The sequence below is a fragment of the Schistocerca nitens genome, chromosome 4 (assembly GCF_023898315.1).
Source record: "Schistocerca nitens isolate TAMUIC-IGC-003100 chromosome 4, iqSchNite1.1, whole genome shotgun sequence".
Taxonomy (NCBI): domain Eukaryota; kingdom Metazoa; phylum Arthropoda; class Insecta; order Orthoptera; family Acrididae; genus Schistocerca; species Schistocerca nitens.
This window is the reverse complement of record NC_064617.1, coordinates 547,170,282-548,166,447: the sequence shown is the minus strand read 5'-3', so window position 1 is coordinate 548,166,447 and position 996,166 is coordinate 547,170,282. Positions and strand designations below refer to the sequence as shown.

The window sequence follows — 996,166 nt, the reverse complement described above, 5'->3', positions numbered from 1 at the left end:
TCTGCAGCAGGGCGCTATAGATAAATAAAAGGGTCCACAGGATCTGTCAGCGCCTATCTGTGTCCACCACACCTGTAGGACGACGACAGACCTATAAAGGGCTCCATGTGTGCCTCTTCTATTAACTGTAGGCAGTAGCCCGTTCCAGTCCCAGGCGGTTTCAGAAGCTTGTTCTTATTAATAAAAATTTTGACATTAACCACCGATTAATCCGTTGGCCACGTAAAAAATGGAAAAGGATTTTTAGTCAGCTGTTCATCTCAGATATTTCCGGAAATGTTTAAGATATTGTAAATCTGTTTTTAGTCAGATGAATTGTGACATATCCTCAGGGCGATTGTTCATGACTTTACTAATCACAAAGATATCAGTATCAAATTCACTTTTTCAGATAGAATTATACCATTGTATTAACTAAACGAAACACTTTTTACCTTATATAATTGCGTAGGATTCCGCGGCCAGAGTCAGTCGATATAAATTTTTCTGGGCTTGTTACCGTGTCATAATGTAAAAACTACTGCTGCTATAGAAAAACCAACGTTTCGGCCACGAATGCAGCGGCCTTCTTCTGGGCTGCAATCGTGGCCGAAACGTTGGTTTTTCTATAGCAGCAGTAGTTTTTACATTATGACGCGATACCAAACCCAGAAAACTTTTATGTCGGTCGACGTTTTACCTTATTTCACAACAATTTATTATTTTTCTACCACCTGATTTTCGGGCTATAAGTCCATTTTCTAGTAAACAACTGATACCAAACTGGCAGCCAAGCATAGATAAACACATGTAACTTTCTTAATCTATCAATTCTCGATTCATGCTACAAAAAGTTATTGTTGAGAACTATTTTGACCGAGTTACATTTCTATTATACAACTTTGTGGTGTTCATTAGAACAGCGTTACAGTAACGTGCCCTGGAGTAGAACAATGTGCACAGAAATCAGTATTTCTACTAGTATCTGTTTCGAATTAGAACGCCAAGGCTCTTCTCCTGTGTAGAAGTTGTAAAGTTGTCTAAAAGGTGCGAGTAATTGTTCTCAGTCATTCATTCAACAGCAAATCTGGGGATACACACATCGGGATTTTTAGTTTATAATATTTCTGAGTCGACAGTCCAACCCTTTCGCTCTCTATTTACGGCTTCTGCATGTGGTATATTTTTGTGGTTCTGGTTTAAACAATGTTCCTCAAAGGGTTTATTAAGCTCCAGCTTCTATGGTGTTCTTCACGCTTAGTACAGGTTGACCTCCCGGTCTGTTCTATGTAACAGGGCTTACACTCTTGGCAAATGATCTTATAAACCCCACTTTTCACGTTGGCAGATTGTTTATCGTTTGAACTGCAGAAACATTTGCCTTATGTCTGTGGAACGTAGGCGTATACAGATAACTTCTTTGCCTTTACAATGTTGCTCATCCTATTCCAAATGTTACCCATAAAAAATACATTTCACTTCACCCTTGGGTATGTGTTGTTCAGTGGATACAGTAGGGATCTGGCTTGCTTCTTCAGATTTGCTTGTAGATTTGTGGGGCAATGTTTGCACACGTAAGGCTTTAAGTGTCCGCAAAGAAAAAAATTTCAAGCGATAAATCGGGTGACTTTGGCATGGCGATGTCTTGTCGTGAAGAGAGAAGACGTCTAGGAAACAGCTTTCGAAAAATTTCTAGAGGATGCTGAGAAGTGTGAGCTGTGGCTTCTTACTTTTCACGGTCCCCAACAAACTGCTTTAACTTAGGTCGGAGGCAGATCTCTATCAAGTGACAGCAGCGATGAACTAACCGTTAGCGTTTCGCCATCTTCTTCGAAAAAATACGGACCCCATCACCAAATTCAACAACGACGCACCAAACTGTCGCACTATGACTGTGAAGTGGTCGTTGGTGTTCCTGTGGGTTTTCTATCGCCCTGTAGCAGAAATTTTGTTTATATGTAGTACCTGACAAGTGGAAAAAATCAAAACAGCGCCGCTCTAGTACGCGTCCCGTTTGCCGGCGGTGTTTGTTCGAGGTCGGCCAGTAGGTTTTCTTTTCAGCGCAGAAGCTACTGCTTTAAAGTTTTATACCCAAACTAGAATAGTTTGCTATTAGGAAAAGAATCAGATCGGCCAAATTCGAACCGAATGTGAAATGCACGCTGAGCAGTAATCATTGAAACACCATTACCAACACACTCCTCCACAACAAATGCACGACGCTCCTGTAGCCAAGCCATTGCACCTACAGGAACACTGCTGTCAATCGATACCGCCCCCACATCAGTAGCCGCACCACAACTCAAAACAGCTGCCTCTCCAGATAAAGGAGGTCTTACTGCCGGACCTGTATTTAAATTCTTTATTTGTAGCGTTCGGTTTTATTGTACTAAATTCCTGGTCTTAGACTTCTTGAGATAAGGGGGTGGAAGGGAGTCGGTGGACCATGTGGTGGAATGCTGCTTGCCTGTAAGCCTTTTGGTGCAGAGAGGAAGGTGGTATGAATGTGTCAGTAAAGGAGTCATTTTGGTACATTTTAAATTTATGTTGCTGTAGTAATTTCTGCTCCTAGTGTTGTAATTTCGAAGAAATTACAGAATTTAGGATTTAGCTTTTTTGAATATGAAACTAGTTGCTAAATTATGCAGATATTCGTGTTGTTACTACCCGACTACGATACACCTGCACTTGTTCCCCCGTGGCCGTTATCGGAAACACGCGGTAACTTTAGAGTAAAAGTGGTGACTAACGTAAGCTCATTGCACTGTGAATGATTTCAAGACGGCCGTGCATGTACTTTCAAACGGTTCAGCGTGTCCTCGTAAAATATCAAGATAAAAACTCACGATAAGCCGACTGAAGCGCCCTCACTGTACAATAATTTTGTGGTCAACTAATATATGATTCGATATTGCAGTGCCTGCGTTATTCCGAAAGAACATGCATGCATGTCCGAACGAACAGGCACTGCGGTGACTACCGCCGTTATGAAATACAAGGGCCCGCATCTCGTGGTCGTGCGGTAGCGTTCTCGCTTCCCACGCCCGGGTTCCCGGGTTCGATTCCCGGCGGGGTCAGGGATTTTCTCTGCCTCGTGATGGCTGGGTGTTGTGTGCTGTCCTTAGGTTAGTTAGGTTTAAGTAGTTCTAAGTTCTAGGGGACTTATGACCACAGCAGTTGAGTCCCATAGTGCTCAGAGTCATTTTGTTTTTTTTTTGAAATACAAGAAATGTGTTCGCAGTTGCGATTATGAACAACCATCAGCTGCATAATGGGATGACGACAATGAAAATTTGTGCCGAACCGGATCTCGAACCCGCATTTCCCGCTTATCCCAAGCGGTCGTCTTACTATTTTTTTCTTTAGTTGTGGGAATTTTTTATTTTTATTTATTTATTTTTAAACATATTCGTAATCTGTATTTACTTTTTTACCACACCGAAAATAAACGTACCTAGCACAAAACAAATCTCTCAGTACTTTCCTACACCAAGGTAATATACTGTATATGGGGAAACGAAAAATGTCCTTCATACACGATGAGGAAGGGTGTGTCGCCACTCTCCTGTCGCTTCATCATCCACGTACGTCTTCACGCATGTCCTATGTTATTCCAACGATAATCGGACATGTTTTTGTCAGCTCAGTCAGATGGATATCTTCTCCTGCCTGTTGATGATCCAGCTGCGTGGAGGGTCGCGTAGGGCACTCCCTAAGTAATTAGAAAAAATGTTGTCTATATTTTGGGTTCCGTAAAATCTTTCAATGAGTTCCAGAATTCCAATACATCTTTAGGTCCATCGTGAAATGCGTATTGTACCGCATGCCCACGGACCCACGTGACTGCGTTGGTTTTGATACAGGGGAAATTCTGTTCATCCGGAAATAGTAGAAGCCGATGTGTGATGTGTTCCGGAGTCAGCCGCAGAAAATACGACACAATTTGTCGCACCAAGCAACATACGTCTTCGGCCGCGCCACATGTGAGACGGTGCCCGTCCGTTTCCGGTACTAAGCAGTCGGCATATACGTAGACGCGAGTCCGCCATATTTGTCCTGTGGAGGCGTGATCGGGTGATCTGTTTACCATTGACTGTGATGTACCACGTGGATCGTACGTCTGTATCCAGTGTAACCGAGAGTATCGTCCGCCACACCACCTTCCAACAAACCTGAGGGGTTTTGGCCTCCACGATGTTTGGTGGGCGCCTCTGCTGTAGGGCGCGACATATATACCGCGCCGACGCCTGCTTCGTCGGTGCTACTGTGATACGGACATAAATGTGCTCAATGTAAAAGTGCCCGAAGTAGTAGAAGGACAGGGGTGTGTCTTGCGTCGTCAGTGGGGGTATAAGGGAGGAAGGAGCTAAGGACTCCAGCAACAAACCTGTCAAACTTTCCGAGTGGTGGCGCCACAGCTTGATGTGTGAGCTGACATACAGGGCCACAGCTCTGTCGTGGACATGGACTAGGCCAAGACCTCCCCTTTCTGGGGGAAGCGTCAGCGACTCATAACTGACTCTGAAGAGCATACCTGTACTGACGTATGCTCCGAATACCGCTAATCGACGTCGAGCCATCAGCAACGATATTAGAAGGACACGCGCTATGTGTGGAAGGCGCGATGCGAGGTAAACATTGATGAAGTGTGTCCGTTGAAGAATGTCGAGGGCCGCAGACGAAGGTTGAAGCTGGCCGTTGTGGCCGAGCGGTTCTAGGCGCTTCAGTCCGGAACCGCGCTGCTGCTACGGTCGCAGGTTCGAATCCTGCCTCGGGCATGGATGGGTGTGATGTCCTTAGGTTAGTTAGGATTAAGTAGTTCTAAGTCTAGGGGACTGATGACCTCAGGTGTTAAGTCCCATAGTGCCCAGAGCCATTTGAACCATTTGAACGAAGGTTGGAGATCTGGACACGAATTTGCTGTAATAAGTGGCGGTAGTTAAGGGCCGCAGTTCGCCGTATGTAGGCGCGAAACTCTATTCCGAGACATTTGATAGTGACACTAAGCTAAAGGGGTCGACACACGCTGGGGTCAACCCGTCTCCTATGGCCATGGCGACCGATTTGGTGACGTTGAGACAGCTGCCGGAAGCCACACTATATGTAGTAATCCATTCTAGTGCGTTGATGATATCGTCACGATTGCGGAGTACGAGAACTAGGTCGTTGTGCATATGCTGTACAGTGAAATGTAACGTCACGTAAGGTGAGTCCAGTGAGGCGTTGACGGAGGCCACGGAGGAGCGGTTCCAGTGCCAGAGCGTGGAGTAAGGTCGACAGGGGGCAGCCTTGACGCACCGATCTGAAAATAGGGAGGGACTGCGTGAGAGGCCCGTTGACGAGCAAATTTAAAATTCGCCCCTCGGAGGAGGTGCATCACGACGTCTGTGAATTGCTGTGGGTACTGCATGTATTGGAGAACGGACGTTAGGTACGCATGATCCACTCTATCGAAAGTTTGGCTAAATTCTAGTGATGGCAGCGCTCCGGAGTTGCGGCGTGCCCTCGCTAGGGCTAGTATGTCACGGTATCGACACAGTGCTGTGTGGATGTTAATGATACCCCCTATGGAAGCCCGGTCTGGTGAGATGACGTGAGGCAGGGTCGGTCGTATACGGTTTGCTAATGTTGTTGTTGTTGTTGTGGTCTTCAGTCCTGAGACTGGTTTGATGCAGCTCTCCATGCTACTCTATCCTGTGCAAGCTTCTTCATCTCCCAGTAACTATTGCAACCTAGATCCTTCTGAATCTGCTTAGTGTATTCATCTCTTGGTCTCCCTCTACGAGTTTTACCCTCCACGCTGCCCTCCAATACTAAATTGGTGATCCCTTGATGCCTCAGAACATGTCCTACCAACCGATCCCTTCTTCTAGTCAAGTTGTGCCACAAATTTCTCTTCTCCCCAATCCTATTCAGTATCTCCTCATTAGTTATGTGATCTACCCATCTAATCTTCAGCATTCTTCTGTAGCACCATATTGAAAAACCTTCTATTCTCTTATTGTCCAAACTATTTATTGTCCATTTTTCACTTCCATACATAGTTACACCCCTGACACTTAAATCTATACTCGATGTTAACAAATTTCTCTTCTTCAGAAACGCTTTCCTTGCCATTGACAGTATACATTTTATATCCTCTCTTCTTCTTCCCCAAATAGCAAAACTCCTTTACTACTTTAAGTGTTTCATTTCCTAATGTAATTCCCTCAGCATCACCCGACTTAATTCGACTACATTCCATTATCCCCGTTTTGCTTTTGTTGATGTTCATCTTATATCCTCCTTTCAAGACACTATCCATTCCGTTCAACTGCTCTTCCAAGTCCTTTGCTGTCTCTGACAGAATTACAATGTCATCGGCGAACCTCAAAGTTTTTATTTCTTCTCCATGGATTTTAATACCTACTCCGAATTTTTCTTTTGTTTCCTTTACTGCTTGCTCAACATACAGATTGAATAACATCGGGGAGACAGTTACAACCCTGTCTCACTCCCTTCCCAACCACTGCTTCCCTTTCGTGTCCCTCGACTCTTATAACTGCCATCTGGTTTCTATACAAATTGTAAATAGCCTTTAGCACCCTGTATTTTACCCCTGCCACCTTCAGAAGGTGGCAGGTTTGCTATTAGTCTGGTGAATATCTTCATGTCGCAGTTGACGAGTGTTAGCGGGCGGTAATCATGTATTCGAGCCCCACCTTTAGGTTTGTGTACCGGTATAATTATTCCTTCTGCGAATGCTCCGGGGAGCGGCACCGCGGGAGTCATAAGCTCCTGACAGATGTCTGTCAACTTGGGAAAAAGTAAATACTGGAAAATTCAATAAAACTCCACAGGGAGCCCGTGGGGGCCAGGAGACCTGTTCACCGCTCCTTTACCGATGGCGTCGATAACTTTGTCTTCCGTAATGTCGTTCAATAATTCAGTTTGTAAATCCTTTGGGACAATGCCATAAACCAGTCGTAAGATTCCTGTCACCGTCGTCGGGTCGGGACATTGAGCAGATTAAAGTCGTGCATAATGAACGAAGAAGGCTGCACCAATACCACGTTGCGTGGTGTGGTGAAGGTCTGTATCAGCGCCCGTCTTCTCAGTTTACTTTCTCGAATGAGGTGGTACATTGTGGGTCGTCCTGTTGCGAGTCTGTCTTATGTTCACGCTCGGACGATCATTCCTTCGAGGTGTCGGCGCATATGGGCTACGATCTGTGCCTTTGCACGCTTTACTGTCATCTGTCGTTCCGATGTGGGTGGCAAGGAGGCACATTCGCGAAGGACGGTGAAATAAAAATCGAGGGTCTGCCGCTTCGAAGCAGCGGTCTGACGACCATACGTAATAAGGTTCTCCGTAGGGCTGGTCTGGCGCAGTTTAACCACCAACTGATCGATGTGGGATACGTCGGGAGGCGCCGGACGCACGAACTCCATGTGTCTTAGATGGCGCGTCGACAGTCTGGAGAAGCGAGATGAGCAAGGTTTAATTTCCAGGGATGTCGGCTGCGCCATACCCTTTGGCGACGAAGGGTAACGACACATATACAGGCCTCGAGATCAGAAAAGGCTACTGGCCACACCTTCGCGTCGCTCGCTTTTGCTGGGAGAGAACGGGAGACATAAATCCTATCGATGTTGTAACCTTCCCACAAAATAAAAGTCTAATGTTACTCAAATGGAAATGTACCTAGAGCTAAGTGTAAGCTCCCCAGACAAATTTAAAAGAGATTAATTATTAGAAATGGATCCAAGTGTAACCTCCCGCAAAAATATTAATGACAAAGACAATTAAATGAAAATAGCAATCTGACCCAAGTATAAGTTCTCCACACAAAATGTAAGATAATCCCATGACAATGAAACTACAGTGATAATCAAAACTCAACTTAACCGAAATGTCGGTCTTTGGCCCTGTGCAAAAATCAGAATTAATTTCTTACCTTAATATAACTGCATGTCAAAATTCTGCTCTTATTCTGCGCCACAGCTTGCAGCACATGCATCGCAATAACTAATTTTTTTGAAGTTAATTGAAAATTTTTTTGTTTAAAGGAAATGGAAGGAAATCGAATGATTCTTTGTTAAAAAATTGCTTTTAAATCAAAATTATTATTGGGGCGATTCTTTAAAGTTCATTACATTTAATTTACATTACTAGCTGAGCGCGATGCTGCTTAATAATATACCTTGTCCTGAATCTCTACCATTGCGGTGCCGACGCCCGCCGACTGCTCTGCGCTACCACTACTGACAGACTGCTGTACTGCAGTGCACTCGACAGACTACTGTCGACAGACTGACTGCTCGCTACTGCGAGTGGAGCGCAACTGCACCAACTACATGCTCTCTGGTCAGAGATTCTACAATGCCTCGCCATCGCCGCCGCACAACATACGTGTTTCATAACCCTCCACTGGGGGGGCAAAAATTTGGCAGCGATGGTGAGTCATTTGGACCTGCCAATCGCGGCAAAATTTTTCTGTAATTAATTAACTTTTACATTTTACAAAAAAAAATTCAGATGTAGTACATGAATTAAATGTTGTGCACATGCACCTAGTACAAAACACTTCAGACAAGACAAAATATAAGTACAAAACATATTAGTAAATCAGAAAAATGTATATACAAATTATTTGACAGATAACAAAGTGCACACGCACTGTAAGATTCTGTAGCATTTTTTTTAACAAAATCATGTTGATAAAGGACATGAGTGCACATGCACTGCAGTGGAGAATATATCAGCAAAAGACGAAATGTATATACAATGAGGAACAAATGACATAAATCATAAAAGGTATGCAGAATGAACACAAATCATATTGAAAATTGAGAAGAGTGCACAGGCACTGGAGTTCAGTAGAAAACATATTCACATAAGTGCACATGCACTGAAAACTTTTGAACAGTTTTATAACAAATAAACGCAAGGGTAGAAAAATCATCAAATCACAAAAAGTATATACAATATAGATGACAAGAGTGCACACATACTGCACTTCAGAACAAATCGAAAAATGTCTTTAGTATTTTCACAATAAATAAACAATGGCAGAAAATAATGTCGACAAGTGACACAAGTGTACTCGCACTGGAGTTCAACAAATCGAGAAAAATGTATAGGCCATTAACATAAATGATGTTAGTTAAAATGATTTTCACTATTAGGATAGGAAAGGAAAGGATTGCATCATGGTTGTAGCACTTTAGTTTGCACACAGCTGCACTGAAAGTCCATATCTTTCCACAGAATCACAACACTAAGTGATACAATCTGCAGTTCCGTTCCCAGAAGTATTTATCAGCGTATAAAGACACTGAAACGTCGTAGTAATATTCCATGCTATCATTTGGCAGTATACCAGGTACACCAAACAGTGGGACCATAATAACGTCTTCATCGCTTACAGTGGTGGACAGCATGTCGTGTCAACACCACGCTCTTAAGAGGCGGCACACCAACGTAGAATTAGTGCAAAAACCAAATATAGTGCTCCATGATAATGAGGATGGACAAGACAAATGGATGTTACAATAATTTCAGGTAGTTAGGTCAGAAGGTGAAGGACATTACACAAGTCTTGATTAGTGATTACATAATTAGTTTGTGGCATCCATACTCTAGTCATTGAACATTTCTGTACCATGTATTTTAGTATTACAGAATAATGTTCATAAAATTAAATTATTGCCATCATGGGTAGTCGTATTACAATAAACAGCGGCAATCTTTGTTCTGTTACACAATTACAATCATAGCATTAATAATCATGGGCATAATAAGTAGTCTCATTACAATAGACAGTGGCAATTTTTAGCCAGTTACACAATTACAGTCATAGCATTAATAATCATGGGCATAATAAGTAGTCTCATTACAATAGACAGTGGCAATTACTAGCCAGTTATAAAATTACAATCATAGCATTAATAATCATGGGCATAATAAGTAATCTCATTACAATAGACAGTGGTAATTCTTATCCAGTTACACAGTATTATTATTCAGATAATTAAGAAGTCATTATTAAAGTGACATACTATTCAGAGCTGATCAGTATTATTCAGAATTGTCATAAACTAGTGACATTATATGAGACTGGTAATACATTTTGTTTTTGTGCTAGCAATGCATTGCTTTGGGTAATTATAAGGGAAAGCAAGAAGAAATAAGAGAAAAAATTGCTTCTAGGTTGTTCCTATAAATGAAAAAAAATGTGTAACGTCATTCGTCATGAGTCAGCTGTAGCAAGGTTGTGACTTTATAAATGATAGACACAAATGGGTAAAAAAAAAGTAAGTACTAGAACAGGTATAATAAGTAACAAGTTTAGTAAGTATCATGAAAAGCTTCTCCTGGAAAAAATACAAAATGGATTATTGAGCTGAAAGAAGAAACGCAGACTATGCTGAAAAGTAGTGAACTTCGAATTAACAGGTAGTGAAATGTGTATAAAAAATGTGTTCCATAGCTGTCCTTTCCAAAACTTTCAGTCATCCTACTATGCAATATAACACCTGCTGTCAAAGCAAACTGCAACAAATACTTAAATAACTACATAGCATAAATACATAACTTCAACATTATCCTCATCTGTAAAGAAAAACTTCATTATCTATATCGTTATAACTTCATTATCATCATCACCTGTAAAGAAAAACTTCATTATTCATAGTACCATATTCTTCATCATTATTCTTCAGCATTCATTATCATCTGTAAAAAATCACTTCATCACTCATTACACAACTATTCCTTATCTCTAGCATATTTCATCACTTAAAACTAAGATGTGTAGTTCTGTCTGACAGCTTGCATCAATCGCTTCGTATTCTGAAAGAAAAAATTAGTTAAGACTGCTACTCTACGATGTGTATAGTATATTCTTGTTAATGCTTGTTAATCCTAATCCATTTACTCTTCCTCATAAGGTTATTGCATCTTCTTTCGTTTATTCCGTAGGTGAAATTCCCATTTCTGTTCAATTTATTTCCTTTACGCATCATTTCTTTCTGAAATTGATGAACAAGGATTAATGTCTTGCATTTAAATCATATCCCCATTAAATAATAACTGGTTAATAGTGACAAAATTAAGCATACAGCATAACATGACAGAAAACGTAATATGTCAAAAGCATAGACAGTGTTTAAAGGCAAAAAGTGTACAGAGAATATCATAATGCAGCAGCAAAAAAAAGAAAAATGTAAAACAGTCACGATGTTGATATATCATAGGGCAAAAATGTCAAAGTCAACTGGTGTGTGTTATACCTTAACTAGTTCACAGTGCATACAAACAAAACTTGAAAACAATCGTACATACAAATAAAATGAAAAATATGCACAGTCTGATGTGTAACGACAAGAAAAACGACCTGTTAACCTTACCTTGCCGGGCACTTGCCAAGAAAAAATACGATAGTCATCATCAGTAATTAGTCATATAATTATAATTTCATAAGTGGTCATAAAAATGTGTAAGTTCATCTGGAAAATATGCACGGTCTGATGTGTAACGACAAGAAGAGCGACCTGCTAACCTTACCTTGCCGGGCACTTGCCAAGAAAAAATACAATAATCATCAATAATTGTTCACATAAATATCTGGAAAATGTATTACAGTGTGATAAATCATAAAGTATGTTCATTCAATAAACGGTTTAACATTGGAGATATGGTGATTGCCTTTCGATTTCCTGGTTCTCAGAGTTTCGACGTGTACAACATTGGGGTGAGGAATGCTGCGAATCCGATATGGACCTGCGTACAGAAGTTCAAATTTACTGCACTTACCTTTTAATTTGCTGGATAAATAGTGTGTACGTACTAATATCTTCTGTCCAACGTGAAAGTCTCGGCGTCTACAAACCTGTTTTTGCTGTCTTCTCCGGCGCTCTGCGGCACGTTTGATATTGTTCAGCGCAATGTCAATTATTTCGTGGTGTCGTAATCGACGAGATGTAGGAAATGTTACTAATTCTTTAATTTTGTTTGGTGGTTCAACGTTTTTCAGTATTACAGACGGAGATAGCATAGTGGATTCATTTGGAATGGAATTAATTACATCTTGGAATGAGTGTATGTGTGTGTCCCAATTAACATGTCTTTTGTGGCAGTATATTCTACACAGTTTACCAATTTCTTTCATTAATCGTTCACAAGGGTTCGAAGAAGCGTGGTACTTGGATATATAAATCGGAGAAATGTTTCTAGCTCGTAACATGCGTGTCCATACAGCAGAACGAAATTGTGGTCCATTGTCAGAAATTACTTTCATCACATGCCCTACATGAAATAGAAAATGTTTTACAAATGCTTTCGAAACGGTTTTAGCAGTAGCTTTGCGTAACGGAGTGAAGGTAACAAATTTTGAAGTGAGTTCAACAGCGACAAAGATGTAGCAAAAACCTCGGTTAGTTCTCGGAATTGGACCAAAAATATCTACTGCGGCCATATGTCTTAATTTAACAGGTACAATGGGATATAATGGAGGAATGTGTGAAGTTGTGTCTGACTTAGCTTTCTGGCAAATTTTACATGATGCTAAAACTCGTCGTATACGTTTTTCCATGTTCGAAAAATAACAGTTCTGTCTCAGTATAAGAAAACATTTTCTGGCTCCGTAATGTGCATAACTTAAATGAGTGTACCAGATTAATTTGTTAACCAGTTCGTCAGGAATGCATAATAACCAATTGTTGCTGTCTGGATGAGAGCGGCGAAACAGAATGTCATTGCGTACAGTGTAGTGGTTCCTAATCGTAACATTATTCTTATCTTGCCAAAGGTGTTTAATTTCTTTCCACACATTGTCTTTGCTTTGCTCTCGTGCTATGTCTTGTAATGACCAGTGTTGCCAATTTAGCGACTTTGTCGCTAGAAATGGCGACTTTTGCCTTCGTCTTAGCGACAAGAAAAACTTTTCAGCGACAAAAATTATTTAGCGACTTATCTGGCGACTTTTGGAATACTGACGACTTTTGAAGTACAAATTAAACTATTTTGGGCCAGTATTTTCATTAACAAAACTAAGATTTTAACTATAGAATGGGTACTACACTGACTTTGTTCTAGATTCACAAGTTAAATTAAGTTCTTAGCAGATCATGTAGTATTGTTCAGCATTTAGTAAACCTGAATGTGGGAATTGCCTACAGAGTAAGAAAACCTTGACTATGGAACAATTCATTATTCATTACCCACTAGCCTGTTATCGTTGATAGCGTATCGCTCTACAATTCTTCAACTTTTGAACTCCCTTTGTTTTCCGAATTGACAGAAAACATACGTAATATTAAGTATAATAAAATACATTTCTGTCCAGCAACCTCTAATTTTTCGAAATGTTAACTCGCAGTCAAATTATTACCACATGCACAGTGGTAACGCAAGAACAATTCGATGGGGGTATCTCAGACATTACTACGTTTTAAACAATGAACAATTGGACTAATATCCAGTCACCGAGTGAGTAGATTGTTTCATGACCTCTAGTTCGCCTGAGTTTTAATGTATTTTCAGTGATTATAAATTGGTGAAACTTATGTTGTGGCGGCTTACATAATGGATTTACCGCAGAGGAAGAAGCAGTACGCTCAAAAATATCGGGATGCGTGGGAAGCAGAACTTGAATTCAATGGGTGGCTGAAACCAGTCGTTGGAGACTTATCCAAGGCAAGATGTCAAGTATGTGTAACAGAGTTTTATGTTAAATTGTGTGATATTAGAAAGCATTCGAAAACTATTAAGCATCAACAAAAAATTGAAAAAAAAAACACAAACCACCTTTCCTGTGAAAATTGTTCCGAAAACTACAGTTAGAATAGCAAGCAGAGCGGAAGGCGCCCTTTCTTTATTTATTGCTGAACATTGTCCTATTTTAGCTGTAGATCATTTAGGAATACTGTGCAAGAAGGTGTTTTCCGGTGATGAGGGCGCTAAAAACATGCAATTACGTCGTACAAAGTGCACTAACATTATAACTGAAGTTTTGGCTCCATATTTTACACAATCATTGGTTGAAGATATAGGTAACCAAAAATACAGTGTACTAATAGATGAATCCACAGATGTATAAACAACCAAACCATTAGATCAGCATGTCTCAAACTCGCTGTAGTAGAAACTGCAGACGCAAGAAATGTGACTGCTGTTCTTGTGAATTCTTTGAAATATCTCAAACTTCCAGTCGCTAATATGGTAGGAATTGGCACAATAATGCTTCTGCAATGGTTGGAATAAACAATGGGCTTTTCGAACAACTCAAGAGAGAATATGGTTTGAAGCATGTGGTATTGATCCGTTGCATTTCTCACTCTCTTCATCTTGCAGTTTCGCACGCCTCAGTGAATACCATACATAGAAACATAGAGTTTCTTGTACGGGACACCTATAATTGGTCGTCCATTTCACCTAAAAGACAAGAGGAATATAAAAAAGTTTATGAGACAATAAATTGTGGGAAACAGCCACTAAAAATTTTGAAGGTGTGTGCAACACGTTGGCTTTCAATTGAACCAGCAATACGAAGAATTCTGGAGCAGTGGAAACAACTAAAGCTACAGTTTTCACTTGCCATGGTTCAAGACAATTGTTACACGGCCGATCTTTTGTACAAGATGTATTGTGACGACTCAGATCATCTTTACATGCTTTACCTCAGAAATGCTTTAAAAGACGTACAAATAGCAATAAAAGCTTTTGAAGGAGACGACAATGACTCCACTAAATTACTAGATACACTCATATTTCTCATGCAGTCACTCGGACAAAACATAGTTTTTCCAACTGTTGATTTGTTGACAACACCAGTTCCAAGCGAATGTATGTACGCAAATCCGAAACTTGGCTTTATGTTTGAACAGAAATTGTCTGAGTCAAGTTTGTCAGAAGAAAATAAAGTTTATTTGAAGAAGAGATGCATGCAATTTAGTCTGAAACTCATAAAAGAAATTCAACAAAGACTGCCAAGTAACGTTACGACCCTAAAAAAATGTCAATGCTTTATGTTGAAGAAACACTAAAAGCGAATAAAAATAATGCTGTAGCGGATGTAGCCAAAGAATTGGGTTTTAGTGGCGATTTCATAGACTGTATGCTGCAAGAATGGCATAACATCAACTTCATTAGGTGGAATAACACTACTAACACTGTTCGATTTTGGAGTGAGGTTTTGCAGTATAAAAATGCCGCAGGGGAGAAACGTTTTTCTTTGATTTCACAGCTAGCAATGACTGTTCTATGCCTACCGCATTCAAATGCAAAAGTGGAAAGAATATTCAGTTCTATGAAGATTATAAAAACTAATCAACGTAACAGATTATCGTTGATGCTTTGATCATATTGAGAGACCAGCTGAAGAAACAAAATAAAGATTGTGCATCTTTTGACATACCGTCAGACGTATTGGAGCTTATTGGAACGAACAAAAGTTACTCTTTTGCGACAATACCAGGCGAACTGCAACATCATCTTTTGAGCGACGTTCAACCCTCTACATCAACTACAGTTCTGTCAGAGCATGAAACAGAAGAGTTATTCGATCTTCTGAGTGACGACGATGAATAGCTCACATACCGGTATGTATATATGTTGTAACCTAATTTGAGTTCTTGCTTTCTTTTGTTACAAATGTAGTTGTATATTTCTAGTATATTTGACTACTGTGATTGAAACAATTTATATGTTACGTCAATTATGATAACATGTTTAATTATACGTTAGCGTATTTTATATGTATGTTGTTGCAAGCGATGTGTCATTTAATTAAGACAATATAGCAATGACGTATGAGACAATTTTTATTAATATTTTACTATCCCACATCCCCCACCCCCACTGGCTTACTGCACCATTCAAACCACGAAATTTTCAGTGCACCCATAGTAAAATCAGTTTTAGCGACTTTCTAGCGACTTTTGATATTGAATCTAGCGACTCGGACATTTTAGAGTTGGCAACGCTGGTAATGACGATGAAATAAAATTTTCAAATGCAACTTGTTGAATGTACATGACGCTGAAATTTGCTTTGCAGAAGTTGGTTGCTACGTCTTGCTGATTGTTGCTGAGAGAACGAGAAAGTGCGTCTGCTATAACATTTTGTGTGCCGGGAATGTGAACAATCGTAAAATTAAATTCCTGCAAATAAAGTTTCCATCTACTTAACCTGTCGTGAGTGAATTTAGCCGAAAGTAAGAATTGAATAGCTCTGTGATCTGTGTAAACGGTCGTGTGTCTTCCATAAAGAAAATGCCTAAATCTCGTAAAAGCCCATACAACACATAATGTTTCTAGTTCAGTAACGGAATAATTTCGTTCAGCAGGTGACAAAATGCGGCTTGCAAATGCGATGTTTTTAATTACTGTTGAGCCATCTTCTTCAATTTCCTGAAAAATGTGTACGCCTAAAGCTGTGTTAGAACTGTCGGTGGCAATAGAAAAATTTCGAGTAAGATCTGGGTGCGATAAAAGTGGAGCATTCAACAAAGCATGTTTCAGGTTCACGAATTCAGAATGTGCTTGCTTATCCCATGACCAAATAGTATTTTTACCTGTTAATTGGCATAATCTAGGTGTGTCTAAAGCAGAGTGATGAATAAATTTGCGAAAAAAGTTAATTAAGCCCAAAAAACTGCGTAATTGTTTCTTCGTTGTAGGAACAGTAATGTCACGTAAAGCTTGAAGTTTTTCTGGATCAGGCGCGATGCCTTCTGCTGAAATTACGTGTCCAAGAAATTTTATAGAAGTTTTGCCAAAATGCGATTTACTGAGATTAATTGTAAGTCCTTGTGCATGAAAGGTTTGCAACAGTTGTTCTAAAATCAGATTGTGTTCAGTCCAGTTAGCTTCTGCGATAAGAATGTCATCTACGTACGTCGTGATTCTGTCTTTAAGTTCTGTCGGAAGTATTGTGTTCAAACCGCGAATAAAAGCTGCAGAAGAAATAGTTAAGCCGAATGGTAATTTGCAAAATTGATAACAGTCACCAAAACAGAGAAAAGCTGTATATTTTCTGCAATTTGGATGAAGTTGAATTTGCCAAAATCCCGATTTCAAATCTAATGTGGAATAAATAGCTGTACCGTGAAATTTCTGTAGAAGTTCCTCTAATGTCTGTGGTCGATCTGTTTCATTAATAATAATGTCATTAATGTGACGTGAATCAAGTACGAGGCGAAGTGAGCCATCTTTTTTCTTAACAATATGCAGCGGGTTTATGTACGGACTAACTGCTGGTTCTATAATTCCTTGATCGAGCATATCCTGCAATTCTTTTTTAACTTGTTCTCTATGAATATACGGAATAGGATAATGCTTTGCTTTAAATGTGTCGTGCTGTTTGACTTGAAATTCATACATAAAGCCGGACATAGTACCAGGAATGTTGTCGAAAACTGGAGCTTGCTGCAAAAGAATTTTGTGTAATTGCGTGCGTTCGTCGTCTGTATTTGCACTGCTTTGTTTAACTTTATCTGAAATCATCTGCATTACGTCGTAGTCAGCTTCGTCTGGAATGTTATAGTTATGTACGTACGTGTCCGTGAACAATGTGGAACTACAGTCTATGTTACGTGTTGCGGAAATGACCTCTGTGCGGTTAATTGTTTGTTCTTCTGCAGATAGTGAATGCTGAAATTCTAAAGCTAATTGCACATTTTCATATTTTAGCATTAAATAAGAATTTTGAAAATCAACCACTGCGTCGTGTTGTACGAGAAAATTAGTACCTAAAATTACGTCTGTTGTCAATAAAGGAACAATCCAAAAATTTGAGTGAAAAATATGACCTCCAATAGAAAATGATAAATGCGTCTGTAATTTAACGTCTACTCCTTTACTCGATACTGCTCCTTTCACTTTTGTTTTGCCTAATGGTAATGTGGGATACGTATTCTCTTTGTTACACTCGTTAAAAGTTTCCTCATTAATGACTGACATAGGTGAGCCAGAATCAATTACTGCTGAAAATTTCGATGAACCTATTTTAATTTCGATGACAGGATGTGAAATGGTTTTCTGAACAACTGGTCTTTCCCGTAAAAGAGTGTCTCGGATGTCGTCGAAAGTAATAACATTTTCATGAACAACATTTTGCGTGTCAAAAGTAGTGCTTATGTTATTGGAAGATGCGTCCTGTACTGTATCTAGTGAGATTCTATCTGACGTATTATTATTATAAGGAGGATGTTGTGGCATTTGTACAATTTGAACAGTTCTATTACTTCTTCCAGACGCATTACGCTCTGGATGATACCTACTGTCGGGTTCATTCATGAGAATAGGTTCTTGTGGACAATTTTGCTGTTGGTATGACCGACTGTTATTAAACGTACGCTGATAATTGTGCTCATCATTTTTACGTCTGTCGTGATACTCATTCCTATACGGTGCATTGCGATAGGAATTGTAATACTGTCTTCTCTGTACGTAGTTATTTCCTTGCTGCCGTGCGTTACTATTTGTTGTATCAGGGACTACACGTGCACGCGGCGAAACATTAAAGCCTGGTTGACCTTGTGCATTCCATTGTTGGTTAGGTATGCTAACCGGCTGACTTTCATGTTGTTGTGGCGGAAAACGTCTATTGTTACCAAAATGTGGTTCCTGTTGCTCATAATTTTGACGATACCGATAATTAGAATTTTGTCTGTTACCAAAGTTCTGGTGGTTGTCAGTCCTAAAGCGTCTATCACTTCTACCATTGAAATTACGTGTCTGATCATAATTGCTGTACGTTTGTTGGCCTTGGTTGTTATACGAAAAATTTTTGTTTACAAAGGAATAATCAGATTGCTGCACTTCTAAAAGCTGCAACAGATCCCTGAATGCCGAAATATTTTCTTTTTGTTGACCTGTTAAAAGTGACACTCTTAATGACCGCGGTAATTTAGAGATACATAATTGTATAAGTGCAGATTCACTCTACGGTTCACTTAAATACTGATTTTGCTGGACCATGTGCTCAAAAAATTGCGTCACACTGGGAAAATTGGAGTTCTCATAATTCTGTAAACTGATTAACTGATCTTTAATTCCGCGCTGTGTCGTCTTCGACCAATACGCTGATAGAAAAGCATTCTGAAATTCTTCTACTGAGTAACATTGTCTCGCGATCGGCCTCATACGAGTTGCCGGTTCGCCTTCCAGAAAGCTGCAAATAAATTCAAGTTTATGCGTAACGGGCCAAGTCGGTGGAAAAGCAAAGCTAAATTGTTGTATCCAATCTAGCGGATGAATCTGTGTTCTGTCGTTTTTAAATATTTTAAACTTTCTCACTGACAGAAAATGTTTGTAATCGAAATTATCGTCTCTGTGTGATGGAACAGGTTCATGGTTGTAAGAGAATCTGTTGAACTGTGATTGTTCGGAATCAAAGTCGGGTGCTCTTTGTAGATTACCCAAATTACACGCGTTGCGCGAATCTGACAAATGTTCGCAAAGTGGCGTCTGCTGTGATGCGTTATTAACCGAAATATTTTTCATCTCTGTTACTTCCTGCTGTAAACTTGACAGTTTTCTACGCAACGTGTTATTAGACGAATCGATTTCATTAATTGTCTGCTGTAAATTTTGAAATTCAGTTGTTTGACTAAATAAAACCGGTGAAATGTCGTCTGATTTGCTGTCATTAGTACTTTCGATGACGTCAATACGACTGGCCAATTCATCACATTTTTCAGTCAGTATTTTAACCTGATCATCGGTTTTAGAATCAGAGGCGTTAATCTGTTTTTGCAACTTACGTGTAGTTTCGTTCAGTTTTTTAACATCAGCTTTCACGACATCGGAATCCTGTGTTAGTTCTAATTGTTCGAGTCTGTCGGTCACTGTTTGAAAATCTGTTATGTATGTGTCTGTTTTCGATTTCAGATCAGAAATTTCGTCACGTAATTCTGTGTTTGACTGTTCGATGGTATTAATTTTGTCGGACACTGTAGCAATATTGTTGTCCACGTATGTTTTTGCTTTCGCAAACATCTTACGTTTGTCTTCCTGTCTCTGAGCAGTGATTGTTTCCATTACTTGACGTTTTACTTTATTTTGATCATCAATAAATTTGCGGAAACGCGTATCACTGTTCTGTATGTGAAGACTAAGACGTTCGTTAATTTGAGTGTTCTGTTGCTCGAATTTCGCATCAATCTTTTCATCCATTGTGCGCGAAAGTTCTACCGTCATTGCTTTAAATTCGTCGCGTAATTGTGTAGCTTTTTCAGAGCATTGTTTAGCGACTGTACTGATTTCCGCTCTAAGTGTTTCTGTTGCAGCTGTTTGCATTTCCCTTAATTCCAGAGCAACAGACCTAATTTCTTCGCTACTTTTCTTTGAACAAGCCTCAATTTCCACGCGTAACTGTACCTTAGTGTCATGACATTGCGCGGCAACGGCTCTAATTTGTTCACTAAGCTGCCTGGAATTGTTGTCTAATTTTTCACTCTGTTGTCTGACCTGTTCATTAAGTTGTTTGAGATTTTCATCATTGTTGTCTAATTTTTCATTAAACTGTTTGGAAGTGTTGTCTTGTTTTTCAAGAACTTGTAGCAATAATGCCATCAATTGATCCGAGGTAACATTACCTACTTTATTCACTGTGCTGTTTAATGGTGGATCTAAAATTGTCTCGCTTTCTGTAACCATTTGGTTATTCTGAGATTCACAAAAGGGTTTGTCAGTCGGATGTACACTGTCAGACATTATTTCGGAATTAAATAAATCCGTCGCACTTTGTGTATCCCGCTCATTTTCACAAGACAAATTTGTCTGTATATTATTTGAATTTTTCAAACCGGGTGTATTAAACTGGGCAGCGCTCATTACAATAGAGCCCCCCGCGTCATCAATTGTCGTCAAATTAACAGTGGAGACAATTGAGTTCGCTTGTTCATCATTAAGGTAAAAGTCGTCATTCGCGATTGGAACGCACTGACTGTTAGTGAACACAGCATTGTCATCATTACACTGCGTGTCACAAGTCCTACCGGTAAAATTGTTTGAGTCGGTAACTTCACTCACTACACCTCGCGATGTACTATCAATAGTCTTTCGCGGCATTTTTACAATAGTCACAATTATTCACAAAACAAATAAACACAATGCAAAAAGCAACACTCAAATACAACAGAGCAACGAATTGCCGATGATCTGAGGAAAGAAAGTCACAAATTAGTAAAAGCGTTGCGCCAAATTCTAATTATATTTAAGCAAATAAGAGCAGATATCTGACTGTTTTACAAAAGATTCTCACGAAATACGATCCTGGACTGGATGTCGCCAAGTGTAACCTTCCCACAAAATGAAAGTCTAATGTTACTCAAATGGAAATGTACCTAGAGCTAAGTGTAAGCTCCCCGCAAAAATATTAATGACAATGACAATTAAACAAAATTAGCAATCTGACGCAAGTATAAGTTCGCATAAAATAATGAAACATGATCCCATGACAATGGAACTACAGTGACAATCAAAACTCAGCTTAACCGAAATGTCGGTCTTTGGCCCTGTGCAAAAATCAGAATTAATTTCTTACCTTAATATAACTGCATGTCAAAATTCTGCTCTTATTCTGCGCCACAGCTTGCAGCAGATGTATCCCAATAACTAAATTTTGAAGTTAATTGAATTTTTTTTTGTTTAAAGGAAATGGAAGGAAATCGAATGATTCTTTGTTAAAAATTGCTTTTAAATCAAAATTATTATTGGGGCGATTCTTTAAAGTTCATTACATTTAATTTACATTACTAGCTGAGCGCGATGCTGCTTAATAATATACCTTGTCCTGAATCTCTACCATTGCGGTGCCGACGCCCGCCGACTGCTCTGCGCTACCACTACTGACAGACTGCTGTACTGCAGTGCACTCGACAGACTACTGTCGACAGACTGACTGCTCGCTACTGCGAGTGGAGCGCAACTGCACCAACTACATGCTCTCTGGTCAGAGATTCTACAATGCCTCGCCATCGCCGCCGCACAACATACGTGTTCCAATGTGACTAGACGAATGACTCGTGAAATAAGTGTATCCCGCTCGACTTCCTCAGACATGTTCCCATGTATCTACCAGCTGGAGATCGCTGATGAGTTTCCCAAGTTCGGGGCACGGTGAATGGCGTGGCAGGTGATCTTTAGGTGCCTTGGTGCTATTGAAATCGTCCCCTAATACCAAGTCATCGTGCCTGCCCTGAGAAAGCGGTGCTACTCCTTCTGCGAAGAAGAGAGATCGGTCGCGACGGCGATTCATTCCGGAAGGGGCGTACACATTGATAAAATGGACGCCTAGCACCGTTACGGCCATTCCTCTAGCGTTGGGGAGATGTACTTTGTCCGCCTCGAGGCCCTCCCTGTTAGTTGGCAATGCGTGGGACACATGAGCCGTATGACCATACAAACTCTGGCAATCGGCGACTGAGACTTCTTGGAGAAAGACAATGTCAATGTCTGGCGGCATCGCGTATGTCTTGGAGCATTGACAACTTCGTACGAGTCCGAATGGTGTTACTGTTGTTGGTTGCTAAGTGATAGGTGTTGGAGATCGTCTACTGCAATGGGGGCCGCCGTCAGAGTCGCTGTAAAAGTTGGAGCCTGTGATCTGCAGGCCGCGTCCGTGCCGTCATCTGTTGCTACTGGGGGGGGGGGGGGGGGGGAGGTGTGGGAGGAGAGACCCCTCTCCTCATCCACTACAGCGGGCGTAGAATCGTCTTCAGTGTCTCCGCCCAAGGTCCGTAAGTTAACAGTGGCTGCGGTAGAGCACTTGTGAGCTGAGTGAGCAAAGGTGAATCCGTAGTTGCTTCTGGTCGTGCACCAGTGGCTGGCGCTGTGCATGTGTTCTTTTTGCCCGAGAGAGCGGGAACGGGAGTGCCGAAATCAGATAAAGTGACAGGTGAGGGCGATCCTGAGTCATCCATTTTTATCGTCTCGTCGGTCATCAACTGGTGAAGACGTCCGTGGAGGCAATCGTCCGAGGATGTGCGATGTCGCTTTTTATGTTTCCTCGTTGATCTTTGTTTGCGGACTTGGGTTTCTGTGTCCGAAAGAGTGTGTGGTTACCACATCGCATCCCCCTCTGGGAGAAAAGCAGAGGCCGGTACAACCCTAGTGTCGAGTTTCATTCTTTCGTCCAGATCTTCCTGTAGGCTCGATGGGCGGCTTTCTGCAATCTCTGTGGGCTCCGTAATGGTGTTGGTCACTCCAGGACTGGCGATGGTTGTGCATTCTCACGCTTTCTGTCTTACAGGTGGTATTTCGTCTGCCATGACGGTCGAGGGCCGTAAGCGTAGGAGGTAGTGCCTGGTCACCTAATGGCATATGTGCAACCCGACGCACAACACACGCCGAGCGTACATGAGCCTCCTGGTCGCAACCAGAACAAGTACGAGGCTGTCCATCGCACATTACGACTGCTCGACATCCACTTATGACTAAGTAAGATGGTACGCGTTCCTTTAATTCAATTTTGACTTGTCGGACACCGTTGAGGACCTGGTATGTCTTGAAGGTGTTCCATTTTTCTGTCACGTGGCTAATTACCGTCCCAGACGGGCGGAAAGCTGCGGTAACTACGTCCGGCGGCACTTCGAATGGGAGTTCGAAGATTTAGTGCGTGTAATCCTAGTCCTGCATGGTCAACGGTAACCTTCCCGATGTGACCATCAGAGTGTTTGAACTTGAGAGTGTTCGCACATCTGCTCACAACAGCTTGCCATAACTCGTCATCGACCATCTTGTAAACGACGCTACTTGTGATGGATAGGTGGATACCGATGATGTGCTGTGGTGGTATTTGAACTTCGTCACGAATGAATCGTTCGATTTCAAAGGCTCGTGGTCTCGTGTGGTCGGGCTAGAAGCTGATGTTGATGGTAGCTTTCCTGTACGATGCAGCATAGCGACTCAATGTCAGCGGACGCGAGTACTAGCTGCCGCCAGAAAGTAAACAAATTACGCGCTCTCGCGACTCTGTGGACCTGACGTAAACAATGTGTCCTCGTCGCTTACCTCCCGAAAGCAGACTGCCCATTAGGCTGTTCGAGCACGAGTCACGACCAGACCCAAACTTTCATATGTCGTCAACCATTGGTCCGCAGTCTGTACTGTCACATCCATTATGTATATTTCCATACAGGCGAGACATTTTACATAACAGTCGATTACCCGGTTTTCGGCAGATAAATACGATATTGCAGTGTCTGTGTTATTCCGAATTACGATGCAATGTTCCTTCGGATATGTAAGCATGTCAATACAGAAACCGAGCGAGGTGACGCAGTGGTTAGCAGACTGGACTCGCATTCGGGAGGACGACGGTTCAATCCCGCGTCCGGCCATCCTGATTTAGGTTTTCCGTGATTTCCCTAAATCGTTCCAGGCAAATGCCGGGATGGTTCCTTTGACAGGCCGCGGCTGACTTCCTTCTCCACCTTCCCTAATCCGATGAGACCGATGACCTCGCTGTTTGGTCTCCTCCTCCAAATCAATCGCAATCAGTTTAAAAATGGTACTAAACGCAGATGAATACATTTTGTTGGATCGACTCACTACCTGGAAGGCAAAGGACGTGGCACCTGAGGATGATTCAAATGGCTCTGAGCACTATGGGACTCAACTTCTCAGGTCATTAGTCCCCTAGAACTTAGAACTAGTTAAACCTAACTAACCTAAGGACATCACAAACATCCATGCCCGAGGCAGGATTCGAACCTGCGACCGTAGCGGTCTCGCGGTTCCAGACTGCAGCGCCTAGAACCGCACGGCCACTTCGGCCGGCGCGGATGATTCACCAGTTAACTATGGTAATGGTTCTACTCTTCTTTCTGCCAGAATCATGAAAGAAAGGTGCACATCAAGCAATGAAGGGATTTATAAGAGAGGGAAGTGGAGTATAAAGATTGTTAAATTGTAACTCCGCGTCATTAGTTTAACGTCAAGATACGCACTTACTCTACCGGTCATGAAAAAAGATATATACTCTATTTAAGTGTACAGACACATCGTACGAACTAAATAGATCAAGCAAATAACTATTTTCTCTCTGTCATTAAACACGACACTATACGGTTCAGATTTTAGCCTCTTCAAAGTATTCACCCCTTGCCCCGATAACAGCTGCTCAAACTCTTGGCACTCTGGAGATAGCATTTTGTAGTGTTTTGCAGATACTGTAATCCAAGACGTCTGTAAACTGTTCCATAGATCTTCCAGATCTTCCACATTAGATAACTTCAGTTTTCTGGTCTGCCCGTCAAGTTCATCGCATAAGAATTCAATGGGATTTAAGTCACGTGACTGACTTTTCTAAGCACATTCTTCAGTTCCCCACATTTCTCTTTCCTATTTACATATCCTCTGCATAATGTAGATGCATGTTTGGGAGTAACCCATGACTAATAATTCCCTTTCCGGATGGAACTGCATTGGTCATCAGTAGGGAACGGATATATATATATATATATATATATATATATATATATAGCTTCGAGACAAAAAAACAGTAATACAGACAGAAATTCCCGAAACAGCACATTTCAGTGGTACTGGAAATTCTATTGCGCATAAAAATACATACTTTGTAAAATTTTAAATAATTTTGCTAAAAACACATAATTTATCACTTTTCTTTGTCACATTTTTTAAATCTCGTGCGTCATCAAATTATGAGAACGCAGTTTGATTGAACTTCATACACGCATTGCGTAGTGAATAATCTTCACGACAAGTTGGGTTGGGTTGTTTGTGGGAGGAGACCAGACAGCGAGGTCATCGCTCTCATCGGGTGAGGGAAGGACGGGGAAGAAAGTCGGCTGTGCCCTTTCAAAGGAACCATCCCGGCATTTGCCCGGAGCGATTTAGGGAAATCACGGAAAACCTAAATCAGGATAGCCGGACGCGGGATTGAACCGTCTTCCTTCCGAATGCGAGTCACTACAAGTGCTGTACCGCAAACTGAATGGGGAATCCCTTATTTATGGTGTGAATGGCTGACGGAATGTACACAACAGTCTTCAGTCATTGGCCTCGTCTTGTTTAAAGCAGAACGCTTATACAGCTCGGTATCTTAAGTGAAGTAATTTGCAATGAAATGACGAAAGTAAAGTCAACTGTTCGCTCTCATTTGCAACAGCGTGTGATGGATTTAGTGATATCTTTACGAGTGATAGAAGAATTCTATTCTGTCAAAAATATGGGAAATCAGTTAATGCAGACCAGCGATTTCAAGTCTTGCAGAACTTACAAGGTAGTAAACATACAATGGTTGCTTCATGTACAGCTTCTAGACAAATTCTTTTAGGTGAAACAGCTTATTCTTCACATACCGCAATTTCAGAAAATTCCGCATATAACATAGATTTATGCAACATTTTTCCTTTATATAAATTGAGAAGTCCAACGACCGGAAATTATCTTACAAAAATATTCGAATTTTGAAGCACCAGAAGAATCAACATTAAGAAAATTGTATATCCCTGCCTGTTACGAAGAAATGATAAGAAAGATTAGAGAAGAATGTGAAAATAAATAAAAAAATGTGGGTAAGGACTGACGAATCACCAAACTGTAGCGGTAGGAAAGTAGGAAATCTTGTGGTAGGTGTGTTAGAATTAATGAAACAGTTTCCAAGCCGTGTTTCCTATTAGCATGTAAAGAAATATCAGCATCGAATCATGTAACTATGGTTCACTTATTCAGTGAATCTCTGCAGTTGTTGTGGTGAATGGGGTGAAATTTGACACTGTTTTACTTACGGATGCTGGTCTACATAAGGAGAAGGCAGCCGAAGCCTTTCTGTGAGTTTCCCACACATTATACACGTAGGAACAAAACATGTGAGCAGATACGTATGTACGTTATATCCTAAAGTGGACAAACTGATCTCAGATAGCAAAAAGTTGTTTTTGGAGCTCTGTTATGAACTGGTTTGTACGGAGCCAAAAATCCGGATCTTGCATTTCCACCTAGATCCATAGTTACTCATTGGGGAACATGATTGTAAGTAGCAGTGTATTATGCGAACGGTTTTGAAAATTTTAAATCCATGATTGTTGAACTAAATAACGATGGTACTTCTTCAACCTAAATTCTTCAGAACTCACTCGACGACAGTATACTAAAAATTAGTTGACTTACGTATCTGTAGATGTGAGTTTTTTGTTTCACTCTATCAAAGTATTAGAAACATCAGTCAAGCCCGCCCGATTGGCCATGCGGTCTAACGCACGGCTTTCCGGGCGGGAAGGAGCGCCTGGTCCCCGGCAGGAGTCCGCCCGGCGGATTTGTGTCCAGGTCCGGTGAGCCGGCCAGTCTGTGGATGGTTTTTAGGCGGTTTTCCATCTGCCTCGGCGATTGCTGCGCTAACAAGTTCTCCACGTACGCGTACACCACCGTTACTCTACCACGCAAACATAGGCGTTACACTCGTCTGGTGTGAGACGTTCCCTGGGGGGTGGGGAGGGCGAGTGGGGGGGGGGGGGGGTCCACCGGGGGCCGAACCGCACAATAACCCTGGGTTCGGTGTGGGGTGGCGAAGGGGTGAAGTGGACTGCGGTAGTCGTCGTGGGGTTGTGGACCACTGCGGCTGCGGCGGGGCCGGAGCCTCTCCGTCGTTTCTAGGTCTCCGGTTAACATACAATACAATACAATAGAACATCAGTCAGCTTGTTAACTAAGACAGTTCATGAAGTGCATGACACTGACAAAAAAACAAAAAAATTAATTCACTCAAAGATCCAAAGTGGAAGCTATTAAACAGAAATTGAAAAGAGTTCGAAAAAATGATGAATTGCCAGGTTTTCGGAATGGAATTGAAATTGAAAATATGTGTGACAGTGACATTCGTTTTCCGAAATGATGACCATCATCATGTGATGTATCCTTCTCCCAGTACGGTGCACTGTTTCGAGACAGTCGACATCGATTTGTGATGGAAAAGTGTGAAGAAAGTTTTGGTGGTTGATGGCAAAAACGAGATTTTTCAATCCACCACTGCGTCAACATGATTGTTGAGTGATTTTTTTAACATAGGTATTTGCATTTTTTAATATTGAACGAAACATTTTTGCATTTTTGTGCACGTTTTTTATATTTTTCTGCATAAAAATAAAATATGTTAAAGATTTGTAGCACACAAAAATCCGTTCCCTAGTGATCAGTACTTTGCGATCTCCTCCCTTCTTAAATGTTCCATTGATTCTGATTACCGACTTTGTCACCCGTAGAACATTCCCACACCATGACCGACCCTCCACGATGCTTCACCATTGACATCACACACTGACACTTCTTGCGTTCTCCACGAAGTCAACGAACAAACATTCGACGATGGCTTCCAAATACTTCCGACTTCGATTCGTCCTCGAACAACAGTTGGACCATTGCTGCAGGCTCCAGTTTTTTGTTTCTGAGCCTACTGTAATCTTTTTAGCTTATTTTGTTTGCGCAATAAACGTTTTTGGTCCGCTCAACACCACTTTAAACCTTTTTCACGCAGACGGCGTTTCACTGTTGAGACAGAGATTGGAACTGCTCGCATACCATTAATTTCCTCACGAATTTCAGGTGCGGTTCGAGTTCTCTATCGTTTAGTCCATACACAACGATCTTTCCTGTATGATGTTCAAATGGTTCAAATGGCTCTGAGCACTATGCGACTTAACTTCTGAGGTCATCAGTCGCCTAGAACTTAGAACTAATTAAACCTAACTAACCTAAGGACATCACACACATCCATGCCCGAGGCAGGATTCGAACCTGCGACCGTAGCGGTCACGCGGTTCCAGACTGAAGCGCCTTTAACCGCACGGCCACACCGGCCGGCCGTATGATGTTCGTCGGGGTATTTCAGATCGCGTGACACTTGCATTGGCACCAGTTTGCTTGAACTGCTACAGCGTATACTCCACGGCAGATCTTGCAAAGCCAACTTTCTTGCTGTTGTCTTACTAGCACTGATACAGAGTTACAATTGTATCATGCTTTTCAATTCCAGTCTCCTGCTTTCATCCCATTAGGAAATAATATGTTAAGAACCTGATCACTTACACAAACACATTGCTCGATGCACGCAATGTACTATCAACTAATGCGGACTGATGGCTACACGGACAGCAGAAAGGATAAGGTCTATTCGAATGGAACCGTCTTAGGAAAAGACACGTCAGTGTTGTTGTGGCAACTCATCAATGCCCCTCTAGGCCAACAACCAAATACACAACAGAAGCGCTTAGTCTTTACAAGTTTATACTCGTTTCATCATCAGGATGGGAATACGGTAGAATATTCAGAACGAAATCCTTGTTTTAATCACAAATCCATAGTTGTGATAGGTGATCGAAAACGTTTGATTGGTAGTGTACATTACAAAATTATGTCAGCAATAAAAAAGAAAGCACAGAAGTATGTACTCGTAGACACTTCCCTGAAATTCCATTTATGTCATCAGTTGTTGGAAATGCTCACTGTCTACTGCAATACTTGTTTGGAGACGCCGGGGTAAGAAATTCTGGACAGACTGAAGAAATTCCTATGGTACCATTTCACATGCTGCAATAATCTGATGTTTGAAATCCTTTTGGGCCGTCGGAATTTGTGCATATACTTCATCTTTCAGTTTATCCCAGAGGAAAAATCCAATGGTGTGTAATTAGGTCAACGTGCACACCAACTGATGAGGCCTTCACGGCATATCTAGTGACCACAAAAGAGCTGGGTGAGAGCATCCTTAGGCACAAGCGAGTAGAGAGTATCCTAGTACCACACACATCTACGTATTTAAAATACTACTTCTTCTAGAAGAGCCGACAGGTAAGAATCTCTGTGTATCTTTTACCTAGTAAGGTTTCTTCAATGAAGTAACGAACAAATACGTAGTCTCCATTAGTCGCACACCAAACGTTCACACTTCACTGCCTGTGACATTCAACCTGCCTCAGCCAGTACGGATCGTCAGCGTTGCAGTAAAGCGTACTTGAGGTGGAGAGTTTCAAAACCTGCCACGTGACAATTTCGGTAATACTGAGTTTTTGCATGCCAACTCAGTATAATTAGTTTGTACTGATAATTATCAGTATGAAACTCTACCATGTGCTAATCTTGTATAAGTCGGACACTTGCTGTAATATAAGTCTTTGAATATTGTGATGAGTTTCAAATTCTGCAATGTGAACACAAATATTTCATTTTTTCTCTTTCAGAACTTACAATGTGTACATACCAATCGTAATGCTTCGCGTCAGGTCGTACCACACTCGCTGTCTTGCTTCTAGGGTATTAGAGCAAGCATCAGTCAATGTTTTGTGAGCTGTCGTTGTGAGTACTGAGTGTGCTCACAGCCGAGATGGAGATTTCGGGAACTGCTACACAACGTAGCCCAGACGAAGCGACAACCACTTCCTAAAGAAATGCTAAACAAGGGCTTCTATGCGCCCAAGCCCATTGCCAAATTGGCACTCCTGCTGCAGAGGCAAACTTGGCTGACGTTCAAAAACTGTTGGTAAAGCATTTTGGTGCGCAGTGAGCAAATAATACTCGTCTTCAGTACTATAAATACGTGACGGGAAACAGCGAACTGATTCAAAATGTGGATAGAGGTCTGGATGACGAAATTTGTGAACATAGATCTGCAGATGAGAAAATTGACAACGCACAAATAAAATACACAAAACAGTCGGCGATAATAGTTTCAGATCTTCGAATATTCTGGATACCTTTGGAGATTACTAATGAAAATTAACTCACCAAATCTGAACTTTGTTAGTAAAACAGCATTAGGCAACGAATGACTAGAACAGGGGAAAGAAACACAATAGAAAATGAGTGGATAGCTTTAAGACATGAAATAGTGAAAGCCACTAGGCTCAAAGAGGTAAAAAGAAAAGCCTAATAGAAGTTCTTGGATAACACAAGATGTATTGAGTTTAATTGTTGAAAGAAGAAAATACAAAAATGCAGCAAAGGAAGAAGGCGAAAGGCAACACAAACGTCTAAAAAATGAGATTGACCAGAAGTGCAAAATGGCTAAGCAAGAATGACTAGAGGGCAAATGTAAGGATTCAGAAGTACATTTCACTAGGGGAAATATACGCTGAAGAGCCAAAGAAACCGGTATAGGCACGCGTATTCAAATATAGAGATATGTAAACAGGCAGAATACGGCTCAGCGGTCGCAACGCCGATATAAAATAAGTGTCTGGCGCAACTGTTAGATCGGTTACTGCTGCTACAATAGCAGATTATCAAGATTTAACGGGAGTAGGACGTCAAACGGGCCGACTTGGTGCAGGAGAAGCACCACAGAACATTTTAATTTCCACTCTCTATACTTTTACAAATATATTCATAATACTTTGTCAGTATGACCAGGAAGGATTCAGGATTCACACTCATAGCAGTGGAAGTTCAAAAACATCACAAAATAATGTTATTTTGCATGTGAAAATTCATCCTTTTCTCACTTACTATTAGCTACATTTGTTGCTATAGATACACTTTTCTTCATAAGTATGAGTCTAGAATTTTCCAAATCTGTTAAAAATTGTGGTAAAAATTGAGATAATTAACTATAAAATTTGAGTTTTTTCTAAATATGAAGTTTAAAATGTAGCAGCTCATTCATTTTCTCATAAATTAAATTAATTCTACAGTTTTGTACACCTGTAAGTATGGTTTGTACGCCGTTAAAAATTTATCGAAGAGTTTCTCTTATTTATGAGGAAAACTTTACCCGAAGCAACAAATCTTGCCAATAGTAGCTGAAAAATTATGAAATTTCACATGTAAAAAAAAATTATTTTGTTGGTTTTTGAACTTCCACTGCTATGAGTGTGAATCCTGAATCTTTCCTGGTCATGCTGACAAAGTTTTATGAATTTATTTCTAAAAGTATAGGCAGTGGAAATTAAAATGTCCTGTGGTGCCTCTCCTGCTCCAAGTCGCTCCGTTTGACGTCCTACCCCCCCCCCCCCCCCCCCCTTAAGTGAGAGTGAACTTGGTGTTATACCGTCGCGCGGCGATGGGACACAGCATCTCAGAGGTAGCGATGAAGTGGGGATCTTCCCGTACGACCATTTCACGAGTGTGCCGTGAATATCAGGAATCCGGTAAAACATCAACTCTCCGACATAGCTGCGGCCGGAAAAAGATCCTACAAGAACGGTACCAACGACGGCTGAAGAGAATCGTTCAACATGACAAAAACGCAGTCCTTCCGAAAATTGCTGCAGATTTCAATGATGGGCCATTAACAAACGTCAGCGTGCGAACCATTGAACGAAACATCATCGGTATGGGCTCTCGGAGCCGAAGATCCACTTGTGTACCCTAAATGACTGCACGACATAAAGCTTTATACCTCGCCTGGGTCCGTCAGCACCGAAAGTGGACTGTTGATGACTGGAAACATGTTGCCTGATTGGACGAGTCTCGTTTCAAATTGTATCGAGCGGACGGATGTTTATGGATATGGAGACAACCTCATGAATCCACGGACCCTGCATGTCAGGAGGGGACTGTTCAAGCTGGTGGAGACTGTGTAATGGTGTGGGGCGTGTGAAAGTGAAGTGATATGGGACTCCTGATGCGTCTAGGTACGACTCTGATAAGTGACACGTACGTAAGCATCCTGTCTGATCGCCTGCAACCATTCATGTTCATTGTGCATTCCAACGGACTTGGGCAATTCCAGCAAGACAATGCGACACCCCACACATCCAGAATTGCTATAGAGTGGCTCCAGGAACACTCTTCTTAGTTTAAACATTTCCGCTGGCCACGAAACTCCCCATGCATGGACGTTATTGATCATATCTAAGAGCCGGCCGCGGTGGTCTCGCGGTTCTAGGCGCGCAGTCCGGAACCGTGCGACTGCTACGGTCGCAGGTTCGAATCCTGCCTCGGGCATGGATGTGTGTGATGTCCTTAGGTTAGTTAGGTTTAAGTAGTTCTAAGTTCTAGGGGACTTATGACCACAGCAGTTGAGTCCCATAGTGCTCAGAGCCATTTGATCATATCTAAGATGCCTTGCAACGTGCTGTTCAGAAGAGATTTCCATTCCCTCGTACTCTTATGGATTTATGGACAGCCCTGCAAGATTCGCGGTGTCAGTTCTCTCCAGCACTACTTTAGACATTAGACGAGTCCATGCCACGTCGTGTTGCGGCACTTCTGTGTGCTCGCGTGGGCTCTACACAATATTAGGCAGGTGTACTAGTTTCTTTGGTTCAGTGTAGATACGGCCTACAGAAAAATTAAAGAAATTAAAGAGGCCTTTAGAAAAAAGAGAAGCAGCTGTGTGAATATCAAGAGCTCAGGTGGAAAACCAATCTTAATAAAAAAAAAGGGAAAGCTGAAATATGGGAGGAGTATACAGAGGGCCTGTAGAAGGCAGATGAACATAAAAGTTATATTATAGAAAAGGAAGAGGGCGTAGATGAGAATGAGATGGGAGATTTGATACTGCGAGAAGAATTTGACAGAGCACTCAAAAACCTAAGTCGAAACAAGGCCCTGGAAGTAGACGACATTCCGTCAGAATTACTGATAGCCTTGGTGTAGCCAGTCATAATAGAATTATTCCATCCGGTGTGCAAGATGTGTGAGACAGGCGAAATAACCTCAGACTTCAGGAAGAATTAACTGCAATTTCTAAGAAAGCAGGTGCTAGCAAGCGTGAAAATCAACGAACTATTATTTTAATAAGTCATGATTGCAAAATACTAATACGAATTCCTTACAGAAGAAAGGAAAAACTGGTAGAAGCTGACCATGGGAAAGTCAGTTTGGATTTCGGACAAATGTAGGGATACGTGAAGCAATACTGACCCAACGACTTACTTTAGAGGAGAGATTAAGGAAAGGTAAACATACGTTTATAGCATTTGTAGACTTAAAGAAAGCTTTCGATAATATTAACTGGAATACTCCGAAATTCTGGAGGCAGGAGCGGTAAAATACAGGAGCGAAAGGTTATATACAACTAATACAGAAACCACAATTATGGCAGCTATAAGAGTCGAGGGCCTTGAAGGGGAATCAGTGGCTGAGAAAGAAGTGAGACAGGATTGTAGCCTATCCCCGATGTTATGCAATCTGTACATTGAGCAAGTAGTAAAGGACAGCATAGTAACATCTGGAGTAGAAATTGAAACTCAGGGAGGAGAAATAAAAACTTTGAGGTTTGCTGATGACATTGTAATTTTGTCAGAGACAGCAAAGTATTTAGAAGAGCAGTTAAACGGAATGGACAATGTCTTGAAAGGAGGATATAAGATGAACATGAACAAACGCAAAACGAGAATAATGTAGTTGATTTAAATCAGGTGATTAGATTAAGAAATGAGACACTAAAAGTGGACTATGAGTTTTGCTATGTGAGCAGCAAAGTAACTAATGATGGCCGAAGTTCAAAGGATATAAAATGTACACTGCGATGGCAACAAAACTGATTCTGAAGAAGAGTGATTTGTTAACATCGTATATAGTTTTTTAAGTGTTAGGAGACCTTTTCTGAAGACATTTGTCTGTAGTATGACCATGTATGGAAGTGTAACGTGGATGATAAACTGTTGAAACAAGGAGAGAATATGAGCTTTTGAAATATGGTGTTATAAAGAATGCTGAAGATTAGATGGGTAGAATACGTAAGTAATGAGCATGTACTGAACAGAACTCATGAGAAAAGAAATTTGTGACACAATCTGCCTAGAAGAAGGGATCGGTTGGTACGACACATTCTGAGACATCAAGAGGTCCCCAGTTTAGTATTGGAGGGAAGTGTGGGTGCATAAAAACAGTAGAGAGAGACCAAGAGATGAGTACAGTAATTAGATTCAGAAGGATGTAGGTTGCAGTAATTGTTTGGAGACGAAGAGGCTTGCACGGAACAGAGTAGTATGGAGAGCTGCATCAAACCGCAACAACAATTAAAATAGTATAGAAGATAAACGTTTATCTCGCTTTTCTTAAAATGTTAAGAAAGTCACTGGCAGATATTTCAACGCACCCCCTCACTTACTACATTCGGCTTCCGTGGTTTGGTAAGTTAACTTCATCAAACAAAATTGTTTGAAGAAACAACTTATTGTCTTGATGTATCAGAACGGAGCGAAAAAATTTCTTGCGTTACTGTAAGCCCGCTGTGGAATCTGCTGGTGAAGTGACGTACGATACGGATGGAAAACGCAGAGCTGGGCTGACATATCAGAGGCGCTCGCAGTTTCTCTCAAGTCAGCATGAGAGTTATGAGTAACAGTTGCCTTAACATCCTTTTTTCGTTCTCTCCGGTCGTTGGAAACTTGTCCTTAGCTTCTGCGTAGTATTCCAGTACTCTACCAATTACAGTTTTTCGCCCATTCGCTGAGCTGCCACTCCTGTTGGACACCGTCTGTCGGGCTACCTTTGTGTGCACAACTTAACTATTGTCTTCGCCGGCCGGGGTGGCCGAGCGGTTCTAGGCGCTACAGTCTGGAACCGCGCTACCGCTATGGTCGCAGGCTCGAATCCTGCCTCGGGCATGGATATATGTGATGTTATGTGATGTCCTTAGCTTAGTAAGGTTTAAGTAGTTCTAAGTTCTAGGAGACTGATGACCTCAGAAGTTAAGTCCCATAGTGCTCAGAGACATTTTTGAACTATTCTCTTCGCTTTTCGTTTGCATTCTCCATACCCAAGTACCACATCTAGTTTCTTTTACATTGTGAAAGATATTTATTTCTTCGAAGTAACCAGTAGTAGACGTATGGGAACGACAGAGACAGCGAACATTTCCAATGTCCCCCTTCGATATCGGTACAGCAACAGTGCAACAAATTGTCTCCTCCTTATCCGATGTGACATATTTATTTATTTGGATATGAAATCACAAACTTCCTCGCAAGACAGCAACCGGCTTCATGCTGAAAACAGATAAATTCCAGGTTCTAAATATTATAATTATACCGAAACTAGTAGCTGAAGGACAAACCGCCGTTGAACTCGTCTGTTCTTAGAATTACGACAAGAGCAGCAGAAACTGCTATAGATCAATACGAAAAGCGAAGTTGATATCGATATCTCTGTAAGTAATTTATATACAAGGTGGACCATTTTAATCCATAATGGGGAATAGCTCGGGATGAAGATGAGAGGCGGCAAAATGTTTTAGATAAAAGCTATAGGTGGCAAAGATGATCACGCATTTCTACACATGGTCAAGACCTTGAACGTGATTTTTGAAGTGATTGGGATGTTTAAGCAATTTTTTTTTAAAATGGGAATCCTAATATTTGATTCAAGATTGAAAAGGGTGACAAATTTCACGCTTACGGGCTGAAATAGTGGGTGAAAGTTTTTTAAAAAAATGTAGTGCTGTTAGCAAAGGCACTCGCACTGGTTGTCTACTACCATAGCCCATTCACGCAAGATTTCGCTGCACTGTCCTAACGGATACGTTGGTCGTACGTCCCATATTGATTTGTGCAGTTATGTTATGTCACGAGGTGTTGCTTGTCTGTTAGCACTGACAACTCTACACAAACGCCGCTGCTCTAGGTCGTTAAGAGAAGGTCTTCGGCCACTGCATTGTCCGTGGTGAGAGATAACACCTGAAATTTGGTATTCTCGTCACACTGTTAACATTGTGGATCTCGGAATATTGAATTCCGTACCGATTTCCGAAATGAAGTGTCCCATGCTTCTAGCTCCATTCACCAATCCGCGTTCAAAGTCTATTAATTGCCTCCGTATGGTCATAATCACATCAGAAACCTTTACACATGAATCACGTGAGTACAAATGACTGCACATCTCTGTTATACCTTGTGTACGCGATGTTACCGCCATCGTTATTTGTCACCTCAGTGTAAAGTGACTGTAATTTTTATTGCCAGAAAGAATTACAGTGGCTACATCTTTGTTAGAGATATTACGCAGGCACTAAACCGTGGCAGTTTTAGGTGGGGAGTGTACTGAACTATGGTTGCGTGAGATACCGGTAGACGTCGGGCCTGAACTACGACTGCTATCCGCAGCAAACGTTTGCGCTGCAGCTACTACCAAAAGCTTTGTGTATTTCAGTTTTCTTTCTGTTGTAGATTGCATATTTTCTTTTTCTTATTTTGAAATGAGTGAAGAAATTAATCCTGGTGCATAAAAGGTTTTCGAATGCGACTCTCACCACAACAAAAGGAATCAGCAGTCCCAGCGACCTTTATGTCAGTTTGCTTTTGTGGAAGCACAAAACGCGGTCGTAAGATGGCAACTTTTCGAGATTGAGGCGGGGCTTAATCCCCCTCACAGCTCCGCATAATAGTACCATCAGACGTTACTAGATCGCAGGACGAACGAAACATCGAGAACTGGACTGAATTATGATTGCAAAAAAAAATAGTTCAAATGGCTCTGAGCACTATACGACTTAACTTCTGAGGTCATCAGTCGCCTAGAACTTAGAACTAATTAAACCTAACTAACCTAAGGACATCACACACATCCATGCCCGAGGCAGGATCTGAACCTGCGACCGTAGCGGTCGCTCGTCTTCAGACCGTAGCGCCTATGATTGCAGTTTTTATTTATTCATTAATTGCCGTTGTTACGCATTGCCCCCATCCTAGAAAATATTTTAGTCCGTGTTTCACAGATATTTTTATTATTAAAGTCCACAGTGCATTAAAAACGCTATGACAGATCGTTGTCATAGTACCAACAAAAGTCACTAAATCGCAGGCAGATCAAAGATCGAATGAAACCCGAGAATTGCAGAACAGTGACATAAACTGTTCGAACTGTTACAGTTGTGGCCAAATGCAGCCCTAATGATGCTGAGGCTGCATGCCATCGCCCTACACTATGAGATTAGAAGTATCCGCACCCCCAAAAACATACGTTTTCCATATTAGGTGCATTGTGTTCCCACCTACTGCCAGGTACTCCAAGTCAGCGAACTCAGTAGTCATTTGATATCGTGAGAGAGCAGAATGGTGCGCTCCACGGAACTCACGGACTTGTGTGTGTGAAATCTTATGGGACTTAACTGCTAAGGTCATCAGTCCCTAAGCTTACACACTATTTAACCTAAATTATCCTAAGGACAAACACACACACCCATGCCCGAGGGAGGACTCGAACCTCCGCCGGGACCAGCCGCACAGTCCACGACTGCAGCGCCCAAGACCGCTCGGCTAATCCAGCGCGGCGAACTCACGGACTTCAAACGTGGTCAGGTGATTGGGTGTCACTTGTGTTATGCGTCTGTACATGAGATTTACACACTCATAAACATCCCCAGGTCCGTTGTTACCGATGTGATAGTGAAGTGGGAACGTGAAGGGACACGCACAGCACAAAAGCGTACAGGCCGACCTCGTTGTTGGCTGACAGAGACAGCCGACAGCTGAAGAGGGTCGTAATGTGTAATAGGCAGACATCTATCCATACCATCAGACAGGAATTACAAACTGCATCAGGATCCACTGCAAGTACTATGACACTTAGGCGGAAGGTGGGAAAACTTAGATTTCATGGGCGAGCGGCTGCTCACAAGTCACACATCACGCCGGTAAATGCCAAACGACGCCTCGCTTGGTGTAAGGAACGTAAACAATGGACAATTGAAAAGTGGAAAAACGTTGTGTGGAGTGACGAATCACGGTACACAATGTGGCGATCCGATGGCAGGGTGTGGGTATGGCGAATATCCGGTGAACGTCATCTGCCAGCGTGTGTAGTGCCAAAAGTAAAATCCGGAGGCGGTGGCGTTATGATGTGGTCGGTTTTTCATGGAGGGGGCTTGCACCCCTTCCTGTTTTGCGTGGCACTATCACAGCACAGGCCCACAATGCTGTTTTAAGAACCTTCTTGCTTCCCATTTTTGAAGAGAAATTCTGGGATGGCAACTGCATTTTTCAACACGATCGAGCACCTGTTCATAATGCATGACCTTTGGTGGAGTGGTTACAAGACAAAAACATCTCTGTAATGGACTGGTCTGCACAGAGTCCTGACCTGAATCCTATAGAACACATTTGGGATGTTTTGGGACGCCAACTTCGTGCCACGCCTCACCGACCGACATCGATACCTCTCCTCAGTGCAGCACTCCGTGAAGAATGGGCTTCCATTCCCCAAGAAACCTTCCAAAACCAGATTGTACATATGCCTGCGATATTGGTAGCTGTCATCAAGGCCAACACCATACCGCAGTCACATTTGCAGAGAATCTAAAATTCTTGGGAGGAAGCAGCTTGTTACAGAAGCGCTACAAGTGGTTGCAAGAAATAGCCAACGAAAATGTCTGCATTCTGATTAGCTGAACGGACTAAATCTAAATAATTTTGCGGAGCGGTCTGGAGCTCGCAAAATGAGTAGGCGACCGGCAGCCCTCATGAATTGTGAAAGTCGTATGCCCTCAGGGTCGGAAGTCGCGTTGCCGTGGTGTATTTCAGAAGTCGGTAGAGGCTGATTCTTTGTGATCAGCCGAGTTATTTTATGCAGTATAGAAAATTGAGACATTCTGTAAGTCGATTCCCCTGCACTGGCATGGATATCACGTTGAATCATTCCAGTTTTCTCGCAGAGTGTTGCCGTTTAATGAATGTGCAGACGTTCGCTAGGCAGAGACATCTATATAAGATTTTACAGCCAAGTAGCTAGATGGTCGATGGTGTTTAGAGGATAATAGGGACTTCAAGGTTGTCATTGAAGCCAGTGAATTACATTCGTTTCTGTGCTAATTTGAGTGTGATGTTTATGTCACATTTTCCGTCACGATAATGAACGCTATTCTGATGTTGTTGTTGTTGTGGACATTAGTGTCAGAAGTTGCTAGGAGCCAGTGGGAAGCAGTGTACCAAACGTTAGTGGTGTAGATATTTCAGCCTAGTGGTCGGATCTTGGAATTTTCCAGAGAGTAGTTAGATAACTACAGGATTTGTAATTATTGACTTCGCAGCAGTGAAAAGTTTAACGCTGTCTCGTGGATCAAAGTCAGGCTGGCGACTCTTCCTTGGGCTCACTTTGTCTGAGTACCAGTGCTACATTCTAAGGGTTGGGTCTTTGAATAGTAATCAAAAAGTCCTGGGTCCCGGGTTCAATTCCAGCACAGCCTATACAGGGTTATTCCAAAATATAGACCCAATTTTATTTGTATTTCATGAAGTATTTATTGTACATGCACAGTCTACATTCCAATTACAGGAGTAAGATTCAAAGTTTTTCTGAAAAAGTACAGATGTTTACCACATGGCAAACATCTGAGCGTTAGCCAAACTCGTCCCACACGCTGAAAAGCACGTCTTGTGTTATGAAGAGTTCACCGCAGCAGTGACACGATCCGCATGTCGGCCAGAGTCGGACGTAAACAGCCTCCTTAACGTAGCCCCACAAGAATTACTCACATGGCGCTAAATCTGGAGATCACACTGGCCAGAAGTGTAGAGCCAGGTCTTGATTTCAAATACGACCTATCCTTCGCCGAGCAAGGGGATCGATTTACAAAAATTCTCTCACATGACGGTACCAATAGGGCAGAGCTCTATCCTGTTGCAAAATAAATCTTATGAATTTTCGGTAAGCCGAGGAAACAGCCATTGTTCCAACATGTCCAGTCATCTTATTGTACTTAACAATGCTTTCCGCAAAAAAGACTGATCTAATTTGTTGAAACTGCTTAAACTAACGGCTTATGCTTTTCCTAGCTGCTGATTCAGTGCCAAATTGGAGACAAGAAGCCCGCTTCACCTACTGCAAACTCAACAACGCAGGAAACCTGCTGCAATGAAGCCATCGTACTCACAACTGCGTATTGGCGCGAGTAATTAGCGGCTGTGTGCGCAACTAGTGGTCCACGAAACAAAACTTTCGATCTTCCTCTTTCCTTAGATATGTATGCTGTTCACGTCCCGTTTATATGTCGTGAACTGCAGCTCAGTTTAACTGGGTCCTTCTTCCTGAATAACAATATTCATCAGCAATAGTGGCCGAAAGCTTCTGGCATAAGTTTACCCTCATCTGCCAATGGTCTTGTTAAAGAGGGCGAAGGAGTGAAGAGGGGTTCGGGGCACTACCTTACCTGTGGTATGGGAAACTGTCCCTTAAAGGAGGAAAATCAGCAATGGTCAGCGGCATAACGATGCAGAGGATAATGGAAATTACTGTATTGAAGATACATGATGTACATCCAAGGGACGTGTGGCCTCTTGTTGAAAAAGCGTCATTGCAAGAAATTTCGGATTAGTCCACCATTCGGATCTCCGGGAGCATACTGAATCAAAAAAAGACTGAATAACCTAAGGAAAAAGTAGCGTTCTGCCAAGTCGGAGAGTGGTATGTCAGAAGTCTGAATGTGGCAGGGGAGCTAGAAAATCTGAAAAAGAAAATGCAAAGCGTCAGTTTACATATAGTGGATGTCAGTGAAGCGAAATGGTACGAAGGTAACGATTTCTGCTCAGGCCGATGTAGGGTAATATCCACAGCAGCAGAAAATGGTGTAATGGTAGTGGGATTTATTGTGAATAGGAAGGTAGGACAGAGAGTGAGTTACGTTGACAATTCAGTGATGGGATAATTCTCATCAGAATCGACAGAAAACCAACGCCAACAACAATAGTTTATGTATACATACCGATGTCATAAGCAGAAGATGAAGAGGTAGAGGAAGCATACGCTGAACGGGTAATTCAGCACCTCTATTTAAAGAGAGATGTAAATCTAACAATGTTGGAAGACTAGAATTGTAGGATAGGGCATGTAAGACAAATTTTACGGGAGAAAATGGGCTCGGTAGCAAGAGTGAGAGAGTAGTAATAAATTTCATCTAGTAATAGTGAATACGCTGTTTAAAAATCACAAGAGGAGGATTTATACTTGGAAACGGCCTGGATACATGAGGGTAGACTAGCTGGATTGTGAAGCGAATCCAGGGAAAGATATGGACGAATCATAATTTAGTTATGATGAGAGATAGGTTAAAATTCATTAGAAAATCGTCAAGAAGAGTCAATATGTAAGGATGTGGGATACTGAATTATCGAAGAATGACTATGTGTGTTTGATGCTCTCTGGACCTGTAGCTACTGTGTAATGAATGCCACAGTAGGCAGTTCTGTTGAAGAGGAATGGACTCCCTAAAAACATCAACCACAGAAGTTGGAAGGAGAAACATAGGACCAAAGAAAGTAACTGCAAAGAAACTTCGGGTGACAGAAGAAATATTTCAGTTGGTCGAAGAAAGAAAAAAAAAAAAAGAAAGAAAAAACTTCAGGAATACAGGTATATACGGCATAAGTCATTTAGGAATGTAATCAACAGAATGTGCAAGGAAGCTAACACCAAATGGCTTCATGAAAAAATGTGGAGAAGTTGAAAACCAACTGGTCGTCACAAGGACAAATTCAGCATATATAAATATCAAAATAAATTTCGGGAAAGTTTGAAGCAAGCACAAAGTTTGAAGCAAGCACAAAAAGACTTCCACTGCTAAACGCTGATTAAAGAGCAAAAAAATGGCTCTGAGCACTATGGGACTTAACATCTGTGGTCATCAGTCCCCTAGAACTTAGAACTACTTAAACCTAACTAACCTAAGGACATCACACACATCCATGCCCGAGGCAGGATTCGAACCTGCGACCGTAGCAGTCGCGCGGTTCCGGACTGGGCGCCTAGAACCGCTAGACCACCGCGGCCGACGATTAAAGAGGAGATAGCTGGAAAGAATACACTGGAGGTCCCTGTGAGAGGAGGAACTATCTTCTAGGGATCCAATAACAGAGTTTTACATAGTTTCGGGGGACTTGAGACCAAACAAGGCAGGGGGTAAAGACAACATTCCGTCGGAAATTTTAAAATCGTTGGGACAAGAGGCAACCAAGAGGTTATTCAAATTAATGTGTGGACTTTATGAGTATGTAGACTTTTGGAAGAAGATAGTCCACGCTATGCCGAAGCTGCTGAAGGCGAATAAATGCGAGAACTATCGCACAATCTGCTTAGCAGCTCGTGCATTCTAACTGCTGACAAGACTAATATATAGAAGAACGGGAAAACTTGTGTGTCTGTTAAATGACCTTAGTTTGGCTTTAGAAAAGGCAAGGACACCAGAGAAGCAACTGTTACATTGTGCTGGATAAGGGAAACAAGACACAAGAAATATCGAGATTTTTTCATAGTCTTTGTTAACCTAGAAAAAGAATTAGCCATCCAAACATGATGTGATAAGCACAGAGTATTGGGCTGAGAGTATACCAAAGAAAGACGAAAGCAATAAGGAGAAGCAGAACTGAGATAAGCGAAAAAGTTAACATCAAATCTGCATACGATGTAATAGACGAAGTACAGGGATTCGGCTATTTTGGAAGCGAAATGCGTGACGGACGAAGCACGGACAATACAGGGTGATTCAACAGTCATGTCCCATGGGACAAACTATACATCGTAGATTCAACAACCTTGGCCCATGGGAGAAAGTCGTATTCAGGGATAGGCCTACGCGAGGTTCGATCATTGGGAGCAAAAATGTATAGTATACATTGGTTCTAAGACGCATACCTTAAGAGCTCTGTGCACTTTTTGATCTTCGCTACTGTGAAACACGTCTCTTTTACCGAACAAATGCTCATAGCTCTTAAGGTATCCATTTTAGAGACCATGCTTACTAAATAATTTTTTCTTGTTTTAGTCTATACCACCCCCTTCAAAAACATGGAAAGCCAAGACCTGAAGTAGAAGATATTCGTTTTATAATATCGAAGATGAGAAAGTGCTCATAATTCTTAAGATATGCATTTTAGAGCCTATGTTCATTTGACTTTTTTGCTTCGAATGATCGTTCCTTTCATATGCCTGAATACGATTTTGTACTATGGGCCAAGACTATAGAATCAGCAATGTAGACTTTGTCCTATGGGACATGACTTTTGAATCACCCTGTAGTAATCTGTCTCTTCCTAAACTATTTATAATCATAGCTGGTTGGACGTCCTTTAATTTCTGGTAGGTTGTAAGATAGATCAGTCATTCATGAGCCTCTTGGGGAGCAGACTGTCACAGGCAAGAAGTCATTGTTTGTAAAAGGGAGTATATCATTATAAAACATAGGCCTTTAACTGAAGATGGAAATTTGGAGAATGTATGTCTGAGTACAACATTGTACGTATTTGAATCATGGACCTTGGGAAAACCAGAAGAGAACAGAATAGAAGCATTTGAGACTTAGTGTTGCAGTAAAATTCTGAAAATTAAGTAGACTGATAAGAAAAGAAATGAGGAGGTCTCAAACAGGATCGGTGACAAAATGAACATACGGAAAATACTGACTAGAAAAAGGTACGGGATGATAGAACATGTGTTAAGACATCAGTGAATAACTTCCAGGGTACTAGGAGTCGGATAGGGACCGCATGAAACCAGTCAGAAAACGACTAAGAAAAGGACAGCATTACCCGTCTTAGACATATGTCGTGCCATCATCATATGGAAGTTCTGCTTGCGCCGTGTCATCCTCACAGCGACTAACTTCGATTAATTTGCAAAATCGACTTTGAACCAAAGCGATAACGGTAAGCAGATAAGGAACAGCAAACTTAATCAACGTATTCGTGTGACCGGGAATGTGTAAACGTGTCTAACTGATAAAACTTGATTGAACACGACACCGTTACCGATAACTGAAGAGCCCCGAGAGACGTCGGACCTTTATTCCAAATTGTTGTGCAATGCGAACTGACAATTACTTGCCTCGTATTGCAGGAACGATACCACATTTTGCTCTTTTCATCATTCACATTATTTTTTCTTTCTTAATTGGGTCTATATGAACCCAAACACGAGTTGCTATACAAAGCACCACAACTTCAACAGAAAAGAAAGGATACTGCTGACGTTACCTTGAGATCGTTAATCGACGTATTAATGCGCGAGATTTTTTTTAACACGGAATGTTTAATTAAACTGCAGATACTTCATCCAAATTTAGCAGCGTGGTGGCATAGACGCATTTTACCACAATGATGTTCACCGGAAATATACCGAAGTCTATTTATCAGACATCTATCTGCAGCAAATTCTTATAAAGCAGTCTGAGATAAAACTGATGTGGTATCTCTAACAGAATCACCTCTTCCATACCAAACAGCATATACACCCAACTTGTGCTTATCGCACACCACATCCTGAAAGCTATGAATCGAGGCAGACAGATACTGTATTTATTTATTTCCGAAATGTATTCGGCTCAGTACTATAGCAGCAAAGTAACAAAAGTACAGTCATGTTGTTGTTACGGCCCTCAGTCCAGAGACTGGTTTGGTGCAGCTGTCCATGCTACTCTATCCTGTGCAAGCTTCTTCATCTCCCAGTAACTACTGCAACCTAGATCCTTCTGAATCTGCTTGGTGTTTCATCTCATGGTCTCCCCCAACGATTTTTACCCTCCACGCTGCCCTCCAATACTAAATTGGTGATCCCTTGATGCCTCAGAACATGTCCTACCAACCGATCCCTTCTTCTAGTCAAGTTGTGCCACAAATTTCTCTTCTCCCCAATCCTATTCAATATCTCCTCATTAGTTATGTGATCTACCCATCTAATCTTCAGCATTCTTCTGTAGCACCACATTTCGAAAGCTTCTATTCTCTTCTTGTCCAAACTATTTATTGTCCATGTTTCACTTCCATACATGGCTACACTCCATACAAATACTTTCAGAAACGACTTCCTGACACTTAAATCTATACTCGATGTTAACAAATTTCTCTTCTGTAGAAACGCTTTCCTTGCCACATCCAGTCTACATTTTATATCGTGTCTACTTCGACCATCATCAGTTATTTTGCTCCTCAAATAGCAAAACTCATCTGCTATTTTAAGTTCTTATTTCCTAATCTAATTCCCTCAGCATCACCTTATTTAATTCGACTACATTCCATTATCCTCACTTTGCTTTTGTTGATTTTCATCTTATATCCTCCCTTCAAGATGCTGTCCATTCCGTTCAACTGCTCTTCCAGGTCCTTTGCTGTCTCTGACAGGATTACAGTCTCATCGGCAAACCTCAAAGTTCTCATTTCTTCTCCATGTATTTCAATTCCTACTCCAAATTTTTCTTTTGTTTCCTTAACTGCTTGATCAATATACAGATTGAATAACATTGGGGATAGGCTACAGCCCTGTCTCACTCTCATCCCAACCACTGCTTCCATTTCATGCTCTCCGACTCTTATAACTGCCACCTGGTTTCTGTACAAATTGTAAATATCCTTTCGATCCATGTATTTTATCCCTGCCTCCTTTAGAATTTGAAAGAGAATATTCCAGTCAACATTGTCAAAAGCTTTCTCTAAGTCTAAAAATGCTAGGAACCTTTCCTTAATCTATCTTCTAAGATACGTCGTAGGGTCAGTATAGCCTCGCGTGTTCCATCATTTCTACAGAATTCAAACTGATCTTCCCCGAGGTCGGCTTCCACCAGTTTTTCCATTCGTCTGTAAAGAATTCGTGTTAATATTTTGCAGCCGTGATTTATCAAACTGATAGTTCGGTAATTTTCACACCTGACAACACCTGCTTTCTTTGGGATTGGAATTATTATATTCTTCTTGAAGTCTGAGGGTATTTCGCCCGTCTCATAGATCTTGAGATGGTAGAGTTTAGTCATGGCTGGCTCTCCCAAGGCTATCGGTAGTTCTAAAGGAATATTGTCTACTCCCGAGAGCTTGTTTCGACTTAGGTCTTTTAATGCTCTGTCAAATTCTTCACGCAGTATCATATATCCTATTTCACCGTCGTCTACGTCCTCTTCCATTTCCATAATATTGCTCTCAAGTATATAGCCCTTGTACAGATCCTCTATATACTCCTTCCATCTTTCTGCTATCCCTTCTTTTCTTAGAACTGGTTTTCCATCTGAGCTCTGTCCGACCCGGTAGCTGAGTGGTCAGCGTGACAGACTGTCAATCCTAAGGGCCCGGGTTCGATTCCCGGCTGGGTCGGAGATTTTCTCCGCTCAGGGACTGGGTGTTGTGTTGTCCTAATCATCATCATTTCATCCCCATCGACGCGCAGGTCGCCGAAGTGGCGTCAAATCGAAAGACCTGCACCAGGTGAACGGTCTACCCGACGGGAGGCCCTAGCCACACGACATTTCCATTTATTATCTGAGCTCTTGATCAAGAGGTCAAGTACAGTCGTATGGAATATAAAAAAATTGTGATTAGATTGAGAATTTCTTTGCAGGGAGAACGCAGCACTTTATCTAAGATGGAGACTCATCGACAGACGTAGAAGTAACTTCATGCATGCCTCAAGGGCATCTATTGGGGTCCTTCCTATTCGTGTTGTCATATTAATGGCTTGGCCGAAAATATTAAAAGTAACCTCACACTCATTACAAATGCAGTAATTATCTGTAAAGAATTACTATCAGAAAATACGTCTGCACAAATATTCAGGTAGATCTTGATAAGATATCATAGTGGTCCAAAAATTGGCAGTTAGCTTTAAATGTACAGAACTGTAAAGTCATACACTTCACAAATCGCAGAAAAGGAGAATCCTACGATTAAAAATCCAATGATTCACCACTAGAATGTCAGGTCTACGGTTGGAGACTAGATCGGGGCCAGTGGCAGTCTCAGTGGTGTTTCTGTACTGTCTATATGTTCGTCATGCAAAAGTTTCGCGGAGAGAATGGAATGATACTTTCACGTAGCCAATGAAAGTCGAGAAAGAGAATTTCTAGAATCGAAATAAAACCAATTCTCTTCTTCGCTGTTGTCATCAATATTTGACTATTTTTTTCCGAATACGTCACGAATAACGAGTCTGTGGTTAAGTAGGGACCTAATAGTATTTTATTTTAAATTGCTGCTCGCTCCACTTGCAGTAATTACGTTTATAATCTTCGTTGTCACAAATACTTGATTCTTTTTTCCGAGTACGTCACGAATCACAAGGTTCTAGTTATGATGAAATGTGACAGTGAAACGTCCCATTTGGAAAATTACTGTGCTGGTAAACTTCTACGTTATTTGACACAGAGACAGCTGAGTAAAACTGAAGTACTCAGACATTTCTCTCTTTATTTATTCTGATCATCAATAAACTGACACACAATATTTTATGCGCAATGCAATCTGACATTCAATAATCCCTACAAAAGAATGGCCCTGACTAACAATAACCTATACCTTTCATGAATCACTCACCTCACAAAAATCTTCGTTACCCTAACTACTGCAATACAGCGACCGCAAATACTATCAGCTAAATAAAAGGTTCTAACTACGGAAGGCACTAACTACTGGTAGGCATAGTTAGCAAATGAAAGATTTTTATAGAGAACAAACAATATATTTACCTTAATAATGTTCAAAATTAGTCTTGTGTAGTGTTGGGCAGTTGGATGTGAATAGCGCGTAGCGTTGCGCTGTTGGAGGTGAGCCGACAGCAGTGGTGGACGTGGGGACAGAGATGCCAGAGTTTTGAGAGCGGACGATATGGACGTGTGTCCGTCAGAAAGAGTAAATTTCTAAGACTGGATATCATAAACTCCAACAGCGCAACGCTACGCGCTATTCACATCCAACTGCCCAACACTACACAAGCGAATATTGCAACAATGAGTCCAACCAGCCACAGACTGCACACAGCACAGTCAGTGATTTTCATAGAGAGCGCTACGTGGCGTTACCAACATAAACACCTAAACAGCCTACTTACAACAGTTTGGTTGTGAGCTGTAGGATCAAACGAATGTGACAGCAAAGTTACCTAGTTGTGGTGGCAGATTATCTGTAGCTTAGCTCGGGGCCTAGATTATTTTGGATCTTGACAGTTTTACTCGCAGAAATTAAAGTAATAATCTGTGTTGTCAGTATTCTTGTTTCTTCCAAATATTTCACGAATTACGAGGAGTGGGTTAGATTGGGACCAGATAGCATAGTTTACAATAAATAAATAATCCTTATTGTCAAAATAATTGCCTGTTCCTTCCTAATGTGTGACGACTTCGAAAGTTGTGATATGTCGACGTGAAAATGTGACATTATTCCTTCAAAACACGTCGTCTGTGCTGCACAGACTCAGCTGCAGACACAACCTCTTTCCTTCATTTTACACTCACGGCGAGCGCTTACGATACCCTGCACCGAACACCTAAGCACATCACTTGAATCAGTCAACTCATACAAACACCTGGATATAACAGCTTAAAAAAGAGGACTGATCACATAAGATCGATCCTAAATGAAGTGGGTGGTGGTATTCGATACACTGGTTAGATGCTAGGAAAATGCAAACAGTCTATAAAGAAGACTGCATACAAATATCTTGAACATCCCATCATAGGATAATGCTCAGGTGTGCGTGACCTGTACCAAATGGGAGTAGCAGCGGATATTAAAGAAAGGAAAGAAGGGCAGCACGAATGGCCACATATTTGTTTTATTCGAGGTAGAATGCCTCAGAAATGCCGAAAAAGCTGAATTGGCAGAACCTTCGAGATAAACGCCATCTATTCGGCGAACGCTGATTAACAGAGTTTCAAAATCTAGTATTAAGTGAAGAGTCTATAAATACACGTCAGCTTTGACCAGTGATATCATACAGGATCCAAAGATGCAAGACACACAAGTTTGCAAAATGGCGAGCCACATTCGTCAACGTTTCCATGGTGCCGAAAAACAGGGCGTTCTGGTTAAACATTTGATAACATAAAATGTAATAACTTGAGACGTAATTGAGGCATTTATTGGTGGTTTGCCTCTACGAGTATAGTAACTCAAACTGTTTTCTGTGTTTGCTTGCAGCAGTTGATACCGCGTACGCATTTGCATAACTGCTTTGTTCACGTAAACACGCGTTAGTAGCCTTGTGGATTCCACAGCATAAGGTGTTTTGTGTGCTTTCTCTCGCGGAGCTTAAGTCTGTTAAACAGGTACGACGTCGTTTTCGGCGCGAGCCTACACTTTGCAAACTGACGACGTTCCTACTTACGTAACAGTTAAGAAATGGGACAAGCGGTTTCGGGAAACTAGGGTTTTGTTACTATTGAATTAATCCGCACGTCCTTCCAGTGGAACCCTTGCAAGCCAATCTGACAACAGGTAGACAGACCTGCTCATCACATTAATGCAGCTATCGCTAATGTTACGCCAACACTTCGAAGTAAGTGGAATACAGATTAGATAACTGTCGCGTTACTAATGGTGCGCATGTCGAAGTGTATTAGGTGTGTAAAAATATTTTCAGTTACCATACTTGTAGAAGCATACCATCGATAAATATCTCAATTACTTCTCAAATTATTACATTTTATATTATTATATGTTTAACCAAGACACCCTGTATAATCACGAATTATAGAATTGCGGGAATTCTTGATAATAAATATAGAAACCAATGGGACAACCATGGGAGAATGGCATTCTTGGCTTTTTGGATGGCGGGAAACTAATGTATAACGTATCGACATCAGATTCACGGTAATAGTAAAATATACGAAACGCAACAGAAAGAGGAACAGGATATAGCTACAGATCACGAAAACTAACAAAACATCTATCGACAACCTGATTTGACCTATATATCGATCTTGAATGATCGATACCGGTACAGAATACTAAAAGAAATTACAGTACACTCCTAATGGAAAATAACAAAAAGTAGTATCGACAACCTGAGTTGTTCTATGTAGCTCAAGTAGTCATGGCGATGACAAAAAATCCTAGGAGAAATAACACTATACAATTAACGAAAATTCACGAAAAGTAACGAAACAATGTATCTGAATAGACCATAAGTGCACTTTAGAAAAGAAAAGAATACATTCATTCAAAAAATCAAACTGACACGATATACGATATAAAAACAAGAATACAGCAAGAAATAGAATACAGCAATAAAAGAAAAGATACAAACGTAGCGCAAACATCGATCTCAGTTTACGCCATTTCCTAAGACAAGCACAGATAACATTTTCTAACCAGCCACTTACATCGTAAACACGTGACGTCGCACATGGTGTTGTGGCTAAAAGCTGGGAATTCGATTCGCACGCTAGATTTGATTCCTGAAGTGTTCATGCAAGAGAAAGATCGACAAATAACAAGTAAGGTAACATTGTTGTTGTGAAATTTCACTATATTGTTTAATGATCGTTTCTAAGGACTGCACTGTTCACACGCAACCTTTACACATGAATCTGTCACTATGACAGTCAGACCACTCAAGTCTACTGATTGCCCATTTCTGAGCTTAATTATGATCTTACTGGTTCAAGCCACGTTGAGCATAGTCAATCCCAATTCTCATCTTTAGGCTGCGTTCACACTGCCGGTCGGGCCGGGCCGGGATGACGCGTACTGGCTCGGTTCGTGCCTAGCCAGCTCAGGCCGACGTGTAGTGCATTCACACTACGCGCCGCGCCGAGCCGGGACGGCGAAATGGGGGAAAATCCACTTCTCCTATTTTCATGTTTTAAAAATTCTTAGCGGTATATAAGACTTCGCCACATCGTTTTATGAACTTATTTTTTCCTTAAAAGCGTTACTTACGTCGTGAAAAAAAAGTCTACTTTTCGTTTCGCGTGATTTCTTAGTTTCGTAATGCTTCCCAACCGATTTTGAAGAAAGTATGCAGCTAAAAAATCTAATTTTTGTACACGTGGTAGTGCAACATCTTAGCTTCGTATTGAATCATTTATCTTTCCATATTTCTTAGCAGTCATTGTGAAATGATGCTATTTGTCAACGTTGTGCACTTGATTTACAAATCTTGTAGTGAAAAAGTTATGTAGCGGGTAGCTTACTGTTAGATCCGTTTTAGACTATACATTATTGGGAATGAAATGTAGCTAAAAGTACCAAAAAGTTTTTGAAATGATAATGATACTGATATCTGTCTCTAGTCACAAGTAAAGCGAGCTACTCAGTGGCGTCAGTGCCGCGTCCTCAAGTTCGCGCGGTTACAGCTTGGTTTAGTGTAGTCATATAATGCAGGACAGAAAAAAACTGATTACTAGTGATCAGCGCAGACCTAGTGTCGGTCCCTCGTATTATTTTAATGGTCTCATTGTCTAGATAAGTCCAAATGTATAAGAATTTTTCCCTCGGCTACTGGACAATCATCTGCTACACTTTTATAATTGGCCACACGTTGCATCACAAAAGACAAACAATTATTTGTCATCAACATCCTACAATTAGTATAATGTACATTTCGTATTTCGAACTAAAAGATAAGAGTATATTAATCTAAGATGAGATCTTGCTCCTGATGCAATGTAAAACTAATCACAAAAACAAACTGGAGATACGTTTGTGATACGTTTACTGCAGAAACTGAAGCGCAATTCTGTAGTCTCGTTGTCTACTTTGACAGAAAAAATAATGGAGAGTTAATGAAACTACTGTAGATCGACACAGATGTGCGTTTCATTGTTCTTCATTGTTTTTTTTTTTCTTCATTGGCGGGCTGCGCTGCACTGTCAAGGTAATCCCCACTCTTTGGCTAAATGGTTGTTAGCTGCCGGAGGCCAAATAAATAAATTTAAAAAAAATCCCCACCCTTCGACAGCTGACAAGCAAGTCATTAGAAAACGCAGCTGCAGTCAACAGTTGCTCGCCTTTAGCTAGTCTGTGCTGTCGTGAAGAACAATGTCTTCACTCTTTTATTGGTATTGTTTTGACTCTGCAGTAACTCGCCGAGTTTTGAAATACAGAAGAACTAGGAGGTTATGGAATCGTCCCATAAACAGCGACAGACATTTAGGAGAGTTTTTTTGTTTACATGAAGAACTTAAAACCTATCCTGCAAAATTTTATTCATATTACAGAATCAATCATAATACATTTCAGTATGTGCTGCAGAACATTCAAGACAAAATTTCGGAACAGAATACAAATTTTCGCAGAAGTATAACAGCAGAAGAAAAATCGTGTATAACGGTAAGGTAAGATTCGTTAGTACACACTTTTTGGTTTGCAGTAGAACTTTGTACAGCATTCACTACCCCAATTAATTGTAGTCATGCTTTTGTATTTTAAATTTCACAAACGCTACCTCTGAGGGGAAGAGAGTTTGTGGGACTCCTGATAATCATTAGGAAGTAATTAGCTTCGTCATTTTGGGTAATGTCTTGTTGTGCCTTCAACGAAGAATCGCAGAAATACTGCTTCAGAGTTTTCCAAGTTTTTTCTTCTTTTTTCTTCATGATGCAGCGCTTGGCAGTGGTGATGGTTCATCATGTGAAGTCAATCCCGCGTCCGGCCATCCAGATTTAGGTTTTCCGTGATTTCCCTAAATCACTCCAGGTAAATGCCGGGATGGTTCCTCTGAAAGGGCACGGTCGACTTCCTTCCCCATCCTTCCCTAATCCGATGAGACCGATGACCACGCTGTCTGGTCTCCTTCCCCAAACCAACCAACCATCATGTGAAGCCACTGATGGCCTCACAGAATTCTTTTCATTACCTTGTAAGATAGACAGAGCGATAGGTGAAGAGTTTTGAGATAATGCCCTTTGACTCAGTGGTTCTATTTCCACTGATAAGGAACTGTGCATAGCTCTTGGAACTTAGGAAAATCATATGACAGAACAAAGCCCGAGTGGAATTGCATTTTAGTATACTATTCCTTGGACCACATGACCTTATTTTGCCAAGTTATACAAATTATTCTCTGTAACTGTCTCTCAGGTCTTTGCAGGTCGATTTCATTATTCTAATTGAAAGAATATAGAAGTGTACAAGAAAATGTCTCTTTAATTATTTATTGTTGTATAACTGTGAAATGACATGGACTAAGTAAATATCTACCGTGCAAACAAAACTGTAAAAACTTCGCCCAACACCACACTTGAGTAACACATTTTACGATTTTTTTCTCAGGTATCTGTCCACTGGCATCTCCTTTCATGCACTAGCATCGTCATTCCGATTAGGAGTGTCCACCGTATCAGTGGTGGTGAAAGACGTTTGTATGGCCATATGGGAGTCACTTGCTCCCATTCATTTACCAACGCCAACTGTTTCTCGATTTAAAGAAATTGCCAGTGAAATGCATACGAGATGGGGATTTCCAAACTGTGTTGGATGTATAGACGGGAAGCACATACGTATCCAATGTCCTAAACTTTCTGGCGGCATGTTTTACAATTACAAACAGTATTATTCGATTGTACTCCAAGCAGTTGCTGATGCAAATTACAAATTTATAGCTGTAGATGTTGGTGCCTACGGTAAACAGTCTGATGCAGGCGTATTTAAAGAAAGTATGTTATATAAGAAACTTACAAATGGGTTGCTGTTATTACCGCCACCAACAAGACTTGAAGGAATGTGTCAGGAACTACCGTACGTCATTTTGGGAGATGAAGCTTACCCCTTATTAGAGAATTTGATGAGACCTTTTCCTCGCAGAAATTTGGACAACGAGAAGATTCTATACAATGATATGCATTCCAGAGTAAGAAAAGTTGTTGAATGTGCATTTGGTATAATGACCAATAAATGGAGACTACTGAGGAAGGAAACTGAAACGTCCATTTACGTAGCTGATCACATAGTCAAGTGCATTTGTCTGCTTCATAATATTGTCATTGACAGAGAAGGATGCAATGTTAAAGCTGAAAGTTTTGTAACAATGCTGATATGCAGACAGCTGGTGCCACATTCAACAGAAATTCCACATTACGTTCGGAAACTGTCAGGTACACTTTTGTCGAATATTTCGTTAAAAATGCAACTTAAAATAATTAAAAAAAACTTTCAAAAATAAATTCTGGAATTGAAAGTACTTAGCTATTTACTGTATTTTTGTGTATCTCATTTCATTGTAAATAAAACAAATAAAATTATAAAGGAAAATAATTTATATTTGTGTGTACTATCTGAAACACACTCTTTGGTTACTTCGTTCCATAATCTGGAAACTGCATCATTACTGTCATACTAGCCGAATTTCTGATGCCAAATTGATAGACACAAGTTAATGTGTTGAAGGCACAGCAAGACATTACCCAAAATGACGAAGCTAATTACTTCCTAATGATTCTCAGGAGTCCCATAAACTCTCTTCCCCTCAGAGGTAGCGTTTGTGAAATTTAAAATACAAAAGCATGACTACAATTAATTGGGGTAGTGAATGCTGTACAAAGTTCTACTGCAAACCAAAAAGTGTGTACTAACGAATCTTACCTTACCGTTATACACGATTTTTCTTCTGCTGTTATACTTCTGCGAAAATTTGTATTCTGTTTCGAAATTTTGTCTTGAATGTTCTGCAGCACATACTGAAATGTATTATGATTCATTCTGTAATATGAATAAAAATAGTCACGATAGTTTTTAAGTTCTTCATGTAAAGAAAAACATTCTGCTAAATGTCTGTCGCTATTTATGGGATGAATCCATATCCTCCTAGTTCATCTGTATTTCAAAACTCAACGAGTTACTGCAGAGCCAAAACAATACCAATAAAAGAGTAAAGACATTGTTCTACAAGACAGCACAGACTAGCTACAGATGAACAACTGTTGACTTCAGCTGCGTTTTCTACTGACTTGCTAGTCAGCTGTCGAAGGGTAGGGATTATTTTTTAATTTATTTATTTGGCCTCCGGCAGCTAACAGCCATTTAGCCAAAGAGTGGGGATTACCTTGAAAGTGCAGCGCAGCCCGCCAATGAAGAAAAAAAAAAAACCTTGAAGAACAATGAAACGCACATCTGTGTCGATCTACAGTAGTTTCATTAACTCTCCATTATTTTTTTCTGTCAAAGTAGACAACGAGACTACAGAATTGCGCTTCAGTTTCTGCAGTAAACGTATCACAAATCTCCAGTTTCTTTTTGTGATTAGTTTTACATCATATTTTATCAGACCTATGTCATTGACACTTCTATCTAGACACTTTATCTAGACAATGAGACCATTAAAATAATACGAGGGACCGTCACTAGGTCTGCGCTGATCAATTAGTTTTTTCTGTCCTGCATTATATGACTACACTAAACCAAGCTGCAACCGCGCGAACTTGCGGACGCGGCACTGACGCCACTGAATAGCTGGCATTACTTGTGACGAGAGACAGATATCATTATCATTTCAAAAACTTTTTGGTACTTTTAGCTACATTTCATTCCCAACAATGGATGGTCTAAAACGGATCTAACAGTAAGCTACCCACTATATAACTTTTTCACTACAGCATTTGTAAATCAAGTGCACAATGTTGACAAATAGCATCATTTCACAATGACTGCTAAGAAATATGGAAAGATAAATGATTCAATACGAAGCTAAGATGTTGCACTACCACGTGTACAAAAATTAGATTTTTTAGCCGCATACTTTCTTCAAAATCGGTTGGGAAGCATTACGAAACTAAGAAATCACGCGAAACGAAAAGTAGACTTTTTTTTTCACGACGTAAGTAACGCTTTTAAGGAAAAAATAAGTTCATAAAACGATGTGGCGAAGTCTTATATACCGCTAAGAATTTTTAAAACATGAAAATTGGAAAAGTGGATTCTCCCCCATTTCGCCGTCCCGGCTCGGCGCGGCGCGCAGTCTGAATGCACTACACGTCGGCCTGAGCTGGCTAGGCACGAGCCGAGCCAGTACGCGTCATCCCGGCCCGGCCCGACAGGCAGTGTGAACGCAGCCAATTACGCGCCAGCCGCCACAACATGCACGTTAAAAAAAATGCAATGCTAACGACGCTAATGCAATTATCGATATGGGCAAGATGATATGTAGTTTATATTCCTCACAAAGATATTTTCAAATTCTGAAGAAATTTAGAAAAATAAAACTCTTCAGAGTAGGATGGCAAGAAAGATCCTGTACCGAGGATGATCCACAACCAAGGGGAAAAAATTGAGTAATGACAAAAAAACTCACGAACATCTCTCAGTACACTTGGCTTTTCAGTCTTACGTTAATAAGCTCTAGTATTCGTTATGTAGTCTCCGTTTGCAAAAGATTCCAGGTTAGACCCCTAGTCATGTCTCTGGGAGGATACCGTCAAGGTGGATGTGCACATGACAAAAAGATGGAATAACCAACGAAGAGATAACAGTTTCCGAGTAGGTGCATGGTATGTCAGTAATCTGAACGTAGTAGGAGAGCTAGAAAATGAAAAGGGAAATGCAAAGGCTGAGTCTAGATACAGGGTGGTCATTAAAGTGAAATGGAAATAAGATAAGGTTTTATGGTCAGACGAATACAGGGTAATAGCAACAGTAGCATAAAATGGTTTAACGGGAATAGGATTCTTTATGAACGGAAAATTAGGACACAGAGTGAGCTTCTATGAACAGTTCAACAATAGAATTGTTCTCATCAGATTTGACAGTAAACCAAAGCCAAAAACGATAATTCGTGCATACAAGCCGACAGCGCACGCAGAAGATGAAGGTACATAGAAAGTGTATGAGGCTATTGAACGGGTAATTCAGTACTCAAAGGGAAATGAAAACATAATAATCATGGGAGACTGAAATGCGGTAGCAGGGGAAGGAATAGAAGAAAGGGTTGTTGGAGAATACAGACTAGGCAATAGAAATGAGAGAGGAGAAAGACAAACTGAGTTCTGCAATAAGTTTCAGGTGGTAATAGCGAATATTCAGTTCAGGAATCACAAAAGGGGGAGGAATACTTGGGAACGACTTGGGGCCACATGTAGGTTCCAGTGGGATTGCAACATGATCAGACAGAGATACCGAAATCCGATACTGGATCGCAAGGCGTGCCCAGGAGCTGATACAGATCAGATCATAATTTAGTAATGATGAAGAGTAGACTGAAGTTTAAGAGAATCGTACGGAAAGGTCAGTGTGGAAGGAAATGGGATACTGAAGTAATGAGGAATGATGTGATGCGTTTGAATCTCGCTTAGGCTGTGGATACTGCGATGTGATATCTCACAGTAGGTGGTTCAGTTGAAGATGGGTGAACATCTGTAAAAAGGGCAATCACAGATGCTGGACAGTCACACACAGGTACAAGGGAGGTAATTCAGAAGAAAACTTGGGAAACAAACGAAATACTTCAGTTGGTCGATGAAAGGAGGAGTGTGCTAAAATGTTCAGGGAAAGACAGGAATACGGCAATATAAATCAGTTAGGAATGAAATAACTAGAGAGTTAAATGGCTGCAGGAAAAATGTGGGGAAATTGGAAAGAATATGATCATCGGATGGAATGACTCAGCTGATAGAAAAGTAAAAAACAGTAACAGTTCAGTGGCAATTCCCCTGGTAAACGCAGAGGGAAGAGCAGATAAGTGGAAAGAGTACATTGAAGGTCTCTATGAGGTTGAGGACTTGTCTGATGGCTTGGTAGAAGAAGAAAGTGTAGTATAAAGTAGACACAGACGATCCAGTGTTAGAATCAGAATTTAAAAGAGCTGTGGAAGACTTGAGATCAAATAAAGCAGATGGGCATACAATATTCAACTGGAATTTCTAAAATCATTGAGGGAAACAGCAACCAAGCAACTACTCAGTTTGATGTGTAGAGTTAGACTTGATACGTACCATCAGACTTTCCGAAAAATTTTATCCTCACAGTTCCAAAGATAGTAAGGGCAGATGAATCTTAAAACTAGTGCACAATCAGTTTAACATATCTTACGTAGTAGCTGCTAACAAGGATAAGATACAGAACACTATAAAGAAGAATATACAGAAGAATGGAAAAGAAAATAGAGGATTTGTTAGACGACGATCAGTTTGGCTTTAGGAAAGGTAAAGACACCGAAGGGCAGTTCTCATTTTGCGCTTGATAATGAAAGCAAACCTGAAGAAAACCAAGATACGCTCAGAGGATTTGTTAACCTAGAAAACGCGTTCGACAATGTGAAATGGTGCGAGATGTTCGCAGTTCTGAAATAAATAGGTGTAAGCTGCGGGGAAAACCGAGTGACATACAATATGTACAAGAATCAAGAGGGAGTAATAAGACTGGAACACCAAGAATGAAGTGCTCGGATTGAAATGGGTGTAAGACAGGGATGCAGTCTTTCGTGCCTGCTGTTCAACCTATACATCGAAGAAGCAATTGAAATAAGATAAAGTTTCAAGAGTGGAATTAAAATTCAAGGTGAAAGGATATCAACGATACGATTCGCTGATGACATTGCTATCCTGAGTGAAAGTGAAGAATAATTACAGGATCTGCTGAATGGAATGAACAGTCGAATGAGTGCAGAATATGGTTTGAGAGTAAATCGAAGGAAGACGAAAGTAATGAGAAACAGCAGTAACGAGAACAGCGAGAAACTTAATATCAGGATTGTTGGTCACGAAGTAGATGAAATTAAGAAATTCTGTTAACTAGGCAGCAAAATAACCCATGACGGACGAAGCAAGAAGGACATAAAAAGCAAACTAGCACAGGCAAAAAGAACATTCCTGCTGGTTTCAAACATAGGGCTTAATATGAGGAAGAAATATCTGAGAATAGACGTCTGGAGCACAGCATTGCATGGTAACGAATCATGGCCAGTAAAAAAAAAAAAAAAAAAAAAAAAAAAAAAAAAAAAAAAGTTAATCGAAACATTTGACACATAGTGCTTTAGAAAAGTATTGAAATTCAGGTGGATTGATAAGATATGTAATGAAGGGATTATTCGCAGAATCGGCGAAGGAAGGAATATAGGGAAAACACTGACAATAGGGAGGGACAAATGGTAGGAGATGCATGTATGTTAAGGCATCAGGGAATAACCTCAGTGGTACTAGAGGGAACTGTAGAGGTTAAAACACAGATAGTAATACATCCAGCAAGTGCTACTCTGAGATGAAGAGGTTGGCACAGGAGAGAAATTCATGGCATGCCTTGTCAAACAACTCAGAAGACTCAAGAAGGTCTTTCATCCCAGAAATAAAGAAATGTGCATGAATAAGAAATTAAGGCAATGCTTTAAATAATATACAAAAGAATATTTCTTAAACTCTAATAATCTTCAGTGTGGCTGCACAACTTAAAATAAAAAAAGTTGTTGTTGTGGTCTTCAGTCCTGAGACTGGTTTGATGCAGCTCTCCATGCTACTCTATCCTGTGCAAGCTTCTTCATCTCCCAGTACTCACTGCATCCTACATCCTTCTGAACCTGCTTAGTGTATTCATCTCTTGGTCTCCCTCTACGATTTTTACCCTCCACGCTGCCCTCCAATGCTAAATTTGTGATCCCTTGATGCCTCAAAACATGTCCTACCAACCGATCCCTTCTTCTAGTCAAGTTGTGCCACAAACTTCTCTTCTCCCCAATCCTATTCAATACCTCATTAGTTACGTGATCTACCCACCTTATCTTCAGCACTCTTCTGTAGCACCACATTTCGAAAGCTTCTATTCTCTTCTTGTCCAAACTAGTTATCGTCCATGTTTCACATCCATACATGGCTACACTCCATACAAATACTTTCAGAAACGACTTCCTGACACTTAAATCTATACTTGGTGTTAACAAATTTCTCTTCTTCAGAAACGCTTTCCTTGCCATTGCCAGTCTACATTTTATATCCTCTCTACTTCGACCATCATCAGTTATTTTGATCCCCAAATAGCAAAACTACTTTACTACTTTAAGTGTCTTATTTCCTAAACTAATCCCCTCAGCATCACCCGATTTAATTTGACTACATTCCATTATCCTCGTTTTGCTTTTGTTGATGTTCATCTTATATCCTCCTTTCAAGACACTGTCCATTCCGTTCAACTGCTCTTCCAAGTCTTTTGCTGTCTCTGACAGAATTACAATGTCATCGGCGAACCTCAAAGTTTTTACTTCTTCTCCATGAATTTTAATACCTACTCCGAATTTTTCTTTTGTTTCCTTTACTGCTTGCTCAACATACAGATTGAATAACATCGGGGAGAGGCTACAACCCTGTCTCACTCCTTTCCCAACCACTGCTTCCCTTTCATGCCCCTCGACTCTTATAACTGCCATCTGGTTTCTGTACAAATTGTAAATAGCCTTTCGCTCACTGTATTTTATCCCTGCCACCTTCAGAATTTGAAAGAGAGTATTCCAGTTAACGTTGTCAAAAACTTTCTCTAAGTCTACAAATGCTAGAAACGTAGGTTTGCCTTTGCTTAATCTTTCTTGTAAGATAAGTCGTAAGGTTAGTATTGCCTCACGTGTTCCAACATTTCTACGGAATCCAAACTGATCTTCCCCGAGGTCCGCTTCTACCAGTTTTTCCATTCGTCTGTAAAGAATTCGCGTTAGTATTTTGCAGCTGTGACTTATTAAACTGATAGTTCGGTAATTTTCACATCTGTCAACACCTGCTTTCTTTGGGATTGGAATTATTATATTCTTCTTGAAGTCTGAGGGTATTTCGCCCGTCTCATAGATCTTGAGATGGTCGAGTTTTGTCATGGCTGCCTCTCCCAAGGCTATCGGTAGTTCTAAAGGAATGTTGTCTACTCCCGAGAGCTTGTTTCGACTCAGGTCTTTCAGTGCTCTGTCAAACTCTTCACGCAGTATCTTATCTCCCATTTCATCTTCCATTTCCATAATATTGTCCTCAAGTACATCGCCCTTGTATAAACCCTCTATATACTCCTTTCACCTTTCTGCCTTGCCTTCTTTGCTTAGAACTGGGTTGCCATCTGAGCTTTTGATATTCATACAAGTGGTTCTCTTCTCTCCAAAGATCTCTTTAATTTTCCTGTAGGCAGTATCTGTCTTACCCCTAGTGAGACAAGCCTCTACATCCTTCCATTTGTCCTCTAGCCATGCCTGCTTAGCCATTTTGCACTTCCTGTCGATCTCATTTTTGAGACGTTTGTATTCCTTTTTGCCTGCTTCAATTACTGCATTTTTATATTTTCTCCTTTCGTCAATTAAATTCAATATTTCTTCTGTTACCCAAGGATTTCTATTAGCCCTCGTCTTTTTACCTACTCGATCCTCTGCTGCCTTCACTACTTCATCCCTCAGAGCTACCCATTCTTCTTCTACTGTATTTCTTTCCCCCATTCCTGTCAATTGTTCCCTTATGCTCTCCCTGAAACTCTCTACAACCTCTGGTTCTTTCAGTTTATCCAGGTCCCATCTCCTTAAATTCCCACTTTTTTGCAGTTTCTTCAGTTTCAATCTGCAGTTCATAACCAATAGATTGTGGTCAGATCCGCATCTGCACCTGGAAATGTTTGACAATTTAAAACCTGGTTCCTAAATCTCTGTCTTACCATTATATAATCTATCTGATACCTTTTAGTATCTCCAGGATTCTTCCAGGTATACAACCTTCTTTTATGATTCTTGAACCAAGTGTTAGCTATGATTAAGTTATTCTCTGTGCAAAATTCTACAAGGCGGCTTCCTCTTTCATTTCTTCCCCCCAATCCATATTCACCTACTATGTTTCCTTCTCTCCCTTTTCCTACTGACGAATTCCAGTCACTCATGACTATTAAATTTTCGTCTCCCTTCACTACCTGAATAATTTCTTTTATCTCGTCATACATTTCATCAATTTCTTCATCACCTGCAGAGCTAGTTGGCATATAAACTTGTACTACTGTAGTAGGCATGGGCTTCGTGTCTATCTTGGCCACAATAATGCGTTCACTATGCTGTTTGTAGTAGCTAACCCGCACTCCTATTTGTTTATTCATTATTAAACCTATTCCTGCATTACCCCTATTTGATTTTGTATTTATAACCCTGTAATCACCTGACCAAAAGTCTTGTTCCTCCTGCCACCGAACTTCACTAATTCCCACTATATCTAACTTTAACCTATCCATTTCCCTTTTTAAATTTTCTAACCTACCTGCCCGATTAAGAGATCTGACATTCCACGCTCCGATCCGTAGAATGCCAGTTTTCTTTATCCTGATAACGACGTCCTCTGGAGTAGTCCCCGCCCGGATTTCCGAATGGGGGACTATTTTACCTCCGGAATATTTTACCCAAGAGGACGCCATCATCATTTAATCATACAGTAAAGCTGCATGTCCTCGGGAAAAATTACGGCTGTAGTTTCCCCTTGCTTTCAGCCGTTCGCAGTACCAGCACAGCAAGGCCGTTAATGTTACAAGGGCAGATCAGTCAATCATCCAGACTGTTGCCCCTGCAACTACTGAAAAGGCTGCTGCCCCTCTTCAGGAACCACAAAAAAGTAGAAAAAACAAAAAAAATTTAGGTGTATACGAAATTTCTTAACATAAGCACAAAATATACGAGGAAATAATAACATAGCTGAAAACATACAGCATTCTGACATTACAGATAATAACACATATTATAGAAGGCAGAAAAAATGTCTAAAAACATTTTTTATGTAAAATCTCACTGCACTAATACATGTAACTCTTACGTGTAAAAATAACAGCAAAAATTTTGTAACTAAATAAGAATGTCACACTCCTGATATACACAGTCCATACAGTCACAAAATCAGAAATAAAAGCCTCTCACCACACTACGTGTGGGCCTAAGATTCGACTCATAATGGCACATGCACACACACTTTCACTAGTGTACCACACCTGAGGAGTACAATGATCTTGACGTTGTAGCCCCACAGTCATGCGTCGATGGAACTACACTCCTGGAAATGGAAAAAAGAACACATTGACACCGGTGTGTCAGACCCACCATACTTGCTCCGGACACTGCGAGAGGGCTGTACAAGCAATGATCACACGCACGGCACAGCAGACACACCAGGAACCGCGGTGTTGGCCGTCGAATGGCGCTAGCTGCGCAGCATTTGTGCACCGCCGCCGTCAGTGTCAGCCAGTTTGCCGTGGCATACGGAGCTCCATCGCAGTCTTTAACACTGGTATCATGCCGCGACAGCGTGGACGTGAACCGTATGTGCAGTTGACGGACTTTGAGCGAGGGCGTATAGTGGGCATGCGGGAGGCCGGGTGGATGTACCGCCGAATTGCTCAACACGTGGGGCGTGAGGTCTCCACAGTACATCGATGTTGTCGCCAGTGGTCGGCGGAAGGTGCACGTGCCCGTTGACCTGGGACCGGACCGCAGCGACGCACGGATGCACGCCAAGACCGTAGGATCCTACGCAGTGCCGTAGGGGACCGCACCGCCACTTCCCAGCAAATTACGGACACTGTTGCTCCTGGGGTATCGGCGAGGACCATTCGCAACCGTCTCCATGAAGCTGGGCAACGGTCCCGCACACCGTTAGGCCGTCTTCCGCTCACGCCCCAACATCGTGCAGCCCGCCTCCAGTGGTGTCGCGACAGGCGTGAATGGAGGGACGAATGGAGACGTGTCGTCTTCAGCGATGAGAGTCGCTTCTGCCTTGGTGCCAATGATGGTCGTATGCGTGTTTGGCGCCGTGCAGGTGAGCGCCACAATCAGGACTGCATACGACCGAGGCACACAGGGCCAACACCCGGCATCATGGTGTGGGGAGCGATCTCCTACACTGGCCGTACACCACTGGTGATCGTCGAGGGGACACTGAATAGTGCGCGGTACATCCAAACCGTCATCGAACCCATCGTTCTACCGTTCCTAGACCGGCAAGGGAACTTGCTGTTCCAACAGGACAATGCACGTCCGCATGTATCCCGTGCCACCCAACGTGCTCTAGAAGGTGTAAGTCAACTACCCTGGCCAGCAAGATCTCCGGATCTGTCCCCCATTGAGCATGTTTGGGACTGGATGAAGCGTCGTCTCACGCGGTCTGCACGTCCAGCACGAACGCTGGTCCAACTGAGGCGCCAGGTGGAAATGGCATGGCAAGCCGTTCCAAAGGACTACATCCAGCATCTCTGCGATCGTCTCCATGGGAGAATAGCAGCCTGCATTGCTGCGAAAGGTGGATATACACTGTACTAGTGCCGACATTGTGCATGCTCTGTTGCCTGTGTCTATGTGCCTGTGGTTCTGTCAGTGTGATCATGTGATGTATCTGACCCCAGGAATGTGTCAATAAAGTTTCCCCTTCCTGGGACAATGAATTCACGGTTTTCTTATTTCAATTTCCGGGAGTGTATATGTGCACCAACTGCTACCCTTGAAGTCTCCACTCCAGCATAACTCTTGGTCGCAGTGCTGTGCCTGTAGTGCTACAACGATGAAAATTAATATTACGACGACGTCAAACCTTATTTTCATGATTTAAATAAGTATTCATGATATTAAAAATGTAATTATAATTTTATTATTTTCATTTTTGTGCACAGCGTATCAAAGACTTTCTAGTGCACGGAATAAATTAGCATTGTTTGTACTACGAAACTATATATGATTGTTAAGGGTTAAGCATGTAATAATTCGATGTAAGACATTTTTTTGAGTCTGAATTTTGTTCTCGTACTGGTCGTTAGAGAAGGAAAAGGTCCTTAATCGATGTGAAGGTATAAAATCAGTAACTGAGCTTTAATCGAACCTGCGTCTTTCGGAAACGATAACTTTTAATCAGTACAATTACGCGAATACCGTCTAAATCGCAACTGTGATCGCAAAAGTGTTTCCTGGACCAAATAATTCTTATAAAATGTGTATTCTCCAAAGCGAACAGCATTGCACTATCGCCGACTCGCAACAATCGAAAGAGTAAAAACAGTGCTTAAATAAAATTGCCACCTTTTAATAATTATTATTATCCCATTAAATTAATAAATAGCAATTCAGTAGCTATCCAATCAATAAACAGAGAGGGCAATTCAGTGGCAACCTATTGACAGGACTAGCTTATATGTGTGTGCTAATGTGTGTTTTTTCTGTTTGTTTCAAGCTGTAATGAGCGGAAATCTACGACGACCCTACGCACGATAATTTTGCTGTACCATTCCACCCCAGCGGCAGCAGAACGAAGCACTACATATGGTAGGCATAACATCTTCTTCAACCTGGTGCTGTATCGTACGAAAAAGAAAAAAAAATTACATTTTGTGAGTGTGTCCTCTTTGGAAGCTATAAGAGTCAATTATATTTAAATAATTGCGAGAAGGATCAGTAAAATACAGCATCAAGTGTTTTCAGTAGAGGTTAACTGAACGAGATTGGAACTGAATTTTAATCAAACGAAAGTGAACATTTATAGTACTGATTCCAATCTGGTGCAGTGTAGTAATTATTTTATGTTTTGTGTGACGAAATAATTGATGTGTTGCGTGTGACGTTTTTCCGATTAGACTTGCACCCACACATTTGCAAACAATGTGAAAACAGTGCAACGTGTAAAAAAAGGTACACAGCAGGAAGTAACTGTAGAACATTCAGAGGAGGAAGGAATAACTAGTGATAATATTTTTTCAGATCAGACAGAGGATATAGAACAGGACACTAATATAAACTCAGTGATCCATCTGCTGTAGAACACTCAGACAGAATACAGGCGGTAGTTCAAGTGCATACTGAAGCAGAACCACAAGAAACACCAGTTACAGTCGATTTACCACCGGTAGAGCCAAAACAAACAGTAATCGATCCATTTGCTCTCTTAATGATGAAAACGGAACAAATGTTTAAAATACAGGAACAATCACAGATACTGCGTGAACAAGAAACTGCTAAACAGCTTGCAACTGAGATTAATAATAATTTAGATAAACGTATTAGCAGAGTAGATGAACGGATTAGGACAATGGATGAACGCATCAATCAATTAGACGAGCGTACGCAGTTAAACTTTTCACAGTTCTCAAAAGAGATAGATCAAAAGTTTTAAAAACGGTTCAAAGAGCACGATCGCCAGCTGTGACAGCAAATACATGTCCAGTTGTCTGCTATACAGAACGACATTTCAAATATGCAACAAACATACCATGACTTACCACAGAATGTAAAGCAAGTAACCCAGGATGTGGACAAATTACAGCAAACACACACTTCCTTGGAAGCAGAAATACGCAACATAAGTACACGTATAGAAAACCTTACGGTTGATAATCAAAACTTAATAGAACAAAAATGCAAAGAACAAGAAAAACTCGTTGTGACCACATTCAACACATGGCTAAATGACAAAGATAAACAAATTAGTACTGTTATACAGAAGGAACACAACTGATACATGAAAACTACACAAAGATTCATGAACTCCAGACTGATTTACAAAAGGTGCAGAAAGTGCTTAATGAAACACGTATGCAAACATCTCATAACAGTTCACCGGAGTGTGTTAGTATCACAGAAACACACCCTGATCATTATGAAATGCCTTTAACTGAAAGTAGGTGGCAGACGGGCAATAATTTCAATCCAACACATGGAGTAACATCCGTTTATCAGGACCATACACAATCATTGGTGATTCAGGATGCTTTAGTGAAGAATTCACAGTTTCAGAAGTTTACCAATGATAAGAACGGACCCCATCCAATTGTGTTTATCAAAGGGATCCGTGGAATAATGCCAAAGAGTTGGAACGAAAGGGAGGAACTTGTCTTTACCATTACCCATATTCAAGGTGAGCCAGCGTTGTTCGCGACACAGAAAGCTGAACAATGCAGCTCCTTCGATGAATTTGAACAAGGTTTTCTAAACAAGTATTGGTCGCGTGGGGTACAAGAACGATTAAGAAAAGAAGTTTATAGTCCTGAGCCATTTAATAGAAAAGGCGGTACTTTGCGGAAATATTTCGAAAAGTATCTGGACAAAGTGAAATATTTATCCACACCAATTCCTGAGTGTGATGTTTTAACGATATTAAAGGAGAAGTTACCGCGTGATCTAAAGGAGAAATTGTTTCACATTCCTGAAGACAACGTGGAACATTTTCTATCTGTACTGGACTCTTTAGATTTGGTTATCAAAGAGGACAGACACCATTATGGGAATAATTCGTCGAATAATGGTAATGGTAATGGCAACGGGCGAACCCACAAGAACAATAGTAATAGAAACACCTACTATGGGAATCAAAATCATTGGAATCGTCCGAATTATTCAGGATGGCAGAACCACAATATGAACACAAATGGACAGTACGGTAATGCACCGAATCACAATTATCATCCACAGAACAATACTGGACAAAACAATAACAGAAACTTTTCAAAGAAACGGAAACGAGATTTTAGAGCTAACGCCAATTACAATAACGGTAATGTTTCAAATAATCAGCAAAACATGCAACCACCACATAACTGGTCAACACAGAATTATGCACAACAGCAATGGCAGCAGCAAAGGCTAGCAGCAATATCACAACAACAATGATGTACAACCCCCGTACAATACAAATATGTCAAATAACATGCAGCAGCATATGAATGCGCAGCCATGGCAACCACCGAATCAAAATATCAAGATCATTGAGGTAAGTGAACCGCAACCATCAACCAGTACCAGTCAGTCAAACTAGATGCGACGACATTCTGCTCCCGTGTGTCAGTCGAAGGGTGTCTAGGGGGCACTTGCATGAATGATGTTAGTAATAACGAGCAACCAAGCGTGCAGACAACCAGCTGTAGTAACAATGAGAATGTGTGTCGCATAGTATCAGCAGCGATCGGGTCGAACGACGCAAAAGATGCAGTGTGTAGGAATAATTCTGTTGATGTTGCTCAGCAACATAGTTCAACTATGCAGATGTTAAGATATAATGACGGAGTCGATATACGAGAGGAATTATGACAAGATTTTCGGAAGAAGTTTAATTTGTTTGAACGGGAAGTTGTACAAGCAGCTATAGTTTGTGATATTTATGGTATTCAAACTACGGTGACTTTAGATACTGGAGCATCTTCTTCTTTGCTGAATGAATCGTTCTTTCTTCACTTAAAGAAGATTAGAAATATCCCGGTTTTTCCAGTCACTAATTGTCGAGTTACAGGAGTCATTAGTCAGAAAGCCAAACTAGTTCGGGAACAGACACGGATTTGTATTAATTTTGGAATGGAGCCAAAGAGTGCACCTTCCTTATTGTAAAGAATTTAGCCGTGAACTGTCTCCACGGATTAGATATTTTGCGAGAGACGAAAACTATAATCGATCTCGCAAAGGGTGAATGCGTTTCGGTGACACGAGAGTCAGGTTAGACTTGGTAAAGACCAAAGAATTGCATGTTTCGGTGACACGAGAGTCAGGTTAGACTTGGTAAAGACCAAAGAATTGCATGGCAAATATTGTCAAATTTTAAAGATAGAACCGATTCGCGCACATTTATGGCGGCTTCAAGACAGTTTCAACTGCAGTACATTCCCGGTCATGGACGATGTGAAGGACGAGGAGAATATCCACCTCTCTGAAATAGTAGAAAAAGTACAACAATCCCCTGGTCTTGACAGTCTGCAACAAAAGCAATTATTAGACACACTTACTAATTATCGTAAAGTATTTTTGAAAAAAACCTGGACTAATTAAAGGTTACGTGTACGACATGCAAGTATTTCCCCATGAAATTTACTGTCATCAAACGTACTCAATACCCAGTGCGAAAAGGAAAGGAAGAGACTCTCAGAATACCAATTAGTTGTAAGAAAATTTCGGCTCCAGTTCGGCGGAGAAAAGGACGCCAAGCTGCAGCAAGAAGAAGAAGAATTGCTTCATGTGATTCCACCCTAAGACACTTAATCAAACATAATACAAACTTGTTGAGATTTATTAAACTTTCAGGAACTTATGCGTGTGAAACTACGAACAGTGAACATAACTGCATATGCCACACAACAGTAGGATATAATGACTTTAGAAAATAAACGTTTCATTTTGTTGATTGTTAACTATTTTGAACTCGCTAGGGTGAGCAGGGTATGTTCTTTTTTTTTTCTTTCAGACTGTGTACAGAATACACGTACAACATGTAAAATATACGTGAGTTACGTATAGGTTTAACAAATTTTCCACCGTAAGTTAGTGCTCGGACTTGCATGAGCTATAAACCAGGTCGAACAAGATGTTGTCCATGACTGAACAGATCATTACACAGACAAACATATATAGACTTGCGTTTATCACTGCACAATTCATTGTAAGTCCAGGAGCACCTTTTCGAGAAAATATATGACTTAGGATTTGCTTTTATATTGTAAATGACTACAATTATGTACTTCATTTGATATGTACAATCATTCAGTTATTTATCATTATGTAACTAGACTGTGTAAAGGCATTCTTATGGGTAGCACAAGGACTTTACCTTGTCAGACTTGATAACTGTGATCAAGTGACTACATGGTGGAGTGAACATGTCACAGATGACCTATGAACAAAGACTTCCTGTGAACATTATCCTCTGCGCATACGAACTTTATTTCACTGGCGAAAAAGTGGAATTTAACACAAAAGTGGACGCTCAATGAGTGCGTTGTGTTACCATGATTTCGTTTTCAAATTTTGTGCTACGAGTGTGTAGTAACGCCAAGTATTCAGAGTGTTATTGGGACCATATGCGTGGATGTAACATTCCAGGCAAACTAAAACTCAAGAGCAAGTGTTTTTATCGATCAGTCAGCAGCAGTGGTGAGTCGTAACGGTGTTGGGAACTGCTACTGACTATATCATTAAACCCGTTGCAGAACTGTATCAATGTTGGAACGTAATTAAATGAACTATTAATTGCAGATAGTTACGTCGGAAGGACGAATGGACTTGCATCATGATAAAGAAACTCACAAACAGTCGAACACCTCACAAAAAAAAAAAAAAAAAAAAAAAAACACATTCCTCTTGTTGAGTGAAAGAGTGCGTGAAATATGAAGTAATTTAGATGTTAATTTAAGGAACTGATACTGCTGTTTGAATTTCATGTGACTGTATGCTGGGATGCTGAGCACACGTGTCAGTGAGGACAGCATACTGCAGCGACATCGTCCGTCATCCATTGCCGCACCGTGCCACGTCATTGCAGTCCATTGCAGACTTACCTGATGGGGCGAGACATCGGTGTTGCAGTACACCAAGTCGCCAGCCGTCGTCACCAGCAGCACTATCACGAAATTGTACCACTATTACCACTATTAAATGTCATAGGAAGTGAATATTCAACTGTTGAAAATTAAAAAAAGAGGGTATGGAAGATGTGCTCGCTCCGCCATGGTTTTTTTTCCGGGGTTTTTCCGATTGGCCTTTGGCCTAATGGGGGAGCGTAACTCAAAATCCCTGAGACTTAAAAGTAAACAAAGCAGATGCTTGCAAGTGAAAGAACACAGTGAACTTTAAACATAACAGACAAGGAAAATAAGCCTGCTTGGATGTCCAGTCAAACAAGTGTGACTGTACATCCAAAGGGGGCAATGTAGTGCTACAACGATGAAAATTAATATTACGACGATGTCAAACCTTATTTTCATGATTTAAAGAAGAGAGAGAGAGAGAGAGAAGATAAATACAAGTTATTCAAAACAAATATCTCTAAAGTGTAACGTCTTGTGATTTCCTATAACTAAAAATTGCAAGGTCTAATCTGAGCCTGTCCTGAATAACAGCGAATAACATTTATGTTATCATATATTTTCTTCGTTTGATCACGGTTGTGATTCGCATGTTTCTTTTTGTTACGCGACGTGATATGAATATTTTCATTATACGCGCAAAAGTGCACACAGCGTTAATCGATCATGCGTCTTTCAGAAACGATAACTTTTAATCAGTACATTTACGCGAATACCGTCTAAATCGCAACCGTGATCGCAAAAGTGTTTCCTGGACCAAATAATTCTTATAAAATGTGTATTCTCCAAAGCGAACAGCATTGCACTATCGCCGACTCGCAACAATCTAAAGAGTAAAAACAGTGCTTAAATAAAATTGCCACCTTTTAATAATTATTATAATCCCATTAAATAAATAAATAACAATTCATTGGCTATCCAATCAATAAACAGAGAGGGCAATTCATGCCCCAAGAGGTCATATAAGTAACTGATCTATCTTACAACCTAGAAGAACACAAAGGAGATCTAATCATCCGTATTATCGTTGCATCAGTAAACGTATAAATAATCTACAAGTAAATGAGACACATCCAGACAAAGTAAGACAACAATCAATATACTGACGTGGTTGCTGCCATCACCTACTACACTTTAACAGCTTGAGATCTATTAGATTAAAGAAAAGATCTATATTAGTATGAAATACATTCAATTCCTGCATGACATAGCTATCAAGTGACCCATTACTAAAATAAAGCCAGAGAAGATTTTAAGGAACATGAGTCTCAACATTGGACAAGCATTATACTTCATAAAATATATCATTGTAATGCACAACACACAAGTAAATGTGTTAACATTCTTTGAAATATAAAAAAATAACACAGTTTTAACCTCACTTCACGTTATATGCAAGTAATGACATTAATCCAAGTGATAAACGGAATAATTTGGTTGTATACATAGAACCTTTCTTGAAACAAACTGAAATTCCTTAGATCAGTCATCCTTATAATACGGCTTAATATTCTCATCATGGTGCTTCACTTTGCATTTGTCTGATTTGGCAGCTTCTAGTTCTGCCATATTTGGGCAGTTTCGAGTTTCGTCATACATCTGACAGAATTTCACTTTTGCCTTTATTAGCACTGTATCGTTTACTTCATTGTAACCAGATGAATGACCCGGTCATGGAACTCCTTTCTCAGGTTTGCTTTTGCTTTCAGTGTCTGCATATGTTATTGTATATTGTCTACCCATGCCTACTTTATATTTGGAACATCTGTGATGATCTCAGCAAATAAGTTTCCATGGTCCTCTGTTTCATAAAATTTGCAGGCAGATGCCAGTGGATGCATGTGAGATACTTTTGAGCTAACTTTCAAAGTTCTTTATATGTTCTTTCCATCAGCTATGCCTGTGATGGCAATATGTCCTACACATGCAGTTACTCTTCTTCGTCATTCTTTCTGTGGAATTTGAAGCAGGCCTGTACTTCACTATCGATATTTATCCCATATTACTGTGATGTAGATTTCTTCCCATTTTTTGGAATTATGGACCATTGTCAGTAATTACTTTCTTTAGTTTCAAAACATTTGTAACTTAATGATTCACAGTCTGTGTCACCATTACCTTACTGATAGCCCTTAATAGTGTACAGAATAGTATGTATTTAGATATTATTTCAGTACTGTAATTATCTGGGTGAAATTTCTCCATGCTTTAGCAAAGGTCCCAAAGAGTCAATGGCAACTATGTATTTAATTCCCTATGATACACTGGACGCATTAGGCCTTGATACCTGACTGTTGTTGTTTCTGTGATTCGGTATACATCACATGTATGCAGTACCTTTTGTACTTTACTGCTCATACTAAAAATGTACATTCTTTTCTCAGTCTTCCAACACACATATCAGTGCCAAAATGTGAATTGCTAATGTGGGAGTAGTAGAATAATTATTCGACTGCATGCTCAATTTATACATTTTCGCCACTCCAGTTTTGACTCATCTACACGTATGTACAAAATGTATCAAATACTGTTTGCTAAATTTGTCCTGGCTTGCACAATTTCAATGCCAGATACAAGTTTTGTTTACATTGTGTGTTATTTATTAAGTTCCTCACGCATGTTTCATGCTGTAAACCTCTCATCAGACCAATTCCCGACTCTTTTCCTTGTGGTTCGTTCACATTAATATCTTCACCATCATGTGACATTCTTAATAAATTATCTGGCATAACGTTTCGATATCAAACTCGTATTACTGTAACACAAGAGCCTAACTCGTCAGTCTGCTGTGATGCAATTAACTCTTAAGTGGGAAAGATAGCACCTTGCGGTGGATCACCACTTTCGTTACTCTGCCTGGCAGATAGCACCTGAACTTATTAAATCCCCAAAAGATTGTCAGTGCTTTTCACTCTCTAATTATAGAGTGGCATTCCCACTTCGTTAAAGCTCGACTTAGAAAAGCTACGGTTCTCTTTTCAATATTAGGCTTACATAACTGAGCCTTCATAGCGCCAAATCTTCACTTATAATCTTCATTCACTACCACAGTGCTTTGTACCTTAGGAAATTCAACAAGTGTGTACCTTCCAGTGACTGGTCCTTTATGAACTTCCCGTAGAATCTGCACAAACCAAGAAACTCTCTTAATTGCGTGTTGCAGTGGAGTGAATAAAAATCGTGTATAGCTTACAATTTTGCTTCATCTGGTTCAGTTCCGTTTTCACTAATCACATGACCCAGAAGCGAATTTTGCCCTTTCCGTCTTTCCTTGTTTTATGTTCGCCGTTACACTTGTTCTCTCAAATACAGATAAAGCTCTTTCTAATGTGTCCTTGTGTTCTTCTGACTTCCAGTATGTCATCAACATAACAGTTAACTTTTCTTAAAAATTGTTCTCCCAGTCCCTCGTCCAGTGATCTAATGAAGGATAAACTGAAAATATTCAGGCAATTGACAAAAAGCAGTACTAATAACTTTGGCCTGTATATAGAAAGGCAATATATTGCGTTGACTCCTTATGTAACGGTCACTGCCGGTAACTGGATTTCAGATCAATACTGCTAAATAGTTTCATTGCATGAAACTTTTGAAGGAACTCTGCATAGTTGTGTGTCATTGTGGCAATATCATTCTGTTTCCTAGTCGAGTGTCTAATACTACTCTGATGTCACCATTTTATTCTCTATGACATATAGAGGAGTGTTGTATTGGCTTCCTGATCTTTCTATATTTCTTATCTTTATGATACCATTTATATCTTTATCAAAAGCTTCTCGTTATGCTTGCGGAATTGGATATGGTTGTACAAACCGTAGACCATGTTCGTTTACTTCTAATTTGCATTCCACCTTCTTATTTATGCCTGGGTCAGGTGAGAAAATTCGACTGTATTTCTTTAAAACATCGGTAACACCTTTAATTCGTTCAGCATTAGCTTGCTGTAAGGATGTCATCTTCTTTTTAACTGCCAGTCCAGGGTCATCAACTTTAACGTGGTCTTACGATCTCCATTGCTTCTTATGCAGTGGTGTAGTATCTGCTGGTTCAATCTGTGATTCCATAGTATAACATAATCCAGGGGCCACGCAGGTTTTCATGTCAGTAGGGGCAAAACATATTTCCCATACAGGTGATAAATAAATATTTGGGGACATTCTTAACTACTCATCATTTTCTTCTATTGGTTTAAACACAGTACTTTTAGTACTTGGCCTATATTGTAAACATAAACAAGCTAATAGTACGGTTATAGTAAAACAGGTTTTTCATTAACAGAGTTTATATTTTCTCACTATTTACTTCATTTGTTTATCCTGTTGTACGCCCTATTCTTTAAATTAATTCTTTCACTGCCATTAAAACTTTTGTATGTATAACATTTTGCACTTTTAAACGACTAACGCAACCTCCAACATTGATTTTCAAATCGATAATGTCGAAACTATCTGATATTCCCTGTCATACCAAACGTAGAGGATAATGCAATAATGCATAAAATAAAGTGTACAGTTTGTTTCATAATCTAAATCATTTTGAATACTATGAGAAATATAACTGGCATTTTAGCGTCATTTTCAAATTGTCCCTCCAATGTTTCATCAGCTGACTAAGTTCGTTTTCCCTCTTAATGGAAAGGCATGTAATGCACAAAACAATAGCAAAAGTTGATTTCATCTTAGTGTGATTACTTTCTAATGATTTCCCAAGATTCTCGTTGATGAGTTCTTCTACACTTTTACAATTAATGTTGTTTGTGATGACATTAACAAAATTACTTGACTTTTCAACTGCACCTTTACTTCATTTGGAATTCATATGCGTTTTCTGCAGATTCGTGAAACTTTTTGAACCGGTGAATGTACAGCTTATGCAATGCTTCATGATGACATGCGACTTACAAAGCACACCTTTAACTGCTTTAGAATAACCCTACCATGGATATACGGAACAGCCAATCCAATCGATATGTTCTCTTTACGCTATCTACGTCATTCTTTAAGTTATAATTTTTATCTGATTACCACAGATTCAATAAAATTTTGTTTACACTCTAGGGCAAGTCTGGCAAAGCGTGGCTTGCGAGCCATGCCCCACCGGCGATCGCTTCCCCCTCCAATTGCATTTGCGCAGTGACGTCACGGTTTCCCAGCGGCCTATGATTCACTTGTCTGTCATCAGTCGACGGGACAACGTTTCATCAACTGTTTCCTGAAATCATAGGCTTCCGCATGTTCACTGGCACCTCTGTTTCGTTAATCTGCTTGCCTTCGGTGTTTTGTTCACATTTAATCTCAATGTTACGCTATCGCTCAGGTTGTCATTTTGGTTATTACTGTGGCTGTTATTTTGATTGTGCTGATTACTGTGGTTATATCTCTATTAAAGTTCACAAGAATGTCGAAATGAAAGAACACTGAAAACTCTAGGAGAGTAAATTCTTCTCTGTATACAATTCCAATGCAGAATCCCAATGTTTAATACGTAAAAGACGCCGAGTCAAAACAAAAGTAGTACTATTGTTCGATATTTCTCTCCGCTTGACGAAGCAACACAATGACAGTACTACTCTCATGACGAACGATGCACTTCGGTGGACAAGTTAAAGAAAGAGATGCAAGAGTTGCCTGAATTATTAAGTCTTACAGAAAAGAGTTTCACTGCATTGTACGTGGTATGCTAAAAATTAGGAAAATTCCAAAACTGTTTCAGCGGCAGTGTACTCGCGAACGTATGTGCAGTAGTAGTTTGGTTACGACGACGCCGCGGAACACTTTAAAACATTTGCTTCGTCACGTAACATAGTGAAAAGTCGAGTTCTTCAAACGGAAACTAGCATAAAAAAGAAACTAAACAATTTATTTGCAGCCTGTCGTTGCAATTCTTTTTGTGTAGAAGAGAATACCAGTACTGATCGAACAGATATAGACAACTATCAATTTTTATTCGCCTTTGTACATGAGAGTGTGCTTTAGTTCTGTTATTCATAATAACAGGTTTGGATGTTTTTAACGCAGTTAAAAAGTCTGTTGACAAAATCAGTGGTTTTAAAAAGTGCTCTGCAATTTATACCTGTGGTGCACCAGGTGCAGTCCGTAGCAAAAATGGCTTTGTGGGTCAATTAAGGAAAAACGTAAAATGTCGTAACTTCTCTTCCATTATACATCAGGAAGCACCATGCGAGAAAAGCGTCAGGATGTTGTCCGCAGTAAAAGATGTAACGAAAATTACGAATATAATGAGGAAATCGATGACTGTCTTAGCGAACATTTAAACAATTTATTGAAGAAGTTGGTGCGATATACGGTGATATTTTGCTTGACTCCGAAATTTGTTGGGTGTGTGCATGCACTCAGAAAATAGCTTTTCAAGTTTTTGAATGCAAAAGTAAAATCGGAAGCAACAGAATCTGAAAATAAGTTGAAAGATTCCCTTTTTTTAGTCGACGTTAGCGCTTTTAATTGTTGATGAAGTCTCCAATCTATTCCAAACTCATTTAAAATCACTAGAGCAAGTATCATTTTCTGTAATAGTCCAACGAAAATTAGTCATAAAAGTTTTACAAGTGACCATGAATAAGAAATGTACAGTCAACAAAATGATCCGTTCATGCAACCCAGAACAGAGATGCAGCAATTTTTGTAGTTGTACCATCGGACCGGTAAACAAAACTAGCTGACTTCGTTCGTCAAATCAAATCTTTTTTTTCGGATTAATATACATATGTGAAAGTACATATTCTTAAATGATGTACATTAAATCTGCTCAGGGTAACGCAGACACCAATAAATCGCGGTATTCGTTTCGCTACAATTCAAACAGAAATCGATATTGTAGAATCTAAAGTAAATATTTAAACATCTCATTAATGTAAGTAAAAGAATTTGAGGCAAATAACCAAATAATAATCAAAGTTTTGGCAGCTTATGCCTTATGACGTTTACATGTAGGGAGGTCCTAGGGCTCACGATCCTCGATCACTGACCTGTAATTGGCTATCGTGGCTTCGGATAGGCCGTGACGGCAACCATAGAGGCTAACTGGAGGAGGAAGCTCTCGACGGAGAGGAATGGCTCGAGAACCACTCTGTGCCAGGCCTGCTTTAGGGAATCGTCAATCTCCTATTTACTCAACATAATTTCCGACATTTGAAATAGTGACCAGAAGGCTAGTGACTTCATCGAACCACTTGAAGCCAGCGAAGATACTGCCTTGGTCTTTACTTTCTCCATCACTACAGTTACTGGAATTTTTATTAGAGATATTTCATCACAGGTAGTATCTCTTACAGTTCTCTCACTTTCATTTTCGGTTTCCATTCGTTTGTGAGGTTAAAAAAACTCACCATATCGGCCATTCTTTCATTTTATCCACTAAACTTTTACGCTGTGTGGTTATAATTAAACTTTCCCTATGTGACACGTTACAGCACGGAAACTAATTACCGTACGAGGACCAAACTTGGTAGTATTAATGTCAAGAACATGGGGAAGAGAAGTAACGCAGAATCACTTCAATTGAAACACTTTTAATATGCGGTTACAGTACATCATACCATTACATACCGGTAAATTACTGCCACGAAAAGGGCTCTATATGGTGCCTGTCAGTGTCGAGAAGAGTCTGAAAGCGCAGGATTGCATTCTGCGCAGCAGAACGAAACATGTCCTTAGGTATTTCTGGCAACCTCTCTTGATATGCTGCGCTTCAGATCAGCACATTTGTGAATGTTCCCCTGGTAAACCCTGTCTTTCAGATAGCCCCACAAACAGAAATCACAGGGGGGTGAGATCAGGTGATCATGCCAGCCAAGCATTTGGAAACGATCGGCTGACAATTCGATCATTTTCAAATGTGTTTCGGAGAAGCAGGTGAACTTCACGGGCGATGTGCGGTGGGGCCCTATCTTTCATGAAAGCTGTTGAATTCAATGCGTCTCTCTCCTGTAGGGCGGGTATGACATACTGGCGAAGTATATCGCAGTAATAACGCTGGCCAGTCACATTGCACGTCTTTGGTCCTTGAGCGCCAACCTTTCCCAAAAAGAATGGGCCAATGATGAACGTAGCTGTTAAGCCACACCATACGGTGACACGTTCACCATACAGAGGAACTTCATGCAAAGTGACTGGAGATGGGGATTCCCACACACGGTAATTCGGTGTGTTCATCTCACCCGTCAGAGAAAAATGAGCTTCGCCTGTCCATAGATAATCAAGGGGCAGCCTTCGTCAACGTCAATCCTTGCGAAAAAGTGGAGAGCGAAATCAACGCGTCATGGTGTGTTCTGCGGTGCAAGCTGCTGTACGATATGGATCTTGGACGGATACCATTTGTGGATGGTTCGAAGCACTTTCCGTACAGTGGACCACGGGACGTTTAACTGACGTGACACAGCATGCGCACTGCCTGACAATCGGGAATTCCGCGCAGCGTTGACTGTCATAGCAACAGCGATTCCATCAACCACCTGTGGTGCAACCGGTCGCCGTCCTGTTCCCGGAGCGGCGCCCAGTTCTCCAGTTGCTTCGAACTAATTCATCATGCTCTGCACAGCAGACGGAGAAGCAGGACCCTTCCGTAATCCTTTCAGCTGACTATATTCTCGAAGTGCAGCTGCAACATTACTGTTGTTTTGATAATAGAGCTTCACCAATAATGCCCTGCTCGACATGTTGACAAGTTAACAAGTGCACTGCGACAGGTCAGGTATGTGAGACTACGACTCACGATGACTGATCACGACACCTAGTGGCCATAGTTAGAACCAGACGTGGCACTGTGACGCATGGAAATCATTTACCCTCATACTCTGGATATTAATGCTACCAAGTCTGGCACTCCTACGATACTTCGTTTCCGTGTTATAACGTGTTAAATAGGGAAAATTTAATTATAACCACCCGGTGCTTGACAATTCACAAAATTCTAAGTAAACCACATTCATACAGCACTGCTTACTTACTACTCATTGTCGACTGAGGAAAATTTGAGAGATAACTTCACAAGCGGAAAAATGCTCCTATTGGGGCACAAAAAATTGTAATATGCTCCTGTTGAAAACGTTCTGAGTGAAAAGTGGCGGCAGTAGCTGCCTCATTCTGTCTTCCTGAGCACCTCTGAAAATTTTCCCAAAAATTTTGGCATGCAAATCACGTCTCACGCCCACAGGCTCCCCTAGCTGTAACTCACACATTACCCACTAGTCCATCGCTGTCACTCATTCCAATCCACTCGCACTGGCCCATTCTCACTTACTCATGCATACCAATTCATTCTCATTATCTCTTTGCGTCTCTCAAACTGTTACTGTCTTCTTCGGTCTGTCCTGCTACTGCTGTCTCCTCTCACTGTCACTGCCTCCTTCTTGCTCTCTCTTACTGCTGTTTTGTCGTATTTTCCTTCCCTCTGCTGCTGTTTTTTCGCACTCTCACTGTCTTTCTCTTCCCCGTTGTCATTGTCATAGACTCTACCTCTCATTATCACTGCCTCGCACCCACTTCCATTGTCTCTTTCTCTTTATTCATCTCCCACTGACACTGTCTGCTTCACTTTTCGTAGTACTGTTCTGTCACTAACAACTATGATCCACTGCCACTGCGTGCCTCTCTTTCTCTAATCCTGCCATTGTCCCCTTCATACTTTCTATACCATAACCATTGTCTACTATCTTCCAGTATTTACTGCTTTTTCTTCTCTTTCTCACTCCATCTCTCCCAGCGTAATAAAGCACGACTGTGTTCGCATGCCAAAACAATTGGGAAAGTTTTTATAGGTGCTGAGTAACGTAGATTGAGGCAGCTGGTACCTCACTTTTCAATGAGTGTCTTTAAAGTAGGAGCATTTTCGCCTTTTTGTGCTCTGATACGAGCATTTTCCCGCTGGTTCCCTTCTTTCCCGTGTTACACAAGGGCATGTCACTCATATAAAAAGATATTTATGGGTCAGTGAAATTTTGACAGTTTTCTGATGTGAAACTGAAGTAACGCAAAACCAGTTTTACGCTACAGACCATATTTTACGTACACAAAAATTTTCGTACTACAATGTGGGGTTCCCAGAATTATTCTGATGCAGACACTCTACAGTTCATTTCTCCGTGCTACGTCACTCTATAAACTACGATTTTGCCTCACACTGGATATTCTGTGTATAGATAACTTTAAACCGACTGAAAACTCAAATATGTGTAAATTATCAGTTCCTCTGAGAATGCTGAAAAGATATTATAGATTATGTAGAGCTGATGCTGTAAACGGTCTCCCCCTCCCCCCTCCCCCACCCCTCCCCACGCTTCCCGATTTCGCAAATTTAAAAGTTACAAAAGAAATGGGACTGTTCACATTACAATGATCTATTTTTTGTGGCGAATTAGTGTGCGTCTGTTTTTCAAACTTAAACTGCGTCCTTACGCGGTGCCAAGTTTAATCAAATTCGAAACTTCTTGGACGATGGGGATCGTCCTGTAGTTATCAGACCGAGCTAAAATTTTGCACGTATCATTTTATTACTGATTGAAACAAAATATGAAGGTTGTAGCTAAACGTTTAGAAAGTTTTTAAAAAAAGGGCCACGCTAATACAGATGTGGGGCTACACAAATGAGTCCCATTTCATAGATGACGATCGCTAACTGGAAGTATTTTGCAAGTAGCAAATTTTCAGCCTCGGTATCGTTTCTTTTGTGACAAACTTTGAAATGATATTTTCTGGTAAACTGTTCATTCGCTGTCATTGAGTTAAACCCTGTTTACACAGTCAACGAAAACCGCACTGACCAGTCAGTTGGGCTGTGAAAACACCCTATAGGCTCCTATCGTGTCAGGTGACCTGACAGTCAGAAAATTTGAAAGCCGTTTAACTTGTTCAAATGGTTCAAATGGCTCTGAGCACTATGGGACTTAACTTCTGAGGTCATCAGTCCCCTAGAACTTAGAACTACTTAAACCTAACTAACCTAAGGACATTACACACATCCATGCCCGAGGCAAGATTCGAACCTACGACCGTAGCGGTCACGCGGTTCCAAACTGAAGTGCTTAGAACCGCACGGCCACATCGGCCGGCGTTTAACTTGTTGTCCGCATGTACTTTTTATCACCTCCATCCAAGAGATTGAGCAACTGGTTTTAGTGGATCTGCTCTCATTCTTCTTTCATTTGTTTTTGTGCACCTGAAAAGTTAGCTTCGTGCTGACAAATGGGTTTTGTCTTCAGCTACGTAAACAAATCCTTAACAAAGAGGCAAAAGTTCTTAAACCTTGTGACGGGAATCTAATTCTAGCGTTCAGCAGTTCCTTAGTATCACTTATTTATCACTCAGTATCACAGCACCATTTGAAATGACGCAATATATTCCAAAAAATATTATAATGGAGAGTATGGACAGGATGAGGTTCATTTTAGTGCAGAACACTCAATATTGTAAAGGTATTTTAATTTCAGTATAATGATAATAATGAAGTGGAAGCAGAAAATTTATTTGTGTCTTCTGAGTTTTAAAGTTGCTCTTGACCTAATTAAACTCCCTTGTAAATATAGTAGTATTCTTATCGGAACAGTCACTGAATGACGACTGTTCTGCACAGTAGTACAATATTTACTTACAAAATTATGCAAAGGAAATATTATATTTACAGCACCTCTGACTATCAAAGCCATGACTAACTCCAAAAATGAAAACCCTCTGAGTACTGTAAAATAAAACAGGATTTTAAACAACAACTTAGGAATTGTGTTCTTAGGAAAGCACTAAGAATACCACAGTGGCAATTAAGAGGTCCCAAGTTGACAGGTATATCAGTATTATTAGTACGAGGGTAATCCCAAAAGTAAGGTCTCCTATTTTTTTTTATAAGTACATAGACCTGTTTATTTCTACAATGGTTTACATCAGTTTACAGCCTGAAAATTTAGCTATTTTTCAACATAACCACAATTTATGTCGATGCATTTTTGTAGACGCTGTGGCAGTTTTTGTACGCCCATGTCATACCAGCTCGCCGCCATGCTGTTTAGAAAGTTATGAACCTCTTCTTTCACCTCGTCGTCGGAGCTGAATCGCTGGGACCACAATTAACGCTGACAGGTACTGTGAGACTCTGAAAAAACTCAGACGTAGAATTCAGAACCGGAGAACAGGAATGTTGAGTAAGGGGGTACACCTTCTCCATGACAATGCTCGCCCACACATCGCTCGGCTAACCGTTTCTCTCCTGCAACAGTTTCAGTGGAACATAAACATCCACCCACCCTATAGTCCTGACTTGGCGCCCAGTGACTGTCATCTGTTCCCTAGGTTAAAAGACCATTTGGCCGGAAAGCGATTCAGCTCCGACGACGAGGTGAAAGAAGAGGTTCATAACTTTCTGAACAGCGTGGCGGCGAGCTGGTATGACATGGGCACACAAAAACTGCCACTGCGTCTAAAAAAATGCAACGACATAAATTGTGATTATGTTGAAAAATAGCTAAATGTTCAAGCTGTAAACTGATGTAAACCATTGTAGAAATAAACAGGTCTATGTACTTATAAAAAAAAATAGGAGATCTTACTTTTGGGAGTACCCTCGTAACTTAATTAGCATACATGTCTCTGAATTCAAAAGTAATTTTACTCTTCATTTAATTTCTTATTTGTATTACCTTTTTTGGCGCCCAAAAACAATTTCTATGAGAAATCCATTTTTGTAGCTAACATTTGTGGTACTATTTCATTTCGTTAGCTCTTGAGCTAAGGTTGATAGTTGTAACAACTCTTTTATAATGAAGAAATGTATCTATTTATTGAAATGATCTTGTGAGGTATCAGAGATATTAAAACGATCTACTAAAACATGACTTCATTTAGAGTGTGAGAAGTGAACATGTACTATCAGAATTTACTTGTTTCCAATGCATGTGGCGATGATATAAGACGTCTCTGGTTACATGATGGCACTAAATTACAATTTTCGTTTCCAGATGGCTCAAAAATATTGGATCTTTGGGCGTTTCAGCAACTGAAAGAGTGTTTTAAGGAAACAGACTATGTGAATCTATTCCACTTTCCAAATGATGAGGACAAGACAGTTGCTTGGTCTATAGCTATTCCAAGAAAAAACTGGAAGTTTTCAAAATACTCTGTTCTTTGCATCAAACATTCTGACGAAAATGGCATAAGTAGTGTAGACTTTCTTGCGACTGTAAAGGAAATATTCAAGAATTTTCTAGGAATAGGTATCAATTCAAACCGAGTGTAATACCAAGAAGAAAAGTCACGGGATACCACCCAATATCGTGTCGGACCCTTCTTTTGCCCGGCATAGTGCAGCACCTCGACTTGGCATGGACTCAGCAAGTCGTTGGAAAACCCCTGAAGAAATACTGATCCAAGCTGCCTCTGTAGCCATCCGTAGTTACGAAAGTATTGCCAGTAAATGATTTTGTCGACGAACTTGGTGCGAGGTAATGGCAGAAATTTGGTATTCGGCAGACTCTTGACACTGTGGATCTCCGAATATTGAATTCTCTAACGATATCCGAAACGAAATGTCCCGTTTGTCTAGTTCCAACTACGAATCCACGTTCAAAGTCTGTTAGTTCCCGTCACGCGGCCATAACCGAGTAGAAAACCTTTTCACATGAATCAGCTGAGCACAAATGACAGCTCCGCCAATTCCCTGGCCTTTTATATCTTTCGTATGCGATACATCCACCATATGTATATGTATATATCGCTATCCCATTTCCTTTGTCACCTCAGTGTATAGGAAATGTCACCTTGTAGCTACTGGAGAATCAGTGGGCATATGCTGTGTTGTTAATTTCAAGACGCTGTCAGCATTCTACTTTGATGTACCAGCTTTTCTACTGACTGTCTTGGCAAGTAGCACTCTAGTGATTATATTCTATGAGGCTAATAGTAGCGAATACTGTGATGTGAACTGGAAAAGATGAAAAATGGTGCATATATAGGATTAAATATTAGTTTCTGTTTTGCTGTTGTCATATTTCTACATCTGTAAAGAGGTATTAGAAGAAATGTACTGTAGGAAGAGGTAGGTACATGTAACGTAAAACACTTTTTACTCATATTACGGCCTTCCTATGCCATTTTGAGGCTAGAAGAATTAGACTCCATTTATGCGTGGAGGCGATCGAAGGTGTGTTGAGACCGGCAAACAGTTTTAATATGAGAAAATGTTTAAATTATTTCAATTCAATGAGATATTCGACTGAAAGAGTATATGAATCAGTAGCAACAAATGCTGTGATGCTATAATAAACTTTATTGAAGTGAGGTGGCCACGACATCATTTCGTATGATCTGAGAAATTTCCATAGTGATTTGACTTCTGTCTGCAGACACCTGGATAACAAAAAACAGTGAGTGCAGAACTGCCAAACCCGAAATTCCAACCTGATAGTTAAAGAAAGCCAAGTTTAAGCTGAATGAAATATGTAACAACCTAAGGACACGCTTGCGTATCAAAACACTTTTGCAACACCTCAACAGATAGTTTCTTAACCCTCTTCCACAAGGTGAGGTGGAAAACTGCTCGCTCTACCTATTTGCCTTGTGCACATGCGCGATTTAGCACAGGTCTTATCCCCAGCTAGTGCATCCTTCTTCTAGCTAGCCACGCTCACAGAATTGGAATCCCACCCGGGTAGCATGTACCAGGGAACACTTGGTACATGCTACCCAGGTGGGATTCCATCCAACACTGTTGCTAACGTCCTTCCAACCCACCTTGTGGACAGAGGGTTAATAACGCACGCATTCTCCTTTCTCTATTGTCAAATTAATAAAGTCGCATTATTTTTAAAAAGGAAAGAAAAAAGTTATGACTCGTTTCTCCAGGAGTTAAAGCTCACTAATTTTCGATCTAGGGCCTAGTTACGAAATGACCTTGAAAAGTAACTGCTAATAGCTATAACACGATGTGGAAACTATAATCGTAAATGTTATAACTCGATTACTTTAGTCAAACGCGAAAATCAAGGAAGAAAGATATTCTTGAATGAAAACAAAAACAAAGAGAACGCATAAATGAGGATGCTATTAGATGGTCCGTCGCATAGACAAAAAAGATAGTCCACATTTTCAGTTACGTGTTGGATTGCTTGCGTCGCCACACAGCCCTCCTCTGTAGAGCGAAGCTCCTGGAATGGAAGGACAGACTACTTGTGTCAAATTATCCTGTCAGCTGTGTGCGAATCAGCGCCGGAATCGGAGAGTGGGAGTTCTCGTTGAGAGAAGTGCTTGGCGACGTGTGGATTTCTTCTGCGGCTGACTCCGTTGTCGATGAGGGCAGGGCGACGGTTGGAGCCAGCAGGGTGGGTGCCTGATCAGCAAGGGGAAGATCTAGAACAGCGATAGCCAACCTGGTCCCCATCGCCAGTAGTGTACGTTACAGCTTTCAAGGTGGGCGGTACGCAGTAAAGATTTTAAAAACTTTTCATTAGATTTTCATATAATTTTGACAAAAAGTACACTGACGGAAAAAAGCACAGCGCCAAAAATAATTCATGTACGGTAATGAAATTTAGGGAAAACATTTGTCTAGATAACATATTTAAGGGATTAACATTGCAAGATCACAAGTTAATGTAAGCACGAGATACGACATGGCAAATGTAAAATGTAACTTTAATAACCGGTGTAACCACCAGAATGTTGAATGTAAGCATGCAAATGTGCACGGATTGTGTTTTGCGGGTGCCGGATGTCAGTTTATGGGATGGAGTTCCATGCCCGTTGCACTTGGTCGGTCAGTACTGGGCCAGTTAATTCTGGTTGTGCGCCGGCCGGAGTGGCCGAGCGGTTCTAGGCGCTTCAGTCTGGAACCGCGTGACCGCTACGGTCGCAGGTTAGAATCCTGCCTCGGGCATTGATGTGTGTGATGTCCTTAGGTTGGTTAGGTTTAAGTAGTTCTAAGTTCTAGGGGACTGATGACCTCAGAAATTAAGTCCTATAGTGCTCAGAGCCATTTTTGCTGGTTGTGGATGAGTGGAGTCGTAGTCCGATGATGTCACATATGTGCTCGATCAGAGACGGATCTGGTGATCGAGCCAGCCAAGGCAACATGTCGACCTTCGAAGAGCATGTTGGGTTACACAGCGGTATGTGGGCGTCTGTTATCCTGTTGTAAAACACACCCTGTAATGCCCTGAATGGCAGCATAACAGCTCGAATCACCAGATTCACGTACCAATTTGCAGTGGGGGTGCGTGGGATAGCCACGAGAGTGCTCCTGCTGTCATACGAAATGGCACTCCAGACCATAACTCCACGTGTATGTCTAGTGTGTCTAGCAGGCAGACAGGGCGGTTGCCGGTCCTCAACTGACCTCCTTCCAACCAACACACGGCTACCACTTGCACCGAGGCAGAACCAGCTTTCATCAGAAAACACAACAGACCTCCACCCTGCCCTCCGATGACTTTCGCTTGATACCACTGAAGTCACAAATGGCGGTGGTTTGAGGTCAGTGGAATCCACACCACAGGGCATCTGGCTAGCAGCTGTCGTTGAGGTAGACAATTTGTAACAGTTCGTTACGTCACTTTGGTGCCAACGACTGCTCATATTGCTGCTGCAGATGCACTACGATGCACCAGAGCCATCCGCCGAACACGATGGTCTTCACTCGTGGTAGTGTCGCGTGGCCGTCCAGAGCCCAGTCTTCATGCAACTGTACATTCTCGTGACCACCGCTGCCAGCAATCAACTGCAGTGGCTAGAGTCCTGCGAAATGTCTCTGCAATACCGCAGAAGAAACATCCAGCTCATCGTAGCCCCGTTACAAGACCTCGTTTAAACTCAATGAGGGATTGATATCAAAGGTCTGCAAAAAATATTTTTTGAAAGTTGTTTGAAATTTGATAACTGACTTTTAAGTACGTTTCGGCACTGACTTCAAAAATGCAATCCATTTTTTTTGTATCATGTCAAGTTTTTTTCACAAAAAAGAGAGTATTTTTGGATATAATAACAAAATTTAAGCAATTTATCACATTTTTTCCGACGTTATAAAATTTTGTTTTATTTATAAATCATGTTCTAAACTACATTTCCAGTACATTTCCATTTCTCTTAAGCTCATAAGTCCTTATAATAACGCTTTCGCTTTCTGTCGAAACTTCTTAATTGCTTTTCCGGCTGTCGACTCGATGAGGATCATCTATTTTTATCATCCAGCAGTAGTCCGCTATCATGCTGATATTCCATCTTCCTTGATATCTTTTTTCCATTTCTTTAATGTCCATGCTGCCTTTTCTCTTGTTTCCATTTTGTCCTCAAAGTTGTGATCTCTCATTCGTTTTCTAATGTCTGGTCCGACAAATATTCCTTCCTTTAGCTTTGCCTCGGATAAACCAGAAAACTGTCCACAAAGATATCTGAAACACTCTTCTTTTGGCAATGCCTTAACAAATTGTTTCATCACCTCCAACTTAATGTGAAGTGGTGGAAGCAACACCTTTTTGGGAACCACAAGGCTTTTCCTCTCAACATTTTTAACCCATACCTGCAAGGTTTTTCTCAAGGGCCAAGCTTTTCTTATGTAGTGTTGCTTTCTGTCTCTACTGCCCCATTCACAAAGAAAACAAGGGAACTTTGTACAGCCACTTTGTTGACCAAGCAGCATTGAAATCACTTTTAAATCACCACATACTGTCCATTTCTGGTCTGAATAGCAGAGTTTGTTTAAAACCAATTCAAGGTTTTCGTAACATTCTTTTAAGTGAACCGAGTGTCCAACTGTTATAGAAGCATACTTATTACCATTGTGTAGAAGTACCGCTTTAAGGCTTCTTTTTGAAGAATAATAAAAGTCACCACTCATCAGGAGCATATTCTATTTTGAAACTTGCCAGAAGTCCAGGAACATCACTGCAAAACACCAGGTCACCTTCTTGAGAGAAGGAAGATACAAACTCCTTTTCCCTCGATCGATACCAAGAAAAGGATGTACCCAGAGCCAACATATGTCTATCTTTCAATTTAGATTCTAAAACCTCTGTCGATTCTTTAGCAAGGCCTACGTCTCTAACTAAACCGTTCAGTTCAGATTGTGACAATGGACGGAGATCGGTTGTGCCAGGACTTAGCAATCTCTATCTTCTTCACTATCACCTTGCTGAGCCAAACGCTCGTGATTATCTATATCATCCAAAGAATCTGGAGGAGAGGGTATTGGTACTTCAGGTACATGAGGAACAGGGCGAATGGCTGATTCAATTTTAGGGTAACAAAAATCTTTTTTATTTTTCAGATTGAAACCCCGTACGTTGCAAGAACAAAAATAGCAGTCATCACTATGATTTTTGGGCTCCCTCAAAACCAATGTTATTCCAAAACGTAAGGACTGCTTCTTACGTTGAAACCATTGCCTCAGTTCTTCAACACACACTGAACAAACTTTGTGTGGGATCCAAGGCTTATCTTGACTGCCTAACGTTATACCAAAATAGGAGAAATATACTTTTTCAACAAAATCGGAAATGTTTCTTTGTTGCTTTTTAACGGTATAGTTACCACAAATGTAGCAGAAGCAATCTGGCGAGTTTATACATCTTCTGGTAGCCATTGTCCATTGTCCATAAAACAACTTCAAAACACAAGAAAATAGTCACTACTTTAAAGCACTAGCAACAACAACACATGAACAGCACAGAGTGAAGAGATGCTGTGAACTGAAGGACAACAGCAGAAGCTAACTGCTTGGCGATGGCGGGGGAAGGGGCAGCACGACAGACAAGCGCTGACATGAAAATACTGCTGGTTTTTCCTAATTACTCTTTATTTTACGTATATCTAGCATAAAAACGGCTAAATAACAGTTTATGGAGATCCTAAAAAACAAAATTTAAACTCACTAGAGTGCTGAAATATCGAAAAAAGCTAAAACTAGACAAGTAGTTTGTGAAATAACTATACTTGATTGAATTTTTTCACTATTTTTCCCGAAATTAGCGTTGAAGACACTATAAAAGTGATTATAAAAGTCACTTAATAAATTTGAAACAATTTTTATGTCGCAGACCCGTGTAATGGCATTTTTGTCACTTTAAAGGCATTCTTGACTAACATCGACTCACCACGCCGAATCTCAAAGGTAACTAACGCTCACGCCCGCTACAGCGTGTACTTAAAGCATACCTGATTGCATCCTCATGGTGACGCTACTAGCGCCACTCTCATCCGACTGGCGTGAAATATGAAAAGATACCATCTTTCAGATGTAGAACCACGCCTGACAACTACCGTTTATGTCGCACGACTCCTTCTTGGTGTTGCGATTTTTTTCTGTCAGTGAATTTGGTAAGTACTTATTACTATATTATTAACTGGCTGTAACTCTACTTTGTAATTTCTTTAATGTTAAGTTACTTCCCTACTTTATCAATCGGCATTACTATGGGACCTGTTGCTGGTTAGAAGATTTTACTACTAATAGGGTTAAAAAAAGAGGGCGGTATAGCAAACATAGGCAACCCCTGATCTAGAAGCAGGCGTCAGCCGATGGAGACGCTGCCGTTGAGCAGTATCATCTGACGGAAGCAGGTGTGCTGGTTTTACCCGTTCAATGGAAACCCTGTTTGGCTTGGTGTTAATTAAGAGTGTCATGGTGTGAGCGTCTCTTTCTAAAACTGGAAAGGGGCCGGTGTTAAGCAGTTCCTCATTGGTAGCACCAGCGAGCAAATAATTTCACGTTGATTTCTTTGTTGTGTAGAAAAAAAATCCAACGGAAGTCTCAGAGCTTCACTGTACACCATTTCCGATGCTGAAGCGCCCAGGTCGGTTTCGAAAGCAGTCCGTGGCAATGCTGTCACCCAGGAAGACTTGTGACGCATTAACGCAGACTTGAATGTTCTGTGCCAGCTTGTAGGTTGGTAGCTGGTTTGACGATGATCAGTGAACCTAAATAAGGCAGCTAGTTCGTTGAATGATGACTCAAATTGTAGGCGTTGACCTGTTGTCACATCTGTCGGGTACCCAAAACAAAGCCCTTATCAAAAAAACCTTTTCCAACTGTCTCTTCAGAAATGTCCATAATAGGTGTGCCTTCGACCCGGCGAGTAGGACTATCAATAGACGTGAGAATATTTTTGAATCCTTGCACTGGGTGCAGTAGCCCAACCAAGACTTGTGACGCATTAACGCAGACTTGAATGTTCTGTGCCAGCTTATAGGTTGGTAGCTGGTTTGACGATGATCAGTGAACCTCAATAAGGCAGCTAGTTCGTTGAATGATGAATGAGACAAACGGCCAGTTGGCTCGCGTTAGGAACCGAGAGGTTTGTGCATGTGGCGTCCGACTATAAGCCGACTGATAGGGCAAACACGTCCTAACCCACAAACGACAATCATGTAGTAACCCTGGGGAAATACACTACTGGCCATTAAAATTGCTACACCACGAAGATGATGTGCTACAGACGCGAAATTTAGCCGACAGGAAGAAGATGCTGTGATACGCAAATGATTAGCTTTTCAGAGCATTCACACAAGGTTGGCGCCGGTGGCGATACCTAGAACGTGCTGACATGAGGAAAGTTTCCAACCGATTTCTCATACATAAACAGCAGTTTTTTGTTTTGTTTTGGTTTTAGGGCGCAAAACTGCTATGGTCATTAGCGCCCGAACAAACAGCAGTTGACCGGCGTTGCCTGGTGAAATGTTGTTGTGATGCCTCGTGTAAGGATCAGAAATGCGTACCATCACGTTTCATGTGTGTACTCCTTTTTGCCTGCTACATTTACTGCGTTTTTATATTTTCTCCTTTCATCAATTAAATTCAATATTACTTCTGTTACCCAAGGATTTCTACTAGCCCTTGTCTTTTTACCTACTTGATCCTCTGCTGCCTTCACTACTTCATCCCTCAGAGCTACCCATTCTTCTTCTACCGTATTTATTTCCCCCATTCCTGTCAATTGTTCCCTTATGCTCTCTCTGAAACTCGGTACAAACTCTGGTTTAGTCAGTTTATCCAGGTCCCATCTCCTTAAATTCCCACCTTTTTGCAGTTTCTTCAGTTTTAATCTACGGTTCATAACCAATAGATTGTGGTCAGAGTCCACATCTACCTCTGGAAATGTAAGACAATTTAAAATGTGGTTCCTGAATTTCTGTCCTACCATTATATAATCTATCTGAAACCTAGTATCTCCAGGATTCTTTCATGTATACAACCTTCTTTTATGATTCTTGAACCAAGTGTTAGCTATGATTAAGTTATGCTCTGAGCAAAATTCTACCAGACGGCTTCCCCCTTCATTTCTCTTCTCCAATCCATATGCACCCACTATGTTTCCTTCTCTCCCTTTTCCTACTGTCGAATTCCAGTCATCCATGACTATTAAAATTTCGTCTCCCTTCACTACCTGAATAATTCCTTTTATCTCATCATACATTTAATCAATTTCTTCGTCATCTGCAGAGCTAGTTGTCATATAAACTTGTACTACTGTAGTAGGCATGGGCTTCATGTCTATCTTGGCCACAACAATGCGTTCACTATGCTGTCTGTAGTAGCTTACCCGTACTCGTATTTTTTTATTCATTATTAAACCTACTCCTGCATTACCTCTATTTGATTTTGTATTTATAACCCTGTATTCGCCTGACCAAGAATCTTGTTCCTCCTGCCACCGAACTTCAGTAATTTCCACTATATCTAACTTTAACCTATCCATTTCCCTTTTTAAATTTTCTAACCTACCTGCCCCATTAAGGGATCTGACATTCCAAGCTCCGATCCGTAGAACGCCAGTTTTCTTTCTCCTGATAACGACGTCCTCCAGAGTAGTCCCCGCCCGGAGATCCGATTGGGGGACTATTTTACCTGCGGAATATTTTACCCAAGAGGACGCCATCATCATTTAACCATACAGTAAAGCTGCATACCCTTGGGAAAAATTGCGGCTGTAGTTTCCCCTTGCTTTCAGCCGTTCGCAGTACCAGCACAACAAGGCCGTTTTGGTTAGTGTTACAAGGCCAGATCAGTCAATCATCAGACTGTTGCCCCTGCAACTACTGAAAAGGCTGCTGCCCCTCTTCAGGAACCACACGTTTGTCTGGCCTCTCAACAGATACCCCTCCGTTGTGGTTGCACCTACGGTACGGCCATCTGTATCGCTGAAGCACGCAAGCCTCCCCACCAACGGCAAGGTCCATGGTTCATGGGGGTAGGATTAAGTACGTACAGATATGAAACAGACTGACACGGAATAAAATCAACATGAAATCAGCCTTTATCGTCTTCAGCTAGCAGACTCTTTGAGCTGTCAAGTTCTTCAGGTGACGCTAAGAGCATTTTTATTCGCCCGTCAACGCAACAAATTAGCCACTTCCTGTAGGAAATCAGTCTATCGCGTCAATAGCAGAAACTTCAAATAATGACATAAGCTCTTCACAGAGAATGCAGAGACTCTCCTTTAAGAGCTTTTCCCAAATCCTCTGTGTTCAAAAGTGACAAAGGGAAGGGAGGCTGGCAAGGCAGCAAGAATCTGGCTCCAGTTCTCTGCTGATATACGAGTACAGCTACAGAGCGGCAAGTTAAGTATTTATCTTTTTCTGTGTTTTCCTCGTAGTATATTCATTACATTTCCTGCGTGTTTTTTGTTTAAGTGGTTTAATTTCACGTTTTTGCAAGTGCAAGTTCATTCACTCCGTAGCGCAGCAGTTGCTCACTGAACAGCCAGCTACATAGCCCATTAACGCATCAACGTCCGTTGGTGACACATCAGCAGGTAGCAAGTTGCATATCTAGAATTCTGTTTGCTTTTATAGTTTACTTCTTGAGTTAGTCTTGCTAGGACAGATAGGAAGTGTGCATGCTGCGTGCGACGTAGGAGGAGCGGAGCTGGCCGCAGTTGGCGAACAGCTTAATGCGCTTTTGGCTACTGCCAATCACCTTCAGGCTGCTGCCTCGGGGTGCAGCGGTAGCGAAGAATCTGGTGCGTCACATGAGACACCACAGGTGTCGCTTGTTTTATCCTCGGGCTTTGCTTCCGAGGCACCTTCTAGTGCACCCGACGCGGTTGATCCGACACGTACTCATCCGATGAACTCGCCATAAAACGACAAAAGCAGAAAATCCACTGTAGACTTTAAAAACCTAAACGTTCAAAAATACGAAAAGGGCCTAATGGAAAGCCTACCACCAACCAAAGACATCACGAACACCGACGAACTAGAACAATGCAACGATGACATTATACAGGCAACTACGTAGGCAACAGCACTTAACGCACCAACTAAAATCATACGACCTAATAGAGATCGAATACCACAGAGGATATTACACACGATAAAAGAAGAAAGTGTATATACAATTTTTTAAACAAACGACCGACTGCGAGTACAAAAAAAGTAAAAAAGTGGAACGACTGAACAATCTGGTCAAATAACAACTGAAAGATTTCAGAGCCGACAAATTGGCCGAAATCAGCAGAAATATAGACCACAGAGAAGCCAATAGATACTGGCACACCTTCCGGTAAGTCATAGGAATTCAACACATAACGGATCCACCCCTTTACCACGAAGGAAACTTCGTAACGGACGACGTACATAGGGCAAACATATTTAGGGAAGTACTCAGTGACATAATAGCTTTCCAAGTGACCCAAATTTCGACAAAACGCGTGAAGAGGTAAAACACAGCAATAAATGATCACACCGACTGAAACCGAAGCCGCGCTCATAGCATAAATAACGATCTCTGAAGTGGAGGTGGCCATACTAAAAGGAAAAACAGCGCACCAAGAATAGATGGCATCAGGTGAAATCAGATCTGCCTAGCGCCTAGAGAAACAATGAGTATCAGTCTCAAGACTCTGTATAATGCACCTCTGAAGATAGGCAATGTCCCGACTCAATGGAAACAGGCTAAAATCGTGATGCTTCCCAAACCACCCAATGAACCGCGATCTTATCGACCAATCACTTTGCTCTCGGTTCTTGGAAAAGGTCTTGAAACAATAATTAAAAACAGACTTACAACTTTCGTGGGCAAGAATTATCTAATACCTAACCGCCAATCAGGTTTCAGAAAACACCATGCCACCATAGGCCCCATAGTACAACTACGCACCGGCCTCAACGAAGGCTTAAATCTCCTAGATTGCGCTGCTGCTATATTTCTAGACATCGAAAGGACGTTCGACAAATTGTGGCACGAAGGACTATATTACAAGCTCCTCAAAATGGGCATACCAACACTTTTGTCGAACATCCTAGAAAACCGCCCATCCAAGGTCGTCGTCAACGATGCGGAATGCGAAACTTCCACACCGAAAGCGGGAGTCCCTCAGGAAGCCATCACCTCTCCCCTGCAGTACACTTCATATACACCAGACATTCCACTCCCCACTAAATGGAATGATGGGTTGCCGCTATACGCCGACGACACGGCATACAGGTTTCACGCTCCAACAACAGAAGAAACAAAGAAACAAGCCCGAGACTACTTATCTCGACTTCAAAGATGGCTCAGCAAATGGAAAATTAAACCAAACGCTACTAAAACCCAACTCTCTTCAAAACACAGTCACGGTTGTATAGGATATCAAAAACGAGAAAACTGCAAGCTACAACACTGGTGACATACCATTACGGCGAAGGATAATCCCTGATGTCTGGGGATCACACTGGACAAATATATGTCATGGGCGCCACATACAAAAGGCATCACAACAAACGCGAAAACTGGGCTCAACTTACTCCGCCTGCTTAGAGGCAGGACAAACGGCACAAACATAGACACAATGATATACACATATAAAACATTTGTTCGCCCCATACCAGAGTATGCTGCACCAGTATGGAGGGCAAACCAAACAGCAGCAAAGCATATAATGGCAACAGAAAGAAAAATATTAAGAATCGCGGGGAAGATGAATCCCAGGACGAGAAACGGAATGGTCTATGAAAATACAAAAATGCAACCATTAAAGTAAAAATGGCTCGAACTAACCGCCAAAATTGGTTCCAACAGTTTACAGAACATAGCAGCAACAACAGAGCTCCTACAAAGACAATACACAGTCCTAAGTTATCCATAAACTAAATACCCCTAACCGCCTATAATCATTAAAACTAGCATAAAGGCAACCGATACAAAAACAACAACAAACTTTACCAACACATATCTACGAGAGGAAATGAAAAAACATCTTCTAGATGACGAACCTTAAGAGAAACACGTCACTTAAAAATAAGAACGCAGATCAGAACCAATGACCACACACCGAACAACCGTTGAAGAAGACAAATAACAAAAGAGCCACAAGTAACAGAAGATTCAACAGCTCCTCGCTGCAGTTTTAGGGAGGTTTCCCTCAGCACTGGGACAGATGCCAGGATCTTTACCACCCTCTCACCCGAAAGAAAGCGATTAAGTATGAGTAGATACTCGGTAAAGCCCTATTCAAAATAAAAAGTGCCAAAACAGCATAACGTAAGTTAATATAAGGCACCAAAGAGCAGAGGGCTCTCCATGTGCCCGCCTACCCCCTCCTGGGAGAGGAATGAAAGATGAAAAAAAAAAAGCCCTCGCAGCAGGGTGAGTGGCGGGAGGTAACGCGTTCGCTTCGCTCGAGGCGGAGGGCCAATGTGGAAACTGGCCGCCTGGCGTCGCTCGTTCATCCTGCGAATGGGCAGGTGGCCGCTTCTTCAGCAGGGCCCGAGCAGGCACACGGGGGGTCTACTAGTTCACTGGGAGCGTTCAGGGCTGGAAAGGTGTGGAGGCGGCCTTGCTGCGGCTATCGAGCGTACAGGGTGCAGTCGTCAGCAAGCTACGGCTCACGTCAGAACCAACGGCGCCTGTCACATGGGTTCTGAGCGATCCTCAGTTCGTACATGCGGCTGGTGCGGATGTGGTTAAGACTGCTCGTCTCGCACGAGGGGTGCAACAAGAACTCGCAGTTTGCAGCATTGTTCCCAGAGTCCTTTGCTTTGGAGCCGAGTGGAGGATGCCAACCAAAGACTTCGTCGACTCTGTGACGGTCCTGGCTGCAGATTTCTAGACTTACGTTACCGTGTGGCGATTTGCATGACTCCTCTTGATAGGTCAGGGCTGCACTACACGAAGGAAGCTACTACTAGGTTGGCAGAATACTTGTGGAGTGTACATGAGAGTTTTTTTAGGCTAGCCAGCCGATATGCAGCAATGGAGGTCAAACAACGTTCAGAATAAATACACTTCGACTGTCATAATTTTATCAGTAAACTGTCAAAGTGTTCGTAATAAAGTTCCAGAATTTACTGCCCCCACAAAAGTTATCATGCTCAAATTATCCTGAAGAAGCTGACTGAAACCCGAAGTGAAAAGCTCTGAGATATTTAGCGAGTCGTGGAAAGTATATTGGAAAGACAGATTGGAGGCCATAGGAGGGGGAGTGTTCACTGCAGTTGACAAAAATATTGTCTCTATTAATGTCGAAGTTGAGTGTGACAGTGAAGTTATCTGGTCTCGTATAAAATGTGTAGGTGAAACCAAGTTAATTTTTGGATGTTTTTACCTGCCACCTGATTCTGGTTGACAGTTCTAGAGTCAGGTAAAGAAGGTCTACGGTCAATAGGGCGTAAATACCCAGATCTACAACTGCATGGATGCTCTGCAAATCACACTTAAGTGCCTGGCAGAGGCTTCATCAAACCACTTTCATTATTCCAATCTCGAACAGCACGCGGAAAAAGCGAACACCTGTATCTTTCCGTGCGAGTTCCGATTTCTCTTATTTTATTATGATGATCGTTTCTCCCTATGTAGATCGGCGTCAACAAAATATTTTCGCATTTGGAGGAGAAAGTTGGTGATTGAAATTTCTTGAGAAGATTGCGCCGCAACGAAGAAGGCAATTGTTTTAATGATGCCCACTCCAAGTCCCGTTTAATGTCAGTGACACTCTCTCCACTATTTCTCGTTAATAAAAAACGTGATGCTCTTCTTTAAACTTTCTCGATGTATTCCATTAATCCTATCTGGTAAGGATGCCAGACTCGGCAGCAGTACCCCGAAAGAAGAAGGAGAAGCAGGCAATCTCTTTAGTTGATCTGTTATAGTTTCTAAGTGTTTTGCCTATAAAACGTAGTCTTTGGTTGGCTTCTCAGCAACATTTTCTATGTGTTCTTTCCAATTTAAGTTGTTCGTAATTTAATTTCTAGGTATTTAGCTCAAATTACATTATTTAGATTTGATTGATTTATTGTGTAACCGAGATTTTAAGTATTCCTTTTATAATTCATGTGGATGACCTCACACTTTTCATTATTTAGAATCAACTGTCAATTTTCGCACCATACTGAATTCTTTTCTAAATCGTTTTGCAATTTGTTTTGATTTTCTGATGACTTTACTAGACAATAAACGACAGAATCATCTGCAAACAACCTAAGACGGTTGCTCAGACTGTCTTCTAAATCGTTTATATAGATAAGGAACAGCCAAGGGTCTATAACACTACTGTTAGGCAACGCCAGATTACTTCTGCTTTATTCGATGACTTTCCGTCAGTTATTACGAACTGTCACCACTCTGACAGGAAATCACGAATCCAGTCTCATAACTGAGACGATATTTCATAAGCACCCTCGTATATATTCCCACCTCTCGCCATATAAGGGCATGTTCAAAATCACAACTCTAACAGAACTGCTATCGTCCAAGAACAGCACACGCCCCCACTTCTCACTGATCCACAGCCTATGTTCATAGCACCATAGCAAATAGCGCTGCTGATATGCAGGTGTCAACAGAACACAATGTACTTGTTACTCGGCAAAGAAACTGCCCCTATGCAGTCGCCATGCGACTTTGGAGCTTGACATTGCGTGCCTTGCAGGCCTGTTAAATGTGGTTGCAACTGAGCCCACAGTTTGACAGAGTCCCTTCTTGCCTGTTGCACAATGCAGCAGTCATTAGCTGCTGTTGTTTACTAACGTCGACCACCTCCTCTCCTTTGGATGGCACTGCCTTTGGCTCGGAATGCTCACCATGTACTTGAAAACGCTGTGACCATTACCACACACCTGGTCTGCACTCATCACGCTCTGTCCATATTCCAATGATTGTTCCCCATATGAAGACATCAAAATGTTGTCTCTGACCCATGTTGTAATGAAGCAGATCACCACAGTGTACCAAACTGCTCGCTGGTTGACACACACTGTCTTTTTCTGTTCCTTCAACTACCTTGTGTGGTCAGCACCAGTTGACACTATAGTCATACAACCTCATGCCTTGTGATGTCTAACTTTCTGTGGGTCACTGGGAGACCTCTGGCAACATCAATTTCCAATGAGTAGTAAATATATTAAGTTCCTTTTTCCAGCTCATCCTTAAGTTTTGCGGAGGAGTGTATAGTGAACATATAATCTAAACTGAAAATATTGTTGAGAACTTGATCACTGTTGACAGTTTTTAAGTTTCTGGAGATAATGTCATAAAATATTTTTAATTTTGTTAATACAGATTGTTACTGATCATTAATTTATCAGTTATTTTGAAAACCTCAGATCCATAATTCACAAAACTGTTTCATAAAAATTTTTCTTGTACCTTAACATAAAATAAGTGGACTTGTTAGAGATATATTTCATGCTCAAAATAAGTAAAATAAACCACTCATCTTAGTCTTTTGCCATAGTATTACAATCAACAGTCGTTGTTGTTAAATGGTTTAGTCAACTTGTTCAATGATTCCTGCTGCAAAAATGATTTTCTGGTTCTCTAAATTCATGTATGTGATTAAATGATTAGTCTTATTCTTCTTCATCCAATACTTCTATGAACATTGATTGTTGCTCTCATCTTTGTTAATACATATACATTAAATTCACAAAAGCTGCTACACATAATCGAGTCCAGCAACCAACTACCACATACTCGTACTACTCCTAAACAAAAACTGCATGTGTTCAGTACCCACAGATGACACAAGTCATCGAATAATAATATAAAATTATTTTCCAAAGTAAATTACATTTCTTCATATCTGTTACACTGTTATTGTCAGTGTTTATTATCAACATTGTTACTGCAATCAGATAATTTTAATAAAACTGACATCAAGTAAATTAGTTATCTTAATGGTTTGGGGAATATTAGTGCCAACATACTCCTGTGTGATTTGTAAGAAAATATGCTGAAAATCTTACTTTAAATGCAACATACTCATTGATTTTGATTAAAATTGTTAAATTAAATGAAAAAGTTGCAAATGGGAGCCTTTTATTAATCAAATGCCTAAGAGGAGCATTTCAAAAATAATGTAACAATTTATTCAAAACTTTGAGAGTAAATAACAGACTAATTCAAGCAAAATTTTAAAGCATTTAGTAGCTATACTCATGTAGTACTAACAAAAGTGACCTACTGGTGACAACATGCAATAAAAATCTGACTTGGTGATTTGTATTCTTCATTTAAGTGAGTGCCACAATGACCAGTTTCATTACAGGCTGTAATTCTAATTTTAATTTAGATATCATTTATTGTTTCTTTATGATAATGGTTCTTAGTAAAAAAAATACCTCTGCTAAGAGAAAAGGAGTGTCATTATCCCCACTGATTAGTCCAGAACGATAGAGTGAATACATTTTGAAAATTGAAAATTCAAGGAGACAGTAATAGTTTTAGATTAAATTCCATGTGTACATTGTACTCGAGAAATCCTGATATAATATAAAAAACATTTACACAATTTTAAACAGTCTATATCAGCTGTAAAATACAAATGAAACATTAGTATTATGTCTTGACCGAACTTCCCTACAGGGACGATGCTCCATTAGCGAAATGGTGAAAATTTAAAGCTTTAAACCGATTATAATCCAGAGGAGAAAACCTGAAAAATTTTTGATAGCGTTCTTTCTTGTGTTTGACGAATGTTAGGGACAACAAAGATTTTCTAATAGCATGTGAAAGACCACAAGTAATTACTTTCGAAAATAAACTGTTTCCTTAGACATGTAAGTCGTCTTTCAAATTAGGAACTCGATAATCACTGTCTCAGGGCAAACCAAGTGACTTTTATCCTTGAAATTTTTTCGAACATTGTCGCAGGAAAACAACGGTCTATTAATTTTATAATTTATTTACTAAACACAGTCATGGTCTCATTTAAGTCGTTAATTTTCATTTTCAGATGACCAGTTTCGATCTTCTAAGGAAATCATAGTCAGGTCTACATTCCTTTATGACAGCAGTAATCTTACTGCCATCAAGGAATACAGGTCTGTTGATGATCTCTTAAGGAGATCGAAACCAGTTATCTTAAAAATAAATATTAACAACTTAAATATGACTACAACTGCATTTACTAAATGAGTTATTTTGTTATAGAACTGGTTTTATCATAAAACAATTGGTAGACTGTTGACTCGAGAGGCTAAGATTTGGCACACACATTTTTCCAGCTGTACAAATACACTTTCCCTGTCTCATTTATTAGTTTCACATCATGACATTTATGAGACTATAGGATATAGACTCTTGCTCAGAGTGATTTTCATGTAAGAAGTGTGTACATAGAAATAAAAATATGCCATTTCATAATTTGAAGCTACAATAAAATTAGCAAACAAAATCATGAAATCTTAACAAATATTACATTTAAATTAATATTTATGAGTACAATATGTTGTCTATTTAAAGTAAAAATAGGGTATCAGACAAGAAGACAATTTATCGTTATTACTGATTTCATGTTTCTTAGAAAAGAAGTTGTTAGTATTTGGAATTCAAAACTTGAAAGCCATGAAGCAGGACCCACCAATTAAGGAAACGGTGTGAATGGATCTGTCATTTGCAGATAACTTTCAATTCTTACAGAAAATATGATATACTTATGCAAACAAATCTTTTACAAACAACAGCAAACAAATATTTTTTTTACTTAAGTTATGAAAAAATAAAAACTGGTGTCAAATAAAAAATATGATATTCAAAAACAGGGCACAAGTCTAAAATGTCTTAGACATCAATCGTGAAAACTGATAAGAAATATTGGCAACAGACGACAGAGTCAGTAGATGATAAGCTTAACTAACTACATTTATAATAAGGTATGTACTTATAGAGTCACAATACCTAGATGCTCAACTACAATGGTTAGAAAAGGATGCTTCTATACATATTAATGGCACCAAATGAATTAAAATCTGTATAGGTTGTGAACACTAGAAGGAAATGTCCAAACAAAACCAAAGGAGGCAAAAGATGGAAATAAACTAACAGCTACTGACAAAATTAATGACAACATACAGTACTAGGAACAGATCTATTCATTAAAAATTTCTCTATTTTTGTGAAAAATAAATCAATGGTATGATACCTCACAAAAATCAAATCAAAAGTTTTTGAAGAAAAACACAGACAGAAAATCTGATAAAATATCACTGTAACAGTAACTGAAAAAAATGATGCATGACAATTAAAAACGAATACAGAAGAACCAGATAAGAAAAAGCGAAAATCAACTTGGAATCTGACTGTCGCTGATTAATGTGGCCACTGCAGAATTCCTATATGTGTTATTACATATCCAGGAACACTAATTATACTAATAAATAAATGATCAACGAATAAACTATTATCAAAGCACTATCAGTAATGGTAGCTTATCTCAAGAAGGGCTGCATACTCTTCAGAGAGACATACAGAAAACATTAGTCATTATAGGAGGGCAGGCTGAAAAGCTCTCAGCCTCTCAGCGAAAACAGCAGTTTGTGCTTCCTTAGGAACTTTATTTTTCGATAGAATCTTCTCTAATATCAATACATGTCATCCAGCAGTATTTCAATGCCATTATCCTCCTAGTGTACTTTAGTGTACCTCCAGAAGTGCTGCAAAGTACCCATCTACAGTCCCAATGGCCTCTTGCTTGAATGAAAACCATTGGCCAACAAGGAATTTCTTCAGTCCTGGAAACAGATAAACCTCCAAGGGAGGCAAATCTGGGGAACAGGGTGGATGTTATTGTGCAAATCCCTCAATTTCTCCATTGCCAATACACTTTTATGGGCATTTGCATTGTACTGATGGGAGATGATTTCTATTCTTCTACAAGCCGAGCCTGTTTTCACAAATTCTTGCATCCAGTTCCATTAGAAGTTGATAGTAGTATTCTCCAGCTTTCGTTTTACCTTTTTCAAGGTAGTTAATCAACAAAATTCTTTTCGCATTTCAAAACATTGACGCCATGATCTTTCCCACCAAAGTTCTCATCGTTGCCTTCTTCAGAGCTTCTGTCCATTGCATACACTGCTGTTTGGATTCAGATAGATAATATTGAATCCTTGTTTCATGCACTGTCATGTTTCTACACAAATAGTCACTTCTGTTTTTCTTAAAACACACCAACCATTTTTCGGAAAGTCTCGTGCAAATGTGTTTGTAACCTGCAGGAGGCATATGTGACACCCATCTTGCGCAAAGTTGGTGCTTGGCACTTGATGAGCAACTCATGATACTTTAATTTTTGTAGGTACTTACCATTAGGGGAGTTATAAGCTCCCACACTCTAAAAGTTGTTAGGAATCAGAATGATTAGTACATGGTTCAGTTTCATTGGTAGAACTTGGTAAAATTTAACTGCAGTCACTCACTTAGAGCTGACTGATTCTACAACTGACAACATTCTGCACCTACATCTGAGAATAATAAACAATTAATTGAACATTAATCCTCACATGTGTTGACTTGCATTCTTTGAAATTGGCCCTAAATCATAATTTTTTAGAATTATTTGCAAGTGTTTTTGATGAACAATGTTTCCTGAAACAGAATGCGATGGTACATGTAAACCCCTTTTTACATAGTGGATCCATAAACATTAAATAGTTGTCTTTGCATCTTGTTCAAATGCTGGGATAATATCGCTTAAGTTAATAAACATTATATTATTTTTAAACCACCAGGTAGGAACAGAAGCAATACAAAGTTTCCTCTGACACGTCTATTAATAATGCACTAAATCAAAATAGGTTGTAATTACAGTATATCATTATCAGATTTAAAGTATATCAAATAGCGTTAAATGCATTTCATCCATCTACTTGATCAGTTAAAAGTTCCATAAATGGCATTAATGATAGGCATTATGATGTAGTACATTCATTTATACAAAAGCTCATAATTTATTAGGTATATGAAACTGTGAGTTAGTCTTGGATGTGTGCTACAATGATCGAATGGTTAAGGCTACCAATAGTAAAAAGCACAAATATAGAGTCAAGTTCCAATCTGGCACAAACTTTCATTGCTTGTGACATAATTATTACATTGCAGATTCAGAATTTCTGACTCGTTTTCACTGACATGATATTATGTCATTTCATCTGTATCGATTTTATCATCATTGGTCCATTCATTTAAATTCAGTGAATGTGTAGCTCAAGAGGAAGCAATTGCTCAGTAACTCATCTTACACATTTTTCTTGGGAGGATAATTATCCTTTTTGTCGTCTTGCTTTTAAAAGTTGCATTGTTTCATAGAACTAAAGTAAATATGAAAAATAAATCTTGAACCTTGATCTGTTTTTAGTATGAACGTAGTTTTGAAGATACATCAATTACATATGTGCCAATAACACTTAAAATAAAGGCATAAATAGCAGGTTTCCAAGGCTTGATATTCTTTAGAGAGGCAGGTCTTCAAGTGTTAATGGGGTTGAGCTACTTGATACCTTCTTCCTATGTAATGGCCTAATTGAAATAAAGATTTAATGGCAAAAACGTTTTGAGGAATCACTCGGGCACCTGCAATAGACACGTAAATCTAAAGGCTTGTTTTATGTTTGTTTTGATATATATTTCCTTAAATGACAACAATATAAGGGAAAATATCCATCATTTTTACGGATATATAATGTTTTCAGATTCAAACTTATCAAAAATTTAATATTTTCAGTAGTTTCTGATAATAACTCATGTTTTCTGCAGTCCTGTAGCCTATTGTGCTTCGTATCTTATTGACAGACTTATTCTAAGTAGATGTTAGTTGCATGTATATAGTGAGTTACTGAAGAGTTACTTCAAGTTAATATGTAAGAGACAGCAGAGGACTTGGAAGAGCAGCTGAATGGAATGAATAATGGCTTGAAAAGAAGTTATAACGTGAACATTGAAAGAAGACATTTATTTAATAAGCAAAATAATTTATATTGGCCAAAGCAGAGAAGATATGAAATTCGAGGTAATAACAGCAAGAAAATTGTTCCTGAAAAAGAGAAATTTGTTACCACTTAACATAACTTTGTCAGACAGTCTTATCTGAAGGTATCTTTCTGAATGTAGCCTTGTATGAAAGTGGAAAGTAGGTGATAAATCAAGCAGAAGCTGTGTGATTAGAAGCTTTCAGATGGTGTCCTAGAGAAGAAGTTAGAAATTTATATGAGTAGATTGACTACCTAATGAAGAGGTACTAAATCGAACTGGAAAGAAAAGAAATTTATGCCACAAAATGACTAATCAAAGGGATCAGTTAATAGTACACCCAAAGGAATCAACAAATCAGCTGTTTGGTAACAGAGGGCAGTGTGAGGTAAAATACCATAGAGGAGACCAAGATTCGAATATTTTAAGTAGGTTCCAGTAGATATAGACGCAGTAGTTGTACAGAAATGGAGAAGCTAGAACAGGATAGATGAGTATTGAGAACTGCGTCAAACCTGTTTTCAGACTCGTGATATTTAGCAATCAATATATAATTCCTGAACATATTGTTAGTGAATGCACACTCGACAGCAAAAAAAGTGGTTCACCCTTGAGTTCCAGTGTGTAGGCCACACCTGGCTGTATGCAATCAACATACCATATTTCTGTTGCAGGTCCTGTAAACCCTGTGCTATACAGTCATTTGACTATATGCAATGGGTACCACAATAGACTATTAACTACTAGAGAACGCTACTCTTTATGGCAATCAGTCCACATATAAACCAATACCATCATACAACAAATATTAGAAGACATATTATTAGAGTTGAGACAGTTCTTAATGCTTGTAAATTAAACTTCATTACAATAAGTGACACTTAGAAGTTTTATCACATCCATTAAATGTTATGACGAGTTATTGTTCATGATCCAAATTTGAACCCACTGTCAATCAGATGAAGCTTGCGTGTCTGATCGAGACTCAGCTAGGCACAAATAGACATAAAATGTCGAAGTGTTCACCTGTAACAGTTTACAGGGCTGTATGTCCCAACATTGAAATAAATGAAGATATGTTTATCACTGCACCTGGAAGCCAATAAAGCTTATATTGCCCCTGAGAAGTAACCACAAAACATATGTAATCAAGTGCAAAGCACAAATGTGAAATGCCATGAAGTAAAGTTGTGGTGATGGATGGGAGGAGAACCCAGTACCCAAATGAATTGTTAACTAAGTACAATCAGATATTAAATGTGCTCACCAATAGTGTGATACTGGAAACTGAAACGACAGTACAAACAATTTTTCTGCCAGAGGTTTGAACCAAGCACCTTCTGCTATTGTCGTATACCTATGAATAGACATGAAACATGCACAGGTTCGGTTAGAGGCAATGCAATGAATAGTTCTGTGCTGCCTGAAACTCCAACCTCGCACATATCATCGTTGCTAAAGTCACAAAAAAAGAGATCAACTATCAAATTCTCTTTCACTAGTAGTTAGGATCATGCTGTTTGTAAAGACTTGGAGGAGTTTGGAATCGTGTGAAAACAACGAAATGATGTGACAATATCATCTCAAATACAGAGATAAATTGGAATTGAAGCACGAATCCCAGTCCAGTGCCAATATTTTCAAAATCTCAAGGTCTCTTTAAATAAGAAATGAAAGTTATGTGACCATACGTGATGACTGGTTCATTTACTAAAATAACATTACTGGTTTAAGGAAACTTACTACAGACAGAGTTTCTGCAAGCAGCGACTTCCGTCTCTGACAGCCAAAACTAATCCACCTTTGTCCCAGTCGTTAGCGATTGGACATCTTTAATGTTGATTTGGAAGCATGGCACAGTGCTCCATTCCTTATTTGGCGTTACTGGAGGTGAAGAGGGTACATTAGAGGCTGTTAAAAAGTGGTACTCCCATCGGGAATCGAACCCATACCGTAGCCATTACAAGCTAGCATCAGTCCAACCAAGCACCGAATTTTTACATGTGTTAGCATAATGTTTTTGTCATAATGGGGTATGCAGCATGTGGTACGAGAGGTGTTGACTTCCACTCGAGCTGTTGTGGTGTAGTAGCCAACGTCATGCAGTGTGAACACAAAGCCATGATACCAAACCCATCCTTCGCCTTTCTTTTTTTTTCAACCATGTTTCGTATGTTTTATAGGAGCATCGGTCTGACAGAGGGTCAGAGACAGTTCATCCATTTTATATCTAGCCAGTAATAGAAATTCTTGTGGAAACGTGTTTGTGAACGTTCGAAAATGGTTCAAATAGCTCTGAGCACTATGGGACTTAACATCTGAGGTCATCAGTCCCCTAGAACTTTGAACTACTTAAACCTAACTAACCTAAGGACATCATACACATCCATGCCCAAGACAGGATTCGAACCTGCGACTGTAGCGGTCGCGCGGTTCCAGACTGAAGGGCCTAGAACCACTCGTCCACAGCGGCCGGCTGTGAAAGTTCTCCTGGGTATACGCTGTGGTAAGTTCAATTTCAAAGCCCTAAGCTAGCGGGCTCTTAGTACAGACTGGCGTCCAAGCATTGGGCATAAATCCTATGATCTCCAATCGACTTTTCTGCACTCGAATTAGCAAGTATAGCATTATGTAATGTTGGATATGATATAATACCATGTTTCAGCGTCCTATGTGGCCATTTTGTATGGTATGTTGTTATTAGCTGGCAGAGCAACATCCTTTAATTGGTATACTGTTTCGATTTTCTTCAAGAACTTGAAAGACCTTTACCAGAGATACCCTACTTTCGCTGTTGGTACAAGGGTTTTCAATCTGGACGAAACCAATACCTCAACTGTACCATATAGGCTTCAAAAGGTAGTGGCACAAAAGGGAAGTAAACAGATTTCTAAAGCTACTAGCGGAGAATGTGGTGTCTTAGTTGCCACCTGTTGCATAACCAGTGCAGGTGGTACTTTCCTGCCCCCAGCAATGATATTTCATAGAGTACATTTTAAACAACATATGATAAGTAATGCACCAACAGGCACCCTGGGTTTAGCAACAAAGACTGGCTGGATGAATAGCGAATTTTTTGTCGATGTCATGAAACATTTCATCCACAAATCCAGAAGTAGCAAAGACAATCTTGCATTTCTAATTTTAGACAATCATGAAAGCCATCTGTCAATTGACGTAACAGATGTAGCAAAAGCCAATGGGGTGGTTATGCTAACTATACCCCCACATACCTCAAACAAACTGCAGCCTCTAGATGTAGGAGTGTTCTCTTCATTCAAGGGAACTTATTACTCAGCATTAGATTCAAAACTCCTACACAGGAAAGGCACTCCTCTCACTATTTATGATGTAGCTGCATGTGTCAAAATTGCTCATGACAGATCAATGACACCCACTAACATATGTTCGGCTTTTAAGAAATGTGGAATATTTCCATTTGATGAAGACATCTTCACTGACGAAGACTTTATGGTCAGCGAAGTAACAGACAGGGTCGTGGAGGTAAACAGAACAATTTCAGATGTTAATTCTCTCCATCATATCAAGGATGCACAATCTGCAGGACAAGCCTCAGTCGATGTCAGCCTGTCAGAAGATTTGCAGCAAGCAGGACCATCTGCAGTGTTTAACACCCAAACAGCTTTTCCTAATGGAGTTTCTCCTGAAATAATTCTAGGGTATCCAAAAGTAGAGAACAGAAAGAAGAACAATAAACGTAAGAGAGGACGAAGTTTAATTGCAACTGATACATTGGAGAAAGATTTGTTGCAAACCACAAAACATCCCAATAAAAAAGGTCAACCAGAAGCTTTATGAGCAGGAATTAGATGACTACATTAGTGAGGCGCATTATGAAGAGAGCGATGCCAACATGGATGTATCTGGTGATTCTCAGTACAACTTTGAAGACTTGGACAAATTACCAGAAACAGATGATTTCTTTCTGACCGAATTTGAACTGAAAAACAAAACACCGGTTTTCTATATGGGGAAGATTTTGAAACTGAAGGATGACACAGGAGACTATCAGGTATCATTTTTGAGAAAAAGTGAAAAAATGGGAGGGAAGTTTTATTTTCCTCAGGTAAGGAATGAAGCATTTGTTCCAGCTAGCAACATACTTTACGTGTTCCCACGACCTGATTCTGATGGTGTGACAAAGAGACAAAAATCATATTTCAAATTTGGAATCAGCTTTGAGTCCATTGATGTTCGGTAATTCCAAAATAAGTTACATGATTGTGTGCCTACAAATTTAATTATATGATTCACACGTGGAATATATGTAAACATTATGTTTAAAGTACATTTACACTTACTTTGTACGCTAAATATGTTCTTTCAAGGAACCTGTTTAAAGTGTGCCCCACATGTGGGGATCTACCAAATTTTCTTCAAAGGCATGCAGCTAAAAACAATTAATGACAATGCAATCGTATAAAGCCGTTTGATACTTGAATGATTAAACTGGAACATCTGTAAATCACATTTCTGTAATAAAATTATTGGATGAGTAACAGAGAAATAGTTTTTATGGTTCAATGTGCCCCACTCTCCCCTACGTTTGGCTTGAACTATCTGTCGATGTTTTGGAGGATTTCATTAGCTGTCTTTTCGAACTGAGGAGTGTACAATTTTTTATTAAAATACTTGTATCACCTGCAAAAAGAACACACTTTACATTTTCTGACGTCAGAAGATGTAAAGTGTGTTCTGTTTGCAGGTTGAACAATTCATTCTCTTCCACATAACAACAACTACGTATATATTCTGAAATATAAAATTTTAGGATGTCTTACAAGCAACATTAACACTCTAATACAATATGCCGAATATAAATTCATTTCGCTGTATTGCACTTAAATTAAATGTAGGCTTTTGACGTTTTCCACATCCAAGAGACTAAATTCATACAATGTAAATTGTCAAAGGGTGAGTAATTCTTATCAGTGGTTAGAATGTTAGATCATGGAGATAGGATAAATGTTGGGGGATCGATAAGTGTTTTCTGTGGATCGACCAGAGTACATTATTGTACTCGCTTTTCAACAACGCTGTTCATCGAAGTGAATAACTTCCTAATTAGATATAGATGGCTCAAAATAAATGAATAAAATAGGCACAGTCGTACTAAAAGATGGCGCAAATGTGACAGGAGAGTACGCAAATGAAACTATAGCGACCAATGATTCATGTAACGTTAGTTATAAGAACGGTAACGATTAATACATTTAATTTTACAATTAATAAGACTTCTTGTAGTTCTTACAAAAACACGTGATCGGAGGAGCTTGTATTTACATGAGAAGCTAAGAATTGCACTTTAATCTGTGCGTATTGTGCGCTTATGTATTGTTGCCTGGTCCTGCCATATGTTGGTTCTGTCGCTCAAACATTTATGTTAATGATCGCAGTGCACTTGTGTCACGGGAAGGTCTATGGAACGAGTATTGTACATGCATAGGATAAACACGCAAGAACTTGTTGCTTGGGTATTGGCTACACTGAAGTGGGCGTGTGCGACAAGTTCTGAGAACATGTGTTTTGATTCATCAGGAAGAAGCGTAGGGCAATATTGCCACGGAGTGTTGACATTTGTGTTGTGTGTGCGTATTGTGTTTTACACCAATCTTGCCAAAGGTATGTGCGACAAAGCCTTCTGTGATGCGAGAGTGATTATTAACTCGCTCTGTTCTTTGCTAAGAACTTACGCAGATTGACATTCAGAACGAAACCGCGAAACTTGAACGTAATTGTTAAGTACGTTCCGCGCAGGCTTATCAGATATTTTTTTATTGCTTCGGTAAATCTAGAGAAATCGTTCTCCTGTATCCATTTACTGTGCTCCATTATTTGTGAAGTAAATTTTAAGAATCTCCCCTTACAATTTTTATCGTGCTCCAGATATATATGCATTTGTGATAGTTGGGAATAAAAATGTCAAACGTGTGTCACGTTTCTCAGGAACAGTATTTGCTCAGTAAACACTCTTTATTTAAATGATGTTCCAAAATTATGCTTTTTGTCTCAAAGAATTTCAGCTTTTCGTTTTCGATCCCGAAAATAAACTTAAAAAAAATATTTAGCTCTCTTTCTATTGCAATAACCGTTTCATTGTAAGTTTACAGCAATGTAATGCAATTGTTACAGTTACAATTTTCACTCAGAATAATTAATCTGCAGAGTGCTGCGAGAAATTGGCTAGCATTTATGTTACAAAATGAGTCTGCGGTGTTGGTTAACGAACAATGCACCCTGCTTGTGTGCAATTTTTATACCCAAATATTAATTAGTGATTAATTTCTGACACCAACAGAAAACTATAAAACATGAGACAAATCAGCTACAGCAGATAAAATTGTGTGAGAAACTTAGACAACACTTATTACTCTTTTTTCAATAAGAGGTTCAGTGTCTTTCTATGTTGATGTGAAATTACTACTACTTGGTTGTTAGAAAATAATTTTATGTTTCTCTTTGATTATGTTAGATTACTTTTTCAAACTGATAGCATTCTTATTCATAACGTAGTTTTCAAATAAATTATTGTTATGAGTTATTTCACTCTTATTTAACTGAAAACTAACACTTGAAAGACATAAATAAGGTTCACTACATCTAGAATATGCTCATCAATTTGAATTAGCCACACATGATAATTTGTCTTATATAAGACAGTATATACTGATAAAGTTGGTTTTCTAAATAATTTCAAGTTTTTGGTTCATATCGACATCTATACTGTGCAAACCACTGTGAGGTGCTTGGCAGATGAGACATCCCACTGTGCCAGTTAGAGTGACACATCGATTAAAAACTATTTTCCTTGTATACATCTATTTGTAATAGTTCTGAAACAAGAGTAGTTTTAATAAATATTAACCTATGCATTTGTTGCTGATTATAGCTCAGAGATGCATGGTATGCCACTCTCAATTCTTTTCAGCAGGGATTTTACTTGTTTTGCTTCCCAGAATATGATTTAAAAAAGTAATAAATAAAAAGTGTTCCACAAAGATTATGTGATAATAAAGTGAGTGCTTCATACATACAGATTGTTTTTAAATAAAAGTGAAACCCACTCGGTTTGTGAGTTGTTCAGTAGCTACAATCTGTTTGAACTGTGCCCCTATCTCAGATGTTAAGTCCCATAGTGCTTAGAGCCATTTGAACTGTGCCCTTGAGGTACAAATGAAATTAGCGGTATTGTGTTTTGACGTCAATATCTTAGACGAAAGCACATATTTTTTTGTAGTGGGACTAAGTTACTGTTTTTGTTTTGTTTTACGTATTACCGTAAATTCTGGCCAAAAGTTTGTACAATTGACACGTTCCATATCCTGTGATAGTGTCACAACATGGATCACCGGAACAAGAGATAAATAAATAAGTGTAGTAAATTCTGTTCCCTAGAGGAAAAGCCAAGACGGAAACTGTGTGTAAAGTTGTACAAGAAAGCTACAGAAACAAAGAGTCAATAGAGAGACACAGTAAGGAAGATGAGATCAAATATCAGCATTAGAATAACGGAGAGGAGTAGCCACCAAAAATCTTAAATGCTGGTGTTATTCAAAATTAGTAGTGAGGCAGGTAGCATTAGTTCAAGAGCAATCTTCAGAAATACAATAATGTAATGGAGTTACAGAAGTATAATGTAACAGGAAATAAAGGGTGTCAAGAAGGAAGGAGCCTTTTATTAAACTGCATGTAATGACTCACAAAGTACCTTCCATCATACGACCCTTACTTCTTCTTTCATATATTAATGATCTTTTAATATATCATATAGAGAAGTTCTTTTTTTTTCTCATGATAGAGACATTGCAGTAAATAGCAAATCAAATGCAATTTTTAAGAAAGAGCTGTTAATAAATGGTGTGTAGCCTATTGACTGTCATTAAACATTGGAAAAAAGACTCACTTTATGTAGTTTAGAACCTGCAAAAGGTTTCCACACAGTAGATGTGTAATATATGAAGGCTTGCAGATAGAAGAGATTGAAAATGTTAAATTATTGGAATTAGAATGTGAAATGTTTACCAAAATGAATTATCGAGTGCTGTTGAAAACTTAAAGGAAATACTGGATGCCAGTCAAACAATAATCCAATGATCATCATTGGTATTCTGTATAGACACGACCTCATAAACGATTCATGTGTAAATAAAGAAATCATGAAATCCACCAAACAGTTCGAGAACATATGCAAAATGTATGAAAACACTCAATTTCTACCTATTAACTACCTACAGAGATACAGTTTTACAAGACATTGTTTGCACTTAAACAGAAAGGGAAAGAGACTTCTCAGCTCTAAAATTATGTAGACATTGATGGCAACAGTAGAACCAAGATTAACATTCCAGCCACAAATAATAGTACAACAACCACCAATTACCACAGTGAAACCATCAAAAACCACAGCAACAAAAAAAACAACTATCAATATCACAAACAAAACCACCGTCATCAGCTGATACAGCACAGCCCTCACCAGCAGCAGAAAAACCAGCATCGTCTGAAGCAAGACAATCCTCATCAGTTGTGGTAGGAACTGCAGATGCAGCTTCATCATATTAATCACCAACAGAACCACCATCATCAGAGACAACAATAGAACCACTATCACAAGTGGTGGCAGCATCAACATTGCCAGAATCAGGGCTATCATCATCACATGAAGAAGCAACAACAGAAGAACCAACAAAATCAACAGAAGAAGAATCAATAGGTGCCACTTGTAACAAGAGAAAAACTTCACCACCATGCCATCTTAAGGATTTTTTAGTAGAAACTGGGAGGAAAAAGCATTAAGATAAGTAGGCCCTAATTACAAAAAGTTGTGTCTGACCAGTTTAGAGCAGTTAATTTTGATGACATCACATCTAGAATAGCAAATAATAATCTTGTTGTGCATTTGAATATTGGAGGTTTATCAAATAATCTGGTCAGTAAGCTTCATGACTTAGAAATATTTCTAAACAGAACAAAATGGTCTGTAAAGGTTATTTGCTTAAGTGAACATTGGCTTAGAGACGAAAATATAAATTTATTGAACAAACTTACAGATTATGAAGTAGCAGCTAGTTTCTGTAGAGACAATTGGTATGGTTCATGTATTCTGGTTCATTCATCAGTAAAATACCAAATTAAGCAAAATTTCAATATTTTAAATGAAGAATCCATATTTGAGAGTTGCTGCATAGAACTTAAGGACTATAACATGCTGATATTCAGCATATATTGTACCCCTGGTTACTCAATCTCGTGCACTTTTCTGGTCAAACTTGAAAATTTACTCCACCCACTCAAAACTGAAAAGTTATGTAAAAAATTGTTGTTTGTACTGATTTTAGTACAGATGTGAGAAAAAATGACAAATTTGCCCTTAAGATGAAGGAGCTGATGTCCACACATGGTTTTATTCTAAATTTTGTAGAAATGACAAGAATAACTGCTTCGTCGGCATCCTGATAACATTGCTAGTAACTTAAACTACAGAGTAACAGAAAAATGTATAGTAAGCTTAGGGATCTCAGACCACAGTGCTCTATTAGTGTCATTACCTTGTGTTAGCCCAAAGCACACAAATAAGAAAATCAGAAATTTTAGACAAGAAAATATAGAAATGTTTGTCTATAAAATCAGCCTCACCTCATTACCATTTATTGCTAAGTCCTTAGTAAACATTTCTGGAGCTCTTCTTGATGGTGTTCAATGAATGTTTTCCTTTTGTAACTACAAAAACTGACACACCTAAGAAGGATTCGTGGATAACGAGGGGTATTTGGATTTCAAGCATGAGGAAAACAGAACTTCACATGGAGGCGAAAGTCAATAGAGACCCTGAATTCTTAAATTATGTTAAGGCAATATAAGAAAGTCTTTGATAAAGTTGTCAGACAATCCAAAAAATTGGCAAACAATAATTACATTTCAAAAGCTAAAAATAAGTGTAAAGCAATATGGACTATTGTAAAGAATGAAATAGGTATCGAAAGAAAGCAGACAATGGAAACTTGAACTGGTGGTTGAAGGTGAGACTGTTTGGGACACTACACAAATCTGTGAAGCATTTTACATCCACTTCATAAATTCATGTAAAACTGATGATGTACTTTCACTGCCAAATGTGTACACTGTTTCCAGTTTATGTAACCCCACTAAATTTTAATTCACCCATATATCCTATTCTGAAGTAGCTGATATCATAAAGTCCTTGAAGAATTTAAATTCTGTAGGCTGGGATAAAATTCCTACAAAAATAATAAAGGCAGTCACCCACAGTATTGCACATCCTCTGTCCCTTATAATGAATAAATCATTCGAGGGAGGATGTTTTCCTGATAGACGGAAGTATGCTGAAATACGACCCATTTACAAAAAAAGGCAGACACGATGAAGTGAGTAATTATCAACTTGTCTCATTGTTATCAATATTTTCCAAAATATTTGAAAGAGCTGCATGTAACCAGATAGTTAACTATAGTAATCTGCATAATATTATCCAGAACAGTGAGCATGGTTTCCAAAGAGGACACTGCACTGTGCAAGCCATTAATGAACTTATTACAAAAATTATTACTAGTCTGGATAAAAATATGAATGTATCGGGCATATTTTATGAGCTAAGTAAAGCCTTTGACACAGTAGATCACAAACTACTACTTCACAGGCTACAAGCATATGGTTCTAGTGAAAATTCACTGAGACGGATATCATTTTACCTATTAAACAGGAAACAAAGAACAGTAATAGAAGAAACTGGTAAGAGATTCTTCTCAAGTTGGAAAAAGATAGAACAAGGTGTGCCACAAGGATCTATCCTTGGGCCAATATTGTTCTTGTATTATATAAATGACTTGCTGACTAACATAAATTCAGACACTATTCTCTATTCGGATTTCTCTACAGCAATAGTCTGTTACAAGAAAAGTGAAAATTTAGTTAATCATCTTCAGCAGTCTTTGGCTGTAATTGAAGCCTGGGTGAGAAATAATGATCTGAAATTAAATCTAACAAAGACTCAAATCATTCACTTTACCACGAAACAAGCTGTACAGGATATACTAGAAATACCATATGAGGACAATCACCTTGCCATCACAAACTGTACCAAATTTCTAGGTGTAATGCTGAACAAGAATTTGTCATGGACAGACCACGTAGATGCCATGTGTCACCGTCTAAATAGTCTAATATTTGCAATGAATGTTATAAGCAGTATAATAGAAACACGAGTCAAAAATGTTGTATATCGTGCATATTTTGTATCTGTGATTAGATATGGTATGATTTTTTTGAGGATCAGAAAAAACAAACTTACAGAGAGTCTTTAATCTACAGAAAAAAACCATTAGAGACATGGCAGGTGCAGAAAAGACAGTTGTGCAGACCTCTGTTCAAGGCCCTTGATCTTATGGCTGTTCCTGGCCTCTATATCTATGAGACAATTAAGTTTATAATAGAGGAAAATATTCCATGTGGGGAAAATATATATAAAAACAAAGATGCTGTAACTTACCAAATGAGAAAGTGTTGGTATGTTGATAGACACAACAAAAAACACACACACAAATTTCAAGCTTTCACAACCCAAGGTTGCTTCATCAGGAAAGAGGGAAGGAGAGGGAAAGACGAAAGGATGTGGGTTTTAAGGGAGAGGGTAAGGAGTCATTCCAGTCCCGGGAGCGGAAAGACTTACCTTATGGGGAAAAAAGGACAGGTATACACTCGTGAGCGTGCGCGCGCACGCACACACGCACGCACGCACACACACATATCCATCCGCATATATACAGACACAGGCAGACGTATGTAAATTACATTAGCGAGTAAATATTATTGCAGTGCAGAAGAATTTATGACTGACTGTGGTGGTGGTGGTCTTCAGTCCTGAGACTGGTTTGATGCAGCTCTCCATGCTACTCTATCCTGTGCAAGCTCCTTCATCTCCCAGTACCTACTGCAACCTACATCCTTCTGAATCTGCTTATTGTATTCATCTCTTGGTCTCCCTCTACAATTCTTACCCTCCACACTGCCCTCCAATGCTAAATTTGTGATCCCTTGATGCCTCAGGACATGTCCTACCAACCTATCCCTTCTTCTAGTCAAGTTGTGCCACAAACTTCTCTTCTCCCCAATCCTATTCAATACCTCCTCATTAGTTACGTGTTCTACCCACCTAATCTTCAACATTCTTCTGTAGCACCACATTTCGAAAGCTTCTATTCTCTTCTTGTCTAAACTATTTATTGTCCATTTTTCACTTCCATACATGGCTACACTCCATACAAATACTTTCAGAAACGACTTCCTGACACTTAAATCTATACTCGATGTTAACAAATTTCTCTTCTTCAGAAACGATTTCCTTGCCATTGGCAGTCTACATTTTATATCCTCTCTACTTCGACCATCATCAGTTATTTTGCTCCCCAAATAGCAAAACTCCTTTACTACTTTAAGTGTCTCATTTCCTAATCTAATTCCCTCAGCATCACCCAACTTAATTCGACTACATTCCATTATCCTTGCTTTGCATTTGTTGATGTTCATCTTATATCCTCCTTTCAAGACACTGTCCATTCCGTTCAACTGCTCTTCCAAGTCCTTTGCGGTATCTCTGACAGAATTACAATGTCATCGGCGAACCTCATAGTTAACATCGGGGAGAGGCTACAACCCTGTCTCACTCCCTTCCCAACCACTGCTTCCCTTTCATGCCCCTCGACTCTTCTAACTGCCATCTGGTTTCTGTACAAATTGTAAATAGCCTTTCGCTCCCTGTATTTCACCCATGCCACCTGTAGAATTTGAAAGAGAGTATTCCAGTCAACGTTGTCAAAAGCTTTCTCTAAGTCTACAAATGCTAGAAACGTAGGTTTGCCTTTCCTTAATCTTTCTTGCAAGATAAGTCGTAGGGTCAGTATTGCCTCACGTGTTCCAACATTTCTACAGAATCCAGACTGATCTTCCCCGAGGTTAGCTTCTACCAGTTTTTCCATTCGTCTGTAAATAATTCGCGTTAATATTTTGCAGCTGTGACTTATTAAACTGATAGTTCAGTAATTTTCACATCTGTCAACACCTGCTTTCTTTGGGATTGGAATTATTATATTCTTCTTGAAGTCTGAGGGTATTTCGCCTGTCTCGTACATCTTGCTCACCAGATGGTAGAATTTTGTCAGGACTGGCTCTCCCAAGGCCGCCAGTAGTTCTAATGGAATGTTGTCTACTCCCGGGGCCTTGTTTCGACTCAAGACTTTCAGTGCTCTGTCAAACTCGTCACGCAGTATCGTATCTCCCATTTCATCTTCATCTACATCCCCTTCCTTTTCCATAATATTGTCCTCAAGTATATCGCCCTTGTATAGACCCTCTATATACTCCTTCCACCTTTCTGCTTTCCCCTCTTTGCTTAGAACTGGGTTTCCATCTGAGCTCTTGATATTCATACAAGTGGCTCTCTTTTCTCCAAAGGTGTCTTTAATTTTCCTGTAGGCAGTATGTATCTTACCCCTAGTGAGATAAGCCTCTACATCCTTACATTTGTCCTCTAGCCATGCCTGCTTAGCCATTTTGCACTTCCTGGCGATCTCATTTTTGAGACGTTTGTATTCCTTTTGGCCTGCTTCATTTACTGCATTTTTATATTTCCTCCTTTCATCAATTAAATTCAATATTTCTTCTGTTACCCAAGGGTTTCTACTAGCCCTTGTCTTTTTACCTACTTGATCCTCTGCTGCCTTCACTACTTCATCCCTCAGAGCTACCCATTCTTCTTCTACTGTATTTCTTTCCCCCATTCCTGTCAATTGCTCCCTTATGCTCTCCCTGAAACTCTGTACAACCTCTAGTTTAGTCAGTTTATCCAGGTCCCATCTCCTTAAATTCCCACCTTTTTGCAGTTTCTTCATTTTTAATCTACAGTTCATAACCAATAGATTGTGGTCAGAGTCCACATCTGCCCCTGGAAATGTCGTACAATTTAAAACCTGGTTCCCAAAATGTCTGTCGTACCATTATATAATCTATCTGATACCTTTCAGTATCTCCAGGATTCTTCCATGTATACAACCTTCTTTTATGATTCTTGAACCAAGTGTTAGCTACGATTAAGTTATGCTCTGTGCAAAATTCTACCAGACAGCTTCCTCTTTCATTTCTTACCCCCAATCCATATTCACCTACTATGTTTCCATCTCTCCCTTTTCCTACTCTCGAATTCCAGTCACCCATGACTATTAAATTTTTGTCTCCCTTCACTACCTGAATAATTTCTTTTATCTCATCATACATTTCTTCAATTTCTTCATCATCTGCAGACCTAGTTGGCATATAAACTTGTACTACTGTAGTAGGCGTGGGCTTCATGTCTATCTTGGCCACTATAATACGTTCACTATGCTGTTTGTAGTAGCTTACCCGCACTCCTATTTTTTTATTCATTATTAAAACTACTCCTGCATTACCTCTATTTGATTTTGTATTTATAACCCTGTATTCACCTGACCAGAAGTCTTTTTCCTCCTGCCACCGAACTTCACTAATTCCCACTATATCTAACTTTAACCTATCCATTTCACTTTTTAAATTTTCTAATCTACCTGCCCGATTAAGGAATCTGACATTCCAAGCTCCGATCCGTAGAACGCCAGTTTTCTTTCTCCTGATAACGACGTCCTCCTGAGTAGTCCCCGCCCGGAGATCCGAATGGGGGACTATTTTACCTCCGGAATATTTTACCCAAGAGGACGCCATCATCATTTAACCATACAGTAAAGCTGCATACCCTCGGGAAAAATTACGGCTGTAGTTTCCCCTTGCTTTCAGCCGTTCACAGCAAGGCCGTTTTGGTTAGTGTTACAAGGCCAGATCAGTCAATCACCCAGACTGTTGCCCCTGCAACTACTGAAAAGGCTGCTGCCCCTCTTCAGGAACCACACGTTTGTCTGGCCTCTCAACAGATACCCCTCCGTTGTGGTTGCACCTACGGTACGGCTATCTGTATCGTTGAGGCACGCAAGCCTCCCCACCAACTGCAAGGTCCATGGTTCAGGGGGGGGGGGGTACTTGTTCTTAATTTTACTTTATTTACAATATGATTATTTTTAAGTCTTTTGTGGTATTTAAAATTACAAAATACCTGTAATTATTCTGTATACTTACAATTAAAAAGTAGCTTTAAACTGACAAGTCACCTATGTCCCAATCACCTGATTGTATATGACATGTTATGTGACAATAAAGATTCTATTCGGTAGTCAATTCACATGGCAGGAGCATACAACAGAACTGCTGGAACCCCTTTTTGTAATGCAAATGCTGTCAATCATAGATGACGCAGACAGAGAAAAAGAAACTGGTGTATTTTTGCTTACTTTTATTCTATATCTTGGGATAACTCATCAAGCCAAGTCAGTCGCCCAGGTCGTCAAATGTGTAATACACATTGTATGTTGTGTAAATTCAAGAACATATTACAGAAGCTTGTTCAAAGAACTGGGTATACCAACAGCTTCTTCTCAGTATATTTATTCCTTAATTAAATTTGCCACGAACTCGGTACACAGAAGCACTGCAAAGATTAAGAACAGTCATAGTAAATGACATTGTCATTTTGACCCAGATAGACATTCTCCATTCAGGAACGTGCATTTTCTGTAGTCTGCAAGCAGTCTTAAATTTTTGAGCTCCTGCTAATAAAGAGCCTAAATGATTTAATAGTGGATGGCTTCTTCAACTCTGTTGATCAATTTCTTACCAAATCCAGTTCATATGCTTATGATTAACTACACTACCTAACATGAATTGTGTGCAAGACTTGATTGTATCATGCATTCAGTGCAGTAATGAAGTATTTGTATCCAAGTCTTGCTGACTGTTTTTGCTTTTGACTGTGCTTGTCTACAGTAGCCGTGTATTTAAAGTGTGCGCTGTAGTATGTATACGCTTGTTTACATTTTTAAATATACTTTTCCACATCCTTGAATAGTGTATCACTTAGTATTCACAGAAAGACATTTGCATATCAGTTCCCTTGGAAATATACATTATGTATTTTTGTTTTTCTCGTGCATTTCACTTGCTTGAGCGTCTGCTTACTATGGGTCTATGAAACAAACTGCATATTTAATATAGTATGACAACCAAAGGAAATATGTTTAGCAGAAATTAAACTTGTGTCCTTGGCAACTGATTCTACATAATAAAAGACTTTTTGCATAGTAGAAAATAGTCAAATATTGTCTGTAAATGTCTTATATGAAGCCAGTTATAAATTGTGATGTAGTGTGTGTCACTGTAGTACATAAGACTCCATTCACATCACAATGCTTATCTGAACTAACACAGGTAATAGATATCAGCCAGTTAAGGATACACAACAGGAGACAACAGTTAATTGATCAGGTATCATTAGAAGCTAAATATTGTTTTTAACCGAAAGCAAAACAGTTAACTGAAGATGTGACTAAATATGCCACACTCATAGAGTAATAATGATTTCCAGTGCTTTCCTGGATATTTTTATCAGTAAATATTTATAGATACAGATATACATTGTATATGTAGTTACAGTGAGTGAAGTGCAGTTTGCAATACTGGCTGTAAGTATTAACTACTAACATAATGATGAGAGTGGCACATATTTGGAATGAAGGTTGTGATGACATACTTACTCATAGTAATCTAGGATGAGATGTGTGTTAGGTGGTGAGGTGATACTTTGGTTGTGAGTTGACAAAGCAAGTGCTAATTTGATTATGTGTTGACGAAGTAACTTATACTTTGGTTGAGAGTAGGCAAGGCCAGCAAATAGATGTCAGAAGCAGCTTGGCTACAGTTAATGAGCAATTCAAGTAGTGATTCAGGAGAGCTTGTTCTGAGGTTATGCACACATTATAGATGGCTGCTATGAAATCTCAGTTCAAAACAGATAGATTGCATTGGTATTCCTTCTTCACTCAAGAGTATCTCTATGAAAGCAAAACTCAGCAACTTCAACAAAAATATGAAGGAATAGCCATTTAGCAAGTTCTGTGAAGACATTGTAAGGTTAAAGAAAAGATGAACTTCTAAAATCAGTACTAAAATATTGGAGCAGATGAGACCTGGTCACATAAAACTACCAGCAGACATTGAGTATATATAAACAAGGGTGGCACAACTTGTAACACATTTGTTTGACTCATGGAAATCTCACAGAAATGTTGAGAAACTTGAAAGTAAGTAGAAGAAGCTTGAAGGTAGATGCCCATTATCCTGGAAAATCATACTTACAAAGTTTCATGAACAAGTATTTTGAAGAATCTAGAGATAGTCTTCATCTGCCTACGTATCACCATTGTAGGACCCTGAAAAAGATTAGTCAGCTATAGTGCACATAAAGGTATTTAAGAAATCATTTTCCTGCACACTGTATATGACTGGAGCAAGAAGAAATCTGTGTGGTACCACGCTAAGTACTCGCTGCCATGCAGTTCACAGTAGTTTGCAGAGTGCATTTATAGATGTAGCTATGCAGGTGTGTTGTTCTTTTCTTAACATTACTTGGAAAACACAGAAATTTAACAGATAATGCAGATGTTGATACAAGCAAATATCATATTCCAGTATCACTATGCTCCCCACCCCCCTGTCACCCCATAAGGCACTCACTGTTATTTTTTGCATATGCAGTAGGCAAATGTGAAGCCCCACATAAGCTTTGCAGTGTGGTATTCTTAATTTTCTGTATCACAGATCTAATCTCCGATTATGTTTTTATACTTCCTGTTGTGGCATTAGTAGCTAGAATAGCTCCCCAGTAACTCCTGCGTGTCCTAAGGGATGACCTGTCGCTAGGAGAGCAGTCTCATTGACAGCTCGGCTATTATCCAGACAACCCTTTCTCCACCCCATCCTCATCATTCCAGGCTTACGTAAGAGACCCTCTTAGAATTTGGTCTCCCCTTTGCTTGCTGTTCAGGAAAGGATGCCCTTACATGTTGCATAATCAATCCACCTTGTGCAAATATATAGGGGATGATCAATAAGTTTCCATTTGAGGGTGTTGCTGCAGCGTATATGCATCTCAGAACCACTCCGATGCAGGTACATAGCCACAAATGCAGAAATGTGAGCTATGGTGATGCTATTAGCAAATGTGTCCAAACAGTTGCGACTGCTGTTATTTTTTTCTTCGCTGACATAGGACAAACATCGGTAGACATCCCACCAGAAAATGAATGCATGTGGGGAAACATGTCTTGGTAAACACCATCATTGTTGGATGGTGCACCAAGTTCTCTGTGGGTCGCAATTTAACACAAGATGCTAGGTGATCTGGATGACCAGCCTCATCCATTACAGACAACAAGTGGGCGGCTGGTGATGCAATTAGGGCAGACCAGCGCATAACCATTCATATGGTAGCAAAGGGTCTTGGCATCAGCTTCCTTAGCATGCAAGTCATTATCCAGAAGGAGTTAGGCCACCATAAGGTCTCCAACAAGTGGATACCAGGGTGTTGAATATCAAACAAAAAGCAAACTGGATGGCTACTTATATATAGCACTTGCTGTCTTTCAATGCTGAAGGGAACACGTTCTTTGAGTACAGTGTTGCAGGTGACAGAAGCTGGTGCCACCATTGGAAACTGGAGTCAAAAGTGTTGATGATGCAGTTGTGTCATCCATCATCCCAAAAAGTTCAAGAACCACCCATCTGCCCACTCTGTCGTTTGACTAATGGGGCCGATTGCTTATTAATTTCAAGGAACCTGGTGTCTCCATCATCAGGGAATGGTATTGTGCAATGCTGGAGAAGTTACGGCATGCAGTTCAGGCAAAACTGACGAGGGCACCACTGCTTCATGATAACATACTTCCCAATAGCTCAGAGGTCATAATGCAGAAGTTACACCAACTGAAGTGGAGACACTTGAGCACCTGCCCTATGGACCTAATCTCTCCTCATGTGGTTGTCGTGCCTTCAGTCCCATGAAAAAGGGCCTGAAGGGTTGACAGTTCTGTCATACGAGGATTTTCAGCAGGCAGATATGGACTTCTACACACAGCAGGACATGATGTTTTACCAAATGGGTATCTTCAACCTAGTGTGTCAGTGGGATGATTGCTTCATTGTTCATGACAATTTTGTGTGATTGGCGTACCAATTCTGGACTGAACAGCCTTAGAGTGGAAATTTTTTGATCACCCCCTTATACGATAATGCATCTCCCATTGGAATTGTTTTTATGTTCACACATGAAATCCAGTGTGATAGAAAATTCATTTTAGATTCGTAAATGGGGGTGAGGAAGAGGGAGTGTCATCATGTATGTCCACAGCTGTAGCCCCCCGCCTCAACAATGCAAGGATCACAATTTTGATGCCTGACTGCCAAACTCCATCTGTATATAGAGGAGTAGGTGCCTGTCAATCCAGGATTATGGGAAATGACTACTATTCCAGGTAACCTTCGCAGTGGTGGATTGGTGCTCTTGGGGAGACCTAATCAATGTGAGTGGCTTCAGCATGGATGACGCACAGTGAAACATATCAAGCTCACCCTTGCTAGTGGCCATGGTAATGTGACCATCTCAGCAGGAAAGAAACAGAATTTCAGTGCAGGGACTCATAACACTATGGCATTCTAATTTTTAGTCATGCAGTGAGGCAGGAGCCAGGCAACAAGAAAAGGTTGTAGACAGTCCACCCACTTCTTGATAAACTCCCGAACTGATGGAGAATCTTTTGCTACAACACAGTCATTATTTTTTGTGAAAATCTTGAGGATAACTTCTGAGAAGTAGCTGCAATAGAGAAAAATGAGAAATAAAACTCTCTTGACTGAAACTTTGAATGCTGAACAATTGCAGGCACTTTAGGTACACAACAAGCTTGGAGATGTCTCAGTCACCATTGCTCCTCATAACAAGGCCAACATCGTTCAGGGTCTTATCTTCCATGGAGATCTAATTTTACAAACAGAGATAGAGCTGCACAGTAGTTCATATGAGATTTGGACATATGTCCTCCCACTGTACAATGGACATATCTATGGGTCTTTCGGAATATCTTCACATAGGACAGACCTTGTGATCAAACCCCTACTTATGTAAACCATCTTTCTTATACTGTGTCCTACATTTAACAGTAAAAAAAGCACAAAATGCTGCACCAGTTTCCTCATCAAGACGCAAGGAAAAAAATTGACGACGTTACCCTTCCAACAGGGCATCAAACTTTGCAAACATAGTGGCAAAATCTATATCTAAAACCACAAAGGTGACAAGTTCTCAAATAACTCCAACTCCCAGTCCTAGTCACATGTGAAAGCACGTTGTCCAGTTGAGGGCTCCCATAGACTCCAGACCAGTAGCACTGGTGGTAATCACCACACTATCGCAGCAAGACACACCTTGTTTCCCTTTGGCATCACTAGAGAGGAGAACACCTGGAAAGGACCCTCCCAAAACAAAAGAGGTTGTAAAAAAGCTTGATCACCTTCATCTCCAAAGTCGAGAGAGGAAAATCCTCACAGAAGCAGACCTCCCAAGCACAAACAGAAAAAATCAAAAGTGAAACCTGATTTGATGTTTTCCGTTAGCTTGGTCATATGATTTTCCTTCACGATAGAGAGATAGTGGCATTATCGCAATCCTTAAGCCAGGCAAAAACCTAACTTCCATCAACAGGTTCTGATTGGTTAGACTCGCCTACATGCTCTGCAAACTACTTGAAAAGATGGCAGCCCAATGATAATGCTGGTTTCTTGGATCATGGAGCCTTTTGTCCTCCTAGCAGTGTGGTTTCCGAGATAGCCGATCCATAATTAATAGTTTGACTAGGTTGGAAACTAATCTGACAAACTTTTTCCAAACGCTACCCCATAAGGAATATGACACTGATTTGCACCGTCACATTTTTACTCATCCTCCACAGCTGGTGCTCTCCCTGCTCCCTACCAATTTTTATTTTTCAATTTTTATCCATTGATTGTTTCACATTGGTATTTCACTGAATTCCTCAGTAGTCCAAGAGAACGTTGTCCCTCAGGGTTCCATCTGAATATTAGACTCTTTCTTATTATCGTCAGTGTGCTTATCCGAGGCATGATTATTACTAGTTGATTACATTTAACAATTGGTCATTAACCTCATTTGTACCAGTAGTTACCGCCACACTGTATGTTGAAAACTTTTGCATTTGGTGTTGCTACCAATCTCCAGCCTTGGCAGAATGCCAGGAGCCATCCACAGGACCTTCACTTGGACCCTTTCCCATGGCTTTCAGTTTTCTCCCACAAAAATGCTTGTCATGACCCAGAACTCGTATTAGGTACCCAGAACTTGTACCTTTTTATGCAATCCCAATTTTTGGGACTCCCCTTTGATAAAAAGTTGACATTTCTGCCACGTATGTGTCAGCTTAAATCGAGCTGCATATGGAAGCCTGCCACTGTCTGCTTCCTTGCCCATATCTCATGGGCTCAAGCTATTCTACTTCATACTATAATCTGGTCTTGTCTTGACTGGACTATAGTTACCAGTTTCACAGCTCATCGGCACCTTCAGCTTGGAAATCATAGTATCCAGTGCTTCATTATGAATTAGGTCTGGCCTCTTGTGCCTTCTGGATTAATTTTGTAGGCAGTCTTGTCACTGAAGTGGAGGTCTTACCTATTCAGTGCTAATGGTACCAACTCCTGCTCACTTATGCGATCAACATACGACAATGTCCTAATCATTGGAATTATCGAATTCTTTTTTCATTTAGGGGGTGTCAACCTCCTGACACTCGCCCTTCAGGGGGTTCATGGTTCTTTTGTGTGTGCGTGCATGGTGCACATGGGCCCTGAGTTATTGCAGCCCATTCTGTTTTTCTGGACTGCATTTCCTTGACTGTGCCCCTCTTCCCCATGCTCACTCCTTCCCTTCTGCCCCTCCTTCCCTTGTCTTGGAGTGCTTATTTATGTCAACATGGCTATCCATCTGGTTGCCTGTATTCCTTGCGGTTTTGTTCCTCTTGCCTGTTTTCTTTCATCCTTTTTGGCATTTTTGGTCTCCCCTTGGGGTTTGACCTCCACTTCTAAATTGTCTGTCTTCAGTGTGAACCATTTGCATTTGGGGAAGAACTCTCTCCCTATCATCTACAGCATGGATTCCTCTCTCCTCCCTTCTTTCCCGTTCTCCTTCCTCATGGTAACCCCCCTCCGACCCACTAGATCACCAGCACGTGTAGCCAATCCATGTGTTGGTGCTGTTATGTACCCATCTGGCTGAGTCGTCTGACAACACAGGGATCACACTACTGATACTTGAGCTGTTGCTTTCTCATGTATGCCAAGGAGTGCTTGTCATCCTGAAGAATCAGAATTGCCGGCAACAAACGCCGTGCCAGATGGCTGTTGCTGTGGCTGGGTGGCACCCAAGGGGAGAACCCCTGATTGGAATGGGTGTTATCAGAGCAGATGCTTGGCACATGAAAAGTGTCACGCTGCAAAAATATGCCCATTCTCAAATGGCCATCTCTTCGAGTGGTAAAGAATCATTGAATGCTGCTTCATATGACCCTGCAGCCTTCCCTTCCCTTCACCCCTACTGTCTCTCCCCTCTTGCCTCACTCCTTCCCCCTTCCCTTTCCCCTTCCCACACTCTGGGAGGAGGGCCAGGCATGCCGTTTTGGGATGAAATACTTTGTCCACTACCTGATCAGTACTAGGACAAACAGGGCATATCCACCACCACAAAGCTGTTGTTTTTTGTGGACAATGTAGAGGACAAGTCTGGCGAAGTGGAGTTTCTCAGTTGGTTGGGCTCCCAGTTGATCAAAGCTACTTCTGCTGCCCAGTCTGCAGGTCTTCATGCTTGTGATCGTGTTGGTGGTGTCTTGGTGCCTATTAACCCTTACCAGTCTCTGAATATGGTCCAGGCACAGATTTTTAAAGGGACCAAATTCTAAAACTATGGGCTAACCTGGAGTGATGCAGCCAGCATTCACTTTTTTCGACGTGTGAAGAAGGGTCGTAAAGACAACCCCACTGATACTGGTGCCTTTATTCTGGCTTTAGAAGGAGATACCCTCCCAAAGAAGGTCAAGGTTAGGTTTTACCAATGAGATGTGAAGCCATACTTCCTGCTACTTCTGAGGTGTTTCGGTACTTGTGCTTTGGGCACATGTCTTCCCGCTGTACAGCAGACCATCTGTGTGGTTACTGTGGACACCCACTCTGTGAGGGAAGGGCGTGTGTTCTGCCACCTGTGTGTGTGAATTGTCATGACTGCCACTCTCCACACTTGCAAGATTTCCCAGCTTACAAGAAAGAAAAGAAGATACAAGACTATAAATCCCTGGATCACCTATCTTGTACTGAGGTTCATCAAAAATATACTGACTCCACTTCTACTTTTGCCTCTGTTGCATCCTTTCCGCCTCCTGCCTCTTCCTTACCCCAGTCTGGTCCCTCTCTCCTCTCCTCTTCTCTCCCTCCTCCCCCTCTCCTCTCGCCCTCCTCCTCCCTCTCCCCCCCCCCCCCACCCCACCCTGCGCTTATGCTGCGCTTGTCCTCCCTATTCTGGAGTATTGCTGTGTGATGTGTGATCTGCATCAGGCGGGACTGACACATGACATCGAAAAAGTTCAAAGAAGGGCAGCTTGTTTTGTTTTATCGCAAAATAGAGGAGATTATGCCACAGACATGATATGCAAATTGCAGTGGCAATCATTAAAATGAAGGCGTTTTTCATTGTGATGGGATCTTCTCATGAAATTTCAAACGCTAGTTTTCTCCTCCGGTTGCGAAAACATTCTGTTGGCACCCACCTACATAGGGAGAAATGACCCTCACAATAAAATATGGGAAATCAGGTCTCACACAGAAAAATGTGCTCGTTTTTCCTGTGCACCATTCAAGAGTGGAACTGTAGAGAGACAGCTTGAAGATGGTTCATTGAACCTTCTGCCAGGCACTTTATTTTGAATAGCAGAGTAATCATGTAGATGTAGATGTTCCCTGTAAGTTATTCGAATGGATGGTGGCTCATCTGCTCAGTTGGGTTCTTGACCCTTTATCTCCTTACCAGTGTGGCTTTCGGGAGGGACAGTCTTCGATCAATCATCTGAATCAACTGGAAAATGCAGTTCGGCAGGCCTTTTTTCAGCGCTGCTATCATGTCACATTTTTCTTGGAGCGTTTTTAAGGCCTACGACACAGCTTGGTGCCTTTACATTCTCCTCATACTTTATGAATGGGGTCTTTGGGGTCCCCTCCCATTTTTCATTCACCTGTTCCTACCCACTGGTCATTCGGAGTGCAGATGGCAATAGTCTCAGCTCCCTGCGGACCCAGGAAAATGGCATTCCATGGGGCTCAGTAATAAATGTCCCTTTTCTAATCACTAACAATGGACTTGTGGCCTCCACTGGACCATTGGTCAAGCCTGTTCAAGTGGAAGATTTCCGTATTAGGGCTTGCTTCCACTCAGTAGCCTCTGCAGAACGATAGCTCAAGGGTGCCATATGGCGCACTTCCACAAGGACACATTCACATGATTTTCAGTTCTCTCACCTTAAGTTAGGGGTGGTACATTTCTGTTGCCGTACTACAGCCCATCCTGATCCACTGCTCTACCTTGATGCCCAATGCTTGACCATGGTCCTCCAGTTCAATTTCTTGGGTCTTCTTTTTGACAACAAACTTACTTGCTTGGCCCATATCCTTCTTCTGAAGGTTGGCTGTTTTCATAAGCTCGTGGCCTTTGCTTCCTTACCCACCCCTCTTGGGTACAGATCGTTTGACCCTTCTCTGCCTTTACCAGGCATTGGTTCTGTCCTGTCTGGACTATGACTGTCAAGTTTATGGATCAGCTACCTGTTCCACATGCTCCTCTTGGGCCCAGTTCACCCCCATGGTATCTGTTTAGCCACTGGTGCCTTTTGCACTAGCCCTGTCAATAGTCTTCTGGTTGACACTGGGATAGTCCCAGCTCCTGGTTTCCTGTGCCATCGCTATTTGCTCTTCCCCTGCTCACCCTTCCTATTCTGTTCTTTCCACAGCTACAGGCCATTGCCCGCCTTCTGCCTGCCCTCGGGTGGGTTTACTGGTTGGGCCCCACCTCACTTCTCTCCACCATGACTTCTGTCTCCTTTCCTTGCCCTCTTCCACACATTCTCTCCTGACCACCTCCCCATGCCCTCCTTGGTTAGTTTCTTGGCTACAGATTCTGATGGATCTTTTCAAGGGACCAAAAACCTCCATCGCTCCAGTAGTGTTCCATTGTTTGTTCTGAAAATTCATACGGGAGTTTCAGGATGCAATTGTTTTTTACACTGATGGCACTAAATTCACTGATCATGTGGGATACACCTTCACACCTTCTGTTGGCACAGAATAGCATCTCTTGCGTGCCACTTGTGGGGTGTTTACTGTGGAACCGATGGCCATCTGTCGGGACTGCTGTTTTATTAAACGGTCTTCCCTCAACCATGTATTGTTATGTATGCACTCAATGTGTTTTTCCCGCCACCCCTTGGTCTCTGCCATCCACGACCTTCCCGCTGATCTTGTTGATGCTGCATGTTTGGTTGATTTCCTTTGGGCTCCTGGCCATGTAGGGATCCCAGGCAATGAACTTGTTGATCACCTGGCTGGGAGAGGAGGGACCCCACTGGGGGTGGATTTACAGCTTTACATCAAATACCTTTTTGCTCAATCGTTGGCTGACTTTTAGGCTACCGTCTTGTATAATGAACTTCACACCATCAAGGAGACTCCCACCGTGTTGGCATTCTTACGTCTGCCAGCAAGAATCTACCATCTTCTGCCATCTTCTTACTGGCCATGCTAGGTGGACCCATGGTTTCTTACACCGCAATGACCCCCCACCCCCGCTTTGTAATTGTGGGACTCCACTCTCGGTGATCCATATTTGCTGAAATGTCACTGCCTTTTGGTCCTTCCCACTAAATATTTCCTCCCACATTCCTTGTCTCGGGTGTTTGCGGATGACCCTTGCATGGTTACGTCTGTTCTTGATTTTCTTTGTGAAAGTGGTTTGTATTCTCAGCTATAAGTCCTTGAATCTTCCTTTGGAATTAGTCCCTCAGTTAGCATAAGTGTTGGTCATGGAGGCCTTGACCTTGCCTCCACACTGACCAGGTTCGGTCCACCTTTTCCCTACATTTTTGTCTGTTCTGTTGCATTGCTTTGGTTCTCCCATTCTTGTGTCTTCTTCCCCTAGTGTTGTCTTCGTTGTATAGTTATAATGGTATGGTGTGGTTATCAAATGGTCAAATGTGTGTAAAATCTTATGGGACTTAACTGCTAAGGTCATCAGTCCCTAAGCTTAAACACTACTTAACCTAAATTAACCTAAGGACACACACACACACACACACACACACACACACACACACACACACACACACACACACACACACACACACACACCCACACCCATGCCCAAGGGAGGACTCGAACCTCTGCCGGGACCAGCCGCATGTGGTTATCAGGACAGGTCAGTGACTATGCTAGTACCCCACTGCACGTAGCGTTTCTGGGGCACCATTCCTCTCCCCGTTTCCACCCACTCTCTCGTGTTCTTTCCTTTTCCTGCTGCCTTGATGTCCTTTTTCCCTCTTTGTTTGCATGTTGACTGGACTTTGCTGTTTGTGTTGTTCCTCACTTGCTTTCTGCCATGCTAGATCATAGGCCCGATGAGTTTGCTGTTTGGTCCCCTCCCCCAAAATGAACCAACCAACCTCCTGACACTTGCCCTCGGGTGAGTTTTCCAGTTGGAATATGCCTCGAGGCCCTCTGTCAGGATTTCCCTCTACCCACTTACAATGTACTCCCTTGCACAAGGGTCAAATGAAAAGTAATGCCTCCACCTTTGTTAACTGGATTTGGATGGGAATATTTTAATAAATCAAATGCAGAAATAATCCTTAGAATGTGATCTTTAATTACCATTATTCACTTTTCCACATGATCACCAGCCAATTGGGTACATTTCTGCCAATAGTGAACAAGTTTTATGAAGCTGTCACAGAATAAGTAGACACTCTGTTTCCGCAACCACACTGTCACAGTTCTCTCAACATCTTCATCAGAAGCATAATGATGTCTCTGCAGATCCTCTTTCATTATCAGGAACAGATGTAAGTCAGATGGTGCTAAATCTGAACTGTATGGAGGATGCTGTATGGTGGTGAGATTCAGTCTCTGAAGTTCTATTGTGGTGGCACGTTAAATGTTTGGTTTGGTTTGTCATGCTGCAGGGAAACATTTCCCTTTTTCTTTCACACCCTTGTTAGCCATAGTTTCAGAGTTCGCAGCTCTATGATGTAACGCTCTGAATTTATTGTTGTTCAACGATCAAGGAAATCAACATGGATAACACCATCTGCATCCCAGATCACTGTGGCCATGATTTTTCCAGCTGAGGGCTGTGTCTTGAATTTCTTTTTCTGGGTCGAGTCTGTGTGTCAATATTCCATAGACTGACATTTCATCTCTGGCTCGTAATGGTGTACCCATGTTTCGTCTTCTGTCACAATTGAATGGAGAAAGCTGTCACCTTCATTCTTGTAACACAAGAGGAGTTCCAAGCAAATTTCAGGTCTGTGCACTTTCATTTCAGGAGTCAGAATCCGGGTTACCCATCGTGTACAGATCTTCCAATAGCCAATCGAAGCAATAATGTGACCCACACATTCTTGTGAAATGCCGATTGTGCTTGCAGTTTCTCTCTGAGTGATATGATGATCGTCCTGAATCAGTCTGTCAACATTTTGCTTGTGAAACTCGGTGGTTGCTGTCACAGGACATCCAACTCTTTGTTTGTCATGCAGGTCAGATGTTCCCACCTCAGCATCTTTAAACTTACTCACCCAATGAAGCACAGTACTTACATCAACACAATCACAATAAATTGCTTTCATTCTCTGAAGAATCTCCTTTGGGGTGACACCTGCTGTCAAGAATTCAATGACTGCATGTTGCTTAAATAGCATTGACCGGCCATCTGCTCAGGGTTCCATACTTTACACTGTAACAACACAACCGTTCAGTGCTAAGGCTTCCTGCCAACTGGAGCTGTAGAGAAGAGGCTACAGAACAAGCCAGTACCTGCCGCATACAAATGCTGCCAACTGTTGAAGAGTTACGAAGGTGGAGGCATTACTTTCCAGTCAACCCTCGTATTCTTTATGCACCCCTTCTTTGATTTTGTACCCAGACCATGAATGTGGATCAATTTCTCTCAAGAGCCTGAAGTTTGTCATCCCCCCACAAAATTTCAGCACCTATTCCTCTCAGTTCTTCAAGGGTGTAAGGATGCTATCTTTATTTAACTGGTGGCTCTGAACCCATGGATCGGACAGCATATGGTTTTACATATCCTGTCACTCAGAAACAACATTCGTTGCTGGGAACATGTAGTAATATATGGGGGAGGTGAAACCCATTAACAAAGTTCTACGTTTTGTTAAACAGACATTCTCAGCAGCAATTAATTTGTAGTGACTCAATGAGCTGTCTCCTGGTTATTGGTTGATGTGACTCTTGTCACCATGTGATGTCTGCTATTCCAATCTTCTTTCAGACCTTGGTCATACTATGTGCTCAGTGGTCTTTATGTGGGTTTCAAGTCAAGTAGTTATCCCAAGGTACAAAGTGGCTGATTGTTTGGTTAGAAAAGCAGTTGCTGGTTCAACATTCACTTTTCACACATGGAAAACATTTGATAGGCTAATGTCCCTCCAATAAACTTGGTATTCTAAAGGAGACTATGGCTGCATGGTATTCTCTTTTTCGTTTCCTCCTCAAAAGAATCCACCATTCTGTGTCAGTTCTGCATTGTTTATACTAGATGGACCCATAGTTTAATCTTCTGTAATGAGCCACACCCAGATTTTAGTTGCAGGTACTTAAAGGTAGTAGCTCAGATCCTTCTGAAATCCCGCCCCATTCTGGATGTGCATGCCAAGCATCACCTTCCAGATTCTTTGCATCTGATGTCTGCAGGCAACATATGGACAGTTGAACTGGTCCCTCATTTGCTCTGAGAAGGTGATTTTTATTCTCATATTTTATTTCTTAACCTCATTTTGAGTGGGGTCGGGGTGGTTGGGGGGGTTAGGGTGCCTCCCACTGCATGCTAGGCCTGTGATTCTCAATCCTACTTCCTCTGCCAGCCACTATAATTATCTTTTACTCTGTTTCTAATGACATTTAGAAGAGGTGTGCTTTTTTCCTCATGCAGTCTATTTTGCTTTTTTAGGAGTATCCCTTCATAAAGCACTTCCCTGTTGGCAGGACCTTAAGAGTGACTTGTCCTTGGTATTATGGGGTGATGAAAGCATAGTTGAACTGTTTTTTATGCTTCTTCTGAGAGAGTGTGTTCTGTTCCTGTCTTTAAGACATTGGCTGTATCGGATTGGGGTTGAGATAACTGTGGGAGGGTCACTTCATGGTGAGCCCCAGGGGATACTCAACTGTGCGCCACCTACCAATCTGATTATCTCTCACTTTACTTTGCTGCTGTAAGTCTTGCTTGTCTTCATTACATTTGAAGACTTTACAGTTTTACTGCTATGAACATCCACTCCACCCAGCTGGTAGAAATTACTTACACGACTACTGTCACACCGTAGTACTAGGTCAGTGAAGGGTGAGAGGACTGAGATGACATGGGGAAGGTGGCTCTCACCACAGACAAGCCAAGGGGCAGTTTTGTTTGCTCTTTGGCCTGCAGACTAGCCAGACCCCATATATTTCTGTTCATTTTGCGTTTGTTTCTCATATGTAGCATCAGCTTTCAGTGCCTCAATTTTACAATTCCTATATACAGGTCCAACTCCTGCATGCTCATATTAATTTTTAATGTTATTACTTAGCACAGATGGCAGAGAATCAGATCCAGCTCATACTGCATGTCTCAGTCGGTATCTGGAGCATGCAAAGAGTGCTAATGATGCAGAAGGCAGGGGACAGCTCATAATGTTTTTAACTGATCTGAGCCATAATCAAGGAGTGCAAATGGTGTAGTATGGCAGTACCAAATGCATCATTCTTCAAGTCATACATATGGAGTCATAACATGTAACCTCTGAGCTTAGCCGCTCCAAGGCATCCTACCACTGACAGAAAGTGCAAAGGCAAGAGGAACTGGCAGTTGAGACACGACAGTAGGGACAATCCTCTGAGGGCACTGATAACCTCACTGTTGAGTGCCTGTAAACCCCAACACACACGCGTCCACTGACACCTCCAGATGATAAGGACATATGACCACATTCATGGTCACAGTGATGTTATGTCTGGCTTAAATACAAGGGTTCCCCAGAAAGTAATGAACCACTTTTTTTTCAGCTGAAAACATTGCTACAAATGCTAAACGTTACATATGTATTATTTGAAGTCTCCTGAGTGAGCGTGCCAAGTTTCTGTCATTTCTGACAGATAGCATAGCTGCACGACAGTTGCAAAATGGCATCTGTAGGTGATGTATGTTATAGGCAATGTACCACCATTTAATTTCTCACTGCAGAAAGAGAAAAAGCACTTGTGCAAGCTGTGTGGAGCATATGCTGTTGACAGAAGTACAGTTAGTCACTGGGCACGGAGGGTGAAGTCATCAGAAGGTGGCTCGATGGAGCTCCACGACTTGCACTTGTTTGGGCCATTAAAGGATTTCATTCATGGAAGACATTTTGAGGAGGTGATTCACACAGTAAAGTGCTGGCTCTGCCACCAGAGCAAGGATTGGTACCGACAAGGCATACATGTCCCGTTTCATGCTGGAGGAAGGCCATAGAACAGAAAACAGCCAACTGGCTGCACATGAATGGTAGGTACATTGATATAGGTTTTGACACCTACTGGGGTGTCGTCATCAGAATGAAATGTTGCTAAAGGCGCATAGTCCATGTCAGTTCAGGCAGGCTAGGAAAAAAAAATCTCACCTTCATAGTCTCGGATGTTATTGAATTTAGCATATGTTAAAATGAAGGACTAAGTAAGTAACACGTATTTTGTTGTTTTCTCCAAAAAATATTTCTGCTCTGAGTTACAGCCCTCCAAAGATGACACTGTGCATACCATTTTGAAGATGTGAATTTTGGGAAAAAGCTGTATCTCTGGAATAGTTCTAGATACATGGTGTAGTTTTTTTTACTTGAAAGATAATTGCTTTTGATTTACAAAGAAATCCTCCATTTCGACTTATTTGTCAAAGTTCTTTTACTATAGCATTCTGAACTTTTTTATAATTTATGGAAAAATATGTTTTTTCAGAAATACCAATCCATAAAATTTTGATATTTTTTTTCTATTGATTAGTACATATAGTTCTACATTCCCTGAAAAGGAGAGTTTCCACTTTTCGGTTGAACATGTTTTATAAACAACTGAAATTTTTGTCATACATAAAACCTGTTTTATTACCACTTTATAACATAACAGGCTCATAAAAATCAAAACCTAGCCTTATTTAACATAATTTTAATTTTGAAAGAGGAGTAAGAGACTCATTTTTCAAGCATTTTAAATGTTTTCAAAATGTTTGTGAAAAGTCCAAAGGCAACTTCTGTGCACTCTGTTTTGTACTGAAATTAGCCAGTCAATAAACTAAAAATGTGTTCCACTGTTTCAGTATCTCCTTTGAAATAGAGTGATGCCTTTCTGTTGAACCGAGAGGAACTGGAGCGCTTACAATCTTCAAAACATTGTGAACAGGAAGTGAGCATTCATGGCATTGTTGCTGTCCTTCAGCTGGAAACCTATATTCAGCAGCTGTTCCATATGGTAGCATAAAGTTCACTACAATTTTGTTTAACTCATGACTGGTGTCTATAATCTCTGCAATCCACCAGTCACAGTCATACAAACACGCCACAAACATCCCTTTCCCAAGTTGTGAATCTGAATATTATCCTCCTGTTTCTGAAGTGTTGGCCGAAAAAACAAAATTTCTTCCTTCTTGCTCTGTAAAGTGGCTGCAATATGAGTTTGCCCATCACTTTGAGTCCAAAAATGTGTCTTCTGAATTCCTTTCACAGGAGTATAGTTGCTCTTATAAATTGCAAAAGTTTCTTTAATATTGCGAGTCGTGTACCTCTTCACTTTCACAACTTTTTGATCTTCAACTGTTACAGTTATAGCGTCTTTTTTGTCGGCACTCTGGCGAGAACAGTCCCATTTATCTACCAGATAAAATGACTGCACTGTTTGTAGTTGAGCTGCTTCTACAGGATGACCATAAGAGGGCTCTGGACATGCAAAGACTCCTTTTACAGACATATTTCTTGATTTGCCGACCATGTACTTTGATACTGATGGAATGTGGTTCAAAATTGTCTCTGGAATAATAGTTATAACTTGCACCTTTTCACTGTAGGATGCACAGTATGCAACAGCTGAATAGACATTTGCAAAAAATTCCTGGCAAGAGGTGCAAGAGTTCTTTGGTTCATTTTCTTCTGAAGATGGAATTCTTACTTTGAAGAGTATGGTCAGTTTTGCTTTAGTGTATTCATCCATAGCTTTAGTAATTTCGCTGTGCTTCCTTGATGCATAGAGCTTATGACTCGACTTCACTGACCACGGTTGCTTAACAGGACTAATATGTAGTTGACTGATTCAGGGTATTTAATTCTTCCTCTTTTGACGCAAAATCTGCATCATCTGCAGCATTGGAGGCATCACCTTCTTTAGATACTATCATTGTCTTGTTATTCCGTCAAAACATTTAGAACACAAAAAGTCATCACTGGAAACATCTTCACTTTGAAACAGTGTCTTCAAATGAGAACACTTATTCCCAATCTGAACAAAGTCTGTTTTTTTTTTTTTTTTTTTTTGTCTGTCTTATACATCACTCTTTTATGGATATGCAAACAGGCAGCACACTTCACTCTGCTGTGGCCCAGTCAGAAGGCATTTCTAACAGTCCTTTTCACAAAACACACTGCAACTGTGTCAACTGGCAAATTACTCATGAAAATACAGAATTCACTGGATGGTCTCAGATTTCTTACAAGCCTCTCGAGTAAACAAATTAGCACTGAACAATGATGACAAAGAAACTGACAAGAAACTACAAAAAGTGTAAGAAATATCTGCAACAAAGAAAGTGATAAGAAATAACTGCAACAAAGACAATAGAAATAAACATTGTAACAAAGAAATTAGTAAGAAACAACTTCAAGGAATACATACATTACCCTTGAAAGTTAAAAAAACAATTTTTTAAAAATAAAACCTGTCCAACTTAAAAATGTAAGCTCTCCTTTACAGAGAATATAGTACTACATGATACTAATAAATGGAAAAAAATCTTAACTTTTCTGGATTGGCATTTTTGAAACAAAAATTTCTGTAAATTATAAAAAAATTCAAAAGGTGACAGTAAAAGAACTTTGACAGACATGTCCAAACAGAAGATACCATTGTAATCATAAAGCAATTATCTTTCAAATAAAAAAGAACTCTAATAAAATATCTAGAACTGTTACAGAGATACAGCATTTAAAAATTTTTCCAAAATTTGCATCTTCAGAATGGTGTTCACAGTGTCATCTTTGGAAGCCTGTATCTCGTGGCAGTAGTTTTTATGGAGAAAACAAAAAAAAATGTGTGTTTCTTACTTACTCCTGAATTCTGACAGATGCTAAATTCAATAACATCCAAGACTATGAAGGTAACCCCCCCTGCCTAAACTGATTTATCAACATTCCAGTTTGATGAAGACACCCCTAGTAGGTGTTGAAACCTAGTTCAATTTACCTACTGTTTATGTGCAACAAGTTGGCTACACTGAAACTTGCGTATGGTTGCTTAGTAACAGCCATTTTGAGTAACAACTTTTTCAGACATCTCAGTCATAGAGTCTGGTCATCCCACCCGCATCTCAGATTCCTACAGAATAACTTGGTTGGCAAATAGCGGTGTGCTGCCTGCTGTCAAGAAAAGATTTCTCTCCAAGGCTGAACTCAGCCAGCTATAGTAGAACTTAGCTGCCACTGCTGTTGGGTTACCTCCTTGGCTTTTAGAATATATTGATGTGCCTGAGACTTTCCCTGGTGAAGGCCTATATCTCATGACTGCAAACTATTGCCTACATCATATCGGGTGAGACATCTAGAACCACCTTCCTGGCTGTACATAGTACCGCCTCGCTGACTGTACACTGTCTTGCTGATTTGGGTCTTGGGCTTCCGCCTTCACAATGCCCACCATCTGTGATATGCTGTTGGCACCTGCTTAAGCACATGTTGTTCTTTGGCAGTGCTAGGAAGGACCACACAAGTTATTGGTGAGCCTACAGGCTCCTGTTCCAGCTGGCTCCATGATACTACTGCTGTGCATCATGATATAGACTGTGGCCACAGCTGACATGTTCCTTGTCGCATTTGATTGTGCAAATCATCATGCCACACTGGAGAAGACAATCCGCACTGTGAAATTGCTTCTAATAAATGTATTTCCAGATAGTGCTGTTTCACTGACACCTTAGGGCATATGACAGCCACCCACACCATCTCCTGAACTCAGCCTCCTTTATCTGTAGGTATCACTAAGTCACCTGCTCATCTACATCGATGTGGCACAAGCCATGGTACAGTGTACGGCAGAGGGTACTCTGTCACTACTAGTCATTTCCTTTCCTCTTCCACTCACAAATATGGCGAGGGAAAAATGGCTGTCCATATGCCTTCATATGAGCCCTTAATTTTCTACAATCGTATCTTCGTGATCCTTACACACCATGTATGTTGATGGCAGTATAATCATTCATTGTTCAGCAGTCAACTTCAAATTCTGGTTATATAAATTTTCTCAGAAGAGTTTCTCGAAAAGAACATCACCTTCCCTCCATTCGAGTTCCCGAAGGCTGACCGTAACACTTACGGTTTTTCGGACCTACTGGTAACAAATCTAGCAGCCCGCTGCTAAATTGGTTTGATTTCTTCCTTCAATGCAACCTTGTACAGATCCAATCCTCCCAATCAACTGAAGTCAACCATTCACCTTCCCTACCACAGTTCTCACATGCTCATTCTATCTCGTACCGCTTTGCGACATTACACCCAGATATTTAAATGACTTTACTGTGTCAAGCATGACACTAATAATACTATAACTGAACATTACAAGTTTGTTCTTCCTACTAAACGACATTAACTTACATTTTGCCACATTTAGAGCTAGTTGCCATTCATCACATGAACTAGAAATTTTGTCTAAGTTGTCTATATCTTCCCACATTCGCTCAACCTTGACACCTTACCATACACCACAGCATCATCAGAAAACAACCATAAATTGATGCCCCCTGTGTCCTCCATATCATTTATGTATATAGAGAACAACAGCAGTCCTGTCACACTTCCCTGGGGCACTCCTGGTGATACCCTTGTCACTGATGAAAATTTACCATCAAGGAAAACATACTCGATTCTATTACTTAAAAAATCTTTGAGCCACTCGCATATCTATGAACTTGTTCCACATACTTTCGTTAACAGCCTGCAATGGGACACTTTGTCAAATGCTTTCTGGAAGTCTAGAAATATTGAATCTGCCTGTTGCCCTGCATCAGTAGTTCACATTATATCATGTAAGAAAAGGGCAAGCTGTGTTTCACATGAGCAATGCTGTCTAATACCATGCTGATTCATGGACATAAGTTTATTACTCGTATATTCGAACTGAGAATGTGTTCAAGGATTCTGCAGCAAACAGAAGTGAGGGATATTGGTCTGTAATTTTGTGAGTCTGTTCTTTTACCCTTCTTATATACTGCCCTTCAGCCTCCATCCTCATTAAAAACCCTGACACAAAGGGTGACTGTTACAACTGGTGATCAGAAGTGGGCCCTATGCCAGTGCAGCTACGCCTGGTGTCAGAATTGGCTGACAATGGCACAAGTGGGCCTCACACCGCCACTGCTACAGCTGACACTGGTACGACCAGTGGCAGTTTCTGACATCCCTGTCATCACCACAGCAGCTTAACTCATCGTGCAGTCAACACTTTGCACAATGTGAGCAGAGACTGAGAAGCATTTAGCTTACCTTGTAACTGGCTGTTTTCATTGTGTAATTCGTTGGCTGTTGTGGATCATAGGGATGTTCATTTTAATCTGGAGGTAACTCTTGTACAACCATGTGAACATCCTGCTTTTAAGGGTAACTGTCCTGAGTTATGTTTAACATCTGTTGGGTGTAAATTTTGTATCTTTCTGAGCATTAATTGTCATGCACGAAGACTGTGCCAGCCCCAGTTTTCACTTGTGAATGTTGGGGTCATTTGACACGAGATAGTAGTGAATGTAGATGGGCTATGATGTGATATAAGAACTAGAGTAATGCACTGTGTATAGTGTATTCTGTAGAGTGAACCTGGTGTCATTCCCTTTTGTACTGTATATTTATTTATTATTTGGGCAGCAATAGAGTATGCTAGATGCCATTAGAAACATGCACTGCTTGTATGGGTGTTTCTATTAATGCTCTGTTAGAGCAAATCTTCAGCTTATGAGCAGCACTCAAAAACATGAAATGTCTAATCCAGAAATAGTACTAGATGTCATTGTGAGAAGGCAGGAATAATGGTTGAAAAGTGCTTTTCTGAGACTAGACGAGGTGAGCAAATCTCAGGAATCAAAGATAGTGGTAGTTCCTGTAAGTTTACTTCACGTGCAAATTTTCTCAGTTCCAATATCTTGCGAAAATATAGTTTCTGAAGTGCCGAACAAAATAAGTATGGGCTGTATAGAAGTAAATGAGTGTTTGAGAAGCAACATGGGTGACACTGGTTTAGGTGCAGTAGTGTTGTCTATGCCATTGGGTGAAAACGGTCGTTATTTTGAGAGTGTAGAACCTGGATCAGATGTACAGGAAAGTACAAATGCCTCTGATTTATGCGTCATTGGGAGTGGAAATGCAGACGGTAATTTGAAAGTAGATACTATGTAGAAATCATTGGAAGTTATTGATGATAGTTGTGTTGTGAATGTTGTGGATAATGAAGTAGTACACACACATTTATTTTGGAATGATGTAGATTGGTTGCCATTCCAAAGGGTATAGGGAGGAAGAGAAGGAGGACGAAAAATGTTTTTAATGCTAAAGATTGAGCCAACAAGACAGAATCCTTTTAGGAATGTGTGCCAGAGGATAAGGGTCATTTTGATGATGCTTACAATGTTATAGGAACTAAAAATAAGAAAAAAAACATTGTGTAATTGTTCTTGGAAGCCCACTCAAACAGGGGAGACATCATTTCAGCTGAAGGAGACAAGCAAACTCATTGCTTCATACCAAGGATCAGTCGTCATGAAAGTAGAACCACCTAAACTGTGTAAACTGTGTGCGGCATCACAGAGTCAATACACATGATGAAGTGCCAAAAAGCACAAAGAAATTGGTCTTCAAAAGGAAAAGTATAAGCAGGCATGCGATTCCTTGGAGTAGTCGATGTTTAATGTAACTGTGCAGAAAAAAGAGGGCATTAGAGCTACTGAACAGTATACACTAATCAGTAAGAACATTATGTCCACCTACCTAATAGCTGGTATGTCCACATGTGGCACGGATAACAGCAGCTATGTGTTTTGGCATGGAAGCAATGAGGCCTTGGTAGGTTGCTGGAGGGAACTGGCCCCATCTGCATACACATGTCACTTAATTGCTGTAAATCCCAGGGGGAGGGGGGAGGATGAGCTCTTGACGCTACATTCAATCACATCCCAGATGTGCTCGATCAGGTTCAGATCTTCTGGCAAGTTGGGGGGTGTGCAGCACATCAATTGGAACTCACCACCATGTCCCTCTAACCATTCCATCCAACTCCTGGCCTTGTGACGTGGCACATTATCTTGTTGGAAAATCCCACTAACGTCGGGAAACATGATCATCATGAGGGGTTGTATGTGGTCTGCAACCAGTGTACGATAATCCTTGGTCATCATGGTACCTTGCACAAGCTCCACTGAACCCATGGATGCTCATGTGAATGTTCCCCAGAGCATAATGGAGCTGCCGCCAGCTTGTTCCCATCTCACAGCGCAGGTGCAAAGGAGCTGTTCACTGGAAGATGACAGATTTGCACCCTCCTGACGGCAAGATGAGGAAGGTAATCAGGATACATCATATCATGCTACGCTCTGTCACTGTGCCATTGTCCAGTGCCAATGGTCATGTGCCCATTTCAGTCATAGCTGCCGATGTCGTGGTGTTAACATTGGCACGTGCGTGGGTCTTTGGCTGCATGGGCCTATTGTTAGGAGTGTTCAGTGCACTGTGTGCTAACACACACTTACACACTTGTACTCTGCCCAGCATTAAAGCAAGATGTTAGTTCCACCAGAGTTTGCCATGTGTCCTGTTTTACCAGTCTGCCCAGCCTATGAACGTCCAACATCGATAATGATGGGGGGCCATCCAACTTCACAAAATGTGGATATAGTTTCACCTTGATTTTTCTGCATGTTGAAGACTCTACAGCACTCCTCAAACACCCGACAAGTCATACAGTTTTTGAAATGCTTGTGCCGAGCCTCCAGTGCATCGCCATCTGCCCTTGGTCAAACTCAGATAGATAGTGCACCTTCCCCATTCTACATATGGACAGTGCATGTGTCTGACTAGCAGTCATTCCTCGCCTAGATGGCTTTATATTGATAGTAGGCTGGTGGTCATAATGTTCTGACTGATCAGTGTATTACGTTTTACTGTGAATAATTGTTGGGTAAGCATAGATTTAAGCATGTGTGCTTTGAGTAAACACAAGGGAAATGATTTTTTCGTAGGCATAGTTCTAGAACATATACCAAAACAGTGGACTAAAAAACTTGCTGATAAAATGAGAAAAGTTGTACATTGTGATAGCTTATAAGAACAAAAATGGAAATAGCATAGCCATGTTTCTTATAGTAACTTGTAAATTCTACCTACACTTGAGGCATGAAGTTCCCAATCCTCCAGATCTATCTTTGAACTAGATCATAGATTGGCTTGATGCCATGACGAAGAAGTGGGAAGTCAAACCAGTTGTACCAATGCATTTAATTAAATTATAGCAAGTAGAGCAAGAAATATCTCGACTGTATTAGAGAAAAAATCTGAGATTTAAGTGGGAACAAGTAATGTAACTCGTTCCCATAAGATATTAACGAGGACTGCACAGTGTAAACCAGTGTAAATGTAATCTATGTAAAATGATGATCTAGGGTGACACGAAAGTAAAATTTGGGACAAACTTCTTGAAGAAAGGAGGATTGTTGTGCAGCAGTTGCAGCTCCCAGGTGCACATAAATTTTAAAGTTATTACTTGGTGCAGATTTTAGAGAATTGGATCTTTCTCATACTGTGTGTCTCAGTGGATATCTGGGGCACTCAAAGAGCACCAGTGATGCAGAAGGCAGGGTGCTGCTCATAAAACATTTCAACACCAAGCTGAACCATAATCAGTGAGTGTAAACGTGTAGTACATCAACACCCAGTGTGTCATTCTGTGCCATGCAATAATAATAATAATAATAATAATAATTTCATGTGACTTACTGGCATTGTGCAAGTCCTTCAAGTGGACACCACTTCAGTGACTTGCTTGCCCCTAACCTGCTCCAGTTATCCAGCCGGGGAAAGGAAACCTACAGTTTAATGTGGAATCCAAACAACATGTCATGGCAAATCCTCACGTTATTGAAAGGTGAAGACTAGATTAAAGCACAGGCTGAAAAACCATGGTCCAACGAGGATTTGATCCTGCAACCTCCTGGTTTCCAGTCAAGTGCTTTACTACCAGACCACCTGGTCCGAGACCTTGTAATGTGGAGCAATAACATGTAAACTCTGAGCTCAGCTGCTCTATGGCATCCCAGTCTGACAAAAAGTGTGAAGGCAAGGGGAACTGACAATAATTGAGTTACCACAATGAAGACAGGGCCATAATGAGAGCAAATATCTGCATCACCAGGCTTTGAGGTCCAACTTAAATATTACCATTCCAGAAGACTCAAGTCTCAGTGTCTGTTCATCCCATCTGCATCTCAGATTCCAACAGAATGACAGTCTTGCTAATTCCAGGATAACTTGTTTGGCAAATTGCTATCTGCTGCCTGCTGCCGAGAGGAGACTTTGCATCCAAGACCACAGCCAGCTGTAAGCTGCTACTGCTTTTGGATCACTTCCCTGGCTTTTAAAAAATTTAGATAGGCGTGGGCATTCTGGTGAAGAGCTGTAGCAAGTGATTGTATACTACCGCCTACGTCTGGTATCGCCTCCCTCTCTGTAGGTAGTATCGCCTCCTTGGCTGTATACTGGACTTCTGCATTCATGACAGCCACCATCCATGTTATGCTGTTGGCATATGCTTAAGCATACGTCCGTTTTTGAGAGCACTGGGGTGAGCCACATGAGTTATTGGCAAACCACGGTAGGCTTGTGCCTACAGGCTCCTGCTTCTCCTCTGGGTCCTGACATATGTTGCAGTTGCAGCCATCAAATTGCTGTGTCCACTGCCCTTATCACACTCAAGTAAACAAATCAGCACACCTTCCTCTGCACTGGGAAAGCCACACTGAAAAACTGCAAGTAATAAATATGTTTCCAGACAAAGCTATTTCACTGACGCCTTAGAGCATTTGACAGCCACCCACACTGGCTCTCAAGCTTGGCCTCCTGCACCTATAGTAGTACCACCTCATCTGCCCACTTGGTATCATCTCATCTGTTCAGCCCCCATGCCCACTTAAAATTCTGGTCCAAGGGGTGACCCCTACAATATTATTACAATTCAGTCAAATTTTTGCACAGTGTTGCTAACTCTAGATGAACTGTCCACTGTATGAGGGACTGATTACCACACTGTTTAACTCCTTAAACCTGCCAACCAATCACCTGCATTGTAGACTGGACTGTAGTGCAGGAGGGAAGTCTGGACCGTGATGTATTAGTGTGATTAATGAATGAATGAAAACTGCCCTGTGGATACTGTACAGGATAGATGATCCAGTAAAATGCCTCATACCAACAATGCCTGTCTTGGTAGCTGAATGGGCACATAAGTATAACACCTCAGTGACTTTTTTGCTGGTGCTGGCAGTGGCGTCACGAAGTAAGTTTAGCTCAGTACTTATTTTGTGCCCTGCCTGTTGTGGATTGTTGCAATAGTATGGACGACAGTTGATGCTCCCATTTTGTCATTATCTGGGAGAAAATGTGATCAATAGGCATGGAAACTGTGACACATGCTCTTACCATAACAGTATTTAGCATTGCTGCTTGCGGTAATCATGCTCTGCACCGATTTTACTTGGGCTGTAGCAAACTGACTCACATATTTTGGCATTTTAAACAAGTCCATAGTTCAGGCCCATATTATTTGTCTGAAACTGTGTTTTCATCTTATAGCTAATTTCACAGTCTTAGTTTTCAATTTGGAGTAAATGGCCAAAGCCCCCTTACATTAAGGATTTCAAAATTTTTCATTGAGGGCTCAAAGGTTTTCGTCATTTTTTAGATGATGTCTTTCATTGAATAGTTAATCCTACATTTCTGAGAATTGACACTCTAGTTCAATAGATCAGACAGTATCAGGAATACAGACTTCAAGAGATTTGGTATAGTCCTCAAGGAATTTCTTCCTAAAGAAAATTGTTCTAATTTCAAGTAGAATTATTTCGAGAAGTAAATTTCGTATAAAGCTCAGCTTTTTAGAGTTTATTCTCTATTAGTTTCTTTGTGGGATGTGCAAAATATGGGTTTTAGGAAGTGAGGGTTCTTGAAATAGTAGGAGGCAAATTTTGCACCATAAAATTTTTCCTCTATATTTATGTAATTTTAAACTCTTTATATATCTGAAAAGCCACCCTCGAAGCAGGTCATTCATCAGAAACAGCATGTTTTCTGTATTAAACATGTTAACTTAGTTTTGATATGTTTTCAGCTCTGCTCAAAATATCCAAGATTTGTTCATGCAAGTGTTCATTGCATTTCAGACATTGAGCACACAGAAAGCAGACTGCATGTTGTTGCAGTAACACTCTCCTGCTTTGTACTGATAGCTGTTTCTTTTGTATATCTTCAGATACCAATGAAAAAGAGCCCCTGGTATGTCAATAGTAGTCTGGCAGGAGTGCACTAAAGTGAATGTGAAGGTCACGCTGACATAAAAGGCACCAACAGGTATGCAGAAGAACTTCCGTGAAGTCTGAAAGGTAGGAGACGAGGTACTGGCAGAATTGCAGCTGTGAGGGTGGGTCGTGAGTCGTGCTTGGGTAGCTCAGTTGGTAGAACATTTGCCCGTGAAAGGCAAAGGTCCCGAGTTCGAGTCTCGGTCTGGCACACAGTTTTAATTTGCCAGGAAGTTTTGTATCAGCGCACATTCTGCTGCAGAGTGAAAATCTCATTCTGGAAACATCCCCCAGGCTGTGGCTAAGCCATGTCTCCACAATATCCTTTCTTCCAGGAGTGCTAGTTCTGCAAGGTATGCAGAAGAGCTTCTGTGAAGTTTGAAAGATAGGAGATGAGGTACTGGCAGAACTGAAGCTGTGAGGGCAGGTCGTGAGTTGTGCTTGGGTAGCTCAGTTGGTAGAGCACTTGCCCGCGAAAGGCAAAGGTCCCGAGTTCGAGTCTCAGTCCGGCACACAGTTTTAATTTGCCAGGAAGTTTCATATCAGCACACACTCCGCTGCAGAGTGAAAATCTCATTAAAGAAAAAGGGTGTTGGAAGATCTCCTAAATTCATATGATGTGATGCAGACTGTGTTTTATTCCAACCAGGATGCTTGGGAACAGTAGCAGTAGCACAGCCACAGACAATATTTTTATTCATTCTTCATTATTAGATGGGCATTCTATTAGTAAAAGGATGAATGACCTTTCAGACCATGATGCACAAATTTTAACACTAAAAGGCTTTTTCTACTCAAACAACTGTTATATATAATTGCAAACTATGTAGAAAGCTAATCCAACGGCAATAGAGAGTTTTTTAAACCTTATTAAGGAATGAGAGTGGCAGGATGTTTGTAGTGCCAATAACATAGATGACAAATACAATGTTTTCCTTAACACATTTCTGATGCTCTTTGAAAGTTGCTTTCCATTAGAACATTCTAAACAGGGTACTAGCAGTAAAAGACAGCCTGGGTAGCTGACTAGAGGGATAAGAATATTGTGTAGAACAAAGTGAGAATTATATTACAATGTTAGAAGTAGTCACAATCGAGCTACAGTAGCCCATTTCAAACAGCATTGTAAGGTGCTTGAAAATGATATTAAGAAGGCAAAGAGTATGTGGTATGGAAATAGAATAGCTAATTCACAGGATAAAGTTAAAACCATATGGTCAGTCATGAAGAAAGTGTCTGGTCAGCAGCATAAGGTCAACGATATAAACCGAGTTCGTAGTAAAAATATTTATATTACTGATATTTATATTTATAATATTTATATTCCAGCATGAGAATTTCATAGGGAATTTCCCTACCCACCTTTCAGTGGGTCGGAAAGTCAGGACAGACATTGTTGCCGCAACATCCTCAACCACAGCTTTCCCCACGGACCCAGCTTTCCCCACGGACCCAGCTTTCCCCACGGACCCAGCTTTCCCCCCACGGACCCAGCTTTCCCCCCACGGACCCAGCTTTCCCCCCACGGACCCAGCTTTCCCCCCACGGACCCAGCTTTCCCCCCTCGGACCCAGCTTTCCCCCCTCGGACCCAGCTTTCCCCCCTCGGACCCAGCTTTCCCCCCTCGGACCCAGCTTTCCCCCCTCGGACCCAGCTTTCCCCCCTCGGACCCAGCTTTCCCCCCTCGGACCCAGCTTTCCCCCCTCGGACCCAGCTTTCCCCCCTCGGACCCAGCTTTCCCCCCTCGGACCCAGCTTTCCCCCCTCGGACCCAGCTTTCCCCCCTCGGACCCAGCTTTCCCCCCTCGGACCCAGCTTTCCCCCCTCGGACCCAGCTTTCCCCCCTCGGACCCAACTTTCCCCCCTCGGACCCAGCTTGCCCCCTCGGACCCAGCTTTCCCCCCCCCTCGGACCCAGCTTTCCCCCCCCCCTCGGACCCAGCTTTCCCCACCCCCTCGGACCCAACTTCCCCCCCCCTCGGACCCAGCTTTCCCCCCTCAGACCCAGCTTTCCCCCCTCAGACCCAGCTTTCCCCCCTCGGACCCAGCTTTCCCCCCCCCTTCGGACCCAGCTTTCCCCCCCCCCCCTCGGACCCAGCTTCCCCCCCCTCGGACCCAGCTTTCCCCCCCCCCCTCGGACCCAGCTTTCCCCCCCCTCGGACCCAGCATTCCCCCCCCTCGGACCCAGCTTTCCCCCCCCTCGGACCCAGCTTTCCCCCCCCCTCGGACCCAGCTTTCCCCCCCCTCGGACCCAGCTTTCCCCCCCTCGGACCCAGCTTTCCCCCCCCTCGGACCCAGCTTTCCCCCCCCTCGGACCCAGCTTTCCCCCCCCCTCGGACCCAGCTTTCCCCCCCCTCGGACCCAGCTTTCCGCCCCCTCGGATCCAGCTTTCCCCCCCCCTCGGACCCAGCTTTCCCCCCCCTCGGACCCAGCTCCCCCCCCTCGGACCCAGCTTTCCCCCCCCTCGGACCCAGCTTTCCCCCCCCTCGGACCCAGCTTCCCCCCCCCCTCGGACCCAGCTTTTCCCCCCCCCCTCGGACACAGCTTTCCCCCCCCCTCGGACCCAGCTTCCCCCCCCCCCGCCTCGGACCCAGCTTCCCCCCCCCCCCTCGGGCCAGCTTCCCCCCCCCACGGACCCAGCTTTCCCCCCCCCCCTCGGACCAAGCTTCCCCCCCCTCGGACCCAGCTTTACCCCCCCCTCGGACCCAGCTTACCCCCCCCCCCCTCGGACCCAGCTTTCCCACCACTCGGACCCAGCTTTCCCACCCCTCGGACCCAGCTTTCCCCCCCTCGGACCCAGCTTTCCCCCCCCCTCGGACCCAGCTTTCCCCCCCTCGGACCCAGCTTTCCCCCCCCCCCTCGGACCCAGCTTCCCCCCCCTCGGACCCAGCTTTCCCCCCCCTCAGACCCAGCTTTCCCACCCCTCGGACCCAGCTTTCCCCCCCTCGGACCCAGCTTTCCCCCCCCCTCGGACCCAGCTTCCCCCCCCCTCGGACCCAGCTTTCCCCCCCCTCAGACCCAGCTTTCCGCCCCCTCTGACCCAGTTCCCCCCCCCCCCCCTATGACTCAGATTTCCCCCCCCCCTCGGACCCAGCTCCCCCCCCCCATCGGACCCAGCTTCTCCCCCCATCGGACCCAGCTTTCCCCCCCCCCCTCGGACCCAGCTTTCCCCCCCCCCCCCTCGGACCCAGCTCTCCCCCCCCCCTCGGACCCAGCTTTCCCCCCCCCCCTCGGACCCAGCTTTCCCCCCTCGGACCCAGCTTTCCCCCCCCCCTCGGACCCAGCTTTCCCCCCCCCCCCCCGTCGGACCCAGCTTCCCCGCCCCGGACCCAATATTCCCCCCCCCCCTCGGACCCCAGCTTTCCCCCCCCCCCTCGGACCCAGCTTTCCCCCCCCCTCGGACCCAGCTTTCCCCCCCTCGGACCCAGCTTTCCCCCCCCTCGGACCCAGCTTTCCCCCCCCCCCCCTCGGACACAGCTTCCCCCCCCCCCCTCGGACCCAGCTTTCCCCCCCCCTCGGACCCAGCTTTCCCCCCCTCGGACCAGCTTCCCCCCCTCGGACCCAGCTTTCCCCCCCTCGGACCCAGCTTTCCCCCCCCTCGGACCCAGCTTTCACCCCCTCGGACCCATCTTTCCCCCCCCCCTCGGACCCAGCTTTCCCCCCCCTCGGACCCAGCTTCCCCCCCCCTCGGACCCAGCTTTCCCCCCCCTCGGACCCAGCTTTCCCCCCCCCTCGGACCCAGCTTTCCCCCCCCCTCGGACCCAGCTTTCCCCCCCTCGGACCCAGCTTCCCCCCCCCCCTCGGACCCAGCATTCCGCCCCCTCGGACACAGCTTTCCCCCCCCTCTGACCCATCTTTCCCCCCCCCCCGGACCCAGCTTCCCCCCCCTCGGACCCAGTTTCCCCCCCCTCGGACCCAGCTTCCCCCCCCCTCGGACCCAGCTTTCCCCCCCCCCCTCGGACCCAGCTTTTCCCCCCCCCTCGGACCCAGCTTTCCACCCCTCGGACCCCAGCTTTCCCCCCCCCCCTCGGACCCAGCTTTCCCCCCCCTCGGACCCAGTTTTCCCCCCCCTCGGACCCAGCTTTCCCCCCCATCGGACCCAGCTTCCCCCCCCATCGGACCCAGCTTCCCCCCCCTCGGACCCAGCTTCCCCCCCGCCCCTCGTGCCCTGCTTCCCCCCCCCCCTCGGGCCTAGCTTCCCCCCCCCCTCGGACCCAGCTTAACCCCCCCCCTCGGACCCAGCTTAACCCCTCCCCCTCGGACCCTGCTTCCCCCCCCCCCTCGGACCCTGCTTTCCCCCCCCCCTCGGCCCCAGCTTTCCCCCCCCCCCCTCGGACCGAGCTTTCCCTCCTTCGGACCCAGCTTTCCCCCCCTCGGACCCAGCTTCGCCCCCTCGGACCCAGCCTGCCATTCCGTCCTGGCTCTCCTCTTGCACCTTTAGACTCACCGCCCCCCCCCACTCCACCCTCGGATCAGTCCCCGCTCCCCCCCCCCCCCACTCGCCCTCGCACTTTGGACCCCATTCCCCCTCGCCTGGGATCTGGTTACCCTCCCACCCTTGGACCCAGTTATAACCCCCCCCTCAGATTCATTTTCCTTCTAAATGTTGTTGGAAGGTGACTATTAAAAACCGTCAAGTAATATATAAAATGCATGTTTGGCCATCAGCTGTTGTTTTAATTTAAAACCCAAATATCGACTGGTTTCAGTCACAGACAATCTTCTCAGATTAGTGTTAAAACAGTTTAAGCCACATCATCACATCTGTCATTGCTTAAATAATGGGCATGTAGAGCATGTCATGATTTCCAGTATGCCACACAGGACTATTAAAGGGAAAACAACTAATGATATGCGAAACAAAGCAATACTGAAGAGAAGATCATTTTCACTCCCCCCCCTCAGACCCAGTTAGCTGACTCCCCTGTCCTTGACCAGGTTCCACCACCCACCAGACCCACTTGCCCCTGCCCCCCCTCCCCCTCTGATCCAGGTCTCCTGTCAACCCCTGAACCCAGCTCCTCCCCCCCCCTACACACACACACATCTGTTTGCACTGCCCCCCCTCCCCCCCCTCCCCCCTCCCCCTCCCCCACACCCCAACCCTAGTGTCCTTTTGCCATTGCTGAACCTAGCTTCCCCACCTCAACCTAAATTACAACCCCCTGCACCTATGCCCTCCTCCTCCCCAAACCCAGATACCTCTACCCCCCCCCTCCCCCCAGATGCAGGTTCCTCTCCCCCAGAAGCATCCTGTCCCTGACTGTAGCTTTTCCCAAAGATACCAAGGATAGACATGTGTAATACTTCTTCCTGTAAATGTACTTAATTTTTGGATGTAACCAGTGCACATTATTTAATATGTTGCAAAATAGGCTATCTACTTAAAGGCTGAGGTATATTTGGAATGAAAGAAACGTCTGCATCAAGCAAGAGCACAAGTATTGTCTGGCAAAAAGCAATGTTCTATTGTAAGTGGAGTAAATGGTAATTAAATTTTTTGTGGTATGCTGATATTTTGTGCTGTACCAGGACTTGAACCTGAAGCTCTAACAGGCAATGGACTACCAATAGTACTACCCTGCATATGCCATGGGAAGTGTGAGAGTTTCAACTTGCTAGTTTTCTTCTTCCTCTTTCAAGTTCCAAAAATGCTCATTTGCAATATTGATGGACTGTGAGAAAAAGGAAATAGTATGACATAGAAAAAGGAAATAGTATGACATATCCACAGTACCAAGGCTGTTTGTGAAGTTGGTCTATGAGGTGTTCATGAGTAACATGATTGGTAATACACAACCCACAATGCAAGTATTCTGGCTATGAGTGAGAGCCAGTCATGTACACAATTGTAAAGAGGTGTAGAAATATTATGTTTAGTTCTGTTTGTTAATTTCAATGTTAATTCCATAACATGCTAATTGAGGAATTAATGTACACAATAATTGTTATTTCAGATATGTCTTGATTCTCAGATAAGTGTGCTAAGCTCAACAACATGGCAAAGTTTGTGCCAGGATCTGCATCTTCTCCGACAGCTGAAGTGGAGCTCAGTCTGTCATGCAGGTAAACAAATTTTCTTAAGTTCTCATATATGTAAAAATTAGCATCTATCACTTACAATGTTATTTTATAACTCTCTTTCCTTTAATAATAATAATAATAATAATAATAATAATAATAATAATAATAATAATATCAATAATAATACTTATTCAGTTTCAAGTAGCCCCCTGCGGGTCCGGGGTTATAATAGGCCCGAGATATCCGTGCCTGTCGTAAGAGGTGACTAAAAGTAGTCCCACACTTTTTGGCCCTATAAGTTCAGGTCCCATTTGATGGTTTGACCTGCCACTTTCCAAATTCTACAGAAGAGCAGGCCATGTGGGGAAGGACCCCTTACGTGGTGCATGAGTTATCCATAGTGCCCTTAGATTTGATCTCCTGAACCTCTTGTTATGGCTTTGCATCTCCTCCTGCAATTCAACTATTTGGGCAAGGACACTTTCCGCGGTATGTCATTTTCTTCCATTGTCTCCTGTCCTGTTTCACCCCATGACTATTGGATTTCTCTGCACCCAATATCCAGCATGGTAGCCAGTCAGTTGTGGTGGGGCCATCATGTACCCATTTGGTGCTAGCCCCCTGACAACACAGGGATCACACTGCTGATGCTGAGCTGTGAACTCCCCATGTATGCCAAGGATTAGATGTCTGTCTTCCTGGGGCATCAGGACTCCTGGCAACGGCCATCATGCCAGGTGGTCTTTGCTGTGGCTGGGTGGCGCCCACGGGAAGAGCCCCTGATCGGAGTGGATGGCATCAGGGCGGATGACCCGCAATGAATCAGACATCATCTCTTGCTGGTGACCATACAGCACCATCAGTCTCTAAGAAGGGTAAGATTGAGTACAATGCTGACAGATATGACCCTAAATCATTTCCCTCTCTCGCTGCACCATGGGAGGAATGTAAGGCTACAGAACGAAGAGTGCCATATTTGCCACGGTATTTGGTCTGTAGCAGAATGAAAGGGGCTCCTTTCTACCTATGAAACCTCAGTTTTTTGTTGAACATCTTGAGGATAAGTTTGGGGAAGTGACAGCGTTGTCCAAGATGTGAAGTGGTGCAGTCTTGATTCAGACAGCATCCCCAGCCCAATCCTGGGCATTTTGCACTTGTGACCAGCTGGGTGATATTCCTGTTTCCGTCACTCGACATTAGAGCCTCAACATTGTCCAGGGGATTATCTTCCATCGTGACCTCCTCTTGCAGTCTGATGACGAGCTCGGTGCCAATCTAGAACGGTGGGGTGTTCATTTCGCCTGGTGCATTTACAGGGGACCAAAAGACAACAGGGTTGCTACCACTGCCTTCATCTTGGCCTTTGAGGGTGATTTATTGCCTGAAAAGGTCAAGGTGATGGTTTATTGCTGTGATGTTAAGCCATATGTCCCTTCCCCTATGTGGTGCCTTTAGTGCTGGAAATTCGGGCATATGTTTTCCCGCTGCATTAACAACACCACATGTAAAGACTGTGGACGTCCACTGCAGCCAGATACTCCCTGTGTGCCTGCTCCCACTTGTATCAGCTGCAGAGAGCAGCACTCCCCCTGCTTGCCAGACTGCACAGTACCCCAAAAGGAGTGGAAAATCATGGTGTACGAGACCTTGGACCAGGTGACTTACCAAGAGGCTAAACGTAAATTTGAATGCTTACACCCTGTTCGGTTGACATCCACATATGCTGCATGTACATTACCACCGTACCACAATCTGTGACAGGAACAGTGAGCCCTCCGGGCCTCCAGAATACATCTGCCCCTTTGGTGGTAGGGGGAAAATCTCCTTCTGTTGCTCCCAAAGTACCTACTTTGGGAGCAAGCGCCCCCCCCCCCCCCCAAATCAGGGGCATAGGTCCCCTCCCCCCAGCCGGACAAGCAACAGCCTCCTCTGGCTCCTCTCGTGTGGAAGGGGTCCCTTGGGACCCTCTCTCCCGAGGTCTCGACTAATGCCACAATGGACACTCGCCAGTGACTAAAGGAGCCAAAAGCTGTGGACGAAGAGCTTCACAGTATTCCTTCGTGACTGAAGCTCCTTTGGATAAGTTCTCCCAGCAAGCCCCTAAAGAGGAGTGAGAGGGCAAGCAAACAAAGAAGTCTGCTAAGAAAAAGGACCCTCCGTTGGCCCCAACACCGTCACTCCCTACCGATTCTGCACCTGCGGATGAGGTGGAGACTTCAACATCCCCTGAGGACCTGGATCTTACTGATGCCGCATCCACAATAGGAGTGGATACAAATACTCATCAGTGGCAGCAAGTGACCCTGAGGCGTAACCTGCCTCCTTGCGTGCTTCATTTCTTCCTAGCCTCACGATAACTTAATCCTCCAGTGGAATTGCTGCTGTTTTTTCCACCACCTGGCTGAGCTACGGCAACTGTTAAACTTTACATGTGCTTTCTGCATTGCCCTGCAGGAAACCTGGTTCCCAGCAATGCAGACCCCTGCCCTTCGTGGCTGTTGGGGATATTGCAAGAACTGTATCGACTATAATAGTGTGTCAGGTGGAGTTTGTGTCCATGTCCTGAACTCGATATGCAGTGAACTTGTGCCCCTTCAAACCTCTCTTGAAGCTGTGGCTGTCAGGATAAGGACGACGCAGGAAATAACTGTCTAAACGTATATCTTTCTCCAGATGGTGCAGTACCCCTGAACGCATTGGCTGCACTGATTGATCAACTGCGTAAACCTTTCCTACTTTTGGGAGATTTTAACACCCGGAACCCCTTGTATGGTGGCACTGTTCTTACTGGCCAAGGTAAAGATGTCGAAACTTTACTGTCTCAACTCGACCTCTGCCTCTTAAATACTGGGGCCTTCACACATTTCAGTGTGGCTCATGGCACTTACTTGGCCATTGATTTATCCCTCTGCAGCCCAGGACTTCTCCCATGTGCCCACTGGAGAGCCCACAATGACTTGTGTGGTAGTGACCACTTTCCCAGCTTCCTGTCACTCCCCCAGTGCTATTCTCCAGGATGTCTACGAAGATGGGCTTTAAACAATGCAAACTGGGATGCTTTCACACCTGCTGTCACTGTTGAATCACCCCCACATGGTACCATTGATGTGGTAGTTGAGCAGGTTACTAGACCGATCATTTCTGCGATGGAAAACACGATCCCTTGTTCTTTAGGGTGCCCCAGTGAAAGTCAGTACCTTGGTGCTCACCGGAAATCGCTGAGGCCATTAAAGAGCATTAGCGAGCTCTACATCGACTTAAGTGGCGCTCTTCCCTAGAGCACCTAACAGCTTTTAAATGGCTCCGTGCCCATGTTTGCCAGCTTATAAAAAGATGGAGACAGGAGTGTTGGGAGAGGTACGTCTCGACCATTGGGTGCCATATGTCATCTTCCCAAGTCTGGACGAAGATCAGACGTGTTTGTGGGTACCAGACCCCGACAGGTGTTACTGGCATTAACATCAATGGTGTGTTATAAAACAACACAAACGCAATTGCCCAGCACTTCATTGGGCACTATGCCTGAGCTTCTGCATCAGAGAATTATACCCCAGCATTTCGCACCCTCAAACAGTGGGTGGAAAGGAAAGCCCTCTTGTTCACTGAACATCACACTGAACCCTATAATGCTCCATTTACAGAGTGGGAGCTCCTCACCGTCGTTGCACATTGCCCCGACACAGCTACTGGGCCAGATCGGATCCACAGTCAGATGATCAAACATCTCTCGTCCGACTACAAGCGACATCTCCTTGTCATCTTCAACTGGTGTGATTGCGTCTTTCCATCGCAATGGCGGGAGAGCACCATCATTCCAGTGCTCAGACCCGGTAAAAACCTGCTTGATGTAGATAACTATCGGCCTATCAGCCTTACCAATGTTCTTTGTAAGCTGTTAGAAAGTATAGTAAGTTGGCGGTTGTGTTGGGTCCTGGAGTTACATGGCTTACTTGCTCCATGCCAGGGTGGTTTCCGCCATTGATGCTCTACCATTGTTAATCTAATTTCCCTCGAGTCTGACATCCGAACAGCCTTTCCCAGATACCAACAACTGGTTGCTGTCTTTTTTGATGTACAAAAAGCTTGCGACATGACCTGGAAACATCCTTGCCACATTATGTGAGTGAGATCTCTCGGGCCCACTCTCGATTTTTATCCAAAATTTCCTATCACTCTGTGTTTTCCATGTCCAAGTTGGTTCCTCCCATAGTTCCCCCATATCTAGGAGAATGGGGTCCTGCAGGGCTCTGTATTGAGTGTATCTCTATATTTAGTGGCCATTAACGGTTGGGCCATTGGTCGCACCTTCTCAGTATGCAGACGATTTCTGTATTTCGTACTGCTTCTCCAGTACTGGTGTTGACGAGTGGCACCTACAGGGAGCCATTCACAAGGTGCAATCATGGGCTCTATCCCATGGCTTCCAGTTTTCAGCCGCGAAGTTGTGTATCATGCACTTCTGTCAGTGTCATACCGTTCATCCAGAATCAGAACTTTACCTTAATGATGATCTGCTCACGGTAGTGGAGACATATTGATTCTTAGGACTGGTTTCCGATGCCCAATTGACGTGGCTTCCTCATCTTCATCAGCTGAAGCAGAAGTGCTGGCAGCACCTCAATGCCCTCCACTGCCTGAGCAATACCAGCCGGGATGCAGATCGCTCTACCATGCTGCAGCTCTACAGAGCCCTTGTTCAATCCTGCCTTGCCTATGGGAGTGTGGTTTATGTTTGGCAGCACCCTCAGCATTGCATTTATTGGACCTAGTGCACCATTGTGGCATTCGACTGGCAACAGGAGCTTTTAGGACGAGTCCAGAGACCAGCATCCTGGTGGAGGACGGAGACCCGCCATTGAAGGTAAGGCATGCACAACTGCTTGCCAGTTATGTTGCACACATCTGTAGTTCTCCTGAGCATCAGAAATACCATCTCCTGTTCCCATCCATGGCTGTTCATCTCCAGCATTGGAGGCCCAGGTCAGGACTTACGATTGCGGTTCGCGTCCGATCTCTTCTGTCTGAAGTGGAGTCCTTGCCTTTACCACCTGTACTCGAGTTCCATTCATGTACACCGCCATGGTGTACACCTAGGACCTAGGCCGAAGCTTCGCCTGGACCTTTCACATTGTCCTAAGGACTCAGTTAACCCCATGGCTCTCCCCTGTCACTTCCTCTTGATTCTTGACATGTACCGGGACCATGAAGTGGTTTACACTGATGGCTCAATGGCTGATGGTCACGTTGGCTTCGCATATGTTCATGGAGGATATATTGAACATCACTCTTTGCCAGATGGCTGCAGTGTTTTCACTGCAGAGCTGGCGGCCATTTTTCGTGTTCTTGAGTGCATCTGCTCATGCCCTGGTGAGTCATTTCTCCTCTGTACTGACTTCTTAAGCAGCCAAAAGCTATCGACCAGTGCTACCCGCGCCATCCTTTGGTAGCGACCATCCAGGAGTCTACCTATGCTCTGGAATGGTCCAGTTGTTCTGTCGTGTTTGTGTGGACCCCAGGCTACGTCAGAATCCCAGGAAATGAACTTGCTGACAGGCTGGCCAAACAGGCTGCATGGAAACCTCTTCTTGCGATTGGCATCCCTGTAACTGACCTGCGGTCATTATTATGCCGCAAGAGTTTTCAGCTTTGGGAGACAGACTGTCATGATCTCAGTATGCACAACAAACTGTGTGCCCTTAAGGAGATTATGAACGCATGGAAGACCTCCATGTGGACATCTCGCAGGAACTCTGTGGTTCTCTGCCGGCTCCACATTGGCCATACATGGCTAACAAATGGCTACCTCCTCATCACAAGGACCTACCTCAGTGTCACTGTGGCTCACACATGACTGTCATCCACATCTTGCTGGACTGCCCACTTTTAGCTGTTCTGCGGTGGACTTTTAACCTTCCCAGCAACCTACCTTCAGTGTTGGGTGACAGTGCCTCAACAGCAGATTTAGTTTTACGTTTTATTTGTGAGGGGGGTTTTTATCGTACCATCAAAGGGTGTGCATTTAGCCTTCTCTCTGAGGTCACCACCCTCCCTCCATTTTATTTCTGTCACACTTTCTTTGCATTTGTTTGTCTTGGTAGTCATCTTTTCCCTACATTTGTTCATCTTGCCTTGTCTTTTTTGGGGTGGACATTTTAGTGTGCTGCAGAATGGCTGGCTCATCCTCTTTTGTTATTGTGATCAGCCAGCCCAGACCATCTGCTCCATGGTTTTAATTCCTTCTTCTACTTTTCCTTGTGGTGTGTGTTTTCCCCATTTTTTGTTCATCCCATTCATTTTCTTTTTAGGTGTGGTGTTTGGTGTTTCTGTACCTTGAACCTTGCTTGCATCAGGAAAAAGGGACTGATGACCCCGTAGTTTGGTCCCTTTATACCCCAAACCATCCACCCTACCAATCAATTTCAAGTGATCAATACAATCCCTACAATAATGCAGGTTCAGGACATGATTGATTTGATTTGATTTTGGCAGGGAAGCTAAAACAGCTTTGGTCCAGCCCGCCACTAACTGCACCGAAACCGAGTTTATTGTGCAGTATCGCTTCCTGTATATCTAGTGAGGCCAACCAATGCCCTTAAATAGTGCAAGGATTCCTTTTACCAGTTCTTTGTTGGACACAATTTCTTCAGGTCTAGTCGTCCTGAAAATTCTGTGTGTCTTGTTCTCCAATGCTATGTATTCGAAGTTTAGGTGTGATGCAATTTCATCACTCTCATCCTACATTATGGTCTTCTTCCGTTATACCCATTGTATGTAGGTGTTTTTTTTTTAAATTCCCATGGCTGGTCATCAGTCCAACCATGAGTTTAATCTCTTTCCTGTTCAAGCCCAGAATTACAGAGTTTCTTTTAAAACATTACTTTAGCATTATTACCTTACTATGTTTTTATTTATAAACCTTTGTCCAGTATTCTTAGTGTTTTCTTCTAAGCCAGTTCCATAGTTCTAATTTGATCATAGCCTTGGTGATTGTCAGGACAGGTTCCGGTCCAATGAATGGATTCTTTTCCCCTTCCTGGCCAATCTGTTGGTTTGTTCATTGCCACTGATCCCTGAGTGGCCAGGGACCCACAGTAGGTTTACCCTATTGCTTCACCCTAGCTCCACCAGAGCCCTGTACATTATGCAACAATCTTAGATCTTGTTGCAGGAGCTGCCAATGATTTCAGGGCTGTCTGGCTGTCTGAATAGATGTGGATGCTATGGTTCTTGTAGGACCTATGCATATTCTCCTCTGCACATGCCCTGATTGCAGTAATTTCACCTTGGAATACCGAGGCTAGTTTTCCTAGAGAGATGATGCCCTCAAGTCTTGGCTGAACCCCATACACCCCGGCCCCAGTACCTTGGTCTGATGTTGACCCATCAGTGAACCAGACAATGTCCCCCGTACAGTGTCTAACTGTTTTTTTCCCACTGCTCCCTGCTTCCAATTATTATATTGCTTGTTGAAGCAATTGGGAGTTGTTATATAATCAGCCGGCATTTCCCCATCCATTCTTATCTTTACCTCACTCTCTGTTTTAGTGAGTGATTCTGGATATCCCAATGAGATCCAGTTCTTACCAGTTTTTAGTCTGCATGCACCAGCTGCTGCCTTCATCTTGACCCAAAGGTGTAGTGGAGGCACGTCCAGCATGGCTTCCATCCCAGTGGTTGGTGTGCTGATAATTCCACCTGTTATGGTTAAGCAGGCCAGTTTTTGTACCTTAGCAAGCTCCTTAGCTGCAACCTGCTGTTCTACCTTCTTCCACCACACTGCAGCCCCGTAGGAGATCCTAGGTCTAACCACCATAGTGTATATCCAGGCCTCAGTTTTTGCCACAAGCCCTTCTGGAACTCTAGAATACCTTTCACCTTGGAGCAGATGCTCTTAATGTGAGGGGTCCATGTTAGTTTCTCATCTACGGTTACCCTTAGATATTTCACTAGCCCCTTCACAGGTAGAGTTTCATTGAAAAGCTTTAGATTCCAACTTGAGTGTTGGATATGCTTTTTCATGAGTGGTACCACAACAGTCTTATTAGGATTAACCCTTAGGTCCTGTTTAATGCACCAGTCTTGCCCAATGTCCAGTGCACCTTATGCCATGTTCCTAACTGTGTCAGTAAATTTGCCAAGTACTACTATGACAAGGTCATCTGTGTATCCTTCTCAAAAGCATTGTGTGGAATTTAGTTCCTCAATGAGGAATACAAACGTCTCAAAAATGAGATCGACAGGAAGTGCAAAATGGCTAAGCAGGGATGGCTAGAGGACAAATGTAAGGATGTAGAGGCTTATCTCACTAGGGGTAAAATAGATACTGCCTACAGGAAAATTAAAGAGACCTTTGGAGATAAGAGAACCACTTGTATGAACATCAAGAGCTCACTCAGATGGAAACCCAGTTCTAAGCAAAGAAGGGAAAGCAGAAAGGTGGAAGGAGTATATAGAGGGTCTATACAAGGGCAATGTACTTGAGGACAATATTATGGAAATGGAAGAGGATGTAGATGAAGATTGAAATGGGAGATATGATACTGCGTGAAGAATTTGACAGAGCACTGAAAGACCTGAGTCGAAACAAGGCCCCCGGAGTAGACAACATTCCATTGGAACTACTGACGGCCTTGGGAGAGCCAGTCCTGACAAAACTCTACCATCTGGTGAGCAAGATGTATGAAACAGGCGAAATACCCTCAGACTTCAAGAAGAATATAATAATTCCAATCCCAAAGAAAGCAGGTGTTGACAGATGTGAAAATTACCAAACAATCAGTTTAATAAGCCACAGCTGCAAAATACTAACACGAATTCTTTACAGACGAATGGAAAAACTAGTAGAAGCCGACCTCTGGGAAGATCAGTTTGGATTCCGTAGAAATACTGGAACACGTGAGGCAATACTGACCTTACGACTAATCTTAGAAGAAAGATTAAGGAAAGGCAAACCTACGTTTCTAGCATTTGTAGACTTAGAGAAAGCTTTTGACAATGTTGACTGGAATACTCTCTTTCAAATTCTGAAGGTGGCAGGGGTAAAATACAGGGAGCGAAAGGCTATTTACAATTTGTACAGAAACCAGATGGCAGTTATGAGAGTCGAGGGACACGGAAGGGAAGCAGTTGTTGGGAAGGGAGTAAGACAGGGTTGTAGCCTCTCCCCGATGTTATTCAATCTGTATATTGAGCAAGCAGTAAAGGAAACAAAAGAAAAATTCGGAGTAGGTATTAAAATCCATGGAGAAGAAATAAAAACTTTGAGGTTCGCCGATGACATTGTAATTCTGTCAGAGACAGCAAAGGACTTGGAAGAGCAGTTGAATGGAATGGATAGCGTCTTGAAAGGAGGATATAAGATGAACATCAACAAAAGCAAAACGAGGATAATGGAATGTAGTCGAATTATGTCAGGTGATGCTGAGGGAATTAGATTAGGAAATGAAACACTTGAAGTAGTAAAGGAGTTTTGTTATTTGGGGAGCAAAGTAACTGATGATGGTCGAAGTAGAGAGGATATAAAATGTAGACTGGCAATGGCAAGGAAAGCGTTTCTGAAGAAGAGAAATTTGTTAACAGCGAGTATAGATTTAAGTGTCAGGAAGTCATTTCTGAAAGTATTTGTATGGAGTGTAGCCATGTATGGAAGTGAAACATGGACAATAAATAGTTTGGACAAGAAGAGAATAGAAGCTTTCGAAATTTGGTGCTACAGAAGAATGCTGAAGATTAGATGGGTAGATCACAATAACTAATGAGGAGGTACTGAATAGGATTGGGGAGAAGAGAAGTTTGTGGCACAACTTGACCAGAAGAAGGGATCGGTTGGTAGGACATGTTCTGAGGCATCAAGGGATCACCAATTTAGTATTGGAGGGCAGCGTGGAGGATAAAAATCGTAGAGGGAGACCAAGAAATGAATACATTAAGCAGATTCTGAAGGGTATAGGTTGCAGTAGGTACTGGGAGATGAAGAGGCTTGCACAGGATAGAGTGGCATGGAGAGCTGCATCAGACCGGTCTCAGGACTGAGGACCACAACAACAACAATGAGTTCGTTCACCACTAGGTTCCACAATAGAGGGGACAAAACTCCCCCTCGTGGACAACCTCTAGTGGTGTTAATTACCATCTTTTCATTCATCATGGTGGCCTCTACCTTCCTTCCACTAAGCATGGCCCTAGTCAATCCACTAGGTCTTGCACCTCTGCTACCCTAACCATGGAATCAAAGGTTGTGTTACTAAAAGCCCCCTCAATATCCAGGAACATGCAGGGGGCTATTTCTTGAAAGTGAAGTGTTTTCTCCACACTCCCAATGAGTTGATGGAGAGCTGTCTCACATGATTTACCTGGTTGATATGCATGTTGGTTTGAATGTAGAGGAGCCCTAGTTAGCCCCTTCTCCCCAACATGTACATTAACCAGTTTTTCCAATGTTTTAAGAATGATGGAGGACGGACTGATTGGTCTCATATCCTTGGCCTTGGTATGATCAATTCTCCCTGGCTTTGGAATAAAGACAACCTTCACTGCCCTCTGGGCATTGGGAATTATTCCTGCTGTTAGGCTAACCCTGAATAACCTGCACAGGACTCTTATAAGATTCTCTCCCACCTGTTGCAGGAGAGCTGGAAAGATTCCATCTGGGGCAGGTGACTTGAACAGTTGGAATGTTCCCACCGGCCGTTGGGTTTTACTGAAGTCAACACACTCCTTGGTCGATTCCCAGTCCTCTCTTTGAGCGCCTGAGAACCATTATCTCTCAGGGATCAAATTCTGGTCTATGTTATCCACCAACGTATTTAGGAAAGTGATTTTTGAGAAGCAGTTCCAGCGTCTCATGTGCTGTCTTTGTATATCCCCCATCCTCCTTCCTCAACATACCTCCTGGATTAGTTGGTACTCTAGTGAGGCTTTTGTGAAGTCTGGCTTGAGCAACCGTGCTCTCCACTTCGTCACAGAATGCCTTCCAAGATGCCTCCTTTGCTTGTCTAATGGCAAGGTTGTAGTTGACAAGGGCCTCAATATTTTGCCCATTGTCCTTTACATCTCACAAGGTTAAACAGTCTTCGTATATGTTTTCTTTGAATTTCCAAGTTTTTGTTCCACCAAGGCACACTCTTATTTGTGCACTTCTTGGTTATTCAACAGTTGCCCTGGTATGAGGTCACAATGACAGAGGCTACAGCCTCTGTTACTTCCTCAAACCCTACTGGATTCCTTATCGAGGTATTAATTTCCGATAAGCTTAAGTCAAGGAATTTAATATACATGTGGTCCGATGAGGATGGCTCTAATGCACATGCCATTGTTTGACATAGCTGCCCATCATCATGGAACCAAAGATTATGTCAATTACTTCTTCCCTTCTGCTATTCCTCAGTGTTGGTTTGTCGCCCCTATTCAGGGCCTCCAAGTTGTTAGACAAGAGAAATTCAAGAAGGTACTCACCTCTATTGTTGGTGTCCTTGCTGCCCCACACTAGGTTGTGAGCATTGGCATCACATCCAACCAACAGTTGGTCACCTTGCCGATGGCAAGCTTCTGTCAGTCTCCTCACCTCCAGAGGAGGAGGAGAGCTGTCTTCATAAGGAAGGTATGCTGAGACCAAAACAATTTCCCTCATGACACCTTCCTCATGTTGCTGCATCCTGACAGTCGCCAGGTCCGTGGAACAGAAATTCATCATTGGAATGAAAGAAATTCCATTCCTCACATAGATGCATGTTCTGGAGTTTCTTAGATTTCGAGCATAAATTAGCTTATCTCCAGTGCCACCAAGGCCTGATACACCCCCTTTATAAAGTAGGGATCTTCTAGCAGGGCCAAGTCCACTTCTTGTCTCCCCAGGCGACGGTTCAGGTCAGCAGTGACCTCTTTATGTGTTGCAGATTAATCTGCAGCATCTCAAGTCTCCGTCTTGCTGCCATAATTGCCTTTGAGGTCTTTGATTACCCTGATGGCAATCTGCGAGAACCCTAAAAACATATACGAAGACAGTAACTTGTTCTCGAGAGAACAGTTACTGTTGATGACCATGCAGCTTTTCCCTGGAATAAATGATGACTAACTGACAACCTCAGCTGCCGACAGGTGTTGTTGATATACCTCGATGTGGATAGCTGAAAATGTGTGCCCCGACCGGGACTCGAACCCGGGATCTCCCGCTTACATGGCAGACGCTCTATCCATCTGAGCCACCGAGGACACAGCTGAATAGCGCGACTGCAGGGACATATCCCTTGCACGCTTCCCGTGAGACTCACATTCCCAACTGTCCACAATTCTACATATGTATTGTACCTTATAGACATTTGCCCACCCACTCATTACTCACGCACGCTTTGGCGATTCCCGTAAGAGTTTGGGCAACCTGTGCGCATTCGTACAGACAAAGGTCAATGGCTGGGTAGCCTTAACTATATATACGAAGACAGTAACTTGTTCTCAAGAGAACAGTTACTGTTGATGACCATGCAGCTTTTCCCTGGAATAAATGATGAATAACTGACAACCTCAGCTGTCGACAGGTGTTGTTGATATACCTCGATGTGGACAGCTGAAAACCCTAAAAACAATTTCAGGTCTTGCTCTCGCATCGCCTTCAGGGACTTCTCTCCGACCTCCACCATGAGGGTTCGTTTTTCTGGTACAGCCTTTTGGTTAATTACCCTCCAATCCTCTATCGAGACTTTCAGGTTCTGGACCTCTATTTTCTCGAATAGAGTATTTGGAGAGACATCCTTAAGGATCTTTGGTACCCATATTGATACCTTTGCAGTCTTAAGAAGCTCAGCTGCTGTCTTGACCAGCAGCTTCGCATCCTCTCACGGGGCTATCATGGGCACCTTGTCCTTGAGCCATTCCGCTGTGGACATCGCAATCTAGATAGACCCTCCTGAAATTGGGTCCTGGATCAGTGTCTCCCCCTCCCCCCCCCCCCCAAATCTTTTCAAAGAGGGCCATCTGTACAAGCTGCTCCTGCTTTGAGATGATGCCTACCAGTAGATAGCCTTCTTGGATAACTGCCATCTTAAAAACCGAGACTGCAGTGCTATAGGTCTGTTTCCCTATTTCTTGCCTCGGCTTTTTTCTGGGCCCACTTATCCTGAGAGGAGGGAGTCTTGGATTCATCCTCTTGTTACCTGTCTTTGACGTTGTAGATGTCTGCGTATCCCCTTCAACCTGAGACAGTTTTTTTCTTGGTGGTCTTGGGCTCAAGGAGGTTACCCGGTATCTCTGAGGCTCCATTTGCAACACATCTTCCCATGCGCCACGCACTCCTTGGCACGGATCGCATCACACCTTGGGTTGGGGAAGGGAACTGGGTAAGGACAGTGGATAAGGAAGACAGGGCGTTGTGGGACACTCTTAGTCTGATCCGTCAGCTAAGGCCTTTCCGGCAGTAGATCCTCTACCTGCAGCATAGCCCTCAGCTTCACACAGGTAGACAAGCCTCTTCTCCACCCATATGGACAGTGCTTTGCCAAGGTAATGTCCCCCGGAGAGTTCAGGACATCATACACTTTATTCTTCTGAATACCTTAGGTAATGATATTGAAGTTTACAGTTTAGAAACTGAAGTTTTGAGTTTAACAATAAATTTTACATTTTAATACATTTCAAATTTGCTAATACATAAGCAACACTATTATAATTTTTTCAAAAATTATCATTAGATTGATTTTGAATCACCAGATGCTATGAGCCTGTAAAACTTGCAAAACAGAACATGTCTATTTATTCTTTGTTAAGAAAAAGAATGCATGTAGAGAATAAAATGGATTTTCTGTTAAAATTCTTTTAAGTTGGTCTTTTAATTTGTCGACTGGAAAGACCATGATATTCTCAGAAAGGGCACAGGCTACCTGCCCCCCTTCAAGAATGCATTTTTTCATACATTGCTGTTCTGTGGCTATTTGCATGGTATTTTAATTTTCGTCTAGTATTATGTGACTCACAGTTTAAGTTTGGATTCATTGTTTTCACAGGAACACCTAATTTTGGAAACAGCTATTGACACAGTTTGCTGGTTTGGCACTGTAAATAATTCTGAAAGTTATTTTCTGGAGTGTTGGTAATGTATTTAGGCTGATTTGTGCTGTTGCACACCACACTTCTGCATAGTTCAGATTCGATTAGAATGATGTTCAATTATATGCACTTTTCAACACATACATATCTTTACAATGTTTGCTAATGATGTTTATATGTTTATGGCAAATATGTTTTTGGATAGCTTACAGGCTAAGTGATCTGTAGCCATGTGCCACTTGAGATTGATCTGGGTTGTGATTCTCACGAATTTTGTCCAGTTTTGCTTTGTTGTGATATCATACCCTGTGGATAATTTCATACCAAATATAGTTAGATATTTTTCATTGAAATACTGGACTATTTCATTTGTAACAGTGTTCTGCTGTCCAATGCTTTGTGTTCGCACACAAGACATTTGATGCTTTGTCTACATGCAGTATATATACTTTTTATAGAATTAGGAGAACAGTACTTTGTATAATTAATATAAGTCAAGAAGTGAAGTGGTAACAGTGTGGAACCTTGAGCCACTTGATATTTGATTTTAGTATTTTTGAATGTGAAAGACCCACTGGTTTAAGCAGCACAAATTGTTTACTGTTGCTCATACACAGTTTTATCAAGTCATAGCCAGTTCCTGTAATTCCCAGGTTCCATAGCTTTTCGGGTAATATGGTGATGATGTTAACACACACAAATACTATTTTAAAAACAAGGAACACTTAAGTAACTTATTCCTTGTTCTCTACAGCAGTTGTTGTATCATTTATTAACTGTGCTATGGCTGCATTTCCATGACGCTCTGTGCAGCTGGAAGTCTGTAATTCACCCCTCACCCCACCCTTTTTCTCTTTCTTTCACGTTCCTGTATTTTGTATACAGCAGTGTTTGTTTTTTCTGCACACTTTTCAAGAGTGGAATAATAGACAGTTATTTTGAATGTGGTTCAATGAACCCTCTTCAAGGTACTTAAGTGTGATTTTCAGAGTATCGGTGTAGATGTAAATATACACCAGCCATGTCGTCACGAATGGTGTTGGACATCTCCGACAGAACAGACACTACTTGTGTATATATATACATGAAGTTGACTTGTTTTTCAAAAACCATCTGGATTGTTAAATAGTAGACTGCATATAATAAGGAATGTTTTTGTACTTGAACAATTACTTCATTATTGCTGTGGCCATGGGATCGAACATGTTATCTATGTACTTTTTTAATGAACAGGTAGGCAACCTATCGTAGCCTGCAGATTTTGAATTTTTTGTGACCTAATTTTGTATTTATCTCCTTACTGTTAACTGAGGCCAGATACATGCTTTGTTTAACTGAAATGCCTTTATTTCTGTACTGGAGATATCAGAAAATGTCATTGATGGGGTATCCAATGGATGAATAGCACTCATCAAAAACATTTGTACTCTAATGTTGGAATTCGATGATATTCCCTACATGGTTGATGATAAGGTCACTAACTAAATTTTCCTTAAAGATGTTTACAACTTTCCAAACAGTTATACTATGTTACTTGAGTCTCATAACATTGTGGCTACACATATACCTGTGGTGTTTAATAGTAGGTTATTGCAATCAATAATCTTGTTAGTTCTTAGATTCTGCCTTTAGTCTGTGATTTTTGCAATCCTGTAGCATTGCACACTGAAAAGTGTTAAGTCTTTCTGTTGCTGTTTTCACTTCGTGATTTATTCAGTTACTTCTTTGTATTTTTTCCCTCCTAGTCACATAATGATTTTCAGCTTTTGTCAGTACCTGGACAGCTTACTGGTCAGGCAAGCTTCAGAACTAATGCATTGTATGTAACATGAGACATGTTAGTTATAATTTATCAGCCTATGATTTGCTGCTATTGACCTCTTTAGTGGGCTCATTTATCAGGAAATTTATACTGATATAGTTTTAGCATTAGCTTTTTTAAAAAAAAAAAAAATCAGTAGACAGCAAGTTCATGTTTGTATATCCAGTTAGTACGGCCATGTATATTGCAGTGTTAATGTTTGTGGCAACAAGCAGGTCATTAAGAATTTCACAGAAAACATTTACGTTATCATAGGGAGGTCTTTGTAGAGCTATAATATTTAAGCTCTTTTTCCTACCTGTATAGTTAATTTCTGAAACTCTTTGCCTTTACATATGTCTGCTTGTGTCTGTATATATATATGTGTGTGTGTGTGTGTGTGTGTGTGTGTGTGTGGATGTGTGTGTGTGTGTGTGTGTGTGTGTGTGTGTGTGTGTGTGTGTGTGTGGCGCACGCTCATCCCTTTTTCCCCCTAGGATAATTCTTTCCACTCCCAGGATTGGAATGACTCCTTACCCTCTCCCTTAAAACCCACATCCTTTCATCTTTCCCTCTCCTTCCCTCTTTCCTGATGAAGCAATCTTGGGTTGTGAAAGCTTGAATTTTGTGTGTGTGTGTTTGTGTTTGTTAGTGTCTCTATCAACATACCAACGCTTTCATTTGGTAAGTTACATCATCTTTATTTTTAGATATATTTTTCCCACGTGGAATGTTTCCCTCTATTATATTCAAGTAAGAAATTGGTATGAATTGAATAACACTGCAGTGGTGTAAGGAAACAAACCAAAAACATTTTATGTATGCTGGATGTGGAATTCCATGGCTGTTATTCGCTTATTCACTTAAAATTTATTGGGTGAGACTACAGCCAACCAGAAATACTTTTTAAAAAAGCAAACAGTGGAAAATTCAGGACGGAATCTAACAATGTTATGAAAAGGATAGTTGCTACTCACCATATAGCAGAGATGCTGAGTCGCAGATAGGCACAACAAAAATATTGTCACAAAATAATCTTTCAGCCAAAACACACACACACACACACACACACACACACACACACACACACAGCTACACACCTACAGCCTCTGTCAGCTGAAGCCAGCTTTATTTTAATGTTATGACATTTAATGGGCCATTATGCCCATTTTCAGGTGGCTATCCTTGTTTCACTGTGTGTCAGTATTGTCACCAGTATGTCATTTGCCCCTGTCCTGCTTAAGAATGTGTATGTAGTTTAATGCCAGTTTATGTGCTGTATAGATACATACATAATATACAAGAATGTGCTAACATGCTTGCAGTCGAAACCATAGCCACTGCATGATTTTTGTACACTTACACATTAGTTATAGTGAACAAAGTTTTGTTCCTATTTGATCCTTGTTCATTTTTGGGAGGAATCACAAAATGTTACAGGTTTTTTTTTTCCACATTCAAAACATAAGACTTCCATAGATACTAAACAGTAACTAAATTTATTTCTATCAATTTAGGGACCTTTTGGACACCGATGTATTCTCAAAATCGGACCCAATGTGTGTCACTTACCTGAAGACATATGAGACACAAGACTGGATTGAAGTGGGACGAACTGAGATGGTCAAGAATACATTAAACCCAGATTTTGTACGAAAGGTACTATAATGTTCATGTTTTAGACCAATGAATTTCAACAGTTGTATGCCACACTTAGTCTGTAGTGAAGAATATCTTCAAGCAACTATAACTGTGATGTGAACTTCTTAAGAGTAAGTTTTTTGCTTTTATTTGCTACAACTGTTTTAACCATTGTACTCATCTTCTTTCCTTCCTTATGATATATAGTATTAGTTAATTGTGAAAATCCATTCTAATTGAAACTTTATGTTAGAAGCTAATTGAGTTGTACAAACTGAACTGAGAGATTCACTAGCTTTTTCTTTTATCTTCTGTCCCACTGTTTGGCCAAGTGATGTAGTCTTAGTTTCTTAAAGCTAATGAATTTATTATTTCTGGTATTTGTCTGTTGCTATATACTAAGTGGAAATATTTTTATGACTGAGTTTGTAATTTCACTTTGGACCATTATTTCCTGTAGGGAATATTTTGCAATGTAAATTTTGTACTAAAATTTTTCCTGCTCTATGATAAGTTTCGACCTGCTCGATCAACTCCGCTGAATTGTATGTTCAGTTTATTACAGATGTGATCTTGCACTCAAAATATCATGTATGAGATGACCACCTTCAAATTAGGATCCTGTGAATCTACATCACAGGTGTATGCATTTAGATTTTAACTTGCCATGCTTGCCTGTTAGGCAGGCAAGCTGCCACACATTATCAGCAGAACAGGCAGGTTACTTTACTCCCATCCAAACCAAGCTATGTCCAACCCAAGCAGGCTAATGGAATCTCGCTTGCCTGCCCATCCTCCTACAGCACCACACTACATAGCAATTTATTCTGTACACTTTCAGTGTAGTGTTACAAGCAGTGTTCCAAAGTTAATGAAAAGTCTCTTTTTTACTCTACATCTACATTTATACTCTGCAAGCCACCCAATGGTGTGTGGTGGAGGGCACTTTACGTGCCACTGTCATTACCTCCCTTTTCTGTTCCAGTTGCGTATGGTTCGCAGGAAGAACGACTGTCTGAAACCCTCCGTGCGCGCTCGAATATCTCTAATTTTACATTCGTGATCTCCTCAGGAGGTATAAGTAGGGGGAAGCAATATATTCGATACCTCATCCAGAAACGCACCCTCTCGAAACCTGGCAAGCAAGCTACACCGCGATGCAGAGCGCCTCTCTTGCAGAGTCTGCCACTTGAGTTTGCTAAACATCTCCGTAACGCTATCACGGTTACCTAATAACCCTGTGACGAAACGCGCCGCTCTTCTTTGGATCTTCTCTATCTCTTCCGTCAACCCGATCTGGTACGGATCCCACACTGATGAGCAATACTCAAGTATAGGTTGAACGAGTGTTTTTTAAGCCACCTCCTTTGTTGATGGACTACATTTTCTAAGGACTCTCCCAATGAATCTCAACCTGGTACCCGCCTTACCAACAATTAATTTTATATGATCATTCCACTTCAAATCGTTCCGCACGCATACTCCCAGATATTTTACAGAAGTAACTGCTACCAGTGTTTGTTCCGCTATCATATAATTATACAATAAAGGATCCTTCTTTCTATGTTTTCGCAATACATTACATTTGTCTATGTTAAGGGTCTTTGCCACTCCCTGCACCAAGTGCCTATCCGCTGCAGATCATCCTGCATTTCGCTACAATTTTCTAATGCTGCAACTTCTCTGTATACTACAGCATCATCCGCGAAAAGCTGCATGGAACTTCCGACACTATCTACTAGGTCATTTATATATATTGTGAAAAGCAATGGTCCCATAACACTCCCCTGTGGCACGCCAGAGGTTACTTTAACGTCTGTAGACGTCTCTCCATTGATAACAACATGCTGTGTTCTGTTTGCTAAAAACTCTTCAATTCAGCCACACAGTTGGTCTGATATTCCGTAGGCTCTTACTTTGTTTATCAGGCGACAGTGCGGAACTGTATCGAACGCCTTCCGGAAGTCCAGGAAAATAGCATCTACCTGGGAGCCTGTATCCGATATTTTCTGGGTCTCATGAACAAATAAAGCGAGTTGGGTCTCACACGATCGCTGTTTCCGGAATCCATGTTGATTCCTACAGAGTAGATTCTGGGTTTCCAAAAACGACATGATACTCGAGCAAAAAACATGTTCTAAAATTCTACAACAGATCGACGTCAGAGATATAGGTCTATAGTTTTGCGCATCTGCTCGACGACCCTTCTTGAAGACTGGGACTACCTGTGCTCTTTTCCACTCATTTGGAACCTTCCGTTCCTCTAGAGACTTGCGGTACACAGCTGTCAGAAGGGGAGCAAGTTCTTTCGCATACTCTGTGTAGAAATGAATTGGTATCCCGTCAGGTCCAGTGGACTTTCCTCTGTTGAGTGATTCCAGTTGCTTTTCTATTCCTTGGACACTTTATTTCGATGTCAGCCATTTTTTCGTTTGTGCGAGGATTTAGAGAAGGAACTGCAGTGCGGTCTTTCTCTGTGAAACAGCTTTGGAAAAAGGTGTTTAGTATTTCAGCTTTACGCGTGTCATCCTCTGTTTCAATGCCATCATCATCCCGGAGTGTCTGGATATGCTGTTTCGAGCCACTTACTGATATAACGTAAGACCAGAACTTCCTGGGATTTTCTGTTAAGTCGGTACATAGAATTTTACTTTCGAATTCACTGAACTCTTCACACATAGCCCTCCTTACGCCAACTTTGACATCGTTTAGGTTATGTTTGTCTGAGAGGTTTTGGCTGTGTTTAAACTTGGAGTGAAGCTCTCTTTGCTTTCGCAGTAGCTTCCTAACTTTGTTGTTGAACCACGGTGGGTTTTTCCCGTCCCTCACAGTTTTACTCGGCACGTACCTGTCTAAAACGCATTTTACAATTGCCTTAAACTTTTTCCATAAACACTCAACATTGTCAGTGCCGGAACAGAAATTTGGCGTTTTGATCTGTTAGGTAGTCTGAAATCTGCCTTCTATTACTCTTGCTAAACAGATAAACCTTCCTCCCTTTTTTTATATTCCTATTAACTTCCATATTCAGGGATGCTGCAACGGCCTTATGATCACCAATTTCCTGTTCTGCACTTACAGAGTCGAAAAGTTCAGGTCTGTTTGTTATCAGTAGGTCCAAGATGTTATCTCCACGAGTCGGTTCTCTGTTTAATTGCTCGAGGTAATTTTCGGATAGTGCACTCAGTATAATGTCATTCGATGCTCTGTCCCTACCACCCGTCCTAAACATCTGAGTGTCCCAGTCTATATCTGGTAAATTGAAATCTCCACCTAAGACTATAATATGCTGAGAAAATTTATGTGCAATGTATTCCAAATTTTCTCTCAGTTGTTCTGCAACTAATGCTGCTGAGTCGGGAGGTCGGTAAAAGGAGCCAATTATTAACCTAGCTCGGTTGTCGAGTGTAACCTCCACCCATAATATTTCACAGGAACTATCCACTTCTACTACACTACAGGATAAACTACTACTAACAGCGACAAACACGCCACCACCGGTTGCATGCAATCTATCCTTTCTAAACACCGTCTGTGCCTTTGTAAAAATTTCGGCTGAATTTATCTCTGGCTTCAGCCAGCTTTCTGTACCTATAACGATTTCAGCTTTGGTGCTTTCTGTCAGCGCTTGAAGTTCCGGTACTTTACCAATGCAGCTTCGACAGTTTACAGTTACAATCCCGATTGCTGCTTGGTCCCCGCATGTCCTGACTTTGCCCCGCACCCTTTGAGGCTGTTGCCCTTTCTGTACTTGCCCGAGGCCATCTAACCTAAAAAACTGCCCAGTCCATGCCACACAACCCCTGCTACCCGTGTAGCCGCTTGCTGCGTGTAGTGGAATCCTGACCTATCCAGCGGAACCCGAAACCCGACCACCCTATGGTGCAAGTCGAGGAATCTGCAGCCCACATGGTCGCAGAACCGTCTCAGCCTCTGATTCAGACCCTCCACTCGGCTCTGTACCAAAGGTCCGCAGTCAGTCCTGTCGACGATGCTGCAGATGGTGAGCTCTGCTTTCATCCCGCTAGCGAGACTGGCAGTCTTCACCAAATCAGATAGCCGCCGGAAGCCAGAGAGGATTTCCTCCGATCCATAGCGACACACATCATTGCTGCCGACATGAGCGACCACCTGCAGATGGGTGCACCCTGTACCCTTCATGGCATCCGGAAGGACCCTTTCCACATCTGGAATGACTCCCCCCGGTATGCACACGGAGTGCACATTGGTTTTCTTCCCCTCTCTTGCTGCCATATCCCTAAGGGGCCCCATTACGCACCTGACGTTGGAGCTCCCAACTACCAGTAAGCCCACCCTCTGCGACTGCCCGGATCTTGCAAACTGAGGGGCAACCTCTGGAACAGGACAAGCAGCCACCTCCGGCCGAACCTCAGTATCAGCCGGAGACAGAGCCTGAAACCGGTTCGTCGGACAAACTGGAGAGGCCTTCCGTTCAGCCCTCTGGAATGTCTTTCGCCCCCTGCCACACCTTGAGATGACCACCGACTCTACCACAGGTGAGGGATCAGCCTCAATGTGGGCAGTATCCCGAGCAGCCACAGTCTTAGTCCGATCGAGGGATGCGTGGGACGAGCTGGCCGTCCCCAACAAACACCCATCCGGACCCCCACAGTGATGCCCATTGACAATAGCCTCAAGCTGTGTGACCGAAGCCAACACTGCCTGAAGCTGGGAGCGAAAGGATGCCAACTCAGCCTGCATCCAAACACAGCAGTTTCAGTCCCTATCCATGCCAAAAACTGTTGTGCAAAGAACATCTGAACTAATCTACAGAGAGCACAAACAAATCGACAAAATTCAAACGGTTATTAAAATACAAGATTGCCTAGTAAATGCAGTAATGCTGCTACTTGCGCACTGCTGACACACTGCTTGGCGGCGGAAGGAGACTATGCGATTTTACACTATTCAGGTACTAAAACGCGATGCTACAACTCTCAAATACTATAATACGCCCGAAATTTATGAATTTGAACAATGCAAGTACCAAAAACACGCAAAGAAATTAAGAATTAAACTAAGTAACAAATGAGTGAGCTAGGAGTATACGACTTTCTGCTGGCAGCTGCTTATCCAACGGCGGCAGGGAGCACTCCTGCAGGGAATATGTCGCGATGTAAATTTTGTATCACCATACGAGGCCCAATATAACTACATGATTAATGGAAAATCTCATGTAAAGATGTGAAACAAATACTAACAAAGAGATAGAGGGGCTGGCCAGTACTTACCTCAGCTCAGTATAGCCGATAGATACACAAAAAACAGAACCAAAAGTTTACGTTCCTAGCTTTCGGAACAAATGTTCCTTCATCAGGGAGGAGAGAGGGGAAAGAAAGGGAAGAAGGGAAAGTAGATTCAGTTACTCACAACCCAGGTTATGAAGCAACAGGGAAAGGAAAACAGGGAGGGTAGCAAGGATGGAGGCATGGTTGTCAGAGGGAAGCCAAAGATATTCTACTGTAAGTACTGTGCCAGCTTCAGACCAAAGAGGATGCATACAGAAGTAAAGAGGTATATAGTATAAAGATAAACACAACTATGTAGGATGAAAAGATGCGTGAATGGCTAAAGAGGAAAGGGAAAGAGGAGAAGACTGAAGAGTAAATGGGAGTGAGGTTGTTTAACGTAGGTTCAGTCCAGGGGGATGGCGGGATGAAAGGATGTGTTGGAGTGCAAGTTCCCATCTTCGCAGTTCAGAGGGACTGGTGTTGGGTGGGAGAAGCCAAATGGCACATACAGTGTAGCAGGTTCCTAGGTCCCTAGAATTATGCTGGAGGGCATGCTCCGCTACTGGGTATTGGACATCTCCTAGGCGGACAGTTCGTCTGTGTCCGTTCATGCGCTCAGCCAGTTTAGTTGTTGTCATACCGATGTAAAAGGCTGTGCAGTGCAGGCATGTCAGTTGATAAATGACGTGTAGTTTCACACGTGGCCCTGCCTTGAATTGTGTATGTTTTACCAGTAGCGGGGCTGGAGTAGGTGGTTGTGGGGGGATGCATGGGGCAGGTTTTGCAGCGAGGTCGGTTACAGGGGTAGGAACCGCTGGGTAGAGAAGGTAGCCTGGGAATATTGTAGGGTTTAACAAGGATGTTACGGAGGTTAGGGGGGCGACGAAAGGCAACTCTGGGTGGTGTGGGGAGAATTTTGTCAAGGGATGATCTCATTTCAGGGGTTGACTTGAGAAAGTCATATCCCTGGCGGAGTAATTTGTTGATGTTTTCGAGGCCAGGATAATATTGGGTGACAAGGGGGATGCTTCTGTGTGGTCTGGGGATAGGAACATTGTTGTTGGACGGGGAGGAATGTATTGCTCGGGAGATCTGTTTGTGGACAAGGTCTGCAGGATAGTTGCGGGAGAGGAAAGCATTGGTTAGGTTATTGGTGTAATTGTTGAGGGATTCGTCACTGGAGCAGATACGTTTGCCACGAATACCTAGGCTGTAGGGAAGGGAGCGTTTGATGTGGAATGGATGGCAGCTATCAAAGTGAAGGTACTGTTGTTTGTTTGTGGGTTTGATATGGACAGAGGTGTGGATGTGAGCTTCAACAAGATGAAGGTCAACATCCAGGAAGGTGGCTTGGGTTTTGGAGAAGGACCAGGTGAAATTCAGATTCGGAAAGGAGTTGAGGTTATGGACGAAATTAAGGAGTGTTTCTTCACCATGAGTCCAGACCACAAAGATGTCATCTATAAACCTATACCAGGCCAGGGGAAGCAGCTGTTGGGTCTTCAGGAAAGCCTCCTCCAGGCGGCCCATGAAGAGGTTGGCATAGGACGGAGCCATCCTGGTTCCCATGGCTGGTCCGGTGTGCCAGCCAGCCTGTGGATGGTTTTTTAAGTAGTTTTCCATCTGTCTCGGAAAGTGCATGCTGGTTCTCCTTATGCCACCTCAGTTACACTATGTCAGCAATTGCTGTGCGGTTTCTAGGTCTACAGTTCAATACATACATATATATTCATTTTGGGTCACTGTAGACCAGAAAATGGTGGATTTTATTTGTCTTTTTTTTCTTTCTAGTGTATTTTGAGCTTATTTATTTATATCAAAATGAACGGTCTTCTCTGCAACTTCACAACCTTTCACCTAGTAAACCTATTATTGGCTACTCTCAGTTCGAATCTTCATCAGGTCACCTCAAATACATGTTTTTGTAGTAAGCACATCCAGTGTCTATTATACTGCAAAGTCATCTAAGGTAAGGCTTTGGAAGTCTAGTTTCTGTAACCTTAGTGTGTTATTTAAGCCATATATGACCACAGTTATACCAATTTTAATTACTTTCTCTAGAATGTGTTTTGTAGGTAAACTGAATTAATTCTAAGAGGCCAAAATAGTTCATTCTAAATTCCCCAAATGCATTTTATTGGACGTTAAGTTCATTTTTCATATTATGTTAATCTAATAAGTACTCGTTTGAAAGAACAAGCTTTTCTTTCATACTGAGCTTTCTTCACACAATGTTTCATACCACCGGAATGTAGTTTTTAATACCCCCTCAACCCTATTTTTTTTCCTATTTCAGTAAATGTTTGCCCTAAATTTAGAAAGCCTGTATGCTGCTAGATAACTTCAAGTTCTTAGCACACATTCCCAAAAAACTTGCCAGTCACTAAGTGTTTGTCCTCTTCCAAAATATTTATGGAGTAAGGGAACAGCTGGTCAGATTTACGGATGCATCATAACATTTTCAAGGTTTCTGAATGAGTGCTTAGTAATTTTTTACACAATTTGCATTACGAGACACCTACCAATTTATTTGAAACTGCCTCATAAACACACAAAAACTTTTCCTCTGCTGAACTTTGACTCTTTTGCACGAATGGTATATATTCGATAATTCTTAATTTCTCCTCAATCTCTTTTAAGTTTGGTTTGTTCATTTTGCAGCTCCCTCATTATGATAAATGAGTTGCATTGAAACTAACTACCGAAACATACACCTGACTAGTCATGTTTCATTGACAGCAGAACCAGTTACCAGGTGCAGCAGGCTGAACAGGTCTCTTGAAGCTTGCCAGGCTTATCGAAACCCAAGTTGGCTCACTTCAATGACTGGGCTCTAGTACCCTTGTGCTCTTGTTTCTCTGGTGCAGTTAGTTGAGCTGCTTCAATCATTGCCGCAGAGGTAGGGGTAGACAGACTGGAAGGAGAATTTGTACACCTCTGGTCCACATATGCCTACATTTGTTCCTTCGACTGTTCAGAACATATCTGCTTTTACTTTCTAAGAGGCTGTGCAAGAGCTTCACCATTTCTGCTTACCAGTGGAGCACAAGAAGTGAGAACCTGTCTGTTCATTCATTGCCACCAAGTTGGTTGATTTTCAAGGAACCTCTCGCAGTCTACAGATGTAGTTAAACAAAGTCATTCACTAAGAGGTTGGGACAGAAAAAGTCATTTTGTTTTATGGCCAATTTTGGTGTTACTTTGTGCCAATTTCAGTGTTCTTTGCCAAATTCTGATTTTTTTTTATTTATTTATTTTTTACTAAATTCAAGGTTATTTTCTGATGATTTTGATGTTATTCTTTGGCATTTTCAGTGTTATTTTTTGCCAAATTCAATAAAATTATTCACCGAATTAGGGTATTATTATTGCCAAACGCAGTGCTACTTTCTTTCTTCCTCCCCCCCCCCCCCCTTCTAGATTCAGTGTTACTCTTTTTTTGTCAGATTTAGTCTTTTTTTTCTAAATTTTGTCATTTCTTGCCAATCTATTGCTCCATGCCCAAATATAAATTTCATGTGTTTGTAGTGAAATCTGGTATGTTTATTGCCAAATTGGGTGGGTGTTTCTTTTTTCCAATTTCGGTATTATTTGTGACATCACATCATGATTTGTTATGGGAAATGAAATGCCATTTTAAGATTATACATAAACCCCAGCCTTTAGGGAAAAAAGGTAAAATGTAATTCAAACATTCAATAACCATCAGTTGGTAAACTTGTCCTCAGATTTACAGTATTCTTTTGTATGAGAAAAGGACAAATTTTATGATATTATGTAAAAATTACTGATTTTGCATAATTTTGCAAAAACTGCCAGTTTTGCATTATTCTTCATGGTATCATTTTCACAAACTTTTCCACGTCCCCACTGATAGGTAGTATTTATTTTGAACATAATGTAAAGAGCAGTTCAGTGTGGAAATGTGGTGGAATAAATAAATAGTTACCAATACTGGCATTTTATCAGGACATTTTCATCAATGTTCTGCAAGCCACCGTATGGTGCATGGCAGAGGGTACCCTGTACCACTACTTGTCATTTCCTTTCCTGTTCCACTTGCAAATAGAGCAAGAGAAAAATGACTGCCTATATGCTGCTGTATGAACCCTAATTTCTCATATCTTATCTTTGTGGTCCTTACACACAATGTATTTTGACAGTAGTAGAATCGTTCGGCAGTAAGCTTCAAATTCCAGTTCTGTAAATTTTCTCAATAGTGTTCCCAAAAAGAATGTCGGTTTCCCTCCAGAGATTCCCATTTGAGATCCCAAAGCACCTCCATAACACTTACATGTTGTTCGAACCTACTGGTAACAAATCTAGCAGCCCACCTCTGAATTGCTTCAATTTCTTCCTTCAATCCGACCCGGTATGTATCCCAAACACTCGAGTAGTACTCAAGAATAGGTCGCACCATCGTCCTATATGTGGTCTCCTTTACAGATGAATCACTCTTTCCTAAAACTCTCCCAATAAACCGAAGTCAACCATTCACCTTCCATACCAGATTTCTCACATGCTCATTCTACCTCATATTGCTTTGCAATATTATGCCCAGATATTTAAATGACTTGACACTGTCAAGCAGGGCACCAGTAATACTGTATCCAAACATTACAGGTTTGATCTTCCTACTCACCTGCATTAACTTACATTTTTCCACATTTAGAGCTATGTCGTCTTGCGTCTTCCTACAGTCACTCAATTTCAGCACCTTACTGTACACCATGGCATCATCAGCAAATAATCGCAGATTGCTGCCCAACCTGCCTGCCAAATAATTTATGTATGTACAACAGAGATTGACAGACGAGCAGTGCAGTAACAGACTGCAGAAAGAATTGTACAGTCGCAATTGCGGGTAGGAAGCTGGAAGGTTTTAATGTCTCATCGACAACAAGACCATTAGAAATAAAGCTTAAGCTGAGATTGGACAAGGGTGGGGAAGGCAAAAAACAATTTACTTTTCATAGGAATAAATGTGGCTTTCACCTTAAGCTACAGATGAAAACCACAAAAATTTAAATCTGGATTCCTTGGTTGGGACTTCAAACCTGTCCCTTACAGATGTAAGTCTAAAGCCTTATCTGCTACAGTACATTTCTTGTTGATTGCTGTAGAAGTGTGCTACTGGTTCTTGAAACTTGAGCTTCTTGCAACATATCAGACCTTCAAGGAACGTATGGAAATTCAGCCAGATAATGTTCTCAGGAACCGCCCATATTCCAAATGTGAACACATTGTCATTATCAAGCCACATATGCGAGAGTTTGCTGTGTGTGATTCAGTGATTATAACAGAAGATATTGTGCAATAGAGAATGTATCTGTTACAAAAGTTGAAGAAGAATACTTTGAAAATCTCTCCCTCTCCTTCTACCTCCCATCTCACCTCCTCTGCACACCCGTTTGTTGTTAATATAGCAAAAGACTGTCAAGTAATGTAATGATTAAATAATGAGTAACAAGATTAATAGTGTACTTTTATTATTGACATTTAATTTTCATTAAATTTCTGTGATATCCAATGGTATGGAACTGGCATGGTGGTGGTGGTCCCATGTGTGTGTCATACATAGGGATATTAACTGAGCTTAGACTGGGAGCATTAATGAGAGAGAATGAATTTTCTTCCAATTTATTTAATTTATTTTGTTTTTGTTGTGAATGATAATTAATGAACATAACAAAAATTATAATAAGGTTTCTTCATAGTATGAAAGTTACTACTACTGTTGTTTTATATCACAGGTACATTTGACATACAGATTTGAGGAACAACAGTGGCTGAAATTCGCTGTGTACGATATTGATACAGAATCACCCGACCTTGGAGAACATGATTTCTTAGGAGAATGTGAATGCACTCTAGGCCAGGTAAGGCAGTTATTTTTACTGGCTTGTCTAACTGCTAAGTGGATTTCTGGATGATTTAACTGAAGACGAGCAACAAAATTGAATCTTTGTAATAAATAAAAAGAGTCTGATAAACTACTCTCTCTTCCTTCTGGTGGTAGTGCTGTAACACATGACCTATGTGAGCATAGTGCATGAAATAGGGTTCCTTTGACATAGTGTATTTTCATTCATTGTGTGTGAACTGTACTGTTTGCTGAATTTTATGGGCATGGTCCATTTGTAGCTAGACAGAAAATTTCTCCCATTGGTCATCTGTCAGGATAGTTACTTAATGATGAGTTTAAGGGGCAAATTTTTGGCATGAAGCAATTTACTGGTTGTTACATCATGAAGATCAATCATGTCAGTATAAGTACTGGTAATAGCAAAATGTGGCAGCTTCTTTCATTTACACATTATAAACAGTGGTAAGTCATGCTGTGATGGAGCACAAAGGAATGAGATGGCTACTCCAGGTAGCAGGTGAACACTTATTACACATTATGCCTGTTGACACCAAGTCACCTGCCTGTCTTTGGGTTTGTATGTATTTCTGGATCTAATGAGTTTATTCTGCATTCTTTTCACGTATAATTCCTCCTGACAGTGCCTGATTGTTTTAAATAAACAAATATTTCCTTGTGAACAGCAATGAGCCCTTGACTGCTGGGCCTACTCAAATGATGTAGTGGTAATATACTGGCTCAAAAAAAAGGATAATTTTAATAGGAAATAGGAGGCAATGAAACTTAGTGACATATAAACAGTAGCTCTGCAGAACCGCTTGGCAGTTTTCTCTTTGACAAGATGACAATCGATAGTTAAATTTTATTTCTGACAAGCATTATCTCCGCTCGTCACATGTGTTACTTTGACCACGCCCCATTTCCTACAGTATTTATGTCGCTCTCAGATGTTTGACCGGTCAGTCGGCAAGACTCAGCGAAGGAGTGCCTCTGAGGACATCCAGCGCAGTCCTGGACAAAACGCCAGGAACAGTAGAGTTTCTTGGACCACGACCTCACATCCTGAAAGGCTTACCAGCAGTTATGCCATTAAGTCATGAAAGCCTTCATTCTATGATTAAAAAAAACTTTAGAAAGTTGCTAGTGAGGTTATGGGCGAGCAGAAGGTACCAACCCACAATTAAAACAGAGAAATAAACTGTAAAATAGCCACAATATACAACCTATTAATGTAAGAAAACATGGAGCAGAACAGTCCTGACAATAAATCAGTCGGTTGAAAACAGTGTAATTACCCAAGCAGAACAGAGATTTCGTTTTAATATATCTCCTCTAGTCAGCTTGTGACTAACTGTAAGCCTTTAAACAAATAGCTTAAAACATCATATTATTAAAACCAGTCTAGCTCTGAAACAGAAATATTAAAAGCATTTACAATAAAACTAGTGAAACTAACTGATAGCTCAGCATGCAGAACTGTTTTAGAAATCATTTCTTTTCATTATTAATACAACAGGGAGTGTAATAGCTAGTGATTGTGCAGTACACTGCTTACATTAAATGACAGTGCCTTGTGATCCCTTTCAAGAGAAATCATAACAATATGTCTGATGAATTTTCATTTATTTTAATAAAAAAATTTTAAACGATTATATCTGGCTGTATTAGAAACATGTTTATGCATCCAACACGTGATGCTCACCTTTATGAATGTGACTTTATCAACACACTTAGATTAGTTCCAAAACCTGTACCAATCATCAAAGGCCGACATGCTGCAGATTGTAAGTGATGTCAAATCAGTGCACACATTGGTGGGTACACCAGCGGGAACTTCCTTCACTCGCTAGACATCAGCTGTATCACACAAATCATCAAATGATGCCAGATACACAGATCTATATCGTTGTTAGAACAGATTAACCCTGAAAATAGTAGTCTGTGGAACTTTACCACCACACCTGACAGGCTTGTGGTAGCTACAGTCCAAATTGTCACTATGTAACTTGCAGACATACAATCTCACTGTGGCACCACTCAACACTAGCTTAAACTCACAATAGCCAACTGAAGTCACTGGGGTTTAGGCATCTGACGGCCGACTGAGACTGCAAGCAAGAGCCTTGCTGCCTGTGACACGAAATCATAATATCTTCATGGAGCCACTGCCACGCTCAATTTTCGTATGGAAAGATAACTGCCATTTGATTGTATATTGTATGATATGTTTTATTACAGATTCAGGTTTTAACAGTAGGTCATTATCAAGTGTTAACAAATGTCAAAAATCATCTGACTTATGTGGAACCCAAGTCGTCATTAAAATATATATATCTTTGGCTATATAAATCTGATGTTTCATCAGTAAAAGTGAGAACATTTTTGTGATGTGTTAATTGGCTGGTGACATGCATAATTTAACATGATAAGGCTGTGAAATAAAATGAATGACCAAGTCACAGGTTTAGACTTCATTTCTCTATGTCTCAGCAGCAGCCAACATAAACATAAGGTGCTGTTGAGACACAGTGAAACGAAGTCTAAATCTGTGATTTCGTCATCCATTTTATTTCACAACGTTGTTATGTTAATAAGTTATGCACATCACCAGCCAGTTAACATGTCATAAAAATATTCTCGCTTTTACTTATGAGACATCAGGTTTATATGAACACGAGTCAAATGATTTTTGGTTTCGAAACTCTTGATAATGGCCTAAAGCTGAAATCTGGATTGTCTAATAAAGCATATCATACAGTCTAATGGTGGTTATATCTTTCTGTATGTTTTATATGACTGTAGCTCCACATCAAGGAAAAATTGTCAGTGGTTCAACTTTATTGTTTTATTTAAAAGCAGTTATCACAGAGCACACAAATATGGGAAACTGATCACAAAAATATAGCAGAGTAAATTGTTCTTAAAAGGTGCCACCTACGGATCTGTGAATTTCTGTGGGCTGAGATTTGAGATCAGGAAAATACATACAAAACAGTAACAAAAATGGAGGCAATCTGCTTGAAAGAGTACATCTTTGAAAGCAAAACCTGTTGCTGGTTACATTCAGTCCTGTGTTGTTCCACCCCTTGGGAATAACGTGCTTGAATGCTCCTCGGTATGCTGTCTATGAGATGATGTAGGAATTGGCACTCACCTGCCCCATTCTTTGATAGAGGCCCTCCTAATGTCAAGCAGTGTGTGAAAATGATTACTGCAATGACATGCTGCAAGTTTCAACCGGTCTCAAGCATGCCCAAATAGGTTTATGTGGGCAGACACTGCAGGTTATTCTATTCAGTTGATTTCTGATTCCTGGAGTAAGGTATTCATGATGTGAGCCAAGTTTGCTCATGTATTACCATCTTGGAAGATAAATTCATTGACAAAATGTTGACTGTAGGACATGTCAGTAGGCTGGTGGGTCCTGCCCTGAGACTGAAAACCCTCAAAGTACCCTCAGTAATAATGAGAAGAATCTGACATCAATACGTGATATGGACCGGAGTATGACTGACCCACCTTATTGATTGAACTGATGGGACCAAGTGCTGCCTGAGATGTGCCTTGGGACTTCACATTCACACTCTTCTTTGAAGATCATCAGGTGCTGTATGAACATGCATTTGTTAGTGAACCTCCATTGATCCAGTTTCTAATCCAGATGTGCCTTGTCCACTTCATTTACACACCATGCTGCTGCTCAGAGAAGGATGGAAGGGGGGGGGGAGGGTTGTACTATTGTTCGTAATGGTTGTAATACCTAATTGATCCTGTGGAGATGGTTTTGTACTGTCTCGGCCAACACAACCCTCCCATATGCCTCCAAAATGGTATACTGCAGTTCTGTTTCATTTTCCTTGGAATACCCACAAGCCTTGTTTTGTCGGTAGTGGTATTACCTTTGTTGTTGACTGTGGGTGATTGCTAAGAGACAGATCTTTTCTCTCTCTCTCTCTCTGTTTTTTTTTTTTTTTTTTTTTTTTTTTTTTTTTTTTTTTTTTTTTTTTTAAAGGGAAAATAAACCAACTTAGTTTTAAGTCCAGTTGTATGAGCTGGACAGAAATTGTGCGTCACCTTAACAGTTGAATGTATGCAAGATTTCAGTACTGTTTAAACCAATTCAGTGGGCAATGTTTGGTGCTGACAAGCTTTCTTGTCATAAAGTAACAGCAGGCACACTATCTGATCTTGAAATGGCTCTTTGAGATCTGTTGGTAGACTGGACAGTGTATACAAGCCGCATTGTACTGTCCATGATTGGAAACACAGGATGCACTATTGAATTGCACTGTAGGTGCAGGTTTAATTTACATCCATTTCGCAGGTAGCTGTACATTGTGATTTTTTGTTATCAAGCAAATATTGAGAATGCAGCTATGCAAGTGAAGTTACCATCACATCTCAGCAGCCATTTAGTATTGGCATATAGGCCTCAGATTACACTGTGTCTCCCTGGTACCACAGCTTATATCATATCACACCACGTGATACTAGTAGAGTTCTGGAGCAAATGTCTATCAATCCCATCAGACATGATAGGTGATATTACACTATAGATATGCCTGTCTACACTTACACGAAGTGGATTCACTGCAAGCTGTGAAAAACAGGGCATCTCCATGCGGCAAGTCACGTGAGCTTGTCAACAAATGATTTAAGGCCAAGTGGCACTATGCACAACACCTGGATTTTTCTTGTTATAACTGGACCTGCTTGGAACCTGAGTAAAATGGTGTCTTCCTGCCACAACTAACTTCTACTTTGGCAGATTGATATTCCATTCAGCTAAGGGATAGTTTTTCACCTTGTCTACAAATGATTTCCACCGTGTTACAGTTGATTGTTTTCATTTGTAGTCCTGGGATTACAGATCAGTTACATGCATGAACAACTAAAAGGTAGTCATTCCACATAAGGATGTTAAAAATATTGTGTTTTGTAATTTTGACATTTTTATCTTTCTCGGGCACCATGAAACCAAAACGGTCTCCAGATAAAGTACACTAGAGTTAAAAATAAAGTGATGGAACTGTACAACTTAAAAAATAAGGGTACTTAGTCAGATGTTAAAGCCCATTCTACAACATTAAGTTCTGACATGCTGGAACATAGTTGTCAGCAGTCTGAATACAAATATTTATGATAGAATAAGTATATCTGCTCTTCCGCATACCTTGTGAATGCTGAGTCATGTGGCAAGCACAATAAAAGCAGTCAGTCTGGATAAAAACAAAAATTATATCCACAGTATACACCAAAATGAATTGCTCGTGGAGCCAACATGTTTGTTGGATTACAGTACCGGTAGCAGTAAAATGACAAGGATGTAAATGCACAGTGTGTGTGAGCTTGCAAGTACAAAGATATTACTATGTGAAGTCGATATCATATGATTTGTAAAATGTGTACTCACAGTGAATCAATGTTATCGATGTATATATGGTAATGTAAAAAGGAATGAAACAAGTAAAACTTTGATGTAGATTAAAAGTAGGTAATACCTTCGTATATGAGTACCTGTACATTTAATCTTAACTGACATGTCATATGGTGAAAATGAAGTGACTTGCCTAGTCATGTTAAATAACACCTGTAAAATAAAAGTGTTACAGGATCAAGAGTCCTAAATCTAAACTAAAGGTAGAGGTTCACATATGTAAAGCACATGCATACAATTTTTAAAACCTTGCAAGTGATGTGCCAATGTACATATGGAAATGGAAATGAAGTCCCATGCTTCTTGACAGAGCGTAGGGGAACGGTGCAGGAGACCCGAACCGCCGTAAAAGATGTGTACTCGCGATGTGTCCTAATGGAGGTGGTTTGCCGTTGGCTTCCTCCGAGCGTAATGGGGATGAATGATGATGGACCCCGCCAGGAATCGAATCGGGACCCCGTGCTCAGGATGTGAGAACACTACCACGAGACCACAAGCTGCGAACATTGTACATATACCCTGGAAGATTTAAAAGTAGATACTATTAGAAACAAGTGTAGCATGGCCAGGAATAAAGGCAAACAGTCCCCAAGTTCCAACTGTATCTAAAAATCACTGTCTTTTAAGATGTTCCAGAAGCTGTCTAAGAATATTCTATTTTTGAGTTCAGTGTGTTCATTCAAGGTATGTTCTGCTTGGTCTCTAAACACATAATAAATTTTGATCTTCACTAAACAGTTAGGTTGTCTTTCCTTCCCATTTCTGTGAAGAATTTCTAAGAGTTATTGATGCCATTCAACTTGTGTTTGGTCACCTGAAGATGGCTCCCAAAGATTGACAATTGTCACTGGCATTAATGTATTCTTTGAATTTAATGACTAAACTTCTACCTGTTTGTTGGATATGAAAGTTTTTGTATGCTTCACATTTAATTTTATAAACTCTGGGTATGTATATGCGTGGTGTTTTTTTTATGTTGGGTGCTGTGTCATGTGGCCTTACCTAACGTGTTGTTATTATGGTAGCTCATTCCTACATTGGCGAACAGACTAGCTATTCTTCTCAACACAGAACTGCTGTAGGATAAAGACATGCATTTAATTTTACCTCTTTCAGTAAAGCAATCTCATACCTGTCTTTGTTGTTGGAATAGTCATTATTGTATTGCGACCAAGTTAACACCATACAGTATGACATTGAGAGGTTCATCTGCACCTATCACCTATCTTTCAGGACTTACCGTATTTACTCGAATCCAAGCCACACTTTTTTTCCAGTTTTTGTAATCCAAAAAACCGCCTGCGGCTTAGATTCGAGTGCAAAGTAAGCGGAAGTTCTGAAAAATTTAGTAGGTACTGCCACAACCAACTTCTGCCGTCGAATATATGTAGCGCTACACAGGCATGTTTTGCAGGCACAAAGATAAACACTGCAGCCAAAACCTCTGAGTCAGTAAATAAATTTAAGAAAAAGGTGGAAGACAAGCTTTTTTCTCCATCCCGAGTTTTGACCACTACATTTTCATACATTATACAATGAAGTAAATAGAAATTCCGTATTGTTCATCTTCGAATGTACCAGCCTTTCAAATATCCGTAGCAACAAAAATAAATTTCTTTACACAAAAATACCAAAAATGCACAAAGCTTTATGATTGTTGTACGAGATGATATGCTGGATTTCACATAGCGGCACCTATTGCTTCATGGAATTTTGTGAAGTGCTTGTTGGTGTTGGTGAACCATAATGAAGCACTTTCATTATAGTGCCAAATCCAAGAGGGGAGTTATTTCTTTTGCGGAACAAAGTTCTAATCATGCTGCAGGTCTGCGATACAGGATTGATGAGAGCAACATCAGGCGATGGCGACTGCAGAGAGACAAATTATTTGAATGATCAAGTTGCCGGAAAGCATTTAGAGGGCCAAAGTGTGGCCGATATCATGCACTAGAAGTGATTTGAAATGAATTTGTTAAGGAACAGAGTCAAAAATTCGTGCCTGTGAATGCCGAATTTTTAAAAATTCAGGCACATGAAATTGCTAGAGAGCAAAAAATCTAAAATTTTAAGGCTAGTCGCAGCTGGATTAATCTGTTTATGAAGTGCTGGGGTTTTTCACTTCGGAGATAAACTTAAGTTGCACAGAAGCTGCCGAAAAATTATGAAGAAAAACTTGTGAAAATTCCGCAGTTCATAATTAGGCAGCGCACAGAAAAGCAATACCTTCTTGGTCAGATAGGAAATGCTGACCAAACTTCCGTATATTTTGACATGCCATCAAATTATAAGGATGATTCCAAAGGAAAGAAAGACATAAGTGTTCTTACATCAGGGGGTGAAACACAGCAGATGCCCGTCATGCTTGCTTGAACAGCAATTTACATAAATTATCTCCGTTCTTAGTTTTCAAGCGAAAGACTTTACCGAAATCGGAAGTGTTTCCAAAAACTGTAATTGTACAAGCAAACGAATCTGGGTGTTTTCGGAGGACATGGTGCTGGAATGGATTAGGCAAGTGTGGAATCGTCGTACTGGTGCAATGCTTGGTTTACACAGACTATTGGTATTAGATGCATACAAAGGCCATACAACACCTGCAGTAAAACGAAAATTAGAGGAAAGCAAAACGGACTTGGCAGTATTTCCAGGCGGGATGACGTGAATTCTGCAACCGCTTGACGTCTGTTTGAATAAACCATTTAAGGACAAGCTTAAATGCATGTACACAGACTGGCTTTCAAAAAGCGACAGACAACTGACACCAACAGGACATGTAAAATGCGCAAGTTTGTTGCAAGGGTGCCAATGGATTTATGATGCATGTAAGTGTGTTCTAAATCAGACTGTGCAACAAGCATTTGAAAAATGTTCGATATCCAATGCACTAGATGGTATGGAGGACGATTCTCTGTATGAAGAAATGAGCAACAAAGAATCGAAGGATAGTGTTTCAGAATCATGACTGATATTTTAAACATTTGGTATAATATGTATGACAAACCTAATAAAATTTTGTTTTAAATTTCAGTGTTTAATTTCTAAGTTATTTTCATTCTTTTTTTTATAACTGTTGCTACTCTGCATTGCACAGGATAAAAAACCGTGGAGAGATGCATCAAACCAGTCTATGGACTGAAGACAACAACAACACACTCTGCATTTGAAGTAATCACTAAAAATCTACTATGAAAATCCGACTTGCAAGACTGTTTGGGATGTATGTCAATATGGCCAACTCTATGTTCTGAATTTTTTCCTACCTATGACAAGAGATGGTTGCTACTAAGAACTTTTATGAATCGTGAATGACATGCAGTATTCTCTTCACCATAAGAATAATACGAATGTAAACATTATACCATGTATTCTTTCATGTTTGCTGCTATCTCATTTAAATCCTGTCTGCCTAATAAACTACGAAGCTAGAGTGAGACAACAGCAAACGCGGAAGAATATACGTATCATGTCATGTTTATATTCATATTATTCTTATGCTGAATAGTGATACAGTCAGAAATGAAGCAAGGCAACTGACTAGATTTTTAAATCGAAGATTACTCTAATTTCTATTGAGAATGTAATGTACTAAAGGGGCGTCTGCAAAGATTTTCCAACGGAGAAAAACTTGTGCTAAACTCTCGTTCAGAACATCTTCTATCATATGCAGTCTATTATTTGGTTCTTGTTGATCGTTATCAAAGAAAGCAGCAGTGTAAGTAACAACAAATAACAGTTTCTTAACAATGTTTCGCTAATGAGACAATTCCTCTCTTTTTTCTTATTGTTAGGGGCGGTAGTGCACACAAAAGCAAGCCATGTCGTGAGTGGCGACAGGTCGTAAACACTCATTATCAGAATGCAACAAACAATGCATGACACAGTACAATGATGCATTTTCAGCTTAGAGTGACGTAAATACCTATAACAAAGAGAACGGCGCTTGTCAGATCAAAGCAAAATAAGCAATCGATTCAACCCAGGTGAAGCATGTGAAAAAGGAAGGGTACCCGTATAAATATGGACGCCTGACACATAGCAATGACTACCTGGTAAAGCTTAACTACTAAGCTTACGCCTCAAACCAAACTTCTGTAGCTGTATCTTCATCCATTCGACCTAAATTTTGTCTCGTGTTACAATGGACCAACTTTGTTTCGATTTGGAGGTGCGGTCTAAAACTTTTCTCTCCCCTTGAATTTCAAGTCTCAAATTTCAGGTATGGCTTATATTCAGGAAATTTTTTTTCCCTTGATTTCGAGTCTCATTTTTCAGGCGAGACTTAGATTTGAGTGCGGCTTAGATTCCAGTAAATACGGTAACTTTCTGTGAGAATAGTCGCAGACATGAGCAGATTTCCCTGTTAGCTCATGAGGCTCTTCTTCAGAGTTTACGATGAGTTCATTATCCTCGGAATACAGTAGTTCTCAGACAATTAAATCTACATATTCCATCATCAACATTAAGGAGATATTAGTGAAAAGTCCCATATTAGAGGCAGCAAGAAAACCATGCTGAGAAATATATTCAGATGAGGTCTGCAACAGCAAACAGCCTAGTCTGACAACTTCGTTTATGTCCTCAGATGCTTCCCCATAAATGACATGTTGTTATGGAAGACCATAGAAAGGGACAGAAGTGTAACAGGACATTATATTTGTTTTTGTGGAACACTGTAAAGGCCTCTGCTGCTAATAGTATCAAAGTCCTTGTTTAGGTCAATAGCGACGTTTTCCAGTTCACAAAATATTAATGGCATTTTCTGTGTATCTGTCAGAGGGTAAATATCTTATTGTTCATAGACTGTCTGGTGCAAAATCCTCACATGTGTCAGGGTAGATTAGTGCAGACAGAGCCTTTTCCATTATTTGGCAAATTGACTTTGCTATGGCCAGATGCTCTTCATGTTGTCAGGACTGGTTCAAGAACACTTTTTCACACAAGGGACTTATCATTTGGTGCCCTCTCCCCTTTTCCTTCATACATTTTCTTCCTTATGTGTTTTAGTGATATTACTCTGGTACTGTTGCATTTGTCCCTCTCCTTTACCTTTGTACACTGTTACTATGTGTACATTTTTCATATCGTGTTGTAATGTGTTTTGTTCACAACAGCTCACAGTAACTCAGACAGAAGGGTTGTCACATATTTCAACTCCTTTACCTCTGCAGGCATATTGCCACACACTGTGCAGTTTTCTCAGCTTTGATGCATAATGGATTAGGCAAAGTTGACTATGAACAGCATGGTTGTCCAGTTCAAATGTTATGAGGACTGCTGATGTGTTATCAGTGCCTCATTTCTTATGCCATCTTGGATTAAAAGCAAGTCTAACGAAGTGTCGACCTCATTGCTGCTCGATTTTTTTGAGTGAGGAGATTTATGTTTAGATCTTGGATTCATGATTTCCTCCTGGTGCTCTCCATTTGTATACCTGTGCTATGTGGACTTGCAGAGATTTGTCTAGTGTTAGTTCACATTGTGTTAAATGAGACACTGAAAGTCTGATTTAGCTTAATGTAACCAGATTCAGCTCAATCTGACTAATTTTAAGAGAGTAGTTTATTTTCCTTGAAGTAAGGGCATAATATGTTTATATAATTTGCAAACTAATCACTTTGATTCTTGACTTTTCTCCTGGAAGTATTGAGAGCCATTTGCATAATAGCCTCCTTCATCTGTAATCACATGCTCATCACACTCTTTGTATAACACAGTGATGCAATACCAAGTTTTTCCTTCAGTTTGACTGATATTTGTAAAGGTTGTCATGTCAGGTGACTGAGCCATTGATTCTAACCTTGCCATATTTACTCCATACTGGGTGAATAATCTTTCATAACGTGAGCTTTGTTTCCTGTAAGTTATGTAATCAAGCTTATACCTGTGGCTTGAGTGCAGAAATTACAGTGGCTATGTACAGCTCTTTTCCTGAAATAGGTGATAGTGATAGAGGGTGTACATAGAATGCAAACTTCAGGAAGTGCTAACCACTCTTATTCTGCTTTCCAGTGTTGTAAGGTCTCATACAGTTTGATCAGTTTTATAATTGTTGCCAATTCTCTCCCTTTTGATCTTTTATTAAACATTTCCGTAAACTTGCATAGAAGATGTCAATGATTTCCAGTGGAACTTTCAAAATGAGTGTGTAAATTAATATCCGTGTAATAGGAGCAGATGCTGTCATTAATCTCATGGGCAATAGCAAATCTAAAACACCAGTTGTGACTAAGTGCAGTCAACTAGGCACACCTCATACTTACCTCTTATTGTCCATTACATGTATAGTTATTCCCATACCACTTACTTTCTGTGTGAAGATGCAGTAGTTCTGTTGGTGCAGGCCGTTTTTCTAGACATTGGTCATCATCTGTTAATAAATCATAACAACGTTCTTAGGTTCCATATGGCAACAAGTTTTTTTTTATATTTCTCTTCCTGTTGAAGAAATAATAATAATAATAATAATAATAATAATAATAATAATAATGCAATGCAATACAGCTACATCCAAACTTATATATACAATTACAGAAATCCGTAATTATTGATACATGTTCAATTACCCGAAAGTTCCTAAATGCAATATAACATATACCGTACAGTTAAAAGGAAGTGACGCTTGATCAAGGTCCGCGTCACTTTCCATTTTTAACCAGACTTAACGTCTGAGAAAGTAAAGAAATAATAATAATAATAATAATTATTATTATTATTATTATTATTATTATTATTATTATTATTTGAAACTTCTTGACAGATGAAAACTGTATGCCGGACCAAGACTCGAACTCAGGACCTTTGCCTTTCATGGGCAAGTGCTCTACCAACTGAGCTACCCAAGCATGACTCACGACCTGCCCTCACAGCTTTACTTCCTCCAGTACCTCATCTCCTACCTTCCAAACTTTACAAAAACTCTCCTCTGAACCTTGCAGAACTAGCACTCCTGAAAGAAAGGATATTGCAGACATGTGGCTTAGCCACAGCCTGGGGGATGTTTCCAGAATGAGATTTTCACTCTGCAGCAGAGTGTGCACTGATATAAAACTTCCTGGCAGATTAAAACTGTATGCCGGACCGAGTAAAGCTGTGAGGACGGGGCATGAGCCGTGCTTGGGTAGATCAGTTGGTAGAGCACTTGCCCACGGAAGGCAAAGGTCCCAAGGTCGAGTCTCGGTCCGGCACACACTTCTGATCTGCCAGGAAGTTTCATATCAGCGCACTCTCTGCTGCAGAGTGAAAATCTCATTCTTGATAATAATTGTTGTTTTTTTTTACTGTTGTTTTTGTTGCTAGGTGCTAATAATGGTCATCATTTGATACCAACATAAAAATTTTTGGCACTCCACACACCTATAAAAGTGCAAGGAAAGAACTGGACTAGCACCCAGTCAGTTGGGAACGTCTGGCTTGAGGTGAATGATAACTAACTGTTCACCTAGTAGTGTAGACTGTGTTCCCACAAATAACTAATTATATTGAGAGTTGAGTAGCTTGCAGTAGTTATTGACTCATTCATCTTGGACCCTAATGACTCCTAACAATACTCAGTATTTATTGCCCTGTCAGTATTGGTCGAACAGAATGGTTCATTATTTCCACTGTTTCCGGTGAGGTGTCCACCAATAGCCTTGGATTAAGCTCCACATGACATACTACACTATGTGATCAAAAGTATTTGGACACCCCCAAAAACATACCTGTTTTATATTAGGTGCATTGTGCTGCCATCTACTGCTAGGTACTCCATATCAGCGATCTCAGTAGTTATTAGACATTGTGAGAGAGCAAAATGAGGCAGTCCGCAGAACTCATGGACTGCGAACGTGGTCAGGTGATGGGTATAACTTGTGTCGTACGTCTGTACGTAAACATCCCTAGGTCGACTGTTTCTGATGTGATAGTGAAGTGGAAACATGAAGGGACACATGCAGTACAAAAGCGTACAGGCCGACCTCATCTGTTGACTGACAGAGGCCGCCAACAGTTGAAGAGGGTCGTAATGTGTAATAGGCAGAGATCTATCCATACCATCACACAGGAACTCCAAACTGCATCAGGATCCACTGCAAGTACTAAGAAAGTTAGGCCAGAGGTAGGAAAACGTGGATTTCATGGTCGGGCTGCTGCTCATAAGCCACACATCACACCGGTAAATGGCTAAGAACACCTCTAAGCAGTGTAAACATTGTATGATTGAACAGTGGAAAAACATTGTGTGGATTGACAAATCATGGTACACAATGTGGCGATCCGATGGCAGGGTGTGTGTATGGCGAATGCCCCGGGGGTGAATGTCATCTACCAGCATGTGTAGTGCCAACAGTAAAATTTGGAGGCAGTGGTATTATGGTGTAGTCATGTTTTTCATGGTGGGGGCTTGCAACCCTTGTTGTTTTGCGTGACACTATCAGCACAGGCCTACATTGATGATTTAAGCACCTTCTTGCTTCACACTGTTGAGCAATTAGAGGATGGCGATTGCATCTTTAATGCACTATCACTGTTTTAATATTAACATGTTTGCTCATTTATTTTGGGAAAAAATATTATGTATTGAAACATTTCAAACTTAATTGTCATTCCCATGCTCTCATTGTTGTTCTAATCTAATCCCCAACATCCATTACTTGCAAGCTCACAAGGCAGGTAGCAATATTAGTGAGGTGAGTGCATGCAGGCTTGTAAGAACAATGAAATTTCAGAATGTCTTTCAAACAAAGCAAAATTTTGTCATACCTTAAGAGCAGTACATTACTGGAAATGTATGCAAACATTGACAGTGGTGCTAAAAGAGTTAAAATAGATTATGAATATAAAAAGAAAACATGATGATGCTTACAAAGAAAAAGATAGTGCATTTTTGGGGAATGAAAACTGTTGAGAAGTATCAACATAGGAATGGGAGTGACAGTAGTCTTGAAATTATATTTGTAAATTGTTTGCTTTATCACATTTTGAAAACTGGCGAAGGACTATCTGTGGCTGTTTGTATATAACAAAAACTTGGTAAAATGTACAGTGGCTCAGAACTTCATAAACTTAGGGTGAAAAGCATGGAATGTGTATGTGTGAATAATGTGTGTTTAGGTAGAGATCATACAAAGAGCAAATATCTCATGGAATGCATAGAAATCATACGTACCAAAGAAATTCAGTACAGAAAAATGGCATGCATGCAAGTGAAATGTGGGTAAACTAAACATAAAAAAAGTAATTACAGTTGCTCCGTTGTTCAGATCTGCATATGTAACAGTGTGAGGTAATGGCCGAGTTGTAGTGCCCTGAAGATATTCTAAGTTCGGAGTTGGCATGGCTGCGTGGAGGTCTCTCTGCGGGCCGCGGCTCGTCGACAGCCACATGGTGCCAGACATTGGTCGGAGCGAGAGGGGTAGCCCCAGCGCGTGGTCCAGTCCGACCGCGTGGTTGGGAATTCCATGTTGACGCGGTGCCGAGGACTGTGCTTTGTGTCCATGAAAGAGATGTGTATGCCAGGAGTGCCAAAGATGGCGGACTTTGTGAAACCATAATAGCAGACATTTCATAGCTCGTGTAGAAATTAATAATAGCCAGAGGAATCATGATACCTTAAAAAGAAACATGCACATTACCATTATCTGCATGACAATTCTGATGGTGTCATCAGCTTTTCAATATATTTCTTAGTTTAAAGTTTAGTATCTGACTGTAAATTATACAACTAACACCCAACAACGAATTTCCAAAATCTAAGCAGTTCATCCAATTTTGTCGATTGACGTGTCTTTAGAAAGCTATTAGTGTAATCCTAAATTGGTATGAATTACAGGAATGTAACTTGAATAATACATGAGTTATTGGAGGTCAAAGTGGCCGATTACTATTAATCGCGTCAGGCCACAAGTACTCCACAGTTACATGAAAAACTGGTAGCAACATGCTTATAAATATATTTATTTGTCTGTGTCTTTGTTTATATCCAATATATACTATTCATGAAGAAATTGGTCAAGTATTTACTGTGTTTTAAAAAGCACAGACACATTAGGCTACTGGCCTTCTGTTGTTTCTATTCCTTTGATATAAGTTTATTTGATTTGTTTGTGGATTTAATAATGTGTGTTAGAGCGTGTTTGTGGTCCAGCCATAGGAATATTTATTTAATTTCAAGTTCTTTAAATGTAAATCCAGTATTTTGTATGTGTTTCAATATGTTTGTGAGTGTGCATTGGCTTGGAGACATGGTGGGAGTGCTGTAGCCAATCACAGCACTCTTTACTACGGTAGGTGACTTTCGAAGAATGGGGAGTCTGTATGGAAGTGGGGGAGGAGCATCGGGTCACAGAGAGGACATGGAGGGAGTGCTGCACGGGGAAGCAGCGACGTACGGTCACAGGAAAGACTTGGAGAGTGGAACAGTTTTGCGTGTGGTCGCGGGATATAGAAATATTTCGTAGTGCCGACTTGTGCACTTGTGAGATTTCCATGGCTTTTGCATTGAAGACATTTTATGCGTTTAGAAGTGAATATCTCGTGAGCTATGCTGTTGTTCATAACTAATTATGTGAAGTAGGTACCTATTGTTTCCCTGTTATTCAACTTATAATTTATTCAGTTGCTGGACCATCAACACCAGTAAGTGTTTTTCAGTAATAAACGGCATTCTTAAAGGTACTTCTGCTATCATACTCATCATTTAAAACCATTAAAAATACTACCTCCAGATTTTATTTAATTGCTATCTTTCATTTATAAATTCCTGTGTTACATTCAAAATTCGCAGTTGCCAAGTGATAGGAACCTTTGACCATTTGATTCATGTGTGTATTCATATTGTACCCTTGTAACCGCCCCCGGTGTAAAACCTTTCCCATGCACCCTCCCACCACCACCGACTCCAGTCCTGTAACCCGGAAGGTGTACACGATCGAAAGCAGAGCCAAGTGTGAAAGCACCCACGTGATTTACCAACTGACCTGCCTACACTGTAAAGCTTTCTATGTGGGAATGACCAGCAACAAACTGTCCATTCGCATGAATGGACACAGGCAGACAGTGTTTGTTGGTAATGAGGATCACCCTGTTGCTAAACATACCTTGGTGCACGGCCAGCACATCTTGGCACAGTGTTACACCGTCCGGGTTATCTGGATACTTCCCACTAACACCAACCTGTCAGAACTCCGGAGATGGGAACTTGCCCTTCAGTATATCCTCTCTTCCCGTTACCCACCAGGCCTCAACCTCCTCTAATTTCAACCTTTGCCTCTGTACTTCCTCGACTGACATCTCTGCCCAAACTCGTTGCCTTTACAAATGTCTGCTTGTGTCTGAGTATGTGCGGATGGATATGTGTGTGTGTGTGTTGTTGTTGTTGTTGTTGTGGTCTTCAGTCCTGAGACTGGTTTGATGCAGCTCTCCATGCTAATCTATCCTGTGCAAGCTTCTTCATCTCCCAGTACCTACTGCAACCTACATCCTTCTGAATCTGCTTAGTGTATTCATCTCTTGGTCTCCCTCTACGATTTTTACCCTCCACACTGCCTTCCAATGATAAATTTGTGAGCCCTTGATGCCTCAGGACATGTCCTACCAACCGATCCCTTCTTCTAGTCAAGTTGTGCCACAAATTCCTCATCTCCCTAATTCTATTCAGTACCTCCTCATTAGTTATGTTATCTACCCATCTAATCTTCAGCATTCTTCTGTAGCACCACATTTTGAAAGCTTCTATTCTGTTCTTGTCCAAACTATTTATCGTCCATGTTTCACTTCCATACATGGCTACACTCCATACAGATACCTTCAGAAACGACTTCCCGACACTTAAATCTATACTTGATGTTAAAAAATTTCTTTTCTTCAGAAATGCTTTCCTTGCCATTGACAGTCTACATTTTATATCCCCTCTAACTTGATCATCATCATTTATTTTCCTCCCCAAATAGCAAAACTCTTTTACTACTTTAAGTGTCTCATTTCCTAATCTAATTCTCACAGCATCACCTGATTTAATTCGACTACATTCCATTATCCTCATTTTGCTTTTTTTGGTGTGCATCTTATATCCTCCTTTCAAAACACTGTCCATCCTGTTCAGCTGCTCTTCCAGGTCCTTTGCTGTCTCTGACAGAATTACAATGTCATCGACGAACCTCAAAGGTTTTATTTCTTCTCCCTGGATTTTAATACCTACTCCAAAGTTTTCTTTTGTTTCCTTTACTTCTTGCTCAATATACAGATTGAATAACATCGGGGAGAGGCTACAACCAAGTCTCACTCCCGTCCCAACCACTGCTTCCCTTTCATGTCCCTCGACTCTTATAACTGCCATCTGGTTTCTGTACAAATTGTGAATAGCCTTTCGCTCCCTGTATTTTACCCCTGCCACCTTCAGAATTTGAAAGAGAGTATTCTAGTCAACATTGCCAAAAGCTTTCTCTAAGTCTACAAATGCTAGAAATGTGGGTTTGCCTTTCCTTAATCTAGCCTCTAAGATAAGTTGTAGGGTCAGTATTGCCTCACGTGTTCCAACATTTCTACGGAATCCAAACTGATCTTCCCCGAGGTCGGCTTCTACCAGTTTTTCCATTCGTCTGTAAATAATTTGCGTTAGTATTTTGCAGCTGTGACTTATTAAACTGATAGTTCGGTAATTTTCACATCCGTCAACAGCTGCTTTCTTTGGGATTGGAATTATTATATTCTTCTTGTAGTCTGAGGGTATTTCGCCTGTCTCATACATCTTGCCCACCAGATGGTAGAGTTTTGTCAGGACTGGCTCTCCCAAGGCCGTCAGTAGTTCTAATGGAATGTTGTCTACTCCCGGGGCCTTGTTTCGACTCAAGACTTTCAGTGCTCTGTCAAACTCTTCACGCAGTATCGTATCTCCCATTTCATCTTCATCTACATCCCCTTCCTTTTCCATAATATTGTCCTCAAGTATATCGCCCTTGTATAGACCCTCTATATACTCCTTCCACCTTTCTGCTTTCCCCTCTTTGCTTAGAACTGGGTTTCCATCTGAGCTCTTGATATTCATACAAGTGGCTCTCTTTTCTCCAAAGGTCTCTTTAATTTTCCTGTAGGCTGTATCTATCTTACCCCTAGTGAGATAAGCCTCTACATCCTTACATTTGTCCTCTAGCCATGCCTGCTTAGCCATTTTGCACTTCCTGTCAATCTCATTTTTGAGACGTTTGTATTCCTTTTTGCCTGCTTCATTTACTGCATTTTTATATTTTCTCCTTTCATCAATTAAATTTAATATTTTTTCTGTTACCCAAGGATTTCTACTAGCCCTTGTCTTTTTACCTACTTGATCCTCTGCTGCCTTCACTATTTCATCCCTCAGAGCTACCCATTCATCTACTACTGTATTTCTTTCCCCCATTCCTGTCAATTGTTCCCTTATGCTGTCCCTGAAACTCTGTACAACCTCTGGTTTAGTCAGTTTTCCAGGTCCCATCTACTTAAATTCCCACCTTTTTGCAATTTCTTCAGTTTTAATCTACAGTTCATAGCCAATAGATTGTGGTCAGAGTCCACATCTGCCCCTGGAAATGTCGTACAATTTAAAACCTGGTTCCTAAATCTCTGTCTTACCATTATATAATCTATCTGATACCTTTTAGTATCTCCAGGATTCTTCCATGTATACAACCTTCTTTTATGATTCTTGAACCAAGTGTTAGCTATGATTAAGCTATTCTCTGTGCAAAATTCTACCAGACGGCTTCCTCTTTCATTTCTTAGCCCCAATCCATATTCACCTACTATGTTTCCTTCTCTCCCTTTTCCTACTGTCGAATTCCAGTCACCCATGACTATTAAATTTTCGTCTCCCTTCACTACCTGAATAATTTCTTTTATCTCATCATACATTTCTTCAATTTGTTCATCATCTGCAGAGCTAGTTGGCATATAAACTTGTACTACTGTGAGATGTGGAACATATTAATTTGGAGCACAGTTACTGTCTGGAAAGAAACACTGTGAGAGTGTATACCTGTCCTTTTTCCCTCCTAAGGTAAGTCTTTCCGCTCCCGGGATTGGAATGACTCCTTACCCTCTCCCTTAAAACCCACATCCTTTCGTCTTTCCCTCTCCTTCCCTCTTTCCTGATGAAGCAACCGTTGGTTGCGAAAGCTTGAATTTTGTGTGTATGTTTGTGTTTGTTTGTGTGTCTATCAACATGCCAGCGCTTTCGTTTGGTAAGTTACATCATCTTTCAGTGGTTTAAGAGGAGATGTGGAACATACTAATGTGGTGCACAGTTACTGTCTGGAAAGAAACACTATGTGGATATGAACCACCTACCAGTCAAAGGGGTGGGTCTGTGAGAAAGCATCATAGCCTATGATGCGTGGAATCCCCCTACTTTGGTCATTGAGCATTTGAGAATGAGAGCGCTTATTGACTTGTAACAAACTTTAAACATAATTTCAAACCTTTATGAAACTTTCTCGCTGACAGCCCCCACAAAATGATGAAACGGAAAATGTTTAGCACTTACTACATTTTCGCTGTTCGTGAAGTAAACCTGCTACATCATGCATGATGCTTAATTTTGTTATTTCTTTGCTGTGAATTCTGTTCACAACACACTTAGCCAACAGTATCCACATAAGTCTCTGAATGTGCCTACAAAAATATATGATTGTACGATGCACAGTTCCGGAGAGGTGACGTCAGTTACTGAAGTAATTAATGTAGAGTAATGAAATTTTGGGAATACATTTGTCTAGGGAACGTATTTAAGAGATTAACATTGCAAGATCACAGGTTGGTATAAGTGTGAGATAAGCCTTGCAGATATGAAATGGTGGTACATTAATAAGCATTGTAACCACAGAATGTTGAATGCAAGTATGCAGATGGGCTTGCATTGTGTTGTACAGGTGCTGGATGTCAGCTTGTGGGATGGAGTTCCTTGCTTGTTGCACTTGGTCGATCAATACAGGGACAGTTAATGCTGTTTGAGGATGATGCTGGAGTTGTCTCCCACGATGTCCCATATGTGCTCGATTGAAGACAGATCTGATGATCGAGCGGCCCAAGAGAACTTGTGGACACTGTGTAGAACATGCTGGGTTACAACCGTGGTATGTGGGGGAATATTATCCTGTCAGAAAATGCTCCTTGGAATGCATTTCATAAATGGCAGCACAACAGGTCAAATCACCAGTTTGATAGAAAAATTTGTAGCAAGGATGCATGGGATAACCACAAGAGTGCTCCTGCTGTCATAATAAATCACTTGTGAAACCATAATTCCAAGAGTTGGTCCAGTGTTTCTAGAATACAGACAGGTTGGTTACAGTCCCTCAACTGGCCTCCGCCTAACCAAACCATGGCATCACTGGCACTGAGTCAGAACTAGATTTCCTCATAAAAAGCAACAGACCTCCTAGCTGACCTCCAATGAGCTCTCACTTGACATCACTGAAGCCATGGTTTGGGTTTAGTGGAATTCATGCTACAGGGCATCTGGCGCAGAGCTTTCAGTGAAGTAACCAGTGTGTAACAGTTCATTGTGTCAATGTTGTGCCAATTGCTGTTCAGATTGCTACTGCAAATGCAGTATGATCCACTAGAGTCATACTCAGAACATGGACTGTCTTCCCTCTAGATAGTGCCATGTGCCAGAGCCCGTCTTCTTGCAACCATACATTCTCATGACCACCGCTGTCAGCAATCATGTACAGTGTCTACATTCGTGCCAAGTCTTTCTGCAGTGTCGCAGAAGGAACATCCAGGTTCTCGTAGCCTTATTACACGACCTTGTCCAAACTCGGTGAAGTGTTGATAATGGGATCTTCATCGCCTTAAAGGCATTCTTTACTAACATCAACTCTCATGACCGTCACAGTGTGCATTTAAAGCAAACCTGATTTGCATCCTCACAGTGGCACTATTAGTGGTGTGTGTGTGTGTGTGTGTGTGTGTGTGTGTGTGTGTGTGAGAGTGAGTGTGAGTGTGAGTGTTTTAAACTGTTGCTCAAATTGAAATAAGAACTTTGGCGGGAGTGAAGTTTTGGACTGGATAGACATTGACAAAAGAGAATCTGTAGTCAAAGAAATATCAGATAACTGATAGTAGAAAGTCTGATAGGGCCACAGTAAGAACATCAACCACTAATAATGAATCCAATGAAGAATAAGAGTATAACTCAACAAACCAGATGTAATATGTGCTTTTACCACTTGGGGGTGTCCTAGTGTGTTAAAATGGCACACTGATTTGTTGCATCAGACCCATTCGTTATAGTCAGATTCGATATCTGCTGATGGAAATTCTTGTTGTGACCCTATCACCCTTTCTGCTACCAGTCAGTCTGATATTTCTTTGACTACAGGTTCTTTATTGCCAATGTCTATCCAGTCCAAGACATCATCTCGCAGCAAAGTACATATTTTGGTGGAGTCTGTTTCTTCTTCATAGGCTTTTGGCCAGAGTTTTCACCATGGCTTCGGAAGAGTAGTAGGCTTAATTTTATTCCATGCTAAAGTGGTTTCAAAAATAGCATCTTTAATGTTAATTTTTTATTTTATTTATTTATTAACCTTTGGTGCACTTTTTGTGTTTACTGCCAAAGTTGAACTAGACAAATAAGCCACAGTAGACCTGTTTCATCAGCATTGTAGATTTGACTGGCAGCTAAGTTACGGTGTTTAACCATGTTGCAAAAAAGTGTCTGTATGTTCTTTAGCCGAATTTTAATCTTCCGATCATAACTCCCCGCTTACACCAAGCTTCTGAATTCCATAATGAGTTTTGAATTGCTATAGCGAACTAAAAGAGCATACATTCAGTTTCTGACCACCCCATATCATCACAGAACTGTTTGCATTTTTCTGTAATCATAGGCCCAGTTACAGGTTTTACTTCAGACCTTATGGCACAGATACACATGTACAAAATTTCATCCAACTGATCTAGTTTGGACATAGTCCAAGTAACATGCCTATGTTTCATGTAAATTTGATTTGAGAGATGTTTGGTTAAGAAAACATTCCCGCAACAATACTCAGCACTGCTGTAATCGTGGTATAGAAGAGCATTAATTGTGATTACACTTGAAAACACACTTTTTAATCACATAGATGACTTGTGCATGACAGAAGCTATCTGACAAACAATTGTTTGGCACTACATGGGTCAAAATTGTTGACCACTGCAAAGTGCTACTGAATGCCACCAAATGTGTCTGAAATATCCAGTATGTATGAAACAATGTCAGGTTATTGAATGTGCAGGACTGTTGGAAGCCAGATTAATGGGCTTTTACTTTACACATGTTACCTAACTGATACACAAAATATAATATGTTTTTGTTATTTCAAAAATTAGGCCTACCAAGACTAATTTGGAAAATAAATATTTATGAAGTTTTACACTTACCTTTTGTGATGCTAACAAGCTATTTTTATACTAGTAGCTTTATAACTGCAACACATTTTTACAGCCTGTTCATTGCAGATACACAGAACATTTTCCCCCCTCATCCATTCCAGACAGAAAATTGTGTTATTTAGCATTTTATCATGATTTTTTATTCTTTGGGCTTGCTTCCTATTATTTTTGATGTTTTAAGACTTTATTTTCTTTGTTAATAGAAGTTTTTATGGTTTCACATGCATTTTTATTTATTTTTTTCACAAAAACAGCCAGAAAGGTGACTGATATACCCACAATTCTGTTAGTATACTCTGTTTGTTATTAGATAGTTACAAGGAGTTTTGACATCTGTAGATCATCTGTCCATAATCAGTATATTATACTACCATAACAGTGAGCCGAATCATTTCATTGGCCACAAATATGTGTAACAGGAAACCTGTACCACCAGTTTGTTTTGTGCCCAGTGAATTCGATGTTTGAGGTACTGCAACTTCATTTTGCCTGAAACATGTTAAAAGACTACTGATTGTGCATCTTTTTTAGTCTGAATTACCCAGTAGTGTACATAGACATTGTTCTGTTTTGGTCAGTGACAGAAATTCACATTTGCGTATAAATTGTCGTTACATGTAATATACATATAGTTGACTTTCAGGCACATATGAAACAGCATCTTTGAACTGAGTAATAGGTTTCAAATCCCATCGTGAAATTTAGGCTGCCTGTGGTTTCATTATGTAAAAGCTCACTGTGTTTTCCAAGGAAAAAAATATGGCTGATTTCTTCTATGTTCTTATTCAACTGAAGTAGAACACAGTCATTCATTGCAGCAATGTTGGTGACATATTAAACTGTAATCTTATTGGAAGTCAAGATTAAGAAGAAAAAAGTTTCTGTTTCCCAGCATATTCTGACAAACTGCTGTAATAGAAGTCCATTTTTTTCTGGTCTTATCAGATCAGGATATCCTTGTTTTCCACCAAAATATGTCAAACCACTTTCTTATTATACAAGATTTGAACATGCAGTACTGTGTGCAAAAGCACATTGGAACATCCATCCTACTGTACAGCTTGGAATTGATAATAACTCAGGAGAACAAGCATTCTTTCAACACCATATTTAATGTCTATCAAGTAACCCACACATAAGACAAAGTATAGAAAATGGAAATCTGTATCCACAGTCATCAAGATTAATTCATTTCTCTGTATGATGATTTTAAGGGACATCTACAATTTTATCAGGTATCATAAGTAATTACAATGTTGGTGAATTTAGTTATGTGGTACTGTCTACCTTATAACACAATACCTTGGAAAAATTTAGTGTTAATATTGAATGAAAAAATGAGAAAGTGAAAAATAACCATGAATCTGTGATCAGGACAGGGAAAAGGTCCAACCAAGTAGAGAGTTTTGAGTGAAAAACTTATAGTTAGTTTTGATGTCACACTTGCAACTTCCCTCTTGTTCTATCACCATCTCAACTTTGCTACGTCTTTCCCAGTTTCCCACCTTGCAATGGTATGGTTCGAAAAGTTCTGAAGGACAAAGGTTAGAAATAACATGCTGAAACTCCTTGTGAACTAGACTGGGACTCAAAATTGGACCTTTGTCTCACGGATTGACTTGAAGCTTATATCTGCCAGTAGCTGTTTCCTAATTTCCAAGTTCCAAAGAGACTCCTGTGGACTTCTTTCTGTAGTAGCATCCTTGGGAGAAAGGATGTGCTAAAATATGGTTTAGCCTATGTGAACCTTTCATGCTGCGGCAGAGTAGATACCATAAAGATATTTGTTTAATGAGTTAACTGAAAGACAAATGTAATATTCATATGTAAAACATGATGCTTACAAAGGAAATCTATTTGCTATTTTATATGGAGTTAGTTCTGTCTGTTATTCACGCAACTGGAAGAAAACTTTGTTTCTTTATTTTTACAGGTAGTATCTGCTGGTCGCTTAGCTTTGCAGCTTCATCGTCCATCTTACACACGGGGACAGTTAATAGTATCTGTTGAAGAGCTTGCAACGTGTCGTGATGAAGTAATTTTACAGTTTTGTGGGCGTAATCTAGATCGTAAGGATTGGTTTGGCAGGTAAGAAAGCTGGCGTATATTTTCACAGTTCTAACAAGTTGCAGCTTTAGAGTGTAGTTTATCTCATGTATCATCCTCTAAGAATCAGAACAAAAGGAGGATTAGACTAAAGTTTTTGAAACACACTGAAAATAATAAACTAAAAGTTAAAGACTTAAAAATAAAATGTACTTAGTTAGCATTTCGAAAAGAGGACAGGTAGTTGAGAACACAAATTATGAGAGATCTAAGTTCTTGAGCTTTTGAGAACAAAGTATTCATTGGGAATTAAAAGATAAAAAAATGTGAATGCAGGGGGGGGGGGGGGGCAGGAAGAATCGCTACCAGCATTACTGAAGTACATGACAGAAGCTAAGTATTAGGAGCTGCAAGTAGTTATGGTATATACCAGCAGATGTTGAGGAGAGGCCATGTTTTGAAACAGAATAGGAATGAAGTTGCCATTGTCAATGCTTCAGTCTTTGTATGCTGCACTGACACCCACCCCGTTTTCTCTCTCTCCCCCCCCCCCCCCCCCCTCCTTTTCATTTGTGCCTGTATGCATACGCTTCTGTGGTGTCAACCTAAGTCCAGTTTGTTTTAAACATAGGATAAGTGGGATAGGTCATTTTGGACAAGTCTGTAGCTATAGGTGTTTGTGAAATATGTGGTGCATCTTTTGACTTTCTAATATGATACCAGAAAGTCCTCGTTACGATACAAATAATGTGAGAAGTAAGAGTAACCAAGCAATTTAGGTGTCGAGCACTCAATAGCCACATAAACATGGCTGAAATGTCTAAGATTTTGGACAATATTTTTCCTCAGAGCTTGTGTGTGCACCCACATCTATCTCACCTTGGTTCTGGAGCCTGACTGTGGTGAGACATTGTGCTCGATATATTGTAGGTGAAAGGAAATTCAGGAGTAGAAGAGGGAAGGGGCAAAGAGGAAGACGAGTGACAACAAGGGAGGGAAAGCAGTAAGTGAAAGGTGATATAATTTGGTATCAGCATCTATTGGATATCATGCTATGTCAGGAACACCTCATCAATACAAAAATAAGACCTAGTGACTAACCAGTAGTATGGTATACAAAATTACTTGCCCTGAGTGTGATAAGCTTTATATTGCTCAATCAGGCAGAGTCATGGAAACTAGACTGGGCTTAACATGAATGCAGCTGGAGATAGTAGAATTTTGACTCCACATTTGCTGAGCATGTACTGAATGACAGCCACAGCTACCATCCATAGCCCCATATCCCCCATTTAGCAAACAAGGGACAAACACTTAATGTTTTGAAACCCTGGAAATCAATAAAACATCTGTCCTACAGTCCTGACTTAATATTAAATAACCAGACACAGCTCAATACTTCTCCTCTTCTGTACATTATTTAATCCTCACATTTGTTCTTATTATTCCCACACTGTCAGTCTCATTCTGTTCCTCGATTTTTCTTGCATTTTTTTATTTAATAGTGACTGTATTCTCCATATTTTCTCTTGTTTTATAGTATCTATATCTTTCATACACTAAGTGAAATTCTTCAAGCTTGTGCATTTCCTGTTACAATTGTCAGTTCTATCTTGTGCTGTGTTCTACATTACTTCCCATTTGTAATACCTCTTCCAGCTTATGTTATTACTCTTGTCTTGTATTTATTTTGTGTTATTGTGAATGTTGTTTTAATTTAAAATTTTATCTAGGCTATTAAATTGTTTACCATATGTACAGCCTCGTCAGAATCAGGCACACTGTTGTGAAAGAAGTTGAAATAACAGAAGAATCCCCATGGAATGCTTAATAATGCACAGAAAACTAAGGCTACCATATTTCATCAAAATATTATAGGACTGAGTAACAGGGTAGAAGATGTTCTTGCTTGGAAAATTTAGAGAGCTCTGAAAAAACTGGCATCCTGTGCCCATCTGAACACCACATAACCACAGTGTTAGATAAGTTACGTATAAAAGATTACACTCTAGCAGCTTACTCATGCAGAACTAATATTTGAAAAGGAGGAGTTGCTGCATATATTAAGACAGAGCACAAGTTCAAAAACATTGAGACAAGTATATTTTGTAGTCATCAGCACACAGAAGTGCGTGCTTGTGAATGAATACTGAAAAATAATTCACTTTTAATTGTAACTGTATATAGACCAACAAGCAGTTGATAGTGGTGATTTCATTGTGGATTCTCTAAAGAAATCTGATAGGAAAAAGATCTGGAACCTTATTTGGATCCTACAATTGTATCTCAGTAATTAACATTCCAGCACAGGTGGATAGAGACAGTGTGATCCTACGTGATAATGTTTCCTTTGATGAAGCTCAAAGCATGACAATAACTATTTGCCCAGTTACAAATGCTCTCTCTGATCATGATGCACAGTTAGTTAGGACAAATAACTTAGTGCCTGACAGTATGAATATTCCTCAGTGGAAATCAGGTAGAATAATTAATGACTCCAGGACAAATATTTTTAAGAACAGTCTAAATAAGATGAAGTAAATGTATCTTTTGGCAAGTACAGGTAGTTGCACACTGCAAAAACTACTCAAGATTTCTCAGCAAAATTATTAAAAGGTCAAGGAACATGCACATAATGTTAGAAATCAGTAATTTCCACAACTGACTTAGGCTATATAGTATGCAGTAAAACAAGAAACAGGACAACCAGCCACAGAACTGGATAACAACTCCATTGAACTGAATGGAAGGGCTATAAACAATGAGTCACAGTTAGCAAATATATTTAGTATCCATTCTTAAATATAATAGAATGCCTAGGCACAAACAGATAGTCATAACAATATGTTGAAAAAGTAACTCTTGTAAAATTCAGTCTTATGAGTGTGTTACCAACTTCTCCTTCTGAAATTAAGAAAATTATACAGTCTCTCAAAAATAAAAGCTCATCTGGTTTTCATGGTGTTTCCAATAGAGTACTTAGATTTGTTAGCATATAATAAGCCCAGTCATATCTGGAATGTGTAAGGCATTGCTAACTCAAAGTAGTTTTCCAGACAGACTAAAAGATGCCGAAAATCGCATCTCCTCTTAGTGACAATAATGTCCTCAGCAAATCACAGTTTGGATTTCAGAAGAGTTGCTCTACTGAGAATGCCACATACATGTTCACTGTCCAAATTTTACAATCATTAAATAATAAAATTGTTGGTATTTTCTGCAACCTGTGTAAGGCATGTGACTGTGTGAATCACAGTATTCTCTTAGATAATTTGAAGTTTTATGGGATTAATTGTGTAGCCAACCATTAAATGATCTTCCATCTGATGTACAACAAGCAGAATTAGTTATTTTTGGAGACAATAATAGTATTGTAATCAATTCCAACGTTCATACAGTAACACAAGAAATGGTGAAAAATGTTCTTAAAGGTATCAATGACTGGTTTTCTGTGAAAGGTCTCACCCTCCATTTTAAAAAGACAAAACATGTTCAGTTCTTCACATCCAGGGGTACTGCACCAATGGTAAGTGTAACACATGGTGAGGAAGTAATAAATAGGATGGAAACTTCAAAATTCTTAAGTGTTCATATTGATGAGAATTTAAACTGGAAGAAGCACATTTTGGAACCCCTAAAATAACTTAGTTGAGCCAAGACACATTAAGTTGCAGACAGGCCCAATTAATGGACACTTACATAAAGCTTAAGCCATGCCTTCATCAGTAAAAGAGAGAGACAAACCATTCATACACAGAAGCAAGCACACCTCATGCACACATGACGGCCAACTCCAGCATCTTGGGCCGTAATGCAACTATTACGTCGAAGTGCAACTATCACGTGGGATGCTACCAGCACCCTGGAAGGGACAGAAAAGGAGAAGGGATAGTGAGTGTGTGGGTGGGAAGAGAGATGAACGCTGTCTGGTGGAGGTACAAGGACTAAAATGCCAACAGGTGCAACGTCAGAAGGTTGTGGGGCAGGGAGGTGGGTAAAAAAGGAGCAAAATAGGAGAGGAGCAGGGAAAGATGAGCGGATATGTTGGTAGAGGGTGGCAAATAAACAGGGTGGGAGTTGAGAACGAGGAGGTGGTGATAAGACAAATGGGATGGAAACTGTTGGGTGGAGGGTTTTCGAACAGTATGTTACCATAGGTTGGGGCCGGGATAATTAATGGGGCAGAGAATGTGTTTTAAGGATAACTCCCATCTGCGCAGTTCAGAAAAGCTCGTGGTGGAGGGAAGGATACAGGTGGCTCGGGTATTTAATTGTGCCTGTCTGCAACTTAACATGTCTTCTTTATGCCAAGTAACAATTTGTCTTTTACCTGTATTGTTGATACTCGTACCTGGAGTTTCCATTGTTTAGTTCAGCCACATTTATATTTAGAATTATTGAAAATATTGGGGAGAGTCAAATCAGTAAGTTAACATATTTTGCATATTTTCTTTCACTAATGCCATACTGAAAATGTTCCCGTCGTAACTCATCTTCAAGAAAGAATGTCTTCATTGCTCAAAAACGTGCTGTAAGAAAATATGTGGTGCTCACTCAAAATTGTCTTGTAGACATCAATTTACGGAGTTTGCCATTCTGACTACTACTTCACAATATGTTCATTCCCTCGTGAGGTTTGTTGTAAATAATACACTTCAGTTCAAAAGGATCAGTGACGCACATAATTACAATACCAGAAGGAAAAATTACATTCATTACTCCACATTAAGGTTGTCTTAACACGAAAAGGGGTGCACAGTGCTGCACCAAAAATTTTTGATCACTTTCCCAGTGACAGAAAATGTCTGTCAGACAGAAAAGTAAAATTTGATAACAAAGTGAAAAAGTTTCTCATTGACAACTCCTTCTGTTCCTACTGTTCCATAGAATAATCTCTGTTACTGTAATGTGTAAAAGGTGATGGGTAGGTAATTCACATCTGTAAATGTAAAATGGCTTGTTCCATGTCATTAAAAGTATTGTGCATAATGAACAATGGCACATGAAGCTATCCGTCTATCTAACTAACTCTCTCTCTCTCTCTCTCTCTCTCTCTCTCTCTCTCTCTCTCTCTCACACACACACACACACACACACACACATTTTTTTGGTTTAGTGTTGATATTTTTCCTGGTTTTTTCCCTTCACATTTGTTTATGTTCACCGGTATGGTACCCTCTTTGGTGCTTGTATTCAGTTAAAGTCTGATGACAACCTTATAAGCCAAAAGCTGGTTAACAAAATAAATTAATACTGTAGAACATGTTTAAAATGAGTTCCTTGTAAACTGAGGCACAGTGTCTGCCCTGTGTCAAGACTTTCTGTCACTCCACACGAATCATGGAGTCATTCAGGTTCACAGTATTTTTTCTGACCAAGATTGCAAATGTAAGGCAGTTGAAGGTTTAGAGGAGGAACTTCTCACCTCCTTTAAACAAAGTTCATACTCTCTTACTTCCATAAGATGGATCTTCTTCAAACTCATTGGTCAATCCAAGTGTAGAATGGCCTGATGGAGACTGGCTGTGTAGAGCATTTTGGCATGTTTCATTTTGTGTTTTATAACACTCTCTTTTTGGTAGCTGCTTCAGTGTTGCTCTTGGCACTTTGCAGAACTGTTTTGCTTTTCACCATAGTGAAAGTAATGAGGGCTTTGCATGTACTGTACATGCAAAGCAGATGAATGTGTGTGATTTGTTGGAACTGTATATTTTATGGTTCAGCAACAGCACTCATTTGGCTATTTTTATCACTTGGAGCTCCTGAAATATTCTGTAGCTTTAATTCCATGCTGTGTGATCACAAAAGTTATTGATGAAGAATTCTATAAGGGAGCAAGTAACTCCTGCTTCATGGGCTGGTTTGCTACACATTACTGCCCTCTGTAAGCAAGTGTTCGGTGGCTACATTGCTAACACGTAAAACACCACAGCAGTTAGGGATGTATGGCCACACTTTCAGGTGGAGGAGACCTGCCTTAACATATTCTGGCAGCTTTGGCAAGTCAGAAATTACAATAAAGGCACTAGTCTTTTGAACCTTACTATTGATGCGCTTCATCATGGTTCATACATCTGTTACACCTTCATCAGACCATTGCATCAGAAACTGCTTAGTATCTGTGTCATATCATCATGGCAATAGACCACATTGCTTGATTGAAGGGAATTATACTTTTCTGAGAAAAGAGGTTATTACCCTACCCTCTGCACTTGGGCAGCTTATCAGCTTGTTCCTATTGGTAATGTCCCATTCCTTAGTCATTTCACTTAATTACACACTCGAGTGCTCTCTGAGTATAAAAAGGAGACGCATTTTTAAGTGTCCCTTCTTCCCTTTTAGAATTATAAACACACTTTGGTAAAACTGTATCATGTTAATGTTTATATGTCAACATCATTGTTGATTGCTCTGGAGACGAGATTCTCAGGTTATCTTCGATGATTGGTTATAGATACAGCCAGTAGCCCACTTAAGCCACTGGAGGGTTTTTGTTTTATGAAACATGAGCCATTTCCATCCAGTGACCAGTTAGGGAAATAAGAGTCCACTCGACTAGGGCCCCAGTTGCCGGGGTAAACATTAAACAGCTTGTGTGTTGCAGATTCTGTTCCCAGCTAAAGACTGCCTCACTCAACAGCCATACACGCCATCAGCATGAAGCACACCTTGAGGATGAGGTTGAGGTTTCTTTTGTAAAGGAAGTTTTATCATCTCTGCGATCCAGGCAGTTACACAAAGATGTCCGTTCCTTATAATAAACAATTGATGTGCAACATTCTGGTCACTAAAAAATGCTCAGAGTTCATGGTTACAGAGGATTGGCAGTGCTGTGACCCCAACTCAGGAACCCTGGGTTCACCAAACCTGTACCCAGCCAACAAAGTCTAAGCTCATCAAGGTGCTTGCCATTTGGCACAACTCACTAGCAGAGGCAGTGTGCATTACACCTCCCCTGTCCACCTTGACCCTCACTGTAACAGATAAATGGCGAGAAGTGGACCAGTTACTTGGCCTTTTTGTTATCTAGATCTGAAGCCCCTTTGTTTTTCTTTCTAAAAGCATGTTGGGATTTCCAGTGTATTGAACCCCAGCACAATATACAAAGAATCTTTGTTCCCATATTGTGGAAGTCAGTCTCCAGGAATTCATCATCTCATGTGTGATTTGATCAACAGCAGGTTTTGATGCTTTTATCAATTCTAATGAATAGCTGTTCTAACATTTCACGTAAAAAAGAATTTTATGTGATATTTATGTTGTGGTCATGTTTTTTACTTATAATAGTGAAAAGTTATAGAAAATGAGTTGTAACACTGAAGTAAAGCAATCCTGGACCTATGAGCATATATATGACGAATGTCCCCTGAAAATTTGTACCTTTTTTTGTTATTCCCTGTCGTCATCATCATCATCGTCATCATCCCCCACGTCTTTCCATCTTATTTGATGGGTTGGCATAAACTTCCCTCCCTCCCTCCCTCCCTCCCTCCCTCCCTCCCTCCCTCCCTCCGTCTCCAGTACTGTCCCTTGTCCCTTGTATGTCCTCTCTGCTTTGTGTCAGATTTCGCAAAATCCTTTTACCTCAGTCGGGGTGTTCCTCATGGTTTTTTGTCTCTGAGCTTCAGATCATGAGTTAGCCTTGGTAGCCTGTTAGGCATTGCGTGTGTCCAAACCATTCCAGCTACTGTGAGGTTATTTTGTCTTGTAGTCCTACACCTTGTGCCCGTTTTGGATTTCATCATTTTGTATTCCATCTTGCTGTGTCTTTCTGACCATGCTAAGAACAAACGAACTACCTGAATTCTACTGATGTCCTTATTCTAATGTTTCACAAGTGAAACTGGGCATCTAATAGACTAAACAGATGACTCTCAATTTTTAGTGGTAGTTTCTTGTTCCAAATTAGGCCTTTAACTATTTGATAGAAGTTGCTAACTTCTTGAATTATGTAAGTGATTTCTTTGTCAATAGAACCAGAATTGGAGACAACACTCCCAAGATATTTGAAATGATGGACCTTGTGTAGCTGTTTCCCCTTTGTTTTGACTTGTCATGTTGGTTGCCCACACCTCTTTGACGGTTATCTCACTTCTCTCCCAGCTGAAGATGATACATATACTTTAGCAGCTTCTGCCCAGATGTTTATTTGTACTTGAAGGTCTTATTTAGAGGCATGCCACAGATACATATCATCAGCAATTAGAATGAATTTCATTTTTTTCAACTCCAATTGTTTGATGTGCTTTTCTATGGATCTTTTTCATTGTCTATGTCTGCATTTACAACTATACTCTGCAAACCAACATGAGGTGCACGGCAGAGGATACGTCTCATTTTACCAGTTACTAGAGTCTTTTCCTGTTCCATTCACACATGGAATGTGGGAAGAATGATTGTTTGATTGCCTCTGTGTGTGCAGTAATTATTCTGATCTTATCCTAACAATCCCTATGTGAGCAATACGTAGGAGGTTGTAGTATATCCATAGAGTAATCATTTAAAGCCAGTTCTTGAAACTTTATTAATGGACTTTCTTGGGATAGTTTACATTCTGTCTTCAAGAGTCTGCCAGTTCAGTTACTTCAGTATCTTTGTGGCATTCTCCCACAGTCCAAACAAATCTATGACCATTTGTGTTGCCCTTTTCTGTATACGTTCAATAAACCCTGTTAGTCCTATCTGGTCTGGGTCCCACACACTTGAGCAATATTCTAGAACCAGTCACACGAGTGATTTGTAAGCAATCTCCTGTGCAGATTGATTGCACTTCCCCGGTATTCTACTAATAAACCAAAGATTACCATCTGCTTTACCCATGACTGAACCTATGTGATCATTCCATTTCATATCCCTTCAGAGCATTACACCCAGGTATTTGTACAAGTTGCCCAATTCCAACAGAAAACTTATTGATACTATAGTAATAGGATACTCCATTTTTGTGTTTTGTGAAGTCCAAAATTTTACATTTCTCAACATTTAAAACAAGTTGCCAATCTCTGTGCCATGTTGAAATCTTTTCAAGATATGACTGAATATTTATGCAGCTTCTCTCAGATAGTACTTCATTATAGAGAACTGCCTCATCTGCAAAAGCGTAATTTTACTATTAATATTGTGTGCAAGGTCATTAATATATAACAAGGGTCCAAACACACTTCCCTGGGGCACACCCAAAGTTACTTCTACATTTGACGATGACTCTTCATCCAAGATAACCTGTTGTGTCCTTCACACTGAGAAGTCCTCAGTCCAATCAGAAATTTCACTTGATACCCCATATGATCAAACTTTTGACAATAAGCGTGGATGCAGTACTGAATCAAATGCTTTTCAGAAATCAAGAAACACTGCATTTACTTGGCTGCCTTGATCCAAAGCTTTCAGTATGTCATGAGAAAAGTGCGAGTTGGGTTTCACATGATCAATGTTTTCGAAATCCATGCTGGTTGGCATTGAGGAGCTCATTCCGCTCAAGATACCTCATTGTGTTTGAGCCAAGAATATGTTCTAAGATTCTACAACAAATCGGCATCAGTGATTTTGGACAGTAACTTTGTGGATTACTTCTCCTACCCTTCTTGTAGGCAGATGTGACCTGTTCCTTTTTCCATGAACTGGGAACGGTTTTTGTTCAAAGGATCTATGTTACATTATAGTCAAAGAGGGGCTAACTCAGTCGCAAATTCAGTATAGAATGTGACAGGGATTCCATCAGGGCCTGGAACTTTGTTCAGTTTTATTATTCCTATACATCCAGATGATTTTTATTGACAACCAGTTTCAGTCTTGTAATAGACCATCAGCAGGTTCCCATATCATAATAAAAGACTCAAATGTGAACCTGAGTAACAGACACCACTACTGGAAAAACTTATGTAATGAAAGTGTCTTATTCTTGTGGTTTTTAGTGTGCTGGGTTGTAATATGCAGCTTTAATCATATATATTTCTTATACTGTTCCAATTAATGAAATACAAATTAGAAATTTTGGTAGCTGTGATTGCATTGGCTAAGAAATGTCATAACTGCTATGATAAGCTCTTGGGATTCTCATCCTTTTTGTGAAAGAATCTTGTGGATCTGAAAAAAAGGGAGCTACTTTGTGACAACATTGCTCAAAGAAGAAGAATGTTTGAATTATTTTTGTGAGAAGTTCCTCGTCAATCACAGCGAAAATGAAAGATTGGTTTATTGGAGGTGATATTCAGAAAATGATGTTCCAGTCCAATTTTGTATCAAATGTGACTCCAGTTGAAAGGGTATCATTTGAGTAGGTTGTTACTATGTTGTGAAAAGGATTCACGTTATATTTATGTTGTAGAGAACATGCAGGAAGGGGTCAAGAAATTAGACTGTTTTGATGAGCCTCAAAATTCACTTCTTAAACATTCATCTTACTTTATTCACTGAAAGTTTAGGTGATGTCTGTGAAGAACAAACAAAGTGTGTGTGTCAGTCTTCAGAAGCCAGTATCGGGGCTGCTGGAATATTGGTATGGGGGAGTCTGCTGTTGGTCAACTTGTGGAAACATGCAGTTCATCAGAAAAAAGTAATATTAGATGCTTTAAAGAGAAGAGAGAAAATAAGGTATAAGACAATGGACATATAATTCACATTGAAAAACTGAAATTTTCATTCCAAATAAGATGTTTTGCTAATTTTCCAGTGTAAATTAGGTGTTTTGCTAATTTTTCTAGTTTATAATGAAGTCACGTTATGACAAATCTATGCATGATACAAGAAACTCAATCAGATTTGGATTCAATACCCAAAAATTTGTTTGATTAAGTCTGACAATTTTTTCCCCGTGTAATCAAGTACCATCAAACTTGAGCGATGAGTTCTGAATTAATCTGTCAGCTATAAAATTGCCGTGAAAATATCTGTAACATGAAGCCCAGCTAATTACATTGATCAAAGGACTGCCATGATTAGCTGGGCTTCACAGTTTCAGATATGTACATGATAATTGTGTTGCTGACAGAGTAATTTTCTAAGAAAAAAAACAATGTATATTGAAACTTAACTTAACCTGTAAAACTGAGAATTCATATTTTACTGATCTTCTACATTGTAAGGTGGAGAAAAGTACATTTTACTTTAATTGAATATGACTAAAAAAGCTAGACAGATTGATGAGGTTGGAAACAAAACAGTCAAATTTATTTACTGTTATTATTTTTAGCTGTAAAAGTGGTGTACAATTATTTTTATATCCATCCTTTGTGTTGATTTTCTTTGTTTTAGCTCTGACCCCTTTCTGGAGTTCCAGAGAGTTGGAGAAAATGGCAGTTACCATGTAGTCCACAGGACAGAGGTGATAAAGTGGACATTGAATCCTAACTGGAAACCATTTGTAATGCCAGTCAGAACCTTGTGTGCTGCCGATATGGATCGCTCAATTAAAATTGTGTGTTACGACTGGAACCGCAGTGGGAGCCACAGCCTGATTGGTGAATTCTGTACAACATTACGAGAACTCTCAAATGGTCCAGGACCTGCCACTGTCTTCCACTGTATACATCCTCGCAAACAGGTAAGATGGAATATTGGCATTGAGATATAGTTCAAGAGTAAAAATAAATGTATATTTAATAGAAATTATTTTAGCTTTTTCTCTTAATGGTATTGCTGGTTAATTTGTGTGCCAGCTAATAAAAACTAAATGGTATAAGTTTTAAATGCTCAAGCCTTTCTTCATTACTGAAACATTTTAAGAAACTGCAGTACTGTATTTAGTCAATATCTTAGAAAACAAAATTTCAGAGTATTGCCTTTACAGTATTACTTCCAACAGAAAGTGTCACATACTTTGAGTTACATCAAAATTAATAATGATTGATTCTCTTGCTTTCCGCTTCATTCAATAAAGCTTTGAATTGCATTTAAAACATTGTTTATGACTCTTCTCTAATGAGAGTTAATTTGGAGTTGAAATGACTGCATATGTTGGTTGTAGGTCATATATTGGTGTGATTCCTGTTGAGTGTCTCAGTAGATGGGATTATGCTAGGTGTGACCTTCACCTCAACAGGAAAGGGAAGGGTAAACTAACTGGGCTAATAGCAGAAAATTTAAGGGGTGGTAAGCACTGTTATAACTGGTAAAATACCAATGGTTGTAGGTGTCACAGAAGCACCTTTTTTAGGATAGGGGGGGGACAGAAAAAAAAGAGTTTTAAGAGGGGTTTGGACTGAAACAAATCTTCAGTTTGAGAAAGAAATGAAACAGCATAATTCTGGCATACTGCAACAGCACAAACAGTTGTTGGTTAAAAATTTTCAGCAACAAGCAAAAATTTTATTTCCATCCAATTTTATCTCAGTCAGTGTGAAGTGTCAGCTATCTTCATTGCATCAAAATATTCAAGGACTAAGAAATAAAATTAATGAACCACTCTCCATTAATGAATTAGTCATAAAACCCAGTTGATATAATCTGCTCCTCTGAACATATTTGACCACTGGTATAGTTGTGTTAAATGTACAGGACTTAGGTTAGCATCTCACTTTTGTAGAGGGGAAATGGAGAAAGGAGGAATTGCCATATTCATCAGGAACTGTCATAAATTTAAGAACATAAATATTCAAAAATTTTATGTAGAGTGGCATATGGAAGCATGTGCAACAAGTATAATTTTGTGACATCTCCTCCGTAATAGTAAGGTATTCTGAGCATCTACATATAACTTTAATCTGTTTATAAATTACCACATTTATCCAATTGAAAAACAAGGTTTTTTTTCCAAAATTCGTCATTCAAAAAACATGGGGTCATCATATATTGGCAAATTAAACTATTGCAGCTGAGATCAACATTTTTACAGTGTTTGATAGATTAATGTAGGGGTTGTCTTACCTTTACAGTTGAAGCTTTGTCTATTGAGGTTTCATACAAATTTATTTAGAAGAATTCCGAAGGTTAGGGCTTAGCATACAATACTTCTGTTTGAATAAACTCGAGATTTCCTGACACGCCGAAGCGCTCAATATTATCGGTCTTGCTCGAACAATAACATGACATTTGACTCATGGCACTAGTGCAATGGATACATGAAAAAACCGTGAACTGGTAACTACAAAAATCCAATGCTCTGTATAAAAAAAATTAACAATTTTGTGAGACACACGAGGAAATAGCATTAAATTATATCAACTTACAATCTTTTGTTGTATTTGAACAGCTTCGCAACAAAAGTTCTCTTACATGTATGGATACCCCACACTTACATTTACGTGCTGCTTTTTAAGTAAAGATACATTCAAAGGTGAAAAACTTGTACTTCAAAAGCCATTACTTGATTCTGAACCCAAGTCAGTTTATTTGGTTATTAAAAACAAAGGGGGCGTTTGCAGATGAGAAAACTGTTCATGTGTTAGAATACTGGGGATAAACGTTGCCAGCTTTTATCAGTCTTACAGTGAAATGTTGACTTTCAGATGAAACGAGAAAAGAAATTAATCCAGAATTAAATGTCTAACAGTTGAAGCAAATCACATTATACTGACTGCAGTTGTTACCACAAGAATAAAATACAGTGGAAAGGCCTGTTGTGGAAAAGCAAAAGTTTGAGATGTGGACTGAATCGGGATTATAATCTTTCATTTATGTATTAGTTACTGTTGTTACGTATGACTTGCACCCTAGAAGACGTTGCTGTCTGTGTCAAGCACAGCATTACGGAAGACCTGAGGAGAAACGGTGACATCAGCTTGGCTGAGAAATATTGTGAGTATAGGGATGGGAGAGGTGAGTGGACAGTGGATTTCATATGGGAATCTATATTGCATACTTTGGCTTGTTATAATCATTTTTTAAACTGCAGTTTGCCTCAGTCCATTTGTACCTGAAATCAAATTGATTTTAAAATTGGGCAAATACTCAACAATAGTATACCTTTCTAAGGAGATGTTAAAAATGTAGACTGGGGCCAGTGGCATATTTACACATTTCCTGCTCACCTTGAGGTATGATGGGAACTATAGAGGGGGGGGGGGGGCTCAGCTGCGGTTCTACGCAGCCAACGAGAGGGTGACAGGCAGACAATATGTTTTTGTAGCAAAAGAAATTGTAAGATTCTCATGTCCACATAGAAGTGAAATATACTTTTTGTTTCGAAAAAAGACATCACAGCATATTTGGAAGAACAACCAAATATTTGTGACACTGAAGATACAAGTTTCATATGTGTCCTGTTAGGGTGATGATTAAAAATGATGGTACCACAGATGACAGGCTAAACAAAAAAGACAGTGAAGATAAAAATTAATGTAAACAATTTCTTTTTGTTTATCTAAAAACAAAGATGATGTAACTTACCAAACGAAAGCGTTGGTATGTTGATAGAGACACAAACACACACAAAATTCAAGCTTTCGCAACCCACGGTTGCTTCATCAGGAAAGAGGGAAGGAGAGGGAAAGATGAAAGGATGTGGGTTTTAAGGGAGAGGGTAAGGAGTCATTCCAATCCCGGGAGCGGAAAGACTTACCTTAGGGGGGAAAAAGGACAAGTATACACTCGCGCGCACACACACACATATCCATCCGCACATATACAGACTCGTGCGAGGGGGGGGGGGGGGGGCAAGTGCTTGCTAATATATTTTGCTTGCTAATATATTTTGCTTGCTAATATATTTTCTGCTCTGCCCCCACCACCCCCAATGTAGTTTGCCAGTTGCAGTGAGTCAGAGGAAAGGTAGGAGAATAATCAGCACCAGTTCTTCCCGCACTGACCACAGTATTTTGGACATCAAACCGGTGTGATGGCAGTGCAGTTGCAGTTTAACAAGTACTACAAGCACCCTTGGCAGTTGTAATCAGCCTAGATCTCTAATATTCAGGGCCTTTCTCACAAGTATCATTTTGAGTGCCCCAAATGTGATAAACGCAAACTTGCTAATTTGGGATGTGTGATTGTCAGGTTAGCTCCTGATCACAAGTTTCAGACTAGGGTGTTGATGTTGTCCTATCCTTCTTTTGCTGACATTGCCCAAATAGCAGAATTGCATGAACTTAAAGCAGTTGCAAGGAAAGTCCTTGCCATCTTGAAATTTCCATCATGGTTTGCTGCAAGGCATCATTCAACCCAAACACAAGAGCCTCCTGCTGATCAAACTCCAAATTGGGCACCACCAGTAGCTGCAATAGCACATCAGCATTTTCTAGTCTTTCATTTCAGCAGTCTAGCTGGGTTGACTGTAGAATGTCTCTACATGGATCAAATGTGGCACATCTTTTTCCTCCTGTGTGATCGGCGTAGTGTTGTCCAGGGGTTCTCATGCTTGCCACAGAGGAGCATGCATCACACTTGTTCAAGGCAATGGACAGGTGGCTCAATTGAGTGTGCAAAGTAAACAGTTTCGAGTGCCCAGGATATCGCCAGGTGGCCTCACCTCCCGCCATGTCGCAGGGTGTTGGAGCTGTTGATGTCAGTGCAGGGGCATCATGGGACTGCTCACCCTCACTCATGCTGAGCTCAGTAGGTTCACACCACTTACTCCATCATACTTCTCTTAAGTGGCATTTTTTGGGACCTCAGCATTATTCTCCTTATGCCTGTTGGGCGAGCCAGTGGTCCTGCCCCGATAGCCATTTATTGCATGTTCACGATGACTGCCTGCATGTGGAGGTCATGTTTGGGGTATGCAACGGTTTGTGACAGTTGATAGACTGTGAGTCAGTCATTGGACATCCTGTTGTTTTCATTGGACTTTGGAGTTGCCTCCAATGCCCCACATGTATCACTTTGGCATATTTTGGTGACATTGTTGTGGATAGGTGGCCAGTCAAATTTCAGTTAGACACAGGAGCAACAGTCAGCATAATTAACTTAGATACATACAGGCCTGGAGTCGCAACAGCTCCTCCATCACATTTTTTATTATAGTAAACAATGAAGTCTTTTGCGGGGGCAATTCTCCATCTCTGCACATTATAAGAATGTGGAATGGCAACTTACCTTGCTTGTGATCAATTCGTCATGGGCACATATTATCTTTGGGATCAACGTGTTTTCTGTTTTTGGCTTCCAGATTGTGGGCAAAGTCCATTTATTGTCTAAATCCATTCCTTTGAAAGATTTGGACTCCTTGCTGCATTCCTACAGCCCACTGTTTGAGAATACCTGGGCGAAGCAGAAAATTTTGAGACACGTGTTTCTTTTAAGCTGTCGGTGGTACCCAACCCCCACCCCATATTCTCTTCACCGTGCACAACACTTGAAAGGCTGAGTTGCAGCATTGGCAGGTTCAGGACATCATTTCTCCTATTTTGTCGAGTTGGTGGACCACCCCTTTGGTGTTGATTCAGAAGCCCAGCAGCACCATGTGCCTTTGTGGCAGTGTATCACAGATTCGTATCCTATTCCATGGCAGGCAGAATAGTTGGCAAAGTTGTTGGGGGGCAAGTGTTTTTCCTGTTCCGACTTGTGTGATACTTACCTGCAGTTGCTGTCGACACGGTTTCTCCGACTTTTCTGGTCCTCAGCATCCCCTTCGAACTTGACCAGATTAATCGCTTGCCTTTTCGAATCTTGTATGTGCTAGGAATTTACCAATGGTTTTTGGGGCGGTTGATTCAGGACATTATCTGTTCTGTTAATTACCTTGATGGCATTTGGATCATGGGTCCTACTCAGGAGGAGCAGTTATGAAACCTTCAGACAGTTTTTCAATACCTTCTGGATAATGGCCTTGGTTGGTTTTTTTTTCCCCCTGAAAGTACAGTTTTTATCATGCACATAGTAAAGATGGTCTTGTCTCCACAGACAACCACATAACCACATCTAGACCATTGTCAACCTGCCAATGTCCAAGTACCTGAAAAAAGTTCCCGTGTTTAGTGTGTTTTCTTTTTGGGAGGGGGGTTGGCAGGGGGGGAGGTGTAAGATTTTGTATTATGCTCAGTTCATTCCCCGGCCCACACACATTTTCCACCCTTTTAACTGGCTTCACCACAAGGGCGTTAAATTTGTGTGGTCTGTGGAATATCGACAGGCTTTTCAGTCTTTCTAGCAGAGTTTGTGCTTTGCTCCCTGTTTGGCTTCCTTTACACTGGGTAGACCATTAACCATGGCCTGTGACACCCCAGTATGACATTGGTGCTGTCCTGTCCCATCATACGCTGGACAGCACCGAACAGCCTATCACTTATGCATCAAAGATGCTTTATGCTGCAAAGCATACTCATTCACATGTGGAAAAGGAGGCACTAGCTAGTATGTTTGAGGTCAAGAAGTTCCACATGTTCCTGTAAGACCACAAACCACTGGTTTGCTTATTTGGCCCTCGTTCCAAGCTGCCAAGTAGGACTGCCCACCAGTTGCAGCATAGCCCCTCTTTCTCAGTAATTTTTATTACGTCATTCATTACCTCTCCACTGTCCAGCCTGCAAATGCTGATGCACTATTGCAGATACTGGTGGCACCCGATTTGTAGTTTGATCGACAGGTGGCTCTTTTGTTTGTGTTGGATGATGCCTTACAGCAAACCGTGATGGAATTTCCACTGACATAACACAAAGTCATGGCCACCAACGTGTTTGTGTGGCTTTTCATTTCAGCAGTCCAGTTCAGTTGGCTGGAGCATGTCTCTTTTGGTTTCTCATGCTTGCCACAGAGGAGCACGCATTGCACTTGTATGAAGGCAACAGCGCAGCATCACTTCTGCTTTCCAGCGATTGAACGTGACATCGAACATCTGGGGCTTATCCACATAACCGGCCATCACTTCTGCTTTCCAGCAATTGATTGTGGCATCGAGCATCTGGGGCTTGTCCATATAACCAACCTTCACCACCATGCCACTTTTCTCCTTGGCCATTCCCAGGACATCCTTGGGACAGGGCGCACATTGATTTTGCCAGTCCCTCTTTGGGCAGCGTGTAGTTTTTGGTGGTTGATGCATTGCCCAGTTTCCCAAGCTGTCCTCCATGTTGTCGACTGCCGTGGTTCACATGTTGTTGGTTATCTTACACATTGTGGGATCCACCGGGACCCTGGCATGGTCGGCAGTTTGTGTTACGAGAGTTTGAGGCCTTTTGCTTTCACAGTGGTATCCAACATCTGATTACTGCTCCATTTCACCCATCTTCTAACATTGAAGTGGAGTGATTCGTGCATACATTTAAGATGTAAATCAAGAAGTCTGTGTTTGCCCCTCCCTGTATGGGTGCCTGTGTGGTGTCATGGTGGGCCACAAATGTTGGTAGCCGTTTGTGGTGGATGTTGATAAGGAGCCCCCAGGGGCTCAGCATTCATTTGCTGGGTACGGGCTTGGCGACCCCGGGGTTCCTGAGCTGGGGACTGGTAAGCGTCGCCAGTCCCCTGTCACCGTAAGCTCTGAGCATCCTTCGGCGACCACCGTGCGGCGCGGCGGTGGAACGTTGTGTGTCTCAGGGAATGGGGATCTTGGCTTGACCGCCCAGATCGCGAGGATGGAATAAACCTCTATAAAAAAAACCTCAATCTCAAGGTGTGCTGCGCGCCGATGAGATGCATGGCTGTTGAGGTGGAACAGTCGTTAGCGGGCAACCTCTGGGGAACCTGCCGCACCTCAGTTGTATAAGGCTTACCTAGGCACGCGGGGCTCTGTCTAGGTGGACTTCTAGTTCCCTAGCTGCTCGTGGGATCGAGATGGAACCCTCGAACTTTTCTTCTCCTCCTCCCAGCAGAAAGGGTGGGCCGCTGGTAGGTTCTAACACCCAATCTAACAAGAGGGCTCGTGTAGCCAGTCCTCCTGATTTCGGTACTAGTAACAGAACGCATGCTGCTTCCCAGAATGTGTTTCTCATAATTAAAAGAAAAGATGGGAGTTTTGAAAAAGTTTCACCATTTTATATACAGAAGGGCTTAGAGGGTATTGCTGGCACGTTAAAGTCTGTAAAGCGCTTGCGCAATGGCACCTTTCTGGTTGAAACATCTAGCTTCCAGCAAGTTCAGAACCTTCAGAAGGCACAATTTCTTGGGGAGTTTGCGATAGAGACTGAATTTCACAACACCTTGAACTACAGCAAGGGTGTTGTGACTTGCAGAGATCTCGTTGACATTCCCCAAGACGAACTGAAGGCTGAATGGTCCCGGGAAGGAATTGTCGACGTGCAACACGTTATGAAATGGGTGGATGGTGCTCTCATGAAATCTGACTCGTTTATCCTTACGTTTAACAGCACCAAATTGCCCGAGCATGTGAAGGCAGGTTTCCTACGTCTCAGTGTACGGCCTTATTACCCCAACCCCATGCGGTGTTTTAAATGCCAACGCTTTGGACACACTACTCTCGGCTGTAAAGGGGAAGCCACTTGCGGGAACTGTGGTAAAGCCGCCCATGAGGGAGTTGGTTGCTCCTCTCCTCCCAAGTGTGTCAACTGCTCTGGGGATCACCCTGTGTGGAGTAGGGAATGTAGAGTTTTCCTTGAGGAACGGAAGATCCAGGAACTTAAAACCACCAAACGCATCCCGTACGGTGAAGCAAAGAAAATTTACAAGTCCCTGCAGCCGCCCACGTTCGCTGCTTCCTTTTCTTCCGTTCTGAAACAGCCAGTCTTGCAAACTGATGCCGCTACACAAACGGAGGTTGCTACTGTCAGCACTAGCACCTGCGTTTGTCAATGTACGTGTGCTGCTGCTGTTCCTGTGAAGCCTGCTGCTCCTCCCCGGCCTTCTGACCAGGCCGTGGTAGCTAACGTCATGGAACTTCCTGCCCCTTCCCAGGTCCAGTCTTGTGCAATGCCCAGTGCTGCTACACCCCCTACTGCTTCTGAGGTTTTGGCTCCACTGCCACCTCAGGCCAGAAAATCGAAGCCCAAACCAAAGGTGAAGACTCGACCGCTAAAGGAGACTGAAGTTCTACAGTCTGCTGATGTTGATGTCATTCTTTCTGACGTCTCTCTCGACTCCTCTTCAGAGGCGATGGAGGTTGATGTCAGACTGGGGCAATCATCTCGCCCCAAAACTGAGCCTCCACCTGTTGTGGGCTCTCCTCCCCGACAGAAAGTGAGACTGAAGGTCCTCCCACCCTGATCGATGGCTCCCATGAATGGATTCCGGGCACATGTGGAGGAACTGCACCTCCTAGCACGGCAACGCCCCCTGTGCTTGTGTTTACAGGAAACACATCTAAAACCATCTGATGCTCCTGTACTCAGGGGCTATACGTTGTATCACAAAGATGACCTGACTGGAGACAGAGCCAAAGGCGGAGTCGCCGTGTTTGTCAATAATGACCACCACTCCTCTGCTCTCCCCCTGGATACTGACCTGCAAGCAGTTGCAGTTGAAATTCATTCCCATCGAAGGCTTACTGTTTGCTCCCTTTATTTACCCCCTCTGGATGCAATGACCTTAGACGCTCTCACAGATCTTATCGACCAACTCCCCCGCCCCTTTCTCCTCCTGGGAGACTTCAATGCCCATCATGTGCTGTGGGGCTCCACTTCTCTTTGCACTCGAGGTCGAATTTTGGAGAGCCTCCTAACATCTCAAGTGTTGTGCATCCTCAATACAGGTACTCCAACTCATTTCTCTGCCGCTACTGGTTCATTCTCAGCCATTGACCTATCTTTCTGCTCTCCCGCCCTCACCGACTCTGTTCACTGGGAGGTCATTGACGACCTTCATTCCAGCGATCACTTCCCCATCCGCATTCATCTCCTGGATGGTGTATTGCTGGAGCAGAGGCCGTCATCGTGGATGATTGGCAGGGCTAACTGGCCTCTGTTCACTCGATTGGCTGTCTTTGAACGCCACAACAGCGTACAGGAATGGGTGGATCACATCACACTTGTGATCCATCATGCTGCTGACCTGTCCATACCACAGTCTTCTGGCCCTCCTAAGCGGCGCATTGTGCCTTGGTGGACGGATGAGTGCCGTTCAGCCATCCGGGACAGGCGTGCGGCTCTTCGCCGATTTAAATGCCGCCCAACAGCAGTCAATCTTACCGCCTTTCGCATCGCGAGAGCCAGGGCACGCCGTGTCATTAAAGAGAGCAAGAAAAGGTCATGGCAGGAGTTCCTGGACTCCATCAACCGTTCCACTTGTTCCACAAAAGTATGGGAAGCCATCCGGAGGATTTCCGGTAAACGCAGCCGTCTACCAATAGCTGCAGTCCTGAACCAGGGATGCCTCCAAACAACACCCAGAGCCATTGCTCAGATGCTGGCAGAGCATTTTGCACAAAGTACTGCCACTGCAACCCAGGATCCAGCATTTTGTCGCTACCGTGCGACTGTCGAACGAGCGAAGTTGGACTTTCGGTCGAACAGTTCTGAGGCCTACAACTCCCCTTTCTCCATGTGGGAACTTGAATCGGCACTTACTGCGACTTCTGACACTGCACCAGGTTACGACCGCATCCGGTACTCCATGCTTCGCCATCTGCCAGCGGCGTCAAAGGAAATCCTCCTCGAATGTTTTAATCTCATATGGCAGACAGGAGTGCTCCCCACCTCGTGGAGGGAGGCAATCCTCATCCCTCTCCTCAAACCAGGAAAGGAGCGCACATGTCCCAGTAGTTATCGTAGTATTGCCTTGACAAGCTGTGTCGGAAAGACCCTGGAACGGATGGTTAACCGTTGTCTGGTCTGGCTGCTAGAGACCAGACAGCTCCTTAGCCCCTTTCAGTGTGGATTCCGAAAATTTTGGTCCACAGTCGACAACCTGACCCTCCTCGAGGCGGCTATTCAGCAGGCTTTCCTCCGTCGGCATCACTGTATCGGTATCTTCTTTGATATCAGTAAGGCATATGATACTACTTGGAGACACTGTATTCTTGCACAACTGCATCAATGGGGCTTTCGTGGCCGCCTCCCCATTTTCATTCGGTCTTTCCTGTCTCAGCGGTTTTTTCGGACCCGCGTTGGTAATACACTGTCTGATCGCTTTGAGCAAGAGAACGGTGTCCCCCAGGGCAGTGTTTTAAGCGTTACTCTCTTTGCCATAGCAATCAACAGTGAGGAGTCCAGTACAGTGCTCCTTGTTTGTGGACGACTTTGCTGTTTTCTGTTCCTCCTCTAGTGTTGCATTCGCGAGCCGTCAATTGCAACTAACAATGCGGCGGTTAGAGGAGTGGGCTGCAAAGACGGGTTTTAGGTTTTCTGCCGATAAGTGTGTTTGTGTTCATTTTAATCGTTCTCGTCGTCTTTTTACGTTGCCTGCCTTGCATATGGGGGATACTGTCCTACATTTTGGAGACACAGTGCGGTTTCTGGGCCTAATTTTTGACTCCAAGTTGTCATGGTTGCCACACCTACGCGACTTGAAAGCCAGAACGCTGAAGGCACTGAACATCCTCAAGTGCCTCAGCCACAGGTCTTGGGGAGCGGACAGGGCGCGTCTCCTTCAGTTTTATCGAGCTTTCGTGCGCTCACGGCTGGACTATGGGTGCACAGTCTATGGGTCAGCGAGGCCGTCTTATTTGCGGATCCTTGACGCTGTTCACCATGCTGGGATTCGACTGGCCACGGGTGCTTATCGGACCAGTCCCGTACCCAGCCTCTGTGCTGAGGCTGGTGAACCGCCACTTACCATCCGGCGGCAGCTCCTACTGGTGCGCCAAGCCTGTAAGTTTCTTGCAGCTCCCAGCTCGCCTTCTCACCGTCTTGTTGCCCATCCACCTCTGGACCGCCTTTTTTCCCGCCGTCCCTGGGCTACATTGCCGTTTGGGATACGAGTGCAACGTGTGCTTGAGTCCCTCGGTGTGGAGTCTGTACAACCCCAAATCCTGGGTTTTAACCGCCTGCCACCCTGGTTACTGAAGAGGCCACGTGTGATTTTCGATTTATTGCAGTACAAGAGAGATTGCACTCCCGCCACCGTTTTTAATGCAGCATTTTCTGCTATTTTATCTGAGCACCACGACTATGTAGCTGTTTTTACGGATGGGTCGAAACAAGGGGATTCTGTTGGTTGCTCAGTTGTTTTTCTGGATCGTGTCCTCAAGGTCCGACTGCCTCAGACTTTTACTGTCTTTGATGCAGAATTGTCTGCGATCTTGCGGGCGCTGGAGCAGATGAGACGTTCTTCCTCTCCTAAATTTCTTGTCTGTTCCGATTCACTCAGTGCCCTTCAATCATTGCACCATTTGTATCCGGCAGATAAAGTAGTCCAGACCATCCAGGATGCCCTCCTCCGACTACAGCGACTGGGGAAGGTTGTAGCTTTCTGCTGGGTTCCGGGGCATGTCGGCATTGCTGGGAATGAAAGGGCAGATCTCGCAGCTAAGGAGGCGTGTCTTGATCCACACGTATCTCAGTGTGCTATCCCCTTGCATGCACTCACCTCGCTGATGAGCTCCCGAGTCATGTGTCAGTGGGAGGATGAGTGGCTGGAAGTGACTGACAATAAGCTCCGTCTAGTCAAGCCCACAATACGTGTGTGGTGTACTTCCTTTCAGCCCCATCGACGGGACGAGGTTCTCCTCACTCGGCTTCGAATAGGCCACAGCCCTATGATGCATGGCTTCCTGCTCCGGCGAGAAGACCCTCCATTGTGTGGTGCTTGCGGCGTCCAGGTCACTGTGCGCCACGTTTTACTGGATTGCGTTTTATTTTCTGACCAGCGGGCCACGGCTGACTTGCCAGCGGACCTGCCAACTCTTTTAGGCAACACTCGGACGAATGTGGTTAAAGTTTTAAAGTTCTGTGCCATGTCAAATGTTTTTACAAAGATTTTAGGGAGAGGATTTTAATTTGCTCACTGTGTGACAAGCTCGCCCATATTTTATGTAAGTGGCCAGCCGATGACAATTTCCTGTGTCATTCTTGTTGCTATGTTTTCCCTTTCCTTAGGTTTTACATTCTTATGTAGTATTTTCCCTCTTTTTCTGCTTTCTTTGAGTGTGTTTTTTCAGTTTTATTAGGTCTCTCCACATTCGTTCCTTTTCATGTGTGTCAGGGCGCTGATGACCTCGATGTTGAGCGCCCATAAACCCCAACACACACTTGATAAGGAGCAGTTGACCCACCATGCAAATCAGCTTTGCTTGCACCCTCTTGGTACATTACCACTATGGCCTGCTGGATGTCATGTTGGGTCATGATTTTGTTCTTAGTGAAGATTCCCACTAGCAGCAGTATGCTTCCCCACTGTCGCCCACTCCCTTGCTGTGCTGTCTTCACGTTGCATGTAGTAGCAGCAGCCCCCAGTGAAGCTCGCACTGCACCTGCCAGTGTGGAGCCCATGGATTTCGGTCCTCTTCCTCTACCTGCCCCTCCCTCGGCAACGGAGGTGGTAAGCCAGTGAAACCTGATTGTTACAGGTGCCCTACCTCCCTTCCAGTGGAGCTGCGACATTGTATTTGCCTCCTTTGATGTTAGTTTGCTGTCAGGTTCACCAGGGGCCTCTCTAGTTCTGCACTGGAGGTCACATCCCAAGCCCCATCGTGTTTGGCCCGTGTGGCCTTTTCAGGGGAGAGAGATTTAGTCTCCACACCAGCAGGCATCACAATGGAGGCAGATGAGCTGACATGGGTAGTGCAGCAGGTTAGTGAAGAAACCTGGCATATAATGGTCCAAATGACATGCAGGATGGGCAGACTCATCGGTGGAGGTGGTCACCTGCGGGTGGCAGTAGGCCAGGTGGCTCAGTGCTTACTTGGAGTTCATGCGCCACGGCCCTCACCATGTGATTGTGTCCTGTGTTGTACTGAGTGCTTAGCCATTAGCCATCCACGCCAGTCAAAGGCTGAGTTCTTCCTGTGCTCATCTCTGTGTGGGTTTGGAGTCTCTGCTTCCCATCATGGGCTTCTGTTCCCAGCCATTATCGAGCAACCTTTGGCCCTTGAAGTATCCACACTGACTGTGTGGTGAACCAGTATTTTCACACTTGTGCAGATACTAAACTACTCAAACTGATAATTATGGTCAGTAGAACAGTTCATGATGGGAGGGAACTTCCATGGTATACAATCACTGTAAAGAGACTTGTAAAGAAATAGAGATTACTGCACAATAGGTGTAAAACAAAGCTTAGGACTACAGATAGATGCAGAATGAAATATGTTTCGCTGTCAAGAGAGTAATGTGCGATACCATCAATGACTACCATAGCAGAATATTGTCAAATGACATTTCACAAAATCCAAAGAAATTCTGGTTGTATGTAAAGGCTGTTAGTGCCACCAAAGTTAGTGTCCACTACCTAGCGAAAGAGACAGGAACTGGAATTGTGGGTAGCAAAGTAAAAGCCAAAAGGCTTAACTCCATTTTAAAATTTTCCTTTACAAAGGAAAACCCAGGAGAACTGCCCCAGTTTAATTCTCATGCCACTGAAAAGATGAACAACGCTCCAGGCCCCAATGGAATCCTTGTCATATTCTATATTGAATTTGCAGCTGAGTTATGCCCTCATCTAGCTATAATCTTTCGTAGATCTCTCAAACAGAAAACTGTCCCCAGTTCTTTGAAAAAAGCACAGGTCACTCTGTCTACAAGAAGGGTAGTAGAAGTGATCCATATCATTGACATCGATTTGTTGTAGAATCATAGAACGTCTGAGCTCAAATTATAATAAGATGTCTTGAACAGAATCATCTCCTCAGTGCCAACCAGCAGGTATTTTGAAAACATCGATCGTGTGGAACCCAACTCACACTTTTCTCCTGTGGCATACTGAAAGCTGTGGATCAACGCAACCAGGTAGATTCAGTGTTTCTTGATTTCCAGAAAAGCTTTTGACTCAGTATTGCATCCATGCTTATTGTCAAAAGTGTGATCATGTGGGATATCAGGTGAAATTTGTGACTGGACTGAGGACTTTTCGGTATGGAGGACACAGCATGTTATCTTGGATGGAGAGTCATTGTCAGATGTAGAAGTAACTTCAGATGTGCCCCAGGGAAGTGTGTTGGAACACTTGCTGTTCATGTTGTATATTAATGACCTTGCAGACAATATTATTAGTAAAATCAGGCTTTTTGCAGATGATGGAGTTATCTGTAATGAAGTACTATATGAGAGAAGCTGCATAAATGTTCAGTCAGATCTTGATAAGATTTCAACATGGTGCAGAAACTAACAGCTTGCTAAATGTTCAGCAAAGTAAAATTTTGCTCTTCACAAAACAAAAAATGTTGTATCCCATGATTATAATATCAATGAGTCACTGTTGGAATCGGCCAACTCATACAAATACCTGTGTGTAACACTTTGTAGGGATATGAAATGGAATGATCATATAGTAACAGTCGTTGGTAAAGCAGGTGGTAGACTTCAATTATTTGGTAGAATACTGGAGAAGTGCAGAAGAGAGGAATAAAAATTGTAAACAAATACACAAACTTGTCACTAACGTCTGGAATGAAGAAAGAATGCCAGAGGAGTGAACAGAAGTGGCAATAATACCAATTCATAACAAGGGTGGCAAATAACAATGCAGGAACTGCAGAGGCATCTCATTAATTAGCACCGTCTATAAAATGTTCTCCAAGATCCTCCAGAAAAAAATTGGAACCATATTTAAAAGAGATAATAAATGAGAACCTATGGGATTTATGAAGAATCATTTAACTACTGATGACCAGATATTCAAATTGAAATAAGCCATATCCAAATATTGGGAGTATAACAAAACAATGACAATATTATTTGTTGATTTTAAGAAAGCCTATGAAAGTATATCCAGACATAAGTTGTGGGAGGAAATGCAGAGATTTGGAATACCGGAAAAGATTATAAATCTTGTGAAAGTGATGCTGAAAGTCTCAAAATGGGTATGAAAATGGATGAAGAATATTCCGAGCTTTTTTACATAAAAACAGGAGTCAGGCAAGAAGATGAAGTATTGTAATACAGGAGGCACTGGACACAGCAAGTGAAGCAGAAGAGGTAATTAAAATAGGAACAAAAATAAATATACTGGCCTTTGCAGATGATGTAGCACTAATCGCTGAAAATCTGGATGACCTTAAAATACTGGCAAAGAGACTCTTTTGAAAAGCAAAGGAAACTGGATTAGAAGTAAATGGTGAGAAAACAAAATTCATGAGGGGGGGCAACTCTGCAGATCACCAACCACATGTTTGAAGAAGTAGATGAGTTTGAATATCTGGGGGTAGTAGTAAACAACAAAAACAATGAGAAGCAAGAAATAGAGGCAAGGATCAAAGCCTCATCCAGAGCACCATACTCAGTCAAACTACTGTCACCTAAAATTTTTTCAAGGTGAACAGAAGTAAGAATATATAAAACGATAATCAGACTAGTATTACTATATGGGGCAGAAATATGGAGAACAGATAAATAAACAGAGAGAAAGATAAAAGTTTTTGAAAATAAAATCCTGCATAAGATATTTCGACCAATCTATGAGGAAGGAGAATGGCAGAGAAGAAAGAACAGGGAGCTAAAACTGACTGCAGTTTGTGGGGGCCAGGAGAGTAAGAAGAGTAAGTAAATAAGTTAAATGTTTATATTGTATCACTCTTTAAGTGGTGTGATAAGCCCTGGACTGTGTTGCTCCAGAGCTTAGAAAATAACACAGGAGAGATGGATGTTCGTACATGAGTGTAAATGAAGCATCACACCTTACTCAGTCACATCATATACGGCATGGTACTGGTAATTGGCTGCTTGGGCAGCTAAATGCCAAAAGCATCCAGCCTGACCAAAGCAGTACCCATTCCATCCCAGTGATTTCCATGTGATCACCAGGGCACTCTTTAGGGTAAATTCATCCAAAGTAAAAAAAGAAAATGCAGAGTTGCAGAATAAAAATAGTTACTGTAGAAACAGCTACTGCAGTGTGATTAAATTTACTTGATAGTTAACGTCTGTTACTTGCCGCTACAGTGTTCCCACACCAGCTACCACTCAGTTATCAAATGGTGTTAACATGGAACACCTTGGCTGCCATGAGGTATGTCAGAAAAGCAAGATGCTCTTTAGACAGCTGATTTTAACTAACCACTGACTGAACTGCACAAGATGACATGTTTTGTAGCCCTGAATTTCAACTTGTGTCCTAAACTAACCACAGCCTCATGATGTGCGATGTATCTGAAAAAATGACAGTCAACAACCGGTGGCAAACTAAAATCACGATCGCTTTGTTCAAGGCGATTAAAGCTAATGTCTGTGAGCAAACTCAAGACAGAAAAAATTCAAATTTCAGCACTAAAAGCAAACTGTAATTTATCTCTCTCATTAGTTACCTGAAACTATCGTTACACTAGCTACATGAGCTGCCATGTTACCAACTGATGAGCAATCCTCATTGGCACATTGCTGCACACTATAGGTGACACAAGTAGATTCCAAATGAAAAAATAATCATAGGAAAAAAATAAGAGCAAATAAATACAACACAATGATGAAAATGACATAACAAAGAATTCAAATTAAAAAATTACTTTCAAATCAATTAATTGAATAAAAATAATGATCAGACACCTTTGATTAGTTCCAAAAAATTTTTAAAAAAATCTATTATTTGACAAGATTTGAACCCATGACCTTTTACATGTGAGATATATGCCAACCATTGCACTACGACACAACACTGCAGTTTGCAGGTATATTTATAACTTTGGTTCTCCGGTCGCAGTGATGAATTGCAGCCTTCAGAATTCAGCTTCACACAATATCATATGAAGCTTATCTAATGTAAACCGATCTCTGTGATTATGATAAGTGTATATGTGATGTTGAATTGTGTCATGTTTGGAAGTGTCTGGTAGTGTTTGGTTAGTGCATTGGGTAAAACATAAGTATTAAATTAGCATCATTGTGTATGTATGTTGTTTTTGGTCTGTTTATAATGTATGATAAAATACAAAATAAAAGTGCCAGTCCCATGATCAGGATCCAAGCACATCAAGAAAGAATTCTGGACAAGGAATTGTAAGTGAACTGACCAATTGTTGTGGTAGTCTGGCAACAGCAATCCATTTGGGCTTGAAGTTGAGTGCTGTGAAGCATGTAAAATGTAAATGTCGTGTGACTAGGGCCTCCCGTTGGGTAGACCGTTCACCAGCTGCAAGTCTTTCGATTTGACGCCACTTCGGCGACTTGCGTGTCGATGGGGATGAAATATGAAGTGTCAACAATCAAGAAATTTTAAATGGTCTTAGTATAACAAAATAATGCAGCTTGGACAAAGCCAAAGGTATTAAAAATGCATTTAGTGTCTTCCATCAAAACATAAGAAGCCATCTAAATAAAAAGAATGAACTTCTCATATCCATTTAGGAAAAGGAAAGGATGGAGGGAATTTTAGCAGACTTGTTGTGCATATCAGAACACCATATGCATATCATTTAAATTGAACAGTATCATCTGGATGAATAAAAATCAAATCATACCACTGTAGAACCAAGAAGAAAAAGGGGAAGGGGCTACGTATTATGTACAAAATGGAACTAAGTCCCAGGACCATCAGCTTAACAAATGTGCTCAATAGCTCTTTGAAAGCTGTGCCACAATAGTGGATCAGGTAACATTCAAGCTTGTAGTACTGACAATTAACAGGTCACCAGCAGGAGATATCTTAAGCTTCATAAACGGGCTATAAATTGCTTTAATAAGGCTATGTAGATTTAATTGGAGAACCTTTTTTGTGGAGATAAGCAAACCACATCTAATGAAAGACCTAATCACTCCTTTCAATCCTTTTAAAAGTGTTTGAGAAAGTGACATATGATAGAATACTGACTTGTGTAACTGAGAAGAATTAACTGCCTCTCAGTTTGTCTTTTGTAAACGATTCTGCACAGAAAAATCAGTGCAAGACCTCCCAAATGAAATGCTAGCAGAGATAAACAAGAAAAAATATCCTGTTGGTATATTCTGTCTCTTTCCCAAACACTTTGATTCACAAAATTGTACTTGGCAAACAAAAGTATTATCACATTAATGGCATCCACTTACATGAATAGAATATTATTTTCATAACTAAAGCAGAGTGTCACATTAACAGATTGTCTCTCAAGCGTGAAACTAATATCAGAAGGCAGTTGTTTCCACCTTTCATAAATGACCTTCCAGTGACTTTAAGGGATGGTTCAAAATTTGCAATAGTTGCCGATCATATAAGCATACTAATCAAGGGCCCAAACTCAGCCGTAGCATACACTGCTTGGATGATACTTGGCAACACCTTCACGTGGTTCACTGGTAAGAGTGTAAGTCTTAATCTCTTCATGACTCATCTTATGCCATTTCAGGCCAGCAATAATGATCAGTTAACACCATAAGTAGACATTAATCTTCATATGGTAAATGACATGCAGTGTCTGGGATTCCTAGGTGTCCAGCTACATAACAAATTAAAATGGAGTCAGTACTTCGATAAATCGGTAAAGAAGCTCAGATCAGTGTGTTTATACCCACAAATGCATCTCTCATGTTATGTTGGCGTAAGGACAAATTGTATGCTTGTTTTTGCATATTTTATCTCCTTGTTGTCCAGATTGTTTATTCAGCAGAAGTAAGCAATAAGAGCATAGTGTAAAGAAAAGAACTACACGTTTTGTATGTTTTTAATGAACTTGGAATTCTTACAGTTGTTTCACAATTTGTTTAGTCAGTTACAGTTTTTGCTGCTAATAATAAAATTAGTTTCAACTGAATTGTGATTTACACAGTTAAATATAAGAAACAGAAATAATGTTCATGTAAACTTTGTTCATTGCCTAGGGTTGAGAATGGAGTTACATGCTCTGATGTGAAGGTGTTCAGCAAGCTTCCATTTAACACAAAGCAAGAAATTTGGAATCCCTGCCAGTTCAAAAGAAAGTTATAAACATACCCATTAGCCACTCTTAATAAAAATTATCTGAATATCGAAGCAAATGAAAAGTTTTGTTAGCTGCATGGCAAATAGGACTGTTCATTGTAGAGTTGCATGACAAGTAGTAATGTACTGTAAATAAGGTAGAACAACACCATTGTGGTCAATTAATATTAAGCTATGAATAACAGATAAATGGCAGCTGCACAGCGAAACTGAGGAGGCAGCAGCTTTCTTCAAAGTAGTAGCTTTCTTCCTAATTGACTTGATTAAATTTAGCCATCATGAGCATGAATAACACTAATCACTATAGTAATATTTTGCTGTTAGTACAGTACATGGAGTAGGTTTCTGTGAGTTCCTCATCTTTTGTTAATACGTACGTTAACTCGTTCCAGATCCCTAAATGTTCTCCTCGTTGATGGTATCTACGAAAAATGATAAATGAATTAATGAAGCCAGATCAATTTTCCAAAATATGCTATTAACTTTCACAGAAACGTGTTTAGTGTTTTTCCTGCTTTCACATTTTTATTCAATTTGACACACGTATTTAAACAATGGAAAGTACAGGTTCAAATATCAACAATAGTATGAAAGAATAGGTTGCTACTCACTGTAAAGATGACACACTGAGTTGCAGACAGGCATGACGAAACTACTGTTACGTGTAAGCTTTTAGCCGAAGCCTTCTTCAGAAAAGAAAATGTACATATAAGCAAGCACACCTCACACACATGACACACATGGCAACTATCTCTGGCCATATTGCAACTAAAACATGTTCAATAGGAGCAACAATCTAGAATGGGTGTGGGTAAGGGGGAGGGATAGCAGGGTACAGTTGGATGAAGGAGGAATCAGTGCTCCCTGGCGGATGGACTGGAGGTGGCAGGACATGACACATCAGCAGGAGGTTGTGGCTGAGGGAGAGAAGGGAAAAACAGAGAGCAGGAGAGGAGCAGAGAAGAGGGAAAGACCATTGGGTGCACTGGCAGAGAGCAGCACACAATGAGGGTGTGCGGAAGAGGACAGAGGGGACGGAAACAGTTGGGTGGAGAGAAGAGTGACAGTAGGTCACAGTAGGTTGAGACCAGGATGATTTTGTGTGCAGGAATGATTACAATTATCAGCAGGAAGAATTTGAGGTACAAGATACTATACCAACAATCTGCAGGGTTAGGTAGCTGTGTGTTGTACATGGACAAGACTGTTGATACAGTGTGGCTTTGTATGTGTGCCGTTTGAAAGCTGATGAAGAAACACAGGAAAGTAGAGGAAAAAAGTGGCTCTCCTCACACTTATTGTGCTCTCTACCAGTGCATCCAATGGTATTTCACCTTCTGCTACCTATTTTTCCTCCCTTCTCCCTCCCTGTAGCCTCACAGCACTGATCCTGGCAGCCATGTTCTGCCACCTTCAGCCCTGCATGCTCCACCCGGCAGTGCTGATCAGTGCTGATTCCTCTTCCCCCAATCATACCCTACTATCCCTCCCCCTCCCCTGCCCCATTCCAGATCATTGCCCCCATTCAATATGTTTCAGTTGCACTCCGGCTGGAGCAGCTGGAGGTAGTGAATGTGTGTGTGTGTGTGTGTGTGTGTGTGTGTGTGTGAGAGAGAGAGAGAGAGAGAGAGAGAGAGAGAGAGAGAAGAGGGGGGGAGGGGGAGGGGGGATTACACTTGGTTGTGTTAATGTGTGGGTTTTTCTTTTCTGAAGAACAGATTCGCTGAAAGCCTATATGCAACAGTCATTTCTTCATGCCTGTCTGCATCTCAATGTGCCATCTTTACTGTAAGTAGCAACTATCCTTTTCATCATATTGTGAACACCAGTATTTGCATCATGTGTAAAGACTAGTTTTCCCTCCGTAGCCAAAACCAGTGAATCAAACACAGTAGTTCGGCCATAATCATACTCTGTGGAATGCCTATTGTAATTTCAGCATAATATTTACAATGAAACTACTATTTTACATGTTCGTGGGGTCCAGGCTTAAAAACCATAACACTGCAGTATAAGAACGTAGAAGCAAGTAAATTTTACTAGGAAGAAACATAAAACCAAGGAATTTTAGCATTGATCTTATGAGTTTTTCACATGGGCTATGAATTAATGGCGTAGAATTGCGAAAAATGTAAAATTGGATAATTTAAAATCAAAGTATTAGCCTTGTGTAAAAACAGACATGAATTTTTTTGGTGGCTACTGTTTTCAGTATATTTAGCAAACCATATTTAGATCCTCCAGTATGACAGCAGTAGACCTAATCATTTAGCATATTGTACATATGTTATATTAGACTGTTGTAGATCTGAATATGGTGTATTAAATAAACCAAATTGGTAATTACAACAATTAAACAATTTTTTCAGCCTTCAGTTGCAACTGAAGGCTGAAAAAATTGTTTAATTGTTGTACATTTCACAGTTGCTGACACGCTGCAATATGTTAAAGATTTGCAAATTGGTAATGACCAAAAGAATCTGAACTTGTGATTCTGACTGGCAATAAATAAATATTCTGAAACTTATTTAAGGCTGAAACTACATGCCAGGCCAGGATTCGAACCTGGATCCTTGCCTTGTGTCGAAACAAGGAATGACAATGATATTCTCCTAGAGAGATGTCTTTTTTAGCATTTTCTGTGGATCTCTCTGTGATAGACTTGACAATCTTAATGTAAATTTCTGCATACTTTTTTATGGTAACTTAACCAAGTATGTGCTGAATCAAATATTCCATAAACATTTATTATCTCTAATAGCAAAGAATGTAATCTGTAAGTACAAAGACTTCTGTATTGCTGCTATTCTTTTGTTTACAGTTGTTTAGAATTTTCATTATGAATGTTTAGAGTAGCTCTTTAGAAATTACTACACGTCGCTAAGTGTCCCATTACTTCAGAGGTGACTTACAACCTTTGAGTAAATTAACTTCTCAAAATTTTTGAGAAATGATATGAGGAGACAGACTGGCCAGTAAATATTGGCACCTGTGGAGTTGCCCGTCTTAAAGAAGGGCCTAATAATGGCGAACTACACCATTGTACCTGTAAACAAACAAATAAATAAATAAATAAATTGGAAATATGAAATTACCTCAGCTTTCAGAGTCCTAGAGGAATCTCCAGTATTGTGTAGCAATTAAGAAGTAATGCAATTCTTTATTCTTTCTCGTTCCTCAGGCAAAAAACCAGTCATACCAACATTCTGGAGAGGTGAGGCTTCTCCGTTATGAATACAAAAAAGTCTACTCTTTCCTTGATTATGTAAAAGAAGGAGGTACACAGCTGAATTGCACTATAGCCATAGATTTCACAGGTAAGAATACAGCTGAGTAAATTGTTGCCTTGTTCTAGAGTGGGAATGAGAAATAATGTTCCCATGTGGTTTAATCTCATGCTACATAGAACGCTCAGATTGTGTTTTTTGGAAAGTGCATAACATATATGGCCTCCAAATAAAAACACAACAAGAATATCTGATTTGAAGAAGTATAAATAATATGAAGTTCTTGTTGTCATAGATTCTGTTGTAATGCCACATGTTATAATGTCCAAGAAGACTTATTTAATAATTTACTTGAGAAAAGATTTAATATCACTTAAAAAGGATATTTCAGAAATGTAAGCATGAAACAGTTTTTATGCTTTGCACAGGATCTCTGCATATTATATATTCTTCAACTGATAAGGAAGAAAAGGAGGAAGGTGATGGTATAAACTGTAAATCTGAAGTTTGTATTACTGCCTTTAGTGTCTTCACATTACACCTGTTGTAAAGTTTAATGATACAAGCAAATGTTAGAACAGTATTGATAGAAAAAAGCAAATTTTAGAATTGTACTGGTAGAAAACAGTTACTATCATTTATGAAGCAGATTAAGCTTCATACTCACCTACAGAAAATGAATTATAGTGAATATATTTGTGTTTTGACATTTTTTCCTGTTTGGGAATGTGTTTCATGTGTACAATTTTCTGTTTGTCATTCTTACTACAATTCAACACCTCTGCTTCGTCCACTATTTTTGATGGAGCAATCTTTCTGATAGAGTTTTATTTAAGTGCTGCTATTTTTATTTGTTTAGCATATTCTTACAAGTCTCATACTTTCCTCAAAGCCTTTCACTGTTTTCATGCATCCTCTTATTCTGCCTCTCAGTCATCTCTTTCCTTCATTAATGACATTTTTTTGGCCTGGTGCACGTCTTTCCCACAGTTGCTTCCTTCCTCCACATATATGGTTTCTTGTGCATAGTTATTACACTTTCTGCCTTAAAATGTATGTTCTCTTGTAAGTATTCCCTGGGTGATCTGTAGTACATGCTATTCTAATGCATGTATTTATGAGTGCTATCAATTTGTAACTATTTAAAAGCTCAGCATATTGCTTTGCATGAAATTGATTGCAGCTGATAGCTTAAATTTCTTGATACCTTTAAGAAGAAATCCATATGTACTCATACCATTATAAAATGGTTTTCAGACACTTGTACATTTCTGCTCTCATTTCTTTTTTACTTTCACGGTGAAATTAGGTTAGCATCAAGTGGTGAGTCACATTTAGTACTGTAAAGTATTCCTTAAATTTCATTTCATTTCATTTTTTAATAAATTTACACTAACTATTGTTTCTCAGTGGTGCACAAATGGTCTAAGATCATTTTTTTCTTCACAGGAGGAACTTTATTGAGATCATCTCCTTGGTAAAGTATTTATTTCTGCTATTGATGTTGTAGAGAGCTTAAAGATGTTGCTGTTAGAGCTTTGTAGATGGTAGTTTAAATGCACTGAGTTGCATCTCTGGAGGTGGTTGTCTTGAGACGTAAACATGGTCCTTTTCCTAAAGAATTTCCATTTAACTGTAATTTTGTGGGATATATGCTATATACTTGTTGCCAAAAACAGTTTGTGTCATCTGGAAGTTCAGTTTCATGATATGTTGGTATCTCCCTTCTTGAATGGTGACCACAGTAACAGTTTTATGAAATAATATACATTTTTGTCAATATTGTTTCATTTGAATCTTGGGAAAGTACACTCTGGGAAGCACAAAATAAAATGAAATTTTGCTGTAATTTTACTGAAATGTTATGTTAATGCAGAAGTTTGTAGTACATGTTTACAGCCTAGCTGCATTACAATTGCAAGAAGTTTACTTATTATGTTACATTTGTTATTTGAACTGATTTTGCTGCTGTCAGTGTTGTGAATACACATTGGATTTCGCCAGTTTTAAAAAATCTTACACATTGGGAAACGCACATACCTTTAACACATTCCACTGCTTCACTTCAACTGAGGAACAAGGAAGGGAAATGAGATGCGGTCTAACACATTATTACAATATGGAAAGATAATTTTGGCAGTAAATTCCTATAAGAAGAATTGGTTAACCGTTTTGGAAAGGGTTATTTTGAGCTGAATGGTATTTCAGATTGAGGAATAGTATTGTATGTCATCTTAAATAGTTGATGCACAATGATTTACACTCATGAGTCAGTAACTAAAATAATAAACTGTATTTGGTCTGTCGTCATATGACATTTGTGTTTTGTGGAAATCTTGTATAGAATGAATCAGTCACTCTGTACACATGAAGTGATGTTACATTGTTATACTATATGTATACATAAGAATCACTGCTAAAATTCAGTGCCAGAACCTTTTTTAGCAACAGTTCATTAAGAAAAGTTGGAGAAAACCACATCAAAGAATTACACAGTATGTATCTGCACTCTACTGTCATAACAAAAGATGTTAATTAGAAGTTCAGTAGTGTATCATCCACACTTCCGCAAGCTTTTCTATTCTCTTTTCTGCAGACTCCACGGCTCTGTCTTTCAATGTGAAACTGCTTTTTAAACTTGTGTTTATGGTTTTCAGTGTCAGAATGTAGAAAGATATTTACGATAAATTTGTATCTTCCTTAATTGTCGAGTGTGTATGATGTGGAAACTTTCGAATAGACAGAAGATGTTACAAACTTATGCATCAACATAACAACACATGGCAGAATGTGATACGTAAAAACACATGAAAACTGTTACGCAGTTTTTAGTTTTAATGGGTTTATTGAGTTTTTGGTGTATGTCTGCTGTACTACAACAAGCAGTTATTTTGCTGAGTAGACATTTTAGGTATCTTTGTGTAGCTGTAACTGTGAGAGAGTTGTGTGTTATTTAGTTATAATGTAACTGGATAGGGAAAAAAATCTACTCACCTACTTGCGGCAGGAGAACATGCATATGAAGGTACTAAAGTTTGAAGGCTTTTGGAACTGAAGTGTTGAATAGGAAGAAAGGGGGGAGGGGGTGAAGGAAAAGAACTCATGAGGTCTAGGAAAAGGGGTCAAGTTTGGAAAAGTCACCCAGAACCTACCAGGTCAGGGGAGACTTGCCGGTCAGGATGAGAAGGAAAGACTGATTGTTGTGGACTGCTCTGGATGAGATTTGAAAATGTGAGACCTTAAAGATGGAAGATAGTGTAATATGCAAGACAGAAATTACTGCCAAAACATCCTGCATGAGTTAAGGAGAGCAGAACACTAAGTGCTTTGTGCGTTATCGAGATGGGAGGGAAGCAGCAAAAAATAGACAGGTCAGAAATGAAAGATACAGAAAACGAAAAGGGAGCAAAGAAAGGAATAGTTACTGTGAAGAAATCCTGAGACCAAAGGAATTAACATAAATTAAAGCCAGGTCGGTGGCAAGAACCAAGGCCAAGTAGTGACAGTTCCCACCTGTGCAGTTCTGAGAAACTAGTGTATGGGGGAAGAATCCATAAGCATGTGTGGTGAAACAGGCATTGAGGTCATGACTGTCATGTTGTGAAGCATACTGTACAACAGGATATTGTGTGTTCACAGGATACTCCCTCTGCCTAAGCCCATTCATCCTGACTGATAACTTGGTGATAGTCATGGTGATGTAAAAGGCTGAACATTGTTTCCATAACAGCTGGTAAATGACGTGTCATTCCACAGGTGGTTCACCCTTGGTAATATGTAATTGCCAGGTACAGGGCTGGTATAGGTGGTGGTAGGAGGGTGCATAGGGCAAGTCTTACAGCAGGGACAGTCTCAGGGCTAGGAGCCATAGAGTATTGAGATGGTTGCAGAAGGAGCATAGGGTCTGACAAGGATATTATGGAGATTGGGAGGGCGACAAAAAGCTATTCTAGGTGTGGTGGGCAAACTCTCGTACAGAATGGACCTCATTTCAGGGCATGATTTGAGGAAGTCACAGCTTTGTTGAAATAGCTGGATAGTATTGAGTGACAAGCGGGTGCTCTTGAGTTGTTTTTTCGAGGGATCAGCAGTATCAAGATTGGATGTAATGGCCTGGGAAATCTGCCTTTGAACTAGGCTGATGGGGTAATTACATCCAGTGGACCTGTCTGCTTTTTGCTATCCCTCTCCCACCTCTGTCACATACAGTGCTCTTAGCTTTGCACCCTTATTAACTCATGCTTGAAGTTTTGGCAGCAATCTCTGTCTTGCATATTAGGTATGTGAAGAGAGAGTGGTGGTGTATTGCTGTAAAGATTCTGCATCTGAACAAACAGCCTTTGCATTCAAGGCAAACATATTTGTTCAGGTGCAAACTCTTTACAGCAATACACAACCATTCTGACCTCAGCCTTCAGTGGATGTAATTACGCCACCAGTCTAGTTCGAAATCAGGTTTCCCAGGCCATCATATCCAATCCTGGTACCGCTGATCCCCAAAAAAAAAAAAAAAAAAAAAAAACGTTTAGGTGTACACCACTTGTCACTCAGTATTATCCTGGTCTTTACTGTATGAATCAGCTACTCTTTCAAGGTTATGGCTTCCTAAAATCATGCCCTAAAATGAGGTCCATTCTATCCAACATTTTGCCCACCACACCTAGAACAGTTTTTTGTTGCCCTCCCAACCTTTTTACTGCCCCCCTCCCACTTCTGTCAAATACAGTGCTCTTAGCTTTCCACTCTTATTAACTCATGCATGAAGTTTTGGGAGCAATCTCTGTCTTGCATATTACAGTATCTTCCACCTTTAAGCTCTCAGGTTTTTAAATCTTGTCTCGTAAGTCTCTCCAGGCCCAGGCTCCCGGGCGACTTTTCCAAACTGTAGTCCATTTCCTAGACCTCATCAGTACTCCTCCTTCACTCCTCTTCCTTCCCCTTCAACCCTTCTGCCAGAAAGAGGACCCACTGGCTCCAAAAGCTTGCAAACTTCAATACCTTTATATGTCACTGCCGCCACTTGGGGAATAGGTGTTTTTATCTATCCACTTACATTATATTTTCAAAAAGTGATTATATTCGGTTTTATTTAGTTAATAATTTGTGCCTGCCTCCAGTAACTTAATAATGTACTGGCAATTCTTCAATTTTTTCATTTGTCACATTTGTTTGCTTATTAATTTAGTCATTACATTATTATACTGTCTGACAGAAGGCTTCTTTCTTGTAGCAAACGTGATTGTTGATTTAGCAATATTGACTTCAGTTCTGATAAAATCTTATTCAACCGTTCAAATATTTCATCTAAGAAGTTGATATTCTCATAAACATCACTCTGGGCATTGCATTTCAGTGGCTCTCATATGTAATTGTTTGTTTATTAAGCAAATACTAATTAGACACATCGCCACTCTTCTTAAAGATGGTATACCAATTAACAAACAAGTATAAATAATGCACAGTGAAGTACACACGCACACACACACACACACACACACACACACACACACACACACACACACACACAGCTAATAGCAATGACTGTTACATATACTTGCGAAAGGTGACTCTACTAATGATTAGAAGCATATCCCAACATCCAGTGCAGACATTCATGCTGCGTGACTTTTTAGTACTATAAAGTAACAGCCTTGGTGACATGATTTCTGGAGGACAAATACAAATTGATCAACCAATATGGATGGGCTGCTCACCAGTCCTCATTGCAAATAACACGGTAACACATTGTTTGCCATTCACTGTAGTAAACACATTACAAGTGACAGAAACACTGCTAAACGACAATATGAACTGTATACTTCAGGTCCCTGTCGATAAGTACTAGTGGGAAGTTTGTAATTTGGGTCTGGCCAAGTCAGTAACCATTCTAGAGAATTGGAGTATCTGGGTTCGAGTCCCCATGTGGCACCAATCTTTAGCTCTCACTATTGCATTCGTGCAGTGCCCCGTTCTTTTCGAAGACCTTACTTCCTTCCTATCTCTTTCCCACCCCATGCCCTTCTATTCCTTTCATCACAGTTATTCATGTGTATGTCCCAGCTGCTTTATTGTAAGTGGTGTCTTAGAACAAGCACCACTCATATCTTTGAACAGGTTGTGCTGATTGCCATCTCTGAGATTTAGAAATATTTGGGTCTGGATTGAGACTATTGTGTTCCTTAGATTTAGTTTTTCTAGCCCAGGTGGAGTGAGGAACTCGGGTATTGCCATCAATTGATATAACATGGTCAGTTACTTGTACACCAGCACTTCGTATTGCAAAGTTTGGCTAAATAGACAATAGCATGATCTTAATTATGTTATGAATGTTGCAGTTCTTCATATTTCCATGCTTGCTAAGAAAATTGGAGAGGAATTCCACTTTTCAACACAAAAATTGCTGAAACATGTATGGGTGAAAACAAAACTATGTCACACGGAATAATATTTTGGGATAACTCATTACTTAGACAAAAAGTATTCACTACTCAATAGAAATTGGTTAGAATAATGTGTGGGGCTCATAGCCGTACATCTTGTAGGCATCTTTTTAAAACATTGGGAATTCTTACAACAGCCTCACAGTACATTTACTCACTAATGAAATTTGTTCTCAATAACATGGACCAGTTTAACAACAACAGTGACATTCATGATCATAATACCAGAATAAAGAAAGACTTACACTATCCTTTACTCAACCTATCTTTGGCACAGAAAGGGTAAAATATGCTGCTATAAAAATTTTTGACAAATTACCAGATGAAATAAAGTGTCTGACAGACAGCAGTAATAGCTTCAAAAATAAATTGAAATCATATCTCCTTGACAACTTCTTTCATATCATAGATGAATTCTTGCATAGGAATAAATAAATCTATAAATATAGTATATGAATGTTGTGCCTTTTAAGGGAATTGGGTAATAATAGAAATATTAAGCTTTAACACTGTACTGTAATATATATATATTAAAAAAACTTTTTTCGTATGTGCATTTCTTGTGCACTTGACACGTTCCACATCATAATGGCTACCATACCGTCCGATTGTTCAACGGAACACACAACCAACCAACTAACTAAGACAGAGTTCATCTCCAAGCATTGGCTTAGCAACACAGTTTCTTCGTCTCCTTGTCTAGGGGCAATAAATTGAAGAATTTTAAAATTAAAAAGGTCAGTGGAGTTGGAAGAGAAGTTAAATAAGAACAACTGGGTTATAGTACAGCTATCAGAAGCATGGCAAAAATTAAGACTAGATGAAATTAAAATTGGCACGTTTTACTATAGAGGAATTTTAGTTTAGGATTTATAGTAAACAGAAAAATTATAAACGATTTACTGATATTGAAAGAATCTGTGACGGAATAGCAAGACTTGTTTTAAAAATAAACAAAAGATATTTCAGGGCAATAATAATTCAGATCCATGAACAACATACTCACTTTCTGATGAACAGGTAGAAGACCTCTACAAAGAGTTACAGAAGCTGAAAGCTGATGAATGGCAGCAGATATCTTTTGATAATAGAGATTTTAATGCGGAAGTATGACCAAAAACTAAATAAGGTTCTTTATTGTGGAGCTCCAAATATGATATACTAATAACAAAGATTGTCTGATACTATAGTTTGCTGAAATGAACAGCATATTTATTTGTTACATATACTTCAAGAAGAAAATAATTAGAAAATGGTCATTGCAAGAATCAGTTGCAACTAGAAGGAATATTGACAATATTTTATGAAATGATAACAGAAATTGTACATGACTTAACAGCACTAATCCACTTTTGAATTGCAACTGATCACAGACTCTTTCATGTAGGATAAAAATAAGTCAATGCTAGAACTTAACAGAACCAAAAGGCCAGAAATTGCAAATGTAGATTAAAATAAGTAAAATAAAGTCAGTGGTGCAAGCTTGTGACTGAGCTATGGCGTGACTGCGGATAGTGCACAGCCATTATTTGCTGGTACAGTAACTGATAACAGAGATAAAATTGTACAAGTACTTATACATTTAAAAATATTTATATAGGTTATAGCATGAGTCAAAAACACATGCACTTAATAATGTTGAGTGCAGCAGCACCCAGTAGGGCGAGGGGTGGTGGTGATGGGCTGCAAAGCCCAGTGGATACATTGCGGACCAAAAGAAATGCTTTATTCTATTTTAAACACATGCTGCATCATTAGCTAGATAAGTCAAACAAGTCTCACTGCGGTGACCCTCGCCGGTGCTGGCTCATGGTCCTGCTTGCTTGCTTCTGTCCTGCTGAGTAGTTGCAGTTACAAACACCCTGTGATGTCAACGAAAGGCCAACTGTCGGCCAGCAGAGAATTACAAGCAAGCACGATACATTCCTGCATGTCCTCTGGAGTTAAGGCATCCCCAAAGAAAAAAAATCCAGAGGATTTAAATCTGGAAACCTAGCAGGCCAAGTAACTGTTCTATGGCACATAATGTCAGCAGCATGCTCCTTCTGTTGCAGCAGCGTGTCTCTGTGGAATGCTTACTCCTGGCGACTCAGTTCTGCACGCTTTTATTGCAGTGGTGCATGGAGACAGCTGTGCATGGGACATGACCCGCTGCACTCTGGCAAGAGTTTGATGGCGACAGGTGTGAATTGCAACTCAGCAGTGCTGTTTCACCAACTCCTGCAAGGAACTCAGTTCTGGCGATGTCTGGCCCGACCTGGTCTCAAACTCGTGGCTGGAGCTGGCAATGCCCTGGCATGATGGTGGTGTTGCTGCTGGACTCGGAATGAATCTGCCTTAAAATTCAAACTTATTTTTATGGCTCTGAGGCACATTGTTAACTGAAACCTGCCCCCAGTCACTTAGCTCACAAGTGTCTTGTCATGATGTGGTGACATCATCCTACCCACTTAGCTATTACTATTGCCTGGTGCAAGTTTTTGCTGAGCTTGGTTAGCCCAAAAAAGAATGCTTTTGCGTGCATGTTATTCTGACCCACATTGTGCCATACTGTGCCTACCAGCCTGCAATTGTACTGCAGTACTTTACACAGCTTTGTTACCACTTCTTACTAATTTCACTGAAACTGGATAGTGACACTACAATAATGAAAACAATGAGATTCCGGAACTAATGCCAGAGGAGATGTATCAAGCCATCCAAAATACGGAAAGTGAAGGTCACTGGGGATGGTGTTACAGTAGAAATAGTAATACAAAAGGTAGTTTCAACAACACTTGCGAAATGTCTTTGGAGGAAGAAAATCCTTGAAAACTAGAACAGTGTGATGATAGCTGTATTTCAGATAAAGGGAGATAAAAACTACTCTATATCCATAAGGCTCTTCCATGTAATGTATGTATGATATTTATGTGCACTATCATCAACAGCATAGAAAAAAATATAGATTTTAACCTGGCAAAAGAAGTAGTTTGCTTTGGAAGTGGATATAGCGCAATAGGCCATTTGTAGCTCACAAACAAAATTATAAAATTCAGCCATGAGTATAAAATAACACACTACATGTCATTCATAGGTTCTGAGATACATTTTAATTAAGTTGTACCCGAGATACATTTTGAGTAAGCTGTACTTTTTGTATCCCGCCTGGAAGGCGGCGCATGGGTCTGCTCCTGTAAACTAAAGGGTAGGCCGATTGTAGGAAGCGAGTAGGAGCAAGTGAGGTAAAACTCTCGGTACAACTTTTTATGTAACAGTACATTTAATAGATCTAAAAAGAAAGAAAGTGATGAGACTTACCAAACAAAAGCGCTGGCAGGTCGATAGACACACAAACAAACACAAACATACACACAAAATTCTAGCTTTCGCAACAAACGGTTGCTTCGTCAGGAAAGAGGGAAGGAGAGGGAAAGATGAAAGGAAGTGGGTTTTAAGGGAGAGGGTAAGGAGTCATTCCAATCCCGGGAGCGGAAAGACTTACCTTAGGGGAAAAAAGGACGGGTATACACTCGCGCGCACACACACACACATATCCATCCGCATATACACAGACACAAGCAGACATTTGTAAAGGCCATTTAATAGAGAATATTAGTCAGTGACATACGTAACTTTGCACTGAGCAGCACGTAGGTGCAAAGCCGGATGTATCAAAGCTCACAAAAGTTACACAGGCAAAATCTGTAGTAGTTCGCCCACTATGAACTAGAAACAATGTTGCTTGGTCGCCTACTCGGAATCAAATGGGTAGAATCTGGAGCGACGCTCGTAGAGCTGCACAGCGCCAGCTAGAGTGCATTGTCGTCGGTGTCGTAGTGCCAATCTAAGAACTTGGCACAGTACTCACAGTTCTTGAGAAACAACACTTTGTTCAACCTGTGGTAGAATACTAAATAATATCTTAGCAATGCCACAGAGGCCATTAGATTTAATCAAGATAGTAAGAAATTCAGAATGAAAAAATGGGCCATGCAAGGATATTTTATACCATCACAGTTATTCACAGTAGTTTTTCTTCACTCTCCATGTCCGGTGCTCACAAATTATAAAACAAATTTATAGTTTTTTCTTGGACAGTTGTTATCACCAATGATGATAAAATATAAGTTGTCACCATCCTCTTCAGTAAGAAGACTGGTTTGATGCAGGCCTCCATGTTAGTCTGTCCTGAGCATTTCTGTATAACAACTGCATTCTACATCCATTTAAACCTGCTTACTGTATTCATCTCTTCACTTCCTCCTACGTTTTTTATCCCCCACACTTCCTTCCATTACCAAACTGATGTTTCCTTGGAGCCTCAGGACTGTTTCCTATTAACTAATCCCTTGTTGTGCTCATGCTGTGCAATAATTCCTCTCCGCCCATACCCCGATTTTATTCATTATCTCCTCATTTGGTACTCAGTCTACCCATTTGATCTTCAGCATAATTCTGCAGTGTCACATTTCAAATGCTTCCATTTTCTTCTTGTCTGAACTGTTTATTGTTCACATGTCATTTCTGTACAAGGCCTCACTCAACAAAAATACCTCAGAAAAACCGAGCGAGGTGGCACAGTGGTTAGCACACTGGACTTGCATTCGGGAGGACAATGATTTGATCCCGCATCCGGCCATCCTGACTTAGGTTTTCCGTAATTTCCCTAAATCGCTTCAGGCAAATGCTGAGATGGTTTCTTTTACAGGGCATGGCCGACTTCCTTTCCCATCCTTCTCTAATCTGATGAGACCGATGACCTCGCTGTTTGGTCTCTTCCCCCAAATCAACCCCAACCTTCAGAAAGGACTTATTAGTACTTAAATTTATATTCAGTGCAAGTGAATTTGTCTTTTTGCATCTTTTTGTTACTTTTACTGTTGCCAGTTTGTATTTTATTTCTTTACTTCAACTGTAATCATTTATTTTGCTCCTCAAATAGTAAAACTTGTTGACTACTTGCAGTGTTTCAATTCCTAATATAATTCCCTCAGTACTGCATAATTTAACTTGACAATATTCTGTTACCCTTCATTCATTCATTCATTTCATTGTTGCCCTTATGGACAGTGTTTGAACTCGAAAATCACATGATGACACAATTTTCACTTCTTTCCTTTCTTCCTCTTCTCTTCCCAAAATCTCTTCATCCTTTGGCTGTGCTCCTGTTTCCTTTGCTCTGTCCATAATGTTCCTGTCTTCTTTCTCTCCTTTACAATAAATTTTGCACTCCTAACTTTGTTTCTGAAGTATTTCCTGTCTCCTATCATTTGCCTGTTGATCCCTATCTGCCTTAAGTCTTCGTCTATTTCATGATACCAATTTGTTTTCTTGCTTGAGCTGTTTACTACATCAAAAATTTTCTTTGTAAGTCGGTTGTTGTCCATTCTCTGTATGTGCCCATAGAAAGTTAATCTGCGTTTTCTGATCGCGTCTGTTAGTCTGTCAGTGTGCTGGTACAGCTCTTTGGTAGGTCGCTTCATCCATATGCCATCTCTGTGAATTGGTCCAAATATTTTTCTGAGAATTTTGCGTTCTATTTTTTCTGTGTCTATGATGCCTGATGCTCCAATTGTGGTTGTTTCTGACGCGTACAATGCTTCTGGTAATACAACTGTTTTGTAGTGCCTAAGTTTGGCCTGCCTCGATATGCTTTTCTTATTATAATGTGACCATGTGAGTTTGTATGCCTTCTGGAGTTTCTTCGTTCGTTCCATGTTAGCCGCCTTGTTTGATCCTCCCATTTGTATGTACTCCCCTGAATACTTAAATTTTTCGACTCTTTCTACGGATCCATATACAGTATGCATGGTGTGTACATTGTTGGTCTGTCGTTCCATATATTGTGTCTTCTCGTAAGATACCTGCAGACCTGTTTTGGCAGCTATTTCATGCAAGCATTCCAGTGCTTCTTTTGCCTCCTGTGTATTATTGCTGTTACCTTTTATTGTTGTTTACATTTAACATGTTTTTAAGACATTATCCATTCCTTTCACATATTGTTCAAGTCATTTGCCATCTCTGACAGAATTTCATCATTATTGCCAAATTGTAAGGTTTTTGCTTATTTTCCTAAACTTAAGTTCTTTTTCCCAAAATTTCTCCTTGATTTTCTTTATTGCTTGTTTACTGTATTGATTGAATAATGGTGGGAGTAAACTACAACTTAGTCTCACTCATTTCTCAATTACTTTTTCCCTTTCATGTCCCAACTCTTTAAGACTCTGGTTTCTATACAAGTTGTAGATAACTTTTCACTCCCTGTATCTCATCACAGTTGCCTTCAGAATATCAAATATTGTGTCCCAGTCAACATTGTCAAAAGCTTTCTGTAATACTACAAATGCTATAAAGGTAGATTTGATTTCTTGGTCATGTTCTCTAAGGTAAGCTTACCCCAGTGTTACCATAAATGGCAAGTTATGTACCAATGCAAACATGATTGTCGAGCACTTTGCTCGAGCCTGTACATCGGAGAATTACCCCCCAGCCTTTCGCACACTCAAACGGTGGCTGGAAGGAAACGTCCTCTCATTCACTACACGCTGCAGTGGATCCTACAATGCTCCTCAGTGCCCTTGCACATTGCCCCGTCACAGCTCCTGGGCCTGATCGCATCCACAGCCAGATGATTAAACATCTCTCATGTGACAAAAAATGACATCTTCTCATCATCTTCAACCGGATCTGGTGCGATGGCGTCTTTCCATCACAATGGTGGGAGAGCACCATCATTCTTGTGCTCAAACCTGGTAAAAACCCACTTGACATGGATAGCTGTCGGCCCATCTGCCTCACCAACATTCTTTGTAAGCTGCTGGAATGTATGGTATGTCGGCGGTTGGGCTGGGTCCTGGAGTCATGTGGCTGGCTGGCTCCATGTCAGGGCAGCTTCCGTCAGGTTCGCTCTACCACTGATAATCTTATGTCCATCGAGTCTGCCATCCGAACAGCCTTTTCCAGATGGCAACACCTGATTGCTGTCTTTTTTGACTTACGTAAAGCATATGACACGCCTTGGCAACAACATATCCTTGCCACATTGTATGAGTGGAGTCTCCGGGGCCCACTCCCGATTTTTATCCAAAACTTCCTGTCGCTTCGTACTTTCCATGTCCAAGTTGATGACTCCCATAGTTCCATCCACATCCAGGAGAATGGAGTCCCGCAGGTCTCTGTATTGAGTGTCTCTCTATTTTTAGTGGCCATTAACGGTCTAGCAACAGCTGTTGGGCTCTCTGTCTCACCTTCTCTGTATGCAGATGACTTCTGCATTTGTGTTGCTGCTCCAGTACTGTTGTTGCTGAGTGGCACCTCCAGGGTGCTACCCACAAAGTGCAGTCATGGGATCTAGCCGACGGCTTCCAGTTTTCAGCCGCAAAGTCATATGTCATGTACTTCTGTCGGCGTCGTACTGTTCATCTGGAACCCGCACTTTATTTTATTGATGATCCACTCACTGTAGTGGAGACATATCAATTCCTAGGACTGGTTTTCAACACTCAATTGACTTGGCTCCCTCATCTTCATCAGCTTAAGCAGAAGTGCTGGCAGCACCTCAATGTCTTCCATTGCTTGAGCAACACCATTTGGGGTGCAGATCGCCATACGCTGCTGCAGCTCTACAGAGTCCTTGTCCAATCCAAAATTGACTATGGGAGTGTGGTTTATGGTTTGGCAGCACCTTCAGCATTGCATTTACTCGACCCTGTGCACCACTGTGGGGTTTTGATTAGCAACAGGAGCTTTTATGATGAGTCCAGTGACCAGCATCCTGGTGGAAGCTGGTGTCCCTCCACTGCAAATCAGATGTGCGCAACTGCTCGCCAGTTACGCAGCACACATTCATAGTTCCCCTGAGCATACGAATTACCATCTCCTTTTCCTGCCCGCGGCAGTCCATCTCCCGCATCAGCGGCCCAAATCAGGGCTAACGATTGTGGTTCGCATGCAGTCCCTTCTCTCAAAACTGGAGTCCTTCCCTTTACCACCTCTGCATGCGGTCCGTTTACATATGCCTCCATGGTGTACGCCCTGGCTGCAGCTTCGTCTGGACCTTTTACATGGTCCTAAGGACTCTGTTAACCCCGCCGCTCTCCGCTGTCAGTTCCTCTCGATTCTTGACATGTTCCAGCGCTCTGAGGTGGTTTACAACGACAGCTCAATGGCTGATGGTCATGTAGGCTTCGCATATGTTCATGGAGAACATATTGAGCAGCACTCCTTGCCAGTTGGCTGTAGTGTTTCCACTGCAGAGCTGGCAGCCATATCTCATGCTCTTGAGTACATCCACTCATGCCCTGGCGAGTCATTTCTCCTGTGTACTGACTCATTGAGTAGCCTACAAGCTATCGACCAGTGCTACTCTCGCCACCCTCTGGTAGCGTCCATTCAGGAGTCCATCTATGCCCTGGAACAGTCCGGTCATTCCGTGGTGTTTATGTGGACCTCAGGACACGTCGGAATCCCCGGCAACGAACTTGCCAACAGGCTGGCCAAACAGGTGATGCGGAAAACACTTCTGGAAATAGGCATCTCCGAAGATGACCTGCGCTCTGTCTTACACCGCAGGGTTTTCCGGCTTTGGGATACGGAATGGCATAACAGCACGCACAACAAACTGTGTGTCATTAAGGAGACTATGAATGTGTGGAAGTCTTCCATGCAGGCCTCTCACAGGGAATCAGTTGTCCTCTGCCGGCTGCGCATTGGCCATACATGGCTAACACATGGTTACCTACTACATCGCGAGGACTCACCTCAGTGTCGCTGTGGCTCCCAAATGACAGTCGCCCACCTCTTGCTGGACTGCCCACTTTTAGCCACTCTGCGGCAGACTTTTAACTTTCCAAGCACCCTGCCTTTGGTGTTGGGCGACAATGCCTCCACAGCAGCTTTAGTTTTACATTTTATCCATGAGAGTGGATTTTATACTTCTATGTAGGTTTTAGCGCATGTCCTTTGTCCATGTCCTCCACCCTAGCGCTTTTAGTGTGGAGGTTTTAATGTGTTGCAGAGTGGCTGGCTTTCCCTTTTTATTCTCGTGTTTGGTCAACCACTGTAATCTGATTTCATGTTTTACTACCTTCCGTTTTTAGCGTCTCTGTTGTTTTCTTGTCCTCATTTGTTCCTTTTAGTATTCATTGCCTTCCCTTCGTTCCTGTGGCTTTTCCTTTCTTTTCGTTTTGTGTTGTATGTTTTGTCCATTTTATTCTCACCCTTGTGGCATTGTTTTATAAGGAACAAGGGACCGATGACCTCGTAGTTTGGTCCCTTCTCCCGCCTTTAAACCAACCAGCCAACCAAATACTTAGTACTTTCAACCTTCTTCAGTTGTTCACTTCCAGTCCTTATTCTGCTAGTTGGTCTATCTTTATTTCTAGTTTTGACATTAGATGTAATTCCAAACTGTCTCATAGTTTCTTCCCAAGCCTTCATTGTTTTTTCCCAAGCCACCAGCTGTTCCTGAATCTCCTCCTCCCTGTTTCCGTGGATCATAAAGTCATCTGCAAACACCATTGCTTTCAGCTTGTCTTCTCCAGCTTTTTCTGACACCTTAATATTTTTCTCACCCAAAACCATAATGTGGAGAAGAGGTGACAATGCACTGCCCTGTGTATATCTCCTCCACTCTGCTTGTTGTCTCTTTACCCACTCCCTTCTTTCTCATGCTTCCTATACCTTTCTTCTACAGATGCTCTCAAATGCCTTTTCTATATTGAGAAAGGCCATCACAAGGTTTTCTTCACATTCATAGTGGTGCTCCTGGAACTGCCTCACTGCAAATATAAGGTCGACAGTTGACCTCCCAGAGCTGAAGCCATGCTGTTTCTCTCTCAATGTGTTCTCGAGCCTTGTTCGGATTCTGCTCTTCAGGGTCTTTTCATATACTTTGGCACAGTGTGGTATCAATGTGACTCCTTTGTAGTTTCTACAATCCTTCCTATTTCCTTTCTTGAATATAGGAACAATTAGTGCTATCTTGCAATCTTCTGTAGTCTTCTTCTCATTCCACATCATCAATAGTGCTCATTGCAACCAGAGATTACAGTGGTTTCAACAGTGAAACATCAATTGCAACAGCTTTATCTTCATAATAATGTACAATACATACTCCCATGCAGTCTCTTGGTATCACATGCCCACTTTAGTGCACTACTGAGTGTAAATCCTTCTCTCTCTTAAACTTATTGATACACAATCTAATTTCCACTGCCTCATTTATGTTTGAGTTCCAGTGGTTTGATGTGGGGACAAAAAGTAATTTGTGCTTATTTGTAAGACTCTGGTTGGCAGTAACAGATTTTTCTGGATTTCTGTATTTGATGTGCCATTTACATTCAATACTTTGCCAAGAAACAGCTCAAATAGACTGTTCCATGTAACTACTGCAACATTCACTAGGAATAAAGTAAACATCAGTTACATCTGTGCAATTCCATTACTTCTACAGTCAGTTGCTTTCCCAGCAGAGACAGTGGATAATATTGTCAAAAGCTCAGATTTTCATAGAAAATGTATGTGAAAATTGTATCAAGAACATTTAATCCAACAAGTTCATTGTGAGAGAATTCATGGCTATATTACACTTATTTGGATCAACACTGATCTCACTCAATTCTCAAAAAATATTTTATTGACATTTGTGACATTTTTTGACATGAAGTATTTTTTCCTTGTAGCGCACACTCCACATTTATTAAGCCATTTCTCTGTTTGGTTATTCTATGCTCACGTTTTTTCTGAAATTACATTTTTGGTGAGCATGTATATGCACATAAGAACTGTTTACAGTATCTGTTGCTTGAAACAGCTTATCTGGTTATAATCAAACAACGGAAGGTTCAGGATGGAATAACAACTGTATGGAAAGGGCAGTTTTCTACTCACTATGTAGAAGAGGCATTGAGTTGCAGCCAGGAAGTGTTGTTGTTGTGGTCTTCAGTCTGAGACTGGTTTAATGCAGCTCTCCATGCTACTCTATCCTGTGCAAGCTTCTTCATCTCCCAGTACCTACTGCAGCCTACATCCTTCTGAATCTGCTTAGTGTATTGATCCCTTGGTCTCCCTCTATGATTTTTACCCTCCAAGCTGCCCTCCACTACTAAATTGGTGATCCCTTCTTCTAGTCAAGTTGTGCCATAAACTCCTCTTCTCCCCAATTCTATTCAATACCTCCTCATTAGTTATGTGATCTACCCATCTAATCTTCAGCATTCTTCTGTAGCACTACATTTCGAAAGCTTCTATTCTCTTCTTGTCTAAACTATTTATCGTCCATATTTCACTTCCATACATGGCTACACTCCATACAAATACTTTCAGAAACGACTTCCTAACACTTAAATCAATACTCGATGTTAACAAATTTCTCTTCTTCAGAAATGATTTCCTTGCCATTGCCAGTCTACGTTTTATATCCTCTCTACTTCGACCATCATCAGTTATTTTACTCCCTAAATAGCAAAACTCCTTTACTACTTTAAGTGTCTCATTTCCTAATCTAATCCCCTCAGCATCACCCGATGTAATTTGACTACATTCCATTATCCTCGTTTTGCTTTTGTTGATGTTCATCTTATATCCTCCTTTCAAGACACTGTCCATTCCGTTCAACTGCTCTTCCAAGTCCTTTGCTGTTTCTGACAGAATTACAATGTCATCGGCAAACCTCAAAGTTTTTATTTCTTCTCCATGGATTTTAATACCTACTCCGAACTTTTCTTTTGTTTCCTCTACTGCTTGCTCAATATACAGATTGAATAGCATCGGGGAGAGGCTACAGCCCTGTCTCACACTCTTCCCAACTGCTGCTTCCCTTTCATGTCCCTCGACTCTTATAACTGCCCTCTGGTTTCTGTACAAATTGTGAATAGCCTTTCGCTCCCTGTATTTTACCCCTGCCACCTTCAGAATTTGAAAGAGAGTATTCTAGTCAACATTGTCAAAAGCTTTCTCTAAGTCTACAAATGCTAGAAACATGGGTTTGCCTTTCCTTAATCTAGCTTCTAAGACAAGATGTAGGGTCAGTATTGCCTCACGTGTTCCAACATTTCTACGGAATCCAAACTGATCTTCCCCGAGGTCGGCTTCTACCAGTTTTTCCATTTGTCTGTAAAGAATTCGCATTAGTATTTTGCAGCTGTGACTTATTACACTGATAGTTCAGTAATTTTCACATCTGTCGAACACCTACTTTCTTTGGGATTGGAATTATTATATACTTCTTGAAGTCTGAGGGAATTTCGCCTGTCTCATACATCTTGCTCACCAGATGGTAGAGTTTTATCAGGACCGGCTCTCCCAAGGCTGTCAGTAGTTCTAATGGAATGTTGTCTACTCCCGGGGCCTTGTTTCGACAGGTCTTTCAGTGCTTTGTCAAACTCTTTACGCAGTATCATATCTCCCAATGCATCTTCATCTACATCCTCTTCCATTTCCATAATATTGTCCTCAAGAATATCGCCCCTGTATAGACCCTCTATATACTCCTTCTACCTTTCTGCTTTCCCTTCTTTGCTTAGAACTGGGTTTCCATCTGAGCTCTTGATATTCATGCAAGTGGTTCTCTTTTCTCCAAAGGTGTCTTTAATTTTCCTGTAGGCAGTATCTATCTTATCCCTCCTGAGATAAGCCTCTACATCCTTACATTTGTCCTCTAGTCATCCCTGCTTAGCCATTTTCACTTCCCGTTGATCTCATTTCTGAGACGTTTGTATTCCTTTTTGCCTGCTTCACGTACTGCATTTTTGTATTTTCTCTTTTCATCAATTAAATTCAGTATCTCTTCTATTACCCAAGGAATACTACTAGCCCTTGTCTTTTTACTTACTTGATCCCCTGCTGCCTTCACTATGTCATTCCTCAAAGCTACCCATTCTTCTTCTACTGTATTTCTTTCTCCCATTCCTGTCAATTGTTCCCTTATGCTCTCCCTGAAACTCTGTACAACCTCTGGTTCTTTCAGTTTATCCAGGTCCCATCTCCTTAAATTCCCACCTTTTTGCAGTTTCTTCAGTTTTAATCTACAGTTCATAACCAATAGATTGTAGTCAGAGTCCACATCTGCCCCTGGAAATGTCTTACAATTTAAAACCTGGTTCCTAAATCTCCGTCTTACCATTATATAATCTATCTGAAACCTTCTAGTATCTCCAGGGTTCTTCCATGTATATAACCTTCTTTCATGATTCTTGAACCAAGTGTTAGCTATGATTAAGTTATTCTCTGTGCAAAATTCTACCAGGCGGCTTCCTCTTTCATTTCTTAGCCCCAATCCATATTCACCTACTACGTTTCCTTCTCTTCCTATTCCTATTGTCGAATGCCAGTCACCCATGACTATTAAATTTTCATCTCCCTTCACTACCTGAATAATTTCTTTTATCTCATCATACATTTCATCAATTTCTTCATCATCTGCAGAGCTAGTTGGCATATAAACTTGTACTACTGTAGTAGGCGTGGGCTTCATGTCTATCTTGGCCACAATAATGAGTTCACTATGCTGTTTGTAGTAGCTTACCCGCACTCCTATTTTTTTGTTCATTATTAAACCAACTCCTGTGTTACCCCTACTTGATTTTGTATTTATAACCCTGTATTCACCTGACCAAAAGTCTTGTTCATATTGCCACTGAACTTCACTAATTCCCACTATATCTAACTTTAACCTATCCAGTCCCTTTTTAAATTTTCTAACCTACCTGCCCGATTAAGGGATCTGACAATCCACGCTCCAATCCGTTGAACGCCAGTTTTCTTTCTCCTGATAACTATGTCCTCCTGAGTAGTCCCCGCCCGGAGATCCGAATGGGGGACTATTTTACCTCCGAAATATTTTACCCAAGAGGACGCCATCATCATTTGACCATACAGTAAATATGCATGCCCTCGGGAAAAACCATGGTTGTAGTTTCCCCTTGCTTTCAGCCGTTCGCAGTACCGGCACAGCAAGACCATTTTGGTTAGTATTACAAGGCCAGATCAGTCAATCATCCAGACTTTTGGCCCTGCAACTACTGAAAAGGCTGCTGCCCTTCTTCAGGAACCACACGTTTCTCTGGCGTCTCAACAGATACCCCTCCGTTGCGGTTGCACCTACGGTACGGCTATCTGTGTCGTTGAGGCACACAAGCCTCCCCACCAACGGCAAGGTCGATGGTTCATGGGGCGGGGGTTTCCGGAAATATGAAAAAGAATTCTAGAAATATTCAGCCTTCAGACATAGTACTTCATCAGAAACAGAAAACTCTCACACACTCACACAAACACAACTCTACCCATAGGCAGCCATTGTCATCTCTGGGCATGACGTACGGAAGAGGCAGGGGCCAGAGAGAGAGAGAGAGAGAGAGAGAGAGAGAGAGAGAGAGCGCAGAGTAGGGGTTGGGGGAAGATGTAGTGCTGTCTGTGGGAGCATTCAGGGACATAATTGAGATTGGAGAGGGCTGCTAGGTGCAGCATTGGTTGGCTGTGCAAGGGGGAGGGCGGGGGGGGGGGGGGGGGGTAGAGAAGGGGAAAGAACTACATAGGTGTGTTGAAAAGATAGGAGTACCAGAGCGGAGAGGCAAGTGGAAGACAGGGACTAATAAAGATTGAGGGCAAGGGGATTACGGGAACAAAGGTATTGTTACAGGGAGAATTCCCACCTGTGCAGTTCAGAGAAGCTGGTGTTGGTAGGAAGAACCCAAGGGCACAGGAAGTGAAGCGGCCAGTCAAGCACATCATGTTGGGCAACATGCTCAGCATTTTAGTGGTCTAACAATTGGGCGGTAGCTGTACATGCGGACAGACAACTTGCTAGTTGTCTTGCTCGAGTAGAATGCAGCACAGTGGTTTCAGCTAAGTTGGTAGAGCACATGGCTCCATTCATAGGTGGCCCTGCCTTTGATGGGCTAGGAGTTTCCTGTGACAGGACTGGAGTAGGTGGTAGATGGAGGATGTAAGAGACAGGCCGTGCGTATAGGTCTATTGCAGGGATATGAGCCATAAGGCACAGGGTTTGGAGCAGGGGTGGAATAGGGATGCACAAGGATATCGCATAGTTGAGTGGGTTGCAGAATACCACTATAGGAGACGTGGAGATGATGTTTCTCATTTCAGGGCATAATGAGAGATATTCAAAACCATGGTGGAGAATGTGATTCAACTGATCCAGTCCTGGGTGGTACTGATTCACAAGAGGAGTGCTCCTTTTTAGCAGGCCAATGGGTCAGTGTGTTTGGTGGGTGACTGGGGAGACGAGGCACTGGAGTGCAGGGTTGGGAGGGTACTTTTAGTCTGTGAAGGTCTCAGAGAGACACTTGTCACATTTGTAGAGGGACTGATTGCCACAATAGATGCAACAGTTGGTTAGGCTGTGTGGGCGGACTTCTTGGTGTGGAATGGATGGCAGCTGCCTAAGTAGAGGTATTGTTAGTGGTTAGTAGGTTTGAAGTGGACAGAGGTACTGACATAGCCAGCCTTGAGGTGGAGGTTATCATTGTTGTGGTGAGGAGAACTCGGTGAAATAAATGGGGAAAAAGCTATTGAGGCTCTAGAGAAATCTAATAGGGTGTCCTCACCTTTGGTCCAGGTAACGAAAATGTCAAGAATGAATCTGTTCCAGGTGAAGTGTTGCGATTTTGGGTGGTAAGGAAGGATTCCTCTGGATAGGTCATGAACAGGTTAGCAGAGGATGATGCCACAAAGGTGCTCATTGCTGTCCAACAAATTTGCTTGTAGATTATGTTCTCAAAGGCAAAGTAATAGTGTAATGATATAGTTTATCGTGGTGACTAGGAAGGTGGTTGTAAGTTATGAGTCTATGAGGTGTTGGTAATGGTAATGTCCAGTACAGCAAGGCCATGAGCATTGGGGATGTTAGTGTAGAAGGAGGTGGTATCGACTGTGACAAGCAGGGTGCTGGGTGATAAAGGAACAGGAATTGTGGAGAGACAGTGGAGAAAATAGACAATATCCTGTTCTACAATCCCAAATTCATACATCCCATCTCCCAGATTTAAACCTTTGCCTTCCAGGAACTAGAGCAGCATGCTAAGCTCAGTCTCAAGAAACTGTCCAGTCTGTTCACCTCCTACTCCTGGCACTGTGAGAGCCTCCATCCAACCTCCCCTGCCTCCCCTTATAGCTATCAGACCCTGTCTTGCAGACCTATTACATTTGCCACACCCCAGAACCCTCCTCCCACCACTCTAAATGACCTGGAGTACAAACGAATCCACAACACTGTCATGGAACCTGTCTTCCAAAAGCCTCAGTCTCACAGAAATATCTGTCCTTTTCAAAGGCCCTATATAATTTAGTCATGCTGAGCTTGTTAAAGAGCTTCTCTCTTTCTCACAAACCAAACAGTGCAGAATCTTTTTTCTCCACTAATCCTACCACTGAAACTCTGTCCAAAACCAGTATTGGACCCTGCCTGACTCATTTTACTCATCCATCTAACTGTGATCCAGCTCCACTGCCTCCAAACCATCCCCAGTTATCTATCCAGTATTTCCTAACATTGAACCTCCTCACTATTATTCCCCAAATCCCTCAATGAGGTAACCAACCTCATATCCAAAGAAATAACTGCAATCTCCCACCTAAAAACTGATACTGATGTTATAATACTATATGCCGACAAAGATTCTGCTACTGTACTCAACTGCTACGGTCATGAACCTCAGGGATTGCCTGGTAGAAGATCTTCACCAGCTGTCAGACATATCCACACACAAGCCCAGCCATTCCAGAAATCCATCAGGATCTCCAGTCCCTCCTCAAATTCATAGGGCCATCCCAGAACAATTTCACTGAGTCTCTCTTTCTCTACACCCCCACCACTCCCTGTGCTCCTGATTTCTACATGCTTTCTAAGGCACATACTGCTAATCACCCAGGATGCAGCATTGTGGCTGGTTGCTGTGCCACCACAGAGAGACTCTGAGCCCTTGCAGACCAACACATTCAACCTACTACCCATGGCCTACCCTCCTACATAAAAGACACTAACCTGCTCAACTACCGACTCTCCACAGTTTCTGTTCCTTCACCATCCAGTGCTCTGCTCATTAAAGCCAATACCTCCTCCCTCTACACTAACATCCCCAGTCCCTGTGGCTTTGCCACTAATAGACGCAGTCTTTTCCAGTGCCCAACTAACTTCAAGCCTACAAGGTTCCATCTTGGTCACCATACCCGCCACTGTACTCTCACCCACAGTCACGTCTTCTTTGGGGCATCACCTACAAATAAATCCATGGTACAGCGAAGGATACCCACCTGGCATCATCCATTGCTAACCTTTTCACTGACAGTCTAGAGGAATTCATTGTAACCATTCAGAACCCATCACCTGGTTCATGTTATTGATGACATCTTGAATAACATTTATTTTGATGAGTAAATTTTACTTACCATTTTCATAAAGTGTTGCCAGTATCAGTAACAATAGAAAACAATTCTTGGAGAATAACATTCACAGTCAAATGATAAAACTTATCTTTACAATGTATACAACAAAAGCAATCACAATTTTATTCTTTAAGAATATGTGCTTCACCATTGCTTTCAGTCTTTGGTCTATTCCTGTTTGTCCATTTTTCTCTGTAAAAAAAATAATCAAAATGCTCCATCTGGACAGTACCAAACATCTTCAAAATTTAGTTCATACCATTTATGTGCATCAGGTAACATCCACAACTCAATCTTTAATCAAAGACTGATAGACGACATACCGGTCATATTGAATTCTTATATGATGTGTTGCACTACTGTAGGTAGCACTCATCACAGTCCCATTTATTTACGTCTGCAAAAGAGTTGTAGTTTCACTACTTTCAGTTTCAGGTATATTTGTGTTACTGTAATTTATTGCCTTCCCATGTGAATTTCACAAGTTTGCATAATCGTAAAATCTTTGCTTTGTGTCTAGACTGGGATACTTATTGTATTGATGATATTTGTGTGAGATGCAGTTCATTTTGTCTTCTTTACTGTTTATTTTGAGAATAATGGATCATTATTTCAGACTCATTGGTGAGGCAACATTATGATGATCTCAATCTATTAATCTCAACTTGTAATTAAAACTTAGTTTTTATGATTTGTAACATGTAACATAAAAGTACTCACTCCTGTGTCATCATTTGCAAAAACCACACACAAAACCCAATAAATCAATTTACTTATTTAACAAAATAACCTGATTTGTGTTTCATCAAACTTGGTTTGATGACGTTGCACCAAACCAAGTGCTTACCACTTGAATTTATGAAACTTACATCAAAGTAAATCAATGTCTTCCGCCAAGAGAACATCATGGATTTTATGAAATTAATCTCAGATATCTTAAGCAGTTATGCATTCACCAAGGTGAAGCAGTGGTTTTGCATCGAGCAACAAAATAAGTTATTTCTTTGCCTTACAATTAGCCTTCATGTATATGGCAAGAGGAACTAAACAGTTCTGTGCATTTCTGTCTTATTTAAGTGAATTTGCCATTAATGATTTCAAAAACCCTTTCACACTCTGAAAGAGCATTGTTAATGACTCATCAGCCTTCTCCAATACACCTCAATTGTCAGCTTTACAGTCTACCATTACCAAGTATTACATAAATATTTTTGGTTTAAAGGAGGCCACTCACTGAAAGATGGGTACACACAAAAAGAAAGAAAACTTTCTAGTGATCGTTTTCGTGCTAAAGTAAAATGCAGGGGGCGTAGAGGTGTGTGCGTGCATGCGTGCGCGCGCGCGTGCACGCTGCTTTTTGGCAAGTGATCACCTTTAATCCAAAAATATTTAAATTCTACCAGAATTTTCCTACGGAATTAGAAATCAGTTATTATATAGCGTGTAGGTACATTCAGAAACATTTACAACTGTTGCACTTTATATTGCCATAAAACTTCGATTTTTTAGGCAAACCGTAGGCTAATACTGTTTTATAATATCATAGGCCAATTAAAATCAAATATTTAGTTTATTCATCAAAATTGTGACAGTAAAGTACACTATTTTTCAGCAATAGCAGAACTAATGAAAACACTTTCTATGACATTAATTCACATGATAACTGATCACACGCATACTTTCACAGACACATTCTTTCGCTCCTCTTTGGTAGACTTTCAGCAACTATGTCCACTCAATGGCCATAAACAAAAATGTATTGGTGGGTATCAGTTATGTCACACCCAATACACAGGCAACAGTTAATCTATGCCTTCCTATATGACTTAATGCTACCATTGTAATTAATATATCACATTAAAATACAAACTTATTACTTTCACATAAAAATTATGTGTATCCCCAAGATGTAAAATTTTCCTAACTTAAAGTAATTTGTGGTGAAAACCCCAACTCTCTCTTATTGGCATGTGTCTGTTGAATTGTCTGTGGTTGGTGGCTGTGAATTAGTTTGCCAGGGAAGCTCAGCTGCGTAGATTGAATAATCCATATTAGAAGCCGTAACTAAGAAGTAAGTGCTATTATGATGTTTTTTTCTTTTGGATTCACTGTCAGCATGACAGTTTTGCCATCCATGCGTACCATAGATGTAGAGCATTCTGAAAGAGGTTGTTTCCTTACCTGCTATATAGTTCCTTCAAGAAACTGTGTTACAAAGTTACCAGTTGCTCCTAGAGTAGGGAAGCTTGGCTGCTGGTTTATGTAGTCCATATCATCGGACTTCATAGTAAAGGGTGGTTATAATTAAATTTTTGCTACTTGGGAGGGCCCTCATGGAAAACGAGTGATTGTAGGACAGTGAAACTTTGTGGATACATTTGTAAGGACATGCAGAAGAGAAATAATGAGTAAACCATTGAAAGAAACACATTTTAATATCAACATAGGAGGGTAACATTTCTTAATTGCATGCCATATTTACGTTCCAGGTTTCAGCATTGTTCAATGTGACAACTGTCTGCATCCACAACAGTCTAGAAACTTGCACAGACACCATTTCACAATTGATCACAGCGCATTTTGAATCATGGCCCAGGGAATGCTCAGCTGTTGTGACACAACTTGTGTACTGCTTGAAGATCATACATTGAATCTGACATTCTCAGCCATGGCAACAGTAACTTCTTCAACAATTTGTGCCACAATTGATTATTGGCCTCTTCCAGGAGCAATTTCCAAATCACCATTTAAGTCAAACTTCTAAATCATGTTCTTCAGCCCCGGTGCACAAAGACAACCCCTCTGTATTCTTTAGTGTGTGAATACAAGAGCAGCAGCTCTGTTGCTTTTGTTTTAATAAAATAGCTTTACGAGTCCAGAACCATGATGAATGTATGCAACTGTAATGCATGTGTTTCAACCCTATGTCGCCATATCAGTGCCGGTACCTAACTGAAAACTGTGACACAGTGCAAATCCTGTAGGGCATGGTATGAACACCATTCCTATAAAGTTGGGCACTCATACAGTAAAAGTGTTCTGTCTACACTGGTTCAAGAAGCAAAAGTTCAATCATACCTGTGCTGTGTTTTTCACAAGCCTTAATAGGCGATAATTCCACTTCACTGTGGGTAAGAGGCTTCCAGTTTTTTCAAATTTTACACATACTTGAACTCATTGGCAATTATTTCTTCCACTTGTTTTAAACTGTGACAATCTTCACTCTTGGAACCCAATGCAGAGTGACCTTTCCAACTGAACCATTTTACTACTCAGTTGTGTAGTAGCTTGATTAACTTAGGCCTTTGTGTCATCAACACTTATTTATTTGGACAAATTGAGTATTAATTTGATCCTTCTTTTTATTAGAATAACAGTTCATTTGGCTACAGCTATCATTCATCTGATTTTGCATCTGTAAAGTTGTGCAAGAGAATAGTTTTCTACAGGTACTGCAATATTTCACCTTTGTGAAACTTCCAAGAGAGATCCTGTTGAACTGTTTTCCAAACATCCTTTTACTGTTACTCTAGCATTGTATTCCAATACAAAGACTTTCTCACAGCTAGGCTCACCTTTTACTGGTGATCTACATTCCCTGTACAGCTCCACAGCATTTGCTACGGTGGAACCAGATAAATTTGGCTTCCTTCATGGAAAAAGTCCGCTGTTGTATGAGTGTGCTGCTACTGTCGGCACACTGTGTAGCAGTCATCTCCATAACACTGACACATGAGCTGTGCTTTGGCTCTCCCAGGCTACCCATGAGCAAATCGGCAATTCTAGTGGATGAGAGCCACTAGTTAGCAGCTGTTCAGCGGTCAGCTGGTATGGTGGCTCGAATGCCGGAATTTCCTGACAAGTGCACAATATGGATTTCGTAAGCACTCTCTGCAGTTGATATCATGTTACTCTGTCAATCCACATTTGATCAATTTTCTGAGGAAATGCCAGACTGTAGGTGCGTTTTTTTGATTTAGAGAAGGCTTACGATAACTGCTTTTTAAATGGTTGTTTTCAGGAGGAGGGAGTGCCTCACGGCTCTGTGCTGAGTATAGCCCTATTTGCCATAGTAATCAACCCTGTCATGGACTGTCTCCCACCAGGCATCTCAGGCTGTCTTTTTCTCAATGACTTTGCATACTGCAGCTCTCAATGGACCTGTTGACTGAAGCAATGGCTCAACCGTCTTTACTCATGGAGCATTGACAATGGCTTCCACTTTTCCTCTGAGAAAGCTATCTGTCTGAACTTTTGGCAACAATGGCGTTTCTTCCACCATCCTTACATCTCAGTCCTTTTGTTCTTCCATTTGTCAAAACTGCGAAATTCTTGGGGCTCACGTTCAATAGGAAACTCTGTTAGTCCCCCCATATACCTTGTCTTACAGCACACTATATCCAATCTCTAAGTGTCGTACATGTTTTAAATGGTACTTCAACGGGAATGCTCATTTACTGGTCTGCATGACTATCCGTTTTACACTATCTCGCCACAGTTTACCATCAAGAAATACATTTGGCCACTGGAGCATCCTACATTAGCCTACTTATGAGTCTTTACGCATATGCTACCAAACTACTGCTGTCATACTAGCATGATGTTCTCCTCAGCAGCTACACATACTGTCTGTCCTCTATGCCCAACCATCCATCCTGTGCCTCATTTTTTCATGACTTCCTTAACCATCAGTACAAGATAAGTGCAACTTTTCTGTTACCTCCTGGAATTCACTTTTGCATACTGCTTTAAAAAGCTTAACTTTACATTACCTGCCAAGTTCCCAATGAGTGAGAGCCCTTCATTGACTTGGCTTTGCAGAGGTCTGTGTTCATCTTGGACTTAGTTCACTTCCCATGGACACAACTCTAGATTCAACCTATCGCTGTTTCTCGAACTTTGCACATTACTTGGAGACAGCACCTTCATCTACATGGATGGCTTTAAGAACAACCATGATGTTGGATGCACCTTTGCAGTTGGTAATAAACATTTTAGATACCAACCTTCTAGACCAGTGCTCAATTTTTACTGCAGAGCTTTCCGCCATGTGTCAGATCATCTAGTTCATTCGATGACACAGGCTTCTCAATTGTGCATTATGTTCCAATTCCATTCTCTTAATATCCATCAGAGCCTCTGTGTACTATACACATACCACCCCTTTAGTACAACGAATCCATGAGTACCTCCACTCGCTCACTGATGGTGGAACCAATGTGATGTTCATATGGGTCCCCAGTCACATTGTAGTGTCGGGGAATGAAGTTGCCAATGGTGCTGCCAAGGCTGCAGTAGGACTACCTATGCCTTTTAGCTGTTCTATTCCTTCAGATGAACTCTGTGTTGCTAAACATAGGAACATTGTGTCCCTCTGGTATGAATGCTGGTGTTCTGTACATGGGAACAAACTCCAGGAAATTAAACACCTCCCATTGGCTTGTATGACTTCCGCTCTCCCCACTCGTCACAAGGAGGTACTTTTAGCTTGGCTTTGTATTGGGCACCATTGTTTCAGTCACCATCATTTGTTAAGTGGAGCTCCCACACCACTCTGTGCTTACTGCAACCAGCTGTTGACCCAATGTTGATTTTATAACTGTTTACATTTTAATGGCTGTTTGCCATTTGAATTATGAGATATTTTATCAGACACAGTATGAGCAGTATATCATGTGTACTTTTCGTTTGTTATAGTAATATGGTGAAGGAAATTTAATTTTCAGCCATTTGTGTACCCTCCTCAAAGGGGAAGTGATCATTATTAGCTATCCCTCTACTCCAACCAACTAGGCTACGAGTATATCGACTTCAGCTTCATCCGATAATTGATCATTTTAAGTTGTGACATGTGTGCCTATGATCTCAGCTGCTCTGCACTCTAAAGAAGCAGCAGCAGCAGCAGCAACAACAACAACAACAACAATTACACATTCTGGTATAGCTGTCACTGCTGTTGCCTCCCACCTACTATATGCATGTTGGCTTCCGTCCTAGCTGTGCAGATTGAAAGGAGAAAAGATTCCTGTCTGTCTGTTTTGAGCTGTCTGCTATCTCGCTTTATGTGCAGCCCTCACAAGGCAGCGTAGTTAGACCAGGTGCCCACCCCCTCATTCTCACAAGGGACTACTTACATTTACCACTTTACATATACTTTTTCTCTTTAATAAAGTATTTCCTGGCTTGATGCTGTTTTATGGTACTCTTCAAAGCTCATATTGCAATTTATATTATAGTTAGAGGTATGACTTTATTATATCCTGGTAATGCATATCAAAAAAGCCTAACGTAAAAATTATTCTTCCTTTTTTGTGGGTAATTTATGTATTAAATTTTCTTGCTTTGACCACTCATTTAGAATGTTTTTAGTTCATATGCACTGAATTAACACCATGGTCACACAGATACGGATTTGTGCAGTGGTCTTGTTGATTTGTTGCTAAGCTTGTTAGCACACAATTTATTCTTTGAAATTAAAGTAATGTTTTGGCATAAAATTATAAGAAAAGTTCACTTAACTTCTTTAATGCTACTTATATATTTTTTTTTTTTTTTTTTTTTTTTAATGAAATTTTCTCCACAATGATGTATTTCATCTTGCAGCAATAATACATGCAGACTTGAATGTTGTCACGTAAACATATCAAATAGCTTCATTTTCTCCTTTCTACAGTATCCTTCCTTTATTTTCTTGCTAATTTACTATAATTGACCAAAACTGTGGTTCTTCGTTATGCTGTGGGCAGCATATGAAAGCATTGTCTGGTTTTATGATGAATAAAATTCCTTTCTCATTTTTGTTGTGATAATTTGTCATACTTTACTTTCATATTTCTAAATCTAATCTGTTCCTTTCTTTGGTAGTTGACTGCTGGACTAGAAAATTGTAGTATATTTATTTTCTTTCTTCCTCTCTTCCCATCTCCTTTGCTCTTGTATAACAAAACTAAGAACTACTGTCACCTATGTCCATAAAATAAAATGTGCACAATTAAAGAAATGGGTAGGTTGAAGTTAGATATAATGGGAATCAGTGAAGTGGGGTGGTAGATAAAACAGGACTTCTGGTCAAGTCAGTTGTAGCACAAGTTTACATGCCAGCTAGCTCCACAGGTAAGAAGAGATTGTTAAAGAATGTGTGATGATATGAAAGAAATTATTGAGATCATTGAGGGAGCCAAAATTTTAATCATGGTGGGGGGCTGGAATTTTGTAATAGGAAAAGGAGGAAAAAGAATAACCGTACAAGCACATTAATTGGGTGAAACAAATAAAAGGGAAAACCACCTGGTACAATTTTGCACAGAGCACATTTCAGTCAATGCTAATACTTGGTTCAAGAGTCATAAAAGAATCTTTTATTTGTGCATGAGACGCAGAGACATTGAATGGTTTTAGACTGATTAATGGTAAGACAGGTATTTCAGAACCAGATTCTGAACTACAAAAGATTTTCAGCAGCAGATATTGACTCTGGCCATGCTTTATTAGTTGTGAAATGTGTATTAAAGGTGAAGAAATTGCAAGAAAGGCAGGAAATTACAGATATGGGACCTGAATAAGTTGAAACTACTTCAAGTAATCAAGAGTTTCAAAAGTAGCACTAAACATCATCTGCTTGATGTAAGCAAAAGAATACAATAAATGCAGTGCTGTGAGTACATACATTACTATAGGAAATATACACAATCTGAAGCGAAATTCGCTCACTCAGGCTTCACAGTGTGATTCCTGACATGCCATCGATAAAAAAATGTGTCTCACAAAATTTAATCCGGGCAAGTACATCCAGCAGAAAAAGGACATTAAAGAGTGGCAATCTGCAACACTGTAACCGTATGTAAGATAAATACCTCTGTCAGCATGTATTAGTCATGCTGTACAGTTGGTGCAGTGGATAGAGTTTTGGGTTAAAATGCAAGAGGGTGATGATTCGGTCCTGGATTGGGGCATTTGTTTTTTATTCGGTAAATGTAGTCCAGGTGGTACGGTGTCTGGCATCTTAATTGTCAACAGCGATTCCAGCGGGTCCTCTAGAAAAAATTTCCACTGGCATACTACAACCATAGAAATGGAAGATCAGTCAGCTCTGAAAGAAGCCCTTTCCATGTCATGGGCGTGAATTTATTTGCACCACTTCATCTTCTAGATGCAAAACCTGTTTTCTTTGTACCCTCCTCCAGTGGTCCCATAGATTAGTACCGACTATTATTCTTGCCTCGTTTAGGTCCACAACATTTCATTGGGCCTTACATTACCAGTAGGACTAGCAACATGCTCTGCGAATAATGTCCAAACTCGGTTACTGTTTGTATGTGTTATCACTGTGGTCCCACCAAGTATGCCTTTCAACGCTGAGTCTGGTAACTGCATGCTTATTATTATTATTATTATTATTATTATTATTATTATTATTATTATTATTATTACTATTATTTATTCATTCATTCATTCATTTTGTATAGGCCATCTTTGGACCACGTTATTTCAACTGTCTTGCTTTACGTGTTCTGATGTTTGCCCAGAGCTCTTGCATTTGTTCTCGGTGTTGCTCCTTCCTCTCCTGGGTGCAAGCATTTCCTGTTTTTAGTTTTGGCTTTTCTTGGAAACCCTGCCATGCCATAAGTTTCTCCACAAGTGGGACACACTCCAAGATGTCATCATGGGTGATCCCCACTTCTTTAAGATCTTTCTCCACCTCCGTGAACCAGGCCCATTTTGTTTTCTTCTCCTGAAAGTAAGTGATCGTGAGTCTTCCAGGGCACATTTGGGTCATATGTCCATAAAACATAATCCTTCTTTTCTGGATGGTATCAGTTATCTTCTCTATGTGGGAATACAGTTCATGATTATGACGTCTTCTATATTCCCCATTCTCTTTGATGGCACCTAAGATCTTTCTCAAAATCTTCCTTTCCTTGGCCTCCAGTTTTTCAATTAGGCCTTTTGTGTTTGTTACTAGTCATTCAGAAGCATACAAGACCTCCAGACGGATAACGCTGCCGTAATGCCTTAACTTTGCATTGAACGATACTCATCTTTTGTTTTAGATGTTTTTGGTTAAATGGAATGCCATTTCCATTGTGTTCATGTGTTATATGAAGGCTTCTTTCTCCGAGATATTTAAACTTTTCAACTCACTTAATTTTGCTTTGACCCACTTGAAGCTCCCTTGATGGTGAATTTATGTTCATTATAAACTCAGTTTTCTCAAATGAAATTTGGAGGTGAGTCTTCTGTGTTTCTAAGTTAAGCTCATTAATCTGTCTCTCACCTGTTTCCATGGAATCAGAAAAAAATTGCAAGATCATCTGCAAAAGTGAGACAATCGATTTCAAGATTTTGTTTCTTGTAACCCAACCTAACACCATTTTTAATTCCTTGGTTTTCCAGTTCTTTGTGCCACTCACAAACCACCTTCTGGAGTTCACAGTTGAAGAGCAGGGGTGAAGCCCATTTCCTTGCCACACACCAGTCTTTGTTTCAAAAGCTTCTGATGTTTCTCCTCTAAATTTCACTTTTGCAGTTGTGTTGGTTAGTGTTTGCTGGATTATCACTTTGGTCTTCTTGTCTAGGCCAAGTTCTTCTAGAATTCTGATCAGCATTTTACAATCAATCGAGTTGTATGCCTTTTTGAAATCCACAAAGGTCACAAAAAAATTTTTATTCCTGAGTTTCAGGTAGGACAGGTTGGATTTGAGGTTCATTATCTGTTAGAGTGTTAATAATAGTATTATTATTATTATTATTATTATTATTGTTCTGTCGATGGGATTGTGGAAACATCACGTCTCTTACCGTCAGGTAAACAGTGTAATTCGAAACTGAACATTTCATAATTAGCAGTGTCAGATTGAATCATGCTGAACAATATCCGTCAGAGCGGTAATGCGCTTTAGGTGGAACAGTGCACAGGACTGATGGCATGTTTGTATTGTGTGTGCTATCCACCAAACAGGGACTAGTTGCAAGCTGAGTAATGTGCCTGTGACAGACTCCAACGTACGTGCTTACACATATCGAATTTTCTCATTGTAAATCTCTAAACCAGTATGGCAGATGTATGGCATACACAAACAACGAATATGTGGATATACTTCTGGTCCTTGGTACATCTGATAAATGGGCTGGTGTTGCTGCTCGTGAATATGCTGCTAGATATCCTCGTCGACGCCGTCCAGATAAAAGTGTGTTTCGTCATCTGGAGCTGCGCCTTCGGGAGTCAGGTTCTCTCCTTCCACCATCACGTGACAGAGATCATCCATGGACTTGCCGTATTGCAGCTACTGAGGAAGCTATTCTGGAGGTCATACACCAAGAACCTCAGCGAAGTACATGTAGCGTAACAAGGCAGCTGCGTGTCTCACAACGCACAGTCATTAATGTGCTGCTCGACCATGGGTTGCATTCAAGCAACACCTGCATCCTGCAGATCACAATCAGCAGATGCAATTCTGTGAATGGTTCCAACAACAACAGAAAGCCAATGATGACTTTTTGAACACTGTAATGTGGTTGGATGAAGCACCATTCACTCGTGAGTGGTTGGATGAAGCAGCATTCACTCGTGAGGGTGTCTTCAATATGCACAGTGCCCAAAATTGGTGTGAGGTTAACACGCACAACACCCGCGACCGTGAATATCAAGTTTGCTTTGGTATCAGTGTCTGGGCTGGATTATTGGGCAGCAGGTGTTTGGGCCCCTACATGTTGCTTGGCCAGTTGACTGCACGTAGGTATCTACATCTACATCCATACTCCGCAAGCTACCTGACTGTGTGTGGCTGAGGGTACTTTGAGTACCTCTATCGGTTCACTCTTCTATTCCAGTCTCGTATTGTTCATGGAAAGAAAGATTGTCAGTATGCCTCTGTTTGGGCTTTAATTTCTCTGATTTTATCCTCATGGTCTCTTCGCGAGATATACGTAGAAGGGAGCAATATACTGCTTGACTCCTCGGTGAAGTTATGTTTTCGAAACTTCAACAAAAGCCCATACCGAGCTACTGAGCATCTCTCCTGCAGAGTCCTCCACTGGAGCTTATCTTTCATCTCCGTAATGCTCTCGCGATTACTAAATGATCCCTTAACGAAGCGTGCTGCTCTCCATTGGATCTTCTCAATCTCTATCAACCCTATCTGGTACCAGTCCCACACTGGTGAGCAATATTCAAGCAGTGGGCAAACAAGTGTACTGTAACCTGCTTTACCGACGATCAACTTTATATGATCATACCATTTTAAATCACTCCTAATGCCTACTCCCAGATAATTTATGGAATTAACTGCTTCCAGTTGCTGACATGCTATAATGTAGCAAAATGATGTTTCTATGTATTCGCAGCACATTACACTTGTCTACATTAAGATTCATTGACTATGCGCCAATTCGTTGCAGATCATCCTGCATTTCAGTACAATTTTCCATTGTTATAACCTCTCGATATACTACAGCATCATCCGCAAAAAGCCTCAGTGAACTTCCGATGTTATCCACAAGGTCATTTATGTATACTGTGAATAGCAACGGTCCTACGACACTCCCCTGCGGCACACCTGAAATCACTCTTGCTTCGGAAGACTTCTCTCCATTGAGAATGACATGCTGCATTCTGTTATCTAGGACCTCTTCAGTCCAATCACACAATTGGTCTGATAGTCCATATGCTCTCTCAAACTGTCTGCCTTATGCACTGGAAGGTGTTCCGCTACATTTTTGCTAGAGGATATGGTTCCAACATGATGGAACACCTCCACACTCTGGAATTAATGCGCGACAGTATTTGGATAGAACATTTCCAGGGATGTGGAGGTCCAGTTGTATGGCTACTGTGTTCACCTGACCTAAAACCCCTGGATTTCTTTCTGTGGGGATACATGAAGGAGCACGTGTACTCTACTCTGCTGGCAAATGTGGAAGAATCTGTAGCATGTGTTCATGCTGCTCTTGTTACTGTGGATGCAGCTCTGCTGCAAATGGTTCAGAGCTGTATGATCCAGTGGGTTAGGCAATTGTTTGGACGTGCGGGAAGGCCATGTACTATAAATTACTAGTAGAACCTCAAAACTGATATTGTTTTTGAAGGTATTCTGTCCTATGACAGGTCATTTGTTTCTTTGTTTGTTTAACCACATATTTGTTATGTTCAGCATTACAAAATTTTGTAAATTGAGGGTACATGTGACCTAAGAAACGGTGTATATTACAGTATGAAATGTCAGAATGAAATTAGCAAATAAAAAGAATCCACCGCAACCCAGGATCGAACCCTCAACCTCCTGCATTCTAACCGAAAACTCTATCCACTGCACCAACTGTACAGCATGACTAGTGTGTGCTGTCAGAGATAATTACCATCTGTGTGGTTACAGTGTTGCTAGCTAGCCACTCTTTAACGTCCTTTTTCTGCCGGTTGTACTCACAGGACGAAATTTTGTGACAGACTTTTTTTTATTGCTGGCATGTAAGGAGTCACACTGCGAAGCCCGAGTGCTCGAATTTTGCTTCACCCTGTATTTATATGATACATATAGGAGGGTGAAAAGACAACCAGCTAAATGAAAATCAAAACATTGGATGTCAAACCAGTACAAAGCACACAAAGGAAGGTAGAAAGGTGGAAAAAATATATGGAAGAGCTATAAAAGAAAAGAAACTGAAAAATATTATTATGGAAATTAAAGAATAAGTGAATGATAAGATTGGGGACGCAACATTGCAAGAATAATTTGACACAATAAACAAAGACTGGAGTCAAAACAAGGCACCTGGAGTAGATGACACTCTCACAGAATTAATAAGTACCTTAGAAAAACACAGCACAATAAAACTGTCCCACCTGGTAGGCCTATCTAGAATGTATGAGACAAATGAAATGTCTTCAGACTTTGGGGTGTATGTTATAATCCCAACACCAAAATAGAAAGGTCTGGGGCGTACAAAACCATCAGGTTAAAAATTCTGTTTTAAAAAAATTAACGGAGTTTATCTACAGAGAAATGAAACAGTCAAACAGAGGAAAATCCAGGATGGAACAATGACAATATTATGAAAAGGGTAGTTGCTACTCACTATATAGCAGAGATGCTGAGAGCAGCCTGAGATTGTGGTCATGTGTGTGTGAGTTGCATTTGTACGTGTTTGTTTTGTCTAATTCTGATGAAGGCCTTTTTGACTGAAAGCTTACTTGCTGACAATCTTTTTATTATGCCTGTGTGTGACTCAGCATCTCCACTATATGGTGAGCATTTTCATAATACTGAAGAATGGAACAGCTGATCGAAGATGACGTTGGGGAAGATCAATTTGGATTCTGGAGAAATGTGGGCTTATCCGAGGCAATACTTAACATTTGACTTAGCTTAGAAGTTAGGTTGAAGGAACACAAGCTACATTTATAGCATTTATGGACGTAGAAAAAGTTTTTGGCAATCTTAACTAGAATAGACTGAATTTTTGAAGGTGGGAAGGATGGAATACAGGAAGCAAAAGATTGTCTGCAACTTCTTCTTCAGAAATCAGACTGACATTCTAAGAGTCAAAGGACATGGAAAGAGAGGCATTAGTTGAGAAGGGAGTGAAAAGGTTTCCAGCTTATCTCCCATGTTATTCAATTTGTACAGAGAAGCAACAAAGGAAACCAAGAATAAATTAGGTAAAAGAAATAAATTTGAAGGAGAAGAAACAAGTTTTTTGAGGTTTGCTGATGATATTGTAATTCTATAAGTAAAGGCAAAGGACTTGGAAGAATAGTTGAACAAAATGGATAGTGTCTATTATTATTAATTGTATGGCAGTTACACAGCACTTTAAAAATATGAATAAAATATGTACATAATTGACAGAAATATTATGTATGTAATTTATAACATCTACTGCAGTTTTCAAGAAGTCCGAGGGGTTACCAAGGTACCAGTTTTGAACTCACTCTCCAGTAGTATATCTGATAAACTGTCTTAGAGAGACACAGATGTACTCCACAGTAGTAGTCTTCCCTGCCTGTATAGTAGGACACCATATCTCCCAAGGTTAGTCTGAATCCTGTTGAGTGTGCTAAATTCCTCTGGGGCAGATCAAGTTCCCAAGGTTTGTTGTTGGCTTGGAGAAAACTATGAAGTTGTGGTGGAGTGTTGTTATACCATTCTTGCATCCATGTTTCATGGAGATTAAAGTTATGGTCCACTGGCTAGCTGTTATGAATGGGGGATGTCTGGAGCAGAGTCTGTTGATTCAGATAGCATGTATGTTGATTGATTGATTCGGGGAGAGGACCAAACAATCAAGGTCCCATCAGATTAGGGAAGGATGGGGAAGGAAGTCAGCCATGCCTTTCCAAAGGAATCATCCTGGCGTTTGCCTGATGATATTTAGGGAAATCATGCAAAACCTAAATCAGGATGGCCGGTCGAAGGTTTGAACCATCATCCTCCCGAATGCGAGTCCAGTGAGCATTTATGTCCTCATGAATTGGCAGCTGCTGGTTGTTGTAGATTTTCTCACACTCCTTCAAAGATTATTCTTTCTTCTTGGGTTAGGTGATGGAATACGGCTCATTATAGATATCCAGAATACTGGAGTGTAGACATTGTTATGGCAGTAACAACAGTATGTATTGTTTGGCTTAGCTGCATTCATAGCAGCTTCATGTCATTGCTGTTTATACAGACAGAAATCCAATATTCTGCCACTGAGTAGACATGGCCAAGGGCAGTTGATCATAAGCTCAGTGCTGCAGAATCCTGTGTGTCTTTGCTGGATGCTGTTTCAATGACAGCATTCTGTCTATTATAATTCCAAGTACCATGAAACGTTGTTGTGGGCCAGGCAATGATCTTCAAAAAATATGTCTAGTTTTCAGTTGGCTCGATATTACTTAGATGGAAGCAAGTGGATTCAGTTGTGTTAGTGTTCTGTTGAAGTTTCCATTTATGAAAGTATCACCCTATGTTCTTGGGTCTTTTTTAACATATCTGTGGTGACCTTAATTTGTTTGAGCTGTGTTGCTATCACCCAATCATCAGCATACCCAAGCTTCATGGGCTGAGTGGCTGGAATGTCTGCAAGATGCAAGCTAAATAATAGCAGAGCTAGAACTGAGCCTAGAGGTAGTCTATTGTTGAGGGTTTCTGGTAACTAGTGGTATAGTTTCCTGAGATGAGGTTATGAGATGATTGTAGATAAAATTGAAACTATGTAATGGACTATATCCAAATTAAATCAGCTGCTGTTATTAGGGCAGTAAAATAACGGTTTATAGCCGAAGTAAGAAAGATATAAAATGAAGGCTGGCAGTTGCTGGAAAAACTTCTCAGCAAAAGTAATATTCATTGACTTAAAATACAAATAATGTAAATGCTGGGAAGGCTCCTCTCTCTAGCATGTAGCCTTAGATGGAAGTGAAACACAGACTTTACACGGTACAGACAATAAGAGGATAGAAGCTTTTGAAATGAAATGTAGAGCGAAAGATCAGTGCTGACTATTAAATGAGTAGATTGGAACACAAATGAAGAGTTATAGAGTTGAATTGGGAAGAAAAGAAATTTATGGCACAACCTGACTAAAAGAATGGGTCATCTGATAGAAAATATCTTGAGGCATCAAGAAATCATCATTTTGGTAATAGAGGAAAGTGTAGGGAGGTGGCATTTTATAGGGAGACAAAGACCTGACTACAGTAAGTAGGTTTACTTAAATTTAGTGAGCATTGGCTATGCGGAGATAAATGACTGTCACAGGAAGGAATAGTATCGAGAACTGCATCAAACCATTTTTCTTACTGAAGGCCTTCTAAACAACAGATTTAATGCCTTTGTTCTAAAAAACTTTTTCTGTTTTGGCAGTGAAGAAAATTCATTTATTACAGAACACATACGGACATAGCCTTACTAAAACAGGTTCATATAGCAAACTCTTGGCAGTGAACTCTGGCAGTGAACAATTTTGCAGTGTAAGAACATCCGTTTTTAATTGACCATTTAGAATGAACTGGATGTAGTCTTTCCTCTATGTTTTCTGTTGTGGAGCCATCAGTAAAGGCAACGACCCACATCTTAGTTCTCTTCCTGAATAACAGTATGATTGCAACATGTTATGTCCTGCAAACCATCACCTCTAGCCTGTTGGAAGCAAGCACTACTACATATATATTCTTGACATAATTTAGACATATGTAATTTTGTCCCACCACACAGTGAAGTCATGGAACTACTTGATGAGTCTTAGTATGAGGATAGTTGAAAAGTTGTACATGAAAAGTTGGTGGGAAAAAAAGAAAAACAGAAGAGTAAAAATGATGTGCAGTTTATAAATAATTAGAGAGGGCATGTTCAAAATTAACTAGGGGAAACACAACAACAAGCAAATAGATGAGGGACCAGACTAAAGCTGAAGATATAAATATGACTATTGTAATCAGCATTGAAGTTGTGGGGGGAATGAGGGAGGAGGCAGTGCATGGTAGATGTACCAAGTAATTTCTTTGCTAGATTCCAAGATAAAGAAAAAAGCTGTGACAGAATGGGGTGGGGAGGTAACTTAAGAAACATTTACACCTACATCAATACTCTACAAACCACCGTGAGCTGCATGGTAAAGGGTACGTCCCATTGTACCAGATATTAGGGTATCTTCCTGTGTGAGTCATATGTAGAGGGTTGTACTACATTCCTAGAGTAATCATTTAAAACCAGTTGTTGAAACTTTGTTAGTAGACTTTCTCCAGATAGTTTACGTCTCTCTTCAAGAGTCTTCCAGTGCAGTTCAATCAGTACCTCTGTGACACTCTTACATGGATTAAACAAACCTGTGACCATTCATGCTGCCCTTCTCTGCATACGTACAATATCCCCTGTTAGTCCTATCTGATAAAATTCCTACACACCGAAGCAATATTCTAGAACCAATCCCACAAGTGATGTGTAAGCAATATCTGAATTGTACATTTCTGAACATTTAAAGCAAGTTGCCAATCTCTGTATCACATTGATAACTTATCTTCATGCTCTGACTGAATGTTTATGCAGCTTCTTTCAGATACTACTTCATTGTAGATAACTGCATAATCTGCAAAAAACCTGATTTTACTATTAATATTGTTTGCAAGGTCATTAATATACAAAGTGAACAGAAGGGGTACGTACACATGTCCCTGAGGCACATCCTAAGTTACTGCTACGTTACTGCTACATCTGACAATCACTCTCCATCCAAGGTAGCATGCTGCATCCTACCTAACAATAAGTCCTCAGTCCAGTCCCAAATTTCACTTGATACCTCCATATGATTGTACTTTTGACAATAAGTGTAGGTGTGGAACCGAGTCAAATGCTTTTCGGAAATCAAGAAATACAGCATCTACCTGACTGCCTTGATGGCATTTCAGAAAAGTGCAAGTTGGGTTTCAGATTATCGATATTTTTGAAATCCATGCTGTTCAGCAGTGAGGAGGTCATTCTGTTGTAAGATACCTCATTTTGTGTGAGCTCAGAATATATTCTAAGATTCTACAACAAATTGATGTCAAAGATACTGGACAGTAGTTTTATGGATCACTTCCACTACCCTTCTTATAGATGGCTGTGACCTGTGCCTTTTTCCAAGAACTGGACACGATTTTTTGTTCAAGAGATCTATGATAGATTATGGTTAGAAGAGGGGCTAACTCAGTCACAAATTCAGTATAGAATCTGACAGGGATTCCATTGGGCCCTGGAGTTTTGTTTAATTTTAATGATTTCAGCTGTTTTTCAACACCACTGACACAAGGACCAGCATGGATGTAATTAGCTGAAGACTGTTTGTGTATGGGGGGGGGGGGGGGGAAGTGATTGACAGTGTGTAGAAATAACACCTTTAATAATACAGCAATTTAGAATATTTTAAATCAGCGCTGAAGTAAATGCAAAACAAAATGGATGAATAGAGTGGGGCAGACAGTGGGAAGGAAATTGAATGATTAGACACAATTCAAGTGAGGTGAAGCAATAAGTTGAGTTTGACAGTTTAAAATTAAGCTTACATTTGAGGTGTCTTTTAATAACTTCACATGGAGATTTATCAGTTATGAGTAAGAGACCTACATTGGAGTAATAAACAGTACACAGCACCTATTTAACAATTCTGCAAAAGTTACATAATTGTCAGAGCTATCCTCAACAGAAGAAAACCCATGAATGATGTAAAAGAAGAAAATTTGAAAGAAATATGTTTCATAGAAATGCGAAGAAAATTTATCCTCATTATTAATATGTTGAAAACCTTTTGACTTTCAAGATGTAACATTCATAACATCCCATGGCAAACTGTAACAACTGTTCATTTCTTGCTGCTTCAGCTTCCAATGGAGATCCACAGAGTCCAGACTCTTTGCATTATATATCATCAGTTGCACCAAACCAGTATGAGCAGGCACTGACAGCTGTTGGAGAGATAATTCAAGATTATGACAGTGATAAACTATTTCCTGTGCTTGGTTTTGGTGCTCGTATACCCCCTGATGGAAGGGTCTCCCATGAATTCTTTGTAAATATGCTTCCCAGTCCATTTTGCTCAGGAATTGCAGGTAAGCACCATATCATCATTAATTAACAATGTTTTATTCAAACAATTTTGCTTGTTGTTTTTAATTTATATTTTTAATTATTTATTTATCTAAGTTTATATGCAATTTCTGTTTTGTGAGATTGTCCAAAATGTTTTCTAAGCAAGCTCTCATGAAACGTAAGATACCTTTCTTCGAGCATCAACAATGTAGGAATTAAGTGAGTAGCCCAGAAAGTTGCAATAGCAGCTAAGTGACCAAAAATTGAAAATTGAGTTAGAGGCACTTTCTTGTTCAGGTTTTCATGGTCTATATAATAATGTATCAATCGTGCTTCAAAAACAGTTGTAAGTATTTTAAAATAAGGTGCAGAAACCACATGTGGGTGCAAAGATGGCTATGTTTTCAATGCTTTAGGTTGCAAAAGAGGCAGAGTCTTAAGGGATAATGGCCACTGACAAAGGGTACGGTTGGAGAACTGGACATACCACCTTGTCACACGTAATACTTTCTAAAAATTCCGATTTTTAGCTACATGTGACAAATGTTTGGGTTGGCAGTACTGAGTAGATTTTCGTATGTTTTCGCTTCTGTTGCTGCATTGTAGGAAGGCAAGTGAAAGACGGAATTGTTATATGATAAAAAGACCTACCAGCACAGGCGTTCCACTGTGTATTTTAAAACAACTATGTAGGCAAATTTATTGTAGCACAGTTCGAAATGGACAAGGATAATGAAGAGGAAATTTGTACTATTCAAGAACATTTCAATGAACCCAATGACAATAGAGCTGAGATTAGCGTTAATGTTGAGAGGGAAGATGCCACAAGAAACTCTACTTCTAGGAAGAGAAGATGCAATGTACAGCAATGGAAATGAAATGTCGAGAACTGGAAGAGGTAAGGAAGACCACTGCTTATAGTAATATTTAAATATTCATTACAGGTTTAATGTGTCCCCTCCCCCCCCCCCCCCCCCAAATAAACTATGGACCTTGCCGTTGGTGGGGAGGCTTGCATGCCTCAACGATACAGATAGCAACCACAACGGAGGGGTATCTGTTGAAGGACCAGACAAATGTGTGGTTCCTGAAGAGGGGTAGCAGCCTTTTCAGTAGTTGCAGGGGCAACAGTCTGGATGATTGACTGATCTGGCCATGTAACACTAACCCAAACGGCCGTGCTGTGCTGGTACTGCGAATGGCTGAAAGCAAGGGGAAACTACAACCATGGTTTTTCCCGAGGGCATGCATCTTTACTGTATGGTCAAATGATGATGGCGTCCTCTTGGGTAAAATATTCCGGAGGTAAAATAGTCCCCCATTCGGATCTCTGGGCGGGGACTACTCAGGAGGACATAGTTATCAGGAGAAAGAAAACTGGCGTTCAACGGATTGGAGCGTGGAATGTCAGATCCCTTAATCGGGCAGGTAGGTTAGAAAATTTAAAAAGGGACTGGATAGGTTAAAGTTAGATATAGTGGGAATTAGTGAAGTTCGGTGGCAATATGAACAAGACTTTTGGTCAGGTGAATACAGGGTTATAAATACAAAATCAAGTAGGGGTAACACAGGAGTTGGTTTAATAATGAATAAAAAAAATAGGAGTGTGGGTAAGCTACTACAAACAGCATAGTCAACGCATTACTGTGGCTAAGATAGACACGAAGCCCACGCCTACAACAGTAGTACAAATTTATATGCCAACTAGCTCCACAGATGACGAAGAGATTGATGAAATGTAAGATGAGATAAAAGAAATTATTCAGATAGTAAAGGGAGTCGAAAATTTAATAGTCATGGGTGACTGGAGCTCAAGAGTAGGAAAAGGAAGAGAAGGAATCGCAGTAGGTGAATATGGAATGGGAGTAAGGAATGAAAGAGGAAGCCGCCTGGTAGAATTTTGTACAGAGCATAACTTAATCATAGCTAACACTTGGTTCAAGAATCATGAAAGAAGGTTATATACATGGAAGAAGCCTGGAGATACTAGAAGGTTTCAGATAGATTATATAATGGTAAGACAGAGATTCAGGAACCAGGTTTCAAATTATAAGACATTTCCAAGGGGAGATATGAACTCTGACTACAATCTATTGGCTATAAACTGTAGATTAAAACTGAAGAAACTGCAAAAAGGTGGGAATTTAAGGAGATGGGACCTGGATAAACTGAAAGAACCAGAGGTTGTACAGAGTTTCAGAGAGAGCATAAGGGAACACTTGACAGGAATGGGGGAAAGAAATACAGTAGAAGAAGAATGGGTAGCTTTGAGGAATGACATAGTGAAGGCAGCAGAGGATCAAGTAGGTAAAAAGATGAGGGCTAGTAGAAATCCTTGGGTAATAGAAGAGATACTGAATTTAATTGATGAAAAGAGAAAATACAAAAATGCAATAAGTGAAGCAGGCAAAAAGGAATACAAACGTCTCAGAAATGAGATCAACGGGAAGTGAAAATGGCTAAGCAGGGATGACTAGAGGACAAATGTAAGGATGTAGAGGCTTATCTCATGAGGGATAAGATAGATACTGCCTACAGGAAAATTAAAGAGACCTTTGGAGAAAAGAGAACCACTTGCATGAATATCAAGAGCTCAGATGGAAACCCAGTTCTAAGCAAAGAAGGGAAAGCAGAAAGGTGGAAGGAGTATATGGAGGGTCTATACAGGGGCGATATTCTTGAGGACAATATTATGGAAATGGAAGAGGATGTAGATGAAGATGCATTGGGAGATATGATACTGCGTACAGAGTTTGACAAAGCACTGAAAGACCTAAGTCGAAACAAGGCCCCGGGAGTAGACAACATTCCATTAGAACTACTGACAGCCTTGGGAGAGCCGGTCCTGACAAAACTCTACCATCTGGTGAGCAAGATGTATGAGACAGGCGAAATTCCCTCAGACTTCAAGAAGATTATAATAATTCCAATCCCAAAGAAAGCAGGTGTTGACGGATGTGAAAATTACCGAACTATCAGTTTAATAAGTCACAACTGCAAAATACTAATGCGAATTCTTTACAGACAAATGGAAAAACTGGTAGAAGTCGACCTCGGGGAAGATCAGTTTGGATTCCGTAGAAATGTTGGAACACGTGAGGCAATACTGACCCTACGACTTATCTTAGAAACTAGATTAAGGAAAGGCAAACCCATGTTTCTATTATTGTAGACTTATAGAAAGCTTTTGAAAATGTTGACTAGAATACTCTCTTTCAAATTCTGTAGGTGGCAGGGGTAAAATACAGGGAGCAAAAGGCTATTCACAATTTGTACAGAAACCAGAGGGCAGTTATAAGAGTCGAGGGACATGAAAGGGAAGCAGCGGTTGGGAAGAGTGTGAGACAGGGCTGTAGCCTCTCCCCGATGCTATTCAATCTGTATATTGAGCAAGCAGTAAAGGAAACAAAAGATAAGTTCGGAGTAGGTATTAAAATCCATGGAGAAGAAATAAAAACTTGGAGGTTTGCCAGTGTCATTGTAATTCTGTCAGAGACAGCAAAGGACCTGGAAGAACAGCTGAACGGAATGGACAGTGTCTTGGAAGGAGGATATAAGATGAACATCAACAAAAGCAAAACGAAGATAATGGAATGTAGTCAAATTAAATCGGGTGCTGCTGTGGGAATTAGATTAGGAAATGAGACACTTAAAGTAGTAAAAGATTTTTGCTATTTAGGGAGCAAAATAAATGATGATGATCAAGGTAGAGAGGATATAAAATGTAGACGGGCAATGGCAAGGAAAGTGTTTCTGAAGAAAAGAAATTTTTTAACGTCGAGTATAGATTTAAGTGTCAGGAAGTCGTTTCAGAAAGTATTTGTATGGAGTGTAGCCATGAATGGAAGTGAAATGTGGACGGTAAATTGTTTGGACAAGAAGAGAATAGAGGCTTTTGAAATGTGGTGCTACAGAAGAATGCTGAAGATTAGATGGGTAGATCACATAACTAATGAGGAGGTACTGAATAGAATTGGAGAGAAGAGAAATTTGTGGCACAATTTGACTAGAAGAAGGTATCAGTTGGTAGGGCATATTCAGAGGTATCAAGGGATCACCAATTTAGTATTGTAGGGCAGCATGGAGGGTAAAAATCGTAGAGGGAGAGGAAGAGATGAAACACTAAACAGATTCAGAAGGATGTAGGTTGCAGTAGGTACTGGGAGATGAAGAAGCTTGCACAGGATAGAGTAGCATGGAGAGCTGCATCAAACCAGTCTCTGGACCGAAGACAACAACTACTACATACAGGTTTAATGTTGTTGGAATTAATGACCTAGCAACATTACCTAACCTTTTCTAGAACACATTTCTTGGAAATAGAAACACTGAACTTCTGATTGCATTGACATAAAACTACTATCAGTTGGTTTTCATTTTCATTTATCTGTAGATACCAACCGAAAGGGTCTCCACAGATGCCAAACTGTAAACATCCTGCTGGAAAGCTGAAATGTAAAGAATTCACTATGCATGACGTAATATGGACCCATCAAAAATTTTACGAACAAAATAACTGAGAATGGCAGAGCAACTACATTTGACAGCATGTCACTGTGTCATCTCTTGAACATCTAGGCTTACAGGAGACAAAGTATCAAGAAAGCAACTAACTACAGAGATTGTGCTCCCAAAAAAAACATGAAGGAGTTTCTATAAACATAAGGATTTGCAGAGCGGCTGTCATGGGGATTTTGCAGATCAAAAATATGAGACTCAACAAAATTTGTCAGAGTATAATGGACAATTCCTCACCTGCAACTGCTGAAAGAAGAGGAGGTGACAGAAGAACGAAGTTGTACAAAGATAGGAAAAGTGCAGTTGTCAGATACATTGAATAATTCAAGCTGATTGAAAGTCACTATTCTAGAGAAAAAATGCTACATCACCAATATTTGCCCAGTGAATTAAATGTAAAAATAATGTGGGAAATGCTCTGTGACAAACCTCCTGATATGGACGTAAAGTATGACTACTACCAGAAAATATTCTGCAATAATTTTAATATTGCCTTTGGAGCACCTTATATTGAAACATGCTCTACGTGCTCGTCCATACAAAGCATGATTTCCTTGGAAAATCAGCCAATGAAAAAGAAAAGTTTGGAACATCAGCTTACAGCTAACTAAGTTCAGAGCAATGTTTTTTATGAAAGACTCAAGGAAGACATAGAAGGTCAACTAATTTTAAGTTATGACTGCTGGAAAAATGTAGTCCTCCTCAAAGTCCCAGATCAGGTGGCTTATTATTCCAGAGAGATGTACTTATATAATTTCATGGTTTGCCAAGGTTCCTCTATAAGCAGTCAGACCAAAGACAATGTGACCTCGCATGTTTGGCTGGAGAAAAAATTTGCAAAGGGGTCGAATCATATTGCTTCACCTCTTCATCATCAACTGCTTAACACCAATTTGCATGGTGTCACCAAACTACACCTCTTTTTGGATGGATACGGTGGCAAAACAAGAATACAATGATGGTTGGGATGTTGATGCACTGGCTCCTGTACGCTGCTCCAGTACACATAGAGAACGTTGAAGTGTGGTTCCCGATCGTCAGTCATTCTTTTATACCCGCTGATAGAGTTTTTGGAAACACGGAGAGAAAATTTTCAAAACTGAGCCTAATCGAAAACCCTGCAGTATACATTGGCATAATGGAAAAATTCGCCACAGTGGTGAATTTGGGGTTGGACGACTGCAACGTGAGAGACTGGAAGATCACCACTGACGTCATCAAAGCTCCTGGATCCTGGCACTTCCAGTTTCAAAAGTCGAAGAGAATTATCATGACGAAAACAGCAAACAGAAAATTATGTCTTGTGCAAGGAGAAGCAATCTTCAGTTTTGAAAGTGGAGAGCCGAAATCTGTTCTTAAAAGAGACTAACATATCATGAAAGAAACTCTTCCTGAGGAGATTCCAAAAGGCATCCCACTGAAAAAAGCCAAAATTATGGACATCAGGCAGCTCTTAGAACTACACCAGGGAGAGACAAGGCCTGAGGAAGAAAAGATAAAATTCTGCACTGATGTTTTTGAGCAGCAGATCATGGAAACAGACGAATGTCAAAACGGCGAGGGTGAAGGACCTGATTTTGAGCTCTTAGATGACGACGATTCCCCAAACATAGCTTAAACAATGTATACTTCATTTTACTTTGTAATTGTTTCTTTACAATATTTCATTTTTCCAAGATTTGTTTCCAAAGATTTCTCACTTTCATGACAGGTGTTAAGACTGAATTCAGTGATTAAATCTGAGTAATATTAATATTGTACCTGGTAGTAGTTCATGTTTAGTTTTTTATGTAAAGATTTCAATCTTTTTAAATATTTAAAATAAAAAAGTATTTCAGCACTTTGTTTAATTGTCTTCCTTTCGCATTATTCTAGTATACTACTGTAGTCTACCATCTTACCAACATATCCAAATAAACACCGGAATTAATTTTTGGCGGGATTTGAAACAGACTGTGTTTCATCATGGCCGCTGATGCAGTTGCAGAAGTGGCTAACTGGCCCCTTCGGTTGCAAGATGGGCTAAGTACAAAATTTTACATAAAGATACTAATGAGGGGTTAATGTAGGATTATAAGACACATTTATGATTTGGTCGCCTTTTTTTTGACATCAACCGCTGTTGTAATATTTCTGTGAGAGTAAGGCTACGTTTTTCAGATTTTCCCAGAAATCTTATAAAACTGACTTAGCTGCTTTTGCAACTGGACTACTCAAGTATCTGTTAGTGAAAATTTTTCAATCTTTCTGTCACTCTCTCTCACCAGACAAACAAGCCTTTGACCTTCTTTTTATATGCTTGATGTTTCCTGTTACTGTGACCCAATATATCACATACACTTAAGTAGTACCAATGAAACATATTGTGCTTTTTGCTTTAGTTGCTGGTGGATCTTTGTGTTTATTCCATTTCATATATCTGTGTATATGTAAGACATGTTTTAACTCCAGTTGTGACTCAACACTTCTATGTTTCGTGAAGTGCACAAATTTGCATTTGTCTTCGTTGAGAGCAAGTTGGCAGTATTTGCATCAGTCTGATATTTTCTCACGATCTGGATATTACTGCAGTTTTCACCAGATAGAACTTCCTCATTTATAATTACAATGCTCAAAAATTATCTACTACCAATACTAATACTAATTAATGTATAACATGGTCCCCTTACATGCCTCTTGAGAACACCAGAAATTACTTCAGTGTCAGTAGATGTCACTCTATCCAATTAACATGATGTGCCACACCAATCAGAAAATTTTTGATCCAGTCATAAACCTTGTGACATAGCAGATGGTTTCTTCGTCTGTTATTTTTTTCCCACTCTCATAAATAACATTTTTAAAAAAGTATCCTGTTTTCAATACATTTATCTATTGCAGTGCAGCACTTGCAAAAAATCTCAAGAGCTTATTTAGATTTGCTTTCAATTCAGTCTGTTGTTCAGATTATCACTTTGGTGGCTCTTCCTACACTGATGTAATTAATTGTGATTAAGGTCTCATAATTAGAAAATCCAATTAACTAATGTTAGTACTACATTCGCAACATACATAACCATGTGACCTAAGCAGTATATTTGAGAAAGGTGTCTCATACCACCAAAAAGTCTGGGGAGTCCCACTTTCCTTTAAACACTTAGAATTATCAAAAACTATTTAGTTGAAGAGATAATTAGCATTCAAGTTCATAAGTAGCCCCCATTTTCCGACCATAAACATTTTTAATGTCAGCAAACGAAAATGGAAACTGTAAATGTTACTGGAGGACCAAGAATTTAGAAGCACTATATAATGGTTTGAATTCATTCTCATTGTAATGAATGTTGACATGCCATAGAGAATCAGTTCTTATTCAGAATTAATAGTCACAAATCAAAATATACATAGTTGCCGTTCAGTGGATGTGGTGTGCAGGCCACAAGCGTAGGACTATCAGCAAACCAACATTCTATTCAGCACCGTTCTTTCACAGGGGTGAGTGTCTTATTATGTGTCCTTGGATGGATATTGCGATTGAAACGAGTGATTGTTGGACACGGAGATGCTCATTCTGGACTTAAATAATCATACTCCATTGTAATCTTCTTTGATAAACTGTTACAGTATTGATTGCGAACATTGGCATTTTCATGTAAATATGAACTGTGTTTTGTACCACTGGTCTGGGCCCGCATCTCGTGGTCGTGCGGTAGCGTTCTTGCTTCCCACGCCCGGGTTCCCGGGTTCGATTCCCGGCGGGGTCAGGGATTTTCTCTGCCTCGTGATGGCTGGGTGTTGTGTGCTGTCCTTAGGTTAGTTAGGTTTAAGTAGTTCTAAGTTCTAGGGGACTTATGACCACAGCAGTTGAGTCCCATAGTGCTCAGAGCCATTTTGAACCACTGGTCTGGGACTATTAGGTGTTGTAGATGCTGATCTATTTCAGTGCCCAATATATTTTTGTAGTTGACAAAATGGTTAATAGAACTTACTGAAGACTAAATTTGTGTGTTAGTGCAGTCTAAATCACGATTTTGTGTACATCTCTGAGCCATTGCCATCCTACACTCATTCAGACTTTCAGCTTAGCGGTGATCAAGAGTGCTTCCAGGGAGAGACTATGACAATCAGTTCAGCGATGCTACAAGCTGGGTAAACATTTCAGAGGAATGTGTGTTGTTCAGAAAGTGTCAATGTGGTACTGAATCAGAAACTTTTTGAAAATTTACAAGTACCAAATCACTAATTAACATGGTTTGCTCTATCCATGGCTCCTCAGAGAGTTTACAACTCTTTTGGAGCACTTGATTGGAAAACAGGAGGTCCTTGGATTTTGTAGTACTGGTACTGTCCCCAGGGGTTCTGTCAGTGATGGTTGGGTACAGCAATGGCGAACCCAGGGTTTCCAAACTGTGAACTGGTCAGCCCCATCAGTACTATATCACTGTAAACTCTTGACATACTTCAGCAACCACCATGTAATGTGATGGTGAAATGTGTGTTTTGCAGAGTGGCAGCTTTCATTTAACTCCTGGATCACAAGGATGGCACAAATCTATATTTAAAAACATATATACTCAATCTCAGGATGTGCTTTGTGCCAATGGGGGTGCTTGACAGTTGAGTCAAAATAGTCACTAGAAGTCACCCTGTGAGAACCTCACAGTCTTCAGTTGATAAGGCTTACCAAGATAGGTGGGGCTCTACCTGGGTGGAATATATAGGTGCTTGCCCATACAGGAAACATTTTTGGATCCTGATAAACACAAGAACAAATCTGTCAACAATATGGGTGGGCTTTTAGAGTGCCCACCTACATAACTAAGAGGGTTTGAAAAAGAATCCATCTGGAAATGCATTAGGAAAATCAAACTTGATCATGGTAATTAGACCAAAGTGTTGAACTGTCTTTGTTGTGGTAAAGAGAGAACAAAACCTGTCATAAAAGGGCACACTATCTGGGTGAATTATAATACAGGTGGTAGTAAGAGGTTGAAGGTGGAAGTAGTATTCATCCATGGTATGTGCCATTCTGTACTTACTAACGTTGTCATTCACCTTCAAGCTGTAGTTGTTCATGTGTACAGACTATTATGAATAATTGTGTTCACTTGGTATCTCCCAACTTGTGAACCTGTGGATAATGATGGTATCCTAACAACTCCTCAGTTCCTTTCTCCTCAGATATTTCACTGTAAGTCATATACAGTGGGCCCCTATGTGCACTTCCTCCAAGGTTGAGTAGTGAAGAGGTCCATCGAGGTGGCCGCGTAGGATAGCCATGTAGTCTAAGGCACCATGTCGCAGTTCGCTCGGCTGCCCCCATCTGGGGTTTGAGTCCCCCCTTAGGCATGGGTGTGTGTGTTGTCTTTAGCGTAAGTTAGGTTAAGTAGTATTTAGGCCGAGGGACCGATGACGTCAGCAGTTTGGTCCCATAGTACCTTGCCACAAATTTCCAAATTTTTCCCTTGTGTCAAAAAATGTCTGCCTCCTCAATACAGGAAAGCAATACTCTTCACCACTGACATGGATAATCCTCAGCCATTGACCTTTCACTCTGCAGAGAACTCCCACTCCAGTGATCACTTTTCAGTTTAGATCCACCTGACTGATATATCAGCTCCCATCACCCGACCACCTAAAAGGATGTATAACAGTAACTGCTGGACACTTTGCAGCAAACTGCCATCAGCCACAGAGCTGCCAATGCTTGGATCCTGTAGTTATTTATTAAATATGGCAGCCTGCCAGTCCCGTGGCAGAGTAAATTGTACTGTTTAGCCAGCAGGGACAGGCAGGTGGGACTGCAAAAATTCCATTGCAATCCATCTGCTGACATTCTCACAGCCTTTCCCATCGCTCAAAGCTCGGTGCACTGTCAGAGAGAGCTGGAGACTCAGTGAGAAGAGTCACTGGAAAAGGTAATGTGTGCACAGTGGTTGTACAGGGCAATGCTCTGATCACTAAACCAATGGCTGCAGCCCACATAATAGCAAAATACTAACAAGAAATAACATCCGGTGCCAGTCAAGATGCCACCTTGCAATACAGATGGGAATTATTAGAGAGACCACAATAAGGCTTTACATCCAGTGACCCCAAAATTAACATAAAGGGGGAGGCAGAATATCCATTATCTGTGACTCGAAACACATAATTTAGGAGGCCAGAGAACTTCTGTCAATTTTGGAACTGTTTTCATTGGTACTGTACATTCAAGAATTTAATTGCCCAGGGTAAGGTGATAAAAAGGGTCTTCTTTGCTTTGGCAACACTTAATAGGAAAGTTTTTTGGCATTCAAAAGGCCGATTACATCACTTTGCAAAACAGTATTATCTGACAACTGTATGAATGGGGCTTCTGAGTTCGTTTTCCACTGTAGTGTAGTCTTCCTCTTAAGACAGTATCTTGGATTTAGAATTAACAGTTCATTCTTATTATTAGACCAACATAGTTAAGTTGTACATTCAGGCCCTAGACAAACCAACTGGTTTGGTCAGAATGCCACGTCATCCTCTGCCAGTATCGTCATCAAGTGTGTTTTGTAGCAGCATATCATCAGCACATCACTGTCCTGGTCATTGTCAGGTTTTCAATCTTTGAACTGCTATTGACCAGTTGATTAGCTTCTCAGTTAGCCTCACGAGGCTGAGTGCACCCCGTATCAGTCCTCCCACCAGGAAAAATCCATGGCAGTAACAGGAATCGAACCCGGGTCCTCTGCAAAGAAATCAGCCATGCTGACCACTCAGCTACAGAGGCGGTCTGTTAAACCAACATACCCAGTAGAACTGTGTTCCTCATGAGCTTCTTGCCCATTCTATAATAGCCATTAACAGTATAGTGCCCACAGTTAGAGCTCTGCCTGTTGCTACATCCTGTGGATGATTTTTCAATGTTTTGCTTGTCTTTGTCTCAAGAGAACTGCTCAACAACTGTCTCTAACATTTAGAATTCTAGAACCGTGGACTAAAGCCCCAGCATTAAATAAACTCTGGGCTAAATTGCAGGCTTTAAATAAATATGCAGACATAAATTTTAATAATATACATCATGTTTGTAATAAACCTGAACTATGATTGGGAGGATACTATTCTTAGTTTCTAGGAATTATTTAAGTTCCTGGTTCTCATCTTCAGTGAGAAATATTCAGTCACAACTGACCCATCTCTATACTGTATGTGTCTCAGCATAACTGTCCTATGCAAAGACCTGGGACTCTGTTCACCATGAGGATATTAGATTCGTGACAATAACCTTGAAGACAAGATCTATCCCCTGCTTTTGTGCGGAGGAAGTGTCCAGTCAACAGAAGCAAATTTTGTATTGTGGGCATCCGCAGCTGTAGAGTTGAACCATGATAAGTAAGACCACTTCAGCTGTATGATAAATCCTTATTTCTGATCCAACAAGTTTCGTGGCATTAGAGCAGTGATTAGTGCTTTGGTCAAATTAAGAAAGAAAGAAAGAAACAGTTTTGCCTCGTAAGGCCATCGATTGCAACAAATGTTGTATTGTGGACATCCACAGCTGTGTAACTAAACCATGATGAATGAGAATGCTTCAGTTGTATATAAATTTTTGTTTCTGAACCAACTAGAGCCATATGTTGCTCTAAAGCCATGAAACTAATTGGATCAAAAATAAAGATTCATCATACAGCGGAAGTGGTTTTATTCATCATGGTTCAGTTAACAGAAGTTATGTGTAGTGTAACATGCATGTAATGTTCAATCAATCCCACAGCAGATCCTTCAGCAGAACACATACATTTAAATTGCAAAAAGGCTATCAAACTGTTTGAAATTAGAGTGAGGGAGCAACTTATTGAGTTCACTGTGGCAGACCTGAGTGATTTAACACATGGTTGGAACAGGCACTCTTTGTTGTTAGTAGTGTGGCCCATGTTGTTTCTAAATTTGATAAAGTACAACATATCCTGCACACCACATTTTATTCGTAAGGGAACCTTTCTTTGCTTTTTAGTGAGTACACAATTTTGACTTGTTGACAGTGATCTAAGTGGGATCATACTGTCAGCTCCTCAGTAGTTTCCCCTGACATCGTTTTTATGATTCTACCTCATGTTGAAACCAGTCTTTGGTGCAAAGCTCTATGCAATCCTAAAAGCAATCTTGAGGTGCAATTAACAGAATAATGTTTTTGCCAGCTGTGATTCCTGAAGTTCCCTACAGCAAATTTACCTAGCAAGCAAAGTGATGTAAAAAGTTCAAGACAACATTCACGTAGTTTAAATGCAAGGGAAGGAAGTAACATTCTGCTGGATACCGGGGTATGTCGAAATCCAGTTAAATGAACATGCTGATATAGCAGCAAGGAGTGGAAATAATTTACTACTGTTTGTTATCCCAGTGGTTGATCCAGGATTTTGGTTTGGAAGGGGCTGACCCAGCTGAGGATAGGCTTTATCAGGGTTAGCACTAAAAAAAGCATCCAGGATTTTATTTTGCTCTTTTAACACATGTTTTAAATGATGATGAGACGTATGCAAAAGGTTTTAAGGTTTTGAATGTTGTCTGACTCTTGCCTATGTTATTGGATTGCTTATTTTAATGTATATCATATTGACTGGCTCATTCTTTATGATTTTCCAACCAGCCATCTTTATCGGAATCATAGTTTCACAATCTTGACAGCTTGTACAGGTCTCTCTTAATTTAAAAAGACTGTTATGTTTTTATTTCAACTAATTTTAACACCCACTATATAACTGCATGTGTTCGTGTATTAACTAGTTTGTACTTATTCTCAAACTCATTCACTCTTTTCCCCATTTTTTATTGGTGGTCAGTCAGCCACTTGTACCAGCAAAGTTGGACCTGGTGGTTTAGTACTAAAGTGTGTGCCTCAAAACTGGAATGCCACAGGATCGAATCCCTGTTGTCCCACATAATATTTCAATCTGCCTTTAACCTAGCCTTCATATGTCAATGATGTGAAGATGTACCAGAAATAACACACATGTAGTTAAGATTTCCTGTTAAGCTTTAACTCCCCTTTCCCCAGTGTAATCACATTTAGTTAGATCCACACAAGTACCAAAGTGACTAATTGGAAGACTTACACCAGCCCATTGAGACATATAGAATTGCTGCTGTTATTATTGTTACTACTACTACTACTACTACTACTACTACTACTACTGCAATACTAATACTATGTAGAGGGAAGTTTTCACTCTTTTCTTCAGCTAATTCAGTTTTCATTTGTCATTTTAAATCATGACTGATTATAGTTTTACCAAACTATGAGGAAACATACATTAATGTGCAGGTAAACATGCACACAATCATCTGTGGTTTTGTTCCCCACTGGAATTTACTGATATGAAACTGTTAAAGTGGTTGAGACTCATTCATCAAGTGATGATTTCTTGGAATGATCGTAATTTAGCTTTTAGGGGAGCCAATGATAAAACTACAACTCAACCATTTTAATAATGATTGCACTATTATTTTCATTTTTTTATAGCTTAAGGTGTCATCTTCTCCCTTCCCTAAAAGTCTGTGTGATTTTCGTATCTTAAAAGGTGTCTGGTCAATTTCATTTTGAACATCCAACCATATAAGCTTGCTATAATTTTAGCACTGTAACAATAGTTTTTTTCTTTTATAAAAATGTAATGGAGGGGAGTAATCGCTTATTCATCCTCCAAACAAACAGTTCAGGTGATTTTCCATTTGGCAACATATTGTATTAAACTGTTCATCAACACTCATAAAATCAGTCTTGCTTAAATGTTAGCCTTCTAGTGAGCACTATGAAACAGCCTCGACTTATGAAACCAGTGGAACAGGCAGTGTTGTTGTGAGTTGGGAAGGACAGGTCTTGCCACTAGTCTGTCCTCAAGATGTGGCCGTACCAACTCTCTCACACATTGTCGTTGCTTTATTGTCTCAAGAAAGTATTTATGTTTAATATGTATTCATACCATCACCATCACCACTTATCCGTGGCACTGAAGAGATGGTCAGTTGAGTTTCACATAATAAGTGTTTTCTGAACCAGTGCTGATTGTAAGATAATTTTGAAAAGAAAAACAACATGAAAGGACAGGCACGAGTGCAACAGACTACGTATGTAACATAATGACATACATTTGAAACTCATAGAATTTCAACTTGTGAATTTTTTATTGAATTAATCTAATTTTTTGTCATTAGTATATATGAGTAATGTATGAAGAATTATTTGGATAATTATTGTTCAGTCGAGTTAATGTACTTATTCAGCCATCCTGTATTTACATAGTGTATATATTTGAATTTTCCAGTTTTTTAGACCAAAACTGATGAATTTTAGTTTCCGTGAAAATTTATTTTATTTCAGAAGATTCTACATAATTTAAAAAGTGCAAGTATTTCTTTGAGTCCTTCATAACATTCAGTAACCACAGAACTGACAACACTCACATCTGATTTATCAAGTAATTTGTGCTGTTGTAAGGTATTTGAAAATTGTTAGCCATAAGATTGTCCTTCATTAAATTTATCTGTTCACTTTGTCTTCATATAGTCAGCTCCAAACATTCAACACAATAAACTGTGCTGATCATTCAGATTGTTAACAAACCCCTTACTTAATCTTGATGTACACTGCTAATTACCACCACCACCACCACCACCACCAAGGACTCTCTTAAACCATATTTACATCACTACATGCCACAAGACTCTCTCCATCCTGTATCTTGTGCTGTCAAGCCTTTGTTGCTGTCTTCTGTTCTCAGTTTCTCAGTCTTGTTTATGTGCCTATTGACAACTGAATGCCTAAACTATAAGGTGAGTTATTACATTTACTCCTTCCATTATTTAAGTTCTGCGAAGGAATTCCCACTGCCATAACTTTCATATAAAATAAATTTACATTTTTTTCTGTTAATACTTATTCCTTTGGGTTTGTGCTGATATAATACTTACAACCTTGCGAGACTACATCAGTGGGTATTCTAATAAAGTAAGAAGTGCTGGTGACCCATTGTTGAACCCTTATAGAGTCACTTATTGGCGTTATTTTGTAAGTAGCATTTATATTTGTTTTTCTGTTATTTTTTAGGTGTTTTGGAAGCTTATAAGAGTTGTATTAGACAAATTCAACTCTATGGGCCAACAAACTTCAGCCCAGTTATCAATCATGTTTCAAAATTTGCAGAAACATACTGTGATGGCTCACAGTATTTCATACTGTTAATAATCACAGACGGAGTAATCACAGACATGTTTCAAACAAAAAAGGTCAGTTTTATAACGTAATAACATTATATGTAAGAAAAGTATAATCACTAAATTATTAAGGAGGTAAGATGTGAGATATTTGGTTTCCATCAGATTGACATTCAGAGAACAAATATGTTCTACATAATTTAACACATTTCATTTTTTTACACTGCTGTATTGTTCAATAAAATTGCAACTTAATAAGGAACATAAAACTGAAATGAAATATACAACATATTCCAAGCAAATATGGGCTATGTAAGTTACTTTTTTGGACAAACATGATAGCCTGTGCAGAAACTAAGATGTTATGATGAATCATGGAAACTCTGTGGGAATATTGTTGGTGAAGAATGTGGGTAATTATTACTTACTCATTAGCTTTGTGTGTATAGTATGGTAGGCGTTGTTAAAAATTAACAGAATTGAGGCAGTTGTGGTATTTTGGGAGGGGGACTTTTTTGAGGTGGGAGGGGGGGGGTCACTGTATAATGTGGCACTGAGTCACAGTTTAATCTGTGAGGTTCTTGTTGGAGAAGTGGCAACAGATTCAGTGGTAGTGGGCATATGTAGTCTATATATCAGGATTTGAGACTGCTAACAATAAGGGGCAAAGTTGGTGCCTACCAAATTGATCAAAGATTTGTTTTAAACGTCTAATGTGGCTATTAGAAAGAATGCATCTTTCATGACTGTGATACTTTTTTACTGCTAATCAGAAATTTTTGTAATAGTTGCTATTTTACACAGTGGCCACACTCTGCAACAAGTGTATCAAAAAATAAGGCAGTTTTGTAAAAAGTTGTGGAAGTTGTGTACTTGCATGCACAGTAACCTCCATTGTCTTGAATTGTAAATTCCCAGCTACTCACCCCTTTTGCATAGAAATTAATTTTCCATGTGATCGTCATTTAATGTGGAAATGATGAATGTTGTGTATGCTGTTGAAAAAAAGAGAACAATAATAATAATAATAATAATAATATGACCTGGTTAAACAATTTGAACAGGAGCAGAGAGTTAACTTCTGTTTTATCACATAGTGAAATTGCAACCTGTATGGAGTACAATCCTACTACAGTGATACTGGTCAAGTTTGAGTCTGGCAAGTGGCGTAGTTTGCATGGCAGGGTGGCGAACTGTAGAGCTACTTCTTGAGTACTGAAATGACAATGGGGCACAACTGCTGATATGACATTTTATGCCCCAGAGGTTCATAAAGCATACTGGTTCGACGCATAGTTATATTCTAAGATTTCAGTGAGTATTGTAGTTGACCCTGGCTACTCCAGATTGTGAGCACATTCAGTAAGAGTTCGCACATCAAGGAAGTTGTCCCTCCCAAAGTAGTTCCTGTGGTTGTATTCCACTGAGAGTGCGATTATCTAAATATTGCAACGTATATTTCAAATTTCTTGTCTTCTCTTTTCTACTGAGGGCTATAAATTTCCAGGGAGCGATACATTTCCCAAACACGTTGGAGCTTTGGTTAGTTATAGGTTGTTCTTGAAAACCCAGTAGCCAATAAAGAAGAAATATCTGGACTGTCATTTCTCATGGACTCATTCAAAAGTTTGACCCCATGCAATGTGGAGGATATACTGTGCAGTGGCTTCAACAGAAATAAAATTTTATTAAGTTGGGTTTTTTTAATAAATTAATTTTTTATGTCAACACAGACCATTTCTGATGATTCATTCATGGCTTTAAAATTTTTGCAAACGGGAGTGTAGATTGTCTATGAGAGAGATTCAAAGGTATAGGTATGACTGGAGCTCATGTAGTTTGCATTTCTCCCTCCAGGGTCATCGTGCTGTGTAACCACTTGGGTCTTCACTAATGCCTGAGGAAATACTGTCTGCCAATATCTCCCCCCCCCCCCCCTCTTCTTTCTCACCAATTTCTTTTCTCTCCATGGTTTTTAAATGGTGGATTTAAGTGACTGTGCAGCTACCTGCTCTAAACATTGCAGAAACTGTTCTGATGTTGGAAATGGCCTAGAAAGGTGACACTTTGGGGAAAAAAACTCAAGTATAGAGGTGGCTTTCTTGTTTCTAAACAACAACATGTTACAAAAACTGCCCAAACAGAAGAAAATGTTAAAAAATTTGTGAAATTCTGCTTGAAAAGTGCCAGTGGACCATTTAACAAAAGATAAGAGTTAACTGTGTTCTGTTTTGATTCACTGAATTTTAACCAATAAGTTAGGAATGAGGAGGGATGCTGGGAAAAATGTATCTTGGATTTTGACTAACTAGCAAAAAAGGTGTCATTCTGTTATTTGAAAGAATAGCTTCAAACTGACCCAGAATTTTTTTCAAAGATCGTTACTGGTGGCTACACTGCATTCAGAATTACTTTGAGACGGACACTTTGGCAGGGGTTCATAGTTGCTATAACCTGCAAAGGTCACACACATAATTTACTTTTTCATTCAGCTCATTCAGATTCACAAGTTATTCAGTACACAAAGATGAAACTGGCAACAGTGTGTCCTGGAAGAGGTGCACTATTTTTGAAATTTAGTTTTGTTTGTAGTAATAATATTTTAAGTTAACTCTGGGAAATTTTATGAGAATGCATTTCCTGATGACATTGCTAAATTTTTACTGTTCTAGAAACTTTTTTTATTTTAACATAGTCTTAAGAAAATAACTTTATTTTCATCTGCCCAAACTGTAACTCTGTCACAGGTTCTAACATGAGATAATTTGGATTTAATTTGATGCATAATGCACCACTTCTGGATCAAGAGTTCAACAGCACCCATTAGCTTTTATTGTGAGAAATATTGCTAGATTTTTAATTAACCTGTTGTTATATATCTTGAGCAGCTTACCTATTTCTAAGATAACAAAAAATTTAATTTCTGAGTGTTATTTGATGTGCAGAAATGTTATCATAAGCAAGCTGGTGAACGAAGAAGAGCAATACAAAAAAAGAACCTACCTCAACTGCTGTAATTATATTCCGATAGTGAGAGGGATTTCTTTTGTGAGGTAAAGACTGAATTACTGAAATAAACTTCATTTGGTATCATCTGCTGTAATGGCCATATTATTATCATGTCAAAATGTACAGAAGTGTAACGCACAACAAATAAAATACTGCATTAACACCTATGACTGTAAAATATGTAAACAAATAAAATACTCTGTTAATGTCTATGACTGTAAGAAAAGTAAACAAACAAAACCACAGTGCTCAACAAAAGTTCACACAGGGCATCAAGCTGCATGAAACTGAAGCGTAATTCAGCAATGACGTATTGTTGTAGTGGGGACGTAAGTTTATCAGCCACAGCTGGCTGCTGCAGCTACGGTTTTCATAACATTGCTTGATCTGTGCTTTGCCTCCCTCATGAACCTCATACCACTTCTTTCTTTGTAACTATAGACCTTAAATTAATTTTGAACAAATTGTAGTCATAGTGCTATTGTTATGAACCTGAAACCAAACCACCACCAAGTGATCAGAAGGTGTCACTGTCATCTCAACAAAAATTGTTTGTCTTTTCCATTCGGAGGTTCTAAAAAGATTATAGAACAGTGTGCATCAAAAGGGTCACATTTTCTGTCAAATGGGGGACTGATATACCTAGCATGACAATAAATTTGTCTCCTAGCCTTCTCAGTGTACCAGGTTTTGGTCAACAGTGGCATGTCTCCTTGCCCTAAGTATGTATATGGACATGTAAAAAATCTGCTCGCCAAGCAGCGGCAGGATAACACACACACAAAAAGCTTTAACTTTTACAAGTTTTTGGAGCCAATGGCTCCTTCTTCTGGCAGAAGAGTTGAAGGGGAAGGAAGTGGGGTGAAGGAAAAGGACTGGAGAGGTTTAGGGGAAGGGACACAGTTCAGAAAAGTCACCCAGAACCCTAGGTCAGGGGAGACTTTCTGGGCGTGATGAGGAGGAAAGGCATTGTTGGGGACTACACCAGATGAGATTTGAAAACCTTAGAGCTTAAAGTGGAAGACAGGATAATATACTAGACACGGATTACTAATAAAACAGTCTGCACAAGTTAATAAGACAGAAAAGCTAAGTGCGTTGTATATAACAGAGGTGGGAGGGGGTACAGGAAAAATAGACAGGTCAGAAAATGAATGGTGTAGGAAACTAAAGTGCAGTTAAGAAATGAGTACTTACTGTGAACAATGCTGAGATGGAAGGAATTAACAAAAATTAAGGCCGGATGGTGCCCAGAACCAAGTACATGTTGTAGCACTAGTTTCCATCTGTGGAGTACTGAGAAACAGGTGTCTAGGGGAAGAATCCAGATGGCACATATAGTGACACAGGCACTGAGGTCATGACTGTCACGTTTTAGAGCATGCTCTGCAACAAGATATTGTGTGTTGCTGACATAAACACTCTGCTTATGCCCATTCATCCTAGCTGATAGCTGGGTGTTTATATAACAGCTGTCGTTTCACAAGTGGCTCCTCCCTTTGATAGTGTGTGTTTTACGAGGTACAGGGCCGAAAGAGGTGGTGGTAGGAGGGTGCATAGGGCAAGTCTTGCTGCGGGGATGGACAGAGGGGTGGGAGAAATAGGGTAGGGAGATGAGTGCAGAAGGAGCATAGGGTCTGATAAGTATATTGCGGATAATGTGAGGGTGACGAAAGCTATTCTAGGTGTGATGGGCAAAGTCTCAGACAGAATGCATCTCACTTCTGGGCTTGATTTTAGGAAGTCATGGCCTTGTCTAAGTAGCTGATTAATACATTCAAGATCAGGATAATACAGTGTGACAAGTGGTGTGCTCTGACTTGTTTGGAGGGATCAGCAGCAGCAGGATTGGATGTGTTCCTCCTAAAAACCTCAGGCCCCTCACAAAGACTTACACCTCAATCCATAGAACTTCTTATCCCACCCAAACCACACACCACACCTTTTACCTTCTTCCTAAGATCCACAAACCCAATCATCCTGGCTGTCATATAGTTTCTGGCTTCAAAACACCATCCAAATGCATATCTGCCTTAACTGATCAACAGCTGTATCCCATAGTACAAAGACTTCCCTCCTATATTAAAGATACAATTATTTCCTAGATTGTCTGAAATTCATGCCCGTCCTACTCCAACCACACACCTTGCTTGTCACCATTGATGCCATCTCCCTCTATATCAACATCCCCCACATACATGGCTGTCTGTCTGCTGCTGAATATTTCCTCAGTCAACACCCATGTGTTTCTGAACCTGTGACATCCTTCTTGCTCATCATAATCAATTGTTTACTTACCTTACTTCACCTTTGATAGGCAGACATCAGACATACAAACAGATCAGGGGTGTGAACATGGGAACCAGGATGGCTCTTGCTACGTCGACATTTTCATGGGTCACTTGGAGGGGCTTTCCTGGGATTCATAAGCCTCCAGCCCTCTGGTTTGGTTTAGATACATTGATGACATCTTTTCTAAATGGATTGATGGTGAGGCTGACCTGTTAAAATTGCTGTAATCTCTAAATACCCTCTCCCAATTAAATTTCACATGATCCTATTCCGAATCCCATCCCACTTTTCTTGATGTTGATCTCATCCTCACAGAAGGCCAGCTATACACTTCCGTTTACATTAAAACTAGTAGAAAATAACAGTACTTATGTTTTGACAGTTGCCATCTTTCCATGTCAAACATTCCCTCCCATACAGCCTTGGCATCTGAGGCAAACATATCTGTTTGGATGCAGGCTCTTTACATTAATACACCATCACTCTCACCTCAGCCTTCACTCGATGTAATTATGCCAACAGCCTAGTTCAAAAGCAGATTTACCAGGCTGTCACATCCAATCCTGGTGCTGCTGATCACTCCAAACACAATGTTGGAGCACACCACTTTTCACCCTCTATTATCCTGGTCTTGAATATATCAATCACCTACATCGACAAGGCTGTGACTTCCTAAAATCAAGCCCTGGAAAGAGATATATTCTGTCTGAGATTTTGCCCACCACACCTAGAATAGCTTTTCGTCACCCTCCCAATCTCTGCAATATCTTTGTCAGGCCCCATGCTCCTTCTGTACCCATCTCCCTACCCTATTATTGCTCTAACACCCGTGACCGTCCCCACTGCATTCTTGTCCTATGTACCCTCCTACCGCCACCTATTCCAGCCCTGTAACTGTTAAACCATATATTGTCAAAGTGAGAGCCACCTGTGGAACGACATGTCATATATCAGCTTTTGTATGAACACTGCTCAGCCTTTTACATCGGCATGAGTACCACCCAGTTATCAGCCAGGTTGAATGGGCATAGGCAGAGGGTTTATGCCTGCAACACACAATATCTTCATGCAGAGCATGCTCTAAAACATGACAGTCATGACCTCGGTGCCTGTGTCGCAATACGCGCTGTCTGGGTTCTTCCCCCCAGACACCAGTTTCTCAGAACTCCACAGACAGGAACTAGTGCTACAACATGTGATTGGTCCTTGGCACCACCTGGCCTTAATTTATGTTAATTCCTTCTGTTGTGTCGATTCCCTAAGGTCTCGACACAATGAGTGGCTAGGTGCACGCGAAACTAACGCAGACGGGCGTAAATTCTGAAACAGGAGACTGGATGAAAAACTATAAAGAAAAGAACGTATTGGGTAGATTACTTAACTTTTAATGTAGTCTTGTTCTTGTTGAAATACATCTCTTGCATAGTAGTAAGCAATTAGCAATGATACACATGGCGCCTTGCTAGGTAGTAGCGATGGACTAGCTGAAGGCTATTTAATCTGTCTCTCGGCAAATGAGAGGAAGACGTGATACGTGTGGTCGCAAGCTATGACGTCCGTACAACTGGGGCGAGGTCATGTCCGTGTCTTGTGACCTGCCTTGTGGTGGCGCTAGGATTGCGAGTACACAGTGGCGACACGCGGGTCCGACATGTACTACAGGACCGCGGCCGATTTAAGTTACCACCTAGCAAGTGTGGTGTCTAGCGGTGACACCACATTCCTCCCCCGCAAATCGGCGAACGGTCGTGAGATAAGGCTTCCGCCCGCCGTGGGGAGGACCCCATGTTGACGTATGCGATGAGGTGGGGAGCCTAACAACAGGCGAGGCTGTGCCACCCGCACCCGGCCATTCGGTCCGAGGGGAGCTAGGAAACGCCTGCAAACCTAGTCCAGGGTGCACGTCAACATGAGGTGTATGCGCACGTAATGATATAAGAGGAGCCGCGGGGTCGACCTCCATGTGGTCGGAGCACCCGACGGGCGAAGACGACATCTGGTCCGGAGCGGGCAAGAGGTCCATGGCGGAGGACGGCTGGTCACGGGAAGCAAGCGGCGGCGCGTGACCCAGGGAGGCGCGAGGCGGCTGCAGCGAAGCGTCCGCTGCTGGCGGCGCCGGCGGCGGCTGCGGCGGCGCGACGCCATGAGGCAAAATGGAAGGCATCGTCGGTAACACCTGGGGATGAGGCGAGCCAGTAGATGGGTCCCCAGGGCGCTGACCGGACGGCTCCGTCGCTGAAAGCAGACGGGGAGCGGCAGAACCCAGGCGACGACAGAGGCGCAGCTGATTGAGATGCCGACGCACCTCACCAGAGGCCCCCAAAACCAAATACATCGCGCGGCCGAGGCAGCGAAGAATGCGCCCTGCGAGCCAACGCCGTGAACCGCGATAGTTGCGAAAATAGACAACGTCGCCAGGAGCAAAAGCAGGAGTCTGCCGCTGCACAGGAACCTGATGTGGCGGATGCAGCAAAGACATCAGAGTTCGATGAGGACGACTATGGAGCAACTCAGCCGGCGAGCGACCATCGCGGGGCTGAGAGCGATATGAGGACAAAAAGAGCAACAAAGCGTCCTCCCGAGAATGCGACTCTTTCAACTTCAACATCTGTGACTTGAAAGTCCGGACCAATCGTTCCGCGGCACCGTTTGACTGAGGCGAAAACGGCGCGGATGTCAGATGTTGAATACCATTGGCCTTGCAGAACGACCGAAATTCTGCGGACATGAATTGTGGGCCATTGTCGGAAACAATAGTCTGCGGAAGACCTTCAAGGCAAAAGATAGCAGACAAGGCTTGGATGGTGGCAGAAGACGTCGTGGAAGACATCCGGACAACAAAAGGAAAATTACTGAAAGCATCGACCACAACCAACCATCGAGCATTCCAGAACGGACCAGCAAAATCGATGTGCAATCGTTGCCAAGGGGAAGTGGCTTTCGGCCAAGCAAAGAATTTCCGCGGCGGTGCGGATTGTTGTTCGGCACACGCCACGCAAGAGGAGCACATATTCGCAATCGCAGCATCGATTCCGAACCAAGTACAGTGCTGTCGAGCAAGTTGTTTCGTTCGCACTATACCCCAATGTCCTTGGTGAAGAAGCCGTAAGACAGAGGACTGTAACGAACGTGGGACTACGACTCGGGATTGATCATTATCGGAACGCAACAACAAAACACCACGTCGGACAAAAAGTCTCTCCTTGTGAGCAAAAAATCTGCGAACCAAAGGATCCTCGATCCGTGACTTTGACAAGGGCCATTGCGTAGCAACAAAACGCAAAACAGAAGCAAGGACAGGGTCAGCAGCTGTGGCTGTAGCTACACGACGAAAATCAATCGGAAACGATGTGACCACGTCATCGGCTTCCGAATCAATGAACATGCAAGCAAGTTCGGAAGAATCGAATGCTTTATCCTCAGCAACAGGCAAACGGGACAACGCATCAGCGTTTCCGTGCTTAGCAGTGGACCGATACAAGATATCGTAGCGGTACTGCGAGAGAAAAAGTGACCAGCGAATGAATTTCTGCGCTGTACGTGGAGGTACAGGCTTGTTCGGATGAAAAAGTGATGTCAAAGGTTTGTGGTCCGTGATGATTGTAAAGTGACGACCATACAAGAAATCGTGAAACTTTGTTACACCAAACACAAGAGCCAAAGCTTCCTTCTCTATTTGGGAATAATTTCTTTGCGCAGTTGAGAGCAATTTTGACGCAAAGGCAATAGGGCGATCATGCGAACCATCTTTGTGCGCAAGCACAGCACCGATCCCGAAATCCGATGCATCTACCATCAACAAAAGGGGTTTTCGGGGATCGAATGGCGTAAGGCAAGTATTTGAAAGTAACGCCGATTTCAACTGGCGAAAGGCGCGTTCGCATTCCGTCGTCCAGACGAACGGAACACCTTTACGGCGTAAGCGATGAAGCGGAGCTGAAATGGAAGAAGCATTGCGCACAAATCGATGATAATAATTTACCTTACCCAGCACACCCTGTAGCTGTTTTAAGTTCTGCGGTGACGGCAAGTCCTGAATGGCACGAAGGTGCTCTGGACTCGGATGTATTCCTTGGGCATTTATGACATGCCCCAGGTACGGTAAGTCACGAGCAAAAAACACACATTTGTCCTTTCTCAAGCGAAGACCATTCTGACGCAATACCTGAAATAATGTCCGGAGATTCTGCAAATGTTCGGCTTCTGTCTTTCCTGAGATCACAATATCGTCCAGATAGTTCGCAGCCGTAGGGACCGACGCACAAATAGTTTGTAAATATTGCTGAAATAAAGCAGGGGCGGATGCACACCCGAATGGCAGTCTTTTGAAGCGATACAAGCCAAGATGCGTGTTGACCACTAAGACGCGCTGGGATTCTTCGTCCACAGGTATTTGCAAGTACGCATCTGCTAGGTCCAATTTTGAAAAATATTTTCCCGGGCACAGTTTGTCAAAAAGATCTTCCGGGCGGGGCAAAGGAAAAGTAGCAGTCACAAGTTGTGGATTCACAGTGGCCTTGAAGTCCACGCAAAGTCTCAGTTTTCCGGAAGGTTTTGGCAAAATGACTAAGGGTGAGGCCCAGAGAGAAGCCTGCACACGTTCAATTACACCTTGAGATTCTAAATCGTGCAATGTTCTTGCGACCTCATCACGCAATGCGTGGGGAACATTGCGCGCTCTGAAAAATTTCGGTTGCGCGTTATCTTTCAGTTCCAAATGCGCTTCATAGTTCTCAGCGCAACCAAGGCCCGGTGCAAAAATGTCTGCAAATTCTTCACAAAGACTAGAAACACTGGCGGAAGGCACAGTCTGATTCACTGATAGGACCTGATTTACAATAGACATATTAAACAATTGAAACAAATCTAAGCCAAACAAGTTCACTGCACTAGAGGAACGAAGAACATAAAATGACACAAGTTTTGTCTGTCCCTTGTATGTTGCAAGAAGGCTGCACTGTCCTAACACAGGTATATGCTGTCGTGAGTAACTAGTTAACGTAACATTTGCGGCACGCAATGGCGGTTGGCCCAGTTGTTTGTACGTGTCGTGATTGAGCAATGAAACTGCAGCTCCGGTATCGAGCTGGAATGGGATCACTTTTCCTGCAAAGTCTAAGTCCACAAAAAGTTTATTGTCTTGTTGACGACAAGAGCGACTGTCTCGTGCAATTTGAACTGATACAGGTCCAGAAGCACTTGCAACTTTACGGGATTTCCGGCGACGTCGACGCACACTGTGGGTGGGACGAACACAGTCACTGTTAGCTAAAGTGTCACTGGACGGGTGGGAATGAACGACATGAATGTCCACGGGCGAAGGTCCACGAGCCTGATTGTCCTGGGTGCGATTCCGGCGCGAAGCAAAGGGCCTGGAATTATTGCGAGTGTCTGATCTAAGCTTTTTCTGGCAAACACTTTGTACATGTCCTTTCTTGTGACAGTAAAAGCAAATAGCTTGGCGTGACGGGCAATGTTCACGCGAATGTCTAGTGGCACACCGCGGGCATGATTTCACTGCATTTGCTTGCTTACGCGGCGCACGTGGTTGCAAGCTAGGCGGCCGCAGCGAAGTCGGGCGCGAGGGCCGCTTAGCGTCCCTTGCAGCGGGCCGGGCGGGCCGATTAATGTGACACACTGCTGGCGAAGTTTCAAATGATTCCTGAGCAAAGTCAAGTGTGTCTTGCCTGTCCAATATGTCTATCACTTGTTGCAGGGAGGGATTAACTAGCTTCAAAATCTGTTCCCTTATGCGAACATCAGAAACGTTCTGTGCAATTGCATCACGCACCATAGTATCTGAATATGGGAGGCCACATTCACAGGCAAACGCACAGTCTCTCGTAAGTCCTTGCAAAGTTGCAACCCACTCCCTATTAGTCTGACCGGCCGTACGTTTTGTACGAAAAAACGTATACCGTTTTGCAACAACATTAACTGTTTCTTTGAAATAGGCATCTAAAGCCGACAAAATTTCCTCGTAGGTCAGAGTTGCTACGTCGCGTCGGGGAAACAATTTCACTATCACCCGGTAGGTAGACACACCGACACAAGAAAGCAAAAACGGCTGCCGCTCTTTACCTTGAATTCCATAAGCAGTGAGGTGGAAGTTGAACTGATCGGCCCACTCAGTCCAGCTCTCGTTATGGGCCTCAAAGGGCCTAAATGGCGGTGCGACAGCGGTGTGTGGCTGCGGTAGCGATGAAACGGCTGCCGCCGCATCGGTTTGCAGCGCACGTTGACCCTGGACGAGCTGTCCAAGGGCTTCCAATAACGCCTGCGTCTGCTGATTCTGCAAGCGAAAAAATTCGGACAGTACATCTGGAGAATGCGGCGAAGCCATGACACAAGCAAATTAGAGCAAGTATAACACAAAGACTGCAACGTGGGCGCGGCATCACTCCTCGGCGCCAAAATATTGTTGTGTCGATTCCCTAAGGTCTCGACACAATGAGTGGCTAGGTGCACGCGAAACTAACGCAGACGGGCGTAAATTCTGAAACAGGAGACTGGATGAAAAACTATAAAGAAAAGAACGTATTGGGTAGATTACTTAACTTTTAATGTAGTCTTGTTCTTGTTGAAATACATCTCTTGCATAGTAGTAAGCAATTAGCAATGATACACATGGCGCCTTGCTAGGTAGTAGCGATGGACTAGCTGAAGGCTATTTAATCTGTCTCTCGGCAAATGAGAGGAAGACGTGATACGTGTGGTCGCAAGCTATGACGTCCGTACAACTGGGGCGAGGTCATGTCCGTGTCTTGTGACCTGCCTTGTGGTGGCGCTAGGATTGCGAGTACACAGTGGCGACACGCGGGTCCGACATGTACTACAGGACCGCGGCCGATTTAAGTTACCACCTAGCAAGTGTGGTGTCTAGCGGTGACACCACACCTTCCATCTCAGCATTTGTACTCATTTCTTAAACCCACTTTAGTTTTTTGCACCTTTTGTTTTCTGACCTGTCTATTTTTCACTGTCCCGCCTCCCACCTCTGTTACATACAATGCACTTAGCTTTCCACTCTTATTAAGTAGTGCATGATGCTTTAGTAGTAATCTCTGTCTTGCATATTACCCTGTCTTTCAATTTAAGCTTTAAGGTTTTCAAATCTTGTCTAGTGCTGTCCTCAACAATCAGTCTTTCCTTCTCATCCTGTCTGGTAAGTCTCCATTGACCTGCGGTTTTGGGTGGCTTTTCTGAACTATACCCCTTTCTCTAAACCTCTCCAGTCCTTTTCCTTCACCCTTCTTCCTTCCCCTTAAACTCTTCTGCCAGAAGAGGTGCCACTGGCTCCACACGCTTGTAAAAGTTAAAGCTTTTGGTGCGTGTGTTCTCCTGCCGCTGATTGCTGAGTAGAATTTTTATCTATCCATTTACATTACATTTTCAATAATTGATTACTTTTATGTTGTGTGTACGTGTGTGTGTGTGTGTGTGTGTGTGTGTGTGTTGTTGTTGTTGTTGTTGTTGTTCCCCCCACCCCCACCCCCCACCCCAAAAAAAAAATCTCTTCTTTCTGCAGTGATCTCTGTATAAATATGCTTCATGGAGAGTAATTCACAGGTTTATGGACATACTAATAACATTATTTATGTTGTATCTGACACTGTCAGAATTGTTGTTGGTTCAGTGATACACACCGGTGCTGCATGCTGCATACTCCTGAGAATATACAGGAGCCTTATTGTCCATTCCATTATCCTCATTTTGCTTTTGTTGATTTTCACCTTATATGGTGCTTAACCAGCACCATAATGTCTGATAAAGCATACACTTATGTTAAATCATCTTCAACTGATTCATTCATTATATTTGTCCTCCTCACGTGAATGTATCGTTTAAATCGTTTGGTGTTATTAGCCTCACTAGATTCAAATTCTTGCAAAATGTGCCCCAGAGGTTTTGCACACAGACACCTCATTGGTTTTCAACATTCGCTGAAACAGACTTCTCCATTGTTTCATTTTGCAGATTCTCTTAATACCTTGTGACAAAGTTTACATAGCATAAAATTGAAGTAAAGTGTTATTCATGTTATGTGTGTGCAAAATCTGCCTGTCTACTTGAGTATACTTTGATTTTCAAGGGCTTACCATAGACTGGGTAATATCCATAACAGTGTAAATTTAACAGGTTCCTTGTTTCATGCTAATGAGACTACATATGAGAAAAGATCAATTAGATCCATCCATAGTTGTGTTGTTGTTGCTGTTGTTGTGGTTTTCAGTCCAGAGACTTGGTTGATGCAGCTCTGCATGCTACTGTATCCTATGCAAGCTTCATCTCCGAGTAACTACTGGACCCTACATCCCACTGAATCTGTTTATTGTATTCATGCCTTAGTCTCCCTCTATGATATTTACCCTCTGCACTTCCCTCCAGTATTAAATTGATGATCCCTTGATGCCTCAGAACATGTCCTTCCAACCGATCCCTTCTTCTAGTCAAGTTGTGCCACAAATTCCTCATCTCCCTAATTCTATTCAGTACCTCCTCATTAGTTATGTTATCTACCCATCTAATCTTCAGCATTCTTCTGTAGCACCACATTTTGAAAGCTTCTATTCTGTTCTTGTCCAAACTATTTATCGTCCATGTTTCACTTCCATACATGGCTACACTCCATACAGATACCTTCAGAAACGACTTCCCGACACTTAAATCTATACTTGATGTTAAAAAATTTCTTTTCTTCAGAAATGCTTTCCTTGCCATTGACAGTCTACATTTTATATCCCCTCTAACTTGATCATCATCATTTATTTTCCTCCCCAAATAGCAAAACTCTTTTACTACTTTAAGTGTCTCATTTCCTAATCTAATTCTCACAGCATCACCTGATTTAATTCGACTACATTCCATTATCCTCATTTTGCTTTTTTTGATGTGCATCTTATATCCTCCTTTCAAAACACTGTCCATCCTGTTCAGCTGCTCTTCCAGGTCCTTTGCTGTCTCTGGCAAAATTACAATGTCATCGGCAAACCTCTAAGTTTTTATTTCTTCTTCATGGATTTTAATTCCTACTCCAAATTTTTCTTTTGTTTCCTTTACTGCTTGCTCAGTATACAGATTGAATAACATCGGGGATAGGGCTACAACCCTGGCTCACTCCTTTCTCAACTACTGCTTCCCTTCATTCCCCTCGACTCTTATGACTGCCATCTGGTTTCTGTCCAAATTGTAAATAGCTTTTCGATCCCAGAATTTGACCCCCGACACCTTCAGAATTTGAAGAGAGTATTCAAGTCAACGTTATCAAAAGCTTTCTTTTAAGTCTATAAATGCTAGAAACGTAGGTCTGCCTTTCCTTAAACTATCTTCTAAGATAAGTCGTGGGGTCAGTATTGCCTCACGTGTTCCAGTATTTTACAGAATCCAAACTGATCCTCCTCGAGGTCGGCTTCTACCAGTTTTTCCATTTGGCTATAAACAATTCATGTAGTAGTTTGCAGCCGTGACTTATTAAACTGATAGTTCGGTAATTTTCACACCTGTCAACACTTACTTCGTTTGGGATTTGAATTATTATATTCTTCTTGAAGTCTGAGGGTATTTCTCCAGTCTCATACATCTTGCTCACTAGATGGTAGAGTTTTGTCAGGGCTGGCTCTCCCAAGGCTATCAGTAACTCTACTGGAATGTTGTCTACGCCCGGGGCGTTGTTTCGACTTCATGCAGTATCATATCTCCTACTTCATCGTCATCTACGTCCTCTTCCATTTCCATGATCTTGCCCTCAAGTACATTGCTCTTGTATAGACTGTCTATATACTCCTTCCACCTTTCTGCCTTCCCTTCTTTGCTTAGAACTGGTTTTGCATCTGAGCTCTTGACATTCATACAAGTGGTTCTCTTTTCTTCAAAGGTCTCTTTATTTTTCCTGTAGGCAGTATCTATCTTACCTCTAGTGATATATGCCTTACATTTGTCCTCTAGCCATCCCCCTAAGGATTTCTACTAGCCCTCGTCTTTTTACCTACTTTATCCTCTGCTACCCTCACTATTTCATCTCTCAAAGCTACCCATTCTTCCTCTACTGTATTTCTTTCCCCCATTCTTGTCAATCGTTCCCAAATGCTCTCTCTGAAACTCTCTACAACCTCTGGTTCTGTCAGTATACCCAGGTCCCATCTCCTTAAATTGCCACCTTTTTGCAGTTTCTTCACTTTTAATCCACAGTTCATAACCAATAGATTCTGCCCGAGTTCACACCTGCCCTTGAAAATGTCTTACAATGTGAAACCTGGTTCCTAAATCCCTGTCTTACCATTATATAATCTATCTGAAACCTTCCAGAGTCTTCAGGCCTCTTCCATGTATACAAACTTCTTTCATGATTCTTGAACCAAGTGTTGGCTATGATTAAGCTATGCTGTGTGCAAAATTCTACCAGGCAGCTTCCTCTTTCATTCCTCACCCCATTCCATATTCACCTACTACTTTTCCTTCTCTACCTTTTCCTACTGTCAAATTCCAGTCACCCATGACTTAAAATTTCGTCGCCCTTCACTATCTGAATAATTTCTTTTCTCTCATCATACATTTCATCAATCTCTTTGTCATCTGCGGAGCTGGTTGGCATATAAATTTGTACTACTGTAGTAGGCGTGGGCTTCGTGTCTATCTTGGCTGCAATAATGCATTCACTATGCTGTTTGTAGTAGCTTACCCATGCTCCTATTTTTTGTATTCAGTATTAATCCTACTTCTGCAGTACCCCTATTTGATTTTGTATTTATAACCCTGTATTCACCTGACCATAAGTCTTGTTCCTCCTGCCACCGAACTTCACTAATTCCCACTATATCTAACTTTAACCTCTCTGTTTCCCTTTTTAAATTTTCTGACCTATCTGCCCGATTAAAGGGCCTGACATTCCACGCTCCGATCTGCAGAATGCCAAGTTTCTTTCTTCTAATAACAACGTCCTCCTAAGTAGTCCCTGCTCGGCGATCTGAATGGGACACTATTTTACCTCCTGAATATTTTACCCAAGAGGATACCATCATCATTTAACTACACAGTAAAGCTGCATGCCCTTGGGAAAAATTATGGCTGTAGTTTCCCCTTGCTTTCAGCCATTCGCAGTACTAACACAGCAGGTCTGTTTTGGTTAATGTTACAAGGCCAGATCACTCTGTCATCCAGACTGTTGCCCCTGCAAATACTGCTGCCCCTCTTCAGGAACCACACGTTTGTCTGGCCTCTCCATTGTGGTTGCACCTACAGCACAGCTATCTCTATCACTGAGACAAGCCTCCCCACCAACGGCAAAGCCATGGTTCATGGGAGGAGGTCCATCATTATACAAGTGTCAGATGTTGACTGTTTAGGTTAAAGCTGTCACTTTTTTCTGGAACACATGATGTAATTGTGACTGTTTCCAGGAAACCATTCCATAAGCCACCTAGGAAAAAAATTGTAGGGTGAATCAATTTTCTTCCAGCTTTATGTTTATTCTTCACGTAAAGCTGGAAGAAAAGTGATAGTTAGATTTCAGCTCCATCTGTTACAGGGAACAAAAAACTACTAACATATTCAGTTATATTCCCTGTAAGTATTTTTCTAAATGGCTATACTAAAAAAATATACATGTAACAACTGTTTAATTGATTTACAATTCAGATTGGCTCTGTAGCTAAAAATGTAGATATTGCAAAATACGGATTATTATACATTATGTATATTTAACAATGTTGTAGAATATAATGTATTACTGTGTAGTCTCAAGGTTTTGTGACATTTCAGTGAATTTTTCAGCTCACCATTTAACCCTACAGTATAATGTGTTTCAGATATAATTTCTTTTCAGGCAATTATCCATGCTTCATCTCTACCAGTGTCAATCATTATTGTGGGTGTTGGGAATGCCGATTTCACAGCTATGAACGAGTTGGATGCTGATACGGTTCCACTCATGGTTAATGGTATTAAGGCTGAGAGAGACATTGTGCAGTTCGTACCATTTCGAAATTTCCAAAGCATAAGGAATCCAACATTGGCAAAAGCATATCTTGCAAAAGAAGTGTTAGCTGAAATTCCTGACCAGGTAGTAGGTTTTATGAAGTCTCGAAACATAGCACCGAAGCCACGTCCTGCAATTGGGATTCATACCGGTGATGTTGGTTCTGTTGTGCAGTGACTGACTCTTGTTAACATGCTCTTAAAGTTGTGTAGTCTTCTATCACTTAGGATAAGAATATCCTGAACATTTCATGGTATTTGTGAAATTTTTGTGAATCCATTGTCTGTGATTGTAGAACTACAGAGAAATAATCATTTCTTAGCTGAAATTATTGTCACTGAGCATAATCACAGTTTCTTTTAAATTAATAAATTTAGTATTACTTTCTAATTAACTGTATAAATCATTCCAGATAGAGATATAGGTCACAAGTATCTAAATTATTTATTGATTAATATGTCATAATATTAGTAACATCAAGATTAGGTATTTAATAAAATCAGAAATAATTTATGAGGGATATGTAGAACTCCAAAGAAATATGTGCTGTAATGATTCTTACTATTTAACACCAAGACTTCAAATGTTTTGTAGATACAAAAACATAGTCTTTTGAGACTGCTACTGTTTTTATACTCTTTGACTCTCTCTACTTGCTGCCTAGAGGACCAAAGTGTTACCCGAAGAATGTATTTATATATTATATATGAACTTAATTCTGAGGTAAGTCATTGTAATGTCCATTTATATATGATGCGCATGTTTGGTATTACTTTAATATTCCCGATGTTCTGTACCATTTTCAAGTTCTGCCAGAACTGAACAGAGTATTGTGATGTGCTTTTAGTAAAATCTTGAATGTAACAACTAGAACTGTGAGTGAAAAATAACTACTTTCCATTATATAGCCAAAATAAGGCAGCCTTAGTTATTTTTCTCTCGGTAGCAAAATCTGCTTTGGTGGTACAATGATCCTGAATCATCATGCACAAATTCAAATTCTAATGAAACACTACTGCTAATTTCAGTAGATGTCCAGAAGTTCCTCTGTTCGTTTCTCTGATAAACATAACTGCCAGATAATGTGCCTTATGGCAAGGCATTCTAATCATGTTAACTTGAAAGCTGCACCAGGGCTTACACATTGCTTATCTCCATGAGCAATTATGAACAGCATGCCTATAAATTTATATTGTGTTTTTATCATGTTATTGTTATGAAATGTTGTTCATTTATCTTTTATCATGCAGATTTATGATTGCTTGTATCTAAGGTACTCAGTGAGAAGTTGATATGTTTAGCTTATTATTGTACATGCTCAGGTAATGCACTAAAATTTCTGAAGCACACTTAGATGCAATGCATATTATCAAGGAAGTGCTGAGAAGATGCAGTACCGTCATAAAGGAATACTTCCCAGATGGTTAGGAAAGGAACAGTGAAACTTGTAAGTCAGTTAAACTGTGTTTCATTATTATTACTATTATTATTATTATTATTATTATATTATTAACAATGTGCCATTAATAAGTGTGCCTTGAATGAAAATTACTCTTCATAAGCTGTACAAATGAACAGATATAAAGACATAAAGAATCTACTGAAGGTAATAGGTATGGGGATCACTATCTATTGTTTATTTAATTTGTGGTTTCTTTTATGGCAGAAACCGATAAAAGAAAAACCGCCATAAGCAAGAAGAAACATAACATACAAAAGAAATGTGACAAAGTATAACAAAGTGTTGTTTAGTTAATTTTAGCTTTTCACTGTAAAATATGCACCAACAAAGTTAAATTCCATAGCAAACAGTGCCTGTACATTGTGAAGTAAATGGTTGTGTTTATAACTTATTTTGTGTGTTTACATTTGTCTGACTGATGCTGGTTGTACTAGATGTGCTGTTTACATACAACAACAGCAGAGCATAAACACCAATAGACTGTTTATTATTTGTAGTGTGAGATGTTATTGATGAAAATTGAAGTGAATCATTGAATGACAGAGTGAAATACTCTGAAATGTTCACTACCTCTTTCTTGTTATGAGGGATGGTTTTATTATTATTGTTATTTGATGGGAACTGTACAGATACAGCTGCTCAAACATAGTGAAACTGGAGCTATTGTTGTGCTGTAGCAGGTTTTTTTTTTTTTTTTTTTTTTTTTTTTTTTTTTTTTTTTTTTTGTGTGTGTGTGTGTGTGTGTGTGTGTGTGTGTGTGTGTGTGTGTGTGTGTGTGTGTGTGTGTGTTAGTTATTGAGTTATTAATAATATTATTATTTTCTCTAGCTCCCCTCCTCACCGTTTTCTTGCATGACATACATCACAGGAGATCCAATCAATTTCATAAATCAATTTAATTATTTATGCAAGGATAGGTCACCACTCACCACATAAATGGCACTCAGTGGCAAATGGGGCATGTAGAAAGGACAATAAATGATGAGCTTTTGGATAAAGTAATTTTTTAGAAGTTACTAGGCCAAGAGACAGACTTTTCTAGAAATGTATTGTCATTTCTACATGCTTGTCTTTTGCTCAGTGCCTCTTCTTTTCAGAAAGTATTGATATATTTTCATATCCATAATTACACTCCATCTTGAGTTTCCTACTATCTCTAATGAAACTGTACTTCCCATCAGTAAAGTCTGTGTGACTGTATTATTGCTTTTATAGGTGAAAGAGAGAACAGATTCTTGCTTTTCGAGGAGGAAACTATCATTAAAAAGTATGATATGGCAAGCTGTATCTTTGTGAAACAGTGAAAAATGTATTTATTTGTGTGTCATTCAAACACAAATACACTGTTTCTCACTCTAGTAGTAAGGTCAATTTGATGTGTTAATAATAGAGCATAACCTAGGTATGCACATTACATTAATACTTGTTCCTTAGATCATATTCCGTTTCACCTGCTTCATTTACTGCATTTTTATATTTTCTCCTTCCATCAGTTAAATTCACTATCTCTTGTGTTACCCAAGGACTTCTACTAGCCATCATCTTTTTACTTACTTGATCCTCTGCTGCCTTCAGTATCCTACCTCTCAAAGCTACCCATTCTTCTTCTACTGTATTCCTGTGGCCTGTTCTTGTCTGTAATTTCCTAATGCTCCCTGTGAAACTCAATACAACCACTGGTTCTTTCAGTTTATCCATGTCCCATTTTCTTAAATTCCTACCTTTTTGCAGTTTCTTCAGTTTCAATCTACATTTCAGAACCAGTAGATTGTGGTCAGAGTCCACATCTGCCCCTAGAAATGTCTTACAATTTAAAACCTGGTCCCTAAATGTCTGTCTAACCATTATATAATCAATCTGAAACTTTCTGGTGTCTCCAGATCTCTTTCACATCTTCTTTCATGGTTCTTAAACCAAGTGTTAGCTATGATTAAGTTATACTCTGTGCAAAATTCTACCAGGTGGCTTCCTCTTTCATTCCTTCCTGCAGTCCATATTTACTTACGATATTTCCTTCTCTTCCTTTTCCTACTGTCGAATTCCAGTCCCCCATGACCATTAAATTTTCATCTCCCTCAAGTATCAGAATAATTTCTTTTATCTCATCACACATTTCTTCAATCTCTTTCAGCTGCAGAGCTAGTTGGCATATAAACTTGTACTTCTGTGGTGGGTGTGGGCTTCATGTTTGTCTTAGCTACAATAATATGTTCGCTATGCTGTTCATGTAGCGTATCCACGTTAATACGTTTTTATTTGTTACTGAACCTTCTCGTGCATTACCCCTATTTGATTGTGTATTTACAACCCTATATTCACCTGACCAGAAGTTCTGTTCCTCCTGCTACCGGACATCACCAATTCCCTCTATATCTAACTTTGACCTAATTACAACGTATGTGGTGTTAAATTTGTGTTGTTTTTGTGCCTGTTGTGTTATCCTTAAACTACTTTGACTTGCTTTATTTCATAAATTACATAAATTATTCTCATCCATTCTGACAATGTAATCCATCTATAAGTCATGATCCCCCCCCCTCCGGTTGCAGTCAGTTCTGCATGGATAGCTTGTTTGCCTATCATAAATAGGGAACTCTCATTCCAAGTGTGGCATAAATACCACAAATTGAAGGTGCAGAGAAGATTTTGTTGTAGCTATAAAGGGTGTTCAATAAAGACTGGCACTAATGCTTGTACAACAAATTATTGTAAAAAATCACTCATACAGACTTGTGTCCCCCTCAAATTCTTCCCTCCAATGCAGTGCACTTGTCCCACCTCCTTTGCCATTTCTGGAAGATGTGGAGGAAGCCGTTCCTTGACATCCTCTAAACGCTTTCACTACATTGGTCTCATTGTCAGTTTGATGTCCATGAAGATCCCTTTTGGAGCCACGTCAGGACATTAAGGTGGATGGGATATTGTAGAGATGCATTTTTGTGCCAGGAACTCTATAGCGCCGGCCGTTGTGGCCGAGCGGTTCTAGGTGCTTCAGTCCGGCACCACGCTGCTGCTACGGTCAGAGGTTCGGGCATGGATGTGTGTGATGTCCTTAGGTTTAAGTAGTTCTAAGTATAGGGGACAGATGACCTCAAATGTTAAGTCCCATAGTGCTCAGAGTCAATTGAACCATTTTGAACTCTATAGCAACATGTGGCCTGGCATTGTTATGATGAAGCTCCCATTGTCCAATATATATGTAGGAAGGGGGGGGGGGGGGGGGGCACGCATGTGCCATCCCCTGGTAATCAGAATTGGTGACCATGACCTCGTTGGCTAAATTCTGTGTTTGTTACTTTTGTGGTGGGGGTTGACCATGTGGCACTCATTCTGTGGCTCCGCTTCATCTCTAGGTCATAACAATACACCAATGTCTCATCAGTAGTGATGATTATTTGCCACCAAGCATCAACTTCATCCTCAATGCATTGTTTCCAATAGTGGCACACATCAATACAAGCCAGAGTTTGCTGTGGCTTAAGCAGTCACGGTATCCATCGTGCACACACCCAAGACATTTGCAAATGCTCTTTTAAATTTGTGCCAATGCTCTGATATCCCAAGTATGTGTGCAAGCTGTGTCACAATGAGACGTGAGTCATCACAAATAATGGCACCTGCTCTATTGATTGTTGTTTCTGTTACAGCAGTAACAAGTGCAACTGCTCCTCCATGCAATTAAGCATTTTTCTGCCTATTTTGGAAAGCAGTATCTCAACAGAAACATGCTTGGCAAGGTATTGCAGAGTCTGCATAAGCTCTCTTCAGACTGTCATAGGTTTCAGTAGAAGTTTTCTTCAACAGAACACACAGCAGAAAGTTAACAAAAATTAAGCATGACGATGTTTAGACCTGATTATGAAATTAATAGAGGGAAACATTTCACGTGGGAAAAATATATCTAAAAACAAAGATGATGTGACTTACCAAACGAAAGTGCTGGCACGTCGATAGACACACAAACAAACACACAAAATTCAAGCTTTTGCAACAAAATGTTGCCTCATCAGGAAAGAGGGAAGGAGAGGGAAAGACACACACACATATCCATCCACACATATACAGACACAAGTAGACATCTCACAAGCAGACATATTTAAAAAAAAAGAAAATATGTCTGCTTGTGAGATGTCTGCTTGTGTCTGTATATGTGTGGATGGATATGTATGTGTGTGCGAGTGTATACCCGTCCTTTTTTCCCCCTAAGGTAAGTCTTTCCGCTCCCGGGATTGGAATGACTCCTTACCCTCTCCCTTAAAACCCACATCCTTTCGTCTTTCCCTCTCCTTCCCTCTTTCCTGATGAAGCAACAGTTTGTTGCGAAAGCTTGAATTTTGTGTGTGTGTTTGTGTTTGTTTGTGTGTCTATCGACCTGCCAGCGCTTTCGTTCAGTAAGTCACATCATCTTTGTTTTTAGATATATATATATAAAGTTTTACTGTATTCTGTCATTGCACCAAAAACAAACTCTTATTTTTATGAACCGAATCTTTGTTTTCTGTGATGTTGTCATGTGAAAAAATTGACTTGTTTGCCTATTATGCTGTAGTGTTATGCATCATTACTACCAAAATGTTAATATTCTCACCATCAGGGGAGCATTTTAAATGATATAACTTCCGACCACAGGAAAAAAATTAACAGACTGAACAAAATGAATGGTAATTTTATGTCATATGAATGTTCAACTGTTAGTAAATTCTGTTTCAAGCTTGTACAGATTAGTTGTCATGCTTAGTATTGAGTGATATGATAACAATACATTCACCATGAAAATTTAATAGCTTATGATCTGAGTGATATGTGCTCTCCATACCACAAGCTCTTTCTTTGGCAGTGTTTGATAGATACAAGTCTACATTACAGTGAACAGTTTCACATATTTTATGTATTGTCAGATGATGATGGTTAGAAAGGTACAGAACGTTTGCAGTCTCCTCTTGATTACAAGGTTTTCCTCTTTCTCCAAATGAATGACTTTATTTAGCATTAACATAACACTGTATTTTTGATTACAGAGTCATTGTTGCAACCCTTTGATGAATAATAGATAGCAGCAGTTACATACTAAAACAGTATTGTTGATGGGGCGTAATGTTTCAGCCTAGCAGTACTTGTTTTTACATGCCTTAACATTGACAGTCAGTTGAAACTGTAAATGATATTAAATTGTCATAATGTTTTAGCAGCAGAAATTCGCTGAAAATCATAATTATGCTGAAGCTAGTTTGATATGATAGAATAATTTGCCCTGAAAATGAATGACTGGTGGTTTTGACTTAGTCTAACAGCCATTTCTTGCCTTTGCTACAATAAGTGCTTCAATAGTTCAGTTTCATAATTCACAAATGTAACTGTTTCAGAATTAAGTGCAACTGGAGAACATGTTTCAGTTATATATGGAAATATGTTGCTAATGCACACTCACAATGGTTGTATTCAAAATTTGCATCATAAAAACTAGGAGCAGGGTGTAATGTGGGAGTTGTGTGAGGTTAGGAATGGAGATATTCTTTTGTATGCTGAATTGCGATTCTTCGGTGCTGTTCATTTTTGCTTAGTTCAGTTTATAGAATGTGAATGTAGTGTAAATGTGACTGGAAAAGTAGCACATGACCATTGAAAGTTATTCACACTTCTATTAACGTTCACCTACATAATCAAAACATTAACAAACTTTCAGCTTTGTGCTAAAATAGTGTCTTGTCTTATGCTGCCAGACAGTGCCACAGAGTACCTAAAAGTGTTACACACAAATCTTCTATGCCTTTTTAACTGAAATAAATCCACCTGATGAGAGAGGTATAATCTTCCAAAACACGTGGTGGGAATAATAGTAAATATAGCTGGTTGCAGTAATTTGTATTTTCAATTAATATTAAGTCAGTAATAAATGACATTTTAAAAAAAACTTAGAAAATATAAGAGAAAGGCTAAAAAAAAATCACAGTCAAATCATTTCTATTTACGAATTCCTTGTACAAATGGCTAGCACTAGAGTGAATAGTCCTTAAAAAACTGTATGGTGTTTATATTCTTAAAGTACAAAATTGCTTTGATGCCTCTAAATATAGCAATAAAAGCTTTTTATACACAATGAAAGATTCCTATGAACATATGGGTTGTGCTCTGTACAAAAAGTAATTTAATAATAGCACTGCCATAAGCACAAGTGTGGTGAAGTGTCTTGCTTTTGTTGAATATGAGTATTCTTAATGCACTGTGATACCCAAAAATTATATTATTTAAGCATAGTAATGCATTTAGTACTCTTCACTGAATCGTATTTTCTGTTGTGAAGATTTTTGTTGATACTGTTTCTAATATAGATGAGGAATGTAGGTAACATGCACAGGCATGTAAAGATGGCAGAATGCTCTCAAGATGTATTTTGGTGAATGGAAAGTGGACTGCTTTAGTAATTTTTTCAGTGTGTACAGGCACAGAACATAACAAACATGGTTGCTGATGGAAATAGTGATAGTAGAAGAAGATTCTGGTATTTGTAGTAGTCTCTCTCTCTCTCTCTCCTTCGTACGTGATATTCACACAGATGAAATCTTTTGCTTTTAAAAATGAGATTTGCTCATCATGCACCAATTAGGGGTGGCACAGAGTAGTAGGAACAAACATAAAAAAGATGAAACATTGCAGTCCACCTTCGAGGCTCACTTTCTGTATCACTTTTTCATTGTAAATACCATATGCCACTTCCATTTTGTGATTAATCATCTATCCTCACAGATTATGTGCCATCCTGTATTTCCCATCACTTTTAGTTTTTGCAGTCTGTGTGAATGTATACATCTCTACATGCACTGTGTTTTAGAAGAAACTGCATGTTTGGGAATAGTTGTCTCCATTTATTTCTCTGGTGCTTTTAGCATAAGAAAAATTGTAAAATTGAGCAAGCATGCTACACAGTTCCAAGTGTTTTGTATGGTGAAACACTTTTATTTGACGGAGATGACTTTTTTTTACTTTTTCATATCAACTTTCAATTAAATCTTTAATTATTCAGAGTAATTAAGTGTTGTTTACAAAGTCATGTTATATTTCAGTTAATATTTAAGCATTGATGCATGTAAATCTAGTCAAAAACTTTGAAGAAGTGCTTGTTAGAAAAGTTGCTGGCTGTTATTCCAGAATTTTTATTATATATGCATTTTGCACTTATTTGTTTCAATGAAATAATTCAGAAAATAGTATAAAATTAGTGAAACTTTTTTTTTGCAGATACTGCATTTAGACTTACAATGTTTGTTATGTAATGTCATACTGAAATACCTACAACTTTTTACTGGAAGTTGTGAAGTGCTGCAACCTAATCCAGAAACTTATTTCATATTTTCCCCTAGTGTCCTGAACTCATTTCCGATTTGTTCCAAAAAGGAACAGAAATCAAACAACATCCAATGTAGAGTCATGGTTAGAACCTAAAGTGTTGCAGCAACGCCTGGTGAGGAGAGCCATTGTCACAATTTTGTCCTGTTACAGCAACAAATAAGTTCTCAAAAATTAACAGTAATTCTCCTTACTCAGATTGCTGTGATTTGACATGGTTATTTTGGACCTGTAGTAGGCCTTCTGTCATTATTAGCATATTCATAAAATAGTTTATCTGTTGGTAGTTGGGCTTGCTGTGTAATAATAATTTCTCTCTTTTCAAACTCCATCAGATAGTTTATTGTGGTAAACGCAATGGCTCATACTCAAGGGGACAAATGAAACAAAGTTATTATGCAGTTTTTCATAAACGAAATTTGTAATGCAATTATTTATTTCAGTGTAGGTGCATTTGCAGCATTAAGTTTTGTTCTCCCTTCAGTGACCACAGGCTTGGGAAAACTGTTGAATGCTGGTAATGATGTAGCTCTCCTGCATGTGTGTTTACTTGCTTACTACCCATTAACTTTTTATGATGCTCCTATTATCACATTTCTTTGTTACTTTCAGAGTATATTTTACAAAATTGTTTCTATTAGCAAGAAAAGTGAATATTGCCATAAATTACAAAGCTGTGTTATGGAGCTGCCCAGACAGTTGAACATTTGCCAGAATCAGATTTTCTCTTATCAAGTTTCATATTTTGAAACAACAAGAGACATTTCCTAAATGAAATTTGATAGCCTCCTTCCTCTCTCAGTCTGTGCACAAGTATGTTATTCTGTGTACTTTATTGAGACTAAACTATGCTTTTAAATGTTATATGTGTGAAAAGATATATATATATTTTATTATTAAACTTTTTCCTGGCATGTAACTTTAATGACTTTTATGACCTGTTCACAATTTTCTATTGTCACTAGTGTCTTGCAAAACTTCAAATGTGTACATTAATACTGAAAATGCTGTTAACTGTAACTCACAAAAATATTTGTTGTTGTTGTTGTTTGGTCATTACCTATCAGCCAGTAAGTAGTTTTTGTATGAATGTAATGTAAAATTCTGTTTTTTATATTAACAAATAAATCCTTCACAGCTCCTTAACTAATGTGTTTTACAAAAATTATTTGTGTATAACTTGCATTGTGCTTCCTTTTTAAATGCAGATTAGAATTTTGTATACTCATGTTTTGTAATAATAAAGGCTATCAAAGACTTATTTCTGTGTTAAAACATACATTTCTTGAACAAGCATTGTTTGTAATGATGATTTAAAGCATTTGCATTGTTCAGGCAGGTCATTATATCAGAAGAAAATTTTCCTGTGTTATGGGTTCCATGGAAGACAGAAATCAGTTTATTCATAGAATGCCATAAGTTAAAAACTTTAACATAAATTTCATTTACAACTTTCCTTCTTCCATCCTAGACCGCATTTCTCATTTATTTTTGGAATTCATAAATTTAATTTCACTATTCTAAATTAAAGTGCAAATATTCCATCAGAACTTTGGAGAGCCAGCTGTGACAAAATTCTTTAATTTGGTGTGCAAGACAGGTGAAATACGATCCAACTTCAAGAATAATATGATATGCAATCTTTAATGACTTATGACCTGTTCATAATTTTTCTGTTGTCACTAGTGTCTTGATACTTCAGATGTGTACATTAACACTGAAAGTGCTGTTAACTGAAACTCACAAAAATATTCCAAAGAAAGTAGTTACTGACAATTATCGAACTATCAGTTTTATAAGCCATGTTGCAAAATGATTAAACAAATTCTTTACAGAAGAATGGGAAAACTGGTGGAAGCCAACCTGGGGGAAGATCAGTTTGGATTCCAGATAAATGTGGGAACACACGAGGCAATGCTTACCCTACAACTTAGAAGATAGGTTAAGGAAAGAAAAACCTACATTTATAGCATTTGTAGGCTTTTGACAGTGTTGACTGGAATATTCTCTTTGAAATTCTGAATATAGGGGGTAAGACACAGGGAGCAAAAGACTATTTATCGCTTGTACGGAAACAAGTTGGCAGTTTTAAGAGTCGAGGGGTATGAAAGGGCAGCAGTGTTTGAGAAGAGAATGAGACAGGATTGTAGCCTATCCCTGATGTTATTAAATCTGTACATTGAACAAGCAGTAAAATAAACCAAAGAAAAATTTGGAGTAGTAATTAAACTTCAGGGAGAAGAAATAAATACTATGAGGTTTGCTGATGACATTGTAATTCTGTCAGAGACAGCAAAGTATTTGGAAAAGCTGTTGAACGAAATGGACAATGTCTTGAAAGGAGGATATAAGATGAACATCATCAAAAGCGAAATGAAGATAATGGAATGTAGTCAGATTAAATCAGGGGATGCTAAGGAAATTACTTTAGGAAATGAGACACTTAAAATAGTCGGTGAGTTTGGTATCTGGGCAGCAAAATAAGTGATGACGGACAAAGTAGAGAGGATATAAAATTTACACTGGCAATGGGAAGAAAAGCATTTGTGAAGAAGAAAAATTTGTTAACATCGAATATAGAATTAAGTGTAAGTGTCTTTTCTGAAGATATTAGTATGGAGTGTTGCCATGTATGGAAGTGAAACATGGACGATGAACAGTTTAGATAAAAGGAGAATAGAAGCTTTCAAAATGTGGTGCTACAGAAGAATGTTGAAGATTACATGGTTTGATCACATAACTAATGAGATGGTACTGAATAGAATTGGAGAGAAAAGAAATTTGTGGGACAACTTGACCAAAAGAATGGATTAGTTGATAGGACACAATTTGAAACATCAGGGGATCAGTAGTTTAGTATTGCAGGAAAGTGTGGAGGGGTAAAAATTGTAGAGGGAGATCAAGAGATGAATACAGTAAGCAACTTCAGACGGATGTAGGCTGCAGCAGTTATTTAGAGAGTAGCATGGAGACCTGCATCAAACCAGTCTTCAGATGAAGACCACACCACCAACCAAGTGCAAATTAGTTTAGTCCCAGTCAGGCAACAGCACCAGAAGGAAACAATGGTTGGAAGTGTGTTCTCTCTAAATAAATTTCCTCCTAAAGCTAAACCATTTTCTGCCCTTTATATGTGCCTGCCCACTGCATAGAACCTGTTCTGTCTGGTGGATAGTGTTCTACCTTCATATGCATATTTCTTACCTGTTCCTCATTATGTTTATCATTATTATTTAATATGTAACATTAATTATAAATGAAATATGGTTAGCCAGATTTGTCAGGAGGCTGCTCTAGTGATAGGAAAGCTTGGAACAAAGTCCTTGATTGTCAGGTAGGGGGTTTTTGTTTCAGTTTGGTGAATGTGTGCTTCATCTGGAGTAGCCATTTTACTTAATAGTAAGTATATACAAAGAAAACTCACTATATCTTTATATATGACACCATGATTAACTTAAGAATTACACTCGCCAGCAGTTATTTAATATTTTTGGCAATGTATGCACCATGAGAGGTGGGAGGAAGAAGGCAAGGATATTATTTTTTGCAAGACTCAAAACATTTTAACACAGTAATCAAAAATGACTTCGTAAAAAAAAAAAAAAAAAAACAACAGATGGCTGGCCAGGTCTTCCCTTCAAATGGCAAAGTAACATTACTGAGAATAGTCACTTTGGAACTTTTAGTTGCTTCCATAGGGAGGAAAGAGGAATAGTTTTGGGAAGGAAAGGCAGATCACTAATGTCCCAAATTTAAAGTGAGATAAAGATCTCTAGCAGGGTAACAAATTTAATATCCTGTGGTCAAGATGATCTGTGAAATAAATTAAATTACAAATTATGTGGCACCATAAACAGAAAGTTTACCAACAAAATCAGATTTTATAAAGTGATGTCAGCATATGTGTTGCATGATTGTGAGAAGAAAGAAGAAAAGATCTGTTGAAACAGTGGAAAAGCAGTTCCTGAGAACAGCAGCTTTGATGTACCCATAGAATTGAAGTAAGAAATGAAAACATCAAATAGGAATTTAAAATAAGTAAACATATGGAAGAAGACCACAGAGGGGGAAAAGTAGCTAATGGTATGATCATGTCTTACAAATGGAAGGCAAAAGGTAGGCCAAAAGGCTTTGCTCTGCATACCAACAGACCAGAAGGATGTTGATGTTTGACATCCAAAGAAGAGGTGAGATAATGACTGTAGAATTCCAATTTGAATGAAATAGATTGCATATTTGCAAAAAGAAGTGGAAGAAAAGGCTATGTGAAGTTGGATAGCCAGTGGCCAACTACAGAGTGAAAAAATACGTATGTATACAAAAGTTAAAAAATATGGAACAGTGTACTTGTTATTTTTGGTTAATAGTTGGGGTCTGCCAGCCAAATCAGCTCATGGTGTATACGTGGACAAGTAAAAAGAATTCCCGGTTAAAAATACACTTTCTCCAAGGTGACAATATGTTTTCCCTTATCAATCCTTTGAATGGTCATGGTTTTCTACCCGAGGGTACAATATCCCGGCACTTTAAATAACGAAACTCAGGGAAAATGGTTCAAATGGCTCTGAGCACTATGGGACTCAACATCTTAGGTCATCAGTACTCTAGAACTTAGAACTACTTAAACCTAACTAACCGAAGGACATCATACACATCCATGCCCGAGGCAGGATTCGAACCTGCGACCGTAGCGCCTAGAACCGCATGACCACACCGGCCGACCAAACTCGGGGAAAAAAGACACGTTTTGGAAACATCTTTGATGTGCAGCAACATGTACGCTGCGTATTTTCGTATTACGAAAGTATACACTGGAATTCCACCAAACACCGCATGTTACTTTCCGAATCATTGAAATTGAGATTTCGATGCGCTTTTGTAGCTCATGTCACGTAATCTCGCCAGCCGATGACAGCGGATATGACGTGTAGTCAGCCAACAGTAACATCACTGTTAAGTAGCACGAACACACAAACAGGGACATTTAATAGTTTAAATTAATATACATAGTGTTGCTACAAGAAAAGCAAAGTTTTCACATATAATATTATTCTCAAGCTGCAAGAGAAGCTAAGCTTTCGCATATAGTGTTGATCTTTTTTGCGCGTGTTACACTTTAAGATATATCACACAAATGTGCCAGTAAAATTTTTAGGGTCAACAGAAACATCCGATCTCACGCGTCGGCTTTGACCCGTGACGTAAGGGTATTGTGGTGTGTGACGTCATTACGGCGCGGAGTTTGGTTTGTGAGTGTGGCGTGTTTGTAGATGTTGCCTCGTTGACGTTACCTTAGTAGGAGTTTTAGGGCCTGTAATATATAGTTTACCTTTTTACTGTACTTTTTGTTTTAACGTCGTCTATGAGGCTTTTATCAGTTTGCCATTAGATTGTTCAATCTTTATGGTCTATATGTTTTGTCGCTACTCGTTATGTCTAATGAATCAATATTGTTTTTTTTTTCTTTTTTTTTATTTGTTTCTTTTTTTATCTTTTGATTGACCTACACATTGATCTGTAGCGTAGCCCTGAATACGAGGTTAGGTTGGGAGTTTTTTTTTGGCGCGGGGGGGGGGTCAGGGGGGGGGCGCAGCCCCCCCTGCCTGGCCTTGAGTACCACTTGTTTATTATTATCTTTGTTTGCTATCAATGTTAGCAGATTGTTCTTGTGAAACCTTTGTGTGTGTTGTTTTTCTATGTGTTTTCGTCTTTGTGATACGTATGCAGCGTTTCTATATCCGCTATATTGGAATTGTCGTTTCCGCTGTATTTGTGACGTCATGGGTCAAAGCCGACGGGTTAGATCGGACGCTTCCGTATTTCCAATTTTTAATAATGACATAAATGTCTGAGGGTTCGAAATTCTTCTAAATGGCGCGTCATCAAAGAGTTGATTTTTAAATGAGAGTCGGAAACGCTCTGTGATTTAATAAATTCATAGTACATTCTTGCACATAGTTCAACTTACGTAAAAGGATATTTACTTTGAAAGGAACGCTTTACAAACCACTATTCGCAATATTTTCCCGCGACCTGTTAGAAATAGGTTCGTTTCAGTAGTTGCCAGAAAGCGCAGATAACAGGCGACACCGCGCTTGGGTAGCTAAAGCTATCATGACGTAGGAAGCCCGTATGTATGTACGTGAAAAACATTGAAAGATCATACATTATGTCGTAAAAGAAACAAGACATCAGAGGATACTGCAAGAGCACCGGAATTTCGTGAACAATATTAAAATGTGTACATTTAAAGTGCATACTTAAAGTGGACATTCGTATGTCCGGATTCCCAATGATGTAGACCTCGACCCGATATTAAGCTTTTCAGTGTGGTTTTCGGGATGTAAATTTTCATGGAGCACAAGTACCGTATTATATCATGTTTGGTTCTTTATTATGACATAATGCCATCTGTGCTAGAAAATGAAAACGTGCACTTGAAATGCATCAGCAGTTGAAATTAGCCAGTACTGTGGAACTAAACATATCGTTTCAAATACATTTGACTGCCTCTGCGGAAAAGGTCAACAAAAAGTCAAATTTCCTTAGCAAACAGACAAAAAAAACTTAATTGTTCCGCAAGGCGATTAATGCTTGACTGTCAGAAAGGTGGAAATAAAATAAAATCTGAAACTAATGACATATTTTAACCTTCTGTAAATATGTGAATGTGTTTTGATTCATTCTATAGCTCCCGGCCACAGATATCAGTTTATTTTTCATTTGACATGAAAGTAAACGAAGGGGAAACAGCAAAATCACTAAACATTTCTTTGTGCGAAAGAATCTATTACCTCTTCAAACTTCGTCAAACGTTTTGCTACATGAAAAATCGAAACGTCGTTATCTAATACTGAAAACGCCGTTAATACAAATAATACCCAATACTGGTGTGGTTTCTCGATCTGATTACGTCTATTTTGTCACTGTCTGCTAGATAAAACAAAATAGGCCTTTCTAATATGGCTGCAATTTTGTAACATACCAAATAAGCGTGACTGTTTTGGCACAAATGGCCATTTTTATAACACGGCAGAATATAATCCACGAAGTAGCAATATCAAATGCCTCATTTCATTCATACGCACCAGCTTCTCAAGCATGAGATCGAAAAGTAGTATTACGAAATTTTTATATAAATATGGAATCGTCTTATTCTTCCATAGTTTGTGTGATGTGCCTGTTTCTTCTCCTTCCTCGTTCTAACAATCTTGTCATCACCACTTCTGTAGCTACTCCTGCCATAGTCAAAATTTGTCCACCGATTAACTTCACTAACCCTGTCAGAATCACAGGTTTAGTTATCCCGCGATTATTTTCCGGTTGGGCGTTATTACGTGTTCGAATAATACGTTTTCCGCGTTACTTCTGGACTACAACTTACGCGTCTCCTAGTCAGGGACTGTACAGCTGGCCAAAAATTTTCTGGCAAAATTTCATTTTCTTGGATACACCGAGAAGATAATACGTAGTCTTTCTCACCTGTTATTCCTGTTAGTCGTTTATTTCCATTCTGGTAGTCTGAATCTATGGATTTCGCTAGTAATTATAACAACGCTGATCATTCGCAAACCCAATCAACCACATAATCAGCGAGCGATTGGCATTTATCCGTTTATTCCCTCAGCTCGTATTGCCCCGCCCCCTTTTGTCTGCGGAAAGTTTATTTCTAGATGCGACGAGGATTCTCCCGACAGACATAAAGTACACTATGCATGCATTCAAGTCAACTTATGATTCATTCAGAAATCAACTTAAAATGTGCTCAAAAATGTTCAAAAACCAACAGCGAAGCGTTTCAAAATCCTATGAATAATCGATAGACAAAAGAGCGCTGGATGCTAGGCGCTTTGTGAAACAAGTTTTTTTTCCTCAAGAATATGAATTTGGCGCCCCCTTCTTCCGGTAGCATCTAGCTGCTTGCTGCGACTGCTTGCACAGCCAACAGCTACATTCCTGTAGCCAGAAGCGGAAGAATCTACTACTCATACGTAACTCAACTGCGCATGCGCATGAGCCCGCGCGTAACTGCTAAAACATGTAAACAGTTGCGACTTCACGCTCATTGGAGGCAATTTGTTGTTATGAAGCAGTGCATAGTCTCCCTAAAGCCTTTTGACACATTTTCAATTGGCAGACGCTTGCATGAGCACTGTGCGTCGTCGTTATATATGGCGCATTTCCCTTGCAATTTGTTATTTTCGTTTTTTTCTCTCGTTTATGTTTTATTGTTGAAGTATTATTCTGTAGTAGCGGGATACAGTAATATCCTTTGTTAGAGTATCGGTTCTTACCAGTCACAATTACGAAAATTTAACTGAAAACTCAAACAATGAAAAATTCCCGGAATTCTAAAAATACCCCGAGTTTTTCCCGGTTTTCTCCCGGATGAAAAGATTCCCCCACTTCCCAGGCTTTTCCCGGATCGTATACACCTTGGAGCTGTATACAGATGAATTTGGAATTGTAATTTTTGCATCACTGGACTGAGTCTCTTTGGTATCTACATCCATACCCAGCAAGCGATCTTAAGGTGTGTGGTGGAGGTTACTTTGTGTAACATTGTCCCTTTTTGTGTTCTAGTCACGTATGGTTCACAGGAAGAGTGATTGCTGGTAGCATTCATGTGGGCTTGAATCTCTCTAATTCTATCTTCATGATGTTTTCACAAGATATACTTGGAGGAAACAATATGTGGGTTGACTCTTCTAGGATTGTACATTCTTGGAACATTAGCAGTAGACCATAACATGATTGAGAACACCTCTCTTTCAGTGTCTGACACTGAAGTTGGGTGAGCATCTCTGTGACGTTTTCATGCTTACTAAATGAATCTGTAACAAAATGTGCTGCTCTTCTTCAGATCTTCACCATTTCATCTATCAGTCCTGTCTGTATGGCTTAGATCCCATGACAGGCAATATTCAAATATTGATTGAACGAGTGTTTTACAAGCTACTTCCATTGTTGATGGAGTAAATTTCCTGAGAATCCTTCCAATGAATCTCAGTCTAACATCTGCCTTACTTGCGATTAATTTTGTGTTGTTCCATTTCAGGTCTCTACATGTGCATAGTCCTTGATGTTTTATGGAAGTAACTACTTGCAGTAATTGCTCTGAAATTTTGTAATAGTACAATAAAGGATCTTTTTGTCTATGTATTCATGGTATGTTACATTTATTGTTAAGGTCAGTTGCCACTCCATGCACCAAGCATCACTTCTCTGCAGGTCTTCCAGCGTTTTGGCATTTTGTTACTTTCACATCTGAAGACCACTTCTCCATTCAGAATGCCATTCTGTGTTCTGGTTGCTAGAAACTCTTCGGCCCAGTCACACAATTGGTCTGATGTTTACTTCCTTAGGTGGCAGTGCAGAACTGTATTAGATGCCTTTTAGAAGTTAAGGAAATAGGTTCCACCAGGGTGCCTGTATCTATTTCTTTCTGCATTGGAAGCAATATATTAAATGAGTCAACTGCCACCCTAAATAGTATTTGAGAAAACTCCATAAAATTGTACTAGGCTAAATGTTGCTCATCTTTTGCCTCAATTTTTCAGTAAATTATCTGTGTTGTATATTTCTTATCAGTAGACAATTACAAAATTGTACAATGAAACCTGGAAAGCTACCGCAATTTGTAGTTTTAAGACATGCCTAATCAGTGCTCAAAACACCATAATGAAGTAATGCAAAAAAGTTAATCATGATGATGATTTTAATGCTTTTTTAAATTAGAAAGAACAGATTTAGCACTACATGAGACACCATGTATCAACATTACTTTCCACAAATTCCATTTAAATGAGAAGACTTGGGGGTGGCTACAATATATATCTTAAATTAGCTGTTTACCCTTACTAATGCTAGTATTGTCATACTACCAGAATCTTTCACGTAACAGAAAACCTGCGCATCTAGGAAATAAAACACTACCAGCTGCATTTTTTCATTAATTGGCACCTCACACTTAGCATACATACAGTTACACCCATGATTATGTATCATGGGGAGTTAATGATTTAATTTTTAGGGATTTGGAAACAGGTCCTCTGCTGAAGTGTGAACTGTGAAACAAGCACTTTCACTATCAGTTACTGTTCATTCAGATGACATAGTGGAACTATTGCAAATAAAGTGTAACTATTACATTTTTAAAAAAGTATTTTTAGATTGCTCACTTTCTTGTTATACACTCCTGGAAATGGAAAAAAGAACACATTGACACCGGTGTGTCAGACCCATCATACTTGCTCCGGACACTGCGAGAGGGCTGTACAAGCAATGATCACCCGCACGGCACAGCGGACACACCAGGAACCGCGGTGTTGGCCGTCGAATGGCGCTAGCTGCGCAGCATTTGTGCACCGCCGCCGTCAGTGTCAGCCAGTTTGCCGTGGCATACGGAGCTCCATCGCAGTCTTTAACACTGGTAGCATGCCGCGACAGCGTGGACGTGAACCGTATGTGCAGTTGACGGACTTTGAGCGAGGGCGTATAGTGGGCATGCGGGAGGCCGGGTGGACGTACCGCCGAATTGCTCAACACGTGGGGCGTGAGGTCTCCACAGTACATCGATGTTGTCGCCAGTGGTCGGCGGAAGGTGCACGTGCCCGTCGACCTGGGACCGGACCGCAGCGACGCACGGATGCACGCCAAGACCGTAGGATCCTACGCAGTGCCGTAGGGGACCACACCGCCACTTCCCAGCAAATTAGGGACACTGTTGCTCCTGGGGTATCGGCGAGGACCATTCGCAACCGTCTCCATGAAGCTGGGCTACGGTCCCGCACACCGTTAGGCCGTCTTCCGCTCACGCGCCTACATCGTGCAGCCCGCCTCCAGTGGTGTCGCGACAGGCGTGAATGGAGGGACGAATGGAGACGTGTCGTCTTCAGCGATCAGAGTCGCTTCTGCCTTGGTGCCAATGATGGTCGTATGCGTGTTTGGCGCCGTGCAGGTGAGCGCCACAATCAGGACTGCATACGACCGAGGCACACAGGGCCAACACCCGGCATCATGGTGTGGGGAGCGATCTCCTACACTGGCCGTACACCACTGGTGATCGTCGAGGGGACACTGAATAGTGCACGGTACATCCAAACCGTCATCGAACCCATCGTTCTACCATTCCTAGACCGGCAAGGGAACTTGCTGATCCAACAGGACAATGCACGTCCGCATGTATCCCGTGCCACCCAACGTGCTCTAGAAGGTGTAAGTCAACTACCCTGGCCAGCAAGATCTCCGGATCTGTCCCCCATTGAGCATGTTTGGGACTGGATGAAGCGTCGTCTCACGCGGTCTGCACGTCCAGCACGAACGCTGGTCCAACTGAGGCGCCAGGTGGAAATGGCATGGCAAGCCGTTCCACAGGACTACATCCAGCATCTCTACGATCGTCTCCATGGGAGAATAGCAGCCTGCATTGCTGCGAAAGGTGGATATACACTGTACTAGTGCCGACATTGTGCATGCTCTGTTGCCTGTGTCTATGTGCCTGTGGTTCTGTCAGTGTGATCATGTGATGTATCTGACCCCAGGAATGTGTCAATAAAGTTTCCCCTTCCTGGGACAATGAATTCACGGTGTTCTTATTTCAATTTCCAGGAGTGTATTTGTTGGCAACACATTAAAAAATTTAGCACCAGTATTTGTAATTACTGTTTGATATTTGAAAAGAAATATAATTTCGCTATGAAAACTGCTGTTTTGAAAATAGAATGCTACCTAATTTGCACAAAACTGGTAGTTACAAACACTAAAAATCGTAACATGTAATATCCCTAAAGAGGCAACAACATGTGCTTAACATCTCTACAACTTTCTGTAGGCTTACATTCAACCCTAAACATTATTTTCCAAATCAATAATGATTTAGACTGCGCATATTGTACTAACACCTTCATATTACTGTAAGCGAAGTTTATAAGCCAGAGGTCAGCTGAGCCTTCTTTGGGTGGAAATTTAATGTTACATATAATATATTGGTAATATAGGGCATCCATGCTAGACGTATACAAAAACATTTGTTTATATATCAGTGCCTATTAATGTTTATAGGTTTATTTCTCCAGCAGTGTACACAGGAGCTCAAACATTTTTATGTCCATTGGTACAGTTCAGTGTGGACACCATTTATAACTCGACAGATATGCGAATGGCACTCCACTTCTCGCCACACATTCATAAGCATGACAGTGTTACAGCCCCGCTGCAGCATAGATCTGTTTTCTCAAATCTACTAAATCTCAAACCCTTGTTCTGTATGCAGTGTCCTTGATAAAACCCCAGGCACTGAAATCCACTGAAGTCAGATCGGGAGACCAGGATGTGGGGACCCCACTCATCTTCCCCCTCATCCAGTCAAATGCTAAGAAAACATCTCTTGGAGGATTGTGGGTGGGGGCGGGGGTTGTCAGTACCATTCGGTTGGAATATGTCATCGAGATGTGTGTGGCCTGTCACTGGCATGCTTGTGCCTTGAGACTCAGTGCTGTTCATGAAGTGATGAGGATCACAGCTTGGAGATTGCGTCTATTGATTGCATATTTACCCAACAACATAAAATATCGAGTTCTGAGGTGTGTATAGCTGTAGGCTGAATACCCTTTATTGTGGCAAGGGTTTTTATACATTGTGGACAGCTATCCAGGATGAAATCTCATTCACTTGTAATTATACTCATAATTATACTTTAAATAGAGAAAATTATAGAAATTACTACAAAGGAAAGAGGAAAAATAGCAAGTAAAAAATGTTTAGTTATTAATCTTTATTTTATTTGCAGTATCCTCCCATTTCTAATTTCGTTTTGTATCTCAGTCGTTATGAACACATTGTGATATTCTGCCACTGGAAATGTATGGCAGTTTATACAGATATATATATGTACTTTTTTTTATCCATTGTCTATGTATTGTCCCTTTTCCTCTTATTACAAAACAGAATACATCTACATTTCAGAGTTTCAGCTCCATCCATTGGTTGTGTCTTTTAATTAAATATTTACAGTACTGAACAAAGTTTACAAAAATATATATTTCAAATGTGAACAGTAAATTCCATTCAGCTTGAGGCACTAGGCCAACAATAAAAGATTTGTTTGCAGTTATAAATAAAAAATTTATTGGTGTATCCCAAAATTCAGAATTTTGTTGGCATTAAATTACACTCAGGAACCATTAACATTTGTAACCAACCACAAAACAAAATACACGCAAAGCATGTCAAAAAGTTACACTTAAGATACCCTCACAATGCTAATAACAAATGGGCATTTCTTCATATACAATCTTCAGTTACATTACAATATGCACGTTTCTGGGTGTGTGTGACTTACAATTTAGTATTGTCTGAGCTATGAGTAGTAGTGTGAAAGCATTGACATATAAGTACTTTCATAGTAATGATTGAAGTTTGTGACTGTAGAATGTTTGGATGGAACTGTGTGTTTTTAAAATAAAGCATACAGCAGTTCTCAAAATTTAAAAAAAAAAAAACAGTTACAGTTGCACCATGTACCAGTACAAACCTTGAGCCAATTGTGTATATGCAAAAGGAAATGCAAGTTTCACTGCCATCCAGGAATGGCAGACTTAAAGCTCATACAGTAATTTCGGGGAATATGCAATTACAATGAAGATGATGCAAACTTTAACACTGCTCCTCATAAAGCAAATGGACTTCCAAGTTCAAAAATACAATCCTTGATATTGTGTTTCACATATTCCTTGTTCTCCTTTGCTAAGTAATCTTACAACATAAAAACATCACCACTTGTTTCTTTTAAAAGCATTCTTAAAATCACATTTTACATACAATTAGAAAATACAAATAAAATAAAACTACCAGGAAGAGTTCTGTACACATGGAGTATTTCAACTTATATGAAACATGATATGAGTGATTACACAGAAAATCACATTGATTTAGTGCAACTCATCATTCAGTAGTAATCTTCATGCACCAGTACATTTCTGTACTTACAATCCTAGCCTACATCATATTACTTTACAGTCCACAGTTTCTGAGTATTTCAGAAACATCAACAAGTCACATCACACTTGAGTCTTATGTGCAACTGTTAAAAATATACAGCCAATTATGTATTGTCAATCATCTGCAACAAGGTGGTTATTCTTGATTGAAGAGAGAAGTGAAATGAACATAAGCTGCTATTTTAAAATACTAAATTTAATTAAATCTTATACCTCACATCCACACATTGATGAAAAGGGTAGAGAAGGGAGGACAAGGTTTGTCTGGGAAATAATGAAGAATGGTAATAAATAGTTTCAAAATGATACTTCCAATGAAGTCAATTTGACAACCTGACATATCCACATTTATACTTTACTTTTTGTAAACAGGGACATTCTGGCAATACTCACTCACTCACTCTCATTCTTTTTTATCTTCTCTCTTCAAGCAAGTTGCACCATCAGCTCATATCATTGCCTTTTTGGTCCACAACTCTGATTTTATACCTGAGCTGGCTTCTGTGCACCAACAACCATCATGAGTTTCTGCACAAGATGTGTTGCCGCTACTGCAAGAAAAAGGAGAAAATTAAGGGTTTAGAGTAGCATACAGAGATGAGCCTTAGAATTCAATTCTGAAACATATGATTGCTTTGTAGTAAATGTTTACATTTTCTTGCAACTGATCTATATTAATTGCTTAAATGAGGGGCTTGATTATCAGTGGAAGTGAAGTTGTAAGACATCATATTAAAAATTAATTGGAAATTTTTCTAAAATACATCTTCACCTCATACTGAAACTGTGCAAAGCTGTGACTATCTGTTTTTTTTTCCTTCAGTGCAGGTGACAGAATATTCAGGTTAACCACAAAGTTTTGATCTTCCAAGGATATGCTAGTTTTGAGTTAATATTGTCAGGTTTTATACAATTTTATGTCCTCTTAGATGGTTCCTTGTAGTACAGACCACGTGAGCTGCTTAATTTAATACTTTGTTTTTTAATAATGGATTTTAAATGTGTTAAGTACGCATATATAAAACTGTCTGACAATGTTCTCAACAAATTAAAATGTCCAACAGGTAGCAACAACTGTTAGAATACTTTTGTGTGTGTGTGTGTGTGGGGGGGGGGGGGGGGGGTGAAGATCTAAGTTATTGTGCTTTGACAACAATCATTACAAAGTGGCAGAAAAGAATAACTGACCATATGAGTCACAGAGCAGCATGTTCATTACTTTGCCTGCATTTGGCTTATGTATACATAATCTTTAAAAAGGTTTAAGCAACAAATTGTTGTGCTGCAATCTCTTGGACACAAACATCACTACAAACTGCACATTTGCTCATTCCTTTGTTTTGTTTGTTTGAGGGTGTAAAATCAACTAAGGTCAAGCATGCCCATTTCATAACCTTGGTTCGTCAAGAAGTAAAAAGGAACTATTCGTTAAACCCAATTTATGGATGGAAAGCGAACTAAGAACAATGAATTCCTCATGGAGAAAGGTCCATAAAATACACTGTAGAGACAGTGGAGGTCCCAAACCAAAAAGTAAATGTCCTTCATCATATTGCTAAGCCGAATAAATAAAACTATGAGCACGAAGTGGTGGGGGATCACCACATTACAAATGGTGATGGCTAAAACACTGCCCAATATACAATCTAGCTAAAATGATCTCCTCTTGGTAGAGGGTCAAATGAGGTTCACCAAGCCGCTGGGAGAGGCTCAATTCCTCAGAGTTTGTTCCTTTGAAGAGAAGACCCGTGGTGGTGCCAAAATTACACCACCTGCTGGCAGACAGCAACACAGAGATCATCCAAAGGGATGAAAGACCTAGTGGACTGAGGTAGGAGGACTGCATGAAGTACTATCACTAAGTTCCACGTGAAGGTTGAATCCAGAGTAGTTTCCTTAGGAAGTGAGTGAATTCCAAGATGAATATGGGCCACTGCATTTAAGCCAAGGTGGTAAAGGGTTCCCACACATCAAGAACAATGGTAGGTAGCTTGAAGTTAAGCTGCCAGAGCAATAGCCCAAAGCCAACTCTGGGAGGTAACAGAAGGAGAACATGCTCCATACTAGTGATCAAGGAAGCCACCGAAGAATGAGGCGTATGATCGGTGGCCAGGCATGGCAGACAAATGGCATGTGTACCTGCTGAGAACATTCAGGCTCCACCCACAAAAACATTGCATCTATTACATTATTCCTGCTCATTCCATTCTTTTCCAGGTTGGCTACACTCAGTCAACCTGTAGAATCAATTTTCATAGATCTGACTACTTTGCCTCCCAATGAATTTTCATCTGACACTTTCAGCCTGAATATCCCCACTGACGTAATGATATAGGTCACTGTGGGAGCTTGTTAGAGATCATTTACAATGCGTAATTTGCAATACTTACTCCTTCAGTGCAGGATGATGATATCATCATGCAATATGTGGTGTCCACATTTTGTACGATGAACAATGACAATTTTCAAACAATGATCTCGTCAGTATGTTTCCCAACTGGAGGCTATATAGTCAAAATCCTCCTTTTACTGGAGTTGTGGACAAGTTATTTTGTACACACATTGAGACACTGCCATAGCCTTAAGTACCTACCTCTTAACACTAGAATGGCAGTGTTTCTGAAAATCATAAGATGCCATGAAATATTTTCGTATTCGACTTGAACAAGTACTTTATTTTAGCAGATGTACAGTGTCAAAATTTTAACTTTACACACTTCCTGTAGCCCAGGCAAATAGAACAAATCGGGTGCTGCTTTTGCATTATGTGTGGTCTAGAATGGACCTTAGGCAGCTTACAAAAGTACCATTTGTTCATGGGCAGTTCCTGAGAAAACCCCAAAGAAAATGATTTTTTTGGTACAAGAAAGGACCAACTGTGGGGATCGACAATTCTAAAATTACTACTCATGGAAAATCCTTGAAATTTTTATCATATAGTCTTAAGATGATACTCTTGGGTAATTTTCAGTTTTTTTAAAATATCATTATCCATTACTTAGACACGTAATGTCCAATCTGAGGTGTAATTGTAGTTATAACTGGCATAGTGAACACATGGCAGTGGTTCTGAGGTCACCGAACTATGCTTTTAAATCACCATTTTCTCCACCAATAAAACTTTATGATACCCTGTCTCTCTACAATGGACACTTGACATCTATATAAATATGCCTGAAGTGGCATTGCAGTGACAAAAAAGGGGTAAAAAGGTTCTCAACATGCCTGAAAATAACTTAAAATGACTGTTGAAAGGTATGTAAAACTGGAATCATGGCAAAATCAGTAAAATATTTCTAACAGTTTTACTCTTAAGATAAAAGTAATAAGCCAGGCGTTTTCAATGAATTGGTATCAATGAGCAAAGTATCCAGAATCAATGGAAAGCAAACGATTTTGTGTTATCCTTATATTATGCATAGTTATGTCAAAGTATGTGAATAAACTGTTAAAACTTTACTGACCTAAAGAATTTGTTTTTCAAAGCAGCACACCATGCTGTAATGGCGAAAAGAAGGAACCAGTAGGAAAATGCTCTTATTGGAGCACTAAAGGCGAATATCTGCCCCCTTATAAGACACTGAAAGAAAAGTAGGGAACCAGCTGCCTAAGTTCTCATTATGCCTACCTTACCAGCAATTTTGGTGGGATAACATATTCACACTTTTTTATGCTGAAAGAGAGTAGCAGAGAGACTGATGGTGGAGGAGAGAGGAGACAGTGCCAGTGGGAGAGAAAGAGAGGAGGCGTGATGGTCTGTGATAGTGGTAGTAAAAGAGGAAGAGAGATAGAAGCAGTGGGAGCAAAAGAGAGTGGAGACCATGTATAGGCTTGGGAAGGGGGTGGGGGGTTAGACCCTCCCAGACTGGCAAACTTTAATTCGTAGGTATAGGGGAGGGTGCATTTTGGACTGAATTTTAAACACATAGTTGTAGAGGGCAAAAAAAGTTGACTCCTCAGAATTTTTGAATTTCTAAGGTTTGGTGGAGATGGTGGCAGTGGGGAAGAAAGAATACATCAATGGGAGAAGGAGAAGACATTGGAAGGAGGGGGGGGGGGGGGGGAGGACATAGATAGTGGCTGTGAGAAGAAACTGCTGACTATGAAGGCTTAAGTACACAGAGAAATTGGGATAAAGGATTTACAAGTATAATCTTCCATCTTAAAAGAGTGTGAATAAGTTTGCATGCCAAAATGTTTTGTGAGGTAGGTAGAATGAGGATTGAGATTGAGGCAACTGGCTCCCCACTTTTCTATCAGAGTCTTTTAAAGAGGAACATCTTTGCTTTTCTACTGGTTATGTACTTCATTATTTCAGCATGAAAATGCCTTACCTATGTATTGTTGCTCATGGTAACAAGTTTCATAAACTTTGGGATTTCATACATTAACTTTTTATAGAAACTTCTAGACACATTTAGTGTATGTGGCCCATATCATACTCCCACTTATTCCACACCCAACTTTGTTGTTCTTTTAACTCAAGTCATCGGAATCTGCTAGATACACTTAGCATAGGTAATTTCAGTTTTACATACACATTTTCTGCACACGATTTTGTGGCGCTTTACACAGTTGTTGCTGGCCCTGTTGCTTTTGGAGAGGCTGAGATGGCACCTCAATTTTGTGCATTATTTTGGCCCCATGTCCTCTTCTTTTATCTGTTCTCCTTCCTGCTCTTTCGTTCCCTCGAGTTCATCAGCTGAAGTATGAACTACTTCCTTTTAATTTTCTTGTTCGTTATTATTTTGTAGGTGATCCATGCGTCTGCTGCCTTTGTATCCAACATGGATTAGAAAACGTGCATTGTCCATGTCCTACATGCAACATTTGTAGCATATTTATAGGTCATTTGATCTACCACATCCACCTCATCCACCTCATACTTTGTTAAAGTGTAGAATATTATCGTTTCCAGTTTTTTCTTTCTCTATTACTTTAGCATGTGGTGTACTCTGAAGTATGACATTTTTACTCGTCTTTCCTTGGTACACAGTCTTGGTGCAATCTGTGTTACACAGTCTTGGTGCAATCTGTGTTACACAGTCTTGGTGCAATCTGTGTTGCCAGTCTGGTGCAGGATGTGATGGAGTGTATTTCAACATTTGGCTTTCTTTTATCACATCAGGAATTTCCTGACAGATCTTGTTCATTGTACCAATTAATGTTTTCTTTTCTTAGAGCTGCTTATCAAGTTGAAGAGATGAGAAGTAGTTTTCTGGTGTCACATTTCTTCCTTGATTTAGAAGTAGTTCCACGAGACATAGAACGGTGTATTCTCTGAATGGATGCTTCTCTCTATGCATATCCTCTTTTCTGTGCTAAGGGAAAGCATTACACACATACTTTGTTCTCTACATGGGTAGCTACCAGAATTTGAGACCATATTTGTTGGGCATCTAATTGAGTGGCCTTGCATCTTGTTTCACTTGATGATAGAGGCTCATCTGTGGTTAAATTTTCTTCAAGATGGTTAGAATGAACACTGTTTTCCATTCACTTTCCTCAAATTTCAGACAAAAGAACAAATTTGTTGGCTGGCAGCCATTAAGCTTGAATTGATTTTTAATCAAAATGGAGAAATCTGAGAAGCTCCAGAAATCTGTCCCTTGCTCTTCAACTTCGATGAAATCAGGCCCCCAAGAATGCGACCGAAGATCACCTGCAGACCTATCTTTTGTTCAAACAACAACAACATGAGTGTATGTGATAGTTATAAAATTTTTCAGTTTGTCGCGTAAGATGTTTATTACTACATTTCGAGCATTTGATTCTGTGTGTTTCTTCATGAAGCATAGGACTGCTTCATCAAAAATAGGATGGAACGCATTGATGATAGAGTTGTCTACTCATTGGCAAGTGTAAGTAGTGAGACCACCTCTCCCACTTAGTTCTATTCCTAGCGACCATCTTTGTAGAGGTATGCAAGTGGACCTGCTGTGGAAGGTGAGGTGAGGACTGGTGTAGGTCAGTATTTGAATCCTGCTCCACTACTCCATCCTAATTCACAATGTCTTTATCTTCACTTGCCTCTGGTACAAAATCCTCATCTTCATCAGTGAAGTCAATTTCCTATTCAGCACTGGAATTCTCGAAGAGGTGTAACATTTCTTCATCACAATGTCCACACTTGAGCGACATGTTCAAACACAGTTTTCATGGACAAAGAACATTACCTGAATGACACAATATAATCTGTGGCAGATGGAAATGTGCCTCTGCCAAGATGCAACAATGAGCAGCAACAAATCTGTATGATTACTAATTGTTTTAACTTCACTGTTGGATTATTTACATATATCCAGAAGAGAAATTACAGTGGTGTCAGATTGAGCCCTTCTGCCATTCTAAAAATGTCCAAGAAAATATTAACATTTTGTAAATCTTAATACATCATCATGAAGAGCAGAAAAAATTAGGGCAACTCATGTGATTTCCTGAACCTAGTACAAAAAAAATTGGATATGACAAAAGAAAAAAGTATGACAGGGTATTTTGATCCCATCCGCTGTTCTAGTGACCGGACTAGTCAGAGTTAAAAACAGCATAGATCACCTAAGATAAAAAATTACTAGTGCCATCAGTACAATGAGGACTTGAGTATTCCTTGCCTTATAATTTGGTGAAAATATTTTACAGTATTTGACAGGCTCTGAATGTAGTAAATTGAAATTTAGCAACTACATCTAATCAGAAGTTCCTTCTGCATGTAGAACCACAGCAGCTTTGAGGACTACAAGCACCAATGGTTCTTTTATCTCTCCTTTCCACCTAGTTCTGCATTCTATATAGAAGTTAAAAGTTGAAACAATATGACTAATAAATGGATCACAATTTCACATTTTCTGATAAGGAATTTCATGTCCATTCATAACCATTACAAACATGTTATAATAAAACACTGATTTTACACTCCTGTAAATCAAGTTATATAAACAGCTTTAAAAAATTTTGACTAGTAAATAAAATGTGTCAACAGGCACTCCTCTAGTGTAAGACAGAGAGAGAGAGAGAGAGAGAGAGAGAGAGATATGGCACTCAGTTATTGAGATTATAATTATTTAAAGCAGCATCCAGTGGCATGGTTAACAGGTATCAAAATTTATCACAGTAATTGCTATATGACTGAAACCAAGAGAGCTCGTCAATACTGGTGATAACAGAAATCATCCAGATCTAAGAACTGTCATACCATCCACACACATCATCTTTGCCACTTTCACTGGAGAGTATAAGAAACAAGCATCACTCTCCACAGTGAGAGTAATGAGAAGCAAAGAGTTAAGCACCATCATCATTGTAAAATATATACAGACGTAAAAAATCAATGAAGCCTCCTGTAATAAAAGTTGCCTTTTTCTCTCTAAGGAAGAACTGTGCATGGGACCCTTTATATACAAAGAAATGGTCTGTGTATTTTCACACAATATTATAAAAAGAATATATTGCTACTCACTACATAATGGAGATGTTCAGTCCAAGTCAGGCACAACAAAGAAACTGCTAAAGGAGTAAGCTTTCAGTCTTTTGGCCTTCTGAACAAACAATACATACATGCACATTGCACATAAACACATGAATGTGTGTGTGTGGGGGGGGGGGGGGGGGGGGGGGGGCGAAAACTTACTTGTTTGGCAGTCTTTTCTTGTGCCTGTCTGTGACTCAACATCTCCACTATATGGCGAGTGGCAATCTATCATTTTCATAATACTGTCATTATTCCATCCTGGGTTTTCCAATGTTTTATTTTCACATAAAATATTCTGTTGGACGTACATGAGCATTAAAAGATACCAATATAGTTGCTAAATAATCATAGAATTAAAAGGTTAGCAAGAGCTGGAGCAAACACATTATTTGGCCAAGTATTCTATATATATTAGTTTGGGACTAGGGATCTCGGAAGCGAAGAAAATGTGTGTGAATAGCACATCTTTTAGACTATTCACATATTTATGAAAATTGTTAGTAAAATTATTTTATTCATTTATTTGTTCATTAAAGCAGCACTGGTGTTAACACATTGAGGAAATGGCATCAAAACCTCAAGTAGTGTTTATTAACTTGCTGAGCCAAAAGCAATACATTAGTGTGCTGTACTTCAAGCTCTCTACTGTACTTCTATTCTAAAACACAAGCAGCCAGCAATAAGTCAGCAGTCAGGATGTAGTAATATCACTCTAATAATAATTAGGTCAGTAAAAATGCCAGAAAGAGTAAGTGAATATGAACACATCTACAGATTCTCCTGTAACAAAGTTTAGTGCTTTGCTAGTGTTAGAAATAATAGGTGCCAGTACATCACCAAGTGCTCCCAAGTGTAGAAATTTTCATTACCTATACAAAGGTTGACAGAGAAAAGTGAAGAACATATGGTGCTCCCATGCAGTAGTCACATTTTTCACTTTGTACTTTCCTTACAAAGAAAGAAAATTAATGTTAGTGGATAACAGAATGACTCAGTACTGGTCTGCTGACATCACTTTAATTTGTAACTCAAAAGCAGGCTCACAACAGTTCATTCTGTTGTTCAGCTAGCTAACTTTGTTACTTTATTTATTCTACAATATGTTCATGGTGCAGGATCTATGCCTGATGTTACAGTTTAACGGTTTATGACAAGCTCAACAGCATATTGAGAAATAAGTAGTAATAAAAAGGTGTAAAAGATATTTTGAGCCATTCTGTTGTATTAAGCAGAGATACATTAAGTGTTATCAAAAATGTGGAAATAAATTAAAAAAAAAACCTTTGACTGTGGCCGAACAACAACCATGAGTTTTTGGAGGCAATGTGTTGCAGCACCTGAAAAAAGAAATAACCAGAAACATCTAACTTTCTTAGAAAAATTGAGAACTTAAAAAATTGGGATGGCACAACTTAAAAATAAAGGAACAGCCAATATACCATGAAATTAAATACTGTTAAGAACAAAAATCATAATATTAAGACATAGATGTCGGTACTTCATATGAACATAAAAAAAGAAATTCCATAATATTCCCTCCCATCAGTCTGTCTTATGATACTGGCATGTTGCTCTAGAAGGCAACTACTACATTCAGCAACTTCTAGTTTTTCATATTTCCATGCCACTCCCATGAGAAAAAAACGCTAGTGACCATTCGTGCTGCTCTTCTTTGTATATGTTAATATCTCTCTAAGTTTTACAGCAAATGTCAAATATATTCTGAAAGTACAGCATCTGGGAGGATTAAAGCAATCTCAAGTTCAGTGCTTCCCAATGAATTATTAGACTGTTCCACATGCTTATTAATTGAGATAAAAGGTTAGAATAAGAGAATGTGGTTAGACGAGTGGCCACTATCTGCAATAATGTACATGTAACTTGTTTGAAGTGCAAAATATTGTGGTGATTTAAACCAACATCATAGTTCTCTGTGAAATTATTCACTGCATGAATCATAACATCTATGCCAGAAAACCATTGACCCATTAGAAATTATTCATATGCCATAGGCACAAAAATTAGTTTGCTTTAATTATGATAAGAGTTCAATGAGGTATTTTTTGGATCAAGCTATTGACTCTTTATGTACTTCCAATAGATAACAGATAAATACTTGACGGATATACACACATCAAAAAAAGTTTTGCAGCACCTCGGTTCCAGAACCTGTACAGAAAATTGGAATAGAGACCAACATAAACATCATTTCCGCCCTTTTTATTGCTCATGAAAACCACACATTGCATGTTGTACCACCATACAGCGAGACCTTTGGAGGTGGTGGTCCAGATTGGTGTACACAATGATACCTCTAATACCCAGTAGCACATCCTCTTGCATCGATGCATACCTGTATTCGTTGTGGCATACTATCTACAAGTTCATCAAGGCACTGTTGGTCCAGATTGTCCCACTCCTCAACGGCGATTCGGCGTAGATCTTTCGGAGTGGTTCGTGGGTCACATCGTCCATGAACAGCTCTTTTCAATCTATATGAGGCACGTTCAATAGTGTTCATGTCTGGAGTATGTACTGGTCACTCTAGTCGAGTGATGTCATATCCTGAAGGAAGTCATTCACAAGATGTGCACGATGGGGGCGCGAACTGTCGTCCATGTAGACGAATGCCTCACCAATATGCTACCAAAATGGTTGCACTATCAGTTGGAGGATGGCATTCACGTATCGTACAGCCATTATGGCACCTTCCATGACCACCACGTCAGCCCCACATAATGCCACCCCAAAACATCAGGGAACCTCCACCTTGCTTCACTCGCTGGACAGTGTGTCTAAGGCATTCCAGCCTGACCAAGTTGCCTCCAAACACGTCTCCAACGATTGTCTGGTTAAGGCATATGCGACACTCATTGGTGAAGAGAACATGATGCCAATCCTGAGTGGTCCATTCGGCATGCTGTTGAACCCATCTGGACCATGCTGCATAATGTCATGACTGCAAAGATGGACATTGGGAGCGAAGTTGCACATAATGCAGCTTACTGCACACAATTTGAGTCATAGTAAGATGTCCCACGGCTGCATGAAAAGCATTATTCAACATGGTGGCGTTGCTGTCAGGGTTGCTCTGAACCATAATCCATAGATAGTGGTCATCCACTGCAGTAGTAGCCCTTGGGCAACCTGAGCGAGGCATGTTAGCAACAGTTCCTGTCTGTCTGTATCTCCTCCATGTCCGAACAACATCACTTTGGTTCACTCCAAGACACTTGGACATTTCCCTTGTTGAAAGCCTTTCCTGGCACAAAGTAACAATGTGGATGCAATCGAACTGCGGTATTGATCATCTAGGTATGGTTGAACTACAGACGAGCCGTGTACCTCCTACCTGGTGGAATGACTGGACTGATCGGCTGTCGGACCCCCTACATCTAATAGGTGCTGTTTACATCTTGGGGCGGGTTTAGTGACATCTCTGAACAGTAAAAGGGACTGTGTCTGTGATAGAATAGCCATAGTCAACGTCTATCTTCAGGAGTTCTGGGAACTGGGGTGATGCAACACTTTTTTTGTTGTGTATATTAGGTTGGTGTATAAGATCATAGTGCTTCTGTTTTTCATGTGGGTATTCCAGATGCTATGGGTTTGTTTATTGAGTGTCATTTTTTTATTTGTGCTTCACTGTTGCTATTATTTGGCAGATAGTGAGTAGAGCTGTGGAAGCTAAAAAAATTGAGTGTCAAGTGATGAAATCTGAATATTTCAAATATATTCTTCTGTCTGGGGTCAGTAGAGGGGTGACAGCAGCAGAGCCAGCAAGAAACATTTGCACTGTGTATGGGGATAATTCCATTGGACAAAGCATGGGAAGAAAATGGTTCTCTCATTTGAAGGAGGATTATTTCGACATTAAAGACTCTCCACATTCAGGGAGACCTTCAGGGTTAGATGAAGATCACTTAAATGCATTAACCCACTATAATCCATGTCATTGTGCCTAAGAACTGGCAAATGAGATGAACTGTGATCATTTCACCATCATGCGAAATTTGCGTGGAATGGGGACGGTTTAAAAGTTGGGAGTGTGGGTACCACATACTCTAAGCTAAAATCACAAAAATCAGCAGGTGGCCATATGTACATTCCTGCTTGCTCATCATCAATTGGCTTGTGAACAACACCAACCATTTCTGTCCTGTATCATTACTGATGACAAGGATGTATGGGACAAGTCTTGCTTGCATCTAGGCCTATTGCAAGTATATGAGCCATGAGGCAAGGACTTGGGAGCAGGGGTGGGAGAAGGATGGACAAGGATTTGTGTAGGTTTGGTGGGGTGTAGAATATCACTGGACTGGAGGAGTGGTGGGATAGATATTGGGTAGTATAGTCCTGATTTAAGGGCACGATGAGAGGTAGTCTAAACTCCGGCAGAGAATATGGTTCAGGTGGTCCAATCCTGGGTCATAATGGTCATGAGGGGACTGCTCCCTTGTGGCCAGACAGTGGGAATGTGAGAGGTAGTAGGTGACAGAGAGACAAGGCATGGGAGATCTTTTTCTGTACAAGGTTGGGAGGGTAGTTTTTGTTTTTGAAGGCTCTAGTGTACCTTTCGTGTATTTGGAAAAGGACTGCTCATCACTACAGATGGAACGACCACAGGGCTGTCATCATTCTACCCTGGAGTTTCCATTGTTCAACAATGTAATGAACTGAGAAGTCTATGAGCTCTTTATCCAGCAACAGACAGCAAATGGATTACTGCTCCAATGACTTTCTCAGTGCACCTTCTCAACAGTCTGAAGTCATTAATATAGTTCCCCTATGAATTATGCTCGTATTATACCCTCTGTTGATTCATTAACTTAATGTTTGTGTAAGCCTGCAACTAGTATGTCTTCTTTCCATTTTATTTTCCATATAGCAGCAACACACTGTACACTCCTGGTGGGTCTACTCGTACTGTACAGCAGAATCAGGTTCTCCCAAAACATCATTCTTTAACTGTGTGTATTTTGCCCACCCATCATCATTTGCTGCCCTTCATCCATACAAAGTTCTCCAGAACTACTTATTCAGTGTCAGAATTATAAAGTCAATCATTTACTTTTTGGCTTAATTTTCATCTTCTACTCTTTAAATTCTAACCTGCCTGTTTTAACAGCTGTCTCGTGAACCTAATGAGTGCTTTATTATGAGTATTTTTTTTTCTCCTCCCCAAAGGGGTTTCTCTATGTGCCTTAATTTGTCAAACAAATATATGATACTGTATATGATACAAGCTGAGCAACCTGCAACTCATCCCAATAAGTCTTAACCTGTCTATGTGCTTATCTCATTCAAGGTCTTCCTTAGAAGAATACACCACTCATATGAAAAATGTAATAGCCATTGTGAAAGTGTTTGAGGAAAAGGAAATAATAATAAAAACTTAAGTAGGCCAACAAGCATGATTAAACACTTTGAACTTACCTAAAAATTTTTGTACTGGCTTTGGTTTATTTTTCCAATAGACAAATATCAGGTAAACAGGAACTGATGTGAGTATCATAAGACAGCCATAGCCTAGAATGTAAGAAAATAGTTTTAAGTGTCATACCACGGAAATATTTTGCAAGAAAATATTTACTCACAAACAATTTCAAAACTCTTATCTTTTCAAGAACTTTTCCAAGAAAAGTTTTCAGCAAACTGCCATTAAACATCTAAGTAAAATGGTAATTCTGTCAGACAGTAAAGCTTATCAGCCAGTTCCATTGACAATTTAACATCCTCCAGAGCAAGCCACAATGTTGATACAAAACATCCTTTCTTTTGAAAATCTCATAACTATTCAACACATGAATAATGAAAAATTAAAATGTCAAATTATCACTAATTGGAAGCTACTGTGATGTACTTGGCATCAAGATCACAATATTTATTAACAAAACTTACTTTATGATACTAATTCAGTGACTAATTCAATCAAATAAACCATTCATTTTGTGTACCTCATAACAAAGAAGTATTTTAAGGAATTTGAAACAAGTTAAGAGTGTATTAACGAAGTAAAACAGCTATTAGAAATTTATTATTAATTATCATTAAACTGCTATAAACTATTTCCATTTAAGCTTAGTTACATTTGGAGAAAAAATCTTTTGTTTTGTCAACTATAGAATTAGTTGTTTATCTTCTAATTATAGCTTAATGTCTACAAGATCATATTGACATTTATCATAAAACAACAGTTATTTGTCTGCCAAAAGACTACATGTATGTTTTTAATTAATGTTTCTGCTTGCCATGCAGTTATTCGGTGTTACCTATAAACAGTAAATTTTTACCAATATATAGTTGTCACAATAGGCATCTTGTTTTGGCTATAAATTGCTTCAATTCTGAAAGGCTACCAGACCCATAAATTAAAATAGAATCTGCAACCTTAATTTAAAATTATTTGCTTACTATTCTGCAAAATATTGCACCAGGCACAATGCAGCCCCCATGGCATATGCTTTTCTCAGGCACAGTAAGAGCTAGTTGCTGTAAATAAGCAGCTGGAAATCGCTTTGACTACTCTGAAGCAACTGGAAGGTGCTGTGAATTGGTGTGCTGGAAAAATAATCAGTCAATGCTCATTCACTTGACAGAGTGGTGTCTCAATGGTAGGCCTGTGCATCCTGTACAAGGGAGACAGGAACCAGAGAGAACTCAGGGTGTTATACCCATCCCCCTATTTAACAAGTTCAAGATGCTGACTTGCACTGAAACTGAGCCTGTGAGATTCACTCCACCTGTTGCAAAATGTGCTGAGATCCATGTCAAGGGCTGACAAATGCAAAATAGTAGGATCTATTAACCATCAGCAGTTCAAACATATGGTGAATAATGGTACCCCTTAGGGAAATAGCAGCATGGAATGGGAAGAATCACTATGTTAGCCCAGTATGTATGCTTGGTGGCATCATTCAACGTATCGAAGAGGCTATTCCAGCAACCACTGAGGCAACAGAGTTTAACAGACTACAAACTGTTGTACACGCTGGGACAAACAATGAGCTGACAATCTGTAGTGATGTTCAGCCATGAATTTGTGATTTTTCTGAACTGGGGCAGAAACTTGATAGTAGTGCACCCTCTCCTTCAGTGTTTGAGTTATATATATATATATATATATATATATATATATATAAAAAAAAAACCCTCACAATTGATGCTGGTTGGGATTTTTTGTGACTACAACAATAAATGTTCACTTTTTACTACCTATTAACTAATAATTTTCTGTTTTGTATGACATAAAATTAAAAACAGGAAATATACAGCCAGTAAAGACAACAGACAAGCAAGATGGTACACATTTCTTCAGTACTTAGGTCCCAGCATCTTTTTGTCTCTCTACAGCTTTACATGTCGTGCTTTCCTTCTTCGAAAGAATATATTAGTTCATCAAAGTTTGTCTCATAGAAAGCTTTATTTCAGTGGCTATTCGTGACTCACTGTTGAATGCAGGTAGATTTTACTTATGTCAATTTGTTGAAGCTCTGCTCGTAGCTTGCAGATGTCACTGTAGGCATGTCCCCATTTGTCTGGGGGAAAGATTTTTTTCTAGATGCAACATGGATTTCCCTGGCAGAGAATCATGTCCACCATGCACATGTTCAAAAATTAACTTAGGACATGTCCAGAAATCAACTTACGATGTGTTCAGAAACCAAGTGGGATGTGTTTCAAAATCAATTGAGTGATTGATAGAACAACTTGTGCTTGATGCTAGGCATTTTGCAAAACAAGTTTTTTTTTCCCCCCTAAACTTGAATTTGGTGCCCCCTGAAATTGCTGTCCAGGATAGATACCCTTGTTTGTCCACCACAGGAAGTCAGGTAGATGCAGTATGACTCAGTTTCTGAAAGGCATTTGACTCAGTACCACATCTATGCTTATTATCAGAAGCATGATTGTAAGGGGTATCAAACAAACTTTGTGGCTGGACTGAGAATTTTATGGTTGGGAGGATGCAGCAATTTATCTGCAATGGAGAGTCAGCAACAAATGTAGAAATAATTTCAGATGTGCCCAGGGTAGTGTGTTGGGACACTTGCTGTCACGTCTTATATTAATGACCTCGTGGACACTATTTATAGTAACCCGAGACTTTTTGTAGATGACGCAGTTACCTATAATGAAGTACTGTCCAAAAGAAGCTACATAAATATTCAGTCAGATTTTGATAAGATTTTAAAGTGGTACAAAGATTAGTAAATTGTTTTAAATGTTCAGCAATGGAAATTGTGCACTTCACAAAACTGAGAAATCATAGTACCCTTGTATTATAATATCAGTGAGTTACAACTGAAATCTAATAGTCCATTCTAATACCTGGGTGCAACAATTTGTAGGAATGTGAAAGGGAATGATCACACTGCCTCAGTTGTAGGTAAAGCAGGTATCAGCCTGAAGTTCATAGGTAGAAGACTAGAAAAATGCCGTCTGAAAATGAGATTGCTTACAAATCACTTGTGTGACCCATCCTAGAATATTGCTCAAGTGCATGGGACCCATATCAAATAGGTGTAACAGGGTTATTGAACAGATACTACGAAGGGCAGCACTAATGGTCACAGATATTTGTGACCAATGGGAGTGTGTCTCTAAGATGGTGAAAAACTTGAACTGATAAACTCTTGAAGACAGACATAAACCACCCCACGAAAACGTACTTGGAAAGTTTCTAGAACCAACTGTAAATGATGAATCTAGTAATATATTACCCTATCTTCTCGTTGCATACAGATCATGAAGACAAGATTAGGCTAATTACAATATGTTTAGAGGCATTTCAACAACCATTCCGCCTGTGAATGTAATGAGAAAAAGTCCTAATAATAACTTTTACAATGTGATGTAACCTCTGTCAAGCACTTCATAATGGTCTGCAGCATATGGCTGTAGATGCATTATTCCACAAAATGGTAACAAGATAGCCCTTTTCTCTAAGTTAAACCTACATTGACACCATAGCTGTAAATACATTTACAAAATGTCTTCTCAGTTTTCCAAAGCAGAAAAAAAAAATCATCATAGTACATTTCCTTCCTATTCAGGCTGGAGCTGCTTAGGCCTTATGTTCAGAAGTGAGCTAATAAATTATATGGACTGTAGAAATGTACAGGGTGTAGATGCAGACAAGGAAAAAAAGAAAATCAGAGGATACTGCAAGAGCATCGGAATTTCGTGAACAATATTAAAATGTCTACATTTAAAGTGCATACTTAAAGTGGACATTCGTATGTCTTGATTCCCAATTATGTAGACCTCGACCCGATATTAAGCTTTTCAGTGTGGTTTTTGGGATGTAAATTTTCTTGGAGCATCAGTACTGTATTGTATCATGTTTGGTTCTTTATTATGGCGTAATGCCTTATGTGCTAGAAGATGAAAACGTGTGCTTGAAATGCAGTGGACAGTTGAAACTAGCCAGTACTGTGGAATTAAACATCGTTTCAAATACATTGTCTGCCTCTGCAGAAAAGGTTAATAAAAGTGAAATTTCTTTAGAAAACAGACAAAAATAACTTCATTGCTGTGCAAGGGGATTTATGCTCGACTGTCAGAAAGGTGGAAATAAAATAAAATCTGAAACTAATAACATATTTTAGCCTTCCGTAATTATGTGAATGTATTTTAATTCACTTGATAGCTCCCGAGCACAGATATCCATTTTGTTTCCATTTGACGTGAGAGTAAACGAAGGAGAAACAGCAAAATCACTAAATGTAAACACGGATCACATGGTGGCTATCCACTATAACTCAGACTGCTCTGCGCACCTATCCGCGATCTACGATGTTTGTTAACTGGGTCAATACTAAAAAAAAATCGAATTTCCAAAAATATGTTCATTTTGTAGCATACATCTTTCTGAAAAGTTTGAAACATAAAACCCATGTTTCTGAGGAAATGTAAGACATGTTATTTGGTCTTAAGTGTGCCAAAGTGCAGTGCCACCCCTCTTCATACAGCATTCTTCTATCGCACGTCACTGTATTTCGTACTGTGGAATTGAAACGTGCATATTTTGTAATGGATGCCATCAAACAATAATAAGGACAGTGGAAATTGAAATGTCCTGTTGTGCCTCTCCTGCTCCCAGTCGGCCAGTTTGACAGCCTGCCCCTCTTTTTTAAAATAAAAAACACAATTAATAGTGGATGGGCTTATTTGTAATCGGGAGAACAAGAACTCTTCAGAAAATTTGCACTCTTTATTGCCTATTAGATAACAACTTGCTGTTTTGTGTGACATAAATAATCTATTACAACATCAAAGTTTGTCAAACGTTTTGCTACATGAAAAATCGAAATGTCGTTATCTAGTACTGAAAAAGCTGTTAATACAAATAATACAGAAGACTGATCTGATTATGTATATTTTGTCACTGTCTGCTAGATAAAACAAAATAGGCCTTTCTAATACGGCTGCAATTTTGTAACACACACCAAATAAACTAGACTGTTTTGGCACAAATGGTCATTATTATAACACGACAGAATATAATTCATGAAGTACCAACATCAAATGCCTGGTAGGCCTACTACAAGCAAAATGCTTTATGTTAGGAAATAGTTTCACATTTCATTCATACACACCAGTTCCTCAAGCATGAGATCAAAAAGTAGTATAACGAAATTTTTATATAAATCGACTTACTCTTCCATAATTTGTGTGATGTCCCCATTTCTTCTCCTTCCTCATTCTAACAAACAATCTTGTCATCACCAATTCTGTAGCTATTCCTGTCATTGTCAAAATTTGTTTGCCAATTAACTTCACTAACCCAGCCAGAATCACAGGTTTAGCTATCCTACGAAATTCTCTGGTTAGGCGTTGTTATGTGTTCGTACAACACGTTTTCCACGTTACTTCCAGAATAGAACTTAAAAAGCGGCTGCTAGCCGGGGACTGTACGACTGGTCCTTACTAGTGTAGCGATCTGGCCTAAAATTTTCTGTCAAAATTTCATTTTCTTGGATACACCGAGAAGATAATACGTAATATTTCTCACCTGTTATTCCTGTTAGTCGTTCATTTCCACTCTGGTAGTCTGAATCTATGGATTTCGCTAATAATTATCACAATGCTGATCATTTGAAAACCCAATCAACCACATAATCAGACAGTGATTGGCATTCATCCGTTTATTGCAATTCTTTTGGGTTGACATTTACAGTCTAGAAAGACTGTCTGTATAATCAGTGCAGTATGGTTAGAAAATCCCAGATTTATAGATCTAACAGAACAGTCCATGTAGCTAATGAGTTGGACAAGAGTGCTTAAACTTTGACTAGCTACCCTAGTTGGGAATATGCCCTTCATGTCAAAGTTGTAACAGTTCATAAAGTTATTAAAGTCAGATTGATCATCACCTTCTGTGAGGAAACTGATGTTAAAGTCACCACAGATTATGACTCTTGATGGTTTTCTTTTCATCACTTTTTCCAATACTGGTGTGAAATTTCTGTAAAAGGAGTGCTAGCTGCCTGAGAGAGATTTATAAACTGATATTACATGAACACTAATATCTTTGATTTCAATACCAGACAACTCTATGTCTTTCTCAACACAGTAGGAGATGCATATGTCCAGTGGAGTAGCTGCAATACTGACTTTTACAAATATGCAATTTCCTCCACCTCTGAAGTTATTCCTTGAAAAGTGGTGCACTGGTTTGAATTGTGATAACACGACCAATTTTATTTTGAGAGACCTTATAAAGTGTTCAGTAATACACAGTTTTCGGGCATCTGATAATTCAATGTTGATGCTTGTTAAAAGTTCTAACTCATTTAGCTTATTCTTAAGACCCAGCACATTATGAAAATAGGTTTTTGGGGCAAGGGTACGTTTCATACTAGTCAATACATTTCCATGAGAAGATTCTGGTATGGTTTCATTACTTACAATTGAATGTCTAGATTTATTTTCAGCATTGCTGGGAGACCCCACCTTAACTGAAGTTGTCACATTTTTTTTGAGGGGGGGAGGGGGAGGAGGGGTAAATGAAAAGCCTGTTTGTTGCAGGCCACCGTGGCCTTAAGTGGACACTTACTGTGGATTGTGTTCTTGGCCCACTGCTGTTGGAGTCATTGGAGCTGATATTATTGCTGCTAGTGCCACTGCTGTTTGCTGGTACTTCTACTGGTGCTGCAGCTGTTGAAGTCATTGATGGAGCTGTTGGTGTCAGTGCTGCTGGTGATGTTGCTGCTGCAGTAATTACATGAAACTCCTCATATGCTCTCCTTTCTTGCTTCTCTTGATGGCGCCTCTTCAACATCAGGTTTTTGTGCAGAAACCGCTTCTGCATAGGAGGGGGTCAGTGAAGAATCAGTCCTGTTTGATTTGTTTGATTCTGTTGCTGCATCCAATGCTGTCCTCAGTAGCAATATACCTGCTGATGATTCTCTATCTACTTCTGGTTGTGTTGCTGTTGTAGACTCATCAGTTATAGTCCGATGTCTTTCTGCAGATGCTAGATCAGGCTTGACTTATTAATGCTGATTTATTGGAGCATGCCAATAATGCATACTGTAAAATTTTGCAAAGATTTTCTTTTCCTTTGAACACTAAGTGGAGCCCATGTTTTGTGTAGTCACTTCGTCTTCCTCAGATATTTGCATCCATTACAGTATCATGGTTATAGCATGACACAGTCCTCATTATGTAGCTGTTCATTAGGGCAATTCTGTCATTCCATTCTGGTATGTCGTGTATATACAGAATAGTGCATACAATCAATTTAGTGTGCATTATCTTTTTAAGAAAGTTTGTCATTGCCATTTTGAAGTCTGTGGTTGCATTCATCATATCGTTTGTGCCACTTAAAATTATCAGACAGTTACCCTTTTTAAAATATCTTGTTTTTTTCAATGTTAATGTTACGAACCACAACCTTCAGCAAAGGTCACTGACAAAGCAAAGATTTCTGATTGTACGAACTGGTTCAGGATTCCTGCACAAAGCCAACCATGATTGTCTGATACAAGAAGGATTTTTTGCTGTGTAGCTTCAAATCTTATCATTGTTTGCGGGCTTTGACAGTACTTAATCCTTTTGGTTACTTTTCCACAAACATGATCATAATGCTGTACTTTAGAATCACTGTCACTTATTTGCTGGTACTTAGTCACAGAGCACTACTTAATTCTTCTGTTGATGTTTCTCAATTTGCACATAACATTATGTTCCGATTCCTTATGGATTTAATCAGGATATTTTGCAGGTGTGTGTTTGGTCTGAGGTTGGGTGATGAACTAGTGCTTGATTACGATTCAGGATGGAGCTATGTATTCTAGTGTGAAGTTCTTATACAAACTCCAACAGAAAATCTCTGCAAATTCAAAAGGAAGTAAAAGTGTTACCTCGTTAGCCAATACTTCTACAAATTATCTGATTATCTGATTATCTACACTCGGCAATCGAAAATTCTGTTAGCTGTATGGAAAGTAACAATGTCCACTGAAAAGATCAGAATTTGACAGACCTATCTTGTAACAGATGAAGGTTTAGAAAATACCAGTGTAATCATGTAAGTATTAAGCTGTCAATAGGGGATAAGGAGGACCTATTTAATAAAGCTGAAGAAGCTGTTAAGCAGCATAAATATACTTTATAATGACCCTGAAAGTTCTCCTTCTTGATGGGATCTTAGGAATGACGAAAATTTTGTGTGCGCATAAGAAAGGGGGGGAAGGGTTACTTTCAATTTTTGTTGAAGTAAACTTCTAAATTATTATGTAATTAATAAATCAGCACCAGTAACAATAGAAACTTCTAAAGCTGAAAATATTTACCTGTCTCCACTGGACTTGCCAGCATTGGCACAATGGTTATGAATAAGCTGGCCAGGATGTAAATAATAGGGAAGAACAGGTTGACTTTGATTGGTCGAGCCAAGTTGGGCTGTGTCCATCGTAACCATGGGAGGCACAATACTGCTACACCAATACTCAACTGTAAAAGGCCATTAGATTATAAGTTACTGACATTTATACAAATACAAACATAAGTATTCAAAATGAAAACATAATTGGAAGTATGCCAAAAGGTACATTCATTAAAATGAAAATTGTGAACGTGAATATTCATGAGAGGCTATACTATAATTCTGGTGAGTACATTCAAAACTCCCATCTTTAACAGTCAGTACAGTTTTTACAAGTATAATCCCCTACTTGATCTACACAAAGTGATGTTGAAAGACATGTGAAACAAAACAGTAAGCTTCAGACTCTTGACACACAAGAAAATAAGCAGTCTGTGCTGATCGGAGCAAATAGTGAAGCGAGGTATATAGAGTTTCTTGAGCATAACAGGAAGAGATGATATACCGACTACAAATATAGATTACAAATGAAAATGTCAAATTTAAATTTGAACATTGGAAAATCTGTTATAGAGCAATAACTAACCAGATGAAATTGATAGTCTGCCACTCACCACATAGAGGACACACTGAGGCACATTAGAATAAGATGTAGGCATTATAACACACCGCCCCCCCCCACCCCTCACAACCCCCCCCCCCCCCCCCCCACACACACACACACACACAGTCTTCTTCCAATTTGTTTCTTGTGCCTTTCAGTCACTCAAAGCCTCCTCCATGCAGTAAGTAGTAATCAGTTCCGTACGTGTTCTGTTATTCAAACTAAGATTTCTAATGCATTTGTTCTCAGCATCAGTCTGTTCTTCCTTTTAATTTTCTGTGTTAGTTCTTTCTTATTATGAAGGTGCAGTGTGGCTTCAGCTGAGAGAGACTGTAGTCAAGTGTGTGCGAGTTGTGTTTGCGAGTGTGCACCTTGTGTGTGTGTGTGTGTGTGTGTGTGTGTGTGTGTGTGTGTGTGTGTGTGTGTTACTGATGAAAGCTGTGGCTGAAAGCTTTATGTGCCCCGTGGCTGAAAGCTTTATGTGAATGTCTTAATTGTGATTGTATGCAACTTGACGTGTCTTCTTTATGGTAAGTAGCAATCTGTCTTTCCCTACATCATTGATATTCCTACCTGGAGTTTCCATTGTTTGATACATTGAATTTCATTGTCAAAAATATTTTGCTCTCATTTTCATATTGAGGAGGAAAACCTCTCCATTTCAAAGGCTCCAACAACATATATGCAGTTATAGAGAGAAGTGGGACAACAGGGGCCATCTCCTCCTCTGAAATTGTTTTGTCAATGTCCTGTTAGGTGTTTCTATCCAGATTTGTATCTAGGGGAATAGCTGTTATACTCAACATACTCTACAACATAATATTTTATAGGCTATACCTCATATAAAAATTAAAGATGTGTAAAGTGCATATTAAGGTTGTGCTCACAGAAACTCAGTAAATCATTATATAGGGTGAACCCAAATTCCACCAAGAAAATTTCAGAGGTTGTTTGAAGATATTTTCTGAATATTTTACTACGAGGAACCCATGACCTCCAGTGGCTCATTGCCCCATTTGCCTTTGTCTCTGTGAAAATACCTATATGACTGTGAAAATCCTGTAATAAGCAGTCACCAAAACATGCAACACAAAAAGCAGAGTAATGCAACAGCGTAAGAAATCAGAGACAACAGGTCCCTCGTACCAAATTACTCAGAAATATCCCTGAACAACCTTCAAAATTTTGTCAGTGCAGTTGAGAGTCACCCTACATAAGAGACTGAAATCGAAGTCTGATTAGAAGATCACTGTTTATTTTAAATATTCAGTTGTAAATGTGCAATACCATTGTCATCTCTAATAATTGAAAAATTAAATTTAAATATTGTGGCAACATGAGAAGAAAGTTGATGCATGTTTACAGGAAAGAAACTGCAGTGCACTGTAAAGTACAACACACTCAGTCAGTATAGAGTATTAAAAAGGAAACGCTATGGGTAATTGGTTATTACAAAATGGTTGGTCGAGTGAACCTCATGTTGAATGGATGTAATCTGTGTAATATAGGTATATATATCAATATAAACACAAACAGAAATTTATGTAATGAATTGAATGAGAATGAAATTCATAATGGTAATAATTGAGTAAACAGACTCAAGTTTGCTGATAAAATTAACAGAAACAAAAACAGTATCTGAACATACATTCAAAATATTTTATAGTATAAATATTGTAATAAATTTACCCAAGTTGCAAAGCCCACATAGTTTATCAGAGCTCCAATGTCAGACACAGTCAAGTACAGCATTGACAGTAAGGCCTGGAGAAAGAAGAAAGAAAAAAAATAAGGGATAACATTATTAAAATAACATAACTGAAAAACTATTTTACATTAAACAGTACATGTTGAGTATATTTATTTATCACAGATAACATTGTCATCATACTCTAATTACACCATCAGCATCCACCAATCAGCAGACCAAATGGTCACTTGCAGTTTATGTTTGTCACAAAATGAATCCATGTTCTGTTTGGTCTGTCAGCATTTCTGCTCCTTCTTGGCAGGTGGTGCCATCTGGGTCTTTCTTGTTCAGGATTCTGTGTGTGTTGGTTAACCACTTGTTTGTAAGATTACATTCTCATAAGCTTCCAATGTTCCATAGTTATACAGATGTGGGGAACTGAATTAGCACCATATATCTTTCACCCCAGTGATGGTGCGCAGTGTCATGCTATACACTCCACAAGACATTCTTGGAGAGCCATCCTGATCCTTGACAACTCACCAGTCAACCACAACTCTCAGTGCTTTGATGCAGCTTAGTCCAAAACCACACACACATTGATCAATGATGCCACAAATGTGCTCAAAATGATTGAAGTGTTGCACAACCAAATTATTCACCGACTCCTGCTGCTTGTCATCTGGGTCCACTTAACAAGTTCTGATGTAGAGAAAAGAAGCTGAGTGAGTACGACTCCAATGTTAAGGGTTGCATACATCAGCAATTGAGGCACCCATTATGTCAGTGTTATACTCGCTTCCTTCCTTCCCACTATAGTCCGATGGATATGACGTGTGAGAACGGTGACACTGTTGTCACTTTCTACTCATTAACATAGTCCCTCTTACTGAAGTGTGCAGCAGTGTAATAATAGCATTGACTTAATATGAAGCTGAGTACCCAGTCTTAGTGTTTTAGTGTAGCAGTGACAAGGTGAAAAAGAGCAACTCTCTCAAGATTAGATGGTCTCTAATGAAGCTTTATTTTGTGGGACTGGAGGATGTTAGATGAAAATTAAGTGATTTGGCATGTAGCATTGCAAAGGTGGTGAAGAGGAGGAAGAGTGATGTCTGGAAAAAGTGTCATGCTAGAGTCTAACCTTTTCTTAAAAAAGTTTGTTCAATGCGAACAAATCTGTTGTAATCTTGTTTCTTCCACTTCCAACATAAGAAAACATACATGCTTTGTCAAATTAAAACAAGGCACAAAGCAACATCAGCTATGTTCCTATAACCAAAACGCAAATTATACCTTAGACCATTCAGTATGGTTCATGGCTCAGATTTCAAAAAGGTAGCACAAGGAGTCCTATCTGTAGGAACTGAACTGGATTGGATTGTGAAGTTGATGTGGAGGTTATACTAACTTGTCTGCTATGGTTAAGATTCAAGCTATTTCCAGTGCAGAGGCTATTAAAAAGGGGCCGATACCATGAGATACTGTTGCTGTTACCAATAAAAGAGCCTCTTTTCAAACAGATAGTTGTATGTAAGATGCACATTAACGCTTTGACTACTGTGGAAGTGTTAACTCATCATGCCTCGCCGTTCCCCTGGCGCGCCTGATGTGTATACACGTCGCCTTGGGTCTTCCCTACAGCACTAAGGACGTGTTTATGTGGCCCGTGCCACTGGCCTTCCCACTGCTAGGGACACATTTAGGCGCACCGAGTCACAGCTATCTGAGCACTACGAACATGTATACACCCATGGCTGTCTTTCTGCCCCACTCTTCTAGTAGCTGTTCAGTGGTCTGACTGTGTAGTTCGAGAGTGCATATATCTTTGTTGCTGTGTTCGCTCCTTGCAGAATTTGACTTAGATTCCTGTATTTTCGACAGTGGTCTTGTTTTCTACATGAGAAATGTCATGTCGCCGTGGTTGCACAGATAAAGAAATGCTCACTAAGAGCAACAATGAGTGTGAATTATCTGACGTTGCTAACAGTGATGAGTCTTCAACAGAATCTAGCTGTAGTCCTCAGCCTTTTACATCAGAGGGGAGAGCAAGAATTACAGTCAGCAGTTCCTCTGAATCCGAGGAATCAGACAGTGACAGTGAAATGGTTCAGAAGAGAGCACGCTTAAGTGACACATTTGACTGGAAAGAAACCGATTTCCAGCCATTAAACCATCACTTCAATGACTCGAGTTCAGGACACAAATGTCAATTACATACTGACCCAAGCATTCTTTCATTTTTTGTGATATTTATGTCTCAAGAACTGTTGAAATTTATGGAGACAAAACAAATTGTTTTTACGTTTACACCAGAGAAAATACTACAGAATCTGTGAATTCTCGACTGTCAAAGTAGAAAGACACTGGATTTGAGGAAATGTATTGTTTTGTTGCTGTTTGCCTTCTAATGGAGCAAGTTAAAGAGTTAAAATTAAGTGATTATTGGTCCAGAGAGACACTTTTGAACACACCAGTTTTCAGCAAAATTATGTCCTGAGACCATTTTTGTCTACTTCTGAGAATGTTACACTTCAGTAATAACTCTGCAAGTACTGGAGGTGACAGTCTATTTAAAATTAGGACAATTGTTGACAAAGTTCATAAGGCGTTTCATAATTCATTTTGCCCACATCACAAGCTTTGTATAGAGGAAAGACTCTTGCTGTTCGAAGTACGATTATCTTTTAAGCAATTCATTCTAACCAAGCGAAGAGATTCAGAATAAAGACATTTGTACTGTGTGACTGTCAGGATGGGTATATATTAGATTTTATTGTATATACAGGGGCAACAACAGAAATTGGGTTCCACATTCGGGAAAAAGTGGCGACGTAGTGGCAACTCTTGTGGGACCATATTTGGAACAGGGTCATATTTTATATGTTGATAACTGGTACTCCAGCCCGGACCTGTTTCTTTGGCTTCACAACCATGGAACATCATGTGGCACTGTTCGTAAGAACAGGTGCAACATTCCAAAACTGCAGAAGAAATTAAAACGAGGAGAAACTGAGTTTAGGTCCACTGACAAAGTCCTTGCTATCAAGTGGTTCGATAAGAGAGAGAAGTACATGTTGACCACTAGTCACACAACACAAATGGTTGAAACAGAGAAGAATGACAGAAATACTGGCGAAAAAATAAAGAAACCGCAATGTATTGTAGATTACAATTCGAGTATGGGTGCAGTTGATCATTGTGACATGTTACTGAGCTCCTTGGGATCAGTGCATACTAAATGCTCGTGCTCCCCATCGGTCAGCAACAGGGCGAAAAATGGCACTCGCAGAGTTTCACCTTTCTCTCGTAAGGGAGACTGTAGAAAAATATGCTACAGAACGGAGAAAAGCTGGTAGGGGAAGAAGGCGCTACAATGACGAGAATCCTCTGCGATTCACAGGGAGACATTTTCCAGCTGTTATCACAAGTGAACATTCGCAGAAAAGTGTGCTAATGTGCAGATGTGTGGTTTGCACAGAACAGAAAGTGCACCGGGAAACTAAATACCAATGCAAAACTTGCAGCGATCCATTATGTGTTGCACCCTGCTTTGAGACTTATCATACAAAGAAGCATTACTAATCATTGGGAACTAAATCTGAAAAAAATTATTGACACTTCTGAATGACTTACTAAAAAAAGGCAAAAATGTAAAAAAAATATAAATCTATTTTTAACTTCACCAGTGCCAGTCCAAAGCCCGGATCGAAAAGAAGGATGAGAAACAGATGCAACATGTGTAAAATTATTCAAACGAAGCCTGACTTCTTCATATGTAGCAGTTTACTGGCAAATGAACGGACTTGGTGATTGTGATGGCACAATATCTGTACTGTGGCAAATGTAATTACACCGAGTACATTGTGCCAGTATAACTAAACTCATACATTAATCTGCATACGATACATTTAAATTATTGACATGGACAGTTGTATTCTTTTATCCTCAATGTAGATCACACTCGGTCTACTTGTACAAAACATGTTTTAAAATAACTGATTTAAACGCTTTTGATCAATGAGAAACAACGTGCCAAAGTTAAAACTCCTTTCTCAGTGCGATTTTTCTTGCTACTTTGCCTCTGTTAGCCAATATTGAAAATTAAACTCCTTGTTCTGGGGAGGGTGGGGGGCTTAAAATTTGTTGTTTGAATGAGACTGGCTTTGAAGCATTAATAGAAAACGATATTTGAAAAAGAAGTATCGAATACACCCTGCTTTCATCTTTTCACAAAAATCAACATCTTCTCAACTGATTTGTAGATTATTGGAAAATAGTACGGAATAAAAATTTTTATTCCTTATCATTCTGCAGTCAATCTATTGCACTCTAAATTTCATTTTCATCATGCGTTCACACTACTAGACATACTAACCTAAAGTTTACATTGCTTTCGGGCCTGATTTTCATGCCCAACTTTCATTCCAGTTGAACAGCTTGGTATGTTTTATGGAGGATAGTTTTCTAGCATAATCGGAACAAAAATATCACATTTTTGACGTTTTTACAAAATCATTAAGTTTTTGCTTAATTCACTCAGTTCTGAAAAGTGCTATGTCAATGAAACTTAATATTTAAGAACCTTGTGTTGTTAGGTAACGACAAGCCAAGTTTCACATTCGTCATAGCATTAGTTCAGGAGATGCTAGAAGCCAAACTTCAAAATTTTTTTGGCCGATTTACCAACAATTTTCTGCTTAATATGGCTCATAAAAGTCTTTTCATTATTATTCTTAAGAGAACACATAAGGTTGTACAAGATGGCCAAATTTTATTTCTTTACAGAAACTATTGCCCGAGATATTACAGCTCAAAGTCGCCAAAAATTCATGCTGGCTCTGCACGAGTCGTATTCAGCCAAGAAATATTCAGCACAGGGCAGGTTGGGCAGCATGGGCTGATCCAGTCCTGGCAGCGGCTCCAACGGACAGGCACGCAGTGCGGGTAGACAGATTACATCGCAGGCCATGGCACCTCAGCATGCCAAGCAGGTGGCGTGCCTTCAGCAGTTAAAGGGTTAAACTATCTGCACTAAAATGTCTGTGTCCACTATTAGTGAAACATGACATATGGATAACCTAGTAGTGTTTACTGCCCCATTTACCAATGAGGAAAAAGCAGCTAATGTTTTATCAGAGTCTGTAGCCATCTTGATTGCTTACAAATTCCCGAGGACTTAATGAAGGCTGGAGTTCCAAGATGGGGCTTGAGTTCCAAGATGGCCGCCGAGTAAGTGACGCCAGAAACCATTTCCAGAAAGTTAAGTGATTTAGACAGGAATATAATTTAGTTTAACGCCGACAACAAATTAAATACATGCATTAGTGTATCGTTTAGTCTTGCCATTAAAGGTTTGACTTTTCTTTGCGTATTTTTTCAGAAAACACGAAAAGATCGTAACTTCGCGAAGTCGCGCTTAGGCTTAAATTTTGTAAACGTGTTTGTTTATTGTTTCACGGTAATTTAACTAGTTTCTCGGTAACAAATAAGTAAACTACCGTAAATAGCGTATAACTTCATTGTTTTAATACAGATTTCAGTAAAACAGCGTAACTTTATATCAGAAACTTGCCTATATACATTTGTTTATAGGCCTAATTCTCGTAACGTTTTTGGAGAATCAAAGTTAAAGTACCTCGTTTAATTGTCCTTTTTTTCATTCAATCGAGTGAAATATATAATAAATAGCGTATACCTTCATTGTTTTAATACAGATCTCAGAAAAACAGCGGAATTTTAAATCAGAAACTTGCTTATATACATTTGTGAATAGGCTTAATTCTTGTAACGTCTTTTTTTATTTTCGGTAATTTAATTGATTTATTCTAGCTAAAGTATTATTTTTGTCATGAGTGAGAAGTGCCTGACTTGCCGTAGAATTGTTAGTTCCGGGGTTTGGTGTGATGGATGTAGTAGTTTTTTTCACTGGGGGGATTGCAGTGGCGTGGGTGTTGGGAAAGTGGATCAGGCTCATCAGTGGTTATGTAGGATTTGCAGCAGAGATAGGAAGATAGTGGAACAGGAGGGGAAAATTGCTGCCCTTCAGGCTGAGCTAGATCAGGCTAGGGAAGATCTGGACAGGTTAAGGAGGGAGAAGGGCAAAGAGAGGTGGGAAGTGGCAACAGGTAGCAGAAGGAACAGGCCTAGAACTAAGTCTGACAGTTTTGTGGTGAATGTCAAAAATAAGTTTGACCTGTTGCTTCAGTTAGAAACTTATGAGCCTCAAGCAGAGGTAGGTGTAGACAGGACACAACAAACTTTCAATAGGAAATTGAAAAAGAATGTAGGAAAGTCATCGAAAAGGAAGAAAGTTTTGTTGTTAGGCAGTTCTCATGCCAGAGGTGTAGGCCAACTTCTGCAGGAGGAATTAGGACCAGAATACCAGGTCACAAATTTTTTCAAACCAAGTGCTAGTCTGGATCAGGTGACAGAGGATTTAGGTTCACTCTGTAAAGGATTTACCAGGGAAGACACCGTGGTTATTGTGGGAGGGCCAGGGAACAGCATCGACAGAGATCCTGGGTACAGTATAGAGTGTGACCTGGTAAAGATTGCGTCGGCATCAAGACACACCAATGTTGAATTTGTATCTGTCCTGAGACGCCATGACCGGCCTCATTTGAACTCTTCTGTTGGGAGAGTTAATTTGGAGTTGGAACGGCTGCTTGGGTCGGGTGCGTGGGCTCATATTGGTGTGGTTCCTGTTGATTATCTCAGTAGGTGGGACTATACCAGGCACGGCCTACATCTCAACAGGAAAGGGAAGGGGAAACTGGCTGGGGTAATAGCAGGAAATTTAAGGGGGGGAGACACTGCCATGAATGGTAAAATACCAGTGGTTACAGGTGTTGGAGCAGCACCTTTTTTAGGATAGGTAAGACAGAAAGATGTCAAGTTCTACGAGAGGTCAGAATTGAAACAAATCTTCAGTTTAGGAAAGAAATTAAACAGCACAATTATAGCACATTGGATCACCAATCACAGCTATCAATTATAAATTTTCACCAATCACCAGAAATTTTATCTCCACCAAGTTGTATCTCAGTCCTAGGTAATTGCATTGATGAATTAAAGTCACCCAACCCAGTTGACATAATCTGCCTCTCTGAACACCGTGTGACCACTGGTATAGGAACTAGGCCTAAGCACAATGAGAAACTCAGACAGGAGAGTACTGCAAATGTTAGAATAAGGAAAGGTTCTCATAAAAGTATAATTAAAAATAATGTAAGTATATTTCATCAAAATATTGGGAGTTTAAAGAATAAAGTAGATGAGCTTGTGGTTTGTTTAGAAGATTTAGAAGCTGAGAATGAAATAGATATACTATGCCTGTCTGAGCATCACATTGTTACTGATATGGATAAGGTAAATGTAAGTGGATATAAGCTCTCTGCACATGTAATGAGAGAAAATATGGAGAAAGGAGGAGTTGCCATATATGTCAAAAGTTATCATTGTGCAAAAGGTACAGAAACAAAAAAGTTTTGTGTAGAGAAACATATAGAAGCATGTGCCTGTGAGCTTAAATTAAATAAAGGCACATTTATAATTGTAACTGTATATAGGTCCCCATCAGGAAATTTTCATCTATTTCTGAAAAATTTGGACTCCTTGTTGTGCTATCTGTCAGACAGGGGGAAGCAAATTATTATTTGTGGGGACTTCAATGTAGATTCTCTGAAAGAGGGTAATAGGAAAAATGACCTTGAAGTATTACTCGGTTCTTTCAATTTGACACCCGTTATTGATTTTCCTACTCGGGTGGTAAAGGATAGCAGCTCACTGATAGATAACTTCTTTATAGACCAAGATAAGTTTAACCAGATAAATGCTCAGCCTGTTGAGAATGGTCTTTCTGATCATGGTGCACAGCTAGTTACAATATATGACATAGCTCCATTCAGCACTACTAAACAGTCCTCCAAAGTAGTACGTCCAGTCAACGATTTAACAATTGCAAATTTCAGGGAAAGCCTACAGCAGTTAGACTGGGATGAGGTGTACCGTGAACCTGATGCCAATTTAAAATATAATTTATTTCGTGACATTTTTGTAAATGCATTTGAAAACTGCTTCCCCAAGAAAATAGTTAAATATACTCGTAAGAAACCTTGTAACAAACCATGGCTTACTAAGGGTATAAAAATATCTTGTAACCGGAAAAGGGAAATGTATCTGACAGCAAGAAAGAGTAGTGGCCCAGAAACTATCAAAAATTATAAAAACTACTGTGTTATATTAAGAAAAGTTATTAAAAAATCCAGGAGTATGTGTATCATGTCTGAAATCAGCAACTCTGATAATAAAATTAAAACAATTTGGAATATTATTAAAAGAGAAACAGGTCAACCAAGAGCAGAGGAAGACAGTATTACCATCAAATTGAATGAAAACTTTACGAACAAAAAGTCAGAAGTTGAAAATATTTTTAATAATCATTTTCTAAATGTTGTGGATACAGTAGGATCCAGGTGTTCATTAGAAGATGCTGGGCTGTTAATGGAAGAGGCCATACCTATGCAATTTGATACAATTGAAATCTCACCCACTTCTCCCTCTGAAATTAGGAAAATAATAAACTTGCTTAAAAGCAAAAACTCACATGGAATTGATGGCATTTCCAGCAAAATACTAAAAGCTTGTTCTCAACAAATAAGTAAGATTCTCAGCCACCTGTGTAATAGCTCTCTGGAACATGGCATTTTCCCTGATAGACTGAAATATGCTATTGTTATACCTTTGCATAAAAAGGGGGATAGGTCTGATGTCAACAATTACCGTCCAATCTCCCTTCTAACAGCTTTATCCAAAATTTTTGAGAAAGTAATGTATTCAAGAGTAGCTTCACATATCTGTAAAAATGAAGTACTAACAAAATGTCAGTTTGGTTTCCAGAAAGGTTTTTCCAACAGAAAATGCCATATATGCTTTCACCAGTCAAATTTTGAATGATCTGAATAACCGAACACCACCCATTGGGATTTTTTGTGATCTCTCAAAGGCTTTTGATTGTGTAAATCATGAAATTCTGCTAGACAAGCTCAAGTATTGTGGCATGAGTGGGACAGTGCACAAATGGTTTAATTCATACCTAACTGGAAGAGTGCAGAAAGTTGAAATAAGCAGTTCTCATAATATGCAAAGATCAGCACATTCCTCAAACTGGGGAACTATCAAGAATGGGGTTCCACAAGGGTCCGTCTTGGGTCCTTTGTTGTTCTTAATATATATTACTTGCCATTCTATATTCATGAAGAGGCAAAGTTAGTTCTCTTTGCTGATGATACAAGTATAGTAATCACACCTGACAAACAAGAATTAACTGATGAAATTGTCAATACTGTCTTTCAGAAAATTACTAAGTGGTTCCTTGTAAACGGACTCTCACTGAATTTTGATAAGACACAGCACATACAGTTCCGTACAGTGAATGGTATGATGCCATTAATAAATATAGACCTTAATCAGAAGCATATAGCTAAGGTAGAATATTGCAAATTTTTAGGTGTGTCCATTGATGAGAGATTAAATTGGAAGAAACACATTGATGATCTGCTGAAATGTTTGAGTTCAGCTACTTATGCAATAAGGGTCATTGCAAATTTTGGTGATAAACATCTTAGTAAATTAGCTTACTACGCCTATTTTCACTCATTGCTTTCATATGGCATCATATTTTGGGGTAATTCATCACTGAGGAATAAAGTATTTATTGCACAAAAGCGTGTAATCAGAATAATAGCTGGAGTCCACCCAAGATCATCCTGCAGACATTTATTTAAGGATCTAGGGATATTCACAGTAGCCTCTCAGTATATATACTCTCTTATGAAATTTGTTATTAACAACCAAACCCAATTCAAAAGTAATAGCAGTGTGCATAACTACAATACTAGGAGAAAGGATGATCTTCACTATTCAAGATTAAATCTAACTTTGGCACAGAAAGGGGTGAATTATACTGGCACTAAAGTCTTTGGTCACTTACCAAATAGTATCAAAAGCCTGACAGATAACCAACAAGTATTTAAGAAGAAATTAAAAGAATTTCTGAATGACAACTCCTTCTACTCCATAGAGGAATTTTTAGATATAAATTAAGAAAAAAAAATATTTAAAAAAATATTAAAAAAAATAAAAATAAAAAATAAAGAAAAAAGAAAAACAAAAAAAAACAAAATAAAATAATGTTGTTATATTAACTTAAGTATGTTGTTAAATTAACCTAATTATGTCATGTATTGGAAAATTCGACTCGTTCCACATCATTACGAACTAGTATTAATCTAATCTAATCTAATCAGCACATTTTGTAAGAGATCAGGATTTTCATATAGTTGCAGTTCTAAAGGACTTTGCTTGGCTTCCTTGCACTTGTCATTGTTTTAGCATTTTTCTTATACATACTTAAAAGTCACAGATTTTATCTTCAGAGCCAGAACTAACCAGTGTAGGTGATACATGCTCTTACAAAGCACTAGTGGCATGTTGTAAGAGCTGTGCATTCAAAGAGGCTCACAAAATCACTCAAACAAGATGTCCAAGTACAATGAAAGACTTGGTTAGACATGCTGGTTTCAGTACAGGATACTCTTATCAAGGTCAAGGAGTTGCTCCCACATAAGGAGTTAAGTAGATTTCAGAACATAGATCAGTAGATCCTAAATGAGTTTATCATGTTTCTCAGGTCATTCAAAGATGCTAGTAATGATCCAAAGTGGGACAACTATCCAACTCTGTTTGGCACTCCTCGAGCAGTGTAACTTTCTGGATGATCACTTGAGCCCTAATGAATCAGGGATGTGATGGCAATACCTCAAATCAAGATGCAGAAGTTACATGAATCGTAAGAATGACAATATTAAACATAAAAAAAAATTTCTGTGTCTCATATCATGATCTTTTGGTGCTGAGCACTGACTATGTGGATAATGTTTTCAAAGAGGTTGGTGAGTCAGTAACTATATAGGACTATTAACATAGAACATAATTAGTTGTCAATGTTGCTACAAATTGTAACCTTCATTCTGCCCAGCTACTTATGGTTCACACAAAAGTACTTCAGGCCTATCTAAACTACCACATCTGTTCACATTCCAGGAGTATGCAAGAGGTCTGGACCATATGGACAAACACTGAAGTATCATTGTACCTCTCAACTGCTGTTGCTGAGGAGGGTGCAGAGGCTGAAACATATTCTGGGATGGTGGAAAGAACAAGAAAAAATAGTGCCTTTTGTAGCACATATAAGGAGTGTAGTGTATATTCCAGTCATAACTTACTATAGTGATATCCTTATGTAAAGGATGACACTTTATGGGTCACACTAGCACTGATCTATGAAGTTCGTGTGACTTAGATTAAATATTAAAGTAATATTATATGTTATTTGAATTTATGATCCTTTCCAGTGTTCTCAAAAAAATGCCTTTGTGGCACACCACTGCCTTTCAGAGATTCCTTAATCTGCTGATAACCAATTACATAGGTGTGTTCTTAAATGACATCAGGCTGATTTTCTAATCCACACAGCTTGGAATAGGCATATTAAAGCTGTCTTTTCGGTTTCACAAGGTAGAATGATATGTACAATACTAGTCGAATAAGAGACTCTTTATGTATTATTTTGGCCACAGAAAATTGCATTCATGGGATAATAGTGAGTTGTGCAAGTTTTACGAGCACTGCTGTAAAATTAAGTCAATACTTAACCACTATTCCAAGACTACATTCATTCATTTTCTTGTACTGTTGTCACAGACTCAGTAATTATTAGACAGTATGTGAATGTCAGTGTAATTATTTGACATTTTCTGGATATAAATTTAATATTAAAATAAATTTACAACAATCTATGAAAAAATGTTATACATGCATACACTGTCCATCCAAAAAGTTCTATGACTTATTTTATTCCTGACATATAAGTGACATCAGTGTAGTAAATACAGTGGCAGCTTGAGGTAACAACTGTAAACAACAGCTGCACATTTTACCAGTCTATTGTGAGCAGGCATTGTTAAGTAATGGATGTGCAGGTGTAGTGTGTCAATGTTGTCTTGTCACAAATCTGAATTGAGCAACATCTTAAATTAAAAGTTCAAGACATTCCCTGAAATGTTTTGAATAAGAGAAAAATGTGTGTAAAGTTTGTCCTGCACACCTGAACAAAAACGAAATATGGGTGCCTGCTATGACTTGATTGAAATGCAAAACATGGACAATTCTTTCCTGGAAAAAATCATCAAGGGTGACCTGACTTTATGTTATCAGTATGAAGCTACCACAAAATGACAAAGTGTAGAAATTCAACTGATGGATTGAAACTTTGATGAAATAACTGACATTCAAGCCAATGTGATGTGCAATTTGAACAACACCACAAAAAAGACTTCTCTGATGGTTTCACATGGTTGAGTGAATATTCTGTGCATTTTATCCATGTGGGAGTGGAGGTGGGGGTGTGGGGAGATTATGTAGAACACTTTAGTAATTAAAATCATGCTGTTTCTCTATTTTTTATTTATCCAGTCTGAAAACTTTTCGGGCTAATGGGGTACGTACATTCATACATACATACATACATACATACATACATACATACATACATACATACATAGGCAGCGGGTTTGGGTATGACATCATAAAACCCACTGCTCAGTTAAAATGGGTATACACTATAAGTAATAGATGAGTTTTACAGTTTGGCCAGCAAAATAACTGCTAGTACCAACAGAGAGGATAAAAAAATACAGACTGGTAATAGCAAGAGAAGCATTTCCGAAAGGGGCAATATCTAACAGAAATTTAAATGTTATGAAGTCTTTTCTGAAGGTATTTGTCAGAAGTGTAGACATGTATCAAAATGAAATGTGGATGATAATCAGTCCAGACAAGAAGAGAATAGAAACTTCTGAAATGTGTTGCTATAGAAGAATGCTTAAGATTAGATTGGTAGATTGAGATTATATTGGTAGACTGAGTACTGAATTGAAATTCTAGCATAATTTGATATAAAGGAGAAGTCAGTTCATAGGAAACGTTCTGAGGCATCAGGGAATTATCAAATTGGTTAGGAAGTGTGTGGGGTAAAAATTGTAGAAGGTCATATACAGTAAGAAGGTTCAAATGGATATAGGTTGCAGTAGTTATGCAGAGATGAAGAGGCTTGCATAGGATAGAATAGAATAGCATGGAGAGATGCATAAAACTATTCTTGTGATTGAAGACAGCAAGTGCAATTATAACAACACTCCACATGACATGGAAAAAAATGTCTTACCATGCAGAGTACAGCTGGAGCAGGAGTCAGCTTTGATATTTGAATCATTGTTAAAATTTCTGGCATTTGTCCCTCACATGCCCCAGCATAGAATAATCTGAAACATTAAAAAATAGGATTACAGTTTCTGAAATCTTTATAGCAATTGATAGTAACAGCCTACAACCAAACTGAGGAAAATGTATTAATGCAAATATAACATTTTTGTGTAGTCTTGTTTCAGCATACAACCACTTTGAAGAATTTAAGAGACTATTGGGGTATATCGCTGAAGTATCTACCTCAACAATAAATGTTATTGAATGATGACAGACTATCAGATCATTGAATTCTGTGCTAATGATTTGGCATGGAGTAAGATACAATGTGTTATGGCAGGAATGCTGCAATCTTAGGTTCTTGTAATTGCAGACAAATCTTCTGATATATTCAAGATAGCCGAAAGTAGAAGCCCAATTTATTATTCCTGTGTCTATTCAATATTAATCAAGTTTCAGCCCAAAATATTTTGTTAAACTATTAGTAATTTCTTAACTTTTTTTCTGCTAATTGCTCACACTTTTGCCAAGTCAGATTATTTGCAATAAATACAAAATTATTTCAATCCTTGTGAGATGAGTCCTAAAGAGGACATCACTTATCGGGAGTGCGTTAGCGCTTCAAATATAAACATAAAGAGTGAAAAATATGTGTAATATACAGATCTCACAGTTTTTATAGTATTCCTACGTGTATTGTGTGCCATTATCACAAAAATAGAGGAAAGGATGAAGTAGAAACAGTTAAACATAATGAAACAAACCAAGATAGCAAGTGCTCAGCAAAACAATCTTGTGAATATAGCCAAATTTTCGAAAATAAACGAGAAAAGACTCAAGCCAACAGGTGTAATTTTTGCTGTTGCAAGAGAATTTGTTATGATATCAAGCTAGTGAAATTTATATAAATTGTGGATGCAGCATAAATAAAAATCAAGTTATGCACTGGTACTACTGAAAATCTTAGTACAGTTCTGAACTATATATTTAAAGTGCACAAATGGAAATGAAGACTCAACAGTGACAGTATTCCAAGCATGCCTCTCTCTCTCTCTCTCTCTCTCTCTCTCTCTCTCTCTCTCTCTCTCTCTCTCTCTCTTTTTGTGAAGCATAGGACAGAGAAGTAAACAACTATCGTCATGATGCGCATTGTGTAAGTTGGTCAGCGCAAGGCACAGAACAAAATCAATGGCTTGAAACTAAACAAATAGACAATAAAATAGTACAAGGAAATACTCGGGATGAAATTTCCTGACAATGAATGAAAGACGAAATTTTGCAAGTGAATGCTCTAATTGCACATCTTACTGATAGTTTGAAGGCTCTAGAAGAACAATTAAACTGTATGTGTGCAATAAATATTGCGTCAATTTGTTCAGATGTCCAAAAATGTAGACCAAATTTGCAAAAGGAAAAACAAAACAGCGACACTGCTGAATGTTCTGATAATTGTGTTACATCACACGTCTCAGTAAAAATATATATTGCACCAACAGAAATGGAATTAGCATACCAGCAAGACAGGGTACAGACAAATTATGTCATGTATCAGCTGAACAAGTACATTGTAAAAGCAGGTGAACAATACAATCATGCCACAGTACTTGATGTAAACAGATTCTTAAGAAGACAAGCTTTCACATGCCAGGGATTGCATATAAACAAAAGAGGAACTATGCAGAGAATTAAAGTATGCAGTAACAACAAAAAAGCAGACCATTGTCATGGGAAAAAATGTAGCAGTAACTGTCATGCCAGAAGTACAAAAATCCTCTATATAATCAAAAAACCAGGAAGATGGAAAAACTGGACCATCACATTCAAACAATGCAATAGACCATGCTGAATCAATGAAAATAGAAGCAAATGCAGCATTAACAGCAGTACTGGAATAAACACACTGTAAAAAACAGGAAGATCACAATGTATCAACAAAAACAACTGACAGTGGACTAAACGCAATAAAGAAACTATCACACACAGCACCACAAAAAGATTGTGAAATACATCAAAGCACACAACCAACAACTTCAGAAGTTGAACAAATAGAAGTGAAACCAATGTGGACTTCACAGAGGGTATGAGCAGTTCCCCACTATTTAGCAAAAAAATTTTTATTCCACAGCCAACGAAAGAGAAGGACAAGATAAATAATAATGAATACAGCCTAGCCACATATCACGTTCCAACTACAACAGATTTTCAGCAACCCAGAACTCATAAAGCGGAAGAAAAGAACATTAAAATATTGTACCAAAATATTCAGTACTTGGGCAACAGGAAACTTGAAGTGGAAGTGGTCCTGAATGAAACATAAGCAGATAAATTACACATCAGTGAGCATGGGCTAAATGAAGCAGAGCTTAGCAGCCTAATAATAAGAGACTATGATTTGATTAAATATATCTGTAGATCAAAACATACAATAAGAAAGTACAATAAGAAAGTAGGGAGTCTACAAGGTACTGAATACTGTAAATATGTAATCCTTCCAGCTTGCATTGAAAAAGATTTTCAAATCACTGGCTTAATGAGAGAAGAGCTCAGAATTATCTGTGTATACAGGTCCCCAAGTGGTAATATTACATTTCTGAAAAAACTAGAAAATTATTACTGAAGATTAAAATGAAAGATGATGTAATATGTGGAGACTTTAACATAGATATGGGTAAAGAATCAAAACCAAAACAAAAATTTAAAGAGGCATCATTACAGTGTAACATGAAAACAATAATAGATGTACCTACAAGAGTGACTGATCATAGTCAAACCATTATTGACAACATAATCATAAATATTGAAAATAGTAAATGTGAAGCAAAATTTCTACAGACAGCAATCTCTGAACATCGTGGGTTAATAATTCAGATCCACATAAATAGTAGCTCAAAAACAGCAGAAATGCAAGATAAGAAAAAAGTCTAGATTATCAATGTACAAAACATGAAAATTTTCAAAATAACACTGAGGAAAGAAGAATGGGCTGAAACAATGCAAGCACTAGGCTCAAATGAGAAGTATGATGCATTTCTTAACACACTAATGCATCACTTTCATATAGTCTTCTCCAAAGTACCCTATCAGAAAAAGCAGGGTCACCGTTAGAAATAGATTACAAAAGAAATAACTGAATTCAGGACTTGACTGAAGGAACTCGGACAAGCAGGGAATATGGAGACATATAAACAGTATCAGAAGAAGTACAAGCAACTAATAAGAGAAGCAAAAGCCATTTCAATAAACAGAGCCATAGCAAATTCAAATAAAAAAGTAAAACAACATAGGATATAATCAACAATGAAAGATATATCCAAAAAAGTGTAAAAGACAGCAATTTTATTAAGTCAATGTAGTTACAGATGGAACAAAAATTGCTAATATACTAAATGACAACTTTATAGATGCTGTTCAAAAGTTACAAGGGAAAACAGATCATCAGTGGTCGAAGCATGCTAAAACACTTGGCCAGCCATCCCACACAGTGTTCCTGGAACCAGTGACAAAAACAGAACTCATAAAAATAATCCAGAAATTAAAACCCAAAAAGTCTGCAGGAGATGATGGAGTATCAAATTATTTAATAAAACATGAATGAAGAAATAATCAAACCTCTTTTGGATGTTGCAAACTGCTCATTTAGAGGAGTATTCCCAGAAAAAAAAGTAAGCAAAGTAGTACAAATATTTAAGAAAGGAGACAAAAATGGTTCAAGTAACTGCAGATCAGTGTCTTTTCTCTGGTTTCTCAAAAATACTAGAAATGCTCATACATAGTACGTTGACCACATTCCTGGAGAAAAACAGTATTTTGATTCGAGCACAACATGGTTTCCAAAACAAGAAATCTACAGAAACCACTATCTCAAGTCTCACAGAATCCGTTATAGATGCATTAGACAAAAGAAACTGTCTGCTATGTTCTGGGCTTGTCTAAAGAGTTTGACACAATCACCCATACTACACTTATTCAAAAACTTGAAAGCTATGATATTTACGGACATGCAGCCAAGTGGATAGAATCATACATCAGCAACAGAAAGTAGTAAGTGGAAACAGAAACTGGAAGCAGATGTGAAATCAGAAACATTAAGTACAGAGTGCCTCAAGGATGTGTACTTGACCCACTTCTATTCAACCTATTTGTAAACAATATTGATGTCAGTGATAAAGATAAAAAAAATACTACATGCAGAATACATGACACTAACAAATGTAGAAAAAAGTCTGGAAACACAGGAAAGAAGTGTGTTTATGTCAATAAATAACACTGTACAGTGGCTCATACAAAATAACTTTATTTTAAACCAAAAAAAGACATTGTTCATGGTGTTCACAAACAGAGAAAAGGAAGAACACACAGATATATTCATAGATGAAACAAGGCTGAAAGAAATTACCACTATTAAATTTTTATGGATTAGAGTTGACAATAAGCTCCAGTCGAGTCAACTTATAGATAATGTTTGCTGTAAATTAAGCACTGCAATATTTGTTATGAAACAGCTTGCACATTATGCCAACAAGGTGCTTCTATGTACAGTGTACCATGCTCTATTTAAGCCATACCTGCAGTATGAAATAACTGTTTGGGGTAATTCCAGCAGCAAAGATACAAAAAGAATATTTTCATTGAAAAAAAAAGCTGTTAGGATCATCTTCAACAAGAAACAAAGAGACTCGTGGAGAACTGTTTTCCATAGTCTAAAAATACTGACACTTCCATCTCAACACATTACAAAACAATAATATCATTAATAAAAGAAAATGCAGTACTATAAAGAAATGCAGATGTTCAAACACATGAGACAAGAAATAAAGACCAGCTGAGATGTATACAACACTGACTGAGAATTGCTGAAAAAGGTCCTCAATACTCAGGTGCTGAAGTCAAAGTGCTTTCCAAAGAGTCTACAGCACAATGTGAGCAAAAAGACATTCCAAAAACTTTTAAAGGATTATTTAATGGAAAAAGAATTTTATAGTGCAGAAGAGTATGTATCAATGAATGGATCAATGAACAAATGAAAAATGCCACTATTGCTGTTATAGAGGTACTGTAATCAATTGAACAAATTATGATATATAAATAACTTGAGAATGTGAATACCGAGAGAAAAATTTATACATGAGTATGGTGTAGTATGTAAATAATTTTCAGAACCTAAAAAAAATGGGTGAAAAATGTATGCAGCATTATAATAAGTATTGCCACGATGTTTTAAATTGTAACAAATAGGTTATATATTGCAAGAAAATATGTTTAAGTTGACTTGTTCAATATTACAAGTACACACAAATGGGACCAAATAAAACTCAAAATCAATTTAAAAAAATCATGAGTTTTCATTTTTGATCATTTCAGGTTTTATAATACTGACTGAGGTTTCTCACCCCCTCTCCTTGTTATGTCATGATGTTAAAGAAGATAATACTGATACCATTTCCAACAATCTTAAAGATGTGAATGAAATATGATGAATTCTAAAAGGAAATGATTAATGGAAGAACAGATGCAGTATATAGAAAAAAATTAACTTTCAGAGAATTTAAAAGCAAATGCATCAAAATTGTGTGTGAAAATAATAATTCCACTGTTAAATGCAGAGGAAAGAGCAAATAGGTGGGAAGAATGCATTTAGGACCTCTATCAGGAGAACTATCTGATGGACTGATAGAAGAAGAAATGAATGTGGATTTAGAAGACAAATTGCCAGTGCTTTGGAGGACTTCAAAACAAACAAGGGAAATGTGAGAGATAATGTTTCTTACAGATTTCTAAAATCACTGAAGGAAGTGGCAACCAAAAGATTATTCCAGTTATTTTGTAGACTCCTTGAGACTAGAAACATATCATTGAATTTTCCAAATAATATCATACACACAACAGCAAAGGCACATCAATACAAAAACTATTGCATTATTAGCTGAACACACAGACATCGTACTTGCTGACCAGAATGATTTACAGAAGAAAAGAAAAGAACAATGAGAATCTGTTAGATGACATTCAGTTTGCCTTTAAAAGAGGTACTGGCACCAGAGAGGCAACTCTGATACTGCATTTGATAACTGGAGCAAGATTGCAGCCTTTCTTCTCTAATGCTCAACCTGTGTAACAAAGAAGCTACAAAAGAAACATGAGGAAGTTTCAGACATGGGATTACAGTTCATGGTGAAAGGATCTCAATGATAAGATTCACATATGACACTGCTATTCTCTTTGAAATTGAAGAAGAATTACAAGAACTGTTGAATGAGCTTATTAGTTTACTGAGCAAGAAATTAAAGCTAATAAAGACAAAAGTATGAAGCAGCACCAGAAATGAGATTAACAACAAACTCAACTTTTAAAATGTGGAGCTTGAATTAGACAAAGAAAGTGTAAAAATTATGTTCCCTTTTGAACATTTATGAATTTTCAATTTTGTGCGTCATGTCTTCCAGCGATCTGTTTTACACGTTTGCATCAGAGAATAAAACTCCATTCTGAACCACAGATAGGGTTGCAGATTCCATGTGGAAAATACATTTAATTCTAATGTTTTGGCTGTGAATTGCAGAGTTCATCTTATTTCAACAGGAAATTAATTTTTTTTAAATTGTCCACCACAACTGCAAATATTGCTTCAGATTACCAGTTTTGGATCTCAAATGGCCATCTTCAGATCCAAAAATGAAAATTAAAAACTATAGAATTTATCACATGTAAAATACACGTAGCATTCTAAAATAATGAGGTAATGAATTCTCATACTCAGTTACTGCATAGGAGGCCCAAGGAATGTCATTAAAGTAAAAGTATTCTATTACATGTTGTATAGTGGAATCAGAAAATAAAAATGAAATAAAAATCCATCCACAATTGACAATTGGTGTTTGTTACAAAAGCAATAAAAATCCATTACAGCAATGCTAAACTGTTTCATTAAAAAATGCTCATGCAGAGTTGGTCATGCCCCACAAAAGAGCTCTGACTGTTGGTTTGTTTGCATTGCAGCCATTCAACTCTTGTAGGCATCAGGCTACATCCACACCTTTTCTTTCCCAGCAGTATTCAAGTGGAAAAAAATTGTCCATGTGAGGGTGGAGTATTAGAATTCATGCCGTTGCTGCACAGGCAGGATGCATAATCAAGGTTGTATGCAACAGAATGCACCCTGGCCTATTTGTCTATAGGAATTCTTGCTGCCTGAGTGGTCTTTCAAGCAAGAAGTTTCTACTGAAGCAAATTTAATGCCCACTGTAAATTTTTGTTGGTTTATCAGTTGCTTTGAACAAATTTGAATCTCTTGCATGCCATAGCCTCACACATTTATGTATCTGAAACAGTAATTGCTAGCAGCCACAGCTATTAACATAATCAAAAAGAACAATCCCAGAGTTCTTTATTTGTTTTAGAAATGTCAATATAGACTATGGATAACAGTTTTTTTTAACAATTTAACAGTCATTCCATAATACTCAAAAAATGTATCGATATATTCCTCAGTTTCTAACGTCAGTGAGTGAACTTTCCCTTTGTCACCTTGCACTTAGCATAGTGTGGAGTCACCTTTTTCTCTGCTTCCTATACTGCAGCAATGCTGAGCTAGTAATAAATACAGTGTAATAACTAAATTGCTATCCAATTGCTTTGTTCAAGAAGTAGCTTCTCTGGCATGTGTACCTGGCCTTCTGACTGCCAATGTTTGTCAGTTTTTCCTGTTGTGTGGTCAATATACTTTCTAAAATTCTGCCACATTTTGTACAGCTCAAATCCTGCTGGAAAAATTGCATGTGTGGCTGTAGGGTCGGCAGCAGAACAGGCACACTGGAACAGCAGCTATGGGTTGCTTACTAGACAGCTTTCTACAGCAGGAGGCTGTTCTATATGTTGAAATATGTGCCCATAATGAACTCATTTGGCTCATTCAGTAACTTATCCAGTTGTTCTTGTTTGGTGTACTCCTCCAGTGTGTCCACATAATGAACCTTGTTGGCTATGTCCATATTTTTATTTTTATTGATGTTTTTAGTTTGCAAGTGAAAATCCAGTGTTTCTTGTTAATAGTGAGTTTATGTTTTTTGCAACAGGCCAGGAATTTCATTCCAGTTTGGCCTGTATAATGCTTTCCATAGTTATGACTTGTAATATTGTACACCCCATAATTGGTACACTTATTTGTAGTTTTTATGTTGTGTCAGGGATGAAATTTTAAAATTGCTTTCATTTTGAATGCAGTTTTAAAATCTTTGATTAACATTCACTTAATTTTATTGGATGAAGTAAACTGTATTTCATATTAACATATTTTATCATGTCTTTAGTACTTTTTCTAGTTTACAATTTCACTTTTACACTTACTTATTGTCATGATACTAAAGGTGCCCATTGAGGGTCAGTATTATAGAGGAAGATAAATACAAAGATATAGAACAACACTGAATGAAGAATCAGCACAAAGGAGGACATATTAAACTCTTTGCATTTATTTGATTATCTGTACAGTTCACTCTACTTGACGAATCAGAATGACTGAATATTGTGTCAGACTAATTAGTATAAATAAAGTATTTTGTCATAGGGGGATAGTTTTTTTTATCTTCATCAGTCATTAACATTAGCAAGTCTTATCAGAGAAACTTAACTTCTATGGAGGTGGGGCAGAAGTTTGTTACCCAGAAATTATTTGAGCTTATGTTCGTTACAGACATTTTCACTGTGAACATCAGTTGTTGTGAATGGATCTCTTTCTCATTTGAGAGAGAGACTCACTATGCAGATGTCTGTAGTGCAATATTTCTTATTTGCAATGAGTTGATTTTCTCACTCTTAACAATAGGAGAGAAGGAAAGTTGCTACTCACCATATAGCGGAGATGCTGAGTCGCGATGGGCACAATAAAAAGATTCACACAATCATAGCTTTCGGCCATTAAGGCCTTTATCAGCAGTACACACACACACACACACACACACACATCAGAGAGCTGAAACTACACTCTATATACACTGCACTCTATGTACTACACTGCACAGCAGAGCCATTAATAAATGATGTGTGGTGTATAAAAAAGTGTGTTTGGGGGAACAATAGAAAACTTTTGGTTAAAATGACGTTATTATTACCTTTTTTAAAATATGTTTGTAAAAATTTGTAATACCTTGATGAAGTGAGCAGAATTCCATTAACAGCTCCAAAAGTGGATAATGCCACAAAGACTGGTATAGTCCATGCCATAAATCCAAATAAGCGGTTCGCAAAGGTCTGTTAAAAGAGAGCACATTTTAAAACACTTGTGACGGAAGAACTGAAAGATGTCTTTTACAACTAAACCAACAATTCCTTCAAAACCCACCATGCTCACTTCCAAAGACACAGAATTTTCTTTTTAACACCTATTGTGTACAGTCATCAAACGCTTTTTTTTAACGTACAAAACAGCTCTTACTGATCATTCTCCTAAAATAATCTACAAGGAAGTTAAAAGAATAGAGAGTGCTTGTGTACAACAACAACAGAAACAACCACAATTCATCAATGATCATTTTATAGAGTGATATAGACAAGTCACATAAGAATAATACTATTGAATATATGAAATCAATGCTTAACTATGTCAGGCAGAAATAATTATGATTATCTGCAGAATATAACATTTTGTAAGATTATACTTACCACAGCCACAGCTTCAGAACCCAGGACTTCTTCTGGAGATAAAGTTGTGTAGAATGCTACATTGGTCATGACATAGACAACAGTGACAAGTGTGCATGAAATTGCAATGGCCCGGGGCAAATTCCTTATAGGATCCTTTAGTTCTTCAATGATGAAATTCAGATAATTCCTATAAAGCAGAATAATGTTATTGGTAATAACAAATATTAAGACAAACAATAACTGTAAATTAAAATTAGACAGTTTGTTGTAATCTGTTGCTCGAGTCTAAACTGTGTAAGAAGATTCCTGCCGGCTCACAGCACTGTTGCCAGCTTTCAGCTGCAAAGTGCTGATGGTAGCAGGCAAAAACAGTAGCCATCTATGGGGCTGTGAAACACTGAGGTGTTGCCATAGAGATGTTTGCAAAATCACATTACATTATTGGTTGAGGTAGGCCTGCAAAGCAGTCACAACTAGCCCACCTGCAACTGTCAGGGATCAACATATGCCAACTCAACTATAGTCAGTTTCATGTTCATAAGCTTCCTACAGATAAAAAAAGGATAATAGTTCTTACTCACAATTAATTTTTATCTGATATTTTGCTACAAGTTCATAAACCATGTAGTACAGATAAATGTATTAATATAATTTCTGGCTGATTAGCTGCACCAAAGAAACAACTTTCATCAAAGCATCATAGCATTCAAACTATCAAGAGATCCAACAAACTTAAATAACATCTAGAGTAGTCAGTTTATGTGACAGACTTCAGTTTTCATAAATTGAATTTCAAAAAGAATATAACATGGGTAATAAGTTTAAATTATGTGTAAATGTGCAAAGAAATAAAGAGATGTGAATAGAAATTTCATCACTTTACATTTGTTGTACTCAATTTATGTAAGTTGCCACTTACCATCCATTATATGCAAACAGCCCCGAATAGAATGACAGGGCCACAGACGTCACTTCAGATTTAGTATTTTCAAATGTAAAGTATTCTGTCTGGCCTAAAACAAATACATAAAAGAAAATTATATTTCCTCCAATGCAAATAAGATTTTTCTTTCTTTCTTTCTTAAGTAACTACTGTGCATCCAATCTATTTAATGTTGCTAGATCTGACAGAAAATGTGTTTTCCTACCAAATCAGAAATGATTTTTATTATTAAAAGAGACTTCTTTGCTTGCTAGCAGTGCTTACAGCAGTATTAAATCATCAAGTTTGAGAATATGATAAACAACATGATTATCGCTGTCCTATGGTGACCATGTACAATTCATGTCTCCTTTGTTGAATTACAGTAAATGTGTTCATAAAGTCTTACTCATGAAAACTGTCATCATGAGCAATGAACCAATGTGGCAGTAGCAATAGTATCGTATTTGAGTAGAAGATGTAGAAAATGAAAATAAAGATATCGAACAGATACAACTGTCTAATGAGGACATAAAAAAAATTTACTTATTAGACAAGATCTGGCACAGGCCACAGCAAGCTATCATTCATCATAAGTGGTTCTGTAAAGTACCAAACAAAAAGCACTCTTGGTTTAGTGTCCATTTAATCCAAATTTTTGTTCATCTAAGCAATTTTCCTCTTATGTAGAGGTTTCTACTGTTTTAATTACTCAAAAAAGGTATCTCTACTTACATGATCTCAATCTCAGTTTGTTTGACTTAAATTCAGTCCAATATCTTTTACTTGGTCAATTCCATAATTTCATTCATTATACATAGGTTTATTCACAAGTACCTCTGACATATCAGAAGATGACTGTAAAAACTACAAGACATATATGAGGTGTTACCCAGAATATCCAAGAGCTTGACTGTAAAAGTCAGAAAACTAGACTTACATCCTAATGTCCTCTCTCACCTTCAAGCTAATCACATTAGGCATTTATTCAGTGATCCCAGTGTTGTTCAGTGCGTTCAGGACCTGTTCCAGTTCAACTTGCATGATTTAAATCTAATCAAAATACCACCCTTTCAATGCAATTTTCATCTTCAGGAACAGGTAGAAATCACACAGGTATAGGTCTTATGAGTAGTGGGGGTGGGGGACCATTGTCATGTTGTTATTGGTCAGGAATTCCTTTACAGTGAGAAGAGGTGTGTGCAGATGTATTGTTATGGTGCACCAAACAGTCTTTCTTTTTCTTTAAACCTCGCCGTTTGTGCCAAATGCTTTCCCTCAGTCACATCAAAACCTCACAGTAAAACTGTGCATTGACAGTCTGACTAGGTAGGACAAATTCCTTGTGCACTATTCTTTGAATGTAAGAAAAAAAGCATTGATTTCATGTTGTGAACTTGACAAGATGCTTTCAGCCCGAGAGAAGATGACTTTTCCATTGCAATGACTGCTGCTTCATTTCAGGGTCATAGCCATAGATCCAAGATTCATCACCTGTTATGACTCTGGGTAAGAATGCCGAGCACTCTTGAACTCTTTGTTACAGTTCAGTGCAAGACTGAATCCTGAGAGTTGATCAATGCTGAGAAGGCGAGGAACAAACTTCACTGCAATTTGTCTCATGTTCAGTTCATCAGCTAGAATTTATTGACATGTATCATAAGATGGCTCAAGTCTGTAACAAACATTGTGAACTGTCTGCCCCTGGTCTTTATGAATCACTCCATGTAATTTCATGGTTATTTACGGTTTTGTTCACATTGATCGTCAATCAGAATGGGTAGCACCTTTTAGAAAAATGTCATATCAGTAAACAGAACATCCCTACAGGTTTAGATTTGTAATACATGCCAGAGTGCACCACTGAACATGTAGACAAATCACTGTGTATTGTCACAATGAGTTAATCATGCCTGCAGATAGGCGAGCCAATGAACAGATTTCCGTAGTGGGCTGCTGCTGTTGCACCTTTTCGAGCAACGAATTGTGCTCATGTATAGACTTTTCCCACGTTGCCAATGGTCCCCATATTGATCACCTACAATGTGAGTTTGAGACTTAGAGAGATGCTCTATTCACTGACAGGTATTTTTGTATGTCTTTTAGTTTTCACACAGCTGTTTTCAAAAAACTGGAGGTACTTATGTATAAGTTTGTAAAAGTAGACAAATAAGTTGATGTGCAGAGTGCATGTAAGAAAAACAGTCAGAAAGTGTGACAAATTCCCAAATGACTTTGGCTGGGGGATTAGTTGACTGTAAAAAGGAAGAGAAATTAGGATTTAATGCCCTGTGAATGAGGGGATCATTAGAGACCCGACAGAAGTTCATAATGGGGAAGAATGGGGACTGATATTGGCTGTGTGCCTTTCAAAGGAACTGTCCCAGTTAGTTCACTGTAATCAATCCATTTTTAAATGAGGTACTGTCCATTATCTGAAGAAGAAGAATTAATTTTTATGGTCATATTAGCATGAATTCCAGAAAGACATGAAAGTGAGAAGGATGAAGGAAGGAAGGAAGGAAGGAAGGAAGTAAGATTTAAGATTAATGACTTGTCAAAGGCATTGTAAAATGGGAGGCTCATTTGCTCAGCTGGATGAGGTTGTCAGAGGAAACTGGCCATGTTCTATTCAAGGGAACCATTCATCTGGAAGGAAACCATGTAAAACATAAATCTGAAATGATCCCACTTCTTCCAGGTGGAAGTCCCATACATCAATGACTGTGTTTCATAAGTACGAACTGTGTGAGAAAGTTCATTTATGAAGATGTTTGAAAACTAATGCTCAACAAGAACCAATACTGCTGTAGAGCACATATAATAGAAATAAGGTTACCTTTCCTTCAGGAGGCGAGAAAAAAAACAATTGATTTTCCTGCCATTAAAAAATACTTATGGATAACATTTACCACATTTTGCTTTTTTGAATCACTACCCCAAGCTTCAACATCAATTTCACCTGAATCAATCACTCCCACTTGCTACACAACTTAATTGTAGAACACTATTGTTAAGTGCATTCAACGCTCTGCAACAAAAACAAACTTGACTAAATTTATAGAGTTGAATGAAATGACCTACCTTTTCGAATTCTCAATTTAAATCCAGTTGCATGATATTGTCCCATTTTTGAGTACACATGTCCCGAGTGGGTCCATGCAGCTTCTGTCATTATGGCTGCTTCAGACCAGATACAGAAGCTGCAGAACATAGCCTTGCGGCAAGAATTACATGCTCAGTACTTCATTAGGTTTGCTGTGTTGCACCGTATACACATGAAGTAGTTAAATTGCTCAGTTGATCAACATCTTCATCTCATTTTATTGTAGCTTTTCAGTAATGCCCGGAATTTGTTGAACGTAGTCTCTTATGACCAACGCATTGTTCACAAGTACTAAACTCTCGAATAATCTATCAAAATGTCAATTTAATTTTTATTTTTAGTCCTATAGGTACCATATTCTGTTACCTCTTTCAAGGATGATTTCTTTTTAAGATTTTGCTTCATTTTTACATGTTTGTGTAACTTCCAACTATGACACAACAATTCATTTTTTCAATATTGACAAGAAAAAGCAATGCTCTAGGTGAAATTCAATTACATTTCTGAGGAATATTGCAGTAGCTCTAAGATGGTTACACAGCAATTTTCCTATATCAAAGAATGTGATTTCTTAAAGAAAAACATAGTCATTTTAAATTAATTATCTAAGCTTTTCATAATTTCAGTTCAAACTTTCTATTAAGTCTTCCGTTAACCTAGTTCATTTTATAACTCACTTTACATGTCACACTACCAGAAAAAAAGTTAGTACACCTGGAAATATGGCGTCAATTTTTATCCGATGACAACATGTGCCACCTGGGGGATAGTAGATGTATTGATAATTGTTTCAACGTCGTCAGTCTATGCTGGTATTAGTGGTCACATGGAAATTCTCACACCCATAGACGAGGTTCTGATGTACATGCTGCAAGTCGCCCACAACTATTGTCGTATTGTAAGGGAAGCAGTGGCAGATCGTACAGCTACCACAGCACAGATAAGATGTTGTTGTTGTTGTTTGGATTGGGGGGCACTCAACTGCGTGGTTATCAGCGCCCATACAAATTCTCAACCTTCGCTCTGTCTAATCTCGCCATTTGCATGAATGATGATGAAATAATGAGGACAACACAAACATCCAGTCATCTCAAGGCAGGTGAAAATACCTGATCCCGCTGGGAATCGAACCCGGGACCCCGTCCTCAGGAAGCGAGAACGTGACCGCAAGACCACTAGCTACAGACAGCACAGATAAGAGGGCTAGTGAGCCCTGATGTGTCAACATGAACTGTTGCGAACCTGTTATTAGCAGTGGGACTATGAGCATGCACACCTCTAGCCCGTCCAGCATTGACATGCACAGCTCGACTTGTGCCACCAGACGATCACCTGGAAGATGGAAAGGCGTGCCATGGTCTTCAGTGGAAGTGATGGTCCTTTGCACGAACTACGTAGACCTGGTGAGCACTGTTTAGAAGAGTGCTTTCATACAAGACACTGGCCCCATCCCACCCATCCCAGACCTTGCAATCTAGGGTACAACAAGCTACAACTCTCGTTCAACTTTTGGTGTTTCTTGAGGGGATGCCAACCAGCACTCGGTATGTACAGAATCTTGTTAGACCCATTGTTTTACTGTTCTTGAAGAAGGAAGGTGACGTGTTGCTCCAACATGATAATGCTCACCCACACACTGCCTGTGAAACTCAATGTGCTCCGAAAGACTTGCAGCAACTTACCTGTCCAGCACTGTCTCTGGACTTGTCTCCAATCGAGCACATACGGGATACGATGGAACAAGAAGTGACTCGTTCAACTCGTCAACCTACAACTCTTACAGAACTACATAAACAGGTCGAGCAGACATGGTATAACGTATCCCAGGAGAGTATTCGCCATCTGTACGATTGGCTGGATGCCAAATTAGCACCAGGGAGGCTACACTGCGTACTATTATGGATGTTTCAGCGTCTGTCGATACCTGATATCTCACAACCGCTTGTGTTGTTAACGTACAAATGTAATCATTTCATGTACTCCACAGCATTGTTGCAATAATAAATCTTGAGGAATTGAAAACCCCTAAGTAGTATACTAATTGTTTCTGGCAGTGTACATAATTTTTACATCACTATATCAACATTTTCACTTCACTTCCTTTTTAGTATTAATTTTCCAGGTATTTCTAGATCTTAAAAATTCTGGCCCTGCAGTTACAGGTCCTGTTTCATATTCGTAAAGTAGATTAATTCTAAATAGGGGCAACTGCCCTCCCCCCACTGGCACCACCCCCTCCCCCTCCCGACCCAGCGGGTCCCTGATTACGTCGATGTGCAGCTAGATCACGCAGGTGTTTTAACATCAGGCCGAAGTTTTTCTTCTCCTGGCGTTCGAAATAAACCACTATTTAGTCCAGCTGCTTTGTTCCCTATGTATGTACCAATGTGTTCAGACTGTGGCCCAATTTCGTCAGCTAAGCCACCATCACAGTCGTGATGGTCTGCAGACGAACAAATGGCCGTAATTTAGCAATCAGAAATCAAAAGGTAGCCAAGGTCAGTGTCATTTCGCAAACAGTTATTTACGTCAACACTTGTGTCGGAGCATCATGAAATGTTTTCAAATGGTTTACGAGCTCCGGTCGACATTGCCACCACTTTCGTTATTCAGTGTACAAACTACGTCAATGAACGTGCAGATGGCTGGTCATAGATTGTTCTTCCAGTCTGACACCGTCTAAATTCCAACTCCAAATCCAGTAGCATTGTTTTTCAAGAATTCCCCTTCGTCCATCCTATTCAGTGCACCTTTTTGTCCACGAACACCACCACCTTTCCCTTTCAAGTCATTTTACACCCGCAACAAACGGGGCAATACAGCACTGTAAAACTTAACGTTTAGTTCAGAACTGAAACAGCCAGGATCCTTGTACGGTGGTTGGCTGTATCTTAAATTTAATGACTGTCGTCGACGATTGTTGCCGTTATTACTTCCGGAGTATTGAATGCTCTACAGTTATTTTACGAATAGTCCGGTTTAATGAAGACCGGATGAACGAGGTTTCACTGTAATTTTCACAGTCCGCAACGACCATGGCACTAGTGTACTGTGTTGTCCCAGCAGGTCATCTGCAGCTACACAGTTTCAGAGAAATCATATTCGCGAGAAATAACAAAACTTTCCGGAAACAGACGCACGCTTACTAACTGTCACAACATTCGAGAAACAGGAAGTGCCCACTATCTGGTAAGCTGGTGGTAGGTTGGTCAATTTAGCAATTGAAGGTCTGAAAGGCTTACTCGGTAAAGTGCGCTACCTAGCGGCGCTAACTGGCCGCTTCCTGCAAGGTCTGCGACCGCCTCCGCTCCACAAAGAGCTGCCAACAAACGCGACTGGAAGTGGTACGGAGGGCGGGAGAGCGGCAGGGACGATGGACGGGGAAACATCCCGACCTACTGTGGCGCTCCTGAGGGCTCCAGGACAATGGCCCAATCAGCTGCACTTAATGCGCGTCGTGACTCACCGACTGGCTGCCTAAGGAGACGTACATTACCTCAACAATTGAACTAAAATCTATGAGCGTTGCGATTTCAGCTCTGCTAAACTGTTCAGCTGTAAAGGTGCGAAAATAATCAATTTCCGTAGGATTTTTTGTATGAAATTTTCGCCATTTGACTGTAAATTGTTTGTTTATAACCTACGTTTCTAGCATTTGTAGACTTAGAGAAAGCTTTTGACAATGTTAACTGGAATACTCTCTTTCAAATTCTGAAGGTGGTAGGGGTAAAATACAGGGAGCGAAAGGCTATTTACAATTTGTACAGAAACCAGATGGCAGTTATAAGAGTCGAGGGGCATGAAAGGGAAGCAGTGGTTGGGAAAGGAGTGAGACAGGGTTGTAGCCTCTCCCCGATGTTATTCAATCTGTATACTGAGCAAGCAGTAAAGGAAGCAAAAGAAAAATTCGGAGTAGGTATTAAAATTCATGGAGAAGAAGTAAAAACTTTGAGGTTCGCCGATGACATTGTGATTCTGTCAGAGACAGCAAAGGACTTGAAAGAGCAGTTGAACGGAATGGACAGTGTCTTGAAAGGAGGATATAAGATGAACATCAACAAAAGCAAAACGAGGATAATGGAATGTAGTCGAATTAAGTCGGGTGATGCTGAAGGAATTAGATTAGGAAATGAGACACTTGAAGTAGTAAAGGAGTTTTGCTATTTAGGGAGTAAAATAACTGATGATGGTCGAAGTAGAGAGGATATAAAATGTAGACTGGCAATGGCAAGGAAATCGTTTCTGAAGAAGAGAAATTTGTTAACATCGAATATTGATTTAAGTGTCAGGAAGTCGTTTCTGAAAGTATTTGTATGGAGTGTAGCCATGTATGGAAGTGAAACATGGACGATAACTAGTTTGGACAAGAAGAGAATAGAAGCTTTCGAAATGTGGTGCTACAGAAGAATGCTGAAGATTAGATGGGTAGATCACGTAACTAATGAGGAGGTATTGAATAGGATTGGGGAGAAGAGAAGTTTGTGGCGCAACTTGACTAGAAGAAGGGATCGGTTGGTAGGACATGTTTTGAGGCATCAAGGGATCACAAATTTAGCATTGGAGGGCAGCGTGGAGGGTAAAAATCGTAGAGGGAGACCAAGAGATGAATACACTAAGCAGATTCAGAAGGATGTAGGTTGCAGTAGGTACTGGGAGATGAAGAAGCTTGCACAGGATAGAGTAGCATGGAGAGCTGCATCAAACCAGTCTCAGGACTGAAGACCACAACAACAACAGCCATTCTCAAGTGCACGCTGAAATATTACAATATATCTCATCTGCCTTTGACATGTCACTGTGCACAATGTCAATCACATTATGTATCTTCGCTATGCACTCACATCTTGAAATACGATAACTGATCTATAAGTTGATGACATATCACAGACAGGTGAGATGCATCGTAGCTTTTCAGCATGCATTTGAGAATGGCTATAAAGCCAAAATCATGACTGTGTGAAATAAAGTTTACAGTCATGTGGCGGTAATTTCATTCAAACAATTCTACGTGACTGTAGTTCCCGCACGAAGGAAAAATCATTAGTTGCCCTAGGGATTTCCAAACCGACCTTCGTTAGCTTACTTCCAACTCACGTTATGTTCTAGCCCGTAAAAAAACACTAGCTCGTCTTTGTTGTTGTTATTCTTGTTCAGTCCGAGGACCGGTTGGATGAAGGTCACCACTCTACTATATCCCGTGAAAGCCTCTTCATCTCTGCAAAACTTCTGCAACCTACGTTCATTCGAACGCAGCAGAATGCCATCCCCCTCTTCTGTCTACTTTCCCCTTCATTTCTGCGTATGCAGTGCTTCCCACATCATTCATAATCTGCTGCATGTATGACTCCTTGGTCGTCCCCAGCGATTCCTTCCCTCAATAGCTACTCCTGATATTGTTTCAGTGATGGCACTGGGTCTTAAAATGTGTCCTACGACGTTGGCTCTTCTTCTGTGGAAGCACATTCAAAGAAGTCTGATTTCCTGTACACGTCTCAGCATCTTTTCATTGGTAGCTCTGTCTCTCCAGCTGATCTTATTGTTGTTCTGCTGCACCAGTCCTCAGGGCACCTAGCTGTCTTCTCTCTTGTTTCCCTAGTGCCCAAGTTCCACACCCGTATAGGGCCACACTCAAAACTAGTGCTTTCATAACCCGTTTCCTTATTTAAGTTCTTTTTTTTTTAATTAAATGCAATTTTGACCTGCTGTATTCTGCTCACAATTTCTCTCCCGTTTCTACTATTCCTTGTAATTTTGCTTCCCGAATAGGCAAATTGCTCTATCATTTCCAGTTCCTCTCCTCCAGTTCTTATTCTTAAAGGTTCATATTCTTCCTCAGCACGGCATACCGTTCCTTAATCTTTGGCTTGTTTGTTCTCATACCATACCGATTGCAAAAAATACTTTCCACTATACTGAGGATCTTCTCCAGATCTTCTTCTGTCTCCGTGACTACAGCAATATCATCTGTGTAACGCAGCACGTCTACATTCTCCCCATTAATTTTGCTTCCCACCTCAGCAGTCCCATGAACTTTGTCTGTAACTTCCTGGATGTAAGCACTGACTATAAGAGATGAAAGAGCACATCCTCGTCTCCCGCCTTTTCTGATTTTTGGTTCTCTTTCCTGATGAAAATTTCTAATCACAGCCACTTCGTTCTTGTAGAGGCTGTGTATCACCCGCGCGTCTAAGAAAGACTTGCTCTCTTCAGTACTCTGAACATCTCGTCATGTCATGAATATCTCTTCACCTCGATTCGATTGAATAGCACCTCATTAGTTATCCAATATACAAATCTGATCTTCAGCATTATTCTGTAGCACATTTCTGAAACTTCTGATCTTCATGTCTGAACTGTTTAGTGTTCACATTTCACTCTCACACAAGGCTACGCTTTAGACAAATACCTCCAGGAAATACTTCATAACACTTACATTTACAATCGAAGTTAACAAATTTATCAGTTTTAGAAATGCTTCTCTTGCTGTTCTACTCTGCATTTTACATCCTCTCTACTTAAGACACAGTCATATACGATGCTGTTCAAGTAAGAAAATTCATCCACTACTTTTAGTGCCTTATTTCCTAATCTGATTCCCTCAGTATCGCCTGGTTTAACTCGACTACATTACTTCACCCTTTGCTTTACTTTCGTTAATGTTCACCTTGTGTCTTCTTTTCAAGACACTATCTATTCCATTCAAGTGATCTTCCAAGTCTTTTCTCTGACAATTACAACGTTGTCCGTAAACCTCGAAGCTTTAAAAGAAAAAAAAAAGATAGATTACTGTTCACATTTCAATCTGAAAAAACCTGGGAGATTTCTAATTAAATACTTCTAGTACTTGATCCGCAATGTCGTGATAGCATTGAAGCGCTGTACAATAACAGACGAAACAGTGTTACTTTAAGGTAAGTATAGATATATTTACAATTTTTAACTACTTCTTTAATGGTTAAATGTATTGCAAATCATAAAGTAAGTGATAACACTTCCAGACTAAGTACTGAAATTCATCACGTGGCTTGTTGACAAACTTTCCAGAGTGTCACAGAAATGCTGAAGAAACTCAACTGACAGACAGTTCCTATTACAGTTAACTGGAATATCACAAATAAATTTCAGTATCCAAAGAAAGCATTCTTACAAAGTTTCAAAAAATCCTACAGACCCCTATGTATCGGTCCCGTAGGAACTGTCAGAACAAGATTTAGTTAATTACAGTGCGCAGAGAGGCATTTAAACAGTCATTCTTACTGCCGTCCATACATGAATGGAACGGAAGGAAGATCTATAACTTCTATGCACATCACAGTGGTTTGCAGCGTATGGTTGTACATGCAGATGTAGAGAGTATGGAATGGATGGTAGATTTTGTTCAATTTTCATTGGTCGTATTTAAAGGCTTCAGGTTTATAGCCTCTTAAAGCAAGTAGCAGAGAGACTTCGACAGACAATGAACCCTGCTGAAAAACGGCCCGAGAAGGCCGCAAACGTGTGAACCACCTGCAAGTGAGAGATGCCTACGCTGCAGGCGCGCAATCCAGTCGGACTTCATCGTGGAGATGACGCGCGTTTATACGTGTCAAGAAGAATCACGTACTGGAAGAAAGGAATGTTACGGATTTACGTCTCGTTGACAACGATGTTATTAGTGATGGAACATAAACTCTAATTGATGAATGACAAAGAAGGAAATTTGCAATGCTCTTTTCACTGTAACCCTCCCAGCATATGCTTTAAGCGAGTTAAAGGAGACTACGAAAATCTAGATATGGATAGCTGAACGGGAATTTGAACTACCGCCCTCCAGAATGCGAGTCCAGAGTCTTACCATCATGCCACGTTGCTTCCTATGTAATACAGACGTCAAATTCTAAAAGTCAAAAATTTATGATTTGTTGAAAGTGTTTCTCTTCATTGCATGATCGTTACTAGAATAATATAAATGTCACTGCGCTTTCTGCTAATCTCCTTTCGGCTTATGTTGCTCTTTCTTTACCGCATAACCTACCTGCTTTTACCATATTAGAAGGTTTCACGCACAAAGGCGGGGTTTATTCGACTTGTACAAAGACAGTACGTTCTTCGGATCTATTCCAAACAGCGATTCGTCAGAGAACCAGATACGGCTCAGTTTTAAATATCTCCCTCCACGATGTGCTTACAAATAATTTATTCAGGTACAGTGGTTTCACATTATCAACAGTGTGTACCAAGGGATTGCGTGCGTAAAAGACATCAACTGACTGACTTGATATTCCGGGTTCTGGGGGTATTTTTTGCAAGGTTGCCGTTCTTGTTTCTCATAATTCGTAGAAGACTCAGTTGAATGCATCACTTCTGTCTGTACCTTTTGCTGGAAAACTGTGTTCCATTGATGTGAATCTTCAGGTTTTGGCGGCGCAAAGACGGTTCCATGAAGTTTCGGGTGTGCAGCCGCAAGAAATCTCCTTCTTCTGACGAAAGCAGTCTGCAAGATGAACTTTCCCACTTACAAAGAGTGTTTGAAGACAATGGGTACTCTCCACAACAAATACAGAGGGCACTGAAAATGAAACCGCAAGAGGCCACAAAGAAAGCAAAGGAAGATGAAGAAACCTTTAAATCGATGGCCTTCCTGCCATATGTGGGTAGCCTCTCATCAAAAATAGGACGCATTCTCGGCAGACACAAAGTAAAAGTGATTTTTCGTCCTCCACCCAAGACAGCTGCACTCGTGGGCTCTGTCAAAGATGATTTGCTGCTCCGAAAATCTGGAGTTTACAAAATTCCATGTGAATGTGGCCTTTCTTACATCGGACAAACAACTCGTACTGTCCAAGAAAGATGTACAGAACACCGGAGGTACACACGACTTTTACAACCTAAAAAGTCGGCAGTGGCAGAGCACTGTATTGATAATGGTCACAGTATGTTGTATGACAACGTCGAAATTTTGGCAACTACATCATCCTTTTGGGACTCGATAGTGAAGGAGGCAATTGAAATTCGCTTGACGACGAATTTAATTAATAGAGATAGTGGTTTCAATTTTGATAAATCATGGAATCCGGCACTTGCTGTAATAAACTCGCAAAGACGTCGTCACAGTGCAGCTCACAATGATGTATCGATATGCCAACACAGATCAACTGCGGAGTCATAGATACAACTCGCGCACTATGCACGTCTCTGGCGCATTTGCATCTGTGGCCGCGTGCGCAGTCGCGCGGTACAACAGTATAAAAAAGGGACGAAGCGAGCACTGGAGCGGCAATCTTGCGGCTCACTCTGAAGATGGCTGAACGTTATACAGCCGAAATATTAGAAGGACATTTCTTGCGGCTGCACACCCGAAACTTGATGTAACTGTGTTCCATTGTTTGAACAGTGTTGACAGTCTTAAAATAATAATAATACAGAGACAGCATTTTTAACCTCACACTTTAGCTGTAAACTGCTATCCTAGCAATATATTTCCAAGTCATCCGTTCCTACCACTCATGCCGCTGACAAGGGAACCTCCCCATCGCACCCCCTCAGATTTCGTTATAAGTTGGCACAGTGATAGGCCTTGAAAAACTGAACACAGATCAATCGAGAAAACAGGAAGAAGTTGTGTGGAACTATGAAAAAATAAGCAAAATATACAAACTGAGTAGTCCATGGGTAAGATAAGCAACATCATGGACACTGTGAACTCAGTAGCTCCGTGGTCCTGTGGTTAGCGTGAGCAGCTGTGGAACGAGGGGTCCTTGGTTCAAGTCTTCCCTCGAGCGAAAAGTTTACTTTCTTTATTTTCGCAAAGTTATGATCTGTCCGTTCGTTCATTGACGTCTCTGTTCACTGTAATAAATTTAGTGTCTGTGTTTTGCGACCGCACCGCAAAACCGTGCGATTCGTAGACGAAAGGACGTGCCTCTCCAATGGGAATCGAAAACATTTGATCGCAAGGTCATAGGTCAACCGATTCCTCCACAGGAAAACACATCTGATATATTCTATACGACACTGGTGACCGCATGTGCGTCACATGACAGGAATATGTTGTCAACCCACCTAACTTGTACACTTGGCGAATGGGTAAAAAGGTTCTTCTACCTTGCCCGATTTAGGTTTTCTTGTGAATGTGATAATCACTCCCAAAAAATTGATGAAAACATAAGAGTTTGTCGCATAAACTGCAACAAATGAATGCAATAGTTTCACAGTCGCACAGTTTTCCCAGTGCTCTGTCAAAACATTTGTTTTTAACGTTATCAAATTTTTCCGTGTTTAGACCGTCAAATCCTGCATATGTCCAAGCAAATCTGAACATGTCCTGGAATTATGGAGAGCGAAGTTGATTATGTGTGAGTGCCTGAACTTTGATAATTGACACACGATCACGTAAACAATACTGCTCAGTGTACCTGTGCAGCTTCGCAAAATAATTGTCTGAAAATAAATAATTAAACTTTTCAATCAAGGGAGGACTTGAACCAAGGACCTCTCACTCCGCAGCTGCTCACGCTAACCACGAGACCACGGCGCTCCTGAGCTCACAGTGTCCATGATGTTGCTTATCTTACGCATGGACTACTCAGTTTGTGTATTTTGCTTATTTTTTCATAGTTCCACACAACTTCTTCCCGTTTTTTCGATTGATCTATGTTCAGTTTTTCAAGGCCTATCCAATGTGCCAACTTATAACTAAAACTGAGGGGGGGGGGGTGCGATGGGGAGGTTCCCTTGTGAGACATTACACCTGTTTTACTGAAACCGGAATGAAAGTCACCATACACTGAGGACTTCTTGAAGATATAATACTTCATTAATACCCCAGTTACTATTCACACGTTTTGTTGACTATATATATGTACACACAAAAAGGTACGGCCAAACTTTCAGGAAACATTCCTCACACAGAAATAAAGAAAAGATGTTATGTGGACATGTGTCCGGAAACGCTTAATTTCCATGTTAGAGCTCATTTTAGTTTCGTCAGTATGTACTGTACTTCCTCGATTCACCGCCAGTTGGCCCAATTGAAGGAAGGTAATTTTGACTGCAGTGCTTGTGTTGACATGCGACTCGTTGCTCTACAGTTCTAGCATCAAGCACATCAGTACGTAGCATCAACAGGTTAGTGTTCATCACGAACGTGGTTTTGCAGTCAGTGCAATGTTTACAAATGCGGAGTTGGCAGATGCCCATTAGATGTATGGATTAGCACGGGGCAATACCCGTGGCGCGGTACGTTTGTATCGAGACAGATTTCCAGAAAGAAGGTGTCCAGACAGGAAGACGTTCGAAGCAATTGATCGGCGTCTTAGGGAGCACGGAACATTCCAGCCTATGACTCGTGACTGGGGAAGACCTAGAACGACGAGGACACCTGCAATGGACGAGGCAATTCTTCGTGCAGTTGACGATAACCATAATGTCAGCGTCAGAGAAGTTGCTGCTGTACAAGGTAACGTTGACCACGTCACTGTATGGAGAGTCCTACGGGGGAACCAGTTGTTTCCGTACCATGTACAGCGTGTGCAGGCACTATCAGCAGCTGATTGGCCTCCACGGGTACACTTCTGCGAATGGTTCATCCAACAATGTGTCAATCCTCATTTCAGTGCGAATGTTCTATTTACGGATGAGGCTTCATTCCAACGTGATGAAATTGTAAATTTTCACAATCAACATGTGTGGGCTGACGAGAATCCCCACGCAATTGTGCAATCACGTCATCAACACAGATTTTCTGTGAACGTTTGGGCAGGCATTGTTGATGATGTCTTGATTGGGCCCCCATGTTCTTCCACCTACGCTCAATGGAGCACGTTATCATGATTTCATAAGGGATACTCTACCTATGCTGCTAGAACATGTGCCTTTACAAGTACGACACAACATGTGGTTCATGCACGATGGAGCTCCTGCACATTCCAGTCGAAGTGTTCGTACGCTTCTCAACAACAGATTCGGTGACCGATGGATTGGTAGAGGCGGACCAATTCCATGGCCTCCACGCTCTCCTGAACTCAACCCTCTTGACTTTCATTTATGGGGGCATTTGAAAGCTCTCGTCTACGCAACCCCGGTACCAAATGTAGAGACTCTTCGTGCTCGTATTGTAGACGGCTGTGATACAATACGCCATTCTCCAGAGCTGGATCAGCGCATCAGGGATTCCATACGACGGAGGGTGGATGCATGTAACCTCGCTAACGGAGGACATTTTGAACATTTCCTGTAACAAAGTGTTTGAAGTCACGCTGGTACGTTCTGTTGCTGTGTGTTTCCATTCCATGATTAATGTGATTTGAAGAGAAGTAATAAAATGAGCTCTAACATGGAAAGTAAGCGTTTCCGGACACATGTCCACATAACATATTTTCTTTCTTTGTGTGTAAGGAATGTTTCCTGAAAGTTTGGCCGTACGTTTTTGTAACACCCTGTATATATGAAACCGGTACCGGCTTCGACGTCCCCAGAGGTTATTATCGTCCTCAATGTACACTCACTCTCCGACGTCAATATCAGACACTCTACGTTACCTTAGGCAGCCAGTCAAACTACGTGATACATATAACGTACGATGATTGTCAGTGTTCTTCATAAATGTCCGCAGCTCGTGGTCGTGCGGTAGCGTTCTCGCTTCCCACGCCCGAGTTCCCGGGTTCGATTCCCGGCGGGGTCAGGGATTTTCTCTGCCTCGTGATGACTGGGTGTTGTGTGATGTCCTTAGGTCAGTTAGGTTTAAGTAGTTCTAAGTTCTAGGGGACTGATGACCATAGATGTTAAGTCCCATAGTGCTCAGAGCCATTTGAACCATTTCTTCATCATAAATCTCTATCAATTTGTTTGTGATCTGTTTGGTAACAAATTCCTTGGAAAATAATGAACCTCGCCCTTGTATTGGATTTTGGGCGCAGAGCGTGTTTCAGTTAACAGTGGCGCCACAAATCATCGATTTTGCGATAAACTGCTTTTCTCGAAAAAAATTTAGTGTTTCCCATCATCGCAGTCATCACCTTTAGTGATTGGCATTATTATTTCCATATTCATTTCCTCACTGTGATTCGCGTATTTATTGTTGGATGTGAGGTCCGCCAGTTATGCAAAACACCGTTTTTTTCAGTGCCCAAACATGTTTCGGCACCACTATGCCATCATCAGTGGGTTTTCGTTTTTATTTATTCTGTAATATGAACATTTTTGTTAAATGATTATAAAATTATGTGCATCTTTAGTTCAAACAATAGATCGTTTCTTTTTGTAAATACATTTACATTTGGTGTGCATGAATTTTCTGGTTCACATCAAATGTGAATGTATTAACAAAAAGAAATGATCTATTGTTTGAACTAAAGATACACATAATTTTATAATCATCTAACAAAAATGTTCACATTACAGAATAAATAAAACCGAAAACCCACTGATGATGGCATAGTGGTGACGAAACATGTTTGGGTATTGAGAAAAAACGGTGTTTAGCATAACTGGCGGACCCTACATTCAACAATTTTAACTGCAAGCACGGCCAACACAAGGAGCTGCAAATCAAAATAGGTTTTATGTTAAATGGATGTAAGGAAGGGAAAGGATGAAACCCTGTGCAGGCAGATAGCCCACTCTTCTCAAGTAGCACTAAGGGGCCCGTAGGGCTTAATGTCCCCATCCGACGGACTGATCACGATCGAACAGTGGTATATACCATCAATTCACGAGACGTTACGCAGAAGTTTGGAATGTAATCCAGAACAGTGGTGCCATCTCTCCTCCGCTTGCTGACAAATACTGGTAGTGAAAATTTTCCAGTACAGGATACGATGATGTTTCGGATTGTGGGACGCTCAACTGCGCGGTTATTCATGTATTTGGTTAGAGACAGAATAGCGTACAGGTATCGGACAAAAATATGAAAACACAAAGAGAAATGCATGCTTGGACATAAGTGCACATGCTAGCAAGCTTGCAGGTTATGCTGTTGCACTTTAACACGAATGGCACCCGTGCGGAGTCCTCGTTACGTTGCAGGTATCGGTCGTGGTCAGAACAGTGTTCTGTGTGGTACCTGATGTTGGAAGTAAGGGAATTCGAAAGTGGGCAACTAGTAGGTGTTCGTATGGTTGGTGCTTCCGTATCCAAAGTAGCCGAAGTGTTTGATGTCTCAAGAGGCACTGCACCGCATACAAGGAAACAAGAATCGAACGGATGTATGTGTTGAGCGATCGCGACAGACGCTCATTGAATACTGAGACAAAAAGTAAGGGAACGAAGCTGAAAAGTCACTGCGGAACTAAACGTCACATTCGCGAATCCTGTCAGCACCAAAACAACATAAAGGGAGCTCCAGAAGCTGAAAATCGCGGGGAGAGCTGGAATTGCGACACCTATCGTCAGTAATGCATATATCGTATCATGAAAACGTAGTGCCGAAATCATAAAACCTGGATTGTGGAGCAATCGAAGATTGTTATTTGGTCGAATGAGTCTCGTTTCGCACTGTTTCCAGCTTCTGGCTGAGTTCACGTCCCAACAGTGAAATGTAGCTGGGGCTCGGTGATGCTTCGGGCAGCCATATCGTGGTATTCTGCGGGATCACTGTCAAGGGTTATGATCCATATTGGCTGATCAGATCCATCCCATGGTACAATATTTGTTTCCCAATGTTGACGCTGTGTTCCAAGGCGACGCCTTTTCAAACAAATCGCATCGTCCAAGACTTGTTTTGCGAGTACGAGGATGAATTGTCGCATCTCCCCTGGTCACCAGACGTCAGTCTTATTGAGCCTTTGTAGTCTACTCCGGGCCGGCCGCGGTGGTCTAGAGGTTCTAGGCGCTCAGTCCGGAACCGCGCGACTGCTACGGTCGCAGGTTCGAATCCTGCCTCGGGCATGGATGTGTGTGATGTCCTTAGGTTAGTTAGGTTTAAGTAGTTCTAAGTTCTAGGGGTCTGATGACCACAGATGTTAAGTCCCATAGTGCTGAGAGCCATCTACTCCGGAGAGAAGAGTGGGCGGTAGCTATCCACCTCCATAATCGTTACCTGAGCTGTACACTATTTTGAAGGAAGAACGGTAAAAGATTTTCTTGAAAGCCATATAGGACGTACACTACCGGTCAAAAGTATTCGATCACCTGTCACAAACAACGGATTTGTGGTTAAAACAGAGATTTCGTTTCGAATATTCTATCATATCCCCATTCTGATAATAAAACAAGTATGAACATGTGAAGATAAGCGCCTCTGTTGTGTATCAGGTTGTTCGGATAGAGGGGCACTGATGAATATCCACAAGAGCACTGACGTGCCTTGACCTAAGACGGTACCATTTGAATAGGCATCATTCCTTCAGCTGTCTGTATCAATCAGTTCACACTACTTCATAGTGCGATGTGTGATCTAGTAGTGTGTTTGTTTACGTGGTAAGTTTCATACCGTATTACCTGCTAATGAGACGGAAGCAGGAGAATGGAATTCAAAAATGGTTCAAATGGCTCCGAGCACTATGGGACTTGACATCTGAGGTCATCGGTCCCCTAGAACTTATAACTACTTAAACCTAACTAACCAAAGGACATCACACACATCCATGCCCGAGGCAGGATTCGAACCTGTGACTGCAGCAGCAGCGCGGTTCCGGACGGAAGCGCCTAGAACCGCTCGGCCACAGCGGCCGGCGAGAATGGAATTGAAAAACGTGCTGTACTAGTAGCTCTGCGGCAGGAGGGCTGTTCTGATAGGAATTTATACCCTCAAAATTTGGCGTAATCCAATATACAATGTCGTTTACAATGCAGCTGTTCAAGAAAACTGGTGCCAACACAAGTGTTTAGCGATCTGGGAGATCCCGAGTAACATCAAACATGGAAGATCAGTTCATATGTGTACAGAGTAAACGTCATGAGACAATTACTGCACGTGAAATTCGCGAGAAAGTAAATTGGTTGCGAACAACTTTAATCTCAGTCTCAACAGTGCAACGCCGTCTGCGTGAACAAGGTTTAATGATGTGCATAGTGTCCGAGAAACCTTTATTTCGCAAACAAAATAGGCTGAAAAAATTGCAGTGGACATAGCAATGGTACGAAGTGCTATTCACGGACGAATCCAAGTTTGAAAAGGAATGTGAGGAATTGAAGAATATGATTTAGCCATGTCAGTCACCTCAGTTGAATCCTAATGAATTCTTATGCGTGAACTTGACAGGGAGGCCGGAAACCGGAGATCATCTAATACTGAACAACTATGGAATAATTTTCAGATTTGTTGGCCTGCAATATCTGCAAAAACGCTATGAAATCTGAATGGCAGGAACTCGTGCAGCTCTTTTGAGGGCAAAGGATGGGTACTTTGTAGAGGCTAAAAACCTAAACCAAATTGCATTGTACTTAATGATAGTTGGTCTGCTTAATTTGTACGACGCGTTTGCACATTTTCAGGGTATGTGAGCGCATTATCAATATATTTTCTCCGAAGTTTCGGCCACTGCTGCAAATGGCCTTCCTCAGATTCTTTTGCTTATTAACAAAGTGGTCCCAGACCCTGAAAAACTTTATTGACGGTTGCAACGGTCGCAAAAGGCTGCGTTTACATGAAGTATACAGCTTTTATCATATGTGATCGAAAACTTTTCACTGGAAGCTTTTTCGAATGCTAACGGTTTTCCTACACCGTAACAGGCATGATAGTGTGTTGTGTTTTTGGTGGTTCCATATTTTTGTGCGCCCATTCTACTCGTATTTAAAAACTCAAAGCCCACGATTCCTACGATGAGGAGTTCGTAGTTTACTGCACTAATTCGTGTTAATTTAATGGGAGAGGCATTCAGGGTATTGAGGGTGACAGTGAAATTTGTGGCTTCGGTGAATATAGGGATGGCAGTGTTTGAGGGGGGGGGGGGGGCGACAATCAGCCCACGCTCGCCCGAGGGGGTGGCGGCCGCGGTCCGTCCTGACGAAACGTTGCGTCAGCCGCAGCGTGGGTGGAGAGGTGAGTGGCCGGCTTACGTCACCCCTCTGCTGTGCTCTCTCTGCCTCCCTTATGGATGAAGGATGTTGGCGTGAGGAATCTTCTAGTGCTACATCCACTTTCGCCTCCATTTCGTATCAGATTGGAAACTGACCTTTTATAATCCACGAACCAATCGCGAAACATTACTAAACTTCAAGTCATCCTAGTCCCATACTAAGCGAATGAGCGTAATGGAGCAGATGCAGTATCCTGCATCGCTGTTAGATGTAAGGATCTGCCGGAGGTGGTTCGCCGTTGCCTCCCTCCTACCTGTTATGAAGTATCAAATGTCTACCTGCGTCGTGTGAATGACTGATCAGCGCTTGTACCATATAGGGTTTGTGTTGAATGGATGTAAGGAAGGGAGAGGCAGATATCCCACTCTTCTCAAGTACCACTGAGGGGGGCCGTAGGGCTTAATGTCCCCATCCGACGGAAGTAACACAATCGAACAGTGGTATATACCATCAGTTCATGAGACGTTACGCAGAAGTTTGGAATGTAATCCAGAACATTGGTGCCATCTCTCCTGCGCTTGCTGACAAATACTGGTAGTGAAAATTTTCCAGTACAGGATACGATGATGAGGTTTCGGATTGTGGGGCGTTCAACTGCGCGGTTATCAGCGCCCGTACAGACTCCCAACCTTTACTCAGTCCGATCTCGCCACTTTCATGAAAGATGATGATGAAACGATGAGAACAACACAAACACCCAGTCATCTCGAGGAAGGTGAAAATCTCTGTCCTCGCCGGGAATCGAACCCGGGACCCTGTGCTCGGGAAGCGAGAGCGCGACCGCGATACAGGATACGAAACGGCGTGCCTCAGAGTTTACCACCACTGCACAGGTGTGCGTTACCGACCTCGGTATGGTGGCGCCTCGGCTAAACTTATGGTGTGTATTCTTTATTCCTATCGTTCACTTTATACCGCGGTGTTGAAGCTACATTTTAACAGGCGGGACCAACAACCTGTACAGTGTCACATCACTCGTATCTCGAAATTAAGGTTATAAGTACAGTACAACACAAGTACAACGACACACAACTTCAATTTCGAGACATGAATAATAAGTGCAGTACTGTGCAAGTTATTTAGACACAGGCACATGCAAAAGCATAAATTCATGTATGTTTTGTACCCTTTAACGGCACTACAAAATCTAATTTTCATTTACTGTCATCGACACACTATGCTCTGTCATGGCAAGCAGTGAGTTTAACATATCGTCGACGACGACTTCTTTAGAAATGGAGGACAAGCTAAGACTGAACAAGGATGTGGAAGTAAATCAGACGTGTTATTTTCAAAATTTGAGACCACAGGTAAGATGAATCTGAATGGCTACACGAGGATTTCAACTCCAGTAATCGCAAATGTGATCCCAGTGCTTCAATCACTGCACCACCTCTCTCAGTATAGTTCCTGTCAGGAACGGAGGAAGAAGAAGACTAGAAAGAACAAGAAGAAAAAGAGAGACAGAAGTAGCAGAGAAGACTAGAGAATTAACAACAATAACAATAATATACTGCAATAGAATATTAGATAATGATAAATTCAGAGAAATCCGAATGACAGTCACCTCGTAAACTTGTAAACTCTGCCAAGTGATCCGTCACGTTTACTACGAAACTTAATTTGAGCTTAGCTATCGCAACTGTCGAGGACAGCCAAAAGTTGGTAGCAATATGTGACAAAATCTTTACTGTCACGCTTTCGTATGAATCAGCTGCACAACGACTGGAATTCATGATATCCAGTTTTATGACGCTATACGATAAGTCTGTTCTACATCTACATCTACATGATTACTCTGCAATTCACATTTAAGTGCTTGGCAGAGGGTTCATCGAACCACAATCATACTATCTCTCTACCATTCCACTCCCGAACAACGCGCGGGAAAAACGAACACCTAAACCTTTCTGTTCGAGCTCTGATTTCTCTTATTTTATTTTGATGATCATTCCTACCTATGTAGGTTGGGCTCAACAAAATATTTTCGCATTCGGAAGAGAAAGTTGGTGACTGAAATTTCGTAAATAGATCTCGCCGCGACGAAAAACGTCTTTGCTTTAATGACTTCCATCCCAACTCGCGTATCATATCTGCCACACTCTCTCCCCTATTATGTGATAATACAAAACGAGCTGCCCTTTTTTGCACCCTTTCGATGTCCTCCGTCAATCCCACCTGGTAAGGATCCCACACCGCGCAGCAATATTCTAACAGAGGAAGAACGAGTGTAGTGTAAGCTGTCTCTTTAGTGGACTTGTTGCATCTTCTAAGTGTCCTGCCAATGAAACGCAACCTTTGGCTCGCCTTCCCCACAATATTATCTATGTGGTCTTTCCAACTTTTCAACACCCAGATACTTAGTTGAATTGACAGCCTTGAGAATTGTACTATTTACCGAGTAATCGAATTCCAACGGATTTTTTTTTGGAACTCATGTGGATCACCTCACACTTTTCGTTATTTAGCGTCAACTGCCACCTGCCACACCATACAGCAATCTTTTCTAAATCGCTTTGCAACTGATACTGGTTTTCGGATGACCTTACTAGACGGTAAATTACAGCATCATCTGCGAACAACCTAAGAGAACTGCTCAGATTGTCACAAAGGTCATTTATATAGATCAGGAACAGCAGAGGTCCTAGGATGCTTCCCTGGGGAACACCTGATATCACTTCAGTTTTACTCGATGATTTGCCGTCTATTACTACGAACTGCGACCTTCCTGACAGGAAATCACGAATCCAGTCGCACAACTGAGACGATACCCCATAGGCCCGCAGCTTGATTAGAAGTCGCTTGTGAGGAACGGTGTCAAAAGCTTTCCGGAAATCTAGAAATACGGAATCAACTTGAGATCCCCTGTCGATAGCGGCCATTACTTCGTGCGAATAAAGAGCTAGCTGCGTTGCACAAGAAAGATGTTTTCTGAAACCATGCTGATTACGTATCAGTAGATGGTTCCCTTCGACGTGATTCATAATGTTTGAATACAGTATATGCTCCAAAACCCTACTGCAAACCGACGTCAATGATATAGGTCTGTAGTTCGATGGATTACTCCTACTACCCTTCTTAAACACTGGTGCGACCTGCGCAATTTTTCAATCTGTAGGTACAGATCTATCGGTGAGTGAGCGGTTGTATATGATTGCTAAGTAGGGAGGTATTGTATCAGCGTAATCTGGAAGGAACCTAATCGGTATACAATCTGGACCTAATTCGAAAAAAGCGTTTGGGACCTGAAGATGGCAAAATGAATTGCCGAAACTGGTTGGTTTCAAAATAAAATAAAATATCTTAAAATGCACGGCTGTGGATAAAGTTTATTGAATTGAAAAGTACGTACCAACCGATGTTCCCGGGCCGTAATGGACCAACAGAGAAATCTTTTTTTGGTGACTGTCACTATTTTACTACTACATTTTGAGCCGAACCACATCTTTCGGTGGAACGCTCTAATCGTCATGTGTTTGCATGATATTATATGTCCGTACTAAATTTACGTTTAATGCTTTTCGCGTTATTGTAGCAAAGGTATAACGTGCGCCTAAATGCTTCCAATTTAATTCCCCTACAAAAGTTGACATCGCCACTCATATTTAGGAGAATCAAACCAGGGCATGAACTGAAGTAGGAAGAAAAAAAAATTAGGAAATGCGATTTTTTTAACTTGTAATCCAAGAGAGATCAATGCTTCAAAAATGCTGTGCAACAAAGCTTCCTCTAAATGACTAAGATTGTAGAAAAACCGCTCTCTTAGAAAACAGATTCTTTTTCCTATTAACCTCATTTAAAACATCGCTTTTCGCGGCTCACAAATTATCTGTGATATTTCTGCCCTATACTACTAAATGTCAACATTAAGGATACATTTTGTTCTCAGTTTTCTTGTAACAGTCAAATTCTTAAATAATCTCGCTATGAAGTACGTCAATGCATACTCATTCCTTTTTAGAGCACAAGGTCCTCTTTTAACACGTTGTACATATTTGACGTGCGTAGTCAGACATGATTCTTCAGAATCTGTATAAAACGACGTAGCATTTCACTAAAACGCCATTATGCTAAACCAGGTGTTTAAGTAAGAATTCACTCAACAAATATCACGCCCTGTGCACGCACAGTGGAAACTGAATGTCGACAACAATTATTGCAGCAATTAACGTGTTTATAATACGTTGAATGAATTCACGCTTGAACACTGGTTTGACAATGTTCTCGTTTCAATGCCCTTTTATATAGATGACTAAAAATCCTGTCCTGTTATGCACTTGAAATACAGGGGTTGGGCGTTAAAATAGTAACACCAAAAACACAAAACCCTACCACGTCTAATAGGGTGTAGAAAACCCGTTGGCATTCAAAACAGCTTCCAGTCATCTCGCAAAGGATAAGTACAGGGCCTGTATGGTGTTCAAGGGACTAGGGGCTTTTTTGCCACTCTTCCTGCAAAATAGTGACAAATTCAGGTAACGGTGATGGTGGAAGATAGCGACCATGCACCCTTCTCTCCAGAAAAGACCACGAAAGTTCAATAAAACTGAGATCTGGTGATTGTGGTGGCCAGGGGACATGTAAAAATACATCCTCATGCTTACAAAACCAGTCCTGGGAGATGCGAGCTGTATGAAGAGGACCTCTGTCGTCTTTGAGCACGGTGCCACCACTCGGGAGCGAATATTGTACCATGAGATGGACCCGATGAGCAAACTGGTCACATAATCCTTGGAACTAATGCAACTCTGCACAGTACCCACGACACGGCTCCCCAAATCATTACTGGACTCCCACGATGACGCAAACGGCCACAAGAGTGAAACAGTGTGAAACAATACTTATTCGACCAGATGACATTCTTCCATTGCTCCATTGACCAGGTTTATGGCTCCGGCACCACATTTTCACGTTACGCACATTTGTATTACGATGAGTGGTTCTGGAATACAGCTCGTCTGCAGTTCCCTGCTTATGGAGCTCCCTTCATGTTTTGGTGTTGACAGTGTTCGCAAGTGTGACTCTTCAGTTCTGCAGCTGCAGCCCCCATCATTTTCCCGACAATGATCGTCTCTCACGATCATTCAGCACACACTTTCTTCTGTGTTGCGACGTAGAGATTAATTCCGCTTTCCCTGTATGCGGTAAAAATATTCGATACGGTGCCTCTTGAAACACCAACAAAACTTTGGTTACTTCGGTAACGGAAGCACCCAACCATGAGCACAAACAATTTGCCCACGTTCGAATTCACTTAACTCTGACATAATGCGTTCACAACACTTGCAACGTCTGAGGGCACTGCACAGGTACCGTTTGTTGTCAAATAAAACAGCGCAACATGTAGGCTTGGTCAGCATGTGCATTGATGTTCGAGCATGCATTTCTTGCGGTGTTTCCATTTTCGTCCAATCGCTGTACGTAAATAAGACTGACACGATAAGTGTATGTTCTTAAAAGAAACGATTATACACACACACACACACACACACACACACACACATATATATATATATATATATATATATATATATATATACTCCTGGAAATGGAAAAAAGAACACATTGACACCGGTGTGTCAGACCCACCATACTTGCTCCGGACACTGCGAGAGGGCTGTACAAGCAATGATCACACGCACGGCACAGCGGACACACCAGGAACCGCGGTGTTGGCCGTCGAATGGCGCTAGCTGCGCAGCATTTGTGCACCGCCGCCGTCAGTGTCAGCCAGTTTGCCGTGGCATACGGAGCTCCATCGCAGTCTTTAACACTGGTAGCATGCCGCGACAGCGTGGACGTGAACCGTATGTGCAGTTGACGGACTTTGAGCGAGGGCGTATAGTGGGCATGCGGGAGGCCGGGTGGACGTACCGCCGAATTGCTCAACACGTGGGGCGTGAGGTCTCCACAGTACATCGATGTTGTCGCCAGTGATCGGCGGAAGGTGCACGTGCCCGTCGACCTGGGACCGGACCGCAGCGACGCACGGATGCACGCCAAGACCGTAGGATCCTACGCAGTGCCGTAGGGGACCGCACCGCCACTTCCCAGCAAATTAGGGACACTGTTGCTCCTGGGGTATCGGCGAGGACCATTCGCAACCGTCTCCATGAAGCTGGGCTACGGTCCCGCACACCGTTAGGCCGTCTTCCGCTCACGCCCCAACATCGTGCAGCCCGCCTCCAGTGGTGTCGCGACAGGCGTGAATGGAGGGACGAATGGAGACGTGTCGTCTTCAGCGATCAGAGTCGCTTCTGCCTTGGTGCCAATGATGGTCGTATGCGTGTTTGGCGCCGTGCAGGTGAGCGCCACAATCAGGACTGCATACGACCGAGGCACACAGGGCCAACACCCGGCATCATGGTGTGGGGAGCGATCTCCTACACTGGCCGTACACCACTGGTGATCGTCGAGGGGACACTGAATAGTGCACGGTACATCCAAACCGTCATCGAACCCATCGTTCTACCATTCCTAGACCGGCAAGGGAACTTGCTGTTCCAACAGGACAATGCACGTCCGCATGTATCCCGTGCCACCCAACGTGCTCTAGAAGGTGTAAGTCAACTACCCTGGCCAGCAAGATCTCCGGATCTGTCCCCCATTGAGCATGTTTGGGACTGGATGAAGCGTCGTCTCACGCGGTCTGCACGTCCAGCACGAACGCTGGTCCAACTGAGGCGCCAGGTGGAAATGGCATGGCAAGCCGTTCCACAGGACTACATCCAGCATCTCTACGATCGTCTCCATGGGAGAATAGCAGCCTGCATTGCTGCGAAAGGTGGATATACACTGTACTAGTGCCGACATTGTGCATGCTCTGTTGCCTGTGTCTATGTGCCTGTGGTTCTGTCAGTGTGATCATGTGATGTATCTGACCCCAGGAATGTGTCAATAAAGTTTCCCCTTCCTGGGACAATGAATTCACGGTGTTCTTATTTCAATTTCCAGGAGTGTGTGTATATACGAGGGCTATTCCGAAAGTAAGGTCCGATCGGTCACGAAATGGAAACGACTATGAAAATCCGATAAAGCTTTGCACAGATGTGTTGGGTAGTGTCTCTAGTATAACCCCAGTTAGCATCACGTCGCTCTTCTCATTTCGGAGCTCGCAGTGAGTGCGTAAAGATGTCTAGAAAATAGTGTCTGCCGCCAAGTACGAGGGCCTGGTGAGAAATTTCCCCTCAAGCTATGCAGCTAACATTACATAACTGTCGTGCTGTTTCGTCTTCAAGACAATTCTCAGCCGCATTCTGCAGGGGCAATGAAGATGCTCCTGCATCGTTTTCAAATGGAAATGTGAGATTACCCACAATACAGCCCGTAATTGTCTCCCTCTGAGTTTCAGCTCTGGTCACATGAACCGCTGTCTTTGAAGACAACATTTCGGCACAAGACAACGAGCCGTAGGCCAGCGTAGAGAATTGGCGGAGAGCACTGGCGGCTGCCTTCTATAGCGAGGGTATTGGAAAGTTGGTACAACGCTACGATACACGTCTAAGTCGGGTCGGCGACTATGGAGATAAGTAGCTGCAAGGTGTATCTAACTGTTGCAAATAAAACATTTTTGATTTCTACCGTGGTTTCCATTTCGCGACCTATCGGACCTTACTTTCGGAATAGCCCTCGTATAATAAGGTGCGAGTAGGTCCCGTGTTCTAATCTATAGGTTTTGATGAGTGAATTTGCGAGTATCAAAATATGTGCCATAAATGGCCTTATTTTTTGATGGAGTTGACTTAGAAGCTTATATTTACTGCGTGGCCCAGGGACCGTAAACCTCAGTGCGTGACATAAATTTCAGCTTGATACGGCTATCCGTACTTGAGAAAAAGGGATTTTAACAGTCTGTTAGGCAGGCAGACAGACTGACAGACAGGCAACGAAACGATCCTGTAAGGGTTTCGTTTTTACCTATTGAGGTACGGAATCTTAAAAACTAATGTCTTTTACTCACACTGGTGCAGTACACAGTTTTGGACACCTGTACCGTAGTAATGATCTTTGCCCCACGGTAACTTACATTACTTTTTCCACAGTTGTATTTCACTCTCCATCTGAATAGCACAAGATTAGGCATTATGGTACTCTTAACAGGAGTCGCAGCTGTTGCCACCATTTTAAGTACTCTCTGCCATGACATCCTTCACGCTCACATGCAGTTTGAGGCATGACATATACAGGGTGTTACAAAAACGTACGGTCAAACTTTCAGGAAACATTCCTCACACACAAAGAAAGAAAATATGTTATGTGGACATGTGTCCGGAAACGCTTACTTTCCATGTTAGAGCTCGATTTATTACTTCTCTTCAAATCACATTAATCATGGAATGGAAACACACAGCAACAGAACGTACCAGCGTGACTTCAAACACTTTGTTACAGGAAATGTTCAAAATGTCCTCCGTTAGCGAGGATACATGCATCCACACTCCGTCGTATGGAAACCCTGATGCGCTGATCCAGCCCTGGAGAATGGCGTATTGTATCACAGCCGTCCACAATACGAGCACGAAGAGGCTCTACATTTGGTACCGGGGTTGCGTAGACGAGAGCTTTCAAATGCCCCCATAAATGAAAGTCAAGAGGGTTGAGGTCAGCAGAGCGTGCAGGCCATGGAATTGGTCCGCCTCTACCAATCCATCGGTCACCGAATCTGTTGTTGAGAAGCGTACGAACACTTCGACTGAAATGTGCAGGAGCTCCATCGTGCATGAACCACATGTTGTACTTGTAAAGGCACATGTTCTAGCAGCATAGGTAGAGTATCCCGTATGAAATTATGATAACGTGCTCCATTGAGCGTAGGTGGAAGAACATGGGGCCCAATCAAGACATCACCAACAATGCCTGCCCAAACGTTCACAGAAAATCTGTGTTGATGACGTGATTGCACAATTGCGTGGGGATTCTCGTCAGCCCACACATGTTGATTGTGAAAATTTACAATTTCATCACGTTGGAATGAAGCCTCATCCGTAAATAGAACATTCGCACTGAAATGAGGATTGACACATTGTTGGATGAACCATTCGCAGAAGTGTACCCGTGGAGGCCAGTCAGCTGCTGATAGTGCCTGCACACGCTGTACATGGTACGGAAACAACTGGTTCTCCCGTAGCACTCTCCATACAGTGACGTGGTCAACGTTACCTTGTACAGCAGCAACTTCTCTGACGCTGACATTAGGGTCATCGTCAACTGTACGAAGAATTGCCTCGTCCATTGCAGGTGTCCTCGTCGTTCTAGGTCTTCCCCAGTCGCGAGTCATAGGCTGGAATGTTCCGTGCTCCCTAAGACGTCGATCAATTGCTTCGAACGTCTTCCTGTCTGGACACCTTCGTTCTGGAAATCTGTCTCGATACAAACGTACCGCGCCACGGCTATTGCCCCGTGCTAATCCATACATCAAATGGGCGTCTGCCAACTCCGCATTTGTAAACATTGCACTGACTGCAAAACCACGTTCGTGATGAACACTAACCTGTTGATGCTATGTACTGATGTGCTTGATGCTAGTACTGTAGAGCAATGAGTCGCATGTCAACACAAGCACCGAAATCAAAATTACCTTCCTTCAATTGGGCCAACTGGCTGTAAATCGAGGAAATACAGTACATACTGACGAAACTAAAATGAGCTCTAACATGGAAATTAAGCGTTTCCGGACACATGTCCACATAACATCTTTTCTTTATTTGTGTGTGAGGAATGTTTCCTGAAAGTTTGGCCGTACCTTTTTGTAACACCCTGTATAAGTAACGTACTTACGATTTATTAACAGGATGTAAAGTGGTACACAACCCTACGAGGTTATCATTACTCATAGCTTGTAACTGCACCGTGACACAGCATAGAATATTTATCAACAAGTTCATGTTAACACATTACCGATTCCATTGTTCATACTATTGTTATATCTATTATACAGGGTTTTAATCCATAATGGGGAATAAATCGGGAGATAAAATACAGCAAAATATTTTAGATAAAAGTTGTATGTGACAAAAAGGGTCACGTATTGCTGCCAACGTAGTTTTGCAAGTGATTTGGAGATTAAAGTAATTTTTGAAAATGGGAATCCTAATATTTGATTCAAGATTTGAAAAGGCTAGCAAATTTTACGTATAATAGAGTACATTATTCAAGGTCAGGCTAGTTCAATGAAGGTCAAATAGGCAAATATGTTTTTAGTTCTGGTAGGGATTAACTTAGAACAGACGAGAGGTACAACGAAAATATAATGTTACATACCAATTGGAAGGGGCATCCCGAGCAATGAGAGGCGAGGGGACTCATTCAACGACTTGTAAATCCACAATCTACGTTTTATTTATGTTTGTTCTGTCTTGCAAATGCCACAGTAACATTTATAAGCTGTGATATATTTATTTTTGCTCTTTCCAAATCCGACGTCACAGATAGGTGTTTCCATGAAACAAAACTCAACTTTCGAATGACCTTCGATAAATACCTTTAAATCATGGTTACTGGTAGAGAGAGCTAAGTGACCCCTTAGGCCCCTTCCAGCCATCTAACATTCTATTTTGCTGTATCCCTTCTCTTTTCCGGGCTAATCCCTACTAGAACTAAAAACATATTTGCTTATTTGACCTTCATTGAACTAATCATGATCTTGTATAATGTATCATTTGTACGTAAAATGTTTAGCTCTTTTCAAACTTTGAATCAAATATCAGGGTTCTCAGTTTAAAATATTATTTTAACCCCCAAATCACTTCGAAAATCACGTTCAATGTCACGGCTATTAGTAGCAATGCGTGACCCTCTTTACCACTTACATCTTTTATCTAAAACATTTTGCTGTATCTCATCTCTATCCCGACTTATTCCCCATTATGGATTAAAATGGTCCGCTCTGTATAACCAATGTGCTTATGATTTATTAACAGGCTGTAAAGCAGTACACAACCCTATAAAGTTCTGGTTGTTTACAGTTCCACCGTGATATGGTATAGAATATTTATTAGTACATTCATGTCAACACATTTCCGTGTCTATTGGTTATACTATTGATACGTTGTATCACGTGTTTGTAGATGCTTGACAGTGGCGTAACGCCGTAACTGCAATAGTATAAGAACTTCTACAGCCTGAAGTGGAGATCGACGCCATTTCGACAGTCCATACAGGCTGCGAACCACGTTGCAAGAGGTTAATGCGGCACACGGTAACTGTACATTAAGAGAGGGTACTCACCCACGCAGAGCTGGTAGCCGCCGGCTGCTATGATGACGAACAGCGCCAGAAGCTTGGCGTACGTGAACACGTCCTGCACGCGCGTCGCCCACTTCACGTCCCAGCAGTTGACGAACGTCAGCACCACTGAAACACGAAAAACACAAACCCACTGCCATCAGCTACGGAAACAGGGTACAGTAATTATCAGTCTGTTAAATATAGAGAATTGCATTGAGAGACACTGCGTTGACGATCAACAGCTGTATTCAACTAAGAATGAAGTCGCGAACTGCGATTATACAGAATGGCGCAGTTAAAAGTAACCCACTTCTCCTTTGAATGCGAATGCAGTCTTCCAACTTCTGAAATAAATTAGTTACAACAATGGACAGTTTTACGCAATAATTCATTGTTAGGATTCTTCTGTCAGCATTTCAGTTTGTTTTATCAGTGAAGTTAGACGTTTATGTTTGCGCTCTACAGACTGACTTTCTCGATAGATGTAAGAATTGAAATTATGGGAGCATATGTGAAAACAGGTTCGATAAAGGAAACTCGCGAAATTTTAAGGGGTCAAGTATTCGGACAAATCAAAATGGCTCTGAGTACTATGGGACTTAACATCTGAGGTCATCAGTCCCCTAGAACGTAGAACTACTTAAACCTAACTAACCTAAGGACATCACACACATCCATGCCCGAGGCAGGATTCGAACCTGCGACCGTAGCGGTCGCGCGGTTCCAGACTGTAGCGCCTAGAACTGCTCGGCCACCACGGCCGGCTTTTCGGACAAAGGACTACCAGCAAAGAGAGCAATACAGAGTCTGTATAAAAACTGGCGCACCTGCGGGACTGTGCAAAACTGAAAACGACAAACAATTCCTTCAGTTCGCATACCAGATGTTATTACAGACATTCGCCGAAGGATTGTTCAGAGCCCAAACAAGTTTACATGCAATTACAATGAAATGAATACCGCTAGCTGCATACAGGCGTTGATATAAGTCAACGGGGACAGTTGAAACTATGTGCCCAGACCGGGACTCGAACCCGGGATATCCTGCTTACAAGACAGACGCTCTATCCAACCTTTATATATATAAAGCAACCACTTTTTTGTTCGATGTTGTTCGTTGCATTTGTTCGATGCGGATGTCCAGGACACCCGTTCAAGTTCAGTGTTGAGCCGTTGACTCGGTTTTTTCTTACAGAGTGCAGCTAACCCTCTGACCAAACACCTTGAGCTACCGTGCTGACGTCCATCTGAGCCACCGAGGACACAGAGGATAGTGCGACTGCAGGGGCTTACCTCTGGCACGCCTCCCGTGAGACCCACATTCGCAACTTATTGTCGCACTATATTCATAGTGACTCTGCCCATTGCACTCATTACTCGCGGCTTTACTGCAGATTCCCGTAAGAGTTCGGGCACTGTTTGTGCATCTGCACAGAAGAAGATGAGCCTTATATGTAAGATGGCATATATAAGATGGCATCTGTTCTTTCGGACATGTCCGAAAGAATAGATACCATCTTCATATATATAAAATTGACATGTAAATTAGCCCAACAGGTGCGTGTAAGGAGGAGTACTTTCTCAGTGGAGTCTTAATTTGAAACCATGTCGTGTGGCGGTTGTGCAGCAATTATTGGAGGAAGATAGTCAGAAACGTATAGATTACTGGACATGGTTTTTGAATAACCTCAACGATGGTTTGTTAGACCCTTCCGACTACAGCAAGAGTGAAGAAGCATGATTTCACCTTTCAGGTCATGTGAATTTACAGAACACGAAGTACTGGGGAACGGAGAATCCTAATATGTGCCAGAAACCACCCCATGATGGAAAAAAAAAAATCTGCGTTTTGTGCAGTGTAACAGGAAAGCGCGTCATTGGGCCTATAGTTTATGACACTACCCTCAACACGGCTGCATATATGGAAATTTTTGATACATTCTGTGCTCACTTCACTGAATATGAAAGACAATACTGCTTCTTCCAGCAAGATAGGGCAACAAGTCACGCATCTAAGGTATCGCTCGAACGAGTCCATGATGTCTTCACTGAGGAACGAACTGTCAGCAAACATTTGTGGCCACCACGTTCGCCGCGTCTAACAACATGTGATTGTTTCCTGTGAGGACACCTGAAGAAACAAAACCACACACAATACAGGGACCGAAAGACAGCATCAGCCTTGGAGTTGCTGCCATGGATATCCGAACTTTACGCCGGGTGTATCTGAATATGCTTAGACGTTCTCAGCTGTTTATTGATGTTCAAGATGCAAACTTTCAACATCTTTTATAAATATATTTTTCACTGTATTTTCATTGTAAACAAATTGTAAGTCCATTTCAGCTCTTCGTTTCTGTAATTTGACAGTATTTCGTTTATAATTACACGGGCTACTTTTATCTGCACCTCCCTGTAGCTCCAAATAAGCTGTAGAATATTTCAGAACAAATGAAGATTTGCGCCGGCCCGGGACTCGAACCCGGGTTCTTGCTTTCGCGACCAGTCGTCTTAATGCGAGATTTTGGGCCGTTCCTGGAGGGGTGCTCGGATAGCCGAAGCGGTTAAGGTGACCGCTCGTGATATGCGGGAAATTCGGGTTCGAGTCCCGGTCGGGCAAGAATTTCCGTTCGTTCTGAAATATTCTAAAGCTGATGAGGAACTGTAATCGCAGTTTTAGATTGTTAAATATAGGGTTTCATTACGTAGGGCAGAGAGGTACTAGTCTTTTTAGTATACAGTTTGCATCACTTCAATACGTTCTCAGTTAGTAACAATTTGTGCAAATCATCATCGAGCTGTTAGCCCAACAATGGACTCCCTCCAGTCAGAGCTCTCAAAAAGAACCGCTTTATTAGCATTGATGGTCACTATAGCTCTTGTTCTAACTAAATTCTACCATAGGAGGGGGACCAAAATCAACATAAGAATCTATGGCTAAACGTTAACTTTCAAGCCTCCTATGAACTGTCGTAACTGTACTTACGTAAATGTATACTGTTTATGACGTCAGTCTCAAGCCAATTAAATCTGAATTCTCATAGTGAGCAAATATATTGCTTCCCCTTTTATATGCTGTAATACCCTCAGGTACTTACTGTAACGAATCTTTTATTTAAAGCCAAGGATGTAATTGTCCTCCAGAGAGCACCTCATTAGCATGCAGCAAAAAAGCAATGTAAAATTCGTCAATCTGTTTTCCAATACAGCTGATGTACGACTTAATCTTGTTTGAACTCTGGACTTTTGCTCCTTGTTTGCTCTCTCGAATGGATGTGCAGAGAAAGAGGTTCTGTATTTGATTTTGTAATACACTTAACAGTAGGAAATTCTCTTTGTTTCATTCGTATTCATAATTATCATGATCCTGTTCTACTAACTGAACTATTTATACGTTTCCAGTTAATTAGGCCGTTGGAACTGGGTGTCTGGGTGACGCAACGATCGCTCGCCATCACCGCTCTGTCGAATTTACTTTTTCACAAATCGAGCCTGCAGTCTAATTTTACTTTTTTACGAAGTCCGAATCGCATTGCTATTATTATGCGAGCCATTTGTTACAATGTAATTTAATATTTGCACGGTCCTGCATCACCAAGCTTTCCCGCTTTCCAGCGATAACTTCAGCGCCTGACTGTCACAATAATTAGAGCATCTCACGTAACGTAATACTATTCGACGTAGTAGTGGTGCCGATTTTATCATTGACATAAAATTCTGCACCTCTCTGCCCCTAGTATTATAATACTTCTGCTGTTGTCATTGTGATGTGACCCACCTCTCCAACAATTAACGTTAGAAAAAAAAGACACTTCATCATTTCATATACACTCCTGGAAATTGAAATAAGAACACCGTGAATTCATTGTCCCAGCAAGGGGAAACTTTATTGACACATTCCTGGGGTCAGATACATCACATGATCACACTGACAGAACCACAGGCACATAGACACAGGCAACAGAGCATGCACAATGTCGGTACTAGTACAGCGTATATCCACCTTTCGCAGCAATGCAGGCTGCTATTCTCCTATGGAGACGATCGTAGAGATGCTGGATGTAGTCCTGTGGAACGGCTTGCCATGCCATTTCCACCTGGCGCCTCAGTTGGACCAGCGTTCGTGCTGGACGTGCAGACCGCGTGAGACGACGCTTCATCCAGTCCCAAACATGCTCAATGGGGGACAGATCCGGAGATCTTGCTGGCCAGGGTAGTTGACTTACACCTTCTAGAGCACGTTGGGTGGCACGGGATACATGCGGACGTGCATTGTCCTGTTGGAACAGCAAGTTCCCTTGCCGGTCTAGGAATGATAGAACGATGGGTTCGATGACGGTTTGGATGTACCGTGCACTATTCAGTGTCCCCTCGACGATCACCAGTGGTGTACGGCCAGTGTAGGAGATCGCTCCCCACACCATGATGCCGGGTGTTGGCCCTGTGTGCCTCGGTCGTATGCAGTCCTGATTGTGGCGCTCACCTGCACGGCGCCAAACACGCATACGACCATCATTGGCACCAAGGCAGAAGCGACTCTGATCGCTGAAGACGACACGTCTCCATTCGTCCCTCCATTCACGCCTGTCGCGACACCACTGGAGGCGGGCTGCACGATGTTGGGGCGTGAGCGGAAGACGGCCTAACGGTGTGCGGGACCGTAGTCCAGCTTCATGGAGACGGTTGCGAATGGTCCTCGCCGATACCCCAGGAGCAACAGTGTCCCTAATTTGCTGGGAAGTGGCGGTGCGGTCCCCTACGGCACTGCGTAGGATCCTACGGTCTTGGCGTGCATCCGTGCGTCGCTGCGGTCCGGTCCCAGGTCGACGGGCACGTGCACCTTCCGCCGACCACTGGCGACAACATCGATGTACTGTGGAGACCTCACGCCCCACGTGTTGAGCAATTCGGCGGTACGTCCACCCGGCCTCCCGCATGCCCACTATACGCCCTCGCTCAAAGTCCGTCAACTGCACATACGGTTCACGTCCATGCTGTCGCGGCATGCTACCGGTGTTAAAGACTGCGATGGAGCTCCGTATGCCACGGCAAACTGGCTGACACTGACGGCGGCGGTGCACAAATGCTGCGCAGCTAGCGCCATTCGACGGCCAACACCGCGGTTCCTGGTGTGTCCGCTGTGCCGTGCGTGTGATCATTGCTTGTACAGCCCTCTCGCAGTGTCCGGAGAAAGTATGGTGGGTCTGACACACCGGTGTCAATGTGTTCTTTTTTCCATTTCCAGGAGTGTATTTCATTTTAGAAGGCTACGTTACATTACTTAACTGTAAAGTCTGTCCAGTGATCTGTAAATATATGCACAACTTAGAATATGCACTGTGATGACCCTATCGTGTTTTGTCAAAATTCCACTGTCAGTTACTCCTTCGGTAATAAAGAAAAAATTCTCTGTAAGATGTCTTGTAGTCCTTATATAATAAGCCCTAATTGTAGATGACGTATTCTTCCTGTTGTTAACATATTCTGCCTCCTAGACGTATTCCTTGCCTACACTAGATAGTAGTGCAAGGTTGGCATGGTTAAGGGGCGGCCGTATGCTGTTCCTGTTGCCAGCCCGTTCCCGCGGGACGGAATGTGTGTACCCTAACTGTTTGCATGTAGTGTTGTGCATGTGAAATTGAGCGTCTAACTAAACAAAAAATAAATAAATTTTAAATTTTGCTTCTCACGCTTAAATACTGTACGTGGTGGAAAATTATGATTACTTTTATTTAGCTGTAACAATGAAATGTTGCACGAAACTGGAATGTGATCGTGCTGTGTCTTTCATTCATAAATTGTTATTAAGAACATTTTATTTCGTATGATATGCTAAACAGATAAAACATTTCATAATCTGTCTTAATAAATGTCTTTCATAAAGTAGGTCTACTCCAAGCCAAAGTTCCTTGTGATTTCGGCTTGTGGGACTTGAATAAGATCACTGAAAATGTCTGACCGAGTCGCCTATCAGGAAAATCATCGAACTACTCTAACCTAATATCAAAAACAGCAGATTGCTTTCTCGCACATACAATGGGTACGTTAAATGTCTGTGAAGCCGACTCAAAACTGTCTCACAAGAACCTCGTCTTTAACATATGCCACTTGGCTCACAATATTTTTTGAAATTAAGTTGTGGTTGGGATCGCATAAATAATGCTCATGACTTTGAACAACACTTTGCTTTCGTATTACATGTACAACATACGCTTACATTAATTCAGCAATGAACAGCAGTCAGAACCAGAATAAACTTAAGAAAAGAGTCGTCACAAGCGAAAGTTTTATAAATATCTGCGAACTGTGTAACTAGTTAATTTAAGGGGTGGCCTGATGCCTTTCGGCCACCACCCCGTTACTGCCCCACCCCCCTCCCCGCCAATCCCAGCCCTTCCGCGGGACGGAATGTGTGCGTGGTGTGCCCCAGCTATCTACGTGTTGGGTTTTTCAAGTAAAAGTGAGACAAAGTTTTCCAAATGTTTGCGAATCGTGTAATTGAGGCGAGACTTGGGTACCAGCCCGGCATTCACCTACTGGAATGTGGGAAACCGCCTAAAAACCACATCCTTGCTGGCCGGTACACCGACCCTCGTCGTCAGTTCGCCGGGCAGATTCGATCATGGACCGGCACAACTCCCCGTCCTTGAAGCGGCGGTTTAACGCGCGCGGCTTCCCGGGCAGGTAGTTGAGATCTTTGCTTGTTGGAAAATAGTGATCTTTACTTAGTGGGTAATCTTTACATTGTAAACAAAAATATTAAATGTAAAGCAGATGTCCGAAGCTACAACTGACTTGGAGAATTTGTGAAGTGATTATGTGCCACGGTTTTTTGTGCGATGTATGTGTACATTCTCCCGGAAACATGTAAGAAGAAAAAGTGAGGTGAAACGGCGTTCACTAAGGCAAAGGTAAGTGCACACAAGTCACCCAATTTATACATAAGCAACTGTAACATATCAGCATGTTTTTTTATCCTTTAGAAAAGTCATAAACACTGCAGATAAAGGGAGGCTAGCTCTGCAAATATTCGTATGCGGTACAGGTGAGGACGAAATGTTACTGGACACTACGATACTGTGTTCAAGGAAGTGTGGCCATCTGAAAATGGGCATTATAGCCCGAAAGCGGTCATGACAGCAAAATAAAGATTTTTAAGTGTTCGTTGCACGTTGCGTTCTCTATAAACTATTCTTAATTGAATAACAGCCGTGTAGATCAAGTCCAGCATGGGAAAAATAACATTCCCGATAGTGTTCTTACACATGTTTTCATTCAGAACTATACTATCCTAGTCTTACTTAGATCCTCTATTTCCAGTTTTGGGCACTTTTTAAGCTGCCTCGTACAACTAAAAGACGTACAACTGGTAGACACAGACCCAAAAGTGTTGTTCTCACAGCCGGGACTAGAACTCGCGACTCCCACTTCGAGAGTTGTTCTTTAGTCTCGAGACCTATGATTTTGGTCGATGAGGCCCACTGACTACGTTTATTAAGTTCATTAAATTTCCTTGATACCGCAGCTGCACAAGAACAGTGTTTCCTGGAGTTTCGTGAGAGAAGATAATGCAGATCGTAAAAAGGTATGACTACGAAACGTAAGATGTTTATCACTAAGAGTACTTTTTGATTCCATCAGAGTTCGCAGTAAACTGCGATTTACGTTGGTGGCTCAAAATAATGTGGTTGTCTGAAAAAATTTGCACGTAAGCTACGTTGCGGCGGCATTCTCGTCTATTTTCGGATCACATGTTAACACGCAGAAGAGTCGTAATGGCGAACACACGTTTTCCGCTATGAAGATAAGCGCAGGAACGGACTGCCACGTGTGCACGCACTTACGAGAGTTGCGAACGTACAAATATTGTTTCGAGGTTGCTGTTTGTCGAGCTGTAAAACTGTAACATCTATTTCAGTAGTTTGAGAAAGCTAACAGCTGGACAGGCAGAGCGCTAACAGCGACACCTAGTACGTCAAAGGTACTGCGCAGACAAAGGGGCCCTTTTGTAAAACTATCATGAGAAATACGACAAAAACAACCCTGAAACGTAGTAGAATGGCATTTTTCGTAAAGCATGGAAAAACTATCCAACAGAAATTTATCGGGAGCGGCTGATAATGGTTAGTTGTTGCATTCTTAAACATAGGATTATGAAATTTTTTCGCTGTTTTATTTTCGTAACTGAGACCACATTTTATGGTGTATACGTTTTCTTCTGATCGATAATTGCTCTGATATTCTGAAATTAACTTGGTATTCAGTTCACAAATGGAAGAAAAGTATCACGATGAAACTTTGTCACAACAGTTAAAAAATACTGTTTCCTATTATTCTAATTCAAACTGATAACATGCAAATTATGTTGTTTAGCATCTAGTACATATCTCCCCGTCGAAAAAATGGTTCAAATGGCTCTGAGCACTATGGGACTTAACTGCTGAGGTCATCAGTCCCCTAGAACTGAGAACTACTTAAACCTAACTAACCTAAGGACATTACACACATCCATGCCCGAGGCAGGATTCGAACTTGCGACCGTAGCGGTCTCGCGGTTCCAGACTGTAGCGCCTAGAACCGCTCGGCCACTTCGGCCGGCTCTCCCCGTCGAGAAAAGTCTTTATGACTCCCTGTGTATTTACCCGGGTAATTATTTGCTTAATTTGTTGAAAACCTTATAGACCTAGAGTTTTTTGTAGCCACGGTTTCAATAGTGTGACCTGATCCATGCCTCACAGTGATAGCTCGTACCTTTTCTTAGTAGAGGGAAATTATTGGGTGGTGATGTTGGTTTCTCTGTCTTCTCGAATAGCGAAGACGGCAGGAAACCTGGCTAAAACAATGCAATCCGTCCACGCTCCCGACACAGATTTTGCAACATCTGACCACAGTAAAGGAGTACGAGTAGTTAAGCGATTTGCTATTTTGTACGAAATTCTGTCCTCAGTCTGAGGTAGAGAAGCAATGTTTTGAATAAATGATTTAATTAAACGGGAAATAGCTTTCATTTGCAGGGCAGGGCAGGACACACACACACACACACACACACACACACACACACACACACACACACACACACACACACACACACAGTAGTTTCTGCCTCTTCAAGCGCACAATGAAAACTCGCACGAGATATTCAAAATTTGGGCCCCACTGGACAAAAACCAAATGATGAACAAGTTAGGGGCGATAAAAAACATAGCGTCTCTCCATGAGTATCGCGACGTAAGTTTACTTCAAAATCAAGTTTTTCTTACATGAAAACTTGTGATACCAGATAAGGATGAAGTGCAAATTTCTTGTCGAGAACGTGGAGAATCTCGATGCATGTTCCGCAACTGTAGTATTGATTTTGAATGAAATGCCAGCTGCTGTTTCAGTTTTTTTCTTTACTTTAAAAACCAAGTCCTGTTTCGACTCCCAAGGTCGTTATCCAGTGGCACATGTCAGGTGTTTTTTCGACTGCTTTGCAAGTGACCAGTTGTCAAACCATAAAAAGGCATAAACCCAGGCCGACCTGTAGAAATCCACTTTCAAAATGAATGGTATTTTACAAGAGCAGTCGAAACAAAAATGTAAACACACGCGTTATAGCCGGCCGAAGTGGCCGTGCGGTTAAAGGCGCTGCAGTCTGGAACCGCAAGACCGCTACGGTCGCAGGTTCGAATCCTGCCTCGGGCATGGATGTTTGTGATGGTTCAAATGGTTCAAATGGCTCTGAGCACTATGGGACTCAACTGCTGAGGTCATTAGTCCCCTAGAACTTAGAACTAGTGAAACCTAACTAACCTAAGGACATCACAAACAACCATGCCCGAGGCAGGATTCGAACCTGCGACCGGAGCGGTCTTGCGGTTCCAGACTGCAGCGCCTTTAACCGCACGGCCACTTCGGCCGGCGATGTTTGTGATGTCCTTAGGTTAGTTAGGTTTAACTAGTTCTAAGTTCTAGGGGACTAATGACCTCAGCAGTTGAGTCCCATAGTGCTCAGAGCCATTTTTGAAAACGCGTTATAATTTATAGATCTAAAACAGAACGAACTTTGTGTAACATTTTTACAGGTATAAATTAAAAACCACAGAAGATGACACATAGCTATCGAAGCAGGTTTGGGTAACATAAAAAAGAAACATGTATTTTGCAGAAATCCGAGTTTAAAAATCGCAAAAGTAAATGACACATTAAATTTAGGCAAAAATTTAGTTTTAAGAACTGAATATCATTAAAAGTAACAGAACTTAAGAGATGGACAACAGAGATAACTGCCTCAGTAACGAACTTGCTAAAATTGTCCGCAATCCCAAGTTGGCTTCAACATCAGAGTACATTGCTGCACGTAGTTCCAAAGGGAGGTGGTTGCTATCCTGTGATCTCCTAACTGAATTAGACAATTAGTTATAGGAGAACTTGCAGTTTAAAGCTGTTACCAAACCATCGTGGCAGTTAGTATTTTTCACACATACAGACTATTGTGATAAAAAATCCTAGAATCTATTAGAATGGATTGTGGGTTTTGGATTTCTCTTTTCACTAAGAGCTGTTTATACTGACCTGAAGGGTTTTTATAGTTCGTATGACACTTAAGGATGAGTAACATAGCATATTAACTAATCGATGGAAATAATGGAAGTATAGGACAATGTTGCCAGAGGTCTCCTAGTCGTCCAAGAAAAGTTGGAAGTCACGTGACGGGAGGTAAGCGTGACTATAGCGCCAAATGGAACTGGCCCCGCAACACGAACGGGGAAAGACAGTGTGTTTCAATCAGTGAGCAGTCACGGTGCACTGTGGTGGTGTTCGTCATAACAATAAGGCCCGTAGACAACAATCAGATGACTTCACACGAGTGAGAATCATCGGGAAACGAGTTTAGCACAGGAGTTTGATGTGGAGGTCACCCACATTCACAACAGCAGCTCATGACTGCTACATTGCGCAAACAGCGAGTGTAATTGTAGCCACATTTAATAGGAATGTAAGGCACGCAATCTCATGCTCCTTAGTGGCACGGTGACTGCTTGGGGGAACGGGGAGGGGTGGTCTCTTTGCCAGGCGATCAGTACATTGTGTTTGTTTGACACCCAAACATCGGCACCGTTGTGATGGTGCCAAGAGCATAGGGACTGGATCAACGAGGAGTGGGGTAGCGCGCTCCTCTCGGATGACAGCGGATACAGTCTGAGGAGCAGTTCTAGACGTACCCTCATATGGCGAGAGATGGGAACACGTAAAGCATCCACGAGCATTGTCGAACATGATCGTTTAGATGGTCCAGGTATTATGATATGAGGAGGTATAATGTTGAATGAGCGTGCTGATCTCCAAATCTTTGAATACGTTACACTCATTGGTCAATGTTGTTGTGGCAGTGTACTACTTCCCGACGTGCGTCTTCTCAGGAGTGCATTTGGCTCAGACTATTTTTATAGATGACAGTACGCGACCACATCGAACTATGCAGATGGAGCAACTCTTGGAACGAGAGGAAATTCGGCGAATGGACTGGCCTGCCCATTCTCCCAACTTAAATCCGTTTGAGTGCGTATGGGATTCGGTGGAAAGCTGTATTGTCTACATGCACCAACTAGCATTCAGCAGCTGTCAACCCCGCTGGTAGGGAAATGGGACGCTCCCCATTCAATGTAACTCTTGTCATCGAATAAAAGTGTCATTTATGTTCGTCTCATTCCGTATTTCTCTCAGTTAGCTTCCATACTATTCTATACCGGTTCTTTGTACGTATGGTTCAAGTTTCATCGAGCTACATTACTTGGCAGCGACACGTCATGCCAAAGCTACTGTCGTCCTTACGTTTTGCAGAACAGTGCATACCTATGTGTGTGACAGTTTTTTCTGTTCTCCTTTGACAAAAAATTCAGGTTGTGTAATTAAGACGTTCAAATTTGCGTAGTGAGTACGAGCACTCTGATTACGTGGTTTCCTGAGATATATTTTGAATTTGTCCTATTTTTAGTTTTTACTTCGAGTGTACTTACCGTTGTTCTCTTACTCGCTATAAATTTATTGGTGGCTGTATTCTAAGTTATGCTCACCTAGGGATAAATAAGATGCCATGTTCGAACTTACATTTCGATATTACTTTTGATGTTTATTACCGATAGTGAAAGTTGCTGCATGCTTGTAAGTAGTAAAGTATCTATTTCTCTCTTCTACAAAAAAATTGTTCAAATGGCTCTGAGCACTATGGGACTTAACTGCTGAGGTCATCAGTCCCCTAGAACTTAGAACTACTTAAACCTAACTAACCTAAGGACATCACACACAGCCATGCCCGAGGCAGGATTCGAACCTGCGACCGTAAAGGTCGCGCCATTCTAGACTGAAGCGCCTAGGACCGCTCGGCCACACCGGTCGGAATGAATACCCCAAAGATATTTATGGCTGTGACTGATTCGTTTGAGACAGTGTAAACGAACAATATTTGCTCTCTTGGCTTAACGCGTATGAGAGTGCGTTATCTTGCTGAGAAAATCAGTTTCCAGTCTTTACCCCACTACTGAAAGTTTTTGTGCTTTTCTTGACAATTTTCCTGCAGGGACTGTGAGCAATGGATGTTCTGCACGAGACTTTTAATCTGAATGCCACTCTTCGGAGGCTTAATCACAGGAATTGTTGCCCGATTACGGAGCAGAGCCTCTCTAGCAAGCTGGATAAGTAATAAAAACTAACTGTTGAATATAACTCTGAATAGTGGGGCACAATTACCTGACGTATCCATGCTTAACCAAAAATGTATATCACTGTTTACTTCGCAGTTTACCTACCCCAGCATGAGCTGAAAGTTTTTTTCGACCAAACCTCTGTAGAACACGATAGTTACTAGTTCTGAAAGTATTTCTCAAACCAAAGTCCCGCTACATTTATTTTTGCAAAGATTCCGCTAGATTTTCTTGCTCTCCATTCAGACTTGAGAGAAATGGTTGCATTTAACTTGTCAAGCCGTTGATGCTCTGATTCTGATGCACTTTTTATGATGTGGTCGTAGGGTTTCTTCCAGGTGCAGATCTTCCTCTTATCTGAAGAACGCACGTTATCCGCTCAGTGAATGTCACACGCAGGCACAGAAGGCTAAACCTCTGAATACTTCAGCTACTTTGCTACCATCGGAATGTCCCCAGAAAGGTCTCATGCTTATCTGGCATCGATGAAGTGCAGTAACTGCTCCATGTAGACATCATCTTATAAAGATACAAGGACCAAAATAAGGTAATTTTCAGATATTGTTGAGGGAGATCGCAATGACCAAGGATTAGAAGTCGAAAGGACCGAATAAAAGCAGCAATACCAATGTTGTTATTTTTTGGAAGAGACCGTGTACTCCACCAGAGTGTGATGATATGTGGAATGTGTCTGCCCGCTTTCATGCTGAATGTCGCCTCCACTAGTATCACAATAGCTAATACGACTTCTTTTAACAATAGGTCTGACGTCAGTGATAGACGCGTCGTGAAACGGCATAAAGCATGAGCAAACCCTAGTCCTGACAGTGACAGCGTTTTAAACAATGCGTAGTGACTTAACAGGCAACACGACGTCGAGAGCCGGTATCTCCCGTAAATAAGGAAAACACGGGACCGCCGAGATTTCCTGGATCCCCAACGCCTTCTGCTTCCTGCGACGCGGAAGCACTAGGCTGGTTGCCTATCCCACAGGGGCGCTGCGGCACTATTCAGTAGGCCATGTGCTACGTATCGCACGCCAATTTGCGGCCTTCGTGGCAAACGGAGCGGAGTAAATGTCGCTCCTGAGATTTTACTGCATTCCTGATTTTCTAGGGTCACAAACTCGCAGTGTTTAATTGAGGTGTTCTTCAGGCTTATATGCGAGATAAAGCCGATTCTTACCGGACCGGCAGGTGACTTTATTGTCAGGTGGTGGTGTGTTCACACTAGACAGGTCGTGAAGCCAACGTCACTTCGTTTAGCCCACTACCGAATGGTGAGAGTGAGATTACGAGATCCGTTATGCAAAAAGTAGGAATACAGTTTCAAGAATGAAGGAACCAGAAATGGCAAAATGTCTTAACGTAAACTTCATAAACGATGTTCTTGGCAAAATACGTAAGGTGAACTGCTAACCAGTGAAACAATAGGACAAGTCTTTCCCAGATATTTCAGAATAGTCTTTTATTCGCGAGAGAAAATAAACAAAAGGAACACATCTAATAGTATTTAGGAGACAACATGTAAGACCGTTTCGCCTTATACATTCCGTTCCTTCTTTAAGTATGTTGTAGAGCGTTTATTCGATGTAACAGCAACAGACAAACCTGATATCTCTTTGAAAATATCCAAGCAGTTGTAGCAACAATGTTTCCAAAATACGAAGACTAACTAAGAAAAGTAGAAGGATTTATATGTTCAGCGAACTAGATAAAGGAAGCAGTAGTATCTTACCTCATAACGAACACTGAAATTTGTCTCTGGAGAGGAGTATGCAGAAGAAACGCTGCTCAGATTTAGAAGAATATTTGACCACGTACTTGACGGATATGTATCTAGCTGAACAGTCTATTATAGGACCCTCCATGGCATACAATCACTACAAAAAATGTTCAAAGCAAATAGCGACTCCAGCATAATAGGTGTAAACCGAAGTACAGGGCTACATACAGATGTTGAATGAAGCACATTTTGCTTTCAGGAGGACAATGCGTCAGCCTTAAACGACTGCTAAAGCAGAACATTAACGAAGGATCTCTCACAAAAACCAAAGAAATTCTGGCCATATGGAAGGACTGTTAGCGAAACCAAAGCTGTTGTCAAGACACCCATGGACGAGACAGGGACAAACAAAGTACCAAAGTAAAAACAGATAGTGTGGGGTACCAAGTGAAATTTGTGACTGGATTATTTCTGGGTATGGTGGACTTGGATGGAGAATGGTCGACAGCTGCAGAAGTAACTGAGTGTGCCACAAGGAAGTGTATTGGGGCTCCTGATGTTCGTTTTATACACATAAAGTCCGGGGACACTTTCAATTATTTATTGCACAAGAACTTAACATTGTACAGATGTCATGCATATTACATTTTGAAGAGAAATTCTGAAATTTTTTTTACAAACATAAGATATGCAAACCAGGAGTGACCTGGCAGACGTCAATACGGTATTCGATTCCTGCCATACCCACCCCAGCATGGCATCGTCGACTGCGGCAGTAGCTTCCCGTATTCTCTCCCGGAGCTCTGCTACATCACATGGTAGAGGCGGTACATACGCCATATCCTCAATGTGTCCCCACAGGAAAAAGTCACACGGCGTGAGATCTGGTGATCGGGGAGGCCATTTCATGAAACAGGTGTCCCCTTCTGTAGCATGGCCGATCCACTGACGCGGCAACTCCGTGTTCAGGTACCCACGAACTTCGCGATGCAAATGGGGTGGAGCCCCATCCTGCTGAAAGATGAACGGAGATTTCGAGTTCACGGGATGCACGACGCACCGATTTCTTTGGACTCCTTATGAATGTCTTCGTATGCGCTCCACATTCACTTCACTCAGACTGGGACGTCCGCTTCTTTTTGCCGAGTACAAAAAACCCGTCGCAACGAATTTGTTCTGCCAGTGGTAAATGGCCTTCCTTGTTGGTGGCTTCTTACCGTACTTGGTTCTAAACATCCGTTGAGCAGCTGTAGCACACTTGATTTTGTCGAACTCCAATGCACAGAAAGCTCACTCCGCACCTGAACTCACTATGTTTTCGACTAGCGCTGACTACTGGCAAATTAGCAAACTACGCTGTGGTGATATACATGAAAAAAACTTTCAGGGTTTCTCTTCAAAATGACATATGTATGACATCTGCGCAATGTTTGGTTCTTGTGCATTAAACAATTGAAAGTGTTCCCGGACTTTATGTACACCCTGTATTTGTAACATTGCAGACAATATTAGTAGTAACCTCAGACTTTTCTCATATGATGCAATTATCGAGAATGAACTACTGTCTGAAAAAACTGCACAAATATTCAGTAATATCTTGATAATATTTCAAAATGGTGCAAAAACTGACAACTTGCTTTAAATTTTCAGAACTGCTAAATTTAAATTTGATATACTACAACATCAATGAGGCACGTTTGGAATCGGTCAGCTCATGCGAAATGGAACATTCACAAAGGCTCAGTCGTCTGTAAAGCCGGCAACAGACTGCAGTTCATCGACAGAGTACTAGAGAATCGCTATCAATCTGCAAAGGAGATTGATTACAGATCTCTAGGCGCTCAGTCCGGAACCGCGTGACTGCTACGGTCGCAGGTTCGAATCCTGCCTCGGGCATGGATGTGTGTGATGTCCTTAGGTTAGTTAGGTTTAAGTAGTTCTAAGTTCTAGGGGACTGATGACCACAGATGTTAAGTCCCATAGTGCTCAGAGCCATTTGAACCATTTGATTACAGATCACTCGTGCGACCTATCCTAGGATAACTGTATTCCTCAAATGTGCGGGATCCGTACCAAGTAGGACTTACAGGAAACGTTAAATGTATACAGAGAAGGGAAGGATGAAGGCCACAGGTTTGTTTGACCAGTGGGAGAGTGTCACAAAGATGGTGAAGGAGTTGAACTCGCAGATGGAGATGTAGTCAACAACCAGCTTTAAATGATGACTCTAGGAATATATTACAATTCCTTACGTACCTTTCCCGTAGTGATCGTGAGGACACGGTAAGATTAATTACAGCACGCACGGAGGCAGTTATACATTCAATCTTCCCGCGCTCCATACGTGAATGGAAAGGGGAAAAGGCCTAATAACTGGTACAGTGGGAAGTATCTTGTGTCATGTCCTTCACAGTGGTTTGTAGAGTATGAAGATATATGTCGATGACACTGTCTCCAAAACATCAACGTCAGAAACTTCGTGCTGAGAAAACGCCAGAATGACGTCCCGTGCGGTTGATGGCCTGTGTGAATTCAGCCATTTAAAATGCTTTGTGGAGTGTCTGAATCGACTTTTACACGCTGGTGCGTGACACAAACCCACGTCGAGCAGTCGATCTTGACCAGACAGTCGCTCTGGTAAGATGGGCTTAACGTTATGAAGCAGGACGCTCCTACGAGCAGGGGCTCTATAGATGCTGCCAAAGCACCAGTGGTAAGGACATCTGCAGAACAGAGCCCGTGCGTTACCGGTGCCTGCGTGGAAGTAATGTCTCCTTTAATGTCGCCAGCACCCACCATCGCGAAGTGAGAGAGGCGAAAAGGGAGGGATCCATTAGCAGCGGCTGTTGAGGGCGCTCTATCTGCCTGGCCGGTGCCCAACCAGCGACGCCCACAAAGAGCCGGCCCGGCTGCCACAATGGCACCCACCCTCTTTCTGCTGCTCCACTTCTTCCCGTCTACCTGCCTCACAACACTTTTAAAAATTTCTAAATGGGGCTGTTCACAAATAGGAAAACCAACATTCACTTTCTTTTGGTATATTTAATGGCCGGCCGGAGTGGCCGAGCGGTTCTAGGCGCTACAGTCTGGAACCGCGCGACCGCTACGGTCGCAGGTTCGAATCCTGCCTCGGGCATGGATGTGTGTGATGTTCTTAGGTTAGTTAGGTTTAAGTAATTCTAAGTTCTAGGGGACTGATGACCTCAGCAGTTAAGTCCCATAGTGCTCAGAGCCATTTGAACCATTTTTATATTTAATGCTTGAGTTCTCATTTCTAATTGTCCCGTGTCAACAGATTACATTTGTGTATAACTAATACACCTGTTTTTGAGAAAACATGTTGAAAATTTGTAAGAGTACTGTAATATCGGTGACCTCCCCAGAATCGATAGTTGCTCGTTTTGAGAGCTCGGGGAGTGATTACTGTTTGTCAGCACGATATCTTTAATCTCTCCACGTCCCGCGTCTCGTATACGACACACGAAACTGGTAACATTTGCCTGCGTACAGAACCCATGTAACGCCAAAGATACACATGCCAATAGTTTTCTCACCTTCTGCGATGCATCATGATCTACCACAGCAAGTTTCAGCACAATGATGACCAGTTATTGAAGTAGTTATCGTTTTCCTAACGCCCGCAGTGGAAGAACCGCAAAACGATATCGAGATTCTGTAAGTGGGTGTTTTTATTCATTTATTCATATCCTAACTATCTTGAACCGATGCTGTTTTATTATCAACAGACTCTTAATGGAATATTACCCCCCTTGTAGCATCAAGATAACATTTTCAGTATTTTGCTGCCCGAGTTTCACGTGTGCGTGGATTTGTATCTCGTAAAAACGTTTTTTTCAGCTTGTACATATTCAACAGTAATTTGTGATGAAGTCTTGGCAATTTTAAGTATTTTGAATAATAATAATAATAATAATAATAAAAGTCTAATGACTTGATTGAAGATAAAGTAGTTAAAAATTTTCCTTTGTATCAGAAGATCAGATGCGTTACGAGTTCAAGAAACCATTCGGCTTTGATAGTAATCTATCAGAACTTGATGAAATGTCAAGCGATGCAGAGGGTGATGCACCTCTGTCCCACCTATTGACACAGGATGTGTAGTTTTGTCGTATGACGACGACGCAAACGTGACGGATCCACAATTACTTCTGCCACATCTGCGAAGCAATCCTCCTTGGCGCCATACTGAAGTGTTTGAGCCCGTGCCACGTGCACCAGTTTCTGAAGAAACAGTTTTCGAAGCGAAGGACGATCACTCACCCCAGCACTTCATAAAATACATCACAGCAGAGATTTTTTATTTCAACGTGAACAAACCCGATGCCGTTCATACGTACTGTGAAGCCTCTAAACTCAACAGCTGATTAAAAAAGGTATTTTTGCAATCTCTATTAAGATGTCATACCGTCGCTATCTTAGACTGCACAGAATGTCCTGTACATGAAAGTATAGCTATTTTTCCAAGTACAATGATGTAATTAAGTAATTTATATGTACTGATTCTCTTTTCATAACAAGTTTACAAAATACACTGAAGAGCCAAAGAAACTGGTACACCTGCCTAGTACCTAGTACCGTGTAGGGCCCCCGCGATCACGCAGAAGTGCTCCAGCACGACGTGGCATAGACTGGACTAATGTCTGAAGTAGTGCTGCAGGAAATTGACACCACGAATCCTGCAGGGCTGTCCATAAATTCGTAAGAGTACGAGGGGTGGAGATCCCTTCTCAACAGCACATTGTAAGGCATATGCTCAATAATGTTCATGTCTTGGGAGTTTGATGGCCAGCGGAAATGTTTAAACTCAGAAGAGTATTTCGGGAGCCACTCTGTAGCAATTCTGGACGTGTGGGGTATCCCTTCGTCCTGCTGGAAAAGCCCAAGTCCGTCGGAATGCACAATGGACATGAATGGATGCAAGTGATCGGTGAAGATGCTTACGAACGTGACACCTGTAGTGTCTTATCTAGACGTATCAGGGGGTCTCATATCACTCCAATGGCACACTCCCCACACCGTTACAGAGCTTCCACCAGCTTGAACAATCCCCTGCTGACATGCAGGGTCCATGGATTCATGAGGTTGTCCCCATACCCTTACACGTCCATCCACTCGATACAATTTGAAACGAGACTCATCCGACCAGGCAACACGTTTCCAGTCATCAACAGTCCATTGTTGATGTTGACGGGCCTAGGCGAGGCGTAAAGCTTTGTGTCTTTCAGTCACCAAGGACACACGAGAAGGCCTAAGGCTCCGAAAGCCCATATCGATGGCGTTTCGTTGAATGGTTCGCACGCTGACACTTGTTGATGGCCCAGAATTGAAATCTATAGCAGTTTGTGAATGGGTTGCACTTCTGTCACGCTGAACGATTCTCTACAGCCGTCGTTGGTACCGTTCTTGTAGGATCTCTTTCTGGCCGCAGCGATGTCGGAGATTTGATGTGTTACCGGTGTCCTGATATTCACGGTGCACTCGTGAAATAGTTGTACGGGAAAATCCCCACTTCATCACTACCTGGAAGATGCTGTGTTCCATCGCTCGTGCGCCGACTATAACACCACGTTCAAACTCATTTAAATCTTGATAGCCTGCCATTGCAGCAGCAGTAATCGATCTAACAACTGCGCCAGACACTTGTTGTCTTAATAGGTGTTTCTGCCCGCAGCGCCGTATTCGGCCTGTTTTCATATCTCTGTATTTGAATACGAATGCCTATACCAGTTTCTTTGGCGCTTCAGTGTGTGGAGTCAGTATATTACTCAACTCCACTTTTATAATTTGCTCTCCTTGCTTTTCAGTGTGTGGTACACGACATTGTTTTTTGGAAAATCTAGCCAATAATTTTTAAAACAATTATATTTCCTGAACCTTGATTGGTCAATGATTTAATGAAACAGAAATATTAGAAGGATAAACATATTTCTCTGCTGATAGATCTGAAGTGGTTAAGGATAAGTTAACATATACCAACAGAAGTCATGTATGAACAATCTTGACTGTATGAGTCATCACAAGTCTCGCTTCCAGAACCATTACTCCTATGAGCTCGTAAACAAAACGCGTAATTATACATTTAGACGGGTAACCCGTGTTAGGAACCGTTAATATTTGTGGATGGTGAAAATATTTCTACGAACACCGGAGACTTGTAGACTTTAAATGATAAATGCATGTCGTTGGTAATTTTATTGATACTGGTGGCGTTTATTAGTAGGGGGTGGGGAGAGTAGAGAAGAGGGCATCATAGGATAGAGGAGCCGGAAAATGATCAGAATACAAAGAATGAAAATAAGAAATAAATTAATTTAAAAATGAAAGAAACTATGAATAAACGGTTAGCACGTTGAAATAACTACATGTCAGAATTTCGCAGTCTACATCTTCTGTCACAGGTAACTCAAAACCTCATCTAAAGACAAATTTAATTATGTCTTGGTGCTACTGTGCACTTTTCGATGCAAAACAAAATGGCAAAATTCACAGAAAAGGTCTCTCTGGTGAAATTTGCAAGTAAAAGGACCGAAGAAGTTAGATAGGGGGCGGAGTGGAAACTGCAAAAGCACGGGCCGTGGTCAGCCAAGCATGTCCAGGAACGAGAGACGTGGCTGTGGAACTTTTCTTTCGTCTCAGTGTGTCTATTTTATTTTACACTTAGATCAGGTGAGCATGTCTGATCGGGTGGAACTGATTCCGGAACCGCAGCATGAGCTGAAAAAAAAAAAAAAAAAAAAAAAAAACAGGGCATTAAGAAGTGAGAGGTTTGCTCGCCCAATGACGGGGTTTGGTGGATGTTTCGACTATTATTCAGGCTACGAGAAATGCCCAAGTGACATTTTTTGTGTTGAAAGGAAATGTAACTATACTGATTTATTGAAATTCCTTCCTGAACAAGCGTGAAAGCGGCTGCGCAAAAATGAAAGCCGTGAAAAGTGTACCTCACTATGATGTAGGCAGCCTACGTGACGTTTGTGCTTTGCTGGTTGCATAAGGTGCTTCAGTTTCTCGCATTACTGAACGATCCATACTCTTTAACACATGCCATACCTCCTTCATACTGACTACAAACTTTGGAGCAATAGTCTGTAATTGGTCCAAGTATTGTAGGTGCACTGCACGCCCCCATTTGATATCGCATCTTAGTTTTATCCTTTAGATATTTAAACGATACGAGGCGACACGTGCACGCAGTGCCCTCGTACATTGTGATGGCTGGAGCTTTCGTATGGTGGGGCAGGGCCAGTGAGCCCCTCAGTTGCCCGTGAGGATGAAGTCCATGCGGCAAACCGCTGTGCAAAGTTCATGTGTACCAAGAAACCCAGTTATGAGGGGGGAACTCTATCCACTGTACACACTAGACGCACCGTAAAGATAGTATCAGCAGCGCGGGGACAGGTACACACCTAGTTCTACTCACACTGGAGTGAAACGTAGCATCGCTGCGTGTCCACAAAACGTTCTCTGGTTCGTAAGACGTCTTAAATTTTCAGACTCTTCTCTAAAAGTAAAACGTTTATCCTTTACGGATGTGCAACACTACGACTGTGGTGAATAGAGTTTTCAAGAAACTGCTGCAACCAATCGCCTTTTGTAATTCTCCAATTTTTATTCACCATGAACGGTTTCGATTCATCATCAAATGATACATACACTGAAGAACCAATAGTTTAATAGCTTGTTTGTCCGTTTTTGGAACTAAATACATCAGCGATTCTGCATATCAGGGATCCGACAGTTTGTTGGTAGATTTGTGGACGTACGTGGCATTATTATTACATACAGCACACACACATGTTCCTATTACACACGTATGGTGGACACTGCAGTTGGAGAGAGATCCACTTAACGCGCACGCCATGTACGAAGTCAGTGTTGTAAAATGACTTTTTTCGCTGGTTAAATATGAATTAGAAGGTGTCATACTAAAATTAAATCCCTACATTATGGAATTTGCTGGAAGACCGAGTGCTAGGAAAACCACAGCACCTTTTCTCCAGAAAGACTTGTATGCTCCACGGTCAGTTTGAGTCTCGTATGTGTCGTCAACAAACTTTACCCATAAAATTACATAATTTTACTTGCTTGATAAAGTAGTGCGGTAGCATACCGGTGATTATCAGTTATCCACGCATAGACGGATTTCATTGCCTCGACGCAGATACGATTTGTTTTTCAGATGACGGAACGTTTATTCCGATATCGATCACGTGTGCTTTATCCACAATCATCAATAAAGTGCAGCCTGAGTTTGCAACCTGTCTCCTAATAAAATTATGCACGACGGACTGCGAGGAAGGACATTGCAGAAGTACTTATGACAAACAGTTCGCGTGACCGAGCGAGGTGATGCAGAGGTTAGCACAGTGGATTCGCATTCTGGATGAAAACGGTTCAAACCCGCGTCCGGCCTCCTGATTTAGGCTTTCCGTGATCTCACTGCACTTCCCATTTCCTATCGCATCTTAGTCTTCAGACAAATGCCGGAATGGTTCCTTTAAAAATGGGAACGACCGCCTTCCTTCCCCATCCTTCCCTAATCCAATGGGACCGACGATCTCGTTGTTCGGTCCCCTTCCTCAAACCAATCAACCAATCAACCAACCAACCAAGAATTCGGTTGCGTCTACTGCCTTTGCTTGCCAAAACACGGCAGTGAAAATTTCCCGCAAACCGCTGTTCAATCCCAAACTCTCAGGTCGAAGTTCCCCGCTTCGGCGTACGTTAGCAACGTCGGCAGAGAGGCGAGCATACACTTATCAGCCAGGACATTATGACCGCCTGCCTAATAGCCGGATGTCCAACTTTGGCACAGATAACAGCGTCAACACGTCGAGGCTTGGAAGCAATCAGGCCTTGGTACATTGCTGGAAGGAGTTGGCACCACATTCGCGCGCACAGGCCGGCTCTCTCTCTCTCTCTCTCTCTCTCTCTCTCTCTCTCACACACACACACACACACACACGCACACACACACAAGTCACCTAATTCCCGTAATTTTCAGAGAGGGGGCGATGAGCTCTGACGCCACGTTCAGTCGCATGACAGATATGCTGGGAGGCCAGCGCATCAATTGGAACTCACCACTGCGTTCCTCGAACAACTCCATCACACTCATGGCTTTATGAGTAGCCGCGCTGTTTTGTTGAAAAATGCCACTGACGTCGGGAAACATGATCGTCATGAAGGGGTATACGTGGTCTGCAGCCAGTGTACGATACTCCTTGGCAGTCATGGTCCCTCGCACGATCTCCAATGGTCCCATGGATATCCACGTGAATGTTCCCCGGAGCATGATGGAGCCGCCGGCAGCTTGTCTCTGTCCTGCAGTACAGGCGTCAAGGAGCTGTTCCACTGGAAAACGACGGATTCGCGCCCTGCCATCGGCAATATGAAGGTATCCGGATTCATCAGACCACGTGAAGCTCTGCCACTGCGCTAAAGTCTAGTGTGTTTGATCACGTGCTCATTTCAGTTGTAGTTGCCGATGTCATTGTGTTAACATTGGCACATAAGTTGTCCGTCGCGTGCGGAGGCCCATCGTTAGGGGAGTTCGGTGCACTGTGCGCTCAGGCACACTTACACACTGCCCAGCATTTAAGTCTGACGTTAGTTCCTTCAGTCTGGAACCGAACGACCGCTACGGTCGCAGGTTAGAATCTTGCCCCGGGCATGGATCTGTGTGATGTCCTTAGGTTAGTTAGGTTTTAGTAGTTCTAAGTTCTAGGTGACTGATGACCTCAGCTGGTAAGTCCCATAGTGCTCAGAGCCATTTGAACCATTTTGATGTTAGTTCCGCCACAATTCACCGCCTGTCCTATTTTACCAGTTTGCCCAACCTACTATTTCCGACATCTATAAAGAGGCGTCGCTGCCCAACCCCACGACGTCTGGATGTGGTTTCACTTTGATTTCACCACGTGTTGAAGACACTCACCACAGCAGTCCTCGAACACCCGACAAGTCGTGCAGTTTCCCCCGAGCCATCACAATCAGCCCGAGGTCAAACGCAGATAGATCGCGCGCCTTCCCCATTCTACACACACACACACACACACACACACACACACACACACACACACACACACACACACACAACACACCCACTATATGCACGGTGCGTGTGTCCGACTACCAGTCACTCCTCCGCCAGGTGACACTGCTGACGCCTGGACGGGTTTATATCGACAGTAGGTCGGCGGTCATAATATTCTGGCTGATCAGTGTATTTTATACTTAACAAAAGTTACAGAAGAAACCACGCATTCAGGAAATGAAATGAAGAATTCGCGTAGTAATCGTCTGACACTTGTTTTAATCTGTGTTTTCAAAACAAATTCGGTCTACACTAGGTAACTGTCATCTGGTTTCTGTCGTAAACAACTTATCGAGAACCCTGACAGCAGCTATAAGCTTCGATGAGCATGAAAGGTGAGCAGTGATTGAGAAGGGAATGAGACAGGGTTGTAACGTATCCACCATGTTATTTAATTATACACTGAGCAAGCACTGAAGTAAAACGATGAAAAATTTAGACAAGGGATTAAAACTTATGGAGAAGAAACAAAAAACAGAGGTTTTCGCAATGACGTTTTAATTCCTTCAGAGACAGCAAAGGAGTTCGAAGTACAGTTGTACGGAAGTGAAAATGGCTAGAAAGGAGGGTTCAAAAATGGTTCAAATGGCTCTGAGCACTATGGGACTTAACATCTGAGGTCATCAGTCCCCTAGAACTTAGAACTACTTAAATCTAACTAACCTAAGGACATCACACACAACCATGCCCGAGGCAGGATTCGAACCTAGAAAGGAGGGTATAAGATTGACAGAAGGAAAACAAATGTAATGGAATGTAGACGAATGAAATGAGGCATTGCTGATGGAATTAGATTAGGAAATGAGACACTAAAAGTGCTAGATGAGTTTTGCTCTTTGGGCAGTAGGATAAAAGATTATGGCCGAAGTAGATAGGATATAAAATTAGGTTGCCAATGGCAAGAAAAGCGTTTCTGAAGAAGAAAAATGTGTTAGCATTTAAGTGTTAGGAAGCTCCTTTTTTTTCTAAGTGAAGTCTTGAGTGTAGACTTGTACAAGAATAAAATGTGGATGATAAACAGGGAAGGCAAGAAGGGAATGGAAGCTTCTGAAATGTGCTACAGAAGAATGCTGAAGATTAGATGGGCAGATCGCGTAACAGACGAGGAGGCACTGAATATAAATGGTGAGAAATGAAATTTGTGGCATAACTCTACTAAAAGATGGGACCGGTAGAAAAGAAACGTTCTGAGACGTCAAGGAAACGGTAATTTACAATAGTATTGGAGTATGTGTGGGCGGGATGGGGGCAGGGGGTGGTAAAAATTGCAGACGAAGGCCAACAGACGAGTACAGTAAGCAGATTCAAATGGATGTGAGTCACAGCAATTATTCAGACATGAAGAGGCTTCCACAGGTTAAAGTAGCGTGGCGAGATGCATCAATCCAGTCTTCGGATTGAAGACGACGACGATGACGACGACAACAACAACCAGTAATTTAGAAAATAAAGCTATAAGATATCCACAAGAGACATTTTTAATCATCGGCCAATAGTATTAGGTCGTCACTGAACAGTTCTTGAGTATTGTTCATCAATCTGAGACCTTTAATGGTAAGATATAGAGAAGATCCAACCAAGAGCAGCTCGTTTCGTCATGGGATCGTTTAGTTCGCACGAGAGCTTTATAGAGATGCTTAACAAACTCCAGTGGCAGACGGTATACGACAGGCGTTGTCCTTCACCGACGGTTTACTATCTAAACTTCGAGAGAGCACTTCGCGGGGAGAGTCGAACAGTTTATTACTTCCTCCCAGCTACGTCTCACGAAATGACAACAACGAGAAAAATTCGACAAATTAGAGCCAACACAGGCTTACCGGCAGTCACCGCTCCCACACTTCAGCTAGTGGTACCAGGAGTACCCTCCGCTACACACCGTCAGGTGATTTGCGGAGTATGGTGCGGATTAGATTTAGATGTAGGCCCTCAAAATTATAAATGGAAGTCAGAAATATTATCAGAAATGTTGAATAAATCCTGTTGATCAACAAAAATTCCAATGGAAAATCGGGAAATAAACCATAAATGTAGTTTTATCAGATCTGGCGCCACTGTATTTGCCTATTAAGTTGCTTATCTGATGAGGTTACTGATCTTATTGCACTGTTTTCGTGCCTTCTTTTTTTTAGTGTCATCTGACATAGTTAATGTTCAAGCAAATGTGTTTCAGGAAAGAATATGTGTGTGTTTGAGTAAAGTGTAATCCTTTTTGACCTCGAAATTTCTCGTTTTGTTCTCTTGCCCAGCTCAGGAAATGGCATACTCTCATTACGACTGCTATATTCGGGTCCACAGACGAAGCAGAGATTACCATGTCTACAGTATAAAAGCTATCTTCCTTAGTCATTCTGTCGTGTAAAGCTGAATGTAGTCTCAGCAAGCCTACACGGGTTTTGTTTGTCCAAGAGCTAAAGGGGGTACTGCCGTCGTGGTTACGTTGTGGAGAAGGGGATGGGTTATTGGCGTTGCGTGCATGCCGTGTGTAGGAGAATCACGTTTATGTCCTGTTGTAAGAAAGGAGAAGGCAACAGGCGTCGGAATCTTCGTTGGATGTCCAGCTGGTCCTTCTCTGCAGCTCGATAAGCGATAATCAACCAAGCGACAGTGAACAGTTTGAAGATTCTATTTTTGCGAGGTTCTGCAGAGGTTCCTCCTCCCCCATGACTGCAGGTCAGCACCGAAACCACCGCCGTAATATGGAACCGGCTTAAATTCCCCGTGAACAGCGTGACAACTACTTAAGTAGCGATTGCTGAAACAAATGTCTGATGAGCACTAGTGGCTTGAGACACGACTTCAATATGTTAATGCCATAAGATCCTTTAACATTGTGACAGGTTGCGAACATATCAATGGAAAAAGTATCTCCCAATATGCTTTCTATATTGTACTTCTTATATGGAATATAACTGAATTATCAGTCCCAATGGAGAACATCTTTCAACGGCAAACGATTTTGAGACCAACTACAGTTACCTGGCTGTCATCTTGTCTTCGTATTGTGATCGTCTGTACCAAGGATTGGTCTTAGCCCGTAGACGATAGGCCTATAGACCGTGAATGGCGTCATTATTTTGAAACCAACAATTCTATCAACTGACTAATGGTAGGCGACTTCTGTTCAGTTTATCTTCATCTCAACTGTAGTATTCTCAGTAAAGGTTTCTTTAATTACAATGGTGACATCTCGGCATCGTTTGGTTGCGCCCAAATAGCAGAGCTGCTGCATGGCCGTAGCAGTCAGCCTGGGGTAGGGCGGCACACGTGTCGTTGCTGAAGCAGTGGTTGCTCTTCGTGTTTTACTGTCGATGAAACGAATATCGCACTACACTAGTTTGGGACTGTTCAGTCGAATGGACTCAAAAAATTGGGGTAGAATAATTTTATTTGTAACGGGAAACAAGCCGACGCTTTCCGTTGAAACTGGGCATCACATGAAACATGCGATGAGCAGCATTTGTTTTGGCAGACTCCAGTTGCAGATTGCAAATACGAAATTGCAAATATCTGCCGAGAGTGTCAGAAACAGTATGAAAAGCTTGTAAGGGTGTTGGAGGGTAGGTTGTGTTGAGAAATAATTGTTGAGGAAAAAAACGATACGTCGCGACATTTCCGAGATAATTAGCATTCAAGTTAACCAATCATGCGTTGCGGGCGCAAATTTAAGTGGTTCGCCAGAGACGTTGTCGCCAAACGTGTTCTTCGATTGACTTCCTAAAACCGAACAAGGGAACGATACAAAAATTGTACATGGGACGGTAGTAAGGATCGAACCCTAGCCGAAGACTGAGCAGTCTCATGCGCTTTATCTGCGCTATGAGAACAACTGACGCTAATTTTATCTGGCGGCCCGCTTGAATTTGCGCGCGTAACTACCTGATAGGCTAAATTGAGTGCTAATTAACTCGGAAACGGCTCAACATATTTAATTTTTTTCTTAACATTGTTTCTCAGCACAACCGACCCTGTAACTCCTTTACTAGCTTTTCAAACTGTTTCTGGCCACTCTATAATATACCTGTATATAAGTGCAGCTGCTCACAGAGGTCGATTGTGGGCCGTAATTATCGTATGGTAACGAAACTTTATACGCTGGAAAAACTTAGTTTCAATTAAGCCCGTCAGTTACAATTTTGGCTCTGTGAAGGCAAGATTTATGTAACTGTTTCCATGTGTAATGGATTAGGAGGGGTACTTGGGCAGAAAAGGTCAAACAAGTGAGAAAGGCATAATATTGAGTTTATTATTAGCCACAGCTTATACATTTTGTTCAGTATGAGCAGCGGAGACGTCGACGAGACGCTGCATCCATAAGACGATGTGATCAACAGTTGCTCGCGGCAGTTCCAGTGGAATCGGAGCAACATGTTCCTGTATACTGGCCTTCAGATCAAGTACAGACCGTACGTGTCCATGGTAGACGCGTTCTTTTACGGTAGATGTCCCCTGAGCCAAAAGCCCCGTGGATTCAAATCAGGTGATCTTGCAGGCCATGCATATGGAAAACCTTTGGGAATAACACGTTTGAGGAAGGTTGCATTATGCAGATTTTTCATTGGACGAGCGACATGAGGTGTTGCTCCATCTTCCTTGAAAACGGTGGTTTGCACACAGTTGGCGTTCTTCCAAAGCAGGTATCGAATGCTGTGGAATGCGGTCTCGATAACGTGCAGGCGTCGCAGTACACCTGACAGTCACTCTAGGTGTTTTCTCTTCAAAGCAGAACGGACCGAGAATAAAGTTGCTTGTGAATCCTCGCCACACAGTCACATGTGGAGAGTGCAATGGCTCTTCTTGTATAACGCGCGGTTTAACAGTATCCCCAATTCGGCAGTTCTTGCCCCATCGCTCCATAGAACATTGCTCGGTCATATGTCAACAACTTGATCCGTGCTAGAAACAAAAGAGCAATTCAGAATGTTGCTGCGTACCTTGAGGTTACAGTTGCTGCACCGTCTGAATCTTGCGCGGCTACCAGTGGTAAATAGACCACAAAACTTGCGGAACTGTTGACCGTGGGATGGACAATTCTTGTGCCAGTGCACATGTATTAGCATAACCCGGGGCACGTGCTGCATGGTTAGTTACTGAAACAGCAACCTCGTCAATTTCCATCGGGATAGGACTCCTTGCTCTTCCAAGTGTCACGTAAAACTCTTCCGTGTTTTCGAATTTCATTATCATCATCTTTAAACCATTTAATGATTTCACACTTCTCCCCAGACCTTTCAGTCCGCGACACTCTCTCATTGCAGCACACTAATTGCTGCCGTTTCACATAAAACGGCTCCACTAACAGTGTACGGTCTCCCTTCTCGATATCCATACTGTTCACTCACGTTATGGCATGTCAAACGACAGAATAAATGTCACACCGTCACACAGTATGTAGCGCCACATTGTCCCTTAGTGGCCAAAATTGGAACTATTTTTTCCAGCGTATATCTGTTCCTCATTAACGTATTAGCGTATCTACCAAGTTTCGTTGCCTTACGATAAAAAATGTTTGACTAGCGCCTCCCGTCGGGTAGACCGCTCGCCGGGTGCAAGTCTTTTGATTTGACACCACTTCGGCGACTTTCACGTCGATGGAAATGAAATAATGATGATTAGGACAACATAACACCCAGTCCCTGAGCGGAGAAAATCTCCGACCTAACCGGGAATCGAACCCGATCCCTTACGATTGACATTCTGTCACGCTGACCACTTTGTTTTTTCATTTTTTTCGTTGTTGATCGTTGTGTTTGGTCGTTGTGGACGTCACATGACATCCGTTCAAGTTCGTTTGTTGATCCTTTCACTCAGCGTTTTTATTACAGAGTCCAACCAGCTCTCTGACCGAACACGCTGAGCTACCGTGCCGGCAGCGGATAATAATTACGGCCCACACTGTCCCCCTCCCCCGTGATTAGCTACAGTTTAATCATAACCAGCCGGTATATACAAATGGATCAGTACAATGTGCTGCGCTTGTCACACTTCAAAAACATTTAAGAAAGTGAAAAGTAACTAAAATCAGTGCCGAAAAGGAACTGTTACAGTTACATGGACAGATGCTCTAGCACTGCAGAATCGAATGGACACAAATGCTATATCATCATAATCGCCTGCCTGATGGCAAGTCTTTTGTGAAGAAATACTCCACACATGTTTTCTGTTTCCGTGTGCGTAGGCACATGGTCTGAATCTAATCAACGGCACTCAAGAAATAAACAATAATCTAGTTACTAGTATTAGTTGCATGAATAATCTTTAAGTGATTTTCGTCACTAATAAATTAATGTCAAAAGTTTAATAATCTTCAACTTCGTGGCTTTACAATACTTCCTGCCGCACTCGCCAACGATAAAACTGGGCTTCAGAAGGGAGCAACTGACCCCCTCTTGCCTACCGTTGCAGACGTCTATGTTTGTAGGTGAAGTCTACCCTGAGACACAGACATAACGCGAGGTTGAGCAGTTCCGGCGCGCAGCGCTGCCTAGCGCCCACGCGCTAGTGGAGACGCGTGGCGGGGCTTGCCAGCCGCGGTGCATTGTGGGTGAATGGATTGCGCGCGTGCGCAGACGGCCGCACCAGTCTGATGCAACAGACGGGCCCGGTTGCGCTCTGTTGCTCGCTGCGGTGCGGCGTCGACAGTTCTTACATTGCCATTCCACCGGCGATCGCCGCGGATCCACTACTTCCGCGCCAGCTGCTGCCCAGGGCACGCCGAGCCGCCCACGTGCACGGTCCAATGAATCATGAGAGACGCGCAGAGGGCGACGAGCCAAAAGAATGTTCAAATAAGTTGCGGGAATACAGCCGGTTGATGTAGACAGCTCCAAATCGGTTGTCGACGATGTCATCCAGCTGCAGTCCCGTAAGTTATCTGAACACTGCATGCGTCTGGAGAAACTTAGGTCTCACAAAAGAATGTTGTCCCTAGGTTGCTGAAGCCTTACACGACCGTCTTTCTGATAAAATCCGGTGCGTCGCTGAGGGTGAGCGTCACGCGTTAGCATGTAAATCAGTTGCCAACCACGTCACTAGTGGGTCGATGACGTCGGTGACCAATTGATTGTGCCGCGTGTAGAGTTCTGAAAATGTCCCGCACACACGAATACTGGGTCGGGGCAACTCAGCGTCAGGTCGCGCGATCTGTCTGTAGATCGCTCGTGCGTGGGAAAATTGTATATTCGCAGCGGTCCGTCACTGATCGATCGGAACTCCCAAGCAATCTGATGAATTGCACGGGACGGATTGGAAGTGTATGGCATCATGGCTGCCCACTTGCAACGGCGTTTGTCCAGTTTTTAAGCGTGAAAGCGTAGTTTTGTTTTGTTTTGTTTCGTTTCGTTTCGTTTCTTTTCGTTTCGCCACGCCCACGTGATTCAATGACTTAACTTCAAAATTATTCATGGAGTACGAACTTATCTGAAAAGTGAGCTCGATGGAGAAGGTGCCACTAACATAAAAAAGGAATATAATACTAAAAAGTAGTTGATGCATTCAAATCCGCGGGGATCTGAGAGTAGACCGTACGACAGCCGTCAGGTTGTGGTCGCGGCGTGCAGCGGATTGGCCGTGTCTAAACAGGCGACTTTTGGAATTCTGTTCAATTTTCTTTAGTATTTTCACTGAAAGTTTCTTTATTACAACGAAGAAATCTTGTGCAGCGTTTGGTTGCACTGAAAATTTATGGACGGACGTAATATTTCGTTCGACAGATAAAAGTTGTTTTAAAATAACGCAAATTACGAACACGATTTTTCGAGACTAAGTCTGTGAATTAATCGGGTTATGTAATGGAATGATCTTCTACGCTTGTCTACATACGCTTTTTGATCAAAAAGTATCCGGTCCATGTAATCCAAAGAGTTTCAAGCGTCGTTTCACAGTGTAAACATGAATGTTGACGTTATATTTTTCTTTCAAGTCCCTTCGTATCGTTACAGCTGACTGACGATCATCACTTCTTGATAACTTTTTATAGTATGATCGCCATTAGGAGACTTTTTTGGACGTTTATTATACAATTTTTCCCATGTGCTATCGACCTGACGAGACTTAAAAATACGAGCAACTTCGGTCTGTTTCAGTCATTGCTTTAGAGCATTTATCGCGGAGTTTCTAGAGTCGCTGGATTATTCCTTACGTTTCGGGATATAATCACTGTAAGTAAATATCTGTAGAAATCAGAACTAAGAAGCAAGTAACATCCACAAATTCACGGAGCAACTTGGGTGGCACAATACTTTTAACCTCGCTGAAAGTCGCATTCGTCCGGCAGCGCAAAGTGTAAACTAACCAGTCGCAACCTGTCACCTCCAAATAATCGCTGTTATACTGCTCTTCACCATTCTCGAGACACTATCTGATAGTGTTTTATTTTAAGAGAAATAAAAGCTAATTTTATTTTCTCAAAATACTTTTAAACTCTACTGTATGTATGGACGTTGATTTTAAGACGACAGAAAATCAATATTTATTAGAAGAGCTTTCTCTGAAATCAGCATATTCTAGCAGCTTACACTTCTTAGCTTTATATTGCTGCGGTATCTGTAGCCTTACTGGATTAAACAACTGTTACAAAATATAAATTTTTGATTTGTGTTAAACTCTGACATTGCAGATAGAAACAATTATCATTGCTTATAAAAGCGCAATAAAACATTTCACATCTGTTGTTGAGGAATCCTTCCTGCCAAACTAATATTTTTCATTATTCTTGTAGAAACGGCGAATTAAATTATTTTCAGTAAACAAATGCACATATTCACTGAAGAGCTGTAATTCTGTCGCTTGTAAAAAGAAGAAACTGTCAATACAGTGTTTCAAACTGGTTCTTACCCTTTCATTGACTAGTAGTACAAACGATAACCACCGCATTAACATCGTGAATCAGAGAGACATTAGGTTAACTATACTACTTCGTGTGTAATGCTAATATAAGTCGCTCAGTTGTTAAAATCAGTGCAATGTTTTAGCTATAAATGCGAGAAACGTTACTGCCGGCGCCTCTTCGTGTAGTGCATAATGTCACAAACTCTGCTTTTTTGCGCTGCATCACGTGACTTCGACGTTGGTCTGAACCCTTATTACGATATACACACATCAAAAAAAGCTTTGCATCACCACGGTTCCGACAGTTCCGGAACCTGTACAGAAAATTGGAATAGAGATCAACATAACCATCATTTCAGCCCTTTCCATTGCTCATGAAAATCGCACAATGCATGTTGTACCACCACACAGCGAGACCTCTTGAGGTGGAGGTCCAGATTGCTGTACACACCGGTACCTCTAATACCCAGTAGCACGTCCTCTTCGATCGATGCATGCCTGTATTCGTCGTGGCATACTATCCACAAGTTCATCAAGGCACTGTTGGTCCAGATTGTCCCACTCCTCAACGGCAGTTCGGCGTAGATCTCTCAGACTGGTTGGTGGGTCACGTCGTCCATAAACAGCCATTTTCAATCTAACCCAGGCATGTTCGATAGGGTTCATGTCTGGAGAACATGCTGGCCACTCTAGTCGAGCGATGTCGTTATCCTGAAGGAAGTCATTCACAAGATATGTACGATGGGGGCGCGAATTGTCGTCCATGAAGACGAATGCCTCGCCAATACGCTGCCCATATCGTTGCAGTGTCGGTCAGAGGATGGCATTCACGTATCGTACAGCCGTTACGGCGCCTTCCATGACTACCAGCGGCGTACGTCGGCCTCACATAATGCCGCCCCAAAACAGCACGGAACTTCCACCTTGCTGCATTCGCTGGGCAGTGTAAGGCGTTCAGGCTGACCGTGTTGCCTCCAGACACGTCTCCGATGATTGTCTGGTTGAAGGCATATGCAAAGAGAACGTGATGCCAATCCTGAGCAGTCCATTCGGCATGTTGTTTGGCCCATTTGTACTGCTCTACATGGTGTCGCGGTTGCAAAGATAGACCTCGTCATGGACGTCGGGAGTGAAGTTGCGTATCGTGCAGCCTACTGCGCACAGTTTGAGTCGTAATACGACGTCCTATGGCTGCACGAAAAGCACTATTCAATATGGTGGCGTTGCTCAAAGCCATAATCCGCAGGTAGTAGTCATCCATTGCAGTAGTAGCCCTTGGGCGGCCTGAGCGAAGCATGTCATCAACAGTTCCTGTCCCTCCGTATCTTCTCCATGTCCGAACAACGTCGCTTTGGTTCACTCCGAGACGCCTGGACACTTCCCTTGTTGAGAGCCCTTCCTGTAACAAGGTAACAATGCGGACGCGATCGAACCGCGGTATTGACCGTCTAGGCATGGTTGATCTACAGACAACGCGAGCTGTGTACCTACTTCCTGGTGGAATGACTGGAGCTGATCTGTTGTCGGATACCCTCCGTGTAATAGGCGCTGCACATGCATGGTTGTTTACGTCTTTGGGCGGGTTTAGTGACATCTCTGAACAGTCAAAGGGGACTGTGTCTGTGATACAATATCCAGTCAACGTCTATCTTCAGGAGTTCTGCAGATGTGTGTAGATATTAGTGTACTCGGTCCCTATGTATCTATGGTCTAAGATGCCTACAGCCGCGCTGTGCACCGCCTCTAGCCGCAGCATTCGAACGTCATAGATGGCGCAGTGATTAATGCGCTGGACTGGATCCTGGTGGAATGAGATTCAACCAATCTGATTTGAACTCCCACTGTTACCATAAAGATTCTGTACTATGTTCGGTTTCTAAGCGTTTTCTCTGTGAGTTAACTCAAGAGAAACTATCAAATACGGCTACAGACCTTTCGTACCAACCTCGCCAATGGAGTAGCGTGCAGAGAGGAGAGAGAGAGAGAGAGAGAGAGAGAGAGACTGCAGGCTGATTGCTTTTTCTATTTTTTCCTGCTTAGTGGATTTGCTCATGCCCTAATGTACCAGCAATGTTCAGCACCGACTCGGGAAACTGCAGTGCTTTTTAATGACAGGACAAAATACACACACACACACACACACACACACACACACACACACACACAGTCGCGGACGTCCGGCATGATACACATCGAGAGGGGGAGCTCAAGTTTACGGCGTATTTAATGGGCGGACGGAGAAATTTCGATACGTATCTCTTCACAGTGAAATATGTCATTCTGAAAAGCAGTGTTTACTTCTTACACGTAGCGTGTGTCAAAACACTGATCATCATGTACACAGATGGAGACGCTGTATCACAAAAAAGGAAAAAAAAGTACCACTTTAAACGTGTTAACATTTAAACTACGCTGTAAAACAATATAAAAAAGACGACGCATAACGAAGAAATTATTCGAATGTGACAGAAATCGGTAGATGTGATCTACATCTACACCAATACTCGCAAACCACCGTACGGTGCGTGCCGAAGGGTACCTTGTACCACACCTACTCATTTCCCTTCTTGTTCTACTCGCAAGTAGAGCAAGAGAAAAACGACTATCTTACATACCTCCGTGAGAGTTCTAACTTCTCGAATCTTATCTTCGTGCCGGCCGGTGTGGCCGTGCGGTTCTAGGCGCTTCAGTCTGGAACCGCGTGACCGCTGCGGTCGCAGGTTCGAATCCTGCCTCGGGCATGGATGTGTGTGATGTCCTTAGGTTAGTTAGGTTTAAGTAGTTCTAAGTTCTAGGGGACTGATGACTACAGATGTGCTCAGAGCCATTTTTTCTTATCTTCGTGGTGCTTACACGCAATGTATGTTGGTGGTAGTATAATCATTCTGCAGTCAGCTTCAGATACCGGTTCTCTAAATTTTCTCAGTAGTGTTTCTCGAAAAGAACGTCACCTTCCCTCCAGGGATTTCCATTTGTGTTCCCGAAGTATCTCTGTAACACTTACATGTTCTTTGAACCTAAAGGTAACAAATCTAGCAGCCCGCCCCTGAATTGCTTGTATGTCTTTCTTCAATCCGACCTGTTACGGATCCCGAGCACTCTGGCAGTGCTCAAGAATAGGTCGCACCGCATCCTATATGCGGTCTCCTTTGCAGGTGAACCACTGTTTCCTAAAATTCTCCCAAAAACCGAAGTCGACCATTTGCCTTCCCTACCACAGTTCTCACATGCTCGTTCCATTTCATATCGCTCTGCAACGTTACACCCACATATTTAAACGACTTGACTATACACTACACTGGACTCGCGTTCGGGAGGACGACGGTTCAATCCCGTCTCCGGCCATCCTGATTTAGGTTTTCCGTGATTTCCCTAAATCGTTTCAGGCGAATGCCGAGGTGGTTCCTTTGAAAGGGCACGGCCGATTTCCTTCCCAATCTTTCCCTAACCCGAGCTTGCGCTCCGTCTCTAATGACCTCGTTGTCGACGGGACGTTAAACACTAACCACCACCACCTATACACTACAGGTTTGTTCTTCCTACTCATCCGCATTAACTTACATTTCTTCCAGATTTAGGGCTAGCTGTCATTCATCACACCAACTAGAAATTTTATCTAAGTCGTATCTTTCTACAATGACTAAACTTCGACACCTTACCGTACACAACAGAATCTTCAGCGGACAGCTGCAGATTGCCGCCCACCCTGTCCGCAAAATCATTTATGTGTATAGAGAACAACAGCTGTCCCATCCCACTTCCCTGGGGCACTCCTGACGAAACCCTTGTCTCTGACCAACACTCACCGTCGAGGACAACATGTTGGGTTCTATGACTTAAGAAGTCTTCGAGGCACTCAAATATCCGTGAACTTATTCAATATGCTCATACCTTCATTAACACCTTGCAATGGAATACCGTGCTTTCCGAAAATCTAGAAATATAGAATCTACCTGTCGCCCTTCATCCATATTTCGCAGCATATCATGCGAGAAAAGGGAAAGCCGAGTTTGGCACGAGCGATGCTTTCTAAAACCATTCTGATTCGTGGACATAAGCTTCTCCGTCTCAAGAAAGTTTATTATACTCTAATAGAGAATATGTTCAGGGATTCACTTACAAATAATCGAATGATTATAGTTCCAGAAAAACTGGATGATTTATTCAAGACAAAGAGCTTCACAAATTCAAGTCAATAACGCGCTGGTCCACCTCTGTCCTTTATGCGAGCACTTATTCCGTTTGGCATTGATGAGTAGGGTTGTTTAATGTTCTCTTCGGGGATATCGAGCTAAATTGTGTCCAATTGGCTCGGTAGATCATCAAAATACCGAGCTGCTTGGAAGGCCCTGCCCTTAATACTTGAAACGTTATCAATAGAGGAGAGATCGTGGCCAAGGTAAGGTTAGGCAAGCACGAAGACCAGCTGTAGAAATGATTTTACAATTAAAGCAATACAATGAAATGAATACCCTGAACTGCATACAGGCGTTGATTTAGGTCAACGGGGACAGTTGAAAATGTATGCCCCGACTGGGACTCGAACCCGGGATCTCCTGCTTACATGGCAGACTATCCATTTTTTTAAAAATCTCATTTTGTTCTATATTGTTCGTTGAATTTGTTCGTGGCGGACGTCCGATGACACTCTTTCAGGTTGTTTGTTGATTCGTTCACTCAGTTTTTTTATTACAGAGGGTAGCTAAACCCTCAGACCGGACACGCTGAGCTACCGTGCCGGCTGCCTGAGCCACCGAGGACACAAGAGGATAGTGCGACTCTGGCACGCCTCCCGTGAGACCCACCTTCCCAACTTATTGTCCCGCACTATGTTCATAGTGCCCCTGCCCATTACACTCACATTACTCGCGGCTTTACCGATTCCCCTAAGAGTTCGGGCAATGTGCGCGCATCCGCACAGAAGATGGTCAAATGGCTGGTGAGCCTTTATATAGCTGTATAAATTCTCGCCTTGTGCGGGCGGTAGTCATCTTGCTGAAATGTGGGGATGAAGGGTAACAAAACCTGGCGTACAGTGTCGTAGTCGTACCGCTGTGCTGTAAGGATGCCCCGCTTCATAGCCGAAGGGTTGCTGCTGTGAAAAGAAATGCCACCCCGGCCGTCACTCCCTTCGGGCCGCATGGCTGGTGACAATCAGGTTGATATCCCATCGCTATCTGGGACGGCTCTAGACATCATTGACTGGAGCGTAATTGTCTTCAGCGATGCAGCCCGATTCGATCCGAGACCTGATGACCAGCTAAGATGTGTCTGGAGACGTTATTCTTTCCCACAGACCATTCGTGTGCGGAACAGGAATAGGGGATTGGTTGGTGCTCTCCACCACACAACGTAATGTGGCTTTTTGAGTACAGATGTAGAAACAGAAAGGAGACACTTCACTCTCCCTCATTCTCTCCTTTTTTTTACATTTTGTGACGACATAACGACTTAAGAGGTAAATACACAAAATGAAGTAGTGTTTCGGTGTATATCAAGTGTAGGTTATCCGTTCCTGCTTCAGTTTTGTGAATTGGTGTAGTTATGGATGGCCTGCATTTTATCGTGGAATTTGAATCACTGGGAAGAAACAATTTTTTGCCCGCAAAAAATTGTGCGGAAATGAAAGTCAGGTCAAATGTCTGACTGCGGCACTACCTGCAAGTCTTTTGCTTCCATGACGAGCAAGCGAGATGTACACGTGGCAGTGCGGTACCAAAAGAGTTTTAGTGTTAACGAGCGGGCTGCACGTATATATAGTGCAGCTCCGCAGAGTCTAGAGGAATATACGGCCCAAACTGATGCAAAGCAAAGCCGTAAGCCAAGTGAGCGTTGCATCAGGCGACCTGTACGAAGAACGCATCTACGTCGCACAGCGTCGCTAAAGGTCACGGGCGGCAGAGGTAAGACGCTGGTGGGAGCGCAGAGCGGGCCATTAAGTGCTCGGGCTAAGTGCTCCGACGCAGTCCGCTGCCTTGTGCAAAGCGATCAATGTTCTCTGCATTTTGCGTCACATCAACGTCTTGGCGGAGGAACCCTTCTAGGCTAAATATAGGTCGTTAAAAATGTACAAAGTAACATCTACCTCTACACTCGGGAAGCCACCTTGACATGTCAGTCATTTTCTTCATTGTGGGCTACTCCTATTGAAATAACAGCCGAGTTGTAGACCTTCAAAATGTCCTTTAACCTTACCATGTGTAGCGAAAGGTACATCCACATCCTGTAGTTTTATTTTTTCCCACTTTCCCGGTCCATTCACGGTTAGCACATGGGAAGGGTGAAGATATACGAAGTAAGAATGAAAGTGATGGAGGTAACAGAACAGAGAACAATGACTCGCTTCACATCAAAATCGAGAACAACACAGAAGTAAGAACAGAATTGCACTGGGGTGAGACAATCATAGCAAAGCGATATGCTCATATACAGATGGCAGTAGCATCCCGTACACAAGTTATAAAAGGACAGTGCTTTGGCGGAGCAGTCATTTGAACTCAAGTGATTCACGTGATACGGTTTCCGACGTCATTATGGCCGGACGACGGGAATTAACAGACTTTGAACGCGGAATGGTAGTTGGAGCTAGACGCATGCGACATACCATTTCGGAAATCATTAGGGAGTCGATATTCCGAGGTCCACAGGGCCAAGAGTGTGCCGAAAATGTCAAATTTCAAGCTTTACCTCTCATCACAGACAATGCAGAGGCCGACGGCCTTCACTAAACGACCAAGAGCCGCGGCATTTGCGTACAGTTGTCAGTGTTAACAGACAAGCATCACTGCGTGAAATAACCGCAGAAATCAACGTGGGACATACGACGAACGTATCGATTAGGACAGTGCGGCGAAATTTGGCGTTAATGGGCTATCGCAGCAAACGACCAAAGCGCGTACCTTTGTTAGCAGCAGGACATCGCCTGCAGCGCCTCTCCTGGGCTCGTGAAGAAATCGATTAGACCCTAGACGATTAGAAAACCGTTGCCCGGTCAGATGAGTGCCGAGTTTGACAGTAGGGTATCAGTGTGTCGCTTACCCCACGAAGCCATGGAGCCAAGTTGTCAACAAGGCACTGTAGAAGCTGGTGGTGGCTTCGCAATACATAATCGTGTGAGCTGTGTTTACATAGAACGGACTGGGTCCTCTATGTTCAGCTACTTGCAGCCATTCACTGACTCCATTCCCCCAAACAACAATGAATGACAATGCGTCATGTAATCGGGTCACAACTGTTCGCGATTGATTTGAAGAACATTCTGGATAGTTCGAGCGAATGATGTGGACACCCAGATTGCCCGACATGAATCACTTCGAACATTTATGGAACATAATCGCGAGGTCATTTTCTGCAAAAAAAAATCTGCACCGGAAACACATTAGCAATCATGGATCGCTTTAGAGGCAGAACGGCTCGACAGTCCTGCAAGGGACTTCTAGCCACCTCGCCAGCCGCTGTGACCGAGCGGTTCTAGGCGCTTCAGTCCGGAACCGCGCGCCTGCTACGGTCGCAGGTTCGAATCCTGCCTCAGGCATGGATGTGTGTGATGTGCTTAGATTGGTTAGGTTTAAGTAGTTCTAAGTCTTGGGGACTGATGACCTCAGATGTTAAGTCCCATAGTGCTTAGAGCCATCTGAACAATTTCTTTCTAGCCACTTGTTGAGTCCATGTCGTGTCGAGTTTTTGCAATTCCCCGGATAAAAGGAGACCCGACGCGATATTAGGAGGTACCCCGTATCACCTCTGTGTATTCCTACGGAGCAAAGTTAGAAAAGATGAGCGAAGCAGAATAGATATCAGAAGTGTATTGGGCCAGGCAAAGCTTTCTTCCTTACGAAAGCCCTTGTGGTATCAGATATTGTTACGGAATTAGGAACGTATTCCTGAGAAGTACGCATCTGGAGCACAGCATTACAAGGAAGTGAAACGCTGACCGTAAGAAATTTGGAGGAAAAGAAACATTTGACATGTAATGCTGTGGAGGAATGTTTAAAACAAAACTGACGAAAATATGAAAGCAAATAACGAAAAGACTGAGTGAGAAAAATATGCGTGGAACAGCATCATCATAAGAAGGGACACGTTACTAACACAGTTGTGACAGAGTGCGGCAGTTACGAGAGCTGTCCAGAAAGAAAGCTCCGATTGATCGCGAAATGGAAACCACAGTGAAAATCAGAAATGTTTTATCTGTAACACTTAGCTATACCTTCCAGCTACTTCTCTACGGAGTCGCCGTTCTGACTTAGACATTTGTCGCAGCGTTGTACCAACTCTCCAATACCCTCATTGTAGAAGGCAGCCGCCAGTGCTTTCCGCAAATTCTCTATGCTGGCCTACAGCTCGTTGTCTGGGCCAAACTTTTGTCTTCATAGCCAGCGGTTCATGTGAGCAGAGATGAAACTCAGAGGGTGACAATTACAGGCTGTATTGGGGTAATCAAAAGTTTTCAACTGAAAACGGTACAGGAGCATCTTTATTGCCCTTGCAGAATGCGGCTAAGAATTGTCTTGAAGAAGAAACCGCACGACCGTTATGTAATACTGGCTGCATAACTTCCGGCGAAATTCTCACCAGGCCCTTGTACTTGGTGGGAGACACTAGCTTCTAGACATCTTTACGCGCTCACTGTGAGCTCAGAAATGAGAAGAGCAACGTGATGGTATCTAGGGTCATACTAGAGACACTGCCCAAAACACCTGTGCAAAGCTTTATCGGATTTTCATAGAAGTTTCCATTTAGCGACCGATCGGAACTTACTTTCTGGACACCCCTCATATAAAACCATAGGAGAAGATTTATTTATTTATTCATTCTGTCACTATTAGGACCATCAGTCCCACTGCTACATCCAACCCCATCATTCTATACATTTTGCATAGCATTCATTACTATACACACGTTGAGAGTTACAGCTAAAATACAGCATTACAAAACATTTAGTTATTACTATAGGGTAAAAAAAGGACAAAAATTAACACAGTTTGCGTTCGTTCATGAGAAGTACAACAAGAGAGACAAGTTACAGGAAGGTAGATTTAAACTGCGTGCGCTAGCATCAATGGACCGAAGAAGAAGAGAGAGAGAAAAAACAGAAATGTAATGAGAGACAGTCCTCCTGCAGGGAGGGGAAAAAACAAAAAGCTTAAATGGGAGCATCTGCTTTACCGTCTGACGGTGGGAAAACTGGCCATATTCGCTATATGTGTGGAAAACGTTATGAGAGTGGCAGAAGGAAGCGCCTCGAGTTCTTAAAAGCAACCTGGCAGATGGACAATAGCATCAAACCAGTCAGAAGAGTGACCGTAAAAAGAAAGGAAAAGAAAAAAATAAGGCAATCGTTTCGGTTTCCATACACTGTCGATTTGGGGTTAGAGGGCTATAACTACCGTCACCTTCAGGTCGGCTAATAGTGCGTTATACTCGTAGAAGAAAGGGATTAATTTTTGAAAAAAAAAATCTATATCCGCCTACACATATGGGAACCGCTACTGGCTACTCCCTCCCCGTCCCCCCCCCCTTCTCTCTCTCTCTCTCTCTCTCTCTCTCTCTCTCTCTTTCTCATATATATCGTACCACCATCACTGAGACTGCCATAGGAGTTCATATTTCTGTAGCTCTACGTAATGGGGTAGTGGTATAGACTCGTAGCGTAGCGCTTTGAGTTTACCGCAGATAAGAATATCGACCTTGTTATCAGAAAGGTCATACAGACAAACGACAGCTGTTTCCAAATACAGGTCTGGCACTTTGCTGCAATGCCACCGTGCCTTGCGTTGTCCTGTTCTCTTGGAATCTGTATAGTACAGCGTAAACAATTTGGAAGCGCTTCTTACCGTTTGAAGAGGCGATCACTGAGGTCTCGTGCTCTTTCTGTGTATGGAAAGAGGGAGGGGAGGGAGAGGACAAGCAGCGGGTAAGTACCCCTTTTCAAAGAGACGCGAATTAGCGTGACCTCGTGTTATGACACGGGATTAGACCGATTTCCGGGATATATAGGCTGGTTGCAGTACTTAAAAGGAAAGGCGCGCTCTACCACGAAGTGCTGTCACGTTATGGTAGCCTCCTATTTCTCGGGACAAGGCCGTCAGTAAACAACGCACGTAAGGTCTGGTGAAGGAACTACGGTTTCCTAGTATTTGTCCACGTTGCATCATTCCCCTTCATCATCAGTTTTTTTTTTTTTTACGTAACTTACGTTCCATAAAACTTTGTACGAAGTCCTCATACTAGAAAAGTAAATGTAATGAAAAGCACTATTCGAAAATCACACAGTCTTTGATTATCAATAACATGAGTGTATCGAATGTGACAGGAACTGGAGTAGTTGCACTTTGTACATAAAGCCGTATGATACTGTTGCCGGGGGATAACTTACAGCAGTGTTAGTATCTTACTGGAAATAATATCGCGTTTATTGGCACCTTTCCTTCGCGAACTTTCAGTGTTTTAAATACAATTGCTGACTAAATGAGTGCTCACGGGCCGTGTGTGTGTGCGAGAGAGAGAGAGAGAGAGAGAGAGAGAGAGAGAGAGAGAGGCAGGCTCTGGCGAGCGTACTGGTAACGTTCGGCGTTTCCTGAATGAGAATGGACCAATCAAGCAATAACTTTTATCCATGTTAGCCGAATTTGGCCATAAATTGGCAGAGCGTGAAGATCAAAGGCCTCTGGTCGCCCGCTATTATCATAAACAACAAAAAAGGCCGCAGAGCTTAATGGCCTATCCAAAAACTATATCAGGAACAGCTGTGCGTTGTATACGCACTGCATAAGATACCGCGGGCGGTTTGTACTCGCAACTAGTGAGCATTCTGATAACAGAGCACCCCATTACCTGTCATCATTTCGTTTAGAGGCCGTTTTAGTTGTCCACCGCAGAGATCCTACCTCGTTTCGTATGGTTAGAGTGTCACATCATACAAAAGAGCGGTACATCTCCTGTCTAGAGTAGAAGACTATACTTTTCGTTCCCAGGATAAAAAGTTCACGGTTAAAGTAGAATTCGCTGCAACATAATCCAAGAACTTCTCATCCAAGCACTCCGCCACGAAAGACTTTCTAACCGTATTTTTCCACTCACTAACACCGAATATTGAGCGAGCTGTTCGGGCTATCACATCATTAGACTTGAGCACAAGTTCTGATATGGCAAGGAGATCTATCGTATCCTTTTCAAAGGAAACATACTAATAATCTCCTTATGCAACTTAGGGGTACAACAAAACCAGAGCAGAGATGGTCTGGCTTGGATTTCAAGTCCTCCCGTACCGAATACGAATCCAGAGTTATAAGTACTCCATCTTGGTATGTATGATTTGTTATTGAGTGGTCATTAGAAAATAGAGGTATTTAGAAAGGCAGACTTTTCACAGATGCCTGAGCGACCCATTCTAACGAAAGCGACACAGAGTTACGCGAAGAACGAACAGGCATTACCTAACGAGAGTCCAGCACACTGTGACCCACTAACGTGTCATTAGCTCAATGGCTGGCAAGGCCCGAGGACCGGGCCTCCCGGGTAGAGCAATTAAACGCATACGCACGCACAGAAACAATTAATGGGACGTAACTCGTAGTGATGCTCACCCACTGCACCCACTCGTCCATAGTGTCTTGGGAGCCTCTTCTGGTCGTCCTGAATGAAGAGGACGATCTAACTCAGTAACCTGTCTTAACTGGCACCTTTTCCGGCAGCGAAACTGTTCAGACAGACCCGGAGGAACATCGGCCAAATTACTTGAAGTACAACAGATTATTTTTCGAGTCGATGTTGACATCTACCGACGTTTTCTGAACTAAAATGATACTATGGCATTATTGGCCGCGAGACCCCATCAGGACTTGTTCGCCCGCCTAGTGCAAGTATTGTGTGTCGACGATGATGAAATAATGGTAAAGACAAAACACAGCATCCAGACCCTGAGCGGATAAAACCTCCAACCTGGCCGGGAATCGAATCCGGCTCCGCAGCATGACAATCAGACGCGCTGACCACTCAGGAACGGCGAGGGGGTGCCTACGCGGATAATCGACCGCCATCCATATATTCTCAAATCTTCAACTCCCATGGATATACTTGCCTTATTGTTGCCGTATCATCCAAGTTTGGATGTCTACGGCATTATGCAAGATCTGAGGCGATCTTCTAGGTTTGAATGATAAATAAATGCTTTATGTAACATTTGTTTTAAATCTGCAGCACAAATAAAAATGTTTATCCCCTGCGCACTAATATGGCCGCCATCAGTATTGACGTCATAGCATTACTCAAGAATGAGAACACACTACCATCTCAAGTAATGCACAGCTGTAGCTGTCAAACCAACCAACTTCCGCCATCGTCCCTCTGTCAGTAACTGCCCAGCTTCACCTGAGGCCACCTCTTTCATAAAAGTGGTTTGCTACGTCAGTGTTTCGACGCCAGCCAAGCCACACGCCAGAATTACAAAATGCCTTTTGAGTCAAATTATCACTCTAAGTGAACCAAATTAGAATTCGGAGTCTCTCATAGATTGATGGTTCCGCTCGCATGCAGATCATATTTATTGCATATTGACTGGACTGGTTGACGCGAGTTGGAAGAAAAAGAACTCCAAAATAAAAACTGATCAAAATGTGGGCGATATACGTATCAAAATAATGCAGTCGATTAATACAACACATACCTGAAATTAGATTTTGTCAGTGCAAAGTATTTCGGGAACTGATGTATTTTTATCAATGTTCTAATAGCAATTAACTTATTGTCTTTTAGATGAAACAAGTTCCTGGTATGGAGCTATTTTGACCTCTTAGTTCGTGGAAGCTATCCCCTATAAAAATTGTCATGTCACTACAAATAAGAGGGGGTTCCGGTTTCCAATAAACGTTAGTCGTCTGTGGGATAATTTGCAAAAAGGAGCCGAAAGTCCAAAACTTGAATCACAGCAAGAGAGCTGAAAAGTGAGGAGGAATTTTAAGAATTTTTATATTGTAGCCGAAAGTGGCCAGCACCATCCCTCGTTGTTTAGGTTATGATAACAAGAAGTCTTGTGTCCGAAGGAATCTACTACATGTGGATGCTTACAATTAATCTTAGATTGATAAAAAGAGCGGAGACTTCAATTATGTTACAATATTATATAAATTTAGAGAACCATACATCAGATTTGCGTGGTACTGCAAGCATAGGGGACAAGAAACCAAGATGGTCGCTCCATGTGAGAAATGGCATTTAATAGCCGTTTAAACAGTCATTTGTTTCCCCGTTTCATTAACGAATCTACGATGGGCTTTCAATAACTAATGCAACAGTTTTTTCTCTGCAAATTTCGGTTCAAACAATGCAGAATCTGTTGTGGGACATCGTGGAATATTCCCGCTTCAGCCCCTATATTTCGACGAACTTCCGATACGTGGCTTTGCTACACGTAGCCGTCAAAATGGCAGTGTACTGGAGGTGCGTTCCAAGCAGAGAGCTGTCGTTGCATTTATTTTGGCGGAAAACCAGAGCATCACAGGTATTTATAGGCGCTTTTATAATTCTACAGCAAGTCGCTGGGTGAGGCGTCTGTCATCAGCGCAACACGGTAGCACAAAAAAAATGGCTCTGAGCACTATGGGACTTAACTGCTGTGGTCATCAGTCCCCTAGAACTTAGAACTACTAAAACCTAACTAACCTAAGGAATCACACACATCCATGCCCGAGGCAGGATTCGAACCTGCGACCGTAGCGGACGCGCGGTTTCAGACTGTAGCGCCTAGAACCGCTCGGCCACTCCGGCCGGCCACCTCCTTATGCTCTGGGGAACATTCACATGATATCCATGGGACCAATGGAGCTTGGGCAAAGAACCATGACGGCCGAGGAGTATCATACACTGGTTGCAGTCCACGTACTCCATGACGATTATGTTTATCGAAGGCAGTGGCATTTTTCAACAAGATAATGCGCCATCGCACAAGGCCAGGAGTGGGATGGAGTGGTTCGAGGAACACAGGTGGCGAGTTCCAATTGTTGTTTTGGCTACCCAGGTCGCCAGATTTGAACCCGATCAAACACATCTGGCATGTGGCTCAACATGGCACCAGACCTCATCGTCCTTTCCCCGCAAATTACGGGAATTTGAGTGTGTGTGTGTGTGTGTGTGTGTGTGTGTAGCTTCATTGCTTCCATGCCACGACGCGCCTCCGTGTTATCCGTGCCAAATTTGGACATATCTATCAGTAGGTAGGTGGTCATATGTTCTGCCGTATCAGCGTACAGTTCCTCCCAGTATGGTGGCGTAAAGCCGTCTCATTCAACGGAAATTATATAGGGTTTTGCAGCGAAACGAGTGGGGAATAACGTGGTGTATTGGAATCCTGACTAAAACTAATCTTCTTTCAAAAGAAAAAATGTGTTGCATTACTTATTGAACGCCGCCCCCCCCCCCCCCCCCCAAATATTACTTAGCGTCCAACCATTCATGACGCTCAATCCCCTTTACAGGTTGCCTGTTTGACGGCATTCAGGGACAATAAAAATTTGATTTTCAGTATTTCATATAATTACTAACCTAATTTTAAAATTTATTATGCTGTCATAATCTTCTCGTCATGAGTCTTCTGACTCATCTGATGCGGTCAACCACGAATTCCTCACCTGTGCCGATCTCTTCATCTCAGAGTAGCACTTGCAACCTACGTCCTCAATTATTTGCTGGGTGTGTTCCAATCTCTACGTTCCTCTACAGTTTTTGCCCTGTACACTACCTCCAGTATCATGTAAGTCATTCTGTCTTAGATGTCCTATCGTCCTGTTCCTTCTCCTTATCTGTTTTCCACATATTTCTTTCCTCTTCAATTCTGCGCAGAACCTCCTTATTTCTTACCTTCTCAGTCCACCCAGTTTTCAAAAAAATGGTTCAAATGGCTCTGAGCACTATGGGACTCAACTGCTGTGGTTATCAGTCCCCTAGAACTTAGAACTACTTAAACCTAACTAACCTAAGGACATCACACACATCCATGCCCGAGGCAGGATTCGAACCTGCGACCGTAGCAGTCCCACGGTTCCGGACTGCGCGCCTAGAACCGCGAGACCACCGCGGCCGGCGCCCAGTTTTCAGCATACGTCTGTAACATTACATCTCAAATGCGTCGATTCTCTTTTGTTCCGGTTTTTCCACAGTCCATATGTCTACTCGTTACGAGATACAATCTTATTTTAAAGAAATAACACATTAAAAAGAGTAATACAGGTAGAACTGCGTACACGTACGGAAGCAACGAAACTCACGCGTTCCAATTACCCAGACGACATTCATCCTGTCTTTCAGAATGAGAACACTTAACACTTCCAAAAAACTTGGAAAATAATTTCGAAGCTTTTCTAAACTTTTTTCGCTTACAACTTTAATGACAAATATTGAACATACTATAACTCATTTGTAAAGTTTTCAGACGTTTGAGGCTGTTTTATACATGAGAGTTCGAGTCTTTAAAGAATCGGGGATGGGTTTGCTGGATACTTCTTTCACTGTTGGTTCAACTTAGGCTTCATTGTACACCATATTATCGGTTGTGAAATGCGTACTGGAAGTTCATACTGGTGGCTACAAATAGTTATGCTATTGTGTAAGACGGCCGGTGTGGCTGAGCGGTTCTAGGCGCTACAGTCTGGAACCGCGCGACCGCTACGGTCGCAGGTTCGAATCCTGCCTCGGGCATGGATGTGTGTGATGTCCTTAGGTTTAAGTAGTTCTAAGTTATAGGGGACTGATGACCTCAGAAGTTAAGTCCCATAGTGCTCAGAGCCATTGAGTTATTGTGTACGTCAGTAAGCGTGCGGCTTCCAACACAACCAAGCCATACTAACGAAGATCTTACAAGGATTTCAGCCAGTACTTCCGACCACTACATTTCGCTGTACATGATTACTATACTAGCAATGGCATTTATTACATTCCGCAATTGTCAGAGCCGTTGAATATTCTATTTTCATCAAATGGAGCAGAATAACTCATTTCACAGATTTTCTCTATTTAAAAACTCACTGACACCAGATTACGCCTATCACTATTTATAGCCTGTTGACAGTTTTCAGCCATAGGGAGTGGGGGAAGCAAATGAGAGCGATGTAAATGAAGTCACGGAAACATGAGATGTTAAAGAAACAGCTGGCACCGGAGCATCGAATTCTTTCAAAACTGCGTAGCTAACGCTGACATTGTTCCTGTCACACAAATGGAAAGAACAGCAGTGCGTTTACACAGCGTTTGACAATGAGAACAAACAGAGCATCAACAAAATCACAAAGTGTTTATTTGTCACATGGCAAAATTTACAGCACTTCTGAAACGAATATACCTTAACCAACACCATAATATCCTCTCAGGGAATTTATTCATTAGATTCTCGTTTTCACATTTCTCCAACTCATGGTGGTAGCGAAATTAATTTCATGCAGTTTTTTCCAGATGTGTTGCGAAAACATGTCAGCTGAGCATATGCACGTTGTGTCCTGACTGAGTAATTTGATGGGTTTATAGTTTTCATACTAGAGAGTAACTTAATGAATTTGTTTAGAACTCTCAGACTGATGGACTTAAAGTTTCAGCATTATAACCAGATCCCAATTAGTTAACATAGGTGTACAATAATCAAACTAAGGATTTTTTTGTCCTATGATACGAAACTGCTGAGGTAATCGGTCCCGAAGCTTACACGCTAGTTAATCTAACTTAAACTTACGCCAAGGACAACACACACACACACACACACACACACACACACACACACACACACACATGCCCGAGGGAGGACTCGAACCACCTCCGACAGGGGGAGCCGCGTGACCCGTGGCAAGGCGCTTTAAACGTACGGCTACCCCGCGCGGCTGTTGGAAAATCCAGGATAGTATGTAACAATATTATGAAAAGGAAAGTTGCTACTCAGCATCTCCGCTATATGGTGAGTCGCAGATAAGCAAAACAAAAGGGCTGTCACAATATAAGCTTTCGGCCATCGAGGCCTTTGTGTGTGTGTCGTCTATTTGCACGCACGCACGCACACTGGGAGGAACTGTACGCTGATACGGCAGAACATATGACCACCTACCTACTGATAGATATGTCCAAATTTGGCACGGATAACACGGAGGCGCGTCGTGGCATGGAAGCAATGAAGCTACACACACACACACACACACACACACACACACACACACACACGACTGCAGCCTCTGTCAGCTGAAGCCGCACATTCTATTCATAGAGCAGAAGTTATCTTGACGCACAAATTCGACAAACCTGTAGGCACTTTTGTCAGGGCCATTTGAAAAGTACTTTGGCTGACGAAAACCAACATTTTGAACGTATAGTAGCAGTTTAACATGTCTGCACACTCAGTTCAAGGCGTCTCAGTGTTTTATCATGATCACAACACGCCGAATCTGAAACAGCCCGTGTCATAGGAGCTACAATAGTTTGTACAGACATCCGTGTTTATAAAGTCCAGCTCTTTGCTTAGCTGGTAAGTGAGATGAAAAGGAATTCTAGTAACTGGAGCTGTTCAGCATCTAGTCACAACTAGCAACAAACTTAACAGAAATCAATAAAAATAAAATAAAAATGTTAGAAGCTTACAAACTATTTGGCACCACGCTCCCCGTTGCTCCTACGAGAAGTTCTAGCAGTCTCTCTGTCTCTCTGTCTCTCTCTCTCTCTCTCCCCCCCAAGTCTTTTATTCACTTCGCATATTTACAAATGTGTCTATGCGCTTCAACGAATTTTAATCCGTAAACTCAGCACGAGCTGCATTTCTATTGAAATGGATGTTTTACACATACATGAAAGTTGATAACGTGCAAAGTCATATTTCAAAACGACATAAATTTAACACTCAGACTTCAGTGAGTTCGAAGAACTCTTGCCCTATCCACTTTTACTCTAAATCAGTAGCTTAGTTTTAGATCCGCAAATCAATTTTTGAACATTTTAAAATGAAAGCTTCTTTTCCATTAAAAAGTATCTCTAATTTATTGTCTGATGGCGCCCTTCATCGCTTTTCATTGGAATTACGTATATAAAATTTTGTGCTCCATAGAACAAATTAAAACCGTATTAACTCTTCAGTTCTTACAGGTAACCTAAATGTAGAAAAGAAAAATGTCTAACGATATATTTTTTTTTTCATTTTGAAGCATATTCTACTTTACTGAGATCATTTTTTTAGAGCAGAGATTATCAAAACTTGGTTCCATGTAATAATTTTTTTTATTAAAGCAGTTTTAATAGACCAAGCCCATTCAACTTTGGCAGTAATGCACGTCTCTTCCGTACTTCTGTTTCGAGTATTACAGTATGTTGAAATACATTATGTGAATGTACAAAAAACTGTTTTAAACGTGAATTCTATTAACGCTCTCTTTCCCTACCGCTCCAGCAGAGTTGTCCTGAATTTCGAGAACCTCTGCTCTCTCTGAAGCCTGTAATCGTATACGAGCAGCTGTGGACTTGTGGGGGAAAAAAAGGGGGAGTGGAATCTTGGAAAACAAAGGTAATAGAAGTTATGTCAACACATCTGTCACGTACATAATTAGTATCAACTTGTAGCCGCTGCAGCAATGTTAGGTGAAGAGTGTGTGTACATACTTTCTTTCCTAAACTTCCTTCTCATCACATAAAAACAGATCTTTCACTGTGCAAGCAAACTCCATCCTTGGGCACACCACCAAATATTCATTCGTCTGTGTTTCTCCGCATTCACACTGTTCATCTTCAGATCAGCCCCACGTTGACCTGTTTCTCTACATTCGTGTCTCTTGTTCTTAATATATTCGGTGCTCTCCATGTACTATATTCAGGTCGGCTTACTTGTGGAATTGTCCTTTCGATAAAACTCTTCTTGGATCTGTTTTGTGGTTATACAATAAGTGCCTTGGGTAAGTTTGCCTTTTTTTTTTTTTTCCACGTGCTGCTTTTCGTCTGATATCTGGTTATGCTATGGCTGCAAGTCGGTAAATTTTGTGCACAGGTGCAAACTTCAGACATCCTGAAAGTGTCATTTAATGCGAGGTGTATTTGTTTGGAGTTACAAGACTCCTCCCTTACTGGTGCCGCATTTTCTCCGGGTGTAAAACATTGCTGATGATGGAAGAACTTAAGACTGCGCTCAGCATGTTGATCCAGTCCTTTACGTGTAATATTATTCCTGGTACATATTTTTTCTTTAAGTTCAGTGTAGTGTTTTTCAAATGACAATATACGGTTTAGGCTGACTCCTAAGTATTTTAGATTGGTGCCATCAACTATTCTAACCCCTCTCCATTCTGTTTCCAACTGTCTTGTGGCTTCTCTTTAAGCAGGTAAAATGTGTATACTTGAGTTTATCCTGGATTAGGTCATAGATGATTTTTCCTGTTAGTAGTTCCCCAAGATTTCCAAGGCCTCTGTCCGTTTTCTTTCAGCCTCTTCAAACGTTCTTCCCTGAGCAGTAATGGCTGTGTCGTCTGCATACATGAATCTTATTTCAGGCTGACGTGGCTGGTAAATTGAGTACGTATAACACAGAAGAAGGAATGTAACCTATACGTTACAGTGGTAGATGGCGTCTGACACGTATAAAAAATAAAGAGAGAGAGAGAGAGAGAGAGAGAGAGAGAGAGAGAGAGAGAGAGAGCGAACAAACATACAGCACTTCCATTCCGGGGAAATGCTGGTCAAATCCCTCCCCATCAAAACAGAGTTTATAGGAACAGAGTTTTAGGAACAAAACTGTGCAAAAACTGCCCTATGAAGATATTACTTATTTAAACGCTCAGTTAATGCTTAGTGAAACAGTAGGGGTTTGGTAATAAATGTAACAAAAATAATTTAAAAAACCTCTGTCATTTCACAACACACCATCGCACAACATTTTTTTTTCTTCTTTTGGAAAACCTTATTCCAAAGCTGTGCCATAGGTAATACTAACCCTCTTCCTGAGCTCGACAATTCACTTGTCATGGAGGAATGCCGACTCAACTTTCAGCAACCAATTGGCACGTCGCGGTAAGCAAAATGGAAACCAAACATCTTTTCACGGTCCTGATGTCCACTGAGAGTGTGTGTAGTGCTGCATAATAAAATAACTTGTATATAAAGTGTGTGTGGTGATCGATATTGAGAAATGAGTAAGCACTGTAACTTGAAAGTTGTGTTAACTTTATTGCAACAATGTATAATCAGAATAATACTTTACACTAGGGAAAAAACCAAGTAATGAGCTTTTTCGTTTATAGTAGCCTTGCACTCCAAAATCTTTAAATTTAAATTCAGCCAACCGTCATAGAAGTGTACTAGTACAGTGTCAGTTAATAAGTTAACACTGAGTTGTACAGCAATGCATTTCCCAGTTTGTTGCGAATATAAAATTACATCCAAGAGAAAGTAAGTGGTAATGCCCGTGGTCAAAAAGTTAGGTGCACTGCATAGGTGCCGAAATTATTGTTTTAAACTCAACACTCTTTTTCGAACAGTAACCAGAAGTAAATTTAAGACTATTGTTTCAAAACGATGATTCCTAATCAAGATGCCGGCCGCTGAGGCCGAGCGGTTCTAGGCGCTGCAGTCGGGAACCGCGCGACCGCTACGGTCGCAGGTTCGAATCCTGCCTGGGGCATGGATGTGTGTGATGTCCTTAGGTTGGTTAGGTTTAAGTAGTTCTAAGTTCTAGGGGTCCCATAGTGCTCAGAGCCATTTTTGAACCTAATCAAGGAACAAACACCGTTTGTCCTGTAGACAGTGATGATATTCATGATGGATTATCTGACGAAGTTGGCGCTCATTATGAAGACTTTAGGACACATACAGAGGCAATAACGCAGCTGGGTAGTAAAATAGTTTAATTGGAACACCAGGCGGAAACAACTACGGGCGAACTAATGGTGGTGAAACATCTGCGTGACCCTGCCGTACATAAACGACATGCCAGTCTGGCTCAAAACAAACTTACTATATCGGTGTATAAATCTCAGTTTTTTCCGCCTACAGTATCGGTCAGCATTTATGTAAAAATACGGAGTAATTTGTGCCTTTAACTGATAATAAATTTATCGCGTGTGTTTATGGCATTTAATCCGAGTTTTTCTTTGTTCTGCATATCTGGATTACACGGATTACCCTGACATTCGACAGTCCCGACGAGCTATAGTCCCACCAAGTCCGGATAATCGATGTTCCACTATACTGCTAAAAGATACATAGAATTATTTACGTTTTTTACGGAGGAAACTCGGAAATTTCTGCTGTTGCTCAGCTACCAGGAATCGGAGAATGCAGATGATTGGATACTTGTTATAGCAAGGCACTCAGAATTAGTGAAGAGCATTCGCTGCTACAAGAGTGCTGACGAGTGGTCTCGCAGGGTCACAGCAATAACACGTTCGAAGGTCGTTTTCCTAGTTTTGGACAGTGACGCGTACGGCTTTATCGCGATATGAAGGCGCGAATATGACGCGTGGCGCGCACCTGTTCCGCGGAACCATCCACGGGGACTCCCCCGCCTGTGACGTCATCCGGCGCTAGGGCGCCAGGACCTGCCCCACGTCAAGGCTAGCCGCTGCAGCATCTCAGCTCAGCGCAGCGCGCCGCACTCTACGCGCTACGTACGTAGAAATGCAACAGACTGACTGCGCACCAACCAGTAATTGACTTCGGCCGACACAGCGTGATGTGTTAGGCACGACAGCGGTTCTACAATTTTTTGATAACTACTGATATTGGCAATATGAAAGCGCTGCATAGTAATGGGGGAAAACAGTAGAATGCTACCCGTATGTATGTTACTTTAAATTGCGAGCCATTGCAGCCAAATTTCCACATTTTCATTGAAGTGAACCGCATTGCTTGTAAAATTCCCTTTTATTAAAAAATCATGGCCGGTTTCGCGTCCACTGACTACGCATCCCCAGGCGACAGAGATTCTTTATAACAACTCACAGTGGAAAGATAATTGCCGTAGAACCACTTGTCATCATTCATGTCAAGACGTTACCTTTCCGCTATGACCTGTTAAAAAGAATCTCTATCACCTGAGGCTGTGTCTTCCATTGACCTGAAGCCAATAAGTTTACTCTTTTAAAGTAATTTGTTTATATATTACAATGAATTCAATATTCTAATTCTTCGTCATCTTCATCACCACCATATTTCGAAGAGCTCACAATGTAGTGAACACTCCAGTAATGAATATTAGATTCAATCATCGCAGACACACTTCCTGCATCTACACCTAGAATTCGTAAGCGAGTTTATGGTGCATGGCGGAACGAAATTGGGTGTGACTTTACGCCCTCCCCTTCGTCCTCCATCGCTTTGATGTTCCAATAGGGTTTGCTGCACTGGAATAACGATTGTTCGTAAGCATCGCAGTGATCTCCAATCTCCCTAATTGTACTTTGGTTGTCTTTTCGCGAGATATAGGTAGGAGAACACAATATATTGGTTGACTCTTCCAGGGTGTCAATGTTCAATCTCGTAACAACTACTTGACAGCCAGAAGATGGGACAAGCTCCTCTCCCAAAACATAACTTAATTTCATGAACATTGCTTTATAGGTCCTCTTTTGTAGAAATTCGCGCGTGTTATACGGACATACTCAGATCACAGTCCCCAGTTGTAGTTCTGTGAAACGTGAGAAGTGTACTAGAATTGCGAAGTGTAAACTTAGTAAGCTGTATACAGGGTGTTTCCGTAAGAGCGTGCAAAAATGTAACAGGGCATAGAGAATGCTCTACTGAACAGTGTGACGTAGGGAACCTACGGCCGAAGAAGCCAGCTTAAGGAGGCATGGAAGTGAACTTGTCTACCACTTTGTCTAGCATTAGTGTTTTCCAGCTTATTTACAACTAACATGCGTACAAGTTTACACGTACTGTGCTGTTTATTTGCGTGTTCATTCTTATTTCCTGCAAGGAAACAAGGAAGACGAGCGTGAATACTAGGAAATCATTATGCAGGTTTTGTTTTTTTCTTTAAATTTGTGCTAAGGTCTTATGGGACCAAACTGCTGAGGTCATCGGTCCCCAAGCCTACACATTGCTTAAGCTAACTTGAACTAACTTACGATATGGACAACACACACAGTAATGCCCGAGGGAGGACTCGAACCTCCGACGGGGAAAAACCGCACGGACCGTTGCAAGGCGCTCTAGGCCGCGCGGCAGGTTTTGTTTACTTCGCTTGCCCATAACGTAGCTCTGTCTTATAGTATTTACATTGCCCCGTGACAGAACGTGCTATCAGTCGACGACAGACCCACTCCTTACTCAGTGCTAATCAGAGACGTACAGTACAGTTCGATGGAGCAGTACCGGTGCAGCATTTCCTGGTGACTGCATTGGAAGTGGAGGTCCTGGCCCATGTGCTGCGAGGTCACCTGACCTGGATCCCCTTGATTATTTCCTATAGGGATATCTAGTCACTTGTGTATGAGACCCCGGCGGATACGGAGATGGAATTACGAGTAGTTGCCAGAACAGTAGCTGTCTGTGATGTGATTCGAAACACACCAGGGATATTTGTCAGGGTGCGTCGGAATCTTGTTCGCCTATGCCGTGCTTGCATTGAGGTTGATGGCCGTCAGTTTCAGCTCATTTTGTAAGATACGGTACAAATGGTACATTCATTGTGTCAGCGATTGTATTTGCAGTTAACTGCAACAAATTTAAATAAAAAGGTACACAGTAAAGGGATTTTATTCCTATTATCTCCTGAAGCTGGCTTCTGCACCCTCAGGTTTCCAGCCTCAAATTGTTTAGTGAAGCATCTTCTATGTCCTGTTAAGCTTTTGCACGCTCTTACGAAATATCGTCTATAATGCATGCGTTTCTCCGTAAGATGAGAAGTCCTACAATTATCAAGAATAACGCAGCTCCTCAAACAGTCAAAAGATGCTTCAAAATGTCATAATAAAGGGAGAAAGCACATGTTAAAGAGAATTGTTTCCCGATGCACGTCGTGCGGAAAACAGAGAACTGAACGACTAATCTGGTGCACGGTGCACTGTCCCCGCTGCAGGTTGCCTGTCTAATGGATTTCGGAGGTAACAAAATTATCTCATAATCTGCTCGTTACGAGGCATGATCTTATTTTATAGGTTTAACACAGTAAGACAAGTATTACTGTTAGAAACTGTGAAAATGTTATGAGGCAGTGAAACTAACAGCGTGCAAATTACCCAGACTACATTCATTCATTGTTTGAGAAAGATAGTACTTAGCGATTTCCAAAGAATCGCGTGCGCTCGTGTGGTGAGTGTGTGGTGTGTGTGTGGGGTGAGTGAGAGAGAGAGTGTGTGTGTGTGTGTGTGTGTGTGTGTGTGTGTGTGTGTGTGTGTGTGGTGAGTGTGTGTGTGTGTGTGTGTGTGTGTGTGTGGTGAGTGTGTGTGTGTGTGTGGTGAGTGTGTGTGTGTGTGTGGTGAGTGTGTGTGGTGAGTGTGTGTGTGTGTGTGTGTGTGTGTGGTGAGTGTGTGGTGAGTGAGTGTGTGTGTGTGTGGTGAGTGAGTGTGTGTGAGTGTGTGGTGAGTGAGTGTGTGTGTGTGTGTGGTGAGTGAGTGTGTGTGTGTGTGGTGAGTGAGTGTGTGTGTGTGTGGTGAGTGAGTGTGTGTGTGTGTGTGTGGTGAGTGTGTGTGTGTGTGTGTGGTGAGTGTGTGGTGAGTGAGTGTGTGTGTGTGTGTGGTGAGTGAGTGTGTGTGTGTGTGGTGAGTGAGTGTGTGTGTGTGTGTGTGGTGAGTGAGTGTGTGTGTGTGTGGTGAGTGAGTGTGTGTGTGTGTGCTGAGTGAGTGTGTGTGTGTGTGTGTGTGTGTGTGTGTGTGTGTGTGGTGAGTGAGTGTGAGTGTGTGTGTGGTGAGTGTGAGTGTGTGTGTGGTGAGTGAGTGTGTGTGTGGTGAGTGAGTGTGTGTGTGGTGAGTGAGTGAGTGAGTGTGTGTGTGTGTGGTGAGTGAGTGTGAGTGTGTGTGTGGTGAGTGAGTGTGTGTGTGGTGAGTGAGTGAGTGAGTGTGTTGTGGTGAGTGAGTGAGTGTGTGTGTGTGGTGAGTGAGTGAGTGTGTGTGTGGTGAGTGAGTGAGTGTGTGTGTGGTGAGTGAGTGAGTGTGTGTGTGGTGAGTGAGTGTGTGTGTGGTGTGGTGAGTGGTGTGTGGTGAGTGTGTGTGGTGTGTGGTGAGTGTGTGTGGTGTGTGGTGAGTGTGTGTGGTGTGTGGTGAGTGTGTGTGGTGTGTGGTGAGTGTGTGTGGTGTGTGGTGAGTGTGTGTGGTGTGTGGTGAGTGTGTGTGGTGTGTGGTGAGTGTGTGTGGTGTGTGGTGAGTGTGTGTGGTGTGTGGTGAGTGTGTGTGGTGTGTGGTGAGTGTGTGTGGTGGGTGTGTGGTGAGTGCGTGGTCTGTGGTGAGTGTGTGGTGTGTGGTGAGTGTGTGGTGTGTGGTGTGTGGTGAGTGTGTGGTGTGTGGTGAGTGTGTGGTGAGTGTGTGGTGAGTGTGTGGTGTGTGGTGAGTGTGTGGTGTGTGTGTGGTGTGTGGCGTGTGCAGGGGGGGGGAAGGGAACGGGGGCAGCTTTTTACTGGTACAGGCCTACATGGAAAGCCAAAATGTGTTAATTTCGTGTGGTCCTAAATGACCCATTTTCGAAATAAAAAAGAAAAAATATAGGATGATTATAATTAAACTTTCGCTACTCGAGCCGGTTCAGACGGCAACTATTTGCTGCATGGGTACCTGACTTCAAAAGAATGATGTTCAGACTGTGCACTGCCGGATTTCCATTGTAAGCCGTGCCAGTGTCATGACTTGCTGTTACGTGCCGGCACTGATACGGGGACGTAGGGCTGAAATACAATGAGTGTGCAGTCAGCCAGTCTGGGTTCCGGACAAGGTGAGCAGGGCCTTGTTTCCCGACCACGACATTAGTGTACTTGTCCTCACGCGGCCTTTTTCGGTACAGCGCACACTAAGAAAAACGCACCGCATTGCGAATGATTTCAAGACAGCTGTGCATATATTATCAAGTGGCTCAGCGTGTCCTCGTAAAATCACAAGATAAAAGCCCATGATACGCCGACCGAAGCGCCCTCTCTCCCAAACTGAGTAATATTGTGGTCTACTAAAACCCGTAAAGTTGTTTATCAAAATAAGAGTGGTGCTGCTCTTCGCGAGTATCGAAGCATTAAAGGAATACGGAGAGGTGCCGTTTCCACACCGGTGTTGAAGAACGTGATTTGCAAGTTCGAAGTTACTGCCGATTTAGGAATTGCTTCTGCGAGAATCCGACGGCCAATTGCGTCACAAATTGTTTAAGACGTTACTGTTGCCAAGGCTGAGAACGCTGGACGCAATGTGAGATCTTCAAGCAGCGCTCGATCTGTGTCACGACCGATGAACATTCTATGTTCTACCGTTCGAAAAGTGGCGCGAACAATAATTTGTGAAATGGTATCTCTGTTGCAGTCCCAGGCTGTCGTAGATGCAGATGACCATCACACTGACCAACGATTGTAACTTGGAATTTAAACATGGCACTCAGTCAAGAAATATTACCCTCTCATGTGGAAATTAAAGTGTGTTTCTTTCAGTGGTTTATTCATTATTTTTCTTCCGCGTGTCCTTACAAATGTTTCCACAAAGCTTCGTTGTTCTACCATCACTCTTTTCACACAGGGGCCATCTTAAGTAGCGAAAGTTTAATTATAACCACCATGTACCTTCGCAGTAAAGACCACCGTGTAAGATGCACCAGACCAGTCTTCTGTCAGTCGACTTCGAGAAAGAATGACAGGTCTGTGTCCGACGTTACCTTCGCAATGACGTCACTTCGTGAAACCCTAGGACCAACGAGTTATAGCGGGCTAGCCGGCTGCTGTGGCCGACCGGTTCAGGGCGTTTCAGTCCGGAACCGTGCTGCTGCTACGGTCATAGGTTCGAATCCTGCCTCGGGCATGGATGTGTGTGATGTCCTTAGGTTAGTTAGGTTTAAGTAGTTCTAAGTCTAGGGGACTGATGACCTCAGATATTAAGTCCCATAGCGCTCAGAGCCATTTGAACCACTTTTATACCGGGCTTTGGGATGGAGCCAGTGTCACCCCACATTACGGGTTGCCTGCATCAGGGGCAAGCATACATTGAGGGGCAGTGATCTCATGCCTCAACCTATTGTTCTGCTTCATGTCAGCCCGCAACCTATTGTTATTCTATGCCACTTAATATCAAATTAATTATGCAAATTAACTAAATTGATCAAAATGGCTCTGAGCACTGTGGGACTTCTGAGGTCCTCAGTCCCCTAGAACTTAGAACTACTTAAACCTAACTAACCTAAGGACATCACACACATCCATGATCGAGGCAGGATTCGAACCTGCGACCGTAGTGGTCGCGCGGTTCCAGATTGTAGCGCCTAGAACCGCCCGGCCACTCTGGCCGGCCTAAATTGATCAATTAATTACCACTACCCCTCATGACGTCATGGATTTCCCCTGGCCGGCACATGGCCGCCGATACGAGCGCATTTTTCTTCGTCACCCTATCCTCTGTGAGATTCCCATCGCACCCCCTCCGTCCCAGTCTATACGAGCGCACTTTTTGAATTTCGTGCGCTTTTGAAGGGGGTCTCTGGCGCACTTTCATTGTCACCCCCTTAACATATTGTTCTGTGCATGACAGCAACTTTGATATATAATTTATTGACTAATTAATTAAGTACAGGTCTTACGAGAGACCACATCAATACTTCCTGGATGTCATTTAAATAGACTCATGCTCTCGACAATATATGACATAGTTAAGTACTTTACACTTTACTGGGTACCTTTTCGTTGACATACTTATTTCCTGCCTCGCTCCGGATGTAGCCGAACGTTTGCAATGTATGTCAGGCAGGGCAACTAGTGTGAAGCCACACGTTCATTGCGGGTCGCGTATTTCCCATGGGCTTCGGCAGTCTGTACTGTCCGATATTTAAGCACCAACCCCGGCAAGCGTTCCGCTGCCCTACACCAACGCCACAGCATGGTTAAGCCAGTTTTACACGACCGACTTCCTGGTACTTCCTGGTAAAAAGCGACTTTTGTGCCTGCTTGTAAATCAGCAACTAACCATGACGTGAGTGTGTCTATAGCGCCAGAGATCTATAGGTTGTGCCGAGCGTGAAGTTCTAAATTTCCAAGCACGCTGCACATTGTGCAAGCGGAGAAACATGGCGGCGTCTGACAGAATCAGAAGTTAACCTAGTCTGGCCGAACTCACTCCTATCATCTAAATGGATGTTTTGGTTTCGTCTCTTATTAATCTTTATTGGTTGTTTGTTTTCGTGACTCACTGAACAGTTACACAAAGTAGTAGTATTTCTTTTCCTATTAATGTTCTCCTATAAGAGAGATGAAATATCCGAAAGCAAAAAGATATTTACGGTGTACAGAGAAAAAGCCTACACTATGCATAAATAGGAACGAAAATAGATAATCGAGTTTTAATGAAAATTATCTCAGCAGTGAAGAAATCAGAATTATTTGACGAGAAAAATAATTTTCGCTCTCATTTGCCACTTTTACTTCCTTCTAGATATTGTTCGATGTGTTTGGTATATATTTTTCGAGCAAATAAATGAGTATGCTTTTAAATATTTAGAAAAAACTTCTCCAATTCTTTCACCTCTTAGGAGTGTGAAGAATTTGCCATACGGCCTTTGACAAGAGCTTCCACTATGTACTCTACTTTGGTCATTAATAAACTGTCATCATTGCTTGCTCCAAATTTCGTTACTTTATTTCGATATTTTTTTAAAAACAATAGTCCCTCATAACCTCATTTTCACAGTTCGAACTCCAAACTGCACAGCAGGCAGTTCTCACAACACAAACCATTTTGGCGCTGTCGTGTAAACGAAAATGACTACTCGAAACAGGTGAGACCGAGTACAGGACTGCAACGCCAGCGGCGCTGCAGTAAACTCACTTGCTTCGTGTAGCGAGTAGTCAACTGAGAGAATAAAGTCGGTGGTGTAGAAGGGGCCTTAACAGGTGTGGGGGCGGCCGTCACCCGGACAGCCATATTGAGTGGGCGACCGTGATGGCCTGGCGTGGCGTGGCACCTGTCGCTTTACGGGACACTCCAATACATCAGCGGCTCACTCACCGCGACGAGGTATACTTGACCCCTCAGAAGTGCGGTATTCGTGTCAGTATGCGCGGTGCTGAGTGCTATTAGAGTTCGCTGATGTTACTACAGGGAAATACCACATTTTGTGAATATTGTGACATCATGAATTAATAATCGCAAATGAATAAAATTACTCTAAACACTACAGTGCTACAGCACCGGTAAAAATACACAGTCCTATATAACGAAATCTGAGTTAATTGATGTTTTTCTTTTTGTACCGATTGTAGTGAAACTTTACGTGTAATGGATCCTTCAGTTGGTTTAGCATTTACTTCCACCAACGTGTAACTGAAGCGTGAGGTATGTACAATCGACTCTTGCTAATAGAAACCATGAAAAATCGACATTCCTCGGGAAATCGGACTGTTTGGCCTTGTGAAAAAAACTATATGAACCGAAGAAACCGTGTGTGTTTTTGTACATTCAATAAATCGAGGGGATCGTCATGACAGACTAGCTGCAAATCTCTGTATATGAAAGGAAGTTTCTAGACTGACTGACTGACTGACCATTGTCCAGCCCAAATCACTAAGGATAGAAACCTGAAATTTGAAGAGGCTGTTGATTGATCTTAAACTGTAGGCATCATTTAAGAAGCGATTTTTCGAAATTCGACTCCTAAGGGGGTGAAGTAAGGAATGAAAAGTTTTTTGAAAATATTTTGCTATAAGGCAGTTTTTAAGTTAGAAATACGAAAATGGTTCCTCAGTCAGACACGAAGCAATACGTGTATCAGCACTTTCGGCAATTTAATTCCTATAGGAGTGAAACAGTTGGTGAAAGTTTTTTGAAAATAAATCAGTTAAAGAACTACTAAAGAAATTTTTAAAGTAACACCTATGACAATTGGTATCTGGCTTCTCGGTTACTAATAAAAAACCCTACAGGGGTGAAATAGGGAATGCAATGTTTTAGAAACTATTTCATTACGAAAACACTTAAAGCTAAAGCTACCAACATTTGGATTTGGTTTCTCGGTTAGAAATAAAACATTACGTGTTTTAGTGTTTTTGGAAATTCTACACCTAAGGGGGCGAAATAGGGCACGAAAGGTTTTTTGAAAGTATGACGCTATTAAGCTAATTTTGAAGCTAGAGCTACATAAAATTAATATTTGGTTGCTCAGTCAGAAATTTAAATAAATGTATAACAGCACTTTTGAAAATTCAACCCCTCTGAGGGTGAAATAGGGGATGGGATGGAAGGTTTTGCGAAAATATTTCATTTTGAACGTATTTTTGAAGCTAAATCTCTGAACATTCGTATTTTGCTTCTCTGTTAGAAACAGAAAAAATACCTGTCTCGGTTTTTTTTTTTTTGGAAATTCGACGTTTAAGGGGGATGAAAATTTTTATGAAAATATTTCCTTGTATGAAAACATTTTTAAAACTAAACCTATAAAAACTGGTATTTGATTTCTACAGAACTGTCTATAATGGGGTGACAATTTCTGTGGAAATATCTTTACAAGAACGCAAGCGTCAGGATTAACGAATGCCGCCGACTCCAGCTACGAGAATAAGGTTTTGGAGAAAGATATTCCGAAAAAACCATGTTTCTGAAGCGACCACTAGTTTAGACAATGTTGCAATTTGTGAGCAAAATAAAAATTCGAAAAAAAATACGTGCAAACCATGCAGTCTACATGACTGAAGCAGCGGTCATTAAGCTAGTACACTATTATTTGAAGTCGGTGGCTATTCTGTTTCGGTATTTGTTCGTTCATTGAATTCTTCGTGACACCCGTTTCTTTGTTCACCAGTGCATAACATACTACAGTTCATATATCACTTGTGGCAAACAAACAAAGAAGTGTGAGAGGATTTCAAAAAGTAGATTACACCTATTGCCCCACGCTAACATCTTTGCACAACAAAGGTGGTGCACTGTCAGAATAAAGTACATATTCTGGATTCCCTGTAGAGAGAGCTCTGGTGAGGTATGGTTAACAGGTGCATCACAGTCTGGGTGAAATGTCGCAGCAGCTGGAAAAGTGCTTCAGAGTTTAAGTGCACGGGACCGTACGATTCTTGTAGGCAAAAGTCTAAATTGCACACAGACTCGCCGTGAAATTGTGGCAGCGTATGGATCAAATGTTATGTCACGTTCAGCCGTGGTGAAATGGTGCCAATTTGACAAGCGGCCCACAGATATGGTGATGCTGATCGGAAGGGAAAGCCATCGACACCGACGACAGGCGAAAATTTCCAGGTAATCGACGAACTGATTCGCAACAATCTCAGTTTTTCGAACTATGAAGACATTCATACAGTTGTTCTCGAACGGCTCCTTGACCAAGGCGCGGATTTGTGTCGTCGAGGAAATGAACGGTTGGTAAAACGTTCGACCACTGTTTGCAGAGACTTTATGACGAAGCTGAGAAATAGTGTAGCGTATCTGTGTCTCTATGAATGTTGTGCAACATTCAATGAAAGTTTGTCCTGCCGTAATAATGTGAAAGTTATGTTTTGAAATACACTAGAGCAAGTGACTAACTCCAGCAGAAAATAAGCATATTATTTGAGACCATTGAATGTGGCGTGCAAAAAACAGTGTTATGAAAGACTTTCGAGGTCGCATCATTCACGCTATCGACAATCCTGAAGCGGGAAGATCGTTTTGTTGGAAACGTATCATATGGAAGGTGGAAGCGGACACCGCAAGGTGACATCCCGCGGGTTGCACAATAGTCAATGTAGAGGACAAACCACAACTGTCGGACGTAATAAGAATAAAGAAAAGTGTAAGTCATTCGCTGTTTGAGCCCTTAAGGATTGGCCGGTAGTGACGTATGACTAACTTTGTTTAGCATTGTCTGCGGGGAAAGTGATGCCATCGATGGTACACTCTGCATACAAAGCTAAAACTCTGAAGCCTGTATCAAAATTACCGAATACTAACGAAACGGGACATTTTCTGAAACGTCTTCTCGGCCGATCATGAACTTTTAAAAGACGAAAACTATTTCGAGAGAAACATACCAAAGTAAGAGTAACGCTGTTGCTTGCAGAGAAAACGGACGGTCCTTATTTGAGAGCGAAAGCGGTTAAACATTGATGTTCGGGGGATATCAGATAATTTCCTTTGTCTTATCGCTTCAGCGAGAAAGTGGGGATGAGAAAGAAATTTTTTAAGGAGTGGCTATTGAGCCTAGACAAAGATATGAAAAAATAGAATCGAAAATTCTGTCTTTTCTGAGCAACTGCACAGTTCGCGATACTCTATCTTTCTAGGTATGTTCCCTGCTAACACCAATTCTGAATTGCAGGATCTTGACCAGGCGATAATTTAGAAGTGTAGACCTTAGTTTTGGAAATGGTGACTATAGCTGGAAAAGGATGGAAGAATGTTACCCGATATTTTCAAGGAATGCAGATTCATCCAGGAGTAACATAATCAACTGCAACAATAGGAGAACGTAGAGGCGGACTTGGGTTTCCACGACTCCTGAAGCCTTCCTGATAGAAACACTGGATGTTTCGTACATTTTGATGATCATGTGGCACTCTCCGGTGGGGTGACTGAAGTTGAAATTTTGACTGATGGAAGAGATACGAGAGCTGTAAGTACTCTTAGCTCTACGAAAAATATTGTCCTAAGATATCAGCAACTAAGTTCCAAGATTCCTGTTTCACAGTTGTTCGGTTGTAGTGAGAACATAAGGACGACTACACTGGAAAGAGACGCCGAACACGTAACATCCAGTAGTTGAATCAACTACCACAGCACACTAAAATCATAACAAACTCACAAAAAGCGTTGTGTTACGCATGAGGAAAAACTTAATTGGTGGTGTACCTTCATTATTTAAATCACTACGCTGTCGAGTAACAGTGATGTCGGTTGCTGTATTGGTCCAAAGCCTAGATGCCTGTCGTTGGATTGGTTGTACCGAAGACAGGTGGTTGGGGCACTCTGGGTGGCGACAGCAAACCGACAGCTTTCACTCACTCAGCGGCAGTGTTATCCTGTAGGGAGCACTCTTGTAACTATGTATTTGTCGTATTTCTTTGCACGTGGGTCTTGCGATATACATGCAGCCCACTCTTCGGAGGACCGGGTCGATTCGCTATTGTCTGCAAATCACTTGCCAAAGCAGCAGTCTTCCATACAAGGAGTCTCCCAACTATGTCTTTACTTTTGACGGTTCAGTGTTGTCCTACATCACCGACCTCTGTTTTTATACGTGGTCCAGTCACATTAATGTGACCACCTGTCAAAAGCCTGAATAACCACTTCTTCAGCGCAGCTCGCTGCGAGACGTGCGGGAAGAGAGTCAAAAGGTTCTGGAAGATAGCGACAGCAGTGTGGAGCCAGCTGCTCTATGTTTCTCGGTTGAGGATCCGTGGCGCAAACATCTCGATCGAGGTGGTATCGCAGGTTCTCGATTGAGTTTGCATACGGGGAGTTTGGTGGCCAGGAGAGTACGATAAACTCATCGTGGTGCTCTTCGAACCACGTACGTACGCTGCGAGCTGTGTGACACGTGGCATTTTCCTGCTAGTAGATGCCGTTATGGCAAGGAAAAAACAAACTGCGGCAGGGGTGGAAATGGCCTCCAAAGACAGACGCACACTTGTGTTGATCCAGTGTGCCTTCCAAAACGACGAGATCGCGAAATGCCGCGAAAACATCCCCCAAACCATAACGCTTGCAAGGGTTTGCTCTCAGACGTTTCAAGCCCTACATGCCAATGGCCATCTGTCCGATGAGGCATAATAGGTGATTTATCTGAAAAGGCAGCCTATATCGCCACTCAGTGGCCTGCTTCCCGTGTCCCTCCGACAAACTTTATACAACTTCCACTGCTAGTGCTATCACCTGACGTTTGTGAGTGGTCTTTGCACATCGACGTCTAATGTAAGCGGTGGCTATATTAATATTACTGACCTTGTGTGACAACCAAGAAAGGATAAAACATATAGGAAAGACCACGTCCAGAACCAGCAGTTCTCTCGTGAAGAGGACCGTTACAAGTCAGTTGAAATAGCTGCTTCAGTATCTTGCTTCCGATTCAGTACTACAGAGGAATGCCGCCTAATGTCCGAAAGGAATGTATTCGAAGTGATACTGGCCGCAGAATTGTACGCACTTACTCGTGTTACTGGCCCAGTGTTAAATAATTAACACGTTGGCTGGCATGAGGCCGCCGGCGGCCACAGCTGAACCTCGCACCTCACGCCGTGGACTGGTCTGGCATGGCGGTGACACATCCAATACTACATGTGCGGCAGTCAACGTGTTATCTTATCTCCAGGCATCTTCCTTACGAGTGACGCTGTCTGCTATGACAAGACTCCATCGTCTAGCTGTCTGTCGTAAGTAGTGCGGAGTGACATCACTGTTCAGATAGTACTGGAATTTTCTTCCCCTATCTGTGGTAGGCGTATGTGCTACAGCCAGCCGGGCGATTATTAAGTGAACACAAGCAACATATTCCTGAAAATCGTTATTCGTGCTGTTTTAAGTAAAATACGTAGTGATGATCCTTATTTTCTTTCATAATAGCAGGAACACATAGCTCTAACCATATTTCATTTTCTTTTGGCTCGACTATTCTTTAATCCAGTATTCACTCATTTTCTCATGTTGTACGGTCTACATTGTCGACATCATCTACATGTGTACACCACAAGCTACTGTACAGTCCGTGGCGGAGTGTATATCATACTAATACACTGAAGGGAAAAAATCGCAATATCAAGAAGGAATTGTACGGTATAAAGGAAAATTGGTAGCCTTGTTTCTACGTTTGAAAGATGATGTCTATTCAAGTTTCGTGCCGGTCGCATAACAGTGGCAGTAGCGCCACTATGAGGATGCAAATCAGGTTTACTTTCAATACACACTGTAACAGCCGTGGGTGTTAGTTACCTTTAGACGTGATGAGTTGATCTTACTCAAGAATGCCTTACAGGTGACAAAGACGCCATTATCAACACCTCACTGAGTCTGAAAGAGTCGTGTAACAAGGATACGAGAAGCTGGATTTTTCTTTGTGATATTGCTTGAAGATTGGCACGATTGTAGCCACTGTATGTGATTGGTGGCAGTGTTGGTCACGGGAATGTACGGTCGGAAGAAGACCGGACCCCGGACGACCACGTGGCAATACCAAGAGGGAAGACCATCGTGTACGATCGATGCTCTGGCGCATCGAACTGCACCTGCAGCAGCAGTTTGAGCTGCAGCTGGCAGCACAACGACACAACGACCTGTTAGAAATCGGTTACTTACAGGACAGCTCCGAGACAGGCGCCCTCTATCTTGCATTCCACTGGCCCGAAACCAGCGCCGTTTGCGACTTCAGTAGTATGAAGCGAGAGCTCGTTAGAGGGCAGGGTACACTGTGGTGCTTCCCGATGAAAGCCGGCTCTGCCTCGGTGCAGTGATGGCCGTGGGTTGATTAGGAGGCCAGTTGAGGGCTGTAACCGTCTTGTCTGTGTGCCAGCGTGTCTCATAACACGGAGTGGATATTCTGTCCAAGTCTTTCTGCATTTCCTTCGTATCTTCCGCCCATAATACTGCCCGGCACTCAACAGCATCCTCAGCGAACAGTCTTAGTGTTGCTGGTCCTATCCAATAAATCCTTATATATGTATACTGAGAACATTAGATGCCCTCTTACGCTTCACTGGGGCACACACGATGCTACTTTCGTTTTTCCTAGGACGTTCGTCGTCCGGTATAATGCAATATTCAGAAAGAGAATCAAATTCTTGCGAAGATGCTCCGCATCATCGTACCTTTCATGTCGACTGTGAAGTAGAGTGTTGACCAGCTTTCGGAAATCAATAAAGACGGAGGCCGGCCAGTGTGGCGTGCGGTTCTAGGCACTTCAGTCGGGAACCGCGTGACCACTACGGTCGCAGGTTCGAATCCTTCCTCGGGCATGGATGTGTGTGATGTCCTTAGATTAGTTAGGTTTAAGTAGTTCTAAGTTCTAGGGGACTGATGACCACCGATGTTAAGTCCCATAGTGATCAGAGCCATTTGAACCATTTGAATAAAGACGGAACCTACGCGTCCTCCCTGCAACTATTGTGCACCCCAACTCGTGCCTGCGACATGTTGTAGTAAGAACCCGTTTGGAAAGCAGAATCTGCAGGAAGACTGGTAGTGTTTTTTGCCCGTTCGTCTGTGTGTTCAGTCTCACGCCCTGCGCCACCGGTTTCCAGCAAGACTGCGCTCTTTGTCGCCGTTTCATAGTGCCGCTAACGAACTGCCAGCTTCGCCGTGGGAACTAGAGGCACGGAAAACAAAGGAGATATTTAGGTCCCTGGTACAACAGTTAGCCGTTACAGAAGCTGGTTAAAATTTCTCCGTTTCGCGCAAGTTTACTTTTTTTGATAGTACAGCACAATCAACTTTTTCTTCATCGGTACTGCATTTACTAATTGTTTCACATGTAATACCTTGCTCCTGTAGCAGGGCACCACTTTTGTAAATCGAGGATATATCAAAACTGCGCCTAGTGAAAGTTAAGGGCATACAAGAACGTGAGAGATTTGCGCTCTGTACTTGGCGACTCGGTGGGAAAGTAACAGGCTATTAATCCAAAGATCTCTGATTCGATCCCCGGTCAGTCCTCGCATTTTTGTCTATCATTTATCACCTTTTTTCACCTCTGTCAATGTTTGTTGATGTGAAAAATGCCGTCTGTTACAGTGATTCGCAATGCATTCTAAACTGTAGGTCCCCCTAGAGCTGGCTGGGTTAGTCAGTTCAAAGGTCTGAGGAAGGTTAACGACATATCACCTCCAACAGGACCACGCCTAGTAAAGGACTGTGGTGTTCCAAACAGTGGCTGGATTGATGACTGCTTTACATTATCCCTACTCACCAGAAGCGCGCTTCAGGGCGAGGACTCCCCCGTGGGTAGAACCGAGCTCCTGCTTGCTTGACTCTCACCATTTACTTTCGAGTTCTGCCACAAGCGGACAATGGCCGAAGGGATGCAAGCTATTCCTCGTGAGTTCTTCATTCCTCTACATGTACATGTAAAATCCGGTACGAGGTGAAAACATAGTTTATGAAGTGACGTAGCACGGAGAAAGATGCTGCAAAGTGTCTCCGTAATCAGAAGTGTTCTGGAAAGTCCGTGTTTTGATACTTAAGCACACGCAAAATTTTTGTGCACGTATCATCTGGTCTGAGGTGTAAAATTATATATAGTTTTGTATTATTTCAGTTTCACATACGTACCGAAATTTTACTGGTCCGGAAAGTTCTTTTCATGCCCTGCTATAGCAGAGAAAAGAAGGGAACCAGCGGAGAAGTGCTCCTATTGGAGCACAAAAAAGGAGGATATGATCCTGTTTATTAAACGGCTGAGTGAAAAGTGGACTGTCTCATTCTAACTTCCTCAGCATCTTTAAAAAATTTCCCAAAAATTTCGTACTGCGAATATCTCTCATATTTTTATGATGATAGAGACGGAGATAATGGCAATGGGAAAGAGACGGAAAAGTAATAAATACTGGAAGACAGTAGACAATGGCTGTGGTATAGAAGGAGCGGAGGAAGCAACCGTAGTGAGAGAGAAAAGGAGGGACAACCTAAATATCAGAAACGGAGCTAGTACAAGTGTAATGTTTACAGATGAAGGCGCCGCTGTTACATCAGTGCTTGCGACCTTCCCTCGTTCCCGCTGTAGTTCTTAGAGTATAATGTGTTTGAGAGCTGTGGCACTGCGGTCGCTTCACACTCGTCGACTCTTTCTCTCTTACTGAAGCATGCAGAAATATAAGGGTAGTCGTTAGAGTGGTACGTGAGTACACGATATTGCTGCTGTAAAGTAGCACTGATAAGCCGAAATCACCGGTTTAACAAAGCTGTGTTTTGTGAGTGTGTGGAGGGTGTACGATGAAAATTAAATAATGCGAAATGCACAACTGCAAATAGTTCCATTATAGGAGGAGTACTGTCTGAACGCTATAACCCATGCTTCAGACGAAAAACGTACAAATTCCGTCCATTGCAAACAGAATGGTTGTATTCTTGATAATTGCACTTCCTCCATGAGAAAATACACATTCTTTTTCAAATGAAAACTGGGCACAGAAGAACGTCGCTGTTATACCCTTGTGAAAGGAGCGATCTATTTCTGTATTCATACGGTCATGGCAACTTGCCTTTTTGTTCTGACAGCCAGTTGTGTAGCTTACCATTCAGTTCTGTAATTTATTTTATAATTCCGGGGCTTATACTTCGGGTTCTGTTGGTGATAGAAACGCAGGGTCACGTGTTTTGGATAGCCCATGAGATAGGGACCATTTACATACCCAACGGAAGTCTCGCCACACTATCTATCCCACAGTACAGGGTCAAAGTTCGAATATTACGGTGGTGGTGATTTAGGGATTGCACTTCATCCTCAGATTATGTTTTCTGGTACTGCTGTTACAAGCTTGGCAACGCTTCGAAAGCATATATACGTCAACGGTGTTATTAGACATTCTCTAAATAGATAATAAATATCAAAATAAACTGACAGCAGGCTTCGAAAAAGTTTTATCTATATAAATGTATTCATATTCAGAACAATATTCACTGCCAACGTATCAGTCGTTGTATTGGTATATAACTTGCTTCTGTCATTCCGGTCCTTTCAATTTGCAATTGAAAATGGCGATAGTGCCGCAATCATAACTGTGTGAAGTAAATGAATAGTAATTTACAATTAAATGATGGAAATGTCTTAAAACAGTTGTGTATGTAATAAAATGCTGCTAGTCCGCGATTATACTTGTAAACTCGGGTACTCGGTCTCCTTTCTGAACGAGTCGAGTCCACTTCTACCCAACAAGAGACTCAGGTGACGAGTGGGCAGAGTCGAGTCTATGGGGACACGGAGACGACGGGTTCGGAGGTGGCGTCACAGCACTCGCTGGCGAGTTTAAAGCAAGTATACAGAGCTCATATTCGATCTCTAGTACACAGTGGCATTGGAATATAGCTGATAGTGACAGAACAGTGCTAGAAAAAGAGCGAAGGTGACACTGTCAGTGACAGGAATAAAGACAAAGTGGAAGCGGGTGAGAGCCAGTGATGAAGACAGAGTCTATGACACTGATAACGAGGAAGAGAGATATAGTGACAGTGGAAAGAGACAGTAGTAGTGGGAATGAATGAATGAATGAATGAATGAATGAATGAGACAGTACAAGTAAGAGAGAGCAATAATGAGACAGAGTGAGAAGAAAGAGTAGTAGTAGGACGGAACGAAGGAAACTGTGGCTACGAGATAGGAGCCAGCGACAGAGAGACACAAAGAGATAATGACAGTGAGGTCGGCTGAATGAGTGAATGAGGAACGGCAAGTGGATGGACTTATAGTGATGTAGTGGTTCAAAAATGGTTCGAATGGCTCTGAGCAATATGGGACTTAACATCTGTGGTCATCAGAACTACTTAAACCTAACTAACCTAAGGACATCACACACATCCATGCCCGAGGCAGGATTCGAACCTGCGACCGTAGCGGTCGCGCGGTTCCAGACTGAAGCACCTAGAACCGCACGGCCACACCGGCCGGCGATGTAGTGGAAGTGAGCAAGTTACGGTAAGGGAAGTTTATGAGTAAGATTAACATATCAAGAAAATTTTCGAGGCTGTTCGAGATCGGGATTCTAGGAATATATCGTAAAAATCTCAGCCATTTGCTGTGCACAGCCGGCTGGAGAAGCATCCGTGGTCTAGGGGTGCCGGCACAGTAGCTCAGCGTGTTCGATCAGAGGGTTAGCTGCTTTCTGTAATAAAAAAAAAATTATGTTAATCGATCAACGACGAACTTACATGGGTGTCTTATGACGTACGCCCCGGGCAGATGCAACGAACGAGAACAAACAAAATGAGATAAAAAAAAGGGGGGTGTAGTGTCTTTCATTAATATTCAAAACGACCTCGGACGAAGGTTCGAAATCCACAAGCGCTTAAATTTTGATTAATAATTGGCATTGGCAATCGAAGACTTCCGGCATAAAAAGTCACCCTCATTCTGCCATCAGTCTTGTCAAAGAGGGCGCAAGAGCGTACAGAGGATCAGGGCACACTCTTGTCCTTAACTGCCGCTAAAGGCTGAAGAATCAATCAGCAATTATCAACGGCGTGAGACTGCAGAAGGTAATGGAAACAACTATATTACAGACACATAACGTGCATCCACAGGACATGTGGCCTGTAACTGAAAAGGTGTCATCATGATCTCTCCATTGGCAAAATATTCCAGAATAGTCCACTATTCGGATCACCGGTAGAGGACTGCAAAAGGGAAGTGACCAAGAGAAAAAGATTGAACAGGCGACGAAAGGATAACGTTCTACGAGTCGGGGCGTGGAAAGTCAGAAACTTGAATGTGGCAGTGAAGCTAGAAAATCTGAATATAGTAGGGGTCAGAGAAGGGAAATGGAAAGAAGGCAGGGATTTCTGGTCCGATGAGTATAGGGTAATATCAACAGCAGCAGAAAATGGTATAACGGGAGTAGTATTCGTTATGAATAGGAAGGTAGGGCAAAGAGTGTGTTATTGTGAACAAGTCAGTGATAGGGTTGTTCTTGTCAGAATCGACAGCAAACCGACAACGATAGTTCAGGTATACATGCCGACGTCGCAAGCTAGAGATGAAGAGAGAAAGAAAGAAAGAAAGAGAGAGAGAGAGAGAGAGAGATAATACGAAGATACTGAAAGGGAAATACAGTACGTATGGGGAGATAGAAATCTAATAGTCATGGAGAACTGGAATGCAGTTCTAGGGGAAGAGTAGAAGAAAAGGTTACAGGAGAACATGGGCTTGGGACAAAGAATGAAAGAAAAGGAAGACTAATGGAGTTCTGTTATAAGTTTCCGCAGGTAATAGCGAATACTCTGTTCACGAATCATAAAAGGAGGAGGTATACTTGGAAAAGACCGCGTGATACGGGAAGATTTCAGTTAGATTACATCATGACCAGACAGAGATTCGGAAATCAGATACTGGATTGTAAGGCGTACCCAGGAACAGATGTAGACTCAGATCCCAATGTAGTTGTGATGAAAAATAGGCTGAACTTCAAGAGATTAGTCAGGAAGAATAAATTTGCAAAGAAATGGGATACGGAAGTACTAAGGGATGATGAGATACGCTTGAAGTTCTCTAAGGCTATAGATACAGCAATAAGGAATAGCTCAGTAGGCAGTACAGTTCAAGAGGAATGGACATCGCTGAAAAGGGCAATCACATAAGTTGGAAAGAAAAACATAGGCACAAAGAAGGTAACTGCGAAGAAACCGTGGGTAAAGGAAGAAATACTTCAGTTGATCGATGAAAGAAGGAAGTAAAAAAATGTTCAAGGAAATTCCGGAGTGCAGAAATATAAGTCACTGAGGAATGAAATAAATATGTAATGCAGTAAAGCTAAGACGATATTGCTTCACGAAAAATGTGAAGAAATCTAAAAAGAAATGATTGTCGGAAATACTGACTCGGCATACAGGAAAATCGAAACAACCTTCGGTGGCATTAGAACCATCTTAAGAGTGCAACAGGAATTCCACTGTTAAATGCAGAGGAGAGAGCATTTCTAAAATCATTGCGGGAAGTGGCCACAAAACGACTATTCACGTTGATGTGTACAATGTATGAGTCTGGCGACATACCATCTAATATTCAGAAAAGGATCTTCTACACAATTCCGAAGACAAAGAGCTGACAGTGCGAGAATTATCGCACAATCAGTTTAATAGTTCACGCATCCAAGATGCTGACAAGAATAATATACAGAAGCCTGGCAAAGAAGAAAAGAGGATGTCTCTGATGACTATCAATTTAGCTTTAGAAAAAGTAAACGCACCAAAGAGGTTGTTCATGGAACCAAGACTAAAGAAAAATCGAGACACGTTCATAGAATTTGTCGATCTGGAAAAAGCGTTCGACAATTTAAAATGGTGCAAGATGTTCGAAATTCAGAGAAATAGGGGTAAGCTATACGAAGAGACTGGTAATATATAATATGTACACGAGCCAAGAGGCACTAGTACGAGTAAACGACCAAGAACGAATCGCTCGGATTGAAAAGGGCGTAAGATAAGGATGTAATCTTTTCCCCTACTGTTCGCTACGTACATCGAAGAAGCAGTGATCGAAATAAAAGGTAGGTTCAGGAATGGAATAAAAAGTCAAGGAGAAAGAATATCAATGATACGATTCGTTGATGACATTGCTATGCTGAGCGAAAGAGAAGAAGAATTACACGATATGCTGAATGGAATGAACAATCTAATAGTACAGAATATGGATTGAGCGTTAATCGAAGAAAGACGAAAGTAATGAGAAGTAGCAGAAATGAGAACAGCGAGAAACTGAACATCAGGACTGATGATCACGAAGTAGATAAGGAATTCTGCTATCTAGGCAGCAAAATAACCAATGACGGATGGACCAAGGAGGACATCCAAAGCAGACTAGTACTGGCAAAAAGGGCATTCCTGGCCAAGATAAGTCTACTCAGATCAAACAAAAGCCTTAATTTGAGGAAGAAATTTCTGAGAATGTACGTTTGGAGCACAGCATTATATGGTACTGAAACATGGACTGTGGGAAAACCGGAACAGAAGAGAATCGAAGTATTTGAGAGGTGGTGCTACAGACCAATGTTGAAAGTTAGGTATTCTGATAAGGTAAGGAAGACGAGGTTCTATGCAGAATCGGAGAGGATATCTGTTAAGGCGTCCGGGAATGACTTCCACGGTATTAGAGGGACCTGCAGAAGGCAAAAACTGTAGAGGAAGACAGAGACTAGAATACTTGTACATACAGCAAGTCATAGAAGACGTAGATTGCACGTGCTACTTTGAGATGAAGAGGTTGGCACAGGAGAGGGATTCGTGGCGGGCCGCATCAACCAGTCAGAAGACTGATAAGAAAAAGCCGTCTTGGAATCCGCGATTCGGTTTTGGTGCCCAAAAACCATTTTTTCGAATTTTCTCAGGAAACGCCCATGTACTAAATGTAATTTTTTGGAAATTTGTGGTAAGATCCTGTGGGACCAAACTGGTGAGGTCATCGGTCCCTAAGCTTACGCGCTACTTATTCTAACTTACACAAGGACAACACACACAATTATGCCCGAGAGAGGACTCGAATCTCTGACGGGGAGGGGGGGGGGGGGAGCCGCGCGGACCGTGACAAGGCACAAACAGACCGCGCGGCTACCCCGCGCGGCTGCCTGCATAAGCCCTTAAGACGCACCGAACCACATCTAATGCACAAAGAATCAGCGGATTTGCTCCGTGGGATAATTATTTACGCTAACCTTCTGTTAGGTATATAAATGGTCCCAAGCCCATGGGCTATCCAAAACACTTGGCCTTACGTTCCTATCACCAATAGAACCCGAGGTATAAGCCAGGAAACATCTAATCGCATGCGTACCGAAAACTTCAGACTAGCAGAGAACAAAAATGAATGTGCTCACGATTTGCGAGAGACTTCGAAGGACGGGACAACTATACCAATGAATTCTTCTGTTGCTCTGGTCACGATTGTGTCTTGATTGAGAAATGTGAGCCGATCATCCCGAAACCGCAGCAGGATAGTGACCTTCCGCAGGCTGCAGAGATCGGCTGCAACCCTGGATAGGAGTCGCGAGGCCGCTGGTGAGACAGCGATTTACGTCGGACACCAGCGGAGGTCGCAGGTGGCACGCGAGCTGTCTAAAGGCAGGGCGAGCCAGCCAAGGAGCTGCCCGCGGGCCGACGGCAGACCTTCCAGCGTCCACCGCTCTCTGCCGATCGCTCAGTGCTTCGCCGGGACCTGAGCCAACGAGGTACAGCACAGTGGGGGGCGTGGCTCGCTACTTTTGCACCGACGGAAGTGAAGGTCGACGAAGCGGACGCTGCACGGGAGGTTCGTTCCTGTTTTCCAGACACACGAAATGATCAAACTGTTCAATTCCGAGGCAGTTTCTAGCTGTGCTCAACCTAGCAGCATTATTCAAGCGTGCAGTCATACCGAATTTCTAGCTATAAAAACTATTTTCCATCTTTTAAGTTATTCCGGTACCATTTTGTGAGGTACCACTTGTCTCCTCTTTTCGTCGTTTTCTTCCCCTTTATTTACAGAAGAGAAATACTCCCCCAAAGTATCTCCTAGCTTTTGAAGCTCTGTCAGCCAACAATTAGCAGCCAAATTTTTGAGTCTACATACTGATAACTTACTTCAATAGTTCAGAAAAAAACAAGTTCAGTCTCCTGTGCACTGGCAACATAAACTAAAATGCGTACTCCTTGCAAAACATACTGCGCTAAACAACTAAATAATCTACAGATGACTCTTGTTAGAAAAATGGGCTGTCTCATATTCTAGAAGCAATAATGTAATAAATAAAATGCGGGAGCAATTTTGTAAGTATTAATGAAACAAAAACTTTTTTCATCTTCGCTTCATTACTCGTCTTTGCTATGTTTATCAGTAACAGAAACACGTAACTAAAGCAGACGTGAACTGCGATGGTATGCATTTATTTACTTTTGGAGAAACACCCTACTAGCTAGCTAGGTACTACTTCTCAGGCCAACGGTGACACCCACCCAAAGGAAATATTTGAATTGAATGGAATGGAATGGTAGGCTAGATACACCAACAGTCATCTCTCACATGTGGACAAGAACCGTGTCTGCTGCCAAATCAGGAGGATTGTTTCGTATCCTACAGCACCACGTCTAAGAAATACACAAATTCAGGATGACAACGTGCCAATTTTTCGCTCCAAATTGTGCCGAGAGCAATTTTCCGAGATGAAGGTTTATCTCTCTGCTGACTCAAGGACACATGCCTGTTTGTTACGTCAGTTATCTCTTGTGCAATAAATATAGTTTTGAGTCAGTAGAGAAGATGGGTCGGACTTTATCGCTCCACAGTGAGTGGTGATTTATTTGTTTCGCGCTCCAGTGCACTTGGTGCCCTCTAGAATCTATGTCACGAGGAGCTGCCGTACTCCACGGAAAATGAGGCATTGCACCCTGTTACAGAAGTACGAAACAAGCAGTTACTCATTTGTTTGAACGATGACAATTCTAAATTTTAGTCTCAGACGTATCTATAGCTTGTCTCCAAAGTGGATCAATGAAAATGCAACTAATGTGACTAGTAAATTTGTGTGGTGACTTTCAGTTGGTAGCAGCTCCCTTGTCGAGGCTCGGACGAGCCCACCACGTGGCAGATACCTTGTTTTCCACGCTCTACACGCCGCCTCTGCAGCATTGAACTTCTCACGTCAATATCGCGACCGCGAACGCATTTGTCCGCAGAACTGCCGCAGATCCATCTGTGGGCACTTTCACGTGGAATGCTATTCATTAATGATGAAGCGAATTTAGATTATCGGGAGAAGGACGAAACCTCAGAGAGTAAGTCCCGTCGACGACCGTATAATTTGATGCGTAGCACAAACTCTTGACAGCTGAAGACTGGGAAAGGAAATAGGCAGTGTCCTCCTCAAGGCAACTATCCCTTCATTCGCCTTGAGCGATTTTAGGGAAACTAGGATGTGAATGGTGGGACGGGGATTTTAACCCGTTCCCCGGAATGCGCGTCCAGTGTGTTTCCATTGCGCCACTTCGCCCCGCTACCTACAACTCCTCAGGAAAGAAAACACTCGGGGTAGGTACTTCTTACGGAACATGCTTCCTATGCGCCACCCCTGTTCCTAGCGAAACCTGGTTCATCACCGCCCTCCATTCCCATTTAAAATCAATAAGTGCACTGACTTACTGTTTGTAGATCACTCGACTGTTGGACTCTTCACTCCTCAGTCTGAAGACTTCAGACTACCAATGCTTTAGGTCTGAGTACTGCTACTAGTTATACTGTTGTGTTGTGATGTCCGTTATTTACTTTATTGTTCCGAAGTGAATAATGAAGCATTTTCTGCTATATTGCGGGAATTACCTACAACCCTGAGAAGGCATTTTCAAGAGATATGTGATATATATGCCCCAATTAAGCATATCTGATATATATATCCTAATTACACTGTCATAGATGCATGGTACAACATGTGCGTTTAGTTAAACCATGGGAGGAAAACTTTGTCCATACATGCATTTCACAAGCTTCAACTTCCACCAAATTTTGTCACGCGCTAATGCGTATATTTGAAAAAGTAATAGGTAGCAATAATCTAATGAAATAGTGATAGTAATGTTCTTTTAAAAGTAATTTACTTTCATGACCAAAATACAATGTTACCTCTCAGGAAATTTAATTTCACCTCTCAAGGGTAATTACTCCCTAGTGACGGCTTTCGCGACCAGATGCCATAGTTGAGTTTTCCGGGCTGTATGGCCGTGGTCGAAGGAACTTCTCGGTTCTTAACTTTTCCTCCAGAGTTGCGCTAGACATATTCGGAGGTGATCCCGACGACGCTGAGTCTTGCCGACTGACGAGTCGGACGTCGGAGAGCGATATAAATGATGCTTCAAATAGGTTTGGTCGAGTTTATACATGATCAGCGGAGATAATCTTTGTCACAGACGAAACTTAACTATGGACAGTCGCCTGTCAAGGATAAAAACTTATCCACCGCTTCTGCAGAGCCACTGTCCAAATATAATTGAGTTTCATAGCTGCTTATTTTCTGTTAAAATTATCACTATACTTATATATGTCATGTGATCATGTATAAACTCTACCATGTCCACTTTACACAGTATTTGTGTCGCTCTCAATTATTACATCTAATGGCAGCGGGTAGACATAGCTTTTTGACGCAGTTGTAGCAACAATGGTTACCAAAGTACAAAGGGCACAATAAACAAGTACGAAATATTTACGTATTCAGTAAATTACACTGCTTGACAATTGCTACAGAACAGCCGCCAATAGCTGCAGAACAACCTACTATTCCTGCAGAACAACATTTCATTGCTACGGAGCGCAAAAAAATGTTCAAATGTGTGTGAAATCTTATGGGACTTAACTGCTAAGATCATCAGTCCCTAAGCTTACACACTACTTAACCTAAATTATCCTAAGGACAAACACACACACACACACACACACACACACACACACACACATGCCCGAGGGAGGACTCGAACCTCCGCCGGGATCAGCCGCACAGTCCACGGAGCGCCCAACCACTGGCAGTAAAAGGATAGGGCGGGACGTGTTAATTCCAGCAAAGCCTGTTCACGAACACTCTCTAAGCATTCGACGTTCGCACAGTATGGTGTTTGACGAAGGTTGTTTGAATAGTGCGTCATTCCGTGTGGTACAGGAACATGTCTGCGTGACATAATTTGAGTGCTTACGATCGTGGACGAGCAGTGTACGAGTAGTTGGACGGCTCGAAGCCGGTCAAAGTATCACTACTGCGGTCACAGTAATGGGTGTGTCGACAAGTGCCAAATCGCGATTTAAAAAGGCCGCTGAAGCTGGAAATTCTATGCGAAAGCATGCTGGTGGTCGTACATGGACGACCACATCTTAAGATGATCGATACGTGGCCAGGTGGCGAAAAGGAACAGACATCTCACTCCTAGGCTGATCGCTGCCGACCTTGCAATCGCTACCGGTAACGTGCCACTGCAGAACCATTTTCGGCGATTAAATCAGGCTGCTTTGTATGCTCGGAAGCCAATTGGATGCATCCCACTTCAGCCATACCATCGTCGAAACAGAGTTAGTTGATTTAGGGAGCATGTTGGTTAGGGTCAGCAACAGTGGTATTCTCCGACGAATCCTGCTTCAGTGTGGCAAGTGATTCTGACAGTAGTTAGTATGGAGAGAAGGGGAGGGGGGAACATGTTACAAGCCACAGACTGCTCATTATCGTCATTGGAACGTGGCTCGAAGCACTATGGGACTTAACAGCTGAGGTCATCAGTCCCCTAAACTTAGAACTACTTAAACCTAACTAACCTAAGGACATCACACACACCCATGCCCGAGGCAGGATTCGAACCTGCGACCGTAGCAGCAGCGCGGCTCCGGACTGGAGCGCCTAGAACCGCACGGCCAACACGGCCGGCCATTTGGAACGTCTTAGGCGCTATGGTGTAGGGGAGAGCATTAAGCACAATGGCCAAAAACCGCTGCGTAACTTTGTGCGAAGTAACGTTACAGCACAGTAGTTCGCAAGGAGATTATTCTGGATAATGCCTGCCTGCCTAGGGGTGCGATAGGTCCAAACTTCTCGTTTACGGACGACAATGCCAACTCGCACAGGACCGCTAAGTTGTCTGACTCAATGGAAAGTGAAGATATTGATCATATGGGATGGCTTGTGTACTCCCGGGACCTAAAACATATACAGTATACCTAGGATGCTCTTGACAGACGTTTTTCTCCATGAACAACCCCTCCCCGATCTGTGCAAGAAATTAAAACCGCCTTCAGAGAGGACTGGGACAATATTCCCCCAAAGACTCCTCAACAGTTCAGTAGCCTGCATGTATAACAGGTGCCAAAAAGTGCGTTAGTGCCTGAGGAGAAAACACTCCTTACTGAGAGTTCGAGATCGACCTTTATGTTCGAAGTGTGGTGGTGGTGATTAGTGTTTAACGTCCCGTCGACAACGAGGTCATTAGAGACGGAGCGCAAGCTCGGGTTAGGGAAGGATTGGTAAGGAAATCGGCCGTGCCCTTTCAAAGGAACCATCCCGGCATTTGCCTGAAACGATTTAGGGAAATCACGGAAAACCTAAATCAGGATGGACGGAGACGAGATTGAACCGTCGTCCTCCCGAATGCGAGTCCAGTGTGCTAACCACTGCGCCACCTCGCTCGGTGTTCGAAGTGTGAACTGTGTGGAACATGTACGTTGTTCATGTCTGTTATCCTGCTTTTCAGTGTGGTGAAATCTATAAAATTTTTCGTTGTAAATGTACGACTCAACCTCTATTACGTATCTACTATGTTTAACGCCATCCATAGTTGCCTGTGATTATTCTTGTCCAACAGTGTCTTTGTTCCTTAGAATTGTCAAGCAGTATAAAGAAATAGCAGTAACATATCTAAGTGAGGAACTCAAGACATTTAGTTTTTACCGAGAGCGTGTAGAGAAGCTGTGGCTAGAGTTTAGAGGAAAGATTGGCCAAGCATTCTATAGATTATATGGAACATGTTTTACGAAGGAAAATCAAGAAGTACAGCACTAGTTTAATTCTCGCACCGCTCGGATACGAGTGAGATGCCAGTTACTGTCAGGGACGTTAAGAAACACCTGAAATCTCTGAAATTAAAGAAGACCCTAGGGCCCTATTCAGTCGCTAACTGATTCTATTTAGAATCTGCTAGTGAACGGGCCCCTTTGAACAATAACATACCGTAGATGCCTCGAACAAAGTACAGTGGCCACTGGTTTGAACAGAGTACAGGTCACACCTGTCCACAACAAGGGTAGCATAAATGGGCCACAAAATTACCATCCATTATCATTGGCATCTGCCAATTATAGAATCTTAGAACATACTTGGGTTCGAATGTAATAAATGAAATAAATCAAGGTTTCGTGTAACAGAACAGAGGGTGCTACGACTAAAATCATTCGTCGCACAATAATTTCAGTTGTTATTTTATGTAGTGTTACAAAATACTTACTGACACACAGCGTTCTAGGAGAAAAAGAAAGCTGATGTCAAAGCATACGTGAACAATAAAACTGACGTCGTCCTCTTCAATTCTCGTGAAGACTGCATGTGTCTACGTTTATATTTCAGTTGCCCCACGTTACTCTTGTGTTTACAACGTTACACATCGGACTGCGATTACCCAGATGTTTGCAAACTATTCTTTCGACGATCATAGTTAGTTTATGTTGTTGCTCCAATAAGACCGCTGACTCATATGTCGTTGTAAAACAAGTGCAGCGTGAGAGGTGCATTCACAGATAACAATTTACGCCATCATTACAGCACTATACCGCAATACAGGCTTCCTAATCATGTAAATAGAACTAATGCAGTTTTATCGGCAAGGGACCTAGCTTCTCTAAGAAACGTTAATTCTTATCTTCTCGAATAGCTGCCCTTACTTGCACTTAGCCGGCCGGTGTGGCCGAGCGGTTCTAGGCACTTCAGTCTGGAACCGCGCGACAGCTACGGTCGCAGGTTCGAATCCTGCCTCGGGCATGGATGTGTGTGATGTCCTTAGGTTAGTTAGGTTTAAGTAGTTCTAAGTTCTAGGGGACTGATGACCTCAGATGTTAAGTCCCATAGTGCTCAGAGCCATTTGAACCATTTTGAACTTGCACTTAATAGAAATTAGGAAGTCCCTGTATACTGTCTACAGCTATAACTGCCTGAAAGATCTGAAACTGAAATGTTAGTGTAGGAAACTTATTTCAAATATTCCACCCGTTGAATGTGTCTGCCATAGATTAAGCGGTACCCACGATAAACACTGCGTGTCACCGTCCCTGTTGCCGCAGTAAATACAGAAATTTGTTTTTCGACACAACTCGAGATCATACTGACACACAATGGCGATTCATCGAAGTGTTTCGTATCTTCAAGTCGCAGGAAAGCAACGTCCATTACCAGCATCGGGTTACAGACATAAATATGTTATATTGTTAATAATTACAACCATTTTCCTCAGTTGCTGATTTCAGTTATGTTTTATCAAAGAGATACGAAATCTTACATAATATTTACTCTTGAGTAACAGACGTGTTTCGTCTATTCATGTGGGACATCCCCAATAGTGCATAATACATACAAAATTATTTGATTATAAATGTTTTGATATTAGATTTGTAGTGATTCCTTCGCAGTTTGTTTAAATCTACCTGTTTCTGTTTGTAATTACATGGTTGTTTTTTACTGACATTCGTTTTTGTTCATGCAGGAATCTGTCGCTCTACATGTGCCAAATGCACATAGTATAGGTTTCTTCCAGTAAATGTTTTTCTGCACGTAATCTATGCTGTAGTAAACTGCACATGCTTGCTCCGATCTTGGTCACATGATTTAGAGCTGATTGTGGGAGAGTGGAGTTAGGTGTTTGGGTGGCGATAGAGGAAGAATGGGTGGAGAGAAAGAGAAAGAAAGAAAGAGAAAGAGAGAGAGAGAGAGAGAGAGAGAGAGAGAGAGAGAGAGAGAGAGAGTGTGTGTGTGTGTGTGTGTGTGTGTGTGTGTGTGTGTGTGTTTATTTGTTAATATTATTCTTGAAGAATCAATTTAGCCTAGATTGCTAGCAAGTCATTTTATTAACACGAGCGGTTTCGACAGATCTAAGCGGTCATCATCGAATCTGTTAACATTATTAGTTGCACATGCTGCATTACTAGGTACTCGCCTCTAACCTTATTGCTCTTGAGTGCACAGTCTGTTTTGCTTGTGTGAAATGAAGGAAAAGAGAGGCTGTTCCGACGGAGAATACCACCCGTTCTACCAAAAGGTGTCGAAGGACACCGTACCAAGTTGATGATAAGACTGAAGAAATATTTTAGGTTCGACCCATGGTATCGGTGCTAAGTCTATCTCTGAACTGCAGTTGCCATGTGAATGGCTAACGTGTGTCCCACCGTCGGAATTCGATCCTGCTGCATGACGTTAGGGTAACTCAGTGAGTCAGAGAGATTTAGTGACCATCACTACGGAGGCAGAAAATAAAATAAAAAGAAAACAGATCGTCGCCGAGAATTTGAGAGACGCTTGGGTGTTGTCGGTATTTAATATCGGTCCAATTTGCTCTAATTGGAAAAGGATAACGAAGACGCCGGGTTTTTCACTTGTTACAGCAATGCGTCTCGCGACCGTCTGGAGAAATTTCGCGAGCCTCCAGGGATCGTTATTAGAACAGCTTTTCTGGGAGCTGAGCGGATTGCGGAAGGCCCCGGAGAGCTGTGGCAGAAATTACATGAATAAAAAAAAGGAGTAACAAGGAGCATCTTCTGGGAGCAGAGTCTAAACTTTGACAAAGACTAAGCTTAGGGGACGTTCAAGACAAAATAACTGTCGTTTATTAATTCATCAATTACACTAAGTTTTGAAGTAGCAGTAGGGGAAAGCTGAGTAAAGTGGCGAACCTAACAAAAACGTTTTGTTTCATTTACCTCATTTGACAAATAAGAACGTAGAATGTATCTTATTAAGCTATGTACATTCTATAACCATAAAAAAGTTGTAATATTACTCAGTACCTTGTTCTGTAGTAGAGAAGTGGGCTTAAATGAATGTCTGCAAAATGGCCACTTTGAGTATTTTTTACCTTTTATCCACCTGACCACTTTGCCCTACCTACTGGGCAAAGAACAAGTTTAGGACACACTGAATAGAAAGGAATTGCGAAATGAAGAACGTAGCCTACACATTTACAGAATGAAATTTATTTAAATTTGAGAAAAAATATTCGAACTTATTAACAATTTACCAAATGCTACAAAACGTTAATAGTTTTACTTATCAAGTTATAGTGCATCATTTGTCATGAGATCAAAGTCAAATTAGGGTCATAAGTCACTTACCTCTACCATATTCACATACGAACACGTCGTCATTTTCATCACATCCGGCACATTCTTCATGAGCCCATAGCTTGCAATCATGGCAGCTAATCCAACCTTCATTGTCTTTAGATTTAGATAAAGCTTCATTACAATAAAAACATTCAGTGTCCTTATCTTCCTCGCTGTATTCTTCTTGCAAGATTAGGTGAATAAGGTGGGTGCGGAATAACTTCCCAACTAATTGCAGTGTAGTGTTTTTTCGTCAGTCTAGTAGAATGCAGGCGGGCGTTTTCGAGGAATAGCACTACTTCACGCGGTCTAACTGGTCATTGTTCTCGGACTGCTTCTGCAAGACGACTCAGTTGTTGACAATAAATGTGAGCAGCGATGTTTACACCTCTGAAAAGCAATTTGTAGAACACCGCCACTGTTCCAAGAGATGTTTAACGCCGTCTTTTGTGGGTGGCAGCAGGTTTTTTGTACGTGGAGTTGCTGCTTTCTTGGACGCAATCATTCCTTTTTTCCCTTATTTTAGCATGAAGAGGCCATTTCTCGTCACCAGTAACGATACAGGATAGAAACAGTCGGTGTTGTTTAAGAGCCAGTTGATAACGAGCAAGCAGAGAAACACATGTGGCCACCCACTGATTTTTGTGATATTGGCTGAGATCGTGAAGTACCCATACACGCTATTTTTGATTGTTCCCCACTGCATGCAACTGTCGGAGGATGATGGAATGATCACAATTCATCAAATTTCTCAGTTCTCGAGTACAATGACGTGGATCATTGTGGATGAATACGTTCGAACGATCTACATGAAACCCCGAACTTCTTCCTGAACGTGGAGAGTCACAAACGTCAAAACAATCCTCTTTCGAATGAGAAAACCGTATCGTTGCCGTGGTCTGTTCAATGGCATTATCCCCATAGACTACGCAAATGTTTCCGGCTGCTTCCACTGGTCTCACCCTCTACTGAAAGCCAACAGTTCCGATTTTTCCACTTGGCACTCCATTTTCTAGTATCCACAGCTCCACTCACTATCTCCAAATGACAAAATGTAAACTCAAATAGCAACAATGAACTAAAAAAAAAAAAGGCCATCGATAAATAAACTCATAGCAACGGGAATAGCAATATGCACAACAAAAACGCTACGAACTTATGCAACAACCTAATACTTCATCAATGACTTTGCGCAGTTATCTGTATTTATATTCTTAGAATCTATGTACATACACGAAATATGGGTCTGTGGGCTCGGAGCTCATTCATCGAACAATATGAACATTTAACCACCATTTATACATCGAGAACTATTTTGTTTTGCGAAACTGTTACTACGTCCAGAGTCGACCGTGTGTAGCCTTACAACTGTAGTGAGCTGCGACTGCACGCAGCGAAAAGCAGTGGTCCAGCTGTCTGAGCCGAGTGGTATCGCGTGCCAGTACTCTGCGGACCGCTAGTCAGAAGGCCGCTATTCGGGAAGGGGTAGCGGGGGCGAACACAATGCAATGCTGCCGACGCCTGCTCGTGACGCCGCGTAAATCAAAAGCAGTGGCGCGGTGACGCGTGGGCCGCGTGACGTCACCGGTCCCTCCCGTGACGTCACAGCATGGGTCGATAGCCGCCTCCCGAGGAGGGCGCGCGCGCTCCTCGCGTACTAAAACAATTTACGATCGGCTGTTTCCCCCACGTGATGCAACCCTGCCAGATGTTTCGTCTGCGGGAACTCTATGGTACACTAATGTCTCCTCCAGAATCGCTAGAATGGGAGAAAAAGACACACAGGGACCTTGTGTTTCCTTTGTCCGTATACTTCCTTGGCGACCAAGGCATCCTCGACGCCATATCAAGGGAAGTTTTGTCCAGGGGAAGCACTATTACTACTGTTCGGGTCCCTATGAGTTATTCAACCAAGCTGGTCAAAAAGTGTGCATAAACTGGAGATATCAAAGATACGTCCGTGAGTTTTAGATACGGGTTGTGGACTCCGCGATCAGGCCCTGAAAACAGCGCTGTGCTGATCAACCACGGTGCCATCCTCTCGCAATGACTTCAGTATGGACGCGTCGTGGGAGAGCGCGGACTCTACACATCATTACCCCCATCCATTGTCAGGTTTCATCCAAGTATCCCTCAGCTGGCCGCACGAGGCTGAATGCGCCATATACCAGTCCTCCAGCCAAAGAAGATTCTCTGGTTTTACCAGGGATCTTGGCTGGGTCCTCCACTAGGAAGTCGGTTACGGAGGTAGATTCCCTCCAAACAAGACAAAGTATTATGCAAAAATATGTGCAGAAATTCATTTCTATATTATTGAAACAACAGCGTACAGTAATACAATTGAACAGTGGAGACGTCAAACGCTGTAAGGACAACGTCGTCATTAGAATCAAGAAACAAAGCATCTATTTGTACATAAGTGGTCTGTATCCAAAAAATTCAGAAGGTGTTCTAAAAAAATGAGACAAATGAGAAAATAATTTATTAAGGACGTGATACGTGCCACATCGTGGAACTAACTGGTTCTAAGTGCTTTTGTTCTGAGGATCGTATATACTGTGACGCTACGTTTTGTGTGTGGCAATACAAGCACAGAAATATAGCAGTAATGTTTTAATTAATAGAACTGCAGTCAACAAAAACCATTACCATTTTTTGAGCAATAAAATCAAATTCAAGAAAAAAACTCTCAGTATTTACTTCTGTTTCTCATCCATTCTTGGCATAGGATGTTGCAAAGGTTATTGTAGATGTTCTTGTTACACTGAAGAAGAAATGGGAACGTTAAAACATCATTGTTTTGCAGATGATAAACATCGCTGGTTTTTCAGATGAAAATACAGGTCGGCATACATCAGCAATGGTATTTCCTCATTTGAATACGTTGGCATTTTTCTATTCTTTTGTTTCAATGTATGAATCTTTAACAGCTGTTTGGGACGGATGAGAATCAGATGCTTTGATCGTACCATAAGGGGGCTAGGAAAAAGTTTCCGTCCGAAGGCTAGAATCAGTAGGCCAATCAGACAAATTCACCGTGAGCATTGAGGCAATCACAACACAGACGCTCCAGGTTCGAAAACCCTTTAGAAAAACACAGTGGAAAAACACTGTGTCCTGCTGGATGAAGAAGTCCATAACTGCCTGCTGCACATATTCATCCGACAGGAATCGTCGACCCTTCAAACCCCTTTTTAAGGAACCGACGGCGTGATAATCATACGGAGAGAGACCAGAACTGTAGGCTGGATGCTCGCGTATCTCCCATCTGAGTTGGCCTGATTTCTGTGTTACGACTTTGCGATATGGCGACGTGCGTGGGGACCAGCATAGAACTTTAAGCAGATTCCACAAAGATGGTTTCCGATAGAAATGGTCCCCCGTATACGCTCTTCATTCTCCAATGGATGTCTACCGTATTTTCCTTTGATAGCCAAGGAAAGAATAACAGCACGTTGGTCCTATCTGGACACATTTGGCAATAACGTCGCCAAAGTTCACGTTTCCGTATTTACCGCACGCTCGTCGAAAAGACACGAATTCCACAGTGATCCCTTGTCTACATCTCGGTGCTTATATACCCTCATCGGAGTCTCACTACGTTGCATATATGCTGCAGCAACTTCCCCAAAAGGAAAGTTTTTGATCGCGGCTCATACGTTTCAAGATCTTAGACGCCTGAATGAGAACAATCTTTCAGCAAGATCTTTAAAATGAAAGCAGTCAGTTGAATGCGGTATAGTTACATGGAATGGTTTCATAGCTTTCGCTGATTCAACAGTCTTGTAAAATGAAATGATCGGGGGTCATTATTGGCTGGGAGATCCCCTGTGTGGTTGCTTGGCTGCCTGGTACAAGTCTCTCTATTTGGCGCCACTTCGGCAACTTGAGCATCTTTGTGATGAATATGAAATGATTAGGAGAACACATGAGCCAGTTTCCGAGTGAAGAAAATCTCCGACCCGGACGGAAATCAAACCCCGCTGTCTAGAGACAGTGAAGTTAATTACTAGACCACGAGCTGTGTAAATCGTGCGGAAGAAAGACCTTTGACACATGGCACTTTGAACTCCAGAGGGAAGCAGTGCTTGGCACAGAGACCATGCACCACCTAATAGTTACTGTTTGAAAGATTTTCTCCATGATCTGGCTCTTGCAACAAGTCTAGGGACATGCAACGCTGTACCTTGAACAGAATAGCAATAGAAACGCTTTCCTGATGACACTCAGAGCAGCTGACATTTCCGTTCTTCAACTGACTGACTGGTATTTTCAGCAGTTGTGAATTGTCCACAATGTGAATTCGTACAAGATATTCCAAATATCCTCTGTCTTCTTCTATGGATGCATTAAATAGTCAGACAACGGACGGTCCCAGCCTATCAGATATCCCCAAATGATTTCTAGAGCACTGGAGGGTTTCGATGAGCTGTTGATAAACCGCCCCACTGTTAGCAAATACCACTTCCAGAGCTAAAAGATTTATTTGAGTTATTTTACCACAGTGACTGTCATGAACGAAATAAAACTTCAATTTATTTTTTGTGCAGCTGTACAGCTTTGCGTGTGAAACTATTTATAAATGTATGCGTAAGCAGTTATCAGAACGGCCACTATTGGGCCACAGTCCACCAATTCACTTATTCATGTATTGATGGAGGTTTGCCACAGTATCAGAGTTCACAGTCAGTAGCATGACGGTCATCCATACAGTTTTAAGTAGCATGGTGGATACTTCACGAAGTAAACACACTTGTCATATCTTTAACTGTGAAGTCCACACAGTAATATTTAACTGACCATTACCCTACAGTTCTTCGAGTTAACCCTTTTTACTGCTGTTGCCAGTGTTAGCGAGAGTGGCTGAAGTTAATGACCGCCAGTAACTACATTCAATGCAGCGAAAAAATTAGCCCTATCTTCAGTGTGGTTCCTATGAGATGACAGATGAGCGAAACGCGTTTACGTACCGCTGTTGGAAACTGTGAACACCGGAAAGCACTCTGCGCTACGCATTAGCTGGCGACACACGTCGCGTTGAATGACCGCGGAAAGTTTCCCAGGCCGCGGGTTGCGGTCGTAAAAGGTGAATTTGGTTTAACACTCCGTCGACGTCGTCGCCATTAGGGGCAGAGTACAAGCTTGGATCAGTCGTTTGGAAGTAAGCTTGCTAAATATCTAAGTTTTTACTAAAAAAAGCAATCTACACCGCAATTAATTATTTTGAATTCTCGTAACCAGTTTCGATCTGCACGATCATCTGCAGACCAAAGGCTCTGGAATATGTAGCATTTATGATGTGTTACGAATGACAAAACTCATCGATCTTAAAAGTTTACGTAAAATCGGTGTCAGTCATGACATAAAATCGTGTCGTACTCAGGAGATGTGAGCAGCTGACTCAGGGAGCCACTGTGTAGTACTGACTGGTGCATATCACAAAATGCTAATCGGTTAGCCAAGGCTAAGCGTTATAAAGAGGGAGCTGCGACCACCATTATGTTACTTTTTAAAGTGGTTAAGTTTTGCCGTACATGATCCATTATAAATGTTACATATTTTAGATCCTTTGCCTGAAAGTACTTGTATAGACCGAAACCGGATACAAGAATTAGAAATAATGTATTGCGATCTAGATTGTTCTTCAATAAAATATTAACCTTTTCACAACGTCTTCGCCAGCGTATGTGATTGACACATATACTGCACAAATCTCCTTCCTTCTCCTACGTCCATCTCTTCCTCCCCTGTCTCTCTGTACACCTCATACACCTCTTGCTTTCCATCTCCTCCTGCCCCCCTCTCTCTGCACAGCTGTGCCCATCCACATGTGTAGTCCCTGTAAGGCATGCTGATACTACTGCACATCTCCCTCTCCCTCCCTCCCCCCACCCCACCCCACCCCACCTCTCTCTCTCTCTCTCTCTCTCTCTCTCTCTCTCTCTCTCTCTCTCTCTCTGTGTATCTTCCTCCTCCTCCCCTCTCCCCATATCCTCTTCCACAATCTCTATCCATATCCTCCTCTACTCTCTCTTTGAAAATCCTCCTCCACCCTGTCTGTCCTACCTCTCCCACCTCCCACCTCCTCCCTTTGTGCATCTCCCAGTCCCCTTTCCCTGTCCATCCCCTCCCCATCACTCTGCACATCTCCTCACATCCCCCTCTCTCCCTAACAATCCATTCCTGCCCCACCATCACTTATGATCCTGCAAAACTGGTATAAAAAAAAATGGTTCAAATGGCTCTGAGCACTATGGGACTCAACTGCTGTGGTCATCAGTCCCCTAGAACTTAGAACTACTTGAACCTAACTAACCTAAGGACATCACACACATCCATGCCCGAGGCAGGATTCGAACCTGCGACCGTAGCAGTCGCACGGTTCCGGACTGCGCGCCTAGAACCGCGAGACCACCGCGGCCGGCCAAAACTGGTATACGAAGCAGGCAATATTACCCCCACGAAACAACTAATATGCAGGGCAGTCTACACATCAGAGCTTGAAAACATGTTTTGCTCTTGATGTATAAGCTGCCATGCCAAGCTGGCCAATAAAGCAAGCTAATACTACTCCATCTGAATAGGCCCATTGACGGAGCAACATATACTTTGGTTGCTGTAAACCATTTCTTACCCCCTGACATTTACGCTGCCCTGCAAAGCTGGTCGATAATGCAGCCTGACACTACCACACAACAACCCTGTCGTGCAGGGCAGCCTACACATCAGGGGCTGAAAAACTGTTTGTGTCTGTACATCAGCTCCTATGGAGCTCTTAGAAAAATGTCATATTACTGCCTTGAAATGCTCATAAAATACTTTATTTGTACAACCAGTTTCAGTTGTCTGACAATCATCAGATTCAGAAAAGTATTCACACCAGCATGTTAAGCAAAATATAAAATCGTTGTCATCAAGTAATAAAACCATAAAAAATACTTTTCATTTTGTAGAATAAATTGTGTCATTAATTCATCAAAACTGTGCTATGGAGTGTACTCATTCATGTTAAAACTGTAACTGACATTAAAACTTTCTAATTTTTTTTGAGGCGCCATGTCACTAACCGTGTGGCCCCTTCCGCCGGAGGTTCGAGTCCTCCCTCGAGCATGGGTGTGAGTGTTGTCCTTAGCGATAAGTTAGTTTAAGTAGTATGTAAGTCTAGGGACTGATGGTCTCAGCAGTTTGGTCCCGTAGGAATTCACAGACATTTTTTTGAGCCTTACTATTAATAATTTTTTACATCATTAAGGAACTACAACGATCATACATAACCTGTACAGAGAATGGCGTACCACTTGTAGCTATGTAACACAGCATAAAAGATTCTGACAGGAGCCGGAGATGATTGTCACAACTTGCAGTTGAGAACCCCTGCTTTCAGTGAATTCTGATTCATATCAACAAGGTTTTCAGTGAATATTACCAGCAGAACTATATGCAATGGACGTTGGAACTTGGGCACCTTGCAAAAGGCCATTCCTCATAGCAGCATGTAAATCTAAATGTGGTGGCTTGTACTGAGTGCATGGTGCACTTCAGGGCAGAGAAAATTCTCATCATTTCCGGTACTTTTCGGACCATTACTTGGTCCCACTCATTCAGGTTACTATGAACAAGAACCATGGTGTTTATTTCAATATTCTTAGTGCCTACAAAGCTTTTCCCTTTCTATCTCCACGATTATCGCGCTGCGGCCACTCCCATCTTCCAATGCAACAACAGCTGTGATCACCGGGTTACACACATACATTCCTGGTTTAACGAACACTCAGACACAACATTGGACCTCGAATGGATCACTAAATCACCAGATCCCAACATACACAAAACGTCTGGTACCATTTGGAACACTGGATGAAACATAGCATTCAAGATTTCTGCAGTTTGGTTACTCTGGGCGATCTAATCCTCACTGAATAATTTCAGCTGGATATAGCATACCCAAAGAAACTCTGTCTCACCGAATTGCTAGAGAAGGCATTACACGGTATTAGCAAGACGTTTTCTGGAGATGGCTAATTTTTAGTCCTGTGTTCTTGTAACTCTAATATCAATGATTGAAGAGCACATTTAGTGTGTGGAATTTCACGTTTCTGAGGACTGTAGAAGGGAATTGGTGAGACTTGGGGGGCCAGATAGAAAAAAGTCTTGTGACTAGGGCCTCCCATCGGGTAGACCGCTCGCCTGGTGCAAGTCTTTCGATTTGACGCCAGGTTGGTGACTTGCGCGTCGATGGGGATGAAATGATGATGATGATTAGGACAACACAACACCCAGTCCCTGAGCGGAGAAAATCTCCGACCCAGCCGGGAATCCAACCCGGGCCGTTAGGACTGACATTCTGTCGCGCTGACCACTCAGCTACCGGGGACGGACGGGGGCAGATAATAGCCTACTTCTCACAAATAGTACAAAGGAGTCCACTGAGCTTGATGTTTGCGTCCGATGGACGGACCAATGGTGTCTCTTACGCTCACTCCATCACACAATAACGAGAGGTTCTGACTTTAACGCACTGAAGCAGAGTCTACATATCTGTGACCTGGCGTCGCCGCGGGTCCCAGGCAGCCAGATAAGGACGATAAAAGTTTCTTCCATCACCAGTACTGTCAGCTACCAGCGATGAGTGTGGTTAACGGTTTCGGCTGCGGAGAGGGTGTCTGAACAGCTGAAACCATAATCTCCCTGACAATGGGAACACTTAGCGACTTCCAACAAACTCTACACATAATTTCAAACATTTTCGAAAGTTTTTTTCCTCGACACGCCACACAAAATGTGTTGCTTATTACCTAGTAGCTGTTCAACTGCAGTACAGGGTGTGATGTTTTAAATTTTTACTTCTTTATTATTAACTCAGTTCGAAACACACATTGTACACATTGCCTATAGCACCACTGAATGTACCTGAAAAATTATTTCACTGTACGACACATAGTTCACAAATAGCGAGATGCGTGGAAAACACATTTAACTCATTTTTAAAACAATCAGACGTTCGAAGCTGTTTTATACATGGGAATTTGATTCTTTAAAGAATTGAGGATGGCAGGGTTAGTGGTTACAACTAATTCAAAAGTTATCCGTTTTATAATTCACGCCCTTGTGCAAGGATCCTGTAACACTGCTTAATAGCTCTAAGAAAGGTATCTTTCACATACAAAAGGACCAAATTGCATTTTTCTAAAAAGATCATAAATTACCATGTTAAGCTTGCTTACATTAAAGTTTTTATGACCTTTGCACTCATTGCACGGAACCCCGAAATGAGAGCTGTTGAAACAGGGACTTCGTCGTTCCATTTTCTACATCTGCATCTACAGTCTGCAAACCACTGTTAAATGCATGGCAGAGGGTACGTCCCATTGTACCAGTTATTAGGATTTCTGCTCTTTCCATTCATGTATGGAAGAATTATTGTTTAAATGCCGCTGTGCGTGCAATAATTAATCAAATCTCGTTCTCACGATAACTATGTGAGCGATACGTGGAGGGGGGGGGGGGGTTGTAGTATAATCACCATTTAAAGCCGGTTTTTTAAACTTTTGTTGGGATACTTTCTCGGGATGGTTTACGTCTATCTTCAAGAGTCTGCTAGTTCAGTTTCTTCAGTATCTCTGTGACGCTCTCCCACCGATCAGACAAACCTGTAAATATTCGTGCTGCCCTTCACTTCATTTGTTATATATCCCCTGTTTGTCCTATTTCGTACAGATCCCACACACTTGAGCAATGTTCTAGTATGGGTCGCACGAGTGATTTGTAATCAATCTCCTCTATAGATGATTGTATTTCCCCAGTATTCTGCTAATAAACTGAAGTCTGCCACCTGTTTTATCTACCACTGAGCCTGTGTGATCAATCCATTTCATAGCCCTACAAAGTGTTACTCCGAGGTATTTGTTTGAGTTGGCCGAATTGCAACCAAGACTCATTGACATTATAATCATGCTTTTTCGGTTTGGGAAGTATACAGTTTTACATTTCTGAGCCGCGCGGGATTAGCCGAACGGTCTTAGTCGCTGCAGTCGTGGACTGTTCGGCTGGTACCGGCGGAGGTTCGAGTCCTCGCTCGGACATGGGTGTGTGTGTTTGTCCTTAGGATAATTTAGGTTAAGTAGTGTGTAAGCTTAGGGACTGATGACCTTAGCAGTGAAGTCCCATAAGATTTCACACACATTTGAACATTTTTACATTTCTGAACAATTAAAGCAAGTTGACAATCTTTGCACCACTTTGAAATCTTTTCAAGTTCTGACATATTTGTGCAGCTTCTTTCGGATTGTACTTCATTATAGACAGTTTCATCACCTGCAGAATGTCAGAGGTTGCAGTTCATATTGTCTGCAACCCGCTGCATTACAGGACCAGATAAGCGTGAAATTCGCCTTTTTATTATTACCGTAATACAGTGCATCAATACCACAGTGTTACTCTACAAATGATCGCAAAAAGTCTAGTATGGCAACAGTACAACTGCGTGATGTTTGCATGATAAAAACTGAATCCAATTCCAGGATCTGTGCGACAGAAAACATACTGCCACGGAGCTGCTTGTGCTGTGCTACACCAGCTGAACCGACAGGCAAACGACCCACATTTCCGACGCCGCCAATTCCGCGTAGCGACCAGGGCGCCGGCGGCACCCCATTCACTCGCAATTTCCGCGATCGGAGGGCTCAACGCGGTGACAGGGGCTGGCCGTTCCTCACTGTTTGTCTGCTCTCTGCAGAAGGCGAAGGTTCGCTGCCGAGCCGTTACAGTACGGGTGACCCGAGGCGACAAAGCTGCAATCCCATTTCCCCGAATAAAGTCAGTGAGCGCAATTTCATTTGCCCTACGGTGAATCTAGCTTTAGACTGCCAGCGTGGTTGACTGTTCTATATACAGGATGAATAAGGACATCGACAAACTTTCAAAGTTGTTCAGGGATACGTCCGAGTACTTTGGTATAAGGGACCCACTTCCTACGGCAGCTCGTTGCTGAGCAATACTTTATTCGGTTTGTTATCCCAGTCACCCTAGCTTTTGTGAAAAAAAACTTCGCAACAATGAAGCAGAACGAAATACGCAATAAGTAAAATGTACAACAAGGAGTACTGCAACATCTGTCAAACTAAACGCGTACACTTATCACAGCGTTCAATACGTTTGTGAGAGAACCAATACAGCACTTGACAAATGCGGAACTATTCCTTAGATGTACTGTTGGAAATTTCGGCCACCATGGTCACGGCAGAGTGTACAGCGACGCACCACCGACTGCATCACACGCTCAAGAATTCCAGGGTCTGGTGTACTACTTCCGCGGCTGCAATGATCCTAGTAACAAGGTCCGTGTGAATATCGGTCGGGGTCTGGTCCGTGTGAATATCGGTCGGGGTCTCGTCAGTAAGCGAATGAACAAGTTTATTCCTAAACACGAAACCAGCATCTGCCCTGATGTGCACTGTTTTCAGGGCAAAACAGGCGCAAAGCTAATTTGAGCCAGAAAGCAAACGATATGCAATAACTCTAACGAACACCCGGAGACCGTCGGTCCTTCACACAAAAATACTCAGAACGTACCTCTGAATAACCACTGAACGTTTGTCCTTGGAGTTCTGTTTCACCCTTTATAACAATGTAATCCATTGTTCACACGCTGTCGGGGCTACACTGTTCATTAAACTGCACAAATAAATAAATAAATAAATTATGACATGCAGGACAACTGCTGAATCTTTCTGAAGGTAGCTGCATCATTTATGAAGACATTACCTATTGGTGACACTCGACCCCGAGTTTCCTGCTTGTCGCGAGAGGTCGAACAACTTCGGCTATCCGAGCAAGCTTCCAGGACCGACCTAAACTTCTGCACGTCACACTAGCTACGACCCCATCGCTAGCAAGTTCATTTGGATTCCCGCCACAGGGTTTCAAGAAGACAAACGTATTCAGTGTTAGTATTAAGATCGTCATTTTGCCCGTCGAGGCTTGTAATCGTGGAATCGTGCTCGGATAGCCGAAGTGGTTAAGGCGACCACTCACGACAAGCGGAAAATCCGGGTTCGAGTCCCGGTTCTGCAAAAATTATCAGTAATATCTTTGTACCTAATGTCTGAAAAATTCCTCATTTGCGAATAAAATTCATAAATTCAGCACAGCAGCAAGATCGTTAACAATATCTATTTCTTCAGACATTCTTAAAAATAAACGTACATGGCATTCAAAAAAGGTTCGTCCAGTCTCGCAAGACCATACATTCTACCTGAATGAAGGCAGAAATTTGGAATAAATGACTTACTCATCAAAGCCGTCAGTTCAGCTTTCCGGCAGTTGTTCGGTTCATGTGGTTGCCGGCTCCTCCCTGTAGCAACTAACATGCTCGTTCGTTGCCCGTTGTGTCCATTCGAGATGGCTTTTTACGCCCTCTGTTTTAAAAGTTGCGGCGTAATTTTCGTCGAGACTACGACCACAACAATGGATCTGCCGTAAAAGACGTAGACATGTCGCGTTGGACCACTGACTTGTGAGGTAGTCAGATCTCAAAGTATGGGATGTTGTTTGTAGGGGCTGGAGAGGAGGGCACCATTTATGTGCCTCCTTTTCCAACCTCTTTAAGTGAACTGAAACGCAGCGTAGCAACTACAGATAAGCTTACCAAAGTGCCGGAAAGTTTGTTACCTGCATGTGTGTCGTGCGTCGAGTGGAGGGTAGGTGGACATTTGTGAAAGATACGAGTAAATGAAAACTTTAATTCTAAAGGCAACTGTAAAATGTACCGAAGGTTGCATGTGCTTGGGATTGCTGCTGGTAGTTTTGCCGTTTTGATTTCTACGATGCGCCTACCCAATATTTGAAATGTAGCTATGTCAGCTTTAAAGACTCTACAGTAGCGAAAAAAAATTTATAATGAAGAAATAAAGCAACCATCATTTACATTCCTCTTCCTCTTTTCACTGTCCTCTAAATTAATTTTTTCCCCTGCCGGAGGTTAGAGTCCTCCCTCGGACATGGGTGTGTGTTGTCCTTAGCGTAAATTAGTTTAAGTCTGATTGAGTAGTATGTTCTTTAGGGACCGATGACCTCAGCAGTTTGATGCCATAGGATCTTACCACAAATTTCCTAATTTTAATTGTATCTGCTTTATGTATAGCTTCGTAAGTTTCCCCGTCATTCCTTTTGTTTTCTCAACGTTGAAGCCATAATTACTAGATATTAATAATTAAGACTTTACAGAAAAAATCCTGTAAAACTTTGGCGCTGACGCAATTAAAATTATTATTTATTTTCGCTACAATAAATGAAGTTGCATTCAAAACTCTGTTTTGAGCCACTAATCCTGGTCGCGGTATGTAGGATCGGAAAGCGCTCCTCCATGATATTTGACCGTAGTCTTTTTTCCTTTATGTACTACGGACACACTAAATAGGCACTGGCGATTTGCACACTTATTTTTTCAGCAAATAAAGCATTTATATGCAAGTCAATCACTGTTCTTTGATCTTCCACTCGCACCAGCAGAAGCGACGATGAAATATACTTATATACACGTCGCGTGACACAAGTTATGGTGTAATTAATTTTCAAGCTATAACTCAAAATGTATCACACTGTAAACGTTTGACTTCTGTTTCATTGACTGGTGCCCTATACCTGGCTTATACACGTCAAAAAAACGTAAGAGTAAATGGAGTTCGAGTGATGTGTGGAAATAAAATGTCGTGGGCGACGGACACCGTGCAAAAGTACTGTCCCGTACCCACGATGGATCAATAGAGATTGTGCAAAATGTTTGTCTGAAAATGCACGTGAGGCCGTGAAAGGGTCAAAATTGGGATGACGACGGTTCAAACCTGCGTCCGACCATCATGATTTAGTTTTTCCGTGATTTCCCTAAATCGATTCAGGCAAGTGCCGGGTTCGTTCCTCTGAAAGGGTACGGCCGATTTCTTTCGCAGCCTTCCCTAATCCGATGGGACCGATGACCTCGCTGTTAGGTCCCCTCCCCAGGTCAACCAACCAACCAACCGTTACGGACGGGGCGGGCGGGAGAGGTGACTTAGCAGACAATCGTGACCTCAGTAGATTATGCAGTTATCTATATTGCAGTTCTGTTTGATAAAAAGCTGCTCAAGTATTAATTTCGATCTTGATAAGATTTCAAAACTGTGTAAAAGTTGGTAAGTTGCTTCAAAAGTACAGAAATATAAAACTGTATACTTCACAAAAGGCGGAAACTTTGTGTCGTATGATTAGGTCGCAACTGGAATCAGTGAATTCAAACTAATACCAGGATGTAACAATTTATGGGAATTGAGTTGTTATGAGCACGTAGTTCCACTCGTAAGTAAAGCAAGTGACAAGCTTTAGTTCACTTTCACTAACAGAATACTGGGAAAATGCAATAAGTTTACTAAGGAGACACTGTATAATATATCAGAGCGACTCTTCCGAGAATATTCCTGAAGTATTTGGGGTCCGTGTCAAATAGGGCTATCGGGGAATGTTAAACGTATACAATGAATGTCAGCACCAACCATCACAGGTTTGACATACGGAAGAGCGTTAAGCAAATATGAATTGACTACCTCTAAGGTGTCAACTACCCCACTAAAACCTACTTAAAAAGTTTCAACGACCAGCAGTAAGGGATGAATCTAGGTATATACCTAAGGCCCATACGTATCGCTCCCGGATAAAATTAAACTAACTATAGCACGCACAGTGACACCTGAGCAACCACGGTGTATGGATCAAGAACCCTCTGCCATGCACTTCACATGGATTTGCCGAGTATCTATGTAGACGTTGCCAAATTTTGTACCATCTGCAAAGCATTCCTCTTAGCGATGTTTGCGAGTGGTCTAGCGGTTCTGGCGCTGCAGTCCGGAACCGCGGGACTGCTACGGTCGCAGGTTCGAATCCTGCCACGGGCATGGGTGTGTGTGATGTCCTTAGGTTAGTTAGGTTTAAGTAGTTCTAAGTTCTAGGGGACTTATGACCTAAGATGTTGAGTCCGATAGTGCTCAGAGCCATTTTTGATGTTTGCGAATAACTGGATTGTCCTGGACTCAGTTATATGCACTACATTATAAATTATCAGACTTACCAACGCGAGTTCTATGAAACAAATCTATTAACAGGTTTTCAGAAATTACTGCAACCAGTCGCCTTTTATGTAGATGTATTTTATTTAACCATGACCGGTTTCGAGCTGCCTAGCAACTCATCATCAGATGGTGTATACATTTAGTGCTTTTTGTACCCATTGTGTGGGTGGTTGAGTATCTGTGGCTAGACAGAAACGAGAACAAATAATCGCTACATGTGGTACAGTAACACGAAATATTTACAGCATAATTTATGTTTAACGTATAAGAGCAAATAATCACTACATGTGGTACAGTTACATGAATATTTACAGTTTAATTTACGTTTTGAGGTGTTACTTACAAATAAATCTTTTTGCAGGTATATATATCTCTTTTAGGACGTATTTTTGAAACCATTGTGTCTTGTTTTTCACAATTTCACAAGTTAAAACTTTCACTAGATGTATATTACTTTTATGAGGCACTGTTGGAAACATATATCTCGTTTTTCGTAAACATCGCTGAACACACTTAGCCACAGATACGAATACAGGATTTACACATTATAAACAAGCCAAAGATTGCAATATAACTACAGTATCAAAGATTTCAAGTTGACCAGAGGCATTATTAGTCATCACATACACTGACAAGAGATTTGTCTTTATTACATAGAAAATAAATGTAAATTAGCTTAATCTAGTAAAATGTTTATTTATAAATTAGCTGTGCAATTTAACAGGTATATAAAACTAGATTTTATACATTATATTTCAGTTACATTTAAGATTATTGGTATTGAGAGTATTATGACAGCTAATTTCTTGCTCCTTCCATTGGCTAATCTTGGCATATGATGTCTGGGATGAGAGGTTGATGGTTAACTTGAAATAATAAGTAATGCTGGAACTTGTAAGGGTGTGGAAAAGGAGTTGGCGGTGGGGGGGGGGTTGAGAGGGTGATGTGGAAAGAGAAAAGAGCTGAAGGGGGGGGGCAGAAGTGGTACAAGCTTTTATGTGTGTGTGTGGGGGGGGGGCATTTTGTTACTGAATGACTGTTTAGTTTTTTAAGTTCAAAGAATCCTTAAAATTCTGAAAGAAGGAGTTATTCGCCAGTTCTGTCTGCTCATTTAAAATGGTATGTGGGGAATTATGTTTGTGGGTAAAAATCTCTAATTGTTCGAGAAGATCCATCTTGAATCCCTTGTCTACAGTGTGTAGGATTTGAAGGTTAGTTTTAATGTCTGTTATGGAATGTTTATTATCTGCTAGATGGGTAGCAAAAGTGGATCTATTTAAGTTGTTTAGGCGAAGTGCATCAGTGTGCTCTTTGTATCGGATCTCAAAATTTCTACCTGTTTGCCCTATGTAGTAGCAGGAGCAACTGTCACATCTTAATTTATATATACCAGATTTTTGGTAGGGTGTGCTGGCTCTTTTGGTGTTGTGGACTATTTTGTTCTGTATTTTGTTGTTAGTGTGAAAACTTATTTTGACATTATGTGGTTTGAATAGCTTAGCAAGTTTGTATGAGATATTGCCGAGAAACGGCATACAAACGAATTTGGTTTCTTCTGCTACTGAGGTCTGGCTTGCTAGTTTTGCTTTGTTAGATATAATGTTTTTATCTAATTTTTCAATTATGCTTGGGTCATAAGCATTGTTTGATGCTATTGTTTTTAATATATTGATTTCATTAATTTTTGCAGTAGGATCAGCTTGAATCTTGTTGATACGGTTAAGTGCTGATTTGAAAAAAGCTAGTTTATGCTGATTTGGGTGGCATGATGTATTGTTTATTATAACATCTGAAGTGGTGGGTTTCCTATATATCTGAAATTTATGTTTGTTGTTGTGATGTGTTATGTTTAGGTCAAGAAAATAGATACCTTTTTGGGTTTGGTGTTCTACTGTGAACTGTATTTTGGGGTGAACCTTATTAAGTTTACCAGCTAAGGCCTCAATTTCAGTGGCTGTCCCATCATATAACAACAGGGTGTCATCAACATATCGTTTATAATAAATGATCTTGTCTGTTTCTATTGGGTTTGCTTTAAAGAATTTAATTTCAAGATCATTAATGTAGATGTCAGCAAGAAGGCCAGCTAGACTACTGCCCATTGCTAGACCATCATGTTGAATATATATTTTGTTGTTGAAGGTGAAGTAATTGTGGGACAGCACTAATTCAAGTAAATCCATCAGCTCACAGATTTCCATGTCACTTAACTTTTTATGTTGTAATAAGTTATTTTTTATTATTCGAAGTGTGTCTATTATAGGTATGTTTGTGTACAGGTTGACAATATCAAGGGATGCAAAGTTAGCTGCATTGGGAATGGAAATATCTCTGATACTGTCAATCAAATCATAGGTGTTTTTTATGGAATAATTGGTTGGGAATGTATAATATTTCTTGAGTATTTCATGCAATTTTTTAGTCACTTTGTACCCTGGCTGTGAATTCCATAAATAGCCCAGGGTACAAAGTGACTAAAAAATTGCATGAAATACTCAAGAAATATTATACATTCCCAACCAATTATTCCATAAAAAACACCTATGATTTGATTGACAGTATCAGAGATATTTCCATTCCCAATGCAGCTAACTTTGCATCCCTTGATATTGTCAACCTGTACACAAACATACCTATAATAGACACACTTCGAATAATAAAAAATAACTTATTACAACATAAAAAGTTAAGTGACATGGAAATCTGTGAGCTGATGGATTTACTTGAATTAGTGCTGTCCCACAATTACTTCACCTTCAACAACAAAATATATATTCAACATGATGGTCTAGCAATGGGCAGTAGTCTAGCTGGCCTTCTTGCTGACATCTACATTAATGATCTTGAAATTAAATTCTTTAAAGCAAACCCAATAGAAACAGACAAGATCATTTATTATAAACGATATGTTGATGACACCCTGTTGTTATATGATGGGACAGCCACTGAAATTGAGGCCTTAGCTGGTAAACTTAATAAGGTTCACCCCAAAATACAGTTCACAGTAGAACACCAAACCCAAAAAGGTATCTATTTTCTTGACCTAAACATAACACATCACAACAACAAACATAAATTTCAGATATATAGGAAACCCACCACTTCAGATGTTATAATAAACAATACATCATGCCACCCAAATCAGCATAAACTAGCTTTTTTCAAATCAGCACTTAACCGTATCAACAAGATTCAAGCTGATCCTACTGCAAAAATTAATGAAATCAATATATTAAAAACAATAGCATCAAACAATGCTTATGACCCAAGCATAATTGAAAAATTAGATAAAAACATTATATCTAACAAAGCAAAACTAGCAAGCCAGACCTCAGTAGCAGAAGAAACCAAATTCGTTTGTATGCCGTTTCTCGGCAATATCTCATACAAACTTGCTAAGCTATTCAAACCACATAATGTCAAAATAAGTTTTCACACTAACAACAAAATACAGAACAAAATAGTCCACAACACCAAAAGAGCCAGCACACCCTACCAAAAATCTGGTATATATAAATTAAGATGTGACAGTTGCTCCTGCTACTACATAGGGCAAACAGGTAGAAATTTTGAGATCCGATACAAAGAGCACACTGATGCACTTCGCCTAAACAACTTAAATAGATCCACTTTTGCTACCCATCTAGCAGATAATAAACATTCCATAACAGACATTAAAACTAACCTTCAAATCCTACACACTGTAGACAAGGGATTCAAGATGGATCTTCTCGAACAATTAGAGATTTTTACCCACAAACATAATTCCCCACATACCATTTTAAATGAGCAGACAGAACTGGCGAATAACTCCTTCTTTCAGAATTTTAAGGATTCTTTGAACTTAAAAAACTAAACAGTCATTCAGTAACAAAATGCCCCCCCCCCCCCACACACACACATAAAAGCTTGTACCACTTCTGCCCCCCCCCCCCCCTTCAGCTCTTTTCTCTTTCCACATCACCCTCTCAAACCCCCCCCCCCACCGCCAACTCCTTTTCCACACCCTTACAAGTTCCAGCATTACTTATTATTTCAAGTTAACCATCAACCTCTCATCCCAGACATCATATGCCAAGATTAGCCAATGGAAGGAGCAAGAAATTAGCTGTCATAATACTCTCAATACCAATAATCTTAAATGTAACTGAAATATAATGTATAAAATCTAGTTTTATATACCTGTTAAATTGCACAGCTAATTTATAAATAAACATTTTACTAGATTAAGCTAATTTACATTTATTTTCTATGTAATAAAGACAAATCTCTTGTCAGTGTATGTGATGACTAATAATGCCTCTGGTCAACTTGAAATCTTTGATACTGTAGTTATATTGCAATCTTTGGCTTGTTTATAATGTGTAAATCCTGTATTCGTATCTGTGGCTAAGTGTGTTCAGCGATGTTTACGAAAAACGAGATATATGTTTCCAACAGTGCCTCATAAAAGTAATATACATCTAGTGAAAGTTTTAACTTGTGAAATTGTGAAAAACAAGACACAATGGTTTCAAAAATACGTCCTAAAAGAGATATATATACCTGCAAAAAGATTTATTTGTAAGTAACACCTCAAAACGTAAATTAAACTGTAAATATTCATGTAACTGTACCACATGTAGTGATTATTTGCTCTTATACGTTAAACATAAATTATGCTGTAAATATTTCGTGTTACTGTACCACATGTAGCGATTATTTGTTCTCGTTTCTGTCTAGCCACAGATACTCAACCACCCACACAATGGGTACAAAAAGCACTAAATGTATACACCATCTGATGATGAGTTGCTAGGCAGCTCGAAACCGGTCATGGTTAAATAAAATACATCTACATAAAAGGCGACTGGTTGCAGTAATTTCTGAAAACCTGTTCACACCACAGTCGCAGTGCTCCACATCCACAATGGATAAAAGTCTCAAATCTATTAACATTATTATACTGCGATAAATGTAGAGCTAAGTATCCAAAAGAGGAAAAAGTCTATTACAAACGTGCTGCAGTTTCACTGCTTGAACGGTGTTTACTTTCTTTTAAAGTCTGCAAGGAATCTCTTGCCCCTGTTTGCAACGTAACACGATAAGAAGCCTTGGGAAGCTCGCATGCGAAACAGATCTGGAAGATCGTGGCACTTGTTTGTTCCTGTGTCGTTTGTTTCTCAGGTCATGTTTCTTAGCAAAGTCGCCGCAAGGACTTTGTTGGCACCGTTTGTCGTCCCGCCTGGCTCGCACTGCACAGGTCAGCGTATGTGCTTCGCGGATCCCTGGCTACGCGCCTCTGAATGGCTGTGTTACGTAATCGCTGTGTGGCTTCCTGACGGTGGCGGCGCGGAGAACCTGTCTCGCAGATGGAGGTGGCCTAGCGGTTACGGCTCTGGACGGGCGTTCTGGAGTAGCTGCGTTCAGACCCCGTCGTTCTATCCGGATGGCGTTTTCCAGAAATCGAATTTCTTTGAAAATTACACTGTCTCTGTCTTTCACTATCTTTGTCCTTTCAGAGCTTCTTTTCCATTCCTAATGGCCCCGCCATTCCTTTTTGTAATCCAAGCCTACAGGATTTTCGTAGATGCTGAATACCACTTCCAACGCAATCTACGTAGGATCAGGAACCGAGGGTCGTGTGAAAAGTTCCCTGCACATAGCATACAGACACTTAAGAAAGCCGACTGAAAAGAGACCGACATCACTATAAGGAAGCATGATTTAGAGCTGTTAAATATTTCTGATATTTACAATGTGATTGATACTCATACTTTGCTGATACAGCAGCTACCACATGTTAGCAGATTACTTTGATGTATTTATCGCTTAACAGTCAGGACAAAGGTATTGGTACTGTCCTTGTACATGCATGAGAGGAGCTGACTTATTACATAGTTAAGCTATTTCTTCATCTCCTAATTACAAATTATTGTAAAACTATAATTATATCTTGATTTAATACAATCACTTAGTCTCATTCAACGTGTGACAAAATATGAGTGTAGGAATTGTCGTGTATATTTACTGAACTTTTTTGGCTGTTACGTAATATGCTTGTAAACATGTTATAGTGAGTAACGTATTGATGTTTAATACTCACACATAAAATATTTTGTGTTATTCATTTACTGTTTTAAAAATAAACATGATCATGATTTATTTCTATTTATTCTGTTCTACTCTTCGAATTTTCCATCGACGCGACGGATATACCTTGCATCACAACTGATTAATTCACAGCGGATTTATTAACAGAGAGCACCTTTGGAATGACTTCTACAGTCTGACAATGTCTGGATGCTAACATGCTGCCTTCAGCCTGGGACTGTGCTTCGCTCTATTAATATAGATTATTGATTAATATGTAAATCGGGTAATTTCCTGCATTCGGTAAGGTAATATGTAGTGTTGATCTAGACACAAATGTTTGGACAAATAATCTGTAATTAATGTTTTTCTTGCAAATATAGGTCATATGACGAATGTTTTCTGGATATTTGTTGACTGTGCTTGGTTTATGATTATAATGCCTAATTACGGTCTTTTTCAATACATATAAGTTCCTGAGGATGCCCTGTTTGACCGAAACTCTTTGTTTTCATAAAGTGAGATTCGAACAAATAGCACCGTCGGTGAAGCACAGAAGTGTAGTAAAGAAAACCATGCGACGGGGCTACATATGGAAATGATACGTAATGGACTTTCAAATTTACGACCTTAAGTTGCACATATTGTACTTGCCTCTGCAATCAATCCTGTGGTAATCGCGACCGATTTTGATGATAATTAATTAGGTTTTCTAAGTCATGCATCAAGCTGCTTACAAGAATAATATACAGCAAAATGGAAAAGAAAATTGAGAATGCGCTAGGTGACGATCAGTTTGGCTTTAGGAAAAGTAAAGGGACGAGAGAGGCAATTCTGACGTTACGGCTAATAAGGGAAGCAAGGCTAAAGAAAAATCAAGACACTTTCATAGGATTTGTCGACCTGGAAAAAGCGTTCGGCAATATAAAATGGTGCAAGCTGTTCGAGATTCTGAAAAAAGTAGGGGTAAGCTATAGGGAGAGACGGGTCATATACAATATGTACAACAACCAAGAGGGAATAATAAGAGTGGACGATCAAGAATGAAGTGCTCGTATTAAGAATGGTGTAAGACAAGGCTGTAGCCTTTCACCCCTACTCTTCAATCTGTACATCGAGGAAGCAATGATGGAAATAAAAGAAAGGTCCAGGAGTGGAATTAAAATACAAGGTGAAAGGATATCAATGATACGATTCGCTGATGACATTGCTATCCTGAGTGAAAGTGAAGAAGAATTAAATGATCTGCTGAACGGAATGAACAGTCTAATGAGTACACAGTATGGTTTGAGAGTAAATCGGAGAAAGACGAAGGTAATGAGAAGTAGTAGAAATGAGAACAGCGAGAAACTTAACATCAGGATTGATGGTCACGAAGTCAATGAAGTTAAGGAATTCTGCTACCTAGGCAGTAAAATAACCAATGACGGACGGAGCAAGGAGGACATCAAAAGCTATGGCAAAAAAGGCATTTCTGGACAAGAGAAGTCTACGAATATCAAATACCGGCCTTAATTTGAGGAAGAAATTTCTGAGGATGTACATCTGGAGTACAGCATTGTATGGTAGTGAAACATGGACTGTGGGAAAACCGGAACAGAAGAGAATCGAAGCATTTGAGATGTGGTGCTCTAGACGAATGTTGAAAATTAGGTGGACTGATAAGGTAAGGAATGAGGAGGTTCTACGCAGAATCGGAGAGGAAAGGAATATGTGGAAAACACTGATAAGGAGAAGGGACAGGATGATAGGACATCTGCTAAGACATAAGGGAATGACTTCCATGGTACTAGAGGGAGCTGTAGAGGGCAAAAACTGTAGAGGAAGACAGAGATTGGAATACGTCAAGCAAATAATTGAGGACGTAGGTTGCAAGTGCTACTCTGAGATGAAGAGGTTACCACAGGAGAGGAATTCGTGGCGCGCCGCATCAAACCAGTCAGTAGACTGATGACCAAAAAAAAAAAGTCATATCTGAATGGAATCTCAGATGGGACTATGTGACTAATAATTTAATTCAGCAGTCATTGCCCGTGAGCAGAGATGGTTCACAACGTTTAGACGGCTATCTGTAGGTCAGATTCATCAGACAGTTTCACAGAACGGCGAACATTTATTCGAAGCTCTAAAATGTCCTGTAGGGGAAACGTATGGAAAAGCAAATGAACAGTAGTGAAGCACGGATGCTCGGCTAGGATGGAACGGTCTAGCTAGCGGCAAGGACACGTCCGCGGGGGAAAGGCGGTGTTTCATATCGCTTCGGCGTGACTCGGCCGTCAGCGCGTGCGAGGACAATGGGCGCCCGCGGCCTGCAAAGCCCCCGTATCTGATCGCCTCCAGCAAGAACTGGCGAAAGTTCACTTCCGCGGACAACGGCTTGGCGAACGGGAAAGTGCGAAACTCCCATTTTTGCGGAGTCTGTCGGCGCCAGACTGCGCAGAAGGTCGTCGACTCCGCTTTCTGTCACCCACCAGCAAAATGTCTCCCTGAAACCGCGTGTTTAAAGGCAAGTCTTCTATCATCATGCGAAAATTCGAATTCTAATGTCTCAGAATTAATTGAATCAGGACACCCAATAACCATGCTTAGCAGCATCTACTCACTTCTGCAACAAGTATTTTAATACGTGTGCTTTTCAATGTGTGTGCCCCCGAGTGCTTCAGGCTTTCGTGAAACTCTTACTGCGTTTTCGTTAAATGGTAAAAATTATGGCGTGTGTGAAATCTAAAACATGTTCACGGTGACAGAAAGGTGGCTAACTGTTTAACCCTTTCGTGACAGAACTAATTAAAAATTCACATATTGCTTTCAAAATTTGTTCTCTGGCTTTGGAACAGATACTGAGTGAGGCCATATTTCTAAATTTCGATTGTTATTTGTAGTTTTATAATTATTTTCAGTGGGACGTATATGTCCCACTGGACATGAGGAGAAATAAATTTATACTGCAGTGGCAAGACAACATACTCTCCACGGTTTACGTCTTCTACCCCAGATCTCCAGGTATCTGGACTGTTATCTTACTCCTCTCTGCCAACGATAATCATCCAATTAAGCCACATACACACAAATTCTGAAAGTTACAAGTATATAATGCAGGAAGCGGAAGGATATCTACACCCTGTATAGCAACGAAATGCAATTAAAAAAGAGTTGAAGGACGTGAAAGGGAAGCGACAGTTGAAAAGTGTGAGAAACGGCGTTGTAGCCAATCGCCAATGTTATTCTGTCCGTACAATGAGCAAGCTGTGAAGGAAATCGAGAAGAAATTTAGAAACAGAACGAAATGAAAACTTTGAGTTTTGCTTGTGATTAATTATGTCAGAGATAAATGAATAGGAAGAACAGTCGAATGGATTGTGTCTTGAAAAGAGATTATCAGATGAACGTCGACGAAAGTGAAACAAGAGTAACGGAATGCAGTCTAATTTAATCTGGAAATGGCGATGAAATGAGACATTAGAAAGTAGTAAATTAGAGTTCTTATTTCGGCGGCAGAATAACTGACGATGGCTGAGGTAGAGAGAATGTAAAACGTAGACTAGCAGTATCAAGCAAAGCGTTTCTAGAATGTTCGAATGTGTGTGAATTCCTAAGGGGCCAAACTGCTGAGGTCATCGGTCCCTAGACTTACACACTACTTAAACTAACTTATGCTAAGAAGAACACACACACACACACACACACACACACACACACACACACACACACACACACACACACACGCTCATGTCCGAGGGAGGACTAGAACCTCCGGCGGGAGGGAAACCGTTTCTGATGAAGAGAAATTTAAGTGTTAGGAAGTGTTTTGTAAGTTTATTTGTTAGCATTGTAACCTCGTACAGAAGTTAATATGGACGATTAACAGTTCAGACTGGAGGAGAAGAGAGGCCTCCCAAATGTGGTACTACAGGAAAAAATATTAGATGGGTAGATCACATAATATAGGTGGGAGGGGGTGGGGGAGGGAATTTATGGCACAACTTGAGTGAAAGATGCTACACATGCAGTGGTATTAAAGAATAAACTATTTGATAATGCAGGAAGTGTTGGAATAAAATATTTTAGGGGACAATGGCTTGACTGTAGTAAGTAGGTGCTATTGGATATAGGTTGCAATAACTATCTACTGTTCGTGTCCACGTATACCACTCATTCAATAAGAAATATTCTGGTTGTCTGTCCAAGTGCTTCAGTTTCCATGTACCGCCCCATCTTGAATAGCAGCGTTAGAACAGACAGATAAATTCCACCTCTGGCCACGCCACGTGAAAATAACGAGAGAGGGAGCACCATCAGCACACGGGCAACCTGGTTAACGTGGATTTGCGCTCTCAGCACTCTCCAACGGCCGTTTTGGCAAGCAAACCATACAGTTTCTCTACGAAAATGGACGCACGTAAGACAGCTGCGTTGTGTTGCCGATAGTCGACGAAGAGCGGAGAAAATCGCGAAGAAGATTCTGAACTTGTCGATGGCTTGGACAGCGAATTTCTGGTAAAGGAACACTACATAATGCTGTACAACGGTCTGAGATAGGTACTAGTAGAAATTATTCGTTACCGGTAACTCATGGGAATTTTCATCCCATTTTCGGTTTTAAATTGAATATAGTTAAGGTATAGTGTCTAAATGTCAGTTTACACATGCCTTAATATACATGTTCTCGATGTTGCGCTGACTACCAAGATTCTGAAGAAACGTACTGTAGATAGACAGATTTCAACATCGAGATTCGTTTCGTAATTTCACTTGAATGTGAGAGTATATTTTTTCGAAACTACTCACCATCATTAAAAAAGATATTTAACGGCAAGGTACAAAGGCAGAGATAGGTATATATATTTTACACAAAATTTCGTAATAGCAAACACTTCCAACGTGTAATTTTGTTTACGTTCAGATACAGACTGGCAGTCACGTTAAGATTTCTGTTGGCCTTTGCAACAAGAATTGCAGCAAATACATTATTTATAGCCGGCCGGTGTGGCCAAGCGGTTCTAGGCCCTTCAGTCTGGAACCGTGCGACCGCTACGGCCGCAGGTTCGAATCCTGCCTCGGGCATGGATGTTGGATGTGTGTGATGCCCTTAGGTTAGTTATGTTTAAGTAGTTCTAAGTTCTAGGGGACTGATGACCTCAGATGTTAACTCCCATAGTGCTCAGAGCCATTTGAACATTATTTATAACAAAAATATTGACTTTTCAGATAATACTTCTCTTAAGTGAATATGAAGTCCCAGAATTTTTTAGAAAACAAAATTTGGGCGGAAGTAAAAGCGAACTTGCTACTTTTCTCTTCACAACTTAAGAGCACAGATGCAATCAACTGCGCTACAACTTCGACATAGCAGTTGGGTCCCCGTGTATGGCATACACAGTGTAAAGGGTGTATTTACAAATGTCATTATTTGATATGCGAATAGTACCAAAAGGACAAGCTTTTGAAAAGTCTTCGTTGTGCCGCAGCATTGAAACGGTATACATTGAAATGGTATACTTTCGCAGCTCAAGTTATAATACTAAAAACACGAACTACAAGAAGCCTTTAACTATCGATATGCCGTTTCCTATCATTTTATTATAACAAATCGAAGCTAAAAGACGCGATTTCGAGAGATCGTAAATTTGATGATGCTTCAAAACAACTTATATTCGTATTACGTATTCTGTGAGAAAGAAAGAGTACCAAATACAATGTTTAACGCCAAACAGTATCTGTGTTCTGATGGTGACGTGAAAGGATGTCTCATTTCATTGGCCACATTCCCCTCCAAGAGACAAAAATCTGACATGCCAGTTTCTTTAATTCACACTCCGCAGTGCAGTGGAGCCTGGAATTCCACGCTGTGACGTCACCAGCTCCTCGTCCACATGCGTTTTCACGCCCCGTGGGAGGACGGCTTAAAGAGATGACGTAACGCCATACCAGGGGGTACTGCGGCCGGTGGCGTGGGGTGAAAGACAGCGTCGGCGCTGCGGCGGCTGATGCAAGAAGTTGGCGGCTTGCGGGAAGGTGGTGGGGGTGTCCGCGCTAGTGTGGAGGCGGTGGCCCGTGAAGGCGGCAGCGGTGTCTGGGGAAACCAGCGACGAAAACCCGAGAACGCTTGTCTCCAAAAAAAAATCTCGGTAACGGGGCCTCAAAATCCTGGCCAAAGAGATATGCGAACAGGTGAGATAGCATCCCTAGGCTAAAGCTCAGCATTTACTAATTCGTTCTTTTATATATTTACAAACACACATTCGAATTCAATATGATAATGCAGGTGCTGTGTAATGCATGCCTGTATGTCTAAACACCTGAGATCACAAATCTTGTATAAGCAGACTAACACCAAAATAGTAGAAGCCACCGTAACTTCTATCTGCTAATTACTCGCGTGGATAATACCAAGGACCACCCTGGTATTGAATGAGGATAAACACAGGATGCTGACATGATATTTCGCGACTTTCCGTAATAGTCTACAGCTCTGGGAAGGCCGTGAGAGGTTGCAATATATCTTTTAAATGACTAACAAGAAGCCAGACGGAGAAGTACTGACAAGTTGTGAGGGCGAGTCGTGGGTACCTCAGTCGGTGGAGCATATGTCCGCGAAAGGCAAAGGTTGCAGGTTCGAGTCCTGATCCGGCACAATTTTAATCTGTCAGAAAGTTTCGAATCATGTTGAACAGAGTACCTGTGAATAAGATAGCCAGGGTACTGAATCTCTGACATTTTCCACCCCAATGTCCCTAAGAGAACGAGAGAATTCTTGACATTAAATAATTGCTAGTGATGTCGGTAGATAACAGAGGCTTGTCAGATATACTCTTAAGTTCGTCAGTGAACCACTCCGGTCGACGAGTAAATCTAAATCTCTCAAAGGTCAACTTTCTTTGCTTGCACGGCTCGCCTATAATTCGGAAACTAGACACAGGGTGTTTTTGGATGTGATTAGTTGCTATTTTGGCCTCATACTGGACTCTTAGCACCGCATACTGTTTATGACGTATGTGCACTTTAGTACAGCTTTCTAAGGCAGCCATCTTACATTATGTCCTCCACAGGTCCCATAACAGCAGGTGCCGTTGCCATGGTCTATGGTATCATGCCACGGCTTACAGATACAATGATGGCACAATTCTTGTGGCCATGTAACTGTGGTTGTATTGCCCGTCTATTTGTCAGGACGTATGTGACCTTGAGATAGAAAAAGCAAAAGGCACTGGACCTGACATGATAACAATGGTCCCAGAATTCTACATAGAGTATGCGAAAAGAGCTTGTCCCTCTCCTGACGGCAGTGTTCCTTAGGTCTCTGGAGGAACGAATGGTTCCTGACGATGGAAAAAAAAAGCTCAGGTCAATCCCGTTTTAAAGAAGGGTCATTTAACAGATGCACAAAACTAGGCCAATATCTATATTTTATAGAATTTTGGAACGTGTTTTATGCCCGCGTATTATGGCATTTCTGAAGACGGAATTCATCTCTGTAGGAACCAACACGGGTTCCTGCACATGAGCCAGAAATCGGTAGATATCGGCATCTAGGTAGTTGCCTTGTTCCTTGACTTCCGTAAGGAGTTCGAAACAGTTCCGCAGCGCCGTCTATGAACAAACTACGAGCGTACGGAACATCAGACCAAATGTGTGAGTGGATTTAAAATTTTCTAGCAAACAGTATTCAGCGTGTAATTGGTTGGTTGGTTGTTTGGGGGAAGAGACCAAACAGCGAGGTTATCGGTCTCATAGGGTTAGGGAAGGATGGGGAAGGAAGTCGGCCGTGCCCTTTCAAAGGAACCATCCCGGCATTTGCCTGGAGCGATTTAGGGAAATCACGGAAAACCTAAATCAGGATGGCCGAACGCGGGATTGAACCGTCGTCCTTCCGAATGCGAGTCCAGTGTGCTAACCACTGCGCCACCTCGCTCGGTAAAGAAGTCAGCGTGTAATTCTCAACGGAGAGAAGTCTTCAGACGTAAAAGTAACATCAAGCGTTCCCCAAGAGAGTGATATAATCTATGTGATCAAAAGTATCCGGACACCCCCTAAAACATACGTTTTTCATTTTAGGTGCATTGTGCAGCCACCTACTGCCACGTACTCCAATATCAGCGACCTCAGTACTCATTAGACGTCATGAGAGCAGAATGGTGCGCTCCGCGGAACTCACGGACTTCGAACGTAAAAAAAGAGGAGGAGGAGATTAGTGTTTAACGTCCCGTTGACAACGAGGTCATTAGAGACGGAGCGCAAGCTCGGGGGAGGGAAGGATGGGGAAGGAAATCGACCGTGCCCTTTCAAAGGAACCATCCCGGCATTTGCCTGAAGCGATTTAGGGAAATCACGGAAAACCTAAATCAGGATGGCCGGAGACGGGATTGAACCGTCGTCCTCCCGAATGCGAGTCCAGTGTGCTAACCACTGCGCCACCTCGCTCGGTTCACTTCGAACGTAGTCAGGTGATTGGGTGTCACTTGTGTCGTACGTCTGTATGCGAGATTTCCACACTCCTAAACATCCCTAGGTCCACTGTTTCCGATGTGGTAGTGAAATGGAAACGTGAAGTGACATGTACAGCACAATAGCGTACAGGTCGACCTCGTCTGTTGACTGACAGAGACCACCGACACTTGAAGAGGGTCGTAATGTGTAATAGGCAGACATCTGTCCAGACCATCACACAGGAATTCCAGGATCCACTGCAAGTACCATGACAATTAGGCGGGAGGTGAGAAAACTTTAATTTCATGGTCGAGGGGCTGCTCATAAACCACACATCGCGCCGGTAAATGCTAAACGACGCCTCGCTTGGTGTACAGAGTGTAAACACTGGACGGTTGAACAGTGGAAAAACGTTATGTAGAGTGATGAATCACGGTACGCAATGTGGCAATCCGATGGCAGGGTGTGGGTATGGCGAATGGCCGGTGAACGTCATCTACCAGCGTGTGTAGTGGCAACAGAAAAATTCGGCGGCGGTGGTGTTATGGTGTGGTCGTGTTTTCAATGGAGGGGGCTTGCGTCCGTTCTTGTTTTGCGTGGAATTATCACAGCACCGGCCTACGTTGATCTAAAAACCTTCTTGCTTCCCATTTTTGAAGAGAAATTCGGGGATGGCGATTACATCTTTCAACACGATCGAGCACCTGTTCATAATGCACGGCCTGTGACCGAGTGGTTATACGAAAATAACATCCCTGTAATGGACTGGCCTGCACAGAGTCCTGATCTGAATCCCATAGATTTTCTCTGCCTCGTGATGACGGTGTTGTGTGATGTCCTTAGGTTAGTTAGGTTTAAGTAGTTCTAAGTTCTAGGGGACTGATGACCATAGATGTTAAGCCCCATAGTGCTCAGAGCCAATTGAACCATTTTGAATCCCATAGAACACCTTTGGGATGTTTTGGAACGCCGAATTCGTGCCAGGTCTCACCGACCGACATCGATACCTCTCCACAGTGCAGCACTCCGTGAAGAATGGGCTGCCATTCCCCAAGAAACCTTCCAGCACGTGATTGAACGCATGCCTGCGAGAGCGAAAGCTGCCATCAGGGCTACGGGTGGGCCAATTCCATATTGAATTCCAGCATTACCGATGGAGGGCGCCACTAACTTAAAAGTCATTTTCAGCCAGGTGTTCGGATACGTTTGACCACATAGTGTCGGCCAATTACTTTTCACAATGTGTATAAGTGACATACTGGACAACGTCGAAAGTTCCTTGGAGCATTTCGCGGGTGATACTGTTATAGAGAGGAAGTTGCAACCCTGGAAAATTGTAACAGAATGCAGGAAGACCTTCAGAGATCGACGCTTGATGCAAGGCGTGCCAACGGGCCCTCAACAGAAATGTAACCAGTTGCGCATACATAGACAGAAAGACTCATTTTTATAGGATTACACGACTGCAGAACTGTCACTGGAAGCTGTTATTTCCAGAAAGTATCGAGAAGTATGCCTAGTGAACTATTTAAATTGGAACGACCAGATAAAACTAATCGTGGCAAAGGCATGTCCCAGATAGATTCATTGGATGAAACCAACAAAGGAAATAGCCTTCTTTCGACCAGTACTTTAATACTGTTCGTGCGTGTGGGATCCGTATCAGATAAGATTGATAGAGGAAGTAGAGAAGATCCAAAGAACAGCAGCGTGTTGCGTCACAGGTCCATTTACTAAGCTCAACAGTTGAGCCAACCCCAGTGGCAGGCGCTACAAGAGAGGCGTTTTGCATCACGCTTTGGTTAACTGTTAAAGTTCCGGGAAAGTACGTCCCTAAAAGATTCAACAAATATATTGTTGCCTCCTGCGCATATTTCGGGAAAATATCGTGAAGATAAAGTAGTGTAAAGGGGGAAATGATTGTGGTAAACAAAGTATACTCTACCGCACACCGCAAGCTGGCTTTCAGATGGTTCAATGGTTCAAATGGCTCTGAGCACTATGGGACTTAACAGCTATGGTCATCAGTCCCCTAGAACTTAGAACTACTTAAACCTAACTAACCTAAGGACATCACACAACACCCAGTCATCACGAGGCAGAGAAAATCCATGACCCCGCCGGGAATCGAACACGGGAACGGGAAGCGAGAACTCTACCGCACGACCACGAGATGCGGACCTGGCTTTCAGAGTGTAGACGTAGATGAATAAATTGGTCTCGTTTTTAAGGGATTTTGAAATTACAATGTTTTAAGGCAGACTATGGACCGTCTGAGTGCACTGCTCTTAGGTAATAAATGCGTCAACTATACTTTTTGTGTACTGAAGTCCTACGTTTGTCGCAGAGATCAGTTTGTATGGTGCCTGTATGTAGCAAATGCCAAACATATTTGTAAAAGGTCTGTCAATGTGTATTCCTGACTCTGCTGCCAAGACATTTGGATGTTGGGTGCGTAAATCTAAAGGTTATTTCGGGTTTCTCTCTCAGACGTAAACGTGTCAGTTATCGGGACTGGTAGAACCAAACAGTACCAGGGGCGAACACAGAAGAACATGGAATCCCAAACTGAGTGCGATTTCGTGTAAAGTACGTGACCAGACGTGTATGTAATGTCACCTGCAAAAAAAACTTCCGAATGAAACGAGTATGAAACAAACTTGTTTAACACCTACCCGTGGAGTCAAGCTATTAAATATAAGGAATGACGAAGTCTATCAGAACCTTTCAGAAACTTTCAAACGACCGAATGTGGCATAAGTGCTTGAGAGCCACTAGTGGTAGAAGGAAGTCTAAGAGCGCTGGTCTGTCACTCCCAGACGGGAATCCAATTACGGAGCGGGAGCCCAGATGGGGAGGAGGGCACTGCCCTGCTATCCAGACGGCGCCCTTCTGGAACTCTCGCGGCGCAGTGAGGACTCGAAGGCGGATGGGAGAACTGCTCTCTCAGTGCTCCTGTGTTGTTCAACGACGGCAGGGAACAGTGAACACTACTTCCAGGCCTCCTATTTTGTGTTTGGCACTTTGTAGGCTGAAATCGGCTCCTCGTTTGAAAATTATGCAACAATGTCTACAGCGAGTTACTTTTCAGCAGCTTGCGTTAGGGTAACTGTCTAGAAGGTAACTACCTTTAAGTGAATATATTTCTAATGAGAGTAAACCTGAACAGATTTTACTCATTTGCTGATACCTTGCTGGTAGGTATTTCACCCCCTTCTTGAGTTACGTTAAGCGTTTAAGCCTACTACATGAAAAGCACAAGTTCTTTATATTATGGAAGTTAGTGGATTCCGAGTCAGCATATGCACTGGTGTGGTGTTAAATCTGAATTATATATGACGTTGGTTAAAATGTATTTTTCTGAAATTTCAAATAAAATGTCTCAAAAAGCAGTTTAGACACATTTCTTGTGACTCGTGAAAATATCACGTAATAATCCACCAGTCCACCCCGATTGGTACTTTAACTTTTTGCTGGTTCTTCCATCTGTGACATAGATTCAGGTATGTACTAATTGCCAAGCTACATCGTACTGTCACGTTATGGAGTGGATGTTCGAATTAAGTATCCCTCATTTAAGTTTTCTCGTCCTCATGAACCGCACCTCCTTATCGTATTCTCCCTGCGACACCATCTGTCATACCTGTGTACAAACGATCTACGTTTTAATAAATTTTCTAGTAGTTTACAACTTACTTCGTCCAAATGAAGCCAGTAGGTTGTGACCAGAAATTTGAGTTTCATGGTAAATCAAGAAAAACTGTAAACTCTTGGAAAGTGGAAAAGTAAATGCGTAGGGTTGTCGCTTATGTAGGCTGCAAGAGTTCAAAAGAAAGCAACACCGCATGTTGATTGTCACATTACTTTCTGTGTTAAATTTAATACAGATCACTGTTCTCTCAAATTTAACGAGTGCTTTGTTCAGATTTTTGTCAGGTGAAAATCTGAAGCAGCTGCAGCACTGAAAACCACTTAGTTCCGGAACGAGAAACGCGATGAAAAATAACACTAACTGGAGACAGTTCATTGTTATTAAATACCTTAACCAAGGCAAGAATTTAATACCACCCTCACCCCCTCCCCCCAATACGACCTTGCAACACTGTTGTACAAGCTATTCTTTTCGGACTGAATTTCCGCAAATTCATTAGCATCAATACAAAACAACTTCCATGATCCACAGAAAAGAAATCCCGCGAGTCATTCTTCCTGGTCAGTTGACGATCTGCAAAAAAAAAAAAAAAAAAAAAAAAAAAAAAAAAAAAAAAAAAAAAAAACTTTGTATAAAAGTGCGACAAACATTGCTTAATCATAATTAAATCATCGAGTTTGATAGTGACCGACTGCACAGGAAAGTAGTTCCTTCGTCAGTAAGCTGCCATGAGGGAAAGAATATCCCTCACTAGGAAAATGCGAAGACTCTCACAATTTCAAGACAAAACTTGTGCCATTCACCGCAGCCACCAAGTATTTAACGCTCAACGCCAACGCTAAAGCTAACGCTGTGAGCCTAAATGTGTTTTATCGACCGGACGCGCCCACGTCATTTTTTGTGTGCTTGCTGGCAAAAGTGGCCATTGCGCCGTACCCGTAACATTGTGACCATAAGCTTGACGTAAAATGCGACCACATCACGCAGTTAGTAACTCACTATCACATCTGTATGCAAAAGTTAATCATAGTTACAAAAAGTATGTTTTCGTAATACATCGAGGATAAATGTCAATAATGATCCACGCCATTAAACAGCTATTACTATTTTCGATCATCAAGTACACAGTGTTTGGTATTATGTAAATGTCCGCCGACACTGAATGGCAATGGGTCTTGTGCGCTTCTGCACACTATACATACGCATTATATTGGTTTCGTTGACTGAGGCTAACAAAAACTGACCTATACTATTTATGAATGGGTTTTGTTTTTGTATGCAACTTACTTTAACAACTTGGGTGACTAAGATTCTGTATCACATTCTGAATAACGAGCACGACAGCTACACTGTACAGTCGCAGTAACGTGGTCACCTGTCAAAAACTTGCACAACCGCCTTTGGCAGTGCGGACGTGCAGGAAGAATTAGTGAGAATCTGGAAGACACCGGCACACAGTGTGTGGACCCATGCAGACTCCAATGTGTGGTCAACTGCGCTATGTTTCTCGGCTGAGTATCCATGCCGCGAAGAGCCCGTTCGAGGTGGCCCGCCGGCCGCGGTGGTCTCGCGGTTCTAGGCGCACAGTCCGGAACCGTGGGACTGCTACGGTCAAAGGTTCGAATCCTGCCTCGGGCATGGATGTGTGTGATGTCCTTAGGTTAGTTAGGTTTAAGTAGTTCTAAGTTCTAGGGGACTGATAACCACAGCAGTTGAGTCCCATAGTGCTCTGAGCCATTTGAACCATTTTTCGAGGTGGCCCCACAGATTCTCGATTTGGTTTAAACCCGAGGAGTATGTCGGCCAGAGGAATACGGTAAACTCATCGTGGTGTTCTTCGAACCACGCACGTGCACTGCGAGCTGTGTGATACGTTACTTTGTGCTTCCGGCAGATGCCATCGTGCCGAGAAAAAACGAACTGCATTCAGGGGTGGACATGGTGCCCAAGGAGATATGCATACTTGTGTTGGTCCATTGCTTCTTCCAGAATGACGGGCTCAACTAGGAAACAGCACGAAAACATTCTCCAGACCGCAACGCTCCCACCTCTAACCAGGACCCCCTAGCTTTCAAACGTTCCACGCCGTACACGCTAACGGCCATCTGTCCAATGGAGCACAATACGTGATTCATCTCAAAAGGCCACCTGTCGCACACAGTTGTCGTAATGGAATACAATATCAACCTTCGTCGCTGATGAACAGCAGTCAGCTTGGGTGCATGAACCAGGCTCATACGCAGCAACGTTCTCTGAACAAACGTTGAGGAGGTGCTGTCGATAGCCTCTTGGTTCATTTGTACGGTCAGTTGCTGAACAATTTCAAGTGTATCCGCCCATCGTTCACCCCTGTCATGGCCCACGGTGCACCACACTTACCTCGGCGCCAGTTTTGGATAGCGCCATTTGGCCATGCGAGATATACTTTAACAACGGCGGCATACGAGCAATTCACAAACCTAGGCGTTTCGGAAATACTTCCACCCCTTCCCCGAAAGCTAGTGATGATACCCCTTTCAGATAAATCGCTCCGTTTCCGAACGTCCGCCCCCGTTAGCTGAGTCGTCAGCGCGACTGAATGTCTATCCTAAGGGCCCGGGTTCGATTCCCGGCTGGGTCGGAGACTTTCTCCGCTCAGGGACTGGGTACTGTGTTGTCCTAATCATATCATTTCATCCCAATCGACGCTCAAGTCGCTGAAGTGGCGTCAGATTGGAAGACTTGCATCCGGCGAACGGTGTACCCGACGGGAGGCCCTAGTCTCACACACACACACACACACACACACACACACACACACACACAATATATATTTCCGGATTACGACAACGCGTCCTTTCGATACGCTTTATATACCCTCCACTGGCAGGGCTGCCACCTGTCGTCTATAAGTGGCTTTTGACGTTGACCGCTAACACGTGCTGGGTACTTTAATATGACTATGTTCTGTATACGCATTCTAGTTTTCTAGTTTCGTTGAGTGGCGCAAAAAAATCTATACAATTTATGAACGGGTTTTGCTCGCAGCTGACTAGAACAATATCGCTGCTTTTATTACAGATTATGAAGTAAGATTCAGTGCCATATTCTAAATAAAGAGAATGGCAACTATTTTATCGAAAAACAAAGCGCGCATCATAACTGGCTACATCGATACGCATGTGAACCACTGTATCTGAGACTGAGGGTGCAAATCCTTTAAACGCACCATGGATATCACTAAACAATATCATGGAATTCTCTGTCTCTCTTTCAGTAGCCAAATATTCTCTCACGTTAAAATTTTGCTCGCTAATGCTTCCAGGACTGACTGATGAAATTGCGAACGCCAATGCTACCACCGCCGGGATTAAAGACTGACCACTGCCATTCCACTAATGGGTCCTGCTAATAAGGTCAGCAGCAGTGGTGGAAACAGCGCGTAGCACACATAACAAAGGCCGAACTCCGCTAATGACGCTAATGGATGACAAACAAGCAGCAGAAAGGACCACGGCGACCAATCAATTTCCTCGAGCTCGCTCTCTGATACCAAAGCACGCACCGTTGTGTTCCGATGAAGCAACATAGGGAAAGTAGTTTCATAAAAGCTCCCGTAATGGAATACCCTCTATTATGAGCTCAGATAGCACAACAAGAAGGTCCTTAGGATAAAAAGTTCAACAAATATTTTCATCGCTTCTAACGTTTCAGTTGCCTGCTCTGGTTACAGCACACTGGGAACAAGTAAAAAGTCTTAATAGGTGAAAAAATAAAAAGGAAAAGAGTAGTTGTCGGTGGCAGGCAGAGTATACAGAGGTGACAACTTAGATTACAGTTTAAATTATGCTGCAACTAAATCAATATATGTAATAAAGTTACACACACTGTTGTTACACGTAATATGGCAATTCCTACATAAATAACACGAAGAGTAGAGGACAACTACAGAGACGATAAACCTGTGGTAAAAATTTATACAGCACCTAAGACCACTCCACTGCGAAATACGAAATCGGCTTGCCCCTTTCTCACATGATATAATACAAACTGTATACGAAGGGCCATAGGAACATTCCAGATTTCTAGAGAACATTTCACACGGTGCCCCATTACAGACTGTTAACGAATGTATGAGCGTATGGTGTAGGTTCCCAAATATCTGAGTCGCTCGAAGACTTCTCAAGTAATAGAACTCAGAATGTTATCCTCGACGGCGAGTGTTCATCGGAGACGAGGATATCGTGAGGAGTGCCCCCAGGGAAGTGTGACAGGACAGCTGTTATTTGGAATATACGTAAACGATAGTGAGTGGGAGCAACCTGGGCTTGTTTCCTGATGATGATGATGCTGTGGTGTAAGGGAAGGCTTCGTCGTTGAATGACTGTAGTAGACTGCAATATAGCTTACACGAAATTTCTGGTTGGTGTGATGAATGGCAGATAGCTCTCAATATCGAAAAACTGAAGTTAACGTGGATGAGTAGGAAAAACAATCCCGTAATGGTAGCATACAAAATTAGTGTACTGCTTGACACAGTCACGTCGTTTAAATATCTGTGCGTAGATTGTGGTAGAGAAAGCGAATCGTCGACTTTTGTTTTGTTGGGAGATATTTGGGAAGTGTGGTTCATTAGTAAGGGAGACCCCATATGGGACGCTAGTGTGAACTATTCTTGAGTACTATTTGGAATCCGTATCAGGTTGGATTGAAGGAACACATCGAAGCAGTTCAAAGGCCGGCTGCCAGATTTGCTACTGGTAGGTTCGAACAACATGGAAGTGCTACGGGAATGCTTCGTGAACTCAAATGGGAATCCTTGGAGGGAAAACTTAAGTTCTTTTCGAGGAACACTGCTCAGAAAATTTAGAGAACCGGATTTTGAAGCTGAATGCAGAAAGATTTTACTGCCGCCAACATACATTCGCGTAAGGACCACGAAAATAAGGTACGAGAAATTAGGGCTCATACGGAGACAGACAGTTGCTTTTCCCTCCATCTGTTTGCGAGTGGAACAGAAAAGGAACTGACTAGTAGTGCTACAGGGTTCCCTCCGCTACGCATAGCACGGTGGCTAATGGAGTATGTATGTAGATATAGATGAAATGAACCCCAACTCCGCTGACAAAGTTTCTAAGATTGATTAAGGACATTTTCTGAGTATTTTGGTATAAATGCCTTTTGTTCCCTATCGGTCACTACAGAGTAATAATTTAACTATGATTTACTCAGTCATAATTCTAATTGTTTTGATAACAGTGAAAAGGCATGTAAAGTGCAATGGTACACCGTACAACGCAAAACACCGAGTAACGTAACGCTGCTCGGACAAAAGAAGTGCACAGCTCAGCATAGCGTCTAGCGTCGTGGCGACGCTCTTCCGCTGTATACACGGAAAACGTGGACGAGGTGAATACCTAGAAATTTTTCCGTCATTGTTTCACTGTGAAGTACAATTATCACTGCCTGAATAACAAATCTGAAACAATAGAGCAGTGGTGTATTGCCGTTTCAGAGCGAAGGGTAGGGAGGTCATTGTCAAACAGCAAATACCATGAGTGAATGCCATAAGTTTCTTTTGAAACAAGATACGAAGCGCACATCGTTGACATTTGATATGTTGTGCAGACACAAAGATAACTGCGGATAGGAAAAAAATGTTCAAATGTGTGTGAAACCTCATGGGACAACTCAAAAAATGGTTCAAATGGCTCTGAGCACTATGGGACTTAACATCTATGGTCATCAGTCCCCTAGAACTTAGAACTATTTAAACCTAACTAACCTAAGGACATCACACAACACCCAGCCATCACGAGGCAGAGAAAATCCCTGACCCCGCCGGGAATCGAACCCGGGAACCCGGGCGTGGGAAGCGAGGGGACTTAACTGCTAAGGTCATCAGTCCCTAAGCATACACACTACTTAATCTAAACTATCTTAAGGACAAACACACACACACACACACACACACACACACACACACACACATGCCCGGGGGGAGGACTAACCTCCGCCGGGACCAGCCGCACATGCGGATAAGAAACTGAACAATATGCTGTTATTGTGTAACGAAATATTGTAGAGCACTGGCGCCTTATATACCAAACTACTCAGAAAATTTCCCGAAACAACCTTCGAAATTCAGTATATGGTACTTTTGTTAGAAATTTTGATTTTTTTTATCATGAGTTTAATTAAATTTAGTCACGGCTGCGCATCCTCGTCACTCTCCACCCTCTTCCACTATTCGCGTTTACTACTTCGTTTACACGTTTTATGCTATGCTGTGGCGTTTTTATTCATAGACATTTCAGCTCCAAAATTTTCAGACCTACGGTCTTTGTCAGAACAATAACTTGTTGTTGTCGACGACGACGACGACGACGACGACGACGGCCTCGCAAGAAGGAAACAGTTAATAAAGAAAATGTAAAATTTTCAAAGGTTGTTTTATGATTTATAAGCATGACTTTTTATACCAACCAGTGACGAAACAATCTGTTAAAATTCTTCAGTTGTGCGAACTGTAATTATACTTATGTAACGGCCACTGAATACTACTACATTTACTAAACCCGAATATCAGTATTGTAATCTTTGTGAGATCCCAGAAAGGAACATTTCAGCTCTGTAGTGTTCGGCAATACAGTTCGATGAAGGTTACGTAACAATCAGAGAGTAAGTCACTGTTGAGATGTGTAATTGTCTTCGCCGATGTTTACGATGACACGTGCATAAAGGTGAGAATACCTGGTGTCCACAAGTGATACATTAAACTATGCTACGAAATGGTGTGTATCGTGAAATCCGCAGATGATTGACTAACATGTAACTTCACACGCACCTCTGTAACGCTGCCGTAATTTGGTATTATATTGCGTGGCGGCGCATCATCTGAAATCACGCCGTGTAGGAAAACCCTAAGTAAGAAGAAAATGATAAAATTTAACGCTTTGTCGAAGTCGAGGCCATCAGGCAAAGTCAAGCTCATTTGGGACTAGAAATCGACTACAACTATTTTGAAGGATGTGAAGCGATTTGGAGAAACCGCGGAAACCTAAATATAGATAGTCGGCTGTGGATCTGAAATCTGACGTCTTCCAATAAGCCGCCCGCCTTAAGAGTCAGCAGTTCATTTCGTGAGACGTCTAATAGATCACTTCCGAGAAACGCATGATGACAGAACAGATGAATAGCAGGAGTTGATACTTAACTTGATGATGGAACAGGTGCTGTCGTGCAAAATTTATGACTCACTCTGAAGCGTAGTGTGCGCTGTTTTGAAATTTCCTCGGCTTAAAACTGTACCTTGGGTAGGCAATTCTCTTACTAGTTGAGCTATCAAAGCACGACTCACGACCTATATATTAAAACGAGGCAGATTGTTTTGCGTGATCCTACAGGGCCTCGACGCAAATAATAATATATCTCACCTTCTTACAACTTTAATCTGTCAACACATTTTAAAGAAGTATAAAATCGACTGCAGCCTGAAAGATTCACTCTGAAAACAACGCCTTTGGCTATGGCTAAACAATTTGCTGTCCATATCCCTTCTTTCCCTTAGCAGTAGCCCAAAGGGTGCGCCAGAGATTTTTTTGTCGTGCGGAAGGTAGGGAAAATGTATTGGGAGAATGTACTGGGAGAAGCAAGCTGTCACATTTGTTCTACAGCATATAAAGAAGCAAAAACATGCGACATGAACGGCTCAAATAAAAGTTTGCACGACTTCCCAAAAAGTCTTATGCAAAGTGCTACAACGACTACAGAACAATTAGTTTAATGAGACATGGCCTTCAAGTTATTCCTCAAAATACTGCATTTGAGGATATATCGTAAATGTGAGGACAGCGTTTGATGACACTCGTTTTGTGTTCTGGAGTAGTTCCGGGACTACAGAGGTATTAGTTACTCTTCAGGTATTCATTCACAGATGTTATGATGTTAATGTCAACGTTTATGCTTCTTTCATAAATCATGAAAAAGCTTTTGACACTGATCAGCATGATTAACAGATACAAATCTCAAGTGAACCGGAACTCGATGGTTGTGACACCCGATAGATTGGAAATCTGTACTGGAACAAAAGTACTCGTTGGCTCTGAGCACTATGGGACTTAACATCTTAGGTCATCAGTCCCCTAGAACTTAGAACTACTTAAACCTAACTAACCTAAGGACATCACACACATCCATGCCCGAGGCAGGATTCGAACCTGCGACCGTAGCAACCCCGCGGTTCCGGACTGCAGCGCTAGAACCGCACGGCCACCGCGGCCGGCAAAAGTACTCGTGTGCGTGTTGGTGGTGATCTGTAAGAAGTAAGATTTTCCGATGGATGGAAAGTATCAAAGAGTGGTGGTTACTGGAGTTATCATTAATATCATCAAACATACTGATGCTACTCTTACAGTCTGGAAGATATGGAAGAAAGGCAGAGCACTGTTCCTAAAGAGAGCAATACCATGGGTTTACGCTTAAACGTCAAGAAGACGATGTGGATGGTTGTCAGCTGAAACCGATATGATATTCAGGCCACTTGTGCATTCTTAAGAACGAAGCCTTTTCATCAAGTAAATATTTGGGATGCAAAATCAAAGATAACTATGAGCTCTCTGCTTCGCTGCAGAATTGAACAGGCCAGAAGTTCTTTCCAGAAAATGAAGAAAAGTCTGCCTAGCCTTAAGCCTAAGTATTACGCTTCACACCCTACGACGAGTACTTTGATACTACGTGTTCAGTATTCTACTCTATGGAGCTGAGTCCTAGACACTCATCGCAGTGTAAGGTAAGAAATTGGAGGCATTTTAAATGTGGTCGTACCGAAGAATATTAAGGTTACCATGGATAGATAAAGTCACAAATGTGGCATATGAACAAAGATTTAGAAATTGACAACACCATCAAGAGAAGAAAGCTATCAGTCATATAATGTGCACCAACAAATAAAGCCTGTTGCAGCTAACAGTTCAAAGAAAGATAGATGGCAGCTGTGGTTAAAAAAAATGGTTCAAGTGGTTCTGAGCATTATGGGACTTAACATCTCAGGTCATCAGTCCCCTAGAACTTAGAACTACTTAAACCTAACTAAGGACATCACACACACCCATGCCCGAGGCAGGATTCGAACTTGTGACCGTGGCGGTTGGGCGGTTCCAGACTGTAGCGCCTAGAACCGCTCGGCCACACCGGCCGGCCGTGGTTCAAGATTGAGGAATAACAGGTCACGTTAGCGGGAAGTCTTGAAGTTATGGGGGGGATTGAGAGTCGTGGCTGGATAGCTCAGCCGATAAAGGAATTGCTCGCGATAGCAAGGTTCTTAGGTAGTCACGACGGGCATACAGTTTTAATCTGCCAAATATCTCAGAGCTACGGCCGTTTAATGAGGAGTAGTAGCTTCAAGAAATTTATGGAAGATAATAATGACAGACGGTATTCAAACAAAGAAAAAGGAAGAAAACAGTTTTGCTATAGACATGCCACGTAACGGGAACGTTTTGAACGAAGAAGCAGGTGCATGAAGAACTGTATCAGTTTCTTCTTGACACGTTATGTGACCTTACAGTTATGGATAGACTGAACATTTATGCTTTTTAATCTTCATTATCCAATAATAACAACCACAACAACAACAACAACCACCACCACCACCACCACCACCACCACCACTCCTACTACCACGAAGACGCCAACAGTAGTAATAGTAAAGTGATCGCTCAGACACAACACTTAAGTAAGGGGTGGGCGAGTGGAATCCAACATCTCTGAGAAAGTAGCCTTTATGTCAGGGTTCAACAAAATGTGAAAGGCATGACCATTAATGGTATGGGGATGCGACAAATGATTAGTGTTCATAAATGCCAAGTACAAATGCTGCGTAAGAATGAACTGGAAACTCTAACATGGTGCAGTGGGCTGCGTAATCAATAATAATAATAATAATAATAATAATAATAATAATAATAATAATGAAGTTCTGCAATATTGATTTATTCGTGGGAGCAGATTATATTATTTTAAGAAATATAGTAACCAGCCTCTTTACGTTTTTTATTTTCGCTAATACGCGTTTTGTGCTTTCACCCATGTTCAATCAGCGTAATACATATCTGAATCTAGATTAAGTACATTGTTAAAACAGACAGCAAAATGATGCTGCAGCTGCCCTGTGCAAAATAACTGTTTTATTTGGCTAATACAGTTCTCGTGTTACGATGTATTGCTTCTTTTGTGCACTTACTTCCTACTCTAAAAAAAAAAAAAAAAAAAAAAAACTGAACTCCTTTTGAACAGGCCATGAAGGCCCAACGGTACCGACCAGCCGCCGTGTCATCCTCAGCCCACAGACGTCACTGGATGCAGGTATGGAGGGGCACGTGGTCAGCACACCGCTCTCCCGGCAGTCAGTTTACGAGACCGGAGCGGCTACTTCTCAATCGAGTAGCTCCTCAGTTTGTCTCACAAGAGCTGAGTACACCCCGCTTGTTAACAGCGCTCGGTAGACCGGATGGTCACCCAGCCAAGTGCTAGCCCAGTCCGACAGCGCTTAACTTCGGAGATCTGACGGGAACCGATATTACCACTGCGGCAAGGCCGTCGGCAAATTCCTGCTCTGCACAAGCACTTTTCCACTTCTATCTTGCTCAAAAACAGTTCTGTATCCGCCATGTTGCAGACTGACATCTTTGTTTACACCCGAAAATTATAACCGTGATCAAAGTAATAGTTCTGAAAGGTTCTGAAAGTGCTATTTCTAGTTTAAGCGTCTGTGAGACTAAAAAGAACTGAAATCTTTTAGTATAAATGAGCTGAGAACTCTGTATGGTTATCAAATAAGTGCATTAGTGACTGTTTAACTGGATTATATGGAACATTATAAAAATAAAAGTAGAAATACTATAGTATATATCATGTAACAAATTTAATATTACGTATTTTACTCACAGTTGGAATGACAATTAACAAACAATAAACATAGACCAACGGACTTACATCATGTAGAACTATTTCATGCATTGGGTGGGTTCACATTGGATTATGAGTGTTTCCTGGCTGTATTTAAAGGAGGGACTCACATTGGTTTATGATTTCTTTCCTGGTTGTACTTAGTGTGTGGCTGTATGAGCATAGTATGAAAATTCGTTAGAAAAATTTTGTTGGGTAGCTCTGTTTGGTCATTTAGGATGCAACTGGGGTTGCACATTTGTGAGAATAAATTTCAGTTTCTTCAAATAACTTCACTCTCTTTCCTTTGTTGGCCAGATGGAATATTTGTAAGTTATGAGCTATCTCTAACACTTGATGTGCAGCTTAAGTTTTTTGAACGAAGAGCATCGTTGTATTGCCGGAAACGTATGCTGAAATTTCTTCTGTTTTGCCAATTTATATGTTTGTGCACGAATTGCCGTCAAGTTTGCATATTCATGATCGATTGTAAAGCTTGCTGTTATTTTTAGGATTATGGATGGCTTATTCCTTTACTTCGTTATTTATATAAAAACTATTTTTGTAATACTCAATATAGTCTAATTAAACACAAGTATTTTTATTTAATAACCATACAGAGTATTCAGCAGGGATGGCCTGTTGTCATTCCTCTTTAATCTTATCTTAGAAACCTGCTCTACATGGACGAATGAAAGGTGGCAATAAAATCTGTGTCTTAGTTTTCACAGACCACCTGGCAATATGCTAGCGGACTGAATCAAAGAAATCAGATAGGGGTCGGCAAAGAATTTGACGAAAAAGACGGCTTACAAAGTCCTTTTTAGGGGAGTTCTTATGAATTGCAGTCCATATTCAGAAATTAAACACAAAGTACGGACAAATCAAAAGGGTCAGACACTTCAAGTATATCGGTGATATCATAGAACAAACGTGGTTAGTAAAGGAAAGACAGAGTTCGATTACATAAAGTCAAGAGAAGGTACGAGAGACAACAAAAAATGGTTGTCAACACATACGGAGGTTAGACATTAGAACACGGTAATCGAACCTGAAGCTCTGTACGCGACCGAAATTGACTCAACAGAAAAGGCGACCTCGAAAATTTACTGAAGAAGAGCGAAGGATTATGAGGAAAATACTTGACTCAGAAAAAAAACGGAAGACGGATACGGACTGAAACACCGTAAAGCAGGAGATAAAAAAACGATATTTAAAATGTTTTGGACATGATCGTAGACTCCCAACAGTGCGGCTTACACACAAAATTATGACATTTGTAGGAGAGTTAAAGAATACATCGCGTATCCAGAAAAAAAAGGGCGTGGAGAAAGTAGTGGAAAAGTAGACAAGAATCTGTTCAGCGTGGAACATCTTGTTTCTGGCGACTTCTCACAACTTTGAACAGTGAGAACTAGGTCAAAAGAAGATTGAAAATCCGTGGTCCAACCAAGATTCGCTCCTAGGACCTCTATATTTACAGGAACGCGTTTTATCGCTACACTACCAGGCCTGACCTGCATGCACATAGCTCATCAGTATGTTTTATGAGTGAGTTTGCGAGCATCAAAATATGTGACATATACAATATACAGCTATAGCTTTTGTTTGCGTTGACTTATAAACTTAAACTTTACACATCATCAAGAGACCGTTGATCTTAGTATGAGCCTACATTTCAGCTTGATACCTCTACCCGTTCCTGAGAAAAAGGGGCCTTGACGGACGGACAATTAAGTGTTTCTATAAGGGTTCCTTTTTTTACCGATTGTGATAAGGAACCCTAAAAAAGTAGTTTGGATTAAAAAAGAGAAAAATACTACCAAAAGATATGGATGTCTTGTGATGACGAACAAAAATACATCTTGTCCAAAAGAAAGGAAATTGAGCGGTAGAGTTACCAGCTAATAAATAAGTATGTGTGGCTCACTGGCCTGGTACAAGTCTTTCAAATGGATGCCACTTCAACAACAAGTGTGTCCCTACCTACCGCGTTGTCCACCCGGGGAAAGCGGACCTAGAGTTTAACGTGGAATCCGAACCACATGTCGTTTCTGGCACCTCCTCGCTTCGTTGAGAGATGAGGGCTAGGTTAAAACCCAAACTGAAAAAGCCAACATCTGGCCGATATTCGATCCAGCTATCTTCTGATTTGCAGTGAAGTGCTTCACCGCTAGACGATCAGGCCCAACAATTACCAACTAGAACCCATGAAGAAAACAGACAATATCTGGGCGGAAGACAGGAAGGAAAGGAAAGGAAAGAAAGAAAGAAAGAAACTCGTCGAAAAAACTGCGAGGATACTGGGTTAATGTTAAAACTCAAGGAAATGAACTGTCGAAATAGCGTGATACACAGCTGATCGGATTAAAAACATTTGCGCTGACAAAGGGTAACGTTCCGGAACTTGGCGCCGCCAGCTGGCGCAACACGGCTGCTCTGCGCTGGACTGTTGCGACAACCGCCAGACTAACGAGAACCAATCGCTCGCAATTGGATTTCTGTCCGTCCCTGTGAGGCACGCATAACTATCAACGCTGGCGGTGGACGACCGGGCCGGCTCCGACAGTGGCTTTGACCCCGCTACTGCCGGCCTCCGGGCGTGTTGCCTTCTCAGAGCTCCCACTGCCATCAACAGCGTCTGGACGCACACGTCCAAACACCAGCCAGAAGTTCCAAATGAAGCTGCCGCCTTGCGCCACGTTACACAGCTTCACGTACGTTCTCCACTCTCGTGAGGAGAATCTACACATATTATGCAATTTGATGTAATAACGTATGCGTGTATGTTCCACATCTCCTCCTAAACCAATGGACCCATTTCAAAAAAACTTGGTACACACATCACTAATTGTCTGGAGATAATCACCGTGAGGGTAAGAACCACCTACCTGTCAAAGAGATGGGCGTGACGGTAAAAGAAAAAAAAGCTGTGCAGCCCACGACGTGTGAATATCCATACCTTATCAATCTAGTATTTGAAAATTAAAGAACTTACTGACTTGCAACAAACTTTAAACAACATTTCAGACATGTACGGAAATTTTTTTGCTGATAACTTCCACAAAATGATTAGCGGAAAAGTTTATCGTCTTTTACATTTTCACTGTTAGAGCACGAAGCATGTCGTTTTAATTTATCACTTCTTTACTACCAACTCTATTCGCAACACATTTAGCAATCAGTATTCACAAATGCCACAGAATGTACATACAAAAGTACTTCATTGTACGACACATAGTTCAGGAGATACAACGCCCTAAACATTGAGCTGCATGAAAAAGAAATTGTAGGATGAAATTCGCTAGAGATACAGGTAAAATGTGTGTACAAATGCATGTGAAATAGGTTATATATATATAATTAATTTGAGTGTATATCAGCAAATTCATGGCTAGAAACTTCACCCTCCTAAACCCCTGGAATGATTTCAAACAAAGTTTGTACACGTTATCTACGACCTGGAAAGAAATGCTGTGGGGGTGGGGGTAATAACGTGGAGTAAGAAGGGTGCAGGAGGAGATGGATAAAGAGAGAGGGGTCGGGGGGGATCGAGGATCTGGACACACACTGAAGGGCGGGAGCTGGAGTTAGACGGGGTGTCAGAGAGCTGGACAGAAAGAGGGGGTGAAGGAGATGGAGTGATGAAAGACTGGAATAAATACATACCTGGGCAATGAAAAGGTACTCACCTATTAAGGAATAAATTAGAACATTATTCTTTGGGTTCAGCAGCCAATTTGCCATGCAGCGATGACAGTGGAAAGATGGCCTTCTGAGATATTCAAATTTTCAAACAGGTCCCATTCTGGACTTAGCTTGTAGTGCACCATTTCTCGCCGCGTCTGTGTGCTCATCGTCTGGACATTGCAAACGTCACAGCCGATTTCCGGTATCTGGGGACAGGCGGCCTTCGTCCAGCCTGGAGACGATGGGTCAGTCGTCAAAAATTGTTCAAATGGCTCTGAGCACTATGGGACTTAACATCTGTTGTCATCAGTCACCTAGAACTTAGAACTACTTAAACCTAACTAACCTAGGGACATCACACACATCCATGCCCGAGGCAGGATTCGAACCTGCGACCGTAGCAGTCGCGCGGCTCTGGAGTGAGCGCCTAGAACCGCTCGGCCACCAAGACCGGCGGTCAGTCCTCCTAAGTGGATTGTGGTCGGAGCACACTTTGCCAAGGGCTACAGATTTTTCCCACGATGGCATGTGTTCATCAACACCTGTTGGGGATAAACTTTTGAAAAGTTCTGGCAGCAAGCAGTTCTTTGCAGAGGAGTCATCAGCGAGAACGGGAAATGGCCACTGACAAATTCCTGGACTCTGCATGTGATGTTGTTTTCGTGAAAGACAGATGTAAAAACCATTTTCTCGGTGTTGTTTGGAGCTCGTGAAATCGAGAAATCGGCTGGAAACTCTCAGGTGTCTATGATTCAAGATGTGGGAATTATGAGGTGGAAGTAGCTTCTAAATGCTGTACAGACCAAGACATTGCATAGAACAGCATTTCGCAATCGCCGTCTCACGACACACTGGCATATCCCGAGAGTAGATAAATATCACGAAAGTAATTAGAAAGTGTACCAAAATATATAGAAATACAAATAGATAAAATAGATTAAATATCTTTGAGAAACTGTACAGTAGAATGGACAGTAAAAGTTCGCAATAGATTTCAGAGTTAATAAAGTGGTAAAGAGTATATGCTTTGCTACAAACGATCTACAACAAGAGATGCAAATCTAGAAAAATATAACTAAAACACTACATCATAGTGGTAAGACCAGAATGTGGATGCTTAACGATTAACTATAAGCTGGGTGGAATGGAGGCGTTTCACAGACGGATTATTAGAAAGATAATGGGTGAAACACAAATTACATATGATTGGAAAATGAGAAGTAACGAGAAGATATATGAAAATATAGAGGACATATTAGAAGGCGTGGAAAGCTGGAAATTAATCTTCTTTGGATAGCTCTTCTGAATGAATGAAAATAGACTAACAAAACAAATATTCCCGTATTTCTACAAAAAAATCGACAGTAGCATGGATTGCAGAAATAAAGGAATTAGGAAGATGATCATCACTGAAGAATCGGAAACAACAGAAAGAAACCTTTCTGAGGATGAAATGCTAAATTTTGAAGGCTTTCAAGGCAGAAAAAACATAAAATCGGGAACAATGTGAACAGAACAAAGGGAAAGATGATATGGGAAGAGGATAAATACTGGAAAGATGGGAAACAACAAAGAAAGGAGGGTAACTAAAGATCCTAGTTGGTTAATACGAAGAAAAAAAATATCGTGTTAACAAAAGGGCGCTACGTGGTATACCCTCTACAATTCCCCCCCCCCCCCCCCCCCGAGGGGCGTGGGGAAGGAGGGGCGGGCTGGTTGCAGCGTAGTAGGCCGCTCTACAGCCTATAGAAAAGTTGCAAAATATAATGAGAAATCAACAAACACTAAAAACAGGTGATAAAACGCTGACATTGTAAAAAACTGTAGAATAGCGGAAAGTTGTGGATGGAGACACACAGCGAGTAGACATGCACAATTAATAAAACACGGCGACAGTCTGGTTTCTGTTCACACAAGATAATAAACACAACTAGCGACAGTATGCTGGCTGTTTGCAACACTGACAGGGGACACGCAACACTGAACATTCATTTCAAACAGCACTACAGAGGCGATATGGCGGCAGATGGGGGCTGGGGGTGGACCCGGACCGATGAGGGGGAAGAAAGGGGGGAGGCGAGGAAGAGAAGGGGAGCCAATGGAGGGAGAGGGCACAGGAAAAGGGGGGCAGGGCGGACGCAAGGAGGAGGGGAAAGCAATAGGACATGGCGGAGGGAAGAGAGAGAGATGGTAGGCAGGGAAAAAGGATGGAAGATGGGGAGAGGGAGCCCAGGAAAAGATTATAGGGAGGGGGAAGTGAGGATCAGAGTTGATAGGAGGGATAAAAGGAGGGCATCATCTGGAAGGGAGAGTTGATGGAAGCCACCTTGGGAAAGGAGATGTAGGGTGTAGAGATGTAGGGTAGGGGGGGGGGGGGGGGAAGGGACAACGGTGAAGGCACGGCAGAGGGCAGGGGTTGGAGAGGAGAGGAGCAACCAGGGGATGAGAAGGATCAAGTCAGTGGGAGGTGTAGAGGATGCAGGTATGTTCGAGGAAAAGGAGCGGATGGGGGAAAGGAATCAGGTCGTGGAGGATCCACTTGGGGGATACCCAGCTCATGTTGGCTTTATCTGCTGTTACTACTACTTCTATTCGTGATTACACAGTTAGTTCACAGTTGAAACGTTTCTTCTGTTGTTTACCCTTATTACCTTTATTTTTGTTTGAAGAATAATATGGTCACAATGCCAGGAGCCTTCCTTCCCTTGGCCGTAATACCGATTAGGGTGACATGACCTAGGCGTCACCTTCCACTGCACTACAGACAGCAAAGTCTATCAGCAGCCAGCAGCAGCAGTCGAGTCCTCACGAGCGGCAGGGAATGTTTCATGGCCATGGCAGTAAACTGACGCTGGCCTTCACACCCTGCACCATGCCATATATCTTAGCCAACTGTCACTCTTTCGAGTTTTTTTCCTTCTTTTTGTGCAGCGCATGTCGTTTTGAAATAAGGCAGCTCAACTTTCAAGTGCGAAACAAGGATGTCTCGGTGACGATCAGAGCGAGCTGGGTTTCACACGACCATTGTTTGCGGAATCCATGTTCACTCCTATGGAGGAGATTTTCAGTTTCTAGAAATGGCATAGGGTGGTTGTTATTGGTGGTGGTGGAGGTGGTCTTCAGTCCGAAGACTGGTTTGATGCAGTTCTACATGTCACTTAATTTGTGTAAGTCTCTTCATGTTTGCGTAACTACTGCAACCCACATCCTACTGAATCTGCTTACTATAATCGTCTCTTGATCTCCCTCTATAATTTTTACATTCCATACCTAACTCATCTACTAAATTGGTGATCCCTTGATGTGCCAGAACGTGTCCTATCAAACGATCCCCCTTGAAGTTGTGGCACAACTTTGTCCCCCCCCCCCCCAATTCTATTATCTCCTCATCAGTTAAGTCATCTATCCATCTAAGCTTTCTGCTATAGCACTAAAATTCAAAAGCTTATATTCTTTTCTTGTCTAAACTGTTTATCGTTTATGTTTCACTTCCATACATGGCTACAGATTAAAAGAAGTGGAAGTCATGCATTCTTTAAACTATCTTGGGTCACCCATCCGTGACACGGGAAACTGTGTAGATGAGATAAGAAGATGGACCAGGCTAAGGCTTTTTGCTATGAAGAACCTCACCAAGATCTGGCAGAACAGAGCAATAACGAATTCCACAAAGGTTAGGCTTCTTGAAACACTTTTTTTCCGTCTTCTTCTATGATTGTGAAACATGGATCCTTAAAATCAAAGACATACAGCGCATCGATGTATTTGAGCATAGGTGCTGGCGCAGAACGCTGCGCATAAAATGGACTGAAACAAGAACAAATGTGTCCATTATTGAGCAACTCAATTTCTACAGGAGCCTATCTTTTCGTGTCAACCAAAAAGTTCTCGAGTTCCTTGGCCATAATGTCAGAAGAGATGGAAAACCCTTCGAGAAAATAATCATGGAAGAGAAGATCGAGTGCAAGAGATTGAAGGGAAGAGCAGCGAACAGGCGGACTGATCAGGCTAAGATCTCTGGTCTACTTCTTCAGCAGGTTGTAAGAGAAGCTGGTAACCGTCCAAGAAGGAAACGCTTGGATTGTGGGTCACGATGCTCAACAATGAGACGACGATGATGACAACATGATTACTCCCCAGACAGATACATTCAAAAAAAAGAGTTCCTAACGCTCGAATCTATATTCCATGTTAAATTTCTCTCCTTCAGAAGCGCTTTTCTTGTCATTGCCATGTCATATTATGCTAGCATAAAGCAAGTTCCGAAATTCTGAAACAAACCGACGTCAGCGATACGGGCCAGTAGTTTTGCGCGTCTGTTCGACAACCAACTTCCTCAAAATATAAATAAATAAATAAATAAATAAATAAATAAAGGGAAGCCATTTTTTTCCAGTCATCAGGAACACTTCGCTAGTCCAGCGATGTCCAGCGACCTCAGGCACACTGCTGCCAGAAGAGAAGCAAGTTCTTCCGCAAACTCTTACAGATGAAACAATTTTAGTAAAACACCACTCACAGATTACGCCTTAAGGCTGTTCTGACTTACTAACCGCCGGCCATAAATCAGAAGGCGCGATCTATGATCTTGGGGCATGTGATCAGCATGTCGGCAGTCCCTCCAGCCTTTATTGCCAATAGATGAATCCTAATGATGCTGTTCCTTCTTCCTGATTTAGCCTCAGAAGGACTGAGTGGACACCGTAACAGACCTCCATACTTCATTAAAAAAATCTTGAAGAGATGCCGGGAATGGGAAACGTGTGTTTCTGCACCGAAAACAGCGACGCTAACCATTCGGTTACGAAGGCGGTCATGAACAATTATGGAAAACAGAATTTAGTATTTCGTCTTTCTCTGTCATCCTCCGTTTCCATTCCATTATGTGCAGAGAATGTCTGGACAGATGGTTTCGATCCGTTTACTGATTTAACCTAAGACCAAAACTCCAAGGTATTTGCCAGATTATTCTAAAACGCTCAAAGACAAGTCTATGAAATGACCCCTTCTTTCACCCTCGTGCCTGTTCTGTGTCTAACGACCTCGTCGTCGACGGGATGTTAAGCCCTAAGCTTCCTTCTTACTCCGAAAACAGTGCGCAAGATACGTCCATAAATTCAAAACGGATCGACTGGGTGCAGGTTTAGCGTTTCTCCAAGGATTTGTACTGCAGAAGAAGCATTGGTTTAATTCAAAACATTCAGTAGCCACAGACTACCATTACGACAATTTTATACTGCAGATTAGACATAGACGTGGATGTAGATATAGTTGCTAGACATGTCTTCAATACGGAGAGTGCTTATATCACTCTCATTTAGAAGTCTATCCATAACCGGCGTTCTACAAGAACGAGTTTACTTCCAAATTCCAATGGGGACGACGGACAACTTCCTTCATGTTTCTAAATGGGAGGTGCTGTATCATCCGCCTTACAACACAAACTGAGGCCTAAGCGTATTTCATCTATCTCGCGGGATACGGAAATAGCTGGAAGGGCGGCATTTCAACGCAAACGAGAAGCTGCAGAAGAAGGCGATGAGCAGCCCCAGCAAAGAGGCACTATGACCGCTGTACAGGGTTATTACAAATGATTGAAGCGATTTCGCAGCTCTACAATAACTTTATTATTTGAGATATTTTCACAATGCTTTGCACACACATACAAAAACTCAAAAAGTTTTTTTAGGCATTCACAAATGTTCGATATGTGCCCCTTTAGTGATTCGGCAGACATCAAGCCGATAATCAAGTTCCTCCCACACTCGGCGCAGCATGTCCCCATCAATGAGTTCGAAAGCATCGTTGATGCGAGCTCGCAGTTCTGGCACGTTTCTTGGTAGAAGAGGTTTAAACACTGAATCTTTCACATACCCCACAGAAAGAAATCGCATGGGGTTAAGTCGGGAGAGCGTGGAGGCCATGACATGAATTGCTGATCATGATCTCCACCACGACCGATCCATCGGTTTTCCAATGTCCTGTTCAAGAAATGCCGAACATCATGATGGAAGTGCGGTGGACCACCATCCTGTTGAAAGATAAAGTCGGCGCTGTCGGTCTCCAGTTGTGGCATGAGCCAATTTTCCAGCATGTCCAGATACACGTGTCCTGTAACGTTTTTTTCGCAGAAGAAAAAGGGGCCGTAAACTTTAAACCGTGAGATTGCACAAAACACGTTAACTTTTGGTGAATTGCGAATTTGCTGCACGAATGCGTGTGGATTCTCTACCGCTCAGATCCGCACATTGTGTCTGTTCACTTCACCATTAAGAAAAAATGTTACTTCATCACTGAAAACAAGTTTCGCACTGAACGCATCCTCTTCCATGAGCTGTTGCAACCGCGCCGAAAATTCAAAGCGTTTGACTTTGTCATCGGGTGTCAGGGCTTGTAGCAATTGTAAACGGTAAGGCTTCTGCTTTAGCCTTTTCCGTAAGATTTTCCAAACTGTCGGCTGTGGTACGTTTAGCTCCCTGCTTGCTTTATTCGTCGACTTCCGCGGGCTACGCGTGAAACTTGCCCGCACGCGTTCAACCGTTTTTTCGCTCACTGCAGGCCGACCCGTTGATTTCCCCTTACAGAGGCATCCAGAAGCTTTAAACCGCGCATACCATCGCCGAATGGAGTTAGCAGTTGGTGGATCTTTGTTGAACTTCGTCCTGAAGTGTCGTTGCACTGTTATGACTGACTGATGTGAGTGCATTTCAAGCACGACATACGCTTTCTCGGCTCCTTTCACCATTTTGTCTCACTGCGCTCTCTAGCGCTCTGGCGGCAGAAACCTGAAGTGCGGCTTCAGCCGAACAAAACTTTATGAGTTTTTCTACGTATCTGTAGTGTGTCGTGACCATATGTCAATGAATGGAGCTACAGTGAATTTATGAAATCGCTTCAATCATTTGTAATAGCCCTGTATAAAGACTGGTGCCCAACACCTCAGTCACATTCGCTCAGAATATATATTTTCACTGACCACAATTTCATAATATAAGTTAGTAGACACTTTAAAACAAAACAAATGTGAATAAGACTCGGGCACTGAGGATTCTGTAGGAATTTAATTATGTATATAGATAGTAACAATAATTTCGTGTGGTTCAATGGTCTGATACAAGTATTTCTATTGGACGTCACTTCGACGACTTGCGTGTTCCTAACCTGCCCTAGTTATCCAACCGGGGAAAGGGGACCTACACTCTAGCGTGGAGTCCGAAGCACATGTTTCTAGCAGCTCCTCACATTGTTGAGGGTCGTAGGCTACGTTGCGGAATGCATGTTGATTCCTACAGAGGAGATTTAAAATTTTTTTTTTTTTGAAACGTGACTGAAAAATCCGTTGTCCCACACCGAGATGCGATTCCACGACTTTTCTATTCTCAGGCATACACTGTACCACGTCAGGCCCGACAAATAAGTATATCGTTCATCTATACGGTTTGTTGAGTGAGTTTACGAGCTTCGAACTTTATTGACTTAGAAGCTTAAATTATTTACACCGCAAAAGGACCTTAGTGTTTGACATAAATTTCAGCTCGATTTGTATTCTCATGTGAAAAAGGGGCAACGAAGACAAGACAGGCAACGAGGTGATCCTGTAAGCGTTCCGTTTTTACCGACTGAGGTAGGAACACTTAAAAACTGTTGAAACATCCGCTACCGCGGAGATTATAGTTATTTGCGCCCAGAAAGCCCTGTTCTAATATTGACAAGGTTATGAGGGAGCTGTTATCGCTTATTTGCTGAGTACGATCGAAGAGTAATTTAGCAGATAGCATTGCCTGTACAAAAATTAACAGCGTTGTTTCTTTCTGCTTTACTCTCAGAACAGGCAATCCATGGGAAATAGACTTCTCGCACAGATCTTTCAGAATCTTGATTGGATCCGTGTTGAATATTCATAAGCAGTTTGAGATTGCTGATCTCTTGCAGTATCACAAAGGAGCGTAGATGGCAGCCTTAACAAACTCAGTGGCCTTGCTCTCACCAGCAAGCCATCCCCCATTTGAACACTTGTGAGCTGGCGAGGTTAGACCGAAAGGCTGGAACGAGTATGTATCACAGAAAGCAGACTTCCAAATGAGAGTGTTTGATACAAGCATCGCCAAATTAAAAAGCAGTCGAATGTCTACATCGTCTAGCGTCATAAAGGTGTGTGACAGCGGGTACATCTGGTAACACTGTGCGTTCCCTTCCCTTCACCGTTCCATTCACGAATGGCGCGAGGAAAGAATATTTGTCGGTAAGTCACCAAGTTAGCATTTTCTCGTTATAGTCATTTTGCGAGACGTATTTGGTAGTCTTCGTTGGATTTTTTTAAATCTGGTATTCTATTAATCCAAACTGACAAGGGTTCCAGAATGATGAGCAGATCTACACTCGATAGAATAAGTGTATTGTAAGCTACTTGTTTTGTGAATTTTCTTAAGATCCTTCGTGCGAATTTCAGCCTGCCATCTGCTGTTCCTGCAATTTGTTCTACTTAGGTGAATCCGTACAGTTGCTTGTAGGTATTTCACAGTGGTTACTGTTTCGAGTTATTTATCACTGACAGTGTAAATCTACATTTCTTCGTCTATTTATGCACAATATGTTACATTTATCTACGTTCAGTGTCTCTAGAACAATTCTCAGTACTCTGCAAATATTCATAGAGTTCACTACAACCTTCTGTGGTTGCTACCTTATTGTAAAGAAACACATCATCTACGAACAGCCGCATGGAGCCTCCGGCGTTATCCACTGGAAACTATATCATTCATATACAGTGCGATGGTCCAATCGCAGTTCGAATCCTGATATTTTAACGTTGAAACTTCCCTTTCCGTCCATCGTCCAAGATTCCGTGGCGTCTTACGAAGTCACACTCGGGGACGCGATCATTAGGTAATATACGAGAATATATAGGGAAAAGTAATAGATCTATAACTCTCTCTTTCGGTACGTCTGAGACTTCTTTGTTGTCCTGTTTGCTGCAAACTCTTCAATCCAGTCACATAGTTGGTCTGCTACTCCGCTCACTCGTATTTTGTTCATTGCGCGGCAGTGTGTAACTGTAATGACTGCGTTACGCAAGTCAAGGACCAAGGCATCTACCTGGGCACCGATGTCTACGGCACTGTGAATCGCATGAACCAACAGAACGATTATCGTAATATCTCTGCGTGCCGATTTCTTGTTGTTTTATGTAAAGAAAATTTTTGTTCTCCAAAAAACGTCGTAACACGTGAGCGTCAAACATGTTCGATAATCGTATGACACATTAACGTCGGCGATGACATAGATGTTATAAAACTGCGCGTGCGCGTGTGCTTGTGTGTGTGTGTGTGTGTGTGTGTGTGTGTGTGTGTGTGTGTGTGTGTGTGTGAGAGAGAGAGAGAGAGAGAGAGAGAGAGAGAGAGAGAGAGAGAGAGTGTGTTCGCTCGCTACATCTCCTACTAAACCAATGGGGAGGGCATAGATTTCAACTAACCATGGCACACATTCCCTTACTGTCAGGGGCAACAATCACCTGACTTCATGAGATATGACATCGCACACATTGAGATGCATGAAAAACAGTCATACCATGCATGGCGTTCAATTCAAGCTTATTACTTCGATACTAACACTATTCGCGTCATATTTAGCAGACAGTATCCACATATGCCGCTAGATTTACCTACACAAATGTACCATTTTACGACGTACAGATCAGGAGAGATGACGTCAAACACTGAGATGCGTGAAAAAATTCCGCATCATTCATGAAATTTTAATACATTTATTCTTTACTATTACGACACCCGCCAGGTTAGCCGAGCGCGCAAAAGCGCTGCTTCTTGGACTCGGATAGGCGCGCCGGCCCCGCATCGAATGCGCCCGGCGGATTAACTACGAGGGCCGGTGTGCCGGCCAGATGGTTCAAATGGCTCTGAGCACTATGGGACTTAACTTCTGTGGTCATCAGTCCCCTAGAGCTTAGAACTACTCAAACGTAACTAACCTAAGAACATCACACACATCCATGCCCGAGGCAGGATTCGAACCTGCGACCGTAGCGGTCACGCGGTTCCAGACTGAAGCGCCTAGAACCGCACGGCCACACCGGCCGTGCCGGCCAGCCTGGATGTGGTTTTTAGGCGGTTTTCCACATCCCCCTAGGTGAATACCGGGCTGGTCCCCACGTCCCGCCTCAGTTGCACGGCTCGCAGACATCTGAACACTTTCGCACTATTCCATGGATTACACTAGTCGCAAACAGTTGGGGTACACTGATTCCTTCCCGGGGGGTATGGGGTGGCGGCAGGAAGGGCATCCGGCCACACCTTCAACTAACATTGCCACATCCGATTAGTCACGCCGACCCTGCGTATCCGCGGGAAAAGCAGCACAAGCAAAAGAAAAAAAATCTTTACTATTATGACACTCTTATAGTCGAGTCACCTGGCAGTGCTTTTGACAACTTTTATTCGAGAAGCCGCAGAGCAGCTGCATCCAGAGCACAGAATAATATCAAACGTGTTCTCACGAACACATAGAAATTAATTTTTTTTGATATTACAATACAATCAATTCATGTTCTGTTTCCGTTTCTAATAGAAAATTGGTTAAATCTGTACCGGGGCAGTGCCGGATTTGTCAGCTAGTAGGCCTGTAATAATAACCATCTGTAAATGTACAACAGGAGACCGATGGCGATCAGAGCTGGACTTGAGGTCTACGTGCGCGCTCCGGCCACGCAGTGCCCGCACCGGCCACACGGCGGAGGCGAACTGCTGACTCGGCGGCACCGGTCCTGCCCCCACACAGACCGCAGCAGATTGGGTGGCGCGGCCGCAGTCAGCAGTGGAAACCGCACACCGCAGGCCACGCAGCAGCGGCGGCGGCGGCGGCGGCAGCGGGCTGCTGATATGGAGCAGAGCAAGAGGCCTCCAACGAAGGGCTGCCTGTAAACCCCTGTATAGCCTTCTGCACCAGTCGACGTTCGTACAGAGTTCTTAAAGTAAGCCAATGAAAAGGGACAGTTCGGAGAACTTTAAAAGAAAGAAAATTTCACACGAAAATTCTGAGATTTCAGGACAGTGAAAGCTCTATAAATAAACCGTACAGATGACGGACACAATGCGGATACGACAGTTGAAACATTATGGACACCTGGTAAGAATGGCCGGAAACCGACTGCCTTAGCGTCCATTGTTTCGCAACCATAAGACTACATTCTACATAGATGTTTTCGGTTTACTTTAACCGATTTTTTATGTTGTTCATAAATTACAAAACCTTCTAAAAACGCTAATTAAGGTCATAGAAGCATGATCTTTTCCGAATGTACCTCTGACCAAAACGCAATTTTGCTAGTTGGAGTCCAAAGTTTTTATTCAGCATGCCTTTGGAGTTCTTGTGATATTTCCAGAGAAACTTTCATCCTCTAACCTATTTCTTTACATCTAACCGAAAAGTAAAATACCAATTTTCGCAGATTTAGCTTCAAACTTTTTTTCATATGACGAAATATTTTCCTACAAATTTCCATTGCCTATTTCACCCTCTTAGGGGTTGACTTTCCAAAAACAGTGAAACACGTATCTTTTTTATATTTAAACGAGAAACCAAATACAAATTTTCATAGGTTTAGCTTTCATAATGAAATATTTTCGAGAAAACTTGCTATCCTCTATCTCACCTGCTTACGGATTGAACTTCCAACATCACTGAAATATTCATTTTTTATTTGTAACCGAGAAGTCAAATGCCAGTTTTCATAGATGTAGGTTTAAAAATACTTTAGTGGTTCTGTAATAATGATTACTTTTCAAAAAACTTTCACCCTCAATTTCACCCCCATAAGGGTTAAATTTCCAAAAACACCTGATTTTTTATTTCTGTCCGAGAAACGAAATACCAATTTTCGCAGTCTAGCTTCAAAATTACCTTAATAGCGATATACCGTATATATACGGGGGATAGGCAAAATAATGTGAACACCTCTACTTATTTGGGAATGATTTATTAATAAGGGATTGGACCCCCATCTGCCCGTAATACAGCAGCATATAATGATTGTATAGTCTCCAATGAAATGTTAAGCCACTCTTCGATCAGAACCTCCTCTTAACTCCTGGATTGACGACGGCGGCGGACATCTGCTCCGGAGTCTGCGCTCCTATACCGCCCACAAGGGTTTGATAATATTCAAGTCCGGCGACTGTGCTGGCCAGGGAAGACGCTGTAGTTCAGCTGCATGCTCCTCAGACCATGATTGTACTGTCGTGGCTGTGCGAATGGGTGCTTTATAGTCCTGAAATATGGCATCATTGTTGGGGGATAACATTTGAATCATGAGGTGCACCTGATCACCTAAAATGTTCTCATAATCGTTGGCTGTTTCATTGCCTTTGAGAGTAATGATGGGACGAGCATAGTACCATGCTATGGTTGCCCACACCATCACACTTCCGAATCCACGCTTATTCGTTGGCTTCTTTTGCCGTTCTCCAGACGTAAACCCGGCCAGGTGTTGGAAATAACGAAAACGTTGACCCATCGGACCATATAACGTGTTTTCACCTGATCATCCGTCCAGGATTTATGCTCCTGACACAATGTTTTACGCTTCTTTGCGTTGCTTGTCGTCACTAATGGTTTCGCTTTAAGGACCTCTCGGCGGACAGTATCGATAGATGCGGGTTCTCTAAGATGGTTAATGAGCTCTGTAGTCACTTTGGCCACCGTAGTTTTGTAATGTTATGACACAGTATTGTTTAGCGGACGACGACCTCTGTTATCTAGTTTTGATTTGCGCCCACTATTACGTTTACTCGATGATGTTTTTCCATGTTTTGTGTAGACTGTCATGACTGTTGAAGCAGTTACTCTTGAAACATTCCATAAGCTGGCTGTCTTGGTTACTGATGCTTCAGCTAATCGGCCCCCCACAATCTGCCCTCTTTGGAACTCTGTTAGATCTTTCATTGCACGTCGACCTCGGCCTCTGAAAGCAAATACGAAGTGTGCGCTACTCGTAAACAACTTGCAGTGATGCCTACTCCGTACTGAACACTCACAGTCCAGTGCGACACGTGCCTTACCTGCGTTGTTGACCGTCAAACGCAACCATTCCATTACTACCACTGTTCACGTTATTTTGCCTATCCCACTGTTCCACTCCTTATCTAAACCCTTAGGCATGAAATATCTAAACTCCCTTCTTAAACGACGCTTACAGTATAAGATCACCAACCTCTGCAAATTTCAAGTTTCTATCCTTAGTGGTCTGGGCTGCGCGATGTTGTGTCAGTCAGTCGGGATATTGCCTTTTATACACAGAGATTCATCTCATTATTGAAGTTCAACTCTAACTGTGTAGAAGAGATCGAAAGAAACACATAAGAAACTGTTATTACACTAGGGACGCTCCAAAAGAAGGAATAATTCAGATGAAAGGTCAACTCCACGAAATAATTTGAAGAGAAACCGCTGAAAGGGGGATCCTCACATTGCCGTACGTTGTATTTTCGCGAAATAGGGGAGAGAGTGTCACGGAGATGATAAGCTAGTTGAGATAGCGGTCATTAAAACAATGGCGTTTTTCGTTGTGGCGATATCGTTTTAGGAAATTTGAATCACCAACTTTCTCCTCTGAATGTGAAAATGTTTTACTATCGTCGCTCTACATAGGGAGATATGATCATCATCAATCAAATAAGAGAAGTCAGAGCTCGGACAGGAAGACTTAGGTGTTCATCTGTTATTATTTGTTTTCCGTCTTGAGCTTACTGCAGTTTAATTAAAGATAATTACACCAGACGCGTTTCGCTTTTATTTATAAAGCATCTTCCGTGGTTATGGTTATTCTGCAGATTGGGTACATATGTTTTTGGTTGTTTTAGGTTAAAAACAGTGTTTTGTTTATAAAGTTGGTGTGCAAGTTACTTACGGTGTTTCTTAATATATTCTCCTAACGTCTGCTTCTTCCCTCCTTGTTAGCAGCCGTTGATGCAACAGACTTCGATTCACATATGCACTTGGCAGTTTCTGCCATTCTATTTCTTGTTCTGCATTATTTAGACTTCACTTTTGTAAATTCAACTGAAGTTGTGTGTGTTTCTCACTCCGCACAATAACAGTGTTTTTGCCTGTTCGTTTGTTTTTGTTCACGTTGTGAGTGTTGCCAACCTGTGATAGCTAGGTGTTCACTTTTGCTCAAGCTCTGTTAGAAAGTGGAAGGGTAGAGAAGGAGTCTGAAGGCGTTTCGAAGAACCTTCTGTCAGGCATTAAAGCGCAAAGTTCAGCGAAGTCATGTACATGTAGATGTACATTCCTGAGGAGGAAAGAAAGAAAAGAAATGAAAGAATGAAGGGATTCTGAGAAGAGAGGAAAGTAAAGGGTAAGACTTAAGTTCTACGTCTTCCATAGTTGGCCGTATTCGAAAGGGGAAAGAAATCTATTTTTGCGTTTAGGCTGTTTCTCCTTGTTTCTGAAATGTAGAGTATTTCACTTCAATAATAAAATCCGCCTGGTGTCCTGTCGATAGCATTTTCAAAAACATTTCGAAGTCACGGTGGCGTCGTCAAGACTTCGTTTGTTACATCATCCTGATGTCAAAATGCTAGAAAAGTGTATGTGTAGAAATTATATGGCCTTCTTAATTGAAATTTGCGGAAATGGGTTAGAATACTGAATTACAGAAGAATATTTGTGGATTTTTGATAAACGCTTTCTGGTGTCTTGAAGTCGCAATGAAGGTCCTTACATAACAACTGAAGCCCTGATATCGAAGCTGTAACACCGAAAAGCAGATACGTTGGCAAAGTGAAAACGCTATTGAAAATACGGTAAACAAATTACGTTATTAATCTGTCCACGAAAGTTATAGTGCGATCTCCAGCATGTGGCCAGATGAGAAGAAGCGCCGATGCCAGCCGAAAACCCGAATATCTGGAAATAATCACTTATTTACGTAAAAAATAAGACATGAACTGTTTTATAATCCTTAAATGTACCATATCAAAACAAAACTGTATTATTTTAGATTCCACTGAAGAAGCCTTAAAGTAAAAGGCGAAACGCGTCTGGAACAAATAAAGTACACTGCAGCAAGAAAAAGGCATTTTTATTTACAAAACGAATATTTTTGTGGTTGCTGCGGTTGATAGCCGCGCAAACACTCTTATTAATCATTACAATGCTTTGCTCTTATACAGTAAACAGAATAAAACAGCTGGCGGGGGTGGCTGAGCGGTTCTAGGCGCTACAGTCTGGAACCGCGCGACCGCTACGGTCGCAGGTTCGAGTCCTGCCTCGGGCATGGGTGTATGTGATGTCCTTAGGTTAGTTAGGTTTAAGTAGTTCTAAGTTCTGGGGGACTGATGACCTCAGAAGTTAAAGTCCCATAGTGCTCAGAGCCATTTGAACCATAGAATAAAACATTCCAATAACTTTATTTTTTTGTAAATAACATATCGAAACGACATTGTGGCACTAGAGAGAGAACCACCTCTGGGTTTCAGCTGTCTGTCGTATTCGCGTGCCTTTCGTGCGTCGCTATTATTGTGCCCACGATCAACTGCGGTGATTACGCATTGAATAGGCCATCCACACAACACGACGGCGTAGCGATATTACAGGTACCGGTGTGTAGCCAGATGGAGGTCACAACCTTCCCACGATTCGAGTGACTCCTAGGAGCACCAGCGGGTGACAGTGAATTCCCTGTTGTGATGCGTACACCGACGTTCCGGGAAAATCAACTGACGCAACTGTGTTAGTATTCTCCGGCACCCTTGCCAGCTGTACGTGGTACTACGGCAAATTCTCTCCGCACCAAGAATATCCCAGTGACATTATTATGCTTCTGCTAACTTGCTTACGTTAAGAGAGTGTCGTGCGACACACGTGCACGTAACTAAGAGTCCTACATCGCTTCTGTCGATCTACTGTAGAACTTTAATTACGAAATTCTGGATGACGAAAGTCACCTCTGTTAAAATGTATACAGATGCCGCAAATTGAAATCGCGTTGAAATTTATCATGAAATTCAGAGGACATGAGATAATGAAACCCAATGCAGTGCGGTGTTGCCTCAGAAAGGCTTTCCTTACTGTCGCCCAGTGAGCAAAATATAACAAAAATTGATGGAATTCTGACTGCTTTGGTTCAAATGGCTCTGAGCACTATAGGACTTAACTGCTGAGGTCATCAGTCCCCTAGAACTTAGAACTACTTAAACCTAACTAACCTAAGGACATCACACACATCCATGCCCGAGGCAGGATTCGAACCTGCGACCGTAGCGGTCGCGCGGTTCCGGACTGTAGCGCCTAGAACCGCTCTGACTGTTTTGTAACTGTGTACTGGACTTTGTTATACGTAAATGATCTGGTGAATAATGTAGGAAGTCTCGTGAGGTGGTTCGCAGATGATACTATTGTCTATAGGAAAGAGGCAATTCCTTTATAACGAAAGAGCAAACCTTCATTCAGCCGATTCGTGAATGTTTTTCGTTACTTTGGAATCCTTACCACATAAGGTTGATAGAAAAGAACCGAAAAAGCGTGCACGTTCGTTTGCGAATTCGTTTAGTACTCCGTTGATAATGAGGGAAACCTTTAGAAAAACTATCTCATATATATGGTTAGCGACAGTTTTTCTTCATACGCCTCTCTCAGGAATGGAATACAAATGGGAGAAACGATGGTGCTACCCGAAGTACCCACAGCCACACATCGTAGGCTGCCTTGTGGCGTGTAGATGTAAATATGGACTATACTCATAGCACGACTGCAGCCTTCATAGAAGGACGAAAGATTAAGTTTTAACGACCCGTCGACTACAAACTCGACTTGGGGAAAGAAATGGACCGTGACCTTTCGAAGGAACCGTCCCGGTATTCTCAAGTGATTTAGAGAAATCACAGTAAAACCTATGTTGAGTTCTCTTTCACTCTTGTCACTAGTAGTGGAGTGTAGTGTAGTGTAGTCTTTGCAACCGTATTCGGGTGCGCCTACCTATGCCATTATTCATGGCAGGCTGGTAGTTCCGAGATGCCGCAGCGAATGAACGTATGTCCCAGGCACGCAAGCGCCGCAGTGGGAGGAACGCATTGCGTATCTTGCATTTGTTAGAAGAAAGATGATTCGTCTGTCAAATACATTATTTTTTGTTTTATCATTCAAGTGGTAAAAACGGCAGCACACTCTGCCCACCGGCAGTGAGTCCCCTCTCACTATACACTCGGAATTTCAGTGTATGACGCAGGAATCACACGTTTGCTAGCGAACAATTGCGTACAGCCTCTATCTGGGTGGCTAGAGGAAGGTTTTAACTCCCGCTCTCCCGAATACGTGTCCGTTGTCTTACACCGTATGCACAGAAAATACTACTGTAGCGTTTGTAGTGCTGGAAGAGGTAGGAACATCAGTTGCTAATATTTTTTCAAAGCGGAAAATCCATACTATATTATAAACGTGAAAGTAAGTGTCTCTTACGTTGCCACGACTAAATCGCTGAACCGATATCCATGAAATTTGACGTGTGATAGCTTGAACCGGGATGAAGAAAAAAAAATCGAGTAAAAATATTTACTCTTTGGAAAAGCTATTTACTCTTTCACTTTTGAACTTTATCATATTTGTGAAAATGCTTTCATTGGTTGATATGTAATCAATGCAATGCTTATTCAATTCTCGACGTATTTAATCCATACTTTACATACTAATACCAGTAGCCCTATTATTAATTGCGGAAGTAACTCACTCTGGTACATTTTCATAACTCTACTGCTGAAGTCATTCTGATGGTTTTGGGTATGTAGATTACTTGAACCCTGTGGAAGACCATAGGCTACTTCAGACAGTTATATCGTTTTGAATGTTATTGACTTTTTTTGAATATCGTACACGTGAGTGGTATGCAGACGACGCTGGTGCGATGGTCGGCGACTCCTAGTGTCTACAGGTTATTCTGTGACAGCACAAATCCAGTGGTATTGTGCGCCTGGTTTGTGGTGTTGCTTTCCTACACCACGTGGCATAGCTGGAGAGTTTCGGTCGAGATACGACAATGAAATCCAACGGTAATCCCGCGCAGCACATTAAAAAAAAAAAAAAATTACTACAAGCCTCGTCGAAGTATGATTTAGCGAATAATTCTAAGAGAGCTCAATGTGCGAAAGTTACTCGAATCCAACAAACCTCTGAGCAGTCTCTAGGAGGCAGAACGTCAGACAGTCTTCAGAGCTACAGAGACAATGGAACAGTCAGAGGCCCGTCGTATTTTAGGCACTGAGTGGCACGCGTCTCTTACAGCTTCCAAGACGCTTGTAGATTCACAACGACGCCATTATTTAAAGGCTGTACGACAGAGAGTCGTAACTTTACATGTGGAACGTGGGAGGCTTTTGGTGAGGTTGCATTTGATTGTGATCTATTAACTGACTAGAAGGAAATGATGATTAAATCAAGACCATACGCTTCGACAGACTTTGATGTACATCAACAGGGACAGTTGGAAATGTGTGCCCCGACCGGGACTCGAACCCGTGATCTCCTGCTTACATGGCAGACGCTCTATCCATCTGAGCCACCGAGGGCACAGAGGATAATGCGACTACAGGGATTTATCCCTTGCACGCTCCCCGGGAGACCCACATTCACAACTCAATGTCCACACACTACATTCGTAGTGACCCTGCCCACTACACTCATTACTCGCGGCAGACAATCTGACAGAGTCCCGTAAGAGAGTGCGGGCAATACGTGTGCATCCGCACAGAAGGAAAAAGTTAAGGCGATTAGCCTGAACTACATACGGAGATAGTATCTGTTCTTTCGGATGCAGAAGATCCCGGGTTCGAGTCCTGGTCGGGCACACATTTTCAACTGTCCACGTTGATGTATATCAAAGCCTGTCGACAGCGTATGGTCTTCATTTAATTATCATATCTTTCTAGAGCGCTGCATGGTAACCGATAGTATCTGTTCTTTCGGACATGTCCGATGGATCAAAATGGGGGCAACATAACGCAATAAAATGGAAGGGAGTGACGGTTGGTAGGTGTTGCTCTGGTGGCAAAATCTCTCATCCTATGCTAGGTGAGCGAAATAAATCCCTAAAAATTCTAGTTCTGCACGAATGTAATGAATAGAAGCATTTTTAAATATAATTAGAGAATATAATGCACGCTTTCGGATTCGACGTATAGCAAAATTATAAAAAACAATCATTATGTACCTACGTACTGGTAGTGCATACATTTTTATACATACATCTCTACACCACTATATACACAAACATCTCGTAAAATTACTAGTATACCTATTCACCAGCATTCATATTAACAAAACTATTGAGATGCGAGCGAAATAGCAGGTAACACGTAGTACATTATAAAATGTACTCTTTTATGTCCCCAAACATCACTCTTAGTATAATAATGAAGGCTATTATCCTGTCGTCGAATGGCTTTCTCGCGAAATCATATGTTTCGTCTCCATCTGCAGATAACATCTTCAAGGGACCTTCTAGCTTCTATTAACATCTGATACACAACGTGGCTTCCTAATGACGGAGTTGAAATATCGATTCCGTGTCCTCCCTGGTATACGGGGTGAACGAAATAACGCAGTTCCGTGCAGGAACACAGGAAATAAATATGTAATTGATTTTCGTGTCCTATCGAGAGCTTATATGCATTTCAACGAGCAGTCAATAATTATTAAACTCGTCTGAAACAGTTACTCGCTCCCCGCCGGAGACGGCTGCTGGAACTCTTTAAGACCTGCAGTGTCACGCGCTATGACTTACGCACCATGGTCTTCCTTTCTCGTGGGCCTCGCGGAGCATAGGCGTGACGTCACATGTCTGCAAACCATGTTTTCCTCTGTAGAGCGATAGAAATGCCGGACCACAGCAAGCCACAACGGCCAATTTGCACTCGAGTTCCGGAAACATATGACGTCACGCCTGTGTTCGGCAAAACGCGGAATCGAAATTTCATCTTAGTCACTAGGAAGCCAGGTTGTTTATCAGATATTCACAGAAGCTACAGCATACCTTAAAGATGTGTTACCCAGGCGGGATGGAAACGTTCGGTTTTTCCAATAAATTCTTTCGACCAGAGCATAACAGCCCGGAATATTTTAATGTGCAGAAAATAAATTATTTTCCGCTTCGATTCCCTAAAGACAAAAAGGGAACGAATATTATTTGTCTTCAGTGGGAAAAAAAGCACGACTTGGACCTGTGTATTTAGCATCCAAAAACAATATATTTACTGCTGCCACTGCTTGCATTTACTAAAATTTTACTTTTTAGTTTGTGTAAAAACATTTTGATTGGTTGTTTTATCTACGTATTATTTTCTGTTTTCTGCACACTTTGTAATGCTGCTCTGAATAGCGGGTTAGGCAATGCGCCTGCGGGAGATTGGGACAGGGAGGGGCTGCCCTTGCTTCGCGCTATACATTCCAGTCGGCAGCGCGCCCGTGACAGGTTTACTTTGAGCCAGTGACGGCCGGAACCACCTGTTGCGGCGCTACGTACGGATGGGAAGATACCCCTCTGGAAGCTGCCGGCGGAGGGCGGAGAAGCGTGTGTCACGCAGAAACACTGTTGGTTGCTGTCCGGTAGTTTCTTAAATGAGGCTGCTATAGCATTACGCTTACAGCACTCCGCTGTAGAAGTGACCTGCAATTTATTCTCTGAAAAACCAAGCTGCTGTAAGTGATAAGAGTATACTGGACCGGGTCTCTGAATGTGTCAACACAACGGAACGGAAGACGACGTCACCGTCAACACAACTAATTTCCACTTAGACCAATACCGAAGGGTGAAACTGGAGTTAAGAGGTAATATCCACGATAAGAAAAGTCGGAACATGCGCTGCCAGAAAAAGGCAACACAGGCTGCGTTCAGTGGCGCCAGGCTATAGTATGTGCGTAACTGAGGGGTTGATCCGTTTGTCATGGTCACCTGCATGTGATTCTACATACACCACTGTGTACCAAGCGTTGCAGTTGGTCTTTACTATTGTCTTCACTCTTTACTCTTTATAATAGCAACAGAATATCAAAATTTTCATTCGATAGCAAAGACAGACTGCAACCTTTGCCGCATGGAAACACTGTGGAAAAATATCTATTGGTCAGTCAAGCAGAGCTGTGGCCGTCAGGTTATCTGCACATGAGAGAAGCTGGAGAATAAGACAGAAAGATTCAGCCTTCATCGATCGTTTAATAACGTGAAACTACTCGTATGATGATGCAGAATGTAGAACATCACATTCTGTAAAGAAAAGTAGGGAGGTGACCTTACTGGAAATAAACACATGATACAATACATTCAAAATCATTTTCTTTTTTCTCCTTTAAGTTTTATAGTGCGTTTAAAATAAGTGGCAACTTTGACAGTTCATTACGGAGCGAGTTGCCTGTGTTTGCTCGGCGCGTCAGTGGATGGTTACAGTACAAATACAATGCGGCGCCTGCTCGGCTCGGAATCTGTCAGGTTCGCTTGACTGCGTGAACAGCAAGCCGCGAAAGCCGGCCGATCTGCGATCTTTCTCAAACAATTTTAAAGGAAACTATTCGGTAAAACTCGCATTTTCGCACATCTAAAATTTCAATTCGTCAGCTTCAGGATGAACCGCCTGTCATTTCATTAATGGTCATACTGTAGTTATTGCGATATTTCGATAGTAGGTGAAGTACTGCAAGAAATTCTCAGTTTGAAGAGAAAAACGGGTATCGCTATGAATTTGCATTCGGTGCGTGTAAGGTTACATTTTGCTGCGTATTAAATGTAGATAATATGTCGAATTATTCTTTAATCTTGGAAGGACATCGCTGTCTGTTTCCAGTCTCGAGAAAATGAAATGTACCTAAAGCGGTCCGTCACGAACTCTTGCGTCAGTGAAAGAACTAGAATGTAAAATTCATAAAGGCCTCGTATCTCATAAATGGTTCGAGATATCTAAACAAGAGTTTTGCAAATGATAGCGCACAAAGACGAGTGTGTTTTGCTATACGAGTAACATGAAAAACTTCCATATGTAGCGCGATATTCAACCAAAAAGACTTTTTTTTTTCAATGAAATAATATAATTATTGAAGGCCATCGATGGCTGGTGAAACGAGAACTGGTGTGGGTTTTGTAACAATCTAAGCGAAGGAGTTACAATTTTATTTATTTAGTGAGAGTGGGCTGTTTTATAAACTACTGATCTGACTTGCACTCAGTTGTAAGTTAAATAATAGAGTATTTCAGGATTCTGTCGTAATTTCAACTGCATTAGAACGTTAAGGAGATAAATATTGCTAAACTCTGCTGTTTTTGGCAAAAGAAGCAGATTTTAACATGGTAACGTAAGTTACTTATTTCTCAAAACTCTTCACAGTCCTTCATGAATCAATGTGTCCGCAATTACCTTCTTGATTTGGCTGACAAGACCAGTCCTGTCGTACATCATCTGCAGTGGCTTCTTTTGTCAGTATTTCAGCCTCAGTGAGCGTAAACGTTTTGCTGTTATTGTCCATGTTACTTTTCACCTCTGACCGTACACGCCGTCGGATTTAAATGAGGTCAACGGAAGAAGCCTGATTAACCTGTTCCCTTTACTGCTCGCTTGTTCGTCGCCGTGGTAGCGTGAAGTTTTGTGCCGGCCGCGGTGGTGGTTCAAATGGTTCAAATGGCTCTGAGCACTATGGGACTCAACTGCTGAGGTCATTAGTCCCCTAGAACTTAGAACTAGTTAAACCTAACTAACCTAAGGACATCACACACATCCATGCCCGAGGCAGGATTCGAACCTGCGACCGTAGCAGTCGCGCGGTTCCGGACTGCGCGCCTAGAACCGCTAGACCACCGCGGCCGGCGCCGCGGTGGTCTCGCGGTTCTAGGCGCTCAGTCCGGAACCGCGCGACTGCTACGGTCGCAGGTTCCAATCCTGCCTCGGGCATGGATGTGTGTGATGTCCTTAGGTTAGTTAGGTTTAAGTAGTTCTAAGTTCTAAGTTCTTCGCCTTATACATGCTAGTTTCAACTTTATCTCAGGAAACATTTATTCGTACCCAGTGCAAAATATCCGCTTTCCTCCACTGCATTGTTGGGGCTTTATGCATCACAACAGAGTGGTATGGCGTTTTGTCCATTACTATAGTCGAATTTCGAGGAGTGTTTTGCAGCATAACATCATACCCTCCGGTAGCGAACGAATTCTTGAATGACACTTATCACAAATCTTGTATTTTGATGGACCGCATTGTTGTTATTAATGTAACGCCCACACAAAATACTGTTTACAATATCTGACGACTATAGAACACTTCAACGCCCGAGTATACGACTTAACGACGAGAGCTGACGAACGTTGATACATCTAATGTGCGTGGTACTGTTTATTCACAGTGTGGTAACAGGGGCGCTTTACCACCGGCTATCACCTCGGCAATGGCGTTACATCCCACTCCGGTGAGCCAGACGTCAAAAATTGGAACGAATTTTAACCGCACTATAGTTACACACAGTAAGTTGAGATGGTAAATTCGAAATTATTTTTCCATCCGTTGTCAAATGTTTTCCCACATGAAAAACCGTTTCCTTTTTTAATTAATGTGATTATATCTGTGTGACAAAACTGTAATACTTTCCTATGTAAACACTCCACACGTCATCATTTTTGTATGTTTCGTACTTTCTGTGTAAACAATACCTGTGTAAGTCGCATGTCTGTGCAGAATCGGGGAGGAAAGGAATATGTCGGACAAGGAGAAGGGAAAGGATGATAGGGCATCTGTTAAAGAGATCAGGGAATGACTTCCATGGTACTAGAGACATAGAAAGCAAAAACTGTAGAGGAAGGCAAAGATTGGAATACATCCATCAAATAATTGAGGATGTAGGTTGCAAGTGCTACTGTGGGGTGAAGAGGTTGGCAGCGGATAAGAATTTAAGTCGGACCGCATCAAACCAGACAGAAGACTAAAAACGTTGCATGTTATTTTATCTGCGTTTGTGGCATTCAGTTGTTACCTGAAGATGGGTAAGAAGCCGAAAGCTGGTCCGTGGCCAAACAAAGTGTCTAATAGGTATAAGTGCAGATATTTTTGTCGTGTGAGGACGGTGTACTGAACAACTTTAAAACAGTATATATGTCATTTGCAGACTAATAATTCTAGCTATTGCAAGTCTTATGTTTTTATGTTAGGTACTAACTGCTAGTACATGTGGCAAGAGCAAACAAACTATTACTGCTTATTTTCCCCTAGACAGAAGGTGAGGTGCTGAAGTGTGGAAGCAAAATTTCGCGTCTATTAATGACAGGTGTAATCCACCTAGTGCTGCAGTAACGACTGACACCCGGTCGTAAAGTTTGTGACGTGTGGATGGGAAGATTGTTCGTCACACGGGAAAAACAACAAACTCACAGATGTGTGTACATTTTAAGATACCACATATTAAAACATCTACAGTTATACTCGTTACGCGCTGTATAATTTAGCAGACCATTAGGAAGAGTTACTTCTTTAATATTATTAAATATTTCTTTATTTTCATGAACTGATTTTATCTCCATAGTCGTGGGCTCTTATCCGCAAGCTACAGCGCGTATCCGATAATATGTCCGCATCCACCGTGTAACCACTCTCGTTGTATTCTCTCTCTGAGAAGCTTAAATCTGTTCGAAGATGCAGCTAGCGGCGAAACACTAGGAATCTGAAGATCAGTTTCCTTATGCCGTGGAATTTTCTACACTGCATAATATGGGATGTCGAGGTTTCAAAAGTCGACGTTTTCAACGACCTCAGCTGTCTCCTGCGGCGAGATATGCATTCTATTTGCATATACGAATGTAAAGAAAAAAATATGGGGCCTTGGAAGATCTGGACCAAGTTGTCGATAAGATTCAACCTCTGACCTGCATGTTGCGTTCGGAACTTGCGGCACCCGCGACACGACGTCAGACATATGCGATAAAGAAGCCGATCTGTCACGCAACACGGTTCGTGAGGTCTTGTAACTCACACAGCCTCGCCAGAAGACGTCGTGCCACGAGTTGCGCCTGGTTGTGGCAGACGGTGAAGTCGTCGTGCAGTTACCGCCATCGTACACTACTGGCCGTTAAAATTGCTACACCAAGAACAAATGCAGATGATAAACGGGTATTCATTGGACAAATATACTAGAACTGACATGTGATTACGTTTTCATGCAATTTAGGTGCATAGATCCTGAGAATCAGTACCCAGAACAACCACCTCTGGCCGTAATAACGGCCTTGATACGCCTGGGTATTGGGTCAAACAGAGCTTGGATGGTGTGTACAGGTACAGTTGCCCATGCAGCTTCAACACGATACCACAGTTCATCAAGAGTAGTGACTGGCGTATTGCGACGAGCCAGTTGCTCGGCCACCATTGACCAGAGCTTTGCAGTTGGGGAGAGATCGGGAGAATGTGCTGGCCAGGGCAGCAGTCGAACATTTTCTGTATCCAGAAAGGCCCGTACAGGATCTGCAACATGCGGTCCTGCATTATCCTGATGAAATGTAGGGTTTCGCAGGGATCGAATGAAGGGTAGAGCCACGGGTCGTAACACATCTGAAATGTAACGTCCACTGTTCAAAGTGCCGTCAATGCAAACAAGAGGTGACCGAGACGTGTAACCAATGGCGCCCCATACCGTCACACCGCCAGTATGGCGATGACGAATACACGCTTCCAATGTGCGTTCACCGCGATGTCGCCAAACACGGATGCGACCATCATGATGCTGTAAACAGAACCTGGATTCATCCAAAAAATTGCGTTTTGCCATTCGTGCACCCAGGTTCGTCGTTGAGTACACCATCGCAGGCGCTCCTGTCTGTGATGCAGCGTCAAGGGTAACCGCAGCCATGGTCTCCGAGCTGATAGTCCATGCTGCTGCAGAAGTCCTCTAACTGTTCGTGCAGATGGTTGTTGTCTTGCAAACGTCCCCATCTGTTGACTCAGGGATCGAGACGTGGCTGCGCGATCCGTTACAGCCATGAGGATAACATGCCTGTCATCTCGACTGCTAGTGATACGAGGCCGTTGGGATCCTGCACGGCGATCCGTTTTACCCTCCTGAACCCACCGATTCCACATTCTGTTAAGTCATTGGATCTCGACCAACGCGAGCAGCAATGTCGCGATACGATAAACCGCAATCGCGATAGGCTGCAATCCGACCTTTATCAAAGTCGGGAACTTGATGGTACGCATTTCTCCTCCTTACACGAGGCATCACAACAACGTTTCACCAGGCAACGCCGGTCAACTGCTGTTTGTGTATGAGAAATCGGTTGGAAACTTTCCTCATGTCAGCACATTGTAGGTGTCACCAACGTCGCCAACCTTGTGTGAATGCTCTGAGAAGCTAATAATTTGCATATCACAGCATCTTCTTCCTGTCGGTTAAATTTCGCGTCTGTAGCACGTCATCTTCGTGGTGTAGCAATTTTAATGCTGTTTCAGGACTCATTTCAGCGAGGTCACCGCGGTGATGTTTGCGGCAGGCATGCTTTGGTGACCCCTGCTTTATCACCGTCGTATTCCCATTTATTCTTTTCTATTTACACTAGCCAAACATATCAAACTGCTGCCAGGTAAGATACCAAGTATAAATTTTTTCTCAGAGAAAATTAGCTTCTTGCTTAATTCCTTCGAGGATAGGTAGGTCACACATGCACAGTGTGACGAAATTCCAGAAAGAAGTTCGAACTTTGTCCAAAAGATGGCACTCGTCGTGGATGCTGCTTCTAGTTGCCACTCGCGATTTCCAGTTGCGATCATGATCGCAGCAGCAATACTATAAACTTGTTATTGTGAAAATTGCGAGTTTTCAGTCACTGTGACTTTTGTCAGGTAGGTGATTTCTTGTTCGCCCCTGTGGCAGCTGAGATGTCGACACTACTGTGACAATCGCGCCTGGTTCTGCTACTGAGAAGACCGCGCCAGCCTGCGGCAGAAGAGGCGGGTTGCATTCCTGAGCGTGGCCGAACCGTGGGTCGGGCAGGGTCTGCGGGCCCCGCAGCCAACCGCAGGTACAAAGAACACGGGGCTAGGGGGATATCTCCAAGGTCGCCACTGCCACCGCGGAAGAGCCGTTCTCTCTGCTCGACAAGAGAGGCGAATAACGGAAAAGCGCGCTCCTCGGGCCGCGCGCGCGCAGCCGTCCTCACACGGGACGTGCTTCTCGTCGTTCAGTGCGCCAGCCGTGGTTTCCATCGCGGTTGACACAACACACGAAATTTGCTCCTCATCGTGATTTGGGATGGCAACGCCTTCCAGCGGCAGTTTTCGGATGCATCTGGCTCGTGAATCACACAGTATGTCTCCGAAAATGGACGATCAAAAATTCGTACGTTAACTTTAATAAAGCGCATATTCCCTACCTTGTCAGTACGCTAATCGCGTTGTGATGTCTATAGTATACATAGATAAAAACTTCAGTATCCTATGGCAAAAGGAAAGTTGCATGTCCAGTCACAAAAAAACACCTTGGAACTATGGTTTCAACGTCGTCCGCGGAAAGATAGCGTAGTAATGCAGCTACCAGAGCGTCGGCTGTGTCAGTAGGGAATGCCCTCAGCCAGAAGGCTCAGTGTGGCACAGAAATGTGAAGCAAGCAGACAAACAAACCACGGAGACGCACTCGTGCTTCCTACAGCCAACCGAGCGAGTTTTAAATGATCTTCGTTGATCCATTATGGATCGTGGGACGACAGCTGGCATGAACTTCTTGATGCAATAATTTACCAACAGCCATATTATTTGTAGAAGTTTATTTTATTTTTTGAACTTCTATGTGCTACCAGAAGATGGAATGGCACGCCGTGGTCTTCAGCGCTGAAAACAGATCCTGCCTGCACGCAAGTGGTGGTTGTTTGCGCGTAGGACGTGTAGACCTGCTGAGAGCTGTCGCGTAGAGGGCATTCGTCGAAGACACACTGGGTAAAACTCTAGTTCGCCTTTGGTGTTTCTGGAGAGGACGGTAGCAAGCGCTCGGTGAGTGCGTAATGATCTAGACAAATTATTTTGCCACTCTCGCAACAGGAAGATGATGTGTTGTTCCAACAGGATAATGCTCGCCCACACACTGCCCGTGAAACTCTAAGTGCTCTGCAAGACGTGCATGAACTTACCTGGCCGATGAGTTGTGACATGTGTCACTCGTCAACCAACAATTCTTATAAAACTACGTGAACAGCTCGAGGAGGCGTGGCGTAACGTATCAAATTCGTGTCAAATCTTATGGGACTTAACTGCTAAGGTCATCAGTCCCTAAGCTAACACACTACTTAACGTAAATTATCCTAAGGACAAACACACACACACACCCATGCCCGAAGGAGGACTCGAACCTCCGCCGTGACCAGCCGCACAGCCCATGACTGCAGCGCCTTAGACCGCGCGGCGGTAACGTATCCCAGAACAGTATTCGCCATCTGTAGGATGGACTGGATGCCACCGTCAGCACCTGCATTGCCGCCCGTGGAGGATTTACCACATATTAGTGGAAAATTGTACTGAAATGCAGGAGGATCTGCAGCGAATTGACGCATGGTGCAGAGAATGGCAATTGAATATCAATGTAGACAAGTGTAATGTGCTTCGAATACATAGAAAGATAGACCCCTTATCATTTAGCTACAAAATAGCAGGTCAGCAACTGGAAGCAGTTAATTCCATAAATTATCTGGGAGTACGCATTAGGAGTGATTTAAAATGGAATGATCATATAAAGTTGATCGTCGGTAAAGCAGACGCCAGACTGAGATTCATTGGAAGAATCCTAAGGAAATGCAATCCGAAAACAAAGGAAGTAGGTTACAGTACGCTTGTTCGCCCACTGCTTGAATACTGCTCAGCGGTGTGGGATCCGTACCAGATAGGGTTGATAGAAGAGATAGAGAAGATCCAACGGAGAGCAGCGCGCTTCGTTACAGGATAATTTAGTAATCGCGAAAGCGTTACGGAGATAATAGATAAACTCCAGTGGAAGACTCTGCAGGAGAGACACTCAGTAGCTCGGTACGGGCTTTTGTTAAAGTTTCGAGAACATACCTTCACCGAAGAGTCCAGCAGTATATTGCTCCTTCCTACGTATATCTCGCGAAGAGACCATGAGGATAAAATCCGAGAGATTAGAGCCCACACAGAAGCATACAGACAATCCTTTCTACGAACAGTACGAGACTGGAATAGAAGGGAGAACCGATAGAGGTACTCAGGGTACCCTCCGCCACACACCGTCAGGTGGCTTGCGGAGTATGGATGTAGATGTAGATATTAGTGTGTGGGTGTTTCAGGACGGATCGATACCTGGTACCTTAGAACCACTTAGACTATTGATGTGTAAATGCAATCATTTTATATACTCCATATGCACTGTTGCAAAAATAAATCTTGCGTGAACTGGAAACCTGTAAGTGGATGTATTAACTTTTTCCGGAATTGCCCTCCAATAAATTTGCGGCTGTGACACCGGAGGTGAATAAGCTGTCTGGCAGTTCGTTGCTCCATGTTCCTCGACTTGTCCGCAAAATGGAACAAACTCACTCCTGAGACACAGCGCTCTTATTTACATAACTTCGAGTACAACAGAGCTAGCCCGCCCAGTTAGCCGATCGGTGTAACGCCTGGTCCCCGGCACGAATCCGCCCGGCGGACTTGTGTCGAGGTCCGGTGAGCCGGCCAGTCTGTGGATGGTTTTTAGGCGGTTTTCCATCTGCCTCGGCGAATACGGGCTGGGTCCCTTTATTCCGCCTCAGCTACACTATGTCGGAGATTGCTGCGCAAACAAGTTCTCCACGACTACTCTACCACGCAAATATAGGGGTTACACTCGTCTGGTGTGAGACGTTCTCTGGAGGGGGAGGGGGGTCCACTGGGGACCAAACCGCACAATCACCCTGGGTTCGGTGTGGGGCGGCGGAGGGGTGAAGTGGACTGCGGTAGTCGTCGTGAGGTTGTGGACCACTGCGGCTGCGGTGGGGATGGAGCCTCTCCGTCGTTTCTAGGTCCCCAGTTAACATACAATACAATACTACAGAACATAATTGGTTTAAATTAAAACACTCACAATCTTTTAGAAAACGCAAAACTGAAGAATTAATTTCTGTCGTTATAGCAAGACGCGAACCTTCTACACTTCGTAGCTCAGTTGCTCTAGCCACTACAATACGCTGAATCTGTATAACTTACCGCTATGTCTTGCCTCGAAGAAAACAGCTTATTGACGAATATCCAACACGGATTAAGAAAATATCCTTCTTGTGAAACACAAGTATCACTTTATTCTCAAGACGTAATGAGGGCTGTCAACAAGGGATTTGAGATTAATTCCGTATTTTTAAATTTTCATAAGGATTTTGACACCGTTCCTTACAAATTGCGTGTCTATGGAGTATCATCTCAGTTGTGTGACTGGACTAGTAATTACCTCTCAGAAAGGTCACAGTTCGTTATAATATACAGGTAGTCATCGAATAAAACACAAGTAATATCCGACGTACCCAGATGAAGTGTTTTATGCCTTCTGCTATTCCTGATCTACACAAACGACGTAGGAGGCAAACTATGCAGCCCTCAGATTATTTGCAGATTATACTGTCATTTATCGTCTTCTAAAAATCAACAGATGATCGAAACAAATTGCAAACTGATTTAGACAAGTGAAAAGTGCCAATTGACCCTAAATAATGAAAAGTGTAAAGTCATCCACAAGAGTATTAAAAGAAATCTGTTACAATTGGGTTACACGATAAATCACACGAATCTGTAGGCTGTAAACTCAACTAAATACTTCGGAATAGATACTGTTTACACGACGCTTGTCCGCTAGCTTCTTCAGTACTGCTGCGCGTTGTGGGATCGGCGTCAGATAAGGTTGACGGAGAACATCGAAAAAGTTCAATGAAGGGCAGCTCGTTTTGTATTATCACGAAATAGGGCAAAGAGTGCTACGGATATAATACAAGAATTAGGCTGGCATTGATTAAAACAAATGCAGCAGGAACTTCTCATGAAATTTCAATCACCAACTTTCTCCTCAGAGTGTGAAAATATTTTGGTGACTTCCCTCTATGTAGTCAGAAATTATAATCACAGCAAAAGAAGAAAAATCAGAGCTCGCGCGGAAAAATTTAAGTGTTTGTTCTTTCCTCGCGCTGATCTAGAGTGGAGCGGTAGGGAAGTAGCTTTAACGTGGTTCGACAAATCTTCTGTCGTCAACCTAATTGTGAATTGCAGAGTAATCATGTGACTGTAGATGTATAATTATAACAAACCGTATCAAAAATAACGATTTAAAAACATCCACAATGTACTGGTCGTTTGAAACAGCATTTATTCGCAAGTTCTAAAACCCATCAAACAAGAGGTTCAACTGGAAACTGCGAAATCCCATTTGCTCTCTCTCAAGTTCTGCTTGTGACATAGAATGCGATCTCTCATCTTTTATTGGCCACATGCCTCTCTACTAAACAAAAATCTGACTTTTCTTATTCGGTTCAAATGGTTCAAATGGCTCTAAGCAATATGGGACTTAACATCTGAGGTCATCAGTCCCCTAGACTTAGAACTACTTAAACCTAACTAATCCAAGGACATCACACACATCTATGACCGAGGCAGGATTCGAACTTGCGACCGTAGCTGCAGCACGGTTCCGGACTGAAGAGCCTAGAACCGCTCGGCCACAGCGGTTGGCTCTTATTCAGTCTTTCACACTACGGTGTGTTGTGCAACGTGAAACTCAATGTTGTAATGTCACAAAATTCGACCACCTCCTCGTTCACAAACACTTTCTCATCCCGTGCGAGGACTCCTTTAAGTCCCTTTTACACGAACAACTTTCTTGTCTCAATCGAACTGCTATCGTCGCAGGTTCGAATCCTGCCTCGGGCATGGATGTATGTGCACTTAGGTTAGTTAGGTTTAAGTAGTTCTAATTCTCAGAGCCGTTTGAACCATCTGACTCAGTCGGCTACTCTGGGCAAGTGGGCTAGATCCTCTTTTTACATGAAGTCATGCGAATGTATCGCGTATAGTACACGACGGAAACCGTGCATCGACTTTTACTTTTAGGGTCCTTCGAGATCACAAACTGCGGTAGCCATTCTAGCAGAAATATTAAAGGAGTATCTCATAATATGTAACTTCGGTTGGTACATTCATTGCTATTTTTTGAACTATTGTTGCCTTTTCTTTCCTTGAAATAATGCCAAGAGTAATGGAAAAAGCTTCTTTTTTTCCTTTTTTTGAGTCTTCAGTCGTCTGACTGGTTTGATGCGGCTCGCCACGATTTCCTCTCCTGTGCCTTTACTAGCCTTCAGAGAGGTGCTAGACAGGTGAACCTATAGATATATTAAAGGGAAATCAAATTTATGTCTCTAAGCAAAAAAAAATTATTTTAATATTGAATCACAAGTAAACTATAGGAACAATGTCAGCTCTGAAATCCATAAACGACAATAGTTCCACCGTGGCCTTAGAAAACGTCCGAAATCTAAGCTACTGTTCAGAAAACTTAAGTTGCGATTTTTGATTTTGGGGAGGCGGGTGCTAACATGCAGCCGGCCGGAGTGGCCGAGCGGTTCTAGGCGCTACAGTCTGGAACCGCGCGACTGCTACGGTCGCAGGTTCGAATCCTGCCTCGGGGATGGATGTGTGTGATGTCCTTAGTTTAGTTAGGTTTAAGTAGTTCTAAGTTCTAGGGGACTGATGACCTCAGAAGTTGTCACATAGTGCTCAGAGGCATTTGAACCATGTTTTTGCTAACATGCAGGGCTTGTAACTCTTCGTTACATATCTGATCTTTTTTGAAACTAAAATTTTTTCGAACTGGACATGAAAAATTTCCACATTTCATATGAAACCATCAATTCCCGTTTTATAGTAGAGAAAATTAAATAAGAGACTAATAAGAGCCAATGGAATAGAGTGTTATTATATACGCAAAGTAGCAACAGGCCTTATTCAAAAAGTTTCTAACGAAAGTCCCTTTTGTTTCACAACTATCATATAAACCCACCGAACGTACTGTTAATGTCTTTAGCGCTTGGGAGTGTGTGTTCGAGATTTTAGTGTCGCGAGTATTCATGTCTCCTAAGTTCATGCGCCACTGTGTGAAATAGTGAAATTCAGTGGAAGCCGGACTAGTTAAAGGTAAATTTTTGTTCGTTTAATTTATTGTCAAAAGTATGAAAACTGACAGAACTGAGATAAATGACATACAGCGAACATCTCAATAAGTTAAAAATCGATATCATTAACTCCAGTTGTCCGGCTCCGGTAGCTGAATGGTCAGCGTGACGGAATGTCAATCCTAAGGTCCCGGGTTCGATTCCCGGCTGGGTCGGAGATTTTCTCCGCTCAGGGACTGGGTGTTGTGTTGTCCTAATCATCATCATTTCATCCCCATCGACGCGCAGGTCGCCGAAATGGCGTCAACGCGGAAGACCTGCACCAGGCGAACGGTCTACCCGACGGGAGGCCCTCGCCACACGACATTTCATTAATTCCAGTTTAAGAACTTCAGTTGTTGGCGAAGATACTTCTCAGACATCACAAGTCAACTTTAGTTGCGATTTTGACCCTATCTGGACATTTATTGTCCAGCTAAAATGTAACCATTCATAGTAGTGAATCATATCAAAGAAACTGTGTTAATAAAAACAGAGTTAAGGAAAAGCTGTAGTGTCCTACGAGTTCGAACAATGTATCACGAGAAGTGACCGTGTATTGGATAATCTCTGGATGATGATGATATTAATAATAATAATAATAATAGTTTATTAATATTGAAGGGAAACATCTTTTCGGACAAAACATCGTGCTGTGTCAAATGAACCGTGTGTCTTTTGAAGGAATTAATTCCGTGAACATGTGCCACGCTGATCAAGGATATCAATTCATTTCGAAACGCGAATCGGGTGCCTAGTAAGTGTTAATGAGTATCTTTGGTAGCAACTGCTAAACAACGCAGCTAGACGATAGTAATAATTAGAACCTAAACTTATTAACGAAAGAGACTTCAAAAAAGGTTTGTTTAACCCCCAATACAGACTCAAATTAGTGAAAAAAGCGGACATTATCAACAAATAATGAATGCAATAACAAACAGTGGTGTGTCGCCTCGCTTTCACGTATATCGACGAGGTGAAGAATAGTGGCTGAGCAGAGAAAAAGGACATTAGACTTCCGCTGATCGTGGAAGTTTCCAGTAAGCAGCAATAGGAGGCGTTACGGGCTGGAACCTGAACACGAAATTCGATGAAAAGCAACTTGGTACATAATAAATGAAACATGATTAAAATGTTTAACGAGCATTCGGTAATTTATTACTACGTAATTTGTTCGGTAAGCCATAACAAACTCTTTTAGAGTACAGAGTTGGAGAACACGGTGCTCGACTTACGTGTCCCCGTTCGCAGCTGCTTTCGGTCTAGAACGTGACCTCGCCACGTGGCTGCCTGTGTGCCAGCTCTGGAGACTCCAGGGCGTGCCCCCCACCCCCGTCCCCACCTCCGTGGTGACCCGATCGCCAGCAGAGGCTCGCAGAATTCCGCAGATGCCAGCGCGCTCCGGCAGCCCGTAATGAATTTGAGGCCATCCCCAGCGGCTGGCGTAAAACGACTCCCCAGACGAGGGCGGTGGCTGGTCAGGCTGACAAAGAGCTGCCACTCGACCTGCTTATACCACCCCTCCCACAGAGGAGATAGCAATAAAGATGAGGAAACTGAACAGTACTCTAGGCTGATTGACACATATACAAAGAATTAGCTTTAATTTTGGTTAACTTACTGTCTTGTCAGCAACAATACAAATACACCTAATCTGCAATATTGTTTTCCTGCTTCTGTCACTATGTTACTAACGCACCGGTAAACAGTCACGTTTCGATCGTTATTTCATTTATTGCAAGATCAGGCAAAGTCAAAACTTACGGAACTATAGTTGCTGTTTGCAGTGTACCCAAACCAGATCATATTTTCTGCACAAAGCCCTCCTCGTGGAGGTAGAGATTTGTTACGGTACGGTACATAAAGGGTAATAAAGATGCCTTGCTTTTTACGTAGTTCTCAGTTCCTTTAAAGTAGGTATTTATAGAGCATTTTAGAAGGTAGAAAGCAAAGTAAGTATTTCAGTAATGTCGAGCATATCTGTTGCACAGGCAGCTTCATTCTGCGGCAGTGACCTAGTACAAACGCCCTGGCACCAGACACTCAGACAGTAGTTAGTCTGGTAACGCACGACCCTTTTGTCTGGCGATGCGCCCTCCAGACGGGGGCAGACGCACGAGCAGTCTGCCAAGGGACGCCGTCAATACCAGAGAGAGAGGGAGAGAGAGAGGGAGAGAGAGAGAGAGAGAGAGAGAGGGAGAGAGAGAGAGAGAGAGAGAGAGAGAAAGAGAAAGAGAAAGAGAAAGAGAGAGAGAGGGGGGGGGGAGGTTCCGGAAAGACGACATTTTGCTTATGGAGAGGCATGGCTGACATATAACCGCTTTTTATTTTAAAAACAATCAGTTTTTGTTTTTTTTTCGGTTCACGAAATATCAGTATTTGGCGATGCTGTGCGATGGCTGGAAAAAATCAACTCTTGGATTGCAAAGATCGAAACGTGGCAGTTAACATTTACGAGCTGCAGCACAGTCTGAGTGTGGCACGGTAACTTAGAAGTGGAAGAAGCTGCAATGAAGAACGTACAACTATAGCGGCGATGTTTCTCAAACGGCAACCGCTTTTCATTTCCAGACTTCAGAATGTACAGTACCTGTACCTGCGTAGACAGGACTTTCACATACTACTTACTAACCGCCTTGCAAAGCATTTGCAGAATTTACGACAAAGTAGTAGTGAGTGCTTCCCAGCACAGGGACGAGTTTTTCATCGATGTAGAGAGTGCAAGAATCTACTTCTGCTGAGCCATAGACTTTGATAAAATTATTTACAGACTGTGATGAAAAACCAATGTGCGGGAATCACATTACTGCTAATTTTAAAATTTCTTCGCTTGGCCATCTTCCACCTTTAGCGAAGAAAAATGTTAGACGAAGTAAAATAATTGTATTATGTCTGGAAAGGTTTTTATTTATGTAAAACGAAATCGAGGCTATAGCGTGGATATGACTGACACGAAAACGTTAAGTGATAAACGCCCCAAGTCGTCATCAACGTCACAGAGAAAGTTACCGTAAGGAGTGCACCAATGAAGTGTTACAGGACCGCTCTTGCTCTTTGTGTAGGCAAACGACCTGACGGATAGAATGAGCAGCAAACTGCAAGTCTACGCGAAGTTTGAGGAGGATACAGGATGACTTAGAAAGTGTATCTATTTGGTGTGGTGAATGCCAACGCACTATAAATTTAGAAAAAAAAATGAGTTTAATGCGAATGAGTAGGAAAAACCATCTTTCAGCTTTGTAATATAGTGTCAGCGGTGCACTACTTTACACAGTTGCGTCCGTTAAATATGAAAGTGTAACGCTGAACGCTGCAGGGCGACATGAAGTGGCAGGAGCACTTAATGGCTGTTGCAGGGAAAGCGAATAATCTACTTCAGTGTTTTGGAAGAGTTCTATGGAGGCGTACCTCATATAGGACTATAAAAGAGACCGCAGACGGAACAGATATGCGACCCAGTCGACCCATCAGCTCGGATGAAATGTACATCTACATAGATGCTCTGCAAATCTCATTTAAGTGCCTGGTAGAGGGATCATCGAACCACCTACACAATTCTCTATTATTCCAATCTCGTACAGCGCGCGGAAAGAACGAACACCTGTATCTTTCCGTGTGAGCTGATTTCATGGTGATCGTTTCTCCCTGTGTATGTCGGCGTCAATAAAATATTTCGCCTTCGGAGGAGGAAGTTGGCGATTGAAATTTTGTGAGAAGATTCCCCCACAACGTAACACGCTTTTGTTTTAATGATGTCCATCCCAAATCTTATCATTTCAGTGACACTCTCCTCCTCCCCCCCCCCCCCCCCCCCATTTCTCGATAATACAATACGTGCCGCCACTCTTTAAACTTTTTCGATGTACTCCGTCAGTCATCTGGTAAGGATTCCACACCGCGCAGCAGTATTCTAAAAGAGAACGGAAAAGCGTAGTGTAGGCAGTCTCTTTAGTACATCTGTAACACTCAACATTTTCTATGTGTTCCCTCCAATTTAAGTTGTTCGTAATTGTAATTAGTTGAATTTGCAGCCTTTAGACTTGACTGAATTATCGTGTAACCGGGGTTTAACGGATTCCTTTTAGCACTCATGACGATTACCTCACACTTTTCGTTATTTAGGATCAATTGCCAAATTTCGCACCATTCAGTATCTTTTCTAAATCTCTTTACAATTTGTTTTGATGTTCTGATGACTTTACTAGTCGGTAAACGACGGCGTCATCTGAAAACAATCTAAGACGGCTCCTCAGATTGTCTCCCACATCGTTTATATAGATAACGAATAGTAAAGGGAGGGCCTATAACACTACTTGGGGAACGCCATAAATCGCCTCTGTTTTACTAGAAGACAAGGAAGCAATTTAGAGGCGTGTCGCTGTATATCTTACCGCTAGGCTCGGTCGACATGCCTGTGTAACGGAAATGCTCTGCGATTTCGAATGGGAATACATGATGCGGAGGAGGGGAGGGGGGGAGGGGAGAAGTTCTTTCCCCGAACCCGAAACTCTACTGAGTATGCCTGTAGAACCGCAACTTGCGACTGTCTGCAGCACGATCGTTCTGCCACCAACATCCATCTCGCATAAGAATCTGAAGACAAAAGAAATGTCGGCTCGTGCGGAAGCATGTACACAGTCTTTTTCCCTCGCTCCATTTGCCAGTGGAAGAGGGAAAGGAAAGACTAGCATCCTTCGCCAGGCAGTTTATGGTGGCTCGAGCAGTGTATTTGTAGCTGTAGACGAAGTGAAGGCACAACAGTACAAAACTTTTGTATTTTGGAGGAGTAGTGCCAGACTGGAGATGATGCAGTAGGACTGGGTACTCACTGATGCAGCACACGGCGAGCAGGCGGCCAGCGTCGTCCGGCGGATCGCACTCCGGGAAGAAGGGCTTGAGCACGTACACGCTGAACGTGAGCGCCACGATCGCCTGCGAGCAAGGCCGCACGATCATGCACTCGATCCAGAGCCGCACGAACGCCAGAAACGGTCCGAACGTCTCCATGATGTACGCGTAGTCGGCGCCGCTCTTTGAGATCATGCAGCCCAGCTCGGCGTAGCAGTAGGCGCCCACCTGTCAACAACAACAAAAATCATGACGTCATTTAATCGCCGCCCGCCACCTTTAGTGCTGTGCGTAAGACATCCTGCAAAACTGCGTGAACAACACAGTGTACACATACAGTGAGAGCCAAATAAACTTCAACTACTTTAATGGGTCATAACATTTGAACCAATCGTCTCACCATATTCTTCGACGTTGTGTGAAGTGTATCCTCACCAGCATTGCTTATTTCGTGCGTAATAGCCTCACGGAATTCTGCAGTTGTTCATGGTCTCTTCTTGTACATTCGGCTTTTAAAGATACCAAAAATGTTCAAATGTGTGTGAAATCTTATGGGACTTAACTGCTAAGGTCATCAGTCCCTAAGCTTACACACTACTTAACCTAAATTATCCTAAGGACAAACACACACACACACACCCATGCCCGAGGGAGGACTCGAAGCTCCGCCGTGATCAGCCGCACAGTCCATGACTGCAGCGCGTTAGACCGCTCGGCTAATCCCGCGCGGCTTGAAGATACCCTCCACAAGAAAAAAAGCCGAGCAAGCGCGAAATCATACAGGACAAAGGAGCTAATGCGCAGAAACGACAGTCAACTTGCCAACATGGTACGCTATTTCTGATTCTTCCAGAGCTACTAAGATCATTAAAACAACATTTTCCGTTACACGAGCTTTCCGAAGGAGATTATGACTCACTAAAGAAGTTCAGGTTTATATGGATCGCGCTGTACATTTGTTGAGGTTTCTTGGAAAACGTCAGTAGTAGTAGTAGTAGTAATCGTTGTCTTTGGTTTTAAGGCTTGTTTCATGCAGCTCTCCACTTTAATAAATCGTGTGCAAGCGTCATCATCTCTGCTAACTATTGCGATCTACGAGGCCGCTATAGCATTACGCGTACAGCACTCCGCTGTAGAAGTGACCTGCAATTTATTCTCTGAGAAACAAAGCTGCTTTAAGTGATAAGAGTGTACTGGACCGGTTCTCTGAATGTGTCAGCACAACGGAACGAAAGACGTCAACGTCACACACTTAGACCAATACCCAATGGTGAAGCAAAAGGTCGGATCTGCTGCACGCCAAATACGCCAGTTCTGCCCAGGGCGGACATTCACACAAGTAACGTAACTTGGAAATAATTAAATGAAGGAAACCTACTGACGATGGAGCAATAGCAGAGAAAATGCTTGAGCAGAAGCTGTTAAAAAAGTGCGAGCGGCGAAATGAAGAAAGACAAAGTACTTTCTCCACGTCACATTGATCCGAAAAGAAGTCTGATGTACTGGAAATCGCAAGTGTCAACTAGAAGCAGCATCCACTGATCTGATGTACTGAAGTGCTTTAATTTTCTGCACCCGCAGCTTCGTCTGAATTTTTTTTAAGAAAAGCATTTTGATCCACCAGCTTTACATACACACCGTTATTCTCCGTGATGATGTTTGCTGAAACTGAAACCGGTTGAGAATAAAGGTGTACACGTACAGCTGGTGGCTCAAAATTCTTTTCTTCAAATGCTACTTAGGGTCAGTACAGCCATACCTGCTGCCGCTCGCCAGCCCCCAGCTTGTGGCACGGTTCATTTTAAATAAGGATTACCAGAATGAGACTTTCACTCTGCGGCGGAGCGTTTGCTAATATGAAACTTCCTGGCAGATTAAAACTGTGTGCCGCACCGAGGCTCGAACTCGGGACCTTCGCCTTTCGCCGTCAAGTGCTCTACCGAGCTACCCAAGAACCCGGCAGTTTTAATCTACCAGAAAGTTTCATATCAGAGCTCGCTCCGCTGCAGAGTGAAAATATCATTCTGGAAACATCCTCCAGAAGTGCTAGTTATGCAAGTTTCGCAGAAGAGCTTCTGTGATGACGGGTCGTGAGTCGTACTTGGGTAGCTCAGTTGGTAGAGCACTTGCCCGCGATAGACAAAGGTCCCGAGTTCGAGTCTCGGTCCGACACACAGCTTTAATCTACCAGAAAGTTTTATTGATTACCGATTTAGCGTGCTACTTGTTAACAAATTGACGTGAATGATTGGGAGTGGTTCTAAAGCAGTTACCTTTTCTTCAAGTACTTGATAGCCCCTCACGCCGGAGGTTCGAGTCCTCCCACGGGCATGGGCGTGTGTGTGTTAGTTTAAGTAGCGTGTAAATCTAGGAACTGATGACCTAAGCAGTTTGGTCCCTTAGGAATTCACACACAATTCAACACACACTTGACGGTCGTAAATATTTACCCACAAAATTACTGATTTTATCATTAGTGCTTTTCCTTATTCTGCAATGTCTACCAATTTGGTTCAGACACTAAGAGAAGCAGATAGTTTAACTGAATTACTTCCTTTGATTAGTAGCAATAGTGGCAGTAGCCCGCAGGCTAGTTTTCGTGGAAGCCTATATTCTTGCAACCTACATCTATCTAAATCTGCTAACAGTATTCAAGTCTACGTCTATAATTTTTAATCTCCTCGCTCCCTGAACTTCGTTACTTTTGTTTGATATCTCAGGACGTTCCAATCAAATTCTGGTTAGGTTATAGAACTAAAATCTGCTACACGATTCGATTCACTGACCTTTTCACTGTTACCCGAGCCAACCATCCTCTTACACATCAGCTACTGCCCTGGTATTGGATCCACGGAGACCTGCCGTTCTCTTCCACCCGTATTATACCTTGTGCAGTGGGTTAGCTCCTCGGTAAACATGTTTCCGGCCGCCTCTAACAAATCTGGTTAGGAACCTTCAATGTTGACTCATCACGCAATGCTTCTTACATATTAGATATCTGTGTAGATCAGCTGCCGCCCTCCCTTATGCAAAATCCCAGGTTCTCAGAAAAAAAACTATTTATTCATATTCCTAATATTCCTAACAGAGAGCAGCAGCATGATTGCGAAGCTCATGGCCGTCCTATACAAGATACACCGATGAACCTAAACATTATAACCACATGTTTAATGGCGTGTTCTTCCACTTTTAAAACACAGTACAACAGAGTTTCTGCTAGACATGGATTCTACAAGTCCTTGACAGAATTCCAGAAGTGTGTAGCACAGATATCTACGCACAGGTCAAGAAATTACGGAATGGTTGTTTGCGGGTACGCAGCTGGTGCACGATATGTGTTCGAATGGGTTCCGATCAGGCGCATTTGCTGGCCAAGACATTAAGGTCAGTTCACTATATAACGCCCCTCAAACCATCGTAGAACGATGATGATGCTGATGATGACGATAATGATTATTGGTTTGCGGGGCGCTCAACTGCGCGGTCTTCAACGCCCGTACACATTGCCAATCTGTGTACAGTCCAGTCTAGCCACTGTTATGAATGATGATGGAATCATGAGGACAACACAAACACCCAGTCCCCGGGCACAGAAAATCCCCAACCCAGCAGGGAATCGAACACGGGACCCTGTAATCCAGAGGTAGCAACGTTAACCACTAGACCACGAGCTGCGGACCCATTGAACGATTCTGACCTTGCAACACAGACAGTAATCGGTTACCCTGCTTGGAAGATGTCATCGCCTTAGGGGAAGACATCAAGCATGAAGCGATGCATGTGATCCGCAACGATGTTCACGTAGTTCACTGTTGTCATGATACCTTCGATTACCATCATGGATCCCGTGGAAGCCCAACTCAATGTACCCCACAGCATCCTTCACCGACGATGGCGCGGTACATGTTTTGTGCAACCCTCCGCCTGGATCGCGACTTATAAGGACCCAACCATCGACCTGGTGTAACAAGAAAAGCGATTCATTCGACAGGCGACACGTTCCTATCGATCCCCAGTGAAAACTCAGTGATGCTGTGCCCACTGCAATCATAACTGGCGATGTCGTTGCGTCAACACAGGAACACGTAGGGGTCGTGTGATGTGAAGCTTCATGTTCAACAATGACCTTTGAACGGTGTGCCCCGTAACACTTGTGCCTACAGAAGCAGTCTTTCGTCAGATCTGCCACAAATGGTTGCCTATCCTGGATAACACAGTGCGCAATCCTCCGATCTCTACGGTTTGTGATCTGACGTGGTCGTCCAATACCTTACGGGATACTCATTATTTAATCATCCTTCAGCTACTTTTCGTAGGTGTTCACAACAGCAGTACTCCAACAGGCGACCTGCTTCGCCGTTTCAGAGATTATCGTTTCCAGCCGCAGCGCCACAACAATGTGCCCTTTGCCAAAACCGTTTATATCAATGGATTTCCGTATTAGGGGCCCGTATCTTCGCTATTGTGACTGCCAGTTCGTCTCTGTTCCGCTTACATTCTTTCCTTACTGTGTCACGTGCCCGCAACACCACCGAGGCATTCAACTTCGAGGTGGACAGTGGTGATAATATTTTGACTCATCAATGGCTGTATCCATCGATAACTTTTCTGATCGCCTGTAACAACAGCTTCATACGTCATATTCAGTAATACACTCGCTGTTCCAGAAAGTGTGGAAAAAAGGTCTTCAGCTCTTGTGATACGAAAAACTTCCAGGATCATTCAAACTTTGGTATCGATGCGTGAAGAAGGCAAACCTATTGTCTTCGGTTTATAGCCATGAGAAGCCACCTGTCTCGGAAAATGTTAAATGATGGCACTTTGCTATTGTCCTTCTTAACAAAAAGATACGAAAATCTCATTCTACAACTACTTTTAGTTGCACTCGAAAGCTGAAGTGAAGCTAACGCATCAACTACATGCGACAACTCTTGTTTTGTGTAGATGTTGATTTTTGGGCGTTAAATCAAGTCCTGTAAGGGTAAAGTGAAAGGTTATCAGCCTGTCTCAGAGACGGAGTTGATGTCAATGAAATTTTATTTCTGTTATGTGGTGCGTCTTGCACAATATCGCATGTCAAGTGTGCATGGAATATCTCTGTTTGTACATTGTTCCCTTTTTTCTGGGTGTTGCGTTGGGTGTCTGTACAGCGGAAGTAAAATAATGCATGGCGGGCGAAGCACGGAGGAAAAAGCAGCAGTTTAGCAGTCAGGGAGAACATTCCTAAACGTCAGAGGCCTAGTGGCATCAAACGTGGTCCTTAATATTTTCGAGAGAGAAATTGTCAGAAAGTACGTATGAGGCACGGTAAAAGTGAATCGTGGAGTGCGTGAAGACTGAAAAATAAAATGAAGTGAAGCGTTGGAGATGATGTTACAGAAGGATAGTGGAAATTAAGAGCGCTGATAAGAAATGAGATTTTCCGATGAATCGGCGAAGAAAGGACTATGTGGAACAATCTGCTAGAAGAGACAGGATCGTAGGACATCAGAGAAAATCTTCCTTGGTACTACAGGGAGCAGTCGACGTGAAAAAAAACATTGGGGGGAAGAGGCAGAGGTGGGAGTACACTGGATGGAAATGCTTCTCAAACTGTATGATGAAGAGAGAGGCACAGGAGGGGAAATCGTGGGGATTCTCAACAAACCGAAAATCCTCACAAAGAGGCTACTAACTCTCCATTACGCCAAGCAGAATCGTTCCTATGAGAACATTTTGTAAACGAAATTGCGAGCCTTCCTCCCTTGCCTGTATTTGTAGGCAGGCCTGACTGCAGACAGAGGTGGGGTGAGGGTTTCCAGTCCGGGCAGCTGCGCCCCCTTGACAGCAGCCGTCCCCCTCCCTCCATTGTGTCGGAATCCTGCACGACCCGCCTCCTTTATCCCTAGGGACGCCGCCGCCCCCCTCTCAAAATACCAGGTCAGCTAGACACAGCGCGCATGCGCTCAGCAGAGGCGCGCTTCAGCACAAGAGTCCACTCTAGAGTAGCTACAGCCACAGCTCCTGCCTGTCGGGTCACTCTTTGCGTTACATAATTTCCCATCATCTAATTTACATATTTACACGCTGTTATAGTGATACTGTGTGGCTGTGATCACGAATTATTGCTATAAATCTTTTTCGTCGAGTATTTTGGGAGTTGCAAGAGATCAAACGTCGTTGAAAAGAACGCACTACTCCCGAATGATTTCCGGTTTCTATGGAAACTAAGCCCATTGAAATTTGTTAACAGTATTTACGGCCTACTTGCACGCCGAGAGTCCTTGACCGCCGAACGCCCGAAAATGCTCACGACTTGTTACGGTCTAACTGCACTACGAAAGCCCTCCTCCACCACAGTATAGATGGCCGCTTGAATGACCACCCTGCCGGAGTTGGCTGGTGCCCGTAGTGAGCTGCTGTATCGCCTTGTCTGTGCCGGTTGGCGGCGCTATGCAAATGAACTTCCACAGGGAAGGAGGGCGCCACCAGTGGTCGACATAACTCTTACATAGGAACATTGCACTGGTTCCAGTCCTTTTAACGTTCAAATCCTGGTTTTTCTTCTTTTATCATGAAACCGCTGTCCTTATATGAAGAAAATGCGTTATCTTTTTTTCACTTTTTACCTACATTAGTGGCCATTAAAACTGCTTCACCACGAAGATGACGTGCTAAAGATGCGAAATTTAACCGACAGGAAGAAGATGCTGTGATATGCAAATTATTAGCTTTTCAGAGCATTCACACTAGGTTGGCGCAGGCGGCGACACCTACAACGTGCTGACTTAAGGAAAGTTTCCAACCGATTTCTCATACACAAACAGCAGTTGACCGGCTTTGCCTGGTGAAACGTTGTGATGATTCGTGTAAGGAGGAGAAATGGGTACCATCACGTTTCCGACTTTGATAAACGTCGGATTGTAGCCTATCGCGATTATGGTTTATCGTATCGCGACATCGAGATCCAATGACTGTTAGCAGAATATGCAATCGGTGGGTTCAGGAGGGTAATACGGAACGCCGTGCTGGATCCCAACGGCCTCGAATCACTAGCAGTCGAGATGACAGGCATCTTATCCGCATGGCTGTAACGGATCATGCAGCCACGTCTCGATCCCTGAGTCAACAGATGGGGACGTTTGCAAGGCAACAACCATCTGCACGAACAGTTCGACGACGTTTGCAGCAGCATGGACCATCAGCTCGGAGACCATGGCTGCGGTTACCCTTGACGCTGCGTCACAGACAGGAGCACCTGCGATGGTGTACTCAACGACGAACCTGGGTGCACGAATGGCGAAACGTCTTTTTTTCGGACGAATCCAAGTTCAGTTTACAGCATCATGATGGTTGCACCTACGGTACGGCTATCTGTATCGCTGAGGCACGCAAGCCTCCCCACCAACGGCAAGGTCCATGGTTCATGGTGGAAGACGTCTCTGTTAGAACTCCTCTCGCAACCCTCCCCCATCTCTCTACAGATGTCCTCCGCATATGGGTTAAAACGTTGGGGTTCTCCAAGAAAATTCGTTCTCTTTCGGCATGGTAACACGAATTTTTTTAAAGAGCACTTTTTCTAGAACTATAAACTTGCAGGAGACAAGCGAAAATATACGTAACACCCTAACGTTTCGAATACTGACGTCAAGTAAACGGAGTGATAGTGCGCCAACGTCTGAGGTTCGCACTTGTAATGAGGATTACGTGGCAGAAGGCTGCCGCAGACACCGCCTTCCTAACCAGCGAAACACGGATTCTCGTCCACTACGTCAGAACAGGCGACGGCCTCGGTAACTTTTCATTCGCCAATTTTCGCAGCAGTAAAGCCAAAAACCGGTCTGCCTAGTACGTGCTTGTTTACTTGTAGTAATAAAGGTACTGCCGTGTTTCTCGATACGGATCGAGGATTCATTTCCATACTGGCGCTGCAGGAAATTGATGTTCGGTAGTCGCTCTCAAGAAATCACAAAAAAAGGTAGAAGAGAATAAACGTCGTTCGCTGGTACTGTGTTGCTCGTCCTTGCAGTGGGCAGGTCCATTACTCAGTATAGAGTTCCCGTCTTCTTTCCCAGTTTGAGACATTCCACATTTTATTTTTCGAATACTGCCTCTTTTTACAGACAAGAAGAGGTTTAGGATTCATTTTTGACGTTGTAGTGGCACGGAAAATCTCCATTCCGGTTAACAGCAAACGAGGTAACTCTCATTATTAATTTCAAAACCTGTTTCCTACAGTCTAATAAGAAATCCGCCTATGACTGGTTTCGAGAGTGCACTTTAGGTTGTGACACTGATGCGCAACTAGAGGATCAGTTATCAACAATCTGTAGCCTCGACCTTAAGTGTCAGGTGCTAACTATTCTAAATCGAAGTTGCGTCGTCACAGATACCGTCTGCCTCCGCTCCGATAGGAAACCGCAAAAGTCCACGGCTTAAAAACCAAGTAAAAAATCTGAAATTAGCATGGTATAAATGTACAATATCCCTAAACATGTTAAAAATCTCTTCATTTTAATTGGGGGCCAGAATTATGTTAATTTTCCTGGAACGGGCGAAATTTTCCAGCCTGGGAAATAGTTTCTAACTCATCAGTGTGTCTCGGAAAGTACTGAATGTGCCGAAATATTGCAGGGATGAATAACCGCTCGAGCTGCTGGGAAGTCCTTAATTTTCGTCCATGACCGGCTTCGGCTTTTATATTGAAGCTATTTCCCAGTCAAATCAAAATGACATTATAAATAGAACAAGATGTTGTACATAATGGCATAATGAATAGATAAATAATTTGCGTAATATGACTGTTTGGGCTCAGATATGAAAGCACTAAATTTATACTTGAACAGTGTAAGGATGGAAAACGTTGGGTTGCATGTACAATGTCCGTTTCTGATTTCACTATAAAATTGCTTTGATATTAAAGCGATACCCAGTCGTGTAGTTAGCTAAAGGTCTTTTTAGTAATTGGAGCGGTTATTCATTAATTCAGCAAACAGTTTCGAAAAATCAGCGCTCTCCAAACATGGAGGGGTTAATAGCAATGAAATATGTCGCTAACTTGATTACCGAAGTACTTCGCTCGGCTACGGGTCGTTACACAGTTCCACATCGCATTGCGTTTGATATGCATAAGCTTTGGAGTACGTCGCTGTTTCGCAATTTTGTCAGTATTTATTTTGTATAAAGTATGAAGTTTACAGAGTATCTCCTACAAAGATCATGTAAAAATTCTGAAATTCATATTTGGCTTAAAACTGCACAGTGTCTCCCTTGTATTCCGTTTTCGACTACTTCCATTGCACTTCCTAAGCCAAGTGAAACTTAAACACACGAATGCCCTTTTGGAACGGTCCAGTGAGATTGGCAGGCAAAGTGCCTTTCCCAGCAGTGTGGGAGTCGTCAATGCCAGGCTCTCTTTGGTTATTATTCCATTCCAGCACGCTAGCTGCTAAATGTCAACTACTTTAAACCTGACTATACATACTGGTAGCTGTAGTGTTGGCGTCACAGCACTCCTGTTGCCTGTGGAAACAGTTCTCCACGACGCATGGTAGCAATGTCGTCAGACAACAGTTAACGACCCGCACAGAGAAGCTCGGCACATTGGGTTTCTCATCATATCAGTTTGAAAAACCGAGCAAGTCGGAGGAGGACTCACGCTCCAAGGGTTCCGTACAAATTATGTATACAGGTAGTTAATCCATCCCGAGAATCGAGACTCGACGATTTTTGCCCTTTTGTCCGTATCGACACTGGTAAAGTATCTGTTCGGGGAATTCAAAGGCTTTCGAGAATGCACTAAACTTAGTTTTAAGTTTAAATTTTTCTTGTGATTTCGCATTCTCTATCGTACTTTCCCATTTATTTTATTAATTTTGGAGTTATTGCTAATTGACAATGCCACATGCTTTGATTTCGTCTGCTCTCGTCCCTTTTGCGATTACTGATAAGATCTGACGGAATTCTCCCGAGAAGAAAACGGTCCAGCCGGCTGTTCATTGGCTAACAATACGAGCCCTCTGACTACCAATCCGTTTTGTGAAAAATCGGACATCAATAGCACTTTCCATTTCCGCAATATTTGCCGTGCAAGCTGTACGTGATTCACCCTATATAGAGAACTCCTAGCACTAGAGTCCGCATCCTCCATATGTGACTTCGGAATATGAAAATTTGCTGCGTACTTACGATTCTGCATGTCAATGCCAGTATTACCGAGCGGAAGATGTGAGCGATATAAAATTCTTTATTATGTAAAATACACTTCAAATGAACAGCGTGTACATCATAAAATAGCTAACGTAATATACGGCCCAGTCACTTTAAAGGGACCACCTCTATGTTCAACGTCAACGTGCAATAACCACACGCAGAAGGCAGGAGGCAGCACTAGAAGTGCGGCTATATAACGCGTGTAGCGAGGGACGCGCTGAACACTGCAGTCGTTAACGTAATGCGTAAACGGAGCGGTTAACCTAACGTCCAAAAGGTCAGCATCATTGGTTTTGGTTTTCTCCGGGGTTCGATTCCTGGCCGGATTGGGAATTTTCTGTGCCCAGGGCATGGGTGTTTGTGTTTTCTTCTTCTTCTTCATCATCATCATCATCATCATCATCATCATCATCATCATCATCATCATCATCATTCGTAACAGTGGCTAGAATTGATTGTGTAAAATTTGGACTGTGCCAAAATTGGGACTTTGTATAGGCGCTGATGACCACGCAGTTGAGTGCCCCACAGAGTAATTATCATCAACATTGGCTTTCGGGCCAAGGTTGGAAACATTTCCGAAACGGCTCAGTTTGTTCCCATGCTACCTTGGTTAAAGTATACTGTGCATGGCAGAATCCAAAACCAGTGTGGAGGCAACTGTTCTGTACGAAGTGCCATAGATGACAGGGCTGAACGACATCTGCGGTGGTGTGTGCGGGCGAACAGACGTGCAACTTTTGACCAGTTGACCACCCAGATGAACCAAGGGACTACCAGCAGTGTGTCCTCAACGACCCCTTGCAGAACTTTGCAGTGTATGGACCTCTGCGGCAGGCGCCTGGTTGATGCACCCGTGTTGACTGAATTTCATCGCCGACGAAGGCTGGAATTTGCTCGTCGGTACCCCAACTGGGCGCCCACTATGCTATGCGGTGACAGGTGGCCTTCTTAGATGAATCATGTTTTATACTCGAACGGACAGATGCCTTTTGGCGTGAAACGTCTCAAAGGAAACACACTGCAACAATCGTCTGAAGGGTCCAGGCCGGACGAGGAAGCTTCATGGTCTGGGGAATGTTTTCATGGCATTCCTTGAGAGACCTCATCATTCTGGAAGGCGCAGTGGATCGACACAAGTATGCATCTGTCCTTGGGGACATGTAGTTTGTTTTTCCTTGCCAGGATGGGATCCACGAGCAGGACAATGCAACGTGTAACACAGCTAGCAGTGTTCATGGGCGGTTTGAGGAGCATCAGGAGTAGTTTGCCGTACTCCACTGGCCACCGTATCCCCGGATTAAAACCCAATCGTCAATCTGTGGAATCCCCTCGATCGGGCTGTTCGCGCCATGGATCCTGTCGAGAAACTTAGCGCAGCTGGCCACGGCATGGTTCCCCATCCCTGTTGGTATCTTGCAGAACCTAACTGACACTCTTGCTGCACGTCTCGCAGTAGTTCACGCTGCAGAAAGTGGTTAGCCAGGCTCTTGACAGGCGGTCACGTTAATGTGACTGGACAGTGTATCAAACAAATAAATACACTACTGGCCATTAAAATTGCTACACCAAGAAGAAATGCAGATGATAAACGGGTATTCATTGGACAAATATAATATACTAGAACTGACATGTGATTACATTTTCACGCAATTTGGGTGTATAGATCCTGAGAAATCAATACCCAGAACAACCACCTCCGGCCGTAATAACGGCATTGATACGCCTGGGTATTGAGTCAAACAGAGCTTGGATGGCGTGTACAGGTACAGCTGCTCATGCAGCTTCAGCACGATACCACAGTTCATCAAGAGTAGTGACTGGCGTATTGTGACGAGCCAGTTGCTCGGCCACCATTAACCAGACTTTTTCAATTGGTGAGAGATCTGGAAAATGTGCTGGCCAGGGCAGCAGTCGAACATTTTCTGTATCCAGAAAGGCCTGTACAGGACCTGCAACATGCGGTCGTGCATTATCCTGCTGAAATTAGGGTTTCGCAGGAATCGAATGAAGGGTAGAGCCACATTGAAATGTAGCGTCCACTGTTCAAAGTGCCGTCAATACGAACAAGAGGTGACCGAGACGGGTAACCAATGGCATCCCATACCATTTTCAGTAGTTGCAGAAGCAACCGTCTGGATGATTGACTGATCTGGCCTTGTAACACTAACCAAAACGGCATTGCTTTTTCCCGAGGGCATGCAGCTTTACTGTATGGTTAAATGATGATGGCGTCCTCTTGGGTAAAATATTCCGGAGGTAAAATAGTCCCCCATTCGGATCTCCGGGCGGGGACTACTCAGGAGGACGTTGTTATCAGGAGAAAGAAAACTGGCGTTGTACGGATCAGAGCGTGGAATGTCAGATCCCTTAATCGGGCAGGTAGGTTAGAAAATTTAAAAAGGGACTGGATAGGTTAAAGTCAGATATAGTGGGAATTAGTGAAGTTCGGTGGCAGGAGTAACAAGAATTTGGTCAGGCGAATAGAGGGTTATAAATACAAAATAAAATAGGGGTAATGCAGGAGTAGGCTTAATAATGAATAAGAAAATAGGAATGCAGGTAAGCTACTACAAACAGCATAGTAAACGCATTATTGTGGCCAAGATAGATACGAACCCCACGTCTACCACAGTAGTACTAGTTTATATGCCAACTAGCTCTGCAGATGACGAAGAGATTGGTGAAATGTATGATGAGATAAAAGAAATTATTCAGATAGTGAAGGGAGACGAAAATTTAATAGTCATGGGTGACTGGAGCTCAAGAGTAGGAAAAGGAAGAGAAGGAAACGTAGTAGGTGAATATGGAATGGGAGTAAGGAACGAAAGAGGAAGCCGCCTGGTAGAATTTTGCACAGAGCATAACTTAATCATAGCTGATACTTGGTTCAAGAATCATGAAAGAAGGTTGTATACCTGGAAGAATCCTGGAGATACTAAAAGGTATCAGATAGATTATATAATGGTAAGACAGAGATTCAGGAATCAGGTTTTAAATTGTAAGACATTTCCAGGGGCAGATGTGGACTCTGACCACAATCTATTGGTTATGAACTGTAGATTAAAACTGAAGAAACTGCTAAAAGGTGGGAATTTAAGGAGATGGGACCTGGATAAACTGAAAGAACCAGCGATGGTAGAGAGGTTCAGGAAGAGCATTAGGGAACGATTGACAAGAAGGGGGAAAGAAATACAGTAGAAGAAGAATGGGTAGCTTTGAGAGACGAAATAGTCAAGGTAGCAGAGGGTCAAGTAGGTAAAAAGACGAGGGCTAGTAGAAATCCTTGGGTAACAGAAGAGATACTGAATTTAATTGATGAAAAGAGAAAATACAAAAATGCAGTAAGTGAAGCAGGCAAAAAGGAATACAAACGTCTCAGAAATGAGATCAACGGGAAGTGCAAAATGGCTAAGCAGGGATGACTAGAGGACAAATGTAAGGATGTAGAGGCTTATATCACGAGGGATAAGATAGATACTGCCTACAGGAAAATTAAAGAGACCTTTGGAGAAAAGAGAACCACTTGCATGAATATTAAGAGCTCAGATGGAAACCCAGTTCTGAGCAAAGAAAGGAAAGCAGAAAGGTGGAAGGAGTATATGGAGGGTCTATACAAGGGAGATGTTCTTGAGGACAGTATTATAGAAATGGAAGAGAATGCAGATGAAGATGAAGTATGATACTGCGTGAAGAGTTTGACAGAGCACTGAAAGACCAAAGTCGAAACAAGGTCCCGGGAGTAGACAACATTCCATTAGAACTACTGACAGCCTTGGGAGAGCCAGTCCTGACGAAACTCTACCATCTGGTGAGCAAGATGTGTGAGACAAGTGAAATACCCTCAGACTTCAACAAGAGTATAATAATTCCAATCCCAAAGAAAGCAGGTGTTGACAGATGTGAAAATTACCGAACTATCAATTTAATAAGCCAAGGCTGCAAAATACTAACGCGAATTCTTTGCAGACGAATGGAAAAACTGGTAGAAGCCGACCGCGGGGAAGATCAGTTTGGATTCCGTAGAAATGTTGGAACACGTGAGGCAATACTGACGCTACGACTTATCTTAGAAGATAGATTAAGGAAAGGCAAACCTACGTTTCTAGCATTTGTAGACTTAGAGAAAGCTTTTGACAATGATGACTGGAATACTCTCTCAAATTCTGAAGGTAGCAGGGGTAAAAAACAGTGAGCGGAAGGCTATTTACAATTTGTACAGCAACCAGATGGCAGTTATAAGAGTCGAGGGGCATAAAAGGAAAGCAGTGGTTGGGAAGGGAGTGAGACAGGGTTGTAGCCTATCCCCGATGTTATTCCATCTGTATATTCAGCAAGCAGTAAAGGAAACAAAAGAAAAATTCGGATTAGGAATTAAAATCCATGGAGAAAAAATAAAAACTTTGAGGTTCGCCGATGACATTGTAATTCTGTCAGAGATAGCAATGGACTTGGAAGAGCAGTTGAACGGAATGGACAGTGTCTTGAAAGGAGGATATAAGATGAACATCAACAAAAGCAAAACGAGGATAATGGAATGTAGTCGAATTAAATAGGGTGATGCTGAGGGAATTAGATTAGGAAATGAGACACTTAAAGTAGTAAAGGAGTTTTGCTATTTGGGGAGCAAAATAACTGATGATGGTCGAAGTAGAGAGGATATAAAATGTAGACTGGCAATGTCAAGGAAATCGTTTCTGAAGAACAGAAATTTATTAACATCGAGTGTAGACTTAAGTGTCAGGAAGGCTTTTCTGAAAGTATTTGTACGAAGTGCAGCCATGTATGGAAGCGAAACGGGGACGATAAATAGTTTAGACAAAAAGAGAATAGAAGCTTTCGAAATGTGGTGCTACAGAAGAATGCTGAAGGTTAGATATATAGATCACTTCACTAATGAGGAGGTATTGAATAGTATTGGAGAGAAGAGAAATTTGTGGCACAACTTGACTAGAAGAAGGGATCGGTTGGTGGGGCACCTTCTGAGGCATCAAGGGATCACCAATTTAGTACTGGAGGGCAGCGTGGAGGGTAAAAATCGTAGAGGGAGACCAAGAGATGAATACACTAAACAGATTCAGAAGGATGTAGGTTGCAGTAGGTACTGGGAGATGAAGAACCTTGCACAGAATAGTTGCATGGAGAGCTGCATCAAGCCAGTCTCTGGACTGAAGACAACAACAACAATCACCACATGCGATGCAACGACTAACTTCCCATAGTTAATTTTTCTAATGGAGTTTCTGTTTTCTAAAACTGTATCATGGCGTTGGTACATGAGCGATCGTTTATTTTGTTAGCTTGAGTCATATCCCATAGAGAGATTTTCTTTGCTAGGCTTTTTCAGTTTTTTGTGGTACAAGATCTGTGAATTTTTCGTGAAGTGTGTTTTCCTTATTTTGTTCATATTAGGCAGCAGTTTTTGCGACAAACACACTTAATTACACCGCCAATGTGATATTTATTTTGTGCACATTGCTTTTTCTTTAAGGCAGATACTTGAATCCCTGTCCGCTTAACACTGTGAACCTTTTGCCATCTGTATACCTCTACGATTTAATCAACTTCGTCATTTTGCTTGCACTTTCCACCTTGCCGTCAAGAAAGGCACTCGTTACTACTCATCGTCAGTAAACCTATGGACGTTAACTGTGGGGCACATTGGGTGCCTGTGGAAGCATTTTCCGCAATCACTTTCCGTGTCTGCACAGCTAGGTAGCCTCACGCACTGCTGGAGCCAGGCGTTGACCAGAGGCAGGGAGGAGGAACAGCAACGGTCATCACCCACCCACCCTCACTGTCCCCAACAACATTTTACTTAGTTTTACATGTATCAGCCGCGCGGGATTAGCCGAGCGGTCTTCGGCGCTGCAGTCATGGACTGTGCGGCTGGTCCCGGCGGAGGTTCGAGTCCTCCCTCGGGCATGTGTGTGTGTTCTTAGGATAATTTAGATTAAGTAGTGTGTAAGCTTAGGGACTGATGACCTTAGCAGTTAAGTCCCATAACATTTCACAGTTTTTTTTTTTTGCATATGTCAGCTCCCAAGTCCCTCAGCTAATATTCAAAGAATAAAATAGCACGAAAACTAATAATTTCAAAAAACGGAAAGGTATTTTATGAAAGAAGCTATGTTTGACACATGATACTGTTCAGTTGCTCGCCTGGAGACTGGCCCACATGGTTGTTTGCGGCGAGACCGGCTGCAGCGACCGTTCCAGCCACGTAAAGACAGACTCACTCACTCACTCACTCACTCACAGGATGACCACGCCTGTGTGGAAGAGAGAAAAAAAAAACCGACCAACAAAGTGAGAAGTGAGTCCACAGCTAGAACCCACAACAACGTTTACACACTCTGAATGTCTGCAGACCTTCATTTGCAGTCTTCGTACTCAGTCAAGTACTGATTGATAGTGGTGAGCGCTCACTTTGATTTTATTTACACTAAAACTCTGTTATTATTAGTAAAATCCTGGGCGTCTTTGGTGCCTTAAAAGCAACGTTGACATCAAATTACATTGGGTGTGGGAGAGGGGGATGACGAGGAGGAAGTAAGAAACTATGAACCCCCACCTCCCCTCCGTCGAACCCAAACCTGGATCCTCGTTTACTAGGAAACAGATCGTGACAGCACCCTCGCAGATGAGCAAGTTACTTCTCGCTATGGCAGGAGCTGCTGTTCATTTCCTCGAGTAACAACAAAAGAAGTCATACATTCCGTATGCAGCTAAAAGGAAATGTGCTTACTTGGCGTCACGCCTTCGGAATTGCTGGAAGTTCCAGCTACGGATTCTCCTCAAGATAAGTTAGTGTTGCGAGAGGTTCTAGAATCAGAATTCTTGGAAATTATATATATACATACATACATACATACACACACGTACGTGTGTGTGTGTGTGTGTGTGTGTGTGTGTGTGTGTGTGTGAGAGAGAGAGAGAGAGAGAGAGAGAGAGAGAGAGGGGGGGGGGAGGTATGGTTGGAGGGTAGGGACAGGGGTATGGACCCATGTCAAAGAACTTTACGTATATACTGTCCGCTGGCTGGCGGAAATTAGAGACTGGAGGATCCAGCGATGTTGCGGAAATGTGTAGGGTGCGTGCGTGCAGCCCTTCATCACACCCCAACAGCGGCGCGCCGTGGGCCATAGCCCAGCAACTGCACAACCTCACAAACGTTGCGTTCTGGCTCCAGCAATCCGCATCTCAGTCACAAAAATTCTCTCCCTAAAAGCTCACTTTTAGTGGTAATTCACTTATATGTTGTGTCTCTCTCCGCATGAAACAGGCCGAAAGCAAGCCTGTACTCTTCGAGGAGGTAACAATTGTTGACGTCAAACGTCACATTTTCTACTTATTTAGATATATGGTGTAAGGTTTTGATACTTTTTATGCCATTTCGAATAAATCACCTTTACTGTACTGGGACATGGATGTATGAGCGCGGTGCACGGGTAGAAGGTAAGATCCTTGACCATATTTAATGTAATCAGTGGCGCGTTTGGTCGCCAGTTATTTGTGCAGAGCTGAGATATTCTTGTTAGAGATATATTAGCGAGCAGCTGAGTTTTAGAGAAGGAGATCTGATATAAGTGAATCTGGGAAAATTTTCTAGAATACTGGAATACTTTATTATTGAGATGACAACTTGTTTACAAAGCTATTTTATTGATTGTGTTGATGGAGAACATCTTTGGAAGAATATTTCAAGGTAACCAATGCACAGGCAAGAATGGAATGTTTGTTTGGTAGAATTATTATGGAGGGTAATCTTTGTCCCTTATATAACTAATAATATTCATGATTTGTGTTACTTTGATCTCTCTGTTTTCATTTTATGACAAATTGCGCAATTGGTTGAAATGTCTGTAATTTTTGTAATGAGAATTTCGTAATTGTTACAGTCCTCTACAGTCTTCTTACGTTGTACAGTCTTTGACATTAATCAGAGTATAATTTTTCAAGAACAACTTTCTTTGAAGTTTCATTCTTAATAATGTTTTGAATATTTTGTCGTGTGTGCATTTCACCTTACACCACAAGCAGACATAGATTGTTACTGAGAAGCCAATAAAATTTAGAGTAGATTATTTTTCTTTAGCTGCTGCATCTGCCGATTTCAATTTGCTTTCGGCGACGTCAGTACACTAGACACAAAACAGTGTGCTGAATGTGAGGTAAGTTACTTTTATTTCAGGGCAGATCTCACTTTGCGTTTGTGTGAGTAAACAGTACGTAGTCAGAATTTTTAGATGTTGTGGTAAGTAGGAAGATTAATTCACAATGAACAGTGTGGGTTATCTTAAACAGTTGTTTTCTACCTTCTTGACCAGTACTTTATTGTGCGTATCTTTCAAGTCCGATATTGTACTTCATGTTACGTAACTTTCAGAACGTACTGCAGTACTGATTTTCAGTTCAATAGTTTTCACTGAGTACATCATTAGTTCCTTTTGTGACTTAATTAGATTCATTTTCATTACTTCAAATTCAGAATTTAATTAATATTTAAGTTTTTTTTCACGCCACTATTTACATGCGCAACACAGGGTCAACTTAAAGAGAAAGTTTTTAAAAAAATAATATTCAATGTAGATACATTACACAGAAACCTTACAGAGGGAGTATACACTACTGTAACGGAAAAAAATCACTAACACAGTTACGAACAGGAGCAGAAACTTCTGCACAAAGAAGAATGAAGGAACATCATATGTACCCTTCCCCCTCCCCTTCCAATTCTCTCTCTCTCTCTCTCTCTCTCTCTCTCTCTCTCTCCCTCTCCCTCCATCGCCCTCCCTCCCTCTCCCTCCCTCCCTCCATCTCCCTCCCCCTCTCTCTATCTATCCATCTTTTCCTCACTCCGAAAAAAAGAGCGTTTTGGAAACAGCAGTCAATCCACAATACACAAATTTACGAGCAGAAGGCTAAGATTTTCTTTTCTTATATTCCTTTCGAAGAAAAGACTACTAATTATAGAACTACATAAATGCAAAACCCCGGTTGCAGATTCCGTGTTAAGAGCGAAAATTTGAAATCCACGTATTATTTTCTTCGAGTTGTGTAGTTTGCTGAGGTTGTTTGCAAGTCTGTTACAGCCTCGTTACGACTGACAAAGCTTTACATTGAACGAAGTATTGCAATGAGCGACAAATATTTTCAGAATAAGCCGGCCGGAGTGGCCGAGCGGTTAAAGGCGCTACAGTCTGGAACCGCACGACCGCTACGGTCGCAGGTTCGAATCCTGCCTCGGGCATGGATGTGTGTGATGTCCTTAGGTTAGTTAGGTTTAAGTAGTTCTAAGTTCTAGGGGACTTATGACCACAGCAGTTGAGTCCCATAGTGCTCAGAGCCATTTGAACCATTTTTTTTTCAGAATGATTGAATTGTACCATTACTGCCTGAGCCCATCGTCAGGCAGCGTTGTTTTCTTGGCAAGTTTTACATTTGTGCCTTCACGAAAATCTCTCAAAATCTCTCCTTTACATATTACAGGAGAGAAGTTTGATTTTCTTTTTCGACCTATCCTGATCCATTAGCTAAACTAAAAATTTTTAGTTTGCAAGTTGTAATCGAGTTTTAAGGCGATTCTAGTTTCAAGCGCAATCGATCTTGTACTGTTAATACTAAAGTTATCCCAAACTTGTCTGAAATGGTGTATTAGTAGTGAATATGTCTCGCAGTTCTACGCAACTGTGTAAGAATACATTATGCCTACCAGACCTACTTATGACTACGAAATGTTCAGGATCGAAATACGTGATGCCGAGACCCTTTAGGGAACAAAAATAAAATGATGTTGCTCATGATGTTATAAACGATCGAAGTTACGAAATGATACAGCCCTTGAAAAAAAAAAAAAAGGGGCAAACGATTTGCTGATTTTCGTGAAATTACCTTCTGCTTTATTTTGATAAATTTAAGTTTAACTTTCACAAGAAAACATATATCTGAACTCTTGTAAGTATCTGTGCTGCTAGTAGACTTGTGCCGGACAAAGGTCTCTGGTAGGCCGGGATGAGGCTGGAGGCCGTTGCCTGGTCAGGTTTCTGTATCACTTCAGCTGTCTGCTTGTTTGCCACGCCACCTTGGACTGATGTATCCGATTTCGTCGCGGCGGCTGTCCTTGTCATATGCTAATCACCATCAGATAGGATGTCCCTGTCTTCACATATTCACGCTCAAAGAACTTAACGCACTACCCTTCCGCACTGTGCTACAATTATAAACGTCAACCTACGAAGCATTTTTATAAGTAAAATAAGTTCTCATTAATTCAGACATGTATACCATAGCAGCTTTGATTGAACCATTTGTATATGGATTGACACGTAGATGTTGGTTTTATCCTGCGCAGAGAGACTCTTTCGTAGGGATAAATAACATGTGACATGCCACAAGGACTAAGCACGTTCTTCATCTACTTATGCCCTTTCAGCTACACAGAAAAGTCGATGAAAAACATTTGGCTTTGGTTTGAAGACAGGTGACAGCTTTGGAATACGCTGATGTCTTTACTGCTCTCATATCCTTCACATATAGTGGAAGCATAATCACGTCACAACTCTGCACTAAGAGGTTTAAAAAATGTCGTTCGTAAAGAGGCTGAAAAGAATTTGCAGAGAATGTTTGACATTATTTAATTAATACAGCACTGCGAATGGTACACACTAACATAATCTTCCTGGACTGGGAGATGATAGGAGGGGGAGTGGGCAATAATATTTCGCTACATAACCTCACTGGAGTATTCAGCAAAAATTTCTTTCGATCTTCACAGGAACGCGTGATGTGACAACCGTTATATAAATTACAGCTAGGCACCTGATGATAGCAGCACACTTCTGAAACGGGTGGTGCCAAATAATCCAGGATGGTCTGAAAAGTTATCGGTCTCCCCCACATACTGCAGCAACAGGCGCCCGATTATTTTTCTTTCCCAGAACTTGATGAGAGTTTCAACACGCTCTGTTTGAATTTCTGAGGCATTCTGTCCAGAAGCTGACCGTAGGTAACTCTCCGAAAAAGGCCAGATTCGTGACTTGTCGATAATGGAGAAAAGTGAATATCGTCCAGTCATTAAGTTATTAAAAAACGCAGCTGCTGAATATAAACAAGGCCGTGAAAACGTCCAAGATGAGTCACGTGAAGGAAATCCAAAACTGAAACCACACTACAAATCGTCGAAAAAGGTGCACTTTATGATATTAAAAGATCAGTACACGAATGTGCATGAAATTGCAGACTGCAGAGATTTCTAAACAACGTGTCGGCTTCATTCTGCATGAAGAGCTGCGCATGAGAAAGCTTTGGGCAAGATGGGTGCTATGCCTGCTCACGGCAGACCAAATTCTCCCGGCAGTTTCTGAATTTGGAGCGGTTCGGTTAAAACACAAGTGATTTTCTGAATCGGTAAGTGATAATGGAAGAAACATTGATTCACTACTACACACCATAATAAAAATAACAACCTAACCGGTGGACAGTAATCGGTTCTTCAGCTCCAAACAAAGCGAAAATTATGTCGTCACCGGGAAAGGCCATGGCACTGGTATTTTGGGATGCAGAAGGAATTCTGATAATTGACCATTTGCAAATAGATAAAATGGTAACGGAGGAATATTATTCTAACATTCTAATGGATCTGAATGCAAAAATTCGAGGAGAGAACCCTGGAAAAAATTTATCTTTGATCAAGACAATGCACATCCCCCTCAGCACGAAAGTGTCTTGGCAGTTGACCGATTGAGGAATCTTCAAAATGAAGTGATGTAAAATCCTCCATATTCGTCTGACTTGGCTCCCTCAGACTTCTATCTCTTCCCAAAACTAAAAAAGTCTTCCTTGGTGGTGACGTTTTTCGTTCAAGAGATTGCAGTTGTAGACCAGTATTTTGAAGCACTTCCACGGACTTCTTACAGACAATGGAATAATGTTTCACAAAATGCGACTTAGTCGCCGATTAAAACAGTGATCCACCAAGTGTAACATAAATCCTTTTATTTTCGTCAGTGATCACAAAACTTTTGGTTCTTTAACTGTCGGTTTAACACAGAAAAACGAAGGACAACTAGTACACAGTCTACATCCAAACACGATTCGTACCCAACACCTACTTTGCTTTATTTGATTTTTAGGTCGTCTATCACTGAACGCCCCTAGTACGTGTATTTTCCCCCGTCTTTGACTAGTACAGAGTGCATCATGTATTAGATTTTCTTACGTTAATTGTATTACTCTCTTGTTTGATTAGCCTTCTCTGTTTGTGCAGTATATTATATTAACAATATAATCTTATTAAATGACTGACAGAATGCTCTATTTTACTTTTCTTGGAACGGCGTGTCGCAGGGCTACGCCAACAGAGGGCGATTTTATCAATTTTATATTTTATTAGCTCCAAAGTCTGCGCTTGGGTATGTTATTGTTTTTTACTAAAATGACCAAAAAGCGTCTCTTGTCACTAAATCATTTCCTTTTTAACAATTTTAAATTTCTCTTTATGTGTGTATTTTAATCTGTTACATTTTATCACTATAGTAACTAACACTTGGTAAGCCCACTATAGACTTTACCTATGTTATTCACGATTTTGTCGCATTCCGTACATTTTTTATAATCGACGAATATGCTTAGACTTACAGTAGCGACATCTAACGAGAGTACGAGACGAACATACGCTGTGGCTTCTGCACTGCAGTTTGTGATGGACACTAGCGCTACTAACAGTATGACTCTGCCGGCATTGAGGCTATATTTTAAATATGTGCGACAATGCTAAGCTGATTTTGTGTATATTTAGGGACGATGGCACTTTGCCATCAGTATATTAGGACATATAAACAGGTATGCCTTGTCGTATTTAAAGAACATGTTTCTACATGTATGTAAGCAATACTTTTCATTATGGTAAATTTTATTGTTTTAAGATGTGAACTTTACACTAGCTCTATTTCATTTTCAGATGTTTTGATGCAGGTCTGTAGGAATAATGTCACTGAAAACCCGCTGTATTAATTTTAAATGCGGTTGTATTGAAAAATGAAAGGTTTTTGAAAACAGAAATTATGACTTGCTCGTATCAGGCCCAGAACGTTACAGACCACTGTGTTATTAGAATTAAATCGTGATTGGAGCTAAGAATACATACTACTGGCCATTAAAATTACCACACCACGAAGATGACGTGCTACAGACGAGAAATTTAACCGACAGGAAGGAAGATGCTGTGGTATGCAAATGATTAGCTTTTCAGAGCATTCAGACAAGGTTGGCGCCGTTGGCGACACCACAACGTGCTGACACGAGGAAAGTTTCCAACCGATTTCTCATACTCAAACAGCAGTTGACCGGCGTTGCCTCGTGAAACGTTGTTGTGATGCCCCGTGTAAGGAGGAGAAATGCGTACCATCACGTTTCCGACTTTTGATAAAGGTCGGCTTGTAGACTATCGCGATTGCAGTTTATCGTATCGCGACATCGCTGCTCGCGTTGGTCGAGATCCAACGACTGTTAGCAGATGGAATCGGTGGGTTCAGGAGGGTAATACGGAACGTCGTGCTGGATCCCAACGGCCTCGTATCACTAGCAGTCGAGATGACAGGCATTTTATCCGCATGGCTGTAACGGATCGTACACCCACGTCTCGTTCCCTGAGTCAACAGATGGGGACGTTTGCAAGACAACAACCATCTGCACGAACAGTTCGACGACGATCGCAACAGCATGGACTATCAACTCTGAGAACATGGCTGCGGTTACCCTTTACGCTGCATTACAGACAGGAGCGCCTGCGATGGTGTACTCAACAACGAACCTGGGTGCACGAATGGCAAAACGTCATTTTTTCGGATGAATCCAGGTTCTGTTTACAGCATCATGATGGTCCCATCCGTGTTTGGCGACATCGCGGTGAACGCACAGTGGAAGCGTGTATTCGTCATCGCCATACTGGCGGTGTGACGGTATGGGGTGCCATTGGTTACACGTCTCGGTCACCTCTTGTTCGCATTGACGGCACTTTGAACAGTGGACGTTACACTTCAGATGTGTTACGACCCGTGGCTCTACCCTTCATTCGATCCCTGCGAAACCCTACATTTCATCAGGATAATGCAGGACCGGATGTTGCAGATCCTATACGGGCCTTTCTGGATACAGAAAATGTTCGACTGCTGCCCTGGCCAGCACATTCTCCCGATCTCTCCCCAACTGCAAAGGTCTGGTCAATGGTGGCCGAGCAACTGGCTCATCACAATACACCAGTCACTATTCTTGATGAACTGTGGTATCGTGTTGAAGCTGCATGGGCAGCTGTACCTGTACACGCCATCCAAGCTCTGTTTGACTCAGGCGTATCAAGGCCTTTATTACGGCCGGAGGTGGTGGTTCTGTGTACTGATTTCTCAGGATCTATGCACCCAAATTGCGTGAAAATGTAATCACATGTCAGTTCTAGTATAATATATTTGTCCAATGAATACCCGTTTATTATCTGCATTTCTTCTTGGTGTAGCGATTTTAATGGCAACTCCTCGCACTACTACGGGCGAAAGTTTCAATGCTGTTACCACGAGCATCAGCAGCAATGCAACTGTTGCTTCGACGGATTGCGTCGCTGTAGTTTCAGTTATGTTTTTTGCTATCGCTGAGAAGAGCGACTCCAGAGCACAGTTAATGAGAAAGCAGCTCTGGTGAAACACAGAATGGAGGCCCAACCTCTCAAGCTCCGGAGCTCCTCGTCCTCTAAGCGTGCCCGTACACCTCAGTAAAGACGTCTCGAGGCTGTGGCTGGCTATCCGCCGCTGCTCGCACGCGGCAGGGCTTTTTAATCTAGCTCCTGGGCGGGCCTTTGTGTGGGCCAGTCGATGCGCTCGCTGCGCCCCTCAGCCGATAACGGCCGCTGCTGCTGGGCTCTCCTCGCGTCGAGAGGACGAGCTGGATCAGAACAGCGGCGGCACGCGCCGCTAACGAAGGCACAGGGCAGTCGTTTGCCACTCCACAGACACTTGCCACCACCCAGCTGCTCTCCACCCGGTGTCGCCCGGGCACTTTCGCTGCACCTCGTTGAACGCATTGGACTGGAGCTTCACTGTGCCTGTCTGTGTGTTTTTCTTCACTGCCAGCTTTGAGGAAGATAAAGCAGTGAAATCATGTTGGAAATCATTTGCTTGGTTAACTCATTTCATCGAGAGGGGGACATCAAGACAGTTATTGACGAACTACGCCTCACCTTCAAACTTTCTTTTTTAGACAGTCTCCACAACATTTCATGTATATATATTAAAGGGAGTGAGACGGGGTTGTAGCCTATCCCCGATGTTATTCAATCTGTATATTGAGGAAGCAGTAAAGGAAACAAAAGAAAAATTCGGATTAGGAATTAAAATCCATGGAGAAGAAATAAAAACTTTGAGGTTCGCCGATGACATTGTAATTCTATCAGAGACAGCAATGGACTTGGAAGAGCAGTTGAACGGAATGGACAGTGTCTTGAAAGGAGGATATAAGATGAACATCAACAAAAGCAAAGCGAGGATAATGGAATGTAGTCGAATTAAGTCGGGTGATGCTGACGGTATTAGATTAGGAAATGAGACACTTGAATTAGTAAAGGAGTTTTGCTATTTGGGGAGCAAAATAACTGATTATGGTCGAAGTAGAGTGGATAATATGCAGACTGGCAATGGCAAGGAAAGAGTTTCTGAAGAAGAGAAATTTTTTAACATCGAGTATAGATTTAAGTGTCAGTAAGTCGTTTCTGAAAGTGTTGGTATGGAGTGTAGCCATGTATGGAAGTGAAACGTGGACAATAAATAGTTTAGACAACAAGAGAATAGAAGCTTTCAAAATGTGGTGCTACAGAAGAAAGCTGAAGATTAGATGGGTAGAGCACATAACTAATGAGGAGGTATTTTTTTTTTTTATGGGACTCAACTGCTGTGGTCATAAGTCCCCTAGAACTTAGAACTACTTAAACCTAACTAACCTAAGGACAGCACACAACACCCAGCCATCACGAGGCAGAGAAAATCCCTGACCCCGCCGGGAATCGAACCCGGGAACCCGGGCGTGGGAAGCGAGAACGCTACCGCACGACCACGAGATGCGGGCTGAGGAGGTATTGAATAGAATTGGAGAGAAGAGAAATTTGTGGCACAACTTAACTAGAAGAAGGGATCGGTTGATAGGACATATTCTGAGGCATCAAGGGATCACCAATTTAGTATTGGAGGGCAGCGCGGAGGGTAAAAATCGTAGAGGGAGACCAAGAGATGAGTACACTAAACGGATTCGGAAGAACGAAGGTTGCAGTAGGTACTGGGAGATGAAGAAGCTTGCACAGGATAGAGTAGCATGGAGAGCTGCATGAAGCCAGTCCCTGGACTGAAGACCACAACAAAAACAACAACAAATATACACTTGATACATCTTTGGTATTGGCAGTCATTAGCCTCAGTTACTCGCTAATGCTGTTATTCATATTCTGTGCAGGTAGTGTACCATAGCCCTTAAGTATTTGAAAAAAAGAAAGTATAATGTAACTGAACATATACAAAATCTATTCACTGAGCGGCGGCAGGAGAACACACATACAAAGGTATTAAAGTCTGCAAGCTTTTGGAGCCTGTACGATTCCTAGTTAAAGAAACACGCGTCAAACCAAAGTGTAAATACCCAGACTATATTTTCGTTGTATCAGATAATGAGAACACTTAGCGAATTCCAACTAATTATAATAATAATTTCAAACCTTTTCTAAACTTTTTCTCGCTTACATGCTGAATATCAAATGTGTAAAACATTTAATCATTTGTGAACTAATCAGACGTTTGAGCCTGTTTTATATTTGGGTGTTCGATTACTTAAAGGGCTGGGGGTTTGGCCGTTTACGATGTGATCTAAACCAATATTTATTAAATATTTACCAATAGCTCCTAGCTGATCTTCCGTGCAATTTTTTTCTGTTCTTTGCAGTTAACCAAAAATGATATTTCCTTGTAGACCACTGAAGACGTCTAAAACAACATGAAACATGTTCAGTTAAAAACTTTATGGATTATAAGAGTATATAGCAATGAACCAGCTCCAATTTAATATCAAGACTTAACGATTTTCGCAAAATTTGAACTATAGCAGGAAGTAATAATTACCGAAGTGACAGAGATGGAAAACAAAGCACTGGTAACTATAAAAGCAGGAAAAAGTATGGTGGCATTATAAAAGGTATGGCAATCCTTACTGATGAATGAAATCATCGCTGTCCAGTAGAGCGACAAATTGAATAACCAGGTCACTGCATCTACACGAACACAGGTACTAGAAACGAGTTACGCTTCGTTTAGTCCCGTCGGAACCACAGTTTTTCAGGGACATTGCACGCTGTGCCGTAAACTTCCTTTCCCTAATTCGATTCAGTACATCCTGCGTTTCTAGCATTTGTAGACTTAGAGAAAGCTTTTGACAATGTTGACTGGAATACTCTCTTTCAAATTCTGAAGGTGGCAGGGGTAAAATACATGGAGCGAAAGGCTATTTACAATTTGTACAGAAACCAGATGGCAGTTATAAGAGTCGAGGGACATGAAAGGAAAGCAGTGATTGGGAAGGGAGTGAGACAGGGTTGTAGCCTATCCCCGATGTTATTCAATCTGTATATTGAGCAAGCAGTGAAGGAAACAAAATAAAAATTCGGAGTAGGTAATGTGGTGCTTAACACGATCACGTCAATTAAATATTTAGGCGTGACCTACAAAGTGATATGAAATGGAACGAGCACGAAAGGACTGTAGTAGGGAAGGCAAACGGTCGACTCAGGTTCATTGGGAGAATTTTAGCGAAGTGTAGCTCATGTATAAACGAGACAGCATACAGAACATTTCTGCGACCCATTCTAGAGTATTGGTCGAATTTCTGGAATTCCCACCGGGTCCGACTAAAGGAAGATGTCGAAACAGTTCAGAAGTCCGCTGATGGTTCTTGGGCTCAAATGGTAGACGACGTTCTTTTCAAGAAACGTTATTGAATATGTTTAGAGAAGCGGAATTTGAAGTTGACTGCATAACGATTCTACTGCCGCCATCATACATTTAGCGTAAGGACCAAGAGGTTTCTTCGCTCTGTTTGCGAGCAGAAAAGGAAATGCATCATACGGTGCGTTGCGGAGTATGTACACAGATGCAGATATAAAATGTAATTCCCTCAACATAGCGAAAACCGAAACAACTGCATTCCATTGCCTTTGATTGTTTGGAGGCCATCTCAACATCTATCTAACAAGGAACACCTTGCGTGCGAGGTCGCAAAAGGCCAATGATGTTTAGGGCATTCGACGCCCCACATATGGTCTACCATGCAGTCAGAATATTGTGTCCTAATGGCAACAGGGCGCGGGACTGAAGGTATCCAATGGTGAGCACTGCATGCATAGTTGAACTGATTAGTAGACGATAACTCACAACGGTGCTACAGTGCTAGTGGTGTTGGTACAAAGCAGAGCAATGGCAACGACAGATAATGCAAACATTGGATTGTATCTAGAACAACAGTTACCGTAGATGACATTTCTTCAGAAATGAAGCCAAGGAATTTCGCAGAGTCAGTAAGAACTGGCGAATGAAATATTACCATTCCTGTAGGATGAGTCAGTGGAATTTATGGTGTTGTATATGCTCGATTGTGCCGACAATGTACATGTGGAGTGCAATGACGACGATACGTGCTTAACAAGTGAAAGTGATACTGAAACAGGTGTCGAGCTATGTAGTTCACCATCCTTGTCGAACAGAGCCACAAATCGCGTCTCCAGTGAAAAATAGTAAAGGTCAATCGTTGTCCAAGGATCGGGTACTGAACGTAATTACATACATGGAAGATCATCCGCAGCATAGTGAAAATAAAGTCAGTTATGAACAGATTAGGAAAAAGTCTGCAGCAATTTGAGCGTGTAGTGCATAAGAAAAATACGGATATTCAAGGGAGGACAAGGCGCACTTGTGAAAAAAACTGGTGTTTGAGCGTTTCAACAATGTTCGATACAATTTACATGATAGTGACCTACTACGTTATGCGCATCAAATACATAGATAAGTGATTTCAAGAGAAGCGCAGGATGCTTGCATAACTTCAAACAGTGCTACAGAAGTGGAAGAATTAAGATAACGAAATTTAAAACAAAGTGTCAATTTCACGATGTACAGCAAACTGCGGAATCGGCCCGAAAATTTGTGGATGGGATAAACTCCCATCGTTCAGTAAAGGAATTTGTTTTTAACTACGGCTAACCGAGATTTAAAGAGGAAATTCATATGAATGGAATCCTGGAAATTAGGGTACCAAGAGATCAAATAAAATCAATGCCTTAACGCATTCCTATACAATTATGCCGACTGGCAACCTGTATGGTAAATTGTCTGCAAAGTTATTTGTTGTGCTGCGAGAAGTTGGAGTTGCTCCGCACCAAACGATCCTATCTCGTGTGCGTTATCTTGCAAGGACAGTAGGGAATATTTACAGCAAGCAAGAGGGGGAAAATGGGAGTAAGAGAAGACGGTCATAATATGAGCATTGATTTTGGCCAATTGCTGGTCAAAATAACTTGCTTTTGCTTGATTCCTGGTCTGGGTATAAAAATCACACTCCTTTAGAGCAAGCTGTCCTTCCTGAAAATGATGTGACATTGCAGTTCATACCACCTGGAACCACTGGAAAAAAGCCTCTGAATGTTTGCTTTTCCGTGCCTGTAAAACATATTATCGCACTCCCTGCAGGATAACCAGTTTCACGATAAGCTCCACGACAGACTATTTCGCGTTCGGTTGCACGCCATCACATTCTATCAGTTCTCATCACCCCGTTATGGCAATGTGTTTCTATATGCATTCTTTAAGAGTGGATGCCTAGCTGAAAGTCCTGCACGGTTTGTAACTCCCAAGGAGTTCGCCTTCGATCTTGGTGATACGAACTTTTGTGATCACTGTGGCGCGGTATTTTTCATTCGGTGTTTGACGCTGCAAGTTAGTGGTCTGTTTTGAACGATTCTTGACTATTGTCAATGTCCGTTTTGTGAAGTGTGCTACATACATCCCATGGAAGGTTGATCTCTTCACCTCCCCGACGCCCATTTTCTGTCGCCCTCTGATGCACATGGTATTAGCAGTCGTAATTGTTAATACAACAATTGCAAATGAGCCTTACTAAAACCAAAACTTTTGACCTCGCACGGAAGGGTTTTCTAGTAAGTAGGAATAGGTTTTCCCGCAATTCACACCTCTCCCTCCCCGACCCTGAGACTCGCCGGCGAAAGTGTGTTGTGAGAGATTTTTGCGGTCGCCACGCAAAGGCCTCGTTGGTTCCCTTCCGTAACGTCACAGTGGGCCGAGTGTCAGACCTGGGGCGACCCTGGCTGTCATTGACACAGTTGAGTCGACGGCGCCGCCGAGGTGACGCGACGTACAACGTGGAGAGGCGTGTACACACACACACACACACACACACACACACACACACACACACACACAGACCACGGTATCTGGCAGGAAGACAGCTTGCGGTTACCACTGATAGGGCGTAGCCGTATCTACAGGAAACTTCCTGCGGCGCCGCTACAGGTTGTGCTGTCAACGGCACGCTTAACACGACACGGAAACAATTAACACTGACGTGTCAGACAAACACTGCCACGATATGGCTGTGGCTCAGACTACAGATCCAGAGGACTGGACTTCGATCCCTGACCAGTACAACGATTTTTACCCGTCACTTGTTCCTTTCACCTCTGGCTTTGTCTGTTAATGTGAAGGTTGGTTTGTTCGAAGGTCGGAAGAAGACAACGGCATGCCACAGAAAGAACCACAGTGGCTAGTGAAGCACTGCTGTTTCCAAATCAGCCTTCGGGTTTCTGCAGCCTAGAGTGTCCTGTTTCGAAACTTCCTCGCAGATGAAGAGGGTTTCTAACCCGGACCCATGCCCTTCGCGGGCAATGCTCTAACCGCCTAAGAACTCCAGGCACCGCTCTGTGGCTAAATTATTTGTCCGCAGTATTCATTATTCCAACGGTGCTATTCCGGCTCGGTGCGCGGGAGGTCTCATGTGAAGACTGATAATTAGGAAACAACCGCGAGTGCAGGTATTGTGCCGTTTCTGGAAGGCTCAGTAGGTAAGAGCATTGCCTGGATAAAGAAAAGTCTCGCATTTGAGTTCAGATCCGGCATACACATTTAATCTACCTGGAAGTTTCAACTTCCCGGCTGATTAACACTTATTATCTACATCTCATCCTAAAGACACTTTGGCCGGCCGGAGTGGCCGTGCCGTTCTAGGCGCTACAGGCCGGAACAGCGCGACCGCTACGGTCGCAGGTTCGAATCCTGCCTCGGGCATGGATGTGTGTGATGTCCTTAGGTTAGTTAGGTTTAAGTAGTTCTAAGTTCTAGGGGACTGATGACCTCAGAAGTTAAGTCCCATAGAGCTCAGAGCCATTTTTTTAAAGACACTTTTGTTGTTTTTGTGTCTCAAGAGTTCACTGAAATACACTACTGGCCATTAAAATTGGTACACCATGAAGATGACGAGCTACAGACGAGAAATTTAACCGACAGGAAGATGATGCTGAGATATGCAAATGATTAGCTTTTCAGAGTATTCACACAAGGTTGGCGCCGTGGCGACACCTACAACGTGCTGACGTGAGGAAAGTTTCCAACCGATTTCTCAACTAAAGAAATAGCAGTTGACCGGCGTTGCCTGGTGAAACGTTGTTGTGATGCCTCGTGTAAGGAGGAGAAATACGTACCATCACGTTTCCGACTTTGATAAAGGTCGGATTGTAGCCTATCGCGATTGCGTTTTATCGTATTGCGACATTGCTGCTCGCGTTGGTCGAGATCCAATGACTGTTAGCAGAATATGGAATCGGTGGGTTCAGGAGGATAATACGGAACGTCGTGCTGGATCCCAACGGCCTCATATCACTAGCAGTCGAGATGACAGGCATCTTATCCGCATGGCTGTAAGTCATTTTTTCGGATGAATCCAGGTTCTGTTTACAGCATCATGATGTTCGCATCCGTGTTTGGCGACATCGCGGTGAACGCACAGTGGAATCGTGTATTCGTCATCGCCATACTGGCGTATCACCCGGCGTGATGGTATGGGGTGCCATTGGTTACACGTCTCGGTCACCTCTTGTTCGCATTGACGGCACTTTGAACAGTGGACGTTACACTTCAGATGTGTTACGACCCGTGGCTCTACCCTTCATTCGATCCCTGCGAAACCCTACATTTCATCAGGATAATGCAGGACCGGATGTTGCAGATCCTATACGGGCCTTTCTGGATACAGAAAATGTTCGACTGCTGCCCTGGCCAGCACATTCTCCCGATCTCTCCCCAACTGCAAAGGTCTGGTCAATGGTGGCCGAGCAACTGGCTCATCACAATACACCAGTCACTATTCTTGATGAACTGTGGTATCGTGTTGAAGCTGCATGGGCAGCTGTACCTGTACACGCCATCCAAGCTCTGTTTGACTCAGGCGTATCAAGGCCTTTATTACGGCCGGAGGTGGTGGTTCTGTGTACTGATTTCTCAGGATCTATGCACCCAAATTGCGTGAAAATGTAATCACATGTCAGTTCTAGTATAATATATTTGTCCAATGAATACCCGTTTATTATCTGCATTTCTTCTTGGTGTAGCGATTTTAATGGCAACTCCTCGCACTACTACGGGCGAAAGTTTCAATGCTGTTACCACGAGCATCAGCAGCAATGCAACTGTTGCTTCGACGGATTGCGTCGCTGTAGTTTCAGTTATGTTTTTTGCTATCGCTGAGAAGAGCGACTCCAGAGCACAGTTAATGAGAAAGCAGCTCTGGTGAAACACAGAATGGAGGCCCAACCTCTCAAGCTCCGGAGCTCCTCGTCCTCTAAGCGTGCCCGTACACCTCAGTAAAGACGTCTCGAGGCTGTGGCTGGCTATCCGCCGCTGCTCGCACGCGGCAGGGCTTTTTAATCTAGCTCCTGGGCGGGCCTTTGTGTGGGCCAGTCGATGCGCTCGCTGCGCCCCTCAGCCGATAACGGCCGCTGCTGCTGGGCTCTCCTCGCGTCGAGAGGACGAGCTGGATCAGAACAGCGGCGGCACGCGCCGCTAACGAAGGCACAGGGCAGTCGTTTGCCACTCCACAGACACTTGCCACCACCCAGCTGCTCTCCACCCGGTGTCGCCCGGGCACTTTCGCTGCACCTCGTTGAACGCATTGGACTGGAGCTTCACTGTGCCTGTCTGTGTGTTTTTCTTCACTGCCAGCTTTGAGGAAGATAAAGCAGTGAAATCATGTTGGAAATCATTTGCTTGGTTAACTCATTTCATCGAGAGGGGGACATCAAGACAGTTATTGACGAACTACGCCTCACCTTCAAACTTTCTTTTTTAGACAGTCTCCACAACATTTCATGTATATATATTAAAGGGAGTGAGACGGGGTTGTAGCCTATCCCCGATGTTATTCAATCTGTATATTGAGGAAGCAGTAAAGGAAACAAAAGAAAAATTCGGATTAGGAATTAAAATCCATGGAGAAGAAATAAAAACTTTGAGGTTCGCCGATGACATTGTAATTCTATCAGAGACAGCAATTGACTTGGAAGAGCAGTTGAACGGAATGGACAGTGTCTTGAAAGGAGGATATAAGATGAACATCAACAAAAGCAAAGCGAGGATAATGGAATGTAGTCGAATTAAGTCGGGTGATGCTGACGGTATTAGATTAGGAAATGAGACACTTGAATTAGTAAAGGAGTTTTGCTATTTGGGGAGCAAAATAACTGATTATGGTCGAAGTAGAGTGGATAATATGCAGACTGGCAATGGCAAGGAAAGAGTTTCTGAAGAAGAGAAATTTTTTAACATCGAGTATAGATTTAAGTGTCAGTAAGTCGTTTCTGAAAGTGTTGGTATGGAGTGTAGCCATGTATGGAAGTGAAACGTGGACAATAAATAGTTTAGACAACAAGAGAATAGAAGCTTTCAAAATGTGGTGCTACAGAAGAAAGCTGAAGATTAGATGGGTAGAGCACATAACTAATGAGGAGGTATTTTTTTTTTTTTATGGGACTCAACTGCTGTGGTCATAAGTCCCCTAGAACTTAGAACTACTTAAACCTAACTAACCTAAGGACAGCACACAACACCCAGCCATCACGAGGCAGAGAAAATCCCTGACCCCGCCGGGAATCGAACCCGGGAACCCGGGCGTGGGAAGCGAGAACGCTACCGCACGACCACGAGATGCGGGCTGAGGAGGTATTGAATAGAATTGGAGAGAAGAGAAATTTGTGGCACAACTTAACTAGAAGAAGGGATCGGTTGATAGGACATATTCTGAGGCATCAAGGGATCACCAATTTAGTATTGGAGGGCAGCGCGGAGGGTAAAAATCGTAGAGGGAGACCAAGAGATGAGTACACTAAACGGATTCGGAAGAACGAAGGTTGCAGTAGGTACTGGGAGATGAAGAAGCTTGCACAGGATAGAGTAGCATGGAGAGCTGCATGAAGCCAGTCCCTGGACTGAAGACCACAACAAAAACAACAACAAATATACACTTGATACATCTTTGGTATTGGCAGTCATTAGCCTCAGTTACTCGCTAATGCTGTTATTCATATTCTGTGCAGGTAGTGTACCATAGCCCTTAAGTATTTGAAAAAAAGAAAGTATAATGTAACTGAACATATACAAAATCTATTCACTGAGCGGCGGCAGGAGAACACACATACAAAGGTATTAAAGTCTGCAAGCTTTTGGAGCCTGTACGATTCCTAGTTAAAGAAACACGCGTCAAACCAAAGTGTAAATACCCAGACTATATTTTCGTTGTATCAGATAATGAGAACACTTAGCGAATTCCAACTAATTATAATAATAATTTCAAACCTTTTCTAAACTTTTTCTCGCTTACATGCTGAATATCAAATGTGTAAAACATTTAATCATTTGTGAACTAATCAGACGTTTGAGCCTGTTTTATATTTGGGTGTTCGATTACTTAAAGGGCTGGGGGTTTGGCCGTTTACGATGTGATCTAAACCAATATTTATTAAATATTTACCAATAGCTCCTAGCTGATCTTCCGTGCAATTTTTTTCTGTTCTTTGCAGTTAACCAAAAATGATATTTCCTTGTAGACCACTGAAGACGTCTAAAACAACATGAAACATGTTCAGTTAAAAACTTTATGGATTATAAGAGTATATAGCAATGAACCAGCTCCAATTTAATATCAAGACTTAACGATTTTCGCAAAATTTGAACTATAGCAGGAAGTAATAATTACCGAAGTGACAGAGATGGAAAACAAAGCACTGGTAACTATAAAAGCAGGAAAAAGTATGGTGGCATTATAAAAGGTATGGCAATCCTTACTGATGAATGAAATCATCGCTGTCCAGTAGAGCGACAAATTGAATAACCAGGTCACTGCATCTACACGAACACAGGTACTAGAAACGAGTTACGCTTCGTTTAGTCCCGTCGGAACCACAGTTTTTCAGGGACATTGCACGCTGTGCCGTAAACTTCCTTTCCCTAATTCGATTCAGTACATCCTGCGTTTCTAGCATTTGTAGACTTAGAGAAAGCTTTTGACAATGTTGACTGGAATACTCTCTTTCAAATTCTGAAGGTGGCAGGGGTAAAATACATGGAGCGAAAGGCTATTTACAATTTGTACAGAAACCAGATGGCAGTTATAAGAGTCGAGGGACATGAAAGGAAAGCAGTGATTGGGAAGGGAGTGAGACAGGGTTGTAGCCTATCCCCGATGTTATTCAATCTGTATATTGAGCAAGCAGTGAAGGAAACAAAATAAAAATTCGGAGTAGGTAATGTGGTGCTTAACACGATCACGTCAATTAAATATTTAGGCGTGACCTACAAAGTGATATGAAATGGAACGAGCACGAAAGGACTGTAGTAGGGAAGGCAAACGGTCGACTCAGGTTCATTGGGAGAATTTTAGCGAAGTGTAGCTCATGTATAAACGAGACAGCATACAGAACATTTCTGCGACCCATTCTAGAGTATTGGTCGAATTTCTGGAATTCCCACCGGGTCCGACTAAAGGAAGATGTCGAAACAGTTCAGAAGTCCGCTGATGGTTCTTGGGCTCAAATGGTAGACGACGTTCTTTTCAAGAAACGTTATTGAATATGTTTAGAGAAGCGGAATTTGAAGTTGACTGCATAACGATTCTACTGCCGCCATCATACATTTAGCGTAAGGACCAAGAGGTTTCTTCGCTCTGTTTGCGAGCAGAAAAGGAAATGCATCATACGGTGCGTTGCGGAGTATGTACACAGATGCAGATATAAAATGTAATTCCCTCAACATAGCGAAAACCGAAACAACTGCATTCCATTGCCTTTGATTGTTTGGAGGCCATCTCAACATCTATCTAACAAGGAACACCTTGCGTGCGAGGTCGCAAAAGGCCAATGATGTTTAGGGCATTCGACGCCCCACATATGGTCTACCATGCAGTCAGAATATTGTGTCCTAATGGCAACAGGGCGCGGGACTGAAGGTATCCAATGGTGAGCACTGCATGCATAGTTGAACTGATTAGTAGACGATAACTCACAACGGTGCTACAGTGCTAGTGGTGTTGGTACAAAGCAGAGCAATGGCAACGACAGATAATGCAAACATTGGATTGTATCTAGAACAACAGTTACCGTAGATGACATTTCTTCAGAAATGAAGCCAAGGAATTTCGCAGAGTCAGTAAGAACTGGCGAATGAAATATTACCATTCCTGTAGGATGAGTCAGTGGAATTTATGGTGTTGTATATGCTCGATTGTGCCGACAATGTACATGTGGAGTGCAATGACGACGATACGTGCTTAACAAGTGAAAGTGATACTGAAACAGGTGTCGAGCTATGTAGTTCACCATCCTTGTCGAACAGAGCCACAAATCGCGTCTCCAGTGAAAAATAGTAAAGGTCAATCGTTGTCCAAGGATCGGGTACTGAACGTAATTACATACATGGAAGATCATCCGCAGCATAGTGAAAATAAAGTCAGTTATGAACAGATTAGGAAAAAGTCTGCAGCAATTTGAGCGTGTAGTGCATAAGAAAAATACGGATATTCAAGGGAGGACAAGGCGCACTTGTGAAAAAAACTGGTGTTTGAGCGTTTCAACAATGTTCGATACAATTTACATGATAGTGACCTACTACGTTATGCGCATCAAATACATAGATAAGTGATTTCAAGAGAAGCGCAGGATGCTTGCATAACTTCAAACAGTGCTACAGAAGTGGAAGAATTAAGATAACGAAATTTAAAACAAAGTGTCAATTTCACGATGTACAGCAAACTGCGGAATCGGCCCGAAAATTTGTGGATGGGATAAACTCCCATCGTTCAGTAAAGGAATTTGTTTTTAACTACGGCTAACCGAGATTTAAAGAGGAAATTCATATGAATGGAATCCTGGAAATTAGGGTACCAAGAGATCAAATAAAATCAATGCCTTAACGCATTCCTATACAATTATGCCGACTGGCAACCTGTATGGTAAATTGTCTGCAAAGTTATTTGTTGTGCTGCGAGAAGTTGGAGTTGCTCCGCACCAAACGATCCTATCTCGTGTGCGTTATCTTGCAAGGACAGTAGGGAATATTTACAGCAAGCAAGAGGGGGAAAATGGGAGTAAGAGAAGACGGTCATAATATGAGCATTGATTTTGGCCAATTGCTGGTCAAAATAACTTGCTTTTGCTTGATTCCTGGTCTGGGTATAAAAATCACACTCCTTTAGAGCAAGCTGTCCTTCCTGAAAATGATGTGACATTGCAGTTCATACCACCTGGAACCACTGGAAAAAAGCCTCTGAATGTTTGCTTTTCCGTGCCTGTAAAACATATTATCGCACTCCCTGCAGGATAACCAGTTTCACGATAAGCTCCACGACAGACTATTTCGCGTTCGGTTGCACGCCATCACATTCTATCAGTTCTCATCACCCCGTTATGGCAATGTGTTTCTATATGCATTCTTTAAGAGTGGATGCCTAGCTGAAAGTCCTGCACGGTTTGTAACTCCCAAGGAGTTCGCCTTCGATCTTGGTGATACGAACTTTTGTGATCACTGTGGCGCGGTATTTTTCATTCGGTGTTTGACGCTGCAAGTTAGTGGTCTGTTTTGAACGATTCTTGACTATTGTCAATGTCCGTTTTGTGAAGTGTGCTACATACATCCCATGGAAGGCTGATCTCTTCACCTCCCCGACGCCCATTTTCTGTCGCCCTCTGATGCACATGGTATTAGCAGTCGTAATTGTTAATACAACAATTGCAAATGAGCCTTACTAAAACCAAAACTTTTGACCTCGCACGGAAGGGTTTTCTAGTAAGTAGGAATAGGTTTTCCCGCAATTCACACCTCTCCCTCCCCGACCCTGAGACTCGCCGGCGAAAGTGTGTTGTGAGAGATTTTTGCGGTCGCCACGCAAAGGCCTCGTTGGTTCCCTTCCGTAACGTCACAGTGGGCCGAGTGTCAGACCTGGGGCGACCCTGGCTGTCATTGACACAGTTGAGTCGACGGCGCCGCCGAGGTGACGCGACGTACAACGTGGAGAGGCGTGTACACACACACACACACACACACACACACACACACACAGACCACGGTATCTGGCAGGAAGACAGCTTGCGGTTACCACTGATAGGGCGTAGCCGTATCTACAGGAAACTTCCTGCGGCGCCGCTACAGGTTGTGCTGTCAACGGCACGCTTAACACGACACGGAAACAATTAACACTGACGTGTCAGACAAACACTGCCACGATATGGCTGTGGCTCAGACTACAGATCCAGAGGACTGGACTTCGATCCCTGACCAGTACAACGATTTTTACCCGTCACTTGTTCCTTTCACCTCTGGCTTTGTCTGTTAATGTGAAGGTTGGTTTGTTCGAAGGTCGGAAGAAGACAACGGCATGCCACAGAAAGAACCACAGTGGCTAGTGAAGCACTGCTGTTTCCAAATCAGCCTTCGGGTTTCTGCAGCCTAGAGTGTCCTGTTTCGAAACTTCCTCGCAGATGAAGAGGGTTTCTAACCCGGACCCATGCCCTTCGCGGGCAATGCTCTAACCGCCTAAGAACTCCAGGCACCGCTCTGTGGCTAAATTATTTGTCCGCAGTATTCATTATTCCAACGGTGCTATTCCGGCTCGGTGCGCGGGAGGTCTCATGTGAAGACTGATAATTAGGAAACAACCGCGAGTGCAGGTATTGTGCCGTTTCTGGAAGGCTCAGTAGGTAAGAGCATTGCCTGGATAAAGAAAAGTCTCGCATTTGAGTTCAGATCCGGCATACACATTTAATCTACCTGGAAGTTTCAACTTACCGGCTGATTAACACTTATTATCTACATCTCATCCTAAAGACACTTTTGTTGTTTTTGTGTCTCAAGAGTTCACTGAAATACACTACTGGCCATTAAAATTGCTACACCATGAAGATGACGAGCTACAGACGAGAAATTTAACCGACAGGATGAAGATGCTGAGATATTCAAATGATTAGCTTTTCAGAGTATTCACACAAGGTTGGCGCCGTGGCGACACCTACAACATGCTGACGTGAGGAAGGTTTCCAACCGATTTCTCAACAAAAAAAAATAGCAGTTGACCGGCGTTGCCTGGTGAAACGTTGTTGTGATGCCTCGTGTAAGGAGGAGAAATGCGTACCATTACGTTTCCGACTTTGATAAAGGTCGGATTGTAGCCTATCGCGATTGCGGTTTATCGTATCGCGACATTGCTGCTCGCGTTGGTCGAGATCCAATGACTGTTAGCAGAATATGGAACCGGTGGGTTCAGGAGGGTAATACGGAACGTCGTACTGGATCCCAACGGCCTCGTATCACTAGCAGTCGAGATGACAGGCATCTTATCCGCATGGCTGTAAGTCATTTTTTCGGATCAATCCAGGTTCTGTTTACAGCATCATGACGTTCGCATCCGTGTTTGGCGACATCGCGGTGAACGCACAGTGGAATCGTGTATTCGTCATCGCCATACTGGCGTATCAGCCGGCGTGATGGTATGGGGTGCCATTGGTTACACGTCTCGGTCACCTCTTGTTCGCATTGACGGCACTTTGAACAGTGGACGTTACATTTCAGATGTGTTACGACCCGTGGCTCTACCCTTCATTCGATCCCTGCGAAACCCTACATTTCATCAGGATAATGCAGGACCGCATGTTGCAGATCCTATACGGGCCTTTCTGGATACAGAAAATGTTCGACTGCTGCCCTGGCCAGCACATTCTCCCGATCTCTCCCCAACTGCAAGGGTCTGGTCAATGGTGGCCGAGCAACTGGCTCATCACAATACACCAGTCACTATTCTTGATGAACTGTGGTATCGTGTTGAAGCTGCATGAGCAGCTGTACCTGTACACGCCATCCAAGCTCTGTTTGACTCAATGCTCAGGCGTATCAAGGCCTTTATTACGGCCAGAGGTGGTTGTTCTGTGTACTGATTTCTCAGGATCTATGCACCCAAATTGCGTGAAAATGTAATCACATGTCAGTTCTAGTATAATATATTTGTCCAATGAATACCCGTTTATCATCTGCATTTCTTCTTGGTGTAGCAATTTTAATGGCCAGTAGTTTAGTCAAGGAATACACTATGTGATCGAAAGTATCGGGACAGCCCTAAGTAATTCAGAATCGATCACTATATGTAATGAGAGGCGGACTCCCCGTAGTATTGTGTTGCAGCAGAGAATCCGTTCAAAATGGCTCTGAGCACTATGGGACTTAACATCTATGGTCATCAGTCCCCTAGAACTTAGAACTACTTAAACCTAACTAACCTAAGGACAGCACACAACACCCAGTCATCACGAGGCAGAGAAAATCCCTGACCCCGCCGGGAATCGAACCCGGGAACCCGCAGAGAATCCGTAACAGCAGAATGGGACGGCCAGGAGAGCTGAGTGAGTTGTGGACTAGCTCATTAGATGTCACCTGAGCAACAAATCCGTCAAGACATGTCAACGCTTCCAAAGCTGCCTAAGTCGACTGTTGATGATGCGATCGTGAGGTGGAAACGCGAAGGAACGACCACAGCTACACGAAGACCAAGTGGACCTCATTTACTGACAGACGGGACCGTGAAGAATTGCTGACGGCAGTCGTAAATAATAGCTTGAAATCAGTTGAAGAAATCACTCTTGAGTTCCAGAGTGCTACCAGCAGGCCAGCTAGCACATTGAATTTGCATTGAGATTTAAAAACAATACTGTAGAACCGTCGAGCAGCTCCTCATAAGCCTCACGTTTCTCCAGTCAATGCTAAGCGAAGCTTGAGGTGGTGTACAGAGCGATGAATCACGTCCTACCTTGTGGCGAGTATTCGGATTTGGCGAATGCCTGGAAAACTTTACTTGCCATCAAGTGTAGTGCGAACAAACTACGTAGGTGGTGGTTTTACTGTTTTTTTGTGTGTGTGTTTGGTTTGTAGTCCCCCTGTTGTGCTTAAGAAAATGCTAAATGCAGAAAGGATATGAACACATGTTACAGTACTGTGTACTGCGTGCAGTAGAGGATAACTTCGAGGCGATAACTGTTTCAGCGTGACAATGGACCCTGTCAAAACAGCAACTGTGAGACAACGATCTGTGTACAGTAACATACATGAAAAGGGCTGGGTTACCCACAGTCCCTACTGAATCAATTGGAACACCTTTCGCATGAGTCAGAACGTCGACTTCGTTCCAGACTGCAGCGCCCAACTCTCCTTGATTCCATCTCTTGAAGATTAATGGGCTTCCATTGCTCTACAGACATTCAGATGCCTCCCCAGGAGAGGTCAACTAATAGGGGTAGCGTCTTTGAATCATAATCAAAACGTCTTCGGTCCCGGGTTCGATCCCCACCACTGCCTAAATTTTGATAAATACTCAGCATTGGCGGTCGAAGACTTCCGGCATAAGAAGTCAGCCTCATTCTGCCAACGGCCTTGTCAAAGAGGGCGGATGAGCGGATAGAGGTTCAGGGCACTCTCTTGTCCTAGGGGTGGGAAATTGCCCCTAAAGGCGGAAGAATCAGCAATGATCAACGACATGAGGATGCAGAAGGCAATGGAAACCACTGCATTAAAGACACGTGACATGTGACCTGTAATTGAAGAAGTGTCATGATGATCTCTCCATTGGCAAAAGATTCCGGAATAGACCCCGATTCGGATCTCCGGGAGGGGACTGCCAAGGGGGAGGTTATGGAGGGGACTGCCAAGGGGGAGGTTACCATGAGAAAAAGATTGAATAATCAACGAAAGGATAACATTCTACGAGTCGGGGCGTGGAATGTCAGAAGCTTGAACGTGGTAGGGAAACTAGAAAATCTGAAAAGGGAAATGTAAAGGCTCAATCTAGATATAGTAGGGGTCAGTGAAGTGAAGTGGAAGGAAGACAAGGATTTCTGGTCAGATGAGTATCGGGTAATATCAACAGCAGCAGAAAATGGTATAACAGGTGTAGGATTCGTTATGAATAGGAAGGTAGGGCAGAGGGTGTGTTACTGTGAACAGTTCAGTGACCGGGTTGTTCTAATCAGAATCGACAGCAGACCAACACCGACAACGATAGTTCAGGTATACATGCCGACGTCGCAAGCTGAAGATAAACAGATAGAGAAAGTGCATGAGGATATTGAAAGGGTAATGCAGTATGTAAAGGGGGACGAAAATCTAATAGTCATGGGCGACTGGAATGCAGTTGTAGGGGAAGGAGTAGAAGAAAAGGTTACAGAAGAATATGGGCTTGGGACAAGGAATGAAGAGTTCTGTAACAAGTTTCAGCTAATAATAGCGAATACCCTGTTCAAGAATCACAAGAGGAGGAGGTATACTTGGAAAAGGCCGGGAGATACGGGAAGATCTCAATTAGATTACATCATGGTCAGACAGATTCCGAAATCAGATACTGGATTGTAAGGCGTACCCAGGAGCAGATATAGACTCAGATCACAATATAGTAATGATGAAGAGTAGGCTGAAGTTCAAGACATTAGTCAAATGGTTCAAATGGCTCTGAGCACTATGGGACTTAACATCTGTGGTCATCAGTCCCCTAGAACTTAGAACTACTTAAACCTAACTAACCTAAGGACATCACACACATCAATGCCCGAGGCAGGATTCGAACCTGCGAGCATTAGTCAGGAAGAATCAATACGCAAAGAAGTGGGATACGGAAGTACTAAGGAATGACGAGATACGTTTGAAGTTCTCTAACGCCATAGATACAGCAATAATGAATAGCGCAGTAGGCAGTGCAGTTGAAGAGGAATGGACAACTCTAAAAAGGGCCATCACAGAAGTTGGGAAGGAAAACATAGGTAGAAAGAAGGTAGCTGCGAAGAAACCAGTTCAAACATGTTCCGGGAAAATCAGGGATACAGAAATACAAGTCACTGAGGAATGAAATAAATAGGGAATTCAGGGAAGCGAAGACGAAATGGCTGCAGGAAAAATGTGAAGACATCGAAAAAGATAAGATTGTAGGAAGGACAGACTCAGCATACAGGAAAGTCAAAACAACCTTTGGTGACATTAAAAGCAACGGTGGTAACATTAAGAGTGCAACGGGAATTCCACTGTTAAATGCAGAGGAGAGAGCAGATAGATGGAAAGAATACACTGAAAGCCTCTATGAAGGTGAAGATTTGTCTGATGTGATAGAAGAAGAAACAGGAGTCGATTTAGAAGAGATAGGGGATCCAGTATTAGAATCGGAATTTAAAAGAGCTTTGGAGGACTTACGGTCAAATAAGGCAGAAGGGATAGATAACATTCCATCACAATTTCTAAAATCATTGGGGGAAGTGGCAACAAAACGACTATTCACGTTGGTGTGTAGAATATATGAGTCTGGCGACATACCATCTGACTTTCGGAAAAGCATCATCCACACAATTCCGAAGACGGCAAGAGCTGATAAGTGCGAGAATTATCGCACAATCAGCTTAACAGCTCATGCATCGAAGCTGCTTACAAGTATAATATACAGAAGAATGGAAAAGAAAATTGAGAATGCGCTAGGTGACGATCAGTTTGGCTTTAGGAAAAGTAAAGGGACGAGAGAGGCAATTCTGACGTTACGGCTAATAATGGAAGCAAGGCTAAAGAAAAATCAAGACACTTTCATAGGATTTGTCGACCTGGAAAAAGCGTTCGACAATTTAAAATGGTGCAAGCTGTTCGAAATTCTGAAAAAAGTGGGGGTAAGCTATAGGGAGAGACGAGTCATATACAATACGTACAACAACCAAGAGGGAAATGATAAGAGTGGACGATCAATCTGTACATCGAGGAAGCAATGATGGAAATAAAAGAAAGGTTCAGGAGTGGAATTAAAATACAAGGTGAAAGGATATCAATGACACGATTCGCTGATGACATTGCTATCCTGAGTGAAAGTGAAGAAGAATTAAATGATCTGCTGAACGGAATGAACAGTCTAATGCGTACACAGTATGGTTTGAGAGTAAATCGGAGAAAGACGAAGGTAATGAGAAGTAGTAGAAATGAGAACAGCGAGAAACTTAGCATCAGGATTGATGGTCACGAAGTCAATGAAGTTAAGGGATTCTGCTACCTAGGCAGTAAAATAACCAATGACGGACGGAGCAAGGAGGACATCAGAAGCAGACTCGCTATGGCAAAAAAGGCATTTCTGGCCAAGAGAAGTCTACTAATATCAAATACCGGCCTTAATTTGAGGAAGAAATTTCTGAGGATGTACGTCTGGAGTACAGCATTGTATGGTAGTGAAACATGGACTGTGGGAAAACTGGAACAGAAGAGAATCGAAGCATTTGAGATGTGGTGCTCTAGACGAATGTTGAAAATTAGGTGGACTGATAAGGTAAGGAATGAGGAGGTTCTACGCAGAATCGGAGAGGAAAAGAATATGTGGAAAACACTGATAAGGAGAAGGGACAGGATGATAGGGCATCTGCTAAGACATGAGGGAATGACTTCCATGGTACTAGAGGGAGCTGTAGAGGGCAAGAACTGTAGAGGAAGACAGAGATTGGAATAAGTCAAGCAAATAATTGAGGACGTACGTTGTAAGTGTTACTCTAAGATGAAGAGGTTAGCACAGGAAAGGAATTCGTGGCGGGCCGCATCAAACCAATCAGTAGACTGATGACCAAAAAAAAAAAAAAAATAGATGACCCCATACTTTTGATCAGACCGTATATATTAAAAGCACTAGACTGAAAGGAATTATTCGACGGAGATCGAATCAGTTAAGATGCAATGACATCAGTGTAAACCCTTTGGATACGCTGAACATGCAATGTAATGAACATGCCCTGTCAAGTAGAATTTCCTGCTTATCGCAAGCAGTCGCCTTAACCATTAACATCATTTGTATATATTCCCTACCCAGGCACTTGTTCATAGTACTGTATGGTGGCACTTGCGCATTGACATAGGTTTTATAGCACCTAGCCAGACCGGCGGTTTCGAAATGTTTTTTAAAAGCTTTTAAAACTTTTTGGAAAAATTTGGCCGGCCGCTGTGGCCGAGCGGTTCTAGGCGCTTCAGTCTGGAACCGCGCGACCGTTACGGTCGCAGGTTCGAATCCTGCCTCGGGCATGGATGTGTGTGATGTCCTTAGGTTAGTTAGGTTTAAGTAGTTCTAAGTTCTAGGGGACTGATGACCTCAGATGTTAAGTCGCATAGTGCTCAGAGCCATTTTTTTGGAAAAATTTGTTTTTGTTTTCTATGTGTGTTGCGGCGTGTGGAAATTATCTCCCGTCTTTTGCTATTTCCGGTACGACACCTGAGGATGCGCTTATAGCACTCCGAAACCGGTCGTGTAAAAAAGTAATATACAACTTAAGCGGTATTTTCAACTCTGCTATAATGCGGATGTTCTGCCAAAAGGATTGTTTGCAATAAAGAACTCTTGAAGAAAAAAATGCGGTGCATTACTTTCTCAGCAACCCTCGTAGAATAATAATCATGCCACTGAAAGACCCTCATACGGTGCTTTGAACAGAACGTAAACTACTCTTTTTGCAAATCCTTCCTCAAGTCAACTTTGTGCTCCGTCGTCGACTCTGATGTTCCTTTTCATCTGTTAGGTGCGTTTTGGAAAGCCCTCCACTCGCCGCCGTCTGCATGCGAAGGAAGAGCATGGCGCGTGGAGGCCCAGAAACTGTACGACGACCAGACGTTCTATATTTATCGGCAGCCACGGGTGCCGCGACGTCCTTCCTGTAGGGAGGCGTGGCTGTCCGCTGGAGACTCTGCGGGCGGCCTTGGCGCGGCCACGTCCCAGGCGCGGTCGGGCACAAACCGGCCGACCAGCCCCCCACAGCTGCCGGTAGCTCCTTCCCCGTCTGCAGCTTTCGCCTTGCCCTTGGCGCTCCCCGCACCAATTACAACGTGGCGCTAGTTTCGAAATCTGTGTAGGTGCTACAGGCCTACGTTACGTACGTGGCTCCAACAGCGCATCACCGGCCCGCACTTTGCAGAGAAGTGCAGACGAAGTCTCTGCTGACCTTAGAACATGTCAGCTGTGGGCAAACTGGCCGTTCAGCAAACGTCTTGCTGCCAGACGAACTTCACTAGTACGTCGTGAAAATTACTACCTCAAGATTGGTTTGATCGTTACTGTCCCTTACCTGACAGTTGTCTACTGGAGAGGGTTGGGTTGTTAGGGGGAGGAGACCAGACAGCGATGTCATCGGTCTCATCGGATTAGGGAAAGACGGGGAAGGAAGTCGGCGGTGCCTTTTCAAAGGAACTATACCGGCATTTGCCTGGAGAGATTTAGGGAAATCACGGAAAACCTAAATCAGGATGGCCGGACACGGGATTGAACCGTCGTCCTCCCGAATGCGAGTCCAGTATGCTAGCCACTGCGCCACCTCGCTCGGTGTCTACTGGAGAAGGTAAGAAATTAGTTCTTAGCATTCTTCAACAAGAAAACCAGCTCTTGTGTGTGTGTGTGTGTGTGTGTCTGCCTGTGTGTTAATAAAGATAGAGGTGGCGGAGGAGATGTACAAATAGAGGGGGGAGGAGGAGATGGACAAAGCGGGGGTGGGGGTAGAAGGACATTAGGGCAATAGCAATGTGCGGCTGTTTGCTGATGATGCTGTGGTGTACGGGAATGTGTCGTCGTTGAGTGACTGTAGGAGGATACAAGATGACTTGGACAGGATTTGTGATTGGTGTAAAGAATGGCAGCTAACTCTAAATATAGATAAATGTAAATCAATGCAGATTAATAGGAAAAAGAATCCTGTAATGTTTGAATACTCCATTAGTAGTGTAGCGCTTGACACAGTCACGTCGATTAAATATTTGGGCGCAACGTTGCAGAGCGATATGAAGTGGGACAAGCATGTAATGGCAGTTGTGGGGAAGGCGGATAGTCGTCTTCGGTTCATTGGTAGAATTTTGGGAAGATGTGGTTCATCTGTAAAGGAGACCGTTTTTAAAACACTAATACGACTTATTCTTGAGTACTGCTCGAGCGTTTGGGATCCCTATCAGGTCGAATTGAGGGAGGACATAGAAGCAATTCAGAGGCGGGCTGCTACATTTGTTACTGGTAGTTTTGATCATCACGCGAGTGTTACGAAAATGCTTCAGGAACTTTGGTGGGAGTCTCTAGAGGAAAGGAGGCGTTCTTTTCGTGAATAGCTACTAAGGAAATTTAGCGAACCAGCATTTGAGGCTGACTGCAGTACAATTTTACTGTCGCCAACTTATATTTCGCGGAAAGACCACAAAGATAAGATAAGAGAGATTAGGGCTCATACAGAGGCATATAGGCAGTCATTTTTCCCTCGTTCTGTTTGGGAGTGGAACAGGGAGAGAAGATGCTAGTTGTGGTACGAGGTACCCTCCGCCACGCACCGTATGGTGAATTTTGGAGTGTGGATGTAGATGTAGATGTAGGGTGTATCTCTGATCCGCATACAAATTATCAACAACGAAGCATTATCGGGTTCGCTAGTTTTTAAAAAGGTAACACAATGGCACATGAAAAGATGCTAGTGCCGGCCGCTGGTGGCCGAGCGGTTCTGGCGCTACAGTCTGGAACCGCGCGACCGCTACGGTCGCAGGTTCGAATCCTGCCTCGGGCATGGATGTGTGTGTTGTCCTTAGGTTAGTTAGGTTTAAGTAGTTCTAAGTTCTAGGGGAGTTATGACCTCAGCAGTTGAGTCCCATAGTGCTCAGAGCCATTTGAACCATTTGAAAAGATGCTAGTACAAAATCTAAAGATCCAATCTTGTGGAAAGTACCCCAGTAAATAATTTTTATTGAAAAACAAGGAACAAATTAAATTACATTCATAGCGATAACAAGGTTAACAAATTTCGTACAAAAATCACTTCAGAAAGTATTCGTCCACTAATGCTTTCTGACATTTTGAGCCTGTAATCTTGTTCAAATTACAAAAATTTAGTGCGGGTTTCCCTTTGCTTGCAGCCGTCTGTGCATGGAGCTGACTAAGTCTGCTGTCAGAGAGGTGGAATTTTGTCCCATTCTTCTTTAAGGGCTCCTTTTAAGTACTTCTTGTGTCTCTTTTTCTGATGTTCTCTTCCAGTAATTTCGGAAGGTTTTCAGTGGGATTAATATCTGGACTCTAAGAACGAGTTGTTTCGGTGCAATGTACAGGAGTCACATCCTCGTATTTCTAGCCGTATGCTTCGGGTCGTTGTCCTGTTGAACGATGTCATTTCCTTGGAGATATATTTTTTGGTCAATCATTTAGATTTAAAATTTCTGATCTATCGTACCATCTATAAAATCTAGTTTTCCAACTGTCATACAGCCCCACACCGTCGGGGTACCACCACAGTGTTTCATAGTGGGCACTTAGGTTATGGCTACATATTTACATATTTAGTGGACCTCCACAACATTATACAACCATTGTTAACCACTGCTCCTTCTGATGAAGACTTTTTTAAAAACGTAGAAACCTAAGTCAAAGGGTTTTCAATGAGCCTTCTACTATTACATCTGATTTGAATGTTTTTTCACCTTTTGCTATAGGAATATCCGTACATCTTGCAGGTATTTCTGACTGTGTTAGCACATACCTCCTTGTCCCCTCGGCTCTAACTCTACAGCCAACTTAGGAGCGCCAATTTTATGATTTTTCTTGATTTCCCTCACGTCCGTATCGGTCAGTGAAGGAGGGCGTCTAGTTCGTGACTGTTTTCTCAATGTTTCTGTTACGCGAGATCGACCTGTTTTCGACTGAGTCATCGATCTAGGTCTACCGACTACTTGAGCTATCTTGTAATGGGATTTGCACTCATTATGCAAGCGTAGAATATTTTTTTTTCCGTTAGAGTCGTCTCATTACCCTTACGGCACATGTTACGAACTGCACTGTCCCGGCACCGCTCAAAACAACAGTTAGCAGACTGCGTTGTGGACGGTTGATGCAAGCGTGTGTCGTGGGTCGCGTTAAGATTTCATCTCTGCGAGCGAATTTTATGTCGTGTTCATATGGTTGACTATTATTTTATGAAGTACTTGTTACACGAAATTTTTTGTTTAGTTACCTTTGTTATCGCTATGCGTGTATTTTCTTACTTGTTTTTTTAGTAAAAGTATTTTATTAAGGTAATTTCCAAACAATTAGCTCTTCAGATTTTTGATTCGCTTCTTTTCACTTTTCGGACTGTGTGTAAAGTGCTGCGTACAGTTGATACTTGTGTGAAAGTGAATGCTTGTCAGGAGATTTATGAGAGTAGATAATTTTAAAAGGAGAAACTTATATGACTATCCTGTCGCATATTGTTGGACAATCCTCCAGAGATTAGCACCATCATCCGCTCGGACTGAAAAAGGACGTTATGACAACTTATGATGGAGGGGTTGATGTAACGGTTATAATAAGCTACTACAGTCAGAACGAAAATTAAGGAGACCCCCAGAGACGTTGAATATAGGGTACTGGTACTTAAAAGTTTGTGTAGAGTATATCACTATGTTATGTTTCTTAAAGCTCATATCGAAAGATTCTGCTAAAAGAGCCGAAAACGTTTACAACCTCAAGACTGTAGGCTCAGAACAGTATAATGAAGCACTTACATACAGGCTGTTTCCGTAACAAGGGGCAAAAATGTAACAGGATATAGAGAATGCTCCACTGAACAGCTAGAAAACCTGGGGTCGGAGACGCCAGCTTAAGGAGATGTGGAAGTAAACTTGCCTACCAATTTGTCCAAAATTACTGCTTTCCAGATTATTTATAACTAACATGCATACAAGTACTGTGCTGTTTATTTACATGTACATCATTGGAGGACAAGCCTGATTACTACGAAGTCATGATGCAGGTTTTGTTTACTTTTTGGTCCATAAGGTGGCTCTGTTGTATCGTATTTACGTTTTCCCATGACAGAACGTGCTATAAATCAACGACAGACCCATTCATTCCTCAGTGCTAATCAGGGACGTACAGTACAATATGATGGAGCAATACCGGTACAGTTTTGCAGAACACACTGACATGCATCTTGTGTATGGGAAACTAACTTGCAATGCTCTCGTTGCTGAAAGGCACTACAGGAAACGATTTTCTAACAGGCACCATGCATCATGATGGGTGTTTATTTCCATTGCTCGACGAATGCGGGAGACTGGTTCAAAAAATGTTCAAATGTGTGTGAAATCTTATGGGACTTCACTGCTAAGGTCATCAGTCCCTAAGCTTTCACACTACTTAACCTAAATTATCCTAAGGACAAACACACACACCCGTGCCCGAGGGAGGACTCGAACCTCCGCCGGGGCCAGCGGCACAGTCCATGACTGCAGCGCCTTAGACCGCTCGGCTAATCCCGTGCGGAGGGAGGCTGGTTCATTAGAAAGAAGAAACGAACATGTTGCAGTGGACCCCACTAAAAGTACTCGTGAAGTTGGCGCTGTGGATGTCCGCAACCATCTCAGTGTTGTATTTCCTGGTAGCCGGATTGGAAAGGGAGGTTCTGTTCCATGGCCTGTGAGGTCACCTGACCTAAATCACCTTGGTTATTTCGTGTGCGGATATCTAAGTTTACTTGTGTGTGAGACACCAGTGGATACGGAGATGGAATTAGGTGCCAGAATTGTAGCTGCCTGTGATGTGATGTGATTCGAAGCACACCAGGATATTTGTCTGGGTGTGTCAGAATCTTGTTCGCCGATGTCACGCTTGCATTGAGGTTGATTGCCGTCACTTTTGCACCTTTTGTAAGATACAATACAAATGGCACGTTCATTGTGTCTATGATTGTATTTGCTGTTTACTGTAACTAATGTAAATAAAAAAGTCCTATTATCTCCTTAAGCTGGCCATCAGCATGGCTTTGAGCTGACCTTGTTTTGGTCTTTGAGAACCTTTCCTGACTCCCTTGCGCCGACTGCACCTTGGTCTCAGCGTCATAACTGTAGACTCAGGTCTCATCATCAGTCATGGTTCTCTTAAGGAACATCTTGTTTTCATTGGTGCGATCTAAAACCTCTTCACAGATTGTGAGGCGAAGGTCTTTCTGGTCTTGACCCTTAAGTCGTGGGACGAACTTGACGGCAACACGATACATTCCAAAATGCTGTGCCAGGATTTCATGACATGATCCAACTGAGATGTTACATTCTTCTGCAATCACTCGGACAGTCAGTCTTCGATTGGCACGCCCAGTTCCTGATATGAGCATCGTCGTTAGACGTCGAAGGGCGTCGAAGGGCGTCGTGGAAGACTGTCATCTTTAACTTACGTCCGGCCACTTTTAAACCGTGTAAAACATTCGTAACACCGAGTACGGTGAAGCACTCGTCGTCGTAGGCTTCCTGCGTTATTTGGTGTGTGTCTGTAACGATTGCTCCTCTAACTGTGCCAACTCGAAATTCGCGAACTGTGTGACAACGTTTTACTTAATACAGCACTGAACAATAACTAACAGACTTACAGCAAGAAGCTTCCAGCAATTACACATTAAACACAGGTGTGTGCAGGGATGCCTACCGCAATTCATACCAACACAACATTGGCGCGAAATTACGAATGTTCCGGAATTTTTTGAACAGACCTCTTCTTATGTGTGAATGCATGTTGCTGTATATGTTGCCGGCATGTGCAGGGCACTTGACAGTGTTAGTGTACATAGCGTTTTAACTAATTATGAATTTGCATTGGAACAGCGGAAACATGAACGGGCTTTGAAATGTAGGGTACTGGCGAGGCTCCCATCATCCATGGGGGAATCGAGCTGTGCGAAAATAGCCACTTCACTTCAGAAACAACAATTCACTAATAACAATTGTGTTTTACATATATCAATTTTCAAACTCTTTAGCCAACTGTTGGAGATTCTTAAACACAAAAGTTTATTCAACGGACATCTACAGATTAAAAAAAAACTTCATGTTGAGTAAAAAACTATGCTGTGGCTGTATGTTTATAGGGCACGACCGGTTTCGTGATGTTAGTTACATCAGTAGAAGTCAGTTGCAATATGACACTGGAGCACAACTGATATTAAACTTGCCCCCAATTTCTAGAATTTCACTTTAGCAGGACCGTGCTTTATAAATATGCAACCATACACCCATAGCGGTGTTTTTTACTTAGCATCTTGGAGATTCATACGTCATAAAAAGTAAGGTCTCGCTAATGGCAAGGCATTCCACTTGTTAACTGCATGTCCGAGGACTAGCGTATATGGTTGTCCTGCCGAAAACACACCAGTCAGCCGAAGGAATCCATTCACAGGTTGCCCACATTTTCTGCCAACAAATCTGAAATTTAGGTGTCCACAGGAGTTGTGTAAGGCGGGGCAGAGAGGAAAAGATATTCCACTTAGAAAAATAACGAGATTACCAGCCGTAGGCAGGAACGACAGAAACAATTTAACTGGGCACCTGGGAGGGAGAATTGCAGAAGAACACTATTCGAAATCAGTTTCTGACAGCAATATGAGTGACGTTTCTCCATTATCCTAACTGCAACATTCTCAGGAATTTAAGAGGCAAGCACATCTTCATCACACTGTGAACACTTTCTTCAGATCAAACATAATACTCTGATGAATTATTGTGTTGTACAACTAGTTAATAATTTGCATTACAAGAGATGCGAATGGCAGACAAAATTGCGAAAATAGTTTGCGTTTCTATTGTAAGTATAGGTCCGTGCATGACAGTGCACAATACCAAGATGTACGCGCGAAGATACAATTTCTTATGGGCCATATCTCGTGTTCTATTGATTAGAGTGATTTAGATAGCCCTTGGCCTAGCGACCATCTGTCTACCTATTGGGAATACTGTGCCACGTCAGAATTTGAACGTTACGCACTTCCTCCAGCCCAGGCAAATTAAGAAATCGTTGGTCCTCTTGTATTAGGTGTGGTCTAGGGAGAATCTTAGGCGGCTTATGGAAGCACCATTTGTTCACGGGCGGATCCAGAAGAAACCCCAGAAAGTCGCGATTTTTGGGTACGGAAAGTGCAGGTGTGGGGTTGGTCACTTCCATAATTCTCATTAATAGCACATCGTCCAAATTTTCTCCTTATTTTCTGAAGATCATATTCTCGAGGAACTTCCGAAACTTTCTTAGATATTATTGTCCGTTGCCAAGATACAGAGATTCACAGTTACCGTAGTTACGCACGTAAAACATGCACGTAACGTCCGGTCTGAAGTGTAAATGTAGTTTTAACTGACGCAGTGAACAGATGGAAAGGGTTCTAGGGTCATCGCAAGGATTCTAAGGCCACGAAACTGTGCTTTAGTCGCCATTTTTTCCATCAATGAAACTTTACACGTGAAGTACCTACTATATAGGGACAGCGCATCATATACACATACGCCGAAACTGGTACTGCAGTGACAAAAATCTGCTACAAAAATTGTCCTAAAATACCTAAAAAACTTAACGTGGCTGAAAAAATTATGTAAAACTAGAAAGACTGCAAATTCAGTTAAATATTTCTAATATTTTCGCCTATTTAAGACAAATCATAAGCCAGGTATTTTCGATGAACTGCGATCGATGAGCAAAGTATCCAGAACAAGAGAGCGGAGACAATAATGGATGGGATGGGTGAGACAGTGGCAGTGAAAGAGAGACGAATGAAGACAATGGCAATAGAGAGTAGAGAGAGCGTAAATCAAAAATATAGGCTTGGGGGGGGGGGGGGGGGGGAGGTAACGAGGTAACGATCCTGGCCGCTGCCAGACCGGCTAGCTTTAACACATAGGTATAAGGAGGGTGCATTTGGGACCGAAATTTTAAACTCATGGGTATAGGAGAAAAAAAATGAGTTGAATCCCTCACCTCCAGAATTTGTGAGCTGCCCAGGTATGGTGGAATGCGAAAGAGAGGTAAAAGGAAACAGTGTACGGGAGAGAGGAGGCAGTGGCAGTGGGACTTATTGTAAATCAGTGTCAGTGGGAGGAAAAGGAAACAGTGGGCAAGAGATTATATGGACAGTGTTGGTGAGAGTGAGATCCTGAGTAGAAAGCTCAACTACAAAGAGAGACTGGGTAAAAGGATGAAGAATTTTCTGTGTTAAGAGAGCGTGAACATGTTTGCATGCCGATACGTTTGGTGAGGAAGGCGGAATGAGGCAGCTTGGTCCCCACTTTTCCATCACTCTCTTTTAAAGATGAGCATATCACCTTTTTTTCTGCGCCGATAGGAGCATTTTTCCACTGGTAACAAATAACTTCATGGTATTATATACTGAATAGCTTTTTTTCAACTTTTGGAGTTTATATATTACAAGTAGTAACAGTAAATAAATTCACACACACACACACACACACACACACACACACACACAAATACAACAACTATATTGTCGATGCTTCTGTTTTTGCCGCTAGAGAACGCGAATATAGCGACCGGGAATGCGATGCTGTAAGCCAGATCCGACAACTTTACCGCCTGGCTGCCTGAATTGTCGACACCTATCATTCATCTCACTGACTAAGTGAAATACTGGTTATGACGAGGACACAATTCAATTTTGGTATGTGTAAATTATGACGTTGCCAAAGTGAAAGCTTGTTGGTATTTTAGTTCTTAAATTAATTGCATGACACGTGAATAAATTTTAACGAGCACTTTTTTCATATGACATAGTTATCTGAATTTTAGTTTCTTTTGAATGATACTATTACGGTGTTTTAAGCACCGGCAGAAATAAACTACAATATTAAAACATTTATATAAAACTTCCTGGTACATTAAAACTGTGCACCGGACTGGGATTCGAAGTCGGGACCTTCGTCTTCTGTGGGCAAGTGCTCTACCTCTTCATTTTATATACTTTGTCATTTTAATAAAATCCACAGGCATCTATGACATGTTTCAAAATTGGGGTGATGGCAAGTTATATTTGTTGTGAAAGGGGCAAACTGCGGGCATGGATAATCTATCGTAGCCTACGTAGTCAACATCAACAAAAAAAGAAAAAATACTAGGTAAGGACGTCACTCTCGTATCCCTCTCCCGAACGGAGACACTTCAGATGAAGCATGGGACGAATCGTGGACCCATCTGAACTGATTCGCTCCTGCTTGAGTTACCTCACAAAATAGTGAACACTAGTAAAATTGTATTTTTTCTCTTTAGTTCATCCATTTCATTTTTCTTCTCCTATGGCATTTCCTGCATTAAATATCACGAAGACTTCTTTAACAATGGGTCGCTGAATTCTTAATTTATAATCATTATCGCTGAAAGTAATATTAGATAAATATTACAGGTATACCCCTTATTACAAAAGGCAACATTTGATTATGAAATGAAAATTTCATTGGTAACCAACTGTCCCATTTGACTACGCACTGCAGTGTATACCAGCATGAAACTTACAACTTCCTGAAACAGTGTACACCCTAACAGCTGTCTTTCGAGGATAATATTCTTACTGATTAAACTATCCTATAAGACACTAAACAGGCTAGGGTCACCCGAGTCTGTGACTGGGGTTGAGGTCACTTTGCAACGGAAATGCTGTTTAAACTGATTATTTGACAGCGACACAATTCCATGGGGAGCCAAATTATTGACTAACAGCGCCTTTAGTGATCAAACTATTGAAACCTGCAACGTTAAATGAGGTTGCATGCCTTTCTGCCAATCGTTTCCAGTCCATTATCGTAAGGGATTCAAGAAAAAACAATTGTCTGTGCTGAGATTGGTCGAAATTAGAAATATAAGACACGTTGCATGACAGAAAAAGGTAGGTATTTGCAGTTTTCCGCTATGGACAATCTCTCAGTGTGTCAAAGGATGGCCATGTGAAGATGTTTAGGAACATAATGAATACACCGAAACTCGGTGGGATCCATGCTGACAAAATCGTGTAGAGGCACACCCTAGTCAAAAGAAGAAAGGTGAAATCTGGAGGTTGTGTCCATGGGAACCCCTTTATATAATTATAGAGTTCGGTACTTTTATGTCTAGCCTAAACAACTCTACTAAGGAACTTGCACCATTCGCGAATGGAACACCTGTGCAGTAAAGAGCTGCCAGTTAAATATGAACCCGAATGTAGCCACGTACAGTAGGATGAAGTTAAACAGAAACGTTGATGGCATTGTCTGCTTAGGTCAATATTTGTTGCCATCCAGTTCTTACAGTGAGCGGAGAACTGTCCTGTTAAACTCAGAAGAGATTTAGTGAAACCTACGCCAATTTACTTTTAAGACCGCAGACTAGAACGCATTTTGCTTTGCTTGCCAACTGAGGCTCAAATTTATCTCTGAAGAAGAAAGGGGCACTAAAGCTAGCGCGTCACGACGAGAAAAGTTATGTGCCATAAATTTCAAGTAATGCCATAGCCTCATCTGCGCCTACTGCGTAGAGGTAGTAAGGAATTCCAGTTACACGAAGCAGCGAACTTTAAGAGCACTAACTCCCGTCTTTGGAATATTTACCAGCTGTGTACAAATAAATATATTTTATGGCCTTAAAATTGCTCTGGGTGTGTCTCAACACGTCATTTCCTGCCGTTACACGCTTCGTCTATTCGCAAACGACATCTGTCAGATTGACACACAAACTATACACCTAGGTGACAAAAGTCATGCGACAGCGATAAGCACACATACAGGTGGCGTAACATCGCATACGCAGGGTTTAAAAGGACTGCGCATTGGCGGAGCTGGTATTTGCACACAGGTGATTCAAGTGAAAAGGTTTCCAACGAGGAGTATCAACGACACACCCGACTGAAACCACCAAGCTAATCAGCTGTCTTCGAGCACTGTCTCGAGTGTAATCACGAAATCGAATATTTCAAGAACGTAGTGCAAATACCTAATTTCTGGGACAGCGTCATTACGGGCATCTATCGAAATAAATGTGTCAGAAAATGTAACAAACTGGGACGCAGGTTTCAACTAAAGAGGTGTTAAGGATCCAGAACTCAATTTATTAAGATCTTGTTGCCTATCTCGTCCACCAAAAAGTGGGTTACACGAAACAAACAATGCGAACTACGAAACAAACAACGCGAGCTACGAAAAAAAAATGGTTCAAATGGCTCTGAGCACTATGGAACTTAACATCTGTCGTCATCAGTCCCCTAGAACTTTGAACTACTTAAACCTAACTAACCTAAGGACATCACACACATCCATGCCCGAGGCAGGATTCGAACCTGCGACCGTAGCAGTCGCGCGGTTCCGGACTGAAGCGCCTAGAACCGCTTGGCCACCAAGGCCGGCAATGCGAGCTACGAAAGACAAACAACTGATTAGCAGTTACGGGCCTAGCGGGCGCCAGAAGTCTAACTTGTTGGACATAGCCGACCAGTGTGACCGAGCGGTTCTACTCGCTTCAGTCTGGAACCGCGCTGCTGCTACGGTCGCAGGTTCGAATCGTGCCTCGGACATGGATGTGTGTGATGTCCTTTGGTTGGTTAGGTTTAAGTAGTTCTAAGTTCTACGGGACTGATGACCTCAGATGTTAAGTCCCATAGTGCCCAGAGCCATTTTGATGGACATAAACAACGGCCCGACATTAACTACTAGTCTGGAGTCCAGGCAGCGAGTACGTATATCACAGCAGCTCGCAGCACCTGAACACAGCCACTAGGTTAGTCGCCGAAATGTGCAGAAAAATATAAACAACTTGGCTGAAAATGAAATAACGCCATTAATCAATCACGCAGAGAAAACCTGAGATATGATAAACCATCAATGTAAAATTGCGCAAGATCGAAATTTTCAGGAAAATAGGTGGAAGCTACAGAGCGATGTACAGTATGTACAAGAAATAAGAGGGAACAACAAGAGTGGAAGACCAAGAAAGAAGTGCTCAGATTACAAAAGATGTAAAACAGGGAAGCAGTCTTCCTCCGTTACTTTCCAATGTGTGCAGCAAGGACCCAATGATGGAAACAGAGGAAAGGTTCAGGAGTGAGACAAAAATTCAGCGTAAAAGAATGTCACTAAGATTAGCTAATGACATCGCTGTCCTCAGTGAAAGTGGAGAAGAACTGCAGTATCTGTTGAACGGAATGATCTAATGATCACGGAAGATGGATTCAGAGTAAACTGACGAAAGACTAAAGCAATGAGCAGTAGCACAAATGAGATTAACGATGAATTTAGCCGGCCGAAGTGGCCGTGCGGTTAAAGGCGCTGCAGTCTGGAACCGCAAGACCGCTACGGTCGCAGGTTCGAATCCTGCCTCGGGCATGGATGTTTGTGATGTCCTTAGGTTAGTTAGGTTTAACTAGTTCTAAGTTCTAGGGGACTAATAACCTCAGCAGTTGAGTCGCATAGTGCTCAGAGACATTTGAACCATTTGAACGATGAATTTAACAACAAAACTGGGGATGACGATATGAAATGAAGGCATTGTGTTGCTCTGGAACCAAAATAATACATGGCGGACAAACCACAGAGGGAATTCCTGACTTAATTAAGTCTATTTGTATTAAACATCGGCGTTATTTTGAGGAAGAAATTTCTGAGAATATGCATTTGAAGCACAAGATGGGTTGAAGTGAATGATGGTGAGCCGTTCTGCGGCTCGCCTTGCTGCTGTTGTAGCTTTCCGTCCTCTGTTGGAGGCCAGACTGTATCGTCTAGTTGACAGACATGGTTGCGGTTGTTTGTATTCTTCTTGTGTTGACTGGCGCCACTTAGTTACGCAGGCGTTGCCTGTCCGCTGGTGACAGCAGTGGCGTTATTGATATGTAGTAACTGTGGCCCTATCTTTGGGGTGACGTCATTGTTCTTCCGGATCGTGTGTGTGAGTAGTACGGTTGGGGGCTCCGGAGGAGCCAAGAGGGCAGTGTGGAAACATGCCGGGATTGCTGGCGACACACATGCACTGCCAGATGGAAGGGCTGTGGTCGCGACGGTACACGACCTAGTCGTCAACCGGATCCAACAAGCTTTGAGTGGATTTTAATCATAGCAGTGAAACCTCCACCATTGTGAAATCTCGCGATTGTGAGATCTCGCGATTCTCCAGTGACTTGGGTTCGTGTTGCTGCCCGCAGTGTCGCCGAGACGAAGAGCAGCGAATGGAGCGCTTGGGGAAGGCGAATCTAATTAGCTTTCCTCGATTTCTTGTTACTAATTGCTGCATTCTGTTTGTTACTATTTGTTAAGTTGCACCAGCTGTATTTTTCCTGCCTAGTGGCCGCTAACGCCCCTATGACCTGCCCTGGAGGTTAGTGCATGAAACGGCAGTGTACGTTTCCTCGCCTTGCCGCTGGTGTCCGGTAAGGAGTGTAGTTTGACAATTTCCTTGATTCTTAGGTCGGTCGGTGTTTCTTCTACTCTGGCAGTAGTGGTTCCTTTCACCTTCCGGACGCTCTAAACACAGCATTCTGAGGACGTAGTGTACCGCCGGTTCTGGCTTTGGCGTGGTGTTCCATCGTTGCATTGGTTATCGGACGTTAGGTAGCTTCAGCAGATCATCATTAGTCATTCGTTAGACTGCCACTAGTCTGAGTTACCATCTTGTTAAGTGAATGCAACTATTGGCTGCCTTTCTCATCGCTCGCGAAAGTGTTTTTTGCCTGACCTACTCAGAGGTCGATTCCTGGAGCACCGTCTGTGACTATCCCTTGTGTTTTATTATTGTGTTATTATTTTATTATTGTATTACCAAGTTACCATTATTTGTCTCACCTGTTTGGTGATTAGTTGCCTGTCTTTTAAATTAACTTTTGCTATTACCTTGCTGTTGACAGTGTGTTTGTTATATTTTTTAATAATTACATTCTTCACATTAAAGGCCTTCAGCCGTGAATGTCGCTACTTGTCAAAATTCTAATGTGGCAATTGTATTTCAGCAGTTAACCTTTAAGACCCTGGTGATTTGTTTTCAGTATTTTAATAACTGTAGTTTGTAAGTTGCAACAAGTTAAACAATTCTTAATTTATTGCCATTAAGACCTTCAGCCGTGAGTGTCGTTACTTCTCTTAAAATTTTAATTTGGTAATTGTATTTTTGCAGCGAGCTTTAAGACCTTGGTCACTTTTATATTTTAATAACTGTAATTGTAAGTTGCAGCAAGTTTAATCAGTTCTTACTGTATTGCCATTAAGGCCTTCAGCCGTGAAATAATTCTTAAATGATTGCCATTATTTTAATTTGGTGTTTATTTTAAATGAATTGTGTCTGATTAAAAGAAAAGCCAACCAATAGTAACTGATTACGGCCTCGCCCACAATCGTAACCGAATCCTGCCTTCCTCGACCACCAGGTCTCAGATGGACTGTGAGAAAACGAAAGAAAAAGCGTGTAATGATTTAGAAGGATGGTGAAAATTAGGTGCACTTATAAGGTAAATGAGATGGTTTCCCGCAGAATCTGCGAGGAGAGGAACATCTAGAAAATATTTACAATAGGAAAGTATCTGTGCGATAGGACGTGTTTAGAACACACGACGAAGTCCCTATAGAGGTCCTGCCTAGTCCCCACACAAAGAGCAACAATACTAAAACTGCTGTTTCAATCACAGGTACGGGTTACTTATACAGTTACGAGTTCAGTGGTAGTCTTACTACTGCACGCCCCCTTTATTAAGAAGAGACGAATTTAATTCATCTTGGGTATTAATAACCGCTTCAGCTGTATTTAATCCTTTATTACTGGATGACTACCGGTTTCGTGGCACTAAAAGCCACATCTTCAGGTGAACATATAATTAAAACATCAGACCGGAAAAGCTCTGAATCTTTTTACCCAACATTCATTGTCCGTCAAAACAAAATACCGCTAAAAGAAGGTGTGTGATAGATTAATATAGAGGATGGGTCCAAAACAAATCGTACAATAGTGATCGCTTCTCCGATCTATACAGGGGACGCGCCCCTTGTACATAGTTCCGTATAGATCGGAGAAGCGATCACTATTGTATGATTTGTTTTGGATCCATCCACTGTATTGAAATCTGGCAGTTTTTAATGTATGACATACCGTCTTTTAGCGGTGTTTTGTTTTGACGGACAACGAATGTTGGAATAAAAGATTCGGAGCTTTTCCGGTTGTTGTTGTTGTTGTGGTCTTCAGTCCTGAGACTGGTTTGATGCAGCTCTCCATGCTACTCTATCCTGTGCAAGCTTCTTCATCTCCCAGTACCTACTGCAACCTACATCCTTCTGAATCTGCTTAGTGTATTCATCTCTTGGTCTCCCCCTACGATTTTTACCCTCCACGCTGCCCTCGAATACTAAATTGGTGATCCCTTGATGCCTCAGAACATGTCCTACCAACCGATCCCTTCTTCTGGTCAAGTTGTGCCACAAACTCCTCTTCTCCCCAATCCTATTCAGTACCTCCTCATTAGTTATGTGATCTACCCATCTAATCTTCAGCATTCTTCTGTAGCACCACATTTCGAAAGCTTCTATTCTCTTCTTGTCCAAACTATTTACCGTCCATGTTTCACTTCCATACATGGCTACACTCCATACAAATACTTTCAGAAGTGACTTCCTGACACTTAAATCTATACTCGATGTTAACAAATTTCTCTTCTTCAGAAACGCTTTCCTTGCCATTGCCAGTCTACATTTTATATCCTCTCTACTTCGACCATCATCAGTTATTTTGCTCCCCAAATAGCAAAACTCCTTTACTACTTTAAGTGTCTCATTTCCTAATCTAATACCCTCAACATCACCCGACTTAATTCGACTACATTCCATTATCCTCGTTTTGCTTTTGTTGATGTTCATCTTATATCCTCCCTTCAGGACACCATCCATTCCGTTCAACTGCTCTTCCAAGTCCTTTGCTGTCTCTGACAGAATTACAATGTCATCGGCGAACCTCAAAGTTTTTATTTCTTCTCCATGGATTTTAATACCTACTCCGAATTTTTCTTTTGTTTCCTTTACTGCTTGCTCAATATACAGATTGAATAACATCGGGGAGAGGCTACAACCCTGTCTTACTCCCTTCCCAACCACTGCTTCCCTTTCATGTCCCTCGACTCTTATAACTGCCATCTGTTTTCTGTACAAATTGTAAATAGCCTTTCGCTCCCTGTATTTTACCCCTGCCACCTTTAGAATTTGAAAGAGAGTATTCCAGTCAACATTGTCAAAAGCTTTCTCTAAGTCTACAAATGCTAGAAACGTAGGTTTGCCTTTCCTTAATCTTTCTTCTAAGATAAGTCGTAAGGTCAGTATTGCCTCACGTGTTCCAGTATTTCTACGGAATCCAAACTGATCTTCCCCGAGGTCGGCTTCTACTAGTTTTTCCATTCGTCTGTAAAGAATTCGTGTTAGTATTTTGCAGCTGTGGCTTATTAAACTGATTGTTCGGTAATTCTCACATCTGTCAACACCTGCTTTCTTTGGGATTGGAATTATTATATTCTTCTTGAAGTCTGTGGGTATTTCGCCTGTTTCATACATCTTGCTCACCAGATGGTAGAGTTTTGTCATGACTGGCTCTCCCAAGGCCGTCAGTAGTTCCAATGGAATGTTGTCTACTCCGGGGGCCTTGTTTCGACTCAGGTCTTTCAGTGCTCTGTCAAACTCTTCACGCAGTATCGTATCTCCCATTTCATCTTCATCTCCATCCTCTTCCATTTCCATAATATTGTCCTCAAGTACATCGCCCTTGTATAGACCCTCTATATACTCCTTCCACCTTTCTGCCTTCCCTTCTTTGCTTAGAACTGGGTTGCCATCTGAGCTCTTGATATTCATACAAGTGGTTCTCTTCTCTCCAAAGGTCTCTTTAATTTTCCTGTAGGCAGTATCTGTCTTACCCCTAGTGAGACAAGCCTCTACATCCTTACATTTGTCCTCTAGCCATCCCTGCTTAGCCATTTTGCACTTCCTGTCGATCTCATTTTTGAGACGTTTGTATTCCTTTTTGCCTACTTCATTTACTGCATTTTTACACTTTCTCCTTTCATCAATTAAATTCAATATTTCTTCTGTTACCCAAGGATTTCTACTAGCCCTCGTCTTTTTACCTACTTGATCCTCTGCTGCCTTCACTACTTCATCCCTCAAAGCTACCCATTCTTCTTCTACTGTATTTCTTTCCCCCATTCCTGTCAATTGTTCCCTTATGCTCTCTCTGAAACTCTGTACAACCTCTGGTTCTTTCAGTTTATCCAGGTCCCATCTCCTTAAATTCCCACCTTTTTGCAGTTTCTTCAGTTTTAATCTACAGGTCATAACCAATAGATTGTGGTCAGAGTCCACATCTGCCCCTGGAAATGTCTTACAATTTAAAACCTGGTTCCTAAATCTCTGTCTTACCATTATATAATCTATCTGATACCTTTTAGTATCTCCAGGGTTCTTCCATGTATACAACCTTCTATCATGATTCTTAAACCAAGTGTTAGCTATGATTAAGTTGTGCTCTGTGCAAAATTCTACCAGGCGGCTTCCTCTTTCATTTCTTAGCCCCAATCCATATTCACCTACTACGTTTCCTTCTCTCCCTTTTCCTACACTCAAATTCCAGTCACCCATGACTATTAAATTTTCGTCTCCCTTCACTATCTGAATAATTTCTTTTATTTCATCATACATTTCTTCAATTTCTTCGTCATCTGCAGAGCTAGTTGGCATATAAACTTGTACTACTGTAGTAGGTGTGGGCTTCGTATCTATCTTGGCCACAATAATGCGTTCACTAAGCTGTTTGTAGTAGCTTACCCGCGTTCCTATTTTCCTATTCATTATTAAACCTACTCCTGCATTACCCCTATTTGACTTTGTGTTTATAACCCTGTGGTCACCTGACCAGAAGTCTTGTTCCTCCTGCCACCGAACTTCACTAATTCCCACTATATCTAACTTTAACCTATCCATTTCCCTTTTCAAATTTTCTAACCTACCTGCCCGATTAAGGGATCTGACATTCCACGCTGCCCGCATCTCGTGGTCGTGCGGTAGCCTTCTCGCTTCCCACGCCCGGGTTCCCGGGTTCGATTCCCGGCGGGGTCAGGGATTTTCTCTGCCTCATGATGGCTGGGTGTTGTGTGCTGTCCTTAGGTTAGTTAGGTTTAAGTAGTTCTAAGTTCTAGGGGACTGATGACCATAGATGTTAAGTCCCATAGTGCTCAGAGCCATTCCACGCTCCGATCCGTAGAACGCCAGTTTTCTTTCTCCTGATAACGACATCCTCTTGAGTAGTCCCCGCCCGGAGATCCGAACGGGGGACTATTTTACCTCCGGAATATTTTACCCAAGAGGACGCCATCATCATTTAATCATACAGTAAAGCTGCATGCCCTCGGGAAAAATTACGGCCGTAGTTTCCCTTTGCTTTCAGCCGTTCGCAGTACCAGCACAGCAAGGCCGTTTTGGTTATTGTTACAAGGCCAGATCAGTCAATCATCCAGACTGTTGCCCTTGCAACTACTGAAAAGGCTGCTGCCCCTCTTCAGGAACCACACGTTTGTCTGGCCTCTCAACAGATACCCCTCCGTTGTGGTTGTACCTACGGTACGGCTATCTGTATCGCTGAGGCACGCAAGCCTCCCCACCAGCGGCAAGGTCCATGGTTCATGGGGGGGTATAATGTTATATCATAGGTTCGCCTGAAGATGTGGCTTTTAGTGCCTCGAAACTTGTGGTGATCCAGTAATAAAGGACTAAATACAACTGAAGCGTTTATTAACACCCAAGATGAATACTCATAGCTGTGGTTACCTAACGTACAAAGTTGTCCGCAGAATTTAATTCCCTTAGTTATGCATTAAAAGTATTTTCTCAAGCCATCTGTAACCACAGATAACTTGTCTAAGCACAGTACTAACAAACGGTGGGGGCGGAGATATTTCTGGGTTCATCTATCAGTTCATTCATAAATTTCTGAAAAGGCGTAGAGCTGGGACGGCGAGACGCCTGGCACCACCCCCAGTAACGCCAACCCGGAGTTGGTCTTCTTTAAGCTGCATCAAAACGCTCTAGGTACTGGAATACTCATCATCATCATCATCTTTGTTTGTATTTTACACCTTTCCACGCACTTGTCCACAGCAAGCCTACGGATTGCCTGTGTAGTCCGAAATTGTGGACTGGCTAGTTACCATCTGTTCGTATCGAAAGTATGTTTACGATAATATATGTGATTTTCTTTCGGCTGTCTGTCATTGGTCTGTAGTCTCTTCCAGTTCTTTTCAGTAACCAATTAATTACAGTCAGCAATGGAAATGCGTGCAGTGCCTGAAGAAGCATCCCACGCTGTCATAGCAACAGATCATCAGGTGGGCTGGTGGTGATCTGACGGTAGGGAAGACGGTCACAGGGACAACTCATTTAGCCAAAAGGACAACGCAAGGGAAGACAGAGACTGCAATAATTGAGAAGTTGGCTGCATTCACTACTCTGAAAGGAAGAAGCTGCCACAGGATAGGAATTCGTTGCGGGCCACATCAGACCAGTCAGAAGACTGGTGTCTAAAAACTAACTTCAATAATTCAACACAACGTTTATTCATAATGAAAAATTAGGTTTACTTTTCATGCCAGTTTCATGTATTTTGCCAATTTTATTGTTCATAAGTGCCTCATATTATGACAAGGCTGCACGCAAAGAAACAACGCAATCTAGTGGATTCAGCACCAAAAATGAAATTACAATAAGGTATTTGTTAACACAAATTTATCTAGAAACATGTTTGTTCACTGACCTGTGTTCTCAGTAGTCACAACACTTTCTCAGACTCCTGCTTATGTCAGTTCTGGAGCTGGTGAAGATCGGCGGCCCCCTAACCGACCTGTGTGCAGTCGAAGAAACGCGGGTAACTAATTTTTCTGATTTTCCGTATTTTTGCCGGTCTGCATATCACTTAACGTACCTCTTGTTACTGCGGGAATGACAGATTTTCAGTTCCTTACAATGAAAGTGAAGTATAAAAAATACCGCGTAAATCAAACACGGTAGAAAAAGAGGCGTAAAATCCCTGAAACTGCAAAACAATGAAATAGCGCATAACTGGAACGTCAGAATCTCCGTGAGGGTCTTCGCGGGCGATGCTGTTGCACGCAGATAGATCCCAAGCGCAGCGTATGGTGAAAGGAACGAACACCTTGCAAAGGACTGACGATTAATGCAGCGGATGGCATCAGTCAATTACTCTCAAAACCAAATCTCCACTTTCAAACGCTAATTACAAGTGAGCAACGATTTCTTTCTTTGTGAATACATCTATCCATTGCAGCCGTGACTCACTTTCCGAGACGGACATAATAAGCAACAGCAATGTGGTGTAGCCGCGTGCGACATTACACTGACGCGGCACATCTACAGTCATTTACACAGTATCGTAGCTTCAACGACTGTACGTATTTCTGTGGCGACGTATAGAAACAAGTTTAAAATATCATCCGCTTCCAGAGGTATGAGTCATGTGAACGAGGGTGGGCTGTCGTGTACTGACGGGTGCTTAATAGCCGACGCAGCTGTCCATAAGTCGCGAAAGGCCGTTCGCGGGATTACGCAGGCGACCTTGCGGCTCCCAGCCACGCCTTCCGACCGGGTTGGTTACTTCGCAGACGGCAGGGTTGCCCCACCACGCATAACGGAGCGTTTACGACCGGAGAAAGTTCAAGACCGTAGCCACGTGCTGGCTTTTCCACCCGGCAACCGACGAGTTGCCGATCCGCCGCGTTCTGCACACGACGCGAGCAAGGTCACCGTCCGGTTGACGGCAGGCGCTTGCACTGGAAAGCGCCGTGTTCCGAAATCAACCTTCACCAGCGAATTACCGGCGGCTGAAGTAGCAGGAATCGACGCGTTTACTGGCCTCGCCTGTCGATAGGATTTCTGGAAGAAACCAGCCGGAACTAAATCTTGCTTCTAACTGTATAATACTGGGTACAGTCACGTGCTTCTGCACCCTGTACTCATGTTCTGGTTTAAATGGTCTCCAAAATTTTAAAGTGAATCTGTTCTGTTAAAAGAAGGTAGCACTTTCCACTTTTTCTGTATTAATATTTTTTTCGCCCAGTGAAACTGCAAAAAGCTGACCTGTTTTAATAAATTCATTGCTGTGGTAGCTACTAAGAAGGAGAAAAAATGAACTTATTCTCTCTGCGTTCGTATCACAGGCGTGAAGTATTTGTCCTCAAAAATGCCTAAGTTTTTGGCTGCTTAGCCCAAGCTACGTAGAAATTTAACAAGTAGGTTAACCCCTAGGTCAGCGTCGAGTGACAGCGGTTCTTGTTCCTGCGTATATTTCTCGTACATATCCTAACCAAATATGCTTTTTTTGCAACAACCACCGACAGTAAAAAACGCTGTACACTAATTACTTTCGTGGGTCATCAGTCTTCTGACTAGATTGATGCCACACACGAGGACTTCTACCCCTATGCCACTTTCTTCGTCTCAAAGTAGCTCTAACACCTGGAGTCCTTAATTATTTGTTCCATACCTTTTAATCTCAAGCTTACCATCCAACCATTCTCTTCTACATCTACCTCTAGCTCTATGTAAGTTATTTCTTAACATCCATCCTGTCATCATGTCCCTTCTTCTCAGTGTTTCAAGTATGTTCCTTTCTTCACCTGTTCTGCGGAGAACCACCTCATTTACACTACATGGTGTAAAAGTTTGTGTGATCAAGATGGACCTGTAAATTAAGTGCCAAAATATGATCACGGACTCATCTTCAGACTTTATGTCTTCAATTGATCAAGTCCTCATTCTTTATCTTAACAGTTCACCCAATTTTCAACATTCTGTCTAGCATCACATGTCAAATGCTTAGATTCTCTTCTGTTCCTGTTTTTTCCACTGTTCACGAGTCAGTACCAAACAATGTGGACTCCAAACGTAAATTCTCAGAAATTTCTGCCTCAAATTAAGGCCTATGTTTGACATTAGCGGACTTCTTTTAGAGAGGGTTGCTCCTAGGGCTGTGCTACTAATTTTATGTCGTCCTTATTTTGCCCGTCATATGTTATTTTGCTTTTAAGGTAACAGAATTTCTCCACTTGTCTACTACGTGCTCCAGTTCTTTTGATGTAAAGTTTAGGAATACTCTCCGTCCATATCCTGCGATCACTGGACTGCTCATTTTATTCAACAGGCCCTGTAGTTCTTACTCAGTTTCACTTTTTCAAAAAATGGTTCAAATGGCTCTGAGCACTATGGGACTTAACATCTGAGGTCATCTGTCCCCTAGAACTTAACTACTTAACTACTTAAACCTAACTAACCTAAGGACATCATCCACATCCATGCCCGAGGCAAGATTCGAACGTGCGACCGTAGCGGCCACGCGGTTCCAGACTGAAGCGCCTAGAACCGCACGGCCACACCGGCCGGCCTACTTTTTCGACGTATAGGTTGAAAAGTGGGGGTTAAGACTGCATCCTTGTCTTACGCCCTTTTTTATCGGAGCATTGTCTTCGATTCTTATTGTTCTGCCTCTTGTAAATAGCATGCTACGCATCTTTACCCACAGCCTACACTTATTTTTTCTGAGACTTTCGAATATCGTGCACCGTAGCCCGTTAAATATTTTCTCTAAATCTTCACTTTTTAGTTCGTACGTTCCATGGTCAATTTGGGTCTCGTACGTGGTGTGTAGGATGTTTGAGACAGGTGAAATAATCACGAAGAATGTAATAATTCCAGTTCCAAAGAAAGGATGTGCCGCCAAGTGTGAATATTGCTGAACTATCATTCATGACTGCAAATTACTACCACGAATTCTTTACATAAGGATAGAAAAACTGGTAGTTTGGATTCCGGAGAAATGTGGGCTCACGCGAGGCAAAACTGACACCACGACTTCTTTTAGAACGTAGGTTAAGGAAAGGAAAACCTACCTCTATAGCATTTGTAGACATAGAGAAAACTTTTGACAATGTTGACTGGAATACTCTTCGAAATTTTTATAACAGTCGAGAGGCATGAATAGGCGCTGAGGAAATTAGATTAGGAAAACATGCGCTAAAACAGTAGATGAATTTTGCTGTTTGGGCAGTAAAATAACTTGTGATAGCCGAAGCAGAGGGTATAAAATGTAGACTGACAGGGACAAAAAAAGGGTTTGCGAAGATGAGAAATTTGTTAACATAGAATGTAGACTTAAGAGTTAGGATGTCTTTTCTGAAGGCATTTGGAGTGTAGCCTTGTCTCGAAGTGAAACGTGGACGATAAACAGTTCAGACAAAACGAGAACAGAAGCTTTCGAAATGTGGTGCTACAGAAGCATGCTGAAGATTAGATTGGATAGATCATGTACCCAATGAGGACGTAATGAATAGATTTGAGTAAGAATGATATCTGTGGCATAACTTGACTAAAAGAAGAGCTAGATTGATGGGACACATTCTGGGACATCAAGGGATCACCAATTTAGTATTGGAGGGAAGTGTGGCAGGTAAAAACTATAGAGAGATGCCAAGGGACAAATGCAGTAAACAGGTTGCAAAGGATGTAGGTTGCAGTAATTATGCGGAGATGATGAAGCTTGCTCAGGACAGAGTAACATGGAGAACTGCATCAAACCAGTTTTCGATTCAAAGACCACTACAACAATAGCATGTGCTACAAAATTTTTTTGCACGACTTTATGTGATCTTACCGCCGTCGTAAAGTGGTATGGCAGGGTACTGGTGGTTTCGGCTATCCATCCTTGGAAGTTTTATCACTGAATCCATTTAGATGTGATTGGTTTCGCAGACATGTCAGATAATGAAATATGTATTCCGAACTGTATTATATACGTTATATAAAAAAATTAACGAAGTACAGTCTGAGGAAGTTTGTCGTCTTTCACATAACGAAATACTGTTTTGTGTTACCAGCGTGATGGGATATCGACCCTGTTAGCCCCTCATTGTTTTCTAGACGGAAAATTACCATGCTCTGTCTCTGCTCGCCAACAAACATGTCTTGCATCTTTGTACGTAACATCATAAATCCAATTCCTGTTCTGAAAGTGCTTCATGGTGAATTCGCCACACACATTTTTTAATGGAATAAACTGTGCGGTGCATGCGCACCCGATCGAGTTGACAAGAGTGTTTTCTATTGTTTGAGGATGGCGCTGTGATTATGAAAACCAAACGTAATAATGACAAAAGCAGCAGCTCTCTAACAAGGTGCATTCTTGAGTTCTAGCAAGATGAGAACACAAAAGCAACGTTTTAACTACTGACTTTTATCTTAAAATAAAGAAATCTCGCAGAAGTAGTATCTCGAAACCATTTTTAATCAAGATAGGAAAATTTCATCTTGAAAGTTAGTAAAATGTTGATAACCAATCCTATTCCGAACAGCCTCACTGCTACCTGGATGTAATCGTCACACAAAACGAGTTAGTGTAATTATGTGTCAACCTATGAGAATGTACTGACCAATCAGAATAGTATTGCCCTTGGTCTCCCGATTGTTTGAAGCTCTCACTCAGAAATGGCTTCTGAAAGTTGGATCTTTAGCGAGAAGTTCGCTTTATGTCTGCGGTAAACATGTGAATTGTCTACCAGCCAGATTACGCGCTGACTGATGAGAAGCAGACCGAAGCGCCCACCCTCCCAGGTACAATAATATTGTGGTCCACTAATACTGTCACAACTTCAGTCACAATGGTAAAGGTAATACAAAGGTGACGAAAAATATGCTCTTTCATATGCTTCTGTTCACCGATCTTCCACCAACGCGTCGAAACAGCACTACATCACGTACTGTCAACATGGTCAATCTCGCTTACATGTGGCTGTTGCGTCGGCAGCGGCGATCATATTGTAAGCTTGAGGACGAGCGACCTTGACCGCTGGCCGCCTGTGGAGAGCGGACACAACAGCCTGTCTGCGCGTCGAACCGATGCGGAACAACGAAGGGACTGTCGTCTGCTCCAGTAGCAGGCACAATCACAGACATCCCTCAGTCCGACATTGTCCCTTCCAATTGCCTGCTGCAGACAGCGTACATTATCTCTACCGGACGAGGCAACAAAGACGAGCCACCCCAAATACATCTAAGAGCGAGTAAATACGAACATATCGTGGCGCTGTTCTCGCTAGGTTATAGTGGAGATTAACTTCGGCAGTAAACCCGCTGTGTGGCCACCTGCCACCCCAAAATTGGTTTACACCTAGGAAGAGTTTTCTATGCACCATGTAGAACCTCAATGACATACCTGCAGAAAGAAAGGGTCACGTACTCAGTCTCTGGCTAACACCAACAAAGTCGCTCCTTGCTTTAGCGAGCATTGAACGACTTGGTAATATCTCAACATAATGCACACTGAAGTAGGAAGATCCAGCGAAAACCTGGAAGAACTGATTGTCTATGACTGGACACCTGCAAACTGTCACCCACTTCTTGCAGTGTGAGCTATGTCCAAACACTAGCACTATGCAAGGCTAATCGAAACGCAGTGGACGTGGCCAGCTTTTGGTCCAAGACTACATAACCTAATATACAGGACGATTCACCTGCCCCCAACGCTGTCGTTTTATGCAACCCGCAATGTTATATCTGGTCATAAACCACGCGCGACAGTTTCATACTCTCTCGCTCGCTATGCACAAACTATTAAACCTATAAAAAAATGAACAGAACTTTTCAGTACGAAATTTAATGTAGTTAAATTTTTTACTGGGATACGTTTTAGCTATAAGCCATATTTTTCGAGATATTCGAGAAACACACACGAAAACAACGTTCAAACGCACCCTTCGTGACACTGCCTCCTATTACTAACAAATATGCGACTGCACGAATTATTTCCCAAGTTCGACCTTTTTAGATATTCATTGACTAGTTTTATTACGCCACCAACTTAGTACAGCACTTACAAATTGTAAAATTGACGTCTGTGTAAATTTTACTTAAAAATTTTGTGAATTTTAACAGCATAATATAAACAATTACAATGACATATTCGTCAGGCCTTCTGACTATTGAACTACCGTGCTCACATGGACTAAATTTGGATCGAATTTCCAACGTAATTAGTTTTAGCTTAACGTACGAAAGTTGTTTTTCGTTCATTACCCTCACGGGCTCGTTTAAATTAATAATGTTACGAATTAGCCGACTATTCTGGTGGTGTAATAGCCCAGTCAATAGACACAAAAATGGTCGAATATCGGGAATACTTCGTGTCGTTGGAAATTTTTTGTCAGAACCAGGAGGGAGTGCCACTAACAACTTACTAAAACTCCTAACTGGTAAGCGATGAGTATCTGGTGGAGGTGCGCTTGGATGTCACGTTTGTATGTTATTCTTGAGTAACCCTAAAACCGTGGCCTCCAGCGAAAATTTATCCCGGTACAAATTTTAACTGCATTAAATTTCTTTAAAAAAATCCTGCTCGTTTTTAATACGAGTAATTCAAGAATGTCTCATGAACGTTGCGGGTAGCACAGAACGATAGCGGTAGTCGCATCTGAAAATGGTTCAAATGACTAAGCACTATGGGACTTAACACACGAAGTCATCAGTCCCCTAGAACTTAAAACTACTTAAACCTAACTAACCTAAGGACATCACACACATCCATGCCCGAGGCAGGATTCGAACCTGCGACCGTAGCGGCCGCGCGGTTCCGGACTGAAGCGCCTAGAACAACTGACTCACAGCGGCCGGCTAGTCGCATCTGAATGACCCTGTATATTTCCTATTGTTATAGAATGTACCATAGTCGTAATGCTTGCGACATGAGCAAATAAATAAAAGCAGTGAATGTTGCGAATTTTCTCGCGTCCAAAATAATTTTTAATTTTCGCAATTGCTGAATTTGGACAATTTTTTTAATGGAACGATACACTATTTTCCGTGCCGTTGGAAATAGTTTTGACTTCAGCAACATGTGTGGTAATTTATCAAATAGTAAAAAAGACAACTTCGCCACAAGGACTGTCCCGCCGTAGAGAGGAAAGTTCAAATGGTTCAAATGGCTCTGAGCACTATGGGACTCAACTGCTGTGGTCATAAGTCCCCTAGAACTTAGAACTACTTAAACCTAACTAACCTAAGGACAGCACACAACACCCAGCCATCACGAGGCAGAGAAAATCCCTGACCCCGCCGGGAATCGAACCCGGGAACCCGGGAGAGAGGAAAGGCCCCACAATCGTCTGCACTACTGTTGCGAACGTAAACAAACACTCAACTCAAAGTCGGTTCGTGTGTGTATTATGAGTGTCATACTGAGTGCATTAAATGTTTACCTTCGCCATTCATAGCTGATATAATGCGGTATCAGGAAGGTGAATGTTATCTGGACTTATCACAGTACAAATCCGTGTTATATTACACGACTTCCGGAATGTTTCTAGTAGACCTCTTTGTTTTAATTTTTCACACATGAAAGTACAGAGATGTCAAGTCAAATAAAGAGCAGGCCATTTATATTTATCGAGGACTCCTATCCAACGATCTCAAGATTTTCTATTAAGAAGGTCCGTAATTATCTGTTATATTTATATAGGGTGATTCAGCTGCCCCTACCGATGGTAGCAAAAGTATCCGTAATCGATGCAGTTCCCCTCTCAGAGCTTTGGGAAACTGTTAGCAAACGGAATCGCCCTTTAAAAACTAAAAGTGAGGATTGGCCATGAGTTACACGGTATTTTTGGACTAAGATACACCTTACTTCTGCCATACTTTTCACGTGTTCCATCATTCTTTGTGTAATTAGCAGTGTAGTCATACAGTTTTGGGTAAGTTTGTTCCGTTTATAGAAAATGATTTTCCGTAAATGATTCAGAAACGTTTCCTTATAAGTGACTTTCACCATAGGAAACAACGAAATCAACAGGAGATACCAAAACGGGAAATGTGACAACAACAACTTCCCGGTACAAAACCCAGTGTACAGATTAATGCAAAGGCGGGAAAAAGTCGCAACACTATGGAGGTGTTGTACGACAAAAACGAAAGTCGGTAGGGGTGGTTCTACATCTGAAAGATGATGTCTATTCCATTCTTTCACCAGTCGCTTAAGTGTGGCGTCAGTAGCGCCACTATAGGAATGCAAATCAGATTTGCTTTAAACACACGCTGGAACGGTCGTGAACGTTAGTTACGTTTGACATTGGACGTGGTGAGCTGATGTCACTCAAGAATGCCTTTGTCAAGACGCCATTATTGCAGCTCACTGAATTTGAACGAGGTCGTGTAATAGGGCTAGGAGAAGCTGGATGTCCTTTCTGCGATATTGCAGGATGACCTGGCTGCAATGTAACAACTATACGTGACTGCTGCCAGCGTTGTGATGGGAATGTACGGTCACAAGAAGACCGGGCTCCGGACGGCCAAGCGACACAGTGACACAACGAACTGTTACAAATCTGTTACTTCAAGAGCAGCACCGACCCAGACGCCCTGCAGAGTGCATTCCACTGATGCCAAAACACCGCCATTTGAGACTTCAATGGTATCAAATGAGAGATCGCTGGAGGGCTGGGTGAAGTTCTGTTGTGTTTTCTGATGAAAGCTGATTCTGCTTCGGTGCTAGTAATGGACCTGTGTTGGTTGAAAGTAGGCCAGCTGAGCCCCTGCAACCGACCTGTGTGTGCTAGGCCACTGGGCCTACACCTGCAGTTAACGTCCGGGGCAAGGAGCATTCTCGTGGTTATCTCACACAGCCTTACTGCAAATCTGTACGTCAGTCGAGTAATTCGACCTGCTGTGCTGCAATTGATGAACAGCATTCCAGGGGATGTTTGCCGCACGATAACGCTCGCTCATATACCGATGTAACTCAACATGGTGTCGACATGTTGCCTTGGCCCAGATCTGTCTCCAGTTGAGCACAAATGGGACATCATTCGACGAAAACTCCAGCGTCATCCACAAACGGCATTAACTGTCCTGTATTGGCCGACCAAGTGCGAAAGGCATGGAACTCAATCACACAAACTGACATCCCGGCACCTGCAGGATCCAATGCTTGCATTCAACATTTTGGCAGTTACATGGTTATTAATGTACCAGCATTTCACGTTTCAAATGGCTTATCTATCTCTTACATTAACCTGTGATCTTGCAATATTAATCACAAAAATATGTTACCTACACAAATGTATTCCCCGAATTTTATTGCCTTAGGTTAATTAACTTTGGTGTTGCGATTTTTTACGCCAGTGTATATGACTCGCCGCCTTGATGTGCTAAAGCAGTTTCATAAAAATAATTTGCACCGTAGATCTAAAATGCCTTCGTATACTTCACCAATTATTCTGCGACATTTTGACAATGTGCTTCACATCTCCAGAACGAACTGGTCACCAGCATTGTTCTGCCACATGGGGTTGCACGTAGGAGCAGCTGACTCACCTAGTACTCTGGCACCATAGTGATTGCATTGTGTCCAGTGCCACTACCTCTTATCTGTGGCAGCATAACTGTTAGGAACTGTAGATACTTCTGACTATTTATAGCCAGATCAATAAAAGAGGCACCAATGACGCAGTTCTCCACTGACCGCACCACAAGACACAGACCAAGGTGACTGTTTATCCATTTCTCCCCGGCAGCAGGGATTTCCAGCTGACCAGTAGACCATACTATCAAGACTGTAGGCTCTTTCAAATGGCACAGAAAATAGTATATGGATCCATTAAAGAAGGTTGTATAAGTTAAAAAAAATTTGTGTTCGGAAGACTTTTTGACACAGTGCCTGCTATAACTTAGCGAAAACCACATCTCGGTACATTTACTAGCTCTTGAGATATATATATATATATATATGAGGTAGCTAGTCCTAGCTGCAATACAGTCTATAACATTTACCAGTTAGGTATTATTTTATGTTCATTTCGACATTTATCTTGTCTTCAGAACCGTAACGGTTCTAAATTTGAGATGGTGAAAAAACGGTAGAAAACTTATATTGCAGGCAGTCTCGAATGAGCAATGTCAACCATACACAAGTTTGAGATGCTTATGTTTCTAACCAGATACCAATGAGCGGATCTACGTTATGGGCTCCACAGAAAAGCAGTTTTTAATCGTCTCCGTTTTGTCCACAGTTGAGCTTATCATTGTTGTCGAAGGTGGAACATTACTTGTTGTTGAAAAAAATGGTTCAAATGGCTCTGAGCACTATGGGACAACTTCTGAGGTCATTAGTCCCCTAAAACTTAGAACTAGTTAAACCTAACTAACCTAAGGACAGCACACACATCCATGCCCGAGGCAGGATTCGAACCTGCGACCGTAGCGGTCGCTCGGTTCCAGACGTGCTGGAGGAGAGGGAAGAGAAGGAAGACGAAACAACCGGGACGTGTATCCTTTGACAAGTTGTGTACTTCGTAGTTGCGATATAGGTCAGCCATCGTGAAACCTTACAACCGCACAATGTTTGCTTCGGCAAGAACACGCCCAAAAGATTCCCTCATCCCTACTTAACCTGAGCTCGTGGTTCGTATGTAAAGACTGAGTGAAAAATTAGCTCGATGAAACAGATAAAGAAAATATACACATTGTATATCCACAGATGGCTGTCAAGCTTCAAATCTGAGAACTTAGTGAAGTCACTACAACAATATCATTGGAGAGAAGAAACATGTACCAAGCTCGGATTTTAAACAGGCGTAATAAGTATGTCATGACTACCAGCCGGAAAGTGCTCTTGTCGGAGCATAAAAAGGCGAATATCTTCCTCTTTAAAAGACTGACAGAAAAGTGGGGAACCAGCCGCTTCAGACCTTACTCCGTCTTCCTCACCAAAAATTTTGGCATGTGAACGTGTTCACGCTATTTTAAAACAGAACATTCTAAATCCTTTTACCCAGTCTCTCTTCATAGTTGAGCCGTCATACTCAACGTCCCCCTTTCACTGTCGTGTCTATATTCGTATCCCTATTCTCCGTCACTGTCTTCTTTTGTCTTTCTTTCCCGGTGGTACCGTCTTCACCATACCTCGGCAGCTCAAAAATTTTTGGGTTCAGCTTATTTTTACCTCTACACACACGTGTTTAAAATTTCGGTCCAAAAAGCGCACTCACTACACGTTAAAGCTCACTGGGGCAAGAACCCCCTGCCCCCTAATCCTATGGTTGGCCTCTACTCATCTGTATTTTTCATCTCTATCGTCTCGTCTCTCCTTTGCTCCCAGAGCTTCTACCTCTATTCATCTCTCTCTTTTTACTGCGTCTGTCTGTCACTGAGCATCAGCACACTCTCTCTCTCTCTCTCTCTCTCTCTCTCTCTCTCACTATATATATATATATATATATATATATATATATATATATATATATATATATCTGGCTCATAGTGCTATTGTCTGCATCCATCTCTCTTTCACTGCCACTTCCTCTTTCCCAGCATCACTGTTTCCTTTCTCTTCCACTAGTTATATTCTCTGCTATTCTCTTCCAACACTAAAAAACGTGAATATGTTCGCATGCCGAAATTTTTGGTGAAGAGGGCAGAATCCGTATTGACAGCTGAGGCAGCTGGTTCCCCACTTTTCTGTCAGTCCTTTAAAGAGGAGCACATTCGCCTTTTTTTGTGCTCCGACAGGAGCAATTTTTCGCTGGTACAGCACGATGTGCTGCTTATATAAAACGAATTCTAGAGGTCAGTAAACATCCGACAGCTTGTTTACATAATTTGACACATTTATATAATTTGACACGTATAAACAACAAATAAGAGCGCATAATACAAGATTAACAGAAACTCTTTTGCCTTATATTTTTTCTGGTTACTTTGCTCATCGACCGCAATTAATCGCAAACGTCGGGCTTAAGACTTATGTCTTAAAAAAGTAAAAAGTTCATGTACATATTTTACTGAATTTGCAATCTTTCACATAATTTTTTACAATCATTTTAAGTTTTTTCTTTCTTGGCTTATTATTTTTCACTGGAGCACCATTTTCGGCATATTTGCTTAGGCATGATGTGCTCATTACACGGAGACAGCTCGTCAAACATCCAGTGGTGAAAACCGCCGACTAGAAACATAGTTTGGTAACCTCGTAACCCTTGCGATTACCCTAGAACAATTGAAATGTGTTCACTACGCCAGTTAAAACAACACTTTTCCTCTAAATGTATATTTTATGCATTAAGTATGGTAACTTCTGGCTCTCGGTAGCGGATGATGATATCAAAAAAGTTTCAGGGTTTCCCGAGATCATCATCTCAAGAACATACGGACATACGGAACAAATGTCGACGGTTTGCCTCCAATATAAATTATACAAGTCCTCGTCCCCGCAAGTGATACATTTGGTACCCAAAAATCGTTTTTCAGATGTATCTTGATAATAGATACATATTTTCGAAAACGGGAAAATAGCATTTTTATATGAATGTCAAGGAAAAATTTGGCCGTCTTTTGTGGCTATTTATTCAGATACTTGGGGCCCCACGGTGCAAAAACGGCTAAAAACAGGTTAATGCGGTTTTTTGGATAAGTACGGTAACTTTGAACCTCTGGATCTCGGTAAAAGATTATAATATCGACAAACGTTCAGAAGTTCCCCGAGAACGTTGTCTTAAGAACATACGGTAAAAATTTCGATGATCTGCTACGAATATAAATTATAAAAATGGCCATCCCCACTATTTGTATTTTTCGTACACAAAAATCAGAGTTTTTGGGAGGTTTCTCAGGAACCGTCTATGAACAAATGGTCCTTTTATAAGCTGCCTAAGGTCCACGCTACACCGCACCTAATTCAAATGAAGCAAACAATGTGTTCGATTTGTCTACGCTGGAAGAAGCGTGTAATGTTTAAATTCTGGTCCTGTTTTGTAAGATAGCTGAAGTATGTCCTTTCTTCCTATAGGCACACAAATGGTCGATAGGCCAAGGGCTATCCAAAACAGATACCCTCTTGGCTCTGTCATCTATAGAGGCCGATGTATAACCCCCTGAATGATTTGATTTTCGCGCGCGGCTTTTGGAACAGATTGGTACCGTCCACGCTCCGAAGATTAACCTCGTGTATGAAGAGTTACTTTCTTCAGTTGAAAAGTTTAAAATCTTATGTAGGCAACAAACAACCGACAGCTCGATGAAGTCTGTTATTCAACCATACTATTTCAGCCTGAAGTGCAACAGAATTGTTTTCCTCTTCTACATTCTAATTACTTATTTACATGTTCCAACAACGTTTACCTTATACACAAGTACAAATATTGGAAACGAATTCTAGCAAAGGAAGCACACATCAAACTAGTAACAAATATTGCTCATCCCTCGTACGATTGCAGTAGTTATTTAGACGTGGCAAACACTGCTGTAGTACGGTGTGCTCTCAAGCTTTCTCGAGAAATGGATGTCGGCTAGCGAGGAGCGGCGTTGGATCAACCTGCTGACTCTGCAGCAAGTCTGTCCCTAATGTCTGCGAGCCTTATCTTTCTTCTTCTTCTGACCTTCCACGAAACGCTCGTACGATGATTTTTCAATTGTCATTTGAAAAGGTCGTGGTACTGGGTTAGGTAATGAACGAGCGTCCTTGGCAGTTATGAACTGTTCATTAACAACTCTGACTTTCAGTATCAAAATGAGCGCTCGGCAACTTAGCAGGTAGGAAAGCATGCAACCCTGCCCCAGTCCACGAATAAGGGACGCACTTGCTAACTATTAATGCTATGAAAACTTTACAAATACAGTATACATTATTAGAAGTGCACAGCTCCGTACAACTTAAATGGGATGCGTGCATGAATTTACTGGTATCGATAAATATACATTAACATGACAATTACTCATTATAGCTCAGCCGGCCGGAGTGGCCGAGCGGTTCTAGGCGCTAACCGTCTGGAATAGCGCGACCGCTACGGTCGCAGGTTCGAATCCTGCCTCGGGCGTGGATGTGTGTGATGTCCTTAGGTTAGTTAGATTTAAGTAGTTCTAAGTTCTAGGGGACTGATGACCTCAGAAGTTAAGTCCCATAGTGCTCAGAGCCATTTGAACCATTATAGCTCGCAACGAATGTATCACTATGGTGGTGGTGGTGGTCGTCGTTTCTTTTCGAAGGGCCATGATCCGTAGTAGTAGTGCAAGGGTTTGCTGGAAGATTTTTTTTTTAAATTATGATGAGTTGTGAACGCAGACTTCTATTCTGTCGTCTTAGCCGGTTACGCTTTTTTTTTTTTTTTTTTTTGCCCACCTTGGTCTGCACCAACAGTTCTGTTCGACGGCTGGCGCTGCGGTATGGTAACTAATATGCTCCTAAATTTTGTACTTCTGTTTTTCGGATACCATTGAGAAGCGCAGCGTTCTAAGGTAGAAACTTTTACATTTAATTATGTTCTACAATCTTGCGAAAGGTGAGCGACATCTGATTTTGCCCATCATAAATTTTTTTAAGCCTGAGACTGTGAAAACACTGGGTTTTTTTATTAATAAATTTTCTGCTACCAGTCACGATTAATAAAAGAAAATCGTTACTGGTAGCAGGAAAGTTATTTATATAAACAAACCCAGTGATTGATATCTGTGACCCACTGGGTGCATGCTTCTCTTGTAGAAAGTAGGTGGTAACGAAACGATGCCAGTGTCATTATCAAACATGATGCCATTGTTCCAGAAGTAACGCACGGCCACTGTCCGTCGCCTACGCTGCTCGCGGCTGCTACTGTACTTTCGCTGGTCGGCGTGGGAGGCCGCCTACCAACCTGGGCCCTCATTCCACCTCATCCTCCTCGTTCTCCGCCAGTTCTCAAGTGGCGTTCGTCTAACAGACCTGCCAACGCCGTCTGCGTGCAGCGCCTTGCCCAGTATCTGCGCGTGCAGTCTGGTCTGGTCTGCTACCGAGCATTCTTTCTTGCTGCTCCCAAAACTTCCGTTTAGAATGGTAGTGGCCCACGAAGCTTTTTCGTTCCTAACGTTCCGTCCAACCTCAGCTGAATCAGGAGCACCTCTGACGATGTTCAGCGCAGCTCTGGACGAAACTTTAGGACCAGACAACCCGGGAGATTTTCCAGCAGCTATGACATCCGGTTGTGAAAGACTTATTTGTATTCTTTCTTGTTCGGTCGCTAGTCAATCAAGCACTCAACGGTTTGGTGAAAAGTAAGAAATGTTGTTAATAACGGCAGCCATTTTTCCTCACATGCTACTGGAATTATTCTCAACGCATAGACAAAAATAATCTGTCCTTTGCAACTGAGTATTTATTTTATTTTTAACCAAACACGTTTCATGTATTCATGATAGGCTTCCTCAGTCGTCTGTAAGAAAAAGAAATTTTTCGCTCTCTGCAATCCCTGTATCCGCCTGTAAAGTAGTCTAAGACATCCAAGATGTCCTCCTCCTCTTACACAGACTGGGGAAGGAAATATCTTCCTGCTGAGTGCCAGGGTACATGGTTATTACGGGGCATGGAAGGGCGCTTGCAGTAGCCAAAGAGGTTTGTCATGATCCTCAGTTTAGTGTGCCATCCCCTTGCACGTTATCGCTTCGATGTTAGTCATGCGCCGATGGCAAGAAGAGTGGATAGATGTGACAGATAATAAGCTGCTTCTAGTAGAGTCCACAACACGGGGGTGGCGTACCTCCTTCCAGCCTCGCTGGCGGGACGAGGTTCTCCTTACTCGTCTTCGCATAGCCCACAACCCTACGACGAATGACTTCTGGCTCTGGCAAGAGGACTCCCCAATATGTGGCGCTTGTAGCATACAGATCACTATGCGCCACATTTTACTAGACTTACTTTCAGACCAGAGGGCAGCGGGAGATGTGCCTACAGATCTATTTTAAGTTGCACTCAAATGAATGCCGTTAGAGTTTTAAGATTTTAGGCCCAAATCAACTTGTTTCCTAAAATTTGATGGAGATTTTTCTTAATGTGTTACCGAGATGAGTCACTCACCCTTTTTTGAGCTGTTATTTTGACTCCTCTGTAGTATTCTTTATGTTCTAATCTCAGGTGTAGACCCTTTCACCATTTCTCGGTTGTCTTACGGCGTGTGAGATGGAGTGAATGTGTGGGTCTAATACATTTTGACAGATTAAAACTGTGTGTCCGACCGGACTCGAACCTGGGACCTTTGCTTTTCGCTGGCAACGTGCTCCACCGACTGAGCTATCCGATCACTACTCACGACTCGCCCTCGCAGCTTTATTTCTGCCGGCATCTCATCTCACGGACGAGGTAGTGGTGGAAGTAAAACTGAGGGCGGGTCGTGAGTCGTGCTTGAACAGCTCATTCGATGGAGCACTCTGGCTGCGAAAGCCAAAGGTCTCACGTTCGAGTCCGGTCGGGCGCAGTTTTAATCGACCAGGAACTTTCAAGTCATCGTACACTCCACTGCAAACTGAAAATTCATCCACTATATATATTTTGTTAAGGATCTGTGGTGTTTCCTGGCACTACATTTAAATTATCTATTTACACTTACGGTGTTGTCATTTATCACTTTCTTCTAGTTTTATATTACTTTCAAGTGCGCATTGGTTCTTCTGCAAGCATTACAAGCACATACGGGTTTCCAATTGATATTGGGTCACAGAAACAATTCATGACTGATTTCTAGACTACCATTAAAAATAAAAGATACTAATAAAAATAAAAACTGAAAAAACAACAAGTATTAAACTGCCTCGACCACCACCCTCCATCCTTCCGTCCTCACCCCAACGCAACACAACGAAACACAACACAACACATCACTCCACTTCATTCTCACCCTCTACAATTCACACGACTTCTCAGTGAATTCTGCAGCTAGGGTGTAAGATTGACTAAAATATGGGAAATTCCGCCGTAGTAAGAGCTCGAATTTATATTATTTTTCGTCATGGTCGTTTCGTGAGATGTACGAATATGTGGGAAAAAGTAATAAGCTGCTTGGAGAGCAGGTTCTCGGAATTTCAATGGCTTATCGCTCCGTGATGTACATCTCATTTCTCGTAGAGTCTGTCTGTGAAGATATCTCTATGACGTTCTCATGCTTCCTAAACGAGCCCGTGAAGAAATGCACTGCTCTTCTTTGAATTTTCTCTGTCCCTTTTATCAAAATTGCCTGGTAAGGACCTCACACTGGCTAGCAGTATTAAGAATTGGTCTTAGTTGTAAGCCACCTCTTCCATGGTTGAGTTACGTTTGCTTAGGATCCCACTTTAGTCGCTCAGGACTGATACTGTACTGTTCACACTAATTTATCGCAGTGTACTCCAAAAACAATCGCTCTTCTCTATTTACAAGCAATACATCCCTATCTATTTTGAGAGTCAACTGCCATTCAAGGAACCATCGCAGCGTTCGCCTGAATTAACTACAAGAAACCACGCAACACACTTATCACGGAAGCCAGAAGGAGATTTTGTATCTTCGCCCCTCTAATACCAGCCCAGAGGTCTTCGACGATTGTTTCCTCTTATGCTCCATTCTATCACCCCAGTCACAGCCACCGCGGTTTCTTAGCGTACTTCCTAACCACCGGTGTTTCAAGTCCTTCACATTTAGAGTGAGTGGTCTTTGCTCAGTACACTTTCAAAGGTCTTTGTTCAGTATCATCCACATCCATCTAGAACATATCATCTGCTGACAGTCGTTAATCTACAATTGAAGCTGCTGACTGAGCTGTCGGTTGGTGAGCTTCCAAGTCTCACACCTATAAGCAACAGTTTGTAAATGTTGATCACTACTCCAATCTGTCTTTGTAGAGAAGTCGCTATAGCGCATTTTAACTGTGGCGTATGTTTACTGTATGAACGTCAAATTGGGATGCTTAGCTCCAGATAATACCTGCGTCTATATGTTGTTTGTAACTACCCGCCGTGTGACATCAGTGTCACAATGTTAAAACAGAGCATCATGCTAGTCAGCAATGCTGCCTAGCGTGGAATCTACAGCAGTCTCGGTCGTTATTGCATGGAAGCGTTACAGAAGGTCGATACAAATAACAGTTTATCGCTATATAAAGAAAAGACTAATTTATAAAGATTGAACTGACCACTACCTATAGAGAAACATAATTTTGACATCGGGAATCGAACCAAGGACCTACGAGAAAACTTATGTCGCTTATCTCCTAGACTTCGGAAAGTTATCACGTCACGTGCCATTATAGGAATGAACACAGTCTGCTGCGATTCAGTACAAATATATGTCGGAACTTCCGTCTCTCGATACTCTTCGCCTGTAATCAATTATCGGAAATACGTAAAAGTACTAGCACACTATCAAAATGTTCATGTGAAACAACAGTATTTTACAATAGTGATTTACTGAGTGGCGCAAATCCGCCTCATTCGCATAAGGGTTTAATGATTTTTCCTGACGGCAACTAGCGCGTGAAGCATTTCTGAAATACCCAAGACGACAGTCGAGCATTGGTAAAGTAGAAATGTGGATTAATCTTTTAACGCTTCCAACAAGTGCGGCACCCAGGGAATATTTTTTTTATGATCCACATTCTCACAGAAAATAAAGTTACGGGTGGAGGCTTGAACCGTTACTGTCGCCAGGTGAAACGGGGCAATTTATAAACATCCTGAACACTTGCAAATGAAGATCAGCAACGAAAAAAAGAAGAAAAACAGACAACAGTGATATAGTACATTTGGCAGCATCTACGACTAGAAAACATGTTTTGCATCTTCGAGAGAGTAAACACATCCAAGGGCAACTGGTCTCCAAGTAAACACCGAGTCAATACGACATGTACACACTTTGAATAAGCATATATTCTCCACTAAGCCACGCACTGAAAATGAGACGATGCGATTTTACGCGTCTGAAGTGCAAACTGAAAATCTGTGCCAGGGCCAAGATTAGAACCTGGAGTTCCTCCTTTTCGCGCGCAGTCGCCTTACACCATATTCAGTTTTTTATTATTTTTGGCGCCGGCCGGTGTGGCCGTGCGGTTAAAGGCGCTTCAGTCTGGAACCGCGTGAGCGCTACGGTCGCAGGTTCGAATCCTGCCTCGGGCATGGGTGTGTGTGATGTCCTTAGGTTAGTTAGGTTTAATTAGTTCTAAGTTCTAGGCGACTGATGACCTCCGAAGTTAAGTCGCATAGTGCTCAGAGCCATTTGAACCATTATTTTTGGCCATCGGTGCAGTTCATTATCATTCGAGCCGTCGAAAAATTAATAGTAAATTAATGTAGGTAACTAGAATTCTTGGACCAAAAGGGTATCTGAGCACACCTCCTGGACGACCTAAAGTCGGAATGTAACTATGTTATCTATGCGGTCCAGCTACACCGGTCGTCCATACGCCGTGTTTTTATTACCATGAAAGGTAAGTTGTAAGGCTAGGGTAATGTGAAAGAAAATTGTTGATGAGTGGCAGAACTAAGCTACAAGTGGGGGATACAGCTTTTTAATAATATTTCTCATAAATGTTCGAGTAAGACTAACAGGGCATCACGCAGTAATTCGTGATGCCCTGTTAGTCAATTACGCCGGTGAATTTCAGCTGGCCACATACGAGCCGATTTCCTCCTCGGCCCGGAATCTCTTGCCAGTTTCGTGGACATCTCTAACGGATTGGGCCAGCCGATCTGGGGTCCATTGCGTCCCACTAACGTTCAGACCCCCTCCTCTCTTATCTGCCCTTCCGCCAGCAGGCCGGGTCTGTGTGGTGCAAATCCGCAGATTTTCGCGATTTATCCGCGGATCCACGACAGGCCGGAGAACACAGGCGACGGATTTCAGGAGTTGCGAATGTATCTCAAGGCAAGTACATTGTACAATGCGTCGTTTTATAGGCAATTTATATATTGTAGTATATTTTCGCACTTTGAAAGTAGTTTATATCTTCGAGAGAGAGTGTCGAGGACGCTAGTAAGAGAAATGTGGCAGTCGCAGATTGTTTGAACCTTTGTAAAGAACTGTAAAACAATGGATATATGGGTAATAGCCTACAATAATGAACATAGTACAAGCAAAATGTTAATGGCGCTCACTGTACTATACTATACTAATCCCCACTTCCTCCTTAAAGACACCTACACCCTTCTGAGGGCCGGCCGGTGTTCTAGGCGCTATAGTCTGGAACCGCGGGACCGCTACGGTCGCAGGTTCGAATCCTGCCTCGGGCATGGATGTGTGTGAAGTCCTTAGGTTAGGTTTAAGTAGTTCTAAGTTCTAGGGGACTGATGACCTTAGCAGTTAAGTCCCATAGTGCTCAGAGCCATTTTTTTTAAACCTTCTGAGGTTCTTTCTGAAACGACTGAAGGTATTTTAAATCAGTCTTTGCTGTCACCAAATGCGTTTCGCTTTATTGGAATGAAGCATCATCAGTGATCTGTAATGAAACACATTTATAATCTGGCTTGTATTCTGCATCTAAAAACAGTTCTTTACAAAGTATTATACCACTTACGATGTATTATTTTCGCTCAATCAGAAAACGCTGTTTGCCCGTTTCTGAGGTATTGCCTCGTTTGCCACTGTAGTTCGTTTCTGTAACACTTTTGTCCACAGTTGGACTACTGTCTAGAAATGTTTCAACCGCCTCTTTGAACGCCCTATTTTTTACATTTTTTGTGTCATGTTCATGTGTCAGTTGCCACAAACAAGGTATTTCATGCTACATTTCTGTAAGTTTTTAGATCTGGTCATTCGACAGCAATTAACACTCGCTGCCACTCGAAAAACACTCATTCATCAGCGGCAAATCTCTAGTATCACCTACATTTCGCTGGTTGTCATTTCAAAATTTGCTTCTTTTGGTAATGTCACCTTCCTCACATTTTAATGAAGTTGCTATTAGGTCAAAAACTTATGAAAAAAGCACATTCTGGATATAAAAATAAAAGTGTAATTTTTTCACTTATCTTGTTGTAAAGCCACACTAAATGGCTCTAAGCACTATGGGACTTAACATTTGAGGTCATCAGTCCCCTAGACTTAAAACTACCTAAACCCAACCAACTGAAGGACATCACACACATCCACGCCCGAGGCAGGACTCGAACCTGCGACCGCAGCAGCAGCGCGGCTCCGGACTGGAGCGCCTAGAACCGCTCGGCCACAACGGCCGGCTAAAGCCACACTAATTCACATTTCACCAGCTGTAGATAAGGAAGCTCCACTTGTTTACCATATGACAAAATACTCTCCTTTCAGCGTGCTATCATTTGCTAAAAACTCGTTTCTATATCTCTAACCGTTTGTGAGATATGAGGAGTGTTATGAGTATTGAATTCTTGCTTTATCGCTGGCACCGCGATCGCAAATTAGTGTGGTATGTAACATCAGTTTTATCGAGATTGGTGATAGATCCAATTCTAAGCAAAAATTCAATACGTTAATCTAAATTTCATATGCAGCTATATATGGTCTAACACGCACCAAACGCAAATTCATAGCGACCCCTACTTTCCACCAGAGCCCAAGACAGTCCGATGAAAAACTGAAAAACATTATACACTCCTGGAAATTGAAATAAGAACACCGTGAATTCATTGTCCCAGGAAGGGGAAACTTTATTGACACATTCCTGGGGTCAGATACATCACATGATCACACTGACAGAACCACAGGCACATAGACACAGGCAACAGAGCATGCACAATGTCGGCACTAGTACAGTGTATATCCACCTTTCGCAGCAATGCAGGCTGCTATTCTCCCATGGAGACGATCGTAGAGATGCTGGATGTAGTCCTGTGGAACGGCTTGCCATGCCATTTCCACCTGGCGCCTCAGTTGGACCAGCGTTCGTGCTGGACGTGCAGACCGCGTGAGACGACGCTTCATCCAGTCCCAAACATGCTCAATGGGGGACAGATCCGGAGATCTTGCTGGCCAGGGTAGTTGACTTACACCTTCTAGAGCACGTTGGGTGGCACGGGATACATGCTGACGTGCATTGTCCTGTTGGAACAGCAAGTTCCCTTGCCGGTCTAGGAATGGTAGAACGATGGGTTCGATGACGGTTTGGATGTACCGTGCACTATTCAGTGTCCCCTCGACGATCACCAGTGGTGTACGGCCAGTGTAGGAGATCGCTCCCCACACCATGATGCCGGGTGTTGGCCCTATGTGCCTCAGTCGTATGCAGTCCTGATTGTGGCGCTCACCTGCACGGCGCCAAACACGCATACGACCATCATTGGCACCAAGGCAGAAGCGACTCTCATCGCTGAAGCCGACACGTCTCCATTCGTCCCTCCATTCACGCCTGTCGCGACACCACTGGAGGCGGGCTGCACGATGTTGGGACGTGAGCGGAAGACGGCCTAACGGTGTGCGGGACCGTAGCCCAGCTTCATGGAGACGGTTGCGAATGGTCCTCGCCGATACCCCAGGAGCAACAGTGTCCCTAATTTGCTGGGAAGTGGCGGTGCGGTCCCCTACGGCACTGCGTAGGATCCTACGGTCTTGGCGTGCATCCGTGCGTCGCTGCGGTCCGGTCCCAGGTCGACGGGCACGTGCACCTTCCGCCGACCACTGGCGACAACATCGATGTACTGTGGAGACCTCACGCCCCACGTGTTGAGCGATTCGGCGGTACGTCCACCCGGCCTCCCGCATGCCCACTATACGCCCTCGCTCAAAGTCCGTCAACTGCACATACGGTTCACGTCCACGCTGTCGCGGCATGCTACCAATGTTAAAGACTGCGATGGAGCTCCGTATGCCACGGCAAACTGGCTGACACTGACGGCGGCGGTGCACAAATGCTGCGCAGCTAGCGCCATTCGACGGCCAACACCGCGGTTCCTGGTGTGTCCGCTGTGCCGTGCGTGTGATCATTGCTTGTACAGCCCTCTCGCAGTGTCCGGAGCAAGTATGGTGGGTCTGACACACCGGTGTCAATGTGTTCTTTTTTCCATTTCCAGGAGTGTATATACGCCAGTCTTAGGTCTGTATAGTTACCCGCCTGGCTTAATAATTTTATGTTGCGCCAGGCCAAATTATTGGAATGAATGTATTGCTATTACCGATAGGAATATTCAGAGAGTAGACAGCCAACTTCGTGGTGCATTGTCTTTGGAACGTATTGATGTTCCCTCGAATACAGGTTTTCACACAGGGAAGAACGTTTTTCAGAATGCAGACAGACATATCAAATGGCAATAACAGACAGTTGTAACCAGTATCCGTAGAGCATATTCGTGGATTTTTATTATTAGGCTCCTAATGATGAACGTTTCACATGGATCGGTATTGGATTATTCTTTGAGCAGCCAGGAAATGGAATGTGGGATAGATAGTAGTTGGTTATACATAACCACACAGCAAATAACTAACTCCGCACCTCGTAAATGCCGACTCGCTTAATAGTAAGGCAACTGAAACTTCCTGGCAGATTAAAACTGTGTGCCGGACCGACAATCGAAAAGCGAAGGTCCCGAGTTCGAGTCTCGATCCGGCACACAGTTTCAATCTGCCGGGAAGTTTCATATCAGTCCACACTCCGCTGCAGAGTGAAACATACCCAGGCTGTGGCTTAGACGTGTCTCCGTAATATCCTTTGTTCCAGGAGTGCTAGTTCTGCAAGGTTCTCAGAAGAGCTTCTGTGAAGTTTGGATGGTAGGAGACGAGGTACCGACGAAATTAAAGCTGGGAGGACGGGTGGCGAGTCGTGCTTGGGTAGCTCAATCAGTAGAGCACTTGCCCGCGAAAGGCAAAGGTCCTGAGTTCTAGTCTCGGCCTAGCACACTTAATTGTCAGGAAATTTCGTATCAAAAATTTCATTCTATAAAAGCAACTGTTTCTGACAAGCAGGAAGTATAATGATGAGAATGATGAGCGGGAACATGAGCGGGAACATTGTGAGTACCTGCTAAACAGCGTATTGGTCGACCTTTGGAACGCAATGCAGCAGCCATTCTGCGTGGCGTGGATGAGACATGTGATTCAGGCTGGCAGGTACACTGGCCCTCTTCGTTAATTCACAGGAAACATCCTAGCCGGGATAGGTGCATCTCCCCGAATCCCGGAAGCGGAGTGCTTATGAGCGCGGCTATCCGGCAGGTTTCAGTGTTCACAACAAAATAATGTAAAACAATTTTAACAGTTTCTGTGATGATAGTTTTCAGTGAACTATAAGCTTAGAACTACAGTGGCTAAATTTGTCAGTTTTTCACGACAATATAGCTGGGAAGCTTGTCACCCCGAAAAGTTTAACATGTGGGCTTCTGTGACTTTTCAGGCTTTCCGACGGATCTGTTGCAATTATACTTCAAGGTTTTCCACCGGATCGTATTGTGTAAATCGCACGATATTTCATCGATGCCACTGCTCGATATACAGTATGTATTTACACAATACGATCCGACGGCAAACCCGAGAAGTATATTTGCTTGCGGGCTTTTGGTTTGTAAGACTGTAATACACTACTGGCCATTAAAATTGCTACACCACGAAGATGACGTGCTACAGACGCGAAATTTAACCGACAGGAAGAAGATGCTGTGATGTGCAAATGATTAGCTTTTCAGAGTATTCACACAAGGTTGGCACCGGTGGCGACACCTACAACGTGCTGACATGAGGAAAGTTTCCAACCGATTTCTCATACACAAACAGCAGTTGACCGGCGTTGCCTCGTGAAACGTTGTTGTAATCCCTCGTGTAAGGAAGAGAAATGCGAACCATCACGTTTCCGACTTTGATAAAGGTCGGATTGTAGACTATCGCGATTGCAATTTAACGTATGGCGACATTGCTGCTCGCGTTGTTCGAGATCCAATGACTGTTAGCAGAATATGCAATCGGTGGGTTCAGAAGTGTAATACGGAACGCCGTGCAGGATCCCAACGGCCTCGTATCACTAGCAGTCGAGATGACAGGCATCTTATCCGCATGGCTGTAACGGATCTTGCAACCACGTCTCGATCCCTGAGTCAACAGATGGGGACGTTTGCAAGACAACAACCATCTGCACGAACAGTTCGAAATGTTTGCAGCAGCATGGACTATGCCCGGAGACCATGGCTGCGGTTACCCTTGACGCTGCATCACAGACAGGAGCGCCTGCGATGGTGTACTCAACGGCGAACCTGGGTGCACGAATTGCAAAAACGTCATTTTTTCGGATGAATCCAGGTTCTGTTTACAGCATCATGATGGTCACATCCGTGTTTGGCGACATCGCGGTGAACGCAAATTGGAAGCGTGTATTCGTCATCGCCATCACCCGGCGTGATGGTGTGGAGTGTCATTGGTTACACGTCTCAGTCACCTCTTGTTCGCATTGATGGCACTTTGAATAGTGGACGTTACATTTCAGATGTGTTACGACCCGTGGCTCTACCCTTCATTCGATCCCTGAGAAACCCCACATTTCAGCAGGATAATGCACGACCGCATGTTGCAGGTCCTGTACGAGCCTCTCAGGATACAGAAAATGTTCGACTGCTGTCCTGGCCAGCACATTCTCCAAATCTCTCACCAATTGAAAACGTCTGGTCAATGGTGGCCGAGCAACTGGCTCGTCACAATACGCCAGTCACTACTCTTGATGAACTGTGGTATCGTGTTGAAGCTGCATGGGCAGCTGTACCTGTACACGCCATCCAAGCTCTGTTTGACTCAATGCCCAGGCGTATCAAGGCCGTTATTACGGCCAAAAAATGGTTCAAATGGCTCTGAGCACTACGGGACTTAACATCTATGGTCATCAGTCCCCTAGAACTTAGAACTACTTAAACCTAACTAACCTAAGGACAGCACACAAACACCCAGCCATCACGAGGCAGAGAAAATCCCTGACCCCGCCGGGAATCGAACCCGGGAACCCGGGAGTGGGAAGCGAGAACGCTACCGCACGACCACGAGATGCGGGCTTGTTACGGCCAGAGGTGGTTGTTCTGGGTACTGATTTCTCAGGATCTATGCACCCAAATTGCGTGAAAATGTAATCACATGTCAGTTCTAGTATAATATATTTGTCTAATGAATACCCGTTTATCATCTGCATTTCTTCTTAGTGTAGCAATTTTAATGACCAGTAGTGTAAGTGCAAATAATGTGATAATCATGTACGTTTTCCTTGTTACTTGTACGTGGATATGACACTAAGCAGCACTATGTTGAGCTGGTGTTAAATTTTATGACTACTTCTTTCTGTGTCCCAAGCAAGTACCGCCGAAATGTGATGTTCTACACTAGTTACGCGTTGACGAAGGTCTGTTATGCAGCCACATGCACATGTTTGTGTGCCACAACGAAACTTAACGAATACGGCAACGTTTCCGAGCGTTTCTTCCACAAAAATTATTGCATTTCCGTCTCATCGCACCAACCTCGCTGCTACGTTACTGTCAACCATGCGCTTGTCTGCTGCGTACTCGTACAGTTAGCTATGAGCGTGTGGCGGTTTTGTATGGAAGTCGAAATAGATAGCATTTACATCAATCGCCGGAAGTTCTCCTACGCTATTCTTTTTGTGCGTTTTCCTTACTTTCTGAAAAAAGTGTATGTTTATTGTTGTACGTGTTGATAAAATAAATTTTTGGCTATGGCTAAATAGTTCTACGACCTTTTCAAACTAGTGTTCAACGATTACAATTAGTGAAACTGCGACTAGTATGGACCGGCAGGAAGTACGGTCAACTTTGTGTTTCTCGGGTTTGTCATTAGACAGCGAACATACGCAGAGCTTGGAAGAAGGCATAGATACCACTTCGCCATTTCCTAGAACACGAGTGATGTAGCTGTTCAGTTTGTGTCGCAATTTTATTTGTTTTAGACTGTCTAAACTTGTGAGCAGTGTAATTTTCAGAAGCGGTTTGTACCGTTGAAGGTAAAAAGGAATGTGGAATACTAGTATTAATTTTGAAGTATTCTAATGTAGATTGTATCATAATAATGAAATTCCACTCACTTAAGCTAGTTTCTATTTGCGCCATGTTTTAATGTGCAATGTCAGTCGGGTAGTATAGGCCATATTAGTGTCGCGGGATATGGGTTATACAGTAAAACTTGCTCATATCGGCACGTGTATAATTAGGAAATCTGCCCAAAAGGTACAAGTATTTCAGTTCCGACGCCTTCAGTGCACATTTACATGCTGATCTTTTGAATAAATCGGAACGTGCCTAACGCGGAAACGGAAAGCAAATATTAGAACATACTTAATAATTCATTGTATAATGCAGAAAAGAGCCTGTACAGTACTACTGTATTACAGCTCATTAGTTATTCATGACTCTACGAGGACGTTACTTTTAACACATCTGTTAAGCGGCGCAAAACCAAGAAAAGAGGTACAGCGCAGCGCGACGCTGTTGGTGTGGACCTAAAACCGCGCCGCTCTGTGCAACAACGAGTTACGCTCAATGTTTGTACAGTACATCAAAGGAAACGGTTCGTTCTTCAGCACTCTGTATGTCGGCCTTCTAGTTTTCCTCATTACTATCGCACGCCGACGTTTGCAGGAACATTGTTGCGCATCTACCAACACTCTGCTGCAATGTGCGCAGTGAAAGAGGTGGGTATTGTTCCGTTAAACAATGGTTTAACCCGGCAAGGTCATTATTTTCTGCCAGTAACATGATGTTGAACAAATGTCATGTGTCTTAAACACTTAACGAAAAGATTAATGTAAGCGACGCGAGTGAGAAAGACAAACTCCCTGTGAGCGAAAACATGTTGCGTTTCAAATGTAGTAAAACAAAATTTATGTCTTTAAGGAACAAAGATGTGTCGTGACTAGGCCTCCCGTCGTGTACACCGTTCGCCGGGTGCAAGGCTTTCGATTTGACGCCACTTGGGCGACTTGCGCGTCGATGGCGATGAATGATGATTAGGACAACATAACACCCAGTCCCTGGGCGGAGAAAATCTCCGACCCAGCGAGGAATCAAACCCGCGCCCTTAGGATTGACATTCTGTCGCTCTGACCACTCAGCTACCGAGGGCGGACAGAAACAAGGATAAGATTCTGGATGAATGGATGAAAGGGAACGGGCAGATGAAAAGACAGGCGAAGAGAACTGCTAATTAAGAAATTAATGAAATAATGTGGGAATGGTTCGTAAGGGCGCATGCAGAAAACTTACCTTTATCTGGACCCATGTTGCAGAAGCTCTGATAGTCGCTAAAGAGTTTGGAACTATAGAGCTTAAGGCACCCACAGGATTGCTGGACAGTTTCAAAGTTAGGCACAAGATCGTGTCGAATGAAGTGTGCGGGAAAGCTAAGGATGTGCAGGAAAGTGTAGCTACAGAACGGAAGACAATACTGTCCAACTTAATAGTGAATTATGACCCGAAAGACATGTTCACTGTCGATGAAACGGGACTGTTTTATCGTGCGCTGTCTTCAAAATCTCTAGCATTTCTAGGTGAAAAGTGCACGGACGGAAAAATGTGCAAGGAAAGACACGCGGTACTACTGTGTGGAAACATGTTATGTGAAATGGAGAAGCCACTGGTGATTGGAAAGGCGGCAAAAAAGCGTTGTTTCAAAAACAGACGTCAATAAGCTTCCAGTCACATGGATAATCACTAAAAAGTCATGGATGGTAAGTGGTCTTACGGAAGAATGGCTGGGCTCTTTCAACGCCAAAATGAAAAAAAGGACATCTCCAAGTTCTCCTTTTCCTAGACAATGCAACCTGCCACCCGAAAGTAACGTTATCAAACGTGAAATTGTCTTGGTTCCCTCCAGGTTCAACCAGCGTCACACAACCCATGGACCAGGGGGCTATATACACATTCAAGTGTCATTTAGGCGATTACTGATGCAATCTTTTATTCTTAGTGTTGAAGAATCGGAAAGTGCGTTTGCTCTTGCGTGTTCAGTTTCTGTCCTGGGTGCAGTAAATTGGATTAGATTGGATTGGATTGGCTTGGCAGTAAAGGAAATAAAACCGGAAACTGTCACCAAGTGCTTCAACAAAGCGGGGTTTGGGGGTCAAGAACAAGACGCTTCTGTGGCCATCGAAATTCAAGAAAATGCAGCAGCAATTGCTGAATTAATGAAAACGCGAAGCTTTTCGTGTAGATGTTTACATTCGTAGTGCTGACTTTCTGGCAACTCACTCCACTTTCACTTCAGCAACAGATTTAATAGGCTGATTAAGAAGCAAAGGAAGAAGAAGAGGAGCAAAATGTTGTCCCTAGAAAAATTAATACGCCTTAAGAAGCCACTGCATGCATAAACGATGTTACGCAATTTGCAGCACACACAAATTCTCCCGACTTGTTGGAACCATTGTATACTGCAAAAAATTGACTAGAAAAAAAAATTGAACACGAAATTGAAGCAAGTTTCCCTTCCTAATATGTGGCGCAAAAAGTGAAAACTAAAGCAAATAAACATCGGAATAATATGTCCGTACATACAATAATAAACGAATTTAAAGTACGAGTAATAATATAGTAACGCCGTGTTATTTATCAATCAGTGTAATAGTGCAGTGTTCTACTGTCCAATACACAGTAAATGAACATCTACTGTGCTGGAGTGAAGATGTGTAAATACAGTATATGCATAATTAAAAATTTGGACTGTACTTTTGCGGCCGGCCGTTGTGGCCGAGCGGTTCTAGGCGCTACAGTCTAGAACCGCGCGACCGCTACGGTCGCAGGTTCGAATCCTGCCTCGGGCATGGATGTGTGTGACGTCATTAGGTTAGTTAGGTTTAAGTAGTTCTAAGTTCTAGGGTACTGATAACCTCAGCAGTTTAGTCCCATAGTGCTCAGAGCCATTTGAACCATTTTTTGTACTTTTGCGTATGATACCCGACAAATTTTACGTGCTCCAGTGAGTTCTGTGTAATCCGAAAACTCGTCCAATTTGATAAATTATTTTAGTCCACGGCGATTCCGTTTTGAGCAAGTTTTACTGTATAAGTGAATTTTTTCTTTTTTTTTTCAGGACACAATACCAACATACAAGACGAAGCTTGCCAGTGAGCGTCGAAGGGAGTGGTCTACGACTACAGTGAAGCAAGCGGTGTCAAGAGTTTTGGAAAGACCGGAAGTACTGCCACCAACCTAGAACTAATTTGAAAAGGAAACTAAAATTATTTCTACGGAGTTATCAGACATCTTTGAGTCCTCAAATCGGATTTTTGAAACCAACATTGTTCGTGGGGATATTTTTTTTTAAAAAATTTGTTCTAGTAAGGATTTATTTCATAACAATGAAAATAGCCTTCCTTTTTACTTTCGGCTTTGGAATTTAGCTAACTTTCATCACGTGGAACAACCAAAACATTTTTTCCATTGTAAAAGTTAAGTTTTTGTTGCAAGTTTTTACTTTAACGTTTTGTTATAAGGTACTTCTTACACATGAATGCTTTACATTCGTTTGTGAATCACAAAACGCATTTTTAATTTAAAAGAACTGTATCATCTACATCTACATTCATACTCCGCAAGCCACTCAACGGTGTGTGGCGGAGGGCACTTTACGTGCCACTGTCATTACCTCCCTTTACTATTCCAGTCGCGTATGGTTCGCGGGAAGAACGACTGCCGGAAAGCCTCCGTGCGCGCTCGAATCTCTCTAATTTTACATTCGTGATCTCCTCGGGAGGTATAAGTAGGGGGAAGCAATATATTCGATACCTCATCCAGAAACGCACCCTCTCGAAACCTGGGCAGCAAGCTACACCGCGATGCAGAGCGCATCTCTAGCAGTCTGCCACTTGAGTTTGCTAAAGATCTTCGTAACGCTATCACGCTTACCAAATAACCCTGTGACGAAACGCGCCGCTCCCCTTTGGATCCCTTCTATCTCCTCCGTCAACCCGATATGGTACGGATCCCACACTGATTAGCAATACTCATGTATAGGTCGAACGAGTGTTTTGTAAGCCACCTCCTTTGTTGATCGATTACATTTCTAAGGACTCTCCCAATGAATCTCAACCTGGATTGTATGGCCCATTCTATTCGACACTTTTCTCAACATATCTAATTAAAATTCCTATTTAGTCATTTTCATGATCAACTTTTATTTGTTAAACGTATCTAATTACACAAAATTGTGTCTAGTATTATGAAAGATATGATATAATTTTCAAAAGATAGACTGAAACAAAATCATTATTTGATGGTAAATGTAATTTTGGATCATCACACAGTATAAAGTTATTAGCCGTAAAATTTCAGGCTGTGATTATGGCAGTACTTTGATATGGATGGACAGATTGCATCTAAACTCAGATGATGTGTGTGTCTGCGTTGTTCAAGCTTGTGGACCACTGGCCTACGGTGCCTCAGCACCTCTGACCCTGTCGACTGCTTCCGCTCCCCGCTCTCAGACACGGTAGCTGGACCGGCCGACTTTCAATAGGCTCTATCAGATGGCGCCCCGGCATGAATGAGACACCGTGACCTCGTCTACGCGGCCGGTTCGCTGCACCAGTGACGGCCGGCGCAGAGCTGCCGTATCTGGGGGCCGGATTAACACCCCCACTACCAGCCAAGATAAACACCGTCTGACGGGCGGCGATAGTGTAGAGAGCTCCGCCTGCCTCCCAGTGGAGGGAAAAGTGATTACTTAAATGCCTCGGTGCCCGCTGTAATTATCCCAGCCTCGTCTTCTTGATCACTACGAGAGCTATACGTAGTGAGTTAATATTCCTCTCTCAAAGTTAGTCCCGGAAACTTTGTAAGTACGTTTTCGTGGGATAGTTTGTGTCTACCTTCAAGCGCCTGCCAGTATTTTCAGCTTCTCAGTAACGCACTCCGGTGGATTTGACACATATGTGACTACATACGCTGCTGCTCTTTCTGTGTGTTGAATAATCCCTGTCAGTCCTGTTGGTACAGTCCAACACACTTAATATTCTACATAGGATAGGTGGAACGAATGTTTTTTAAGCAAGTATCATTTGTAGACTCAGCGCATTTCCCCAGTATCCTAAATCAGGAATGATTTCTCGATTCTGGTCAAAAATTCTGCCTCGTCAACATAATTATACCTCGTTGGCATATTTCATCTCACATGTTTACATACAGCATCAGAACTACTCAGACATATTGATAATACTGTGGGGCCATGTGAGAGAACATTTACTGATGAGGCAGAATCTTTACTGATGAAAATACACTGTGAAATCAAAATCATCCAGATACCCATAAAAATAAACGTTTTCATATTAGGTGCAGTCTGCTGCCACCTACTGCCAGGTGCTCCATATCAGCGACCTCAGAAGTAATTATCGTGAAAGAGCAGAATGGGGCGCTCCGCGGAACTCACGGACTTCGAACGTGGTCAGGTGATGGGGTATCACTTGTGTCATACGTCTCTACGCGAGAATTCGACACTCCTAAACATCCCTAGGTCTTTAAATGAAACAACAAGTTTACTGTTACCAGTTCGCATCCCTAGGTCTACTGTTTCCGATATGATAGTGATGTGGAAACTACAGCACAAAAGCGTACAGACCGACCTCGTCTGTTGACTGACAGAGACCGCCGACACTTGAAAAGAGTAGTAATGTGTAATAGGCAGACATCTATCCGGACCCTCATACGGGAATTCCAAACTGCATCAGGATCCACTTCAAGTACTATGACGGTTAGGTGGGAGATGAGGAAACTCTGATTTCATGGTCGAGGGGCTGATCATAAGCCACACATCACACCGGTAATGCTAAAGGACGCCTCGCTTGGTGTAAGGAGCGTAAATATTGGACGACTGAACAGTGGGAAAACGTTGTGTGGAGTGACGAATCACGGTACATAATCTGGCGATCCGATGGCAGGGTGTGGGTATGGCGAATGCCCGGTGAACGTCATCTGCCAGCGTGTGTAGTGCCAACAGTAAAATTGGGAGGTGGTGGTGTTATGGTGTGGTCGTGTTTTTCATGGAGGGTGTTTGCTCCCTTGTTGTTTTGCGTGGCACAACACAGGCCTACATTAATGTTTTAAGCACCTTCTTGCTTCCAACTGTTGAAGAGCAATTTGAGGTTGACGATTGCATCTTTCAACACGATCGAGCACCTGTTCATAATGCACAGCCTGTAGCGGAGTGGTTACACGACAATAACATCATTGTAATGGACTGGCCTGCACAGAGTCCTGATCTGAATCCTATAGAACACCTTTGGGATGTTTTGGAACGGCGACTTCGTGCCAGGCCTCACCGACCAACTTCAATACATCTCAGTGCAGCACTCCGTGAAGAATGGGCTTCCATTCGCCAAGAAACCTTCCAGCACCTGACTGAACGTATGCCTGCGAGAGTGGAAGCTGTCATCAAGGCTAAGGTTGGGCCAACACCATACTGATTTCCAGCATTACCGATGGAGGGCGCCACGAACTTAAGTAATTTTCAGCCAGGTGTCGTGATACTTTTGATGACATAGTGTATCAGGCTACTGCTGACAAACTCACCCCTGCAACTAGGCAACCCAAACGCATGTGTTGACTTACTGGCTCTCTGACTGGTCTACCTTTAAGAAAATGCGACGTGGTTTAGGATGGGGAGCCTGGCTGGGGGCGGAGGGGAAGGGGGGGGGGGTTGGTTCCTCTAGCGCGTTAGTAGATTACTACATCATTTGCAGAAATTCTGACGTTGGTATTGTCTGCTAGGTCAATAATACACCAAATGGACAGTGATGGTCCCTACACTCCTCCGTGGGACGCACCTCAATTTACTTCTACATCTTCCGAAAGAAGAAGGTCTCAATCCAAACTTCGCTTGATGCCCAACGTACAATTTCGTCAGTAAATGTTGGTGTGCTACTATATGAAATCCTTTTAGAAAGTTTTGTGACGAGCATTATATGGAAAGCGAAGCCATGCAACTGTGGGATTACGGGGTGCCGATGTCTTAAATGTTTGCGCGGATCCACGTTAAGAGGTGATAGTACTTGGTGAGCGTACTGTTGAATTACCTTACGCCATAAATGATCATGTAAGTAGCGCGTTGATGCTTTTAATTTAATGTGAGAGAGTCGCCACCGAGGTGGTGATTGCCCCAGCATGGACACGAAGCAGTCACCCTGAGTTGGGACCTGTATGAGCAAAACAATGGTTCAAATGGCTCTGAGCACTATGCGACTCAACATCTGAGGTCATCAGTCCCCTAGAACTTAGAACTACTAAACCTAACTAACCTAAGGACATCACACACATCAATGCCCGAGGCAGGATTCGAACCTCCGACCGTAACGGTCGCGCGGTTCCAGACTGAAGCGCCCAGAACCGCTCGGCCACCTCCGGCCGGTCCGTGTGAGCAACTAGACAGTGCCGCATCGTAAAGTAAATAGCGTTATGCGGAAAATAGTGAGGTATCTATTAATGGTTTATTTCCTTGTGGTTTTAATCTCATGAAGAATCTGAAGCCGGCCGTTGTGGCCGTGCGGTTCTAGGCGCTTCAGTCTGGAACCGCGAGACCGCTACGGTCGCAGGTTAGGAATCCTGCCTCGGGCATGGATGTGTGTGATGTCCTTAGGTTAGTTAGGTTTAAGTAGTTCTGACTAATGACCACAGTTGTTAAGTCCCATAGTGCTCAGAGCCAAGGATCTGAAGAAAATATTTTTATGGAACTGTACTCTGTTCCCTAACAAATGGAGTGTTGTTTGCTCGCAGTGCTTATATACACGCTGACATTAATTATTCTCAAAATATTTGTGATTATCATTATGAAACTTCAACAATATTAATATGTTATACTGTGGTTGTGTGTAGACTTAACAGATTGTAAGAGATTGCAAAAATATTCTGTCAATCAAGACATATGAGGGCCGTTCAATAAGTTCAAAATGGCTCTGAGCACTATGGGACTTAACAGCTATGGTCATCAGTCCCCTAGAACTTAGAACTACTTAAACTTAACTAACCTAAGGACATCACACAACACCCAGTCATCACGGTTCAATAAGTAACGCAATACATTTTTACCGAGATCTTGTTTTCGTTCAGGATTCCAATATACCTATTTATTGCCCACTCTTTCGGCTACGAAAGCCTATTTTTCATCATAATCTCACTTCAGTGTGACGGCCTTGCCAACTTACTGGGAGGATCTGTATGCCCGCTTGGTACTACTCGACTGGAGTCAACGTCTTGCTGTATCGATAACCTGCTGCCCGTGGAGTGTATCCTTCACTGGGCCAAAGATATGGACATCGGAAGGTGCGAGATTCAGATCGTAGATTGGTTGAGGGGGAAATCACCATCACCCAACGTAGAGTGCAACGAATTATTTTCATTGAAGTATGTTCCAAAATAAGCGCGAGTGGGTTTACGAGGCAGTGGTTATGTTATTCGGAACTTTCGTTGCTTCCTACGTAATTAATTCTTCCTGTTGCAGCGAACGGCTGCAATTCACGTACCGTCGAAAGATAATTGACAAGAACTATGTCGTACTCTGGTCGGACATTAGTGAACATACAAAATGCACCTTACATTTAATTTCGTACTTCACCATGCGTACGTCAACACCTTTCACTGTTCCGTTTTATTTCAGTTTCTCAATGTAATGTGTATTTTAAATATGTCACTGTGTTTGCCACACCATAGCACTTCATGTGTGATGTGTCCGGCGTTGTGCGGGAACAATACCGGGCAGGCAGGTTCTGATCGTTGCATGTGCTCCGGCTCGTTACTCTGAGTGTAGAAGGTAGCTCATAGGTGTTGCTTGAACTCCCAAGACTTAAGAGCGGCGTTGGACGGGAGTCCTAGGAAATCGTTGCACCATTAGCAATGAAGACTGCTATGTCCGTTGCAACTGCTTATTGCGCTGTGTATAAAATCGAACTCAAACCTTAACACGTAACAATGGCGTATCGACTGACAATTCAGACACCGTTGACGGACGTCATTACTGCAACTGGTTATTGCAGTCTGTGCATCTAGGAGAGATTGAATCTGATTTTTTTTCCGTAATAAAGTAAGAACAGTCGACGAAGTTCTGAACTACGATGTCATCAGAAACACCTTAATACTGTGACGACTTCGCGGCCCATGGGACATATTGAAACACGTATGTATTCAGTAGCAGCGATTCTGCCTCGTCAACATAATTATACCTCGTTGGCATATTTCATCTCACATGTTTACATACAGCATCAGAACTACTCAGACATATTGATAATACTGTGGGGCCATGTGAGAGAGGCATGACAGAATCTCTGACCAGAGAGTTATTTATCGTTGCTAGTCTGCGCTTGACCGCGCGAGAGTTCAGTTGAGTTGCGAGGCAGTAGTTGTACGTAGCGAGTCGCGAGAGCATGTAGTACAGTCAGTGCTAGTAGCGCGCGAGAGACAGTCGGAGTTGTGTGTGAGGAGTCGGCGGGCGTCGACATGGGTCTCTGGTCAAGATTCGGGACGAGGTATATTTTTAAATAAGGTAATGAAGCTGCATTGCGCACATGTGATAATGTAATGTATATTAACTGTAATTAATTTGTTCAAGAATTGCCCCAATAATAATTTTGTTCTGCAAGCATTTTTTTAAGAAAATAATCATTACAATTGAAACAATATTTCCTTTGCTTTTCCTCCCAGAATCAATTTATCAGGTTGATCTTAACGTTAATTTTGTGGGGACTTAACATTTTTGCACATTGTTATTATCATTGAGTTTTAGTACTGTGTGAAGCTAACATTTGGCTCTATTTGCATTTTCATTCAATTTATATTATTTAAAAATAATTACGGGGAGGTTACACTTAGCACGATGTCTATTCTCATTTAAAATTTATCTTTCATTTTTGCGGGAAGGTTACACTTGGGTCTATTCCCATTAACATTTAATTATTATGAAATTCTTCTGGGGAGGTTACAATATGAAGTCCCACACCGCCCGACAACTGCTACCAGCGCTGAACTTTGAAAGTAGCTGAGTGCAGCGCCACCGCGGAGCGAAGAGCAGTGACACAGACACAAGCAGTGTGGGGTGTGGCGGTGATGCGGCTGTAACTCGAGTAAGTATTGAGGCCAATGGGCAGCTGAGGAAGGACACTAGTAGTGCAGCGTCGATCCACGGAAGGCGTGCAACCCGGTCTTGTTTACGTCCCGGAGTATCTGGTTCCGAGAGTTGGCCAGCGAGCAGCGGCACTGCCTGGTCTCTTAGCGGGCGCCTGGATAAACACACTAACAAGCGGACAAGCTGGGAAGAAGAGTGACGCTTGGATGTAAATGATGGGTGGGGCTAAGAGACAGTCACTCTGTGGAGTGCTACCTAGGAAAGACAAGCAGGGAGTAACAGGTGCGAGCAGTAAGGCCAGAGCCACATGTTCAGTACCGGCAGAGCTGCGAGTTCGCGTGGCCAGCAGTGGGTCTGCGTGGTGGAGTCCGGGCCCGAGCTAGCAGCCAACATGTTGTCTACGCACAGACTCTTGTTCCGGGTGGGCTGTCGATGCCTGGCGTCTGGGCACCAGGGGAGGCCATTACGATGAGCGGCCGTAGAGTACCGTGCCGGTGGTGCTTGCGAAAACATCGGTTGTGCAGTCGCTTGCTATCCGACTGTCTTTCACGTTCAAACTGTGCAAGCAATTGAGATCACTGTTTCTCTGTTTACTGTCGCCCCAGCAGTGAGGCGGCTGCAAAGCCTCAGAGTGGTTGAAATACGTTTCAGTTGATGAAGGGTCATGACTGTTAGGGGTGCGCTCTTTTACTGTTGTGTTTTAATGGATTATCTACTTATACACAGGGTGTTTTTCGTTATACGTGATAAAGAAACTTTGATAGGAAGTCTTGCCTGAAACAGTCATCCAACGAGGCAACAGAGCATCCTGTTCATAAAAGACAAGGCCTGTCTATGCAGCGACTGGCTCCATACTCTCGTGATCGTGGCTATCACTAGCGATCATTGAGTAACAAACAACATTCCGCTTTCGGTCCGTCAGCGTAAAAAATCGTTTACTGTCGAGTGTGTGGCCTAGCGTCGGATGCCGGCGCGTGTAACTTCGACGCTCCGAAGCATCGTTGGATGTTCCCCGACACGGGTTTCCGCCCGCAATTCGTTCCTTAAGCTACCATGTATAAACCGTCAAAATCCGTCGGTATCCCTTTGTAACGCGCTGCACAACCGGGTGGCCTAGGATTTTATTTTGCTGGACCTTTCTGTCTTTTCTGTACTCTAGCATAGTGTAAGACCTGTTGTGAATTGCGTAAGTTGTCTATTTCGCCCCGCCTTTAGTTGATTGGTAGAATTAATCTTAGGTATTTGTTCGTCAGTTCTCATTTCATTTGTGAATTATATCCTGAACGTGTGCCCAGATATCACATTCCATTACTCTTCCTTTAAACTAGTAGAACTAATTTGTTGTTGGGTTGTTGATGTACCTTGCGTTGTCTTTTCTTTAAGGTACATTTATTTTAAGGGTCAAGAATTTTGCCGAGTTGGCGTTTTATGTTAGGTGTTAAGTGTATTCTTTGATTTGAGCATAAATGATATTTGTTTGTGTTTTTTATTACAGCCATGTGCTCAGATTTGCCTAATTGTGTTACTAATAGATGTTTTTAAATTTTATAGGTATTTACGCTCCCACAAGCCACTTAAAACTCTTGAAGTTTCCTGTGACACAATACTATCGTAGATGCATTGACGGTATGTGCTCATGCATTGTCTTCCAGAAATAATAGATCTTTTCGGTAACCGTCAGTTCTTTGGAGACAGGTCGCAATGTCTTTGTCATATACCTATAAGAAATTATGGCTTGGTGGAAAGAGATACGCCCAGTATTTAGTGTTGCACTAACTGCACACTACACTTCCGGTTTCGGCGGCCGGAGTGGCCGTGTGGTTCTGGGCGCTTCAGTCTGGAGCCGAGCCACCGCTACGGTCGCAGGTTCAAATCCTGCCTCGGGCATGGATGTGTGTGATGTCCTTAGGTTGGTTAGGTTTAATTAGTTCTAAGTTCTAGGCGACTGATGACCTCAGAAGTTAAGGCGCATAGTGCTCAGAGCCATTTGAACTTCCGATTTCCCATCAAAGAGAGGCTCTTCTTTCAACTTTTCTTTGGACTTAATGTCGATGACACTAAGAGTTCACGCGGCCACAAAATCCAGCCATGCTTCGCCAGATGGAAAGAACATTTCATAATCAACCTCTCTGTCACCTCTAGACCGCAATACCCATGGCGAATTCTCTGTAGGAAGTGTCTTCCACGCAGGGCATCGTGCCTGCACCCAGACGACAGAGGCGAAGAAGTCTCTCGTAAGTCTGGGAACAAGAGGCATTCTAGAAGGAGGTGACAAGTGTAGTGCAGATCTGATGGCTATTACTGAGAAAGGTACTGTAGCAAAATGCAGGAACGCCTGTAGAGGAGTGATGACGGGAGCAAGGACTGGCAGTTGGCCCTGAACTTAAATGTATGTAACGTACTACAGATAAATAGGCGATGACGTCCATTACTGCTGGATTACTCTATTGACGACAAATCACTGAAAAAAACAGTAACTGTCCTAAAATATAATTCACAGCACAAAGCTGTAGTAATCTTTCTTTATTATTAGTATCGATTACGGTAAAAAAGTAATATTACACAAATGTCATTACACCTAGCTCGGAAAACCATATTTTAATTATTAACTCTTCCTAACAGTGCAACTTGTGCTAAAGTTGCGCCAGTGTGAAGCGTTTATAGTTAAAATATGGTTTTCCAGGACAGTATGTGTAATGACATGTTAGTAATACACTGAGGTTACAAAAGTCATGGGATACCTACTAATATCGTGTCGGGCCTCATTTCGTCCGGCGTGGTGCAAGTCTCCTGCACTAACACTGAGCCACGATGCTTCTACAGCCGCCCGTAACTAGGAAGTGTTTTAGCGTGCAGAATTTTGTGCACGAAATCACCTCTCGATTGCGTCCCATAAATGTTCGATGGGTGGCCAAATCATTCGCTCGAACTGTCCAGAATGTTCTTCAAACCAATTGCGAACAATTATGGCTCAGTGACATGGCGCGTTGCTATCCACAAAAAAATTCCATTACTGTTTAGGAACAATACCCATGAATCGCTCCAAATGGTCTCCAGATAGCCGTACACAACCATTTACAGTCAATGACCGGTTCAGTTGGACAAGAGGACCCAGTCCATTAGACGTAAACACAGTCCACGCCATTATGAAGCCACCACCAGCTTCCACAGCGCCTTGTTGACAACTCGGGTCGATGGCTTGGTGGGGTCTGCGGCACACTCGAACCCTACTGTCAGCCCTTACCAACTGAAATCGGGACTCATCTGACGGGAGAGAAGGAAACATAGTAGTGAATATGGATTGGGGGGAAGGAATGAAAGAGGAAGCCGCCTTGTAGAATTTTGCACAGAGCATAACTTAATCATAGCTAACACTTGGTTCAAGAATCATAAAAGAAGGTTGTATACCTGGAAGAATCCTGGAGATACTAAAAGGTATCAGATAGATTATATAATGGTAAGACAGAGATTTAGGAACCAGGTTTTAAATTGTAAGACATTTCCTGGGACAGATGTGGATTCTGACCACAATCTATTGGTTATGAACTGCAGATTGAAACTGAAGAAACTGCAAAAAGGTGGGAATTTAAGGAGATGGGACCTGGATAAACTGAAAGAACCAGAGGTTGTAGAGAGTTTCAGGGAGAGGATAAGGGAACAATTGACCGGAATGGGGGAAAGAAATACAGTAGAAGAAGAATGGGTAGCTCTGAGGGATGAAGTAGTGAAGACAGCAGAGGATAAAGTAGGTAAAAAGACGAGGGCTAATAGAAATCCTTGGGTAACAGAAGAAATATTGAATTTAATTGATGAAAGGAGAAAATATAAAAATGCAGTAAATGAAGCAGGCAAAAAGGAATACAAACGTCTCAAAAATGAGATCGACTGGAAGTGCAAAATGGCTAAGCAGGGATGGCTAGAGGACAAATGTAAGGATGTAGAGGCTTGTCTCACTAGGGGTAAGATAGATACTGCCTACAGGAAAATTAAAGAGACCTTTGGAGAGAAGAGAACCACTTGTATGAATATCAAGAGCTCAGATGGCAACCCAGTTCTAAGCAAAGAAGGGAAAGCAGAAAGGTGGAAGGAGTATATAGAGGGTCTATACAAGGGCGATGTACTTGAGGACAATATTATGGAAATGGAAGAGGATGTAGATGAAGACGAAATGGGAGATAAGATACTGCGTGAAGAGTTTGACAGAGCACTGAAAGACCTGAGTCGAAACAAGGCCCCTGGAGTAGACAACATTCCATTAGAACTACTGATGGCCTCGGGAGAGCCAGTCATGACAAAACTCTACCATCTGGTGAGCACGATGTATGAGACAGGCGAAATACCCTCAGACTTCAAGAAGAATATAATAATTCCAATCCCAAAGAAAGCAGGTGTTGACAGATGTGAAAATTACCGAACTATTAGTTTAATAAGACACAGCTGCAAAATACTAACGCGAATTCTTTACAGACGAATGGAAAAACTGGTAGAAGCCGACCTCGGGGAAGATCAGTTTGGATTCCGTAGAAATTTTGGAACACGTGAGGCAATACTGACCTTACGACTTATCTTAGAAGAAAGATTAAGAAAAGGCAAACCTACGTTTCTAGCATTTGTAGACTTAGAGAAAGCTTTTGACAATGTTAACTGGAATACTCTCTTTCAAATTCTGAAGGTGGCAGGGGTAAAATACAGGGAGCGAAAGGCTATTTACAATTTGTACAGAAACCAGATGGAAGTTATAGGAGTCGAGGGGCATGAAAGGGAAGCAGTGGTTGGGAAAGGAGTGAGACAGGGTTGTAGCCTCTCCCCGATGTTATTCAATCTGTATATTGAGCAAGCAGTAAAGGAAACAAAAGAAAAATTCGGAGTAGGTATTAAAATTCATAGAGAAGAAGTAAAAACTTTGAGGTTCGCCGATGACATTGTAATTCTGTCAGAGACAGCAAAGGACTTGGAAGGGCAGTTGAACGGAATGGATAGTGTCTTGAAAGGAGGATATAAGATGAACATCAACAAAAGCAAAACGAGGATAATGGACTGTAGTCAAATTAAGTCGGGTGATGCTGAGGGAATTAGATTAGGAAATGAGACACTTAAAGTAGTAAAGGAGTTTTGCTACTTAGGGAGTAAAATAACCGATGATGGTCGAAGTAGAGAGGATATAAAATGTAGACTGGCAATGGCAAGGAAAGCGTTTCTCAAGAAGAGAAATTTGTTAACATCGAGTATAGATTTAAGTGTCAGGAAGTCGTTTCTGAAAGTATTTGTATGGAGTGTAGCCATGTATGGAAGTGAAACATGGACGATAACTAGTTTGGACAAGAAGAGAATAGAAGCTTTCGAAATGTGGTGCTACAGAAGAATGCTGAAGATAAGGTGGGTAGATCATGTAATTAATGAGGAGGTATTGAATAGGATTAGGGAGAAGAGAAGTTTGTGGTACAACTTGACTAGAAGAAGGGATCGGTTGGTAGGACATGTTTTGAGGCATCGAGGGATCACAAATTTAGCATTGGAGGGCACCGTGGAGGGTAAAAATCGTAGAGGGAGACCAAGAGATGAATACACTAAGCAGATTCAGAAGGATGTAGGTTGCAGTAGGTACTGGGAGATGAAGAAGCTTGCACAGGATAGAGTAGCATGGAGAGCTGCATCAAACCAGTCTCAGGACTGAAGACCACAACAACAACAACTGACCAGGCCATTGTTTTCAAGTAGTCTAGGATCCAACTGATATGATCACGAGCCCAGGAGAGGCGCTGCAGGCGATGACGTGCTCTTAGCAAAGGCATTCGTGTCGGTCGTCTGCACACTAAGACTAAAATTCGCCGCACTATCCTAACGGATACGTTCGTCGTACGTTCCACACTGATTTCTGTGGTTATTTCATGCATTGTTACTTAACAATGAAAACTGAATGCAAACGCAGCTGCTCCAATCGTTAAGTGAAGGCCGTTGGGCGCTACTTTGTTCGTGGTGAGAGGTAACGCCCGAAATTTTGTATTCTGCACATGCGTGGACGATTTCCGAAATTAAATGTCCGTACCACCATTCCGCGTTCAAAGTCTTAATTCCCGTCGTGCGGCCATACTGATGTCGGAAATCTTTGCACATGAATCATCTGAGTGCGAAAGACAGCTCCGCCAATGCACTGCCCTTTTATACCTGGTGTACGCGATGCTATCGCCATCTGTACGTGCATATCGCTATCCCATAAATTTTGCCACCTCAATGTATTAATATTTTTCCATAGGAGGCGTTTCACAGAAACTGGTAGTGATAATGAAGATTAATACTACTTTCTGCGATGTATTTTCTCAGGTACGAAAGCGTGCTGAAGAGTAATGCCTCAATATTTTTTTACGTGAACTCTTAAAACTTTTGAAATGAAACATATTTTATTAACATTCTACATCTTTATTTTTCGTATCTATACATCAAACGAGAAACCAGTTTGTTGATACCATCACTGTAGAATGTGTGACTTTATATTGGAACAAATAAAGCCCTCGGTCACAAATATTAAGTCAAAATTGACCTGGTTCGACGCTACTATGAGCGTCGTCTTCAGAATAAGACTAACTGTTCTAAAACATATTAGGTATATAGTACATTAATAAAATTAAAGTTTGTACTGACTGGAAAAGATGCAGTACTTAGAAGTCACATAGTAAAAAAGATCTAAGCCGGAAAGGCGACGTCATGAACACTTATGAGATGGCGAGCCGCTCGTACTGTGAACAAGGGTTGCGACGAGACTTCAGTTTTCTGCGTTCAGAAACTATTACAGCACGCTGTTTCTCACGCACTGACGTAGTTAATTAGCCACCGTCATCTTACACGCTGAAGTTCGGAGCCCTCTTGCGACAGAAAGTTGCAACTTGCTTCAGCGAAGCGGGAAAGTCGACCGAGTAATATGCATGACATGTAATATTTCACTCGATATAAATTCAGAGGCTTTACTTTTCAGCACGTCCTCGTTCATTACGTCTGGTGGAAGTCATCTTAATAAAAGTATCGTAAAATACATAGGAGTAACTATCTAGAGAGACCTAAAGTGGAATGGCCACTGGAAACTAATTACACAAAAGGCAGATGCCAGATTAAGATTCATTTGAGGAATCTTACTGAAATTTAATTTATCCCCAAAAGTAGCAGCTTACAGAACACTAACCAGATTCGACATGTAAAGAAAGACAAAATCCAATAGGCTTTGGCACGTTTCTCGACGGGAGCGTTTAATATGAGTGAGACTGTTAGGGAGGTGCTCAGAGGCGTTAAGCGCCACATAGAGGTTTACTGTTCAGGTTGCGAAAGCGTGCATCTCAAGAACAGTCGGGCACCACGTTGCTTCCTCCAACATACGTCTAACGAAATGACTACAATGAGAAAAATCAAAGAAATTAGCGGTTTGTCGATAGTCACTCTTCCCGATCACCATTCGCGAACGGAACACGCAAAAGGGAAGGTGGGGGGGGGGGGGAGAGAGAGAATCAGATATTGGTACGAGAAGCACTCTCCACCACACAACATGAGGTGGCTTGCGAGGTGTAAGTGCAGATGAAACCGCTGATTCTTCACAATTACATCAACTTCAGCAGCAGTGACACAGAAAATTACTGATGGATTGGAAACATTCGCAACAAGAGAAAACTACCGTTTTTCTACATTTCTTTTACACTTGGTGCAATGAATCACCACGTCAGGGTCACAGTAATTGATCTGCCGCTCAGAAATAGTTACATTTGCCTCAAGTTAACGAAGATACTAGAGATTGCCCCTGCAAGCTCTTTCCTTGTACAGAAGACAAATTTACAGATGAAGTCTTTTCTTTCCGCAGGCCGTAAGGCCAAGATCAGCCTCTTCTGGACGCCAGCGGTGAGATATGAGTCCGCCGGGAAGGCATTTATCTCAGAGTTCTGCCACTTAGCTAGCAGCAAGTCTCAGGTGTTCTCCAGAGATGGCGATTAGACGCATTCGTCCTGCTGATGAGAGCTGCGCCGGTAGAGGTAGACACCTATTTTCCGTAACGAGATCCCTACTGCAGCTTAGAGAGGGCTTTCCTGCGAAATATTATACTCCTGCAGAAACCATACTGCGGGCGCAGACGTGGGGGCACTGGTTTGGGAGGCTGATGCTGGTAGCGCGCAAAGAGAAGCGAGTGGAGGCATCTTCAGAACGTGTAGTATTTGTCGAGATCCAAAACCTCGAAGATGCACAAACATCTACAGATGTGTTGAAATTTTGTACATGACTGGAGCAGCAACTGTACGATGGAATCTTCTTGCAGAAGTAGTAAACAGCCAATCTTTCGCAAAGGTTTATTAAAACCACTTTGCCTTGGTTTCAAAGTTTTTAAAAACGTCTCTGAAGGAAATGTTGACAACCTAAACAAATTAACAGTGAAAACATGTTACTTATTACGAATACAAAAAAATTACTCAAACATACTGGTACAATAAAATGTAGCCGAAAGGCGTCAGTCAAATACAAAATTTCACCTCCATAATAACTAAAACACGCACAGCTTGGTATTTGTCATTTGGTATTTCCTTATTAATGTACAGCCAGTGCACAAGTGTCACGTACGCAACGCTTGCGCTAAAGAAATCTTATGGCAAGAGAGGGCACTACTAGTAAAAAAGGTTAGAAGTAACATCGTGACATTAAAAATCAAACAACGTTTAGTTGTGAATGTATTTAAATTAATAAAATGGCAAGAAATAATAAGTTACCATCTAAAAAGGCCACTGTAGTAAAAACAGATTACTTCCAACTGAATAGTGCAAAAGGAACAATAGGATGCCATTTTATTGATTTTAAATATACACACAGATAGATATGGTTTGATTTTTTTATGCTATACTTTCAACTTTTTAAGCGAGTTTATCATGATGAAGTTTAATTCACCATTGCGCAACGCCTTGCGCATAGAACTGCTGCCCTGTCTTGCCAGAAGCTTTCCTTAGCGCAAGCATTTTACGTGATACTTGTGCACTCGCTGTATATTGATGAGGAAATACCAAATGACAACATCCATGTTGTGCATGTTTTAATTATTATGGAGGTGGTATTCTATGACTGACTGAGGCCTTTCGGCTATACCTTAACGGACCGCTGCCACAACACGTAATCCAGTAAGTCTGAATATTTTTTTGTATTCGAACGAGATATTGTTGATCTTTTGCAGATTCCAAGATGGCAATAGAGAATTGCCGAAACCGGTCATCTGTATGAAAAAATGGTTTTAGCGATCTCGGCAGTTGAAAATTTGTTCGGTGTTCGTAGTTCTACAGATCGCCCGACGCTGCCAATGTCAGAAGTGTATATAGCCTGTGAATATTTCCTTCTGAAGAAGACGTTTTTATGAACGTTGAAAGGTTGTAAAGGAATTTTAGTAAATCATTTTTCAACTGATTGGCTGTTTACTATTTCTACAAGAAGATCTGCAAAAGTGGGTAAGAGACAGGAAAGTGGTACAAAAGTAAGCCAGGCGCGATTGTAAGCTGCCAATACAAATGGAACTGTTGTGTCAAAAGACATTGTCAGCTGTCATTGCGGGATACTGTGCAAGTGTGCGCGCTCACAGGCTGCTACCGCAACTGCAGCACAAGCAACGGTACAAAGCGGAGTACACTTCAGTTGTTGAGGAACTTGCCATACTGTCTCTTTCCTTCGAAAGATCACGGCCAACTTTCTTCCTCATCCTTCCCTACTCCGATGAGACCGATGACTTCGCCGTTTGGTCCCCGAATCAACCAACCAACATCCAATGGGAGTATCAAGAATGCGCATGGGGCAGCATGTCCGTCGAAAACCACAGTTGTGGTATTGTGCGCCAAGTTCCTTGCTGCTTCATGATAACGCACGTGCCCATTCTGCACATGTTGTGATGCAGAAGTTACGCCAACTCAAGTCCTTACTGCGCCTTCGGTCCCTTAAAAAGGGCCTTGAAGAGCAGACGAGTCCTGTCGGACGAGCATGTGCAGCAGGCAGTCGCGGGTTTCTTCCCACAGCAGGACGCAGTGTTTTACCAAACGGATAACTTCCAACAGATGCATCGGCGGGATGATGACCTCAATGCTCATTGCGATTTTGCCTGATTGGCATGCCGCTACTGGACTGTACGGACTTACAACGAAAACCATTTACCGCTCCTTATATTAAGTATATTTGATATATTACAAAATATATATATTATAATATTGCAGTATTTATGTGTTTTAAGAAATCACAAAATAACTTGAGAAATGGCTAGAGGGCTGAAACTAGTTGTGAACTGTTAAAATTATTACTGCAAATATAGAATATATGAAAAAAATATTCATAGTGATGATTGTTGTGTTAGCAATAATACTTTTTACTGTATTTTTAACCGTAAAATTGTCATTTTAGATAAAATGTTTTTCAAAATATAATTTAAAAAAGTCTTCTATAAATTATCAGGTAACAGGAAGTATTCAGAGTAGGCGCAAATGAGTAAACAAATGCAACATGTCTGGTATTATAAAATTTCTCTAATATAAAATATGAAAGCCACTACCGATTAGCTGTCGAAAAAACCTATTAAACGAAATGGTCAAATCGGCGAATGTTGTTGACGCAACTCAAAACACGTAGAGTTCTTTACATATCGATATCGCGGAGCTTTGGCAGAGCTAGTCGTCGCACAATTTTCTTTCTTTCATACCGTGGAAATACGTTTCGATCCTCCCCTGACTGACTGGTAAAAATTCAATCGGCATTTCAGATTCCATCCTTAATTTTGAAAGCATAGATGGAAACGTTCTCAAATTTCTGGACCTGTGACATTGTACATTGGGCCATCGTCCTCTAACGTATACGATGTACTACTATGAGCGTGTCTTTCGTGGCAGATCAGCCCAATCCGTAACGTATATGCTTGGCTAGCCGCAAGCAAATATGAGGGGATCGTATGGCGAGGAGCCATTTGTCCCCCAGGGTTGGTTTGCGTTTTCCTTCCGCGCCTAACCAATGAGGCACCACATCGTGCTCTTCCAGCAATGTGCCACTCTTTGAGAAATGGTTTTTCTCCAGGTCGGTGGTGCATGTGGCCCAGTTGTGTAATGTTGGTCCGCTGAGCGAGGTTAGTTTTGAGACTGTCTTTGAACCTCTCCTTCTCACTTCCAACATGTCGACTACCATTAGCTCAGAGTACTACGTTGTAACCATATGCCCAACCCACCGGAGTTTATGTTCAGCGCTATTATTGCTTTGGTTGCCTAGCAAATAGTGTTCAAGAACTTTCTGAGAGATCAATGATCTCTACCACTCGAAAGTGTCGTCTCTAAGTTGTCTGCATCTCAGATTCGCACACACTTCAATACACTAGGAGCATACGGCAGTTGCTTATGTCACCGTTATTAAATACTTTGACACTTAGCCTTTCAAATATTGCTGTAGTATATCCCAGAGAAGGTCTAGGACCTCTACAGCACTATTGTTTCTCGTTGCATCGTAGTGAATCAGCATTATGGACGCATTGTTGGTAAACTTACACTAAGCAGAAGGTACTGCAGGTGCTAGCTGGAACACAGTTTTTATCTTGTCGATGTTCAAGTCCCGACCAGGAATGTGCTTCGGTGAATCCATTTACAACGGTGGTCTTCTTCTTCTTCTTAGTGTGTAAGTACCACGCTGTCGTCATCAGCCTACGGAAGCTTAATGTTTGATGTAACTGCAGTTTTCCATTCTGTCCTTAATTCTATTTAGGTTATAAAATTTTTCATTCTAGTAATATCATGGTTTGTTACTGTTTGAATTGGACGCTCAACTTGTAGAATGATAGGGAAATCGACAGGAGGAAAAACGGAAAGGACAGACGACAAGGTGAATTACAGACGGAGCATACTGTCACTAAAACCTTCGCTGGCGTTAAGTTTTATTCTGACACTTACTAAAGACTGCTTGATCTAGAGAGACTCACTTTATCTGACTCTAGTTAATGCATGGGCAACCCTGTTCTTTGTTTTCCAATATGTTCCTGTTTTTAACCTGAACTTTTCTATAATAGTTCAGACGAAGCATAGCATTTGCTCATAATAGTCCAGGAAGGATCAAATCACCTAGAATGCAATGCAAAAGGCGAATAAAGGAGGGTGCAAAATGCTGTCTTCAGTCTTTTTGATCGCCTCTTATATTACGTCTAAGGACAGAAATTTAATGATGTGACGTAAACTTACTGTAAATAATTTACCGGCAATAGGAAACTATGCCATATGTACTGAAATGACAGTATCATTAAATTTGTGTCTTCTATTTGCGTTGGTTCACATATACTGTTTCGTGAAATACTGAAAACTGAAATACTGAAAACTCTATGATAAATCTGAAGCCGTAAGGGCAAGACTCTTACTGTGGGGACGGGGGTTGGGGGGCGGGGGTTGGAAACATACATGAGAACTCAGAACTGGAGCTCGGTTGAAAATCTCGTTTTCATATCTCTTTCTGACTAGGAATATCTATGTTAGCTTTTCGTTGATCTCCAGAAGGACATTCGCTTCCGTGACCTCGCTCTCGTGGCGAAAGGTGTCGAAAATTAGAGGTGTAGCCCGTCTCCTTCAGTGGGCCACCGGTCGTGAGGAGGCAGCCTTCCCTTCCTCTGTGACAATTACCAGAGCCGTCAGACCACCGTGGCCGCGGACAGTAATCATGTCATGGACAAAGAAAAACTTGACGGCTTCTCTGTCTCCTCGCCGGCAACCGAAACTGACTGACAGGTCTTGGCGTGTCTCGCCCGACAACAGGAGACAAGGTAATGACCGCGACATTGCACAGCTGCGTTTTAGCAAGACGGTAGTAATAATGTTTCGTCAGTGTTGCTGCGACAAAGAAGTGTAATTACTTTTCATAAGAATTAAGAGGAGACACCAAACTCTCCATCGACGTGTCTGCCTCGTCCACGGGTTGTGGCTTCAAGTAAATTATCAGAACAAACTTAGTCCCGAATGGGCAATCTAAATGCCAACACTATATCTAGGTGTTGGTGCTGCAGAAGTGCATCAGGTGATCTTGAAACACAACCCTTTAGCTCCTCGTACACCAGGACAAGAAGAAACACATCAACTGACAGGTGTGAATATTTCATTAAAATCCTTCTAGGAGTACTGCTGCGTAATCGTTTAAGACACACAAAATATTAAACCGACGGTTTGACCAGTTTAGGTCGGCCTTCCTCAAGGCAAAGAATAATTAACTGAGGAGTGCTTCAACACAGCCTTTTTTTTTACGGCAGCTCTAGACCACCAATGTCATATTTATTAGAGACTAGCCGAATACCCAGCACCGCCCAGATATGTATTTATTCCAGTCTGCTATTAGTCTCTCCCCTCCTGTATCCCTTTCCCTGTCTTCCTCCCCCACCCCCTATGCCTCCTATCTGTCCTCCTCCTCCATCACCCTTCCTGTACTCCTCCTCCTGTTGCGTCTTTGTCCATTTCTCCCTTTCTCATCTCTATTCACTTTCTCCTCCCTGCTATCTGCGTCCATCTCCTCCCTCTCTCCCCCCGTGGTTAAAATCGATCCCGCAAGTATAAGATATATTTAACATAAACTTCCTGGCAGATTAAAACTGTGTGCCGGACCGAGACTCGAACTCTCCGGTATCTACATCTACATCTATACTCCGCGAGCCACCTTACGGTGTGTGGCGGAGGGTACTTATTGTACCATTATCTGATCCCCCCTTCCCTGTTCCATTCACGAATTGTGCGTGGGAAGAACGACTGCTTGTAAGTCTCCGTATTTGCTCTAATTTCTCGGATCTTTTCGTTGTGATCATTACGCGAGATATATGTGGGCGGTAGTAATATGTTGCCCATCTCTTCCCGGAATGTGCTCTCTCGCAATTTCGATAATAAACCTCTCCGTATTGCGTAACGCCTTTCTTGAAGTGTCCGCCACTGGAGCTTGTTCAGCATCTCCGTAACGCTCTCGCGCTGACTAAATGTCCCCATGACGAATCGCGCTGCTTTTCGCTGGATCCTGTCTATCTCTTCTATTAATCCAACCTGGTAAGGGTCCCATACTGATGAGCAATACTCAAGAATCGGACGAACAAGCGTTTTGTAAGCTACTTCTTTCGTCGATGAGTCACATTTTCTTAGAATTCTTCCTATGAATCTCAACCTGGCGCTTGCTTTTCCCACTATTTGTTTTATGTGATCATTCCACTTCAGATCGCTCCGGATAGTAACTCCTAAGTATTTTACGGTCGTTACCGCTTCCAATGATTTACCACCTATGGCATAATCGTACTGGAATGGATTTCTGCCCCTATGTATGCGCATTATATTACATTTATCTACGTTTAGGGAAAGCTGCCAGCTGTCGCACCATTCATTAATCCTCTGCAGGTCTTCCTGGAGTACGTACGAGTCTTCTGATGTTGCTACTTTCTTGTAGACAACCGTGTCATCTGCAAATAGCCTCACGGAGCTACCGATGTTGTCAACTAAGTCATCTATGTATATTGTAAACAATAAAGGTCCTATCACGCTTCCTTGCGGTACTCCCGAAATTACCTCTACATCTGCAGATTTTGAACCGTTAAGAATGACATGTTGTGTTCTTTCTTCTAGGAAATCCTGAATCCAATCACAAACCTGGTCCGATATTCCGTAAGCTCGTATTTTTTTCACTAAACGTAAGTGCGGAACCGTATCAAATGCCTTCCTGAAGTCCAGGAATACGGCATCAATCTGCTCGCCAGTGTCTACGGCACTGTGAATTTCTTGGACAAATAGGGCGAGCTGAGTTTCACATGATCTCTGTTTGCGGAATCCATGTTGGTTATGATGAAGGAGATTTGTATTATCTAAGAACGTCATAATACGAGAACATAAAACATGTTCCATTATTCTACAACAGATTGACGTAAGCGAAATAGGCCTATAATTATTCGCATCTGATTTATGACCCTTCTTGAAAATGGGAACGACCTGCGCTTTCTTCCAGTCGCTAGGTACTTTACGTTCTTCCAGAGATCTACGATAAATTGCTGATAGAAAGGGGGCAAGTTCTTTAGCATAATCACTGTAGAATCTTACGGGTATCTCGTCTGGTCCGGATGCTTTTCCGCTACTAAGTGATAGCAGTTGTTTTTCAATTCCGATATCGTTTATTTCAATATTTTCCATTTTGGCGTCCGTGCGACGGCTGAAGTCAGGGACCGTGTTACGATTTTCCGCAGTGAAACAGTTTCGGAACACTGAATTCAGTATTTCTGCCCTTCTTCGGTCGTCCTGTTTCGGTGCCATCGTGGTCAACGAGTGACTGAATAGGGGATTTAGATCCGCTTACCGATTTTACATATGACCAAAACTTTTTAGGGTTCTTGTTTAGATTGTTTGCCAATGTTTTATGTTCGAATTCGTTGAATGCTTCTCTCATTGCTCTCTTTACGCTCTTTTTCGCTTCGTTCAGCTTTTCCTTATCAGCTATGATTCGACTACTCTTAAACCTATGATGAAGCTTTCTTTGTTTCCGTAGTACCTTTCGTACATGATTGTTATACCACGGTGGATCTTTCCCCTCGCTTTGGACCTTAGTCGGTACGAACTTATCTAAGGCGTACTGGACGATGTTTCTGAATTTTTTCCATTTTTGTTCCACATCCTCTTCCTCAGAAATGAACGTTTGGTGGTGGTCACTCAGATATTCTGCGATTTGTGCCCTATCACTCTTGTTAAGCAAATATATTTTCCTTCCTTTCTTGGCATTTCTTATTACACTTGTAGTCATTGATGCAACCACTGACTTATGATCACTGATACCCTCTTCTACATTCACGGAGTCGAAAAGTTCCGGTCTATTTGTTGCTATGAGGTCTAAAACGTTAGCTTCACGAGTTGGTTCTCTAACTATCTGCTCGAAGTAATTCTCGGACAAGGCAGTCAGGATAATGTCACAAGAGTCTCTGTCCCTGGCTCCAGTTCTGATTGTGTGACTATCCCATTCTATACCTGGTAGATTGAAGTCTCCCCCTATTACAATAGTATGATCACGAAACTTCTTCACGACGTTCTGCAGGTTCTCTCTGAGGCGCTCAACTACTACGGTTGCTGATGCAGGTGGTCTATAGAAGCATCCGACTATCATATCTGACCCACCTTTGATACTTAACTTAACCCAGATTATTTCACATTCGCATTCGCTAATAACTTCACTGGATATTATTGAATTCTTTACTGCTATTAATACTCCTCCACCATTGGCGTTTATCCTATCCTTGCGGTATATATTCCATTCTGTGTCTAGGATTTCGTTACTGTTCACTTCCGGTTTTAACCAACTTTCCGTTCCTAATACTATATGCGCACTATTTCCTTCAATAAGCGATACTAATTCAGGAACCTTGCCCTGGATACTCCTGCAGTTTACCAATATTACGTTAACTTTTCCTGTTTTTGGTCTCTGAGGACGGACGTTCTTTATCAACGATGATGATGTTCTCTCTGGTAAGCCGTCAGGTATTTTATCGTTTCGCCCAAGGGGGGGTCCCTCTAACCTAAAAAACCCCCGTGTGCACGCCACACGTACTCTGCTACCCTAGTAGCTGCTTCCGGTGTGTAGTGCACGCCTGACCCGTCTAGGGGGGCCCTACAGTTCTCCACCCAATAACGGAGGTCGATGAATTTGCAACCATTATAGTCGCAGAGTCGTCTGAGCCTCTGGTTTAGACCCTCCACACGGCTCCAAACCAGAGGACCGCGATCGACTCTGGGCACTATGCTGCAGATATTAAGCTCAGCTTGCACTCCGCGTGCGATGCTGGTTGTCTTCACCAAATCAGCCAGCCGCCGGAAGGAACCAAGGATGGCCTCAGAACCCAAGCGGCAGGCGTCATTCGTTCCGACATGTGCTACTATCTGCAGCCGGTCACACCCAGTGCGTTCAATAGCTGCCGGAAGGGCCTCCTCCACATTACGGACGAGACCCCCCGGCAAGCACACCGAGTGCACACTGGCATTCTTCCCCGACCTACCCGCTATTTTCCTGAGGGGCTCCATAACCCGCCTAACGTTGGAGCTCCCTATAACTAATAGGCCCGCCCTCTGTGACTGTCGGGACCTTGCCGGAGAATCGGCCACTGGCCCAACAGGCGAGGCATCCTGTGGTGGCTCGGAAACGATGTCATCACCACTAGGAAGCACCCCGTACCTGTTGGAAAGGGGTAAGGCAGCTGCCACGCGGCCAGATCCCACCTTCGCCTTTCGGCCAGGCACACGCGAGCCCACCACTGTCCGCCATTCACCCTGGAGTGATGGCTGACCGGTAAGATGCTCACTGCCGGAAGACGCAGCGACATCAGGGGTTCCATGTGATTCCAAGGCCACCGAAGTAGGCATAGGTCTCACCACAGTTGCCCCAACGCCACTACGAGCCGACGCCTGCGCCTCGAGCTCGATGAGCCTAACAGACAAAGCCTCCACCTGCCCCCGAAGAGTGGCCAATTCTCCTTGCGTCCGCTCACAACAACCACAGTCCCTACACATGACTATGTTTACCCTACTCTATACGGTGACAAATTCCCAAGATAATCTTCTGATGAGCTACTCTGATAATCAAGAAACACTCACTGAAATACGAGACGCGAAAACTACGCTAGGTTTTCCCAGAAAAACTATTTAAAAGCTAAGCGCAGCAAATAAGTACAAAATAAATTTCTCTCCTAACGATCAAGAACTGTTAGTTTCTATGCAGAGCAGATAAACACAAATAGAATCCCTTCCTTAGTGGAAGGTCGTAAACAAAATGCAAAATAAACGCTTTATACAAACAGTACTCGCTGCTGCTGGTGCTCTCGCTCTGGCTGTCACAAGACAACTGCTGATTCAAGTGACTAGTGGCTAACGGCCGCGAAACAAACAAAAGACGGTTTTAGGGCGCTTTCTGTTCTAAACGATCAAGAAAACACTAAGAAATCTAACACGAAAACTACGTAAAGTTTTATCAAGAACTGTTAGTTACTATGCAGAGCAGATAAACACTAATAGAATCCCTTCCTTAGTGGAAGGTCGTAAACAAAATGCAAAATAAACGCTTTATACAAACAGTACTCGCTGCTGCTGGTGCTCTCGCTCTGGCTGTCACAAGACAGTTTTAATCTGCCAGAAAGTTTCATATCAGCGCACGCTCCGCTGTAGAGTGAGAATTTCATTCTATATTTTACTTCATATGTATTAATACATATATTTCACATACCAGTATATTTCCACATACCAGTGGAAAAATGCTCGTATCGGAGTACAGAAAAGGCGAATATGCAACTGTTTATTAAAAGACTGTAAAGTGGGTGGCAGCTACCTCATTCTCCCTTTCTCAGCATTTTGAAAAATTTTCCCAAAAATTTTAGCATGAGAAGATATTCGCGCTCACTTTAAGATGCAACTCACCTCTCACTCCTATAAGCTTTCAAAACTGTAACACACAATTACAAGTCCATCGCTGTACCTCGCTCATTCCCATCCATTCCCACTTACCCATTCTCACTCACTCAATCAATCACAATCAGATGGAATGAATGAATGAATATCTCTGTGTCCCTGTCTCTTGTCTCTCAGCCACAGTCTCCTCCGTTCTGTCCTAGTACTACCGTCTTCTCCACTGTCTTCGTCTCCCTCTTGATCTCTCTTACTCCTATCTCATCCATTCCTTCCCCTTGCTGCTGTCCCTTCTCGCTGTCACTATCTCTGTCCCTCCTCATCATTGTCAGAGGCTGTCTCATTATCACTAGCTTTCACCCACTTCCATTTTTTCCTTCTCTTTATACCTCTCTCACTGGCATTGTCACCTTCACTCTTTCCATAGCACTGTTCTTTCACTGTCCTCTATGTTGCATTGTCTTGTCCCTATCTTTCTCAGGCAAAGCCTTTCCTTCGGTCTTTGCATACTGTATTCCAGTAATTATTACTTCTTTGTCTCTTTCCAACTGCAACTGACTCCTCAGCATAAAAAAGCGCGAATATGTTCACATGCCAATATTTTTGTCAAAATTTTTAAAGTTACTGAGAAACGTAGAATGAGGCAGCTGGCATCTCACCTTTCAGTCAGTCTTAATAAACAGAAGCATATTCGCCTTCTTTGTCCTCCAACAGGAGCGTTTTCCCGCTGGTTCGCTTCTTTTCCCTGCTATAGCAGGACATGTCACTCATAAGAAAAGAACTTACACTCAACGGACTCAGACTGGTTCACATATGGAAACTGCTGACTACCAAAAGATTGCAGACTCTTGAAACTGTCAACTAACCAGAATTTCCGAGTTCTGTTTACGGTGCTGTAAATCAAAGGTGCGTCCTCTTCCGTAGCCAGGTCGTCAAGGCAGCAGACCCTCAGGCGAGGGACCCGTGTTCGATTCCCGGTTGCCAGGGATTCGTTCTCGGCATGAGGAGGACTGGACCGGCGTGCACTCAGCCTCGTAATGACAAGTGAGGAGCGACCTGATCGAGAGGTAGCGGCTCCAAGGTCGGAAAGTCGACAATGGCCGTGAGTGCGGTGTGCAACTCCGTGCCCCTCCATACCGCACCCGATGATGAACGATGAGGGTGATGTGGCGGTCGGTCGACTATCGCACGGTCTTCAGGATCTGATCGCGAGGGTTTCCTTTACTCTTTTAAACCACACGCGCGGCTTCTTAGCAAAACTTCTCGCACTACATATCGCTGTCAGACAAAGGTACTATTTTACTTCGCCTTAAGAAAATATCTATCCAGAACACGTCACCAGTGATAAATACATCATATATGACTGTATTAGCTCCTCTCGTCACCATTTCCACGTTTACACATACAAGAAAATAAACAAATATACCATAGGCGTTGTTTCAACTACACAGCGAGCATGTCAAAGTAACACAAGCGATTACCAAATTACCAACTGCAGTATTTAAACCAACAAGGGGTGTACGACTGATTTACTTACAATTACCGCAGTAGTTCCTTATTTAGTGGATTAAAAGATGCTAGAAAAGACGCTGTCAACGATTACATTGTTAAAAAACATCCGACTGTGAGTGAGAAATGCTACTCAAGCTCTATATTTCGTCGCAAGAGACAACTGATATTACGACAGGAATCGCAATGGGTGCCTTCAGCAGAATCACAAAAGTAAACGCAGCTGTCACCACGCAGCACTCAGACGCGTGTCTGCAGAGCTAAATGGACAGGTGTTCCAAATCGCCTGCCACCTGATATCAAAGCAGTCCTTACGGCGGCTGCAGCCAAAGCCGCGTTACACTAACTCAAAATCAATACTGATCTTCAGTGGGGCGACGCGACGATATGTAGGCGCGCACTCGCCTCTCGACATTTTAATTAACTCTCCCAATTCTAACCGCGATCGACTGCAGAAATACTATCTGAAGTGTTGCTAACTCTCAGTACAAAGCCACAATAATATCAATTACGGCAAAAACGTCTAATTGCACTCGTGGGTCAGTTTGCTGCCCGGCAAGAGTGCTTGTACAGAAAGCGGTTTTTTAAGTAAGGAAAAGGAAAGTATTTTCGCGATAACGGGTAATTTCGTGACGGTTTTATTAACTCACTGCAACCACACCTACTGGGGAAGGAACGCACCACCTCGGCTTTTAGGCTCTTGGGATATCATTGTTGGGAGATATTGTTACCTATCTGCGCTCTACTGATCACCCTACAATTATCACGAAAACAACCTTACACCTATTACGCAATCACCTATGCGTATTATGAAATTACCTGTACCTTATCATTTACAATTCCACTTCTAACATAAATGTTGATTTCTATTTGTAGTTGTCCTGCTAGTACGATACACATAAATAGATGAAATGCTTTCATATTAGAGAAAAGAACGTTGTAAATGTAAATCTATCACGAATATATCTCCCTTTACCTTATTTTTCATGCTGCATTAACAGGTAAAAATCAGGGAAATTGTACCGGCTTAGCCATCTGTTGCTGTGGTGCAGTCACACTGATCCTGTCTTGCTGTTCGCGTCTAGGTGACAAGATACGTGGCTTCAGGAATTTCCCTCCTCCTAGCGGAAACCTTGGCTGCAGTTTCTCAAATGTCTTTCTACTAGGTGGATGGTAGCTCTTTAGGCTATTCTCTGAGGTGACAAAAGTTTGCCCCAACAAGTCGTTGGAAGTTCCCTGCAGAAATATCGAGCCATGCTGCCTTTATAACTGTCCATAACTGCGAAAGTGTTGGCGGTGCGGAATGCTGCGCACGAACTGACCCCACGGTTGTGTCCCATAAATGTTCGATGGGATTCGTGTTGGGAGATCTGGGTGGCGAAATCATTCGCTTGAATTGGCCAGAATGTTCTTCAAACCAATTGCGAACAATTGTGGCCCAGTAACACGGTGCACTGTCATCCATAGAAATACCATCGGTTTGGTAACATCAAGTCCATGAATAGCTGAAAATGGTCTCCAAGTAGACGAACATAACCATTTTCAGTCAATGACCTATGTAAATACATGCCACACCATTGCAGAGCCACCACCAGCTTCTTAGTGCCTTGTTGACAACTTGGGGCCAGGGTTTCTTTGGATCTACAGCACACTTAAAATCTAGCGTAAGTTCTTACCAACTGAAATCTGGACTGGTCTGTCCAGGCCATGGTTTTCCAATCGTCTTGGGTCCACCCGGTAAAGTCACGTGCCCAACAGAGGCGCTGTAGACTATGTAGTGCACGCTCCTAAACGGATACGTTTGTCGTAATCCAGTATTGATTTCTGCGGTTATTTCACGCAATGTTGCTTGTCTAATATCACTGACAACTCTGGCCCCAGTCGTTAAGCGAAGGCCGTCGGCCACTGCGTTGTCAGTGCTGAGAGATAAAGCCTGACATTTATTATTCTCGGTACATTTATTATTCTCGGCACGCTCTTGACTCTGTGGCTCTATGAATTTTGAAATTTCCGAAATCAAATGTCCTATAGGTTTGGAGTCTGCAGGCGCCTGGTTCATACACCCCTGCTGACTGCTGTTCATTGGCGACGAAGCCTGAAATTTGAACGCCAGTATCGCAGCGGGACGTCCAGGGTGTCGATCGGCGGCCTTTTCAGATCAATGCTCCATTGGAATAATGGTCGTTAGCGTGTAAGGCGTAAAATGTATGAAAGCAAACAAGGAAGGGGCGTTATGGTCTGGGGATTGTTTCCGTGGCATTCCCTGGTCGAGATCTCGTCATTCTGGAAGGCACAATGGATCAACAAAAGTATACTTGTATCCTTTGACATCATGTCCAACCTTCGTGCAGTTTGTTTTTCTTTGGGAAAATGGCATCTACCAACAGGACAATGCAATGAGTCACACAACTCGCAGTGTATTTGAGTGGTTCGAGGCGCTGCAGGATGAATTTACCGTACTCCCCTGGCCACAAAACTCTCCGGATTTAAACCCAGTGGTGTACGTATGGGACCACCTCGATCAGGGTGCACGCTTCATGGATCCGTAACCGAAAACCTAGTGCAGCTGGTCACAGCACTGGCATCTGCATGGCTCCACATCCCAGTCTGTACCTTCCAGAGCGTCAATGACACAATCCCGGTACGTCTCGCAATGGACCGCGCTGCAAAAGAAGGTTATTCAGCCTTTTGACAGGTGGAGTGGACGGTATATATTCCTGTATTATCTTTGGTTCTTGAAATTTTGGAAGTAGATTTTCGCGGAGCGGTTAGCAGCTATCTTCAGGCATCTGCCAATTCAGATTTATCATCTCTCCTATATTCAAACAAAACACTCGTACTGCCATCCTTCATATACTTTCAGTATCGCCTATCAGTCCTATACTTTAGCAGTATCATAGCATGGGTCGTGAGAAATAAAACACGTATTAAAACAACACCTGACGATGAACCCACAGGGTCCGAAATGTGTCGCGTAGTTAATAAAACACGAAAAAGTTCTGGCTGAAGGCGTTGTTTACTACATATCTCCAACGTTTTCAATACAGTCACGTTTTAGGCTGCAAAATATGGATAAAATTTAAAGAAAATAAAATTACTTTTAGTTCATAACCATACGAATTAAATTCGTCCTTTTAATAAAGGAGTTTGCATCCTGATGCTACTACCATTGAACTCTTGATTGTATAAGCAATCCAAATCTGTGATTGGAACAGCAGTTTTGATTTAGGTTTACCCTCTCTTTTTGTATAGGGATTGGCCTGGACCGCTGTAGAGACTTCAAGACGGTCTCTAAACGTCTCTGGAAAGTTTGTGTTACAGATTGTCACCCGTTTTACTTATGACTGACCCTAACTAAGCACCCCATTTCGTATTCATACCAATTTTTATAGTCAGATATTTGTATGAATTGTTTCCAATTTTGACTCACTGATATTGTATCATTGGATGTTGGTATTATTCGTTTTTTGAAGTGCTCATTTTTACGTTGCTGAAGATTTAAGCAAGTCACCAATCTTTACACCACTTTTAAATCATACCAAGATCTGACTGAATATTTGTGAAGCTTCTTTTGATGGAGACCATTATTGTAACTGCTTTATCTGCGAAAAGTCTGATTGCTATTATTATTGTCTGCAGTGTTATTAACATGAATAGTAAAGGTCCCAACACACTTGCATGGGTGACACAGAGTTACTTCTGCATCTGTCCATGAGTCTACATAAAAAAAATACTACGTTTACACTACCAAGAAATCTTGAACCCAGTCAGAAATCTCATTTGATTTCCTACGTGATCGTCCTTTCGTTAATCAGTTTTACGGAAGAGAAGAAATGCTACATTTACCAGACTGCCTTTATCCATGGCTTTCGGGATTTCGTGTAAGAAAACTGAGATTTAGATTTCTCGTGGCTGATGTTTTTTCGGATTCCATGCTCGTTGCCATGAAGGAGGTCACTGCATTCGCACTCAGAATATGTTCTGACATTCTACGACAGACAGATGTCAAAGATATTGAATAATAGTTTGTGGACCGCTTCTGCTACCCTTCTTGTGGACTGGTGTCGCAAGAGCTTTCTTCCATCTACTGGACAGTTTTCGTCGAGGATTCTACAGTGTGGTTAAAAGAGATGCTAACTCGCCCGTAACTTCAGTATAGAATCTCAGTAGCATTTCATGGGGCAGGTGTTCAAAGCGGATTTCGACCTCTATTCTGAGCTCTTGCTGTGTCGACGAAACTTTAAACTCCGCCCTTACTGTAACTGCCCGGGGGAGAAGGCTGTGGAATTTGTTTTCCACAGTTCTGGTGTGCTGACGAATTCATCTTTACACACAGTATTTAGGGGACTAGTAGCTTGCAAAAATCGAAAAGGAAGCCTTAAACCAGTTATATCTCAGAGTACATACCGCACGTATGACCTGCTTCCTGTAGCGGAGTAATTCCCACATCGTAAATGAAACAGGTTTCTGCTCAATCATATATGACTTCCAGGACGTCCTTCAAAACAAATGCATCACCTTCAACGTCGGACAATTAAATTCTTTTCTTGCTCTCACATAATGACAATCTGTTTCACTTGGATTGCTAAGAAAAACGAAAAACGTAAAATAACTTACGTAACTTCGCTCCTGAAGATGAGACATTGACATACGCAGTGGACCCATAAATGACTGGCAAAGAGGTCAGTCTCATTGACAAGCTATAGCCGGCACAGTAGAGACATTCATGGGCGAGACAGTTTTGCGCTGCATTGACGATTCGTAACAAGTTGTGGAATTCAGGAGAAACCGAGGAACCTTTGTGGTAAGTCTATGAGCTGAATCTTTCCGTAACGTACGATTAGGTGATCGAACAACTTTGATTTATCGTCTACAGTTGCTGTTAAAATTTCGTTATTGAACCGCTATAGGATCGAAACTGGTTGTTGTAAAGAAATTTTAACAGCACCTTTTGGAGGTAAATGATGACGTTCATGAAGTACTTACCAACTTCTTAAAGTACGCTCAGATGTCTCAGTCGCAACAAATTTGCATTCGGAGATCGAAGGTCTCTATATGACACTGTCATATATGGTGATGCGTAACATTAAAAAGGAACCAATATCTCTTGTCAAATCTTAGATTTCAATTTAGGACATGGAACAGCATTTGGGTCCAACTTCAGTTGGTTTGTAGGTGTGCTTTTCATGGAAAGTTTGTCAACTTTTCTACAGAATTATCTAGTCGTGGTTCGTTGGCTGCAAGGAAGACTAAATCCAAAGCATCCAGGTTCAATCCGCAACTGATGCAAAGCTTTTTCTGTTAATCATAGCTTCTTTCACCTCCGGCAGAGGTATGTTGAGGTCAAACAGTCATGGTTGGTCAGAGGTACGAATAGTGCGGTAAATGTAGGTTCTCCTAACTGTGGTTACGGTCTGAGTCAGTTCGGTAGCACCATGCCTCATCAAGCGGTGTGGAGTTCAAACAAACATTTAGATTGAGTACAACTTCACCTTATCAGAGATGAACATGCGCGGGATTAAAAAATGGAATTATCTACAGTGCATGAAGTAAGTTGCATACCTCGGTTAACGGGCAAGATACACGGCTCAGTCACATGAATATTCGACGTCAAAACTGTAATTACCAACCACAAAAAGTAGGTGGCAGCACTATAATTGAAGAATATATAAAGTGTGTGGAGGGGGCTAATGCGGAAAACAGTGCAGTCGTCGTTGTAATGCGAAAACGTACCAATCCCAAAGAAAGCAGGTGTTGACAGATGTGAAAATTACCGAACTATAAGTTTAATACGTCACAGCTGCAAAATATTAACGCGAATTCTTTACAGACGAATGGAAAAACTGGGAGAAGACAACCTCGGGGAAGATCAGTTTGGATTCCGTAGAAATGTTGGAACACGTGAGGCAATACTGACCCTACAACTTAATTTAGAAGATAGATTAAGGAAATGCAAACCTACGTTTCTAGCGTTTGTAGACGTAGAGAAAGCTTTTGACAATGATGACTGGAATACTCTCTTTCAAATTCTGAAGGTGGCAGGCGTAAAATACAGGGAGCGAAAGGCTATTTACAATTTGTACAGAAACCAGATGGCAGTTAAAGATTCGTGGGGCATAAAAGGGAAGCAGTGGTTGGGAAGTGAAGACAGGGTTGTAGCCTATCCCCGATGCTATTCAATCTGCATACTGAGGAAGCAGTAAAGGAAACAAAAGAAAAATTTGGAGTAGGAATTAAAAACCATGGAGAAGAAATAAAAATTTTGAGGTTCGCCGATGACATTGTAATTCTGTCAGAGACAGGAAAGGACTTGGAAGGGCAGCTGAACGGAATGGACAGTGTCTTGAAAGGAGGATATAAGATGAACATCAACAAAAGCAAAACGAGGATAATAGAATGTAGTCGAATTAAGTCGGGTGATGCTGAGGGAATTAGATTAGGAAATAAGATACTTAAAATAGTAAAGGAGTTTTGCTATTTGGGGAGCAAAATAACTGATGATGATCGAAGTAGAGAGGATACAAAATGTAGACTGGCAATGGCAACGAAAGTGTCTCTGAAGAAGAGAAATTTGCTAACATCGAGTATTGATTTAAATGCCAGGAAGTCGTTTCTGAAAGTATTTGTATGGAGTCTAGCCATGTATGGAAGTGAAACATGGGCGATAAATAGTTTGGACAAGAAGAGAATAGAAGCTTTCGAAATGTGGTGCTACAGAAGAATGTTGAAGATTAAATGGGTAGATCACATAACTAATGAGGAGGTATTGAATAGAATTGGGGAGAAGTTTGTGGCACAACTTGACTAGAAGAAGGGATCGGTTGGTAGGACATGTTCTGAGGCATCAAGGGATCACAAATTTAGTACTGGAGGGCAGCATGGAGGGTAAAAATCGTAGAGGGAGACCGAGAGATGAATACACTAAGCAGATTCAGAAGGATGTACGCTGCAGTAGGTACTCTGAGATGAAGAGGCTTGCACAGGATAGAGTAGCATGGAGAGCTGCATCAAACCAGTCTCAGGACTGAAGACAACAAAAACAGCGATTTATCTGACATCCAAAAGGGCATGATCATTGACTTTCGGGCCAAGGGTGGAACCATTTCGCGAAATGGCTAAGTTTGTAAACTATTCGCGTGCAGCCGTTGTAGTAGTATACCGTACATACCTAAATGGCTCTATCCAAAACAGGTACAGAGTCAACTGTGGTGCACCACGGGCCGTAGAGTCCGCAGCTCGTTGTCGTGCGGTAGCGTTCTCGCTTTCCACGCCCGGGTTCCCGGGTTCGATTCCCGGCGGGGTCAGGGATTTTCTCTGCCTCGTGATGACTGGGTGTTGTGTGATGTCCTTAGGTTAGTTAGGTTTAAGTAGTTCTAAGTTCTAGGGGACTGATGACCATAGATGTTAAGTCCCATAGTGCTCAGAGCCATTTTTGAACGGGCCGGAAATGATAAGGGTGAACGACGGGTGAGGTGATGTGATGTGATGTGATGTGTACGCGCTAACAGACGTCCTGCTTTGACCAACACCGCGTGTGATAGCCGCGTGGGCGTCTTACCACGGTTCGCGCGTCTGCCCCGTGTGTGTGTAAGTCAGATTAAGCAATGTGTAAGCCTAGGGACCGATGACCTCAGCAGAATGGTCCCAGAGGAACTTGCCGCGAATTTCCAAATAATTTTCCTTGACCAGCTGACCGCCCAATGAACCAAGAGGGCTACCAACAATGCCTCCTCAAGGAGTGTTCAGAGAACGTTGCTGTGCATGGGCGTCAGCAGCGGGCCCCTGGTTCATGCATCTTTGCTGACCGTTGTTCATCGGCGACGAAGGCTGTAATTTTGACGCCAACGCCGCAAGTGGACGTAAGCTGACTGGCGACAGGTAGCCTTTTCAGCTGGATCACGTTTTGTGCTCCATCGGAGAGATGGCCGTTGCATGTGTTGCGTGAAACGTTCGAAAGCAAACGCAAAAGCCGGAGGATGGAGCGTTAGGTTCTGTGGAATGTTTTCGTGGCATTCCCTGGGCAATCACGTCATTCTGGAATGCACCATGGCTCAACACAGTTATCCATCTATTTTTTGGGATCTACGTCCCCCTTACATGCTGGTCTTCCAGCAGGACAATACAACATGTAACAGCTCACAGTGAACGTGCACGGTTCGAAGAGCAAAAAAGTTTACCATACTCCCCTGTCCACCAAACACTCCGAATTTAAACCCAATCAAGAGTCTGTGGGGGATCGATCGGACTGTTTACGTCTGGATCCTCAACCGAGAAACCTAGCGCAACTGGGCACGCCTCTTCAGTCGGTATGGCTATAAATCCCTGGTTGTACCTTCCAGAACCCAACTGATTCTCCTCCCGCAGGTTTCGCGCTGCAAATGGTGACTATTCAGGCTTTTGACAGTTGGTCACATTTATGCGACTGGGCAGTGTATAAACTGCTGCCTGTGCATGAAAGTAGTTATTTGTAGAATGCTTCTGTGGCCTACACTTCATGTATACCATTAGAGAAACAACTAGAGTAACTTGTTCCCAGGGATACTATCCTTGTCCTCCCACTCCCCCAATCCCTCACCGCCCCCGATATCACCCCATTTCTTGATTAATACTCATTGCTGTTTCCCCTATTCGTTTACTGATAGCGTGACTTTATTATAAAGTAAATACGCAGTTCAGTAACACTTTTTTCATAGTGCACTTCAAAACATGGAACAACAGAAAGTGCAGAGCAGAACAGAACTGCTTGCATCAATGAGGCGATTCCTTCTCATTGCTGCATTGCAGATCAATACGAAGTCGTAAGCGACAAACTCAAAATACGCTCTCTCGAGGTTCGTTGCATTGGCTCACTTGGCACAACGAGAGTGGTGCAATCTAACGACGCAGCCGAATAATAACAATGGCTGAGAGGGGCTGACACTCTCACGCCTGCAGAATACGGATGGTGACTGTCTTAACCTCTGGATCGGCCTGATCGGTGGAGTATTCCACAAAACGTCTCTAAAGAAAACTTCGAGAAAAAGTAATCGCAGCATTAACAATAGGTCCCTGAAACAAATACGTGAACTATTATCTGGCGACGAAGAAAATGAAACGAAACTCCACGATCAAGCGACGTTGACCGGCCGCCATGTCGTCGTCCTGAGGACGCGGTTTGGAGGGACGTGGGTTCGGTGCACGGCTCTCCCGGCCGCTGTCCTCGTGAAGGCCTTGCAGCCGTTACCTCTGCGAGGTAGCTCCTCAACTGGCATCACGACGCCGAATGCGCCTCGCTCCAGTCCTCCCTCCGAGGAAAGATCCTCGGTAGTACCGGGATCGAACGCAGGTCCTTTGCAAGGCAGGCATCTGCAATGGTCACTCAGCTGCGGGGGCGGACACTGTCTGGTGCCAACTCCTGAAATATAGTCATTAATGACAACACGTTTCTAACGGCGCTTTCCTTGAAAAACGATTACGTAATTCTGCCGAACCCCCGGTAGCGTATCTTCTGGCGCACGGACTGCAGCAGCGCGCTGTTGTGCACCTGTTGCGGTTTGTATTTCTGTGACGTACTGCTTACGTTCGATTACGTGAACATGTTACTCCTATCATGTTGTTAGCGTGCAGTAACGTAAACACGATTAGGCTTGCAATCCGTACAGAATGCCTAGCGCCAAGGGAACAATAGATACCGTCATGGCAAGTGCAATAATAGAAACAAAGGGCGACTCAGCTCTCATCATGCTTTAGCTACAACACACGTTTCTTCGAAGAGCAGAAAAGTACTATTACATCAATATTAAAGAAGACGGCTGCAGTATGTGAAGTGTTTCTGAAGAATAGAACGCATGTTGCTAATTTAACTCGTTACTATTGAAATGTCTCACGGCGCATTGGGAAGGGGAGGGATTGGGCAACGGAAGATCTTTGAGGTTGTATGTATTTATTGTCGATGTATTTTTTCTTATTTTCGAGAGACTCTTTATTAATAGTACAGCAATGTCTTCGCTGGAGAAAGATGTGAGCTGTGGTACCTTCAGTTGTTGCATCAATAAAAAGGGCACGTCTTGACACTCGCTCATAGAAACGATGTGATGCATTTTGGAGGACACTCCGTAGTTTTGTGTAAACGGCCGTCGTGGCTGTTTCAATAGAGGGATTAATGAATCCTCAAGAAGGAATTACCTGTTTGGTAGTGAAGCAGTCCTGAACCCTACGGTAGGTTTGAATATAGCATTCCTTTACTAGGCACGCTGGTATGCCCTCGCCTTCCTCTGGCTTTAAAACGGACCCTGCCAGATAAAGGGATGACCTACACTTTAATGAGTGTTGCGAACCACGGTGCAACTTTTTTTTTCATTTTCATATCAGTAAATAGTTGCACGAAATGAAAACAGTGATGCAATAGGAAAATATCTAAGGGCAACTGGGAATCGAACCCTCGACTTCGGGATTTGTAGTTCTCAAGCTTATTCACTGAGCTATGAATTATATCAACTTAGTGTGCATAATTTGTCTATTGTCTTAGTTTGAATTTTTTAAGGCATCTTTTATGCCTCAAAATAATTTCCACAACTATTAGCAAATGTCGAAACTTGAGCTAGTTAGAATGGAGTCCTGCCCTGACGCTAACCCGTTTTTTAAGGGCGCGATTAAGGTCTAACCGATCATGTTATTAATATTTAAGTGGTTAGCCCGTGAACTTATTTTTGCGATATGTAACTGATGGAACTTTATTTATATCCAAAAGAATAGGCGCCATTTCGGTCCTGAAGCTACTATGAATTAAGAAACAAAAAGAATTAAAGACATTAGTTGCCAGTGTGCATTGATTTCTTTCGGAAATGCCCGAAAGAACAAATACTACATATATAATCACGGCAATGACGTGCTAGGGTAATTCGTGCGGTTGTGGTGTCCACTGTGTCCAGATGGCGTAGTGGCCAGCGCACCCGCATAGTAAGCAGGAGACACTGGTTCGAATCCCAGTCCGGTACAAATTTTCAGCTTACCCCACTGATATAAATCAATTCCCATGGCAGCTAATTTCTTTAATTCCCTTGTGTTCTGCTGTAACTTCGATCTCTTGTTGTTGTAACCAGATAAAGACCAAGACAAATGTCGGACTTTAACACTTGCTAGAGTGACTTAATAAATATACCATATGCAAGAAAGCTCTCACTATATACTTATGATTAATCTGCATATAATCCTACTGTTAAAAATTACCTTAACTTTTATGCTTTACAATTATACGCCTTCAAGCACACGCCACAAAGAAAGCCGAGATACAAATAAAAATAACGTATACCAGGATTTGAACGTCTCATCGACGACCCGTAGTCACTGACAGGACTCAAAGTCGGATGTGAAGAGTATGGGAAGAAAATAAACAGCGTTTCTTTCCGTCTCCAGCATTTACGTTAATTGGTTTACGAAAACCGCTTAAAACCTAAATTTACGTGCTGGTCGCGAACAAGAATAAAGTATCTTAACCTCTGTGCTACATCGCTAGATTTTCAAGGGATACTTAGTCCACGACAGCATCGTCGTGGCCACTTCTGATGGCAGACAAGCACAGTTTCGTGCGTACAGTCGTCGGACCGCAGGGCTGACAATGCAAATCGCTTCCTAACGTTGCGCATTTCGTAAAAAGAGCTATATTTCTTCGACTCACTTCAAGAGTTCCATGTGTTTAAGGGAAAAATAGAAGATCTACATTTGCTGCGTAACTCATTTTGATGTCTATCGTATGATGCTGAATTCTTATTATGATAATTCGTAATATTTATTAACATATCTTTCTTTCTGTAATTTCAGAAACACAGAGCTACAATTCGATGTGTCTCGCGAACGTGTACAAAATCTAATAATCATTCTCCGCGGAGCCGTCCTCCCTCTGATTAATGACATGCGCAGGCACCATTAACGAAGAAACTGAGACAGCAGTTTAATGTCATTAACTAAATTTGTTGATTAGCCTGTGCACAAATGCACTTTCACTTTCATATAAGGGAATATGTTTTATTTACGTAGAATACTAGTCTTTCATTCACGTCCCTAACGACCGTTGACAAAAACAGTTTTGATATTTAGCACACTGTAGCCAACCGTGAGGACATTAAATTTAACAATAATTTAATTTTCCTTTTATTTTCATAAACGTTTGTTTAGGTGCATAAATTACAAGTATTGTTTGTCGTGGGGGCATGATCCATATTTATATCAAACTGACGGAATCCTTTACTGAAAAAAGCACCAGTTCAATGTAAGTGTAATTTTACGTTCAGGCAACGGTCTTAATTTAGCTTTTGTCTCCACTCATGCAGGGAAGCCCAAGTTTCAACATCGGAACCTAAGCTGCCTACACAGAGCACATTGCACTGAAGAGGACAGCCAGAGATCTGAAGAGTCAGTCCATTGGCTGAAATAACCATCAGGTCGGTAAACAAATTCATCGCAGTCACCTCATGGGTGTAAATTTAAAACCAAAGAATGAAATATATGCGATCCTTATCATAATTCGATACAAATAATCCATGTAACATAAATGAAAAATTCTAATTGACTACTTCCGTATAAATAATTTATTTGTTCCATGAATTTGGGATTATTTGTGTAACTTTTCTCTCTTTCTCGCCATCATAATTGCAAGCCGTCGCAGAGGTTTCCAGCCACGGCCTAAACATGTTGATTTGTCAGCTCAACATAATTATCTTTGATATTCCAGTAAATACATGATTATCATATCTTCGACTTCTGCCTCGTTCCGAGGTCAAATCAAATTCTCAGTGCAGTGGCTACATTATGGTTTCTGTTGACATACGTGCTTCAGTCTGCACGCGATAGTTGTCGATACCACGTGCGTGTCATCTGAAATTAGTAAGTAAGAATTTATTACGAGGACTTTTTATTGTTCAGTGAAAATTTGACACCTGCAGTAGCGAAAGCTTCTGCATTCACATTTCCTTTTCAGGAAACCTGACTTTTATAGCACGTCAAGAACACACCGTTTTATTTCATCGGGTCATAAAAATGGAGAGTAAAAAGTAATTATCGCAGCCGATTATCTAAAGGAAAAATAATTAATGTCAAGAAATATGTATAGCAAACTGCAAGAAGAAATTTGCGCTCGCAGCACGTTTAAAAAGAATGTCAAGTCTTGCAAATTGTTGGTGCGAAAGCGGATGTTCTTCCAATGATCGTAGAAGTTAATATACAATAGTTTAAAAATTGGTACTTACGCGTGGTTTGGCACTAAAGATCATATCACATGCCATTTTCGTAAAATTAAATGTCGTCTTGTTCCAACAACAGCAAGGTAAAAAAGATAAGCACACGTAACGATGAAAAAGAGAATGTAGCACTTGAGATGCGAAGGTTAACACAAGACATTAAGAAAACATTACACAGATTAATTGATCCACTATAATGCTTCGTGGCTTTCATTTAGTTACTTATTTAATTACTTGAAAAATTTATGGTGAACACACTATTTATACATTTTTATTTATGCCAAGACGTCTTTCGAGCTTGCCCCCCCCCCAAAAAAAAAAAATCTTTATTTGATGTGGTACTTTTTTGTATCTTCATCAGTACAACATTTGTGTCGACTGCGTTTTCATCACGACAGCTGCCTGTAGAAAATAACAATTCGCTTAGCTGCCACGTTTCCCTATAACATATATTTATGTTCAGTTAGTAGTTAAGTTAGATGTAGTTTTATTCTTGAACTTTTATCTCCTTGCTTTCGCAATTATGCACAGCACAAACACTTTTAGCCTCACCGATGCAGCGCAGCGGTCGTCCTGTGACCGATTTATGCGTTTGTTTACATCGGAATGTCTTAAGTTGTTCACATAGAGAATGATGCCGCGCATCAGCGAAACTACGTAAATTCAAAATGCAGTGAACAAAAACTTTGTATTGATAAAGATATAAATGCATTCCCCCACCTGAAGATGGGTGAAAGCCCGAAACGCGCTTCGGCATAAATGAAGAGGTACAGGTAAACTGTCTGTCAGCTGTACTACTTCAAGTTAGTACATTAAATAGTGACTAGAGACGATTTAATATTAGCTGTGAGTACAATTAAATCTGAATTGTATGATTATGGAAATAAATTACATAGGGAGGGGCACATATATATGTCTACCGGCACAGGCTCTAACAGAGTACACATTTTTCCATCTCTGTATTGCGAGCGCGAGTGGGGCGTGTTTTGGCAGAGCGGCGTCTGCCGGCTAGCGAAGCAGGTGGCAGCAGGCGTGGCGCGGAGCTTAGCGAGCACGTGGTCGCGGTCGGCGCAGCCGTAGCGTACTCACCATGGAGAAGACGCCCGAGGCGGTCCACACGATCAGCGACAGGTTCACCGAGCCGGTGTTCTTGAGCACGCCCGTGGGCGACACGAAGATGCCGGAGCCGATGATGCTGCCCACGATGACGGTGACACCGTTGAGCAGCGACATCTTGGCTTTGAGGCGGATCTCACCGTCATCGCCGCCGGCCGCCCCCAGCGCGGCCGCTTCCTCGGGGGCGGCATCTTTCATCTGCACCTCGTCGTAGCGCGCCTTGGGCGAAGGCATCCTACTCTCTTTCTCTCGGAGGACTGTACGTGTGTTTGTGTTAGAGAGTTAGTTCTGCAGTTACGCGCGGGCAGAGCTGCCAGCTGCAGTGTGCGGCTCGGCTTGGGCCTGGAGAGCTTTTGTGGCACGTGCTTCCCGCTGCGCTGCCGCCGACAGACTGAACAACCCCTGCAGCCGTCGCGCGACGCCGCTAGCCCTCGCCGCTCAATGCGCGGTGCGCCCGCCCACCGCCAGAGGCGCCACAGGCCCGCGCGACGCTCCACTGTCCTCGAGTCGCGGCAGCCGTGTGGCCACCGGGCGAGGAGCACGTTTCCAGACGCTTTCCTCACAGATATCGACATCTACACTTCACAAGCCTCTACTCTGTGGCGGAGGCTGTTTCGGATATCACTATTATTTCCTCTTCCCTACATTACATATCTACTATTCAAGCCACCTTACGGGATGTGGCAGAAGAAACTTCCGGTACAATGGTCATCCTGTCTACTTCTACACACATGCTCCGCACATCACCACACTATGTACGGTGGAGGATGCCCTGTACCAATACTAGTGATTCTGTAACGGGGAAAAACGGTTATCTATATGCCTCCGTATGAGCATAACTGGGTACAAGAACGTTAATCTATTAATCGTTAATTAAGGAAGTTAACTTTTCGACTAAGGGAATAATATTAACTTAATTTTAAGAAACTACAATGAACTCTTTAACTTCCATTAACTTTCTTTGAGTCCGTTATTCGTTAATTAGACACGTACTCTCTACGACAAAAATGACGCCGCGCCGCCCGCGGGAACCATATTCTGACAATGTAGAGTCATGTAGGTGTTTGGATACTCCTGGATGCGCGCGGTTGATGTAAACAATAAAGTGCGAGAGAGAATGAGCAGGTCTTGGCTGTTTATTGCAGTTTGTTTACTGACTTCGAGTTAAGTCTGCTTTTCGTTAGTGGATTGACTGTGGAGAGACTAAATCATGGAATCGAATTCTGTCGCTACAATTGATGAAATTTCGTGCACACATCTAAGTGATTGCGTTAGTCTTCTATCCAGATTGGGAGAAAAAATACCTTTCGATTGTAAAATGTGCTTGCCTAAAATATCAGTAATTGGGCATCACACCTCAAGCCTTAACTGGCACAACACTTAAGGAGAGCACACGAAACGCTGTATGTACAGTTGGTAGAAACAGTAAAGCCAGGGTCTGGTCAAGGAGAAAAACAAAAAAAAAAAAAGTCCGTCTTGGGCATTCAGATATAGACAGCTGAGCCAGTAGCAGTAATCTCGTTAAAAGGATGCGACAGAGAAGCACTAGAGACTCTTTGGACATTGTAGCAACTGGCAGCGGTGCGTCTCAGGCTAGTACAGTAACGCTTTCACGTTTAACGAAGTTAACTTTTTTACGAACGGATTAACGATTAGGTAAGTTAACTTTTTGATTAACGCTGGCCAACTATGCTTATGAGCCCCAATTTCTCGTGTCTTATCTTCTCGGTCCTTATAAGAAATGTATATTGGCGGCAGAAGAATCGTTCTGCAGTCAGCTTCGAATGCCGGTCCTCTAAATTTTCTCAGTAGTGTTCCTCGAAAAGAGCATTGTTCCTCCAGGGATTCCCATTTCAGTTCCTGAAGCATCTCCGTAACACTTGGGTGTTGTTCGAACTTACCGGTAACAAATCTAGCAGTCCGCCTCTGAATTGCTTCGATGTCTTCCTTTAATCTGACCTGGTGCGGATCCCAAACACTCGAGCAGTATCAAGAGTATGTCGCACTACCTCCTATATGCAATCCCCTTTACAGATGAACCACCCGTTCACAAAATTCTCCCAATAAACCAAAGTCGACCATTCGTCTTCCCTGTTGCAATCCTCACATGCTCGTTCCATTTCATATTGCTTTGCAACGTTACGTCAATATAACGTAACTGTGTCAAGCTGTATCCGAACATTATGGGTTTGTTTTTCCTACACATGCGCATAACCTTACAGTTTTCTACATTTAGAGCTAGCTGCCATTCATCACACCAACTAGAAATTCTGTTTAAGTCGTCTTGTGTCCTCCTAAAGTCACTCAACTTCGATACCTTCCCATACACCACCGCATCATAGACAAACAACCGCAGACTGCCGTTCATCATCTCGGACAGATCCTTTATATATACAGAAAATAGAAATGGTCCTATCACGCTTCCCTTAGGCACCACTCACATATCTGGGAAGCTATTCATACATTTGTTAACAGTCTACAGCGGGGCACTGTGTCAAATACTTCCCGAAAATCTAGAAATATGGAATCTGCCTGTTGTCCTTAACAGTTCACTCTGTAAGGGCAATCTGAGTTTTGCTCGAGCGATGCTGTCTAAAACCGTGCTGATCCATGGACGTAACTTTTCGGTGTCAAGAAAAATTACTATATTCGAACTGAGAATGTGTTCAAGGATTCTGCAGCAAACCAATGTTAAGGATATTGGTCTGTAATTTGGAGGATCCATTCTTTTACCCTTCTTGCATACCGGAGTCGCCTGCGCTTTTTCCAGTCGCTTGGGACTTGGCGCTGGTCGAGGGGACCGCTATAGATGCAAGCTAAGTAAGCGGACAGTGCCGGAGAGTATTGTTTGTAAAACCGAACTGGGATTTCATCCGTACCTGGCGACTTACTTGTTTTCAAATCTTTCACTTGTTTCTCTACGCCAAGGATACAATACTATGTCGTCCGTACGGGATTCTGTCCGATGGTCAAATGACGGTAATGTTTGTACTATTCTCCTGCTTACTTAAAAGCAAAATTTAAAACTCCTGTATTCTTTTTGCTATCACTACTGCCATACCAGACTGATCAACTAGTGACTGGATGGAAGCCTTAGACCCGCCTAGCGAGGACCAGAATTTTCTCGGGTTCTCCGTCAGATCTTTTGCTAAGGTATGACGGTGGTACTTTTTGTGTGGTCCCGCGTAGATCTTTTCAGAGACGCACGGATCTATACTAAACTTCGCCTGTTGTCACTTACACGTTCTCTTTAGAACCGAGATGGAAACAGCCTTTTCTTCCTCAATGTGTTCCGAATTTTCTTGCAACAACCTCTACTTCCCCAGTATTTTCCGAATTTCCTTGTTAAACCAGGGTGGGTCTTTTCTGTCCTTGGTCCACTTATCATGTATATGGTTCTCCAGACCACGATTTATGGTCTGTTTAAACTTTACCTATGATACAGATAAAATAGTTTCTGCGTCAATCACTTGTTTATTTTGCCACAACGCGTTTCGATAGTTCACATCATCATTTTCAGGTGGAGAATTATTTATTTACATGGCTAGTGGCGGTAAACAGTACAAACGTCTTTTCACAGTCGCAGACCAAGTCCAGTGTTAGTTATTTTGCGTCTTTTTCCAACGATAAAATTGTTTTTTTTTAGAAACGGCACTTTAGAGGTTAAAAAAGTGGATTTCTGGCAGTGAATTGTACTTACGGGAACAGTAGAGTTGTAAAAAGTCTGCGTACTGTTGTCTGATGTACGTTCTCTCCACTGCACATTACATTTGCACTGTAGCATCATGTTTGTTTACATTGGGTGCAGTGATTAAAGATTAATTGGTTTCTACCCAAATATGTTTTTTAAATTTTTTCAAAATAAGAATGGGCTGCACCACAACATTGACATCTGCACCACTCAGTTATGTATAAGGTAGCTATAAATATATTTTTTTTAAAATATGAATGAGCTGCAGCAGTGGATACAAAAATGGTTATGTACATAACTATGTTTCCCTTTTATCTTAAAAAATGTGAATGGGCTGCACTTAAATATAGATACGTGCACACTTGAATTATTATATTAATTTATTATGTACAAAAAGATTACAACAGATTTTGCTTATGTATTGAAGGTTGAACATACTGAGGGATAGATGGGAGTAGTTATATTAATGGCTGTGCATTGAAATTGTAAATTATCAGAATTTTTTAAGTACTTTGTCAAAACTTTTCAAAAAGTTGGTTGAGCCTGTTTCACTATTGCCGTTGAGTAGATGTTCCCCTGTTTTTTTTCTGCGTATGTAGATTTCTAGTTCTTCATATAGAGACATTCTGTGTCCTTCGTTCAGTGTATGCAGTACTTCAAGATTGTTTTCTACACTATCAAGTGGGTGTCCTGTACTTTTTATATGGGAGGCTATTGCAGATTTGTGTGGCGTGTTGTAACAGAAAGCGTTTACGTGTTCTTTGAATCTGGTGTGGTAGTTACAGACTGTTTGATCTGTGGACTAAGCTGAGCATTTGCTACGTAAGATTTTATGTATGCCAGAAGACTGCTTTTTAAGTTATGAGGCAGTCTTTGGCAAATTTTATTGTTTGTTTGGAAAGCAATTCTTATTGTTTGTGTATTGTTTTGGTTCTTGGCCGTTATTTTGTTCATTTTATTTTTATTTTTCTAACTAAAAATAAAATTTAACTAAATTAGTATGGGTTTATACCTGTTAGATGCAGCTATATTTTTGTGATTTTAAGTTCATTCTGCATGGCCTCATCACTTAATGTCGGCACTCTTTAGCAACACCAAGCATGTAAATAAAGAATCCTTCATCTGAAGATGATGGTGTGAGCCATCGAAACGCGTAGTGGCGAAATAAACAAGCAGAAATTGTTTGAACTGTATTTATCAACAGTTGCAGCCCTCATAATGCCGTCCCTTATGGACGAGATATTCGCTTGACCATGATTCCTCTGCGTACATCTTAGTAGAACTAAGTGATGTCAGTTTATTGTCTACGTGCGATGCTTACAACTGATTACCCGCTCTTTCTAGCAGAAACGCTCTCCTAGCCTTCTTGACTTATTTATTAACTGACGCTGTGGATCCCCGCCCGCCTTTTTTTTCACTTTTCCGTTCGCAAATGGCACATGAGAAGAAGAACAATGATAAATCTCGTTTAATTCCTCTTATTTTCTAGCAGTGGTCATTTTTCGAACATATGTGGGAGGAGATAACATGCTATACGACAGTTCTTGAAACGACGCTATCGAAATTTCAGTAGCAGTCACTTCCCGGTGAGACATAACGCCTCCCTTGTAGCGGCTGCCACTATAGTTTCTTGAGCATTTACGAAACAGTCCCGTGACGAAACATTAGATCTTCTCAGTCTCTTCTATTATTCCAGTCTGGTAATTGTACCAGGCTGACGGGCATTATTAAAGCTTCGGTCTTACAAATGATTCGTAAGTAACTTCAGTCATGGATAAGATTCTCTCAGTGGATGTCAGTGTGACCTTTCCTACAATTAGTGTTATATGGTTGTTTCACTTTAGGCCGTCCCAGATGTTTACTCCAAGGTATTTTATTCTTACCAGTGATTTACTGGCAACAGCGTAATCCAACACTTATGTGCAGTACGTTACATTATTTTATTTGTGTTCAGCGTCAACTGACAATTCCTGCGCCAATCATCAATCCTCCGCAAATCTTCCTGCATTTCGCTGCAGTCTGTAATTTGTCCTGTTGTTCGTATAGGTTAAAATGTCAAGATTAATTGTTAGTATGCTCAATAAGGAACAGATTAAAAGAGCAGGTTTGAGAGTGAAAATGACAGATGAAAGACTTTTTTCTAAAAAAAACTGAATATTTGTTTGTACCCGACTCCCTGCACAGCTGGTTCTGCACTTTTCCTTGTTACCTTCACTGTTTGAAGATTTCTATGCAAGCGCAGAGTCCAATGCTGGACAGCAGTCAGTCGGGTGACGTGCGACCGCGTAATGTTGCAGTACGACGAAATGTATCGCGATGTATGGCAATAAATCTTTGGACTTCCTTTTGAAAGCAAGTGAGACTGCAGGCTCTAAAAGGAGTGAAATAATGATTCAGGTAAAAGTACGTGGTTAGCGCGCAATCTGCGCGTCACACAACTTATGCTTTACAGCGGAAAATTAAATCTGAAACAGAAATTACAGGCACGCTAAAATCATGATAATGGGACAGGCAGACTTAATAATCACAACATCAGTATCTGGTAAAATTACGATAATAATTAGCGATTATTTCTTTTCTTTTAGTGATCAACCCTGAGGTTGGTTTGCAGCAGAGCGCCATTCCTCTCGTCTGTCTGCCTTCCTCTTCGTTTCCACGTATGTGTTACATCCAACGTCATTCATGATCTGTTGTATGTATGATATCCTTGGTCGGCCCTTCCCTCAGTAGCTCCTTCTGCTATTGTTCCAATGATGTTGTTGTGTCGTAGGATGTTCCCTATAGGTTTGTCTCTTCTTGTTTGGATGTGCCTCCACAGAGATCTGGTTTCCTGTACTCTTCTAAGCACCTCTTCATTTGTTACTTTGCTCTCCACATGATCTTCATCATCCTTCTATAGCACCACATCTCCAGGGCCTCTAGCCGTCTTCTCTCTTCTCTTCCTATTGTCCAAGTTTCACATCTGTATAGGGCCACATTCCAAACGAAACCTTTCATGATACGTTTCCTCATTTTCAGACTGACGTTGTTGCTCGTGAGTAGGTTCCTTCTCCGATTAAATGGAATTTTGGCTCGCAATTTCTTTCCGGCTTCTACCATCCCTTGTGATTTTGCTTCCCAGGTAAGTAAATTCCTCTATCACTTCCAACTCCTCTCTTCCAATTCTCATTCTCAGAGATTCTGCTCCTGTACTGCATACCATCACTTTAGTCTTTTTCTTGTTTATTCTCATTCCATGCTTATTGCATAGAAGTTCTTGCATTGTGCTTAGGACTTACTCTAGATCTTCTTTTGTCTCCCTGACTATAGCAATATTGTCTGCATAACGTAGCATGTCTATCTTCTGCCCATTAATTTTGATCCCCACCTCAGTAGTTTTTCGAACTTGAGGTCTATAGCTTCCAGGATGTAAGCATTGAATATAAGAGGAGAGAGAGCTCATCCTTGTCTTACCCCTTTTCTAATATTTGCTTCTTGTTCCTGGTGACAGTTCGTAATCACTGCCACCTCATTCCTACAGAAACTGAATATCACACGGACGTCTGTGAACTTTATTCAACTGTTCCTGAGCACTCTGAACATCTCTTGCCAGATAATGTTATCAAATGCCTTTTCCATGTCTACAAAGGCAATATAAGTAGATTTATTTTTCTTTGATTGATTTTCGATAACGAGTCTCAGTGCCAGAATCGCTTCTCTTGTTCCCAATCCCCTTCTGAAACCAAACTGATCTTGACTCAGCATATCCTCCACCTTCTCTTCAATTCTCTTCAGATCTATTTTTATAAGGATTTTTGATGCATGTGATATTAGGCTTAGAGTACGGTACTGTTCACATTTTGTAGCTGCTGCCTTCTTTGGTATAGGAACAATGATACATTTCTGGAAGTCTGTCGGTATCCCTCCTGTGTTATGTTATTATTTGACGACAAAAAATCTACAGCTTACATCAATGGATGTCAGCTACAGAAAAGATGCAGATGAAGAAGACTTATTACTCTCGTTTGTTTAAGAAAACGACGAACGTTAATTACACTAAGGATTACATACGCTGAGATGACGAATTGTCATGGGATAGCAATATGCACATACACAGACGGCGGTAGCGTCGTGTATACAAGGCAGTGCGTTGGCGGAGCTGTCATTTGCTGCCAGATGATTTGTGTGAAAAGGTTTCCGACGTGATCATGGCCGCACGACGAGAACTGACAGACTCTGAACGCGAAATGGTGGTTGGAGCTAGGCACGTGGGGAATTTCATTCCGGAAATCGCTAGGAAATTCAGTATTCCGCGATCCTCAGTGTCAAGAGCATGCCGAGGAAACCACATTTCAGGCATTACCTTTCACCATCGGAAAATGCAGTGGCCGACGGCTTTCACTTAACGAACGAGAGCAACGGCGTTTGCGTTGAGTTGTCAGAGCTAACTGACAAGCAATACTGCGTGAAGTAACCGCAGAAATCAGTGTGGGAATAAGACAGTGCGGCACAATTTGGCGTTAGTGGGCCATGGCAGCAGATGACGACGCGACTGCCTTTGCTACCAGCACGAAATCGCCTGCAGCGCCTATCCTGCTATCGTGACCATCTCAGTTGGTTCCTAGACGACTGGAAAACCGTGGCGTTGCCAGGTGAGTCCCGATTTCATTTGGTAAGGGCTGATGGTAGGGATCAAGCATGGCACAGACCACACGAAGCCATGAGCCCAGGATGTCAACAAGGCACTGTGCAAGCTGGTGGTGCCTCCGCAATTGTGTGGGCTGGGTTTATGTGGAATGGACTGGCTCCTGCAGTCCAATTGAACCAATCATTGACTGGAAACGGTTATGATCGGCTACTTGGAGACCGTTTTCAGCCATTCAACGACGGAATTTTTATGGGTAACAATGCGCCATGGCATCGGGTCACAATTGTTCGTGACTGATATGAAAAAAGAAACAACATTCTCGACAATTCGATCGTATGATTTGGGCACCAAGATCGCCCGACAAGAATCCCATCGAAAATTTATGCGATATAATCGAGAAGTCAGTTCGTGCACAAAACCCAGCAGTGGCAACACTTTCGCAATTGTGGACCGCTGTAGAGGCAGCACAGCTCAATATTTCGAAGGCGATCTGAGTTGCTGCACTACGCCGGGCAGAACAAAACCAAGTCCGACACGATATTAGGAGCTATCCCACGTCATTTATCACCTCAATATATATCAGTTTTACAGGAAAAATGTAAAAGACATCCTGTAAGTCTTCTGGCGTTGCAGGCAGCATATACACTGGTGTGCAAAATTAAAGCCACAAATGGAAATTTTGCAAGTGTGCTCTTATTTTGCCACGAAACAGTATAAACGGGTGATAGTAATGTAGAAAAAATGCAGAGTATTCAAAACTGGAACCCGCATAACCGTACACGGGAATCTCTTGCATAACGATCGGATTTACTATCCCAGTTTTATGGCACCATTCGATAAGATTGTCAATACGATAATAGCGTATGGGGCCTGAAGCTGGCAATATTGAGTTGCCGAAACTGGTAGCATTTGAGATATAAAATAAATCAAAACATACAGCTGTTGGTAAAGTCTTTTGAATCAAGAAGTATACAAAACTCTTCTTCGGTTTTTTTTTTCAAATTAACGGATTTGCACACCCATCCCGACAACTGGTTAATCTGCTCAGTATGGGGTGTGACCCTCTCTGACAGCAGTACAGGCCTGACAACGAGGGGGCATGCTGTAAATGATGTCAGCAGTCTCATGTCGAGGCAATAACGCCCATTCTTCCTGCAGAGCAGCTCACAGTCTTGGAGAGTGGTTGGTGGATGCTGACGTGATGCAAACCATTTCCCTAGTGCATCCCAGACATGCTCTATGGGATTCAAATCGGCAGAGCGAGCAGGCCACGCCATGCGTTCAATATCTTCAGTTTACAAGAAAATATCAACCATCCGTGCTCTATAAGGTCGACCATTATTGTCCATCAATACGAAGTCTGGGTCCACAGCAGTTAAGCCTTGTCGATTCACCCGTACAAGTTCATGAGAAGGGGTTCGTGTGGTAAACATAATCCCTGCCCACACCATTAGGGATCCTCCTCAATCTCGGTCTCTTTCCACGATGTTTTGGTACGTTTTGGTCCCTAAATCGTGTTCCATGTTCCCTCCAAATGCGAATCCATCGAGAATCACTTTCCAGATTAAATCTGTAAAACGAACGTTGACCCACTGTTCGACAGCCCAGGTGGCATGTTGATGACTCCACTTTAGACGTTCCCTTTTCTGAACACGCGACGTAAGCAGACATACAGCAGGTCTCGACAATAGAGGCCACTCTGCCGAAGCCTTCTGCACACCGTTTTCCTCGATACAGCACGTCCAGGGTATGCTGCGAGCTCACATGCCAGATGCCGTGCAGTACTGAGGCACCACTGACGTGCCCTTACAGACAAATGACGGTCCTCTCTTATGAAGTCACAAGTGGTCGGCTCTGCCCTGTTCTTCGGGATACTGTTTCGGTCTCTGTAAACTGTCGCCACGCTCGAGAAACAACAGAATGATTCACACTAAATCATCGGGCCACATCAGTTTGCGATTGTCCTGCTTCCCTTCTTTCTTTGGCCTTCCACGGCAGAGAATCTGGTAGACATCTTCCCTGTGCCATGCTACACCGTCTGTGACTGTGTATACAGCGATTGTGGATGTGGAACTAATTGGCAAACACTACCTTGTTTTATAGATGCTCTGACGTCATCGCTGGCGTGGTTGTCTGTTGACCGGAATGACATCTTCCGTGCAGAACAAGACCGAACGGACATCTGGTTGACAGTTTGTATGATTATATCGTGGATTAGACACAGGACGGCGAAATAACGGTTTGTTGCTTTAATTTTGGACACCATTACAGACAACAGTATCGCTGCGAACAGTTCTGTCGAGGTGTACGTGAAATCTATCGATTTTATACAGTTAAAAAAAAACCGTTTTGGGTTCTATCTGCTATGAAATCCTCAACCCGATCCCAAAAGTGGTCCGACAATCTGTAATCTCGTATTTTGTTCATATGGCCAATGGTGTGTGACAGTACGCCTGCGTATGCGCTGCAGTTTCATTTTTACCCCAGGCTCATTTCTTGAGCTGATTCGGGGACGAAGTAACATGTCGCACGACTCTTCTTGATATAACGCACCCTTAGTGTAGAACGACTCTCCAGTTGCCTCTGCTACATGAACTGGATATTTCTGTGACGCTCCCACGCTTATTAAACGAATTCGTGACGAACTGCAATGCTCTTCTTTGGCACTTCTCTATTTCTTCTATTAGTCCTAGCTGGTAAGGGTCTCATACTAATGAAATGGACTAATGAGCTTGTCAAGTCACCTTCTTCGAATTACATTTCCCTGAAATTTTTCCAGTATATTTCAATCTAATAAATGCTTTTCATAGGGTCCACTACGTTTCCTTGCGAACAGATTGTCTAACCGTCTGCTGTAGGTATTGCTGGAATACATTCAAAACAAGTCACAAGAATCTTTGCCTCTTCCTCCGGTTCCAATGGTGGCCGAGCTGTGATCCAGAACTATTTCCTGTATTTTATTGTATCAATAACTTACACTCATATCTTGTTCAGTTCTATGGAAAGTACTGAATTCTGTACGCTGAGTCATAACATTATTTAACGATAATCAATTAATCTCGAATCATCTGTCGATGTTTTCAAATGTATCCTTAACTGTTGTAACAATAAAAGGGCTCTTACTATTTCCTAGGAAACGAATGCAATAGAAATGGTCTCCATGGATTTCTCTAACAAACACTGCACAGATAGTTAGCTAAGAAATTATGAGTATGGAAATTATGAGTATGACTTCGCACGCAACGTATAGTCGTTATACTAACAAATTGCCAGTGTTTCTAGCAGATCTCCCCGTTAACCACCTTTAACTGAGTAATACTGTACAGCCAAGGCTTGGCTAATCTTCATATAATAAACTTCGGAGAGAATACCGTACTTAAATGAGATATGGCATCTCCCAAAAGCTGTCATACTGGAAATTACCACATCACTTCCAAGCCCATTTATCAATTTAATTAGAATACGATGTTACAGTTTACCTTGGTTATAATGGTAACATCCAAACAAATTACAGCTTTTAGTTGTTTAGATAACATGAAAGTACAATTTATTTTTTTCTTCAATTTACCATGATTACGTTTTGTATGTCCTGTCTAGGAAAAAAGCACAAAACATGCTGTAATTCAATTTACTCTTATATTTTTGCTCTTCAATACTTATTTCTGGTTTCGAGTTACATTAGTACATAATACATATTCGCTTTATTCATTTTATTACAACATTCACATTTTTGTGCTTCTTCTTTATAAACAAATGGTTTTTGTAAATTACGTTTCTGAGCGTCTGGTTAAATAACTAGGTTATAACTACATTTTGACATACACATTTTAAAATATTTTTGTAGTTTCAATAGTCATTGTAAGAACTAGCGTTATAACGCCTTTGAATAAATTTAATATAGACGGTCAGGTAGATACCAATATTTTTTCGGACGTTGGTAGTGCTGCGTTTCGCATGTTAGCCACCTTTGGCTGCCCAAAATATATACAAACACATTGTCTGCAGTATATATGATCTACGTTGATAAATGCAATGACAGTGAAAGTTTGTGCATTTTTATACGGAAATCCCTAGGCGTTTAAAGCAGAAAACAAAAGCTAGTGGAACGGATTTTGCTACAGTGCAGTAGGCTTTACCTGTTCTTGAGTCATCTTGCGATATTAAATGACTGTATTGTGAGGCACAATTTTCGGTTTTCCATTGCTCTTCCGAAATGAAGAAATTAATTTTCAGCTTAGGCACTCCTATAAGTGGCCGAACGAACAAGTTCTCAGATAGGATGGAAACTGAGCCGGAGGAACATGTTTAGTTAAGCATTGAGGATGTCAACGGCTGATAATAATGATGCTGATGTCATTGGTGGGTTACCAACAAGCTGATGAAGTTTGAGGCGCAAAACAGGCACAGAAAATAAGTACAGGACATGGGTTAGAAACCGCTATTCCTAATTTAATCTTTTAATGTCGCACTTATAATTTTCAAGTCGAATGGTGTTTGAGACGTGTCCTGTCTGCTGTACATAGTTATGCTACGAAGGGCAGTTCGCGGAAGAGAACGGGTGTATTAATGCAATAGACGTACGAATCGCACTACCTTGTTTGTCAGACATGAAGCCAGAAGTTGATTACTAACTTCACCTACGCAATGTCTCTGTCAGTAGAATCCGAATATTCGTGGTATCTTCGAAGACACTTGCCCTAAGAAAACAAAAACCTTCACCGATACCCGTTTAAGCAGCGTCTCTGCACTAAGAATAGGCTGCCAGAACAACCTTCGCTATTTGAGCTCACCATTGACAGCAGATGTGCTTTTCGTAACGGCAGACGATGGAGGAGCTTACGTGACACACCACTACATGACACGCACATTAACAACGGGAGTCAGTTCCACGAGGCGGTGTATTTTTAGTCACCGATTATGCATGATCACGGGTCAGTATGCCTTTCTTCGAAACCCAGCCTAAACTCGGTGTAGACGTTATCTCCGTAAGAGTGCTAAACGTCGTACCAGCCCGGCGTGTGTTACAAGCAGCAGCCTGCTTGCGCCGTTCCTTGCTCCAAGCCGAACGCTAAACAACTATTTATTTACTCAAAAGTCTGGAAGACGACAAAACAGCGAGTTATGATGTTTATTACAGCTGCAGTAACTAAAAAAGTCAACAACTTTGCCTCGAGAATTTACGCTTCTTTTTCTTGTCTGGAGCCAATATCTGCTCGTCACGACCATCTCAAATGCCGGGATGGTTCCTTTGAAAGGGCACGGCCGATTTCCTTCCCAATCCTTCCCTAACCCGAGCATGAGCTCCGTCTCTAATGACCTGTTGTCGACGGGACGTTAAACACTAACCACCACCACCACGACCATCTCTCTTACAACTGAGTTCTTCTAAAATATGCACCAATTGTTCACACTACAGCTTAAAGTGCTAGTTTGACTGTTGTTCTTTCAGTGGAAACAGAAGCAATTATAGACTTCGATATTGCCTTGTTGTACGCTCTTGAGAAATTTAATTAGAAGAAACGCTACTGTGTTGGAGGAAAAAAAGCTCCTTTTAGTGGTCAAGGCATCGACAAGACGATCACCACTGTGGTCACAAGAGCGATCTGACGCACCAAGATGTCTAACTTTAGTGTACCGTAAGATCCAATATTTACGGAAGTGACTTAATTGTTGTTGTTGTTGTTGTTGTGGTGGTGTTCAGTCCGAAGACGGGTTTGATGCAGCTCACCACGCTACACTATCCTGCGCAACCCCTTTCATCTCCGAATAACTGCTGCAACCAGCGTCTATTTGAACCTGCTTTCTGTATTCATCTCTCCCAGTTCTATTCCGTGCCTTCTCGTTAGTTACGTGATCTACCCGTCTGTCTTCAGCATCCTTCCGTAGCATCACATTTTGAATGCTTCTATTTTCTTGTAGTCTGAACTGCTTATCGCCCAGGTTTCAGTTCCGCACAGGGCTACACTCGTACAAATACCTCCAGAAAAGATTTCCTAAAACTTAAATTTGTATTCGATGTTGGAAAATTACTCTTCTTCAGAAATGCTTCACTTGGTATTTCCAGTCTGCATTTTATATCATCTTTACCCTGATCGTCATCAGTTATTTTGCTGTCCAAAATACGAGACTCATCTACTACTTTTATTGTTTCGTTTCCTTATCTAATTCCTTTAACATAGCCTGATTTAATTCGAGTAACTCCATTACCACTGTTTTGTTTTTGTTGCAATTCAACTAATATCCTCCTCTCAAGGCAGTCCGTTCTGTTCAACTGGTCTTGCAAAGCCTTGCTACCTCTGACATAATACTCGTAATACTATAATCGATAAACCTCAGTTTCAATATCTTCTCTCTGAACTTTAATTTTTTCTCCAAATTTTTCTTTGGTTTCCTTTACTGCTTACTCAAAAGTACAGATTAAATAACATCAGCGATAGGCTACAATCCTGTCTGACTACCTTCTCAACTACTGCTTCTCTTTCATGTCCTTCGACACCTATAAACTACCGTCTGGTATTGTGCAGGCTGTATACAACTTTTGGCTCCCTGTATTATAATTCTCCTACCTACAGAATTTCATAGAGCGTATTCGAGCTAATATTGTGAAAAGCTTTCTATAAATCAACAAATGCTATAAAAACAAGTTTGTCTTTCTTTTATATGTCTTCTCAGATAAGTCGCAGGGTCAGTATTGCCTAGGGTATTGCTACATTTCTCCGGAACCCAAGCTCATTTTTCTGGAGGTCGGCTTCTACCAGTTCTTCTATTCTTCTGTAAGTGATTCGTATCAGTATTTGCAACCTTGACTTGTTAATCTGTAGTTCGGTAATATTCACATCCGTCAGTACCAGCCTTATTTCCAACAGGAGGCCTGATGGTATTTCGCCTGTCTCATATTTCTTACACACCAGGTAGAATAGTTTGGCCATTGCTGCTTGCCCCCAAGAATGATGATTGCTCTGAGGGAACGTCGTCTACTCCAGAAGCCTAGTTGTGGCTTAGGTTTTTCGGGTGTTGTGTCAAGTTCTTCTCGTGGTATCGTATCTCTCATCTCATCTTTATCTACTTTCTCTTCTCTCTGTGTACTATTGTCTTTAAGTTCAGTTTAGTTGTACAGGCGTTCTATATATCCCTTCCATGTGGTGCTGGTACTGTGTCAAACAACAACACTGTACTAGAAATTGTACCTCCAAAGATATGTCAAATGAAAAAAATGTATGTAGAATGAACTCATACATATCGATCCAGACTAAATTCTTGAAGGATCTGAGTCAAATGCTGGGAGCGTTGATACAGCGTGTACAGTCTGATACATTGACCAGTTACATTAATGTCACCAATTGTCAAAAGCATGCAAACCGCCCTCTGCAGTGTGTACCGCTGCAAGACGTGCAGGAAGAGAGTCGATGAGGTTCTGGAAGGAACCGACAGGGATGTGGAACCATACCGACTCTAGCGCCGTGGCTATTTGCGCTAGTTTTTCGGTTGAGGATCTACAGGTTCTCTACTGTGATTAAATCTGAGGTGTTTGGTGGCTAGAGGAGTACTGTAAACTCAGCTTGGTGTTCTTCGAGCCACGCATAACCCTGCGAGCTGTGTGGCACGTTGCCTTGTCCCGCTGGTAGATGCCATCATGCCGAGGAAAAACAAACAGCATGTTGGGGTGGAAATAGTCCTCAAGGATAGAAGCATAGTTGTGTAGATCCATTGTGCCTTCCAGAATGACACCACTCAGGGAATACAACCAAAACATTTCCCAGACCATAAAGCTCCTTCAGCTGGCTTGGACACTTACGATGATTGTTATAGGGCCGTACACGTTAACGGCCATCTGTCCAATGGAGCATAAAAGGTGACTTATTTAAAAACGCCCCCTGCCGCCTCTCTGTGGACGTTCAGTTGCTGCACTGGCGTGCAAATTAGAGCCTTCGTCGCCGATGGACAGCACTTAGCATGGGTGCATGAACCGAGCACCCTCTGCCGGAGGCTCTTAAGCAGCAACGATCCCTGAGAGGTCGTTGAGGATACGCTGTTGGCAGCCCCTTGGTTCATGTGGGCGGTCAGTTGCTCAACAGTTGCTGGTCTGTTCGACTGTGCATATCTCCGCAGCTGTCGTTTACCCCTGTCATATGTGGCCTGCGGTACACCACGCCTGCCGCGTCGTCAGTTTTGAATAGCGCCATTTTGCTGTGCACTGTATCCTTTAACCACGGCGGCACGTGAACAGTTTACAATCTTAGCCGTTTCGGAAATACGTCCATCCGTGACCCGAAAGCCAATGATCATGCGCTTTTGGACGTCACATAAATCGGTCCACCTCCGCATTACGACAACGACTGTACTGTTTTCAGCTTCCCCCTCCAGCACGCTTTGTATACCCTCCACTGCGAGCGTTGCCACCTGCCGTCCGCGAGTGGTTATTGCACGTTGACATCGAATATAGGCGGCGGTCACATTAATGTGTGTGTAATTGTTCTTAGGTCACTTTAGAAAAATGTTACTGTGAAGAACAAATGAGTATATTACAAATAAAGAGTGTCATAATTAATAGCGAGAACTGACAGGGTGAAAGTGTACCACAGTAGAAGAAAAACTTCCTAGCGAACATGGATCCGTTAACAAGCTGTTCCTGAGATAATTTCGGATGTGTCGTTACGAGCCGCTACTGGCTTCAGTACCAAATACTGTCTTACTTAGAAGAAATGAATTTAAAAGAAAAATTATTCGATTAAGACCCATCGTCGTGGAAAGTACTGCTGTGTGTTTCTTTTGGGAATGCTATGGAGTGGTGCTAAGAGATTATGGTCGTAAGCGGTGAAAGCAAGCTACCGAGATCTCCTGACACTGCTCATTCTGCACAAGCCGGAGACACTCATGCTGCTTCTTTGGCCTTCCAAATTTGGCTCACTGCCCTCATTCTCCTAACATGGTACCTAGCGAATTCTTTCTGTTTTGTGGGATGCAGGAATTATGGCAGGCATTTCCAGAATGGCAGAGGGATGATTTTCTAGGGTGAATGTTACCTGAGCAACGAAAATGCAGACTTTTACAACTGGGGCCTCCGGCAAGGCATCCATCGTTGGGAAAAGTGTATCACTTGAAAGCATGAATATGTAGAGGAGGACTAGTCTAGGTTTCATGGTCGCAGCTTCAGAGTTTCGAGGTGATAATTAAAACTTCATGACCACCCCGCATACATAAAAATGTTACAGTCCTAAAATGTGTCCCTTTCTGATTCTATGAGCTTTTAATGTTATTATGTTGACATTTGAAGGTAATCATACTGAAATACGTAGAGTACAAATAAGAGCGTTCTTGAGATAGACTCACCGAACAAAAAATTAGTCACCTCAGTCGCACACACAGACGAATCGTTACATCTTTACAGATGATACAGTCACGTGCTCAACCGCGCTTGCACTCCCTCGACGTGAGCATGTGGCAGTAGCGTTCTGTGACTCGCGTTTCAAGCGGTCATTGTACCTAAACGAGGGTAAAAGTAAGGGCGTGAGAGAATGTCAAAAAAGGAGCAATAATGTTTGGCCGTGCCATGGCCATGCGGCGTGTGGAGTTGCTGGGTTTGATGGTGTTTCGCGGCGGGCTGATGAACGTGTCTACAAGTAGTGGCGTAACATACCTGGACATGAAACGTCAGAATATGGGCGGAGAAAGACCCTGACTGAAAGAGACCAGGGACGCGTTTCACTGCTTGTGACTCAAAATCGCTTCCAGACCTTACAGGAACTGCTGCAGGCAGTGAATGTAGGTCCATTCCAACCTGTTAGCAAGAGAACATTGCGACGGGAACTGCACGAAATGCACGTTTGGAATCGATTACCTCGCAAGAGGCCATTGATAACCCTATTTTTCAAGACGACAACAGTAAAGTTCATCAGGCTCGACGAATATGTGGCTGGTTTTCAGAACATGCTCCACCCTATTACATCTCGACTGGCGTGCAAAATCGCGTGACTTGAACGTCATAGAAAATATGTGGGATATGTCGGAACAGCAGGTTAAATGCTGAAGTCAGCATCCCCTCAATTTGCTGGAACTGCGCTATCAAATTCACATCGAGTGGCTTAACCTCGATGCGGCGTGCTTGCACAACCTTGACGACTCACTTCCTAAACGAATCCAGGCTGTTATCAAGTCCTGGGACGGAATTAAATGGAATCAAATTACGTTTTTAATGGTTTATCTAGGGGTTACTAACTTTTTTGTCCATTGAGCTTATTAATAACCGAACAAACGCAATACTAAATATGGGCAGCTTACCTTATTCCTTACAATTTTGGTTAAGTTATGGGAAAGTACATGAAAATTGAATAATGGAGACCGTTATGATATATAATTTTTATACACAATTATGCTACCAGATTATAATACTCATTACGTTCTTAAATTAAGAGAGGACCTCCTGAAGTTTACTTATTTTTTTCTAAAATAATTATTGACATGGAAATAAGTTTTTAATACACTATTCAGTTTTTAAACTCTACTAAAAAGTGTAAAATAATTCCTCGTAGACCCATATACATTCCTAACCTAAGATAGTATGAAAATTTGTGACTGTTAGTTTTTATTAGCTATGAAAACACTTGCAAATTTAAAACAAAAAACGTGGGGCACATGCAACAGATAATAGTAAGGAGGCGAAGCACTCAGACATCAGTTATGAGCTGTATGCGCCCCACGTTTTTAGCTTTAAATCTTACAACTATTTTCATCGCTCCTAAAAATTTACAGACAGAAATTTTCGGGAGTGTCTGTATGAGGTTAGCAATTCGTGTGAGGCTAAGAGCAATTATTTTACAGTTTTTAGTCCGGTTTAAAACCATGTTGCATCAAAAATTTATTCTTATTGAAATAATTGTTTTCTACTTTCTAGTGTCGTGCTTGTGAAGTTAGTCAGTGGATCTTAAACACATTGGTGAAATTATAAGATAGACCTGTATTAAGTTACAGGTTTATTTCAGCGTCTTTTCACTTGATAACACCTAAAATAGAATACCTACCTACTAATAATATACATTTTGTGAACTTATTTTGTCTTTCATTTCGCGTATTCATAATGGGCTTAGTGTGTAGAGTAGGATCTACAGGTTGACTTCAGTATTTCATTTTGTAAATCACAAATGGTTCAAATGACTCTAAGCACTATGGGAATTAACATCTGAGGTCATTAGTCCCCTAGACTTAGAACTACTTAAACCTAACTAACCTAAGAACATCACACACAGCCATGACCGAGGCAGGATTAGAACCTGCGACCGTAGCAGTAGGGCGGTTCCGGACTGAAGGGCCTAGAACCGCTCGGCCACAGAAGCCGTCGTAACTCACAAGAAAGGAAGACAGAAACAGGCAGATTTGGGAACGTAGGCTAAGTTTTCATGACGGTGTGTTCGGATAAAATGCTCTCGAATTTATTACTATGTTTAGTTTTGAATGATATCTCCAGAATTCGAAAACTTCGTCGTCGTCAGGAGCCTACTTGATCAACATGTTGTGCTGGTATTTTACCTAATATTGTGGCGCTGCTAGAATGTAACTGTGGTCCCAACTGTGTCATGGTGTCGTCATACAAATGTAAAGGAATCTACATATGCTACCAGACAGGGATTAAGTCTCCGTATGTCCATCTCTTTAGCAATGGTTGCGCGACTCGGCTGTTCTACAGAGGATGTCAAATTAAACACCTTTCAGCCGTCAATTTCCAACCTTCTTTTATTGGGCAACCAGTTTCAGCGTTTTCCTACACCATCTTCAGGCCCCTGACAGGCGTGTAGGAATAATCTACCTCGCTTGTGATCAAAACAGGGGCCAGCAATACTGGTATTAGTAGATATTTATTACAGTGACAACTTCAAACATCATCCGCCTTTCCAAGTATACCTCCTGTTTACATTTAAATAATACCAAGTATTATAGAGATTATTTCCATTAATTTCGTAAGAAAGTCATACAATCGTTAGAAAACGAAAAGTAAAAAAATAAAAGCAAAAAAAGTAAGACGCAACTGGACTTACAGTTAGATCCCTATACCGTCTACATCTGTTCAGTAACGGAGTGTCTCTACTCGCTACATTAAACTGCAGCTTCGTAATGTTTGATTTTGTGTCTTTTATGTTTAGTCTTCAATTGGTTTTAATTGTCGAAATGATTTATATTTAATTTACATTTAATTATAAAAAATCCTAAGAAGAACGCCACGTTCTTCATGTATCTTCAATGTGCCGTTGCCTTAGAACGGGTTACCGCCATCAGACATGAGTTACAACGCGATAACTAAATACGAAAAGTCTTTAACCACTAGTATAACGTTTCCCGTCGTTTTATTACAACAAATCGTACCAATAACTATTCGTTCTCGAGATGTTGAAAGCAAGGGCCATATCGTATTAAAGCTTGTTGTTTCGTTTGAACCCAAAATGTCAAGGTGTTCGAGAAAAATGGCTGGTAGTAGTCTCTGAAAATCCTCGTAATGAATTTTAAGAAACTGACAAGGTCGAAGATCAGCTGATTGGGCTTTAAATCATTAGAGATAACTGTATCCATAAGGTTTCATTTATATTATCTAGGCGTAATTTAACTTTCATACGGCTCCTATCTATTTGCCATGCGTAGTGTCTTCATGGATTTCACATTTTAGTTGTGAACACTAGTTGCGTCGAGATGGTAAATTTTGCACTGAGGTGACAAGTCATGGGATACCTCTCAATATCATGTCGAGCCTCCATTTTCCAGGCGTAGTGCAGGAATTCGACGTGGCATGGACTCAACAAGTTGATGGAAGTCCCCTGCAGAAATATTGAGCCATGCTGCCTCTATAGCCGTCCATAATTGCGAAAGTGTTGCCGGTGCAGGATTTTGTGCACGAACTGACCTCTCGATTATGTCCCATAAACGTTCAGTGGGATTCATATCGGGTGATCTGGTTGGCTAAATCATTCGCTCTAATTGTTGTAACCTCCCCACAAAATTTTTCACCGCAACCTCTCAACGGAAAATGTGAACATAAATAATATTCACGCCAAGTGAAACCTCCCCATACGTAAATAATTAAATGTATTTAAATATGAATAATGAATGTGATTCTAATTTAGTGTAACCTCTCTACAGAAATTCATTCACATTTAACCTCTACACAAAATTTGTTTCCCATTTAATGTAAGCTCGAAACAGAAAAATTCCTAAACCTCGTAATAAAAAATAAATTGAGTAACCTGGTAAAATTTGGACGACAGCAGTGCTGCGTCATGACCCTGTAAGATCATTCTGAATAAAAAAGCAAAAATTCTCACCTCAATAAAAACGGCGAATATATCTGCTCTTACTTAACATTTTTCCAGCACAGCTCCGTGCAATGCTGGCCTATAAATTTGTGATTTGTGAAAGGAAGCAACTGATTTTTTTGAAATGAATGCTTTTTTTAAAAAAATTACTTTATATTGCAAAAATTATTATTAGGACATTTTTTTAAAAACATTTGGATGACAGTTCAGATACTAGATATGCGCAAGTCTGCTTTTTACCTTATACAATAATACTCAGGCTCCGGCATCGCTGCACCGCGACCGGCCCACCCAACATGATACACCATACGGGACTGTCAAGTGCAGACTACTTCAGACTAGCGACTAGCAACAACTAGCTGCTACAGTTACACAGTTCGTACTGCAGTCAACACTGCTCTCTGGTCAGCTATTCTCATATTGCAGACAGCGCATACCTCTTACATAACCCTCCACTGGGGGGGGGGGGGGGGGGGCAAAAATTTGGCAGCGATGGTGAGTCAATTGGACTTGCCATGAGCAACAAATTTTTCTTAATTAACTAAGTTTACAGTCACAGAAATATATACATATATATAAGTGCAGAACATGAAATAAAATATAGTGCACATGCACTGAGTACAGAACATATCAAGAAATCACATAATGTATATGCAATGAGTACAAAACATATTAACAAATGACATAAACTGTATACGCACTGTAGTATCTTTTTATCATTTTACAAGAACTAGGATAGGAAAGGGAAGGATTGCATCATGGTTGTAGCACAGTAGGTTGCACGTAGCTGCACTGAAAGTCCATATCTTTCTACAGAAGCACAACACCAAGTGAGACAATCTGAAGTTCTCTTCCCTGAAGTATTAATCAGTGTAGCCAAGACACTGAAATGTCGTATTAATATTCAATGTTATCATTTTGGTAGTACATCAGGTACACCAAACAGTGGTACCATAATAACATCTCCATCGCTCAAGGTGGTGCACAGCATGTCGTGTCAACACCACGTTCTTATAAGGTACACCAACGTAGAATTAGTGCAAAAACCAAATATAGTGCTCCATGATCCTGAGGATAGACAGGACAAACGGATATTGCAGTAATTTCTGGTAATTAGGTCAGAAGGTGAAGGACATTAAGTCTTATGCCAGTCATCATTGAGAATTACACTAGTCTATCAACTGATTTGAGTAATTGGTGGCACTCATCGCCTAGTTACTGAACATTTCTGTACTATGTACGAAGTATTACAGAATAATTTTCATAAGTCATCTGATAATAATGAACATTGGCACTCATTGGCCAGTTACAAACCATTTTTATGCATTATTCAAAAGTTATCATTCAAAACAAGAGTTAATTAATGGCATACTATTTACATAATTCAGCTAGTTATAGTAATCATTGGCACTCATTGGCCAGTTACAAAACATCAGAAGTCATGCTTCAAAACAGGAGCTAAAGAGTGTAGCATCAAGCTACTAGTATTAATATATATAGCATGTAAGTCACATAATACAAATATAAGAAACAGTGGCATTCATTGGCCAGTTACTAAACATATAGCAAGTATTGAATATTACAAAACATTTTTCATCATTCAAGTGACATACGACATATTTAAAATAATTATTGGCACTCATTGGCCAGTTACAAATCATCAGAAGTCATCATTCAGACGGGAGATAATGAGTGTAGCATCAAGCTACTGGTATTCATATATAATAGCATGTAAGTGACATAATACAAATTTAAAATATAAGAAACAGTGGCATTCATTGGTCAGTTACTAAACATATAGCAAGTATTGAATAGTACAAAACATTTTTCATCATTCAAGTGACATAGGACATATTTAAAATAATTATTGGCACTCATTGGCCAGTTACAAATCATCAGAAGTCATCATTCAAACGGGCATTCAAGTGACATACGACATATTTAAAATGTAACACACTGTAACTATTACTCAAGGTCTGTGATTAGAAAACATCATTCAGTATTACTCAGAACTCTCTTAAACTGGTAGCATTATTTGGGACTGGTAATACATTTTCTTTGTGCTAGCAATGCATTGCGTTGGGATCGATAATTAATTGCTGGGGGATAACAATATTTACTCTTGAATTATTGCTGCAAATGAGGATAGCTAACGTCATTCGTCATGAGTCAGCTGTAGCAAGGTTATGAAACAAATAGAGTATATGTGATCACATTCATGAATAACACACACAAATGGGTAAAAAAAGTGCAAGTACTAGAACAGGTTTAATGATTAACTGCTTATAGCACATTAATTTCATGAATAGCTTCTCCTGGAAAAAATACAAAATGGATTATTAAGCTGAAAGAAGAAACGCATATTATGCTGAAAAGCAGTGAACTTCGAATTAACAGGTAATGAAATGTGTATTAAATATATATGTTCTCTAGCTGTCCTTTCCAAAACCTTCACTCATTATACCATGCGACATAAGACATACTGTCAAAACGAACTGCAACAAATACTTAAATAACTACATAGCATTTCTTAACTAACAGTAAATATATAAACTTCATCCTCATCTGCAAAGAAAAACTTAAAAGTGGTGCGTTTAGTGGCCACATAAAATTTATCGCTATCAACACCTGTAAACAAAAACTTCATTATTTATATCACCATAACTTCATTATTATCATCACCTGTAAAGAAAAACTTCATTATTCATATTACCATATTCTTCATCACTATTCATCATCATTCATTATCATCTGCAAAAAGACACTTCATTATTCATTATTCATATTACCATTTACTTCATACAACTATTCATAGTATAGAGTTTCTTATTTCTAGCATATTTCATCACTAAAACTAAGATGTGTAGTTATGTTTGACAGCCTGTATTAATCGCCTTGTATTCTGAAAGAAAAAATTAGTTAAGACCGCTATCATACGATGTGTATAGTATATTCTTGTTAATGCTTGTTAATTCTGATCCATTTACTCTTCGTGACGAGGTATTACATCTTCTTTCGTTCATTCCGAAGGTGAAATTCCCATTTCATAGTAATCCACTGTGGTTTGTTTAATTTATTTCTTTTACACGTTATTGCTTTCTGAAAATGATGAACAATGATTAATGTCTTGCATTTAAATCATATACCCATTAAATAAAAACTGGTTTCTAGTGATATAATTGAGCATACAGCATAGCATGACAGAAAACATATTATGTCAAAAACATAGACAGTGTGCAGGTGCAAAAAATGTACACAGAGTATCACAATGTAGCAGCAAAAAAAAAAAAAAAAAAAAAATGTAAAATAGTCACGATGTTGAGATATCATAAGGCAAAATGTCAAAGTCAACTGGTGTTTGTTACATCTTAAACATTTCATAGTGCATACAAACAAACACGAAAACAATCATATATACATGAAAAATGGAAAATGTGCACAGTCTGATATACAACGACAAGAAATGCCTTTCTTTGTTCAGCTTGTATGTTGTGTAGTTGATAGAGGCGAGAGTTGAAGCCTTTAATAGAGAAAGAATTTGATAAAATTAATATGTCACTAGATAGAATTGCATAATTGGTCATAAAATATGTAAGCTTATCTGGAAAAATGTGCACGGTCTGATGCGTAACGACAAGAAAAGCGACCTGCTAACCTTACCTTGTCGGGCAGTTGCCAAGAAAAAATACTATAATCATCAGTAAGTGTTCACATAAATGTAATTGCTTCATTGGTCATATGAAAATCAGGAAATGGCATTACAGTGTGATAAATCATAAAGTATATTCATTTAATAAAGGTTTTAATATTGGAGACATGGTGATTGCCTTTACTTTTTCTGGTTCTCAAAGTTTCGACGTGTACTACATTGGGGTGAGGAATGCTGCGAATTCGATATGGACCTGCATATAGAAGCTCAAATTTACTACACCTATTCTTTCCTCTGTTGGATAAATAGTGTGTACGTACTAATATCTTCTGTCCAATGTGAAAGTCACGGCGTGTACAAATCTGTTTTTGCTGTCTTCTCCGGCGCTCTGTGGCACGTTTGATTTTGTTCAGCGTAATGTCAATTATTTCATGGTGTCGTAGTCGACGACATGTAGGAAAGGTTACTAATTCTTTAATTTTGTTAGGTGGTTCAACATTTTTCAGTATAACAGTCGGTGATAGCATAGTAGATTCATTTGGTATGGAATTAATTACATCCTGGAATGAGAGTATGTGTGTGTACCAATCATTATGTTTTTTATGTCAGTATATTCTACATAGTTTACCAATTTCTTTCATTAGTCGTTCTCAAGGGTTCGAAGAAGCATGGTACCTGGATATATAGGTCGGAGAAATGTTTCTAGCTCGTAACATACGTGTCCATCTAGCAGATCGAAACTGTGATCATTGTCGGAAATTACTTTCAATACATGCCCTACATGTAATAGAAAATGTTTTACAAATGCTTTCGAAACAGTTTTAGCAGTAGCTTTGAGTAACGGAGTGAAGGTAACAAATTTTGAAGTGAGTTCAACAGCGACAAAGATGTAGCAAAAACCTCTAATAGTTCTGGGAATCGGACCAAAAATATCTACAGCGGCCATGTGTCTCAATTTAACAGGTACAATGGGATGTAACGGAAGAACATGTGAAGTCGTATCAGACTTAGCTTTCTGGCAGATTTTACATGACGCTAAAACTCGTCGAATACGTTTCTCCATGTTGGCAAAATAACAGTTCTGTCTCAGTATAAGAAAACATTTTCTGGCTCCGTAATGTGCGTAACTTAAATGAGTATACCAAATTAATTTGTTAACAAGCTCGTCAGGAATACATAATAACCAATTGTTTCTGTCAGGGTGAGAGCGGCGAAACAGAATATTATTCAGTACAATGTAATGGTTTCTAATGGTAACATTATTCCTATCTTTCCAGAGGTGTTTAATTTCTTTCCACACGTTGTCTTTACTCTGCTCTTGCGCTATGTCTCGTAATGACGACGAAATGAAATTTTCAAATGCAACTTGTTGAATGTACATGACGCTGAAATTTGCTTTGCAGAAGTTGGTTGCGATGTCTTGGTGATTGTTGCTGAGAGAACGGGATAGTGCGTCTGCTACAATATTTTTTACACCGGGAATGTGAACAATTGTCAAATTAAATTCCTGTAAATAAAGTTTCCATCTGCTTAATCTGTCGTGTGTAAATTTAGCGGAAAGTAAAAACTGTATAGCTCTATGATCTGCGTAAACGGTAGTGTGTCTTCCATAAAGAAAATGCCGAAATCTCGTAAATGCCCAAACAACACATAATGTTTCAAGTTCTGTAACAGAATAATTGCGTTCAGCAAGTGACAGAATGCGACTCGCAAAGGCGATGTTTTTAATTACTGTAGTGCCATCTTCTTCAATTTCCTGAAAAATGTGTACGCCTAAAGCGGTGTTAGGACTGTCGGTGGAAATGGAAAAATTTCTAGTAAGATCTGGATGTGATAAATGTGGTGCATTCAACAAAGCTTCTTTCAGGTTCATAAATTCAGAATGTGCTTGGCTATCCCAGGACCAAATAGTGTTTTTACCTGTCAATTGACATAATCTATGGGTGTCTAAAGCAGAGTAATGAATGAATTTACGAAAAAAGTTAATTAAACCCAAAAAGCTGCGTAGTTGTTTCTTCGTCGTAGGAACAGTAATGTCACGTAAAGCTTGAAGTTTTTTCGGGTCAGGCGCAATGCCCTCTGCTGAAATTACATGTCCAAGAAATTTTATAGAAGTTTTGCCAAAGTGCGATTTACTGAGATTAGCTGTGAGTCCTTGTGCACGAAAAGTTCGTAACAGTTGTTCAAGAATCAGATTGTGTTCAGACCAGTTAGCTTCTGCAATACGAATGTCGTCTACATACGTTGTGATTCTGTCTTTTAATGCAAAAGTGTGTATCGGATGTCGTCAAAAGTAATAACATTTTCGTGAACAAGATTCTGCGTGTCAAAAGCATTGCTTGCGTTGATGGAAGATGCAACCTGTACTGTATCTAGTCAAATTTTTTCTGACGTGCTATCATTTGCGGGTGGATGCTGTGGCATTTCCACTATTTGTACTGTTCTGTTATTTCGTCCTGACGTATTACGTTCGGGATGATATCTACTGACTGGTTCATTCATGATAATTTGTTGTTGCGGATGATTTTGTTGTTGGTAAGACCGACTGTTATTCAACGTACGCTGAAAATTGTGCTCATTACTTTTACGTCTGTCATAATAGTCATTTCTATACGGTGCATTGCGATAGGAATTGAAATGGTGTGTTTTCTGTACGTACTGATTTCCTTGTTGCTGTGCGTTACTGTTTGTTGGAGCTGACGCTATATGTGCAGGCGGCGAAACATTAAAGCTTGGTTGACCTTGTACATTACATTGTTGGTTAGGTATGCTAACCGGCTGACTTTCATGCTGTTGCGGTGAAAAACGTCTATTGTTACCAAAATGTGGTTCCTGTTGCTGATAATTTTGACGATACTGATAATTAAAATTTTGTCTTTCATTAAAATTACGCTGGTAGTTCTCGTCATTTCGGGAGTGTCTAAAGAAAACTGTCACTTTCGGTAAAATTTGTCATATCAGATTTCTTTACTCATTCTTAATCCTAGATAGACCGATAGTTGAAGAGTTGTTTTAATAGATATAAAGGATAGTAGAAGAGAAGGCAGCAGTGCAGAAAACTAAAGATGAAATAGCCCTACTACTGCTCGGAGCCCTGTGCACGCTACGGCACATATTCATCGAAGCGTAATGAATCCCCTGAGGTCTATCACGCGCTGCAAATAAATTTTAGTTTTTGCGTTACAGGCAGTGCCGGTGAAAATTCAAAAACAAATTGTTGTATCCAAGCCAATGCTAGTTTCTGCATTACAGGCCAAACTGATGAAAATACAAAAGCAAATTGTCGTATCTAGTCCAAAGCGTGAATCTGTGTTCTGCCATTTTTAAATACTTCAAATTTATAATTAACGTTGCCGTCTCTGAATGTGTGAACAGGTTCAGGATTGTATGATAATCTATTTGTCTGTGTCTGTTCGGATTCTAAGTCACATACTCTCTGTAAATTACCTAAATTATACTGGCTGTGTGAGTCTGACAAATGTTCGCAAAGTGGCGTATGCTGTGATGTGTTGTAGGCTGAAACATTTTTCATCTCTGTCACTTCTTGCTGTAAAGTTGACAATTTTCTACGTAATGTATTATTGGACGAATCTATCTCACTGATCGTCTGCTGTAAATTTTGAAATTCGGGTATTTGATTAAACAAAACAGGTGATGTATCGTCTGATTTGGTGTCATTATTACTTTCGATAACATCAACACGACTGGCCAATTCATCATATTTTTCAGTCAGTATTTTTACCTGATCATCGTTTTTATTATCGCAAGCATTAATTTGTTCTTGTATTTTACGTGTGGTTTTGATCAACTTTTTAACGTCTGCTTTGATGGCATCGGGATCCTGTATTAGTTCTAATTGTTCAAGTCTGTCGGTCACTGTCTGAAAGTCTACTATGTGTGTCTCTGTTTTTGCTTTAAGATCGGATATTTCATCATGCAATTCGGTGTTCAACTGTTTGATAGTATTAATTTCGTCCGATACTGTGGCAATATTGTTGTCTACGTATGTTTTTGCTTTCGTAAACAATTTACGCTTATCTTCCTGCCTCTGTGCCGTAATTGTTTCCATGACTTGTCGCTTTACTTTATTCTGTTCCTGTATAAATTTACGGTAACGCGTTTCAGTTTTGTAGGTGGTGATTAAAACGTTCGTCAATTTGGCTTTTCTGTTGGTCAAATTTCGCGTCTACTTTTGCATCCAGTGTGCGCGAAAGTTCTGCTGACATTATTTTAAACTCGTCGCGTAACTGTGTTGCGTTTTCAGAGCATTGTTTAGCCACTGCACTAATTTCGTCTCTAAGTAATTTAGTAGTGGCTGCATGTGTATTACTTAATTCTTGAGCCACAGATCTAATTTCTTCACTATTGTTCCTAGCACAAGCCTTAATTTCCTCACGTAATTGTTCTTTAGTATCGTGACATTGCACGGCAACGGCTGTAATCTGTTCACTAAGTTGTTTGTTCTGTTCATTTAAGTTGTCGTGTTTTTCATTCAACTGTTTGAAATTTTCATTCAACTGTTTGGAATTGTTATGTTGTTTTTCATTTAGTTGTTTGACATTTTCATTATTTTCATTAATTTGTTGTTTGAGATTTTCATTGAGTTGTAGCATTAATGCTATAACTCGATCCATGCCAAAATTAGCTACTGTATTCTCTGTGCTGTGTGATGGTGTATCTGCTTTTGTCGCGTTTTGTGTAACCATTTGGTCATTCTCTGATTCACAAAAAGGTTTGCCAATCGGATGTGCACTGTTGGTCACTACACCGGAATCAAATAAATCTGACGTGTTTTGTGAATATTGTTCACCTTCGTTAGAAACAATTATCTGTTCACTACGTAAATTTTGTAAATTAGGCGTGTCAAACTGGGCAGCGTTCATTGTATCAGAACGTGCCGCGTCATCAATTGCCGTTAAATTAACAGAGGACACAATTGAATTTGTTTGCTCGTCATTAGCATTAAAATCATTATTAGTGGTCGGTACACACTGATTGTCCGTAAATGGAGGATTATCATTATTATTACACAGAGTGTCGCAAGTATTATCGGTCAAATTATTCGAGTCGGCAATTTCACTCATTACACATCGCGATGTACTGTTAACAGTTTTTCGCGGCATTTTCCACAAATCAAAATTAAGCACAAAATGAAACAAAGACAAAGCAAAAATGGAACAATCACAATTACAACAAAGAGCAACAAATTGCCGATGATCTGTGAAAGAAAGAGTGACAAATTAGTAAATGCGTTGCGCCAGATGCAAACTACATTTAAGTAAATAAGAGCAGATATATGACTACTTCTCAGAGTTTCACAAAGAAATACGATCCTGGCCGGATGTCGCCAAGTGTAACCTCCCCACAAAATTTTTCACCGCAACCTCTCAACAGAAAATGTGAACATAAATAATATTCACGCCAAGTGTAACCTCCCCATACGTAAATAATTAAATGTATTTAAATATGAACAATGAATGTGATTCTAATTTAGTGTAACCTCTCTACAGAAATTCATTTACATTTAACCTCCACACAAAATTTGTTTCCCATTTAATGTAAGCTCGAAACAGAAAAATTCCTAAACCTCGTAATAAAAAATAAATTGAATAACCTGGTAAAATTTGGACGACAGCAGTGCTGCGTCATGGCCCTGTAAGATCATTCTGAATAAAAAAGCAAAAATTCTTACCTCAATAAAAACGGCGAATATATCTGCTCTTACTTAACATTTTTCCGGCACAGCTCCGTGCAATGCTGGCCTATACATTTGTGATTTGTGAAAGGAAGCAACTGATTTTGTTGAAATGAATGCTTTTTTTAAAAAAATTACTTTATATTGCAAAAATTATTATTAGGGCTTTTTTTTAAAAACATTTGGATGACAGTTCAGATACATTACTAGATATGCGCGAGTCTGCTTTTTACCTTATACAATAATACTCAGGCTCCGGCATCGCTGCACCGCGACCGGCCCACCCAACATGATACACCATACGGGACTGCCAAGCGCAGACTACTTCAGACTAGCGACTAGCAACAACTAGCTGCTACAGTTACACAGTTCGTACTGCAGTCAACACTGCTCTCTGGTCAGCGATTCTCATATTGCAGACAGCACATACCTCTTACATTGTCCAGAAGGTTCTTCAAACCAATTGCGAACTGTTGTGGCCCGGTGACAATTCCATTGTTGTTTGGGAACATGAAGCCCATGAGTTGCTGTAAATGATCTATAAGAAACCTAACTTAAGCATTTCCAATGATCCATTCAGTTGGACCAGAGGACCCACTTCTTTCCGTATAAGCACAGCCCAGATCATTATGGAGCCACCACCAGCTTGCACAGTGCTTTGTTGACATTTTTGGTCCATGGCTTCATGGGATCTGCGCCACTCTCGAACCCTGCCATCAGTCATTACCAACTGAAATCTGGACTCATCTGACCAGACCACGGTTTTCCAGTCATCTAGGGTTCAACCGATGTGGTCACGAGGGCAGGAGGGGCGCTGCAGGTGATGTCGTTGTGTTGGCAAAGGCACTCGCGTCGGTTGTCTGCTGCCGTAGCTCATTAACATCAAAATTCGCCGGACTCTCCTAGCGGATACGTTCGTCGCACGTCTCATATTGATTTCTGCACTTCTTTCACGCATTGTTGCTCGTTTGTGTGCACTGACAACTCCACGCAAACTCCGCTGCTCTCAGTTGTTATGTGAGAGGTAGTGCCTGAAATTTGGTATTCTCGCCACGCTCTTGACAGTGTGGATCGCGGATTATTGAATTCCCTAACGATTTCCGAAATGTAATGTCTCATGCTTAATACTTATGCAAGTACATCACTGAGGTATGATATAAACTTTAATTGCTTACTGGCTGACCCATATGAATAATTCGCACTCTATCCTGATCAGTCACTGACGGGTGTCGGCCCCTATAGCTGAACATTTCTGTTATTGTTTTTGTGGAATTAAAAAAAAGTGGTTTAATAAAGTGGTCAGTGCGACGGATTGTCATGCCAAGGGGCCCGGGTTCGATTCCCGGCTGAGTCGTAGATTTTCTCCGCTCAGGGACTGGATGTTGTATTGTCTTCATCATCATCATCATCATCATCATCATCATCATCATCTCATTCTCATCGACGCGCAAGTCGCCGAAGTGGTGTCAATTCAAAAGACTTGCACCAGGCGACCGGTCTACACGACGGGAGGCCATAGCCAAATGACATTTCCGTTTTTCACTGACAGGTAATACAGTAATGGAGAAATTACTAAATCCAAGTGTTTTTAATGAAAGGTATTACATTTTGAATAGCAATGTACGTACATTTGGTCTATATCACAGTCACTATGTAGTTGCACTCCATTGTCTGTAGGGAAAAGACGGCCAGAACAATATATTTTTGGAAGTTTACGTAGATGTCTTCTAGCGCCAATATTTTGATGGAAGTGAAGTAAGTCTGCAACAGAAAGGCGTTGTCCTACAGTAACTCTTGCCGTTGAGCATTGAATCTGTCCTGTATGTTCGTTCTGAGCTACTCAGTGTTGCTGGAGTCGTAGTTGTTTTTGTTCTTCATTTGTCTGGCATTTCTTCTTCTGCGACCTATCATATGTTCCAGTAGTGTGGAACGCCCTCAGCTTGGACATCCACCTCTGGGTTTGCATGTTATGCCCCGTGGCGTCGTGGAATCCTTGAAATACAGAAGTAAAAAGTTAGCAGACATTTGAAAGTTTTTGGTTTTTTTGCAATTATTCATTTGTTAAGAAAAATTTGTAAGAAACAAACATTCCCGACAGTAAATGTATGTTTTACTTTTGCTGGTGATGCAGATTAACGGAACTGGGGTTTGGAGAAGTGTACGTAACGTTGCAAACGCTTTAAAGTAATGAAAAATTAATTACGAAAATAAATATGCAGATTAGTAGTACTGAGGTTAGGAGAAGTGTAACGTAATGTTGCTGTAAAGTAATGACGAATTAAAAGTTAAACAAATTCAGTTATCAACCTACATAAATAAAAATCAGTTACTGCATGTATGAAAGATCATCTGAATATGGCTTGACCGATTTGGTTGATTTGTTGGACATTCGGATCGACATAGGCTATTTATTTTTGTAATTTACTACATATAGAAATACATGTATGTGTATTAGATAGAGGGGAAATGTTGTTACCAAAACTCTAGAAAAGATTTTGACACATTTACTTCAAAGTTTTACACAATTGTCTACTGAACATACAGACCCAAATGGACATAGAGAGAGGGAGGAAGAGATGGACTGATATATGGGGGAGGAGGTTACGCACAGATATGGGGGGAGGAGGAAATGAATGGAGCCACTGAACATTCATATGGAAGGGAACACAGAGAGGGGCGAGAAGTTGGACAGAGAGAGGAGGAAGGAAGTTATGCACAAGCAGATGGGGGAGGAGGAGATGGACGGAGAGAGAGGGGGAACGAGAAGATGGGCAGAGAGAGGGGCGGGACAAGGAATTTATGATGCATATTCAATTCCTATACGTATTTAGAAATGTGAAGCGTTGACGGGTTCGCTAGCTAAGCAATAAATGTAAACGCCACTTCGCTTTGATGATGAACGTTGGAGTAATTTGTGCAGAACACGATGCTTGCTCAAAGAAAGTAAACAACTCCAGCCGCTGTTGTGTAAGATTCGAGTAGTATATCAATAGATGTCATCTTCTATATTCTTTGCGTAAAGATCTATGACCGAAATCACATGACAGACTATGCTTGCATAAAGAATTTGAACAACCCCAACAGCCTTCGTGCATATTAGTCAAAAAGATTTTTCAGCAGATGGCACCTTCTACATTGTTTTTATAGAAATATTTTCTAAACAAAAGTATTTTTAACGAAAACACTATCAACTTTTTTTACAGTTTTCGTCGATAGTGGTGAACAAAATCTTAAAAATGTCTCAATCATTAATTTGGTTTAGTAATACGGGAGATATGGCATAAGTTAAAAACTCTGTGACTTACGGAATTTTAAAACTAAATGAATAACTTTTTATTACTGTCTTTAAGAAAAAATTCATACTCATATGAATTGCAGATATATGCATCTACTTTATTTGAGTATAAAAAGTAATAAACATTTACAGTACCAATGAACTGGGCCCATTTTTCACAAGAAAAGTATCTTAATAAATAATGGTAGTTGGAACTTAATTAAAATAAAAATTCCCAATCTACTCCTTGTTAGTAGTATTCCAATTATGTACACTAGACCAAACACTTTTAATATCTTCCTCATTATGTAGGTATCCCTCTAGCTTTCTAGGAAACACATTTTTATTTATATCAGTTGGAAGATTACTGGACTATGTTCTGTTTTCTGGCTTCGTAACGGTGTTGGGATCACAGTTTAAAAGCCTGAATGAGCGACGTACATGACCATTAACTCACTGGCTGGCCGTGACAACATCATAAACTCGAGTAATCTAAGTGTTTATATTGTGATACTTTCTGACCTCGAGGCACTGCTCTACCGTGAGATTCAACGGAGAGGGCTGACTTACGGAGCTTAAAAACCATAGCAAGTCCTTACGATCTTCTTACAGCCACTGTACACAGCATACTTAAATGGTAATGGTAATAACGTGTCTATTCTTCAATTTTCACTTTGCCACATAAAACGGAATTGTAAAAAGGACAGAGGTTTTTAAAACGAACCAATTCAAGTACTGACTCGAAAACACGGTTACCGTCACCTGTGATTTTCTATTTTGTTAAACGGATATGTGCTGTAGTGGACTCCAAGTGAGCTTGAATGGAATTCATTTATTGGCCACACATGGAAACAAGAGTTTGAATGCTGGACTGCCAGGAGGACAAATAATTGTGCATTTTTAAAGGATACTCCATCCTATGCTTATCTTTTCTTAACTAAAGTGATTTGTATAAAACTACACTGCGTGTGGAGCGTGGTACTTTTATAAGACTGGAGTTTCATGATAACTCTTGCTCTTCTGTCCGAACTGGTGTGGCTCAGTCAGCTAGAATAATATTTCTCAGCGTATACGTGGCACACGTTACATTAATTAAGTTACTGCCCATTTCATTTGCTGTTTGAATATTCTGGCCTGTCCTTGTGCCCAGGGACAGTGCTGTAAGCAGTTATATGGTACTCTTATGCAGCAGGTTGTTAGTATAGTTTTAATTTTGTAACTTTTTGTCCTGTTAATATTTTGTAATATTAGCTGGGTCTGCTGGATAACAGTGTGCATCTTAGTTATCTCATGGCAATAGTTTTCACAATTATTAATGAATGTTAATGTTTTACATGTTTTAGTCAAAAAGTTTTAAATTAAGCACTGGGTTCTACACTGAGTTTTGTTGTAAGACGTACGCACAGCTATGTAAAGAGTACATTGTGCAATAAGGTTGTCACTTTATTTGGTTTACTGGGGAATTTGTAGTCATGTTAACCGATAAGTCATGCTTTGAGTAGTCATATAGTAAGGAAGTAAAGGTCACTTAAGCAAATTGGTTTGAGGCTGTGTAATTTGTAGTAGTGTCAAACGCTAGTAATGTTCTCGTTTCAGATGAGCAGGGTCTATTGGCATGTAACAGTAGTAGGGCGAAAAGGACATGACCCCAACTGCATTGTTGCCAAATTTATTCATAATGGTGATCCAAGATGGCGGCAATAGATGTGGCAATGCCGAATTGGCGTCATGGAGAGAAGTTCAAATTTTGGCAGGAAAATAGGTCAATTGAGCTACCTCCACTAGCCTCACCCACTCCCCTCCCCTCCCCTCCCTAAGAAAATAGTAGGAAAACTTTGGTGCGATAAAAATGGCAGCAAAAAAGGTCACTTGGGCTACCTCCGCTAACCTAATTCATCCAACCACTACCTCTGCCTTGGAATTGGTGGGAAAAGGACTCAGTCTGTGCTGGACTGCTGGTCAGGATGGATGTAATTCTATATTTTGCATGGATTATTTCTTTAAACAATTTGAGTTGTCATAGACAGTAGCTCCACCCAGTGTGTTCACCATGAGGTCCGGAATCCAGCTAACCTAGTACACAGTACCGCCACCAGAGGGCACTGTCATCCCTCCCATGACTTAATACAGGATGGCGATCTAGGGAAAAAATGGAGGCAAAAGGACTCAATCTGTGTCCAGCTGCTGGAGAGGAAGGAGTGTACCCTATTTATTTTCAGTGGGAAGTTGGATCAATTTATTTAGGGATGGATTTCATGTGGTTTATTTATTGCGATGATACAAAACACTCGCCATGACGTGCTTCGGGTCACAATAAATAGCCTACAGATCTCTAAAATGCTCATAAATTACTGAAATTGTGCAGTACACTGATGTACACACACATTCACTATGCATAAAATTGTCAAAATAATGCACACAGACATACTCACAACACCACAACAGCCAAAATAATGCAGTGCACAAAAACTCATTGCATGTAAAGACATTTCCAACTATTTTTAAGAAATTTGGCCACAACGTATCAGCAATCTATTCCCTACAGTGGTACAAGGTGGAATGATGACCAGATGTACTGGGCGCACACGCCAGTCCAGCCTGTCCCACATGCGAGACTCATCTTACCATGCACGTCTTTACCTGGGTACTATTGCCAACCTGGGCCCTCAGGATTGACATTCTGGTGCGCTAACCACTCAGCCACCGGGGGTGGCCAGAGACTCCCTTTGACGTTATTTGAAACATTGTTTCTTTTCTGCTGTAACACCCTTTGTACACTACCACACATTTTGCTTTTTCTGCCATGACTTCGGGGTCTGTATCAGGTTCTAAACTGAAATTAACACGTTTTGATCCGCGGTGTAAATCATATTGTTGCTGCTATAACACACACACACACACACACACACACACACACACACACACTGGGTGATTTTAAATAAAAGGCAGTCACAACACATGGAAACTGGAAGAGTTTTGCGGCGTTGTGGAGCGTTTCTAAACTGCTGTCTGAAGGTAGCTGATGGCCTCTACATTTAAACTCATATTTCACAGTGACAGAATAGCTGCTGGCTCAGTGTTCCGTTTCGATTGATTTATCGTACTGTAGTCATGCACGCGATCACTGTTTCCATGCTAGCCATCCCCAGAAGGTGTTGCCACTCCACCAAAACTTTTTCTCCATCTCAAACAAGCGATCTCAGTCAATCATTATGTGATAATCAAAAGTGAATCGTTGAACGGATAGGATGGAAAAGACACCACCAATGTACTGTAATAATAAGCATCACAGTTGATAGCACAAACAAGTTAGTAACTCTGAAAACAGGACCTGTCAAGCAGATGTATACACGGGGGTTGCAGTACCTCACAAACACCTGATGCTAACTTAGAATAACCATAGTTATGAAACTGAAGGCGCGATTTTATACCCAATACATGACAGGGGAATCGAGTACGTTGCGTAAATCTTCGTTTATTTAGAAGAATGTGTCGGAACAGGACGGTAACGTATCATAACACATGAGGTGGAAGTCCTCTGATGACCGAAAGGTTCGCTGTTAACAATCGCAAGTAGACAGTGCTCTAAGTCGCACACAGAACACGCGGTTGTATACGATTCGAAGGCAGGCTATGTCACACAACTGATGCATCCTGAAAGAACAACGGAAAAAATGGTCAGATGACCTGCAGCAACCTTTCCCTCAGTCTCTAGAATGCATCGTCTACCATTAAATTGTACCTCGTTATAACTCCATCTCAACCAATCATTCCATCCACACCCTGTCATCCTTTAATGCAGATGCAAATAAGTTTAGAGGAAGATCTTTCTCTGTTTCTCCAGGAAAGCATCAAAGACACCAAGCAACTCATGTATATCACTATTACCTTCTCAGCTAACATACAGTAGAATGCTGCCTAGACGAAAAAAATGATTGTTTCCTTGGTTCCAGTTGCTTCCATGTCAACGTTTCCTCGGATTCCTCACGATAGAAGCTCAGTGGCAATGGTTGACAGTGACAGAAGAACAGTGCTAGGAAAACACTGAAATAGATAGTGCTAGTGGGAGAGGAATAAAGAGAAGGAGAAAGTGGGAGTGGATGAGAGCTAGTCTAGTGGCAATGAGAGACAGAGCACTGTACTATGCCAGCCAGAAGACACGCAAGTACTTCCTCAATTTCCCCGCATTTCGGTGTGTTTTCCCTCAATTTATACGTATTTTCCATAATTTTTTGTTCCATGTTCTGAAATTGTTTGTCAATGTAGTACAGCTGCTAACACCTAGCGCAATACACTATTTTTCTGGTCAGGCGGCATAGTTTAGCACTGTACTCGATTGCACACAGTCACCTTCATCCACATATTCTACAGTTGCAGCGCATTTGCTCTGTTTTCTGTATGTCTGTGTCTGTGCATGTGTCGCAGATGGCTCCCAGGACCCACAGTAGACCAAAGTTAGCATTCGAGTGTGGATCCGCCATGCATTATATCAGGATTAATGTTGGGATGCAGATACACAATATGCCAAGTCTGGGATAGGGTTTGAAGGTATATCCGCCACAAATAATGTCAAGAGCGATGTTGGTATCAGATCCACAACATACCACATCCGAGTTAGCATTCAAGTGTGGATCTGCCACACATTATATCCAGACCAATGTTCAGAGGTGGATCCACCACACGTCACATCTGGGATGGGGAGCGAAGATGGACCAGTCATGTGTCATGTCTGAAGATGTTTCTATGTTCGAAGCTGGGTCCACCAGTGGGAAGACCAGGTCTAAGGGACCATCATTCGAGTTCTCTATTGGATGAAGTTAGCCGAGCTTCTTTAGTTCATAATTGTTCTCTGTTGAATAGTACAGTATAATGATAATAGACTCTTGGGGTGATAGACGTGAATGGACCCTGAGGAACGCGCATCTGCTTTGATGTTGAGTCTTCTTAATTTTCCCAATAAGAAACACCACGGCGCTGACCTTACATATCATACAGGCGCTGACCTTACATATCATACACGATTGGTGCAACTACGACAACATATTCCCATTTCCACCGAATGGTCAAAACATGGACCTGTCACACTAACTCAGCTTAGCCTGTTCCTACACAGGTTGCAGAACGTGGTAGATACACCTCTCTCCAACTTCTGCTTAGTTGCGAGTTAAATTGGAACAATCACATGCGCAAAGCTGCACGGATGGTAGGGCAGAATCTGAGGATCAGTTGTAAGATGCATAGGGAGTATCTATATCACGTTCGAATTTCGCTGTAGCAGATAGTTTTTAAAAAAAGGTGACTCGTTTACAGCTATGAGAGTGCCACGAATATGATTCACTATTGGCTATAATCATTCTTCTGCACAGGACCCAACGCAGGTATGTGGTTGACTGGAAAGACTTGATTTCAGATTGCAGATAGCATTTCTGCCAGAAAGCGTAACATTAGCGATCTAAAAAGCCTGTGTACATTTCTCACGATCTCAATCAGTACATCATCTACCACATGTGATCATTCTCAATCAACCATAGCTTATAACCCAATGGATATATTGCAGAACCTCTGACTTGGCACAGAGACAGAATGCGTTACAAATACTGCAGAAACATCTAGTGACGGCATGAGGGAGTTGAAAATACCTGCTTCATACAACCTTCCTCAGCTGCATCACTTTCTAAATTCAGTGATTATATTACGAGCTTACACAGTTCAAGACGTGTAACCGCACTTTCGTTCTGTTAATACACACTCCGGCGATCACTGTCTATATTTAGTGTCGTGGTATTTGTGTGAAAAAACCACTTCATTCGGATGTAACGCCATACCTCGATTTATAAGACTTGTGTAGTTCTTAGCATGGATATGGATACTTGTGAGCACTCTTAGAACCAAGACCGATTTTGACAGTAACATAGTGGTTGCGATCGTGTTTTTAACTTCTGGCGACTTGTAAGACGATTACTTTTCTCTTTCTAACACACAGTGGTACCACTCGCAAGGAAAACTTATGTGAAATGTCCGCCCATAGCAGACATTTACTCAGTATTGTTTTGTATCGCCAGCATTCAGTTATTGGCGAAGTATTATGCTTAGTAGTAGGGGATGCATGATAGATTCTCCTTGACTCTCAGGCTTATAAAGTATGTGTATATGTTCCGATATGTGCAAAGAAAATGGGTATGTCCCATCTTAGGTAAGGTATGGATTAGATGTGGAAAACTGCAATAGCTGCAAAGTGAATGAAAGATTTTTTTTTTTGCTTGAAAAATTATGTCAGGTCATAACAATGGTACAGATATTTCTATTTCCAGAGCCATTGTCGTCGGGAGGGAGTATTTCCAATACTTTGTTCATTGTCGAATGTCATCCGATTGAGGCTCAATCACAATATTTAATTTTAAGTACAGGGACCAAATATATATATGGCCAGTTTCCTAGGACGATTCTGTCTGGTGTTCGTGGCGCGCAGCAGTGGTGACCTGTAGCGGGAATGATTCATGCTTCTGGCTTACGGCAGGAGCCGTCTGAACAGAAAGGCTGGTAGGTTTACAGGAATATAGCTAACCTAAATATGTCGCTGAACATCGAACTAATTCGCAGTATGTGTTGGATAGCCTTCATGATGGCGTGTATTCTCCATGTAAAGTTGAGAAGATTCAGTATGGAGATGTGTTTACGCTGGAGCATTATTCCCTCCCATATAAACTCGCTGGTTGACTGCTTCTGTACATTTCCCGTCTTTATTTGATTGAGAGAACATCGATTGTGGTGTCTGTTGTGTGTATCTAGCAGGTGAAAGACGGGTGGAAGACACATTTACTCGTTCTCTAGAACCGACCCAGCCTTTGTGCAACAGTTTGGAGAGTGAGCTCGGTCTGCTGAGGGTGCTCCGGTCACACATCAGATCAGTGTGGGTGTGGGGGCAGTTGATTTGTGACCGTCGGCTGTGGTGGTGGACCGCACGACCTCGTGCGAGGAGTATATGGTGCTTACGCTTCTGCTATCTGTCTTCCTGGAATATGTATGAATGTCTCGTGGTCGATAGCTATATACAGGATGCAGAAGTGGTGGTTTTCTATGACGCAAGATACGAATTGTGTGTTTACTACATCGATATGGTATATGGTGATATAGCTGCATTGGAGATCAGCTTCACGCTGAAATATTCAAGCTTTCCTCAACAATGGCAGAGCAGTGTAGTTCAAGAAGTGTCTTTCCCGTTTAAAGATATGTAGATCACTTTTGCAAGGTTTAACTGTCAGTGCAACATACCGATCTCTGCAAAATAGTGTCGTCTGCAGAAAATGGCGCACAGTGCTCCCACACCGACAGGAGCAGGAGCTTGATGGGTAAATTCAGTAAGAGACAATCAGAATGCTCCATTCATACACAGGATATCCTTTGTTCCGGGGCATAGGAAACTCAACAGACTGGTTCGAACAAGATGGGGACAAGGTATCTATGGAAAGTTCTGAGAGTAATGTGATGCCTTCTTTGTTCAAGTTTTCAAAGACAACTTGAAGCAGACGATCCATCACCCGTGGGATGTTGTCCTCATCCGCCATTGTGGCATTAGGACATCTCCAGACCAGTAGCTCTAGAACACCGAAAATTCCAGCCATTTTTATCTTCTGTAGGGCAGTGCTTCGAATTCTGTTTGCATAATTGTTCTGATTTTCCATCCGTGTTTAGACAGTGCTCTGTTTCCAAACAACAAGAATGCTTTTATGATTAACCGTGTTTTTGCAAGCACGCACAGACATGATGCAGGCTTTTAGCGGTGAGAACATGAGTGAATGTTTACTGTTTTCGAGATGTATGTAAAATGGTTCAAATGGCTCTGAGCACTATGGGACTTAACATCTATGGTCATCAGTCCCCTAGAACTTAGAACTACTTAAACCTAACTAACCTAAGGACAGCACACAACACCCAGCCATCACGAGGCAGAGAAAATCCCTGACCCCGCCGGGAATCGAACCCGGGAACCCGGGCGTGGGAAGCGAGAACGCTACCGCACGACCACGAGATGCGGGCGATGTATGTAGAAAGCAAGACTTTACGATTTCCAGGAAGAGTAACATAAGATGGGTGGGGTGCCTTTTTAGGACCATCAGGCACAATGCATTCGGTGCTATTCTGGGTTTTCGTAAACAGGTCCTGTTAGGACAAGAATTTCCATGCATACAAGCTGAGCCATCATCATAGCTCCTACAACAACAAAAGCGAACGTTAACCATTTCTGTGGCACTTTATGATTTCCAGGAAGGCTTGATATGTAACGGATGGATTGTCCTGTTAGGATCCTAGGAAGAAAGCATCCTGTGTTATTCTGGGATATTTTCGTAAACAGTATCTGAAAGCATTGAGAAACAATTCTATAGGGTTCCAGAGGGAGAATTGGCTGTTATTTGCATAGGCATGAGATGTCAGTATAACAATGACAACGTTTCAGCTGCAACTGATAGAGTTGGTTGATAGGCAAACATCTCACTCAGCAGTAAGGCTGGCACTGGATCCGCAGGTACAAAGGTGTTGCATCAGCACACTAGCAATAGTGGCCAGGTAAACATGTGCATGGTCAGATGTGTCTCACATGTGGGACAGGCTGGACCGGCGAGTGCTCCCAATACATCTGGTCATCATTCCACCTTGGACCACTGTAGGGGACAGATCGCTGATACGTTGTGGCCAAATTTCTTAACGATAGTTGGAAGCTTTTTTACATGCTATGAGTTTTGTGCACTACATTATTTTGGCTGTTTAAGCGTTGTTAGCGTGTTTGCAGAGCTTTGTACATTTTGACAATTTTATGCATAGTGAACATGTCTGTATATCAGTGTACTAAACTATTTCGGTAATTTACGAGCATTTTGGAGATCTGTAGGATGTTTATTGTGGCCCGAAGCACGTCATGTCGAGTGTTTGTATCAGTGCAGTAAATAAACCACATGAAATCCATCCCTAAATAAATTCTTCCAACTTCCCACTGCAAATAAATAGGGTACACTTCTTACTCTCCAGCATCTGGACTCAGACTGAGTCCTTTTGCCGCCATTTCTTTCCCAGACGGCCATCTTGGATTATGTCATGGGAGGGATGACAGTGTCCTCTGGTGGCGGTACTTTGTACTAGGTTAGCTGGACTCCAGACCTAATAGTGAACACACTGGATGGAGCTACTGCCTATGACAGCTCAAATTGTTTAAAGAAGTAATGCATGCAAAATATAGAATTACATCCATCGTGTCCAGCAGCCCAGCACAAACTGAGTTCTTTTCCCTCCAATTCCAAAGAAGAGGTGGTGGCTGGATGACATAGATTAGCGGAGGTAGCCCAAGTGACCTTTTCCCCATCATTTTTGTCTCACCAATATTTTCCTGTCATTTTCTTGGGGAGGGGAGGGTGGTGGGTTAGTGGAGGTAGCTCAATTGACCTATTTTCCGGACAAATATTTGAACTTCACGCTAGGACGTTATTGCAACATTGCCACATCTATCGCCGCCATCTTGGATCCGCCATCTTGAATAAATTTGGCTACAATGCAAAGTGGGGTCATGTCCTTCTTGCCCCACTACTTGTAACTAGTATTTAGTAGCCAGTCTGAAACTAATATGATAGCCTGTGATTGTAACTGCCTCGGTCGAAACCACTCTCTATACTTGTACTGAAAGGCCTAGTGGAAATGAAATTACTTTGATGTGTGCTTGTCTAATGTAACCTATTAATTGATTGCTTGCATGAGGTATAAATTTTTTGTCTTTTTATCTGTTGTATGATGTTAATAGATGTGTGAAAGTGTTACCCTGGACTCATTTCACCCAGAACTCGCCCCACAGCGTCCTGTGGTACAAAGTTTAACACAATAAGACAAGTATTGCAGTTAGAAACTGTCTCTTTGTTTTGAGGCAATGTAACTGACGGCATGAAAATACCGGTATTTTATTCATCCAATATTTGGGGATGAGAGCACTTAGCGACTTCCAACAAACTTCACGCATAATTTCAAATTTTACGAAACTTTTCCTACCACTCAAAATAATGGTAGAAAAACATTTTATCGGTTACTACATTTTCGCTGTTCATGCAGTTAAACCTCAGCATCAGACATGTCGTTTAAATTATCTCTTCTTTACTAATAATCTTAATCGCACCGAGTGAGGTGGCGCAGTGGTTAGCATACAGGACTCGAATTCGGGAGGGCGACAGTTCAAACTCGCGTCCGACCATCCGCATTTAGGTTTTCCGTGATTTCCCTAAATCGCTTCAGGCAAATGCCGGAATGGTTCCTTTGAAAGGGCACGGCCGATTTCCTTCCCCATCCTTCCCTAATCTGAGTTTGTGTTCAATCTCTAATGACCTCGTTGTTGACGGGACGTTAAACACTAATCTGCGCCACCTCTTATTCGCAACGCAGTTGGCAGACGGTATTCACATATGCCACTGGATGTACCTGAGAAATTATGTCATTGAACGAGACATGGTTCAGGAGATATGACACCATAAACGTTGAGGTGCGCGAAGAACTTGCTTTTGCTTAAGATGGAGCGCAAATTACCCAGACCATATTCATTCAGAGTTTCATAATGAGAGCACTTAGAGACTTCCAACAGACTTTAAGGCTAACTTCAGAGCGTTTCTAAGCTTTTCTAGCTTACATGCTTAGAGTGAAATATTCAACGTATTAACTCATCCGTAAAGTAGCTACATGGGTGTTCAACACTTTAAAGGATCGGGTATGAACTGGTTTTCTCTTACATCAGGAAGACACCTGTGTGATGGCCATACATGTGTACTTCCTTGAAGTCATTTTTGCAACTGATTTATGTATCGTAGTTCATTGTTGATTAAACAAATAAAAGTCATGAAGAGTTGAACGTAATGTCGAAACAGTTACCAAAATAACTGATGAAACATTTGAACGAACAAGAGTTAAATAGCCACTGACTTCGAACTGTAGAGAGATTGTTCGAGGGGTGTCAAGGAAACCGCTTCGATATACGAGTATCGCCTCTATCAAAACACGCAGGATAACTTCGATTTATCGCAGCTTTTTAAAAGTACAGGACAATTAGCTCGATTCATCGAAAGATTCGATTTTTAAAGCTTGTATTCAGCAAGTCTACTATAGTTCTCTCTATCTTTGTGAGAGAAAAGTCGAACCTTTTTGCAGTGCTGCAATTATCATAGTATTTTCATTACGCACACTAGAAATGTGTTCCGGAACCGAGAGACGAGTTACGATAGTCCTCAACTGATATTATTTACCCTTCTCCGAAGTCACCCCAGTTTTATTCGTTACGAACTGCTACTGCGCACTAGACACGTTAAGCGCCTAGGAAGACACGAACCACGGACCACCATCTGTCTGCCACTTCGGCGCAACTCTCTCTCAGACGCTCTTGAAGGACGGTCAGTTAGCCTCGGACCGCAGCGGTTACGCGGAAGCGATAAAACCGACCGGGAACGCCACAGATACGTCTTTCCATCCGGGAACGGGCAGCGATTCCAAGTCTACGTCGTCCTCGTAATGTGTCAGGTACTGAAGTGAGAGAGGGGCACAAGGGGGAAGGCGGATACGGGATACAAAAAGACAGTAGTTAACAGTCATTCACAGCGATCAGAAAACACACTCTTCGCTCTACCGACATAATCCGACCTATTACGCGAAAGCACCACTGTGTCTGGGAACAGTGAGAGCCCTAACAAAAGCAGCCAGTGCGACAAATTGATATCATCTGAAAAGTTAATCATGGGTTTAGTTTCAGTTAGTTTCATGTTTAATGGAAGTTTTTGCTTGATAAATCTTAATGATGTGGAACGGGTCATTTTGCATTCACGTTGCAAATTAATTTGTTAACCCGACCACACGCCGAACACTTACAAGGAGTTTTTATTTATTTATTTATTTATTTATTTATTTATACACATGTGAGTTATTAATACCCACTCACCACTATTTACACGTTACAATAATAGAAATTTTTCTACGGAATAAGAGGAGAAACATTTTCAGTTTGTATACAAATTTGAGTTCCTGTCTGTCAAACATATTATATCACTAGGTAAGTTATCAAAAATTTTAGTTGCAGCGTGGTGCACCCCTGTTTGGGCTAAAGATAGATTTAGTTTGGAGTAATGAATGTCATTTTACCTTCCGATATGGTAGTTGTGTATTTCACTGTTGCTTTTCAACTGTAGCGGATTATTTATAGCATACTTCATGATGGAATGAATATACTGTGAATCGGTAGTCAGAATGCTCAACCCCTTGAAACAGGTGTCCGCAATATGATCGCTGGTGAACACTACATGTATTTTTATAGCGCGTTTTTGAGCAATTTTGACTTCCTTACCACAGAACATTATTACATATGACATTATTGGATGAAAATATGCAAAATGTGTGAAGTTACTGATTCCCCCCACCCCCTCAAGATTTCCAAAGATTTTAAGTGCAAATGTGGCTGAACTCTTGTTTGAGGAGTTCCAAAATGTGTCTTTTACAATTTAAATTCTCATCAGTACGGGCACCTAAGAATTTTGAATTTTTCACACTTTTATTATTTCCTCACCACGTATTACACGTATCATTGGTGCAGTGCACCTAGGCGTCTTTTTAAAATTGAAGGTGGGACCATTTGTAGAAAACCAGTCAATGATACTTTTAAGAACGTTTCTTTTGTTTCTGTACGTATGCTTGGGTTGATTACAATGCTAGTGTCATCTGCGAAAAGAACTAATTCTACTTGTTGTATATTGGACGGAAGATTGTTTACATAAGGGTGTTACAAAAAGGTACGGCCAAACTTTCAGGAAACATTCCTCACACACAAATAAAGAAAAGATGTTATGTGGACATGTGACCGGAAACGCTACCTTTCCATGTTAGAGCTCATTTTAGTTTGTTCTCCCACCTACGCTCAATGGAGCACGTTATCATGATTTCATACGGGATACTCTACCTGTGCTGCTAGAACATGTGCCTTTACAAGTACGACACAACATGTGGTTCATGCACGATGGAGCTCCTGTACATTTCAGTCGAAGTGTTCGTACGCTTCTCAACAACAGATTCGGTGACCGATGGATTGGTAGAGGCGGACCAATTCCATGGCCTCCACGCTCTCCTGACCTCAACCCTCTTGACTTTCACTTATGGGGGCAGGTTGAAAGCTCTTGTCTACTCAACCCCGGTACCAAATGCAGAGACTCTTCGTGCTCGTATTGTGGACGGCTGTGATACAATACGCCATTCTCCAGGGCTGCATCAGCGCATCAGGGATTCCATGCGACGGAGGGTGGATGCATGTATCCTCGCTAACGGAGGACATTTTGAACATTTCCTGTAACAAAGTTTTGAAGTCACGCTGCCGGCCGGAGTGGCCGTGCGGTTCTAGGCGCTACAGTCTGGAGCCGAACGACCGCTACGGTCACAGGTTCGAATCCTGCCTCGGGCATGGATGTGTGTGATGTCCTTAGGTTAGTTAGGTTTAATTAGTTCTAAGTTCTAGGCGACTGATGACCTCAGAAGTTAAGTCGCATAGTGCTCAGAGCCATTTTGAAGTCACGCTGGTACATTCTGTTGCTATGTGTTTCCATTCCGTGATTAATGTGATTTGAAGAGAAGTAATAAAATGAGCTCTAACATGGAAAGTAAGCGTTTCCGGACACATGTCCACATAACATATTTTCTTTCTTTGTGTGTGAGGAATGTGTCCTGAAAGTTTGGCCGTACCTTTTTGTAACACCCTGTATATGACGAACAATAGCAGAACTAAGACTGAGTCTTGGCATTCAACATACGTGATTTCTCCCCAGTCGCCGGGCTGCATTAATTGAATTAATAAGTACTACTTTCTGCGTTCTTTTGGTTAGATGCGGGATTATCGTTTGGTTGGCTGTACCATCAATCCTCATTCTAACTAAAATATTGAACTGTATTATGGGTCGGATCTCGGCCGGCTCTCCTTCACCAACAAGGCAAGATGGAAGGGAGAAAGGAACATCAGATCTTTGGTCTTCTCGACGACGATGCCATCAACGCCGCAAAAGAAGAAAAAAAAATCAGCCATGTTCTTCTCAAAGGAAGAAAGGAAGCAGCCTGATACTTGCCTTACGTGATCTAGGGACCCATGGAAAACCTAAGTTTGGATGATTGTCCTCAAGAATGCGAATCCAGTTCCTAACCATTGTACCACCTCGCTCTTAGCCTCCGGGAACTGTTCTGTCTCATTTCCTTTGGCTTGCTTCCTGCTTGTAGCGTTTTTTATTATTTTGCTGTCGCATCTGTTAGCTCGGGATCTCAGGTCATGCCTGACATTATTTGTACCGCTAATACGATTGCCTCGAGCGATCATTTTGCCCAGGATGCGATACTTTTGAGCAAGATGATGGAAGTATTTAGCATGTAGGTACCGCCTCGTGTGGATTTTCCACAGAACTTATGCTCCAGTTGCTGTTATGAATCCTATAAACGTCCAGAAAAGGAATCTCACCATTACTTTCTTGTCCTCAAGTTTTCCTGTTATGGGTACACTACTGGCCATTAAAATTGCTACACCACGAAGATGACGTGCTACAGACGCGAAATTTAACCGACAGGAAGAAGATGCTGTGATATGCAAATGATTAGCTTTTCAGAGCATTCACACAGGGTTGGCGCCGGTGGCGACACCTACAACGTGCTGACATGAGAAAAGTTTCCAACCAATTTCTCATACACAAACAGCACTTGACCGGCGGTGCCTGGTGAAACGTTATTGTGATGCCTCGTGTAAGGAGGAGAAATGCGTACCATCACGTTCCCGACTTTGATAAAAGTCGGATTGTTGCCTATCGCGATTGCGGTTTATCGTATAGCGACATTGCTGCTCGCGTTGGTCGCGATCCAATGACTGTTAGCAGAATATGGAATCGGTGGGTTCAGGAGGGTAATACGGAACGCCGTGCTGGATCCCAACGGCCCCGTATCACTAGCAGTCGAGATGACAGGCATCTTATCCGCATGACTGTAACTTATCGTGCAGCCACGTCTCGATCCCTGAGTCAACAGATGGGGACGTTTGCAAGACAACAACCATCTGCACGAACAGTTCGAAACGTTTGCAGCAGCATGGACTATCAGCTCGGAGACCATGGCTGTGGTTACCCTTGACGTTGCATCACAGACAGGAGCGCCAGCGATGGTGTACTCAACGACGAACCTGGGTGCACGAATGCCAAAACGTCATTTTTTCGGATGAATCCAGGTTCTGTTTACAGCATCATGATGGTCGCATCCGTGCTTGGCGACATCACGGTGAACGCACATTGGAAGCGTGTATTCGACATCTACATACTGGCGTATCACCCGGCGTGACGGTGTGGGGTGCCATTGGTTACACGTCTCGGTCACCTCTTGTTCGCATTGACGGCACTTTGAATAGTGGAAAAAATGGTTCAAATGGCTCTGAGCACTATGGGACTGCTGTGGTTATCAGTCCCCTAGAACTTAGAACTACTTAAACCTAACTAACCTAAGGACATCACACACATCCATGCCCGAGGCAGGATTCGAACCTGCGACCGTAGCAGTCCCACGGTTCCGGACTGCGCGCCTAGAACCGCGAGACCACCGCGGCCGGCTTGAATAGTGGACGTTACATTTCAAATGTGTTACGACCCGTGGCTCTACCCTTCATTAGATCCCTGAGAAACCCCACATTTCAGCAGGATAATGCACGACCGCATGTTGCAGGTCCTGTACGGGCCTTTCAGGATACAGAAAATGTTCGACTGCTGTCCTGGCCAGCATATTCTCCAAATCTCTCACCAACTGAAAACGTCTGGTCAATGGTGGCCGAGCAACTGGCTCGTCACAATACGCCAGTCACTACTCTTGATGAACTGTGGTATCGTGTTGAAGCTGCATGGGTAGCTGTACCTGTACACGCCATCCAAGCTCTGTTTGACTCAATGCCCAGGCGTATCGAGGCCGTTATTACGGCCAGAGGTGGTTGTCCTGGGTACTGATTTTTCAGGATCTATGCACCCAAATTGTGTGAAAATGTAATCACATGTCAGTTCTAGTATAATATATTTGTCCAATGAATACCCGTTTATCATCTGCATTTGTTCTTGGTGTAGCAATTTTAATGGTCAGTAGTGTATCTATATCACTGATGTGAGATTTTGTAATTCTAGCTCGCCCTGCATTCCCAGCTCACATTGCTTTAGTGCTGAAAAAGTTGGCGAATGCGATATTCATTTCTGCTGTGACTTTTGCAGTTGTCTTAATTTTTCGCCTTTAGCTCTCTTGTATAGACCCATTATATACGCCTCCCACATTTCAGTTTTCCATCTGAGCTCTTGATATTCATAACAGCTGCTTCTCTTTTCTCCAAAGGGAGTATCGTGACGAATACAGGGATTAGCGACCACAACGCAGTTCCTGCTAGGCTGATTACCGTAACACTTACAACCATCAAAAACAAACGCAAAGTATATGTATCTAAAAAAAAAGCTGATAAAAATGCTCTTAACGCCTTTTTAAGACACAATCTTCACTCCTTCCGATATGATCATATAAAAGTAGAAAAGATGTGGAACGATCGAGAGATACATACCACATAAATTAATAAGTGATGGTACTGATCCCCCTTGGTACACAAAACGGGTCAGATCGCTGTTGCAGAAGCAACGTAAAAAGCATCCAAATTTAAAAGAATTCAGAATCCCCAAGACTGACAAAGTTTTGCAGAAGTACGAAATACAGCGCGTACTTCAATGCGAGATGCTTTTAATAACTTCCACAACGAAACTCTATCTCGGAATCTGACAAAAAAACCAAACAGATACTGGTGATACATAAAGCACACCAATGGCAAGACGCACAATCAATACCTTCACTACGAGATAACAGCGGTGAAGTCACTGATGACAGTGCCACTACAGCAGGGTTATTAACATGGTTTTCCGAAACTCCTTCACCCAAGAAGACGAAGTAAATATTCCTGAATTCCAATCAAGAACAACTGCCAAGATGAGAAACATAGAAATACATATCAGGTGAGACTGACGGATGACATCAAAAAAGTATAAAGAAGGGCAGCTCGTTTTGTATTATCGCGAAATAGAGGAGACAGTGCCACAGACATGATATGTGAATTGCAGTGGCGTTTTTCTTTGCAACGGGATCTTCTCATGAAATTTCAATAACCAGTTGTCTCCTCCGATTGCGAAAACATTCTGTTGGAATCCACATACACAGGGAGAAATGATCATCACGATAAAATAAGAGAAATCAGGGCTCGCACAGAAAAATTTAAGTGATCGTTTTTCCCGCGCGCTGTTCGAGAGTGGAACGGTAGCGAGACAGCTTGGTTCATTGCACCCTTTGCCAGAAACTTTATTGTGAATAGTAGAGTAATCACGTAAATGTATATGTAGAAAGGCCTTTTTAATTTTCCTGTCTGCTAGTGAAATATGCTTCTAAATCTTAACAAATGTCCTTTACAGCTTGCTCACTGTACAGACTAAATAACATCGGCGATACGCTACAACCGCGTCTCACTGCCGTTTGGTTTCTGTACAAGGTGTAAATGGCCGGGCCGGCCACGGTGGCCGAGCGGTTCTAGGCGCTTCAGTACGAAACCGCGAGAGTGCTACGGTCGCAGGTTCGGATCCTGCCTCGGGAATGGATGTGTGTGATGTCCTTAGGTTAGTTAGGTTTAAGTAGTTCTGAGTTCTAGGGGACTGATGACCTCAGATGGTAAGTCCCATAGTGCTCAGAGCCATTTGAAATATTTTTTTGTAAATGGACTATCGCTTCATGTATTTTCCCCTTATTTCCTTTAGAATTTCGAAGAGAATACTCCAGTCAAAATTGTTAAAAACTATCTCAAAGTCTACAAATGTTATTTATGTTAAATAAAAATATTATTGTAATAAACTCATTGGATCAAATATATACAGTATCATGCATGGTGTAGGCGGCGAAGTTTTCTGTGATACTGCGCATCATATGTATCACTACACTTATGGCTTTGGCGAACTAATGCTGAACACGTATCCCAGATGCTTACAAACACGTGTGAACTGCGTATCTCTGCATAAGTGGCTATTCGCGGGACTTGTTTTTCAGCGACTGTCAGCTTAACTCGTAGTGCTAAAACCAAGAGCCTTGTGACGGACTGAGAGGCGAGCAGCCCTGTGCCAGATACGTCTTTCAGTAACAGCATAACAGCTTGCACGTCGAACTGGCTGGTACGGAGTTTTCTCATTTACTCCTGTGGCTCATGGTCCGGTGCAATCATTTCTAGTTGCCGCCATTTTGACAATTTGTGTATGAAGCAACGTTATGTGTAATTCCACGAGCGGTTTTAAAAGCTGCGGCAGTAGGGAAGGACAGCAAGCTATGAAATTTTATTTATTTTGCGTATCCAGCTTATTAGGTAGAAGATATTCAATTTTTAGGAAACTTCGGGGTATGTTGGTTGCGGAAAATAGTGCGCAATGGTTGTAACCCGACTGGGCATCGAATCGAGATGAGCTTAGATGACAGAAACTGGTACACCACCCCATGCTGTTTCAACACTACGCTAGAGTTCATTAATCGTAGTGGCTGGCTAGTGCTGGTTTGTCAGTTTCTAAGCAATCCATGCCATTCAAAGGCGTTTCCAGTGGGTGAGACTTCTGGAGAAAGTGCTGACCAGGGCAACACTCGAATGCTGTAGGTCAATACAGTACCATCACCGGTCTTGACCGTCAGAGATGTAACGTACGTCTGCTCTGTAAACTACTGTCAGAGGCGATCGTGCTGTGTACACACACACCATGACACCTGGTGCTGGCTCCGTATGACAATGACGAATGAAATCGAGAAATTTTAGTTCTCCGTAAGCCTTCCTACACGGATATGTCTATCGTGATGCTGAAGGCAGAAACGGGATTCGTCAGAGTGGTGCAACTCCCACGTCCATTTTTTTTTTGTTTTGGTTTTAGGGCGCAAAACTGCTATGGTCATTAGCGCCCAGCCCGTGACTTAGGAAACAGTAAAAAACCGAAATTGAAAACCAGCAGCAAGGGGAACAAAGTCATAAAATTGGAGAAACTAAAAGCAGAAGGAATGCTTAAAAATCCACTACAGAAAGGGGTTGGTTGTCCCCAAAAAAAGGCTTCAAATGACTGACGTCATTTCACTGTCACTAATAAACCGGAGAACGCGGTCGGCTGAGCGCGTGTCATCTGCTAAAATCGACGATAGATCAGGCGATAGCTGTAGACGGGAGCGTAACGGATTAAAATAGGGGCATTCAATTAAAAGGTGTCTTACCGTCCACAGCTGAGAGCAGTGTGGACAGAGTGGGGGAGGATCGCCGCTTAAAAGATGTCGATGGCTAAAAAGACAGTGCCCTATCCGGAGTCTAGCTAAAATTACCTCCTCCCGACGACGCGTTCGGGAGGAAGAGGTCCAAGCGCAAGGAAGGGCTTTCACTTCCCGCAATTTATTATGGGGAAGTGTTGACCAATGCGCATGCCATAAATGAGCAACTTTTCGACATAAACCGCTCCGTAGATCGGTAAAGGGAAGCGACTGAATAGCTGGCCGAGGAAGAGAGACTGCAGCCTTGGCCGCTATATCGGCCGCCTCATTCCCACAAATACCAGCGTGTCCCGGGAGCCAGAGGAACGCCACCGAAACGCCCCCCAGGTGGAGCAAGCGCAGACAGTCCTGAATCCGATGGACCAGAGGGTGCACAGGGTAAAGAGCTTGGAGACTGAGGAGAGAGCTGAGAGAATCTGAGCAGATAACGTACTGTATCCGCCGATGGCGGCGGATGTAGTGGACAGCCTGGAGAACAGCGTAAAGCTCCGCAGTATACACCGAACACTGGTCGGGAAGCCGAAATTGATTTGGGGTGTCGCCAACAATATAGGCACTCCCTACACCTAACGATGTTTTTGAGCCGTCGGTGTAAATAAATGTGGCGTCCGTCATTTGTGCACATAGAGCAGCAAATGCCCGACGATAAACAAGTGTAGGGGTACCATCCTTGGGAAATCGACAAAGGTCACGGAGCAGGCAGATCCGGGGACGGAGCCAAGGCGGTGCTGTACCCCAAGTTGTCAAGAAGGTTTTAGGAAAGCGGAAGGAAAGAGAATGGAGCAGTTGACGGAAGCGGACTCCCGGGGGTAGTAGGGAGGAGGAGCGGCCTGCATACCCTACATCAAAGGAGGCGTCGAAAAAAAGGTCATGGGCCGGATTAGCAGGCATGGAAGATAGATGGCTAGCGTAACGACTTAGAAGGACTGCTCGCCGATTGGACAGCGGAGGTTCAGCAGTCTCAGCATAAAGGCTTTCCACAGGGCTAGTGTAAAAAGCTCCAGACACTAAACGTAATCCACGGTGGTGGATAGAGTCGAGACGCCGAAGAATTGACGGCCGAGCAGAGGAGTAGACTATGCTTCCATAATCCAATTTCGAGCGCACTAAGGCGCGATAGAGGCGGAGAAGGACCACTCGGTCCGCTCCCCAGGAGGTACCATTCAGGACACGGAGGGTGTTAAGCGATCGCAGACAGCGAGCCGAAAGATAGGAAACGTGGGAGGACCAGCACAGTTTTCTGTCAAACATAAGACCCAAGAATTTAGCGACGTCTGAAAACGGAAGGTTGACAGGTCCTAGATGTAAGGAGGGCGGACGAAACTCCTCACGTCGCCAAAAATTAACACAAACGGTCTTACTGGGAGAGAAACGGAAGCCTGTTTCGTTGCTCCAAGAGTGGAGGCGATCGAGACATCCTTGAAGACGTCGTTCAAGAAGGCTGGTCCGTTGAGAGCTGTAGTAGATCGCAAAATCATCCACAAAGAGGGAGCCCGAGACATCAGGAAGGAGACAATCCATAATTGGATTTATAGCGATGGCAAACAGTACAACACTCAGCACGGAGCCCTGGGGTACCCCGTTTTCTTGGGAGAAAGTGCGGGAGAGGGTAGTGTTCACCCGCACCCTAAATGTGCGCTCTGCCATAAATTCGCGAAGAAAAAGGGGCAGCCGGCCTCGAAAGCCCCAAGAGAACAGTGTGCGGAGGATGCCTGTCCTCCAACAGGTATCGTATGCTCTCTCCAGATCAAAAAATATTGCTACCGTTTGGCGTTTCCGGAGAAAATTGTTCATGATATAAGTGGAGAGAGCAACAAGATGGTCAACTGCAGAACGATGCTTTCGGAATCCGCATTGGGCAGGTGTTAAAAGACTGCGGGATTCCAGCCACCACGCTAAACGGTAATTCACCATACGCTCCAAAACCTTACAGACACTACTCGTGAGAGAAATGGGGCGATAGCTAGAGGGGAGATGTTTGTCCTTTCCAGGTTTCGGAACAGGAACGACGATAGCTTCCTGCCATCGTCTGGGAAAAGTACTGTCGGTCCAAATTCGATTATAAAGGCGAAGGAGGTAACGCAGACTATGGGTTGATAAATGCAGCAACATTTGGACGTGGATACCATCCGGTCCTGGGGCGGAGGAGCGAGAAGAAGAGAGTGCATGTTGGAGTTCCCGCAAGGAGAAAAAAGTATTGTAGCTTTCGCGATTTTGAGAGGAGAAAGCAAGATGTCGCACTTCCGCTGCACGTTTCTTCGGGAGAAACGCTGGCGGGTAATTTGAAGAGCTCGAAATCTCGGCAAAGTGCTGACCCAACGAGTTAGAAATTGCGACGGGGTCCACTAATGTGTCATGCGCGTCAGTGAGCCCAGAGACCGGGGAGAAACTAGGCGCGCCTGAGAACCGTCGAAGCCGACTCCAAACTTCCGAGGAGGGAGTGAAGGTGTTAAATGAGCTAATAAAGAATTTCCAGATTGCCTTCTTGCTATCGCGGATGACACGACGGCATCGCGCTCGGAGCTGCTTATAGCGGACACAGTTGGCCAAAGTAGGATGGTGGCGGAAAACGCGGAGAGCACGTCGCCGCTCACGTAGTGCATCACGGCATGCCTCGTTCCACCAAGAAACTGGGGGGCGCCGGGGCAATTCGGAGGTGCGTGGTATTGAATGTTCCGCAGCAGCAAGAATAACGTCGGTAATATGTGTGACCTCATCGTCGACGCTGGGAAAGGGACGGTCATCGAATGTCGCTAGAGACGAAAAAAGTGTCCAGTCGGCTTGGGAAAACTTCCAGCGTCGCGGGCGCATATATGGCTGTTGAGGCTGCAGTCTAAGGACACATGGAAAGTGGTCACTCCAGTTTGTATCATCAAGGGCGAACCATTCGAAGCGCCGAGCTAGCGGAACAGTACCGACCGCAAGGTCCAAATGAGATAAATTTGTCGTGGAGGCAGACAAAAATGTAGGGACCCCAGTGTTAAGGCACACTAGATCTGCTTGGTGGAAGACGTCTAGCAATAGTGAGCCACGTGGACAAGGATGTGGAGATCCCCAAAGCGGGTGGTGGGCATTGAAGTCCCCAACCAGCAAATATGGGGGTGGAAGCTGACCAAGAAGATGAAGGAGATCAGCTCGTGCCATTGGTGTGGACGATGGAATGTATACAGTACAAAGAGAGAACGTGTATCCGGAAAGGGAAAGACGGACGGCGACAGCTTGGAAGGAAGTGTTTAAATGGATTGGGTGATAATGGAGAGTTTCATGGAGAAGAATCGTGAGTCCTCCATGTGCTGGAGTGCCTTCAACAGAGGGGAGATCATATCGGACGGACTGAAAATGAGGGAGAACAAAGCGGTCATGGGGACGCAGCTTTGTTTCCTGAAGACAGAAGATGACCGGCGAGTAGGATTGTAAGAGGATCGACAATTCATCCCGATTGGCTCGAATACCGCGGATATTCCAGTGGATAATGGACATAGGGTGAACAGAAAATGGAGGAATGTGACCAAGGTCGCTGTCAACTCAACGACTGCTCTGAGCTTGCGACCGACAGCATGGAATGGCATTCAGCCGAAGGCAGAAGATCCTGATCCATAGGTTGGTCAGGAGCAGCTCCTGCCACCAGCGACCGGCCGGTTGATCGGCCGCCAGCAGTGCGCCTCGGCGACACAGAAGACGGCCGAGGGCGACTTCCGCCAGGTGGTGCTGTAGATGGGACACGCCTTGGCGGAGAAGGAGAGGAACTGGGTTTCTTTGTAGCCTTCTTGGAAGTATGATGTTTAGAGGAAGGAGGAACCGATGGTTGGGAAGTTGCCGTACGTAAAAACTCTTCACGAGTATGCTCTTTTTTCGAAGACTTGGCGTCTGACTTTTGGGCTCGAGATTTAGCAGAACCCGACGAAGGGTGAGCCATAGAGTGGGCAGGCGAAAGTGGTGAGGTTGAACGGGCGATCTTTGCGCTGGCCGATCTGACGACCGTGGTACTAAAGGTGAGGTCGCAAGTCTGCGTGGCCGCCTCCTTTGTTGGCCGATGAGAAGCAAGGACAGCGCTGTATTTTCCTTTCTGAGGCACGGTGGGCTGTCGACTGGCGAATAATTTTCGAGCAGCAAAGGTCGACACCTTTTCCTTCACTCTTATTTCCTGGATGAGTTTTTCGTCCTTAAAAACGGGGCAATCTCGAGAGGAAGCAGCGTGGTCACCCATACAGTTGATGCAGCGAGGGGATGGAGGTGGACAAGCACCCTCATGGGTATCCTTGCCACACGTAACACATTTGGCCGGATTGGAACAGGACTGGCTGGTGTGATTGAACCGCTGGCATCGATAGCAACACGTAGGGTTTGGGACGTAAGGGCGAACGGAAATTATCTCATAGCCTGCTTTGATTTTCGATGGGAGTTGAACTTTGTCAAATGTCAAGAAGACAGTGCGGGTTGGAATGATGTTCGTGTCAACCCTTTTCATAACTCTATGAACAGCCGTTACGCCCTGGTCAGACAGGTAATGCTGAATTTCTTCGTCAGACAATCTATCGAGGGAGCGTGTATAAACGACTCCACGCGAGGAATTTAAGGTACGGTGCGGTTCCACCCGGACAGGGACGGTGTGGAGCAGAGAAGTACGCAGCAATTTTTGTGCCTGGAGGGCACTGTGTGTTTCTAACAACAGGGTGCCATTCCGTAATCTGGAACAAGACTTTACAGGACCTGCAATTGCGTCGACACCTTTCTGAATAATGAAAGGGTTGACCGTGGAGAAGTCGTGACCTTCGTCAGACCGAGAAACAACAAGGAACTGTGGCAACGATGGAAGAACCGTCTGTGGCTGAGACTCAGTGAACTTACGTCTGTGAGCAGACATAGTGGAAGGTGAGGAAACCATTGCGGAAGAATCCCCCATGATTACCGGCGTCTCCGATGACGCGCTCCTCCCTTGTGGTGGCCCTCACTGAGGGCACACCCGCCTTAGGTGATTGTTCACACCTCAGGTCACACCTCCCGACAAACGGACGGAGGGACCAATCGGCACTTTCGGAAGGTATCAGCTCGGGTAATCACCCCTCCCTGGGCCTGGCCGTTACCAGGGGGTACGTACGTGTCCTACCTGTCTACCCGGGGCGGGGAATTACGCGTTACCCCGTCACCGGCTACGCATGGAAGTGCGTGGGTCGGCCTTCAGACACGCACAGGGAGGAAAAAAGAGAAAGGGAAAGGAAAGAAGAGAGGTCTCAAACGCCGCAGCGGAGAAAAGGGTAGAGAGAAGAGGTAAGGAAAAGAGAAGGACAAAGGAAGGATGAAGACTTACAAGCAAGGAAGGTGAAGAATGTAGTATATTTACAAGCGTCCGTCTCCGGACGTAGGCGCAAATCAGAACCCCAGAAGGGGAGAAAGGGAAAGAAAGAGCCAGAGGTGAGGGGGGGGGGCGAAGATGGGGGATGGGGAAGGATGCGAAAAGGGAAGGTATGCAGCCCGGAAAGGAAGGAAGGCCACATCAGCTCGGGGTCCCGTGCTCGCTACGCACGTATCTACAAAAGAGTTGTGGATCCCCTGGGGGGACTCCCACGTCCAGTGCACTGGCGACCAGTTATCATGTACTAATGTGGAGTGTAACCCATGCTCTAGGGGTAGCGGGCATGGTAGCTCAGCGTGTTCGATCAGAGGGCTATCTGACTTCTGTAATAAAAAAAAACTGAGTGAACAGATCAACGACGAATCTGAATGGGTGTGATGGGACGGGGACGTCCGCCTGAACAAATGCAACGAACAATGACGAATAAAATTAGAATTTAAAAAAAGGTGGGGATAGGGGGTTTGCTTAATAATCAAGTCCTCGGTCCCGGGTTCAAACCTCCCCTCCCCCCACCCCCACCCCCACCCCCACCCCACCGCTCAAAGTTTGAATAATTATCACCATTGGGGGCCGAAGACTTCCGGCACAAGAAATTACCCTGATTCTGCCAACGGCCTTGTCATAGAGTGGGCGGAGGAGCGGGCAGAGGTTTGGGGTACTCTACTGCCCGTGGGGTGAGAAACTGCCCTTAAAGGCGGAAGAATCAGCAATGATCAGCGGCATGAGGATGCAAGAGGGAATGGAAACCACTGCATTAAGGACACATAACGTGTATCCATAGGACATGTCGCCCCTAACTGAAAAAGTTTCATAATGATCTCTCTGTTGGCAAAAGATTTCTGAATGGTCCTCCATTCCGATCTCCGGGAGAGGACTATCAAGGGAAAGGTGACCATGAGGAAAAGACTGTATAACCAACGAAAGGATAACGTTCTGTGAGTCGGAGCGTGGGATGTCAGAAGTTTGAACATGTCAGGGAAGCTAGAAAATCTTAAAAGGGAAATGCTAAGGCTCAATCTACATAGATTGAAGGTCAGTGAAGTGAAGTGGAAAGAAGACAAGGATTTCTGGTCAGATGAGTATCGTATAACAACAGCAGCAGCAGGAAATAGTATAATGGGGGTAGGATTCGTTATGAATAGGAAGGTGGGGCAGGGAGTGTGTTACTGTGGTAGGGCTGTTCTCATCAGAATCGACAGCAAACCAACACCGATAGCGATAGTTCAGGTATACGTACCCCCGTAGCAAGCTGAAGATGAAGAGATAAAATATATCAGAACATAGAAAGGCTAAAGCATTACTTAAAGAGAGATAAAAATCTAAGGGGGTCTGAAATGTGGTTGTAGGTGCAGGAGTAGAGAAAAGAGTTGCCGGAGAATATGAGCTTGGTACTAGGAATGAGAGAGGAGAAAGATTAATTAAGTTCTGTAATAAATTTGAGCTCGTGGTAGCGAAAACTCTTATTCAAGAATCAAATGAGGAGGAACTACACTTGGAAAAGTCCGGGTGATATGGGAAGATTTCAGTTATATTAGATAACGGTCAGTCAGAGATTCCGAAATCAGATACTGGATTGTAAGGCGTCCCTGGAGAAGATATAGACTCGGATCACAATGTGGGAGTGACGAAGGGCAGGCTGAAATTTAAGAGATTAGTCAGGAAGAATCAATACACAAAGAAGTGGATACGGAAGTACTAAGGATTGACGAGATACACTTGAAGATCTCTATGGCTATAGATACAGCAATAAGGAATAGCTCAGTAGACAGTACAGTTGAAGAGGAATGGACATCTCCAAAAAGAGCAATCACAGAAGATGGGAAAAACATAGTTATAAAGAAGGTAAGCCGGCCGCGGTGGTCTAGCGGTTCTAGGCGCGCAGTCCAGAACCGCGCGACTGCTACGGTCGCAGGTTCGAATCCTGCCTCGGGCATGGATGTGTGTGATGTCCTTAGGTTAGTTAGGTTTAAGTAGTTCTAAGTTCTAGGGGACTGATGACCACAGATGTTAAGTCCCATAGTGCTCAGAACCATTTGAACCGTTTTGAAAGAAGGTAACTGCGAAGAAATCATGGGGAACAGAAGAAATACTTCAGTTGATCGATGAAAAAATGAAGTACAAAAATGTTCAGGGACATTCAGGAATACAGAAACACAAGTCACTGAGAAATGAAATAAACAGAAAGTGCAGGGAAACTAAGACGAAATCGCTGCATGAAAAATGTGAAAAATCGAAAAAGAAATGATTGTCGGAAGGACAGACTCAGCATACAGGAAAATCAAAACAACCTTCAGTTAAATTGAAAGCAAGAGTGGTGACATTACGAGTGCAACGGGAATTCCTCTGTTAAACGGATAACGTTTGGATAACAGTATTGTATGGTAGTGAAACATGTGGTCTATGGGTAAACCGGAATAGAAGAGTATCGAAACATTTGAGATGTGGTGCTACGCCTGACGGAGTGGCCGTGCGGTTCTAGGCGCTACAGTCTGGATCCGAGCGACCGCTACGGTCGCAGGTTCGAATCCTGCCTCGGGCATGTATGTGTGTGATGTCCTTAGGTTAGTTAGGTTTAATTAGTTCTAAGTTCTAGGTGACTGATGACCTCTGAAGTTAAGTCGCATAGCCATTTGAACCATTTTATTTATTTATTTATTTATTTTGTGGTGCTACAGACGAATGTTGAAAATTAGGTGTACTGATATGGTAAGGAATGAGGAGGTTCTGTGCAGAATCGAAGAGGAAAGAAATATGTGGAGAACACTGACAAGCAAGACGGACAGGATGATAGGACATCAGTTAAGGCATCAGAGAATAACTTCCACGGTACCGGTGGAAGGTGTAGAGGGCAAAAACTGTAGAGGAAAACAGAGGTTGGAAAACATCCAGCAGATAATTGAGGACGTGTGTCGCAAGTGGTACTCTGAGACGAAGAGGCTGGCACAGGAGAGGAATTCGTGGCGGGCCGCATCAAACCAACCAGAAGAGTGATGACTCACAATAAATGTACATATCGTACCTATCGTATGTAAACTATGCCGCTTGATAGCCGGAAATTGCACTACAGTTATGCCTTTTGCCTTGAAATGCGAGCCGTAAATTGCACTAAAATTATGTCATTTCTCTTCGAATGCGTGCTAGTATGCCAATAAAACAGACGCACACATCTTATGGAGTGCTCTCTTCGCGGTAACTAGAAACAATTGTTGAATGCTGAAACAATGGTCTGCCGCGCTACGATCATTTCAGAGGAGGAATCCAGCTAGCTGTCTGTTTTCGAGTGGGCATGCTCTGATGTGATGTCATCCCTTCCGGGAATACGAGTGGTACGTTTCTCTTAGCATCAGGTCAGTATTTTTCTTTGAAAGTGCAAGTAACGTATTGTGCAGGGGATTTTTGAGGAGCAGTTGACATAACCCGAACTGTAGCCAAATCGTGAAGTGCAGTGAATGACAATTTGTCGCCTTGGGTTACATTCCCACTGCTTCCATAATTCTTCTTTTCATTTTATTTTGTTCCTCACAGTATTAAACTACTAATTACACAATTTAAATACATTTAAACAGTACAATTTATACACATAAAAATAATACATTCGATTTAATCACGATTAATACCCTTTTAAGTCACGGGGAGGCGGTAAAAAATGCTAGTATATGAAGAAATTTACTATGAAAGTGATTTCTGTAGATGATTTGTAGATGATCTGCTAAAGAGGCCCTTTTCCAGTAGATCTTTGGAGGAGGAAGTGAGATTTAAAGAGTTAGGTAGAACTACAAATGTAAATCTGACAGCAGGAAAGTGCGTGACGAGGCTCGCTGCTTTAGCTCAAGAATGTGTCGCACTAGCGTCCTAAGGCGTCTCCTTTACAGGTGAATCACTCTTTCCTAAAGTTCTCCCAGTGAAGTGAAGTCGACCATTCGCCTCCCCTACTACCATCCTTAAGTGCTCGTTCCATTTCATGTCACTTTGCAACGTTAAGCGTACATATTTAATCGAGATGATTGTGTGAAGCAGTACATTACTAATGCTGTATTCGAATATTGCGGAATTGCTTTTCCTACTGATCTGCAATTACTTACAGTTTTCTGCATTTACAGCAAGCTGCCATTCATCACACCAATTAGTAATTTTTTCTAAGTCACCTTCCACCCTCCTACAGTCACTCAACGACGACAGCTTCCCGTACTCCACAGCACCGCCAGCAAACAGCCGCAGATTGCTGCTCACCCTCTCCGTCAGATCTTTTATGTGTATAGAGGATAAGAGCTGCCCTATCGCACTTCACTGGGAAACTCCTAACAATACCCTTGTGTCTGATTGACACTCGCCATCGTGGACAATGTGATGGGTTCTACTACTTAGAAATCTTCGAGTCACACATATATCTGTGAACCTATTACAAGAGAAGTACGCAAGAAAAAAATTAGTATGCCTGTCGCTACTTTAATCTTGATACTGAGGTGACCGGCAACGAACGCGTGGCGCAACCGAGGATTATTTCCATTCGATTCTAGTGTTCCTAGAAAGTTAAACTGCAAAGCCCCATTAAACCACTCTCCCCTAAAGCTCGTTCTCGAAACTTTTTAAATAGGCTTTCACGGGAGAGTTCGCGTCTGCCTCTTAGCATCTGCCAGTTCAGTTTTTTTCTAGATCTCCGAGCCGGTCGTGCACGAGTCAAACAAACTCTTGCTTCCGTTATTTGTGTATGTTCAGTATCCCCTGTTAGTCCTGTCTGGTACGAGCGCCACACATTAGAACAATACTCTGGTTACATGAGTGTTTTGCAGGCATTCACATTTGCAGACTCACTGCATTTTCGTAGTATCCTACCAATGAACTGAAGCCTGCCATATGCAGGACTGAGCCGACCTGACCGTTCCATTTCTTACTCCTAGAAATTTCTACACCTAGATATTTGAATGAGTTTACTGATGCCAGTTTTGAGTGATTCGTGTTGGAGGAGCGACTTATTTTCACTCATCTGTGTGGCTACTAGTTTTCTTAATTCCTTGCATGTTTGTGTGCTTACCAGGCACAGTCTAGCGTTCTAATCATCCCGCGTTCTAATAACTGTGTAGTGTACAGTTTTCCCGTCTTTGGTATGGAAAGGTACTGTAAATGTTGTGTTCAGATGCGAGGTGAGTTGATGACTCTCCGTGCACAGCTCCAGGCAGTGTTGGCTTCGGTCAAAGCTTGAAGCTGTTGCCAATGGGCGTCACTGTGGGGGCCCAGAGGTGGAGATCTGGGGGAGATTCAGTACATCCCACATGTGGCCTGATCGGTCCACTACTGCGGCCATCCCGAGCACTGCTCGCACTGACGTTTACCCCACACCCGTGGTCGAGCTGGAGATCACCCCAAGGAGAGGCAGGCACCGAAAGACTTTCCTGGCGGCCGATCAGAGGGCCACCCTGGTCCGTCTGACTAACATTTTTCCGGAGGTATCTGTGGCTAAGGAAGTCCCTGAGACAGGTCTCCCTGTTCCAGAGGAAACCTCTCGGCCTACAAGGTCTGGGAATACACAGAGGGAACTCCAACGTTAGTTGCGTAATGGTGCCCCTTTGCGATATGGCTACCAGGGAGTGGAAGGAATCCAGCGCGCACTTTGTGTGCATACCAGGAGTCATTCCAGGTGTGTAAAGGGTGCTTCCGGATTCCATGAAGAGCAATGGGTGTAGCCAACTGCAGATGGCGGCCCATTTCGGAACTAACGATGTGTGTCATTTTGAATCGGAAGAGATTCTCTCTGGTTTCAGGGGGCCAGCTGAAATAGTCAAGCGTACCAGCCTTGCTTGTGAGATGAAAACAGAGTTTGCCACCTGTGGCATCGTCGACAGAACCGACTGTCGTCCTTTGATCCAGAGAGTAGTGGAGGGTCTGAAGCAAAGGCACCGACAGTTCTGCAACAGTGTAGGCTGTAGATACCTCGACTTGCGCCCTAAGATGGTGGGTTTCTGGCTTCCGCTTAATAGGTTAGGGGTCCACAAACTGCAGGAAGCGGCGACACGAGTAACGGGGGCTGTGTGAAGGGGTCTGGCTGGTTTTTTAGGTTACAGGCTCTCAGGAAGCTACAGAAAGGGCGTCAGTCTAGAAGAGTGCAGGTCAAATACATCCAAGCAGATCTAAAACAATCGGTATTGTAGTTATAAATTGTCGTAGCTGTGCTGGAAAAGAAGCACAGCTCTAAGTGTTAACAGAAACCAGTGAAACCCAACTCGTAATACGCCATGCTCAGAAAAAAAAACAGAACACCTAGAACGACTACAGATAGGACGTTGAATATTCACAGGACAGGTACATTAGTACTTCCTGCAGAAATGATTAGCATTTGAACAATGTCGTCCCGCGTTTTCAAGGTCAACACCGATACCGTGGCGCACCACCACCTATCGGTAAAATGTGCCTGCGGCTCTCGTTGTCGCTATGAACCGAAGGTAATGGACCAGTGTGACTTGAGCAAACGTGCAGGATGCCTCGCAGACGTATGCGCGAACCGTGCCGTTAATTCAGAGAGCTTGAAAGAGGGCGCATTATTGTCATGAGAGAATGTGATGCATCCATCCGAGAAATTGTTGCTCGTGTGGGAAGAAGTGTCTCGGCAGTGCGAAGGGTCTGTGCAGAATGGTTCACGGAAGGCTGTGGAACAAGACGAGTCACGTCGCACCACCCAGACCACCCCCTGAGGTGGTCGACACCTCATGCGAATGGCATTGCAGTATAGATCTGCGTCCTCCTCGGCTCTGGCGCAACAGTGGCACAGTGTAAATACATCGTACGCTATCGCCTACCTTTGACGAATGTGCAGAAATATGCTATACGGCAATGGTGTATGGAACGACGTCACTGGGAACAGAAATGACATCAGATAGTGTATTCGGACGAATCCAGGTTCTGTTTGTTTGAAAACGATGGCCGCATTTTGATTCGTCACAGACAGAGGGAGCGGCTTTACAGTGCCTGCATTCGCAGACGTACAGCGCCGGCTCAAGGCTTTATGGTGTGGGGTGCTATTGGGTACAACTAAAAATCACAGTTGGTTCGTCTTGAGGCCACTATGGCCAGTGGGACCCACGTGAGTGACATCCTGCTACGCGTAGCCATACCCTTTCTGTACGACACACCAGACGCCATTTTTCAGCGGGTGCAGCGCTGTGGCTGCCCGGTGTGGCCGAGCGGTTCTGGGCGCTTCAGTCTGGAATCGCGCGACCGCTACGGTCGCAGGTTCGAATCCTGCGTCGGGCATGGATGTGTGTGATGTCCTTAGGTTAGTTAGGTTTAAGTAGTTCTAAGTCTAGGGGACTGATGACCTCAGATGTTAGGTCCCATAGTGTTTAGAGCCATTTGCAGCGCTGTGACCGAATGGCAACTACACAGATGAACTTTGGAACCAGCATGGATGGCTATACCACAGGGTGCTATTCGCTCCTTATACGCGTCAATGCAATGGTCATGGAACAAGTTATCAGGGCTCATGGCAGACCCTGTGCCTACTAGCCAACAGGACATATGCTGAACCGAAGATCTGCATAACATATTAAGGTACATGTCCAGTGAATATGAACGACCTGTCTCTAGTCGTTCAAGGTGTTCTGTTTTTTCTGAACATCAGTGTAGGTACAGAGAGCTGGCTAAAGCTGGAAATCAGGCGAAATTTTTACGAAGGACCTAACCGTATTCAGAAAGGACAGATTAAATACAGTTTGTGGTGGAGTGAAATCGAAGTAGATTGTTCCTGTGAGTATGCTTAGACGTTATACGTGACAGTTAGAATAAATTAATAATTTGCTCCTTTTACCGATCCCCCTCCCCCCTCTCCGCCTCATATGATACGGTTGCTGAACAGTTCAAATAGGTACCCAACTCATACAGTTATAATTGGTGGTGACTTCAGTCTACCAATCAACCCTCGATATGTTGGAAAAAATACATATTTAAAGTCGGAGGTAGGCCTAAAAATTCGTCTGAAATCATTCTTAACGCGTTCTCAGAAAATTATAATGAACGATTGGCTCAGGGCGCCACCCGAAGCGTAAATGGTTTCGAAAACATACTTTACCTCTTTCTAACAAATAATCCAGATCATCATGAAGGATACAGGGTTTAGTGACCGCAAGGTTGTTGTAGAGAGACTGAATAGTTTAACATCCAGACCTACCAAAAATAAACGCAAAACACGTCAATTTGAAAAAGGAGATGAAAATTCGCTTGAGGCCCTCCTAAGAGACAGTCTCCACTCCTTCCAGTCTGAATATGTAAGCGCAGACCAGACGTGGTTTTGATTCAAAGAAATAATATCGACGTCTACTGAGAGACGTATAACAAAAATTAATAAGAGACTGTATTGATACCCCACGGTACACAAAACAGATCAGAGTACCGTTGCAGAAGCAACGAAAAATGCATGCCAAATTTAAAAGAACGTAGAGCCCTCAAGATTGACCAAGTTTTACGGAAGCTCGAAATGTAGCTCGAACTTCAATGTGAGATGTCTCTAATACTTCCCACAACGAAACTCTGTCTCAAAATCTGGCAGAAAATCCGGAGAGATTCTGGTCATATGTGAAGTACACCGGCGCAAAGATACGATCAATACCTGCACTGTGCGATGACAATGTTGATGTTCGTGATATAAGTGTCACTAATGCAGAATTACTAAATACGGTTTTCCGAAATTTCTTCACCAAAGAAGACGAAGTAAATATTTCACAATTCGAAGCAAGAACAACTGCCAAAATGAGTAACTTAAGAGTGGATATCCTAGGTGTAGTAAAGTATCTCGAACCACTTCATAAAGGCAAAGCCTCCGGTCCTGACTGTATATCAGTCAGTTTCCTTTTAGAGAATGCTGATACAATAACGTCAAATTTAACAATCATACGCAACCGATCGCTCATTGGAAGATTTGTACCTGAATACTGGATAGTTGCACAAGTCACACCAACATCCAAGAAAGAAAATACGAGTAATCCAGAGAATTACAGACTCATACCGCTAACGTCGATTTGCAGTAGGATTTTCGAACATATACTGTGTTCGAACATTCAGAGTTAGCTAGAAGAAAACGGTTTATTGACAAACAGCCTTTTAGATTCCCAGAAGGCTTTTGACACCGTTCCTCACAAGCGGCTTTTAATCAAATTACGTGCCTATGGACTACTGTCTCAGTTGTGCGAATGGATTCATGATTTCCTGTCAGAAAGGCCACAGTTCGCAGTACCTGAAGAAACGTCATCGAGTGAAACAGAAGTGTTGTAGGCCCTCTGCTGTCCCTGATTTACATACACGATTTGGGAGACAATCTGAGCAGCACTCTTAGAGTGTTTTTGCAAAACGATTTAGACAAGACATCTGCATGGAGCGAAAAGTGGCAGTTGAATCTAAATAATGAAAAGTGTGAAGTCATCCACATGAGTAATAAAAGGAATCCGCTAAATTTCGGGTGCACGATAAATCACACAAATCTAAGGGCGGTAAATTCATTTAAACACTAAGGGATTACAATTACGAATAACTTAAGTTGGAACGACCCCGTGGATAATGTTGTGGGGAAAGCAAACCAAAGACTACAATTTATTGGCAAAATGCTGAGAAAATGGAACAGGTCTATTAAAGAAACTGCCTACACAACGCTTGTACGTCCTCTTCTAGAGCATTGCTGTGCGATCTGGAATCCTCATCAGATAGGATCGACGGAGGACGTTGAAAAAGTTCAAAGAAAGGAAGCTCGTTTTGTAGTATCGCAAAATAGAGGAAAGAGCGCCATGGACATGATATGTGAATTGGGGTGTACTTGGAAGGAGAGACAGTATTGGTAGTATTTTTTTGTTTTATTAACCGCAAAATCGATTTTCGGTCACTTAGTGACCATCTTCAGTGCTAGAAGTTAAACATTTTTTCACATTACGATCAGAGAGTATGAAACAGAAAATCACAACTACATCTGCATATGAACATAACAGTTGATAGGAACATACCTGTAATATATAATTTAAATTGGTAGGCACTGGTGTCAACAAGCTTACAGCGATCACATAAACTGAGGCCGCTGTTTACATGCACTTGTTCTGCAGACCTCGGTGTGACAGGGCTTGGCACGCCCTCTATGTGACATGTGTCATGTGAAGACTTAATATTACTGGTTTTGCTAGATATTAACACTAAATAACTCTTGTGCATTTGTGAATCATGAAGTAATTCAAATTTAAAATGTACGTAAAACACATAGCAGACGAAGGGGGAAGGACATATGTAAAATACATTGGCGTATTGGTTTTAAAAAACAAAGTTATAAAACATAAAACAGATCGATGATAAGTGTCAGAGTGCAGGACAGGTAAAAGAGCAAAAGACAATGAAAAAGAATAATATATGAATAACATGAAATGAGGTATAACACAGGTTTTTAAAAAACATAATACCCACCATCTGGCGTGGGAAGTTAGAAGTACAACGTTCGTGATTTACGTAAAATGTTACGTTAAGACTAAGGAGCCAAATATATAAAAATAGTAATAGTACGAAACTGCCATTACTTAATAATTAAAATGCCGTGAAACACAATGTTCATTACAAAAAAGTTTGTAGGTGTGGATAAACAATTTTGTTATCATATTTAACCGACATGCTGATGTACGTCTCGTTTGTTCCTTTGGACAAGCTAGCAGTGTTATAACAGTGGTTATAGGCTTCCGCATAAGCACTGGGTCAGAACCCATACATACATGACATCAAATATACACGGTTGCTTACTGTAAAACATAGCCCCATCATTTGGCGTGGGAAGTTAGAAGTATATCGTTCTTGATTTACGTAAATATTACTTTAAAACTGAGAAGTCAAATATATAAAAATAGTAATAGTACGAAAATGCCACTAAGTAACAATTCAAATGCCATTAAACAATATTCACTACAACAATAAAAAAGGTTTGAGGGTGTAGAGTAACAATTTTGTTATCATATTTAACGGCGTGATAATGTACATATCATTCGTCCCATCACTGGTTGTACGCTTCCGCATAAGCACTGGGTCAGAACCCATACGTACATTCACAGGTTGATAAAACAGTAATAAAATTGCCAAGCAACCGGTTTTGAATATTAATAAAATAATTTGATTTTACATAATTTATAGTAGTAGTGGGACCCATATGAAATACAAGCAGACTTAGGAAGTACCTATAATTCTAGTTATGTTATTGAAATAAATTTAAAAATATAAGGTGCGAACAGGTAGTATACATCAAACATCGAGAAACCATCATGAGGAAGGACAGGTAATTGTGCCACTTATAACAGAAATATACATCATACTTTAGAGAAATTAAACATAGGCTATGCACGATATCCAGCACTTATTCAAACAGAAAAGGAATTGTTAACATACATTAAAAATAATTACGTAAAGTGATAACCGGTTCGTATTACTTTGTGTCAACGCCTAAGAGATGTCGACTGTAGCAAAATTATGTTCAGTAGGCGTCCATAAGTTCTGAAAATAACGGAACAAAAGGGAGCATCTTTTTTAAAAACCGAAATTAGTAATGTTATTAGGACAAACCGAAACATGTGTGTCTATGTGTTGAGATAGTTGGAATAGCGGCCATTGTAAGTGTTCTCGTAGCAACTATGACTGAGGCGTTGTATATAAGGGATAACAAGCAACTGACTACTAATTACCACCTATGCCACATACTCCCACAACTAGGCCCACTTCACCTCACCACCCTCGTCTAACTCTCCCCTCCCATGGTGCACGAACCCTACCGTCTCCTGTACCACAACATTCGCTCCCTGCCCACCCACAAACTCCTCTTCCTCCACACCCTCCGTCTGCACCGCGTGGATGCCTTCATCCTAAATGAAACCTTCCTTCAACCCCGTATCTCCGTCTCCACAGCTCCTTACACCCTAAACCGCACCGATAACCCGTACCCTCTGGCGCGTGGCGGAGTTGCTATAGGCCACCTCAAGCACCTCCCTGTCCGGCCCCAACCTCTCCTTAACAATCCTGCCGAGCATCTCACCCTCAGCCTCTTCTACCCCACCCTTACCATCACCTGCGCCACCATCTATGTCCGCCCTAACGCCCCTATTCCCTTCGACTTCCTCTCCCACATTGACCGTACCTTCTCCTCCTATGTGATCGCCGCCGACCTCAACATCCATAGTCGTTCCGCCGCCCAGTTACGGCGGTGGCATCGGTCCCTCTCCACCCTTCAAGGCGACCTCATTCCCATCCCCCAGCACACCCGTCCCGAATCCAACTCCACTCCTGATGTTATCCTCTCCTCCCCCAACCTTCTTGGCCGCATCACGGTGGATGTCCTGGAGCCTATTGGTAGCGACCATCTCCCTGTCCTCCTCACCGTTTCAGACGGTCGTCGCCCTCGCCCCGACCCTCGTACTGACCCTCCCCCTAAGTATGTCCACGACTATTCCCGTGCCGACTGGAATGCCTACCGGGATACCCTCTCCACCCAGGTCGATAGCCACCCTTTCACCTACCACCACCCTGATGATGTCACCCATGCTGCCTCCTTTCTCCAGCAGACCTTGTCTGAGGCCGTGGAGGCCCACGTCCCTACTGTCGCCATACACCCCCACCGTCCTACCTTACCCCCACAGGCTGTCCTCCTCCTCCGTGAATCCCGCCGTCTCTACCGTGCCTTCCTCCACACGCGTGACCCGGACACACTACGACGCCACCGGCAAATCCAACGACACATTCGCAATTTGCTCGCGGCTAAGAAACGCTGGGACTGGCGACAGACATGCACCCGTTTAAATGCTACCCTACCAATCAACTCGTCCAAGTTCTGGTCAGCCTTCCGTCGCCTTACCGGAACTAAACCCTCCCCCTACTATCCTCTCCTCCATGATGATCGCCCCTTCCCTGACACCCTTAGTAAGGCCAACCACTTTGCCTCCTACCTCTCCGATGTATTTTCCATCCCCGATGATCCCCAGTTCGATTACTCCCTCTTCCCGGATATCTGCGATCGAACTGACACCTCTGTCCCCCCCCTCGCTCCTGGTTTCCAGTACTTGGACAACATTACACACACGGAACTCAATGCCCCTATCACTACACAGGATCTCATTGCTACACTCCGCACGAAACGCAACACCGCTCCTGGTCACGATCGTGTCACCTACCGTCACCTTCGTGAAGCTCCTGTCTCTTTCCTCTCCACCCTGGCCAGGCTCTACAATGTAGTCCTGTCCACCGGTTACTACCCTGACCTGTGGAAAACCTCCCGTATCCTCATGTTCCTTAAACCTGGCAAACCGCCGTCCGCCGTCTCCTCCTACCGTCCCATCAGCCTTACCTCGGTCTTCAGCAAGGTCCTGGAATCTATCCTCACCCACCGCATCCACCAGCATCTCCGCCAGCACCGCCTCCTTCCCGTTACCCAGTGTGGCTTTCGGCCGTCCTTCTCTTCCGACGACCTTCTCCTTCACCTCACTCATCTCCTTTCCGAACAGCTTAATTCCCGTCGCTCCGCAATCTTCCTCTCCCTGGACCTCGAACGTGCCTATGACCGCGTATGGCATTCCGGTCTCCTCTTCAAGCTCCAAACCTTCGCCCTTCCCGTTAACTACGTCCGTCTGATCGGCTCCTTTCTCTCCCGCCGTCCTTCCTATGTCACCGTCCATAACACAGATTCCTACACCTTTTTCCCCTCTGCCGGTGTGCCCCAAGGCTCCGTCCTCTCCCCCCTTCTGTACCTTTTGTACACGGCGGACATGCCGCCGCCGTCAGCCCCCGTCCACCTTCTCCAGTTTGCCGATGACACCGCCTTCCTTGCCCTTGCCCCCACCCTACAGCGTTCCCAACACCTTCTCCAATCCCATCTTGACCGGTTCACCGCTTGGTGCAACCAGTGGTTGCTCAAGGTCAATCCCTCCAAAACCCAGGCGATCATTGTAGGCAAAACCACCCCTTCCTTCCGCCTCCTTGATTTCTACATCACCATCTATGGCCGTCCTATCGCCCTCACTCCCACCCTTAAGTACCTTGGCGTCACCCTCGACCGTCGCCTCTCCTGGACTCCCCACCTCCGGACAATCCAAGCCAAGGCACGCTCCCGACTCAGTCTCCTCAAGCTCCTCTCCGGCCGCACGTGGGGTCTGGACCCCTCCACCATCCTCCACACTTATAAATCCCTCATCCGCCCTATCCTTTGTTATGCCCATCCGGCTTGGATCTCCGCCCCCCCTTCCTTTTATAAATCCCTCCAAATCCTTGAACTCCATGCTCTCCGCCTCGCCTATCGCATCCGTCTCCCCTCCCCTACGCGGATCCTGTACGATCTCATCCCCTTCCCCCACCTCCTCCTTTTCCTTGAAAGGATACGGATCCTGTACACCTCCTGCAAACTCGAGCCTCCTCACCCGCTCGTCTCCCCAATCCTCTCCCACCCCCGCCCGCTGCCGCGCCTGTATGCCCACGTCCCACCTGGTCTCCATCTCTCCACCCTCCTTACCCTCTCCCAAGGTGGCTTCCGCCAGCTCCCCCTCCCTGATGATGTCCTCCTCCCCTCCATCTACCCCTCCTATCAACTTTGACCCTGCCCCACCCCCCACTTCCGGTGTCCTTTCCTTTAGGCACCCTCCCTCCCTCCCTTCTCTTCCCTTCCCTTCCCTTCTGTTTCCTTTTCCCCCATCCCCTCCCTCCACCCCTCTTCCCCCAGGCTTCCCCTCCCCCTTCCTCCCTCCCCCCTTTCTCCCCTGTCCGTGGCATCTCTGCTCTCCCCTCTCCCTCTCCCTCTCCCGCTCCCCTTCCTCCTCCTCCTCTGTTGGCAGGTCCCCGGACTCGCACACGCATAGTGAACATTCGCGTGCCGGAGATCATCGCCATCAGTGTCTAGTGTGTGTGCTTCGTTTTGTGTTTCGTGCAGTTCCAACTCAACTGTTCACATGTGCCGTCGCCGTTCTCCGTGTTTTGTGCGCCGTGTCAACAAGTGTTAGTGTTTTTATCGTCCAACGTGAACGGCTTCTTGTTTCTTGTTTTTTGTATCTCCATTTTTTGCCCGCCATTTTTTGTATTGACTGTATCACCTCTATGTCATGTTCTTGTTCCACTTAAGGCTGAAGAGCAGCGTACTATGCTGCTGCCAGCCCGCCTGTATAGGTGATAAAAATTACAATAAAGGAAAAAAAAACTGACTACTAATTACCACCTATGCCACATACTCCCACAACTAGGCCCACTTCACCTCACCACCCTCGTCTAACTCTCCCCTCCCATGGTGCACGAACCCTACTGTCTCCTGTACCACAACATTCGCTCCCTGCCCACCCACGAACTCCTCTTCCTCCACACCCTCCGTCTGCACCGCGTGGATGCCTTCATCCTAAATGAAACCTTCCTTCAACCCCGTATCTCCGTCTCCACAGCTCCTTACACCCTACACCGCACCGATAACCCGTACCCTCTGGCGCGTGGCGGAGTTGCTATAGGCCACCTCAAGCACCTCCCTGTCCGGCCCCAACCTCTCCTTAACAATCCTGCCGAGCATCTCACCCTCAGCCTCTTCTACCCCACCCTTACCATCACCTGTGCCACCATTTATGTCCGCCCTCGCACCCCCATCCTGTACCATTTCCTGGCCCACATTGACCGCACCTTGCCACCGACCTCAATATCCACAGCCGTGATCCTGCCGACCTCCATCAGTGGCATCAGTTTCTCACCACTCTCCAGGGAGACCTGGTTCTCCTGCCTCAGCACACCCGACCCAAATCCAACACCACTCCTGATGTGGTCCTTGCCTCTCCCAACCTCCTTGGGCGCATCACCGCAGCAGTCGTTGAACTCATTGGCAGTGACCATTCTCCTGTTCTCCTCACTATCTCTAATGGTCGCCATCCCCGCAACGCCCCTCGCCCTGACGTCCCTCCTAAACTTGTCCATGATTACTCCCATGCCAACTGGGATGCCTACCGGGACTCCATTCACACCCAGGTTGACGGCCACGCCCTTACCCTCCAATCTCCTGATGACATCTCTCGCACTGCTGCCTTCCTGCACCAGACCTTGTCTGACGCCGTCCGCACCCATATCTCTACCAAAGCCATCCACCCTCACCGCCCCGCCCTGGCTCCACAGGCCGTCCTTCTTCTTCGAGAGTCCCGCCGCCTCTACCGCTCTTTTCTCCGCACTCGTGACCGGGGTACACTTACCCGCCACCGGCAATTACAACGACACATCCGCAACCTGCTTACTGCGAGGAAACGCCGTGCCTGGCGCCAGACATGTACACAACTCAACACCACGCTCCCCATAAACTCTTCCAAGTATTGGTCTGCTTTCCACCGCCTTACTGGGAACCGCCCCACCCCCCAGTACCCTATCCTCCTTAATGACCGTCCCTTTCCTGACAACCTCAGTATGGCCAACCACTTTGCCTCTCACCTCTCACATCCCAGATGATCCCCACTTTGATTATTCCCTCTTCCCTGATGTCATGAACCGTACGAATACCTCTGTTCCTCCCCTTGCTCCTAGCTTCCAGTACTTCGGCCACACACCACCATCTGAACTTAACACTCCCATCACTATGCAGGACATCAGCCTCACACTCCGCACTAAACGCAACACTGCTCCCGGCCACGGCTGCGTTACCTACCGCCACCTCAAACACTGCCCTCCCTCCTTCCTTTCAATCCTTGCCACCCTCTACAATGTCATCCTTGCCACTGGTTTCTATCCCGATCTGTGGAAAACCTCCCGTATCCTGATGTTCTCCAAACCCAACAAGCCTCCATCTGATGCCTCTTCCTATCGTCCTATCTGTCTCACATCGGTGTTCAGCAAGCTCTTGGAATCCATCCTTTCCCGGCGCATCCATCACCACCTCCGTCAAAACCACCTCCTCCCAAACACCCAATGTGGCTTTCGACCTTCCTTCTCTGCTGATGACCAACTCCTCCGCCTCACTCATCTCCTCTCTCTCCAGCTTAACTCACGTTGCTCCGCCATTTTTGTCTCCCTTGACCTCGAAAAGGCCTACGATCTTGTCTGGCATCCCGGTCTCCTGTTTAAACTCCAAACCTACACCCTTCCTATCAACTACATCCATCTGGTGGCCTCCTTCCTCTCCCACCGCCCCTCCTATGTTACCATCCATAATGCCAATTCCCACACCTTCTACCCCTCTGCAGTTGTGCCCCAGGGCTCTGTCCTCTCCCCTCTCCTCTACCTCCTGTACACAGCAGATATGCCCCAACCCCCCCCCCTCCAGTATACTTGCAATATGCTGATGACACCGCATTCCTCGCCCTCGCTCCTACCCTCCAACGGTCCCAACGCCTTCTCCAGAATCACCTTGACCTTTTTGCTGCATGGTGTAACCAGTGGCTCCTGAAACTCAACCCTACTAAGACCCAGGCAATCATCGTAGGTCGTACCACTCGCTCCTTCCGGCTCCTGTATTTCTCCCTTACTGTCTGCGCCCGTCCTGTCCGTCTCACCCCCACCCTCACCTACCTTGGCCTCACCATTGACCGTCACCTCACCTGGATCCCTCATCTCCACTCCATCCAATCCAAAGCCCACAACCGCCTCTGACACCTCAAACTCCTCTCTGGCCGGACATGGGAGTTGCACCCCTCTACCATCCTCCACACCTACAAATCCTTAATCTGTCCCATCCTCTGTTATGCCAGTCATGCCTGGATATCTGCCCCCCCCCAAATTCTATGTCCCTCCAGATCCTTGAGCATCATGCACTCCACCTCGCCTTCCGTATACGCCTCCCAGCCCCCACGCGGATCCTCTATGATCTCATTCCTTTCCCCCATCTGCTCCTATTCCTCGAACATATCCGCATCCTCTACACCTCCCGCCGTCTTGAACCCCCTCACCCCCTGGTTGCTCCTCTCCTCTCCCATCCCCGCCCGCTGCCACGTCTTCACCGTTGTGTCCCCCCTACCCTCCATCTCTACACCCAACATCTCCTTTCCCAAGGTGGCTTCCATCAACTCCCCCTTCCGGATGATGCCCTCTCTCCATTTATCCCTCCTATCAACTCTGATCCTCACTCCCCCTCCTTTCCTCTGTCCTTTCCCTGGGCTCCCTCTTCCCCCCTTCCGTCCTGTTTTCTCCCCACTAAACCTCTCCCTACCTCCCTTCTCCCCCCCCCCAAGTCCTTTTGTATTCCCCTCCTCTGCCTACCCCACTCCCTGTCGCGTCTGTCCAGCGCCCCCCACCCCTCTTATGGGTCTTCATCCTCCATCAGCTCCTTTCCCGGCTTTTCCAATCATCTGTCCAGTTTCCCCCCACCTGCTCTCTGCTGTGGTATGTCACATTTGCCAACTTTTTAGTGCAGTGTTCCAGTGACTGTTCGTCTTTCTCGTGCTGCGAACAGTAACCATGCTGTCGCTGGGTGTGAATTTTCTGTCTTTTGCGAACAGAAACCAGACTGTCGCCATGTTTTTTTTTTTAATTGTCTGTCTACTGTTTTACCTGTCTGCTTTGTATGTATTTTCTTAGCGTCATCCTCCCTCTGTTCTTTGTTTTAAGTTCCACGATTTCTTTTCGCCATGTTACTCTTTAAGTCTCCGATTTTATCGCCTGTTTTTATTATTTATTCTCTTCATCTTTCTAACAAAGTCTGTAGACTGAAGAGCGGCATACTAAGCTGCTGCCAGCCCGCCCCCTTCGGGGGGAATTGAAATTCAATAAAGGAAAAAAAAACTGATTACGAATTGCTAATTGTGATAATTGGCAACAAGTTGTTGACTTTTTTCATAGGAAATCGGAGAAGCATTCCCAAAAATGTGTGCTTCTCGATATCGTTTGCTCGTTAAGTAGCGCGATATCTGGAGATTTATTATGACAAAAGATCTCCATCTCTTCCATAAGATCAAGAAAGCGTCCTTTTTTACCGTTGTGCAACAACTTCAATTGCGATGTCAAATCTGGAGTTGTATGACCAGTCGCTACCAGATGGGCTGCGAAATTCGATTTTTCGGCAATATCTTTCCTCTCAAGTGCAACGTGCTCACGGAACCTTGTTTCTAATTTTCGTCCGGTTTGCACTATGTAACCTGCATTACACGTGGCACACATAAGTTTGTAAACACCTGATTCATGTAAGACGTTGCGTTCATGAATGTTATTCCTTAAAAGCACGCCTAGTCTGTTCGTCGTCGAGAAACCTACATTAATATTCCTCTTCTTGAATACTCTGGCAATTTTATTGCTAATGGGACCTTAGAAAGGCAAAGTGATAAATTTTTGATTTTTAGTTTCGCTTGTCTCATTCTGACGTAAATTATCTTTACTATTTTTTTTATACCATCCCATAAATGTCCATGACGTATTTCAACGGGTAATTATTATTTCTTGCAATTTGTTTGACTATGTTTAACTCTTTCTCATGTTTTTCATTAGATAATGGTAATCGGAACATACGATGAAATGCAAAATGGGAAAACGCTTTTTTGTGTTGGTCAGGGTGTTGTGAACCATAATCTAAGATGATATCTGTGAATGTTGATTTTTTGTAAATGTCAAATGTATGTTTTCCATTTTCCCTTCTAATGGTTAGGTCTAAAAAATTAATGACTCCATTCTGTTCTTTTTCAACTGTGAAAGCGATTTTGTTGTGTAAACCATTAAATGTACTGACGACTTCGTCAGTATCAGATTGACTGCCATTAATAAGCAATAGCGTGTCGTCCACATATCTATAGTAGTATACGATCTTTTTAGCTAATGTGGGAAAGTCTTTTAGTAATTTCAGTTCAAATGGTTCAAATGGCTCTGAGCACTATGGGACTTAACATCTGTGGTCATCAGTCCCCTAGAACTTAGAACTACTTAAACCTAACTAACCTAAGGACATCACACACATCCATGCCCGAGGCAGGATTCGAACCTGCGAGCGTAGCGGTCACGCGGTTCCAGACTGAAGCGCCTAGACCGCACGGTCACACCGGCCGGCTAATTTCAGTTCAAGATAGTTAATAAAGATGTCTGCCATAATCCCTGACACAGAGTTTCCCATGCTGAGTCCGTCCTTTTGGACATAAATTTTGTCATTAAATGTGAAGTAGTTATACTTCAAGCAGAATGATAATAGTTCTATGAACTCATTGATTTCCACGCTGGACATATTACTGTGGTTTCTGAGATTAGCGTCAATAATTTGTATTGATTCCTCAATCGGGATATTCGTATATAAATTGACAATGTCTAGCGAAAGAAACGTCATAGTGTCTGTAATAGGTATATCTTTTATTTTCTGTACTAATTGGGTACTATTTTTAATCGAAAACTGTTGCACAAATTTATAATGCTTATTCAAACTAGTTAGGCATTTTTTCGCAATATTCACCAACGGGCCCCCTCTCCCATCAACTACCGGCCTAATGGGGTTAGACTCCTTATGAACCTTGAATTGTCATCGTAGCTTAGGAATTTTTGGATTCATTATCTTGAGATACTGTATCTCACGAGGGGCTATTACATTTGAAAGTGATTTAAGTTTCTCATTTAACTTTCTTTGAATCTCATTCGTTGGGTCTCTCGCAATTTATGTAATACCGTTTTCTTGAAAAAATTGTAAAGTTTTTTCTACATACATTTCTTTTGTAACAATAATAACAGAATTCCCTTTGTCTGCTTTTGTGACAATTGCATTACTTTCTTGTAATTTATAATTCAAGCTTTTTACTGTCAAATGATCCCTCCTGTTTTGTTTATTTGCTTTTTCTACCTCGTTCTTTAATAGCTTTTCTACCGCTACAGCCATTTTATTCTGTTCTACCTTATTTATTTTACAACTATCCATCGCGAATTTTACCTGCACTAGTGTACTCTCAATTGCCCTACTATCCAATTGTTTATGTACGTTGTATTTTAAACCCTTACTCAAAAGTTCATTTTCTTCTTGATTAAATACTATATCGGTTAAATTTTTAACTCTAGGATAGAAGTTATATTTATGTTCGCCATTTAACATTTGTCTTTTCCCTTGTCCCATTAGCTTAGCTATTTTTTTGACATGTTTAGCTCTTACTTTGCTAACTGCATTATACACAATCTCGTTCACTCTTGACAGTAGCAAATCTAAGGTCAAAGGAGAAACAAGTTCAACCAAATTGGCGTGTGCTTCGAACAGTTGAGAATTAATAACACTTTTTTTAAAAAACAGTTTCCTAATTTCACTTCTCATCAAAACCAGTTCGCATTTTTTCATTGTCACTGCGCACATTTGTCTTCGTCTATTGAAGTAACTTTGTACATACCTGGGGTAACATTATTCTTGATACACTCTTTGTTGAACTGGATATGTTGACTTGTGATCGCACCTCATATTTTTAAATTTATTTCAATAACACAATTAGAATTATAGGTACTTCTTAAGTCTGCTTGTATTTCATATGGGTCCCACTACTACTATAAATTATGTAAAATCAAATTATTTTATTAATATTCAAAACCGGTTGCTTGGCAATTTTATTACTGTTTTATCAACCTGTGAATGTACGTATGGGTTCTGACCCAGTGCTTATGCGGAAGCGTACAACCAGTGATGGGACGAATGATATGTACATTATCACGCCGTTAAATATGATAACAAAATTGTTACTCTACACCCTCAAACCTTTTTTGTTGTTGTAGTGAATATTGTTTAATGGCATTTGAATTGTTACTTAGTGGCATTTTCGTACTATTACTATTTTTATATATTTGACTTCTCAGTTTTAAAGTAATATTTACGTAAATCAAGAACGATATACTTCTAACTTCCCACGTCAAATGATGGGGCTATGTTTTACAGTAAGCAACCGTGTATATTTGACGTCATGTATGTATGGGTTCTGACCCAGTGCTTATGCGGAAGCCTATAACCACTGTTATAACACTGCTAGCTTGCCCAAAGGAACAAACGAGACGTACATCAGCATGTCGGTTAAATATGATAACAAAATTGTTTATCCACACCTACAAACTTTTTTGTAATGAACATTGTGTTTCACGGCATTTTAATTATTAAGTAATGGCAGTTTCGTACTATTACTATTTTTATATATTTGACTCCTTAGTCTTAACGTAACATTTTACGTAAATCACGAACGTTGTACTTCTAACTTCCCACGCCAGATGGTGGGTATTATGTTTTTTAAAAACCTGTGTTATACCTCATTTCATGTTATTCATATATTATTCTTTTTCATTGTCTTTTGCTCTTTTACCTGTCCTGCACTCTGACAACTTATCATCGATCTGTTTTATGTTTTATAACTTTGTTTTTTAAAAACAATACGCCAATGTATTTTACATATGTCCTTCCCCCTTCGTCTGCTATGTGTTTTACGTACATTTTAAATTTGAATTACTTCATGATTCACAAATGCACAAGAGTTATTTAGTGTTAATATCTAGCAAAACCAGTAATATTAAGTCTTCACATGACACATGTCACATAGAGGGCGTGCCAAGCCCTGTCACACCGAGGTCTGCAGAACAAGTGCATGTAAACAGCGGCCTCAGTTTATGTGATCGCTGTAAGCTTGTTGACACCAGTGCCTACCAATTTAAATTATATATTACAGGTATGTTCCTACCAACTGTTATGTTCATATGCAGATGTAGTTGTGATTTTCTGTTTCATACTCTCTGATCGTAATGTGAAAAAATGTTTAACTTCTAGCACTGAAGATGGTCACTAAGTGACCGAAATTGATTTTGCGGTTAATAAAACAAAAAAATACGACCAATGCTGTCTCTCCTTCCAAGTATACCCATTATCTGGTCGTGGTGCACAGGACACTCCATGGAGTCGCCAATCAATGAATTGGGGTGGCAATCATTAAAACAAAGGCGTTTTTCGTTGTGGCAGGATCTTCTCAGGAAATTTCAGTTACCATCTTTCTCGCCAGAGTGTGAAAATATTTTGTTGGCGCCCATCTACATAGAGAGGAATGATCATCATAATAAAATAAGAGAAATCATAGCTCGCAGAGAATGATCTAAGTGTGGTTTTTTTCCGCGCGCTGTTGGAGAGTGGAACAGTAGCGAGACAGCTTGAAGGTGGTTCATTGAACCCTCTGCCAGCTACTTAATTGTGGATTAGACAGTATTCACGCGGATGAAGATGTAGTCATACGATACCACTTTTCGGTTCGTGAAGTGCATTCTTTAACATTTCTGAGGATTTAAAACATATTTCCAGTCATAGCACCATTTTGAAGTCATATGAAAATATGACTGAATATTTGTGCAGCTTTTTTCAGACAGCATTTCTTTACAGCAGCGATTCTCAACCTATGAGGCGAGCTCCCATAGGAGGCATGATAAAACTAAGTGGTGGGTGCGAGCTAATTGAAAAGAAAAAAATTATTAATAAAAAAATTGGTTAATTTAGTGAAGGGAAGTAAAGCAAAATCAGTTTTGATACATTAAAAATTAGCTTTCATATTTCCATTGGTGTAATGCACTTACAAATACAGCCGGCCGAAGTGGCCGAGCGGTTCTAGGCGCTACAGTATGGAACCGTGAGACCGCTACGGTCGCAGGTTCGAATCCTGCCTCGGGCATGGATGTGTCTGATGTCCTTAGGTTAGTTAGGTTTAAGTAGTTCTAAGTTCTAGAGGACTGATGAACTCAGAAGTTAAGTCCCATAGTGCTCAGAGCCATTTTGAACTTATAAATACAAATATAACAGTACTGCACAAAGCATTTAATAATCGACTTCCAATACCAAATCAAAAGCAAATTTAGTAATTATTAGCGACTCCCTAGAGGCCTAGCCTGTAGAGCAAAGATTTTGAAGGAAGATTTGATGTTAAAAATAGACACTGAGTTATTTTTTTATGTTTAGCTGAGATGTATATTCTCAAAGTAGCCAATGCCGAAAATTCGGCTTCGCAAAGACAGGATGTTGAAAATTTTAATAGTATACAAAATGCACTTATTATCAGTGCACAAAACTCATCATTCACCTCAGCTCAAAATTCAAAGAGTGGTTTACACGGTCCGGTCATATTAACTGACCACCGCCTATGTTCGACACCAACCTGCAATAGCCGCTCACAGACGGCACGTGGCAGCACTAGCAGTGGAGGGTGTATTAAACCATTCGAAGGGACGCGTTAAACAGTGAATCGTTATGCAGTAACGGGAGGATTTATTTGACGTCCAGAAAGGCATGATCATTGCCATTCAGGCCAAGGCTGGAAGCACTTCCGAAATGGCTAAGACTGTAAACTGTTCGCGTGCCGCCGTGGTTAAGGTATAACATGCATGGGAAATGGAGACTATCCAAAACCAATACCGAGCCAACTGTGGTGCATCACAGGCCTTAGACGACAGGGGTGAATGACGGCTGCGTAGATGTGTACGGATGAATAGACGTTCAACTGTAGAGCAACTGACCGCCCAGATGACACAAGGAGCTACCAAGAGTGTCTCCTCAACGACCGTTCAGCGAACGTTGCTGCGTATGGGTCATCGCAGCAGGCGCCTGGTAGTGCATCGATGCTGACTGCTGTTCATCGGCGACGAAGCCTGGAATTTGCACGCCAGTACCGCAACCGTATGTCCACTGAATGGCGAGAGGTGGTCTTTCCAGATGAGCCAAGTTTTATGCTCCATCGGAGAGATAGCCCTTGGCGTGTACGGTGTGAACCACCTGAAAGCAAACACCTTGCAACAATCATCGGCGTGAGACTTCTGAAAACAAACACAAAAATGGTTCAAATTGCTCTGAGCACTATGCGACTTAACTTCTGAGGTCATCAGTCGCCTAGAACTTAGAACTAATTAAACCTAACTAACCTAAGGACATCACACACGTCCATGCCCGAGGCAGGATTCGAACCTGCGACCGTAGCGGTCGCTCGGCTCCAGAAAACAAACACACTGCAACTAGGAAGGAGCGTTATAGTGTAGGGAATGATTTTGCGGCATTCTCTGGGTGATCTCGCCATTCTGGAAGGCACTATGGACCAACACAAGTACGCATTTGTCCTCGGGGACTATGTCCAATCCTACATGCTGTTTGTTTTTTTCTCGGCACAAAGGCATTTACCAACAGGACAGTTCAACGTGTCACACTGCTCGCAGTGTACGTGCGCGCTTCGAAGAGAAACAGGATGACTTTACCGTACTCCTCTGGCCACCAAAAGCCCCGGGTGTAAACTAGGTTGAGAATCTCTGGGACCACCCCGACCGAGCTATAGCGCCATGGGTCATCAGCTGAGAAATCAAGCCGCAGCTAACCACGGCACGGCTCCATTACCCTTTCGTACCTTCCAGAACCTCACTGACTTCCTTGCTGCAAGTTTCGCGCTGCGAAATGTGGCTATTGAGGTTTTTGACAGGTGGTCACATTAATTAATTTAGTATATTACTAAACTGTCTTTTGGTTTCACCACTTCCCATGAAGTCTATGAAGATTTCTTATTAGGCAGTTGTGAGACCTCAGGGATTATTTTGAAATGCACCCTTAGCCTACTCGTGATGTGCAGTCAAGTATTGTCAGGTAGAAAATACTTTTTAAATTATTTTCCAGCGCCTTAGGTGATTTACAATGATTACATAAACAGTTTGTACATGTTTTTCTTTAACCTTATAAGTTTTAACATATCCATCCACACTGGCGAACATTTCTAGCTTTTTGCTTTTAATTGCTGTTCCACAATTCCAGTTTTCTACAAAAAACAGTAATTTTTCACTCGTTTCCAACTTACGTATATTTCCTCGTTGGAGTTGAAGATTCAAGGCATTTAATTTTTCGAATGTGTCAAACAAGTAGCTCAATTTTATCACAAACAAACCATTTCTAATCTTCTCGGCTTCTGGTCAGTTTTTTTCTTCTAAAAATATGGCGATTTTATTACTTAACTGATAAACATTTCACAAAAATTTCAGTACACACGCACAAGAACACACACACACACACACACACACAAGGAGTTTGAAACACACTTCTCAAAATTTCGAAACTGTAGAGGACCATCGACTCTGGTTTTGTCGATATAGGAGGTCGATGTTACGAAATGGCAACAAATGTACTTATTCTTGGTGACTTGTAAGATTTGTAACTATAACGTTAAAAACCTTAATAAAGAACTTGTTTATCTTATGAGGAAGGTGGGTGGAGCACTGCAGCTATGTGACTATGTGTGCAGAAGGCAGTAGCAATCAGTGACACACGTTTAAATCAGCAATTGTATGTAACCTTGGGTGAATGTAAGGACATGACGGAATAGCAAAAAAGGGAAATCCTATTTGACAGTGTCCCTGACCATCCGATGAGCGAAGTTGCTGGATCTGTTGGTGTTTTGGCGGCAGTCTGTTCAACGCGTCTGCAAGCAGTGGTGTAACACGACATCACGAAGCACGACATCAGAACTGTGGTCGGAAGGAAGATCCTGATTGACAAGAGAGGGACCGGATTCTCGTTCCACGGTTTGTGAATCGGAATCGCTTCCAAACTGAACATGAACTGCTGATGACAATGAATGAAGGTCCATCCCAATCTGTTAATGAGATGACATTGCTACAGGAACTGCATGTAATGAACATTTGGAGCCGATCACTTCGCAAGAGGCCATTACTCGCACAGGCGCATAAAGAGTACTATGGCAAATTTCATCGAGCTGGAAGAATATGTTGTTTCTTTCTGAACGCTCCCTCGCCTTATTACATCTCGACTGATCTTCGATGTCACCTGACTTGCACACCATAGAAAATCTGTGGGAGATGTTGGAACAGCGGATAAAACACCGACATCATCATCCCTACAGTTTGGTGGAATTGCACGACGCGACGTACCTGCACAACCTTGTGGACTCACGTCCTAAACGAATCCAGGCGGTTATAAAATCCAGGGGTGCATTTAGACTGTATTAAATGAGTCTGGTAATGATTACTCTAGGTTTGACTAATTTTTTGTCCGGTGAGATTACGTGGCCAACAGATGACGCGCGGTACTGGCAGTTACTGAAACCGCTTACTTCGCTGTCAATAATAACCGATTATTTACTCCACTTAAATTATTTTCTGCCACCTCTACGCATCACTACCACTGATTGCCACCTCCCCTATCGTACTGTCTGCACAGCTACGGGCCAAGGTATTTTGAGTGCTCTCTACCGGTTTCGACCAGCCAGTGACCGTCTTCAGGCTGTCAGTGAGTAAAAAGAGACAAGGAATCACTGCGTACTCTGTGAAATTTACCAAGTAATTGTGGTGTCACCGCTAGACACCACACTTGCTAAGTGGTAGCTTTAAATCGGCCGCGGTCCATTAGTACATGTCGGACCCGCGTGTCGCCACTGTCAGGATCGCAGACCGAGCGCCACCACAAGGCAGGTCTCGAGAGACGTACGAGCACTCGCCCCAGTTGTACGACGACGTTGCTAGCGACTACACTGACGAAGCCTTTCTCTCATTTGCCGAGAGACAGTTAGAATAGCCTTCAGCTAAGTTAATGGCTACGACCTAGCAAGGCGCCATTTGTACCATTGCATGTATCTCAAGATAGTCTCACTTGTATCATCAAGAATGCTGTATACCAAAGGACGATATAAAAGTTAAGTGTTCTAGTAGCTACGTTCTTTTCTTTATCACATTCATTACGAATCCTGTTCCAGACTTAACGCCAGACGGCGTGAGTTGACGCGTGCCCTTCCGGCTACTTCACTGTGGACTGGCTGCCTTGTCAGTCCACTACAGTAATTGCTTATGTAATCATAGAATAAAATCATACCTAAAGCCACATGATGCAAGTATTTACTGTTGCGTTGTCAGCAATACTGAAAGCAACGGTAGGAATAGACTGACATATTTTAGGCAGAGTGACATCTGTTTACATTCGCAGTAGGAACATCTACTTTGGTAGATTTTGTTTTGATGTTCATTAAAGTAATGTGGTATCAACTTTTAAAATTTTTAAAAGCTTAGTAAATTAAATAAAAGGGTTTAAATTTCTGCAAAGTTATGAAATGTTTACTGTTTTAAAATTTTCCCCTTTTTTCTACGTAAATAATTACTTGATAGGTTTCATATAGACTACATAAGAGGCAATCAAAAAGTTTCTTTTTTAGGGCGTTACTGTAGTTTATATCCAACGTAGCTAGACTCCGATGCAGGTTTATAAGCACAGACATATGTGCAAGGGTTGTAAATTATAGATTGCAGCGATCAGTCGTCCTTTTTTAAAATTTTATTGTGCAGGTCTAGATTTCTGCTAGAAGCTAACCATTCTCAATGCACTATTATTTTCGCTTGATGCATGTAATGCCTGTTGCTCGGGCTTCATCCACAGTTCATTGAATACTACTACATGCATCGAGCGAAAATAATAGTGCATTAAGAATGGCTAGCTTCTAGTCGAAATCTAGATCTGCACAGTAAAATTTTAAAAAAGGACGACTGATCGCTACTTTCTGAATGGAAGGTAACCTGATATGTGCAAGGGATTAGTGTGGCACTTACATCTTTCTAGCATGTGTGCGGTAAATACGGAAGTGTGAACTGTGCGAAGTTATTACCAAATGTGTCCAAACAGAACGATCATGCTGTTTTTCTTTTCTTGCCTTCCAAACAACAAACATCAGTAGAGATTCACCGGAGGATGAAGAATGTGAGTGGGCAGCATATCTGTCGAAACCACGATTGTGGGCCGGCCGAGGTGGCCGAGCGGTTCTAGGCGCTACAGTCTGGAACCGCGCGACCGCTTCGGTCGCAGGTTCGAATCCTGCCTCGGGCATGGATGTGTGTGATGTCCTTAGGTTAGTTAGGTTTAAGTAGTTCTAAGTTCTAGGGGACTGATGACCGCAGCAGTTAAGTCCCATAGTGCTCAGAGCCATTTGAACCATTTGAACCACGATTGTGGAACGGTGCACCACGTTCCGTGATGGTCGTGATACCTGACGCCGCTCGATCTGGGCGGCCAACTCAAGTGGGAGATATTCGAGCACGAGCCCTACAGTCCTGATATCGCCCCATGCAATTATCACGCCTTCGGTCCACTGAAAAAGGCCTTGAAGGGTCAAAGAATTCTTTAGGACGAGGACGTACAGCACGCAATTACGGATCTCTTCATGCAGTAGGCCATAGTGTTTTACCCAACTTTTATCTTCAGCGGGGTGCGTCGTTGGGATGATTGCCTCAATGCTCACGGCGATTTTGACTGACTGACGTACTGATTTTCGACTGTACGGCCTTCGAACGGAAACTTGTTCATCGCCCGTTATACAATGTTTATATACTCCTTTTCTCTACTAACTGTTTGAAGACTGCCACTGGCTTGTAGAAACGAGTAATTGTATTGTGAAATGCTCATGCGATTTTGTTGAAAAATATAAAAATTAAAGAATCAAAAACGACTCAGCTCTCGCATTGCCCACAGTTACACAGTTCTATAAGTGATCGAATGTTGCCAAAGTACAATCATCCTCTTCTCGAGCGAGAATCAACGTCAATAAATTGTAATAAACGCTACCTTCTCCCCACCAGTGTCGTAACTGATTTCCTTTTGAGCTGTGGCAGATTACTACGACATACTTTTTTAGACTTTATGTCTTGATTGCTTGTAGAAGTTTCTTCAAAGTAATTGTTCTTGTTAAACGCATATGATTCATGTTGCATGGATGTTGGTAGTTGCAATGTTCTTTTATACTTGCCCAGATAGCAGAGCACGTTAGCACGCCGCTTCCGGCTCGAATGCGCTTCACGGATTAACGACGAAGGCTGGCGAGACGGCCATCTTCGATGTGGTTGTTAGGCGGCTTGCCACATCCCATTAGGTGAATACAGGGCTGGTACCCATGTCCTGCCTCAGACACACGCTACGCAAACATTCAGAAGATGTCCACACACTTGCACAATGGATTAACTGTAGACACAGACTTAGTGGAAGACTGATTCCATCGTACTGGGTGAATAACACACTGATGACCTTAGATGTTTAGTTTCTTCAATCCCTAAGTCTAGAGTAATTTCTTGCTGGACGAGGTAAGGCATCCGTTCAGTGAAGCATTGGGGTCGTGCGTGGGAAAATTGCGCTTCCGATCCTAGTCCGGTCGTCCAGGTTTAACTGTCTCGCGGCTTCCTCATCATTTGAGGAGAATGATGGGATGATTTCTCTGAAAAGTTACGGCCAGTTGCATACTCCCTTCTCTAATCTTTGTGCTCCGTCTCTAGTTAGCTCCTTGTCGAAAGAGGATCAAAGCCAAATGTTCCTCTCCTTTCTTTCAAGGTAGCGTAAGGAAAGAGCTAAAGTTCAGTGTTTTGTAGAATGCGCTGTTTTCCATTGGCAGAAAAAGATACTCAGAACGAACATTTTAACTCTGTAGCTGAGCGTGTTCAAAATGTGTGTGAAATCTTATGGGACTTAACTGCTAAGTTCATCAGTTCCTAAGCTTACACACTACTTAACTTAAATTATCCTAAGGACAAACACACACACACCCATGCCCAAGGGAGGACTCGAACCTCCGCCGGGACCAGCCGGCTGAGCGTGTGTTACGTTTTGAAAGTTCGTAGCATACTAAAACTGTGTAACCGACCGGGACCCGAACGGAATACGTTTCCTTTGACGGGGAATTCTCTTCCCGGCAGCGACGTTCTGAAGCAGCTCAACCGGTAAGAAAACAAAGCTCCGGGCTCGAGTCCGGCTCAGACATAAATTTAATCTGCTGGTTAGACAAAAAAACTTATGTTTTTCGTACCTTAATAATTTATGGTAATAACATAACGACTAATACTGACACAAAAAGTGTTACTGGATGCTTTATAAAACTTGTTTTCATTATATCAACTTAGAAAAAACCACATTCTTAACTCGCCCGTTCAACTATGAAAAAATGAGGGACTTAAACGACACGTGTATGAACTCATTAATTCATTTCTCAACCATTCTCCTGTCACATAACGGCGATACACAGTTTTTCAATCGCAAAAGAAACACGATTATTGTTTCATGTTAAGTTTCACGGCGCGTGCCTACACCTGACTGGTAGGTTACCCGCCATGATCGTACCGCAGCAGTATCCGGTAGACGTGTTCCATCTAGCGGCTAAACGACGAACGACTTCATGGACTGTTGTACACGCGGTAGGTAATACCGAAAACGCAAAATGCGACGAAAGCAGACGCTTCATTAATTGTAAAAGACTAAATTCGGCGTAACGACCTCATTTCTTCCTTCGTTGCCTGATTTGTTGTTTGTGGCTCGCCGTTGCAAAAATTCGCTCTTACTGTCGTATAATTTCAGTGTTCGATATGTTCTACATTGAAGCGCCAAAGAAACTGGTATAGGCATTCGTATTCAAATACAGAGACATGTAAACGGGCAGCATACGGCACTGCGGTCTGCAACGCCTATATAAGACAAGTGTCTGGCGCAGTTGACAGATCGGTTACTGCTGCTACAATGGCAAGTTATCAAGATTTAAGTGAGTTTCAGTGTGGCCATTATAGTCGGCGTACGAGCGATGAAAAACAGCGTCTCCGACGTAGCGATGAAATGGGGATTTTCCCCTACGACCATTCCACGAGCGTACTGTGAATATCAGAAATCCAGTAAAACATCAAATCTCTGATATCGCTGCGGCCGGGAGAAGGTCCTACAAGAACGAACCAACGACGACTGAAGAGAATCGTTCAACGTGACAGAAGTGCAACCCTTTGCAAATTGCTGCAGATTTCAATGCTGGGCCATCAACAAGTGTCAGCGTGCGAACCATTCAACGAAACGCTCATGTTATAAGCGAGACGGAACAGTTCAAGTTCCTAGGCGTATGGTTAGATAGTAAGCTGTTGTGGAAAGCCCATATTCAGGATCTTGTTCAGAAACTAAATGCCGCTTTATTTACCATTAGAACAGTATCTGAAATAAGTGACATTTCAACACGGAAAGTAGTATACTTCGCATATTTTCATACGCTTATGTCATATGGTATTATTTTTTGGGGTAATTCTTCTGATTCAAAAAGGGTATTTTTGGCTCAAAAACGGGCTGTTCGAGCTATGTATGGTGTAAGTTCGAAAACCTCTTGTCGACCCCTATTCAATAGTCTGGGAATTTTGACATTGCCCTCACAGTATGTATTTTCTTTAATGTCGTTTGTTGTTAGCAATATTAGCTTATTCCCAAGAGTTAGCAGCTTTCACTCAGTTAATACTAGGCAGAGATCAAATCTGCATGTGGAATGCACTTCCTTGACTCTTGTGCAGAAAGGAGTGCAGTATTCTGCTGCATCCATTTTCAATAAGCTACCACAAGAACTCAAAAACCTTAGCAGTAGCCCAAACACTTTTAAGTCTAAACTGAAGAGTTTCCTCATGGCTCACTCCTTCTATTCTGTCGAGGAGCTCCTGGAAGAGCTAAAAAATTAAGCAAATTCAAGTGTTACATTCTTGATTTTTCTTTATTTAAACTAACGACTTGTCGCCTGAATATGTTTCTTATATTTCATATCATCTGATTCTACAATCGTCTTATAATTTCATGTATTGACTCGTTCCATGACCATGGAGACTTCTCCTAAATGTGGTCCCACGGAACAATAAATAAATAAATGAAAATAAATGAAACATACGGGCTTTGGGAATCGAAGGACCACCCTTGTACCCTTGTACGCCTCGCCTGGGCCAGTCAACACGGAGATTGGACTGTTAATAACTGGAAACATGTTGCCTGGTCGGTTGAGTCTCGTTTCAAATCGTATAGAGCGGATGCACGTGTACATGTTTAGAGACAACCTCATGAGTCCATGGACCCTGCATGTGAGCAGGGGAGTGTTCAAGCTGGTGAAGGCTATTTAATGGTGGGGGGCGTGTGAAGTTGGAGTAATACGGGACCTCTGATACATGTACGAGTCTGACAGGTGACGCGTACGTAAGCAACCTGTCTGATCTCCTGCATCCATTCATGTCCATTGTGCACTCCGACGGACTTGAGATTCCAACAGGACAATGCGACACCAGACACGTCCACAATTGTTAAAGAATGGCTCCAGGAACACTCTTCTGAGCTTAAAAACTTCCGCTGGCCACCAAACTCCCCAGACATGAAAATTATTGAGCATATCTGGGATGCCTTGCAACGTGCTGTTAAGAAGAGATTTCGATCCCCTCGTGCTCTTACGGATTTATGGACAGCTCTGCACGATTCATGGTGTCAGTTCTCCCTGGCACTACTTCAGATATTAGCCGAGTCCGTGCCATCTCTTGTTGCGGCATTTCGAATGAAAGACGCAATTATGACTGTACCGGTGCTGAAAATGAAGAGAAGGTGGATGGGGCACGTTGCCATTCGATCGATTGGTACATGAACTAAACAATTTCTTATTGTATTCCGAGATGTTAATTAATGTTCCAAATATTTCGTATTTTGATCTCCAATGTTTCGTATTGGAAGATTAAATGTTATTCGGTTTCATCACCCTTACCAATTTAGTGATTATTTTCTCTATGCTTATTATGTGCAGGTGTTTTCTGGAGTTCTCATGGCCAGTCATTAGACCTACAATGGGCTTAATCTGCCTCCTGTTCAAGCGCAAGATCAAACAACTTCTCTTAAGACGTGGTTTCCGCATCATTAGCCTGCCATGTTTTTATTTTTGTGTTTTAGACCAGTATCCTACGTGCTGCCTCTGTATCCAGCAACGGAGGTTTTACCATCGTCTTAATGATGGAGAAGACAGGCTCCACTCCAAAAAATGCAATCGTCGCCGCTGCCCTGGTTAGCGTAACTGTTGCCAACAATTCCTGAATGACCAGGTACCTACAGCAGGTTTAACCTCTTGCTTTTCCTTAGCCTCTCAAGGGTGTCAGGCATTCTAAACGCTTTTTCATTTCGTTGCAGGGGCTGACAGAGGTTTCAGAGCAGTTTGGCTGTAAATGTAAAAGTACGATCCTTATATTTCCTCTGCGCATACTCTGATAGCTAATATCTCCACGCGGAATACCATAGCCAAGTTCTCTACAGAAATTACGTTCTCCAGTCGTATCCCATACACCCTCGTCGCACCACATTCATCTATTTTCGCCTCGTCAGTAAATCTATGTCACCTGAACGGTAGCATTGTTCTTTTTTCCACTGCTCCCTGCTTCCTATGGTTACATAGAGGGGTTTATTGAAGCAGCCGGAAGTTGACCTATAGTCACCCAGCATTTCCCCCAACATTCATTATATTAGTGTAGGATTCTGAAATTCTAAGGATTTCCAGTTTTTAACCTATTTGCCCCTATTTCAGCCGCCAATGTAACCCAAATGAGGGCATACGTAGCCTGGTCTCCAACTCAATAGTGGAAGTGTTGCTAATTCTACCCGTTATGGCAAGACAGGCAAATCTCAACAGCAGCTTGAGCTTCTTAGCAGCCACCTTATATTTTATTTCAAAATGATATAGCCTCATAAATTATCATAAGTCTTGTGCCTTGAGGCTTTCCTGGCAAATAGGCTGCTTCCAAGATTCTGCCAGATGCAGTTATCGAAGGGCCACGATATTTCGGCGGATAATGGTTCAAATGGCTCTAAGCACTATGGGACTTAACATCTGAGGTCATCAGTCCTCTACACTTAGAACTACTTAAACCTAACTAACCTAGGGACATCACACACATCCATGTCCGAGGCAGGATTCGAACCTGCGACCGCAGCAGCAGCGCGGTTCCTGACTGAAGCGCCTAGAACCACTCGGCCACAGCGGCCGGCTTTTCGGCGGATAACCGTTTCGCCATCATCAGGTAGTGCTGATGGAACGATGTGTCTACTGCATGGTGACGGTGTTTGTCCCGGCCGCTCCAGATTTCGGGCATCGCTAGCCCCGCGCCGTGCTTGGTAGTGGTGAACGTGGGAGTTGGGGGGGGGGGGGGGGAGGGGGAGGGAACGTGAGGCTACGACGATTGGGGGGGTGGGGAGAGTGTCATTTTCCTTCTGCCCGCCGTCCCAGTCCGGAAGTCACGTTCTGCTTTGATGGAGCTTTGTGTTGGCCCCCATGCTTTGCTGAGTTGGAAGCCCTTGTCCCAGTTGATTAAATTATGAGTCGCAGGGATTTCAGTCGCTTCTTTTGATTCCCAAAATTTCCTGGTAGTTAATTAATTTTATGTTCGTTTTTAATGAAGTGTTCTACTATTGCAGACTTGATGGGCTGCAGTAAGCGGGTGTAGCGCTCACGTTTTATACGTCGATCTTCGATTGTACGGATTGTCTGCCCAATATAAGTTTTTCTGCTTTCATACGAAACTTAGTACACCCCGTCATTATCCACGGTTCCTAATAAAGCTCGTAGTTTCGGTGGTGAGCGGGAAACTGTGGTATTTTGTGAGTGGTCTGCCAATCTTTGATGATGGACTGCCAACAAACGGTATTAACTGGTCTCCTTACCGTCTTCCGTATTTTCGGCCTTCGTGTCATTCTTGGGGATCTTGCGTCGCAGGATCGTCCGAATTTGTCGGTTTCTGTATTCATTATTCGTGTGAAATGGAATATGTCATGTGTACTAGAGTGTTGAGCACGCTGTTCTTCTGGGAGAGATGGTGGCAACTGGAGGTACGGAGATATAAATCCATATACATTAGCGTAGGTATACACTGTGGGCAAGCGAGCCATCGGGCCTACGCTGAACTAGGACATCGGGAAAACGAAGTCTGCCATCTCTTTCTACTTCTTTGGCGAACTGGATGTTTTCATGGATGGCTTTCAGATGTTCTAAGAATTTCTGTAGTTTTTCTGGACCATGTGGCCAGATGACAAAACTGTCGTCGACATACCAAAAGAAACAAACAAGTTTTAGTTCGACTGTTTCTAGTGCTCTACTCTCGAAGCATTCCATGAATAAGTTTGTTACAAGTGGCGAAAGAGGGCTGCCCATGGCTACGCCATCATTCTGCTCATAGTATTGTCCATTGGAAATAAAATAAGTCGATGTCAGAACGTGTTGAGACTCCCATTTTCAAGAAATGATTGAAATCCGTTTGATTGCTAATTTAGTCAACATGGACCTGGGCTTCCAACTGAGCAAAGCATGGGTGGCAATAATAAGTTCCATCAAAACAGAATGCGACATCTGAAAGCGAGATGCGACACGGACGGTGGGCAGAGGGTAAATGAGACTCTCCTTCCTCCCCCCCCCCCCACCAACCATCCCACCTCACGCTTCCCCCAACCAAGCACAGCGCTAGACTGGCGAGGCCCGAAATCTGGACCAGTCGGTATAAATACTGCCGGCACGCAAGAGACACATCACTCCATCAGCACCGCTTGATGATGGCGTTATTCGACGAAATGTCGTGGACTTCTGATAATTGAATTCAGCAGTATGCACCTTGAATGATTCGATCCGGCAGTACATCCGACAATCTAGGACGTTGACGCTTAATGACGTCCCTTTCCTTGGCCTGAGGTGTGGCAGTTCACGCTCATTGCAAGCAACCCCTGCCATTCCTCACTGATTGGTGGCAGATGACCTCTCTTGGTAGTTCAAATGGCTCTGAGCACTATGGGACTTGTAACCTCCCCACAGAAAAATAATAATGAAAATGGACCATACGTAAACTCCCCACAAAAATATTTAATTAAATGAATTTATTATTAATGTAACCTCAGAACAAAATTGGCTACCACTTATAGTCTGTGTGCAGAAATGCATTCACATTTAATGTAACCTCAAAATTCAATTCGTAAACCCGGAAATAATAATAAAAAAAATTAGTAACCTGGTAAATTTTATAAGAACAGCAATGCTGCCCTTCGGCCCTGTATTCTGAATAAAAAAAAGCAAAAATTCTTACCTCAATAAAAACTGCAAATATATCTGCTCTTACATAATAATTTTCGACACCGCTTCGTGCAATGCTGGCGTATATTTTTTTCTGATTCTTGGAAGGAATGATCATGCATTGGAAATATTCTTTAAATTGAAATGAATGCTTTCCTTTAAAAAAAGTTACTTTATATTGTAAAAATTATTATTGGGGCATTTTTTGGAACAAATTAAATGACAATTAACATACATTATTAGATATGCGCAAGGCTGCTTCTTCACCTTCTACAACAATACTCATCCTCCAGAGTCCTGACCAGAGTCCCGAGCAGAGCGGACACCCAACACGCGCCGACTCCCGCCGACTCAAGACTACTGTCGACTCGCGCAGACAAGCGCAGACTAGCCACAAGCAACAACTAACGACATACTACTCTCTGGTCAGAGACTCTGCCATGCCTCGCCCATCGCCGGCAACGCATACGTCTTACAGACTTAACTGCTGAGGTCATCAGTCCCCTAGAACTTAGAACTACTTAAACTTAACTAACCCAAGGACAACACACACATCCACGCCCGAGGCAGGATTCGAACCTGCAACAACTAACGACATACTACTCTCTGGTCAGAGACACTGTCATGCCTCGCCCATCGCCGGCAACACATACGTCTTACATAACCCTCCACTGGGGGGGCAAAAATTTGGCAGCGATGGTGAGTCAATTGGACTTGCCATGAGCAACAAATTTTTCCTAATTAACTAAGTTTACAATCACAGAATATATACATATATATAGGTGCAGAACATGAAATAAAATATAGTGCACATGCATTGAGTACAGAACATATCAGGCAATCACAAATGTATAGGCAATGAGTACAAATGATATTGACAAATGACAAAAGTGCACACGCACTGTAGTTCATAACATATCAGCAAATCGCAAAATTTATATGCAATGAATACAAATCATGTTAACAAAATGACAAAAGTGCACACGCACTGTAGTACAGAACATATCAGGAAATCACAAAATGCATAGGCAATGAGTACAAATCATATTGACAAATGACAAAAGTGCACACGCACTGTTGTTCACAACATATCAGCAGATCACAAAATGTATATGCAATGAATACAAATCATGTTAACAAAATGACAAAAGTGCACACGCACTGTAGTACAGAACATACCAGGAAATCACAAAATGTATAGGCAATGAGTACAAATCATATTGACAAATGACAAAAGTGCAAACGCACTGTAGTTCAGAACATATCAGCAAATCACAAAATGTATATACAATGAATACAAATCATGTTAACAACATGACAAATGTGCACACGCACTGTAGTACAGAACATAGGAAATCACAAAATGTATACGTAATGAGTACAAATCATATTAACAAATGGCATAAAGTGCACATGCACTGTAAAACTCTTTAGCATTTTTACAACAAATAAACATATCAAGGAGTGAAATAAAGTGCACACGCACTGTATAAGTCTTTAGCATATTTAGGACAAATGATCTTGTTAACAAATGAGATGAAGTGCACACGCACTGTATATGTCTTTATCATTTTACAAGAATTTAACGCTTTGTATAAGTGTTTACCATTTTACAAGAACTAGGAAAGGAATGGGAAGGATTGCATCATGGTTGTAGCACTGTAGGTCGCACGCAGCTGCACTGAAAGTCCATATCTTTCTACAGAAGCACAACACCAAGTGAGACAATCTGAAGTTCTTTTCCTTGAAGTATTAATCAGTGTTGCCAAGACACTGAAATGTCGTAATAATATTCCATGTTATCATTTTGGTAGTACATTAGGTACACCAAACAGTGGGACCATAATAACATCTCCATCGCTCAGGGTGGTGGACAGCATGTCGTGTCAACACCACGTTCTTGTAAAGTACACCAACGTAGAATTAGAGCAAAATCCAAATATAGTGCTCCATGATCATGAGGATAGACAGGACAAACGGATATTGCAGTAATTTCTGGTAATTAGGTCAGAAGGTGAAGGACATTAAGTCACATACTAGTCTTCATTGAGAATTACACTAGTCTAACAACTGATTTGAGTAATTGGTGGCACTCATCGCCCAGTTACTGAACATTTCTGTACCATGTATGAAGTATTACAGAATAATGTTCATAAATTATCTGTTTACAGAGAACATTGGCACCCATTCGCCAGTTACAAACCATCAGAAGTCATCATTCAAAACAGGAGCTAATGAATGGCATAGTATTAACATAATTCACTTAGTTATAGTAATCATTGGCACTCATTGTCTAGTTACAAAACATGTAGCAAGTATTGAATAGTACAAAACATTTTTTATCATTCAAGTGACATACGACATATTTAAAATAATTATTGGCATTCATTGACCAGTTACAAACCATCAGAAGTCATCATTCAAAACAGCAGCTAATGAATGACATAGTATTAACATAATTCACTTAGTTATAGTAATCATTGGCACTCATTGTCCAGTTACCAAGTATTCTTATATTTTTATAAAACCTTATTCAGTATTATTCAGAAGTTATCATTCAAAATGAGAGTCAATTATTGGCATAGCATTTATAGAGTATAACAAAATATTATTTACAGAAATTATAGGCATAGTATTTTTGCATTATTACAAAGCATCATTCAGTATTACTCAGAATTGATCATTCCAGTGACATAGGACATATTGAAAATGTAACATACTGTAACTATTATTCAAGGTCTGTGACTAGAAACATTACTCAGAATTACTCAGAACTCCTTTTTTTTTTTTGTGCTAGCAATGCATTGCGTTGAGATCGATAATTAATTACTGGGGCATAACAATATTTGCTTTTGAGTTATTGCTGCAAATGAAGATGTGTAACGTCATTTGTCATGAGTCAGCTGTAGCAAGGTTATGAAACAAGTAGAGTATATGTGATCACACTCATAAATGACACAGGTTTAATGACCAACTGCTTATAGCACATTAATTTCATGAATAATTTCTCCTGCAACAAATACAAAATGGATTATTAAACTGAAAGAAGAAACGCATATTATGCTGAAAAGTAGTGAACTTCGAATTAACAGGTAGTGAAATGTGTATAAAAATATATGTTCTCTAGCTATCCTTTCCAAAACCTTCAGTCATCATACCATGCGACATAAGACATACTGTCAAAACGAACTGCAACAAATACTTAAATAACTACATAGCATAAATACATAAACCTCAACATTATCCTCATAACTCCATTATTATCATCACCTGTAAAGAAAAACTTCATTATCCATAGTAGCATATTCTTCATCATTATTCATCACCATTCATTATCATCTGCAAAAAAGTCACTTCATTATTCATTATACAACTATTCCTTATTTCTAGCATATTTCATCACTAAAACTAAGATGTGTAGTTCTGTCTGACAGCCTGCATTAATCACCTTGTATTCTGAAAGAAAAAATTAGTTAAGACTGCTATTCTACGATGTTTATAGTATATTCTTGTTAATGCTTGTTAATTCTGATCCATTTACTCTTCGTCACGAGGTATTGCATCTTCTTTCGTTCATTCCAAAGGTGAAATTCCCATTTCTGTTTAATTTATTTCTTTTACACGTTATTTCTTTCTGAAAATGATGAACAAAGATTAATGTCTTGCATTTAAATCATATACCCGCTAAATAAAAACTGGTTTATAGTAACATAATTGAGCATACAGCATAGCATGACAGAAAACGTAATATGTCAAAAACATAGACAGTGTGCAGGTGCAAAAAAATGTACACATAGTATCACAATGTAGCAGCAAAAAAAAAAAAAAAAATGTAAAATAGTCACGATGTTGAGCTATCATAAGGCAAAAATGTCAAAGTCAACTGGTGTTTGTTATATCTTAAATATTTCATAGTGCATACAAACAAAACAGGAAAACAATCATACATACATGAAAAATGGAAAATATGCATGGTCTGATATATGACGACAAGAAATGTGACCTTCTTTGTGTTCAGCTTGTATGTTGTGTAGTTAATAGAGGCGAGAATTGTAGACTTTAATGGAGAAAGAATTTAATAAAATTAATATGTCACTAGATAGAATTGCATAATTATTCATAAGATACGTAAGTTTATCTGGAAAAATGTGCACGGTCTGATATATAACGACAAGAAGAGCGACCTGCTAACCTTACCTTGCCAGGCACTTGCCAAGAAGAAATACGATAATCATCAGTAAGTGTTCATGTGAATATAATTACATAAGTGATCATAAAATGAAATAGGAAATGGCATTAAAGTGTGATAAATCATAAAGTATGTTCATTCAATAAAAGGTTTGATGTTGGAGACGTGGTGGTTCCCTTTGGTTTTTCTGGTTCTCAAAGTTTCGACGTGTACTACATTGCGGTGAGGAATGCTGCGAATTCGATATGGACCTGCGTATAGAAGCTCAAATTTACTGCGTCTACTCTTTCCTCTGTTGGATAAATAGTGTGTACGTACTAATATCTTCTGTCCAAAGTGAAAGTAACGGCGTGTACAAACCTGTTTTTGCTGTCTTCTCCGGCGCTCTGCGGCACGTTTGATGTTGTTCAGCGCAATGTCAATTATTTCATGTTGTCGTAGTCGACGAGATGTAGGAAAGGTTACTAATTCTTTAATTTTGTTAGGTGGTTCAACATTTTTCAGTATAACATTCGGAGATAGCATAGTAGATTCATTTGGTATGGAATTAATTACATCCTGGAATGAGAGTATGTATGTGTCCCAATCAATATGTTTTTTATGGCAGTATATTCTACACAGTTTACCAATTTCTTTCATTAATCGTTCACAAGGGTTCGAAGAAGCATGGTACCTGGATATATAGATCGGAGAAATGTTTCTAGCTCGTAACATACGTGTCCATCTAGCAGATCGAAACTGTGATCCATTGTTGGAAATTACTTTCAACACATGCCCTACTTGAAATAGAAAATGTTTTACAAATGCTTTCGAAACAGTTTTAGCAGTAGCTTTGCGTAACGGTAACAAATTTTGAAGTGAGTTCAACAGCGACAAAGATGTAGCAAAAACCTCTATTAGTTCTGGGAATCGGACCAAAAATGTCTACAGCGGCCATATGTCTCAATTTAATCGGTACAATAGGATGTAACGGAGGAACATGTGAAGTCGTGTCTGATTTAGCTTTCTGGCAGATTTTACATGACGCTAAAACTCGTCGTATACGTTTCTCCATGTTGGCAAAATAACAGTTCTGTCTCAGTATAAGAAAACATTTTCTGGCTCCGTAATGTGCGTAACTTAAATGAGTATACCAGATTAATTTGTTAACAAGTTCGTCAGGAATGCATAATAACCAATTGTTGCTGTCAGGGTGAGAGCGGCGAAACAGAATGTTATTGCGTACAGTGTAATGGTTTCTAATGGTAACATTATTCCTATCTTGCCAAAGGTGTTTAATTTCTTTCCATACGTTGTCTTTACTCTGCTCTTGTGCTATGTCTTGTAATGACGTGGAAATGAAATTTTCAAATGCAACTTGTTGAATGTACATGACGCTGAAATTTGCTTTGCAGAAGTTGGTTGCGATGTCTTGCTGATTGTTGCTGAGAGAACGGGATAGTGCGTCTGCGACAATATTTTGTGTACCGGGAATGTGAACAATTGTAAAATTAAATTCCTGCAAATAAAGTTTCCATCTACTTAATCTGTCGTGTGTAAATTTAGCCGAAAGTAAAATCTGTATCGCTCTGTGGTCTGTGTAAACGGTAGTATGTCTTCCATAAAGAAAATGCCTAAATCTGGTAAAAGCCCATACAACACATAATGTTTCAAGTTCTGTAACAGAATAATTGCTTTCAGCAGGTGACAGAATGCGACTTGCAAAAGCGATGTTTTTAATTACTGTACAACCATCTTCTTCAATTTCCTGAAAAATATGTACGCCTAAAGCAGTGTTAGAACTGTCGGTGGCAATGGAAAAATTTCTGGTAAGATCTGGGTGCGATAAAAGTGGTGCATTCAACAAGGCATGTTTCAAATAACATTTTCATGAACAAGATTCTGTGTATCTGAAGTATTGCTTACGTTACTGGAAGATGCAACCTGTACTGTATTTAGTCAAATTCTATCTGATGTGCTATTATTCTCAGGAGGATGCTGCGGCATTTCAACTATTTGAACTGTTCTGTTATTTCTTCCTGACGTATTACGTTCGGGATGATATCTATTGTCTGGTTCATTCATGATAATATGTTGTTGCGGATGTTCTTGCTGCTGATAAGACCGACTGTTATTAAACGTACGCTGAAAATTGTGCTCATTATTTTTACGTCTGTCATGATAGTCATTTCTATACGATGCATTGCGATAGGAATTGAAATAGTGTGTTTTCTGTACGTACTGATTTCCTTGTTGCTGTGCGTTACTATTTTTTGGAGCTGACGCTATACGTGCAGGCGGCGAAACATTAAAGCTTGGTTGACCTTGTACATTACATTGTTGGTTAGGTATGCTAACCGGTTGGTTTTCATGCTGTTGCGGTGAAAAACTTCTATTGTTACTAAAATGTGGTTCCTGTTGCTGATGATTTTACACATACTGATGATTAAATTTTTGTCTGGTATTAAAGTTCTCATGGTTGTCATTTCTGGAGCGTCTAATGATAAATGTCACTTTCGGTAAAACTTAACGTATCAGGTTTTCTTTACACTTTTCTTAATTCTAGGTAGAGCCATAGTTGAAGAGCTGTTTTAATACACTCCTGGAAATGGAAAAAAGAACACATTGACACCGGTGTGTCAGACCCACCATACTTGCTCCGGACACTGCGAGAGGGCTGTACAAGCAATGATCACACGCACGGCACAGCGGACACACCAGGAACCGCGGCGTTGGCCGTCGAATGGCGCTAGCTGCGCAGCATTTGTGCCCCGCCGCCGTCAGTGTCAGCCAGTTTGCCGTGGCATACGGAGCTCCATCGCAGTCTTTAACACTGGTAGCATGCCGCGACAGCGTGGACGTGAACCGTATGTACAGTTGACGGACTTTGAGCGAGGGCGTATATTGGGCATGCGGGAGGCCGGGTGGACGTACCGCCGAATTGCTCAACACGTGGGGCGTGAGGTCTCCACAGTACATCGATGTTGTCGCCAGTGGTCGGCGGAAGGTGCACGTGCCCGTCGACCTGGGACCGGACCGCAGCGACGCACGGATGCACGCCAAGACCGTAGGAACCTACGCAGTGCCGTAGGGGACCGCACCGCCACTTCCCAGCAAATTAGGGACACTGTTGCTCCTGGGGTATCGGCGAGGACCATTCGCAACCGTCTCCATGAAGCTGGGCTACGGTCCCGCACACCGTTAGGCCGTCTTCCGCTCACGCCCCAACATCGTGCAGCCCGCCTCCAGTGGTGTCGCGACAGGCGTGAATGGAGGGACGAATGGAGACGTGTCGTCTTCAGCGATGAGAGTCGCTTCTGCCTTGGTGCCAATGATGGTCGTATGCGTGTTTGGCGCCGTGCAGGTGAGCGCCACAATCAGGACTGCATACGACCGAGGCACACAGGGCCAACACCCGGCATCATGGTGTGGGGAGCGATCTCCTACACTGGCCGTACACCACTGGTGATAGTCGAGGGGACACTGAATAGTGCACGGTACATCCAAACCGTCATCGAACCCCTCGTTCTACCATTCCTAGACCGGCAAGCGAACTTGCTGTTCCAACAGGACAATACACGTCCGCATGTATCCCGTGCCACCCAACGTGCTCTAGAAGGTGTAAGTCAACTACCCTGGCCAGCAAGATCTCCGGATCTGTCCCCCATTGAGCATGTTTGGGACTGGATGAAGCGTCGTCTCACGCGGTCTGCACGTCCAGCACGAACGCTGGTCCAACTGAGGCGCCAGGTGGAAATGGCATGGCAAGCCGTTCCACAGGACTACATCCAGCATCTCTACGATCGTCTCCATGGGAGAATAGTAGCCTGCATTGCTGCGAAAGGTGGATATACACTGTACTAGTGCCGACATTGTGCATGCTCTGTTGCCTGTGTCTATGTGCCTGTGGTTCTGTCAGTGTGATCATGTGATGTATCTGACCCCAGGAATGTGTCAATAAAGTTTCCCCTTCCTGGGACAATGAATTCACGGTGTTCTTATTTCAATTTCCAGGAGTGTAGATATAAAGGATAGTAGAAGAGAAGGCAGCAGTGCAGAAAACTAAAGATGAAATAGCACTACTACGGCTCGGGGCCCTGTGCACGCTACGGCACATATCCATTAAAGCGTAATGAATCCCCTGAGGTCTATTACGCGCTGCAAATAAATTTTAGTTTCTGCGTTACAGGCAATGCCGGTGAAAATTCAAAACCAAATAGTTGTATCCTTGCCAAAGCTAGTTTCTGCATTACAGGCCAAGTCGGTGGAAGTACAAAAATAAATCGACGTATCCAGTTCAAAGCGTGTACCTGTGCTTTGTCATTTTCAAATACCTTAGATTTTTTTACACATACAAATTGCTCGTAATCAACGTTATCGTCTCTGAATGTGTGAACAGGTTCACGATTGCATAAGAATCTGTTTGTCTGTATCTTTTCGGAATCTAACTCACGTACTCTCTGTAAATTACGTAAGTTACACTGGCTGTGTGAGTGTGACAAATGTTCGGAATGTGCCGTATGCTGTGACGTGTTAGAGGTAAAACATTTTTCATTTCTGTTACTTTAATACTTTCGTCAATTTGACTGACCTGTTGTTCAAATTTCTTATCGACTTCCGTATCCAGAGTGTGTGAAGGTTCTGGTGACTTTAAATTAAACTCGTCGCGTATCTGTATTGCGTTTTCTGAACATTGTTCAGTGACTGCATTAGTTTCACCTCTAAGTGATTCTGTTATGTCTGCATGTTTATTACCTAATTCTTGTGCAACAGATCTAATTTCTTCACTACTGTTACTAGCACAAGCCTTAATTTCGTCACGTAATTGTTCTTTAGTATCATGACGTTGCACGGTAACAGCTGTAACCTGTTCACTAAGTTGTTTGTTCTGTTCATTAACGTTGTCGTGTTTTTCGTTCGGCTGTTTAAAACTTTCATTAAATTGTTTGATCGACCTGTCATATTTTTCATTAAGTTGTTTGCACGATTAATTAAGTTTGTCGTATTTTTCATTAGCTTGTTTGAAAAGGTTGTCGAAACTTTCATTACGTTGTTTGTACGATTCATCAAGTCGTTTGAGATTTTCATTAAATTGTTGTTTGAAATTTTCACTAAGTTGTTTGAAATTTGCACTATGTTGTAGCAATAGTGCCATAATTTGATCCACGCCAATATTACCTACTCTATTCTCTGTGCTGTTTGATGGCGTACCTGCAATTGTCACGTTTTGTGTAACCATTCGGTCATTTTGTGATTCTTGAAAATGTTTGCTAATCGGACGTGCACTGTTGGTCACTACCTCGGAATCAAATAAATCTGTCGTACTTTGAGTACACTGTTCATTTTCGTTAGAGAAATTTATCTGTTCACAATTCAAATTTTGCAAACCGGGTGTATCAAGCTGGGTAACGTTCATTGTAACAGAACGTCCCGCGTCATCAATTGTCGTTAAATTAACAAACGACACAATCGAATTTGTTTGCTCATCACTAGGATAAAAATCATTACTAGTGGTCAGTACGCACTGATTGTCTGTAAATGGAGGATTATCATTATTATTACACTAAGTGTCGCAAGTACTATCGGTCAAATTATTCGAGTCGGCTATTTCACTCACTACACATCGCGATGTACTGTTAACATTTTTTCGCGGCATTTTTACACAAATCAGAATTAAGCACGAATGTAACAAAGACAATGCAAAATGCAACGAACACAATTACAACAAAGAGCAACAAATTGCCGATGACCTGTGAAAGAAAGAGTGACAAATTAGTAAATGCGTTGCGCCAGATGCAAACTACATTTAAGTAAATAAGAGCAGATATATGACTACTTCTCAGAAGATACACAAAGAAATACGATCCTGGCCGGATGGCGCCAAGTGTAACCTCCCCACAGAAAAATAATAATGACAGTGGACCATGAACCAACCGTAAACTCCCCACAAAAATAATAACTAAATGAATTTGTTAATATTGTAACCTCAGAACAAAATTGGTTTTAATGTAACCTCAGAACAAAATTGGCTCCCATTTATAGTCTGTGTGCAGAAATGCATTCACATTTAATGTAACCTCAAAATTCAATTCGTAAACCCGGAAATAATAATAAAAAAAATAGTAACCTGGTAAATTGTATAAGGACAGCAACGCTGCCATTCGGCCCTGTATTCTGAATAAAAAAAAGCAAAAATTCTTACCTCAATAAAAACTGCAAATATATCTGCTCTTACATAATAATTTTCGACACCGCTTCGTGCAATGCTGGCATATATTTTTTTTCGGATTCTTGGAAGGAATGATCATGCATTGGAAATATTCTTTAAATTGAAATGAATGCTTTCCTTTAAAAAAAGTTACTTTATATTGTAAAAATTATTATTGGGGCATTTTTTGGAACAAATTAAATGACAATTAACATACATTATTAGATATGCGCAAGGCCGCTTCTTTACCTTCTACAACAATACTCATCCTCCAGAGTCCTGACCAGAGTCCCGAGCAGAGCGGACACCCAACACGCGCCGACTCCCGCCGACTCAAGACTACTGTCGACTCGCGCAGACAAGCGCAGACTAGCCACAAGCAACAACTAACGACATACTACTCTCTGGTCAGAGACTCTGCCATGCCTCGCCCATCGCCGGCAACGCATACGTCTTACAGACTTAACTGCTGAGGTCATCAGTCCCCTAGAACTTAGAACTACTTAAACTTAACTAACCCAAGGACAACACACACATCCATGCCCGAGGCAGGATTCGAACCTGCGACTGTAGCGGTCGCGCGGCTCCAGACTGTAGCGCCTAGAACCGCTCGGCCACTCCGGCCGGCCCTCTCTTGATGAATTGACGCCTGTGACCTGTGGATCTGAAAAGCGAATAAAAACATGGGCTGCTAGCCTGCTAGCTGGAGGTACGGAGATATAAATCCATGTACATATACACTGTGGGCAAACGAGCCATCGGGCCTAGCCTGAACTAGGATATCGAGAAAACGAAGTCTGCCATCTCTTTCTACTTCTTTGGTGAACTGGATGTTACGAGAAGACTTTGATCTTCTACGTCTTCCTGTTCTTCTTGCTAATCTGTTGCAGGATATAGAGTTCTTCTCCAGTGAATGTCCTTCTTCTCAACCAGTGTTCCTCCTTTATCCACTGGGCCGACACTTCGGTGACATATATCCAGTCCTTATGGGCCAGTACTAGTTGGGCGTTGATGAGATTGAGGTCCTCCTTTGAGACCATGTCGTACGTGATTCCCTGTAATTCACTGAAATCAAGCGGCTCGTGGAGGAGGGGAGATTTGGGATATTAGAAGGGTGAAGGGATAGGGATTGTCAAGGTGAGGATAGGTTCGGTTACGAAGCGACTCGACAGTCTTGTGCAGCACTGCATGTACGCTGTGCTGGTCAGGGAGGGGCAAGCAGGCGTCTTGTTCCTCCGCCGACGCAGCCTCTTCTTGGCGTCTCTTCGGTTTCCTGTGCCTGATGCGCGACCTCCCTTTCGGGAGGGTGAGCAGACGCCTCTAGCTCCATGGACGCTTTCCCGGCCTCTTGCATTTCGGCAGGGGTCGGAGGTGGGGTGGGGGACGCCGGTCCGTATGGCGGTGTCCGCAGTGGCGGGGGAAGACGTTTCTTCTTTTGCTGCCCGCAGCTCTTCCTTTAACAGCTGCAACTGGCGATGGACGTCTTCGACTTCTGACCTTAGTGCTTCCCTTTCGCCTCCACAGCAGATTTGAATTCGGGCACCGCGTCGTCGGGAGCCGCACGCAATTTGGCGTGCATGTCTTCTCGTTCTTCTACTACTTCTTTGTGGCAGCGCGGCCCGCTTCGCCCTTTTGGTGGGGGGTAGGGGCGGCTACTGCTTATTGTTCAGTGCAACCTGATGCCAACTCTTCATGTGTGCAGCCATTGCGTTTCTTCGCTCGCCGCTTCTCGCCACGACTTCAGCTCTTGATATAGCTGCAGCTGCGCGGATTTGTGGCGTGAGCGCCGCCGCAGTTCATGCATGTGGCGGCGACATCTGGTGGTTTGACATATTCGCATGTGTCAAGCGCTTTCGCTTACTTCAAACACCCGACTGTGCCATTGCAGAACTCAGCAACGTGTCCCAACTTCTGATAGCGACACCACTGCTCTATCTTCTCCTTCTTCTTCTTGTCGTCGTGATCGTTTCTGGCCGCCTTGAGCAGGAACTCAACCATGGCGGCGACTTTGCCTCCCTTTCCGCGTCCAGACATGTCGCCGATGTGTAGGTGAGCGAAAGCAGCAGCGATGCGGTCCGCAGCGAGTCGAGAAGCAGAACAGAATGGGAGAACCTAAGAAGCATCATAGACCTTATTATAGAAGTGCATGCTTTTAGGACTAGGACCTCACTTGTTTTTTTTTTTTTTTTTTTTTTTTTTTTTTTTTTGCGCAGCCCCTCCTAGTACACATAAGAGCAGCGTTTTTACCTTGAAACATATATTCTTTATGTGAGGGGTCCGTGTAGATTTGTGTCCAATACTACCACAGTTCTCCTGGGACTAATCCTTAGATCTTGCTTCCTACACCAGTTTTACGCAATATTCTAACAGTACTTACAACTTTGCCAAATATTTGACAAAATCGTCTGTATATCTGTGGCAATACTAATATTTAGCATTTAATTCCTTAATGAGGTCATTCATTAGTAGGTTCCATAGCAGTGGGGACAAGATCCCACATTGCAGACACCCCCTAGTGGTCCTGATCATCATTTTTACATCACCATTTTCACCGGTGGCTTCTACCTTTCGTATACTCACGATGAACTTCATCCACCTACATACTGAGGTCTTGACGTCATGCGCTTCTGCAGATTTGACGATGATTCCGAAGCGCGTGTCGCTGAAAGCCCCCTCAGTATCCAGAAAAACGCAGAGCGGAATTTCTTGAGCGTGTAATGCTTTTTCCGCCCTCGCAACTAGTTGGTGAAGTGCTGTTTGTACGGTTGATATGCATGGTGGTTTTCATGTAGAGGAACCTCAGCTGACTCCCTACCGTTGGCATGCACGCTAACCAGCTTTTTCTAATGTCTCTAGGAGAAAGGAAGACTGATTAATGTCCTTAGTCCTGGTGTGATTAATCCTTCCTGGCTTCGGAATTAAACCAACCTTTACTACTCTCCAAGCATTATGAACGACCACTGCAGCTAAACTAACTCGAAGCAGTTTGCATAGGAGTCTTGATAACCTCTCTGCTGCTAGTTGCAGCATAATCGAAAAGACATCTAGATCGGGTTACTTGAAAGCCTGGAACGTTCCCACCGCCCACTGGATTTTCTAGAAGTCCACACATTCCTTGGGAGATAACCAGTTCTCCAATTGGTTGTCTGTAAACCACTACTTCACAGAGGCTGAATCGATCATTTATCAGAGTGCATTCGGAGAAGGGAGTCTTGAGGAGTGCTCCTAACGTCTCTCTGAACTAGTACAATCACCATACTCTCTACTTTGTGTGCCTCCTGGATTTGTTGCCATCCTAGTGGGAATTATGTGAAGTCCTGCCATGGCCGCTATAACCTCCATCTCTTCACAGAATACTTTCCAGGATTACTGTTTCGCTTGCTTAACAGCAAGATATCTATGTGGTAAAGCACGATTGTATTTAGCAAAGGCCTCCCCATATTTAGTCCTTTGCCCTTTCCTTCTGACAAAGTCAGATTCTTCTTACACGCTTTCTTTGCAATTCCAGATTGTCGTTCCACCAAGGTATGTCATGGTGGCAGCCTTTACTTCCTCTAAGCCTACTGGATTTCTATCGAAATTTTAACATTGGGTAGAATAGATCTTTCCTAGACAAATCCCAACCTGTCTTCCCAGGATTCATATGGATAATGATCTGTTCTAACATCATAAACTTAATATACATACGGTCAGAGGGTTCCATTGTCACATGCCATTGTTTGACGTAATTACCACTTAAGATGGCCGGCCGGGGTGGCCGAGCGCTTCTAAGCGCTACAGTCTGGAACCGCGCGACCGCTACGGTCGCAGGTTCGAATCCTGCCTCGGGCGTGGATGTGTGTGATGTCCTTAGGTTAGTTAGGTTTAAGTAGTTCTAAGTTCTAGGGGACTGATGACCTCAGAAGTTAAGTCCCATAGTGCTCAGAGCCATTTGAAGCATTTGAACTTAAGATGGTCGCAGAAGTTATGTCAATTAATTCGTCCTTTCCGTAGTTTCTCAAGGTAAGTTTGTTAACGCTATTCAAGATCTCTAAGATGCTTTCTATTAGGTATTCACCCGTGCTGTTGGTGTCGCTACTTCCTCACAGCAGTGCGTGGGCATTGGCACCACAACCAACTGCTTCACCCATTCACCTGCAAACAGCTATCAGTCTCATCACTTCTTGGAATAGAGGGGTACGGTCTTCGTAAGCAAGTTATGCTGAGGCCAGTACGATTTCCTACGTGCTCTCTTCCTCCATTGTTCCGTTCTAATGGTCACTGGAACAGAAGTTCATCATCGGCATGAAGGACATTCCATTTTCAAAATAAATGCATGTTTTGCGAGTTTTCAGATTCCTCGCGTAAATCAGCTTACCTCTATTTCCTCTGAGGCCTGGTACGCTCCCTTTACATAAGTAGGATTCTTGAGTCAGGGCCACGTCCACTCTGCGTGGTGTACACCGGCCATCCCTTGGTGTAACCGGTCCAGGAAAGCTTTCACTTGCTCACTCTTGAAGGAGCTTCTGTAACTGTTATGTGGGTTCCTGGTGACGTCGGTGTGACAAGCAACGAGGCCGCTGACGCTGCTGCCGAGGCTGCAGTCCTCTCGTACCTCGGCCAACTAGCTACTCCATTCCCTGCGATGATCCGCGTGTTGCCGTCCGTCAGCAGATGATGTCACTTTGACATCACCACTGGTCTTCCCATCATAGGAACAAGCTCCAGGGAATTAAACCTCTCCCAGAAGCTTGGCCGACCTGCTCTCGCCCCTCTCGCCGCGAGGAGATCATTTTAGCTAGGCTGCATATTGGGCACTGTCTTTTTAGCCATCTTCGTGTTCAGTGGTGATCCCCCACCACTTTGTGCTCATTGTCCTGAACCTTTGACGGCTCGCCGTTTGCTGACGGAATGTCCGTTTTTTAACCATCTGCTTTCTAATTTATGAGTTACCGCCGTTTTAGCGAACGATGCGCGGGCTGTCGACCGCGTTTTACTTTTTATCCTTCGTTGCAATATGGCTAAGGACATTTACCCTTTAATTCAGAACCTCCGTTGTCTTTATGAGGTATTTTATGGCCCTTTCTCCAAGAGAAAGTGCCGGTTTTTAGCTACCTTTCCTTCCGTCCATTGGGCTTAACATATTGTTGCTTTTAACTCCTTTTTCGTCTTCGTGTTCTACGGTCTTGACATGGGCGCGTATGACCTTAACTGTTTTTGCGCCCTAAAACAAAACGAAACAAGTGCCACGTCCACCTCTTGTATTTCCAGAAGGTGCCTCGAGTCAGCGGTTGCTACTCCCTTGCCGATCTGCAACACTTCCAGCGACGATCTGCCGTCATTGTTGTCTTTGATGTCTTTTATCACCGTGACAATAGCTACGAGAACCCTAAATACCGTTCTAGATCTGTCTCTCGCACTGATTTCAGAGATTTTTCTCCAATCTCCAACACAAGGCACCGATCGTCAGTTACAACCTTCCGGTTAATGATCCTCGAGTCCTCTGTCGAGATTTTCTAGTTTTGAACTTGTACTCTCTCTAATCTGTGGCGGTACATCCTTAAGTAGTTTTGGTACCCAGATTGACTTTTTAGCGCTGTTGAATGGTTCCGCTACTGTCTTCTCGACTTTCGTCCTTCCCAAGGTCCATTTTTTTTTCCAATGAGTGCCATCTGAACTAGATGTTCCTGATGCGAAATGGTGTTAACAAGAGATTAGCTTTGTTAGGTAATTGCCATCCTAAAAAGCGAGATTGAAATGTTATAGGACTAATTCCCTGTTTCTTATCTCGGCTGTTTTTAGATGCGTATTTCCTACGAAGTGGGAGAAACAGACTCCTCCCTCAATCTCTTGCTGCCTGTCTTAGAAGGGGTCTGTTTATCCCCTCGTGAGTCATTCTTTAAGGTCTTAGTCCCAACACCTTTCAGTTCCTTCCATTTTTTCTCTTCGTCCTCTAGGAGGTTCCTCCTCTATGCCCAGACAAGGCTTTAATTTTGACTTGGTACACCTCCTCAGTAACTTTTTCCGCTCCTGGAAGTGGTCCTTCCCTCTGTCCAGTTGCGGAACAGCTTCAATACGCTCGGCGCCAAATGGCTAGTTTTCGAAGCATCTTGAAAATCAAGTCCGTCAATTTTTTTTTGTACAATCTTTATTTTTTTAAATTTATTCACCTCTCGTCCCTTTAATTTGCTACCTATCTTTAATTTTTTTCGTTTTAAGCTGTTATTCATCAACAAAGAATGATCGCCCATATCCGCCCTACGTGGTGTAAGGGGCAGGGAGCTTGCACGGTATCCACGAGGCTCTGTTCATGACACATCTTCCCATATGCCACGCACCCCTCAGCATGGACCACGTTGCACCTTGGGTTGGGCGAGTGCTTCCGCTTCGTCCCACTTGTTCCATCTGATGCTCATTTTAACGCGCACCCGATGGTCAAACTTCTGAAACGGTTTACTTTTGCATGGCGTCAGACTCCTTCAGACAAAAGCGGAAGCACTCATAAGGGGGTCCTTCAGCTCTTATAGCTGTAGTATTGTTTTCTGTACAAGATGTAGATAGCCTTTCGATTCTCGTATTTCAGCCCTCTTACCTTATAGAATGTCAGAGAGCAATTTCTAGTTAACGTTGTCAAAAGGGTTCTGTATGTATACAGATGCTATAATGGAGGTTTGCATTATCATCTAAGATAAGTCGTCTGTTAGTGCATTTCTCCTGAAACCAAACTGGTCTTCCCAAAAGTGGGCTTCTAGCAACCTTTACGTTCTTAAGTAAATAATTCGCGTCACTATTTTGCAACCTTCTCTTATTAAACTAATGGTTCAGTAATAATCACGCTTGTCAACAATCCTTTGGGAATTATTACATTCTTAATTTACTATCAAATATAGTCTTGATCAAAAATTTTTTATTCCGGTGACTGGTTTCGACCACAACTGTGGTCATCTTCAGTCCAATGAGTAAGAACCTCCTTCTGGTGGTAAATCAGAAGTGTGAGTAGTGATTTCCCCCCAGAAGGAGGTTCTTACTCATTGGTCTGAAGATGACCACAGTTGTGATCGAAACAGGTCACTGGAATAAATAATTTGTGATCATGACTGTTTTTGATAGTAAATATTTGTAACCACAGTGATCACTGTTCACTCCCACAATGTATTCAAAAGTAATTAATATTACATTCTTCTTGAAATCTGAAGGTATTTCATATGTATGATGTACGTTGCATGCCAGGTGGAATAGTACTGTCATGATTGGTTTTCACATAAACTTCAACCCATCCTTGCCACACCAGCCCAATGAATCTATATGTCTATATATGTGAATTACTTTATTTTTGTTGTTCTTAAATGGTAATATTAAGACATGTACAGCATCCTTCTAAAAGAGATCTGCAGATGAATAAAATTACTATTACTACTACTACAACTAACACGAATCCTATTCTGAGAGACTGTCGTCTACTCCACGTACTTTGTTTCATCTCAGGTTTTTCAGAAGCTTTTCAAAATCTTCTCGCATTATCATTTCTCCCATTTCATCTTCATCTACTTCCTCTTACACCTCCAGAATATTGTCTTCGCCTTCTTGTGTAGCCCTTGTGTATATTCCTTCCGCCTTTCTTGTATGTATTCCCTCCGCCTTCCAGCTCCCATCCGAGCTCTTTAATTTTCCGTACAGCTGTTTCCCTTTTCCTCAAAGGCCTCTTTAGTTTTCGTATAGCCGTTATCTACATTTTCCATAGCTCTGGGCGCTACAGCTTTGCATTTATCCTCTATCCATTCCTGCTTCGACGTTCTGCACTTTCCGCCAGCCTACTTTTTTTAGGCGTCTGCATTCTCTTTTGCTGCTTCATTTTTTGCATTTTTATATTTTCTCCTTTCTCAATTTAAAATTAGTATCCTTTGAATAACCCAAGGATTCGTATTTGGCCTCGTATTTTTGCATAGATATTGCTTTCACAATTTGATCTAACAAAGCTATCCATTCATATTCCATTATATTTCTTTCCCCTGTTTCTGTCAATCGTTGCCTAATGCGCTACCCATTCACCTTCTGTTATATTCCTTTCCCCTGCTTCTTCAATCGTTGCCTAATGCTCCTTTTGAAACTCTCGACAATATTCGTTTTTTTTTTTAATTTATCCAACTTTTATCCCATTGATTTCCTTCCTATTTTTCATTTCTTCAGTTTTAATTTGCAGTTCGTAAACAGTAGATGATAGCCCACGTCTACCGTTCGAAATTTATGTAGTTTAAAGCCGAGTTTCGAAATCCATGTCTTACCATCATACGGCCTCTCCCAAAGCTTCCGGTGTCAGTACTATTCCACGATTAGAACCGTTTTCATGATTCTTAAATAAATGTAAGGAATGAATAAACTGTTTTCTGTACGTAATTCTACCAGACAGTTTCCCATTTCAATACTTTCTAGTAAAATAGATTATTCTCGCTTTTGGTCTGCAGTCTTCCACTCTTAACTGCCTGTGGATCGTGTTGAGAGATTGTTCTAGCCAAAAAAAACTCTCATATGTGTACCACACGTACGCAAAATGTACCAAGTATAGTGAACTGATAATTTATTATTGTAAGTACCTATTGAAATATAACTTTACTCGCGCAGACAAATGACCGGCACAGTTATGTACTCGTAGTTCCAAAATCTGTCGTATGAATTAGTCGATACTTCGTCGCTGCAGTCTCATGTGTAGCGCCCTGTCTTTGCAGAGAAATGTACTGTGAATTGCTCGTGTGTACTTTTCCTTTCACACGTCGTTTCTGAGAAACTGTCAGCTTATCTTGCGACGCTAAAACTAACGTCCTTGAGTCACCGTGCTAGCAGCTGTGTCCTATATTTGTATGTCGGCAGCAACACGCAACGGGAATAACAGTTGCAGGTTGTGTAAAGGCCTTGGATGTACTCGAACTAATGTGCTGTATCGACAGTTCGTCTGATTGTGCATGTGCGCGTATGTGAGTGAAAAATGGAATGAAGCTATTTAAGAAGCACCACTACACTACATCTGTACTCAGGTAACAGTACGGTGTGTTGTGGATGGTACACAGTGTATCAGTTATCTTTTCTTTCCCTTCCGTTCGTGGACGGTGCGCGTGAGGAAAGTTTGTTGATACTCTCTAAGTGAGGCGACAAAGATTCTTCGAATGTCAAGATTTTAACAGAAAAATTGCCAAAACATTCATAACATAGTCTCTGAATTTACCGCCCTCCAGGGAAGCAACTGCTCTCAAGCTATACTTGAAACCGAAAGCTGGATGAAACCTGCGGCGCGAAGCTCCCAACTGTTTAACGGGCCATGAGGTGTATAACGAAAAGACAGGTTACACGTCCTGAGAGAGTGTTCATTGAAATCCGCATAATTATTATGTCTATCGACATCGAAACTCAGTCTGACTGGGAAGTTTTGTGGAGGCGAGTGACATCTAGATGAACTCAAATTAATCTTTTTTTTTACCGACCGCCTGATTCCGCTGTAACATTTATAGAATCAGTCGAAGAATGTGAATTCGTAGTATTCTGATCTTTGCAGTGTTAGCTGAAGACGTCTGCAACCAGTCGAGCGCAGAGTCGGACGTCTATGGATTATTTACAGGGCAACGGATAGACGCACTCTCAGTTCACAGAAGAACGCAGAAAAATCGACAGGAAAAAGTTAAAAGAATGTCGTGCCTCTTTAAACATCGATGCGCGAAGCGCTCGGTCACTTTCATCGTCCTATGTTAACGAACGATGCTGCCTAAAATCCCAGAAAATTCTGGTCCTACATAAAATCGTTAACGCCGTCGAAGGCTTCTGTTCAGTAACTCGCCGACCAGTCTGATGTGGCAACTGAAGAAAGCTGAAGCTTTACATTTTGCGTTCAAAAAAATCATTCACGCAAGAGTATCGTATACATATACCGTAGCTTGACCGCCGGCGTGGACTCCGATAGGGAAGTAGAAATAGACATTCCGGGCGTTGAAATGCTGCTGAAAGAGTTGAAAACTGATGAGTCAACATGTCTAGATGGAAACCCAGTTCAGTTTTAGGGAGGGTACTCTTCGGCTGTCTTCCTTCCTCTGCACTTATAGCGGATCTGTCGCCTAGCGCCAAGTCTCAAGAGACGGCAAAATAGCGCAGGTAGCTCCAGTATGTAAGAAGGCTAAGAGAACGGACGCGCAGAATTACGGGCCAACATCCTTAACGTCGGTTTGCTGCTGCAGAATTCTTAAGGATATTCTGACTTCGAATTTACTGGAGAGAGAAAAGCTTCTAAATGTTGAAGCCTTTTTAAGCGAACATTTTATTTTCCAAGATAGTAATCGTTTCTACAGTGATGACTAATTTTGACAAATGTGAATTGCCCCTTTCAAATCACATTAGTACAAGCAGTAGCGTCTACAACGACCATAATAATGGTACGCAAAGCATTATCGACTATGACAAAGTGTCTGCCTATAATGGTTGTCGCAGGCGCTACTGCTTGTACTAGTTTGATCTGAAAATGGCAGCTAAAGTTTGCCGAAACTAGTCATCACTGTATTAACAGATGCGACCTTCGCCTTGTTATTGTAAGAAGATTTCAGCATTTACAATTGCAGATCGCCTCCTACAAGACTGACTGCCAGGCAATAGAAGTAAGGCTTCTATCCACAAATCAATACGGATCTAGATAGTGTCACTTGAGTGAAAATCAGCTTGCCCTTTCCTCGCAAAATATCCCGCGAGCTATGGATGAAGAGCAACAGCAATATTCAGTATCCTTGGATTTCCGGGAAGCGTTTCACACGTTGCCGCATTTCAGACTGTTAACGAAGCACACACAGTAGGTTCACAGATACGTTGAGTAGCTAGAAAACCTGATAAGTAATAAGAACCACTACACTGACCTGGACGGCGAGTGTTCATCAGAGACAAACTTATTGTTACTACTGGCCCCAGAGAAGTGTGATACGACCTCTCTTGTTCTCCATACACATAAATGATACGAGGTATAGTAGGAGCAACGATATGCAACTGTTTGTTGATGGCGCTGTAGCGTGCAGGAAAGTCTCGTCGTTGAGTGACGACATGGGAGAACACAAGATGACTTGGACAGAATTCCAATTTGGGATGCTCCTAATATACAAACATGTAAGTTATGTACAGAGTAGGAAAACAAAGCCTGTAATGCTCGAACAGAGCAGTGGTCGGCAAACTCAAACGTTAAAAGAGCCAATTCCAGTAGCCTAGTGATTAAAAATTTTTCTAGAACAATGCTTTTAGGAGTTGGTTAATAGTACTAACAGCAAATAAATATAGAGATCACAATTAATGATAACCCTATTTATTGACAAATAAAATATAGTAAACAATATATGACAATGAATACTGAATGCGAGCGGTGGCCTAGCATTTCTTTGGAAATTTTGACTATGTCCACATATTATGTTGTTGTTTTTCACTTCAGGCAGGATTCCAGGTTCTCATCAATAAGGTGATTTTCCAGGTTTTCAAAGTGTGTAAGTCTATACCACACTTTCTTGTATACCAAAAGTTAGTTAGTTATTAGTTTCATCTTTCATGTATCATTTGCACGTTAAACCGTAATAATGTGGAACGAGTTATTTTATATTAATATCAGTTTTTTAAATATGCCTCCACGCTGATAATTTATTAGTTTTCTGTTTCTTAATTAAAGACAAACACGTTAGTCAGTAATCCTACCTACCACCATTTACAAATTACAATAATAGATAGTCTTCTGTGGAATAGGAGCAGCGGGCAAAGAGAAACGTTTTCAATTTAGTTTCAAATTTTACTTTGCCGTCATTCAGGCATTTTACATCAATGGGTAAGTGATCAAAATTTTTGTTTGCAGTTTACAGCATAGTGTTACAGACAAACTTAATGTGGCGTAATGAATGTAATTTTTTTCTTCTGGTATTGTAATTCTCTACATCATTATTCCTACTGAAGTGCAGTCGTTATTTACAACGATTACACAGCTCAACAAAATAAAATTTTTTTTTCGTTGCCAGGGAAGTTTGAACGAAAATGGGATATTGTTATGATACTCATTCCGAGTATATTTGTACTTTTTCCAAATTGGCTCTGGTTTTTGAGATATAGGTTATTTGTGAAAATGAGAGTTTCATGTGGATAATATCGACTGCAGGGTCCATATATGGTGTAATGTATTTGCTAACTGTTTTTTAATTAGTGATATTGTACTATCTTTATTAAACAATTGTGCTCAGGGAGTGCATCTGTGTGGTTGAGGATTACATCATGCAAACATCACACTGTCAGCATGTGTTCAGTCCTGTTGTGCGGTGCGTGTGTTGAAGATATTGAGGGTTGTGCAGATTTGAATTCGGCGGTACTCGACATTCATTTGTTGGCCGAGGTAATCCCCGCAACAGCCGATAGGTAGCGTTCAGTGTAAACAAGAAAAATGGCGATGGTCGAAAGTCACACACATGTGCAGTGCAGCTTCAAGGAGATAGAACCTTTTCATCGTGACGTAGCAAATAAGAGGCGAGTATTCATTTCACACAAAACAGTTAATGATGTTTGTTGGATGTGATTGACATGCAAATACAAGAAAGTTCTGCATAATATGTAGTATTTGTGCAATTTTGTTTTAGGAAAACATGAGTTCTTCACGCCGTCTTTGCGTGAACCATCCAGATGAGTTCTGCTACATTTGTGGTGAATACGTTCTTCAAAAGAACAGGAAGAATATCACTCCTTTTGTGAAGGAAGCGTATCTGGCATATTTCGGAATTAAACTTGGAGATCAAGACAAGGCGTGGGCACCCCATAAAGTTTGTAAATGCTGTGTGGAGTGCTTACGGCAGTGGACAAAACGAAAAAGGAAAAGCTTAAACTTCGGAGTGCCTATGGTATGGCGAGAGCAGAAGAACCATACAGATGATTGCTATTTTTGCATTGTTAATGTGAAAGGTTTTAATAGGTTCAAAAAACGAAAGTGGGAATATCCCGATTTGGAGTCAGCAAGAAGACCGGTGGTGCACAGCAACGATGTTCCTGTACCAACCTTCACAACATTACCCACGCTAACATCATCAGATGACGATGTGCACGGCGAGGAATGTACAAGTAGTGGTTCGGAATACGAAGGACGTGAGACACAACCCCAGCAGTTCGACCAGAAGGAGCTCAGTGACTTGATACGAGAACTCAATCTTTCAAAGCAAGCATCAGAACTCTTAGCATCCAGGCTTAAGGAAAAGAACTGTCTTCATCCAAGTGTTAAAATAACAGCTTACCGGACGAGAGAAGAAAACCTTCTTCCATACTTCAACCAAGAAGAGGTTATAGTGTATTGCAGCAATATACCTGGACTTTTACTTGAATTGGGGCTGCCGTAATATAGACCAGAGGACTGGCGTCTCTTCATAGACAGTTCCACTAGAAGTTTAAAATGTGTTCTCCTACACAATGACAATCGTTACGCATCTATTCCAATTGCCCACTCAACAAAACTTTGTGAAGCATATGCTAACATCAAGATGGTTCTGCAGAAAATTCAGTATATGCAGCACCAGTGGTTGATTTGTGTTGATTTGAAAATGGTGAACTTCTTGCTTGGACAACAAAGTGGATACACAAAGCACCCATGTTTTATCTGCATGTGGGATAGTAGGGCAAAGCACGAACATTGGAAGCAGAAAACATGGCCTCCAAGGGAACATATGGCTGTTGGTGAAGCAAACATCATTAATGAACCTCTGGTTAGTAGGGACAAGATTGTTCTTCCACCATTACATATCAAATTAGGACTAATTAAGCAATTCACCAAAGCTTTAGACAGAAATGGTAATTGCTTCACATACATCCGCAATACGTTCCCTGGACTCAGTAGTGAAAAACGTAAGGCAGGAATATTTGATGGTCCTCAAATTCGCAGGCTCATCAACGATACCAATTTTACAAGTGTCATGACTGTCACTGAAGCATCGGCCTGGAACAGTTTTGTTGCTGTTGTAAAATGTTTTTTGGGCAATCATAAAGCTCCCAATTACGAGGAACTGGTCAAAAACATGCTCACTAACTTTCAAAACTTAGGAGCTAACATGGGCATAAAATTGCACTTCCTTCACAGCCACTTGGATCGATTTCCTCGTAATCTAGGTGATTTCAGTGAGGAACAAGGAGAGCGGTTCCATCAAGATATGAAAGGAATAGAGGAAAGATATAAAGGAAGATGGGACAGGCATATGATGGCAGATTATTGCTGGAATCTGCAACGTGACTGTTCTGAAGAGACCTATAAAAGGAAAGCGTGCAGGAAGCGGTTCGTCATGGACGGAAAATGATATACTTATAGAGAAACTTTTCAATTATGTTTTATACGTGGACAAATGCTTATCAGGTTTTCATAGAAGCTATTTATAAAGATTATTTTCTTTTTTCATTGTAGTTTGTAGCGCTCTAGTTCAGTATTAGCAATTTTTTCTAATTTTTTGAATAAATCATGCATTATCTCAAAAACTAGAGCCAAACTGCATAAATGGTTGCTATATTCGTCCTCAGCACCACTAACCCATCCTAAAGCCACTCAAATATCCTTGGCAAGAAAATGAGTGTTGACCAGGGTTATTTACAACGAATGGCTCTGAGCACTATGGGACTTAACATCTGAGGTCATCAGTCCCCTAGAACTTAGAACTACTTAAACCTAACTAACCTAAGGACATCACACACATCCATGTCCGAGGCAGGATTCGAACCTGCGACTGTAACAGCAGCGCGGTTCCGGACTGAAGCGCCTAGAACCGCTCGGCCACAACGGCCGGCATTTACAACGAAGTTCATGAGGGAATAACTATACTGTGAAGTGGACAGATTGCAGCAGGCGAGCACAACGAAAAGTGTGTTTACATAGTTTTGTAATTGTCGGCGAGAGGAATTTAAGGCATGGCATACTGTGTCAAAAATCAGCACCGTCACGTAACAGTGCCTTGTGAGGGGACGAGACCGCTGATACAGTGTGGATCGGACGTCGGAGCGTTTGCGATTTGGAAGGCAATGAAAAACACAGGAAAGATTAAAAATAAACAACGCAGCCATAATTAATGTATACAAAGGAAAATATTGCTCGATCGTCTCCACTTATGAATGAAATGTGATTGTTTTAAACTTCAGATTACAATCGGATCGATTAGTACACCTGCAAAGACGCCAGCTGGCTGTTTTCATAAAATAACTACATCTCCACAAAATAAAAGCACCAGATGCTATTGAAGAAACGACCACAAAAGAATATAGATATCCCCAACGGTCGAAACTGGCCACGGAAACATCAGAGTGACATCACAGGGAAGTATCATCTCGGTGAACTGTGGAAATATAAATGCGTTGAACCTAATGTTTTGGTCTACGTAAGATGGCGGACGTCGGCTTCAAGTTTGAAACGTAATGACAACTTCCTTCATTTTTTACCTCTATGGTATTGCAAGTCTAGTAATGTATGTCTGTAATTTGGTTATGATTTGTTTCTATGATTACCTTCTGCTTTTTTTGTTTTCTGCTCTTTTTATCCGTTCTCTTTTTCCAAAATTTCAATTAAATTCTCTTGATAATTTTTATTTTTCAAAAGATAAAAACAGTTTTTTATTTAAGTTTATTGTCTTTTCACAGCAAACAATACAGCCATTACAACTGCTCATGTTAGCGACTACAATTACCTTTTAAAAAGATATCTATTTTGTACATAATAGACTTACAAATTGAGCCCTTGATATGTGAGTTATTTATATCTGGTTCTTATATGTAATGGACTATTAAACTGTCAATTTTGAGGCTGTTCTCACTCATTAACGTTTAATATTTGTTAACATGGGACTCTTGCATTTTTACGAGATATTCCCACAGTTTATTTTGTTTTGGTATATATTTGGAACATCCCAGTATAATGTAATCAAGATCTCCGTCGTCTCCTTGATGTTCGCTACCTGTGTAAGGATCTGTGACTTCAATCATGTAGAGAAACACAGTTAACATCGCTGACTAGCAAAGTATAAACTGTAAAAATAAAGTCCCAACGAAAATAAACTACCAATACATACGTCAAAACTATTTCACGAAAATATTCTATACAAGTAGAGCTTACGTTATTATATGAACCCAGCATCAAACAGACAGTCGACAGTTTAGTGGCATCTATTCCAGCAAACAGGCCTTTCTGAACAGGGTTTATAGACGCAAGTATACTCACCAAAGTGACATCTACAGCTTTACTTGAGAATGGCGCTACAGCCGAAATAAGCTTGTAGTAAAGAAGACACATTACTAATCAAAATATTGCAAGTTATCTGGAATTACTCATTATAAAATTCCATATGGTGACATCTTGTATGTTGCGGGACCGGACGAAAAGAAAACGTTTGCTAAATGTTTCGAATGTCACTTTTGTTCTACTCATCGCACTGTAGTACAACAGCCTTAATTTAATTTCATATTACTTGCTACAAATATATATACTGCTTGATGACCTACTCTACAGTGCGCTTTCACGAATCCATGTTACTTACCTGCCAAAATTTATGACATAAGCTGTGAATTGTCGGTATTGGAGGACGTCCTTTAACCCCGTCGGTGGTTGCGCTATTTACCCTTCTGTCCTTCAGATAAGCCGCAAACGTCATATTGTTTTTGCGGTCCTTACACGAGATGTATGTTGGCGACGGTAGGCTCATTCTGCAATCTGTCCCAAATGCCGGTTCTCTAAAATTTCACAATAGAGTTTCGCAAAAAGTGCTTCTTTTCCCTCCACTGATTCCCATTTGAGTTCACGTAGCATGTCCGTAATACATGTTGATTGATCCTCCCGCTAACAAATCTAACTGCTCCGATGTCTTCCTTTAATCCCATACACACGAGCAGTACTCAAGAATGGGTCGCTCAAGTGTTCCATGCGCAGTCTCCTTTGCAGTGTGTGTGTGTGTGTGTGTGTGTTTGGATCTTATGGGCGCTCAACGGCGACCATCCTTTTCTATAAAACTACTGCAGTTATCAAAGATATGCGTCCTCAGGACTAGTATATAAAATTTACTTCTTATCTGTTGACATCGACCGATCTGGAAGCATTTCGCAGCTCTTTTAGATGTTGTTGTTGTGGTCGTCAGTCCAAAGACTGGTTTGATGCAGCTCTCCATGCTGCTCTATTCTGTGCAAGCCTCTTCGTCTCCGAATAACTACTGCAATATACATCCCTCTGAATCTGCTTACTGTATTCATCCCCTGGTCTCCATCTACAATTTGTCACCCCCACGCTTCCCTCCAGTACTAAATTGGTTATCCCTTGAGGTCTCAGAATGTGTCCTACCAACCGATCCCTTCTTTTAGTCAGGGTGTACCACAAATTTCTCTTCTCCCCAATTCTATTCAATACCTTCTCATTAGTTACGTGATCGAGCCACCTAAACTTCAGCATTCTTCTGTAGCACCACATTTCAAAAGCTTCTATTCTCTTCTTGTCTAAACTGTTTATCGTCCGTGTTTCACTTCTGTAAATGGCTACACTCCATACCAATACTTTCAGAAAGGACTTCCTAACACTTAAATCTATACTCGATGTTAACAAATTTCTCTTCTTCACAAACGCTTTTCTTGCCATTGCCATTTTATATCCTCCCTAATTCGACCATCATTCGTTATTTTGCTTCCCAAATACCAAAACTCATTTATGCTTTAAGTGTCTCATTTCTTAATCTAATCACCTCAGCATCACCTGATTTAATTCGACTACATTCCATTATCATCGTTTGCTATTGTTGATGTTCATCTTATATCCTCCTTTCAAGATACTGTCCATTCCGTTCAAGTGCTCTTTGAAGTCCTTTGTTGTCTCTGGGTACGTTAAAGTTATTTAATGTTTTTAATTGAGGAAAGACTTGTAAGATGTTCCGGAAAGCTAGCTTTCTTTCACGGTATTCAAAATTATCCAAGTGCAGCGAGCATTTTTTAAATAAAAGCTCTCATACTATAATAAACACAAAAGATGGCACAGTCTCCCACGTCACAACTTCTCATCAAAGATTCGTGCACCCGTCATCTTCCCTGCTGCAGAGCATGAAGTAAAACTCTCCGGCTGTGCATAACACTACATGAATTCGTAAGCTGGACAATGTTTCTTGACAAAACTATGATGACACGCTACCTATTGCGCAACTGGCATACCGTTGTAGTGAGCCTATTACTACGTGGTAGTGCGCTCAGCGGTCAGGAGTCCATTTTTACATTCACACCCCATTCAGTAAACACGCCGACTCCAAAAAGGTTAAAGGGCTATGGGAAAAAAAAGAAAAAGAATATAATTTTTCTTCATTCCCGTATTTTCTGTCACAGAGACCATTATGAAAAAAGTTTATTTTAAATTTAATGAGCGGATGCGGCTGTATTTGATGACGCAGTCCATCTGTTAATAAACACGCCCAGCACGTACGTTGTGCTCCATTTTTCAGGTGTACGTGTGTAATAACTCGTGCATCTTTTGAAACAATTGCAAAGTAAGTCAATATTTCTCAGTGATCCCACCTGAATCGGCAGTTGTTGTGGTGACAAGTTTTATGCCTTGTCTATTCAACAATCGTTGTTTCAGCCGAGGACACTATTGAGTGTTGATGTTCTCCGTTGCTTGTTTGTGAGCAATCATGAACAGTATACTCACGCATACTGAAAATGGATCCCTACTCTATACTGGTATAACATACCATAAATAAAACATTGAACTACATTAGCTATTAATGTAGGTTTACACGGGAAAGTATAGAGAAACGCGTTGCTGTACCATCTAATAACTGGCATGCCGGAGTACATACCACAAATCTCTCACCCGTTTCCCGCAACAATTTAAGAAATTGTTACGACTTAGTGTTTCTGGTTTTATTAAAACGATAATTTTCCTTTACGTGCCACTTCTTAGTCATGGCTACAAAGAAGAGAAGAAAAGAAAAACGGAAGAAAAAAAAAACATGAATTAAAAGTTGAATGGACTGAGAAATTTGCCTTCATACAAAACTCAAATCGTCTCTGCCAAGAAAATTTGGCACATAATAAGAAATCAAATTCGAGAGGCACTTTACAGCCAAATATACGTCATTTGGAAGTAAATATCCCACCGGTTGATGTAAGGAAGGAAACTGTTCAGAAACTTCAAATGAATAAAGAAAAATCAAGTTCCATATTTAATTTGGCGCTGCAGTCCGGAACCGCTGGACTGCTACGGTCGCAGGTTCGAATCCTGCCTCGGGCATGGGTGTGTGTGATGTCCTTAGGTTAGTTAGGTTTAAGTAGTTCTAAGTTCTAGGGGACTTATGACCTAAGATATTGAGTCCCATAGTGCTCAGAGCCATTTGAACCATATTTAATCACTGGATGCACTCTTCCAACAACACTAACCTTGCAAGCTTTGTTGCACGTCCACTGATTGGTAAGAGAAGAAAGCCATACACAGATGGAGAATATATAAAAATTTGTTTTGTAAGTGCATTCGTAGAGTTATTCCGTGATTATAAGAACAATGAGGAGATTTAAAAAAAAAATAAAGGAGCTACCACTGTCTGCTAAAACAGAACAGTCAGAATATCTTACGTTAACGAGACCAAATGTATCGTATTACTAGAGCAAATACGCATTTGAGAACAGACAGACGTTCGAAATTGCCTTTCTGACACTATGCTCTTAATGTAAGCATTGCAATTTTCAGTATTTAAAACACCTGTTGCGTGGACAGGACAGAAATAAGGGTAAGAAACAATCGTAAACAGCAATCTAATAATTTTTTGGGCTATTTAAGATGGCGGCAGCGCATCCTCCCCCTTCCCCTACTCTGGCTCCAAAAGTAACGTACAGCATGTCTATAGCATCATATCGCTTCTTTTTTATTACCTCCATGGGCAATTTGTATACAGTATCACTGGTGTCACTGAAGCCAGCACTTTAGAATCGCAATATGGCGGCAGTCGCAATGGATGTGTAAACAGCTGTTTATTTACTGATAAGACAGTCATAAGAAATTGGGATAAACTGATGTAAATATGCTACCCTCACAGTTTTGATATAATGATCGTGTTTGGCTGTAATTTTTCGTACAGAGGACAGATGATACAAGGAAAGGAACATGTCTCAATGCTTCAAACTTGTAATTATGCAACTTGATGTTCTTCTCACAACACGATTCTACAATGTATGTGTTAAACTAGTACACAAATATTTGCTCGGTTGCAGAACTTGTTTAGACCAGTTCGTAAAGCTTACAACGTCATTTCGTTGTAGCAAATCGTGGTAGTACCATATATAAATTTCCTGACACCGCCATCTTGCTTCACCAAACGTCACCCTTCAGTAAAAGAGGCGCTGTGCCAGTCTAGTAATGTATGAGTGTCGTTCAACAAGTAATGCCTCACATTAAAAAAATATAAAAAAGCCATTAATACACATAGAAAAACGTACTTGTTGGTGCTTTACATTTGATGTTTGTTCTGTGCGCCGGTGAAGTTTCGAACCGTTCTGGCAGATGGCAGAGACGTAGAACAGCGTCAAAATGGCGTCTCCACACGACCCACGTTACAAGCAGCGCGCTGTTATTGAATTCTTGTGTGCAGCAAAAGAAACAGTGGTGAACATCCACAAACGTTTGTGTGCAATGTATGGCGATGCTGCAGTTGATAGGAGTACATTTGGGCGATGAGTAAACAAACTTTCAGCCTCAAGAAATGCAGAAACAGAGCTCCATGATCAGCCACTCTCGGGATGTCCTGTCACAGCCACTGTCCCAGACATGCTGAATCGCGCGGATGCCATTATTCGTGCCGACCGGCGCATCACAATTCGGCAATTGGCTCTACAGTTATGGGGGACGAAAACTGGGTGCACCACTTTGTGCCAGAAAGAAAAAGGTAGTCGATGGAGAAGCATCATCCTTTCATTACAAAAGAAGAAACTGAAGATTACAAAAGAAGAAACTGAAGACAACCCCCTCTGCCGCAAAAGTCATGGTGACAGTCTCCTGGGATTATTATGGCGTCATTCTCGTGGATGTGATGCCAAGAGGATCAACCATCAATTCACAGACTTACGTGAAGACTCGGAATAAACTCAAGAACCTTTTCCGACGCGTTTGATCGGACAAGCATCCAGTAGAAATCTTGCTCCAACACGATAATGCTCGCTCACACACAAGTCTGAGAAACAGGGAACACATCGCCAAATTGGGTTGGACATCATTGCCTCATCCACCCTACAGTTCAGACCTGTCACGCTCGGACTTCCATCTCTTTGGACTGCTTGAAGATTCTCTACGGGGAACCCACTTTGAAGATGACGAGTGTGTCAATCATGCAGTGAAAACATGGCTACGCCTACAGTGCAAGAGCTTTTACCAGCAGGGAATGCATGCTCTTCCACTACGTTGGCGTACGGCTGTAGAACGTGATGGAGACTACGTAGAAAAATAGGACATGGACAAGACATGTTGGTGGATATTGTCACCAAATTCTGACTCTTAACAATAAGTATATTCTGAGAAAAAATGGGCGGCATTTCTTATTGAACGACCCTCGTATGTTTGTGCAGAACTGCAATGTCAATGAAACACAACTAGCAAGCTGACTAGCAAAGATTGCAGTGTAAACATAAAGCTTCAAAGAGAATGAACTTACAGTACACCTATCAATAGTATTTCACGAAGACATTATACACGACTAGAACTTACGTGATTATATCAATCTAGCAATAAATAGATAATCGACATTTTCCTCAGTGATGTAATATGGGCATCTATTCCAACTAGAGGTAAGTATTTATGTAAACTGACCTTTATGTACAACAGTTATAAACGTAAATAGACACACCAAATGTAACATCCACAGGTTTACTTGAGAATGACGACTAATTAAACTAATGCAGCTTCCTGGAATTAGTCATCACACAAATTTAGTAAACGTTTGTGATCGTATCTCATATTGCATAATGCACTGAAATATAGGTATGATTACTGTTATAGAACAGTCGACACGAATTGTTCCAGATAGTGCTGGCTTTTAACTATAAGCAGTTGAGGACGGCGGTCTGTTGACTCCTGAGCAAAACGTTTGACGACCGTGGATATTGCCCTAGCCCCATCTGCGAGTCAAACAGTAAAGGAAATGATTAGATGTGGTATAAAGTACCCTTCAGCATGTGTCGCATGGTGGCTTGCGGAGTATGTGTGTAAATTTACATGTAGAAGGCCAGAGTTTCTCTGATTTTCACTTCTTGGTCGCTATGCGAATTGCATGTTGGAAGAAGTTCGTTGTGGAACCATTGTTTTCGGAATTTTGTAAACTTCTTCGTGACGCGCAACGGCTTTCTTGTAGCGCCTGCCACAATACTGAGTCTGTGTCACACTCAAGCTGCCTAAACGAACCAGCGATGTAACGCGCAACGCTTCTTTGAATCTTCTGTTGATCGATCTTGGTATGAGTCCCAGACCGTCGAGGAGCACTCAGTTTGACGAACTACATCAAAAATATGTAAGCGCACCAACTCAACCAACCAGCCCCCCCCCCCTTAACAACCCCCCCCCCCCCACACACACACATACATACATACAAAACACTATTGCGCAGGCACAAATCTGCATAACTTGCTGCTTTTTCGGCAGCATGGTCAAGTCTGGACTTCCCTGACACAAATTCTGCCTCTCTCTCTGTCTCTCTTCTATTTCTCTCTCCCCATTTTCTCTCTCTTTTGTGCATACACATTTAGATCTCTCAGTCAGAGTCAAGTGTTTTGCCATCTATTAAAACGAAACAGGTGATCGCCGTGTAGTCCCTGAGCATCCTGTCTATGTACAAATGTATTCGAATGATTTGATTTTTACGTCACATTCAGAAGTATCTGAACGAGCTGTATTATTTATCAAAATAAGCAAAAAGTGTAACTTACAGGTTAAGCTGCACCTGTCAACAATCATAGTTTGATTATTGCACCACACTTGGGACGCCAAAATTAAATATTTCCATGCATAAAATGTCAGTATTACTTACTAAAATACACGTGACCAACTGCTGATCGAACTTATAATTTAATCTGCATTCCTCGACAAGTCTAATTAGATTATTGTACCAATCTGGGTAGGGCGCATTTGATTCTTAAATTAAACATTTTCACATCCAAATTGTCTATATTATTTATCAAAATATGTAAAGAATTTCTTCTATAACAGTACAAACATATGTGTTTAACATAACTCGCTAACCAGGCACTGTGATATCTTCTGACAGTTCCTCCTTCGTTTGATGAGTCCATGTACAAAAATGAATCTGAGCAAGACCATAAATGTACAAAAACATGTTGGCTAAACTAATATGCTAACAAGGCAAACAGTGACAGCTAACGCAATGAAATAGGCAGTCTGAATTGCTGTTATGGTACTTTCGGTGAAAATAACGAGTGTGGAAGAGTGCAAATAATGCGTAAAATTACTGTGCAGTCTCAAGGTTCACAACGCTATTTATACTTCCAAATTGACTGGAAACTAAATGGAACTTATTCCGATTCTAAATTATCGTCAAAGGAAAAAAAAAATTAAACAAAAAGTGTTTTTAAAAATACAGCCATCCACGAATAATCCTTTAAGGATCCAACCAGCTATTTCAGTTCCTTAATTACGTTCGTACTAATCATGACCAAGAATTCAGTTCAATCTCAGATCGTAATAAAACAGTATCTAAAATAACCATACGCACTCATATCAATTTCTCCAGAAATTAGTTCAATGGCTCTAAGCACTATGGGACTTAACATCTAAGGTCATCAGTCCCTTAGACTTAGAACTAATTGAACCTAACTAACCTAAGGACATCACACACATCCACGCCCGAAGCAGGATTCGAGCCTGCGACCGTAGCAGCAGCGCGGTTCCGGACTGAAGCGCATAGAACCGCTCGGCCACAGCGGCCGGCCAGAAATTAGTCCAATCAATCTTTTGAACAACAATATTTAAAGGTAGCCAAGCTATCGCTCTGTGGTGTCAACCCGACCGTGCCCAAATCGACAGTCCCCTGCATCAAACGAGTTTGTTATAGTCTGACGGAAACCATACTACTAGAAAATCGCCCGTCCAGTTAGCCGTGCGATCTAACGCACTGCTTTTCGGGCGGGAAGGCATGCCGGTCCCCAGCAAGAATCCGCCCGGCGGATTAGTGTCGAGGTCCGGTGTGCCGGCCAGTCTGTGGATGGTTTGTAAGACGGTTTTCCATCTTCCTCGGCGAACGTGGGCTGGTTCCCCTTGTTCCGCCTCAGTTACACTATGTCGGCGATTGCTGCGCAAACATTGTCTCCACGTACGCGTACACCAAAATTACTCTACCACGCAAACATTGGGGTTACATTCGTCTGGTGTGAGACATTCCCGGGGGGGTCCTCTGGGGGCCGAACCGCACGATACCCGGTTCAGTGTGGGGCGGCGGGAGGGGGGGGGGGGGGTTTACCGTACCAAGCTTAATTATACTCGTCTGGCCATCTCCAGTTTTCCCTCTTTTTTTTTTTTTTTTACCATGGTGGACGCACGAATCTCGTCAATCTTCGCAGGCTAACGTGAGCATGATACTTCACCAAAACAAGCATTTACATGGAACTCGGGGTGATTAGGAGGCCCTCGCGATTGTGGAGGATTCGTTGTTGGTCTTGTTCGATTTGACCTGTTGGCATATTTTTGAGGTTCGCAAGGGTTGCTAGGAACTATCGAATGAGGACCCTCACCATACTGTTGGCTGGAGGCTAAGGATGGAACCTCTTGGCCATTGAGAGGTTTTTCAACCTCTGAACTATCATAAAGAATGCCGAACTCTCATTACTTTCGGCATAGTTAACGTCTGACACGTCGTCATCGGAATCCGCAGAGGAAAATTCAAATCGACGCTTGCTAGGAATTTTTTTCTTTTTCGACTTATCAAGCCATGTCACGCTTCTTGTCTCTTCATGTCGTTTTCTTGTTATTGGACCTTTCAGTAGAGATTCTATCTTTGATGCCGCTGTCTGTTAGAAACCTTTCTTTTTGGCTATGGTTGAACGGCTGCCGTGGCCTGGCATTGGGTAAAGGACGAATTCCTTCTGGGGTGATGTATATGTGTTCATTTTTCACACATGGTATTTTTTAATGAACAATGCTGGAGGAGTTAGCTGCTCTAGATGTTGGAAGAGTCGTCATAACTATGTCTACTGACCCCATACCTAGCTACATCAACTAGCCCCACAGGAATGTCAAAACCAAAACGAATACCACACAATTTCAAACATGAGGCATGTAAGATTGTGATACACTTACGCAAACACAGTTAACCACTCTTTCGAAAACCGCCATCAGAAGCGCCATAATTCGATCTACCCGCTCACCAGAACAAAAAAAAGTATGACGAAAACATTTCCTCAGCAGTCAGAAAAACGATGAAACAGGGGTTCTTCCTTCGTGACGCTTCCAAGCAGACTCAAGTTTCGGCGGTGGTGCATCTTTATATACACCCCACACTATCACGATAACAGCATTTTAGCTAGCTCCACGGTGTCAGGAAATAGAAGCTGTATGCTCTTACACCAACTCAGTCCGGGTTCTCGCTGAAATAACATCAAATGCCATCGCAACCCGTGAAGCTGCATTTTGTTTGCTCCCTCCTTTATGGATGCTTCACTTTCTTTCTTTTTTTTTTTTTTTTTTTTTTTGCAGCAAGTATAGTTCTCGGAAAATTATGTGCCTTATGTGGAAAACTGAAATTTACTATTTTTTATCGTACACGCAATGGACTATCAAAGCACGAGTAACTGACTCCAATCGCCAAACCATGCAAGGTACAGCATTGAAACACGTGGCTACATTTTGGCAGCCTGACGAATTGAAATAGGTTAACGTTCCTTTCCTAAACGCTATTCTCTGCAGCTTTCCTTTGTCTGGCGGTGCAAACGCATCTGCGCAACGTGACACTAAACGTAAACATGATCTAAAACAGCCGCAGTCGAAAAAAGTTATCTGCAGCAGCTGTGCGGGACTCTCCGTGAAGTAGCTGATTCTGATAATTACTATCATTTTGTTCTGTCACCTCAGTATTTTCCACAAAATAAGGGTTATGTAATTGAAGTAAAAGTAAAGTAAAGTCGTATGGTATGAATGGTTGACAGAACCCGAAGGGCAGGTTCAGCCGCCTAATTGTAAAAGTTCTTCCTATTCTTCGCGCCCCCAGGCACCTTTGCGTCGCGAAGTGCAAGAGCTGTATGCATAAGTATTTCTTTGAAGTGTAGGTGACTGTAAGGCGCGGTTCATTCTGAGATGCTGCGGTATGCGATACGACTCGTTGCAGTAAAGGTTGCGCGAAGCGACGCTTACCGGTGCGACGCTCGCGTTCCCACCGCTACGACACGTTATACGATACAATGCGCGAGGCAACAAGCATCAATACACGAATCACGTTTCTTTTGCAACTTCAGTTACAAACATTATAGTTCCAAACATGAGATCTTGCGAGAGGACGTTACTGCGGCTTTTCACTGCTGAAAGCTAAAGAAACTGGAAAAGAAAAAGGAAGTAGTGGATGCACCACTACAATCCTATAAATATCAAACATTGTTCACCGGTGGTTTCTCGTGAGCTCCTCCAACACGAATTCCAGGAATGCTGCAGAATGAGACCAGACAGTTTCCATTTTTTGGAGCAGCTAGTATCAACCACTCTGATAAAGTGGGGTACAAATTTTCTGCTTGCTATTTCTCCTCCTGGTAAGATAGCCATTACAGTAAGGTAATTTTGTGAAAGTGTGTGAATGACGTTAAAAATGCAACCATAAGACGACCCAGATCGGTACTTTATTCATTGTGGTACATAGCCTGCATAAACAATGGTTAAAGACTGATAAGGCTAGAATATACATGATGTCCCAAAATAATGTATACACTCTTTGAAACAGAATATCTCTTTAACTAAAGGAGAAAGAAATACAATTTTTATGAGTAATAATATAGAAGGCGGTGAAAAACATAACAATGCCTTCTTTTGTTTCAGGATTGTCAGTAAACATGGCGGTATCGTTTGAACAACGGAAATGGGTGCTGAAGTGTTACTGGAAAATAGAGAATGTGAGTGCAGTACGCCGACGTTGGAGAGTTGAATTTAGAACACCACCACCCACAAGATTAACAATTACAAGAATCAGAGATAAGTTTGTAGTCGAAGAAACGGTGCACGATATGAAGAAGGGACATAGCGGACGAAAGAGAAGTTCAACAGACAATGTGAATGTTGATGCAGTAATCCAGGCGTACACACGGTCCCCGAAGAAATCTGTGAGGCAATGCTCTTGTGAGACTGGGACCGGCAGAAGCAATGTTCATAGAGTTTTATTGTCTCATAACTTTAAGCCTTACATTCCAAGGCTTCTCCAAGCTCTTAACAGGGATGATCCTGACAGGCAAAGCGAATTTTGTGAGTGGTTCATCAAGAGATGTGAAGAAGAGTAAAGTTTCCAAGATCGAATTCTTTGGTCAAATGAAACGACGTTTAAAGTTCATGGAACAATTAACCGCCATAATTGCGTGTACTGGGGCAGGGAGAATCCATATGTAACCGAGCAAAGTCATGTTAATCCACCAGGAGTAACAGTCTGATGTGATCTGTCTTCTAGAGGTTTAGTCGGGCCATACTTCTTTGACAACACTGTCACCTGAGACTCGTACTTGGAAATGATAACACTTGGTCTTAGCGTTGTGTTTGGAAATGAAGATTATTACTTTCAACAGGATGAGGAGCCACCTCATTTTCACCTGGATGTGAGGGCGTTTCTCAATCGTACATTCCCTGCCAGATGGATAGTACGAAGAGGGAGTGTGGAGTATCCCACTCGATCTCCAGTTTTAATTCCTCTAGACTTCTTTCTGTGGGGTACTCTCAAGAACACAGTTTATGCTGCGAGACCACACACACACTGGATGATCTTAGAGAGCAAAATGAACAAGACTGTGTTGTTATTCCGTTGGAAACAATAACGTTGGCATGTCGCTCAGTCGTAAGTCATTGTCGATGGTGTATTGCGATGGACAGACACCAATTTGAACATTTACCACCTTAAGTCGGACCATGAGGCACCTAACACCACTAAAATTGTGTTTCTAACGCCTTTCATTAAAGAGATTTTCAGTTTCAAAGAGTGTATGCATTATTGTGGGACAGCCTGTATATGGGGTCGATCAAAAAGTTTCCATCTGAGGGCGTTGCTGCAGCTTATATGCGACATACCGCGCCTCCGATGCTGGTATACAAGCACCGACGTGTAGACAATGGATTAGTGTAGCATTCCTGTCTCTCAGACGCGCGTACTGCAAATGAGGAAACGTGAATTATTAGCAAATGCGGCCAAACAGGATCAATGTGCTGTTATACTTTTCTTGGCTGCCGAAGGATACACGCCGGTAGACATCCACCGCAGAGTGAGGAGTGTGTGTGAGGTGACATATTTGTCGAAAACCACCATTGTGGGGTGCTGCACCAAGTTTCGTTATGATGCTGTTGTTTCTTGATAGCACACGCCCCCATATCGCAAATATCGCAACGCAGAAGTTACGCCAAATCAAATGGGAGACACTTGAGCATCCATCAAAAATGGTTCATATGGCTGTAAGCACTATGGGACTTAACATCTGAGGTCATCAGTCCCCTAGAGTCAGAACTACTTAAACCTAACTAATCTAACACATCCATTTACGAGGCAGGATTCGAACCTGAGGCCGTAGCAGGAGCGCCTAGAACTGCTCGGTCACAGTGGCTGGCCGAGCACCCGTCCTAAAATTCTGATCTCTCCCCATGCGATTATCAAAGCTTCGCTGTCTGGCGAGGATATGCAGAAGGCAGTTACGAACTTCTTCACGAAGCAGGACACGGTGTTTTACCAAACGTGTATCGTCCACCTGGTGGGATGATTGCTTCAATGCTCACGGAGATTTTGCCTGGCATGCCGATTCTGAGCTGCACGGCCTTCGAACGGAAACTTTTTGGTCGCCTCTTATATTTCTACAACTGTTCGGTTTCACAGAGTAGTACATGATTCAGTTTGAGATGAGTATTCGGAAGAAACATTGCTGTAGTTGAAGTGAGATCAATTACATCGATATTGTAGCAACGGGTGGTGAATTCTTTGCTGAGGTACATACCGTTTTTGAAAAAATGGAGGAATAGAGAAAATCCTGACGTGCTCTCCGTGGCTTCGTTCAGCTGCTCATTCAAAAGTAACAGAAATTTAGCTTTCAGTTCAGACTGAAAAACCGTACAATCAGCTTCATCAGCTGATGACTCCCAGTGTCTTTTCATATTGCTAGTTTTTCATTTACAGCTGCGGCTTGTATTGGCAGCAAACGAAAGGAACACGAGGGAACTCCCAAAATGGCAGTACTTGGCTATAATGTCGAGTGTGGCGCTACAAGCTCATCCCCGCCAAAAGTCACAACATATCACGTATTTACTCGGGAGTGAAAGAGGTACAGCTCTACTTCTGGTGTTAAGAAAAATTTCGATATGTTAGGTACATTACTTATGCAGCCATATGCTCTAAAATGCACGAAACGTGTACAAACCGGTGACTACATTTTCCACTACAAACGTTTCTCAATAGGCATGGTGTTTTACCTTACTCCACTGTATCACAATAACTACAGGCAATACCGAAAAGAAAACCGGTTCGTTATCAGGCTGTGACGTCAGACTATAATATGTAAAAAGATCAGTTTTTTAAAGTGAATATTTCTCTCAGAGTCGAATGAGAAAGATTGCATTGCGAGGAACATGCGCGAAGCCCAAAACAGCGCTTTTTAATTTTTTATGCGAAAAATAAAAGTTTTACTGAGAATCAGTGCAGCTCAACGTAGCATGGACTCAACATGTCACTGAAAGTCCCCTGCAGAAATATGGATCCATGCTGGCTCTATAGCCATTATTGCAAAAGTGTTGTCGGCGCAGGATGTTGTGCACGAACTGACCTCTCGATTACATCCCATAAATATTGGATGGGTTCAGGTCAGGCGATCTGGGTGGCCAAATCATTCTCTCAAAATGTCCAGAATGTTCTTCAGACCAATCGCGAAAATTGTGGCCGATTGTCATTTCCATCGTTATTGGGAACATAAAGGCCATGAATGGCTGCAAATGGTCTCCAAGTAGCCGAACATAACCACTTCCAGTGAATGATCTGTTTAGTTGGAGCAGTGAACCCAGTCCATTTAATGTAAACACACCCTACACCATTATGGAGCCAAAACCACCTTGCACAGTGTCTTTTTGAGAACTGGGTCCATGGCTTCGTGGGGTCTGCGCCACACTCGCCGTACCAACTGAAAGTGGGACTCATCTGACCACGCCATGGTTTACCAGTCGTCTCGGTCCAACCGCTATGATTACAAGCCTTGGAGAGGCGCTGCAGATGTGCTGTTAGCAAAGGCAGCCGTCTCGGTCGTCGGCTGCCATGGCCTATTAACGCCAAATTTCGCTGCACTGTCCTAATGGATACTCTCCTCGTACGTCCTACATTGATTTCTACCATTATTTAAGGCGTTGTTGCTTGTCTGTTAGCACTGACTGCTCTACACATACGCCGCTGCTCTCGGTCGTTAAGTGCATTGCCGGTGGTGAGAGGTAATGCCTGAAATTTTGTATTCGCGGCACACTCTTGAATAATGAATTCCTGTCGCACGGCCATAACCACGTCGGATATCTTTTCACATGATTCACCTCAGTACAAATGACAGATCCAGCAATGCATTGCTCTTTAATACCTTGTGTACACGATAGTACTGCCGTTTGTCTATGTGCATATCGCTATTCCCTGAATTCTATCGCCTCAGCCATATCAGTGTGAACCAGTTAAGTCGCTTCCACCATGTTTCTATGCGCTCCACCGACGCGGGTGTCTTCTACGTCATATCTCACCAAGTACCTTGTCGCATACTGTATCGCCTCAGTGTGAACCCTGCTTAATGGGTGTGTGTGTGTGTAGTGAGTGCCATGTTCGTGTTGGAGATGATGAGAGAAGGGAGAGAGTAAAACTCGGTACCGGCGCTTAGTCTGCTCCATTCGAACGGCACCAAGGGGGCCGCCGGGTTTAATGACCCCATCCGACGGGAGGATCAAGTGTAGCATGCCTTCACTTCATGAGGCACTGCAAAGAGGTTTGGAACTAAATCCATAACCTTGGCGCAAGGTCTGGTGATCACGAGCTCTACGCCACAACCCCATAAAGGTAAAGGGAAAATTGTCAACAGGACACAGCCTACCTGGATGGTTACCCGTCCAAGTACTGGTTACGCCCAACACTGCTCAACTTCGGTATTCGATAGGGAAACAATGTACAAACCTGGGCACTGCGCTAACTGTAATTGAAGTACAAATATTAAGAGAAAATTTCAGTCAGAGTCTATATGGTATGACTATTTTTTTACTATCTAGGCGTACACCAAAAATACAAAGATTAGTTCGTTTAACAACATTATAAGTACTCTGTTACATTTAATTTTCAAACATTCTCAGCGGACAATTTGGATGGGATTCGGTTAATGAAAAGGGGACATACAATACAAGGTTTATTTCCCCAAAACAATTAATTAATTGTAATAAATTACACTGTGGCTTACAAATTACAGTGATACAAACAAATCAAGCTGCTTACAGTATGAGGTAATAAAAATGTTATATGCCACAGGTGAACAGAGAAACTTATTTGTGTCGTTTGAATCACTGCCAAACAAAACTGTTTACAATTTGATACATTAACAAATAATCATTGTGCATTAAACTACATACTTTCACCTAATACAGTTAAATTTTATAATGTGAAGCACAAATGTATAATTTACAATTAAATTTTCAGTCGTAGTTACTCCTTCCTATACCTTCTTTAAAAGAGTGATAAAATTTGCAAAAGGTAACTCAATTAAAAATGCCCTAAAACCCTTAACACAACAACACGTACATGACTAGCTCAAATAATAAATATATGTACGGCAAAGCCCAACATTTGGTTCCTTACAGAAAGTTTGCTGATTTCAACAGCGCAGACCACATTCAAACTCTAGCCAACATTGGCCGCTTGCCGGCCAAAACCTGTTACGACTGCGGCAGCGGGCAAACTTACATAGGTAATAGAAGAACACAGGCCACCTAGCAAGCTTAGCAAAATCAGTTTACACGAAGGAGGAAGAGGGGGTGGGGGAACATTACAAATACCATATGAAAGTGCACTTGCCAAACCTACTACTAAAATACAGTATAAAAGGATCTCAATTAATGACAAAATTAGGGATAGGCCCGACAATATTGCACCTGAGCGCTAGTAGCCAAAATAAGGTTGACAGATACCAAGGTCTGACATCATGTTAGGGTAACTGGCACAACAAATAAATAAGAGTAAAAGAACAAGCAAATGGCAATGCCCAAGAATTTAAATAGGATTAAGTACACACGAGGCTAAAATCAATTGCTAGCACCTTGGACATCGTCTTAGGCTTAATTGACACTACAAATAAATGAAGGTAAAAGAACAGGCAAATGAAAATACCCAGCAATTTAAATAAAAATAAATAAGCACAAGGCTAAAAGCAATTGCTAGCAACTTAACAAGCACACATAAAAATAACAGACTGCTGCCACATCACAAAACGGAACAGGCGCGCGCGCAGTCCCCAGCAAGCCAGAAAACCAATAACACACACTCCAGCAACCGATCCAGCCTGACCACAGTAATTACAACTCAGAATCAGGGCGCGTGAGCACACCGGGTCCACGCAAGACATACACTGCCAAATAATTCCCACCAACAGATACGGCTGCCCCCCGGGGCGGGAAAACGGGGGCGACGACCGGGTACACACCAGCAGAAAACTCGACGCCTAAACTCCGGCCAAAACGGAATCACGCAGAAAATATAAACAACAGTTGAAGTAAGGAGAAACGAACCCCGCCACGCAGACCGGACAGAACAAACACACAGAAAGCCTGCCCTGCAGTCCTTACAACTCCTGGGTGCGGAAACCCAAGCGATATCGTGGCACCCTTTCCAGAGGCGGAGAACCTCGAGCGATCGCGTGCGGGGATCCATCAGTTGTCCACTACAGCACATCACCAACACGCCACACCGCCCAACGACCAAATCAACGAGGCCCGCCAACAACGAGACCACACCTCCGTGCCGGGGCGGAAGGCAAAATACCACCAGCTCGGTGCGAATCCAACTCCCGAGCCGAGCGTGGCGCCCCCCCGCGAAAAACGCTCCAGAGGGCAGCAGCCGCCTCAGCGCCTGCGCAGGCCGAACCAGACGGAAACAGAAATGTTGTTGTTGTTGTTGTGGTCTTCAGTTCTGAGACTGGTTTGATGCAGCTCTCCATGCTACTCTATCCTGTGCAAGCTTCTTCATCTCCCAGTACCTACTGCAACCTACATCCTTCTGAATCTGCTTAGTGTATTCATCTCTTGGTCTCCCTCTACGATTTTTACCCTCCACGCTGCCCTCCAATGCTAAATTTGTGATCCCTTGATGCCTTAAAACATGTCCTACCAACCGATCCCTTCTTCTAGTCAAGTTGTGCCACAAACTTCTCTTCTCCCCAATCCTATTCAATACCTCCTCATTAGTTACGTGATCTACCCACCTTATCTTCAGCATTCTTCTGTAGCACCACATTTCGAAAGCTTCTATTCTCTTCTTGTCCAAACTGGTTATCGTCCATGTTTCACTTCCATACATGGCTACACTCCATACAAATACTTTCAGAAACGACTTCCTGACAAATCTATACTCGATGTTAACAAATTTCTCTTCTTCAGAAACGATTTCCTTGCCATTGCCAGTCTACATTTTATATCCTCTCTACTTCGACCATCATCAGTTATTTTGCTCCCTAAATAGCAAAACTCCTTTACTACTTTAAGTGTCTCATTTCCTAATCTAATCCCCTCAGCATCACCCGATTTAATTTGACTACATTCCATTATCCTCGTTTTGCTTTTGTTGATGTTCATCTTATATCCTCCTTTCAAGACACTGTCCATTCCGTTGAACTGCTCTTCCAAGTCCTTTGCTGTCTCTGACAAAATTACAATGTCATCGGCGAATCTCAAAGTTTTTACTTCTTCTCCATCAATTTTAATACCTTCTCCGAATTTTTCTTTTGTTTCCTTTACTGCTTGCTCAATATACAGATTGAATCACATCGGGGAGAGGCTACAACCCTGTCTCACTCCTTTCCCAACCACTGCTTCCCTATCATGCCCCTCGACTCTTATAACTGCCATCTGGTTTCTGTACAAATTGTAAATAGCCTTTCGCTCCCTGTATTTTACCCCTGCCACCTTCAGAATTTGAAAGAGAGTATTCCAGTTAACGTTGTCAAAAACTTTCTCTAAGTCTACAAATGCTAGAAACGTAGGTTTGCCTTTTCTTAATCTTTCTTCTAAGATAAGTCGTAAGGTTAGTATTGCCTCACGTGTTCCAGCATTTCTACGGAATCCAAACTGATCTTCCCCGAGGTCCGCTTCTACCAGTTTTTCCATTCGTCTGTAAAGAATTCGCGTTAGTATTTTGCAGCTGTGACTTATTAAACTGATAGTTCGGTAATTTTCACATCTGTCAACACCTGCTTTCTTTGGGATTGGAATTATTATATTCTTCTTGAAGTCTGTGGGTATTTCGCCTGTCTCATACATCTTGCTCACCAGATGGTAGAGTTTTGTCATGACTGGCTCTCCCAAGGCCATCAGTAGTTCTAATGGAATGTTGTCTACTCCCGGGGCCTTGTTTCGACTCAGGTCTTTCAGTGCTCTGTCAAACTCTTCACGCAGTATCTTATCTCCCATTTCATCTTTATCTACATCCTCTTCCATTTCCATAATATTGTCCTCAAGTACATCGCCCTTGTATAAACCCTCTATATACTCCTTCCACCTTTCAGCTTCTTTGTTTAGAACTGGGTTGCCATCTGAGCTCTTGATATTCATACAAGTGGTTCTCTTCTCTCCAAAGGTCTCTTTAATTTTCCTGTAGGCAGTATCTATCTTACCCCTGGGGAGACAAGCCTCTACATCCTTACATTTGTCCTCTAGCCATCCCTGCTTAGCCATTTTGCACTTCCTGTCGATCTTATTTTTGAGACGTTTGTATTCCTTTTTGCCTGCTTCATTTACTGCCTTTTTATATTTTCTCCTTTCATCAATTAAATTCAATATTTCTTCTGTTACCCAAGGATTTCTATTAGCCATCGTCTTTTTACCTACTTTATCCTTAAATTCCCATCTTTTTGCAGTTTCTTCAGTTTCAATCTGCAGTTCATAACCAATAGATTGTGGTCAGAATCCACATCTGCCCCTGGAAATGTCTTACAATTTAAAACCTGGTACCTAAATCTCTGTCTTACCATTATATAATCTATCTGATACCTTTTAGTATCTCATGAATTCTTCCAGGTATACAACCTACTTTTATGATTCTTGAACCAAGTGTTAGCTATGATTAAGTTATGCTCTGTGCAAAATTCTACAAGGCGGCTTCCTCTTTCATTTCTTCCCCCCAATCCATATTCACCTACCTTCTCTCCCTTTTCCTACTGACGAATTCCAGTCACCCATGACTATTAAATTTTCGTCTCCCTTCACTACCTGAATAATTTCTTTTATCTCGTCATACATTTCATCAATTTCTTCATCATCTGCAGAGCTAGTTGGCATATAAACTTGTACTACTGTAGTAGGCATGGGCTTTGTGTCTATCTTGGCCACAATAATGCGTTCACTATGCTGTTTGTAGTAGCTAACCCGCACTCCTATTTTTTTATTCATTATTAAACCTACTCCTGCATTACCCCTATTTGATTTTGTATTTATAACCCTGTAATCACCTGACCAAAAGTCTTGTTCCTCCTGCCACCGAACTTCACTAATTCCCACTATATCTAACTTTAACCTATCCAGAAATACAAGTCGCTATCGATAGTGCCGGATACGCAACGCGCCAGAGAAATGGCACACATTCTTTTTTTTTAATTGCTCGCAGAACCTGCACCTTTACTGTCACTCTTCAACTTACAACAAAAGCCACCCATTTTACTTTCATCCCATCATTCATTTATTCAATCATCCCTGGTACCTCTTCACCATCTCCTTGATGTCCCACTGGAGGCGTTCTTCGTGCTATTCACACAATATCTCAAGTTTCCAGGGATGTAGTGAGTATATGAGTGTAAAAACTGTACTTTTACACTCATGTTGGAATACAGAATCATTAAATTTCCCAGTATGGTTCACAAAGTGTTATTTGGAAGTTATTCGTTCCCTAGAAAGTTCTCTCTAACAGACCTCAAAGTAGTCCATGTATCTTTTTCTCTAACACTTATTCTATTTGTAGATTCGTGACCCTCCATCAGTTATGAATTCTAGAACCATCAAACTTTACAGTTTTTAGTTTTTCGTGGTCGGTGAAGGGCAATTTCAGAGCATTCATCTCGTGGAAAAGAGCTTACAACCTGCTCCATCAAGCCCAGTTTTATATGTACTCGTGAAAGTGATACATATTTTTGCGGTGTGCAAGAGGTTCCTGTTTCATATTTTTTAGTCTCTGGCATGAAATGTCTCCGATATAACCAAACCTTTAGAGTACAATGACTTTGCTGTGCCCAGCAACCCCCTCCACATTTTCGTGTATCCGTATAGCTGTCCTAATAAAATTCTTAGGTAAAAGTAAAATGTACTTAATTCCTTTAGGGAGAAACAGTACACGATAGAAGAAAATAATTTTGAAATCAAAATACGAAGTTAGTAAAGAACATTTTTGTTTTTAATCGTATGATACCATGCAGACTGGTTTAAGCAATGCTGATGGTATCTGGAAGGTGATAAAAAGTGCCATGACGGACTCTGATCCCGGATACCGATAGACATGTAGGTCTTCGGGTTCCCGTCCCAAAGGGAAGAAAGGCTGACACATCGAAGTTGTTGGAGGTGGGACCAAAGCTCGCTTTCAATAAGGATGGGAAACTTTTTGAAGAAAGTCATATTTAAGAAGCACAAAGAATTGCTGATGATATAAATTTACATCAATTTATTGTGACCTGGTAATAGGTACAGCAACGTAGAGAACACATGATATACATTTTACCATTAACTATCCATGTAACGATATGTGATGGACATGCTCACGAAACTCGTAATACAATACAACATGCCCACACAAAATTTTTTAGTTAGTTTGTTGCGTGTTCCATGGATCAACTGAAAGATTTTTTATCAAAATGATGTGAAAGTAGCCAGTTTGCAACATATGTATACATAATTGATTGATTACGCGCTAGGAATTTAAAAGTTCCTACATGAATCATGGGCCTTCATTTAACATTTTATATCTACATCTACGTACATACTCCGCAAGCCACCATACGGCGCGTGGCCGAGCGTCCCTTGTACAAATATTATTCATTTCCTTCCCTTTTCTACTCGCAAATAGAGCTAAGGGAAAACGACTGCCTATATGCCTCCGTGTGTTCTCTAATTTCTCGTATCTTATCTTTGCGGTCCTTGCGCAAAATTTATGTATGTAATGAGCATATTGTTTCTCTGTTCTGTTCATGCAACTACACTTAAAATTCGCGTTTTCTTTATAGGCTATCAATTTTCAAAAATCGTCTACGGAATAGGACGAGTGGTCCAGAAGAAATTATGTATTAGTTTAGATTTAAAACTTTGTTAGCTTCCTGTCAGACGTTTTGTGTTATTCTAAAGGCTGGCCGCGTAACCTCTTCTCTAATGACTCTTTATTGTTCCTGAGACATTTCAAATCTCAGACATCTACGATATACAAATGCAGATTGAAGCGACAAATGAAAATTTGTACCAAGGCCAGGATTTGAAAGCGGGTCTTCTGTTCAGTAGCCAAATGCGCTAACCACTTCGCCACCCGGGTATAGTTGCTCTGCACAACGGCACGACTACCCTAGCACGCCTCCCTCCTCAATCCAAATTCCCATTCACGCCTCATTCCACTTGGTTTTTTGCCCAAACTCGAATAGCATAACAATGGCTCTACTATCGTATTGGGAGCAGGAGAATCAGGTTCGAATTCCAACCTCGGTACAAATTTTCTTTTGTCACTTCGGTCTGAATATATAAACATCATACATGTCTGAGACTTTAAAAAGTCTCTGGAACCTCATAGTTCCACTTGATTAAAGCACTTATACCAGAGTTTCAGGCCGGATTCCTTGTTTCGTTCGATGTTGAGGAGCTATTCCAATGTAGTTGCAGAAGCTCTGTAACGCTGTTTAGTGAGAATACAAATTGGACTGAGGCGTGAACGGGAATTTGGAGAGAGGAGGGAAGCATTCTAGGGTAGTCTGTGCAGTTGTGCAAAGCCAGTGAGTCAGGTTGGTGTAGCTGGTAGCGAATCTGCCCAGTGAGCAGAAGATCCGGGTTCCAATACCAGCCTTGGTACAAATTTTCATTCGTCGCTTCTGTCTGCATATGTAACCTCTACTGGGGCAGAGGAAACGGATATGTGAAAGTCAGGAAATAACGCCGTCTTCTTCGCCAGGGTGTGTGTTGTGAGTGGCAGTCGACTAGCAAGACACCCTCCATTGAATTAAGTTTTTATTCGCGTTAGATATAGAGGCGTGGTCGCCTCTGGAAGAGAGGCAGTGGAACCCAGGATGATCGCAGAGCTCAGTGAGCCGTCATCAGCAGGTATGCATGAGCAGCAGCATGCATAGGCAGCGTCACACCCCAGCGTCAACAGGGCGGCTGTAGCTGGTAGAGAACGCACGCCACTGTCAATGCATGACAACCCCATACAAGTCTCTGGCCCGCCAGCACAGGGTATGGTGGTACGCAAACCATAGTCTTCAACATGACATGTCGGGAGAGGGTGCACGGCGTCCCACTAGAGATGTGGCCAGAGGGTGACAGCACAGGTGGTTGCCTGCTGCTACTGAAGATGACGTCCTTGGTAAATGACGGGATACTTCATTTGGCTGTGTAGCAGTCCACACCTCAAAGTCAGCAACTGATGGAGACAGCAGTGGTAGGCATCACATACACACCCTAATACGGTCGTGTAAAGGGAGAGTCGGCAGCATTTGAGAACATCTGAGAGTGAGAGTCTGAATTGGGGGAATAGTTTGGAGAGTCTGCTGTTCAGTACTTCTTAAACAACAGAATTCTCATCCCAAAAGACATAACAGACTGTAGCAGCTTGGTGTCTCTATTGGGTGGGAATGACTTCATTCATTCTCTTCTTGTTGAGTCAGCTCCAGAAGAAGCCTAACCAGAGCTGCTGTACTGCACAGCTTTACCCTTCAGAGACGCTCGTTAACTTCTTGCACTTAGTCAGCATTGTGAATAAACGCTCTTTCACTTTGAATATGTCTTCTTATTTCACAGTGTATGGTCACCACAACGAAGGCATCTCTCTCCCTAAGACACCGTTTTGCTGCATTGGCACCAGATTGTTCAATGCTCCAGACTAGAGCACAGCGCACCATTATTCAGCGAATGATCAAGAATATTTGTTGATGCATACTGAACGCATTTCTGTAAGTGCACAAGGCTAGCCAAAAGGGCTTAATGGCATAAAAATGACGCTTTCCACACTGGCACAGCTTTATGCCACGACACCCATTGGGCCCCACTGCCCACCTGCCGGTCAGTTCTCGGCTAGTTATCGCAAGCAGGAGCACTTTGGCACTAGGCATACATGACGTTTGTGGCAGCAACACCACAGCAAATCTGGTCAGCTCCAGCCAGACAGCTCACTGAATTGATGAGTCATTGGGTGGGCGTCTCCTACAGTGCTGACTTCTGCTTTCAGCTCGCTATCACTTCATCATCATCCTGACATGACCACCCGACAGGGGGTCCAGCAGAAGCATCGGCTGAGTTTCGAACTGAGGTTCTCCTAGCCACGGAGCCACTAGCTTCTGCCACTGCCACATGCCACCAGCCAGGCACTGGACTGGAGTTCTGGCCCTGAACATTTAAAGCTCCAATTATCTTGCATAGCTGGGACAGGCTGCCAATCCATTCCAAACTCTGTCTAGCCATATGACTTTGCGCATCAGCTCATGACACAGTGAAGCGACCAGCTGGGAGGGCCTCGCCTGGGCTGTATTGAGCACAGAAGCTGCAGGCATCTTCATGAGAACGCTTCACCACTCAGACCTGAGGGTTAATGCCTCAGAGATGGGGTTGAGCTACTAATATGAACTTCCGGAAAGTAATCAAGGAATTCTACTGTCATCCAGCAGATCTTGACTCACCCCAACCCACCATCCTCCGCAGGGGCACATCCACACCCTCCACAAGTGGTATCAGAAGTACTTGTGGAGGTTGCAATGGTGGTTCGATATTCACAGCAGCAAAGGGCAATAATGACAGCAACAACGGAAAGTGACGAGTACATGCCGAGTTCAAGTTTTTGTATGGATCTGTATGGTTGTTTCCTTCTCCTTCCTTCGAATTTGGAAATATTCTTACTTCAAGCTTTTTGTAGTAAAAGGCGGTAATCGAAATGGCATCGGGTGAAACGTTTCACCCTAGGAAACAGTTCAACTCTTGTTGAATGAGGTTACTCAAAACCGAGTTGATAGCTTAAAATTACGTAGGAAGTTTGAGAGTCTTCAGTGGAAGAGAAGGAAATGATCCTCTCCTACATGTCTCTACTTGTACTAGATATCTGTACTGCTTCGTTGATAACTCCCGTTTCAGCAGATCAGGGAAATATTTTTGTTTTCGACATTTTACTGACAACTGCAAAATTTAGGGGATGGAATGGGTGACAGTTACTAAGTGTGACTCAGCTGAAGTTGATAGTTGACGTCAGGGCATATGTAATGTACCACAGGGAGTTGGGTATTGCTCTGTTTTTCATAACCCAGAGGAGGGGTTGGTGGATCGGCATAGAAGGAAAAGTGCCCCTACGTTTTATCGTGAGCAGCTAAATAATATCGCACGAAGACAGGGACAGACTGTAGAACGTTTTGTTGATCAGATTAGAAAATTCAACATTAGTATTTAAGATTTAATGGATGACGACAAAATCAACAGGGCTGTTCTGCAGGAGGCAGAGGAGAGGACGCTAGACGCGTTCATACAGGGTTGCCAGCCGAATTTTCGCGCTAAGTACGAGAGAAATTTCCAGAATCCTTAAACGAAGATGTAGCGAGAACGCTGGCAGAAATAGATACGGTGACCAGGACGAGAGAAACGAAGGTGGTCTTTAACACAGAAATCGTGTGCTATCGTTGTCGTCAACCTAGTCACAAATGGTGGAATTTGAGGAAACCTCTGCGTCGGAGTTGGACAATCTAACTGGGAATGTCCGTGCAGGTGACCACAAGTATAGGGAAGGTCGTCGCAGGGTAGAGCTTGAACACCAGAATTTAACGAAGAAAGAAATCGTGCGCCCACTGAGCAGCTTTCCCAGTAAATGTAAGCACAGAGCACTTACTACTGCGTTGGTCCATAAGTTCGTGTCTTTTTTCCGTAAGTTTAATTAACACAATAGATACACATAACAGAGACTTTGGTCATCAATAATATATTCTCCTTGATTATTTACAACAGTCCGCCAAGGCTAGCGCGCAGCCCAGCACAGCAGAGCATTACGTCAAAGTCGCATATACTCTTTACCAAAATATTTACAACAGCAGTTTCAGCTACAATGACAGTTCCATACAAATAAAAAAATTTCACAGGTTGAAAAATTATAGGGGAAGTGTGTGGAAACGAAATCTCATCAATAGCACTGATCAAAAATTTCCGTCGGCATTCTGGTATTCACATTCACATATATACTCACTTTTCATAACTCTTGAAGTCCATTTCTTGGTTTCCAACATTCTTTTCCACAAATCAGAGTCCCTAACCCCTACTCATTATTCACTGCCTCATTACACGTACACAGCCGAAACTTCTTCAATATTTCATCATAATAAACATGTGGCATAATCGTATTCCTCATAGCATCACCTTTTTTATCATAACCATATCTCAGCATCATAATAAACATCGTCGTCGTCGTAATAATATCATCATAACAGTTCGATCAAATCTCAAAATTGTCGTAGCTTCATTCAGTAATCTCAAAACTTATAAAGAAATTCTCTCTGTTCGTTCAGTAGTCTCATCTACCTCAAACGTGCTTCAAAAATCATGATCCCATACAATATACATCACTCAAAGCTCTCGCAGTATCACATTGGTTCCGAAAATAGATAAGAACAGTACACAAAATGTAGACAAGGAACAAATTCATAAATGCGAAGTAACCCAGCTGTGTAATGTAATTCTGTGTTAGAGAAATATGGTATCGATGTCAACGTAGGCGTACCCCCTTGAGGGATCTTACAGATTAAAACTGCGGAATGACCTGTATCACCGTAAACCTTCTCTGTGCCATTGTAGTTCAAAAATATCTCTAATAATGCTTCAATTACAAAATGTAAGCACTCAAATGCGTTTCATGTAGCATTAAGCTTTTACACTCCCACTTTGTTGCTGAGGGACTTCCCTCCAGCTTTTATATTTCACACAATACTACAGCCCCTAAGCATGAACTAGTTACACATATAATAATTTAATAAATCCATACTGCCAAAGAACACAGTTTTAAAGAAGACATTTACAAAATAAATTCTAGTTTCATGATGTTACAGGGTAATAAAAATTATTTCCATATAAGTCAAAGAAAGTATATAACACAGATATTACAGTATCCCTAAGGAACAGAGAGGTTACATAAAAGTATCATAATCGATAACGGGTATAAGTGTTACAGTACCCATGTTCTGAATCAGTGGCAGAATATACATGAAGGACATGTGAATTTTTACTGGGTGTGGAATCACAGGTATCCACCATAGCAAGGTGAAGGAGTTGAGCCTGCCTCATTGTAGGTTAAATGGCGTATGTGGAGGCAGTATGGATTCACTCAGTTCGACAAGGATGAATATCTGAGTTGAAGGTAAAAACTTCGATACTTACGTGGAAGTAAGTCCTAGGGTTGGCAAAAGCCGTGATGTCGTATTTGGACTGGATTTCCTGAGTAAACATCGCTCCAACGTAGATCCATAATGGCGTGTAATAGAGTTGGATGGGACGTTGTTCCGTTTACGTTTTACTGCTGGAAAAACCGTGATGCCGCGAGGCACACCCGAGAAGTTGATGTAAAATGCGTGCACGCTACTTAACTCGACTTACGATATAAAATACCGACATGCATAGGGAAGCCACTCTGGGTGGACGCAGAAGCAGATTTGCCAGTTAACATGGCGTGGATAGTTGAACTGTTGGCAGGAAACGAGAAACTGAACATAGCACAGTTCTTTGTACACCGTAGTTTGTCATACGTGTAAGACATTAATGAAGTCGGGTAATGCTCATCAGCGTAGATAATTTTCGATCAAGGAAAGTGGAGCTATCACTAGTTGCTCTGACAATCAACTTGAAGTGGTAAAGGAAGATGAATTCGACAAATTTTTCATTCTAAAGTGTTCTAAACCAGGACAGTCTGTCGATTTAGCCACACTGCGGTGGAAAGCATCACATTTGCAAGAAAATGATAGGGGCGTAATGGAAAAGTCGTTAGTGGAACACGTGGAATTATTCAACCCTCTTGGACCGCTGCCAGCTATCCCAGTAACACAGCGTGGGATTCCCACTGCGAATGAGCGGCTACTGTGTAGGATGCCATACTGGATTCCGCATCACTTCCAACAACTGATGGAGGAATTGAGGCATTTGTGAATAAAAAACTCCATGATGGAATAGTAGAAGAAAATACCAACCTTTGGGATGCGCCGGTAATTATTGTCTCAAAAAAGAGCTCAGATAGTTGGTGAGTTTATAGATCTGTTGTGAGTATTGATATTTGGATCGACGTACGATCACAGGTGTGTACCCTACATCTAAATTTATACCTGCACCTATACTCCGCAAGCCACAATATGTTGTGTCGCGGACAGTGCTTTGTGTGCCATTGTTACTTTCCCCTTTTCCTGTTCCAGTCGCATGTGGTTCGCAGGAAGTACAATCGCCGGGAAGCTTTCGTTTTCAATCGAATCTCTCGTACTTGACCACAGTCTTTTCTCGAGATGTATGTAGGAGAAAGAAATATATTGTTTAACTCTTCTAGTAACATACACTCTCGGAATTTTGGAAGTAGACCATACTGTGATGCAGAGCGCCTGTCATCCAGCGTCTGCCATTAGAGTTGACTCAGGACCTCCGTGTCGCTTCCATACTTATTAAGCCAAACATCACAGAAATCATGGATAACTTGGGGTAATGTCGTTATTTTCCTATAAAAAATGGTTCAAATGGCTCTGAGAACTATGGGACTTAACATCTGAGGTCATCAGTCCCCTAGACTTAGAACTACTTAAACCTAACTAACCTAAGGGCATCACACACATCCATGCCCGAGGCAGGATTCGAACCTGCGACCGTAGCTGCCACGTGGTTCCGGAGTGAAGCGCCTAAAACCGCTCGGCCCTAGCGGCCGGCTTTTTACTATACATTAAAGGATTATTTAAATAACATGACGTATGGTTTGCTAAATATTAAAAAACCTCTTCTATCGTACAGTATACTATCATTGTATGCCGCATGTTACTGCAAAATTGTTTGCCGAAGACCTCCTTTCGTCTTTAAGAGCTCAACACCTCATTCCTTACGGAGGTATATTGACTCAGTTTTTCTGACAAACAAGTGGATAAGCATATCAAGAATGTAATGAAGATCCAAGAGTATTATCATGGGCCTGAGTTAGGCGAAGAAATGTGTTGTTTTTTGTGGACACCACATCCTCGATAAATTCAAAAAAATATCATTTCTACCAGGTTATTTCGGTCAAATAACATTTTATTCCTATTGCTGGTATTGGTAAATAAAGCACATGTTTTAACTAAACAACCAGATGAAAATGATCTCTTGCTTTGGAAAGGATGTGTGAAGTTTTTTGCGATGAGAAATGAATAAATATTTTAACATGAGCTTTGATATTACCTCGGCCTGTGAGCAATTATACAGCTGCATGTTTCTTACCTTTTAATTATGTTCGCCGGCCGCGGTGGTCTAGCGGTTCTAGGCGCGCAGTCCGGAACCGCGCGACCGCTACGGTCGCAGGTTCGAATCCTGCCTCGGGCATGGATGTGTGTGATGTCCGTAGGTTAGTTAGGTTTAAGTAGTTCTAAGTTCTAGGGGACTGATGACCACAGTAGTTAAGTCCTATAGTGCTCAGAGCCATTAATTATGTTCATTGGTGTATTAAGCTGATGTCTCTAATAGCCGGCCGGTGTGGCCGTGCGGTTCTAGGCGCTTCAGTCTGGAACCGCGTGACCGCTACGGTCGCAGGTTCGAATCCTGCCTCGGGCATGGATGTGTGTCATGTCCTTAGGTTAGTTAGGTTTAAGTAGTTCTAAGTTCTAGGGGACTGATGACCACAGATGTTAAGTCCCATAGTGATCAGAGCCATTTTTGTCTCTAATATCATCTTAAAATCATCTGTGGATGAGTAAACAACTAACTGTAGGAGAGGGGGCCTTAGTTATGCAAGCTACCTGTCAGCATTCCTAGCACTCCGTGACGTCAAACTACGACGTCTAACATAGAGTTTCTTATTTGGCATCTGAGTCGATTATGTAATCACTGACACAACTCTTATCGTAGCAGTCCTACTTAATCTGAATAAACAGTCCAAAGTCGCCAGTGGAAGCTTCGCAAGCGTTCCATTAGCAAATAAATTGTCGGTTGCCACACAGTGTGTTATCGGTCAGGCTTAGTGGAGGATGACAAATAGCAGACATCTAGATGTTCACCTACTCTAGCTGCGAACTCTGTTACTAATAACATTCAACACGCTCCAAGCGAAGAGAAAATGAACGTTAATACCAACGTTCAGATATGTTGGCATTAAGAAATTAGGTGAAGTTGTCGCACATTATAAATCTCTTGCCGTCCATTGAACAGCTAATTACTTAAGAGGGTGTTTTGACCTTCAGTGTGGTTGTGTAACTTTTTTGGCAACTCTCCAACTGGTGCTGATAATCTCCAGCGGCATTAAACGTCCGGAGATCCTCTAAAGAGCGCTCCACTCACCAGCAGAGAGACTCGCTGCGTGTTTGCTCCCTGTTCAATTAATTGAACTCAATAATTCATTTTGGACTTTAAAATTATTTGACCTTTGTGAGTTATTACTTGCATCCACACCTGCATTCCGCAAGCGATCGTACACAGTATGGCAGAGGGTGCATCATAGAATAAAAGCAGCAGTGCTATTCCTCTGCCCCCCCTTCCCCCCTTTCCTAGTTTATTTGCGAACGTTGCAAGACGGAAGGAAAGACTGGTGATAGCTTTCTGTATGAGCCTGAATTTCCCTAATTCTGATGAGGTGGTCAATAAGTCGTATCTGTACTTGCTCATTTGGTAAGAATTAAGACACAAAGGAATTACAGACACTGGCTGCGAGCAGGCATTGATTTAAATCAGTGGAGAAAGTTGAAAATTTGTTGATTGGCGACTCCATGGAGTGCTGTGTGCACAACGACTATATATGTTAAATTAAACTGACACTGAGTGTTTGAGTTTAATTTGACAACACTGAAGATGATCACTATGTGATCGAAAATCGATTCCGCTATCAATAAAACATCAATATTAAGTCCAACGCTGACCTTCCTTTTAACTGAAAATTTGTGCCGAATCCTGATTCGAACCAGTGTCTCCAGTTTACTAGGCAGATCGATCTGGCCACTAAGCCATAGGTACACAGTGGTCATTGCAAATGCACGGACTACCCAATATCGCGTCCTGTCAGACCCAAATTCTCAATTAATCCACACTTTACTAATGTAGTGCCCCTTGCCCATTGTCATCAATGCTCGCGACGTTTCACCTATTCCCGTAAGAGCTGGAGTTTGGTGTGGGTCTGCACTGAAGAGATCATTGCTACACCACGAAGATAACGTGCTACAGACGCGAAATTTATCCTACAGGAAGAAGATGCTGTGATATGCAAATGATTAGGTTTTCAGAGCATTCACACAAGGTTGGCGCCGGTGGCGACATCTACAACGTGCTGACACGAGGAAAGTTTCCAACCGATTTCTCATACTCAAACAGCAGTTGACCGGCGTTGCCTGGTGAAACGTCGTTGTGATGCTTCGTGTAAGGAGGTGAAATGCTTACCATCACGTTTCCGACTTTGATAAAGGTCAGATTGTAGCCTATCGCGATTGCGTTTTATCGTATCGCGACCTTGCTGCTCGCGTTGGTCGAGATCCAATGACTTAACAGAATATGGAATCGGTGGGTTCAGGAGGGTAAAACGGATCGACGTGCAGGATCCCAACGGCCTCGAATCACTAGCAGTCGAGATGACAGGTATCTTATCCGCATGGCTGTAACGGATCGTGCAGCCACGTCTCGATCCCTAGTCAACAGATGGGGACGTTTGCAACACAAGCCGGCCGGAGTGGGCGAGCGGTTCTAGCCGCTACAGTCTGGAACCGATTGACCGCTACGGTCGCAGGTTCGAATCCTGCCTCGGGCATGGATGTGTGTGATGTCGTTAGGTTAGTTAGGTTTAAGTAGTTCTAAGTTCTAGGGGACTGATGACCGCAGCAGTTAAGTCCCGTAGTGCTCAGGGCCATTTGAACCATTTTTGTTTGCGAGACAACAACCATCTACACGAACAGTTCGATGACGTTTGCAGCAGCATGGACTATTAGCTCTGAGACCATGGCTGCGGTTACCCTTGACGCTGCTTCACAGACAGGAGCGCCTGCGATGGTGTACTCAATGGCGAACCTGGGTGCACGGATGGCAAAACGTCGTTTTTCGGATGAATCCAGGTTCTGCTTACAGCATCATGAGGGTCGCATCCGTGTTTGGCGACATCGCGGTGAACGCACATAGGAAGCGTGTAGACGTCATCACCATACTGGCGTATCACCCGGAGTGATGATATGGGGCGCCATTGGTTACACGTCTCGGTCATCTCTTATTCGCACTGACGACACTTTGAACAGTGGACGTTACATTTCAGATGTTTTACGACCCGTGACTCTACCCTTCATTCGATCCCTGCGAAACCCTACATTTCAGCAGGATAATGCACGACCGCATGTTGCAGGTCCTGTACGGGTCTTTCTGGAAACAGAAAATGTTCGACCTCTGCCCTGGCCAGCACATTCTCTAGCTCTCTCACCAATTGAAAACGTCTGGTCAATGGTGGCCGAGCAACTGGCTCGTCACAATACGCCAGTCACTACTCTTGATGAACTGTGGTATCGTGTTGAAGCTGCATGGGCAGCTGTACCTGTACACACCATCCAAGCTCTGTTTGACTCAATGCCCAGGCGTATCAAGGCCGATATTACGGCCAGAGGTGGTTGTTCTCGGTACTGATTTCTCAGGATCTATGCACCCAAATTGCGTGAAAATGTAATCACATGTCAGTTCTAGTATAATATATTTGTCCAATGAATACCCGTTTATCATCTCCATTTGTTCTTGGTGTAGCAATTTTAATGGCCAGTAGTGCATATATGCGGTGCCTGTTCCTTCGGACATGTCCGAAACAACAGACTCCAGATAGGATATATATCTTGGTAAGAATTGCTGCGGTCACAGTGGATCCGATATTGGGGGTTCCTCCGAAGACACATCGTCCGTAGACAAATCATACGCCAGTACGAGCGCGGCATCAGTTGAAAGGTGGCTACACTGAGCCACAGCGCCAGAGATCGCTAGAGAGCATTGTTCCGCCGCCTCCACTGGCAGTGATTATTGAGATGTCGTAGTGGAGTGCTTGTCGAGGACTCGTAGTAGTCAGTTCGTGTTCAGATGTGCTAGTAGGGAGTGCTTGCTGAGATGTGATACTGAAAAGTTCTTGTTGAGATGTGGTAATAGCGAGTCGGTGTGGAGATATATTGTAATGATTAGAGTGATTTTGGTCAATATATGAAGGTAACGAAACTTGATTTATTTTTCATTATTTCCATGTTTTAAATAATGCGTCATTACAGGTTCAGTCAACAAAGCATCTGGCTTGTGTTCTTGGATTAGAGTGTAATTCTGGTTCTCTTGAGTAATTATGGTATTTTTATTTTCTTTAATTAATTCAGTATAAATGATATTTAAAATTTCTTGTGTTGTTGAAGAAGAACCGTGCCAGATGCGTACGTTGAGTTATACTTCCACACGCAGAACAGTTACACTTGTGCTTTGGTTTCGTAGGTTTTATAGTTGCTGGGGACATAATTAATTAATTGTGTTAATGAAAATTTCCATTTCATTCTTTGTTGTTGTTCTAGCAGTCAGATTGCGTAATAATACTAGTCAGGGCCAACCGTTACGAGACTTCGTAACCGAACAGACAGCTACTAAAAACAAAAAATTAAAATTATTTTCATTATATATTAATTAAGCCCCCATGCACATGGCGACCCTGCCTGCATGGGGGCTTAATTAATATATAATGAAAATAATTTTAATTTTTTGTTTTTAGTAGCTGTTTGTCCGATTACGAAGTCTCGTAACGGTTGGCCCTGACTAGTATTATTACGCTATCTGACTGCATAGAACAATAACAAAGAATGAAATGGAAATTTTCATTTACACAATTAATTAATTAAGTCCCCAGCAACTATAAAACCTACGAAACCAAAGCACAAGTGTAACTGGTCTGCGTGTGGAAGTATAACTCAACGTACGCATCTGGCACGGTTCTTCTTCAACAACACAAGAAATTTTAAATATCATTTATACTGAATTAATTAAAGAAAATAAAAATACCATAATTACTCAAGAGAACCAGAATTACACTCTAATCCAAGAACACAAGCCAGATGCTTTGTTGACTGAACCTGTAATGGCGCATTATTTAAAACATGGAAATAATGAAAAATAAATCAAGTTTCGTTACCTTCATATATTGACCAAAATCACTCTCGTGCATGGGGGCTTAATTAATATATAATGAAAATAATTTTAATTTTTTGTTTTTAGTAGCTGTCTGTTCGGTTTCGAAGTCTCGTAACGGTTGGCCCTGACTAGTATTATTACGCAATCTGACTGCTAGAACAACAACAAAGAATGAAATGGAAATTTTCATTAACACAATTAATTAATTATGTCCCCAGCAACTATAAAACCTACGAAACCAAAGCACAAGTGTAACTGTTCTGCGTGTGGTACTGAATTAATTAAAGAAAATAAAAATACCATAATTACTCAACAGAACCAGAATTACACTCTAATCCAAGAACACAAGCCAGATGCTTTGTTGACTGAACCTGTAATGACGCATTATTTAAAACATGGAAATAATGAAAAATAAATCAAGTTTCGTTACCTTCATATATTGACCAAAATCACTCTAATCATTACAATACATCTCCACACCGACTCGCTATTACCACATCTCAACAAGAACTTTTCAGTATCACATCTCAGCAAGCACTCCCTACTAGCACATCTGAACACGAACTGACTACTACGAGTCCTCGACAAGCACTCCACTACAACATCTCAATAATCACTGCCAGTGGAGGCGGCGGAACAATGCTCTCTAGCGATCTCTGGCGCTGTGGCTCAGTGTAGCCACCTTTCATATGCCCTTCCTCCACGGCTAGAATTTGATGGTATTTTTGCCAGCATTGGTGGTGAAAATACCACCAAATTCGTCAAAAAAATACAGACAAAAATAAAAGATAATATTAATACGTAAATATCATATAACTAGATAAAATTTTGGCTTTGCACTGACCTTTCAATAACCTATTATATAGAATACAGTAAGCAATACAAATTCTTTCATACATGTGACTTTACATAATAGTTTACACAAGTATTATGTGGTTAAACAATTCAATCAATAGCGTCAGCAATGACGAATATGTGCAGGTAAGAGTCTCATAACTTTTCACAACCAGTAATACACAAAAAATCAGTTTATACAAATATTCACATAAACGCTTTCCATAGCTCAAGAATAAGCAGTTGACAGTTCCAGCAGTAGCACCCAGCAATGGTCAACAGGTGCAAAAACCAACAAGTAACATTTTTTCAATAGAAACAGTCCATCAGTGGCACCCAGTAATGTTGAATAGGTGCAGACACCAACAAGTAACACCATTTCAGTATAAGCAGTTCCATTAGTGGCACCAGCAATGTTGAGCAGGTGCACACAGCAACAGGTGACATCTTTTCAGTAGAAGCAATCCATCAGTGGCACCCAGCAATGTTGAGCAGGTGCAGACACCAACAAGTAACACCATTTCAGTAGAAGCAGTCCATCAGTGGCACCCAGTAATGTTGACCAGGTGCAGACAGCAAGAAGCAACATCATTTCAGTAGAAGCAGTCCATCAGTGGCATCCAGCAATGTTGAGCAGGTGCAGACACCAACAAGTAACACCATTTCAGTAGAAGCAGTCCATCAGTGGCACCCAGTAATGTTGACCAGGTGCAGACAGCAAGAAGCAACATCATTTCAGTAGAAGCAGTCCATCAGTGGTACCCAGCAATGTTGAGCAGGTACACACAGCAACAAGTCACATTTCTCAGCAGAAGCAGTTCCATAAAATTCAGCATCACTGATCACACTGTTCATCAGAGTTTATAAGCAGAAATTAAACATGTCCTAGTGGCACCAATCATTTAGAAAAGGTACAAGTAACAGTCCATAATTTTTACAATCACTGATCACACAGTTCATCAGCAGAAATTAAACATGACTAAATGTCACACATCATGTTGAAAAGTGCAGCACCATCACTAATCAGACTGTTCAGGCATGAACAATAGTTTGAATACACATACAATGCTTTTACACTAAACATACAAATCATAACAAACACACAAATGATATCAGATAATTGTCCTATTAACTATTACAATACACAAATACCAGTAAACCTATAACATTTATGGGTGTCAGTGCAAGCCACTACCAACAAATAAAATAATATTTAGGAGATAGGTGGGTAGGATTAGGAAAGGAAAACACACAAAACACACTCACTCATCTTTCATCCACATTAAGTACTACTGTGTAATTGAATAGTGTTAACTGTGTAAATGTAACTCTGTCCAAGATTTGATGTTCATCATGTGTACCAAGTAGTAGTGGCAGCAATGTATAACAGTCAATAATAGTTAAGTCAACGTCATAGTCATCATGTCTAGACCAATGTTTGCCAAGCCAGATCAAAATGTACGGTTGCTGAACAACTGTCAGTGAGCCAAGATATGCACATGCTTCCTCTCTCAAAAAAAAGTATATACTGCTTAGTGATTTGACAAAGTGTGTGTGTAGACAATCTTCCTTCTACTTGAGTGTTCTAGTCTGCCATCTTCATCCTCCTTGTTCCATATGGACCAACAAAAAAAAATATGCTCCTCACTTACTTTACCTCTTATCCACCAAAACTCCAATAATCATCAGCATAATCTCAATACTTCACTAATACCTCTTCAATACGTCGATACATATAAACCTTATCATCAATATCATTTACCTTACCTCTTGTCCACGAAAACTCCAATAATCATCACTTAATCTTAATACTTCAATAATACCTCTTCACTACGTCGATATATATAAACCTCAGCACCAATATCATTTCACTTCCATAACAACTCTTTCCTCTAGTCAGTCTCCTCGAACAAGTACAGACAAAATCCTAGTGCAACTTCAATTCATCATCCCATACAATCCGAAGACACAGTGTCTACACACAACCTCTGTGTAATCCATCTGACCCAAATTTTCTACTCATTATAAATTATAAGATACATTTTGGTTCCTTGTCCATCATTAAATAAAAGAAATGCATACATGACCTCTAACAGACTTAGTTCGAATAACTCTCAGTAATTAAGTACGATTACGAAGTGTTAATGATCGTGATCTTTCAGTGTGTACACCACTTCAAAAATTATGGCAAACAGAAGCAAACATGTGGAGTATTTCTCGTGTCAAGCGTCACTTCCTATTTCAATTGCTCACGAAGAATGCAGTGTAATAACTGTCAATGGTCTAAACCTAGTGTTGGTATGTCATGTCGTTAGCTTCCTTCCTATTAGCATAAATTTATACAGCTTCCATAAAACCTCCAGCTCATGTGACTTCTAAGCAGTTTCTTGTACCAATGTCGTTCGTAGAATTATAGCAGTTCATTTTCTTATCTTAAAAATATCAGGCACTGAGCGTAAGCAATACATGCAATATCGCGACAATATACCAGTAGCGAACAGAATGTCAACAAGCGGATGCAGCACAATCCCTATAACGAGGCTCTGCCAAGCGAACAATCTACAATTAATACAATAGTGTAACCTAATCTTCATGTTTGTACACTGTACATCAGCATTGCTATATTCTAAATTGAAGAGTAGTTATGACAACAAAACAGAAATGTGTAAATATGCAATCCATACGCACAGCAGCAAACATATATCTTACGTAATAAACAAGTCATTAGCATCATTCAGCATAAGCAAATAAATGTTCATATGTAATCTTAATAAGTAAACATGAAGGCGCAAGCAGATAAATCACAAAGTGTAACCTACATACCTAACTACAGTCAGCACAATTAATCAGGTGACAATTATAATTTAAATAAATAAGCACAGCAGGCACATAATAAAAAAATGTGACATCAGTGAAAAAGCAGTGCAGCCAAGCGATGCGTAATATATACAAATAACAAGCCTGTTCATCAATCAATCATCGTCAAAATGAGTTAATGTGCGTAAGCACGTCGCTTCACAAGTAAATTCATAGAACATGAAATTTAGCACAAAGTATGAGTCACGTAATCGCAAGCAGCAAATTATGTCTAAAGTACGTACCTAAGTGGAAATATGTTACCTGAAAAATAAACTCAATTAATAGTTACCCTTTTTTAGTTTATTACTTTTTTTTTTTAATTACATTCTTCCTGAAATTTTCTCCATAGCAAGTCGTCTTAACGTCGGACACGCACAGAATTTACCTGAAGGTCTTAAATATTTTACACAACCGTATCCTGAAAAATACTGAACGTTAATAACATAATTTATGAAGTCACCATAGCTTTATACTGAATTTAATCGGAGAAATTAAGACTGTGTATTTGTTTACGGCTGTCAGTGCATTCGCACTGAGCGCTCGATCAGCTGTAGGCGCGTGACGTAGGAAGCGATTGTTTGCGGTCAACGACTGCCTTGTGCGGCGCGCCGACTTGACTGTTGCTTTGAGTATGTGCCGCCGCCGGAACACGGTGCGGTATCCTTGTATTCTCTGCATGTTTACATGTAGCTGTTAGTTTCTCTAAAGTATGTCATTCCACAAAAATTTTAACGTTAGATATGTGATGTATTCCCTTAGAGCGTCGAGATTTAAGAGTTTCTACTTCAACAGTGTTATCATGTATAATTTTGCGAATTCTATATGGACCGTTATAAAGCAGAAAAAATTTGCGACACAAGCCTTTTCCTTTGTGAGACAAACGATGAGACTTAATTAACACCTTTTGGCCAACTGACAAGATTTTTAAACGACCAGGATGTTTAGCTGATTTCTCTCTTCTAGCAGCCGCAGATGCAATATTTTGTAGAGCCAGGTTGACAACTTCAGAATGCCGCAGTTTCCGTGAAGGCGGAAAAGGAACGATTTCAGAAATACGATTTGTTGGTACTTTATTTTTTAATATCAATAGAGGCGGTAAAGAAGTTGAGTCATTAGGAAGTTCATTCAGAATGTTTTGAAAAATATGAAGATACTGATCCCAAGTTCTGTGATTCTGATGACAATAAAGACGGCACAATTTATTGATTTCCTTCATCCATCTTTCTGAAGCGTTAGATTGAGGGTGAAAAAGTGAAATGAAGATTGGTTTAATTTTACGACGCCGTAGAGTACGAAGCCAAATTTTAGAGCGAAACTGTGATCCATTATCTGATATAACCTTATCAACATGTCCCACTTCTTTAAGAAAATGTTTGATGAAAGCATTAGATACTGAACGAGCTGTTGCTTTGCGTAAAGGTGTAAAACACACATATTTTGATGTCAATTCCACTGCTACGAAAATGTACGCAAAACCATTAGTAGAACGAACCACTGGACCGAACAAATCAACTGCAGCCATCTCCTTTAATTTCGCTGGAATGATAGGAAACAACGGTGCTCTGTGAGAAATCCTTGGCGGCTTAGCCTTTTAACATAATTTGCATTTGGCAAGAACAGTTCGAATACGTTTTTCCATATTACTGAAGTGGCAATATTCTCGTAATTTATGAAAGCATTTTCTGGGACCAAAATGTGCATAACTGAAATGTGTAAACGAGGTGTGGCCAAATCATCCAATCTAACAAGCGTCTAAGAAAATTACAGACACCAAGGAAACTACGAACATCACGTTTTGTGGTAGGAACAGCATAATTACGAATAGCGTCTAGTTTCTCTGGATCAGGAAGAATACCTTCTGTAGAAATAATGTGACCGAGAAATTTCACCTGAGAACGACCAAATTCAGATTTTTCTAAGTTCACTGTAATGTCAACTCTTGCAAAAATACGTAATAATGAATCCAAAATTTTGTTGTGCTCACTCCAAGAATGTTTAGCAATAAGAATATCGTCAACATATGAAGTAATATTGTCACGAAGATAAACAGGTAAAATTTCATTTAAACTACGAATGAATGCTGCAGAAAATATAGTAAGTCCAAACGGTAATTTCCGAAGTCACTTTTGGGTAAAACAGTCAAATCCGGTTATTCTTTACCTACTGTCTAGATAGATGGATAGTAGAAGAGTTGTTTTTATAGATGCAAAGAATAGTGAAAGAGTAGGCAGCGGTGCTGAAAACTAAAAGGGAAATGGCACCACTACAGCTCGGGGCCCTGTGAACGCTACGGCACATATTCACTTAGTGTAGTGAATCCCCTGAGGACTTTAATAGCTGCACATAAATTTCAGTTTGTGACTTAGTGGCACATCTGGCGGAAGTGCGTACGTAAATTGATCTAACCATGAACATGGATGTATGTCATTCTTAGAATTGCGGAAGATCTTAAATTTCCGAACAGTCAAGAAGTATTTACAGTCAAAGTTTTCGCCTCGTGGCGACAAAGACCTACCGCGTCTGTCCCAGTCCGAATGTCGATTATTGTCAAGTTCGCGCGCTTGGCGCTCTCTTGTTGCATCCCGTAAATAAAACAAATTACTTTCTTCAAACCCCTCTGCTATTTGTGATTCTAAATTTCTTTTGCTGTCTTTTCCTACAATTTCGCCTTCAATTTGTTTCACTTGCTTTCCTAATGCTTCAAATTCCCATTTAACGCGTTCATTAAATTTTCCGTGATTTTCAACATGCTTATTTATGCTCTGGTACTCTTCGGTTTCTGAAAATGGCAATGGAGCTATATCATCTGAATCTCTGTCCCCATTTAAACTAAGATTTGTCAATTGATCTGAAATCTCCTCAACTCTTTCCGATAAGTTTACGTCTTCCGTAAGTGTCGCAATTCGGGTTTCGGTATTGTCACATTTAATAGTTGACTGTTCACACTGTTGCGTTAAGTCATTTGGTACTGATTCCTCAATTCTTTCAAATACTTCTTCATTATCGTGTGCACGTTGTAAATTTAACTCTGAAAATTTTTGAACTATCACGCGATCTTTTTCTTCCTGTTCCGTGTCCTGTTCCTCTTGTCTAATTCCTGTTGAAATTAAACTATTATTGTGAGCCTTCAAAATCGGTTGTACTTCTTCTCTAATTTCTTTCTTTGATTCATCTTTCATGTTTTTGAAACATGTCCCTGTTCGTGAGCCTAACTGTGTTTCCATTGTTTCCATCTCGGTTTTATTTGTTCCTATTTGTGATTCCCGTGAGTCTAACCGTGTTTCCATTGTTCCCATATCAGTTTTAATTTCAGATCGTAACTGTGATCCCACTGTTTTTAATTCAGATCTTAACTGTGATCCCACTGTTTTGAATTCGGTTTTAATTGTTCTTCGCAGTGATTCTAACTGAGATCCCAAATTTAATATTGCACCCAACAACTGCTGCATATCTTCTGTCGTTAATCTCGTATTCTGAAAATTTTTTGATTGTGAAAAATTTTGAACTAGTTCTGGACTATTTTCCCTGCTTATTAAATTGTTTTCAACTCCATTATTCATCATCCTGTTCTCCTGTGTTGGCGAGTTCGCCATGTTAACAATTTCGTTATTCTCGCTATTCATCATTTTTGCCTGTTTCGTCGATCGCGTAATCATTTACAAAACATACAAAGCTCGTCACTATATGAAAATTACACACAATGACACTTTATCTCCAACAATACCATTCACACGAAATGTTTCCCTCAAACACGATTAACGAACAATTGAAATAATTGCACTAAATTGTCAAACCCGTATACAAGATAACAAAATTAAATTCTGCAAAAAAAAAATACCATTAGAAGAATGACAATTACCAAATCTACACATGCAATATAGACTACAATTACTAAACTACAAATTACTACAACAATCCTATTGTCTACTATTTCTACAATCAGAAGATTCCAAGGGACGATCCGAAGCAGCGGTCGCCACGTGCATGGAGGCTTAATTAATATATAATGAAAATAATTTTAATTTTTTGTTTTTAGTAGCTGTCTGTTCGGTTACGAAGTCTCGTAACGGTTGGCCCTGACTAGTATTATTACGCAATCTGACTGCTAGAACAACAACAAAGAATGAAATGGAAATTTTCATTAACACAATTAATTAATTATGTCCCCAGCAACTATAAAACCTACGAAACCAAAGCACAAGTGTAACTGTTCTGCGTGTGGAAGTATAACTCAACGTACGCATCTGGCACGGTTCTTCTTCAACAACACAAAAATTTTAAATATCATTTATACTGAATTAATTAAAGAAAATAAAAATACCATAATTACTCAAGAGAACCAGAATTACACTCTAATCCAAGAACACAAGCCAGATGCTTTGTTGACTGAACCTGTAATGACGCATTATTTAAAACATGGAAATAATGAAAAGTAAATCAAGTTTCGTTACCTTCATATATTGACCAAAATCACTCTAATCATTACAATATATCTCCACACCGACTCGCTATTACCACATCTCAACAAGAACTTTTCAGTATCACATCTCAGCAAGCACTCCCTACTAGCACATCTGAACACGAACTGACTACTACGAGTCCTCGACAAGCACTCCACTACGACATCTCAATAATCACTGCCAGTGGAGGCGGCGGAACAATGCTCTCTAGCGATCTCTGGCGCTGTGGCTCAGTGTAGCCACCTTTCACAGTACAACCAGTCTCAACACCTGAACATACAGCCTTCGGACGACGGTTGGCGGAACTGAAATTAGATTGTTTTCTTCGGTTGAATTGGGTAACGTTCCCACATCCAAATGATGGATTGTCAGATCAAGTAAATTTAGTACAAGAAAGAAGGGGTTTGTGACAAGACGGGAAATATTGTAATAGGAATATATCTCGGTATTTATAATCTGTAATCGCTAATTCATTGGAAACCAGAAATGAGAATCATAGGAAAATTAAGACAAGTTACTTAAAATTAACTGATTTGAATTGTACGATGCAGATGATTTACAAGCTGAGTCAGTTAAAAGACTATCTATCCTGATCACTGTATTACTTCACCAGGTTTAGTGTGAGACGGTATACTGCGTCGTACTCTACGAGAAATGAGGTTAACAACCGCATAGAGCACCATCCATTTTTCTGAACAAAATTTGAAATATAATGAATAAAAAGTAGTTACCGGACGGTTACAACTAGCCTTTCTTCCACCGAAATGCATTTCATGAAGATTGGTTGCTTTGCAATGTCACCACGAACAATCTCGAGTAAGAACGTTTCTCTCTTCATTCTCATATATTCGTAAAACTTGCCTGGTTGTTGCCATAACTGAGGGAACAGTATATGGTATTCAGTATATTGTTCTCGAGAGAGATATAGCTTATTCACACATCCGGCGTCGTTTTAACAGCAAACGCTGCAATGTAGGATGCGTCTCTTCGCACAGAAGCATCGTGGCGTGCATTCCACCAAAATCTGACGACGGAGATCGGACGCACTGTGACCAAACCTCTGATGACGTCAGCTGGCGACCGTTCTCGACATTGTGAGGCAGCCTTTCTCTGCGAGACACATCGTCTCCATTGTAACGTTTCCCACTGCAGATGGTTGAGCATATGCGTGACACCCTCCCTCTGACCAAGCAAACCCACGGCGAATCGTGCAATTCTTCTTCGAATCTTTCCTATCTCTTCCGCTAGTCCAATATGGCGAGGGTGCAAGACCGACGAATAACACTCAAGAACGGGTCTCGTAAGGTTATTGTAATTGACCCCTTTCATGCGGGAATTTCGCTTTCTTGGGATGCTTCCAATTTATATGCGTCTGGCATCTGCCTTCCCCAAGGCTAAATTTATTTGATCACTCCATCTTAAATCACTTCGGACAGGTGCTCCTAGTTACCTGAGGGATGTGATTGATTCTGAAGCTTTAGTGCTTTTACATACAATTCCTTGGTTTCTTGCTGCTACTTGTGTGAAACTATTGTACTTTTTCTGAATTTAGTTCACACGAATATTCCTTCCAAACTTCAAAAGACAGCTCACGGTCCACCTTTCATTACAACAGCCATCTCTCCCACATTGTGGGCAGCTCACTGTCGCCAGTCCCCCTCGACCACAAATTTTCCCTACCCCTTTTCGGTAGAGTTCTCTGTGAAGCTCTCCTGCGAACCAGAGCACTTGCCCGCGAAAGGCAAAGGTCCCGATTTCGAGTCTCGGTCGGGCACACAGTTTTAATCTGCCAGGAAGTAATAATAAACATGGCTTCAAATATGCTGAGCTTATCTGTACTATCCCAAATCCTTTTTCTGTCATTATTATTATTATTACTATTATTATTAATCTCAATTACTATTGTCATTTTTATTAACAGTGTCAATTATTATTATTATTGTCCTTGTTCTTCTGCGCCTCAAAGCTTAGGCACTTGTGCCTATTCTGTCTTCACTTTTCACTGCCATCTTATTGTGAGTCTTACTGCATCCCTTCTTCCTGGTTACCGGTAAAGCATCGACAGGCGTGGGGTCCTCTCTGCACTCATTCTTTGTGGGTGATGTTTCCATAATACTTTACTTTGTTCAACCTTTTCATCAATTTTATAAATATCTAGTTCATTCCTAATACCTTCATTTCTTATACGGTCTTCCCCAGTGACTCCTTTCACCTTCGCTGCTGATTGTAGTTTGCTTTCATCGCTTTTTTTTTTTTTTTAAGGATCCATGTCTCACTTCCATATAGCAATACAGGTGTAGCCATGGTTCTATAAATTTTTATTATTGTTCTCGAATGTTTTGTTTATCATTCTGCAAACTATTCCCAATAAACAAATGAAACATTAAAATAAACCAGAGAAAGATACTGCAGAACTAAATATAATTAGCGAAGATCAGCGCAAAGAAATTTATAAAAAAATTGTGGCAAATAGAAGATCCAGAATTGAAGGAGGAGGAGGAGATCACATCACGTAATAATGCGGTGGATTTTATCATAGTTATTATTGTTATTATTTTTACTATTATTGGATTATTGGAAATGTTTTGTAATATCTTTGGTATGTTTTGTTGCTGGTAAAATGTAGTAGATGGGCTTATGGTCCTAATCTGGTCAGGCTAAATAAGCAATAAATAAGGAAATAAACAAATATTCTCTTTACAATGCAGGCTGAAAGCTGTACGTCTATGATTCAGCTGTGTGCATGCACAAACTCTGAGTCTGCGATATTATTATCGCGTGTAGTAGCGAGCGAACAGTTGTTGAGGGATGTCGGAAGTGGTTGGACGCAGCTTGCGGTGGAGAGAAACCGCGCGATATGAGAGGTCGCAACCTGCCGTGATCGTGCTAGTAGCGCCGGAGGCGACTTTGGCATTAATTGAGGATTTTTGGTAGTTTGCCTTTTTGCTGCAAGTGGCTGTTGGTTGCTTGCGTACAGGGCGGATTTTTGTCAGATTTGTGTATGCTTTCACTGAGAGTAATATTCGTATTTTTGTTGTGGTCAGACATTGTGGAATAATAAAAAGTCTGTGTAAAGTTTGTCAGCGTTTGAATGATATATTTCAAATATAATAGACTATAGACGTTATTCGTTTCTTTCATTTTGTTTTTCATCGTTTAAGGCTAGTTGACCAGACCCTTCCTTATCATTCAGTTGCAATGTAAAAAAAAAAAAAATGGCACTAATTGATCCAATTACTCGATGCATTGCGCTCTGCATGGATTGCAATACTGCTTTTGAAATGTTCTAGCAAGCTGCTGATCACACAGTTGCAGCGACAAGACGAGGTAAGTTGTTTGTTGGGTACAGGAGCATTGCAGAACAGCTGTTAGGGGACGTTAGAGAAATATTTTAAGACTCGCAGTCAGGAAGTCGAGATTTGATTACTCCTCCTACAATTCGTAGGAGGAGTAATTAATTTTCTTTTCCTATTTCTCAATGAGAATTCCATTATTGTCAGAGACGGAGCGTTACACACATGATTCCGTACGTCTTACAACATAATCTACCCAAAAGAGTTTCACCTGTGGACGTGCTTGTCAGGATTTCGTTTCATTGTAGGATTTACCACTTAGGGATGCTTCGTATTGTTACTTCATTTGGCAAATTTTATGCAATAGTACTTAGTAGTTGTTCGATAGCATTTTCTATTGCTTACGCGCCGCTTTGCGTTAATTCAAAACTTTTTATTCCAGCAGTTTTCTAGTTCAGAATTTATTTTGTAACAATGAAGTTAACAGTTTTGTGTTAAGATAGTTGTTTTGCATTTTTGTGCTGTTTTCTTTATTGCTACAACGACACTGAAAACTAGAGCACAGATAGGAATGAACAAGACAGTGGACGTGGCTTCAAATGAAGTTTCGGAAAATTTGAGACTTAGTGTAGAAAATTCTTCTCAGAATAAAGAAGTCAGGGACCTTTCGAATAATTCTGTGAATAACCAGAGTATAGACTATTATCTACCAATCATGTGTGATGAACCGCAGGGAACTACACTCAATTTAGGAGATCAAACTACCGTGACACAATTCGATTTTGTTATGAGACATTCATGTATTCCTTCTACTTCTATAGAACAAGGTAATTTTGTCTTCCCTTCTTTCAGTAATGACATTACACAATTAATCTATCTCGATTTGGTGAGATTAAAAAATCGAATGACGAAGTTGGTGTGGAGATCAAAGTATATAGGGATGAGATGAATGACAATTTAAATACAAAATTCGAAGAAATGTCAGAGCGGTTGAAAACTCAGGTACGTAAGGGACTCGAGTCAGATATTAATAATCTTGAGTCCAGACTTGACCACGTACAGCCTGTTGATAATGTTGAGTTGAAACTATAGACGTCACATCAAGAATTGCAACTAGAGGAATTAACAAAAAGTTCGAGTCATTACAGTTACAGAATAACACTGAAGTTCCGAAGACGCAAAATCAGTTGATGACTGTTGCAAAAGGAGTTGAAGAATTATCAGAGGATGTGACGCAAATGAAAAATGATTCAGACAACAGGTTAGACGATACTCAGCCGGTTCGTTCTCTGATACGGAAGGATTTCAGTCTCTGAAACGTTTTAAAGAAGGACAGAAGACGATTAATCAGTAAAATGAACGTGACGAAGAAAGATACCAGTAGGTTCAATCATTATCACGTGGGATATCACAATTAACACACTAATTTTGGTAATGCTCATTACTTCTCTCGTGAACGTGATATGTTTGCAGGACACAATGACTGTAATGCGAGTTACAGTATGAGAGAAAACTCATCAGTTCAGAAAAATGATAGTTTTGATTATAAATAATTTCTGGCAGCTAAATTATGGGATACATGTTACTTCAACAATATGGAAAAGCGAATTCGTAGTGTCTTAGATAAATGCAAACAGTGCCTAAAGGCAAAACCGCCTACCGCTACGCACAGAACCCAACTATTTCCAATCATTCTTGTGAAACTAAGAGAATGAACTGCTGTTGACGCTTTTGGTCCTATTAAGAGATCTAAACGTGGTCATTCATTTGCTTTTGTAGCTGTTGAGCTTACCTGTAAATGTGAGTCATTTACACCTGTAAGTAGGCTGTTCAGGTTTTTATATTGGTAACGCCACGTAGAGCTCTGAATGAAAATCACTGGCTGCGCTGTGTGCAGTCTGTGGCTGGTTGGCATTGTTGTAATATTCGCTATTGTAGAGTTGGGCAGTTGGATGTGAACAGCGTGTAGCGTTGCAGTAAAACAGATGTGGCATGCACATAGATTTGCACCAAGTATTTCGCAGCTGTGCTTGCAATTAATTAGATATTATTTTCAATGCTATGTTAATGTGTTTTCTTATTTTGCTCTTCAAATTGTGATGTTCTGTGTTATCAAATGAAATATTGTGACAATAATGGCGTGTGAAAAAAGTAATACTAGGTTCCAAAGTAAACTGAGAAATGACAGTGAAGACGAAAGCAGTGTCTTAGATAAATGCAAACAGTGCCTAAAGGCAAAACCGCCTACCGCTACGCACAGAACCCAACTATTACCAATCATTCTTGTGAAACTAAGAGAATGAACTGCTGTTGACGCTTTTGGTCCTATTAAGAGATCTAAACGTGGTCATTCATTTGCTTTTGTAGCTGTTGAGCTTACCTGTAAATGTGAGTCATTTACACCTGTAAGTAGGCTGTTTAGGTTTTTATATTGGTAACGCCACTTAGAGCTCTGTATGAAAATCACTGGCTGTGCTGTGTGCAGTCTGTGGCTGGTTGGCATTGTTGTAATATTCGCTATTGTAGTGTTGGGCAGTTGGATGTGAACAGCGTGTAGCGTTGCGCAGTTGGTGAGCCGCCAGCAGTGGTGGATTTGGGGAGTGAGATGGCGGAGTTTTGAGAGCAGATGATCTGGACGTGTGTCCATCAGAGAGAGTAAATTTGTAAGACTGGATGTCATGAACTGATATATATAATGACTTGTGTTTTGAACATTATTAAGGTAAATACATTGTTTGTTCTCTATCAAAATCTTTCATTTGCTAGCTATGCCTATCAGATATTATTTTCAATGCTATGTTAATGTGTTTTCTTATTTTGCTCTTCAAATTGTGATTTTCTGTGTTATCGTGTGATATATTGTGACAATAATGGCGTGTGAAAAAAGTAATACTAGGCTGCAAAGTAAACTGAGAAATTACAGTGAAGACGAAAGCAGTGTGTTAGTGCCACCGTGTAATGAATTAACTAATGTTCAACATTGTAATTTGGTAATTGTGCATAGGGGAATGAATCAGGCAATAAATAATCGTGTAGACAGTGAAACAGCTAGTGAAGAGGGTAGTATTGTCGATCGGTTGGTCGGTAACAGCTCGCCACAGAGATGCGAAATGACAGGACACAATTTTGCAAATACCGTAGATTCAGGTTTTGCGTCATTACCCGCTTCTCAAACAAGTCAAGACACATTTTCCGCTTTTCAAAATGCGAATATTGGCTTTTCAAATGCACTGCCGAATAGCACTGTTTCAGACACCAGTGCATTGTTATTACAATTATTGCAACAAATGAGACAAAAGCTTCAAAACAGCAACAGTTAGACACAATGGAACAAAACCAGAGACAAACACAGCAACAGTTAGACACGATGGAACAAATCAGAGACAAACACAGCAACAGCTTCAAAAGTTAGACTCAATGGAACAAATGCTTGAACAAACACGCGAACGTTTAACTGCTGAGTTACTTAAAATCGAATCGAAATGTCAAAAAGTCTGTAATGACGTAAAAACACAAATTTGTGAGCATTTTCAACCTATAACACCTCTGTCTGCTACTGCTATACCATAACCTTAAAGTAGGAGGCAGTTTGCAAAACAGAAGTATTTTGTTATAGCAATTATGGTATAAAGCAACAGAGCAGTGTTACCCTCTGAGAGGAATTTTGTTATGTTGACCGTGTTGTTCCTAACGGAGGTGGCTTATCGGAAATGAAAGTCAGAATTACGTAAATATTTGAACAGTAACAACCGAAATTTTGCCTATCTGCACTGTTTAATGGATAAAGAAAACGGTCGCCAGCCTAACTAGGCAGGAGAATGATTAACATTCTCGTTCAAGCAAATAGTCATTAGAAATTTTAGTGGATAAACACAACCTATACTTTGTCACACGGGAGTGCAGTGAACTCTGACACATACATTTGTTTACGTTAAGAATGAAGCTAGCAGTTAGAGCAGCAGAACTATTTGCAAAATTATAAGAGATACCAAAACACCCTATTACTTTCAGGCTTTAAAGAAATTATGGTTTTTTATAATGAGTGGTCTTCCCATTACTTGATACCCAGCATTAATACAATAGACAAGCTGTGATTCTCGTTATATTATTAATATGCACTTCCTATACACAAGAGAGACATACACGTAACAAACATGAATATATAACGTTTCACAACTGCAGTTTTCCACTTTTACTACAGCGAAACACAATGTTGACAAACTTGCAAGAAACTGACTCACCTTTTTGAATTTACTACAGATATCAAGGTGATCATTTGCTAAGCAAAACTTTAGAAGCCTCAGTCTTAAGGACTTTTAATTTTGCAGTTGGCAACAGCACTTTAATAAGCAGTTTTAATAGGAAATTATTTTCAGCAAACAACATTTACTTTAACTCACTCTCTTGCCACATTAACTTTAACTTTCTTTTTACTAAGTTCAAGAGGCATTAATTAGCATAACATTGGTCATAAATGTTCTTTCAGTAGGGACAATCGGTAATTACTTTAGTTCAAACGGAAAGGAACCTGAGAGGTGTTATGAAAAGGAGAAAAATCAAGGTAGGTACATAAATTCAGATATAAATTACCTTATATTTGAGCACAATAACACATCCATTAAGCTGATCCTTCACTGAACATCATTATAGTATTACGTTACAGTAATTGGGCAACGTGGTGGCAACTGCATGTTGGTAGGTGGATTCGCAGACAGAATTGCTGGACTCTGTCATTTCTTGGTGGCGACGACAGATACAAATTCCAGAATAGTTCCAGCTATTTATCCATCCATCCGAGGCATTGGAAAGCGGCAGGAAAAGCCTCTCTCGGAACCAGCACGATATGCAACATTTACATGACAGTGCACAGTTTGGTAGCTTGTCCCCGACTGCTGGCTCGTCCCCGACTGACTATCAGTTCCACCTTTTCTACATAGGCCAGCCACAATTTGCGCGCGCTACACAGTTCCGTTCCCAAGGGGAACCGCTACACCTTTTACATACGAACTAACTAAGAACCCTAAGTGAGGATCAGCAGTTTACATAACAGCAAACAATCATTTTAAACAAAACAGAACATTTGCACATATTGACATCTCTACAAAAAATTATTCACACAAAATTACAATTATATACAGTAAGTTTTGTTCCCTCCAAATGGGACAAAGAGTTTAAATGAAAGATATGCTACACAGCATAGAACCAAACCATGACATCAAAGTTTGTATAAAGAAAGCAGTATACAATTTTATGTTATTGATTCAATCACACACATTTACAGAAGCACAGCAATGTAACATTAAATGAAACAAAAGCAAAATAAATCAGTACAGCATTAGAGCTATGGTGTTACAAACCTATTTATCGCGGCATGAAAATGCATTACAGAATCACGAAGCAGCCGTAAAAGAACGGCAAGCTATTGTTCATGAAAATCACGACACCTTGCAAGCTAAAATTGACTCAGTTGCATCTACCGATTCGGTTACGCAACTTGCAAAAGCTCAGGAAAACTTAAAGGACACAGTAGATACGATTTCAACATAAATGGACAATCTGAAACTTGGTTCAGAAAAACACACTGAGGAAATCAGTTCACTATCGGATAAAGTAGCGGAACTTACGGATCAGTTCACTAACTTATCTACAAAGGCAGATGATGATCTGAATGACACAAGACCCGTAGCCTTCACTGACACAGAAGAGGATGAACAAATTAGAAAATTCAAACAAAATCAAAATCAAATCAATACACAGTACAAAAGAGAAATCTGGGAAGTACAAGATCAGCTGACACAGGTAATAAAAGAATTACATATTTCAGAGGACACTCGCGCTCCAATAAGGGAAGAGGGACATAGAAATACGGAAAAGCCAAAAAATAATAACACAGGGCACTTCGGAAATTATGAAAGAAATTGGCAAGGTACACCGAATTTTTTTGTCTACAAGGTCATTACTATAACAACATGAACAGTAAGCGAACCAACACATTTCCCTGGGGTGAACCCGAAGTTAGGTCTACATCTGCCGACGGCTCTCCACCCAAGATAACTTTCTGCGTACTCTCTAACAAAAAATCGTCAGTTCAGCCACAAATTTCACTTGAGACCCCATATAATCGTACTTCTGGTAATTAGCGTAGATGTGGTACTGAATCATAAGCTTTTCGGAAATCGAGAAATAATGCATCTGCCTGTCTGCGTTGATCCTATCAGTATGTCGTGTGTCCGCCCCCAGTAGCGGAGTGGTCAGCGCGACAGAATGTTAATCCTAAGGGCCCGGGTGCGATTCCCGGCTGTGTCGGAGATCTTCTGCGCTCAGGGACTGGGTGTTGTGTTGTCCTAACCATCACCATTTCATCCCCATCGACGCGTAAGTCGCCAAAGTGGCGTCAAATCGAAAGACTTGCACCCGGCGAACGGTTTACCCGACGGGAGGCCCTAGTCGCACGACATTTACATTTTATTTTAGTATGTCATGTGAGAAAGTTGCAAGTTGATTTCATATGATCGATGTTTTCGAAATCCCCACTGGTTGGTGTGGAGGAGGCCATTGTGTTCAAGACACCACTTATGTTTGAGTTCAGAATATGTTCTAAGATTAATTGATGTCAGTATCGGTATGCATATAGGACGGTAGTTTTGTGGTTCGCTTCTGCTACTCCTCTTGTAGACAGGTGTGACCTGTGGTTTTTGCCGCCTACTGGGCTCGGATTTTTGTTCGAGAGATCTACAATAGATTATAGTTAACACAGGGACTAACTTGGTCGCAACCTGGGTACAGTATCTGAATGGGATACAATTGGACCCTGGGGCTTTGTTACATTTTAACGATTTCACCCATTCCGAAGCCACTGACACTAATACAGGGTGTTCCGAAACGATTCGCCCATTTTAATTTAAGAGGTAGAGAACATCGAAACAAATATACTTCAATAAGGAACAGATGTTCTTTGATGTCAATAGTCTGGGAATTCTGACATTGCCCTCACACTATACATTTTTTTAATGTCGTTTGTTGTTAGCAATATTAGCTTATTCCAAAGAGTTAGCAGCTTTCACTCAGTTAATACTAGGCAGAAATCAAATCTGCACGTGGAATGCACTTCTTTGACTCTTGTGCAGAAAGGAGTGCAGTATTCTGCTGCATCCATTGTCAATAAGCTACCACAAGAACTCAAAAATCTTAGCAGTAGCCCAAACACTTTTAAGTCTAAACTGAAGAGTTTCCTCATGGCTCACTCCTTCTATTCTGTCGAGGAGCTCCTGGAAGAGCTGAAAAATTAAGCAAATTCCAGTGTTACATTGTTGATTTTCTTTATTTAAACTTACGAATTGTCGCCTGAATATGTTTCTTATATTTCATTTTATCTGTTTCCACTATCGTGTTATAATTTCATGTATTGACTCGTTCCATGACCATGGAGACTTCTCCTTAATGTGGTCCCACGGAACAATAAATAAATAAATAAATAAAAAATAAAAAAGTCAACTAGTGATGTTAGGGAATATTATGTTGTCTCGCTGTCACAGACTGAGAATATATACCGATATTCGGAGCTGCTATGTGTGCTGTTGGTTGGCTCTGAGATCTGCTTGGAAACACGGCTATTTATTCGCAAACGTCACGCCTTGTGACAACAACGGTGACTTTCTTGTAAACACACCGATTCAGTTGCTATCATTACCGCCTTGTGACAACAACAGTGAACATGGAGCAGTTTACGTATGCTGAAACAGCTGACATACATCCGGTATAAGGGTATGTGAATGGAAAAGGACGAGCTGCAGTGAGAGAGTATCGACAGCGTTCTCCCAACCGACGGGTTCCGCAGCGCTAAACATTCGGACGTCTGCATCGCCTGCGTCGTGAAACAGATCATTCCCGTGCAAGTATACATGAGACAGGTCGAAATCGAACAGTACGAACTCCTGAAACGGCAGACATGTTGAAGACACTCTGTCTACAAGTACACGACGTTATACACACATCCTTGGCGTCAAAATGGTTCAGATGGCTCTGAGCACTATGGGAGTTAACATCTGAGGTCATCAGTCCCCTAGAACGTAGAACTACTTTAACCCAACTAAGGACATCACATACATCCATGCCCGAAGCAGGACTGGAACCTGCGACCCTAGCGGTTGCGCGGTTCCAGACTTGGCGTCAGACATAACCTTGTGTGGAATCTAATACATGTCCAGCAGCTTCATCCTGTCTATCTTCAGCGCATGTCAGCGCTGGCACCTGAAGATTCTCCCCAACGCGTGGAGTTCGCACAATGGTTTTTGCAGTAGATTGCCCTGCACCCAATATTTCTGGCCGAGGTCATGTGCACCGACGAAACTTTGCTCTTTCGTGAAGGCTGTTTCAGTATCCACAATTGCCGTGAGGAGTGGCCGTACTGTTTGAGGCGCCATGTCAGGATTGCGCTGCCCCTCCCGCCAGAGGTTCGAGTCCTCCTTTGGGCATGGGTGTGTGTGTTGTTCTTAACATATGTTAGTTTAAGTAGTGTGTAAGTCTAGGCACCGATGACCTCATCCGTTTGGTCCATTAGGAATTCGCAAACATTTTTTTATCCACAATTCTCATGTCTGGACACATGTGAATCCACGAGGAACGCCACCTCGCACTCATCAACAGCTGTTCGGAGCTAATGAGTGGGCTGGAATTCTCGGTGATAGGTTGACTGGACCCTACATTCTTCCGCTCCGCCTCAAAGGACGGAGATATCACGTCTTTGTGGAACATGTGTTGCCAGGACTTCTGGAGGATGTATCGCTGAATGTTAGACAAAGGATGTACTTCCATCATGATAGGGCTCCAACCCATTTCAGCATTGTGGGGAATGATGTGAGAGCCACTTTCGGGAATCGATGGATCTGCCGAGGTGGCCCTGCAGCCTGGTCACCCATGTCACCTGACCTCAAGTGTCTGGATTCCTTTCTCTGCTGGCACATGAAGCAATTGCTGTATGAAACCTTTGGGGAAGCAGAAAAGACCGGGTCGATAAAACTGCTGTCGCTGCTGGTACCGCTGTGAACGTGTCAGGAATCTTCCAACTCTACAATCAATGGTCCGACGACGTACTGCGCGTATAAAGGTGAAAGGTCGCGCATTCGAGCAGTTCCTATAAATACCACTGCTGTAATTGTCTTGCTAAACTACTTTCCTTGTAAAACGTCCCTAGCATCAGATATTGCCGTCAGGGACCATATGTACCGTAACCAAATGTATTTGTTTTGATGTTCTCTACCTCCTCTACTGAAATGAACGTATAGTACCGAAACACCCTGTATACTGTATATCGATAATATCTAATATTATTTATCGGTTGTCGCTTTAGTCTTAAAGTTCAAGTTGTGAAGTTCTGCTTACTTTACATATCTGAACTTTTCAACTGTGATTGCGATTCGTTGGCCAATTCTACTGTATCATTTAACCTTACTGCACGATTGGTACTTGTGTACAGATATTGTATGGTGTCGTTGCTGCTGCCTGTAGATAATACTGTACTGCTATAGACGATTTCCGAACAGTGGAGTGCCAGATTCAAGAACGTTTACTAGTGTTTTAATCCAATGCACAGCAGTCATACTTCAGCTGAATGGGTAAATTACCAGAATGTGGGTCAAACACAAGACGACATTCAGTTGATAGGACATGGTCCGTCAGCAACCACACGCACAATTTCTACACACATCCATGTTCCAAAGGCAAGAATACCGTGACTGTCACGTATGCACAGCCCCTATCCCTGTGATTTACAGCGGATTCAACGCGTCCGAGAGGGAGATGAAGGTAGACAGTAGTTACTGTTGGTTAATTGTAATTCTTCAAGTAATCCAAATAATAATGTTCATTTATGAAGCTACTTTCGCTCGTGACGGTGTTAACGTTAAACACTCGTAACTCACATCGGCGGTCCGGCGAAAACCAACATGCCTTTGTGGAGATACATTTTCGAGAACGCCTCTCTGTAAATGTTTAGCGTAGTCTGATGGACAATCTGCCGGTGTTTGTCTAGCATGACACACTCCATGCACATTCTAGACGTCAGGTGACGCATTATCGAAACCTAAGATTGCCCGGAAGATGGATCAGCAGAAATTGCTTGACCATAGTGGTTCCCGGACCTTACCTATTTTGATTTTTCGCCTTTAGGGATGGTTGAAAAACGACTTCTACAGAGAAAAGTAAACAAAAGCCACTGTGTGATCGTCGGACTATAAATAATCCGCCACACATAAAATAACGTCAAGACAAGATGACAGAAGAGCTACACGTGATGTTGTCAAGAGAATTAACAAGTGCAATGAAGTCGGAGGTGGAATTAATGAAAACCATCTTCCAACTTAATAATTTGTCTTTAATTAACACAGTTGGGCTACATTGTAACAGCTATATCTCTGTAACCAATAACAACTGGACACCTGTTAAATGGAATGTTGTATTCGGATCAGTCTACAGTATCACTTCCGAAGGTATTCACTATTCTTGCTGAAACATCTTGTGTACCAGATTCAGTAAGCATTGTTGTTGTTGTTGTGGTCTTCAGTCGAAACACTGATTTCATGCAGCTCTCCATGCTACTCTATCCTTTGCAAGCCTCTTCATCTCCGAGTAACTATTGCAAATTACATCATTCTGAATCTGCTTACTGTACTCATCTCTTGGCCTCCCCGTACGATTTTTACCCCTCACACTTCCCTCCAACACTAAATCGGTGATCCTTGATGTCTCAGAATGTGTTCTCCCAATCGATCCCTTGTTCTAGTTGGTTTGTGCCACAAATTACTTTTCCCCAAACTGCTTTTCCCCCAAATTCTATTCAGTGCATTCTTAATAGTTACGTGATCTATCCATCTAATCTTCAGCATTCTTCTGTAGTGCTACATTTCAAAAGCTTCTGTTCTCCTCTTGTCTAAACTGTTTATCGTCCATATTTAACTTCCGTACATGATTACATTCCATACAAATACCTTCATAAACTGCTTCCTAACATTTAAACCGATACTCGATGTTAACAAATTTCTATTCATCAGAAACTCTTTTCTTGCCATTGCCAGTCTACATTTTATATCTTCCCTACTTCGGCCATCATCAATTATTTTTCTGCCCAAATAACAAAACTCCTCGACCATTTGAAGGTCTCGTTTTTTAATCTAATTCCCTCAGCATCACCAGATTTAATTGGACTACATTCCATTATCCTGGTTTTGATTTTGTTAATGTTCATCTTATATCCTCCTCTCAAGACACTGTCCGTTCCGTTCAACAGCTGCTCCAAGTACTTTACTGTCCCTACCAGAATTACAGTGTCATTGGCAAGCCTCAAAGTTTTTCTCCTTCTCCTTGAACTTTACTTCCTACTCCAAATTGTTCTTTTGTTTCCTTTACATTTTGCTCAATGTATAGATTGAATACCATTGGGGATAGGCTACAACCCAGCCACATTCCCTTCTCAATCACTGCTTCCGTTTCGTGCCCCTGGACTCTTATAACTGTCGTCTGATTTCTATACAAGTTTGTAAATAGCTTTTCTCTTCCTGTATTTTACTCCTGCTGTCTTCAGAATTCTACTGTAAAGAATTCAAGTTAGCATTTTGCTACCATGACTTATGAACTGAAAGTTCAGTAATATTCCCACTTGTCAGCACCTGTTTTTCTTTCTTTTTTTTTTTTTTTTTTTTTTTTTTTGAATTGAAATTATTACATTCTTCTTTATCTCTGGGGGTATTTCACTCGTCTCATGCATCTTGTACACCACACGAAAGAGTTTTGTCATGGCTGGCTCTCCCAAGGCTATCAGCAGTTTTGACGGAATGTCGTCTGTTCCCCGGGCCTTGTTTCGACTTAGGTCTTTCAGTGCTCTGTCAAATTCTTGTCGTAGTATTATCTCCCTTGTAATCTTCAACCACTTCATCTTCCATTTCTATAATCTTTCCTTTAAGTTCAACTTCCTTGAACAGATCCTCTATATACTCACCTTTCACCTCTGTCTTCTTTGCTTAAGACTGGTTTTCTATCTTTGTTCTTTATATTCATACAGTTGCTTCTCTTTTCTCCAAATTCCTCTTTAATTTTCCTGTAGGCGACATCTGTCTTTCAACTAGTGAAATATCGTTCTAAATTAGGCTCCTTTCAGAATACGCTGATGCAATAGTTCCATAGTTAACAACCATATACAACCGCTCACTCGACGAAAGATCGTTACCCAAAGAGTGGAAAGCTGCACAAGTTAAACCAATATTCAAGAAAGGCAATAGAAGAAATCCACTAAATTACAGGCCCCTGTCATTAACGTCGACATGCAGCAGGATTTTGGAGCATATATTGCGTTCAGATATTATACATTACCTCGAAGAAAACGGTCTATTGACTCACAGTCAATACTGATTTAGAAAACATCGTTCTTGTAAAACACAACTAGCTCTTTACACACATGACGTGCTGAGTGCTATTGAGAAGGGATTTCAAACTGATTCCGTATTTCTAGATTTCCGTAAGGTTGTTGACACTGTACCACACAAGCGGATTGTAGACGAATTGTTTGCTTGTGGAATATCGTCTCAGGTTCGGTATGTGACTGGATTTGTGATTTCCCGTCAGAGAGGTCGTAGCTCGTAGTAGGCCTAGTTGACGGACAGTCATCGAGTAAAACAGAAATGATTTCTGGCGTTTCCCAGGGTAGTGTTATAGGTTCTCTGCTGTTCCTTATCGATACAGGATGTTACGAAAATGTACGGCCAAACTTTCAGGAAACATTCCTCACACACAAATAAAGAAAAGATGTTATGTGGACATGTGTCCTGAAACGCTTACTTTCCATGTTAGAGCTCATTTTAGTTTTGTCAGTATGTACTGTACTTCCTCGATTCACCGCCAGTTGGCCCTATTGAAGGAAGGTAATGTTGACTTCGGTGCTTGTGTTGACATGCGACTCATTGCTCTACAGTACTAGCATCAAGCACATCAGTACGTAGCATCAACAGGTTAGTGTTCATCACGAACGTGGTTTTGCAGTCAGTGCAATGTTTACAAATGCGGAGTTGACAGATGCCCATTTGATGTATGAATTAGCACGGGGCAATAGCAGTGGCGCGGTACGTTTGTATCGAGACAGATTTCCAGAACGAAGGTGTCCCGACAGGAAGACGTTCGAAGCAATTGATCGGCGTCTTAGGGAGCACGGAACATTCCAGCCTATGACTCGCGACTGGGGAAGACCTAGAACGACGAGGACACATGCAATGGACGAGGCAATTCTTCGTGCAGTTGACGATAACCCTAATGTCAGCATCAGAGAAGTTGCTGCTGTACAAGGTAACGTTGACCACGTCACTGTATGGAGAGTGCTACGGGAGAACCAGTTGTTTCCGTACCATGTACAGCGTGTGCAGGCACAATCAGCAGCTGATTGGCCTCCACGGGTACACTTCTGCGAATGGTTCATCCAACAATGTGTCAATCCTCATTTCAGTGCAAATGTTCTCTTTACGGATGAGGCTTCATTCCAACATGATCAAATTGTAAATTTTCACAATCAACATGTGTGGGCTGACGAGAATCCGCACGCAGTTGTGCAATCACGTCATCAACACAGATTTTCTGTGAACGTTTGGGCAGGCATTGTTGGTGATGCCTTGATTGGGCCCCATGTTCTTCCACCAACGCTCAGTGGAGCATTATCATGATTTCATACGGGATACCCTATCTGTGCTGCTAGAACATGAGCCTTTACAAGTACGACACAACATGTGGTTCATGCACGATGGAGCTCCTGCACATTTCAGTCGAAGAGTTCGTACGCTTCTCAACAACAGATTCGGTGACCGATGGATTGGTAGAGGCGGACCAATTCCATGGCCTCCACACTCTCCTGACCGCAACCCTCTTGACTTTCATTTATGGGAGCATTTGAAAGCTCTTGTCTACGCAACCCCGGTACCAAATGTAGAGACTCTTCGTGCTCGTATTGTGGACGGCTGTGATACAATACGCCATTCTCCAGGGCTGCATCAGCGCATCTGGGATTCCATGCGACGGAGTGTGGATGCATGTATCCTCACTAACGGGGACATTTTGAACATTTCCTGTAACAAAGTTTTGAAGTCATGCTGGCACGTTCTCTTGCTGTGTGTTTCCATTCCATGATTAATGTGACTTGAAGAGAAGTAATAAAATGAGCTCTAACATGGAAAGTAAGCGTTTCCGGACACATGTCCACATAACATATTTTCTTTCTTTGTGTGTGAGGAATGTTTCCTGAAGGTTTGGCCGTACCTTTTTGTAACACCCTGTATAAATGACTTAGGAGACAATCTGAGCAGCCGTCTTTGGTTGTTTGCAGGTGATGCTGTCGTTTATCGTGTAGTAAATACGTCGGAAGACCAAAACAAATTGGAAAACGATTTAGAAAAGATATCTGTATGGTGTGAATATTGGTAATCGACCCAAAATATTGAAAAGTGTGAGACCATCCCCATGAGTGCTAAAAGAATCCGTTAAACTTCGGTTAAACGACAAATCAGTCAAATCTAAAGGCTGCAATTTCAATTAGATGCCTAAGAATTATAATTACAAACAACTTGAATTGGAAAGAACACATAGAAAATGTTGTGCAGAAGGTAAACCTAAGACTATGTTTTACTGGCAGAACTCTTACAAAGAGTGACAGATTTACTAAAGAGACGGCCTACACTACGCTTTTCCGTCCTCTTTTGGGCCATTGCTGTGCGGCCTGGTATAGGATTAACGGAGTACATTGAGAAAGTTCACAGAAGAGCAGCACGTTTTGTATTATCGCGAAATATGGGAGAGTGGTCACTGGCACGATATAGTATTTGGGGTGGACATCACTGAAACAAAGACGTTTTTTGTTGCGGCCGAATCTTCTCACGGAATTTCAATCATCAACTTTCTCCTCCGAATGCGAAAATATTTTGTTGACGCCGACCTACATAAGGAGAAACGATCAAAACGCGCGCTGTTCGAGATTGGTATGATAGAGAATTATTGTTTCGATGAACTCTGTGCCAGGCACTTAAGTGTGATTTGCGGAGTATCAATGTAGATGTAGGTGTAGAATCCTTACATTTGTCCTCTAGCCATTCCTGCTTAGCCATTTTACAGTTCCTGTGAATCTCATTTTTTAGACAATTGTATTCCCTTTCGCCTGCTTCATTACCTGCGTTTTTATATTTTATATTCATCAATTAAATTCAGTTCTCTTGAGTTATCCAAGGATTTCTACTAGGGCTTGTCTTTTTACCTACTGAATCTTCTACTACCTTCACTTTTTCGTCTTCCAAAGCTACACATTCGTCTTCTAGTGTTTACCTTTCCCTTGTTCTAGTCAATCGTTGCCTAATGCTCCCTCTGAAAGTCTCAACAGCCTCTGGATCTTTCTACTTATCCAGGTCTCATCTCCATAATTACCTACCTTTTTCCAATTTCTTTAGTTTTAATGTAACATTATCGAATATAAACTCCTACTTTATGAGGAAACTGAACATGAAATGGACCTCACTTTTGATAAGAGCATAAAATACAATTACATTCATTTGTGGGTAATTGTTTTAAATGAAATGCTTCCTATCAGAGTGATACGTTGTCTTCCAGTCCCTCTGATAAATTACATGATACGCAATACTGCAAAAAGACTGAATTCCCTGAAAAAATGTAATTCTGGCAGTTTTAATATGTTATAAAGAACAAATCGTAAATATATTGTTCCAAACCATATTTGTCCGCTTTACCTACATCGAAAGTTATCTTCTTATTAATGTGACGAATTTCGCAGAAATTATGATTATTGTAGTGGTGAATATGTAATGTTAATACAGCTGAAAAAGCTCAGGCCTGTTTGTAACCAGAACATCTAAAATGTTACTCTCAAGAGTCAGTTCTCTGATTAACTGTTCGAGGTAATTTTCTGGTAAAACATATAGAACAGTTCCACCTGTTTCCCTGTACTGACTAAGTGCCCTTATCACTTGAGCCTTTCAGTCTATAGGCGATAAGTTTATATCTCCCCTAATACTATAACGTGATAAGAAAATTCATTGGCAATTTTCAACAAGTTTTTCTTGAAGTGTTCCGTCGCTACAGTTCTTGAACAACGACATCTGTAAAAGAATAAGTTTATTCCGTTTCCCCTTCTGTAACTCTTACCTTCACCAAATGATCACTAAACTACAAAAGGCTATTAAAACACGTAGAAACCTTTACATTTTCAGTACAGTAGAACCCCTCTAATCCGTCACCTTCGGTACCGGGACAATGATCGGAACGAAAAAAAGGTCGGATTATCCTAAAAAACTAATATTTATTGCAAAAAATAAAAAGACATTTATTGCAAAAAATTAAACGATTTAAGAACTAAAAGACGTCTACAGTAATATAAAAAGATGTTTTTTACACAGTGTTAAACAATATATTAACTAAAAAACGTCTACACAAGCTATAATATGTATTGGGTTTTAAAGGAAAAACGACAAACAAATTACAGTACTGTACTGTACTTAATAACGTATAACCTATACATAATGTAAACTAAAAAATGTTTATAGCACTGTATATAAAAAAGAAATTTTTTCAAAGAAATAAACTACTGTATGTACACTCCTGGAAATTGAAATAAGAACACCGTGAATTCATTGTCCCAGGAAGGGGAAACTTTATTGACACATTCCTGGGGTCAGATACATCACATGATCACACTGACAGAACCACAGGCACATAGACACAGGCAACAGAGCATGCACAATGTCGGCACTAGTACAGTGTATATCCACCTTTCGCAGCAATGCAGGCTGCTATTCTCCCATGGACACGATCGTAGAGATGCTGATGTAGTCCCGTGGAACGGCTTGCCATGCCATTTCCACCTGGCGCCTCAGTTAGACCAGCGTTCGTGCTGGACGTGCAGACCGCGTGAGACGACGCTTCATCCAGTCCCAAACATGCTCAATGGGGGACAGATCCGGAGATCTTGCTGGCCAGGGTAGTTGACTTACACCTTCTAGAGCACGTTGGGTGGCACGGGATACATGCGGACGTGCATTGTCCTGTTGGAACAGCAAGTTCCCTTGCCGGTCTAGGAATGGTAGAACGATGGGTTCGATGACGGTTTGGATGTACCGTGCACTATTCAGTGTCCCCTCGACGATCACCAGTGGTGTACGGCCAGTGTAGGAGATCGCTCCCCACACCGTGATGCCGGGTGTTGGCCCTGTGTTCCTCGGTCGTATGCAGTCCTGATTGTGGCGCTCACCTGCACGGCGCCAAACACGCATACGACCATCATTGGCACCAAGGCAGAAGCGACTCTCATCGCTGAAGACGACACGTCTCCATTCGTCCCTCCATTCACGCCTGTCGCGACACCACTGGAGGCGGGCTGCACGATGTTGGGGCGTGAGCGGAAGACGGCCTAACGGTGTGCGGGACCGTAGCCCGGCTTCATGGAGACGGTTGCGAATGGTCCTCGCCGATACCCCAGGAGCAACAGTGTCCCTAATTTGCTGGGAAGTGGCGGTGCGGTCCCCTACGGCACTGCGTAGGATCCTACGGTCTTGGCGTGCATCCGTGCGTCGCTGCGGTCCGGTCCCAGGTCGACGGGCACGTGCACCTTCCGCCGACCACTGGCGACAACATCGATGTACTGTGGAGACCTCACGCCCCAAGTGTTGAGCAATTCGGCGGTACGTCCACCCGGCCTCCCGCATGCCCACTATACGCCCTCGCTCAAAGTCCGTCAACTGCACATACGGTTCACGTCCACGCTGTCGCGGCATGCTACCAGTGTTAAAGACTGCGATGGAGCTCCGTATGCCACGGCAAACTGGCTGACACTGACGGCGGCGGTGCACAAATGCTGCGCAGCTAGCGCCATTCGACGGCCAACACCGCGGGTCCTGGTGTGTCCGCTGTGCCGTGCGTGTGATCATTGCTTGTACAGCCCTCTCGCAGTGTCCGGAGCAAGTATGGTGGGTCTGACACACCGGTGTCAATGTGTTCTTTTTTCCATTTTCAGGAGTGTATAAACTAAGAAATGATTATACTGTATGCATTGTTTTTACAGTAAAAACGAATACAAATTACTTGGAAAAAAGTCAATGCTACATTTTTGTTTAGCAGATGTTATTCTAGATTGAGTTGCAGTGTCCCTCCATTTTTTTTATCCACAATACGTCCATTGGAGTTGAAGTTGGATTCTGCTCGATGTATTGAAGGGCTATGTCAAAATGGTTTTTTACATCGTTGAGTGAAATCCGGGTGGGGGGGGGGGGTTCGTCTTCGCCGTCCGAGTCCTCATTTACAGTTTCCTGGCTAACAGCGGCAACAATCTGGCCGTCATTGAGCTCTTCAAAAGTGTCACAGTCTTTGTCACATTCGTTGATCCACTCTTCAACTTCATTAGCAAGGACGTTCGGATCCAGAGTTTGTAGATCTGTAACGATTCCCGGTGCGTCGTTGCTTTGCTCATTTTCGGTATGCTCATTTTCAGTCATAACTGGTGGCCAAAGCTTACGCCACGATTTCCGCAGTGTGTCAGGTTTCAGTTCATCCCATGCTGCAGCGATTGTTTAGATAGCATCTTTGATGTTCAAGGATTTCATTGCCTCAAATAAGTTATGACCTTCAGATTTTTCCAAGATTGAGCTGATATACTTAACTGTGATATCGCCTTTTTAACTCCCTGATTCATTGGTTGGATGAGTGAGGTCACATTAGGAGGCAGAAAGAGCTTTTATGTCCCCTTTCACCAAATATTCCTCAGATGGATGTGATGGTGCGTTATCCAACAGCAGTAGAGCACGAACAGGCAGATTTTGTTGCTTCAAGTCTTTTTCGACCGATGGCACAAACTCGTCGAAAAACCAGGATTTAAAAAGGTTGCAGTTCATCCAAGCAGATATTTGATTGCGGTAATAAACCGGCATGGAAGATAAGTTTATATTTTTGAATGCCCTTGGCTTCTTAGATTTGCCAATGACAAACAAGGGGAGCTTGTGGGTACCATCTGCGTTGCTACAAGGAATGACTGTTATTTTATCTTTTATAAGTTTCGTGCCTACCACAGATTCATTTGAAGCTGCGAGCGTTTTTGTTGGCAACATTTTAAAGTTCAGCCCTGTCTCGTCGATGTTATACACTTGGCAGGGTAACAGTTCATTTTCTTCTACAATTTCTTGAAACTTAACAGAAAACTCCTTAGCAGCTGCGGCATCGGCAGACAGTTTTTCACCAGAAATAGAAACAAATCGGACACTATGACGAGCTTTCCAACGATCAATCCAGCCTTCACTGGCAACAAATTTACTTTCGGCTCCAAGTTTTTTGTGCAAAACTATCGCTTTTTCTTTGAGAATTGGCCCGGATATTGGAGTTCCTTTCCTTCTTTCTTGACAGAACCACATCCACAGTGCATTATCAAGCAGTTCAAGTTTATGCTTTTTTAATGTTTTGCGATTCTTCAGTGTTTTCACCGTCAATCGTAACTGTATAGGATTCCGATTCTTCCTCCAATCCTTAATTGTCGTAACACCTACATTCAATTCCTTTGCAATTTTTTGGAGCGATTCTCCTTCGTCCAGTCTTTGTAGCACTGCTAATTTTTCATTTAGTGAAAGAGTTACGTTTGAGTCCAGCCATGTTGAAAAACGGACGACTGTACACACAATGAATCTACAGTAATAAGTACTGTAGAGAACACGGAATAAAGCAAACAACGACGTTTTTTAAGCCCAACAAAGGATAAATCTGCACAATAACGTACAGTATAACAATATGCACAGTGGTAGACAACGCAACAATGGCCCGACAGGCGTCCAGTCAGTGACAAGTCGGCACAGGGTCGCGAGCCTGAGCATGGTCGGACTAACCAGAGTGACGGACCATCCAAGGTTGGATTAGAGGGGTTCTACGGCAATTTAGATTAAAAGGCTCTCATGTCATATCTCAAAGAGATACTTAATCATTTACCTCTGCGCAGTAAATATAGAAGAACTGTGGCTCAATTGTAAAAGGATAGTTAATCGTTCTGTGTATAAAAGGCCTTAGAATGAACACCATATATTATCTTCCTTACAAGCTTCTGCGCAAAAGCCCTTTTTTCTTCAATGATGAAGTATCCTAGAATGTGAACCGGTAGACATTAGTAAACGAAAATAGTAAATATTGGTCAAATTTTTGACATTTCCATCTCCAAAATCTGGCATTTACCCTAACGTAAAAGTTGCAGAGCTTAGACATTTAATAAGATCTCCGACGTATGTCTTCCAGTTCAGGTTATTATCAGTATAAACACCTAAGATAATAAAATAATTTATTTCATTTATTGATTTACCTTCTTGGGTTATTTATAATTGTATGGTGTAGCCTTGAACAGTAGGATTGCGTGTATTGTGTTCTATTCAAATTCAATTACAATAATACGTTATTTACCCTTTCTGGTGTTGAAGTTACTCGATTAGGATTATTCAATTACAATAATATGTTATTTACCCTTTCTGGTGTTGAAGTTACTCGATTAGGATTATTATAATACTCGCATCGTCAGCAAAGTGAATTATTTCTGCTTTTTGGATTTATGATGAAAGAGCAGTTCTATGCAGGATGTGCCGCATTAAACCGGTACGCCCCACTAGTCGAACTGCTTTTGAACTGGCAACACTGTGTCGGAAGTTGGCTGCACTGGATTTTATCGGAGAGCTGAGTGCAGCTGCACAGTCTGTTATGTTAGACTGTGGCAGCTGTGTATTCGTGCGGCAGTTGTTGTGACAAGTTCGTATTGTTGACTTATAACAGAAATGGGGCAGTTTGCATTATAACACCGAAGTGATATTTTGGAGTGTTACCTGAAGACAGGCTACATCAAGAAATGTAAAGATATGTTTCAAGCGAAGTATCCTGGTAGAAAACTACCCACGACCAGCACTATTCAAGGTCTGTACAAGAAATGGAGGGATGTAGGATCCGTTCAGAATATGCAGAGAGATAGGTGATCGACAGTGAGGACTCCTAAAAGTATAGACAGAATTCACTTGGCTATTACGAGAAGTCCCGCAAGTCGATAAGGAGATTAACGCAGCAGATGGTGTTTGTCGTACATCGTGCCAACGTATACTAAAAGATATCAAATTAAAAGCCTGTCGTGTGAAATGTGATGCAAGGGTTGAAATTTGAGGATCAGAAGAAAAGAGTTCATTATTGTAACTGGCTATATACATCAATTGTTAATGGTTACTTGCTCTACTCGCATTTCTTCACCACAAATGAGGCCTGGTTTCATTTGTCAGGTTACGTAAACTCGCAGAATTGCAGATACTAGTCACAGGACAACCGACATATTCTGCATGAAGAACTTCTCCACTCAGAAAAGATAGGTGTTTGGTATGTAGTGTCTGCCAGTGCATTATTGGCCCCATATGTTTCAATTAAACGTTAAAGAGTGCCAGATGTCTGGAGGGCTTTGACTCTTTCTATGAACCATTAACAAAAGGAGAGAAGCTGTAAATACACTCCTGGAAATGGAAAAAAGAACACATTGACACCGGTGTGTCAGACCCACCATACTTGCTCCGGACACTGCGAGAGGGCTGTACAAGCAATGATCACACGCACGGCACAGCGGACACACCAGGACCCGCGGTGTTGGCCGTCGAATGGCGCTAGCTGCGCAGCATTTGTGCACCGCCGCCGTCAGTGTCAGCCAGTTTGCCGTGGCATACGGAGCTCCATCGCAGTCTTTAACACTGGTAGCATGCCGCGACAGCGTGGACGTGAACCGTATGTGCAGTTGACGGACTTTGAGCGAGGGCGTATAGTGGGCATGCGGGAGGCCGGGTGGACGTACCGCCGAATTGCTCAACACTTGGGGCGTGAGGTCTCCACAGTACATCGATGTTGTCGCCAGTGGTCGGCGGAAGGTGCACGTGCCCGTCGACCTGGGACCGGACCGCAGCGACGCACGGATGCACGCCAAGACCGTAGGATCCTACGCAGTGCCGTAGGGGACCGCACCGCCACTTCCCAGCAAATTAGGGACACTGTTGCTCCTGGGGTATCGGCGAGGACCATTCGCAACCGTCTCCATGAAGCTGGGCTACGGTCCCGCACACCGTTAGGCCGTCTTCCGCTCACGCCGCAACATCGTGCAGCCCGCCTCCAGTGGTGTCGCGACAGGCGTGAATGGAGGGACGAATGGAGACGTGTCGTCTTCAGCGATGAGAGTCGCTTCTGCCTTGGTGCCAATGATGGTCGTATGCGTGTTTGGCGCCGTGCAGGTGAGCGCCACAATCAGGACTGCATACGACCGAGGCGCACAGGGCCAACACCCGGCATCATGGTGTGGGGAGCGATCTCCTACACTGGCCGTACACCACTGGTGATCGTCGAGGGGACACTGAATAGTGCACGGTACATCCAAACCGTCATCGAACCCATCGTTCTACCATTCCTAGACCGGCAAGGGAACTTGCTGTTCCAACAGGACAATGCACGTCCGCATGTATCCCGTGCCACCCAACGTGCTCTAGAAGGTGTAAGTCAACTACCCTGGCCAGCAAGATCTCCGGATCTGTCCCCCATTGAGCATGTTTGGGACTGGATGAAGCGTCGTCTCACGCGGTCTGCACGTCCAGCACGAACGCTGGTCCAACTGAGGCGCCAGGTGGAAATGGCATGGCAAGCCGTTCCACAGGACTACATCCAGCATCTCTACGATCGTCTCCATGGGAGAATAGCAGCCTGCATTGCTGCGAAAGGTGGATATACACTGTACTAGTGCCGACATTGTGCATGCTCTGTTGCCTGTGTCTATGTGCCTGTGGTTCTGTCAGTGTGATCATGTGATGTATCTGACCTCAGGAATGTGTCAATAAAGTTTCCCCTTCCTGGGACAATGAATTCACGGTGTTCTTATTTCAATTTCCAGGAGTGTAGTATTCCAACAAGATAGAGCAACCACGCACACATCCAACCGAGTGTGTTTCACACCACTGACGTGTTCCCTGAAGACAGACTTGTCACATCCCCGGACTTAATATCGTGTGATTTTTATTTATGGGGCACATTAAAAAGTAAAATGAATGTTGAGAATCCTCGCACGACAGACGATCTTAAACGGAACACTACTAGAGAAGACAGCATCAAGCCTGCAGAGTTTCTTAATACAACACTCTACACCCTCTTTTGAGATAGGTTGAAAACCAGGTACGAGCAGTTGTCTCCGGCACCATAATATTCGAGCTTGTCTTGGAGAATACAGTGAATTGCAAAATCAAATACTTTTGATAGGTCACAGAAAATATTAGTTGGCAATATGATGAATCGAAGAGGTAAATCGTTTGGGCGGAAATTACTTTGAAACTCAAATGATATCTAGGGATCTCCGAGAAAGTGCTCTTCTTAACCTGTATGAACGAGCAGCTGTCTTAGACTGTTTGCAAACAATCTTAGAGGGCTGCTTAGGTTGTCTCCTAAATCGTTTATACAGATGATGTTGTTTCCGCCTTCTAAAGTCATCAGAAGATCAAACCGAATCGCGAAATGATTTGGACAAGATGCCTGCATGGTGCTAAAAGTGGTAATTAACACTAAACAATAAAAAGTGTGAGGACCTCCACTCGAGAACTAAAAAATCGTAATATTTTGTTTATGCGATAAGTCACAGGAATTGAAAGGTGTAGATTCAACTAAATATCTGATAGTAGAATTTCAAACAACCTGAATTCAAATCATCACTCAGAAGATGTTATGAAAAGGCGAACAAAAGACCGTGTTTCAGCAGCAGAACATTTTGAAGATACGACAGATCTACTAACCAAGTAACAACCTATGCTACGCTTGTCCGTTTTCTTGTGGAGTACTGCTCCTCGGTATGGGATCCTTACCAGAGAGGATCGACGGAGGACACTGAAGAAGTTCAGAGAAGGGCAGCTCGTTTCGTCTAATAGCGATACAGGAGAGAGTGTGACCACAGACGTGGTAAGCGAGATGAGGTGATATTCATTACGACAAAGTCTTATTAAGTTACGACAAGATGTTTTCTCGAAATTTCAGTTAGCAACTTTCATCTCCGAATGCCAAATTATTTCGTTGATTTCTACGTACATAAGGAGGAACGATCATTGTAGTAAAGTAAGAGAAATCCGAGCTGGTAGTCATAAACTTAAATGTTCATTTTTCACACGGGTTAATCGAGAGTGGAAAGGCCGAGGAACAGTTTCAATGATCACGTACACTATCTGACCAAAAGTATACGGAGAACCTTATGTAACTGACCATTAGGTGTCGCGAAAGTAGGAGTCGCTCGTCTAAAGGAGATGAGGGGTACTGTGTTGTCAGTAGAGACGCCGTAACAGCAGAATGGCTCGGCCAAGAGAGCTCAGTGACTAAAAATGTGGACTATTCCTTGGAAGTCACCTGAACAACAAATCCGTCAGAGACATTTAAACTCTTCGAAAGCTGCCCAAGTCGATTGTTGGTGATGTTAATGTGCAGTGGAAACGCGAAGGAACGCCCGCAGCTAAACCAAGACCAAACAGACCTCATGTACTGACGAACAGGGACCTTCTTCACTGTGGAGGGTGGCTGTAAAAAGTCGCATGAAATCAGCAGAAGGAAGCACTCGTGAATTCTGAGGTGCTACCAGCAGTCTAGTTAGCACAATAACTGTGCGTATGGAGGTAAAAAAGAATTGTGTGAAATGGACAAGCAGCTCCTGTTAAGCCGCACATTTCTTTAGTTAGTGCTGAGCGACACTTTAAGTGTATAAAGCGACACCTCTGTATAGTGGATGGAAACGAGTGACTTGAAGTGATAAATCACACTACATCCTGAGGCAATCCGATGGATGGACAGCGGATGACTGGAAACGAGTGATTTGGAGTGATAAATCACGTTGTACCCTGTGGCAACCAGATGGAAGGGTATGAGTTTGGCGAATGTGTGGAGCACGTTACCTGCCATGACGTGTAAAGCCAAAAGCGAAGTGCAGAGGAGGTGGTGCTGTGGTATGTTGGGGGGGGGGGGGTTATGGGTTAGGGCGTAGTTGTCTTACTGCGTTTAAGTAAACACTAAATACAACAGGATAAAAACACGTTTTGCAGCAGTGGGTAGTGCCTACAGTGAAGGAACGGTTCAGAAATGATGAGTGATTGTAACAACATGACAACACAGCCTCTGATAAGGTAATATCTGTGAGGCGATGGCTTGTGGACAATATCATTTCTGAAATGAGCTGGCCTGTCCAGAATCACGACCTGAGCCCAGCAATACGCTTTTGGAATAAGTTAGAAGGCCGAATTCACTCCAGACCTCGGCATCCAATATCACTACATTCCTTGATTTCGGCTCTTGAGGAAGAATGGGCTGCCATTCCTCCACAGATATACACATGCCTCACTGAAAGTGTCCCCATCAGAGATGAAGCCGTCATAAAGGCGAAGGGTGAAAACGCGTGATATTAATGTTTACTAATAGGTGCCCAGATACTTTAGATCAGGTAGTGTAGATGTCATGCAGATGAATCGTTACCGGAAACGATAGTCCGAAGGATGCTGAATGGAAGGAATCGCAGAGTAGACCTCCATATGAATATACATAGGACAGATCGTTGTGGAATGAGCAGTTTTGCTGAAGTGAGGATAGTTGACAAGCCACGGGAATAGAGAAGTGCCTCAAACCAATCTATGGGGTGATGTTTGTAACAGCAACTGATAATATTAAATGGTTCAAATGGCTCTGAGCACTATGGGACTTAACTTCTGAGGTCATCAGTCCCCTAGAACTTAGAACTACTTAAACCTAACTAACCTAAGGACATCACACACATCCATGCCCGAGGCAGGATTCGAACCTGCGACCGTAGCGGTCTCGCGGTTCCCGACTGTAGCGCCTATAACCGCTCGGCCACTCCGGCCGGCTGATAATATTAGCTTGGTGAATAAGTTCGTAGCGTTTTTGTTTCGCATGTTGGTATTCAGATTGCTATGGGTTTATTTATCGATTCTAATTTTTTATTTGTAGTTCACTGTCGCTATGCGATTTGACATTTTGTTATTTGGAGATACTGAGTGGAGCTGTGGACGCTAAAAATAGAGTGCCAAGTGGATATATTAGAACATTCCCGACATATTCTTCCGTCTGAGCTCAATAAAGGGGTGAGAGCAGCGGACGAGCCAGAAAGATTTACGCCATCTATGTGGATGATGCCGCTGATCAGAGCACGGCAAACAAATGGTTTCCTCGTTTTATGGAGGATCGTTTCGACGTTAGCGTCTCTCCACGTTCAGAAAGAGCTTTGAGGTTTGATGATGGTCGTTTAAACGAATTACTCCACAATGATACGCGTCAGTGTACTCGAAAACTGGCAAATGTGATGAACTGTGTTCAGTCCACCAACGAGCGACATTTGCATGCAATGAGGAAGGTTCAGAGCTAAACTCACACAAATCGGTGAGTGGCCATATTTGCATCTCTGCTTGCTCGTCATCAATTGGTTCATGAACGGCGCCGACTATTCCTATCCTGTATCGCCACTGGTGGTGAGAAACGGTGTCTCTATAGTAACATATGGAAAATAAAGGAATGACTAAGACCAAACAAAGCAACAACTTCCTTTACAAAGACCAGCGCCCATCCACAAAAGATAATGTTATGCATCTGATGGAACAGGGACAGTGTGGTGTACCGTGAATTACTTCCCCCAGAGGTAGCCACCGCTGCTGACATTTATTGTCAACAACTGAGACGTCTTGTAGACGCAATCCAAGAACGACGACCGCGAAGACTCCGTCCACTATGACGCCCGCACGCTTTCTGCTAGATTAATAAAACACTCTCTACAGGAATTGGGTTGAGAATTGATTCCACACCCACCTTATTCACCTGATCTTGCGCAGTCAGATTTTCACCTTGCCCGCTCCCTACTGAATAATCTTCAAGGGACTTCCTTTCCGGATAAAAATGCACTCCGAACACGGCTCGATGTGTTCTTCTCCTCAAAACCATGCGATGTCTGCAGTCTCGCAATCGAAAGTTGCTCTAGGATTGGCAAACTGTTGTAAATAGTGAAGAAAATGTATTGGTTCAAATGGCTCTGAGCACTATGGGACTCAACAGCTGTGGTCATAAGTCCCCTAGAACTTAGAACTACTTAAACCTAACTAACCTAAGGACATCACTCACATCCATGCCCGAGGCAGGATTCGAACCTGCGACCGTAGCAGTCGCGCGGTTCCTGACTGAGCGCCTAGAACCGCTAGACCACCGCGGCCGGCAAGAAAATGTATTATTGATGACTAAAATCTCTGTTGCAAGTCTCTGTTGTGTTTATTAAACTTGCGCAAAAACGCTACGAACTTATACACGAAACCAATAAAAGAGGAACAGCTGTCATGTTTTGGATATACTATAAGAACACAAGCGTCTTTACAGCGAATATCGTCACTCGTCGTGCTGCCGGTCGTGGGAAAGCACAAGGCGACGGTGGACCTCCGCGGCAGTCCAGGCACAGGTGGGACAGCAAAGCGCTGAAGGTTCCGTCCGGTCTGTGGCAACCGCGCCACGTGTTCCGGCGCCTGCGGCCGGTCGATCAATAGCCACAGCCGGAGGCGCCGGTTTGGTACCCGCCTGCAGCTGAGGGACGGCCCACGTGCTAACTCCTGCCTAAATTCAGCTGCGACTGACGGAGGAAGCAGTCAGAGGCGTGGAGCGACGCGAGCGCTTCCGTGCACTACTGCCTTGACGTGTCTCGCGCATTTGGTTCAGTGTAGCACGATGGCTTCCTCTGTACGTAGGCTTCCAGTATCACACCTGAAACTCCTGCAGAGTTATCTCGCGGGTCTCACGTTGCACGTCCGAGCAGAAAGTTGACCCTTCGGTGAGCGCCGAATACATTACAGGGGATAGGCAAAAATGATGTGAACACCTGTACTTACTTGGAATGCTTGATTAACAACGGGTTCGACCCCATTTCCCATTATACAGATGCGATTCTTCTTGGAATACTGGCATATAATATTGTCTAGTCTCCAGTAGAATGTTAAGCCACTCTTCGATTAGAACCTCTTGTAACTCCTGTAGTGACTAAGGAGTCGGAAATCTGCTCCGGGGTCTGCGCTCCAATAACGCCCACAAGAATTCGATAACGTTCAAGTGCGGGGACTGTACTGGTCATGGAAGACGCTACAGCTCAGTAGCGTGCTCCTCACACCACGATTGTACTATCCTGGCTCTGTGAATTGCTGCATATTCGTCGTGAAATATGGTATCGTTGATGGGGAACAACATTAGAATCATGGGATGCAGCTGATCACCTAAAATGTTCACATAATCTTTGGCTGTAACATGGCCTCTGACGGTAATGATGAGGCAGAAGCATACCATGATATGGCTGCCCACACCATCACACTTCCACCTACATGCTTAACCGTTGGAATCAAACAATCAGGATTGTAGGCTTCTTTTGGCGTTCTCCAGACGTTAACCCGGCCCGATGTTGAAAATAACAAAAACGTTGACCTATCGGACCATATGAAGCGTTTCCACTGATTAGCCATCCAGGAGTTGTGCTCCTGACATCACGTTTCACTCTTCTTTGCGTTGGTTGCCGTCACTAACGGTTTCCGTATACCAGTTCGTCCATAAATATTCGATTTGCCGCGTTCTCGGTTCAGAGTGCCGATAGATACGGGTCTCAAAGATGGCTATTGAGCTCTGCAGTCACTTAAGCCGCATTAGTTTTGTAGTGTTTTGACACAATTCCTGGTAGCGTACGACGATCTCTGTCATTTAGTTTTGATTTGAGCCCACTATTACGTTTAAACGATGATTTCTTTCCATGTTTTGTGTAGGTTGTCAAGACTGTTGAAAGAGTTGCTCTTGAAACATTCAATAAGTTCGCTGTCTTGGTTACTGATGCTCCAGCTAATCGGGTCCCCACAATCTGCCCTCTTTGGAACTCTGTTAAATCTTTCATTGTACACTACTGGCCATTAAAATTGCTACACCAAGAACAAATGCAGATGATAAACGGGTGGTATTCATTGGACAAATATATTATACTAGAACTGACATGTGATTACATTTTCACGCAATTAGGGTTCATAGGTCCTGAGAAATCAGTCCCCAGAACAACCACCTCTGGCCGTAATAACGGCCTTGATACGCCTGGGCATTGAGTCAAACAGAGCTTGGATGGTGTGTACAGGTACAGCTGCCCATGCAGCTTCAACACGATACCACAGTTCATCAAGAGTAGTGACTGGCGTACTGTGACGAGCCAGTTGCTCCGCCACCATTGACCAGACGTTTTCAGTTGGTGAGAGATCTGGAGAATGTGCTGGCCAGGGCAGCAGTCGAACATTTTCTGTATCCAGAAAGGCCCGTACAGGACCTGCAAAATGTGGTCGTGCACTATCCTGCTGAAATGTAAGGTTTCACAGGGACAGAATGAATGGTAGATCAACGGGTCGTAACACATCTGAAATGTAATGCCCACTGTTCAGAGTGACGTCAATACGAACAAGAGGTGACCGAGACGTATAACCAATGGCGCCCCATACCATCACGCCGGGTGATACGCCAGTATGGTGATGACGTCTACACGCTTCCTATCTGCGTTCACCGCGATGTCGCCAAACGCGGATGCGACCATCATGATGCTGTAAGCAGAACCTGGATTCATCCGAAAAAATTACGTTTTGCCATTCGTGCACCCAGGTTCGTCGTTGAGTACACCATCGCAGGCGCTCCTGTCTGTGATGCAGCGTCAAGGGTAACAGCAGCCATGGTCTCAGAGCTGATAGTCCATGCTGCTGCAAACGTCGTCGAACTGTTCGTGCAGATGGTTGTTGTCTTGCAAACGTCCCCCTCTGTTGACTCAGGGATCGAGACGTGGCTGCACGATCCGTTACAGCCAAGCGGATAAGATGCCTGTCATCTCGACTGCTAGTGATACGAGGCCGTTGGGATCCAGCACGGCGTTCCGTATTACCCTCCTGATCCCACCGATTCCATATTCTGTTAACAGGCGATAGGCTACAATCCGACCTTTATCAAAGTCGGAAACGTAATGGTACGCATTTCTCCTCCTTACACGAGGCATCACAACAACGTTTCACCAGGCGACGCCGGTCAACTGTTGTTTGTGTATGAGAAATCGGTTGGAAACTTTCCTCATGTCAGCACGTTGTAGGTGTCGTCACTGGCGCCAACCTTGTGTGAATGCTCTGAAAAGCTAATCATTTGCATATCACAGCATCTCCTTCCTGTCGGTTAAATTTCGCGTCTGTAGCACGTCATCTTCGTGGTGTAGCAATATTAATGGCCAGTAAGTGCACGTCGACCTCGGCCTCTGAATGCAAATACGAAGTGTGCACTAATCGTAAACAACCTGCGCCGATTCCTAGTCCGTAATGAACTCGCACTGTCCAGTGCGACACATGCCTCACCTGCGTTGCTGGCCATGAAACACAACCATCCTATTACTACCACTGTTCACAGTATTTTGTCTGTTCCCTGTACTTATCGGAGAACCACAAGGTTCCAGTGCCGTGGTCTATCCATATGGCCGATCTTCTGCGTATATCTCAAATGGAATCAATGGAGCTTTGTACTTTATTCCCATCTCGCCTTAGATGCAAGTGTACAATGATCTCTTCTCTAAAGTTAACAAGCTGATTATTCTGGTTCACAATACAATGTCTGAACTGTCACCCGTTGTTAATCAAGCATTCCAAGTAAGTACAGGTGTTCACATCATTTTTGCCTATAGCTTTGGTGGAGGCTTGAACTATTTTATACCCTGTACCGACTGTAGGAAGGAATCCGTAAATTGAGTGAATCAGCTTATCGTTCATGTATGAGTTTGTGGCAATGTTACAATCCACATGGATTGTGCTCACTGGAAGTGTATCTACAGCTTGATCTGATGCGTAAAATTTACTGGCGTCCTTCACCAAAACACAATCCTTTTCAAAACCTAGCAGTGGACCTACTGAATCTTTCTGTGCAAAGTCAATCGTAGCACTCTCTGTCCATATTTCAGATTTAAGGGTATTAATGTTTGCCTGTAGTTCAATACCTTTTCCTGACTGTTTTAAGACTTCGTTTAAATCATCAGTATCGTAGGCACCAGCTTGTATTTGTAGAATCTCCTTCTGGCATTCAATTTCAAGATGAAGTTTATTGTTGCTCTTTGTGATATTTGGAACGCTGTTATACGTCTCTAGACCAGTTAGCGCAATACTCCACACCCCTGCACTTAAATCAATTTGCACGTAATACTGATCGTCGCTCTTTTAAAGTCAGAGTGTACGAGACTGCATCTAAACATGAAATGATCGTCATCCGTTCAAGGACAGCTCTTTTATATGTCAGACTCCTGCTCTGAGAAGTACAGGAGAAAGCGCACGTTCGGGACTTCTCGGTCTAAATATAGCGCGCATTCTGGGGGTTCGCCGTCGCTTTGATGAGGAACATAACACAGAGATGCCCACACAGGTATGTGTTAAAGTCATGATATCGCCGGAAATTGTAGAAGACGCGTCTTTTGCTGGTGAAGTAGCGTTGTAATTCTTCAGGTGGCTGTAAATCCCCGAATGAATAGAAATACTGCACTGTATTTGCACTTTTCTTATCATACGCCACCCAATGGGTCTCTGGACCACCAGCAACATCTAAGTTTACAATTCCGCACTCATTAGTCTGCTACATGGTCTTCGGTAACGTATTGCACATAAAGACCCCTCGGAATGCGGGAATTTGAAGTTTTTCTTTAACAACTTTAACTAGATCTTTATTCGTGAGCACTCGGCCAGGTAGGATAACTAACGGACTTTTTTTTATTTATCAGTAGACCTAGTCCTTACCTATATGGTTTCAAGTAGAGACCTTTTCTGATGGCCGCTGCCTCCATAGCGCGATTATGTCTTTTGGCTTCAGAGATGCTCCAGGATTTCACGAAAAAAATTCTTCCCAAGCGCCAATGTTTTGTTTTTCAAAAACTCCTTGAGATCAGGAAAACACTCGGCCTCCCCCTCCCCGACACTCTCTGCCCAAAAATTGATTTTCCTCTTGAATGCTCCAACTTTGTCAATAGCAATGACCTTTGTTTCACTTTGCCCTTGGAGTGAAATATTCATTTCGTTCATTTTGGAGAAAATATCTGACAAATAGGCAAGTATACACTCCCAATTTTCGTTATTAATAAGGTCTGCTAATTTAGTGTTATGCTCCAAAAGGAAAACCAAGACTTCCAATCTTAATTCCTACAACCGAGAGAGTGCATTCCCATGTGAGAGCCACCTCACTTCTGTGTGGAGAAGCAGGGAACGATGAAGGCTTTCCATATCTTCACACAGTATTGTGAAAAGTCTTGACTTCACAACGGCCTTAATTTTATGTAGTTAATGATTTCAATGAATTCGTCTCAAACTTTCTTGAACGAAACAGGCATTTGTTTCGTAGCGAAAGCGTATCTGTGCAGAGCACAATGACTACTGCTGCAATTCTTGGCGTTTTCTTTTATTTTCGTTATTGCTCCGACTGTAGGACCCGTCATAGCTTTTGCACCATCTGTGCACACATCTATGCAATTAGACCATGAAACTTCGTTAGTCCTTAAAAAAATCATCCAATAGACGGAATATTTCAGCACCTGTTGTGCTGGCAGGTAGTGGTCTGCACAATAAGAGGTCTTCCTCAAAACATCCAGAATATTCATAACGGACAAAAGCCAATAAAATAGTTAATCCTGCAACATCAGTGGGTTCATCTATCTGCAGAGAAAATGAATTGTGTTGTATGTGAGAAACAAGAGTGTCTTTCACATCATTTGACATGTCAACAATGCATCTCTTCAAATGGCTCTGAGCACTATGGGACATAACATCTGTGGTCATCAGTCAATGCGTCTCTTGACAGTATTGTTTGATAATGGCACTGCAGATACAAGCTTTACTGCCTTTTCGTCTAGCATGCAAGAAACAATATCATTAACACATGGCTTTATGAGATTTTCTGCAATGGTATGAGCTTTGCCTGTTTTTGCCACTCGATAACTGACCAAGAAAGAAGATTTTAATGAATTTTCATTAACTGTTTTTGCATGAGTTTTCATACAATGCTGAGAAGCAGCTATTTCAGCACTCTCCCTTTTGAAAAAATCGTTATCTTTAGCCTGGAAATCCGGGTGAGTACCTTCAAAATGACGGCGCAATTTAACTGGAACCATTGAACTGTTCAGAAGGACTCGTTCACAATTACACACTGAGCTTTACCCTCCTTTTTCTCAATAAAGCCCATTTCTAAATAGCTTTCGTTGTACTTATGCTTCTTGGTTATTCTACTTCCACAGGATATTGCTACCAATGGAGTACTAGCAGCGTTTTCACATAACAAAGCCGGCTGTGGAGTTTCTTGTGATTGTTCTTCCTTTGGTCGTCCTCCCTCCTCATTCATTTCAACTGGAAACTTCCCTTGTTGTGAAGGCGATGGAGAAACTGCATCCTTCTTCAAAGATCCTGACTTCAGCCATGTTAGAAGTAATAAACTGGTCAAAAATCAGCTTATGAAATAGGCAGTGCACTGAAAAAGCAAGTTTAACATTTAATTATGCCTGGGACCGCATACGTGCCAGCAAGCGCTGTGATTGGTCGACGAAGCTCCCTCCGCGCATGCGTAGAAGGTTTCAGCTCATCTAGCGCCGTGAGCCGGCGCACAAACGACCCCCGTATTGTTGCGAAACAGCCGATCAGAGAAGCTGTATTATCCGGCACTAAACTGTGTATGCGTTCTCACTTAGGAACCGCAAAGGCTGCTTGGGAATACGACCTGAAGTAAAAGAACACATGTTTTTCACACGAAAAAAAAGTGATGAATTTGATTTTCACATTTTTATTCAATAATTTCACTCATTATTTTACACAATTTGGTGAAAGGTGGCCGTGGACCCCCTAGAAAGAGCTGGCGGACCCCTAAGGGGTCCGTAGACAACACATGGGGAAGCCCTGGTTTAGATGATAATTATCTTGGGATCAATATGTACAATACAGCCTATTAGTGATAAGTTGTCGCGAGTAATTTATTTGTTAAGACAACTTAAGGATTGTGTAACTGAAATACTTGTTAAAACATCCTATTTCACATTTTATGCAAGGCATAATAGCTCATGGTATTACGTTATGGAGAAACTTTTCTTTTCTGCATGATATCTTAATAATGGCTATTAAGGGAAGTTGGAACGCCCTATCCTGGCAATGTTAAATTTAGTGACTTGGCTTCTCTGTGTATTTCAGAAACCACTGTAGCCACTGACATGAAACTTTTACAGCACATTAAACTGTATGTTCTGAGTCTACTGAGCTACAATAATTGATTTTCAGCCACTGCTTTCGGAAATACAATTTTTTAATTACATGGTTAAAATTTTGTGTGCTTTTTTTTGTACATTATCCTAAATAATTTTACTTTTACGTAACATTATGTTCTTATTTCAGTTTAGTAGACTCTGGATATATATGTTATTACTCCCTGAAAAATTGAATGCTTTACTCAAAGTGGTTTCTGAGATTTAGGGAAAATACAACAGAAAATGAAAATTTTCATGAACAGCTTCTAAAGTTTCAAAAGACTGTAACTCACTTAATATATGCTTAATTTTTTTATTTTTAGTCACCCAGAAGCACCCTGCCCCATACTGTATATCATCCTCTTGATCTTTTTCCAAGTTTTTTCTATTTCTGGTCTCCTTAGTGGCCAATTGTGCTACATACTCTGCTTTATCAATGCGAACCTTGTCCCTCCATTCAAGTTCTCTGATGCAGTTTCCTCCAGGATTAATTCCCATATGCTGTGGCACTTTCACCCTACCAATTTTGCCATCATTAAAAGCAATAACAGCATCGCTGATCCCCCACTCTAGTGTCTTCATTCCAACAAAAACATTTTTTTTGTGAGTGAGTCCATAGAAGATTATTGAATGACTCACTGAGATTTTGAGTCTGACCATGCAGACACTTCTTCAGTAATTCAGAATTTGCCAGGTCTCTGTAAATAGGTTTTATTACATCTACGACTGCTGCTGGACTGGAATGTTGATGGCTGTATGAACTGTTTGAGTACTGGGCATTGCAGTAATTGCACCTTGAATCAGGTCCAGAAGGGCAAAGGTGGTGTCCTGGTTTTTCATCAGTTGACAGTCTGTGGAAGAAGGTAGCCCATACTGCCTGCTTCATTTTCAACAAATCCTCACTATTAATTCTCTGCTTCATTTTCAACAAATCCTCAGTATTATTTCTAATGGCCATCCCATAATATTACTGTAGTTCATCAATCATTTTGTCTGTCAGCCTGCCTTTTAAGGTTTTACTATCAGAAAGTATCTTGTCTCTCAAACTTTGTTTCAACTTCCTCAACCTCAACCTTCTGGACATGACCTTTATAACACAGCAATCCACAGCCTTTTATATAAAACATTACAGATTTTATTAGATCTTGAACTAATGCACGTAAAATTTTTTACATTTTCGACCGGTGTAGATTATATTTAAAAAATAAAATACTTCCCATGTGAGTATATATATATATATATATATATATATATATATATATATATATATATATATATATATATATATATGTTAATGTAATTACTGGATCTTCGCATAACACATACTCTTTTGTGAACATATATACTGCAGTCATGGTTTTTGTTCACAAAAGAGTGGTTTACATATGTGTTATGTGAATGTTTTAATATATATGAAGAAGAAGTAACCAGAACCAAAATGTAGAGAAAATCTACATTGTTACAACAGAAGATACTATATATATATATATATATATATATATATATATATATATATACCCTGTACCACAGACTGTCAAGTTACTTAATAGCTATGAACTCATCATGCAAAAATTATTTAATAAGTTTTCACAGACTGTACAAGATCTATCGAAACAAGGGTTCAAACAAATACTTCATGACTTGTAAGATGCCCACCCATTATACGATACAAAGCAATTTATCAACGGTATTATAATAAATATAATGTTAATAACTAACCTTTTTAATTATCAGTTGTATTATGCTATGTGTGTGGTGTGGTTTATTGCTCTAATGGCCTAATGATAATTGCATCACGAATGGTGACAGGTTTGTTCCAGTCGAGAATGTCACAGAGATGCAGAAGAAACTGAACTGACAGTCGCTCAAAGAAAGACGAAAATTTTTCCAAGGAAACCTACTTACAAATTTTTGGGCACCAGCCTTAAGTTATAAATCCAGGGATGTACTACAACCTCATACCTGTCGGTCCCATAGGAGTAGCGCGGACAGGACTTATTACAGAGTGCACAAAGGCATTTAAACAATCATTCTTCTGTGCACCTTACGTGAACTGATGGGAAGAGCCCTATTAACTTGTACAGTGGGAAGTAGAGCCTACTCTCTACCATTGTGCTTTGTTGGTGCTGCACATTTTAGAGATTTTGATCGAGATATACTCAGGCTGCAGTGTTCTTCTTCAGCACGCAAGTGTAGAAGAGTACACAGAATCAGCTAATTGAAAAACCCGTGCAATATTCATGTTTATTCATACATAAAAGCAGGCTTAGGAATTTTCCCTTATGTGAGACCGCGTGTGCCGATTTAAAGTTCTAGATTCGCATATTTTACTGTTCGCATCGTTTCTGCATAATCTTTCATTGATTGTATCAATATCCATTTGTACTGTGATATATTGCGAAATGTCGAACATACACGAGAGCCGCGATAAACTTTCTGTTATCGTCAATTCTAGGGTTAAACTTAATTCTGCTCTGTTAAAATTTTTGAGAACAGTAGACCTATCCTCTCTGAAAACAATGTTTCTCCAATTTAATTGTACAATTACGTGAGAAATAGGTTATTCTGAAAATTTTCGGATACTTACATTACTATATTTTCGCAAGTTACCAGTACGAGTATTTTGGATACGTAATTCATTTTGTAGCAAGTCAGCATTTGTGGTTCGCAGCTCTGCTAAAGAATACATCAGACTGGAACTTAATTGTACAACAACGCAAATAAACCCGAGTTTTTGAGAACTTTCGGAAGTTACCACTGGCCTTTGCATAATCTATGAGCAATCTGCAGCAAATCGGAGTTTGTGATTTGCTTAGTGTAGCAGATTTTCTGATTGACGTATTTGGTTACAACCTGTTCCCTTTTAAAGAGGAGAAGCCCTATATATTATCTGCATTTACGGTAAATTAACTCTGTTTTCGAGTTTGTTAACAACTGTAATTAACATCAGAACGTTTTAGGAAACTAGTAATGTTTACCACTGGTTTTTGTGTTGCCTTAATATAAATCTCGTTTTTTGTATTTGATTCAATTCTTACAGAGAATTAGCAACTTTTTAGCACAACAGAGTAATAGATAATCAATGGACTTAATTTAAAGTTATTTGTTCGCTGCCTTGAAATACATTGCACCAGCCAAAATGGAGACCCGTTGTGGGTGCTATTCTTGAACATGGGACAAGTTGGTTGACGTTCGTAAGCAGCTGGAAATCGCCCTGACTATTATCAAATGATTGCAAGATGCTGCGAATCGGTGTGTTGGAAGTGCTCCTGAGTATCGTTTACCTGTGATACTGCATCTGTACCAGTGGTACCTCAAGTACTATCCTCTCCTGTGGATCCTGTGTCCTCTAAAGAAAGTACAGGATCTGTCATCAGTTGTCCACTTGATTTGGAGTGGCGTGTCAATGATAAATCTAGGCATCCTTTACAGGGTGGGCGGGTACCAGAGAGGATTCATCATGTTGTACCGATACCACTAACCAACAAGTTCGAGGTGTTGTCTTTCCCTGAAACTGAGCCAGTGGAACTCACTTCACCTGTTTTGGGGAAACCTGTTTTGTCCGCTGTCAGGGGGAGGTAAATGCAAAAGGGTAGGAGTCTAATAAAAGTCGGCAGTTCAAACATATGATGTTACCGATTAGGTAAAGGGCAGGGACAGGAAAGGACACAGGCTGCACTCAGTGTGTATGCCTGGGGGCCTCATGTTAAAAAGGCTATTCCAGCAGCCATTGAAGGAACAGGGTGCAACCAACTTTAGATTAGGCGCACACTGGAACAAACGATACCTGTCGTTTGGGCTCCAAGGTCATTCATGTATCTTTACAGCGACTGGTAGAGAAGGTTGAGAAGACCAGCCTTGTTCATGGAGTTTCAACGAAGCTCACACTTTGCAGCATTGCCCCAGAACTGATTGTGGCTCTTTGCTTCTGACTCAAGCGGAAGGACTGAACAAGAGACTTAAGAAGGTTCTGTGACATGCTAGGCTGCGACTTTCTGGACTTGCGCCATAGGAGTGAGAACTGTAGGGTCACCTTAAATGGGTCAAGTGGGCATTACACATCAGAGGCTGCTATTCAGGTAGCTGACTGTGTGTGGGATGCACACAAGGGTTTTTTAGATTAGGTAGCTCTCAATTAAATCCAGATAACGACAGCTGTAGAAAACCCAGAAGGATCAGTTTAAGTTCGAAAGAAGTGCCTCCCACAGATGACAGTACTAAAATCATATTGGTAAACTGTCGAAGCTTTCTCCATAAAGTGCCAGACCTTGATGTATTTGAAACTCACATAATACTAGCTACAGAAAGCTTTTTCTAAACATGAAAGTGATAGCAGTGAGATTTTCGGAGAAAATTTAAGTGTATATCAAATAACAGGCAAATGGGAAATGGAAGTGGTGTAGTTGATGCAGTAGACAAGAAACTCAAATCCACTGAGGTAGAAATTGAAGCTGCATGTGAGATCGTTTGGGCAAGACTCAGTATCAGGGGTGGACATAAAACGATAATTGTTTACTTCTATCACCCACCAAACTCATCTCCTGCCGTAACGAGAAACTTTATAAAAAAAACCAGTTCACTTGTACGTAAGTTTCCCAATCATACTGTAATTATCAGTGGAGACTTTAATCATCCAACAATTGTTTGGGAAAATTACAGTTTTGTTAGTGGTGGGAGTGATAAGACAAATTTACTAAACGCCTTCTCTGAAAACTACCTAGAACAGTTAGGAACCCCACTCACGACGCAGATATATTGGAGCTAATGGTAATAAACAGATCTGACCTCTTTGAGGATGTTCACGTCGAAACTGCTAACAGTGACCATGACGTAGTTGTGGCAACAATCATTTCTAAAGTACAAAGAACAACTAAAGCAAGCAGAAGATATAAATGGTCAGTAAAGAAGATAAAAAATCAGTAGTGTGGTGTTTTAACGAGGAACTTGAAACTTTAAGCACAGAATGTAGAGGAACTTTGGCTCAAGTTTGAAAGAATAGTTGACCATGCACTGAGTAGATATGTATCCAGTAGAACAGTTCATAATGAGAGCGAACATCCATTGTATACAGTCACTGTGAAGGAACTTTTAAAGAAACATAGATTACTGCATAACAAGTGAAAGCCTAGGGCTATAGATATAGAGAGATGCTGAATGAAACGCATTTGGCTGTCAAGAGAGCGATGGGTGATGCCTTCAATGACTACCGTAGCAGAATATTGTCAAGTGATCTTTCACAGCACCCCAAGAAATTCTGGTTGTATGTAAAGGCTGTTAGTGGCACCAGAGTTAGTGTCCAGTTTCTAGCGATTGAGACAGGAACTGAAATTGAGGGCAACAAAGCAAAAGCTGAAATGCTTAACTCCGTTTTCAAAGTGTTCCTTCGCAGAGGAAACCCCAGGAGAATTGCCCCAATTTAATCTTCGTACCACAGAAAAGATATATGAAACAAGTGTTAGTGTCAGTGGTGTTGAGAAACAACTGAGATCATTAAAAATGAACAAAGCTCCAGGGCCCGATGAAATCAAGGCAGTTTGCAGAGTGTGGATGTAAATGCATTTTACAATGGTTTGTGGAATATGTATGTAGATATCTTTCATATGCTGTTCGAACAACACCATTAGACCTGTTTCGCAAAGCCTACATTCATTCAAAAATTGTGGCCGATTGCAGTTCTTTCATCGGTAATTGTAACAAAAACATTCGTGGTGTTCTTAAACTATCATGGATAAAGTAACTACTACACATTGGTCCATTATTCACTGCAGTCTGCCCCTTGTTATATACGGGAATAACTTTTTTTGAAGTGTCAAAGTTTTTGTATGATATGGCTGCATCATAGCCCAATCTACACCCAGGCTGTTACTACTAAATACGAGAAAAAGTTCCGAATGTGTAATGTTGGCACAAGTGTTTAATGTGAAAACTTTGGTCGGAACAACACAAATATTATCTGTGGATACAGCATTATTTTGGTGTCCGTGTATTGTTATTGGATGGCAGAGGAGAAGCACAAGGCAGTGGAAGGTGGTATTTTTTGACCGAGTTTGCGCTCAAGTGTATTTCAGCTATTAGGTACAAATAAAAATGGGTGTTATCAACATACAGACGAAGACTGAATTCGAGGATGTTGCAAAGTGAGTGTGAAACCTTCCGCAGTAAAGACTGACAAATTGTGAACTCATTAATTTCAGTTATTCTCTTATTATGGATTAATTGTTTCCCTCGAAACGATGTTGAATCGAAGTCGTTACCATTAATTTCGCTACAGTAATGATACATTGGTTTTTGGTTCATTGTAGAGTCAGGAATCTGTCAACATATGATGGCGCTCGTTAGCAATAATTTTCAGTACTTAAGACAACAGTATTAAATACGCGTGCGCGGGCCTAAAGTAACCGTGTATTTTATTTTCCTAATAAGTAATTCAATTACCTAGAAGGTAGGAGAACAGTAGTAGGCCTACACAAATATTTGCAATATGGTTATTAGTATGGTTAGCATACTGTAGGTCAATTTAATAAATTAAATAGTAATATGAACATCAGATTTTGATTTCTTCATTACTAAATTACCTAAAAAATTATTGGGCCAATGTAATTGAGTAAAGGAGATGTGGTGTTGTGGTCTTCACTCCAAAGACTGGTGTACCTCTTCATGGTACTGTATCTGCCGCAAGCCTCTTCATCTCTGAGTAACTGCTGCAACCTACACCCTTCTGCATGTACTTAACGTATTCATCTGTAGGTCTCCCTAAAAAATTTTCACTCCACCCCGCTACTAAATTGGTCATCCCTTGATGTCTCAGAATGTGCCCTTCCATCTGATCCCTTCTTTTAGTCAGGTTAGACCACAAATTTCTTTTCTCCCCAGTTCTATTCAGTTCCTCCTCGTTAGTTATGTGATCTACCCATACAGTTCTTAAGTAAATAGTGGTTGCATAGTCCATATCAGTTCAGGCAGGATAAGGTAAAATGTCTTAAATTTATAGCCTTGGATGTTATTGAATTTAGCATGTGTTACATCTCAGGAGTAACTAAGAAACCTGTAAATTTACATTTTGTCGAAAAAAAAAAATAATCCCTGGCTTGAGATACAAGCCGCCAAAGATGCCTCAACCATCATTTCGCACATGCGTTTTTCTGGGAAAATTTTAAAACACTTTATCTCTGGAACAGTTTCAATATTTTGTTAGTTTTTTTAATGGAAAGGTGTGTCTTTTATGATTACAATGATAGCTTACACATTGAACATATGTGTCAAAGTGCTTTTGCTGCAGTGTTCTTCTGATTTTCGTTTAATTTAAGAAAAAACTTTTTCTCCAGAAAATACTAATCCCCCCTTTTTCTTTTTTTACTGTTTATTAGTATCACATAGTACTAAATACCCTGCAAAGGAGCACCACTGTTAAGTTGAACAGATTTTACAGATAATTGAAAATTTTGCCTTGCATTAAACCAGTTTCCGTAACCACATTATCTCATATTGAGTTAATGAAACCATATTTTTATAACAGTGAATTTGATTTCTTCTGAAAAATGAGAAAGAGGCACATGTTTTAAACATATTAAATGATTCTAAAATATATGTGAAAGATGTAAAATCTGGCAGGTTCCAAAGCATACAACTTCTGTGCATTCTGCTTTGAACTGAAATCAGCTATTCAGTGAAGAAAGGTGTGTTCCACTGCATCATTATCTTCCTTTTGATATTGAATGATGCCTTCCTGTTGAACCAAGAGGAACTGGGGAAGTCACAATCTTCAAAACATTGTGAATGGGAAGTGAACTCTGATTGTGTCATTGCTGTCGTAGAAATGGAAACCCATATCCAGGAGCCAGATTTTGTGGTCGGAATAAGTTCACAAATATTTCATTTAACTCATAACTGATGTCTTTAACCTCTGTGATCCACCAGTCACAGCCACACACACTTGCCACAAGCATCCCTTTTCTCAGGTTGTGAATCTGAATATTCTCATGCTGTTTCAGAGATGCTGTCTGGACAAATGATATTTCTTCTTGAATCTTGCTTTTTAAAGTGCATTCAGCATAATCATCGCTTTGAGTGCAGCTATTGGTCTTCTGAATTCCTTTCATAGGTATAGTTTGGTTGGACTAGTTGTGCTTTTATGCTGGCAGAATTCTTCAATTTCCTCTTTGGACAAAAGAATAAGGGCTGTAGATGTGTATGATTCCATTGCTCTTGTAAAGTACTTGGCATTATAAATTGCAGCTGTGTTTGGGCTGGAAAGATTGTTTTGTAACATGATGCTTCAACGAGCCTCCTACACTATCAAAAGGCTCCTTCCCATGACCAGCAGCTTTGTATGTCCCCGTAACAATATTTGAAGTGACTGGAAGCACCATCGGAAATTATGATGATCTTTTCTGCCTTTGGCTGCAGTTGTTGTAGGATTTTGAGCATTGCCAGCAATGTGTGTGCTGAGTTGTGTTATGTGTCGTAACTTATAACTGCAACACTTATGGTTCTTTTCTAAAAATATATCACTCCTTCAAAAGAACTTGCTCATTACTCCAGTGGTACCCTTGTACTTTTTGTGGGAGAATCATAGACCAGTTCTTGGCAAAATCACGAAACATAGTCCTTCAGCATGTACACATCCCTTCACTTCTGCAGTGTGCTGTTGTTGCATTTTCTTCATATGTTGGTGTGTTACTGCTTTCACTGTCCATTTCCTGAGTTCATCAATGGCACAGTTAATGGCAACAATTTTCTTAGTTTATTTTCCTCCCATGTTGCATATATAACTTCTGAAGAGTCATCTTCTGTGTCATTCAGACAAAGTGTTTGTAAAGAGAATCCTCCCTTTCCAAGACAGTCACCACATTCCTCAAACAAACAAGACTCACACTTTATATTACAAACTACTAATGACTTCACATGCTCAACAAAGGTGTTGAATGTCACATGTTCACGTAGATTCTCCAAAGTTACCACACTAAGTTCAAAATTTGTACAGTGCACACATAAAGAGGCATCCCTAGGTTGTTGTGGAACCACCCACTTGGGATGTAGTGCATAAAATTTTGATCTTGAAGTGTCTAATGTTGTATATTCATTCTTGTATATGACAAAAGTTTCTTATAATACTGCGAATCCTTGTCTTTCAACTGTTACAGTGTCCTTTTTGTTGGCATTGTGCAGAGAACAGTCCCATTTATCTCTCAGGTAAAGTGACTGTGCTGTTTGAACGTGTGCTGCTTCTACAGGATAACCATAATAGGGATCTGGTCTTCCAAACACTCCGTTTACTGATCTCATATTTGATTTCTCCATGTATTTTGGTGCTGATGGACTATGATGCAAAACTGTTTTCTTTGATAACAACTCTGGGATGATAGTTAAAGCTTGCACCTTTTCACTGTAGGATGCACACAATTCAACAGCTAAATTGATGTGTGTGAAAATGAAAAATTTGTGGCAAATTGTGGAAGCTTCCTTTTGTTTATTTTCTTTTGCAAATGGAATTTCTACTTTGAAGTTTTGCTTTGGTGTACTCCCTCACAGCTTCAGTAATTTCTCTGCACTTTCTTGATGGATGGAGCTTATGACTTGAATTCACCCATCATGGTTTCTTAGCAGGGGTAACATCTACCTCTGTAGCTGACTTATTCAGGGAATGTAGTTCTTTCTCTACCTGTGGAAAATCTGCACCATAGGGGACATCACTTTGTTCTTTTACTGTCATCATAGGTATTCTGTCAAGAGCATTTAGAACATAGAAAGTCATCACTGGAAACATCTTGACTTTGAAACAGCATTGAAATGAGCAAAACTATTTGCAACCTGAAGAAACTCTTTGTTATGAATGTGCAAGTAATCAGCACAATTCTCTCTTCTGTGGCCCTGTCAACATTCATTTCAAGCACCCTACAATATATCTATCAGCAGAATCCTCACAGACACAGAATTCCCTGGATGGTCTAAGGCTCTACAATAAAGAAATTTGCTATGAACAACTGCAATACAGAAACCAGCAATGAACAACTGCAACAAAGAAATTGACAAAACAACAACTCAATAAAGATCTTAAAAATAAGCAGAGCAACAAAGAAATTAGTAATAAAATAGAAGGTTAATTTTAATCTTCTTGGTAATAAACACCCACAGTAAAAAAATTAAGCCTTGGAAGTTAAACAATGAACATTGTTTATTGTAAAACCTATTTAACTTAGAAGTGAAAGTTGTCCTTTTCAGAGAATGTAGCACTGTATGGCGCAGATCAACAAAAAATAAAACTTATGACTGGCATTTTTGAAAAATATGCTTGAATTAAAAAGAAACCATTAGAAAGCTACAGATTGACAGACATGTCCAAACCGAGCATATCATTGTAATAATAAAGTAATTATCTTACAAAAAAAAGCCTGCCAAAATATCTAGTACTGATTAGCCTAAATTTTTTTCCAAAATAGTATGTGCAAAACAATGTTTGAGACCATCTGTTATGGACAAAACAAATAATCTATTTAATAAATTCGGGAACTATGAAGGTAACTGCCCTGCATGAATAGGATTATGCAGTGACTTGAGGCATGATGGAAGGGATGGTGCCAGAAGATTCCGGTGAAATCTTCAACATTAAAGGTGGGTGAACAGTAATAGAAAAGGAAAATTATGTAGAGAATGACTGCAGTGTAAGACTACGTAATAATGTGGCCACTGTTCCACTTAACAAGAAAGACAACATTAAAAATGTACATAGTTCTGTAAGCTGCCTATAAATAATGCACAAGATGTTCACAAAATGAGCACTAGGGGAAAAAATCATATTTAACCAAGCAAATAACAACCTGAAATGAAATTTTACAATGGAATATTGCATATGAATCACCACCTTGTCTGGGACTCACAGATTGAGAACTTTTGTCTCAGTTTCCACAAGCTGTAGATTTAATCATGGAAGTAAGAATTTCATAATTGAATAGAAAATCAGGCAGAGAGATTCCACATTATCATAACTATTTTTAACACTCCTGGAACAAGTTTGTAGATCCCTGACGTGAGAGAAAGGAGGAGGAATACAGGTTAATAGAATGTACTGAAACACTGTTGTGGAGCTAGATAATTAGCTTTATTGCATCATAAACTAAACTGTAACTCATACAACTCTGTTAAAAAGCACAGTAAACAACAGACTAAAAGATATATAAGAACAGTAAACAACAGACTAAAAGATATATAAGAATGAAGAGAAAACAGAAGTTAGTGACTGCACCAAAGATAATCATTAAATATCATTTGCACAAAGCATTACACAGCACATAACACTGCACTTCACCAACTCGGGCATGTCGTCCGGACCGGGTAACAAAGGGTCATGCACAGACTGCTGATGGCACATGTGAGGTCACCTGCGATGTCCATTGTGGCTGATCAGTAACACATGATAGAGTATTTGTTGAGTCCTTGATGTGTTAGATGAGTGCGGAAAGCAGGTTTAAGCCTGTCAACAGTGATGGTGGTTGGCGTACGCCTCATATCAACTTTGAATGTGTTGTCCCTACTGATGACACGGTAAGGTCCATCATAGGGTGAGTGCAATGGGTTACATACTGTGTCATGCCAAATGAAGACATGATGGCACTTCTGTAACTCGTTGAAAACAAAAGTGTGGCGGGTCTTAGTTGCCGGGTTTGTGTATGCAGCATTTGTACAAAATCTGACTGGTCTGTGCAGTCATCTGGCATGTTGGCAAAGAACTCGTCAGGCAGTTGTATCAGCTGACCATATACAAGTTCTACAGTCGTTGCTTTCAGGTCTTCTGTCAGTGATGCAGGGAGGCCCAGGAGAACGATTGGCAACGTCTCTGTCAACTGCTACGTGTCGTGACATCGAAGCTACACTTTCAGTTGGTGTTGCATGCATTCAACTACACCGTTCACTGCTGGGTGGTCAGCTGTAGTTCTAATCCACATTTTACCTAGTAGCACGGTGAGTGCATTTAACAGATACAACTTAAATTGTCTTCTCTCGTCTGTTGTAATTCGTAGAGGCACACCGAAACAGGCAATCCATCCTCAGAAGAATGCAGTCACGAAAGTTTCAGTGGTAATATTGGCGATAGGCGACACCTTGGGCCAGCATGTAAAACGATAGCTGGCTGTAGGGCAGTAAATGTATCCTCCTGATGGTGAGAGATGTCCTATGAGATTTAGGTGGACAATTTCAGATTGATGATTCAAAGGAAGAAACATGCCAACAAGTGACCTAATGTGCCAGGCTGACTTTATTTCGTTGACAGGCCACACATTGTTCCACATATTGCTTGCAATCTTTGTCCATGTGTGGCCAGACAAACGCTTGCTTCTCCATGTTGGTAGTGGCTCATACTCCATGACGCAACATGTTATGTAAAGAGGCAATTGCCTGTTGGTGAAAGTCAATAGTCAGAGATGTATCAGTAATGAAGAACTATTTGAAAGAAGCTGCATAAATATTCAGACAGATCTTAGTAAGATTTCAAAGTGGTGCAGAGATTGGCAACTTGCTTTAAATGCACTTCACAAAACAAAAAACCGTGGTGTCCTATGACCATAATATCATTGAGTCACTGTTGAATCGATCACCTCATACAAATACTTGGGTGTAACACTTTGTAGGGCTGTGAAATGGAATGATCACGTAGGTTCAGTCATGGGTAAAGCAGGTGGTAGTACTTCGGTTTATAGGTAGAATGATGGGGAAGTGCAATAAATCTACAAAGGAGATTGCTTACAAATCACTTGTGCAACTGGTTCTAGAATATTGTTAAAGTGTCTGGGACCCGGACCCATACCAAATAGGACTAAAGGGGATATTGAACTTGCATTACAAATGGTCACAGATTTGTTTAATCCATGCGAGAGTGTCACAGAGACACTGAAGGAACTGAACTGGAAGGCACTTGAACATAGACATAAACTATCCCGACAAAGTCTGTTAACAAAGTTCCAATAAATGGCTTTAAATGATTATGAATATATTGCTCACATAGGGATCATGAGGATAAGATTAGAATAATTACTGCGCGCACACACACACACACACACACACACACACACACACACAAAGGCATTCATTCAATCAATCATTCTTCCAGCACTCCACATGTGAATGGAACAAAAAAGAAACCCTAATAATTGGTACAAAGGGATGTGCCCCTCTGCCATGCACTTCATGGTGGTTTGCAGGGCATAGATGTAGAAATGGCTGTGGTTTATTAGCAGTAATGTCACAATATAGCAGCGCAGTTGTCAGTGGCAGTGTAATACGGCGGTTGTAGGCCTGAGGGTAGCACTAAAAAATCTCATAATTCAGTATCTGATTGATGCGGTGTGGTGAGAGCATCAAAATCAACTGCATCAGTGATTGCTTCAATCCAAGAGAGAGTATCAGCTGGCTTGTTTAGTTCTCCATCAACATGAACAATATTGGTAGTGAATTGTCCGATATAGTCTGGATGTTGCAGCTTAGAAAGTGACGCTTTCTTAGGATGCCGACAGAAAGCATTTGTTAGTGACATGTGATCTATGATGAGAGTGAACTGCTGTCACTCCAACATGTGACAACATTTCTTCAGAGCAGCATAGGCAGCATCCAATTCACGATCATAAGTGGACCAGTTCTGTTGTGATGGCAATAAAATTTTACAGAAGAAGGCAGAGGGCTGCCAATGCTCATTTATTTGCTGTTGCAGTGCAGCATCAATTGCAGTGGCAGACACGTCAGCCATCAGGGCAAGAGGCATCTGCAGAACTGGGTGCACTAACTGTGTAGCTTTTGCAATGGCAGTCTTCAGCTTGGTAAATGCCAACTCGGCCTCACTATTCCACTGGAGTTTGTCCTTTGGCTTCAGTGAACTATGCAAGAATGTATTCAGTGGTGAAGTTAGGAGAGCATGATTCCAAACAAACCAATGGTAAAAATTGGTTACACCAAGAAATCATCATAATTCTTTGACTGCCGTAGGCTGTGGAGAATTAAGTATAACGTCTTCTTTCTCTTGCGGTCGTTGTATGCCGTGCATATTGATAGTATAGCCTCGGTACTGTACTTCAGGTGCTCCAAAGACACACTTTGCTGGGTTGATGAGCAGGCCATGTGCACATAGGTGAGTGAAGATTTGTCATAAGTGACAGGTGTTCTGCCTCTGAATTTGACACGACCAGGACGTTGTCGATATACACATAACAAAAGTCCAACTCACATTTGACTTTATCCATGAACTGCTGAAATGTTTGGGGAACATTGAAAAGTCCAAAAGGCATTTAGTTATATTCAGATAATCTGAATGGTGTACAGACAGTCTCAGCAACGTCATCTGGTGCCACAGGTATCTGGCAGAATTCACGAATTGTCCAAAGTAAAAAATATGTGCTTGCCATGGACATCGAACATAAAAATCTTCAATATGCAGAACTGGATATCGATTTGGAATGGTTCTGGCATTGAGCTGTCTATAATCACAACATGGACGCTATCCATTATTCTTTTTTGCGATAACATGTAGTGTAGTTGACCTACTACTTGATGGGTGGCAGATTCCTTGTGCAAGCATTGACGAGAATTCCTGCTTAAGTATCTTCAGTTTCTGGGGTGTCAACCATCACGGTCAAACATGAATTGATGGTCTAGGAGTAGTCAAAGTACAGTGCACACTAGCACGCAGGCTAGTGTGCTAGTGTCGGATTCTATCATGTGATCTGTGGGAACTGTCTGTGGAGCTCTGTGAATGGAGAATCACCAGTAATCATCAGTGCTGCTGTCTCTCCCACAAAACACACACTACATTGGCTTACTAGGTTGGTAATAGTGTCCAGAAAGCATAGGTAATGGAGGTCAGGCAGAAGTCCACTAAACGATAAAAATTCTGCCATGAGTATCGGGTGTGCCACGTCTGCTGCTGTGAACTGCCATGAAATTTGTGCTGTAGGCCAAGTTCAACAGTAATGTGACATGACCATACGTTGCAATTGTAGAACCATTGGTGGCAGAAAGGTGCAGTTATCACCGTTGGGACTGGGCAGGTGGGTAGACTGACATGTCAGCACCCATGTCTACTCACCCATGTCTACCAAAAACTTTAGCTTTGTGCCATGTTCTGTTACGTACTGTCGACGGCTGCTATCTGGAGAGCCAATGACAGTCATCACTGACTTCCTGCTAATTGACCTTGTTTGTACAGCAGGCTACACTCCCGTGCCTCAGAATCGTACAATTGGTGGTACTAACAGACTTGCTGACAAAGGCGAGTGGCTGCATTTTCCCATTGAGTGATGGTGACGAGATCAGCAACTGGCAGTCTGGTTCCGTGATGCAGCAACTTGTGCAGTGAGCTTAGCAACCTGTGCTTGTAGCACGGCAAGGGTGTTATCTGCCTGAGGCTGTGGGCAAGCAGTTGAGACACATATGGACGGATACATTTCCACTGTGTGATCTGCGGTTCGCACGAGTGCATCTAGATCACTGCCGCACACAGTCAATATCTTCTGCGCGTTGGCTGTCAGGTGCAAAACCAAATATTCCACAGAATGTTGCACTGACTGCGTTGCTCGCTAATGTATCCAGTTGGCATAGTAGCTGCAATGGGGTGCGATCATGTTGCTATTCAGTGTTCAAGTAGTTTCTCCAATTTCTTTGCCATGAACTCCAACAGCCGGGTAATCAGGGTGTTCTTGATGGTTGAATAATGATCAGTGCTAGGTGGCGACACCATAATGTCTTGTGCTTCCTTCTGTGGCCTCGCCTTCATTGAGTGCAGCAACTATATGAATGTCATCTGCAGTTATATGCATTAGCACAAACTGACTTTCTAGTTGTACAAACCACAGCATGGGATTCTGTTGCTTTACTGTCAAGCATTTAATTACTGTGTCAGTAGACATGTCTATAGTTGGTGGTGGGTCTGACATCGTGGAGTTACAGTGAACTCGGACGTGAAAGATGTGCTACACAGTTCATATGAATGTTCGTACTTAGCATGACACGAAGTATCAGTGACCATCAAATTTCATGTCAGTAACCATTAGATATCGCTTCGCGGTCACCAATTGTTGTGGAGCTAGACAATTAGCTTTATTGCAGCATAAAAAATAGACTATAACTCATACAACTTGTTACAAAAAGCACATTCAATAACAGAATAAAACACATACAAAAATAAAGAGAAAACATAAGTCAGCGACTGCACCAAAGATTATTACTAAAAATAGTAATCAAATGCAGGTAGCATTACACAGCATGTAACAATGCACTTCACCACCTTTATTTTGCTGATGACATACCGCTGGCCTCTAGTGCAAATAAACTTCAGCTGGGAGTAGAAGAACTGATTGTGCAAGTCTGACTTAGGTCTAGTAGTCAGTTACAAGAAGACTAAAATAATGTGTAGTAAGCGTACAAAAAAAATAGTACAAATTAACAGTGAAGTGAGAGAAGCAGTTTACTAGATTTTGTATTTAGGGCAGTTGAAGATGAAAGAATGGTTTGCAAAAGAAATAAACAGAAGAGTAAGACCCAAAATGCTTTTGGTAAATTTTAAACAATGGAAAGTCTAGGATGAACTAATTACAGTATTTTGAAAAGGATAGATTGCTACTCCTCATATAAAGGAAGTGTTGCCTCGCAGACAGGCAGAATCGAAAGGCAGTTAAACATTTAAGTCTTTGGCCAAAAAGCTTTACTCAGAAACAGGGAACACACAAGCACAATTCTCACACATGTGACCACTGTCTCCAGCAGCTGCGGCTGGATTGCAGGCAGCAACTGCATCTTGACAGGAGCAGAACCTGGTGTGGTGGCAGGGAGGAGGCAAGAGAGGAGAAGGGAAAAGGATAGCTGGTTAAGAGTGGGGGGAATATAGTGCTGCTTTTGGGAGTGTGCAGGCATGTGGTGGGGTCAGAGTAGGGCTGCTAGTTACAGTGAGGAGGTTTGGGGGAGTGGAAAAGGAGAAAGATGGAAAAAAAGACTAGCCTGTGTGTCTTGCTGGCAGCATAGGTGTCTGTGATCTGGAAATGGACCAGAAATGGGGATAAGTATGTGGAGGACAGGGCCTAGTGAAGGATGAGGCGAGGCAGAGTTCCTCCTGTGCAGTTCAGAAAAGCTGGTGTCGGTAGGAAGGGTCTAGATGGAGCAAGCTGTGAAGCAGTCTTTGAAGAGAAGTATGTCGTGTTGGGTAGCACTTTCAGCTACTGGGTGTTCCAGCTGTCTCGTGGAATAGTTTGGCAGTGCCCATTCATGCCTACAGATAGCTAGTTAGTTGTCATGTCCGTGTAGAAAGCAGCACAATGGTTGTAGTGTGTTTTGTAGATCACATGACTGCTTTCACAGGTAGCCATGCCTTTGATGGGATAGGAGATGCCTGTGACCAGACTGCAGTAGGTGGTAGTGGGAGGATGCGTGGAACAGGTCTAGCACCTAGGTCTTATTGCGTGGATGTGACGGTGTACACGCCCCAGGACAACCAGGAAATCAGGGAAAAACCGGGGAATCTTTCCATCTGGGAGAAAATCGGGAAAAATAGGAATTTTTTAGAATTACGGTAGTTTTGAGTTAAATTTTTGTAGTATTGAACTGATAAGAACTGATACTCTAACAAAGAATTTTACTTTAGCCCACTACTGCAGAATAATACTGCAGTAATAAAATGTAAACGAGAGAAAAACACCAATATAAAACTTAATTTGCAAAGAAAATGCGCCATTTACAGCAACAAACCACAGTGCTCACACAAGTGTGCATCAACAGCAAAATGCATCAAAAACTTCGGGACGAAGACTATGCAATACTTTGTAACAACAAACTGCTTTTGATGAGTGTGGTGTCACAACTGTTTAAATCGTAACAGGTAGCAGGAAAATATTGTGAATAGTGATTCAGAGAAGCTTTACTTTCAAAATAAATTTCCTTTTGCGCAAGATGAATTATGCTACATGTGAGAATGTGCTGTCAATGTATTAAATCACAGAACATTTGATTCTTATTCAAAATGTAGCACTTTGAGAACCAGCCACTTAAAAAAATTTTCGGTCCTCAAGACCTGACGTTTATGTCATCACTTAAAATTTTACTGGCATATTTGTGTTTCATGGATTTTAAAGGGTAATACATGCAAAAAGATCAATATTATATGTGAAAGCTTGGCTTTTCTTGAAGCTATACTATATTTATATTAATTTAAACCTTGAAGTTTTCCTATTTGTTTGTTTATGCTATTTAACAGTGATGTTGCTACCTGACATCACGTGTCCGATGCTCTGAATATCTGCTATCATTTGCTGGCAAGACAAGGTGATGTGACCTATGATTGACTGACAAAAGTGCATTGGAATTTAAATTTCAGTGCTTCTGAAACTAACATGCTGTGTTCAGTGGAATTCATATTTATACTTTCGTAATACGAAAATATGCAGCATACATGTTGCTGTGCATCGAAGATCTTTTCAAAATGTGTTATTTTTTCTGCTGAGTTTCAGTTCCTAAAGTGCAGGAAAGTTCTGTACCAGTGTGTAAAACCTTTACCATTCAGGGGATAGATAAGTTTTACAGTTCAGAGGAAAAATATACCGTCATGTAACACAGATAATGTTTTTCACCTGGGAAAATGTGTGTTTTCGCCAGGGAAAAAGTGCATTTTTAACCAGGAAGTCTGGGAACTTTTTTCCTTGTTCGCATATACACCCTGTATGAACAATGAGGCAAATGGTTGGGAGTAGGGGTGGAATATGGATGCACAAGGATAGTGCATAGGTTGAATGGGTGACAGAATACCACTGTGGGAGTAGTGAGGATGATAGTGGGTAGGATATTCTTCAGTTCTGGGCATGATGAGAGATAGTCAAAATCCTGGCGGATAATGTGATTCAGTTGCTCAAGTCATGGTTGGTACTGAGTCACAAGGGAAGCTCCCCTTTTGTAGCCAGATGGTGGATATATGGGTGGTGATAGATGACTGGAGAGACGAGGCTCGGGAGATTTGTTGCTGTGTAAGGTTCAGAAGGTAATTTTGATTTGTGACTGCCTCAGTGAGCCTCTTGGCATATTACCACCCAGGACACCCCATTGGAGCCAGTTACTATGCCGTTACTGAGAGAATCTCTGCTTTTGTGAGCCAGTACCTTTAGCTTGTTACCTGTACCTATCATCCTATATAAAAGGCACCAATCATTTCCTCCACCGACTACCACAGTTCCTGTTCCTTTACCCCGTCACATGGCTTGTCATCGTTGATGCCATCTCCCTCAATGCCAAGATTCCCAAAGCCCATATCATTGACACTATTGAACACTCATCATTCCCAAAACCCATCTGGCTCCAGACTTGTAATCTCTTTCCTGGTCACTGTGACCAACTTTATCCTCACTCACAATGACTTCTCCTTGGAAAGTATCACCAACACTAAAATCTGTGGTAGAGCAATTGGTGCCTAATGGCACCACCCTATGCCAACATATTCATAGGCCATCTAGAGGAATCTTTCCTAACTGCACAGAATCCTAAGCCCCTCACCTGGTTCAGTTTCATTGACGATATTTTCATGGTCTGTCCCAAAGGTGAGGACACCTTATCCACGTTCCTCCAGAACACCACCTTTTCCCTCATTTGCTTCACTTGGTCTTCTTCAATCCAACAAGCCACCTTTCTTAATTTTAGCAGTCTTCCAAAGGTGCCTGTCTGCGACTCAATGATTCCTTTTTTGGGAAATCAGTGTTTTGAAAACAGGGCTTCTGATGTGTCAGAAATTAAATGCAGAAAGAGGGTTTCAAGAACAGACTAAAGTTGAAGAATAATTATAACTAATGAACATGAATTGGAGGTAGGTGGTTTTTGGAGCCAAGCATATCGTTGGTAGCTGGACTGAAGAAGTTCTTTGCTAGATTTCAAAAGATTAGAAAATATTGAGGCAACAGCCTGTTGTCAAATAGGTGTATAACATTAGAAAACAAACAGTAGCAATATACTGCAGAAGACTGCACTGCATAGAGAGAAGACCTTCATCGATTATTGAATGTCAAATGGCTGATTGTGATTACAGATGAAATTCATCTGAAATAAGAAATGACAGCTGCAGCAGAAAGATTATTTATAGACACCCTACTTTCCAATATATTTGTGTGTTGTTATGCTGATAACTATTTGTTTTCTTCACAATAACCAAGTTAATGGTAAAAGAGCAAAACAAGTAATGTGAAACGCCCACCATTAAGTAGAGACCAGGAATTGTTTGCAAGCAGAAGTAGTTTCACAAAATTAATTGTAGCTGCAATAAAACTAAATACATAGCAGTTAATGCACAATAAGTCCGTAGGTTTCTATAGCTAGTGTCAGTTTGAATAAAATTCTTTAGTGTGTTGGGCCACATTGTATAAAGTACAAAAACGTCTGTAAATCCAACATTTTGTCCACATTTCCACAGCAATGCTCATCAGTGGAATTAAACTGCTGGGTTCTGGGGCACTTAATAGCACTTCTAGTCCTGTTCCACTTGCAAATAGAGCAAGGGAAAAACGACTGTCTATATGCCTCCATACATTTCTTGTATCTTATCTTTGTGGTCCTTATGCGCAATATTTGTTGGCAGCAGTGGAATCGTTTGGCAGTCAGCTTCAAATGTCGGTTCTCTAAATTTTCTCAATGTTTCTCGAAAAGAATGTCACCTTCCCTCCATGGATTCCCATTTGAGTTCCCGATGTATCTCTGTAACACTTACATGTTGTTTGAACCTACCGGTAACAAATCTAGTAGCCTGCCGCTGAATTGCTTCAGTGTCTTCCTTCAATCCAATGAGGTATGGAAACCAAACACTCAAGCAGTTCTCAAGAATAGATCTCATCAGCCTCCTATGTGCAGTCTTGTTTACAGGTGAATCGCTCTTTCCCAAAATTCTCCCAATCCATAGCCTTGGAGCAAGCGCACAGGCAACTTGAAAACTGAAAGGTCGGCCACTGTCCAGGTGGTGTAAGGCTATTGCTGATTTGCTATATTCACAGTGACCACAGGATCTGAGGAGGCCCACAAAGTATTTTGTAACCACACTCTATGCTGCAAGCCTTTATGATCTGGCATGTGACTGCAGAGACATCTGTGTTGACAAAACTGAGAGACGTATTCTATTATCAGTCCCATATTGGAGGGTGAAGATCATGTGCAACTGGGGCAACACAGCTGTTGGTTGGTTGGTGTGTGGCTGATGTACAAATTTTCAAGAATCTTGTATGCTTAAAATATAAGAAGATATTGAGATAAATGCTGTGGCACAAGCTATTGGCAACCTTACTGCCAGTGAATCCAGTTCACCCAGCTTGTGTCCTTGCCAGCCAACAGCTCTTTAAGGCTTAGATTCAACATGATAAACAAGTGACCCAAGAGATCTACTGTATGGCTGCAGTAAAATGCTGCCTCTGTGCTCGAGCTGCTGACATTCTGTTGCTTGCCGATGAGCTGTTAAATTAACACGGCAATAGCGTTCTGTACAACAAAGTGATGTGATTTAGGGAAGACCACCCCCAGACCCCAGTACTTATCCTGAAGATGATTGCTACAAATATTGCACTTGGACACATGAAGACCTCTGTCAAAGGATAGGGGATAAAAGTTTTACATTCTTATAAAATCAAATAATATACCCGTAAATAGCGTTTCAATTACTGTATCTGTATGATGACATTCCATCCCTTTCCTCATAACACCAAAAACACAAATTGGGCAACAGAATAGATAGAATTTAAATGTTTTTCAGACGATCTAATGTGTCGATAATAAAATAGTACAATACGTCCATCCTTTTAAGACTTCTGATACAGCAGTATTAGTCAAAGAAAGCCCTTTGGCAACAAAGCTGCTAAACCAGCGCAATTTCTCTAGCTGTAAAGTTGTAAGCTGTATAAGTATAGTTTATAACATAATTACGATAAAATTTTTATTAATACAAGTGATGTAGATTGCACATGTAATGCATAAATAGTGTTTACAATAACAAACATGAAATATATGCAAATAACTTGCCCTATTTTTTAAAAATATAACAGCACTCTTAACTTTGAGAGGGAGAAAAGAGAAACTCTAGTGAAGGAAAATTCCTCCTACATTAACCATTTACATAAGCTGCTAACAATATAGCCACTCTTAGCTGCATTAAAAATGTTGTAGTGTTGATAACATTACCCTGAAATACCAACTTTATAATCAGACTTCATTGATTTGACTATTAACTTCACTAGCACTATTTTTTAATCACTGTCAAGATTTTCGTCACTTTTCTCCTTAAGTATTTTGCCCTTGTGAGCATCCAGGGCATTGAACACAGCACTTTTCGAACCCTTTGATGAAAGGAACTAGTGATACTTATGCCATATTGAGAGAATCCACCCACAGATAAGCAGTGTTGTCCATAATGAGAAGTAATGCCTCAAATTTGGCATTCTCAGCACACTCTTGACACCGTGAATCTCAAAATATTAATTTCCCTAACGATTTTCGAAATGAAATGTTTCACTTCAGACGCTTTTTGACATGAACCACCTGAATAAAAATGACAGCCCCGCCAATACACTACTCTTTTGTACTTTGTGTGTGCAATACTGCTGCTATCTGTTGATGTGCACATCACTATTCCATGACGTTTGTCCCCTCAGTGTTTGCTGTTGTTCTAAGTTGATTATTATTCTGCATACAATATTTTCTGTGACTAGATTCCTTCAGACTCATTCTCTTGACAAAATATAGTGTTTCCAACTCCTTCTGAATTGAGGAATATCAAGAAAACAACATATGTGGTGTTATTAGTTGTAAGAATTAATGTCATTTGTTAGCTGATATAAAGGTAACACACCTATCCTAGTTGAAATAATTTTCATTCAAGAGGAATTACGTGTTGAACGTACTATGTGCTTGATAACTTATGACGTAGTATGTTAATGTCTTTGTGGCATTTTGCCATGTATTTACATGGTTTAGTTGAGTGTAAAATTCATAATACACTACTGGCCATTAAAATTGCTACACCAAGAACAAATGCAGATGATAAACGGGTATTCATTGGACAAATATATTATACTAAAACTGACATGTGATTACATTTTCACGCAATTTGGGTTTATAGAAGCTGAGAAATTAGTCCCCAGAACAACCACCTCTGGCCGTAATAACGGCCTTGATATGCCTGGGCATTGAGTCAAACAGAGCTTGGATGGCGTGTACAGGTACAGCTGCCCATGCAGCTTCAACACTATACCACAGATCATAAAGAGTAGTGACTGGCGTATTATGACGAGCCAGTTGCTCGGTCACCATTGATCAGACATTTTCAGTTGGTGAGAGATCTGGAGAATGTGCTAGCCAGGGCAGCATTCGAACATTTTCTGTATCCAGAAAGGCCCTTACAGGACCTGCAGCATGCGGTCGTGCATTATCCTGCTGAAATGTAGGGCTTCGCAGGGATCGAATGAAGGGTTGATCAACGGGTCGTAACACATCTGAAATGTAACGTCCACAGTTCAAAGTGCCGTCAATGCAAATAAGAGGTGACCGAGGCATGTAACCAATGGCACCCCATACCATCACGCCGGGTGATACGCCAGTATGGCGATGACGAATACACGCTTCCAATGTGTGTTCACCGCAATGTCGCCAAACACTGATGCGACCATCATGATGCTGTAAACAGAACCTGGATTCATCCGAAAAAATGACATTTTGCCATTGGTGCACCCAGGTTCATCGTTGAGTACACCATCGCAGGCGCTCCTGTCTGTGATGCAGCATCAAGGGTAACTGCAGCCATGGTCTCAGAGCTGATAGTCCATGCTGCTGCAAATGTCGTTGAACTGTTCGTGCAGATGGTTGTTGTCATGCAAACGTCCCCATCTGTTGACTCAGGGATCGAGACGTGGCTGCATGATCCGATACAGTACGGTGTTCCGTATTACCCTCCTGAACCCACCGATTCCATATTCTGCTAACAGTCATTGGATCTTGACCAACACGAGCAGTAATGATATGATAAACCACAATCGCGATAGGCTACAATCTGACCCTTATCAAAGTTGGAAATGTGATGGTACGCATTTCTCCTCCTTACACGAGGCATCACAACAACGTTTCACCAGGCAACGCCGGTCAACTGCTGTTTATGTATGAGAAATAGGTTGGAAACTTTCCTCATGTCAGCACGTTGCAGGTGTCATCACCGGCGCCAACCATGTGTGAATGCTCTGAAAAGCTAATCATTTGCATATCACAGCATCTTCTTCCTGTCTGTTAAATTTCACGTCTGTAGCACGTCATCTTCATGGTGTAGCAGTTTAATGGCCAGTAGCATAATATTATCAATGCAAAAATTTGTCTGTTACCTTTTTATGACAAAACCACTTAATCGATTTCAATTAAATTTAGTATGGAAATAGCTTGAACCCTGAGGAAGAATATAAACTACTTAAAAAAAAAAACACCTAATAGTGTGAAGTAGGGAATGGAATGTCTTTTTTTTTACATCAGTGGACATAAAACTACTTTAAAAATTATTAAATTTGGTACATAATATTCATGTTGTGTAGTGTATAGCTAGTTCTATAGCAATATAATAGAGAGAAACATTCCACGTGGGAAAAATATATCTAAAAACAAAGATGATGTGACTTACCGAACGAAAGTGCTGGCAGGTCGATAGACACACAAACAAACACAAACACACATACAAAATTCAAGCTTTCGCAACAAACTGTTGCCTCATCAGGAAATAGGGAAGGAGAGGGAAAGACGAAAGGATGTGGGTTTTAAGGGAGAGTGTAAGGAGTCATTCCAATCCCGGGAGCGGAAAGACTTACCTTAGGGGGAACAAAGGACGGGTATACACTCGCACGCACACACACATCCATCCGCACATACACAGACACAAGCAGACAATATATCTGCTTGTGTCTGTGTATGTGCGGATGGATGTGTGTGTGCGTGCGAGTGTATACCCATCCTTTTTCCCCCCTAAGGTAAGTCTTTCCGCTCCCGGGATTGGAATGACTCCTTACACTCTCCCTTAAAACCCACATCCTTTCGTCTTTCCCTCTCCTTCCCTATTTCCTGATGAGGCAACAGTTTGTTGCGAAAGCTTGAATTTTGTATGTGTGTTTGTGTTTGTTTGTGTGTCTATCGACCTGCCAGCGCTTTCGTTCGGTAAGTCCCATCATCTTTGTTTTTAGATATAGTTCTACAGCAAGATGCATTGATGCACGCACGCACCGCTTGGCGGCCGTAATGTGCATGCCGTCGCATTGTTTGCTGGAGTAGTTATGTGGGGGGGGGCGGCATGCACATCACAAGCTATGCTAATCAAAATACACAATCATCATAACAACATTACTGATAGGCAAATGCAGCTGCAGGCAACAGCTAGTGTATACATTACGTAGCAGGTGCTGCTATCGGTATATGTTATAACAATGAAAACAATCAGTCTTTGACAATATAACTGGATAGATAAAAAAAATCTCCTTCACCAAGCAGCGTCAGAACACACACTGAATGTTATAATTAGGCAAGCTTTTGGAGCTAGTGGCTCCTTTTGGCTGAAGAATGAGCCACTGGCTTTGAAAGCTTGCCTAATTATAACCTTTAATGTGTCTGTTCTGCCATCGCTTGGTGTGCAGAGTTTTTATCTGTCCAATTACATATATCAGTGTATGTTGGCAGACAGTGTTAACAAAAATTCTACTTTTCATTTAGCTATTGATATTTCCTATACGTATAAACTGTTTTAAATTCTGCTGTTTTGTGTGCACTAAAGTTAAATTATAAGGTAAGGCACTTGTGACTGTAATAATCCAATAATTCATTTCAGATCTAATAACCTGGTTGTGGTTCACTTTTATGCCGATTGGGCCACGCAGTGTGAAACAATGAATGAGGTGCTAGAAGAGCTAGCAAAGCAGCCAGAGTTAAATGTAAGTTACTGTAAGATAGCCTTACTTTTAAGATAGACACTAAGCTCTGTCAGTCATGTGAGTAACCTTTGAAAAAAACCTAGGTATTAATATTCTGCACTCACCGTGATTGGTTTTCATGGGTACAATGTTTCATTAAAAACACAGTAAAATTAATGCTTCTCTGCCAAATATATGTTAAATGCTTCATTCAGGTTGGCAAAACATTGATGTCTTTCTCCTCATGTTTTCATATTTACAAAAACAGAATTTTCATTGTATGTGTATCTGGTGTATCTGGTATCCACCTATAAATACACTAGATCTTGGTGTTAGCTGTTGAATTCTTTTTATATTTTAAATACTCAAGACTTTCGGGCTAGCAATGTTTTTTTGAAAAAGTTGTTTACTGTAAAATGTGTGATATTATCTTTGTGACAGTATATGTTATCTCCCATACCTGTTATAGAGAATTAGTAAATGAAATAAAATTTTTGATTTATTTTTATTTTATTCAAAATTTTCAGTGTATTGTTTAATGATTGTGACTTCCCAGGGAGTAAAATTTGCTAAATGCCCTGCTGAAGATGTTCCAGAAGTTTCAATGAAATATGATGTATCATCTGTACCAACATGCCTGCTGCTAAATGGAGACATTTTACTTGATCGAGTTGATGGAGCCAAAGCTGCAGAATTGACAAAGAAAGTGAACCAATTGGTTTGTACCATTACACTTAAATGCTTGTTGAGCTGCTACTGGAATCTGATGATTATGCTTTGGCACCAAATAATATCATAGATACCATTTGTTTGTGATTATTTTGTCTGAAAATTGCAAAATATGATACAAACTACGTATTAAAATTTATTTTATTTATCTGTTGCGTGTTCCAGTGACCCACGTTGTGAAAATATCGCAGGATATGCAATGTGTCAGTTTTAAAAGATTGTTGTGATTAAATTGTGTGAAAGTATGTCAATAGTGCTAATCAGTGTCAAATTAAATTAACTACAAAAATGTCGTTATGGCAGAGTACATCCAAAAAGTCTCGGCAATTTATCAGTAATTCAATGTAAACAATATTTTCCTTTTGAAAATCTGGGACCAAACTCTTGGGGTACAGGGTGTGAAGTAACAGAAAGTTTGGAATTTATGTAAAAGTCATGTTCAGTGATTAAAAAGAAAAACTCAACCAACATTTTTGTTGGTAAAAGTACAATTTTGTCAGATTAAAAATTAAGGAAAATGCTGATTTTTCCAGGTTTCGAGTCAGCCATTGTCGCCACCAAAAGTTGAAGAACAAAGCTCTAAAGAAGAACTCAATACAAGGTTGAGGAGGCTGATAACAGATGCACCAGTAATGCTTTTCATGAAAGGAACACCAGAAGAACCAAGATGTGGCTTTAGTAAAACGATAGTAGGCATTTTGGACAAACATAATGCCAAATACAAGTCTTTTAATATACTTGCAGATGAGGAAGTAAGGCAGGGTCTAAAAACATTTTCAAATTGGCCCACCTACCCACAGGTAAACCATTAGTAAATATGTATATTTTCAGAACCATGTAAGAAGTATTGTATATTAAGTAGTAGTCCCTCAAGTATGAGGTGGTATCCAAAAGTTTCTGAGATGTATTAGTTAAACTTATTAAGTCGTATAAAGATCTTATTTGGTACCATCACACTCAGAGTGGTTCCCATGGGAATAATACACCAATCATAATATTTTGCCACCTTTGGAATTCATCCTGCAGGCCCATCTTTGTAACAATCTTCAGTACCATCGGTGATTCTGCTTCAGCCACCTATATCAAATCTTTGCCCCTTCAACTTGATTTCCATTTTGGGGAAGAGTAGAATTCACATTTAGCTAAGCATAGTGAGTACAATGGGTAGAGAACAAGTATCGTGTTTGCAGAAAGAATTTTCATTCTGCAGTACAGTGTGCCACTGCTTTGAAACTTCCTGGCAGATTAAAACTGTGTGTTTGACCATGACTTGAACCTGGGACCTTTGCCTTTGTGGGCAAGTGCTCTGCTGACTAAATAGACAAGCATGATTTGTGACCCATCTTCACTTCCACCAGTAACTCATCTCCTACCTTCCAAATACTTGCTGGTAAAAAGTGAAGGTCCCAGTTTTGATTCCTGGTCTGGTGTGCAGTTTCCAACTGTCATCCTGCTTTTAGTAAGAAATTCCTAAATAACTTAGACCATTTGCAGTTGTGCATTGTGTTGGTGGAGTACCCAGTCATTCCTACAACACTTCGGTGAACTTTCTCCTCGAGCCCTCCTTCAAACACTTCAAAACATCATGATAGAACTTTTTGTTCTTGTCTGGCAAGAAGGGGCAAACTTTTTATTAACAGTCCTGTTCACATCTTCTGTCTGAAAAATTCCTAGACTGATTTTGTTCCATTTATATAAGTGATGTAGCACAATAACTATGGTGGCAGATTGAACTAACAACTATAAACACCACATGGGCATTTTACTGGCCAGTTGTGAGCAGACAGTGTTAAGTAATGCAGGTGTGGCTGTAATGTTGTTTTGTCACAAATTGCAATGGAGCTATAAACTGGGATAAAATTCCATGTTTTAATTGGCAAAATGGCTAAGGAGACATATGAGACCATTAAAAAGGTTACAGCGATAATTGTTGAAGTCGTGGAAGAATATTTGAATGGTTCAAACATTTTAATGAAGGACAGGTGGTGTTCACAGATAACGAGAGGTCAGCGTACCCACCTCGATTTAATCCAACAGAAACATTGAAAATTCATGACCTTTTGAAAATTGAACATCATGTCTCATGCAGAGCTATCACTGAAAAACGTATCGACTTTAATCAATTGTGCAAGAATGTTTTGAAACAGAAAACTGTGCAGAGTTTGTTCTGCATACCTGAGACAATGATTCATGGATTCCAGCTGTGAAATGAAAAAAGGAGGCAGTTCTCTTTTGCAAAAGCCATCAGGAGTGATGATACTGAGGTTATCAGTCTACTACAAGATGACACAGTGCTGAATGGGTTTCCGATTGTTTGCCAAGACTGAAGAAGGCGCAGAAGGTAAAATCAAAAGTGAAGGTAATGCTCATGGCCTTTTTTGAGGCTCAAAGCATTATCCAGAGGTCCACTGGCACCACTGTAAATTCCCAGTTAGATTTGGACGTCACTGACTAGAGGATTGAGACTGCTCATCCAGAACAATGAAGGGGAGGTATCTCTTATTCCTGCACAACAATGTGCCTGTTCACAAGGCTGCAGTTGTAGTGCAGTCTCTAGTGAAAGAAGTAGTGCCAGTTCTTAACTATTCTTCATATATGGTGCCAAGTAACCTTTTTTTACTTCCAATAATAAAAATTCACATAACTCAACAATTTGACAAAATAATCAATATTCAATTCATTGTGATGCACGAGTTGAACAACATCCCAAAGGAAGGAATTTTCTAACAGTGTCGCATGGCTGTATGAACGTACTAGGCCTTAATGTTACTCTTGACTTGCCAAGAATAGGATAACACTCCATTGCAATAATTGCTACTTAGTTTCATCAATTCTGACAACCTTTGAAAGTAAGTTTGGACTCACATTAAATCAGTTGTTTTAAGTATCCTGCAGACTTCTATGTAATGTTGATTCTGATAATCTTGTAGCAGTTGTGGCACAAATCTGCTCATATTCAATTCTTCTGACAGAATTCATCCTCATGTGCCGTAACTTACTCCCACAGTGTTTTAGAAGTCTTTAATGGTCTGTCTTCTACAGTCTTGCAGAATCAGATTCCTCACTTACTGAACATTTTCTAGAATCATATCCCTCACTTACTGAACATTTTCTAGAATCATATCCCTCACTTACTGAACATTTTCTGGTGTGATGCCAGTTGACAGCCGGCTGGAATGGTTATCATCAGTCAATATTTGCCAGTTTTCAAAATGCTTGTACCAGTTGTGCTGCATGTTTGTATGGTGCCTGATGAATTTCTCCAAAAGATTGTTTCAACATTTGGTGCACTTCCACAGTGATTACGGAGTTCAAAACAAAACTATATAAACTTGCTGCATCTCAAGTTGTCCTTTGCAGAATCACAAATTAACGGAAACATGGCAGTGGAAATGTACTCACAAACAACTAACCAAACCACTCATCTAGTAGCTACTTGCCACACTTATTCAAGAAGAAAGTATGACAAGATACCTAGTAGGATTTTCATGTATTCACAACCATTTGTGAGCAAAATTCAAATTCTTGGAACTTTTGGACATCCAATTGTGTTAGTAGTAAGACACCTCTAATGAACAGGAAACCTGTGTTGTGTGTAACTCCAGTGTGCTGGTGTGTGTAAGATCATTGAGTACTAAGTAAAAAAATGGACACCTTTTAGTCAACACAACTGGTGTAATTGTAGACTGTTGATGAAAAGACAGTTGTAACCCCCCCCCCCTCCACACACACACACACACACACACACACACACACACACACACACACACTCTGCTACAGTGTCCCAGTTCTGCAATCTGACTCTGTTGGCCTGCAGTGCAAAGCTGCATTCACACTGGATGTGCTGTGCACAGACGTATGGTGCAAAGCTGCACAGAATGGCACAGGCCAGGGCAGAACTGCAGAATGGAACAGCATTTGTAGGTGCGTTGCAATGTTCCAGTATCCCAATAAAAATTGAAATCAAGAAACAGAAAAACAGAGCATGCACGATTGGGCCATTTCGTTTGATGTATTGACAATGTGCTATGTATCGACACTGTGTGAAGCTGTTTGTTGTTGCACAGAATGTGTGTGTGTGTGTGTGTGTGTGTGTGTGTGTGTGTGTGTGTGTGAGCTGCTCAATCCCTCAGTTATATGAGTTTTTACTTATACTCCTTCCATTACCTGTATTACACCAGGACTTCCAAGTGTAATATTAAGGATTTACAGCAAAGAACTTTTAATGAAATATTCTAGTTGTTGGTACTACCAAAATTGCAATGGGATTGCAAGGATCCTAAGATATTTTATTTAAGAAAGCATTTTGCCATTTCAATTCCTGACTTTTATGTACAATATTATAACAGTATGTACTAGTAATGATTGCACTAATATACACATAAAGCTTTCATTATTGCAAGTACACTTGCCAGGACAAGTGGTACTTAATGTAATGTAGTATCCCTCTATCACCAGAGGTTTCATTCAGAATAAAGATGTAACATTCAGTTCTTATGTTGTATTACAGGTAAATTCTGTCTCTCCTTTAATTATTCTTGTGACCTCTCCAAAACTTTCATCTGTTGTTGGGACTTCCAAAAAGTACTAAAATCTTCTGCTGACGTGGTAGCACTCAGAGTGTGTTGTCTTTGTCAGGAGTCAATGAGATAAGATGTATTTCCTGAAAGACCAAAATATGTAAGAGTACCACCCATTTATGAAAATGGAAGGAAGAATGATACATCTAATTGTAGACTAATCTCCATCTTTCCCATGATTTCAGAAAGTCTTTAGGAGAAGCCTTATATCAGTATGTTGAACATCCTTTCTGAAATTCTTTTACTGACAATGCAGTTAGCCTTCTGTAAAGCTTCTCTATGTAGAATACAATGAATGATCCCACAAACCCCACAAACTCAGTTCTAGCAGAACTAAACAAGAGCTACCCTGTTGACATGTTCTGTCGTGTTAAGGGTTTCAGTTGTAGATCCTAAAACTCACCTTGGAAAATTAAAAGGATATGCCATTAAAGGCAGTCTCCTTCATGGATGCAGTCATATCTTTACCTTAGAAAACAGAGGGCCACATTAATAATTGATATCACAAGAATAAAGTTCAGAGAATGGAAACATTAAATATGGTGTCAATATTTGGTGCTTAGCTTGCTCCTGGTCTTTTCCTACTTAAATGGTTGGTCCAAGACATTGGAGGATTCTTCAAAATGTATGCTGATTTCAATAACCCAGAGATTAATGGAATAGGCTTACAAGTGGTTCACAGCAAACAACTCAACTCTTGATCGTACAATCAATCATTATTATACAGTTGCAACTCATGACTTGAAGATATCACATCTAGATAGCAATGGGCATGCACTGGATGAGGCTCCATTTGTGAAGTTCCGTTAAAAATGCACATTTGTCAATAAATACAGTCAAAGTAAAAACAAATATGCCTTTAAAAATATTCTTTCTTAAATATACTGTGCAATAACCTGGGAGATCAGTTTTGTGACTGTGCACTTAATTCATTTCTATTGGAGGCATATGTCAATGACATGAACATTTTGTGCCAAGCAGTGTTGTCTTATAGGGTGAAATTCTCACCTACTTAAATTGGCATGCATAAGGACATGCATAAGCGTGAAAGATATTCTCTTGTTAGATTTACATAGTTCCACATGAAAACCATGTATGACTTTGCGCACACTTAGAAGTTACCACTACCCCACACCACACAAGCTTGGATACCTCCCCATCCAAAGCAGATCTTTCTGGTTGTTCAAGATGTGATAATGAAAACACATCTGCTGCCATTTTGCATGCTTTAACAGAACTTTTTCTATAAGAGAACTAGCGTTCATTGATCTACAGTCCAGTATTCATAGTGGCATCCCCACTTCATTTCCTGTATCCGGTTGGGAGTGGTACTGGTTGCCTTGCATACACATGACCTTTTAAAGCCTTATGCATTTAGTGTTATTAGCTTTTGCTGTGGCTGGCATAGGTGCTGATCATAATGTGAATGTGGTCATGGTTGTATCTATGTTTTAAAGTGCATCACAGAAAATATTGGTCATCACTGCATGTTGCAGCCCTAGTAGAGCCTATTTGGTAGAATACCTAAGGTTAACAATGGTTCTCTCACTCTGTGAACAACATAAGGAAGAACATTTGATCATCTGAACATCATTACTTGAGTATGACTTCTCTGAAGTGTGGAAGTGGCTCATTTTTGAAGTTTTGAGTGGTGACCAATGGCTTGATACCGTTCAGTCTAATTGGCTGTATTAGCTACCATTTTTCTCTCAGCATCTTACTCTTTATTTTTAAGTTTTCTCCTCTTTACTAATGTCACTAACAGACTGCAGTATTGCTGGTATATGCAGTTCTAATGTGGCACCGAAATACTCAACATACGTGTCCATTGCTTTGATATCCTCAAGTTTACCATTTTTCTGTGAGGTATAGAAACTGTTCATTAATATTATTGTCTTAAACCATAATTTTACAATTGAAATTACTATTAAGGTATTCAAGTATTTTCCAAATATTATTGAATGCAATCGTCTGGTAGTAATTGTGATTCATTCACTGTAGCAGGAGTCATGGTTTCTAGGCTTCAGAGATTTACAAGTTATAGGCACAATGGAAGTGAAGCTTTTTTATAGTATTCTATAACAAATACATACAATAGAAATTACTTAATCAAATATCAGTAATTTATATCCTCTAAGCATTTTATGCCATTGAAATTAGTCTGCAAATAACCAAATTGTGTAATGGTTCCAGCTGTACATCAATGGTGAACTTATTGGTGGCCTAGACATAATTAAAGAAATGGAAGAAAGTGGAGAGCTAGCTGGTTTGTTACCAAAGAAAGTTGATGCGAATAGGTAAGTGGCAAAATATACTAAATAGCTTGCCCGTACTTATTTCAGGAGGCAAAATATCAGTACTGCCAATAGGTACATACAAAAATACCTGGTCTGTCTTAGCTTTTGGAATCGATAGTTCCTTCTTCTAGGAGGAGAGAGGGGTAGGTAGGGGAAGGTTAAAGAAGAAGGGCAAGCCACTCAGACCCCATTATGAGAGGGACCATCCTATCCTTAAGAGGTGGCTCCCTCTAATGCTGGGGTCAGAATGACCAGCCCTTCCTTTTCAACCTTCCCTGGCTGATCCCTCTCTCCTCTGCGAAGAAGAAACTATTAGTTCCAAAAGCTAGGATAGCATCACATGTTTTGTATCTGCCTATCAGCATTTTTGCCTCCTGGCCATCAATTCTGGAGGATAATTTTATTTTTGATGTAAAATAGACTTGTCTCCTGCTTGATAGTGAGAGAGCATCCTATCCAATGTTGGCCTGCTACCTGGACACACAACATATGCAGTGCAAATTGCAGAATTCTGACACTTGCATGTTTGTGCTCATATATGTTTTGTTAATAATAGTAATTGTTGAACATCAACCAAAGCAAAACGAGGATAATGGAATGTAGTTGAATTAAGTCGGGTGATGCTGAGGGAATTAGATTAGGAAATGAGACACTTAAAGTAGTAAAGGAGTTTTGCTATTTGGGGAGCAAAATAACTGATGATGGTCGAAGTAGAGAGGATATAAAATGTAGACTGGCAATGGCAAGGAAAGCGTTTCTGAATAAGAGAAATTTGTTAACATCGAGTATAGATTTAAGTGTCAGGAAGTCGTTTCTGAAAGTATTTGTATGGAGTGTAGCGTAGAGGATAAAAATCGTAGAGGGAGACCAAGAGATGAATACACTAAGCAGATTCAGAAGGATGTAGGTTGCAGTAGGTACTGGGAGATGAAGGAGCTTGCACAGGATAGATTAGCATGGAGAGCTGAATCAAACCAGTCTCAGGACTGAAGACCACAACAACAACAACAATAATAATAGTAAACAACACACTGTTACATTTTTATACAACAGTTATTACTAAGATCTATTGCAGAGCTTCTGATAGATTTGCATTTCGGCATTTATGCATGTCTCTTGGAACCACTAACAAGTGGCATTTCAAACATTCTCATTATTCCTTTTTTTTCTGTTTTTCCTAAAATACGTATAATAAATTTAGGGAATACCAGGACATATACCTCAAGGATTATGCATATTAACAGCAAAAGTCTGAAATCTGTGAGCACACAAACAGATAGCAATTCGAGCAACACCTGTAACAAAAATTATCATTTTTAGTGTCTCACTGGGTGATTTTGTTGATTCCATGCAGTTTTTCATCTCTCTGACACCTGTCACTGACTTAAGTATCAGTGCAATTATACAAAGTATTTTTCGCTTCCTTTCTTTCCCTCAACCTGGGGCAGAACTCATGGAACACACTACATTCACTGTTTTGGATTCTGAAATGGAGAAATAGTGAAGGACAACAGCAATAAGGCATGGCAGCTGTTCAATCTCAACAGTGTTTGTCAAAATACTTTGTCACAAGAGATCAAATAGTCTCTAAGTTATTTGTTAATGAGAAACTTAGCAGATCATATGATAATGTGGAACTGCAAAGTAACACATAGCTACCACCCTATTTGTTACTAGTACCTCAGCACAGGAACTTAAATGTATGATTGGATTTACCTGATTTTGGTTCGTGGGATATAATCTATAGTCTGATCACAATCACTTGTTGCTTGACACTTCACACTTTGTAGCAGGTTTCCTCCAACCTGAGCATTCAGTTGTTCACTGTTGTCAAAGTACCAGAATAATTTGTTAGTTTACTTGCGATGCCGCGCCCAGCTTTCTTTCTTGATATGTTTGGAATTTTGTATCCTGATTCCGGGGCCTGCCCCTTTTATTTTGCATTTCACCAGACATGTTAACACATGCAATGATGCTAATGAAATACGCACTTTTCGTACACAGCACTAACCAAACACTACTCAATCCTTTTGCACAAGATGTGATTTGCCGTCATATACACAAATGTTATCATCACAGGGATCAGCTTAGATTAGATAAGCTTCATATAAGATGCCAAACTTTTTGAAGGTGGCACATCAGCATTGTGATTGGCTATGGAAAATCATAACTGTATCAATGTAAAGTGTAATGCAGGATAGTAGTGTAGCTCAATGGTTAAGATACATTTTTGTCTTGTAGAAGGTCCTGGGTTCAAATCTCATCACATGCTTTGAAATTTATTTCTAACCTTATCAGAATGACTTTGATTATTATTTTTATTCAGTAAACTGATTATATAAAATGTTTTAATTTCTAATACTTTGCCACATCATTTTCATCATTATATTGACTCTTTAATGTATTTTTTTCTATCATTAATGTGTGTTGTCTGTAACCTATAACCGGGACTGCCTACAATTGGTAATGTGGCAGCTCATGTAGCCTGGGCGAGTATAGTTTCTGGTGACCAGTGAGAGCAAGAAATTAGTTTGCTTTCAGCACTCAGACTGAAATTTCTCTGTCTTGAGTTTGCTCATAGAGGTTAGCTTTAATCATCATGAACAAAGTAAGCATGATCAGTAGTTTTGCAACAGATTGTCAACTGTCATTTTCTTGAATGCATTGCACATTGTAAGATCGTGTTTAGTTTAGAATATGAGTTTAAATTTAGGGCTGCAAAATGCATTGTCTAGCACAGTTCAGTTATTGGTGACAATTGGCTGTTGACAGACTATCTCCTGTACCCGTCATAGCTCTCGGTGACTGCTTCCAACATTGCTCCAAATTACACATTAGATACACACATTCTCTTTGCCCTTGAGTGGAGGATGCTGGAAGTAGAAGATTGAGATCGGATCATTGCACATTGGCTGCTCAGACCACCACACCTCGCTGTCCCAGAGTAGCCAGCTTATAGCTTATCAAAGAAACAGACATGTAATGGATTGATGTATAGCAGAAGTGACATGACAGTCGATGCTGACTCACTAGAACTAAGTACAGCCTTGTTACTCATTTTTATAAATAATATAACAATCTGAATGCACAACACATTACACAAAACACAATGGCTATTTATTGCTATGGCGCACAGTAATGATGCGTAGCTAAGGTTGAAAATGAGCATAAACATTCTGGAGCAGCAGCCAGCTTCCACCTGTCACAGAAGGTACAAGAGAAAGTGTCCTACAGCACTTCTGAAATAACCAGATACATTTGGGTGTCACCTATAACTGAGTGATAGCCAGTAGCCGATGTGCCAGCACTATAATGGCAAGTTACAGACATCAACTGACAAGTAATTGTAATAGGACTGTAGTGACTGACAACACTCGGTTGCAAAACAGTTGGTGTTTGAGAAGATTACAAGTTTATACTTTATTTGCAGACTTAATAACTGTGATTTAAATGAGACCCTAACTGGATTCTTTATAAACTAGGCAACTCAATAACTTTAAATTAAAATTGTTTATTCATCAAAGCCACAACAGTACTAGTGGCACTTAATTATAGTAAACTTTAGCAGGCAGCAAAATTCACAAAGCAGACTCAACACAGTTATGGGTTCAATCTGTTAGTGTGTTAATCCACTTTCCTTGAAACTCTACAGTCCTTTCAAAATTCACACTCACTGAAAAATCGTAAGTCATGATGGACTCCTGAAATATTCAAAGTCCCAAAACTCAACTTATATTTGCATCCTTGAGATAGAGCTCCTCAACCTTTTGACGGTAAACCCCAAGACCCCTCGTGAAAATATCCTAAGTCACAAGGCTAGCGAAATAATAAGTCCCAACAACTTGACTACGTGGTCACTTACCGCCAGATATCGGTCACAAACTTTCTTACTTATGTATTTTGAAGATAAACTCAAAGTTCCTCATTCCTTAGAGTCTAAACTCCAAGTCTCCCCTCGTCTTCACATACAAGCCCAGCTTCCATTTGCCCTCACTATTTCTTTCTGGTGCTTTTTCTCCATTAGCTGCCACTGTTATCTCCTTCTTACCACATAATTCCATCCTAATGATGTTCATTTTATTACAATATTTTTCACAACTTTGAGTCAATTGGCTAACATTCATAAATAATAGATTGTGCTAAAGTGCCAATCAAATGATACAAAACACTTCAGTAAATATTAAAAATGAATAACGCCTCATTAAATATTAGACTAACATGAATTATTTTCGTACCGACACAAATACAGGAATATGCTGCACATTTTTAATATTCAGAACTGTAAGTGAAATTTGGAAAGTACAGTGCATTAGATGTGCATGCTGTGGTGTTTGATTGATGTTAGTAAGTGTAAATGTGATGGAAATTCCACCCAAGTCACCCTTGGCGCGCTTTTCGCGGGTCACCCTTGGCGCACTTTTCGCGTAGACATATGCTTGTAGCCACTTGCTAGGCCATTTGAGACTGTCCTAGATTACATGATACTACCTGCTCCACCCATTAAGCTCTCAACATCTGCTAACGGCATACCAGAGTGTGCTTGAACAAACTTCGTAAACTTTTAAAACTTTTAAACTTTCCAAAATGAAAATAGTAGGTAGTTGCATTTGCATGCAACAGTCATTTCTAAAGAACTGCTCAAAGTTTTTCTAATGCCTTTCTGCAAACAAATGGCTTAAATGGGTACTTCTTCTCTTGCTGGAATTCTCTACACATTGGTAAACCACAATCTGGAGTTCCCCAGCAACCATTCACGTCTTGTCTTGGAACATCTGTCCAAGCTATTCAGTCTCATTTGCCACACTGCAATTACCGGTCCACTGAAAACAAACATAGGTGTCCACTGTATTATTTTTCGAAAGGTTGGGGTGGAGAGAGGATGGGGGAGTGAAATAACGTACATCACCATAGATGCTCTGTGAATATGGCGAACTGCGACACACTTTGTTTACAAGATGTCTTGTGTACAAAAAGATGTCTGAATTCTGGACTGTAAATGATCTGCTCAAAACTGATGAAAAATCTATTCAAACTGCTGAATTTTTGACTTTACAGTTTGATCTCTTGCATTCTTTAAATTTCTAATATTATTTCATATCCCTGATATAACACAATAGGTCTCAATATTTATTAGTTATGGATCAGGGAAATTCAGACTCGCCAAGACTTGCTCTTCTTCCTGCACACAAGTCACATATGAAGCAGGAAAGGGCCGGGAATAGTAGTATCCCCTTACACACAAATGGTGGGTTTTGAGTATAGATGTAAAAGTACATCATTACAAATGATGCTATCTATATCAGTTCACAATTATTTAATTAGTTTATTGGTTTATATGCCTTTTTGAGTGGTACCAAATTTACAATTTCCAAAATAAAGTGTGTCAGTACATATTAAAGCTTATATCACAGGAGGGTCTCACCTTGGAAATAAAGAAAAATGTTTCTTGAAATAATGGGTTTAAAAAAAAGCTAATAAGTAATCGAGATGACAATATTCATATTGGTCATAATGATGGACTCGTTTCATTTACAAATAAAAGCAGAAGTTCCATTTTTGTTGCACTCTTCCAACTTGATATGAGTACTAAGAGTACTACAGAATTGCTGTGGAGAATATAGTGGCACTGGCAATTGTAATTTTTGCATCTAGGAATCCTACATACCAGGTTCGCTAGACAATCAATCAGACAAGTCGTATTAATGAGTTTTACTACAGTAAGAAAAGATACAGTACTTAACTTTGACAATTACACAGATGTGTCACAAGCAAAGGGTGACATATGAAATAATCAGTCTTTGCAGTGACTGCTGATCTCTAACTGACAAAAGTCTTTCCTGAACTATCATGACGTTGCTATCCAAGTCGCTAACCTTGAAGCTGCTATTGAACTGGGCCATCACCAGTTGATCGTGTCACTTATGTCCTCTTCCCGTAGGGGCTGCTGCTGTCATGTAGGGAGGTCCAGTCAGCGTGTGATTGGCTGATCTCTTCTCACAGCCTTCTCTGCTTCTTTGTTCCCAACTGGTGTACTGGCGTTTTATTGGATGAAACAAGGATTGCAATGGCTTGCGATCTTTTACTAAGTAGAATTTTCTGCCATACGAATAGTGGTGGAATTTTGTGACACAATACACAATAGCCAATGCCTCTTTCTCTATTTGCGAATAGTTACACTGTGCTTTGGAAAACGCTTTTGATGCGAAAGCAGTAGGCCTGTCTTTATCACCAACTCTGTGAATAAGCACTGCACCGATTCCATAAAAGGAAATGTCAACTTGCAATACAACTGGTTTGTCAGGATCGAAGTGAACCAAGCATCAATCACTGAGCAATTCATCTTTAAGTTTTTGAAAAGCTTCTTGGCACTCACGTGTCCAAACAAAGGGAACATTCTTGCAATGCAAGTGACGCAGTGGAGTTGTGATTTGTGCAGCACTCAGTATGAAGCGAATATAATAGTTCATTTTCCTTAAGACTCACTGCAATTCCATGACATTGTGAGGAACTGGCAGGTCGCATATGACTAACAAATGTGACTGAAGAGGATGTACACCTTGACTGTTTATCACACGACCAAGATACTGCAACTCAGTTTTTAAAAAGTCACACTTGTCCAGTCAATACTTTAGTCCTGCGTCGGATACACACAAAACAAAGCATGCAAATTTGCAGTGTGTTCTTCAGGTGTACAACCTGTTATGACATTATGACAATATCGTCCAAATAGATTGAACAGTTGGTACCTGAGCAGTCGGCTGTTCCAAATACCATTGGAAAATGGCGGGTGCGGAAGTACTGCCAAAAGGCAGATGCAAATGTTTAAACAAGTGCAAATGGGCGTTCACAACACACTCTTTTTGAGATTCTTTGTCTAGTGGTATTTGAAGATATGCGTCATACAAATCAATTTTTGAAAAGTAGCAACTAGCCCATAATCTGTCCATGAGATCCTCTGGGCATGGCAAGGGATAAGTATCAATCACAGTTTGTGGGTTGACTGTAGACTTAGTCAATTCAGAAGCGAATGCGGCCTGTAGGTTTGGAGAGCAAAACCAATGGACTTGCCCATTGACTAGCTTGTATGGGTGCAATAGCTCCACTATCTTGCAATTCTTTAAGTTCAGCAGCCACTTTGTCCTGTAATGCAGTGAGTACAGTTCTGGCCTGGCAAAATTTCAGCTGAGCATTGTCTTTCATAGTAATATATGCAACAAAATTGTTAGCTTTGCCTAAACCTTCAGAGAAGAGTTCAGGGGGTTCTTTCAGCAAGCTAGCTACACTGTCTTTGGCTTGAATGCAGTCACTGATAACACACTGTCCTGAATTGAATTTTAAAGCCAAACGAATCAGGGCCAAATATGTTCTCACAATCACGTGATTGTAGCACAGTGAAAGTTACAGTTCATGTATGCAAGCGCTACATGGCAGGCAAGGTACATTTTCCGAGAATGGGAATGTCTTGTCCATTTTAAGCCGCCAGGTGCGTGCTAGTTTTAGACAGGCGGGGGGAGTCTAGTAGTTCATATGTGCTACGATTCAGCAATGTAACAGAGGCACCCATGTCCAACTGAATTTTCTCACGTTTTCCACTAATACACAAATGAACAAAAAGTATGTTGGACTGGCATAGCACTGAAGAAACTGTTTGCTTGCTAGTTTTGCTAATGTCTGCAGCAGGTTTTGAATAAACTGCATTGATTACATGGGCCTCTTAACTAGATTTTTGGGAGTGGGCAGAATTCTTATGTTCGTCCCATTGCAAACATACAGATTGTATGTGACCTTTCTTGCCACTATCGTAACACTGTGCTTGTCGGAACAGGCAATATTGGTGTTTGTGCCATGAATAGAACCAAGGGCATGACTTAATTCTGTTCACCTGTTTAGAGAACTGTTTATGTGGCTTGGCACATGCGTGTGTTGGTGCTTACTGGTTCGGTTGTGAGCAAATTGTTGGCTGCTCAAGTGTATCAGCCACTGTGGCACCTGAATCATACTGATCCAGAATTTGCACTATGTGATGAAATGATGAATCTGACTGTTTCAAAATCTGTTCTCTAAGTTTGATATCAGTAACACTGTACACGATCGCATCACGCCAACAAAACATCTGAATATAAAGCACCACAAGTGCATTTGAATTTGCATTTCCTCATCATACCCTGCAAATATGTTACCCACTCACAGTAAGTTTGTTCTTTTCTTGCAATCATAGAATTGGTACCTAGCAACCACCACGTTCACTTGTTGGCCATAATAATTAGTTAGAGAATCTACAACCTGATCATAGGAAAGTCACTTGGAGTGACATTGGGGAACAATTTCTGAATGAGGCAAAAGACTGCCCGTCCTACGTTGACAAAAAAAGTAATGTAGTTTCACAGTACCTGATACTTTGTGAGCAATAGTGCAGGCTTCATACATTTGCAACTACTTGAGTCATTCCTCTTCTTTTTCGTTAAACTGGTGAAAAGGCGATGTGGCACTTGGAGCTACAGTTGTTGCATGCACTGTGTTCGGTCCTTGGCTTGCGAGTAACTGCTGTACCATGTTTAGAAGGGTTGCAGGCTGTTGCATCTGAAACTGAAACATCTGTGTTAGGTGCGTTTCATCTGTTGCTTGCAACTGAGGCGTCTGAGCAGGGGGCGAGATAGGTGGGTTGCTCATTTTGGAATAGACAAATGCAATAAATAGACAATGCAAGCAATAAAAATAAGCACACAAGCAAAAAAAAAAAAATTCTACAATGCCCACCTGAAAACACTGAATAGAAAAAGCACTGAGACACCGTTAAAATGTGTAAACACAACCCTGCAAAGCAAAGTCAAGGAAGAATTAAGGCGCCAGCAAAACACAAAGGCCCACAACAAACAAAACTATATCAGCCAGGCTCTGGGTTTCACTATGGGATTTGTTCACCTTGTCGCCAATGTTTTTGTGTCTAGGAAGCCTTCATACACAGTTCACTAGACAATCAATCAAACAAGTCATATTAATGAGTTTTATTACAATAAGAAAAGATAAAATACTTAACTTTGACAATTAGACAGATGAGTTGCAAGCAAAGGGCGACATATGAAATAAGCAATCTTTGCGTGACTGCTGTTCTCTAACTGACAAGTCTTTCCTGAACTGCTATCAAAGTGCCTATCGTGATGCTGCTATCCAAGTCGCTAATCTTGAAGCTGCTGTCGAACTGGGCTGTCACCAGTCAGTCGCGGCACTTACGTCCTCTTCACATAGAGGCCACTGCTGTCGCATTGTCATCCTGAGGTCCAGTCAGTGTGCAGTTGGTTGATTTCTTCTCGCAGCCTCTCTGCTTTGTCATTCTCAACTGGTGTGCCGGCGCTTGGCTTCACGTAGTAACAGTTATGAGGTGTATCATTCATTGACCTTGAAAGAGATGAATTTAGAAAACGCATACAGTAGAAGTGGGCAAAGGCTTCCACTTTGCATGTCTGAGTTAAAAAGCTTTGTCAGCTACATTTGGCAAACATGTTATTGACGTGAATATAAATACTCAAATTTTATGTACAAAACTATGCAAAAACCTTTCATCTACAGTTTGTTAAATTTATACTTTTCTGGTATAGAGTCTTAATCAATATATTAACAAAAGTAAGCCTGCTGTGGCTGTGTGTGCTGCCAGAACTTTGCAAGCGAGTGGTAACCCTCCGTGCCCCATGTGTGAAGGTGATTTTGTTTTGGAACTGCAGGGATTAGTTATGAAGATATGTTTGTCTAAAGAGGGCATTTGTTCGTAACGACGTAATGAATGTAAGTGTGGTTTGTCTGTGCCACGCCGCTATAACTCCGCCACACACTCCTGCAGACTCATTAGGGTTATGTGATATGGTAACCTTCCATCCCCTATCTATGAAGAAGGTGTGGTTTGAAGATGTGGATGTCAACTTAAGGAGTTACACCAATGGACTCCATATGAGAAGATAGTGAAATAGCTTTGGAATCGAGTGTTGAAGTGCCTGGGGACTAGTCAGAATGTTCCAATGATCTATCTAGAATATTCAAAAATGTTACAGAATCTTTAAGTAGATTCAAGAATGTTCTAGATCTTGGAGGTAACCTGGAATTAATGGTAGGTGCGTTACTTACACATTCTGGAATTTTTGGCAAACCCTTCCACTTATTCAAAAACGTGCTCTAGCAGATGCATTGATTTCATGTTGGAAGAAATCATTTCTTTGGTCTCTAGTAAGGAAAGTACAATTAAGAGCAAATATGAGAGTTCAACTTTCCAATGATGAAGCAGTGAAACATTTTGGCAATAAACTCATACAAATTAGTGAAGGCACTCGCCCAGTTGATTTTGTAACTTGGCCAAATTGAACTTATAAATAATTGATGTAACATTGTCAGTAGCTCGAATGAATTAGTGGATAAAGTTTTGCTGAGCATTGCTTAAAGTTAGTCGGTTGGTTATTTGGAAGACCCATTTCATCAGTAAGAAGTCAAGTAGTTGATGCTATTAATTTATAAATCAAAACAAGAAATGGTCGTGAACAGTTATCAAACAGAGTAATTGAAGCAAAAACAATATCAGGAGAAGATAAAGGAAAACAGCATTTATTCAGAGGATTCAACTTGCATCTACCTAGCTGCCATTTCAAGTCAGGACTGCAGTATCCAGTAAGATTAGCATTTAGTGTCACTATAAATGAGGTGTTATTAATGTAGAATAATCATACATCATGGCCAAATAAAATTATGTAGCTTGGTCTAGGGATGGGAAACTCAAAGAATTTATGTATCCACTCATCAAATAACAAGATGACAAATGTAGTTCACCACAAGTATTGTGGTGAGTTAATTAAGTATGGAATATAGTGAAAACAAAGAAATATTTTCATTCAATAAATTGTGTCTAGCTGTATTAAAATGTTATGAATTAGTATAGTTTTATAATTTCTGACTTCACCACCTACCACCAATCACTGGTTTTTGCATCAGGTGCTACCCTGGATTCTTCTGTTGTGTACTGGTGTGGTTGTGCAGTGATGATGTGTTTCTGGAGATAAGATTGTTGGAAGTGGTTTCTATCATATTGTGGTGGTCACCAGGAATCTTTTGTTCCTTTCATATCAGCATATATATTTTAAGGGAAAAAGTTAGAAATTTATCTTGGTTGTTGAGCCTTAGTGAATAACTTTGAATGTTAATGAATGTTTTTGAATGTTCTAAAATATTCTCGAATGTTCTAGATTCAGTATGTTCTTGAAAACTCCTGATTTTTTAAATGTTTTGAAATGTTCCTGGAGATCTGTAAAGAAGTGATTGACAGAGTAGTTTATTTCAAATTAGGTTATTGTTGAACATTTTAATGGATTTAAAAGTACTGGAGTGTGTTTTTGAGCTTTCGAGAGTCTTTTTAGCGTGGCATTCTAATGTTTTTTACAGTTTTTTGACTGTTCATTTTTTCTGTGTTTTTGAGTGATCTGGAGTGTTTGCAGAAAACAAATGAAAATAAAAACCATGTGAACCAGGTTTTTCCAGCTGATTATAATAAAATATAGTAGTCTTGTAAATGATGCCTTTATTTACAGGTTAAAACAGTTGATCACACGAAGCCCCTGCATGGTGTTTATGAAAGGTGATCGATTCGTGCCACAGTGTGGTTTTAGCAAACAACTGGTTGATATCCTCACAGAGATGAGGTAAGCTCTGTCCTCATACTGTGTGTGTGTGTGTGTGTGTGTGTGTGTGTGTGTGTGTGTGTGTGTCAAATTTCAAAATTAATTTGTGTAAGATAATTTATTGTGTGCGTGTGCGCGCGCGCGCATTGACAACTGTTTGTGATGTATTTCCTTGTGGTTATGGATTTCCCTTCCCTCCTGTCAACAAATTACAAATCTAAAAGCTGAGAATATTGTAAAAAATTGTGTCACCCTGAATTAAACTTCCACAGGTTTTTTCCTCAACTTGTATTTACTTGAAGTACTATTAAAATGCCCACTTTGTAGGTATTGTTATTTCTAACAATTTTCCTTCCTTTTAAAGTTGTTCTGTGTAATTATCAGTTGTGTCCAAACAAAAAGTAAGCGAAATCAAACGGTATTCCTTTACTAACATCCATTAGCAATCCCCCTTGTTAGTTTTGAATGTTTTGCCTGAATTGTAACTTTATGGCGCCTTAGCTTCCTCCTCACCAAGAGACAGAAAACCACTTGGAAGAATTACATACATGACAGGGTAAGGAAAGTAGCTGAACTGGGCATCATCCTGGTGATATGGGTCACAAATAGGGAAAGCCACAGATGTAAGTGACTTTGAAAGGGCAGATTGTTATTGTGTTGTGCCTGGGAACAGGCATCTCAAAAATGGTGAAGCTGGTTGACTGTTCACAGTCCACAGTTGTGAGCATCTACGGAAAGTGTTTGAAGAATGCTGAAACCACAAGTAGGCAAGTTGGCGAAGTCCATGCTTCATTATTGAATGTGTAAGTCAGATGCATGCCCACTTTGTAAGATGGGGTATCTTCAAGACTGGATTGTGGAACAATGGAAACTTATTGCCTAATATGATGAATCATGTTTCTTTCTTTACACCAAGTGAAAGGCTGTTTCTGGATCTGCTCTTGGCTGCACTGTCATAATGGCTGTTCAAAAATGTACTGCACCAGACACGTAATTATACTGTTGGGACATTCCATGAGGTCAGTGGTAGTGATTGAAGACAGCATGGCAGCAGGGGACTGCCTGCATCCTTTCATGCTCGATACCTTTTTGACAGCAGTTACATCTTCCAACAGGGTAACTGTCACAAGACCCGAATCGTACTACATTGGCTTGAGGATTATAGTAGTGAACTCATGTTCATTTCTTGGCCACCAAATTTGATTGATTTGAAATTGATGGAGCACATGTGGATTCTATAGGGCACCAGCTCGGTGTGCACTAATGCTGGCTCATAATTTGTGAGAACTATGTGTAGACCTCTGGTGTCCCATACCTAGAGAAATCTACCAAGAGCCTGTTGAATCCATGCCATGCTAAACTGCCACTGTCAAGTGTTCAAAATGTGGACTAACACATCATTAAGCAGGTGGTCATAATGTTTTGGCTCATCATTTTATGTGTGGGGGAGAGGGCAATCTGTCCAGTTCAGTCTCAACCAAACTGTGCAGAATCATTATTCTATAATTAAGTGTATTGAAACATTTGCATGTATCTATCACATAGCAAGAAAGTTTAAATAAACTATCAGATAAGCCATGTAAAATACGTTGTACACTTTTGCAAGCAAATGCATCACTGAGAAATGTACCTACAATTACATCTTCCTGTTGTTTCAGTGAATGTTATTTGCAGTTAAAATACATACTGCATCATTACAAAATAATGTTGATTTGTTGTGCCATGCCAAAACTAAAATTAGGAAGTTGTTTTATTTTCACTAGATTATTTCTGAAATAACATGAAAATCTTCTGGCTTTGTTTCAGAATTGATTACGATACCTATGATATCTTAAAGGATGAAGATGTTCGCCAGGGTTTAAAGGAATTCTCCAAATGGCCAACGTATCCCCAGGTGTATGTGAAAGGAGAACTTATAGGTGGTCTGGACATAATAAAAGAACTGAAAGCAAATGGTGAACTAGAAGCCACATTAAAGTGCTAGGAATAGTTCTTTGCTGTATCTTTTATTGAATTTGTCATCAATTATACAGCCAAAAGATGAGTGCGTGTTGTGCATTATAGCAGCTGTGACTTTTAAATTTAATTTCCATATTAGGTTCTTTCAAGAGCAACACTGTTGAGATCCTATTCGTATCCACCGAGCATCAGGTAGAAGAAAATGATTAAAAGCTAAAGATGAAGCTGAACCCTTCTGTAAGAGTGATTAAATTATCATGCTATGAAGACTTCAATGTGCTGATTGTGAGACTGTGCAAACCCTGTCTGCTGAATTTTGCAGGGACTAAAACATATGTACAAATCTCAAAAAGAGTGGTTAACTTCACTAGTCCCATACTATCACCTGTGCAAGTTCATACTGTAAGTGTGTTATGTGGAATGAATAAAGTGCACCCAATTAACTGAACAGGTGTGTTACTGCTTCACTGTGACAAGCTCCATAACCCTAAAGCTCTAATCAGTTTACCAACTCAAACAACTTAAATGATGCTCACTGAACTCTTTATTTGGATGAATTCAGGAGTAAGATGGTTCAAACCCGCATCCGGCCATCTTGATTTAGGTTTTCTGTGGTTTCCCTAAATCACTTTCGGCAAATGTCAGAATGGTTCCTTTGAAAGGACACAGCCAACTTCCTTCCCGATGGGACCGATGACCTTGCTGTTTGGTCTCCTCCCCCAAATCAACCAACCATCTTTATTTGGAATAGGGTTCAAATTCCCATCCAGAATTCCTGATATATGTTTTCTGTGCTTCCTTAAGCTGATAAAAATGAATGCTGGGATTTTTATTTTTTGCCCTCTCCCTGCTTGTGCTCCATCTCTAAATCTGTAATGATCTTAATCCTCAACAGTACATTAAACAGTAATCTTCCCTCCTAGTTTGAATATATGCAGAATAAAGAGTCAAGATATGTCAAAGGAATCGAAAGCTAGAACTGCACAAACACCAAGTGGGGTAGTGCAGTGGTTCCTTCTCCATCCAACTCTAACCTTCCCTAATACGAGCTTGTGCTCTGTCTCTAATAACCTTGTTATTTACAGGATGTTTAACTCTCTCTCTCTCTCTCTCTCTCTCTCTCTCTCTCTCTCTCTCTCTCTCTCCTCCACACCTCTACCTGCCCCCCTACCTCCTTCCCCCTCTCTTCCTCCACGTCTCAGTAATAATGAAAACATAACACTATGTTTTATATCCAATGGCTCTTAATTTATCAAGGGATAAGTTTAGCATAGAAGTATCAAAATATGCCACAGGTTCATCATGTGTTAATCATAGGAGTTAAATTTTTGTTACACTGTCACTTTGGAACAACTTGAATGCTCATGAGATGACATTAAAAGTGTCTGATGCAGAGGATCGTGAAGGATGAACAGTGTTTTGTAAATGTCATCACTTCAGGTAAAACTGAATGAAGGTAGCATTGACATGCCTTATTTCAAATTGATGTGCAACATCACAGCCTGTTAGCATTGTCTACATCTGTATGGAGGTTGTGCTTGTGATAAAAAGACAAAATTAGTGACAAGAAAAAGTTCACAGAAGAGTTATGGTCTGGAAAATGAAAATCTGGTCAATTCTTACACTTCAGTCTACAACAGAAAGAAGATTACTTGTTTGTTGAAACAAAAAGCAACCTTCAGAGTTTGTTTTGTAATATAACATTATCAGCTTGGAAGAATTGTAACATAAAGTGACATTTCTTACTGCTATATGAAAAATTAGTCACTAATTAGAATACTGAAGAAAGAAAGCCACACTTCTCGAGCTAAGACAGACCAGAGAAGTATCTGTGTAGATTATATACCATTTTTTTAAATTAATGCTATTACTGATTATACATTATGTGATGTCCTTTATTTCACCCCTCCTCGATACATGTTTACAGGAGGAAAATTGTGCAATGCATAATGATGCTGCAATGAAACTGTGTTATTACATAACTGTTGAATCATTTAAGACATTGGAAATTTCATTTTTTGAAACAGTTCCTGTTTCAAGGAGAATGGTGTATAGACAATGAAGAAGTAGGGAACGACATTGCAGCGCAGTTGAAATACAGGAATAAAGATTTCTTGCCTTTAGGTGAAGGCACTGATGTTGTTCAACTTGATGTGTTTGTGAGTGGTTTTTACACTTAGTTTAGTGCTATCTGATTTGGTGAAGACTGCCAGTCTCGCTAGCGGGATGAAAGCAGAGCTCACCATCTGCAGCATCGTCGACAGGACTGACTGCGGACCTTTGGTACAGAGCCGAGTGGAGGGTCTGAATCAGAGGCTGAGACGGTTCTGCGACCATGTGGGCTGCAGATTCCTCGACTTGCGCCATAGGGTGGTGGGGTTTCGGGTTCCGCTGGATAGGTCATGAGTCCACTACGCGCAGCAAGCGGCTACACGGGTAGCAGGGGTTGTGTGGCGTGGACTGGGCGGTTTTTTAGGTTAGATGGCCTCGGGCAAGTACAGAAAGGGCAACAGCCTCAAAGGGTGCGGAGCAAAGTCAGGACATGCGGGGACCAAGCAGCAATCGGGATTGTAATTGTAAACTGTCGAAGCTGCGTTGGTAAAGTACCGGAACTTCAAGCACTGATAGAAAGCACCGAAGCTGAAATCGTTATAGGTACAGAGAGCTGGCTTAAGTCAGAGATAAATTCTGCCGAAATTTTTACAGAGGTACAGACGGTGTTTAGGAAGGATAGATTGCATGCAACCGGTGGTGGAGTGTTTGTCGCTGTTAGTAGTAGTTTATCCTGTAGTGAAGTAGAAGTGGATAGTTCCTGTGAATTATTATGGGTGGAGGTTACACTCAACAACCGAGCTGGGTTAATAATTGGCTCCTTTTACCGACCTCCCGACTCAGCAGCGTTAGTGGCAGAACAACTGAGAGAAAATTTGGAATACATTTCGCATAAATTTCCTCAGCATGTTATAGTCTTAGGTGGAGATTTCAATTTACCAGATATAGACTGGGACACTCAGAAGTTTAGGACGGGTGGTAGGGACAGAGCATCGAGTGACATTATACTGAGTGCACTATCCGAAAATTACCTCGAGCAATTAAACAGAGAACCGACTCGTGGAGATAACATCTTGGACCTACTGATAACAAACAGACCCGAACTTTTTGACTCTGTAAGTGCAGAACAGGGAATCAGTGATCATAAGGCCGTTGTAGCATCCCTGAATATGGAAGTTAATAGGAATATAAAAAAAGGGAGGAAGGTTTATCTGTTTAGCAAGAGTAATAGAAGGCAGATTTCAGACCACCTAACAGATCAAAACGAAAATTTCTGTTCCGACACTGACAATGTTGAGTGTTTATGGAAAAAGTTCAAGGCAATCGTAAAATGCGTTTTAGACAGGTACGTGCCGAGTAAAACTGTGAGGGACGGGAAAAACCCACCGTGGTACAACAACAAAGTTAGGAAACTACTGCGAAAGCAAAGAGAGCTTCACTCCAAGTTTAAACGCAGCCAAAACCTCTCAGACAAACAGAAGCTAAGCGATGTCAAAGTTAGCGTAAGGAGGGCTATGCGAGAAGCGTTCAGTGAATTCGAAAGTAAAATTCTATGTACAGACTTGACAGAAAATCCTAGGAAGTTCTGGTCTTACGTTAAATCAGTAAGTGGCTCGAAACAGCATATCCAGACACTCCGGGATGATGATGGCATTGAAACAGAGGATGACACGCGTAAAGCTGAAATACTAAACACCTTTTTCCAAAGCTGTTTCACAGAGGAAGACCACACTGCAGTTCCTTCTCTAAATCCTCGCACAAACGAAAAAATGGTTGACATCGAAATAAGTGTCCAAGGAATAGAAAAGCAACTGGAATCACTCAACAGAGGAAAGTCCACTGGACCTGACGGGATACCAATTCGATTCCACACAGAGTACGCGAAAGAACTTGCCCCCCTTCTAACAGCCGTGTACCGCAAGTCTCTAGAGGAACGGAGGGTTCCAAATGATTGGAAAAGAGCACAGGTAGTCCCAGTCTTCAAGAAGGGTCGTCGAGCAGATGCGCAAAACTATAGACCTATATCTCTGACGTCGATCTGTTTTAGAATTTTAGAACATGTTTTTTGCTCGAGTATCATGTCGTTTTTGGAAACCCAGAATCTACTATGTAGGAATCAACATGGATTCCGGAAACAGCGATCGTGTGAGACCCAACTCGCGTTATTTGTTCATGAGACCCAGAAAATATTAGATACAGGCTCCCAGGTAGATGCTATTTTTCTTGACTTCCGGAAGGCGTTCGATACAGTTCCGCACTGTCGCCTGATAAACAAAGTAAGAGCCTACGGAATATCAGACCAGCTGTGTGGCTGGATTGAAGATTTTTTAGCAAACAGAACACAGCATGTTGTTATCAATGGAGAGACGTCTACAGACGTTAAGGTAACCTCTGGCGTGCCACAGGGGAGTGTTATGGGACCATTGCTTTTCACAATATATATAAATGACCTAGTAGATAGTGTCGGAAGTTCCATGCGGCTTTTCGCGGATGATGCTGTAGTATACAGAGAAGTTGCAGCATTAGAAAATTGTAGCGAAATGCAGGAAGATCTGCAGCGGATAGGCACTTGGTGCAGGGAGTGGCAACTGTCCCTTAACATAGACAAATGTAATGTATTGCGAATACATAGAAAGAAGGATCCTTTATTGTATGATTATATGATAGCGGAACAAACACTGGTAGCAGTTACTTCTGTAAAATATCTGGGAGTATGCGTGCGGAACGATTTGAAGTGGAATGATCATATAAAATTAATTGTTGGTAAGGCGGGTACCAGGTTGAGATTCATTGGGAGAGTGCTTAGAAAATGTAGTCCAGCAACAAAGGAGGTGGCTTACAAAACACTCGTTCGACCTATACTTGAGTATTGCTCATCAGTGTGGGATCCGTACCAGATCGGGTTGACGGAGGAGATAGAGAAGATCCAAAGAAGAGCGGCGCGTTTCGTCACAGGGTTATTTGGTAACCGTGATAGCGTTACGGAGATGTTTAATAAACTCAAGTGGCAGACTCTGCAAGAGAGGCGCTCTGCATCGCGGTGTAGCTTGCTCGCCAGGTTTCGAGAGGATGCGTTTCTGGATGAGGTATCGAGTATATTGCTTCCCCCTACTTATACCTCCCGAAGAGATCACGAATGTAAAATTAGAGAGATTAGAGCGCGCACGGAGGCTTTCAGACAGTCGGTCTTCCCGCGAACCATACGCGACTGGAACAGGAAAGGGAGGTAATGACAGTGGCACGTAAAGTGCCCTCCGCCACACACCGTTGGGTGGCTTGCGGAGTATGAATGTAGATGTAGATGTAGTTCAAAGTTATGGGAAAACTATTTTATTTTTGTTCCATTGTGTGACATAACCAATGAAATATTTTCTTGTGTAGACAACATAATCAATAAGCATGACCTTGACCTGTGTTACTGCTTTGTCGAGAGAAAAATTTAAGGAAGCTGGAGACTAGCAGAAAATAGCAGCAATATACTGTGTTGTGTTAACTGGTGGCAAAAGGTTTCAAAATAGTCAAGGAGAGAGTTGCAGACACAGTTAAAATACTCAGGATTGCTCAAAGTGAATATAGAATCTTACCTTTCCAACTAACCTGAATAGCATCTGAACATCCTGAATACAGCTTTACAGAACAAATTTGAAGTTACTGAAGTATTTTACCCCATTTTGGGTTTCAAGAGAAAATTACTAATTGTAAATGAATAAAATCAGGAAGAGGGGGGACACACAACAAATATATCATTGGATATATTACTGTGCTGTGAAAGACAACTTTGATAAATATATTTGGTAACTTAAGTCAGTTTGAATGTGACTTTTATAATTTTGCAAATCCTTTTTGCACTGGACATTGGAAAGTTACTTCCTGAAATTCAGTTGCATCTAACAGACTTCTAGTGTAATCATACGGAGGAGGAGGTGGTTTTGCACAGAAAATTTAGAAGTCTGCTACAAACAGGTCCCATAGTTGTTTAAAATATCTCTTGGAGTGTGCAACATGTTCAGAACCACATACTTGTGTGAAAGACTTTTTTTAAATAATGAAATCAAAGCTTGTGAGTAATTTTACTGACTCTTATCTAATTGGACCAATTCACTTGATGACCTCATTTCAATCCAACAAATTCAATATTTTAACAAGCCTACTGCAAACTTCACACATCAGGTTAAGATTAAGTAAAATATGTTAAGAGATGCTGAGGAAGGAAGAAGTAGTCTGTGTTCTTTCCTTGTTACTTTGTGTGTTCTATTTGTGACCATGGCGTTTAATATGTGTTTAACATTTTGAAACTGAGTGCACTGAAACTGTTGCCCAAGATAGGTATGTGTTTTCCACCTGCGGTGAGCAGGACTACGCTACTGCGAAACCATTCCCATATGCAAGCTGTGTGTACATTGTACTCTGTTGGTGACCAATGATGCCCACAAACTACTAGATGGGTAACACTTATGCCCAGACCTGCCATTGATGATCTTGTTTTGAGTAACACCAGCACATTTAAAAAAGTGGTTAAGCTAAGTTTTCTTTCTTTGCATGTGCAGGTTGAAGGGATGGCCTTCCACCACAACCTCCAACACAATAATACTGATACCACATTTACTAATAATAGGTATTCGAATAAGGAGCATGCATTTTTCTACTCGAGAGAAATATTGAAATAGCAGATGTACAATTGGAGATAGTTATTGAGACCATACTGTTGCGTTCGTTAGTTTAATTCCACATTTCCAGTAAAATAAATCTGAATAAAAAAAGTCTGCCTCAAGCAGTCTGTCTCTTCTGGAATCCTGTTTGACACCAATAGACTTTAATATCTGAAGCTTTTGGTTCAGTGGCATATGAAAGCATCTTAATATGGCACAATTTCCTTGCAAAGACTGCATAATTATCTGGCTTCTTGCGAAGTATTAATGTCATTTATTCAATGTCTTCTGGTGGCTTATTCGAGGGCTATTCCAAAAGTAGTGAATGTTTTGGCATTAAAGAAATACAACCTAAGTACAAGAAATACATTTTTATTATATACATCTGAAAAAGCGACTGACATACTACTTTTCCACATAGTCACCAAGCACATTGAGGCACTTACATAGCGCTGGACAAGCTTTGAAAGACTCGTAAAATTCTGCCACCTGAGATTTCAGCCAGTGAGTCACGCCCACCTGGAGTTCCGTGTCGACATCAAAGCACTGCGTTGCGAGCCAGTTCTTCATCTAGGGAAACAAGTGGAAGTCACTTGGTGCAAGATCGGGGCTGTAGGGCGGATGAGGGAAAATTTCCCATTTGAATGAATGAAGGAGTTCTTTAATGTGGTTTGCCGTGTGAGGTCGGGCATTGTCGTGTAAAAGCAAAATTTTGGACGTCAGCTTTCCTCGGTGTTTGTTTTGAACTGCTCTTCTAAGGCTGCACAAAGTTTGACAGTACTGGGCAGAATTTATGGTTGCTCCACGTTCGAGAAAATCAATAAGAAGCACACCTGGCCTATCTCAAAACAGTCACCTTGCTGACAAGATTTGCTGCAAGTCCCTCCCCTCCATGGACTGAAATTTTGTCTCGCAATTGACGTGTTTCACCAAAGTCTCGTAACCGGTAATGATTCGATCTAGTAATGAATCACCATGTTTGAGGTGCGCCTCCAGAAATGTCAACATTGCCTCCATTCACTGTTCTTCATGGTGCTCTGTAAGCATTTAGGGCACCCATCATGCACAAAATTTGTGGTAGCCTAGCCTTTGAGTGACAATTTCAAACAACAAAGTCTGTGAAACTTGTGCAAAAGAAAGCAAAAGCTCTGTTATTGTGAAGCAACGGTTTTCACGAATTGGCCGGCCGGAGTGGCCGTGCGGTTCTAGGCGCTGCAGTCTGGAACCGAGCGACCGCTATGGTCGCAGGTTCGAATCCTGCCTCGGGCATGGATGTGTGTGATGTCCTTATGTTAGTTAGGTTTAATTAGTTCTAAGTTCGGATGACCTCAGAAGTTAAGTCGCATAGTGCTCAGAGCCATTTGAACCATTTTTTCACGAATTATTTCATCAACTTTGGCGACAAGATCGTCAGTCACAATGCTCGGGTGTCCACTCTTCTCTTCATCATGAATGTTGATTCGGTCATTTTTAAGCCGAATGCACCATTTCCGGACAGAACATTCACTCATTACGTTGTTTCCGTACACTTCACACAGTTTATGATAAATTTCTATAGGTTTTAGGTTGTTTGCCAACAAAAACCGTATCACAGACCGCACCTCACAACTGGCAAGATTTTTGATTGCAGCCCACATTTCAGATTCAAATATCGAAAAAACTAGACGCACAGAAACGTTTCTGCTGTCACGGATGGGTGCTGACTGAGCTGCCGAGCATGCACATACCAAAATATATGTGATCGGCGCGTGCCTAGCGCGTCAGACGAAAACATTCCCTACTTTCTGAATAGCCCTTGTACCATCCTACAGATCCTAAAATCTGGGGTATGCTATCTGGTCAGTACTAGAATTTTGTGTGCACTTATCACTTCTTGTAGTATTTGCTAATGTGAAAAATGCCAAAGTTGCATGTTCAACTGTAGCCCCACCACTTGTATCCCACCAGTGGTTTTTTGACACTCTCACCTACCACTGTACAAAAATTTGTGGCTACACAATTTTTCCCCTAATTTTCCTGTGTTGACAAAGAAATTCATTTCAGGGGTTTGAGGAAGGTAATGGTATATACCACACACAAAGTGGTGTTCAAAGCAACCTCCAAGTTGATGACAGATTTACTTGTATACTTTACTTTCTTCATTCCCAGTTTCCCCTCAAAGGTAAATCAAACAGAAGATTATAGCCATAAAAACTACTGGCTGTTCTCCACAAGCAAAGAACTTAAGAAGTGGAAAACATGATCACTGCATGATCTGTTTGATTTCATCAGTGACAACATAGAACAGTTTGTTGTTGCATGGAAAGTCTGCTTCCTATTGGACCAAGCCTTCAGCTCTATCATTACTGCCATTCTTCTGTTTTGATTACAGTTACGTAGAACAGTGTGTTTAATAGTTTCAAATTAGTTCTGTGTGTAACACACATACCAAGAGTGCTTTGGTTGTTTATTAGTTATTGAGTTGCATATTTTAGTGGAAAGTTTGAGATATTTTAACTACAATTATGAGAATCCATATTTCCTCGTCTCTAATGCTTTGCACTCACGTGGGCTGTCATTTCTGATGCTGAAAGGGGAGAATTTTTGTTTCAGCAGTCGGAGTTCCACTTTCATGTTCATAGACTTTGGCTGTGTCAGCAAATGCAGATATCGAAATGACAGTCCACATTCCCTACACAGTTGCAATTAAAAAAAAAGTTTAGTGAAGTATTAAAGAGCACACTCCTCCTGTTACTGGCACCACATTCAATATACAGGTACTCATGTAATTGGTGGTCGTCCAACAAGGTCTCACATGCCTGTCTTTCTGTCTTTCTAGTCATATTAATTTCTGTCATGAAAGCTTTATCACCACGTATTAAGAAGTCTCTTGTGTCAATTTCAACAGCTGGGTGGCCAAATTAAAATGTTGCCCTATGACTCTCATACTTTTACCTACACGAAGTATGTCATATGAAAACATTGGAAAAGTGCACAGCAATATGGTAGTTGACAATTGGCAATTAAAGGAGCATAAAATCACCAGTACCTTAGGTATACAAGATGAGAAAGTGACAGGTTTTACATGAAGAATTAACTATAATAAAGCTTTCTGCATGATGGACACTTCTTGCATGAATGACTGATTCATAGAAAATAAAAGAAAAAAAAAAGAAAAATCTTCAGCATTATTTGTGCTGTTACAAAAACAATAATTTTACTCATTTTGTATGCTGATCTGTTATGAGGATGAATGAGGCCTAAGTCAATTGCTTGATGCTAGAAAAGAAACTGGAATTAAAGTAACGGTTGGAAGCCAATTGCTCCACACCAAGAAAGACGAAATTGATTTCACTTGTCGTAAGCATTAGGGTCAATGTTTTAGAGATGCACAAAAAATCTTAGTGAGGAAAATAATAGTTGGTGATACTATGTAAACGTTCTGAAACAACCACATCAGGAAATAAAGAGGCTCCTGAACTTTGACGATGTTTTCCCCACAAGTTTCCTCCTATCGAGGCTACTCCCAAACTGTCTAGTTCTGAGTTGCAATTTATAAAAATCTAGGATGCAGTGGAAAGGAAGTGCTGCATCTTGATACTGAATGTTTAGGAAAGTGCTGCCTTTAACATTACACTGCATGTTGTGTTATTAGGGTGTCTTTGATATTAAAAAAAGAAGCCATTCTATCTAAAGTGTCTGAAGTTTGTTGAAGACAACACGATCTGTTTGGCACTCTGCATACTGTAGTGGGTTATTGATTTATAGTAGTGCAGCCTTTTCTAAATCATTCTTGATATTTGCTGAGCTGTTTGTCCAGGCTCTCTTAAATTCTTTTGAAATTCCTGAAGAGATAGTTGTTGGTAATTGGAAAAAGGGAGTAGGGTATAACTTTATGCATGTCCCACATTGTATTGTTGAAGAAATGCTTTTAATTTCCACTACTGGTTTTGTTTACTGAAATCTTGAACTGATTGGTGCCTAGGTTCCTAAGAGTGCTGTGATCTGCATGAAAACAGTTTCAGCAGCATATGGATTTATGCTAAACCTCATGATAGAATACTAATATTGGTACATTGGTCAGTACCTAATTTAATTAAATAACTGACATAAGATTAGCTAAAATTGAGCATGTGGGAACAGGCATATTAGGTACTGGCACAATGAATTATGTTCACAAGACGTTTAAGGCGAAACAAACTGGTTTATTGAATTAATTAAACTACTGCAAGGATCTATGAAATAATCTAGAGAATTAATAATTCTTAATAGTTCCTGAAATGCTGAGGCATGCTATTATTGTCACTTGCTAACATGATGAACACTAAAGAAAAGAATGATACCACGAGGGTTCAGTAAAAATAGCATCCTTACCAGCAAATGGCCCAGAAAGTAAACACTCCATACATGTCCCAGCATGAGTGTGGAGACACTAACTCAGCATCTCGAGCCATCAACAAATGTTGTAATACCATGAGACATGGAGAAAAAATAATGTTGGGCACAGGAGTGTGAAATATAGACTACACAAATGATGTTGGAGGTGATGCATATAAATAACAAAGAAGTCATTCAGTGTTCACTAGCACTAGGATGAATTTACTGCCACAAGGTGCAGGACTGACTAATGTATCTCATGGGGAAATGACCAGGGAAGGATTCAATAGATTGATACACAGTCTTAGCACGGGCATACTGGCTGTGATGGGCTGGAGCTTGAATATCAGCTAGTACCCACATGCGCACAAGCTGTATTGTAATTTATACAATGTAGTGGGAATGCTGGTGATATATTGGTGTGACTATTCTAGGAAGGTTAGATGATGTTACAAAATTCTTACAATTGATTTCGGAGTCAAATTTTGGAGTCCGCATATTTCGTTAAAGGTGTGTTCTTCTTGTATTTTCTTACCAACCCCTTGTGCAGTGGTATTGTTTTGTGCATGAGGAAATTTCTTCTGAGGTCTGTTATAGCCATGATATTGTATCTGTTCTTTCGTGACCGTGTCACCTAGATTTTGAAATAATGAACATTTCTTCTCAGCCTTGCTCGATGAGAAGGACCAAATCTAATTTTATTTATTTTTGCAACTGTATTCTTGATATATACTTCATATGACTGTGTAATGCTACCTAATGAATACTGCAAGTGTAGCTGCCCTACCAAACGGCATCCCATATGAGCAAACCTGTTGATCTTTACCTGTGGTTACTCGTACTTCGTACTTGGGCTATGCATGGCTCTGTTTAGAAAGAATAGCTCAATGTAGCCATGGGGTTAAGCCACACACATCTGCTTTCATGCCCCACAGCTAATTTGCCACGAATAATAACCTGTAGCTGTGATCTCATAGTCAAATGATCTATGCATTGGCGAGAATTGTTAGTTAATGAAAAGCACAGAAACAAAATAAAAGTGAAATAATAATGTAATAACAAGGGTTCTATTCTGACTTCCATAACTAATGTAGATGGCAGAGAACTAAGATGATTCACAAATTAACACACACAATACAAAGAATACTACCTCAAACTCTGTCTATTCTCAAATCGGTAAATCAAGCGGCAAAAGTTAAGAGTCCTACTATGGAGCACGTTCAAACCTCTCGAAAGATAAGCACCTTTGGAAATGCAGCCATGGCCATTCATCACCGAGAATGAATCACCTCCCAAATCAAATACCACTCTCTACCTCAGGCAAGTCTGCCTTTTTCCAGAACTCATTTAAAAGTGTCCAGAATTGCTCCCTTGAGCTCTACACCAGAAAAATTCCCAGTCCCCACTTGACTCGTGTGCTTTTCTGTTAGCTGAAGGCTATCCCCACCAAAAATACATCATCCTTAAGCTCTAAAGACTTAATTTGACTCAATATGACCACTTTCCTGCAATAAATGAATAAATTACAACACTATTTACATAAAAAATGTTATAAATATTCAATCAGACTCAAACCCTTCCCAATGAATATAAATAAAGATCTGCCTATAAATAAATAAGCCAGTAGCCTTGTATGAGTGTGCTCACAATAAATGATAACTGAGTGTTGTTAATTTTGTCTTTTTGACAGAAGCATCTTTTGGTTCTGCTTTCAATGTAATGTCCACTAACACATGCAATTAACCAGTTTTAAATTAGCACAGTCTTTTAATAACACTTGCAATCAACATTTAAATAAAGTTACTGGCAAAATAGTAAACTGTTCATTAAATAAATACACAGGTATGACAAAGTATGAGGTGTTCATGCTGTATTCATTTGTTGTGTAATTGTGGAGTATACAACGTTCTGGTAAACAGTTGCATAGATATAAAATGTCATAAGTCAATAAATAAAATAGATACAGATACGTAACTTTCAGACATGATAGTTATAGTGTAATGCTATCTTCTGAGATATCAAACGTTGAAATTGCATGTAGTGTTTAAAAGTCGTTAATTCAGAGGTACATTGTGAAAATGTTTATTCACCGTGAAATATTAACTTCTGTAGTTTTGAAGACGTTGAAATATTGTTGTATCATGGGATGCACCTCACTTATGTGAGATTGCCAATGTATTCAGACTTGCTTTAGTATTTGATCTTAATTATTATATACTCTCAAAGATGATTAAGAAGTTATCTTTCAGCTTGTTTGACATTCTACCATGTCTTGAAGCATCCTCTCCTCCACAGAGACCATGTGAGCGACAGCCATAAAAATTCTCCATATTGGGATTTTCCCTATTTCTGGCGACGCTGTTAGTCTTTGTACCTGGACTCACTCGTACTGGTCATCTAGCTGGAAGCCAAAACTGCCATGGCCTGCCCCGAGATATGAGCCCTCTAGCATTCAACCTTACAACAAATTCATCTTATTTTGTACCAGTACTGCACAGCGCAGCTGATAGCTTGCATGCTGATAGCTTGCCTAAATATGTGTAACGTTACAAATTTGCTGCCACAAGATGCAGGACTGACTAATGTCTCTCATGGCGAAATGACCAGAGCAGGATTCAGTAGACTGATACAGTCTTTACATGAGCATATGGGCTGTGAGGGGCATGAGCTTGAATCTCAGCTAGTACTCACATGGGCACAAGCTATACTGTAATTTGTACAGTGTAGTGATAAGTTAGATGTATGCTACAAAATTCATTACAGTTGATTCCTGAGTCAATTTTTGAAATCCGCTGAGGTTGTGTACAGTATCTTATATTTTCTCACCAAGCATTTAGGCAGTGATTTTATTTTGTGCATGAGGAAAATTCTTCTGAGGTCTTTTATAGCCATGACGTTGTATCTCTTTTCCCTAGACCATGTCACCTAGATTTTGAAATAATGAACTTTTTTTTTTCAGCATTGCTTAATGAGAAGGACCAAACTTAATATTCTTTCCTTTGCAACTGTATTCTTGATATAAGCTCAGCAGCAGTACATTACATTACAACTGATACACTTTTTCGCATCTGTGATAAATTACCTTCTACTTATTATTCATAAAACAGCTTTTTTTGCATAACAACTTCCATAATGTTCATGAGAAGAAGCTCAAACCATACAGTATAAAGTTCACTCTACTTCATATGATACCACATCTTTGAATATGGAATAAACTACAATGTAATCTAATTCTAATAATTATTATTTCATTACATAGACCGTTTATAATCAATGCACTTATAACATTTTTCAGAGTTAATAAAAGTAAAGTTTGAAATATTATTGTTTTTCTTTTCTTGCATACTTATTGCTGATGAGAGTTTGTCAAAAAGAGTCATATAATTTTAGACGTTAGCCTTCAGTAGGCACTGTATGATTGAGCGATACACTGTACTCGCCCTGTCTGGAGTTTTTATAGATTACGGCAGACAGCAGGTGTGTCCATTATGAATAAGATATATATGTTTTCAGGATTTTACACAAAGAATACAGTTACTAGTTTTCTCTTACATATTTTGAAAATATAGTTGTGGGTTTGCTTTTTATGCTGATGGATTCCACAGCTAGAAGTAACTGATCTTTTACATACACTTTATTAGTGCTCACTCGATCATTCGAAACATAAGAGCATTAGAACAACAACAAGGGTCACACTGGTTCCAAAGCTCACTGACTCAGAAGATAGCGCACTCCTTGTTCCAGAGCCCTTGGCAGTCAATGCTCACGACAGGACAACTCCCCTCCCCTCCAGTGAGAGCAGGGCACTGGCGGGGTGTAAATGGGCATCGTCAAATGCAGGGGTGTTGTTGGCTGCTCGATGGATGTTGGTTGATCGTGCAAGGTAGTGTTACCACCCATGCTGTGGCTGGTCCGAATGGAAGGCATGGATGGACCATTTCTGGTGGAGTCGTGGAGGTCCATGGGGGGTGGACTAGAGAAGGTATAGTCCACCATACGGTAGAGTGGATGGACCAGTCGATCTGCATGTGTAAACTGGACCGGCACTGGATGTGGCAGTGTTTCAGGAGTTTCAAAGATTGGGAAGCATATCTTGAGTGTCCCATTCGTGCTGTGTGTCGTCGTTGTTTCAGCTGCACCCACCATATCTGGAATGGCTACTGTGCGCATGATGGTTACATACGAAGTAGGTGCGACCTCATGCGAAGTGTCCCTCACATGGATGATGGAGATTGATCCTTGGAGTTGCAAGGAAAGCTCGTCCCATGGACACCCAGAAGTGTTTACAGAAAAGCAAATCTCACTGATGGTTGTCATAGGGGGCACTGTAAGAAGGAGGGGAAAAATATCATATCTTGGGAAAAACCCTAGAACTAACTGGGGAACAGCAAGTGACAACATATAGTGATGAGGTAATGTCACATGAATCTGAGGCAACAGATCATCACATTCAGTGAGGCAGGGGAGGAGGATCATCACACACAGTCACTGAGCTACTGACAGGCATATGCTCACGATCTGGGTGGCACATTGGCAGAGGGGTGGTATGTGTGGGTTCAGGGAGGCCATCACACAATGGTGGAGAACTCAACTCGAGAAGTTGTGGGACAGATTGCTCGATCATCCAGGCTGGTGTAACTCCTGAAGTGAAACTCTCCGACTCCAGTCGTTGGGATAGCTGCTATGTGCAATTAGACATGCTTGACAAGAGTGTGGAGGTCTGATAGGTCAATGGTTGCACCACCATCAATGAACTCAGCTGTGAGGACCAATGTCCCACCTTATAGGATCTCAGCAAATGATGCCTGGAGGTCTGCCTTATAAGCCATGCGGATTCCTAACTTGAGCCAGGGAAGGATGTCAAACCACTCACCATCATGGCACGAGTGTCTGCTTTCAGGTCATGTGCCAGTGCTCAACGAGCCTGTTGCTCCGGTGGTGGTACACTGTAGTGCGAAATTTATCCACACGACAGAGCATGCAGAGTTTGTTAAACAACAGTAATTCGAACCGTCTACCGCCGGCCGGTGTGGCCGTGCGGTTAAAGGCGCTTCAGTCTGGAACTGCGTGATCGCTACGGTCGCAGGTTCGAATCCTGCCTCGGGCATGGATGTGTGTGATGTCCTTAGGTTAGTTAGGTTTAAGTAGTTCTAAGTTCTAGGGGACTGATGACCACAGAAGTTAAGTCCCATAGTGCTCAGAGCCACTTGAACCGTCTACCCTGATCGGTGGTGATGGATGTAGGGCACCCAAATCCAGCTATCCAGGAAGATACAAATGCTTGTGCTACAGAATCCACCATACTGTCTGCAAGAGGGATCGCCTCCACCCACCATCTAACACGGCCGATGATAGACGAGATAGATCTGAAACTGTCAAATGCGATTAATGGTCTGACAAGGTCTAGGTGCACATTTCAGTAGTTGCCTCTTGGGATGTCAAATGTGCCTAGAGGGGTCAGTCTGTCTATGTCTTCCAACTTTGCTGTGCTAACATGGCACCCAGGCACGAGCCCACACGTGGCAGTTCCTGACGCCTGGCCACACAAAGCATTCCATGACGAGACTTGTAGTAGCATTAGTGCCAGGGTGTGAAAGATTATGCAAAGCATCAAAATATTGGCAACTAAAGCAGCCAGGACAGTAGGCCGAGCAATGCTCATGGATGTATCACACCATATCAACCTGACAGCCTGGTAGGTTGCAAGAAACTATCTGCAGGAAAGTGGAAGGAGCCTGACGGAGGTTCTGAAGTTTGGTGTCATTGTTCTGTACGTGGGCCAGTTTGTCAAAATTAATAGGAGACAAAATAGCATTGACACATGGCAGATAATAGGCTTGACACATGGCAGATAATAGGCCACCACATTTTCTGAACAATGGATATATTGGATGTCCATCATGTACTCACAAATGAGATCTATCCGCTGAAACCTGCATGGAAGGTCAATGACAGCATTGCGAACAGCATTGGTGAGGTGACGATGATCCATGAAAACTGTTATGTGCCTTCCTTTGATGTCTGCATGGAAATATTGGATGGCCTTGTGCTCCACAAGAAGTTCACTGTCAAAAGCCGGCCATAGATCGTTTTTTGGAAAAAAATGAAGTGGCCATAGGCAGATTGTCTGAAAAATTTGATGGCCCCCAAGACCCCACACAACTTGGGAAAAGTCACTGGGAGTGGTATATCGCGAATGCAGTCAGGCTGATTTTGTGGAGGACGTGCACCCTCACTGAAGATGGTATACCCAAGAAAGGTAACAGAGGTGTGTTGAAGTTGTGGTTTATTGTGATTAACGTCAACTCTATTAAATGCCAGCAAATCCTCTACCATGGCCAAGTGTAGCTCATTTTCTTCTTCAGAGGAGGAGAAAATGAGAATGATGCCATCAAGTGTGTGTAGCAGTAAGAGCAGTTAAAGAGAAGTGAGTCTTCGAAATATTGCCAAGTTTGGGCTCCATGTTTGAGAATGTAAGGCATGTAACAAAATTCATAAAGGCCAAAGAAGGTGATCAAGGCTGTGTTTAGTATGTCACTCCCTTCCATTGCTATTTGTAAATATGCCTTGCAGCTGTCCAAAACACTGAAAATGCATGCTCAGCTTAGTAGTTGGGTAAAGTCTTGGATGTGTGAGATAGGATAACGTCTATTACGCTACATGCATTGAGACAATGATAGTCACCACAGAAATGCATTGTGCCATCCTTCTTGGGGACTAAGTGTATGGTGGAAGACTAATTTCTGTCCAATGGGCGAGCAATGCTTGCCCACAAAAGTTCAACCACTTCAGTCTTGGCAAGATGTAGTTTGTGTGGAGGGCGGCACTGCGGGGGCTGTCTGTCGTGACAATTTTGGGTGTTGTCCCTTTCGTAATAGAGTTCATTTGCACCAACGAACATGACAAGGGGATATATCAAGCAGGAATCAGTAGCACACAAGTTACTAACCTGAGACAGCATCGGTCTGGGTGAAGACATACACACCGGAGTCGTAAGAAGTGCGTTGCTGGTGTCGAGATGCAGCAGCATAGACAGGCAGCAGTGAGGCATCGTGCATCAGTGAGGGCTTGCATAGCCATAGACTGCAGAGTGCCCGGATTGGAGCTGAACGGCGAAAGCGGCAAGGCAGTTCACCAGAGAAGACTGCTCAATGAGAGGTGTGCCGGGGGGCGGGGGGAGGGGTGGGGGCTGAGTACTTGCTGCTCAAAGGAAAATTTGGTTGGTATCACATCCACTGCAGTGAATGAGAGTGGAACAATAACATCAGCTCCAGTGTTGACAAGGAAATGACAACACAAGCTATGGCATCTACTGCAACTCGCATGAAGCATTTGCGCAGAGGAGTCAGCAGTTGCTGGAACCAGCATAGAGAATGTACTGCGTGGGGTGTTGAGCATGAGTCAGCTGTGACTGCTATGCCTCCTGCGGCAGCGGGAGAGGGGAACAGAGGGAGGGCATGTGCTAGTTCGGCTGTAGTAAAGGAAGTTCGGTGAGAAGCAGCTGGTGGTTCCCACTGCTAACCACTAGGTGACTGCAGTTCGTTGCATGGCCCAAGGTGAGCCTGGACCCGACCTCTACCATCCAACACAGAAAGTATAGGTGCTGGCATACCAGTCTCAGTGGCAGATGCTGCACTGTGCGAGGGAAGCTGGCAGCAGTGCCGAGTTATGGTGTATGCCTTGTCAACCACCCACAGTTTATCCTGGCATGATGATGAGGTGTGAGCAACCAATCGTAATTGTAGTTCCTGTGGCAGTTCAACTAACCACAATGCCCCAAGCACTAAGTCCAGCATGACCTGTGTCATGACCTGACCACACAGGCATCACTACGGCTGGGAATGGGTTCAATCACCTGAACACTCGTTATAAATGATACTGTGATTTGTGTCTGCTGATGTATGTGAAAGACACTCAAGGAGGAGTGCATGAGCAAAAGCATATTTGTTATTCTCAGGTGGGTTTAGCAATACGTCACTAAAAAGTTATGGATGGTCATGCAGATGGTTCACCAAACAAAAAAATGAGTGCTGTCATCTATGAAACAGTGTGTGTCCAACATGTCGTCAACCAAGTTAAGCCACATCAGGGGGTTGTTGATTTGTATCAGCGGCAGCTTCGGAAAACAACTTGGAGGCAGAGCTTACGGCAGATTCAGTAGGGCGCAGAGCACATGAGGATTTGGAAAAGTAGCATCTACTGGTGTCAACTGTACAACGGTGACAGGAACAATGTTCTGATGCAAGTCCTGTACTTATGTTGGTGTGATATGATGCCAAACGCTCACAATTTGCATGGAGGAGGAGGAGGCCTGTGTGGCCACACAATGAACACAGCATTGCCAGCATCGGAGAGTTGTTAAGCAAGACAATAGAAATGAAAGCAGCAGTTCCAAGGTGGTCTGCCAGAGATCCATGTCTATGTAGGAAAGTGCACCACATGACCACAAGCAAAACCCAGCATAGGAGCCACAGAAGTATCGATGACTGATGTGTATGGATTTGTAAAAGAAGGCACAAAATCACAATTGAGTGGCGGACCACAGCGAGTATGTCGCTCGAGGTCTGCGCAGCACAATAGGTCAGGCAGATGCAGGGGTATCCCACTGGACTTGACTCTAGTATCCCGTCGGCCTGTGTGGAAGTGGGCACATTAAATGACAGAATTCAACTGGCAAGAAAGTCAGTGTCAAAGGTGTGACATGCATGTAATGGCGAACCACTCTGCGGAGAGGAGAGCTGTGCATATGGACCCTGAAACTGTATGGCCGAGTTGTCCATAGTAGTCTGGTAGAAGCAAACCAGAATCTCATTTTGGATAAACTTCCTGGCGAACATAGAATCCAGTAGCAGGAATCACTGCAGGTGTGTGTTGCACGCAGTGTGACGTGACTAAAGAGGTTAGAGTCGTCTGTTCCAGCAAAATAAACATTGGAGAAACTAGCATTCACGTATTGGTAGCACTTCACAGTCAGAAGTCAAATCCACGATAGTGATGTCATGCACTGCTGGGAAGGTTGGAAGTTAGCCATTGCAAACAATGCTGGTTTGAAACTGGCAATAAGTAATGCACAAATTGAAATATATTCACTCGACTCAGGGACACCAATGAGAGTTTTCTATTGATGC

The 996,166-nt window shown here is 41.8% G+C and overlaps 3 protein-coding genes across 7 annotated transcripts; 2 read left to right on the top strand and 1 right to left on the bottom strand.

Moving 5' to 3' along the window:
• Positions 1 to 110,322: 110,322 nt before the first annotated feature.
• On the top strand, positions 110,323 to 374,043 carry LOC126253005 (copine-8-like). 4 transcript variants are annotated; one of them, XM_049954053.1, is made up of 11 exons: positions 110,325 to 110,578; positions 153,027 to 153,135; positions 170,449 to 170,590; positions 181,578 to 181,703; positions 206,455 to 206,609; positions 217,821 to 218,109; positions 240,487 to 240,622; positions 282,692 to 282,919; positions 298,471 to 298,649; positions 315,700 to 317,299; positions 373,355 to 373,370. In XM_049954053.1, the coding sequence occupies exons 2-10, from the start codon at positions 153,068 to 153,070 to the stop codon at positions 316,027 to 316,029; spliced, it is 1,653 nt and encodes a 550-aa protein (XP_049810010.1). In that variant the 5' UTR covers positions 110,325 to 110,578; positions 153,027 to 153,067; the 3' UTR covers positions 316,030 to 317,299; positions 373,355 to 373,370. The 4 variants fall into 4 exon arrangements, with proteins under 4 accessions (XP_049810013.1, XP_049810010.1, XP_049810011.1 ...); XM_049954054.1 differs by lacking the exon at positions 373,355 to 373,370 and adding an exon at positions 351,435 to 351,521; XM_049954055.1 differs by lacking the exon at positions 373,355 to 373,370 and having other exon boundaries at positions 315,700 to 316,575; positions 317,175 to 317,279.
• LOC126253006 (large neutral amino acids transporter small subunit 1) lies at positions 337,419 to 727,385 on the bottom strand. The gene is made up of 12 exons (XM_049954057.1): positions 726,971 to 727,385; positions 589,293 to 589,539; positions 417,469 to 417,594; positions 386,133 to 386,226; positions 385,232 to 385,400; positions 384,717 to 384,820; positions 375,537 to 375,633; positions 362,251 to 362,325; positions 359,926 to 360,085; positions 351,563 to 351,655; positions 347,408 to 347,463; positions 337,419 to 339,209 (listed from the first exon to the last, which is right to left on the bottom strand). The coding sequence occupies exons 1-12, from the start codon at positions 727,229 to 727,231 to the stop codon at positions 339,207 to 339,209; spliced, it is 1,485 nt and encodes a 494-aa protein (XP_049810014.1). The 5' UTR covers positions 727,232 to 727,385; the 3' UTR covers positions 337,419 to 339,206.
• Positions 727,386 to 934,788: 207,403 nt separating this feature from the next.
• LOC126252992 (glutaredoxin 3) lies at positions 934,789 to 976,429 on the top strand. Of its 2 annotated transcripts, none has more exons than XM_049954021.1 (7): positions 934,789 to 934,983; positions 954,681 to 954,787; positions 955,323 to 955,480; positions 956,025 to 956,291; positions 962,265 to 962,368; positions 973,933 to 974,043; positions 975,829 to 976,429. In XM_049954021.1, exons 1-7 carry the CDS (start codon positions 934,934 to 934,936, stop codon positions 976,004 to 976,006), a joined length of 975 nt encoding a protein of 324 aa, XP_049809978.1. In that variant the 5' UTR covers positions 934,789 to 934,933; the 3' UTR covers positions 976,007 to 976,429. The 2 variants fall into 2 exon arrangements, with proteins under 2 accessions (XP_049809978.1, XP_049809977.1); XM_049954020.1 differs by having other exon boundaries at positions 934,790 to 934,983; positions 954,681 to 954,783; positions 955,319 to 955,480.
• Positions 976,430 to 996,166: the final 19,737 nt, after the last annotated feature.

Excerpts from the sequence above, each read along its gene's own strand:
- LOC126253006 (XM_049954057.1), bottom strand. The coding sequence starts at position 727,231 with ATGCCTTCGCCCAAGGCGCGCTACGACGAGGTGCAGATGAAAGATGCC. Across the intron at positions 589,540-726,970 it reads CCTCGGGCGTCTTCTCCATG|GTGGGCGCCTACTGCTACGC; the intron begins GTGAGTACGCTA and ends TGTTGTTGACAG. Across the intron at positions 351,656-359,925 it reads GGCAAGTCCAGTGGAGACAG|GCTATGGCTGTCTTATGATA; the intron begins GTAAATATTTTC and ends CTTACATTCTAG.
- LOC126252992 (XM_049954021.1), top strand. The coding sequence starts at position 934,934 with ATGGGTGTTATCAACATACAGACGAAGACTGAATTCGAGGATGTTGCA. Across the intron at positions 955,481-956,024 it reads CAAAGAAAGTGAACCAATTG|GTTTCGAGTCAGCCATTGTC; the intron begins GTTTGTACCATT and ends TGATTTTTCCAG. Across the intron at positions 956,292-962,264 it reads ATTGGCCCACCTACCCACAG|CTGTACATCAATGGTGAACT; the intron begins GTAAACCATTAG and ends TAATGGTTCCAG.
- LOC126253005 (XM_049954053.1), top strand. The coding sequence starts at position 153,068 with ATGGCAAAGTTTGTGCCAGGATCTGCATCTTCTCCGACAGCTGAAGTG. Across the intron at positions 240,623-282,691 it reads TATAGCCATAGATTTCACAG|CTTCCAATGGAGATCCACAG; the intron begins GTAAGAATACAG and ends TTGCTGCTTCAG. Across the intron at positions 282,920-298,470 it reads ATTTTGCTCAGGAATTGCAG|GTGTTTTGGAAGCTTATAAG; the intron begins GTAAGCACCATA and ends GTTATTTTTTAG.